A 1,145,727-nucleotide genomic window follows, 5' to 3' on the forward strand; every position below is an offset into this window, starting at 1 on the left:
AAGTACATGTTTATACTCATACACTCTCTCTCCTTTTCATGCCACTTTCTGTATTCTTGCTTTACTGAGCTATAAGAAATATATGTGGCCGGGCGTGGTGGCTCATGCCTGTAATCCCAACACTTTGGGAGGCTGAGGCGGCAGATCACCTGAGGTCGGGAGTTCGAGACCAGCCTGACCAACATGGAGAAACCCCGTCTCTACTAAAAATACAAAATTAACAGAGTGTGGTGGTGTATGCCTGTAATCCCAGCTGCTCAGGGGGCTGAGGCAGGAGAATCACTTGAACCTGGGAGGTGGAGGTTGCCATGAGCCAAGATTGCGCCATTACACTCCAGCCTGGGCAACAAGAGCAAAACTTTCTCTCAAGAAAAAAGAAAAGAAAAGAAAAGAGATGTATGTATTGTTTAGGCTTCTTGAAATCTTTCTATTTATAATCCACAAAAAAAGCCATTTCTTTCACCTTCATAGCATATCACAGTTATAATTTTTTCTTTATTTCTGTTCTTAATTAGTGGCTATCTCACCTGCTTGACTAATACCTCCATATGTGCAAAGGTCATGTCTGCTTTTCCTCACCATTCCATCTGCAGAGCCTAGCACAATGCCTGATGTGGAGCAGGCACTTAATATTTGCTAAATAAGTGTATTAATAAAAATTTGGTTTCAACTCCCCTCTTCTGTATTTGTCTTAGGGCTTACATAGTTCAACTGTCTCATTTTACAGATGGGAAAGTTGAGTTCCCAAGAGGAAAAAACGGTCTCAGGTTCACACTATATATTCGATGCTGAGCGAGAAGGAAGCAGCAGGTTTTCTGACTTCAGAAAAAGAACTTGGGGATCTTTCTATCATGTTCTTTTTTGTCCTGTTGAAAATGGGTAATAATTAACATAAAACTAAAATACCTTAGGTATTACCAGTTTTTGACTTACCACAAACAAATTTGAAGGCTTCTTTTTTATGAACTGAAAATTTGATAATGCAACCCCCCTACTAGCTCAGTTTCCAAGAATTAACTCCCTCCCAAATGTCTCCCATTTACAGTTGGGAGATTCCAAAAAGGGGATTCACATCGCCACCCGAAGGTAAATGTCAGCCAGAACCACAACTCATCTGCCCTGTTCTTTTGCTTCTACCTCTACTCCTCTTGTTCATAGCTGATTTCTGTAGAATCAACTACAGAAATCTTACTGCCTCCACCCAGCGTTGTGGGAATGCCAGTTTGGGGTCAAGACATCCAGTGTTCCCAGTCTGCAGGATGCAAAACTATCACTAATTTCCTGAAGAAGAAAGAGAAACATCTCCTTCCTCCCACATGCCTTGTGTCATGTGTTCTTCGTACTCAGTCTCATAAAGTTTTGTACAATTCTGGCAGATTCTATCAGTCTCAAACCCTTCTCTCCATAGGAGTCCCAAACGAGCAAGGACCAGTCAGGGACAGCGGATGCCATTGATACCCTGAGTCATCTTCCCCAGCACACGCCACTAACCAAAGTCCAGGAAGATACACTGATGGGGATGGGGCTAGGGGGATGAGAAGTGGTGCCTACACTATTTTAGTCTAAACCCAACCATCATAAATGTCCTTTTCATTAGTCACTGGGCTGAGGCAGCCCAGCAGCTCAGACAGCAAAGTGTTCTGCCTTACAACAAAGGCATTTTTACTGCATTCAAAGCGTCCTAAGAAAAGTTACTACTGTTACTCAAGGGACTCCTTTATATCATTTTGCATCTCTTATTGAATCCAGCCCTTTATGCTTCTCGTGGAAGGCCCCTGAAATGCATGTTTAATGTTTGTCACACATCCTCCTACAGGCTAATTGAATCATTTTTATGCTGTGAACTTTATCAAAATAAACACGTGGTATAATGGTTAATTTTATAATATGTGGCAACTTGACTGAGCTAAGGAATACCCAGATAGCTGGTAGAACATTACTTCTGGGTGTGTCTGTGAGGGGGTGATATGTTTTGAAAGAGTTCCCTACAAAATTCAGGTGTTGCCAATGTGATAGTATTAAGAGGCGTGGCCATAAGGGCTCTACCTACATGATTGGGACTGGGGGCTCTTATGAAACAGCTTGACGGAAGGAGTTCATCCCTTTCACGCCTTCTGCTTTCTGCCATGTGAGGGCCCAATATTCTCCCCTCCAGAGGATGTGGCATTCAAGGAACCACCTTAGAATCAGAGAACAGCCTTCAACAGATTGATTCTGGCACCTTGATCCTAAACCTCACAGGCTCAAGAAATGTGAGAATGAGGTTTATGTTATTTATACATTGCCCAGTCTGTGGAATTCTGCTATAGCATCACACAAGGGACTAAGGCAGGGTGTTTCTGGAAGAGACTAGTATTTGAATTAGCAGACTGAGTAAAGATCTGCCTTCCCCAATATGGTGGGGTATCATCCGTTCTGTTGAGGGCCTGCATAGGAAAAGACGGTAGAAGAAAGGTGGGTTCTCTCTCTCTTCTTGGGCTGGGACATCTGTCTTCTCCTGTCCTTGGACATCAGAACTCCTGATTCTGGGGCCTTTGGACTCAGGCTGAGTTATGCTACTGGCTCTCCTGGTTCTCCAGCTTGCAGACAGCAGATGGTGGAACTTCTTAGCCTCCATAATCACGTGAGCCAATTCCCATCATATTTATATATGTATGTATATATATATGAATGTATATATATATACACACACATATATATATCTTATTGGTTTTGTTTTTCTGAGGAACCCTGTCTAATACACTTTGATAGAAAGCATATAGCCAGTCTGAAGGATGGAAATGGAATGATGACCTACTTGGCCTCTTGTAGCAAGATCTTGATGGGGAAATAGAGATTCTCTATCTTCTCTCTATTTCTTCATTTTTTCATTCATTAGGGTTTGGGCTGGGATCTGGGGCTACCAACAAAGACAAGACCTGGGCTGGGCCTTAAGATGCACACACAGTTCAGCTGAGTTAGACATGTAAAAACAGAAACAATGTAGCATCTAGCATGATCTGTGCTGTAAATATGCCAGCCATTAGGGTATCTTAGAGAGAGGTGGCTAGAATCCAGATATCAGAAGAGCACCAAGTCTATTCCAGAAAGATCTGAAATAAAGAGAGAAGTGCTAAAACAAGAAATTGAATAAAATATGAACAATCGGGACCTGGTAACTGAGTGCGGAAACAGCTAAGCAGGACCAGACGTTAGGCAAGATCAACAAATGATGTGTATTTGGGTGGAAATAGAACTGATCTAGAAGAAAAGAGAGTGTGTACAAGGGTCAGAACATGTACAGCACAGGTAGGCTCCTGGGGAAAGTTGGACTGACACAACCAGCAAGCCACGAGAAGTGGTTCAGACCCTCTGCTTGAAGGCCGCTCTGTTGACTGGGATTTGGTGTGACGCTGCTAATAGTTTTATAATGTCCTAATTATTATTATTATTTTGCACCTCGAAGTAACTTTTTGAAGGTCATACTGAAGCTACAAATAGGCTACAAATAGGCCCCCGACTCCACAGATCTTCTCTGTTGCCTGAGAGAGAAGACGACGCTGCAGATCGAGAAGACGAGGCAAAGAGAGCTACACTGTGAACTGCGGATGTGGTGGGGAAGTGGAAACCAAGCCGACATTTGGTGTGTTGTAGCATTCCCAGCTCTGGTTTAACACAAGCGATGTGTTTTGCTCACAAACTGGCACTGAGAGCTCATTTACATTTAAATAAGAGGCTTGTTAATGCCAGCAGGAGGACGCTGTCAATGCCAAGCCTGGCTCAGGATTCCTGCCAAGGAGTTTCTAAGAGCATCGCTCTAGGAAACTCCCCCAGAAGAGAAGCAAGCATGCCTTCTCATTAAGACAACTCTACCACAGTGACATTTGCCTCAGAGCGGCAAGCCTTTGGCTGGGCTGAAAGCAAGTTGTTGAGTCTTGGAAAGTTGTGTGTTGCCAAGACAGTCGTTTAGTTCAATTTGGCTCCACACACACTCAGAGACCACCTGGCACGTGTGAGATGCCCTGGTTGGGAGGATGGCTCATTCCCACCCTCTGGCACCTCCCAGTCACATTGGGAGGACCGGGTGTTATGAAGGAGCACATATAGATGATCCTGTTACAACATAAATAGAGGGCCTTCTCCATTGTCAGATAATTCAATATTGGAAGATTCTTCCTGACATTAACAGGAAACATGTTTGTCTACAGCAGATATCATGTACTCAAATGCCTACCAATGCCAAGCAAGAAACGTGGATGGGTGAAATGGGCGGTTTATAAAAACCCTGAGAAGTGGCTGGGATTCTAGTAACCTGGAGTGAACCTCTTTAGTCTAAAGGGGCAAGCCCTGCTCAGCAAGTTCTGATCTTGGGTTTTATAAACACGGGTCTTGTCCTATGTAGCTGAAAACTTAATGGGGAAGTCAGATCATTAGACATGAATTTCAACACAGTTTATAAGTTGTCTAACAGGGAAGTAAAAAGTGCTGTGGAAGCACTTGATAGTAGCACATAACCCAGAATTTAAGAGTCACAAAGGAATTGATGTGTAAGTTCAACCTGAGTGATAAGCAGAAGTTGTCTAAACAAAGATGGGTGGGGTGACCGGGCATGGTGGCTCATGCCTGTAATCCCAGCACTTTGGGAGGCGGAGGAGGGTGGATCACCTGAGGTCAGGGGTTTGAGACCAGCCTGGGCAACGTGGTGAAAGCCCATCTCTACTAAAAATACAAAAAATTAGCCAGATGTGATGGTGCGTGCCTGTAATCCCACTACTCAGGAGGCTGAGGCAGGAGAATTGCTTGAACCAAGGAGGCAGAGGTTGCAGTGAGCTGAGATCACGCCATTCCAATCCAGCCTGGGAGACAAGAACAAGACTCTCAAGAAAAAAAAAAAAAAAAAAAAGATGGGTGGGGAGAGAGGAAAAAGCAAGTGCAAAGACCCTGAGGCAGGAGAGAGCAAAATACATGACCTAGCAGAATTGAGATTAAGCAGAGGAGTGAAAAGATCAGGACTGGCGCTGGTTGAGTCTTCTAAAGGTTTATATCCCAGTTCTGATAAAGGAAGTAGCAAAGTAGATAAGAGTTCAGGGTCAGGGGCGGTGGCTCACACTTGTAATCCCAGCACTCTGGGAGTCTGAGGCAGGCGGATCACGAGTTCAGGAGTTTGAGACTAGCCTGGCCAATATAATGAAACCCCATCTCTACCAAAAGTACAAAAATTAGCTGGGTGTGGTGGCATGCCTGTAGTCCCAGCTACTCTGGAGACTGAGGCAGAATTGCCTGAACCCGGGAGATGAAAGTTGCAGTGAGCCAAGATCGCGCCACTGCACTCCAGCCTGTGGGACAGTGTGAGGCTCTGTCTAAAAATAAGAAAGAAAAAAAGAAAGAGGTAGCTCAGGACTTGCAGTCAGAAGCCCTTGGGCTGTGGTTCTATTTATACCACTCTGTGAACATGGGTAAATCTCAGTTACCTCTCCTGTAAAAAAGGAAGAATATATACCAACGTAGGTGAAATAATGGAGAAAAAAGAACTGTCATACCATATTGATTATTTGGTAAAATAGTAAACGATTATTAAAACTTTCTTGTTAGTATTTTTGACAGTATGTATCCAAAGCTTTAAGAACATGAATTTTCTTGTATCCGGCAATTCGTTTCTAATTATTTAGCCTTAAAAAAGTTAAGGATATGTGCGCATATTCAACTACAATGGTGTTCAATGTAGTTTTGCTTATAAAAGCCCCCAAAGGCTGGGTGCAGTGGCTCACGCCTGTAATCCCAGCACTTTGGGAGGCGGATCACGAGGTCAGGAGATCAAGACCATCCTGGCTAACACGGTGAAACCCCGTCTCTACTAAAAATACAAAAATCAGCCGAGCTTGGTGGCGGGCATCTGTAGTCCCAGCTACTCAGGAGGCTGAGGCAGGAGAATGGCGTGAACCCGGGAGGCGGAGCTTGCAGTGAGCCGAGATCGGACCACTGCACTCCAGCCTGGGCGACTGAGCAAGACTCTGTCTCAAAAATAAAAATTAAAATGAAAATTTAAAAAAGCCCCCCAAAAGCATAATTTAAGCATCTGTTGACTAGATATTTCTAAAATCCTTTGTTCTACTGAGGTCATTTTGGCCTTTAATATTTAAACAAGGTTGCATCAGCCAATTTTCTTATGCAGTGAAAACTTTCTGACCCAAATCCCAGTATCTCTGGCGATTCTTGTTTTCCTACTTGCCTCTGCCTCCAAATTCTGTTTAATTCTCTATCCCTACTCCATATTTTGTACCTGTTCCTGCTGTCTTTTTTTTTTTACAATATATCACCCTGCGTAATAAAACCCACCCCAAATATCCTTTACTCTTCCAGGTACCCGGGCCACAGCAAGGAGTATAAGCAACTTTTTCTGAAGGTTTGTGCAACGGAAGGGTTAACATCCCAACAGACAACTACCTTGCCTAGTGGGGACTCCTCTCCCCATGTCTAAGCGTCTTTCCATCTCCTGCTGTCTTTCTTTTTCCAGGATTCCTTATTCTTGGCCTCTTCTTTTTGTTTTGGTTTTTTTTTTTTTTGGAGACAGAGTCTTACTCTGTCGCCCAGGCTGGAGTGCAGTGGCTGGATCTCAGCTCACTGCAAACTCCGCCTCCCGGGTTCACGCCATTCTCCTGCCTCAGCCTCCCGAGTAGCTGGGACTACAGGCGCCCGCCACCTCGCCCGGCTAATTTTTTTTTGTATTTTTAGTAGAGATGGGGTTTCACCATGTTAGCCAGGATGGTCTCGATCTCCCGACCTCGTGATCCGCCCGTCTCGGCCTCCCAAAGTGCTGGGATTACAGGGGTGAGCCACGGTGCCCGGCCTCTTGGCCTCTTCTTTGACTACTCATTCCTAAGCTATTTGTCTTACTTTGTGTTTTTCAAATCCATCTGCTTCTCCTTTTCAGTTCTATCCCAGCCTAACTGAGATTCACCAACAGGTTCTATTCAGGCCCTTACCTGTTACAGCACAAAGGAGTCAACAGGTCTTGACTTGAGATTCCCCCCTCCCTTTCTTGTTACCACAATGGTCTCTGTAAGTAAAGGAAACAGTATAGGTATTTGTTTCCCTATTCATATGCCGTATGCTAACCTTCTCCCATTATTGAAGGCAAAATTGAGACAGTATATTTTTAACGCCCTTACGACCCTTGGAAATAATCTCAATGTCCAAAAACGGAGGGTTAAATAAACCATGTTACAACCATGCTATGGAGGCCAGCAGAGCCACTAAGATGATGATATAAAACAGGGATCAGCATATTCAGGATGTGGTTAAGGGAAAATTTTCAGGATACACAGTGAAGTGAAAAATGAAAATATAAAACTATGTATACTATAACTCCATTTTAAGATATATGTGTGTAGGCTGGGCGTGGTGCCTCACGCCTGTAATCCCAGCACTTTGGGAGGCAGAGGCGGGCGAATCACAAGGTCAGGAGTTCAAGACCAGCCTGGCCAACATGGTGAAACCCTGTCTCTACTAAAAATACAATAAATTAGCTGGGTGTGGTGGCGGACGCCTGTAATCCCAGCTACTCGGGGGGCTGAGGCAGGAGAATTGCTTGAACCCGGGAGGCGGAGGCTGCCGTGACACGAGATCCCACCACTGCATTCCAGCCTGGCTGATAAGAGCAGAACTCTGTCTAAAAAAAAAAAAAAAAGAAAAGAAAAAAATGTGTGTATACACATATATACACATACATATATGCATACATATATGCAGGAAAAGGCCAGGAAAATGGTGTCACTGGTTATCTCTAAAACAATGATTTTCAGTGAGAGTGATCTTGCTCCTGGGTGGCATTTGGCAATTTTTGGTGACATTTTTGGTTGTTACAAGTGTGGGGAGGGTGTGCTAATGGCATCGACTGGGTAGGGCCAGGGATGCTGCTCCGTGTCCTACAATGCAAAGGATAGCCCTCACCAGGAGGCATTATCCAGCCGAAAATGTCCATAGTGTCAAGGTTGAAAAACCCCACTTTAGACAACAGGTTTACGAAGGATTTTCTTTTTGCCTGTTTGTATTTTGTATTTTTTCTTCAATGAACATGTAGACCTTGCGTAATTTTATTAATTTATTTCTGATTGACAAATAATAACTGTGTTTTTCTGGGGATGCAATGTGATGTGTTGGTCTATATATACAATGTAGAAAGAATCAATCAGGTTATTAAAGGCACATTAAGTGAGCACTTCTGAAAAAGTGCTGGAGCAAATGCCAATGTTTTGTTATGAGATAACTAATGTAAAACGTATTTAGCACGGTGTGTTAGGTTTCCTTGCCACTGTGGTCCCTTTTTCTAAACTTACTCCCTTACACTGGGTCCAAGGGACTGGGGACCCTACACCCTAGAAGTAGCAGATGATTTTCTCACTGGATGGTCCAAGCCTTCAGGCAGTGTCGTCTCGTGGTATACCGAGTTAATTTGCTGTTAACTGAAATTTACTTTGTCACATACATGGTCCTTGGAGGCATCTTGCCAGAACCAAAAAGGTAGAGCAGGGAACTGGCTAACTGAGACAGGGTGTCTGTGCCCATCCAGAGTTCCAGTCTACGATTACTCCATTTATGGAGCCGTGTCTGGGGGTTCTATTCATTGGCTCAAAGAACCTGTGCAAGGGAATGTTCCTTGCGGTAATCAAAGTGTGTTTACTCGGAAATTTAATCACTTGAAGAAGTGGTTTATTGCTCGCACAGACTCCTCTGCTGTGAACATTAGACCTAATTAGTAGCTGAAATAGTGATGATTTAGCAAAGCTTCTGCATTTGATGGCTGTGGTTTCTGGGCCACCAATTGCAGTTGAAAAGAAGGCAATCATCTCTGCCATGGAATGAGTCCTTTTTCTTAAAATTCCCAGGGAGCTGAAAGGCCCTGTGGGGGCTGGCTTTTTCTTTGACCCTAAAACTGGTGGAAACTCAGAGTTATGGAAATGACTCACACCCTGGGAAAAGCGAATCCCACAGTTGAAAGGGGCTTTAATTGATTTTCAGAGGGGTACTGTGTCACCTTGTGAATGCTCTAGCTTCTAACAATGATGGGAGCAAAATCTTTTTGAGAGGGATAGCAGGCTTTCTCTAAATGTGGCACAGGACAGCTGATCTGTGCTGCCACCAGATTGATTGAGAGAGAGGAGAAGCTGAGGGTGCTGACTGTTCAAGATAAAGCCTAATGTGGTAGCTAATAGAGACTGAAGCTGGGAGTTGAACAGGGCAGCGGCTTATTGGTTTTAGATGGAGTGGAGAACATACTGGAACTTCATTCAGTCTGAAATGCTTGGATGAGACAATTTTGGTTACTTATTATCTGCCATGGACTTGAGTGAAGGGACTTATCGGGTCTCCCAAAGGCACCTGTAAACAGTATCCTTTGTTTTCGCTCTCTGAAGACATTCCCAGAGCTTAGGCTCTGCTTCCTTCTTCATTTCCTCTGTGAGAAAAGTCACGAGCAATCACGTCTCCAGTGATCTAGTCCGCATGGAACACGGCTCTGAATCACTTTCCTCTCTGCAAACACCACTTGCTTCCCAAAAGGCAGAGCTAACAAGAAGAGTCTGCAGGGAGGCGGAAGAGAGTGCTAATAGTCTAAAGGTGTGAGAGCTTGTTTTTGAAGGAGCAGAACTCCTGAAGAAAGAGAGAATTTACCAGTCTGAACTGCTTGGCAGGGAAAGTCGTGGTGACACTGCAGGTCTCAGGATGACAGGGAAAATGTTGGCTCCTCAATGAGCGACCTTGGCAAGGTCCCTTCCAACTTGGATTTCAATATTCTTTATTGCTTTTGTGAACAAAACATAACAACAGAAACAACAAAAATCCGAAGCCAAAAGCCATTGCTAAACTTAAGGGTACTCTTGGGAGTTTTGGGATTCTCACCCCTTCTATTTTTCTCCATCATAAGTGGTTATGATGTGCAGGAAGTCATTCTGTCCAGACAGCAAACTATAACAACAGCCTGGAACGTTTCCATTGTACTGAGTAAAAAAAAAAAAAAAAAAAGAAAAGTGCCAGAGGAAGTAATATTAGTCAGTATTTAGTCACACTTGAAAACAATGGGTTAGTTTAGCTTGGCTTGACATCACACATTTTCATCTGGTTATGGCCAAGATGAAGCCCTTGCAGTTGGCAAATCTTGTCTGGTGTTTGAAAAGATTTGAGTCCCCCCACTCCTCCCCACCCCATGACAATAAATAACAGAAAATAGTTCTTCACAGCCCTGGAGGAAAAAGATCTTGCGTACAAACTAACAAAGATTTGGGAAGGGTAGAAATGGAGTGGAAAACACCTCAAAGGCAACAAAGGGCAAGTACACACTGGTCTGTCTTCATCTCCTCCTGGAGAAGTGTAATTGCCTTGCTCCTGCTCCGCAACCACACCTCTCGGTCTCCATTTTTTACAGGGACAGCTCTAGAAAGAGGCCTGTTAACCCTTACAATCCCACACAGAGACACTCATTCCCTCATTCATTCAAGTCTCCACTTGCTATGCGTTTATTCAAGGTCTGTTTTATACCTGGCACCGGGCATATACGAATAAGTAAAACACAATTTGCTGCCATTAGGGCTTTGGTCTAGATGGAATTTTGACCAGAAGAGAAGTAAATTTTAGTTTCACGTAACTATCCCAGTGTATGTGTGTTCCGAGTGGCATGGGCACGTGTGCGAGAGTGAAGCACCCTCCTGGAGGCCAAAGAAAGGAGATTTCCTGGAGGGGTAACATGAGGACTGGGTCTGGGAGTGTGAACATTGTCTAAGATAAACAAAGGCAGACGTGTTAAAGTGGTGAAAACAAATCTTACACAGTTAGTGCTGACAGGAGGGAAAAAAAGCTCAGCTCTGTTCCCAATTGTGTGGAGGTAACTGGGCCTTTTAGAAGGAGAACGAAGGAGTAGGGACAGAGAGTGAGCTCAAGCAGTCAGGAAAGTGAACAATTACAAAAAGTGGGTTGGAGGGTAAGTGTGATGAGGCCAGCTGTGTCTGTGTGTTAGGAGTCTATCCTCCCATGGAGATTTAGAGACCAAGGCCCTATCCTTCCTGATGATTACATTTCAAAGGAATGGCTTTGCTTTCAGGCCCTTGAGAAAGACAGTCCTGGGTTGTAGCAGACACATACACATATCTCTCAAAGTAACAGAGGAAAGATTTACAATTGCAAGCTCCTTAAGGGAAATTCTCTAAGAAAGAGGGAGACGGGGGCCTCTCCTCAAGTCTTGGCCAGAAGACACAGTAAATTCTTTTTACAACTATTCAGTTTTTCAGACAGCAACTCAAAGTTGGGCTAGGTCTTCCCAGAGATGCAGCCTTAGGTTACCAGAAGCCATGCTGAGGTTGGTCAAGTGTTTTCCAGCAGGAGTTCAGGATGGAATCATTGTGTGCCAAGAGTTCTCTTATAGTTCTCAGACAGGAAGGGGAAGGAGCAGTCTACCAGAGATGTGAGTACAAAGGCAGGATCTGTTGGAGAAAGGTACGTAGTTTAATGGCAGGTGTGTTGGGGAGAAGTGGGAATAGATAAGATAACCTGAAGACTTCAAAGTTGTGCTGAGGAATTTTGATCGTATCTTGGGGGTGAAGGAGAAACAGTAAATGTTAGGATCAGGGGATCAGGGGAACAGTGGGGTCCAATTTGTGGCTTGGAAATGCCAGGCTGCCTGCAGTGGTAGATGGCTTAGAGATGGTGATGAGGGGTTAAGGACAGAAAGATTGAGACTGGGATATAAGTGAGGACTCTGGAAGGGTTTCCTAGAGAAACAGAAGCCTGGCCTAGGGCATTATGGACCAAGCCTGAGTGAGGGAGAGAGCCATATTAAGGGGAAGGAAAGGATAGGATGTGGGAATGAGAAAGAGGGATCTAGGATAAAATTGAGATTTGGGCGCTGGGTGACCCAACAGACATGCAGACTTTGTTGACATGACTACCTTGTCTTTGCTTTTTTCTTCCTTTTCTCCCTCCTGTTTACTGTGCTCATCCCCTTCATTAGAGAATTAGGAGGGAAGGAGGCTGTCCGATCTGAATTTAGGAATCTTGCGTGTGGCACTTCATGCAGAATTCTCTACCACTGTTAGCTTTACATCATCCTAGGGAAATCATGAGAATGTATTGAGTTCCTAAGCAGACTTTCCAAGGCAGAAAGAGGTGAATGCTTTGCTTTGGAGATGAATCTGGAGTGAACTTGAAGAAGAATCAATTTAATTCCATTGGATAATAACTTATTTGGGATCTGTGATGTACCAGGATATGCTAGAAACTTTGGGAGCATTTAAGTTAGTAAGATAATTTCCTGGCCAGAGGAATCATGACAATTGCTTAGGTAGGCAGACATGTATGCAACTAAGGAATGATAGTTTGCTTTGTAATGGGAACCCAAATGAGGGAATAATTATTTACAATATAAAAGAAGTAAAGATTTCATGAAAGAGAGTTTTTATAAAAGTGCCAGAGGCAGAGAAGCGTGGAAAGAGACAGGGGCAGTGTCCTGTAATTATGTGGCCCACACAGAGCTTTGCTTTCTAGTCCTTGTTTTTCATTTATCCATTTATCCTCATCTACATTTATCAAGGGAGCTGCTTCTAGGATTTTGTATTAAAAATGTTGAGAAGTATTTGGGCTTCTCTGTGGCCCTCTCTGGAGGCAGCCTTGCCCCCAGATATACTGGTCATTAAGAATATATTGAGCACCTGGCCGGTAATCACACCTATAATCCTAACACTTTGTGAGGCCTAGGCAGGTGAATCACTTGAGGCCAGGAGTTCGAGACCAGCCTGGCCAACATGGTAACACCCTGTCTCTACTAAAAACACAAAAATCAGCAGGGTGTGGTGGCACGTGCCTGCAATCTCAGCTACTTGGGAGGCTGAGGCAGGAGAATCTCTTGAAGATGGGAGGCGGAGGTTGTAGTGAGCTGAGATAGCACCACTGCACTCCTGCCTGTCACAAAAAAAAAAAAAAAAAAAAAGATTATATTGAGCACTTGACTCTGTACTGGAGAGCAAAATGGAGGGGCAAGGGAACATTTCTTCTTCTTTCTCTGTAAACTATTCTAAAATATATGATATAAATATAACACATATTATAATGTATAATAAAATGAATGCCTATGAACCCATAATGCAATTAACAAAATATAATATTATTAAAGACTGCTGAAGGTCCCCAGATATCTTTCACCAATCACATCTCCTTCACTTTATCATACATTTCCAGAATATGTGTGTGTGCATGTATCCTTAAACAACATAATTAGCTTAGTTTGTTTTGAAATTTTCTACCAATGATGTGGTACGTATGTGTTTATTCTTCTATGACTATTTTTTCCACTCAATGTCATGCTTCTAAGAATTGACTATATTGATTTATTCAACTATAGTGTATTAATTTTTTACTGTTATACATTATTCTGACCTCAAGTGATTCCGCCTCGACCTCCCAAAGTGCTGGGATTACAGGTGTGAGCCACTGAGCCAGGCCACGTTAATAGACTTTCTACTGTTCAACTACTCTTCTATTTCAGGGTTACACCCAACTTATTTGAGATTTGTTATTGTTATTGTTTTCTTCATTACTCTCTTGGTTTTCCAGTAGTTTATAAGTTTTTAATCGATGTATTTACTAATAAGATTGGCCACTTGTTTTATAGATTATGTTGGAGAATGTTCACTTTTTTTTCCATTGTAATTCTAACTTGAATGACTAGTAGAATTCACATTTAGAATCAAGATACTAGGTAGTTTTTGATAAAGAAAGTATTTTATCCACTGAAGTAGTATATAAATAAAATGCACAAATCATAAATGCATTGCCCAGTACATTTTCAAACACTAAACACAATAATATAAACAGCACTCAGATTGTGAACCAGAATGTTACCAACCTAAAATGTTAACTCTAAAGCCATTCTCAGGCTCCCTTCAAGTAATTATTTATTGGGAATATTTTAAACCACTAATACAATTTAATTTTATTGGGTTATTCATGTTGCCTATTTTTTTAACCCACTTTTTGTTAGGTTACAATTTTTAAAGAGGAATATTTTTATTTCATCTACATTTTCAAACTAATCACACGAAATTGCTCATGCTATTCTGTTATGTTTCAAATATCTGCTATATCTATAGTTAAATATTATTCATGCCTTTTTGTCTTGATAAACCTTCCCAGAAATTTGTAATTTCTAACACTTTTTCAAAGTGCCAAATTTTGACTCTATTTTGATATTCTATTATATTCTTGTTTTCTATACCATTAGTTTCTTTTTTTTCATATTTTTATTATGCCCTCCTTATATTTTGAATCTTAATTCTGTTCTTTTACTAACATGAGTTGGATGAGTAGCTCATTAATTTTCACTTTATTCTTAATGTAACCATTTCAGGATTTACATTTCCCTCTTGGAACCATTTGAGGTGACTCCTACAAGTTTTACTACATAGAATTTTCGTTATTGTTCAGTTCTTATGATTATGATTTCTATTTTGAAGTAAGCCATTTTAGGGATGTTTTGAAATTTCCAAATGTAAATTTTTAAAATTACCTATGGTTTTTAATTTGAGTAAAATGTTGGCATGATGAAAATATTCAATTTGTATGAAAGATGCTTTGAATTTTGCAGACAATTGACCTAGAAGATCAGTTTTAGTAGAGTTCTCATATGCACTTTATATATATGTATATATTTTAAAAGCTTATTATTTTTTATCCAGTAAGTATAGAGATTCTTATATATCCATTAAAATCAAGCCTTTTAATAATGTTAAAATCTTCTATATCTTTAGTGATTTTTTTGCTTTTATCTCATTACTTGAATAGTTATTGAAGAAGGTGTTATTAAAATATCCTTCTCTGAGGCTGGACCTTTGAATTTTTATGGGCCGGGTGCAGTGGCTCACGCCTGTAATCCCAGCACTTTGGGAGGTCGAGGTGGGTGGATCACCTGTGGTTAGGAGTTTGAGACTAGCCTTGCCAACATGGTGAAATCCCATCTCTACTAAAAATACAAAAAATTAGCCGGGGATGGTTGTGGGCACTTGTAAGCCCAGCTACTTGGGAGGCTAAGACAGGAGAATCACTTGAACCCAGGAGGCGGAAGTTGCAGTGAGCTGGGATCGCGCCATTGCATTCCAGCCTGTGCAACAAGAGCAAACTCCATCTCAAAAAAAAAAAAAAAAAAAAAAAAAAAAAAAAAAAAAAAAAAATTGGTTTACCTCTGCTCTTCCCCAATTCAATTTCTCCTTTCTACTGATTTTGCAGTTATATATTTGTTTTCTTTAGATGGCAGCCATCGAAATATTTACAGGCCAGGAGTTCGAGACCAGCCTGGCCAACATGGTAACACCCTGTCTCTACTAAAAACACAAAAATCAGCAGGGTGTGGTGGCACGTGCCTGCAATCTCAGCTACTTGGGAGGCTGAGGCAGGAGAATCGCTTGAAGATGGGAGGCGGAGGTTGTAGTGAGCTGAGAGTTATATACATAACTTAAAAATGTAAAGATAATCAACAGCACCACTCTTCTCCAAAATCCATAAAAATCTTACGAAAATTTAACTCTAGTCATTGGGCCTACATTCCACTATTGTCCAGCATTTTAGCTCAAATTTTTTAAGTCCCTCAACTTAGAAAATAATTGTTTCATATTCCAGTCTGTTTAGAATTAACTATATGGTTGCCATCTTCTTGGCTCAGCATTCCTGTTGCATCGTTGATATTCATTCCTTCTCAGCTTTCTCTCTTCCTGCAATATATTTTTTAGAATTTCTTTTAATTAGGGTATATGGACATTAAACACTCAGTTTTTTTTTTCATTTGAAATGTCTTTTTCCTTGAAATTAAGTTATAAATACAACTCTTCTTCCGCTCTCTTCTGGATTATTCAAATCATTTGTATATAGCAATGGAGAGAGAGTCAGGAGGCCAGGACTCAAGATCCAGCCCTGTCATTAAATTATTTTATGACTTTGGGTAAGTCCTTTCATATCTCTGAGACTTCGTATTTCTTCACAAAGTCAGAGTAAAATAATCTCTAAAGGCTCTTCTAGCTCTTACACTCTGAATAGGAACAAATGAATGTACAGTGTTAGAAAACAGAGCAGAAGGGTGGGTGAAAAAACAAGAGTAATTTGATAAATACAGGGAGAAGGAAGGTAAGATTACTTCTTATAGCTTCTTTGTAGAAGAATAAAGAGAAGACAAGGTCACATCTCATGTATTCTTTTGTTTACAACTTTCTGGTAAGAAATTACAAGTACCACAAATCCCATTGATATACCTACCATTTGTTCAAAGATTCATCTTGTGTATGGCAGTTTAAAACAGTGGTCTTTAGTACAGAGTCTTCCCACCTGTAGTTCTCAGATGCCCTAGCACTAGTAGGCAGAAATGTGATGTTGGAGAGATTAGTGGAAAAGAGAACAGATACTCTTTTCTAACTTTCATCGGGTGAGTTTCATGTATGCTCTAGTGCTAATCACTCTTATTAAGGATCAATAGACTGGATATCAGGAGTCTTGGTTCTTCTGCAGAACTGCTACTTTAAAAAATGAGAAAAAAAGGCTCAGCGAATGAATGCAGATCTTGGGTTATTAACCTTTTTTCTCACTCTCGGAATTTTCATCTATAAAATGAGGGTAAGATAATCACAAGGATATTGAAAATGGAGTAACAGTGAAAAGTCTTGAATATGCTAAGTTACTTTTCCGTTTGTGACTATTCCTTTCCTTTCTCCATAGTTATTTGTATCCATATCTATCAGCTCAGCTAGATTATAAACTCATTGAAAGGAACTATATGTCATTTCTATCTGTATTGCTTGAGATGCCTAGTACAGAGGAAATTCTCAATGTTTGAAAACTATGCGTAATACAGATGGAATAAAAGTATGAACAGGTCAGCCACTTGTTTGTGACAAAAATGGAGAATTCCAACCCCACCCAAAGGGACCCATTTACTTGGATCCAGCTTTAAAAATGAAAAAGTCTTTGCAAGGTCAAGACACAGAGTGATCAAATAATTTTAGAACACCTCTGACCTTCAGTTCTTCTGGGCTAACAGTGGAAGAGAGTGGGTGCTTTCATACTCTTGTGGCATCATATTTGCTATGAGAGATATTCCATTTCTCAGAAGACCATATGGAAAGCAAATGATGTAAAAAATGAGTCACACAGTAAAGGGGGTTAGAAGAAAAGGAAACAGATTATCCAACTCAAAAAGAATTCCACACATAGGCAAGTAAATGTAATAAGAAGTTTATTGGATTTCTAAATATAATAAAGTAGTTGCAACTCTTTTACAGAAAAAAGAAATATAATTTCCATATTCATTCTTACAGAGCATTGAAAAAACATAATTGATAGAGAAAACTGATAGAAGGTAAATAGAAAACAGGTCTTAATATAGTCGGATAATGCATAAACACAAAAGAAAATACCTAAATCACTTGCTTATCACAGATTTTATTCTCTTATTTTCATACTGAACTATGTGTGCTATTTTGGATACATCAGTGATGGTTTGTAATGTAGTGAATAAATGCAATTTGCTAAGAATATAAGAAAAAAGAGAAACCTATATTTTAGGAATACCATGGCTCTGTCAGTATCACACATATGAAAATAGACATATTCCTTATATGTTTTTGTGTGCCTTTCTCTAAGTCAGGGAATATTATTCAGACTAGCAGTTCATCATGGTGGGGCTATGATTGTGCTTAGCTAGTAGGAAGTGCTGCTCTTAGTAGACGCATTTAGCGTAGAGAAAACCCGGCTTCTCACCATCTCCCCCCTTATCTATCCACTTGTAAACACCATTTAACCTTTCCATAAGATTATCTTTCATGGTCATAATCATCAGATTGAAACTCAGAGCAAAGCCGTGCTGTGTCTTTCCCAGTCCATTTGTTTCCAAGGGGGGAAAAAATCTCTGTATCCCAACATCCTTATGACATTACACTGAAATTTTTAACTCTTTTCTAGCGCTAAAATCTGATTCTCGAAAAAATAAAAAAATGACTAGTGTTGAAACTGGATAAGGTAAAAACAGAAAAGGAACATCAACAGGAAGAGTAGGCATTTTAGTGAAAAGTATCACTGTTTTGCCAAAGAGTCAACTGGATTCATCCAATGATGATGACTACAGCAGGGTGGTCACACTCTTGAAATTATGAAACATAGCTGTTCCAACCTCACCCGTAGCTTATGTAATGGGGCTCCTTATATGGAAACCAGAATGGTGGCTGACTGCAATGGCATGGAGTCCATCTTCCATCATTTGTCCCCTTTTACTTCCATTTGGTAAAGCTGGGGAAGGTAGGAGACAACTTTATGACCAAGAGGACACCAAGAGCTTCCTTGGATAAAGGTTAAGTGGAGGTATCTTGCTTTGCCCAAACAGAGGCATATTCAAGTGAATATGGAGCCAACTGACTTAGAAGGAAAGGGAACGACTTGGCAAGTGTAATCTGCCAGCTGGTTGAGTCAGACGACACATTGAGAACGATCTTTTTTGGAATCATGTCCTCCCTTCAACCCTTCTCCTACAATCATGCACTGTCTACCTCGTCCTATTTACATGGACCCTCTCCTATTGCCATCCCTGGGTAAGAATGCATCACTCTAGGCTATGCTGCTGCTCCAGCAACAGTATTGACAGTTCTGTCAGTGATGGAACTATGGAAACAAAAGCCATCAAATAACATACACTACTATTTTTAGGAGTCAAAGTAATGCTCTACGGATCTGGCAAGGACATTTGGCCCCTTGAGCTTCCAATCCCCACAGCCAAGACTTTTCTTTATTTTCTCTCCTGTTAGCCCGAGAGACAAAAGGAGAAAGAATGTGCTGACACTTTAACACTCTAAACCACCAATGCTTAGTTTATAAAACACACATATGACACACATCCTAATACAGACTATGGCTCTATTAATTCTCTTAAACATTTTTTTTTCCTGACTAAATGTTTCAATGCCATAAAGCTTACATTCCCTTGAAGCAGAGTACAGGAAACCTCAGCAATATGCTACCATCCAGTAAGATATAAATATAAAGAAGCTGTATCAGCAAGGGATGCTCAGGGAATGTGTTTGCAGCCCATTTCACGGTAGCCACTCGAGAGGGGATATTGGAAGTGAGTGACTTTCTTCCATTTGGCAAAGTTTCCTTATCTCAGCACCTACTCTTTCTGATGGTATGTTTTTGAAGGCTGCACAGTACGGCTCTGGGTACCGTGTGTACATACATATGTAAGGAATAACGTTTATGTTGCTCAGAATAGGCACTTTTTGAAGGCAGTAAATCTAAAAGTAAAGTTAATAGAGCCTATATTTAGTGCTCATCTTCTCACTTTGCTGATGTGTATGCTGAACAGAAGATCACAGATTTGAGTCAGTCTCGCAAAGAGGCCAGAGTCGGCAAATGGCTATATTCAGAGCTGGGGAAGTCTTGCCAACTCAACTGTAGCTGTTAAAAAGGCAGACTTGGAGAAGGTGCAATCGTTTTTCTCAAAGGTGACGGCACAGAAAGAGAAAAGGCATGAAATAAAAGCCTGTGTGCGTGGCTCAGGGAGAATTACTATCCTCAGGCTCTGTATCTTCACGTCACATCTACTTCACGGCACAGATTTGCTACTTAGAAAGTCCTTTCCCTTTCCTTTTTTGTATGTCTCATAATTGCACATATTCCCTTACTTAGTTGAAGAGAGAGAGAAGCCCCAAATCTGTTAGTGTAATGATAAAGGTGTAGGTTAGAAGACAAAACAAACAAAACAAAAGTGGTTTATTATACAGAAAACATGCAAAAGCTCAACGCTACATCCAGCTGTAAAGGTTTTGCATCTAAGTTTAAATCTTAAGGCACATTAAACCACACGATAATTTAATACATGCCAAATAATCAGACAATCAAGTGTCATGTTTAATTCTATTTGCTCTTTGAGATGTTTCTTGAAAAAGAATGAGGGCATAATTCAGATTTTCAGAGCGGAAATATTCTGACTTTGCTTAATAAAGAAATGAGTCTTGGATAATTTGCTCATCAGCTTTCCCAAGAGAGGAAATGGGTAGTAAAAGGAAGAAAGTCTTTTAAAAATAATTTTGCTACTACTTTACTATAAAGTGTTGGTGACAAGATTTAGTTTCTAGGATCCTAAATGTCTTTCATCAAAGATACTCCTTAGTTCAGACTTCTCCATTATGCTAAAAGGATGGCATGGTCCCATGCTAGTTTCAATTTGCTACCTAGAGAGGGAGGTCCAAGGCACTTTAACTATTTTTGGCACTATAATCCTGACATGTTGATGTATTTGACACAATTCTATAAACTAAGCTCAAAGTATATAGGATTAGTAAAATGCAAACTCTGCCCAAATACCAGCTCCCCATTTATTATTTGGAAGTTAAAATATGAGGCCGTTCCTATCGTTGGCATTTAAATTATAAAAATCTCTTTTCCTCTCAAAGTTTATGTTTGAAGGAATGAAACACATTGGGCAGATATATCATAACCTGCCCAAGCTACTCTCCTATTTCTGGTTTATAATTACTAAGTGAGCATTGCTGTCACCCAAAGAGAAAGAGAGAGAAGAAGGAACTTTTTTCCCTTTATACTTAACGTCTCCCAAGAAAGAATAAAAAAAGAAGAAATGTATCTAAGAAAAGCCAGCTCTTCCCATTTTGCATTTCTTAAACTAGTTTGGAAGCCGAGTTAAATAATTTGGGGGTGAGGAACGACATTCAGACTTCATATTTACTCTCTCGTGATGAAGGAAAGAGTCAAGAAAGCAACGATTACTGCAATGCCTCGGGAGAAAGCACAGCAGGCACCATACGAAGTGGCAACACAATACATCAATAATAATGACCAAGAATAGTTCTTTACCCTTTTCCCAACAGATAGAAATATAAAGAGGCAATCATGCATGAGAGATAAATACCTGTTTCCACCCCCACCTCAAATTGCTTTGGCATATTTTAAGAGATAAATGGATCCACACAAAATTTAAATAGCTTTTTCTTCTTTTCAGCTGCTACAAAAATGGGTCAGGTATCGGGTTTATTACTTTCCTGGCCTGAAAACCCAAGTGCTTAAAAATAAGATTTACTTTTTGAAGGATCAGCTTTCTTGGAAGGTGTGTGTGTGTGTGTGTGTGTGTGTGTGTGTGTGTGTGTTTTGAAGACAAGACAATTGTATGATCCCTAAATATGGCAGAATATGTTATGTAAAGTGAAATAAGAAAATTTTTATTAGTTTTTTCTTTATATTATGTGAAGATAAATTAGATGATTTATAAAGGTATTTGAAAATAATGTTTTTCTAAAAGGCTGCTTTTTTCACATTTACCACCTCATTGTCTTTTTATTCCCTCTAATGAGAACACAGATTCCACCCATGTGAGTCTCTACTCAGGCATTCTAGATAATTCTGAGAAGTGCTCAAATTGTGTCCTCTATTAATCCATTCCGGGGGTGGGAATACTCCGTCTATTCGACAAGAATCATTTTCCACTCCATTGGCCATAATATTCATCAAGCCTCACAGGGAGGTGAGACACCTTCCTCGTCTATGAATGTGCCATCTCAACCAAAGCCACCGCTCTCCCGGTCCCATTAATGTCTCCTTTATTCCTCAGGTGTGAGGACTAGGAAAGGGTGAGAAGCCATTTGCTGTTTAACTTGGCTCTCATTAGTCCCAGGGAATAAGCAGGTGGATGATGACACTGGCTTGATGGATGATACACTCCAGGGAGGGAAATGCATAAAACACTTACCAGGTATGATTATTTTAAAGGATTCTTGGATTTAATGCAGGAGATTTAATGAGAGGAAATGATATTTTTTCTCTCAGTTCACATATTTTAGGATATAGCAAACAACTAAAGAGTGAAATGAGAGGAAATAAAAAGTGGAAAGTACATCCTAAAAGTACAGCTTCCTGAGGGATGCAGCTCAAGAAAAGGAACACTTGCTTGCTGAACTGCTATATAGAGCAACTTCTAGAGCATACATGGAGGCTTTCTAGAAGGTTTTCCGAAAACAACATGGTACCACATTCCTTGTAATTAGAATAAATCACAAAATGACAGCATCCTGGGAAGCAAAGTCTATCAAATGGCAAAGGCCAAATCTCAGAAATGCCAACAGTTCCATAACATTTGTTTGCCCACATTGTCAGCTCATGGATTGGCTGGATCGGAAACGCCTGTTGCAGCAACATGCACTTGGTGCGCTCTCAGTAAATGTGAATGGAGAGAGAGACTAAAATGCATTGTTAACCTACGGTGGTTTCTGACTCTGTGGAACGTACATCGTGGTCCATGGGAGAGAGGCTTCTTTTAGGAATCAAGTCACCTCTGCATCAATGAATTCTAAATGATATGGTCTCGGTTAATATTCTGAACCTGAAAGTCCCAGAGAGATTTTTGGTGAGTGGAATGTAAACCAACTCTCTCCGGGGAAATTTACTGCAACATGCTTTGTTCTGCCTGTTGTTTGTTCTTATCAGTGGCCTCTTCCCACCAACTTCCTCACAGCGCGGATCAGACAGAATACCTAGAGGTTTCCCACAAGATGACATAGATGTGTGCAAGCTGTACGTGATCTCCAAGACTGCAGTACACATGTGGATTTGCCACCTGGTAGTCAATTGGTCTCTGAATTTCCCTGGATGACTGGGGGCCTGGTAGTCTGTGAGAAGTCGATACTGTCTTCTAAGGTGTTCTCAGCTGTAAGCATGGCTACTTGGAGACAGCACTGGACTTGCAAGACCTGGGTTTATTCCCAAATCTGCCACTTCCCAGCTATGTCATAACTTCTGGCAAGTCACTTAATGGTTTGAGCCTCATCTTTCTCTTCTAGAATAGGGCTATTAATAACCATCCTCCCTGGGCTATTTTCTGTGTGGAAGCAGTTTGTAAGCTCTCTTAGGAATTATTATTTTAGAGCTTAGAAAGTTACCTCCAGGTCCTGCCCAGGAGACTGATGGCAGTTTCTGCCTACAGTGCTCTCTCATTCAAAGCTGGGGTAGAAGAAGCCACAATCATGGTCTTCCCCAAGACAAAGGTATACTATTTAAACTAAATAGTCATCCAGAGCAATGAGGAAAGCACTTGTACATTTCCATATAAAACTATAGCATAATAGAACCCCTTTCCTCAAGAATGATATCCTTTTGCACAGATGAACTAAGTGGAAATAATGAGTTTTCAGCAGTACCACTACTTTTTGCTTTTGACTTCTTCCTTGTTAGACATAGGGATTATACACCAACATTTCCCAACTTTTCTTTTCTTTTCTTTTTTTTTTTTTGAGACGGAGTCTCACTCTGTTACCAGGTTGGAGTGCAGTGGCGCCATCTCTGCTCATTGCAACCTCCACCTCCCAGGTTCAAGTGATTCTCCTGCTTCAGCCTCCCGAGTAGCTGGGACTACAGGCACACACCACCACGCCCAGCTAATTTTTGTATTTTTTTAGTAGAGTCGGGGTTTTACCAGGTTGACCAGGATGGTCTCGATCTCTTGACCTCGTGATTCACCCGCCTCGGCCTCCCGAAGTGCTGGGATTACAGGCGTAAGCCACCACGCCTGGCCCATTTCCAACATTTTAAAGGTCATTATCAACAAGTCAGATAAAAGGTGTGTACTGTTCATGGGTTAGTTACTGGGGAAGGCATGAAGCTACATAACAACTGTCAGAATGGTCTGTCTTCTAAATAGGAAAGTACAACCAGCAACAAAAAACTCAGCAACTCTAATGTCTGGCCCTCAGAACATCCTTCAGACTAATTTTAGACATTCTTAAAAATTTGTGTAATCAAAGTTTTTTTAAAAAAGTAATGCAATGCCCAAAACAAAACAAATATAGATGGAAGGAAAAGGAGGGGGAAGCAACATTGTATTGTGTACTACAGGTTTTGTGTGGCACCAAAGAGAACAATGCCCCAAAGGCTGGCTCTGTTTTAAAGTCATGGGTAGCTTGGAACAAAATGTGATGAAAGAAATGTAAGACCTCATGGAATAATGAGCTCCTTGACACAGGTGATGTTTAAGTAGTCAGAATTGGCACTTAGCAATGAATCTGTAAGGGAATTTTAATACCAAGTGGAACAGATGGCCGGGAAGTCCTTTCTAATAATGGACTTAGACTCAATAGGAAAATAGAGATGTCCTGCTTGTTCTCTTGTGGAGGGTCAAAGGACATGTACCCTTGCTGCAAGAATAGAAGATGTAGCTGTGGATCAATAAGAATGCTCATTTTCTGTTATAATAAAGTTCATGGAGGGCTGCTTCCTGTTCATACTGTGCATGCTGGGTTACATTTTGGCAGACCATCTTCTCTTCCAATTATAAAGAGATGGAAAAGCAAGTAAATACTTCCTCAGGCTTCCTATATGCCTTTTTCTTCCCATTGAGCCTGATTATTTGGAAGCCTTTTTTTTCTGTTAAGAAGGAATTTCCAGAATCCATGATATTTTGGCCGATGCAGACGGTCTTCTCTGAGTATAGCCCATGTTTCCCTGTTGTGCTTTAAATACTCTTTTCTCAACTTCCAAATCAAGTCAATTCATCAGCTCAAGATTTCTAATCAAATTTTATGACCTCCATAAAGTCTTACTAATGTCACTGGAATTACTCTTCCTGATGCCACTTTCCTTCCTATTAAGTACAGATTGAAGCAGTTGGATCTTATTACAGTTGGCTTGAATCAAAGTTACTTAGGGGCTGATTCTCTTACAGTGATAATTTGGTAATTATTAAATTGAAGAGCTGAGTAAGAGATAAGGATGTTGGGGAGACAAAAAAATAAAGTAAAAATATGGACTCCTAAATGATTAGAGAAAGAAACTGCTCACTTTTTCTAACGTGTAACATCTCTAGGTACAAATATTTGAGGACAGAATGAAGTGAATCTCAAAACCAATCAACCAGCAAGTATTTATGTATAACCTGAAAAGTGTCCATATATTTGTGTAGAACCTATAAAGTGTTAATATTTAACATGAAAATATGGATGAAAAATGTCATATTCTGAAGAAGACAAGGATAAAAGGAAAGGGTTGAATGGATTATGAACTGACCCAGAAGTGGGAATCTCATGGATGGCATATGCATTAGCTTGCTTCCTGTTTTCAGAATGAATTTGATTTTGGCAACATCCAAAATCGTACAGAACAAAAAGTAACACGGGAGTTCTATCCTTCTGTAGCTTTTACACTTCTGGGTCTGAGGATTTTTGGGGAAATTCTCTTTGGGTGATTCCAATTTCATTTACTTTCAACCCTAAAGAAAGCCTTTCAACCTAGCCTGACTCATGGTGAATTGCCAAGTTTCATTGAGGACACTGAAAATTAGAAAATATGTTTGTGTCCATTGTTTAAAGAAGCAGCAGAGAGTGACAGGACATGACACTATGTCAATAAGTGAAGAAAAGTTGACTGAGTTGGTGATATCAGACATGAAGAGGCAAAGATTTGGACTTAAGACTTGTTGTGTGGAGCTACAGAGCTAGAATAGACGTATATGAGCACTACTACATACTGGCCAGGACTAAGAAGATATGGAATGGTAATTCATCAGGAAAATAACAGAGAAGGTTCAGATCTTTAAAAGGCCCATGATTCTATTTTATTTGGGAATAGCATTCGTGTTTGGGGGCAACTGTAACTCTCTGTAGTGGTGTAGAACACAAGATAACATGGTGATGCTTCTCTTTCTTGGTAGAACATTCCATTTGCAGGGTAGAGAACTGAATTTAGAAGCCACATTCAGTGCCAAATTGGCTGAACGCAACTGTGGCTGTTTAATAATGTTTTTATTTGGGTACATTAAGTAAATGCCCACCAGAATTAAATGAATAAGGATTTCTCTGGCCCTTAAGTGGATGGGTATCTAGGAAAAATTAACAATGCTACATAACACGAAAGGCTTAATGCAATAATCTGAAAGTACTATAAAGGAATTAGTTACAGTGTTTCCCCCCTCTCTAGTATACATAGGTGTTTGTAGAATATTAATTTTTATTTTAAACAAAGGCTAGATGTAGAGATATTTATTCGTGCATTAAGAGACTTCTGTCAGTTAAATAACAACCAGAAATTAACAGCAAAAGTGTAGCACTTTTTTTTTTTGTAACTTTGAGGGGGACCTGTCAATCAGTTAAAGAAACAAACACATCTTTCACACAGCTCTCCACAAAATAAGGGACATGCATGTTGTAACTAAGATAGAGTCCACAACTTTTTGCACAAGGGCCAGGAAAATTAAATAGAAAAGGGAATTAGTGTCCTTTTTTCTGGACTGAAGGGAAATTATGCCTGTAGTCTGTGATCTAAGAAAACCTGGTGCTGTCCAACCTGCTGAAAAATATTTTAGTATCAACTTTTACAATATAATATTAGTCTCACAGGCTAAGTGCTAATCTACATTAAAATTCTGAAAATATTATAGTTATTCCTTTGCTATAAGGAAAGTTATCAAGCTGCAATGGAATAAAATAAAATGCCATCATTAAAAACATAATTTTTTTGTGGTTAAATTGCTTTGGACTTAAAAAAAAAATCTTAACCTAGTCTTTGAAAGATTACTTTGCATACAGCTGAGAAAACTAGATCAGTCACAAATGAATTTTCCAAGAATCTATGACCTCAGTCCCTGATGAAAATTCATTAAAATGAAACAGAAAGACTCTATTATCTCATTTCACTTTACAAATAAATACAACCTAAAAAATATGCCCCTAGAAAGGAAGATTTTATGGATGCCATATCTATTTTCTGGTAGCCTTCCCCTTATTAATATAATCATAATTCCATAAAACCATAATGCATTGATTTAATTTACAAAAAATCCAAGTACAGCAACACTAATAGGTAGGATGGAAAGAAGGAAAGAAAGAGAGGAAAGTAGGAAAGAAAATAAGAAGAGGAGGAAGGAAGAGGGAGAAAGGAAGGGAGGAAGAAAGGAAGAGGAGAGGAAGAATCCTTACCAAGTCATAGTAGCTTCAGTCAGGTAACTTTTTAAAGGTTTGAAATAAGGCTATGCTCACCAAATAACAGCCTCATGAGAAAAGTTTCATTCTAGTTATCTGTCAAGTAAATAATTCGGTCTGAAATATTCATGGTTGCACCATACTAATGCCTCACTGAGAACAAGTTTTGAACTTGTTTGGACCACTATTAAGCAAATAAAATGAACACAATTAAAAAATATGCTGAATGGGTGGTAAAGGCTCAAGCTGAAGTCTGTCTTCATTATCTGAGTAAAGCTACTGTAAAATCAAATAAAACACACTAACATCCATTATATCACCTTCTGGCATAAAAATGTTTTACTCATTTAAAGACCTATGAGATACTTCCAAGACAAGGAAAAAATAAATACTACTGGAATATATTAAGATGAAAAGTTGACTTCTCTCTCTCTCTTTCTTTTCGTTCTTTTTTTTTTCTTTTTTACTTTTTGGTGAGTATACTTTTGAGATTTGGTGGTTATCATTTACATCATTGACTCTTCAGTGGAATATTCATAGTAGTGTAAATAGATTCTTTGAAAATAAGGCACAAGTATATGTTGTTCTCTGATTGTCTCCCACGAGAGTGCACCAAACGAGCGATCTCAAGAAATGGACTTGAGGCACATTTTGCAGAGGTATCTTTTTCAGTTTGCTGGTTTCCCACAGATGGCTAAAGCAGGGGTATGGAACATGCTGTCATATTTCATTCATAACACACATGTACTATAGCTCTAGGCAACAGATGGACAATCGCTTGTTTGAACTACAAATGTGAAATACTAAGGTAGAATAGCAATATTTCTAGAAATGTATATGAAAAAATAAAGCCTTTCCAAGCCAAGAGGAATGGTGAGAGGCTTTGAGGTTACATCAGTGTTTCCCTGATCTCCCTAGCAGCTGCCATAATTTCCCCAACACCCTTCAAAACTTGATAATGGAAGTATCAGGGGGCAGCCGACGCAGATTTGACAAGAGAAGCCCAAACCGTATCAAATAGAAATAACACTGTTATTCCTGGCTGGTTCACATTAATAGGATTTTCACTACCTATAAAAATGGTTGGAAGTTGTGTTGTCAGAGTCCTGTCTATATTTCACTAACTCTCTACTATAGCCCCATGGAAAAAGTTCTCTCTTTCTTCCTCTGTACCCAAATATAAAATATTTGTTTAAATGTAGAGTTGCATATCCTTTAAACCTCACCATAAACATCTCTGCAGAATCTTTCCTAGGGAACAATTATAGTGTTGATAAGTCCACCTCCTTAATCAGCACATACCCAAAAAAGTTATTTTGATCAGAGAAGTTGCTCCTACAGAAATAACAATGTGTTAATGACAAGAAAAAGAACCCACACGTTTGTGCTGCAGAGATGCCAGCATCTGACAACCTGATGCCTTATGCTGGGACACACGACCCATTTTTTGAGTCAGTTATTTACTTATTTATTTATTTAAACAATCGCATGCCACATGTCTGGCTAATTTGGTTTTTATTTTATTTTATTTTTTGTAGAGACAAGGTCTCACTGTGTTGCCCAGGCTGGTGTCAAACTCCTGGCCTCAGGCAATCCTCCTGTCTCAGCCTCCCAAATTGCTGGGATTACAGGTGTGAGTCACCGCGCCTGGTCTTATTTTTGAGTTTTAAAGGCCATTTTCTTTGCCAGTGAGACTCCATGTTGAGTCAGTATGGTCTGGAGATTGACAAATTTAAGAAATCCTATTTTGATATGTTCTGCAGAGCCCATGATATAGTGGATTTTTTTCCTTTTCCATGTCTCTCTTGTTACACAGAATTACCAAATATTTATATTCTTGATACTTTTCAAAATCAGTATATTTTTACAAACTTTCTGTTATAGACTCTGATTTTTTCTACTATTTATGTATTTAAACCACAACAATTATGATATTATATCAGCAGACAGTATGATTATAATCATTAAGGTAATACAATCTTTTTCTCTCGTTGCAGGCAAAATTTCATGCAACTAAAGTATTAAAGAGTTACTTGGCATTGTTTAAATCAAATGATTAATAGAAAAGACAGTAATATAAATCATATATTTAAGAAACCCTAGAATAAAACATGGTAGGATCCTTTCCTTATTATACCTGTGAAAGAAAAAAAACATCCTCTAAATCTAAATATTTCTACATATGTATGAGTGCACATTCATTATTATAAAAGTATAAGTCTATCTTAAAAAGAGATTTACTTTAAAAACCTTTGGTAAAGATACTCTGAGGTTATGTTATAAGAATGCATAATAAAGATTGTAAGCAAGCAATATTCTGCTGACGATGCCACAGGGATGGGTCTGTGACAGCATTTTCTTACAGCTTTTTCTCTTGACATGTAAACATTCAGTTACATAAGGATTTAAATGTAATAAGCAAGTAGAATGTTACTACATTTTATAGTATAAATATTCAATAAATTCATCTTCTTTTGGCAAAATTAATAATAATATGACCACTTTAAGAGATACAATCTATCCCTCAATAAATTGAACTCTTTGCTTTGTCCTAAAGAGAATTTCCCCCAAAGTGTTACATAAAAAGTTACTAAGTCAAAATTCAAGCCGATTACATTATCTGCCCTATTGTCAAATAGTCAGTGCTCCTTGAGGTCATCAGCATGGTCTGGCCTTCAATTTGGAAGGCGGGAAGTCAGAGACACGGTTGACATTGCCTCCGAAAACTCACCTGCTTCCCCTAAGTGAATCTCATCATATTTCACATTATGAGAAATATACGGTCAAAGATAAGAGAAGCAGGGTAAATAAAAGACAGTGGTCAAAGGAAGCTCTTAAAAGCTATAATTTTGGTGGTTCTAACACAAAACTGTTTAGTGACAAAAGCAAATGAACCATACATTAAGGATGAGCTGTAGTGACCATCGGCTTAAGAATTTCTAGTCACAAAAAAAGAATCACTTTTATGATCATTCCTATTCAAGTAAAATAAATTTAATTGGAATTCCTGAGGAATAGTTTGCAATTCAAAACATGTATCCATAATTTTTTCATTTCAGTTCTGATGTTAAGATTAAAAATTAAAAAAAAATCACTAGAAATCTGAACATCACTTCACAATCATGAAAAAGATATCTGTAGAGTAAGGAAAGGGTACGTTGGAAGATGTAATTACATTTGTGATTTTGGAATCTTAAACTGGGTGTTAGGTATATAGGAATTCATTATATTATTATTTATACCTTTTTGTAGACTTAAAATACTCCATAATTTAAAAGTATATATTTGTGGGAGATTTGAAGAAAGGTTTAAGAAGTCTCAATCCAAAATACTTAGTTTACAAAATGGCAACTTGCCATGACTAAGCTAGGTGTTTCTCCTTAAGTGAAACATGCTCGAACTTAATAAGTATGGCTTGGCAGTTGGCAAGCGAGTGTTTCACTGGCTAATAAAAGTTTGAATAAAGATTCTAGGCAGAGATTCTGCATATTTTTAGCTCATAAAGACAATTTTTTTTCAGTGATTGTCTTTGAAAGTGTGGTGTAAATGTCACATTGATGATATGAAAATGTCTCCTGCAATATGTAATTTCAGTTGCAGAAGGGATTATGAGAATAATGAAACTGTGGTTTCACAATCTTTTCAGGCTTTCTACTCTTTTGAAAGTAAACCAAACAAAACTGCACAGTTTTATTTTGTATGCTCTGATTTGCAATTGTCAGGCAAAATGGACCTGGTCCTAAAAAAGAAAAAGAAGAACATTTGAACTGTTTTTTCACAGCTTTCATCCTCTAGAGAAAAAGTCAATTTTGATAGTTGTGTTGGATATTAAAATAAACATGACAATATTTCTAAGATGAAGAGTGGGACAATATTGAAAATGTTATATTCTAGAAGAAATCAAGTTTGTCTGTATTACCATGTCCAGGTAGTGTAGAAAAGAAAAATCTTAAGGTAATATTGTGGGACAATAATGTTTTTTAAACATAACCCCAAAATGCCTTCTCTAGCATATCCCACCTGTAATTTCTTTAGAAAAATACTGAAGCTTAGTTGTCTGTCAGCACTTATTAGCTATGGGCCGATAACTCTTTTCCAATTAGCCTTGATCACTGGTCACTATAGATTCTGAATTCTGATGGTTGCAAATTAAATTTGGGCTTGTTCTAACTTACGTAATTTACAACTTAAATTCTTTACAGCCTAACAAAAAAAAAATTGTGCATTTCCCTCCCCAAGGACATGAGTAGTATAAAGCAACAGAAAAATATATTCTTCAGTACATGGGAAAAGAATGGCTACTCTTTACAGTCACAGGCAGAACGGAAATGATAGGATGGAGATTTCACGCCAAAAGCACCTGTGAGTTGGCAGACTCACCCAGGAAAAACTATGTGACAGCAAATACCACACTAAAAAAAGCCATTCAACCAGATGAAAAGTGAGACAAACATAGGGATTAAAAGTTACAGGAATGCAGAAGTGAATGGGATGGAGCATAATCTGTGCAAAAATGTGGAAGTCCTTGGGAACAAAGGCCCGTCAAGATCCTACATGATTCAATGTGAAATGTGTATTTGGTAACAACTTTTAAAAAAATCTCATAATTTATGTGTTTCTAAGGAAAGGTTAATAGCAGATGAAGAACAGAGACTATCCTGTAGTTTGATGGCCTTTCCTCTCGTATTTCTTATCTTTTTCTTGTGTTCGTTCTTCTCAGTGCCAGCTGAACAGGTGACTCAATCTAAAGGTCAGTGCTCGCCTTGGCGGTCAACACCCTGATGCGGGCAGAGTTGCAGGTCTTGCAGAGGATGTGCCCATCCAAGGGATAGCAGCCTTGGTTATCTCCTTCAGACAGGAGACCACCGCAATCCTAGAACAGTAAAGACAGATGGAAACGATGCTAGTAAAAATGTTAAGTACATATGTGGAGAACAAATGATTGAGCTTTCTATTCAAGGCCTCCATAATGTGGCCACTTACTATCCTTCCTGCTTTACATTCTGCTAATCCCCTGCATCCTTTCTCCCACTATACAACATAGTATATCTTGAATGTAATTGAATTAGAGATTGGGGACATAAATATAAATGGCCATAAATATAATCCTCCTAGGGTCACTTCATATGAAATACAGGTGTAAGAAGAGAAGAGTCCACCCATCTTGGCTCCCATGTAGAAGTTTGCTGCCCCTACTCAAATAACAAGAGAAAATAAGAATGTCCCTAACCACTGATTCATTTTTACCCTTTACCATTAGTTTAAGGATCTCTCAAAATGCATGCACAGGTACAGGAATGGAATGTTTTGGCCATTTCTGGGCTCCAGCAAAGGTAGACTGATTTCTGCCAAGCAGAAGGGCCACCAGTGGGTTCTGTGTGTTTACTTCAATTGTAGTAAGAAAATAAAATCCTAAAGTTTGTGGGGAGCAGTGGTTTGCTGTACTTTCTAAAGGAGACAGCATTGTATAGAGCAAAGACTGCTAGTCTGGGGGACAGGCCTCCTGAGCACCACCCATAGGTTTGCCACAGTCTGCCTCAATGCACACAGGCTGACTGCCACTCTGAAAATAGCTTCTGATTTTTCTACCTTACCGAGCTGTTGAGAAGATCAAAGAAGACAATGGATCAAAAAAAAAAAAAAATGCAAAGAACTGCATAACTGTAAAGGAATATACTACCGTGGCCAGCTCCTCTTAGGGTCCATTTTGAAAAGTGTTATATAACAGTTAAATACTGGCCTTTGTCTTTGGAGAAAATAGAAGTTTCTTTGGAAAATAAATACATAGTACTTTATCAAGAGGTGTGTGTTTGCTAACTTTAGTATAAACTCTCAAAGGCCACAACAGCTATGAACCTCGCCTCTGCTCTCTACCATGGTGGCAAGGAGGTCAATGGAGCTCATGTCTTCATTTGGCATAGAATGAAATTTAAGTTAACAGGGCATCCAGATCACAACAGCGGCAATGGTTCTACTCTTCGGGAAGTTTTGCTTTACGAAAAAGAACATGAAGATGTACTGCAGCTCTAGAGGCGTTCAGGAAACTGAGCAATTAGTAGTGCATGCTAACAAAGAAATAAATCTCCGTGACTCTGACCAAGAAGTTCTAACCAAAGCCTCAGAGCCAAAGTGAAAGATTCAATAACACCATTTCTCACCAATTTAATATTTCGCAATTTACAACGTCCTTTAATATACAATTTTGTATTTCACTCTCACACCTTATTCGGAGGAGTTAAGGACCTGAGCCCTTTCTTCCGGTGAGGAAGCAGACTGAGCCAGGTAAAGTGACTTATTCAACAGCACGTGCTTGGACTACTAGTGTCAGATCTAAAATCCAAGTCCTAGGAGTAAAGGCACTAAGGCCATTCTGAGATTTAGTAATTGCTACATCTATATAACCGAGCTTGAATGAGCCTTTCAATGCCTGCCACAGACTGGCAGGGCAGGGGTGTCAACCAGACCTCGCATCGGTAGCAGTGAACATGGAAATCTCGATCCAAAGCCACAATACGGACAGTCTCCTCCTGGCCCGGGGCTGGCATAATAGGCTCCTTGCACACAGAACATCGCGGGGCAAATTTCCTGAAAATGGAGAGAGGGTTCTGGTTAGATACTGCACATTGACACTCAGGTGGGACACAGAGGTAAAAGGAAAAGGTGGAACCTGAGTCAGGATATCTGCTTCCTCATCTGTAAGGTGACGGAGTTAGACTGAGAGACTGTGGAGGTTCTTCCATCAATAGGTGGCAAATACTGTGATATTTGACAAGGTGAGAGAGTGAGCGTGTGAATCGCTTGGGCATGAAGAGCATCTAGCAGCTCTTTCCTGCATGGTGTGTGGTATGAAATTCACCTTTAGATAGGTTCTGAATGCAAACACTGTGCTTGGGCTGGGCTAACTGGAGGAGAGAACAAAGTCCTGTCCAACCCCTGTTTGTTTCTGACTTTTGCTTCTAGACTTCTGTATGCACTCCTCAGGTCCCAGAAAAATATTCTGAGGCTGGTATCTTTGCCTTGTTCCCACCTTTTAGAGCTTCTTTCTTGTAAATTTGTCTTGACTTCTAGGAACTGACACAAGAAGACTCAAATACATAACTTTTCAAAAGGGCAGAAGTTAGTGAGTTTAAATATACATTACACAAAACTGAAAATGGCCAAGTCTGCATTTCCCACATTTTTTATTGTGTTAAACTTTTGCTTAAAAATTAAAAGTTAAAGAGCTATCAAATTCTTTATTCTTTAAAGGATTTTAGCACTATTAAAGGGTGAGTGTATACTGACACACATACACATACATATACGTATACATATGCATATGTGTATGTTTTTGAGGCTGCTGGTAAATAATTTTAATATTTATTAATTTCTTAGTATTTCTTAATATGATCAATGGTACCTAACATTTTTTTTTTCTATGACAGATTAATTGGCTGAAAATATAGACCATGTATCTATCTGTATCTTCTGGAAATTGGAAGTGGTATTTATGAAGGTATGAAATGACACATGATTTGAAATGGACATGGATAAGAATTGAAGAGATTTTAAAAAAGAAAATCAGACTATGTGACTCAGTTTTTTTCATGGTACTTGTTTTAAGATAAATGATGTTAAAAATTTATCTATTTGTAGTGAGACTTAAAAAGAAATAATGATAGTAATCTAATACTTTGCAGAGCACGTTATGGTTGTCACAGCATTTCTACATCCATTATACTCTATATGTACATATTAATTTTCCTGGCAGCACCCAAAAAGCATCTGTATGGCTGCAATCTAAATAAATATGAATTAAGCAGCAGATCAATTGATTGCTGTGAAAGAAAAGTTAAAAGGATCATGGTACCACTACAGCAGTAATCAGAGTTGTTATAATTGGTATTTTATATAAGAAGTTTATATTCAGTGGCGAAAAATTGCTTTGGACTACCAGATTATTTTTAAATCTGGGTCATCAGTGGTGAAATAAGTAGGCTTCTGGGATCAACTGCAAAATTTCCTTTCCCCAAACTCTGTGAGGGCAGAAGTATGTTTTCCTTATCAGTGTATCCATAAGCCTTCTCCAATTTCCCCAAATAGAATTATCTACTCCTCTAAGACAAAAATTCAGTCACTGAATTTATCCATTTTGGTAGTAATTGTTTGGATATATTTATGGGGCACTAAACTCTAAGCTTCCACAAGATAGAACTTTGCTCTGTCTCGGAGTCTCCAGAAACTATCACTGTGACTGGTACAGAAAAAAGAAAGTTGGGCTATATCTAATGAAATGAATCTGTCATATTTCTCTGTAAAAATGATATTAGTTGGGCTATATGTTCAATCTCAAGGTTCTTCCTCTTTGGGAAGACATAAACTGTATTCTTGCTGAGTCATGATTCTTTCCTACCAATTGGCCTCATTTCCATGATGAGAAAAACCAAAGCAAAGAGGCAGGAGGTGGTTCTCATAGTGCCTCTCACAGCGTTCCTCCAGTAGCAATTGGAGGAGGGTTCACAATCCCAGGTGGTCTATTTCAAGGCTTAGCTCACTGAGTGGACAATAATCATAAAAATACATTCGATGAAAACACTTTTGATGATTAAAGTTACCATTTATTGAGTGCTTATTATATACCAAGCCCTGTTAAGCGCTTCACACACTTGACATCGTTTTCTACTGACAGCAACATTATGAGGAAGTATTTTTATCATTTCTACTTTACAGCCAACAGAGCCAAGGCTCAGAGAGGGATGATCTTGGTCACCTTGTATTCCGGCACATTTCTGGCAATCAACAAATGGATGCTGATTAAATACCTAAATGAATGAGGTAAGTAATAATCTTGGTAAGAAAGCACAGATAGGGGACTAAAGCCTCCATACACACAGGCAGTTAAAGAAATCTGCTTTTCTGGATTTTCTCCCTGGGATTACAAGAATAAGCAAGGACTTCCAGTACAGACCTGAGAAGGAGTTCTATATATTTCTGCAGTATTTCTATTAACTTATATATACAAATCCCTATTGCAAAAATGATACAAGATGGTTACTGTAAAGTTATATATCTGTATACACAAACACACATATGTATATACACACACACGTATATTTCCATAGCAGTCAGACTATGGTAAGTGCTATCTACAAAAGACTTATAAAACTCTATAAAACACAGAGATTAAGATATAAATCCAAACATGAAAAAAGGGAGGGGCGGAGATCCGAGTTTTCTTCCAGGAAATGGTAATTGAGTTGGGCCTTTGAAGATAACCATTTAGGTGAAATGAGAAAATGTGTATGTGTGTGTTGGGGGGGGCGGAGATGGTCTTCTAGAAGACAGAGTCTGCAGTGGTTGCAGCGGTCATCTGAAATGACATCTGTGAAAGATTGCATGTCCAATAGGCTGGAGAACATGAGCCAACATTGACCAAAGGTGATTATGTAGAGGATGGCCCATTAACAAGGTCTCAAAAACGGTATTCCAGAACCTTGCTACACAAAGTGCAGGCCATGCGCACCTGGGAGCTTGACAGAAATCCAGAATCTTAGGCCCCGCTCCAGACCTGATTTAAAATCCAAAGTTTCACAAGATCCCTCTGTGGATTACAGGCACATTAAAGTTTGGGAAGCACTGGTTTAAAACACAGACTAAGGCTGGGCGCGGTGGCTCACGCCTGTAATCCCAGTGCTTTGGGAGGCCGAGGCGGGTGGCTCACCTGAGGTCAAGAGTTCAACACCAGCCTGGCCAACATAGTGAAAGCTCATTTCTACTGAAAATACAAACATTAGCCAGGCGTGGTGGCGGGTGCCTGTGCTACTTGGGAGACTGAGGCAGGAGAATTGCTTGAACAGGGGAGGCGGAGGTTGCAGTGAGATGAGATTGCGCCACTGCATTCCAGCCTGGGCGACAAGAGCAAGACTCCATCTCAAAAGAAAGAAAGAAAATAAACAATAAATAAATAATAAATAAATAAAAGGCAGACTAAGCAGGTGAGGCAAATCCCTTCTTATGGGTCTCCTGTATTTCAAGGTAATCTCCATTCTGAGGTTGCTCCAGTTACAGCAAAGCAAATCTCCCCGAACACCGAGAACCGTTTCCTAACTCTGTGCCTCTGCTTTTTGCCTGAGTTGTTCCCTCTGCTAGAAATCTCGTTTCCCATTTAAAACACTCTTGATATTCTCCTTCCACCAAGCCTGGTGTGACCGCAGAGCCAGGTGATCTGACTTTGACAGCGCCAGTCCTTACCTGTGCCTGCCTCATGGAGTTCAGCCCTTTCTCCCCGTGTGCACACTTTCTCTGCCCTCCTCCTGGCAAGCTCCTTGCTGACAGCGACTTCTCTATATATATCTGCTCAAGTTCTCTCCTTGTATCTCTCTCCTTCAGCATTTAATGCAGCAGTTGGTACCCAGAGGGTTCTTTATAAATGTGAGCTGAGCTGAATTAACATGCATTTTCTAAAGGTCCACAGAAGGAGACCCACGCAAAAGGACCACAAACAAGGCCCCAAAAACTGTCTGGAGGAGGAATATCCCTTTGTCTGCCCTCTCCCGGGTCTTTCACTGATGAGCCTATGCTGGACTTTCAGCTGCTTTGTATTCTAGTAATTTTAAGGCTCATAAATAAGAGTTCCGTAAAACAGTTTCTGATTTTCCTTTAGGAAATGGGGAAAGGATCAAAACACTTCTGTCTCTACATACCTGCCAATCACAAAGACAACATTATTATTATTTTTTAATTTATGTTTTAACGTGCATTGAACTAGTGGGAAAGGTTAGCCGGGGGTTTTCATTTTTTACCCCCCTTGTAGTTGCTCAAGTCTGCCTTTTTGGGAGCTTTCAGACCCACACACTTATGTCACCAGTCACCAGTCCCTAATTATGCTCCCTACCCCCTAGACATGAAAGATAAATGGCACAGATATAAACTTACATTTGTCAAAATTGATTTCCTGCTTTAATTGAGGGGTGTAATAGATCAGTCTTTTCTAGCCACAGAAACATGTGTGCTCTGATTATAAGTATCGGTCTTTCTTGGATTAGGGTAAGTCTAAGAAAGGAGAGAAACAGTGACACAACATACTCCCCATTGAGATCTTTTCACTTCCCTTAAATAGATGCAGGGATTTTTTAATGTGTAATTACAAGCTAAAAATATCAATAACGTGAAGTACAATTTATGCTGCGACTGCCCTTTAAAAGTGAGTCCTTCCTTGTCTAATTCAGGTTGCAAACTTCTGCCTCTGGGGTTTTTTAATTCATTCATCCTCACGTCTTTTGGTGAGGTTTTCACTTTCTTTGCTACTTGGAAAGTGGTTAGGACATTCATTTTTAAAATATGAGTCTCAGGTCTCCAAACTGCTTGTGGTAAGTGCTTCCTGGTTGTTGACAATCAACACAGTGGTGACAATTAACTCAGAAGACTTCACACTTGGAGGCCATAGAATGGATACCCAACCTGGTGAGCAATACAAGCTTCATCTCTTTGATAGCCTCAAAGGCTGTCTTCAAAGCCACTGCCCAGCAAACACATACAGAAACCTGAGTCCACCATTTACAGATCATATCTATAGGTTTAATACCGTCCATAAAAATATAAAAGAAATGTTTGCTGGGCACAGTAGCCCATGCCTATAATCCCAGCTTTTTGGGAGGCTGAGGCAGGTGGATCACTTGAGGACAGGAATTGAGACCAGCCTGGCCAACACGGTGAAACCCCCTCTCTACTAAAAATACAAAGATTACCCGGGCATGGTGGTGCATGCCTGTGGTCTCAGTACCTTGGGAGGCTGAGGTAGGAGAATTGCAGTGAGCCGAGATTGCACCACTGCACTCCAGCCTGGGCAACAGAGTGAGACCTTGTCTTTAAAAAAAAAAAAAAAAATATATATATATATATATATATATATATATATATATAAAATAAATGTTTTATATAAAAAATATATAATATAAATATATATATATATATATGACAAATGTTATCAACTAATTAACAAACTGGCCAAATAAAAATAAGCAAAATACAAAACTGTATAAACTTCTCAATTTTCATAAAGACCCCAGCCGTAATACAGGAAAGAAGGACCTACAAATGAGAGAAAGGAAGTAGTGGGGAACAGATTATTTTGGGCTCATGAGTAACTGGCCTTGATCTTGAGGCATCATTTTTTAATCCTCGTCAAAAGAGCACACAATTTGCATTCATTAATTCTATTAAAAAATAACTTGAGAAAGAGAAGACTTGGGTGGAAGAAAAGGCTGGGGAATGGCGTGAATATATTGACAACGGCATGAAACTGCCTCTGAATATGCGAGAGGCTTGCATTAGTAAAAGAACTGAATGGTTCTCTGTGTCTGTCCACCATAACTTCCTATCAGTAGAGTGGCAGGAATGTAGAGATTAGCTCTTGAGAAAACTCTGGGTTGTCACAGCTGAGAGAGCTTTAGAGAGGGTTTGGTCTAATGACCAAATTGAAGAGCTCAAATAAGTTGAGCAATTGCCAAATGTCACACATTTTGTTCATATTTAGGCCAGGATCCTGTTTCTTTCTAATACATACACACTATAGCTGAGCCAGCTTTTTCATCATTACAGTTACCCAGAGATGCAATGGACAAGCTCTGGGGAAGCCCTGACACAGAGACCAGGCTGGATGACTGCATGGATTGTCTGATATTGATTCCTGCATTGGATGAGGGGATCAATAAGCTCTTTTGAAATCCTCACTAAATCCTGAAATTCTATAGTTCTGAGAGAGAAGAATGTATGCCCAGATGCCAGGCAGTAAGAACAGACACCAAAAGGACTGGCAGGGTGGCGACGAGAGAGTAGGTTGCCTACTTGTGGAAGTCCTCAATGCAATGAATGAGCCCGCCAGCATCCACAGTGAATGGGATCCCATCCAGGCTGCGGTGGCACATCACGCAGGTGAAACAGTGAGGATGATAGGCCTTCCCGGTGGCTCGGAGAATCCGCTCCATGATGGGCTTGGAACACACATTGCACTGCTCCAGAGTATTCTGGGGAAGGAAACAGAAACAACATTAGACTGGGACAGAAGGGGGTCCATACTGCATGATAAGCCTCTTTACAAAACAGATTGTCTCAGGTCCTTATCACACTACTCTAAGGCAGGCATTTATCACCATTTACAAATCACATCTACAGCTTTAATACAGTCCTTAAAAATATAAAACAAGTGTTATCAACCAATTAACTAACAAACTGGCCAAAGAAGTGTGTTACAGAGAGAAGGAAACACAATTAGATGGGTCAGATGGCTTTTCTAGTATCATTTAGGTAGTAGGTGGCAAGTCCAGAACTGAGAACATGTGTTTTCTGACTTCTATCCTTGTTCCTTTCTTTGTTTCCTATAGCAAAGGTGATGGCAAACTTTTCTCTAAAGTCCCATATAGTAAATATTTCTGGCTTTGTTGTAACAACTGAATTCTGCTATTATAGCTGGAAAGCAGTCATAGATAGCATGTAAACACATGGGCATGCTTGTGTTCTAGTAATACTTTATTTACAAAAAAAACAAAAACAAAAACAAAAACAAAAAAACAGACAGTGGGCTGGATTTGACCCATGCACATAGTATGTTGACCTTCTTTGAACTATACCACTCGGGTTCTCCAATTGAAGAATGCTTCACTATTACTTCTAAAACTTGATTCATTATCAAAGACATAGTGCGACCACTTAGACCATAGTGTGATCGCTAAGACCCCTACTTTTTACAGAATAGTCTGTCAGATAACTGAGACAGAGCATGCTAGATGCAGAACCCAAATCAGAACTCAGCATAATCAATTAGGCTTCTGATAATTTAAAGCTTTGAGTTACACACCATCTCCAAGTTCAGAGTTCGTAAACTCTTGATAGAAATGTTGAATGTACAAGGGAGCTGGTTTGAAAAAGTGAATTAAGAAACTCATTTATCTGGCCTTAAAAATATGCTAAGCTTTAAAAATATACAGCACCCCTGAAAAGGGACACCGCTTAGTGAGTAAGGTCACAGAAAGATCGGCTGTTAACTTTCCATCCCCCCCTTTAATCCCATGCTCTTACCAAACAACCACGTTTCACATGTAAAATACTATATTCCAACTGAGATATCTGGACTAACTCATTGAGTTTACAATCAGGAATAAACCTGGGATGTGGATCTTATTAGAAAGAAGCAGAACTGAATAGGATGTGGAAATTCAAGCGTAACTGTTTTTTTACCATGAGGATATTTAAATGGCTATGAAGCAAGAAGTGTCTGTATGTAGGTAACCAGTGTCCTTATGTCTAACCTATAGCAATGACCTCTGATTTGGCTTCTTTGTTTGCATCTCTATTCTTATAATACTCCCCTTGCTCCTGTCTCCAATGACTTCCAGTTTTCTTTCCAAACACAGATGTGGTCAAGTACAAGTACCTTTTTTTTTTTTTTTTTTTGAGACGGAGTCTCACGCTGTCCCCCAGGCTGGAGTGCAGTGGCGCGATCTCGGCTCACTGCAAGCTCCGCCTCCCGGGTTCCCGCCATTCTCCTGCCTCAGCCTCCTGAGTAGCTGGGACTACAGGCGCCCGCCACCGCGCCCGGCTAATTTTTTGTATTTTTAGTAGAGACGGGGTTTCACTGTGGTCTCGATCTCCTGACCTTGTGATCCGCCCGCCTCGGCCTCCCAAAGTGCTGGGATTACAGGCTTGAGCCACCGCGCCCGGCCAAGTACAAGTACCTTTCTGGATAACAAAATCTTAATGGCTCCACAATGTCAAAAGAGCTCATTCTTTACATGGTATCCAACCCTCCTTTCTAGGCTCAGCTTCTCATAACATCCCAGACTACTCACTCTTGTTCAAACCTATGTGAAACTCCCATACTCCTGTGCCTTGGCTAATGCCTAGATGTATCGCAATTTGCCATTTTGACCTTTCAAGGTACAGGCTAGAAGGCCATTCCCCAGGGAAGCCTTCCTCAATGGTCCCACTTGGAATGAATTGCTTCTTTCTCTCCCATTCCTGAGCACTTTATTTGCTTTGCTTACAATACTTTAAGTGTGCACTTTATTTAAATTATTTATGCATATGTCTATTTCCTCTACCAGACTTTAATTTCATTAAGGGCAGAGACTACGTCTGAAGAACGTATTTCTCTGTCCTATAATGCACCCAGCATACTGTCTGAAATAGAAATAAGCCTGAGATGAATGTGTGCAAAAAGAATGAACGAAGGAATATTGTTTATATCCCACTCTGGCAGCACAGTGCTGGCCTGACTCCCTTAACTCTGGAATCCATCCCAAGATGAATTGGTAAATCCATCATCATCCTTCCCTCAAAGCTGTGGTTGCCTGAGGTTCTGAAATTGCTTCCTATGCCTCTGGTCACAGTCCGAACGCATGGAAACTATTAACCTATTTGTTTTTCCCATTTTGAAGTGGTGAAGTTAAAATAGCAGAAGAGCACAGGGTAAGAGTCTGGAGATGATGATGGTTTGAAGAATGAGGGCCTGTTTCTTTTCTACCCTGACAGTCTGAGCTAATGTGGCTGGAAATTGTCTTCCTAGGACTTATGTTTTGCTCCTCTGTGGGTTTTTACCTTTTTTTTTTTTTTTTAAGTCAGCCCTGTAATGGAGTGGAATAACCAGGAAATGTTTGACCAGAAAATGTTTTTGTTTGCATTGAGGCTTGGCTGCAAGATTCAGCTCATTTACTCAAAACTAGCAGCAATAGAACAGGCTTAGTTCCTATGGAAAGGCCTTGTGATCTACAGATGCTGCATTCAAAGAACAGGTAATACAAACACTTCTGCAACAAAGGAAACAAAGTATAAAATGTGATTAAAATCAGCCTATTGCAAAATGCCCTCAAATCGGAAAATAAAAGTTCCAAGAATGCAGTTGACTGGCATCCTACGCTAGTGAATGATGTAGAAGGACATGTTATCCTTCACCAGTCTGCGCCTTTTACTGCAATCTTCCCCCTTTCAGTCTCCAGTGGGGTCCACTAGCGGCCTTTGAGAAAGGAAAAACTCAGTGTCAGGGAGGAAGGGTCTGGGAGTTCCCTTAGTCTAGGCTCTCTTTCCACAGGTGCACAGATAGACTTTGAGAATGGATCTGCTGGACCTGAGTTGTGGAGAGCATGAGATGCAGAGGTGGGACTGGTACTCCAGTTACCTGACTCCTAATAATTCAGAGAGGAAGCTAAGAAATTCATCACGTGGCCATGAAAAAGGAAAGCTGCTAGGTGAAGAATGTGAATTATCTTTCTGACTTTGTCAAAATCTACTGTATGACATTGGGTAAATAATTTCTTCCTTCGATCTCAGTTTTCTCATTTGAAAAATGATTAATTCAAACTATAATTTTATTAATCTGTAATAAATCAGTATTAACGACAATAGAAAAAGGTACATGTTTACATCACCAGAAATATACAAAAACAACTGGATAACCCCTTATCAGAGGTTTGAAAGGGGCATTCATTTGCTAGAAGCCCGGACTATATTACCTTTACTATGCACCTCCACTGATAATTCTAGAAATTGCTAATGGTAAAATTGTAAGCACCATAGAGGGATATTTTCGTGTTTAGATGATTATTTTAAAGCCAGACATGCAAATATTGTGTTCATCTCAACTAAGTTAACATGAAATGGTTGACAAAACAGTTTTGAAAAAAAAGAAAGTAAGCAAATAAGTGAAAGAGGGAGGTCTCTAAATATGCCTATTCAAATCACTTTTTTTTTTTTTTTTTGTCTAGTAGGGTTGCCAGGATTGATAGCTGGGGATTTAAGAGGAAAGAGCACGTTCCAGTTTACGAACCTTCAGTATCAGTAGTGTGCTTTGTGACTGGACTCTGGATCCAGCTCCATCGCTGTCCCATGGACTCCTCCTCCCAGCTGCCACACTGAGCTTTCTGCCACATCTTTAATAAGCAACATTCTTTTACAAGCCCAAGACTATCTTATACCCTACTTTGCTTAGAGAATGCCTACTCATCCTTCAAAGTGAAACCCAAATGTCACCTCTTCTGAAAAATCTTTCCTAAATCTTTTTCTGTTGTATTCCAAGCAAAATAAGTAACTTCTTCCACTCTCATAGGATTGTATTATGCTTCCCCTATGACACTGAACACAATGTACTTGATTTAGTGGTTTATGTCAACCTCTATGACTAAACTGCCATCACTCCTCCCTCCTCCCATGAAGCCATAGTCTGAGGTTGTGTTTCCTAGGAAACAAGTTCTGAAACAGATTTGCACACAGTTAGTTATCCAGAAGTGTCCTTGCAATCAACACCTGTGGGAAAGTATAGGAAGTCCCTATACTTCTTATACTTCCTCTTCCTATTGTACACTCTATCTACAGTATCCACGATAGTAAGCATCCTTGCCCAGGGACTACAAAGTCTGTGACACACAGTAAGTAATTGGTAATCAGCTGTGGAAGGCCTTTGGCCAAAGCTGAATGAAGAATGCAAATTTTATTCATTTTGCAGCAGGCATTGTTTGAGGATTTTTTTCCCATAAAAAATGTTTTAGGCTACTCCAATGAAAGTATGGTTAAAGTGAAAAGATGTAAGAGTGGCAGAAAAAAGCAAATTCTGTTGCTAAAAGTCACAGCTTATAAACTTTTCTGAAATGTTGGCAATACAATTGCGACTAAAAACAAAAAACTCAGTGAAACTAAAAATTAAATCACAAATCAACTTTGTACAGAAAACTCCCAAATGCAACTGTTTTTAAGTCAGAGATACAATGGGGTAGTATTTTTTCCTATCCTTGGATATTGTGTAAATAACTTGTAACTCACAGGCAGAAAAGCTAAAGAATCGTATGAATATAAATGAAGCATATAGGTAACATAAACATGAACTACTAATGAGATGATAAAGAATAAGAATATTACCATTATTTACATATTACACAGGTATACGTAAGTGTTCAATTTTGAATATTTAAAATCAAGATATATAGTCTTCATTTACGTAAGTAATTGAAGATTCAGAAGACTATAAAGTGACTACTGCCATTTGGAAATGTTAACATTTTCATTTTATAAAATTAAAATGTGATCTCATATTCATCTTTACCTTTTTTAGGTACAAAAACAATATCGTGAAACAGGAAAGATTCTTGGAAAGATAAGGAGTGACATCTCATGATCTAGATAGTTCAGGTCTTGTTGAGATAAGAACAAAAAGAAAAAAGAGAGAGTTAGAAGACATTCAGTATTGAAAAGTCTTCAGTGATTATACTAGCCGAGGAGTTTTCAACTCCTTTTACTTGGCCATTCACCCATAATCCTTTCTTCAGGGAAGCAATTTATCAAAAAAAAGCACATACTAAAGAGCCCAAAATCACTTCTGGCTGAAGGGCATGAAGAGATGGAACCTGTACTATCTGAAAAACTATGATTCTAGTCCAACTGCTGGATTCAAGATAGGGAACACAGCTAGTGACAGATTGGGAGTTACAATACAGGTCTCCTAATTCTCTGTCCAGTGGAGACTCTCTCTCTGCTATATCACATTATATGGAATCTGTATATCAGTAGACATACTCTGTATTTTCTGTATTTCAGATAGAAAGAAGGCATTCAGGCTTACTATCTGCAAGTTACATGCAAATAAATAGAGAAAACATGTTAAGATCTTAAGACAGTTTATCTCCTAAACTACTACAGGATAAGAGAAAACTTGTCATTGGATCCCAAGCATCTGCAACAGTATGCTTGCATAAAATTAACGTTCCTCAACCATCAGTTAGTTAATGAATTAATAAACTCCAAGTGAGTACTTTCTATAAAATAATTTTTGTTTTGTTTTTTTCTATTTAAGCCTGCAAAACAATTCTCTAGTCTAGAGCTTTTCAACTGGCAGGTCAACACACAGTGTGCTTCAAGTGGGCTCCGGGTGCACCATATTTGGGAGGGTTTGGAGGGACCAGAGGTGTCCAGAGTTCCTGCGTGGGTGCCTTGGGACAGGAGAGGTCTCATCCGCTTACTCCAGTGTGCTGAGTGAGTGTCATCATTTTCCACATGGACTGGGATGTGAGAAAGTTTGGGAAGTGCCGCTCAAGTGTAGGTGTCCCCAACAGCATGGCAGTGTGCTACAGTCAAGAAGGAGCAGGGCTCCTCAGCCAATTTCTCTGGAAATGCCAGTGCCATTTCAAAATACTGCTGTTGCCCAACTTAATTATGGAATACAAACTTATTCTATACCTTGATTCTGGTCATCAAGGTTGCTTCCCAAATGATGGCAGTACTTTTGGGTTTCCTTTGCAGGTGAAGATGTCCTTTTACCTTGGTAGTTCCCATGACCGTATACTAAATAACCTTCCAACGGCTCTGCCTTCCTGTGAGATATGCACTTTTTGTTAACATTTCTCTTGCTCTTTCTAATGTCCTTTGCCTATATCTTAATCTAAGTCGATATTTGTATCTGCCTGTAATGTGTGTTTTGAAACAGACTGAAAATAATAATCTCAAGCTTAATAGCATCCCACCCCCATGACTGCGATTTTTCAATTAGAATCAAAATTCCTCTTTTACAGATGAAGGTTTTCCCACTAGATAGGAAAAGTTTTGAAACAATGTAACAGATAGCATCAAATCTCGAAACTACATTTTTTTGATGTCATGACACAGCCCCCCTACCCCTGAAAATGACAGCTATGAAACACATAACTGAAAATTCAGTAAAAGAATTTCCACTTTTTTTTGTTAATCTTTTGGAGCGCAACTTTTTGTATGTATTGCCTCAGCTTTCTTATAAACTCTCTTTAAACAAACTTCTCACATGCCTCTCTAAAGAGCAGAGCTGCCTCCGCGCTGATTCTAGTACTGTGGAAAGCCTAAAGAGTGGAACAAAGCGTTCAACAGCCTGGCAGGTACAGAGGAAGAGACGGAAGATAAAGACGCCATCCCTGCCCTCAAAGGTTCCCAATGCAGTGAGAGAGGTGGACACAACTATTAATAACCGACTCGAGGCAAAGGGCATGACAAATTGCTATCATTGAGGCACAAGTAATGAATGATGGGAACGCAGAGAAGAGAGTAATTACTCATGAATGGTGAGAGAGCAGGCAGTATGGTGGTGGTCTATGACAATCTATTCTAGCTGGAATTGGATTTGGCACTTGAAAACAAACTTCTTTTAACCCCCTCTGGAATTAATGTTGTGCTAAAACAAGAGTCTTTAATATCTAATACTCTTTGAGAGGAGTTGCAGATAAGCCTGCACTGAAACAAATTCATTGCACAGGAAGAATATTGTAACAAAATCTGTGTACTAAACAGCACTGGTGAAAGGGAACTCAATATTGCCAGACATGAACATCCATTTTTTTTTTTTTTTTTTTAAAGACAGAGTCTCACTTTGTCACCCGGGCTGGAGTGCAGTGGCGTGATCTCAGCTCACTGCAACCTCTGTCTCCCGGTTTCAAGTGATTCTCCTGCCTCAGCCTCTTGAGTAGCTGGGACTACAGACGCGTGCCACCACACCCAGCTAATTTTTTATTTTTAATAGAGACATGGTTTCACCATGTTGGCCAGGCTGGTCTTGAACTCCTGACCTCAGGTGATCTGCCCGCCTCGGCCTCCCAAAGTGCTGGGATTACAGGTATGAGCCACGCGCCCGGCTGAACATCCATGTTTTAACTAGCACAGACAAAACCTATGTGTTAGTATTAAAAAGAATTTAGAAAAACAATTTTCTTATAAAATTTTCTGTTTGTATTTGGACTACATACACTGGCTTTAAAATTAAGAAATATGCCCTAAAGCCGTAAGGAAAAAGCCAATGGAAAGAACAAAAAGATCACGGCAATGAGGCCGTTCTATTGAATTTTGCCATGAGCTAGAAATCACATCCTTTACAAAGTAAATTATGCCCTGTTTTTTATTCTTAAGCACTAGGGTTAGGATTGTGATCTGAGCTTTAGTAAATCAGAAAAGAAAATCTCAATTATAGAACATTTAGTTTATTTATGCCTTAATGCCCAGAGAGGTAGTATTTTACTTTAAAATGCGTAACCCATGTGGCATGCTGGGTCTTCCAAAACACTTATCTTGAATGTCTTCTGATCCTTGAAAAATGTAGGGCAGGGGGAAGGGGAGTGAGAGCTAACAGCTGTGGGTCACACCTCAGTCACATCTGAGAAGACTAAGACCATGGTGAGAGCGAAAGAAAAGAATTGAGTTCCTTTCCTTCTGAGACAAGTCAAATGATAGATTTTGCCTTTACAACATAAGTCAGGTGAAGATTTATTAACTTAGACATCAAAGAAGGTCTGCCATATTACAGTAAGAGAATTAGTGAAACATTAGTAAAAAGGTGATCTGGGTTTGAAAAGCTAGGCGATTTTCTTGACTTTTCTGGCCTTTGGTTTCTGTAGACTGAAGTGTCTACATTGCAGTGTTGTGACGTTTAAATGAGTTCACATATTATCAAAGCGAGAACCCAGTCCTGACTATATAATAAATGTTAGTTTTATAAATTCCCTATACAAATTTGAAGGGGCTAAGACATTTATTCAACTAACTTGTCATCCTTTGATCATTTAATGTAACTACCACATTGAAGCACTGTATTTCTATAATTTTTTCCCTTCACCATTAATTCTCCTATATTTTATATCTGTCCTTTTAACAAATGGATTCTCTAAGGAATTGTGTATATGATACTCTGGGATAACTGGATAATGTCATAACATAAAATGGGCTTCTAGACTTCTAAGTGACTTTCCCCTGCTTTCCTGGGAATTTTGTGAAAAAGCTCTTCTTCTATATAAACCTGATTATACCCCAATTCCATACATTTCTTAATTCTTCATAAAAGTAATTTACATTCCTTTATATACCAACAATAATAACTGACACTTTGATTTGGTACAATCCTTTAAGTTTACTAAATGTACACAAACAGGAACCCATCTAATCTCCAGAACAATCTGGTATGGGAGGTGGAACGGTAGAATTCTTTTCCTCATTACACGCCACACAGCTATAAATGCAGCCAGGATTTGAACCTGTGTTTTCTAAAGTACAAAGAGAAAGGCTCATTCTTCTACTTCATACTGTTCTTCAATTAACAAGTTTCTCAAATATCTTTCTACCTTATCCTATATAAAGGCAATTATTCAGAATGCAGTTAATAATCTTTAGCATGCAGATTTCCCATAGCCTTTCATAAACACATAGTTTGGTTGAGCTTGAAAAATTCCCCGAATCATCTTGCCCAACTGTTTCACCTTACATACTAGGACACTGCATTCTGGGAAGCTGATTTGCCTATCATGGTATATTTGCCCAATGTGGTATACTATTTTGTGAAAAAGTCCAGGACGTAGATGACATGGTTTCTATGCAGTGCTCTTCTCCCAACCCATACTAGGTCCTTTTTGGAGTACCAGCATTTCTCTCTGGTGTTCTGGCCCATTTAACAATAAGAATATGATAAAATTAACATAATTACTTACATGGCCAATGAAAAATTGTTAAGCTGAGTATGTTATATTACTTGGGTTTTGTCACTGTCAAAACAAGATTGTTGCACGCTGATAAATATGGGGGTCCTCTGGCTAAGAGCTCAGTGGAGATAATCCTATCCAAAGCCTCACCCAGCCTTCATAATTCCAAGTATCAGCAACCTATAAATAGAGGTTATTAACAGATACTTGGACCAGTTTCACTGAGGGAGTGAATTTCCAGAGTAGCTGGAATTTCACAGCACCTTGAACAAAATTCCATAAGCTACATGGGTGTCAATGTTCTCATCTGTAGAATGGGATACTAAGTATTCTGCCTTACCAATCTTCCAGAATTGTGAGAATTAAATATGATAAGAAATGGGAGAAGCACTCTTTAAGAATGTAAATAGATATAAAGATATTGTTATAAAGCTCTTTTCGCTGGAGAGAATTACTGTAACACAGAAGGATCGACCCTATATCTTGGTTCAACAGCCTCTGACTCATCAACTGAGCCAACTTCTACCATTCTTATTACTGGATAGAAGTAGACAAGTATAAAATACACACATAGAAGTAGCCGTACTCCCTTGAATATTGAATATTGAGTTTGGAAAAATACAGATTATTTTGTTTTTGTTGTTTTGTTTTCAACAGGTAATTTTTCTTGCTATGTATCTTATTTAGTTTACACACCTGGAATGCCTATCAAGTGATGGAGTAGTTACATACCATGCATTTAGAGTGCGTACAGAGAAGTCTATGAGCCAATGAGAAGTCTCATAGAGTTCTTTGTCTCATTTGCGGCAGTTATACTTGGCAGTGTCCATTTTCTTGACTTAACCGTAATCAAGGTCCAACAAAGCCCCTGGAACCTGCGCCTGTGAAGCCCCATCTTGACAACCCTCAATTTTGTTACCTTTATTAAGAGTAGACATGGGGCCTTGATAGACAAAAAGACTTATCTTTGGGTCACAGTGCTAACTAACCCCAGCACTAAACTAGAATTGCTGACACAGATGTTTACAGAGACTCTGTATGGCTCAATGGCAAGGAGAAATAAAGCAGAAGTCAAGGGCTGTATTCTAGTCTTGCCAACGTCAGCCACCAGCAGTGAGTTTTGTACAAAGCATTTCCTCTCTGGGCCTCAATTCCGTCAGCTATAAAATAAGGGAATTAAGTTAATAGGCCTTTTGGTCCCTTGAAATGGAGGGATTTGAGGACTGAACAAAAGCTTCAATAGGGCATGGTTCTTGGCCTTGTTCAAAGCATCACCCTCCGTTTCCAGAACAATGCCTGGGGCACAGAGAAGGAGCTCAGTAAATATTTTAGTAAGTACACGAACGAACAATCATTTGGGAATACTCCAAAGATTCATCCAACAGCATCTACTCCCAGAGACATACCCCAAATTTCATTACCATCCTTGGATGGCATCCATCACCACGTACGTCAGCAGCCCCTCTCCAGAGCCAGACTCTGTTTCTTTACCCTGTTGCTTTCTTCATAGTCCTTATCACGATGTGGTATCACCTCATGTATTTAGTTGCTACTATGCTTCTACCATGCTTATTGTTCATCGTCACACTAGTTTGTTCAAGACACTACTGCATTTGCAGCCTCTGCAGCAGTGTTTAAGACATAACAGGCAATCGATAAGTATTGGCTGAATACAAAATTAAATGACATTAAATAACCTAAAATCTAAGGCCTCTTACAACTTTTGTGTTCTTTATTCTATCTCAGCAACAATATATTTTTTAAAAAAAGAGTGCTACATATTTCTCTAGGAATATAAATGATCTGAAGTTAATCACACAGCATTGAAATTAGGAGAATGCTCTTTCGACTTACAGTATTTGTCTACCATGGGTAACTAACTCATCCAGGGGAATGTCTAAAACCCGTGCTTAAGCGATGATGTCTTTAGCTATGTGTATAGACAGTAATGACTGCCTGCCTGCACATTTCAGATCAGAATTAAACCAATTTGAGTCATCCATGAGAATCAAGATCTGCAAGCAGAGACTAGAAATGTTCCCAATACCATTCCACTCACATGTGGGTTCCCTTCAGAGTTGCCTGAAACTCAGCCCTGCCAACATGTTTATTATCTACCTGGCTTTACGAATTACAATTACTTCCTAAATTATAGTAAGCTACAAGTGGCCTGAGCCAAACAACTAGGGTCATGGAAGGTCTCTCTTTGTACTCCTGGGGATGACAGAAAAGATCCTTTGAAGCAAACTTGATTCTCTTTCAAAAGAAAGGGATAACTTTAAGCCCGTAACTCCCGGGAGTGGCAAAGAGAACAGCCAGAGGGCCATGAGCTAACTTCAATTCTCTAGAGATCAGATGAACAGATTTGGCAATCATTTGGCTTCTGTTGAGAACAAGGCCTTCTAATTATATTTCTGCCAATGGAAGACAAAAGACAGCACATGACTTATGAAGGCCATAAAGACAAGCCAACATCATGGCTGTGACTGTGCGGTTTCCTTCCGAATAGAGCACTGCTGATGTGTATGTCAAATGCTGGCTCGAGGACCCATTCATGAGCTTAAAACCTCATGAGGAGCTCAAAAGGAAGCTGGTGAAGTAATTGGCTTCCCTTAAACCGTATCTTGGCTGTAATATTTTCTGACACGAGAAATAAAATAATTCCATGTTTTGATTCCTCCCCCACCCTGCCAGAAGCGATGTAGATTAACCAGGTATGAACGGCACAGCCAGGGAACACAGGCTTTTCCATTCTATAACTGCTTAAAGACAAAGAGGCAGGAAATACAGATGTTTGCTCCTTGCTGTTGCAAAAGGGTGGTGGACTAACTCGTTCAGTGTCTCTGGAATGCAAATTTTCTTTCACAGTTTAGCAGTCTTTTTTGGATTTCAGCACAGTGAACTAACACTTTCCTGGATTCCAAGACCTCCAGAGAACCAGATGGATGACAGAAATTGGGAAAAAGAACCCACACTGCTTGAAAAAGGTATGAATTTCTCACTCTGCATTTAGCCAAAAAGCACTGAAAATTAGAAGAGTGAAATTACTTTTGGTTTGTTCAAATGCATGCCATTCTAGAGTTGTTTGTGGAGAGTAAAAAAAAAAAAAAAAGGGAGAAAAAGAAAAAAACCTACAGTGCTTCACTGGTTTGGAGTCTGTGTTCAGTTTAAGCTAGGAAGCAAACTTTAACAGAGATGATATGTTTACTATCAAAGGAAAGAAAGATTGTAGATGGAAGAGCTTATCAAAGAGGATCAGTTTATACGCCTGTGCTCTAAAGCCAGTGACTGCTCCCCAAAGCCAAGCGTTTTAACTTGATGTTCAAGGCCCTTCAGGATACTGTCCTACCTCCCCTGCCCAGGCACCTAGCCTGTCACCTCTCCCACAACTCAGTCTTTGTTACTGTCAACCCAAGCTTTTAAACACTTTGTGCTCATTGTTCTTTCATGCCTTTCCATCTGCTGTTGCCCCTGCCTTGAACGTATTTTCTTAGCAAGTTAAATACATCAAATTATAATGGCCCACGATGTGTGAATGTTACCTCTTTTATTAATCACTCTCCTCTTCTGTTCTTCCACAGCACCATAGCAGAGAACCCAAGTACAGTGTTATCTGTTCATATGCTATGGCAAGTTGTAATTTTCAAAGATGACTACACCAAAACACATCGCATCTCACAATGTGATACTAACAGTCCACCATTAAGAGGTGAGGTCTTGGGAGAACCTATGCAACTGCCTGGCCAAGAGAATGTCATAGCAGTGATGCTGCCTGACTCCTATTGCTAATTTTGAGACGGAGTCTCACTCTTTTTGCCTAGTCTGTAGTGCACTGGCACGATCTCGGCTCACTGCAACCTCCACCTCCCGGGTTCAAGCGATTCTCCTGCCTCAGCCTCCCGAGTAGCTGGGATTAAAGGTGCCCGCCACCAAGCCCACTAATTTTTTTTGTATTTTTAGTAGAGATGGGGTTTCACCATGTTTGGCCAGGCTGGTCTCGAACTCCTGACCTCAGATGATCCACCCGCCTTGGCCTCCCAAAGTGCTGGGGTTACAGGAGTAAGCCACCGTGCCCAGCCCTCTTAATGGTAATCTTAAAATGTGATATTAGTTTTCTCTTGAAATACATACCTTTGGAATCCTCAGTTGCTATCTTAGTTTGCTTTGTGTTGCTATAATACAATACCACTGACTGTGTCACTTATAAATAATATAAATTTACTTGGCTCATGGTAACGGAGGGTGGGAAGTCCAAGATCATGGTGCCAGCATCTGGTGAGGGCCTTCATACTGTGTTATTCCAGGGCAGAAGGCAGAAGGGCAAGAGAGGATAAGGGCAAGAGAGCAAGAGGGAGTCAAACTCACTTTATAACATCCTATTCTCTGAATAGCTAACTCACTTCCAAAATAATGGCATTAATCTATTCATAAGGGGAGAGCCCTCATAACCTAATCATCTCTTATTAGACCCCACTTCTCAACACTATTGCATTGGGAATTAAGTTTCCAACACATGAACTTTAAAGGACACATTCAAACTATGGCAGTTACCATGTAAGAAATTAGGTTATCCCAAAGCTGGAGAGACCACATGCAGATAGAGGGAGATACCTGAAAAGCCCAAGTTGTTCCAGACTAGCTGTTCAAATACTCCTGGCCCAGGTGTAGGAGAAGCAGCCTTTGAGAGATCTCACGCCAGAAACCTCATGAAAGACCCCAAGCCAGACTCACCCACTTGAGACGCAATCAAATTTCTTTCTTTCTTTTCGTCTTTTTTGAGAGAGTCTCACTCTGTCCCCCAGACTGGAGTGTGGTGGCGTGATCTCAGCTCACTGCAACCTCTGCCTCTTGGGCTCAAGTGATTCTTGTGCCTCAGCCTCCTGAGTCGCTGGGACTACAAGCATGTGCCATCATGCCTGGCTAATTTTTGTATTTTTAGTAGAGACATGGTTTCGCCATGTTAGCCAGGCTCGTCTGGAACTCCTGGCCTCAAGTAATCTGCCTGCCTTGGCCTCCCAATGTGCCAGGATTACAGGCATGAGCCACCACGCCTGGCCAAAGATGCTATCAAATTTCTGACCCACCAAACTGTAAGCGATAATAAATGATTGTTCTTTTCAGACACTAAGTTTTGGAGTAAATAGGTATGGAGTGATAGTAATTGACACGTAGACAACGTTTTTATATTTGATTAGAAACTCTTCAAAGACTAGGATTTAAACATTTTTAAATGGATGTTTCTAGCACTGACAATAGCACATGAAACACAGTAGGGATTGTTTGTTGAATAAATCCTTGAATAAATGAATGAGTATTAAATTTTGGACATGGCCATGTGGAGTTAATGCAGTGTAATTTCATGAATCTGGTTAGGTTTATTAAAAATCCTAGGGCATATGAGCAATAACAATGCTCAAGCCATAAAGTACGGATGCAAAATAGACTTTCCTTCTCCATACAGGGGAAAATGTGGTTTCAACTTTTGCAAGCTCTTGATTATCCCTGCAAAAGCGTAATACACTGGTATGGGATAATTTGTATAAAATTCCTTTTCTTCAAAAGCATGAAGTATTATTCTTATCATGTCTAGATGTGAAAAGACAGTAGCTTTTTACATGATTAGTTCTCGATCAATAAAGTTAAATTATCTAATTATACAAAGAAATTGTTAAAAAGCTAGAACTTCACATAGAAGCACGGAGTGATGTCAGAGTGAGGACAACCTTGGGGCTATTTTCCCCCATCAGTCTGATCCATAAATTCCCTCTACACCAATCTCAGTCAGTCAGTGTTTTTCCAGCCCCTGAGGCTGCTTATACCATGTCCAGGGACAGCTCACTCTCTTGGAAGGTGTTCCTTCATTCCACTGGTAGGTCTAATTGTTAGAGCTTTCTTATTTTGACCTAAATACCTTCTTCCCCATGGGCCCTACTTCTGTCCTCTCCAGACAAATCTGTTGCCTTTTCAATTTAACGGCCCTAAAGAGCACTGAAAACATTGTCTTTCCTTAGTCTTCTGTTTGTGGGAATAAAGAGGTACCTTCCAGCATTCCTTATGAGAAATTTCTGGCAAGCACCCTTGTCTGCCCAAGTTCTAGTTTATCCAGGTTGCCTTCAACATGTGGGGCCCAGAACTGAACTCAGCACCCCAGGCACTGCTGCTTCCCTGTTCTGCATGCCCCTCTTTGGATGAATGCAGAATTCATTTACTTTTCTGTGGTCCTACATTATTATTATTATTGTTGATCTTGTGGTCAGACTGTCTTCTCTACAAGTCCTGTTTCTTTTCTTTTTTAAAAAAATATAAACAGCTATCAAAGTAAATGACATTTATATGATGTACTTGTATAGCCAACTTTTAAAGATAAGAATGAAATTTGACTTGACCCTCTTAGATTTTATCTTGTTGGGTTTGGCTCATTATTCCAGATAATTAAGAATTTTCTCTATATTAATAATGTTAGAAGAATTTTCTAAATATTAATATTTTTACATATCACAATTTCTCCTGTCCTTTACCCCAAACCCATCAGTTCAGGTCAGATAAATTTCAAGAGCTACAGTTTTGCTAGTGCTGAAAGATGTATTAAATTTATTTTCCTATATCTCATCAGATATCAAGTCCTCTTAATTTTGCCCACTAAATATTTTAATTCCATCTGTTACCATATTATTCCATCATCTCTCACTTAGATAATCACAATACCTGCCTAAGTGACCTCTCAGCTTCCCCGTTTTCTCTGCTTCATTCTACCATCATATTGATCTGTGTAAAACACAATAGCACATCAGACTCACTCAGGCAGCTATAAAAACTAAAAATTTCATTTAAAAACTAACAACCTCCTAGGCCTCCTTAATCATTATCTCTGGGGTTGGGGCTCAGGCATCCATAACTTTTAAAAAGTTCTCTGTGTCAGAACCTCCTCATCTTTTAAGATGAACAGAGTATGTATCTAGACATATCCACTATGGATAGCCTGAAAATAATTTTGTCAAGGATTTAAATTCCTTGTAATTACCTATGAAAAATGTATGTTGTCTTCAGGTTGGAGGGAACCCAAGCAAGTGAGGAGAAAGAAGGAAACTGATGTCTGTACCATTCGATATCTACGTATTCAGTACTAAACACTGGGCTAAGCTCTTCCATTAATATCATCCCATTTAATTTTTAAAACAACCCCAAGATGACATACTGTTACTATTTTAGAGAGGAAAAAACAAAATCAAAGCGTAGATTTTTTTATTCATAGGGACCCAAAGTCACAAGTTGGCAGGCAGAAATTAAACTTGGGTCTGCCTGACTCCTATCTATATATCAAGGGATTAATAAAAATAAAAATTGATCTTAAGCAAGGGGGAATCATTGCATCCAGTATGCGCATATAAAATGATGAATTTGTACATATTCAAAGTGTTCTTATAGGCTTCTTAATTAAAAATCACATCTTTATGAGAATTAAAAATCTACGGTCTAGAAAAAAACATTCTACTAGGAATTAGGAAATAGGATACTAGTCCTAGAAATGGCACCAATTTGCTGTGGTAGGCCTTGAAAATTGTTTCCATTCTCTTCCTTTCTTTCTTTAGAACCTCTAAATTGTAGCTAAGTACATGGCTGCCCAGAATAAATATATTTCCCAGCCGTCCTTGCAGCTATGCAACTTTGTTCTGGCCAAAGGGATTAAGGTGAAACGATGTGTCCTCAGAGGAAAAGGGTCCCTCTGTCCTCAGTGCATTGGAATGGCACAGCCGTCTGGCATCACTCCACGGTGGCTACACGCTGTGCATGGCAGAGGAACACCGCAGAAAGCTGGGCCTTGCTCACCATGGTGCTGCGCCTTCTACCTCCTTCAGTGGGAGAGGAGTAAGCATTGTTTAATTATTTAACTAACCAATGTTTAATCATTATTAGTTGCTGCCACACCCTGAACCTCATTTCTCTCTTTTTTTTTTGGAGACGGAGTCTTGCTCTGTCACCAGACTGGAGTGCAGTGGTGAGAGCTCAGTTCACTGCAACCTCCGCCTCCTGGGTTCAAGTGATTCTCCTGCCTCAGCCTCCCAAGTAGCTGGGACTACAGGCGTGCAACACCACGCCTCGCTAATTTTCGTATTTTTAGTAGAGACAGGGTTTCACCATGTTGACCTTTGAGTTGAGTGAAGTTATTCCCCTCATCTGTGCCTCAGCTTTTACATCTGTGTATGAAAGAGGTTGGACTAGATGATGCCGAAAGTCTATTTCCGGTCTCACATTTTCTAAGACTGAATAGCATGCCATAAGGAAAAGACTCCAGTGAGAAAAATAGTACAAACGACTTCCTTGTTCCAGCATCTTGACACGCTGCCCTGCTATTGACTGGCCCATCAAAATCAGCAAGAGTGCGACATCATAATCAGTGGGATCTGCATCAGAGAAGGACCCATTCCACGCAGCATGCTGGTGGAAACGGCTCTCAAGCAATTGCCTCTCATTGGAGCCGCAGCCAGTTCAGCCCCACCCGGAGACTCATAAGACCAGACTTGAGGCTCTTGTAGTTTCCACAAGTCTCGAATTCAGAGCTCATTCTGCCTGTATCACCTCACAATGGGCACATACATAACAATTAGATAAGATCATAAATCTCAGATGACTATTATAATCATATCTAGGGAATTTCATAAAATTGAGAATAACAGTTTGTGATACATAATCATAAACATTTATAACATATATTTTTGCAAAAACTCAAGGCTAGGACGAGGATGGGAGCAGTATTTAAGGAGATGCTTACTGTCAGGTTCCCACAAGTGGTTGAGAGGTGGAGTCTCCTTAATTTTGTTCCCCAGGAGCCTGACTTCCTTTTTCCTAGTTCCAGCTCTGCTTCATGTGTTATATTCACTTTATTATTTTTTTTCTAACAAAATTCTCCATAATGGCTATCACTCATTTCAAATTTGCATTCTATTAAATAACATTACCCACTTATTTCACATTGGCTGAACTAAGGACTGTTTCTACTTTTCCATTGTGAAATATCATTTACAGTTATAAGCTCACTTATAATAGGCATTTCAAATATCCCTATTTCTTGACTTATTTTTCTGGTTTCAAGAACAGATGCTTGCCTGACAACCTGTTAAGAGTTCAAGTATGAGAGTTAGACAACAAAAGTTATTATTATTTTTTTTCTTTTTTTTGAGACAGAGTCTCGCTCTGTGGGTGCAGTGGCCAGATCTCAGCACACTGCAAGCTCTGCCTCCCGGGTTCACGCCATTCTCCTGCCTCAGCCTCCCGAGTAGCTGGGACTACAGGCGTCCGCCACCTCACCCGGCTCGTCTTTTGTATTTTTTAGTAGAGACGGGGTTTCACCGTGTTAGCCAGGATGGTCTCAATCTCCTGACCTCGTGATCCACCCGTCTCGGCCTCCCAAAGCACTGGGATTACAGGGGTGAGCCACCGCGCCCGGCCAATAAAAGTTATTTTTACGACTGCTTGGGTCATAACAACAATCCTATTTTAGCACAGTACTTTCTGACCAGGTTCCTAACCTATAAGTACTTTTCAACAGTCTAATCAATATTTCCCAAAGTCTTGAACCACAAAAAGCCACACTGAATACACTGTTATCCTCCCACAGCCTTCGCTTCTTTCCGGGTTTCTGACTCCATGGGAATCCTACCCAGTTACCTAAAATTACAATCCGAGAGTCTTCTTTGCCTTCTCCATCTCTTTCATCCATGACACATCTAAACAATCAGCAAATCCATCCTTGCCCTCCTTTTCCTTCCTCAAGGCTTCCACCTTAGTTTAGGTTTTCATCAGTCCTGACAGTACAACTGCAACATCGTCACCAGTGATCTTTCTGACCCTGGGTCTGCTTTACTCCAGGAGTCTCACACTCAAATGCAAGAACCAGAAAAGCAAATGTCAGAGTGCATGCTCTAGCTGAAGGTGGAAGGCCCTTCTCAGCGACAGCTGTTTCTTGCCAGGCAGACACTGTGATCTCTACTTCTTAATAGAAGCTGGAAAATCTAGATTTTTATGTAAAATTTCCCCAATTTTAAATATTTGCAAGTAGTTGACATTAAAATCATTTGACTGTCAAACAAAATACAGGTATAGGTATCTGACCTGAGGGCAGCCGTGTGTGAGCTCTGTCCTGCTCTGGTTGATCACCTTCTCTATCCTGCCAGAGCATATTTCTAAAACACAGGTAAGTTCATAAACTCTTTCTCACCTAGAAACTACAAACAGATCCCTCTATGCCTTCAGGAGAAATCCAACTCATTGGCCTGGTAAGGATGTTTACAACTCTGACCCATGCTCAGCCATTCCCCTCTGGTAGCCTATATTCTAGCCAGATCAGATTACTTACAGTTCTCTACACGTAACTGGTTGTTTTGTTTTGTTTTGTTTTGTTTTGCTTTTTGAGATGGAGTCTTGCTCTGTCACCCAGGCTGGAATGCAGTGGTGTAATCTTGGCTCACTGCAACCTCCGCCTCCCGGGTTCAAGCAATTCTCCTGCCTCAGCCTCCCAAGTAGCTGGAACTAAAGGCGCCCACCACCATGCCCAGCTAATTTTTGTATTTTTAGTAGAGATGGGGTTTCATTACCTTGACCAGGCTGGTCTCGAACCCCTGACCTCAAGTGATCCACCCACCTCAGCATCCCAAAGTGCTAGGATTCCAGGTGCTAGCCACTGTGCCCGGCCTCTACACATATCTTATACTTCCTTCCCCTTGGCACCTCTCTTCATGTTATCCTTCTCACTTACATAGCTGACTGAACCAGTGAAGTCTCCAATCATATGTACCCTGTTCTCCAAAGCCTTCCCTGAATTAGTCCTTCTCAGGCAGAACTAATTAATCCTTCTTTCTTCACCCATATAACTTTTGCAGGTATACTCCTGTGGTATTCATTATACTGTGTTCTGGTTTTGTATACATGCTAGTCTCCACCATATTTTGAGTTCTTTGAGATGGGACCAAGACTGACTGATCTTTTGCATCCCCTCCCTAGCACAGTGTCTGCACAAACAGTAGGTATGCAGTAAGTGTTCACTGACTAATGACTGAACTAACAAAAGCACAAATGCAAAGAATTGATTTTTTTGAGATTAATAGTGTGAATCCTTATCTGGTTTAGGAGAGACTGGACATCATAGGGGAAAGCAAGCTTAGAAGACAAAGAGAAAGCCTAGAAGTTTGGAGTAATTATTAGTGTTTTCCTTATCTGAACTAAGAAACTATAATAACCCCTTTGTAGTCATGTAGCATCTTTCTCAGATAAGCTTTCGGTTTAGGACAGATATGATCTCCTTCAGCTTGTTTGTGAATCAACTTGTCCCAAGGTCACAGAGTCATTCTCTGGCAGAAACAACAGACCTAAGACCTCCCAATTCCCATGTCAGTGCTCTGAGTTCCAGTGCATGCTGACTCCATTAATAGTGTTCTCCTTGTCAAGTGTACACAACCTATATACCAGAGGAGATTTATGAAAGAAACTTGCTGTGAGACCTGTTTAGATATGCTTCACACTCACTCACGTTCAATCAAGGAGAACAGATCACAGACAATCTAAACAGTGACCTGAAAAGAGACCCAGTCTAAAATTCTAGATAAATAACGTGTCTCTTGCAAGTAAAAATGCACTTTGCAGTGTGGATATTATTGTAACTCAGTAATCCTCCCTCAAGCCCACTGAACTTTTCATCCCTCTCAAGCTTTCTGTCCAGCCCCCATAACCCCATCTTTTAGTGACAGAGGCATAAATGCTCTGAGGTTTCCAGCTCTGGGGCTGTCTGAGCCTTGACCGCAGAATCTCAAGACACATCTCCCCACACAGAGGTAATTTATCTGCAATGCAGTACAGAGTGTGGTCACTTAATGAGCATTCTGATTATGGCCTTCTAGGTCCTTCTTTGGAAAATGGCATGCACCAGGCCTTTAAAATATGATTCCTGAATTCAACCTCAATTTGGTAACAAATTTTGGAGCTTCTAAAATGAAGTGTGAACTGTATTTTCACACTCACAAGGCCTCAGACCTTTCACACTTCATTTTGGAAGTTTCAAAGTTAGAGTTTAAAGCTCTGTGCTTCAGTAAAGATTAAAGGAACTAATTTTGATGTTCTAATGAGAAGTAGCAGAAATGACAACTCCTAATGAAGGTGTAATTGCATTGGCAACTTCATGGGTTCATATTTTATGTGCCATGAATGTTATATGTATTATCTAAGATCCTCAATGCAACCTTGAAAAACCGGCATTATTATTCCCAGTTTACAGATAAAAAGACTAAGGCTAAGAAAGCTTAAGTGATTTTCCCAAAGTCCAGGCAATGTAGCCAGGCCAATATTAAAAATTTAGCATTTCTAATTGTTAAAGTCCAATCTCCTTCCACTCTGCTATACTGCAAAGAATATGTCCAAAGAGATGGACAATAAAAATGGTAGATACTTCTCAAATTCACTTTTACTTAGAGATAGAATTTTGAATTTTTCACTAATATATGAATAAATACATGAACCTCTCAATTCCCTTGGAATCACTACACTATTGACTTAACACAAGTTAGAAAAATATCTTCCTTTACTGTTCATATCCTTCCAGTATATTTTCATGCCATGGACAGATACTCTTTTGTAAAATGAAGCTAAGTTTGTATTGAAAATGAAAAATTTATAGAAAGCATTTCCCACAGGGAGAGAAATTACGTTTCAAAGGCCTTTTCTCTATGTATTGAAAGAGGAGGAGAGGAAGTATTAAATAAGTTGAGTCCTAAAGTAAAACAGACATTGCCACATGAATAATATTAACCCAGGACTGGCTGAAACACAGGCAGAGCAGTACTTTCACTATCTCTGTCTAAACTGAGATTATACAATGTCTACTACAAATCAGAAAGAAAAAAAATAAGTCAACACTTTAGAAGGTACCATCAAAAATAATGACTAAGCATGGGAGAGAGACAGAAAGAACAAATGCATAATGTAGTTCTGAAGTATGATAAAAAGCATAATAAAGTATGCCATCCATAATCAGCTTTGCAAATTAACAGTACTCTAAGAACTTGAAAAATAGATGAAATTTTAAGACCCAACACTTTTTAGGGAAATCTTGTAGCAAGCTCTTTAGACAACACTTCTTCTCCAGGCTCCAAGTCTAGAAAGCAAAGTGTAGAGTGTGAGAGAGGAAGAGGGACCAGAAATATTCTCTCGAGTCATCTAGTGCTTTGGATATTTCCTCACAGAAATGCAAAAGAGAGGGATTGCAGGAGCAACTGAAAAAGATGAGGTGCCCAGAGGAGGGATTTTTTTTTTTTTTTTTTTTTGAGACGGAGTCTCGCTCTGTCACCCAGGCTGGAGTGTAGTGGCCGGATCTCAGCTCACTGCAAGCTCCGCCTCCCGGGTTCACGCCATTCTCCTGCCTCAGCCTCCCGAGTAGCTGGGACTACAGGCGCCGCCACCTCGCCCGGCTAAGTTTTTGTATTTTTAGTAGAGACGGGGTTTCACTGTGTTACCCAGGATGGTCTCGATCTCCTGACCTCGTGATCCGCCCGTCTCGGCCTCCCAAAGTGCTGGGATTACAGGCTTGAGCCACCGCGCCCGGCCAAGAGGAGGGATTTTTAAGGGACTGTAGGATGTCAGAGATGAAAAAGGGACTCTTCAGTCCAAACCAAACATTTTACTGATGAAGAAACTAAGTCCTGGTGATAAAGTGGCCAGTTACACTGTCAAGCCGGGGCAGAGCTGCCATTTGAACTCGAGTCTCCTAACTTTCAGGCCAGGGCCCTTCCCACTGCACATGACAGGAGTAGAAACAATGCGAGAGTAAATGGCTACTGTGAGAAGCAAAGGTCCATTCCTAATAGTCCAGGCTGCTGTCAGGGCCCCTCATGGCAAATACCCTGAGGCCCTTAGAACTGATAGAAGATGGATTTGAGTCAAATATTCAGTTCATGTATTCCCATGTTTTTCCCTTAAAAAAAGAAAAATGGGTAAATCAATTATGGTATATTTATTTGTGGCATACTAAACAACAAAAAGATAAAGACTGCTAATACAACAACATGGATGAATCTCAGAAAACTGCACATTAAATGAAAGAATCCAGATACAAAAAATAAATATGGTGTGATTCTTATCTGATTTAAAAGAACATATAGAAATAATTTCTGGTGATAGATGCCAGCAAGTCATTGCCTCTGAGGGTGGCAGATGGGATATGAATAGAAAGAGAAAGAAGGGAACTTAAGGAAACTTTCTTAGATAATATGTACAATTAATTGCCAAATCTCCTAAAACTGACGACTCATGATCTGAGTATCTCATTGCATGTAAATTAGGTCTCAGTGAAAAATGAGAAAAATGCAAGATGAAAACAAATGATATTCAAAGTGATATTATGAGTAAATTTATTGTTATATGAATATATAAAATAGAGCCAGGCGTGGTGGCTCAAGCCTGTAATACCAGCACTTTGGGAGGCCGAGACGGGTGGATCACGAGGTCAGGCGATGGAGACCATCCTGGCTAACACGGTGAAACCCCGTCTCTACTAAAAATACAAAAAACTAGCCAGGCGAGGTGGCGGGCGCCTGTAGTCCCAGCTACTCCGGAGGCTGAGTCAGGAGAATGGCGTGAACCCGGGAGGCGGAGCTTGCAGTGAGCTGAGATCGGCCACTGCACTCCAGCCTGGGCGACACAGCGAGACTCCGTCTCAAAAAATAAATAAATAAATAAATAAATAAATAAATAAATAAAATAAAATAAAATAGAAATAAATATAAAATAAATAAATAAAAATAGGAAAAACATTAATTCTATAGCTCATTTGACAAAGATGAATATTCTTTGGATTGGGCAAAGATTTCTTCAGTAACACCCCACAAACACAGGCAACCAAAGCAAACATGGATAACTGGGATCCCATCAAGTTAATCTTCTGCACAGCAAAGGAAACAAAGTGAAGAGAAAAACCAGTGAAAGGGAAACATATTTACAAACTATCCATTTGACAAGGGATTAATAACCAGAATATATAAGGAGTTCAAACAACTCTATAGGAAAAAAAAATCTAAGAATCTGATGTAAAATTGGACAAAAAATATGAATAGACATTTCTCAAAAGAAGACATTTCTCAAAAGAGTGGCAAATAGGCATATGAAAAGGTGCTCAACATCATTGCTCATCAGAGATATGCAAATTAAAACTACAATCAGATACCATTTCGCCTGAGTTAAAATGGCTTTTATCCAAAAGACAGATGATAGCAAATGCTGTCTCCTGGAATAAACAAATGAGGATGTGGAGGAAAGGGAACCCTTGTACGCTGGCGGTGGGAATGTAAATTAGCATAACTACTATGGAGAACAGTTTGGAGGTGCCTCAAAAAACTGAAAATAGAGCTTCCATATAATCCAGCAATCTCACTGCTAGGAATATACACGAAAGAAAGGAAATTAGTATATCCAAAAGATATCTACAATCCCATGTTGCAGCACTGTTCACAATAGCCAGGATTTAGAAGCAACCTAAATGTTCATCAAGAGATGAATGGATAAAGAAAATGTGGTACATATACACAATGGAGTACTATTCCACCAGCAAACATCAATGAGATGCTGTCACCGGCAGCAACATGGATGGAACTGGAGGTCAGTGTGTTAAGTGAAATAAGCCTGGCACAGGAAGACAAACTTCGCATGTTCTCACTTATTTGTGGGAGCTAAATTTAAAACAATTGAATTCACGGAGATAGAGCATAGAATAATAGTTACCAGAGGTTGGCAAGGGTAGTGGGAGGGCTGGGGGAGGCAAGTAGGGATAGTTAGTGGGCATAATAAATTAGAAAGAATAAAAAAGATCTAGTATTTGAAGTACAATAAGGTGACTATGGTCATTAATAATTTAATCGTACATTTAAAAATAACTAAAAGAGTATAATTGGATTGTTTATGACACAAAGGATAAATGCTTGAGAAGGTGGATATCTCATTTACCTTGATGTGATTATTATGCACTACATGCCTGTATCAAAATATCTCATGTACTCCACAAATATATACATCTATCATGTACCCCAATTTTTTTTAATTAAAAAAAAAGCAAAAACAGATAAATGTCCTAGCTAGGAAAAGGTTTAACTCTCTAAGTGCAAAAAAACAAATACTTTTGCATATATATATATATATATGTGTATATATATATATGTGTATATATATATATATACACACACACACACACACACACACACACACACACACACACATATATATAATTTTAGAGATGGAAGGCAGGTGTAGTGACTCATACCTCCCAACACTTTGGGAGGCTGAGGCAGGAGAATGACTTGAGACTGGGAGTTTGAGACCAGCCTAGGCAAGACCCTATCTCTTCTAAAAATTTAAAAAGTTAGCCAGGCATGGTGGCATGTGCTTATTGTCTCAGCTACTCAGGAGGCTGAGGGGGAGGGTCACTTGAGCCCAGGAGCTTGAGGCTGCAGTGAGCTCTGCTCATGCCACTGCAATTTGCCCTGGGCAACAGAGCAAGACTCTGTCTCAAACCAAACCAAACTAAAACAACAACAAAAAACACACACAAAGAAAAAACCAAACAAAAAGACATTATTAGAAAAGGTATGTCTATTTTTATTCCACTTTAAATAACTCCTATTCACAACTTATTCTTTTTAAATAATTAGATTTGCAGCTCTTTCAATCATTTTCTTCTTATTATTATTATACTTTAAGTTCTGGGATATATGTGCAGAACTTGCAGGTTTGTTACATAGGTATACACGTGCCGTGGTGGTTTGCTGCACCCATCAACCTGTCATCTACATTACATTACATCTACATTAGGTATTTCTCCTAATACCTGTCATCTACATTAGGTATTTCTCCTAATGCTATCCATCCCTTAGCATCCCAGCCCATAACAGGCCCTGGTGTGTGATGTTCCCCTCCCTTTGTCCACGTGTTCTCATTGTTCAATTTCCACTTATGAGTGAGAACATGCAGTATTTGGTTTTCTGTTCCTGTGTTAGTTTGCTGAGAATGATGGTTCCCTGCCTCATCCATGTCCCTGCAAAGGACATGAACTCATCCTTTTTTATGGCTGCATAGTATTCCATGGTGTATGTGTGCCACATTTTCTTTGTCACAGTATATCATTGATAGGCATTTGGGTTGGTACCAAGTCTTTGCTATTGTGAACAGTGCTGTAATAAACATATGTGTGCAGGTGTCTGCTATACAGTAGACTTAAATGTAAGACCTTAAACCATAAAAACCCTAGAAGAAAACCTAGGCAATACCATTCCAGACATAGGCATGGGCGAAGACTTCATGACTAAAACACCAAGAGCAACGGCAACAAAAGCCAAAATTGACAAATGGGATATAATTAAACCAATGAGCTTCTGCACAGCAAAAGAAACTATCATCAGAGTGAACAGGCAACCTACAGAATGGGAGAAAATCATTCTACTGTAAAGTAGAATGATTTACAATCCTTTGGGTATATACACAGTAATGGGATTGCTAGGTCAAATGGTATTTCTGGTTCTAGATCCTTGAGGAATCACCACACTGTCTTCCACAATGGTTGAACTAATTTACACTCCCACCAACAGTGTAAAAGCATTCCTATTTCTCCACATCCTCTCCAGCATCTGTTGTTTCCTGATTTTTTTTATGATCGTCATTCTAGCTGGCGTGAGATGGTATCTCATTGTGGTTTTGACTTGCATGTCTCTGATGACCAGTGATGATGAGCTTTTTTTTATATGTTTCTTGGCCGCATAAATGCCTTCTTTTAAGAAGTGTCTCTTCATATCCTTCACCCACTTTTTGATGTTTTTTTTTTTTTTTTTTTTTTGGAAATTTGTTTAAGTTCCTTTAGATTCTAAATATTAGCCCTTTGTCAGATGGACAGATTGTAAAAATTTTCTCCCATTCTGTAGGTTGCCTGTTCACTCTGATGATAGTTTCTTTTGCTGTGCAGAAGCTCATTGGTTTAATTATATCCCATTTGTCAATTTTGGCTTTTGTTGCCATTGCTCTTGGTGTTTTAGTCATGAAGTCTTTGCCCATGCCTATCTCTGGAATGGTATTGCCTAGGTTTTCTTCTAGGGTTTTTATGGTTTAAGGTCTTACATTTAGGTCTTTAATCCATCTTGAGTTAATTTTTGTATAAGGTGTAAAGAAAGGGTCCAGTTTTCAGTTTTCTGCATATGGCTAGCCAGTTTTCCCAACAACATTTGTTAAATAGGGAATCCTTTCCTGAAACATTGCTTGCGTTTGTTAGGTTTGTCAAAGATTAGATGGTTGTAGATGTGTGGCATTATATCTGAGGCCTCTGTTCTGTTCCACTGCTCTATATATCTGTTTTGGTACCCGTACCACGCTGTTTTGGTTATTGTAGCCTTGTAGTATAGTTGAAGTCAGGTAGTGTTAGGCCTCCATCTTTGTTCTTTTTGCTTAGGATTGTCTTGGCTATATGGGTTCTTTTTTGGTTTCACATGAAATTTAAAGTAGTTTTTTTCAAATTCTGTGAAGAATGTCAATGGTAGCTTGATGGGGACAGCACTGAATCTATAAATTACTTTGGGCAGTATGGCCATTTTCACGATATTGATTCTTCCTATGCATGAGCATGGAATGTTTTTCCATTTGTTTGTGTCCTCTATTATTTCCTTGAGCAGTGGTTTGTAGTTCTCCTAGAAGAGGTCCTTCACATCCCTGTAAGACCTGCTCCTGAATGACTACTGGGTAAATAATGAAATTAAGGCAGAAATAAATAAGTTATTTGAAACCAATGAGAACAAAGACACAATATACCAGAATCTCTGGGACACAGCTAAAGCAGTGTTTAGAGGGAAATTCATGGCACTAAATGCCCACTGGAGAAAGTGGGAAAGATCTAAAATCGACACCCTAACATCACAATTAAAATAACTAGAGAAAGAAAAGCAAAAAAATTCAAAAGCTACCAGAAGACAAGAAATAACTAAAATTAGAGCAGAACTGAAGGAGATAGAGACATGAAAAACACTTCAAAAAATCAATGAACCCAGGAGCTGGTTTTTTGAAACATTAACAAAATAGATAGCCTGCTAGCCAGGTTAATAAAAAAGAAAAGAGAAAAAATCAAATAAACACAATAAAAAAAGTAAAGGGGGTATCACCGCTCATCCCACAGAAATAAAAACTACCATCAGAGAATACTATAACTACCTCTATGGAAATAAACTAGAAAATCTAGAAGAAATGGATAAATTCCTGGACACATACATCCTCCCAAGACTAAACCAGGAAGAAGTCAAATCTCTGAATAGACCAATAACAAGTTCTGAAATTGAGGCAGTAATTAATAGCCTACCAACCAAAAACAGCCCAGGACCAGACAGATTCACAGCCGAATTCTACCAGAGGTACAAAGAGGAGCTGGTACCATTCCTTCTGAAACTATTCCAAACAATAGAAAAAGAGGAACTCCCTAACTCGTTTGAAGAGGCCAGCATCATTCTAATACCAAACCTGGCAGAGACACAGCAAAAAAAGATAATTTCTTGCCAATATCCCTGATATTGAACATCCATGTGAAAATCCTCAATAAAATACTGGCAAACCAAATCCAGCAGCACATCAAAAAGCTTATCCACCACGATCAAGTTGGCTTCATCCCTGAGATGCATAGGCTGGTTCAACATACACAAATCAATAAATGTAATCCATCACATAAACAGAACCAATGACAAAAACCACATGATTATCTCAACAGACGCAGAAAAGGCCTTTGATAACATTCAACATCCTTCATGCTAAAAACTCTCAATAAACTACTTATTAATAGAATGTATCTCAAAATAATAAGAGCTATTTATGACAAACCCACAGCCAATATCACACTGAATGGCAAAAGCTGGAAGCATTCCCTTTGAAAACCGGCATAAGACAAGGATGCCCTCTCTCACCACTCCTATTCAACATAGTATTGGAAGTTCTGGCCACTGCAGTCGGGCAAGAGAAAGAAATAAAGGGTATTCAAATAGAAAGAGAGGCTGTCAAATTGTCTCTGTTTGCAGATGACCTGGTTGTCTATTTAGGAAACCCCATCGTCTCAGTCCAAAATCTCCTTAAGCTGCTTCAGCAAAGTCTCAGGGTACAAAATCAATGTGCAAAAATCACAAGCATTCCTATACATCAATAATAGACAAAAGGAGAGAAAAATCATGAGTAAATTCCCATTCACAATTGCTACAAAGAGAATAAAACACCTAGGAACACAACTCAATCAATTACTTACATAGAAAAGTTTAAAGAACAACTTCAGAGGAGGACGGAATATTTTAAGTCATCTGTTTCAAGCAAATAACCTGGTAGTTAAGAAAACAAATCCAAGGCCAAGTGCAGTGGCTCATGCCTGTAATCACAGCACTTTGGGAGGCCAAGGCTGGCAGATCACAAAGTCAAGAGATCGAGACCATCCTGGTCAACATGGTGAAACCCCGTCTCTACTAAAAATACAACATTTAAATAGGGAATCCTTTCCCCATTTCTTGTTTCTCTCAGGTTTGTCAAAGATCAGATGGCTGTAGATGTGTGGTATTATTTCTGAGGACTCTGTTCTGTTCCATTGGTCTATATCTCTGTTTTGGTACCAATACCATGCTGTTTTGGTTACTGTAGCCTTGTAGTATAGTTTGAAGTCAGGTAGCGTGATGCCTCCAGTTTCCCTATTTAATAAATGGTGCTGGGAAAATTGGCTAGCCATAAGTAGAAAGCTGAAACTGGATCCTTTCCTTACTCCTTATACGAAAATTAATTCAAGATGGATTAGAGACTTAAATGTTAGACCTAATACCATAAAAATCCTAGAGGAAAACCTAGGTAGTACCATTCAGGACATAGGCATGGGCAAAGACTTCATGTCTAAAACACCAAAAGCAACGGCAGCAAAAGCCAAAATTGACAAATGGGATCTCATTAAACTAAAGAGCTTCTGCACAGCAAAAGAAACTACCATCAGAGTGAACAGACAACCTACAGAATGGGAGAAAATTTTTGCAATCTACTCATCTGACAAAGGGCTAATATCCAGAACCTACAAAGAACTCAAACAAATTTACAAGAAAAAAACAAACAACCCCATCAAAAAGTGGGCAAAGGATATGAACAGACATTTCTCAAAAGAAGACATTCATACAGCCAACAGACACATGAAAAAATGCTCATCATCACTGGCCATCAGAGAAATGCAAATCAAAACCACAATGAGATACCATCTCACACCAGTTAGAATGGCGATCATTAAAAAGTCAGGAAACAACAGGTGCTGGAGAGGATGTGGAGAAATAGGAACACTTTTACACTGTTGGTGGGATTGTAAACTAGTTCAACCATTATGGAAAACAGTATGGCGGTTCCTCAAGGATCTAGAACTAGATGTACCATATGACCCAGCCATCCCATTACTGGGTATATACCCAAAGGATTATAAATTATGCTGCTATAAAGACACATGCACACGTATGTTTATTGCGGCACTATTCACAATAGCAAAGACTTGGAATCAACCCAAATGTCCATCAGTGACAGATTGGATTAAGAAAATGTGGCACATATACACCATGGAATACTATGCAGCCATAAAAAAGGATGAGTTTGTGTCCTTTGTAGGGACATGGATGCAGCTAGAAACCATCATTCTTAGCAAACTATCACAAGAACAGAAAACCAAACACCGCATGTTCTCACTCATAGGTGGGAACTGAACAATGAGATCACTTGGACTCAGGAAGGGGAACATCACACACCGGGGCCTATCATGGGGAGGGGGGAGGGGGGAGGGGGGAGGGATTGCATTGGGAGTTATACCTGATGTAAATGACGAGTTGATGGGTGCTGACGAGTTGATGGGTGCAGCACACCAACATGGCACAAGTATACATATGTAACAAACCTGCACGTTATGCACATGTACCCTAGAACTTAAAGTATAATAAAAAAAAAAAAAAGAAATGTAGCCTCTTAGAATGCATGCAGGGCCCTGAGCTAGACGGATCCCACAGCAGGTTTAATGCTCTGCGACTGCCATCTTGCAATTCTTAATAACTTTAGAATGAGGCCCTCCCTGCATGTTCATTGTTAACTGGGACCTAAAAATTATGTACTTGGCCCTGCCCTAAGAGGATGGAAAAAAAAAAAAATACAACATTTAGCTGGGTGTGCTGGTGCACATCTGTAATCCCAGCTATTTGGGAGGCTGAGGCAGGAGAATTGCTTGAACCTGGGAGGCAGAGGTTGCAGTGAGCGGAGATTGTGCCACTGCACTCCAGCCTGGAGACAGAGTGTCTCAAAAAAAAAAAAAAAAAAAAAAGAAAGAAAGAAAAGAAAAGAAAACAAATTCAGAAAGGGCAGGTGACCTACTAGAAGAGGCAGGAGTAGAATTGAGTGTCTTAAGTTGTCAGGATGAGCTCTTTTCACTGTACCACACTGTCCCATAGCATTGAGCGATGTCTTAAACCCAGCCCACCTTCAGACATCCATCTTCCTAAAGCACTATGTCCAAAACTACAAATTATAGAGATTGTTTTTCTAAGGGGTCTTCCATGTGGCTGATGAAAAGACTTCACAAGGACTCATGAACATGCTATCAATAGGCTGGTCTTAATGAAGGACTTACAGTTAACTGCAGCCCTGGTGCTCTCCTAATTCTCCTGGCACGGCCAGGGACAGTCTGATGACCCACACAGCACACAGTACCTCCTGCACTGGGACCCGGGAGGAAGAAAAGAGTTCCAAACAGAGCAGCATTTTCCCAAGTGTTTTGGATGCCTGCCACATCAGATGGCTCTACCTTTAACGTAAAATGAATTCCAGCTTGCTCTGGAGGCCAAAGGGTGCCAGAAATAAGGCTGGAGATGGAAAAGAATGTTGCTGGATTTCAGAACAGGCTAGTACTGGCATATGTAATTTCACATGATGGGCAAACCACTTCACTGGTAGTTTTCTCATGTGTAAGAGAAGGATAATAATGTCTCTTGATGGCTTGGGGCCAGGAGTTCAAAACCAGGCTGGGCAACACAGTGAGACCCCATCTATATAAAATTAAAAAAAAAAAAATAGGTGAGGTGGCACATACCTGTGTTCCCAGTTACTTGAGAGGCTGAGGTGGAAGAATCACTTGAGCCGAGGATGTTGAGGCTGCAGTGATCCATGACTGCACCACCGCACTCCAGGAAACAGAGCAAGACTCTGTCTAAATAAATAAATGAAGTCCTTGTGTGTAGTTGAGAGAGCTAAACAATATGGTAGAAGCCAAAGGCCAGCCCTCTACAAATGCATAAGATTCACCATTACAAAGGATGGTGTAATGCCTTCCCTTATCCTGGGGAGTATCAATATGGCTTCCTTTTGCATTTTCAGTATCTAGTCTCTAGGTCTAAGAGGAGGACGTGGTTGTATGTAGGTAAAACAGCTTCCAGTGACCCCCAGTTCTCTGCTGAATTCCCAGATACTGGTTTCTAAATGGAACAAGGATACAACAAAGATCTGAACATATCACTCCCTGACCTCATCAATAGCTGGAAAAAGAAAGAAAGAAATCTCGGGTTTCTTGGAATAGGAGAATAGGAAAAAGAGGACTGAAAAAAACAAAACAAAACAAAACTATCTCCTTCTAGTGATAAACTGCTGTGTCCCCTTAGTATTTGAGGAGGTAAGACTGGAATACTACCATTTACCCCAAATTAACTGGACTGATACATTTTTATACCATATATGTAAAGCAGCAATTTATAATTTATTATTTGTGGATAATAAAACTAAAGTTTAAAAAGTTAAGCAACTTACTCTTTTTTTTTTGAGACAGAATCTCGCTCTGTCGCCAGGTTGTAGGGCAGTGGTGCGATCTCGGCTCACTGCAACCTCCGACTCCATGGTTCAAGGGATTCTCTGCCCTCAGCCTCCAGAGTAGCTGTGATTACAGGCGCCTGCCACCATGCCCAGCTAATTTTTGTATTTTTTTTTAATAGAGATGGGGTTTAACCACGTTGGCCAGGATAGTCTCGATCTCCTGACCTTGTAATCTGCCCGCCTCAGCCTCCCAAAGTGAAGCAACTTACTCTTAATGGGCTATATAAGATTTAAGTAGTGAGACTGGTTTTTGTGCTCAGGCCTGTCTGACTCAATCCAATGGTCCATCCCTGTGCCTTATCACCTTGCTGTTTACTCAAATGAATAACCCTTTTAGCAGATGTGTAAGCTCAGTCTTGCAATGATTACATTTACTGCTCGTCCTACAAGTGATGAGCAAAATGTTTGCTGAAGCCTTGGGGGCTCTAAGTATAGAATAAACATCAGTTATCCTTGTTGACATCATAATGGAGCTGTGGGCCTTGAAATCTAACCTGGAGTAACAATTGGCCCTTGCAGTAAGATTCCAGAGATTTAGATAAGACTCTATTAAAGCACCAATAAAATGTTTCCCTGTTTATATGCTACAACGTAGGACAGTTTCAGAGTTAAAAGCAGCTTTGCGTAATTCAAATGCCTTTCCCTACTTGTAGGTGCAGTCAGAGCTCTCTCTTTCCCAGAGAATGTTAGGTAAAAGAAGAAATACTGTTTGGTGATTTTCATGAGGTGGTTAAGAAGTGTGAAAGATATCACTGCAAATTGTGACTCCTATACCATGACTTCAACTTCTTATTTTTTTAAAATTTAAAAAATTTTACTTTTGAGATATACATGCAGAACATACAGGTTTGTTACATAGGTATACATGTGCCATGCTGGTTTGCTCCACCCATCAACCTGTCATCTAGGTTTTAAGACCCACATGCGTTAGGTATTTGTCATAATGCTCTCCTTTCCCTTGTACCCCACCCCCACGACAGGCCCTGGTATGTGATGTTCCCCTCCCTGTGTCCATGTGTTCTCATTGTTCAGCTCTCACTTAAGAGTGAGAACATGTGGTGTTTGGTTTTCTGTTCCTGTGTTAGTTTGCTGAGGATGATGGCTTCTAGCTTCATCCATGTCCATGCAAAGGACATGAACTCATCCCTTTTTATGGCTGCATAGTATTCCATGGCATATAAGTGCCACATTTTTTTTAACCCAACCCTGACTTCAACTTCTAAAGTCTTATAAGAAATTATGTTTCAGCTTTTCAAATGAGGAATGAAAATCAGAGTATGAAATGGAGCTGCACCTATCCTAAAGCTGTACATTCTCAGGGAGTAAAGTTTTTTCTATACTATTTTGAGACAGAGGAGACAGTGAGGAAACAGGAGCTGGATAAGCCATGCCTTTTTATAAGACTCTGATTATGTCAAATGTTTAGGACCACCAAAGCCTTTGGGGAAACAACATGGGTTTAAGGGTTTCAAAGGTGCATATGAATCCCCCCATAATTTAGAAGCTAACATTCATGACAAAGTCCCTTATCCTCCTAGAATCTTTTTTCATCTGTAAAATGTAGATCACATCTGAAAAACAGTAATAAAGTAATGGAATAATAAAGTAAAAAAGGAACATTTATTGTAATAACAGAAAGTTTGATATTATTAGCAATAATACAATGTTAAAATAATGAAGTACTTTGTAAGCCATGAAGTGCTAAACAAATATTAGCCAGAATTTGAGGAAGTTATTAATTGGAAGCTACCCAACCAAACAAGACTAGGGATAGGAACCACTAGAGATAGCCTTTTTAATAATACGAGTTTGCATATGTGGAGTTTGCATAGAGCAATCTATGGCCCAAAGCTGTTTCACGTTTTCCCACACTAGACAGAGAGACGAGGTTTCTAGGGCTCCTGAATTGCCTAAAGTTAGAAAGAACACACTGCCAGGATTCAGACCCAGATCTTATAAAACCAAAGCAAGGGCTCTCTCATTTCATTACCATTCTGCCTCCCTTTCTTGCATCCTGGGCAATGACCCCTTTATAGTTCTTAACGCATCCTTGTTAAGTTTGCTTTTCTCAAAGTAATGACGATATTTAAAATAATCTCAAAGGTGGAAAAGATTCTGGAAAGCAAGGTTCAGGCTTTAAAAAAGCAAATAATGGCTTTAATATTTAGTCACTGATCATCGAACTTGAAATAGGGGCAATTTCAAGATTTATATGAAAAGATATAAACAAGGTTGGCAGAATAGACTGAATTTCTCAGTTGCTGATGAGGGTGACTATTGTTCTCCCATCCTCTGACCAAACGCAAACCCAATTTAGCTGTGAACACAAAGGACAGAGGATGGGCCTGATAGTAGGAATACCAAAACTAGAAATTAAGTAGGAAGCCCAGATTATTATTATTATTATTATTATTATTATTATTTTGAAATGGAGTCTCATTCTGTCATCCAGGATGGAGTCCAGTGTTGCAATCTTGACTCACTGCAACTTCTGCCTCTCAGGTTCAAGCGATTCTCCTGCCTCAGCCTCCCCATTAGCTGGGACTATAGGCACCTGCCACCACACCTGGCTAATTTTTGTATTTTTAGTAGAGGCAGGTTTCCCCATATTGGCCAGGCTGGTCTCGATCTCCTGACCTTGTGATCTGCCTGCCTCGGCCTCCCAAGGTACTGGGAAGCCCAGATTTCTTCTCTGGCTCTTCTTTATCCCTAGAACCAGTCAGTCTAGGAGCAGTCACAAAACAGAGTAATGCTACATATTTATGAAAACAACATTGTGAATATACACACAATATCTTGATGAAGGCACAATATTTTAATTCATTCACTGACAATAAATGAGGCAAATATGTCAGCTTGCTCATCTGTAAGTGATAAGGATTTAGATAGGTCCTCTAAAAGCCTGTGTAGTTCTGACAGTTTAGAATTTCATGCCACATGAACACAAAGTTAGTCAACCAAGCATGCCCATGAAACCCAGGAACCAAGTCTTATAAACTCAGCCTTATTTGTGGGAAGATATTGAAAATATTTACTCTGTAATTGGAAATATTTTCATTTCTATGTATTTGGACTCTACTGAAAAGAACACAAAACATTTATGGAGTATTAAAAAGTGATAAGAAATATGTACCAATTAAATGTCTTATAAAAACCTAGGTGGTGCCTCTAATAGAATTAAGCAGCTCATGGAATCAAACTGAAAAATTCATCCATGCATTCATTCATGCATTGAGCCTCTATTGTGTGCAAAGCATAATGAAAAGCCCTGCAGGGACAGAGTGAAGAATCCGACCACGGATGCCACTCTCGTCAAGTTGTTCATACAGAAACAATAAGAGGGAACACCACACAGGATTGGAAAGTTGACAAAGCTGAAAAGTCATGGAATGCCAAATGTTTATTATATAAGGCTAGGGCAAATACAACAGCCCCCAAACCTGCATCAATTATTGTTATAGAATTATGAACACACAGGAATATTTCATGTTTGCCCACCTCCAAGCCTACAGACTAAAGAGAACAATCTTTTATTTTATGCTTAAAAAGACAACATCGAAGAGTTTAAGGCTCAAGATGTGGAGAAGTCATAGCTCGCACAAAGAGGAACAAAAACAGTGGGCTGGCAGTAGATACATTTTTCATAACTGTCTTCTTCTTGAAAGAAAATGAAAGTAAACATAGATCCTGCAGTTTTGAAAAACCAAACATGACCCTACAATTCTGGACAGAAACAACATATAAAATTTATCTGAAATCAAAGGCAAAAATTGGCCAAAAATGCATTTGTTCTAAATCCTGGCTGACGGGTTTTCACAAGATGTCTAATAAAGCCCTTGGTTTCTCATCAAAAATACGAACAAGTACCGAGGAACAAGACGCACATCTGAGACAATTATTATGGTTTCCCTTCAAATGAAATACTGTTTCTTTACATATAAAGACTGGGCAGAAGGCTTGTCCTTGATTGAGGAATGGCTACCTTGTTTATGGACAGCTTCCCTGTTAGGTAAGAACAGGCACAGCCTCTCTGCCCATTCACAATTCCACTGATATCAACGTAGAGACTTGTTGCAACGTAGGGGTGTTCCTTTCTTGTTGCCACTATTGATGGTCACTGGCTGCTGCTCTGTGGCAGTCCTAACATGGTCTTGCCCTATTTCTCGCTTGGCTCATAGCTTATTCTTTTGTTTTGTTTTGTTTTTGTTTTTGGAGATGGAGCCTTGCTCTGTCACCTAGGCTGGAGTGCAATGGCGCAATTTTGGCTCACTGCAACCTCCCCCTCCCGAGTTCAAGAGATTCTCCTGCCTCTGCCTCCCAACTAGCTGGGATCACAGGCATCTGCCACCACGCCCGGCTGATTTTTGTATTTATAGTAGAGACAGGTTTCACCATATCGGCTAGGGTAGTCTAGAACTCCTGACCTCAAGTGATCTGCCCCCCTTGGCCTCCAAAATGGTAGGATTACAGGAGTGAGCCACCGCGCCTGGCCATAGCTTATTCTTTAATAGTGTTAGTAACCTGTGAATAATTATTTTATCTAACACTGGATTAAATTTGCCTTCTTGTGGGTTAATTGAAGGATGCAAATAATTGGTATATGGGTCGGTTATCAAATGAGAACAGGCAGGAAGGAAAATACACTGCTAGGTAGAAGTTACTTCTGCCACAAGCTCTTCCCAGGACATTCAGAGGCAGTTCCTCTCTCAGAGATCAGTTGGCTCATCTATAAAATGGAAGGTGAAGATGAATTTTGTCATGCTCTACGAACTGTAAAACTCATTCATCTCCAAACCATCAGACATAATTCATCTGTAAATTGGCAGTTGCTGACATGGATTTTCACTGATTACCCAAATCCTCTACGTGGTGTCCCAGATGCTACAGCAAGATCTAGGATTGCGTTATTTGGTCCACGAGCCATGGAACCTAAGAACATTAATTCATTTTGGAAATAAAGAGTTAAGGAAGGCCGGCTTCCTGCAAGGCCTTGTGCTAGGGCACTGAGGTTGTAGTGAACAAGACAAAAAGGTTCTCTGTATTGCAGGAACTCACCACCTGATGGCGGAAACTGAGGAACTGAATAGATAAATTAAAATTTTCACTGGTGTGTTGTGATTAGTTGGTGAAAAGGATCAAAGATGAGAAAGCAGGCAACTTCCTTGGTGGGGAAGGCTGGTAGCACCACATCTGAACCACTGCAATAGTCACCCAGTGGAACCTCAGGGAACCAGACTCAGAGAGTTCACACTAGCATTCAAATTAGCACTGGACCTCAGGCCTAGATTGGAAAACCAAAACCGAGATCAAACAAAACATACCAAAAAAACCCCAAAAAGAAACAAACAAAAAATCCTCAAATGGTAAATACTACATTTGATGAAAACAAAGATACAAATTGCAGCACCAATAGCACACTTCTCTGTGTTCCCACCACTTGATATCAAAGCAGCAGGTATTATCATGCTGGCCGGAGAATAGAGTGTGCACAGAGAAAGGTCAACATTCAGACCAAACGTGAAGGAAACTTAGTAGGGCCAAGTATAAGAGCCTATAGAGGCAGCCAGCTGACTGAAAATTTCCTAATCTAAGTGTTTAAAAGGAAAGGTTTGTGGAGGATTTTGGTTTTAATAATGGGATCTTGGTTTTGTTCTTCCCGAAGTAGGCCAAATAAACTTACAATACAATAGGGATACTTTAATAGTAATGTGAACAGTGTAATATAAACAGATATATAAAACACATCCTGAAAAATACATGTATGAAAACATATTTATTTCTTCCAAATGAGGAGGATCAAAACATATAAATAGTTTATGTTAAAAGAATGAACAGTCGTAGCTGGGACATCCTTGAATGGATAGATTCAACATCCTCATAATTGCTCAGGCTCTTGGGGATTAATTTAATTCTTGGTGGTTCGTGGTTGCAGGAAAACTCTAAAGAAAATAAATGAATTTGAGGCTGACTGAGAGTGCAAAGTGGCTGGATTTGTAAGTGAAGACATTTTGCTTAGTGAAATCTTTCATCAGATACACTGCCAAGGCTCTAACAGCCCTTCAAGAAGAGAGAAGCATGTCCAAACCAGTTTTGCCTGCAGACAGAGGGATGCTAATTGCTTTACTCAGATTCTCTTAAACCTTCTTGCATGCAGAAGCATAAAAATAGCCAAGCTGTATACACCGCCTCTAGGATCCAACGCTCCACCTGCAGAAAGGAATTCAAGTTTCAACTCTGTCTCACTGGCATAGGTTTGCTTTGGTGCCTAATTAGCAATTAAGTTTGATGACAACACAACTGGCTCTAGGGGCTTCTTGTTACTACCAAACAAAACAAAAAACAAATTCCTGAAGTAAGACCTGAAATGTACCACTGGGAATTCAGAATCAGTGATGCAATTCCTAACTGCGACTGGTCTCCTCTTTATCTCTGCATCAGCAGTTTCCCTGGAGAGCCTGTCTCCCTCAGTGTGGACCAGCTTTGACAAATCTTTACTGACAAATGACTATTATTTTAATAATCATCATCATTTGCAATCATTTGCTGACTTACAGCCAACAAACACTGTCATAGATGCTGTCTTCCTTGATCGTCACAACTCTGTGAGGCAAGCATGCAGAGCAGGGCTCATTAAGTTTTTTAACTGGGTGAAAGTTTGCACTGATGCCAAGTGGTAAAGCTGGGAGCAAACGATCCAGTGTTATCGACTTGCCACATGCATTTCCCTCCAGTCCTTTCGTCATGAAGGAGGCAGACTTGCCATTGTTAGAATGGCACCGGGATGATTCAGGACCAAGAGAACCAGGAACCCCTCACCAGCCTACCTGGAAATCCCTGGCATGTCCTAGGCCCCCACTGAAGATTGCAGGTGAACTTGACAACATTCAAGCCTGTGTAATACACAAATGGCTGCCCTGTGAAATGGCAGCTCCTTGCCACTGAAGATGGTGAAGCAGAACCCTGATAACCACCTACTTGGAAAACTATAAAGGGGACTCTTTTACTGGGTCGGAGACTTTTCTAAATAGCAGCTGTCTAGAAAACAGTAAAAGGTGTTATTGTATTAGATTGTGATTGCTGGCTAACAATCTCAGTGGCATAAATCAACGAACATTTACTATCTCACAGTTTCTGAGGGTCCAGGCATGACTTTGGCTGGGTCCTCTACTCAGAGTCTCACCGGCTATAATCAGAGTGTCAGCTGAGAAGCATTCTCATCCGGAGGGTTGGCTGTGGAAGAATCTTTTCCAGGCACATTCAGATTATTGGCAGAATTCATTTCCTTGTGGGTATATGAGTCAGGATCCTAGCTTTTTGTTGGCTGCCAGCTGGAAGCTGTCTTCAGCTCCTAAAGGTTGCTCACTGCTCCTTGCCTCATGAGCGTCTTCCATATGGTCACTCATTTCCCCCAAGCTGTCAAGGAGAGTCTCTCTATCTGCTGGGATGGACTCGTATATCACAAAATGTAATCATGGTAAGTTACACCCCAACACCTTTGCCTTCTTCTGTTGATTAGAAGCAAGTTACAGGTTCACCTGCACTCAAGGAGAGGTATTACACAGAGGTGTAAGCACCAGGAGGCAGGGGTCATTGGAGGTCACCCTGGAGCCTGTCCTCCACAAGTATCTACGTAGAAAATTTAAGGTCCTATCCAACTTGCCCTTCCAATATCCCAGAATAAATACTACACCTTCCCACCTACTGCAGCCTCATTAAAATCTATGAGACACATATATAGCACATCTTTATGAGATCCTCTGTTAATTGTTCTGAGGGAAGGAGGTGGTAATGCATACTCAGAAAATGGAGGGCTTAGCCCATATGGCCTGCAACAGTCATCTTTATGATACATATTAAGGGACATGTAGCTCAATACATTATCAGAGTCAAAGAAGTTGCTGTGAATTTATCAGGGAGAAAGAGCTGATTGAAAGTCAGAAGACTTGGGTTCTCATCCAGTTCTCCCCTAGACTCACTGTGTGATCCTGCGCAAGTTATGTCTAAAATACTATAAATTCAAAATTAAGGTAAAGAAAAACCCAAGGTTACTGAGAGATCTCTTTAACCTGGGTGTCCACTCAATCTATGCAGTGTATATGGGACACAGGAAAGAAAGAGGCTGGGGGGCCAGGCCCGCAGGGTTATCTCCTTGTCCTCCAGGCTCCCTGCTTCGAAATTGTATCCTTGTTACATGCTACAGAGGGGGAAGCACCCAGCTAGAGACCAAAATGTCACTTTAAATCAAGGCAAGTGGGACTGAGCTGAGACCTGGATGGCTCAGAACAAAAGGGATCAGGAATCTCTAGCAGCTGTTGGGGCAGCTACTCCTAAGAGACTCCTCTCTCTCCTAACTGCTGGGACTGAACCCTTTGAGCCCCAATGCTTGATTTTGCTCTCCTGATAAATGTCTAGATATGACCATGCTGCTCTCAGTCTTTGCACTCTTGATGGCTTCACACTTGTAGTGGTGTCATCATGTCTTTTGGGATGAACTGCCCAGTTCCTCCTTCCCCATTTGCCAACTCCAGTGATTTGGACCAGAATACATTAAAATATGGAACTATTGCCAGGTACTATCTCCTAGTAGACCCTTGTACATTCTGGCAAACGTAGCAGAATGATAGAGAAATCTCGGCATCCCCCCACAGATGACCTTTATAATTCAGCCTACAGATCTTTGCTACAAATAATACTCAATGTAATAATCCAGAAGTCTATTGAGCACCTGTTGTAATATACACAGTACTACCGGATTGAGATTTCACAAAAACTCTATGCAATTTCAATATTTCCAAGTCTCAAAGGACAGTTAATTTGTGAAGCAACAGTCAGCTGGACTCAACAACAATCCAGAGTAAGCACAGAATGTAAATGAATTTCTGCAGTGTCCAATAAACTCGGCCCATAACGCTGAGCTTCTTACTATGTAATAGGAAAAATCGCCATGTCAGCTCTGAGCATCACTGAATTTTATAGGTAGATGTGGAGACCTCTTGGATTTTCTCAGTGTATAGAAAGTTGTTCCAAAACATAACCTTCTTCCCTATTTCCCAAGTGTGTTTGTTCGTTAGTGGCGGGGAGGGGTGGGGAAACATTTTTTTTTTTTTTGAGACGGAGTTTCACTCTGTCGCCCAGGCTGGAGTGCAGTGGTGCGATCTCAGCTCACTGCAACCTCTGCCTCCCGGGTTCAAGCGATTCTCCTGCCTCAGCCTCCTGAGTAGCTGGGACTACAGGTACGTGCCACCACACCTGGCTAATTTTTCGTATTTTTTTTAGTAGAGACGGATTTCACCATGTTCACCATGTTAGCCAGGATGGTCTTGATCTCCTGACCTCATGATCTGCCCGCCTCGGCCTCCCAAAGGGCTGGAATTACAGGCATGAGCCACCACGCCTGGTCGAGCCTTTTTTTTTTTTTTTTTTTTTTTAAATAGCGCTTATTCTTTTTTTCAGCCTATAAGTTCCAATAATTAAAAATGAGTTTCCTCATTCTATATTCTTTATAATCAGTGTAAAACCTCACTCATAGTTGGAAATTCTAAAGATCTTTTGTTTTGTTTGGTGTGTATAGAAATTACATAAAATGTCCATTTCTATTTTTCACACAGGGACGCTATCAGCCATTATATTTTCACAGAGCTTATTTCATATCTCTTACATTTATACATGATGATTTAGGTGATTCATACTTTCACAAGTTTCTATATATATATATACACATATATATATATATATATATATTTTTTTTTTTTTTAATGAGATAGGGCTTCGCCATGTTGTCCAGGTTGTTCTCAAACTCCTGGACTCAAGCGATCTGCCTGCCTCAGTCTCTCAAAGTGCTAGGATTATATATATATATATATATATTTTTTTTTTTTTTTTTTTTTTTGAGACGGAGTCTCGCTCTGTCACCTAGCCTGGAGTGCAGTGGTGTGATCTCGGCTCACTGCAAGCTCTGTCTCCTGCGTTCAAGCCATTCTCCTGCCTCAGCCTGCCAATATATCTTTTAATCTGCAAACTATCCCATGTGTCTGGAGGAGTTACTGTTTTACAGAAGTGAAAAACTGAGGCTTCAAGGCACTATTCAGGGTCACATCGTGAGTAAGTAGCCAAGCTGGTGTGAGGACTCAGGTCATCCAACTGCTAAGTGTGAACTTTTTCAAACCCAATATGTATATTGCCCAAGATAATAGGATTTCAGGTGTCGACGTGGCCATTTTTAGCCACATATACTTGGATTCTTTCATTTCTCCTCTCTGAGCTTCTGATTCTTTATTAGTAACATGCAGCTGGTAATATCTGAAGTTTGTACCTCACACAATGGCTCTAGGTATCAAAGGAAAAGATGTATGGCATTGGGTCTTCAACTGCAAAGTGTTAAACATTTGTATAAGAATATTATGACTAGGGGCATGGGGCACGCACAGAGGTTTTGGGAGGTGAGTGGGTGACGCCCACTGGACAGAAATGGTTAAGATTGTGTGTAAGTGGAATGAGGCTACGGGAACTGGCCTTGTAGATCATAGTAACTTGAACTGTGAGAAGGTTCCCATGAAGGGACAAAGGGGTAGGCAAGTCATCGAGACAAGGACCATTAGTTTGCTATTCCCGTAAGAGGTTGGAAGGTATGGTGATTAATAGGAGAGGAGAGGAAGTGAAGGGAGTATCGCTCTTCTTCAGATGTGATACAAAAATGACAGGAATTAGAGAAGGGTTCCAAAAACTAATGCTAATATAAGATTACTGTACTTAGAAAAAGAGTATCCCATTTGTTTCTCATTCAGCAGCCAAACATAAAATCTCCTATGTGCTGGACACAATGGGGGTATAGAGATAAATGAGAGGTGGTCCTTGCCGACAAAAGATCGCTATCTAGGAGGAGAAAGAAATACCGACAAAAATATAGATATTTTGAGAAGTATGTAATACTAGAGGCACTAAGTTAGATAATGTTATGTATATAACATATACATATATATTCACACTATATATTACATACATAACACCTAAAACACAATATATAATATTGTTTAAATAACAAACATGACAATCACTATATTTATAGGAGACAGGCCCAAGGTAATGATTAGGTTACATGTGTCATCTCATTGAATCCCTGCAATGACCCAAGGAGATACTAGTTTCCCTAATGACTCTCGTTAAACAGACGAGAAAACTGAGGCTCAAGGAGTTCTCTTAACCTGCCCAGGTCACATGACTGGGAAGGATGCAGCTGGGGTTCATTTCTTTCTTTCTTTCTTTTTTTTTTGAGATGGAATTTCGCTCTTGTTGCCAGGCTAGAGTGCAATGGCCTGATCTCTGCTCACTGAAACCTCTGTCTCCCGAGTTCAAGCGTTTCTCCTGCCTCGGCCTCCCAAATAGCTAGGACTACAGGTGCCCGCCACCACGCCCAGCTATTTTTTTTTTTTGTATTTTCAGTAGAGTTGGGGTTTCACCATGTTGGCCAGGGTGGTCTCGAACTCCCGACCTCAGGTGATCCGCCCACCTCAGCCTCCCAAAGTGCTGGGATTACAGGCGTGAGCCACTGCACGCAGCTTGGGTTCTAATTCCAGCTCAGGCTGCCTCACTCCGGAACTGAGACTCTTAGCTCCTTCTCCTCCAGCACTCCCTTTTCCCTCCCAGCTTATTTCTCTCCCAGCACATACTTCCTTCCAATATTCTATATAACTTGCCAATTATTTTGTTTATTGTGTCCCCACTAGAATGTAAACTCCACCAGGGTAATATTTTTTGTCTGTTTTCTTTACTGCTGAACACTGAAGAACTAAAGCGCTGCCTAGGACACAATATGTGCTCAATAATATTTACTGAGCAGATAAATGAATAAATGTTATACTCTATCCCATTGTGAGTCTGTCTCATTAGGGAAAAATGTGGTCAGATGGAAATATTTAGAAGAAGGATGAGATGTACCATACAAAGGTAGACAGAGAGGAAGGTAGGAGAATGGAAAACATTCTGTATATAAAGAAAGACTGAAAGGCAGGTGGTCGGGAAGCAGATGGGAGAGGAGCAGGGGTTGTTTGTGGGTTAGTGAAGGGGACGATGAGAGATTTACAGTCCACATTCCAGCAGGCACTTGGCTCAGAACACTCAGAAAGCTCTGAATTCACTCCCGTAACGCTGTTACATAGCTGGAGAAAGGAATCTTCCCCCCACCCCTGCCCCCACCATTTGGCTCTGGCCTTCATCTCCTTCTACAGATGGGGCACAAGACTCCCAATATTTTCCGTCTCTCTGTTCCCCTCCCTGTTGTGGAAATGTTGCCCAGCTTCAACCCCACTTCCTTTCATGCTGCCAATGATTTTGCCAGTTCGAACTCCAGTCATTACATCTTTTAACAAGAATGAAACTGAGTTAAGACTTCTCTCTTTACCCGGGTTTCTGATTCTGCTGTGTAGAATCACCATATGATGGAGATAGTCATGTTTCCCTCTAAAGCTGCTGTGATGTTGTCAGTACTATTTATACAGGCAGGGAAATAAATGTATGGGGTCATGTGCCGTGGGGCGGAAAACCGTCTTCTCGAAATCGTGTGTCTGATATGTGTGTCTCACTATTATTCTAGTCTTATTTCAAAAGAACATGCTGGGTTGGATGTCAGATGAGGTACGAGTCCTAGGTCTATTAATTACTCACTATGTGATCTGGAATGGTCCTATCTAAATCTTTGAGTCCCTGCTTGAAAATGAAGATGACCTGAGAGAGGTGGTTGTGGCTAGCTTCTTTTGATGTTCATGCCAGCTCTAATAATCCATTCCATTCATATGAAAATTGCTCAGATCTCCTATACAATCAGTCTCCTTTAAAAAGCCCCCAGTCAAAGGAGCTGCTTGCACCAGCATTCCACATAAGGTTTCTGCCATTTATTCATTTACTTTTTCAGTACGTATTCTCTTAACAGTACAGTGTAACTACCCTAAGCCTGATCAGGGAAGAGACAGGAGAAGATAAGATAGGACCTTATCATCATCATGAAGTTTAATATCAAGTAGTAGAGATAAGGCATATTCAACTATGTAACAACACAAGTCAGAAAGTGATTAAAGATGACATAGAGAGGTACAGACATGAGAGTGAGGGGTCCAGAGAAGACTGTCACTTTCAGCCAGGACAATTAGGGCAATATGTTTTTGAGGCAGAGGTATTTGAGTAGAGTCTTAAAGAACAAGGTACATGCTCGTGGTGCCGGTGTGGGGAGCTTGGGGGAGGGAATTCCAGGCAGAGAAAACAAGATGAGCAAAGACAGTGACAAGAAAGCCTACAGCTAATGTTAAGGGGGGATGAAGAGAGTTAAGGGGAACCCATGGAGTAAGACCATGGAGGGCCTAGAGTAGCAATCTAAGATATCTAGATATTATTTGATAGTTATTCTGCATTGCACATTTCTCTTTGTATACAGTTTTCTGCCTATGAAAATGTCTATCTTAAAATGTCCTGACCATGTAGTACTAATAATAGAACTTTTCAGATGAAACCCTCAGCTATTTACTGCTGAAAGCTAATGGGGCAAGAATCGACACGAGGATAACAGAATGTCTCCCATAAGGAAACCCTGCAGAAACCACAGAGCATTTTGTTAGCCCCTCACCCAAAACAAACATATATTGGATCCACTTGCAAATGGTAAAAAACTTGAGTGAGTAGGAAAGCATAGGCTTCTCTTTCTTTAGAGGTAACCTGTCCACTGGAGAGTCTACAAGTGTTTGCAAGTAGACTGTCCTCTCCAGTTCATCCTCTGCAGCTGCTCCTGAACCAAAATAAGTAACAGGCTCTCCGGTACGAGTTGTACTCTACATAGAGCAGCACATAAAGACCCATAGGAGGGCAGGGTGAGAGGCTGAGGGGGCAGAGGGAGGAAAGAAAGGGTAGGTATGATTATGTCAGCAGGTATCCTTGGTAGCCAGAAAATATCTCGTACATTCTGCTTGAGTGTGGTGGCACACAGAGAAAAAAAAAAAACGTGTCCTCCTTCTGTCAACATCAACAGCATAGGAACAGGACACCTCTGTGCCTCAGTCAAGGTGGGAGCAGAGATTTCCCTTAAGATTGCCTTTAAATCTTAAGCACCTGGCAAAACAACAAACAAACAAACGACAAAAACAAACAAACAAAAACCATAAGCTGAAATGTGTATGTATGTGTCTTTTTCTAAGTACCCATGGCAAAGGCTTGCAAAGGAAGAAGTCAGTTAATGCTGTGTGGACCCTCGGCTGAGGAGGGGAGTTTTCAAGGTGCCCCTGGTATCTTCAAGAGCAGAGACATATACATTTCATTACTCTCTCACTCTCAGAACCCTGTAGCCTGCCAAATTGAGGATAATAGCAATAGAGTCACACTTCAGATACATGTTTCCTGTCTCGGGAGAGCATGAGCCCGTTGCTTACCCTTCCTTAGCAGTATATACACCCAACTCTTGAGTTGACTAGTTAACCACAGTGCTTTCAGAACTAGTTAACCTCAATGCTTTGGGACCTTCACAGTACTTCCTTCTGAACTTCTGTGCTGTGACAGCTTTCTTCACCATCATACTCCAGTGATCCTACACACACACACACACACACACACACACACACACACAGACACACACACACACACACACACACACACACACACACACAGAGAAAGGCTGGGACTACTGCATCTATACAAAGACAAAGGCAGCATAGATGGTCACTATTCTATGACTTTATCATAATGACATTTAAAAACAATCATTGATGATATTCATAATCAGTCCTAACTTTGGCAAATGATTTTATAGTTCAAAAAGAACTTTCAAAGTCAGACATGCACATAGAATGTGTTGGGATGACCAAAACATAAGCAGAAAAGGCAAATGTTTTCTAGCCATTTTGCAGCTGCTCTTGGTCACGTAAGATGAATTTCTGCTAATCCATAAAAGCAACATGATTCTCAGATGTCCCTTCATTCATCATTCCCAGCACCAATATCCCACCCTACTTGAGGATTCTAAAGCTTGGTATGTCATCATCACCTTGGCCTTTGATGGCTAAATTTATGAAGGCGGCTGTGAGATTTCACTTCGGAACTCAGATGAAGCCAGATAAATGTGCCAAAGATGACACTGGACATACGGTACTTAAAAACGATTCTGACGGCACTCAGAATAAGCAAGTCTGCTGATCCCACATCTGTGGTGATGTAGCTGACATACCATTCAGCACAAAACAACCACTCCCTCAGGCATCCCAGGTTCACAGTTTTGCACCTGGTTCAAGGAGAGTTAGAGTTCTTTGAGAACTACATTACTCCCAGCAGGTCACAGACTAACTCAAGGAGATACCATCCCCAAACAGCCATTCCCAGTGCCCTACAAGCAGCTGTCATTCTAGGTCAGTACTATTCAACAGGATCCTCTGCGATAATGGAATAGTTTTCTGCAATATGGTAGCTACTAGCCATAAGTGATTCTTGAGCATTTGAAATGTGGCTCGTATGACTAAGGAGCTAAATTTTTAACTTAATTTCATTCTGATTAGCTCTAATTTAAAGAAGCCACATGTGGCTAGTAACTATCATATAGGACAGTCCAGTGCTAGATCATCGATATGCACATCTTCATTCTATTGCTACTGCATTCTACATTCTACTTCATTCTACTCTACCAGGAATCATTTCTTGTAAATCTCACATTATCCAAATGAGTGAATGTACTTTTCAGAAGACAACGCTGGGGCTACAGAGGATAAATTACCAGCTTAAAATCACACTGCTAGTATACAGTAGAGCCAGAATTACAATGTAACTCTCTTGGTTATTTTTCTGGCTCTCCTACTTAAATACACATTTTTGAGATGAAAGTATGAGACAAATGGATTATTATAAGTAAAATCATGGCTTCTAACTTCCCGTTTTCTCCTTAACATTAATGACTTTGGTAGTGGAATATACTTAAGATCTAATGGTTTTGAGAATCAGCAACAGTAACAACAAAAGTGAGCCATAGAGATGGGAAAGATAAACATAGGGAGGAATATAAAAGTTTATGACTAACAACAGAATTGGCAAGTTGAAGACATTAAGAAACATAGATGCATTAAAATTTATTATTAATTTCATAATATTTTTGTACTAATACAAATTATGCAAAAACCTCCAAAACCTCCAACAGAATCTTTACCAACTGACCACTGTAATTCTACATATTTCTTCTGTTATTCTCTGAATTTATTTAAGTTTATTTGTTTTTTGTCTGTCTATACTAAAGCAGTTATAGATTGCCATAAAATCCAAAAGTATTTTGAAGTCATGGGAATGCAAAACAGCCTTAGTAAAACAAAACATTTTCATTTGTTTTACTTGTTCTTTTTTTATTATCATTTACAACATAGACATTGTGTTTGTTTTTTTTCTGCTCCCCCCAAGTCTGTACCCAATAAAAATTGTTTCCGAACTGGAATGCCAACTTTCCATTCAAATTCTATTTTATTTAACATCCTGGGGTGAACTCTCTTTAAAAGAAAGGTCTACAATGGAACTTGAATGGACATAATGTTAAAACAGCAAGATAAACCATGCTGCAGCCATATGAACCTCTCAAGCTTAGATGGCATTAGGAGGAGATCCTTCAAATGACAAAGGTCCACCTTCAGCAAAGTAAGATGCTTTCCCTCTGGCTACTACGGGAAAGTTATTTACTGACCCTGAAAACATTTATTTTCACCCATTTCTTCTAGAAAGGCTAAGAAATGTCACACCTTCTTGCCACATTACCTTGATTATTATACTGGCTCACTCCTTTCTGGCTCACAGATTGGCTGGAATTCTAAATATGGCTTTTGGAAGGAAGTAGTTGAATCATAAAATGTCCAAGTATCTCTACAGAAAAATAAATGTCATCTAGCCCATGACCAGGCTTTTGCACACACACAAAAAACCTGCCCTAATATAAAGTTTACAGTTTTCTGTATTAAAAAAGAACAAATAAACAACAATAAAAAACTATAAAGGGGGATTTACTTTAGAGGGATTTCACACTGACATAAGAAAGAATTTCCTGTACATATGGTCCCCAATTTTAGACACAATGCATTCCTGGAAATTGTATCATAAAGCAGATCACCAGAAGGGAAAGCTGTGATTGTGCCTGCTTCTTTCATTCAACAAACACCTACTGAATGCCCACTATGTCCCAGGCATAATGACAAGCTCTGCCCTGTTCACATGGCCTAAAAAATTCGGATCAGTGCATCCGAATGGGTAAGGCATTAAGAACAGAAATACGTATTTATGAGGTTGTCAAATGAGCACGGCATCACAGTGAGAAGGACTGGGGGCCTCCAGGACACTTTCCACCACAGCGCATGGACCTTCATCGTATACTTCCCCAAAGTGTGGCAGAGATGTCTTGTTTCTCCCTTATTTTCCAGGTATCCCATAAATAGATGCCATGTGACACCGGTGACCCAAATCACAGTGGAATTTCAGTGCTCTCGTCAATCGTCTGTCCCTTCCAAAACTCTTGATCCGTTTCTTCCTGAGTTTGTCTCAGACCTTCCTGAAACCTTAAGCCTCCAAATCCAGGCTCACTTCTCCTAGCCCAAGTAGCTTAATTTTTTTTTTATATCTGAGAAGAGAGTTTTTATATGCTACACCCTCCAATATTGCTTCACTTCACTTCAAAGAGCCCTTGTCATCATTTAATGACCTGCTTGTTCTTCCTGTATCAGAAGAGGAAGTGGACCCAATCATTTCCAAGACAACTTAGCTATTAGAGACCCTTTTGGTGCCAAGGTTCCATGCTTCTGAAACCTGTGACAGTATATTATTACATCCTGAGTCTTTAGGAGAGCAGAAAACAGCCACTCTTTCGTATTCTAGAGAAAAATGAGACATCAGGGAGCGAACAGCATCTTAGGGGGCTACCACTTTCATTGTTATGGACAAAATTCAGCCCACGTAGAAATAAATCAATAGATCATAATGTATTCCCAAGGAAAAAATTGGATTTGCCATACGAAAGTTGTTTAAGGATGCTGTCTGCAACCTTAATATGTAAGAATAGAAGAATGAGTAAAACAAAATGGTCTAACAACAAGTATTAATGTTATACAAGCATTAAAAACCAGGTTCTCAGAAAATACATCTGAGAAGATATGGGAAAATGTCTCTGAGAATAAAATAGATTTGGAATAAAACCAACACATATATTGTAATATGTACATATATGCCATATATAAGCATAAATATGTAAATTGTGTCTAATATATAAATGAATACATTCACTACATCTGCACATATATTATTGTAATTTTATTTTAAAAGAAGAAGGAAAAAGAAAAAGATTAGCAGGTTAGCTATTTTTAAGTGTTAAGAGTGACTTATAATAAATTATGGGTTTACAGGTGATTTTGAAATTTAGCCTTTTGGAAATGTGTTTCTGTAAAAAAGATGAACATCATAATAAAGAATATCTACAATGATGAATCTTAACATTGGAATGACCTTGGGGAGCTTTAAAAAAATACTGATGTCTGTGACCAAACCCAGATATTCCGACTTAAGTGATCTAGGATGCTGCCTGGGTATCAGAGTTTTAAAACTATCCACCTAATTCTAAATATTTAGCTACAATCGAGAACCACCATTATAAAAACATGTTTCTTTTTAACTATGTGCATTATTTATTTTAAATATACACATTCAAAAGAATTCAACATGTAACTAAAAGTTACATTCATTAGGATTTTTCCAACTGAAATTGAAAAAAAAAAAAAATCAGAGGGTACAGAGAGGAATGGAAGAGAGAGCTGTACCAGGAACCTAAACATGATGGTCACTTGTGCTGTCTAGTAACCAGGACAAAAAACAGAATATGAATCAAAAAAAGACAATTTCTGTTAAAGAAGTTTAACATGAATTATAAGAGGAAATCATCTCATATATGTAAAAGATGACATTGACATGATGGAAAACATATTTATTAACATACAGAGACATTTTCTTATACAAGTTTCTTATACTAACTTCTTATAAAAGCCAAGGTACAATGATGTTGATTTTGTGAAAACATTTCAGTAGTGAACTCAGTAAAGTAGTCTGGACTTACTGGAGTTAACGCTGTTTTTATATACAATAAAAAGGATTATTTCAGAACACTAAAAATGAAAAAATGTATTATCCTTTTAATGTAACTTCCATTTATCTGTAACACAGAAGTTAATTTCTCAGTTAAGCACTTTGTGGTATGTAGATAGGACAGATTTAGGAAATTAAGTTGGGATATGTTAGAAATGGGCTGTAGTGAGGAGAAGCAAACATACAGAATGTAGGAATTCACATCCACATACATGAAAGTAGGCTTTTGGAGAAGAATATTGCTGTGTACTTTTGAGAAGAGTATTCCTCCTTTTACACCAATGAGTGCACACACAGACACAGACACAAAGGGACACACACTTTTTGTTTTTTCATGATAACTTCCAAAGTAAATGTCTAAATATTAGACTCAAAATAACTTGACATTTTCAGCCTGACTCTCCTCTCTGTTCTTGATTCAGTTGAACATACACACACACACACACACACACACACACACACACACACACACACACACACGAACACCAGTTTGTGGGATGGCAAAACATATCAGGGAGTATAGTAAAGAAGTTCCAAAGGAGAAAAGCTTTTTTTGACTTTTAGCACATAAGCAATAATTTATTGCTAACAGCAGTTAATGTAATGGTTTGAGAAATACGATTACCACACTTCCTTGGGAGAATCTGCTAAAAACAAAACTAACCCTATTACACAACAGTGAAAATAAGTCCTGAGTCTTGTGGACTATCCATGTGTAGCTGAAGTCACAGACACTGTGTAACCTTCTGAAATCTCTAGTCTGCTTCAAGTTAGTGCCCAAAGCTTCCCTTTCAGGTAAGATGGACGGAGATCTTAACGGCTTCAGCTTTTAAACTGATGGCTGGCAGAGTTAGTGGCTTGAGATACAGGTTTGGGCATACTCCTCCAGTTCTAACAAACCTTCCTGTGGACCACCAAAGGTGAGTTTGCCATTCAAAGACCCCCTCATAAGCCAGTCCTAAACTATCTTTCTACTTTTATGTCTTAATTCCTTCTCATTCCTGCCCCTCTGCCTGAGTCATCGCCACCCATGTGGCGATGATTTTTTTTTTCATTTTTTCCACCTCCAATACCTGGCTGAAGCTCACCTTTCTTCTTCCTCATTCCCACCGAACACCATCTGTCAAAGATCATACTAGTATTTAAAATCCAGGACCCACCTCCTCCACAAAGTATTCCCTAATTGTGTAGTTAGAATACATTCCTTCCTCACTCAGTTTTATGTTTCTATTACAATACCCTTCAACAAAGTCAATATTCATTTTTTTGAAAGCTACATTTTTTCCTTCCTTTTATCAATGCCCAGGGTGTGGGGTCTTGTCATGTGAATCCTGTATGCAATAGGTATTCAGGGTTTTTTTTTTAATAGCGAAACCTTGGGTGCACATGGACATAAAGATGGGAATAACAGACTCTTGGGAATTCCAAAAGGAAGGAAGGAAGTAGAGGGGAGAAAGGGCTGAGAAACTTCCTGTCAGGTATCATGTTCACAATGTGGATGATGGGATTGATAGAAGCCCAAACTTCAGCATCACACTGTATATCCTTGTAACCAACCTGCACATGTATCCCCAAGATCTAAAATTGAAATTAAAACAAAAAGATAAAGTGTTTAGCATTTTAAGACCTGACTAATCAAATAGTGTCATACAGGAAGAGATGGCAAAAACCTTGTAAGTAACAACAAACACACACGCGCACACACACACACACACACACGGCCCCCATGAGTTGCAACTCTTTAGAGAGACAGGTAAACAAATTATTAAATTATCATCAACTGAATTCTCATGACAATTACCGGACAATTATCTTCATAATAAATTGTCTTCTCTTCCAATAGCCAAAGTTAAATGGAAAACAGATCTGACCAGAAAAAGCCTGGGAAGGAAGCTGGTATATATTAGATATTTGTAAGGAGTTGGGCACTTCAAATATATTATCCAATATTAACAACTCTGAAAAGTTCAGTTTCTGAAGAAACTGAGCCTCGGAGAGGTTAAGCAATTTGCCCAAGGCTACATTGTTAGGAAATAAAGCTGGGATATAAACCTGGGGCAGTAGAACTACAAAGTCTAAACTCTTTCCATCCTACCAAGCTGCCTCTTGCATATAAATAGCTCAGAATTTAACTGAAGATTAATAGGAGAGTGATTCTCAAACTACTTTATATTTTTGCAGGGCCTTAGAGTAACACCTGTCCAACTGACATGGAACCATGAAAGTTCAGAGTCTTGTGGACTATCCATGTGTAGTTGAAGTCACAGACACTACGTAATCTTCTAAAATCTCTAGTCTGAGAGATTCAAGGTAGGGAATAGCTCAAGAGAAAAAATACCAATAGAAACTATTATAATACTCAGAAGAGCTTGAACATCAATAAACTGAGGATACATACTATCAACTATCAAATAGTTCTGACAGATTACACGTATTATATGTTATTATTCACAAAAAGCATTATTAGTTGTACTGGGGAAAAAGGAGGATTAATTAGAAGTTATGAAACTTGGAATTCAGTTCAGAAAACCATGAACTTGCTGTGGTGTCTTGAGCAAGTCATTTTTCTTGCTGTGGCGTCATTTGTGCCTGTTTGCTCAATACTGGGATTGATTACATGACATACACCCGTTACTTCTAACATTCTGTAAGCCTGAAGTTACTAACTTGTAGACCTATAGGATCTCACTAGCAGAAAGGAGAGATTCTGCTCATGCCTGCACTCTGCACATATTTGATATGCCTTAGAATGCGATCCCTGCAACTTTCCTAAAAGCATTTATAGCCAGTTGAGATACTAAGATAATAATTGTGCGGAAGAACAAAAATGTAAACTTTTAAACAGGTGTCTGAAGGTGGTTCCCTTGCTGCATTCCTTTGCAGTGAGCCCAGACATTTCCTTGCCTTATAGTATCTGTTTCTCCACCTCAGGTTAGGTTTTGAAATTTTAGTTTTGAGACAAACACAGGATCTGGCTTTCCATTTTTGTTCTATGTAGAAAGTGAAGTTAAAATCATCTCAAATTCAAACAGGACTCCCCTCCATCCCACAGCCCACAAGAATTCTAACAGGGTTGGGTTTTGTTTGGCGGCAGGGAGTGGCAGTAGCAGTGAAAATGCTTGTCAAATGGAAGAAGGTGTGATATGCTTCAGGAAAGAAAATTGCCAGGGGTAAGAAGGATAGAAAACACGGCATACAAACAGAAACAGCTGCAGAAGAGACATCCAGTTTGTTATATCCATTTGTGTATCTCTATAATACAGAACTAAGTGTTTTAACAGCCCTTTTGAAATGTGAAAATGGATCTTCCATCGATTCAGAGCTATACACTGGCTCAAACGAGCTCTTGGTCGAAGAGGTCATCTGGTAGGTCACTGCCCACTACTACACACTGGAGTCTACATCAAACTTTGCTAAGGCTCTGTGAAAACAGGGCAAGTGCTATGAGGAGACCTGCAGAGGAAGAAACGCACCAGATTCGACTCCAACCCGACTGCTATGATCGCCAGTGCTCTGAACACAGGGCATTTTTACAAGATATCATGAAGAGATGACAGGAAATAGACCCAATTGCCCTGATAACCGTGTTGGCTTTTGTATAAGTTCATTTCAAGTTTATTTGAAAGCAGTCCTGTCTTTTCAAGGAGCCAGATTTCACCATCTTAATTATTTACAAATACTTGTTTCCATGCAACAATCAAAAAGGCAAAGAAACTCTAGGGTACTGTATGCTTCTCACTACTTACCCTTGAGGAAGAAGAAAAGATCAAAAGTAGCTTTTCTTTACCAATGAAGAAGTTGTTGTCAATATTTTGTAAGCAATTCAGATCACTGCAATATTTCTTGTATTCCTATTTGGTGTTTAGCACTATGCTAAGTATTAGGGATTATATAAGATTTTTATAGTATTTGGGTAAACAAGATTAGTTATTTCATAAAACTTGGTCTTGGGTTCCCAAATCCTTTCAAGTTCTGTTTACTCCTCAGCAAGTAAACAAAAATGTCAATTTCTTTGGCACTGAATCTAAATAGCAGAGAATTTCAGAAAAAGAAGAAAGTAAATAAGAGAGATCTCAGGAAAGGTTTCATTAGGGGGATGCACTGACTCACTACATGTACATGTGATATACATGAAGGGAGGTATAAGCTCTGCCTAAGAGAGTGGAATTGGGAAAGCAAGTCAGAAAAACTTCGCAGAAGGAATCATTCAGGCCGGGCGCGGTGGCTCACGCCTGTAATCCCAGGACTTTGGGAGGCCGAGGCAGGTGGATCACGAGGTCAGGAGATCAAGACCATCTTGGTTAACACGGTGAAACCCCATCTCTACTAAAAATACAAAAAAATTAGCTGGGCGTGGTGGCGGGTGCCTGTAGTCCCAGCTACTCGGGAGGCTGAGGCAGGAGAATGGTGTGAACCTCGGAGGCGGAGCTTGCCTTGAGCTGAGATTGTGCCACTGCACTCCAGCCTGGGCAACAGAGTGAGACTCCATCTCAAAAACAAAAACAAAAACAAAAAAAGAGAAGGAAGCCTTAGACTTCAGGCTTAGATAGAGAATAAAAGCAATGACCATTGTGTAGAAAAATGTCTATACAGCAGTTTGTAGTTTATCAATTATAGTTTCTGATTTCATATCAATAATGTCATTTGAAAAAAGGTCAAAAGTGGCCAGAAATTTTACTCAATGTAAAGGAAAAATTTTAAAATCACCTGAGTTTGATGTATAATCATTTTTCTCTTATGAAATTTACTTTTGGATACTGTCTGAACAGAATCACAATGAAGTAAGTGATTTGTTGATGCAAAGACCCTCAGTAATGAAATCTGCTTCCCTGTGGCTTGCAGGAGAACCTGCCTGTAGTCCACCATTGGCTTGAGGTAGAGAAAACAGCTAGTCTTCCCTGAACAGTTGCCAAGGAAACAGCCAGTTTTGTGACATTATGGTCAGATTAAAGGAAAGTAGACTGACCCTGTAACAATGCCATTGGAAGACCAGCTGCTTGGAAAATCGCAATAATTATCCAAAGTCTTTTACAACACACATACAACAGAAAATCTAAACCAACACACCCAAGCAGGAAAACAGTTTTTTTCCCCATCAAATCCATTGTGGAGTTCTTGCCTAAGCATAAGAGTCAATTACTGCTGCTCCTTCATTTTTTTTTTTTCTAAAGGGAGATAGAATCGTCTAGTATTTTGTCTCACTCAGAGATACAATCTTAAGCCCAGACTTATATTATTTTAACTAACATCAGCCAGAAAGGAAGTGAGTCTAAGATGAAGTGCTTTAAAACCAAACCTATAACTGGCTCTACAGTCCTTGAACATCTTTGTTCTCTATACCATATATACTTGAGAATAGATATAAAATCCAGAAAGTCTAATTATGCTTGTATTGTATTGATATGTTCACTGAAATGCCAGAAAAGTATCCAGGGGCCTAGGAGCTGGCTTCAATATAAGGAGGTGGGGTTAGCTTTGGAACTAACTCCAAATAGCATAATAAAGATTGCTTATCCATATGGCAAATACTGCAGTGAAGTGTTAGGGCCACTAAATTCTGGTCATTTCCATTGGACAAGTATTTATTTAGCGTCAGATGCCAATACATGTTGGCTAAATGTAATAATAACTAGTATTTATTAAGCTTTTATTGTGTGTGAGGCACTAAATTGACTGATGTGTTTTCTCATTTAATCATCAAATATCAAAGGGAGGAAGACATATCATCATTGTCCCTATTTTACAGATAAAAGCATTCACTGAGTCTTGGAGTTGGGTAAAGGAACTTGTCCAGATCTCCACAGCTCATGGGCAGGGATAGCTTCTGGGCTCTGCCTCTAATGACTTTGCCATATTGACTCTTGAGACGGAGAGACAAATGCAATGCAACGTCCAACTTCCCACAGTAGGTGACACATGAATCATACATTGCTTTTGTTTCCTGAGAGCTAGCAGAAAAATCTGAATTTAAGTGCATGTGTGTGTATGCAAGAGGAAGATGGAATGGAAAATACATCCATTTACAAGTAAGTCTCATTCAAGTCACAATGAACCTGATACTACAAGAAAGCAGAGTTTGAGGAACAACAGAATTTTAATAGCATTTGACTTAGAGAAAGTCATTTAATTTACTTGGATAAAAATACATGGAATTCAAGTGTGGAGGCAGTTGGGTGGACTTTCAGTTATTAGAAGTGAATAGAAAAGCTTAATGTTGTAACTTGGCTATTTCCATATGAGAATGGACTACAATTCCGTGAGGAAAGGGGGAAGAGAGATTTAATATTTATTCCTAGGATATTAACTATCTTCATCTCTACTTCTGAATTGAACCAGTGTCATACAAGGAGACTGATGAAGAGAGGTTGTAAAATTTCTCCAAGCTATGTCCTTATTATGGCTTTTGTGTAATGCCTACTATTTTAGTGTATATTTTAGGGCAACCTTCTGGTCTACTAAGTGACAGAGGTAGACCAGTTGACCTCCTAACTAAAGGTCCTTTTGCATCTATTAACATGCTATTGAGATGCACTGCCTGGGACAGATGCTAAATAGACTTGTGTGTGTGTGTGTGTGTGTGTGTGTGTGTGTGTGTGTGTGTGTTGAGATAGAGTCTCACTTTGTTGTCCAGGCTGGAGTGCAGTGGCACAATCTTGACTCACTGCAACCTCTGCCTCCCCGGTTCAGTGATTCTCCTGCCTCAGCCTCCTGAGAATCTGGGATTACCACCCAGAATCAGGCGTGTACCACCATACCCACCTAATTTTTTTGTATTTTTACTAGAGACAGGGTCTCACCATGTTGGCCAGGCTGGTCTCAAACTTCCGACCTCAGGTGATCTGCCCGCGTTGTCATCCCAAAGTGCTGAGATTACAGTTATGAGCCACTCTGCCCAGCCAATAGATGCTTTGTTAACAAAACTTCTCCAGAAGAAAAACTTCCTTTCAAGTATGCTGGATTTGCTCAAGTGGGTCCCCAAACTCAGCAATGGTAATAATCTTATGGAGCCAGGCAATCCCAAGGCGGCAGAGTGCAGCTTTCTGTAGTGTTTAGGGTTATCTAGCCAATAACTGAGTAATGCATCTACAAGAGAATCGAGAACTTGGCTAGACATAGTAGGCATTCAGTGATATGTGGAATCAATAAACATGAATAGTGATTAAGAATTCATATTCAGGAGATACTACCTGGAATAAAATTTTATCACTACCCATAGCCTTTTAATTTGTGAAAACCTACTTTTATATTTCAGTATCAATGACACAAGAATAATAATGATACTGATTTAACAGATTACTGATGATTACATAAGATCATTCACGCAAAATACTCAGTACAATAAATGGCACAGAATAAAGTATACATCAAATGATAGCACCGAAGGACCCAGAATGACATGAGTGACTGAAAAATGGTTGTTATTGCAATGAAATAGCTAAGGTATTTGCTAATCTCACTGGAATCCAATAGGTTCATTCATATATAAAAATATACATGGAGTATAATTTATTTTATTCAAAGACCATTTTTCTAGTTCGATTCATAAATTCTATAGTGTCTGTCTAGCATGAGTCTATAAGCTCCAAATGCTACGTTTGCTGCAATAACTGGTTCCAGGAATTGGGGGAAATAACAGCAAACTTCAAACTGAGTGAGTGGTAGATACAGAAGCTATATTTTGTTAATAATCATCGATCAATCCTTTTATTAGTTTGGGTCCATTCTCCTTCCCTTTCCCTGCCCTCATCGATACTTTTTAAACAGAAAAGCTAAAGGATAAAAAAAAGTGTATTTTTTTCCCCAAATCAAACCCGCACCCAGAATGTTAGCTGTTTGGAGTAAAATTTCTTAGATATAATATACACACACACATACAGAAAGCTACAGCGAGCGAGCGAGCGAGCGAGAGAGTATAATTAGCTCCTGGGCATGGGGGGAAATCTCAAAAATTACCCAGGAATAAGGGAAAAATGTCATTCTAGGGTTAGTCCTTTGAATTATTTAATAATTACATCTACAAAGAGAACACTAATTTACCCCATCAGTGAACATTTTGGAAACTATTTATTTGGTTTTAAAAATATAATCTTTAAAACATCCTCAATATGCACAAGAGAAGGGGAAAGATAAACACAGATGCTAAAGAAACAAACTGAATTGTGCTTTTTTCAGTTCTTCTAGTCATTTTTGCAAATTCCTTCAAAGTATGCATTTAGATCTTTTTATGTTCTGATTACATTCATCATTAAAACATTGGGTAAAATCCACCACTGCTACCATTGTGGAATTGGAGGTTTATGCTAGCTGCAAGAAATACATTTTCAGAATTCTTTGGTCGCATGAAGAATTCAGTTTGCCCACTGGCACTGCGAGCACCCATAAAAGGAATTGGGGAGCATTGTAATGAAGAATTTTGTAGTGGAAACACACAGAGGAAAAACACAGTAACCAAAATTCTCCAGATTTTACTTTATTTCTTATTGCCTAGATCATCAATTATATGAACTACACCTAATGTTGAAAATAAAACATATTTACAGAATGTCTATAAACGTACTCAACCTTGACCTAGGAACAGACCAGGAAGAATGTAAGGCAATAAGAATTCTTTCCACAAAGATCCTCTTACTGCCTTACAAAAACTTTGGTGAGAAATAAAAGAATGATGAAGACAATATTCTAATTTTCTGTAACACAAAGGACAAATGCTTGAAGGGAGACGGATGCTCCATTCTCCATTATGTGATTATTATGCATTGCATGTCTATATCAAAATATCTTATGTACCCCATAAATATTTATACCTACTATGTATCCAATATTTTTTAAGGATTTAAAGAAAAAGGAAACAACAAAAACACAACGTTCCAATACTCAAACCTTTCAGTGTAACTGAGAGATCTCATTAAGTACATTTACTAGCAAAATTTTACCCCAGGCAGGTCCCTTCCCTTCCCTAAGCTTCAGTTTTCTCACCTATAAGACGAGAAAGTTTTTGACCCCTTGACAGTTTTGGACCCCATGATCTGTAAGGGTCTGTCCTTAACAAATGGTTCTAAGATTATTTCTTTCAGGGCAAAAGACCTGGATATCCCCAGTAATTGCTATAAAACAAGGCCATAGGTTTGTTTCCTAATATAATGACTAAGTTCTATAACCCAATTCTTAGGCACTATCTACACTGCTATACTTAAAGGTTAATATTAAATGATGTCTTCTCCAATATGCTTTTATTAATTTCTCCAATCATAATTTTTCTCTCGCTACTCTTTGAGGGTGTGTGTGTGTGTGTGTGTGTGTGTGTGTGTGTGTGCTATAGCACTTAATCATATTCTAGCTTCCAAGACCCCTAAGGTCAGTAACTTTCCCTTTGCTTTTCATTTCCTAAGTGCCCACTGTATAACAGGTTCTTAGTTAATCTTTGGGGATGTGAATATATACAGTTTTATTATGTTACAGTCTAAACGATATCCTATGGTCACTTAAGATAGGTACATTTTTCTATCAGTTATTCTTCACTGAAAATTTTTATATCAATAACTTACTAAAATCATTATATGCACATAAATATACCCTATAACTCACACATGTGTGTGTGTTGTATGTATTCTCCTACAATTAATCAATTCCATTCCTACATCTATACCCTTGAGAAATATTTTATGTATGTACACCAAAAGACATGTGTTCATAGAAGCATTCTTTGTTGTCATGAACCTAACCATAAATAATTCAAATGTCTACTAATAGAACAAAAAAGTTATGGTATTTTTCATTCAATCAAAAATTGTATAGAATTGAAAATAATTATGGCTTCTGTATAAGATGGAGAAAATTAAAAGAGCACTACTCCCACCCATACAACAATTTAAAACAAGCCAGACAGTATGCAAATCTACAACTAGTTTTGAATCCATAGAGAACTGAGGCTGCAGAACAACCAACTACAGTAGTGTCCCTTTATCCGTGGAAGATACCTTCCGAGACCGCCAGTAGATACTGAAACTATGGATACAACCTAACCCCTATACATACTGTTTTTTCCTATACATACATACTTATGATGAAGTTTAATTTATAAATTAGACACACAAAAAGATTAATAGCAATAGCTAATAATAAAATAGAACAATTATAGCAATATCCTGTAATAAAAGTTACATGTATGTGGTCTCTCTCTCTCTCTCTCAATATTTTATTGTAATGTAGTCACCTATTTTTGGACTATGGTTGACCATGGGTAACTGAGACTACAGAAAGCAAAACTACTGATAAGTGGGGGTTGGGGAAACTACTGCAACCTGAAATCTAAGGAAAGATAGATGTCTCTGAGGAGAGACAAGACGTGAACACTTGCTTACCTAAGGCAGATGCTTCTGAATGCCATACTATTGGTAACAGAAAAAAATCACTACAGTTATTAACCAATTGCAAGAGACTAGTTGCAGGTTAGTATAAAAACACAGACTCTTTGGGCAGTGCAGATAGAAGGGAAATTTAACTTACACTCTTCTCCTCCGATCTCAGCAGATGTTCACACGAAAGACTTGAGGCAGAATAAGAGTACTGATAGACCAATGGAACAGAGCAGAGACCTCAGAATTTATACCACACATGTACAACCATCTGATCTTCAAAAAACCTGACATAAAACAAGCAATGGGGAAAGGGTTCCTTATTTAATAAATGGTACTGGGAAAACTGGCTAGCCATATGCAGAAAACTGAAACTGGACCCCTTCCTTACATCTTACACAAAAATTAACTCAAGATGGATTAAATACTTAAATGTAAAACCCAAAACCATAAAAGCCCTAGAAGAAAACTTACGCAATACCATTCAGGACATAGGCTTGGGCAAAGATTTCATGAGGAAAATGCCAAAAGCAACCGCAACAAAAGCTAAAATTGACAAATGAGATCTAATTAAACTAAAGAGCTTCTCCACAGCAAAAGAAACTATCATCAGAGTGAACAGGCAACCTACAGAAAGGGAGAAAATTTTTGGAATCTATCCATCTGGCAAACATCTAATATCCAGAATCTAGAGGAATTTAACAAATTTAAAAGAAAAAAATCTAACAATCTCATCAAAAAGTGGGCAAAGGATATGAATAGACACTTCTCAAAAGAAGACATTTATGTAGTCAACAAACATATGAAAAAAAGCTCAATGACACTCATCATTAGATAAATGTAAACCAAAATCACAATGAGATACCATCTCATGACAGTCAGAATGGCGATTATTAAAAAGTCAAGAAACAATATGTGCTGGCGAGGCTGTGGAGAAAGAGGAACACTTTTACACTCTTGTTGGGAATGTAAATTAGTTCAGCCATTGTGGAAGAGAGTGTGGCAATTCCTCAAGGACCTAGAACCAGAAATATCATTTGACCAAATAATCTCATTACTGGGTATATACCCAAAGGAATATAAATCATTCTACTATAAAGACACATGTGCCCGTAAGTTTACTGCAGCACTGTTTTTAATAGCAAAGACATGGAACCAACCCAAATGTCCCTCAATAATAGACTGGATAAAAAAAATGTGGTACATATACACCGTGGAATACTATGTAGCCATAAAAAGGAATGAGATCATGTCCTTTGCAGGGACATAGATGAAGCTGGAAGCCATCATCCTCAGCAAACTAACACAGGAACAGAAAACCAAACACCCATGTTCTCATTCGTAAGTGGGAGTTGAACAATGAGATCACATGGACACAGGGAGAACAACATACATCTGAGCCTGTTGGGGGATGGGGGGTAAGGGGAGGGAGACCATCAGGACAGATAGCTAATATATGTGGGGCTTAAAACTAGACAAAGGGTTGATAGGTACAGCAAACCACCAGGGCACACATATACCTATGTAACAAACCTGCATGTTCTGCACATGTATCCTGGAACTTAAAGTAAAATAGAATAAAAGCAGTATCTGTTGTGGTGCAGGCTTCAGGAGGGGAACAGCAGCAGCTCTGGGAAAGGCTTAATGCCCTGCCCATATACTTCTCCCAGATCATCCCTTTGGAATAAAGGTCTTCAGCCCCAGGAAAATCAGCGAGTCTTGTGGCTCTTAGGGCACCCGTGATAACTCATCATAGGTAGGAAAAAAGAATAAGAAGTGATTTTAGTCCTGGGGAGAGGCAGGATCACTGAAACAGCCTGCTTCTGAGACCCACAGCCACACTGCTGCTCTAAAACTGAAGGTAGCAGCAGAAAATGTCCCTCTGCCTCATAAGCATCAAGTAAAAAGTAACACCAATCAAGTTCAACTACAATGGCTGAACTAATTTACATTCCCACCAACAGTGCAAAATTTGGGAGACAGACAAAAAAGAAGTTCTCTCTGAGGTACAGGCACAAAAAGAAGATCTGAATCTGAGGATGGAGCAAATACTGAGAAAGGCCTTTTGGAAAACCACTCCCCACCACAAAGAAAAAGTAACGTTAGAGACATTTGAAATCTGTGGTACACTAAGGGGAATCACAACAACAACAACAACAAATTCAAATCAAGGCCAACTGCTGACAAGACTGACAAAAACACTCCACACTAAAGGCCTAACAAAAGAAAAGGCATGTTCATTTCCAGGTGTGAAATATATTAGCTTATCTTTATTATCCTACATAATACATCTGGCTTTTAACAAAAACTTACCCGGCATACCAAGAAGTAAAAATAACAACACACTGTCAAGAGACAAAGCAACAAACAGGAACAGACTCAGAAGTAAGACTGATGTTGGACTGATCAGATAGGGAATTTAAAATAACTATGATTAATGTTTAAGGCTCTAGTGAAAAAGGAAGAAAACCTGCATGATCTCAAAGACCTAGAGACAGCCACATGAGAATATTTCTCATTCTGTCTTATGAAAATAAAATGAAAATGCTAGAAATGAAAATCATAGTAACAGAGAAGAAAAATACTTTGAATAGGCTCATAAGTAGACTCAACTGGGGAAAGAATTAGCAAACTTAAAGATAGGTCAATAGAAATTATAGAAAGAGTGAAAAGTAAGAGAACAGAGCATCAAAGAATTGTAGAAAAATATTAAGCCTGCATGTAGTTAGAACTCCAAAGAGAAAAGATAAAAGAATGAAGGCAATAAGCCACCAAAACAAAATAAAAATTGAAGAGATAATGACTATCTTCTAAGGAATAAAAAACAAACTGAAGATAGAAGAGCCAAATAATTAAGGGACTGACAAACAGAATATATACAAACACTAAAACTGAAACCAGAACTCTAAAACTAAAAACCCTAATAAACATAGTTTCAAGCTGTTAGAAAAGAGACAAAGGATAAAAGCTTGAGACCAGTCAGAAAACAAAAATTCACACTGCATTGAAAGCAAGAAAGAAATCGACAGCAGACTACTTGTCAAAAACTATGCAAGTGAGAAAACAATGAAGTGGCATCTTAAAAGTGATAAAAGGAAAAAGGCCAACACAATTCTCTACTTGGTAAAAATATTTTTCAAATGAAGGAGAATTAAAAACGGTTTCAGGACAGAATTAAAGAAATATTGAAGGGAGCTCTTCAAGCAGAAGGAATATGGTACCAGACACAAAGGTGGATTTAAACACAAAAATAAAGTGCTGAAAAAGCAGAAATGAATTAGCTTTTTCATTATTTTTAATTGCTCTAAAAGATAACATTCTAAAGCAAAATTAGTATCAATGTGCTGTGTATTTATAGAACATATATTGTAAAATGAATGACAACAAGAACATGAAAAGATGGTAAGTAAATTGAGAGTAACAATTGTAAGGTTCTGAAACTACTCAGACAGTGATATAATACTATTTGAAGGTAAACTCTAGTTAATTAAAGGTGTATATTGCAAACCAAAGGATAACAGTAACATTAAAATCAACAGTATAAATAATAAACAAATAGTGTAAATAAGATGGAATTGTGAAAAAACACTCAATTCAAAGAAAGGCAGGAAGAGAAAAATATAACAGATGGAAAAGTATCAAAAGCTGATGGTGAATTTCAAACCAACTAGATCAATAATCTCATCAAATGTAAATAGTGTAAACACACAAATTAACACACAGATGGTCAGATTGGATAAAATGAAAGACCTATCTGTCTAAAACCAAGCTACTTCAATTATAGAGACATTGATAGACTAAAACAAAAGGCTGGAAAAATACTTTGTTAACTAATAAAAGAAAGTTAAATTAATATCATCTAAAGTTCAGAATAAGAATATTTTCAGAGTTAAAGAAGCATATTATGTAATAAGGAAGGAACTGAATATGGGGTTAAGATGATATAACAATCCTAATGCACATGCACTGAACAGTATGGCTTTAAAATACATTAAAACAAAAACCATACAAGTGAAAGGAGAAATAGACAAATCTACAATTATGCTCAGAGGCTTCAGTATCCCTCTAAGTAATTTACAGAAAAAGAAGATAGAAAATCAGTAAGAATAGCGAGAACTTGTACAAAACTGTTAGCCAAATCAACCTAATTGACAGCTATGGAAAACTTCACCTAACAATAGCAGAATACACATATTTTTGAAATGTGCAGAGCATTAACCAAGATATACCATATTCTAGCACATAAAACAAACCTCAACAAATTTAGGTGAATTTAAGTTACACAAAACATGTTCACAGACCATAAGGAAATAAACTAAAAGTCAATAACAGAAAAGCCTAGAAAAAAATATCCAAATATTTAAAAATTAAATAACATATTTCTAAATAAACCATGAGTTAAAAAAATTACCAGATAAATTAGAAAATATCTTGAACAAAAATAAAAACACAATATATCAAAATTTGTAGAATGCAACTTAAGCAGTGCTTTGAAATTGACTGTTTTATTAGAAAAAACAAAAGATGTCAACTCAACAACTGAATCTTTAACTTTAGGGAAATAGAAAGAGAAGAGCAAACTTAACTCAAGCCAAGCAAAAGTAGTAAAATAATAAAGAGCAGAAGTCAATACAATTGAGAGCAGAAAACCAACAGACAATCTCAGTGAAACCAAAAGCTAATTCTTTTGAGAAAAAAAAAAAATCACAACATTGATAAACTCTATTCAGACTTACCAAGACGGAAAAAAAGAAATAAGACATTAATTATAAATATCATGAATGAGAGAGGGAAACAATACCACAGTACTTACAGACATTAAAATGAGATTAAATGGACCAATTTTCTAAGAGATGCAAACTGTCATTAACAAGAATAAAATTTGTAGATTAAAGCCTTCTAACAAAGAAAATTCCAGGTCCAGATGGCTTCACTGGCAAATTGTACCAAACATTTAAATAATAATACCAATTCCATACAAATTCTTCCAGAACATAAGAGAGGAAGGAACTCATCAATTCCTTTTATAAGGCCAGCACTGCACTGATACAAAATCTAGTCAAATATATCACCAAAAAAGAAAACCACAGTTTAGTATACCTCATGACACAAATGCAAAAACCCTCAACAAACTCCTGGCAAATCAAATCCAATAACACATAAAGTGAGTAGTACAACACAACCAAGTGGGGTTTATCTTGGGAATGCAAGGCTGATACAGCATTTAAAAATTGACCAATGTTATCTACCGTATGAACCAGCTGCAGAAGAAAAGTCTTATCATACCGACTTATGTCTAAAGGCAATTGACAAAATTCAACATACTTTCATGATTAAACCTCCCAGAAAACTAGGAATAGAAGGAAACTTGCTCAGCTTAATACAGAGCATCTACAATGACCTTACTTCTAACATTACACTTAATGGCAAAAGACTCAATGTTTTATCTTAATATAGGGAACAATGCAAAAATGTTCATGTTCACCACTTCCATTCAACAACTAACTGAAAGTCCCTAACCAGGGCAATTGGGCAAGAAAGAGAAAAGGCATCACTTCAAATAATGAAATGAAACTGTCTCTACTCACAGAAAATGTAATTTAAATATTTTAAAATGTTTATATATTTGGGGGTACAAGTGCAGATTTCTCACATGCATATATTGTGTAATGGTGAAATTTGGGCTTTTAGTGCACCCATAACCCGAAGAGTGAGTACTGAACTGTATATGTATATAAAAAATATATATATATAAAAAACACAATTTTTTAAATTAAACCTTCCCCCAAATAAAAAAAAAATCTACTAGAATAAATGATTTTAGCAAAGTCACAGCATACATGGGCAATATACAAAGATCAATCTTATCTCTATACAGCAGCAATGAATACTTGAAATTACATATTTTTAAATCACGATTTGTAAAAGCACCCCAAAACATGGAATACTTCATGATAAACCTTACAAAATATGTACAATATTCCTATGCTGAAAAATATAAAACAATAATTAAAGAAATTAAGAATCTAAATAAATACAGACGTGATATTCATGAATTGGAATACATAATTATTAAGATGTAATTTCTCCCTAGATTTACACCTACATTCAACACAATTCTAATCAAAATCCCAGAAGGATTTTTGTAAAAACTGACAAACGAATTTTAAAATTTATATGCAAAGGTGAACTAACTAGAACAGCCAAACAATTTTGAAAAAGCAGAACAAACCATACTACCTGATTTCTAGATTTACTACAAAATGATAATTGTCCACACAGTGTATGAACTGGAGAATGGACAAACGTGTATTAAGAGATTGATGGAACAGAATAGAGAATCCAGAAATAGACGCACCTAGGGTTTATATGTCTATAACATGCATCTGATTTACAATCCACGTAAGAGTAATTAAATTACAACAATTGGTGCTGGAATAATTGGACATCCCTATGGGGGGAGAAATATCTGTATTCAAAATTTGATCACTTTATATAAAAATTAACTAAAAACAATAAAACACCTAAAAGTAAGACCTAAACTCATTCAAGCTTCTAGAAGAAGATAAACTATGGCCATATTTCAAATGTTAGAAGAACCTCATGAGCATAACAGAACAAAAGAAAACTGCATAAAAGCATATACAATAAGCTGAGCATGGTGGCTCACGCCTGTAATCCTAGCCAAGGTGGGTGGATCACATGAGGCCAGGAGTTCAAGACCAGCCTGGCCAACATGGCAAAACCCCATCTTTAGTAAAAACTTTAAAAATAGCCAGCTGTGGTGGTGCACGCCTGTAATCCCAGCTACTTGGGTGGTTGAGGCACAAGATTTGCTTGAACCCTGGAGGCAGAGGTTGCAATGAGTTGAGATTGTGCCACTGCACTCTAGCCTAAATGACACAGGGAGACCCTGTCTCAAAAAAAAAAAAAAAAAAAAAAAAAAAAAGAAAGCATATACAACAAAAGTAGTTAAAGCTAACACATGGTATTATTATAAGTCAGGACAGTGATCCCTTTTAGGAAAAAAGAAAGGCATACAACCAGTTTGGCATGGAGAAAACTTCTGAAGTAATTAACTGCTAATGTTTCTTCTTTTTTAGGGTGGTGATTACAAGAGCATGTTTACTTTTGATAATTTAGCCAAGTATACATTTATGACATACAAACTTATCCATATGCAATATATATTTTATATTTTAAAAGTTTTTGTTTTTGTTTTTGCTTTTTTTCTTTGAGACGAAGTCTCACTCTTGTTCCCCAGGCTGGAGTGCAATGGCGGGATCTCACCTCACGCAAGCTCCACCTCCTGGGTTCAAGCGATTCTACTGCCTCAGCCCCTCGAGTAGCTGGGATTACAGGCGCCTGCTACCATGCCTGGCTAATTTTTATATTTTTAGTAGAGATGGGGTTTCACCATGTTGGCCAGGCTTGTCTAGAACTCCTGACCTCAGGCGAGCCACCTGCCCCGGCCTCCCAAAGTGCTGGGATTACAGGCATGAGCCACCGCGCCCAGCCATTAAAGCTATTATTTTTTAAGAAGACATTCATTGGGTGTCATTTGAAAGTCTTTTTCCTTTTTCAGAGACTCAGTTCTTTATATATACAGAAAGTTCAACCTGACCATCCTAATTCCTTGCTTTGAGTCAAGTGGTAGCTTAGTGAAAGTTTCTTAAACTGAATTTTGTTGGTTTAATATTATATACTTGGGACTGACAGAGTAAATAACCTGCATTTCTATCATTGATTCCATGAGTTATAATGAAGAGTTAAACTTCACATAATATAAATAATACGTTCTATAAATGGATCCTAAGTAACACAGAACTAAGCATTCAAGAGAATGCCCTCAGACTACTACGTTGACCGTTTAGAGTTATTACTTTGTTCTATTTCAGAGAGATTGAAAACATAAGACTCAGAGTTACATCTTTTTCTTTTTATTTCTAATCTAAAAAATAAAACTAGGAACAAGAAAGAGTTTCAGAAAAAAAAGAACTAAGATAAAATACTAACAAATATTAACACTGGTCCACATGACATGGGAATATGCTAAAATCAAAATGTATTGAATTCCTGCAGTTACCGTTCAAACTAGCAATCCTACTTTTAACAACATGAAGAAGGGCAATAGCTACTTGGATAATTCCTCACAATTCTGTAAGATATTATGCTATTGACAAAAGGTAAGAACAGTCATTATCTATCCAACTCCATCCTAGTCAGGATATCAATGCATGCATTATTAGTCTCATGGGAAGAGAGAAGAAAGAACTGAAGCACTGAGCAGTTAAGATCTACCCAAGATCACCAGCAAAGAATGGCAAAGTGGGGAAAAGTGCACTGGACTAAGAGTCAAGACATCACAGATCTGGGAACCACTCTGGTACTAACTAGCTGAGTGTCTACAAAGATTCACTATTTATAGAATTAAAAGTTTGGCCCAGTTCAGCTACTCATAACTGTGGGCAGAAGATTCTTGCTGGACCTTGAGTCAGGAGTCCTCAGATAAATGCATCATCTATGGACTAAATAAAATAACAAATACATAATAAATAAGCACCAAAATAACACGCCTTGAGCACTGTTTATAGATGTATGTACCTCTAGTTTTCAATATATATTGAAGCTATTGTAAATAATAAAACACATATTACTGTTACAGAATATAGAATTCATTACAGATTTCTGTCAGTATTGCATGTATATCAACATATATGAACTGTATAATTTATATTACATGGGTGTTGGTAATAAAATAATCTCTGAAGGCTCTTCCAATTTGAAAATGCTACATTGTAAAGCCTAGGACAGATGACTTTGTGACAAAATCTAGGGCTCTTGGCCAGGCGTGTTGGCTCATGCCTGTAATCTCAGCACTTTGGGAGGCCGAGGCAGGTGGATTATGAGGTGAGGAGATCGATACTATCCTGGCTAACATGGTGAAACCCCGTCTCTACTGAAAAAACACAAACAAATTAGCCGGGCGTGGTGGCCGGTGCCTGTAGTCCCAGCTACTCGGGAGGCTAAGGCAGGAGAATGGCGTGGACCCGGGAGGCAGAGCTTGTAGTGAGCCAAGATCGCGCCACTGCACTCCAGCCTGGGCGACAGAGCAAGACTCCGTCTCAAAAAAAAAAAAAAAAAAAAAAAGTCTAGGGCTCTTCTTTCCATAGCAATGGTATTTAGACGTTTAGCCCTGGGGACCTTTGTTTAATCTCAAGCCCAAAGCCCAACATGAAATGCAGGTACAAATTGGTCCACTCTGTTCAATCAGGGTAAGTGTGAGTTTGGAGAAGAGGAAGGGGAGGTAAGGCCACGGGGAGCTCTGCCAGCTGGTCAACTTCTCTAAGAAACCCCCAGAGATCTGTGGAAGGGTTCCAAATTAGCCACTGACAAAGGGTTAAAGCTCATATAACTTCCAATACACTAATAAGGAAAACATGAATAACCAAACCAAAAAGAAACAAAACAAAACAAAACAAAACTGGATAAAGGACGTGAATAGGCAAGCAGTTACTAAGCATAGGAAATGATGCTAAATCCACCAAAAATCATAAAAATGCAAATACAAACAATGAGATTCCAGTTTTAGACAATCTTCTTGGCAAAAATTTAAAAGATGGAACATGTTCAAGGTTAATGAGAGTGTGGGGAATCAGGCATTCTTACATACCATTGAAAAGAATAAATTTTGGTTCACTTTTGGAGAGCTATTTCAGTAGGTATCAAAATGGAAATACACATACACTTTTGACTTAGCAAACCCATTTTAAAAATATATCCTGCAGAAAGTTTCAACATTTCATGAAGATAATTGCACAATGATATTTGCTTTTAATAGCAAAACAAAGGAAACAATGTTAAATACTAATCAGTAGAGAAAGGACTAAGGGAGTTATGGTTCATGTATCCTATAGAATTCTATGACATCATCAAAAATACTTAGACCCATATATATTATTATTTTTAGAAATATATCAAGCATACATTCTTAGGGAAAACAAAGAAGCAAGATGCAGAACAATGTGTATACTACTGTGTGTGTATACATATGCACATATATACGTTTATAATACACAACAAATTCTGGAAGGAGATATACCAACTGTTAGTGACTTCCTCTAGAGAGAGGAGTTGAAAACAGTTTCACTCTTTAGATATTTCTGCATAACTTGAGTTTTTACTCGAAGAGGAATCACTTTCATAATTAAAAACCAAGAAGAACATTGCACTGTATAGCCTGCTGCCTCTCTACATATAAGTTGCTTGAATGAAGAAACTAAAACCTAAGTTAAACTTTAAGTGCAAGACACGATTCTGAACCCCACTTTTGTTCCTTTTTGTTGATTGAGACTATAACATTAAGGTGACAGGCACGCTTTACGAAAAGGTAAGCACTTGCACATTCTGAAGACAGAAAACATGACATACTTCTATGGTGGAAAGAAAAAGGAGTTTAACAATAATAAAAAAAAAGATTTAGTAACGATAAAGAGCTTCCTTAAAATAGCAAGTCACCGTTAAAATAATTAATAGGGCAAGGAGGACACAGGAATGGAAAGCAGTGAATGGCAAAGCTGAGACATTTGCAGTGATCCCCATGTCAAGCTTCAACAATTCTTGCAAAAAATATCTCTGAGGAAAAGTGGGTCAGCATACAAGTCCATAACAAGAGAGCTTTAAATTTTAAGTGGTTTTGTATCCATCGCGAATGTAAAGGTTAAACAGGTATTAAAAGAGCAGTAATTCTTTCTGATTAACTTTTTATCCAAAGATAGAGTAAAAGGTTCAAGATGAAGTCAAGACTTTATTAGTTACAGAAGAGGCTGTGAGAGTAAAACTCTTAACTGGCTGAGTGAGAGCTTCTCTTTATTTATTTTTGAAGCTAAAGGTGATGTAGAATTGGAATGTTCTTGCTGCGGCAGGCTGAATGAAAACACGATAAAAGGCAGGTGACTAATTCTGGATTATTTTTATTATTGAGAAGATTTGGCTCACACTGAAGAGGCAAGAAGCAAAACAACTACACACATGGAGCTGAACTGGCAATTAAATAATTATTCATCACAAATAGTTAATCACCCTTTTAAGTGAAGAGGGTGGAACCCACACTGCAGCTGTATTTTAAGATACTGAGCAAGAAAATTCACCAGCAAGTGACAGAGTTCATAAAGTTTAAACACAAAATCTAGACAGAGGCTTCATAGACGGTGAAATCTCCCCTCTCTTAGCATCGTTCTCTTATTCCTATTCAGCCTCTTCCCAGCGTGGGCTTCCCACGTTGTTACGAGTGCTCCACAAAGCCAACATATGGCTACATTAATTAGGTCTCTCTAAAGTGTTCCTGGACACCAGAAACTACATTATCTGTTTCTCTCCCCGCACTAAGCAGTACCCAAAGCCATTGTACCCCATACGATAAGAAGTACATAAAAGAACTGTAGTATGTCTAGGGCAGAGCCACCAGGATGAACACAGTTAGAGCTGGAAACCTGACCTGTGAGGAAAGATAAAATGAACTTAGGATGTTGAGACTGAAGAGATAGCAGCTTAGGGAAGAACAAAAATTTATCTTTGAAGATCGGGAAGACATCTTTGAATGTCTCAACAGGCCTTATTATGTTCCCAGAGTGGGCTAGATTTATGAGTCGCATTGCCTATTAAGTGGTAATTTGATACTGAGAAAGTATCAAGAAAGGAATATCAAGAGTATAGGCCCTGCCTGACTGCCTGAGTTCAAGTCTGAGATCGCCTTATATCTGCCAACTTGAACTAATCAGTAAATCTAAGTTTCCATTTTCTCCCCTATTATATAGAATGGGCCAGAGTGCCCGTTTCATAGGATGAAATGCACTACCGTAAATATTCACTATTAAATTTGTCATTACTACTTATATTTTATATGTCATGCAAACATTCAGTGTCAACCACAGACATGCACATGTGTGAAGGATATAAAGTGTTCTTCCTGAGAACCTGACATGAGTCAGGCCCTACACCAGGAGCTGTCTTGTAAGTTTTCTTACTTACTCATTACCAACAAGATATTCCCATTCTCCTGGTGAAAAATTCAGAAGGTTCAGAGTTGTAAAGAAACTTGTCCAAGTTCATAAGCAAATGCTTTCATCATGGAGTTCAATGTGAGCTTAACTCAACCTCAAAGCATTTTTTTTTCCCACCAGAAGGAGTTCTGGGAAACACAAATAGAAAAGTTATAGACCCTTCTCTCAAAAGCTTCTCATGTAAGGAATATAATACATACACATATAAATGCATGGGTATATAAATTAATGTATGTCAAAAAGTGAGCACAGCAAGGAGTGACTACTTCCAACTGGGGAGCAAAGGGAATCTTCAGAGATTAGATGACGTTGGAACTGGCCATGTAAGATTTAGACATAGAGATGTGGGAAAGGCATTTCAATGTAGGGGACAGCATGAGGAAAAGCAAAGTCAGAAAAAGATGGGAGCTTTGGGGGAACACATGGCAGGTCAGGATGGCTAGAGTGTAGGATGTGTCAGATGAGATCGAATAATCTGGGTCAGATGCAAGGCTTCAATCTCTCCAACTCTTCTGTATCTAGAAGTCTAGAAGATTCTGAGATTTTGATCTGTAGGAACAAACAGTCATTAGGCAGCACGGGCGGGATGGACTGGAATAATGGCAAATGCCTTTCTACTACTTTAAACATATCCCAGTCCTCTTGTGTGGGATGCATTACTTCCCTCAACCTATGAAGTAACAGACTTAGGAAGAACACTTTAATCACTTCTAGCAAATCCATGACAAAAACAGACTTCTTGCCCTATTGACTTCTGTCCTCCCCTGCTGTGTTAAGTTACCAGAGCCTACAGTAACCAGCTGCATAGAGCCCTGCTGTGTTAAGTTACCAGAGCCTACAGTAACCAGCTGCATAGAGCCCTGCTGTGTTTGTATCTGCAAGAAGGAGGAGGAGGAGGAGGAGGAGGGGAAAAGAGCTGAAGACAATTCCCTCTAACAGCTATTCTATTCATTGGGAAGAAAATAAAACCAACAAATCTGTTGTCAGGGCAGAGTCTGTGGAGATGCAAGCCTTGAGTTCCTCCAATTTTAAAGTTAGTGGAAGTTTTATGAGGGAAAGATAGGTCATATCAGGGGGCAGGAAACGGGATGAAGAATGAGATACCTGGTTCAATCAGAAGGATGTTTTGAAGACTATGAAGAAGGGAGGACTGCAATGGGGTCTGTATAGAAAAATGGAAAGTATCCTGACCTAGGAATCGGAAGGCTGTGATCTAGATCTATTTCTCAAAATAATTATCAAAAAGTTGTAGATAAGAATGATGGTTTCCAGCTGCATCCATGTCCCTACAAAGGACACAAACTCATCCTTTTTTATGGCTGCATAGTATTCCATGGTGTATATGTGCCACATTTTCTTAATCCAATCTGTCACTGATGGACATTTGGGTTGATTCCAAGTCTTTGCTATTGTGAATAGTGCCGCAATAAACATACGTGTGCATGTGTCTTTATAGCAGCATAATTTATAATCCTTTGGGTATATACCCAGTAATGGGATGGCTGGGTCATATGGTACATCTAGTTCTAGATCCTTGAGAACAGAAAACCAAACACCGCATGTTCTCACTCATAGGTGGGAACTGAACAATGAGATCACTTGGACTCAGGAAGGGGAACATCACACACCGGGGCCTATCATGGGGAGGGGGGAGGGGGGAGGGATTGCATTGGGAGTTATACCTGATGTAAATGACGAGTTGATGGGTGCAGCACACCAACATGGCACAAGTATACATATGTAACAAACCTGCACGTTATGCACATGTACCCTACAACTTAAAGTATAATAATAATAAATAAATTAAAAAAAAAAAGTTGTAGATAAGATGGAATTGGCTAGCAGAGGAAATATGGTTCAAATCCAGTGTGTCTTTCTACTAAATCATGTAGTAGGAAATGCAGACCAGGCTCCTATTTGGAACAGGTAACACCTTTCACTCTTCAGGTCATGATCTTAACTAAACATGGTTTCTTCATGCTCATCTTACTTTCTGCTCTGGGAAACGATGAGGAGAGTTGGAGAGATGATGAATACATGGTGTGTGGCTAGAAACCACAACACTTAGGGAAAAAGTTCCCCTAGTTACTTACTCATGATGTTGCTTCCATAGCTCCCCTATTGCCAAAGACCTTTCAGGAAATGCTTGTAATGGATGGGTGGTGTAAAATAATAAAATGGCTAGGCTTTCCTGTACTTTTGGGAAAAAGGCCAAAATGCTTAGCAAGGCCTAAGTCCTTGACGGCTTATCTCTCCAAACTCATCCTGCATCATGCTTCTCCCTCAGTCTCTGAGCTCTGACCACACTGGCCTTCTTTCAGTTCCTCAAATCAGCATGCTGCACTGTCTGGAGATGTCTAAACTCCTACTCACTCCTCATAGCTCAGTGAAGTATCACTTCCTTAGGAATGCCTGTCTTAATCTCTGTCTAGGTCAGGTTCCTGTGTTTTAATTATCTTAGGACAATACTCCTTTGTTTTAAAACACTCTGTCCATCTCCCGTTTTACAGAATAGAAACTTCTTGAAAGCCGGCCACTTGTCTGTTTTTGCTCACCACGGAATCTCCAGTGCCTGTCATGTGATAGGCTGTCAACTGAGATTGGCTGAATAACTGAATAAACATTTTCTTCTTCAAAAATAAGATGTACCCCACCAACTGTCAGCATAGAGGAGTAAAAGGTTAAATTATCTAGTTGGTACAAATTGAATCTATATGTTAGCCATTGATATTAATCAGACCACTGCAGAAAACACATATAGGAATAAAATACATATTATTGATTTGTATTTATATTCTCTTAATATTATCTTCTAATTTTAATTCACAGAATCTGGCACAGGATCTCTAGGCTTCAGAGCCTGGTGGAACCACTGGATGGAATAGGATAGAATCTCTGAATCCCCACATGGAATGTACTGGCTAAACACTCACAGGGGATTTTATCAGACAAAAATAAATGGAAAAATGACTTTTATATCCCCTGTTAATAAATAACCACAAGATTTGATTTGGAAAATTGTAAGAAAGTATGCTAATACACATTAACTGATGACGATGGTGATGATGATGAAGATGATGATGATGACGAAAGCGTGACAGAGACTAGCTAAATTTGAACCAAACTAATTCCTCTTCTTTTGGGGGTATACAAGGACCCCCAGAGGTAGCCCTTCTCAGCCTGTATTAGTTGATATCAAATTCTTTTTTGTGCTGAATCTCAAATCTCCTCGATGGCTTTTTCTAACAAATCATTTTTCTAACACAAGGAAATGGATTTGAAAAAGATCACTTTGTTTTCCATTTGTCCCTCCTTGCCCTCTAATACGAATCCAGCTAACTATCAATTGGGAGCAAGACAAAGGTAGGAGAGTCACTTAAATTGCAGTTTCAGAATATGTCAGAAAATTTGAGAACAAAATACAAATTCACCTTTTATGCTGGTGATACTTTGGGGACTGGCGAGTTCTCCTTCCTACAAATGAGCCATTCAAAGTCTGACTTTTATGTAATATTTATTATTAAACGATTAGAAGTAAAAATACAATGCCCATGTCTGTGCCTTGCTTTTAGAAATTCTGATTTTATTGTTCTGGGGCAGAGATTTGGGCATCAGAATTGAAAAAGAAAATTCTCCTGGTGATTCTAATATGCAGCTAGAGTTGAGAACCAGTGAGATACATCTCTGTGTAACTATCAACTGTCAATACAAATTATCCATGTAGAAATATTGTGCTGCAGGGAACAAAGTGCAATATGCTTACAAACAGACCTCTCCGAAACAGCTCCTAAAATCGGGCTGAATTCATTGCCTGAAGAAAAGCATCCTTTCTTGCCATGATTTCTGCTCTTTATTAAAGCATCCTAAGTTGGAGATATGAAGAGGCTCAGTGAGGCAGTCCTGGCTGGAGGGAAACTAAGGCAAGGATTCGTGTCCTCCAAAGGAAACTACATACAAAGTCACTTCATTTACCACATAGAAGAAGCCCAGACTCCCTTACAAACATGGGAATATGAGCTCCACAAGGGCAGAGACTCAGGTACCTGGTTCCCACCTACAATACTGACCCTAGCACCTAGCGGCACACCTTCTTAAAGATTCTTTCACTGATATTAAACCCAATTAGATGGGAGGCTAGCAAAGCCACCCATTTACCATACAGAGAGAGGACAGCTTCCAAGAAGGCCTGGATACCCTTCTGCTAATTAATAAAGCACATACACTCCCACATGAGTAGGCTTTACTTCAAGGACAGGCTGGTGGCTTATTCTTATGTCAGAACATCATTGAAATGATAGGTTAGATCCCTGATGTGGGTCTCAATTTTGCTATCAGTATAATGAGAAAGTGGCCAGGCATGGTGGCTCATGCTTGTAATTCCAGCACTTTGGGAGGCTGAGGCGGGAGGATCACCTGAGGTCAGGAGTTCAAGACCAGCCTGTCTAACATGGCAAAACCCCATCTCTACTAAAAATACACAACTTAGCTGGGCGTGGTGGCAGGCGCTCATAATCCCAGCTACTAATGAGGCTGAGGCAGGAGAATCGCTTGAGCTCAGGAGGTATAGGTTGCGGGAACAGAGATTGTGCCACTGCACTCTAGGCTGGGAGACAAAGCAGGACTTCATCTCAAAAAAAAAAAAAAAAAAAAAGGGTAAAGGAGAAAGGGAGGCTTGACTAATCTTTATAATCTCTTCCTTCTAGATTGATATATACAAAGTAACCTCTCTGGGCCTCTAGTACTGTCTGCCAGCCCCTCTGACACTGACAGCCACCACAGCTGGGCTTCCTGTGATGTGGACGGGTGCCCACCAGAGGGACTAAAGGCATACTGACTGACAGTGCACGGCCCTGTCTTCTTCCCTTCTGTGGAAGCTTCAAGATTCTGTCTCTTTTACTCTTCTTCATAAAAATCTTCCTTCATGCTAAAAAGTGAGGAGACTTTAAACTATATCCAGCATCATCTTAACCTCTTACTCTCCATACAGCTGATACTTACTTAAAGGCAGTGCCTCCCAGTATTCCACAAGTCTTGTGATCAGGGTGGGTGACTGAACAGAGAGAACTCACTCTGATTTTACTTTCTTTACTTTTGGATTCAATCACATTATGAATGAGTGGGAAAAAAGAAAGAGTAAATTAATCTAATGTATTCTTACTTGTTTTTGTTATTTTTACCTTTGCCTCACAATCAACCAGGTTTGTTTACACCTAGAAAAAAAACTGTGGGCTTGTAGCTGGTTTGCACTGAACTGCACTGCATCAGAGAAGCCGGTCCTGCCAGCTGAACAGCAGTCCTTTGAGAGAAGAGGGAAGGGGGCAATTCTAAAATGCTGCCAGTGAAGATTTTACTGGGACCTAAACAGAAAGGTAGGATTTGGATTGTTGCTTCTCACCGGCAGCAAACCTGGGATGTCCAGCACAATCTGAGGAGGAGGCCGTGAGCTTACATTAGGCAGGCAAAGGCGGTGAGTATGGTGCTGCTCCCAAGAGTTGTAAATGTTGACTGTCACAGGCCGAATCCATCTGATTGGAGCTGAAACTAGGAAGGATGAGAAACATTTCTCCAAGCGGGAACCATTCCAGGCGTTCTCTCCTTTCCTTCCCTGTTACACAAAATCTTGAAGGGCGTTAAGTTGTTAACTCGTATCCTGTCCTACAAATCCTGAGAATAGGATACACACGATTAGGCTACACATGGCAGCGCTTGGGCAAGAGAACAGAACCAGGAGGACGGCAGTGGGAAGGAGGATGACCTGGTATAGTAGCAAAAACGGGGCACTCGTTGGGTTCAGAAGACCTCAGGGTCTGTGTTGTCTCAGGCACTTGCTTGCTAGAGCTCATCCATTCCAACACTAATGGAGCATCTACTATGTGTTAGGCACCAGGTAATGGCAGGGGATTTAACAGTGTCCTCAACACAACAGGGGGACAGAAATTTTCCCTGTCCTCAAGGAATGGGATGCAGACAAACAAAACCAAAATCCATACTAAAAAAATAACAGGTGCTGTGAAGGCAGACATGCAGCATGCTCTGAGCAGGGCATATGAACAGGACAGCGCAGTCTTACGAAGTCAGAGCAGGCTCTATGGAAGAAGTGAAATATCCGCTGAGACCTGAAGGATGGCAATGTACTGGCCAGGCACAAGCCCAAGACGAGTGTCCTAGGTACAGAAAGATCACACACAAAGGACTAAGGATAGACTAATCATGGGGCAATGGAGAACAAACTGTAGTTGCATGTGTTTGCATCATAGAGGTAAAACAGAAATGAGGCTGGAGATACAAAAGCATTTCCTCTCAGTCATTTAATTGCTGGAAACTGTTCATTCAGAACATACATCAACAACACACGGCCAGTGACAGCGATCACATAAACGAGAGATGTATAAACGTGAAGAAGTTTAGCTTTTATATACAGAACAACTAGAGACAGAGCACTGGGAAGAGGGGCCCATTGAAGAGTTTTAAATAGGGAAGCAACAGAATGAGGTTTGAATTCACAAAGACCATTCACTTTTCCTTTAGGAAGCCATTCAGCGGTAAGAGGCAAGCGTGGAAATGTAGGTGGCAGAAGGGCTGGACAGAACACAGAGTGAGTGTGCACTCATTTCTCCCAGAGCAGGACCTTGATCTGCAGAATGACCATGTTCCTGAGAGGCAATGGCTGGTCTCTAGGGGCTCTTCCACTCTGAGGCCTACATTTCGTGATTGCTGACAGATTGCAAGATACAAGAAAAGTCAAAGGTAAGTCACCTGCTTGTCCATTATGTTTTGGGGCTGCGGGCAAGGCTTCTGCCTAAGCAGGATTAAGGTTTTTTGACTTTTGAAGTCACATAAATCTAAAGTGTCTAAAGTATTTTTCTAAAGTTTTTTTTTTTTTTTTTTTTTAAGACTTTTCTACTTGGGTCAATTAAGTTGGTCAAAGCAGTGGAAAACACCATTGCTACCTGGAATAAGAAAAGCTGAATTCTACGCTGTATGCTAACATTTTTTTTTTTTTGAGACGGAGTCTCACTCTGTCACCCAGGCTGGAGTGCAGTGGCATGATCTTGGCTCACTGTAATCTCCACCTCCTGGTTCAAGCGATTCTCCTGCCTCAGCCTCCCGAGTAGCTGGGATGACAGGTGCCCGCCACCACACCTGACTAATTTTTGTATTTTTAGTAGAGACAAGGGCTTTACCATGTTGGCCAGGCTGGTCTCGAACTCCTGACCTCAGGTGATCTGCCTCCCAAAGTGCTAGGATTACATGCATGAGGCACCGTGCTTAGTCTGTATGTTAACTTTTAAAACATATAACACACACACATTTATTTATTTAAAAATTCAGAAATTCAACAGGTGTAGAAGGGTACAGAATGAAAAGTAAAACTCTTTTCCAGAGATAATCACTAAAAGATTGAGTAATGCTTATATAGGCATGTATCAGATTGCTTATACATACATGCCTGTATAAGCATGTACACACACACACACACACACACACACACATTCACATATAAACACTCACGGTCGAAGTTTTTCTTCAAACACAAATCAGATCCTTTATGTCCTATTTTGCACCTTGTTTTTTCTTAAAATAGTTTTTTAAGGTGTCTTTTATTAGCATATAAAGATTTGTCTTATTTTTCTGATAGCCTCCATGTTATTGTATGCAGTTGCCATACTTTATTCTCGTAGTCCTTTTATTCTATCATAAAAATGTTGCAATGTGTTTTCTGGAACAGAATGCCTCTGTGCTTTTATGCAAATATACCTACTGTCTGAAATGGAGTTGCAGGGTCAAAAATAGTACACACTTAAAATTTTGAAAGATAGTGCTAAGTTTTGTTTTGAAAAGGTTGTATTAATTTGCACTCCTAGCACGAGCTCATGCGAGTACATGCTTCCCATACTTTTGCCAATACCGAGCATTGAACTTGTAAATGCTGGCTGGTCTGAGAATGAAAAAATAGTATTTTAAACTGTATTTCTTTAAATAAGTTGAACATCATTTCATTGGTTCATTCATTATTTTTATTTCCTCTTCTATGAATTGCCTGTTGATAGGTTCACTCTTTTTGTCTAATAAATGATTCTTTTAAAAGCAATTTTTATGAGATTTTAAAAATATATAATCAAAATCATTGGCATCAATGTTGATTATTCCTGTAAACATGAATAAGTCCCCGAGCCGGTTTCCAACTTTGTGAGGATTAAATGAGAAAATGGGTTTGAAAGCACATCGAAAGCTGGACAGCACCATAGACACATAATTCTTGTATATTATGAAGATTTATTTACATGAATGTTTCGAATCATTGTACATGCATAATCTGGCCACACCACGTGGCAGAATGAGGTAAGTGCTTACTGTCATAAAGTATAAGACCCTTTAAGGGAATCTGAGTAGCTCTTTTTGAATTACATGTACAGGCTTAGTCAACTTCTCAAGGCCAGCCCCCTAGGCCCAGCTTTCCCGATATTCAGTTCAGTGTACTTTCCACTAAATCAGACATGTTATAATAACTGTTCAACAACAACAAAAAGGGTTCCACAACATTGCAATAAAGTGACTATCGCAATAAAGTGAGTCACACTTATTTTTTTTTGGTTTCCCAGTGCACAGAAAGGTTATGTTTACACTACATGGTAGTCTATTAAAGGTGCAATAGTATTACGTCTAAAATAACAATGTACATACCTTAATTAAAAAATACTTTGTTGCTAAAAAAAAAAAAAAAACCAACAACAACAAAAGACTCACTAAGGATGAGGTAACACATTCAGTAAAAATAACTGAGGTTAGTGGCCACAGACTGGGAGGAACAGCAAGGTCTACAGGGATGGAGTCAGCAGGCACAAGAGCAGCCACAAAAACTGAGAAGGGGCCTCAAAGACTGATGATGCAACACGGGCAGTCAGCATAAGTTAGACCTTGATTCATTCTGGTCTATACTATGTGGGAAAGATGAAGAAAATGGAAAAAACAAAAATGAAATGAGTGCTGGCAAGATTCACAGGAAATGACTAAAAGGTTTAGAGCTGACAGGCTGTGCTGCAGGGTTGTAGGAACCGGAACCATTTAGCCAGGATGTGATCATTTACCCCACTGCTACCCCTTTGATGCTTATACAAAGGGTTCTGTAGTCAGTGATGTCATCCTTGTTCAACTCAGTACAGCCCCCGAGTCAAGAAACACTTACTTGGCGCTTACTGTAGGATGCGATGAGAAACAAAATATCAACCCTTCCCTTGGGAAAAATGTATAGCTACTGAGGTACGTGACAAATAAATAGGTAATTTAAATACAGTCTTCTGAATGCTATGATGAGGAAAAGAAGAGGATGCTATTATTAGATGATGGGGAGGATAAGGTACAAGAATCACACATACTCTTGAGGGAAAAGTGATGTCTAAATGGAGGCCTGAAGAAAGAGAGTTTTTGGCTAGGTGATGGGGATGGAGATGGGAAAGTGACACATTCCACCAAGGACAAGTGTTTACACAGCCCCAGGCATGAGATAATCCCTCTGTTTTGGGTGTGTGTTTAGGTATGTGTGCACAACTGGGCGTGCCTGTGTGTGCATGTGGCTATGAGCTCTTCACATGGTATTGTGAGGAGTATGACCTGTCTCTTCAAAGTAATGAAAAGTCACTGGAAAACACCGAAGGAACTTGCCTCATAAATGAAAGAAGATATAAAGGAAGCCAAATAATTATATCAGAAATTGGTTAATAACTGGATAAGAGAGGAGACTGAAGGAAGAGGAAGGATCCAGGCCAGCTCCTCTGCCTTTGGTTGGAGCAACAAGGTAAAGCCATTCATGGAAAAGGAACACAGAGAGGAGCAGGTTTAAAAGGGAACACCCTGGGCTCTGTCTGAAACTGTTGCATTTGTGGGCCTATGGGCCTGTCTATGAAGACTGCAGGCTAAAATGATAGATACATATCTGGAGCTTACAGAGAGATCCCGTCTGTAGATTTTGGCCAGAGAGTTCTCAGCACACAGATGATATTTGTACTCATGGAAGCAGATGAAATAACTTAGGAGTACAGATTGAGACAAGAAGAGAGATTAGGGCAGAACTCAAGAAAAATGGTGAATTTAAGGAATGAAGAGAGGAAATCTATTAAAAAGGGTAGAAAGCTGTATACAGTGAAAGGAAGAAAACCCAGAGCGTATGGTGCTATAGAAGTCAAATGAAACAAAGAAGATAGTGTCAACATCTTTAAATGCTGCAAGGGCTCGAGAATGATAAGGACTGAAAAGTCTTCAGTGTATTAAACATCAAAGAGGTCACTAGTGATATTCAGAAGTGTGGTGTAAGTGGAGAGGTGGGGACAGAAACTGAATTACAGGGAGCTGAACTGTGGGTAGAGCAAAGACAATAATGCTTAGATGCGCGCGTGCGCGTGTGTGTCTGTGTGTGTGCGCGCGTGTGTAAGAGAGAGATCTAAAGTTGTAAAAGAGTTTGTAATTTTGATTTTTAATTTACATTTAATTAATTTTTTCAGTTAATGTAGGAGTTTTATTTTAAATCTAAAAATGCCTTTTCTATAAATTAAACTTTAAATTTTCTTATAATTGTAGATTCATGTGAAGTTGAAAGAAATAATGTAGAGATCTATGTATCCTTTATCCGGTTTCCCCCAACAATAACACCTTGTAAAACTATGGTACAATATTACAGCCAGAATATGACATTGATACAGTCTATCAATCTTATTCAGATTTCTCCACTTGCCTGTATATATGTGTAAGTGCATGCAGGTATGTGTGTATTTGATTTATGTAATGGCACTGCCTGTATAGATTAATGTATCTGCCACCATGGCGAAGATACAGAGCAGTTCCATCACCACAAGGATCCCTTCTAATGTCCTTTTATAACCATAGCTACTCCACACCCCCAATTCCTAATCCCTGACTTCTTGCCTCCCATCCCTAACTCCTGACAAACACTAATCTGTTCTCCATTTATACAGTGTTGTTTCAAGAATGTTATTTATGGAATCATACAGTATGCAGCCTTTTGCCTTTCCCACTCAGTATAATTCTTTTGAGAGTCACCCAAGGTGTTGCATGTAGCAACAACTCCTTCCTTTTATTGCTAAATCGTATCCCAGGGTAAGAATGTACCACAGTTTAACCACTCACCTGTTGAAAGACATCTGGGTTGCTTCCAGGCTGGGAATCTTACAAATATAGCTGCTATGAACAAATATTTGAGTAAACACAAGTCTTCATTTCCCTGGGATAAATGCCCAGGAGTGCCGCAGCTGGCTCACATGGTAGTTGCAGGATTCCTTTTAAAAGAAGAAATTCCCAACACTTTCTCTGGAATGGTTATTCCATCTTACATTCTCATCAGCAAAATATAATTGATGCAGTCTCTCCACATCCTCTTCTGCACTGACGTTTTTTCGTTTTTCGTTTATTTTTTTTGAGACGGAGTCTCACTCTGTGGCCCAGGCTGGAGTGCAGTGGCGTTATCTTGGCTCACTGCAACCTCTGCCTCCCGGGTTCAAACAATTCTTCTGCCTCAGCCTCCCAAGTAGTTGGGATTATAGGCACCTGCTGCCATGCCCAGGTAATTCTTTTGTATTTTTAGTAGAGACAGGGTTTCAGCATGTTGGCCACGCTGGTTTCGAACTCCTGACCCAAAGTGACCCACCCGGCCCAGCCTGCACTGATGTTTCATATCATTAGCCCTTTGAGAAAAGTAAGCCAAAACTGTAATGAGATAATTACTACACGCCTATCAGAATGGCTAAGATAAAAAGTAGTAACAAAACCATCATGGTACCTATTTGAGACATGTCAGTACACTGATGGTATCTAAAAGCTTGGGAGGATATGAGGGTGACTAAAGAGAAAATTGAGAAAGAAAATGATCCCAGAGAAACTGGACAACTTAGGAGTTAGGGAGAGTACAAAACAGCAAAGGTAACTGAGATAAAGGTAAACAGAAAATCAGGAGGCTGGTCCTATAGAAACAATGTGGAGATTCCTTAAAGAACTAAAAGTAGAACTACCATTTAATCCAGCAATCCCACTACTGGGTATCTACCCAGAGGAAAATAAGTCGTTATGCGAAAAAGATACTTGCACAGGCATGTTTATAGCAGCACAATTCGCAGCTGCAAAATCATGGAACCAACCCAAATGCCCATCAATCAAAGAGTGGATAAAGAAACTGTATATATACACACACACATACACACACATACACACATATATATACATATATATACACACACATATATACATACACACACACACACACGTATATATATGAGATGGAATACTATTCAGCCATAAAGAGGAATGAACTAATGGCATTCATAGCAACCTGGATGAAACTGGAAACTATTATTCTAAGTGAAGTAACTCAGGAATGGAAAACCAAACATCATATTTTCTCACTGATATGTGGGAGCTAAACTATGAGGATGCAAAGGCATAAGAATGATACAATGGACCTTGGGGATTTGGGGGGAAGCGTGGAAGGGTGATGAGGGATACAAGACTACAAATAGGGTGCAGTGTATACTGCAGTGATGGGTGCACCAAAATCTCACAAATCACCACTAAGAACTTACTCATGTAACCAAACACCACCTGTACCCCCAATAATCTATTGAAAAATTAAAAAAAAATCGGGAGGCTGGGGTGCCAAGGAAGTTGGGAGGGACAGTTTTGTAAGAATGAATGATTACCCTTCACTGAAATATCAAGTCGGGGGAACACTGATTATACTCATGGTTTTGGCAACATGGAAGTCCCTGATGTCCTCAGCTAGTCTATGAAGGGATAGGGGCCCAGTAGCAGGCAGAATGCTTGGTAGGAAAAGGGAGGCAGGATTTTTTTTCTTTTTTGACAAAAAACTTTTATTTGAGGTTCAGGGGTACATGTGAAGGTTTGTTACATAGGCAAACTCATGTCATGGGGGTTTGTTGTACGGATTATTTCACCACCCAGGTATTAAGCCCAGTACCCAATAGTTATCTTCATTTCTCTCCCTCCTCTCCCCCTTCACCCTCAAGTAGACCCCAGTGTTTGTTGTTTCCTGATTTGTGTGCACGTGTTCTCATCATTTAGCTCTCACTTATAAATGAGAACAAGCAGCATTAGTTTTTCTATTCCTGCATTACTTTGCTAAGGATAATGGCCTCTAGCTCCATCCATGTTCCTGCAAAATACATGATCTCGTTCTTTTTTATGGCTGCTTACTATTCTATGGGTTTTATGTGCCACATTTTCTTTATCTTGTCTGTTGCTGATGGGCATTTAGGTTGATTCCATGTCTTTGCTATTGTGAATAGTGTGGAGGCAGCATTTCTAATATCCAACTTTCCAGAGTTTGGCTGTGAAGGAAGGGATAAAGCAATAGCTACAGGGAGCTGTGGAGTCAATGGAGGGAAAATATGGGCCAAGCTGGGGCACAAATGGATGTTGATGAGAAGAATCCAACTGGGGAGGATAAAGAATGGATGACCCATGGAGTCAGGGCACTCAGAAGACAGGGGGAAAAGGGACCAGAGACACATGGAGACCAACTGGCATTTGATAATCGGATGGGCACTAAAGGACAGAGAGGATGGGCACAAATTTGAGAGCAGAAGCTGAAAGAGTTTCTTCCGGCAGCTTTCATTTTCACTCTGAAGAATGAAGCCAGGCATCCCTTGAGAAGGAAGGAGTAGGGATGGGAGAGAGAAGTCACAGTAGAGAATGTCTGAAACAGTTGAGAGCAGGGTGTAAGAATGTAGGCTGTGGGTGGGGTCAAGACCCAGGTCAAGGCTGGTCACAACTTATAATGACATGATCATGCCTGGCTGTGTGTGTTTTTTTTCCAGCAGCATTCAGCTGTTTTGGCAAGCAAAAGACACGTGGCTGGGTTCAGCTGGATCAGAATATTGCTAGGAGGGTATAACAGGAGAGAGAGGCTAGCAATTGTATTCATGATCTATTTGACAGAGAAGGCATGACATGACAGGTATCTTCAGGGTAAATCTCGATAGTCACAGTTAGCATTTATTAAACATACATTAGGAGGCAGATGCTACACTAGGCACTTAAACCACATAAACTCATTTAATATTCCTGTTAATTCAACATGGTAAGTACTCCCTTTTACTAACCTCCTTTTATAGATGAAAAACCTTTGCTTTAGAGAATTAAATAACCTTGGTCCCTTTCACAATGTAGGAAGTAGCAGGCTCTGGGTTCAAATTGATATCTCTTCAATTCAAAGGTTCTGTACATTGCTTTTTGGCTTCCAGGTACATGATGCCTGAGATAAGTGGCAACGATGGTCCTAGAAGTGACGAGATACTGAGTTTTGATTTTTGGATTTGATATTTCCTGATGTGAATTTGCGATTGTAAAGTCTAATTCCCTTTAGTTGAAAAAAGTATTAACTGGTATTACAACATTATTTCCATCTAAGGCAAATGAATAACGACGATACTCTTCCAAGAAGACAGGATATACTGTGGGCCTTGGTACAAGAACATTGGAAGATCCATGTACAAAGATGTCCTTTTTCTGTGTTTCACCTGTGATATGGTTTGGCTGTGTCTCCACCCCAATCTCATCTTGAATTGTAGTTCCCATAATCCCTACGTGAAGTAGAAGGGACCCAGTGGGAGGTAATTGAATCATGAGGGGTGACAGGTTTTTTTGTTTTTTTTTTAGACGGAGTCTCGCTCTGTCACCCAGGCTGGAGTGCAGTGGCATGATCTCGGCTCAGTGCAACCTCTGCCTCCCGAGTTCAAACGATTCTCCTGCCTCAGCCTCCTGAGTAGCTGGGACTACAGGCGTCTGCCACCATGCCCGGCTAATTTTTTGGTTTTTTTTTTTTTTTTTCAGTAGAGATGGGGTTTCACACTGTTAGCCAGGATGGTCTCGATCTCCTGACCTCATGATCCACCCACCTCGGCCTCCCAAAGTGCTGGGATTACAGGTGTGAGCGACTGAGCCCAGCCAGGGGGTGATAGTTTTATAAGGGGCTTTTCCCTTTTTGCTTGTCTCTCATTCTCTCTCCTGCCACCCTGTGAAGAGGTGCCTTCCAATATGATTGTAAGTTTCCTGAGGCTTCCCCAGCCATGTGGAACTGTGAGTCAATTAAACCTCTTTTCTTTATAAATTACCCAGTATCAGGTATTTCTTCCTCACAGTGTGAAAACGGACCAATACAAACTTCATGCCGGAAAGACCAGTATAAATCATTTTCTCCACTCCCAGTCCTTGACACAGGTACTGTCCATAGCATCTCTGAAGAGTGGTCATCCAGTCTCTTTCCTTCCAGTCACAAAATGCTAGAGATCGCTCATGTGTCCACCTTCCTTTTAACTAAAGGTTCAGTCCCACATATGGCACTAGCCACTGTTCCAAACATAATTTTATTTGACATTCACAAAACCCCTATAAATAGTATTATAGCCGCTTTACGTAATGAATAAACTGGAAACCCTCTTTATTTCTCCTGGTGAGTTCTGCCCAGTGAACACACATAACACCAGTCTGACTTCCCTTTCACCCCAAACCCTCAGTGCTGTCAGTCGGAATCCAGTAGCGCCTTTTGGCACCAGATTTGTGCTCTTAGCACAACTTGATGAGGAGATTGCTCAATCTCCTGTGAAAGTGTGATCCATTGCCTAACAGCTGAAAGTGTCTCCTCCATTACTGGAATCAGCTGCCCAGCACTGGGATTACTGGAAAGAGCTGTTGTGATGAGAACACTTGATCACATATGTAAATTTTCTGGCGTCTTCTGAAAGGGACAGTGAGCTGCATCTGATAAAGACATGGATCCAGAAACAGTGTGACGAGAATGAGAATGGCGGGGCAGGATCCTGAGGTGGGATGTTTGGAGCAATGGTCTTGAGGTCAGGAAAGTAGAAAGGAGGAACTTTTTCACTAGAAGGGAGAAACAAGGAGAGGAAGTGGACTTTTACTAACATTCCAGACTGAGTATAAACCTGGGGAGCATGTCCAGCTGGCTGGAGAACCTGGTAGAGAACAGGAGCCCTGAGCTTGAGTTCCTTCCCCAACTCCACAGATGATTCCTTTGGGAACGTCAACCTCTTTACCGAAGCCTCATTTCTCCCACTTGTGCTTATGAATTTGGATACAACGTGTGCCTCCTCCGTCACTGGAATCAGCTGCCCATTGATGGGAAGCCTTAAAGGAATTCCATTTGCTGCTTCAATTCTGACCTCACAGACATCATTATAGAATCATTTTGGATACTCAAGAGATTACAATGCTCCAAAAAATCGCTGTTCTCAGAGCTCCTGGAAACACAAAGGTTTGATTTCAGTGTTACTAAGAGTCCTTTAATCTGATTAACCGATTATTTGTATATAGTTTGGAAGAAGGGGAAGTTCTGATTTCTGTATCTTGTCAGAACTCTCCCTTCTTCCAAACTATTTATAAGTAAGTCCTATCCAGGCAGAAAACAAGAAGTGGCAGGAAGCTAACTGACGTATAGGTGCTCTAGTCTAAATGACAAGGTTTAGAGCCACACAGCCTTACATTCCAGTCATCTGACCAGCTCTGTGTTCCTGGGTAACTCCCTTAAGCCCTCTGCGCCTTCATTTCCTCATATATATATATATATATATATGTGTGTGTGTATATATATATATACACACACACACACACACACACACACACATATTTAATAAGAAAGAAGAAATCTGTTCATTAGGCTGAAATTTGGGTTGGAAATGGAAGAAGGAACTAGAAGTTAGCCAACACAGAAGATTCAGATGGACTTGAGAATTTTCTTCAAATACTTAAAAGGCGGCCAAGTGGAAGATGTATCAGCTGTCTTCTCTATGGACCAATGAAAACATGTTGTAAGGAAATAGACTTCTGTCCAAAAAGTAACTTTTTAACCTTTAGAGATTTCAACACAAAGAAAAGCTGCCTTGAGAGCTAGTAAATTTCCCATCATTGGAATTACACTTATTTAAAAAGAAAAAAAAATGGTTCATCCATTGCAAAATCACTTTGCAAACCCCATTGCAAAAAAAAAAAAAAAAGTATTTTTGAAAAATGAGTAAATAGCCTTCTGTTTGTATCTTTTGTAAATTGCTCACGCGGTTACTTGGCACAAAATGAAAGCAGACCTCCATATTCCAAGACCGACCCATAGAAAGGGAACCAAATGGCACGTGTGATGAGTTTGAAGGGCCTTTGTATGTACCGTTCAGTGAGCCTCTGCCATCCTCAGATCTGTGTGTCAGCCCTGCACTGATGCACGTCCCTTCCTGATTTTCTACTGTCAATTGTACTACATGAAATAATCCATGGTCCACAACATCCACTTTACAGTTCGGTTTTACTGACTGAAGGAATATGTCTGCAACACCCCTATCTCTCAAGCACATTATCATCAGGTACTTTTTCAGAAGGGGAGGTGGCAAATTACTCCAAACTGCAAGAATTTCTATAAGTACACTAACATTCCTTAGTTTTTAAAGGGCATCTTTTTTTTTTTTTCTTTTAAGTTGTCATTTGAATTCAAACTCTTTGGAAAACATGCATAATAATCTTAATGATCCCATTGACTAGTTTAAATTCAAATTGTGAAGCATTTGAAATACCATGCTGGCAGCACTTTCCATAAATTACTCTCAAATTCAATAGATCTCTACACACACAAACACACACACTTTTATAAGTATCACACTCAAAAATCTTTAAATTACAGTTTCTCATTGCTTGTCCCATTTATATTGTTATTTGGTGGATAAACTAGAGCTGTTGTGTCTGCTTACAAATTTCTGTATTATTTTTCAAAAAAATAATTTAGTAGCAGTCATAAATTTTTATATCTCCTCAGGGTAAATAGAACTTTGTTGCAGGGTTCCTGGCTTTGGTGTGAGTATGTGTTTGTTTGTATGTGCACATGGGTGGTTGGCAAATCAAGCCTGATTTTCTCATTTGCCTAAAATTCACTCTGTACACAGGCATTTTTAGGGAATTTCCTCACTTACCTCCCGATTTACTAGGTACACTAGCAATTTTAGGAAATGCTGCAAGACTGAACCAAAAAAGATCATTTCTGCTAGAAAGCCTATTTACCTACGATCTTTATAATGAGATCCTATCTACAGCAGGTTTGGATCAATTACACCTCCAGAATGTAATGATTAAAGGAAAGAAATATCTTTTAGACCTATGAGAGAAAAGACCCTATTTTCACTTTATTCCTAGTATCTTTCAGAAGTAAAATTTGTTCACAAAGCTTGCCAGCAAAATTTCAGCAACCAGGAACTGTATATAAATGAGCTGGGAAATATTCCATTTGTAATATAAGACCAAAATAAAGCAATACAGAATGCAGGCATCCTGCAGCAGAATTCCAAGCTTGTGCAATTCACAAATTTAATCATAACTTCCCTATGAGAAAAAAAAAATTCTCCATTATTTTGAAAACATGGGTGTTCTTTGCTACTGAACTGTACCTGAAATTCATCTTCTTCCAGTGGAAAACAGTTGGAATATTTGATTCCACTTGAAACATCAATGAAATAGTAAAAATAAGATACTTGGAAATAATGGAAATTTTTGAGGCTGATTAAAAACTATTTTGGTGTGTTAACAGCCCTTATTTAAAGTTACAATTCATTGACTTCGGAAAAGGACAATCTGTACAAGCACAACTCTCTAAATTGCAAATCGTAGTTGAGTACTAGCTGGCTAAAATAGAATATCATTACGGTTTTAAGTAAGTTCATATTTAGAAACTATCTTACTAAAAAGATATTTATTTTACTTAAGAATGATTTCTGAAAGGCTAACTCAAATGTATAAATAAAAATCTATTATATCCAAGGGCCAACAGAAAATCTCTCCAGTGTTCTGGATGTCAGAGAGAAAAAATCACCAGTATCATCATCAACAAATATTAACAGAATGCCAGTGGAGTGTGAGGACTGTGCAAGGAGCCTCTGGGGATGCAGAGAGACAAAAGACATGCCAAGACACTCATAATCTATGTGAAAAGACAGGACCCTGACATGCTTAGATAAACAGTAGCAAAATTAGCCCCTCAATCTTTTACTACCCTGTCCATCCAATCTCCAAAGACAGTGCATCGACCCATTATGGCACTTAGAATAATTCCCATTTATCTGTTTGGCTTTCTATCTCATTCAAGCAGTGAGTTTCCCAGATACTGATGATTCTCTCTTTTGCAATTTCATACCCCCAATGCCCACTACAATATTTGAAATACAGATGATGCTCAGTAAATATTTATTGGATGGATTTCAATGACTGAAGGCCATTTAGGCAGGCAACTTAGATGCAGAGGTTAAAACAAACAAACAAACAAACAAAAAACCTAGATGCATAGTTAGAAAGCGGATGTCAGAGCCCTGTTTTAGTTTCTTGGCTATATGGGCTACCTTCTCTGGGCCTCAGTTCTCTCATATCTAATCTAGAAATAACACTTGCCTTGTAGGATTATTGTGAACATCAAATGAAAAACAACTATAAAAGTATTCTGGGTACACGCATTTAAGTATAAGGTATTATTATGCTAAATGATTGGTACAGGTGGTAAATGCTAAAGGATGTGTAATTAACATAGCTGGAAAGCAGGTACATAATTAAGTGAAGTTGCTTAATACCATCCAATGGTAACTCAGGGAATTGGGAGTTGTTATTCTTTCCTGAAAATGTCTGATCATTCTGTCCCATGTGAATGTACCATAAATATCAAATAATAAACTGATTGTTATATGATTTAGGAAACTCCCATGGCTCCTTTTTTATCTAGAAAACTACCGTCTTACAGGGTTTCAGTTGACTCATCTGCAAAAAGAGGAGCTTGGGTTGGAGAATCTTCAGTTTCTTCCAGTTTAAATGGCACAAGAATTGACTTCCACTCAATTCTACCAGTCAAATGAACTCAAACTGGCCAGCAGTACTTAGTGTTTCTTTCATAGCTTTTAAGGATCCACCTTATCAGAATAGGAGAGGCAGCACTAACGTGGCTTTTCCATTGGCTGTGTTTTCTTGTAGCTTCAAAACAAAGGAATTTTGGCCTTTATATTGAATTCCATTAAGATGCCATCAGAGGAAGATGACGAGTCTAAGACTATTTGATACTTTTGGAAAAAAGCCTGTTATCTTGAAGGTATTTTTTACCTCTCCCAACCCCAAATTTTCTGCAGAATAATGCACATATAATGAATGCTCAACAAATCCTTACTGAACAAGAGGCTGATTTCTTTTCGTTTGATCCTAGCAGCTAAAATAGAATTCAACATAAAAAAAAATGTTTAGAGATTGGAACTGTTCTCTTTCATTCTTTCCCCCTTATCCATTCCTACTCTACTTTCAAGGCTTTGCTCAAATGCTGTATCCTCTGGGAGGTCTTTCTCAATGCCGATCCCCTCCTCAGGCCACCGCAGGATGCGGCACGGCCTTTCCTCCGAGCTCTCACAATTGCCCGAATCTCTCACAGATAAGTTGAATTACTTTGCCTTGTGTTATATTTGTTCATATGTCTGACACTTCTCATTCACCTCAGGGCTCCACGAGAGCATGAACTAGTCTCACGCTGCATTGTATCCCCCATAACACTGAGCACAGTCCTTTGCACACAGAAGGTGCTCATTCAATGTCTCTTACCACTGGCAAATAATTCACTTTTCAGTTAAAAATATTCAAGGGACATGTGTTTAAACACTCACTTTTCCCAAGGAAGTGGAGACAGTCATCTCCTCCCTTTCCTAAATTCCCCTTTATAGGAATTCAGAAACACCCTCGAGAAAAATCTGACAGCACAATTTCACAAAAACAATCTTCTTCATTTTCTTTTACTTTGAACTTAATTAACGGTAATGCTTAACCTGTCACTGCTTAATTACATTGGCAAGTTGGTGGGGTTTATCGATCTGTGCATGAGGAGTTAATTCCAGATGAGACTTTGACAAAAAGCACTTTATGGGAGAACATATCGTTATTTCAGCAGCTTTGCTGGAGTAACCTGCAGACACTGCCCAGCCAGACTCAGGCCAGTTTGGCTTCCTGCCACTTGTGCCAATTTCCTAATGATCTAATAGGAATGTATAATAACCCTCTAAAAAAACAAGTCTTCCTCTCTTTTTCTCTGATCTTAAAAATGAGATGACATCTAGCAGGTTAAATGTATCCTTAAAGGAAAATGCACCTGAGTTGTACAATGTCTTCAACAGTAATAGGGCCCTACTGAATGTCTAGCAAAATTGTTTAAAGCCAACACAGCGCTCAATAAACCTTTGTTATATAACTAAACATGGGCTGGGCATGGTGCCTCACATCTGTAATCCCAGCACTTTGGGAGGCTGAGGCAGGCCGATCACGAGGTCAGGAGATCCAGACCATCCACGCCAACATGGTGAAACCCCATCTATACTGAAAACACAAAAATTAGCTGGGCGGGTGGTGCATGCCTGTAATCCCAGCTACTGAGGAGGCTGAGGCAGGAGAATCGCTTGAACCTAGGAGGTGGGGGCTGCAGTGAGCCTAGATTGCACCACTACACTTCAGCCTGGGTGACACAGCGAGACTCTGTCTCAAAAACAAAAACAAAAAACAAAAAACAAAAACTAAGCATGTAGTTTCTATATACCTAGAAGCATAGGCTATTCTGATCTGCATTCCATCAATCAGTGCCAATTATACATTGACAGATCTATAGCCAAAAGGCCTAATTTATTGCTATGGACTAAACTGACGCTCTTTATAAATTTATATGTTGAAGCCTTAATCCCAAAGTGATAGTATGTGTAGATGGGGCCTTGAGAATTAAGCTTAGATGAGGTCATAAGGATGGGGCCCTCATGGTGGTACTAGTGACCTTATAAGAAAAGACACTTAGCGGGCTTGCTCCCTCCCCACACACACCATGTAAGGACACAGTGAGAATGTGGCTGTCTGCAAGGCAGGAAGACAGTCCTCAGCAGAACCCCACCGTGCTAACACCCTGATCTCGCACTTCCAGCCTCAATCTATAAGAAAAGAAATCTCTGTTATTGAAGGTGCTCAGTCCATGTATTTTTGTTATGGTGGTCCAGGCTGTATAATACATTCATTTTTTAAAAAATGTACTAAATACTCCCTGAAGTGAGAAGTATTGCTTTGGGTGCTATTTTCAGAAATGTGGAGTAAGATTTGGAGGTAGATAGGGGAAAAAAGACACAAAGAACAACAGGAAAAAAAAAATGAGCTTGCTCCTAATGAGCTCATAGTCTATGTATTTGGGGGTGACATTATCTACCAGTATAAAGCAGAAATGGTAAAAGGTGAAAACAAAGGCAAAGATTAAACCAAGACATAGGTGAAAGCTCTGGAAGTACGGTAGGAAGTGCTTGTCTTCAGATGGAAGGGTATAGGAAAGGAATCTCAAAACAGGTGTAACCAAACTGGGCAGACCAGAGAGATGTAACAATAAGATTTGCTGACTTTAAAAAGAAAAAAAAAAAAGGCCTATCTGATGACAGGACATCTGTTGGCATAAATTTATTTAAGAGCAAGGTAGAAGCTAACATTCAGAGTCCAGGAGCTCAAAGTTCTATTTTAATCCTACACAAATTCCTTGTTTTCCAAACCCCCTGGTTTTCTAAGCTTTGATTTTGTTAAATTGTAAAAGGGAATAATATCAGTCTCCACTTGTCTATTGGGGGTGAAAATGAATGAATATGTGGCACTAGGAGAAAGTAAGATCTATCGTGTGACACATTGGGACAGGTCTCTTCCTCCCTGAAGACTTTCTTGTTGGATTCCTCCTTTTCCCCCCAAATCCTCTTATACCCCCTTCCACTAGTTCTTTCCTGAGGCCCCAACACATTTAGCGCGTTCCATTTTGTGGAGAAAATATGTGTACATGTGTTATGCTAAATAAACAGGATTTATTTAGATTATTGGCTTAAACTAGCATAAAATTATAGACATTGATTTTTAAAGGAATATATTTTAGAAGGTTCAATTTTATTTTTACTAACACATCTCACGAGCTTTATTAATATCAATTGCATCAAATATCTTTTAATATTATTAAAGAGTGTGTAAAGTAAAAATCACTTCTGAGGAAGATGTTTAATATCTTTTCCAAAATGACAGATATAATTAAAAAGTCATCACAGATGTGTGTTTGTGATTTTAAGGTTGCTTAAATAGTCCTCAGTGCAGCCATCCAATTGCAACATTCCAAGCAAGGCATTCCTTGCTCTTGTCATCTTATTTCCTCATACTATAAATGTAGGAGACTGAATTTAAAAAAATATAATATATATATATATTATTTGAAGACCTACATAATACCAGGCCCTTGTTACTGTGAAGTATTCAAAAAAAGCACCTGTCTTGCTATAATGATGATGTCAGCCTTGGCTGGCATCCCCTTACTCTGCAGGGACAAAAGCAAAAAAAAGATCCAGGCAGTAGACTTTATTTATTCATTTCCTTATTTTAAGTAAGCCCTGGCTGTGGGAAGGAATTACCGTGTCCCATTCAAAGTCATGGGAATATCAGAGAACTTCCACTCAAACTCTTCGGCAGTTTTCGTGGGCGAGTCTGTGTGTTTGACCTTGAGTGCAGAAGCTCTTATGAGCATTCTACGGCCGGAAGCTAGACAGCTGGCTTCACTCTCACATCCTTCCCTTCAATCTTTGATATTTACATTTCAGCAATGACTCTGTTCATGGTCTCTCAGAGCCAAGTTCTCCTCCTTCCTTCTTATACATACATAGTCTCAGGTCCTAGGTGCACCAAGGGGCAAGCAAAGGGTATGTGAGTCAATGACTGTGGGGAGACACAGTGCTAGAGTGACACAGGTCCCCCCAAGTCCCCCTCACTATCGGAGCAGCAATAGGTTCACCTATTATGATAAACACTGCAGAAAAGACAAAGACGAATTAAAGGTGACCTCCCCCTACCCCACACAGTCTTCAAGGGGTTCCTATCAGTAGAGGACTGTGTCAAGGATGCCAGTGACTTTATAATACCAGTTGTGGTGAGAATCAATTCTACGAGAGATGTGGAAATGAAAACCTTGCATGTTCAGAAAAGGTTACAGCTAGTTGGTTAAGCTCCAGGAAAGCATTTTAAGGCTGGTTGATAACGATTGTTACAGGATGGAGATGGGAAAAGGCAGAAGGCAGGCAACCAATGGCATAGACAGAGAAACCTCAGATACCAATGTCCAGGAGAAGAGTCCTCACTTTGGGTAAGCATTGTAAATAGAATGTGTAGGAGAGCTGATGGGAGATAAGAATGGAAACATATTTTGGGGCCAATTTTTGCATGAGCTTGACTGGAAGTACAGACCAGTGGATTTCAAGCTTGACTGTGCATAAGAATTTACCCCCCAACTCCCTGCTGTCCCAGGAGCCTTGCAAAAGAGGCAAAGTTCCTGTCTCCCTGTGTAGAAATTCTGGGGAGGAGTCCAGAACTTTACTTTTTAATGAGGAGTTCACAGTGATTCCAAAGCAGGTGACCTCTGACACATTTTGAGAAAACTAAGCTTCTAGAGTCTCATGACTTGCCATGTCTTAGACTCCATAAGTTCTCAAACCAAGTGGTGTGCAGGTGATATTCCGAGCCTGAAATGCTGACTTACAGTTGTCCTTTGGTGATTCAAGTTAGGCAAAATTCTCCCTTGCAGATTTTTATGTGTCTAACTGGGCCTAAGCCCTGGTACAGTTATTTACTACTCAAAGCCCCCACACTGATTTTTGTTCAGCCCTGTCCCCTCCGTTTCACCCTATAACCAACCATGTGAGGTAAGAAACAGTGCTTTCATTCAAGTGCCTCTTTCTTTCTTTCTCTTCTTTCTTTCCCTTCCTCTTCTTCCTTTCTTTCTCTCTTTCTTCCTTTGTGTTTTTTTTTTTTTTGAGATGGTGTTTCACTCTCTCGCCCAGGCTGGAGTGCAGTGGTGTAATCCCAGCTCACTGCAACCTCCGCCTCCCGGGTTCAAGTGATTCTCCTGCCTCAGTCTCCTGAGTAGCTGGGATTACAGGCATGTGCCACCACACTCAGCTAATTTTTGTATTTTTAGTAGAGATGGGGTTTCACTATGTTAGCCAGGCTGGTCTCGAACTCCTGACCTCAAGTGATCTGCCCTCCTCGGCCTCCCAACGTGCTGGGATCACAGGCATGAGCTACTGTGCCCGGCCTCTTTTTATTTTATTTTATTTTAGTTTTTTTGATAAGATGACAAATGAATTTATTCCTTTTATGAATTATTAGTGACGTCTACAATATTATTAGTGAATTCCATAATGTTATAATACATAATGTGAATTCTATAATATAATAGAATCAGTGAATTCTACAATATTATGATAGATGGTACAAATGAATGCAGATCCATCTGGGCAAAAATAAACTACAAAGAAGGGAAAGATGTAACACTCAATGCCTGCATGGGATGATCCTGGAGCTGACCACGCTAACGTTTTCAAACTGTTTTACAAAGTCAGATGTAAGAACATACAACAAACTGGTTTCCTCTTATTGTTTGTTTTCATTCTAAGTGTGAGGAAACTGAAGCTAAAAGAAAAGGGAAGAATGCAGAATTAGCAGCTGACTGAATGTGAACCAGGTCTGACTTTAAATTCTATATTCTTTCTTTAAAATCATTTACTGCCTCATACCAGCCCCCATGAAAGGCTCTCATACCTAGAATATTTGAACTTCTTTTCAGGTTTATTTTTAAGATTAACTTTATGGCCTGATCACACAGACACACCCTCTCTTCTCTGCCACTGTCCATCTTCTTCTAATAGAGAATATAAGGTTACAAACATTGCTTTCTCCTGAGAATACAGAGTAGTTTAGGAGGCCGTACTAACGCGGAGTCCATGCTACAGCTGGGTAATTATCATTCCTTTATCCATTAAGAATTATGGCCGGGCGCGGTGGCTCACCCATGTAATCCCAGCACTTTGGGAGGCTGAGGCGGGCGGATCACGAGGTCAGGAGATCGAGACCATCTTGGCTAACACAGTGAAACCCTGTCTCTACTAAAAATACAAAAATTAGCTGGGCGTGGTGGCAGGGGCCTGTAGTCCCAGCTACTCGGGAGGCTGAGGCAGGAGAATGGTGTGAACCCGGGAGGCGGAGCTTGCAGTGAGCCGAGATCGCGCCACTGCACTCCAGCCTGGGCCACACAGCAAGACCTCGTCTCAAAAAAAAAAAAAAAAAAAAAAAAAAGGAATTATAAGATAACTATGAAAGACAATGAGGAATAGGTTCCTATTTTCTTTCCATCCTTTTATCTCTAAAGGAGGAAGTTTACTGAACCACTGCCAACAATTCACTCAGCCTAATGAAGTGTATAAGTAATGGGATTAAATAATCTTAAACCATTATTACAGTAGCCTGATGCTGACATTCATCCAAACTCTGGCAAACATTGAGTGGTGAGCTCATGCTTGACTTAAACAAACTAGGGCAGCGGGAAGGTTCTAGAATAAAGTTTCAGAGGCATTTAACCTGGAAATCTGAGACTCTTCATTCTGGTTAGGGTGAAAGCAAACGCTGTCCTATTTCTACACTCGCCAACCAAAACCTTACTAATCCCAACATTTTCTAGGGATGTCTCTCTGGACCTGTAGCCACAAATGTTTAAATCCTTCACGTCAGTCCCAGAGCAAGTAGTTCTTCGAAGGCTTCATGAAGACTCACGGTTTCTAGTCCCACCTCTGCCGTTAATAAATCGTATATGCTCAGGCAAAACACTCAGCTTTCTTGGGATTTAGCTTTCTCAGCTATAAAATGGCATTACTGAATTTCTAAGGTTCCTGCTGGCCTTTAAAAAGCATTCTAATTCTATGACAACAGCAGTTAATATGGTTTGGAACAGGAACTGGGAAGAAAGGGTTACGTTCAACTAGGCCTCTCTGTTGTTCTGGGCAATCCACTTACAGGTCTGTGCCTCTCTTTCCTTTCCAAGTAAGGGCTGCCTTGGAACCTGCAAGGATGTGGTGAGCAGTAACTAAGATGAGCAGCGGGCTGGGGGATATTTGGTTGAAAGGGCTAAATAAATACCGTTAGGAAAGGAGAGTGTAGTAACTATTCATTGCCCCACTGAAAACATTGTTGTATAATAAAGGGTGATAATATGAATGTCTGTTGAAATGAGAGAGGCTTTCCAAAGCATACTCAATCCCCAAAATACACATTTTGCTCATGAGTTAATTATCCATGGAAAACTTTTTTAGCATTCCTCACTTAGATCATTTATACTTTTTAAAGTTTTACCTAGATATTTTATATTTTTTATTGCTTCTCTATGAGGACACTTTTCTGTTATATTTTATAAACCTAAAATTGTCATTTTTATTTTGTCAGCTTACTAACCTTTCATTATTCCAATATTAAAAATTTTTCAGATTCCCTGGAAGCATAATCACATCATTCGTAAATGACTGTATATACATACAGTCTTAAGATGTTGAGTGGAAAAATCTCCCACTAATACAAATAATATAATGCCATGTATTTAAAATTAAGAAATACTATGTGCTCACAACACTACATATGGTTTAAAGAAATACATGAACATGATAAAAAACAAATTTAGAATAGTGGCTTTCTCTGGGGGAACATGATCATGGAATAGAACCCAAGGGATTTCTACTGAAGTTTTAATGTTTTATTTCTTAAATTGGATAACAGGTACATGGACCTTTATCATTCATTATGCTTCATATGTTTATATATATTAGGAATGATGCATAATAAATCAAAATATGTAAATACTACTTAGAGTTTATTTTGCATTATTGCCATTGTTTTTGTTTTTAAATAAGAACGTATGAAAAATTTTATTAAACGCCCTTTTAATGAAAAGCATCTATGGAGATTACTAGTTTTTTTAAATTTTGATATATCAATATAGCAAATTATGGTAAAAGATTCCTAATTATTCTAGCACTGGCACTGAATATGGCATAACTGGAATGTTTTGTTATGTGGTATTCAATTTGCTAATATTTCACTTAGGATTTCTGCATTTATGAAAGTTAGATTATCACAGAATTGTCTTCTGGGGGTAACCTAAGTTAGGTATTACTATTGGGAGCATGCTAGCTTTATAAAATGATTTGGTAAGCTTCTTGTTTTTTGCTAGGCTCTTAAAATTGAAATAGCACAGAAATCATTTGTTCTTTGGAGATCTGAAAACTTTTATTAGTGAAATTTTTCTGGCTCTTTTGCAAGTAATAGTTTCACATTCTATCTGTATTTATGAGTTTATTCAAGCTTCTTTCACCTGTATTTTAGATTTGCATAGAACATAGTCTCTCATATAAAATTTTAAGTGCAATAATTTTAAAATGTCATCTGTATCTATGCTGAGTGTCTTTTTCATTCCTAATTTTTTTGCAGTTTTTGTTTCTTTCTTGATTATCTTAACCCAATGTTTATTTCACTGCTCTTTTCAAAATATCATCCCCAGATCTAAATGTTCCAGTATTTTTCAACTTATCAACAATGTTTTATTTTAATGGATTTCTTTAAGATTGATTTTCTTGTCCCGTTCTAGTTTTTTGAGTCAATACATATGCTCTGTTTCCTGTTGCAATTAATAAGACTAGTATTACTTGGCATTCTATGCTGGCTGCATCCCATTCTCATTGCTATGCAGTGTTAGCATCATCACTACTTTCTAAGATTCTTTAACCCAAGAGTGTGCTTACGTATTTATTCATTTCTTGTTTTACTATATGGCTACATGTAACTCTGCCTGCCACAGTAGGAACTGTCTACAATTTCCTATTAGACTTTGATATAATAAATGTTTTTCTAAATCTTCCATGCAGTTTTAGACAGAAGATAGAAACTCTTTGTTTGCATAGATCAATGTACATCGATTAAATCAATGTTATCAATCATATTATTTAACTCCATTTTATGATTTGTCAAAGACTAAAAGGAATGTGTTAAGGTTTTATAAAGAATATGTTTTCACCGTTCTTATCTCTTACTTCATCAGTATTTTTAAATTATACATTTCAATATAATGATACTTAATGAAGGAAAGCTCAGGGCTATTCTTCACTGGGAACTGTGACATTTATCAAAAAGTAATGTTCTTCAGTCTGCTTGATAGTTTTGTACTGAATTGTATTTTGTCTTCTGTGAATACTGTAGTTAGTAGGTAATTAACATTATCTTATTTTGGTCTGAATTTACTACTACATCTTTGCCCCTTTATTTTTCAACCAGGAGTTTTTTTTACTTCATTGCTTTTCACTGTTTTATTCACTATGCATCTCCTGTGCACATTATTTTGATTAGGTTATTTGTCTGTTGGAAAATTTCCTGGAATCAACCTTCAGAAAGGATATGTAGGTGACATATATTCTTTTTCAATGGTTCAAGAATATTTAAAAGAGACTGTAAAGAAGGCAAAGTTTGATATACTGTTATGTAACAAAAGCAAGGTACTAACTGATAGTTAAGGTATGATCTCATTGTGTGTGTGTGTATGTGTGTGCGTGCGTATGTGTGTCTGTAACCACATGTATACAGATGTGTGATTGCATTTATATACACACTTCCATACCCACAGGTAAACATAATAGAAAAGAAGTGCATGATACAATGTGAACTATTATATTGAGAGAAGAGAATTACATACCTGTCTTCTATTTGCTAATTTTTCTCTAATGGGCATACACTAATGAAAAACTTAGGATTTTAAAAAAGAATTACCACCATAGGAAAGTGGTAACCTAGCAACAGCAAATGGGATTTCCAGTGTTTTCTGTTAGATGTAGAGATAGCCGGACTTGGGAATCAGAGGGCTAGGGTCAAGTATTAGCTCTGACACTCGTATTCCATGGAACTGAGCAAGCTGACACTTTCTAAGATTCAGTTTCTTGCTACTGGAAATGAAGGCAAAAATAACTGTAACTATTTCCTAGGATCATTAGAGGGTAATACGATAAAATAAAAGTGCTTCGTAAAAGTTAAAGCACTGAGCAAATGTTAATGTCAATGTCAGTTGTTATAAATATTTTTAACCTTTTTTTTTTTTTTTTCCTCTTAAGGTCTCAAATGCTCAAGAAAATACAAGGGCTTATGGTTTTTCATCAGTAGAAGTTTAGCATTTCAGGTTCTGTAATACTGGAAAGCATGAGTCAGGTGGTTATCAATTAAAATTTTTGGGGAAAAGGCTATAATGATACCTGATTTTAAATCTGAGTAGTTGGAGGCTGTCAGTATCTCCACGTGGAAAGTTGAACATGGGCCAGGCGCGGTGGCTCACGCCTGTAGTCCCAGTGCTTTGGGAGGCCGAGGCCATGGATCACTTGAGGTCAGGAGTTTGAGACCAGCCTGGCCAACATGGTTAAACCCCATCTCTAAGAAAAAATACAAAAATCAGCCGGGCGTGGTGGTGGGCGCCTGTAATCCCAGCTACTCAGGAGGCTGAGGCAGGAGAATTGCTTGAATCCAGGAGGTAGAGGTTGCAGTGAGTCAAGAACGTGCCGCCGCACTACAGCCCGGGCGACAGAGAGAGACCTTGTCTCAAAAAAAAAAAAAAAAAAGAAAAGACAGTTGAACATTAAGTTGCATGTTGCGCGTGGTGGTGCAAGCCTGTAGTCCTAGCTACTTGGGGACTGAGGCAGGAAGATCATTTTAGCCCAGGAGTTCGAGTTCAGCCTGGGCAACAACAGCAAGACCACATCTCAAAAAATACAAAAAATAAAATAAAATAAATACATAAAAACTTAGTTGCTGAATGTTAGCACAGGTGTTAGCATGGGCCAAGGAATAAAGTGCAAATTATAGAAGCTGTTCATAGTCTTTGTTTTGTCATTTACTTTGAAAACATCAGAGCCACATTTGTAAAATGAGACTAATAGTCTCCCTATTATCTATTTCACAAGGCTCTGCTAGGCCTGACAGCATGCAGTCACAGATGCTCGGTAGCATTAGAAAATGGAAGGGGCTGTATGAATGGAAGAGATAACTATTCCCAGTGGGTAACATGCTTAACCTCTCAAGAGAGTGCTTGACACATTTTTCCCTTTCTTGAACCATTTTTCTTCTTCCTGGGAGAGTTCTGGTGAAATGATGATGTAACATCAAGAAGAAAGTGTGTGTGTGTGTGTGTGTGCGCGCGCGCGTGTATGTGTGTGTGTTGTGTGAGAGAGAAAGAGAGACAAGAGGCACAGACAAACACTCCTCGGAGGTGACAGAGCAGAGGTAGGCAATTAGAAAAAAAGGAAGAAAGTTCATGTGGATTTTTCAGGTTTAGTCCAAACTCTTGCTTCCTTTCCCAACATCCACATAAAGCACTGGCCATAAGTGCTTTTAAAACATTTTATTAAGAGGAATGGAGTATATAAAAGAACAGCTTTCCTGCAGAGGTACAAAAACTACCTCTTAATGCAAGCTGAAAAGTTAGAATGTTTTAACTGTAGCCATTTGGTGACATAAGGGAGCAAAAGGCTGCTAGTGTGTTGGTCACTAATGCGCCAAGTTTCAGGTACCTTGAAGTGTTTAGTCTCCTGTGGAGTTGGCCTCCTATTTCCAGAGGCCCTTTAATCATTTGGATTTCAACTCTAGTGAAAATGCCTGTACCACCTTCTGCAGTCAGAGAGTTAGGACCTGGATTCCATCCACTGTGAGGGAAAACACTGGTTTAGGGGAGGAGCCTTGGCTGCCACTTCGTAAACAGACTTTTGCTCAGAATTTCGGATGCACTTTGTCCCTAGGCCCAGACTCCTTGGTAATGCTAGAAATAAAACAGCAATTCTTTTTCTAAAACTATACTTATGTGTAAGGCTGTCTCTTTCTGTGCAGAAGGGTACATAAGCAGGAGGCATTGTTGCTGCCCTTCATATTCACACCAACATAAAAAATCTTCTTAAGCAAAGCATGAACCTCTTCTTCTAATATGTGTCCTTATATTCCTTCCATGACATTTATTTATTTCAGTAGTTCCATAGCAACTACAGCCAAGAAATTGCCCCAGATTTACAGGGTTTCTATATTGTATCACATTATACTAAATGGAAAAAAAAGCAATGATAAAAATTCTATTAATCAGATTAAGCACTTATATTAATATATGTAAATAATTTCATGTATACAAAATATTGCAACTGCTTATTCCTTATCTTTGAAGACCTAGAAGAAATTAATATCTCCCTTTCATAAATGAGGACACCGATACTCAGGAGCTAAATGATTTACCCAAGGTCACACCAGGAGAGCTAGAATTAGGATAAATACATTCTATTTATATCACTTCCCAACAAAGTTTTAGTGATCTTTATTTTAATCTGTTTACATATTCAAATATATAAGAATAACTAAAACTAGGCTTTCAAGAGACATATCACCAAAGAAGAGAAGCATCTCATTGATTTTGCTAATAATTACAGAAACCTAAAATAACTATGACATAATGTGCTTATTACATTCGTTCAAAAAATATAAATAAACTTCTCCCATAGGGGATAGATTGCATTTTAACATATAGTTTCATTATTGTTGATGGTTCTCTAAGTTAGAAAAATATTTCTAAAGAAATCTAGCAAGGTAACACAAAAGTCTTCCAGATTAAATTTGATTTGGTAATACAAATCAAAGAATTTATGCTAAGGATGTAATTCAAAATAAAGAATAAAGTTTTTATTAACTATAGGCATGTTATTTACAATTCTAAAAGATTGCAAAACACACAATATCTTTTGACTGGCAAATGGTTTTAAAATGAAGTGTGTAATCTAAATGTAAAACTAAACAGATAAAAAGTTAAAAATGAATACTAACAATGCAAAACTATATGAACATTTGTATTAGGTTAATAAATAAAAAATAGAAAACAAAATATGTAAAATGATTAAAGAGAATTACAATGCTATACTGAATCAGACTGTTTAATCATACCTACTTAAGCATGAGGATTAAGAACAAACTCAATAAACCACGGGAAAATATTAAAAATCATTGAACCAAAGCTGAAGACATTGCTGGTGCATTTTCCCTCAAAATCATGTAAATATTTCATTTTAATAGGATCTTAAGTTGATCAACAACCAATTTACGCAGAAGTAAATTTAATTTATACTAGACTGGTCTCATTCCTGAACTCAGAGTATCAAACATGGTGGTCCTTATACAAAAATAATTAAGCCACCATCTTGAATATTCTCATTCCATCAATTAAAAAAAAAAAAAAAGACACTGACTGATGGCCAAGGATTAGGTTTGCTCTGGTTTGTATGGAATACCTTTTAGACATCAGTTTTCAACAGTGTAACCAAAGGCAATTTTGCTGGATCACATAGAAAATGCCTCCAGTTCTAAGGCCTTTGGTTCCAAGAGAGATGCACAGTTCTAGGATCCTCCTTAATGCAAACTATCTTCAAAGCAAACTTGTTTTATTTCATTTGCCCAGTTTCCTCAACCTCCATACACTTCTAGTATGCAGCCTATTGGACTTATAAAAGTTCAGAAGAAATTAAAGTTCTGATACATCCATCTGAGGGCTTGAGGGCTGTGCTAAACGCGAATCAATATTGAACAAGGGTCTTTGAGTAAAGCTTAACTGAATTCTGATAAGAATTAAATTACATTTTAGAGTCACCACAAATAGATCTCATTAAAGAAAAACCTTGATTAAATGTTCTTATGAGGAAAATAAGTAAAAAAAAAGGTTAGAATTTCCATTATTTGAATTCATCCAGCTCTTCCAAGTATGTAATTAAACCTCTCCCAGATAGTTTTCCTTGTCATAAGCATAGTATAGTAACAACAAACCAAAGAAGAAGGGGCTGGCGTCCTACAGAATCACAGAGACCCATCCTATGCCTGGAATGGAGATAGAAACTTGAACCCACACACTACAGAAACCTATTATTTAGTCAGATTAGACCTTCTCCAGTTTTGTTACACACTCAGAAAAGCAAGCAAACATGTAAAAATGGGAAGAGTATGTCTGAGAGGTTATAATAATTTCCTAAAGCCCAGTGAATTTCACCGCGCATGTAAGGTTCCCACATTCAGAAATATTAAACAGGTCCAGAAACTTCATTAAAGTTAATCCCAGAATAACATTTATTCTACTACTTTCCCTGAAGAGGCCCAGTGTGCTTTACAAGGATTGTCTCATTTCTTCTTCATGAGCCTTTGGGGAAAATAACTGCCATCGTCCCCATTATATAGATGAGGCAACTAATACTTAGAAAGAATAAATAACTTTCCCAAGGAGAAGAAGCATTGAGTGATGGAACCAAATTCAAACTCATGTTCTTCCCACCCTGTTACATTGTTTCCCAATACTGTCTATATGATTTCTAGCTAACAAGGGTTGAAACAAAACAACTGAAGAAGGCTGCCACAGTAGCATCATTAAAGTAGCAAAAATCAACCATGGAGTCAAAAAGGGATAAAAAATAGACACAAGAGCTATAAAATAACACAGCAGTATGTATTTACTTGGTGTAAGGACAATCCTAGGTGCCTCTACACACTCTGCCAACATCATTACCTTAGGGCTCATGGCAATAAATAACTTCATAGACGTGGTCCCAAGCCATTGCGAATGACACCCGGTTTAGTCTGTTTCAAGAGGCAAGGAAGTATGTAATGCCTTTCTTTTTTCAATACAGATTTCAAAGGGTGATATTTGAAATATTCTGATATTCTAAAGAGGTAAGCTTTTGTTTACTAGACTTCCCCTTGTGCATAATTGCTCCTTCTAGATCAACAGTACATTACTGTACTGTTGTGTACTGTTATGAACCTGCTCTGTCCTCCACTGAATGTGTAGAATCTCCTAGAAGAAAGGTTCTTCTGTACTGTTTTATAGATTGTGCCTTCCACTCCAAACGTCCTGAGTCATGTTCCTTTTATACTTGCATGTGAGATGAGAGTCAGAGCACTGACCTCAAAGCCAGCGACCGGGTTCTACTGTTCCTTTCTGCAAGAACTTAGACTATGAGACTCAACCTCCTTAGTTGATTAATGGAAAATCCCCACCATGTCAATCTTGCAGAGGATAGGGGTGGCTGTATGTAGGAAAACGAAAACCACGTAGCATCTGCAAAGAATCTAAGACTGTGGAGTGTGAATAACGGAATGCAGCCTTGGTTCTGACACTAATGATAGGTCATACGAAGTCGCTTTCCTCCTCTCCATGTCTTGGCATTCTCATTGCTAAAGAGGGTAATTACGCAAACGATTTTAAGATTTTTTTTTCCAACTCTACCACTGTATGGCTCTACATGTGTTTAAGTTACCTTTGGAAAGAAATGATGTTACGTGTGTTTAAGTTACCTTTGGAAAGAAAATGAAATAAAATTGAACCTAAGACAGATGCAAAGCCACATTTAATCCTACAAAGTCTTAATCTTGACGAACTTCCAGATCTGTGCTACAGACCCCAAGGTTACAATGAGTTAGAGCTGCCAAGTTATAGGAAAATACCAACCAGGCCCAAAAAGTCTTCAATAAATGTGAACCTTGTAAAGCCAAGTATGACTCCCAATACCTTGGTGAAGAAACCAAGGTTTCTTTTATGTTGAAATCCCTGGGCACTGACGGACAAACCATGACTGTTTTGTGGGTTTACATAACAAACAAATAAAAACACTACTTTTCCCATCAACATGTGTTAAACAAAGATTAAAATCATGCTGAAGGATAGCAAAGAAACTTACACTAGATGAAAAAAGCCTGTGTTCATTCATCAAATTATTCTAACAGAGAATAGTTTAATAGGTAGATTAAGTAAGGAGCATTGCAAAAACTCTAAGGTAACATGACTGAGAATTTTTTAGTTACCCAGGGATATTATTAAAATATAGTTTTGTGTTCTGTAATAAAAGAAAACAATGATTAGCTCAGTCAGCATTATTGTTCATTTCTCTCTAAGGTGCTTTATAAAAAACAGTTCCCCTGTTTACATCATTGCACCTGTTGGATAAGAGGGGGAAGAAACATTTTGGTAGATAAAAAGTGACTCAAAGGGCCCAGTATTCCGGAAGAGAACTGACAAGTCCAGAGATTCTGTAAAGTTTCCCTGAAAATACTGGGCACTTCAAATGTAGGGTGAGATCTTATAAGAGGTGTGAGTCAGCTACTTGGAAAGCTTTCTGATGCTTCAAGAAAGAAAATTTTAGCTTGTACATACATGCTTAAAAGCCACAGACTAATGATCTTCCCAGCAGACCAGTAACTGAAGGGCAGTCCCACGCTAATACACCTTTCTGATCGCATATGAATGGGGGATGTGTAGAAAAAAATTACAATATGCTAATTTACGCACGCACGCACACATACACCACACACATTTTGAAGTCTAGGAAGAAGTAAAGATCTGATGGCTATATTCCATGTGGAGTGACTGCCATTCAGCCACAGAAGACATCTTTGCAAAGCGTTTGAGGAACAAATCTGGAACTTACAATGTAGCAGGGCTCGCAGTATGCTTTCTTTTCCACAGCATAGAACGGCTGCCCTCGGAGCTTGTTGTTGCAGATGATGCAGGTAAAACAATCCACGTGGAAGACCTGATCCATGGCAGTGCATCCTGTACCTTCCCCAACTACGTTTTCTCCACACCGAGCACAGCGGCCTGGAAAAAAAAAAAAAAAAAGAGTTTGATAAGAACACACCAGGGAGCACTTCAGTCCTGCTAAAGCCAAAGTGGAGGAGAGAGCAGGTTCACAACACCAGTGGCAACAGAACCACCACACCTGCCGTCATTACCCCAGTACTATTACCCCATTACCCCAGCAAGATGCCCAGTACAGCCACCCCTATCCTCTGCAAGATTGGCATGGTGGGGATTTTCCATTAAGCAGCTGAGGAGGTTGAGTCTCACAGTCTAAGTTCTTGCAGAAAGGAACAGTAGAACCCGGTCGCTGGCTTTGAGGTCAGTGCTCTGACTCTCATCTCACATGCAAGTATAAAAGGAACATGACTCAGGATGTTTGGAGTGGAAGGCACAACCTATAAAACAGTACAGAAGAGCCTTTCTTCTTGGAGATTCTACACATTCAGTTAGAATATAGGATAACTGGGTCCAAACTCAAATTTTAGTTCCTTTTACAAAAGCCCTGATTGTAAAACCTCTGCAGGCAGCCCTCTGTGACAGGCAGATCACGAGGCAGTCCTTTAATTTCTAGATCGCTTTGAAGGCTAAAAGTTTCTTTTTCCTATCGAGCCATAATGCTTCCTTATTCTAACTGCTTACCCCATGGTTCTAGTTCTGTCTTCTGAGACCTTATCTCTCTCTTGGACTTGACACCCTTTAACACATCAAAATTCAGTGAACATTGCTTCCAAGTCTGTTATTCCTTTGAACATCCACACATCCTGCAATAGTTTCATATACTGTAGGGTTTTGAGTCTCTCAGGGCCACGGTTCTCGTTGTTCATGTAATGAGTATTCTGCAAAGCTCCAGCATTCTTAAATTGATTAATGTGGCATCTGGCCTACATATGGACATCAGGTCTCAGTTTTTAAAATCTGTCGTAAGCTTTAAATAATAACAATAAAATATAAATTCAGACAAATATTTATATCAGTGAGAGGCATTATGCTGGTTGGCATCCATATCTCTATCTGCCTCCATCATGGGAATCTTGACCCAGACGTCAGGTCCACATCTAGTTTCCTTTCCTAGTCTTTGTTTCTACTAAGTTAAAAAAAGTTCTATCTAATAGTTATAGAACACTGGGAATGTCAGTCAGAAGCTGTAGGCTTTGATAGATAAGGTATAGCAAATGCAGTGCTTCACATACGTCAGACGTTTTTCTAGGGGCTTTAGATATAATAATTCATTCCATATTCACAACGATGTATAGGCAGGTACTGTTATTATGCCTATTTTACAGATGAGGAAACTGAGTCACACAAATGGTTAACTAACTTCCAGCCTAAGCAGTCTAACTTCAGCATCTATGCTCTTAACCACTATGCTATAGTGCCTATTCCCAGTTGTGTGCATCAGGATTAACACAGATCTGACGTGAGGGAGCATTACGGAGAGACTTGTCACCGAAGACTGATTTCAGCAGTCCATCACATTGGATTGACAGCCATTTCACACTCAAACATGGGAGGGCTAGATGTTTCAACCTGAGAGAAAACAAGGTAAATTTATTTCTAATTGTCTCCAGTTGTATTTGGCTCTGAAAAGTATTTCTTTATATCCTGTTGCGAGATTTGAATGCGACTTTAAATATAACCCAAAGTATACACTTTTTTTTTTTTTTCCCTAAGGAATAAGAAATATGAAGGCTGGGTGTGGTGGCTCATGCCTGCAATCCCAACACTTTGGGAGGCTGAGGTGGGCGGATCACCTGAGGTGAGGAGTTCAAGACCAGCCTGGTCAACATGGTGAAATCCCATCTCTATGAAAAATACAAAAACTAGCTGGCCATGGTGGTGCGTGCCTGTAACCACAGCTACTCAGGAGGCTGAGGCAGGAGAATCGCTTGAACCTGGGAGGCAGTGCAGTGAGCCGAGATGGCACCACTGCACTTCAGCCTGGGGGACAGAGTGAGACTCTGTCTCAAAAAAAAAAAAAAAAAAAAAAGAAATATGAAGTGCTGGAAAAAGAGTTAAAGTATTGGAAACTAAGCTGTCACCACTACAGTTGATATCATTATAAAGTCTTGATACCACAGTCTTGACATTTGATGAAAAAATTTTGTACAGTATTTGTTTGTGGCAGACTTTAAAAGTTTTTATCCAAGACTGAACTTGTACCTGTTTTTATTATGAGATAACATTTTGGACTTTCCTGCCAACAGTAACATAACTATTTCATATGGCACTATTTTTGTAATTATTCTGAAAAGGAAAAAAACCAAAACCACACACACACAAAACTGTGCTATGTTTGAAAATTGTGCTTAAATTCTAACAGCTTCATGCCACCTTTTGACAACATTTCATTGCAGAAAACGAATTAGGGATTAGGAGTAAATGGATTACCAATCCATATGATTATTAAAAGCATATTAGATTCCTGTGAAAGCTATAATTTTACATCTCACATTCGTTAAATGCAGGCAGGTCAACAAAATCCTTTTTCTACATTACTCTTTCCTTTTCTAGGTGTCAAGCAGATTCACTACATAGTACATGAGGGGCTATCAGGGATCTGTGGACCACATTTCCCCCCCTCCCCAAAAGTAGTTCTCATTAAATATTAAACTATTGGTAATGGCAGTCTACTAAGCAGCTGAAGTAGCAATTTTGATTCAGACTATGATGCCCAAAGTGTAATACCTGGAATCCAAGAACCTGCGCCTACATGGTTTATGGAGAGTTTGATAGCTACCCATGAGGATGTGGGAGCAAACTTCAATCACTGATTTAGAGGGAATGGCCAGAGCAAAGCCTTAAAGGTCAGGCTGAAAAGATAAGCTTTGAAATGGTCCACTATTCAACCTCAAGTATCTACTCTTGCCCACAACTATGTTCTGCTTCTGTGTGATATACAAAAATGAATTCAGCGATGTCAGTGCCTCTCCCAGTCAAGACAACCTACATGCAATAGTCACATGACAAAGCATGTCACACGTCTTAGAAGCAAGTGCTACGGAATGTGGAAGGAAAACCGCATTCACCAGGGCTCAGGAAAGGTTTTGTGGAGAAAGAAGCATTTGAACCCAACCTTCAAGGTTGGAATTTTGACAGGTAGGGGTGGAAGAGGGAAACACATTCTAGTTTTCCCTCACAGAGAGAATGGGTGACTATGGCTTGGATACCAAAACAATGCAGTGGCTCTGTGATGGCATGACATGGTTTTGCCTTCTCAGCTATGAAAACAGATGGACTGTCTTCCTAAGGAATGATCTATTTTATGCTTTGGAGAATATTCCTCCAGAGTGGGTCAGCCTAATATGCTGGACCCAGACATAGCTAGTTCTGCTGCCTCTCATTATTTTTTCTATTCTTGGTATACACTGGGGACACCAGCCTTGAGGGCGACCAGTCTGGCACCTTTAAATCACAAGTACAGAAAAAGAGCAAAGAACAAAAAATAAAAATAGCCCCACACATCAGCAGGACAGAAAAGGTACCCAAATCTTTCCTTTTCACATGAACAAACATTTACAAACTATGTCCTTTAGGGAGAGATTCAGAATGGAGAGAAAGTTACTCAAGCATAGTGTATGCTTGCCTCTAGAAGGACTTACATCACACATTAAAAGCACACCACAATCTTAACGCCCATCTTTTAGACAAGTATTTCGGCACTTTTAAACATGAGAAACCAGGAGAATAGTACCGAACTTCAAGGCATTGGAGCACGAAGGAAACACAGTCGATTAGCTCAGACAAGGGCTGGTGTGAAGAGCTGGTCGGCAATGCTGAGCACAGTCAATCAAAAGATCCTATGACAGAGGGTCGGCAGCCTATGGGGAACTTTGTCAGTGAATTAAGATTTCCAAACAAAACAAAAAAGGGTGTTTATATATTATTACTTATTTTATATATTGCTTTGTACTGACTCTAGATTCAGCCATCAATTCTTACCCTTCACCTCCGCTCTCCCATCTACAGCAACCTCAGCAATGTCTTGGAAATGCCTGCTTTCCACCACACGCCTACTACCTAATCACGCTTCCTTTCAAGGGCTATTGCAATGGCTTCCTGATTGTTCTGATATCTCTGATTTACTTCCTCTTACCAACAGAAAGGCTTTACAGAAGTCTTAGTAATGGAGCTAATCTGAAGAGTTAGAATGTTACCAAGTCATTTTTATGAACGGCATGGGTGAAGAGTGGCATTCCAGGCAAATCTACAGGTTGAACAAGGGAAGTAGAATAGTGTGATATGGGTTTTCAAGTTTTTTTTTTTTTTTTAACAGGATCTCATTCTGTTGCCCAGGCTGGAAAGCAATAGTGCAATCATGGCTCACTACACCCTTGAACTCCTGGGCTCAAGTGATCCTCCTCCCTCAGCCCTTGCCACCAGTAGCTGGGACTACAGGCACATGCCACCAAGCCCAGCTAATTTTTAATTTTTTCCTATAGAGATAGGGTCTTGTCGTGCTTCCCAGGCTGGTCTCGAGCTCCTGGGCTCATGCAGTCCTTCAACCTTGGCCTCCCAAGGTGCCGGAATTACAGGCATGAACCACTGCACCAGGCTGGCTTGTCATATTTATTTTCTCTTTTGGTAATATGAATTTGTTTCTTTCATGATGGCAAAATAAACTTTTTATTTAAAATGTTTTTCCTGTGATCACTACACAACTGATAAAAATAAGCCACAGACCCTCTTTTGCAAGCAGTGCTTGTTTTGAGGCAGGACCAAAGCTGTCCATAGCCATTTTGGGAGTTGATGCCATGGTGACTGGGGATGACATACTCCCAAACTTTCCCATTATTCACCATCAAATGTAAAGTATTACATATGGGCAGACATCAAGCCAGGTCACATTTGTCTTCATGTCTTCCTTGCTACTTGAATTATAATAGACATTTTAAGCACAAGCAAAATTAATATTGTACCTTTAAATATGATAATGAATGGAAGCTCTATATGCCAATTGTATGATATATCAGCATTCCCATTAAGCACATTCTTCAATATATTCTGAAAAAAGTCTTGGTTCTAAAAGTTGAATCAATAAGATTATATAAGGGTAGTGAAATGATGGCAACGTATTCCTAGAAACAAAACCTGCTCCAATTTATCCTACATATGGCTACTGAAGTTATTTTCCTGAAGCACAGTTTCCATTAAGCTGATTTAGAAATGATCTTCCACTGAAGGCACAAAAAGATAACAGAATGAGTTTGCATTCTTTATATGACAGGCCCATATGACGTTAACTGAAGGCTCTAGGATGGTGGCATTTTCTTATGACCAAAGCTTTTATTTCATGGACTCTGTAGTATTGAGGCATGTAATAATAGACAACTTGTTTCTTAAGCTGCTTATATTCTAGGACAGTGACTCAATCTTGCCTGTAGCTTGCAATCATCTAGGAAACTTAAAAGAAAATCTTGATCCCTGGTTCCCAACTCCAAAGATTCTGATTTCATTGGTCTGGGGGTGGGATATTACAGGAGAGAAACTTTTAAAACTTTCCAGGTGATTCTATGTTGAGTCAAGTCAAACTCAGTGTTCCAGGGGGTGCCTATTTCTGTCCTGCTTGTCAGAATAAAAGCTGACAAGTATCGCCTAAACAGGTTTCATCTGCATGCAAAACAGTTTGGGGACAGACTGCTCAACCACGAGTTGGCTGAAAAAAAGAAATTCCTAAGGCATCATAATACATGTTGTTTTTTACCACAGAGAGGATTCTCCCTAATGCTGTCTTTATATTTTAGTTTGAAAAGTTTGCAATGGCTTTCCATCCATTGGAAATATACATGAGCAGAATCAGCTAAATTTTCTCATAAAATATTTTGGTAGCATTGAGCCAGAGAAAGCGGTTTACTTATATTAATTGGAAGCACTCCGATAGAACAGGCTTCTTTTGGGTTGCCGATGAATTTATCATATGGTACTGCTGTAGCCTTAGACAATACAGAATCCACAAAGAATGTCAATGGATAGCCATGCAAAGTAAGAAATCACATATCACATGATGCATCAAACTGAGTTCTCACTATTTTCTTGGGACTCTGCCTTTACATAATGTAGCAATATCCAGTCTCCTGTGGTTACTGCCACGTAGCTCTGTGAATACAAGAGTTTTTATCAAATCTTAAAAGCTGGACTGTAGGACACATGTAGTTCTGTCGCTGTACTTGTATAGATCTGATTCTGTAGAGAGGCTTGCAGGTTCAACAGGTCCGTGGACAGTGGGGGAAAGGTGGCTCCAATGTCTGTTTCCCTCTCTCTTGTTTTTCCCTCTACACATACATATACACACTCACACACACCCACGCTCAGACACTCGCAACAAGAAAAGGATCAATGACTGCCACTAGGATGAGTGGTAGACACAAAACACCTTCGGAGACAGTCAAATTAAGAAACATTTTAACATCTTAGTCCAAAAAGAGAAATTAAGCTAAAGTTAAAAAAGAAAAAACACAACACACACGACAAGCCAAAACCCCAAGGTCGTCAGGGACAGGAGTTCAGGAATGAGTGGACAAAGGCCCGGGCAGCAAACCAGATGAGATGAAGTGAAGGCTGAGTGATCTCCTGGTAAGGGGAAGTTGTTATAAAGTCTAACCACGATGTGATTCATTTATAGATAGAGATTTGCTTAGCTTAGACCTTCAGGTGAGGTGGTAAATTAGGAGGGGGAGTCCCACAGAAGGTTGCAAAAGCAAGCATGTTTCGCTGATGTAAATATATGTATTGTGAAGGAACCTAACAAAAAACAGAAAATTATTGTGCATTTTTATCTGTGCTCAGCACTGTCCTAAGCACTTCACATACATTCTTTCATTTAGTCTTACCAACCAATTATTCTCCTTTTTAGATAAGAAACCCGAGGTTCCATCACCTGGCCAAAGTCTCAAAGGTAGAATGCAGTGGGGCTGAGACTGGAACCAGGTCTGACCATTTTCTCAATCAGCACATGTTTCTATGTATATAATTCAATCATAATTCTGACCTATATCAGTATTGTTTGGGAGCAGAACCCATGAACACCTGCAGGGAAAGAGGAAGGGCCAGCATCACTTCTCCACCCCCACAAGTCTCAGGGGATCTTAGTGAAAGTGATGGTCCTCCACTGCAGCTCTTGGGTGTTGACCCTTCGACTCTAGCTTCCCATCAGGAATGTGAGTTTGACAACCATTGCTGTAACAAGGACTGGGTGCTTCTGGGTTCCACAAAGAGTAGTTTGTTCCGGGGTATTAGAACGCAGTGATGGCTAGTGCCAAATCTCCCAGGGGCTACATTCTAGGAAACTGGAACTTTAACATTAGGCCAAGAGGGGCAGCAAGTTGGGCAACACAAGCCCTGTTCCCAACCGTGGCGAAACTAATAACATCTACACACAGTAGTCATGACAGTAACTTTTTGATAACAACTTCCACTCTCAGGAAAAGCAGCAAAAACAAGACAAAAATACTACTACCACCACCACCACCACCACAAACAAAAATACCACCACCACCACCACAAACAACAAAAATACTACCAGCACCACCACCACCACTACAAACAAAAATACTACCACCACCACCACCACCACCACCACCACAAACAAAACAAAAATACTACCAGCACCACCACCACCACCACCACCACCACCACCACCACCACCACCACCACAAACAAAACAAAAATACTACCCGCACCACCACCACCACCACCACCACCACCACCACCACAAACAAAAATACTACCACCACCACCACCACCACCACCACAAACAAAAATACTACCACCACCACCACCACCACAAACAACAAAAATACTACCACCACCACCACCACCACCACCACAAACAAAAATACTACCACCACCACCACCACCACCACAAACAAAAATACTACCACCACCACCACCACCACAAACAAAAATACTACCACCACCACCACCACCACAAACAAAAATACTACCACCACCACTACCAACACCACCACAAACAAAAATACTACCACCACCACCACCACCACAAACAAAACAAAAATACTACCAGCACCACCACCACCACCACAAACAAAACAAAAATACTACCAGCACCACCACCACCACCACAAACAAAACAAAAATACTACCAGCACCACCACCACCACCACAAACAAAACAAAAATACTACCACCACCACCACCACCACCACAAACAAAACAAAAATACTACCACCACCACCACCACAAACAAAACAAAAATACTACCAGCACCACCACCACCACCACAAACAAAACAAAAATACTACCAGCACCACCACCACCACCACAAACAAAACAAAAATACTACCACCACCACCACCACCACAAACAAAACAAAAATACTACCACCACCACCACCACCACCACAAACAAAACAAAAATACTACCACCACCACCACCACCACCACAAACAAAACAAAAATACTACCACCACCACCACCACAAACAAAACAAAAATACTACCAGCACCACCACCACCACCACAAACAAAACAAAAATACTACCAGCACCACCACCACCACCACAAACAAAACAAAAATACTACCACCACCACCACCACCACAAACAAAACAAAAATACTACCACCACCACCACCACCACCACAAACAAAACAAAAATACTACCACCACCACCACCACCACCACAAACAAAACAAAAATACTACCACCACCACCACCACAAACAAAACAAAAATACTACCAGCACCACCACCACCACCACAAACAAAACAAAAATACTACCACCACCACCACCACCACAAACAAAACAAAAATACTACCACCACCACCACCACCACAAACAAAACAAAAATACTACCACCACCACCACCACCACCACAAACAAAACAAAAATACTACCACCACCACCACCACCACCACCACCACCACAAACAAAACAAAACAACCCCGCTTTGCATTTTCGAGTATAATACATGGTATCTTTTGAACAGTTACATATAACACGGTGTAAAGAAAATCAGCTGTGCCATTCTTGCCTTTGTTACTAGCTATTGGCAGCCTAGACAAGTTTTCTAAATTTTCTGAGCCCGAATTTCCTTGTTTTCAAAACAAGCAGCTAAGGAGATGCACTCACTAGATAAGTGGTCTTAGTTGAGTCACTTATCCAGCCATTCTGTCAATCCCTCAACAAATGCACTTGCTGAGCTTCTGTTCTGTGCCAAGTACTGCAGCAACCTTTCCTAGGCTTCTCTAAGAGGGAGATGATCATAATTGCCTTAAATACTTAGCTATGACATTCGGAGAAGGTAATATCTAGAAGGTGTCCAGCATGAGACCTACTTCTTTCTCCTTCAAACTACAGGAGGTATATAGCTCAACTTCAAAATAAAGAGCTCATAACAACTAGAACAGAAAGGTGCATGCTTTGGACTGTTCTCTACAGATGACAGTCAATGAGTGGAAAATAGAGGTCGCTATGTCTCTGAGGCAGTCAGTTAAGATTTATATTTATCAATATTTTACTGATGGAATTTTTGGTAGACAGTTGAATCTTAATCCTACAAAAATTTTCAAACCCTGGGTGACGATAATAGTCAATATTTATTCAGCACTTTTTATGTGCCAGGTGTTAAGTATTTAATTGTATTATCTCACGTGATCACCCCAACAACTCTGTGATGTAGGTTCTATCATTACCTCCATAATAGTGGATGAAAAGGCAGCCTAAAGAGATTACGTGCCTTGCCCACAACCACAGAGTTAAATATTGAAGCTGGAATTGGCGCTTAGGCAGTCTGACTTTAAATCTATCCACCTAACCAGTTTTCTAAACTGACTTATTACTTTAAAAGTCCAAAATTCCTAAAATTATCTGGCCAGGCAGGAAACTTGGTTACATCACAGAACATTCCTGACAGAAACAGCCATATTTCTTTTGGCCAAAGCAAGATTTCTCTTTAATTTTTACACATGGACATTTTCACATTCTCAGTCTTAATTTTTAATCCAGTCTTCTATATTTAGAATTTATTTCATGATTGATCTGCTAACAGAAAAATCAATATTTACAAGTACAGTTAGAACCACTATTGCAACAATTATTTTTGACTTATGGTTTGAATCTGCTCCATGATCTCTCTCATGGGAATCTATATTTCCCTTAGGTCTACTCAAAGGGTAAATTTGCCCAGGTACTTTGAGCTTTTGTGGTAGGAAATCTCCAAATTTATTCTGGTTATTTGAGACCAAACCTGATAATAAGGCAACCCAAGGGGGTGTTTCTAAAGCTACTGTATCTCAGCAGCCAGCAACAGAATAATCTTCACCCTGTGAAGTCAACAAGCATCCCTTCTATTTGTTTAGTGCTTTATCTTATTTATCAACACATTTGATCCCTCAGTAATATTCGGATGCAGCAAAGCAAGGGTTATAATCACTCTCATTTTAACAATTAAAATACTCAAACTTAAAAAGGCTTAGTGGCCTACAGAACTTAAGAGTTCAATGTGTGACTTAAGACCATGTAAAGTTAAATCAGATCCAAAGGACAGAGCTCAGGCAGAAGAACATGTTGCAAATGAGGTGGAATCCATGTAGATAACATGTAATGGTCATATTGACACCAAGACATAAATGGGAGCCACAGTTTGCAGATGGAGAACTATGACTCATTTTGTAAAGAACAGTAGGTTTTTTCCAGTGTCCCTCTTACCTTCCTGTTTCACAAAAGAAGAAAGCAGACAAAAAAGAGTGTTAACATGGAACAGATTCTCTGGATATTAAACTTTTTTTTTTTTTTTTTTGAGACAGAGTCTCACTCTGTCGCCCAGGCTGGAGTGCAGTGGTGCGATCTCGGCTCGCTGCAACCTCCACCTCCCGGGTTCAAGCAATTCTCTGGCCTCAGCCTCCTGAGTAGCTGGGATTACAGGTGTGTGCCACCATGCCTGGCTAATTTTTTGGTATTTGTAGTGGAGATGGAGTTGCACCATGTTGGCCAGGCTGGTCTCAAACTCTTGACCTCAGGTGAGCCACCCATCTCGGCCTCCCAAAGTGCTGGAATTACAAGCGTGAACCACCACACCTGGCTTGGATAGTAAACCAATATACAAAGGAATGAGTATTTCTCCAATGACCATATTACCCTTTCCATCTTAGAAAAGATGTGTGCTATGATTTGAATCGGTTCCCTCCAAAATTCAGCAGTAGATATTGTGATGTTATTAAAAAGTACTGATTAGGCCATACTGGCTTCTCCCTCATGAATGGGATAAAGCCCTTTGTGAAATCGGTTTCATGCGGCCTTCTGCTGGCTTGCTCTTCCACTGTCTGCCATGTGAGGATGTAGCACAAAGCACCATACTGGAAACACAGAGTAGCCCTCACCAGAAAACGAACCCTGCTGGTGCCTTGATCTTGGACTTACCAGCCTCTAGAACCATGATAACATAAATTTTTGTTCTTTATAAATTACCCAGTCTCAGTTATTCTGCTATAGCAGCACAAAATGGACGAAAACAATATGTGACTACTAAAAGACTTTGTCCATACGGTACCTGCCTCCATGGGAGATACGAATTTAGAATATAGAACAAAAAGGGGAAAATAAAAATTATAATTAACCTAAATTAAAATTGTGATATATAAAGACTGAGAATAAATTTGCAGTTTCACATAAAACTTCAAAATTTCTAGATTCTCTTATGAATCTTATAACAACTAAAAGCTAAATGAGACAATTATCCTCTTCTCAACACATTAGTTAACACAGGAATAACCTTGTACATGACTTGAGAAGTAGGTAGCAGAGATGCAAGTCAGCCCGGTCTAGTGATCTTTGAGCTGGACCATACTATATTACCTGCATAAATGGAGCTGGCCCCAAAGATGGTGCTATTCTCACCTCACATTACTTCCTTAGGAAGCCAATTCGTCTTACTCGGGATTCTGTTTCACTGTTTAGTAGCAAAATACCCATAATACACTGTTAAGAGGATTTAAAGGGTCATAGGATGTGTAGAAAATTTAGAAAGTAGCCATTCCAACCTCTTCATTTACAGACTCAGAACAAAGGGAAAAAGAGAGGCAATTCCTTGATTAAGATGTCATAGCAAGCTGTCAGGAGAGATGAGGCCTGAGAGCCTTTGGGCTCTCAGTACAGCACTCTTTCAAGATGCACAAAGCTATCTCCCAGGTGTCCTACCTCAAATATTAGTTTCTTCCCACTAGTAGGCGCTGTTGCCTGATCGTGACGAATTTCTCCTTCTACATAACAGCAGATTTTCATTGTAAGTAGGAGTATTGCACGGGAGACACTAAGTCTACAACATGGCTTCTGTATGACTACAGAACCAAGTGAACTCCATTACAATTGGAACCAGTAGAGTCATGCCATTTCTCTCTGAAACACTGTGGTGTTTTGGATTTGTACATCTGCATGTTCTGGAAACCAAAGGAATAGCAGCAGGATATGGTGTAGTGAGTGAGTTCTGCAGAGCTGTGTTGAGGCAAAAGAAGTCAAGGCTCTGGTCCCTGTTTGAACACAGCCAGTAATAAAATGATTGCTTTATACGTTGGTATTATGTATAACATTCACTTAACAGAATCTTTCCAGCTTAGCTTTGTTACTTATTATTATTTTGAGACAGAGTTTTGCTCTTGTTGCCCAAGCTGGAGTGCAATGGCACAATCTTGGCTCACAGAAACCTCTGCCTTCTAGGTTCAAGTGGTTCTCCTGCCTCAGCCTCCCGAGTAGCTGGGATTACAGGCGCACGCCATCATGCCTGGCTAATTTTTTGTATTTTTAGTAGAAATAGGGTTTCACCATGTTAGTCAGGCTGGTCTCGAACTCCTGACCTGGTGATCCACCTGCCCCAGCCTCCCAAAGTGCTGGGATTACAGGTGTGAGCCACTGCGCCCGGCCTGTTATTTATTATTTTTTTAAACATCACAAACTACTCAAGTAGTGGTAAATCTGTAGATAGAATAATTGAGTTTTGATTCCAGCTGCACCATATATATGATCTGTGACTTTGAGTAAGCTATTTTACCCATTTGAGCAATAGGTGGAAGATAAATAGTAATCTCAGCCCTAGGTACCTCAAAGTATTACTGGCAGGATACAAATATATATATATATATGTATGCATATGTGTGTGCGTATATATGTGTGTGTGTGTGTGTATCCTGCCAATAATATAAGTATACACACATACAAATAAAATGCAAAGAATTCCTCTAAAATATACTGCTGTAAAATAAATTTTCTTATGAATATTAATAAAAGTCACCTGTACAATGGAACAGATGTACTTATATATCTGGGGCTTCCACCCAGCAATGGCATTCCGAAAAATTTCCATGTAAAATCCACAAGGTAGAATGCAAGACTGATTTGAGTAGATTGATTTTTAAGATATGAGCATCTCACAAATACTGGCAATGCCAATTAGATTCTCAGTGGAGTGAGCAGATAGGGTCACAAATATTTGACACCTGATGTTACACTGGAGCTCAGGGGGAGACCCATGAGGCAGGACCTAAGGCCGTTTCCATTCTTGTATCTCTGAAGAATTCTCATTGCAAAACCGTAGTCTGCATCCGATTCCATCTCCAGCACTTGCATAGCAACACTGAGCTCTCTGAGCGCTGAAGTGACGTCTAGGGAACAGTTATTAATACACATATGTGTGCACACAGTATGTGGAATATGCAAGATTGAAAGTGATTAGTGTATTACTTTTAGGTAATACTTCCCATTGGGACTATGCTCCTGGAAAAATTCTCTCTCTCTCCATAGAAGCTTGCACAGTCAGCTGCTATCACTTACCAGAATGTTTGGGATAAAAATGGTGTCAATTTTAAGGAAACACGCTTCTCAATTTTCTTTGTTAACATTTGAATAAAACATTAGAAGGTTCTTACTTTTCTCCTCTCCTATTTCATTCAGAGAATAAGCTGCTTCACAATCTTACTTTGTGTGAGAGAGAAAATAATCACCCTTCTTTGCTACCTCCAGATTAGCAGAATCACTGGGTTTTAAAGTAGAAAAGTTTAAATTCCATTCTAATAAAATCCACTGGCTCTCATAACTTCTCAGTTGCATGGCAATGCTTTATAATAAGAACACAGCAAGAAATCACATTTCTACTTGTAAGAGCTTACAGACCTGTGAGATCATCAGAGAGAGCAGCAGAAGAAAGGCATGGAAAGCATTATAGGAAGGATTTGGTTGGGAATGAAGGGACACTTTCTGGACCAATGAAAATTCTGGGAAATGGAACATTGTCTAGGAAGCCATGTACCTGGGCTGGCCACATTTTCTCTCTGTGACTCCCTTTTATAACATAAATACACCGAATCAAGTGTTTTTCTAAGGACCGTCCTAGTCTTCAGTTTTTATTATGAGATAAACTTTATAGGATAAACACACAAGCTAAATTTGGATTAAGGCTGATTGAGGGTAAGGAGAATCCACTCTGTGGTGATTTCTGGGCAGTTCTTCAAGACCTCAAACTTATTGACACGTTATAAAAGTTATAAAATGAAACAAATGAGAAAACTGGGCAATAGGTAATGTTTTATTTATGCCAGTAGAGTATGTTTCTGGGTGATTCCTCTTGTACTAATGTAGTTTCCATATTTAGATTATCATATTTAGTAAACACATATCCAAATCCCTAATAACTAGTGAGGTAAGTCAAGAGCTTTCCCTTACTAAGGCTTATAGGGAGCTCCCAGAAACCATGTAAGTCCACAGAAACTGCCTAAAAACAGATAAGCTCAGTAACGGTTTCTTGCATCCGCTCCTATGTGATTTTATTTGAAGTTCTGTCTTGGGCAAGAGATACCACACAGGGAGAGTGCAAAGTTGAAGGTCTTTAGCAAAAATTTGGACTGTAAACACAGCTTGGCATTATCAGCATTCTGTTAAGTTCAAAGAAGAGATAGTTACAACAAATACAGCTTGCTTTATTTCTGAAACAAAACTGTGCACATATTTGTGGCCATACTACTAATTAACCTGTAGATTGTTCCTTTCATCTATTCAGCATGTTTTTCTGCTCCCTGTTACAACATGCTGAGATTACTTTTCCCATATGGACTATATTCAAACAGTTCCCTTATAGGCATTAGAGAGAGAATGGTACAAATGATTAAGGGACTAGAGAAGCTGACTGAAGAGAAAGATTAAAGAAACCATATATGTACATATTAGGAAGTTGACAGGTGACCAGGGAGTGCCATGATGGTCTATAAATATCTGAAAGGGGTAAACGCTGAGGAATAATTTAGCCTGGTGCAAGTGGTACAACTGGGAGTGATGGTTGTACTCCCATCACTCTTAAAGAAAAGAGAAGATCATTATTAAAGAAAAAAACTTAGATGTGTAAGATGCTATGTATGGAATATGGGAAAAGGGGAACATGCAGGCTAGTTGTAAGTGCAATGGGATGAGAGTCAGAAGACATGGGTCGGCACTACCATGTATAGCTGTGTAACCTTGGAAAGGGCATTTAACCACTATGGGCCTCAGTTCCCTCTTTTGGAAATTAGAGTATGGAACAAATTAGAGGCTTTCAAAGGAAGCTCCCAAGAACTCCATGGTTTTGAGGATCCTGCTCTGTTGATCCCCACCAAGAGAGGAAGGAGAATGACGGGGAGCGGTGATTGCCTACAGCCCCTTAGTCTCTTTCATTTCTATCCCATCAGCTTCCTCAGAATAATTTCTGAGGGATTTATCAACTTTAAAAAGTTTGTGTAAAAAAGTTACTGACTTAAAGTTTGAAAGATGTATTAGGGATCAGCTTTAAATCCATTCCTATTCAAAAGACTGGAGGTGGAAGACTCATTAAGGTTGTTTTCACAAAAGGCTTACTGAGTGGTTAATTATGGGCCAACATAGCAGACACAGCAGTAAGACAGAAGTGCTGTTGCCCTCATGGAACTCCCATTCTAAGTGCAACTCTTAATATAGGATTGTCAAAAATTCACAAATGAATAGAGGAATCACTATGTAACTTCCTATAAGATTGAAAATAATTAACTCAATTTAACATTTACAGAGCACCCATCAATGTTTAATACTTGTGATGCATAATGTAGGGCATAAACATTAAAATAAACAGATATCAAGTGCTTACTAGACATCAGGCCCTGTATGTCAAACCAGGAATATAAAGATGAGTAAGACCTGACACCTGCTTTCCCTAGAACAAATGGACATCTATAATTACCAGATAAAATAAATGAAGGCTGTTAGAGGACCACACAAAAATACCTTGAGACTCATATAAGAAAGCTATTAATTCTTTCTAGAAAATGGGCTCAAATTGGGGAAGGGATGCTGATGAAAGGAGACTCAAGTTATGAAGGAGAGGAGAATGGTTTACCTGAGTAGAGAAGGAGGAAGGGGGAAAGCATTTTAAGTAAAGGAAAAGCCAATTAACAAAGAGAGGAATGAAGTGTGGAACATTCAGAAGCAAGAGGGCAGGTAGGGATGGGAGGAAAATCTGACTGGAGTCCAAGGCCGACTAAACAGGATTTCCTACATGAGACTAAGAAACAGAAAATGTATTTTATAGGCAAGAAGATGTCAGTTTCAAGTAAAAAATGGGATGACCATATACACATTTTAGCAAAATCTCTAGCTATAATGTAAAGACTGAAGAGGGGAAAGGAGGTTGGGAGGCCAGTCGTTTTGGCCATTGTAATATTTCAGGCAAGGGGAGCAATGGGAGTAGAAAATAATGTTTTTGACCTTTTCCTATGCCACCTATCAGGTAGGCATTATCTTCTTCTATCTGCACATTTAGACAAGGAGGCTCAGAACAGTTAAATAACTTGCCCAAGATCACACAATGAATGCATGCAGAGCTAAAATCTGCACCTTAGTTTGCTCGATGTTAAAGAATACGCTCTTTTCATTATACTTGTTTCCAAAAAATGATATCAGCAGTTGGCAGTGCAGCTAGGGGGAGGGGACAGATTCAAAAGTTGTTTCAAAATACACAGCTGAAGAGGACACATTGGATGTGGAGAAAGTGAAAGGTGAGAAACAGCTTCCGCATTCCCATTTTGGGCAATTTTGTGGATGATCCCAGATCTCAACGTAATAAAGTTCAGATTTTCTACAGCTTCCCGTTAAACTAGAGGTGGTGGAAAAATTCTTACTATGCATCTCTCATTGTGCATGTAAGTGTGTGGATATATGCCTCTGTGTACATGTGTGTAAGTAAATAGCTGTGGATATATGTTTGTGAGTGTGTACGACTATATGGAAATATATATTTGTGTGTATGGTTATAAGGAACTTTAGCAGCTATAAGTAGAATATGAAAACTCACCAAAAAAGATTATTGAGAGAGAAAGTGTGATAAAGAAAGTTTGACATCGTCCAATTTCTATTACAATGTCAATGCCCCTCACAGCCTAAAACATCATCAAACTCTAAAGAGACAGAAGACACCAAACCAGACTGACCAGCCCAGATTGCAAGCAGATATCTGAGGCTCAGTAATCTAGGAATCAAAATTAGAGTAAATGAGGATGGGAAATCTGGCCTCTCACCACTTGCCTATTCATTGCATATCTTGTGATTAATTTTCTTTATGTCTTCTCTTCTAAATTTTTTCCTCTTTGGAGACATTCAAGCAGAGTGGTTGGGAATTCTGTAGGTAAGACACAAGCTTCAGAGGAAGTTGGAGTACACTGCCTTTTTAAGGATCTTTCTGGCTCTGAAATTCCATGACACATCACTTCTGCTTGTACACTTCATTGGTTGGTTGATTGATCATAGGAATACTGTTGAGACTTAATGTGCCCTTCATTTAGCAACAGACTCCCTAGATTACCCTCTTAATTTTATCTGTTAACACACTCAGACTGGAGTTTATGGCTTGGCTGGTGTTTCTGGTGACTCTGTTACTCTTGAGTCTGTCTGTACACTTTTGCCCTTTTAGGCCTAAGGAGTTTCTTCCTCTGGGTGGACACGCTTAACCCTAGCACAAACCGAAGTGGAACCTGGCCTCAATTTCGTCTCAAATGTCCCCTCAGCTGTGTGCCTCCTGCTACACCTGCTATTAGAGTCAGCTGCATTTGATCCCAAATCTGCTCCTACTATATGATCTGGTCATTGTAATTATGTGAGTTAACCAATTATTATGTAAATTAATACAAATAAAATGTTTTCATTTCTTAAAATAAAATCTAAGTAGAATGCTTTGGAAAAGTTCCATAAAGATATTTCACTCAGGAAAAGAAGGTAAATGTTCTATTAGGTATGGTTAAGCAAACTTTAAAATATTAGGACAAAAAGTGCACAAAAATCAAACCACTATGTACACACACTGTTTCACTGTTCTCTGCACTCACACTGTTTCAAGTTCTTGCTGTCCTTTAAGGAAACCCAACCTGGACCCTGTAGAGGATCCATTATGGCATACTCACTATGACTTACAACAAATACAAGGCTGACAGCCCTCACTCAAATATGCTTTGGCCGAATTTCAAACCAATGGGTGAAAAACACTTTTTCTTGTTTATTTATTAAAACCAACTTTATTGAGGTATAATCTAAATACAATAAATAAAACCATTTTAAGTGTACACTTTGATGAATTTCAATACATTTACAAGCCCTTGTAACTGCCACAATTATCAGGATCTGGAACATTTCCATCACCCCAAAAACTTCCCTCTCTGTCAGTCCCCATTATAATCAATCCTTTCCCCCCTCTAGCCTCAGCAAACTACTGACTGCTTTGCGTCAGTATAGATTAGTTTTGTCTTTTCTAGGATTTTGTAAATATGTGATTATAATGTAGGGAGTCTTTTTTAGGGGTGGGGGTAGCTCTGGTTCCTTTTGTTCAGCATCATATTTTTTTTTTCTTTTTGAGACGGAGCCTTGCTCTGTCACCCAGGCTGGAGTGCAGTGGCACAATCTCGGCTCACTGCAAGGTCCGCCTCCCGGGTTCACGCCATTCTCCTGCCTCAGCCTCCCAAGTAGCTGGGACTACAGGCGCCCACCACCTCGCCCGGCTAATTTTTTGTGTTTTTAGTAGAGATGGGGTTTCACCGTGTTAGCCAGGATGGTTTTGATCTCATGATCCACCCAAAGTGCTGGGATTACAAGCATGAGCCACCACGCCTGGCCTTGTTCAGCATCATATTTTTAAGATTTTTTCATGTTTTTGTGCATATTAGTAGATCATTTCTTTATTGCTGATGAGTCGTCTTTCATTGTATAAATATAGCAAAATTTGTCCTTTCACCTGTTAATGAACATTTGGGTTGTTTCCAGTTTTTGGCCATTATAAATATAGTTGCTATGAACATGTGTGTACAAGCCTTTGTGTAAAAGAAAGGTTTCATTTCACTTGGGTCAACATCAAGCAGGAGAATTGCTGGGTCATATGTTGAACACGTTTTATTTTTAAGACACTACCAAACTGTTTTCCAAAGTGGCTGTACCATGTTCCATCCTCAGCTGTGGTGTATGAGAATTTCAGTTGCTCTGTCTTTTAGCTCATTCTTGGTATGGTTAATCTTAGCCACTCTCATCAATGTATAGAGGTACCTCACGGAGTTTTATTTTGTTTCTGTAATGACTAAAGATACTGAGCATTTTTCATTTGCTTATTGGTTATTTGTGTATTTTCTTAGAGAAGTACCTGTTCAAATCTATTGCCTATTTTCAATTCTGTTGCCTGTTTTTAAATTGCATTCTTTGTCTTCTTCTTGAATTTTAGTAATTATTTCTAGGCCGGGCGCTGTGGCTCACGCCTGTAATCCCAGCACTTTGGGAAGCCAAGATGGGCGGATCACGAGGTCAGGAGATTGAGACCACCCTGGCTAGCATGGTGAAACCCCGTCTCTACTAAAAATACAAAAATTAGCCGGGTGTGGTGGCGGGCACCTGTAGTCCCAGCTACACGGGAGGCTGAGGCAGGAGAACGGCATGAACCTGAGAGGCGGAGCTTGCAGTGAGGGGAGATCGCGCTACTGCACTCCAGCCTGGGCGACATAGCAAGAGTCCGTCTCAAAAAATAATAATAATTATTATTATTTCTATATTCTGGCACAAAATCTTAGTCAGATATAAATACTTTGCACATATGTTCTCCTTGTATGGGACTTGCTATTTCATTTGTTATGGTGTCTTTTAAAAAACAAGTTTTAGAGTTTTTATAAAATCAAATTCAACATTTTTAACTTTATGGTTTGTGGGGTTTTTTGTACACTCTTTAAGAAATATTTGCCTATCTAAGGTTGTAAGAATTCTTTTCTTTTCTTGGAAAAGTTTTATAGAATTAGCTTTTACATTTAGGTGTTTGTTCCATAAAATGTGCAGGGCCTTTACAATCATAATTAAAAACACTGCTGAGAGAACTAAAACAAACAAACAACCAAAAAACTGAAGTAAAGGGAGAGTTATACCATGTTCATGCATTGAAAGACAATACTGTTAAAGTGTCAGTTCTCCCTAATTTGATTTACATGTACAACACAATCCTTTATTGCTATAAATTGACAAGCCACATCGAACATTTATATGGAAATGTAAAGGATGCAGAATAGTCCAACTAATTTTGGAAAAGAGGAACCAAGTTGGAGAACTTAGACCACCTGATACCAAGATTTGCTCTAAAATTGTAGCAATCAAGATAGCAGAGTACCAGCACTAGGCTAGACACAAAGACACAAGTTTAAAAATTAAATTACATGATCTCCCTTCCCCCCCAATTCAAAGGAAACTAGGATTACCTCAGTGGACCCAAATGTATCAAAGAAGGGTCTACTGTATTTTTTCTTTTCATAAATGTCATGGTTTTAGTTTAAATAGCATGTTTAGGAAAACACTGTGCTTCCTTTACTCATTTTCTCTCTGAAGATACTAAAAACTAGTTTTAATTTCTTGTGAGAAGTGGGGGATGGTGCATACCAGTGAAACACACTGATGCTTTTTAAATTTATTTTCTCCTCCAGAAAGGCATTTGTAGATATCTTATCAAATTAATGTTTCTGCCTCAAATTTGCTTATTTGCTAAAAATAATAATTGTGCATGGTCATGTAAACTGAGAATAGGCAGAGGATCAGCAAAGAGATTTTACATTTTATCAAGAGATGAGAATTCATGCCTGACTTCTGATGTTAAACAAACAAACAAAAAGAACCCATACTCTTTATTTTTCCTGGTGGAAAATAATTTTGCAACTCATAAGAATCAAACTTAAGTGTTTCACTATGAAGTCATCTCTTATGGATCACTCCAGAAAGATAAGAATTTTACAACCTGCTGAGCACATCAAATAAGTTTAACTGAACGATCACAAGCTGAAGACAAAAGACTTCTAAATGGTCCTTACCCTGTGAGTTCAGGCTGATTTTTCATTTCTTACCAGTTATTGTGCCTGAAATATTTAAAGTAAGTTATGAGGTTCTGAAGTATAAAGCACTTCTTATGAAAGAATGTTCTTCACTAATAAGTTAATGTAATTTTTCTAACACTGTGGGATAAAATATTCATAATGGATTAATGTGAAAGGATAGAGACACAATTAAATGTAATTTCTCTTTATTAAAATTGATGTAGGATATTGGTCTTGGCTAGGTATGCTCCAATAGAGAATATGAATGTATCAGAGGATAAAACACACTACCTTCTTGCGATGCTAAAATGTTAGACAGGGTAGACTCTAGAATCCACAGGTAGATCCATTTCCTCATTGCTACTACTATGAACAAATTAAAGTTCACAGCCCATTAGGCAACATGGTCCCTACTGCAAAAGCACCATTTAGTAAACTAGGGAAACAGAGGAAATGACTTTATGATGTCTGTGTTGATATCAACAGTAGCTCTCATATTGACAACCTGGATCCCTTCTTGCCATACAGTCTGTTAGTACATAAGGGGATACAGTCTGGCTTTCCATATACATGGATAACACTACTGGTGATTTCTGTGAACATTATTTTTGGGAAACAAAAGCCACATTATAAATAACACCTTAGTATCAACAAACTCAAGACAATCCTGGCCAGTGAATGACAGTCATTGGTCATTTAACTTCACAAAATATGAGATTCAGTAGACCAAGGAAGTAACTTTCAGAGATTATTATAAAATGGCACTATTGTCAGTCAAATTGTGTCATTATCAAGCATGCATAAGGGCTCTTTCCAAACTCTGGCTTTTAGCAGTAGATAGAGATAGAATGACTGCAACTCAAAGACTGCAACTACAGACAATTGCAAATTCTGGTCTGTTGCCAGCTCACAGATAACACAGTTGTATCCATGCAGAGTTAGCTTATCAGGGATATTTTTGGAGTAACTAACTCCCTCGAAGGGAACTAATTTTTATGAGTTAGATTTCTAGATTTATCTTATAACCCCTCCTCCCTTTCCCTGGAATTTTATCTCCTAAGGAATTATATATTGACCCATCACTTGAAATTAAAAGCCCTCCATTATAAAACTATGAAATAAAACCCTTATACATCTTCTAAGCAGCAGCAAATACTCTGGATTTGTTTTCTAACTGCCCCATATTTTCCAATCTCTATGCCTTTGCTTGAGTTATTTCTGCATTCTGGATGCAACTCATTTCCACTAACCACAATCACACCTTGTTATCGAAGGCCCATTTCAAATGCTGCCTTCTCCAAGAAGGCAAACAAGATTTCAGTCCTTTCCTTCCTTCTTTCTTCCCTTGGTCACTCCCTTCCTTCCTTTTTCCAGTGAATATTGCAGTGTTTTCCTTCTGTGGATTGGCTGTTTAAAACTGTGGTCCATTTTTCATAGGGTGGTTTATAAAGCCTTTCTTTATACCCCCCAAAGCATACATAACTTCTTCCTTCTTCCAATTATTACAGAGATTAATTCTTTTCAGGCAATCATGTTAATTCATTTTGTGCTATAGGCATTTATATAATTGCCTAATCTCACCTACAAGATCTTGAGGCATGTTTACAGTAGAAACTATGATCATTTGTCTATGTACTCCATGTGGATCCCAGGTAATGGCTGATATTAGAAAGACTTCAAATCGGTATATGCAGGGGCAAGCCATTATTTCCTAAAGTATTTTTTAAAAGACCAATCAGACAGCGAGTCATCCTTCACAAGGAGTCTGATATTTATGCCAGCTAATAGTCTCATAGTAAGAGTTGAAATGTGCATCATTAATTGGTTTATAGAAATTATGTCTTGCTGATGTCAAATAAAGGAATACAGTGAATATAACTTTCACAACAAAAGTCAAATATACATAGCACCAGGGATCCAATTAAATGTTCCAAGTTAAGAGTTAAAGGACACTTAGTTGCTGGTTGTAGCAACTAAGAGACTTTTTACATTTGTGATTAAAAGCAGCCCACACTTTATCCAATGACTATATTTGAAAATAGGGATCCACTGCACATATATAATATAACCACAGTAAATTAAAGAGCTTTAAGTTTACCACTGGGGTAGAGTAAGATTCTCCACACAGAATTCTAAACCATATTCCATTAAACAATTAGGAACAAGGTTTCTGAAGTTATATTGTCTGCCTTTAAAATCTGACTCGTTACTTACAGGTTTGTTTAAGCCTTCTGGGTATAAACTATCTCATCTATACATGGACAATAGTATCTATTAAATTAGAGTTGCTGAGGAAATTATAAAGATGATGCATATGAAGAGCTTTGACTGTACCTAGCATATCCACTATAAATACTGTGTTTATTGTTATTGTTATAGCCAAGAAGTCTACAGATTCACAACATGACCAATCATCATCACTTGAAAAAAACCCCTTCTGGGGACTCATTTGCTATAGAATTTTATTCTTCAATAACGACAGACCAGGGGATGGTGGGCTAAGAAGACAATTGCATTCCAAGATCCTACTCAAATAAAAGCACACCAGTACCAAAAATAACAAGTAACAGAAAAAAATTTAGGGGGGAAGAGAGAAAGGGGATGTATGTGGGAGAAGATGGTTACAACGACCAAGATATTTCAATATATGTCTGGAATGCAGAAAGCGTATGATAGCATGTTGATTAAGTGGAATAAGCCATACCCTAAGCAGAATAGAGCTGAGAAAAAGGAGAAAGGAAAGGTTGTACTGTAGACCATTTAAACAGCACAGATTTTTCTCAACTCAGGGCATCCTGTGATGCTTATAATTACAATCTAAATCACAGGGTTGGAAACGGTGGTCTAGAGAATCTACAGTTACCTATGTAGGGGACACTGCCACATTCCCTAAGACTATTAAACATTTCAAAAGTCCATCGCTGATACAGTCAGTGGCAAACAATAGCCAAAGCCAGCCCAAACTCAGCCTGGTGCTGAAGTGGTATCTGAGTCCAGAACTACTTAAGACCAAAAATAACATACTGAATATTTGCTGCCTCCATCTCACAGCGAAGGGCAAGTGGGAAAGGGAGATGGTGTCAGCAGTTAATTACCTCTCTTCCAGAAGAGTAAAACAACAACAACAACAACAACAACAACAAAAATGGGTGATCAATGGGGAAGAGTTCTAAAATTCATCCACGGGACATTTCATCTGGGCTACTAACCTGTCTACCAGGGTTGACAGGCCCATGGGTACACTAGGAAGGGCTCTTTGATGAATTACTGGCTCATAAAATCTTTGAGCCAGAAGAGAGAACCTCAGCAAGTCTCTTTGTTTCTTAGTGACAGAGCCAGGGCTAGTATCCACATTGCCCAGCTGTCAACCCAAAGATCTCTTCACTACTCCATTCACAACTCTTTCTTCACTAGTTCTTAGAAACATTTCTACTTGGCTAATTAGTTCTATATATTTCTTTTTATAAAACAGTCTTTTATACTTATAAAAATAACACATGTTCATTGTACAGAATTTGAAAATTAAGGAAAATTAGGGGGAAAATAAAATCACATGTAATCTGATATTGGGAAATACTCTGTTTATATTTTAAGGTGTTTTAAAAAACACTTTCTACTCATTTTTATATAAATTTGGCCATACTGAATATATAAATTTAATGTGTTTGTTCCTCACAAGATAATATTTTCCCAAATCACTTAAGTTCTTTAAATATAGTGTTTTGGCAATATCTCATTATTTGAGATTGATAATGTTTTGTTCAGCAGATTCCCTTTCTATTTGCCATTATAAGTTTTGCATTAGTGAACATTTTAATAAATAGATTTTGTTCAAATATATATTTATTTAGGATAATATATGTACATATTTATATAGAAATATATATCTCTATAGATGTCTATTTATCTATCAATCTGTCTATCCATCTATGTATCTATTACTGATAAATCCATCCATCCATCCATCCATCCATCCATCCATCCATCCATCCATCCATCCATTCATCTATCTGTCTGGATTGAGAGATACGAGAAGCTTAAAGTTCTTGAGGAGTACTGTAAAATAACTTTCTAAAAGTTTTGGGCCAATTTACATTCTTACCAGCAGCAAATGACAGTAGTTTCTTTTCCTAAATCTTTGCTAATTTCATAGGTGAAAAACTAGATTTCAGTTATTTTTATTTTCTTTTCATACTAATGTGAATAAAATTTTTTAAAGTTAAATATCCATTTGTATCTCTCTTTTTCAGAATTATTGACATTCCTCATCTTTCTCTGTTGGGATATTTGTATTTGCATGAAAATTTTCATATGGATATTAACCCTTTGCTTTTCATAGTCATTGCAAATATTATTCTTACTTATTTTTTCTTAATATTATATATTTACATACACTTTAAAAGTTTTGTTTTAAAATTTATTGATAATTTATTTTGTGACTGTTCTTTATGTTTTATTACAAAGCACAGAGAAAATCTGTTCTCAGTACAGATCAGATCAATAAAGTTTTTAAAACGTTGTTAGTTTTTAAACATTAAGTTTTGCAGTCTATCTGGACTGTGCATATCATTTAAGTGAAGAGGCTGTGTTTTTTGAAAGCATACTTTTTCGATGAGCCACAACCCTTAATTTTAAAATAGTTTAAACTTCTAGGAGAAGTTTATGGCCAGTCCTGTCTCATTCTTCTAATTAATCCACTCCCTACATTCTGCTCCTCCAAAACACCTTGTCCGCACAGGTCTTTTGTAAATCATAATCCCACTAACTCTGCTGGGACAGCTTAGTGGATCAGTTGGCTTCTCCTATGCCTAGTTTTGCTGTCTGGCCCCTTTGTCACTTCTTTAGACACACAATAATTACCACAGTGTTAGTTTGAAACTCCAAATGTCTGACATATCATCATGAAAATATTTGGGGACACTGCCCTTTCTCTGTAACTTTATGTTATTACAGGCTGGGCATGGTGGCTCATGCCTGTAATCCCAGCACTTTGGGGGGCCGAGGCAGGTGGATCGCCTGAGGTCAGGAGTTTGAGACCAGCCTGGCCAACATGGTGAAACCCAGTCTCTACTAAAAATATAAAAAAATTAGCTGGGCATGGTGGCAGGCGCCTGTAATCCCAGCTACTCGGGAGGATGAGGCAGGAGAATCGCTTGAACTTAGGAGGCAGAGGTTGCAGTGAGCCGAAATTGCATTGCACTCCAGCCTGGGGGACAAGAGCAAGACTTCATCTCAAAAAAAAAAAAAAAAAGAAAAAAAAAAAAGAAAAACATTATTACACTACATACAGTAAGAATTAGTAAGAATTAGATCGTAATAGATGTGACTTAACCTGGCTAATTCATTTAGTATTTTGTCTTTTGTAACTATAATAAAGCTATTGTTGATATTATTAGGAGAGCTCTTCTGAAATACTCATCAAGATATTTAATTGCCTGAAACAAAAAGAACCACCACTGAGAAACAAGGTAAGAAAATTCAAGGTCAGTGGGTCAGTAAATGATGTATTATACAGGCAGATCTGGCTTAACCAGAAGAATCAAGGTCAACAGTAGGTTCTGGGTATAGATCGGTTTTTTAACCGCATCTTTATGCAACAAGCATAAAGATGGCACAGTAGCAACAAAAATTGAATTATCTTGGAATAAAGTCCTCATGAAAGGAAACGAAACTAGAAATAACTATTGAAGTGTATGGAACAATTCAAAGAAAGAGAGAGAGTACCGTGTTAAAAAAGAATTCTGCTTATGATCAACAAAGATGTGAACTACTCCAATGTGAACCACATCTGCATATAATTTTCAAGGGTGAATGACTGCTGGGTTCACGTGTAGATTATGGCATTCGAGAATTCAGGGCATGGGGTGACACTGAGTGTCTCCAATTTCAAGAAGTGCTCAATACACTCAGGCTCTTGACCATATGCTCCCCAAACCTATCAGTGTTCCTCCTGGACTCTTTTCAAATCCAGCAAATGCATCCTTTCCATTGAAGTCACTGGGATGGATGACAATCTTCACAGGTCATCTAATCCGTGCACCTGCCTTCAGGCAGGGCTGCTCCTAAAACCAGCCCAGACAGATGGTTCTTTGCTCTTCTCAAAATTCCCCAGGGAAGGAGGTTCCACAGGCTGCTACAATAATCCATTCCCATGTCTCCCAGTCACCCCTAGGACACTGAATCCTAAGCATTTAGTTAATAGCAGGTGGCAGTGAGACGACTCTTTGTCTCTCCCTGAGGAATTGGAAGTTGGCCAAATTAGCCATGGGGCAATTGCCAAAGTGTACAGGAACCCCAGTGCTACTCTGAGCTTCACAAATATCACGTTAAGTGGGGGTATTTAGTGTTCCCAGCTGACAAAATACCAAATTCAGCAATGAACTAAACAAGTTTCATAATGCTCCGTCAGGAATTTACATGTCAGTAATAAATTTCAAGACTTATATTCTTTCAAATTAAAAAAATGGAATAACATTTTTGGTAAAAGTAATTTGGAAATAAGTTTCTAAATAATTCTTATGTGGAAGATTGACTGAATTATAAAACCTTTATGATAAATTTTAAAAGATATCCAAATGGCATGCAGATAAAGTCAAGGAGAGGCATTTTATAAATTTAAATGCTTTTTTATCAGTAAACAGAAGAGACAGAGAAAAATAAATGAACATTCAGAGTAAGATACTACAAAAATGAATAACTAAATAAACTTAAAGAAGGACATATAAAATAATAAGGCTAAACATTAAAAGTAATGAGTTAGAAAACGAACTTCATACACACACATACACACCCCTTAGGAAAGTTCCACTAAGGAGGAAAAAGGAAAAACAAAGCAAAAGGAAGCTATGAATATGGACAAGAAAGATATTTTAAAAATTATAAGTGAGTAACATGCCTATATCATAGTAACACAGTTGACAATCTTGACAAAATGCATGATTTTCTAGCAAAATATAAACAGCAACATGAATTCCAATAGAAGTGAAACGAAACAAAACAACAACAAAAACACTTCAGTAGCCTAATAATCACTGAAGAACCTGAAAAGGTTGTTAATATAAAAGTTTGTTAACAACTGAATTTGGTAAAGTGTTTGGATATAGCAAGCAACGTCAAGAGTTTCCTTTAAATTAGCAATAACCACACATAAACAGCAACAAGCATAAAGATGGCACAGTAGCAACAAAAATTGAATTATCTTGGAATAAAGTCCTCATGAAAGGAAACGAAACTAGAAATAACTATTGAAGTGTATGGAACAATTCAAAGAAAGAGAGAGAGTACCGTGTTAGAGAAGGGGAGCTTAATTTTTCAAAATTGATTTTAGTACAGATTTATGAGACAGCATGTGGAAAATAAATTATTTTTCAGAGGTATTACAGAATTCTTCAGTTTTAACTAAAGCATACTAGCGTGTATGTGTATGGTATATAAGTATACACACACACACACACACACACACACACACACGCGCGTTTTTGGTGAAGGAAAGATTCCTAAGAGAGGTTGAGAACTTTTGACTACAGACAGAGTCACTCGGCAGCAGAGAAATAAGGAAATGCTCCCTTTAGACTGTATCCATCCACAATCACACATGAGACTCGGATTAAAATTTACGACTACACAAGGTAATTACCCCCGAAATAACAAAGTTCAAAGGCAGGCATGACTATGGCAGGAAGTGGGCAGGAGCAGCCAGTCCCAGCCCTTTTTCACTGAGTTCGACTTGCACATGGGATTCTTCCAGTTTGATGCCTATTGCCAAAGTAGTACTGACCCAACTTTTCTCTATGGTTCAAGCAAAAGAAATTACTGCTAAGGTGAGATGGCAGAATGAATAGTCAAACAAAAAGAAGTTTCCCAACTCTAACACTTCATAGTTGAAAGAGCATTTTCACTGGTATTATTGAGTTTAATTTATACCCCAGTACTCTAAGATGTATTTTCATTTTCATTTAATGAAGAAATATGAATAGATTATCTTAGAAATTTCTGTCATTTCTCTCTTTGTTAGGATATTCCTTTTTTTGTGTGTGTGGAGATAGAGTCTCACTCTGTTGCCAGGCTGGAATACAGTGGCGTGATCTTGGCTCACTGCAACCTTCGCCTCGTGGGTTCAAGCAATTCTTCTGCCTCAGCCTCCCAAGTAGCTGGGATTACAGGCGCCTGCCACCATGCCCAGCTAATTGTTGTATTTTTAGTAGAGACAGGGTTTCACCATGACCCGCCTCGGCCTCCCAAAGTGCTGGGATTACAAGTGTGAGCCAATGTGCCCGGATAGGATATTCTTTTTTGACAGATATTAGTTAATCTAATTGGCAAAGTCGGCATTAACATGGCAATGTACAGTGCACAGTGATTCATGGAAGAGGAAATTTGGGGATGTAAATGTAAGTGCATCCTTAAGACTATCAAAACACAATCCTTCATTTCTCCTCCCATCTAGGTCTTAGAATAATTTTATCCATTTCATTTCTGAATTGTGTCTGACCTGGTTCTCATTGCATCAGATAAACATTTCCACTGGGGAACCATAATTGTTCTCTAACTCAGGAAGAACCTATTGCTTTAACAAACATGTCCTTTCCCATAGCATCTGTCACAAGTTTCCTTACTTAATTCCCTTTTGTGTGTTCCATGAAAGATTCTACTGGAACTTCTGAACTAACTATTCTCAGGAAACATAAGACTACGCAAGACTAGAATGGGAGGGGGGTGAACAGCTTTTCCTCCTGGCCTCTTTTCTTTATCCATATACTCCTTACCACATCTGTTTTTCCCTCATCTTTATTTGCTCACTCCTCCCGTTCATTTCTAACACCATTTCTCTGTAAATGAAAAGAAGGAAAGAAAAGGAGATAGGGAAGTAGGAAAAAGGAAACCATGAGGGAAGAAAGGAGGAGCCTAGATGCATTAAATAAAAGATTAGACAGGCCAGGCACGGTGGCTCATGCCTGTAATCCTAGCACTTTGAGAGGCTGAGGTAGGTGGATGACAAGGTTAGGAGTTTGAGATCAGCCTGGCCAGCATAGTGAAACCCTATCTCTACTGAAAATACAAAAAGTTAGCTGGGCATGGTGGCACACGCCTGTAGTCCCAGCTACTCTGGAGGCTGAGGCAGGAGAATTGCTTGAACCCTGGAGGCGGAAGTTGCAGTGAGCCGAGATCGTGCCATTGCACTCCAACCTGGAAGATATAGCCAGACTCCATCTCAAATAAATAAATAAATAAAAATTTAAAAAAATAAAAGATTAGGCAAAAATGGCCAATACCAAGGAAAATTATAGCTCGGCTTCTAATAATTTACCAGCTTAAGTGCTCCATCAAAAAGATCAAGCTTCCTTGGGAATCAGCAAACGTGCCCCAGATACTCCAGGAGCTTAATGTGGTTGTTAAATCAGAATGATCTTTTCCACAGTGGAAATATCAGCACCAAAAAAAAAAAAAAAAGTGGGGTGAACTCTCAAACCTTCCTTTACTCCAAGATTAGAATCTATGTAAAGGGTAGGGCCTCTTAAAAAACAGACTTATTTAGGCCCCCGCCATGCATGTTCCCAGGACCAAGATTGTTATGTCTAGAAGACCACTGAAAATTGAGAGCACTGCGATAGGCAGCATAATGGTCTCCCAAAACTGACCATGTCCTAATGCTTGAAACCTATGAATATGCTACTGTATATGACCAAAGGGACTTTGCAGATAGGATTAAGTTAAGGGTTTTGAGATAGGAAGAGTATGTGAGGTTATTTGGATGGGTCATATCTAATCACATGGGTCCTTACAAATTGGAGAACTTCTCCCAGCTAGGGCCAGACACAGAATAACTATGAAAAAAATGGTCAGAGGTGCTATGTTACAGGCTTTGAGGATGGAAAAAGGGGGCCACAAGTCAAGGAATGTGGTCAGTCTTTAGAAGTCATAAAAAGCAAGGGGGATTCTCCCCCAGGAAGAACCTTCAGAGAGAAATGCAGCTTTGCTAACATGTTGATTTTAGCCAGATGAGACCCACATTGAACATCTAAGCTACAGAACTGTAAGGTCACAGATTGTGTGTTTTAAGCCCTAAGTTTAGAGGTATCATAAACACTTATTGACACAACCCTCCTATCATATCAATCCAGTTTGAGAATGACAAAGGGAAGAAAGGGCTTAATGTATTCTTGCATCTTGCCCACACATTCCCTGTCCTTCTCCCTTTGATAAAGGTGATTTGAACAAAGGTTAAAGATGATAAATTCATTCATACTTCTTTAACAAATTCCCCGAATATTTTCCTATTAGTATTTCTCCACTTACAAGTGAGTACAAAGATATCTCCAACCTTGGGATAATTCACTCAATTCATAACTACCAAACACTGTAAATAAGTGGTACAAAAATGAAACAGGGTTTCCAGAATTAATAGAGAAAAGTTTTAGCCTGGGCACTGGCACTTGGTGGCTGTGGCTTACACTCTCCTGTTTCAATCTGGGCATCATTTTCTTCATCCAAAAAAAAAAAAAGTCAGAATTAGGAGATGACTTCCAAGGTCCTTTCCACAGTAAACACATCAACCTCTTAAGTAAGCATCAGGATCTTGAAATATTTTCTCCTTAAAGGTGGGACAAGCCCAAACAACGCACATATGCACATACACACAATGATTTTCTAAAGTTCTGCTAATTTTTTTGAAAGTTGAAGGTAATCTTTACATGTGTATATATGTACTTTTAAAACACCATGACCAATTTTTAGTTGAATCTGGTGGATTATTCACATAATAGTAGTTTTCTTTTGGAGACAGGGTCTTGCTCTGTTGCCCAAGCTGGAGTGCAGTGGCATGATCACAGCTCACTGTAGCCACCCAAAATTCCTGAACTTAAGTGATCCTCCTCCCACCTCCACCTCAGATTAGCTGGAACCACAGCATATGCCATCACGCCTGTCCGGTTTTTTTTTTTTTTTTTTTTTTTAATTTTCTGTACAGACATGGTCTTACTGTGTTGCCCAGGCTGGTCTTGAACTCCCAGGGCTCAAGCAATCCTCCCACCTTGTCCTCCCAAAGTGCTGGGATTATAAGTGTGAGCCACTGTGCCTGGCCACATAGTGTTCTTACAGTATTGCTGATGTATGAAAATCTAAATACACACAAAACACACCAAAAATATAGCTGGCTTGATTTGCATTTCTGCATACCTAGGCACTTCCTGTTTTGAACTGAAAGAGAACAAAAGAGAGCAATACCATGTTTCTTATCCCACAAGTACCTTAAATCTATTCCCATACAATTTCCACCTCCATTATTCCCTATTAAGTGGCTTTATAAGGTTATTCAAGTGGTATATAGCAGTAGAAATAGTTACCCCTTTATTTTTACATAAATCACTAATCTGATGTTACCCACTGTTTGACAATAGTCGACAATTTCCCATTTCATACAGGTAAACATTCAAAAGATCCTTTCTATGACATATCACACAGGATCTTTCATCATTGAACTCCAGATTCTCTATCCTTCCTTGTCCCACTACTTGTCCCTCAACTGAACGTGGCTTCAGTCACAGAGAAGTTCTGTCATGAAGTAACGTCTTCCTGTTCCTGATATACCATGCTTTCCTGCCTCTATACCTTTGTACATGCTGTTTCTTCTGTATGTAACATCTTTCTTCTCTTTCTCTACTTGGAAACATTTATTCCTTCATTGAGACATCAGGTATCACCTCTTAATCTCCCTATGGAGATTTTCCCTAGAGCCCCCAGACATCCTCTCTCACAGTCAAAGGCACAGAGCTCCTTCATAACATTTATCACATGGAAAAAGGGATCATCATACATTTTTGATTCTCTAACCTATAATGGTCTAGGAACTTTATGGGGGCAGAGATCTCTAAATTTATTCATAGTACTTTTTTTTCAGAAAGCATATAGTAATTCTAATTCACCCCATGTAAGACAGAGATGGACATATCATAGGCTCTGCATAAATATTTACTTAAACCAAATAACCTTATAATCTACCGTGTCATTAGTAGACATACCAACTCACTAGAGAAGACAGATCATTTAAAATCTGGAAGATAAGTCGTCTGCTGGGTTTCACCATCTCTGTTATTTGTTCAGTTATCAAAGGAACAGAAATTGAAAACAGACACAAAAAAGCTACGCAACCCACAAATCTACTATTATGAAAATGTGTATTCCATATTGATGAGCTGTTTCTTAACTAAACCAAGTGAATAGGTATAGATCTGCATAATATAATAAACTTATTATTTCTTGGCCAACTGATTTGTTATAGAATCTCAGGCAAGTTAATCACTCTCTTCTGCTTGCCTTGTATTACTCCAGAACCATCAAATAACATCGTGCAGTCTACAAAGGCAGTTTTAAGGAATAAACAAGAAAATCACTCAACATTATAAGTCAGAAGACCCAGGTTCTTTTGCAGATATGTTATAAGTGACATTTTAAAAATCTTTAGAAAGTGATTGTCACTCTCTCATTCTGTTTTCATGTTTGTGATGTAAGATTGGACTAGACCAGTAATTCTCAACTTTTTTTGTGATCTCGTCACACGTGGGGGTAGGGCACACTCCATCAGCTAAATTTTCTCAGAGTCATAATATTTTCTCAGTGGATCTAGAGTTATGTCAGTAGATCAGAGTCCCATTGTAAATACAAGGTAGGTGTGTGTGGGTGTGTAGTTTTGTATGTGATAAAGCTCCTCCAGGTGATTCTGAGTCTTTATGCTGAGAACCAAGAAACTCCTCAGGTTTCCTCCAGCCTTAACAATCTGTGAGCTTATAATTCTATGAATGAGTACTAGGAATGGCACAGAAAGCAAAACAGTGTAAAATGCAGTCTGGTTGCAGAATATAGTAGCTAGTTGAGAAAAGCATCCTCATGAAAAACAGATATTTGCTGAGCAAACAGGAACAGAGACTTGGCTTATGAAGATCTAGGCTCTTGATATCTGTATAACCTTGGACAAGGTACTGAACTGCCTAAGACTCAATTTTCTCATCTGAAAAATCTGGATATGAATGCCTATCTGTTGTGAGTATTAAGTGAGATCAGCTATGTAAAGTGTTCAGCATGCTGCTTGGCACATGGTCAATGCTCAATAAGTGGTTGTCAACAATTATGGGGACCATTTGTGTTAGGCATACATATATGAATAAGTGTCCCTGTCTTTCAAGGTTAGGGTTCTATTTCTGGTGTAGAATTTTACATAACTCTTCTCTAGGCTGGATTGTCTAGAACTTCTATGAATGAAATAAATATCAAAGTTATTTTAATATATTTTATAATTATTCGGTGACTCAAGAAAAGTATTTAGTATTTCAACATCTTAACTGGAAATCATCTTAACTAAAACACAGAATATCTTACCTGTGGTCATCACCAGAAATTGGTCTCAAGGTTATGTTCAAATACACAACACCTAAATAGCCTATATCATAACGTTTCAATACCCTCAGTACTCCTGAACATTAACTGTGTGTCAGCCCCCATTTGAAAGTAATTTGCATGTATTATTAACTTATTTAATCCTCCAAAACCCGCTACCACAGATACTATTATAGTCATCCCTGCCTCGCAAATGAGCAAACTGTTGCAAAGAGAAGCAAAACATGCTCAAGGTTACTGTGGCAAAGTGGAAATTTAGACCCAAGCTGCTTTGGGCTTTTCTGGGATGGTGATAAGGGTAAGATCCTTAGACATGAAGTTAGAAAACCTGAATTTTAGACCTATCTGTGTGTCCTTGAATAACTGACTTCCTTGCTCGGCTGAAGGTTTCTCTGCCTAAACTAAGAGATTTGGATTAAATCTAAGGTCCCATTCTGTGACGTTCTAATTCAAACTATACAGCATTTTGAATGACAAGAATTTGTGTATGAGAAAGCTCCCTTTTTTTGATATTTACTTTTTTTAGCTGCTGTTTTCTTTTGTTTTTCCTGGCATGTGTTATGTTGGCAACACAAACTATTATGCCTACATCTATGTGCTTGTAAATGTTTATGTTGCTATTGCTGTTTATTTGCCTTGTTTAGGAGAAATAATAATTCATCAAACAAATAAAAATGAAAAAGAAACACAATTAGGCAGACCAGATTTCGCCCACAATAGAGACCTCACAATTATAGCTGCCACACTATTCACCATGATACTTCCACCCCGCTACCACTGTATCACTCACTATCCCTCTTCTCCTGCATAATTTTCTCAATAGGATATACTGCTATGTGACACGCTATGTATTTTACTTATGTGTCCTCATTTTCTCCTCACTGAAATGTAAGCCCCATGAAAGAAGCTTTTCATCTGCTGTTGCACCAATGCCTAGAACAGTGCGTACACACAGCAAGTACTCAGTAAGTGTTGATGAACAGAGGATCTCTGTGGACTGATGTCACCACCATTACTGAACTCCTTCTCTTTTTCTCACATCACTTAGTGATGTCATTACCTACCCAAGACAGAAGCCCAGGAATAAGTCTCAACCCATCCCTCTTACCCTCCTTTGAAACCCTTCTCTAAATTGTCACAAGATAACTGTCTCGGTTCCAGCCCTTATTCCCCTTAGACTAGTACAAATGACACCCAGACTGATCTTCATCCCCCAAATCCTGTCCCATTGAACACCTCTCCCCACAACAGTACCTGGAGTGATCTTCAATCAATATCTTGTGGTTCCCTTGTTGAAACCCTTCACGGAGCTTCCACACTTTCAGGACATACTCTAGATTCTTTAGTAAGAAATAAGAGGCCCTCTGGATCTGGCCTCTGATCATTCATTTAGTGTCACTTCTCCTTCCAATATTCTTTGGCAGTCATATCACACTTTTTTTGGTGTTGGTCTCTATGCCTCTGTCCCTACTGAACTGTTTGAAATGCCCTTGAATTCATGGCTTACCTGAAAAATTCCATTATTATTCAGTCTTAACATCATCTATTTCAGAAAACCTTTCCCCACTTTTCCATTCATAGTAAGTCATTCTAACTTCTTTCCTCCCGTATCACCAAACTCCAGCAATATATCATGTTGTAATTGAGCTATTTGTAAGCACTTCTGTCTATATTTTGTGGACTAATGTTTAATGGAAATGTTTGGAACAACTCTTTGGCATATCATATTTATTCAATAATTATTGAATGAATGAGGAAACAAAGAACAACATACATTTCCTATCTAGAGATCCTTATCCTTCTTATTTAGAGCATGTTTATAAATAAAATCAGATTCCAAGCCCTTAGCCACAACACAGAACTTAGAATTCTCCTGGTCTTACCTATACATACTGTGTGGCCTGTCTAGAATACCTCTTGACTTCGAAAGTGACTGTAATGCTGAGGCCATTCCTTCCACAGATGTCTTCTTAGGTGATCTCCAGATTAAGTCCACCTTGAGTCTAATGCGTCAGCGAGAATACTGTTATTACAACAGATACATTTTGAATGGGAACGGGCTGCATGCACTTGGACCATATTTCCTTGATCTGCCAGAGGAGAACCAGAAGCAAACGTATCCCCATACCACCTGTGACCAGAGAGGTAGAACACAGCAGGTTCCAGCATAATCAGATACAAGGGTACACTGGTCCGGATTGCTCTAGAGGCACAACAAAACTTTTCTTTAGAATCAAGGTGACACAGCAGCTTCCTGAAGACACCACACATCCAAAATTAGGAGTGGGAACGAAGTCGAAGAATCAGTTAATCAGTGTCTGGCTTTCTGAACCATCCTAATGAAATAAAATGGCAAAATTCACAGATACATTGACACTGCCGCTGACGGCCTAAAATAGCATCAACTTCCGACTGAGTGGGCCAATTGCTAGCTATTGCACTGAACTCTTTTGCCTGATGACATGTCAACAGGGTGACTTTGTTTTCAAAATCAGTCCCCTTTTCCTTGCTCTCTCTTATTTCCACCTGGGCAATGAGACTGGGCCTGGTTTTTCTACAGATCACTGGACTAGAAGATGCCATAGGGATGGATCATTAAAAGTTAAAACTATTTACATGTGTGAAAGAAAGCAGTACTAGATTGAGGCAAATTGTGGGGAGAAGGGAGTTTCTGGACATAAATATTGCTACAATCATAATAACCAGGTTTCAAGTCCAAGAAGGAATGGAAGAATAAAGATGCATATTCCAAGTGTTATTAACAACAACAACAAAAAACATTACGGTCAGAACTCGTCTTATATTATCTGGACTAAGCAGCCCAGCTGGGCACTATGACCCATGTAGGAGGGCAAAGACACTGTCCCAGCAGACATCTGGTACAGTGCAAACAAAGAGATGGTGTACCTGTGTTTCTAATTGCTCCCTGATCAGTGGTGAGACCCTTCAATCAGAGAAAATCAAATCATACTAAAAACATCCCCCAGGGAAAGTAGAGGGAAAAATAGAATAGGATTTACCAGAAAGGCCATGGAATGAGCACAGATCCTGCGACTCTAATCTTTTTCCAGGCCTTGGCTAGCTCACCTTCTGAAATCTATAGTCTCAGGCATGGTATATGCAGGGGTTAAGAGCCAGGTTCTGTGTTCAAATTGCAACTCTAATGACTAGATTCTGGGAAAATTATTTAACTTCACTTGGCTTCAGCTTTCTCATTGTAAAAGAACAGTATCTACTGCCTAGAGTTATAGTCCAGATATAAGTATTGCATGTAGAACTCATGTTAAATAGTAAGTGCTCAATATGTACTATTTTAAGCAGAACCATTAGTGAGAATGGTTTAGGATCAAATCAGACTAGAGAACCTCTATTGCAAGCAAAATTGTTGGTGGAGTGGCGCAAAGAAATTTATAAAATCATCTAGCTCTATCTCCTCTTCTCATTTTTCTTTTTGGGGAAGAGAGGAAGAGTAAAATAAGAAAGATGTGCTCTCTCATCTTAGTAATATTACAGTAAAATAGAAAATATATAAATACACATGAAGAAAATAAAGATCATAAGAGTTATGAATCAAAGACAATAGTAACAAAAATTAGAAATAAATTTTGACTTAGGAATTAGAGATTTTTGCTAGGGTATGCTATAGTGCCTCTTTATTTGTATAAAGTCTTTTTTATTTTTATTTTTTTTGAAGCTACATTCACAAGATAAGTAGATCATGCATCTAAATTCTAGAATCCAATAGAACAAAGTGTTTTTCTTTAATCATTCACATCAATAAACACAAGTAAGTTATTTTCAGGGAAGCAGCAATTCAGTCCTGTCCAGGTTTCTGTTTGTTCGCTGTCTCCCTGCTCTTGACCGTCTGACAAAATGACACTGGGACCAGACATTCAACAGAGGGTCCAGTCTCTGATGGGCCTCTGTTCAATAGAGATCACAGGTACATTTCTGAATGGTTTGAGAAACAATTACTGAGGGGCCCCAAACTCTCTTGGTTAGAATGCTTTCACCAAGGCAGAACTAGATAATTTTAGCACACTATAGACAAAGCAAAAATAACTAGGTTTCCGACTACCTGCAATTCTCAGCCTTGCAGAAATATATTCTTTATCTGTTGAAAAACACTCTATGTTGATTATGCTGACACTGACAGTAAAGCTGTGTGGTGGTTGGTTTCCTTTACATTTTCTTCTTCACATCTCAGACGAGAAAGTGGGTTATGATTCATCCTGTTCAATTTGAGTCAAAATTCATTTTGTCTCTTTTCAATTAGTTCGTCTGCATTCCACATTAAAAAGCAAGAGTAGTTTGCTCAGCAAACAAGAACATTGTGGTATATCTTGGTGTGTTGCTTTCTCACACACAATGACTAAAAAACACTTTTTGTATTCTCTAGTGATATTCCAATTACAACAGAACATCATAAGAAAACACAAAGTGTTAATTCAAATAGAGATAAACACTGACGTTAACAATTCAGAGGCATGATTATTACACACTAATCATAAATGGCACAAATCAAGCCAGATGCTGCATTAGGTAGAGATACTAACATCTCTTAAATTTTTGGTCTTCTGCTATGGTTTAGAAAACTTTTTCATACTGACTTATTTAATTTGGTTCCCACAATATGCACATAAAATAGATAGGGAAAATGATCTTTTTAATAAGTGAAATAACTGAAATTCAGGAAGACTCTGAGAAACTCAGAGTTAATCTAAACAAGAAAACTGAAACAATTTGGTTTAAACTTCTAACTTGTCCATGGATATGTTAGTTTTTCTGGCAAAATAACAGTCATCTTAAAACTGCTAAAAGAAGAGTTCTCAAGAATGTATAACAAAATACTCTAAGCAGAGCACATATGTCACATGTCACTAATGTCACATAGAAAAGATGATACTTTACACTTGGATTTCCTGACTCCAAATCTAGTGCTCACTTTACTAAGCCACCTGACAAATGACGAATTATTCATTTTCATCACTGCTATATCATCTACATGAAAGACTATTGCTCCGTTGATGGTTACCCATATTAATATCACCATTAGTAAACACCATTACTGAGCCGGTATGCCAATTACTATGACTGAACACCATTACTGAAAAATCCTGAAACAGAGTGATGCTACTAGTGTACCCAACACTAGTGCGTGGTATTCTTCATCATATTCAACATCCTATTCCACTTTTATGACCTGGCATTGAAAGCTATTTTCAATGCAGTGACCCTCTCATAAACCTCAGGAAATGGGTAACAGTAACAAGCAGAGCATAAAGTGATCTAGGAAATATAATTCTTGTATTTGTTTACAATTCTTCTCCAGAGCTCTGAGGCAAGCAGCACTGAAATTTTATGCGGGGCAGCTGCTTTTCTTACTCACCTACATTTTAACAGTGTAGAGAGGACACTAGTGTTTGAGGCAAAGGAATTAAGAGGCCTAAAGGATCACGATAGTTCATGTGTTCTGATCTCCTGATATGAGAGATGAGACTTGTGGAAAAGAGACTGGCCTAAGATGTCACAGTGAGTCAGTGGGACAGTATCAGGCCGGCAAAGCCTCTCAGTGCTGGATGCCTGGAACAATATCTAACACAATACGATCTTTCACAAGAACATGATGACTCCACGTGACAAAAAAAATAAAAAGAAAAAAGTATGCTTTATACACTTAATGGGTAAGCTTGAGGACACCATTTCACCATGGTATCCTATCAATTTTTCTTCTTGTTGAATGATATCTACATTTCTCAATATTTCAAACATTAGCTGGTGCATGAATTCACTTTGTTTTGTTTTGTTTTGTTGAGACAGACTGTTGCTCTGTCACTCAGGCTGGAGTGCAGTGGTGCAATCATGGCTCACTGCACTGTTGACCTGTGCTTAAGTGATCCTCCTATCTCAACTCGTGAGTAGCTGGAACCACAGATGTGCACCACTATACCTAGCAATATTTTTTCGTTTTTTTTTTTATAGAGATGGGGGTCTCACTATGTTGTCTGGGTTGGTCTCGAACTTTTGGACTCAAGCAAGTCTCCAGCGTTGGCCTCCCAAAATGTTGGGACTACAGATGTGATCTGTAATTACAGCCGTACTTTTAAAATTTAAATATACTGTTCAGTTTAATATCTTTTACAGGAAAGAAGCAACTTAGTACTTCAAGTCACATAATCAAACTATAGACGTTATTGCTATGAAGGAAGACAAAGTCAGATAAAGTTAATTGGTTTACATACAAATATGAGGCAAATAATATGATGGATAGTTTATATATATGGTAAAAAATTATGAAGATGCTCTCTAATGACTGAAGAATGGGAAGCTCTCAAGCAAGATGATTTCTAAATGCCTCTCTAACTTTGCCATGACCCTAAGGCTGACTAGGAAAGAAAGGGTGAGTCAGTGGAGGTTAAAAACTCATTTCCATTACTCCTGCCTACTGTATCTTCTTAGGCCCTTTCAGAAAGTCACTACTGTACACTGTTTCTGTTTGCTCTTGTTGACTTTTCACAAATGATGCTCACTGCCAGATAGGAGTCGAGCCAAGTTCAAGGCTCGAGCCAAGTTCAAAGTTTGATGGTCAAACCTTAGAATCAAGTAAGGACTGAGATTAGAGCTGTACAGTACTATAGAAAATCTGGAAGAATTAAATACAACAAGACTAACATCAGAGTCAGACTTAGGAAGAGAATTGGGATAAGGTCATTAACTTGGACCTGCTTCTGTGATTTCCTTTTTTTTTTTTTTTTTTTTTTTTAATTGCCTTGGATATTTTTTGCTTTTCTTTTTAAGTATTTTACCGTTTTTGGTGGGAACTCTAACCACAGATGGTGCATTGCTACTCATCTTCACACACCAGGAAGATGTATGCCTGTACCTCTTCACATGAACTATTTCAGCATTTTTTATAGCATAAGTCAGTTAGTACAGTGGCAAAATCCTCTGAACCGGCATGGGAAAGAATACATTTGCCACTGTCAGTTGTGAAATTTGTTCTCTATCAAAGCCCTTGGCCCTAGAGGATTTGACAAATGCTTTCTCTCCTTGGCCATCATATCATTTCCATTATCTCCCATAGTATATGCCATAATAATTGATGTGTAGTAGGCAATCAATAAATATTTGTAGATGAATGAATCTGGTCAATTAAAAATACAACAGGGCCAGGTGCGGTGGCTCACGCCTGTAATCTCAGCACTTTGGGAGGCCAAGGCTGGCAGATCACGAGGTTAGGAGTTCAAGACCAGCCTGACCAATATGGTAAAATCCCATCTCTACTAAAAATACAAAATTTAGCTGGGCATGGTGGCGCATGCCTGTAGTCCCAACTACTTGGGAGGCTGAGGCAGGAGCATTGCTTGAACCCAGGAGGTGGAGGTTGCAGAGAGCCAAGATCACACCACTGCATTCCAGCCTGGGCGACAGAGCAAGACTACATCTCAAAAAACAAAAACAAACAGAAACAAACAAACAAACAAACAAAAACAACAGATGCCTACCAAGTACAACTCCACAGATGTTCAAACAATGGCTTTGCTGACAGTCAATTAATTATGCCTTCTGACAATCCTAATGTCACTTCAAAGTCTGTAAGGAGATGCTTATCTGTGTGTTTTAGAGAAAGTTGTGGGGAAAGTGCAGGTTGGGGGAATGATGGTGGTTTGAAAGGGGAAAGGAGTTGAGTTCACAGTTAAGCGTGCTTGTGTGTTAATACCAGAAGATGCATAACTAGCACTTGTAGGTTCAGGTACCAGCACCAAACTGAGACTTTCTTTGCACCACCCACAATGTGTGCCCCACTAGTGCTTTCTCTCCCAGAATTTCAAGTTTGCTTCCACAGTTAATAAGCAAAGGACATTCAATCATGAAGTAGAAAACTCTCTTATATTTTTCTCTTCTTTCTTCTGATAAAGAGATAGTGATCCCAGGCCAGGCGTGGTGGCTCAAGCCTGTAATCCCAGCACTTTGGGAGGCCGAGACGGGCGGATCACGAGGTCAGGAGATCGAGACCATCCTTGCTAACCCGGTGAAACCCCGTCTCTACTAAAAAATACAAAAAAACTAGCCGGGCAAGGTGGCGGGTGCCTGTAGTCCCAGCTGCTCGGGAGGCTGAGGCAGGAGAATGGCGTGAACCCGGGAGGCGGAGCTTGCAGTGAGCTGAGATCCGGCCACTGCACTCCAGCCTGGGCGACAGAGAGAGACTCCGTCTCAAAAAAAAAAAAAAAAAAAAAAAAGAGATAGTGATCCCAATGCAGCTGAATGACTGGATGTCTGCTGTTTGTATCAAGATGGTATGAAACACCAATACTGGGTGGTGGTTCACAGTCTTTAAGAGGCCTACTTTAAATGGACAATCTTTCAGGACAGGTTGCTATGGACAACTCAAGTAAACATAAGAAAAGTATGTTTCTTTCAACGTGATGCCTTGTAGATCCAATCCAATTAGATTAGAACAGAAGAAAATTGTGGTGGTATGAAATGGTACTGGGAACCAGGATGAAACCTACAGTTGGGGAAAATGTGATCTAGTACTTAAAAAATAAAATCTTAACCAGGTACTCTCTTCATGGACCAGTTGAACCTTTAAATTTCACAGAAGATACATACAAAAGAGATCAAGCCCAAATGTACTAATCCAATTTAAATTTAAGTTCAATAAATGTAGCAGCCATGTCTTACTCTAGTTTATATATTCTCCAGTGCCCTTAAGTGATTAAAAAAAAGGAATGAGAAAATCTGAGTTATATTCTGTGGCTCTGTCACTAATAAATTTGTGACCCTAAGAATCTCACTCATTTTCATCATCTCTAAAAATGAAGAGGTTTTCCTAGATAGTGTCTTCAGATTCCCTCCAGCTCTAACATTTTATGATTTTATAAGGTGCTAAATAAATACATTTTAAATTAATGAAGTATTTCCTCCCTGTAGCTTACTATATACCATGTCCTGTCACAGAAATGTAAATGTCTGCTCACAGTTTTCATTTATTAGTTCATACATTCATTAACACCTATTAAACATCTCTGATGTGCCAGGCATTATTCTAGGAATGCTAGAAACACAACAGTGAACTAAACGTAAATTGTTGCTCTCATGCAGACTTACCTCTAGTGCAGAAAACAGATGAAAAATATTACAAGTAAATTGGATAAAGACACTGAGATAAAAGATATTGGGAATCTCTTTTGTTCTTTTATATAAGAAAACTTTGGTTCTTTTGTATTTGAAAAATACATACACATAATTCCTAAAAAGTTACTTTATTTTATTCTTTTTAAGGGCAATGTGTTCTTACGTTTGAATCAGGTGGATCTAAGGTCTGAGATTACAAAAGTAGCAGGCCTGACCTACATCTGCGCCTTTGTAAATAGCCCTGCCATTCCTCTTCATGCCATCAGAGACTGTCTATTACTCAGAAAGAAAATTTTGACCATAGAATTCAAAACACACCTAGTTGCATGGCTTTGGATGAGTCATTTGGGATTCAGTTTTCTAGAAAAATGAAGGATTTTCCTAGATAGTTTCTAAGATCACATTCTTCTTTACTCTAAGTCTGGGATTCCAAGTCAATGCTTAAAAACACACTAGCCAGGCCGGGTGCAGTGGCTCATACCTGCAATCCTAGCACTTTTGGGAGGCCACGGCAGGAGGATCACCTGAGGTCGGGAATTTGAGATCAGCCTGATCAACATGGAGAAACCCCGTTTCTACTGAAAATACAAAAATAATTAGCCTGGCATGGTGGTGCATGCCTGTAATCCCAGCTACCTGAGAGGCTGAGGCAGGAAAATTGCTTGAACTTGGGAGGCAGAGTTTGCGGTGCACCGAGATCGCTCCATTGCACTCCAGCCTGGGCAATAAGAGCAAAACTCCAACTCAAAAACCAACCAACAAACATAAAACACTAGTCAAATTAATAAAAAATTAACGTATGCTAAGATGGAACACATAAAATGCTCAGGATTATTATTTATTTAGTGCTGTAAACATATACTACTCTGAACAAACATTACCAGAAGTCACTACCACAAAAGAAAATATATCTAATGTGCCTCATTAACTAGAAAACATTGTATTCCCACAACTCAAAGATACCCTAAACAAAAAGTTAGAGAGAAACAAAACCAAGAAACCCATTTCCCGCCCCCCCTACCCCCATCAATACAACCTTCTCTCTAAGCCACTTATTGTCTAATTTTTCTTTGTGGTTTTGGGGTTTTTCATTAATTAGGTCACTTATCTGTGAAAACGAGACCCACTAAAGGCAGCTGCCCACCTGGAGTCATTTCCCAGTTTGTAATTGATAGGAGCACTTTGGAAACCATTTTCTTGTCACATAATAATACAAACAATGAAATACAAATTACTTTACACCTCTCAGCTGAGATCCTCTAAGCACTTTACAAAGTAATCACATCGTTCCTTATATAGATTAAAAAGCTAAAACATGAAGTATGTTAACTCATCTATCTTATGGTCCATGACCAGTTCAGCAACATGGTGTTAACAGCACAATGGGGTGAAAAGCGAAAAGAATTTAAAGTCAATAGCCTGCGCCCCAGTGCAATTCTGCTACTCACCTGTTTTATGACTTGTGAGGGTAGTGGAGAGCCCTGGGGAGTGGGGAGTCCCCTAATCACTGAAATCTTTCATTTCTTCATATTCCAAATGGAAACAAACACACTGTCTATTTTGTAGGACTGCCGTCTTGCTCAAGTGATATAAGAAGTAGAAAAGTGCTTTAAACAGCATTATATAAGTGTTAGTTGAAATCATGTAATAATAATGATAATCTAGGGGTAGACCTAGAAGCTGGATGCAAGACGTTAACTTCCAAACAAGTTTAGATGCCTAAGTCACAAAATGTCAGAATTGGACAGCACTTGTGAAATCTAATCTGATCATCCATCAGCTACTTGAGTTCCTATTACTATTTTCATCAACAAGGGATTATTAGATTCTGACCTAGAATTTTAGGAAGACTTTCTTCTGTCTCTTAAGAAAGTGATTTCATCATGCTGAATGGGAACTGGCTAGACTCCCCTCACTTGCCTTTGTTGCTAATTTTTGAATCACAGATATTAAGTCAAATTCCTTTTCCACATGATAGTCTTTCAACAGCAATCAGGGCTCTAGGTTTTCCTTTCTCTGTACCTTCAACTGCACCTCAAATCATGTTTTCTAATTTCCTAAGCATCTTAGTTAAGTCCTCTGGACAAGCTCACTTAACAACTGGTCCCACTAGTGCAGAAAGAAAATGGACCATCTCCCCATTGTTTTGTTTGTTCTGTTTCTATTCAGGAACATTCACTGGCCCTCCATTTTCATCTTAATTGAGAAGACACCAAGGCACCAAATACAATGAGCTGGCATTACCAATAAAGTGATTGATCATAGCACTTTATTCATGTTCACGCCTTTCTTCTCTCAAGGCTTAGCATGTGCTAGGTCCCTGCCGCCTCATGCCTTCTACTTTTGTCTAGCTGTCCTTTGAAAAATGAAAGTCTAGTTCCACTGGAACAAACTTCTGGCTTTCTGAAAAAACTCTCAACAACTCCTACTAATGATACTCAGAGATGAACAAAAAGTTTCCTTAGATAAATGCTAAGTTCTGAGAAGAGAATTTACCTAGCGCTGCTCTGAAGGATTCTTCAAATAGCTCACTCAATAATTTTAAGGCTCACATACTTCTGTTTTTTTTTTTAAAGAAGGAATAAGACGATATCATATAAACATGTCAAGATAATTACAGTTCTAGGCTTAAAAATATACTGTCAGATATTTCCAGTCCACCCTTAGATGCATTACAACATCCATTTCCAGAGATACTGTCTTCCAATAGTGTTATCTTCAGCCTTAAGGGCTGCTCAGCCAGAATATTATTATTTGGAGAAAATTATGGCATAGTCACAGACATACATGTATGAAAAGCTTCATATACACAGATGCTTTCTCTTACAAAATGAATGAAAGCACAAAACTTAGAGGCTCCGGGTGTATTACTTAAGGCTGTGGGTGTATCACCCAACACGGAAAAGTCTTGGACAATTTCAAACAGATGTCTCAAGGTTATCTGGAGACAAACTCAACTTTACTTTTCTTCAGCTGCCTGAAACTATGTGAAAAAACAAACTTTAAAGCTGGCAACTAGCCCTGTAGATATCCCAATTTTCTGAGAATAATACCTTTCTCTCCTATTCATTTTAATACTCAATTAAAATTTTTCCATTTTCTATTATAAACTCTGAATTTACTCTAAATTATAATAATTTATAGTTATTTCATCACCCCGTGTTCCTTTTTTTTTTTTTTTTTTTTTTTTTTTTGAGACGGAGTCTCGCTCTGTTGCCAGGCTGGAGTGCACTGGCACAATCTTGGCTCACTGTAACCTCTGCCTCCTGGGTTCAAGCGATTTTCCTGCTTCAGCTTCCTGAGTAACTGGGACTACAGGTGCGTGCCACCATGCCCAGGTAATTTTTGTATTTTTAGTAGAGACGGGGTTTCACCATGTTGCCCAGGATGGTCTTGATTCTTGACCTTGTGATCCGCCCACCTCAGTCTCTCAAAGTGCTGGGATTACAGGCATAAGCCACTGTGCCTGGCCACCCCTTGTTCTTTTTAAGCATCTATCACTAGAACTGAGAGCCTCCTTTAATATCAACGTATTTTTCTAGTTGTCCAGGAAAAAATGTGCTCTAAAATGCAAGCACTTGAACTAAGGCTTCCTGTAGATAAGCTGGGCTAAACACCCACTGTCAGGTTTATTGAATTGGGTAAGAATTTTCTCCTACCTCCAACTTTCTACTATGTTTCCTCCCTTTCCTCTACCAGGTAGTGTTTAGAGGCCCACTCAACGACACCATTGTTAATGGAAAGACACATGACCATGGTAAGGAAATCTGTTATACACAAAACTTAAGTCCAAGTAGATGGCAAATGCCCACAGTATAGAGACTGTATCTTTCCTTTAGAGATATAGACTCATCCAACTTTCATCATGGTTCAACACCTGTGGCATTTACCTAATACTGTAATGCAACAGTCACAAGTTTTAATGAACATGGACAAAAGAAGGCATGGAAACACTAAAACTATCACCTTTTCAGAAGAAATCATTAAAAAGAAAAAGAAAAAAACCAGCTGAGACAGTTAAGGGTTTCTGCTTATTATATTTTACAAAAACCTGACTCGAGAAAACAAGAACTGTGGCTATTAGTGATGTGCCTTCTCCCAAGGTCAAGAGAAGAACTACAGACTGTAAAACGGCTGATAGGGAGGTATTAGGTAGACTGTCTTCCTAATGTATGTACCTCAGCCATGTCACAGCAGTTAATTCCAGACGTTAAAGATAGTTGAAACATATTAGTGACATTGAAGTCCAGATTACAAACATATGATCTTGGGCAGAAGCAGTCCCTCTGTCTCTCACTTGAAGATCATAACTTCATAAGGAAAAGTTATGAAATGGGAGAGAAACAGCCAATTACTGACAATCAGCAGGAAAAGCATATATATACCTTTCTGTAATGGTAATGTATCATAATAGACATGAGATCAGAAGAGTGAGGCCACATTCCGAAATTATTAGCTATGTGACCTTGAACAACTCATTGAGCCTCTCTGAATCTCTATTTCCCCATCTAAAAAATGAAATGAAGACATCATTGCCAGATCTGCCAGTCACGTTGTGGCTGCGACTTGCTTTTTTAAACATATGGAGCTCTAGGTAAATATCAGCTTTCATCATCACTGCCACAATTGTCCTCATCTCACCAGCAATAGGAGGTGTGTATGTCTGGTAAAAAATAAGAAAAACAAAATAAAAAATAATGGGAAATTTCAAAGACCTACTGTAGTCATTAAAACAGGGAAGTTGAGAAGGTACAGAAATATCAATCTCTCTATCCATTCAACGAGGAATTCTTAAGGTAATTCATTTGTGACAGGCTTCAGTACATTTTTAGAGGAGGGGAGTCCTTGTAGTTGTTGTGGTTATAGCAGCTCTAGCTGTTTTAACCTGAGGTGATTCTGCCTCCCCCCACAACATTTATCTCTATCTCTGTTTGTCTACATCTATCAATTATCCCTCTCTCTCTCTATTTCTGTCACTCTATCACTATTTCAAAATAAATTTTAGACATAATCACACCTCACCCTATACTTCAACAAATAGCTCATAAAAATAAGATTTTCCTACATAAGCACAATGCCATTAATATCATCAGGAAATTAACACTGATGTATTATCTAACATATCATTCATATTCAAATTTCTCTAAGTTTGCCACCAATCCTTTGTAGCTTTTTTTTTTCATCCAGAATTCAGTCAAGACACATGCTTTGCATTTGAATGGCATGTCTCTTCAATTTCCTTTAATCTAGAATAGTGTTTTGTAACACTGACAGTGTTGCAGAATTCAGGACAGGTGTCTTGAAGCGTGTCCCATCATCTGCATTTTTTATTTCCTAACGGTTGGATAGAGCTGAAATATTTTAGCAAGACTACTGCCTAGATGATGCTGTGGACTTCCTACATTCAGTTGGCACATGCCAGTCTGTCCCATTATTGAGCATGTTAAATTTCATTCCTTGGTTTAAGACAGCTTCCAGGAGACCTCTCCATTATAAAAGTTCCTTTTCTCCTTTATACTTAAGTCATCTGTGAGGTGATCTTCCGGTACCTCTCCCAATACTTTGAAGCATACGATAATTATAATTCAACATAAACAAAACTGTTAAGAGTGATGAGGGGCTCCGTAAAGAAACAATGACTATAATAACACATTCATGAATCATTCCACTTATGGAAAAAAAAAAAAGTGTCTTGGAAGCAAAGCAACAGGACCACAAAGGAACCTACTCTGTTGACATCGTTTATGTACATTTTGTTCACTCTCACTCCCAAGTGCAGCTTGCAGTCTAGCAGGAGATCTACAACATGAAAGCACTTAATTACCTTCAGTAAATCAGCTACGGTTTCAATAAAAATTCCAGCACTAAATAGGCAAAGTAGTAAAGAAAGAGTAGGTGATGGGGTTTTGGCAGGGCTGAAAGGATAGTCCTGCAAAAAAGAGAAGTTATTTAAGGGAAGTGCTTGGCAATGCTATTTTCAGTCCAGAATAGGCCAAAGGTAAAACTCTGACAGAAAGCAAGAGAGGATTTTATCTATGGCTCTCAGGTCAGGCCCTGCTGATGCAAACACACTGCTATGTATTCCTTCTGCTCATCTTCAGGCAGACTTATGGACCCTCACGTAGCAGCTCAGTCACACCCAACACAGTGCTGATATCTGCACTGAAATCCTTGACATCTGTGACTCTCTTGTCCTTTCTAGGAACCCACGAGCCCATGAGGGCAGAGCCTCTGCATTTCGGTGGTCCCTAACACCCAGCACAGTAGCAGGCACAGAGAAGGTGCTTGAGAAATGTTTAAAGCACGGAACAATAAAGGACAGTTCTTTTCACGAGTCCTTTGCCTCTTGATTTCATCTTGCCAGTAAGAGGTGCACCCTGGCTCTGGAGCCCATGTTTTTAACCACTATCCATAGAGCAGTTCCCATGGCCTGTGATCTCAATGTGCAAGGGCTCATTATAGACAATACGGTTCTTAGCCTTTAGCCAGGCATTGAAAGCCTTCCCTAGATTGGTCCTAACCTACTACTTGAAACTTATTTCCCAATATTTGCTACTTCTCTCCATGGTTTTATTCCCTGTTATGTCAAAATTCCCCTAATGAGAAATGACTTCACTTCTCTACTATCTTCCTACTTCCAAATCTCAATTAGCACAATTTTAGAGACTTACTCAAAGGCTAACTATTCCATAAACACTTTTCCATTCCTCTCTCTTGATTTTCTCTTTCCTTTTCCTGAATTCTCAAAGAGCACTTGGTGAACCTTGATTAAGTCACTTGTCACTTTCTGTCTTGTGCTTATAACATCATAACCCTGCACACATATCCTATTAGACTACAAGAATCTCAAAGGTAAGATCCCCATCTACCCCCCCACCACCTAGCAGAGCAGCCTGAATATTATCATAGGCACTTTTATTTTCTACATAACGTAAATTTTCTTTAAATAATCCTGGCCTCAACTTATATTTTGTTAATTCTGTGTACTTAGAAGAGAATGCTCATCTCTTATTTCCCATCTGTCCAAAGCTAATCTCCACCACAAACACTCTTCTAAATATGTAGCCTGGGTAGCTTTCCCTGTCTTTTACAGTGTGGTGTTTAAATGTACAGATCTGGATTCGAATTCAGTTCTGCAATATATTAGGAACTGTTGACATTAGGCAAATTAATATTTCTGTGCCTTAATTTCAAAATCTGAAAATGATAATAGTATCTACTTCACAGGGTTATGTTTTCCTATAAGAGTGAAATGAGTTAATTCCTATAACATAAATAAAATATAGTGCTGCCATATCATAAGCACTTAATAAAGGATAGTCATTTTTCCAAATTCTCAAATGCTTATTAATCCCCATTTGGCAATGATTATTTACCAATTGGTGACATACGTTCTATTGTTGCTAGGAACTTAAATTTAAATTGAGCATAATGGATTTTTAATGAGCATATCTTATTGTCTTAAATAAACTATAAGCCCCAAGAGCATGGGAGAATCTTGAGTATTGAGCGTATTCTACATGCCAAGAACTTGGCTAAGTGCTTTGTATAAATATTTCATTCATTTCTCAAAACAACAGTATAAGCTAGTTATTATTCCCATATGAAGGCTTACAGGGAATAATATTTGTTCAAGTTTTCTAAGCTACTAAGTAGTAGAGCTTGGACAGTTCTTGAAGGGAAAGGTAATAATTTATATCTGTTTCCCAGAGTGTTCAATATATATTCACTCATGCAATTACCATCTATGTTCAGTTTTTTTGTGTGTCTATATACTTTGTTGCTATGATATTTGAAGCATATATACTTAGTAAGTCAGCTTTTCCTTTTTAATAGGGTCTAAATATAGAGACCTTATTTTTCACTTTTAAAAAGTGTATCTTAGACCCCATTATAAACCCTCCTCACATGGCAATGACAAGAGCATTAATAAACTTTTAGTGTACTTTGATGTAACTAGAAACCTTCGTGGATTTTCTATGTTTTGTTTTACTGTTCTCCATGCATTGTTGTTAATCTCCATCAATTTATATTTAGCTTTATTGTTATACTTTAGATTAAGAATGTTTGTACAGTGAACTTATTACTGCTGAAAGAAATGCTAGAGAACATTTGCCCTAACCGTTGAGATACTCAGGTGGGAAATGGGGCTCAGGCAGACGGGTGACATGCCAGCATTGCTTGGCCAGTGAGGGACATAGAAGAGACCACAACCAGGTGTTTCATTCCCACTCTTTGTGCTCTTTTAGCTAAGCTAAACTGTCACCCAAGTACAAATAAAAGCCAGGGTTTTCATATCCTAATACCTCCTACTTCATCTACTGTGTGTTTTTGGACGGGTGTGGTCAGTTTACTTGTCATTACATATTCCCATATAGGAGCAAAAAAGACATGAAAATAGGAAATATTTGAAGAAGCAAAAATCCTGTGCAATGTCCCCGTCTTTGTGCCTTTACTAATACTGTTCCCCAAATGTCCTTTTTCTATTTGTCCTTAAAGCAGCGCCACTCAAAAAGTGGTCCATGGATGGGTGTCTAAGAAATGCTTATCACTCTGGATGAGATAAATACAGGAACAAAGAATGAATATTTAGAAACTGGTACAACAATTTAAAAGAGTAATCCATTAACAGTTAACTCTAATAATGATACAATTCCATCTTCCATTTTATTTTGCGTCTTTTATTTCCCTAGTAATTAATTTTAACTGACTCTACAAAAATACTGGTCTCTAACAGATTGGGAGGAAAATGGTTTTCTACCACAGAAAATGTGAAAGGCACTGGTTTAAAGGGCTCAGATTCAAGTGCTACCAATTCTTTACCAAAGTATTTCTGCTCCTAATAAATATAACTTTTAAAACTTATGGCTGAGTTCGGTGGCTCACGCCTGTAATCCCAGCACTTTGGGAGGCTGAGGCGGGTGGATCACCTGAGATCAGGAGTTCAAGACCAGGCCTGGCCAACATGGTGAAACCTCATCTCTACTAAAAATACAAAAACTAGCCAGTTGTGGTGGTGGGCACCTGTAATCCCAGCTACTTGGGAGGCTGAGGCAGGAGAATCGCTTAAAACCTGGAGGTGGAGGTCACAGTGAGCCAAGATCATGCCAGTGTACTGGGTGACAGAGGAAGGGTGACAGATCAGCCTGGGTGACAGAGCAAGACTCTGTCTCAAAAATAAAATAAAATAAAATAAAATAAAAATAAAATAAAACTTGCAACAATTGACCTAAGCCTTCTCATGTCTTTTATCACTTTCTACCTAGACTAGTAATTATTTGTATGCTTGTCTTACCTCTTTCTGAACAATTTTAACCTCACTGAGGACAGGTTATATGTCCACAGAACCTCACAATTGGCATACAATTCATAAATTTGCATTATATTCATGGACTGGAAGGATTAACCATTCACAGTTATTCCCAAGTTTGAAGAGGGGAAAATTAAAACTACAAAGAAAACATCATTTCTTAAACTGAGACACAAAAAAAGATTAAGAGTACAATCTGGAAATTGTATATTAGACAATATCCAATTCCACATTTTTTTACTTGAATCTTTAGACTAGTGAGAAATGGGAACATACATGGAAATCCTATTTCTGCCTAATGGGAAGCTAATTCGTTGTCAAAAAATAAGTCGTCATCTTATTTTTTTTTTTTAATTAAAAAAAAAAAAAAAAACGGGGTCTCACTCTGTTGTCCAGGCTGGAGTGCAGTGGCGCAATCACAGCTCACTGCAGCCTCGACCTCCCAGGCTCAGGTGATTCTCCAGCATCAGCCTTCTGAGTAGCTGGGGCTACAGGCACATGCCACCACACTCAGCTAATTTTTGTATTTTTAGTGGAGACAGAGTTTCCCCATGTTGCCTAGGCTGGTAAAAAGTAAGTCTCAACAATAAAATTTGTATCTAAAGAAACTCTAAGGACCACTGAAAGTTTAATATAAGCTAAGCAGACATCACATTTATGGCAGTCTTGCAAATGCAAATCCTACAATTACTTAGTTGTGTTGGGATGTGTATCAACTCCCATGCATCTGGACTCAAATACTTTCCCAGTGGAGCTGATAATAGTTCCAGTTACTAAGTAAGGAAATCAGAGCAAGATAGTTACTTCGGAAGTCCACTCTAGGCCCCACTCACCAAAGTATTCGTCAGCAGGTGGATTTTGCATGTCATACAGCATCTTTTTGGTCAGGTGCTCAAGCTCATCCTCTGGGCGTAAAGAAGGGGGAACTGATGAAGGCCCCAGTTGCCCTGTATGTCCACCCTGAAAGGCAGAAAGCACAGAGTCCTTTAATTGCCACCTAGACCATCAACCAAGGCAGTCAGCCTAAACAAGTAGTGATTGCACTGGAGAGGAAAAAGTACTGGACGTGGCTGTCGGGAGACCTGGGTTTTAGAATTAGTTTTATCACTTATTCAGTGGCTAACCTTGGACACATCTCTTTACTCACTTGCCTTATCTAGATGAGTCATCCATCAGGCTTTAGAAATCCATGTTTACGATAGGAAGAATCGAGTTTGTTCAACAATTGCTAAGTGACCACTGTGTGCTGTTATACATTTATGAGAAAAACAAATTGGGTCTTTCTTTCTTATGAACCTTACAGTCAAGTGAGAGATACAGGCACATTAATAATTAAAGAAAAACAGCTGCAGAAAGAGCACAACAAGGGCATGAGCGGGGACCTCTCGCATAGCCCGCGATGGGCTTCCTGAAGAGAGGGAGCACAGCAGGCTAGGCCTTATTCAGCTAAAAGGGAGAAAACACACAGCTAGAATTTTCTCACACTCAGGTGAAAAAAGTCAAGCAACATAAAGAGCTTCTGGAAGTGGTGTACTTCTGGACCACATATAAACTTTGAGATAGGAAATGAGATAAATCTTATCAAGTACAGGAGTCCAGAAAGCGAACATTTTGGTTCTAGTTCTTTTGTTCCAGTTAAGGAAGTTGAGTAATTTCATTTTTCCAGCACTGCAAACAGCCAGATTTCAAATAGTGATGAAAAGTCAGTAGCATTGACACTGGGTTGGTGTTGAAATAGGTGGGCGAGAGCTAAGCTATGAAGATGCAAAGACATACAGCGCGAAATGATGGACTTTGGGGCCTGGGTGCAGCCAGGTTGGGCAGGGGGTGAGGGATAAAAGACTCCATATAAAATGTATAGTCTTTTATCCCTCATCCCCTGTACCCAAATGGGACATACAGAGCCACTGGGCCTTTGTCCATTCCATCCATGTGGGTACAGTGTACACTGCTTGGGTGATGGGTGCACTAAAATTTCAGAATTCACCACTATAGAACTCATCCATGTAACCAAAACTCACATGTACCCCAAAAAATACTGAAATAAAAAATAATAATTAAAAAATAAATAGGTAGGTGAACCAGAATTATAGCAATGTAAGAGAATCAAATATCAATTGAGAGAGTACTTGAGATCACCAATGAAGAATAAAAAGTGTGTAAGAAAGGAATAAAGGCCATATGCTAGATTTAAAGTAGCTTTGTGCTACATGATTAAAAGAGAATTTATTACATTTTCCATTGCCTATAAATTTGACCATTTCTAGTACCTCACCCCAACATTCTTAATAAAAGTGTTATAAAAACAGAAACGCTATTATTAAAATTTAGAACTGATGATGATGTCCGCCATGGGGAATGGGCAGACATGTGGGTTGGGAATGCTTTTGCCTTGATATTTATGCATTCTTAAAATAGTTGGCCAAAAGGTTCTCTTTTCAGAATGTTTACAAGAGTAAGTTCAACAAAACTGAAAGCTACACATTCATTCTCCTATTATCTTCACTATACCAAATGGGCTCTTGGATGTGAAAATCCTATAAAATACAAATCCCTGAACCCGTTATCATTCCCAACATTTACTTCAACAACTCCAAGACGGGTATTAATCATTTGTATGACATCTAAAGCATTAAATGTCTTCTAAACATAGTCGAGAAGGTTGATTGGTACCTATCTAAAATAATTTTCACTTTTTTGGTTTCCCAAAATGTACAGATATTTGAAGTACAGATATGCAGAAGGCCGAAAAGGCCAAAAATATTTTATGTTGGTCACTAACCTTAGCCTGAGATTTTATTGCATTGTTGAACAATTTGGATTAGAGATGAGACAGTGATGAGTAAACTATGGCATATGCTCAGGTTACAGACAAAAAAATTGAGTTGCTTTCCTGGATCTGAAGAACCATTATTCTAATCTCCTCTTTGTGAGACAGGGAAACTCAGACCCCCCCAAAAATTAGGGAGGGCTAGTTTGGTAAAGTCAGGACAAGAGTTCATCCTTGACTGACTTATTTATTAACAAACATTAAAGTTTAAACCTAGGACCTCCTCTGAACTGTAAACATTACCTGTCATATGAGTTTGGTATGAGGGTTAGAGGAGCTACTGAATTATTCAGTTGTTCTTTTGTTTATTGTTTTGTCCATTCATTCTTACAAGGTTTATTTTGTGTACCTTCTGTGAGAACCCAGGAGGGACATCAAGATATATTACACACAACCTTTGTTTTTGAGAGTTTTGCAGTCTAGTGGGGGTGAGAAACATCCACAAACGATTAATTATAAAAAGCACAGGTTGGGCGCAGTGGCTCACATCTGCAATCCCAGCACTTTGGGAAGCCAAGGCTGCCAGATCACTTAAGGCCAGAAGTTCGAGGCCAGCCTGGCCAAAACTGTGAAACCCCGTATCTACTACAAATACAAAAATTAGCCAGGTGTGATAACGCACGCCTGTAATCCCAGCTACTCGGGAGGCCGGGGCAAGAAAATCACTTGAACCCGGGGGGTGAAGTTTGAGCCAAGATCGTGCCACTGCACTCCAGCGATGGTGACAGAGGGAGATTCTATTTCTATATATATATAGCATAGTATATTAATAGGTGTCTGCATAAACATGAACATTGGACGAATGGTTGCCAGTATTGTTAAAATTGCATATATGTGACTTGCTTCCAGGACAATTGCACAGAAGTACTCATACAAGTGGATAAAGTTAAATGATGAAGGCTGGTCACAGGAGCCATATTTGAGAGGAGTAACAAGGACTAACAAGGTAAACTAACCAGCAAAATAATCATCTAAATAGACAATGATAGACATATACATTGTAAATCTACGTAACAAGCCTGTAAAGATGAACAACACGTTTCGCAAACAACAAATCCAACTGCAGAATAGGATAGAGTAACTACAGTTTATTTACAGAACTATATAAAGACCAGGTACCAAAATGTTAAAGGAGATTCTTTCTGGCAGGTGGAATCTTAGGGGACTTTCACTTTCTACATTTGTTTCTTTATTGTACAGCATGTAGTTCTACTTTTGTAATCCATGAATATCAATTTTTTAAAGCATGATGACTTCAAGTGATAAAGATATGCTGGACATGACTCACTGTCCTGGAGCTTCCAACCCAGGCCAAGTGAAGGCCCCTGAGAGGAGCGCAGTTTCAAAGTTGAGACGTAGTTTGGTGTGAGTGGGAAAAACTGCAAGTGGTTCAATATTTCGGTCTGGACAGGTGGAAAAGTAGGAAGGGTCAGTTAATTCCTGCTTCCATGCCATGCTGACACGCTTAGGGCTTCTTGGTGAGCTAGGGGCTCCAGGCCTTGGGTAAGAACATGGACACGTCTCAAAATCTAATGTGTTAAACAGTCTTTCGACAAAAACAAACAAACAAACAAACAAACAAACAAACAAACAAAGGTATCTGTAATGTACACAAAATTTACTTACAATTTCAAGAAGTTCACAGACCACAAGGAATATATCTGCATGTTCTCAGTTAGAAACATCCAGGCATTAGAAACCACGGTAAGTGTTTTTAGAAGAGTGTTCTAATCATATTTAGAAAGTTCTGTCTGGAGTAGAGGGTGAATGGGAGAGCAGCGAGACTGAAATGAGATGGTGAGTTTATCTAATATACTGGTGGCCAGAGATAAAGGAATACATTATATGGCAGTATCATTATGGCTAGAGACAGAGATTTGACTATGACCTTCATTGGGCATCCTTAGGTGAGCTTGTCAACCTTTCATAACTTCAGGTTCTCTTCTATCAATGGACTTGCCGGTGGTACCTCACAGTCTCTGTAAGAATTAAAGTGAGATAACCCACATTTCACGATAGAGTTTAACTACTTTCAGACAGTTGTAACAAAGAGGATCTCTTTGAATCTCTCAAACTGCCTCTGAGGGAGTGGATTATTACAGTTCAGGTAGCAGAACTGAAAATGAGGTTGGGAAAGTGACCTACGCCTTTTCTCCAGGCTTGCAATATAGGGAGACCTTGAGCCCAAAATATGGTGTCACCTGTCTCCAAGCGCCATGCATTTTTCTCCCCAACCAAACAATGCTTCCCATAGACGGAGTGCTAAAAAAGTATAAAATATTACCTCTAATAATAGTGGGGCGAGTTGTTTTAATTAAGCCAAGCGACTATTAGAGAAAACTTGATAATTCCTGTCTTCAGTCTTAGGGTGGACCCTCAGAGAACAGACACAATTTATCATTGTCTCAGCCTAATATGTTTCCCTTTCAATATAAACAAGGCAGCAAGGAGGCTGATTCTGTCCTTTATCAATCTAAGCCAGAAATTTAGATTCTACTCTTAGCGCTTACATTTCAAGTATAAATCTAATTTCAAAGTACTTACCTTGTCAATATTTCACAGATTTTGAGAAAAACGTATCATTCTTTTTGTTCTCTGAATACTCTATTTGCTTGCTATGCTGTTTCTGAAATAACACTTGGAAAGGCTATTTTCTGTTAGATTCCACTCTTTTATCTAATGCTAATTATGGATTCCTGTTTTTCCTTATGATGAAAGATTCTGAGAGATCATTTCTTCCAGTATTTCTGAAGTTTATTTGGCTAGAGAACAGCCTCCACCTCCACTCCACAGCTGTCACTAACCCAGTGCAGAATACTTAACACCTGTGGAATACATACTAGGGAAAACACAGCGTTCCTCAGTTAAGAGGTGTCTCTCACACCAAAGAAGACTGCTTAGGACTTTCAGGGTTCAAGCCTAGAAGTCGTCATCTAGCACTATTCTCACTGTCCTAATCAGACACCTACTCTAATACCTCTCTCTTAGTAGGGTTTAGGGCTCAATATCGCCTAAGAAAAATGAGCAAATGTGTCCAACTTATTTGTGAATAAGCGACTTCTAGCATATTGTATGGGTAACAAAACAGGACGGAATATTTGTGGTGGGAGGTGCTGAAAGGGAACGATTTGTGTTATTTTGTTTCTCATTTCTTCAAAAGTAGAAGTGTGAGTTGTATCAGCAACGTATTCACTGTAGCATATTAATTCCTCATATTTGCAAGACCGTTTTCAAGGTGCCTGCTTTTACTGATATGAAATCTCAAATGCCTACGCAATAGCCCTGTATGACATGTAATCCTATTTCTGGATGAGAAAATAGAGACTTGAGAAGATAAGCGAGCAACCTCGTTGGGGTACCCCTGCTTAAAAACGGCAGAACATTGAAACTGGGGTGTGCTGAGTTGGACAAGCTTCTACACTGCAATGCCTCTCAGGGTTTTGAGATCATTGTCTCAAGACTTTCTAGCTCTCTTACTGTGCAGCAGTTTGGATTTTAATCTGAGTCTATTATCTAAGCAAAGATTTATTTTATCAGAGCGGAGGTTTACTGCTGAATAGCAAAACAAAGACATTGTGAAACAAACCTTTCTTTAAAAAAGAGGCATTCTTGTAAGTGTCACTCTTAATCACTAATATGTTTGTTTCTGAAATACCCGAATCTCTTACTAAAGGCAAATTAATGATGTATGATCCACAGGTGAGTTACTGAGTGACAGACTTTAGAGGACTCCATCAAAACTGTCTTTACATAAATTTCCCAAGGGATTACCAAGTGCCAAGAACTGTAAGTATAAAGACAAATTATTCAGAGATGCTGTCTCTAACAACTCACAGTTTGGGAAGAAAGAGGCATGCAAATAGGCAATTACAATAAAGTCTAAGCTCTAAAACACAAGTATGAATTCAGTGCTCTGAGATGGAAGAAGGCTGCCAAAAAAAGACCTATTAGTTTGATCTTGAAGAATAAATTGCGTATCACCCAATGGAAAAAAAAGAAAAAAGAAGAAGAAGAAAAGAAAGAAGGAAAAAAGTTAAAGGCATTCCAGGAGGAACATGTATATCTAAAAAACTGTTAAGAGGAAAGGCCGGGCGTAGTGGCTCACGCCTGTAATCTCAGCACTTTGGGAGGCCGAAGGAGGCAGATCATGAGGTCAGGAGATCGAGACCATCCTAGCTAAAAATACATCTTTACTAAACCCCATCTTTACTAAAAATACAAACAATTGGCCAGGCGTGGTGGTGGGTGCCTGTACTCCCAGTTACTCAGGAGGCTGAAGCAGGAGAATCGCTTGAACCCAGGAGGCAGAGGTTGCAGTGAGCCAAGATCATGTTATGGCACTCCAGCCCAGGCGACAGAGTGAGACTGTCTCACAACAAACAAACAAACACACACACACACACACACACAAAACAAAACAAAAAACAAAAGAAAAAGGAAAAACAGAACTAGGATAAGAAAAGAGAAGTAGGATATGGTCAATGCCAAGACTGTTTTAAGTAACAGGAAGTCATTAGGAGATTTAAAAATGGGAGCTGATTTTATTAAAGTCATGATTCTGAAGTAAGTGTATTGGCAAATATCTTCTAATACCAAGGCCACTGACACTTTCAAAAAAAAAAAAAAAAGCAGCCAGCTATCGTGGCATACTGAGCAATTTAGTGGCTAATGTGCTTTAAAAGGACTGACGTTTACTAAGCATGGCAGAGCCTGCTAACTGCTCACCAAAATCCATTTCCTCCTCTTGCTGGGTACATTGCTAGACTACATTTCCCATGCTCCTTGCGGTTAGATGTGGCCTTGTGAGACACAGGAAGAATGGAGACTGGGCCCTGAACTACCACATGGAGATAAGTCACTCACTGTCCAGGTTGACCTGCCTTACTGCAATACAATACACTCAAAGGTTAATGGTTGAAAGTCATGGTCATGGGAAAGTGAATGCTTTATATTCTTTCCATGTTTCTGTATTTTTCTTTCTTAAAATAAAGATTTTTTTTTCAGCTGAAATGATCTAAAACTGGTTCTTCTTTGCCATTCTTCTTTTCTTGCTAGGGGTCCAGGTGATTGTCATTCAAGAACATACTTAATATGAAGCCAAATTTACAGCCAAATCTGGGTCTAAATCCCTGGTAAACATTATGGGTGGGACTATGCAATAATGAAGACTTGCTTCTGAAACAAAATATACACATGAATAGGATCCTTGATGAACAAGGAAACTCCACTAGATTAAGCATAACATATATAACAATATCCGTCATATTTATATAACACTTCATGGTATTTGATTATATATTCTTACATAGAAACCCATAAATACAGAAGACCTGACTATTCAGAATATCTTTCATCTTAATTCTGCCTTTAAGTTGTCCAGTGATTTTGTTCAAATCATTTCCATTTTCTGAGCCTCAGTTTCTTTATGTGTAACATGCTATTTTCAAAGATTCCTTTGATTCTACTCTATCATTTTTCTGTGCCCATTTGTGCCCATAGTATGCAGGACACATATCATTACCAATCTTTAGAGTGAAATCACAGATATTCATATTTACAGACCCTTTGTAGTCTACAAAAATAGACACACTGAGTAAGTGGAAACCTCATTATGACAGAGGTTTCCATTTATGAGAGGACTCAGGCCAGTTGTCAGCATCCCCTGAAACATCCAGAACTTCATTCAGCATTCTGGATCTGAGTAAGCAATGGGCAGGTCACAGGGTTTCTGCAGCCTACTGAACTTTCACTACACTTCGGGCATGAAATCGAGAACACATAAAGGTTAATCACCTCATCATCCCACTGCCCCTTTTCTGAGTGGAGAAGAAAAATATCCGTCATCCTTTCTAAAGGAAAAAGGAAGCATGGGAAACAGCCTGCACTGAGGTGCAAATGGCTCCTGGAAAACACTACACCATCTTGCATCTTCGTTACTACAGTTTACCTACTTTAACCTGTGTGCTAAGGATCCATTTTACAAAAGAGACACCCACTATCTGTCGCAATGTCAGCCCCCTGAGTTCCTCTGGGGCTGACCTTAGTGTGATCATTTTCCTTTCTTGAGTCCTTACCTGCTGTTGATTTCTTTGTTACATAGTGCTAGATAAGTCAAATTTACTGCAAATCTGAACCTTACCAGAAAAGCACCGCTCAGGCAGATAAAACACCGGGAAAAGGCAGCCAAGATATTCGAAAAGATTACAGGATAATGAATACGCTATCACTCGGTACCAGGGCTGCTCATTTTTCTTGTCCATTTGTAATGATGTACAAGAGGTTCCTTCCCTCAGAGGGAAAATAACTTCAATTATGTGTTCTTGAAAAAAAGAAACATTGAAATTATCTTCTTTTCAAAAGGTAGAATTAGCCCCGTTTTAGAGCTGAAAGCCTGCCAGAAAAAATATATTTCTGATATTTTCGTTCTTTTCCCCCCTCTATTTAGCTGTGTCAAGTTTGCAGCTTGCAATTTCCTGTGGCGGCTTCTACTTTTTGACTCTCACTGAATCATACTCTACCCTCAACATCTCACTGCTTAAATGGAAGGAGCACCCCTTCTGGCCAGGGGCAGATGATTTGCTGGATACCTTTTCCTGCTTCAGGTTAAAGGCAATGGCCACAGAGAAGAAAAGAAGTGGAAGGTGGATACCTGAGTATCTTAATTAAAATATTCTAAATGAACATTCCTCACAGCTCCTTGCGAGTAGAAGAGCATGCTCTTGGTTCTTCTATTCTTACGTTCCATTTCTTTTAAAGAATGAATTGTAAGGACACAAAGAGGAAGACTCAGAAATTCTGACTTTAAAAGTTTGATTCTTGCTTTGAAACTCATTCCAGCTGATCTTCAACTTTCAAAGTCTTGATTTTTCTTAAAACCTCTACTTCCACATATTCCCTTTCTCATGCCATGCATCGATGCCCCTAAAATGCCTTTTCTTAAACCAAATTTGGAGTCATAGCCAAGGATGGATGATTCTGAATTACAGACAGGAGGAGTAATTGGAAGAGTTACTGCAGCTGGGAAAAGGCCTGGGTATCCAGTCAGGGGGCCCCGGTCTCTGCACACAAGGGTTTTATCTAGGCTGAGCTGGGAGAAAGTGATGTTATTCCACCCACCTCTCTCCGTCTCCTTGTGTCAAGGCAGCCATAATAGTGCCTGGGCTTAGAGCATCTGGCTCTTAGGCCTGATGTTTAAGACACTACTTAAGCTCTCCAATGATTTCTTTTTCTATTGTTGACTTTCTCATGTATAAACTAGAGGATAATAATATCTGATTCATATGAAGAAACTTTGTAAAATATTAAATATCAAATAAATGTCAGTTATAATTATCAGGAGGGACAACTTAGAAACCACTAACAAAGATGATTTTCTTCTTGGAAGAAGAATGATTGCAGAATGAGATCTCTCCAGTAACTCTCTACTTTCCTATCTGCTGATAAAGGACTTCAGTGTCGAGCACCTGAATTTCACATTAATTGTTGCTTTAGCAAGGGATGTAATTACTGTGAGTACTTTTTAGCTACAAATCTTGAAATTCATGACATTTGCTGAATGTATGCCTTGCTGCCTCTCCAACTGTTAACTCTTGTACATTCTTGCCTTTAGGACCAAAAGACAAATAGTAAAGTAAAGCTCACATTTGGCTATTTAGAGCACAGCAGCCTCCCTTAGGCTTCGGCAGACAAGGTACCACCACTGATGTTATCCTGCCTGATAGGTAAGAAGTAAGAAAAGCGAGTAGCAGAGCAGAAGCGCTAGATCCTCAGAGTCAAGGAGAATCTAGGTCAAAGATCTCCTGCCAACCTTATTCACAGTTCTCATTTCAGTGTCCCTTCCCTCCAAACCTCCATGTGGGCCCTCCATTAAGGAGAAAGCGAGTTGTCTCTGTGGGGTGAAAAGATCTCTATTTGCTCTGTGTGAAGCTAAAATAACCTATTTCCACAATGTTATGGCTAAAACATACACTCAGTTTTTCCCGTTAATTAGGTTTTATGGATGTTATACATTAGGGATTTGACATAATAAAGGCAAGAGAATTCCAAGACACTATTTCCATCGATAGCTTCACCTAGGCAAGACCCATGACATAAAAGTTTGATGAATGGAATGAACCATTAGTCAAGGTTGGGTTTTCAAACTAACACCGTGTTTTGGCCTTTGCTGTGCCGCACATGCCTGGCGGTGACTCCAGGCACACGTTTCTTCTTTATTGGGTTGCCTGGAAGAATGCAATGGACTAGTTGCTCTAATGCTGGGGAGAAAAGGTTTTATCACAATGCACAGCTTTCTATGCATTGTCCCATAGAAAAACCATCCTCAATTACAAGCTACAGTTTTAATAAAGCACTATCAAAAACACGGCACAGAGTTTCTGTTACCACGGCTCCAGCCCTGACTGGTTCTAATTCCCTGTCTGCTCAAAATAAGATTTTATTAATCTGTTATTTTAGATACTTGGATTGTCATAATTCTTGCCATTATATTTCCAAAAAATGGGAAGATATTAACATAGTACATCTGATAATTACAAATGTATAAAAAGATACATGCAAAAGTGCCAGTATGTGTTTGCCTATGTAAGTATTATCAAACAGCTACTAGAAGTGAATATATCCAAATGTTAACAAGTCTTATGGCAGGATAGTGATATTCAGAGTAATTTGAGTTTTTCTCTTTATAATTTTAAAATTATCTAAACAGAATATTATAATAATGGATGGCTCTTAGAAAATAACAGGAAACATACTTTATAAAACACAGGGTTCCAGACTTTTCTTTAGTATTTTCAGGTATGAAGCTAGGAGAGATTGGAGAGCCAAAGTGTGGACAAGCTGCTGATAAAAATAAGGCACCTAGATTTTCAGTGTGATATGCACAAAAACACTTTCCTACTGTACAAGCTGTTTCTATCTAGTGGGCTTGACAGATGCCTGAACGTGACACAAGACACTGAAATAACATGCAAATCAGTTTTCGGTTTTAATATGCAAATATGACGCTTGGCACATCACTTTCCATGGCGAGGTAAATTTCTGTTTTTGAGTTTTTCGTGGGAAATGCAAACCAGCAAACAAATGGTTAACTCCCCATATTTCACCTAACACAAGGTGGTTTTCATTTGAGTCAGAGCGGTTCTTGCTCAGCAATCCAAGGTACTTAGGATGCAAAGAAAGGGCATGTGTTTTGTTCAATAACAATGCCACCCTAGGCAAGCAATCCTACCTTCTGACAGACACACTGATCACACTGAATTTCTACTGAATTTCTGGGCCTCAGCAGGGAGGCCGACAAAGTGCCTAAGTGAAAATAACAAGAACATGTTTTTTTGCTTGACCAGTGAAAATCAAATCAAAGTATCTCAACATGGTGAGAAGATAAGCTTATAGCCAAAGAAGAGAAAAAAGTCAAGGGTCCTTGTTTCTACAGTATATGAGCAGTGTAGCAAACTATAGCCTCTGATGAAATCTATATTAAATTATCCACAAATAATAGTAATTAATTAGGCATTAAAATAGTCATCAAAGTGAGTGAGATGCATCCAGTTCACGGAATTTATAATCCAGTCAGGGAAACAAGGTATATGAAGGAGAAATAAAAGAACAAAGCCAAAAATTGAATGTTGATAGTAATCAGTATGGCTTAGATACATAGGTTCTAGGGTCTGTTTACTTGGGTTCAAATCCCACATCGACAACTTTCCAATTGTGTGATCCAGTGTAAGGTACTTAATTTTACTAAGTAATTAGTTATTTCGAACATAAAATGGGGTAAATAGAATTTACTTCATGAGTTGTCGTTGTTGTTGTTTTTTTAGACGGATTCTCTCTCTGTTGCCCAGGCTGGAGAGTAGTGGCATAATCTCAGCTCACTGAAGCCACTACCTCTCAGGTTCAAGCAATTTCTGGCTAATTTTTGTATTTTTAGTAGAGACAAGGTTTCACCGTGTTGGCCAGGCTGGTCTCTAACTCCTGACCTCAAGTGATCTGCCTGCCTCAGCCTCCCAAAGTGCTGGGATTACAGGCATGAGCCCTAAGTTAAATAAGATGGTCCACCCTACACCAACTAAGAAACTAATATCATCCTTAAAGATATACTATGATGTATAAATATTATTCAAGTGTATCAATGGATGATACAGATTCAGAGATTCAGAGAGAGAGACAGAGAGAGAGAGTACCGTGTGCTTAAAGAGCTTGAATTAGGACTTGAATGAGGGACAGAATTCAGAGGAACTGAGGTGGCATTCTACTCTATCAATCATGGGATTAAAATTCCTTCACCTTTTTCTGTGCTTTTACAGTCAAAAGATACTTGGGTGCAACACGCACACACTAGGTTATTTAATATTTTCCAATGCATGAAATCATTTCTTCTTTTTGTATAAACCAAGTTAGTGGTTTTTTTAAGTGACTTAGCCAAAATCATACCCATATTAAGTGGCAGAACCAAGAGTTAGGCATGAGTCTTTTGATTCCAGCTTAGTGTTTTTCCACTGATTTATAGCCATCTCTATATATTCATTTAGAAATACGAAACTTACATGGTCTATCATAAAGGTTAATCAAGACAGTCAACCTCACTGATTAAAGCATGATGCTAATTAAACCAGAAGTTGGAGACCAATGTGGCCTTTTTTACTTTCAGAAATATTGATTGTGGTATAATGGAGAAAGTGTGGGCTTTAGAGGCATAACAAGCTGGTTCAAATGCCAAATTATACCTCTAGTTTTGTATAACATTTCACAAGTTTCCCCCCGCCGCTTAGTGTCTTCACCTGTAAATGGAGTTGGGAAAGTAGGCAGAGGAGCGGGGTAGATGCCTTCATCTGAGAGCCATTGTGAGTAATACTTAAGAAGACACGTGGCATGTGCTAACATTTGATGGTGGCGCACGATTATTTGTATTAAATGCTCACACACAGTCTGTCAAATATGAGCTATGGATGTCTTTCAAATGTGGCAGGAAGGTGGATGAGAGAATATGAATGACTCAGTGTCATTTATCAGCACTGCAGCTGAGAGTAAGAAACAGCATGCTCTGACAGTGAATCTAAAGACCAGCAACATTTAATATTTCTAATCAATCACTGACCATGATTAAAATAATAGTAGTCATATCGAAGGAATCTTTTATCCATTCCCACAAACTCTGAAAGGTAGAACTACAGTAGTATTTAATTTGTATATTTATTTATGTATAATTTACAAGAGTGTAAATACGGTATTCTGAGCGCTTAGTAGGTGCCAGGGTTCAAAATATTTTATATTGAGTAACTTATTTAATCACCAGTGCAACCACATTAGGTGGCTTCTATTCTGAGTTTACGAATGAGAAAGTTGGAGTACAAAGATTACCGTGATAATAAGTGGAGAACCTGGGATTTAAATCCAGTCATCAATTCCAGAAAGTGATGCTTAACTGCAACAAAAGTGCCTCAGTCTCTCAACTCATCTGCCTTTTGTCAGTGAGATTTACTTATTTGTAGTGGAATTTCACATACATTACAAAGTCTTGAACTATCAAAAGAACCTTTCTTACGGACAAACATTATTTTTTAATGATATATTCCCTCTGTGCACAAAGATGGAAACCAAAAATATTAGAAGTTCCCCCAACTCATTCTGATGCAGGTGGTCTGAGTGCAAGGCTTTGAGACATGTTTTTTTTTTGAGATGGAGTTTCACTCCTGTTGCCCAGTGTGCAATGGCGCGATCTCGGCTCACAGCAACCTCTGCCTCCCAGGCTCAAGTGATTCCCCTGCCTCAGCCTCCTGAGTAGCTGGGATTACAGGAATGTGCCACCACGCCCGGCTAATTTTGCATTTTTAGTAGAGATGGGGTTTCTCCATGTTGGTCAAGCTGGTCTCGAACTACCGACTTCAGGTGATCCACCTGCCTCGGCCTCCCAAAGTGCTGGGATTACAGGTGTGAGCTACCATGCCCGGCCAACATGGTTATTTTTAATGTCTTCATTCATTCATTTGACTCATCAAAAGAAGTTGAACTGTTCTTCGAAAGACAACTTCCTTTATCAATCTGAGATATAAGCTAGAGAACTAATGCTAAATCTTAAAATAGTAAAATAAAATAATCAATAGTACTGTACCTAAAGATGGGCAAAGGGAAAAACATGTAAATGATACTAATATTCTTTCACATTAAAAGCTAAAGGACTGTGTCATTTTCCAGTGACCAAACTGAAAAATTTTCTGCTGGGTTCTTGCCACACCATAAATAAAATGCTAAGAAAATATTCAATTCTACAACAACTTAGGCCTCTCTAAAATGTGGCAGGCACCTTTAGATTCCCCGCTTTCTGTGAATTGCAGAAACAGAAAAGACACTGGAGACCATTTAGTAGTATATGAATTCCTTCATTTATAAGAAGAAAACTGAGAGTCAAGGAGGGAAACTGAGTGATTCAAGGTCATCTAGAAAATAAGGAGTCAAATCAAGAAGAAAGCTCACATCAGGAAAGAAGGTCTAATTCAATATTCGTTTAGTTCTCTTTGCACCATTAAAGAGTCACTCAGAAGAGTGACGCATTCTTGATGTTCTGTAAAGTATGCTCATTCTTGGCAAAAATTTTGGGAGCCCTAATCTACATTTATGCAGCATTCTGAGATCCCAAGATGGAAGTTGCTATAAAGTGAAAATCATTGCTGTTATTCTTGGCGAGTCGACACACACCGACAACAGCTGGCATGAACAGATGTGGCCCACAGAGAATTCTGTCGGGCTGTGCTGGTGCCATCCCTTTGCAAGTTGCCTTTTCCTCGATGAACAAAGAGTGTTTCTCCTCAGTCCATGCAGGCCTATGGTCTTCCTGTTGATAGGGCTGAGTTCAAAGCGCTCATCAAGCTGGCCTCTATCTTGCCTGCCCCCTTTCATCTCAACAACAATTTCTCAAATAACATGCCTTACAGAGAGAAATATCTCTGTTAAATGGTGAAAGTTTCATGATTTAGGGCCTTATTCAATGCCTGGTGGTTGTAATAATAATATTTGTAGAATCACTATGCATTATGTCCTCCCACTTCTCAAATACTATAATGAAATAAGTACTTTGGCTGCCCCACTTTATAGATTAGGAAATTGAGACATCATGAAGTTAAATACTCTGCCCAAGTTCTCAGAGCTGGTATGGGAAGGAGCTAGGATTTGTACCCAACCATTCTGGTTCTAGAAATTGCTTTCCAAGTTCTAATCACCAAACACTAAGACCAAAAAGAACAGGATTCAAGGTATCACTCTAATGAGAATAAAATGAGTTTCATGTAATTACGTGCCATAAATATACAAGGTGTTATTTTTAGAATACCACCATGAGTATCATCAAAAACTCTAAATGCTTCTCCATCTCCATCATTCTAAATATCCTAGGTAATACGCAGAAACCAAGTTATTACTGGCTTTATTCTTTTCCTAATCAAATCATCTAATACAATGACTGACCCAGGTCATTCAAGACTCAATTCTGCTGACAATGCTGAATGTATGAACTCAGCCTCCAGTGCTTCTTGCATAGAAAGTCATTCAGAGAAGAACAAGTAACTAGTTGTTACAGTACATCAAACATGTGAAGGATCACACTGTTTCTCTTGCAAGATGCAACCTAGCAAGCTTCTAACACAAAAACTACATATACCTGAAGAGATGATTGCAAATAACACATTTATTCAAAGTGTATTTGCTGAGTGCCTAGTAAGTGCCATGCTAAAGAAATTGAGTAGGTCTTGCCTTCTAGGAGATATAGTAGAAAATATTAGACACACAAAAATATCTATCAATCCAAAGTAAAATGTTTTAATCATGTGCTATCAGAGCACAGAGAAAGGGGAGATGGTTGTAGCTCAGGAGATGAAGGGACACTCTCAAGAAAAGGTGGCATTTGAACTAGGTCTTGGACAAAGGTGGAATTTGCATATCCAGAGATCTAGCAAGAACAAGATTCCAGGTGAAGTCCCGAAAAAGTGAGTCAAGCCAACAAGTTAGCATGTTTCCTTTCAAGTAAATGCAAATGTAAATGACCTCCAACCTTTATGTCCCCTTTTTTTGGTTTGTTTCATTGTCTGTGCTGGGCATGAAGATTTCAGTAATGTCTCAAAGGTGAGGGAATTGTTTGCTCGTAAAGTTAACCCATATATGAGGCTACATGATGGCAGCTGTCTGCAGATTACCCAGGACCCTGGCGTAGCAGGCGCTATAGAGGCTGAAGAAAATCAGGATCAATGTGGCTGTGGTGATTTTTTGATGCTAACAACCCAATGCTCAGAGCAAGGCCAGGGTGGAGAAATACAGGTACCCTGGGGTTTCTCTACAAGGGCTATGCTGATACTCAAGGAGCAAGCATCTTGAAGGAAGCCAAGATGTTTTTGCAGGTTCCATAAAGTTATAAAAAGTGTTTTTTTTTTTTTTTCTAATGTGCTGTCTTTACATAAAAGCTTAGCTCTGAGTTTCCAGGAGTACTTCCCATCCACTCCTTAAGTACCTCCATTTCAGTGGATATGAGGCACTAAAACACATAGCCAGCATAAAAGCCAGACTGAAAGAACTTCCTGTGCTTTACTGTCTCTGTAACTTGAACCACAATGTTAGATGGTAACTAGGAGTCAACAGTGTCCTTTTCCAACAAGAAAAGTATACAGAAAATAAGAATAGAGCAGCCTGGCTGCTAGAGTTCTATGTTCCTCTTTATCATAAACTTTCTGGGTGCTACTTAGGAAATCATTTCACCTCTCTTGGTCCAGTTTCCTCAAGTGGGCACAATCGTCTTCAATCTTCTAATGCACACATTTCTTGCCACAAATAAACCAAATAGCAGAAGTAGGGCTACTCAAGTAATTTGTGAATATCAATATGACTAAAGGGACACACAAACCATCATCATTGTCACTGTCACTACCCACCTTTTTATTATTACAGCTAAACTTTGGGCCAGGCCTTACTCCAGATGCTTCAGATGTGTTTCATCCTCCCTGCATCTTGATTAGGGGGTTACTTTTATTGCCCTCATTCAGTGCTAAGGAAATTAAAGCACAGATTTCTAAGTAGAGCACTCAAGGCGTTGAAGCCAGGATTCTAGTATGACTCTGTAGTCCACGGCCCTCACCAGTCCGCTACATGTAGTATTACAAGAGTGGCATTATCAGTACCTATTTGTTATCCCTTCTCTACTTTCAAACTTTTAGCTATGTCATTATATTGCACATATAACTAAAAATGAATAAAGTTTAACCCAAATTGTATTTACTGAGCAGGCACACGGTGGCAGATACTGCATCAGTCAGCACTTTGATGATAAAGGTAAGGATAAACTTAGAAATGCAAAATACTCATGACACAGTAGCTTAAACTGACAGGAAGGAGCAGCTGATACTGTTTCTCTCTAGGGAAGAATATGGATAGAAGTATCTTAAGGGAAGAAAGAAAGGGTCTTAGATGAAGATAAAAACAGTCATGAGAGATAACCCATAATTACCTAATTAAAATGCATGGGGATTATACTACATGAATGTTCTAAAAACTACATATAATATTGTTAGCCTCCTTCTACAAATAGAGGCCCATGAAAATTAAGGAGTTCTCTAAAATCTAACAGTTAGTACAGGTAGAGCAAGACTCAAGTCTAAGTCTGTCTGGTTCTAGCAACTGGGTTCTTAACTACCAAACCACCCCTAAAAGAAGAAGAAGAATGTGGAAAGAGAGAACACCGTGACTATTGTCTCCTTCTACCAGGGTCTGACTACAGGGATTGTGGTAAGTATTTATAGAACCCATCTACATTTTACACAGCTCTTCATCATCCTTTAAAATGTGCTATTGCTTGTGCTCAGAGGAAACACGGAAATTAGGGCACTGCCTCCATTCCAACTTGTAGATTAAAGGAACACAGAATGTTTTTTGAGACATTAGAAAAATTAGATGTAAAACCACAAATAAAGAAAAAACTTCTCTTTCAGGGGGCAGACCCCTTGAAACAACGTATTTTTTGCTTCAACAAATATTTCCTGCTAGCATTACTATGGCATACTAAGAAGTTTATCGATTTAGAGTTATCAAGCTCCAACCTCCAAAGGAAAAGCCTAACCCCGAGCAAACAGCAATACTGACGCGTCATGTAGTGTAATGGACACTGGGCTCGGCAGTCAGAGGACTAGGAGTTACGCCCCAAGCCTGCTGCATGCTAGTCACATGACCTAGCGTATGTCACGTAATCTCTCTGCATCTCCCCCTGCTTATTCTAGACTAGGTCAATTCCATCTGCACTTTACAAGGAAGGTATGAAGATGATGACGCTCGGGAGCATTATGCAAATCTTTCAGAGTTTGTCACATGTAAATATTGGCAATATCTTGGGTTACCTTGTGATAAAGTCCGGGAAAAAAATGCAGTGATTTCACAGGTCAGAGAAGGATATTAATCTTAAAAATCCCATTCTGGATTTTCTAAGGTCACTTATTGAGCCAAAAAAAAAATGAGTTCAGAATTCCTTATATACCATCATGTGTCAATGGGGCAAAAATTACTAATATTTGTCTCACTAGTTTCTGATACGACAGCAAACCTCTAACAAACAGGTAGCACAATAAGCTACATGGATTTGGGCAAGTCACTTCACTTCTGTGGGTCTCAACTGTACCCACTCCTCCACCCACTTGTGATTCAATAAATATAGTAAAGGGTACTAATTCCTACCATATGGACCTCAGAGAGACTATTAGAAACTGTAAAGTGAGATAATGAACTGTGAAAATTCTCTGAAAACAATGAAATGTCAAACAAACCTGGAGGACATTATGTTAAGTGAAATAAGCCAAGCACAGAAAGATAAATATTGCATGATCTCACTCAAGTGTGGAATCTAAAAAAGTTGATCTCATAGAAATAGAGAGTAGAGTAGTGGTTAACACCTCCTCTAAGCCACTGTGAGAAGGATTCCATCACTTGCAAATACAATTGATTACACAAAGCACAAGCAAATCAGCTTTTCCTGCCAAGAAGATTTGTTGCACTTGGTGAAATAATAGCATTTTGGCCAGAAAGGAAATTTCATAATTTTCCTATGACTTTGGTTCTGACTTTTGCAATATGCATGCCTGGGATTCAGAGTCCAGAACCCAATTCCGGCCCTGTTAGTTTACAGCCTAGAGCCAGTGATTTGATCACTGACTGAGCTGAGGATAGATTTGCTAACTACCATAGCTGGGTGCCAGGCCGACCCCAGGCTGAAATCCTCCCAACATTGAGGCTGCATAGACAGGCTCTCAAGCCAAGCAGGCAGCAGAAGTGTCCTGAATGTTTACTATGTACCAGGCACAGAGATAGAGAAGGAAAGCATACACAGAGCTCCTGCTGTTGTCAATCACATCTCATCCTTTTCTCGTCTAATCTTTCCCTGATGAGGTAGGCAGTATTAGCTCTGATTTACAGAGCAGTTAACAGATGTGAATAAAGTGAAAATAATAGAGGTGGGATTGTCATCTAGGATTAACACTGAAACTTATGCTCTTTTTTTGGATGAACAAAAGTGCCTGCCCTCCAGGAGCTCACAATCTAGTGGGAAAGTCAGAAAGGAAACTCAATAGACTGTGAGCTCCTTGAGGGCAAGGACCATTTTTAATTTTTTCTTGTATCTTCAGCATCAAGCATGTTGTCTACCATGCAAAAGGCACTTAATAAGTGCTTGCTGAATAAATAAGCCATATTCAGATGTTGTCCTTCATAAAATACAAATCTAATTATATTACTCATCTGTCTTCACAAACCTCTTCTAGCTCCTCTTCGTCAAACTCCTGAGTACTACTTAGAAAGTTCTTGAAGGACCTGGCTTCATAGTCTCATCTTCTGTGATTCCCTTCCACATCTTCTGTGTACCACACTTCCATCTTCCAACTATCTTGGCATATAGGTGGTGTTCAACAAATGTTTATTGAATGGATAAACAAAGCCAAGAAGGGATATATCTGCATAATATCAGAGGCATCAATATAATGTCTTATGAATACCAAGGGTAGATTTATCCAACTGAAGGTATCAGGAAGGTTTCACAGAAGACAGGACAATTGAGTTGAGTCATTAACTCTAAAGTTTCAAAGGCTAGATGACATTGCATAGGGAAAATTCAATCCTCTTTTCCTATTAATTAGGCAAATGACATCATAACAAAACATTTTTCTTTAAATCAGAATATGAGCTCTGCCAAATTCCATCATCTAAAGGATATGGGTTTAGGCCAAAAGCCCATCATATAGATTATTGTTTTTCTTCTCCCAAGTACTTTGGAAAAATTAAGTCTCATTTGGCCTGCAGTGCCTCTCAGCAAGGTCATGGTGCTTCTGCAGTGGTGCCTGGGGCAGTTAAGGTAAGAATTGTGTTTTCAAAAACACCTCAGACACCATTAAGAATAAGACGGTGAAACCCCGTCTCTACTAAAAATACAAAAAAATTAGCTGGGCGAGGTGGTGGGCGCCTGTAGTCCCAGCTACTCAGGAGGCTGAGGCAGAAGAATGGCATGAACCCAGGAGGCAGAGGTTGCCGTGAGCTGAGATCGCGCCACTGCACTCCAGCCTGGGCGACAGAGCGAGACTCTGTCTCAAAAAAAAAAAAAAAAAAAGGAATAAGATGCCTGGTTAGCCAGGATGGTATGGAAATATTCAGAGCTTTGGTCAAGAAATGAGACCAATGAGTTAGTAAGAAAGGGTCAGTGTATTAGTCCACTTTCACATTGCCATAAAAAACTTCCCTGAGAATCGTAATTTCTAAAGAGGTTTAACTGACTCACAGTTCCACATGGCTAGGGAGGCCTCAGGAAACTTACAATCATGGCAGAAGGGGAAGCACGTACCTTCTTCACAAGGTGGCAGGACAGAAGCGAGCAAGAGCAAGGAAAACTGCCTTAAAAATCTCAGATCTCGTGAGAACTCCCTCACTATCAAAATAACAGAATGGGGGAAGGGCCCCCATGATCCAGTCACCTCCCTCCCTTGACACATGGGGATCCCAATTCAAGATGAGATTTGGGTAGGGAGAAAGCCAAACCATATCAGTCAGTAAGAAAGTGGGGGATGCTCTCAAATTAGCACTTCCATCCTTGATCCCAGCATTAGAACAGACTATGGTATACTAGAAAGGGGGAGATAGGAAATCTGCCTCCATCTAGACCACAGGCATCAGTGGGTTTGCTCAACTGCAAAATAAAGCAGCTGAAACTGAACTAGATTATCTCCATTACTTGGGAATTGGAAATGAGGGAGCATGGAGAAAAGAGATAAGCTATAACCAGATACATTCATTTAAAGACTCACACACAAGCACAGCAGAGCTGTTGACATCGTGTCCTTTCAGACAGCCTGACATTGAAGCCCTCAATCAGTACAAATATTTCACCTGAGCACACATATACCAGGTGCCTTAGCTTTTCCCTCAAGTTGAAGTCTTAAAGCCCCTGCCTAATATCTAATGAAGATTAGAAGTAGTTTTCACATCCTTGATATCAAGGTCCTCACTCCTTGTTTTTTTGTGCTGCTTTTAAACAGCACACTGAGATAATGAATGCAGGAGAAGCAAGGCTTCAACTAGATGCCCGCTTGTCGAGTGCTTGTTTTATGTTGATTCTTCCCATAGTCACCATCAGAGCTTTCCCATGGCCTCCTTGGCTTCCCATCCTCTTTCTAAATCATAGATTCTTAGTCTTGGCTGCCCATCAGAATCGCTTGGGAAGCTTAAAGCATAGCAGTGACTCTATCCCCCAGAACAACTAATTCAGTATCTTTAGGGGTGAGGTCTAGGAAGAATATGGTTAGAATATACCACAGATAATTCTGATGGGCAACGTAAGACAAGAACTGCAAGTTAAACATAGGAAGTCATGCCCGGTGTTAATGTCTCTTTTTCACTCTCTGGAATATCACTGGGGTATGGTTCATCCACCCAGCATCGATGATGCCCATTACATTTCTCCCCAGAAACAGCTAATAGGGTGAAAGTTGCAAGAGAAGCTGTGGGGACAAGCTGAAGTGGGTCACCTTAGTTTAGAGGAGTCTAGATCTTGCTGTACCCTCTCTTTATTGCCATTGCCTTTGGTAAAGGCCTGTGGCTACATAAAACAGAATCAGCCACTGGAAGTGCCATGCAATTTGGTAGGATTCATTCTCAATATTTAATAACATTATTAATAATACCAATGGCTATATTTATTGGATAACATTTTGTACAGAGCTCTGGGCTGAGTATTTCATATGCATTATTAATATTTAAAAATCTGAAAATTTTCATGGGAAAGGTAGTTATCCCATTATACTGGGGGAATCTAGGATTAGAGAGGTGAGCAATGCATGACACCACTCTAGCTTTAAGACTGTCAAACTCTAAAGCCTGCCCTCATACACGTTAGGCCAGGGAAGCGCCTTGACTACATCAGTACATCATCATGATAGAGGAAGAATAAGGATCTTAATGAGTGGACATCCCCTTATAGGAAGGGGATAAATAATAAATAAGTAATAAATGGGTAATTATTTTCTTTAAGAAAAGTAGAGAAGCTTGTTCAAGGGAGCTAGGGAAGAATGTATACAACTCGGTATTCGTGGTAATGGGACACCACGTTACGCTAAAGCAAATGGATTGAATTCTGGAAGCTTCCTTCTTTGATGGAGAGGTGAATAATTCCCAAGGAAACGGTCCAGCTTGCTTAGCTAGGTTTATCCATTTGAGGGTGTTCTCTCAGGACTGCAAGTTTAGCAGCTAGCTTTCTGACCTCACATCAAGGGCTGCTGTGGATGGAAGGCATTCTTGCCATGCTGGTCTCGGACCCATAATTGCCTAGTGGCCCCATTAAACAAATTAGATAAGGTATACAGACTCTTTGGCATGGGGCTCAAGGTCCCTCACATTTTGGCAGTAAATTTGTTTTCAATCTTATCTTCTACTTACATGTACACCCTATTCCAGACCAGTTCACTTGCTCTTCTCTCAATACAACCATAGAGACCATTTTCCACACCGAGGATATGGCTCATACTATGCTCACGGCTATGAACACCAACAGCCAGCCATTCCCAAACATTCTCTGTAGGGTCAATTTGACTACTCTTCAGATCCTAGTCAGATATCTTGTTCATTAATTCACTGGGCCCCAAACAATTTCTTCCTTCTCTCGCTCCCCCAGGGCACAGGATAGTCATAGAGAGAACGTACTTCAGAGCCCGCTGTCTTGCACCACTACAATTGATGGCATGACCTTGGGCAGGTTCCTTACTTTCTCTGTGCCTCAGCTTCCTCAATGCAAAATGGAAATAATCACAGTACTCACATTTCAAACAGCTGTTTTAACAATGACATGGGTTAAGAAAGCACATGGAACAGTGTTTGACATGTAAGTATTTGGTAAATGAATAAATACCTAACTCTTCTGAGGCACCAATTACTGACTAGCCAGTAGTGTAGTGATATGCTTTTAGTACATAATCAGGGATCTTAAAATATTTGTTTCATTAATTCTGCAGATTGAATCCCAACAAAAGAGTCTTTGGCTAAGTTTGAGTACCATCATCATCCTATACCATGCATGAGAGATGACACAGTAACACAGGGAGAGAACTAATAAAAATAATTTTTTTTTCCGGTGTTGTATAATTTAGGTCTCAGATTGACAAGCCTCAGGGAATAAAATATGTATTTACATAAAAATTTCTGGTAATGCATTATGGAAAAGTAATTAAATGAAACAACAGATTCTTTTTGCTGACGGCTCCGTTTGTAATCCTAACAGTGTATGTGACAATGTTTTGACATAAGACCTGGACAGCCCCTCTCCCAAGTGGTTTTTATCTATGAGCTATCAGTGAAGGACCTGACTTACCTATGAGTTTTCAAGTACAGAAAGACCTTTGGAACATGGAAGAACTTAATAGGCATGAGACTCACTGGCGTAACTCCATGGATAAGGTGAACATAGGTGTTTCATAATGTAAAAAGGTATACTTTCTTCTTTTTTTCTGCCATTTTTTTATCCCCAAAAATGTTCAAGAGAGAATTTAGCAACTGAGAACCTGGAGAAAATTTTAGAAATTTTGTAGCTTAACGGTTCTCAAACTGTTGTACATGGAACTTGGTGCGTCCCTGATAAAACTATCTAATGGAACTTCAGAGGTTGATTTCAAATTTTTAAAAGTCTGAAAATATGCAAACATTTACCCAAGATTAGACTGTTTATTGACTATCAACTCAGTGCAGTAAGAATGGTTATGTCATTTCTGATCAGCCAATGCGTACGTGTCTTGCAGTTTGACTGCAGAATCTTCAGCACGAAGAGTTCAAATACAAAAAACAACACAAGGTTCTCTGTTTCACACTCTGATACAGCCTGAGATTAAAATGACAACACTCCGGTTTCCTGACTTCAAGTCTAGTGTTTCCTCAACTATACCATAGCTTGGAGGGTCTTTGAAGGGATATTTTTATGCCTATGTGTAAATTGTATGCATAATGTCTTTGAATCTACAGAATAAGGTTTCTTGACCCTCCCACTGTACACTTACAATGGCTTTGTTACAGTAGGCCGTAAATGTGTAGACAATTAGAAACATACAAACACAAATGTATACCATGCTCCCCACCACCCACCCCCCAACATAACTCTGATTTCCTGACTACTCACTTTCATAAACTTATTTCTTAACAAATTACAAGGGGTCTTCCTTCATTTGGGGCCTTGCGCCTTTTTGTTAATTTAGGAAATAATCAGGGTATACAGTCAAATAGATACCCAAGTGAACAAGGCAAATGGACACAGCAACTCCTACAGATTGTTTCCCTAAGAAACCAGGCAAAAGGCAGGCTTTTGACTAAATATAGAACTAGCAGTCAAAATGTGCAAATAGAAACTTCCAGTTGTGGACTGGTGGGAAACCCCAATAGGCCATCTCAGCAAACCATGTACAGGAGGTGAAATCAGTACTTCCTTAAAAGATAATTCCAGTAAAAGAAGCACATATGGTTCTCCAGTGCGTCTCCTAAGTCATTTATGAGAAAGAAAAGGGGAAAAAGTGAGTCCTGCCGCCACTGAGAAGCCCGAGTCCATGGCCCACAGTCTGACTCACGGGCAGAGAACTAAACTTGAGAACATGTGTAGAAATCCCTTTACCTCATTATGCTTGGTCTAAGTGAATTTAAAAATAGGCCTTGCAGAGTTCCTGGGCTACTCACAGCGATTGCCACAGAGTCGGTAACATTACTTAAGATCACCTTTGCACAGTTTTGCACTGACTCATTCCTACCCATATGGGCTTTAGATGAAAAACCAATGCTAGCTTTCCCTCATGCTTCAATTTAGGATGTGATGTTACCGTATACCTTATTCTTCTTTGTGGTCATCCTGTTTTAAAACACAGGAAAAAAGAGAGGTGCTTGAGAACAGAAAGTGATGGCTGCCCCACCTCTATTTTGCTGCCAAGGATGATATACACATCCCTAGTTTCCCGTATGCATTAGGGCCTTAAGAGTCGCCCTTCTGTGTCTCATACATATGTGCCAAATCTGTCTCCAATGACGGAGAGAAACTGCATGTGGTGCCTGGCTTCCGTTTCAGTAAAAAATATATTTATTTGGATTTCAAGATGATTATTGACATCCTTGGACATTCAGTACAACTTAGTAATTTGCATGGGTGTTTACTCAGCTTGCCAACATGAGCTACAATTAGGGTGAATATCAACTTTTTACAAAAACAAACCAGCCTAGTTCTACTCCTGAAGTGCCTGCTCTCCAGCTTCCCTCAAACCCCATTCACTTGCCAAGGTAACCATAACAAATGCTGCTGCCTGTTGCTTGGCCTTAGCCTGACCACGACACAGCCCTGATAGGCACCTGGGATAGTCAGGGCAGGGACAGCCTCCAAAAGGAATTCAGACTGGAAAAGTACAAGGTGAGAGCTGCACGGTGTGGATGTGTGTGCACGGACACGTATGCTAATAAACGCAAGAGATGGAGAAGAAAGGCTCTCCCTCCTAAAAAATCACACAATCTGTGTTACCATTGGATTGAAAAGTCAGTAATTTCTTGCATATGCAACATGAATTTAAAATTGGAAACAATTTTTCTTTGTGTGACATTTCTTGCTTTGCTATTAATATAGCAAATTCCCAGAAGACAAAAAGGAGAGAATAAGGAAATAGAAAAACCTGAATTCAAATCTTGGCATGGCCAAAAACTAGTGATGCAAACCTGAGCAGGCCTCGAGGCCTCAATTTTGCCATCTGCAAAAAAGGAAGATACAGTATGAATACGGTATTCACTTCACGGGACTATGGTGAAGATCAAACGAGGCAATATTGTCATTCACTCTTCTAACAAACGTGAATTGGGTTCTTCCTCCTTGAAAGGCGCCGTTCAAGGTGCTGGGGATACAATAGTGAACACAACAAACTCCCTGTGCTTGTAGAATTTGGATTTGTGTGTGTTGGGGGTGCTGTATGTGTGAGAGACAAACAATATACACACAGATTAAAAACATACATACATACTACATATTAGGCAAACAGTATCAGGATAGTGATGAAAATAAATGTGAAAGAATTTTGTATATGGAAAAATGGCATAGAAGTCAAAAGTATTATTTAACATTATTACACAAGGGTCCCAGACATAAACTCTCTGCAATTATATTATTTCCTTCCTCCCTCCTTTTCCTTCTCCTTCCTTTTTTCCTCCCATAAATATTAGCTAAGAGCATACTTCGAGATGTGCATCAGGGTGTAGTTTCTTAAGGGAATCTAATAAATTAGAAGCATATCCTGCCCTCAGGGAGCATACAGATGGCATAGAGATAAGGCATTAAAAATCTTTACCCTAGGTACAATGTGACAAAAGCTGCTTATCTTAGAGAAGGGTAGATCAAATGCTATGAAAATTTTGGAGGGAAAGGCTCTTCCTGAGCCTTCTGGAGGTAACTCAAAGGGGACTGGAGATGTTGAGCCACTGTCCCAGGCAGAGTGAGCAAAGAACTGTGCATCCTAACAAAGACTTGTGGCATTGGGTAGCTCCTGGTGTACAAAAGGGAAATGCGGCCGGCCGTGGTGGCTCACGCCTGTAATCCCAACACTTTGGGAGGCCTAGGCAGGTGGATCACAAGGTCAAGAGGTCAAGACCATCCTGGCCAACATGGTGAAACCTCGTCTCTACTAAAACTACAAAATTAGCTGGGTGTGGTGGTGTACGCCAGTAGTCCCAGCTACTTGAGAGGCTGAGGCAGGAGAATCGCTTGAACCCAGAAGATGGAGATTGCAGTGAGCAGAGATCCTGCCACTGTACTCCAGCCTGGTGACAGGATGAGACTCTGTCTCAAAAAAAAAAAAAAAAAAAAAAAAAAAAAGGAAATGCACCTGGGAAGATAGTCAGTGCTCCAGCTCTGAGTATGAAACATAAAACTTGTGTTTCATAATGAGACCTTCCCAAATTTCAAAGTTTGGGGTGACATTTACAGAAGCTCTTTTATGCTAACAACAGCACAATGATCCTTTCAAAGATAATTTCTAAGTAAATGATAAGTAAAGTCATCTTCCTCTATTGGGTGTGCAGCTCCAGGTACTTACTTCCTAAAGATAGGCTTTTAAGAAAGCTGAGACCTTTCCTGTAAACTTAATCAAATCATTATTTTCTCTTTTTGCTGTCTGAATGCACCACTGTTATTTTCTGCTGCTGATTTGAGGGTAAGGTGGGGTAGTAAAAAAAATGTTCTCCCACTATTGCAGGCATCTGAAATATGAAGTTAGAGAAGTAAGTTATGCTTTTTGGCTTTATTTCAAATACCCTTCTTATTATGAAGAGTGTGAACTGGAAATAAAGATGTCTTCTTTCATATGAAAGATTGTGAGCATTCTTGCTTGATAGTCCAAATAAATGGATGAAAGCTGCCAACAGTATGTGGCTTCAAATCAGCTTGTTCTTAAAGTCACAGAGAACTGAGACAATCTGAAGAGATCCAATTTAGAAACACTCCTCTAATTGTTACAACTGCAGAACAAAATCCCAGCAGAGGGTAAGTAAGAGCATATGAAGTCATAGCCCATATTTCCAGTTTTCTTGAAGGTTGGAAAGAAAAGAAAAAGATGAAGAAAGAGAAGGAAGAAGAAAAGAAGGGGGAGTGGCAGCTCTGTGTTTGTAAAATAGCAAATTTTAAAAATAAAACAGTATTTTTTCCTCTGATGAGTGCTCCTTTGGGTCAGTAGTAAATGTTTATTGACTCCTATTCTCAATGATTCTAATGACAATTTTGCTGTTTCTTCCTCATACCAGAGGAGATTAAAACCAATGAACATTAGAAGGTGGTGGGAAAGACTGTGAAAGGCAGCACAGTGACAGCAGAGATGGCCACTGACAGCCTGAGGGGACAGGAGGAAAAAATCACTGAGTTTCAGCAGAGCATAACAATAGATGGTCATGGTGATGACCTTGAGTCATCAAAAGGTTTCAAATGCTTAGAATAGCCCCATAAGATAAAAGAAAAATATGCAATGCATTTTAATAAGGTTTTTATCGAAAACCTTAACATTGTTTATTATTATTATTAATTTTGTCTCTGATGGAGGAAAAATCAGACGTAAAGTACAAAGTGACTATCCAGAGCATCCATGTAACACATTCCTGAGCACAGGCAAATTCACCAGTTCCTCACAGTGGTCAAATATTTTCAACAGCAACTAAACACGCGTGCATGCACATGCACACACACACACAGAGTATTCAAAGCTTTGGCAAACTGAGACGGGACGACGAGAAAGACTAAAATGCTCATTTGCCTGGCTATATTGTCCATAGGAGTAGCAAAAGGAATATCATAATTTTAATAATAAGTGAAAGGACAGAATCATAAATTAAGTGGTTCATATTATATTCTTGAGAGTAAAACAAAAAAAAAAAACAAAAAATAAGTGAACTTTTCCATGAATGTTCACAATTTTCAGCCACACCTGTGCTGTTATCTGCATCTGTTCTAATCACTTCATGAGGAGGGCCTTCCAATGATGTCCTTTTTACAATTGCGGAATCCAAGGTGCCTACCTAGTTAGTAGTCGGCCCACAGTCACAGGGCTTGTTGGGTGACTGGAGACCAGATCCACTGAGTTCCAAGTCCACATTCCTTCCTCTACCCAGCACTACTTCTTTCTTAGGCAGGGACTGCTCTCCCAATACCTCTGAAGACACCCCAAAGCACACGTTAACATCTCTATTATGGGTTGCCTATTAAATGCCAGCATCTTCCTACATTTTCTCATTCAATCCACTCAACCAATCTATAAAGCAGAGATTATGAACTGCCATTCTTCAAGTGAGGAGACAGTTCTTGGAAAGCTCAGGTTACCTACCTACATCTGCAGACTTAACAATCTAACTTTACTCATTCGGGTCTGGCTTTCGTTTGGTACATCTTTTCTATCTTCCCACAAGACTAGGATTTAACCTATTCAAATTTTATTTTTCCCTGTAAGGGCAAGATCTAGGTCTTACTCATCTACATATCCCTCATCAGCTCTGACACAGCACATGGGCCATTGAGGGTGCCCCAAAAATGTTCACAGCTAAATACTTGTATTATACATGTATGTATGTAAGTATGCTGTATTCATTTAATGGAAAAAATATAAAATTTGGAGTCAGAAAGACTAGGATTTACTCTCCTTCCTGCCATTTGTGAACTGTGTGTCCTTAGGCAATTCCTAAAAACCTTCACAGATTTTCTGCTCACTAGTAAGGCAGAAATATACAACATACGCTGGTACCGGGAAATAGTCAATATTTTCCTGGCTAGGTTACAGTAGAATTGATTGCTCCATATTCTTTCTGGTGACCCATTCAGAAGTGTTTTAGGAACAGATTATCAAAATGCGTAACCTACAGAAATAAATCTGAGCTGTATAAAGCTATATTAAATGTAATGTCCCCCAATAGAAGAAGAGATTGGTTTGTTACACTAACATTTAAGCATCCTCATCTGCTCATTCATTCAGAATTGAGGAAAGGGTGTTGTAAGAGAGCAGCACGATGGAAACTGAGTCTTCAAAGAGGGGCTTTGCTGACATTGGAACAGAAACTATAAAGCAATGTGTTAAGAGTTATAAGGAAAGTATGAAGTGCTGCTTCTGGGAAATTTCCAACATAGGTACTCGTCTTCCAGTTGGCTGGGTGAATAAAGAAAAGCTAGAGAATGCAGTTGAGGATTTGGTCATTTCCACATAAGTCAGAAGCAAGACCACTCTGGGACCATGTTTGGGCCATTCCAGGGCTATAGTTTTATTTAGAGTATCAGCTTCCTCTGTCATTTCCAAATTGTTAAGCCACTGTCTTTGAGTAAACAATCCCAGGCAACCACCCAGACCTACGGTGGGTGGGAGAAACAGCACTGATGTAAGTACCTTAAACACATCCACCATTTAGATGATGATGGACAGTCCGGGCTCCTGTCGTACTTCCATAACATGTGTTGGGCTGAATTGTGGTCTGGTAAGATAGATCCTAAATTTCAAAACTCCTTTTAATGTAAATTCAAACTTAATTTCACTGGTATGCAAAAGACAGAGCAGCTCACGGAATGCTTCCCTCCCCCCTCCCATTTCCCAGCAGAAGCTCTGCTATATCTTCTCTAGGACAGCCACAGGAAGATTTAAAGACAGCTTTTAAAGAATCCTGTTTCATGTAATTCAACTTGATTCAACAGGTATTTCTCTATCACTTTCAATCTTATTCAACTTCCATATACAGTGGAGTAAGAGGGCATCTCTCTTGAAGAGATACCAGAAACTGAGGAGCAGATTTATGAATTTCACAAAGCCATAAATAAATCAAATATAAATGAAATACCCTTAATGATTTTGAGGATGGGGATAACAAGTCACATTCACTTAGTAACTAGTATGTAGACAACGAAAGGTGAAGAAAATGTTAGATTCTAAAAGTAACATAATTGTATTAGCGATCTATAAAACAATAAAAACTTGACAGAGTAAAACAACATACATTTATTATCCCACAGTTTCTGTGGGTCACAAGTGCAGGTATGGTTTAGATGGGTCCTCTGCCTCAGGGTCTCATTGTCTACAAGCAAAGTTAGGCTGGGGTGGCAGTCTCAACTGAGGACTGACTGGGGAAGGATCTGCTTTCAAGTTTGCACGATTGTTGTCAACAATCGGTTCCTTGCAGGCTGCTAAACTGATGGCTTCAGTTTCTTGTCAGCTACTAGCTGCCCTCACTCTTTACCACATGGACCTCTCCAGGTAGTAGCTGACAACATGGCGGCCTGTTTCTTTAAAGCCTACAAGGGTGAAAGTCCCCTCACAGAACAAATGTTACGGTCATATGTAACACAATCACAGACAAGTCATCAAAGACGACATGTAACCTTTGCTGTTTCTATTGGTTAGAAGTCAGTCATAGGTCCTTCCCACACTCAGTGGGAGGCAATTACACAAAAGCATTACTCCACCGCCAGGTGGAAATAATTGAGGACACCTTAGCGTCTGTTTAATGTCACTTTCTGTCCTCTGTATAAAGATCTATAAGGCCACATTGGTCTTTAATGCAGGAGAGGAGCCTTCATTTTCTGAACAAGAAAGACTTTTAGATGTTGATGGAGATTTTACCCTTTACCCTGGCATGATTTGTTTAAAACATAATGCACAATTTTACCTTTTCCAAGTACAAAGGTATATAATAAAGAATGAAGAAAACTGTTGTTTGTCTGTTTTAATCTTTACAAACATAATTTTTGCACAGGGTTAGAAAATACATTTTTGGAGATGCATTAATCCCATTCTGGAGTTCAAATCTGTTCTCAACTTCAGTGCTAATGACCTGTCTTCTAAGATGTGGAGACACGGAGTAGACTATTGAAAACACTTAATTGAGATCTAGTACTGGTTGGCTGCCCTTTATTTACCACTATGTAGCTTCACCTGAATACAATGTAGCTACTTCAGCATTTTAGTGTATGCCCCTCCCGCCCACTATGTGCGAGGTAGGATTTTATCTAGATCATTCCATGAATAAACAAATCTAATCTTGAAGAATTCGATTCCACCAGAATACAGTGGTGAATGCTACCTATATTTTTTTAAACATTTTCACTTTTCTAATGTTTTTTTCCTTAAAAATATTATCTTTTTATCTATTATAGCCCGAAGCCAATTCTCATTTAGAGACTAGTAATCTTTCATTTCCAGTATAATAATCTTTCACCCCTAGGATTCTTTCTCTTAAATCAAAAAGAGGATTCCAATCACTAAAACTTAAAACAGAATTTCAATGTAAGAGAGAGGACTGCAGCAGTAGGGGCAGTAAAGTACAAGAAAACATGAAAAATTAGGAACTCTGAATACATGATTGCTGGGTGCTTTCTATAACAAGGTCAGGCTTCATCATTTCTGAGGAAAAAGAACATACCTTTTCTGATGCATATTAAAATGGTTAATATATGCCTATGTAATGCAAATGAGCAACCAAAGCTCACTAAGAACTTTAGAATTATTAAATGTTGGAGTCGAAATAGAACGTTTTATTCCTCCAGTTCAGTCCCTGTAATTCCAGAAGGACATTTGTGACCTGAACGGTTACATGACTTGTCTAAGGCTATAAAACAACTTGATAGTAGAAATAGAACTAGAACAATGATATACCGACTTCTAAGCTTAGCACAGATTACTACCAACACCCCTTGATGTGTTGTCCTTCATACACAAACATAAATCATCCAGAGGGCATATACTTGAAGCTTTTTCTCTAATTTGCTAGGAGCTATTCACAGTCTTAGCCCCACCATTCTTTATTTACTTATTTCCTTTGTGTGTATGTGTGGTTTGTTTGTTTGGTCTACTTATTGGGCAGGTAAGGAAGCCAACTAATGAAAATGAAGATCCAGGCTACCTGTCCAGATTTTGCCATACCTCAGGGCTCACTGCAACCCACTTCACTCCCTGTGTGAAGCCTTCCCAGTATACCCTAGCCCACACTGGCTTGACACACTGCTTCATCTCTACAAATGACTCTCATCAGTACCACAAGTCTGAACAGCTGTTATGTAATCGTTCAATTCTTCCATCTTTTCATTTACCTTCCAGCAGGGCTGCTCCTCTTCTTTTATATTATACTCATAACTAAGGCTAATGCTGTGTGGAGAAATTTCTTTAAAAATTTTCTGAATTACTCCTATGCCCTCATAATCACAATTTTTCCAAACAGCCCAGGATTAGAATGGCATCTAAAAAGTAATATTGCCAAGGACTTATGCAACACAATAGTTGCATATTCATTCACACACTTCTAGTTGCTAAAGCAGCATGCATGTCCTGTGATAATAAACTTTGAAGTAATAAATATGTCACAGCCTCTGAAGGTTCCAATACTTGATCTTCTGGATGGCCTTTCTATGAGGTGGAAAGAGCATAGACTTTGAAGTCAGAGATGCCTAGGTTCAAAGCTTAGCTTTGCCACTTACTCTCGCACAAGGTATTTAGTATCTCTGGGCTTCAGATTCCACATTGCAAAATGAGACAGTAAACCTTATCTAGCAGGGTTATTATGAAGATTAAATAAGAAAATGTAAAAGAAGAAACCCAGCCCAATGTTTGTTTAAAAGCAGGTACTTATATAACAGTTTTCCTTTGTTACCTTTACTAAAAGCATGAGATTATGTGAATTCAGCTAGAGTTTGGGTGCAGCAGTGTTAACAAAACTAATTGAGGTTCCCAAATTAAACATTTCCTTATGTAAGTTACATTGTGGTATGCTAAAAGATTTAAAGGCGTGACTCTATACCACAGGCAGATTGGAGAAGGGAGGGAAGCTAAGGCATTCCTGTTATGAATAAAAAGAGAAGAGAGAAAGAAGAGGAATCAGGCATAAAATGGTAAAAAATTTGCTTTTAGAGTTCACAGAAACGAAGTTGGGAAACATCGAGTTGAAGAGCAGGAGGAGGAAAAGTTATTAGGAAAGTCAAAGGTAGAAGCTTTTTGAGATATAAAGCTTCCAACTACTTTCTTTTTTAAATTGTTGCATCCCTAGTATCCCAGAGTGTGCTGTGTGAAAACTTAACCAAGTATAACTAGTTCAGAATGTGGCCACTCAATAGGCAGAAGGGCTTTTAGGCAAATTCAGCAAAAAGCCAAGGGCTCAGCAGCTTATTCCAGAAAGGTGTTGTGTTTGTTATGACACGCCCAACAACAGTAAGTGCTTATAATGGGTTCAGAATGTTCTTCCCTACACTACAAAGGAGTACGATGCAAATGACCCAGGGGGCATATTTCATCAGTCATCTCCTAGAGAGACAGAATCTTACTCAATCTTCTTTGAAGAAAAAACAAAAAAAGAAAAAAAATTAGAGAGAGAGAGAGAGAGAAAGGGACTCCACCCTTCCTTAAGACATTGAGTATTGGTACTGCTCATACTCCAATTTTTCTCTTTTCAGTTACTCCAATAAGTCCCACCTCTCCTCCCTCCAGTTTCGCTGGACAAGCTAAGTTTTCACATCATGACTCAAAATGGGGAAGAAGAACTTGGTCCATTTTCTCTATGTCTGGAGGAGCAGGAAGAGCTACAGTATCCAGAATTGTAGCCTCAGGGAGAGGAAGAATGGTCATAATCTACTGGCGAAATGAACTCTTAGCTGATATCTGAATCCTGAAAATGCCCCCCACCCATGATGTTTCAAAAGTCTCAGAGAGACAAAAGCACGAGCCTAATTATTATTGATGTTGGTACTAATTAAAATGGGGAAGGATTGAGAAAGTGCTACATTGATTAATAATAGAGGCTGTACACTGTCAAAGAGTTTTATAAATATTTAATAATGTATCCTAATATTGATGTGGATGATTTTTCTTTGCTACGACTCTACAGTGGTTCTTGTTGTTGTTGTTGTTGTTTGTTTCCACATATAGGGCCCTATGTCATTCAAGAGATGATGTAAATTGACCAAGCTCACAGGGCCCTCAGAGTTTAAGAAAAAAAAAAAAAAAAAGACGGTACTTCTCTACTAAGAATCTGCCCAGCTCACATTTAACTTCTCGTGACTAGAAATAAGCTTTATTTTACTTGAACTTTCACAGGTTATTTAATATGTACTCCCTCAAAGTGTACTAACCAGTGATAAGAAAGTTATTTATATGTTTTTTTCTCTTTACTTGAACAGACAGACCATGTTGCATCCACATTAATGTCCCAAATGGGATTTAATATAGTTTGGGGATTCTCAGTAAATGAGCGCTGAATGGAAACAGAAAAAAAAAAAAATTTAAACAAAAAACACCACATTCTTTCCTCGGATATGGAAGTCAGAAACTAAATTTTAGGTAGTAAAACAAAAAGTGATTCATATATTACATTGACTCAATTGCTCCAGTTCCTCTCCTCCCAGGATCCAGACCTTTAAAAGAGAAAACATGCTATTGCCTTGGCAGCAGCTCCAGGAGCATCTCTAACAGGTGTTGTCAAAGCAGTGGAGAGAAGGGAATGAGCTTATGGAAAGAACAAGGGATTAGAGAGCAGTGAAAGGCACCAATCTTCAAAGGTATAGGAAGAGGAAGGGCACAGACAGCTTATTCTGCTCCTACCTGCAGGGCAGCCTCCGCCCAGGGTTAAGAAGCAAGTTGGTAGCAGCAAACAGAAACAAAAATGGTGTAGGTAAAATCACCCTCTATCCCCACCACCCCCTCCATCAACATACACGCACTGAAAGTGAGGAAGGGGTAAAGATAAATAGCATTTCTACTCAGGTCCTTTAACCCTTCCTATCTCCATCCAACAACAACAACACATTAATAAGAAAAAGTTGCATAAACAAAACCAAGTAAAACATGAGCCAACAAGATAATGTGCCAAACAGGGTAAGCTCTGGAAAATGAACGGGGGGGATGGGTGCACTTTCACTTTCCTTCATGAACTTCTACAATGGATGATTAAAAAAAAAAGAAAAGTTTTATAACAAACATTTGAAGACAAAAAGCTCACCATAAATAGCATTTGGGAAACAAACTGCCTTAGTATCAAGAAAGATTATAAATGTGAGTTTTGTCTTCCAGGAATGCAAATAGCTTCCTCATTTCTGCCCCTCCCAGTTCTTGCTTAAATTCTTACACAGTCAGTTCAGACTTGTTCAGTTTGATACCTAAAGTGTGAGCGAGAAAGCATTCAAAATGCAAACATGAAGATTAATGGGAAATTTCCAAGCACTTCTATTTAAACAATGATTGCTACATGTCTTTTTGCCCTTCTGTGGCAGCTTTACTGGCAACCACTGAAGAATACTTATTTTCTTTATAAGTAGATGTTCCACAAAGGCAGTACATGACACAAAAAGAGCATGTTTAGAGCTCTCATTTCTGGCTAACTAATAGGTCAATATTATATTCAAATGCAACTTCTGGTCTTACACCCATTCCAGGCCTAGAGTCTCCTGCACCTCCACTGAGGGTGGGGGCCTATTACGGTAATTTGTCTGAAACAGACTCATTGTTTTCAGGAGAGAATGGGTGAACTGCTCTACCATTACATCTCAAAATGCAAACAAGGAAGAACAAAGAATTAAGTACAAACTTAAAAAAAATAACAAAGGCAACTACCCCTTGATTATCAGAATTCATGAGTTTCTGGGCAAAGGGGGCCATGGAGCAGACGCTTAACATTAACAAAAGCTTGTCTCCTTTTATCATGTCAGGATGTAATCTTCCTATAGATGTAGTAAGGGAAAGGGGGAGGGGAAGGCATTGATAAACGGGTTTTGTGATTTGCATAGAAAAAAATGGCTGATAGCTTTCAATTTAAATATATATTGAAGTTTGATAAACTGAAGTAAATGTGGACAACTCTGCCAACACAACTAGATGTTAAATTTTTATAGCCTTTAACTTGAGTGCAAAGGGACTTCTGTGAAACTTTTAAAAGACAAGGGATAATATGCCAAAATAATTTATTCCTTACACATTTGTTAATTGAAAGAGGCAACACTAGGTCCTATGGGGACAGGACGTAGGAATTCAAACTTTTATTCTTTTCAAAGTTTTAGTATCTATGGTTGGCACAATAACTATAATCCAAGGTAGATATTAAATGCCATAAAAGAGGCAGAGCCATTTTCAGCTGCGTAGTACTTGAGCTAAGACTTTCAAAACTGGAAAGATTTCAGAAGGTAGAGAGAAGGATCTGGCAGGAGTTAAACTGCATAAACAAATATGTGGAGAAAGGACAATTTATGTAGAAAATGAGGGGGAAACTGAAATTGCCCTGTTGGGTTGGAAACCTATAACTGCCAAGAAGCAGCAACAGAGACGAAGCCAGAAAGACAATGGAAGCAAATGATGCAAGTCTTAGGATGGCAACGAGGACACATTAATCATCGTCATATAAAGCCTGTGGTCATAAGATGTGACCATTTGGAATCCCTTGACTTGATTTTGTTCCCTTCATCCTTCCAACTTTTCAGCTGGGAGGCAAAGGAGGTTGTATCCAAAAATAAGTATAATCTTCAAATGTGCCTGTGGTCAAAGCCTTAGCACCAACCACATGAGTTTAATCCAATGGCAAAATTATACAGTGGAAGAGGAAGTAACGTGTGTGCCAACGTGGAGGTGAGTTTAGTTCAACATGAGGTCCCGGTCTCAAAAATGCTCTCTTCTGAAAAGACTTCAAACCTCTGCTGCTGGCCTGAGATAGCCTTGAGTAACAGTGGAGGAGACAAATAACAGAACTAAAAGGATGGAAGCATTATTGGCTGGAGTGATTAAAAAAAAAAAAAAAAAAAGAAACCTGAGTTCTCATGCTGATTTTCTCAGTAAATGATATTTGACATCTATGTGACCATTGGCGAAACCCTTCCTCACTCTTTCTCCCATCTGTAAACAAGGAATTTTGACTGGAAGATTCAGGGTATGGCTTTTAACTTTAATAGTGTGACTTTTGAAATTTTATTTATTTATTTTTATTATTATACTTTATGTTCCAGGGTATATGTGCACAAGGTGCAGGTTTGTTGCATATGTATACATGTGCCATGTTGGTGTGCTGCACCCATTAACTCATCATTTACGTTAATTTCTCCTAATGCTATCCCTCCCCGCTTTCCCCACCCCCCAATAGGCCCTGGTGTGTGATGCTCCCTACCCTGTGTCCATGTGTTCCCATTGTTCAGTTCCCACCTATGAGTGAGAACATGCGGTATTTGGTTTTCTGTCCTTGCGATAGTTTGCTCAGAATGATGGTTTCCAGCTTCATCCATGTCCCCACAAAGGACACAAACTCATCCTTTTTTATGGCTGCATAGTATTCCATGGTGTATATGTGCCACATTTTCCTAATCCAGTCTATCATTGATGGACATTTGGGTTGGTTCCAAGTCTTTGTTATTGTGAATAGTGCTGTAATAAACATACATGTACATGTGTCTTTATAGCAGCATGATTTATAATCCTTTGGGTATATACCCAGTAATGGGATGACTGGGTCAAATGGCATTTCCAGTTCTAGATCCTTGAGGAATTGCCACACTGTCTTCCACAATGGTTGAACTCCCACCCACAGTGTAAAAGTGTTCCCATTTCTCCACATCCTCTCCAGCACCTGTTGTTTCCTGACTTTTTAATGATCGCCATTATAATTGGTGTGAGATGGTATCTCATCATGGTTTTGATTTATGCGGCTTGCTCTGAGTAAATAAGACTCTCGATTACCGATCTCGGGGTGAACATGAAATTAAAAATGTCCTCTTCAGTGTCATGGTCCTCTTGTTTCTGTCCAGCCTCAAAAGGCTCCCCACTCACTTCCCTTCTCAATTTTCAGAAAATTATATGTTCATGTGCTCCTTCTTTACTAGTTTATATACAAGTTTAAGATTTTGATGAGCTCATGCTTGTCTTTGACAGGTCTCCTAAGAGCTTACAAATAATGATCATTCAACAAATACTAGTGGAGTGAAAAAATTATTAAAATGCCCATTTTCAAGTAATGTACAAGGTTATATTCACCAAAAAGGATTTCCAGGAAAATCCTGGAGACAGTATAAACAATACACTTGATCTTAGCCAAAAAGCTGAGAAGCAATAAAGAGTATGAACAATAAGTAGCAAGGAGGATCACATACTGCTGCTCCTGATATTTTTTACTTTGGAGGTATTTCCTAGGAAATCTGCAGAAAAAGAATAAGTAATTGTCCCATGGAAAAGCAGCAAATGACTCAGTGATCTTACATGTCTGTGCCAGATTGTAATTCCTAGCTAAAGGCTTTATCCGCAGATTGATGCGTCAGAGAAGCCTGAGGATCTAACTTCCAATCTTGCCTCTTCTGCTCAAATACCTATTAAGAAGGAAGATTACATCTCAGCTGTTACAATGCCACTGGAAATTATGGAATTAGAGTTTTTTGGCACTAAAGAATTACTTGTATGGAAGCAATTATACATACTGCACCTACAAATCTTCCAAATATTTAATACCTGAAAAGTTACATAGCTTCCAGAGAGCGGTTTAGAACTTAGTGATGGTGTTTGATATAAACACCTCCCAACACCCACTTTGCATATCATATGGCGAGTGTAAACTAAATGATTTCCTATTGTACATTGTTCATGTCCAGGCATAAAATTATAAGAGCTTCAATCTTCAGAGTCAAGAAAAAAAAGCTAATTTAACACATCATCTTTAAGAATAAATGAGGTTACAAATCTACATTTGGAAGAACAGAATCTAGTCCATATGTACCAGATACCATTTTTTTTTTTTTCAAACTTAAACTCCGGATTCCAAAATGTATACTCTCTCTATATACTGAGGTAACAGCTTGTCAGAGAAATGTGGCAAGCAACAGCAGGACTAGCACGGCAGATGGGTGGTATTTTTATACTGGCTTTTAAGTGATAATGTGAGTTTACATAGGGTCATCCTAAATATTGTTTAAGTGCATGGAATGACTCGAGTCACTGCCTAACCTTGAGTAGGCTGTTTTGCTTTCAGTTCTTGTCTTAATTTCCAACCATCAAGGCTTCATCAAGAGAAATCTATCTTTTATTTGGAAAAAGGAGCTGCACAAATTTCTCAGAACCTCTCTTTTCAGATTCACATGTTTTACATTGCCATTAAAAACAATACGGAAGAAAAAAAAAAAACTATGAAAACTTTCCCGTTAACACAGTGGACTAAATCAGTCTCAGGCAACAGGTCGCAAATGATATCTGTCCCAGGAGGAAAAACAAACACACAAAAGATTAGCACACTAGATGGTGAGGTTGAGGATCCTAAGCTCTAATTTCAGCTCTTCTACTAAGTGGCTCCATAGCATTTCTAAGCCACAGTTCCCACATCTGGAAGATGTGCTTACTAATAATTACGGTACGGAGTTGCTGGGGTGGGAGGTGTCAAAAGGGAATCTATGTAAAACTCCTACCAAAGACCTTTTATTTATTTATTTATTTTTTATTTTTTTTGAGACAGAGTCTCTCTCTGTTGCCCAGGCTGGAGTGCAGTGGCGCCATCTCGGCTCACTGCAAGCTCCGCCTCCCGGGTTCCCGCCATTCTCCTGCCTCAGCCTCCCGAGTAGCTGGGACTACAGGCGCCCGCCACCACGCCCGGCTAATTTTTTGTATTTTTAGTAGAGACGGGGTTTCACATGTTAGCCAGGATGGTGTCAATCTCCTGACCTCATGATCCGCCTGCTTCAGCCTCCCAAAGTGCTGGGATTACAGGCGTGAGCCACTGTGCCCAGCCAACTCCTACCAAAGATTTTAGGACTCACATCCTTCCACCTTATGCCTGAGACTATTTCACTTGTTGATAAAATGAACATGTCTTGATGACTTCTAATTCAGTTTCAAAAGATTCCATGGATTTTAAATGAATCCTGTGTAATCAGAGCAAAGTTTTTGTTCACAAATGAGAATTGTACAGCAACGTCAAAATCTTAAGAAAGTGATAATTTTTATCACTGTTTTACTCTGTGCAGAAAACAGTGATAAACGATATAAAATAAAACACTATTATATAGCCACTATACAGTGGCTTCCTCTAACCTAAGGTTTCCCCAATGGGGATGGGTAGGTGGAAGACAGTAAGGCAGAAGTTTTAGGATTTCAGATGGTATTAGGTACTATTACCTTTGAAATTCTCTTCCTCTCTGCAGTTTAACACAACTAGAGATGTAAGCACCCAGAGGGCAGGAATTTTTATGATTGTGTTTACTGCTGACTCCCAGTGTGTGGACAAGTGATTGGCACCGGTAAGCATTCAAAAAGTATTTGATGAGTGACTGTTGAATAAATGATATAAATGATGGCCCCATGCAAGCATTTCCCTTTCCTTCTTCTCTGTTGAAAAATAATTGATATAAAGAAATCCATAAGGTATATTTTATTTCCCAAAGAAGGATATACTGTGTTCAAAATTAAGCATCTTACCTAACTTTGCATAGCCAGAGAATTCCTGAGGCCAGATCCCACCCCAGACTTACAGTTTCTTATTCTTTCTACTAAGTTATACTGCCTTGATGAACCTTTTAAATCTAGAGGCATGGGTCTGCTCCTGTGAACAATGACAAGTCTGCGTGAATCTTTCTGGTCCTTCACCTTCCACACCGTTAAGGATGACATAATAAATGTAATACCGTAGAGCGCCACTAGCTAGAAAGATCAAGTCATAAGTTAGGAAATGGTGAAGACGGAAGAGTTTCTGAGGTCTCTTGACTACAAATAGAACCACACAATTTTACTTGTTAAGTTGTAAAATACTAGAGAAATATAAATAGTTTATAACATTACAATTCTTAGTTTACAAGCTCCTTGAGTCAGGACACTTATGTTATTCATCTACTCATGAATGAATTGGCTAGTCCTTGATATTAGTATCTGGCAAAGTTAGTATTCTGAAATTGAATGACTGGATAAATGAATAAGAGTGACGAAATGTCAAAGGGATAAATGTAAATGACTGCATTTCTGAGTAAAACACTAATTGCAGAATTATAGGATGGATCATATCCTGCCACATAAGGCACAGGCTAAGATAAAATTATACACTAAATGCAAAATTTTCCTAAAATGCAAAATCTATGGTTCCTCACTTCTTTAAGAAAACTGATTGATGTTACAAAGGAAAGGACAAGTTGGTCTCAAGACATGTGCTTTTAAAATTGTATTGAGGAACAAAAGAGTACGTTAGCTGGGCGGGCTAGGTGGCTCACGCCTGTAATCCCAACACTTTGGGAGGCCGAGGCAGGCAGATCACGAGGTCAGGAGTTTGAGACCAGCTTGTCCAACATGGTGAAACCCCATCTCTACTAAAAAATTAGCCAGGCGTGGTGGTGGGCGCCTGTAATCCCAGGTCCTCGGAGGCTGAGGCAGGAGAATTGCTTGAAACCGGAAGGCAGAGGTTGCAGTGAGCCGAGACTGCACCATTGCACTCCAGCCTGGGCAACAAGAGCAAAACTTGGTCTCAAGAAAAAAAAAAAAAAAAAAAACAAAAAAACAGAAGGAATGTTAGCTATGTTTAGAGAGGAAATTACAATTTTCTAATAAAACAACTACTCAGACAAACACGTAGAAACTATGTTAAACAAAGTGATTTATGGACACTATTCTTTCCTTTTTCCTAATATTTCAGTTTTTAGATTTTGTGACAAATTTATATTTTCTGGAAATTAACGATATTTTGGGTGTTATGGAGTACTGAATGCCTGTAGTCCATTCAACATAGAAAAAGGGCACATACTTCACAAAAATATTTACCAACATTCAATTTCATTATAATGATAAGTCTAACCGGGAGTAATGGCTGCAAAATTTCAATTTGAATAGAGCAAGAGAAAAGATAAAACAACACACCATCCTCAGAAGACCCGTAATCACACTCCATTTTTGTGCACTACAAATCTAGACAGTGGCTCTCCAAAGATGTGCTCACTGAAGAAATGGATCCCTCTAGGGGTGTACTGCACCGGGTGTGTGGGGAAGACGCTATCAAAGTGTAAAGGCTGGAGACCTGGTGCGCTCAGGTCCTGCCATGTACAGGTCATTCCCACACAGGGAGGAACTCTCTTGCTTTCAATGCCAGTAGCACCAGTAGAAAAACAAACTGACTACACTCTTAAGTTACTCCTCGTTTCCCCTAATTTTAGTCCCTGGTAATATTTTCATACCTAGCTCATGAAAAACCACTATTTGATCCAAAAAAATCAGTAACACAGAATATAGTACAGAAGATATGGACAACCTCAAAATTATTTAAATATTTTTGCTTCACATAATTAGGAGATTGTGGCAATGGGTCCACGTGTCTCTTCTGTCTCACACACATACACACACACACAAAGACACACATACACATACACACACACACACACACACACACACACACACATCCATCTTCCCCACCCATAGCTAAAGACAATATTCAGGAAAATGCTAAGGGTAACTATAATTTTTAAAAACAGTTTGTATCAGGCCACTGAGCAAGTCAAAGTGTTAGAATACACAAGACTTGAACTTCACAGTTGTGTTAATAAAACGAGAAGTCTTTTGGTAGTCAAAGGAAGAGGTGAACTTGAAACACCATGTGTAACTTAATTTATTCAAACAAGGCTATGGAATATCTTCTAAGTTTTATGCATTTAGCAGCATACCAAATGAGTCAGTACGAAACACATCTTCACAGAGCTTTCTCTCTAAGAGGGGTGCTAAGCCAAATCAATGAATAACATTAATATGAAGGAAAAGACTAAAACTTTCATTACAGATATACAATAAATGGTAATAGGATTTCAGAAAGAGGACAATCACTTTTGGCTCAAAGATCTGAAAAGGCTTAGAGGTGAGTTGGTACTTAAAACCAAAATGTTGCTCTACCCTCACTGCAGCTCTGTCCGATTATGACAACTGACAATATGTGGTTTGTAATAGTTTTAGTGTGCGTATCAAGTGACATTTAACAGTATAAATTCTACACCAGGTATCCCCAGGCCCCAGGCTATGGACTGACAGTGGTCCTTGGCCTGTTCCTAGCAGGTGAGTCAGGATTACAGCTTGAGCTCCGCCTCCTGTCAGATCAATGGTGGTGGCATTAGATTCTCGTAGGGGTGCAAACCTTACTGTGAACTGCGCATGTAAGGGACCTAGTTTGCGCACTCCTTATGAGAATCTAATGCCTCATAATCTGAGGTGGAAGAGTTTCATACTGAAGCCATCCCCTACCTCCCAATCCCGGGATCGTGGAAAAACTGTCTTTCAGAAAAGTGGTCATTGGTGCCAAAAAGGTTGGAGACCACTGCCTTACAAGGTCATTTGCCCAATTACAGTCCTGAAAAAGTCCTTACTACAGCTTTTCTCATTGGGTCAGAAAGCGGTAACATAGTATGTATTCTGAAAATATGCATAATATATGTCATATATGTACATACTGAATTTAGTAGCCACTCTACCTGTTGGAGTTTTAAGCAGCAATGTACTTGACACTCAATATGACAAAATGGGGAGTGGAGAAAAGAAAAGTAAAAACTTGTTTGAAAGAGTTTTATCTTTAATCTTAATTTATCTTTTATCAGGTACCAGGAGATTTTGAAGGCAAAAATAAACCCTCCTGTGGAAACACTTCATTTACCTAACAGCTTGAGATCTTTGCTGTGAATTATCTTTTATGTGACACTCCCCCATCCCTTTCTTGAGTCTGGATATGCAATTAAGGGAAATACAAAGCTGTAAATGCCAGACACCACAAGGCCCTTCAATCAGATCCAAGGTGTCTCACATGGGAAGACCACAAGGCATCCACACGTGTGCAGGTTACGGCACAGGCTCACATTCACACGGAGATGCCTTCCAATGATTTTGATCCCACCGTCTCACAGTTCGTCATGCTTTTTTTTTCCTCCCCACTTGTTTCTTCTTTCCCTTTGGACTTTGTAGTGTCTTCTGTTCTCTTTGATGACAGTTTGTCAATTAGATGCATTCCATTCAGTTCAGAAGTTCATTAAATTCAGATAACATACTATTCTTGCAAACGGACTGATGTTTATTAATGTAACATGTGACACAGGCAGTACAGCAGGGAATTTGATCTTTTCTTCACATTACTCAAGACACCTAGAATAATGTATTGCATCTGCTATTCACTAAGGGGCTTTATAATATTATTTACATATTTAAAGATTTCTGGAGAGTCATATGCCTTTGAGAAATTCATGAATGTGTGCATTGCACAAAGATAAATTAGATATAGGCAATATGCTGATTCATATATCTTTAAATAGCTTTAATTTTTGTGGCTGCTTTGCGAGGGGATGGAGAAGAAAAGGGGCAGGAGAGAGGAAATAAGAAGCTCTTTACCTAATTAAGCATTGGGTATTTAACAAGATGTTGGAACTATTAATAGCTACCATAAAGTCAACCTTTATATTTAAACAGTAAGTATAAGTCCAAAGTATTTTCCTCTATTTGTTATCTCATTAAACTGGTTTTTCTACTCTGCCTTTCTAAAGAATAAAAACAAACAGAAATGAAACAAATTCTATCAGGCCACAGTCACTCACAGAACCTCACCAGCAGGAAAGATTTCCAAAGGCATGCAGTGAAAGAACTGAGATGCAGGACAGTCCGTGGTAACTACGGGCCCTCTGACTCTCCCAGATCTTAGTAGCTGTTTGTGCCAGTCGAGCCCATTAGGATAAAGACAGTTTGAAGCAGCCCAGTGATGCTGTATCACTTCAGGATAAATAAGGCTAGCAAGTTTAATTCAAGAAACACTACTCAAATGAATATTACCTGCTGAGCACCTTAGATTCTATGAGATGATTTTTTTCCCCTTAGGGAGCTTCCAGTTTAGGAAAAAATAAAGCACTACGTCTGCATAAGTGAGAGAAAGTTTTAAAATATTTTTATTGTTTCACGTAAGGACAGGATTGAGCCAACATTTCTTCTCCCTTCTTTTCCTTTCTCTTCTCTTTCGGTCACACTAATAGCAGATGTTGAAACGTTCACGTTTGGTGCAAGTGCACTGCAATAATAGTCAAAAGCTTTACTTAAGAGTGCAAAAAAAATTAAGCACTAACTAAACATCAGAATATTCCTGTTACACCCCCAAGTCTGCTGCCTATTAAATGAATGAAAGAAAAATGAGTTAGGAGTTCTCCAAGATAAATCAGCTTCCCTCGAGTTAGTTGCTTAAGCCTATTTGAAGACATGCTATAGATGAGGCAGGGTGCATGTGAAAAATGCATCTTTGTCAAGCGTTCATGAGAAGACACGCCTTAGAGTGGGAGAAAGTATTTGCAAACAACACATTTGAGAAAAGACTATTATTATTGAAAATATTCAAAGAACTCTCAAAACTTACTAAGAAAAACAGCCATTAAAAATGGGCAAAAGACCTGAACAGACACCCCACCAAAGGAGATATACAGATGGCAAATAAGCAAAGAAGCCTGCTACCATAGGCAAAATCCAAAAGTCTGATAACACTGATACAATAAAATTCTGGCCACAATGTTGTAGCAACAGGCACACGCCTTCATTGCAGGTGGGACTGAAAAATGGTACAGCTACTTTGGAAGGCAGTTTGGCAGTTTTTTAAAAAACTAAACATCCTCTTACCACACGATCCGGCAATCACATTCCTTGGTATTTACCCAAATGAGTTGAAAATGTATGTCTACAAAGAAACCAGCACATGGATGTTTATAGCAACTTTATTCATAATTGCCCAAAACTTGGAAACAACTAAGATGTCCTTTAGTAGGTGAATGGATAAATAAACTGTGGACATCTATATAGCAAAATATTATCCAGCATTAGAAAGAAATGAGTTATCAAGCCATGAAAAGACATGGATGAACCTTGAACGTATATTATTCAGTAAAATGGCAATATGGAAAGGCTGCATCTTGTAGGATTCCAACTATAAAACATTCTGATAAGGCACAACTATGAAGCCAGTAAAAATTTCAGGGGTTACCAGGGGTTGGGGGAGAAAGTAATGAATGGGCAGAGCAAAAATAATTTTTAGGGGCAGTGAAAGTATTCCGTATGATTCTATGATGGGAAATAAATGTTACACATTCATCAAAGCCCAAAAAATTTACAACCCCAAGAGTGAATCCTAATGTAAACTATGGACTTTGGGTGATAATGATGTGATAATGTAGGTCTATCAATTGTAACAAATGTGCCACTCTGGTGGGAGATGTTGATAGTGGAAAAGAATATGTATTTGTGGGATTTGTGTGGATAGGGGGTATACGGGAACTTGCTTGTATTTTCTGTTCAGTTTTACTGTGAACTTTGCTTTTAAAAGTAAAAAGCCTATTTAAAACACACACACACATACACATACACATACACACTCACAGATCTTTGGAAAACCATTTCACACTAGAGATGACAAGAAGTCCTATGATGCTTACTACTGGAGCCTAAAATAGTTGAAAGAGAAGTTTAAGACAGAAATAATGAATATGATTCTTGGTTCTAATTTTAACTAGCTATTTAACAAGCCCTCTAAACATTAATTTCTACATGCATCAAATGGGAACAAATATCTGCCCGAAAGGAGTTTTGTCACCATGAGAATAACGTTATGAACACATAAATATTACACACACTTTAAAGTTTGCACACATTATTGAATGTTTTTTCTTTTAGATACGTTAAAGCGCCTTCTGCAAAGAATTGGCTCCCCAAATCTTAGGTTTTATGTTTGCATATGCCAACATTGAACAACATTATGCCGTTGCAATTATTGTAGATAAACAAAATTGGGAAAGGAGTCACAATCCTGCGATTGGTGGCCTTAGGACCATTTTCACACATCAGGAGAACCAAGGCAAAAATAAGGAGAGAATGTAAAAAGCAAACCTATGAGAAATACGTATAACAAATACGTGTAAAACTAAAAAGCAAATGAGAATGTCAAACTAAAAAACAAATACGTGAGCTGTGCTTTGTGCCATTCCACTCATTTTATTCTCTCGTGCTTATGCTTTCAAGGAAATAACCAATGTAGTCCAGAATAAGCTCACTCCTGTTACACATAAAGTGAAAACCATTTGGATAACAGACAAAGAATTAGCGGGGGATAGATCGGGAGCAATAACAATTAAAGGCAGAGGCCATATAGATTGCAAAATAGTTTCTTTCCTATTCTTAAATTGTGTGTGTGTGTGCACCTATAGGATCTAACTCCACAAGGAGAATCAAAAACATAAAATGAAAATAGAATAAGCTAATCAAATACACATATGTACAATGGGTTCCATGAGAGAAGGCTGATAGCAAGATCCCTTGCCAAGCTGTGAGACAGAGCAAGGATCTGTAGCAATCCGTGGGGAGTTAGGAGCAAGTCTCTGGCTGTACTTCTGTGCTGTAGTGGATCCCATCCCAAGTTACCAACTTACCTGCTTGCCTGCCAGACTCTCATTTTTTATAAATCTAACTTGGAAAACAATTGAAGACACATTTGTTGAATAAATATATTCCGAACATATATTAAAGGCCACCCTGGATTCCTTTGTTAGCAGCTAGTGAACTACACAGATAACTATGTTTACCGGCTTACTTGATGGTTACATAAAAACAGTTCCAAGGTGAAAATGAGTAATCCTATTTTATAGATCCAAACTGAGGTTCTGATAAAAGATGTAACATGTAAGTGACGACTGCCTTGATAGAAAGCAACTGAGTCTAGGTCTCCTGACTTTGAGAATCATGTTTCATCTACTGTATAACATTCTATTCACCTCTGTTCAATAATCATTAGGTCCCAGGGACACAGAGAAATATATCATATATAAACAGTCATCTAATGCTGAAGAAAAATTATCTCTGATACCTAACAGGTTATTTTATATCATAAAGAATGCATCAAGATGCACTGTTATTTGTTAACACTTACTAAGCATCTAGACTATATCTGGAAACATAAAGTTGAGATGCAGGGGAGGCTGCCAGCTCTGTGGTCACTAAGAGCACCTTGTGTTTCCTGAAAGACATTAAAAATCTTCAAATCACTCCATCATTATTTCATTAAATCCATTCTTGCAGCTTTTAAACCGAAGTGTTGTGTGGAAATGGGGCTCTGGAGGATCATCAAGAAACTCTTTTGGCTCAAAGGCAAATATAATCAACCTAAAACAGCAGGTCAGCAGGTCAGTAATGAAGTCGGCCAAAGGACCAGATTGTCATACCTTCTGGAACACTGCAGGGACTTGAAGATAATGTTCAGTGAAAGTCCCCTTTCTCAATTTTGGAGGGAGATGGGTAAATCCTCCCCGGAGTCGGAAGCTCTAAACAGTCAAACATTTATATGGATGGCATATCTGTGTCTTTTGTGTTATTAATCCACAGATAGCGTCTAAGATTTCTGCCTCCAAAGATAGAAATGCATTTCTGTTTCAGACATGAAGCTGTGCAAATGCCAGGAAGAAGCAGCCAAGAGCGTCTTCCGTGAAGTAGGACTGAGAGAGTGGAGAGAGGAGAAGCACGGAAGGGAGATCATTTGTTTTAGACTCATTAGGCCTATTAGTTTGTTAAGCCAGTCGCATGTGTTAGTTTAAATAAAAAATAACTTCAGTTGGGAGGCCAAGGCGGGCAGATCGCCTGAGGTCAGGAGTTCGAGACCAGCCTGGCCAACATGCCGAAACTCCATCTCTACTACAACTACAAAAAATTATCTGGGCGTGGTGGCAGGCGCCTGTAATCCCATCTACTTGGGAGGCTGAGGCAGGGAGAATCACTTGAACCCAGGAGACAGAGGTTGCAGTGAGCTCAGATCATGCTCTTACACTCCAGCCTGGGCAACAGAGTGAGACTCCGTCTCAAAAACAATAAAATAAAATAAAATAAAATAGAATAAAATAGAATAAAATAAAATTAAAAAATAACTTCAGAAATATGGAATACTTCTTCAAATGTTTCAATAACAAGAATACTGGTTACTCATGCATCATCGTCACTGTGTTGATCGATAAACAAATATGTCAAGTAACCCCAACACAGTCACAAAGTTCTAAGGTTAATAGGAATATTAAGATAACACATATCTGAGCTGCACCATTATGTATTTTTATGTGTTACTTTTCAGTTTACAGGACCTACTCTTATAATGCTATAAGAGAGGACCAATGCTATAAGAGTACTATGAGCATGCATATTTACCAATGGCAGAATCTGTGACAGTATTATCATAGAAGTGGTGTTTTTGAGCTTAGCCAACTTATATATTTATTAAAGGCATTCTCTATAGAGAAACAATTGTATTAAAAGCAGAGGGATGAATGTAACAGGTTAGTGTGCTTGGAGACTAGCTCTTTGTTTGGGTTGGACAAACTATGGATATCATGAAGAAATATTGGGTAAAAAGACTAGAAAGACTAAGAAAAAAAAGGCCCATAGATATCAGGCTCCGGAGCACAGACCTAATCCCATAGTCATGGGAAGCTGTTCAATGATAAACTCATGAGTAGCAAACTGACAAAACCAAAACAAAAAGAGCATATCAAATATGCAGAATTCACTGGTAATGCTAAATTTATACCAGCCTGTGATCAATGATTTATAATGTCAAGGAAAGCCAAGTATAGCAAATAACATAAGGACAAAAATTTTGAAATTAAAGTTGTAATGACAGTCACACAATTCTTTGCCTTTTTATATATATTTTTTATCCATATCAAAATGAAACAACTGTAGTAAATATCTTGTACTATCTGCTTTTGGATATATATATACGTGTGTGTGTGTGTGTGTGTGTGTGTGTGTGTGTATATATACACATACACCTTGACAGCTCTTGAAAACTTACACATCACTATGTGCATGCTGGAGGGGAAAGAGGAAAAAAATAATTGAATTCAGATATAGTCTCCTTAGACAACTTAAAACCCCTAAACGATTCAGCAATTAATAAAATACCTAAAGGCCAGCAAAATGTTCCATAGAAATGGGCCAACATGGACTCTATTTGGAAAGCCCTGTGAGAAAGTAGGGGTCAAATATTATCTTCAAAGGAGGTAACAGAATATCCTTTTCAAGAGCTATTGAATGAGTGGTTAGCTACAAGTGATATCATGTAGTAGAAAGAACAAGAGACACTGGAAAGCTTGAATTCTTACTTCATAATTTACTAGTCCTGTGATTGTGAGCTGGTCCCTTCTCGAATCCTGTTTCCTCATCTAGTTCACAGAGCTATTGTGCAGCCCTTAGTGCCATGCTGTACAATGCCAATGTTAGGTATTATTCACTATTATTTCTTCAAGCCACGAGGCTTCACAGAACCTGCATTTCAAATGGAGGAAATGAGTGTGATTTGTTTACAATCACAAATCCAGTCAGTGGGAAAGTCATGTTAAGAGCAAGAGCTCCCAAATCCCTCCAGATTTAACCACCAGGAAATGGGTCACCTGTCAGTAGGACAAGAAGGACACTGTCTGATGTGATTTGCTACAATTTGGCAAAAACAGAAGCTTAGCCACAAGGCCTTGGCAGGTGAGCAAAAAGGTTGTTGCTGGTTTTTTCCAACACTTTGTTTTTAAATGTAATTGTTTGTTTGCTTTTTTTGAGTCTACACAATCTGTTCTTTGATTTGGGATCTCAAACAGTTTGCGATTGCCTCACGGTTTTAAAGATCAACTTTAAGAAATGAAACCAACTTGCTGTCACAGGCTGTGAGCTTGAAGGCAGCCAATATTTGCAGGCAGAGCATGTCGAAGGAGGCACTCAGGTTTGTCTTCAGGACCCTTCCTTTGAGGCCTGGCAGCACCTGGGAGCACTTGGGCACAGGCCTTCTTTCTAAAATCAAAATTTGTTTTGGAGACTGAGTTTCGCTCTTGTTGCCCAGGCTGGAGTGGAATGGCGCGATCTTGGCTCACTGCAACTTCTGTCTCCCGGGTTCAAGCAATTCTCCTGCCTCAGCCTCCTGAGTAGGTGGGATTACAGGCATGCGCCACTACGCCCCACTACATTTTTTGCATTATTAGTAGAGACGGGGTTTCGCCATGTTGGCCAGGCTGGTCTTGAACTCCTGACCTCAGGTGATCCACCCACCTCGGCCTCCCAAAGTGCTGGGATTACAGTTGTGAGCCACCGCGCCTGGCTCAAAGCGCTTTTTAAATGTGAGATTAGCACCGCTTGCACTTTGTATAAGGAAGCACTGAAGTCACTCGTAAGAGCTGCATATGGTAGGTTTTCACTGAAAAGTTCAAAACGGTATCAGGATTATTTAATTTAAATAAACTTGCATATAGACCAATTCTCTCTACTCTGAAGTGGATTTCTAGTAGATATTCTCCTTGATCCTTGGAGAAGAACTCATTGAACTTCTAAAATTTAAGAAAACTTAAGGTTGGGAACAAGCGCCATGGTGATCTATTCAATTCACAGAACTGCCTCATTTGGTGACTAAATTCCCACTGTAATGTTCCAGCCTCCCCAGGGGTGATAATCACACTATCTTCAAAATAAAATAGTCATTGAGATAAGCCATGCTTCTTCCATGCATCTTCTACCCAGCATCATTATACAGTGATATTGATTAAGCAATCTCCCTAATTCTGTCTGCCAATTTTATCTTAATCTGTTTCTAAAATCCACCTTATACTGTGTGTCTTCCTTGAAGGGAACAGGATAATTCTACTTTTTTTTTCTGATGTCCTTTCCCTCATCTTGACCCTGATACCACTTATTGATCAAACTCTGGGCTCTTTTCTACGTGCTGCCAGAAATGGAAGCTTCTCTTCTGGGCACTTTTTTATTTTCTAGTTAATGGAAGAACAGGGGCCTACTTTAGACGCATATCAAAGTTCAGGTGACTAGAACATGCAAACAGATCAGTTGAGGCTAAAGGAAGAGAGAATATCCCGCCCTTTATTGCAAAACAAAACATGAGCCTAAAGAACAGTTCATTTTGTATCTTCTGTTCATAGTTGACTTCTCTATGATATATATGTATTCACCTGATTAAAAGCCAGTGTCATTTTATTTTACACACATATTACATATACGTTTGTTCCATATGAATTATTTAATTTATGCAATTTTCCTTTCTAAAGGATGCTGGTCGAACTCCATCAAAGTCCTGGACTACAGTATTCTATCGGTATTAGTATGATTAGGATTGTTTCCTTCCTGCTGGGTATAACCAAATTGAAGCTATCTTCCTAATTCCTGACTCACTAAAGACACTGCAGGTTGGAGTCCTCTGAAATGAAAGGATTCTTACATTTGCAGATACAGAATCTGCAATCTCTACTTATAGAGGAGGAGACTGGGTAAGTTACTGGGGGCCACACAGAAACTCAGCAGGATGTAGAAATATTGACAGACTTCAACATTTTGCTGAGTGCAGTGCTTAAGCATCAGTTACTTGGAGAAAAATGTGGAAAATTGCTCCATTTGGTATTGTCATTGATTTGTGGAGATATGTGGAGTATATGTGTACACACACACACACACACACACACACGCACACACACGCAACACAGAGAGAAATAATTGTCTGCATTTTAAGGGCTTTGTTGATTTTCACCCTACAGTATGTAAGAATCTTGAAGTGAAATGTGGCTAAATTCGTATGATGCACCATTTTTAAGGCATTCTAACAATGACAGGTTGAACTTCCAGAATGTTCTACCTCCCTGTCTACTTATGTTATTTCCTCTGTCAGGAATGTCCCCTTCTTAACACTCCTTTCCCCGAGGTCACTGATTGTCCAGGCTCAGTTGGCCAGATCCAATCAACACCATTTTCCTTCTGAACCTCCTCTTAATTCCTAAAGAACATCGTTTCTCTTCATGTTACTTAATTTTGTTTTGTGTACTCGTGCAAATCAATTGGATTTCCCTTTGTATAAACCACAGTACTATAAACCACAGCACTTTTCCTAGCTCCACATAATGATGAGGTCCTCAGGAAATCTTTGTGACTTCTATTTCCTAAGTATAAAATAAGGGTCATGGGCACTTTATAAAGCACACAAGACAATCCGTTCACTGAGACTAAGCTCACAGGGGACAAGGGATGCTGGCTTGATAATCCTTTACCCCATTCTACCACCAAGCAATGGCAGTGGTGGCAAATCACTAACTGAGCTTTAGCTAACAAGCCTGAGAACAGAAACAACAGCACAACCAATTAAAGATTTGTCAGTTTTGCATCTAAGACTCATAAGCAGATCCTAACCAATCTACTGATCAGAGATTCTAATTTCTTATTTAATAAACAAAGAAATAAAAATATCAAAATGCAAAGAAAGAAAAACCAAGAAGGAAAATGAATTTACCTCATAAATTTAGTAACTGAAGGCTGTATATGATGTTGATTGGTTACACTGGGGTGGGTGAGTTAGACATGCCTATGAATGCAAACTCAAAAAGACAGTGCGTTTAGTAAAAAATATTTTTGCAGACTTTCAATTATCTTTCACAGTCAGTCTCCTACTCCAAACTGGACCATCTCTTATATGTGGATGACTTCAGTCCAATAATTTCTTTGTAACTCATCTGTTTAGAACTCAGGAATTCATTCTCTCCGTAAAAAAACAGTGCTATAATTGCGTGTTAGGTTCACAGGCTAATCCAAAATTTCTATTAAACCTATAATTATGCTAACCATATTTTCTGAACCCAGAATAGAGACATGGTATGACAAGTTCAAGTACAAAAGAAAAGTAATAACAAAAACTTACACAGACAGAAAGTTACCATGTGCTCATTTAATCCTTACAACAGCTCAGTGAGGGAAGTCCTATGACATCCCCTTTCAGTCGATGATGCTCGGGGAGATTAGGAGAGGTGCTCAACATCCAGAGCTTATAATTGAAGCAGTAAGATCAGAATCTTCATAGTCTGATTCCAGAGCCCATCTCTTAACCTCTATGCTTTATTATTTTTTTGCTAAAAGAACACGTAATGAAAGCTTCAACCTATTGTCTCAAGACCACTCTTGTTGAGGCAAGAACTGGCAGTCGAATCAGTCTCTGCTCCAGCTGCCTGAGGAAAAAGACACACACTTCCAAACCAGTGTTAGAGGTTCCACGACCCAAGACAGAAAGCTGAGGCGTGAGGAGCTTAGACATTTGGGGATAGGGATCTGGAAAGAAGACTGAGCACATAAATACAGAAGTAGAAGTAGCTCCTAGACAGGATGTGGTAAGAGGAGTGAGCATAAGGGATGGAGACCTATGGTTACCAGCATGGTGAGTAACAGGACCTGGTAAATGGTGGGACTTGGGATATCTCTTTTCTCAAACACCAGGGGATGTTTAATTATTATCCCTTAAAAGGCTTCATCAAGGCACTTAAATGACTTGTTCAAGGTTTCACTGCTTATAAACGGTAAAACTTACCTGACCCTACTTCTGACTCTAAAGCCCCAGGGCTGTCCCCTTAAGTCAAACTTTCTGGCCTAAGTCTACAGATATTCCCCAGAATTTAGAATTGATCTGAAATGCCAGGGAAAAGGGTCTTTTGCATTCTACAGAATCAGTTCTGTTTTGCATTCTACAGAATCTGTTGTATAGAATCTGTTTAATTGAACAGATTGTCTTCCCTCTGGCCAAAATTCCACCTGAGAAGGAGAAAACCATGTGATGAAGAAACCCAATTGGTGACAGAGGGTCTATAGGCTGGTAACAGAAACAAGGAAAGAAAATGAGGACAGAAAATAGAGAAACCTCCAAGGAAAGTTGAAAGTGAGGGAGCCCTGTGACAATCTAATAAGAAGGGCCATATGCACGTTCGGGGAAAGCATATGAAGTCCAGATCACTATTCCTTCCACTGGCAGCATGTACAATGATGTCAGGGGCAAAAACAATCTCTTGGCAATGTCTGGAAAAAGGCAGGTTGCTCCAATGCAGGAAAATTCAAAGACCCTTTTCTCTTGCATTTCAGATCAATTAGAAATTCTGGGGAACATCTGTAGACTTAGGCCAAAATCAAAATTTTCCCTTAAATCAAAATTTTCCCTTAAATCAAAATTAGACTAAGTTTGATTTAAGGGAACAATCCTGGGGCTTTAGAGTCAGAGGTAGGGTCAGGTAAGTTTTACCATTTATAAGCAGTGAAACCCTGAAAAAGTCATTTAACTGACTTGATGAAGCCTTTTAAGAAATAATAATAAAATGGAGATGATTACAACCAACCTCTGTTATAAAGACCAAAAAGATAATGGATAATACTTTAGAAATGGTGGTGCCATTATTAACACACTGATCAGGTTTGGCTGTGTCCTCATTCAAATCTCATCTTTAATTCCCACGTGTTGTGGGAAGGACTTGGTGGGAGGTAATTGAATCATGGGAGCAGGCCTTTCCTGTGCTGTTCTCGTGATAGTGAATAAGTCTCATGAGATCCAGTGGTTTTGAAAATGGGAGTTTTCCCGCACAAGCTCTCTTCTCCTGTCTGCTGCCATGTGAGACGTGCTTTTCACCTTCTGCCATGGCTGTGAGGCCTCCCCAGTCATGGGGAACCTAAGTCCATTAAACCTTCCTTATTTTGTAAATTGCCCAGTCTCAGGTATGTCTTTCCAATAAAACTTTATTTACAAACACAGTGGTGCGCTGGATTTTGCCTATGGATTATAGTTTGCTGGACTTTTTTTCTGGAAATATAATACAAGTCCCTTTGTTTTCTATTTCCAAGTGTGAAAACGGACTGATACACACAACAAATTATTTCAAGATAGAATTGAACCTTCTAGAAATAAAACGTTTGTTTCTACCCTTGACCATGTATCATGGTTTCATGCTTTCAAACATAGTTTAAGTTTCTACTCTTTTATGATATCTTTCCATAATTCCAAAAAGCCAGGCCATCTCCACTCTTCAACTCTTCTCTGCCTCATTATCTTATCTCAGATACAGCATGAGTTACATGAAGGAGTATTTGCTGCCTTGTATGTCCATCTCCACTAACAGACTAAGGGTTCCTGGAAGGCAGACGGCATTATATATGTCTGAAAATTCCAGCACATGGCAGAAATTCCTGAAGCATACAATATCCTCAGAACAAACTGGTTCAAGTTGAAAGGGAATTTTTCTATCACCTAGCCCAGTTTTTTTTTTTTTTTCTTTTTAATTGTTCTACATAATTGACTGAAAGTTTCAAAACTGCATGTTGTATACATTTAAAAATATGATTAGGGCCACTAATTTTTTTCTTCTCCTTCAGGATTAATTCGCTTTTATAGAGTGACAAGCCTTTTCAATAAAGAGACGGTAAATATTGCAAAGTTTGTGGGTCATTTGGTTTCTCAAAACTATTCAATGCTACCAAGTAGACAGAAATCAGATATAGACAACACATAAGCAAATGGGCATGACTGAATTCCAGTAAAACTTTATTTACAAACACAGTGGTGCACTGGATTTTGCCTATGGATTATAGTTTGCTGGACTTTTTTTCTGGACATATAATACAAGTCCCTTTTTTTTCTATTTCCAAGTCACTCAGATAATGTCAAATCCTAATAATCAAATGCCCTGTTGCTTTGCCAACCAATTTAAAATTGCAACCCCATGCTTAATATTTGTGAAAATCCTTGGGCAATCTGATTTTTAGTCTCTCACCTTCTGACAGCACTTGGTATAGGTCCATTAGAATGCAAGCAATGAAGACAGAAGATAGCAGAGAAAAACAAGCAGCGAAACAAGTGTCCACAACCCTTTACTCTGATGGGCACAAGCGGGGTCTAATTGCCAAGAAAAGAGGTTTAGAAACAATGTCTCATGATATCAGAGGATGAGAACGTCCCTGTTTTATGCTAGCACATCATCTGATACAGAATAAATGCACAGTAAATCAGGGAATAAATGAGGAGCACAAGGGATTCTGGCTCACAAAAAAAATCATTTTCAGCATGGACTGCCTGAGTTTATGATAATACTGACATTGCCTCCAAGAAATTCTCTCTGCTTTTTTTCTTTAACCCATCTATGGAGTGATAACATTTTCTCAGCTGTTTCTGTCTCCATAATTAAATTAGATATTGGTGCCTAATCGAATTCTGTAGTAAGGATATAGCAAAATGCTTGTCATATAGAAGGCATAATAGTTTGTAGAATGAATGGATAGATGGATGCAAAGCACCAGACAGACTGTGTTTCAAGTGAGAAAGCTATCCTAATCTGAAACACACCATTAGGTAGGAACTCAGGACAGACAAATGGATAGATAGATAGATAGCTGTAGCTGTAAATATTAAATAATGATAGAGACATAGAAACAGGACAAGGTGGAAGCTTAATAATTATTACCTACAACGGAGGCAAATTCCCTCAGGAAGAATTTACCTAAGCCTTCCATGTGCTTCTTGGTACCTTGTTCCATATGACATTTAGCTTGGGAAGTTGGCATTAGTTATTTCCGCATTTGTCTCCATTTCTTAATCGTGAGACTCTTGAAGACAGGAATCATAGTTGACTCAGGAATTATAGTTGTTTCATCTCTCTCTCTCTGTCTCAGACCCCAGTGCATTTCTTCTATGACTCACTGAAAGGCTTTATATAATAATAATAAAAAAAACCCTTCACAGCTATTTGAAGAATAAAGGATTTTGGATGCCTGGCAAAAGAATGTAGGTGCTATCACTTCAGGATTACCGAGATGGTATTTCTCTAGCTGAAAGTTTCACCTGCGGTTATCACTTCCCACAGGGAAAGGGCCTGGGTTTCACTGCAGGAGCTCTGAGTTCTATTGTGGTTAAGTCCAGTCCCCTTTGGTGAGGCTGAGATGAGGACTAGTCTGGATACAACTCCTGAAACTAAAGGCGCATTAAATCGCAGTGATGTTTATCCGTCATCCAAAACCAGGAGGCCAGTCTGGCAAATCATCCCAACCTCTTTGTCCAAGGATATATTTTTCTTTGGCTTGAGTATTTACAATGTAACCATAATCCTAGTTAAGCATCATCCTTTACCTGCAAATGCTACTGTCAGAGCATGACATACTGGAAACTTAAAGCTATTTTAAATGTAGGGCTTTGAGAAATAAAAAAAACTAATTAGTTTCTCACTATCAATTTTTTTTTTTGCATTCGAAATTTCCTTTGTTGAGTTTACTTAAAATATAGAATATCCTTTGTGAAAATAGAACATTCCTGCTATTAAACTGAAAATGACAATGACGATAGCACTTTGACAAGATAACACAGTGATAAAAACATTTTGTAGCAAACACTTCATATGCCAGAATTAGAATCAAGCAAACACTCTTTTCCCTTCCTGAAGCATTACAGAAAAGAGGAAAAACCTTTTTAGAGAGGAAGAAAAAATATTTTTTGACATGTGCATCTTAGCTTGGTTACAAGAGCTAAGAAACCAATACAACCTAGCAACATGCTGGCCCAAACTGGCCAACAATAAAATAGAAAGGGGAAAAAATAAACCTCCAGTGCCAGATCCATCTCAAGTGGAAATTTTCTTGGTGCTTGAGCACCAGAGTCATCATTAAACTCTGGAGAAATTCCCCAGCCTCAGAAATACTGGAAACAAATACCCAAATGAGGGTACTATTTATTTAAAATAAGGGTACCATACTGAAAGTGATTCAAGAAGTATGAAGGCCAGAGAGAGCAAACGAAGGAATGAATGAAAGAGAGACCAATAGGACAGAGACAGGGATCTGATCTTACTGCAGTACACCAAAGATGATATCTGGGTGTCTGGATGGGACCTGAGTCCAGGCATATACAGGAACTCATGGTTCCCCACCAGTCCTTCTTGATGAGTATTCATTATCTGAAACGGAAACCTCATAAGCCAGTTATGAGCACTAAGCAGGATCGAACTTCCCATCCCGATTTGGCATTATGCAAACCTGTGAGCTCAATGGATTCCCAGGGGCCTAAGGTCTTCATCTATGGAGTGGGAATAAGGCAGGATCCTTTGGGAGCCTTTGCTGGTGGTGAAAAGAATTCACCATCCCTATGTAGCCTGTAAAGACTGTAGAATCACATGATGGCTCATTTTTTCTAAGTAATACTTAGATAAAGTTTAATCAAAAGTCAACTACCTCATGTACTCAAGTCAACTAAAGTACTACTATAATGCAGAGCACCAACTTATTCATGGAATGTCAGGAAGGTTCAATTAAAATTCTCCTATTTATATAGTGTTCTATTGTCCAAAAAGTACTTTTTTTTTTTTTTTGAGATGAAGTCTTGCTCTGTCACCCAGGCCGCAGTGCAGTGGTGCGATCTCGGCTCACTGCAAGCTCCAACTCCCGGGTTCACACCATCCTCCTGCCTCAGCATCCCGAGTATCTGGGACCGCAGGCGCCCGCCACCATGCCCAGCCAATTTTTTGTATTTTTAGTAGAGATGGGGTTTCACCGGGTTAGCCAGGATGGTCTCGATCTCCTGACCTCGTGATCTGCCCACCTCGGCCTCCCAAAGTGCTGGGATTAGAGACGTGAGCCACCGCGCCTGGCCCAAAAAGTTCTTTTTCACTGAGTCTCATGTTTGAAACTCACAACAAGCAGAGTGAAAAACGTCTAATGACTATTCCAGATTTACAAATGAAAACATTGAGGCTTAGTAAGACCAAATGATTTAACTGAAGACCCATCTTTGACCACAGGCCTTATGTGCTGACCACATCCCATAGCTTTTTTCATCCAGTCTTCCCTCACCTTTAATTATGAAAGAGGAACACTTTTTGAGAAAAATATGCTAAAGTCGCCAAGATGGAACAGAGAAGGATCAGGTCAGGCAGCTGTGATATATTACGGAAATGACCGGCAGTGACTCTTCTTGAAAGAACGTGTTTGAGGTAAGCTCAGGTGCTCAGATGCTCTCTCTTAAACCCATGCAGACAGGGTGGAGGTGATGCTTGTTTTGTTCTGGGGTCCCCATAATAACCAGGACTAATGTGAATGCACTCACTGTCTCACATCCACACCTCCTTTATTGTCTCTTGAAGGTATACAAAGGGGACCATAGGGAATGGCAGGGAAAGGTTTCTTGACCTTGGAAAGGCATTAGTACCGGCTGTGTCCTGAGGTATAAACACGCTAAGTCAAACAAAACTCAAGAGAGGGCAAGAGAAAAGGAACAAGTGAATCAAGTCTTCTGTTTATAGTCCTTGCAGGCAATTTTTTTTTTTTTAAACTAATGAAAGATCCATTCATGAAGCCCTATCTCTCAATTAAGCGGGCACTTTCCATCAGGCACTGCAGCAGATCAAGCCAGGTCCCCTGATACAGTGAGCCCTGTGTGAGGACCACAGCTGGCATCCCACAGTCAGCAGTGTCCTGCACAGGGTGGAACCAGGTCAGGGCTGGATGGTGGGAAATGTAACATGTTCACCTCCACTCTCTTCTGCAAGTGAGCTTACACAGGGAAATCCGGAGTAGAAGTGAACAGTTCAAAACACGGGTTCCAATCGTTAACAAGAAGGGTGAGTGGATGAAAAGAAGTAAACATTAGTCGAATACCTATTATGGGCCAAGAAGTAGGCCAGGCACTGGCATGTTATCTAGCTTCATAAACAGCAATACTCTGCATGGCACATATTCACAGTAAGGCTCAGGCAGGGGAACCTAGCTAGACACCAATGGCCAGGAAGCGGCAATGAGATGTGCACTGAGGTTGCAATGATTCCAGAGACTGCATTTGTTTGTTCCTTTTATAGTTTCCTGATGATTTCTTCGGTTTATGCATCCAAGCTCAGCACCACGTGATAAAAAGGGAACTTCTGTTTCGTTCCCAGCTGAGAAACTTTGGCTTTCTGCCAAATGGGGGGCATCAGTTGAGGTGATTTCTAAGGAACATTTAAGATCTGGTAATGTTCCAAATCTGTGGCACATAGGAGCTTTCTGTACTAAAATGTAGCAAGATATCAGTGGTTTTGAGGTTATGCCCGACAAAATACCAGTTTGCTCTGGGTAACCCTATGTACACAACCTGACTGCTATGGGGCTCACTTGCATCATTGGTAAAACAGGTAACAAAAACTCGGCCTACACTCATTCAAAAATTTGCAGGGAGAACCCACTGAGTTTACAGTACTTTGTTGTTTTACAGATAAAATCAGCATTATTGTTCTTCCAGGGGCTAGCTTATAGGGTTCCTGATCATTCACTAGTAGCCAGGACTGCCTCAGTAAACAGAACTTTGGGTACAGTTCTGTTTATCATATTATGCTCCAGGTGGCCAACTGAGGTTCTGACTGACCGCCCTTGGTCACTCTCTGACCAAGGGATAAATCCTGAAGGAAAAAGAAGAAAACGTTGATACTTGGACCCTAGGGTGAATGGATGATGCTATGAAAGTATCTGTCCCTAGCATGTTGCCACACAATATCTATACTATCATTTCTTCCTGACAACAACCCTGATATAAGGAAAAAATATTTTCTCCATTTTACAGGTGAGGACATATAACCATGTCAAAATCGGAAGAAATCTTAGACATAATTTCATTTATTTCTCTGTTTAGATTTATGAAAACTGAAAGCCAAGTCTTGGAATACGTGGGCAAAGCTTTAAAATATAAACATAAGGTCAGAATTCTACTTTTACCTAATGATTATAAATATATTTTTCCTGCAAATTTTGCTTAGATTCACATTCATTTGTCGGATATAAATTATTTAAGGAATCTTTTAGATCTTTTAGGAATTTATTTTCTTTTTCTTTTTTTTTTTTTGAACTGATATCTGTCAATCAGGGCATGACAAACTTTACAATCCTCTCAAGGTAAAAGAAGCATACAAAAATTTACTTATAAATGCACTATCCCTTTACAAATATTTTCCTATGAACAAGAAAAGAAGGGCTCAGTAGGTTTATCTGAAGCCACTATGGGTTACAAAGGAGGGCACTGGCAAAACTGATATTAAAGAGAAGGGATCCACGTTCCCACACTGTAGGTATTACTGAGCATCTGTCTCCTAATGAAAAGTGAGCTTGCACTCCACGGATGAGACCACACCTCACATAACAACATCTGATTTTGAGCCTTACATTTCCGAATAGGGATGAGGACAGGACCCCGAATACAGATGGTTCTGAAAATCGTATTTATGAAGAATTGCTTAAGCACTGAGGATGGCCACCCAAGTGGAGAGAAGACTGAAGAGATTTATGAGTATTGTCTTCAACATACCTAACGAAAGCATATAGACAAAGGTGCTTTTCCTCTCTCCCTCCAACCCCTCCTAATTTCTTTCCTTCCATTAAGGAAAAAAAAGTTCTAGCACTGAGAAGTAGGACAAGGGTTTATAAATAATGAGAAAGAGCTTTCACTTATTCAAATATAAAAGGACTTGCTTTGGAAGGTAATAAGCATCACATCACTGGAAATAGTAATTATAATAATAATAAAAATAACCAGCAACTGAGTACGTACTATTTTCCAGAAGGGGCTAAGTATTTACATATATTTCTCATTTACTCTTTACTATAATTCTATATGTAGATGCCATCATACCAGTTTGCAAACAAGAAAGTGGAAGTTTAGAGAGCTTCAATAACTCAAGGTCACTCATAGTTACTAGAAAACAGAGACAAAATTTAAGTCCAGCTTTGCCTGATTTCACAGTTTATACTAATCTCTTTCTTCCTGTTCCCTCTCTTGTCTGCACCCCACACCAAGTCACAGCTACCTTGTAATAGATACTTCCAACAAATACCAGGTTTGGAAGAATTGGTCACCCTTATGTTGGGTTAATAAATCTATGTAGTAGCTGGCCATCTCCTCTCAGCATAGATTCTTCTCTTTTCTGATAAAAAATTTTGGCTTCCACATGATAAAAACCCACTCTTTTGCAATGCTCAATCACACAATTTTATTTTAGAACTTTTTTTTTTAAAGCTTGGAATAAATAATAGATGAATTTCAGTGGCAGGAAGAGAGAGAACCATTCTTAGATTACATATCAGCAATGTTGAAAATATACTTTTATGTTTTACTAAGCGGCCTCCAAATTTGAGATTAATTCAGGGGTTCTCTAATCTGAAAGGAACATCATTTCCCACATCAATTTATTTTTATCTTTGCTCAGAGTCACAGGGTTCTCCTGAGGTCCACCAGGGTATTCAGAATTCTTGGATCAATATTTAAGCTTCTGCATAAGATGGAACCATTTCATCCTACCAAACGTCTGTTTACTTCTTTCACTAGAATCCTTTGCTTTAGCTAAACTGGATACTCATTGATCCTGAACTTGTGAAGTACATTCCCAGGGCTACTGCCTTAGATCCTTTTGTTCTTTCAAACCAGGATGCTCTAAATTGTTCTTCTAACCGAATCCTCTCTATTTATTAAAGTCTAGCTCAGATCCCTTCTCCTCCAGGAATTTCTTTAGAACACAGAATAAATGATCTTATCTCTTCATCTTTTATTAAAATATGACGATCATGAGATTCTTACTGGTAGGTATGAGGTAGTTTTTCTTTCCCAGTACTAAAACTGCCTTATAGTTAAATATTTCATGGATATTGGATGATGTTACTGATCTTTGTTCATGAAAATTCCTCTAAAATTCCCAGTCAGGAGTAATTCTGTTTTCCTTTAAGTATCAAAGATTTTATCTCTATCTAGCTTGGTACTATTTTCTACCTTGTGTCACAGTTATTTGGGTTACCACTGGGTTCTTCCCAATAGACTTCAGGTTTCTCAAGAAAAACGATCTAATTGCTTTTTGTACTTCCAAACAGAAATCCTAGAACATACAAGCTACTGAAATATGGAGTATTTTAAAGCGATGGCTCAGGGGTGGCCCATGGTCTGCTAGAATCCTAACCTGCCTGAGTATAGGACAGGAGACATCACATCTATACTCCTAGGTTGCGTATACGCTATCTAAAAAGGCGTTCAGAAAAATTTTGTTTTATTGGAAGGAATCCACAACTACTTATACTTCATTTCTTGTAAGAGTATCAGAGAGCTTCACACATGCTCATTCTCAGATTTTTATAGTATGTCTTCAGCAATGCAATATTATTTCTCCTGTTATTCAGTGGTGACAATATTCCCAGCTGATGAATCTTTAGGTGCATGACTTATTTAATTGAATCTAAAAGGCTAAGAAAAATGAAGAAGTGACCGTCTTGGAGTTTAAAATGCACTGGTCTCAGCACATTCTACTCGTCTATAAATAGAAGAATAAAAATGCACCAAATTAAGTGAAGTAAGTTCGCCTAATATTTGCTGCAACCTAGCTGCGGGGCCCTGGGTACAACTTCAATCTCTGAAACTTTGACTTTCTCCTCTGTAAAATGTCTGGGCTAGAATAATGAATGTTCAATTTCTAGCTCTAAACATTCATAATTCTGAAAGGAATGTATGTAGTAAGAATCAAAAGTTTCCTCTCATTCATTCCTAGTCTCAAACTCACTTCTTATACCCAGGCTAGAGCAAAATATTTCAGTGGTCAGAAACTGTAAGTTCTTTTAGCATTTTGGCACCTTTATAACTAAAACTCAATTATCGGGTTATTTTATTATTATTATTTTTTCTGAGATGGAGTTTTGCTCTTGTTGCCCAGGCTAGAGTGCAACGGCGTGATCTCAGCTCACCGTAACCTCTGCCTCCTGGGTTCAAGCAATTCTCCTGCGTCAGCTCCCCAAGAGTTGGGATTACGGGCATGCGCCACCACACCTAGCTAATTTCGTATTTTTAGTAGAGACAGCGTTTCTCTGTGTTGGTCAGGCTGGTCTCAAACTCTCGACCTCAGGTGATCTGCCTGCCTCGGCCTCCCAAAGTGCTGGGATTAGAAGTGTGAACCACCACTCCCGGCCGATTATCAGGTTACTTTTATGGCATCCATCACCCACAAGCGTGGCATTTTATCCCAATTGTTGACCTCTTGAGTTAAAGATGTCATCATGTCACATAATAAGTCTCAGGGATAAAGCTAAAACACTCTGAGTCTTTAACATTAAAAGCTTAATCTCCTAAAGGGAGAATTCACCGAATACTGTATGGGGACATTTATTTCATTTCTTAGTCCGGCACTGTGTGTGGCTTCAGGAAAGTTGTTGACTACTAAACGTTAACCAAACATCCTATTTTTAGAAGAATATTTAGCTCCATCTTTATAGTGTCTGGACCTGTAACTACCCATTTCTCTAACATTATGCTGAGCCACATGAGAAAATTAATACAGTGATAATATTTCCAGGACACACTGAGTCACTGTCCAATGTCTAAAATGGGAAATAAATAATTTATGAGGATTTCTTAGCTCGATGAGAAGAAGGGTACTTGACTACTGGTTTTCTGAAATAAACCTCAGGGTTTAACATTGGAGGAAATACTCTATTCCCCAAAATTGGGTAAGCTAGCTTAAAAAAAAAATACTACTTCAGGCTCATGAATATGAAGTAAGCATGGGCAGATGTCAGTATCACCAATAATTATCAACAGTAACTGCTATAAAAGCAAGGATGCGGTTTGCTTCTGATGGTAATAGGCCTTCTTTGGAAAATGAAAGATCAGGTCCATTCCATCCAGCAACCAGCCACGGGAGAGGCTAAGGATCAAAGACCTCCAGATTCAAATCCCAGGCCACACAGAAAGAAGGGAGTTTCTATCAGAACAGGCTGAATGTCACAGCCATTGTGGGAGGCTGCCTAGTCCCCATGTGAATTAACAGAAGTGTTGTGTCTGTACTTGGTCCATCTGAAACCTTCCTTTGCTGCCAACTTTACCTCAAAAAGAAAAAAAAAAGAAGAAAAGAAAATAATAGTTACGCTCCTGGATTCTGAGTCCTCACAGCGCTGCTGCACAAAATTATTTTAATGGCAAGCCAAAGAGTCTGCAAAACATACAACGAAGGCATAATAAAATGGGATACGCATCCTGCTGCTCCGATTAGACCACTTCTATTCAACAGTTGTAACTACTGACTTGTTTTTCCTTTGGTATTAGGAGCCTTATTACAGTGCTGAACATAACATACCTCATTTTGTTTTCCTGTGCTTGTCTCTCTTACTGATGACTGTAATTCGATATTTATGAAATCACCTAAAAATACCGTATAATCCTCCCCACTACTGCCTCCCAAATCGTATAAAATTTTTCAGAGGACAATAGAACGATGTACACTTGAATGCATGTGTCCTCTTCTCTAACCACTTCTAACCAACATTCTTCCTCTCAGTCTCTCGCTCTGGCTGGAGAACACACTGTACTTTGGAGATAATTGACTGTGGAATATGATGATGTTTATTCAAAAACAGGTCACACAGACTGCAATTTGAGAGTCTTCCTTTATCCTCTTTACTTATTTTCATCCAAGGGAAATGCATAACACTGTTTCCTGCAAATCAGAAATGTGGAGCCTTAATTACTTCTTTAGATTTAACCTACTGAGAAAAATCCACTGCAAATGTACCCTCCTCCCTTGCGACTGGGGAGATTTGGAACATTCATCTCAGATTCTCATTTAGAATACACTAGAATGAGAGTGAGTGTGCACTCACATCATTTTAACAGTATGTTCTACTGTTTCTAAAAGAACACATTATGGCATTTGACCTTATGTTTTGGAGAATAATACAAATAGTAATTTCTGTATGGGAAGTTGTGATTACAATAATCAGTTGTGTTATCAATAATCACTGCCATGGTATAGACATGTAGACAGACTGCTCTTTGGCTTGAGGTCAGAGCTTTTTCTTCAGCAGCCAGTTACTATCATTCTGATCTATTGAAGTTTAAAAAAAAAAAAGAATATTCCAAAAGAGACATATGATAAGGCAATGAGACTCTTGCTATGGGAAGAGTACCCCATATAAATTACTTCTATTGTAAAAGAGATACCCATATTGCATAGGTTGGATTTTCATAAATTGAGGTGACTTTTATGGGATATCATTAGGGATCTGTTTCTTAATCTGAATACCATCCTTCAATTTCCATTTCAAAGATCTAGGCTAGACACTGGGTAAAACAGGTGACTCTAACACAAAGAGTTTATTACTTGCAAGCAGCTTCTCGACATAGTCCTTTTTCCAGTAATTTAATACCATTTTTTATCAGCCCGGTCACTGGAATTTCTCCAACACTAAATTCAAATCAGGAATTGGAATTCACTTCAATAAACATTTACTGAGTACTTATTGTGCCACTGGGGAAGTGCTAAGTTAAGGAACAAACTCATTTTATTTAAACTCTAAAGAACACATCATTCTCCCACACCCCAGGACATCCTCTGATTTCTCACTATATCAAATTCCAAAACCAGAACTTCTAGATTCTGATACATTAGGAATGTTAGCTGAGATGCTGATTTTTTGAGACAATTTCCATTGCTCAAAACGCAAGGAATGGAGCCTCTTAGAGGCTCAGCAGTATTGTGGGTATTTCCCTTGCACACACACGTTCAGTTCTCACGTGGTTCAGAACGCCTTGTCTGAGCATGTCAAAATAATCTGAATAAGGCTGTTCTCACAATATTTGTGGAGAGACTAGAACCAAACATACTGGTAACCTCTTGAGAACAAGCTGTCTAGTGAGATTTATGCGCCACAGTTCAAATGAAAGGAACTTAGAAACATATCCAAACTCAGTATTTATCTAGATGCAATGACAAGCTTTCTAAACCGTCCCCACCGATGCCCAAGAAGCACTATCACAAAATAGAACCTTTCAAACTACGCAGCATGTGAGTTAGAGACTTCTGAAAGCCCAGAGGCATCAGAAATCTAATCGTTCTCCTAAACGTCTATGAGATTAATGTCAAACACATAAAACATATTTTAATAATATAACTTAAACATGGAGCCCATAAAGTTTGCAACTCAAAACAAGAATTATTTTACTCTAGTTGAAACTCTTCTGCCATGTCCTACGTTAGGGAGATGGAGTGGTTGACAAGAGCCAGATCGAGCAGGAGAGCTGCACAATCTCTTTCTGGTCCCTATTCTATCTTCTACGCCAGTGATCCCCAACCTTTTTAGCATCAGGGACCAGTTTTGTGGAAGACAATTTTTCCACAGATTGGGGCATGGGGATAGTTTTGGGTTGATTCAAGTAGTTTACATTTATTGTGCATGTTATTTCTATCACTATTACATTGTAATATATAATGAAGTAATTATACAACTCACCATCATGTGGAATCAGTGGGAGCCCTGAGCTTGTTTTCCTAAAACAAGATGGTCCCATCTGGGGGTGATGGGAGACAGAGACAGATCATCAGGCATTAGATTCTCATAAAGAGCACGCAAACTAGATCCCTCACATGCGCAGTTCGCAATAGGATTCACGCTCCTATGAGAATCCAATACCGCTGTAATCTGACAGGAGGTGAAATTCAGGCCATAATGCGAGTAATGGGGAGTGGCTGTAAATACAGATGAAGCTTCACCCACTTGCCCGCCACTCACCACCTGCTGTGCAGCCTGGTTCCTAACAGATCATGGACTGGTAGAGGTTCATGGCCCGGGGGCTGGGGACCCCTGCTCTGTGCCTGTAGGACCATGAGCAAATGACTCCAGGCCTCATTCTCTTCATCTATTTCTTCTGTCACTGATACCTTTGAGGGCAAGGGATTATGTCTTCTCTACCTCCATTCCCATCACAGGGCCTGGCACATAGTAAGTGATCAACAAATGTCTGCAGAGAAAATGAGAAAAATAATGGTTTTAAACCAGATACTATATAAACTCCCCTCCAATGCTAAAGTTAATTTGATAAAGAAAATATCAGAGTAGTCATTAGAATCACTGAGAAAAGAAATGAAAAGAAAGAGAGCTTTGATTCCAGAATCTGAGACACTAAGTGCTTCCTAGTATTTTTTTTATATTAAGGTTTATGTAACTACTCTTTATATGGAACATATTCATGCAGACTTTTGTATAGATCCCTTTAAAATATATCTTGTGTTGACTGACAGACTGATGGTAGTACAGTTTTGGACTAATCAAACTATGCATTTTATCTGATAGTTCCATGACAGAGAGTAAGCCATGTCTGGAACAAAGTGAAAAACGAGATCAGAAGGTTAAAAGCCTTCAAATTATTTCCATGAGCAAAAGAGTAAAAAGGAATAACTCTATAGTACATTATACAACATAAGAGGCATCAGTCAAAGATGGACCTGTGATAACAGCTTGAAGAATGATATGAATGATATATAGATGATAGATAGATGTACTTTCAGTTATATCCCTGCCATTTTACTTGTAAATATTGTGACTGTATTACCTCCATTTGGCAAGAGTGACAGATTATTTTTGTTAGCATGCCCCTCCTCACCCTATCTGATTTTATTTTAATATACTCATGCCATTAGAATACGTTATCTGGAAAAAAATCACTGTGGGAAGAAAAGATGAGAGTGTTCATTCGCTGTAAACAGCGGACCAGGATTTGTATAGTCTTTCTTATTGTTACTCCAAATAATGTAGTTCACAGCCATTCTCATCAGAGAGGTATGCTAATAGTGCTCATAGGAATGCTGTCTGACACCAGTAAGGCTTACAATACCAGTTATGTAAGTAACTTGTTATCAATGCTTTTGCTTCTCAAATTACAGCAAGAAGAGTGATAGAAGCCTTGGCAAAATCAACACAACAGCATTTACATGGTCTGTGTAAAGAACTGTGTCTTAGCAGTGATGTGGGAGGTGACCAGGGTGGGTTTTGTTTAGACTGGTTGATGCCTGTGTACTACCAGCATATGTGGTGAATTTCACTACACAGTTCCCTGTTCTCAAGTGGCTCAGAGTCCAGTATGATGGTGACAACATATTTTGTTCAAGATCGAAGTAATCAACAGATCTATATCACTTGGAAGAATCATTCAAAGACTGAATACTCAAATATCTCTATTGGTTCTGTCACTAGGTCACGCTGGGTGATGGTTGGCCAACAACTTTCCTCAGATTGCATAAATAAGATAGTATGTTAGACTTTTCTCCCTCTGGGCCAAGAAAAGTTCAGAAAGAGGGTCATGCTTCCATGTCATCTATGAAAGAGAGAAGAGTCACCAGAATAAACAAGTAAGGAGCAAATGGAGGTGAGAAAAAAGACAATGAAAACAAGCGTGGGGTAGAGTTGAGGGCTAGCAAGAGAGAAATGGAGGAAGCCAAAAGGGGCCCTACAAAAGAACTACCAAATGTCACTGAAGAATACCCTCCACTTGTCCATAGGTGTTAGTATTGAAATGTAGTCTTAGGGAAACAGTTGACGTAAGCCCTTTTCTGGTGAATTGGATAGAGCTTAATTCTTTCAGATGTTGTCACAGAAATGACTTAAGGGGTTCCAGAACAGAAATGTGATTGGATGTTCTCAGCCTTGAGCTGTGAGAGGACATTCTCCAAAGGAACTGAAGTGGCCACAAAACCAGGGTTTCTTTTAGTACATTTGCTAGGCCATTACCCACGCCAAATAACAACAACAAAAAAACCTTATAGATAGAGCCTATACGTGGTAGAACCCCCACCATGTGCAGCACCAGCGCACTGGAATGCACTGGAATGCCTTTCCATGTCCCAGTTTCCCCAGGCCCTGTCCTACTGGTCCTATAGGTTAGATCAAATGCTACTTCCTCATAAAGGTTTTCCTGAACATTCAGTTGAGGGTGACCTTTAAATCACCAGGATAGCTAGTAGATTTTATTTGTAACCACTTAGGTTACACATTACTTTCTACCGAGTGCTGTAGACATCAGCGTATATATCTTATACCTCAACATGGGGTCTAGAATATAGTACACACTAAATAAATGTTTGAGGAAAAGACAGAAGTAAGGAGAGAGGGAGGAAAAAAAGGAAAGGAATAATTATTTCTGAGGCAGTATCCAGAGTAAAAGAAATACTTTTAAATAAACACGCGTTGACGAGGAAGAAAATGAAGCTTCAAGAGCCCTCATGTACAGTGGCCCCTACTAAGGTCTTAGGAGGGGCCCAAGTTGTATGTTCACTATGGTTCTTCCACTTTGACTGTTTTCTGTATACGCTCACGTAGGGAAATGTTAGAATCATCATGTGACCTTTGAGATTGATTAACAACGGCTGAGTCAGGGAGACATTTAGCTGAGTGCCATGGGATATATTTATATGGTCTGCAGTCACTATGGTGTGTGCTTAAGTCATTACCCGTCGTCATTGTGTAGGAATGAGTTCCTGGAATGCTTCAGTGTCCCTGGGTCCATTCCTGTCCTAGCCTTGTGACACAGATTTGTGGGACCAGAAATCACATGTCATTAATGTGTCATACAACACCTAGCATGGAAATTAGACTGGTAGAGGAGAGAAACAGGAGTAAAATGCATAGAGACAGAAGTTTAGTCTGCTGGAAATTCAACCGATACTCAGATGTGTAAAAGTATACATGTGGAGTACTACTTGGTTTTCAATGATGCAAATGGAGATACTTCCTCTTTAGGAATGTGATTACTAAAGCACTGAAAACAATTATAAAAGCACTGCTGACTTGATTTTTCTTTTTGATGCTAGTTGCACAAAATAGAACTCATCAGCTATGAACCTGCAGTAAGAGTAAGGGTGTTGTAATAGCTCACAAATAAAAGAAACTTAATAGGAGTGTCCCCAATTTGATAATTATCTTACATTTCAAACAATACTAGTAAAAGTTGTGCAGATTAAAGGCAGTTTTCCAAACTTTTAAAAACTATAATAATAAAAAAAAAAATGTTTATCAGTTGGGCTAGAAGAAAGATAATTTTTTTCCTAGGTATAAACATGATTTTGCTTCTTTTTCAACTTTTATTTTCGTTTCAGAGGATACATGTGCAGGTTTGTTACATGAGTAAATTGTGTGTCCCAGGGGTTTGGTGTACAAACTATTTAATCACCCAGGGAGTGAACACAGTACCCAATAGATAGTTTTTTGACCCTCACCCTTCTCCTAGCCTCCACATCAAGTATGTCCTAGTGTCTATTTGTTCCCCTCTTGGTGACCATGTGTATTCAGTGTTTAGCTCCCACTTACAAGTGAAAACATGTGGTACTAGGTGTTCTGTTCATGTTAGTTTGCTAAAGATAATGGCCTCCAGCTCCATCCATGTCCCTGCAACATACATGATCTCATTCTTTTCATGGCTGCATAGTATTCCATGCTGCATACACACCACATTTTCTTTACCAAGTCTATTACTGATAGACATTTAGGTTGATTCCCATGTCTTTGCTATTGTGAATAGTGCTGCAATGAACATACAAGTGCATTTGTCTTTTCATACAAGAGCATTTCTGTCATTGGCAGAAACCACAATTACTTTTGCACCAACCATATTCCTTTAGGTATATACCCAGTAATGGGATTGCTAGGTCAAATGGTAGTTCTATTTTATATTCTTTGAGAAATCTCTAAACTGCTTTCCACAGTGAGAATGAACAATTTACATTCCCAACAGGAGTGTACAAGCATTCCCTTTTCACCACAACTTTGCCAACATCTGTTAATTTTGACTTTTTAATAACAGCCATTCTGAGTGGTGTCAGAAGGTAGCTCACTGTGTCTTTGATTTGCATTTGTCTAATGATTAGTGATGTTGAACATTTTTTCATATACTTGTTGGTTAATTGTACATCTTTTAGAAACGTCTGTTCATTTCCTTTACCCGTTTTTAAATGGGGTTGTTTTTTGCTTGCTGATTTTAGTTCCACATAGATTCTCAATATCATACTTTTGTCAGATGCATAGTTTGCAAATATTTTCTCCCATTCTATAGGCTGTCTGTCTATCTGTTGACAGTTTCTTTTGCTGTGCTGCAGAAGCTCTTTAATGAGGTCTCACTTGTCAATTTTTGTTCTTGTTGCAATTGCTTTTGGAGACCTCATATGACATTTTTGCCAAGGCGTAGAATAGTATTTCCAGAATAGAATTTCCTAGGTTTTCTTCTAAGGTTTTTATAGCTTTAGGTCTTACATGTAAGTCTTGAGTTGACAAGTGTTGAATATCAACAGTTGTAGGTGTGGAGCATGATTACTAGGTTCTCTAACCTCTTTCTTTGGTTTATATGTCTGTTTTTCTACAAGTACCATGAAGTTTTAGTTACCGCAGCCTTGCAGTTTAATTTGAAGTCAGGTACTGTGATGACTCTGGCTTTGTCCTTTCTGCTTAGCATTGCTTTGCCTATCTGGGTTCTATGTGGTTCCATATAAATTTTAGAATAGTTTTTTTTTTTTTTTTAATTCTGTGAAAGATAATATTGGTAGTTTGACAGGAATACCACTGAATCTATAAATTGCTTTGGCCAGTGTGATTGCCCAACATTTTAACAATATGGATGTTTTTTCTTATCCATGAACATGAAATGTTTTTCCATATCTTTGTTTCATCTCTGATTTCTTTCAGCTGTGTTTTATAATTCTCATTATAGAGATCTTTCACCTCCCTGGTTAGCTGTATTGTTAGGTATTTTATTCTTTCTGTGGCTACTGTGAATGGGATTGTGTTCCTGATTTGGGTCTCAGTTTGGACATTATTGGTGTATAGAAAGGCTACTGAATTTTGTGCACTGATTTTTCTATCTAGAACTTTGCTGAAGTTGTTTATCAGATCAAGGAGCTTTTGGGAAGAGTCTATGGGGTTTTCTAGGTATACCATGACATCATCTGTAAGCAGAAATAGTTTGACTTTTTCTCTTTCTATTTGGAGCTCTAGAATTTCCAGTACTGTATTGAATAGGAGTGGTGGGAGTGGGCATCCTTGTCTTGTTCCAGTTCTCAAGGGGAGTACTTCCAGCTTTTGCCTGTTCCGTATGATGCAGGCTGAGGGTTTGACACAGATGGTTCTTATTATTTTGAAGTATGTTCCTTCAATTTCAAGTTGTTGAGGGTTTTTAACATGAAGGGATATTGAATTTTATCAAAAGCCTTTTCTGCATCTATTGAGATGACCATGTGGTTTTTGTCTTTAGTTCTTTTATGTGATGAATCACATTCATTGACTTGTGTATGGCGAACCAACTTTGCAACCCAGGGCTAAAGCCTGTTTCATTGAGTTGAATTAGCTCTTTGATGTGCTGCTGGCTTCAACTTGCTAGTATTTTGTTGAAGATTTTTGTGTCTATGTTCATCAAGGATATTGGCCTGAAGTTTTCACTTTTGGTTGTTGTATCTCTGTCAGGTTTTGGTATCAGAATGATGCTGGCGTTATAGAATGATTGAGGGAGGAGTTCCTCCTCCTCGATTTTTTGGAAACTATTTAGTACGATTGGTACCAGCAATTCTTTATACATCTGGTAGAATTCAGCTGGGAATCCATCTGGTCTATCCAGAACTTTTACTGGTTGGTAGGTTTTTTATAACTGATTCAATTTTGGAACTCATTATTGGTGTATTCAGGATTTTAATGTCTTCCTGCTTCAATCTTGTGAGGTTTTATGTTTCCAGGAATTTATTCATTTCTTCTAGGTTTTCTAATGTGTATCTGCAGTGCTTTTCATAATAGTCTCTGAGGGTTTTTGTATTGCTGTGGGGTTGGTGGTAATGTACCCTTTGTCATTTCTGTGTGTTTATTTGGTTCTGTTTCTTTTTTCTTTATTAATCTAGCTAGTAGTCTGCCAATCTTATTTATTCTTTCAAAACAAACCAACTTTTGGTTTTATTGATCTTTTGTATGGTTTTCATATCAGATTTTGTTCGGTTCAGCTCTGATTTTAATTATTTCTTTTCTTCTGTCAACTTTGGAATTAGTTTATTCTTGTTTTTCTAGTTCCTCTAGGTGTGATGTTAGGTTGCTGAGATTTTTCTAACTTACAGATGTAGGTGTTTGTCTCTACAAACATTTTTCTTAATACTGCTTTAGCTGTGTTCTCTGGTATGTTGTGTCTTTGTTTTCATTAGTTTCAAAGAATTGTATTTATTTCTGCCTTAATTTCATTCTTTACTCAAAAGTCATTCAGGAACAAGTTGTTTAATTTCCATGTAATTGCATGGTTTTGAGAGATCTTAGTATTGATTTATATTTTTATTGCACTGTGGTCTGAGAATGTGGTTGGTATGATGTCAATTATTTTGAATTCTTTGAGAATTGCTTTATGAATGGGTGTGTGGTCAGTCTTAGAGTATGTGTCATGTGCAGATGAGAAGAATGTTTCCTCTGTTGTTCTTGGGTGAAATATTCTATAGACGTCTCATAGGTCCGTTTGGTCAAGTGTTGAGTTTGGGTACCACATATCTTCGTTGGTTTTCTGCTTTAGTGATCTGTCTAGAAATGTCAGTGGAGTGTTCAAGCCTCCCACTATTATTGTGTGATTATTTAAGTCCCTTTGTAGTTCTTCAATAACTTGTTTTATAAATCTGGGTGCTCCCTTGTTGGGTGCAGACATACTTAGAACTGTGAAGTCTTCTTGTTGAATTGAACCCTTTATCATTATGTAATGAACTTTTTTTGGCCATTTGAATCATTGTTGGTTTACAGTCTTTTTTGTCTGAAATAGAATAGCAATCTCTATTCTTTTTTGTTTTCCATTTGCTTGACAGATCTTTCTTCATCCCTTTACTTTGAGCCTAAAGATGTCACTGCATGTGAGATGGGACTCTGGAAGACAGCATAGAGTTGGGCCTTGCTCCTTCATCCAGTTTGCCACTCTGTATCTTTTAAGTGGGGCATTTAGCCCACATAAATTCAAGATTAATACTAATATATAAGCATTTGATCTTGCCATTATGTTGTTACCTGGTTCTTACGTAGACTTGACTGTATAGTTGCTTTATAGTGTTGGCAGGCTATGTACTTAAATGTGTTCTTGTAGTAGTAGGAAACAGTCTTTCATTTCCATGCTTATCATTCCCTTAAGGACATGTTGTAAGTCAGGTCTGGTAGTAAAAAACTCTCAGCATGAAGTCATCTTTGTATTCTCTCTGTAGAAAGTATTATGAAATTAGGTTGTACAGTTAGGTAATCAATGAATATGCTGCTACAAGATGTAAGAAAAAGCAATCAGGAATTTAATTCATAAGAATGTTATTTTTCAAGATTTTTGTGATTTTTTGAGGTACTTCATAGCTTTCATTAATTTATAACATGTTGCATTCGCTTCTGTCATTTAAAATAAATATTCATTTGCCTACATAATTGTTATGAGCTGAATCACGTCTCCCTTCAAATTAATGTGTTGCAGTCCTAACCCCTAATATCTCAGATTGTGACTACATTTGGAGAAAGGGCCTTTAAAGAGGCCATTAAGTTAAAATGAGAGCACCAGGGTAGACCTTAATCCAATATGACTGGAGATGTCCTTATAAAAAGAGGGACTAGGACACAGACAAGCAGAGGAAAGACCATGTGAGGACACAGAGAGAAGTTGGCCATTTCTATCCAAGGAGAAAGCTTTTAGAGGAAAGCAACCCTGTCAGTACTTTGATCTCAGACTTCTAGCTTCTAGAATTGTGAGGAAAAAGACATCTGTAGTTCAGGCCACTCAGTTTGTGGTACAGTTGTCCCTTCATATCTGCAAGGGATCAGTTCTAGGACTCCATGCAGATGCCAAAATCTACGGATGCTCAAGTCCCTTATACATATGGTATGCTATTTGTACATAACCTACACATATCCCCTTACATAGTTTAAATCATCTCTAGATTAGTTAAAATACCTAATACAATGTAAATGCTACGTAAATAGTTGTTATATTGTATTTTGAAATTTGTAGTATTTTCTATTATTGTATTGTTACTTGTTATTTTTTACAAATACTTTCCATTGGCAGTTGGTTGAATTCTGAATGCAGAATAATTGAATACTCGAATATGAAGGGCTGACTGTATTTTGCTATAGCTGTCCTACCAAAATAATATAATACTTTTATGCATAAAGAAGTTCTTCCCAAAGTGATAAGCTTCAAAGCTTCAGGTCTCATAAAATGTGAATATATCTTAACACACACACACACACACATACTTATAAATCAATTTCACTGCTCATTATTGAGAGTATTAACTAAAATAGGTAAGTCCCATTCTGTTTTGTTATAAATCCCTACTTTTTGCACATACGTTTTCACAAATGCTTTCCATTTAACAGCCATTTACATCGTAACTGCCAAATGGTTAACAGACTTGAATCATTTAATCACAACATTTGTTTGGCTTCTGAAATATGTGCAACCTTATCATCTATGGAGTCACTGTCGCAGACACTTCTTGGATGGAATACTAAGTAATACCTAAATATCAGCCCAGGTCTTTTATTCATTAAATAGTTTCCTGTTTAATGAATTTCATATTTATCAATCTAAATGTTAAGCAATTGGAAATGGGCATTCTCTAGACAGAAAATTTGGAAACTATCATTTCAAGTTCCACGCATTTCATATTGTTGATTTTGTATATAAGGGACAAAGATTCAATGATCTATATAGAATGAAAAATTGGAAACCTGACTTGCCTTCTCCAAAATGTTTCATCATCTGTAAAAGGGATGAATATGCATTATCTCATCATCTCAATGAGTTCGTTTTTGAGTACCAAATTCACAATGGTTATAAAAATGTGTCCCATTAAAATGTTTTTACTGTTATTTTATCAAAGACAGTGATAAAGTATCTATCAATGTACACATAAAATTCTCTTAAATATCCCAATACCAGAGGTTTTATGAATTTTTTTTTAAAGTCCTAATTATACTGTGAGGCCTTGGGTAGTCATTCTGTGGGTCTTAGTTTTCTTATGAATGGGCAAGATGGCATCTTTGAAAAGCAAAGGCAACATATTTTTCTCATCTCTGAAGGTCTAAATATCAATGAATTTCCCATCATTGAACAAATATTTTAGGGTAGCTATTATGTTCTGGAAGATTATTGACAAAGTTATGTCTTAATTTCTAGGGCTTTTTTTATGACTTTGAAATTAGTTAACCCTTAAAATAGAAAACTGGACATCTGTCTTTAATAGGAAATGCTAACACTAAGAATAAAGGAATATAGAAACCTAACACTTCCCTCACATGATAACATCTTGCTAAAGGAAATAGAAATCATGTGGTTAAAAAGGAAGGAAGGAAGGAAGGAAGGAAGGAAGGAAGGAAGGAAGGAAGGAAGGAAGGAAAATATTTGAATCCTTATCTGTGGAGTCACTGTAGATTCTTCTCAGAACACTAAAGAAGAGAGAAAGAGAAGGAAAGAAGGAAGGAAGGAAGGAAGGAAGGAAGGAAGGAAGGAAGGAAGGAAAATATTTGAATCCTTATCTGTGGCGTCACTGTAGATTCTTCTCAGAACAGTAAAGAAGAGAGAAAGAGAAGGAAGGAAGGAAGGAAGGAAGGAGAAGGGGAAGGGGAAAGGGAAGGGGAAGGGGAAGAGAAGGGAAAGGGAAGGGAAGGGAAAGGGAAAGGGAAAGGGAAGGGAAGGGAAGGAGGGAGGGGAAGGAAGGATATTTTTACTTGACTCCCTATTAATAGTCTGCTATTAGAACTCATAGAACTACCACAGAAGGCTGAACAGTCCTGGGCTTTTCACATGATCAAGTTCACACTTCCATGGTTCTCCCAAATAAGGCTTTCTAAACAAACTTGGACTAGGCTCACTCACTTGGCACTTCTCCTGTAGGAATGCAACTCAATGTTCTATCCAAAGGTTTCAAGAACGACAGTTTTTGGATGTTTATTTAATCCTCTCTCAAGCCATGTTTGTTTTGAATAAATGGCAAATGTGATTAGTAAATGGAACATTCGTTTTGTTAGACTGCCTCTAAACTCCAGATATAAACTGGGCTGGATTTTACACCTTATTTTAACATTTCCTTTTTCCTATACCCTTTTTTTCTGATCAGATCTTCAACAGTGATATAATTTCTTTTAATGCAAATGTACAAAACAGTGTTACTCCTGACAATCGGCAAGCAGTTCACAAGTTTGGGTGAAAAGACATCGCTCTTGAAAAGTGGGTCATTTTTAGTTTTGCTACGTCTTTCCTTCTCACTAGGACATATTGTGCTGATGCAGAACAATGGAGCTGAGGAGGTCTTTAGCTTGTCTTGCATGTATCAGAACTCAGCAATACTTTCCTCTTTGAGGTTCAATGTTATTGGCCAAAATTTTTTATATTCTGCTTAATTCTACCCTATAGCCCACCAATCACACCCCTCGCCCTGCCGGTTGATTCATAGGTACTTGGCCAGGGCAGGCTAGAAGATGAAAAAGGAAGAGATGACCTGAAGCTCTGCATTAGAGAAACAACTAGGAGGATTGTCTGGCAGACACCCACCCAATGGCCTCCTGTTAAGGAGTATCCTCAGCAGCTTAACATATATGTCCTGCTCAAGATATAAAGATAACTACATTTAAGACTTAAAGTTGAGTTGCTGCACAGCAGTGAGAATTTTTTAAAACGTACTTTCACAAAGAGGCAGTGTAGTTTAATGGGTATAAACTTGGGGCATGCAGTCTTCAGCAAGTAATTTTTTCCCTTTCTCAGTTTCTGACTCATTAAAAAATCAAGACGTTTATAGCATCTTCAGCCGGGCACAGAGGCTCATGCCTGTAATCCCAGCACTTTGGGAGGCCAAGGCGGGTGGGTCACCTGAGGTTAGGAGTTTGAGACCTGCCTAGCCAACATGGTGAAACCCTGTCTCTATTAAAAATAAAAAATTAGCTGGTTATGGTGGTACATACCTGTAATCCCAGCTACTCAGGAGGCTGAGGCAGGAGAACCACTTGAACCTGGGAGGCGGAGGTTGAAGTGAGCCGAGATTGTGCCACTGCACCCCAGCCTGGGAGACAGAGTGAGACTCTCTCTCTCTCTCTCAAAAAAAAAAAAAAAAAAAGTATCTTCATAGACTTTTAGAAGTCATATGAACCAATGTACATGAAGGCATCACATAGAAGAAATAATAACTAACTGAGTGCTTTCTAGCATTTACACTAAGAGCCACTCTTTAAGCATTTATGCAATTTTTGTTTTACATGATCTAGTCATCCATACATATCTAATCATAGGGACAACGTCTATTTCCTTAGCTTTTTTTTTTTTTTTTTTTTTTTGACAGAATCTTTCTCTGTCGCCCAGGCTGGAGTGCAGTGCTGCCATCTGGGCTCACTGCAACTTCCACCTCCCAGGTTCAGGCAATTCCCCTGCCTCAGCCTCTCAAGTAGCTGGAATTACAGGCACATGCCACCACTCCTGGCTAATTTTTGTATTTTTAGTAGAGACAGTGCCTGGCCCAGCTCTCTTTTTCAAAAATATAACACTTCACAATAATGAAAAACATCTATGAGTGGGTGGAGTCCAGCATCACCAATAATACATATCTGATTTTGAGGACGAGCTAAGTTTTTGTTCATCATTGTATGTCCTTCGGCATCTGAAAATATATATTAGGTATTTATTGAAATCAAAACTTAAAAAAATGCAGTAATATAGTAACATTGCAAGTATAACGAAAACCACATATTTCCTCCACATTTTTTTTTTCCTAGAAATTACTACGAAACTAATATGTGCTTGGCTAAATGACATATGTCCCAACTAGACAGAATTATGTTGTAAGCTGCTCATGTGCTATGTAAAATGTCCTTAAGATGCCCCAATATTAGTTCTGGAAAATGAGCCTATTAATAAACACGAAGAGAATACGAAGTATTGGGTAAATCATTTCAAGGCACAGATACAACTTGAAAAGGGCAGAAAGAGGAAAGTGAGGAAATACCAAGCTGATGAGAAGAGTCCAGGTTAAGGTGAGTGACACTGGTGTGAACATAAAGTCTGCAAACACATATACCATTATCTGCCTTTCACTGGTTGTATTGCCATCTGGGTGATGGCTGGATGAGACCAGCACGATCTCTAGCTGCTTAGAAGAATGCTCTTGTTAACCCAATTGATTTCATCATAGAAATAGAAAAAGATAAAACTTTCATCTTTCACCTGTGCCCATGCCACTCCTGACTTTAGAGCATTCAGTTTTTAACTGCTAAAATGCCATGAAAAATAGTGGTGTAATTCCAGCCTGTAATCCCAGCACTCTGGGTGGCCAAAACGGGTGGATCACCTGGGGTCAGGAGTTTGAAACCAGCCTGGCTAACAATGAGAAACCTCATCTCTACTAAAAATACAAAAATTGGCTGGGTGTGGTGGTGCATGCCCGGAATCCCGGCTACTTGGGAGGCTGAAGCAGGAGAATCACTTGAACCCAGAGGTGGAGGTTACAGTAAGCCAAGACTGCACCACTGCAATCCAAACTGGGTGACAGAATGAGACCACATCTCAAAAAAAAAAAAAAAAAAGAATACTAATTTATTGGTTACACACACTAGGATGTGAATGGTAGAAAGATGAAGAACATAGCTGGAAATGGTAGACTAGATTTAAAAAAATGAGGTACATACACACTATGAAATACTGTGCAGTCATAAAAAGTAATGAAATCATATCCTTTGCAGCAACATAGATGGAGCTAGAGGCCATAATCCTAAGCAAATTGATGCAGGGAGAGACAGCCAAATACCACATGTTCTCACTTATAAGTGCAAGCTAAACACTGAGCACACATGGACATGAACTTGAGAATAGCAGACACTGCAGGTTACCAGATGGGGAGGAAGGGAGAGGGCATGGGCTGAAAAATTACCTATTGGATATTATGCTTACTACCTGGGTCCAATTACCCATGTAGCAATCCCACACATATATCCCCTGTATCTAAAGTAAAAGCTAAAATTTAAAAAAAAAAAGAACATCTATAAAAGCACAGCTATTTAAGCCCACATAAACAACTCTTTTTTTTTTTTTTTTTGGAATAAAATTGCTTTTTTAAAACAATTTAAGTTCTGGGGTACACGTGCAGAACGTGCAGGTTTGTTAACATAGATATACACGTGTCATGGTGGTTTTCTGTATCCATCAACCCAACAACTCCGGATAAAAGGAACTCTGTGTGGTTCCATGTCAATTCAGCAGATGTTATTTCACTTGCTGGTTGACTCTTTCATTTATTCATGAGTGCCTGATGCATGCAATGTACTATGTTAGGCATACAGAAACAAAACTGAAGCAGACATGGTTTCCACTCTTGAAGAACATGGATTTGTATTTGAAAGATAGACACATAATACGAATAAAATCAAATGCGGTGGGAGGTTGCAGACAAAATGAGATCCTCATACCCTGCAGGTGGGAATGGACAATGGGGTAGCCCCGTTGGAAAGCATGTCAGCAGTTCCTCAAAATGTTGAACATTAAATTACCATGTGTCCCAGCAATCCCACTGTTAGGTGTATACCCCAGAAAACTGAAAACATATGTCTACTCATATATTGATAGAAGCATTATTTATAATAGCCAAAAGATAGAAAAACCTCAAATGCCCATCAATTGATGAAACTATAAATATAATGTGATGTATTCATACAATGGAATATTATTCAGCAATAAAAAGGAATACAGCAATCACATATGCTCTAACATGAACAGAATTTGAAAAAAAGACTATGTATTGTATTATTCTAAATGTCCAAAATTGTAAAATCTATAGATACAGATATTAAATTCATGGTTACCTGGACTTAGAGGGTTTGAGGAAAAAGAAAAGTCACCGCTCATTGGTATGAGTTTCTTCCTGGTGTAAAGAAATTGATTGTGATAATGATTGCACATATACTATATTTAAGAATACAGTAAAATATACTGTGAATGTACTAAAATAATTTAATTGTGTATTTAAATGGGTGAATTATATTGCATGCAAATTGTCTTAAAAATGTTATATAAAAATACTGAATGAGGTGCATATTGTAGTAAATGAATGAGAAACGATAAACTAACAGTATGTGAGAACTGGAAGAATGGTCAAACTTCTTCAAAAGTTAATATTAGAGATAGATCTTGAAGTTTAAATAAGAGTTTACTAGGGTGGGAAAAAAAGGAGGGATATAGAACCTATTCTGCACACAGCACGTTAATTGTTGATTGTGATATTCTGTTCTTCTTTCCCTAAAAATTTCCACTTACTGTCATAACAACTTCTTTTGTTTGTTTGTTTGTTTTTGTTTTTTAGACGGAAGTTTCACTGTTGTTGCCCAGGCTGGAATGCAATGGCGCAATTTCGGCTCACCGCAACCTCCGCCTCCCGGGTTCAAGCAATTCTCCTGCCTCAGCCTCCCTTGTACCTGGAATTATAGGCATGCGCCACCACGCCCAGCTAATTTTGTATTTTCAGTAGAGACGGGGTTTCTCCATGTTGGTTAGGTTGCTTTCAAACTCCTGACCTCAGGTGATCAGCCCGCCTCGGCCTCCCAAAGTGCTGGGATTACAGGTATGAGTCATTGTGCCCGGCCTGTCACAACAACTTTTAATTTAAGATTCAGGATCTGCTGGACAAGAAATAATATTAAATAGTTCAGGGATATTCAAGAACTTTTAATAAGAATCTAAATTTCATGAAGTTCTTCCCATATTTTTGACCAGCAGTCAACAATGTTTTTCTGTAAAGAGACATACAGAAAATGTTTTAGTATCTGTAGGCCATACGGTCTCTGTTGCATCTTCTCAGCTCTACTGTTGTAGTCTGAGAGCAGCCATTGGTAATATGGAATGAAGCTAGCATGGCTGTATTTCAAGAAAATATTATTTACAAAATCAGGTGGGAAGTGACATTTGGCCCACAGGCTGTCCTGTGCTGGGTCCTACTTCATATTCTCTGGGCTGCCTTCCTGAACTCCTCTCCAGTTCCCATTTTTCTGCCCCTGCAGAGACCACCAGCCTCAGTTGTCTTCTGGTAGCTTCCTTAACTAATATTTTGTGTGCTGTGGATGGGGTGGGCAGGAGGATTAAAAAGCATGGTTTCTGGCTGGGCGCAGTGGCTCATGCCTGCAACCCCAGTACTTTGGGGGGCCAAGGTGGGTGGATAACCTGAGGTCAGGAGTTCGAGACCAGTCTAGCCAACATGGTAAAACCCCCTCTCTATTAAAAATACAAAAATTAGCCGGGCCTGGTGGCAGATGCCTGTAATCCCAACTACTTGGGAGGCTGAGGCAGGAGAATCGCTTGAACCCGGCAGGCAGAGGTTGCAGTGAGCCCAGTTTGCATCACTGTACTCCAGCCTGGGCAACAAGAGTGACACTCTGTCTCAAAGAAAAAGAAAAAAAATAAAAAAGCATGATTTTCTCTGGTAAAGACTACTAATATCATCTATAGTAAACTTATTCAGACTTATGTTAAAATTGCATTACGAACCACAAAAAATAAGTAACAGCTAACTGATAAATCCATAAATAAAACACTACCACACCTATACCTTATCCTTCTTGTTTTAACAATCATCCCTAAATGTGAATTTAAAAAAAAAGATGGTGTCATATTTGAGGCGGCATAAATATACCAAACACTTATAAAGACTGAATAACAAGGGGTCTCTTATCTTGAATTCAGATTTAGGGTATGCACAGTTTCAACTCCTTAACTGTTAATAGCAATGTTGACTGAATCTTGGGCTTCAAATAATGTTAAATATATGTTATGTCCCAGAAATACTACTCAGAAGTTTTAGTCTCTAAACTGCTGTGCCCAAGGAATATTTTATGTTTGGACAACTCTACATAAAATAGAGGTAACATATACAAACACAAACAGCTATAAATGGAGGCAAGTTTCACAGAGTGGAAAGAACATTGGGCTGGCAGTGAGGTGACATCAGTTCTCACCCTCCCTTAGGCATTCAGTATTGGTAGGATACTAGAGAAGTTGCCTCTGAACAAGTTATAGAGTTTTTCTTTTATGAGAGTGTTTAGTACATTTTATAAGTGATTGAAAAAAATTTAAATATTATTATCTCATATTTTCAAAATTTTATTTTAGGGAAGCAACCTTCTGAAATAAACCAAACTGTATTATTTGAAGATCATTCTCTGAAGTCCAAAGATGAAACAGATCAAAGACCATATTCTTTGTTAAGAGTATTTCTAAAAGTTGGGGTTGCTGTATTCCAGAAAATCAAAGAACTAAAGTAACAAGCAAATCTTTGTATGTGGGACAATGGCACTTTTGATACTATAGTAGTAAAAATATGTGTCTTTCACTATAAGACACTTCCTAACAATCTGTGTGCAAAACATTTAAAAGCTTTAATATTCACCAGAAATTATTTATCAATAATGGTTCACATTTCTTTGGTGAAGAAGAGAATAACTATAGTCTCTTGTTGAAATTGGACACTATGAGTGTTTGTAGCTGGCCAAGAAAGAAATGAGATTCCCAAAGGAATATATCAATATGTCAATAAGCAAAATAACTGCTTTCCTTAGAACTGAAGTAAAACAAAACAAATAAAAAACACTGATAAATAGAAGTTCTCTCACTGTAAACACAAAGAATTACATATTGCCAGAATCCCCTGTTAAAATGATTTGCTGAACTTTCCAAAGGGATTTGAGACCTGGGGTATTTTTAAACAATCGAATCTATGAAAATGATTAGATAAGTAAAATAAATAAATAATATTCACAGACATTTCTTAGTATACCAGCACATCCATTCTGATGATAACGTTTAAAAACAGGAAAGAGAGATTACGGGCTGAGTCAAAATTACACGGAGCCTACGAACAAGTGTTTTCACAGGAGCAGCTGTGAGACAGAATAGGGAGCACTAGAATCGGAACCATTTTCTATTATTAAATGGCCTTACAAAACTGATGATGGGGTTCTAAAGATAGGAAATAAGATCATTCTGACAATAGTTATTATTACACCTTTTAAAGGTTACTTACTTCTGACCTCCCCTGTCTTGAACTATTCTTAACCAATGTAGAGAAGAATTGCAGAATAGAAGAGTTACATTTTGCACTCACATGTGGTCATTTACTAACTACATAACTCTGAAAGTCATTGTAACTCTTCAGGCCTCAGTTTTCTCATCTGTAAGGGTAAGGGGTTATGACTCATGGGGATTCTGAAAATCGCTTCTATGTCTGATGGTTTAACTAGGCTAGCCTATGGAAGTGGAGAATAAAGATTTCTTATTTTTTCCAACTTATTTCCTTCAAAGTTGTAGGATACTGTTTCTTTTTCAATCAGCAAGCAAATCTTTCAAACATAAAATGTTGATGAATAGACTTATCCATAAAGGAAATAAACAATTGCATCAACAATTTTCAGATAAAATAATCAGGTAGAATTGCCTAAGAAGTCTTATTAAAGAAGTTAGTACAACTATTACATTTAACAAGTTATAGGATACAAAGGCAGTATATAAAAATCTATTCTTCTATATGCTAATAACAAATGATTATAAACAAATTTTAAAATACCATGTACAATAGCATCCGAAATTTGAAGTTCTTAAGGATAAGTTTACCAAAATATATGCAAAACTATGATATATAGATGAGAGAAATTAGAGAAGACATAAATAAATTAAGAGATAGGCCATCTTCATGGATTGAAAAACTCAGTATTGTTAAGGTATCAGATCTTTTCAAATTGATCTAAAGATTCAAGGCAATCTCCAAATCACAGCAGCCTATTTTGTGGACATCAACAAACTGATGCTAAAATTTATATGGAAATGAAAAAAAAAAAACCTGTAGAAATGAAAAAGAGCCTGTATAGCCAAGGCAATCCTAAGAAAAAGAACAAGCTGGAAGCATCATGCTACCTGATTTCAAACTATACCACAAGGCTACAGTAACCAAAACAGCATGGCACTGGTACCAAAACTGACATATAGACCAATAAAACAGAACAGAGACCTCAGAAATTACACCACACATCTGCAAACATCTGATCTTCAACAAACCTGACAAAAACAAGCAAAGGGGAAAGGATTTCCTATTCAATAAATGGTGCGAGAAAAACTGGCTAGCCGTATGCAGAAAACTAAAACCAGACCACTTCCTTATACCTTATACAAAAATTAACTCAAGATGGATTAAATACTTAAATGTAAAACCCAAAAGGAAGCATAAAAACCCTAGATGAAAACCTAGGCAACACCATTCAGGACACAGGCACAGGCAACAGCTTCATGATGAAAACGCCAAAAGCAATTGCAACAAAAGCCAAAATGGACAAATGAGATCTAATTAAACTACAGAGCTTTTGCAAAAGAAACTATCATCAGAGTGAATAAGCAACCTACAGAATGGGAGAAAATTTTTGTGATCTACCCATCTGACACAGGTCTAATATCGAGAATATACAAGGAACTTAAACAAATTTACAAGAAACAAAAAAAGAAACCTCATCAAAAAGCAGGCAAAGGATATGAACAGACACTTCTCAAAATAAGACATTTATGAGGTCAATAAACATATGGAAAAAAGCTCAAAATCACTGATCATTAAAGGAATGCAAATCAAAACAACAATGAGATACCATCTCTCACGCCAGTCAGAATGGCTATTATTAAAAAGTCAAGAAACAACAGATGCTGCTCTCTTTTTCTCTGGTCTTAAAAATGAGATGACATCTGGCAGGTTAAATGTATCCTTAAAGGAAAATGCACCTGAGCTGTACAATGTCTTAGATGCTAATAGGGCCCTACTGAGTGTCTAGGAAAATTCTTCAAAGCCAGCACAAAGTTCAATAAACCTCTGTTAAATAACTAAGCATGTAGTTTCTACATACATATGTTTCTAGTAACATAGGCTATTCTGATCTGCATTCCATCAATCAGTGCCAATTATGCACTTACAGATCTATAGCCAAAAGGCCTAATTTATTGCTATGGAGTAAATTGAGTCCATTTATAAATTTATATGTTGAAGCCTTAACCCCAAAGTGATAGTATGTGTAGATGGGACCTTTGAGAAATAATTAAGCTTAGATGAGGTCATAAGGATGGGGCCCTCACAATGGTACTAGTGACCTTATAAGAAAAGACACTTAGCGGGCTTGCTCCCTCCCCCCACACACCATGTAAGGACACAGTGAGAATGTGGCTATCTGTAAGGCAGGAAGACAGTCCTCAGCAGAACCCCACCGTGCTAACACCCTGATCTCGTACTTCCAGCCTCAATCTATAAGAAAAGAAATCTCTGTTATTTAAGCCACTCAGTCCATGTATTTTTGTTATGGTGGCCCAGGCTGTATAATACATTCACTTTTAAAAAATGTACTAAGTACTCTCCAAAGTGAGAGGTATTGCTTTGGGTGCTATTTTCAGAAACGTGGGGTAAGATTTGGAGGTGGATAGGGAAAAAAAGACACAAAGAACAACAGAAAAAAATGAGTTTGCTCCGAAGGAGTTCATAGTCTATGTATTTGGGGTGAGATTATCTACCAGTATAAAGCAGAAATGGTAAAAGGTTAAAACAAAGGCAAATGTTTAAACCAAGACATAGATGAAAGCTCTGGAAATACAGTAGGAAGTGCTTATCTTCAGCTGGAAAGGTATAGGAAAGGATTTGCAAAACTGTTGTAACCAAACTGGGCAGACAGCAGAGCTGTAACAATGAGCCTTGCTGACTTTAAAAAGTGGGGGAAAAAAGTTCTATCTGATGACAGGACATCTGTTAAAAAGTCAGGAAACAACAGATGCTGGCGAGGCTGCGGAGAAATAGGAAAGCTTTTACACTATTGGTGGGAATGTAAATTAGTTCAACCATTGTGGAAGACAGTGTGATCCTCAAGGATCTAGAACTAGAAATACCATTTGACCTAGTGATCCCATTACTGGGTATATACCCAAACGATTATAAATAATTCTACTATAAAGACACATGCACATGTATTTTTAATGCAGCACTATTTACAATAGCAAAGACTTGGAACCAACACAAATGCCCATCAATGATAGATTGGATAAAGAAAATATGGCACATTTACACCATGGAATACTATGCAGCCATAAAAAAGGGTGGGTTCATGTTTTGAAGTGGGAAGTGGATGAAGTGGGAAGCCCTCAGTCTCAGCAAACTAACACAGGAACAGAAAACCAAACACTCTATGTTCTTACTCGTAGGTGAGAGTTGAACAATAAGAATATATGGACACAGGGAAGGGACTATCACACACTGGGGTCTCTTAGGGGGTGGGGGATGAAGGGAGGGAAGCTAGAGGTGGGTCAACAGGGGCAGCAAACCACCATAGCACACATATACCTATGTAACAAACCTTCACATTTTGTACATGTATCCTGGAACTTAAAAAAAAAAAAAGTGATCAAGACAGTGTGGCATTGGCATACGGAGAGATATATAAATTAATGGAAAAGAATAGAGTCTAGCAAGGCCCAAACATATATGGATATATAGCCAAATTGATGTTTTTTTCTCTTTCCAACTTTTATTTTAGGTTCAAGGGATATATGTGCAGGTTTATTACATAGGTAAATTGCACATCCCGGGGGTTTGGTGTACAGATAATTTTGTCAACCAGTTAATCAGCATACTACCTGATAGGTCATTTTTCAATCCTCATCCTCCTCCCACTCTCCACCCTCAAATAGGTGCCAGTGTCTACTGTTCCCTCCTTTGTGTCCGTGTGTACTCAATGTTTAGCTAGCACTTCTAAATGAGAACATGTGGTATTTGGTTTTCCATTCCTAAATTAATTAGATTAGGATTACGAGCTCCAGCTCTATACATGTTGCTTCAAAGGCCATGATCTCCTCCTTATTTATGGCTGCGTAGTATTCCATGTTGTATATGCACCACACTTTTTAAAATCCAGTCTACCATTGACAGACATCTAGGTTGATTCCATGTCTTTGCTATGGCGAATAGTGCTACGATGAACATAGACATTCACATGTCTTTATGGCAGAATGATTTACATTACTTTGGATATATACCCAGTAGTGGAATTGCTGAGTCAAATGGTAAGTTTATTTTAAGTTCTTTGAGAAACTCCAGACTGTTTTCCACGGTGGCTTAACTAATTTACATTCCAACCAGCAGTGTCTTAAGTGTTCCCTCTTCTCCACAACCTTACCAGAATTTGTTATTTAAAAAAAAAAATTTTAACAATAGCCATTCTGACTGGTGTGAGATACTCTCTCATTGTGACTTTGATTTGCATTTACCTAATGACTAGTGACGTTGAGCACTTTTCCTTATGGTTGTTGGCTGCTTGTATGTCTTCTTTTCAAAAGTGACTGTTCATGTCCTTCACTCACTTTTTAATGGGGCTGGTTGTTTGCTGCTTGTTGATTTGTTTGAGTTCCTTATAGATTCTGGCTACTAGACTTTTGTCAGATGCGTAGTTTGCAAATGTTTTCTCCCATGCTATAGGCTGTCTGTCACTCTGTTGACAGTGTCTTCTGCTATGCAGCTCTTTAACTAGGTCTCACTTGTCAATTTTTGTTTTTGTTGCAATTGCTTTTGGAGTGTGTGTCATAAAGTCTTTGACTAGGCTGATGTCAGAGTCAAAGGACTCAAAAATAAAGCCACACACCTACAATCATCTAATCTATAACAAAGCCAACAAAAACAAGCTGTGGAGAAAGAACTCCCTATTCAATAAATGCTGCTGGGATAACCGGCTAGTCATATGCAGAAAATTGAAATTGAACCCTTACCTTTCACCATATACAATGATCAACTCCTGATGAATTAAAGACATAAATGTAAAACCTAAAACTATACAGATCCTAGAAGAAAATCTAGAAAATATCATTCTTGACATCAAATGACTTTTGTCAAAGGTATCCAGGTAATTCAAGGGGAGAAAAGAGATTTCAAAAAAGCATGTGGGAAAAAATTAGAATAGTCCAATGCAAAAAAAAAAAAAAAGAAGTTTGACACATCTCACACAATATACAAAAATTAACTTGAATCACAAACCTAAGTTTACGTTGTAACTCATCTTAAATAAAACAGAATAAAATCTTTGTGATCGCAGCGAGGCACAAAACATCTTAAAAAACAAAAAGTACAAAATATAGAAAATGAAAGTGAGAAACTGACCTTCACCAAAATCATCTACTCTTCAAAAAATAATATAAAGAAACTTAAAATATTAGAGCAAGAGTGAATCTGAAAAATTATTTAGCTACTTTGAATATTGAGTTGCTCGTGTGACAATTCTCATGTTACTGAGGTAAGTAAGTTGTTTAGCTGGAATAGATTTTGGTTTCAGTGTTTTGCTGAGCAATCTGCTAAGTTCTAAAGCAGATTTAGACCTGATTTTAGAAGGACAAAAAAAAAAAGTTTCTTCAAACATATTCATTCAACAACCACATATTAGGTTCTGTGCTACTTACTCCAGGAGACACAGGGTTTGTTCATATACCATCTCTATCTCCTAAAACTTAGTCTAATATATGCTTGGGCACAGGTTGATAGAAGACAGGAACACAAATGACTCTAGTACAGTAAGAGTGTAAAAACATCTAAAAGAGAGGGTGAAATAACACACAACTAGATTTTAGGAAGAGGAGAAAGCCTTATGGGAGAAATTAACACTGTAGCTGGGTCTTAATGGGTCACTCTTAGATGTGTAGATTTTATTTGGGGAAGGACTGTGAAGAAGGAGCTTGGTGAACAAAGACATAGAGATGAGAATTAACTAAAAATGTAATGTATCAGCTGGAATCCAGGATACAAGGGGGAGATAAAACTGAAAATCCAGTTTGGGGTTTCAATGTATTCTGTAACTAATTGGGAACTTGTTAAGGTTTTTGCAAAAGGCAATTAATGATAAGGTACCATAGACAGATTAATCTGGTATTACATGTAGGATATATGGGTACGGAGACGACTGGGGGAGGAAACTCTAAGTAAGAAGTCATTTCAAAGGTTCAAGTGAGAAATGGGGATGACTGAACGCCATAGTAAGTACTTAGTGTAGGTAGAAAAAACCTTGGGACAAATTTTATCTGGGTGATGGGGATGGGGAAGTACAGCTTCAAGGCACCAGGCCTGGGTGCCAGGCAGGGATTTAATAGGTGCTTCCTCTCCAACTGCTGATCTTATCCAAAGGCCATGATGACTGCCTAGGCCCACTTTAAACTCTACGTGTAATATGGGTCACAGTGGAGGCATGTACACTGGTGCTGATGAGGAGCCCCTGCCATCCAAAGCATACCAACATTCAGTCACTTGCCATGGTCAAAGCATGGGAACGATCTTTAGAAGACCTGACTTGGAGCTGTGGCTCTCCGATGAATTTGACATATGACGTTAAGTGAGTGGCTCTCATCACTGGGCTTTTGAACCCTCATCAGAAAAAGAGAGACAAAGACCTCTACTTGGGCTTAATAATTATGGATTTTGTGAGCTCCCCAAAGTGCTCTGGAAACTATAAAGGCTGTACAAAGAGGAATTACTAATATTACAGTCACTGGCCTCAAGCAATATCTACCATTCTCATCTTCACATGTGTTCTGGTGTTAGCTACTGACTTGAGGGATCTATCTGCGTTCATTCCTCTGCCCACCCTAATCATCTCTTCCATTTTCTTTTTTTTTTTTTTTTTTTTTTTTTTTTTTGAGACGGAGTCTGGCTCTGTCACCCAGGCTGGAGTGCAGTGGCGCGATCTCGGCTCACTGCAAGCTCCGCCTCCCGGGTTTACGCCATTCTCCTGCCTCAGCCTCCCGAGTAGCTGGGACTACAGGCGCCCGCCACCTCGCCCGGCTAGTTTTTTGTATTTTTTAGTAGAGACGGGGTTTCACCGTGTTAGCCAGGATGGTCTCGATCTCCTGACCTCGTGATCCGCCCGTCTCGGCCTCCCAAAGTGCTGGGATTACAGGCTTGAGCCACCGCGCCCGGCCATCTCTTCCATTTTCTTTCTCTGATCCTAGAATTGAGAGATAATAAACACAGTGATAACCATAGGGATAACTCTCTCCAAATGCCAACAATTCTTTACAGTGCAACCAATGTATATAACTTTTTCCTTTCAAAAATTAAAATAGGCTGGGCGTGGTGGCTCACACCTATAATCCCAGCACTTTGGGAGGTCGAGGCAGGTAGATCACCTGGGGTCAGGAGTTTGAGACCAGCCTGGCCAACATGGTGAAACCCTGTCTCTACTAAAAATATAAAAAGTTAGCCCAGCGTGGTGGCGGGTGCCTGTAATCCCAGCTACTTGGTAGGTTGAGGCAGGAAAATCACTTGAACCCAGGAGGTGGAGGTTGCAGTGGGCCAAGATCACTTCATTACCTCTATACTCTTCTCTGAACCATAAAATATGCTCCAAACTTGAAATCCAAATGAAAAGTAACAATCTGTTCTATTCTGGAAAAGAAAAACTTTCAGATTTACAGAAAGATGGTTAGTTGACCTCCAAGGTCTCATCTTCCTCGAATATTTTCCAAGGAAATTTTAATAGTAGATAGTTTCAGAATTTAACATAACCTCTACACTAATTGGGACAAGAATCTCCAGCTTCCCTGGGATGCACAGCCCCAGCACTTCCCCACACTATGTAGCAAATACCTGTCCCTTTAACAGCTGAGGCTGATGGAGATGAGTTTTTATGATAGGTGGAGGCTAAAGTTGCCTGGTCACTTTAGACCTGAGAGTTATGACTAGCTTCCAGGTCCTGGCTCTGGAACTTTCAAGCTGAGCCACCTTATCTAAATACTGGAGAACACGTGGATCCCAATTCACAGGGATATATATAACGCACAGGACACGAGTTCTGTGAACTACATGGCAAGATGTAGCTAACATTAGCTTTTATAAATCGGCAAAGAGAAGAGATTCCACTGCATCTTTAAGAGGATTTCCAATGAGAAGAGAACATTTCTGCCTTATAAAGACTTATTTATAACAGTATTTTCCAAGGAACTCAGCTCAGATGGTGTAGGAAATAGTGTGGCCCACTGCAGCATGCAAATTCACTGCTCAGCGCATTATGGGAACATAAATACAATCATGATCCCCTAAGCCTTGCAGGTTCTCATTCTCTCTTTCCTTTCTTCATTTCTTCCTTTTCATTCTTTCTTTCCTTTCTCCATTTCCCCATCTTGTCTCTCCTCTTTTTTACTATATCATATTCCTCTTTTTATACCATCCTGATACAGGAAAACTAAAGCAGCTCATCTCAAATATAGGGGAGATTTATTTATTTCATCTTTTAAACTTTTTCCTTAATGGGTTAAATGCCAAACTCCCCAGAAGTACTCAAGGTAATAAAGTATAATTGTTTTCAGACATGAGGGTAAGTTTTCCATCCGTGACTAAAAAAATTTAAAAATAAATGAAAGCCAGTGGAAAGCTGAACAGTCTTCACTTGGCAATTATTCAGCCCTTGGAAATTTCCAAGTCTTTTGCAATCATTAATTAATTAGTAAAGATGATGTTCTACTTTACTGAGGTTTGAAGCGTGACATAAAGAGGTCTAGAGGTTTTCCTCAAACTGGAAGAGGAATGTCAAGGAAAGAACTGGGATAAGAATTCAGAGCTCATTTCTCACGCCCGTAGTCACATAATTAAGCCGAACAGTCAATATAAGGACAATAGGGTCCTCTGTGCACAGGTGCAGTAGAATACTGTAGTGTTTTGCTCAAAGGCCAACTGTGATGGAACCCACCCCTTCATCAGCCAATGCCCTCACAACGCGCCCAGAATTTATTTATCCATAGCTTCATCAGCCTCTTTCCCCTTTCCCAAAGCACAGACAGACAGATGGCTAAATATCAACCTCTAACCACTCTTAATAATCAGAGTGAAAAGTACATGGTTTGATTTTCATTTTTAAAATGCACAACCGAATATGATGTGAAAACACATGAAACTGTTGAAAAACAAATATATCAAAAATTTTAAAAATAACATAAAATCTACTGATACCCCAAATCTGTAATCATCTAATAGAACATCTTGAATAACTACCTTGCTCAGATAAGAAGCCAAATAAAGTTCCATGTTTTCTGATGAGTGGTTTGTAAAAATTCATTCCATCTGCCTGGGTCGGTTGGTGAGGACAGGCCAAATGTTAAGGAAGTGGCTGGACCCAGTATTTTAGATCCAGTTCTAGCAGGGGGGGTTAATTCTTTTTCCTACACCAATGGATGGGTTCCAAATGCTGAAGAGAGGTTGGCCAGAGTACCCAGTGACTTAGTGAGAAAACAGCATCTGAAGACTAGCACAGTACTTCTCACCAGGTGAGTCTCGTCAAGACACACAGTTTTGCTTTCTCTCATGTCTGGTTCCTATGTGGGATAACACAATCCTCAAACAAGGCAGACACCATGTCATTCCTTCAGGAACATCACTCTGCCATCCTTTCAGTCACCCTGCTCTGGGTAGGGCAAAATTGCCTATCTATTTGAACTTAAACCTTGACGGCAATTGTTCTGGCCTAAAGTTTTATTTTACTGTAATCTTCCCTAGGTAAATCTGTAACAACTGTTAAAAACAAAAAGTGTGGTTAAGTTGAATAATCTGTTTCTCTGAACTGGTTGTTTTGAAAACAGACTCCCCTTGTCTGGGTCAGGAGGAACTGATGCAAATATACTGTGACATTAACAAAGAGCAAGGCTGTCCAGACTGGCTATTTTGGACACATTTATTTTAAAAAGAAATAAACAGCTGTAATAACATTTCTTTTCATAGAGAGACTTCAGGAACCGAGTAATGTTTAAAATCATTTAAAATTCTAATTTGGAATCTATCTATTGAAAAAGGATCATGGCTGGCCAATTTCATACAGTGGTCACACATAAGGCTATAGGATTTCTCCCGCTCTTCACAGTCCACACTGTCAGGAAGAGCTCTATTCCCCCCCAGAACGTGAAATTCACATAGGACACCATTAATACGGCCAAGTTTCCTGTAGGAAAAACAGTTTAGTAAACACCCTATAAGGAAATTTTTGATATAATGTTGAATATGTGAATAGATCTGTCATGAAATTGACAATCTTGTTAAAAATGTGGAAAGAATTTTTAAAAATACAGTCCAAACTTCTACCCAATCCATCCCCCAAAACTACCATTGATCTTCTAGCTAACTGGGGGCTCTCAAATTTCTGATTTCTCACAGTTCTAACTGAAAAGAAAGAAGGGCACTCTTCCAACCCAAATGGCTGGAAACTGGCCCAGTTCCTCTATTTTCACCCATTCTAAGTTATTCTTATTGGTTCCTCTGGTTATAATGGGAGGAATCAACATTGTGTTGGTTCCAGTACTAATGAAAAATCGAAGTTGTGGTGAGTGGGCCTGTGTAGTATTATACCTTACCTATTCAGACGAAGTAACAGAGAGTGTTAACTTCAAAGGTTCACATACGGACAATTAAATCAAATAAGAAGTAACTGTCACTTATAAGGAGTTTTTAAACATTGCTTAATAGTGCTAAAGGCTGAAGAATAAGATTGTTTCTGGAGGGTTAGTAAAATGAATAAATAAGGGGTCCCAATCAAGTTGCATCATACTGCAGCCCCTTCTCAAAGGAGAAACTATCCAAGGTGCTTGCATTATCTTCGACACACTTGGCCTCACCCATCTCTTGGGTCCTTGGCCACTTGCTCTGCCCCAGCAGCCGCTGTGGTACCAACATTGCAGGAGTTATAATCGCTTCACAGGGCCACAGCCTAACAACAGTTCAACTCAGTTTTGCCCTCCACATGTCTCACCTATAGATAGCTACCCTTGCTGAGGCTTGAGATGCTACAGACCTATTTAATATCCAAACAAATGCAAGGTGTATAGGAAGTTTCTGCACAATAGAGAGAAGCTTTAACCAATACAGGGAAGGATGTGAAAAGTAAATTATTTTCTCTCTCTCCGTCAGAACATTTTGTCCTGAGATACTACAGTTTCTGTGGCCTTTTGGAAGATAATTCTTCAAGATTGAACAAGCAATTCCATTTGATACTAAACAGTGGCCATATTAGTAATACACCAAATAGTCTCTCTCTCTCCTCTCTGGTTTCACTCATCCTTCCCTGGGATTGTATTTATTAGTGAAATCAAAGTAACACATACACTTTTGCCTTAGGCTTTGCTTCCTGGAGAAGGCAGACTAAGATAGGCACCCCTGTATTCTCCTCATTATGTTACTGAGTTTCTTACCTTTGACTGCAATGGTGGTGCACAGGGGGCTGAAACAGGATCTGTGATATAGGTCTTCTTGGGACCAGTGACTGGATACATCCCAGGAGGGTTCTGGTTCCCTGCTCCAGGAGGAGTGTACCCTGGTTCCCGTTTCCAGGTATTTGGGTGACCTTGTTGACCATAGGCAGGATCAGAGTCATTTCTGCCCCCATAACCTGGCCCTGCTGCATAGTAGCCTTCATAATAGCGTCCCTGGTTGGGGGTATACCCATACCCAGGCTCAGGTTGAAGTCCTGGTGGCGGAATGTAGGCATAATCCATGCCTCCCCGTGTTGAAGGAGGTGGACACTGCCCAGAGACGGGAACTGGCTGAGTGTTATAGCCCTGGGGCCCTGAGCCGTAAATTTGTCCTGATGAAGGGGCAGCCATGTAATGAGGGCTGGGCTGGGCTGACTTCACCTGCACATTAAAGGTAGGCCTTGAAGAAGTGGAGGCTGTGGTGTAGGAGGCTGGGACTGGCTGAGGCTGGGGTTTGAGTGTTCCGATTGGAGCCACAGGGATGGGTCCAGCCTGAGGTGCAGGCTGTGGTTTCAATGTAGACTTTTTGGTTGCTGTTAGAGGGGGTTGGTTCGGGATGACCATTCTCTTGTGTCCTGTGACTGGGGTCGAAACTGGAGGAGAGGCTGTTGAACCAGTGGAGCTCTAAGAAGAATAGGAAAAAAAGAAAGAAAGCAAAAATTACTGCGAACGACACTCGATAAAAATAAATAAATGAAAAATATTAATAACTGCTAATTATTATTTATGTATTACTATGTAGAATACAAATAAGGCATGATCTTGCCTTCAAAGAGTTCACAGACAAGCAAAAAAATCAGTTGCATATCTGTGCACTGCCAATGAACAACAGAAAATTAAAGAAAGGAAAAAATTCTACTTAGAATAGCATAAAAATCTTAGAAAACAGTTATCTAAGGAGGAGAAAGATTATATACTGAAAACTATTAAACATCGATGAAAGAAATTATACAAGACAGAAACAAATGGATAAACATCTGTGTTCATGGGTTGAAAGTATTAATATTGTTAGAATGTATATCCCACCCAAAGTTATCTATAGATTCAGTGAGATCCCTATCTAAATACCTAAATGACGTTTTACATACATAGAAAAAATAATTCTAAAATTCACATGGAACCACAAAAGACCACAAAAAGCCACATTGATCTGGAAGCCAAGAACAAAGCCAAAGGCATTACAATTCCTAATTTCAAAATATATCACAAAGCTAGAGTAATCAGAACAGTAAGATACTGGCAAGAAAAACAAGATATACAGACCAAAAGAACAGAACAGAGAGTCCAGAAATATATCCACACATATACAGTCAATTGATTTTTGATGAGGGGGCAAAGAATAGATGATAGTTAAGGACAATTTCTTCAATAGATGATGTTAGGGAAACTAGAAGTACACATACAAAAGAATGATATTAGACTCTTATCTGACGTCATTTACTAAAACTGGGTTAATGATTTAAAAATGAAAAAGGCCTGAAACTAAAACTTCTAAAAGAAGTAACGTAGAGGAAAAGTTTCATGACATTGGTCATGAAGAATAGTAACATGCTATCCTAACTTAAACAAAAGGGAAGTGGAGGGCCTGCTCTGAGAGAGAGGGCAGACACACAGGGGTGCACCTTGTCTGTTCTTACCTCCTGGGCACAGCCAATTCTGATTGAAAATGTAGAAATCTATTTGGTCTAATCTACTATGCATAGCTTCTCTACCAGACTGGGGGACAGGGAGACATATACTATTCATCCTAGGATACTACCCTCCCCCCATTAACCTCACAGAGCTTTACAAGTTGAAGATGCTTAGAAAATGACTAATGGAAAAATACCACATAAAAAAAAGGATTGCTACAGAAATTCAAGTCTTAAAAAATAACATCTATTTGCATATCTGTATTTATAGATGATTGCATAAATATATTTATATACATATAACAAATCATAGGTAAATAAGTAATCTGTATATTTCTATACCTGCATTTTCATTTACAAAATATGTGATTTTTGAAGTATCTGTTTTTGGGGGCAAACTACAGCTGCAGCAGAGTAATTTTTAAAATGTGCTTGATTTTCAAAATAAAAATGTTAAATCACAATAAAACTTCAAAAATTCCTGTAAAAACAAAAACGAAATGAAATGCCAAAAATAAATGCTTGGAAGCACCAAATAATCCAGTAAGTAGAAAAGATTCACTATGTATTTAATTGAATATGTGGGCCAGAAGAATGTTGGCATAGTTTTCTTGAACCATGAAGAACATAAATAAATATGCTTTAAAATAATTCCTATTCTTTACCCCTTCCACCTCCCGTGATGTTAGGTACGTAAAATTGCAAAGGAAAAAATAAATATGTATATAGCTAAATATGCTATTTTCAAACACATAGTGATAATACGTAAAATATTCAGATACATGCTCACACGTACACAACGGAATTCATAAGAAAGTTGAGAAAAATGTTCTCATCTCCAAAGAGAGCTCTAGCAGTGAGATATTTCCTAGAAGAAAGCAATGGCTCCCAAAATTGTGCCCTGATGCTTTAATTCAAAGACTTTAGGATGTTTAAATAGTGTGTGTGTGTGTGTGTGTGTGTGTGTGTGTGTGTGTGTGTGTGTCTTCACCAAGAAAGAGACTGAAAGAAGAAACTTATGAAAAACGTTACTTCTAAGGAGTCAGGTCTATATTAATTCTTTTTTGTTTATGAATGTTATTGGTTTTCAATTTCAAAATATGCGAATTTTGAACTGTTTTCTTGGGGCAGACTTTACAGCTGCAGCAGAGAGCATGCCTGTCATCAGCCCAGTTGCTCAGTCACTGTCTCCATTTATAGTTGGGTTTGTAAAGTGTTCAAAATAGGAACTCTGGGTTTCTGCTGATCTTGAGTCATCAAAGAAAAGCAAACCTTTATTCCCTCTTTCATTCAATGCCCATCTACGCTGACTTTTTTATGACTGGCATTATTGACTAGAAAAATCTGACCTTAAATTTTTCCTAGGTTCAAAGTGACTTTCCATGTCCTCTGTAATAGAACGTTGGAGTCTTAACTGAGTATTTTTTAGGAATGTTTTGAACATACATATTTTAATAAATTGCTTAATGAGGAAACTATGTTTCCCTTTAGTACTATTGGGACCACCTTCAAGCAGAAAGCAAAAGCCACTCCACCAACCAGACAAGAATATCCAGTCGGCTTAAATTACAAAAGTAAATGACAAGTTTACCCTTTGAAAGACTAATATCCAAACAAAACAAACCAAAACAAAACAAAAACCAACCAAACAAAAAGATATCACTTTATTCAAGAGCTTCTTGTAACTTATCGGGAAGCTAAATCTGGAATTACAAGATCCCTAGGAAACTATATTTGAGACAAATGATATGTAGAAAAGATAGCCGTAAGAGTCAGGATTCAAACAAAAATGACAGCACCCACCAACTAGTTCTTCTCAAGGATCTGATTTATACAGGTATTATGTACATATCCCCATGTAATTGCAGAGGAGTCATGAAGAACAGGGAAATAATGTGGAACTAGCAGAGGCAGAGCCGTCATCTCCTCTAGGTTCAGGACAAAGATAGTGCTGCAGAGAGGAAAATCTAGAGAGGGTCCGTGACCATTCTTGACAGGCAGTTGCGAACTTTACAATCAGCAAGCCAGAGAAACATATGTGGCACAAGAGTTTATCAGTGTCTCTCAACAGAGTACTATGGTCTTCTTGAGTTTGACAGTAAGGTATTTTGCTCCCTACCCATTAAATGATAACAGTGTCCTCTAGTCATTGTGACAGTTTATAAAAATGGGCCCATTCATTTCCAAACTCCCCATCAGGAGGTGGTTTCCTCTCTAGTTGAGAATCATTGGAAGTAAAATGTTAACCAAATGTCCCTGGGAATTTTTAAATCTTTATCTCTGGATCAGCCTAGTTTACCAGAAAGCTATCTATCTGCATCAAATGGAATTTCATCTTATGAAAAATAAAATGCTTCTTAAATCTTTCCATGAAATTGTTACTAATGACAATAGCCAACATATTGCCCAACAGCTGGTAAATAAGGATTCCCTCTATTTGACACCAGACCTCTGCTTTTGTCTCTCTATTCACTGTCTCCAGCACCATGGCCACAACTTGATATACCTTCTATATTATGAAGACTTTAGAATTTCTATCTCCAGAATTCATCTGTATTCTGAATACTAAACCCAAATCCTCAACTGTCTATTTCATGAGTCTGCTTGAATGTCTCATATGCTTTTCAGACTCAATATATTAAAAACAGATTTCATCATCTACCCTGATCTGTTTCTCATTTGGTTTTCTCATCCACCCAGTTGTTGCTCAAAGGAGAACACTGGGAATCATTTCTGAGACTCTACCTACTTCCCATTCAAGAACTAAATCCTGTTGATCCTACTCTCTAAATAGGGAATTCCATAACTCACAAACATGTCCACATTTTACCATTTCCACTACTACAATCCCATGCCGAGATTCCGCCATTTTTCATTATGAATTCTCCAAAAACATCCAAACTGGTCTCCCAGTGTCTACAACTGTTCTCCTTCAATGAGTCCTTCATTTGGTAGCCAGAGTGATTTATTGCAAATGCAAATCTAATCATATTACTTTCCTACTCAAAAATCTTCAACAGGTTAGTGGAATGATGGATGCAAATCCACCTCTTCTACCTCTCTTTGAGATACACTGACTTTCTTTCACATCGTTTGTGCCAAGCTCTCTTACATCTCAGCAATGATACCTACACCAATGCACTTCACCATTCTCTTTGAATTATCTAGCTGATTCCTAGGAATCTCTAACATCTCAACCTGAATGTCAGGTTCCTCCGTGAAACTTTGCCTGAATCCTCCAGCACAGTGAGTGCTCTTTACTTCTCCCTCCCTGTACATATCACACGTGTATATATCTGCTTCTAAACAAGTAGAGACTATCCTTTTTACTCCCTGCTGCTTCCTCATTATGCTTTATCATATCATAGCATATAAGGTGGCATTTAACAAATATTTGATGAATGAATGAAGGTTAATATCCCAAGAAAAATGCATTTCTTTGGTCAGACTATTAACTGACCATGCAAAAATATGAACTATCTTATTTCCCTTATTGACTAGACAATCAAGAAATTCTGTAAAAATGTGTAATGCATGCTTAATTACGGTCATTTCATTAGTGTCCTCCCACCTTTAAATAGTTTAATGATTTCAATTTAGAATGTATTGATAGCATTATTTTTCCAAGAAGCCTTTGAGGTACTTATTTTCAGTTTTATGGCCATATTATATGTGTAAGTTTTACTTGCTGCTGACTCAAATCCCCTCTGGAAATAAAGGGCAATTTTTAAATAAACTTACTAAGAAAGGAAAGAGACTAATGCATTTAAAAATAGTATTTAACAACATGTACTAAAACAAAGTACGTTCTGAATTTACTGCCAAGTAAACACAATACCACAAATCCCAGAAATTCAATCCAATTTATTTATTCAATAGAAATTTATTGAAAGTCTACTATGTAACAGGCATTGAGCTGCTTACTAGATTCACAATGAGACAAAGTCACACTCATTGCACTCAGAAAGTTCTTAGTTATAGAATATTTGGGGCAAAATTTAGCGTGATGAGTAAACATGATTCCTACTTAGAAAGTTTTCTAATGTAACAGAAGGAGAAAGTAGACAGAAGCAAAAGGGCAACATTTAAACAGCAGCAGGAAATTCAAAATCCTTGTATTACATTTTAATTTCAGCGACATGACATGGGAAACTACTTAAGATTTAAATGTAAATTTTAAATGAAAATCACATAGTATGAAATCAGTTGTACAACACAATTGAGGCCATAGAGAATGATATTTTCATATGGCCAAGGAATATACAAAATATCAAAAGGGGGATGGTTGACTTGCTAGAGATGATGAATATTTCCATTTCAATTATATTTTCATGGCAATTATTTGAGCTATTTGAAGAATACCTCAAGTGCTTTTCACTTTCAGTTATCTACTTTGTCTGGATATCCCTCTGGCAGAAAACACAAACTAAAATACCTATTGGTAATCCCCAAAATGTGTAATAATAGCAAACATTTATATAGAAATTACCCGGTGCAAACATTTTGTGTTGAACATAATTTATATACAATCTTCACAATTACTCCTGAGACAGAAACTAATCCTCATTTTCCAGAAGAAGATATTGATGAGAGATTAAGTAACTGCCCAAGGACACATCACTAGCTGGTGGCAGATCAAAGGTTCAAGCCTGGGTCATCCAGCTCCATACTTTGGGGTTTTAAAAACCATCCACCTCTCTCAGGTAAGAGAACAGTGAAATATAATAGTTGACATGTTAAAAACACACACACACACAAAATTCTTTCTCAGTCTATCTGTAGTTTTCCTATTTTTAAGAGGTAAGTAATCAAAATGTAGACACTGGAAAATCTCTCTCTCCTAGAAGAAAAAATGAATAAATTGGAGAATGAACAGAAAAGGACAATGCCAGTGTCTAGGAAACAACGGTGTGATGTGAACTGTGTAAAACTGAAGAGTTTACTCTGTTAGAAAGGCAGCTGCTTTCCCATGCCAGCTCACTGCTGACATGTGGAACATGAATCCAATATTCCTCTTCTGACTTTAAAGATGTGTTTATTATTATTATTATTATTTTTCAGACACAGGAAGAGAAATAAAACATAGAATTTCTGCAGTCCACCTGTAGTGCATGAGGTGCACTTTGCAATTCCCAGTTTAAATTATGGATACTGGCAAATGAAAGTATCACTAGGAAGCATGCCACTGAAGAGTTGTGCACTGGAACTTGGGAGACCGAGAAAAAAAGTACCAGTTTTGCCACCATTTAGAGTTTAGTGACATTGGGAAAATCACGTGACTTCTCTAGACTGACTTCATCTGAACAATAAAGGAGGGGAAATGTTAAGTTATTCTTCTCTCTCTCTTTTTTTTTTTAAACAAACAGTCTTTCTCTTCAAATAAAAAATATTTCTATATCACTCACGAAAAAGAAAAAGAGCTTCACTGAGGTTGAGGTACCTATAAAAGAAGATATTCTGACTTTCAAAAATCCAGTGATTCCAAGAGTAAATGTGCAATATTCAGAGTTTTATTGCCCAAGAAGAGCTTGGTCTCATTATTAAGGATTCATATCAGGGAGGTACTTAACAAATAATGGTTGGATAAATAAATATAATTCATTTCTGAGTTTGTACAATGAACAAAAATGCAAACACTGCTAACCTATTTCAGTTATAATGCAATCCCTAATTTGCTGCTTCATTTGGCTCTATACAAAAATTACATCATCATTTTCTCCCAACCATGACTAGAGGAATAACTAAATTTTTCTTTCTCAAGTCATCTCACTAATTATCTTCCAGAATTCAGGGTATGTACCCATATCTCCATACCTCATCCAACCAGGTCACCTACACTATCGACTTGATAGATGACCCCATGAGTTGGAAAATAACCTGACAGATTAAGTATGCCAAATATATATATACACACACACACACAAAATACATATACTTATATATATAAGTATATGTATTTATATATATATGTATATTTGAGATTAAGAATTATAATTACATATATCAAATATACATATATTTGAGATTAAAAAATATATATATTTGAGATTAAGAATGCCATATACACATATATGTTTGAGATGGAGTCTTGCCCTGTCACCCAGGCTGGAGTGCAGTGGCGCTATCTCAGCTCACTGCAAACTCTGCCTCCCATGTTCAAGCAATTCTGGTGTCTCAGCCTCCCAAATAGCTGGGATTACAGGCACCCACCACCACACTGGCTCCTTTTGTGTTTTTAAAAGACGGGGTTTTCACTGTGTTGTCCAGGCTAGTCTTGAACTTCTGACCTCCAGTGATCTGTCTGCCTTGGCCTCCCAAAATGTTGGGATTACAGGCGTGAGCCACCATGTCTGGCCAAGAGTGCGATATATAAACATAACACTGCACATTTAGAAAAGCACTTTTTTTTTTTTTTTAACATTTGCTCTTTGTTTTATTACTAAGAGAAGTTTTATTTCAGTCTCATAATGAAGACCCGGAAAAAGACAAAACATCACAAAACTGCCTAGGAAAAGGAATGGAACAAGTAACAAAGAAGTTAGGGGTGGCCCATGAAGAGATTCAAAGACTCACTGACGAACTACAAGTGAAGGAGAAAGAACAGTGTAAATTAGGTAAGCTGTGGTGTCAGATGACCATTTCTGATCATGCTTTAACTGTACTGATCTCATCTCAGGGTGGAACATGAGAAAAAAAACAATGAGAAAAAAGTCTTTAAGATAAACACATAAAAGTGATGAACAACCTCATTTTCTACCATGCTAGGAATTTCTGTCGAGGCCCAAACATATTTACCAAAAGTGCACAACTCATAAGTGTATACCACTCACCACAAGAGATTCCCAGCCTCTCAGAAGCCCACTGTGTTCATTCTCTCTATCTCTACATCCTTCCTCCTCCTTCAGAGTAACTACTGTCCTGACTTTGAATGCAGTTTCTGCGTTTGACTACATGCAGTATGCCTTCTATGGTTTGCTTCTCCTGCTCAGTCTTAGCAGATTCCTTCATTTTGTTACTCGTAGCAGTTGTTTGTTCACTCTGCTGTTTACAATATTTCATTAATAAACATACTACAATCTATCCGTTCTACTGATGGACAATTTTGTTGTCAGTTTTTGTCTATTATGAATATTGCTGCTATAAACATTTTGGTATATGTCTCAGTGTGCTTATTACACATTTCTGATTGTGGTAAGAGTAGAATTACTGAATCAAAGGGTTATGGGCAGGTTCTACGTTGGTCTTCCAAGGTAGTTATACTAATTTAAGCTTTCCTCAGTTGTATGTGAGATTTTAGTTCCTCCACTTCGGTTTTCAATACTTGGTACTATAGTCTTATTAACTTCACCTTTTGTGTTGAGTGTATAGTGGTATTTAAGTGTTGTTTTAATTGGTATTCCCTGACTGCTAATTAAGTTGAAAATCTTTTCATATGTTTGTTGTTGCTGTTACTCATTTGGATATACAACTTTGTGAAGTTCCTGCTCAAGTCTCTTGTATATTTTTCTATTTTATTTATTTGTGGGAGTTCTTTATATATTGTGGATATCAGCCTTTTGTTGGTTATAAATGTTATGTTGTTGTCATTTTTTTACCATAAATGCTAATATTGATCAAGTTGGGTTTAAGTGAATTACTCTTTATGCCTTCTGAGTTTTCATGTTTAAAGTCTTTTCTTCACTACAAGATTATTGAAGATATTTACCCTGGTTTTTGGGGGGGGGGTACTTTTATTGCTTATATTTACATCTTTGCTTTATCTAGAATTTAGTATAAAAATTTTATAATTATCTCCTTTCTATATTTGTATTTTTTTAATTATACTTTAAGTTCTAGAGTACATGTGCACAACGTGCAGGTTTCTTACATATGTATACATGTGCCATGTTGGTGTGCTGCACCCATTAACTCATCATTTACATTAGGTATATCTCCTAATGCTATCCCTCCCCCCACCCCTCCCCACAATAGGCCCTGGTGTGTGATGTTCCCCTTCCTGTGTCCAAGTGATCTCATTGTTCAATTCCCACCTATGAGTGAGAACATGCAGTGGTTGGTTTTCTGTTCTTGCGATAGTTTGCTGCGAATGATGGTTTCTAGCTGCATCCATGTCCCTACAAAGGACATGAACTCATCCTTTTTTATGGCTGCATAGTATTCCATGGTGTATATGTGCCACATTTTCTTAATCCAGTCTGTCACTGATGGACATTTGGGTTGATTCCAAGTCTTTGCTATTGTGAATAGTGCCGCAATTAAATCTGGCTGCACAACAGAATCATTTAGGGATTTTTAAATACAAGTTATTATGGATAAACCCACTCAACAAAGTGAAATCTGGAAATTCAAAAGGGAAGGGGCAGGTGATTCTCAGTTAAAACCAGAGTTCAAAACTACTTTTAGATACTGTTGCTAAAGCCGAACAGGAAATCCCACTTGGAGTTACGGGCTATGAGTGACATAATGGTGTGACTCCAATTGTCTTAGAAGGAAAATTGATTATATAATTTAGATTTAGGGACTAAGTTAATGTTTGTTTCTATAAAATTTTTATGGGAAATCAGTGGTGTAATTTGGTGATATGTAACAAAAGCCCTAATGAAGTTTATACTTTTTAAACCCATAGTTTTATTTCTTAAACTTTAGCCTATGGAAATGACCAGAGAGCATAAATGTTGAGTTTCAAGAAACTCAGCAGTAACAGTGTACTTCATAAAACCAAAAGATTATGGAAAATTTAAATAATCAATACATGGGGATTGTTTATATATATTATGGTATATTCATATAATGGAATACTACACAGCAATTAAACAATGTCATAAAAATATTTCAAAATATATCAATAATCTAGCAATTCAACTTCTGGGTATATACTTAAAATAACTAAAAGCAGGAATGCAGCTATTTGTACAATCATGGTAATATGTTTGTAGCAGTATTATTCACAATAGCCAAAGGAAGAAGCAAGTCAAGTGTCCACTGATGGATGAATGGATAAATAAAATGTGATATATATACACACACACACACCTATCTATATATCTATATGTCTATATAGATACACACACAATGCAATAAGAAAATTCTGACACATGCTACAACATGGATGAAGCCTGAAGAGATTAAGCTTGAAGCTTGAAGAAACAATCCGGTTACAAAGAAACAAATGCCATATGGTTCTAAATATAAGAGGTCCCTAGAACAGTCAAATTTATAAAGCTAGAAAGTAGAATAGTGATTGTCATGGGAAGGGAGTAGGAAGAACAGAGCTAGAGCATTATTGTTTAATGGATACGTCATTTCAGTTTGAGGAGATACAGTTCTGGTGGTGATGGACAACAATGTAAATGTACTTAGTGCCAGTGAATTATATGCTTAAAATTGGTTAGAATGTTAAATTTTATATTATGTATATTTTACCACTATATAATAAAAATAACATGTATCAAAAATTGTCTTTGTTTTAAAATTCAGTTAGAAAACAGTTTTATACCTGTTGATAAGTAATGCATCTATCTATATCTCATATATATTTTATACACACACACACACACACACACACACACACACACACACACGTATGACTAGAAGGATTTATTCCCAAACTGATAACATTGGTTATTTTAAAGGGGTTATTTTTGGGTATTCTATATACTTTTCCTATTTTGCTAAGTGTCTACCACATATTGCTTTTTAACTCAAAGGAAGAAATACATATTATATAGGCATAGTATATATTATATATTTATTATATATAAATGTATAAAAATAAATATATATTTAACATAATATATATCAGAAATATATACATTATTTTAAAAACCAAGCAAACACACTCTAAAATATTGTGGCATTCCAATGTCTGTGTATATGTACATACAAAAAAAGGAAGGAGAATAGCAGAAAATTAAAAATGGTTTAAATGCATTTTTAGAGTTTACAGTTTTACACTAGGTGATGTAGTTAAGAGAAAATTTTGTTCTCGGTTTTATGTTTTTGTTTACTTTCCACATTAAAGAAAAGAAGTAACTTTATAAATGAGGATAAATGGTAGCTGAAATCTGGTGATGAGTTAAAATAATCTCAAATATTATTCATGAAATAAAAATCACACAATTTTAATTGGTGCCACCGAGTTCAAAACATTGCTGCCAATATACCACTAATACTAATTTTTAGTCCTCAATGAACACATAAAAAGCACACACACCACACACACACGCACACACCACACACACACACACCTGAGTCCCCGATAGTTTTTGCCAGAGAGATGCACACATAAATATCTTACTTCTCTGAAATGTATCAGCACTCATTCATTTCACAGCACTGTGTTCTGCTAGTGATAGGCTATTCTTAATAGCTTCAGGGTCTCCCCGGACTTCTAAAAACATCTCCCCGGACTTCTACAGACCCCCATGTCGGTATGTGAAGGTGTTTTCTCAAACGTAAAATCAAGACAATTAGGAGCACCCAGATGCTACCTTGAAAATCTTCATTTTCTAGTTCCTATTAAAAAGAGAAGCAACGATGCAGGTGAGGGTGTGCACTGCATCTTCATAAAGCTAGCATATCATCAGATCAAAACTAAGAAAGCCAATATTTTAAGGAGTGTCCTCTCCCACCCCCAATAACTTTCAAATGACATAGAATGCCACCGGTTTTGAACTTGAGAGCTCTCTAAGGCTCCTGTTTATGTAAACACCCATCCATGTAGAATTAGTTCCTAGAATGAATATGGGTATTATAAATACCTGTATAGCACACTCTCAGTTCCTGGCATGCATGTGTCCAGCACTGGACACAATGCCATTGTGATGAAGGTTAATTCAATCGGAGTGTGCTCTATAAGCTAGAAATGCAGTGAGAGAAGAGCCTATTTCCATAACAAGCGACCTCGTTTGCTGAAGCATCTCCTCAAGGGACCAGACACTTTTCTCCAATCAGGCCAAGGGTTTAGTGAAAAATACTGAGAGTTCAACCAATTAGCCAAGAAATAATAAAACTCCATCCCAGTGGGAATATTACAGGTGCATTTTTATATGACTGGTAGCACTGAAAATTGAAATAATTTTTTGGTGGACAAACTTGCAATGAAGAGCTATTAAAATGCTCATAAGTGATGTTACTTGTTTTTTTAAAGGAAAAATCAGAGGATGGTTGAGAAAATTCTGGAACATTGAGCTAATAGAATGGTATGCAGCTGGAAAGCCAGAAAACAGTAATTCCAAATACCAGTTTATAAAGAAAAGTAAGATAATGGTGCATATGTATATTGACAAAAACTATATAAATCAGGTACGTTTCAAGGTTAGCACATATTTTAAAGATTTTAGCAATGTGATTATATGTTATAAATGTGATCATAATATTTTTTTCTCCTCTTGTTAATTCTCTCTCCTAGTTACCATCAATGTTCCTACTTCTATTAACTTATTGGTGCCTCAGTCCAGTCCACTATGATTAGTGACCTAACTTACTGCAACAAATACATACACACACGTATATGTGTATTATTAAAGAAACTGACCGCTTATTGCCCTCCAGTACGTACTCTATTCTAAAATCAAATTTTAAAAACTCAAATATGATCATCGCCTTCCTGTATTAAAATCTCTCAAAAGTTCTCATTGTTCTTACCATGAAGTCCAAAGTCTTTCCTGATAGAACTACTGTTTATCTTCTTAGCCTCCTCTCTTACTTTCCTCTACACAGGAGTCAACACTCCAGCTATCCTGTGGTTGCCCTGACTTGCACACTTTCCAACCTGCTTCCGCCTTGCAACTTCTAACTGGTTATTCATCCTTCAGATTTCAAACGAAATGATGTCTCCATTAGGAGCCAATCTGGATCCTCCAAAACTGGACAAGGTGCCTGCTATTAATGTCTCTTTAATAGATTGCATTTGATAACCCTTACGCATTGTTTTGCAATTACTTATTTAGTGTTCCTTTCCTCTCTAAATACCATGTGGGTAGAAACTTGAGCTTTCCATCCTTACCATAGGTTTTTATTCAATAAATTAGTTTTTGCAATAACATATTATTGAAATCAGTTTTTTCAATAATGTATTATTGGCAAATTCCATACAAGAGAGAAGTGTTTAATCAAATAAAACAATAACGGCAATAATTGGCTAATAAAATTGTCCACACTTCCCATCCTCCATCAGTTTTGTGAACCACTCATCTAAGAAGCATTTAAGTTTGATAGAGGGTTCTGTAATTCCATCTGATTTTAAAAGTTCTGAGTTAGTTTATAAACACTGGGTTTCTTCTTAGCTGTAGGTAGCTGGACATTTGGTGAGTGTGGTTCAGTAGTTTTTTGTTATAACCAACCACTGTAATAGAACCAACCATTCTTATCTTTTACTGCTACTCAGAAGCCATAAAAAGACAAAAGATAATAAAATGGGTGGGATCCCATCTCTCCGGAAACTCTCAAGTCCTACAGGGGTTCCTTATTGCTGAAATTTGTGTATCAGTGGTAGAAATTAAAATGTGACCACCTTGAGATGAGGGTCCAAAAAGAGCTACTTGGGGAATAATTTTTAACAGATGATTCTTTGAGAAGAAATAACTAATTTATTTGTGCATAATTGAAACATACAATATTCTTCACATAATTGTAGGGTGTGAGAAATGTGAAGATCGGAAATTTCTACATTTTCCCCAAGGAAACAAGGCTCAGGAAAGATTTGCCCAAAGTGAGAAGGTCTTCAAAGGGTCAGGATTAGAGCTCTGTTTCCAGAGTCTGAAACCAGTGTTCCTACCACCACACCAGAATGGTCAGACTTAATAATAAGCCTACAAAAAAGTAACAAACCCAGTTTTGTTCTTCAACAAAAGTGGATCTCAGTGTATATGCACCAGGCATCAGTGCATGGAAATCACAAATTAGGCTCAATAGGGACAAATTGGGTTGCTGTATTTTCATACAATCGTTTCTAATATATTCGCGGAATTCAGTGAGAGAAGCCACCAGTGTGAGCAAGTGGCTATATTTGCTTCAGTGGAAACAAACAGACCCTCGTTCATATATTTCTAAAAAAAATTGAGTGACCGAAAGCAAAGCAAAAAAGGAATAGGTGGTGAGTTACAGTTCTCACAGAATTCCATGTATAAAATTTGCTAACAGCTATCAAATATTTCAAATAAAATATTTAAAGGACATCATATTTACAGCACACTAGGCTCCTGACAAAGTCACTAGATGTTTGCTCAGTTTTTTCTTCTTTGCAGAAAACACGTTCATTTTATAATGATCACTGTATTACGATGATCTGAATGTGTATCAGTTACACTATATATTGTATAGGAGAAAAAAATTCTTCTTCGAACATATTTGTTCTCCAAAATGGAGCTGTCTGTCCACTTACTTGTAGATGGATAAAAGGAATGGATCACAGAAAGGTATAATTTCTAAGGAGAGAACACTTTTGCCACAGAGTAGGAGGAAGGGTAGAAAATGTTTTCATAAAGAGTGACTATTAGGGACAAATAAGAGCTCTATTCACCAAACCCGTACACATCCCTTTATCCCTGTAAAACAAGCTATGAAAGCACATAATGACTAACTGCAGCAAAATTACTCACATTCTAACTTTGCATAATCACTAAAATGGCTCTGGTTTTTTAACCCTCCCCCTTCAACAATTCTGCACTCTTAAAATTTTTTTTTCAACCACAGCACAAATGGTTACAGCAAACGGGTGTACCAGGCACATCTGCTGTTTCAAAAAGAATTCACTCTCCTGTGCCAAATCCATGTCTATCGGAAGAAATAAAAATAAATTGCGAGCAGGTTCAGCAAATGCCCAGATAAATCCTGTAGTGACCACATGGGGTAGATTCATTTCTGGTAGTTGTTTTGTCCTGAAAAGGGTGAGGCAAAGGAGGGGTGGTTTGGAAGCAAGGGACTCTCTCTCTCTCACGCCTGTCTTTGTCACTCAAGAATTGAATACACAGTTAAGGTAGCTCCCTTCTCGATTTTCGGCACAATTATTTAAAAACTAGGATTGCGTTTATATAATCCCATAGGTGAAGGGCAGTTGGCAATGTGTCTTGCAATATATGAAGTCTTCCTTAAAAACAACAATAATGATGAGAACAACAATAGTCATAGTTTGAATGATCCCACAAATAATCTTTCCTATTTTGTATATTTATATTTCTAAAAGCTTTGCTGAAAGCGCCTACCTGATATTTTAGATCGTTCAGTGCAGTAGATAACCTAGAATTTGGGGCACTAAAAAATCTATGTTTTCTCTTTTCTTCACACTATTAGGTGGAAATCTGAGGATGGCTTTTGAAAGAGAGCACCATTATTTTGATCATGGTACAAGGTGACCAGGCTCCATGGCAGAGCAAGGGGATGGTGGCTAGCCCAAGATCGAGGCATCAGCACAACCGCTGAAATCCTCATCAGCCGGGGGATACAAATGACTGATGGGGGTTCAATCATTTGGATCTTATTCCTCCAGTGAAACTTTCTTTTAAAGGTAAAATGAGGAATTTGTTTATTATTATTCTTTCTTTTTTAAAACAGCAAACATCAACAAATTCAAAGATAAATATTCTTTGGGAAGCAATTTTAAATTAGGATAACAATTACTGAAATTCCTGGGTTCAAACCAATTCACTTATATTGTTTCTTGGGTTTCAATTTCCTCTTTATAAAATTAGGGGATTTGTTTGAAAGAATTCAAAGAATTTGGGTAGCTTAAGGTACCTAAGGGACGTTTTTGGGCTCAGATAAATTCTGATATCTAAGGTTCTTTGGAACAGCATATAAACGGAAAAACCCTTCTCATTCGAACAGTATTTTCATAATTTATTTTTATAAATCTCAAGAACTGTATAGGTAATAGGATGCTTAATCCTATTATGCTATAATGTTACAGGAAAATAACAGGATATAAATTCATACATATATCATGATTAAAGTCCTATATGTGAATAACAAAAACAAAACAAAAATTATGAGTGGTAATTATGAGTAGTGTCAATACAGATATTTTGCTCTTTTTTCCTCCTTTCATTTTATTTTATAAAATGAGCATGTATACTTATATTTACAACAAACTAACTTTATTTACAGAAAAAATAATCATATCTCCAAATATGTTTTCCTTTCAGGGAACACATTGGATTTTTCCCAAACCACCCAAAAACAAAGAAATATGATATTTAGTTGGCTCAAAATTTAGAACTTCAGATTTCTTTTTGAAAAATGCAATTGTTCAGATAGTTACTGAGCATTTCCTGGTCACTTTCTAATTACCAGGAATGTTGCCAGCTACTGGGTAAAAAGTTACCATTTTTGGCCTCAGTGAATTCAAGTATAGACAGAGAAACAGGCAGAAAACCAGTAGAATTTTTTCAGATTTCCAGAAGTCTTACAAACCCTACTTGGAACACAGCGCTCCACTGCAACTCATTCATGTTTTAAACAGAGAGCTGAGTTCTAGCCAGCCAAAGAACACTGGCTTAAGAGCAGGGAACCAGGTCCTTTGCATTCCACTCTGAACTGCTGAATGGCTTTAGGCACATTCTTGTCTGTGTGACTCAGTTCCTTCCCCTTCAAGACTCTGGGTAAAAATAATTCTTTATACTTTACATGGACAGCTGAATTCAAACACCTTCCCCTAGTCTGTTCTACCTCTTGATATTCCATGTGTAAGTGCTATGACCTAGGTAATTCTTATACATTCTTAAGTTTGAGTAACATTGTTCTAAGCTATATAACTCAGGAAGGGGGCCACGTTCTAATATTCCTATCTTCAGCCTTTCATAACACTTAGAACATGGCAGCACGAAGACTATGCCATAGAAGGGTATCAAAACATCGTAGAGCCCTACTTACCATGTGATCCAGCAATCCCATGACTGGGTATCTACCCAGAGGAAAAGAAGTCATTATTCGAAAATGATACTTGCACACCTGTGTTTATAGCAGCACAATTCACAATAGCAAAATCATGGAACCAACCCAAATGCCCATCAATCAAAGAGTGGATAAAGAAACTCTGGTACATATATATAATGGAATACTACTCAGCCATAAAAAGGAATGAATTAACAGCATTTGCAATGACCTGGATGAGATTAGAGACTATTATTCTAAGTGAAGTAACTCCGGAATGGGAAACCAAACATCATATGTTCTCACTGATATGTGGGAGCTATGAGTACGCAAAGGCATAAGAATGATGCAATGGACTTTGGGGACTTGAGGGGAAGAGTAGAAGGGGATGAGAGATAAAAGACTACAGGTATGGTGCAGTTTATACTGCTCGAGTGATGGGTGCACCAGGATCTCACAAATGTCCACTAAAGAACTTATTCATGCAACCAAATACCACCTATACCCCAATAACTAATGGAAAAACAAAATTAAAAAAGAAAAAATTCCCCGTCTCTACTAAAAACATACAAAAAAAATAGCCGGGCGAGGTGGTGGGCGCCTGTAGTCCCAGCTACTCGGGAGGCTGAGGCAGGAGAATGGCGTGAACCCGGGAGGCGGAGCTTGCAGTGAGCTGAGATCCGTCCACTGCACTCCAGCCTGGGCGACAGAGCGAGACTCCGTCTCAAAAAAAAAAAAAAAAAAAAAAAAAAGAAAAATTACCATAGAGCAATTAATGAATGAATATCTTAAAGTATGAAATTATTCCCCATTGTCTTTTCTTTACTTAATTTTTTCTATTTAATCTCTCTCTCTCTTCTGTGTGTGTGTGTGTGTGTGTGTGTGTGTGTGTGTATGAGAGAGAGAAAGAGAGAGAGCAAGAGCAAGAGTGAGCACCTCTATGGGATCTACAACAAATGGCATTATAGAAATAAAGAAACATGATAAGCAGATCAGCTACATCATTATTAGGTAAGAAAAGGAGAGAAAAATCACAAGGGAAGAAAGAAGCATGCACACACGCGTGCGCGCACACACACACACACCCCCCCACACACACACACACACACCCCGGGCATCAGAGGTGTAATCTATACAGTTATTCATTCTATTCCTAGAGTTCTTCATTCAATAACCTAGAAGCAAATAAATAAATGAATCAGAAAAACGTACCCTTTTCCATGGATACCATTCATGGAATGGTAGGATACAGAATGATTCAAGAAGATATTTTACTATTGTAAGAGGAAAGTTCAACTTTGTATTTATTCTTGTCTCTTCATGTTTTTAAATAATGTTTAAACAAAATAATATTATTCATTGTTTCTTAGAGTTTTGAGAGAGTTAGGCAAGCCCTCATGTAAGACATAGTTTATTCATTAAAACAATGATACGCCGGGTGCAGTGGCTCACACCTGTAATACCAGCACTTTGGGAGGCCGAGGCAGGCAGATCACCTGAGGTCAGGAGTTCAAAACCAGCCTGGCCAACATGGTGAAACCCTGTCTTTACTAAAAAGACAAAAATTAACCGGGCATGGTGATGGGCACCTGTAATCACAGCTACTGAGAAGGCTGAGGCAGGAGAATTGCTTGAACCCAGGAGGTGGAGGTTGCAGTAAGCTGAGATAGCACCACTGTAGTCCAGCCTGGGAGCCAGAGACTCCATTTAAAAAACAAAAACAAAAACAGTGATACTCATTGTAGAAAACATGAGAAGTATTAACAAGGTTAGTAAAGAAATTAAAAAAACACTTGTTCAAAACTTTAGTGATAACAACTGTTTTGGTAACTTTATTTTCATGGTTTGTATTTCTATGTATACATGTATCTGTGTGTAAGTGTGTGTGTGACTGTGTGCATGTGTGTTTTGTATAGGTGATGGTGCTTAAATGTGAACCCTCTTTATGTGTGGCTTTGTGTCTTATTTTTTCACTTAACATTATATCGGAGATTATAAATCTTAAAATTCTTCAAAAATGTTGTTTATAGTGTGATAACCAAGTAGTCAATCTGCTTTAACAGATACATATGCTCCAATGCAATCATTTCCTATTTATCATACATATTTAGTTGCAAAATCAAAACCAGAACAAAACGCACTAAGATTTTTCCGCTGTCCTATATTATGCTATTCTATCATCACAAAGTAGTTTGTTTCTGATAAAAAAGATTTGAGGAGGTGCAATAGTATCTCAAAATGCCAGGCATGCACTTCTAACAAAATGTCAGCTCCCACCTCCACACTTCTCATGTGTATCAGATAATCTTCCCATCAGCCATACAATATACATGCAATTCAGACCCATGCCAAATACCTCACAGTTAAACCCTCTGATATTGAATTCCAAAAGCCTTAATGTCTCAAGACAATTGATATTAGAGATTAAATATCAAAGAGCAGTCATTTATTGTTGTTGTGAGTACCATTATTATTTGTATTATCACATTCCCTCTGTCTCTGTATCAGGTAGATGATGAGGAACTCAATTGCAGAATGACAGGATCACGGCTGTGTCGGAAAACATATTAATCTGACAGTCATATGTTTACGAAGGGCATAAAGGAAGTCAGCCTGGAAACTACTGCAATAATCTAGGCAAGAAATGATGAGGCCCTAACTAGGAATACAGAGTTTGAAGGAAAAAGCCTCCTAGAGCATTTACTGGAGAAGTAATACTTTCAGAAATGTTGTCCCAGTATATCTTTTTCTAGCATCTTTTACTTTGTACAATAATATTTCCTAATATGAATATGTATGGAGCAAATGAGATCCATTGGCTGGTTTAATGGAAACAATATGCTCAAAGAGATCTGCATTAAGAAAGGTACTAGACTGGGGCTGCAGAACAAAGGCAGAGAAATGCAATAACAGAAAAAGGCTATGTTAACACTGAAGGCCTACATTCTGCTAGTCAAATTAGTTGACATTCTTCATATTTAATAGTCTTGGATCCTTTAAGAGAAAGGGTGATTATTTCATTTGGGCAGTGGTCATGCATATGTCTCAAGGGAAGTGCTAGACAATTTTGTGGGAAAGCACAACATAGGTGTCCAAGTGACCTAAGTAATTTCTCCTCAGACCAAAATTCCAAGAAATAATCTTGCCTTCAAATCTGAAAGTAATCATCTGGCTGTGGAGGCTCCTATGTGAACCTTCAGAGGGAAAGAGGAAATATAAAAGGACAGAAAATCAACAACAAAAATCCTCAAGCTCCACTGTATTTATTTTACACACTTCTTAGATTTGTCTAAACAGTTCAAGGAAAACCGGGAATTTAGGGTCAGAAAGGACCATCAATTTGCCTTTGTGAAATAAAGTACTAAACGGACTCAGTTTTCCAGTGGTGCTGAACCTCATAATTGAAGGTCTTAGAGATCACAGGCTAGTTAAATATAACTTAATTCCAGAGACCTAGCAACACTGGGTCTGCATTCCTACATGCAGCCTGGGTTAAATCTGGGAGGCTGATGAGCCCTCCTGCTTGCCACAGTCCTCACCACTCTCTAGTATTCTCCAATCAGAGGTCAATTGTCAGTTAACCATTTATCTTCTTGCTTGCACTGTGGTCTGTCCTATAATAAAGGGTGAAGTGAAATACTTCTTTTGCAATTATGTCTTTTTTGTTTTTTTCTTTTTTTCTAAGCAGTCTCGCTGTGTTGTCTAGGATGGATTGCAGTGGTGTAATCTCAGCCTGCTGCAACCTCCACCTCCCAGGTTCAAGCGATTCTCCTGCCTCAGTCTCCCGAGTACCTGGGATTACAGACACGTGCCATTATGCCCGGCTAATTTTTTTATTTTTAGTAGAGACAGGGTTTCACCATGTTGGCAAGGCTGGTCTTGAACACCTGACCTCAAGTGATCCACCCACCTCGGCCTCCCAAAGTACTGGGATTACAGTCATGAGCCACAGCACCTGGCCAATAATATATCTTTTTTTAAAAATGAAAGAGTATTTCTTTTAAGAGATTTTGAAGAAAATGTAGATTGTTCCTAGATGTTCTCTATGTAAACAAAAAGCATCTATAAAAGGAGAACACAGCACACAACACCATTATAAAAGAAATGATACATTTTATCTGCGCTTCAACTTTTTACATTGCTCACCTGGGTCTGCTACACTGCAATTACCACCCTAGAATAAATGAGCTGTCATTCAGCGGTGAAGAGCAAGAAAGGTTACTTAAGTATATGAAAGAGTGCCGTGCAGTGCAATGTAAACAAAAATTAGACATGACAACAATGCTGCAACAAACTAAACTACAAAAAACAGAGCAAAGGGGGAAAACAAAAATCAGGCCAAACTGTTGCAAACAATAGCAAAACCTTCATCTTTCCAAATGGAGCTACACAAGCTATACATTTCAGGTCTTCAGTTCAAAATGTGCTTTTTAAATAAATCTACCGTTATTTTTTTTTTAATCTAGTAATAAAATATTCCCTGATAAAATTTGTGAAATTACCATGTTTTATGATTTGTTTGTAAAAAATGGCAAATAAGTAGCTTCAATATATAAAAATTAAACTGCTTTGAGCCTTGCAAGTTTTCAGTAGTAAAGAAAAATATGCAAAATAACTGTTATCATAGGATATAGGATGTTAAAACTTTATTTCAGGATATAATCTTTTTAAAGACATACTGGCACTCGAGTTTTCAGAATATAACTATTGGGCTTTAACCCACATGAGCATGACAGAAAAATCACGCAGGCACGAGAGCTTCATGTCTATGTGCATAAACCATACGCTGATAAATATCTTATTTATCTAATTATCCAGGATAGAGAATTGGCATTCATAGGACAGAAGGTAATGGATCTGCTTTCATTTTTCTTTAAATAAAGGAATTTGTCATTCTTTTGCAAAACTCGGAATCTAAATTAGGGAAGAAACTCAATAAGAGGAACTCACATGTTGCTAAATGTGTTTCTTATTTTGGTTCCTTTTAATTTTCAGATCTTTGCCAATGCCCGGAAGTGATAGGTTTAATGAAAAATAAGGAACCACATCATGTATACTCAAAAGTGTATCAAATTATGTGTGTGTGTGTGTATGTGTGTATAAAATAAAATAAATGTAAATAACGTAAAATAAAATAAAATAAAATCACCCTCTCCCCTATCTATTAATAAGCACAGCAGCTCAGCACAAGGCACTGAGCTCTTTGTAGCAGGGAGAAATTTATCAAGGGAAATCCATAGACTCAAGAAGTTCACACACCAGAAAAAGAGGCAAAACAAACTTGAAAATAACTATACAGTTGCAAACGCTAAGTAACACAGACAAGTGTATGAAAGTTCCAGATGAACTATGCTCAATCTGGCAAGCAGAGGGTGGCTCTGAGCCATATCTTCTGAGGTGCGTAGAATCAGAACTCATAGATGGCTGTGTGTTTGTGGGCACACATACACTGGCCTTGGAGGGGAAGAGTGGATCCTGTTTCCAGCAAACAATGTGAACAGAGACACAGACAAAAGGCTAAGGTGTGTATGGAGAACAAACAAATGTGGCAGAATTTAATAACAGCTAGTACATATGATGTACTAGTCCTTATTTAAACGTTTTACATATAACTGAAGAAGAGTCTATTATTATCCTCAGTTTTCAGACGAGGAAACTGAGGTACATGAGCTTAAGTAATTTGGCCTAGGTTTTAGCATAAGCTAATGTTGGTATCTGAATCTACACGTTGTGGCTCCAGAGTTGTTCTGTTAGCCACCTCTACACTACATAAAGGAAAGCACCTGAAACAGGACTGCAAAATTAGACCAGGACAGATTGTGAAGGATAACATCTACCTTTAATTTTAGTTGACAACTAATTTAATAGAATTAAGGGACAAATATTAGGGCATAAGAAGGGCAGGGGAGAGACAGAGAGATGAAAATAATACATTGTATAGACAGCAATTACTTTCTGAAGAGAGGGGACTGTTTTTTCATTAAGAGTAAGGACACACAAACCTCTTGATGCAAATTACTTCTGTTTAGCTGAGGGTGACATTTTCAGTCTTGAAAAATGCAGCTTGCAAAATGTTATTTTACTGAAGCCCTATTGTCAGAGCTGTATACTCTATTCCATATCCACATAGGATCTCAGTTTAAAAGATAGCTATCATTGTTAAACATCAGAGTTTGTCTACATGTGAAATGTGAATTTAAAATTCTTTCTTCACAGGACAACTAGGGGAATTTAATTATCATGTTAACACATTGTGAAAATTAAAACATCAATGATGACCACAGAACCAGATGCATGACCTTCCATTCATTAAGAAACATCATAGCCCAATGTACTGTATATTTGGAATTATCATCTTTTGTATTGTTTGAGATTTTTACAAAGTAGGGTGGGGGGACACAAAGCAAGTAGGTAAATTATTTCCTAAAACTCTTAAAGAGTGTGTTCATTGACAAGTAAGAAACCTATTTTATTTTAAAGGAAGCCAAATCATACTAGACCCTACAAGATTCCCAACTTATTTAAAGTCCTGAGTACATTGCATCAGATAATTCTGGCCCACAATCTCTTAATCTAAATTCCAAATTCAACAGATACAAATCATATAACCACTTTACGAAAGGCTGTTTCAAAGTACACTGCCTTTTTATTAGCCTATTATACAAAATTATGGTAATTTCTTAATAAAGTTTTGGAAACAGACCACATTATTAATTGTATGGCATATATAATATTTAATTAAAGATGCATTATGCTGATAGAATTTAACATCTGGCATGCTGGTTTTGCAGACCATGGAGTGTAGTAACAACATGAAAATAAACAATCCTTATAAATGTCCTCTTGTGCTCCAGTCTTTAGTAGAGTCTCAACTTTCTTTAAAACAACATTTAAGGGACCGGGCATGGTGGCTCACGCCTGTAATCCCAACACTTTGGGAGGCCGAGGCAGGTGGATCACGAAGTCAGGAGTTCGAGACCAGCCTGGTCAGTATGGTGAAACCCCCATCTCTACTAAAAAATACAAAAATTAGCTGGGCATGGTGGTGTGCGCCTGTAGTCACAGCCACTTGGGAGGCTGAGGCAGGAGAATCTCTGGAACCCGGGAGATGGAGCTTGCAGTGAGCCGAGATGATGCTACTGCACTCCATCCTGGTAACAGAGCGAGACTCTTTCTTAAAACAAAACAGAACAAAACAAACAAACAAAAAACAAAAAAAAATGCTGAAAACTATTTTGTTAAAAATATCTACGAAGAGGGGAGAAACTCCCAGGTAACTGTCATGTATCACGCTGCTCAGCATTCTGCAGTTTCATTTCTCATAGAAATATCTTTTCTCTAAGCATGTGTTAGTAAAATGGGCACTGCCTCAGGACCCTCACACATAATGAATAATTACTAATTTTGGAAACAGACACTCTAACGACCTTTCTTAGTTTAACAGCAAGTTGTCTTACATGCACTTTCCAAAGTTTTCTAGATTCTTTTCTAATATCAATTAAACATGGTCCACAGTGGACTAATGAGGCCTATTTAGTAGCAATTCATAATTTACTGTGCTCGTACTGTTCCCTGCAGGGCTTTTTTCTCTCACTAAACCATAATCATATCTCATTACTATTGTTTCATTACTACATTTTTTGGTTTAAATTTTGTTGCTGGCATTTAGTTAAGAAAAAGACTCTTTCATATTATGTATAGAACCTTTTCCTCTCAAAAATGTCAAATCAAAATGTTTCCACCTGAAAAACACTGCACTCAACGTAAGACAGCCAATCTCAATAACAAGAATAAAAACAACAAAAGATTTTTTCCTCTGATTGAAAAGTTATTCGATTTTGCTATAAAAACTGAAACAAACCTCCATAAAGCCAATTTATCAGGTAGCAATTTAACTTGTTCTAATTTAAAAGTAGAATGCAAAAGATCTTCACACCTCTTCCTACCCCAAAGAGACCCTCTCCAGAAAACCTGCCATCTTTTATTACAAGATGCAGCCAGAGACCCTATGCTACAGCACCTTAAAGATGGGTGGACGGGCTGTAAAACAGTGTTATCTAACAATGCTGGTCTCCATGTAGACTTATATCTGTAAATAAATATACAGGTATGTTTACACATGGGTTTGCATGTATTTCAAACACATTCAGTAAAGAAACAGAAATAATCTTGGAACTTCAGACATAAAACAAATACATTTACATGTTTTTTCCCTTATGAAATACTTGTATAAATATAAGGTAGCAGCAGGTTTTTCATTATAAATGGTTTTGACATTTTTCATCTCCAGAATTTTAAAACATGGATTTGTAGCCCAGGGGCAAAAGCAGTACATATGTCTAAGCTTTAGGACTAAAAGAAGAATGTCAAGTCACCTGGGCTGGTCCCTTCAGTTACAGAAGGGACCATTTCTCTTTGTCTCTTCCCTTTTTTACTAGGGGGCAGTGCTGCCAGAGTTGTGAGAAAATATTTTCTACTAACTCCCCGTGAATTCATTCAGCTGCCAAGGAAATGGCTCAAGCTCAGAAGTCAGCCTTCAAAATAAGGAGAGGAAGAAAGAAAAAAAAGTAAAATAAATTGATATGTCCCAACATAAAATGATGCATCTTAAAAGTAGAAAAATATAAAGGGGAGAGAGTTAAGGCAGTGCATTTTAACAACCCTTTGGATCTTGTTATAAAAACAAGGCATTGACATGCTAAAGGCAACAAGCTTAATAAGTTCTAACATGTTTTCCACCTTTTTAAGGACTCTGAATTATCTAAATGACTCACTGGTTCTCTGCAGAATTATATTAAAGTTAGACTATGCCGTGTGATTGATTGATTTATCTGTCCCTTTAAGTTGCCATCTGAAATATGAGCCCTGAGAGAAGATCAAACTTCACCAATACTTGCCAGTCCTCAGTGGAAATCTTAGAGTAATTTCTTAAAACCAATAGTAAAAAAATTTCTAAACCCTTTAGGCAGTGATGTTTCATTTCAACTACACTAAAAAACTTTTATTCCAGTTTTAAAAAGTGTTATAAAAATGTAACATGAATGGAATTTTTCAAGGAGGGAGAAATTTATATCACAGAGGGAACTCAGGCCATCTTCACCAGTTTTAATGTTTAAAAAAAGGTTGGTAGAAAAGAAGAGATCTGGGGCTCCGAAGTAAGATGATGTTGAAAGTATTGAAAAACCCAAATAAAGAAAATGAAAGAAAAAAAAGAGAGAGACAAGAAAGGGAACAGGATGTAGAAATGAATAATTTAGATATACGGCATGAGGAATAAGCCATGCCAATAAGTAAAAAACCATCATTTAAATAGAAAATGGCTTGTGATTGTATTAAGTCATGGCCAGATTCACACACACACACACACACACACACACACACACAGACACAGACACACACTAAAATTAAAAGAAACATTTAAACTTATTTTTCTAATCTAAAATGGGAAAGAGGCGCTTACTTTTTAAAGAAAAATTCCTCATTTAATTCTTTCTCTTATCAGAGAACCTTCTTTGTCAGTTTTAACAGCAGATTAATCACTTTCGCAACCTACGGAAAAAGTTTTCTGGAAAGCATAACAGCCTACAAGTGTAAATGACAGTATTACTTTTCCTGCAGCTCAGCCGCCTACAAATTCTCTCTCATCCATGACTCAGCATGAGGTAAAAGGAGCTAATGAAAAGGGCCACATTTCCTTTTAAAAATTGTGAACTTTCTTTCAAAGTGCAGAACTATTAAAAAAAAAATCCCCCAAAGCTTGACAGAAAAATGAAGTAGCTCTCCATGAATGTTTGTCAGTTATATACCTAGAAATTTTCTTCCAAGTAATGCTAAAAATAAGCTTGCTGTTTGACTCCCACCCCAGGCCAAATGCTGTACTTGATTGGGGATTTAGTACTTACACATATCTATAGTACATTTGTAGGATTATGGGGGAGCGGGGGGCAGGGATAGAAATGTTGCTTTGCTGAAACCAAGACATCAAGAGGAAAGACGAGAAACACAGAACTTTGTGGTCAAGAGAAGGGACTTGTCCTGGGACTTTCCCTCCTTGTAAAATACCAATTGATTTGATCTTGTGAAGAAGCTCTGTAGAGGCAGTCAGGTTCCTGGGAGGAATGACAGAGGTAAGAAAATTCTGTTTTATGATACAGAAGGAAAGATGGGATCCCTTTGCTGTATGTGCACTGGCGAGACAGTCACACACTAAACAATCATCGAATATTTACCAAGTGTCCGATCTCTGCTAGACACTGTGCTCAGCTCTTGGCAGCCGAGACTAGAAGTGTAACAAGATGGTTCGGGTCAATGGTCATCGTCCCGTGGAACTTAAAATGAGTGGAAAGAGGTTATCATTTGGGAGAGGCAGTGAGAGAATGATCATTTGCAGGGTGAAAGGTATGGGGATTAGAAAGTTCAAGGAGAAAGATGTAGAAGGACACAGCAAGGACATTAAACTAAATTATACCAGAGGAGTGAGCTGAAAATGTCTTAAGGAAATGGCATCTATGTTGAGACAAGGCAATAAAGGACTGGGATAATGAACAATGTTCCAGGCTAAAAACAATACCATGTGACTCTCCAGTGGTGACTCAACGTCTCTAGGGATCACAGCAAAGGCAGTGTGTGGCTATAGCATGGTGCATAAGTGGGGCAGGCATGAGATACTTCACATCTTCTTCATGTATACCAGAGAGGTATACAACATCTAAAAAGAAAAGTTCAATTACTATTCCTATTTCGCACGTGGAAAACGAACCAAAAAAAAAGGTTAGATCACATGGTTATATGAGATTCAAAGACATTTCTATTTGACTTCAGACCCTGTTTTCCTAAACACTGCCTTATACTACAGGGATAAGGAGATAAGGTATTAGACAGGAAAGTAATACAGTTGGATTTGCATTGTAGGAAGGCCTTGGTGGATAGATCGGGGCAATGGTGGGGAAATGGATAGAAGGAAACCCGTTAGGAGGGCATCACCAATGGCCCATGAAAGATGATGCTGATCTGAAATCACACACCAGCAGCAGAAATGAGGAGAAGTAGAAAGATTTGTGAAATATTTAGGAGGTAAAAATGACAATAAGGGAAAGAGAGGGTTTAGAAATAATACTTAAACTTCTGGCTTAGGAAACTGGTTAGATGGGGATGCCACATACCAAAACAACATTGGAGTAGAAGAAATTCCTGGCAGAAGTGGATGAGCTTATTTTGAAAACACTGAGGCTGAGATTTCTGTGATACATCCAAACGCACCTGAATGATAAACAGTTAGAAACAACTGAATCTGAAGGGCAAGAAAGTTTACTGAAACAAATTTATATCATATTGTAGAACTGATAGTTGACGCCATAGTAGTTAAAGGCTCTCTTAACCCATTGTGGGAAGTGGAACAGGAGCAGGCCCTAGGAAAGACACCCCTCCCCAAACCCCATCAAAGAAAAACAACATTCAAGGCCGGGCACAGTGGCTCATGCCTGAAATACCAGCACTTTGGGAGGACGAGGTGGGCGGATCAGTTGATGTTAGGAGTTTGAGACCAGCCTGGCCAACATGGTGAAACCCTGTCTCCAGGAAAAATAAAAAACGAAAAAATGATAAAAAAATAAAATTTAGCCAGGCGTGATGGTACACACTTGTAGACCTAGCTACTCGGGAGGCTGAGGCAAGAGAATCGGTTGAACATGGGAGGCAGAGGACGAAGAGTCACTAAGGAGACTCCTAAAGTGAAATTGTTCAGAATGGTAGGAAGAAAACCAACAGAGTGTGGTGTGCATTAACTTTGAAAAGTTGGCAAGATGGCCTGACTGTGCCACAGATTTGCACAAGAGCAAGTACAAAAAGAGAGACTCTGAAACAAGCCTACTGAAAGAAGGTCATGTGTTGGAAGAGTGTGCTGAAGTATTGAACCACAGACTGTAAGTTGGATGATAAAGGAAACATAAGAGACTGGTGAGGAAAAAGAAAGGTAATAGAAGGTAAATATGCTGAAGAAAAGTAGAATAGGAGTTACCTGAATGAGAGGGTGCCAGAAGAATGGGGGGTTGTGTTTCAAGGCTGGTTTTAGTTTTTATTTTTACGATTTAGGAGGTAAAATAGAGCCAAGCAATGATAAGATCCAGGGTATAACCAGGGGCTATAGAAGCTGCAGCTGAATGGAGATGAGAGTTACAGGAGATGAGTGAGTTGGGCCCTGAGCTTCCCAACAGGACTAACAGCCTGGGTACTGACAGGAGAGAGTTGAGCCACTTGTCCTGCGGTCAACGAGTAAAGTCCAGGACCAGGACATTAATGAATGACAGCAATGTGGAAAAAAGATTATTTAGCCCAATGTCTCTAACCTTCAAGCCGAATATAAACAGTACTAAACCGCAAGTTAAGAATGCAAGAGAGACAATCAACTCTGCTGTTTGTAAGTTAAAACTAATACAAAAGACTGTCTGAGCCACTGTGGTTCTGTTTCCAGAGCAGACTGGTGAAGCCTATACAGGTCCAAGTGTGCCCAAGGTAAAATGCCAGTTTGAACACATTTACTGTTCCTGAGGCCTATCATCACTTCAGTCACCATCTCCAACGACAATGCTGGCATTCTCATGGTTCTGTTTGAACCTTTTTGCTCTTCTTGGATTTTTTTTGCCCTCAGGTATCTATTGCTTCTCTACCACAGATTTAACTTTTGTAGAAAAAAACTATGCTCCTGTGATGGTCCATTTCTGTGTTAAGTTTTTCAGGCTAAAGTCTCCATTTATTCAATCAAACTCCAATCTAGATGTGGCTGGGAAGGTGTTTTGTACATGTGATTAAAGCCTCTAATCGGTTGATTTTTAAGTAATGAAGAGTACACTAGATAATCTGGTTGAGCCTGATTCAATCAGTTGAAAAGTCTTGGAAGCAGAGTTGAGGATTCCTTAAAGTAGAAGGAATTCTGGTTGTGGCAAGCAGCTTCTTCTCACACCACAGAGTTACAGCCTGCCCTTCCTAATTGCCTAATCTGTCGATGTTAGAGTGCCTAGCCAGCCCACAAAATCATGCAAGCTACTCCTTTCCAATTAATCTCTTAATATATATCTTCGACTGATTCTGTGTTTCTGGCACTATTTTCTGTAGGCATCATCCATCACATAGACTAATCTGTGACTTTGGTGGGAAACAAACCATTCATAAGGCGTGCTGATGTTGCTGCAAGACCAATATGTACACCACTCTTTGTCACATGATGATTCCCACCCTAAATAAAACAAATATTGCTTCAGAAGAAACATGCCTTCATAGTATAAGCTGAGAACACCACCAGTGAATTTGCATAAGGGCCTTGCAATAAGATGGAAGCTTCCTGAATCCTTTACACGGTGTCAGCCATCTCATAAGGAGAAGGAAAGAAAGTACACAACGTAAAAAGCTACCCTAAATGTCTTAATACTCATATAGACAAAGAGGTCATCAAAACCAGGAAGAGACCAGCAAAAGGTAGAGAAAAATATAATTAAAGAGGCAGAAGTTGTTGATCTTACTGATAATCTTTTATAAATGTTATCTGCCTATAATTATAATTAAATACTAAATGTTTTGAATAAGTTTTTTTTAATTGAGAAACAATTCTATTGAGAACATACTTAATTTCAAGAACATTACTCTCATGGAAAATGTAACAAAATTATGTTATTTTTTGGTTAAAATAGGTCTTGATATCTTGTCAATTCAGCTATTGCACGGTAGTACTATGGTTTGCATAAGCCAGGGTTTAAACTTGAGATCTTAACACATCGGGGTTTTTATTTTATTTTATATGTGTGTGTTGTGTGTGTATTTATTTATTTGATTAGAGGCAGGATCTTGCTCTGTCGCCCAGGCTGGAGTGCAGTGGTGCAATCATGGCTCACTGTAGCCTTGACCTCCTACCTCCTGGGCTCAAGCAAGCCTCCTACCTCAGCCCACCCCCAACACCCCCAACCCCCTACCAGCGAGGTGACACAACAAGCACATGCCACCATGCCTAGCTAATCCTGGCTATTTAAAAAATTTTTTTGTAGAGACAGGATTTCACTATGTTGCCCAGGCTGGTCTCAAACTCCTGGGCTCATGGGATTATACCACCTCAGCATCCCAAAGTGTTCAGATTACAGGCATGAGCCACGGTGCCCAGCCTCATTGGGGTTTAAAAAAAAAATGAGATCTAGAATTCTTAATAAAGTTAGACATTCAGTTACTAGAGGTACTATATTTAAAAACAAAATTTTAACACATTTGTTTTTATTGCTTTTTAATTTTAGTGTAGTTTTGTCCAGTTAACACAGAAACATGATGAACGTGTATGATATTTCTGTTTTGAAATAATTTAAGTAATTACAGAATGTAAACATGTTAAGACCTTAATATGATACCCTTTATTGTTCACATGATACCTGAAGTTTCAAAGAGGGCACATTACTTTGCCAGTGTCACAGAGATTGGGTGGAACCCGGTCTAGAATGTCACTTTCCGACCTTTTTTCCCAGTGTTCTTCCCACTGCTCAGTATTAAGTAAGAGAGTTTTAAAGCACATTCACACACACACCTCCATGTTCCCTGCTCTCCCCACCCTTAGTAAAATCCCCTGGGATGCTTTTGGCAGGATTCAGAGATGGCTTTGGCAGCTGTAGCCACGTTCCTGGAATCCATCTGCAAGTGCTGGTCAGCAGAGCCTGCTTCATTCCCTTTTTGGTATTAGTCAGTAAAGGTTAAGTGTATGTGAATTATCATAAGTTTATTTTTGGTATCCCACTACCCTCCCTTTTTTTTTTTTTGGTAAGTGATCAATGACTACCAGGCACAGGAAATACATTTCACTGAATGATTGTCTAAAATCAAAACTCCATCTGGGCTGGAACAGAGACAGGATTAGGGATGACCATTTATAACATTAATACTAGCTACATTAAACCACTGAAAGATGCTTAGAGCGGGAAAAGGGTCTTCACCTTTGCCTGAAACTACTTCCAAGGCTGAATCCTGGCTCCTCTGCAAGCCCACGTGTTGTGTGTAATAGCAGCACATACAGCTGGTGATCACATTGTGACTCAGTGCACCACGGGGAGAGAAGGTTGGACGGATGAGGAACTAACTCAGAATTGTAGAACAGAAGTCTCAACTAGCAAGTACTAAATGTGGTCTCCCTTATTGAACAAATCAAGTTGAAAGAAAAAAAAATAGTGAGGGAATGAGCTGCTAAAGTTAGTTTCCTTAAAGTGAGAGATGATATTTCCCCTTTAAAAATTAAAAGACACACAAACAAACCTGTCACCTTCACTGTGGATTAAATTAATATTATAATAACTAAAACTAGCAGCATAACATGGACTGATGAAGACAATATTATAGAATGAAAATTAATTTAAGTATAGCAGGGGTGGTCCTGGGATGGAGAGTAAAATTCATAACCACAGCCATCTGGAAAAGATGAAAAAAATAAAGTATATAAGAGAAGAAAAGAGAAGAAAATAAAGTATATAAACTTTAGCTATTAGGGACTCAAACTCCTGGCTGCTAGGAAGGAAGCCAATCAAGATTTTAGGAACCTAAAAGAACAAAGAAAAGGAAGAGAAGGAAAGTGGGGAAAGGACAAGAGAATGAAGGGAAGGAAGGAAAGTGGAAGGATCATAATGGCCACTCCACTTGAAAGGAGTTTACTGCAACCACCAGTCTTATGTTTAAATGTTCTCTCTCTTCAGGGCAGTAGGCAAGGAGGGTCACTCTATATTGAAATTAATATTAAAAACCATAGTTATATCTTTGGTTTGAGACAGATTCTAGTACAGAGACAATGATATATGGACACAAGGACAATCCATCTTCTTTCAAAAATCTTATCTCTTTTTCTACTGTAATACATTTAAGATCTAGGTTTCACAGTTTATTCTGTGAAAGATTCTGGTTAGTAACTTTCTGGAAAGAAGGAAGGAGGCAGGGAGGGAGGAGAGAGAGAGGGAGACAGAGGTGGGGAGAGGAAGACAGAGCGGGGAGAGGAAAAGAGAAAGAAAGAGAAAGAAAGGGCAAGAGAGAAGAAGGAAGGGGAGGGGAGGGGAGAAGGGAGGGAGGGAGGAAGGGAAGGAAGGAGGGAGGGAGGGAGGGAGGAAAACAAAGAGAGGAGAGGAGGGAAACAGTAGAAAGGAATGGAGGGAGAAAAAATGTAAGTTTTTAATTTGCCTTTGTAGATATTTATTACTGAAGATTTTTTTACTTGCAAAACATACTATATACATATGTATATACATATATATACTTATATAAATTTATTAAACTATGTAGTATACATACATTTATAAATATATTAATTACTATATGTAAAACAAAAACAAAGTAGGCTCATTAGAGAAAATTTAAAGATAAGTAGAGAAGTATAGAAAGAAGCCGGTTCCCCAAATCCCAGAAATAATTGGTTAGTGTATACTGACCATTAAATTTCAAGAAATACACAATGTACTTATATATGTATGAAAATATATTCACAATTCAGATAACATATAGATTTATCAATCATATTAGACATGGAAGTAACTAGGGTATATTTCTTATTTCACATAAGAGATAATTAGATGAGAATATTTTGTTATTGTCAGGGAAATAACAGAATTAGGATTTTTTAAATCCAAGGCCCTACAGTTATACATAATGAATATCAAAGACATTTTCAGATTAAGTCTTACAAATCTAGAAAGTGTGGGGCAGAAAAAGCCAGTGTTTGAGAGCTCGGTGATCTTAAAAACAACTACTGTCTTAAAGGGGATTATTACCACTTTGCCACTTACAAAATGCTTCTGACTCCTTTCTACACAATACGTCCATATGATTGCCAATGTTATCCTTCCATTTTACCCAAAGGGAAATGAGGCTCCAAGATAACCACGCTGATTAATGTCACCAACCCAGTAAATCATGGAGAAAGGACTTGGATGTCTGAAAACAAATTATTTTACAGGTGGAAAAGTTAACAAAGAATATACAATGTTTTCTGAAAATGTGTAATTCTCTTCATCATTTTGAACTATGGCTTCTAGAAATCTGCCTACTGGTGATGGAGATAGTCATGGAAGTATCACCCATCAGGACATAGTAAGATGCAGCCTCTTCTCCTCTCTGATTACTATCATTTTGGAGAAAATATGCCTATGATATGTAGCAAGACTAAAATAATTCTCATGTTAGAACTTCAAGGATTAAGATTCAGCGCTGCTCATCCTTGATTTGTTTTCTGCAATACAGAAGACAGGCCCTGAGACGGTGTGGTGACTTGGTGGTACAAAGCGAAGAGCACTGGACTGCAAGTTAGGAAACCTGTACTCAAAACTCTGCATCACAGAAGAGCCTTGCAAACGAGCAAGCCCGTCTCCTTACCCAACAGAAAATAAAGCTATTGAAAATCACAGAGGTACTAGGTAATGTGCCTGGCACCATGTGTGTTATGCAGAAGGAGCTAACTCAACATTATACCAGCCTACCATTTACCATCTCAGAGAGTGAGCCCACAACCCACTAACTTATATAATGAATGTCCGTTCCTCCAACCTGGTGCCACTCAGCTCAAGAGCGGCTATAGTAATGCAATTGCTTAAATTCTGTGTACTTAAAGGAAATCCACCAATTGGTTTGAACCAAAGCAAATTCCTGCCCTATCTGAAGTGTGCAAAGACCAAAAAATATCAAAAGGCTACAACCTTTCCTGAATCAAGTCTGGATTTAAACCAATGGTCTTAAATAAAATAAGAATCACTAAAATAGAGAACATTCACCTCAGGAGTTAAGAGCAGGGCTTTAAATCAGTGGCCCCTTGTGTGCTTGGGGGTGGAAAGTATTCAGATGACAGGCTTCTTCTCCAACAGGGCTTCTTTCCAAACACTTCCGTGCGTCTCTGGTCATTACAGAAAGCTCAAGGTCCTAAAAGATCATCAGATTTTATTCCTCAAATCCCGTCAATCCCATAGAGGCATTTTCTTGTTTGGCCTGATAGAATAGTTGAGAATGATCCCACATGATCCTAACAGGCAAGAACAACTGGTGAGAACCCATTTCTCAGCATGCTTCAATCAAGAAGTCCACGTCATCAGCAGCGCTAATTTAATTTAAAAAAAGCGGTGGTGCTATAATTGGCTTGCCATTCTAGCTAGTGGGTTTCCAGGGTAACCGTGTTCTTGCCACAGATAAAATCTACCTAGTAGCACAAAGACTAAGGGTTTGGGGAAGAGTCAGCATCAAATGAGAGGTCAAGAATTCAGCCTGAAGAGAGCTACATCAAAAGCATATTTAGTTAAGGTGGACTGGATCCAAAATCTGAGCCCTGTCACGTACTAGCTGTACCATTTCAGACAAAAAATATACAACTTCTCTAGGCCTTGTTTCCTCATCTGTAAGATGAACATAATAATGGAACCTGTCTTGTAGGATTGTTACAGGAATAAAATAGCGAACTTAAACATGAATTAGTATATTTTAAATCCAGACGAAATGTAAGATAAATAAATAAGACTATGACAGATGTCCCTAAACCTAGACATTCAGAGACCTGGAAAACTAAAAACAAAAAATCAAAATAGGTTTTGTTTTCTTTTTAATTTACAACTCTGGAGAAAAAGCATCCTGAAAGCTTCTGAAAAGAACACAAAATGGCTTGTAAAACTACGTTGTTACACAGTGATGCTCATGTTATTACTGCCTCCCAGGACTTGACTTCTGGGAATATGCTCCCATGTCAGAGGCAATTTGGAAAGTCTTAATTGAGGAGAGCCACAGCTTTTCAGGCCGCAAATTAAGGATGGGGAAACCATCCTTGCTTAGGGTGTGACAGCTAACTGGAATGTTTCATTGCTGTAAATACAGCAGGCCCATTTACCATGATTCCCCTCAGGGAAAAGACTCATCTGCCACAAATATAACAGTGATGGAAAAAAGGGGGATATTTTGCCTCTGAATGAAAAAAAAGACATAAAAAAGGTGAGTAGTTTGAAGGGGTCTTTAATATGTAAATTTCAGGAGGGGGGCATCACTTTTATCGTCTTTATTTCTATTAGAAAAGGTATCTGAAGATGAATGAGGATAAGCTTCAGCTGTAAAATCCATCATGTTACACTCCCCGTTTAGCCTCCTCAACACACACACAGGAAATTAAGCTGACAAAAGAGACATGGAACTACTTACACCTGTGCTCACACTGACAGAACAACTTTCAGGCAACAAGCAGCCAAGCAGTGAGAAACAAAGTTTGAGAGCAAGAACATGCACACACAAAAAAGTTTCTGTTGTCCTAAGATTAAATGCTGAGGCAGGAAGAGATACTATTCTTGAATCAAGTGAGAAAAGATGGTAAAGTGCGATATTAAAATGCAGCACACTGGAATAAGTTTGCCTCTATAAAAACTGTTATGTTCTGTATGTGATTTAAATTAATGCCTATATTTGTGGGAGATAAAATTAAAATGAGATAAATGGTGCCAGCATAGAGCATGTTCGCTGGAGCAATAAATAAGGCAGTGAAAGGTATTTTACATTTCAGTCACATCTATCCAAACAGGGAGCTCAAAGCACTTGAGGAACATTTGTTAATTAAATGCTATAATAGATTTGTGAGTCACCCGGACAGTTATTACATGTATTTTTCAAAAACAGACAGAGAGGTGAAGTGACCCAAGGTCCTCTGGATGCCACTGAAGAGGAAACCTAGGGTGCTGAAGGCGTGCTTTCTATCCAGCTCAGCTGCTTCTTGGCCTGTTGGGAGAGCCTGGAAAGAAGCATCTCCGGTTGCTGTCCCATTGAACAGAGCTCACAGGCTTTCGTTTATTAACTACCTCAATAGCAAGTAAGATTACAGTTGCATGTAGGGAGAAAGGTAATAATTTTGCCACACTATTAACAACGTATTTCTCCTTTTCCCCCTTATATTACAAGAATGTCCTATGAATGATTAAATATTGTCATATCATTTATCTTCCACTTGCAAACTTGTCTAAACTATTGATTAGAGAGAGATGCCCTCTTTTCCAGTTGAAGCTCTTCAATTCTGTCCTCCACACGTCCTCTCTGACCCTCCCCTGGTCACTGGCTTCCTGTTTTAGGAGCTCTATACCCTGCAACCCCAAGGAACACACTTTGTGTTCACAGCTCAGCTTGACAAGCAATCAGATTAACTTGCAAAGTGAAATCAAGCAAAATTGAGAATGTATTGATACTTGTGTATTGATCATTGATAATGGAGTAGACTGTGGCCACTGTACTGTTCTTTTACATGTTAGAAAACTCCCAAAATAGAAAGGTTAAATAAGTGTAAGGAGGAAGTATCTATTGAAACGCTGGGACAATGCCCCTCTGCTGAGCTACCACGTAAGTGAGTGGCCAGGAGAGGGCCCGTGGTTTCTGAAGATGAGGTGGCAAAGCAACACGGCAGTCATTGTAAGTGCGGGTCATTTTGCGCTGATCCAGGTGAAATTTAAGGAGGGTTGGGGATCACCAAACCTCATCTCTTATTTTTCAGAATAGAAGATTCTCAATTATATTTGTATCTTCCTTTTACATTTTAAAAAATGCATTCAAATCCATTATAGTTTCGAGACACACGTCAGTGTCACACAAGCAAAGTCCCTGCCCTGTGTCTTCTGTGCAGGCTGGTCTACCTTTTTGTGCCTTGGTTCTCATCTGCACAACGGGAATCGTGATCATACCCACTTAATGAGGACTAAAGGACTCTCCCCACAAAAAGCACTCACAACAGTGCCTGGTACTAGGAAGCACACAATGATTGTTAACCATCGTTACTATTACAAAGTTATCGACACTGTTCTCCACGTATTTCCAGCTCTCTGCTCTGCGGCAACCCTATGGCCAGGTGGAGCCATGTGAATAGTTATGGCTAAGGAGCTGTAAGAAGCGACACGTGTTACATCCAGGTCAAAGTGTGGAATTAGCAGTTTGAGACCCTCAGAGCTCTTTCTCTCTGGCATGGAGGTCAGAAGTGTTGGAAATGGCAACTATTAGTCTGCAAAGAACTCCTTCTGACCTATGATGGACAAGTAGCATAAATAAGAAATAAACTCTTGCTTTTGGCACCGAGATTTGGAGAGTATTTGTTACTACAGCACTACCTGAACTACCCTAACTAATAATTCTTACTTGGATTTACAAAGTGCTTATACCCCTATCATTAGATTCAATCCTCATAATGAAGAGAAAAGGGCAGAGTATACCTATTTAGCAGACATGAATTTCAGCTCATTTTAATGCAATATTTACTGAATGAAGTTCAGCAAGTCATACTGATACAGTTGCAAGTCAGGTTCTCTAGATTTTTGGTCAATCCAAAATATTATTTCATTGCACTCTACTCACATTAAAAAGCCTTAGGACCCTTGACTCTAATATATGTATCTACTGACACTAACCTCTACCAACATCCTAATGAGGACTCTAACATTTATTGAGTTCTTACTACACTACTCCATCAAATCAAAGATGCTACTGATTATAAAATACACCACTAGCTATTACAACATCGGAAACAAAAATTACTGCCATTTAAATTATAACATAGGGCTCTGTCATTAGAATATCTATTATATGTTTGTTGAAGTAAATGGCTTAAAATAATCCATAGTTTTTTTTTTATCATATGTCACCCCTCTATATATATAAAAAGGAAAATATAAGTTCAACAAATGAAAGCATTCCAAACATTTCTTTACATTTAAATTTCAACCATTTGAATTACTTTTCAAGTCAAAATCATGGAAGTTCTATGTTTTTCCTCATAATACTGACCTCTGGGCCATCAAGAGTCTTAATAAAAAAGGGGTCCACTATTGACTCCAGGATTTTCTTCCAGGTCACTAATCTCCATAGAAAGCAGATTTTGATGTACATGTACAGACAATGAGTGCTATGTCATGATGACCATGTAACAGTAATTAGTCAGAAATGTTAAGCATGTGAATGGGTCTTAGGATTGATGACATATGTGAGAGGAACAGTGCCTAACTGACGTCTCCGCAACTGGATGAAGTAGGCACCATATGATTACAACCATTTTGAAGTCAGGAATTGAGGCATGGAGAGATTAAGCTGCCTGTTGAATGTTACCCAGCTGGCAAGCGGAGGATACAGAGAGTTCCATCTAAGGCAGTCTGACATCTTTAGAGGAGCTGCTCTTAGCAAATATGCTGTATGACTTCTCATAATAACAATTAGGTTGGCTTTTCATTATTTATTTGTTTACTTTTTGATGGCGGGGGCACAAGACTTACAAACTCTAAGGAAAGTGCTCAAACACTTGTGTAAAAGTCTTACACAGTTTACATAATGGGCTGTTTATTTTGTTTAAAGCAAACCAAAAGGAAATTGGCTCTAATATTACTACCAGCTCATTTTTGAAACAAATAGAAAGACTTCCGGGGCTCTGTTTTTTGGTGATCCTAGAAAGAGATATCGGAAACATTTGCATACAGTCCTATCTTCTGAAAATATTGGGATGTAAGTGCAGTGAACACAGATATGTAACATCTATCTATACCTACTAGGATGTACATGTGGTACATCTTAAAACACACTTTTATTGCATTTAGTTTCATATTGGTGTCTATGTTTATACATGAACATGAATGTGAGAAAGGCAAAGAAATCACCACTACTAAACATGGGAGGGCTAAATGTGTGCTTGATCCTCATGGAGCATGAAATAAGACTTAATCTTTGCCCAGAAGGAAAATCTTACTGAACAAGTATAACGATTGATTTTTTTCTTTAGCAGTTCTTTATCTCTTCTCCTTTTTTAAGGACAGTTAGCACAACTGAACAATTACTTAGGAGGTACAATACAAAGCTTTGAGCGTAGCTCTTTATACACTTATCAAATGAGTATAATTTGCTATAATTCTCCCTCCTGATTATATACAGTAGCTATTTCATTCTCTAAATAATATCTTATACTTTTTTTTAGAAGTTGGTTAAATTGCTTAGGAGGAGAATATTAGGCTCAGTTTCTTTGAAGGGTAATATAGTGGGAGTGACTGTATAATTATCTCTACCGGGCTTTCACCCACCATACAATGTCGTCTACTAGATCTATTGCTTTCCTGTTGAGAACTCCAGTTAATCCTACTAGCTAGCACACAGGAGAATGAGACAGGCAAATTTTATTTTTAACTAAGGACTGAGAGCATAAGAGAAAGAAATACTAAGATTGATTAAATCTGGTGCATTTGCAATTTTTATTTTAAGCCATTTCACATATATGTGCTACCCAATAGGTACACTAATTCAGACATTACAGTCATTTGTGTAGCGTGTCCTATCTGGTACTCTCTGCCTGAGACCAATTGTCCTTTAAGCCACTCCACAGCTGGGCTATTTTATGCCTTGCAATTACTACTCTATTCTGGATGGGGAGTTTTGTTTTATTTTAAATTGATGTGGATTTTATTTTCAAAATGCCAAGCATTCCAAATGCTTCACACATACTAAGTTTTTAAAAACAATTCAATGGCTTCCAACAGAGAGAAGTTTAACATAAGCCATTCACCAAAAACATCAGGATTTCTACAATAATTTTTTCTCCAATATTGCTTAATAGTTTGTCTATTTGCCTTACCTGCAAGACAGAACTCCACGGCAGGGTCTCGGGCAGTCTTAGTCACATGCCTCTGACCAATGACTGCCACAAGGCCTGTCACTTTTACCCTTCTCTGCATCAAGTTATGAATAGAGTACACTAAGCCCTGTCACTTTTACCCTTCTCTGCATCAAGTTATGAATAGAGTACACTAAGCCCTGTCACTTTTACCCTTCTCTGCATCAAATTATGAATAGAGTATACTAATTGCATGCAGAAGTTAGAAATGATAAGATCAAACAATGTTATTCTCCTGAATTAGTGATTACGGCTATCAGATTGCAACTAGTCAAAAAAAAAAACAAAAAACAAAAAACAAAAAACAAAAAACAGCCATTAAACTGAAGTTGCCATTCATTTACAAACCCATTACCACTAAAGTAGATTTGAGGTTATCTAGTGTTGGGGTGAGAATGAGAAGCAAATGAGGATGGAATTTTTAAATGTTCTAAAATTAAATTGAGGTAATGATTGCATGACTCTGTAAATAAATTACAAATCACTGAATTGTAAAAAAGCAAAATAAAAACTTTTGCCAAATACCCTCTTCACTAACACAGTGACTGTTAGTATTTTCAAAAGTGCCTTTGGTGGTCAATTCATATATTTAGGCTTTGGAGCCAGATGGCCGTGGCTGAAACATGACCTCTGCCACTTAGTGCCTCGATGAGTTATATACACCTTTCTGGGCCAGAATTTCCTCTGCTGAAAAACGGGAGAAACGACAGGTTACATCATTGGATTACTAAGAAAAACAAGTGAATTGATATGTGGAAGTGATACAGTAACTTCTCAATAAATGTTTAGTTACCAATCCATATCTTTTATTTAATTATAATTTTTAATATCAGAAATAATTGACTATTGCTGCAAAGGATTAATCTGACAGGGGGAATTCTACATAAAATTCTTTGTAGATAAGCACTATCCTACACAATACAGATGACGTACTTCTGGTTTTCATTCACAATCCAGGGCCCCTCCAATTCAAGTGTATTCAGATTATCTTTCTAAAGCATGCTTCTCATTTTTTCCTCAAACTGTCAATGCCCTGTCTTCCCTCAAACTCCTGCCCCTAGTGCCCGCAACTGCCTACAAGGACAAGGTGCACAACATACAAAGTCATTGCACTGCACCGAATCCAATTGTAAGCTGCTCTCTGAACCCTCACCAATGTTTGTTTTTTTTTGCTTTTCTTTTTTTTTTGGCTGTTTTCTTTCTCTGTGCCACTTACTCCATTTTCCAGATACTTCAAATTCCTCGCTCAGCCAAAAACACCATTCTTTCACGCAAATCTTCCTTTCACAATTTCAATTTCTTCTGCCTAGACTGTGGTCAGCCTTGAAAAACTCCTGTACATCCTTTGTGACCCAACTCGAATGTCACATCCTCTAGCTGACCTCAATCTTCATTGTGACCTCATAATAAGACATATACACCCCTACTGAAGCATAAGTTGCCCCTCTCCACCCTTCAGGCCCTGCAGCAACTGTCTGCCCACACAGTCCCAAATGTTATACCAATACTAACCTATTGTGCATTATGTGTGATTCACCTCTGAGCCTCAGCATATTTTCTTTTCTCTTCCAGAAAAACTTCTTCCTCTCTACTCTCCACAAGCCACTCACCTAGCAAACTCCTACAAGTTTGTCAGACCTCTGTTTAGCTCAGATCAGATGCATTCAGGGTGTTATGGCAGGACACAGACATGATCATAGGAAAATTCCTCAGATCTTCTAAGACTAGGTTTGCTTTGTCCCTGAATATGCTTCCAGAGTACTCTCTGCTGACCCTAAATACTGGTCTATAGCACCAAATGGAAAACCGTCTGTCGATACACATTTTGTGATAGGCTCAGTTTTGTCTAACTATTGTCAATCTCCATAACCCTAGCACCTAGAAAGTCTCTGGCAGATATCAGATGCTCAATATCTGTTGAGTGAATGTATTAATCATCTCCTTTAAAAACAGAGTCAGTGGATTGAAGGGTAAGTATATTATATCTCAAAAAGCTATCATTTAAAAGTAAATCTGAGTCACTAGTCTATCTTTCTCCTTGTAGCGTTGCTGGACAGAGGTCTTACATGTTTTCATCCCTATCGTGGAGCCTGAAACCTACAAGTTGCTCAATAATGTTTACCGAAATTTAATAAAAATAAAATATGATGCCAGATTCTGAGCCACTGAACTACTTTCTACAAATGACCAATTTACATGAAGCTCCTCAGTAGGTAAATTGAAGTGATATCACAAATCATGCAGCTAGAAGACTCATTGCTTTCAACATGCACATTTCACAACTCACAATTGGGTCCAGTCAGTGAATTACCCAAGATCTTGCAAATAGGATCACAAAGAATGCCTTCTCCCTAATCAATATCATTAGTAGTGCCTAACTTAGAAAGACTGTTGTGATCACAGTAACCAGATTTAGTGTTACGAATATGGACTCTGCCAGCACCAAATCACCAAATACAGGTAGGAAAGCTATAGCTAGAAATAAATAGAACACTAGTGGGTTTTTGAAAACATGATCAGATTAAACAGGTGTTGATATGCATGAGAAGAGGAATAAACAAACTACTGGTTTGCTATAAGTCATTATTTGGCAGTTGTATAATATCTGATAATTCTTCTAGGCTCTATTTACTCAAAGACCAGGAATTATAAATATATCTGCTTCACAGTACAGAAGCCAGTGAAATTAGGGACAAATGTTTTACGTATCACAAGTACGGTATTCAGGCAATGATGATAACAGCATCGTTCTATAAGACAGGCTTTGTTTTAAGCACTTTAGACACACTTTACACATGGCTTTGACTATAAACTGCTTCTTTTTTTTTTTTTTTTCTACTAACCTACGAACAAAGAACCAACTGGTGTCACTTAATATGTGTCACAATGGTTTCTTACCACATCAAGCATAGGATGTGTTTCAATTTTCAAGAAATTAAACTGTGAGAAAGACACTTTATAGGATACAAGTAATAGAGTATAATACATTTAATAGTCCTAACAATCCTATGAGATGGGTCCTATTACCATTCCCATTTTAATGATGTGGAAGTTGAGGCACAGAGAGGTTAAGGAACTTGTTCAAGGTTACTTAAAAGCTTTAATGATGAGAAAAGTTTAACAGAGACTCATAAAGCTTTACAGCGTCATCTCTCAGAAGCCCGTAAAATACTAAGAATTCAGTTTGTTTCTCTAAATGATACAATTGAACCAGTAAACTTTCCTCACTGAAGGGTATGGTGTTCTGAGATCTAAGAATTCTCATGGCAAAGTATTATGAAAATAAAAGTAGAAAGATAGCAATTTTAAACATTTCAAGTTTTTATAATTTGCATCCTCTTTGCATTTATATAGCTTAGTTTGTATCAGACCAATTTGCACTCATTTGGATTTTGCTTTTAAGTTTTCTTAATCCTTTCATTTATCTGTTTTCTGTATGCATAAAGATACTGTAAGCTATTCTGGAAATGATAGTGTATTTGTTTTTTGATCTCCTTTCTCCCCTTCTCCACCCTCCAAGCCTTGCTCTGAGCTTACTGGGCATTAAATAAGTGTTGCTGACTAATTAAAAGCAAAATGGAGATCCAATTTGGCATCATATCCCAAAGCATGATATTAAAAAAGACACAACTCAAGCCTAGATTGTTAGCTTCTCGTATATGATTAGTGGTATTCTTGGTATAATTTACATAGTGAGAGAACATGGCTTTTTGAACTAAGCAGAAACATCCAAAGATGTGGTATGAATGTTGGAGGGAGAGATGGGAAGGGGATCAAAGGAACACATTAAGAGATGAGACTGTGATTTGACTTAATCATTGAATAGAGTCCTTAGGCTGTTCACAGTTAAGATATATATTTTTTAATCTGAGTTATTTGGTGAGGTAATGAGAGCTAACTAATAAAGCTAACATGAAATATGATACAGAAAATATGACATAGTTCCCATCCCTGTTCATTTTCAAAAAAAATATTATTTTACGTATAAAATCATCTCTAAGCACAGAAAGGTTGTTTGCTGACTCTTGCTCCCACATATGAAAGTCAAGATATGATATTCCAGGTCACCTGTGAAATTCTAACATGGTTATTAGGAACAGCAATCAAAGTGTAAGCACTTTTACATCATCTTGTAATCGTGCAAGGGAAGATTGAAAAGAAACACAACTGTAAAATTTTCAAATTTTCCTCATCAAAGACACTGGTTAGTTGGGAAGTTATTGAGAATATAAAGTTAAATCTTGTTAATCCATTTTCCTATCATCTGAAAATGCCTATTAACCACACAATGAAACCTTCCTTTCTCACACGCAAGTTAAACTAAAAGCTATTCGAAAATCCCTTTGCCTCTAAGCCCTAAGTGACACTGCACAATCTGCTAACCACACCTCTCCTTACAGTAAATAGAGAAGAGTGGCACATTCTGGCAAACACATTAGTCCGCATCTACCAAAGTGAAAATCTGTGAGTTAAGAAACTTCTCTACATTGTCCAGTAGTACATGTTTATAAAAATAACCTTGAAGCTTAGTCAAAGTCTCTCTGAAGTTATCAAATATTGAATGTTTTTCATTACTTTAATATCAAATATGTCTTCATTCTATTTGGTACTTTAAGTTTCTTTGCCATAATAAGATATAATATACATCAAACATATTTATGAAAAAACAAAAACCCCATTCAGTTTTAAAACTGCTAACAATGTTAGCTTTGAATGGGCAACAAAAATAGAATAAAGTTCCTTGAAAGTTATCAAAGTCTAATAGTATCGCACAATTCCTTTCTAATGGGCTCATTACTATGTTAGTTTTGCTTATCAGAAGTTTAAATTATAGTTTTACAGATACACAGTGTTAAAACCAGAATGAAAACTAAATACTAGTGGAACACTGATTTACAGACCAAAGCAAGCGGCAGTCCGAAAGTGAGAGGAGCGGATCTCTATGGTCCAGAACTTGTTTACTTGCAAACATCTGGGGTGAAGTCCCAGCCTCAGATATTTGGTTTGCTTTGACTTTATAAATTTCTCTCTGTGATACAGAAGTACATACAACGTTGTCTCTACCACACCAACAGCTCTGTTTAAGCAAAAAGCCTCAAAAAGCTGTTTGTTTTAATAACTACATCACCACAGTTTTATAACAGGTAATTCTGCACTCTGGCCACAGGTAATTGGATCAGACATTGAACCCAAACCACACTAGATACCCAGGAGCTGTGCTGGAGGAAGAATTCCTTCTCCATGGGTACTGGAGAAGAACCAGCTAAAATAATGGTACTGTTGGTTCAGGCTTTTCAGTGTAAGGATACAGAAAAAGAAAAGCTGGGAGCAGAGATGGAATAGAGCAAAAGCCAGAGACACACAGCGTAGGATGAGGAGGCCATGAGGCAGCAGAACATCATATAATGAGCATCCTCGTCTTCAGAAGAAGACTAAACAGAATCACTAACAGGAGCTGCCACAGAAAACAGAAGGAAAACGGAAGAAAGCTAAATCCTTGTCCAATGAAGACCCACCGGACAAGGAAACACTGGATGTTTATTTCTGAGGGATGACAAAATCAGCTGCTGTTGTGTCCTCAATGATATTCCAAGTCTCCATGAGACTTGGTTGTCTAGTTGCTGACATGGGTTTTTGGACTTCCTTCCTTCTCCCTGTATACTTACCATAAATTCCCACCATCTAAAGTCATCTGAGGTAACTTTAAGCACATCTTGGTTCCTGCAACCTGAAAGGACCTAACTAAAACAGACCCAAGAAACAATTTCTTTATTTTAAAAGAACTTAGACACACATAATTCTGGCTCACTCTGGTATATTATGGTTTTAAAAAATGACTACGTCTATTAACAGAAGGAAAATAAATAAATAAAATAGAAGGATGGGGAAGAGAGTTTATTTTGTGTCTCTGCTTGTAAAGCACAACAACAAATTATCTGCGATTTGGGAATTATCCGTGAGGATGCTCCTCTGAAATCTGTAATATCCTAAAAGTTATGCAGATTAGCTCTATTCTCTTACATACCTACATTTTCAGATGTTATTCCCTGCTAATTACCCTCAATATGACCAGCTGGGAATGGTGGAAAGAAGGAGTATGGCATGGAAGGTGGACCTGACTCTGGACCTTCCTATCATAGAATCAGTATAGAGAATTCAATTATATTTTTTAAAGCCTGATTATGCAAAACACTTGTTTCTTAACAAAAAAATAAGCTAAAGGTATTTTTTAGTGCATTGCTACATTTGCATTTTTAAATTATGGTAGATATTTTTATTGCGTTAAGTACCTTATTCTATCTCAGTGAAGAGTCGTGGCTGTTTTAAGTAAACAAGACTGTTACAAGAATACCCTACTCTTCTTCCATGGTGAGTGCCTGTATTCAAACCACAGTGCCATGGAAAATAACTTCCCCAACATTTACTCTCTTGGCCACAAGTGTCTGTTTAGAGAAGTGTCTGGGTTGGTCAGGACAACACATCCCCAAGCAACTAAGTGGAAACCCAGGTCGATCACACGAGTTAAGATGAGGATTCTAACATTTGGGATGATGGCCCACACTGAATTTTGATAAATCTCAAAAAAAAAAAAAAAAACAAAAACAAGCAATTTCAATTCTGGATTCACATGTACACAAAGATATATACGCAAGGAAGCTCATCTTAACATTGTTTATAATAAAGAAAAGCTGAAGCTCTCCACTGTAAAAGAGACTCAGTGATGAACCCTCACACTATGAAGCACTATACAGAGTTAAAAATAGTATGGCAAATCCTTTTAACTGACATGAAAAGATCCAGAGGAAAAGAACTGAAAAAAATAGATAATATACCATATTTATATATATACACACACACACATATGTAAATGTACACATAAATGTATTGATATATGCCAGAAAGATGCACAACAGAAAGACAATGGTGATGGCTCTTTGGAAAAAGAATTGGGGTTGGCGGGGAAGAAATAGAATGGGTACTGAGGGAGGGCTGTTATATTCTACTCCATATACTTCTCACTGCTGAAATCTGTTGTGATAAGAATTTATTTGTATATTGCCAGCATATATACGCTTCAGTAAAGTTAAGGAACAGGCCGGTTACAGTGTGCTCCAAGGTACTGCACACATGTTTGGCTGTTGAGCCAGCACAGAGAATGAGAGGAACTATTCCATTCAAAATCAACAGGACCAAAAGTGAAGCTCAGTTCTACCATGTTAGAAGTAGTATTTGGCCTAACTCACTCAATCGTGTGTGTAATACTGGGATGATGATTTCTGGCCAGGCAACCTCCTAGACTTGATGTGGTAATGAACATAAAGACACTCTACAAACTGCTAGGCACTCCGCAAATCTCAAGTACTACTATTATTACTGTTTATATTATTTGACTTCCCAAATTTCCCTGGAGAAATACGGCTAAGTATGTAATAACAAATCATTTGTTTTCAACTTCTCCATTTGAACAACACTGTTTTATCCTGTCTCCTTTCACTAAGGTCTGAAATTAAAACAAACATCAAACGAGGCTGTAGGATTTTATTTATCTGTCACATACTGCTGTCATTAAACACACTTGAAATGAGTGGGTTTAGTTCAAATAAAACTGCTTCTTTCCCAAACTCAACAAACGTGAAGGGAAGAGAAAAGGAAGCTTGAGCTTGAATCACATTCAGAAGTGCTGCACGTTACATTTCAAGGAGAAGATCCATCTGGCAGGCTGACACAGGAATCAGTTTTTACAATTATCAGGTCAGGCAGATTACAGATCCAGGCTGTCAATTCTTTCACTGCAGTTTTATTTTGTTATTGGTAGCTCATTCAAAAGAAAAAAAAAAACCCTCCTAGTTATTCTATGTAAAAAAAGCTATCTTCTCTCCTTTCTAGGATTGACTTCAGTAGGCAGCAATTAGGTCCAACAAACAAGGATCTATTACCGAGCATCAACTATGGTGAAACTGTGCTTGGTGGAAGTTCAAGAAGGAATATATCAAAAGTCACAACCAATGAAGATAAACTGTTACCACTGAAAATGGTCCTCGTATGAATCAAAGATGCTGGTACACTTGATTTTCATCTTCTTTTTTATGGAGTTCCTTCTCAAATGTACAGATATACTTAATCTTGGCAATTTATCTCTCTGCTGGCTGAGGTAAAAAGAGCAACAGGCAGTACAGGTCATCAGAAGACCCTGGAAAGGGATGAGTGAGCGTGTGTGTGTGTGTGTGTGTGTGTGTGTGTGTGTGCACGTGAGCTTGATTATAAATAGTACACACTGTAGAGGCCTCCACACTGCCCTCTTCTTAACCTTAACGCTAACTGCTCACACGTCCATGCGCTGCAAATTCTCCGTGAATCCCCAGGTTCTCATTAGAAAGTGCACTTTCAAACTGCTTTATCTTTACTCATAACAGTTTCTTCTTCTGGAAAGTCTTCCTCCTCCAAATGTCCATTACACTTTAATTATGTTTCACATAGTACTCAATAAATATCTGTGGAAATAAGTGAAATCTCCTATCCTTATATGTAATGAGTATTTCCTTGCAAAATTAAAAAAAAATGAAGCAGAGTAATTTAATCTAATAAAGTAGGAAGTAGAACATGCTGGAGAATTCAACAAATAGGGTGGAAAATAACCTTAGAAATGATATAGTTCAATGCTGTATAAAACATGAACCAGATGTTCACAGAAGTGAAGTGATTTGCCACATTCCAAATAATTGGTAGAAGAGGGGGGTCTGAAATCTGCTCCTCTGACTTTTAGTCCAGTGCTTGTGCTATACCATGCTGTTTCCTTACATTCTTGAGAAATGACAGGGATGTGTACTGACAAGTTCAGTGGATTAATAAGTATAGAATGGAATTCCATTAAAGGAAAGACAAGAAAAATCAAGGCTGCCATTAAAACTATGGCATTTGCTTCTACAGCAACTACCTATTAAGACAACGGCTGAGACAATAAACACTTAAGTATCAAGGAGACCACTCGCAATGGCCACATTTTTCATAAAAACTTCACTGCCAAGCTTTGCAGAAGCCAGTGGCAATGGTGAATTTCTACAATGAAGTGAAATATCCTTCAGGCTTAATAAGGAATTTAAAGTTACAAGTATATTAGAAAATGAAGAGAATGTAGATCCTACAGCCTTAAGAAAATGTTTGAAAGTTCAATTTCATTCTCATACAAGAAAAACAAGATTTGCCTAGGGTCTAATGAGTGCACAGACATTCGAACTTGGATTGGAAATCACATTTACATTCAGGCCAAGACCCGGGACTGGGAGAAGGATGTTGCTTGAAATCCAGGCTATGTAACATGTATTGTGCGACTCCTGAGAACATCCTTTCATCTCTCATCCTGTTTCCTCATCTCTAAAATGTGGGTAAGAATCCCCATCTTCAGGAGTTACTACTGAGACTTTAATACTAACGAATAAATGAAAATACTTTGTAAACTCCCAGATATTAGGTAAATGCATTGAATTATCATTATCAGGAAGGAAGAACAGCCTTTGAAGAGATTCTAGATCAGCCAGGCTCAGAAATGTTACCACTTCAGGGGCAATGGCAGGAACCCACAGACTTTGAATTCCACAAGAAGAAGAAAACACAGAAAAAGATGGGCTGCATTACCTGAATATCCAGTAAATCAAAGCATAAGTGCATAGGCCTGAACAAGCTATGTATCTCTGGAGAGAACTAAGGTATAAGACCGTTATTTAAATATGTAGAAGGATATGACTTGGCATAGGGCAAAGAGTAGGTTTATCTGAGAGTCGGGACTGGAAGCCAGGACTACCGGAACCCACTTCGTGTCTCTTTCTCCTAAACTACATTATGTAGTAGATATTGAACAACAGTAGCATGAGAAACAGATAAGGACACTGACATTGCAGTGCTGCTGAATGATTGTTGAGTAGTGGCTGGAGACCTCACTGAATTGGATGGAATCCCGAGTGATGACTGCAGACCATTTTCCCCTCTTTATCTGTGCATAGATGACTGCTTGGTGGTAGCATAGCACAGAGATAAACCAGTGAAGAAGCGGAGATGCGTCAGAGACCTGGACCACCTACAGAAGGGGAAGTGAACCTACACCTACTACATGTCAGTCTCCGTGTTAGATGCTCTCTATGCAATCTCTAATTATTCTAGCCATGTTAAAAAAGTAAATATAATTATTCCTCTCTTACCAGTGAAGAGATTAGGATCTGGAGAAGTGAAATGTCCTCCCAGCATTCACAGAGTTGCTGAGTGGTGGAACTAGAATTGAGGCCCCAGATGCCACGGGAAGAACAGAAGCTCTTTCCACTTTGCCAAGTGGACAGCCACATTCCAAGTGCCAGCCCACAGACAGAGGGGTCTGAGGTCCTGGAAGTAGGAGGTCAGGAAAGCTGCTATGTGAAAAGCTGGCATTCAAAGAAGAAAGCGGTTTGGGGGAACAGTGTTACATTCACATTTTCTTAAGTGAGTTTATGTGAGGTAAGTGTTTTTACATTCTCGGATGAGAAATTGGAGGATTCTGGGTACCTTTTTAAAAGTAAACATATTTCCCATTGTGGTACTGGCATAGTAAAAGAATAATAAAATATGCATAAATAGAAATATAACTGGAGGGGGTGAGGTGCTGAATGACTTGGACAGAGGGGCTAATATCAGGTCTTGTCTTCCTGCCTTGAGTGAAACTACTGACTCTATGAACACAGAAATACAACAGTAAGAAACAACATTCTTAATTGTTTCCCTTTCTAGAAAGACTAAGACATACTATAGTTCCAGGTTTCATATAACTAGAGGTCTCATAGTACCATCACCTTTAACCATAAAAATCAAATTGTATTACTCTTTTATCATAATGTTCAAAGTGTTTCTTGCTTGGTGCATATTTCACACATCATTTTATACTCACATGAGATCCTGAACAGGTTACATTACATATATATCTGATAGCATATTTAGGACCCAATTTTCACCATCATTGAACAGCCTTATGCAATTCAAATACTCAAAAATGTGTGAATAATCTGGTGCTTGTTGCCACGATGGCGGGCCACTTAACAGCTGAAGGTTGAGTCATATGTCATCACAAGGAATTACTCTGAATCCCACCTAGAATTCCAGTCTAGTATGCTTGGCTGCAAGAGCCACTGACAATTCACTACATCAGCTTCCTCATGTTACATCTGGGGAGACTAAGGCCTAGACAGAGGCAAGGACATGTTCAAGGTCATAGAGCTGGACAGGGGTAGAGGCAGCGCAGGCATTAGAACCTAGGTATTTCATTACCTAATCTCTATAATACCTTCCTATCCTCTATTTGATACAAAAAAAGTCAAGATCTTTATCAAAAACTCATCCTTTCCACCATGAATTCAAAATAGAGCAAAAGCAATGCTGCTTGAACAAAAGCTGAGTGATATACGTTTCTTGGTAGGCAGAAATGAAATCAGTTAATAATCAGTTGTAACATCATTGACCTTTAGATTCATCTTTTGACCACTGGCAAATCTGTGGTTTTATTCCGCTTTTATTGAGGACAGCAAGTGGGAGGTAGAAATGGCAAATTAACTATGGTCTGTCAGTCCTGGTAATGCTATTTACTATTTTTTTAAAATGAATATTAAAGGTTTGAGTTTTTTACGCATTTGTGTTCATTTGTTCAGCGAACATCTGTTGATTGCCTAACCCATGCCAAGTACCACAGGGTTAGACACAGTGGGAATCCCAGAAATGGAAGCACACTCAAACACACTTCCTACAATTCACAATTTTCCAGCCTAGTCAAGGAAGTTGAATCTACACAGCTGATCATAACCATAACAGGGGATAAACGTGACAAGCGTCAAAAGCAACATGTACAACAACTCATATGGGGTAGTAGGCAGCTCCTCCGTAAAAAATGAAAGGTGAGAGTGGCAGGTAGGAAGTGATGAATGGCATTGCAGGTAGATGATATTAATAGAGAAAAGACCAAGAGCAGGAAAATTACAGAGCTCATTGAAGAGGTGTAAAAGAAGAGAGGATATGAGCTCAACAGAGTACAGCACAGTGAGGTGGGGAGGTATGGTATGAAGACATGGGTTTTCGTCTGGTGTTTTTGTCATATCAGTTTATCCAGAATGAAGGAGTTAGTTTAAGAGAAACACTCCTGTTTCTGTAGAAGGACAAAATAACTCAGAGACAGATAAGGAACTCACTGGTTGAGGCAGAGATAGTATTTTGTCAGAGTATCTATGTGGAGTAAAGAAGAAGGTGTACAAACACGCATGCTTTCTGCTCAAAAATACTGATAACATCCATTCTCTTTCAGGTCAAAAATACTGATAACATCCATGCTTTCTGCTCAAAAATACTGATAACATCAGTGATCTTCTCTCAACCTGCTTGATGATTTATAACAAGAGGTACTGAAACTGGGCCCTCTCAACTCTTGTGTCCTCTGATGTCTTGTTTATTACAAGTACAGAAAAGAGAGCACCAGAACATTCATATGCACGTTCTAGGGACTAGATAATATCTTGAATAAATTATGGCATTAACTACAATAGAATTTACTGCATAACCCCTAGTTTCCCTCATGTTCTTCTTGTCTCTCACCCTTGCTCAGATAAATGTGTTAGCCTATGTACAGTTTTTGCGGCATTGACTACACGCAGAGAGAGAGGTCAGGTGAGAAGTATAAACAGAACTTCCTTATTAGAAACTTACTACTCCTGACAAAGTAAACCAAGGAGTTGAAAATATTACCTTTTACCATCCAGACTACAACTATGTGAGCAAGGCAAGAATCAGCTGTTGCCATTTATGAACTGGCACAGGAATTGCAACAGATATTTGCTCATGATATCTCATTCTGTCCATGGACACAGTTCCTAAAATACACCACTCATGGCTGATGTTGTTGCTTAATGTAGTCCTCTAGCCCAGTGCTTGATTTAGATTGGCAAAACCGCTTTTCAAGAATCGAATAAACACAGTTTTGCTTTATTTCAGGTTTGTAAATAGTTACCTATATTCATGCATTTCAAAGACGATAAAGGAAACAAATATCAAACCATCATTTTTTTTTGTAGTGCACAAAGGCATGTCTGAAGATGTTAAAGGCACCATTATTTGAGTTTATAGAAATATGAATGAGAAGAATTCAACATAAGAGACCATTTTAAGTTCTAGGTCCCAGAAATAGAAAGGGAGGGAAGACTTCACAAAGGTGTCTACCATAGGGCAAGAACATCAACCCCAAAGGTCAACTCTCTTGCATGATATTCCTCATGATCACTTTAAAAGGTGAGAACATTACAGAGGGTCATGCCTGTGAAATAATGTACAGAGAAAGGGAACACAGATTAATAAGACATTATTTTAGGAATTTTAAGTCATTTATTTATTTATAGGTAATTCCAGTAATTAAGAGCTTATCCTATCACTTCTACATTGAGTATTGGAATGACCTTGAAGGCGAAATGTCAATCAATCACCAGGGCATTCAGAAACCATTTTAATTTCAAGCCTGAATTACCAAAAGTGCAAACCCTTGCATAAGGTTCTGAGATATGAACAAGCTATGGTTCCCAGAGCATTCACAATCTGGAGAACTATGTGGAAGTAATTAGATCACAATGAGGTTAATTCATGTAATGATAAAAAAAATTGATTGAAAAAAAAATCAAACCAAAAAACCAAAACAGCAGAAAATAGTGCAACCAACTCAAGCACAATTCTAGAAAGAGTTTGTATGATTTTCAGGGTAAGAAGGAAATATAACTCAGGTGTAATTTTGTATATGTTAGTGATCATTTTATTCTTAATCACTAGAGCTAACAATCATTGGCCATTTACTATATGACAGATACTATGGTGTATGTTTAATTCTTGCAATCTTCCCAATAAACCTATGAGACAAAACATATCATTTCTTTCCTTTCAAAAGTAAAAAACAAAAAGAAAAAACTGAAGCACAGAGAAGGGTTAATTAAACTTTCTAAGCTCAAACAACTAGTAAATATGAAACTAGGGTTTGATCTCAGACAGGGCAACTCCAGAGCCCTTGTATTTAACCATTATTTAGAGTGGCCTCGACTTTGACAAAAAGTAAAGCCAGTGTGAGCAAATAGCTCAGAAGAGTGATGACAACTGTTCTTATCAAGGCAATCCTCAACAAAGATCTAGATCCAGTGGTTCAATGTTTAATCCTCATGGCATTTGATCCAACAGTGTTGATACCTTGATCACACACTCAACTCTTGAAGCACATTTTTCACTTCATTCCTGGACATCACTGTCCTTTGCATCTCCTCCCACCTCCATGTTTCTTGTTCCAGGCATTCTTTCATAGTTCCTCTATTTTTTCCATGACATCAAAATATTCATGGCTTCATCCATTACCTTAAGTGATATGATCCAGGCTCAAAGCTTTAAATGTCTATCTGTTGACACCTACATCTATATCAAGTCAAGAGCTTGCCCTGTACCCCAGACTCAAATATACAACTGTCTACTCAACCAATACTTGAACCTCTAAAAGGTAGCTCAAATATAACATATTCAAAGCCAAACTGCTGACCGTCCTTTCTCCTTTCTCTTCTAACAACAATAACAGAAGCAAAACTACTTATCTTCCTATCTCCAGAAATCTCACTAAATAGCAAGTCCACTCTTCTCCTTGTTCAGGGTAAAAACCTCGGAGCCATTCTTGACTCTTCTATCACTCTTATATTCCACATCTGATCTGCTCACAAAAGTTGTTGAGGCTACACTTGAAATATATCCAGAATCCCACTACTTCTGATCCCCTTCCCCAACACCAATGATACCTACCAAGTCCAACCAACTATCATTTTGAGTTTGATTGTAATTTCTAGTTTCTGTTGTCATTTCTGGTTTGGATTACCACAGAGCCTACAGAAAGGTGCCAGAGTGATCCTTAACATAAGCCTGATAATGTGACTCCAAATGCCCTCCATCTCACTAAAGTAAGAATAAGAGGTTCTATGAGGTCCTAGGTGATCATGAGGGCCCCTGTTACTTGCCTAACCTTATTTTTCCTCACTTTCTTGGGATCACCTGGTTTCAGGCACCTTTGGCTACTTCACTCTTAAAAATGCCAGTTGCCAACCATGATCTTCTCTCATGATCTTCTCAGACTTTTCACGCTTGTGCTTCCCTCTATCTATAACATGCTTATCCCAAATATCTGCAGAGCTGACTTCCTCGCCTCCTTGAGATCTCTCCTCAAATTATCTCTTCCACTTAAAGCTTTTCTTAACCACTTTGTGCAGAATAGCAACTATCACTCCACTCATCCCAAAGCACTCTTTCACTTTTATCTTGCTTTATTTTTCTCTATAGAACCTAATATGTTTATTATGCCTCTCCCACAGTAATATAAACACTTTGAGAAAATACACATTGTTTTATTCATAGCTGTATCCTCACCCTCTATAAGACAGCTTGCCACCCAATAAGTGTTCAATAAATGTCATAATAACAAAATAAATGACTCCTCTGGTTATTCTCATTGGAGTTCTAGAAATAAGACTCAACTTGAAGAATCCAATAGTATAAAAAGTAACGCAGCAGTGTAAGCACTTCTAAAACTGGCTTGTTGATTTGGAATCAAACTAAAATATTATATGTCACCATAGATCTGGATTGTGAGTCATAGACTATTAAACTTGGGAGGCAGCTGTGCTGGACTAGAAAGAGAGTAACTTGGAGTCAGGTGATGATAGTTGCAGGCTTGGCAGAGCCACTGATCTGCTGCAAACCTTCAGACAAACAGCTTCAACTCTATGGGTTCTCCTATTCCATCTGAATAAAAGAACGCATCACTGTAAATCTCTAGTGTTCCATAATTTGGTATAAATTGAATTACAACTTCTTCAAAAATATTGTTTTTGGGTTTGTTTACAGGACATATTTCACTGTTGTCAGCTCTGTTTGCAAGTTAGAAAAGAAGTCACTTTTGAAATTGTGTGGTTATTCTGAAAAATTATGTCACATCAATGACACATAAAGTAGGGGATAGAAGGTTTTTCCTCTCCATGCACCATAGTGGGTGGTAGATATTATCAACTACAACACAGAAGAAACAAGTTTTCAGGATTCTAAATTCTTCCAGAAAAACTTAAAAAAAAAAAAAAGTCAAATTCACACATGAAAAACAACTTGCCGTTTTCCTTCAAATGTATTTATTTGTGATTCTTGATATACAGTCTCACAGGAACATGGGATGCGATACACCGTTTTCTCATAAGTAGTAGAGATGACCTTTAAAAATGCACCCTGTTTTATCCCCTAGCCTACAATCCCATGAAGATCAAAGCCAGTTTGCTATTCTGCATTAACATTTCTGTGATCAGATATAGTGTGGGCTCCTCAATTCTAACTGTGTCAAGACATTCTCACACAAGTGACTCACTCGGTAGAAGCTTAGGCATTGAACACCACTTTGACACCATCTCCTTTGAGGTTGATTTCACTTTGCTGGTGTTACCAGCCAGCATCCTGTTTAGCTGCTTTCCTCTGCAACACAACAGTGTAATTGGAACTGACTGAATAATAAATCTCAATTTCCCTGTTTCATCAACAGAATCTTCCAGTTTACTAGGCTTCTTCACTCACCAGTTCATCTTCTGTATTACGAATCATTCCTGAACAAACACACAGGTTAACTGCCCGTTCCTATGTTAAAAACACAGTGTAGCGGGGCAATTCTTTTATTAGATTTCCTAGATCTGTTTTGTGGGGACCTCAGAGAAAAGCTAGTGTTGCTCCTAGGTTGAATACATAAAGAGGCCATCCACCTCCTCACATGGGTAATGTCAGCTTCAACATGCATGAGCTCAGTGTGCGGCCATTCCAAGGTCTCGTGCTGTCCTAAGTAACCCCCTCCCTGAGACCAAGTTTCAGTCTTCAAATCTGAGTTACCTTTGCTCAGTATAGATCTACCTGAACTTTTTACCCAAAGTGTTATAAACCATGAATGGCATTCCCTCAGGCCACAGGAAAAACAAGCAGGAGGAAAGGGTAGAAAAGCACGTGATAAAAATAAATGATAAATAATGATATGTACATGGCACTAATTTGTGTCCCAAGTATACTGAGTCAAAAAATAGTCTTCATTTTCCCATGTTTAAAATGAGAAGGATGGTTGGGTACTACAAGCTACCCACTTCAATTGTTTGACATCATTATAGATTAAATAGTCCGCTACTAGGAAGAATTGAATAGCTCTCTATGGCCATCAGAATAACTTCAGAACTCTTTACATAAGCACAAAACACATTTCATAACTGGCTGCTTCACCTCTTCTCACAATCTCAGCCTTCATGTAATAACGTTGTGAAATTATCTACTTTCCTAAAAACACACTGTGATAAGTAGAATAACAGCCCACCCCCCCAGCCCCGCCAAGAATGTACACACTGTAATTCCTAGAACTTGTGAACATGTGGATTCCAAAGACTCTGCAGATGTGATTAAGGTTAAAGATTTTGAGATACGGAGAGTATCCTGAATTATCCAGGTGAGCCTAATGTAATCACATGCATTCTTAAAAGCAAAGAATCGTTCCCAGCTGTGGTCAGAGACGTGATTATGAAAGAGTGGTCAGAGAAATGCAATGTCACTAGAAAGACGGAGTCCGAGAGCCGAGAAATATGGGCAGCCTCTAGAAGCTGGGAAAGATAATGACTATGACTCATCCCTAGAGCCTCCGGAAAAGAACGAAGCTCTGCTGACACCTTCATCTTAACCCAGTTGAGTCCTGGACTAGAATTCTGACCTACAGCCCTGTATGATAATAAATTTGTGATGTTTTAAGACACCAATTTCATGGTATCTTGTTACGGCAATAATAGAACACTAATCTGTAGACTAGGCCCACTCCTACTCTCCAGTCTTTGCTCATGATATCTTAGGAGCAGGTAATGGTCCTTATAGCATCCTCTACTTAGTTCCCATCAAGTTTTCCAGATGACAGTTAAATCAGTAATACATGACTACCCTCCCAACCCCAGTACACACTAGACTTTTCACTCCTTCAGTTTATCCAACCCTGGGTTGCCAGTCTCCAGCACCTGGTGCTATAGAGCTACTGCAGAAATCACTTCAGTTCTACTATAAATATGTGATCAGTAAATAATTATCAGGGAGAAGTTAAGATGTAATAATTCAGGGAATTATAAAACATTAGAGCTGGTCACAATTTTGGAGATTATCAAGTAAAATCTCTCATTTGACAGAGGGGAAAATTAAAACCTAAGGATGGGAAGGTCCCACAGACACAATATAATGTATTTTTTTTGTTTGTTTTCTGTTTGTTTGTTGTTGTTAATGTTCAAACTTTTTGCACAAACTCCTTTGCTTGACTTACAAGGACCTCCAAGATGGCATCACATCATTCTAACTTGGATTTTTACCATTTGTCTCTCCCTTTTCATACCCTACTCCGAAGATAAGGCTAAGCTGCTTACGGTTTCCTGAAATAGTTGATGCTAGCCATGTCCGCTCCTGAAGCATCACTCCAACCTACATTAGTGAACCTCCACAGTTGACCAATAGAAAATTGATCTCTATGGCAGAAAGTGACTCTTCACTAGCTGCCAGCATCTTCCCCAACCCACAATCTTCCTCAACCCACAACACACACCAAGTCGTACATCTCCATTCTCCTTTTACGGAACAAACCTCCTACTCTGTAATCTCTATTAGGGTATATGTTATATTTTCCCTACTAAAATGTAAGTTCCCTATGAGAAAGTCCATATTATACAGATGGGTGATAATTACAGCATTTGTTCCCTATATCTCTTAGTTGGATAAGAACAAAAATATTAAAAGGAATTTGAAAATAATACATAGTGTATAAACAACTAGGTTTCTCACTAAGCTTGTAATATGGCTTGGCTCTGTCTCCACCCAAATCTCATCTTGAATTTTACCCCCATAATTCCCACACATTGAGGGAGAGACCCAGTGGGAGATAATTTGAATCAACGGGCGCCGTTTCCCCCATACTGTTCTCATGGTAGTGAGTAAGTCTCATGAGATCGGATGGTTTTATCAGGGGTTTCTGCTTTTTCATCGTCCTCATTTTCTCTTACCACTGCCATGTAAGAAGTGCCTTTCACCTCCGGCCATGACTTAGAGGCCTCCCCAGCCATGTGGAACTGTAAGTCCAATGAAATGTTCTTTGCTTCCCAGTCTCTGGTATGTCCTTATCAGCGGTGTGAAAATGGACTAATAGAGCTTAATTTTTAAAAAACCAGCATTTGATCTCTCTCCATGAGTTAATAGTTTGGGCACTACTTTTTCACATAAAAATTTATATAATTTGTATGGAAAATATCTTATGAGCCAAACTCCTTCTGTAGATACAAGCTTCCTGAGGTTCATAAGGAGACTCTTTGCCAAAAGATGTACTGACATCAACTAATGTTTAAAAATGTAGTATAACACATTTATATCATCTCATTTAAAACATAACCCTATGAGCTAGGCAGCAGAGATACCATTGGATACATTCTAGAAACCAGGGCTGCAACCTTTTTGCACGATAATCTATATGTCCTATCACCTCTAGCCCAACAGCCTTTCCAGTCAACTAACCAGCAACCTAAAGCCAGTAACTGCAGCTAACCAGCTAATTCCTACTTTATAGATTTACCTAAAATACATACATACTTAGGGCGTGATCACTATGGTTAATATCCAAAAACTTGTTTGATTTTTCTTTTTCTTTTTCTTTTTGAGACTGAGTCTTGCTCTGTCACCCAGGCTGGAGTGCAGTGGCATGATCTCGGCTCACTGCAACCTCCACCTCTCAGGTTCAAGCGATTCTCCTGCCTCAGCCTACCCAGTAGCTGTGACTACAGGCACACACCACCACGCCTGGCAAATTCTTTGTATTTTTAGTAGAGACGGGGTTTCACCATGTTAGCGAGGATGGTCTCGCTCTCCTGACCTCGTGATCCACCAGCCTCAGCCTCCCAAAGTGCTAGGATTACAGGCATGAGCCACTGTGCCTGGCCCTCGATTTTTCATTAAGTGTTGCCTTGTTAGATCCTGCATTATTTTTCTTATTCTGCTATAGTTTGAATTATGCCTTTGAAATCATATACAAACTGTTATTTCTCACAGAGGGGTTTTGTTCAACTAAAAAATTATGGGGGATGTCTAATACGGGGATTCTGTAAGATTGACTACGAAGTATTTTGGTCACATTAATACAAAAACAGCATCCTCTCTGTCTTACCATAAAAGTACCGTGTCAAGATACTGCATTATCTAAGACCTATACAAAGAGAAAGCCTCATGACTAGTGTGCAAATTGCTGGCGAAAATACAGTAACAGAGGTCACAAACTCTACTTTCTATGAAAGCAGACATTGACTTTAATACTAAGATTTTAATGCACACCAAGCAAAGCCTTTTATTGCCAGAAATTGCAGAACAGGGTTCGAGAATAGATGTGTGAGGCTGCAAACATTTATCGTTGTTTTATCCATTGTGAAAAAGGGTATCAGTTTAGCATAAGAATATACGTGAGTAAATAAAATTTATTTGTAATAAAAAGTTCCATTGTCATGTGAAGAGGGAGATGAGTGGTAGTGGAGGCCTCTGTGCTACTCACTCTCAGGTAAACTGAGTTTGCATTGTTTGGGTTTATCACTCTTCTCTCTAACCAAGATTTTGTACTCTGGAGACAAAGAGATAAAGCACAATGCTACAGCCTTCATGGGAAAGGCAGAGCATGACTATAAAGCAGATTTAACAGGTAGTCAGATTCGGAACTAACAAAGATCTATAAAATTTGTCTTTAAAATCACTACTTACAGGTCTCTGAACTATCAGTCATGCTGACATCCTTTTATTCCTATAGACAGTGGCTCAATAGCACCAGACCAAAAAAAATAAAAATAAAAATAAAATAGAGAAGTAGACACACCACAGTGAGGCTCCATCAATTTATATGTTTCTTAGACAAATTTTTAAATAACACAGAGCTTTAATATACAGGTGGAGATGATGTATTCCAGCACAGCCATCCTCACTTAATATTTTCCAGGTCAAAAAAAAAGATAAAATGAGTAAAATACAACAAAACAATACAGACTTCTGTTAAACTATCCAGCAACATTCAGCTTACATGAGAAACGGCTTTTTTAAAAATTCAAAATAATAATTACACCTATTCATGTGGTACACAGTGAACTTCCATACATATGTGTATTGATCAAATCAGGGTAATTAGCATATTCATCATCTCAAACATTTATCATTTCCTTTGTGTTGAAAACATTCACTATCTGCCTTCTAGTTATTTGAAACTATATAAGAGACACAGTGGTTGATAAATTTTATAGTCATGGCACTCCCTCGCTGCCTTCTCTTTCCTCTTCTTCATCCCAAAGATTTCTAAATTTATTATCCCCATATTCAAAATATCCCCCCAAAATAAGGCAAGAAGTCTAATGAAATGTTTGAATCCAATGAACCAATGTATGGATAAAAAGAGAGTAAGCACTTGAAGCGCTGCATGGTGATAACTCGCCCAGCTCAACAGGTCAAACTGCTTGAATCCATGCAATATGATAGATATCTCTAAAACATCGACCACAAGAGGTCATATTAGAGATCGTAAAACACTAAGGTCGATCCTCCTTTTGGGACCTGAGGTGGACTACTATGTGTCTTACCAAGAAAAGGAATCACCATGGAATGTTTTTAATCAGACCCTGAGCAGACATGAAATCCAGTTCCCCAGTTTATGAACGCAAACCGTGGCACAAGAGAAGTGAAGCAGCTTGCCTGCTAAAAATCAAAAAGTGAGTTAGAAGCAGAACTAGGATAAGAATTCACACGCTCCATCTACCACACCATATCGCCTTCATCATCCTCTTGTTCTTTTATTCTCTCTTTTACTTTGTCATGGGCTGGGCTTTGATCCACAGGAACTTAGGCTAGGATCAGAAGCACAGTGCTAGGGGAGATCCCACATTAACAATGGCTGTCTTCCCACTTCAGACAGTAAAATAAGCATTAGGGCTTTTCTGAGTGCTCCAAGGTTAGACATAAGTAATAAGCACACTGCAACTGAGTGGTTTTCACAACGCTAGACATGAAGAAGCCTCAGGGCCGCTTCTGGAGTGAGCAAGAAGATGCTCAGCCACGCTCCAGAGCCCAGACTCCTTATTGCAGCCAGGACAGCTCAAACTCAGCCATTTTATACATCACCCTTCCTATTAAGGTTCACTCGAACAGAGCTCACAGCTATGGAACACAACTGATGTACTAAAAATGTACTAGGATTTTTGCAAAAGAAGACACAGCTTTAAGGATTATTTTGTTTTATTTTGTAAAAATTAAGAACAGTCATTTCACATTTCTGGGCCGCAATTTCTCTATATATCAGGTGGGTTAACAATTAATTCACAAATGCCAAGTAAAAAAAGAGACAGCGTATTGAAAATGTGCTCTGTAGCAGTAAAGCCCTTGCAAATCATGAACGTTACCATATGATCCTGTTAGAGACAGGCCTGGCAGCTTTATAGAAAGAGGGATCCTAGATAAAAGAAGGCTGACCTTGGAGAGCCTAAGTAACTTATGGTCAGTGTGATTTTATCCTGAGGGGTTATGGGACTTTCTAATCCTAACAGTTTTCAGATGAGCTATTAGTTAATTGAGGTTTTGCACTGAGGATAAATAGAGGGATTGTGGAGGAATTTATATTGTGCATGTGTGTTGTTTGTTTCCTGAGATTCCTGGTACTGAGTCATCACTGTGTATAGAAGGCAGACAGGAAGACAGAAGGAGGGAATGCATTTGCAGAAACATATCTACGTGCCTTCCTTTCCAGGCTTATCACTTGCCCTACATTTTCTAAGCTCCAACTGGGCTGAACATTTCCAGTTCCTGTAATATATATCCTTAAATGCTATCTCTGAAAAGCCTCCTCTGACCTCTCCAGGAGAATATTGGAACACCTTCCACTAGGTATCCATATAGTCTTGTTCATATATTCATTATCATATTTATCACATATTCCTATCATTATGGCTTTACACATCTTTTTCCTACAGAAGAAGTCCTTGTGGTGTGAGAAAGGGTATAAATTGTGTTCCCCTTGATTGTAATCTGCAGCGTCTTGCATTCAGGAGGGGCTTAACAATTGTTGGTTCGATGAAGTTTATCAATAAATAAGTAAATTTTAATAACTGATACAAACTAGCACACAAGTGACTGTGGATTTCCTCAATTTGTAAGATGGACTCTGACAAACATCCCAATATGGAAGAGTTAATTGATTGAATAGATCACCAGATGGAATACCAGATAGCTAAACTTTTGTGGAACGAGAATAGATGCCCCTGAATTTCATTAGTCTTCAAATATTGGCCCCTATTTCCAATTTTTTTTAAATAACGTTACTTACTCAGCTGCCTTCCCTAGATTCCTTAGACTCCCATATGTCTTATTAAATTAAAGGCAAAATAATTAAGGCCAATATAAACTCTGTATGAAACCAGTGAAATGTCAAGTTGCTTCTTTTCTTGAGCTCTCCTTGAACTGGCCCGGGAGCACCTAGGGATGAGCTCAGATCCACCTCTCTCAAAGGTAATAATACTCCTGCACGTGTTTCCTCCCTATCCAGTCTGGTATCCAGTCCTTATCTACCCACTTTCTCTAACTGAGATACAGAGACAGGGATGGAAATGGTGATTAGTAACAGCACGGCCTAAGTATTATTTAAGATATAAAACTAGATAACAACATAGAAACAATCTGGCAGAGTGGTGAAAAGTATGAGATCCAGAACTAGACTGCCTGGTTTTGAACCTGAACTCTGCCGCTTACGAGCTGGTTTGACCTTAGGCAAGTTACTTGCCATCTTTGTAACTTGATTTTCTCACTTGTGAAAATGAGAAGGACCAGGTCATCGCAGGGTTGTTGTGAGAATTAAGTCAACTTTAATACAGAAGATACATGTCTGGGAGATAGTAAGTCCTCAACAAATGGAAAAAAATACAACATAAAACATGAAAATACGACGTAGTAAAATGTGATACAATGCAATAAAATACAACATAATGGCAGGCTGTACTGTCCACAGATGGTCACGAGAGTGTCTCTTGCCCACAGACTTGTCTGGAGCCTTACTACAACCCCAACAAAAAAGCTGGAGTCTAACCTCCTGTCCTTGAGCCCAGGTGGACCTCAACCAACAGTGTACAGTGGAAAGGACACTCCATGTAAGTTCTAAAACTAAGTCAAAACAATGCTGGCATTTCTACCTTTCTCTCTTGTGATACTTGGCCTTGGAACTCATCCACCATGCTGTAAGAAAGCCCTATTAGCCTGTAGAGGAACTCACATTAAGAGAAACCAAGGTCCTGACACAACTCTAGTCGCACTTCTGACACCAACCTGCCAGCCATGAGTCAAGCATCTTGATAGTGAATCCTCTGCACTCAAATCGAGTCACCTGGGCTCATTTCACAGAGCAGAGATAAGCTAATTTCATGGAGTACTACCAAAATTGCAGATACGTGAGTAAAGTAGACATTACTAAGCTTTGGGATAGTTTATCAAACAGAAATAAATGGCTGATACAGATACAGATGGAGATAAAATCGTATTTATATGAACTAGTACTCATCCCTTACGTCAAAAGGGGGTGCTTGTTTTGCCTCAACCTACACATTAATAACTTAAACAAAGCATACCTTTTTTCTAAAAGCTTTTATAGTTTACAAAGACCTTTCATAAAGAAAAGCTAATATGTTCATCAGACATAAATGAATATACATGATAATGATAGCTTCATGTTATAAACTAGGTAACCATATACCAAGCTTCCTTTACTTCTCCCTTGAGTGTGGTCACACAGCCACTCAGAGGCAAATAACAAGTTGGACATGTCTGTCTTTTCACTCCAAATCCAGAGCTATATTCATTACATCAAGCTGAAAATCTGTACTAAGTCAGGAGTTTGTGGACTTTGTTCCAACTCATTGTTCAGCCACAACTTCTGGCCTGAATAAGGCCCACCTTGGACTCCTTGAGAAATTGAGGTGGTTAGATCAAAAGACCTCTAAAACCACATTTGATATAAACTTCTTCAATTCTGGAGTTCTTCCTACATCTGTTAGCACCTTTCATTAAGTCTTACTCCTTCCAGATTCTATTCTTCTCATGATACCCTACATGGCTCCTCCGCTTCCTCACTTGACAGATTCTACAAATAAACTTATATTTGCACTAAATCCCTGTGGACAGTAAGTCTAACCTCCCTCTCTTTTGTGACAGGCAGGTTTGTAAGATTCCCTCCAATATTCTTACTTCCTGGGCTTCACATCCTTCTACAATGCCCTCTTTCTTAGTGTGGGCTAATCCCGGTCACTTACTTCAAACAAACAGACCATAGTAAGTGTGATGGGATGTCCCCTCCACATTTAGGTTTCAAATGATTATGGCTTCCATCTTGTAATCAAACTCTACCGATTGCTTGATCAGTTTCCATGATTTGATGTAGTGAGATGCCACGTGGAGAGGCTCCCATGACAAGTAACTGAGGATAGACTCCAGCCAACAACCAGATAAAAATTAAAGCACTTTATGCAACTGCCTGGAAGAAACTGAACCATATAAAAAAATTAAAAACCACCTAAGCACGGAAGCTGATCATTCTCCCGTTGAACCTTCAGATACAAGTGCAGACTCTGAGTCAAAACCTTGATTGCAGCGTTGTGAGACACCAAGAAGTGGATGGTCCAGCTAAGCCATACACACATTCCTGTCTCACCAAGAATAAAGATAAAACATGTTTTCAGCTGCTTGGTTTCTAAGCAAGTTTTTGCATGGCAAAAAGAACAAATACTTCTTACAGTGCACTAATAGGGAGATCCTCTGAAAATCACTAAAGAGAGAAACTCACTAAAAATATAAAAGCCTCTCCACCCCTCAATCCCCCAATCCACCAACATCTCTATCCCAGGGGATTAAAGGCAGGACATGGCCTCTTCTATTTCCGATCATACTAACAGAAACGTAAGCCCTAAGACATTAAGAGTCCCAATGAAGACCAGTCACATCTTGAAGGAAAGACATGTCAGAGCTTCACTGAAACAGGTGGAATTGCAAAGAGCAGTCAGACCTGAGGCATGAAAAGAAAAATATGTTAGCAGAATAGATCCAGATAAACGAGGATACTCCGTTCAGACTTCTTCATCACGGTGAACGTCATCTTCTGAAACTTCCTTATAAAGCTAAGAACACAGACATTGAGAGTGGAAGGCATGAGAAAAGACTAGATCTCGGTCTATGTACAAATGTACCTGAGACTTCGAGAGAGGAACTGACTTATCTAACACAACCTGCTGGTTACACAACTGGGAAGAGAATCCATTGCTCTTGGCTCAACTCAATTCCCTTTTCCATGTCAAATGCCAAAAACAAAAACAAAAAAGGAATACATTTCAGGCAAAACAGCAACTCACTTACTTCGTTCTTAATACATGTGATGTGTAGGGTGTCTTGCATAAAAGGATGCTATGAGAAAAATTCATAATGTATGTTTATGTTTGCGACAACATCTCACATATACAAAAGTGTTCAGAGGCATAAATGGCTAAATGACAAGCTTCTTAATTGTTTACTTTAAAAAGCAAGAGACTAGAAAAAAAAAATCACAAGAGGGAAATAAAAGGATTCTGTGCACCAGGCGAGTAGTTTATAATGCACTATTTCCTTCCTGAAAACAGTTAGAAAAGTCAATATTTACCCTAGCTGAGAGAGAGAAGAATGTGCCTATCATAAAATAGATGATGTTTAACAAGATATTGCATGTGATAACTGGGATGAGAATGAAAAATAATCTTTGTATAGTGCTTTATAGTTTACAAAGCACTTTAATGTACAATGTGTCATTTACTTCTCACAAAATCATATATGATAAGCAGAGGAGGTATTAATATCATGGACAAACAAAATGAGCTTCAGAGAGATCAAACAGTTGACGACATTCATGTTTCTAGGCATGGCAGAACTGAATTCAGAATTCTGGTTTTCCAAACCTAATAGTTCTTTCAAGAATTGTAGATGCAAGTATATTACAAATTTGTTGAGAGATTTTTTTTCTCACCACAGAAAATAAATATGTGAAGTAATGCATATTTTTATTAGTTTGACTTAGCCATTTCACAATGTATACATATATCAAACATCAAGTTCTACACTATAAATCTACGTAATTTTTATTTTATTTATTTGTGACAGAGTTTTGCTCTTGTCACCCAGGCTAGAGTGCAGTGGTGCGATCTCAGTTCACTGCAACCTCCACCTCCTGAGTTCAAGTGATTCTCCTGCCTCAGTCTCCCAAGTAGCTGGGATTACAGGTGCCCACCACCACTCACAGCTAATTTTTGTATTTTTAGTAGAGAGAGGATTTCACCATGTTGGTCAGTCTGCTCTTGAACTCCTGACCTCAGGTGATCGCCCTTCTTGGCCTCCCAAAGTGCTGGGATTACAGGCATATTTAATATCAATAAAAATAAATTTAAGAAATTTAAGGAAAGAATCGTAGGTACAAATGTTCATTTTTTTTTTTTAAAGGGCATCTTCCAGATTCTGTCAATGTACTATGTATGCAGGGAAAGATATTTCTCTAGGTTATGGTTTTTCCTCCTCTACAAAAAAGACATAAAATTAGCATCCACTTTGGACACTAGAGCAAGCTGAAGGGGCGTGCAGCTATAGAAATGAGGGAATGGAGGAAGACAGTGCTGTTTACAAACATGTGACTGACAAGAAGCTTTAAAGGGTTCACAAAGTGTGGTCCACACCAGAACAACATTTGAGAACTTCTTAGAAATACCAATTATTGAGCCTCACTCCAGCCCTACTGAATTGAAAACATAAGGTGGAGCCCAGCAATGGCATTTAACAAGCCCTCCAAGTCAATCAGATGAACAATAAACTTAACCACTGCTTCACATGCTTTAGTGTCTGGGTAGGTAAAACATGACAAGAATAACTTGTATCAATAAGCCAACGATAGGTTTAGTAAACTGTGACAAATGAATAATCTATGAGTCATGTACTTAAGTGAAGGTTGTTCACTTATCAGAGGGATTACCTTGTTACACAGAAACATTCTAGCAATCAACATGTCTTTCAGAAGGTAAGACAAGACCATTATGACTCAAGCTCTGGCTTTTGGCTCTATGCATTAGAAACCAAAGGGGCTGGGCAAAGCGGAAGAACAGAGAGATGTCCTCAGATATCATAAGAACGATGCCCAGCTGAAAAAAGGTAGATAATCTGTTTCAAAGAGTTGGATGGGACATCATGGGCCAAATTTATAAATCAATCTTCTTATATAAAAGCAGTAACTCAGACAATTTAAGAATAAGCATGCAGCTAACAATAAGATCTTCTAATGCATATGGTGCTAAATATGTCAAACACTGTTTCAAGTGCTTTATACATGGAAACTCATTTAGTCCTCATTACAATCCTGGGAGATAGATACTATAATTATCTTCCTTATAGAGATAAAAGAACTGAGGCACAAAAAGTTTAAGTGACATCCCAGGCCACATGTTTAGAGTCAAGGGAGTGTGGTCCCAAAATCCGTGATTTTAATTACTACAATATACTGCCTCTTGTATAATCTTAAACTCTACGAAATTAGTTCCAAATTATCCTGAGCACAATGAATTTGGGTTCAAATTATCTTGAACAACATGAACTTGGTCTTTAAATTTGTGAATACTTCCTTATGTTTGCATATAACAAATCCATATAATTGGGTTGCATATAATCAGCTCCAACCGAATGTTAAAACAAAATTTTCTATAGTGAAATAACAAAAGCAAAGAAAGAAATATTAATATAGTTTTTCTTTAATACAGGGCAAAAGTAATATCAACTCAAAGTTAGAATGGGCATGAGAGATCCTCTAATTCCACAAGTCCAGTTTGCAAACCAACTGAAACAAGCCCAGATTGAAAGAAACCCAGAGACTTCTCAGTGTTCACCAAAATTCTACTGATACCCCTAGAGGCCGGTTCATGTTCCAAGGTCATTGGAGGTTCCTGTCAGTAACAACTCTAACAAATGAAACATCTATACCAGGTATCACAGCAAATTGTGCAAAGTCATGATTGAGGCTGAGCAGTTTGCTTTAGGCACAGAAATAATCAATTTAAGGGCCTGGAACAGAATGAAGGTCTTCTGTTCTTCCTTCCAAGTTTTATATGAGGAAACAGAAGACTCCAAGAATGAGAGTTCTTGGAGTTCTGTAACCAACAATGGGAGTACCATGAAATCCTAGCATCATGCAAATCAGTTCCCATCTGTTGCCTAAATTCCTTTCCCAGAATTACTGCCAACATTCATTTGATAATGATGTTGGTGGTGAGACCAACAGTAATAACTGTTTATTATGTACAAGATATTATATTTTCACATTAAACACACACGTATTATTCCTTGTGGTCCTCATGTCAACTCTGAGATGTGTTATCAACTCAGAACACTGAGATTTAAAGAGTGTAAATAATTCACCTTGTAAATACCAGAATGTCATTTCAAATGCCTCCAATGAAGGAAAACTTGCTCTCTTCTCAGGCAGCCTAAATTGTACTTTAGCAGCCATTACTTTTAGAAAAATATTGACCTTAGATTGCTGACTGCCTTCCTCAGTTCCTAGATACAGGTTTTCATTTTGCTTTCTCAAGCTATACGGGAGTCTGATTCTTCTTGCAAATACTCGCTATCCACCAAACAGTTTCTATGATCATCCAGGTAGATTTCTTCCTTTTCCTGTTCAATAAGCATCCTCCATGTGCTTCTTTCTTACTATGTATACTTAAGTACTATAACTGTTAGACTGCATTTTCCCCCAATAGACTGTAAGCTTATTCAGGGTGGAGGCCACTCCCAATGCCATCTGTGTATTCTAGGCAAATTATTCAATACAGAGCCTTTTAAAATAAATTTTTTAGTTAAGACATGATTCACATACCATAAAATATGCCCTTTAAAGATGCACAATTTAGTGATTCTTAGTATATTCAAAGAACTGTGCAGCAAATTCCAGAATACTTTAATAACATTTCCAAAAGAAATCCTTTATCCTTAGTAGCCACTCTCTATCGTCCCCTCCTCCTGGCCATTGGCAACCACTAATCTTTCTGGGCCTGTGGATTTGCCCATTCATATAAATGGAATCATAAACTGTGGTCACTTGTATCTGACTTCTTTTGTATAGCATAATGTTTCCCAGGTTCGTCCACATCATAGCACGTTTCAGAGCTTTGTTCCTTTTTATATCTGAGTTAATACTCAATTGTATGGATACACAACATTTGTTTATCCATTCACCAACTGATAGATAGCTAGGTTGTTCCCACTTTTAGGCTGTTATGAATAATGTTGCCATGAACATCTCTATACAGGTCTTTGTGTGGTCATATGTTTTAATTCCCTTGGATACATAAATAGGAATATACTTACTTGGTCATGTGGTAACTATGGCCAATCTTGAAGAATTGACAGATTGCTTCCAAAAGGGTTAGGTCATTTTACAATCCATCAGCAATGTATGACGTTTCCAATTTCTCTATCACATTGCCAACACATGTTGTCTTTTTTTTATTATAGCCACCTTAGTGAGTGTGAAGTGGTATCTCATTGTGGTTTTGATTTCCTTGATCACTAAATATGTCCAGCACCTTTTCCTAGGCATATTATCCACTTGTATATCCTTGGGGAAATGTCTATTCAGATCTCTTGTTTCTTACTTAATTGGGTTGTCTTTTTCTTAATGAGTTGTAAGAATCTTAATATATTCCAGATATAAGCCCTTTAGCTGATAAATGATTTGCAAATTCCATGGATTGTTTGTTCACTTTCTTGATGGTGTCAGCTGAAACACAAAAGTGGTTAATTCTGATGAAGTCCAACCCATCTATTTTTTTCTTTAGTTGTTTGTGCTTTGGTGTCATGTTTAAGAAACCACTGACTAATTCAATTTCATGAACCTCACTTCTATATTTTCTTCTACAAGTTGCATAGTTTTATCCTTTACATTTGTGTCTTATGATATGAGGTAGGGAGTCCAGTTTTACTGTTTGTAGATACCTGGTTGTTCCAGCATTGTTTGTTGAGGAAACTACTTTTCCCCTGTTTAAATGTCTCAACACCCTGTTGATAATCAATTTTCCATAAACATAATGGTTTATTTCTGGACTCTCAGTTCTACTCCATTGATCTTTATGTATACCTCAGGCCAATATCACACTGCTTCATTTCTGTCATTTGAAAGAAAGTTTTGAAATTGGGAAGTGTGTGTCAGAAAGTTCCTCATCTTTTTCAAGATTATTTTGGCAATTCTGGGTCTCTTGAACATCCATGAATTTAAGCATGTTTGTCAATTCTTACAAAGAAGCCAGCTTAGATTCTGATAGGGATTGTTTTACATCTATCGATCAAATTGAGTAGTATCCCACTTAACAATATTACATCTTGCAAATAATCAACAGAATATGTCTTTCCAAGGATTTAGGTCTTCTTTAATATCTTTGAACAAATCGACAGAGACTTTGTATTCAATTAGCAATCAGTGAATAAAGGAATAAATGAGTGAATAAGCAAAAAAATAAATAAAAGGGAGTATTCAGACGGCTCTTGGAAATACATACACAATGGCCACCGTCTTGAATCCCATCTCACTTCTCAAAAAGCCACTCTTAATTAGTCCAGTTTTCAAAATACATTTCAGCCCCTTTTTACATAACTTTGGTCATAAAATCTATTGCTTACTTTTCTTCTGCCCACGTGATACGATCAATAGTGCTAGAAAGGCAATGGCCCTGAAAGATACATCTCTATCCACTCTTCCTTCAGAAGGCACTCAAGGAAACCTGTGCTAGCAGAGCTGCAAACAGGCCACCTGGATTTTCCTCTCTTTCCTTCCTTCCTGGTTGGGAGATCTCATTCACAAGTGACTGTGGATCAACAAAGTTAAACATCATAATTTTAGCTATGCTAGACTAGATGATGGGAGAAAAAGCTCTAAAATTAGTAACACATCGAATATTAAGTCATCCAGGATGCTGTTTATAAAAATTGTTTCCTGACTTTGACTGCCTTGGTAAGCATCAAGTTAACAAAGTTGGCCATTTGGGAAATAAAACATAACTCTGTGTTGGCTGGGTGATGGAGGGAGCCAAGAAGATTCCTGAATGGTAAGAAGCTTAGCACCTCTAGCAGTATCTAAGAAGTAACATTTTCCAGCATTTTCAGACAAGCAGTACAACATCAAGATGGAATTAGAAAGAGTTCAAGACACTTCACAAATGATTTACTTTATGGGTTCATACATCTGACAACACATGCCTCAAGCTTCGTTGTTTCTTCAACTTATTTCTTAAAAGGAACAAGTAAATATTATATCTTTTAAACCCACTTTAAATCTTATATTTCATTTACACCAGCAGAATATGCTACTTTAATGGACCCCTTATTTACCATCAATATAAGCAAAGAATCCATTTAAAATTCAATACTGTCTTTTTAAAATTGTCTGAAGTTTAGATACATTTTTAAGATGTCTATAGGCAAATATATATGTATGGACACAAAGTTTATTTCTATTTGAAAAGCATGACTTAGATTTAGACAATTAATTAGTTTTGAAATGCTTTATAATTGGCATATATTTATCACACTTCAAATACTCGGTCAAGACTTATAAAGGAAGGAGGAGGTGAATCTTAGAGGCTTCCTTTAATGAAGCAGAGCTTCCTGGCAGTAAACACAAAAAATTCATGTAATATGACCAGGTGCAGTGGCTCACGCCTGTAATCCCAGCACTTTGGGAGGCCGAGGCGGGCGGATTACTTGAGGTCGGGAGTTCGAGGCCACCCTGACCAACATGGAGAAAACCCGTCTCTACTAAAAACACAAAAATTAGCCAAGCATGGTGGCATGTGCCTGTAATCCCAGCTACTTGGGAGGCTGAGGCGGGAGAATTGCTTGAACCCAGGAGGCGGAGATTGTGGTGAGCTGAGATCACACCATTGCACTCCAGCGTGGGCAACAAGAGCAAAACTCCATATAAAAGAGAAGAGAAGAGAAGAGAAGAGAAGAGAAGAGAAAGAAACAATCATGTAATAATTATACAGGTGTTTTTGTTGACGTTTTCTGGAAAAAAAAAAAAAGCATATATCAGTACATTAGCTAAGTAACTTCTTTCCTGTCACTGAATAAAAGGAATTTATCATATTGGTCTTTATTTAGGAAACGGTAATATAATGGTCCTCTGTTTTCTTCAGTTCTGTGGAGAATATAGAAAAAGACTTGATATTTCTTTCTTATGTTATCTCAACAGTAACAGAATGGATATAATATTGAATTATACCCTATGATAACATCATCTTCTCAACAAAGTACATTGGCATCAAGTGATATAAGGCAATATAAGAGTAAAGCGGAAAATTTTAGATGAATCATTGGTTACAGTTAGGTTGTTCTTATAAAAAAAAATCACTTCAGCTGTACTTATTTTTCTTAATGCAAATACATGTTCTTTATTTAAAAAAATCAGAAAGCAGCTATAACTTCGTCATGTACTCGCGAACTCTATGTCTATTACAGATTCGCTTTTCTAGCATATTTCTAGAATGGAAATATAAAGATTTCAAGACAATACTTATTTATTCAGCAAAAATAAATTTGTATGCCTCTCATGTGCCAGAAAACAAATGATAACCTTGCCTCAGGGACTTCACAGTCTGGTACTCATCACAACGATTTCTTTGTTATTCAAACTGAAGTCATTTTACACTTTTCTACTGTTCCTATAACGTAGCCTCTGTTACGTAAAACTTCCAAAATTTTTACTTTATGTTGAAATATTTGTGACTCAATACAATGAAACATAATTTGATCCCCTTCTGTAGTCTGGAACCTCAACATGACCCCATAACTTAGGTTCATATTTGGGTCTCAGCGTAGGATCCAAAGCAGAAAGACAAAAATGCACAAATGGTTCTGTCTGCATTTGCAAATGAAAACTGTAACTGCTGGCTCAAAAGCAATATGTGCTCACTTTGTGTATTTCATTTCAATAGTTCCAGCTTACAGATGTATAAGGAAATATGTATGCTCAAATTATGCAACATGAACTAAAGTTTTGTCTTTATTGTTAATATATCCACTGAAAGGCAGTGTTTAACTTCACTGGTGATTTTTCCACAGTGTGAAAAGAACCTTAGCAGTTACATTCCAATGTGATATTTTGCGTGGAGGGCAAACCAGTTACTGAACACGAAAAATTGTGATATGTAGGATGGGTTATTAACTACCTCCAACCTTCTGTCTAGAGATCATCCTTATTATCACTATACTCTAGTTTGGCTATAAAGTATGTGAACAAATAGATGTCAAAATGGACAAAACAATGACTACAGATTATCTGAGATACGGCTTTTTCTCTTAAAACACAACAATCCTACATATTTGCCATGGTTATATCCAGTCATCTTGAGTTAAAAAAAAAAAATAGCTAGACTTGTGTTTTCTTGTTTATTTGCTTTTTAAATCAAAAAAGAAAAGAACTAAGGGGTTTCATACTAACACTACGACCAAAATAGATATTTAAACAGTGGGAGAGGAAGAAAGAAATAGAGAAACCAGTCCTAACAAGAACACTCTTTAATTTTGCAAATGTGATGTGTGCTTCTGCATAGACATAGAGCTAATTTTTTCCACTAAGTTACTGTTGTAAAATAGAGAAACTCAACAGGCAGCTTTGTTCGTTTCTTTTTAAACCAATGCTGGATTGAGTGATTCAGTGTAATGTAACATAATCATCTCAGAGCCAAGGACTCCTCAAGGTCAAACAAACAAATCACAGTTAAAGGCTACCACAAGGACCACGGCTAGAGAACTACCGAAGACAGCCCTCTCCCAAGCTTTAGCTGAATGAACACCCCATGGCACTCAGGGGCAATCTGCTCAGCTGTCCTCCGCTATCCCCGCTAGGAGCTAAGATACATTCAGAGCCAGTTCTTACACTGGGACAAGTGAAACGAATATTTTTGTGCAAAAGCTTTGTAGAGGTGCAATGCAAGGTAGATTTTTAGGCTAAATTTCCACTCTGGAAATGTTACATTTTCAGGGCACTCAAAACAAAATTTATTTAAAGCTAACGTTGATTATGCTCATTACAGATGACACAAACACATCATCTTCTAAAAAAAATGATGGGGTATAAATGTTATTGAAATGCAATTATATACCATCTAAAAATTAATTGCCTGTCATAGAAGTCATGGCATGCAACTCTGAGTCAGCTAACCACTCCTCCACCCCCAAATCATTGTTATTTAACTGTTGAAGTTTTCTGGCGGGTACAGGTAAATCCAAAACAACCCCGATCCTCTAAATAAAACATGGGCACTGTGAAGAATAAGATCCCTTTCTCTTTAAAAATGGTGTTTTGCACATTTTATGTTACCGTATTCCACTTAATATCATATAACAGAGGTTTCTATAACGTTTCAACTTTTACCCTAGCTCTTAAAGAAAGCTATTATTAAGCAGACAATGCCCATACATAGACAAATCCATTTCTCAGCAAATCATGAAAAGCTCCTAAATGTCTCCCAAGAGAATATAGGAGGAGGAAGATGCCACTATCCACACTCATTTTCTTTTCCAAAAGAGTATTACCCATTTCCTGTCTCAAGTCCCAAGCAGCCTTGCCAGAAACAGCAAAGTCTCTAGTCTGCAGGGACAGTCTATGTCTCATCGCACAGTATCAGCATGTTGTAGCTTTCATCTCCCAGTAGCCTACATGTTTGGCTTGCATTGAATAATATGAAATATTAAACATTTTAATTACTAATTAATCACCCCTGCAGCTCCTCATGGCGTTTGCAAGCTAGAACACAGAACACATGAGAAGGGAAGATCCAGGGCACCACAAGACTCCACACTGATTACACTGCACCCGAGCCCTCAGACCACACGAATTCTTATAAAAAGCTCTAAATACAACACACACATACCTGAAATAATTTCTCAGGTTGCCTCATACATTATTGCTCTATGAAAGGAACCCAGTGTGGGAGTGCTGAGATTGCAGTTAACAATGTGTCCGTATGACCACACAGCATTTCAGTACTCAGTTTCCAAACAGACTAAGAAGTTAGAATAGTTTTTAAAGTGAGGAATTAAATATATTGTTTATAGGACGAACAGCATTCAGAAAGGATCAGCCCCCAACCTTCAAAGTCCTGAAGCTTTAAGACAAACTCCAGACACAAGCTAACAATCCCAAAATGAAATGGGAATGACCGTGCGAGCTGTTGCTTTGAGCCAACATCTTATTTCTTGTAGCTTTAGAATAACATTCTATTTCCCGAAAAGGGGGAATGGAGTGTAGTCACCCTGCCCAGTTTTGAAATAACAAAAAGGAACCACAAACTGGTAATGTGGACAGGTTCACACAAATGGAGCTCCTTTCAGAGAGGGGACCTCAGGGAATCAAGAAGCCAATGCTTTTCCCGTTGGCAAACTTGGAGACGAGGCTATCAGACTATGCCCCACCCTATTCTTATTTTCAAAATATCTCCAAATTTTTTTATATTAGTTGAAGAAGAGAAACTCACTTCTCTATGCTACTCACAGAACACTTCGCTTCTATTTATTTATTTATTTACTTACTTATTTATTTATTGAGACAGAGTTTTGCTCTGTTGCCCAGGCTGGAGTGCAGTGGCGCCATCTCGGCTCACTGCAACCTCCGTCTCCTGGGTTCAAGCAATTTTCCTGCCTCAGCCTCTGGAGTTGCTGGGATTACAGGAGCGTGCCACCACACCCAGCTAAGTTTTGTTTGTTTGTTTTTAGTAGAGCTGGTGTTTCGCCATGTTTACCAGGCTGGTCTCGAACTCCTGACCTCAAGCAATCCACCTGCCTCAGCCTCCCAAAGTGCTGGGATTCCAGGTGTGAGCTACCACGCCTGGCCAGAACACTTCACTTCTGGCACCAAATGTGTGGGTTTATTTTTTCATACATCAAGCAATTCTCTGATATCAGATGGGTGGCTTATGACTCAATTCAGTTCTAACACAATCTACCTGGAGTTACTGCAGGTCCCACAGGTTAAGGGTTCAAGTCCCACAAGACTGTTTCTACTTCATATGTCAATCACAAGCTGCAGTGGTGGGCAGAGTAGGGGTGGTCACCGGTTACCCAGACTTCTGTCTGATTTGACTACAAATTGGGGTTGCCATTATCCTCTTCCCACGTTTGATAATACACTAAAATTGCTCATGAAACTCAGGGAAATGCTTACTTACAATTATGAGTTTATTATAGAGGATATGATAAAGGATACAGATGGCTAGGCAGATGAAGTACACAGGGCTAGAACCAAAAGGGTCCTGGGTACAGAAGCTCTGTTACCATAGAGTTGGGGTATGCCACCTTCCTGGACTAAAGCTGTGCTCACCAACCTGGCACCTCTCTGTACTTTAGGGATTTTTATAGAGACTTGAAAACACAGGTGTGATCTGCTATTCATTCAGTCTCTAGACCCTTTCTCATCTCCAGAGGATGGGAGGTGGAGATTAAAGTTCCAAGCTTCGAATCACTGCTTGGTCATTCTGGTAACCAGCCGAAGTCCAGGAGCCCACCAAGAGTTGCCTCATCAAAACAATAGATATTTCCATCGCTCAGGAAATTCCATGGAATTCAGTAGCTCTAGGTTGGGAACCAAGGTCAATAACAAAATAACATTAGAACAAAAGATGCCACCAGCACCCCTATCACCTAGGAAATTATAAGGATTTATAAACACTGATTCAGAAACTGGAGTAGAAAAATATGTTTATATATCATTTCTTATTATTTCACAGTATCACACTAGTCTAACTGAGGATAGTGAAAGCCCATTTAATCAATTCAAAAGCAACTTGATTCAAAAATTACTAAATCTCCAGCCACCATGAAATATTAATGTAAGATAATTTTTTTGAAAAGTGTTCCAAGTCACTTAGTCATCAGCTCCAATCCTACCAAACTTACTTGGGGGAAAAAAGACAGCCTTGTACTAGAAACTAGAAGATGAGTACTATACTCTAACTCTGATCAAAGAAGGAAAACAAAAATCATAAGTTCATAATTGATCCCTTGTCTTCTAAGAAATAGACAGAATTTCGTTCCAACCCCTGCATAGCTTCTAGAGTCTAAGCTGTACTTATACTAACAAACCACGCCTATCTAATGGGTTGGGTGTAGATATATACTAGCTCAAAGATGTTACAACGTCATAAGTTTTCTGTTTACCTTTGAGGTACATATTTGATATGCCTAATTCTTTATTATCTGTTTGAGGCATATTTTAAAGAAGTTGCCATAAAAGAAAGACTTTTTGGAATAAACCAATTGTGATACCAAAGGAAGCCAAACTCTCCCCTGGTGGTTTTATCATCAAGCTGGGCCTTTATGTCATGGTTCAGGGAAAATAAAAAGAATCACTAAACTGTCTCTAAATGAGCCTCCTTGAGCAATGTTCTTTCCCTCTCTGGGCAAAAGCTTTCCATCTGCAAAGTAAGAGTTTGGCTACATGACCTGGAAGGCCCACTAAAGCTCTGATATTCTATGATCACATTTTGTCTTCAATTCACTCCAGGATCACCTCTGAACTTTTCACATCTGTTCTTCTAAAACTATTCCCTGACGAACAAATTTTAAATGTTTAGAAATTTTAGTTTCAAACACTAATGTAGTTTAATTGCATAGACCCATGTAGTGTCATGGATGATTTTTTTAATAAAGTAGACGTAAGCTAAAGTAATTACCCCAAAATCACTGCAGCCAGTAACACTGTTGCTATCCCCCCATAAATTTCTCTTTCTAACTACGAGAGCCCTTGGGCATCAAAAGGCCTACTTAGGTACTACTAAGTAAGTCTGAGTTTTTCAGCGGTAATCTCATTTACACTTTACATACCCTATTAGATAAACTTATGCTTCAAATAATATTCACTTCCCATGTTCCTTAACTATCTCACTCTTGTTATTCTGGCACCTTGAATCCCATGCCCTTCCCATAACACTTTAAGCCAAGTGAGCTCAAATACGGCCTGCTGTATGCAGTCCTCCCTGACACTGAAAGGTATAAGGTACAATGTTGGTATTCCTGTATTTTATCTCCCAATAATTTTGACACATGGTGATTTACTTGACAATTTAACTAGCACATTGAAGCCCTTCTTTTGAGTCCCTTTTACTTATGGGATTATGGGCTTATCTCTTCTGTAAGATTAAAAATCACTCTAAAGGAAAGACCTGTTGATACTAACCTTTAAATCTCCAATGACTGATCCAGAGGATGATCTCATCAAATGTTAGGTGAATGAATCAATTAATCAATGAATATGTGGAATTAAGCCAAATTTCCAAAATCAATATACGGATTAGTAAGTGAACAGAACTAAAGTCAGAAAATCTAGGAGTAGAAAATACTCCCTAGAATGAAAGGAAGAAAATGCTCTAGTAAAACCTATTTTCAAGAGCTCAGACATTTTTCAGACTTGTTATGAGAATGGAGCTCCTTGGAACCTCTTACTATATAAACATTCCACATATATATCATTTTCCCTAGACCATGAGTCAAAGCAGCCTTCCAAAGATGATAGAGACATGAATTCAAAAAAGCTTACAACACATGTTTGACTAATGAGAAATCACAGACCTACTAGCCTATTTTAAGTAGTCCGGTGATTCTATAGGTTTCGAAATTTGCTTTGAACAAAAATAGAAACATCAATGTTGGGCATTAACAGTCTACATTTCTAGGACTTTTCAAGTACCTTTTAATTATAACACAACACAGTCTACTACAGACATCATCTTCTCTTGGCACATACTTTTAATATTTTAAGTGTGTGATTATTGTTCTCACAGCCTATAATTATGTTAACCAATAAATATTAACACATCTAATTCAGTTCCACCAGAGGGAAGATAATTCAAAAGGATGAGATGTATCTCCCAATTAACTCTTGCTTTGTGAAATTATAGTAAAAGAAAAAAAATTAGAATGGATCATCCTTTAATTTCTGAATGGAACAGACATATTGAAAGTGTATTTTACCATAATTATGAACTTATTCTACTTAATGGCCATTACAATTAAATTTTTTTAACCTTCTGAATGTTTTCTTTTTATGGGAAAGCCACATTCAAGGGACAGTGTCACTCAGATGACTGATGCCAGCTTTCATCGATGGTAAAAACATTACAAAAATGAAAACAAAACCTGACACCCTTAATCTGGTGTTTAGAACTTAAAATCAAGCACATGTCAAAATTCAAAGTCCAGTTGTGCTCACACAGTGCTCAAGCATATGGCCAAGGAGAAATCATTAATCTTGGTGAGTCTTAGTTTCGTCATGCCCGAAAGAAGCACATCACGCACATCTCAGAATTGAGATATCTATATCTCCCTCAAGTGAGAATATATGTGAAAGTGCTTCACAATCAGTACTGTCCAAATACCAGTGATGATGAATTTGTGTGCTCAGAAAGATTCCTCAAACAAAACGTAGCTGCAGAACAAACCTATTAAAATGCAACGGTTTATGAGAGGCATGTATAGACACAGCCTTAAAGAATGAAGGTTGTATTAAACAATAAACCTCAAAGCACGATCTCCTCAGTGTCTATTAGGTTGTAAGGATTTAGGGGAGGAAAAAAAGATTTGAATGAAAACTCTGTTTAAAAAAAAGCAGGGGCAGCGTGACATGGTGGTTCATGCCTGTAATCCCAGCACTTTGGGAGGCCGAGTTGGGTCGGTCATGAGATCAGGAGATCGAGACCATCCTTGCCAACAAAGTGAAACCCCGTCTCTACTAAAAATACAAAAAATTAGCTGGGCATGGCGGCACACACCTGTAAGTTTGGCTAAATGACCTGGAAGGCCCACTAAAGCTCTGATACTCTACGCTCACATCTTATCTGCAATTCACTACAGGAATATGTCTGAACTTTTCACATCTATTCTTCTAAAACTACTCCCTGACAAACACATTTAAAATGTTAAAAATTTTAATTTTAAATATTAAGGTAGTTGCATAAATCCATGCAGTGTCACGTATGATTTTTTATAAAGTAGATGTAAGCCAAAGTCATTACACCAAATTCACTGCAGCCAGAAACACTGCCGTTATCCTCCATAAATTCAGGAGGCTGAGGCAGGAGAATGGCTTGAACCTGGGAGGCGGAGGTTGCAGTGAGCCGAGATCACGCCACTGCACTCCAGCCTGGGCGACAGAGCGAGAACCCATCTCAAACAAACAAACAAAAAAAAAAAGAAAAGAAAAGGAAAGGGAGCACAAAAAAGCATTTGGGCGTGATACCACTGTGTCCAGTGGCAGTATCAGTGGCCCTCCTGTCTTCAGATATGAGATTTGGGGCATTTGCTTAGGTGGAATCAAAAACATTGCTGAACATCAAACAATGGTCTGAAAGTATGGGGCCTGCTGTGGGGTGGGGAAGGGGGGAGGGGGGAGGGATAGCATTAGGAGATACCTAATGTAAATGATGAGTTAATGGGTGCAGCACACCAACATGGCACATGTATACACATGGAAGAAACCCACAGGTTGTGCACATGTACCATAGAACTTAAAGTATAATAATAAAAAAACAAAAACAAAAGAAAGAAAGTATGAAGTGTGGCTTGCTGGAGAACATTTTTCTGACCTGGGCTCATTCTCCTGCATCTTTCTAGAGTTGGTCTTATTTCCTATGTTCCTTTTTAGGAATGAATTTTAGATTTCCCCAATTGAGAACCTTCAAATAATCCCATTATCTACAAAAGACAGATTGAAATCATAATCTAGCATTTAAACGTGTCTACATGCTGTCTGTAGGAAACTCCCAGACCTATATTCTCTCTTTTTTTTTTTTTTAGACAGAGTCTCCCTCTGTCCCCCGGTTGGAGTGCAGTGGCACGATCTTGGCTCACTGCAACCTCTGCCTCCCAGGTTCAAACAATTCTTCTGCGTCAGCCTCCCGAATATCTGGGACTACAGACAGGCGCCACCACGCCCAGCTAATTTTTGTATTTTTAGTAGAGATGGGGTTTCACCATGTTGGCCAGGCTGGTCCCAGACCTATATTCTACTACACGCCTTTGAAGGCTTCATCTGCAGCCATCTGGTTGCTTACAGATCTCTAAATGCGGCCTTGGCGCTTGCAGCCCTGTGGCTCAGGCTATACTGTGCTGCTGTCTCGAACAATACAATTCCACTCACCCCTTCAGATGAAAATCCAAGTCTTTTAATAAGAATTATCTGACTGTGTCACCTTCAAAAGAATATATCACTATCTTCTTTGCATTCCTGCAGTATAGGCCGTAGCCTCACACATAACATTACAGGCTATTAGAAGATGAGAACGGAGTCCTATTTCTCTTCCTCTCAACTATCCACTTTTCTGCCTCATCAGTTCCCCCAAAAGACCACAGGGCCTGCTACAGATGAGGAGCTGAGTACACATTTACAGGGACAAAGTACAATTTTACCGCTCACAGGATGGACAGAGCCAAGAGCAGGGACAGCGAGGAAGAGCTAAGCGGTAGTATATGTTGCCATGAATCCCCACATTGCTGACAATTCCATTATATGTTTAGAAAAGGTAAAGGGAATGTATCTAAAGAAGACAGCAGCCAGGCACAGTGGCTCACGCCTATAATCCCAGTACTTTGGGAGGCCAAGGCGGGCAGATCGCTTAAGGTCAGGAGCCAGACAAGCCTGGCCAACATGGCAAAACCCCGTCTCTACTAAAATACAAAAATTAGCTGGGCGTGGTGGCAGGCGCCTGGAATCCCAGCTACTCAGGAGGCTGAGGCAGGAGAATTGCTTGAACTCGGGAGGTGGAGGTTTTAGTGAGCTGAGATTGCGCCACTGCACCCCAGCCTCAGCAGCAACAGAGAGAGGCTCCGTCTCATAAAAGAAAAAAGAAGAAAGTGCTGCCACCTTACAAGCAGTTAAGTATTGAAATGAATGACAGCAGAGAAACAAGACTGGTTTTTAATTCAAGAAAGGAACCACTGTAAATACAGAAGCTGCCATTCAAGAATTGGAGTGAGGTTCAGAGGCCGTACGCATTCTCACTTAGTCAAACAAATGTCACGCAAGAGTCCAACAGCACGGTGACAATACTGCTTGTCCAATGTTTGCAGCTCCAGTTCTGATGGCTGTCTTCTGAGGACTTGGAAGCCCTGAAACAGATTTGCTACAACTCTTTCAAGACTTTAGAGAGGCAGGGAATGATCACTTGCAGTTGGAAGATCAGCTTCTGGAATGCAGATATTAAGTGAAGATGCAGAAAAATAGCCAAGCTCCAAAGTAGGCAAAAATAAAAATGTAAACAATAAAAGAACAAAGAAAAGCTAACAAGGCACCATTTGCACTTAAAAAACAGATTAATTGCAGCCATCAAATTCTAGTGAATTTGAGGAGAAACGGATATATTCAAACTAATTGGTGGTACCAGTATAAACTATTCACAACCTTTGGAAAGAAAAGTAAATAAAGTGGTCACACTCATCAATGTAGCAACCCCACTCCTAGAAATCTGAGGCCAGGAAATAACTCAAATATACACAATATGTCCCTTGTAGCATTATTTATAACAATGACAAAAATAATGAAAACCACCTTAATATCCAACAAAAGTAATTTCTTTGCAAAAGACACAGCTCTTCACCTCAACCTTGCATAGCCAAGCTAAATCATATTTGTGAAAACTATAACAACATGTAACAAAATAACCATATAGACAAAGCTGCAAAAAGAGCAAGGCAATGGAATAAGAGATTTACTTGTTTATATAATATTTTTGTATAATGTTGTGTTATTTTTAAAGAAAGTACTCAAAGAGTCAATTTAAGAAATTTCTGCCAGTTGACTAACACACATTGATATTAAATAAAAAGACAACTTACATCATTGACTCTAAGAAGATCAAGAAAGAATAAAAGGACCGGGCATGGTAGCTCAGGCCTGTAATCCCAGTACTTTGGGAGGCTTAGGCAGGCGGATCACGAGATCAGGAGTTCAAGACCAACCTGATCAACGTGGTGAAACCCCGTCTCTACTAAAAATACAAAAATTAGCCAGGTGTGGTGGCGCGTGCCTGTAATCCCAGCTACTCAGGAGGCTGAGGCAGGAGAACTGCTTGAACCCGGGAGGTGGAGGTTGCAGTAAGCCAAGACTGTGGCATTGCACTCCAGCCTGGGTGACACAGTGAGACTCCATCAAAAGAAAAGAAAAAAAAAGAAAAGAAAAGAAAAGAAAAGGAAAGAAAAGAAAAGAAAAGGAGAAGAGAAGAGAAGAGGGAAGGAAGGATAAAAGAAAGAAAAAAGAAATAAAGAAAGAAAGAGAAAGAAATAAAGAAAAGAATAAAAGAGCTCTCAGATGCAGCACGTTCTTTCCTATAAGAGTAGCATATCTGGGAATGGCTGTGTGGAGACAATTGTGGGCGGCACTAACCTGCGGAGGCCGAGGCTTGTAGGGGGAGCTGCACTCAAGGTCAGCCAAGATGCTGGTCAAGGAGTCAATCTCAGCGTCCAGGCTGGAGCGCCTCTCCTCAAGTGTCTTGCCTCCGGGATTTCCTTGCTGGAAGCAACGCAGACATGTTGTTAATAAAGGAAATTTCCATTGATATCATTATAAGTTCAAATTTCTCAAGTTATAATGTGGCTTTGTCCAAGTTTTTCTGCACCTCTTTTTTTTTTTTTTTTTTTAATTAAGCTTTCATAAAATCTTAGTGAGGTAGGCTGAGATAGAATTATCACTTTGTGACAGATATGAAAACTGAAAAATAAAAGATTTGTCCCGGGTCACACACTTATTTAGAAGTTTTTTTGTTTTGTTTTTTTGTTTTTTTTTTTAAATAAGTATACAAGTAAAGGAAAATAAATGTCTCCATTCCTGCACTTAAAGAGCAGAACCAGCTGAAGAGAGCTCACAAGCTCTTGGTGTTTTGAAACCACTGCCTAGAATAATATTTATCAGAGTAGCAAGGAGCAGGGAAGGGACACTGACATTCCAGAAAGAGGAATCAGCACTTGAAGACATTGGAGCGTGAAAGTGCTTGGAAGTCTGAGGTTCGGGGGTGTCAGGTATGCGTGTGTGCTAGAGATGGCGAGACCCAAGGGATGCCCCTAGAACATGAACTGGAAAGAGACCTTTTAGGGTTCTGCCAAGGGGCTGCAGAGGAAGCGTGTTGCAGTGAGCATAGACAATGAAGTCAGGATCTCCGGATTTCCTATGTCAGAGCCTCGTATCACCTGCAGTCAGAATCAACAGGAGAGCAGAGGGCAATAATATCGAGACAGGGTGTTTCCAGGAATTATGATCAAGTTTGGGAAAAAGAAGCAAAGAATCTGCCTAGAGTTAAAAGCAAGAATGCATAAGGTGAGATGACCCCAGTATTCGGAGGCAGGGTGAAATAAAAAAAAATAACCTTTTAAAGTGACAGTTTAATAATGATCATGTCTGTGTATGGAAGAAGCTCTTAAAACTTCATTAAGAGACCAAAGTGTATCTTTAGCAAGATTCAATGGCAATACAATAGTGGAAAGTTACAATAATCTAATCAATTCTATTGGACTTTCCTAAGGACGTAAAATATCAAGAGAGTATCTGGTGTCTGCAAGAGTTTAGAGAAAGCATTAACCAACCAAGAAACTAGAATATCTTCAGTAGGAACAACAAGTAGGGTGCCATGACAAGCTAGCACTAAATCTTATAACCCTTGAAGTCAATCTGTCATTTTAGTGAATACGTTGAAGCAGGTGTAAAAGGTAATGGCCTGTGAAGACCACTAGTTCCATATGCCCTAGTAGCTTACTCACCAAACCACCTTACCTGAGTCTTGCAGCTTATTTAACTTTCTGTGTAAAAGAAACATAATGGGATCTGGTGCTTTGATCATTCTTTTTTGAACTTAGTTAATCCTTAGCTTGAGTTAATCCTTCCTGGGCCTGATCTGTCTCAAGCACAGTAACATCAGCTGTCTCTAAAGTTGTGGCCCAGGTCCTTGGAGCCAAACCTACCTCAAGAGGCAGTTGGCTTCCTTGTTTGTGAGCCCTCTTTAAACATGGATTTCAGGCCAGACACGGTGGCTCATGCCTGTAATCCCAGCAGGTTGAGAGGCCAAGGCAGGTGGATTATCTGAGGCCAGGAGTTATCTGACCAGCCTGGCCAACATGGTGAAACCCGTCTCTACTAAAAATACAAAAATTAGTTGGGCGTGGTGGCAGGTCCCTGTAATCCCAGATACTTGGGAGGCTGAGGCAGGAGAATTGCTTGAACCCTAGAGGCGGAGGTTGCAGTGAGCCAAGATCGCACCACTGTACTGCAGCCTACATGACAGAGTGAGACTCTGTCTCAAACATATATATATACACACACACATACATACACACACACACATATATACACACATATATATTTTATATAGATACAGAGAGAGAGAGAGAGAGAGAGAGAGAGAGAGAGAGAGAGTTCACATTATCACATTATCTAGAACAGGCACCTTATGATTTTCTCCTTCTGGGTGTATTATTATGACCCCTCTACATCACATCATCTTATTCCCTTACCCTTTTAAATCTATTTTTTAATAATAACTACCACCATGTGTATTTTTCTGTTTATTTTCAGTCTCCCCTCTAGAACATATAAGCTTCATGAGAAGCTTTGTCTGTTTTGTTCCTGTTTCCTAGGAATCTCGTTCAAGGCCTAGCCCATATAAGTGTTTAATAAGTATTTCTGAATAAATAAACCAATGAATAATGACAGACTGTGACACAGGCAGTAACCTTTCTCATAGCACTATCTTTTGGGTAAACACAGTCAGAGGTACAACAGTAAGCAGTGGATACTCTAGAATTTGATATAAAAAGGGAACCAGAGAGGTTCAGTGTGCATCTGTGTGTGCACACACGTGTGAGTGTGTACATGCTCACACTGGTAAGCATGTGTATATCATCAAGCTGGATGGCCTAGATTTGAAGGCTAGCCTTGCAAAATTGAGCGATATTCTTCAACTCTCTTGCCATAGCCAAAAATAGAAAAAGAGTGACACGACAGGTTGGTTGAAATTCAGACTTTTCTGAGTCTGAATTTCCAGTCTGATTAAACCGTTTAAGGCCAACAGGTCTATACACTGAAAACAGATGTTTTCAAGGTGCTAATCCCTCTATCAGAGGAGATTTCATGTTTATCTCAAAGGGCAGTAACAACTATGACACATTGTGGTATTATTAAGAAAAATTCCATTTAACATTTAAAATTCATGTGAACATTCTGGGTAATGGGTCCTGGTACAAGGAAAGGCAGGACATTACTGTTATGGAAGGCAACTAAAAACTGAGTAAAGTTGATTCTCTTGTGTGCAGACATAAAATATTATAGTAGACATAAACTTGGTAAGTGTATTTCCACATACTCTTAGATAGTCCAATATATTGGCAAGGGTGGTAGAGTGGTGTCTGCTTAAATCTTTCCCTGGGCCATAGTTTTCTTATCTATAAAACGAAGAGAATATCACATGTTTCACCTAAGCCAGGGTGATGTTATAAGATTCAGATAAGAAAATGGATGGGAAAATACTCTGTAAGTTGTAAAGTGCTATAATTATGACGATTTTCCTAAATAGCATTAATTATAGCAACCAGTAACTATAAATTAATATGAATAATATAGCTATTGTTAATTATTCTTCTTCTTGAGGGAAGCATCATTCATTAAGCGTTCCCTCGGGGTATTAGTAAAGAGACAGGATTTAATCAGGTCTTCTACATCTGTACTTTACTGAAGCAGAAAGTACATCAACTGCCTATGGCTGAAGTCACTGCAATATCTAACCACTGAGACTCAACAAGTCACAGAATTACCCTGAACTATACAATAAAACAAGTAATTATGATATGCAACCAGTCTGTGCTTGTAAGACATCAATTAGTTTCCAGCGTCCTTATTCTCCCTACCCTCTAAGTTCAGACTGCTCCCTATTTTCAGTTTCTCAAATTAGGTTGATGCAATTTATTACAAGTTCCAGTCTAACGCTGTGTGATTTTGCACAAAAACTGGATAACAGGGCAGCACGGTGGGGCAGGGGGGGAAGATTGTGCAAATACTATAGTAGATTTGCTCCTATATTTCAATCCTATTATGAACTAGAATAGGCCTTTTTTTTTTTTACTCTCAAGGCTTAATTTTATATCTCAGTTCAAATAACTGTTGCCCTGCCCAGGTCCTGCCACAAATCTCTAGACACTCATTTACTTTTAGATTTAGGGGCTCTTGCTACTTTCAACCCCTTATACCAGAGACCAGGATCCAAAATCCTATAACCAAGCAACAGAATCCAATAGACTTACCAACATGTCTTCTCCCTAACTTCCTATCCTTGTAGCTCTGCTAGTTACCTGATTGATAAATGACCTTCCCAACACCAGTAACAAGGAAGGTTCTTGTGACTAGTGCTTTTTCTAGTTATCACCACAAACTTTTACAAAGTAGTTAATGTAATTATAACAATCCCCACACTCTTCGACCATCACTAGAGAGATTTCAAAGATTACATCGTCTTAGTCTGTGTTCTGCCAAGAAAAACAATGCCTGCGAGAAAAGCTTGCATGTAGGTCATTTATTTTGGGAATCAATTCCGAGAAACAGTACTGAGGGACTAGAAAGAGTTAAGCAGAGAAGGAAGGAGATATGGTTTGGCTGTGTCTCCACCCAAATTTCATCTTGAATTGCAGCTCCCACAATCCCCAAGTGTTGTGGGCAGGACCGTGGGGGAGGTAATTGAAACATGGGGTCAGTTTCCCCCGTTTCCCCCACACTGTTCTCCTGGTTGTGAATAAGTCTCACAAGTCTCAGAAGGTAAACGAATGTAGAGAAGGCCCGGCACAGAAAGTAAGTGAAAGGTGTTGCAGTTGAAGCCAAGTGCTACCAGGTCACAACTGTGCAGAGCTGATCGCTGTAGCAGCTGCTGGTACACGAAGGTGGGAGGGGAGGATGCGAGGTGGGGCACCAAAAGTGTCTAGTGACAGCATCCTTTTATCAAGGACCCATGAATAAACCATTTGAACATGTTATTTTTATATTTATTTTTATCTATCCTCTGAATACATACATGATAAAAGCTCACCAAACCACAGTTGGGACTTATTATGACTTGACAAATCATAGTAAGTGCCGCCAGCAGAACTATAGGATGATGCCTCCCCCATTGTAAGTACATAAAGACAGTCCAATAAACAAGAGCCCAGAACCAAAATTTACAGCGTGGGAATGAAATAAACTTAGGCCATTTAAAGGGGTCATAGTTTAGCACAACTATCACTAACCCACTAACTACAGGTGATAGACGAGGAGTACCAGCAATTAGTTATGAAAGAGCATTCATTTGTATTTATTTACTTGTTCATTCTTTATATCCAAAAATATTTAAATTCACAGAGAAGTCGAACAACTATTACAATAAACTCCACTCACTCATCCTTCACCCAGATTCATCAGTGGCCACCATTTCATCACACTGGCTTTCTGTCTACATATATTAGATTTGCTGTTGCAATTGAACCATCTGTAAGATGTTACAAAACCACCCCCACCTCAGTTTGCATCTCCTAAGAATTTCTAATTTTTTCAAAACCATTATCACACTGGAGAAATTTAACAGAGAAACAGTATTATCTGGTATCACCCATACTCACATTTCACTAGTGGTGCCAGTAGTGTCCTTTTATCTACTGTTAATTTCCACCCCAAATCCAAACATCACATAATAAAATGATACGTCTTTTTATTCTCTTTTAATTTAGAGCAGGGTCCTAGCTGATTTTTTATTTTTATAAAGCTAACTTTTAAAATAACTCTGGTCAGGTGTCTTATAAAAGTCCACCAATCTGATTTTTCTTGATGATTGGATCCAGATTAAGTAAATTAGGCCAGAATATCACATGCATGAGGCCACATCCTTTCTGCTGCATCCCATCAGGAAGCTCATGGTGTCAGTCTGGCCCATGTGTGGTGATGCCGAGTTTCATGACTCCATTAAGATAGTGTCTACAAGATTTCACCATTTTAACCATGACTGCAAAATTTTTAAATTAAAAATAATCTGTGAGGTGATACTTTGGGGCACTGTGAGTATGCTACTTGTCAAAAATCTTTCACCCACCCAGTGGTTTTAGCATCCATAGATGATCTTTGCCTGAACTAATTATGGCCTTAATGATTGTGAAATGGGATAAAAATAAACAGATCTTGCCTAATACATTAACGATTTATTTGTTCAGTATTCATTTCGGTTTCAAGGTAGAGGAGCAGGACTAACTGAAAAGTACCGTGCTATGAAAAGAAAAATCAGAAACTTAATCATCAAATAAAAACTGTTACATAGGAAAATCTTACCCAGGTTATTAAAGAAAACAAAAGGCCAAGGGGAATGGTCTATTTAATTAAGAACCAGTCTCCACCCTTGGATGTTTATATACTAGAATTAGATCCAATGCCCAGCATCTTACTCAAAACATACATGACCACGAACTAATCTTCAACAACCTTCAGAATCTTTGCGGTAGACAAACAACCATAGTGACACATCACAGAATGTGAATTCGGAAAGCCAGAATTTGTATGTGACTGCTCAGTGACAGGCCTGAGAAAGTAGCCACATAATCCTTAGAGAAACCTATCTTAAATATACTAAATCAATATTTTTTCAATTGTGTTTCACAGAGCTCAAGGAATGTCTTACCACTGATCCCATATGGAAAACAAAGGGGTTCCCAGACCCTACCCAAGCTTGAACTTCCTTTTGTGATTAATTAGAAAAGCTTTCCCTGATAACTTAGGAATATAAAACTATCTTAACTTAGTAAAACCTAAGAGGATGATAATACAAAACATTACATGGTGTTTACATATAACTTTTCTTTTCAATGGTGGTTTCATTTAAATTTAATAATACAACAGGAATTTCACTGCACTTTTTTTCTATTACAGTGAGTAAAGTTTATTACTCTCTTCTTTCTAATATCAGTGGGAAAAAAGATGGTGATAACTAAAGAAATTTTTAAAGTGTGTGCTTTTTAAGTAACAAAACACACTATTTTGTTAGTCTGTTTTGCATTGCTATAACGCAAAACCTGAAGCTGGGTAATGTATAAGAAAAGAGGTTGATTTGGCTCATGGCTCCACAGGCTGTACAGGAAGCATGGAGCTGGCATCTGCTTCTGGTGAGGGCCCCAGAAAGCATTTACTCATGGAGGAAGGTAATGGGATGCAGCGTGTCATAAGGTGACAGGGGATAGATGAGACAGGGACGAGGGGCACCATACTCTTTTAAGCAATCAGCTCTCCTGTGAACTAACAGAGAATTCACTCTGTATGACCAGTACCATGGGGAGGGCACTGATACAGTTTTGCTGTGTGTCCCTATCCAAATCTCATCTTAAATGTACTCCCATAATTCCCCATGTTGTAGGAGGGAACAAGTGGGAGATAATTTGAATCATGGGGGCAGTTTCCTCCATACTGTTCTCATGGTAGTGAATAAGTTTCACGAGATCTGATGGTTTTATCAGGGGTTTCTGCTTTTGCATCATCCTCATTTTCTCTTACCACCGCCATGTAAGAAGTGCCCTTCACCTCCTACCGTGATTCTGAGGCCTCCCCAGCCATGTGGAACTATAAGTCCAATTAAACCTCTTTTTCTTACCAGATCCGGGTATATCTTTATTGGTAGTGTGACAACAGACTCATACAGGCACCAAGCCATTCATGAGGGACCTAAACACCTCCCACCAGACCACATCTCAATATTGGGGATTACATTTCAACATGAGATTTGGAGGAGAGAAATATCCAAACTGTTTCTATCTAGTTTCTCTTGAAAGTGTAATTGTTTTGTTGTAAGTTAGATCAATCTTTTATCTATCATCTGTCTTTGATGAAATTGGGGACACAATCAATATTTATTTATCTATAATCATTTGTATTATTTCCTCAAAGCATCCCTAACAAAAAAGAACACTGGTGAAGGTTTTAGAATCAGGCTGTAATACCTGGATCTCCCAATTGCTGGCTTTGTGACCTTCAGCCATTCACTTGAGCCCTCTGGGTCCCACATGCAGTTGTAAAAATTAAATAGGTTCATGCACATCAAGTGATATTCACATAGTAAACATTCAATAAATGCTAGTTATGTAATTGTTACTTTGACAATAGTCTCAAAATAAACGCTCTGTTAATAGTCAGGCAATTGAGTATGTGACTTTAAAAAGTATTTTGATCAAAAGTAAAACTAAGTTACTGAGAGGCTTCAGTAGACGGGCTTCTAGGCATCTGAACATGTGTAATGGTACCAGGAATTAACTATAAAGAACACAATCCTAGATCAGTGTTTTTCAAACATTAGCCTATACGGAGCCACTGGAGGACTTATTAAACTTTAGATTACCAGGCTGCACCTGCCACAGTTTCTTATCTGTACCTCTTGGGTGAGGCCCAAGAACTTACATTTCTACTAAGTTCGTAGGTGCTAGTGATGGTGCTGATCTGAAGATGTTCTCAACATCCTCAATGATGGTGCTGGTCTGAGTCATTCTCAAAGTGAGGTGTTCTCACTTTGAAAACAACTTTTCTAAGTAGATTTCTAACACCATGAACATTTAAGTGTGTGGGGCAGGGAGAGTAAGGGTGGGTACTGAGTGAATTTATAGTTTTTTTCCCCTTAAAAACAACCTATATTATGTCATATATGTGGTTAATGATGCCATGAAAATACCAATAGACAGTCCAAATAATGGCTAAGAGGTATTTGGATAAAAACAAAAATGAAGACAGTAACATTTCTACTTGATATAATCTCTCATGCTGTATAATAATATGAGCAGCCTCAACAAACAGATCCTAGTAATGTTTAGTGGAGACAGGTAGTATTCAGTAGTGAGAATTGCACAAAATACGATCTATTTTATCTAATAGAAATGTCATTTTATGGAATGAGATACAAACTGTTGTAAGTCAGGGAAAAAATGAATTCATTCCTATTGGGATGTGTCTTTCCCACTCATTCAGTTGAAGTTGTTTACCTTTCCAAACACCCTACTTACCCATTTCCCCAAATGTACCCTCTCCAGGGGAGGAGGACTTACAAATAACCCGCTGACTTGATAACTGACTCCTCTTTGTCTAATTTTCCATGACACCAATGTGCATAGCATCACTCTCATGAAGGATTTGAGTGGATGGCTTTTCTCTCAAGCTGCTCTAGAAAATAGTTTATGCTAAGTAGTATGCAGTGTAGAAAAGCCATGATACCCAACCTTGAGGAGTTTCTATATATTCTACTGAAAAATATCACCTGCACCTTTGCCTGGAGATATCTAATTCACTATGTTCTTTGAATCTCTGTAAATCTACGTGGAAGAGACAGAAATTTAAAAACAAAAACAATCCCCTTCCCTAAAAAACTTCTTATCTAATGGCTAACAGAAATATAATTCAACTTTTCTAATGTACAAAACCAAGCCGAAACTCAAGTCGTATTACTATCTGAGAAGGACACCCTCTCCACATGTTAAGGGCAGTGGGAAAAGTTGTTTCAAACGCTGTCTTGGGAGCAAACACTAGAGCATTCATAAGAGGGAATATATTTTCATAATCTGAAGTGGAATACTGGCTTGACAACTGAGAACACAGCACTAAATAAACAAGAAATAAGGTAACAACAGAAGACAAGAGTTTTTCATGATAAAGCACAAAAACGCTACATTAGGCCATTTTTGCCTCACTATAAAATAATAGCTGAGGCTGGGTAATTTATAAAGAAAAAAGGTTTAATTGGCCCATGATTATGCAGGCTGTATAAAGAAGCACGGTGTCAATATCCAGTCGGTTTCTGATGAGAGCCTCAGGAAGCTTATAATCATGAATGAAGGCAACAGGGAGCTACCACGTCATGTGGCGAGAGGAGGAACAAGGCTTGGGGAGAGGTACCACACTCTCTAAACAACTAGATCTCACATGAACCCAGAGAAAGAACTCACTCATCACCAAGGGGATGGCACTAAGCCACCATAAGAGATCCATCTCCATGACTGAATATCTCCCATTAGGCCCCACTTCTAACACTGGAGATCACATTTTGACATGATTTGGAGGGAACAAGCATCCAAACCATATTAAACGTCAAGATAGAACATAAATGCTAGGCTTGATAAATGCTTGGATTTTTTTCCTCACAATTATATTATTTTATCCTTTTCAGCCCTAACACACACCCAGCGTCAGCAATGTTTGGCCAACCCAAATCTCCTTTCAAGGAAACGGTCCTGCCCCCATCCTTTGTTGCCAAAAGAGCCATGTTTTGAGCCATGTGACTCTATTTCAGAACGCTGAGGCCCACAGAACCAAGGGTCCATTAATAGGCTGGCGAACCTAACTTTTGGACAGTGACAAGGAGATTAGATGGGCAAATAAACCTCCTTCTCTTATGCATTTGGACTGAAAAACATGTAACAAAACTGCCGCCAGGCACAGTGGCTCATGCATGTAATCCCAACACTTTGGGAGGCTGAGGTGGGAGGATCACCTGAGGTCACAAGTTCAAGACCAGCCTGGCCAACATGATGAAATGCTGTCTCTACTAAAAATACAAAATTCAGCCAGGCATGGTGGTGGGCACCTGTAATTCCAGCTACTTGGGAGGCTGGAGGCAGGAGAATTGCTTGAACCTGGGAGGTAGAGGTTACAGTGAGCCGAGATCATACCACTACACTCCAGCCTGGGCAATAAGAGTGGAACTCAAAAAAAAAAAAAAAAGAAAGAAAGAAAAGAAAAATTGCCACAGGTATGAGCTATGGCCATGATCAACCAAAAAGATGACGTACATGGTTAATTATTAACAATCCAAACATACAACAGGAAGTTGGAAGTCTATCATTGGGTAGAGGAAAACAATGAACATGTAAACACTAGAGAAGCAGAGGAATGGAGAGGGAGGAGAGGAAAAGAGGACGGGAGAGAAGAAAAAAGCAATGAGAAGAAAAGAAAGATGGTAAGAGTTCAGCCACAAACCTGCCCTGACCCTGAGCTTTCTGGTATCAGATTTCATTCAGATGGATCCTTAAGATAAACTCCATTATTCGGTGCTACTCCAAGGGGCCCCTCTTTCACACAGTCAGCCCTACGGAAGCAGCCTACACAAGACCAAGTCCCCCTGACACTATCAGGTCTCTTTGACTTTCTGGAACTCAACTTTTACCTCTATAAAAATGAGGGTATGCACCTTCCATGTCCTTTTCTATTGTTTCTTTTAATCTCTAATATTGCATAGGTCTACAATGACATTTCACAACTTGCCTGTCACTATCTTTGCTGTTCAAAAGCAATCAGAGTACACCTGCAAGAGTTAGGCCAACTCTGAGTTTAAGCCAATTCTTTTACAAGTAAGGGCAGAGTCATGGTTAAAGTGGTCTGAACTTGAGTATACACAAGTAGCCTCATTGTTCACTGTTCTATTCAAATAAGAAACCAAAATTAAATACGCAACAAAAACCCTCCACTTTTCACAATATTTACCTACTTGTTGAATGATTTCTACTGAATTCCGATCCTCATAAAATAAAAACAATACAAATAAAATATTTTTAAAGTAACCCCTTACAATTAAAATAAAGGTCAATTTGCATAGATAATAATAAGGAACAATACATATATTATCTATTCATCAACAAAACAAGAACTATAAGAATAACCACAATAAGATGAACTATTTGAGAGTAAAGTAGATATTTGGCACTCCCTTTTTAAGCAGCAGAGCCCCTGGTAAAAATGAAATCAGACATGGAAACTCATTGTATGAAACATTTACAGACAGAGCTGCTTTATCCCCTATCTCCTCTAGTAATATTTCCTGAAGCAATTCTAAGATATTAATAGTTTAAAAACCACTGATTATCTAGGCAAGCTAGATTATCTAGGCAAGCTGTGCCATTCTAGACAGTCACCTTACCAGTTAGTCCACACATGCAGTATAGCAAACACTAAATGAACTATCTTTTCTGAACTCTGTTTGTGCATAAAAGGGAAATATATTTGTTTGAAATTTCTATGTTAAAATACCTATAAAGATATCCATAAGATCATCTACGATCGTAGATAATTTTCCAGGAATCCTTTGCATAACAAAATAATGTGAAATAATAAAATTGGTAAACAGAAGTTTTTAGAGGTAGGGGAAAAAGGTTTACTTTTACATTAAGAAAACTTTCATATGTGGCGAGGGGGCTGGAGGAGATGTGCAACAATTGTGTGGATTCATGAATCAAAAGAACTTGTCAGGTAATTTTGCTGTTAAGTTTGTTTTTTAAAACCTCAAGGAAGACATGTTTCTTACTTTTCATTGTGATAACACAGGTTTCATAAGCTCAGGCACGATAAATTTCAAAAGCTACTTTCTCACATTCCCCAAAATTCAAATACTAAGAAATATGACGTTAACTTTATACATTAGCTCATCATTCTCCAGTCTTTTCTTTTTCTTGAACTCTTTTTTGACCCCTTAAAATGTTATCAAAATTGGAAACCACAAAAAAGTATTCAATTCCCATGTCCCATATTTCATATCACGTAGTCAGAGATATAAAGCAAAGGGTCATGCCATGGAAACGTACAAAGGGTGGGAAATTTATTTATTTATTTATTTATTTAGTTATAGACCAGATTTTGCTCTTGTTGCCCGGAGTAGAGCGCAATGGCGCTCACTGCAAACTCGGCTCATTACAACTCCGTCTCCCAGGTTCAAGCAATTCTCCTGTCTAAGCCTCCTGAGTACCTAGGATTACAAGTGTATGCCACACACCCGGCTAATTGTGTATTTTTAGTAGAGATGGGGTTTCATCACGTTAGCCAGGCTGGTCTTGAACTCCGGACCTCAGGTGATCCACCCGCCTCAGCCTCCCAAAGTGCTGGGATTACAGGTGTGAGCCACCGTGCCTGGTTGAGAATTTTCTTTAAACATTTGTGGTTCTGATTCTATATGTTAAATACCATTGATGAGGATGTACAGATAAAAGATGTTTGAGCAACTGCAAGAAAATCGATTACAGTTGATAACCCTAGGAAACAGAAATAAGGCTCATAAAATAGTAGAACTAGAAGGGGAATTTATGTTGCTATTCCATCATTTTCATTTAAAGATAATACAATTCCCCCAAAAAGGTAAGGTAGTTTGTCTAGTGAAGGGGCTGAAATAGGACTAAAACTTTAACACCTCCCACTGTGAAACATCTTTTCCAAAACGACATCTCGTACATTTCAACTGATCTTCTTAAGAACATACAAAACAGGAAATATCCTATAAGCCAGCAATATTACTAGGCAACTACCCAGTCCACAGCACACAGCCTGGGACATGGTCACTTCTGGGAAAACAAGGGAAAAAAAATTATCGCTTCCTCCGCACTGCCATTATCACATAGAAGTGCTCAGGTTTAGAAATGCACTTTGATATATATGACCTCATCGAGCTATTCCAGCAATCCTAGAGTTTAGTAGATGTTATTATTCCTGTTTTCAAAAGAGGATAGCCCAAGGATCAGAGAGAACAGGAGAACTCTCTAGGGTTACTTGGGTAGTAAATGGAAGAATTGGAATTTGGAAATCAAACATTTTGCTCCAAAGCTCTAGCACTTTGCATGACATTAGGAAGAAAATACAAAAGGTGAAAGGTCTTCCCTTCCAACACCAAGCAGAGATTATATGGGCCTATTAGATTACCAAAAATTAGGTCATGGCTACAATTACAATTGAAAAGCCAAGCTCTAATACTCTTTTTTGCCATCTACTTCTCCATTTACAATAGGTTTCATTCACTTTCCCATAAATATTTTTCAAATATTTAAGACACACTGACAATGAAGGTCAGGCAAGAGGGAGGAGGGAGGTAGGGAGGGAGAGACGGAAGGGAGGAAGGGAGGAAGGCAGGGAGGGAGGAAGGCAGGGAGGGAGGGAGGAAGGCAGGGAGGGAGGGAGGGAGGGAGGAGGGAAGGGAGGGAAAGGAAGGAGGGAAGGGAGGGAAAGGAGTGAGGGAGGGAGGAAGGGAGGGAGGAAGGCAGGGAGGGAGGGAGGAGGGAAGGGAGGGAAAGGAAGGAGGGAAGGGAGGGAAAGGAGTGAGGGAGGGAGGAAGGCAGGGAGGAAGGCAGGGAGGGAGGGAGGAGGGAAGGGAGGGAAAGGAAGGAGGGAAGGGAGGGAAAGGAGTGAGTGAGGGAGGGAGGAAGGGAGGGAGGAAGGGAGGGAAGGAGGGAGGAAGGGAGTCAGGTAGAAAGGAAGGAGGGAAGAAGGAAGGAAGGGAGAGAAGGAGGGAAGGGAGGGGAGGGAGGGAAAGGAAGGAAGGAAGGGAGAGAGGAATGAGGGAGGGAGGAAAGGAGTGAGGGAGGGAGTGAGGGAGGGAGGAAGGGAGGGAGGAATGGAGGGAAAGAGGGAGGAAGGGAGTCAGGTAGAAAGGAAGGAGGGGGGGGAGGCAGGTAGAAGGAAAGGAGGGAGGAAAAGAGGGAGGGAGGGAAGGAGGCAGGGAGGGAGGGAAGGAGGGAAGGAAGGAAGGAAGGAAGAAAGGAGGGAGAGAACGAGGGAGGGAGGGCGGGAAGAAAGGAGGGAGAGAACGAGGGAGGGAGGGCGGGAAGAAAGGAGGGAGGGAGGGAAGGAAGAAAGGAAAGGAGGGAGAGGGAGAAGGATGGGGAAGGAGAGAAAGAGAATGGATCAGTGTTCTCTGCCAAGAGCTTACAGTTGCATTGAAGAAACTAGTTTATCCACAAATATCCATATCAGAAGGCAGAATACATGTAGGTAAGACACACAAGATATTCGAGAAAAAAGCAAAATGAAAGAGAGGAAAGAGAGAAAGTAGCTGAATAGAGAAATCAGAGAGAGCTATATGGCCACAGAATTGAGAAGGCCTTAAATGGAGAACAAGTATTTAACATATTTACAACATGAGCATAAAGATATAGAAGGAACACTGCAATGTGCAAGTGTACTTGGCAAACACGAGTGTTCTTTAAGGTAAAAATAGAGTAAGAGCAGACTCAAAGGGTCAGCTGTGGTCAGATAATGCAGGTGTGCAAACCTAGGCATATAAGGAGCTTGGCTCTTACCCAAGGTGATGATATCTAAAGGATAAACACATTCCCCATGACGAAGGAGAGAGTGGGCAGGGGTAATTGTATCTTGGGACTTAGTGTTGATGTGGGAACAAACACATGGTATGAATCACACATATTTCAGGCTGTGCACAGACAATTTATATTAAAACACTCCCAGCAGAAATGCCTATTTTTATGAAAAAGGTTGCCATTGATAAAAAGTGAATGAGAGACCGTATCAGAAAGCTACTGATTTCACCTTAATCAGAAATGAGTGTGATTCCACAGCACAACAAACAAGGGTTATTGGAGCACATATACATTTCTGCCTTAGACACAGGGAATACAATGCAACAGACTGCTATGACAAGACTGTTACTTTGCTAGGTGGAGGCTGAAGAAAGTCTAAAGGAGGCAAGGAATAATGTCGTCTCAAGCTTCACTATTCTTGTCTCAACTTAAAAATCCTTTCTATACTCCAGAATTCTGCTCATGTCTCATTTCAGGCTTTCTTATGAAATGTTCCTTTTTTCAAAGAATATTCAGAGTCAAATAAAAATCAAATGTCTATTATTTACTCAGTGACAGTTTAGTAGCTCGTATTAAAGAAATGAGACAGGTAGGGTGCAGTGGCTCATGCCGCTAATCCCAGCACTTTGGGAGGCCAAGATAGGCAGATCATGAGGTCAGAAGTTTGAGACCAGCCTGGCCAACATGGTGAAATTTCATCTCTACTAAAGACACACACACACACACACACACACACACACACACACACACACACACACACACAAAATTAGCCAGGCGTGGTGGCACACACCTGTAATCTCAGCTACTTGGGAGGCTGAAACAGGAGAATCACTTGAACCCAGGAGGCAGAGTTTGCAGTGAGCCGAGATTGTGCCATTGCACTCCAGCCTGGGTGACAGGACGAGAGTCCACAAAAAGAAAAGAAAAGAGAAAGAAATACAGAAAGACAGAAAGAAAAGAAAAGAAAGAAAGAGAGAGAGAAGGAATGAGACAAAAACAAAAATGAAGAGTTGAATTACTCACTTCCAGCTTTCCTTTTCACCTCTCCCTTGTTCCAATGTGAATGTTTTTCTTTATGGAATAGGTCCACTTAAGCCAGGTTTACAGGCTCTACTGTCAACTGCAAACTCTCTCAGTGCCAAAAAGAATCCCATCTGTCGTTCAAACTTAAAGTAAAATATATGCCTAACCAGGTTAAGATAGAAAGGATTAAACTGGATGTGGTGTTTGACCAGGTTGTATACTCTTAATTCTAGTATCTTCTTATGAAATGGGGGAGTAATAACACCAACCCCCCAGGGGCATTTTGGAGACCAGGTGATATAAGGTAGTAGAAATCACATGTCCATTAGAATGCTAAGTGCACGGTAAGTCTTCTGCACATGTTTTCTGGTGGTATGTTCCGTAAAAAAGAGGATTATAGGATTATACTTGGTGTGTTATAGGAGACTTTGCAGCTCTTAAATACAAGGTCTTGGTCTCAGGTGAAGCTAGATTTTGGTGGCCAAACACATGTCCTAAAATAAGAAAATACTGGAGTGTTGAAAGGAAGCTAGCAACCTTTGAGGACAGAAGCACCTTAGATATCCACGAACATAAGATTTTCTTAAGCCCGCTCCCACATTTACCAAATCTAAACCTTTGAAGGCAGGGTCTAGCAATCAGCATTTAACAAACCCATCAGCCTCACCCCAAGTCTTATCCATGCTAAATTTGAAATCTGCTGGCCTAGAATTGTGGTTGCCTGTTGCTAATCCAAGTGCTAACAATAACTGGAACAATTTAATTAAAATCCCACAACTCTGAACACATTTAAGGAGAATTCTTTACTAATGTATTCTAACCCAATTCCAGGGGACAAGGAAAATACGTTTCGCTCATTCGACAGTTTCCATGTTCTCACCCACAGTGCCAACAGAGAAAACACAATCTACTTCACTTCTCCTCATTTGTAGAAATGGCAAAGACATTTACCACCTCGAAGGAGTGCTGTGAGTTTCTATTTATTGGTGTTTATAAAATCTTCTGAGTGTTCTGATAAATCAACTCTAAGTTGGCATTATTCATAGCACCCTGTTGGAGCTTAATACATATTCAATTAAAAAACAATGACAACAATACAGCAATAGCCACAAATTAGCATTAATTATAGCAATGCATTATTCTCACCCTACTGCTACAGTTTTATCTAGGCAGAGCTCTTTATGTCTGGAGACTGTAGAGTCCCTTTCATTAACAAAGGGCAATACTTGCTCATTGGTATCAACATTTCCTCTAGTAACATTCACATCACACTTTCCTCAAAGTCCTCATTTTGTTCAAAGGATTCTTCTATTTGCCACATACTAAGACAGGAAGGATATGTATTCTCCCTGAAGAAAGTCAGAATCCTGCAAAGCATCCTGGACTCTTCTCTTTCGCATAAGCCCCCTCTCTCCAAATTGCTTTGGATTCTTGTTCCCCTTCTCCATGGTCATGGCCACCACTTTGGTTAAGATCCTTGTCTGCCTCAACGGACCCTTGAAGGTGACCCCAAGACATTCTGTCATTACCATTTCTGGTCACTTGAGTACCACTATGTTATAGCAATCTATCTAAATACAGATCAAATCATTTTATTTACTAGCATAAGGCTCTTCATTGTGCACTAATGATATAGCCTTAGAGTGGAAAAATCCCCCAAATGCCATCCTAACTACTAAAGAAAAATTATTTATTTGAATTGGGGAAGTAGCTATAAAGCACTCAGGGAAACTTTTACCAAGGAGAGAAACTGAAGCAAAAGGAACAGCTTAAGCAAAAAGCTGCAAAGCTATGTGTCTTTTTATCTACTTAGTTCAGGTTTCAGCCTTTTCCAGGGGGCAACGATCTGGGAGTTGGCCAAGTTCCCCACTAAATATGAAAGAACATCACCATTCCCTTCCCTGCCTTCCCCACCCCCAGACCCACCCCGCATTTCTCTGGGGCACCACAGCTTATCTTGCTATCCAAGGTTTTGCTGACTGTGGTCTCCTCTTCTGCATGAGCCTTTCACATGCATAGTTGAGGTTGAGGAATCTGTGCCTAGTGGGTTTGAGGTTTCATCAAGAGAAAAACGGGAAACTTATGTGATTTCACTGAGTAACTATTTTCACTACAAAAAAAAAAATTCCCATATTTATTTTTTCCCCCTTTCGAAATGGCACTAAGGAAACACATGCCAGACTGCCATGAACAGAGGCTGTACTTTCCAAACAGTAGCAAGGACTAAAAATAGAAAAGCTTGATTTGCTCAAGATGTATATAACTTCCTCTCCCATTTCCTCTCCCCACCACCCTGAGTCAGTTTACAGAAGCAGCGCACATTGAACCCTCTGCATGCTTACAACAGCCCCCGAAGCATCAAAAGGGTGATAAGTATACTACAGACTTCATAGTCCTTTCCCAGAGAATTCCTATTGCTCAATCGAAGAAAGAATCAATCAATCAAGCCACAAATATCAATCAAGTAGCTATTCTATCTTCTCCCAATAAAATAAAGGTTATGGGTGATACAGAAATAGGGGTTGTGATCCTGCCTTCAGGCAGTTGCTAAAATAAATGAACAAGAAGGTAATGGAAAGAGCAGAGGCCTGGGAGTCCAGAAACCTCGAATTGTGGTTAGCGCCAGCTCTCCTAGCAACTGTGTCACATTGAACAGTTCACTTAAGAAATGTAGGCTCCAGTTTCCTCATCACAAGAAAGAGCAGATGGGTTAGGACCATGTCAAATCTGGTGCTCTATGATTCATGATTTTAAATAATTTCTACAAGTCTCCCATGTTATTTTATGATTCTGGCTTTATAAAATAAAGTTTGTTGGCAAGATTAATGTACATGCGATGATTACATGACCCCACAAAAGGGTATCTATTAAGTGGCAGAAAAATTAAACAGTATTAATAAATCTGTTTATTACCTGACTCACAGTAGCCTTTACTTCTGAACCAGAAGTTGTTGGATACTCTACATTCAACATCTTAATTAGTCCTCAAAATAACCTTCTAAAAATTGTTATTGATATCCTCATTTTTGCATGTAAAGATGGGAAATGCAGTGGTAAGCACTCGAGCAGAGCTTCTTAGCCCTAAATCCTGGGTTCATATCACCACATCACGTGACTCAATCAAAAGACTGAGGATGCAGAGAAGACAGCGATCAAGATGATCCAGTTGTCAGACACATGTGAGTAAAATAGTAGAGTTAGGCTTTTAAAAATGAGGATATGAGGGTTCATCAGTTATCGAGAAAGACACAAGAAAAATTGGCTTGGTATATGAAGCTGACAATGAGGACATGAGCTTCAAAAGAGCAAGGCCTGTATAAAAAGCACAGTGGAAGATAAGGTATGCTATATAGGATGAGGTAGGTCATAGAGTACTCTGAAAAAATAAACCAAGCAGAGAAATTTAATGTGGCATGCAATAAAAACCAGAGGAAGAAAATAATAATTTTTTTAACCACTAAGTGGTTATAGACGTGCAGTTGGAATGTCAAAAAGATAGAATGAAGGCAATGAGTAGGTTGTAACCCAGAAAATATGAACTAGGATGATGGGCAAGAAAATAAAGAGATTGAAATAATCCTGTAAGCCTTGGTGATAGATACACAAAGAAAGCAAGATCTATCATCAATGAACACAGTTTAGGTGGCAAGACTAGAAATATAATGGTATGTCTAACAGAACGTAAGCCTTTGAGCAAGATGATGAGTAGAATTAAGGGTACATTGAAAGCGAAAAGCCAGGTGTTATCTAGGAAAAGATCTCATGGATAAATGAAACAAAACTTGTCAAAGGAAAACACAGTACCAAGTCATAAGCAGTTCAAATAATTAGATAAAGAAAGATCAAAGTTGATCGTATTAGAGTAGTGACGTCTACTGGGAGAAAACAGAAGGTTGAAGGGAGAACTCTGAATGGGCATCTAAATTTAGAGACAGGGAGAAAGGAAGAGGGGGTGGTAAAGAAGGGAGAAAAGGGATAGTTGCAGGCACAGCAGAGGAATCAAGGAAGTTAGTTCTGTTTAGTAAGAATCAAAGGAAGTGAAAGGGATCCTGAGAATATGGCAAAGCAGGAGGCACCAGAAATCCGCCTTTCTACCTAGACAACCATTGCACTGCTACCATCTATATGAACAACTTATTTTGGAAGTCCAGAGTCTAATAAAGGTCTACTTTCTGGAGGAAAGCTTTAGATTGTAAGTTGTGGTTAATTTAGGTAAAGTTTACATCTTAGCACAATAGCAACTAACTATACCCCACCCCTTAGATCCTTGGTAGGCATCTGCACACATGTTCTTGAAGCAGCTTGCATGCAGCTTACATGATCTAAGTTGGGCAAAAAGGACCTGTCTTCCGTATATCAAGGATCTGTGCACTGAACATTAATTGCTGTTTTTAATCACACACATAAAGAAAAAGGGGCAACTATCATTAGTGTTGCCCCTCACTCCAGCTGAAGTGACTTCCATGGGACTCAAAAGGCTAGTCCCCCCTTTCTTTCTTTTTTTTTTTTTTTTGTCCTTCCTTTATTTTTTACTTTTTCTCATTTTGGGAGACAGACCTTGTTAACCAGGGCATTTGAAAACAATAGAGGAAATTAGAAAGTCATGGCACATAACCAGGGAAACACGCAGGCTCGGAAGATACTTAAGACCACAAGTTAACAATAAAAGCTAATACTTAGCACAGAGACTGGCAACAATAACCCCACAAAACAAAAACAATAACAGTAAACCTTGGGGAAGAGAAAAAATCTGATTTCCAGGGTTCTATATTATTAGTTTCAAATACGCACTTTTCAACAACAACAAAAAATCAAAAGACATACAAAGAAACAGGACAGCATGGTCTATTCAAAACAAAAATACAAACCAACAGAAACTATCTCTAAAAAGACCTAATGATGGATCTACCTGACAAAGACTTTAAAACCACTGTTTTAAAAATGCTCAAAGAACTAAAGGAAGCAAGGAGAAAGTTAAGAAAACAACACATGAATAAAATGGGAATATCAATAGAGAAAAAGGAAAAAACAGCAAAAAGCAATTGTGGAAGTGAAAATTACAATAACCGAAATAAAAATTCACTAGAGGAACTCAAAGACAGATTTAGCAGGCAAAAGAAAAAATCAGAAAACTTGAAGAGAAGTCAAAGTAAATTAGTCTAAGATCAGAAAGAAAAAAGATTGAAGACCGGTGAACTGAGCCTAAGAGACTTATGGGACACAATCAACTATATCAAAGTATGCAGCATGGAATTCCCAGAAGGATGAGACAGAGAGAAAAGGCAGGGACAATACTTGAAGAAATAATCGCCAAAAACTCCCCCAAATTTGATCAAAGACAAGAGTATAAACATCCAAGAAGCTCAAAAAAGTACTAAGTAAGACGAACTCAAACAGACAAATACTAAGGAACCTTATAATTAAACTGTCAAAAGACAAAAACAACGAGAGAATTTTGAAAGTTGCAAGAGAGGTGACTCCTCACATCCAAGGGATCCTCAATAAAATTATCCAGTTTTCTCAGCAGCCTTAGATGCCAGAAAACAGAAGGCCGATATATTCAGTGCTGAAAGGAAAAGAAATTATCAATCATGAATCCTACACCTGGCAAAATTTTATTTTTAAAGTGAGACAGAAAATCAAAATGAAAGTCATGGGGGGAAAAAAAAAGGTGAGAGAATTCTTTATTACCATTAGACTTGTTCTGCAAGAAATGCTAACAGGAAACCTACAGGTTGAAATGAAATGATACTACACAGTAACTCAAAATCATACAAAGAAATACAGATCTCAGAAAAGGCAAATAGGTAGACACTTATAAAGGCTAACATCATTGTAATCATGATGTGTAACTTTGCTTTTTGTTTTCTACATGATTTAAGAAACTAATATTTTTTTAATTACAAGTTTAAAATCTCATATTATTGTAATTTGATTGGTAGATCCAATTTTGTTTTCTACATAATTTAAGAAATGAGTGTATTAAATTATTAGCTTATGTTGTTGTGTACACATGCATAAAGACATAATTTTGCTGCATCAACAACTGAAAAAGGAACAGAATTTTGTATGTTATTGAACTCAAGGTGGCATGACTTCACATTAGAGTGTTATAACTTTAGGATGTTAAATGTAACCCCCATAGTAACCAGAAAGAAAATAGCTACAGAATATACACAAAAGGAAATCAAGTAGGAATTTAAATATTTTACTACAAAAAATCAACTGAATACACAAAAAATAATTATATAGAAATAAAGGACAAAGAAGTTATAAAGCATATAGAAAATAAATATAAATGGTTTCATAATCTTATAAATTTTATAATAGTTTGACTTACAATTTTTTTACCATATGATGGTGTAAAAGTGATACTCATTCATTAAACACAATACTTGAAGTATCCATTCTGTCTTTCACTTTCAGCAGAACACACAATAAATTACATAACATAGTTAAAGCTTTATTGTAAAATAAGCTTTGTATTAGATTATTTTTTCCAACTGTCTGCTAATGCAAGTGTTCTGAATATGTTTAAAGTAAGTAAGGCTAAACCATGATGTTTGGAATGTTAAATATATTAAATGCATTTTAAATTTACAATTATTTCAACTTAAAATAGTTTTAATGTAACAAATTATTTCAACTTAAGACAGTTTTAATTGGACATAACCCCATCACAAGGTAAGAAGCATCTGTAGAAAAATAAGAAGTAATTCTCTGCTTATCAATAACTACTTTAAATGTAAATGAATTAAATTATCTGATCAAAAGACAGATTGGCAGAATAAATTAAAACACATAACCCACATATATGTTGCCTACAAGAGACTCGCTTTATATCCAAAGACACAGTTTAAAAGTGAAAGGATAGAAAACACCATTTCATGCAAATAGTAATCCACAAAAAGCAGAGTAGCAAAATATCAGACAAAATAGATTTTAAGTCAAAAAAGGCTAAAAGATAAAAAAGAGATGAAGAACATTATATTAACAAAAGGCTCAATACAACAAAAATATGTAACAATTGTAAATGTATACACACCTAATAAAAGATCATCAAAATATATAAACCAAAAATTAGCAGAATTGAAGGAAGAAATAGACAGTTGTATAATAATAGAGATTTTAATGTCCAACTTTCAACAATGGATAGAACAACCAAACAGTAGATAAGTCAGGAAATAGAGAACTTGAACAACAAACAAAACTAATTAGACCTATAATTGTTGTTAGGTAGATTGTTCTGTATATGTCTCTACAGAACAATCTACCTAACAACAATTGAGTACACCTTCTTCTCATGTGCACATGGGACATGTTCCAGGATAGAACATGAATAAGCCCATACAATAAGTAAGGGTCAATAGATTTGAAAAAGTAGATGTCATACAAAGTATCTTCTCTGAGTACAATGGGATAAAATTAGAAATAAATAGACATAAGTAAAACTGCAAAATTCACAAATTTGCAGTAATTAAATAATGTACTCTTTTTCTTTTTTATCGGAGTCTCGCACTGTTCCCCAGGCTGGAGTGCAATGGTGTGATCTTGGCTCCCTGCAACCTCTGCCTCCTGGGTTGAAGCGATTCTCCTGCCTCAGCCTCCTGAGTAGCTGGGATTACAGGCACCATTATTTCACACCTGGCTAACATTTTGTATTTTTGAGTAGAAATGGGGTTTCACTACGTTGGCCAGGCTAGTCTTAAACTCTTGTCCTCGTGATCACCCCACCTTGGCCTCCCAAAGTGCTGGTATTACAGGTGTGAGCCACTGTATCCAGCCAATAATATAGTCTTAAACAAACAATGGATCAAAGAAGAAATCACAAGGGAAATAGAAAAATACTTAAAAATGAATGAAGGTGAAAGAAAACATACCAAAATATAAAGGAAACAGTGAAAACAGTGCTAACGAGGCAATTTATAACTATACAACATTAAATTTAAAGATAAGAAAGATGTCAAACCAACAACCTAAACCTACAGATTATGAAACTTGGGAAAAAAAAAAAAAAAAGAAAAAAACTATACCCAAAATCTATTAGAAGGGAAGAAATAATAAAGGTAAGAGTAGAAATAAGTAGAATGGAGAACAGAAAAATAATAGAGAAATACTAACAAAAACCAATAGTTCTTTAAAAAGATCAACAAAATTGACAAACCTTTAGCTAGATGAAGTAAGAAAGAGAGAGAGAGAGAGAAGAGAATACTCAAACTACAAAAGACAGAAATAAAAGTAAGGACATTACTAACAATTCTACAGGAATAAAAAAGATTTAAGAGAGTACTATGAGCAAGTGTGTGGCAACAAATTCGATAACCCAGATGACAGGGAAATTTCCAAGAAACACGAAATGCACCAAGACTAAACCACAAATAAAAAATCTGAATATGCTATGAATACCAAGAAGACTGAATCAGCGTCCAAAATCTGAGTAAGGAAAAATCTGGAAACAATGGCTTCACTAATAAATTCTACCTAACATTGATAGATGAACTAACAACAATTATCCTCAAATCTTTCCAAAAAATTAAAAAGAAGGAAACACTTCCTAACTCATTCTGTGACACCAAAGATCAGACAAAGATACTACATGAAAACTATAGAATAATATCCCTAATAAACATTGATGCAAAATACTCAACCAAATATCCCAAATCAAATTTAATAGCATATTAAAAGGTTTATATATCATGGCCAAGTGAGATTTATTATTGTAATGAATGGATACTCAACAAACAAAATTAAATCAAGGTTATATATTATATTAACAGAATGAAGAAAAAGTGATCTTCTCAATTGACACAGAAAAGCATTTGACAAAATTCAATATCCTTTCATAAGAAAAATATTCAACAAACTGGGAATAGAAGAAAACTATCTGTATTAGTTTTCTAATAGAGCAAAACGCCACATATGGAAACCCACAGAGAAAATCATACTCAATGATAAAAGACTGAAAGCATTTCCTCTAAGATTAGAAATACCAGCTTTTGCCATATCAATTTAGTGTAATACTGGAAGTCCTCATCAGAGTAATCAGGGAAGAAAGAAAATAAAGGTGTCAAAATTGAAAAGAAAGAATCAAATCATCTCTTCTTGTAGATGACATAATCCTATATGTAGAAAACCCTAAAGATTGGACACAAAAACTGTTAGAACTAAATAGTGAATTTAGCAAAGTACAGCATATAAAGTTACTACACAAAAATCACTTACATTTGTATCAACAATGAACAATTCAAAAAGGAAATAAAGAAAATCATTCCATATACAATAGCATCAAAAAATAAAAGACAAAATACTTAGAAATTAACGTGAACAAATAAAGTCTTGAACAACAAAAACTTGAATACATTTCAGAAAGGAATTAAAGAAGACATAAATAAATGGTAGACATCTCACATTCATAGAATGCAAGACTCAATATAACTAAGATGTCAGTATTAGCCAACATGATATCCAGACTTAATGCAGTCCTGATCAAAATCCCAGTGACATTTTTTGAAAAAACAGAAAAACCTACCCTAAAATTCATATGGAATATCGAATGACCTAAAATAGGCAGAACAATCCTGAATAAAAAGGAACAAAGGTGGAGGACCGACACTTCCTGATTTCAAAAATTAATACAAAGCTAAAGTAAGCAAAACAGTATGCTATTGGCATAATAACACATAAGATTGAGAGAGTCCAGAAATAAACCCTCACATATATGTTCAAATAACTGTCTACAAGGGCACCAAGATCATTTGACAGGGGAAGGACAGTCTTTTCAACAAATGGTGCCAGGAAAATTTAATATCCACATACAAAAGAATAAGGTTAGACTCTTTCCTAACGTAATTATAAAAGTTAACTCAAAATGGATCCATGACCTAAAGGTAACATCTAAAATTGTAGATTAGAATAAAACATATGCAAAAGCATCATGACATTGAATTTCGCAACAAATGTCTTAATATGACACAAAAGGCACGGATGACACAAGAGACAAATTGAATTTCATAAAAATTAAAAATCAAAGACAGTATCAATGGAGTAAAAAGACAATCTTCAAAATGAGAGAAAGTATTAACAAATCATATCTGATAAGGGATTAATATTCAGAATATATTGAGAGCTTACAAAACTCAAAAAGAAAAAAAGGTCCAATTCAAAAATGAATAAAGAACTTGAATAGACATTTCTCCAAAGAAGGTATATACACAAATGGCTAATACATACATGAATAGATATTCAAAATCAGTAATCATTAGAGAAATGCAAATCAACACTACCATGAGATATCGCTCCGCACCCATTAGGATGGCTATTATCAAGACAAAAAACAGTGTCGGCAAGGACGTGGAGAAATTACAACTCGTGTGCTGTTCAGAGGAGCGTAAAGAGTACTGCTGCTGTGGAAAATGGTATGAATGTTCCTCGAGATATTAAAAATAGAACTACCATGTTATCCAGCAATTCACTTCTGGGTATATACTCAAAAGAACTGAAAGCAGGGTTCGAAAGAGTTATTTGTACACCCATATTCATAGCAGCATTATTCCCACAGTAGGTAAAATGGGGAAAGAACCCAAATGTCTATTAACATGAATGGATAAGCAAAACATGACATATATATAGCATGACACATGCTACAACGTGGATAAACTTTGAGGACATTATGTGAAGTAAAATAAGCCAGTTGAGAAGATAAGTATAATATGATTACAATTTTACTGTGGGCTTGTGAAGTTAAAATCGTAGAAACAGAGAGTATAATGGCGGTTTCCAGGGGCTCGTTGACAGTGGAATGGGGGGTTACTGGGGAAGCAGTACAGAGGTTCAGTTTTTGCAAGACGAAATGAGTTCTGAAGATGGATACTGGTGATAGTTGCAAAACAATATGAATGTACTTCATCATATTGCTACTGAACAGAACATTAAATGGTGAAGATAGTAAATTTTATATTATGTATATTTTACCATAATTTTACAAGCTGGGGGAAAAAAAAAAGAACATAGGAGGTTCAAGTCATCAAGAGTTTTGCGTGCCTGGAAGAGGTAGAAGAAGCTGTCAGAAAAAGAACAGTTGTTGCAGAATGAGAGGAGGTGGTAAACCCATTCAAGAGCCATTTCCCTAGTACTGAAATGAGCTAGTTCACGTTGGGACTGTGGCTTAAATCCTCATTATAGACAGAAACGCAGTGGGTGTGAAGGGGAGGAGAGAGGGGCTCATTTAATGAATCTGTAACTCTTTGAAAATACTTCTATATAGTTGCCATGGCCCAAAACTGGTTTCTATCCCCACTGGGCAAGAAGAGAATTACTAAAGTGACACTGTTTGACTTTCAATGAGCTAAAAGGAAATGAAAACAATCCTCCAGACACATCTCTACTTATAAAATGGCTTGATATAAAATGATAATAAAAATGATGAAGTTTTCTGAATGTGCACAATGAAACGCTCTTCTGGTTGCTGTATTTTCTGTTCAATTGTTTGATCATCTCTTCATGAAATACCTAACTCTAGCTGGCCAGACACTCTATGAAGTTCTGACACTGGACCTTCACTCTGAAGTGTACATATTGTAGAAAGTGATGGCTTGAATCAGTAAATCGCTGTTCAGGGAATAGTTTCTCATTCTCTTTTCAATATACACCATACCATCAAATACACAATTTAAAAGTTACGCAATTATTCATTGCTCTAAATATGGGGATGACATAATTTCTAATGGAAAGAATTAAAGCTCAAGAATTATGAAAAAATATTAAAATTTCATTTTTAAGATAAATCCTTTACTTGTTTAGAAATGCTATGAATGTCAAAAAGCCCAGAAGACAGGACATGTGGAATTATCACACTATCGCACCACTTGTACGGCTAAAGACACTGAGATTCGACTCTGAGACTTGATCTGCCCCAAATCACATCTTGATGTGTCATCTACAGTTCAGAGAGGAAGTGGCTGTAGGATAGATTCACACTCCTTTAATCCCCAAGAGAATGACAGAAACTATCAGGAAAGAAGGGAATTTATTCATTTTTTAAGCCTCTCATAAACCAAATTTTTATTTCAAAAAATAACAGAAAACTTATATTTCTTATAATGTGAATGCTTTCATCCTTGTATCAATCCTATATTCCTTTTAAAAAATAATTGCCACAGAAACTTTTTTCCCACTAGTTGGAGAAATTTTACTTATTTCTATAGTAAGAAAGATTGACATTGACATCTTTACTAAATTTTACTGGTAAAATACATATAAAACTAACTAAAAATTATGAAAACATTTCCATTTAACAGGTCTGTACATAGTTTTCCTGTATTTTCCACCACAGTGCTTTCTTCCAATATGTAGAGATACATTTTTTGAAATCTGAAGACAATATTACAATAGAGGATCTTGCAACAAAACTGATGACAGCAAATAATGAAACTACTGGGAAAGGAAATTGACAACTGCTGTTTTGTTTCCCTCACTAAAAATGAATATAAAGGGAGAGGAGCAATATAGCAGCGATGGCCACGGGGTGAGAAATGGACTGGCACATCTCAAAAAGACAGAGAGCTTCATCCCTGCCTGGGACAGTTAATGCCACGGAAGCCTGGAATGCTGCTTAACCTCAGAGCCCCAGAGCCTTCACTGATACAAGATGGAGAACCCTCCCTACCTTTCCCTTTGCAGAAGTTGTCTAAAAGTTCCAGCGAGATAAAGTATATGAAAGTCTTTTATTTAAAAAAGCAACGTCTGCCGGGCGCAGTGGCTCATGCCTGTATCCCAGCACTTTAGGAGGCCGAGGTGGGCGGGTCACGAGGTCAGGTGTTCGACACCAGCCTGGCCAACATGGTGAAACCCCCTCTCTACTAAAAAAAATACAAAAATTAGCCAGAGTGGTGGCCTGTGCCTGTAATCCCAGCTACTCAGGAGGCTGAGGCAGGAGAATGGTTTGAACCCTGGATGTAGAGGCTACAGTGAGTGGAGATCATGCCACTGCATTCCAGCCTGGGCAAGAGAGCAAGAACCTGTCTCAAAACAAAACAAAACAAAAAGAATGTCAATTTCGGAATTTGCAGGCTAGGAGGCCCTGTACAAGTCAAACTCACAAAAGCTAATGATAAAATAATGATGATAATAGTTTAACCCCTCAGGATTGGTATAGACACCCCATGCTGTAATACATTTTAAGTTATATAGTAAGAGCACAAAAATGCTTGACTTTTGAATGGATCAAGCAAAATCAGCTATGAACAGAAAACCTTTCTAAAACATTAGAGTTTCAAAGTACTATATTCAGAAATAAAATATGAGTTAGTGCCCTAGGTTATTGGTGTCAGCATCCTCTACTCCCTTTTACTCCTTCTTTCAGAACAAGGTGTTTCCGTGCCCCTGTTGATTGGATTATGTAAATTACAAAAGAACTGAAGGATATGTTGGCCCACCAGGGCTTCCTTACCAAATCCATGGATAAGAGGTATATGATACAATCTACGAGGGGTTTGTCAGAAAATATGCTAGAGGCCGGGATGGAAGATGTACTAATCTTCCACTGAAGAACTGCAAAGAAAATTACCTCGGAGGTTCCTGGTTACTAAATATCAACATATATTATTGATGACACTGGCTGTTTATTAAAGATTTAAGAGGATCTACATTCTCTCATTTGTAAAAAGTCCCCGAAATGATTTTGTTATTGTCTATTTAAAAATAAGTCACTGCTTTCATGACAATTGTGAGATCTAAATAAGTTCCTTCAACCCTCGGATCCTCATTTTTATTTCATTAGCTAAATTATACTTGTGCTGTTATAATGTATTTTGCAAATTATAAATCACCATGAAATTACAAAGAAGTGATATTTTATTACCAAGGCATTGAATTTGAGAGCTGTAAGAGATCTACATGATTATTTAATCCAATCATTCATTTTACAGAGGAAGTTTGTGGGAGCATTTCTTCTGCAAATATACATATATATTATATATATTTATATTATATTATATATTTATATTATATATTTATATTATATTATATATTTATATTATATATATTATATATTTATATTATATTATATATATTTTTTATATATATATATAAAATCCTGAACCTTATAATAGCAAGGGATGGGATCACGGGTGACTTCTGAGGAGGCATAGTGCAAATCAAATGTCAGTGACAACTGTGGCAAAACCCAGCACAGAGACCCACTAGCCCAAAATATCACAACAGTGAAAATGTTTACTAAGTCTTAGGACATGTCAATTACATAAAATATTCTTTATGTGCATTATGTCTTTGAAACCTCACAACAATCACCCATTTTACAGAGGATTTATGTGGGCCACAGAAGGGTTAAGCAGTACACTACAGTTATGCGGCTAGTAAGCAGGAAGCCAGATGTGAACCCAGGAAGCCTGGAAGAGCACTTGCAGTGTTAACCATCGCATTATGCAGCCTCCGAAGCTTTTTTGGCTTTAGATAATGCTATCGGAGAGCACGTTTTCTGTGATGAACTCATGACGGGCAGCAAAGTGAGCTTGAGATACACAGCAAATGATACCAGGACCTGAGCAGACTTCAAACTGCCACAACAAAAAGGGTGAGGGGGTGGGGCAAGCCTCTTTAGAATGGATGTTAGGGGTATATAATGAAAGTCAGTGAAACGATTTAATGAGTTTATGCTTTCTAACAAAAAGGACTCTGCCACAGTTCCCAGCACTGCTGGTGACAGTGTGTCATTGAGAAGCAAAGTCGCCGATGAAAACACAATGAGGGAGGAAATCGAAGGGGTTTGAGAATTCAGCTAGAGACCAATACACACAAGGGCTGGCCACAGCTCCTGCGGCCCTCACCTGGCATACATGTATGGCATGTAAGGGAGGGGCTTCGCTACCTGCCTATGGATCCCCAAACCATTAGCCTTGAGGACCCAGATTAACCTTGCTGGTCTGCTCTTGACCCATGCATCTAAGCATAGTCTTCTGCTGGCCTGCATCCCCTAATTACACATATGGGTGAAGACTGAACATATATACCCTATAGCCACCCTGCATTTAAATAACTATATATTCCCAATTTAGATAAAAGATAAAAGTTTAAGTGCAAGCTAGCTACCCTGAACAACAGATATCCAGAGCCACTCCTCCCAAATATTCTCCCCAAATTCAGTTTTATAGAGCATTTATAAGTCAAAAGCAGACTATCAGCACAAAAATTAAGAATATAAAAGGGAAGTAAGCAACAGAAATCCCTCCATGTAGTAGAACTATTGGAAACAGAAAACTAATATGAAGAATAGAGAAGAAATCCAATTCCATATAGTAGGAGTTCATAAAGAAGAAAAAGGTGAAGGAAAGATTAAAATATATTTTCAATATATTATAAGGAAATCGTGACTGGGAGCAGTGGCTCACACCTGTAAACCCAGCGCATTGAGAGGCATCAAGGCAGGAGAAATGCTTGAGCCAGGAGTTCAAGACCAGCCTGGCCAAAATAGCAAGACCCTCTCTCTAAAAAAAAAAAAAAAAAAAAAAAAAAATTAAATTAGTTGGGCATGGTGGTACACACCTTTAGTCCCAGCTACTTTGGAGGTGGAGGCAGGAGGATCACCTAAGCTCAGGAGTTCAAGAAAGAAAGAAAAAAAAAAAAGAAAAAGGAAAGAAAGGAAAGAAGAAAATCCCATTTAGATAAAGAAAACCTTGACTTGAGTAGAAATAGCAGAATAGGTAAAAAGCAAGCTGTGTCTAGACACGGTTTAGTGAAATTGCTGAATCCCACAAATAAAGGCTATAGACCAAACAAGAAAAATTTACTAAACTGGAAAAAGAATCAGATTGGCATCAGATTTCTCATCTGCTGCACTGAATACTAAATGATACTAAATGATAGTGTGGAAATCTTGGTACAATACTGAAGTAAAGCAAATTTGACCCAAGAATTCTACTTATAGCCAAGCTTGTACTCAAATATGAAGGCAATAATAACTCATTTTTAGATACACAAAGACTCAGTAAATATATCAGGCACATAGCCTTCCCATAAAAATTACTTGATGAAGTACTACAGCAGAAAAAAATAACAAAAAAGAAAAGAATCAAGATGATGAATACCAGAAAAAAATAGTAAATAGAAAATAGCACCAACAACAAACAGGTAAAAGTTAGTTTATTACTAATGTGGTTATAAAATTTAATGCAAGAAAGAATTCTCAAAGGAGATTTGCTATAAAGTTAAAAATGTTACAACATATTCTCCAAATTATTTTAATAAAACTTGGGATGGAGCAGGGAGTAAAAGAATGTTCAAGCATCATTTGGCGTGTTTATTGGGAGCAGGACGTATAAGCAGATCATAATTTTTCCCTCATAGAGAAATAAATTTGAAAATACCTAATCTACATCATTTGATTTGTTTACGTTACTTTTTGTTTGTTTGTTTGAGATGGAGTTTCGCTTTTGTCACCCAGGCTGGAGTGCAATGGTGCAATCTCCGCTCACTGCAGCCTCCGCCTCCCGGGTTCAAGCAATTCTCCTGCATCAGCCTCCAGAGTAGCTGGGATTACAGGCACACATGACCACATGCAGCAAATTTTTGTATTTTTAGTAATAACGGAGTTTCATCATGTTAGCCAGGCTGGTCTCGAACTCCTTGACCTCATGTGATCCGCCTGTCTCAGCCTCCCAGGTGTCAGCCACCAGTCCCGGCTGACATTACTTGTTTATAAGTAGAAAAAGACACACTACTTTTTTGTAAGTTAAAATAAAAAAACAGTAAGTACATTTCACCTTTGAAGAAACCACTAAGACTCTTGATGGGAGAGACAAATTGGGATAAAACTTTCACTGACTCAAAAAGAACCAACTGTAGTTTCACTTAACCTTGAGCAAAGGAAATTTTCTGTAATATGCAAGCATAGTAAATTACTCCCTATACAGAAACTCAGGAGCTAAAGCAAAGCTAACCTCATCGGTTTTCCCTACATTCAATAGAACTAACCACCATCAATTTGCCTATAAGACTTTTTTTTTGTACTGAAGTTAACCAATCTTTCACTGCAGAGAGTGTAAATGTGCCACAAATTATTTCAAGGTAATGGTGGCAGTGGTAATCAGGTTGATACAGGTGAGTAGGTGGGTGTGTGTATATGTACACATTCTCCACTATCAATCCCAGGGGAAAGGTTTACCTCTTCAAATAAGTTCTTAAAAAGTAAAGAAGAGAAACTATGATATTCCATGAAAAGGTTCCTAATGCTAAATGAAATACTGGAATACTCCCCTGGACTCTAGGTCGGCTACTGTCAAAGGGGTTTTTACAAGTCCAGACAACAGCAATGTCCATCTTCTTATCCGAATAACCAAACGGATGATGATGCAGAGCCAAAAGCAACCAGGAAAACTGTGACATTTGCTTCTACAAAGTCATATTGACCAGAACCAGTGACATGCCTAAGAGCCTACCCAGCCTTAATAAACACTCAATGACCTACATATGTGGACCATAAAAGTAGGAGGTAATTGCAAAGCAAGCTGCTCCTGCTACTTCTGCTGCTGCAGCAGCAACTGTTGCTGTCAGGGTCACAAACAAGCTACAAATCAACTGGGGCTTGCTGGCCCAAGAGGAACTAGGCAAAGGGCCAGGAAGAAATAAGCATCTCCATCATCTCTTTGGTGTGTTTTCACAGATCAAGATATCCTTGTATTCTCATCCTACAGTAAAATCCTGTAAAAGCAAAATCCTGTTTTTCTACACCTGAGACCATGATAGCCCTAGATGGAATCACAAGGCAAAAATTCCAATGCCGGCCGGGTGCAGTGGCTCACGCCTGTAATCCCAGTATTTGGGAGGCCGAGGCGGGCGGATCACAAGGTCAGGAGATCCAGACCATCCTGGCTAACACAGTGAAACTCCATCTCTACTAAAAATACAAAAAAAAAAAAAAAAAAATACAAAAAATTAGCCTGGCGCGGTGGCGGGCGCCTGTAGTCCCAGCTACTCAGGAGGCTGAGGCAGGCGAATGGCGTGAACCCGGGAGGCAGAGCTTGCAGTGAGCCGAGATCGTGCCACTGCACTCCAGCATGGGCAACAGAGCAAGACTCTGTCTTAAAAAAAAAAAAAAAAAATTCCAGTGCCAGTTTTGCTAAAACTTGAATTGATTTTCAAATTATCATTGTTAAACTAAACACGTAAAATCAGTAAGTAGGAAAATGAGGCCAGGCATGGTGGCTCACACCTGTAATCCCAGCAATTCTCAGCCTGCCTCAGCCTCCCGAGTAGCTGGGACTACAGGCGCCTGCCACCACGCCTGCCTAATTTCTTGTAATTTTTTTTTTTTTTTTGTATTTATAGTAGAGATGGAGTTTCACTGTGTTAGCCAGGATGGTCTGGATCTCCTGACCTTGTGATCCGCCCATCTCGGCCTCTCAAATACTGGGATTACAGGTGGGCAGATCACCTGAGGTCAGGAGTTCAAGACCAGACTGACCTATGTGGTGAAACCCCATCTCTACTAAAAATACAAAAATTAGCCGGGCATGTTGGGGCATGCTTGTACAGTCCCAGCTACTTGGGAGGCTGAGACAGGAGAATCGCTTGAACCCAGGAGGCAGAGGCTGAGCAACAGAGCAAGACTCTGTCTCAAAAAAAAAAAAAAAAAAGATTATAAGCCACTATTCATCATACGCATATATGAGCTTTGAATTGTTTTCACAAGAATAGATGCTCAAGAGCTTTTGGAGGCTGACTTTAAAATAAACAATTTCAGAGATTTCTCTTCTTTTCTTTTCCACTAATTCTGGGCCTAGCTCATGTTACTCTGTGCTTACTCACTCCTTTGAAAAGTAACATCTCTCAGTAGCTTTACTCATCAACTCCTTGAGACATACAGCACCTGTCTCTCTCCCGGCCTGACCATTCCTCTGAGTTTGCATCATTTTTTAAAAGGGGAAAGAAAATCAGTGTGAGGACATCATAAAGGGACACATCTCTACTCGATAACAAAGAGAAATTTTTAACATTTGAAGTAATCACCAATGGACAAAACCCCTCTGTTTTCTAATGTGGAGGGACTGGAGTTACGTTAGCAATTCTGGCCATTTTGCAGGACCGAACAGAAAAGGACAGATGAAAACTAGAGGTATGCAAATACTGAATAGTAGGCAAATAAAAGCAAGCCAAAGGACTGGGAAACAAACAGAGAAGCAGAATTAGAAGTTGTCAACTGGAAGTCACCAAGAAAAGACGAACAAAGATACTATAAAAAGAGGAAGTTAAATATTGAACCCCTGAATTCAAAGCCATCAGATGTCAGCAGGTAAGTCCCCACGGATCTGAAGGAAGTCTACCAGACAATTCAGAAATGTTTGCATTGGGTTTCCTGAAAGTGCAACATGTTTTGCCTTAATTTATATTAACAGTATAACTTGGCATCCAACAGCAGGTCTGGGGATATCACCCTTATATTTAAAATAATAACAAGCCCCTACAGTAAATTGTCAATGGTTTCAGAACAAACAGTAGGTTCCACAGCTAGAAACACAAGGCCTGTCACGCTTACTTTGAGCTCTCCTTCCTCTGTGTTTTAATTCTTTTATTTTATTGCTGAACAATTCACTCCCCTATCTGAAAATTAAGGTCCCACCCAGCCATCAAAGTTCAGTTCAATTTAAATTGTTTCTATGAATCCTTCTTGCCTATCTCCAATCACAGTTAATTTACTTCCCTCACTCTCCACCACTAACTTAGGACTTAGATTATGCTTCTGATCAACATATGATGACTAAAGCATAATTTACCATAAAACGACTTAAATGACTGTATACGCATCTTCTGCATGTGATTCTGAGTACTGTATCTGATCTATCTCCTTATCCTGCAGCACTGCCTCACCTATCATAGTTACCCATAAACATTTTGTTATCTAGGAAAAAATTACAAGATTCAAACAACAGAAAGGGACTTGAATGTATCCACTCTAATTCCCTTGCAAGCCTGAAATTCTGAGACATATACCTCCTTTGTAATCACCCTAAGGAATGTTATATAATACCTGCCTATGGGTTGACTGAAAAGAGGAAGAAATTACCAACTATGGGGTCAGATGAGAATAAAACCAACTGGCTGGGCGTGGTGGCTCATGCCTGTGATCCCAGCACTTTGGGAGGCCGAGGCAGGTGGATCACAAGGTCAGGAGTTCGAGACCAACCTGGCCAATATGGTGAAACCCCATCTCTACTCAAAATACAAAAAAATTAGCCAGGCGTGGTGGCAGGTGCCTGTAGTCCCAGCTGCTCGGGAGGCCAAGGCAGGAGAATCACTTGAACCTGGGTGGTGGAGGTTGCAGTGAGCCGAGATCAGGCCACCGCACAGCAGCCTGGGTGACAGAGCGAGACTCTGTCTCTAAATAAATAAATAAATAAATGAATCTAACTAACTGACCGTCCCAAGGCTGAGACTCAGAGCATAAAACCTACGATGCCAAGTTCTAATGCTATAATCACTAGCATATATGTCTACTTACAAGAAGTATTCAATTTACACTGAATGAATGAAGAACAGATGAATTAATGAAGTGATTGCTAAAGTGTCACTACAAACATCACAGGTGTGGAGGTCACGCTGATCCTGACAGAAAAGCAAACCAAATCCCTCACCTGTTTTCCAAGTTTCATCTTTCCACATGAAAATGAATTGTTAAATCAAGAATCCTTAAGTCTAAATATTGATTTGCCTTTTTTGAAGAAATAAAAGCTTATAGCATATATCAAAAGTTCAGACAGCCAAGCAAAACTCTGGCATCACCTGGTCCTTCCAAATAAAAACACGTAACCCTCTGCAATGAATCTCAGAGCCTTGCAGTCTGATAGAGGACTAAAGCAATACCAAGTTCATGGGCCATCTGGGACAGCAGGAAGAAGGTCAAGGTCAGGAGTCAAGATTTTTCAGATTCACTAAGAGCTCTGTCAGAAACAAGAGGATCCACACGTTCTTGGGTCTCAGTTTCCCCATTTCCAAAAAAAAAAAAAAGGAAATTAATTTGGCAAGTACTTGAAAGGACTGTAACTAGATGCCTGGCGCCAGAGTTGGACTAAATGATCTCTAAGGTCCCTTTCTCCTCTCAAAATCTTACAACTCTTACAATCACTGTTAGTAGACGTTCTTTTGGCTCTGACCTGAAAATCTGGCTGGAAACATAAACAGTCTTCTACATAAAAACACACATTTACCAGCTATAATTTGGACTTGGCAACATGAGGTTGTACCATAGCTGAGAGGAAAATGTGCAAAATTTTCTCCAGTGATAATGCTACTTTAGGCTATACCATGGCTCATATCGATAGGTGGTACAAACCTAGGCCAGAGCAGGGCCAAGCCGCTGTCACATCTATGTCACTTCTACACAAGAGGAGGGCATGTTCATTTTCTTTTGAACTTACCAACAATCTTCCATATGAAGTGTCTCAAAAATAACAGGCCTCTCCCTACCAGATTTGTCCTTTTCCATTTGGCAAACTGTATTTTATTTTTTGTCTTCCTCCCTTCTGTTTTACAGAGAACGTAAGCCAACATGGCAACAGGCGTTTTGTTTATTTCCTTTCTCTTCAAAAACAAAGCCATGGCTTGAGTACACCTAACAGAACAAGGTCCACCCGAAAAAAAACTTTTCATAAACTTTTGAAAGTGCCATGTTTGAATTTTTTAATGGAACGCACTGGAAAATCCTTACTATTCTTCTTATGTATTCATAGTGATTATCAATATGACATCAAAGTATTTGCATAGCCCTTTCGGTTTAATACTTTCAAATCCATCTGTATTTCATTTAATTGTAAGAGGTATATATATTTGTTTTGTTTTTAATGAAGACAAAACTGGGACTCAGCCTGCCTTGCTCAAGATCACACAACTAGAATAAGCTATGTAACTAGTTTTCAATCACGAGTCTTCTGTCACTACTTCAAACAACATTGTGAGAACTAAAGATTTAAAACGCAACAAAATAGTTTCCATGAAAAACTACGAGAGGAAACAGAGTCAGTGACTTTAAAAATTGTACATAGTAAACACTACACAAAAAACCAACCTCAGCAAAATACGACCAAAGGTATATTAAAGGCAACGCTAAGGATTTCTTCATTTTATTAAAAAATGACTAAAACTAAGAAAAATCACTCATATTGGTTTAATTTGCCAAGGGTTCTATCTGTTGCATAAAATAAATACAAACTTTATAGGACTCTTGTTCATCACTGGCATCTGATAGTTGATTTTATTAGTATACACCAAAACAAAATGCAAGAAATTCACGGCCTATATTAGCAATACACATATTTTTTAATAGCCTTAAAAGATCTAGACTCGAAACTGAACCAGAACTTACTGGTTACAACTACAACTTACTGATTTCAAATGACAGATAATATTAAAAGCTTTTTCTGCTTCTTAATATCTACTATATGAAAATATGCTCACCAAGAAATCTCTATAGCTCATTCCCTCCTCTCCTTCTTCAAGTCCTCGTTTAAGTGTCTCCTTCTCAGTGGGGCCTAGGTAAGCCCTGAGCCCCTCCCTGTTTCCCCACTTATCCACTCTAATGTACTTTATAAAGTATACATCTTGTTTATTTCCACTAGTTCCACGAACTTTTACGGTCCCTGAGGACAGAATGGCGTCTGTTTTTTTGCTAGAACATTCCTAGTGCTTGAATAATGCCCACATAGGAACACAGAATTATTTGTTGAGCGAATGAATCATTTCTTTCTTTGTCTCCTTCAACCTCAAATTTAGGAGAAAGAAAGGCAAATAATAGAACAAACCATTTAAGCAGTTGTTACCTCAGACTTTTTCTCTTTTACACTTCTTATTATAGGATATTTTAAACGTATACAAAAGTATACGTTTAAAAGACTGTATGCCTATATCAAAATATCTCATGTATGCCATAAATACATATACCTACTTGTACCTACACAAATTGAAAAGAAAAAATAATACTGTAAAACAAATGATAAAATTAATGAGCAATAATTCAGTATATTATATGTTCCACAAATGATATTAGGTATTTTTTAAAAGGTAGATTGAATAACAGAATAAACTTCGATGCACCCAACAGTTATCAAATCATAACCAACCCTATTTCACCCATGTTCTGACTCAGTAGTTTCCGAACCTTATTATTTGGAAAAAAATTATCAGACACCATTCCATTTTATCTACAAATATTTCCAATGTTTCTCTAAAAGACAAAGAAGACTCATGTTTTTCTTCAATATATCTATATGAACATAGTCACACCTAAAACTATAACAATAATTCTATTACTTTGTTAGATTTTCTTCTTGACATAAAGCACTTCTTCAGCTTAAATGGTGGCAGCTTTCAGCAGTTACCTATGATCACAGTCTGAGAACCACTTCTAATTTCACATCTGATTCCAGCCCCGAGTTACTTTGCAATTACCACTCTCTGGAAACCAAGAGTTCTATATAATTGATATGTATAATGTGCACCCTTGAACTTACCCAGAAGAGAAAACTCTAAGGATATTTGACGTTGCTTTTGCTAGAAAAAAATGTTGCTGACCACAAGGATCCACATTAACCAACTACAGCCTTAAAATGTCAGCCTTACTCATTTGGATGCAATATTTGTAGATAGAGAACACAGCAATAAAAAAGACATGGCTGTATGTCCTCCAAAATAACAAGGAAATGTTGCCTTCTCAAATGGTATTCCTAAAAAAAAATGGTTTTGGGATCTGAAACAAAATTAGTAGGCAAAAGGATTTTGAGGGCTTCGGAGGGTAAGCCAGCAGAACTCTGGGAAGCTTGAGTAGGGTATGTTGCATTAAAATACCTTAGATCTTCGTAAGTTGTAAAGCTCTCAATCGGCCCTGGATAAATGTTTATCCAGCACAGAAACAATCATGAAATTCATGAGCTCCCTAGGATAGCTATAAACATGACTTTAACTTCAGCTCTTACCTGTACTTTGAAAGCCTCTTCATCAAGAGGCGGTGGAGGAGGAAAGTTTCCAGAGATAGATGGAAGGGCACTGGAATCATCTAGAGGTGGAGGTGGGGGTGGAAGAAAATCACCTACAGAAAAGAAGTACACACATGAAGTTAATAAGGATGCAATGTTATAGTACTCCTATGATATATTTGCTGGCATTTTACTTCTTTATAATTGGCTTTGACACATAATTTTTTGTATTGCATAGGAATTATTCCCCATCTTAATTAGTAGCCTTAATTAGTAGTCTTAACTTTCAGAAGAAAGAGGATCAGATTTGATATTTAGAAATGGTATAAAAGCTAGTCTAGAGGGGTCAATATATTAAGTAAAGCAAAGAGTGAGCTTGGGTGGGGGATAGGGTTACCGAATTTTATACGCCTTGGTGCTTGCCCTCAATACATTTTCAATCAAATAGAGTAGGAAAAAAATTGCACACAACTAAAGATAATGCAAGGTGCAATGTATGAAGATGCACGAATAACCTCTGGAAATTAAGATAAAGTGGAGGATCATGGAAGTCTCAGTGGATCATATAATTTTCCTGAAACATGATGTAGAAAGCACGTCCATCCTTGGCAGAGAGACAGGAGAATATAGGCATGGAGATCAGAAAGTTCAGAGCATAGAGAATAAAAAGCAAGTCATGACATAGGAAAAACATGGGACACAGGAATGTAAAATAATGTCAGCGTGTTATAAAAAATATGTGATAAAATTAAGCTTTTTACATGTTGCACATCGAAATAAGGGTTTGAATTTTATCATGCATGCAGCAGAGATCCACCAAGGATTTCTGAGAAAGAAACACTTGGTTATAATATGATTTACTAAAGACTAATTTAAAAGTCCATGCAGGACAGATTAGGAGAAAAGAATAAGAAACAACCAATTTAGAAATCTATACATAATCCAGGCAAGAAGTAATGAGACTTCGAGACACTGAGAAAAACCTAGCATCTCTCACCAACAAGAGTAGCACACTGCTGTTAGAGTTATTGAGGGAATGAATCTAATCTCTGCGATCTAGGTTATACACATATATCCAAGAGCTTTATGGTTCCTGATATGAAATCTTTTTAAACAGTCTGCAAAAAATGGTATTGGAGAAACAGAAACTTCTACCTTTTAACCTTTTCTTTATTTGTTCTTTTCCTATTAAAAATAATGTTTTTGATGTATGGGAGAAGAGAGCTTTTCTATTTATGGATGAGTAGCTTTTCCTTGCATTTTAGTTGCGCAACACTTGGGGTAGGGCAGCAGTCTCCATCATTAAATGAGTTGCTTTTGGATATTACCAAAACATCATAGTTTAGGCCCTCAGAAATAAAAGTATAAGAATGGAAGAGTAAGCACAGTAGAATGACTATGAGTAGGTTTCCTTGTTCTTATATACCTTTGAAATGGTTCAGTGGGCCTCTATTTGCCTTATAAATAACAGTCTTAGAATTGAAAGTATAGCTAAGCCAAGAACTGTCAGGTCTAGCCCCAAGCCAAATTCAGACTGCTAAGCAATCAAAAGCACTATCTCTCGAGTACTATGCTTACTAGACTCGCAGCTTGCCAGGCAGTGTGCTAAGATTTTCATACACTGCCACCGAATCATACAACAACCCTCAGTGCTGATGGTTCTCAAACTTTCGAGTTCATCAATATCTCCGGAATGCCTTATTAAAATACAGATTTCTGGGTCCTGGATCCAATAATTTGCATTTCTAATAAGTCCCTGGGTGATTGATGCCTTTGGGTCTGAGAACACACTTTAATAACCACTGCATGTTATTACTACTTCAGACCCACAGGATAAGAAACGTTCAATAACTTACATCATAAAGAAAATGTTCTACTTCTCTTATTCTGCGGGTGCACAAATCTGGGGAAATAATTCGTCCATATCTTTATGATGATTATAAATCCCATAAACCTGTATTCATTCCATTCAGTAGTTTTAAACATTGGTTAAATACCAGAATCACCAAGGAAACACATTTAAAAATGCTGATGTCTGAATTCCATCTCACAGCAATTCAATCAGAATCTTGGGGATAGAAGACAGGGAGTGAGGGGGTCAGGCACCAGGACACCTATAAAACCTAAGTGATTCAAACCTGCAGCCAGGATTGAGAAACTTTCATTCGGCCACAGACAGCATGAAAAAGTATTTCATACTTGTTAATTAAAATGAACGGTCAAGAAGTTCTTTACTGCCTTTAAAAGTCTTAATGTATGAAAAGAATGCTCACAATGAGATCTCAGGCAATGAGGCAAAAAAGGTTTAGGTTGCTGATTACCAACTCAAGTTCACAACCTAATTTCCAGGTTCAAATGTTCTATCGGAACCTATGCTGTATGAGTCCGTTCTCTCACTGTTATAAATAACTGCCTGAGAACGGGCAATTTATAAAGAGGTTTAATTGACTCACAGTTCTGCAGCCTTGACAGGAAGCATAGCTGGAGGGCCTCAGGAAACTTACAATCACGGCAGAAGGTGAAGGGGAAGCCAGCACATCTTACATAGTGGCAGGAGAGAGACAGCATGAAGGGGGAACTGCCATACACATTTAAACCATCAGATCTTGTGAGAACACACTCACTATCACAAGAACAGCATGAGGGAACCACCCCCATGATCCAATCCCCTCCCACCAGATCCCTCCCTTGACACGTGGGGATTACAATTCAAGACGAAATTTGGGTGGGGACACAGAGCTAAACCATATCACTATGTCTTCTTCATACCCACTTCATAAAAGGATTCCTGGGCCCCCCTCTTATACTTCATCAGATTCTGTTACATCATGGGAAATTTTCAGACCATCAGACAGTATCAGAACTGAACAAAATCTTGGAGATCACACTATCAAACAGAGGCCCTGGGTGATTGATGTGATTGGGTCTAAGACCACACTTCGAGAACCACAACATGTTATTCCTACTTTAGACCCATAAGATTGGAAAGGTTCAATAAACTATGTCATAAAGAAGCTACATGAAAAGTCCAAAATGTCACCACAAATAAATCTTAAAAAGTACAGCTGTCTGTCCCTTCCAAATATATCCTTCTTTACTCTGTTTCTCTAACAGAACTTAGACATAGTGAGGCACAGGTTGATGACAATCCTGGGCGGGCCAAAAAGAACAAAAAAGAAAAGTGGAATGTTTTTGTTTGTTTTAAGAAACAACTTGAAAAGATGGACTCTATATTCTAAGCATGAAAAGGCAGATGTTAAAAAGCCCTCATGATAAACACATAATTATCTGCTTTATTTAGATCAATTATTAAGTCAGACCGAAGTTTTCAGTTCTTTAAGCTTCACCATCAAAGGGTCCTAACTGCATTCCGTAGAGAGGAGCTCACGTTTTCAAAAGATGTAGAGGAACGGGCAAATGTCTCAAAAACAGATACAAATCTGATAAAAGGAGAGGAAATAGGTCCCTTGGAGAAAGGCATAAAGTAACTGGGATACTTTCAATGAAAAACTGCTAATAACTATCCTAAATCAGACTGAAAGTTTAAGAGAATTCTAACTTAAAGCTCATCATTTTAATACACAAGTAAATAAAGGGAAATGCCTCTAAGTTGCTGTGAAAATAAGTTCAGCTTTAGAGAAAAGGCAGAATTCTCATATTTAAGAAAAATGGGAAAATGAACTGAATTTACGAGTAGAAGAAGGGGGAAGGAGGTGTTCTCCATTCTAATAGATTTCTGCAAACAATGAAACAATGAAAGAGCATGGGGCTTTGATTCCTAGGCGGTGACCCTTCTGGAGAAAAGCCCCTGGATGAAATGAACTGCAGTACCTCCCGGCCAGCACAGGTAAGCTGTAGATCTTCATATGAGTGCGTGCCCTATCCTCTCTGCCTTGCCTCCCAGATTCTGTGACCTACAGGGAAACTTGCAACTCACCTCCCAGACTGTGAGACATACAGGCAAGCTTTAAAACAAAACAAAACAAAACAAAAAAATGTCATCCAGCAATTGGCAGCGATATATTAAATCTAAAATGGAAATGTCCAGTTTTAGAAGCGGTAGAGTGGTCATAGACACGTGCCTTCAGACCTGGTCCCTCCATACTCCTCCACTCGTCATCCAAATCCTACCTACATACAAAATATATTTATGCCTCAATTTTCGTGTAAAATGGTTTATTCAAAGTTACATAGCTGGTGAAATACAGAGCACGAAATGGATTCTCACTCTCTTGGAGAGATGCTGAGAAGTATCTTGCTTGATTTGCTCCATGTGAATCCAAATCACTCAGCTAATATTCAAAAGGTTTTTGCTGTGTGCAAGAGGTAGCAGCAAGAAAGAGTTAAACAAGGAGTTGGACAAATCAAGTATTCCGTCTCTGATTCCCAAACACTACTTTCTGCCAATTTACTTCAGAAAACAGCCTGTCAGGCATATTGTTAACTCGAAAAGGGAGTGAGGAAAAACTCCGGAGGACCTAGCTATGCATATTTCTCAAGCTCTCCCTTTTAGCCCAGGGGTAAAAAGGATGCAGCAGTGAGAAGCAGGGATGCTTAGCTGGGACTGCCTGAACTTATTCCCCACTGTGGTTACCCTAACACTTGCGTCAGTCAGATACGAAAGGCATCTCCCTAACGCGGAGCTTGGTCATCCCTTTATGACACAAAGGCCCCCATCAGAGGGTGAAGATAACAAGAATTTACCTGCAAAGTAAGTAAATTACTACTTACGGGTAATTGTGGAAGAAAAACACATGGGAACAATTCAATTCTGACTATCAACCAAGTTTGGATTCGTTTACTCTTGTATAAAAAGAAAACAAAGAAAGCATTACACTCTTCTTCAGCTAAATATCCATATAAAACCCACACACACATCCAAGGATTTAGATAGCAGTCCTTTTTGTGCCTCATATACAGTTCTACCAGAGCATCCGTAATACTTGATTGTATTTGTGTGTTATGATCACTCCCTCCCGGTTAGAACTGAAGCTTCTCACAAGTAGAGTCCACTCATGATTTATCTTTATATGCCCATCTCTAGTCACAGATCTGGGCCAGAACATCCTTAGTAACTGTAGGTCGAATGACTGAAAAATAAAAACTCATTCAATTCCTTAACTGATGTTTAAATAAATGACCTGGTGTCTTTGACCCGTACATCTCAAATGTCAATGTTCCAATCATCAGCGAATCTAGATCAAATGCAGACTCTGATTCAGGTCCACACTGGGACTACAGATTCTGCATTTCCAACATGCTCTCAGGTGTTGGTGACATAGACCCACGGGCTGCACTGGCAGTGACATGGCTCTAGCTTCTGCTAGCTGACAGCTACTGCTTCTCCCACTTTGTTGAGGGGATAATTTTTGGTTGTTGGAGGAAAATCTATTAAGGTAAACATAAAACCATTAGATACTCCACAAGTTAATAATGTTCTAAATTATGAAGCCAAAAGAGACTGGGTTGGAATACACACACATAAACACACACACACACACACACACACACACACACACACACACACACGGTGAACAATGAACAATTTTTTAAATCATGGTTAGCAAAGCGTAAGTTTCAACTAAAGACAGTATTCATTTCTATTAATAGTAACTAGTGGCCAGGCACATGGCTCACGCCTGTAACCCCTGCATTTTGGGAGGTTGAGGTGAGCGGATCAGGAGGTCAGGAGTTCAAGACCAGCCTGGGCAACAGGATGAAACCCAGTCTCTACTAAAAATACAAAAATTAGCAAGGTGTGGTAGCAAGCACCTGTAATCCCAGAGACTCAGGAGACTGAGGCAGAGAATTGCTTGAACCGGGAGGCAGAGGTTGCAGTGAGCCAAGATGGAGCCACTGCACTCCAGCCTGGGCGACACAGCAAGACTCCATCTCAGAACAAGAAGAAAACAAAAAACAAAACAAAACAAAAAACAAACAAACAAAAACAGTAACTAATACAGAAAAAAATATATGTTTGAAGGGAAAATAGTACAAAACTTTAAGTCCAAAAACTTAAAACACAAACCCCAGCTCCACCCTTTACTTCAGGCAAGGCAATTCTACAGTCCCAGACCCAGTTTTCCTCATCTATGAAATGAGGATAACCGTAGCTACTTCACAGTGTCAATCTGTGGATCAAAGCAGCTAAGATAGGAACTTTGAAACTTTTTTAACACAACCTAGAGTAAAAAAATATATTTTATATAATGTGATAATATTGCTATCTAGATATGTATACATACATGTATACTAGAAAAAAAGGATTTCATGAAACCATAACTACTATATAAATAAAACACACATTGAAATGTTCTGTTATTAAAAATATATATATATATTGGTTGTGACCCATTAAATCGACTGTGACCCAGAAATAGGTCTCAATTTACGTTTTGAACATAACTGAGCTAAATTATATGCAAGACATTAGTACAATGTCTATATTATACATGACCTTATGCACAAGAGGGCAACTGAATCTAAACTTGATCACTCAGAGGAGGAGACCAAGCTCCCTGAACAAGGTTCCTTAAAGAGAAAAAGTGAGAGGATAAAACAAATGTAGCAGCAATGATGATCTCCATAAGGCAATGGAATTATGCCACAGCTATAATGTACACCCCACAGACTACAGGCAATTTATTATGAAGCTAAATAACTGAAGACTTCATTTACAATTTCAACTTCAACTCCATCTTCAATTTGCATCAAAATATGTGTGCCACCAAGAAAACTGCACCAGAAAGCACCTTGGGTGAAATGTTTTTAAATGAAGCATTCAAGGCCTAGGACAGCATGTATAATGTTATCATTTGTTTAATAATGTATATACATATCTGTATGTATTACCACAGACTATCTTTTAAATGGAGTCCCAAACTATTGATAACAGCAAGTTGTCTCTATGAAGCTAAATTTTGCAACTGAGGAATGAAAAGTGGAAGGGAAATACTCTCCATTATACAAATTCTTAACCTGTCATTATTTTACCCATTTATAATTTTTAAATAACACGTATGCACAAAACAGAAATTTTCGGTACCTGAAAATGTGTCATCTCCAAATGTTCAGCTGAGTAAGGTTTTAAAAACTACCAGGAAATGCATTATGGCAAAGGCCAAGAGAAAAATTGAGGATACATCCCATTTAATGCATCACTTCTCGGCATTCTCAACCTATTTACAGTGCACTGGTTGGAACTAACAATATGAAAGCAATTGCACTGATTTGCTCAACATGCTGTTTCTATTAAAGATGAAACCTTTTCCAGCTCTTTTCCTGTCCCATTCTGCCCTTCTCTCTGACATGGAAGGGGTTACTAATTTGACTGATCCAGCTACTACTGTGAAAGTCTCAGTTTTAGAAAGCAATACCCAGGAAATCTCCTTCTTAAACTTTCTGCTTCAGACCTCTGAGCATCTGGCTCCCAGGACAGACCAGCTGGAAGGCTGTACTTCTTGACTCTAAAGCAAAGGATCAGAATGTCAAGCCAGGTCTTCAGGAGCTACAGCTCATTGAGTATGTTGACTTCCAAGATATAGTGGTGTGAGGAAGATATGGGATAAAAATTCTGCTTGTTCCTAGAGTCAAAGTCTCTGCGCTATCTCAGTGGGATCACAGACCTCTGTCCCAGAGGGAGAGCAAGCACTTATGAAGCTATTACTAAAGCAGCACCTGGACTCTCATTTTGCTCCCATTTCTACAGTGCGAAACTCCTTTGAGAACTTTCTGGGAGAAGTGATAATTATCAGGGCAAGGCTTGGCCATTCCATGTTCTCTGTCCACGTTGCCATCAAAATAGTACAATATATCTCCCTTCAATGACACCTCTTCCTCTGTAAATAAGATATGTGACCTTGACCGAGCAACATTAATTTTTTAGTTATCAAGCTAGATATCCTTAAACTTCAGGTTCCTTTTATACATCACAAAAATTAACCCTTCTCTTTTTCTTCCATTTGTATTTTCTGCTATTTAACTAGAAAACAAATTATTAATTCTGATAATACTCAATTTGCTAACAAATTAATTTAAAAGGCAGGACTAAGATTGAAAATATAGATGAAACACAGAATTGATAATAGTATAGGGAAACCAGCATTCTCATATGCTACTGCTACGAAACTTTTCTCAAGAAAATTTGGCAAGAGGAATCAAAAGCCTTAAAGATATTTATAAACTTTAATTCAACAATATCACTTTTAATAAATTATCCTAACAAAGAAGTAACTTAACATGTAGAGGAGCATGTTAAGGAAACTTTATCACAAAGCAATGTAATGCAAAAACTCAGAATGTTCATTACCATGGTACTGTTTGAAAAATAAATTGCAATCATACACTGGGAAAACGTGTGGTCACCAAAATGATGATGTTGATCTACATCTTATATCTATTTATTCATCGAGTGCCATCTATATAGCATACATTATTCTAGACCCCAGGGAAAAACAAACAAACAGAACAAACAAAGTGTGCTCCTCCACGAACCCTCATGGAACTTATACTCTAACAGAAGAAGAATGCTTAAAAAGTAAATAAAACATACTGAATATCAAATGGTGAGACGGGCTATAATGAAATGTAGGGCAAGGAAGAGGGTTGGGACTGCTAGGGTGGTGGTGGGTGTTGCAATTTTAAAGAAAAAAAAACGAATATGGCCTCACCAAGGTGATATTTGGGGAAAGACATAAATCTAGTAAGGAAGTAAGTATTGGCATATCTGGGGGAAGAACATAAAACATTGCTTTTCATATCTTTTTTTAAATGTATATATATTTTTTTGAGACAGAGTCTTGCTCTGTTGCCCAGACTGGAGTGCAGTGGCACGATCTCGGCTCACTGCAAGCTCTGCCTCCCGGGTTCATGCTGTTCACCTGCCTCAGCCTCCCAAGTAGCTGGGACTACAGGCGCCTGCCACCACGCCTGGCTAATTTTTTGTATTTTTAGTAGAGATGGAGTTTCACCGTGTTAGCCAGGATAGTCTCGATCTCTTGACCTTGTGATCCACCCACCTCAGCATCCCAAAGTGCTGGGATTACAGGCGTGAGCCACCACGCCCAGCCTGTTTTTCATATCTTATCATGTAAGAAACAAGGGAGGTTACTGAATAGTGCTTATAATATGGTCCCAATTTTATACAGGCCAGTATGTTAACAGGGGTTGTCTATAGCTCATGAGATCCTAAGCATTGTTTTTAATTTTTTACCCTTTTGGCTTAATTATTATACAATAAGTGAATTACAGGCATGCGTTTTTTTTAAAAAAACCAAAAATAAGATACTTTAAAATGAATCGCAGAATCTACTCAAACCCAGTGTTTAATTTTAATGCATCAGTATATGTACTCAAGCCAAAATTTAATGTCCCTGTCATCTTTCTAAATAACTTAGCTTGAAATGCTCTTTGAGATTCTCAAATTAAAAAGCAAGAAGAATTATCTTTAAAGTAGATGACGTCTCCCTGATTTTAAATTGGACAGTTTCACTCCATATTTAGCTAATACAGAATATATCTGAGACGCTAAGAGTCCTCTTTTATAATCACAAATAAGTACCCTGTACGAACGTGAGACACCTCAGTGTATTACATGAGATACAAACATACTATAATTCTCTATCATGCAGTGGTTGGATAACAAATTCAATTTCTCAGTAGAAAACATTAAATGGATTTCAAAGAGTATGAAATTAAGACGACAGTCTAGTTCTGCAAATTGACTAGCACCAAATAGCACTTTTGAATCCACCGAGTATCATTTGTTTTACAAAAACATAGTAATTGTTATCCAAACAACAAACCACACCATATATTTTTGACTTCCAAAGATGAGCATCCAAAACAAATAGGGCAATGAGTTGAGCTTAACGCATCAATCTTCTATCAGCTAGTGGGATATCTTTAGCTCCAATGCGAAAAAGTCAAATTACCTCAATTTAAAAATGAAACAAAAATCTAAAAATTCGTGTGATGGACAGAAAATGAGGCAACATCCCAGGAAAACAACAACAAAAAGTCTTAATTTACCAGTAAAAACAAAGAAGCTTGCAAACAAATATCAGAGTGCTGACAGAATAGTCCAAAAACATCATTTCCCCTTAGGATTGGGACATTATCCTGTGGTGGTCATTGAGGCCAGAAGCTTACCACCCCTCCAAAGACAAGGATGGTGCCTGAGGGAGCATGGTTTCATAAGGAAAACACTTTAAATAGGGCATTTAATTTATGTCACCACCGCTGTCTTTGGCTATAGAGGGAACCATCCTCATCGTCAGTGACAATGCAGTCTTCCTTCCTGCGGCAGCTCGATTACAGCCAATATCCTGCTCTTTGTTAGCTTAATTGGATAACTATTGGTTTCCCCTACAGACTAACAGCTCCCTGAGGGCAGGCTCTCTGTTGTACTAATCTCTACATAAAGCATATAGAACACATATGAGATACTCAGTAAATAGTAATAATATTATTGCTATAAATTATTATTGGTACAAAACTACATATATTACATTGAATAGAACTCTGATAGAATGAGCACACGAACTTTTCCCATGGTCAACTTTGCCACTTTTAAATACTAACATAAGGTCAACAATGTACTACTATACTGGTGGGTCATAGGTCCTTCATGATACCAATAGCTAGACAGTTAATAACCTGTCTCAAAGTAGCCATCTAGTTAGGTTATTTGTTTGTTTCCACATTATCTTACTGAGGGTATGTCTTCAAAGTATAGGAACAGAGTCCTCATCCTTAAGTCACCACCTGGTTATGGGGGCACCCTAGCCTCCAGAAATATTGCAACCATCGGTACTCTATTGATCTTCTCCAATAAAAGATCTGTTGATAAGCCTTACATAGTATCTATCTGTCTATCTATCCATCTATCTATCTATCTATATCCCTTAGAGTATATAGAGATGTTTACATTTTCTTTTTAATCCCATAAAAGAAAGATGGAGATGAAGAAAGAGCAGAGAAATGGGGGAAGGGGAAGGATACATGTCATAGACAGAATTTCAAAATGCTTATGCTTGAGGTATTGAAACTCATCTGACTTTTAACCAGGGGTGTGTATTGGAATCTCCTGGGGCACTTTCTCCCATGACATACACCCAGACTTCACTCTAGAATTCTTAATTCAGAATCTGTGGGGTCAGGACCCAGACAAGGACCTTGCAAAGCTCCTTCAATGATTCTGGTGCATAGCGCTGGTTAAGTATCATTGACTTTCTGGAAAAACAAAGATTGAACAACTCTCTGATATTAAAGATGACTAAGGTGACAAGGCAATAAAATGCAATATGTGATTCTGGATATAATTCTAGACCAGAAAAGAGACATCACTAGGACAATCAATGGGATCTAAATAAGGTTTATGTATTAGAAGGAAGTATTATGTCAGTGTTTACCTGGTTTGGGTAACTCTACCGTGGTTATGTAAGATGTCAACACTTGGGAAAACTGGGTCATGACTAAATGAGAATCCTTTATACTATTTTCAGCCTTTCTGAAGGGTCTCAAATTATTTCAGAATGAAAAGTCAAAATATATGTTTTAAATTTTAAGGAAAAAGTAAGTCATTGAACTAGTCCAATAACTTTTTTAATAGATGAATAAATTTTCCACCAGTGTGGTAGAAAAACAGTCAAAGAGTGTAGAACCACACGAAGCCACCCACTGTGACCCCAAATATCCCAACTTCTAGCGAAGGACACATTTACCACAGCACATGGCAGACTTAGTGTGAGAAACTCAGACTTCTTGGGAATGATGAGAAAACCCGCTGTACCCCTACAAATTCAGAAGACTATGAAGAAGAGAAGAGGTTCTTACTATTTAGGAGACTTGAAATAGATGAACAAGAACATGTAAAATATCTCCAACAAAATCCAGGCTGAATGCAGCATGGCTAGGCTGATAATCCTACCTCGATGATCAGCAGCAATTAAACCCCATAAAACTTCCTTTTCCCCAATGTTGGGGCTCATTCTCTTGCTTCAAGAGAATCCCCGAAGACAAAGATGGCTACATGAGGCCAGGGCCTTCTGTGATTTCTCCAGTATTCATCTTTTATGCACAAATGACTTCAAATTCTTCTCACTGAGAAATTCTTGTTACTATTTATATAAAATGATGCCAACCATTACTCACTCTCCTTCAACCCTGACATTTATTTCATCAAGTCTGAAGCTTAGCAAATGCATAAATGCTTTAAAAATAATCAAATAGAGACACTCATTTCATTTCAAGGTGGTTGTTTTTTGGCATGTTTTTTTTTTCCAAAGGAATACTGGAGCTGACAGGTACTTGCACTAAAAATTTACTTCACCACCTGCTAGCTGAAATATTGCTTTCATGGATTTATATTGTATTAAAAGGTCATTGGCTGTTTAAGTCTTAAACAGTTTTAATCATTCTAAAAGTCTCTTAACAGTAAGAAAAGGAAGCTCAGAACAAACAGCAGCAGGGACTCTAATTAAAAGGGCCAATTCATCTAATTTTATTTGGGGTTAATTATTCAGGATTCACTCTTTGATGTGTAAGGAATAGCAATTAGTAATTTTAGTGATTTGAGAATCATTGGAGGTGTAATCAGTTAAAATGAGTGAGTGTTTACAACACAAGATGGTGAATTAGTCTCTCTCAGCTGGAGAACAGGAACATTAGGCTCCAAGAGATCAAGGCTAAGGATTTCAGACCTTAGTAATAATAGTCACTTCAAAATAAAACGCATGTCAACAGCCATCTAGCACTCTGTTTACTCTTAGCTGAGACAAGGCACAGAAGCTTCATGAAACTGCCTTTATCCAGATCTTGATTATTGCTGCTGTCCCCAACCGCTTCCCAGTATCTGGCTCTTGAGCCATGATAACCATAAATGCATTCGATTAAAAAAGCAATTCTAAATGAATATACCATTTATAAGTAAAATAAGACCCAGAATAATTTTGGTACTCACTGATTTCACCTCTGAATTTATGATTGCTGAATGAGCATCATCAAATGAACCTCTAACTCAGTGCTCAAATCTGAATTTAGGTAGGATAACCCACAGACCTGCTAACTTCCTCCTGTGTGCTCTATTTTTCTATTTACCTCCTCACAGTTCTCCCTATCACAAAAGCTGCAAACCCTTTTCCTTTTTGTCTTAACCACCCACTCTGAATACAAACAAGCTATATTAAATTACACAAAATTTTTCTAATTCATTTACTGGTCTGCATCTCCATTGCCACCAAAATACCTAATGCATAGTTACCTCATATCTAGACTAAACAAATAGCCTAATAGTCAACATTCTTCCTAACCTAGGTTTTTCCAATGTATTCGATATAACTGTTTCTAGATTTAGAATGTCATGGTTCTCTTTGAATAGCCAAAGCAATCTTGAAAAAAGGATCAAGTTGGAGGACACTCACTTCCTGATTTCACAGCTTATCACAAAGCTACAATTATCAAAACAGTATGGTCCTCGCATTAGAACAGACATATAGACAAATGGAATAGAATACAGAGCCCAGAAATAAACTCTCTAAATTATGGAAAATTGATTTTAGGGCAATTATGCTGACGTTTTATAGAATTATGGTTTGAGAGTATTATTGAAAGCTTGGTAAATGTCTGTTCTGAGCCTCCCAAGATTTGACAAGACCTCATTCTGGAAAGGAGGAATCCTCTAATTGGATGGGCCTCTTATGAGGCAATGGAGAGGAACTTGATAAGCTTTGTTGTCAAAGTTTGTCATCAAATTCTGGAATGTACTGGTGAGTAGGTATCCTTTGAGATTACTACTGCAATCAGCAGCATTGGACATTTTATATTTCAGAATGCTGACTTTTGCTAAGCCACATACCTAGTAATCTGCCAGAATGCTTCCTCTGGCTTCCTGGACACCAAGACTTTGCTCATGCCTCTGTCTCCATTAAGAGTTTCCTCTCCACCATTTCTTCATACCCGAGCCCAAGCTATTCTTGGAGGCCCATGTCACCATACACTGCTGCCCTTTGACACCAGATGAAAGCATCCTCCCACCTTCAGCCCTCTGTAGTAACTTTAGAGCACTTAGCAAGGTGGACCTTGTGGAAAATTCATGAGACATTTACCTCACTAAACTGTGTGCTCCTTGAGGGCAGACATCATGTATGAGTCATCATTCTATCCTAAAAGCACCTCTTCCAATGCCTCACAGAGCTGAGGTGGAGAAGATTATATTTCCTGCGTGGATATACGCAGGAATTCTTGACAACTACACCCATAAATCCTAGCCCAATAAATTAGACTTGAAAGGAAGATTGAGAAACTGAGAGACTACCAATTTCAAAATCTGTGTGTATGTGGTTTATGTGTGCAGATGTGTGTGTGTGTGAGAGAGAGAGTGACACAGAGAGAGAGAGAGAGAGAGAGAAGAAAAGAGAGATTGAAAGAGGGAGACTCAACTGAACATCACCATGGGGATGATCTTGGCAAAAGGAATACCCTCACCTCAATCACTGCTGCAGTTAGGTAACTTACGTATATAAAAAAAATAGCTCTGTGACATTAAAATGTGTAAGTTTTTGTCCACTTGGAGCCATTTACTAGATGTGTGTGAACTTAGGGAAATCATGAAACTTTTGAGTCTCAAGATTTTTGTTTGTAAAATGAAAACAACAGCACTTACCTTTTATACTACTCAGGGCTGTAAAGACCAAAGTGTTTAAATTTAAAAATACGACACCCTGGTTATTCTTCAGATTGTATAAATCTTTCTCCTTTTACTGAATTTAAAAATACCATAAAAACTATAATGTCCTACATAAACAATAAGTTATTTTTACTGTGAGATTATTCTTTATGTGACTTACCCAGAAACACATTCTTCACAAACATTTAGAAGTCCAAATATAAAATATAGTTAAGTGTTTATTGAATAGATGCTTTACCGTTAACATGGCTCTTAGCACACCAGGGTTCCAAAGAGTTAGGGGTAAAAGAAAGAGAGGGAGTGAGAGAAAAGCATAAGACCATAACTAAAACAATAACAAAACAAAGTCCTAGCAGCCAAATAAACAAATATTGTGTTCTCCCTGTAATGTTTAAAAATCTTGGAAAGGAACTGCATAAGGAGCCTTGGGGCAGTACTGACTTGGCACATCAAGCCCTTGTGCAACTGATTAACCCGACATTTCCCTGGGTAGGAGAGTATTACTAGGTCACTTTTTTTCTTTAATGGACAAACTGTTCTCGAACAATTTGCAAGACATAAACAAGCTATTGTAACATACCAATCAAAGAGGGTAGTTTTGTCCTCAAAAATCCGATGATATAACCAAGTCAAAACAACCACCACCACCACAACCAGACAATCAGACAAACAAACATATCCCAGTTCCGTCTGCCTAGTTCTGGATGGGCTCTTCTTTACCCACTTTGATGTAAAAACACACAGTCCCACATCTGCAATGGTTAAGTCCCAGATCAATAGCAAAGTTTAAAAGGCCTCCAAAATCTATTGGATGTTCTTCATCCAAGAACTTAATGGTTTCTGAATTAGAATACAGAGTTCACAATATAAAGGGTTCTCTTGGAAAATCAACTTTTGTCTCTAAGGAGGCACGCCATAAAAAAGTCAACCCTTGGGTTTCGTTCACTCTGCTTTCTTCACTTCCTCAGATTAGGAGGTCATGTGATAGAAGACAGTCCCAAATTGCAAAATTTGGTGACGTGTTCTGGGCAGAAGTTCAGGCACCTTGTTATTTTAGCAGACCAGGTCGGCTGGCCCAAAGACATAATTTAGCTGAGTGAGGAACTTGTTCCCTCCTCCTGCTTCATTTGGCCAGCTGCCCCAGAAGGTCTTTCATTCTGGAGTGCAAAGGATTTATTGCTCCCTTTTATTCCTCCAGCAGTAGTTCCAGTTCACCGAGTTTCAAGTTCAGTGAGCTCAGCCTTGGCATTCAAGGATCTCCTTATGTCTCACCCTGAAGAGCATTTATCCCAGGTCCATTTGCCAAGGACATGGTGACAGTCCCCCTCCTGGCACTTGAGTCTGCAATATTGTGCTGCTTCTTATAAACAGACCCGTCCAATCACTTGAGTTCCTTCTGTAGGTCTTACTGGCATTTCCTTGGCTTAACTGACACTAACGGCACAATTTTATAAACTCACAGAATAATCATATTAGACAGGAATTGGAACAGAATAAAGAGGTCTATAGGTCTAGTCTATAGGTCAGCAAGCAACAGCCAAATGGCCAAATCCAGACCACCTCCTGTTTTTGTAAATAAAGTTTTTTTGGAACACAGCCAAGGTTATTCACTTACTTATTGTCTATGGCTGCTTTTGCATTCCAGTGGCAGAAGTGAGTAGTTGTGACAAATACCGTATGGCCTACAAAGCCTAAAATATTTAGTTACCAGATTTACAGAAAAGTTTGCCAAACCTGATCTAGTCCATGGACTCACATTACAGATAAGAAAGTTAAGATTTAGTAGGGTTAAACAGAGTGGAAATAAAATTTTCAAAGCAAAATACCCAGGGCAGTGCCAGGCATATGGTGCATACACACTGAGTAAATACCAGCTCTAGTGTTTGACAGGACATTTCGTATTCTTTTAATATGGAAATGGACTAAAATGAGTTTTCAAAGATAGCATGGTTACCCTTGAGGAATTCATTGCCTAGAAAGGAGAACAAACATATAAACAGATAATTTTAACATGATATTGTGTGTATTAGTTTTCTGTTGATACTGCAACAAAGTACCACAAGCTTGGTTGTTTAGAAGAACAGAAATGTATTTATCTTACAGTTCTATAAATCAGAAATCAGTCATGTGCATCAGTGCACTAAAATCAAGGTGTTGGCAGGGCTGCATTCCTTTCTGGAGTCTCTCCAGAGAATCCACTTCCTTGTCTTTTCCAGCTTTTCAAAGCTGTTCCTCATTCTTTGGCTTGTGGCCCCTCCCTCCGTCTTCAAAGCCAGCAAAGACATGTTAAGTTTTTCTCACATCACATCACTTCAAAGACCTCCTCTGTCCTCTTCTTCCATTTGCTATCACAGTTGTGATAGCGTTGGGCCCATCCTTATATCCAGGATAATTTCATTATCTTAGGTTAGCTGGTTAACAACCTTAGTTCCATCTGCATCATTAATTTCCTGTGGCATGTACCCTAACATATTCACATGTTCCAGAGATTAAGACGTTGACAACTTTGAGGGCTGTTATTCTGCCCATCACAATGTACCATAAGAAGGGAAGTCTGCACATAGTGCTAGACTCAAAGTAGGAACATCAGTGCAAGGACAAGTATAGACAAGAGCAAAAGTTCTTGTATTCATGGTACCTATTTTCCAGAGTTCCACATGATTTTCTAAGAATTTCTTTATAATTTCATATATTTTAAAAAATTAAACTATTATATAATAAAAAATATAATAAATTTTAAAAATTTAAAAAATAAAAATATTATTTAAGATATTTCTACTTTTTATGCATGTTCCATTCTTTTGTAACTATAATCTTGCCACCACATTAAAAAAATCCTATTCAATATTAGGTTGAGGAATTTCAGGAAGCAAGTCTGAGTTAAGATTGCAGCTAAACTAATTTTATATGGTCCCCGTAGGACTGCTTTTCATAGGTCCATTTTATGGATAAGGAAACTATCCCTCAAAAAGATTAGAAGCCTGCCCAGAATCACACACACCAGAGCTAAAGTCTAGAGAAAATTGTTCTATCTATTTGAACCTTATAAACAGAATGAAAAATGTTAGTGCAGAGTGTTTGAAATGATCTACATAGCAATGCCATAAAAAGGGGGGAGGTGATAAAATCCATCACATTGAGAAAAATGAATGTTATGATTAGCAAACAGGTGGAGTTTACACAGCATATATATATATTCTGAGATGACAGAAACCATTTTTTTCGAGTATATTTAGCTCTTTAGACAAAAATATAACTGAGACTAAAAGACATAAAAATATGAGCCTGTACCGTCATTATGATATAGAAAGAAAAATTACAAGTTTATTTAGGGAAAAAATGAAGAGTTTCAAAGCACCATATTAACAAAGGTATTATCAATAGGTATTTATAAACCCTGAAGATTAGGGTAAAAAGTAAATAGAAATTACCTGGTTTGAGGATGTGAGAGTGCCAAATAACTGGAAGTATTCAAGTAGAGGCAGGAAGACCACTTGACATGAATATTATACAGAAGATACAAGCTTTATTCATCTAAGGAAACTACTTAGTAGCCCTTTCGACACTCATAGTTTATGATTCCATGACTCAAAATGCAAGTGCCAATTAATGGCAATAAGAGACTAAGGCTTCCTTTAATAGGTATAGCCAGAAAGCTCCTTCTGATGCCATAAGACGGCAGTTAACCTAACTGTAAGTAGGCACTTACCAGGCATGCTACTTAAAAATAATTCTCTAGGCAAGATCAGACAAAAGGCAACTAGTAACGTGGACAATATCAATGAACGACCCTGACTCTCCCATCTCACTGCCATGTTGAAAATGAAGCTTTTAATATTCAAAAATTTCCACAAAGTTATATTCTACTGAACTATTGAGCCATGATTTTCCATATGACAAACGAGTAGTCACCAAGCAGTCTAAAGGGGAGTACCTAGGATTTTGATCCTCACAAATCTTGTCCCTTCCTCCTGCCTGGCCAGGAATCCCTAAACCTTCTTCATGGAAACAGCCTATCCCCTTTGACTGAATGGGTAGTTCAAGGTCTGGTAGAAAGGCTTAAAAACACATGAGAACTTTCTGACTTGACTCTTGATAATTGAGAGGCAGGTGACAAAAATACATTTCTTAAATTAAGGTGTACACATTTCCACACTTTACAATGAAAACCAAGTAAAATACCAAATTACCAAGACGGAAAATTCCCACCATAAAAAACAAGAGCTACTCAGAAGAGAAAAACAAGACATCTAGTCACAGGAGCTACACGGCCTCCTATTAAGAGTAAATACACATTCCCACGCAGAACTTTTTCCTTCTGAATAGAGTTAAGGTTCAGGAAATGGTTTGATAAAGACATTACATTACTTGGACAAAACTGAACTAGATTATCTGTTTGTTTATTAGATCGTGGCTTTCAACACATTGTTCTACACTAAGAGCTCTTGACATGAGCCGACACACACATTCTTTGGAATGAAGGCTTTTGTGAGAATATTTTATGGTACTTAGGCTCTTGAAAAGACTTGTGAAAGCAGTCACACCAGAGGATTAAGCCCAGTATTTGGGGCCACCACATCAGGAGGGTCCAATTCACTTCACACAGCCTTAACCAGGACATGTGAGCTTGCTTGGACATAACACCAAATAGTTCCGACTTACTCATTGCGGAATTTCTCATATTAACCCCAACCCACTCATCATAGTTACAAACCAAACACCAGGTCCTGGGTGCCAATAGATGAAAATAAAAACAGAGTACTCCAGAAATGGAATTCAACAACTTTTCACTTCTATCTGTTGCTAAAGGGGAAAGTACACTCCTGATTTTATTTTTGTTTGAATTTCAGTCAGGAACATTCATGAAATAACAAATTCCCAGAGTATATCATACTGTCTTCTGAATTCCATGTCATTCTATTATCCTAATTTGATAAAAAGATCATGGTGTCCCCTTCTGTTCTGCTTTGTTTTGTGTGTGTATGTTTTGGGGCTTTGGGGGTTTTTTTGTTTTTTCCATAGTAAGGTTTTTTCAGCTTCAAATTGGGTCTGATATTAGATCAGTGTGTGGAATTCAAAGAGTCTCATCTTAAACTTCCCTAACATTTAAGGGACTCAGAATGGAGGTTCATCCCAAACCAACAGGGGTATACATATGAGAAGACCACATGTTTATAAAAACAGAACTTGCAACAATTCATTCAAACACCTGCAGCCATTGTTTCTCTGATATTTAAGGTATTGTGTTGCAGAATGCCCTATAATGCTCTCAGTTATGAAACAAGTAGGACAAGTATTGATCCATCCTTGTAGTCAATTATATATCTACATTGATGCTCTGTTGATTAGTGTCCTTGAAATCATTTTAAAACATGATATCTGAATGTTTCACCAAATATCAATATTTTAAAGGAAGGGTTCTTCGTACTAAAATTTATAAAACCAATTAGGTATACCTCACTACTTACTTCTCCTCTTCCCCTAAATCTTCCATTTGTAGAATCATTTAGATGGACACTGCACAACAGAACTTTCTGCAATTGTGGGAATGTTCCACACTGTCCTGATACTTGCAAGGTATGGCTACTGAGCACTCGAAATGGGACTAGTGGCTGGGAGATGAATTTTTACAAATGTTTCATTTAATTTTAATTAATGTAGATTTAAATTCTACTTCAAATGGTCACATGGGGCTAGCAGCTACCATATCAGGCCTTGCAGATTTAGTCATATGGTATTTAAAATGGTTCACTTGACTCCCTAAACCCTCCAAAAAACTTTTTTCTATAAAGCAAGAAATCTAACTGATGTGTTTTCTTCAAGTTTTCAATGACAAATAACTTAAAACCTATTAAACAGTGTAGACTAAAAGCTAGAAACCTCAATACATACCTGCTTTTCCGTTTATCTGAATAGAATAATAATAGCTTTGAGGAAGGAAATTAGGTTTTACTTTCTTTCAAAACTCCAAATCCAATACGATATTGAGCCCACTTACAAATGAAGGACTGTGATTAGGGCACACTTCAATTTTCTTAGTATAAACTGGTATGATGTAAAGTAAAAAGCAACACAGAAGGCACAGTGCCAGTGATGGCTCTGCCGTGAACGCTCTTGTGAATGGTATGAGGACCAAGTACATAAAGGTTGAAAGGGTTTCTCAGGAGATCAAAGGACAGAACAGACACTGAACAAAAGCTGGTTAAAGGACTATTCTCCATCTCACCAAAAGTAAATTAACAAAAGAGCTGGAGAGCTAGTACAGTTTCTACTCAGGTCTTATCCTAGCATGTCTAAATATCATACTGTTCATAGTCTCTGCCACAGAGAAGAGAATTTAAGAACATTAAGTTTATTAATATTATGCAGCATTGGACACTTGCAAGTCCTCTTTCTTTTTGAAGACATTGCAAAGATGGCGAAGAAAATCTAAAATGAAATTGGAGTGGAATTTATTTACACAGGAATAAGATGACATTAATGAAGAAATGCTGCAGTGAGATATAATTGCCAAATATATTGTAGTGCTATGGGAGGCGTAGGTTAATCACTTGAGGATCAACCTGAGGCCAGGAGTTGAAGACTAGCCTGGGCAACATTGCAGGACCCTATCTCTAAACTTTTTTTTTTTAATTAGTCAGGCATGATGACACATACCTAGAGTTCTAGTTACTCTGGAGGTTGAGACAGGAAGATCACATGCACCCAAGCGTTCAAGGTTAGAGTGAGCTGTGATGGTGCCACTCACTCCTACATGGGCAACAGAGTGAGATCCTATGTCTAAAACACACACACACACACACACACACACACACACACACACACGCTCATACATACACAGTAAAAGAGACACCACAAATTAATCAGTGAAGGAAACATTATTTATATTTGTTGTTGTTTTTGAAAACACAGTCTCGCTCTGCCTCCCAGGCTGGAGTGCAATGGCACAATCTCAGCTCATTGCAGCCTCCACCTCCTGGTTCAGGCAATTCTCCTGCCTCAGCCTCCCGAGAAGCCAGGATTACAGGCGCCCACCACCACGCCTGGCTAACTTCTTATTTTTAGTAGAGACAATGTTTCACCATGTTGGCCAGGCTAGTCACACACTCCTGACCTCAGGTGATCTTCCCGCCTCGGCCTCCCAAAAATGCTGGAATTACAGGCGTGAGCCACCATGCTCGGCTGGAAAAGATGATTTATTAAATGGAATTGGAAAAACAGGTAAATTATTTAAAAATCAACGTAGAGCCTCACCTTTGACCAAAATTAGTTTCAGTTTGATTAAAACTTGAATAATTTAAAAAACACATTGAAACCAACTTTTATATGCTTCTAAATTGGAACAAAATTAAAAATAAACACCCAAAAATGTAACACACACACACACACACACACACACACACACACACACACATATATATACATATATATAAAGCTCACATAAATTGGCTAAATTTATATGAGCCATTTGGTGTGTTACCAGGAAGGTAACACACACATATGCATATATACGAAGCTCATATAAATTGGCTAAATATGCTAATGCAATAATATACAATCGATTTAAAAATATTTTTAAAAAGGATTAACATGAGAGGCAGTAGCATATCAGACTGAAGAGTATCATATTTTGAGTAAACTCCAAATGTGACACTCATTAGCTTCACTTCATTGGCCACATTACTTAGTATCTCTGTTTCTCAGTTACCCCATCTTAAAAATGAGAATAAGAATAATAATAGCATCTATTTTAAAAGTTAGTTTTTTAAAAAAGAGGTAATTCTTAAGAAGAATTTAGCACAGTGACTGACTACACATACCAAATATATAACTAGTTTACAAACATGTGAAAAAAAGTGTTGCCCTATTAATAATTCAAGAAAAGCCATTCTCATAAAATTAGCATATTTAAACAATCAAAGCATGTGGCGAAATAGGCACTATTAAATATTACTAATGCAAGTATAATTTGGTAACTTTTGGATTAAAATTTGGTAAATATCAAACTTTTAAAACTTCATTGTACCATTTGATCTAATAATTCCACATATGGAAATCAATTAGAAATACTGTGAGAAATAAGAGTGAAGAAATGGGTGTGGAGGGGATAGGAAAGCTACGAGCCCAAAGATTTTAACAGAGAAAAACTGAAAACAGCTTAAATTTTCCAATGTTAGAATATCAAAATTCCCTTAAAACCTCATTAAGGTGCTGTCTATAATAACTTTGCATGACTAGGCATATGTAAAAATCTGTGGACAACAAAAAGAGAGCTATTTAAGCCTGAGTCAAAAAATGAAAACCACAATTAAAAATACTTGATAAATTCTGTATGGTTCCTTTTACATACAATACAAAAATAAGCAAAACTAATCTATGCTATTAGACATCATAATGGTGTTTTTCATGGGAAATGAAGTAGTCTGGGTGACTAGTGAGGTTCTATTTCTTGATCTGGGTGTTTTTTAAACAAAAATGCACAATTTGCAAAAATTATTGAACATATCACCTATGATATGTGCATTTGATACATACACTATATTTTATAAAAGGTTAAAAGTTTCTTGAAAAAACCATATCAATATTTTCACTATTGGGTGATGAGAACACGGCTTATATTTTCTTTTGTCAAAAGTTCTATATTACCTTTATAATTTTAGTTTTTAAAAGACTATGGGAAGTAAGATGTCTAGCCAGACAACAAAAATGTCTTTGGGTTGGAGGGGAAGGTCACCTAGTTAAACCACAAACTGACCCTTGTACATCTTGACATCCTCAAGGGTCACTAGGCTAAGGCTCGAAAATCCTCCAGTGGGAAGGAGCTCAACCCCTCCCCCGAGGACAGCCTATTCTACCTTCAGATCACTTTGTCAGAAACTCTTTTTCTATACTGAATGAAAATTTGCCTCTGTGTAAGTTCTATATTCTGGCTTCTTTCTATCATCTGGAGTCCTCTAAGTCTTACTCCGGGATCCTTGATTATCGTCTTCTTAAAGTCACCTTACAATCTCTTTCAATAGTTCCTCCTAAGACTAGCACTCTCTCTATCTTGGCTGGTCTTCTCCAGGTAGGAATATCTCTTTCACAGTAGAGTAACCAAATTGAATACTAAGTCTACGAGTTGAGGTCTGGCTAGGGGACAGTAAACTTAGACATGAGGCTAACTCCACTCCATTCATGGACACTCCCTGCTGTATATTACTTATTCATATCAAGCTTATCCAAGGAAGCTATCACTAATTACAAAATTTCAGACATCTTGATCATCTTAACTGTGTTCCTTGTTTTCCACACTTTGCCATGTTCTTTCAAAATAAAAATCTAATGTGAAGAGCACAGCCTATACACACACCTTCAGAAACAAAGAAAATGGTTTCCTGAAATTATACCATGTTTTAAAAGTAATAATGTAGAAGCTGGACCTCTACTGCCCTGCACAAGGAATCAAATGAATGCTGATAATGGTCGCAGAAGATTAAAGAGAATTCTGTTCCAACAGTAACTGGGCCTGGAACCAGTCAAGTTTTCTGCAAGGGACAAAGCCTGATTTTCAAGTCCCAGCTTCTCCAGGATGAAATATTTAATACCAAGCTAAGTCATTTAAAGTCTTCAAAGGCCAAAGCAGAGAGAATACTTGATTATCTTGTTCAATCTCTTTGTATAGGATGGATGAAATAGAATCTAAAGGAGAGGTCCCATTCTCAAGGGCACACAGATAATGTGTCAGAAGACCTCTGCAATAGTCTTGATATCTGCACTCCAAGTGCAGCAAGTTTAGGTTTATGGATCCATTCAGACTCAAAAACAGGAAAGCTGACATGTCCAAGAAAGCTGATGCTAGTACTGATAAATAGAAAGATGTCTGTAAATCAATAAGGCTTTTGGTTTTTTCCAAAATTTTTTATCATAAGGTGGACAAAACTATAGATAAAATTTTTACAGAATTGACTAATTTACTCAGTGTGCAAGAAATGATTTCATCAAACTGCTGCTATGAAATTGTCAACCATGTTTTCGACAGTATTTCCTTGAAGGTAGACACTTCCAATTTTAAGCAAAAGATATGTGAACATAAGAAACATGAGAAACTGACTAAGACAACACATGGACATATAACCGGGGCATTCTCCTGATCTCAGAACAAATAACCCCCCATGAACAATCAACATATATTGCTACGAGGAAAATAAGAATTCCCTTGATCTGATTCTATTGATAATAATCAGATATTGGGGTTCAGAACTAGGTTTGGTATTGAGAGCTGTCATACCCACATAGTCCCCATGACAATGAATTTAAAGAATTTCCTATTGTTTTCATTTTAAAAAATAAAACCATACATATATAATTATTTTGGAAAGTAGGAGTACTAATAAAACAAATTTCCTGGAAAAGTCAATACTAAACATGTGAGTAACTCCAAATGTGACACTCATTAGCTTCATTTCATTGGCCACATTACTTAGTATCTCTGTTTCTCAGTTACCCCATCTTGTACCTTGAACAATGGGAATCAGGAACTGCTACATAAATTCTGTTTCCTACCTCCTATTAACGAACTATTCTGAGACACGCTAGTTTATGAGGCCTTTGTGAAGACGTGCTGTGATACCAAGAACTCAGTGCTCTTGTCAGGAAGCTGTGGACAGCTCGATAATACACCGCTCTCTATGTGCTCTCCCTCCTCTTTTGTCTTACTTTTCTTTTTTCCTCGCTCCTGTTTTGCTGAGTGTGTTCATTCAAATTAAGCACATAAGTTGTTACCCTAGGTTCCATTTTCCAGGTAATCTAGTCAAACACAAACATCTACTATGCTTGTTACACAAACAACACCCTCCTTAGATTTGGGGAATGGGAGAAGTCTCTGTAATGAAATATTAGCTGTAATAAAATTGGGCCTATTTCAGTAGCTCCACTTACAGTATTTTTAAAATTAAAACCACAACTCTTCTATAAATAGAATACTAAGTGATATTCTAGCTAATTTAAGAATGCCAGTTGTTTGGGCTTTAGTACAAAAGGATTACAAATATAATCTAGTTTATCTGACTTGTTAACTATAATAGATCAGATCAACCTGGGGTCTCTGCAAACCATAGAAGTCACACAGAGTTTAAACCCTTACCCAATAACATTCCCACATCATGCCCCAAACCAATCCTACTTCCAGAAAAGAAAGGAAGGAAAGAAGGAAGGAAGGAAGGAAAGGAGGGAGGGAGGGAGAGAGGGAGGAGGAAGCAGAGAAAGAAATTGGCCACGAAAAAAAAAAACCCACACTGCATTCTTTAATCTTCTTCTCCATAAAACAGTAGCCATTCCCATACTCGTGCAAAAGGCACAAGATCAATAAATATCTTGCAAAAGAGCTCTCCTAATATGTTCTTTATGGTTGAGAGATGTTTTAGACATACCTACTAAAGACTAAGATTTGCAGAAGTGACTAACTGGCACAATATCTGAGACTATATTCAAAATAATCCAGGGTGAGGGAAAGGAATAGGTGTATAGGTGAAGCAAGACTGGCCATCAGTCAATTATTGCTGAAGCTGGATACTATATTCCTGGTGGTGCATTATAGTAATCTCGTCCCTTTGTATATGCCTAAAAATTTTCATAATAAACTGTTTAAAAATTGAAAAGCATACATTTTTAAAAATTGTAATAGTAACACCCAGTACCCTAAGGCTAAGAAAGATAATGCATCTCAACTGTGTTCACTTCCTTTATTGGTTAAAATGCACTATGCTCATCTAGTTTTATAAAAATGTAGACAACTCTTCAAAATCAAGAAGTCCATCTTCAAGTGAGTCTCAGCTAATATTTAATGTTTCATGTGGGTTGAAAGTGCCTAAATACCTGCTGAATCTTTTATCCATATACACAATTTAGCCCCTATCCAAGTTCTCCTTCAATTATCTCTTCAGAAGCTGGAAAATGTGCCTAGCGGATGCAAAACTAATAGCACCACTGTGGTTCATATTTGCTGCAAACTGTTTGCACTGGAACTCTAACTCGTGAATGCCTGAGGTAACTGTGCAAGTACAATATTTGAGTTTGCCTAAGGAAATGAACTAAAAATACAATATCTGCTGCTCCATGTATCAGCTTATAGTTTAATACCAATATGCTTCACACTACTGTCATTAATAATGCAATTACTATTTGCATAGCATCAATCCTGTGACCTCAAAGGATACTTTTTGAGAAGGAGTCTCACTCTGTCACCCAGGCTGGAGTGCAGGGGCATGATCTCAGATCACTGCAACCTCCACCTCCCGGGTTCAAGCGATTCTCCTGCCTCAGCCTCCTGGGTAGCTTGGAATACAGGTGCGTGCCACCACACCCAGCAATTTTTTTTTTTTTTTTTTAGTAGAGACAGGGTTTCACCATGTTATCCAGGATGGTCTTGATCTCCTGACCTTGTGATCCGCCCCCTCAGCCTCCCAAAGTAACTGGGATTACAGGTGCGAGCCACTGCACCCGGCCTTAACTCTTAAATCATACCCCTAAGGAGTGGAAGTGTTGGGAGAACTGATACTTAAACAATGGGATTCCAAACATGGGAGCATTTCAAGGGCTTAGACCAATGATAGTGAACAGCTAGTACTCCACTCCTGGGAGGGAGATGCTTCCTAGACAAATTCTAATTTTAATAGATTTTTCTTTCTTTCCAAAGTAAGATGTAGCTGGTATTAGATTGGCACCTAGATGTCCTAGTATCTCAATAAGGTTGTTATCTTCTCTGGAAACTTTGGAAAATTACATTAGTTGGCTGTACATCAAGATGGTGAGTTTATAAACGGGAAGTTGTACAGTAGGAAAAGATCTTAATGCCATGGCACCTAACTCACACATTTCTGAAATGTCTCCTTTGCCAGATCTCCCAGGGATGATACTGTGCAGGGTCAATGTGAAGACTTCAGTGCATTCTAAGAAACTCTGCTCCATTTTTGAGCAGGACCACATTCTGGGGATGTTTCCACTACTCGGTCTATCACCCATGTGCATTCTTCAACTGAATTCTTTCTAATTATTTTCAAAAGATTCTCTTCCGGATGTAAAATTCTGTGACTCTTTCACAAATTTCTACTTTGGATACCAAGTAATAGTCATGGAGTTTCTGAAGAGTTAATGTCACTATCAAAGTCGCCTAACTTCTACAAGGAGTGACTCCAGCTCTGGCTAGTTACCTCTTACCCTTTCCTGAAAAGACTCAGGAACTAAGTGACTGTCACAGCCTCAATATAGCAATCTTAAAAGTAATTATAGACTATTATCCTGTCACTCCACGCATTTTTCTTCCTTGCACTCTTAGAGTTGAGCTCCTTTTCTTATAAATCGACAGGCATTTCCTAATGCCTCAGCTCCATTTGTTTAGAGCTGACTTATTTGCTCGAGGTGCTCACACTCTTCTTAAACTCAGAAGCCAAAGTTGACTCAGCCATGAGGGGCAAAAAGAAATGCAATCCTTCTTGGAAATATTTTCTTGCCTTTAGGCGTACCTGCACACACCAATCCTCACCTGACTACCCTACCCCAAATCCCATTCAGAATTAACCAACTGCCCAAGTCCAGCCAAAAGGCGTCTCCTGCACTGAGCCTCTGCTGATATCTTTATCAAATGATTTGTTCATCACATTCTTATAGTAACATACCTATGTTTCTTTTATAACATTATCACTCTCTATCTTACAATCATATCTACTTAACTATAAGGTCCCTGTTGGTGTAAACTGCTGTGTCCCCATAGCATCTTTTCAGATATTTTAAACCATGACTAGAATAAAAACTGTACTTAACACCAACATCTAACAAGCACATATGCATGTACAGACATGCACAGCTTAGAAGTTTCCCCCAATAATCTTTATACATACTACAGGGTTTCTAACATAGTGTCATAAATGCCAAATGAGGTCAGGCCCATTGGCTCACACTTGTAATTCCAGTGGCTGGGGAGGTGAGAGCAAAGAATCATTTGAGCCCAGTGCCAGCATGGGCAACATAGCAAGATCGCATCTCTACAAAAAATAAAAAATTAGCCAGGTGCGGTGGGGCACACCAATAGTCCCAGCTACTCGAGAAGCTGAGACACGAGGATTGTTGAAGGCCAGGAGTTTGAGCCTGCAGTAAGCTATGATTGCACCAGTGCACTCAAGCCTGGGTGACAGCAAGATCCTGTCTTTAAAATAAACAAATAATTTTTTTTAAATGCTAAGTGAATGAATGAGCCATGAACGAAAATAGATTTAACTGTTTACAACCACATTTGACAATTACAGTTCTCTTTGTTCCCTAAGTAAAAAGACCCTCTGCAAAATTCTGGAAAAAAACCAATATCCTTTTTACAGGTTAAGTACTGAGAGCTGGTTTTACCGTATCTAGAATAGGTTACAGTCATCTTTTGCTCAAAAATATTCACCAACATTGTCCTTCTCATTCTGCAATCAGTATATTACAATAGAGTTCATTTTAAAATCAAGTACCCATACCTACTGTTTTCAGTCACAGTCTCTGTCTCGCAGAGAGCAAGTGACTGATAAAATAGCACTGACTCAAATGTCACACATGATATCAATTACTTTGCCAATCAAGGAAATTAAGGATATGACTACACTTCTTCTGAGTGTGTTTTATTCATTCCAAACATTAATTAAACCCTATTATCAGGGATGTGTGAAACTTCGGCTTCAGCTTAAAAAAAAAAATTACATTCTCCTGGGTGGGTGCAGATTCTATTTTACATGAACCTTTTAATAATCTTTTTGGGAATAGCAGGCAGTGAATCTGGTCAGTACCTTCTTTCTTTTTCTTTATCCTTGTTGGTGCTTTTTATGTTAGCACTTTGCTAGTCCCCAAATATTACTATTAATAATAGTCTTGAGACTTCATCAGGCTCTCAACTAAAATTTTTTTCTCTGTAAACTGTCCAGAAACCATGCAACTTGAGAAAATAGCACCTGTGTTATCTATTAAACTATCTCCCACTCTAATTGGCCCTAGAGTTATGATTCTATTCTAGCTCAGATCTTGCAAAGACAAACATAAAAGCACATATTAACAATGTCTGTCATCTCACTTGTATAAAGGATGCTTCTCCAAATTCTCACTACACTAAGTTGGCTTTCCAATAACATTGTGAACACCTTCTAGAACTTTAGATCAGCAGTTAACTTGATATGGTTTATTCTAGTCATGGCTTTGTGTCCCCACCCAAATCTCATCTTGAATTATACTCCCATAATTCCCACATGTTGTGGGAGGGATGCTGTGGGTGATAATTTGAATCATGGGGGTGGTTCCCCATATACTGTTCTCGTGGTAGTGAATAAGTTTCATGAGATCTGATGGGTTTATCAGGGGTTCCCGTTTTTGCTTCCTCCTCATTGTCTCTTGCTGCCGCCATGTAAGATGTGCCTTTCACCTCCCACCATGATTCTGAAGCCCCCCCCAGCCATGTGGAATTGTAAGTCCAATTAACCCTCTTTTTCCTCCCAGTCTTGGATATGTCTTCACCAGCAGCGTGACAATGAACTAATACATAGCTCATCCTTGCATATAATGCATAAAACTAGAGTTGTTTTCCAATAACACAAATTACAATTTTACATCTGAATTCTTCCCAAGCAGGAAAGATTTAGCATTCAGTTTATCTCAAATAGTAAATTTAAAGTCTACAACAGAAAAATCCCTAAAAATATTCAAATCTTAAAACCTATAGAAATGAGATATGTTGGTTTTCCATGAATGAAAGTTACTGAGGAATATCATAGACCACACTTCTCAAATACCATCAACTGAGAAAGCCAGCAGTTTCAGGCTTCTATTGTTAGCTCCTGCTTATCTACAGTATTGCACGGCAGTTACAAGCAGAGGCTGTGACGTCACGCTGCCAAAGCTGGTGTCCTGCCTGTCACCTGCTAGCTGCCTAACCTTGGACAAGTCACATAATCTTTCCATGCCTCACTTCTTCATATGTAAAGTGGGAATAGTAACTATACCTGCCTTGCAGAAATTTTATTACAGTCAAATTAAATAAATGCAAAATATGTAACAGTGCCTAGAATATGCTACGTATTCAAAAACATTACACCTTATTCAAGCACCCTGCCTTCAATCATACTACATAAAATAGAGATATATGGAATGAGAAGAATGTAATATGATAAAGAATATGGCATTTTAGGTGAAAATATGAGTTAGAATCTCCACAGTTCTATATGCTATATTTGTGGCCCAGAGCTGTTTAAACAAAGTCCCATCTCCTTATCTGTAGAATGCTAAGAAGTGTAACAGAAGTACCCGCAAAATGTAACAGGAACTCGGAGGATATCAAAATAACTTTCAGCTAAAGAATCAGGGGAGGCTTAATAGGGAAGGTACTATTTTGATAAATACTATAGAATAGATTTGTGGAAGTAGAAATATTTAAAATGTATTCTAGGCTGACAGAACCATTCAAGCAAAGACATAGAGGAAGGAAAACGTGGTGTGTCTTCAGAGAATTAGCACACGGTCTAACCTGGCCAGCAAAGAGATTGTAAAAGGAAGCCACTGGCGCTGAAGTGAGACAAGCAGATCCCGTCAGAAGGAGTTCAGCATTTCCTGGCTGGACTGGGACTTATTCTCCCAATTGTGAACACATTCAAGACTGTTATTGTCCATGGATAGGATCAGGTCGGTATCATACAAGGAGCTGAGCACAAGGTGAAGAGTGTTTAGAAACCCCAGGTCTACACTCCAGCCTGGGTGACTGGAGTGAGATCCTGTCTCAAACAAACAAAAAAGCTGCAGTCCTAGAGATAAAGGCTTCCAGAGTCCATTAAGCATCTAGCCTGTGTAAAAGCCAAGGAATCAAGGGGGCATGATGCCAGCGTTGGCAAAGATGGGGAAGAATATTCACGCCTGTATGAATCCGGAACCTAAGGATGCAAGAAAGAGTCAAAGAGAAATGACATGACCAGGAAGTATCATGAACATTCAGTAGGAAAAGCAAGAGATAAAACCAAAGAACCCAAGAGAGGTTGGTCCACTTAAGAAGGAATCTCAAACAACCAGCTACAATCTCCTTTTTGGAGGCTACTTCATGCCAGTAAGAACCATGGTCATGTATGGCTATGTGGGCTGACAACTTAGGAGGTGAATCTGAAGCTGAAAATAAAGAAAGAAACAGCATCAGGGGCAAAATAGTATGAGACAGAGATATAAAAGATTTAAAGAGGGAATATAATATGACAAAACAGAGATTCTTCACAGGATACAGAATAACTCCATCGAAACAAGACAAGGAGAAACCAGGTTGTAGTTTCAGTCCCAGGATGTGAACTACTTGCTTTATATGAGATGGCCACTTCAGTCCTCAAAAATTAAGCAGAAGCCAGTAAACAAGCATCGTCTCCACACCAGTCATTCTTCTCTCAAGACTTTAAGGTTAGGGGGGCAGAAGTACTGAACGGAAAGCATTAAGTTCTAAGGTCTGCAAGTCAGGAGTGGAGGAAACTGTCCCAGGTCCTTTCTTATTTGTCATTTTTCCTTTTCAATACATGTCACTTAAATGAGAAGAAAGGGACTCTATCATCCCTCAGCAACAACAACAACAATAACAAATTCTTAAGGAATTGTGAAGCATCTTAGCTGACAATATCGAATGAGCAAACAACAGCCTGATCTGTCATGCAGCAAGTGAGACTTTTCTGGGGAAATAGGAAACAAGAAGGGGGTGGGGTGGGGGTCAGTCAGCCAGACAACATGCTCAGAGCCCACACGCTATCAGTTTTAAAGTAATTCTTCACAGACCATCTGCCCTTGAACAACACATAATATAAAGCTCAGCTGGTGAAAGAGAAGGATACAGAGGGATATTCATTGATAACAGTGAGGAAACTTAATTAAGGTTAACAATACACTTCTTCATGGGAAGACTTAAAAATTTTATACTTAGTACTACTGGCCCCTTTTGAAGATCAGGGTGTCAAACAAACTGTAGCACCTTCAGAGAAAGGCAAACAGAAGGTTAAAAGAATCTGAAACCAGATTGTTAAATATGGCTGTTTCTCTTTGAAAAAACAAAAAGCAAACCCAGGGAGATGAGTGTACAATAGGGTGAGCCCCTCACCTATTTTTTCAGCCTCATCTCATACATCTCATTGTGTTCTGTCTTGTTCACAGTCATATTCTAGACTGCAGTAAGCACTCAATAAAAATATGTTGAATAAATGAATTAAAGTCCTCAAAACAACTCTGGTTTCACTATCCCTTGAAGATGCCACACTCCCTCTTGCCTCTGGATCCCTGCACACATTATTCTCTGTCTAAATATTCCTCCGACTACTTTACCTTATCCTCTAAATTTTCTGCCTTATAGAATCCCCAAAAGACACTTGCATCAAATAAGCATACACAGATCATCTACCCCTATTATATACCGGAGCGCTTCTCCTTTCCCTTCATAGTACTCATGATGGTTTCTAATTAAATGTTTGCTTGAGTATTTTGATTAATGCCTGTCCTCTTGACCAGACTAAGGGTTCCAAAGAAACTAAAGGCCATGTCTATTTTGTTCACAATTTTATTCCCAAGTAGCTAGAAAAGTTTCTACAATGCAATTGCCACACAATAAATATCGAAAAACATGAAGGAAAGAAAGAAGGACGCTTAAGTAACATCAGTAAAATGGCCTTCCTTGACAACATCACATCTTCAAGAGATTTTTTTTTCCCACTCAAACACCCTGCTGAATAGCCAGTATGCCTCTCTATGACCACAGTCCCAGAGACAGCCATGACCAGAAATGGACACGTAACACTTATGAAACAAATCACTTTTCTTCCCAGTAATTTTGAGAGATTGAATCTGCTTACTATGTATGGAAAAGAAGCAGAAACCAGGAGGTATTAGTTCTATACCCATCACATTCGCAAAAAATATAAAGTCATGCAATACCTCGTGCTGGTGATGGCATGAAGAAAACAAGAATCCTAATGCTTTACTGGGGGAAAGGAACCCTAGTGTAGCCTTTATGGTTAAAAAAACAAAAAAAAAAAAACTGCAGAGCTTAATGAAACTCGATATTAAAATGCACTGTGATCAAGCACCCTCCCCATAGCCACAAATCCTGAGCTAACTTCTGCCAATCATTAAGAACACATATACAAAATGTTCATGACAGTACGTTTATGGGAGCCAAGAGTTGGAGGTATACGACTACCTCACTTCGAGGTGTATCACTAACGAAATGAATCAGTGAAATACAATGGATGCACACTCTAGAAGACTTTATAGTATTACAAGTAGTAAACTTCCTAAAGGAGCTGCAATGTAAATAGATTTTTTTTTTTTTTGAGACAGAATCTCACTCTGTCACCCAAGCTATAGTGCAGTGGTGTGATCTCGGCTCACTGCAACCTCTGCCTCCCCGGTTCAAGCAATTCTCCTGCCTCAGCCTCCCAAGTAGCTGGGATTACAAGTGCTTGCCACCATGCCCAGCTAATTTTTGTATTTTTAGTAGAGAAGGAGTTTCACCATGTTGGTCAGGCTGGTCTCGAACTCCTGACCTCAAATGATCCACCCACCTCAGCCTCCCAAAGTGCTAGGATTACAGGCGTGAGCCACCACACCAGGCCTGTAAATCGATTTTTGAAAGATTATGCTGATCATATAGATAAATGTGAATTCACATAATTATTTAAACTCATGAGCAATAGTAGAGCAATAGTTCCTAATCTATGGGCAGGGTATATATGGGAGACAGTGCAAGGGTCCTGACAATTCTATGCCTGCTCACTGAGCATATTTCACACATATCTGTATTGTTTGCAAAGGTATGTAATTGTTTTCTCATCTGTAGAAAAAACTAATACCAACGTCTTAGCGCTAATCAAATTAAAAATCTATCTCATACAAATAATGTGTGACATAAAACATTTACAAATGTTATCTATATATTATAATTAGTAATACAGGTTGGGCGTGGTAGCTCATACCTGTAATCCCAGCATTTTGGGAGGACAAGGCAGGCAGATCACGAGGTCAGGAGTTCAAGATCAGCCTGACCAACATGGTGAAACCCTGTCTCTACCCAAAATACAAAAATTAACTGGGTGTGGTGGTGTGCGCCTGTGATCCTAGCTACTCAGGAGGCTGAAGCAGGAGAATTGCTTGAACCTTGGAGGCAGAGGTTGCAGTGAGCTGAGATCACGCCACTGCACTCCAGCCTGGGTGACAGAATGAGACTCTGTCTCAAAATAATAATGATAATATAAATGTTACTTATTTTTGGGAGGGGAAGACTATGTTGAGCAACAGCAGTAGTAAAAAGGGTAAGAAATAAGATCAGATGGATAGCACAGTACCATGATCTAAAGGCACAAGGACAAAGGAGCCAAGAGTGAGATGTACAGTCAGATTGCCTGGTTTTAAATCTTGGTTCAATTATTGACTCACCAGGTATGTGACCTTAGGAAAGTTACTTTCTTTGTGTCTCAGTTTTCTAATCATAAAAAACACTAGATAACAGTCCCTGTCTCATGGAGTTTGTTGTGAGGATTATTATAGTTATTACATTTAAAGGATTTGAAAGAGAGCCTAGCATATGGGAAGTGGCTGATAAATGTTAGGCATGATTATTGTGGAAATGAAAACAATAGTGTATATTTCTAAAAATTCATGCATTTGTAAGTGCTATTCCAAGCCCATCAGGATTCTATGAGGTGGAAGGGAAAGTGGAAGATGGAGAAAGGATGAGGCAAAAAAAAAAAAAAAAAAGGAAAAAAGAAAAGAAAAGAAAAAGAAAGTCAATCGAAAACAAGAGAGAGCCTCTTCAAGGACTATTAATAAGAACTGACCATGCTTGGGGTCTTCTATTTAACTCAGCCCAGTGGATCTGGTATACATAGGGGAGAAAGAGCAGAAATATTTATGGAATCATGTCAACAGACATGCAATAAAGTAAAAGTTTCAAAACTCCTGGTTCCAAGGACCTCAGAGCTATTGTGGTTGCTTCCAACGTCTTTTGGATTTCCTACCACACAATAAACCAACCTTGACTAGTGTGTCACTTTCTATTTTTTGCTATTTTACTGTAATCTCTGACTACGAAAGGCTCTCAAGTGGAAAAAGTATTAGAGCTGTTCCGTGTTGCTGCAGAAGGCAAAAAATTTAAGAAGGTAGAATACAGTTGAAAAAGACATGTTTCTAATTCTAATTCTAAACCAGGTAAATTCCAAAGTTTTTCAGAAAAGCATGTTTCAAGAACTCACTAAGATTTTTATGAACATAAAAAGCCTCAGATACACTAAGAAATAGTGCAAAATGCATTTTCTTTACCAATGTTGTTTGGGAGAGGACTAGCATTTGCCGTGTATACAGGCTTACTTGGTTCCTTTCATTTATAGCACAGGCCACACAAATTTCAGTAGGTGAGATTTGTCCGCAGTCTCCTACCCAACTCCTGTTGAGTGTTACAGGCAAAACTGAGAGAGATCATCTTTCTGATTGGTCCCCATATTTAGTCCCACCTTGTTTGCTACAGCAAATGTTAGATAAACTTACCATACTTCAGAATTAATTAACATTTATTGAGTATCTATCATATGTTAGCTTTTGCATAAGTCATCTCAGGTAACCTTCCTAACAACCCAGGGAAACGAGAATATTATCTCCATTATAAAGACAGGGTGAAGGAAAACTCAAAAAGGAGTTTGTCCACGTTCCCAAACCTCATAAATGCAAAATCATAACTTGAACCCAAGACATCTGCCAACAAGTACAATTGTTTTGCAACATAACACAAATAGTCCTAATGAACATGCCAAATTTTGAATTACAGAGCCTTAAAGATCCAAATCCTATGACCCTCTTTTTAGAATTCAATATAGAGCCTGATATAAAAATTATCTTTATATTTTGGGTTGACAGCTTACAAATGCAACCCACTGATAACGTTGAATCGTTTGAAAACAACCTCCAATCTGCTCTTCTATGTGGCTCAGGCTTGGTAATCCACTCTGGCCCCGGTACAGCAGTAGATAATCCGACACAATCAAATGAGAGTAAATGATAGTAAACGAAATAGAAACAGCACTATTGTAAACGAGGAGGCATATGTTCTTGTTCCTACTCTATAGCCATACTGCTATAGAAGACCGGACAGTCACTTTTTTTTTTTTCCTTCTGAGATGGAGTCTTGCTCTGTCACCCAGTCTGGAGTGCAGTGGCACGATCTCAGCTAACTGCAACCTCCACTTCCCGGGTTTTAAGCGTTTCTCCTACTTCAGCCTCCGCAGTAGCTGGGATTACAGGCCACCATGACAGGCTCATTTTTTTTTTTCTTTTTTTTTTTTTGAGACAGTCTCACTCTGTCTCCCAGGCTGGACTGCCATGGCGCAATCTCTGCTCACTGCAACCTCCACTTCCTGGTTTCAAGCAATTCTCCTGCCTCAGCCTCCTGAGTAGCTGGGATTACAGGCATGTGCCACCACGCCTGACTAAATTTTGTAAAGACAGTTGGGCAGGTTGGTCTCAATCTCCTGACCTCATGATCCGCCCACCTCAGCCTCCCAAAGTGCTGGGATTTCAGGCGTGAGGCACCGCGCCCGGCCAAGAGTCACTTTTGCTTTGGACCTTATATACGCCCAGTAAAATCAAGTGATTCTCAACCCTGGTTTCACAAAATCAAACGGGAAACTTCTATAAACTACTGATGTGCAGACCCACTGTGAAACAATGAAATCAGAGGCTCTCAAGCTGAAGCCCTGGCATTTGTGTTTTATAAAACTCCCTCCAGGTAAAGCCAGAATTGATTGCATAGATGATCTCTGAGGTTTTTCTCAAGGCTTTCTAAGGTTCTCTATCCAAAGGAATCAGAGTTAGACTACGCAGGCCACAACTCACGTGTCATTCTTTTTGAAGCCCATTACACTTCAAAAAACCTCCTTAATTAAGCCCACTGCTAAAGGAGAGACACCATCTCGTCTCTCACTTGTCCTGAGGTCACCAGCACCTGCTCTTGAGAAAGCAACTACAAAAATGAGAAAAACAGAAGTTCTATAATAGAATCCACATTTCTAGAAAGCTTACAAATGAGGCTTAAAGCTAAAAAAGGACATGGAGAAAAGGCAAAAGAAATCCATGAAAACGGTCACTGTCCAATCATTCCCTGGACAACTCACTCCATTGCCATGTTGAAAACATAGATGTTAGAAACCAAAGGGTTTTTTGAAGGAGGCAGAAGCTGAGTGGGAACCTGGAGAACAAGAAAGAAGGCAATGCCACAAAGAGAAACTGACAAGCTTTGGAATGAGCAAAACATTTTCATCAGTCCATGAAAAATTAAGGAAACTTGGAGAAATGAGTTTAGAAAAGTAGATTGTTTACAAATAAATAAAAACAAAGAAAAATAAAAACCCACAGGAACATTTTGATGGCAATGTAAAACCAGTCACTTCAGAAACTAAAGACGGAGAAGTTAAATGACATACACAGTAACCACTTTTAAACGACGCTTTTAAAAAGAAAAGGCTGAGATAATCTATGGTCAATTTCATGATGTTTTGACCTTGAGAGCCTGACTGGCACAGAGTCTGGAGAGTGGCAGAAAGTGACACATTTCAGAAAAACTGAAAGTCAAACACCACCTGCTACTTTCACTGGTTCTTCTAGGCCGTGTGAGATTGGAGTGGCAAAATGAAGCTGGGCTCTCTTAAAATGATGGACAACACCAGTGTGTTTACTAAAGAGAGCTGTTTCTAGTCATTTAAGTGGTGTCCCACAAGCCGTAATCAACCAAGCATTGTGGACGAGACTCTCCTGAAATTATTATGCATAAAACACATGTGACAAGACCGCTGCCTTCAAGCAGGTTCTGAGAAAGCTCTTACTGAAAAAGAAAAACAGTGGGTGCAAAAGTGGCAGAAAACTTCCCCTCCCTGTTAAACGGCATATGGAAGAAACAAATACAATAATTTATTCTAAGACGAGAAACCTTTAAAATGATGAAACTGAGAGGAAACCATTACATCTGTCCTGTATCACAAAAAATGACCAGGAATTGGGCCGGGCGCGGTGGTTCACGCCTGTAATCCCAGCACTTTGGGAGGCCGAGACGGGTGGATCACGAGGTCAGGAGATTGAGACCATCCTGGCTAACACGGTGAAACCCCGTCTCTACTAAAAAATACAAAAAACAAAAAACAAACAAACAAAAAAAACTAGCCGGACGAGGTGGCGGGCGCCTGTAGTCCCAGCTACTAGGGAGGCTGAGGCCGGAGAATGGCGTGGACCCGGGAGGCGGAGCTTGCAATGAGCTGAGATCCGGCCACTGCACTCCAGCCTGGGCTACAGAGCGAGGCTCCGTCTCAAAAAGAAAAAAAAAGAAAAAAAAAAGACCAGGAATTCTTTATTTCATTACCCTGCTGCGTATGTTGGGGATATGTGGCTCTGTGTGCCTGTGAGCTATTGTATATTTATTTGTTTGTAATCTATCAGGAGAGCAAATACTTTGGTCATTGCTTATTCCTGGTCCTATAACAGTGCCTGGCACATGATGAGTTCCCAAACATTGCTTGAATAAATGAATAAATGAATCAATGTATTTTTTAATTTTTTTAAAAAAAAAATTACACCTTAAGTTCTGGGATACATGTGCAGAATGTGCAGGTTTGCTACATAGGTATACATGTGCCATGGTGGTTTGCTGCACCCATCAACCCATCATCTACATGAGGTATTTCTCCTAATGCTATCCCTCCCCTAAACCCCCACCCCCCGACAGGCCGCGGTGTGTGATGTTACTCTCCCTGTGTCCATGTGTTCTCATTGTTCAACTCTCACTTATGAGTGACAGCATTCAATGTTTGGTTTTCTGTTCCTGTGTTAGTTTGCAGAGAATGATGGTTTCCAGCTTCATCCATGTCCCTGCAAAGAACATGAACTCATCTTTTTTTATAGCTGCATAGTATCCCATGGTGTATATGTGCCATACTTTCTTTATCCAGTCTACCATTGATGGGCATTTCAGTTGGTTCCAATTATTTGCTATTGTGAACAGTGCTGCAATAAACATATGTGTTTGTATGTGTCTTTATAGTAGCATGGTTTATAATCCGTTATACCCAGTAACGGGATTGTTGGGTCAAATGGTATTTCTGGTTGTAGATCCCTGAGGAATCGCCACACTGTCTTCTACAATGGTTGAACTAATTTACACTCCCACCAACAGTGTAAAAGCATTCCTATTTCTCCGCCTCCTCTCCAGCATCTGTTGTTTCCTGACATTTTAATGATCACCATTCTAACTGGGGTGAGATGGTATCTCATTGTGGTTTTGATTTGCACTGCTCTAATGACCAGTGATGACGAGGTTTTTTCCATATGTTTTTGGCCACATAAATATCTTCCTCTGAGAAATGCCTGTTCATATCCTTTGCCCACTTTTTGATGGGGTTGTTTTTTTCTTGTAAATTTGTTTAAGTTCTTTGTAGATTCTGGATATTAGCCCTTTGTCAGATGAGTAGATTGCAAAAATTTTCTCCCATTCTGTAGGTTGCCTGTTCACTCTGATGATAGTTTCTTTTGCTGTGTAGAAGCTCTTTAGTTTAATTAGATCCCATTTGTCAATTTTGGCTTTTGTTGCCATTGCTTTTGGTGTTTTAGTCACAAAGTCTTTGCCCATGCCTATGTCCTGAATGGTATTGCCTAGGTTTTCTTCTAGGGTCATTTTTATTTTCTATAATAAATTCAAGTTTGTATATTTTCTTTCACAAAATCCTGAGAACAATCTAGTTCAAGTATAACAAATATGTTTTCCTATTTAATATGCAATCAACGAGTCAGGCATAACTTTTTGCTTTCAAGTGCCAGATTTAAAGGCATTGCTAAAGGTATAAGGCTTTTTGGTTCATACTTACAATTTATCAAAATTTACTTTTATACTTCTTATCCTCTTAACATATACAGGCAATGATACAAACCTTCATGGACCTATATTATTTGTATTATTAGAAAAAGAATACAGCTCCACCATATCAGTGCTGTGCAGAACAAAAATACATCATCCTTGTAGTTTAAAGTATTGAAATTATTTAGTTATTCCCTTCCCAAGAAGTGAAAAATATCTGAATTGTAAAGAGAAATTTTCCAGGTTTGAACATTTTAATGAGGAGAGGAAAAACACAGTTTCTGAGCAGGTTTGAGGCAGATTCAAAGGCGTATTTGAAAATTATGCACCATATTTGCAAAGTGAAGCATCTCTACTAAAAGTACATTCTTTATGCACATGCTAACAAAATTAAGGGCACAGCATCCTTTGCTGAATGAGAGCTTGTGAGAAGAGCTAGTGTGTACTATTTCCTTTTGTTCCCTGGAGGAAAGCTAAGGGATGAAAAATACTTTGCCAATGAATAATATTAAGCTTACAAATTCAAAATTTTAAGCCACTGAGATTGATAAATTAAGGTTCTGATGGCAACACCATTCTTTCCTGTCAGGCACATGGTACAGCTATCACTGGAACACTTGTTTCCACCTTAAGGACTGGGGAGGATTGACACAAGGTGAGATTCAGCATTGCTAATTAGGAAACTTCAGCAAAAGTAGTTTGGAAGCTGCTGGAGTCAAAACCACAAAGAAAGGGACAGGAAACTCATCCCACCATTTTCTCCTTAGCCCAGAAAGTGAGATCATAACAGCCCTTTATGTTTGTTAAGCACTTACAACTTACGATACACTTCTACACAGCATGTCACTTGAAGGAGAAATAAATGCAAGCCAATACTTTCCATCTCTATTTGATAAATGGAGAAACTGAGGTTCAGCAGGATAATACATCCCTTCCATGCCACAGAGCCTTCACGTGATGAAGTGAGGCCTCAAAACCAAGCCAATACGTTCTCACTCTAGAATACGGCATCAAACTGAAGGTATGCAGGCAAGAACTTGCTTCCGCCCTTTTTTTCAATTGCATTATTTTCAATGGCAAGCAGGAATTGTCATTTTTGTTGTTGTCGATTTTTGTGTTGTAGATCATTTTGTGTTGTAGATTGTGGTAAATGAACACTTAATAGAGTCCCAGTCTGAAAACAGTGTTTTCTCTTTTTTGCAAGTATGTGTACCTTTGTGTATAGGTGTTGGTAATAAAAGCATAGACGACAAAGTTCAAGTAATGAAAATCAAGTTCTAAGAGAAAAGACCACAATGATCCCTTCATCAACCTGTCCACATGCCTCTATCTTGCCTTTGAACACAGAAGAACAATTTGTATGTCTTAGAGTGCTTTTTATCATCTCCAAAATGGTTTCACAAATAGACACAATAAACTCTTTCAATGTGTTCTTAAACAAAAGGGTTCCTGGACTCAACCAGCACTCCTCTGGGCGACTCACATATCTGCTCTGCTTCGCTCTTCCTTCACAGAGCCAGCTGACGTTCTCAGGACGAAACCCCTCAATCTGACAGGTAACTGTAAAATCACTGGGCCCAAAGAGTGACTGTAATTAAAGGCTTACATTAAAAATGTATAAACAGAGCTTGATTCTTAAGTTTTGAAAATTCTTCACAGTGATGGTATGAACTAAACCCACGGCCACATAATAATCGAAACAGAAAAGCAAAAGAAAGCTACTTCAGGAAATACCACGGTCACACCTCACTTGGCTTCATGCTACAGATTATAGAAAATATGTTGCTGCCCAGGCCACCAATCTGTTGGTTCACGTTACTACGTGAGCAATGTAAGTGTTTGCAACAAGCCATCCACTATCTAAATACCAGATACAGATGTTCCAAAGCAGCTATGTCAGTGACGAGAACAGAGGAAATACGTAGCAACATTTCATTAAGTTGAATTCTAATACTTAAAAGGCTCCTTTTAGTACTGACATTCTGGATTTTAAAAGCTGTGTTGACCGCATGTTCTCACTCATAAGTGGGAGTTGAACAATGAGTACACACGGATACAGGGAGGGGAACATCACACAGTGGGGCCTGTTGTGGGGTGGGGGCTGGGGGAGGGATAGTGTTAGGAGAAATACCTCATGTAAATGACGCAGCACACCAACATGGCACATGTATACTTACGTAACAAACCTGCACGTTATCCACATGTACCCTAGAACTTAAAGTATAATAATAAAAATAAATAAATAAAAGTTCTGTTGAATTCACTTATTCATTTTTTCGTTCATTCATTCAATAGTTATTGCTAAGCACCTATTGCCTGCCGGGCATTAGGCTAGACCCCTAAGATACAACGATGCCACTGCAGAGTGTACAGCTGAGTCTGTAAGGAAGTTATGTGTTCTTATTACACACATACGCAATTAGAAACTGTAATGAGTATCACGGCTGGGCGCGGTTGCTCACGCCTGTAATCCCAGAACTTTGGGAGGCCGAGGTAGGCGGATCACGAGGTCAGGAGATGGAGACCATCCTGGATAACACAGTGAAATCCCATCTCTACTGAAAATACAAAAACAAAATTAGCCGGGCATGGTGGCAAGAGCCTACAGTCCCAGTTACTCGGGAAGCTGAGGTGGGAGAATGGCGTGAACCCGGGAGGCAGAGCTTGCAGTGAGCCGAGATCGTGCCACGGTACTCCAGGCTGGGTGACAGAGCAAGACTCTGTCTCATAAAAAAAGAAAAGAAAAGAAAAGAAACTGTAATGAGATGAGTATTACAATGGAAAACTTTAGGGGGATTTGACAACATCATTTCAACTCTGACACTGTACCTTCTAGGGACTAGTAATCAGAAAATAGAGGCAACTGTGAAATAAGTAAGAAGAGGGGTGTGAAGGCCTCTAAATAATGACAAATGCACATCTAATGCAGTTTTATTTTTATTTAAAACGTAAGCAACACTACAAAAGAATACGTAAATATTCAACTTTAACCAATCCTTGCTTGCAAATTATCTTCTAACATATTCTGATAAACACATACGCACACATACACACAAAGCATGGTGAAGATTACTGCCATAGGACTTAGAAAATCTGGAATCAGTCCTGGATCTAGAACACACTAGTTGTTGAGATAAAACTTCCCCATCTGTATAAAATGGAGCTCATCATCTCTGCAATGTCAACCACAAAGGGTTGATATGTAAGAATTCAATGATAGCATAGTATAAATACATTTTGAAAAGTGAGTATTTTTTATAAACAAAAAGAAATCAATCCAACTATCTGATGTATACAGGCATACACACACACACACACACACGGACTCACACATATTCACACATATTAAGGGAGAGAGAGAGAGAGAGTACACTAGATTTCTCATTATAATACAATTTTCTTTATAATCACAGCAATTTTGCAGTTACTCTGCTGCCCTTCTTTATGCAGTTTTCTATGCCAGTAGAAGACAGCAGAAGGAGGTAAAGATATGTAAAGGTCATTCTGCCTGACTCCTCCATTCACAGTCAGAATAAACAAAGGACTGGAATCAAAGCCCAAAGGTCAAACTGCACCACTGAGTGATGATACTAATTAACATAACCTATGGTAAAATTGGTACCAGCAATAAGTATCAGGAAAAATCTTGTGACTTTAATGTGACCATCAATTGACATCCCAGGGAAAGAGTAGCATAATTTTTACTTAATGTTTTGTCAGCAATCATGCAAGAATGTGAGATGTAAATAACCAAAGCAGCATATTTACATCTGGTTTCCTATATTTAAAAAGTTGATGTGAAATCCTAGACTGCATGTCTCTTCTCTATCAATCATGAAGGACTACAAGAAAATCCTAGAAGGAAATGCTACTGCTTTATAAGTAGCAGTAAGATAATTTATTAATGATAACATTCAGTAAGTGCTTACTAAGTGCTAGTCACCACTAAAAAAAAAAAAAAAAAAGAAAAGAAAAAAAGAAAAAAAACTTTAAATATAATACTTAACCTTGACAACAACCTAGGAAGTAGAAACAGTTATTATTCTCTTTTTTACGAAAGAGGACGCTGAAAATCAGCAAAGTTCATTAACTTTTCTACGATCACACAGAGCTAGCATTTACCAAACATATTAAACAGCTGTCATTTATCTGGCACTGTGCTAGGAGACTAGGAAGGCTGGGGAAGGGGAAAGGTAGAAAGGAAGACATTTCTGATCCAGAGATGTGTCACACATTGGTTTTAACCAAAGAACTTGCAGAGAAGCTAGGACATGAACAAAAATTTTGATAATCCAAGGTACAAAATTTTAAGTACCACGAGAATGCACAGTTAAGTTCCATCTCTGTGTTTATGTATATGAGTGAGGGTGGGGGCACAGATGAGATGAATTCCAGACAAAATAAATTACAGAATTAAGTGGAACAATCTTATTCTGAACAACTTTAGACATGTTGGTTACAGATTGATTCCTTTAGGACAAGCCCACAGCCTGTGTATTCTCTGAACTTGTTCTCCCTGTGGTTACCTTGGTAATATAGTGAACAATAACCAGGATAGAAGGTTCCCAAGGGCAGCTACCACGTCTATACCGCATCCTCAGTGCCTATGATGGTGTCTACTACACAGCACTGCTAAGACATACGGAGTTATGTGTTGAACAGGTTAAAGCATTCATTATTTAATTAAACAGTGAGCAAAATAATGAATACAGAAACATAAAGCCAGGTATACACCATTAAGAAGTATAGACTCCACTAGAGTTCATGAACCGTCCCCCGGGTTAACTTTGCAAATCTGAGTGCCGAGGGACTTTTGTTAGACAGCAAGCGGGATTTCTCTTGAGTGAGACTACACTAGTTACCTAACTGGTCAATTATCTCGAGACTACCAAGAAGCAAAACATGAAGGTTTGTTTTACTCTCTGCCGTGGCAGGAAGCACAGAGCGAAACACAAAAGCTGTATTTTCTAGAACTTTCTTGAGAGCTGTAAAGTAACTAGTTTGCAGAAGTCGTTGATTTTGTACATGGGGACTGTTTGGTGAGATTGAGGAAGCGAATGATGGTTGACTTCCTGGAGTGAGTCATGGCTGTAACCCCCTTTGACATTATTAATAGAACAGGGGGAAAATTTCCAGGAAACATCAATTACCACAACAACCAAAATAGAAAAGGTGGCTGGTGACTTAATCACCAAACTTTAGGGGAGACTACTCCCCTTTCTTTATCAGAAAATGACAATAATTAATCAAACTAATACATTTTAAAACTAGTGTACCTGCATATTTTCAGTTTGCAGAGTTCTTTAATCTTACACTAAGATTTTGCTCTAGCAGAATGACCATACATACTCTGCGCTAACTACAGGTGAGTCAAAGTTTTGAAAACTTGATTAGACCTCCAAGAAACAGACATATGCATTCAATGATTCATTTATCCATTCATTCCTTGTTTTAAACTTTAAATTAATAGGTATTTAATGGGAACCTGCTATGTGCCAGAATCTTAGTCTCTAAGAAACAAAGAACTAAATAAATGAGGTAACAACTATAGTAAGTGTCCTAACCTCTGCTCACCATCATAATTCTCTTCACCTGGTTTTTGAGGTTATAGTGACATTAAGGCTAAGAGATTAGTTCTGTTCTATAGCCTGGGGAAGTGTAAAAAACCTTAGGTCTGCCTAATAAGTTCAAAAACCTATGAGATTTTAGTCCTGTTCTGTAGGTATGCCATGCCTGCCTCCGCAGTTTCACCACCTCACAAACGGGAAGAACAGTGTAGTCACTACACGTGTAAGTAAGCTCTGGGGCCAGGTTGCCTGGGTAGTACTACTTAATATGGAACTCAGAGCAAGTTATTTCACTGATTGAGGCCTCAGTTTCCTCATCCAGAAAATGAATATTAATAATAGCACTATCTCATAATATTATGAGGATTAAATAAATGTGTGTGTGTGTGTGTGTGTGTGTGTGTGTGTGTGTGTGTATGAAATGCATAGAATAGTGTCTGGAACACAATTAACACCTTCAAATGTTTTCCTAGTATTCTCATTATAATTACCACAGTTACTCTAAGATTGGGCTTTTTCATTAGTCATAGGAATATCATCAGTCCCTCAGTTACACAGCTATGACTGGTCATGCATTCTAACCAGCCTCTGTCTATTTGCTCAGTTATGATCCATCACCATGCTTAGCCATCCTGACCTCAAGGAAACGACACGATCCAGTCCAAAAGGATATTATATCCAGGCAGTCTAACTGGGCCACAATTGATTTATCTCCATTGCCTATTTAAATTCAGTGGGTGTGGCCAAGAAAAATAGCCTGTCCATCCTGTCCCTACCCATCTCATACAAATAAGTATCTTCCAACTTAACCAGTTACAAATGTCCTTGTGGCCCCCAAGTACTTCAGCAAAGCTATCACACTTACTACAGAATGGAATTGAATTAAAGGGATAGCAAAGTAAGTACCAATTCATAGAAGCTAGTAATAACATGCTCCCAATTTCTTCAACATGTCTAGCTTCTCGAAAAGCTATACCCATGAAGACCTTCATTATGTTCTCTAACATAAAAACACTAACAGCAGTGAAATAACACATACAACCAGTAATATGGCAATAGTTCAATAAATTCTGGGGTGCCTACTTCAATAACTATAATGCCATTGCTAAATATGATTCTTATTCTGTAATATTAAGTGAAAACATGCAAAATTATGTCTATCTTTAGTTACATATAATGAAAGCCATAGACATATATTGGCAAAAACTAAAAGAGCACAGAGAAAATGGAGTTGATGTGTTGAGAGACAGAATTGTAGGTTTATTTTTTAAACAAATCTGTTTTCTTGTTATAAAGTCATTTGTGTACATATTTAAGTGTACGGAATATCTTTAAACTTAACTAAAAGTCCACAAAGAACAAAAAAAATCCAAGAAGGGTTGATTTGATTGAAACATATTAGTAAACATCAAGTGCATATCAAATTATCCTAATAACAGGAACTTTTCCTGTTGAAGGATACACAAGGCATTACTTAGCATATCATTCAAATGCACGTACTTTGGAACGGAAGCTCTAGTATTCTCCTAGATCCATTTAGGCCTGAATCCTACAGAAAAAGCACCGTACCTAAGTCTCATTTATCAGCAGTATCAAGTGTTATTTAGGAAAGTTGCTCACATCAAAGATCATCATCTTAATTTCTAATTATTACCATGGTGAGCAGCTGTATAAATGGCTAAATAAGGTATGGTTCTTAATTCCAAGGAATTTACATCTTTAACTCACACTGCGGCTCTAGGCTCCAGGCTAAAAGGTTGGCAGAGTCTTTATTCATTTCCTCTCTGATCCCCTAGATCATCCCTACTGCACCTCTGAAACCTGTTGCTCTACACACCTCATGTCCTACCCCTCTTCGGAGTCACATGTCTCCATTAAAGCTGGCTGTGCCACCCCACACCCCAACCCCACTCTGCCTGCTCACCATCCCACTACCCATCCTTCACCCACAGATAATCTATACCTACACAAATGTTAAAGCCCATCTACTTTTGCCCATGTAGGCCTTAAAATACACATTCTTTTTCAAAATTCATGCTGAAATTCAAGTCTGGGCCTACTGCTATGCACCTAATTATTTTCTAATTGGTTTTCTATTTTTAAAATCTCACCAAAAGCACTTTTTAGCCTTTTGCATAGAAATCCCTGGCCTTACATTTTTACTGTTGTTTTCTCCCAAGGCAATTAACAGTACTGAACAGATATTGGGTCCTAAGTAAACATATGCTTACATAAACACTACTTATACGTAGAAAATATTGAAAATAAACAGGAGTTTGTTTATGAAATGCAAACATGTTTCTCAAGTGATATCTGCACTGTCCACTGAGACGATTAGAACACAGAATCTAGGAAATGTTAAATCTGGGAATCAAAGATCTGGTTCTGATGCTGACCCCCTAAGCACTAGTAGCTCCATTTCTTTTAGCCTCAGTTTCTTCATGTAAAATAAAATGTACTAAAACTGATCATGTCAATGGTATATCAGCCAAAACCTTAAAATGATCCACCTTATATCCCCTGGGCCAGAAGTCAGGAGCCCTGTTATTCTGATATTGGTATCACAACATTACAGTTAGTACTACTAGGTGACATTACCTCTAGATATTTCACTTTAGTAATCTGTACAATGGAACTCTTGCCATTTACACATCCACGAGTTCTGAGGATCAAATAAAGTAAGGACTGTGTGTGCTTTGAATGTAAAACACCATATTATAATGAAGAATTGTATTGGCTCTTGTTATTGTTAATATTAGGTTTGGGACAGAGGAAGAATGGAAGTTCAAATGGTGGGAATGTTGCTTTAGAAGCAATCCATGGCAAGGAAACAGGTCAGGAAATGCAGCTGGAGAAAGTCATATGCCTTCTGTCTCTTTATGACCGCAGAAAAGTCATGGAGAACTGGAAGACTGAGTGAGATGTGCAAGTGCCGGAAGCTTCAAGGAAAGGCATAAAATGGAAGAAACATTACAAACACAACATCTTCAGATTAATTCTGGTTTATGTACTTATTTCCTTTCACTGATGTAATACACAAACCTTAGTCTGATTCAGAAAGTGACATCACAGAAATTATTTCCAATATCCCCAAAAATATGGGGTATTTCCATGGCTTATAAACTTATAAAGGTAAAATCAAACAAATGAAACCCGAATTAGGAAAAAAGAAAGAAAGAGAAATATATTCAGGCATTATTTATCCTGAAAAGACAACAGGTATTAATTTATGTTTCCTTATTTACTTTCCCCCTCTCCCCAACAGAGAAAAAAATTATGTAACACCTTGTGTTTATACAAACATGTGTCTCCAAGTAGGAGGTAGTACTGTACAAATACTCTTTAATCAAACCTCACCTTATCACTAAATGTGGGCAATGGATCATTATTAAAAAGTCATGTTAAATTGGAAGAAAAACCAGCTATAAAATAATAGGAATATTTACTGGTAAAAAGTCAACCCTTGTGAGTTCAATGAGGTCAAAAAACAGAACTCAAAGGAGACAATTAAGACTCCATTCTTTCATTACCTACAACATTTAATCTACCTGGAACATTCTATTATTATCAATATTTTCCTTCCCTCAAAGTCCATAGCAAAGCCTTCCTTCTTATATACTAGTGTAGCATTCAGCCATTATCTTCCCAGTAAGATTAAATTATCATTTTTCTGAGTTTTTATATTTTACTTCTACCCTACCTGTAGTGTTTAACAAATTATGTCTTTTCTTCGAATTATGTTTATATGTGCACACAGTATACTCCTATACTACATTGCAATGTTTGAAGTTATGTACTAAGCTTCAATCTTTCATGTATACTTGTTTCTAGCACAGATCTTTAAAGAAAGTAGGAAGTCTATCATATTCCTTTTCTAGAACTAAATTTTGGAAACAAAGAAATTAGACAGGATGGTTTCTGGAGCCCCATCCAGCTATAAATTCCAAGATGTTACAGCCAGCAGGAATTTATGACATTATCTAATTCGATCCATCATTGACCCCAGGTTCAGAGTGAGAAAAGGATCCCATCAAGTGCAACCAGGTCTCGTGAGTTCAGTCCGGTGCTTCTTGAACACACTCTGGCACTTTTCTAAGCTGTGGATAGTCCAAGGGGAGTTGCCTCAGGTTTATCCCCTTAAATTCCAAACCAGGACAGACTCTTTATGATACATCTACTTAACAGATGACAAGAAAATATTTTGCTTAAATAGCTGTTACTCTGAACATCACAGTGCTGGCCAGACTCTTCACCAAGACTGAACTTGCTGCTTGGCTCCACTCTAGCAAAATCAAACCGTAAGGCAAGTGCTGATCCTAGACTGGTGTTTTCAAATGGAAGGAAGTAACTCATTAGGGTCATGCAATCAATTCAGCGGGACTCCCAAAAAATTGTTGTAATGAAATTGAATAGAAAACATTAGTATGCATCACATAAAGGGCCTCTATATGAAAAAAATATATATATGAAAATTTCACTTAACATAATAAATATTACACTCACAATAAATATTACATTGACATGTACATACATACGCTCTTGTCAATGTAATACGTATTTCTTACTGCTATTTATGTCAGAAAAAAAACAAAGTTTGAAAGTCATTACTATAAAGTCTGCAGTGAGCTGTAGAACTGACTGTTACACAATTAACAAGCAGGGAATTCAAAAACAGGTCTTAGAACACTGATCACAGCACCTGCAGACTTCATCTTCCTACTACTTGTGAAGAGTAATCCAGATTGCAGCTGGAAACAATGAGAAACATGGGACACGACGAAGGCATCCTACCATTTGTCCTCCCCGCTTTCTCTCACGACGTGGACTATCAAGTTCCTGTTTTAGGAGACAGGGTTTCTTTCGTCCTCACCCACTCTTTGCCTCTTTCTCTCTTTCTGAAATAACAATTTTTTACAAACATAACACCAAGACAAAGGCAGGCAAAGAAATAAAAGGTTTCAGTTTTTTGTTTACTTCTTTCTGCTTTTTTCCTTCCTTCTTTTCTTTCTCTCTCTCTCTCCCTCCTGTCTCTCCATACCTTCCTCTTTCTCCCTGGCCTCTCTTCTCCCTCCTCTCTCTCTCCTTCCTATTTTCTCCTCTCTCTCTCTCCCTTTCTTCTTTCTCCCTCCCTCTCTCTCTCCTTTTTCCTCTCTCTCTCACTTTCTCTCTCTCTCCCTCTCATCCCTGAGCTCTTTCAGCAGACGATGAGAATATTTTTTTTCTTTCTACTTCTCTGGCTAGATGGCTGGGTTTGAGTAATTTTCTTTTTCCTGGGGTTGGTTGCTAAGAGACACTCTATTACTTCCCTTTCTCTTATGACCCGATTACTGTGATCAGCAAAGACGGCATGCAGACAACATCCTGACATGGTTCATACAAGATTGCTGTGCCTAGTTACAAAATGATTGACTTTCTTAACTCTCTCACAACCGTCAGACCAAAATTTCCTAAGTTATTTTCCACACAAGGTCAAAGGATTTCCCCACCTTCCTTTGAAATGGTGGTTGTGATGGATCAACTGTATCCATCACTATAACGGTCAATACTCAAATTGAAATACATTTCAGTAAAAGCTCCACGCCACCTCCTTATTCTTAATATATATTTCTTTTAATTTTAGAGGTAAAAAAACAGAATTTGAAAAAATGTCTGAGTTAATCTCCAGCCTAGATAGGGATAAGGCTCTCAGAGGCTCTCAGAGAACCACTAAATAGCTTCTTGGCAAGAGTCCTCCAGCCTCTGCTCCTTTTTCTGGTGTACATAGCCAAAGCAAAGGTCATGCTTTTTCATTCCTATCCTGCACAGCTCTTGGCAGAATACCGTAAAGGTCCTAGGCACTCAATGGATGTTTGCTAAATGAATAAACGAATGTGTGTTCACACTGAGCTCTTCTTTCCATCCCTTGAGGCTCTTATCCAATCTTCCCATCCATGCATTTCAGGAAAAGGAAAAAGAAAAGGTTACGAATTCCTTTTAAAGGTTCTAATGCTGTCAAAAAGGACTAGAAATGTAAGCAACAGCAACAAAACTAAACGTAAAAAAGTAATAAAGATCCTGGGTCTTTATCTAGCATATCATCCCTGGGTGATATTATCCTCATACAACTTGGAAGAACCAGCAAGACATTCATTTCTTTATTCTGCCCTCCACCCCAACATAAGGATAACCTGGAAGAACTTTAAAAAAAAAAAATGTTCTGGCCGGGCGCGGTGGCTCAAGCCTGTAATCCCAGCACTTTGGGAGGCCGAGACGGGCGGATCACAAGGTCAGGAGATCAAGACCATCCTGGCTAACCCGGTGAAACTCCGTCTCTACTGAAAAATACAAAAAAAACTAGCCGGGCGAGGTGGCGGGCACCCGTAGTCCCAGCTACTCGGGAGGCTGAGGCAGGAGAATGGCGTGAACCCGGGAGGCGGAACTTGCAGTGAGTTGAGATCCGGCCACTGCACTCCAGTTTGGGCGACAGAGCGAGACTCCGTCTCAAAAAAAAAAAAAAAAAAGTTCTTCTTGCAAGGTCAAATTCACACATGATCACCTATAGCATATACATAAAGACCTCTCTGAATCCTCCCCGATTCACAACTACATTTTAATCTTAGAACTTCGTGGCTTCAGCTAATGCTCTGATTTCTATTAAAAATGAAGTCCTGGCAGGGTTCCATTTTGACATACTTTTGTCAAAGATTTAGATGACCTCTCTCCTTTTGATAGCTATCGCTGTATATATAGATATAGTAGATATCTGTATCTCAGTACATGCACATTTAACAAATATTTTTGTATAGACTTTGGAAGTGAGCAAATGAAATACAGTAGAAAAATCATGAAGTTTGGATTTAGAGATATTTGTGTTCAAATCTAAGATCCATTATTTATAAGTCACGATGCCCTGGGCAACTTACTATCTCTCTGAGCCTTAATTTCATCACTTGAAAAATGGAAATATTGGTACCAAACTTCAAATAGTGCTATAAAGATGACATATCAGATATCTGGCATATAGTAGGAACAAATAAAATGTTACCTTCCTCATGAACTACTTGCACTTAAGAACATGAATGTATATTTTGCTCAGGTGTAGAGAAAAAAATGTGTAAGGATATGAGCTTAGAATGAAAGGACATGGGGTTGTCAGAGGAATATATTGAGGGCGCCCAGACTGTGGAGTCTATGACCCATGTCACAACCTAACTGAATTCACGATATTCTATGGGAACAATTTTACTCCATGCACTTCAGGAGTAACCAATTTTACGCAATATATGTCGTTGAATCATACTTTCGTACAATCTTAGAGCAGGAAGGAAGTGAAGAAACAATATTGTTCAATCTCATTGTTTTACAACTGTGGAAACCAACCCAGAGTCATTTGTTGATCTACATAGGCCTCAAGAATGCAGGGAGTGTCCTTCCCATTTACCCTTCTCTCCAGTGAACTCTTGTCTTGTTCAGTGATTGCCAGACTGCCACCTACTTTTCAGCATGACTAAGATAGAGTCAGCTTGACTCTGACAGACCTTTTTGGTGTCCCCTTTCGATGGACCATCCCTGCATAATTCTGAGATAATATTCACAACAAAATCAAACTGTAAGATAAATGTTAGGTCTTAGCTAAAAATCATGGCTCTTCATACTCTGTCTCATGCTCCTAGGGAATGGGTTTACTCTTGAAAGCAGAACATTTGAAGAGTGTTTTGGTCTTCCACAGTGCCCAGCTTCCAACTACACGTCTTTCATCCTTCCAATCCCTCGGTGACTCTAGCTTTGCCTTTCTCTACTTCTGAAAAAAATGCCCAACTAAGGCACCGGTCTATGACCAACAAGTTTCCTGGCAGCTTTTCCAGTGAATAAAAATTTCTTGGTATTTCTCAAAATAGGCACAGTTTCTCAGATGTGTTCTCAACCTTGGACTGACTGTTTTCTAGGGTAAGAGGCAGTCATTCCAGATGACAACACTTTCACATAGGTTAATTTTCATCTGAACCGTATTCAATATAGAGAAAACCGCATGAGATAAGCTGCTTAGGAATACTATAAACTTACCATTAGCAAAATATGATACCTCAAAAATCCCTATATTTAAGAAAACTGTGGCTGTAGCTCTCTAAAAAGAGTAAAATCATTTGAGAGTCAAGAAATCCAAAAGAAAAAAAAGTTAATTACGTAATGATTTGATGAATTGAAAGGAAAATTCTGGAACAAATAAATTCTACATATCAAAAAAAAAAATCTCAATGTTGAGCTGGGTGGGGAAGACACAACATCATCAGTGATGGTGTAAAGCATTTTCAACTTGATTGAATTTGGCCTTACTATTAGGCTTTCAGTTATGTCTATGCCTTCTCAGGTTGCAACAAAAAGATTTTCAGAAATTTTCAGAGAGAATCTTGCCAGTGCTGCTTCTCCAGATGTCTAAGGATGTTCAATCATCTGCATCTATTACTCTAACTGCGCGTTATTTACATTCTAAATAAACACAGAGTATAACAAATCACACAGGTAAGTAAAAGAGCACAATGATTGCTGCCACTTCATCATCTTAATTGTATAGGTTGAGTTTAAAGAGTTTTGTTCACTTTTCCAATTAACTGATATATCAGTCACGGTACAACCAGATAGTGGTGGTGTGTAACTGTAATGCTCAAATAACAAACCCTTGATAGAGACAGAGAGAAGGAAGATAAAATGTTACCCTACTTTAAAAAATAATTAAAGAGCTGTAAGATAACTGAAACCCATGTACAATATAAGCCAGGGGAAGTTGTTAAAAAAAAAAAAAATCACATAGGAAATTCTGATAATTTTCTTAATAATCTTAGTTTTGCCTTTACTATTACTCATTCTGAGCTCTAGTTTTTCCAATTTATTTCCTCAAAATTTAGACTTACTAAGTCTAAAGACCTCTATGCTCCTTTAGGCCTAGTAAGTCTAAATTTTGAGGAAATAATAACTTGTTTATTAAGCTATAGATAAACCTATTTGTCCTAATGAATCTGGTTAATGTAATCACAAGAAAGGTTTTTAATTTATTTTTGATATTCCTACTCCCAGAGATGCTATGTTCTTTTCTATTTAAAATAAAGGAAATAGTTCTTTCAAAAATACACACATTTTTTAATGTCAATCATAATATTGCCACATATAACAGTGCTATAAGGAAGCCTGACAAGCTGTAGAAAAATGTGAAGGTGCTTCCTGGCAATTGCACCTTTGTTCAGGAAAAGGAATTCTCTGAAAGAACCTTGCCATTCCCTTTCTGCATTCAATATAATTATGTTCCTTACAAATGACGTCTTTCAGGATGGACTACATTAAATAATTAAGAGACTCTGCAGTGGAACTATTCAGCTTAAAGAAAAGAATGAAGGACATATCTCTGTTATAAGACGGGCTCATATAAGCAAGATGAATTGGCTTTATTTTTTGCCATTTATAAGGGCAGGACTAGGAACAAAGGTAGGTTTCAGGAGCAGCAGGTTTTACCAAAATATGGGGAAATACTTTCAATCTAAAGTAACGGGGATGATGCTATGAATGAAACATACGCTCATTTCCACCATATAGTAAGACCAGTGCAAATGTAAGACTGCCTAAGAGGATCCACCTGCATCAGGGACTGTTACTATTAAGCTTTATGTCCTTCTAGAGAGTTTGAGATCATTACTTTGGCTTTTTGTTTTCATTGGGATATAGAACAGCGTATCTCTCATTAAATTTGTGCCCAGGCATTTTAAGGTGTATTCTCTCTGCAAAAGGACTTACTTCCACTATAATTTCTAAAGTATTGTTACAATTAAGGGCATAAGTTTTGCACATATAAATTGAACTGGGCCCTCTTAATAAACCTCATAATTATTACTTATTCGATAATAATTGAATGTTTCTTCTGTGACTTAACTATATGTTACACACTGTCAATATAATGATGAAAAGCTTAGAGTTCCAGCTCTCCATTTAGTTAACAAGGTAACTCTAGTGCTGCCTCACTATAGAAAGTACTTATTCTATTTGTTTGTCTGCTTGTTCCTCATTGTTCCTTTCCCCAGGATTTATAACTCGAAAGTGAAGAAGAGAAAGGCCCTATCTGATGAGGACTGAGTCACAATTATAAAGATGTGATCAGGTTGTTCTTATTTTGTTTTTGTTTTTTTGAAGGGCAGGGAGTTACAATTTTAAGTACTAACTAAACTCCATGGCTAGAAATTATAAATTTATAAGACTAAAAGACAATCTCACATGTTATGAAGGCAGAATTTAAATAAAAATAAATCTGATCTCTAAAAAAATCAGAACTGCCTTAAGACAGAAAGTGTTCTTTTAGTTTCCTGCACTAGAAATATTCAATATAAGCCTAAAAAACACCTTGACAGTGATTATATGAACTCAAGCATCAGTAAGAGATTGGCCTATCTTAGTAGTTCTAGAAATGGATCATGAAAAAGAAAAGAAAAAAAAAAAAGATAGTGCCCATCCCAGAGCAATTACATTACAATATCTGAGGGTGAGACCCAAGCTTGGAAACTTTTTGAAGTTCCCCAGGTGGTTATTACTCGTGTTAAAAAGACAGAGAACCACAATAGACATGTAAAGCCCCCTGCAATACAATACTGTCTGTATTCTAGAACATTTGTAGATTCCGAGTCCCAAAGTAAAAGCAAAATATGGGACTTAGGTTGAAGATGGCCAAATAGGAACAGCTCCGGTCTGCAGCTCCCAGACAGATCAACTCAGAAGGTGGGTGATTTCTGCATTTCCAACTGAAGTGCTTGGCTCATCTCACTGGGACTGGTTAGACAGTGGGTACAGCCCCCGGAGGGCAAGCCTAAGCAGGGTAGAGCATCACCTCACCCTGGAAGCACAAGGGGTCAGGGAATTCCCTCTCCTAGCCAAGAGAAGCCATGAGGGACCTGCCATGAGGAACCGTGCATTCCGGCCCAGATACTACCCTTTTCCCACGGTCTTTGCAACCCGCAGACCAGGAGATTCCCTCAGGTGCCTACACCACCAGGGCCCTGGGTTTCAAGCACCAAACTGGGTGGCCATGTGGGCAGACATCGAGCTAGCTGCAGGAGTTTGTTTTTTTCATACCCCTGTGGCTCCTGGAATGCCAGCTTGACAGAACCATTCACTCCCCTGAAAAGGAGACTAAAGTCAGGGAGCCAAGTGTTCTAGCTCAGTGGACCCCACCCCCATGGAGCCCAGCAAGCTAAGATCCACTCGCTTGAGATTCTCGCTGCCAGCACAGCAGTCTGAAGTTGACCTGGGATGCTCCAGCTTGGTGGGGGAAGGCGTATCCCCCATTACTGAGGCTTGAGTAGCCAGTTTTCCCATCACAATGTAAACAAAGCCCCCAGGAAGTTAGAATAGGGCAAAGCCTACCTCAGTACCACAAAGTCACTGTAGACAGACTGCCTCTATAAAGTCTTCCTCTCTGGGCAGGGAATCTCTGAAAGAAAGGAGAACTTCCCCAACCTAGGAAGACAGGCCAACATTCAAATTCAGGAAATACAGAGAACACCAAAAAGATACTCCTCAAGAAGAGCAGCCACAAGATAATTGTCAGATTCACTAAGGTTGAAATAAAGGAAAAAATGTTAAGGGCAGCCAGAGAGAAAAATCGGGTTACCCCACCAAGGTTGAAATGAAGGAAAAAATGTTAAGGGCAGCCAGAGAGAAAGGTCGGGTACCACAAAGGGAACCCCATCAGACTAACAGCGGATCTCTCTGCAGAAACCCTATAAGCCAGAAGGGGGCCAATATTCAACATTCTTAAAGAAAAGAATTTTCAACCCAGAATTTCATATCCAGCCAAACTAAGCTTCATAAGCAAAGGAGAAATAACATCCTTTACAGACAAGCAAATGCTGAGAGGTTTTTCTCACCATGAGGCCTGCCTTACAGGAGCTCCTGAAGGAAGCACTAAATATGGAAAGGAAAAACCAGTACAGTACCAGCCACTGCAAAAACATACCAAATTGTAAAGACCATCAACACCATGAAGAAACTGCATCAACTAACAGGCAAAATAACCAGCTAGCATCATAGACAGGAACAAATTCACACATAACAATGTTAACCTTAAATGTAAACAAGCTAAAGGACCCAATTAAAAGACACAGACTGGCAAACTGGATAAAGGGTCAAGACCCATCGGTGTGCTGTATTCAGGAGACCCATCTCAGATGCAAGGACACATACAGGCTCAAAATAAATGCATGGAGGAATATTTACCAAGCAAATGGAAAGCAAAAAAAAAAGCAGGGGTTGCAATCCTAGTCTCTGATAAAACAGACATTAAACCAACAAAGATCAAAAAAGACAAAGAAGGCCATTATATAATGGTAAACGGAGCAATCCAAAAATAGGGCTAACTACCCTAAATATATATGCACCCAATACAGGAGCACCAAGATTCATAAAGCAAGTTCTTAGAGACCTACAAAGAGATTCAGACTACCACACAATAATAGTGGGAGACTTTAGCACCCCACTGATATTAGACAGATCAACGAGACAGAAGGTTAACAAGGATATCGAGGACTTCAACTCAGCTCTACACTAAGCAGACCTAATAGACATCTACAGAACTCTCCACCGCAAATCAACAGAATGTACATTCTTCTAAGAACCACATCACATTTATTTTAAAATTGACCACATAATTGGAAGTAAAACACTCCTCAGCAAATGCAAAATAACAAACAGTATCTCAGGCCACAGTGCAATCAAACTAGAACTTAGGATTCAGAAACTCACTCAACACCACACAACTGCATAGAAACTGAACAACCTGCTCCTGAATGAATACTGGATAAATAACAAAATGAAGGCAGAAATAAATAAGTTCTTTGAAACCAATGAGAATAAAGACACAACATGCTGGAATCTCTGGGACACAGCTAAAGCAGTGTTTAGAGGAGAATTTATAGCAGTAAATACCCACCAGGGAAAGCGGGAAAGATCTCAAATCAACACCTTAACTTTGCAATTAAAAGAACTAGAGAAGTAAGAGCAAACAAATTCAAAAGCTAGCAGAAGACAAGAAATAACTAAAACCTTCAAAAAAATCAATGAATCCAGAAGCTGGTGTTTTGAAAAGATTAACAAAATAGATAGACCACCAGCCAGGCTAACAAAGAAAAAAAGAGAGAAGAATCAAATAGACACAATAAAAAATGATAAAGGGGATATCACCAATGATCCCACAGAAATATAAACTACCAATAGATAATACCATAAACACCTCTACACAAATAAACTAGAAAATATAGAAGAAATGGATAAATTCTGCAACAAATACACTCTCCCAAGACTAAACCAGGAAGAATTCAAATCCCTGAATAGACCAATAACAAGTTCTGAAATTGAGGCAGTAATTAATAGCCTACTGACCAAAAAAAGTCCAGGACCAAACAGATTCACAGCCGAATTCTACCAGAGGTACAAAGAGGAGCTTGCTACCATTCCTTCTGAAATTATTCCAAACACTAGAAAAAGAGGGACTCCTCCCTAACTCATTATATGAGGCCAGCATCATCCTGCTACCAAAAACCTGGCAGAGACACAACAAAAAAAGAAAATTTCAGGCCAATATCCCTGATGAACATCAATGTGAAAAACCTCAATAAAATACTGGAAAACCGAATCCTGTAGCACATCAAAAAGCTTATCTGCTATGAAAAAGTCAGCTTCATCCCTGGGATGCAAGGCTGATTCAACATACACAAATCAATAAACATAAGAGATCGCATAAACAGAACCAATGACAAAAACCACACTATCATCTCAATAGATGCAGAAAAGGCCTTCGACAAAATTCAACACAATCTCATGCTAAAAACTCTCAATAAACTAGGTATTAATGGAACATGTCTCAAAATAATAAGAGCTATTTATGACAAACCCACAGCCAATATCATACTGAATGGGCAAAAGCTTGAAGTTTTCCCTTTGAAAACCAGCACAAGACAAGAATGCCCTCTCTCACCACTCCTATTCAACATAGTATTGGAAGTTCTAGTCAGGGCAATCAGGCAACAGAAAGAAATAAAGAGTATTCAAACAGGAAGAGGGGAAGTCAAATTGTCTCTGTTTGCAGATGACAAGATTGTATATTTAGAAAACCCCATCATCTCAACCCAAAATCTCCTTAAGCTGATAAGCAACTTCAGCAAAGTCTCAGGATACAAAATCAATGTACAAAAATCACAAGCATTCCTAAAACCAATAATAGAAAGAGTGCCAAATCATGAGTGAACTCCCATTCACAATTGCTACAAAGAAAATAAAATACCTAGGAATACAACTTACAAGACCTATGAATGACTCTTTCATGGAGAATTACAAACCACTGCTCAAAGAAATAAGAGAGGACACAACCAAATGGAAAAACATTCCATGCTCACGGATAAGAATCAATATCATGAAAATGGCCATACTGTCCAAAGTAATTTACAGATTCAATGCTATCCCCATCAAGCTAGCATTGTCATTCTTCACAGAAGTAGAAAAAACTACTTTAAATTTCATATGGAACCAAAAAGGAGCCCATATAGCCACAACAATCCTAAGCAAAAAGAACAAAGCTGGAGGCATCACGCTACCTGACTTCAAACTAAACTATAAAGCTACAGTAACCAAAATAGCATGGTACTAGTACCAAGACAGATATATAAACCAATGTAACAGAACACAGGCCTCAGAAATAACACCACACATCTACAACCATCTGATCTTTGACAAACCTGACAAGAACAAGCAATGGGGAGAGATTCTCTATTTAATAAACGCTGTTTGGAAAACTGGCTAGCCATATGCAGAAAACTGAAACTGGACCCCTTCCTTACACCTTATACAAAAATTAACTCAAGATGAATTAAAAACTTAAATGTCAGACCCAAAACTATAAAACCCTAGAAGAAAACCTAAGCAATATCATTCAAGACATAGGAATGGACAAAGACTTTATGACTAAAACACCAAAAGCAATGGCAACAAAAGCTAAAATTGACAAATGGGATTTAATTAAACTAAAGAGCTTCTGCACAGCAAAAGAAATAATCAGAGTGAACAGGCAACCTACAGAATGGGAAAAAAGTTTTGCAATCCATCCATCTGACAAAGGGCTAATATCTAGATCCTACAAAAAACTTAAACAAATTTACAATAAAAAAACAACTCCATCGAAAAGTGGGTGAAGGATATAAACAGACACTTCTCAAAACAAGAGATTTATGTGGCCAACTAACATATGAAAAAATCCTCATCTCACTGGTCATTAGAACAATGCAAATCAAAACCACAATGAGATACCATCTCATGCCAGCTAGAACGGTGATCATTAAAAAATCAGGAAACAACAGATGCTGGAGAGGATGTAGAGAAATAGGAACACTTTTACACTGTTGGTGGGAGTGTAAATTAGTTCAACCATTGTGGATGACAGTGTGGCAATTCCTTAAGGATCTAGAACAAGAAATACCATTTGATCCAACAATCCCATTACTAGGTATATACCCAAAGGATTATAAATCATTCTACTATAAAGATACATGCACATGTATGTTTATTGCGGCACTATTCACAATAGCAAAGACTTGGAACCAACCCAAATGCCCAACAATGATAGACTGGATAAAGAAAGTGTGGCCCATATACACCATGGAATACTATGCAGCCATAAAAAAGGATGAGTTCATGTCCTTTGCCGGGACATGGATGAAGTTGGAAACCATCATTCTCAGCAAACTAACATAGGAACAGAAAACCAAACACCACATGTTCTCACTCATAAGTGGGAGCTGAACAATGAGAACACATGGACACAGCGAGGGGAACATCACACACCAGGGCCTGTCAGGGGGGTGGGGCCTTAGGGAGGGATAGCATTAGGAGAAATATCTCAAGTAGATGATGGGTTGATGGGTGCAGCAAACCACCATGGCATGTGTATACCTCTGTAACAAACCTGTACGTTCTGCACATGTATCCCAGAAGCTAAAGTATAATTAAACACACACACACATACACACACACACACACACACACACACACACACACAAGACGACACCAAAAAGAAAAATATGGTACGAACATTAGCCTAACCTTTTCTATATTAGCAGGGCCACCAAAGAGAAAAGCATATAGGTTAGAACACTGGCTATAATACAGTAGTTCAAGTTCAAAGATGTACACGTGAGGGAGGAAGACCAGAACTATCCAACTGGATGAAGACAGAGAAAAGGGAGCATATTCATTTGAGATTCCAGAGATTGTTATACTATGTAGCTCTGCATGGGATAACCATATTGCATAAGGCATGCATTTTAGGTTGTTAGGAGTTCCTGTTCTTTTTCTTATTCTTTTTGTAAAAACCAGAAAACTCCCTGGTCACAATCTCATCTCTCCCAAAACTGCATTTAGTTTAATGAGGTGTTTGCAAAATTCACTGGGATTTTGGGAAGACTGGCAGGAAAGACAGCCTAGAAAAATTATCAAAGAAAAAGCTGTGTCTTTGGGTATTGAACACAGTTCTAGCAAAGACATAAAAGCAAAAGGCAGGCATTTAAAATAAGCTCAAAGGCCCTGCTGAATGCTTATGATTTCCAAGTACCATAATCTGCTAACACTAGAAAACAGACTATTTATAGTATTTGAGGTTGTTTTTGAAAACCGTGCTATTGAACCTTGATTTTCTGTTACTTAGCAATTACTGATGATTACTGACCAAAATATTCCACAATAAAAGGGAACAGTGGTAATAACGTTGGCACAACCTGGGAAGGGAAATATCCACCTCTACTCTTCAGAGACCTAGAGGAAGAGAAAGGTAAATGGGGAAGAGAAAGGTACATGCATTGGTCAGGGCCAGAGCAAAAGCTGGCACTAACCCCATGAGAAAAATGCAGAAGTTCTGATTCTCAGCATATACTGTGAACCACCAGCTGTTCTCACTTCCCCTGCCAACAGTGTTGACTTTGGCCGGTGAGGGAAGAACTAGTTTCACAAACAATTAGCACAATAAGAAATAAGGGTGGGGTACTTAGGAGCCATAACCTTGGTGGACCACTTTTTGACTGTAAGATCACTGCCAGGCTTTAAAAATAAATGTTATTTGTTCCTTCAGCATTTCACTGGACATGTTTATAATAAAATCAAGTTGGCAATTATTGGTTGTATCGATGGAGTTGAATCTTTTGTTAAGGAATACAAGAAGCTTAAGCGGGTGGAGAGAGGCAAAATTGACCAAAATAATTAACTTTCACAATATAAAAGCTGCCGTAAGAGCCACCACAAAGGAAACAGCAGAAAAACAAAAGGGGATTTCTGCAGTTATTAATTGCTATATTACCCTTATCATCATTACATAACCCAGTAGCTTCTGGGGGACACCAAATGGTATATTTTCTGAAGACACTCTGGCCAACTAGGTTAGGCAATGGCCTCCTTGAACCAAAACTATTGCTGCTTCAGGCTTGCTTTCTGCCTTGATTAAACACAGTGGCAGGCTCCAGTTGAAGGGATGATTCTTCTTTTTTGAAGGGAGGTAGAATAGAGTAATTGCCAGATGTTTGCAATTTTAGCTATAAAAAGATGGCTGCTTTCCATTCCTGTGTATGTTGGATCTTTTTTCTTTCTACCCAAGCTATTGTGGTTCACTAAAATAGGCCACTGCACTGATGAATCATCATTCAGGACTGCAATAATGGAAGCAGAACAAATATGACATTTTAAATTCACATAAAAGAAAAATAAATAAAAATATATGGGTAATAGTTACATGCTAAGGAACAGAAAGCATGTTGCAGTCTAAAGAACACAATTTGGTTCAAACAAGTTATGCCTCAATCTACTCTGGACTACTTTTTACCTGTTTGGTCTGGGGCAAGTCACCTCACCACCAACCTTCCCTCTCTTCAACAGTAAAATGGGGGATGAGGGGGTACCATCTCATTCAGCAGAGAGAACCCACGCCCTAGCCATCTCTATGCCCTGCCTTGCATATGCACAGCTCAGGCAACATGTGCAAATATTTGTTGTGTGAATAGATTAAATATATACACATATAAAATGTTAGAAACCATATATCATGATCTAATTGTATACATGTTACACTCTCTACTGTAGTTACTACAACCCCACCACCACCACATACTCAGTTTTTGCTACAAACACAGCCTACTAATTTGGTAAGAGTAGAAATAAAAACCTGTTTTGTTTATTTAGGCAGCAACAATATAACTGGCTTGAGAGACTGGTGACCCCTAGTCAGAGATGTTACCTTTCTTAATGGGTAAGTTAAGAATCTCTTTGAGGATCTGATGGTGTTATGAACCCTTTCCCTGAAAAAAGACATACACACAGACTAAGTTTAAATACAATTTCAGGAGATTGGCTTAATCCAAAATACGAATCTCGAAAATGAATGGAACCCAAAATAAAATCCCTAATTAAATTAATTTTTCTGAGATTGTGTAGTTAATAATCCCTAAAATCTCTCTGTAGCAACTGACATTTTGGAAACTTAATTTCTCTAATTAATAAAAATCAATAGTTTCTTTCTGAAATGTTCATCTACTTTTTAACTGTACTTATAGTTCAATAGTAAAAACACTACTTCTCAAAGAGATAATATAAATATGAATCATTTTTTGCCACATTGACAAAGTTCAAGTAAAGTAATTCTACTTCTAACAAAGGTGGAATCTTAATTCTAGCGAAGACAAACATATGCCAAGCCAATTCTAAAATCTCAATCAGCAAATACAAAAAAAACAAGGATACAACTAAGATCATTTTTTAAATGGTCAGCATGAGCTATATGGGATTTTATAATTTAAAATCTGAATTTTTAAAAAAAATACTATGGATATGACCCTCAGAGCTAATGTTCATATTTTCATTTCAATAATAGTAGCAACAATAATGATCACATCTTCCACTGATTTTGTCATTATTTTGTGCCAAATATATGTCAATTCACGACTTCATTTAACTTTGAAAACAACTTTTTAAGATACAAATATCTCTATTTTATTTATTTATTTATTATTTTTATTTATTCATTTATTTGAGACGGAGTCTTACTCTGTCACCTAGGCTGGAATGTAGTGGCTCACTGCAACCTCCACCTCCTGTATTCAAGTGATTCTCCTGCCTCAGCCTACCAAGTAACTGGGATTTACAGGTGCGTGCCACCATGCCCAGCTAATTTTTGTATTTTTAGTAGAGACAGGGTTTCACCATGTTGGTCAGGCTGGTCTTGAACTCCTGATCTCAGGTGATCCACCCTTGGCCTCCCAAAGTGCTGGGGTTACAGGTGTGAGCCACCACACCTAGTAGATAAATATCCCTATTTTAAAATTGAAAGAACTTAGGTTGCTACTTATCCTGGTGAGGCCAAGTTCCCAGAAAATTAAGAGGTGAAATCAAAACTGGAACCCAGATCTATCTGATGCCAGAGTCTATATGCTTAATCACCTCCCTGAGTCTTTCTTCTCTGTAACCTTCCAATACTACCTTGGCTCCAAGCAAACTCTTTCTTCTGATAGAGTTAGCCACAGAGTCACTTCACAAATAGAAGCTTTACAGTAAAGCTTTATATTGTTAGTTAACTGGTCATTTTCAAATGTCAAATTTCTAATGAAAATGTAAACTGTTTAAGGGCTACGATGTGTTTATACTTTTTCCTGTCCACTACTGAGCCCCGTTAATAACAATGGCACAAGATGGAAGTGAATAGGCGCCAATAAAAGAACTGAATTCAATGCAGATGTCAAGATATAAAACAGTGAAATCTGTCTACCAGGGATCACATTGGGTGGCATGCATGACACTTACTGTCACCTCAAGTGGTGATATTTCTGGGTACACCTCATAGAACTTGGAGCTTTCTTTCCCAGGAGGTAATTTTTACAGAGGATGCACTTAAGAAAACCCAAGTCATTATAACATACATAAACAGATGAATAACAAAAATAATGACAAATTAAAATGCCATTTTTACAGAATGGTAAGAAATAAAATAAAATGTCATTTTAATTCCATTGTAATGTCAGTAAAACTACCAGTGATATCTGAAAAGTTTAAGCAAGATGACATAATTCAACTGAACTAAGGAAAATTCCAAATGGTTATTCCAAAGGTCTTGTCAAATAATGACTCCTTGAGAAAAATTATTTCATTTAATAAAAGTAATAATGCATTAACATGAGATACATGTACGGCTGAGGAACACCTACAGACTTGGATTTAGGAGATAAGGGTCCAATTTCCACCTTTGCAATATGCCAGCTATTTCACTTTACATACATTATACTCTGCAGATTGAGGATGATAATAACTTTTTTACAGAGTAGCTAGAAAGATAAGGTAAGCAGTAAAGCAAAGTAGACTTCAGATGCAATGAAGGCAAATAAATCCACAATAATACTGTTCAATAGTTAAGATACTGTTCTGCCAGATAAGTTGTTTTAGTAATTGTGATAATTCATTATTACCAAATACTGTTTATTGTACCTTACCAATACTTAAGGGAAGATACTAAAATTTGGTCAAATGTGAGACTTCTATATATATTAGCCTAACCATGGGTCTCTGAATCACAGAATTTTCATTTGTCTTTAGGAACCATAATAATGTAGGAACTATAATAACATTGCAGGATATTCTGATGATTAAACTAGATAATACGTGAGAAAGTGCTCTAAAATTTATTCACATTCATGCACACTCATACTAACACATATTTAAAATTGCAAGTTGTAATGAACATTTCACAATAAAATCCTTCTTTCATTGCTTCCTGTTTTCTCAGGATTACCCCAACGTGTGAATAAGTAAGAGAGAAAAACAGAACAAAAAATGATTAAGTTAGCTTACACCTCCATTCTTAATGGTGTGTGTTTGACTAGGTAAAAAAAAAAAAAAAAAAAAAAAAAAGCTGCCTGAAATTGTTTCAGGAAATTTAAAGAGAACTGCCTTTTGCTTTTTCTTTCTTGCCTTAGCATCTGTATGCAAAGGCACATTTCATTCTAAAATATAACAAACAAGTGCAGAGAGATAGCAACAGTAGTTCTGGCCAGTACCTCCAGGAAAGTACTTCTTGCCTGTGGTATAAGATCTTATTTCTTGGTCCTTCCTCTCTGTAGCTACCTAACTTCCTGGAGCTATTTCTAGAGGTAAGTTTCAGAGCATGCTAGAACATTTGGGTCTACCCATAGTGAAGTCACTCTGTTCACTTTGCAAAGCTATTCCCAGGAGCCCAGATGCACTGCCTGAGGACATCAGCAAAGAACTGCCAAAATCAAAAGGGTCGGGATGGGGGCCATTCTCTGCTTTTGCACATGCAGTTCCCTTTACTTGGCATGGCATGCTGTCCACCGCCCTTTTCTGCTTGGTAAACAACTAACTCATTCTCTAACACTCAGATCAGATGTGTCCTTGTCTGTGATGCTTTCCCCAGTTCCTCCTAGCGGACATCCTTCATATTATATTATGGCACTACATTTACATAATGCAACCTTTATGGGCATGTGGTGCCTATTATATGTCTATATTGACTAGTAGACTTATCTATTCTATTTGAAGACAGCAACATACAGAACAATGTAAAGAACATATAATAAGGGAGAGTGCTGGAAGAGCAAACTGCTAGAAGGCTCAGGGTGCCACCTCCCAATGACCTAGACTCCTCTGCCCCAGGTGCTGTCCTAAGCCATCAGGTCTCTCTGAATGCAGTAATTTTAAGAAAGGGTGATAAAAATGCCATACTGATTTTTTTTAAGTTCTTTAAGTCAATCGTTATTTTAGGGTATGATTTCTTTATATGGCATATTTGCCCAAAGCCTCAGGTGTCAGGTTTATTTTATAATGCCCATAATGAATCCATTTTTAGATAATTAACATAGCCCTACTGTGACCCAAAATTTTGTGAGATTTCAGGCATTGCTACCTAAAGCAACACAATAGCAAGAGCTCTGTAATGCAGAAGCTTGGCCATGACTAGGGCATTCTCGAAGAATCCGTTTTTGTCATTGTTTGAAATCTTTTGGTTTTGGATCCCAAATAAAATGACCTGGAACAACATATGCAAAAGATTGGTGTCTACGATGAAAGCACTGAGGGAAAAGAATAGCAACATGAAGGATGCTCTCTGAATCTGTACTACGTTCACATGATAAAGATGCTTAACACTTCAAAAGCTACCGTCATTAACTATGGGAGAAAGAGTACACTCTCAGGACCTGGAGAAGGTTCCAAGGAGACTAAGGCACTGGTCTCTGAAATTAATAAAATAAATGAGAGGTTCCCAAACTTTGGTTGAGAATCAATCACAATTCCCAGGGAGTTGTGCTTTATGTTTTAATTTTGCTTTGTTTTAATGCAGATTCCTGAGGCCCATGGCCAGAGATTTTGATTCTGTAGAATTGTGATGCGACCTAGGACCTGCTTTAATATTTTTCTTTTGAAAAATGTTCTCCAAGTCTTTCTGATGACTGGCCAGCTTTGAAAACCAGTTTAAACCATACATTCTGGCAGGGATACATATAGCAGTGATCTTTCAAAGTATCATACAAGCAATTCAGATGGCATGTAAGATAGAACTTTGAGTAAGAGAATAATACTTTAAGAAAACTATATGCATTTCTTTATTTTACTTTTATTAAACCTGTTTTGAAATATAGACTCACAGAAAGTTGCAAAAATAGTACAGAGTCCCATGTACACTTTACCCAGGTTCCCTGAATGGTAACTCTCATAAAGGTATAACACATTACAAAACCCAGCAAACTGACATTGTTACTGTTTACTAGACCTTACTCAGCTTTTACCATTTTATAACCTGCATTGATTTGTGTGTGCATACAGTTCTACGTAATTTTATCCCATGTTTAGATTCATGTAACCATCACTCCAATTGAGATACGGAACTGTTCCACCCACACAGACTCTTGCTGCATCCTCTTAGTATGAATGACCAGTACTTGTCCCACCTGACCCAGCCATGTCTGTCCCCTAGCAATCATGAATATGTCCTTCATCTCTAGAGCTTTGTCTTAAAATGAAATCATACAATATATGTAATCTTTCGAGACAGTTTTTTCATTAAGCATGTCCAGGTTATTGCATATATCAATAACACTTCACTCTTTTTTACTGCTGAATAGTATTATTCCATTGTATGGCTGTACCAGACTTCACTGAAACATTTGCCCATCAAAGGATATTTGGGTTGTTTCCAGTGTTTTGTTATTATGATTAAAAAAAAAAAAAAAGTTGCTCTGAACATCCATGTACAGGTTTTTTTTGTGAACATAACATTTTGATTCTCTAGATTAAATGCCAAAGGGTGTATCTGCTGAGTCATATGGTTAGTACATGTTTACTTTTGTAAAATATCACCAAAGAGTTTTCCATAGTGGCTACGAAATTTTGCACATTCCTACCAGCATTGTGAGAGATCATTTCTCCACATCCTCAGCAGCATATGAGACACATTTTTATTTTAGCTTTTCTAATACATGTGTGGTGACATCTCTTTGTGGCTCTCTGTATATTTTTATTATCAAAAAAGCAATGAAATTCTCTTCAGATGTAAAACATGGAGTGACAATAGTATTGTATGCTTGTATAATTTAAAAATAAAGATGATTAATATGTATCTCACCACACAAATCAGCATTAATTATTGTTTTTGAACCATACAAGAATTAGGAGGAACTCATCACCTTATTAAGGAACTCATTTCAGCAGTTAATTAAGCTGACAAGTTACAAAATAAAAGAGATTTCTGTCAACAATACACAGACTTCTCCTTGTTCTAAAACATCTAGTCCACTTTGTTTGGGTATATTAGTTCAATCACTGTAACTTCTAAACAAGTCCCCCAGAATGCATCTATGAGAGAGGAATCCCCAGGATCATGGCTCGGCTTCCCTACTTACTATCTGCAATACTGAACAAGCCACCTGCCTTTCTGAGTCTCTGAAATGAATATTAAATTGTTGCCTGCATTCAAGATTTTTCATTGGTTATTTACAGCACTCCTGGGCAAAGAACGTGTACGTCCCTGAAATGTATTAGTGAATACATTCTCAACTATTCTCATCTAGGAAAGAAAGGGGTTGCATTAGATAACTTTTAAGATTCACCCTGGTTCTAGAATTTTATAGTTTATATAGTGTTGAGGCATTATAATCCCTATCACTGTTACTAGAAGTTAATGACATCAGTACTTACAGATAACATGCTAAATTATTATTATATTTATATTAGCACATATTCGTTAGTACAGACTGAGTATTCCATATACAAAACACTTGGGACATGAAGTGTTTCAAATTTCAGATGTTTTGGATTTTTGGAATATTTACGCATACCAGCTGAGCAATCCCAATCCACAATTCTGAAATTCACAATGTTCCCATGAGCATTTCCTTTGAGCATTGTGTTGGCACTCAGAAAGTTTCAGATTTTTTCACATTTAAGATTTCAGATTTTTGGATTAGGGTTACTTAACCTATATTAAAGTATTTTTTATAATTTTGAATAATTATTGGTAATTACATATAAGGTTATAAAATGCATTTATTAAATAAATTTTATTTCACAATTGTATCACTATTAATTATTATTAATAATGTTATTTTTATTAGAGCAAGAAAATACATCCCAAGAGTGCAGGAACTAGTCTCTGTTTCACTCACTGCCATAACTTCAGCCCCTAGAAGAGTATCTGGCACAAGATCTGTTTTAAGTAAATGATTGCTGAATAAGTATATACTAGTAGCTCCTTGGGGTTATCAGGTATTTTACGGTTTAAAAACATTTTCACATTTATCATCATATTTGGCTTTCAAAACAATCTTGTGAGACAGCTAGTATTACCAGCTAATATTTTATGAATTAAAGAGGATATGGAATAGAAAAGCATCACGCCCAAGGCCAAGTGGTGAAACCAAAGCTTGAATGTAACTGCGCCGACCATCAAGCCAGGGCTGCATCTTGGCACTTTTGAGCGTCAATAAGGCCTACGAATATTTGGTAAGATCTGATGTCACTCCAAGAATTACAAGTGAATTTCTCTGCTGAAAGATGCAGTGTAAAGATCAAATTAATACAATTAATATTTGATCCTTTAATGAATACACAGCTTGTTCTTTTGTCACCCTGAGGACCTGAAAATTAAACCTCATGCACTGCACTGTGCAGTGATGGATGAGGCTCAAGCTGCTTATGCTCATCCAGAAAACGGGCATGCCAGGCAAACCCGAGCTTCATTACAGGTCCTGAGGTTTCTGTGAATTTGTGGCTATTCTCATGGCATAACATGCATACTTATAACAAACATCCAAGATGTTACAACTGTAGTCTGTAATTGCAATTCACAGGACTGTCAGGATTACAAAAAGATGCTTCCCATCTGTAACCTCCAAAAGAGATGTTTCCCATTTGTATCTCCAAAGTTAGAGCAAGATTCTCTTTGCATGGGGAAAAGGACAATAGGACTCCAGAGACAGAAAAGCACACCGTGAGGACCATACATTCACAGCAAAAATAATGGGGAAAATCCAGTCTAAATTATTTCTTTAAATAGAATGCCATAAGTGGACATCAGTTCCCCTCACACGTTAGTTATCTGCTAAGAAAACAAATGCGTCCTGCCTAACCAGGATACATGGCTTCACATCACTGATGGCTAATTCTCCACCAAGCATCAAAAATCCAGGACTCATCAGTCCCTAGGAACCAAGCTCCAAACGTGCCTGGTTCCCATAAACCATGGTGGTGCAGCTGAACGAGTGCATTTAGGAAACCTGGGTTCCGGATCAATTCAGCCCCAAACTCATGGGTAGATTAGCAATCAACTATAACTGTTTCCCCTCCATGGAATAATAAATTCATAACCTCACGGTAGCAGAAAGCACAGAAAAATGTTGTTAAAAAAAATAATCCAGGCTTAGGACCCCTATTTAATACAATTCACCTCACCTGTCTTGATCTATCTTGACAAGTCTATGTGAACCAATATACACAAAGCTGGTTTGTGAAAAGGGTCACCATTTTGAAATTAATTTCAAAGAAGAATCATGAAATAATAAAATAATGAAGTTAAAGGAGACATCAGACTGTCTGGCCAACCCTTTAATAAATGGAAGCATTTAAAATTAGTAAGGGCCCTGGGTGTGAGGGTCTCCCTCTACTCTTTTACTAGCTACACGATTCTTTAATAAACTCTTCCACTTCTATTACTTACAAATCATCAAAATGACAATAACATCTGTTCTACCTACCTCAGAGAGCTACAGTAAGAATTTCCTACTGAAATGAAAAGACAATGAACACACAAGTGCTAAATAAACTGTAAAAGAGTATACCGATATAAAACAATTCCACCAAAAGGATCACGTGGAATTGGTACCTAATGCAGACCCAAAGTCTGAATGGTCACAAACCGTTTCCAATATTTGCCTTTATGTATTAAAGGAAAATGTCTTCTCTTGTATATTCAGAAAAGGTAAAGGTTATTATATTTAGAGAGAGAGAGGGAGAAAGAAAAAGAGTGAGAACTGGCATGTCGTACCAATTTGTTTTTTTAAAAATCTAACATAAAACCGTTTTTTAAAAAGAATTTCAGAAATTAAAGAAAGTGAATTCGAGGCCACAAGACAACTTCAGCTTCACAAACTTGCGAACTTTACAAATCTTTCCAAATGATGATCTATTTTAATGGTGGATAAAAAGTATTATCAAATTTCATTCAGCCAAATTAGAGAGAGAGAGAGACAGAGAAAGAGAGAGAGTGATTAATTTGGTGCAAAAGTAATCATGGTTTTTGCCATTAAAGGCAACCTAATAGTAATCCCCAGAGTGTATTAGTAAGATAATTTCAAAAACCATCTTTTAAAAAGTACATTAGTACAGTAGGAAAGTTCATTTGCTTTCCTATTTACCAAAAACAGAAAAAGAACTATACTGTTCTGTTCTGCCATCAAAGTCTAAGACTGAGTTTAACTGCTGTTGTTGTTTTATTTTTGGGGGGTGGGGTGGTTGTTGTTTGTTTTATCTTTTTATTTTTTAATCTGGAGCAGAGTGAAAAACCCAGATTATAGGACAAACAACACTAAAGGCTAGTATTTTAAAGACCAGAAGAAAAATTGCATTATGTTATCTTGTTGTCATCAGTTAAACAGAATAGAAAGTGAGGGAACATCATATAAAATCTTTAAGAAGTGTGCTGCTATAAACATGCATGCGCAGGTGTCTTTTTCAGGTAGTGAGTTCTTTTCCCTTGGGTAGATACCCAGTAGTGGGACTGCTGTATCAAACGGTATGTCTACTTTAGTCCTTTAGGGAATCTCCATATTGTTTTTCATAGCAGTTGTACTAGCTTACATTCCCACCAACAGTGTAAAAGTGTCCCCTTTTCAGCATATCCATGCCAACATTTATTATTTTTTTAATTATGGCTATTATTGCAGGAGTAAGGTGGTATCTCAATGTGGTTTTAATTTGCATTTCCTGGACAGTGAGTTGAGCGTTTTTTCATATGATTGTTGTCTGTAAATCTTCTAAATACCCATCAGCCAACAAATGCATAAAAAAAAATGTGGTATATATACACTATGGGATACTACTCAGCCATAAAACAGTATGAAATAATGGCATTTGCAGCAACTTGGATAGAGTTGGAGACCATTATTCTACAAGTAACTCAGGAATGGAAAATCAAATACTGTATGTTCTCACTTATAAGTGGGAGCTAAGCTATGAGGATGCAAAGGCATAAGAATGATATAATGGACTTTGGGGACTCAGGGTGAAGGGTGGGAAGGATGAGAGGGATAAAAGACTACAGCGTACACTGCTCGGGCAACAGGCACACCGAAATCTCAGAAATCACCACTACATAACTTCTCCGTGTAAGCAAAAACCACCTGTTCCCCAACAGCTATTTAACTAAAAAATAAAAAATAAAAAATAACTATATATACAAATATGGGTGCCCCAGAAAGACAAGTTGATATGGAAAACATGTGGGTATTTTTCTACTTTCACAGTCAGAATTAAAACACGGGAAAGCAAACCCAGAGATTACATATATAACACCAAGGTGGGAAATATAAGCTCAAAGAACGGGCATAGGAAGGAAAAGTAATTCAAAGACATAGGTCGAAGCTGCAGAATCACAGTGTCTCATAAGCTGCTAAGAACCTAGCACATGTATCTGGAGAAGTAGCTTTATATTACTGTGCTTTATCAATTAACTCAGTTCTGCAAACACTATTGAGTCCCTAGTATGTGTCAGGTATCCTGTTAGGTGCTGTTGAGGGAAAAGGCATGAGTCAGGCAGCCCATGAGCCTCAAAGTTCAGACTCCACTAGAGAAGACAGGTGCATATACAAGCAAATCTATTAAAAACACATTGTCATAAGAACTGTATACAATGCATGAGGTTATGGGGTAGTAAAGAACAGTTTGCCATTAGAATACAGTACAAGGTTTGGGATAACTCTAGAGTTAGAGGGAAAAGACTTGAGTGCCAACTCGGCTCGGAGCAGACTGTGCTTCTCTGAACAAATAACTTACACCTTCTAGACTGCAGTTTTCACATTCACATCAGAACAAGATGGATTGCGTGATTTCTATTAGTTCTGACTTTCTGCATTTGTGGCTGAGCTTCGTGAAGGTCAACTTTTAAGCAAGGAATTAAAAGACTGTAGAAGCAGGAAACTGGGGGACAAGTACATGCTAAAAGCAAAAAACAGCATGAGCTGAGGCAATACAGAGCATAAGCTGTTATCACCAATGCATCCTGGAAATAAAACCTGTGCTACCTACTATCTTGGGAATTTCACTAAGAGTATAGAACATTCTGAACGAAAAAAAGAAAAGAAAAAGAATGGTTATAAACTTTTAAAATGTGTAAACATTTAAACACAATAGACATAAGTTACAAAAATGTTCAGAGTAACAGAATGCACTGATAACATTTAAATTAAATATAAAGAAAAGCAAATCTACTTCCAACAAATACATGGATACATCTTCGTGTCATACAGCAGATGCAGAAATGTAGCTTCTATTTTAAAAAGTCTGAATGTCCATAAACTGTTCCCAAGATTTGTCTTTATCTTATGTATTAAAGGAAAATTTCTTCTCTTGCATATTCAGAAAAGGTAAAGGTTATTATATTTAGAGAGAGGGGGAGAGAGAAAAAGAGTGAGAATTGGCAGAAATGCAAGAGAGAACCAAAATTTCAGAAAACAAAAGACTGAGTTATACCATATTCCAAACTGCTTTGGAGAAGCATTACTGAGCAGTGCACTCACCCAGCCAGCCATCCGCCAGCCATCCAAATATATATGCATACATAAGAACACACAGACATACATTTGACCATATGCAACCATTCCTACTAAAAACACAGTAGCATAATATGAGCTATGAGGAACATAAGGACGAGTGAGAAACCATGTCTTGTTGCTTCAATGAGGAAGCAAAGCTTATATATATTCTTATAAGGGACGCAGGGACGTATCACTGTAATGTGGGGCTTGGTGCCACACGTGCTGTGAATAGAAGGACAAGCAGTATCACGTGCTGGATATGGACAGCAGCCTTAGTTCAGAAACATACTCCAAACAAATCATAGAGAATGTCACCTCCTTTAAGCTTCCATTTCTTTATAAGAAAAATTAAAAAAAAAAAAACCATTTTGTAGGGTTACATAATAAGGCAACAAAATAACAATGAGAAAGCAAAGAGCCTGGCATGTACTACATGTTCAATATGGGACAGAATGTAAGCGGCAGCAATAACAAAAGTAGTAGAAATTTGGATAAGTCAAAGAATAAGATGTGGAAACTCGGGGAAAGGAGTAATTACTTCTGATCTAGGCCACACCTAGACATTTTGGAGAAAGTGATACAAACAGAATTTTAGCAGGTAACAAAAACATGTGGGGTGACATGTTGAGAGGGGACCAAGGACTGTGCGCTGCAGAGCATGCAAACAAATCACTTCTCTGTTCCTAGAGAATAAGACAGCGGGTGAACACACATAGTACAGGGAGGGCATGTCAAATTCACAATAAAGGAGTCTAAAGGGAGGCCACTATGTGCTTCTCTTCTCCCTCTCTCATATATGCCATTTATTAGCCCTCTTAATATAGGATCTGCCCTCACCATAATGCTCAGGCCTATAAGAACTCTCATATCTACAAAGACTTCCTCACACCTTTGCCTTTTGCTCTACAACTGGACATGTCTCTATTCTGTTCAGATTAGAGGGAGGTCCACTGAAGCTTTCCCCAGAAATTAGGTGACAAAACAGCAATGCCCCTAGTCAGATGACAAAGGGAAACACTGAAAACATAAATGAGGGCCAGGCACGGTGGCTCACGCATGTAATCCCAGCCCTTTGGGAGGCCGAGGCTGGCGGATCACCTGAGGTCAGGAGTTCGAGATGAGCCTGACCAACACGGAGAAACCCCGTCTCTACTGAAAATACAAAATTAGCCGGGCACGGTGGTGCGTGCCTATAATCCAGCTACTCGGGAGGGTGAGGTTGAGAATCACTTGAACCCGGGAGTCGGAGGTTGCAGTGAGTCAAGATCACGCCATTGCACTCCAGCCTGGACAACGAGAGTGAAACTCCATCTCAAAAAAAAAAAAAAAAAAAACCATAAATGAGGAGGCCAGCATATGGCTCCTCCTGTCCCTATGAAGAGAGATTCTCTTCCAGATCCCATTCATCCCATTCCCAAGCCCTGAAATCACTAAAGAAGGATGAGTCAAAGAAAGCCAGTTCCACTAAGTGATTGATAAATTGCAAAGATGCAGTCTCCTGCTAAGGCAATAAAACATCATGGAGTGCTATAGAGATTAGTACAGCACCCAAGGCTTCATTTACTGTTTTTCAAGAGCAGCTTTCTAAAGGTCTTGTTCTTGTACTTTCTGAGGCAAAGGATACCCAACGATCCACAGCTGCAGCTTAGCCATGCATGCTGAAGCCTGATCCTCTCTACCACCCAGCCTAGGTGTTCACCTTACACAAGCCAGACATCTGAACTAGGCCTCTGGGACCCGACCCAAAATACTAATAGACTAGTAAAGTGTTTCCTGGGCGCAGGAGAGGACAGGAAAGAAAATAGGAGGACTGGACTATATCACAGAGTGTGAAACACCTGTGTGCAATATTGACAAAACAAACATTAATGTCATTCAAGAAGCAACTGGAAACATCACGGAGAGGGGTAAGATATTAATAATTTTTTTAATGGTGGGACAGGGACAGAAAACAAAGGGAGTTAAATCTCCTTTCACTGCCTCTTCTCTCTCAGCTCCTATTCTTCAGTTTTTTTGTTTGTTTGTTTGTTTGTTTTTTTAAGCTATTGTTTCTTGAGTTTGAATAAGCTGCTAGCATTCGTTGGTAAAAATATGGAACCTTTTCAATCAGAGTATGGTACCATTTATACTGCCCCTGAGGCTTCGTGTGTGAGTGTATACACACACATACACACGAGAGCTGGAGCTCACGTAGACCTTCAAACTCTACGTGACATAAACTAAATGCATTGTTATTAAAACCCCTGAAACTAGGCTTCACTCAAATTTGTCTGGGAGATTTAACCAATGCAAATCTCACAGAACACTCTAGACAACTTTATCCTTCAGCAGCCTAAGGGAAGAAAAACAGCCGGAGGAGGTAAACAATTCCATGCACTTTATTAGGTTCACTTTGTATAAGTGTCTGATTGGACTACTGCTTGGCAGCATTTGCGGACATTTGTCCAACGGCAAGAGGGAGGGACGACTGTCTGGTAGCTAAAACCCTACAAGAGAATGAGCTGGAGGTGGAAGATAATGCAGTAGAAAGGCATTGAGCTGTGACTAAAGAGGCCAGATTTCTAGTGTGAGCTCTAACCCCATTTCACTATGTAATCATAGCCATATAACCCATAAAAAGTCTTTTTCCTAAAAGGGGAGGTTGGTCTAGACTATTTCCAGGGGCTCCTTTACTTTTAGTAGCCTATGACAACCACGCTGTGAATTCACAAACTACCTTTTTCTGACACAACTTTGTACTGCAAATCACCTACACAACACTGAATTTTCCTACTCCAAGTAACCAACTCTGAAATCCCAGCACTTACCCTCACCTCCAGGTTGTTTGTATGGATTGTACTTAGGTTTTGGAGCAACTACTGGTGCAAACTTTTTGGGTGGCTGCTGTGTAGACACTGAAATGCTGGGGTTCCCAAAGGAATGGGTGGTCTCCATCCGTGCAGGCACACGGCCGAGGGGCTCACCAGTGCTTTTGGGTGGCAGCCAAGATGGGTGAGACATTGTTGGAATCTGCAATGAAAAAGAAACGAACACTGTTTTTATAGAAGCATGAAAATGAAGACAGTACTCCTCATTTCATTGCTACTTCATCTTAATCTATACTAAATGAAAAAGTTCTCTGGAACGAAGAATGAAAGAAAATGGAAGAAGGAAAAATGAAGAGGCAGAGGAATCATGAGTAGAAAGAGGAGGAGGAAGAGGAGGGAGGACAGGAAGAGGAGGAAGGAGAGGAAAAGGAGAAAGAGAGAAAGAGACTGAGGAGGAGCAGGAAGAGAACACTCCCTCAAACTTGAATATCTCCCTTCCAATAGTCAACTATTTTAATGCCTAGCACTGTTGGGAAATAGATGTGAATAAGAAATGGTTCCTAACTTGAAGGAGTTTTTATGGTAGGAGAATGGAAAAGAGCTTGAATTTTATTAATAATCTATTAAATTAATTATCTCTCCAATTAAATGGTTATGTCTAAATGAAGTGCTAAGTTACCTAAGTGAGGTTAAGAACAAGTGTTGCTGAGATGCAGAAAAACATAGGCTCACTTCTTGGTAGGGGCAGAATTAACAAGATTTTATTGATGAGGTGATACACAGACTGGGTTTGAGTGCTAAGCAGGGTTGAGCCTGAAAAATGTTAGCAAAATATATAGGCAGAAAAGTACACGGCATTTACGTTTAGTGTGCTTGGAGGGGGAATAACAGAAAGTAGCAAGCAAAAGAACTAAAAGGTGGGTTGAAACCAAAGCACAGATAGCTTAGCAGCCACTGTTCAGTTTAAATTCATTCTTCAGTTATTAAGGAACCACTGAAAGTTTATTTTGGAAACAAGGGTTTAACAGATACCTCGCAGGACACTTTTAAATGACCCATCAGCAGGAGCAGCTCTGGTCCCCACCAAGGGGCACGTGGAAAAGGGGAAGAGGGGCATATTGGTTGTCACAATGTCTGGGACAATTATTGGAATTTAGGGCCAGAGGATAGAATATTCAACACATGTAATGAAAGGTCAGCCCTGCACAACAAAGAAATGCCCATCAACATGTATGCTGAGCTGATACCATGTTGGACCTTCACGAAAAGCTCACTTCAACTAGGAGGGAACAATCAGATCAGCCCAGACGCTGCTCCGATCAGATTGCACACACCGTTTGAAGAAAGGAAATGTCTCCTCTGTCAGGGTAAGCCAAACACCTCTCCAGTCAGCCTGCCTGCTGGGGATGAGACTCAGAGGCTGCCGCCGAGGAGGGCTCTCCAAGCCTGATTGCAAGAGCTCTCCAGCATAGGGACGCCCGGAAGGCACCCTGTACCCGCCCCCAGCCCAAAAGCCACCTACTAATTTATTAATTGAACCGAATTAATTAAGAGGGCTACATGATTACCTCCAGATGTCTGTAAAGACAAAGAGCATCAGAACACAGAAATCAAAGGCCTCAGTACATGGCACAGTAATAGAGAGACAGGGTGGAGGGGAGAGCTGGGAAAGAGTGCTGCCTGGACATTAACATCAGTCCACACCACCAACAAGTGGCATGACTTTGAACAGCATCTCCTCTAGAGCCTCAGATAGTTTCACTCTCTCAGAGGACTCAGCCAAGCACAATGGCTCACACCTCTAATCCCAGAACTTTGGAGGCCAAGGCACTTGAGGCCTGGAGGTTGAGAATAGCCTGGGCAATAGAATGAGACTCAGTCTCTACAAACAATTAAAAAATTAGCGGGATATAATGGTGCACACCTGCTGTTCCAGCTACTCAAGAGGCTGAGGTTGGAGGATCACTTGGGCCTGGGAGACTGAGGCTGTGGTAAGCTGTGATTGCACCACTGCACTCCAGCTTGGTCAACAGAGGGAGACCTTCTCTCAAAAAACAAACAAACATATAAACCTCTGTCTTCCTTAACTCTCAGAATTTTTATGGCAACCAATGAGATGATATTAAAGTACTTTTTATAGTATAAAGTGCTATGCAAAGTGAGAAAAAAAGATGCCTCTATTCTTATAGAAAGTCAATGGCAATTTTATGACTATCTTGCTTGGAAGAACAGCTTGACGTGCAGTTTTCTTAAAAGACAAGGATAACATGAATCAATGACAAAGACTCTAAACTGGGAATCAAGACACATGCTATTGAAGCCAGTGATGGTACTGGCTTTTCACTCTGGTTACAGGGCCTTTCTTTTCTTTTTTATCCCCTGTACCTTTTACATATTCGTATATACACACACATACATACATGTATATATATACACACACAAAGACACACATATACTTGCTAAACTGGGAGTTCCTTAAAAGGGTAAGGACCATATTTTACACATTTATAAACTACCATTAAGGCCTAGCACAAAACCAATATAGAAAAACAACCAATGAATGTCTGTTTTACTCATGGTTTTTAAATTTAGCTACACATTTGGAATAACTTGAGATGATTTTTTTTCTAAATACCAAAACCAAACCCATCTCACACGGCTGAGAAATGCCAATTTTGGTTTTGCTTTTGCTTTTAATTGAGGCTTGGTCTTCTACTAAATTGGGATAAAAGTGATAAAAGTGACTGGTTTGCTTTCAGTATGACTAAAGTGAATATAAGTGTGAAATAAAAGGGATCAAGTAAAGGTTTGAAACTTTTAATGCATTAAGCACATTTGTAGTATAAATGTTAATTATAATTTTTAAAATGGCTTAATACTGTCCTCAAAAGGTCTCTATAAATCTAACGTCATTTTACAATAAAAGGTTTAAAACTGGCTAATATAGGAGTCAGTAGTTTCTTAAGCAAAGATTCACATTTTTCACAGCAATCCCAAGTTACTGACTGACTGTATCATCTTGGCTTTTCAGATATAGCACAGATATAAAGAAATAGGCAATTTCTGGGAGAGTATAAATAAAATTTAAGCATCAATATGCAAATCATTGGCTCCACAGTCATTTCAGTTGTCCCCCAGTATCATAAATTACCCGCACGCTGCCCTCCATGAAGAAGCACCTGCAGCTACTCCTCCTGAGAGGCCCATCTTCTGACCAATCATTTGTTTGCAGATGACCTTTTTAGTATCTTCTCTCAGCATTCTTCTGCATGTCAGCAGTGACCCAGTGACACCATTCCCAGGATTTATAATAAGTTTTCATGATTCTGAACCCTTGCTGATGCTGTGTTCAACATCAACAATGCCGTTTACCTCTCTTCACTTTCTACCAAGCCCTATATTTTTATATTGTCCCAGCTCAAATGTCTCTAACTCTGTGAACATTTCCCTAACTCCTCCAAAGAAGAGAAGCTTAATTCCTTTTTCTGGGCTCTTTACGACTTTCTGCATACTTATAACAGTCCACAAGGAAGCCATTTATTTACCTGCCTACATGTCCCAACAAGTTGGAAACTCCAAGTAGTCTCACTATACTGGCACAACGCCTAGGCAAGAAGCCCTTACATAACTATCTTACACAGAAATGGGTCAATGAATGAACATTACCCTTTCTTAGTTACTCATATCTTTCTAGAATTGCTATAGCATTCACTGATACAATCATCTCTTTTTACTTTCCTTAATTTGGTGATGTAATGAAGCATGCTGATAGATTTCCAGATATTGAACTATCTTTGCATTTGTGGAATAAAATCCTATCTAGTCACAGCTGCAGTGCCCTCTTTAGCAATCACTGATGCATTAACCTCTTTTTCTCTCCCTTAATTTGATGATGTAATGAAATATGTTGATAAAGCCTAGACATTGAACCATCTTTGTATGCCTAGAATAAATCCTTTGTTACGGTTGTGTTTTGATATATTAATGAATTAACTAGGCTATTTTATTTATAATTTGTGTACATATAATCATAATAAAGAGCATTTTATAGCATTTTTTCTGCCTGTTTTACTTATCATGATTAGGTTTTGATAGGGGAGTTTTCTCCAACCTCCTCTACTGTCTAGGTTATTTAATAACTTCATTGGAATTATCTGGTTTTTTTAAAGGTTATCCAAATTCAGCATAAAGTCATCTAAATATATCTTCCTTTAACAGACATTAATCATATTATCAGTAACTTCTATGATAGTAGTAGTAGTTTTCTATTTATTCTGAGGTCATTTTGCAGTACTTTTCTGATAGAAATTCACTCTTTTTTTCCTAGGTTTGATCTCTCCTCTCTCTTAACCAAGCTACTTCTTGTCTAAAAATGACTTCCAATGTACTATGCATCAATTTAGATCATAAGCATTACTTTCTACTAGTCCTTGAAGGTAAATCTTGCACTATATCCTACAGTTCAAGTTATATATCCTTATAGTACAATTCTACAGCATCTACATACTGTTGTCACATATTCATCACATGGTACCTTGCCCGTCTGCTTGCCTTTTTCCCAAACTAAACTCTCAAATCCTTGAGAGTGGAAATATTTACCATTTTATAATCCCAGGGCCTACACATGATAGGTACTCAATAAAAATGTCTGTTAATTTAATGAATGAATGAATTTATTTGCCTGGCACTGGCGCTATAGATGAATCAGATTCCTATTCTTTACTCAAAGAGCTCAAAGCCTATTTGAGGAAGAAATATTTATAAATGTGAAAAGAGAAAGACAGTAACACAGAAAGCACAGAAAAATCTTGGGGGATGTCAGAAAAGCTAGCAGAAGCTTGGCAGAGGTAGCCCTTAACCAGGACTTTGAATGATGAGTAAATAAAAGAAAACTGGAGTAACAAGGGCAAAGATTAGAAATAATACTGTGAGCCTGGGTATGAAGCAAGGCATTTCTGTAGGACAGGGATCAGACCAGTGGTACCAAAATGAGGGATTCAGGGAGAATAGTTAGGGGAAAGTTCTAAAAGATAACGTGAGTCCTGCCTTTTAAAGGTCTTATATAAAGATAAGATAAAGATAAGAAGCTGGAGCTTTTATCCTTGAATAGGAAGATAACGAGAGTGAAAATTCCAGGTACTAAAAATTAAATCATGTAGGATGGATCCAAGGAAAGTGATAAATCCAATAGTATGGACATAGAGTCCCTGTGGCCCCAGTTCTAGTCTCAGCTATACTAGTGTGACCTTTACTCATTTGCAAAATGAATACCTGTAAAGTCCCAATCGGCTCTAATATCCTAGAGTGCTTTCTTTCTCTAAAATCTTAATTACAGCTCTTCATTTTGATAAATGGGTTTGATGAAACTTCACAAGTTTAATGAACAGATGAACTAGCACATATTACTGGGGCTTCTTGGCTTCTCAGAGAGACCCATGTAAACCCAAAGATCAGCAGTGGTGAGAGCTGGTGTTGCTGGACCAAGATTCACACTGCTCTTACTTCCCCTCGTTCTAGATAGGTTTCACTCGAAGCTCATAATCATCATGAAAGCAAGAAGTGAAAGGGAAGATTTCCAGAGAGGCTCTGAGAATACACAACCACCATCAGCAGACAGGAAAGCAAGAGCAATGGCCCTCCTCTAAGCAAGATGCCTACTGCTAAAGAGAACTGGGGAGCTGCTGCTTCCTCAGCGTTGCTCTTTCAGAAATTGTCAAATGCAAACAATTAAGAAGAACGTAAGAGGTTTCACTTAGCAACTTCTCTGCTGCTCTTCTGTCTTTTCCCCCAGCCATCCTAAGAAGACCAGAGACTGACAATAAATAACAAGTGTTTATTGAGGATTTATTATATGTCAAACAATTTTTCAATGGCCACACAGTCATCCCAACTGCCGTATGAGGTAGCATTATCATTACCCACATCTAGCAAATCAAGAAAGTAAGACTGCAAGAGGTTGAATAACTTGCTCAAGGATATGCAGCTAACGAACGGCAAAGCTGAAGCTGGGACACAGATCTCTGACTCCAAATCTCTCCACTCTTCACTCTGTATTACCTCCCTATTTGGAGAAGAAAGGAAGACACCACAGAGAAAAGGAAGTCAGCTCTTAACAGTTGTCTTTGCTCTTATTATTTCCATGCCAGCTCTTGAGTTCTACTTGCCATAATGTTTTCTCTATTCTGTGCCCTCAAATCTAATCATAATAAGCCACAGGACCACAAAGTAATGAGGCCAATAGTCAACAGACAAATCAAGGCACAACAGAATACAAATAACTACAAAAGGCTATGTGATGACCAGAAACCACCCCATACAGGTGGGAAAACTCAGGGCAATAGGCCAACTGACAGTTAATACTAACAAAGCCCTCTCAGGATACCATGTGAATGCCAAGTCACTGTCATCCACAAAAACAGAAAGAAGTAGTGTTTGGTCACATTTTCCTTTTTTTCCTCCAAATCAGTGTGCCACTCTTCTAAAAAGATTTATATAGATAACCAAAACTGAAAAACAAACAACCGTTCCATCGTATCATCTAACATCCATTGCAATAAGCTTAGAGTAGTGTTTATCAAAACAGTCTGCACACTAACCTCATACGGGGATCTTTATGTATATACTCTGATCCAAGCATTGAGAACAATTTACTTAGAGCAGTTCTCTTAATCTTTAAATGACATTGTATTAGTCCCTACATCTTCCTGGCAACTAATTCAAGGCCTAGCACTTGGTCAGTGTGCACTAAATAAATGAATGGTATTAGAAAAGAGACATACATTAACACCACAGAACTGAGGGACTATTTGACTTAAACATCAGAAGTAGCTGATGGCAGACTAACGTTTAGCATTCGTGTCCCTTAGCAACATTTTCTTCATTTAAACAAGCCGTTACAATTTAAATAACACTCTCCTATAACTTTGAAGGTTTTTTTTTAAACGTTCTCTTTATACAAAAGTCAGTACCTTCCTGGAATTTCAAAACCGTTTTCCTAATCATCCATTAAACTGGTACAACGTGGTTCCCGCTCTGGGCTATACGGCTCTCCATTATTGTCCACATCTCAGTATTCAGTGGGAAGATGCCTGATCTTCAGAATTCAGACCCAGCTTTTAGTCTTAGCTTTGCCATGAGCCCATTGTGTAACTTCCACTATCTCTGAAATCTTGTGTCCTTCTCGAAAAATGTGGTGATGGAATTAGATGGTACAAATGACAACTCTGCTCACAAGCTTTTATGAGTCTATGAAAGATCTTGACTTAACAAGTAGCCAACGCCAAGTAAAACGAGATTCTATATCATCCGTAACTCCCTTTGTTTTGATATCATCTGTAATTCTCCTCTTTGCTCGTCAGTGAGGAAGCACAGTCCTCTTTTTCTCTCTTTTTCTGTCACCTGTTTCCCTGACTCTTCTATCCTCCCCATTGAAGGACGGATTCTTGGGTTGATCTCAGAGATTAACAAGCTATCAATCAAGATGTATTATGCACAAGTAAATAAGTATTTAGGCAAACCTTTTCCAAACGGTGTAAGTCCCTACCAGTGTAATTGAGAAGCAGATATGCTGAGGCATGTGGTGGAAGCGTGGGAAGACAGCACTGAAGAATAACGCAGGCTGAAAATTACACACAATTGTTAGTTGAACAGCAAATGTATTCACTCTTCTTCTGAAGCATCAGGTCAGATAGAGCCGGAAGGGCAAAGCAGGATCTACCATGGTCTGAAAATGTCAATGTATTCACTCAACTTCTTCTTATAGACAGCTTTGGCCCAGCACTGGCTAGGTGCCCCACTCTCTGCATGGACAGCTGGCATTGCTCAGAAGAGGTAACGAGAGAACAACGCTACAGAAATGCCAAACCTTTATATAGGCTATCTGAGAGACATTTGGAAAAACTGGAAAAGGCACTAGACTTAGATGCAGAGGACTTGGACGTAGTTTCCATCTAGCTCAGTCACTATCTGGGTCTATGACTTTAGTTCTTAACCTCTTTGAACCTCAGTGACCCTTCCTATCTGTACACTAAAGATTAGATATCCACTACCATTCCCTCTAACTCTCATGTTTCCATGATTCCCCCACAAGTCCACAATTTCAAGGAGCTAAGGTTTCTTACAAAACTATGTTTTAACTCCTATGAGACCAGGGAGTATAGAGTGAGGGAAGGTAGGGTTGGGATCGACACATTAAATGTCCATCTGCCTTGCACAGGGTACCAGAAAAAATAAATTAACACTAATGATGCACTCCTTATTCTTGGCAATGCTGCAGGTGACAAGAAAAACTCGGCGGCATTTCAGGATCCAAAGAACCACGAAGCAGCAAGGGAGAGAAGCGTCAGGTCTAGACAAGAAAACATTGTCTCAGATAAAGAAGTTAGACAGGGCCGGGCCCAGTGGCTCAGACCTGTAATCCTAGCACTTTGGGAGGCCAAGGCAGGCAGATCGTTTGAGGTCAGGAGTTCAAGATCCGCATGGTCAACACGTTGAAACCCCATCTCAACTACAAGTACAAAAATTAGCCGGGTAGAGAGGGGCATGCCTGTAGTCCCAGCTACTTGGGAGGCTGAGACAGAAGAATCACTTGAACCCGGGAGGCAGAGGTTGCAGTGAGCCAAGACTGTGCCACTGCACTCTAGCCTAGGAGACAGGGTGAGACTCCATCTCAAAAAAAAAAAAAGAAAAAGTGAGACAGAACACTGACATTCCTCCACACTGCACTTTCACTTCAGATTCAGAATGGCACTCGAAAAGGAAACAATCAACCCTGACAGGGAAACAATAGCACTGAAAGATCAGGACTCTCAGGAGAGAAGGTTAAGGATGGAACAAATACTGACTAAGTGGCCTTTTGTTTGCCACAGTTTCTATCAGTCAAGGGAAAAAACAGACATGGTTGACAATAGTCAGGACAGACTACTTAAGAGCTAAAAGGTCACAGAGAGTCCCAACTAGGAGAAATCTTAGGAACTAATTTACCTCTTCTAATTTGAGTATTCAAATACCGAGATTTGGAGAAGCTGAAGAGACTTATCCAATGTAATAGAGCAGCTAGAACATACCACAGGCTGGGTTTAAACCCAAACGTTCTACCTCCAAAGAGCATCTGCAGGGGGAAAGTTTGATTAAACAAGCTCGTAACTCTATTGATTGCTAGATTATAACTAGATGGGGTAGGTAAAAGGCAATGGAATAGAGCATAGAAGTAAACAATTTCTCTGCCAAGAAAGTTCACAACCGTGACACTGAAAATTAGCACAGAAGAAAAATGGCCCCAACCTTGCATTCCAGGTCACATTTGATAAGAATGGTTCCACGTGGCAAAGTAACCAAGAAAATGTGAATTTTCTCTGGACCTCAGTTCCTGCAGATCTAAAATAATAAGCAATCAATGATGATCTTCAAAATCTCCTCCCACAACTTCTTATGACCCATAATGTTATCGCTAGTCTGTGGACTGTGCTGTGCTGGCAAAAAATGGGCTGTTTGGCAGGTTTCTTCTTAGTCCTTGATTCTAACAGACTGCTTTTCTGTCCAAGGCCAAGAGAAAACATGCAACCATAGCCTGCACCTCTTTGAGTTCAGTAAATCTACTTCTAAAAATGGAAATCTGGATTTGTAAAGGTGAGATGCTAAGTGCCTAATTCATAAAGATTTTGCCGCTCACCCAGGAGGAAAAAGTGACGATAGGAAAAATCACCAATATGATCTCTAAGGAGACCTAGCAATCTCTTTAACGGTTATCTAGCATCTTCTATTTCTAAACCTACCAATAACTGTGTAAATCTGCAAGTTAACTGCTGCTCACTTAGCTATGTTGCCCTGACAGCTTGTTCAAACTTGTAATAAAACATGTAAACACTCCATTTTAGATATCCATTTACAAGTCTGTCATGCTCATCACTGAGGCCATGAAATTTTGCTACCACTTCAGGATATTCTAATTATCTTAATTTTTTAATGATTTTATTTGTATTTTTCTGTTATTGAATATTTATTTTGATATGTCAATAAAATGAGGAAGATTTTAAAAGCAATTTTAGTTATAACTTAAAAAAGTAGAAATTCTTAATTTTTTTGTTCAACGAATATGAGTCTACTATTGATGAATGCTAAGACATATTTACATCTGATAACATTGCTTGTGGCTGTGAAGCAATGTTTATTCAGGCCACATAATCTGCTAAGAGTAATCATAGCAACAAGATGGGGAGTTACCAATTATACTTCAGCCTTTTGAACATCATATTGTTCACAAAACTGTCAACCGTGTTGTTTGTATCCTATATCAGAACTACTATAAATTAGCTTAGAGCTTTTGAATTGAGTTTGGACATTATAATTTATTTATTTTTATTATTATTATCATTATTATTATTTAGAGACAGGGTCTCACTCTGTTGCCCAAGCTGTAGTGCAGTGGCACCATCATGGCTCACTGAAGCCTGCAACTCCTAGACTCAAGTATTTCTCCCACCTGAGCCTCTCTAAAGTAGCCGGGACTGTAGGTATGCCACAACGTCTGGCATATTTTTTAATTTTTTTGTGAAGACAAGGTCTCACTATGTTGCCCAGGCTAGTCTCGAACTCCTGGGCTCAAGCGGTCCTCTCACCTAAGCCTCTCAAAGTGCTGAGTTTAAAATCATCACACCTGGCCTATAATTTAAACTAATATTATTGAATTAATATTTTATTGTTATTCTAAATTAAAGTTTCCAGTTTAATCTCTGATTCTCTAATTACATATCATCTTAAATATCTATTAAGAAAAAGCTCAGCTGGGAGCAGTGGCTCACACATATAATCCCAGCACTTTGGGAGGAGACCGTGGATTGCTCGAGGCCTGGAGTTCGAGATCAGCCTGGGCAACATAACAAGATGTGTCTCTGGGAAAAAAATAATAATAATTTCTTTAAAAAATTAGCTGGGAATGGTGGCTCGCCTTTCTAATCCTAGCCACTCAGGAGGCTGAGGTGGAAGGATCACTTGAGACCAGGGGTTCAAGGTTACAGTGAGCCATGACCATACCACTGCACTCCAGCCTGGGCAATAGAATGAGGCCCTGTCTCTAAACAAGTGTTTAAAAATCAACTTTATTCTAAAGCAAAATATAAGTATATTGCTAAATTTAAAAATTTTAATCCATAAATGATAGAAAAATAAAGTGGTACCAGAGACATAAATTATCAACCTTCAAGGACCATGAGATACAGTTTTAGAAAACAAAGAAATCCAACCTCATGCATTATATACTCTGAAATATAATTTTTATTTAACTCCAAGAGCCTAGAGAAATTATTTCTCAGTATTTGAAATGGTATGAAAAATAGGCAAGCTTCTCACTAGTTTAAATTATGTAGGAGAGGCTAGTTTTGTAACTTCACATTTAATAGCAAACCAGTTGGAAGCATTTTCAACTGGGGACCTTTTTTTCAAGTCATTGTGGAAATTGTTCCACTTTTATTTCCAGATTTTGAAACAGAGACAAAATCTGGTTAAGCATTAACCAATGGCAACAGAGTAAAAATGAACCAGGCTGTTTCAAATCAGTTTCAGAATCACATCAGTGGACCTTATCCCTTTTAAGTTTCTCTTGATGAGAGAACTGTTGTAGTAGCTTCTGTATTTTTATCAATTATTGACCACTGTGTAAAAACATAAAATAAAATACACGAAAAATATACTCAGTTAGCTAATGTTCTAATAAAACACAAATACACACACACACACACACACACACACACACACTTTAGATATTTTTAAGGAAGTAGCAAAGGACCCAATATTCACCAATATAGAAAGTTAACATCCTTGAAGTGTGCAATTGTTAATGAAGACATTTCATCTAATGTGGAGCTCAAGATGAAGCTTCCCCACCATCTGTGAGTTCACTTGTACGTGTCCAATGACAAGGAGCTCATTACCTGATAAGACAGCCCCTTCTGTAGCAGAAAAGTTACCACTGCTAGAAAGTTTTCTGCAGCTGAAGCCTCTATTCCCATAAGTACCACTTACTGGCCCTACCTGTGCCCTCTAGAATCACAAAACCTCTAATACATAGTGGACCTTTATATATTTCAGGTAATTTATTTGTTTCCCACTCACTTTACATCTTTATGTGTTTCAACTTTAATCAGTCTAGTTCTTCCCCTTTTTAAAAAGTAGCCTTACAACTCTATAACCAAATGTTAAATATAAATTTTTAAGGCCCAAACTAGTAGCTTTCAAACTTTTCCTTAGCAAAATAAATGGTTTCTTCATGCCAAATCATAAACAAAAATCCCAAGTATAAACAGGCAAATTAATAAAACCATTACAGGAGCATTTAAATCATCATACTTTGGCAGAACATACTTTAATTTGGGTGACGCATAAAATGCATTATTGCCCTAGGATCCCCAGTATGCTATAAGCCAGACTGGAAATCCACTGCTCTAAAATATTACAATACTGTGAGTGAAGAAAAAACAAAATTAGTATCTTCTTTATCTATATTTTCCTAGTGCCTAATAGAGAGGATATCCCATCATCAGAGCCCAGCAAGTGATTATTATATAAAAGAGAAGGTCAACTTAAACACATGAAAATACTGAGACTTAAGCACTGGGTTTGAGTCATTTTAATTCACATTTCAAACACTGTTCTTGAAGGCTCTGTATAAGTAGGATGACCATACATCTCCAATTTATACTTGCTGTTTTGGTGTAATTATTAACTGTGCCCCTTTGCAAAAGTGTCCCAGTTTTGATGATAACTCATATAATCACCTACTTAAAACACTGTGATAATGAGGTTTTGGTCATTTAGTCCAAGTGAATCCTGAATACAGTCAAGTCCTCTCCCAGAAGTTCCATATGGCTAAAGCCCTCCCATACTTTTGAGTTCATTACCGGGGTTGATAAGAAGGCAGAGCAATTAGCAATGGGAAGTAGAGGAGGCTTTGGGGGCTTCCCTGCTTTAGGAGCATGTGCTCTTAAGAAGGAAAGAAGGTACTAAAATGAATCTTCAGGGTAAAAGCAAGATATAGCAGAAATCTAGCAGAAACTATTATCAACGAACCTATTCACTCAGCTTCTTTTTCCTGAAGCAAAAATGTCACTTTTTCTTAAAAAAAGTAAAAATAAAAATAAATCAGAGTATTTACTTCAATTATATCTTTACCACCTGACCCCACACACATGAGATTATCAGTGATTTTATAATATATACTTGGTTACAACTACTAGAAGGACAATATGTTGCCTGATTCTTAATTTGGAGCAAAAAAATATATATGTGTCTAAAATATATCCAAATGCATTCACTAGGGTACAGTGTAAAGGTGGAAGGGATTACTAACAATTATTTCACGTTTCTAAATAGGGGTTACACAGAGTTGAGGGAAAAGTCAGAAGAATTCAGTGCAGGCTCAACATTTCGGAATATTTCAAGGTGGTTTTTTCATTGCCTATTAATTCCATGTGCAGTTGCCTTGTGTCTGGGTGGGTTTTGTTACTGCAGTGGCCTCCCATCTATTCCAACACCACCTCCTTTTTCAATCAGGGTTGCCTTATAAATGCACCTCAGCATCTGGCCAGGATGGTCCCAGTTGCTCATTCTGCTTGTTTTGGAAATTCCTTTTACCCATTTCGCCTGTTTATTGTCAAGACAATGTAGAATTTTTTCGTTAAAATTCAAGAATAATTGACCTGTGAGTTGAACTAACTGTGACTGCATGAAATGCAGGGAAAACAACTATTTAACAACCTCTATGTTTCCTTTTAAGAATAAGTCTATTTAGTGTATTATAAAGAAATCATTTTACATTAATTCTCATTGCAAAACTTGTATTTGGCTGGTGAGGAGGCAAGTGGGGTCAAAACAGTGCAGCGAGGGAGCAACAGCATAGAAAGTTGGCAAGCTTTTTTAAGACAGAACTCCCCCCAGACATGGTGAGCACTGATACGTTATAATACCGCATGTCTCCGTGTAGTACTTTCCAAGATGTTTGAAACCAAAACAGTTTAGAATGCTCTCCCACCTCAGGGTCTTCCCTCCTTATGGCATTTTTCTGATAAATAGGAATTCCCCTCTTAGGGATTCCCTAAAGTAAAACTGTTGCAGTCCATTCTGTTATATAATTAACTACACTGACAAGTAGAGATGTAATAGAACGTAATTGTTACTCTGACTCCAACTTAATATCTACTACACACAAAGTCTTATGGAAGACATGCTCGAAATATGAAAACCATCACCCTTCATATGGTGGATATGGTGGATTGACCTTCAAACTTCCCATATGGCACAGGCTGTCTTGCAGGTAAGATTTGACTGCAAAAGAAATTCTGCCAAAAATATATGTAATTGGCTTGATAGCTGAAAGGCAAAAGTAAGATGGATGACATGTCTCTGCTGTTCGCCCTGTTTTCTGTTAAAAGAATGGCCACACAAACACGGGATTTTTGAGCATCCACATTCTGATACTGAGTCTTCGGCCTGTTGGTTGTCAAAAAGAAGCTGTGACAAAAAGAGTAAGTAGCTGGACTCTTACGTCTCAGGGTCCAGCTACCACCATTCTGACTATGGCTTTTGATCTTTGTTTCACAAGTTTTGTGATGTATTACTGAACTCAGTAATTCCCATGGTGGCTTCACTATTTTCCTCTTTCTTGATTGTAGAAAATGGAATAATATTGTGTAGTTTTGCGATTCATTTCTGGAGACAGCCTCGATCCTGCTCCGTGCAGTCCTTCTAATTACTTCTATACAACACCCTGTATTAAGTATCTTCCACTTAAAATATCTGAAGTGGTTTGTTTCCTCTAGTGAACCCTGACTGAAACTCCCTCAAGATCCTCACAATTTAGTAGCCGATGGCCAATAATGACACTTTATCAACAAGAGACAGGTTCAAATTCATTGTGCAAATAAATCCTGATTGCCTATGCAAAGCACTTGGATCACCTCTAGGAGAAGAGCTGTGCACAGAGAACACCCAGTGCCGTCCCTCTCAGAACTCCCAGTCCAGGGGCAAGAGGCATGCTACGACTCCAGAAGTACTGAGTGATACGGAGGAGGCCAGCAGAAAGCTGAATCTAGTCTAATCTCCGCATGCTAGCCTCAGCCCTATCACTCACCAGCCATGTTTTCTAACTGAGGGGGCTAGATGAATGAAAGTCCCTTTCTCTCCAACATTCCACACCTCCACAGATGAGTCTTTGTACTCATAAGGGAATTCACTTGGATTTAAGTCCTAACAAGACTTCCTAAATTTTCAGTTCCCTAAATCTGAAGGTCAGAACACAAAGGTCACATAACACACATGCCTGATACAGTTTAAAAGGGAACAGGAATCCGTGACCCCCAAGTATTCTGTGGTAGCCTACAACTAGAAAGCCTCGAGGAGGAAAATCCAAAATCGTGGTTGCAGTGCTTGTTAAGAACGGCTGAGAACAAACGACGTCTTCAGGGTCTCTCTCTTCTTGGAAAATTTCTGCCTCCATGTCTGACAAGAAGGAAGATTATCTATAGACACTGGCTTCTCTTAAAGTACTCAGACCAATAGGTATAGTAAAAGAAATATTAGGCAAATGCAGTAATGCTTAGATCTCTCAAGAAAAGCCACTAATTTCCTTACGTCTCAGACAAGAAAATCTTTGAAAGTCATAAACGAGAAGGAGTTTTTGTAGACAGAAAGAAAAACAGCAAGAGAGACCTAGTAAAACGTCTAAACCCAGTTCTGGCACCCGCTCCAGTAATGGCTGCAGGCCAGGGCCTTCCCAGCCTCACTGAGCCTTAATTTCCTCACCTGTAAAATGGAGACAACAGTCCTTCCTGACTTACGCCATGGGTGTTTGTGCTGATCAAGTGAAATACTCAATGGAACAGCATTTTGTAAACAGCAGAATGATATACATATGAAGGAAGATTATTAATAAAGGAATTTCAAAGGAAAGCTATAAATAGTACTTTTAAGCCCAGGCAGCAAAAGAAGATGTAAATATAGCAGTGATTTTACAATTTTGTGATCTAGGGGAAGAAATGGTGATCAGAATTGTGACAAACAATGATGTCCAAAAGAGAAGAGAAACCAGCTCGGCTCTGTCATAATTGTCTCAGTTCCTGTACCACACACAACAATGGAAAGATTGCAGGGAGGGGCAGGAGCAGGCCTGTGACTGTGGCACACCAAAGACATGGAGACACAGCTTCACGAAAATGATGCTTCTACCTCTGTAATAATAACAATCAGAATCTCATACTGTGGGTCCTGTAAGGATTTGAAAGTGGCTTATGCGAGTCACTTCGCCACTTTCTCAGTTTTATCTCTTGGAAGGACCACAACTGGACAGAGTGAGGCCAAATTCCAGGTTTGCTCACCTGGATAAACAGAAATACAAAGGCAGATCTCACCCACAGTTAGATTTCAGGACCCAAAGGGGATAGGCAGGTTCAGACAAGATTCAGGCAACAACTCACTCAGATTTCTTTTTTTTTTTCTTTTTTTTTTTTTTTTGAGACGGAGTCCCACTCTGTTGCCCAGACTACAGTGCAGAAGCACGATCTCGGCTTACTGCAACCTCCTCCTCCCAGGTTCAAGTGATTCTCCTGCCTCAGCCTCCTGAGTAGCCAGGATTATAGGCTCCTGCCACCACACCCAGCTAATTTTAGTATTTTTAGTAGAGATGGGGTTTTGCCATGTTGGCCAGGCTGGTCTTGAACTACTGACTTCAGGTGATCCGCTCACCTTGGCCTCCCAAAGTTCTGGGATTACAGGCGTGAGCCACCGCGCCCAGCCTCAGATTTCTAAGAGAACGTGGAGGTCTCTTACTAAGCAGTAGGTCAAGCACAGCCAAAACTGCTCAGAATTGAGTGAGGCAAAGTGCCCTCCATCCTCAATCCAACGCAAAGAGGCCAGGTTAGCAGACAAGTAAGAACTGAGCCAAAAGTCAAGTCCCAGGCCCTTGGGCACAAAGGCAAGGGAGGAGTTCTAGTTCTGAAGCAAAACGGTGACCTATTAGTCTGTACTGGGGTGGAGATGTCACAAAGCTCTCCAGGGTATTGGGACATCAGGTGACAGGGAGGTGAAATAAGTGAGATAAATTAACCCTACCTATAATTCACATAAAAACAGACCTCAGTGGCACACAAATATACCAAACGCACACATACACACACACACACAGCTTAAATAATAATCAGGGAAATATACATTAAAACAGGCATGAAGTACTTTTTCAAACAGTTTACCAAAAAATTGAAAGATTCATAAAATCCACCGTGGGACAGGATTTGTCAGGAAATTAACCTTCACAATATTATGATTCTTCTTATAAACATACATATTCTCTATTCATTTATTTAGGAGACATATTACATATTGTCTATTGATGCTTTTGCACCACAAAGCGTTGAGGACCTGTGACAGAGACCATCTGGCTCACAAAGCCTAAAATATTTACTACTTGGCCCTTTACAGAAAAAGTTTGAGGACCTCAGGTATAAACTTAAAAAGTTACTGCTTTCAGTGAGTACAGATATAACCAATTTATTCTCTGTCTGAAGACTTTTGCTAGTTTTATTTTTTAACATGACCACTAATTTATATCAGGGTTTACTGTGATCCATACTCATGATGTAAGTTTTTCATTAACGCTGACCAATTATCCCAATGCTATGAGAATAAACCTTCCTTTTTGGAACATATCAAGGTGGTTCTTTTATTGCCTATTAATTCCACGTGCAGCTGCCTTGTGTCTGGGTGGGTTCTGTTACTGCTGTGACCTCCCATCTATTCCAACACCACCTCCTCCTTCAATCAGAGTTGCCTTATAAATGCACCTCAGCATCTGGCCAGGATGGTCCCAGTTGCTCATTACGCTTACTTTGCAAATTTCTTTTACCTGTTTTGCCTGTTTATTGTCAAGACAATTTAGAATTTTTTGGTGAAAATTCAAGAATAATGGACTTGAGAGTTGTACTAACTCTGATTGCATGAAATGTAGGGAAAACAACTACTTAACAACCTCTATGTTTCCAGTTAGAAATAAGGCATGTCTCAATTTAGTCAAACCGTCCTGCATGTGACTCAAAAACACCCTAGAACCTTTTATAAAACATGCACAATTCTCACTAAAATATTTCCTCTTTGATTTGCTGTGAATGGGATCCTAAAGATTGGAAAGTACTCATCTTCAAATGCAATTAAAAAAAAAAAAACTGGAAATGAGGCCTGCGGAAACATATCTAAATTTACAAATAACCGGAGAAATGCTAATACCAAAAAAACAACATATTTCAGACTAGCGTGATAGCAGAGATACTGACTCACTCACACATTGCTACTAAAGCTAAAAAGAAAGAATCCCTTTCATAAGACAAGGCATCAATAGATATAAATAACCATAAAAATATTAACCTCTGGGCCAGGCAGGGTGGCTCACACCTGTAATCCCAGTACTTTGGGAGGATGAGGCAGGTGAATTACAAGGTCAGGAGTTCAAGACCAGCCTGATCAACATGATGAAACCCCGTCTCTACTAAAAATACAAAAATTAGCCAGGTGTGGTGGCGTGCACCTATAATCCCAGCTACGCAGGAGGCTGGGGCAGGAGAATCGCTTGAACCTGGGAGGCAGAGGTTGCAGTGATCCGTGATCACGCCACTGCACTCCAGCATGGGTGACAGGGCGAGATTCCGTCTCAAAAAATAAATAAATAAATAAATAAAACAAAAAGTAACCTCTGACCTGCATATCTCAACCCTCAGACATCATGTATAAGATTATTGAAGAAGCAAGCTATATTTATGCATAAATGTTAATCATAGCAAAATTTTAAAATAATGAAACAATTAAGATATGGCAATATCTCAAAGAAATATTAAAGTTATTAAAATTGTAATCATTCAAGAATATGCAGTGATATGGAAAATGCTTAATGTATGTCAAGAGATACACAGCACAATGGGTAATTTAAGCTGATAGCTAAAGACTTGAAAGGAATACACAAATATGATCATGATAGACTGTACTTGTATCTGGGTAATAGATTTATGGGTGACAATTTTATAGTCTACATGTTCTGAACTTGATAGAACGTTGTAACTTTACTCGTACAAGTTTAAGAAGAGGGGACAAATTCTCAAGTGCCTTCCAGATATAAGGTTTGTAATTTCTTCGTCATTAAAGGCAGGAAAATAAGACTCAACGATAAGAAACGCCATTTCCTAAGGCCCACAGAGCAAGTGGCAGGCAGAAATGGGACTAGAACCCATGTCTCTAGACTTAAGATAGCATATTCTTTTCTACACAGCATTTTGTATCCTTGTTTTTCTAAAGGCAAACCAACTTTGGGGTCATTATAATGTCTTCGTACATTATAAATAAGCAGTTGAAAATAGTAATATTCAATTACTCTCTAAGACAATGACTGTTTTGAAAACCCTGCAAAATGCTTTGATGGGCTGGAGTTTGAATTAAACTTCTCTTCTGAATATGGCTTACTGAACAGAATAGTGGGCATCAAAGTATGTCCTTCCCCACAATTTCAGAGCTCAGTTAAACATTCACTTAATAGAAAGGGAAAATTGGCTTTGGATGTTTACTTTAGAAACTAAAAAGTCTCAACTTGCATTATTATCACTCTTGGGGAAAAATTCATACAACATTCAGAAGCTAGTAAGAAATATTTCCTTGACTTTTCTCACTGCAGTCTGACAACGATTTGGGCAAAAGAGGTTTATACACCTGCATACACAATGGATAACCACAATTAGTTTCTAATATACTGTGATGCCTAAAGATAACATTGGGAGCTCACATCTATTCCAATGCAATGTGAATTTTGAGGGGTTGTAATTAGGTCCCAGTGGAGGTAATATTTAGAAAGGAACAAGGTAAAAGAAATCATCTACTAAAAGACAGTCATGAATAAATGGCTAATAAGGCAGAGACATTATGTGTGTGTGTGTGTGTGTGTGTGTGTGTGTGTGTGTACATGCGCCCGCATGTGCATGCTATGATTTAAGTGCTATCTATTGAAGGTACACTTTCCAAGAGACTGAGCAACCACTTCTAGCAATTGGTGAGATCATTTCCTATTTCCTGATATGCTGGAGAACTTTCTTCCTAATTCTTTGGGTTTTCTCAATGTTGAAATACACATCAATCATTTCTCAAACCTTTTTTTGTTCACCTATTGAAAAAAGAATAAATTCTTCATTCCCTTGTGATATTATTCAAATCATGATACAATTAAAATGGTGGGACTAGGACTCAGGGTGAGGCAGAAGCCAAGTAAAATTTGAAATACAAAAGAAGAATCATCTCAGTAGAGATAATTTTGGGGTTAAATGCATAAAGAAAGAAGAGTACACTAGCAACTTCATGAGAGCCCCCACTCAGGTTAATCTTTTCTTCTCACATATTCCTAATGCAGACTTTATCGGAAAGTACCAGCCTACCTAGTGTTAGAATCTTCCTGTTAAAATATCTATATCCTCCAACAGATGCACAACAGCTCTTTAGGGCAGAAACTACGCCTTTATCATCTTTTTCAGTCATAAAGCATGTTCCACAACGCTTGGTAAAGAGTCTCAAATATTTGCAGAATTAGATTAAACACTTGCTTCTTTGTAGGGTGAATCAGAGAAGTCTGCAGAGATATGCAGCTAATTTTATTTTAGATAGCGTTCCATACCACAAGTATGGAAACCTAAGTACAGTCCTCATTATCTTTATTTATTTGTTTGTGACACTTTAATAGTGTCTATAACTTACATAAGTTTAGAAAGCACAGCAAGTCTTCCCACTGTGTGGCCACACTCAGCCCAACAAACCCTCAGGGTCCATCCACCACCAGCAAGGGCCCTTCCCCTCTCAGCTCTGCCATGAGGAAGGAACAACTGAACCCTCTCTTCCCCGCCCCACACGCTTACTCAATCATCCAACAAGTCCTGTGTTAATACAGAGAGAACTGAAATAGTTGCCTTAAAAGAGATTTTGTAAAGTTCATAAATATCTCCAGTCCAAGGTAAAAAGTGAAACGTTGAATAAAGGAGCTACAGCTAATGCACTATGGGAAGGTGAGGGATTCATGGGAAAGAAATCAGTTCTCAGTTGAGGTGGACGGATGGAAAAAAATAAGAGGAGATTCCATCAAGGAGTTACATTTCAGCAAGGCCATAAAGGATGTACTGTCTAAAATAAGCAAGCAAGTAGATCCCTAAAGAAAACAGGGGTAGGTGTGTGTGAACATCCCAAGGAGAGGCAAAGTCTTGACAAGAAAGGCTGGGTACTGGTCTGTATCTTTCGATTACTCCAATATAATCTCATTTGACCCATAGGGTAAACATACAGGAGACAGCAGAAAGATGTACTATGTAGGGCATGCCTCTCTCTCTCTGGCACTACAAATGCATCATGGAAAGGACCCTGGGACTTCTGAAATGTTTTTAGACAGAGTCTCGCTCTGTAGCCAGGTTGGAGTGCAGTGATGCAATCTCAGCTCACTGCAACCTCTGACTCCATGGTTCAAGCGATTCTCCTGCCTCAGCCTCCTGTGTAATTGGGATTACAGGCATGTGCCACCATGCTTAGCTAATTTTTGTATTTTTAGTAGAGACGGGGTTTCACCATGTTGGTCAGGATGGTCTCGATCTCCTGACTTCATGATCTGCCCGCCTCCCAAAGTGCTGGGCTTATAGGCATGAGCCACTGCACCCGGCCTTTTGAATTTTTTTCTTCTGAATACCTAGACAACTGAAGATAGTTTGAGTCCCTTAATAAATACCTGGATCATCAGGGTTGTCCATCTGCTAAGTGATTCTGTCCCCATTATAAACCATATATATATATATGGTGTGTATATATGTATGTAGATCTACACACACACACACACACACACACACACATACACTACCATAACTAAAAAGGCAAATAGACTTGGAAAAAATTTTTGGAACAAATAGGTCAGGCAGGAAGTTAATAAATATTTTGAATCCCAAATAAAGAAAGCAGGCATAAACTCAATAGATCAAATGGTCAAGGGCACGAACTTAACACTTCATAAAACAATACGTAAACTTCATCAAAGGCACACGGAACAAAATATTTCTAATGGTCAGAGATGATGAGAATTAAAACAGTGGAGTACCATTTTGAACATATTGGGTATTCTATTAGCAAGAACTAAACAAACTAAACCACATTTACCTCTTTCTAAGGAGAGGAACGTGTAAAACAAATGTGGTCTGATAAATGAGAACATTTGCTGCTGGTGGTGTCAATGATTAACGTCTCTTTGGAAATGACATGCTGGTAATTATTTCAAGAGCCAAAATGTAAATGCTATTTGACCCAAACATCCCACTCTTGAGATTCTGTCTGAAGTATAAATCTAGTGGAAATAAAAGAATAATATATAATGAATTCCAAAGTAAATTGGAATATGTAGCAACATTGAAATTTAAAAATAATGTTAAGTGAAAGAAGTAAATTATTCTGCATATATTATAATTGAAACATTGTCAAAATACATTCAGCGTTGAGCAAGGATTGGCTGAAAAGGAAGAAGGAAAAGTAAGGAGAGGTTCAGAAATTGAGGTTCTGAATAATGGTCTTCTTCATTCTTGTTGAAATTCTTTTGAAAATTTACATAATTGTTGTTTTAATATTATTAAGTTTTTTTGTAATTAAAAGTACTGAAGAAACTGTAAAGACATCCATATATAGTATACATCTTTTAGATAAAATGTGTCCCTATCTGTGGCATACCATGCTAAGGAAGTAAGAAAAAAGCAGAGAAAATTGAGAAATATAATAACAACAATAAGAATCAATTAAAATTAATCATACATGTCCATAGTGTCTACATTCAACATGACAAAAGAAACATACTAAATTTTCTCGCTAATACCCAGCAAAATATAGTCTGTGTCTGGTGTCATTCCTGATTACGTCTAGGAACAAATGTACCACAACAGGATAAAAAAGAGAAGCAAATTTCAGCTAGAATTAAATAGAATAGGACCCAAAAATAGAATCCTCATAAATTTTTAATATGTGATCAACGTCAGTAATTTCATCCAAAAAACTTTAAAAATAATAAAGGCAAAAATAGAAGCTTAACACCAGTATGCCTTAGTGCAAAGCACTGAATAGGCATTGTTTATAAACCAGGACCCAGATTGACTTGAACCAAATATAGGAGTAACCCTCTCTCGGCCTTAGTTTTCTAAGAGGTAGGTGGGTCCTATGTCCCTACGGGGTTTGAAGAGTCAGTAGACACACTAAGGTCATCATTGCTGGGACAGAGTAAGAACTTCAGGAGACATCCACCTCAGATGGTGAGAGGAAGTCACAGGTCACAGAGGATAAGAGGGGGAACCAGGAAAGTCAAAGAATGGGCTCTTTAAGGAGACATTAACATCCCACTAATTTCCAGGAAAAAAATCTTCAGAATAAATCTTCAAAATAAATTCTGTAATAAAAGGAACAACAACAACAACAAAAGTGAAGAAATGAAACCATAATTAGCCCTGTACATTTAAAAGTCAATACACAGAGCACTGTTTTAGGTATGAAGGAGAGTTAAAAAGAAAAGTGTCTAAAAGAGTTTAGAGTTAACCCAGAGAGTGGGAAAAAACATACATCATAATTACACATGCAAATGTAGAAAAAGGTATTCATTTTGTTTTAAAAGGCTCTTTTTAAACAGCTATCACATCCATTATTCACAGTTAAAAACTGGACACCAATTCTGTGAGATAGACAGTGTAGGCCTAGTTATTAATGTCATTTTATTAACTTAGAATTTGATGCTGAAAGAAAATCAATCAATGAATTACACAAATAGCAAATAACAAAGCCTAGATTCAATGCATGGGTCTACTGATCTCTAGACAAATATGATTTCCACTATATTGTGTCCTTTTCCTTCCAGCTTTAGTAAATGCAGGAGACCTGTACAAACACACAATTCATACAATTGAGTGACAAAAGTAGACTTACAGGAATTCAGAGACCAATGTCTATGGCCTATATTAGGAAAGATTAAAAGGGAGTATCTAGGCAAATGGGATATGAACTGGGTGCCAAACTGTAGAAGGAATGGAGAAAGCAGGGCTTTTTTCTCTACCTTCAAACATTCCCTGGCTGAGCGTGATGGATTATGCCTGTAATTCTACCACATTGGGAGGCTGAGGCAGGAGGATCACTTGAGCTCAGGAATTGGAGACCAGCCTGAGCAGCATAGCAAGACCCCTGTCTCTACAAAATATAAAAAGAAAATAGCTGGGTGTGTTGGGTCACACCTGTAGTCCCAGCTACTCTGGAGGCTGAGGTGAGAGGAGAGCTTGAGTCTGGAACGTGGGCAATAGAGCAAGACTCTGTTTCAAAAAATATATATATTTATATATATCTTACATATTTTTTTATATATGATATATATAATATATATCACATATATATCACATATAAATATATGATATATATTATATTATATGATATATAAATATATATCTCAAATATATATCATATATGATATATATCTCAAATATATGTCATATATGATATATATCTCAAATATATGTCATATATGATATATATATCTCAAATATATATGATATCTCAAATATATATATCATATATATGATATATATATCTCAAATATATCATATATATATCATATATCATATATATGATATATATATCATATATATGATATATATACACACACACGCATATAGAGAGTTTCCTAGTCTTGATCTTTCTTCTAATCTCCAGCTTTAACTATAAGGCAATTCATTTGCAAAGCTCTCAAAAGTGAAAAGCTCAAACACCTCTCATGCTACCCCCAACCGATGTAAAAGTGAAGCTTCCTTCACTATTTCGTATTTCAATGAATGACACAATCCAGGCCCCCGAATCAGAAAGTGGGTGCCTACTCCTGTGTACCAGTGTAAAGCACTGGCTTCCGGTTCTTTGCTTTCCCCAACCTTATTTCATGTGAGGGAACTCCTTTGAGAACCTTCTAGGGTTCAGAGATGTTGGCCACAGAAGAGGAGGACAGTCCATTATAGTAACATGAAAATATGCAATTACCAATAATTCCACCTAATCCAATAATTCCAATAAGGTAAATGCTCAGTAAATGCTTGCTGAAGAAAGAAAGGAAAAGGAGGAAGAAAGGAGAGCAGAAGAGGAAAGAAGAGAAGGGGATAAGAAGGAGAAAAGAGAAAAGATGAAAATCAATGGCAGAAGCAAAGGTCAAAAAGGACCATTTTAAATTAAATTTAGAAATTATGTGTTAAAGCCTCATAATCTGACTTTGGGCATGTTTGCATTCGTGTCACATGTTAACAGCTACGTGTCTTTAATCACAGGACCATCTGAGACATGTTTCACTTCTTTCTGGGTCTCCACTACCCATTTATTAAAGGAGACTCCATCAACTCCAGAGTCTATAAAAGGTAAATTAGAATAGTGCAAAGCAGGCATGAAGGTTGAAAATGCAGAAGGATGAAGACATAGGCTCTGGGGTTAGAGTCCAGGGTCTGAATCTAGGTTCTGTCACCTACTAACTCTGTGACCTTGGGCAAGTCAACTTAACTACTGTATGATTCAGTTTCCTAATCCATGAGAATGGGCTGTAAAGACTGAATGAAATAACACAAGTCTTGTACAAGGCATAGTGTAAATACTCAATAAAAGTTCAATATTGTTGGTGGATAAATGATTCTTCCCCCTTACAGGGATGCAATCCATCTGAGAATTTTATGGGGGAGAAAAATACACCTCCACGCAATTAAAGATAATTTTGCAAACAATTTCAGGAGGTTCATGGACCACTAAACCTTAATTTAATAACCTTTGAACCACGTAATCTCTAAAATCCTTCCTCTTGCAAAAGCCTGTGACATGAGTAGCTCAGAAACAAGCAATGAGGAATTTCTCTTGGCTACAAGAGATGCAAACACAGGTCAGCTACCCTTGGGATACCTTTGTCTTCCATTTGATTGGCAGGAATCTGTCAAATAAACATAAGGGACGTACTCAGGGCCATGAGTCCAAAGGAAATCAAAACAAGGATAGACTCAGTATCTAAAATGACAGGTCAGAGTTCTGCAGAGGCAAACAATGACCCAGAAGAGGGCCTGCTTTCTCATAATATGATAAAAAATATACATAGTAGGGTTTGCCATGAAAACGCTGCCTCATGCCAAGTGCCCAAAGGACAACATTTATAACTATAATCTATCAAGTTTAATTTTGCACCATACCTCTAGGAGTTTAAAACATAATTATAACAAAAAAGAAATCATCTGTGCTTTTGCTACTTGCTCCAGCTAACAAACATAAAAAGTAAGAGGCAGTGGAATATGAGGGAAAAGGACTTGGGAGTGAGGTGTTCATGATTTCACACCTGGTTCTCCACTACCAACCTGGGTGACCTTACAGCTTCATCAATTTTTCTTATTATGGGGGAGAAAAATACACTTCTCAAGCCTTATCACTCCCCTCTCAGAAACATCGGCATCCCAGAAAAAGTCCAAGCATTCATAATCTCCATGGTCTGCTCCCAAGTTATATTTCTTACTTCAATTCCTGTAACATTTCCCACAGGCCCTGGTCAGCAGACCCAATAGTCTACTTTCAATCTTTCAAACATAGACTATAATTTCTTACAAAGGTTAATCTCTTAGCTCTCCCTAATGCATCATTTTGGGGTAAACTTTCTTCTATTCTTCACCAATCAAAAGCCTACTTATGCTGCAACATAGATAAATCTTGAAAAGATTATGCTAACTCAAAGAAACACAGTAACAAAAGACTACATATTGTGTGATTCCATTTATATAAAATGTCCAGAATGGGCAGCTTCACAGATTATCAAGTAGATTCATGGTTGTTTAGTACTGGACACAAGAGGTTTGAGAGAAATAAGAAATGACCACTGTGTGTTTTTGTTGTTCTTGTTGTTTTGGGTTTTTTGTTGTTGTTGTTGTTTTGGTTTTTTTTTTTGGTGAAGAACATGTTCTAAAATTGATTTTGGGGATGGTCATGTAACTCTATGAATATACTAAAAACTACTGAATTCTACTCTTTAATTGGGTTAATTAATTAAATAATATCTCAAGAGAGCTCTCGTTAAGAAAACTTGCCCATCCAACTAGTCTCTTCCAAAGTTGTAAGAATTGATTCTCCCCACCCTATCAGGGTTAAACTACTTCAACCAAGCCCCCTCAGAATGTCATTTGTATCTCTGGTTAACATATTTCATTGTGGCTGGCAATATAATTACTTTTGGTTAGTCTTGTGTCTGCCTCACCAACTAAACTATGGGTGCTTTCAGACAAAACCAAACTTGTGTCTTACGTTTCCATACCAGGATCTCTGCTAATCATTAGTTTCTTCTGCGCAAATTAGAAAAAAAAAAAAAAAGAAAATGGTCTTCGTCTTGGCCTGGCTAGTGGGGAGGGCAGGATTTCAGCCCTACTTGCCTTCCTGCCCTCAAGCAAGGCACAACTTGAGCAGCTGTAAGCAGTAGCCCTGCCCACACCCTTCCTCTTCTCACCCCCAGCAGTCCAATAAAGTAATTAACACATGAAAGGCACTCAATAAACAAATAAATCCTCCTGGAATGAAAATGATAGGTCTGAAAACATTTCTTACAACAAGACACTCCCAGATTCAGATTCAAGCAGGAAGCTCAAGGCTTTGTATTTGGGGTTTGTTTTTTAACCAGTTGTTTATTTTCATGTTATTTAACAGTGACATGAAGTGTTTTTCTTACTAATTGGATTCAAGGAGCTTGTGTGTACATATGAAATAGAGTGAATTATTTTAACAAATCTATGTAGTAAGGAAAAACATAAATTTATCTTATATTAATTTATAATTGCTAAAAAGCGTCATGATACTACGAAAACCTACCATTTATAGAGGGGGACAAAAAAGAAGACACTGAGAGGAGCTGTTCTGTCAAGCCAATTTTGAAAGTCTTTTCCCCTTTCAACTTCTACAACACTTGGGTTGGGCACGGAAGGCTTTCTATGTTATATGAGAGGCATCTCTGTCTAAGCCCACTCTCCCATGCCTCCGTCAACAGGCTAACTCCACATCCTTGGGGAAACACACCTCTCCCCACAAACTGGGCCAGAGGGGGAAAAAAAACCCTTATAAAATTCCCACAACTGGCCAGGCGTAGTGGTTCACGTTTGTAATCCCAGCACTTTGGGAGGCCAAGGTGGGCGGATCACTTGAGGTCAGGAGTTCAAGACCAGCCTGGCCAACATGGCACAACTCCCTCTCTACTAAAAATACAAAAATAATTAGCCAGGTGTCCTGGCGCGCACCTGTAATCCCAGTTGCTAGGGAGGCTGAGGCAGGAGAATCGCTTGAACCCAGGAAGCAGAGGTTGTGGTGAGCTGAGATCACGCCACTGCACTCCAGCCTGGACAACAAGAGCGAGACTCCGTCTCAAAAAAAAAAAAAGAAAAAAATAATAATATATATATATTTATATAGATATATTATATAGATATTTATACATATATATGTATAAATATATATTTTACATATATATTTATATATACATATTTATACATATATATTTATATATACATATATATTTATATATATTTTTATATATATTTATATATATATTCCTACAACACTCAGTCTTCCCTCTGTGGCACCTCTCACAACTATAATTACATAATTATTTGTAAAATTATTAATATGATGTTTTTCTTCCCTAGACCAGAAACCCTGTGATGAAAAGGCTTGTACCTGCCAGGTGCCCACAGTTCCAATGGCATGCCTGATATCTCATCATGGTGGGCATCGAAGATTATTTGACTGAATTAACAAATCTCCCCTCTTCAGAATATGAGGTTTTTGAAAGCAGGAACTGTATCTAATTCATTTTGTATCCCCAATTTTGCCTTGTTCAGTGTAGATAATATCTAATAATTCATATATAAATGAATGTAGGTAATTCATATATAAATGAATGAATGAGTGACCCCCATAGTGGGTCATTTAATGGGGACTGGACAGGCTATTCATGATAGGTTAATGGTAAAATAAGTACATTGAGCGGGTTAATAGTTACTGGTCCCAATAAGAGATCTTGGAGCAGCACCATACAGAGAAGGAAGGCAAAGTCAGAAATTGAAGATGTTCATGGTATAAGATTTACATCAGTTTCTTTGGGCTCCAAGAGTTAATTTTCTCCCAATTTCCATGGGTGTGACTCTTTCCCATAAACAAACGGTCTACAAATTTTGTGTTGTATATAAGCAGAGCCCAAGAAAACCAAGTCTTCAGAAAAAATAAAACAAAACAATGGCAAAGCAAAACAAAGCTGCAATAGCCAAGAGACACCAGTAGAGTTACACAGGTGTGAGAAAAATCAGGGTCCATAATGTCATGTAGAAAATGTGGCCCTTTCACTAAAGGGCCACAGCGTGAAACAGGTTTCCCCTATAGAAAGACTTGTCCAGATTCGTGCCACAGCGACATCCTCAAATCGCTTTCCCAGTCCCATGTGGGACAATGTGAAAAAAACCATTCTGCCCAACAGCTGGGCAGATGCCAACCCAGGCTTCCTTGAGAGGCTCAAAGGATGGAAAGGATGGACAGAAAACAAACTGCATATACTGTGAGACACTAGCCTACATCATATCTTGCACAAAACACTGGCAATACATATTGAAGTACAGAAAACCTACCATCAAGATGCTGGGAATCTAATTGTGGAGTTAAATAACAACAACTGAAAACCTAAAGGGCTCAATGATAATCATGATGTTGATTAGATGAGGATGCTGACAATATAACATACCTGGGATCGCTAGAGAGTTACCCATGTCTATCTCACTGCCATCATCCTAGGACACAAGAGCAAAGTGTGAACTCCAGCCCCACCAGTTGAAGGCTATGCAGCCTTCGGGAATTTACATGAGCTCTTTGTATAACTGTAGAATGAAAATAATGACTGTAGTCAGTTAAATGTGGGCTCTGATTAATAATTAGTGACTGGCCAGGTGTCGTGGCTCACGCCTGTAATTCCAACACTTTGGGAGGCCGAGGCAGGTGGATCACGAGGTCAGAAGTTCAAGATCAGCCATGCCAAGATGATAGAACTCCGTCTCTACTAAAAATACAAAAATTAGCTGAGTGTGATGGTAGGCACCTGTAATCCCAACTACTCAGGAGGCTGAGGCAGAGAATTGCTTGAATTTGGAAGGTGGAGGTTGCAGTGAGCCAAAATCATGCCACTGCACTCCAGCCTGGGCAACAGAGAGAGACTCTGTCTGAAATAAATAAATAAATAAATAAATAAATAAATAAATAAATAAATAAAAATAATCGGTGACTTAGCCTGTGGGGCCAATGACTGCCTGACAAAATCACAAATGACAGAACAGAAGAACCCTTCCATCCAACCTGAGTCTGTGATTCCTTTACAAAGAGTAAAATTCAGGCCTAGGGAAGGGAAAGGACGTGCCCAAGAACACAGAGGAAATCACCAGCTAATCAGGGTGAGCTGCCAGGCCTGCTGATTCACAATGCCCAGCACTGGTCATGGGCACACTAGGGTTGCTGTCAGAATGAAGTGAGCTTATAGATGGAAAGCACTTAAAACAGTACCTGGCTCAAAGGCAGCAGTGTGTGGTTGCTATGATTTTTGATGATAATAATGCCTTACACATATGTATGAGGTGCTTTGTAGTTTACAAAGCCTTTTCATATCTATTATCTCATTTAATCCTCACAACAACCCCAGGAGATTGACAAGACAAGAATCATGACTCCTGAAGCCCAAAGGGAAAAACGATTGTTTGATTTCCCCAGGATCTCACTACTAGTTGGCAGAGAGGTACAGCTTAGAACCCGTATCTTCCATTACTAAGCTTAATGTACTTCCCTTCACACGATGCTATCCACAGATAGCATCCTCTTAATGGAGAATTTAAAAAACAAACCTTTCCTATGATCCCTAACCCATCAAATGCTTCTACCTAAAACAAGAAACTCAGAGGCATGAGAACTGACTTTTGTTGCTACCACTAGGTTAAACCTAGCAGAAAGAAAGATCTACCTTGGATCTGACCTTCCTTTTCTGTCTATGGAGTGAGATAGTTCCCCAGGTTTAGACATGGGCAGTGAAGAAAGAAGAAAGAAGCTGTAAATGGGGGTGGGAGGAGAAAAAAATCACATAGTGACTTATAACTAGGCAATATCCCTTAAGCACTTGGAGATGAGCTAGTTCATCTCATGGCGATAACTGTAAATACCATCTTGATGTAGTGAATCTGTCTGCTTAAAATAAGACAGAGAGTTAAAATGTGGTGGGTGACCCTCTCTTTCACACACACCTCTATCCTTTAAGGTAAACCAGTTTTCAAAGTGAATAGTATCAAAGGACTGACCCGCGGTAGATGAAGTTCTTAGAAAAGAAGACATTCCAGGTCCTATAGAGGGTCTTCTCCCCTTGAGCATACAAGGTTCCTAATCATGGCTTTCTTTCATCTGTTCTCTCTCTCTCTCTTTCTCTCTCTCTGTGTGTGTGTGTGTGTGTGTGTGTGTGTGTGTGTGTGTGCATGTGTGTGTGTGCAGTATAACAGTTATAACCAAAAGAAACAGTTAACCTCTTTCTTTTTAACAGAGTGTGCAAATAAAAGAGGCATTGAACAGGGAAATGACAGGTAAGTAAGAGATCTTTAGTTCCGATTTTGACTTGACTTTAGTTCTGATTTTGTCAGTAACTAATAAAAAGACTTGGAAAGATTACTAAAGCCTTCTGGGCCTCTATTTCTTCATCTGTCAAGGGTGGGCTTGGACAACATCTCTGAGGACCCTTCCAGCTTAACAAAAAGCTAATATCCTAAAGAAAAAAAAAAAAAAAAAGCCATGATGGTCAAGCCAACTGTTTCTGAAAAGTTAAAAAAGGGTGTTGTTTCTTCCACAAGCCCTGGTTTTGAATGCGAAAAGTATGCCACAGTTTAAAATCACCCATATTTGTGCCTTTGATGGTGAAAAAGTGTACCACCAGAAGCCAACAAAGTGTTGCTTCAAAACAAGCTATTTTCAGGAACAACTCTCTGAGTTAAAGTGCTAATTCACAAAATTGGTTTGGCTGGTATAACACTGTCTTCTTTCTGCAATTATTAAGCTCTGAAAGGTTTTTATTCCCCCCTCCTAACAACATTTCATTTCAAAACTGTTTGATCCTTAAATAAACCTGTAATTTCTCCTGTGGAGAAGGGAGGGCAGATGGAGGTCTACAGTTTAGCCCAAATGACTTTATACTTCACACAAGATTATTATAAGATGACAGATGTGAACCTTAAGAATTTTAACAATAAAGTCATGCGATCCAAAGAATGTTCCACAGAACACAAGTCTGGGAAATCATCCACAAAATGGTTCCATTATAAAATAAATTGGACAAAACCTGAATTTAACATAACAGAAAAGAAAGTTGTAGTTATTGCTTTTGCCTGTTGGACTTCTCGGAGTTAAACTTGCTGGGGATGCATGGAGAATCTCCACAATGGGTAGAAATAACAGCAGGAGTCCCAAAGTGATTTGACCATTTATGAACCTAGTATTTCATGGAGCCCATTTTAGAAAAGGCTGCCATGAATATAACAACTGACTAGGACAAGGACATAGCTTTAGACTTGACAGCATCCTTACTCCTGAACGGTAAGTTCTACTATCCAATTAGGAACTTGTACATTTAACTCTATTTTTACTGGCACCATATTTATATACTAACTAGTATGCTAAACTCTATTTTTATCCACACCAGATATATCCATTAACTAGTGTGTTTAACTCTATTTTTATCTATACCAGATCTATTTTATAATAGATGTGACAATAGCCAACTAAAATATTTGGCAGTCAAAGTGATTTCTACTTCTTTTTTTTTTTTTTGAGACGGAGTCTCGCTCTGTCGCCCAGGCTGGAGTACAGTGGCCGGATCTCAGCTCACTGCAAGCTCCACCTCCTGGGTTTACGTCATTCTCCTGCCTCAGTCTCCCGAGTAGCTGGGACTACAGGCGCCCGCCACCTCGCCCGGCTAGTTTTTTTGTATTTTTTAGTAGAGACGGGGTTTCACCATGTTAGCCAGGATGGTCTTGATCTCCTGACCTTGTGATCCGCCCGTCTCGGCCTCCCAAAGTGCTGGGATTACAGGCTTGAGCCACTGCGCCCGGCCCCGATTTCTACTTCTTGAGATTTTCTTGGAATGTAAAAGAAGCCGTAACCCACTCCGTAAGCCTGGGTTCTCCCTCTGCTACAAACATACCCTGTGATAATAAGCCATGATAAGGGGAACTTTCTCTCCTCTCTCTCTCTCTTTTTTTTTTTCCCTAACTATTCATAGGCTCAACTAAGAATCAATTTCTGGCCGGGCGCGGTGGCTCACGCCGTAATCCCAGCACTATGGGAGGCTGAGGCGGGTGGATCATGAGGTCAGGAGATCGAGACCATCCTGGCAAACACAGTGAAACCCCATCTCTACTAAAACTACAAAAAATTAGCTGGGCATGGTGGCAAGTGCCTGCAATCCCAGCTATTCAGGAGGCTGAGGCAGGAGAATGGCGTGAACCTGGGAGACAGAGCTTGCAGTGAGCCAAGATCGCACCACTGCACTCCAGCCTGGGCGACATGGCGAGACTCTGTCTCCAAAAGAAAAAATTCAATTTTCTATAATGCAGCAAAACAGCGAGAAGACATCAGACGTAGAGCCACAAGGGAATGAGAACTGCTGCTGTCCCTGTCTAACTGAAAGACTCGGCAGCACGGGTCGATATTTGTCTCAGGGTCTCAGCTTTCTCACATGCATGGGAACTAAACAGATTCCATGGTTTCACATCTCATGATTCTGTGATTCTGGCAGTGGCTCATCATTATCTCTGAAGACAATTCCACGGTGGGGTTACATTAGCAAATGACAAAATAGGAGTTTCCAGCACTCATTCCCTCTCAGAAACATCTAAACAGCTAGCCACACACCAAAATACCTCACACACGTTAAGCAATTCAGGTGAGAGAGTGCAGCACCTGGGTGGAACATAGAACTAAGAAATGATGCATTGAGGAAGGCAGGAAGGACAGCTTAATATGACCTGCACAACCCCCAGCACACCACTGACATAACCTCCAGGTGAGGGAAAGAGAGTACCCTTCACCACGGAGCCCAGCCCCAGAATCCTCTCTAAGGCGAAATCAGTGTCTCAAGGAGACAACTGCACTCCCGTGTCCACTGCTGCATTATTCACAATAGCCAGGACGTGGAATCGCCCTAAATGTCCATCAGTTGAAGAGTAAATACAGAAAATGCGGTGTATAACCACGTGGAATGTTATTCAGCCTTAACAAAGAAGGAAATCCTGTCATTTACGAGAAGATGGATGAATCTGGAGGAACTTTTGCTTAAGGAAATAAACCAGGCACAGAAAAACAAACACCATGTGACCTCACTGATATGTGCAATCTAAAAAAGTCAAACACATAGAAGCAGAGTGAAATGATGGTTACCAGGACCAAGGGAATGAGGAGATCTTGGTTCTTGGTCAAAGGGTACAAAGATTCAGTGATACAAAATGAATAATTCTAGAGATTTAATACACAGTATGGTGGCTGTAGTTAATACTGTATTGTACACTTGAAATTTGCTAAGAGAGTAAATCTTAAACATTCTTACCACATACACAGAAAGGTAACTATGTGAGGTGATACCTATGCTAATTAGCTTGATTATGGTCATCGTTTCACAATGTAATATACATCAAAATATGCTGTATATCTTAACTATACATAACTTTTGTTAGTCAATTATATCCTGATAAAACTGGAAACTGATTTTTTAATAAAAACAAAACAAAAGATAACATTCAACAGAGTGAAAAAAGAAAGAAAAAGAGAAAGAAAGAAAGAAAGAAAGAAAGAAAGAAAGAAAGAAAGAAAGAAAAAGAAAGAAAGAAAGAAAGAAAGAAAGAAAGAAAGAAAGAAAGAAAGAAAGAAAGAAAGAAAGAAAGAAAGAAAGAAAGAAAGAAAGAAAGAAAAGAGGGAAGGAGGGAGGGAGGGAGGGAGGGAGGGAGGAAGGAAGGAAGGAAGGAAGGAAGGAAGGAAGGAAGGAAGGAAGGAAGGAAGGAAGGAAGGAAAGGAAGGAAGGACAGAAAGACAAAAAGACAACAGAAAGAAAGACATTATCAAGATGGTTTGAGCAACGGCAGCAACTTAGGAACAAGTGTTCCCTGTGCCTGAATTCCAGTCTCACAAAGACTGCTGCTCGAATAACTGCCTCTTGCAGGTGCGTGCTCTAAGGTCTAGGCTAAAACTCCAGTCTAATGATTCTACAGTCATGACATGTAATGTTTGGCCAGCAACACACACATTATGGTACCTTATCAAGTCACATGTTAAAAGTGACAGTAAACTTAAAATCAGCTTGACACGGCAGAGAGCAGAAGCAAGACAGACACGGTGTGGAAACACATTCACCACGCACTGCAGGGTTGCTGGTGGCATCCCCTGCTGTCACGATGACCTTCTACAGGAAAAGCATTTAAACATACACCTCTACTGCCCAGAGTATAATGCATTCCAGGAAATACTCTCTTGCTGAAAGCTACCCAGATTTATTTTTAATGGCAGAGGACAAGAGTGGTTTCAATATTAGCTTCTAGGAAAAGGAAGAGATAAAGAGAGAAAAAAGTAAGATTTAGAGATCACCAGGGGAAAAAAAAAAAAAAAAAAAAGCACTTCTATTACCCTTAAAACTCATCTGAGAGAGGAAAAAAACATAAGGAGGACTCAATAGCCCTTTATTAGCCCTCTGTTTAGTGCTCTAAAGAGAACTCTATGATTCTTCTACAGACATCCAACATTTGCTGCCTCTGTCATTCCTATTCCTCCTGCCTCTCACTCAGACAAAAGAGGAAAGCCCCCTTTGAAATACATTTATTAGAATGGACTCCAGGGCTTCCTCCCCTGTTCATTTTATATACAAGACATGGATACTATAAAAGCTTCACTCACGTATCTACTACTGCTGGAACTTGGGTCCCACCTACAATAACAGGCCTCCGAGCGGTCTGAATGGTGGCTAGAGGGTGGAAGGAAATAAATATGAGAAATAAAATAAAATGTGCAGCTCCAACACTCCACTCAGTCTGAGAAGTCTTTTCCCCTTTTCTGCCAGGTCAAATTCAAATTCTCATAACAGTGCAGGTTCCAGATCAAATTCCTCCTCCAGAAAGTCTTCCTTGATTTTCTCTCCACTTAACTCCAATCCCAGCCAAAACTAACACCCCTCTCCTCTAATGACTACAAATTCTTCAACTCTATCTCTGAGTGTTTTTGCATGTCTATCTCCAATAAAAGTTTTCTGCATTCATTGTCACCAGCCCCATTCTCCCAAAAAGGAAACCCCGTAAGTGGAGAAGCTGTGTCTGGTTTAACTCAACAAATATGAAGATAAAATTTGCCTAAAAAACGAACTAAGGCAAGTATACAAGTATCAAACAAGAAAGACTCTATTAAAGACAACAAGACAGGGATAGAAAAAAGATTCCAGGACAGAAGTTAAGCAAGTCTGGGTCAGGTATGAAACTAGATATGAAGACCTCCAAACATAATACAATATATTGCCTGAAAAGAATGGAGATAGCTAACATTAACTGAGCATAAACAATGAGTCAGGCAGGGCCTTAAACATTTTTGGTAATAACTCTTAATCCCCAAAGTAATCCTTGAGGTATGTACTGACATTAGGTGGGTGGATGATGAGGTAAATGAACTGCAGAGAGTCCATGTAACTTGCCCAAGCAAATGGCACTGCCTTCAAACCTCGGCCAAGACAATCCAGTTAATGTGCCTGACCACACTTCTGCAGAAGACTGCCAACATCCTGCCCAAAGGAACAAGGGCACAGCACTTTTTTTTTTTTTTTTTGAGACGGAGTTTCACTCTTTCGCCCAGACTGGAGTGTAGTGGCACCATCTCAACTCACTACTACAACCTCCACCTCCCGGGATCAAGCGATTCTTCTGCCTCAGCCTCCGTAGTAGTTGGGATTACAGGAGCCCACCACCACGCCTGGCTAATTTTTGTATTTTTAGTAGAGATTGGGTTTCACCATGTTGGCCAGGCTAGTCTCAAACTCCTGACCTCGTGATCCACCCACCTTGGCCTCCCAAAGTGCTGGGATTACAGGCGTGAGCCACTGCGCTCAGCCCAGGACACAGCAGTTTCTAGAGTTCAGTCGAAAGAGGGCATTTGCGAAGAGACCAAAGACGTCAAGCCCATACACCTAGGAAAATGTAAGGGTAAACATCATGCTCTAGGGACCTGAGCTACCTTTATGGAAATATGAAACTCCTACAGTTTTAGAGGGAAAGAGTGAAGCCACTAATCTGGCTGCAGCCTTTTCTAATTTACCTGATTTCCTCAAATTGGAACTCACTCTTTGCTGAGAGCAGTGAGGCTGAACCTCTAGTTGTACCATAATTTTGTGAGAGACAGGAGTATGGTTCTTACCTTGACTATTAGCAATTGAAATGCTGATGCTACCTTCATGATAAATCCATGTGCATTCTCCTTCCAGAAAAGGTTACAGGCCTTTTAGCAAAAAACTGGGTGTGAAAATCAAAACTTGAATGGTGAAAGAGATCATCCTGTGGGCAGTCTTAATGACACTTAATTCTCAGATGACAAATTCTGTAGTAAACAACCTCTTGATTCTGTGCAAAATATTTTTAATTTCATGCCCTGCTAATCACACAGCTGTTAAATTTCCCTTCCCATCAGCTGTAAAATAAATAAATAGATAAATAGATAATAATTGTTATAATAATTTAAAAAACAGTTGGGCCTCAAACAAAATTTGAGCCCTAATGAATTTTCGCATCTGGAGTTAATAATGTAGTGGATGGTGAAACTGTCTGGATTCAGTTGATGTGAACTTACATTACCTTATTTTAAAGTATCAGAATGGAAGGCTCTGATCATCAAAAGCTACTGACATGCTGGCCACAGAACGTGGTTTCCACTGCATCCTCAGACAAACCTGGAAGCTGACATTGTACTCCAACAGATTTTAGCAACTTATTTTCTTCCCCAGTGACCTTATCTCTTCTCAGCCACAACGGGCACTATACACACAGGAGTACTGACTAGACATGGCATTGTGAACTTGATGATTCAGAGCCTGAAGAAGAGAAAACAGTGTGTTCATATTGTAAACAAGTTGACCTAATCACTACAGGGAAATAAAAAGAGGCTATCTTTAATGCTGCAAATAAAAACAAAAGCTAAGGGGTAAAGGATGGAGGGGGATGTAAAAGTATTAGGAAACAAGAGAAGGAGAATGCTCAAAGGAGTATGGCAGTGAGAGTGAGGCAACGGTGCAGGAGAGAGAGGCTAATGGCCAGGAAAGAAAATTCCAGAAAGAAAGTGGAAAAAAGGATACCCAGTAAAGAAGAACACAAACACAAAAGGCAGTAAAATAAGCATAGTCAGATGGATCAGGATATCAGCATAGAATCTTCAAAGGAGGTATTCTCATATTTCTATGTATCTCTTTTCCCATAACCTCAGCTATAAACAGTTTAAGAAATGCCTAGTGTATTGAACACACTGTCCCTGTATCTGGCATGTTTCTACCCTAATTGCATTTGCGGACATCTTTTAGTCGTCAAAAGGAATGTTCAAATACCACCTCCTTCAGGAAACCCCTCCTTCACACTCACGCCCACAGAAACCCTCCTTCGGGCCCACAGCCTACTATCTGTACCTCTCCTTTGTTGCACTGTACATTTCGCTTGGTGCAAGAGCTAGTTATTTATGTGTTTGTGTCCCCTACTGAACAGTGAACTCTGGGAGGAAAAGAAGTACATTTAGCCATATTATCCCTTGGTGGCAGACCTAGGCTTTGCAGAGTAAGCACTTGAGGAATAGATATGTTTTCTTAAGAAAACCTAGAGGGGCCAGGTACAGTGGCTCACGCCCGTAATCCCAACACTTTGGGAAGCCAAAATGGGCAGATCACTTGAGGTCAGGAGTTCGACACCAGCCTGGCCAACATGGCAAAACCCATCTCCACTGAAAATACAAAAATTATCCTGGTATGGTGGTGGGCACCTGTAATCCCAGCTACTTGGGAGGCTGAGGCAGGAGAATCACTTGAACCAGGAGGTGGAGGCTGCAGTGAGCTGAGACTGTGCCACGGCACTGTAGCCTGGGCAACAGTGTGAGAGAAGGAAAGGAAAGGAAAGGAGAGGAGAGGAGAGGGGAGGGGAGGGGAGGCAAGGGGAGGGGAGGGGAGGGAAGGGAAGGAGAAAGGAAGGAAGGAAGGAAGGAAGGAAGGAAGGAAGGAAGGAAGGAAGGAAGGAAGGAAGGAGGGAGGGGAGGGGAGGGGAGGGGAGGGGAGAGGAGAGGAAGGAAGGAAGGGAAGAAGGAAAAAACCTAGAGGATGTGCCCTTTTTAGGCATTTTTGTGATAGAAAACATAATTTTAAGGATTTATAAATTTAACCATAACAACACTCTACAACCCCTATAAATGGCAACCGCTACTACTATTTCATGGCTCTTTTCAAGTGCACATGAGAAGTTCAGAATATGAAAGTAATATTCAAAATCTTTATCACAGTTTATTTGAAGAAAAATTATAGTATAAATATAACATTGCTCTTCAACCTAAGCTTACAACTATTGGTATGAGAATCATTTCCAGAAACCTAAAAGAGCTTTCCTGAAATCTCGACATCCCGTCAGCTCCACCTACTCTTCCATAGTTCATTAAAAACAAACAGCATTTCTTTCATGCCTCATCATTAATGACAAAGCAAATGAGTCAACTGTACAGAAACCAAGAAAACATCAACAATAATTTACTATTAGTACCACTGCATTTGCATAGCACTTTATACATCCCCTATCTCGTTTGATCTTTTTCATGAGCTTCTGCAGTACAAGGAAATGGAATAATCATTTTAGAGACAAGGAAGTTCAAGTCCATAAGATGTCCAAGAACACACAGCTAGTAAGAGGTTATGGCAAGATGTGATTCAGGATTCGAGAACTTTTCATCTAAACTTTTGTACATTTATGCAAAGCTGTCTCTCTTATCTAATAAAAGTGTTTACCAGGCTTAAGAGGTGGATGATGGAGGCTCTGAGATTCACATAAATAAGAACTTGTCGAATTCAGGCCAGATATGGTGGCTCATGACTGTAATCCCAGCACTTTGGAAGGCTTCAGTGGGAGGATCGCTCGAGCCTAGGAATTCAAGACCAGCCTGAGCAACATAGTGAGACTCCATCTCCACAAAAAGAAAAAATAAAGTTATGTAATTCAGACAGGGTAGCATATGGACTTCATGAGAAGAAAGAGAGAGGAAGGTGGGAGAAAGAAGGGAGGAAAGGAAGAAGAAAAGACAAAGAGGAGAGAGAGAAGGAGGCAAGGAAGAAAGGAAAGACTTTGGACTAAGATAGCTAGTTAAATATCCTGGAAAACAGAGGTCTTGAACTATGCTTTAAAGAAGTGCTAATAAACATAAGTCCACAGAATGACAGTTTCAGCATCATCTCGGAGTGTAATACAAATTCTCCCACACTCTCTCAGGTTTACTAAACCATAACTTCTGAGGGTGGGATTCCTAATTCCGATGCACACCGGGTTTGAAAAGTGCTCCTTCAAAGTTAAGGTAGGACCTGGGGAAACAGCAAGAAGGTAACAGACATGTACCAGAACGGGGGGAAAGTGATACTAACAATAAGGAAGCCTAGAATCCAGAAAACTCAAAATATGTCAAGCAAAGAAGGTCTAAAATAATGGGTTGAAAAAGAGGTATCTTGTGAGAAACTGAGTCTAAAAAGCTATCATAAAGTCCTATGTTAAAGTGGAGAAGGCTGGAATGTGGGCAGAGCAGTGCAATATAAGCACGTGGACTCTAGAGTAACCCAGATCAAGTTTTAGGTCTTAAGGGGAGAAAGACATATAAACCTAAAGAAGAAGAGTATCATCATGCAATTCAGGCTAGAGTTACAGGGGGATGAGAGGCTCTTCAGAGGAGAATCTCATTTACAACCTGGAGACAGATGAGTTCAGCAGACAAACAGGGAAAGGAACAGGGGAAAAGCTCAAGTTGTAAAACAACATGATCTATTCAGCACCAGCAAGCCACTCTGGATTCACTGTCCTAGATGAAGAGATTAATAATCCTGACTCCGTTGGGTAGTTGAGGGGATTAAGTAAGGGAATTTGACATGACAATTCTAACGACCTGCCCAGCGTGGAATAAGCACTCTTTACGGCCCACTTACTGCCTCTCTTCCCCTTTAGGGCCAATGCAGGGTAAAAGAATAAAAAAGATATTGAGACATCCCTGCAGCTAACAGGGCAGGTGCCGACTTTAACCATGTTTTCTCCTAATATGTTCTCAGGGCAGCCAGCTAGAGTTCTTGTGGTTGGCAACTCTCACCCATAGGCACATTCTATTTCAAGAGCTGAGACTCCTTGACTTCCTGCTTCTCACTTTTACTTCATCAGAGGGGCTGTGGCTCCTCAAGTTTGTTACCTCGGATGCAGCTTGCTTTCTAATGGACACATAACAATTTCTATAGGCAAATGTGCTGTATCTTCTTTCAAAAGGGGACTGTTGGCTGTCCTGAGAACGGACCAAGTTTTACTCTGACATAACCTGTGCTCAGCAGAAGCACAACTTGTTGGCAAGTTTACACAAATTAGTCCAGCTGGTTGGCTGGAAGAGGGCTCCTGAAGCGTGTCTTCTAAGGGATGTTAATAGGGGTTCGCTCAAAGCAAAACAACAAACCAGGTCTACAGTCAAAGAAAGCAAGGTGATTGCTGTCCCACAGGACTTCCTCGAAGACCTGGCATGTTAACAAGCATTGTCAGCACCTAAGAGAGCACCAGAGGATGCAGCATTTTCCAGACTCGTGTGGCCACTCTTTCTGGAGTGGTACCTCCTTGGACTAGTCTTTGTGGACAATGCATCAAAAAACAATGAGCTGAAGCATGACAAAAGCAAGATTTTGCCCAGGGTTGACCTCCAGAGAGATTGCGAAGGTGCTTTTGGAATGCTTTCATCTTCCCACTCAGATCCCTTCTCAAGGGCTTCCCTCCTTCCACCACAAGCCCTCTCCACCCCCCACTTCTCAGTGCACACTATTTTAGAAAGAATCTGCTAAACTCAACAGCATCAGACTGGCACCTCTTCCACTGTTTATTCTGTTTACTTGGAAAGCATCTCCCTTTACTATAATTCTACTCATTCAAGGCCAACCGAAGTCACTTCCCCGACGAAGCCTTCTGTGACTCCTGCCCTTCACCCTGGTGGAAAGGATGGTTCTTTTTTCTCCTCTGAAATTTCTCTGCAAGTTTCTACTTTAAAATAGAGTTGTTTGTGTGTTGTCTTGGATATACCCCTTCCCTAATCCTTTCACACCTAAACTCAGCCTCACAACGTATAGGAAAATAGAACAGGCAGCTATAATTATAATCACCATGTGGAGACAATACAGCTTCATGGTTAAGAGAGAAGCTGCTGGAGCCAGACTACCTGAGTTCAAATCCTGGCTTTAGCTATTATATTATTATTATGTAACCTTGGGCAAATTATGTAACATCTCTGGTTCTCAATTTTTCATCTGTGAAATGCTGATAATAACAGTGCCTTCCTCAGAGACTGGTCGAAAAAAATAGGTGACGTAATGCTCAGAATGCCACCTAAGTCTATAAGCATTTAGTAAAAGTCCCAGAGAGTTTAGAAGTGGCCATGTCAGAATTTTTCAGATTTGTGTTGTTTTTTTCCTTCAATATGTTATCTTTCAAAATTGCTCATCCATTCATAATGGATTTATTGAGCTATAAATTAAGCCAGGTGTGACTGCAGCCAACTGAAAAACAAGACAGACAAGGCCCTGAATTCAAGATCCTTCCACACTCTAGCCAGGAGGAAAGGAAGGCAGAAGGGGCTGATGCCGAAGTAAAATAAACAGAAAAGATAGCAAACATGCTGGGTTTTTTTTTGTTTATTCTCATGTCATACCCTCCAGCCAAATGATTTATTATACTATTCTATTTTGGCCAAAACTATACTCAGAATGCTTTCTGTTTTATTTACAACTGTATTTTTAGAGCTCAACATTTGTTTAGAATGCTTGCCTCATCTCACCAATTTCTTCAGAGAATGAACAAGGAATCACTCCAGAATTTGTATAAATATCTTGTACAGAGATTTTGGATGAAACCTCCCCAACCTCCAGCCTAAACCCAGGTGCATCCCCAGTGGCTGACATGTGACTTAAAAAAAAGAATATTCCTAACTTGGCATGCAACTGCTGTTTCTGGGCTCACATAGTCTTTAAATTTGTTACTAGAGGAGCATTTTATTGTGAGAAAGAGTTCGGCATCATTCATAAAACTATAGACTTAACCACTCTCTCCCTTCTGGATTTCAGCTATTAAAAGAGTTGAATCTAATCTCAGAGTTTGATTCCTGAGGAACTTTAGAAATGGTGTTTCAGTATCTAGTAAAATAGCTATTCACCTTCTTTCCTGTCTTTAGGATAGGTTTTCTGTCATATTTTCTTCAATTTGATTTTTTTATGTTGACACGTAAAGGCTTTTTTTAGTGTCACTAACTCATGTCCCTTAATCATTTTTGTCCTTTTTACAGTGTCTACCTTGGTTTGTAAATTATAACTTTTTATGTTTCTGCTCCACCATGTCTGGGGACGTACATATGCCATACAAAGACAATCATGGTGGTGGTGGTGGTTGCATGTGTATGGAGAAGAAGGGAGAGACTTGAGGATGGAAAGCAATGGAATGAAAAGTTCAAGTTGTAGGCATCCACCCTCCTCCCCAAAACAGTTGAAACTCTTTGGCATTAAGAAGCAAAATTTATGTCCTTGACCAGAAGCAGCTGAAATTCCAGCCAAAGCTTTTAGACTTTCCTTTGCCTATATTTCTCTAAAAAATGGTCTTTGTCAACCCGAAAATCTGGTAAGTTGGAAAGTAAGTTTATTAAAACTAAAATGATGCAAAGATTAAAATCAGAAACAAATGAGGTCTCAATTAGTAGATCTTATCTCAAATTGAAGGATGGATGGTCCTTTTCCACAGAAAGAACTTCCATAGTGGCCAGATTAGCCAAGATCTATTGACACAGTCGCTCACTGAATGCTTGTGGGAAATAAGCCGCTGACTCTAGATCACCTAAGACAGTGATACCAACAAGTAGGCAGGTTAAGCAGTAGAAACTTTATTTAAGGGAAATAGTTTATAAAACTCTAAATTTTAACAAACCAATAGTAGAGCTGCTTGATTTGAAGGGCCCAGAGTCCTCACTGCCTACCCCACACTCCACTATTGGAGCTTCATTTCTACCCAGAACCCTAGGGCTTCTAGAGTGTAAGTGTAAAAATTCACTGATCTAATCTAATTTCACCCTTAAAAATTCTCCAGAAGAGGCTGAGGCACGGAGATTAAGTGTGATCCACGAACTAGTGAGTAGCACAGCCAAAAATGCTCTCGAAAGAAACTATGTTGCCTTTTTCCACATATACAATATTTATGTTCTGAGACTCTGCCCTTTTAGTAGGAAAAAGAAGTCAGGATCATCAGTGTGCTGAGAAAAATTCAAAAATGTGTCCAAGTTCAACAAATGGGCACGAGCAAATAAGGACATCTAACATCTTGGGAAACTCAGCTTGGAGAAACACAAAACATCCGCGCTATAAGTTAAAGTTTCATTTGATGATTCTGCAGTGAAAACAGCAAAATTACAGAAAGTTTTTTAGCTACTATCCATAAATGTGTCAGGCACAAAATCAAACCACTCAAAAATAATGTGAAATCCATTCAGTTTTAAGTACAGCAAAACATAGCAGCCTTTGTGTGAGGTGTGGGAGACATGAAACTCAAATGTGCTCCTTGGGTTAGTAACTTAAGCTAGGAATTCATGAAAAAAGTGTGAGGAGCCTACGAGAGAGTGTTGAGCAAAAGACATTGTGAGACACATTGATAGAATAGTCATATGATTAACAAACTGTCACATCAAACTTTTCTACAACGTGGGAACACTTTGACACTTCATATTTTTAAGACTGACATTTTGATTCATTACTGTAAATAGCACTTTGGGTTAAATATTGTGACAAGGAACAGATCATATATATGTACATATATATGCACTCTATATATTACTTGTGTATATTTTTTCTAGCTCTGTAACATTTTATAATATATGAAACCTTTTCCTACATTGACAGTTTGAGCCAGTATGTAAACAGGCTATTTCACTCCTAAAGTACCCATTTCTAGGACAAGTAGGCAGATGGACTTTCCTCATTTCTCAGAAAGTCTATAAAGCAGAGGGATTTCAAGAGTAATGGAATGACTTCTAAAGAGATTCCGAAAACTCCCAGTAAGTGATTTTACCAGGGCATTTTACCTTACTACACCTGAGTTCACAAAATCATTATGACGATCATACATAAACTATCTCTTCTAGCCGGGCCCGGTGGCTCAGCCTGTAATCTCAGCACTTTGGCAGGCCGAGGTGGGTAGATCACAAGGTCAGGAGTTTGAGACCAGCATGGCCAATATGGCGAAACCCTGTCTCTACTAAAAATACAAAAATTAGCCGGGCATGGTGGCAGGCACCTGTAGTCCCAGCTACTCAGGAAGCTGAGGCAGGAGAATCGCTTGAACCCAAGATGAGGAGGTTGCAGCGAGCCGAGATCACGCCACTGAACTCTAGCCTGGTGACAGAGAGAGACTCCGTCTCAAAATAAATAAAGAAATAATAAAGAAAAATAATAAATATATATATACACACACACACACACATATATATGTGTCTCTTCTGTCTTCACGGTGTTCCCAGTCTACTAGAAGAAACAGATACACACATCCGAAATTCCAAAGCAAAGCAGACAGGTTTGAATTGAGGAAGGTACAAAGCGATGCTTTTAATTTCCTTTTTGTTCTCTCTCTCTCTCTATCTCTCTCTCTGTGTGTGTGTGTGTGTGTGTGTGTGTGTATGTGTGTGCGTGTGTTCATTGATTAATGTTCCCAGGGACGTTGTTCACTGTAAACCGATTCAATTGAATTAAGCAAACTGTGGGTATCCATGGGGGCTGAAGAAATTTAGAAAGTTTCCAAAAGTGCCTACATTCCTAAGACAAAGTTTCTTCTGAAAGAAGCTATAAAGATAGTGTTTGGTTTCCAGCTAACTTCAAATAATATAATTTTCTAAAGTTTCACTTTGCCTAAAACTGTAAAAGAAAAGATAAAATATCCATTCCTCAGCCGGGCGTGGTGGCTCACGCCTGTAATCCCAGCACTTTGGGAGGCCGAGGCAGGTGGATCACGAGGTCAGGAGATCGCAGACCACCCTGGCTAACACGGTGAAACCCCGTCTCTACTAAAAATACAAAAAATTAGCCGGGCATGCTGGTGGGCGCCTGTAGTCTCAGCTACTTGGGAGGCTGAGGCAGGAGAATCGCTTGAACCCCAGGAGGCAGAGACTTCAGTGAGCCGAGATTGGGCCACTGTACTCCACCCTGGGTGACTGAGCAAGACTCCGTCTCCAAAAAAAAAAAAAAAAAGAAAAATCCATTCCTCCCCACTAAAAACCCAAGTTTCAATATCAACTTTTCTTTGGTAATTCCAAAGTTATTATATACATTGAAAATATAGAAAACTTTATTTTAAAAATCATAATGCCACCACACAGAGACACACATACAAAGTACAGAAATAGGCCCACATGTATCTTCATCTTATGTATTCAACTTTCCCTCTGGACATCATGCCATTATTATTCAAATGATTCCCCTCCTTAAAAGCCTGGAAAAGTACAAAAAAGAAGCATGAAACCTGTATTTAACAAGATGTTACATTCACTACAGATCAGCTTTGCCTCCGTACTGAAATTTAAATTAGGCAATGGTGTTTTCCTGAGAATATACATTAAAAAAGAAGACTGCTCAACATTTGTGTGTGTGTGTGTGTGTGTGTGTGTGTGTGTGTGTGTGTGTGTGTGTGTGTGTGTGTGTTTTCAGAAAGAATGCAGAATGTTACCAACAAACCTCATCTAAATCCTATAAAAGTTAGGAAAGTATAATGAATATCATCTAACGAATATGGCAAATATTGAGAAAAACCTATAGAACATCAATATCAGACAAAATCTGGGTTTTAGTTGTAGCATTGAAAAATTCCTGCATCCTGCTTTTGAAACCAAAAAAAAAAAAAAGTGGTCTAGTTTTGTTCTCAGCTTAATTAGTCAATTCATTTAGGGCAGAGTGCCTTTTTCTTTGTATTATATATGTTCCTAAATTTGTTAAAAGTTAAAGGAGTCTTACAAACTAGTTCAAGGCTTATTTCAAACTAAGGAAATTAAAGAAGACAGAAATGCAGTATTTTCCTTTTGGCTTACTGAAAACAAATCAGCTAAAGTATTGCCCAAAGCATAACACCATTTAAACCTGAGGCCCTGCAATTCTCTTCCCAAACTCTTAAGGAGGTGGGTTACAACATAAAAAGACTGAAGACTCCTCAAAAGGCGGCTGAACCACTGCCAATGAAGTAAGACCTCTTTGGTATGTAGTGGGGGAAAGCAGAAGTAACATTACAATATTTGGAGACAGAAGATCTACTTGCAAATCAAATCTCCATCACTTGTTCCTAGAGGTAAATTTGAGCAGTCAATTGAATTTTGTTTCTTCATTGTAAAATGAGGATAATAATAGACAGTGTATTGGGTTTATGAAAAATAATCACACATAAGAATTCTTAACAAAATCTAATTTGGTGAGAACATTGTTCCACAAAATCATTATTTGCCATTTTTCACCAGCAATTAGTAAACATTTTTCAGAGGTCATCTGAACCCAACTAAGTTCAACTCAACAAAAACTTACTGGATGCTCATCCTGTGTTTAGATCTCTTCCAGGTGCCTGATTAAAAGGCAGGGCAAGAATAAAAAGTGGAAGGGAGAAAGGCCCATTTAAGTCACAATTTCTGCTCCTGAGGACCCTGTAATCTTGTGGCGGAGACCACATTTCACATATAAACTATTGGAAAAATACTTGGCATTATAAAGTACTCCAAAAAAAGCATGGTACTGACAATGAACGGCTCTTGTGGAAGTTTTAGGTGAGGTCTTATGTGACGTGAGAAAAGGGTTCAGAGCAGTAAGAACATGGCATTATGATTATCCCCCCGCCCCCCACTTTAGGCACTCACTTCTCAAGGAACCCATCCGCGGAATGTGATAGAAACATTGTCCCCCAGAAGAGTTTCTGTGGATGGACATGCCCAGTGGCACCTTGACCATTTACTCTGGGCTTCTTACTCCCCTTCACTTTCCCATCCCTGCCTCTACACTGAGATACTCCCCATGGCTTCACCTTCTCTGCCCACTCCCAGGCGTGGCAGTGTCACCAGCCCATCTCGCTGCAGCTTTCAGGGCTGAAGAGCGTGCTCAGGCAGGGCTCAGGGCTGCGCAGCTGGAACACCACCAAGCAGGGAAACCAGACCTGAGCTCCTCTCCCAGCCTTCTCTCTACGCACTCTGTGGCCTTGAGCAAGTCACCTGCGCACAATGTGCCTCATTATCCTCACACGTCAAATGAGAGTACGGGATACTCGCAAGCCCTTCTTGCTCCTCAACATTCAATGTCTGTGCCTGATCTACAGTTTCCAACCATTTCCAAGTGGCAACTGGGGGCTCACCAGTCACGCAGCTCCCGAAGAGGCACTGACGTGACCACATCAACAGCTTCTATTGTGGGGAAGGTCAGCGACTCCTTCAGAAAATAGCTGATCTAAACAGAGCCCAAGGAGTGTCATGGCAACACCGCTCACAAGCTGCCAAAGGTGGGGAGGAAAAGCAGCCCATGTGTGCGCAGCTGCCACATTTCAGAACAGCACTCAAACCTCGTTAATATCTTCTTGCTTAATACCAAGTCCCATAGATCATAAGCTATTTTTATTGTGTATTTAACAGATTTGTGTATTGTCTTCCCTGCCAGAATTTTCACAGTCCAGTACAGAAGACTCTGCCATCACAGAACCTTAAGACCTGAGGCCTCCCAAGGTTAACTCAGGAGAAGGAGGAAGGGGAAGAAGCAAAAGTAATAGAAGAAAAATGACAAGGGGGGGAGAAAATAATACACATTGAGGTCAAGGCTAGCTAGGGAAGAGGCAGGAGTGAAATGTAGTAACTGCAAGTAAAAGCCAATGCTACAGACACTCAAGAACGAGGCACCCAGGTTGCAGCTCTCCAAAGACTCAGGTGTATGTGTAGAAAGGAGAGTGGAAGAGCTCAGTCTTCTGGTACACTCGGGTGACCACAGGTCACCCAATGCCAATTTTAATCACAACTTCTGCTTATTTTCACAGTCTCTACAATCCATATATCTTCGAAGAGTCATGCATGGTACTCTGCAGAGCCCTACACCCGTGTTCTAGGATCTATCCACATCTATCCACTACTGGGTGCCTTTCAGAGCTTACAGGAAAGGGCTTCTGCTAAATGTCCTATTTAGAAACCATCTGTCTCTCTCATGGAGGAATGGGAATTCTAGCTTTTGATGACTGACCAAGCTAAACTATGTGAAAACACCTGTCACAAGGCCTGTCACCTAACAGACATGCAATGAATGTCTACTTCTTTCCATCTGTTTAATACAGCAGCAGCAGCACCTGTATCACCTTTATTCTTAGTCGTCTTCATAGAAACAAGGACTCCAGACAGAGCCTATAGCGTCCTAAGAAGAGCCTCAAGTGCCAACCATCTCTCCACTGCTTGGTGAGATGTAGGCACGATTTGCAGAGCTGCCACTCACTAGGCAGGCAAATTTAAGTAAGTCATTTCTTCCCTGGGGTGGGGGAGCTGGACTAGATAGGTTTCAACTTCCTTTCCGATTTGGAAATCCTTTAAGCCTATAAGTCTCATCTCCATCTCAGAAACAAGCAATAGGCAGAGAGAAAAACTACTGGAGAACATAGGCATATGCTTCTCTACTGAGCACTACGTCTGGGGCCCTATGCCAGGAGCTACAGGGAACTCAGAGAAGCAGTAAGTAATCTTTAAATTCAAAGCCCTTAAAATATATATTAGGGATGAGCTGGGGGTGGAAACATGGAAAGATGGCAGCACAAAATAAAGTTTAATTATAAAACAAAGTCCATTGCTAAGACTGAATTCCAGAGCCAAGGAGCGGACAGGGATGACTTGTGTGGGAGAAGGGGCACATGCTGGTTCCTCAGGCAGGAAAGTGAGACCCACACAGGCAAAATGGCAGGGGGTGTGTCTTATAAGAGCTGGCCCTCTGTGGTGGAAGGGTGATCAATATCTGGGATAGTTAAATCTCTTATTTGTTGTAATGTCTTAGATTCCCTAACATCCTATGTTTCATACATTAAAAACTAGAACAATAATGTCCACCTCACCTATCTTCATCATAATGCTCTGTGGATAGTAAGAAGAATATAAAATAGGTTCAGGACACCTGGGTCCCAGGCCTTCCTCCATTGCTGCTATTCTAGTGCCAGGATTTTGCTAAGTGGATAACCTGGCTGTGTGACAAAAGACTTTGTAGAATTTCAGCTAGAGTTCTTGAGGCTTCTTGAGAACTATCTAGTTCAAAGCTCACATTTTGCAGATAGAGTCTAGGGTTCACCAAAAGGAAATGATTTCTCTCAACTACACATGTCTGTGATTGATGCCCAGTTCTTCAGACATGCCTGATATTTACCTGCTTCTAAGTCGTGCTGCCAGCTGGTTTCTGCCTACCAGAGACTTACTCTTCAAATCCTTGTAATATCTTATCAAAGTCCAATTAAAAATCTTTCAAAGCCAACTCCTGTCCCTAGTTCTATAAGAAACCTCCAATAGGAAAGAGTTTTCCAAATTCTGTCTCGCTCAAAGTATAATTACTGAGCTCACACATCACACCAAGTCTTGACTGGCCCTGAATCAAACTCACCTCCGCAGACCTGTCAGCTCCCTCCTTCAATTTCTTAGCAAGCTATCTTGCTTATAGGTGTTCAGTAAATGATTACTAAGTCACGTTGGTCTGAGAGCCACAGTTCGTGGACACTCAGCCAAGTATCTTCTAAAACATGCCATGTTGCCTGCCTCTGACAAGCCTAGAAGAGTGTAATCCCCAGAGCAAGCAAAATGGTTTCAGCCACCTCCAAATCCATCAAGCTTTTTACCAGACCAGCTGAACATGCAGCAAAGGAGAAGAGGCATAAAGGAAAGAAGAGGAAGAGCAAAGGGCATGGACAGCAAATTGGATGAACAGCCATGCTTGTGAGCTCAGGAGCACCGGTATTATCATTCTAGTTTTACAAGTAGGAAATCTGCAGTGCAGCAATTCAACAGCTGGCTGAGGGCTGCATACAGAGACCCTGATGGAGCTCACAGGTCTCAGTGCTGCCACCTTTTAGGCTACTGCTTTTACCACTGTGGTAAAATGTTGTAGAGACAGTCTCAATACCTGGCATCAGTGGGGCAGGCCCATCCAATCTACTACAGAGGATAGGAGGCATCTGGAAAGAAAGAGCCACAGAAGCTACTTACAGCAAAGGTTTATACCGAGTTTATACTCAGCCAGTAATGTCTGAGTGAAAGTATGGCAGAAAGATTGATGAGACAGCGCTGTGTGACTCCAGAGGCAATCCAAGGCACATATCAAATGGGAATTTTTAAAAATCCCTTTAAACACACGAGGACTCAGATGCCAGCACACGTTGTGATGGCCCCAGCCAGACAGCAAAGGCATATTGGCACCACTGTAATTTGTCCATTCACCAATATGCTTCCTGAAAAGCACCCATATGCTTTCTTTTAGCATCCATATGCTTTTTTAGCAAGGAAACTAAAATATTTCATTAGTTTTGAGTAATTAATAATTACTTATTTCACAATAGTCACCCTCATTAAAAAGCAAAAATAACTGATTAAGCTGCAGGATCCTGGCTTTCAACTCAGGCTTTTTAATTTTTAAAAAAAAAAAATTCTTCCCCTCTAGGAATTGAGTAATAGGGTAAAGCAGCCAGTGTGGAAATATTCACACTACAGGGAATGAACAGTTATCACCCACAACCCAACATTCCTCTTGACTGAGACATCGTGGTTTAATGAAAAGAACATGGACTTTAGACCAGAAAGACTTAGAATCCAATCCCAGTTTGACCGCTTCTGAATAGTAACTTCTAAGGAAATGAAGGGTGTTAAAAAGATAAAGCCTGCTGGATCCCTTCAACCTAGTCTTCCATCATTCCCAAGGAGTGACTTCACAGCATCCTCGCCCACCAGACCCCACTATCTCAAGGCATGGTACAACATGCCCCAAGAATGCTGGCAGCATGCCAGTCATTGTCAGCAAGCCACGGCAATAGCCTTGAAATAGGGCGAGGGCCTAAATGAATGTTTCCCAAACACTAATGAGCATATGAACTACCTGGGGATCTTGTTAAAATAGAGATTCTGATTCAGAAGGTCTGGAGTGTGATCTGAGATTTGCATTTCTAACAAGCTCCCAGGTAATGCTGATGCTTCTGGTCCTCAGACCAAACTTTGAGAAGCAAGAGCCTTACAAGTGTTAAGATGAAGTTAGAAAATAGAATCTTGAAAAGCAGAACATCTGTGCCTGTCTCAGTGGGCTGTGATAAGGATTATTAATCAGATGGGTGATAATATTTCTGTATATTGAACAGCACACTGGTATAGTATTGTTAAAAGGGTATGGTTTCGGCCAGGCACGGTGGCTTACGCCTGTAATTCCAGCACTTTGGGAGGCCGAGGCAGGTGGATCACCTGAGGTCAGGAGTTCGAGAGACCAGCCTGGCTAACATGGTGAAACCTCATCTCTACTAAAAAGACAAAAAATTAGCCGGGTGTGGTGGCACATGCCTGTAATCTCAGCTACTAGCTAAGGCAGGAGAATCTCTTGAACCCAGGAGGTGGAGGTTGCAGTGAGCCAAGATCATGCCGTTGCACTCCAGCCTAAGCAATAAGAGGAAAACTCCATCTCAAAAAAAAAAAGTGTATGGTTTCCACTGTAGACAACAAACTTGAGACCCAACTATATCAAGTAACTTATCCAAGGCCACATAACTAATCATGCTGACTTCCAAATACAGGTTTATCTGCCTGTCAAGCCTATCAGTATGAGGATATGCCAATGGAAAGGTAGGAAATAAAAGTAGATACTACTGTAGATTGCTGATATAAAGCCTCACTCTTGTTTTGCCATTATTCTCAGGGAGCCATTAACTTGCTGTGTGAATTTGACTAAGTCTTGCCCCTTCTAGCCGCCTCCATTTCTGCATCTGCAAGGTGAAGGCACTGCCATGGACAAACTCCGAGGCGTCTTCCATCTCTGACACTGCCTTTCACTCTTCTGGCCCCCACACGCACTCACAGTGGGTCATCAAGCGCTTAGTTTTAGCTTCACACATGTGGCAGTCATTACAACTTGGCAGCATCCAAATTCTAGCTGCTCACATCTGCATTTGTGCTGATCTGTGCATGGTCAGAAGTTATCTCTGTTAAAAGTCTCATGCTCAATATAAAGGGGAGCGGGTCAAGGGTAGGGAAACAAAACAAATGCCCCAAAGCACTGAAATTTCAATTGAGTTGAAAACTCAATATGATCAGGGCACTACGACCCTAACTACTCTCCGTCTCCTCATCTCACTTACCAAATAAAGATATTGAGAGCACTAACCTGACAGAAGTTTGAAGAACAGGAAAAAAACTGAGTTATGCATAATGTGTTTCATATGATTATCTAACTTTTTTTATTCTTTCTTAAGGAGCCAGATAAACATGTAATCAATTATAATATAAAGTGATTCATAATGTATGATCTTGTCCCTTCCTAAAATCCCATAGTACACATTCTCTGTATTCCTCTGGGGCCCATCTACCATTTTCTACCAGAAATTTCCATGGTCTATGAACTTGCATCATTGTCTCTATTTGTCTTCAATGTTATCTCTGGAGGTATTCACATATTTTGGAGTAAATCTGGATTTAACTCAAGACTTTATATTTATTAGCTGTAAAACTTTGGGCAAATTACTCAACCTCTCTGAGCACCTACAAATGGGAAAAACAATTTTCTATTTTATAGGATTATATACAATAATGTATTGAGATGTCTAGCATTTAGCACACTCTGTATTAAAATTGAATTTGAATGCATGAATGAATGAATGAAGTAGAATAAGAGTTTCGATATTAAAATATCACTCAATAGTTTTGAGACATGTACACACCAAGAGTCATGCTACAAAATAAGCCTAACACTCACAGTACAACAACAGGTGATCTATGGGGAAAATCCAACAGCAAAAGGAAATGTATGTCACTCAAATGTCATCTCATACTTCCCACATAAAATAAAAACTTTTGCTTAACCCATGGATGGCCTTCAGAGCATCTACAAACCTCTTAAACTTGTTGATAGCATTTTCTGAAGTTCTGCATTCTCCAACTGTTTCATAAATTCATCTGAGTTTCTGAAAATTCCATAATCCTCACGTCTGCCCCAAACACAGGCTCATGTGTATACAAGTGTGCACACACATACACACACGTACATTAAGAACTACTACTTTAGGCCAGGCGTGGTGGCTCACACCTGTAATCCTAGCACTTTGGTAGGCTGAGGCGCGTGGACTCGTGAGATCAGGAGTTCAAAACCAGCCTGACCAATATGGTGAAACCCCGTCTCTACTAAAAAATTTTCAAAAATTAGACGGGGCTGGTGGTGTGCAACTGCAGTCCCAGCTACTTGGGAGGCTGAGACAGGAGAATTGCTTGAACCTGGGAGGCGGAGGCTGCAGTGAACCAAGATCTTGCCACTGAACTCCAGCCTGGGTGACAGAGCGAGACTCCATCTCAAAAAACAAAAAAAAAAAAGAATTACTACTTTAGGCGAGCCCCTGGACAGAAAGGGACTGTCAAATACAAGAGAAAAAGTAGATTTAATAAAACAAGGCTGAAAGCTGCAAACATACTGCTTAGAAAGTATGGGTAGTGGAAATTATAATGATATAATGATGACCATCTCAAACCAGAAAAAGGGGCTATGAATTCAAGACCTGGCTTGGCTACAAATTCACTACCGGTCCTTGGGCAAATCTGAGACTCATGAAAATCAGAGTTGGGGTTCCTTTGACATCATCTATGCCACCCTCCTCCTCCCATCTCACAGATGGAGAAAGTGCAGCTCAGAGGAAAGTTAGACATTCACTAAACTCATAGCAAATTAATTAGAGCCAGGATTTGAACCTCAGACTCAGTCAACTGATTTCTACTCTCCGAACCTCTGTACTGTGAGGTGCAAGGTAAGTACTTAGGTCCAATGTTCTCTAAGTAATCCTCTATCAGATGGGTAACAATTACTACACTCTTCTCCAGACCTGGAAGTCCCCATGTACATATGAGCTTCATTTTGGCAATGATGATAGTAGCTGTTTCTCAGTCCCAGCCCATTCCCACGAGAATAAGGCAGAAGGGTCTGAAATAAGACAGAAGGGTCTGAAACAGTGAGAGACACTGCTATTAATGCTGTGTAGCGCAGAAATTGGGAATTGCAGGCCTTGAACTAGACTTCATTGTGTTGGCTATTACTCTTCTGTCCTCTTGCTTATTAAATCCCTCATCTGTCTTCTCTTTTTTAACGTTCCCCAACAATGTTCAGTAAACAGCCAGCTAGGAGCTCATTCTCAGATTCCTTTAATTCACTGGTTCAGAAAAAGGCAGGAGGAGGGTGGAGGAGAGTGATGATGTCAGCAGCAAACAACCTCACACAGGAAGCACTGCAAGGGAATCCACAGTCTTTTAATAAACACGGAGAGCAGAAGCTAGCCGGAACCCTCTGTGCCATGTCTTCATGAAATTAATGAAGATACCTGGAGTCCATTTATGTTTTAAGGACATCTCACATCCCCATGGTGAAAATGAAATTGGTTTTGCCTGAAAGATAATGACCTTTTAAGAACTAGGAAGCGAAAGGAGAGTTTATAGAAAAAGATTTCTCTACTTAAAGATACAAGTATGGAGTCAGAAGAATTCTAGTCCGAGAGCAGTCAACAACGCTTTAGACAAGTCAGATTCCCTCCCAGACACTAAAATCTCCATCTGTGAAATGAAGGAATTTGTTTAAATTATTTTGTAAAGTCCCCTCTGGCTTTGACATTCTGATCTGCTTTACAGATCCAATGATTTGCTCTGGAAAAAGCAAATAATGGAAGAAGCATCCACCTCTTCCTAACAGTCTTAATAGGGGGGCAGTTTACCAGATCCTCTCATGAGACCCAGATCAGGGAACAATGTCACAGAGTGAAGAAACGTGGGGGAAGACGGCTTTTCTTCCCTAACAAGGAATTGCAAGTTGCTGGGGTAAGGGACTACCGCTACCGGTGTATAAATGTCCATTCTTACAGTATACATAATGCAAGTCATTAACTGCATTTCTGGTATGTAAAAGAAGCAAAGGCTAAACAGAAGAATAACTGTTTTCCCCCAGTGGCTGTGCAGTAGAGTCATAGGACTGTCCTGTGATTTTGGAAACACGGCACCAGGAGAGAGAAGGGACTGACTAGGAAATAAAAGCATATGTAAGAGAATATTTAACCAGAAGTAATGCCACGATCAACTGGTCCAACTTTGTCATTAATGATGAAACAGACCTCATAGAGGGAAGGTGACTTGCCCAGGTGACACAGCCAGGTGACATTACAGCTGGGATTAGAAAAGGATTCTCATGGCTTCTGGTGAACATAACATACAACATATTGCTTTGCTCCCAAAAACAATGTGATTCGATTCAGGTTATTACAAAATAATTTCACTTATAACTATGGCCTCTACCTCCACTTCAAAAAATGGTATTTAAAGCAGACTAGGACTGTTTCCACCAAATTATACTAAACAGTTCACTCTGGCAATATAGACAAGTGCATGAGATTTAATTGGGTATTATTCATCCTTGCTAATGAATCACCCTGTGGAAAACAGGGATAATCAACCGTCTACAAGAGGCCAGAAGCCTGTTCTCGTTCAAGTACAGAACTTGCCTATTAAAGAACATGAGGTATCAGCTCTAAATAGTAAACAGGGTATACTGTTTCAGATTCCATGGAGTGCAGCTTTAAATAGATTCGGTTTGGAAATGGGACAGAGAACACACCGCAGTCAGTGGATCAACGTTGAGAGCAGGGAAAAACAATGATTACACTCATTAAGTGGGTACCTGTTGACACATTTACTGTCAAGTCTAATTATTTATTGAAACTGTTATTCTTTCTTCATTACTGCCACTCATACCAATTATTACCACAAGATTATTGTAAATTTCTACAGCATGCTCCCAGAATATTTACTTCTCCTTTAGGCCAAACCTTCCAAAGTTTACTTGAGAGGCTTCTATTATTCCCTCTCCACCATTCCCCACCTCCGAAACATAACAAAAAGAGAAAGAGAGAACATTCCTCTTTCTTGAGAGTAATTTTTATAACCTTTCAGAGCTTGATCAAAACTCCCCTTGATAGTTTCAAGATGGGTTTCTGTGGGGACAGGGGGTACAGTTAACTACTTTTCAAAGCTTATTCTATTAATATTTAACAATTGGCATTGGAGGGAAGGTTAGTGTGATAACTGCAGTTTCTAAATGAACAAGTTAGATCTCTGCCTCACAGAGCTGTCAAAAACTATGACAGTAGGTATCTACGGTACATTCTTTTCTGATATATTTATCCATAAAAATAAAACATTAGACATAAGCTTTTACAGGGTTATTTTGTGGACTAGACAAGAAATAAAAGGTGGACAGTAGCCATTCTTACATTTTTCGCTACTACCTTTTTTAAAACAACGTTCTCTGTTTCTGTGTTAGTTTGCTGAGAATGATGGCTTCCAAACACCACATGTTCTCACTCATAAGTGGGAGCTGAACGAGAACATGGACACAGGGAGGGGAACATCACACTTTGGGGCCTGTTGGGGGTAGGGGGCAAGGGGAGGAAAAGCATTAGGACAAATCCTAATGCATGCAGGGCTTAAAACCTGGATGACGGGTTGATGGGTGCAGCAAACCACCACGGCACATGTATACTTATGTAACAATCCTGCACATTCTGCACATGTATCCTATAACTTAAAGTAAAATAATATAAAATAAATAAAAAGAAAACTTCCTGGGTAAACTAGCTTATATTCCACTTGAAACATAAATAAATAATAAAAAAATAAAAACAATATTCTTTTTTGTAGGAATGAGAAGAAAATCTAAATAACTTAAGTGGCTGTTAGGTCTGATTTAATGATAGAAATTTCATAGCCCATACGTAACCTACCTTGTTTGCACATGTATTCTTATTAGCTTTGAAAATCATGTAAACCTAACACCTTAATTTCCTCTCAATTCTAAATTTTCTAAGTCCTACAAATTTGGGGCAATACCAACCAGCTTGATTTTTCTCAAAGGTCTATGCGACTAAAGTCACAGTTGCGGTTCAAGGTCATAGATATCATACAGCAAAGGAAGTAACAAAATATCCAGCAGAACACACGTGTATAGTACTTCAAGTAATGATATCAAATCTTCTACAAAGTTACTATTCTACATATTGTCTACTTCATCTCTTTTTGGCTAAGTTCTGAAACATTACATAAAACACAGTAGAGCTCATTAAGAGGTACAGATTCAGCAGGTTAACTACAGGAGAAAAATTGCATCTGGTAGATTTTACAACTATGATGCTTCCTTTAAAATTTGTTTTCCATTGACCTCCATTTTCTTGGCAAACTCAAGACAAATGTATTCTTCTGCCAAGGATTGGTGTCCTTCCCAACGGTCCCCCAGGAGAGTGGCATTCAGATACAATGGATCCAAAGTTTCAAAAGACTAACTCAATTTTCTGTGTTCTTAGGATTTTTCTGTTGCGGCTTTAGATTCTAGCTTTTTGAAATGATTTTGTTTGGCAGCTAAGAGACAGTGACTGACCCAGCCAGAAATATTTGGCCCCTTCAGAACCAGGTAACACTGGCAGCATAGTGTAGTGAAAAATGCACTCAATCAAGGGTTAGGAAACCAGGTAAAAAGTGCTCCTGCCACATACTAGTTGAGGATACAATAAAATAATGGGTAAGAACATTCTACTCCATTGCATTTTATGGACACTTAAATACATACACATTAAATCTGAATCATCTGTGTGGCCCAGATTTTGGGTTTTAGTATTAAACCTTAAGGGTTATGAATTAAAAGGGAAAAAATAAATAAATTAAAAAGACAAAAATAAAAAGAGAGGTCAGCTCACTGTCTTGGCCATTTTTTGGTTCTTTTCCTCATAAAGTACCTTTGTATTTCTTCTATTCTTTGTATTTGTTCTAAAATCAGCATTACTGGGTCAGATGCCTATTAGTATTTCATAAACATGAAGACATGCCTCCTCCGTTACCTTAGATAGCTGGCTCCTGGAATGGACAATGGACACAAGGTTCAGCCAACTGCAGTGCAAGTATCTGCAAATGAAATAAGTAAAAATTACTTCCAGACACCAAGCCTATATTTATTCATTAATAGTCATAACCTCTTATATCTACATAATGGTTTCTTGTTTTACAAAACATTTTCACATTCATTTCACCCCACAGGAACCCGATGAAGAAGCAGGAAGGGATGATTCTACTCACTTCGTAGGTAAGGAAACAGAAGCTCGAAGAGGGACAGAAAGGTTGAGAAGGGAACTAACACCGTCCTCATGATTAACTTCACAAAAACCATATAAAATGAACATTATTGTCCACATTTTACAGAAGTAGAAACTGAAGTTCACAAAAAGAAAGTAATTCGCCCAAGATTATACAGTTTAGTATCCGGCAAGGCATGAATTTGGAGCCAAAGGCTGTGCCTGCTGGTCCAGTAATCCTTCCTTTCTACTTTAGTTTTTCCTAGGTTATTAGGCTGGGGAAAGACAAGGACAAACAATAATGTATTGTCTTAATTCACAAGGCTTGGTGGAGAGAGAAAATAAAATAAAACCAGCTATTTGATTGAAATGGGGAAATGGGAAAAGTACATAGCATTTCGAGCCAGTCAGATTTCCTTTTACCAGTGGCCTTAGGCAAGTTATTTAAACTCCATGAGTGTCAATTTCTTCATATGTACGTGAAGATTATGATATATACTCCATAGCCAAAGCTGCCCTTAGTTAAACTTTTTAAATCAGATTTCTCTCCATTATTCCATACATATGGTTATAGAGAACAGCGATAACATTTCTTCCCATAAATCCACATTTATATGATCAAAAGATAACGTGATAAGCACGTGAGGCAAGAGAATATCTCTGGCTAGAATATTTCTTTGACTTATGTCTCCTAATTTTAAAATACTGCAATATTAATCTATGTCACTCTCACATGACCTCATCTAATAAGAGACAGCCCAAAAACTTTTAAGATTTTAACATCAAATGTTTCCTTGACCCCTAAAAAGCAAAACAGATACTGCTTTAGTTGAAAGACCTGCTGATGAATCACACATCATTTTCAACTTTGTGCCTATAATCATGCCCTAGGTTCAGAGAGTTGGAGTTTCCAGTAGACTCTAAGAACAAAGCAAATTTGTTTTAATAGAATGGATAGATTTATTGAGAAATATAAGACTTCTAGGAAGTTTTGATAAAATGTCCCGTTTACATAAAGGACTCAAATCAGGTTGAGAAAAGAACATGGATCCTGCAACTATATCCCTGAACTTAAAATAAAAGCTTCAAAAAAAAAAAAAAAAAAAAAAAAAACAAACAAACAAAAATAAAAAAAAGCATGATTGATCAGATGCCCTGCAAGAAACTTGTCATCTGCCACAACTGAAAACATGATTCGTCTTTTAACATCATGCTTTATTTTATAGCTTGAAAAATCACAATGACCATTATGTCTTAAACCATCCCCTTTATAACTCCAGTGAGACCTTATTACCCAAATTTTACAAATACAGAAACCAAACTTCAAAGATCACATGGTTAACATGGAGCAGATAAAAATGTAACACTGTACCTTGATACCAAAATCAGTAAGCACCCTTCTACTACATGGTGTAGCCTCCCAATTGGTAGTGTGCTATTTGAAGAGGGTAACTAAATAACTTCAGGAAAGGGAAACTGAGTGCATAGCACAGAAAATTCCATTGTCAAAGCACTGAAGCACACTTAGTTCTAAGTTCTGCTTTACTACCAAGTGTAAGGAGAAAGAGTAGACTTCACATCTGTGGTCTAACCAGAAGGTGACACATTACTAAGCTAAGGCAAAAGGAGTGTTCGATGCAGTGTTACCATAAACACTTTCTCAGATCTCACCAGGAAAGTTTCAAGATGCAACATCCCTGGGCAAAGTGTTGAAGCACAGTCATATATGCAAGTCTGTACCAGTGAGGTTTTGTGAAGAGTCTGATACAGTTTGACTGTGCCCACACCGAAAATGTCATCTTGAATTGTAGTCCCCATGAGTCAAGGGTGATACCAGGTGGAAGTAATCCGATCATGGGGGCAATTTCCCCCATGCTGTTCTCATGATAGTGAGTGAGTCTCACGAGATCTGATAGATGTATAAGCATCTGGCATTTCTCCTGCTTGCACTCACTCTTTCTTGCCACCCTGTGAAGAAGGTGCCTGTTCCTCCTTTACCTTTCGCCATGATTATAAGTTTCCTGAGGCCTCCCCAGCAATGTGGAACTGTGAGTCAATTAAACTTCTTTCTTTATAAATTATGTGGTCTCTGGCAGTTCTTTATAGCAGCATGAGAATGGACTAATACAAATCCTTCACCAAAAAGTCTCATTTTAAGCAACAGGAAAGCTAAAGTATTTCTAGCTAAGAAGTTCACCAGCCCTCTTCACGTGGATTGAGTGGCATGTGTCCTGAGTAGCTCCTGCCTGAGTATTTCATAATGCAAGGGAGTTTTCCATAATTCCATACAGACATCTGGGACAACTGACAAATCCCACTCTAGCCTTTCGGTAATGAAGCCAGTTATCCTTGGCTGCCTCTGTGTATTTTATAACTAACTGCTGACCCAGAACCTGACATGTCTGCATCCTTTGTCAAACCATTCATCCTCTCTCCTCTCAAAACTATGCTCACCCTCAGAAGCAATTTTTCAGAAGCAACTGTATTTTGGAGAAAAACAGGATGGAGTAAATGAAGGTAAGATAATAAAGAGAGAGAAGCAAGAAAAACAACAGGGGATAAGGAAAAAGCAGAAGAAAATGGAATGACATGGGAAATGAAAAGTGCAGAGATCAGTTGCAATGGGTGTTTCACAAACCATGGTGTCCTTTGAATTTACCACCACACCCCACAACAAAATGTAACCATCCCTAAGATGATTATCTCAGTATTATGAACAAAAATTCTACGTGGTATTGAACCAGTATAAAGATAACTCAAGATACTTGATATTTTTGTAAGTGCTTTAGTACAAATAAGCAATATGACAGTATCTTATAAAAACTCCCACTAAGTCAATAAACTGGCACCTCTTTAGCTCTAGTGTCTCAAATATTCATTCCGAATAGGGAGCATCATATTGAAAAGAATAATAAAATGGGGATTGAGGAACTGGGTTCTGGTTTTAGTGTGTAATTATCAAATCTTTTGATTAGAAGTTGCAGAAAATACACATTCTGTGTTTCTCTTTTCACAATTCTTGACTATGGTTATTCCAAAACCACTGTGAAAAGGCCAATAATAATTTGGTCATTTTCATAAGTTTCATGTGGCAACAGAGGTATAGCAGGAAAAGGATTACTTATACTAACATTTATTAAAATAAAACAATGTTTTAAACATAGAAGTCTGTCCCCAGAAGCAACTGAAATGTTAAATCAGGCTGAAGGAATTAGATGACAAATATGGCCCTGCATTCCAATTATCAAATACCACATACAATTTAAAGTGCACTCTCATGCCACCCTAAGATCCTTATCAAGAATACAAGATATTCCATAGCTTATGATTTGGTTGTCTCATTAAAGTAATGTTTGCCAGGATTTAATTGCTTCCCTCTCTGATTTTAATTTCCTCACCTGTCAGCATCTATCAGAGGCACTGAAATCTTCTGACATCTGGTTGATTGTGTTGAAATTAATCAGATTTTTTAAAAGTAAATTGCTTTGGCCTAAAGGTAATGCTCAACTTCTTAATGTTATATTTATAAGGGCTCTATCAATGGAATATATAATCTAGAAATAGAATGAGAGACTTTAGGAATTTCGAGCAGAAATATAAGTAGCTTACAAACCTCCAGCACTGGACTTTTAAAGATAAGGACTTTAAAAGTGGCATCAGTAGCATGGCCAACCAGAAGCCCCTAGCTCTCGTCTCCTTCACAAAGACAACCACAACAATAATCAACAGCTAAACTTTAACAAAAATAACTGGGCCAGGTGTGATGGCTCGTGCCTGTAGTCCCAGCACTCTGGGAGGCCAAGATGAGTTTTTTTTGTTTGGTTTGGTTTTGAGCTCTGGAGTTCGACAGCAGCCTGGGCAACATAGGGAAACCCCATCACTATATAGAAAACAAACAAACAAACAAAAAAACTAAAAACAAAAGAAGAAAAAATAATAACTAAGACAGAGTACCAGACTGCATCAGAGAAGTAACAGAAGCCCCGGAGAGCAAGAAACTCAGAATAACCACATAGAGAATAGAAACAAAACACCTGGTCTTTACCACCCATCACCCACTTGGGATCCGCTGGGAACAGGGAGGACCTTCTCTCTGGGGTAGAATGGTAAGCAAGAGGATCCCAGCAAGCCCTATCCACACCTTGAACAGCTACAGACCTCACCCATGAAGTCTCATGTAGTCCTCACAGGAGCTAAGTCCCAGCTGAGGGACCTGCCTGAAGTCCACACAGCCGTGCTCCCCCAAGAAAAAGAGCAACCAATGTGCCCTGCCGTCTGTGGCCTGTGCAGCTACTACACTACGCCATCTTGGAACTGGAACTTTGGCTGGAGTGTGTCTTGCTCTGGGAGTGCGTAGCTATGACACTCTTTCATCACTGAGGCTAAGTCACTGTTGAACCAACCCCAACCCAGTGGCCCAACATCCCCAAGCTGAGCTGCCAGCAACTGTTCCGCTCTTCCCCATGGGCCCATGTGAAGGTAGAGTCACTTCATCTACCTTTCACCCTGCCCCTCAGGCCAATGCTGAAGCAGTACCCTGCCTCCTGGGAAAACAGTACATTGGCCACTCAGAGCAGTCACACACCCCAGTACTTAATCTGAAGTAGCACCTTTCATCCCAGGGAAATGGTACCGTACCTGGGCTGCCTAGAAAAGTCATGTCCCCCAGGCCTGAGATGAAGTGGCACATTGCCCCCTGGTGAATTGGTGCCATTGCTCAGCTGAGCAGCTGTACATCCCAAGGCTGAGCTGATGTGATAACCCACATCCTAAGAAAACAGAGTAGTGGCTGGGCTGATCTGAGACACTCCACCCAACAGGGCAAACAACTCTAATACGCTGTTTTCCTGGAGCTGGTCTACCTGCTTAGAGTCAGAGCTGCTAAGACACCCCTCTCCCTGTGGAGTACAGCCATCACTATGCTGTACCCTGCCCCCACTCAGGGCACAAGTAACAGTTGTATGTTGCCATTCTGGGGTACTGTTGCTGCATGTGGTCTTACAGAGTCTAAGGTACTGCTGAGTCCCAACATCCAAAGGTCAAGAATCACTACTACATGGTGCCTCATCCCCTGGGATCCAAGTGCCACTGAGCCCTACTGGTTCATGTTACAAAATCAGAGCATATCCTGCTCTCTGGGTCCAAACTTCCTGCACTCCTTCTTTCCTGTAGTTGAGCCACTCACAGCTGGGACTGAGCTTGTAGAGTAGTGTCTCAGAGTCACAAATCCTGGCTCTGTGGGAAGCCTACATCCAACCCTAGCACAGACAGCAAACCAGTAACCCAAGACCCAGGTGTCACAATAGGTTGGCAAGATCCTGGGCATAAGACTCTGGTCCCACAACTATTTCAAGCACCTGCACCTAGAACTCAGCACCACTGCACGTGCTTGTTGGTCATGTCATATTTGACATGAAAAGCAGTCCCCTTGGCTAAATCTCCCCATTATGAAAAAAAAAAAAGAATTGGAGAATCTCAAAAGCCCTTGACACTGAGGACATTAATAATCTATGCCACCACCATCACTGCCACAAATTTCTACAACTTAAGCTACTGAGGTGCCCACAGTTATTGCTGACATTGAACACAGCTTTAGAAGCTGCATGAAGACCATATCACTGCATCTATTCAGAAACAAAGTCATCACACCCCTCCCAACTGTAAAACCAACGCTAATTGCAAGCGAAAGTATTTTTTTATGAAAACCACTCTAGAAAGTTTGTATAGAGAGGTAATTTTTCCACCGGATGCACAGACATCAACTCACGGACACAAGAAACATGAAAAAGCAATAAAATATGACACCACCAAAGGAATGTAGCTCTTTAGTTTCAGACTCCAATAAAAACAATCAATAAAATGCCAGAAAAGGAATTCAAAATAATGATCTTAAGGAAACTCAATGAGATACAAGAAAATACAGATAGACAATTTCACTAAATCAGGAAAACAATTCACAATATGAAGAAGAAATTCAACAAAGATAGAAATAATAAAAAAGAATAAATCTCAAAGATAAAGAATTTCATGAATGCATTCTTACCCTGATACCAAAACCAGACAAGGACAAACATGTAAAAAGAAAATTATAGCCAGGAACTCTGATGCACATAGATGCAAAAATCCCCAACAAAATACTAGCAAACTGAATCCAGCCATACACTTAAAGGAGCATTTACCCTGATCAAGTGGGATTTATCCTAGGGATACAAGGATAGTTCAACATAGGTAAATCAATAAATGTGATATATTACCTCAACAAAACAAAGTACAAAAACCATAATCATCTCATTAGATGCAGAAAAAGCATTTCGTAAAGTTCAACATTCCTTCATGATACAATATCTCAAGTCAGGTATAAAAGAAGCATACCTTACTTCAGCATAATAAACACTTCGCATGATAAACCCACAGCCATCAACATACTGGACACATTCAAATTGAAAGGTTTCTTTAAAGCTCTGGAACAAGACAAAGATGCTAACTTTTACATCTTTTATTCAAGATAGTTCTTGAACAGGCATATTCACCAATGGGACAGAACAGAGAACCCAAAAATAAATCCACATATTTACAGCCAACTGATTTTCAACAAAGGAAACAAGAACAATCTCTTTAATAAATGGGGCTGGGAAAACTGGACATCCATATACAGAAAATGGAGCCACCATGAGATATCATCTAACCCAAGTTAGAATAGCTATTATCAGAGACAAAAAAAAAAATAAGAAGAAGAAACGCTGGCAAAGATGCAAAGAAAAGAGAACTCATACACTGTTGGTGAGAATGTAAGTTAGTGCAGTCATTATAAAAGTTCTTCAAAACACTAAAATTAGAAATATCAGCCGGGCATGGTGGTTCACACCGGTAGTCCCAGCACTTTGGGAGGCCAAGGTGGGTGGATCACGTGGTCAAGAGAAGGAGACCATCCTGGCCAATATGATGAAACCCCGTCTCTACTAAAAATACAAAAATTAGCTGGGCATGGTGGTATGCATCTGTAATCCTAGCTACTCGGGAGGCTGAGGCAGGAGAATCGCTTGAACCCAGGAGGCGGAGGTTGCAGTGAGCCAAGATCACGCCACTGCACTCCAGCCTGGTGACATAGCAAAACTCCGTCTCAAGAAAAAAAAAAAAAAGAAAGAAAGAAAGAAAAAAAGAAATATCATAAGATCCAGCAATCCCACAACTGGGCATATATCCAAATGAAAAAAAATAAATAAATATTTCAAAAAGATATCTGCCTTCCTATGTTTATTGCAGCACTAATTATAACAGCCAAGATAAGGAATCAACGTAAGTATCCATCAACAGATAAACGGGCAAAGAAAATGTGTTATATATTTACAATGTAATACTATTCAGCCATAAAAAAATGAATGAAATCTCGTCTTTCACAGTAACATGGATAAGCTTGGAGAACATTATGTTAAGTGAAATAAGCCAGGAACAGAAAGTTATATGTCACATGTCCTTTCTCATATGTGGAAGCTAAAAGAAATTGATCGCATAGAGAGTAAAATACTGATCACCAGAAGTGGAGAAAAGTAGCAGGAGGGGAAGGATAGTCAAAGGTTGGTAAATGGATACAAAAGTACAAAGGAGGAGTCAGTTCTAGTGTTCTACAGCACTATAGAATGACTATAATTACCAACAATTTATTGTATATTCTCAGGTAGCTAGAAGAGGTAGCTTTTGAATGTTCCAAACACAAAGAAATAATAAGTGTTTGAGGCAATGAATAAGCTAAATATCTTCATTTGATCATTATACATTATATACATATATCAAAATATCACACTGTACCCCATAAATATGTATAATTATGTGTTAATTTAAAATAATAATAAAAGCAAAAAAGGCAAGTGCTTTTAAAAAATTCATTCAACAAATGCTCATTGAGCGTATAGTGCTTGCAAGCAGGCACTTTAGGATAGAGAGGAAAAAAGCGTGAAGCTACTCAGAAAGTTTGGGGCAATAGGTAAAAATTAATTAAGCAGAACTCACTGTAACAGAAGTAGCCAATCTGGTCACTCAAAAGCTTAGTTTAATATTTATAATTGTTACCATCCGTATGCATTGTCCCTTCACAGAGATAAATGATTTTATTCTTCACTGCAGCTCAGTGAGGCAAAATTGATACCGTTACTAGTATATTCTCATTTGACAAGTGACAAAGCTAAGGCACAGAGTAGTAAAGGAACTCATTCCTGGACATCTAGTTATGGGCAGACCCGGACTTGTGATATAAATGAAATCAGACAACACATAGAGAAAAAATTCTTTCCAAATTCTCCAAATATAATTACTCAGTGCCAGTTGGGGTGCTAATATCTATCAGATCAGACACAGCACTTAAGACATTCATTTAAGGAAACCTACAAGCACTAAGCTTTTCTACAAGAAGTAAAGGAAATGATGAATAGAGAAATATTTTGCAATATGTTCGACTATCATGAGATTATTGTTATGTACTTACATTGTTATTCTTACTTGGAAATACAGAAAAGTTAATGTAATAATGACATCCCAAAAGTGAGCCTATAATGTCACCACACCTATCTTTATGTTATGCGGTTGATTCTGAGGCTTCCTTATTGAAAAGAAGAAGGAAAAACATGGCATGCATGCAACTGGGGTGGGAGGGTGGGGGTGAAGTGGGTGGGGAGCCAAAGATAACACATGGAGCCTGGAGGTTGATTCTCACAAAATGGCCTTATAATCAAACATAACTAAGTCCTAATATGGGTCTTACCTTTCTAGCAGAGTCTGAGGCCCTACTCAACATTTAGTGTCTCCTCGATAAGAAGCTTCTTGTTGCAAAAAGGTTTGATGAAGCAGCCTTTCCTAAAACTACCATAATGCCTAGTTTTATATCTGGATCACTAAAATTACCATATTGTTTTATCACTTTTAGCGGATCATGCATCTTGACTAGAGGTCCTTTGTCTAACACAGCTTCTTGAATCCTAACCCCAAGTCTATCTAGCATCTAGTCTTTAGTATGTGCTCAAAAGAACATTCAATGAGTGAATGAATGAGTAAATGAACAAAACGTTCTATGCAACTACTATAACACACACCTAGTTTAATGCATGTCATGTAAGATGGGATTAGTAAATGTGAAATTGAAATTAATTGAACATTTAATTCTTTAAAATGCATTGTACAACTAAATGATTTTAAAGTTATTGAGTGATTAAGTGAAGCATTTAGCAAGGAGTTGAGTGACGTGCAATGAGCCAGTCATCATTAACCCATTGGCAGGATGAAGACATAATTTTCACAGGAAGATTAATAGAGGCTGAACACATGAATAGAAATGTAGGCAGCAGCTAAGAAAATTCACATAGAAGAAAACATAGTTGTCAAGAAAATCATGTTAAATTCTAGATATAAAATTTTAAAAGGAAATAAATCTAAATATGATGGTAACTTTTATAAAAGTATACACATTATAAAATTTCAAGAGAGAAGGAAAAGATGAGGGAAGAACTCTTGAAATAATTTTTAAAACCAAGTGCACGTGTGTGAAAAAGAAAAGGAGTTGTTGGATAGATAAAAGACAAAATAATCGATCAAGCTAAAAATAATATATTTTAGTAACTAAGCTAAGCATTTTTATATATTTAATCTTTAAAAATAGTCTTGGACCCAGCACTTTGGGAGGCCGAGACGGGCGGATCACGAGGTCAGGAGATGGAGACCATCCTGGCTAACATGGCGAAACCCCATCTCTACTAAAAATACAAAAAATTAGCCGGGCAAGGTGGCAGGCACCTGTAGTCCCAGCTACTCAGGAGGCTGAGGCAGGAGAATGGCATAAACCCGGGAGGCGGAGCTTGCAGTGAGCTGAGATCCGGCCACTGCACTCCAGCCTGGGCGACAGAGCGAGACTCCGTCTCAAAAAAAAAAAAAAAAAAAATAGCCTTGGAATTTAGTATATTCATTTTGCATCTTGGGAAACCGAGGTTTAGAAAGATTAAGTAACCTAATCAAGTTCACACATCTAATAAGCACCGGAATTCATATCTCAGCTTTTGGACCCACACACATACCATTTACTCATACTACTCCTAGTACCATCAGAGAAATAATGTGGCATTGAGGGAGTCGCTTAGAGTTGGATGTCAGGACCAAAATCTAGAAAGTGATGTAGAAATGGGGAAAGCACCAAGAGGATGCGCATCCAAAGCCTTCTATGGGATGTAGGTAGCAAGAGAAGGTCTGAAGGAGGAAAGGAGGCAGATGGGGGAATCAAAGCTATCTTTGAGTATCTGGGGACACATCATGTGTAAGCAATATTATACTTTTTCAAATTATGCAATGCTAGAAATATGGGGATTAAAACAATGGGAAATCCAGTTTTAGTGTAATACAAGGAAGAACATTAAACATGAAGCTGTCCAGCAGTAGAACAAATTGCCTTGCAAAGAGCTGCAAAAGTTCAAATGGAGGGCTACATAGCCATCTGTCAGAGAAGACACGTGATGTCCTGGCAGTGGCAGGGAGTCTGCATTAAAAGATGGACATTGCAATGCTGAGTTTTAGAGATTTAGCAGCCTAATAGTGGGAGATACACAAAAGCTCCCATCGCCAGATAAAAATGCGAAGAACGCTCTCTAAAAAAGACACCCTTGAGCAAAATCCATTCAACACATCCATGGGGCTCCTATGATACACCAAGCGTGAGATAGCACCAACCTCAAGAAGCTGAAACAAGGAGACAGAAAACAGACATTTTGAAGAGGTCAATTAGCTATCACTAGGCAAATTATGAGCCTAATATAAATGTCTAGAAAAAAACATATATGGAAGTCTAAGGAAGAAAGGATAAGAAGACTAAATGGTTTTCTGGTGAAAGTAAGGGCAAAACACATCAGTTTTGTGGGAAAAAAAAAATTAAAAGAGTAAGTCATCAAGGCCTAGGATTCTTATTTACTTATTTATTTATTTATTTATTTACTTACTTACTTACTTATTTTGAGACAGTATCTCCCTCTGTTGCCCAGGCTGTAATGCAATAGCACGATCTCAGCTCACTGCAATCTCTGCCTCTCGAGCTCAGGCAATATTCCCACCTCAGCCTCCTGAGTAGCTGGGACTACAGGCATGGGCCACCGTGCCCAGCTAATTTTTGTGTTTTTTGTAGAGACAAGGTTTTACCATGTTGCTTATGGTAAATAAGCATGGATTATAAGCATGAGGCACCATGCCTGGCCAGGCCTAGGATTGAGGAAGAGCTCATTCACAAGGGCAACCTGAGGTCTAATCAAATCATACTTTGGGGTAAGAAAGAAAGACATGAAAGTAGAATCAGGAAAAAAAAGCTAATAAACAAAGTTTGACTCAAATAGCTCATAGGTGGGGGAAGGCAACTGAATGCTGGATGAGAACTAGGAAAAAACAAGATCTTGCAAAAGAACATCCAACTAATTTGAAAATGAAAGCACAATACGTTTGAAAGTTTGCAAGCCTCCTTCAACAGCTTATCAGATTTATTCATATATGTTCACACACAGCATTGTCTGCAAACATTAGCTCCCCCAAAAGCTACTCTATAACGTAAGAGAGATATTAAAAAGGACATGTAGTATCTAAGTCTACTTCTATTGACCTTCTCAGCATTCTTCAATACAGCCTCATAGACTGACTACTGTTTAGTGAAGAAAACAAATCACATAAAATATCAACATAACCAAAAGCAAAGTTAAGAGCAAGTTTTATTGGGCAAACCTCTTTCCCGAAGGAAACAGGAGGAGACAGGGAGAAAGAAAGAGAAGATGGGGAGGGAGAGCAAGAAACTTTAATAGAGAATAATTGGGGGGCCAAGGGCGCAGTTTGTCCAGTAATATGAGTTATAGTGATATAAAGGTTGCACAATTTTATTTTCTGTGACTTTCAACTAATTTAGGCAAAGAATGGCATGGGTCCTTCAACTAAAACTCACTGATTCTTCCTTCCCCACAAAGCTAGAATTCTATCTTATTCAGAAAATGAACAGTCAACTGCCCCTTTAACTTCCCTTCCCCTATGTCTTGGCAAATACAACATACGTTTTGTTTAAAAAGGCATGAGTGGTTACCACTGAAAAGCAGAAGAGATAGTAGTGGTGAGTGGAGAGTAGGGAAAACATGCAAAAGGTTTAACATTTTTTTTAATGGAATTATTCCCAAAAAGTTCAATAATTATACAGGTTTTGTATCCCTAACCCAAAATCTGACATTCAAAATGCTCCAAAATCCAAAAGTTTTTAAGCACAGACAGGATGCTGAAAGCTCACTGGAACATTTTGGGTTTTGCATTTTTTGATTACGAATGTTAATCAGTAAGTTTAATGAAAATATTCCAAAACCAGGAAAAATCTGATATCTGAAACACTTTTGATCCCAAGCATTTCAGATAAGAGATATGCAAACTATACATATTTGTCATCACCATCTCTGACAAAGAAGTTTGGAATTCCTTGAGTTACCTTGAAATTCCTGAAACTGGAGCAGGAAATCAAAAGAAAAGAAAGAAGAGTTAAGTAACAACTAGGTTCTTGTCCCAGCTCTGCCACTAACTTGTGCTGCCATCTTAGGCACATCTTTCCACCACTCTCTTCTCCTGTAAAATGAAGGGACTGGACTCAATCCGTGGCTGTTAATGTGTGACCCACACATGTGTAGGAGTCCCCTAGACCTTTCTTTCAAGACTCCACAAGTTCAAAATTATTTTCATAATCATACTAAGTATAAGAAGCTGTTTTCACTGTGTTGAAATTTACACTAATGGTACAAACATAGCAGTGGGTAAAAAAAAAAAAGGTTGGAGTCTTAAAGTGAATCCAGGCAGTGATTTCACTGTAAGACACATACAATAAGTGGGATAGGGAGCCAGTTTCACTTAGGACTCTCTTTAATGCATTGAAAAGTATCAATCTTATTAAATCACAGTCCTTGAGTACTGTCTGACTAGTTTTTACTAAAGAAACCAGATCACATAAAATGTTAGCATAATCAAAAAGTAGACATATTTTTAATATTCTGGAGTACACATCTTTTTTACATTCTGTGTGACCTTTGGGAAGTACCCATGAAACACCTGCTGAAGACCAAACTACAATGATTGTCTCTAAGAAAGGCACTTTGGGTAACTGTTTAAATTGGCAGCTGCTAACTCATCACTTTTTTCATGGAACATCATTTTTTATTTGAAACAATGACTGACAAACTATGGTTCTTTAAATATGGGTTTTGCCAGAGATTTTCTCAAAAATAAAGCAAGAGAGCTTATCATTTCAAGGAAAACAAGTAACAGTATTTGTAGCCAAAAATAAAATTCATGTTTTCAAGTGAAAATCAGAATTGTGAAAACCTTACATCTACTACTGTGCACTTGACACCTTTCTAATATTTCAAATACTTTTTTGATGAAGGAGCAGTGATATTAAGAAAGATGACTTTTTATATTATAGAATGAAATGTATCAGTGTTTGCAAGAACTGAATAAGTAAGTGAATAACCAATGACTTTCTAAATGACCAATGCATGATTTTACAAAATCATAGGAGGAGACTCAATCAAAGTGGGAAAATTCGACCAATGGATTTTAATACAGTAGGGCATAAAAAGTTCATTAATATGATTTCAGATTCCACATTGAAACTAACCTATAAGAAACTACTAACTTTAGGTAATGTCAAAACTGTCAAGTTTTTGGTATAGTATCACAGAAGAAAATCCACAATCACTTTTTATCCTTCCCTTTTCAACGACATAACTGTGAGAGGCTGAATTTTCTTCATAAACATCAATCAAAACAAAATTTCACAACAAATTAAATGCAGAATCCAGCTCCCACTTTTGTCACTATTTTTTCACAAATATATTTATTTTTATACAAATATTTTTCATTAAAATTCTAGTTTCATTTCTCACTTTTTTGAATATGGTAAATATCATTATATATAATGCACACAAACAAAAACTCATTTTTAAGAGCGTAAAGGAGTTCAGAGATAAAACCACTGAACTACACAGGACTTATGCTCCCTCTCTCCCTAGCACTGATCTCCTTTGGCTCTAAACCATTAGGAAAGATAAAGAGTAGCTCATCTCTACTTTTAGATGCTGCTACCTGTCTATCTTTATATAACTGCTACTTTCAAGAGCCTCTGGAAACACTGAAACATCTGTATGACGTTTCATACAAGAGGCCACTGGTCGGTTAAAAAATTACTCACTGTGTGCCTTCCATGGAACAGGCAGTGGTTATTAGGGCACCTGGATCAGAATTCAGATTCCACTACTACTCCAATTATATGCTTCCTCAAAAGGCAGTATCTCCCCAAACCTGTTTCTTTAACGTGAAATAAGAATAAAATGGGAACTACCTCATACGATTATTGTGTACATCCAATATAACGATCCCTTAAGGAGCTTACTATACACAGTGCCTAGCATATAGTAAACACTCCATAAATCCTACAAACTGTTACTATAACTGAGATGTCTCTTACCAAAAAAACCCTGTTGGCAATGTTCATGAAAGAGACAATGGTAGTCTAACCGTATATTATTAGGGGCTATATGTATCCCAGTTGCAGACTCATTCAGTGAGATAAAAATAGTGAAAGTATCCAGGAGTACTGGCTTTTCTCACCTCAAGAGCAGAAGAATCAGTCTTTGGCCAGGAATGAAATCAGCGTTGTAATCAAGACCCAGCCACTACATAAATTCCTAAACTTTATGTAGTCAACTGAGTTTATACCCAACACCATTCTCAGAACTATGTTGACAGGACAGAGGATGATAAGAAAGTAAGAACTTAACCTACGTTCTTGAATAAAGAGAAGAGTTTCATTTTTCCTGTGTTTGGGCAAAAAGTCACGTTCATTGTGTCTCTTTACTTCATTTAAAATCCGGAAGAATTGAAATTGAGGAAAAATAAGAATGCTTATCAAACAGAGGTCAGACCCAATGAAAAAAGAATGCCCTCATAATACTAAGAATAGAATACAAGCAGGAAAGAGGGGAGGATCTCCATTATATATTATATTAAATTAGAAATATAATTCTGAAGAACAGACATGCACATACTTACAATGTCTTTATAAATATATAAAGAAGTTGATCATTAAACTAGCTACATTAGTGAGGCCCAGTTTCACTTTCAATAGAAAAAGTATCATGTCACTTTTATTTCACTTTATTTCATGAACTTTAAATACCACCACTTTAACTATCAATACCTGGTAAGACTCGTAACTGTGGATTTAACAGAATAATGTAAGTTATACTTCTAGAATAATGTATAGAAACGATCATGCCCCCTTAACAGCACTTGGATCTTCAATCAGGAAATTCAATTTTAGCTGCAAAACTATGTTTTGGCAAAAGTGCAATTGAACTCAGTGTACTTGTCACATTTCTAAATATACTCCGGTCACCATGACAACAAGAGAGACTGATGGATTGCTTAAAAGAGTACGGTATATTTAATTGTCAGCATTTTAAACTGACTCAGAAAAATGCTGTGTGATAGGTCTACTCACCATGGTTACTGCTGGCTGAGTCCATAATAATAAAAGGTTCACATACGCACATCACCAGCGTGCGCACAAAGAACGTAAAAGTCGGAAGACCTGGTATTTCCAACCACCTCAAACGCCAAAGTTAAAGCTTTAGAAAGACTCGTTATCATCAAGGTGCCCCTCAAGAACCTCTCTCCCCATATAGTCAGATGAATCCCAGGTTCTGTGTCTGCATACAGAAGGAAGAGCCAATCCTAAAATCAGATTCCAACAACTGCTTCCTTCTCAGATTAAAGATAAGAAAAAGTCGAGGGTATTTTCTCCTGGGATATATCTGGGAAAAAGAATGACAGAGACTCTTTGTTCTTTCTTTTCATGTAGATCTATTCCCAAAAGATAATCTTCTAAGATCCATTCATTTCCTGAATAAACATTTCCTGCTCAAAAATCCCTATGCCAGAGAATCTTCTACAGGTGGAGATATAGATGCAACAAACATGGACCCTGCTCTCAAGAAGCTGATATCCTAAAACAAGAGGAAGACAAAAAATATAAACATATAATCAGTTAAACAGAATGAAATACTCCAAATAAAATGATCCATTAAATTATGTAATTTACTATACACAGTGCCTAGCCTATAGCAAACACTCACCAAATCTTCACCATTATTATTATTACTAAAATATTTCTCACCAAAACAGTTGCAATGTACATAAAGAAAACAAAAGCACGGTAATCATTCTTTTAGAGAACCATACATGCTGTGTAGGCTGTAAAGCAAGACAATGAGAGAAAATTGATGGGGAGGGGCGATGTGTGCTACTTTAACTAAAGAATAGGGAAGATCTAGGTGAGGCTATAACATTTGAGCTAAGCCTCAAAAGATACTTCCAAGCCAGTTTTGCACAGAATCAGAGAAAGATCAAATGGAAAAAGCTTGGCTTAAACAGAGGAATAAAGGAAGGTCAGTGTGTCTACAGATTACTGTGTAAAGTGATGAGTGGTATGAAAAAAGAAGAGAGGCGGGGGCAGTGGCTCATGCCTGTAATTCCAGCACTTTGAGAAGCTGAGGCGGGCAGATCACTTGAGGTCAGGAGTTCGACACCAGCCTGGCCAACATGGTGAAAACCTATCTCTACTAAAAATACAAAAATTAGCCAAGCATGGTGGCAGGTGCCTGTAATCCCAGCTACTCGGGAGGCTGAGGCAGGTAAACTGCTTGAACGCAGAAGGCGGATGTTGCAGTGAGCCAAGATCGTGCCATCACACTCCAGACTCGGAGACAAGAGCAAGACTCTGTCAAAAAAAAAAAAAGAAAGAAAGAAAGAGAGAAAGAGAGAAAGAGGAAGAGAAGAGAAGGGAAGGGAAGGGAAGGGAAGGGAAGGGAAGGGAAGGGAAGGGAAGGGAAGGGAAGGGAAGGGAAGGGAAGGGAAGGGAAGGGAAGGGAAGGGAAGGGGAGGGGAGGGGAGGGGAGGGGAGGGAAGGGGAGGCGAGGCGAGGGGAGGGAAGGGAAGGGAAGGGAAGGGAAGGGAAGGGAAGGGAAGGGAAGGGAAGGGAAAGTAAGGGAAGGGAAGGGAAGGGAAGGGAAAGTAAGGGAAGGGAAGGGAAGAGGAGGGAAGGGAAGGGAATGGAAGGGAAGGGAAGGGAAGAGGAGGGAAGGGAAGGGAAGGGAAGGGAAGGGAAGGGAAGGGAAGGGAAGGGAAGGGAAGGGAAGGGAAAGGAGGGAAGGGAAGGGAAGGGAAGGGAAGGGAAGGGAAGGGAAGGGAAAGGAAGGGAAGGGAAGAGGAGGGAAGTGAAGGGAAGGGAAGGGAAGAGGAGGGAAGTGAAGAGAAGGGAAGGGAATGGAAGGGAAGGGAAGGGAAGAGGAGGGAAGTGAAGGGAAGGGAAGGGAGGAAGGGAAGGGAAGGGAAGGGAGGAAAGGAGGAAGGGAAAGAAAAGAAAAGAGGAGAGAACAGAGAGCCATCTCACAGGGCTTTGCAGGTCATGAAAGGGTCTTTCAAACGTTTCTACAGATGTTCCTTGATTTCTATGGGGTTGGATACATCCAGATAAACTCAATGTAAAGTGGACAAATTGTAAGTCAAAGCATCACAAGTCAGAGACCTTCTGCAGATACCACAGCAGCCACTGTATGGTTTAAGGGGAGGGGTATGATATGATCCAACCAGCAACTTTAGAAGATCTCTCCAGGTGGTGTGGGAAAGGCCACAAGGGAAAACTATAAAAGTAGAAGACAATTTCAGAGACTATTGCCATAGTCAAGGCAATGGATGGTAACTTGAATTTAGGTAGATTCAAAAGAAGTAACGATGGCAATCAGAGTCAGGAAATGTTCTGGAGGCACAACAAACACACACTGACCAAGCATGTACTCTGAGCAAGAGAAGTAGTTAAATGAGTTACATGGAGGCCCTACAACACGGGGGTGAACATGTCTCATGCTTCAGGAGGTCTTGGTAGATCTTGAGATGATGCATTTCAGGTGATGCTGCTGCTCTGTGAATGACACTTTGAGAACCAAGGCTCTAGGAGAGGCAGGAGACAGGACCAACAGTGGAGCAGGAGATGATGAACGTTTGGTTTATGGTAATAATAGATGGAATACAGTCAAGAAGAAACATTCAAGAGATGTGGCAAAAAGAAACTACACAAGACTTGAGGGCAAATAATCTATGATTGGAAATAAAAAGAAGATGGTGGTGGTGGAATTGCCTCTAAGCTTTCTTAAATGACATTGTTCATTATATAGATAGAAATACATGGTTTCTATCCATCTAGTGCAAATCAGTTTCCCAACTAACATTTCATGTTGCCACGACCTATCCCTATAAAATAAAGCTAGGGAAATTATTGTAGTTATAGGTAATAAAAACAACCACAATACTAATCATTTATTGAAAACTTATTCTGTGTCAACTACATTGCAACATGTACTATCTCCAAATCTGACAATAACTCTATTCCTATGTAAGAAAATGACAAACTGATGCTCAGAGACATTATATAGCTTACCCAGAATCATTCCTGCTTCAGCTGGATTCAGTCGCAGGGGAAAACCCTAAAATCTATGACCTCTGCTTCCACTCTGCCTAACAAGCTGAATCCATAGGAGAATAAGATGCCCACTTGGGGCATTCACCCTCAAAGTCAGAGTTCCCTTTTACTCTGACTAAACTTCAAGACCACAACTGGCAAATCTTGATACATAGACTCTAGTAGCATAGCAATAAGGACCCAAGGTCAGGTGCCCCGTACACAGAAGAACCATGACTTATTTCATTTTCACATAAGGAGAATGCAACTTGAGTGTTTCATGGGCTATTCACTGCTCATGCTCAGACTCATGTCTCTGCACTCAAACTCTAGTGTTTTTCCATGGCCCTCTGTTTACCCTCTTGACTTCATTCTGCTATTGCTTTGCAAAGTTTTTTCCCAGAAAATGAGTGGCTGTCTGCACGGTAATGTGTTTGGAGTGAGGATGTGAGAAAGAGGCCCTCATCTGTGAAGATGCATGGTGAACAGTAGTAGATATCGACAAGTAAGAAAGGTTAGTTTAGATATTTCCCCAGCCCAGGAAGTGGGTACAAAATGAGCCACAAGATCTTCCTTCTAGTTACCCACACTGTGCTTTCCCAAGGTGATTCACAGGTATGGCTCCACTGATCTGACAAAGGGGACTGTCTTCACAAAGATGAAAGGATGTTTTTATGTCTGCTCTCTCTCTTTTCTTTATTTGTTCCTTCTCTAGTAATAACGATTAATTGTGCTATGCGGGCAGTACAGAGATGAGTCTACCGGGAAGCCAGCACCAATCCATCAAGCACTTTTAGTCCAAGCTTTTTAGAAGCAATTGCTTACCACATTTTCACTGCTGTTTTTCTCACAGCTAGAATTAGAGTGGATTTTACCACACAGTCACTCTAACACCCTTTTCCCCCACCTCTAAAGTGAAGAGGGAAGATGACTATTGGTCCATCACCAGCAAAACCATAAGACATACATGAGAAAACCAATTCATTTAGTGTTTATAAAGATTAAGTATTGGGTCCTGAGATAGGTATCCCACATACATTAACATATCACAACTTTGTGAAGCAGATATTGTCTATGTTGAACAGATGAGGAAATTAATGCTCAGAGATGATAAGTTACTTTCATAGAGTCATACAACTAGAAATAGCAGAGCCAGGAAGTAAACACAGGTCTAACTCCAAGGCCAATACTTTTCCCACCACTACAGCTGTCTGGACACTTCCAAGAGCACTCACAACTTTTCTTTCTCTCTACCAGAGAATCAACACTGCAAATAGTACTTAAAAATCAGGCTGTATATAACCAAAAGGCCTTTTTTAAGAGGTCTTTTCTAGGAAGCGTGAACAACTAAGCCATCATAGATTCTATAAGGGTTACCTCTGACCAACCCAACATGTTCCTGAGGGATCAGTTAGGGTCTCTTCCACGCCTACCTAGGAATCATGGAGACTCTTGAATTTCCCAGCTCAGGGCTCTGAGAAAATGACATCACATAAAGCCTGCTCCCTCACCCAACACCAGGGCATGCAGTGAAGAAGGACGAATCAGGGAAAGGGACACAATGGAAACCTGACGGCCTATAAGTCATATGTTCACAGAGGCTCTGGCTCACAATGAAGCATAATTAAATAAAATCAACCAGTGAAAAGTATCTACAGTCCAAGCTTAAACTTGCCTTTTCATTATTATCCTCACATCCTCTGTAGATTAAATGTTGGAAAGGATCAAGCCACAGAAAAAATAAGAATTATCCAGTCCTTAGGCCCTTAGACATAATATCTGAGCAAAGGTGGGGATTCATATATGTAAGCAGCATCTTTTTCTGTCTCCCTTTACCTAGAGAATGGTGAGGTTAAGCATTTTGAAAAGATTCTTTATCATAAGCTGAGATGACAGGGACACCTGATGAAAATGGTAATTAAATCAATAAGTAAATAAACACTTGGATCAATGTTCTTCATTTTTGCTGGCTATCTTAAGAAAACGGGATGCCTTATAAAGGTATTTCACTCTTCCAACCATAAATACAAGGTAGCTTCACAAAGTTTTCTCTATTTAAAGTTATTTTGGTTTTCAACAAATGCCAGTTAACCATCTTCTATGTGTTAGTGTGTGGTTTTGGGGGGAAAAGGATGGTAGAAAGAGAAAAAGACCCAATCCCTAGTTTCAAAGAACTCAAAGGCTGGTACCTAAGGCCAAGCACAAAATGTGATTTTTTTTTTTAAGTCAGCAAGTTATGTTCTCAATTATGAAAATACCAAATGTCAGATTTTTCTCCAGTCCAAGCAATAATATAAAATGAGCCAATTCTTCTGAATTAGACTTTTTAAAATGAAAATTATGGCTGTTGAAGCTTCTCCTTTTAATGCCAATATTATTAGAACTCAGGGGAGAACACAAGGTCAGTTGACTCTGATCCATGTTCTTCCCAGGCTCTAAGCCAGCACCATCCAATAGAATTATCATAGGAGCCACATACACCATTTAAAATTTTCTAGTAGCCACATTTCAAAAGGATCATTGAAAAAAAAAATTTTACAAATATATCCAAAATATTATTTTTTCAACATGTGGCACTAGCCACCTTCCAAGTGCTCAACAGCCACATGTGGTTAGTGGCTGCCATATTACTCAGCACATCTCCCACCTCTCCTCAGCTTTCAACTCCCAGGATGAGAACAGAGCAAAACATTTATTGCAGACAAGGAGCCAAGTTCTATAATATCGATTGAGATACAAGTACTCCCAAATGCAGACCCAGTTCTCCCAATACTACAAAGTGTTTCTCTCAACCTTCTATCTCAAGATCAAGAGATTGCAGGATACTGTGATCGCAAACGCCAGAGGGGGAAATGGCTCCATCTTATATGTGAGGATGAGGAAACTCAAACAGGACCAAGGATTACTACCAAAACTATGACAGTTTACTCACACTGGCCACTGGGATACTTTTTCTACTGACATCGTCACACACAGGACTTGAGATTCTACCCTCAAACTTTTTGTGGCTTGAAACAAGTTCTTTTTTCTAGATCTAGTCACCAATACTTCCTCTTCCCAATCCTCTGTGCATCCTCTGAGAAGAGCACAGAGAAGGTAAACATTCAGTAAGTACGATGCATTAGTGCATGAAGCTACTGAAAGAAAGAGATGACAAGTCCTTTTCCTCTCTATACCTTCGAGTCTTGGTCCACGGATAAGGAAAATTCCATGTCCTTGTCAAATGAAAAAGAATTCTCTCTCCATCACTTCCCTGTCCTGAACAGCAAATGGCTGACATCCACTAAGCCATACTTACAAAGGAAAAGGATTCATTGGAAGGATGGGCAAGTTCCATTTCTTACTCCTTTCTGCTTTTCCAAGTGATCTCCTTTCTACTGGAGATGTGGTTTCTGAAAAGGCCCCAATGCCTGTATTGTTTACTGGGTAAGTATACACAAAAGCAGCACTGTAAGTGAGCTCACCACTGAGGGAACCTCAGAACTGAGACTGCAGGGCAGGCCGTAGCAAATCCCAACATGCTCTTCAGGTCCTGACCGAATTTTCTAATTGAATTTTGAGGTCCATGTGATTTGGGAGATTCAGCTTTCCATTATCATGAAGTTGGTAGTTTGAGGACTAGTTAATAATAATAACTGCAAATTGGTGGCTAGTCAAATTTACACCAATTTGCAAAGGTGTTGGAGTGTGAATAGTCCCAGACAACTGGTATTCTGTTAAAACATAAAATAAAACTGGCCACTATCGTAGTTAACATCACCAGTAATAACTCACATTAACATCATGTACTCTGTGATATGAAGCAATGAGAAGCATACTTCACCTCTGTGGTGGTCTTCCCAGAAATCTAAAACCCAGTCTAATCATGAGAAAGGATCAGTCAGACTCAGATTGCCAGACATTCATCCTACAAAATACCTGACCATTACACTAAAAAAGTGTCAAGGCCCTAAACACAGGGAAAGGCTGAGAAATAGCCACAGTCAGGAGGAGACAAAGAAGACTAGATGACTAAATGCACAGCAGTATCCTAAACTAGATCTAGGAAAACACAAAAGGCATTACTGGAAAAACTGGAAAACTGCCAATAAAAGATATAATCATTTCAATTAATCATGTTACTCCAATGATAATCGCTTTGCTTAAACATACTTTGGCTATGTAAGATGTTAACATCAGGGAAAGCTGGGTGAAGGGTACACAGGAACTCTTTGTACTGTTAGTCTAGCTCACTAGCTTCAACAGATAAACATTACTGGGGGATGAACACCCTTAAACTGCTTCCAGCTAAATCAAAACTCCACCAGAGAAAGAGCTGACAACAATGAGCTACAATAAAAGATACTATATAAAGTGATGTCTTGGGTCTTACTGTTATAACAAATTAATAGCATTTCCAATGCATTTGATTAGTTAAAAGGCTCAGTGGGAGCAAGAAAGGTGAATTAAACAAGTACTTTAAAAGTAAATAAATAAAATGAAATAAATGAATGAATGAATAAGATGAGAAAGACCAACTGTGCCAAATAAGGAATTGATAACTAAAAAATCTACAGTTTTGCTAATTGTTGAAAGTTTTTATTTTATATTTGGACAGGCATTATATAGAGAATCTTCTTCCCAAACCACCGTTGGATATTTCAAAGACTATACTGGCCCTGTTTTACTGAAAGAAAGTCTGTTTCCATCTGTGTTCCTGAGAAGAAAAGATGCTTAGCTAACACACTCACAGGGGTTTGTGGAGGTCCAGTGTCTGAACTTTCTAATCCTTATCTCAAGTGTCTGTGAAACTATATAAACTAATCCGAGAAACATCCTTTTCACAGAATCATATTTTTTTCAATTTTTTCCCTCAAAAGTCAGTTTTTCCTCAACACAGTTTACTTGATTCACCAAGCCAACCGAAGTCGAAAGATAAGAAAAATTAAATTCCACCATCTTCTCCATATATAAGTATGTACATATGTAAGTAGGTGGGTAGGTAGATGGAAGGAAGGTGGACAGGCAAGCTGAAGTTATATGAGCCAAGTTTACAAACTCAAGTCTTCTGCTAAAGGAAGAGGACTTTAGGAAACTTTCTACTCCATCACAAAAATATCCACATATTCACGAGTTTTGTTTTGGTTTTTTTTTTTTTTTTTTTTTTTGAAATCCTTGTTTTAGAAAAATGTTTTCTCTTCAACAAAGGTACTGAGTGTCACAGAAACCACGTCATGGAGCCCAACACTTTTCAGATGAGGAAACAGTGAACCCAAAAAAGAAATGGAATTGCCCAACTTAGCTCCTTCTTATCAGAATCCCTCCTGAACATTTTTTCAGGTATGTGGGCCTAAAATTAAAAAGCAAGGCCTAAAATAATTTTTTAAGTGCTGTGAGCAAAGTACTACGCTAAATTAAATTGCAGGATGCAAAGAAAAATAAGAGAAGGATCTTCCTGACCCTAAGGAGCTTTAAAACCAGCTTCTACCTCCCCCAGAGGACATTTGGAGGGCTTTCTGTGGAGAAGGATCTTCTATGAGAATGCTGTTTTCCCTACAGCCTCTCTATTTGTGTCTGCCTGTCCTCCCACGCTCCAGATACACAGGGTCCAAAGACAGTGCTGGCATTTTTCTACTTTCTTCTCTTGTCTCCAGATGGGTACTCCACGATCACATGCCCTCACTCTAGCCTCCTATTCTTCTCCCACCTCTTGCTTCTCCATTGAGACTTTCAGTTCCTGAGATTCTCTCTTTTCTCCCTGTGTACCATCCCCTCAGAGCTTCATTTTTTTTCCCCAATTCAAGACAGCAGTTCAAGGTAGAGCGTGTTAATACAGCATTTCAGGCATTATTTTGGTCCTTTATCTGCCCTGACCCTGCCCAGTACAACAGTCTACATTCCCAGTTCTCACAACCCTTCTTAGTTGCACTACACTAAATATAACTTTAGCAGGTTAAGATAGCAATAATGGAAAAGTGATTTCAATATGAATCCTCTTAATTTACAGTGTGGTTAAGAAAACATTTTCTTACTTAGTGGCTCATTTGATTATCAGGGCCCTAATAAATTAGGTACAAAAGATTTGAATACCCATTTAACAGAAAGGGACACAAAGTCACAGAGATGGGAAGTCACCTTTACCAAGGCCATAACGAAAATTTTGCCACTGCTCAATCCTGAATCCACATCTACCTGGCCCACCACACTTTCCATCACATCATGTGCCCAAGATTCTAGGATCCCCTGCATGAATAATAACACACCATTAATGTTGAGGACAAACCTTCAATCTACACCTGAATTAGGCCAGCATTTTTGGTTGACTGAGATACAGAGAGAAAAAAAAACTTAAAAAAAAAAAAAAAGTTTTCCAACTGATTCTGGTAGAAACGATTAGCAGAAATATCTTGCAAAGAACGTGGGTGTCCTGGAAGACTCATCGTCGTCATCATTATAATTTCTAATCATGCTGTGTGGGCAGGTGTCCATGTAGCAGAAACACCATTGGCACCCAGATTAGCAGTTTCACTGGGAGACAAGAAACTAAGTCTGCAATTCTTAGACTTCAGAGCCTGAATCACAGCTTTCCCCTCAGGGATCAGCAAATACAGTCTGTGCCTTAGCAAGGATTGTTGGGTCTGCCAACGGAGGTAACCAAATATCAGGTCCATCTAAAAATGCACAGTGGAGCAAGGGACAGGAGGCTCCCTGGGAACCTGGAAATACCACTAGCTGCAAAGGCAGGAAGGCGGAGTGTTTGTCCCACATTATAGTTCTAATTCACTCAGCAACTTTTATGAATCATTTGCCTTCTTTGCATTTTTGTTTTCATTCTCATCTGAAAATTGAGTTTTTGAAGTAAAGCTACTGGTTTTTAAATGAGACATAGGAAGAGGTCAGAAGAAAAAGTGGCCATCAATAGGGGTTTGGGCTTCCCCCCAGCTCTGCACCCTTCCCTGCACTACAGCAGGTCCGTCGTTATCATTTCTATCCTGGACTTGGGCTTCTGTGCAAAATTTAGCCTAAAGTGTCCAAGGTCACAAACATCTTGGGCATCACGTGAGCTCTGCTATTGCAACAGTGCTAGCATTCTAACTCTACCAAACTGTATTTTTTCTTGAGCAATTCTTCTTATGATTATTTTTTCTTCCAGTATGGTCTTGGTCAGTCACCCCGGCTGGAGTGAAGTGGCATGATCATAGCACACTGTAACCTCAAACTTCTAGGTTCAAGTGATCCTCCTGCCTCAACCTCCCAAGTAGCTAGAAATAGCTTGGACTAATCTTATTTTTGTTTTGTTTTGTTTTGTTTTTTTGAGACACGGTTTCACTCTTGCCATCCAGGCTGGAGTGCAATGGCGCGATTCCGGCTCACTGCAACCTCCGGCTCCTGGGTTCAAATGATTCTCCTGCCTCAGCCTCTGGAGTAGCTGGGATTACAGGCACCTGCCACCATGACCGGCTAATTTTTTTTGTATTTTTTCAACAGAGATGGGGTTTCACCATGTTGGCCAGACTGGTCTTAAACTCCTGGCCTCACGTGATCCGCCTGCCTCAGCTTCCCAAAGTGCAGGGATTACAGGTGTAAGCCACCGTGCCCAGCCAGGCTAATCTTTAGAAAGACATTTTTACCCGGGTATACTTGATTTGAGAAAACTTATGTAGACTTTTAAAATAAATCTATTAATATCATGACCTAAAAAAGTAATCTGAAGCATGTCTAATATGTTCCTATTCCTACACCTTAGTAGATACCTAGAGAGAATATCCAAATGAGGCAGAGACAAACTAGAGTTACAGGAATGAACCAGCCACAAATTTCATAATAATTCCCTGGAGATTTATTTATTCATACAGAAGTATTTCTTAAGCACATTAGCAAGTGCTTAAGAAATATGTGACAGGCACTATGATAGACCCAAAATGAATAGACAGACAAGGTTCCTGTCCCCATAAAGCTTATATTCTAATGGGTCTGGGATTGTAAGAATCTGTTCATAGTCAAATAACTAAAAAATAAGATTTAAAACACTAATAACAAAACTTAAGGCCTACAAATAAGCATGTCTTACAGGAAAATTTATATCTTATTTATATTAATAAAAAAGCAGAAATAAAAATATGGGAATTAAGAGTCAAGTTCAAACAATGAGAAAAACAACAAACAAACCTAGAAAAAGCAGAAGGCATTATTGAAGATTTTAAAGAAAAAATAAAGAATTACAATGTTGTAGAACCGATACATAAATGCCAAAGTTTTTTTAATAAATAATAAATTAAACTCTGATAAACTAGCCAGAAAGATGGATACATAGAGCAGAAATCCATAAAACTTTAAAGAATAATGTGAAATATAACCATAAATACAGAGGAAATGAAAATAATCATGAGAAATTATTTTACGTCATGCAAATGAATTTGAAATAGGTGACTTCCTTAAAAAAACTATAATTTAACAAAGGTAATCACAGAATTGATATAAAAGCTAATTAGTCCAATTACTATAGAATAAATGCAAAAAAATTTAAAGAGCAAACACATCCATCACTCCAAAAAAGGCAACAAGTGAGGGTACTTTCACAAGGGAATTCTATCATATTTTAAAGAAATAACCCATGTAAATGTTATCAAACTATTCCAAAATAAAGAAAAATTAAAGCTTTCTTGTTTGTTTGTTTGTTTGTTTGAGATGGAGTCTCACTCTGTCGCCAGGCTGGAGTGGAGTGGCATTTATTTATTTATTTATTTATGTAGAGACAGAGTCTCACTCTGTCGCCAGGCTGGAGTGCAGTGGCGCAATCTCGCTCACTGCAAACTCCGCCTCCCGGCTTCAAGCAATTCTCCTGCTTCAGCCTCCCGAGTAGCTGGGACTACAGGCACATGACACCACGCCCATCTAATTTTTGTATTTTTAGTAGAGACGGGGTTTCACCATTTTGGCCAGGATGGTCTAGATCTCTCTCTCTCTCTCTCTCTCTCTCTCTCTCTCTCACACACACACACACACACACACACACACACACACACAGAATTTTCAAATAGTCTCATGAAAATTGAAGCACAGATCATGAATATATTAATGATCTCTAGAATCTAGCAACACTAAAAATATACAATACAGAAACAATGACCAAGTTGATAATTATTTTAGCAAGAATACTAACAGGATTTCATACTTGAAAATTTTATTCATATATTACAGCAAATTTATAGTTCAAAAGAGAAAAATATAAATTTTTTTTAGAATATAAGATTACTTTCAAAGTTTCTTTTAAAAAACAGTTATATAACCATTTAACAACCAGTCTCAATTAAAACAACAATAATAACAACACTATCAAAATAAGTATGGATACTGTTCAACACAATACATTTCTCAAATCGAAAGCCAACTTCACTAGTAACAGGGAACATTATGAACATTTCTGTTAAACTCAGAAACAAAATAAGGACATTTACTCAAACACAGTTATGTGATATTTACTATTCTAGAGGTATTAGCACAATTAGAAGAAAGCTATATGTGTTGTAAAAATTGGAAAGAAAGGATAAATTATTGGCAGATGATATACTTAACTAGAAAGTCAAAAAAAATTTATCTAAAATTATTCAAATAATAAGACAACTCAGTAAAGTGGCTGAGTTGAAAATCAATGTACTGAAATCAAGACCCCAAACACACATGCACACACACACATAATTAAATGAAATAGAAAATAATTACATTAACTAGAGCAAGCAGAAAATATCTAGAAAAATTAACTTCTTAGAAACGTGCATGGTCTACATGAAGAAAAATCTCAGCGCTCCTGGGAACATCAAAGAAGGTTTCAACAAATGCAAAGGCATTAGTATTCCAAGAAAAAGAATCAACACCTTTACAATGTATAGCATGTAATGCTAATGAATAAACCCAGCAAACCTCATAAATATATTAACAGAACTTTTTTTATTATTTTATTTTCCTTTTTTTTTTTTTTTTTTTTTTTGAGATGGAGTCTCACTCTGTCACCCAGGCTGGAGTGCAGTGGTGGGATGTTGGCTCACTGCAACCTCCACCTCCCAGTTCAAGTAATTCTCCTGCCTCAGCCTCCCAAGTAGCTGGGACTACAGGTGCCCGCCACCACACTCAGCTAATTTTTGTATTCTTAGTAGCAGGGTTTCACCGTGTTGGCCAGGCTGGTCTTGAACTTCTGACCTCAAGTGATTTGCCCACCTCAGCCACCCGAAGTGCTGGGATTACAGGCGTGAGTCACCACACCCAGCCAGAACACTATTTTTAGAACTAGACAGGTTCATTATAAAGTTCAATGAAAAATAAACAAGCATTAAAATCCAGAAATTTTCTGAAAAACAGAAACTAATAAAAACGGGAAATCTTTGTCAGATAATAAAACATATTATAAAGCTACAATAATTGAAAGCATAATAACGACACATGAAGTGACAGATGAATAGAACAGAAAGGCAGATGCAAATTCTTAAGTCTTAAATATTTACGTATTAAGAAATTTAATATACAATAAAAGTAGCTTTTCAAATCAGTGTGAAAGAGATGGACTCCTCAATAAATAGTGTTTGGAAATGCAGATCCAGAAAAATATCAAAATAAAGCCTCACCTCACATTTTTAACCAAAATAAAATTTCAATGGTTCAAAGATTTGAGAAAGAGAGAGCAGATGAAATAACCAAAAGAAAAGTTAGAAATTTCTTTTTAAATATCACGAAGTGGGGAAGGCATTCCTAAGTGTCACACAAAATTGAAGAAACATAAAATCAAAAAAGAATTAATCATATAAAACTTTTTATTTTAATCTGCAAGTTTAAAAAGAAATGCAAAATGGTAAACCACTACAATTCCTATCACAGACTACAAGTTAACTTTCTTAACTGTAATAAATCAATAAGCAAAAATTCAACAATCCAATAGAAAAGGAAGTGAAGGACAGTTCAGAAAACGGAATTACAAATGTAGTGTATTTATATACACTGGAATATAAATACATCTGTGTATGTGTTTCTGTGTGTGTGTTTCTCTGTGTGCATGTACGTACACATACTTATTTATACCCGGTTTATTTCTAAAAGGATATATAAAGAACTGATACTTTCCTCTGGGTGGGAAAAGCAGAGATAAGATAAAGATGTGCTTTACATTGCATAGTTTTGAATTTTATACTATAGTTTAAACTATATTTTTGTGTTACTTATTCAAATTAATTGTTAGTTTCTTTACAGAAATGTTGCAAAGGCCGGGCGCAGTGTCTCACGCCTGTAATCCCAGCACTTTGGGAGGCCGAGGCAGGAAAATCATCTGAGGTCAGGAGTTCAAGACCAGCCTGGCCAACTAGTGAAACCCTGTCTCTACTAAAAATACAAAAATTAGCCAGGCACGGCAGCAGGTGCCTGTAATCCCAGCTACTCAGGAAGCTGAGGCAGGAGAATCACCTGAATTCAGGAGGTGGAGGTTGCAGTGAGCCAAGATCATGCCACTGCACTCAAGCCTGGGTGACAGAGCAAGACTCTGTCTCAAAAAAGAAAAAAAAGAAATGCTGGACAATAGCACATCAAAGAGAACGATGAATTCAGGGTAGGGAAACCAAATAGATAGCCTGCAATGTTCCAACTCCGTAAGTTGATTTTATCTTACCGTATTTTAGTTTATATTTAGAGGTAGGGTCTCGTTCCATTATCCAAGCTGGAGTATAGTGGCACAATCATAGCTCACTGCAGCCTTGAACTCTCAGGTAATGTTCCTGCCTCAGCCTCCTGAGTAGCTAGGACTACAGGTATACACCATCATGACCAACTAATTGTTTTACTTCATTTTTTTGTAGAAATAGGGTCTCACTATGTTGCCAAGGCTGCTCTCAAACTCCTGGCATCAAGAGATCCTCCCACTGCAGCTTCCCAAAGCGCTGGGATATGACAAAAGACAGAGAGAGAGAGAGAGACAGAGACAGAGACAGAGAGACAGAGAGAGAGAGAGAGACAGAGAGAGAGAGAGAAGGAGAGAGAGAGAGTGCATATAAAATAATTAGAAAATAAGAATAACTAAAAAAAAAATTGGGGCCACAGCACCCAGCCTCAATTCTGCAACTTAATGTGGCATATCAGAATAAGCATGAGAAAATATCAGGATCTGAAGACTAATACAGCTGTTTAGTATCTTTGACTTTTTGGAAGTTCTTCATCCTTTCAGCACCTCAGTTTCCACAACTGTTAAACAGAAAGCTAAAACTTATACTTCAACAGGTTTCTGTGAAAATTAAATAAGATAACTTATAATAAAGCACTTAGCCCAAGTTCTTGCAAAGAACATATATTCAATCAATGTTGGCTCTCTTTACCAAAAGGGCCCTTTTAAAAAATAATAATAGCAATAAAAATAATGCTCTGCTCAACCACACACATTCCACCCAACATCTACCCCTACCACTCTGGCACCAGCTTCCCTTCCTATTGCCATGTCACCTTAACTGCCCAAGAAGCAAGGACTGAATAAACTCAAATTCTAAATGCCAGTCTAGAGAACAAATTTTTTAAAAATCTATTTCAACTTGCACATTTCACAGTGGAGGCCATCTATAATTAGGTGATGGCCAAAGTGATGAAAACTCAAATCTATTGACCCCCTTTTCATAGACTCTTCAACACAATTATTCCATGTGTCAGCAAAGATTGAGCATCTCTCCCTCAACAATTATTTCATGTGTCAGCAAAGAATGAGCACCTCTCCCTCAGCTCCACTGGCTAACTATTTTTTAAGTTCACATTGTTTTGTTGCCTTCTCACTCCCAAGCACCTACAGCGCACTCATCAATCGGGTATCCTTGGCCTGTCTCTCCTTGTGAACATGGATCACCGCAGAATACACACAGTCACCTGCCTCATATCACTGCAGACATTAGAAGACAAAGTTATCTTTCTTGTAATATACCAAAAGACCAACTTCGTCAGTCTTCCAGAAGAAGAAAAAAAAAAAACAAAAAAGAAAGAAAACTTGAAAAAAACTCACTCTATCGATAGAAACAAATAAAGAACCCCTTTCTCTAGAACACGATGACTTAAAGGGATCTTAAACGTGATGCATCCTCACAGCACTGGGTTTTGTTTGCAGTCGTGGTAGTGGCGGTGGTGAGGTTTTGGGTGTTTGTTTGTTTTGTTTAATTTATCTTTCTTTCTGTTTTTGGCCTGTGTGAAAGATTCTGTTATGGTTATTATCAATTCTCATTTAAAGAAACAAGGACAATGGTATTAATAATGAAACAAAAGTACTCCTTTTTACTCTCTGTGGTCTGCAAGAAGTTTCACATTTCACTCAGATCAGAACTCCATGTTTTACTGATGTGAAAGTATGTGGTTTTTGCGATAGCCGAGTTCTTCTAATATTCAACTTTGTTGTTTCTTACTTTCAACTTACAGTAAATGAATCCCGATTTTTCCCCTTTGTCAAAATCAGCCCATTTTCAAAACAAGCAAGCCACCTCACTCACGACACTTTTCATGAATATTATACAGCATAAGGCTATTTAAAGCTATTTTATTGAATTTTACAATCTCAACTACGAAGGAGATTGCTCAATTTTTGTCTGTGGATGCCACAGGACACAACTAATTCTGGAGAAGCACAGAAGAAAGACAAGTCCTACCTCTGCTTATCTCGCCTCTCCCCTAACGACCTCTCAACCTTTGTTTTCTCAATCTTTGTTTTTGGCAACATTTAAACACAGGAATCAGGGATCATCAATCAGTCCCCAACAAGAGAAGAGCAATTACTGTCATCATGCCCATAGCCATCATCTTTAACTTTGGCTTCAAGTGTGCTCAATCTGCCTCCAGAGCCTGCAAAGTAGGTAATGCAAAAATTACTCTCCTCCACTGTATATCAGAAGAAACACAGGCTCTGGACAGGCACAGTGGCTCATGCCTGTAATCCCAGCACTTTGGGAGGGCAAGGCAGGTGGATCACCTGAGGTCAGGAGTTCAAGACCCGCCTGGCCAATATAGTGAAACTCCGTCTCTGCTAAAAATACAAAAATTAGCCAGGCATGGTCATGCATGCCTGTAATCCCAGATACTGGGGAGGCTGAGGCAGGAGAATAGCTTGAACCTGGGAGGCAGAGGTTGCAGGAGCAGGGATCGCACCACTACACTCCAGCCTGGGCAACAGAGTAAGACTCCATCCAAAAAAAAAAAAGAAGAAGAAGAGGAGGAAGAAGAAGAGGAAGAAGAAGGAGAAGAAGGAGAAGGAGAAGAAGAAGGAGAAGAAGAAGGAGAAGGAGAAGGAGGAGGAGAAGGAGGAGGAGGAGGAAGAGAGGGGGGAGGAGGAGGGGGGAGGAGGAAGAGGAGAAGGAGAAGAAGAAAGAGAAGAAGAAGAAAGAAGGAGGAAGAGGAGAAGAAGGAGAAAGAGAAGGAGAAGGAGAAGGAGAAGGAGAAGGAGAAGAGAGAAGAAGAAGAAGAAGAAGAAGAAGAAGAAGAAGAAGAAGAAGAAGAAGAAGAAGAAGAAGAAGAAGAAGAAGAAGAAGAAGGAGGAGGAGGAAGAAGAAGAAAGAGAAGAAGGAGGAGGAGGAGGAAAGGGGGGAGGAGGAGAGGGGGGAGGAGGAGAGGGGGGAGGAGGAGAGGGGGGAGGAGGAGAGGGGGGAGGAGGAGAGGGGGGAGGAGGAGAGGGGGGAGGAGGAGAGGGGGGAGGAGGAGAGGGGGGAGGAGGAGAGGGGGAGGGAGGAGGGGGGGAGGAGGAAGAGGAGAAGGAGAAGAAGAAAGAGAAGAAGAAAGGAGGAGGAGGAGAAGAAGGAGAAGGAGAAAGAGAAGGAGAAGAAGAAGGAGAAGGAGGAGGAGGAGGAGGAGGAGAGGGGGAGGATGAGGAGAAAGAGAAAAAGAAGAAAGAGAAGAAGAAAGAAGAAGGAGGAGGTGGAGGAGGAGAAGGAGAAGGAGGAGAAGGAACACCAACTCAGGCTCAGAAAGAACAAATGATTTGCCCTGGAGCCCCAATAAGTGGGGAGATCAAGTCCTTGACCGAAGTTTTACCTTTCTGGAACAAGGGCTCTATCTACTCTCTACTCCGCCTACAGGGAGCACTCTGGATTTTGTTTGTTTCCCTCAATACTTTGTACAGCACTGGCTCTTAGTTGCTTCTCATGACACAATGACTCCACCAGCAGGGCTGACAACCAGTGCATACTTGATGGCACCACTGTTTATATTGGAGTTGGTTTAGATTGTTCAGTGCCTGGGCCATAGCAGTTGTTAAATATTTTCACTATCACTAGGATCTGTCAATTTTCAGATGTGTCACAAGCAATTTATTATCAGTAACTGTTTAAATCCTAAAGTTCCAAATGATTTGTTTTTGTTTAAAAACTAGCACTCTTTCAAGGTTATCCCTACGATATTGTCACTCACATTCCCATTTACTAGCTTAAGTGGAGCATCTAGAAGCAGAGTTATAGACAGTTTTTCATTTATTCCACTTCACCATAGCCTGCCTTCTCTGTGATAGGGGCATATCACAGCCCATAGTGTGCTGTGATATGAACATTATCCATCATAAGAATCTTGGATAAATAAAGTTGAGAAACTACTTTTGTAAATGTTGGGGACAGAATGACCAACAATTTGACTTTCCTAGAAAGAGAAGAGAATATCTGAATTCCCTGTAGACTGGTAAATCCTCTACCATCAGTCCTGAATTCTGAGGAGGCTTGATATTTAAGCAAAGAAACTTAGAAGGTTCCACTAGTTATTCCTAGCTCTGTCACTAAAAAATTGTGTCCAAACAGAGGTAATAACAGTGTGTTGCCTGTTCCCCAAATTACGCACACACACAGACACACACACACGCACTCACACCCCAGAGCACAGAATGGATCCAGTGTAGTAGTGCAGGTGACCAAAAATGCCCCACAGTCCATTCAATACATGTATAAACAATTTATCCTAACAATGTCTAAGAGACAATCAGCTGTATTCCCTGTGTTAATAAAGTCATATTGAACATCCCAGTTATGAGCTTATCTCATAGACTAAGAATGTATTATCTATCTCCCTCACTAGATTGTAAGTTCCCTATGATGAAAAACCAATTATTCATTCAATAAATACTTACTGAGCATCTATTATGCACCAGGCACTGACCTCGGTGGGGATATAACAAACAACTTAAAAAGACTAAATCCTGGCACTCATGGAGCTTACATCCCAGTGTGGTAAAAGTAGAAAATTCATAAACAGGTAAAGATGCACATAATTTTCAGAGAACAATAAATGCTCAAAAATAAAATAAAATAGAGTACAGGAGATAGGTAGTGTCAGATGTGGAAGCACAAATGTTATCTATCTTAATCGCTATTTCTAATCATTGATTTGAGGCTTTCAAAAAAACAGCCATGTCTGAGTCCCACCCTCAGACATTCTGATTTAATGAGCTTGGGGGTGGGCTTGGACAACACTATTTTTAAGGGCAAACCAATCATTCTCACATACCACCAGGACTGAGATCCACTGGTATGTATGATTTTAAAGGAGAACAGGCTTTGGTTTGAAACCTATCTGCCACATTTCAAATGTGTGACCTCAGGAAAAAGACTTCATTTCTTTAAGCCTCAATGCTCACGTCTGTAAAATGGGATAATAATAGTAATAGACACCTCTTTGGGTTATTGTGAGAATTGAATGCTACATGCAAAGTATAGCAAGGTTTCTAGCACAGGCAAAGGACTCAGTAAGTGTTTGCCATCATTTACTGTTATCTCTACCAGTTAAAAATATGCATAGAAGATGCAAATTGAGGGCTGCAGGCCGAATCTGGTCCTTGGACGGGTTCTGTTTGCCATTTGCAGTGCGGACTTACAACGTGCTTTGTTGTTGTTTTGAGTGAAAGTTGATGCTACTGAGTAAGATTGTAAGTTGCATTTTTTTCTTCCATGAGGAAGTATCTCTCATAGTGCTTTAAAAATACTTGAATGAGCTGCCAACATTTTAAAAACCAAAGAGTTTACATAAAAATCTGGCAATGATGCATCTCCACGTGGCAATAATGAGCTAGCGCCAAGCGGCTGCCACCCCTTTCAGAGAGGACGCCCTCTTGAGCACCTCCCATTCCCCACCATGCACTGCAGCTCTCTCCCCAAACACATGCCCAGACCGTGGCATTTCAACAACACACTAGCACTGTTACTTTCTTTACAGTAAAGAGGAAAACAAAATATTTCCTGCACCCACGACTCTAAAGTGGGAAGAGGTTAAGCTAGATAAAGGGCTTTGTGTTTCAGGAAAATGTGCCTGAGTCTGTAGGCATATGGCTTAACATATCCTTGACACTGAAATAGGAGCTTTGCAAACATTAGCTCCATTCGTCGCACAATTCTGTGAGGTACTTTCCATGATCACAATTTTCAGGCCAGGCACGATGGCTCACACCTGTAATCCCAACACTTTGGGAGGGCATGGCGGGTAGATCATTTGAGGTCAGGAGTTCAAGCCCAGCCTGACCAACATGGTGAAACTCCGTCTCTACTAAAAATACAAAAAAAGAAAAAAATGAGGCAGGCATGGTGGTGCACGCCTGCAATCCCAGCTACTTGGGAGGCTGAGGCAGGAGAATCGCTTGAACTCAGGAGGCACAGGTTGCAGTGAGCCAAGATCACGCCACTGCACTCCAACCTAGGTGAAAGAGTAAGACTATGTCTCAAAAAAAAAAACAAACAATATTTTTCAAGGATGAGGAAACCACCCCAGAGGGGCTAAGCAACAGCCTTCAGTCACACATACAATAAGTGAAAAGTTAGATACAGAAACAGAACTGTCCGACTGCAAAGGTGAAACTTCCTCCACCATACTATGTTCCCTGCACCAATGGGAATATTTAGTGGAATTAAACTATTGAAGACAACAACAGGTAAATGAGAAAATTCTTGGAAAAGAACACCGTTAATTTAGAATAGTATACGTCTCTCTCTGGCCAATGTACTTTGTTTCATGACACTACTGGCATCACCCATCCCAAATACTTTCGGTCGCTGTGTGTTTCAGACTCCGAGAAACCTTCAAATAACATAATAAAACCTGCTCCTCTTTTCCTTTCATCTTACATAAAGGCAGTTCTCTTAAGTCTATAGTCAGAGAGATTATAAAAACAAAACGAATCACTTTGCATGTGTGTGTATCTGTGTGTTTGTGTGTGTGTTGTGTTGAGAAAAATCAAAACCAATAACTGAAACAGAAGACCAAGACCCACTAAAACTCATCGCAAATATTAACACTTTGCGGAAGCCTCTCTGGACTCACCTTGTCAGAATTAACCTGCCTCCAGATTCCAATACAGGTGATTTATACCTATCTCAGATTTCCATATCACGTTCTACTTATGGGTTATGTCAACATAACTATGTTTTATTTACTTCTTTATGCCCCAATCCACACCTCCTCCCAATGTGAAGCTCAAAGAAAGGCACAAAGCTGGGTGTTCAGTAAAATGGTTGTTGACTTGAGGGTTGAAAAATAAGAGTGAAATCAAGGTAACACTGACCTTTTCCTAACAATTTTTTTAAAGTAAATACATTTAGTATTTAGGTCCTACAGAGTTAGGCTTTGTGGGGATGTAGAGATTAATTTTTTTAAGTACTTTGACTTCAAAGAACTTATCACCCACTGGGAGAGTCAAAAGCACATATATAACCATAATGCAGGAGAAATAAAAATGAAATCTCCTAAGAGATATAAACAAAAAAGTCCTGGCAACTGAGAGAAACGTGCAAGCTAGGAAATGTATCAGTCTTTTGCTATCATCTTTATTTTAAGTGGTCAATTAAAATATTTCAGCCCAAATAAATATGTAATTTATTTCCCTGATAATTTAATGACATTTCTTTTTTGAAGCAACTGACATTTAACTATCAGAAGAGCTGTTAAGAAAGGTCTCAGCCATAATAGGGAATTCAACTTTTTTTTTTAAGGAAGCTTAAGAGAAATTATCTTTGTGTTTCAGCAATTCTGGAAGAGCTTGACTTTTCTGACAATATAACTGCAAAGGAACTTGAGTCAAAACACATGGGAAAAGAAAAGATGCTCAAGATATTTCAAGTCTACAATTATTTGCTGAACACATGCTAAGTGCCAGGAAATATGTTAAGCTCTCCAGGGAAACAGAGCTCAGCCTTTATTTGGGATAACAGTGGGCTACTCGTTCAGGATAAGACATTAAGATATAACTTTATGGTAAGCAGCATAGAAGAGGTATATGAGCAAAAAGCTGTGAGATTTAAAGGGGAGAGAAAGTATGTAAATTAGGAACTTTATTGATACATGTGGCATGACACCATGAAAAGAAAACTAAATTTAGTAACTTAGCATTTGCATTATACTCCTGGTTCTGCCAATAATTTGGTGAAAGAACTTGAGCAAGTCCCTGCCCACCTTTTAGGCTTCAGATTTCCCCCCATTATTAAAAAAGAGGCTTAAACTATACAGCCCTTCCAGTGATCTTAGTCTACAAACAAATCTGGGCATTAGACTACACTCTGAATTGGAGGTACAGCAAGAGAATGCAAATTTTCTATTATGCCATTTAAATCTATTTGCCCTCTGAGAAGTTTGCCAACCCAGAAATTCAAAAGCAACAAATCTAGTAGATACAAATTTGATACATTTATTATAATTTATATGACTACAATTGACTGACTAAATTACATGTTGTTCCATCATAAAGGCTGGAGTACTGCTACAACATCAACAGGGGACATACAAAGACAGGCAGTTAAGTAGGGTAGATTTCCACCAGGGCTCTTCCTCCATTCTTTGGCACAGAAGGTAGAGGGTAATTATAGGTCCAGCAATTACTAGCTGATACTAGTCCTTTTTCTAAGAAAAGTGAGAACTTTATTTCCCATTAGAAATGGTTCCAGTATATCTTTCCAAAGCCATACACCTTTTCAAATATTTATTTTGTAAATTATCATTGGCCAACCCTGTCTTACAAAATCAGAATCTCTAGGGAGGGTACTGGGAACCTATTTTTAATAACAGGTGATTTTGAAGATCAAGCAAGTCAGGAAACGCCTGTTACAGAACATCTGATCTCCTCATTCTTCACCACAAGGGCCCTGCTTCTTATCCTGTTTGCATGTTTCTCCTACCTGCAGTGTGCTTCTCCTACCATCGCTGGTGACATATACTTACCTATTCTTCAGGGTCCAGCTCAGATACCACCTGATTCCATGACCCTCCACACTCTCTCTTCCAGGAAAGTACCTTTTACCTCCCACAGTTCTTTGTGCTCTCTTTAAGTATAGAAGAGATCAGAGAAGGAGTCTGAGTCTTTCATGCACCTATAAGTTCATTCATTCACTTATAAATTCATTCATACAACAAACATTTACTGGTCACCTATCCCATGCCAGGTACTACTCTCTAGGCACCGGTGACACAGCAATGAACAAAACAAAGTTCTCTATTTTCAGGGACATTTTAGTACAGGTGCTGGCAAGCTGTGGCACGCAGACCAAATCCAGCTCACTGCATGTTTCTGTAAATAAAAGTTTATTGGAACATATCCGCACTCAATTATTTATGTATTGTTTATGGCGGAGTCTTGAGTGTTTCATGTATTGTCTGAGAGCAGAGTGAGTAGCTACAACAGAGACCTTATGGACCACAAATCTAATCTGTGTACCATCTGGCCCTTTACAGAAAAAGTTGGCCAACCCTTGTTCTAGTATATTTTTCCCACATAGCACAGTGTTGAGTACATAGTAGGCAGTTAATAAATGCTTAAAGAATGAAACAAAGATTAAAAGTAAGAATAAAATCATATAAGACAAGTCCTACAGCAGAACCTCTTTTACCCGCCTCCATCTCCATTCTTAATCATGCCAAAGCTAATTCCCACCCAGAATAGAATGTTGTTAGCAACCACGGTTTAGCATGATAAAAAGGGAGGGAGCAAGCTTTCAAACCTATGGAAAAGTTAAGAAATAAATAAATGTGCTGTGATTTCAAAACTCATTTCTATTTCAGGCTCGTTTGTGATCATAACAGCTGGCCTGGCAAAATATATTACAATAGCTGTCTTTTCTGGCTTTCTGGAGCTTACAAAAGTTTGAGGAGAGTTATTGCATTTCATTGCTTTGTTTGCCTGCATAAGATGCACCTTATGGAGGAGACCTTTGTGTCTTCTGGATCAAGCCTACTAATGAGACTCAGATTAGGTTAAACAAAAACACACAGGAGCATATGAGGAAAACCCCATTCTGTCAAATACTAAAGTCCATAAATGGCAATCTTATATCCACATCCTAAGAGCTGTCTTCTTTATCACGTCCATAAGAAAGCCCTGCTTTCTCTCAAGAAAAGCACTGAAAACTGTGCTGTTTGCAGGATCCTTTTCAGAGGCTGAGTTACCATAAAATTTAAAGTGGAGAACTGATATATAGCTAAGGTTTTGTAAGTCTTCGGCAAGGTTTCATTGTGGTTTACTGCAACGAGTAATAGTTTTAGATTCGAACAAGTCTCTGTTCCACAAAAACTGTGGCACTCGTCAGTCATGTAAACTTAGGCAAATCATTTAGCCTCTCTGAGTCTCTGTTTCTTAGTTATAAATTGGGATAATAGAAATTACACTGAAGGAAGGATGGGAGAATTAAGTGAGAGAGTAAATGCAAAGCAGCTTTCTCAGAATTAGAAGAAAAATGACTTTCAGTAAAGGACGGTTGTTTTCCTTCCATTTTGTCCAAAATCAAGTACCAAGCAGCTCCCCAAACCCTGAAAATACCTTCATTATGTTGTCTCTAAACTCCCTGAGAATGCTACAATATGTTCTGTTTCGTTTTCTTTTTTTTTCAAGTCAGCAAATTGGGCTTGGTATGGTGGCTCACACTTATAATCGCAGCACTTTGGGAGGCCAAGGCAAGCAGATAGCTTGAGCCCGGTAGTTCAACACCAGCCTGGGCAACACGGCAAAACACAGTCTCTATAAAAAGTACAAAAAAATTTAGCCAGGCATTGTGGCGCACACCTGCAGCCCAAGCTACTCAAGAGGCTTCAGTGACCCCAGGACCTTGAGGCTGCAGTTGATTATGATCGTACCACTATACTCCAGCCTGGGTAACAAAGTGAGACTCTGTCTCAAATAATAATATAAATAATAAATAAATAAAATCAACAAATTTGGAGAGATGGCAATTGTATATCTTTGACTTTTCCTTAGTCTGACCTCAAGAAAATTATTTTTAATTTATTACATCCTTCTTAAAAGAGAACTACTCTGAAGCTATACAATAGCTCTTCATTCTATGTCCTGGCAACTGATTCTTAGCAAAACACTCCTTAAAATAACATTCTCCAACAGGCATTATACTAAGAACATCCTGATTAGTATCACAGAAAGGGTAATCAGGTTACTTCTGACCTTCCCTCCTGATGTTGAAATGAAACAAAAATGGCCGAGCTCTGGTCATTTCCACTTTCTGGTCCCCGTGGCCTTTAGCCCCTGTAATCCTCAGTGTAAAATGCAGTAAGGAAATTTATAAGTTTTCATCAAAATCATCTCCATTAACTTTATAGATAGCGAGTTAGCAGAAAGGCAGGTATAGATATGGATGGGTAAATAGATAAATACAAATGACTGGTAAAAATGGAGAAATATACATGAAACAGGGAGGTAAGAATAGCCAGAAATGGTTAGATGGATGACTGGATAGAGAGGCAGGAGGGTGGATGGGCAGGTGCATGGAAAAACAAGCACGGACAAAAGGAAGGACGGAACTAGGGCAAATGTAGAAGATAAGACGCTGAGCAGACACATAGAAATGCATAGAGACAAAGGGATAAATCCATGACAAAAAAGATCAATCTTAGGACTTAAATACTAGAAAAACCTCCTCTCACAGCTTGCTATTCCTTCTATCTTCATTTAAGAAAATATTCAAAGGTCTCTCTTCATCATTATGTCACCATATCCAGAAATGTGTTTATAGTATTATATACATGCCCAGCAACAGACAATGAACCCTTTGAGCAAAACAAATCTATTGTATCCTTCTACGAAGAGAAAATAAAAAGTCTTCCAGACGGCATAAGGCAACTTATCTAACGCAGAACATTCAGGAGACCAACCAATCTATTTTTTAGTATTTCTGTAACTGTTGTACTAATTAAGAGAACTTGGGCTAATATGTTTTGCTGTGGTCAGAATTTTCTACAAATTAATAACTCTACATGTCTGACCTTTCTACCTTGACTGAGATCTTAACTAAAAATACTGCTAAACTCCAACTCAATACATATTAATTTATTTAAAAAAAAAAATCAGATACTTCCAAATTCCTTTACTGCCAAAAAAAGAAAAAAAATGGCCAAGTGTGTCTGCCATGTTTTAAAGTAAGTCCTTTCTTGGCAAGCAGTTAACCCTTAATCGTGGAAACAGTGGTCACAATTGTTTGTCACAAAATCTCAAAATGCACGTGAATATATCAGATAATGCAATATTGCGCAATGATTACAATTTACATTTTGGGAACGTTTACAATACAATGTTATGTAAAGAAAACAGAATAAAAATATACATCCATAGACACACACACACACACACACACAACACAACCCTTCTTAAAAAAAACAGAACAGAGTCCCCACATGTTTAAATTAGAACAATGATGTCCCTGGATGATGGACTAAGGGTTATTTTGATTTTCTTCATACTTCTGTGCATTTAACTTTTTAAAAAGAGTCTATATAACTTTCACAATTGAAAAAGAAATGTTTGTTCTATTTTAGGGATGATAAAAGTCCCTTTGTTGAGATAACAAATAGGAAGGTATTTTCTGTTTACAGAGTATTTTCATAGGCATTAACTCATCTGATCCATTCAACAGCTCAGAGAAATGGATTTGATGATGATCCCCAGCGACAGCAGAGCAGTGAAGCTCATAACTCGAAATGTGACACAGGCAGACCTGGCTCAAGCTTCCTGGTGCCCTATTGTCTTCTTTACAATGTCCATTCATTTTTCTCAAGAAAGGAGTTTTGTTTTAGTTTGCTTTCTAAAAGGGTTCCAAAACTGTTTTACTTCCCTCTCATCCCAAGGTCCAACATCCTACTTTTTTAAAAACAAGAACCAAGAATCAAAAAACAGATAGCCCACCCTAAATGCCTCACCTCATAGTGGGAGGGGGAGATTGTTCAAGAACTTTAAAATTCACTGTTGCTATTTTCACATATTCATACAGCCAATTATCCTAACGGGACTAGTCCAACCTATTAAGGGGATGTCCAGGCACAATTTAAAAAAAGACACAGTCTGACCTAGAAAGGGAATCAGAGACGAAGATTCAAAAGCTGCTTAAGACGACATAATGCTGAGGGAGAATTATAGTCAGCATCGAAGAAGCAACACAGCTCAAATTTGCCTGGTCTTGGAATGACTCACCAGTATTGCTGTGACGCTTTCCTGTCCCATTGATCAGACAGGTTTTTCCATTAGAATTTACTGACGATGTGCTCCCCAGTAAGTTGGTAAGATCAATTCTGTAGTTTTAAAATAAGGAAGATATGACTGAAATATTAGAACATAGTCTCCACACATCACACACAAAAAAGCCCAGGGAGAGTCCAAGGCTGTGTGAAGGAAAACTGGCCTCCCTTCCAGCTCAGCCCATGAGCAAGTTCACCCGTCTGTCTGCTCTGGGTTTTTTGATAAAGAGTTAACTGATTCTGACACAATCTGCTGCCTTATTAAGGTGTAAGACAGATAAGTTAGAGACAGAGTGTGTATATGGGAAAAGTCTGGGCCTGCTTAGGGCCTGGGACAAGAAGAGAAGCTGGGTCTTCATGAAAAGGCTGAAGCACATAGAATAAGATAGAGCCTCACGACTGGCTTCAGTGGGGCTAAGGTTCCCTCTGCTCATGCAAACTTCTAGAACAGAACTCATGGCACGGTGGGCAGAATAAAGACGCATTATGGGAATGGGCCTGCGGTAGAAAAGAAACAGATGGGCAGGACGCTGAGCTTTTGTTCCTTTATAGCATTGTCCAGCTTCCCCTCCAGCTGAAACCACACCCTTTTTGTGACCTTCTTACTCTTTTCATGCCCTGAGTGTATCTTTTTCATCCTCATACCAATGGATTAAATGTCTTTTCAGAAAGCTTTCACTTTATGCACTGCAGGCCATAAGTAAACTGCTATCTGTAAAGTTTGAGAAGGGGTACTCATGGGAAGTGCCTCATGAGAAGTGTGCGCCCTAGTCCACACCCAAACATTTAGGGATATGAGCTGAATTCTGGCAAAACCTCCCTAAGTGAGTCTTATCCACAAACTTGGGTGGGAACGATTGCTGTGTGAAGCAATCACCAACAATGGCATTTAAGAGAAGCAAAGGTAACATAAACAATGGAGTAGCCAGGCTAGTGCCTGCAAGAGGATCGGTGGCCAGTAGCCTGTGCTCAAGGTGGACAAAGGGAGGGGGCCCAGAGAGTGACCAGGATAACAGAGTAGTGTCCACTCTGGACAAGGAAATCAGGAAGCTGTTCCCAAGAAAACAGGAGTGTGATCTGTCGAAGATCTCCAGAGAAGAGGATCCTATTCGGATTCTTAGAGTCTTAGAGAGGTAAATTGGGAAATTTGGGCAGGATTTGGGTTTGGAGAGATAAGTTTGCAAAGGATGTTCATTTCAGGAAGGCTAATCAACCAATCTACACAATATATTCAGTTTAACTTGGAGAAAAGATGACAGTAGGTAAAAGTAGATGAGCACATCCTCTATGTAAATGACTTCAATTATTGTTGAAACAATGATAGGCTCTGAAGAAACTTCGCGTTGGAGAAAATTTGTCATAGGCTCCCAATTCAAAGATATATAACCCAGCATGGCTACTAAATTTCTATGGACATATGTCTTTCGCCAAAATGAAGTAGTGAGCTCAACTAAGTGCCTCTACCTGACTCCTTTGAATGTCAAAACCAAGTCCAATTCAGTTGTCTCATCAATCTCTAGAAACATATCCTTATTGTTTCACTTCCATACGAAATGCTCAATATGAAATTAAGGATTAAGCTGGGTAATAAAACCTAGCCCCAGTGTCCTTTGATAATGATCTTTGCATTGTTAATAGTTTCTTCATATATAAAATGGAAGTGGAAAGAAAAGATTTTAGTTAATAACCAAGATAGCTGTTCAGCTTGAATCACTATATAAACTACTGACTCACATTTTAAAACCTGATAGGCAATCCTTTGTTTTCTATAAGCAACATATAGTCTCTCATTTGTACCATCAATCTATTCAATTCTTGATTTGCAAGAATCCCTTCTGCTTTATTCACAATTCCAAAAATAGAATTTATCTACTTGATTAGAGCCTCCCACCTACTGTACTATTATGGAATTTATGACTTTACCCCTCGGATTTTTTACCCTACGACATTCTCTAAAACAGTATCTTGGAGGGAAGGAAACAGTCTGAGATTCACAAGCAATGTCCAGGGTTTGGCACTGAGGGGTGGTTGTTATTTCCGAAGTGGGGGCTGATTCTTGCACTATGGACCTTGGCAGCATTACACAAGATTTGTTGACTCAAGGCTGAGTTATCTAAGTGTGTCCTTCAATTGGTGTTGCATAAGTAGATTAACCAGCCTGAATTATAGACTGAATGACATCATTCCCTGCTCAGGAAACTGCCCCTGGTTTTTCACTTCCATAATGTGGCCCTGCCCTACCATTCTAGCCTCCCACTTTTTTCCCCTAAAGGAACTATGTTGACATTTGGGAAGAGTAGGGGGCAAGAAGTCTGGCACTGGCAGAACATCTCCTTTCTCCACTGCTTCTTCTCTTTTCTTGTTTGCTTCCTCCCACTCCCTTGTTCTCAGGCGAGGAGGCAGAGAGTTACCCAATTATCGAGTTTGGAGAAGAAACTGGCCATGTGTAACCCAGCCACTTCCTTCCAGTCTTTGTGAGCTAACCTGACTGTTAGAGACATATCCTCCCTGTTCTTCATGGTTGGGAGCTTTACACACAGTGTGCCCTAAATGGGAGTTATTGAGTGCAGGAGCTATCTGAGAGGAAGAGGGTAAATTTCATTCATGGGTGCTGCGTTAGCAAGCCCAGTGAGCTAATGTTCCACAACCTGGACATTATTGCCATCTGCCTCTGACTCCATTATTTTCAACTGGTTTCAACGTAGATAGAAAAGAATGAGAGACAGAACAGCAAATGGAGCTGGGAAAGGGCTTGGTGACTAACGCAGAGGCTACATTCAGTTTCAATTAGCCTCCTAAATTATCACCTACTGTAAACACACTACATGTGCACTATCTGATACGTGGGTACATCCCTGCCTCTGCTTTTGCTCACACTCTTCGATCAGCCTAGAACTACCTTCCCAAACCCATACCTCTTCCTACCCAAACCTCCAGCCTTCTCAGACGTGGCCAACCTCTGGGATTTCTCCATCCCCTGAATCCTCACTTATCTTTTTCAAGCATTTTTTTCGTTATCACTCTGACGTTTTTAAGTCAAATCTCTACAAGACTCCAAGTTCCTGAACTGTCAAGGACCGAGTCTCATTCATCTCCAAATCCTCCTTCCCATCCTTCCCCCACTGGACCAAGTTAAACATTTAGTGGGAACTTATTATGTGCCAGGCATGAAACGAAGAGCATTATATTCACCATCTTGTCTAACCTTTCCTAGGAAATAGGTACAGCCATCAGTCCCTAGATGGAACAGGGTCTGTGCTCAAAGGAATTCATTATTCCAGGCACACCTTGCTGCCTCTAGTGTAGGAAGCTTAAAGACTTGAGGCAGACTGGCAGATGTGGTGAAAGTGAGGCTTGGGAAGGCTATGTGCATTTCAAAACTGATTGTTCTATCTTCACTGCCTTAACCTTCACCTACACTGCCCCTGGGTTTAAGAAAAAAATAATTCTCACTTAAAAACAAAACAAAGGCTGGGCACGGGGCTCATATCTGTAATCCAAGTGCTTTGGGAGGCTGAGGATCACTTCAGCTCAGGAGTTCAACACCAAGCTGGGCAACATAGCAAGACCCCATATCTATAAAAATTTTGTAGGTGGGCACAGTGGCACATGCCTGTTGTTCCAGGTTACTCAGGAGGCTGAGGCAGGAGGATTGCTTGAGTCCAACAGGCTGAGGCTGCAGTGAACTGTGATCGCACCACTGTACTCCAGCCTGGGCTACAGAGGGAGACCCTGTCTCTAAAAAATAAAATAACAAAAAAGCAAAAACAGGAAGATGGGGAAAATAAAAGTCCAAATGGTCACTGCTCCACAAAGGGCCTAATTGCTCAATGTGAACAAAACTCCTCATCCCCAATCTTTGCTCTGAAAACAGAGGTCTGGATGACTGTGGTTTTTTCACGAGATGAATAAACAAGCCCTGAGGATTGTTAGAATTACAAGGCCCAGACCAGATCCACTCAAATATAGCTGGAAGCTTTCTAGTAACTCTAACCGTGCATGGGGAATGAGCTGCTCAGAGAAGTGAGTCACTTACTGGAATCTGTGCTGCCTGCATTACTCAGCTGATATTAATACACCCACTTGTTCATTAAAGTTTAATTGGAGTTCATGTGAATTGGTTTCACCGGATACTTAATCAAAGAGAACTGTTTGTGTACGAACTGTTCAAATACAAAGCTGGAAACACAGCTCTCCTTCAGCCTCTACACACGTCCACTGGCTGCTCTTTTAATTCTGTTGACACAATAAGTGAGTCAGAGAAGGTGGGACAATGACCCTGATGGAGGATAGGAAAAGCTGTCTAACACGAAACAAGAGTAAATGAAAAAATCCTTTGTGAGAGGCCAGCCATGGTTCTCTAACTCATCAACCACAGTCAGACACTGGCCAGGACTCAAACGACAACTCCTAAATGGGAGCTTGTTCCTTCTAGTTTCTTTCTGAGGCTCATTATCGAAGCTGCAGGTCTCCTTTTCTCCCTGGGCACCTGTTTTCTAGCTGTACATCTTTATTTTTAAAACGGGTGGATAAGAAAATTAACCATCATTCAACATAATCACACATTTCTCTTGCGCTGACAAGCGAATCATGAACACAATCCCTAACGCCTATTTATACAATCAGGACTGTCAGGACCCTGTTATTTCTTATCAGATATCTCATTAATCAACAGTTGAGAAAGTGTGCATTTTTAAAGCTTCTGAGAAAAAACTGTGCATGAAGTTAGGTGGAAATATATTTGTTAAAGTTTGGTGGCTCTAGTTGTGTTATCAAGTTTTCCTTAAGTGTGTTCATCATTAAGTAAGCATGACTTCTTTACCAAAAACAAATGAATATGAATTTAAAACTTGCCACTATGCACTATTTTGAATCCCTGAAGCAATCCTCAGATAATAGATTAAAGGGAAATCCACTTTTTTAAACAGGTTTATTGAGATATAATTTACATACAATAAAATTCACCCATTTAAAGTTTACGGTTCTGTTTTTAGTACAGTCACAGCCTTGTGCAATCATCACCACCATATAAAGAACATTTTCAGCATCCCAAAAAGAAACTCACACTTATTAGCAATCACTACCTATCCTCTACCCAAACCCTGCCAGCAACCACTACTTTCTATCTCTACAGACCCTATAGATGTGCCTATTGTGGGCTTTTCACATAAATGGAATCATATAATATGTGGTCTTTTGTAACTGGCGGTTTTTTTGTGTGTGTGTGTGTTTTGGTTTTTTTTTTGGTTTTGTTTTTTTTTTTTTTTTTTTTTTTTGATGGAGTTTAGCTCTGTCACCCAGGCTGGAGGGCAGATCTTGGCTCACTGGAACCTCCGCCTCCCGGGTTCAAGCCATTCTCCTGCCTCATCCTCTGAGTAGCTGGGATTACAGGCACACACTACTATGCCCAACTAATTTTTGTATTTTTAGTAGAGACGGGGTTTCACCATGTTGGTTTTGAACTCCTGACCTCAAGTAATCAACCCACCTCGGCTTCCCAAAGTGCTGAGATTACAGGCATGAGCCACCGTGCCTGGCCTTGTAACTGACTTCTTTCACTTTGCCATAATGTTTTCAAGGTTCACCCATGTTGTAGTACATATTAGTACTTTATTCCTTTCACTGCTGAACAATATTCCATTTTATGAATATGCCACATTTTTGTTATCCATTCAGCCAATCTACTTCTTAAAAATAACCTCCCATCTACCAAATAATAGCAAATGATTTGACAGATATTAATTCTCAGTTTGACAGATATTTTGCTTATCCCTTCGATGATCCACTCGTGACAGTCCTATTACCCATGTTTAAAAAGCGAGGTTTGCATTAGACAATTCTCAACGGTGGGATGAGGTGGCAGTACCTTATAGTCTAAGCCATTCTACATGTAAAACTCATCAAGATGGTTCATAAGTTTATTGTTTCAGTATACAAAGAGCTCTCGCTGACATGATACAGCTAGATTGTGGGCTCCCTACATTAGGAGCCATAGTTACAGTGCCCCAGGTGGGCAGGCTTAGAATATACTAAAGGAACAACACTCAAAACCATCTCTCTCTCGAGAAAAACCACATTTTCTGCTTCTTAAGATATTAAACCCAACCACTTAGTAATAAATACCTATAACGTGCTATGTGCCACCATTATAATTAATAAGAGACGAGACCAGTCCTCCAGAGTTCAAACTCTAGCAGAAGAGACACGTAGAATAAGTCAGTGCCAGCTCAAATAAAATTAAGGGTATGACAGAAACTCAGAGAAGGGAATCTTCCATTTGTTATGTCTCACTTGCAACACTGGTGATTTCATTTCTAACCTTGTTTGTAGAGTTAGAGCTAATTATTACACCGTAGAGACAGTACATAGACTTCCAGGAGGAAGGAGAATCTATAGCTATGTGTGTCATGAAAAAGTACAAGTTGATCTTTACTGGGGCCATAAATCACATCAATACAATTACCAGATGTTGTAGATCTCAAAGGAAATGATCAAAAATGGAAAGTCAAGGAGTCAAGGAGGTCATCTGTCAAAAGAGAAACACTTTTTGCTTCCTTATAAAGCATGCTTTTCAAGACACTATCAGGAAGCTGGCAATTCACTGAGAAGTTGCCACCTAAGAAACCATGTAGTGTGAATAAAAGAAATAGATTTCCAAAACCTATGTCAGGTAAACCATACTCTAGTACATGACCCTAATAATACAGCACTGGGCTTATTGGGTACCGTGTGTCTAAGAGACACAAAGGCATTTTCCAAAGAGAATTCAATCCTTCTACCTCCCAAGCAAGTATAGTGCAGACTCTTAAGTCATCAGGAAACTTAAGAGCACATTCCATCCCTCTTGTTCTGTATTCTGACGACATGCCGAGTCTTCCAGATAAAGGCACTCTGCAATCACAACTAGATGTTTGAGTCATGCTTCTGTTTTTTGGAATGTAGACATATTGACCACCTTAGATGCAACTCATGAAACAGATAAGTTTTCACACAGTCCAAAAATAATTGATATGCTTAATAAGAACTTATTTCACTTAAAATTTCTACCAGCATGAAACCCTCTGTAATATGCCCATCCAGTTTGTACATCAGTAGAAGTGCTCCTCTTTAAATTCATATAGCAAGTCTGCACATCCTGTTTCCTAATTACCTCATGCAAAAAAGGAATTTTACCTTCACTTCTCTTGTTCATTAAAGCAAGGTTCAGGAAATGCTTTGACATTTGATTTTTGAAAAACACATGCTGGTTTAACGGAAGGTCCTAGACATTCATTGCTGTTTAAACTTGGGGAGAAACAAGGTAATATCAAATCATAACTAACTTTTTAACTGATCTTTTTAAAGAAAAGAAAACTAAAATGGGCATTTTTAAGATATATTACAACTCTATATAACCTGACAGTACTTGGTTAAGAATTACCTCATTACAATCAAATCAGGGCAGTGGAGCAGAAAGCACCCTAGAGTCAAATGTTCTGGGTTTGCATCCAGGACTGCTTTAAGAAAACTTATTTCACTTCTCTGAACGTCAGATCCACTGTTTCTAAAAGGGAAATAATGATAAAGCCTGCCTTGCCTACCTCATAGAGATGTCATAAAGCACACATAAGAAAACGGGTACTTAAGTGTTTTGAAAGCCACAAGTCCCCCACGCAACGTAGGGTATCGTCTTAATGTCCTTTCTTATAAAGGTATTCTTTAATGACATGAAAAACACTTTTGTCTTTCTGTTTATATTTTGAATAGGCCAAAGAAACATCTCAGAATCAACACTACCAATTCCAGGAAGTTTCACAAACACACACACACACACACACACACACACACACACACACACACACAAGCTTTATAAAGAGAATTGTTGTTTGGGACAACAAGCCCAAGGAAGTAAAAGATTCTGAAGAATTGTTCGTCTTAGAGTTCACCTCAGCAACACATCTTTAAAATTAAGTATCAATCAGTATATTCTTACTCTTTGAAGGTGGGTGAAATACATATGTTAGAGTGTATTACCTTTCAAAGAGTGGTATGCCAAAATTCCCACCCACCTCCTTCTGATGCTAGAGAAACAGTCCAAGGAAGAGGTGGCCCCTTTATATCAATGCTTTCTAGGGAAGAGGGAAATGGGAGACAGCTCTGAGGACAGACCCAGGCATGTGCAGACTGAGGAAAGACAGAACTTGCCCAGAAGACACAGAAAAAATACCAACCCGCAGGCCACTTTGACCAGTGAATTGACCCTCGGTAGCCACATGGCAACATTCCATCAGGGCAGCTTATCAAGGACGCGGATGCATTCCATTCCCCACATACACTCTGTCATCTGAAGTTTACTCTTTCAGATAAACAAAGGTCAAGGACAGAGAAGACAAGAACTTTTCCAAGGTCATTTGTAGCTGTGTAACTACAACTCATATGTTTGAAGCTCAACTTGTTGAAGCTCTTGGAGTGAAGAGGCCGGGAACATAAACAGTCCTCAACTCTTCACTGTGTACCTGTCCTTCTCGGTTGCTGTAGTATAATGGAACAGTAAGTGCTACCACTGAAGCAGGGAATGCTGTGTGCCAAGCAGTGTTATACATGGTCTACACATTCTACCTTAGTTAATCCTCACAAGGACCCTATGATGTAAGCCCATTTTACAGATGAATAAAGTACGGCACTAGAAGTGAAGTTGTTTGTCCAAGGCACATGATATTATGTGTTAGGACGGATCAAAACCCAAGCAATGTAGCTTTGGCATCTGTCCCTAAATAGTACACAAAACTGCATGTTGAGCCGGGCATGGTGGCTCATGTCTGTAATACCAGGATTTTGGGAGGCCAAGGCAGTCAGATCACTTGAAGTCAGGAGTTCAAGACCAGCTGGGCCAACATGGTGAAACCTTGTCTCCACTAAAAATACAAAAAAAATTAGTCGGACATGGTGGCACGCGCCTATGGTCCCAGCTACTCGGGAGGCTGAGGAAGGAGAATCACTTGAACCCAGGAGGCCAAGGTTGCAGTGAGCCAAGATTACACCACTGCACTCCAGCTTGGGTGATAGGGTGAGACTCTGTCTCAAAAACAAAACAAAACAAACAAACAAACAAAAAACCTGCATGTTTATGGGCACTTCCAAGATAGGGTGAACACCCACCATGAACTAGGTGCCTTTGCAGACACGCACATACATTTTGTAATTTATTCTTATTATGATATTGAGAGAAAGATTTTATAATCCTTTATTGAAAGGAAGACACTGAAATCCTAAGAGGTCCTTAAATTGAGGATTTTACAAACACTAAGAAGCACAGCAGGATTTGAACAGCTGTCTGATTTCAAGTTCAGTTTTCTGTGTAAACATCCAAGTTCTGCATGAGTTCTGAGGTTCTCTAATCATCATTAGCACTATCTGTCTACATATATATCTGCTCATTCATTTTTTGCCAAGTGGCACCGTGAAAAGAATATGTGTTTACAGGGAGACCACAGCAGTTCTACCACTTACTAGCTGAATGACTTGGACAAGTTACTTAGTCTCAATTTCCTCAACTAATGAGAACAATAATAACAGTACTGACTACTATCTCAGAGCATATTTCATATGATTGTCATAAAAGTTACATGAGATGACGTATGTAAATTACAACAGTGAACAGCACATAATAAGTGCTCAGTATTTAGTCAAATAAATAATTGAGTGAATTTAAATTTCAATGACATAACATAAGCAAAAATCCTATTGGAGTTCCTGTTCTAGAATATTCAGTCAAAACCAAGAACATTATTAATGTATTGTTAGTATCCTCTCTAATAGTTTGAACATGCCTTAAGGCTGATAGCCATGTCTGAGCTAGTCTGTAAACCACACAGTGGCCAGCAGAGAGCCTTGTATTTTATTGTATTTTATGATTCAATGATTATATGATCTTTGTTTGAATTTACTGAGAAAAGAAAATCTTGAATGCTAAAATAACTTCTTTCAAAGCTTAGAAGCTTCAGTTGTCCATTTTCACTCAAAACTTTATTCTCAATTTGAAAAGTATTACCCATAATTGAAGCCTAAAATCCACTAAAAGGCATCAATTTAATGTTATTTATTTGTGATACATTCCCTAAGAAATAAGGAAGAAAAATGATTTCCCAATCTCCACATTTTAAAATCTTAGCTCTATCTTCCCTACAAAAACTTATAACATCATTTATTTTGTTCCGGGTCCTTCACAGATGGTAATCACAAGTGCTTTCCTGATTCCATTACTAGCTAGAGAGGTGCGCAGGGGCGGGGGGAGAGGGAGAGAGAGAGAGAGAGAGAGAGAGAGAGAGAGAGAGAGAGAGACAGAGAGACAGAGAGACAGAGAGACAGAGAATGAGAGAGAGATTGATTTTAAGAGGCTATTTGGCATCAAGAGAAGTTCATGTGGCAGAAGTATTTCAACCAGGACATCAAATGAAAATCAAATGCAAGAGTATATAATTAAATTTTAGAAAAAAAAAGTATGTACATATGCATAAATGTGTGTGCACAGGTGTGCACATATGTGTATGTGTGTGTATGCACATGTACTTATGGAAAAGGCCAAGGCTCCACCAGGAGCTCTGGATAACGACGTGAAGGGGAGCCATGCTGAGACGAGACTGGAGGCTGGAAGACTAGTTTTTACACCTCCACTTTGCCACTCAACTGCTTCATCTGTAACAAGTCATTTCAACTTGGTTTTCTATTTCTAAGAATGGAGACCTCACGAGACTGGTGTGAGGTTTGAGCAACAAACAAGATCTGAAAGTGTTTTGGAAATGTCTGTACAAGCATAAAGGGACATTACTACCCATTTGTTCCCATGCCAAGGAGAGCAACTTTTCGTCTGAGCCAATGTCGCTCACGAGTGGAATCTATTCCCATCACAGCCGGCTTTCGGCAAAGGAAGAAGGGATGTGGACAATTTTCCAAAGAGGCAATGCTTTCTAATTTCCCTATTATTTCCAAAACAAAAAAGCCAAATCTTTCTCCCACTTTTGTTTTTCAAAATAAAAATAAATTATAACCCTAACTTGCTAATAAATGCAGGCTGGAGCTGTCCTTAAGTAAAAGCTTTTGATAACAAATTGCCTGCACTAAATGCTATTTTACTGCTGATTTTTTTATTGTTGCTTAAGCACAGCAATTATGCTAATAAGTCTGGGAGGATGGTACATCCAGCATTGAATCTGACAGATAAAATACTCAATAAAATGCTAATCTCACCTGAAAATTGGAATCAGACAGCCTTATTAGTATTTATGGATATGGCATCTTAAACATGTTTTTTCAAAGATGACTATCTATGAAATCAATGTTGTCTCCTAATACAGCCCGCCATTTCTAGGCCTCTATGTGCCCTAAATTCAAGGTGACGATTACTCCTTGCCTTTACTTTGCTTCTTGCCAGAGAAAAAAAGAACTTATTGGCCATCACTACTACATAAAGAATCAAGCAATAAAATGCTTTCTTTTTTCCTTCATCCACCTCCCTACCTCTCTCCTCACCCCACCTCCGCCAGTCCCCCGAAAAAGGGAAGGTAAGAACTGTCTGTCTGAGCAAAGAAAGAAGGCAGATTTGACAGCAACAAGAACCATTTGTCAAACCATCTGGCTTCTCTCTTCACCTGACAGGAGGGAAGAGTGATGTGTCAGAAAGAGCAGGGAACTGAGAATCCAAAGAGCTGGCTTTTCATCTTGATTTTGCCATTTCCTCGATGTGTGACCTTGCCAGACCTCAGTTTCTTAAATAGAGCGCTTCTGCAGCCCAGTGGTTATGTCTCTATGAGGAGCCTCTATGGGCTGCATTAACAAAAGGGGCGGGGGATCACAAGCCCCAGTATCCATGAAGACTTGAATATTATAAGCCAAAGGAGATAGGATGCTGGTGGAAACTTGCAATTTTTAAACTTGTGCTTTGGCTGGGTGCGGTGGTTCATGCCTGTAATCCCAGCACTTCAGGAGGCCGAGGTGGGAGGATCACTTGAGGTCAGGAGTTTAAGATCAGCCTGGCCAACACAGCGAAACCCCATCTCCAAGAAAAATACAAAAATTAGCCAGGCGTGGTGGTGGGTGCCTGTAATCCCAGCTAGTTGGGAGGCTGAGACAGGAGAATTGCTTGAAGCAGGGAGGGGGAGGTTGCAGCGAGCCGAGATCACGCCATTGCACTCCAGGTTGGGCAATGAGAGAGAAATTCCATCTCAAAAAAATAAAAAATAAACAAGTAAATAAAAATAAAAATAAAAAAACTTGTGTTTTGTCTTACATGGTCTCCTCTTACTATTAATATGTGTCCTCGATTTTGAAATATATATCCCTAATGTATATTTGAAATACATATCCTCCATATATGCTTGAAATGGTCCAGGCTTAACTTTAGAGGCCTTGGACAGCAAGCAAAAACAGAGTGGCTCATTTACCAGCCATCCTCATCAAGTTAGCTGGCTTTCTTTTTTAGTATCAATACATTTATTTGGGGAGGGAGCAATGAAGTGACATGCACATTTTAAATGTCAGAAGCTAACAGTATCTGAATATTGCAATATTATTTACAAAAAATAAGAAGTTCTCTTCTTTAATTTCCACACTAAACCCCATAAAGCAGTAACAGAGAAAATACTGCGCTCCTGAAATTGCCATGAATTAGGAAATGGAAGATCCGAGAGGACTTTCTCATCCATATAGAGTAAGTGGGTTCCGGGGTCAGGACAAGCAGTTTTGCCTTCTGACTAATTCCAGCATGCTGCCAAGCACACCACAGCATCCTCCGGGTCACAAGCACGTTGAGTCATTCAAACCTAAAATATCCAAGGAGCAAATCCCTGCTCAACACAAGGAGAGAGGAATGGAAGCCTCCATGCCCACAGCAGCACTTGTGTCTAAGAGACTTCTCCCACCCCCTCGAGACCTCAGAGAGTTTCCAGAAAGTATGTCTTCCTCTGGGAAAGTCCCAGGCATGGACAAATCAGGCCTACACTAAATAATGGAATCTGACACGTTGTGACAAGGACGGGCACAGATCTCAGAATCCAATTCATTCCAAGGCCCTTGCAAAGTCACTTCCCTCTATAAGCCTGTTCCCACCTCCATATAAGTGGGTCTTTTCAAGACCAAGGAGATCCCTCAGCCACTAGCAGAAGGGAGAAAAGACAAAATGGACTCCAAAAATACAAAGAGTTCAGTACAACTTACAAAGGGTCTTCCCATTGCTTTCTGCAGGTAGTGTCCACAATGCAGGCAAAGCTGAATATCCCCATCTTTCGGATAAAGAAACAAAGACCAAGAAACTCAGAAATTCTCCCAGGACAAACAGCAAGCTAAGAAATCCTCAAACCAAAGTGATACTTAATGCATAGCTGTTGGGGGTTGTGGGAAGGAGGCTGTTGGTGCTAGTGCTTTGCACAGGGCAGAATATTAAAAAGGAGGCCAGAAATAGTGGCTCATGCCTATAATCCCAGCACTTCAGGAGGTCAAGTCAGGCTGACCACTTGAGCTTCGGAATTCCAAGCCAGCCTGGGCAACATAGTGAGACCCCCCCCACCTCAACAAAGAAAAACTTTTCTAATTAGCTGGCATGGTGGCACACACCTGTAATCCCAGCTACTCAGGATTGAGCCCAGGAGTTCAAGACTGCAGTGAGCCATGATCACACCACTGCGCTCCAGCCTGAACAGCACAGTGAGACCCAGTCTCAGGAAATAAAAAAGAGGAGTTAAGTAGATTCTACATTCAGTAACCATGCTATCCAAGACACCCCACCCTGCAAAAGGAGAAGATACAGGCATTACCACAATATCAGAGATACACACAACCCATGGGAGAGAAACAATTTACCACCTCTCTCTAATGCTTCACATATATAGAAACAGAATCCAAGTCCGTATACCCCTTTATCTTTATTATCCTACGACCAACAATGCAACTTGCAAAGCACTATCACAATAAATTCATCAAGCAGAAATCACTATCCTCTAATTGACAGACGAAAAAGCTGAGGCACTAAGAAGTTGATTGACCTGCCCAATTCACATGGGTCTCTAAAAGCAGGGCCAGGACCCACAACCAGGGCCCCTGACCTCACATGCCCTGTTTGTTCATTGTTTTTTTTCTTCACTTGCTTATGCCCCCTCTGAATTGCCAGTGCTACCATTTTTCAGTAAACAACCAGAGCAGAAAGTCAGCTCTGAACTGATACATCTCCCAACAGAGGAACGATTCGAGTCATACTTCGAGGAATAATTTCTGGGAAAGCAGAGGAGGTGATGCTATCAAACAGTGAAACCTAAAACTCCTACTCACTACCTGCCTGAGAGGGCAGGAAATGGGGCCGAGGCCCTTTCCCTACATGCTCCCCCTGCCCGTTTTTGTCTCTCGCAGTCATTACTAAACTTAGCACTGTAATCAAATGAAAGCTGTTTCCCAGCTGTATGGCCTTGGGTAAGTCCCTGATCTCCTTGGTTCTGTTACCAATACACACTCATGCACACACACACGTATGCGGGTACACATACACACATACACACACATCCCAGACCATCCCTTCATTTCACCTAGCAGGATGGTAGCTACAGAAAGCCTCTGTGTTTCTTACCCTGCAAAACACCACAGCTACTTCCTAGGTATTCAGAAAGTGTCTCCAGACCCGGCATCTGAAGTTCTGACTTGAACCCTCCACTTACCCCTTGGGCCTCCTGGGTCCCATCCCATTTCTTCTGTCCATCCTTCCCATAAGCCCCTCTTCTCCAGTCCACTTGCCATTGTCCTAGATGAGGCCTGTGCACCTCCACCTTGAATAAGCACTAACTTGTCTCTCAACCTCAATCTTCCCTTCTAACCCCATCTTTCTCTGAGTAAATACTTCCAGCTCTGTAAGAACTCCTCCTGGCCAGGCACGTGGCTCAACACTTTGGGAGGCCGAGGCAGGCAGATCAAGGACAGGAGTTCGAGACTAGCCTGACCAACATGGTGAAACCCCATCTCTACTAAAAATACAAAAATTAACTTGGCGTGGTGGTACATGCCTGTAATCCCAGCTACTCGGGGGGCTGAGGCAGGATAATCGCTTGAACCCAGGAGGTGGAGGTTGCAGTGAGCCAAGACTGCACCACTGCACTCCAGCCTGGGCGACAGAGCGAGACTCCGTCTCAAAAATAAATAAATAAAAACAAATAAACCAAAAAGAGCTCCTCCTATGACAGCTCTGGAAACATCCTCCACCAAAATGACTGCACTTCTCTATGCACAATATGGTTTATATCCTTATAAAATCAGCATCTTGGCCGGATGCAGTGGCTCACACCTGTAATCCCAACACTTCGAGAGGCCAAGGCGGACAAATCACCTGAGGTCAGGAGTTGGAGACCAACCTGGCCAACATGGCAAAACCCCATCTCTACTAAAAATACAAAAATTAGTCGGGCGTGGTAGTGCATGTCTGTAGTCCCAGCTATTCAGGAGGCTGAGGCAAGAGAATCGCTTGAACCAGGGAGGTGGAGGTTGCAGTGAGCGAGATTGCACCACTGCACTCTCCAGCTTGGGCAACAACAACAACAACAACAAAATCAGCATCTCCATAACTGGGTCTACTCTACCTAGGGGTTTGGTTTCTGAAGATAAACTAAGGTACCGGAGAACGTCAGTCCGCGCCTCTGAGGCTGGCCACTTCAAATAAGCATATCTGCCACTCCAGAGACGCTGGTTCTTTGGAGGTGCTGGTGAGTGTCAATCCCCAGGTCAGGGACTGAAAAACACTACCGCATTAGGCCTTTATAAACATTCTCTAATCTTAACAAATTAGCATGCAAGGTATATTTAACCCCAAACTAAAACCATTTAAACTGGGACTCAAATGGGTTTCGAAACTCAGCCTCACTGAAGTTATGTAAATCATCCAAATTCAAGCAGCTGTTGGGGCCCGGGTTTGGAAGCAAGTCTGCGTAACCTCATTGGGGTACTCTGTTGTTGGAGTGTCAGGTGCTCTACTAGATGCTTCATCCACATCAATTCAGTTGGCTTCTATGACAACCCTTCCTAATAATGATTAGGGTTTCCATTTTATAGATCTGAAAACTAAGGCCCCCATGGCAAACATGTCTCTTGCAGATTTAGCACTGGAACCCAAGTGTCCTGGGCTAGCTCTTTTTCTCTTTCCTCAGTATCAGGCAGCCTCTTTCTACCTAATATATAGAGTTCTTATCTGAATGAGCCACTAGAAGCAGTATTCAGCAGTACACGCAGAATCCGAACTGCAAGTCAGAAAAAGGTGTTTCGCAAGCAGCAGTTCTAGTTAAGATCTCAACAGTGCTGTTGGGAGGCGGATTTATCGAGCACATCATGTGAGCAGTCTGACCCTGGACTGTTCCCAAAGGTCAGAGCCATAAAATGAAGCCAAAATTTCATTCAATTTCACAAATGCAGCAACTTGGCATGTCTGCTTTCCTTGTAACAGGGGCAACTGCAAAGTCTTCTTCAAGAAGATTGATAATCAAAGTCAGAAATTCAGAGGTCATCAGGTAAGCCACTTCCTCCTTTTTAAAAGCTAAGCTTTTCAAACATGAGGAGGGCTGACACTCTAAGAAGTTGAGAGCTAAAGAAGAGACGGCACATTCTGACCTAACTTCACTAGGAATGCCACCAGCATCTTAAGCAAACACCACCTCTCCTTGTGCCTCTAGAGGAACAGGATTAAGAAGGAGCCTGGTGAAAAGCTGATAGTCGCTCATAAAAGCTATGCTCCTAAAGCAGATTCCCAGGGGCCCTTCTAGTTCCCTGGGTTAACTGCATTTAACCTTCCAACCCCTCAGGCCTCCACAGTAATTCAATTTAACAGTTACAGAGTGCCTATAAATGCCAGCTACTGAGCTCGCCTCCAAAGGATCAGAGATGTCTGCCCTCTGATCAGAACTCAGAAATAGACACCACCCATCCAATACAAGGTGGTGTATGAAAGTATCTCTGAAAGTACAAACTATGTGATGGGAAATGGAGGAGGGGAGAGACTGACACCAAATGTGAAGTCAGATGTTTCTGAGAAGGTGGAATTTGAGCTAAGCATGAAGGATGCTGCCTGGCAGAGGTAGCCATGCAGGGTGGCACTGCACGTGGGATGAGGAATGTGAACATGGGGTAGAGAGGGAGGGGTCAACAGGAAGGCAGAAAGGTTGCCTTAAGTCATGAGTGTAGGGTCCTAAGCAGGGATGTCACTTACGTCAGGAGCATTGGGAGGCCAAGAAAACATACAGCAAGTCTCAAGACAGAGGTTCTGAGCTCACTGCTCTTAGGGGCACCCCACCAAAATAAAGACTCCCTCTCAAGTAGCCCAAGGAGATGAATATGTGTACAGAAGCCAACCTCCTGTCACGCTGCATTCCAGACAAGGAACTACACAACACATGCATCCCTCCTGCCCTACCATGGCCTCCTGAAGCTGGACAATGTTATCACAACCTCCAGTATTAAATACAAAGCAGCAGTGGTCCAAGAAAGTATATCAGCAGGAACCTGACAATTCAGAGCTGAGAGTAGGTGGCCAAGACCTGATTTTTCAAGGACCCACAATATCATGTAAACACCTGGCCACTAAGCCCCATGTTAAGCTAAAGACAAGAAACTAAAAATATAATAGAGTATGAAAGGTAGGAAAGTATTGCAAGGGAGGGAGGGAAGGAGGAAGAAAAGGGGATGAATGGTAAGAAAACAGAATACAAGGGAAGGGAAAACAAGGAGAGAGGAGGGGAGGAAAAGGACAAGGTAGAAAGACACAAAAAAAGGAAGCAAAGTCTCCCAAAGGCCAAGGTGAGAAGGAGAAGGGAAAACGTTACAGTTATCCCTCTGCCTATGAGTATAAGAATGACTATATTTTATGGGTAAAATATGTGACTGTAGTTCCGAGTAACTACTTCAATGTTTGTAGTCATGATATTTCATGAAAGAACAAAGAATTTAAATTTTATACAAATAACTGTTGAGGTTTTTAAAGCAAAAAAAAAAACATATATTTACAGGTAAATAAATGTGATACAAAAACTAGACACATGGCAAATTGCTAATGATGGTAACTTCTTGGAAGGAAGAAAGATGGGGGAGTGGAAAGGAGTTTGAAAGGTTGCAGAAATGGTCACAAATTTTCCCCTTCCCTATGTCCTCATCCTTGCGATATGACTTTGGACCTTTTTTTTTTTTTTTTTGAGGTAGAGTCTTGCTGTGTCGCCCAGGCTGGAGTGCAGTGGTGCAATCTCGGCTCACTGAAACCTCCGCCTCCTGGGTTCAAGCAATTATCCTGCCTCAGCCTCCCAAGTAGCTAGAATTACAGGCACAAGCCATCACGCTCGGCTAATACTTTGTATTTTTAGTGGAGACAGGGTTTCGCCATGTTGGCCAGGCTATTCTCAAACTGCTGGCCTCAAATGATTCATCTGCCTTGGCCTCCCAAAATGCTGGGATTACAAGTGTGAGCCACCATGCCCGGCCTGACTTTGGAGCTTCTGCCACCAAGAAATATACTTTCTCAACCCACATCACTAATAAGCGTGTATCTGTGTATATATTAATTCACTATGTCCTAATCTAGTTTACATGTCTCCGTCTTATCCATACATATGTAAAAGACTTTCAAGTGCTTTACTAAATTCAAATGTCTTCCTACAAATAGTAGTAAGAACCACATTTATTAAATAATTCATATGTGCAAATTGTTTTAAGCTCTTCACATGCATTATTTCATTTTGTCTTCAAAAATTCCTTTGTCGCCTGTAATCTCAGCTACTCGGGAGGCTGAGGCAGGAGAATCACTTGAGCCCAGGAGGCAGAGGTTGCAGTGAGCAGATATCGTGCCATTGCATTCCGGCCTGGGCGACACAGAAAGATTCCCTCTCAAAAAAAAAAAAAAAAAAAAAAAAAAAAAAATCCTTTGTCAGTCCTATCATTAGCCCCAGGATAGGACTGACATGAAGAAGAAGCTGAGTCACAAAAATTAAACAACTTGCCTAAGGTCATTTGCATACATAACAGAGGACTTTGGATTTAAATCCAGACAATCCAACTCCAAAGCCCACATTCTCCCCACTATGTCTATGTCATCATATCAATCCATCAGTTGGTTAACCTAGACAAAAAGGGAACTGGTTAAGACTCTGTTCTGGCTCTCGGTGAACACTACTTCCTTTCAAAGACTCACAAATCACCTGTCTACATCGGCCCGTCGACAACTGGAATCACCATGAAATCAGCAGATTCTAGACTCTGGATACCTGTTTCATTTGGGGGTGGGGTGGGGGACGGGCACTGGACTTTTTTGATAATACCTATTTCCTCATCTCCTCTCTTTCTGGCATTTCTGCTGATTTCCAGGTTTCCTCAAAATTACTGGTAGCTGTTCCCCATCAGAAGTTCTCTTCTGTATCCTGAGATGCGGTATGTGTGGTCCACGAAATTTGCAACCATTTAAGGAAAGCGAATTGCTCTCTCACAACCTCTTCAACTGTCATGGGCATCAGTTTCTTCCTAATGATGTCGATTCCACCCTTCATAGATGACCCCTCCCCTTGATAGAGATGACTGACAGAGGCAGAAAGCAGCCATGCAGCTCTCCGCTTTCTCCTTTAATCTGGGCCATTACATCACCCTCTTTGGGTTACAAAAATGCTAGACATCCACACAAAAGGACTCCCTCTTCCGGAGCCCATTCGAATCCCACTCATGTCTAGGAGGTCACTGAAAACGAAAGGCAGTGATTGGCTGCCAATTACGTCACTGCTCTACAGGCCTGATTAAAATCTTAATTAATTGAATGCTACTTTACTTCTACACCTGACTCCACAGACAAATAAATAACCCACAAAGAGAACAACACAGGGTGAAGGTAGTAATAAACTATAGCTTCTGGCTTAGGTAGGAAAGAGGAGCCATTTGCTGGAGTTACCTGTCATTAAAAACGATTCGGTCACCAGGTGGAGACACACAGTTCTCTATATTAAATTAGAGGAATGATTCAAAGGGGACCAGTTTCAGCTGACAAGAGCAAAAAGAAAATCAATTTTAGGTTGCCAGGACAACTAGACTTTTCCTGCAAGAATAAATTTGATACAGCCCTAAAATCTGACAACTAAATGTTTCCTCACATTACATCACATCCCTAAAATGTGTGTTGAACCAGTGAGATAATCAAGCCTGCTAATTACTTTCTACAACACCCAGAAGATACAGAATTGATGGTCTTGGCTCCAGTCTGACTTTCCTCTAACAGCTCCACTCACTATCTTACTTTTATAGTGAAGGAGGATTGGGTGCTTCTTAAAATGAATCTGAAAGCATATCATTGTCAGTTAGTCCTTGAATCCTAGAAAAAGGAAGGTGAGCACCTTCTCAATGCAAGTCCCTCAATGGGTTATATCTATACCCATGTTCCCTGTCATATAATTCATTGGCTACCCAAGGGGTTCCAGAGAAGGAGTCCAAAGTCACAGAATTATATTTAATACAATGGGGGACCTAAAGGGGCTTGAGAGGTTACCTTTGTTTTACAGAGGGTGAGTCTGAGGCATAGGTAGGCAAAGCAACTACTCAAGGTCAGTGAAGCTGGTCAGCAGCAGAGTCAGGACTGGAATCCAGCTCTTTGGATAATGGCTTCTATGCCATTTCCTTAAATAGCTGCAGTCATTCCACGGCTCTGCCTTGGAGACTTTAGGAGCTGAAGTTAAGTCCACTTGATCTCTTACTAATCCATGGGAGGCAGTGACCCCAAATGGCCTCATCCCAGGAGGTCAGAGTCCTGAACCCAGATCCAAAAATATCTGATGAGATGAACGTTCCCTATGCATTTACATTCTCAGAAGGCTGAATATCAATGTACCTCCAGGGGTTATTAAAAACAAGAACAGCTAATAAATCACTGGAAAGCACTTCGCAAATGTAAAGTAATACAAAAATGCTAAGCATCGATAATATAAGTGCCCCAGGCTGAGGCAGTTCCCTGGAGAGCGCGATGCTTTCAAGTGGGCTAGGCTTTGGCATGTTATTACACAGCCTCCACCATCATCTACCAGAAGATGCAAAGGACACGCCTCTCTCCAACCTCACTCTCCTTTCTTAGATTGCTCCCAAGTTCTTGAGAATGCCCGCAGATCTTATTATAACGTACTGTATTATAATAGAGCCATGGTTATATAGTCTTTGCTAAATGTAGAGAAACACCGAGAGGAGATCTGAAACAAGCAGCTCTGTGCATACCCCCAGATCACTGATAGGAAAGCAAATGTCAAACTGTCCCTAGCTTGCGATAAACCAAGTAATCCATGAAAAACAATGAATCCATTAGAAGGTGCGTATCAGCCAATTCAGCCTTGAGAGTCAATTCAGAATCAGAGAGGTCAGAAGAATATACAGCACACACGGGAAGGCTCCGGCTGCAGGTGCCATGGGAGGAAGAGGTGAGGACAGAGCACTCCTTCCAACCACCTGCATGGTCTTTGGCAGATGAGGACCTGCTCCAAGCCGGGTAAACAGAAGAGACCAGGGGACGAATATCAGGGGTGAGTAGGGTAAAAATAAAATTGAAAGTCAGTATCGGAGAGATTTAGTGTCTAAGTCTGACCCTGCCATTACAAGTTGTGCCACATTGGGTAAGTTACATAAACCTTTCTAATCCATCCATACATACCTCATCCATCCAATACAGATAACTAGTATCTACTGCATAGGCTGGCTTTGAGGATTAAATGAAATGAACAATGGAAAGCTATTTACCCAGTGCCTAGAATATAGTATGTGTGTAATAAATGCAAATTATCATGCTTTCCAGGCATGATCGAGAGGCTGGGGGCTAAAATCCAGCACAAGATAAAAGGGCAAAAAGAAAAGCACGAAGTTAGAGGGCTAAATCATGGGAATGGAGAAGAAACTACTTTTCCTCCACAAGCTCTGTCTTATCTCTACTAAAGAGTCATCACTGGCCCCATTCCCGACAGCTAGTTTAGGGCGAATGACGACAGCCAGGGATGGTCAGGCACCTCAAGCTTTAGCAGAAATCTGTAGGCAGCATGATCAACCACGTGGTCAATATGGAGGTCACGTCTCTGCATTTGAGCCACTGAAATCCAGGACTGAGTATTAAACGCAGCTCCAAGAACCTCATCCCAAAACAGGGAATGAGTTTTCTTAGGAGGGAAATGCACCCCCGACCACCAGTTCATAAACACACTTTAACACACATGGACACAGTCCATGTCTCCTAGAGAGGTTAAGAAATGGATATAATTACAATGTAATTAAACAGAAAGTTCTATTAAATTTTATTATCAAGCAAGTTTTATTATTTATAATTTAATATTATTAAGTAAGTTCTCTTAAGTCAAACCCAGATAAAGAGACATGAGACTTTCCAGAAAAGGAAAGAAGCTAAAATTTACTGAGCACCTCCTCTGGAATAGAAGCATTTAAAAAATTAATAGAGAAGAGAGAATCAAGAATCAAGGAATATTTCCTGGGAGATGTTCCTGTGAATTGACAATACTCTGGGGCACCTGGAAGCCAGGCTATGGCTTTTGGGTCCACGTCCATTTCTTCAGCAGAATCCTGACAATGTGGTGCTGCTGGATGGGCCCCTGTATTAAACAATGCTTGCACCACTATAAAGAAATGCCCGAGACCAGGTAATTTATAAGAAAAAAGGTTGGCCAGGCTCGGTGGCTCATGCCTGTAATCCCAGCACATTGTGAGGCGGAGGCGGGTGGATCACTTGAGGTCAGGAGTTCAAGACTAGCCTGGCCAAGGTGACAAAACCCCATCTCTACTAAAAATGCAAAAATTAGCTGGGTATGGTGGTACGTGCCTATAAGCCCAGCCACTTAAGAGCCTGAGGCAGGAGAATCACTTGAACCCAAGAAGCAGAGGTTGCAGTCAGCCAAGATCACGCCACTACACTCCAGTCTGGGCATCTAAGTAAGACTCTATCTCCAAACAAACAAACAAACAAATAAAAGAAAAGAAGAAGTTAAATTTTGAATTGAATTGGCTCACAGTTCTACAGGCTATAGAGGAACCATATCAGCATCTCCTTCTGCGGAGGCTCAGGAAGCTTTCCATCATGGCAGAAGACAAAGGGGAGAGCAGGCACTTCACATGGCAACAGTAGGAGAGAAAGACAGAGACAGAGTTGGAGCGTAGGGGGTGCCACACACTTTTAAATGACAAGATTTCACAAGAACTCACTATCACAAAGACATCACCAAGTCATGAGGGATCCGCCCCTGTGACCCAAACACATCCCACCAGACTCCACCTCCAGCCCTGGGGATTAGAATTTGACATGAGATTTGGATGGGGATGAATATCCAAACTACATCAGCCCCCAAAGGCCCCAGGGCCACGAACCACTCTTTCCTCCAGGTTCTGTGACTTACAACAAGAGCACCTACCTGCCACACCATGTCTAGAGGTCAGTCAAGGAACTAGCTAAAGAAGGAATATGAAGTTGGGGTCCGGCCAGCAACAACCTTCATCTACTTCATCACCACATGATGAAGCCCAGCAGATGCAACAAAGAGACACAGAAGAGACTGAGAAGCAAACATGGGCATGTTGATAAGCAGAGTGAGAGAATAAAGGATGTGGAGTCAGGTTACACACAGAAAAAAAGGGGAGACAAGAGAAAGAATTGAGGAAAGGACAGAATGAAGGAGCTGTTGTCTTTTTTGCTTGCTGCGTTTCTTCATTTAAAGCATACTTTTGCCAAATCATTTTTTAAAGTCATACCTCTGTTCAGTCTTTCAAACGGTAACTTCAGCAGGCTTTGCTTTCGTCACTGACCAGCAGCACCTAGAAAAGTTCCCGGAGGCCAGGCGTGGTAGCTCACACCTGTAATCCCAGCCCTTTGGGAGGCTGAGGCAGGAGGATCACAAGGTCAGGAGTTTGAGATCAGCCTGGACAATATGGTGAAACCCCGTATCTACTAAAAATACAAAAATTAGCCTGGTGTGGTGGCACGTTCCTGCAATCCCAGCTACTCAGGAGGCTGAGGCAGGAGCATCGCTTGAATCTAGGAAGCAGAGGTTGCAGTGAGCCGAGATGGTGCCATTGCACTCCAGCCTGGGTGACAGAGACTCCATCTCAAAAAAAAAAAAAAAAAAAAAAAAAAAAGTTCCTGGAATACAGTAGGTGCTCAATAAATAATGAATTAGTTAGACTGGATGCCCAGTTAGACTGGATCATCATTGCTGAGAAGAAAGAGTCATTTAAAGTTGCCAAGAAGAATAGCAAAACTCTGTTTATGCTTCTCTTGACTCGCCTGAATAAGGTGGAGAGCCAGGCACAGTGGCGCATGCCCACCGTCCCAGCTACTCAGGGGGCTGATACGGCAGAACTGCTTGAGCCCAGGAATTCCAGGCTGAAGCGAGCTATGATAACACCACTGCACTCCAGGCTGGGCAACAGAGGGAGACCTCATTTGTAAATAAGTAAATAAATAAATAAAGTGGGATAACATAGTTTATGGCTCCTAGTGAGCAGGCATCATTTATTCACCAGATTTGAACCAGATTGACCCACACTCTAGGACAAAGGAAATGAAGTCATCCTGTCAATGAAACGCTAAAGAGGAAAAGCTTCTCTGTGGAAACAGTCAGGGAATCCAGGGAAATGCACTCTGTACAGTTATGTTTTAATCTGAAAGTGATGACCCAAAATCAGGAGGGGCCCTGGCCGTTCCACCATCTCCTTTGTGAAAAGGTGCCAGTTCCCACCTCTTAAGGCCACCACATGCTGCAGAACTAAAACAGAGGTGACTGCTGACTCCTTTAAAGAAGTTAAGAGTTGGCAAAGAGGACAGGATTTAGAACTAAATTTAAGCACTGAACTAGCCTTACCTAGAAAGCTTGCCTGTCAATTTTCATGGTGTTCCTTCAGTTAGACTCCTAACGATAAATGGAAGGATTAATTCCTGGATAGTTCAGAAACTACCCTTTTCCCATAATGGAAAATATATGGTAACTTGGAGGTGAAACTGCTTATTACAAAACGGTGACAGGAGTCAGTCTCAACCAATCCACTCTAACCACAAGGTCTGTCAGGAATTCTTGCAGCCTGCAAGACTGGCACTTCTTTGTGTGGCTGTGCCTAATCTTAAGAGACTATTACTATTTATTACACATGAAGCACTTTCTATCTGCAGAGTGCTTTGGAATCGTTTTTTATTGTTTACTCAGCGTTCTCAAGTCTAAACACAGCTAAAGTTCTAGTGGAGGATGGAAAACTCCATGATCTATCAATTCATCACACTTGACAGGTCCACACTCCTCCTCCCAACGGGGTGGACAAGTTGACAAAGGGACCAAGAGGGTGGTCAGAACGAGAAATCCAATTCAATCCCACTCTCACTTGCCAAGGCCACCTGGCACTGGGCTAGGGGCTGGGAGCTGTAGCAGAAAGAGGTACAAAAATAAATTTGACACAGCTCTTGACCTCAAGGAATTTATAGTCTGGGACTATTTGACAGGACTTTTATGGTCCCCTTTGTGGTTAAGAAAGCATAAATAGGTTTTAAATATCATGTGCAGAAACACATAGCATGTTCCTACATGACTCACAATTTGAGCAATTATACAGACATAATCCAGTATCAAAAATGGAATCAAAAGGAAAGAATATAGAATGAACTTCTCCAATTTTCAATTTCTAGTGTTAAGTTAGAAAGTCCCAAACTACATTAGAAAAAAATTGAGAATAAATGAATTCACTTATAAAGAGAAGAGAGAAAAGAAACCCAACCCAAGAAACTTACTCTAAGAAAAAAGCAGACATTTAAGAGAAGGGTTTACTTTTCATAAAGCCATGTAAGAGTAGCATTTGAAAGTTACTATTGAAGGAAGTTACAAATAGTTTCATATATTGACGTTTACAGCCTTTGGAGCAAGCGTCCTTTACTATAAGATATAAAATAGTCGGCTGGGCATGGTGGCTCACACCTGTAATCCCAGCACTTTGGGAGGCTGAGGCAGGAACCTGAGGTTGGGAGTTTGAGACCAGTCTGGCCAACAGGGTGAAACCCCATCTCTACTAAAACTACAAAAATTAACTGGGTGTGGTGGCATGCACCTGTAACCCCAGCTACTCAGGAGGCTGAGGCACGAGAATCACTTGAACCTGGGAGGCAGAAGTTGCAACGAGCCGAGATCGTGCCATTTAACTCCAGCCTGGGCGAAAAGAGTGAAACTCCGTCTCAAAAAAAAAAAAAAGATATAAAACAGCCAAGTCAAGGTGGACTTATCACCTGGCAAAAGTATCAGAGAACACACTGAAAAATGAAAGGCGGGTAAGATTGAGAGAGGATTCTACATGAATTTTAAAGTACTTTATAGCCCTTGGCTTATGGTTTATGGTTTTATGGTTCACTTCTACAGATCAGCACCTACTACGAAGCCTGGCACCATATTAGGTATTCATTGTTAGTTCTTCATTGCCTTAAATAAGTGAAAGTACACACGTACAAACGAACAATAAGAAAGTAGAAATCCTCAATTCTGTTTTCCATCTTGGTGCCCTAGTTGATAATTCAGTTGTGAAAGTAAACTGACTGATATATCACCCCACCAATTACCAAGACTGATTCACCAAATACTATGGTTCACATGATTCATGACTAATTCAATCCCATCCTCCATCATCTTCTGCCTGTGGGTGGTGGGGGCAGTTATTGTGTGTTTTTATCCTGTTTTACTGGGTAGGCTGAAGCCTCGAAAGGCAGAAAACATGACACAGGCATAAAAGCAATGAACAAGTCTCTATTATGCCATCTCTTCACCGTGTGACACTGGACAGCTTCTTCACTGTATTTCAGCATCGCTTTGCTCATTAGTAAATAGAGCGTAGCGTTCCTTAGCCTGCCACCCTTGTGGAACCATTAGAAGGGTCTAACAAGTTAATAGGTGTTAAAGGGGTTAGTCTACATAAAGCCCTTATAAGCCTATGTCACATATCATACTCCCCAAAGGATTAGTCATAGTCAATAAATTATTACTGTTTATATAATGGTCTTTCCTGTGGTTTTTCTCATAATAGCACCAGGCATTTGTAACCATTAAAATTTATGCTTTTGACTGAAGCAGAAGACGCATTGTGCTTACTGTCCCTAAATCTTCTTGTAAACTATTTGTAGAGTCTATCACAGAACCCCAGCATCCTGATTCATTCTTCTCAACACCACTCCTGACCCAATGACTCTGCCGTGTCATCGTGTCCAGCTTCCTCTCTTTCAACACACGCCTACCTCTGCAGTAGCAAAAGGCTCACAGAGAGCTCAAAGTGAAGATGAATGTCACACATGGAAGCAAACGCTTCCCAAAAACTAGAACCGTTAGGTGGAACTAGACTGGGAAAGGAGGTGAATGTTACAAAAAAGATTTGATCCTCATATTGTGGTGAGCAGGCACCCACCAAGAGGGTTCTGTTTTTGTTCTGTTTGCCATTAAAGAAAATAATGGCATGGTGTTTGTGCAAGTTGATGAGCTCAGTATCACCGGGCATACCAAGTACAAGCAATAGGAAACATAAAGAGACAATCTGGAAATATATTACATTCATGCTTTTAAGAGCTAGAAGAGGCCTTCAAGGTCCACCAGCACTTCCACTTGCCAGATGGAGAAATGAAGGCCTCAAATTACAAAACATCTTGACCAAGTCACAGGCAAATTCGTGGCACGGCTGTCATCAGAACACAGATGTCTTTGCTTCCACTCTCTCTGGAGCCATTCCCCTGCATCATAAGAATTAAACCCCTCCTTCTCTTCCTCCCAGGACTTGGTGGCTGTGTTATAGCAGCTTCCAGGAAAGGGACCACAAGCAGCAAGGAAAAGCTGAGTATGGGTTTCTTTAGTGTTGCCCCTGGTTCTTCATTCTCAGCATGAAGAAAAGGGACTATTATGGGTGCCTCTAAACCGCTATAGCCTTCTCAGCGCCAGTGTGCACAAGTTTGGGACACCATCTGCCATTAAAGCCCAATGCTGGAATATTTTCCTAAGACCCAAAGGAAACTTCCTCCTTCCTTTATCTCAGCTGAGAAACTAACGTCATGCTTTCAGAAGAGAAAGGGAAGAGGTCAACTTTGGTTTGAAGCCTCTCCCAAAGAAGCAGAAAATTACAAACTTTTGCAACAAGACAAGTTTAGTCTGTTGAAAATAGACTACAGAACCCATAAAAACCAATCGGGGTATTTAAAATCATGGCTTATCTCACAGTGAAAGTGACCGTAGTCCACCTTAGGGCCAGGGTTTTACAATTCTATTTCTTATTAACCTTCTTAACATCTGTGACAGCCAAGTGTTTCATCCAATTCCTGACTGGGAAACGAACACCTCAGTTTCACATCCCTAATTCTGTATCTTGAGGTGTGAGGAAGCTATGGAATCTGCCTTCTGCTGCTCTCACTTCTTCCACAGAAAAGGCTTGGATGTATGAGAGAAGCAGACAACTCTCAAAGTCATTAAAAGTCTGCATTTGCTAAAAGCACACCTGTCCCTGCAACTATGTGTTGAACATACCTCCATTTCTTCTCCAACAATAAGAGGGGCAAGTGAAAGAAAACCATGAAGATGCAGGAAATGCATTCGTCTCTACCCCAAGCAAGAAATAATCTACCAATTGGATTTTCATAGTGTGCCCAAAATATACCTCAGGAAATCACAAAGAAAAATTCAAGACCGGGATTTTTGTTTTTGTCTTCTTGAGTTCAAGCCACAGAAAGTATTTGGAAGAATTAGAAAATGCTTTCTGTGGGGAATTCCACAGGAACTGGCAAATCTCAGGCAAAATTAGAACCAAAGGAAACAGAAATAGTAGAGATCTCGAAGATCATCAAATTCAACCCTGCTACTTTGCCACTGAAAAAAATACAAGCCAAGGAGAGCTTTGCAGCTGGGTGGCAGCGGAGCTGGGCTGAGAACCCATGTCTGCTGACTCCAAGAACAATTTCTTAGTCTTCATCCCATGCCAGCACTGACTTCAACACTGACTCCAAATTAAACTGACATGTGACCAAAAAGAAAAGGGAAAATAAACTGTTCCCAGTGGCAGATGCTTGCAACATTAGCTTCTTTCTCAAAACTTCACAGTTCATGTTCTGCATAAGCTGGAAACCAGCAAGGGCCCTGTTTTGCCAGTTATGAATGCACATTTCTTAGGAATGCATTGCATGTCTGGCATTCTCCCTCCGCTCCTGCTCCTGTTCCTCTTTTTGCCATATATGGCACTGAGCTCTGATGCCTGGGTCACAGAACTCAGGCCTTGGGTATGAATGTAATCTGGCTTCCGAGCTGTTTGTCTTTACTGGAAAACTGATGAATCCATCTAGGAAACATTTACTGAAATGCAAAAGACAGGAAGACTCGATTCAAACTCTGAACTTGAAAAGAAGACGCAGATTCTTCTTTTGCTCACCCAAAGGAATGCAGCAGATTTTGGGGGAAAAGTGGCCAGTTTAACACACGTAAGAGGCTTTCTTTCTGAAGAATTGTGTGTGTGTGTGTGTGTGTGTGCGTGTGCCCATACACACGCCTGTGTGTTTGGGGATGAAAGTTGTTCTTACATAAGCATTAAACAGAAAACAAATAAAAAGAACTGATGCCAGTTGAGAAAAATGAAAGCATGTAAGTAATCCATGCTCCTATCAAAGATGCAGAACACTATTGCCACTCTGAGAAGTTCTCTTGTGCCTATTCTCAGGCAATCTCATACCACCTCTTCCCTGCGAACAACCACGATACTCTGATTTTCTATTACCACAGATTCGTTTTGCTATTTCTGGAACTTCAAATAAATAGAATCATACCGAAAAGAAAAGGAAAGGAAAGGAAAGGAAAGGAAAAGGGAAAGGAAAAGGGAAAGGAAAGGAAAGGGAAAGGGAAAGGAAAAGGGAAAGGAAAGGAAAGACTGATACTGAAAAACAAGGCATGGCCGGATGCAGTGGCTCACACCTGTAACCCCAGCACTTTGGGAGGCCGAGGCGGGTGGATTACTTGAGGTCAAGAGCTCAAGACCAGTCTGGCCAACATGGTGAAACCTCGTCTCTACTAAAAATACAAAAATTAGGGCGTGGTGGCGCACGCCTGCAGTACCACCTACGGGGGAGGCTGAGGCAGAAGAATCGCTTGAACCCTGGAGGCGGAGGCTGCAGTGAGCTGAGATGGCACCACTGCACTCCAGCCTGGGAGACAGACTGAGACTCCAAAAAAAAAGAAAAAAAAAGCACAACAAGCACAACAATCAGAACATGTATTAGGCATCTTTCTTGACATAACTTTATTTCTTCATGTGATGCTTTATTTCCAAACTTTAACAAGTTACATTTCAGAAACAAAATCTTTTTGAAAGCAAGGATAACCTGCAACTGTCATTTCAATTTAAAACAAACAATTATTAAGTTTTTATAATTCCAAGCAATATTGTTGAAAGGAATTGTACAAAGAGAATTCAATACAAACATTCACCAGCCATGTAATACTTAAAAGGAGAGAATGATTGGAGCAGGAAAAGATATTTATTTTGAGATGGGAGAAACCAATACCCCAGAAATAGAAATGACTTGCCTAATGGCACACAGTTCAATAGGGTGAAGGGCTCATAATTTCAACATGGAGCACATAAAATTGAAAAAGGAAGTAGACGGAATGGCATAAAGATATTATGATCTCCAAGAACAAACACAGAAAACAGCCACCTATTAACCCTTAACAGTATGTCGTATTTACTATAGTATATGATCACCCACAAACCAGCTCTGTTATTTCAACAGCATGTTTTTTATCTCCTAGGACTAATAAGGATGGGTAAAGATCACATCCCATACTGAGAGACCCCTGGAGGCAGCAGCCTTAATTAGAATTCAAGGTCCATCAATTATGTGAAGTATAACCTTGAGCAAGTTATTTATCTTCTCTATATCTCTAGCCATTCATCAGCAAACTGGACATAATAATTTCTACCTTATAGGGTTGTTGAGAAGATGAAATAGGCCTGTAAAAAGTACCTACCTAGTAACATTTGAAATACATGTAAGCAGTTAATAGGTAGTACCTGTTAATAGAATGTTCATTCATTATTCCTGCCACAAGAAGAATGAATGATATGGCGCAGTGGCATAAGTCAGCAAGCCTAAGGTTCAAATCCCCACAATCATTCTCTACCTAACTGTGAACTTGGGCATACAGGTATAATCTCATTGAATCTTGTTAAATTACGTTACGCCTAAAACTGCCTCCTCCGTCTTAACAGGATGTGTAAACAGGATGCAACGTACTCTTGTACCATTCACAGAGTTTCGGCCAATCAAAGACAGTCAACTGTTCAAATAAGGAAAACACCAAGCTATAACCAGTCCAGCTGTTTCTGTACCTCACTTGCGTTTTCTGTCCATCACCTTCTTTGTTCTGTCCACAAATGTTCTTCCACCAAATGGCAGTGCCAGATTCTCTGGTTTGAGGCTTGCCCAATTCATGAGTTGTTCTTTGCTTAATTAAACTGTGGAATTAGATTCACCCAAGGTTTTGGGGGGTTGTTTTTTGTTTTGGTTTTGTGGGGTTTTTTTGGTTTTGTTTTGTTTTGTTTTGAAGTCTCCTTTGCCCGAGTTGTTGTGAGGCTCAAATGAGATCTTAGCTGGGAAAAGCTCTTTAGAAATTGCCTTGCAATGTGAAAATGTAAAGTGTGGTCACAAAGGTCAGAACCTTCTCTGAGGAACAGCAGAGTGTCATGTGCAGGTAGGTGCAGAATAAATATAAGTGGAGGAGGGAGAAATGGCCCATGCTCTACCTTCCTCTTACAATGCAAACTCAGCACACACACACACACAAAAATCCTTAAAAATAGTTTGAATTTCATCGATTCCTCTCATAAGTGTTCCTAAGGCAGAGGCTATAGTCCCAGAGCCACAGCAGTGGTGGCAGGACTACCACTCAGCTCAGTGTAAGAACAAAGTGCTGGCCCTGGGTTGTCAGACCTGCAAGCCTGGGCTTAGGTATGGAGGCCTGGGGTGTCCTGGGGCTGATATCCCCCTTGAGAAGAATCATCTAAAGTGAGCTAAAAGGATTTCATCAAAGCCCATGTCAAGAAACCAGCAAAGGTCAAATCTCTTACTGGGCACATCTTCCTGATCTATAGAGGATCCTTCTCAAGCTTGAAAGATATACAAAAAGGCAGAAAGCTGAAAGAATGTCAACCACAGGCCATCAGTCACCATTTAACTGCACCTTGATTATTTTTACATATTGAGAATTGACATCCCATTTTGTGAGGGATTTATAAAGAGTTTCCACAAAGAAACATCTGAAAACACTGAGACCCAAAGAACTTACTACTGTAGGTTTCACAGCCAGTTATTGCCTGAACTAACAGAGATTCCTCAGAAAAAGGCCTGGGAATGAGGGGCTAGTAAGCAACAACCAAAAGAGGACAAGAAAGCTCCAGAGAGCATGCGCAACAGTTAGCGAGGTCAGCCCAGCCTCTCAAAAAGCTGAAAATCCCTAGAAGGACTTGAGAGGCAAGAAGTCAAGGATCATGGGAGCTAGAGGGAACAGAACGTTCCAGGAACTAACCCCTTCATGTCTCTCCACCACACTCCCTCTGAGTCCTCACACCCAGGTGCACTGTTGCTCAGGAAAGATCTTCCTGCTTGGAGGAGAGACTTGGAAGCAGAAAAGCAAAGCAGGAAAGAGGAGAGCACATGCTTTTTCTCTTCCTCTGACTCTTCTGAGGTTACTGGTCAAAATCTTTCATGAGTAACAGTGGACTTCACCTTCCCGTTCCTCTATCTTTCTATCTGCCAAATAGGCACGCGCAGATCCATATCAGCTCTAGACGGGTTTGGTGAAAGGGCCGGGAGGATTCTGTAATCTGCTCAGTAACGGCAATAGAAAGTGCTAAATAAGTGAGTCAAGAAATATTTCTGGAAGAGCTATGCAACTGGAATGCTTGGAGAGCCACCCGCATGGCAATAACTCGATCTGTCCTCATTTTTTAGAACAGGCATAAACCTGGGTTTAAAAAAGGACTCATGGCTCCAAAGCAGCCAAATAAATAAATAAACACATAGAAATCTCTCAGTGACTTATGGAAGCTATTAGTGAGAAAGTTATGTTCACAATAAGAACTTGATTTCCTTTCTCTCTTTCCCTCTCTCTCTCTTCCCCTTCTCTCTCCTCTCCTCCCCTCCCCTCTCCTCTCCTCCCCTCCCCTCTCCTCTCCTCCCCTCCCATCTTCTCTCTCTCTCTCTCTCTCACGCTCTCTCTCTCTCTCTCTCTCTCTCGCTCTCTCTCTCATTTCACATCTTCTCCCCAGCCACTTTTGGTAGTGAGCAGTTTGCTATGTATCCAAGGGAAGCGACAGTCTCCTGCGCTGTGCGGCCGATCCATCTAAAAAACGTATCATCTGTCTGTGCGGCAGAAAGCCCAGTTGGAATAAGCAAGTTCTGTGCGTTCAACTAGAAAACACTTCTTGTTCTCGCTGTCAAAATAATTCTGTATTAAACTTCTGGGATATGTGACTAATGTGCTTGGAACCTTTGGAGCGACTGGTTTATTTATTTTAGGGAGGGGAGTGCTGCTGCTGCTGGTGGGGGTGGTGATATAGAAAGAGGAGGAGGAAGAGAAAGGGAGGGGAAAAAAGGATGGGAAGAACACACATGGTGGGCTCAGAGATCTCACATCAGCTTCTAGGAGCCTGCATTGCCGCACTTTGTTACAGAAGCATGAGAAGGAGCAGAACCAGGCAGGAACGGAGAAGCAAAGACATATAAAGACGCAATGCACACTTCCCAGAGTTAAGGTTGCCTAAGAGTTCCTAAAAAGACTGAAATGCATAAAGTAAAAGCAAAACACACACACACACCACAGTAATCCTATCACAGCCCTTTTACAAAGCCCATGACAGCTCCTTACTGCTTCCCGAAAAAAAAAGCCTCAAACATCACAGGAAGGCATAGGAAACGTCTCTGATAGGATCCAGATGTCTCACCTCCAGACTCAGCCTCCCACTCCCAAGCTCTCTACATATTTTCATGTCTCTGCTATTCCCTCTGTCTTAAAGACTCAGCTCTCTCTTTCTTACTTGTTAAAGTCCTAGCCATCTAGCAAAGCCTAAAACAATATCCCTCCCCCAACCCCCATAGCAAAGCCCTCCACAATGGCACAAAAAAACACCTTGCCTTCTCACAGCGCTCCTAACTCTAGCATTGATCACTCTGCAGCTTGTCTCCAAGTATTGTCAACTGTTGGAAAACTTATTTACCTATACCTGTAACCGTCCACCCTTCCTCCCTTCCCCAGACACCAGTCTCCTTCTAGCACCCACAGCATGAGCACACACCCAAACACGAGCTCTTTCTTTGCAGACAGGGGTCCTCTTTTTACTATCTTCATTGCTTCAAAGTGAGCCACTGTGATGCCGCCATACACAGGCCTTCAGTAAGGCCATAGCTGAACTTTTGTGCCATTCACAGAAAAGCATCTTTAGTCATAAACTCAAGAAACATAAAACAAAACAAAACAAACACCAACAACAATAGCTGAAAAATCTGCAGAAGGAAAAGACCAGAATTTAATTCATGCTAAACCTCTAAAGTCAGTTCTTAAAAGTTGCTTTTCTCTCTTCTCCAAATGCAGTGGTTTTGTTCAATTCTTCTCTCCTGCTTTGAGTCAGAAAGTGGGTGGAAGTTTGGGGAACTGAATGAAGAAGGGTGACGCGAGCAGAAGGCTTCCAGTGGAAAACAGATGAGGGGGTCAGGTAAATAAATCTAAGACACATCATTTTTATGACCTGGCAAATAATTGCAGGTTGAAATCATCTGCTTACTTTGTGTTTTGTTTTGCTTTTTTATTTTCTCCAGTTACTTACTTATAATATTCACATGTTATAAAAAGAAAAAAAAAAGGAAGGAAAAAAAGAATGAGAGAGAGAGAGAGGAGAGAAAAGGGTGTTTGGGAGTGGAGAACAGGGGTGGGGAGGTGACCAGGACAATGACGAAAGAATGAGTTGGCCTGTGTGCTGCTGGTCAGCTTTGGCAGGCCCTCACCCTCTGAACTTTCTCTCCAGAGAGTTATTTGGCAAAGAGAGTTTCAGAAAACAATTTTCACTTTCTTTCTCCAAACCCCAGCTCCCTCCCCCACCTCATTTTAAAAATCAGCTCCAACCCCCTAAAGAGGAAAAGGAAAACTAAGACCCAATTCATTTTACATTTTATACCACTTAAGGAAAAACATTTCTCAGAGCAAATGCTTTATGATTCAGAGAATAACCTATTCTCATCCCATTTCCTTTGACTGCTACAGCTCTCCTCTCATTCCTGTCTTCTTGCTTTTCTTCAACTTGGAAGTGGTTATTTGCCCTCAGACATGGTCTCATACTTATTCCCACTCAAAATATCTCTCTCTCTTTCTCTCGCTCTGTCTGTCTTTCTCTCTCACACACACACACACACACACACACACACACAACTAATGTTTGTTCCTATTGTTCTTGCCTTCATTAGACGGCAACAAATACCTATAAAAGGTAGCACATGCACTTACTCATTTTAAAGAAAGCTTAATAAGCACCTACTAATAAGCATCCTACTCTCCAGCTGCTTATATTCTAGGAGAGGAGATCAAACATGTCCAACACAAACTGTTCAGCAATGTCAAAGGTGATATGTACAAGACAGGCCTACATGACAGAGCTCACCTAGCTCTGGGAATTGGGGAAGGCTTCCTACATAATACAGCTTGCACACAGTAGACCCTCCATAAAAGCCTGTTAAGGGGATGAATGAAGAACATAATGAATGAATATTCATTTGAACATGGACTTAGTAGAATGCATAAGATTTGGGGTAAGCCAAAATGAGAGAGCCAATAGTTTAGGAGTGAGAGTGACAGCTACAGGGAGGCAGGAAAATGAGAGGATACTCCCAGCAATGACTAGAAGTCTGGTGCAAAAGAAAAATGCTATCAGTAATGGGTTAGAAAGGTACTTATTAAATGAGCTAAGAAAAAAACTTTCTACGTGACGGATTATCAGCTAGTAACTGTTAAACCCTTTACAAATAATAACTTATTTAATTCTCACAAGGACCCTATTCCTATTCTACAAATGAGGAAAGTGACGAGCAGGGACCTCCTGGGGAAAGTGTTGCTTGGTGCTGGAGCAGCCTGGCTGCAAGGTGTGGATCCTAACAACTACCTTACTGTAGCTCCACAGCCTACCAATGTCTGGGAGGACCGATCATAGAAAGCCTTAAATGCCAGATGGAGGAGTCCACGCTCTCTTCCATATGCAAAAGGAAGTAACTGAAGGTTTTGAGAGAGAAAATAATAGGGTAGGATTTAGGGAGGATGAATAATTTGGCATTTGTGCTGAAGCCTGATTGGAGCTAGTGAATGGATTAGAGCCTAAGTGATGAATCAACCTCAACATCACCCCCTACCCTCTGCCCCATCACACCCTCGTAAATCACTGTGTCATTGTTATGTACATAGTCCAACAGGATATTCAGTAATTTTTCTGTGTACACTCAGACTCTGAAATTTGATTTTTATATTGGAATAGTTTGTTCCCATCTGATTTCCGGGCCGAGGATTCCATGGAGGGACGGGATAGCTGCAGTCAGCAGTGAATGGCCTCTTAGTCTAGCCGGAACACTCCAAGAGGCAGCATTGTACATGTACTGAATAGTCACAAAAATAGCTCAGCTAAAGGACACAGAAAAAAAAAAACTGCACTCTTTAGAGCTGACGTATTTTTCCTTTTCTCCCTCTGCCACTGTTTCTATGACCTAGTAAGGAGGCATCACTGTAGAATCGAAAAAGCACTGAACAAAAATTCAGGAGACCTGAGTTCGAGCACAGATTACCACTTTTTTTTTAAACATGATTTTGGACAAGTTCTAGATTTCAGTTTTCCTATCTGTAAAATGAGAGACTGATTTTATTTTCCCTGTGTGTATGTGTGTATGAGACAGAGAGAGAGAGAGAGAGAGACAGAGAGAGAGAGAGAGAGAAAGAAGGAGAGAGAGAGAGAGGAGAGAGAGAGAGAAGGGGAGAAAGAGAACTGAGAGTGAGAGAGATAGAAGAGAGAGAGAGAAAGAAGGAGAGAGAGAGAGGAGAGAGAGAGAGAAGGGGAGAAAGAGAACTGAGAGAGAGTGAGAGAGATAGAAGAGAGAGACATGAGGAGGTGTCAAAAATATACAAGTGCATTTGGGGTGAGATAAGATTATTTTAAATCTTGAATCCTTTAAAAATGTTATATAAAGTACAGCTGAGAACTAGGTTACAGAGGGTGAGTTAAGATTTTAAAACTTGGGGTCTGATAGCAAAATGGACTTCTACAAATAAAATGTCACGGTAGTTAGCTGTAAGTGGGATTGCAGGTGCAATCCTTTTCACTCTATACTTTCCTGTATATTGAAAACCTATACATGAGTACATATTACTTTCACTGTTAAAAAAAAAAACACTATTTTCAATATCCATTTTATTATTAAGAATTTTAAGAATACCCATAATCATGCTTGGTAGGGAATATCGGTAGAGTCAAGCAGCTCGTTGGCAACGTGAGATGCAGTCTCCTCATTTCTGTAAAGGAAAGGCAGGCTGAAGACCATCATCATCAACTCTGTGCTGCCTTAAACCCCTTCAGGGTATACACTGGCTTCTTGATGTGTCCTCTTCCCACCAGCCTGGGAGAGAGCTGAATCCCATGCATCAGTCAACCCCAGCAAGTAGCACAGTGCCTGCCACATTCTAAATACTTAGGCAACAGTTTCTAACTTAAGAAACGACCTTTCTAAGAAACACTACAGTAGGAAATGAAGATGATATTCAATTATATCTAAAGAATTGTGGTGCTTTTGTCTTTGTTTTATAGAGACAGGGTTACACTCTGCCACCCAAGCGGAAGTGCAATGGCACCGTTCTAGCTCACTGCAGCCTTGAGCTCCTGGGTTCAAGTGATCCTCCCACCTCCTCAGCCTCCTGAGTGGGTAGGACTACAGATGTGTGTCACCACATCTGGCGATTTTTTTTTTTTTTTTTTTTTGTAGAGACAGGGTCTCACTGTGTTGCCCAGGCTGGTCTCAAACCTTTGACCTCAAGCAATTCTCCTACCTTGGTCTCCCAAACTGCTGGAATTACAGGCATGAGTCACCATGTCTGGTCCCAAGAATTGTTTTTGGGTTTTTTTTCCATCATGAAGCTATATGTGATTTAAAATATAACAGTCAATTCTTAAAAAAATTAGACTTTAAAAAAAAATTAGACTTTATGAGTCTGAGCAAAAATCTATAGCTGTTTAAAAGATGACATATATCTGTAAGTATATTGACTTAAAATTTTTTCAAAGTATATTGCTGAGTGAAAAAAATCACAGAGCCTGCAGTAATTTACGTAAATTGTAAATGCAGTCATTCATGTAAAAGTTGCGTGCGTGCGTGTGTGTGTGCGCATGTCTGTGTGTGTCTCTGTGTAGAAAGAGAGAGACTTTAAAATAAGGTATTTTCCAAAACTTTAACAAGGATTATCGCTACAGAATAGTCCCAGCTACTTAGAAGGCTGAGTTGGGAGGGTTGATTGAGCCCAGAAGTTCGCAGCTACAGTGAGCCATAATCGGGCTGCTGCATTCCAGCCTGGACGACAAAGGGAGACGTTGTCTCAAAAACAATCAATCTAGTAAGATTATTATTTTCCTATTTGTACTTGTCTGCCTTGTTCAAATTGTCTTTAGTGCTCAGAAACGTTTTTTTTGTTTTGTTTTTTTTTTTTTTTAACATGGAGTCTCGCTCTGTGGCCCAGGCTGGAGTGCAGTGGCAGAATCTCAGCTCACCACAACCTCCGCCTCCCGGGTTCAAGGGATTCTCCTGACAGCCTCCTGAGTAGCTGGGACTACAGGCATGTGCCACCACGCCTGGTTAATGTTTTTTGTATTTTTAGTGGAGACGGGGTTTCACCAAGTTGGTCAGGCTGCTCTCAAACTCCTGACGTCAAACCATCTGGCCACCTCAGCCTCCCAAAGTGCTGGGATTACAGGCGTGAGCCACCGCACTGGGTCCAGAAACACTTTCTTTTTAAACTTCGGTTCCTCTGATTTCATCTGGGATGAGGCTGTTCTCAAACAGCTGTTGTTGAGTCACAGTTGCTTTAAAAAATGACAACCAAGCATTATAAGGTGCTTAATCATTATGCAGCCATGAGGTCCTTCTTGGGGCTATAGCAATAGTGACAATTTCTATCTTGGTTTGGCTTCAGTGACAGTAGTGATAAATAATAATTATAATAATATTAATAATAATAATAAATAACCCACTTACTGGTCATACTGGCCTTGCCATCAGTCATTAAAAAAACAGAGGCAAATTCCTTTCTCCAAGCTCTAAGCACAAGATACCCCACATTATCATTTTTGTTAAATAGGACAGGTTTCATTAATAATAGGTGGAAGTGGCCAGGCACAGTGGCTCATACCTCTAATCCCAGCACTTTGTGAGGCCGAGGCAGGCGGATCACTTGAGGTCAAGAGTTCAAGACCAGTCTGGCCAACATGGCATGGCGAAACCCTGTCTCTACTAAAAATACAAAAATCAGCCGGGCTTGGTGGTGATGCACGCCTGTAATCTTAGGTACTCGGGAGGCTGAGGCAGGAGAATCACTTGAACCTGGGAGGCAGAGGTTGCAGTCAGCCAAGATCACGCCACTGCCTGGGTGACAGAGAGAGACTCTGCCTCAAAAATAAATAAATAAATAAATAAATAAATAAATAAATAAAATAAGAATAATAAATAGGTGAAAGTGATAGAGTTGATTGTTATTTTCTTCTTTAACCCTGTTTACAGTTTCTGAATTTTCTATGAGAATATATTGCCTTTATGTTTAAAAAAAAAAAAAAAAAAAAGGAGGTCATTTAAAGACATGTAAACAACCACCACCATAAATAAGCCAGGCTCTCCTTTCACTGAGTTTAAACATGAGCCTTCCTTACCAGTGAGTCTGCAGGGGATATTCTGTAACTAGGTCACCGGATTTTACGCCATCACGGTAGTCCTCTCCAAATGTTCACCAAAGCTACCAATAGCTCAGGAGATTAGCTTTGGACAACTGCAGAACTGAACAAAGTAACACATACATTGGGGGAAAAACAATGGAAGGAAATGCCTACAATATTCTTGGCACAGCAGTAAATATCAAAATGAAGAAGAGGCTGCCCCACCCTGCAGAAGCTTACAGTAGTAGAAGGGGAGAAGTTATATACATGCATAAATAAGAATAGCTTGAGGGACAATGTGAGAAGTTCTACAAGTGTTCCCGCTCAATGCAGTGTGGACGTTCTAGGAAAGGAAAGATTATTTCTAGCTGCTGGAATGACAAACAGCTTCAGGACAGAGTTAATGTCTCAGCAAGATCGGGCAGATCCCAGGCCAGGGTATAGTTCATCTGGCTGGTGCCCAAGAATGGTAAACAGTGGCCTTAATTAGAGTGAGAAAGACTGGTGTCAGGTGTGGAGTGAACACTGAATGTCATGCTGGGGAGTTTGGGCGTATTTCCACAGGAGCAAGGCAAATGTCTCTGGATGTACTTTAGGAGCCATGGTGATTATCTCCATGGAAGCCATTCTTTTATATGCAATAGTAAACTAAATTAGCAAACAAAAATCAAAGAAACTACAAATATTCAAGCTACTATAAACAAGCCATAGCATGATCTGGAGTAAAATTATTAGATGTGATTGTGAATACCATATAACTAGAAAATACACCCCTTCTGTGTTGAAAATCTGGTGAGGGGAAGAGATGACAAGGGAAGACAGCAAAAGCCACAGCACTGACTTTTGGTTGCTCCCAATAATCCAATCCAAAGTGGTCCATTCCCGTTCTCTGGAGCCACTAAATTCAGCATCTGTGTCCATTCCTGTAACACCCTCTCCACAACCTAAGACATCTCAAAAAAATATAAATGCTCTTGGTGAATAAATCCCACCCGTCAATGGAATGGTAACATCACAAGATTGAGGGTTCATAGAAGTCACAAAAAAAGTATACTGTACCAACAGAACAGTGAAAAGTGGACGTTCTGCCCCCAATACAGTAGTCATCTTCTCTAGATGAATCTTAGAATTCCTGCAGTATTTTTTTTTCAACGCTAATAGCGAGACCCCCAACCTAGCCCATTCATATCAAGATCTCTGGAAGGTGAGGGCTGACATGGTTACAAATAAAATGCTCCATGATTCCAGCACTTTGGGAGGCCAAGGTGGGCGGATCACTTGTGCCCAGGAGTTCGAGACCAGCCTGGGCAACATAGTGAAACCCTGTCTCTACAAAATATACAAATCAGCTGGGCATAGTGGCATGTCCCTGTAGTCCCAGCTACTCAGAAGGCTGAGGTAGGAGGGTTGATTGAGCCCAGAAGGTTGCAGCTACAGTGAACCATAATCATGCCACTGCATTCCAGCCTGGATGACAGACGGAGACGCTGTCTCAAAACAAAACCTCCCCAAGTTATTTTAATGCGCAGCCAGGGTTGAAAGTCACTGCTAGAAGTTTGACTAAAATGTTCAAAGGGAAGGGAAGTAAGAAGTCAAATAAATGGGAAGAACTGACTGACTGTTCACTTCAAGCATCACAATAATCCCTCATCACAAATCAGTTCCTCTTCAGGTCTCTTTCCCTGGTTGGGGAGTCCAGGATGAGCTCTTTGTAGTGGGAATGTCTGGGGCCCATGAGCCTGTCAGCAGATGCCACACAGAAGTGTCATGAGCATCCGCACACAAATCAAGGACACCTCGTAAGTAGGGCTCAGCGCTGGTTTTACTTATCACAGTAATAGTACAGGTGAAAGCAGGAGTGTGTGGAATTTAATTTACAGCCTTTAATGCTGTGGCAGCACAGGGTGGAAGGTGGATATAGGCTTTGCAATTAGGCAAACCAACATTTGAATCCTGGCTCTGCCACTTTCTAATTGAACTTAAGTAAGTCTTTTAACCTCTCTGAGCCCCAGTTCCTTATTTACAAAGTGGGAAAGAAAATATATGTCTTGCACGTTGTTTTTCTTCTAAGATGAGGAATGACGTGTGTACACAGACTGGGTGCCCAATGAACAACAGTAAATACTACTAGGATTACTGAGCAAAAAACAACTTGAAGCTGTCTTCAAAATTGCATTCCATGACCAAACTATGAACTGAGAATAAAAGTGAGAAACAGATAAGGCAGACAACCAATTTCATATCTCATAAACCAGGAAGAGGTATTATTCACACTTCCCATGCCAATGAAAAACCAGTCTGTTTAAACTACATGTCAATTTCTTTCCCTCAGTTGTGTCTTTCAGCAAATACAAACTGGCTTGGACTTTAACAGTCGTTAAATCTTGTCTTTTCTCTATTCAGTCTTTGTCAAATGACAGAATGGCAAAGCTGAAAGGTGGCCTCAGGAGGTAACATGACCGTCACCCTCACTGTGCAGGTAACAGAGGACACCAAGGCTTGCCCAGGACCATACAGCTCATCAAAGCATGCCCGTCCTCAAGAAGTCATTAGCAGTCAGGAAAAAGCTATAAGCACAATGCTAATTAATGAGCTTAGCAACACTTCTTTTCATAAGACAGGGAAAATGGAAATTAAAGTCTTACTATATGTGGGCCAGGGACAGTTCTAGCGCCAGAACTCAGATCCAGGTCTATGGGATCTGGAGCACTGGGCATAGTCTGGAGATGGGGCCACATGACCAGGGTTCACCACGACCTCATAACCTCAGACAACTAATGCCCATCACTTCTCTATGCCACATATTCTCTCTCCCTAATGGTCTCATACTCCCTAACTTCCTCAAGGATTACTGGGAAATTTCTGGATGGTAACCACGGAAACAATCTGCAGATTAATAGGAGATAAATGTGAGAGGCCTATTCCAGTTTGACTTTGAAACACCCACACATATGCATGTGTACCTCCCTGCACAAATGTATGAAGAGCCACTGATAGATTTGCACCCATTACCCACTTGGGCCGAGTGCCAAATGAATGAATGTTGAAATCAATAGTAAGCCAAAGCTGAGGCTGAAATCTCTCATTACTATCATCTGAATTTTTGTGATATAAGAAGAGACATGAAATTTCTCTGTGTTAAAAATCATTTATCACTGATGTTGCTATACGTGATTTGGGAGGTTTTCCTGATCAGGAAATGTTGAGAAGACAATGTGGACACTCTACTTTCAATTTATCTTCAGAAAATGTGAAAAAAAAAAATTTAAATAGGTTTTTTCTTGAAAGAGTGATGGCCTTAAGTGTAATTAAATAACAGTTAAAAATGGTGCTTAATGGTTATTCTGTTTGGTGTTACAAATGCATTCAACAAACAACCCTATAACAATTATAATTATTGTATAATCTAGTTCTATAACAATACTTAGATTTTAATTTATATTTTTATAAATGCTTGTTAGCTAAAAAAATGTGTTGGTCAACCCAAAGTTATCTAGCTAACAAACTGTAATAACTAAGATTTAATAACCTCAATTAGCTAATATTCATTAACTAAGATTTAATTAATCTAATTTTCATATTACCTACCAACTAATTTCCCTACTTAACTATTTGAAAATTTTTAATTGTTTAACCCATACACTCTTAGCTTTCACAGTCATCATTAAATATTGTAGCATCTTACTCTTAATATATTCCTTTATATTTCAATTAGTTGGTGGACTCTCAGAGTATAAAGTAGTTTAAGAAGGTTTTTCATTCCAAGTTATAAGTAAAATGCTCACCTACATTTGAAAAGTACATATCTGGATATTAGCAACAAATTTGAAAAATATACTTATTCATTAGTAACATTTTTATGCTGATATGGTATGACAGTAACCAGTGTGATGTTCACATCAATGCAATGATTATCCTGCAAAATTTCAGAGTTGCCTACAATGTTAATGAGGTAGGTAGGCATTTGGCTACTTTACCCTTACACAGGTCGAACTCAACGAGCAGGTTTTGGCCAAATATTAAAGCAAACACCAAAGTCAGTGCATCCTTAAAGGTAAATGGGTTGCCTGATTCTAATAAAGCATGTCTAGATTTTTAGTGTCAGCATGGAAACACAGTATGATGCAGAAAACCAGAATTTTCACTACATATGTATCAAAAGCCAGCTATGAATTAAACACTGTAGGAAGATATTTAGAAGAACTCACAGTCTAGCACTGGCAACAACCGTGTATACAACTAACCATTACAGTGTTCACATAGTGTGTGTACAGGGAGGTGGAGAAGGTCAGGAAAGGTTTCATAGAACCAAACTCAGGCTGCTTGCCCAGAATCTATGAACAAGATTCAAGAAAAGGTGATGCCTTGGGATGATGTGGCATGTGTCAGGCATAGAGGAAAAGCATCAATTTCATGGGTATTCAGACCTGGTTTAGAGTCTCGGTTCTGTGAACACTCACACTAGCTTGATGACCTGGGAGACTAATGTAAAGTCTCTGAGCCTCTGTTTCCTCATCTGTGAAATGGAACAGCTCCTATATTTTGAGTGGGTGTTGAAAAGATTGGATGAGATCTCTGGAGAAAGCATCCAGCACAGTCTTCAGCAGATGTGGTATTCCCAGTATCTTCTCTGCTCCTTTCCCAAGATGGATCCACACAGTGGATAAGCTCAGCAAACTATAGTAAGTACCCTGACCTATGAAATGACTCACAACCTTGTATTGAAGCAACCAAGATGCTTTCCACAGCTCCAACAAGGCATGTCAAGAAGCCATGGCAGGAATAATACTTAAGTAAGCTACTCAAACATTTTATAACTTCCTTGCATGAGGTAGGAGTAAGTCAGGGTGTAGAATTTATCTGTATTTATCCAGTACCACACAGAGAAAGGAGACACTGTGGTGACTGGCAGGTATGGCTGAGACAGACGAGGCCTCCAGGAATCTAAATATTTAGGTACCCATTCCTGTCAAAAGTCCTGTTAGGATGTTACACTGCAGGAGGGCGCCCATACAGTTGCCCCAGTGATTTTGATCATTCAGTTCCACATGCCACATCTTTCACCCGAGGAGAGGCATTGAAGGAATCCTACCTACTGCGTGTGGTTGGCAGGGGGCTGTTTGTATCCCAAGGAGGAAGACGCCTGCAGAACACAGATTGTTCTCCTTTAGGTCCTTCAAAACCTTGGCTCTGATTCTTCCTTCACCATGCAACGACTCTAACAAACAATTCCATTTCTGTAGCATCCAAGGCAGAGCAAAAACATAGGCAAGCCAATTAACCAAAAGCTCTTGCTCCCAGATGTGTATAAAAGTGGCATTGAGTTTATCATGGGCTACCTTATACATCAATTAATGCAAGCCAGTTTCCTCCCCATTCCACCACAGAAACCCTGATTTGCTGTTTTTAAAAGGGGTTGGGGAGTTCCAGGCCTAACCTGATGAGGACTAGATACAAACTGTACTGACCACACAATGAAGTGAGGCCATCTTGGAACTGGCAGACAGTTCCAAATCACCATATGCAACACCTACTGAACTGATAAAATCTTACTGAGTTTTTCCTGCCCATATAAGGACAGCTTCATCTGTTTTGGCTTTCACCCTCTTTTGTAGTTTTGGAATACATCATTTGTAGAGTTTAATTTCTTCAGAATAGGTGGGCAGACCTCGTTTTAGTTTAATGTGTAGTCATGTAAATTCATGAGGCACTTATTGAGTGAAAACCATGTGCACAGATGGCCCTGAGCAAGAACCTGGAAGCAAAAAGGTGAATTAAGACACAGTCACTGACTCAGGTAGCACAACTTAACTTGCAAAACTTCCCAGATTCACTTCTCCCTCAATATAGCTTTGACCTACAAGCAGTGAAACATGGGCAGTTTGCAGGAGAGGGCACAGAGTAATCACCATGTGGCGAGGAACAAGAGGAACATAATCACACGTGCTCACAAAAAATGTATGCAGCCCCATTCTCATAATTTATTTGGGGAAGAAGGGGTGTTACAGGTTTTACTGAGAGGAGGGAAAGCACAGATAATCTCTAAACCCTCCTTTTGTTTTAAATGCCTTCTCTATTAAACATGTTAATTTTTGACAAAAGAAATGGACCAGAGAGGATGACTTGTAAAAGGTAAAGAGTTCTGTGTTGAAGTCAAAAATATGTAGGTTGTTATCGGGTTTCAGTCATTATCTACCTGGGACCTCGTTTTCCTCTAACTACCCTGTTCCACTGTTTACCATCATTCTCCTTCACACCTAGTCATGGTGTAGGTTAAAAAGTAACCATCAATCTCAAATCACAGGAGAAGTATGAGAAGATATTTTCATACTAAATGGTGTTGACACACCAGATAACCATTTGGAAAAAAGTAAAATTAGATCCATTTGTTACGTTACACACAAATAAGCTGCAGATGAATTAAGGATCTAAATGTGAAAAATGAAACTATACAGGTACTGGAAGTTAACATGCAGATAACATGGGTGTTAAGAAATGCTCTCTAACAATGAACAAAGTCCAGAAGCAATAAGAGAAATGATTCTTAAATTTGTCTCTATAAGTATAAAAATTTTATGTGACTGAAAAGAAAAAAAAAAAAACACTGCAATCAAAGTCAAAAGATAAACAAATTGGGAGAGATATGTGTAATATACTTCATAGATGAAAGGCTAATATATCTAATTTCTGAAGACTTTTCTAATTGAGAAAAAGACCAAAAATCCAATTTAAAAAAAAGGGGGAGGCTGGGTGCAGTGGCTCATGCCTGTAATCCAAGCACTTTGGGAGGCCGAGGTGGGCAGATCACTTGAGGTTAGGAGTTCGAGACCAGCCTGGCCAACATGGAAAAACCCCATCTCCATGAAAAATACAAAAAATTAGCTGGGTATGGTGACACGCGCCTATACAATCCCAGCTACTCGAGAGGCTGAGGCAGGAGAATCACTTGAACCTGGGAGGCAGAGGTTACAGTGAGCTGAGATCGTGCCATTGCACTCCGGTCTGGGCAACAGAGAGAGAGACTGTCCCCAAAAAATAATAATAAAATTTAAAAATGGGCAAAAGACATGAGCAGGTAACTCACAAAAAAAGAACTCACAAAATGAATACATATGGACATTAAATACATAAAGATGCTTAACTTTACTCCTAATAGGACACATGCAAATCAAAACTATACTGAGATACCATTTCTCATCCATCAAATTGGCAACAATTCATGAGCTTCACAGACATTCTGTAGTTGGGAATGCTGGTGGGACATTCCATCAGAGAGAAATTTGGTAACTAAAACACTTCACAAAACATTTACTCTTAACCCAGCATTCCCATTTCTAAGACTATATCCCAAAGATATATCTAATGATATGGAAATACATATGTAAAATGCTATTCATTGCAGAAAACCACCCAACTGTCCAAGCATAGCAAATTGGTTGAGCAAGAGAGAGAAGAAAAACAAAAAAAGGGAAGAAGGAAGAAAGGGAGGGAGGAAGAGAAGAAGAAAAGAAGAGAGGGAGCATAAAAAAGAAGAAAAAAATTCACAAAATCAGAGTGCAAAGGAAAATATACAATATGCTATCTTTTGTGTAAGAAAGAAAAGGAAATGTTTTATATATATATATATATAAATAAAAAAAAAATATATATATATATATATATATAAAATCAGGATTAAAAAGAAATACCAGAAAGATAATCAAGAAAACCTCCAAGAGATGTAGGGAATAACAAGGTAGAACAAATATCTGAGAGACTGGCACTTCTTTTGGTTTAGTTTTGGCTTCTGGAAGCATGTTAATGTTTTACATATTCAAAAAATAAAATTAAACGAACTAGGATGGGAAGGAAGGAAACTAAAACTGATAGCAAACTGAAGCATTTGAACCCAACTGTATTTTAAATGAACATAAGGACATTAGGATGTAGGGGAAAGAGACATGACAAAAGAACTAATCCAGGTAATCCCTGAAGAGCATTTGACAATATACCCTCAGTCTTGGGCAGGGTTAAGTTGAAGGAGGAGCACCATAAGCAAATCCTCAACTCTTTTTCACAGATTTGTTTTGTGTAGTAAGTGATATTAGCAAATTATTAGTGGTAGTATTTGTATATACATATATATATATGCCTCCATATACTTACAGATATACATATACATGTAGGTTTTGTTTATATACATATACTTTTATATATAAAATTTCCTAGCTCCAGTCGTTGAAAGAGCCTATAAGTGAAGGCACCAGAGTAGTAATGAGCACACCTCGCACTCAGATATTGGTCTCTAACATCATTCTGCACTTAAAAAGAGTGAGGACATAATGAAGACACAGTTGACTTCATGGCTGGGACAGAGAATATACAAGACCAAACTAGAACCTCTTTTTCTTCTAGCAATTAATCAATTGCTAACAACAACAAAGATGATGGGTACATGTCTCAAGGACACAGGAGTCAACTTGATACAGCTCCCATTGACCAAATCTGGGGTAATTTGACAGTCAAAATAATTATATAGCAGGAATGAATTATGAAAGATTGAAACAGGAATCTTGAAGACCATAACCGAAAGAAAGAAAGAAAGAAAGAAAGAAAGAAAGAAAGAAAGAAAGAAAGAAAGAAAGAAAGAAAGAAAGAAAGAAAGAAAGAAAGAAGAAGAAGAAGAAAGAAAGAAAGAAAGAAAGAAAGAAAGAAAGAAAGAAAGAAAGAAAGAAAGAAAGAAAGAAAGAAAGAAAGAGGGAAAGAAAGAAAGAAAGAAAGAAAGAAAGAAAGAAAGAAAGAAAGAAAGAAAGAAAGAAAGAAAGAAAGAAAGAAAGAAAGAAAGAAAGGGAGAGAGAAAGAAAGAGAGAAAGAAGAAGAGAGAGAAAAAGAAAAAAGAAGAAAGAAAAAAGAAAGAGAAAGAAGGAAGGAAGGGAGGGAGGGAGGGAGAGAGGGAGGGAGGGAGGGAGGAAGGAAGGAAGGAAGGAAGGAAGGAAGGAAGGAAGGAAGGAAGGAAGGAAGGAAGGAAGGAAGGAAGGAAAAGAAAAGAAGAGGAGAGGAAAGGAGAGGAGAGGAAGAGAGAGATGGGGGAGAAGGAAGGAGCTCCCGCATACAGTAGAACGCAGAATGCCAAATGATGAATGTGAAGAGAGTAGTAACATGGAATCCTAATTTTGCAGCCATCATACTTAATACTGGTTTAGGAGGAAATGTAGGGTAATATTTTGACGAGGAGCAACAATAAAGTGTCTCCCCATGGATAGCTTAATAATTGCAAAGGAAAGAATACCTATACTGCGGAGAAACTGGACAATGCCTTGATCAGTTGATCAGTTGCTCAAAATTAACATCCCCAATGATGGATAAATGGACACATAAGACTCCAGATGTGACATCTGAGCGAGACACATCATCTTTGTAATATTCCTTCGGGGAATGCATAATTGAATCAAAATGTGAAGAAACAAGTGGCTAATACAAAATGAGGAATACTATATTTGTAAAGGGGGAGAACACGATGTTCTACAAAAGTGTCAATGACATAAAAGATAAAGAAAGGCTGTGGAAATGTTCCAAATCAAAGGAGACTAAAGAGACTTGACAATTAAATGCACTACCTGACCTTATGCTGGACTGTACACTGAAGGCAAAAAAGCAGTTTTCTTCAAGGACAGAACTGGGCCACCTGACAAAGGACAAGTACAGACAGTAGATTGAAGTATTGAATCAGTGTCAAATGTACAGAAGCTGATTACCATACTGTGAATATGAGGAGACTGTCTGTATTCTTTTTATTATTAGGAAATACACACTATACTTAGGGGTAGAGGCAATGATATATGTGACCTACTCTCAAATACTTCTGGGAAAAAAAAATACATATATATATATATGGGGTGGGTGAGAGCGTGTGTGTGTGTGTGCATGTGTGTAGAGAGAGAGAGAGAGAGAGGGAGGGAGGGAGGAAGGGGGAGGATGATAAAGCCAATGGGATAAAATGTTAACAATAGACAAATCTGGGTAAAAGTATATGGCTATATTGGACTATGCTTATTTTGCAACTTTTTAAATAAGTTTAAAATCATTTACAATCAAAAGTTAAGAAAAAAACCATCAGAAAGAGGAGGGGGGAAATGTAATAACTGAGAATTAGCTCTATTTTCAAACATGATTTCAAAATAATAAATTAAGCACAAGCAATTTTATTTCACATATTTATGTATATATACATATATACATATATTTCAGAGCTACACAAAGAATTTTGCATATTTTCTTTTTTTTTTTTTTTTTTTTTTTTTGGACACAGTCTTGCTCTGTCACCCAGGCTGGAGTACAGCGGCAAAATCTCAGCTCACTGCAGACTTGACGTCCCAGGTCCAAGCGATCCTCCCACCTCAGCCTCCTGAGTAGCTGAGAACTATAGGCATGAACCACCATGCCAGCTAATTTTTAAATTTTTTGTAGATGTGAGGTCTTGGCTGTGTTGACCACTCCACTCAAACTCAAACTCCTGGACTCAAGCTAACCTCCCTCTTTGGCCTCCAAAGTGCTGGGATTAGAGGTGCGCGCCACTGCACCTGGCTATTTTCATTTCTTAATTTGGAAAGTGATGCCATACAATTTCTTCTTCTAAAACTCCTGAGGGTAGACAACACCTCACATGTCCAAGACCACAGTGGATGGATAACCAGGGCTACAGTTACAAGTTTTGTAGGTCAATTCAAGCCTCTGAAATTCCAGTTCACTATGTTTGCAACCTGAGTACTATTTCCCTTTTACAAAGAGCAAGTTTAGAGTTGGAAGATGAGCTATATCTAACAACGTAATAGCCAGCATCAATTTTTAAAAATGTATTAGCAGTGGCCTTTGGGATTAAAAATTACCAAATGAATTGGTGCAGGGGAGAGCAGGGAGCTTTCCTCTTTGTCAAAATGTAGATTGGGCCACGTGAGCTTCCATGACACACCTGAGCTTCCCAGCAGAAGGAAAAATGAATGAATCAGGCCTTGAAGTCTCCTTCTCAGATAAGTTTGGAGACAGAGGAAACAAAGATATAAAGGTTAGACATTATGAGGTCAAGAAACATCAACTGAATGGAACTTGATGTTGAAACAGAAACAGGTAAAATATCTGGGAAAGCAGCAAAACCCTCAGCACTCTGATTCCAAAACAAGCTCTGCTCACACACACACACACACACACACACACACACATATATTTTATATATATATATATATATAATTAAAAGTTATACTGCAGCTGAACACTAGGTATTGTTCCCTTCCAAAAAGCATTAAAATATAAAGGTCAGTTATCTTAAATGGCATTTTATTGCACACGCTTTTAAAAGACCTTGAACAATTAAAGCAATGAAATATATTCCTTGCTCTCGTTTTTAAACGTTCCTAGAAGCATAAAAAAAAGGCAGGTCCCAATGCAAAAAAAAACATTAACCCTTTCGCTCCCTCTGCCCAACATTTACTTCAAGGCTTGTAAGCCTTTTCAAGAGTTCCTATTACATTCATGTTGTTTGGGTGAATTTTGGGGTCAACCAGAGGTTTTCACTTGGGTGTCAGGGAAGTCGTAGCATAAAAATGCAGCCCAGTAAGTAAGATGTCAAGCAAGATACCATCAGAGAAATTGATATGAAACCAAGACTAGATCAACAGTTCTAAACTCTCAGGAGTTTTAAAATATAACTGAGCTTGGGTCTCACCCACAGACACTGGGATTGAGATGAGCATTGTAGGGGGGCAAGCATCTTTTGAAAGTTCCTCTGAAGATTTTAATATGTGGCCAAGTTTGCAAACCACTGGGCTAGAATATTTTAAACTCTTCTACATCCACTAAGTCTTAGGAAAATCTTCAATCCTCTGCTGCTTTACAGTGTCCTTTGATGTTGATCACATTTTTTTTTTTTTTTTTTTTTTTTTTTTGAGATAGAATCTTACTCTGTCACCCAGGCTGGAGTGCAATGGCGCGATTTCGGCTCACTGCAACCTCCACCTCCCAGGTTCAAATGATTCTCCTGCTTCAGCCTCCCAAGTAGCTGGGATTACAGGTGTGTGCCACCACACCCAACTAATTTTTGTATTTTTAGTAGAAACAGGGTTTCACCATGTTGACCAGGCTGGTCTTGAACTCCTTAACTCAGGTGATCCGCCTACCTTGGCCTCCCAAAATGCTGGGATTACAGGCATAAGCCAACACAACCGGCCTGATCACATCATTTTATCTCTCACCTTTGCTCAATTTCCACAAAAGTGAAATGACAAAAATAACAAACCAATTTCACCAATCTATAGAAATATTAATAAATGTTAAAATCTTTTCATACATGAATATTAGTTTTGACAACATCCTTAACACAGTGTATAAAACTATTCCTTAACCTTTCAAAGGTATTGCTCTCCTACCAACTAGTCTATAAACAGATGAAGGCTCTAAAAATAGCCTCAATTTTTTTTTTTTCCACTAAAGTACCCTGCGACTAAGACTTTGGGTGTGAGTTATACTACTCACAGAACCATTGATCTCAGGGTAAGAAGAATTCTCCAGAGGTCATCTGGACAGTCCCCTGCCTTCATGCAGAAAAGAGTTCATTACCCCATTTCACAGATGGGTCAAGTGAGGTCCAGGATATCAAAGTGATCTGAACTCAGTCACACTCAGGTCTCCACACAAACATGTCGAGCTTTTAAGTGCTGGCTGAGTAGAATTCTTTTTCTATTAATGGTTCATCTGGGCGACTTAAGACAACCAGAGTTCTCTCTCCAGGTCTTGGCTCACCAATCTCTAAGCAAAGAAGGCTGAGATCCCATCATTTCTGGTCTGAGGCTGTAAAATCAGAGAAAAGCCTCAGATGTCAATAAATTATTAAGTTACTCAATCGATTAGTAACTTCGAACAAGACATTTTGTGTGACTAAGCCTCCATTTCCCTATTTACAAAGTAAGGAAGGATAATACTGTGAGAATTAAGGAACCCAGTTGATTCAGTTAAATAATTATCTGAGTCCCTCCTTTGTGTCTCATCTGTGTCAGATGGTAGGAAAATGTGGGTGTATTCACTGCTCCCACCCTGTGGGGGACTCACGGGCTTTCACCCTTTTCCAGGGAAAATGTTGTGGCTGAGTAGCAAATGTAGAAACTGGAAGGAATATTTAAGATCTCATGCCCTATTTAGACTATTTAAATTCATAAGACATGGAAAGTCAGCAGAGATTTCAGCTAAGAGAAGTGAAATACAATTGCTATATCATCTATGAAGGGGAAAGAATTCCCTGTAATTAAATATCAAAACACCGAGCTTGGGATATGAGAAGGGGCAGAAGGTGTTAATCACAAACAAATTAGTGAGATAAATTGAAGTGTATCTGCTTTCTAAAGGCTTTAGAAAGTTATTGAGGCCGATAATTACAGAAATTCTATGGGTCATCATTCCTACTTGAAGGGCAGACCAATGAAACAGACACCTAGAAATATCTGCCTGATCCCAATGTTCTCAGGTACCAGAGATTTAATGTTAATGAAAGAAAAAAAAAGTTGTAGACAGCGTCTAGTTCAATAACCTCATTTTATAGATAAAAGAAGAGACAGGAATAGAGAAACATGTCTGGGATGATAAAACAATTAAAAAGCAGATAGGACATCCAAGGGATATTCTAAGTCATTTCTCCATTAGAAAATCCTCACATCATTTCACACTATGTTATGGTATCAGTCAAAAAATAAAGTAAAAAACCTTGAAAATATATTTCAACAATTATGTTCAAGAAACAGAACCTTTTCCTTTTCCTGACAAAATAAGAAGCATTCACAGACAAAGGAAAACAGTGAGGGTAGTACAATATATTCATCATTATTTTGTTTTCTGTAAAAGCAGGGCTGGGCTGGGTGTGGTGTCTCACACCTATAATCCTAGCACTTTGGGAGGCCCAGGTGGGAGGATCACTTGAGCTCAGTAGTTGGAGACCAGCCTGGGCAACATAGTGAGACACCATGTCTACATAAAAATAAATAAATAAATAAAACCAGGGCACACCCAAATGCAATGTTATTTTGATCTAAAAAAAAAAAAAAAGGGTTGGGGTAGAAACAAGAGGGAAGCATGCTTCCTATTTTATTAAATTTACTATGTGGTCTTTATTGCATAGCTGACATTATCATATAAGGTGCCTTCTAAGAGAAGGTGAAAAGGCAAAAGGAAGGCAGAAGTGGTGGAATGAAGTTTAGGTCAGCAAACATTTACTGAGAATTTTCTCTGCTAATGGCTCTGGACCAGGATCTCTAAGGAATAGAATCATAAGAAAATACCATCCCTGCCCACAAACTGTTTAAAAACAAACAAGCCTGTAATCCCAGCACTTTGGGAGGCCAAGGCAAGTGGATCACGAGGTCAGAAGTTCGAGACCAGCATGACCAGCATGATGAAACCCTGTCTCTATGAAAAATAAAAAAATTCGTCAGGCGTAGTGGTGGATGCCTGTAATCCCAGCTACTTGAGAGGCTGAGGCAGGAGAATTGCTTGAACCCGGGAGACAGAGGTTGCAGTGAGCCAAGATTGTGCCACTACACTCCAGCCTGGGTGACAGAGCAAGACTGTCTCAAAAAAAAAGGCAGGGGGGATTGGTGGAGTGGGAAACCAGGCAGAATTATGCTAATAATTTACCCTAATACAAGCCTTGAATGATGAGTACAAAGAAGAGGACAAAAATCACCACTAACAACGGACCAAGAATGAGACACCAGGTGGCCACCCATTAGACATGGTCCATGCCCTCAAGGGACATATGGCCTGGTAAGGAGATACAAAATCATTCATCCATCATTCATTCACTCAGATTCATTGAAAATCTACCATGAACCAGGTACCGACGTACATGCTGAGGCTTCAGAAAAGAGCAGGACACGACCGAGTTCACACTTCAGGGCAGACAACAAACACATAATGCTGAGTAGGCACCAGGCAGTGTGATTAAGCCAAAGGAGACTTGCTTTAAAAGAGTAGGTTACTCAGAGGATAGAGGGGTAGGTTATTAGAGATGACATGGAGAAGGCACCTTTACAACAAACGATCACACTTTTGATTCTAATACAATGGAGAATGAATAAAGTGTCTAATAGAGAAAAGTGCCACATACAGTGAGAAAGTCCTTAGGGAGTATTCTGAGCAAAGTCTTGGCCTTGAAGGAGAGGCAGAGTCTTCTAATTGCTTTGATGAATCACAGACCAAACAGTGATTCAGCTCTGAAAGAAACCTTAGAGATGGGTATTCCAAGGTCTCATGGGGTTCGTAGCAGAAGCAGGACTAGAACCCAGAACCCAAGCTGGACCACTAGACTTGTGCCTCTCCCTAAGTCCACTCTGCCTCTTCCATGTCTGTGAATGAGCTTACCACACCTAGCTATGCAAAACTGCCTAGAACCATTTCAGCAAGAAGTTCGGGTAGCATTAAAGAAGTTCCCACCTCAACAATGTCAATATTTTGTTACTGTTGTCTGGAGGAAGCATGTTTGCTTTTAAACGCTCCCAAATTAAAAGCTATTCTCAGCCTTCTTACAACTGTATATGGGCCGGGCGCACTGGCTCACTTCTGTAATCCCAGCACTTTGGCAGGCCAAGGCAGGCGGATCTCTTAAGGCCAGGAGTTCGAGACCAGCCTGCACAACATGGTGAAACCCCACCTCTACTAAAAATACAAAAATTAGCCAGGCATGGTGACGGGCGCCTGTCAGCTACTCAGGAGGCAGAAGCAAGAGAATCGCTTGAACCCGTGAGGTGGAGGTTGTGGTGAGGAGAGATTGTGCCTCTGCTCTGCAGCCTGTGCGACAGAGCGAGACTGTCTCAAAAAATAAAAATTTTAAAAATAAAATAATTAATTAAAAAAAAAAAAAAGATGTGGACCTGAACTCAGATTAGTGTCAGAGTGAACTTGCTAGTTAGCCTCCTTTTTCCACAGTGAAGAAATTACGCCCAGAGAGACTGAGGTTAGTCACCCTGTCCAATCACAGCACCAGTTACACGTCACCTGAACGCAGAAGGGTCTAGCACCTTTCGCTCAGTGCTGCCAGCTTGGTGGCCTATGGCCTCATTCTCATAGCCTACAAGTGATAGACCCCAGGACAGCAAGAATCACGCCAAAAGGATAACATCAATTAGCTTGTGTATTGTAGAAACAGATCACGAGATATTAGAAGTAAAGAAAGAGAGAAAGAAACCATTTATTTCACAACTTTCCGTGCAAGCTTTTCAAAGGTCCTTCCCAGATCCGGCCTTCTGCGACACCACCCCAAATCCCTCGAAGTTCGCTCTGTATTTAAAATGCCCCAAACCACGCTGTTTTCCTATCAATACACAACAGCAAAGATGGAAAAGAATTGCCAATTTCTTGTGAATCCTGAAGATTTCCTTTATGAGTCATGGGAAACTAAAATAACCTGAGGGGTAGGGGGAACTGTAGAAACAGTTTTAAATCGGTTCTCACTAGTTTGTTCCACAGTGTGGTATAACTCCTGAAAACAGAAAAAAATGAAGTTTCTAGAGTTGATGCAAAAATAGGACTTTTTGTTAGGTTGTGTCAGTTGTCACTGTGGCATTTCTTATTAGTATTTTTCTTACCATCATTTTTTTTGTTATATTAATTATAGTTTGATCACTGTAGGAGCTATTTTGAATCTATGGGACTTTCCTAACCAGATTGTTTTGGCATTTTAAAGTTACTCACATTCAGGGCCTAAACAATATGGCAAGTATCTTTTTTCTCTCTCTTTTTTATACTCAAATTCTGAACAAAGGAACCATCTGTTCTCTCTCTGAAAACATCAGCCCTTGTTTTCATTTTTCATTAATAATAATGCCTCAAACTTACATAATCTCTTTCTCCAACTTGCTTATTAAAGCATTTTGTAGACATTGCCTCATTCATCTTCAATATCATCCCCTACAAACTAAGGAGAAAGGGGAAATGTTTGCTAATTTTCACTTAGATAAGTGATTATCGGATGTTTAATGAATTTTGCATGAATGATGGCATGTTAGCCTCAGAAGGGACCTTGGTGATCACCTGGCCCAGTTCTGGCTCTTGCATTTGTAAAATGAAGACCCAGAAAGGAGAAGTGATTTCACATTCTATTTGTGTACCTAATTCTCTACTCCTGACTGTAAGCGGTGAGGGTAAGAACCGTGTCTTTCACAGTTTTGTACCTCCGGTACCTGGTGGGTAAAAGTAATTTGTTGAATGGATGAAAATGCTTGCAAATAGTCACACAGGTGGCTATGACAGAGCTGGGGTCAGAGCTCTACTCTCCTGCCTTCCCATTCAATGTGTGTGTGTGTGTGTGTGTGTGTGTTTCTTTTTCTTTCCTTCTTCTTCTTATCTCTCTCTCTCTCTGTCTCTCTCTTTTTATAACACAATATAGACCTGAATGCAAGAAGAATCAAGCAGAAACACAACTAAAAAGGTGATGAGGATGGAGAGGATAAAAAGCAGGCTTTTACCTATAAGTGAGAAATATGTTGAACAAACCCAGTAAAAATCAAGTTGAGCCAATCAGCCATGCTAAAACGTAACCCATGTTAAGGCTGAGTCTCTAAAAGTTCTGCATGCCTTATGTGTGCCATATATTTAAGGATTTAATGGATTCCTTAAACATTACCCAACTGAGGAAATGATCTGTCTTAACGTCCAAGGACAGCATGCCTCCTTAACACCCATTAGCCCAAAAAAAGCACACCATCCACCCTGCGATTTGGCCTCATCACTCACTGTAACTCAAGAGGACGTACAGCGTCAGAATCATGAAATCTACCAGCCCAAAGCTTTCCAATGAGCAGAGGTCACTGGAATAAAGACTTTTTTTCCAAATGCCTAACTGGAAGTCAGAAACTCATTTGGCATGTTTCTTCTTACTTTCAGAATGTCCTATTCCCCACCATTACTCTTTAAAGTTATAGGGAAAATAAATTGTTTCTAGAAAAACAAGTTAAATCTATTTTGAATTCTATCATCTGAAATTACTTACATAGTAGTAGTTATAACAAAGTCAATAATTCTCGAAGATTCTTTGAAAATAGGTTGTCCATGTAGATGAGAAAGCTGTAGGTCTGAAGAGATAAGGAAATCTTTTATTTTTCAGTAAAAGAAAAAAAGAAAAGATATCAGAGGGCCAAGAAGAACTCAAGTATATTATAACATGGTCTCACATGAAGTACATCAGTTACAGATACAAGCAGGAAACAAATTAGCTTGACAATAAAAACAAATCAACATAAATGAACCTTCAAACAACTCTGATGACTTTTTCTCCCCCAAAGGGAAACATGAATGGAGATCAGAAGGAGGAGAAGAGAAAAAGATGAGGAACAAGTAGGGAGATGCTTAAATCCCTAACACAGCATGTCTCACACAAACACAGCAGGCTGCCGAGGGTGTCTGGGGCTGTCCAGCACACAGCGGACAGGCATTTATATCCAGTCATGCAGGACCAGCTGGAGAAACGTACAGCATGTACTTCAGGGCAAACAGCTGCAGAGAGGCCTGCGCAGATAACAGCAGGTTGAATTCACGCTGTATCAGTAGTCCTATCCATACCCACCACTTTCTGCTCCTAGAGTGTCAGGCTATCCCCATGACCATTTATCATTCTTACAGCCGCTGTGTAGAACATTAACCCTCTATTAACACTTCCCTGATAAAATTGTGCCCATTTCACATGTAGGGACATTCTCACTGTCTTGCTACCTCTAAAATCGTCACTTTAGACTATGCATACATACCCCATAACATCCTAACATTTTTCATTTAAAAATAAAATAATCATATAGTTAAGGACATATAAAAGATTCACAAAATGTTCCCTAACTGGCCTTGCTCTCCACACGGAACTTTTTCAGAGGATTACTTTAATATAGCCAATGGGGAGGTTCATTCACTAAGAGTGTCTCTGATCTGTGCTTGTGTGTCCGCTCAGATCACCGAGGACTGCATTTGGAGCTCCTTCCTCCCTTGCCATGCTCCTCCCACCAAAACCACATCTGAGGGAAGAATCCCAAAGAAGATAGATGTGTTATCCCACCTGAGCAGCCTTACTAGTTAACTAGTAAATATGATTGGATAGTTATGATTATGCTTTTTTATATGAAAGTTTCTACTCAAGTATGTTGCTAGTCTAATATTTTAACTACTCAATTACAGCGGAATGACCTTGAGTAAGGCTCTCAGCTACTCGAGGCACATCAATTTCCTTCACTACGAAATAAATTCAGTACATATTAGACTTCCTTCTAACTCAGAAATTCTGTGCCTATGAAGTTGCTACTGTCAAACAATCTGACCTCTCCCTCTTCATTTGTTCCTCTTTACCTCTCTGTCTCTCTCTCTCTCTCTCTCTCTGACACACACACACACACACACAGACTTACCCAAAACTCCTGACTCTTATGCAGTCAACAACCTTGTTAGGCAAGTTGTAAGCAATTCCTACCCACGTCCCCCCTCACTACTTTCTGGCTTAAAATTTGATCCCAAAAGGATTTTCAAATTAGTTTATGAAAGGAAAATGAAACACACAGATATCATTTACACATAAACCCCACCTTGAGATGAGATCCTCTGAAGGGTCCAGCGGTCTCTCCATCATCCCAGGTCACAGAGGTAGCCATCTGCCAGCTCCATGAACTAGAGGACAGCAATACCAGAGATCGAGGTGCTCAAGTCCCATCTCTACTTCTTGCTCTCTGAGTCCTTGTGCAACTCATTTTACCTCTCTGGGACTCAGTTTCTCTGACTATAAAGTGAGGTGTTTGGGATAAAATAAATTGCAAATGATCTACCAATTTTGATATCCTACCCTAGAGGCCTGAAGTTTCATTAGAAATGAAGGCAAATACCTATCCAAGCCCTCTTGACTGTATTGGTGTTTACATAGGACCTGCCAGATAAATGAAAGTGACTTTTTGCATGATGTTGCGCAGTCGATACTAATAGTGCAGTAATAGGACAAATACTTCTAATTTGTGCTTGTTTATTTGTTTATTTCCAGGCTAAGGAAGTCACAGATACCACCTGCCAATGGCTTTTGGAGACTCCATAATGCCTTTTTCGTACGATGGGCCCCAAGTTCAGAAACTAAAAACGTCAAAGGTGGAAACCACAAAATAGAACTAAGGAGCCTGAAATATTGATAAAATGATTAAGAGAAAGTAATGCGATAGCCCTCTTTAAAAATTTTGTTAAAACCAATAATGATAGTAAGAAAAGGTGATATAAAGTAAAAATAAAATTGAGCACAGAAAAGACTGATTTGCCTGGGATTCCTTTCAGCCGTGTAATTGACACAAACAGCAAAGACCGTAATACTCATGTTTCTATTTGCTACCCTCAACTGACATGGTTGGCCATTTGTTTTGTTTTAAATAAAATGAGGAAGCAACAACTGTATTAAATTCATCCGCAAAAAGCCCATATTTGCATGTGGAAAACAAGTAAGTGTGTGCCTGAATGGGTGATGAGGCATACGATTGCCCATCTGCACCCAGGGCCCAAGCATCCCTGCAGGTGTGCCTGCCGCAGGGGCAGAGAAACGGAGTGGAGAGCCCTCTGCCATGGAGGGAAACCCCACGGCAACTGGACTTGTTCTGAGCTGCCCACCACTACCATCCTGCTCCTGATCCACTCGCTGCCCCCATCTCTTAAAGCTGAAAAACAGAAATATGTTTTGTCATTCTTTTGTTAGATTTATGTGGATTCTTTAAATCACAAAGGCAATTTATTTTTTCCCAAGCATCTTCAATGTGCACTTAACAAATAAAGGCATATCTTGTTTTATTGCACTTCACTTTATTGTAGTTGGCAAATACCGTGTTTTTTACAAATAGAAGACTTGCAGAGGCAGCTGTGTATCAAGCAGGTCTTTAGGTACAATTTTTGCAACAGTATGTGCTCGCTTAATGGCTCTGTGTCAGCTTTTGGTAATTATCACAATATTTCAGACTTTTTCATTATTATTATATATATTATGGTGATCTGTGATTAGTGATATTTTATGTGACTATAATTATTTTGGGGTGTCACAAATCATGGCCATATGAGATGGCAAACTTAATCGATAAATAGGTGTGCTCTGACTGCTCCACTGACCAGCCATTCCCATGTCCCTCCTTGGATCTCCCCATGTCCCACAATAATACTGAAATTAGGCCAATTAATAACCCCACAAGGGTGTCAAGGTGTTCAAGTGAAAGGAAGAGTAGCACATCTCTCACTTTAAATGAAAGGCTAGAAATAGTTAAGCGTAGTGAGGAAGGCACGTCAAAAGCCAAGATAGGCCAAAAGCTAGGCCTCTTGAGCCAAACAGCCAAGATGTGAATTAAAAAAAAAGAAGAAGAAGTTCATAAAGGAAATTAGAAGTGCTATTCCAGTGAACGCACGAATGATAAGAAAGTGAAACAACCTTATTGCTGATATGAAGACAGTTTGAGTGATCTGGATAGAAGATCAAACCAGCCACAAAATTCCCTTTAAGTCAAAGCCTAATCCAGAGCAAGACCCTAACTGTTCAATTCTATGAAGGAAAAGAGAAGTGAGGAAACTACAGAAGAAAAATCTGAAGCTAGCAGAGATCGGTTCCTGAGGTTTAAGGAAAAAATATGTCTCCATAATAGAAAAGTGCAAGGAGAAGCAGTAAGTGCTGGTGGTGAAGCTGCAGCAAGTTATCCAGAAGATCTAACTAAGACCATTGATGAAGGTAAATACTAAACAACAGCTTTTCAGTGTAGCTGAAATAGGCCTGTATTGAAAGAAGATGCCATCTAGGACTTTCAGAGCTAGAGAAAAGAAATCAATTCCTGGCTTCAAAGCTTCAAAGGACAGAGTAATTCTCTTGTTAGAGGCTAATGTGGCTGGTGACTGTAAGTCGAAGCAAATGCTCATTTACCATTCTGAAAATCTGAGGGTCCTTAAGAATTGTGCTCCATCTACTCTGCCTGTGCTCTATAAATGCAGTGACAAAGCCTGGACAAAAGCACATCTGTTTACAGCATGGTTTACAGAATATTTAAGCCACTGTTACCTACTGCTCAGAAAAGAGGAAAAAAAAAAAAAAAAGAAAGATTCCTTTCAAAGTATTTCTGCTCATACCTGGTCACACAAGATCTCTGATGGAGATATACAAAGAGATTAATGTTGTTTTCTTGCCTGTTAACACAACATCCATTCTGCAGCCCATGGATCAAAGAGTAATTTCAACTTTCAAGTCTGATTATTATAAAAAATACATTTCACATGGCTCTAGCTGCCATAGATAGTGATTCCTCAGATGAATGTGGACAAAGTAAATTGAAAACTTTCTAAAAAGGATTCACCATTCTAGATGCCATTAAGAACATTTGTGATTCATAAGAGAAGGTCAAAATATCAGGAGATTGGAAGAAATTTATTCCAGTCCTCACGGGCGACTTTGAGTAGTTCCAGACCAGTGGAGGAAATAACTGAAGATGTGGTGAAAATAGCAAGAGAACTAGAATTAGAAGTGGAATGAAGATGCAAGTGTGTTGCTGTAATCTTTTGTTCAAACTGGAACGGATAAGGAGGTGCTTCTTATGGACGAACAGGGAAAATGGTTTCTTGAGATGGAATCTACCCCGGTGAAGATGCTGTGAACATCACTGAATGACAACAAAGGATATCAAATATTTCATAAGCTTAATTGACAAAGCAGATCCAAAGTTTGAGAGGCCTGACTCCAATTTTGAAAGAGGTTTTCTTGGAGGTAAAATGATATCATGCATTATCACATGCTACAGAGAAGTGGTACAGCTTGATATCACTCTTTCTCTGCAGAGTCAATCAATGCAGCAAACTTTATTGTTGTGTCACTTTCAGAAATTGCCACAGCCACCCCAACTTTCACCAACCACCCCCTTGATCAGTCAGTAGCCATTAGCATCATGACCAGACCCTCCATCAGCAAAAGCAGGATTCACTGGAAGTTCAGATAATTGCTAGCATATTTTAGCAATAAACTTTTTAATTAAGGTATGTACACTGTATTTTTAGACATAATGCTATTACACACTTAAGAGTATAGTGTAAACATAAATTTTATATGCACTGGGAACCAAGAATTTCGTGCGACTCGCTTCATTGCAATATTTGTTTTATTGCGGTGGTGGTCTGCAACTGAACCCACAATATCTCTGATGCATGCCTTACTGGTTGTTGCAACTATTTTTATTTGGCATGCATGACCACTTTTAAACACTTAACTCTAGCCACACTATCCTCCTCACTTTTCCGGCGTGTCCCAAGCATGCTTCAGTTCAGGTTATTTGCATTTGTTTTCAGTCAGTCCTACACACTCTTCCTCCGGTCCCTCCCATCCACACATCTCTGGCTTGCTACCTCGTTTCACTCAGGTCTCCATTCACATATACGCTTACCATCAAGACCTTCTCAGGCCAGTGAACTTATATTTGTGTACTCCCTACTCCTCATGCCTTTAACCTCAATTATTTTTCTTCTTAATATATTTAAGTTGGTGTAAATGTAATTGCAGCTTTTGCCATTAAAAGTAATGGCAGAAATCGCAATTACTTTTGCACCAACCTAATAGATCACAGTGTGAATATTACATATTTACTCATTAATTTTTCTGTCTTATTTGTTAACATTTGTGGTAGTCCCATCACCTGGAATAGTGTCTAGCAAATAGTAGGTGCTCAGTAAACAGTCAAGTTCATGAGTCATCATTATTACTATTTGCAAACCATTATACTAGATGACATGGGACCTCCTATGGAAAAAGACATAATTCATGTCCTCGAGGAGCTTCTACAATCTAGAGGAGAAGAAAGATTGTGAAAACTGGCTCATACAGCAGACCGAAGTGGCGTGAATGCTTTACTGGACGTATAAACAAAGCATTCTGGTAGTAGAAAAACAGCAAATCATTGACAACAGGGGATGGTGGTTGGAGGAGTCCTAAAGAAGAGACTTCTCGGCCGGGCGCGGTGGCTCAAGCCTGCAATCCCAGCACTTTGGGAGGCCGAGACGGGCGGATCACGAGGTCAGGAGATCGAGACCATCTTGGCTAACACGGTGAAACCCCGTCTCTACTAAAAATACAAAAAACTAGCCGGGTGAGGTGGCGGGCGCCTGTAGTCCCAGCTACTCGGGAGGCTGAGGCAGGAGAATGGCGTAAACCTGGGAGGCGGAGTTTGCAGTGAGCTGAGATCCGGCCACTGCACTCCAGCCGGGGTGAAGGAGCAAGACTCCGTCTCAAAAAAAAAAAAAAAAAAAAAAAGAGACTTCTCTGGAACTACCCTGAAAAGAAACATAGAAATCATCTTCAAAAATACATTCAGTACAAAACAATTCCAAGACATCCTCAGTTAGTCTCCTTTCCTTCAATAATGCTAAGTGGAGAAGAGATTGTCCAAGATAAGTCAGCACTTATATGTGCCAAGATCACAGAGAAAGGAACAAGCACTTGACTCCAAAGAGCCTTCATTTTAAAATGGAAATTATTTAAATGTACAAGAAAACATGTCTAAAAAATTCTAGACTCTTAAGACAGGGAGGCCCTTAAAAGTCATCAAGTATAACATTTTATCCTCGCCACAAAATACCTAAAATAGAAAATACCTAACTGCATCAGCCCCACCTAAACATCTGCAGTGACTGTGAACTTCGACCTCCTGAAAGGCACATTCCATCTGTGGTTTGCGCTTAATATTTAAACATTAAGCATTTTCAATAAACATGGAGAAAACATCAACATTCTCATACTCTCTTTCTCTAGCTTCCAACCCACTGCTGCCAGAACGCTTTCAGACGTCCCAAAAAGTAAGTTTGCACCCCTTCCATGGCAGAGTCCCAGGAGAGCACCGCCTGCTCTGCTCTCTCCTCCTCCCTCCCCTTTATTTCTTCTTTACAGTAAGCACTTCCACTTCCTTCTTCATTCCTCTAGGGTTCAAGTTTCCAGCACCTTCAGCCATCCTAAAATTCCCTCTTCTTTCCTTCCTTTATTCTTGTCCCAGCGTTCAATCACCTGGTTGCTGAGCTGACCTACTGCTCATGCAATTGGGCTCCTTGCAGAGAGCTAAGCATCTTGTCTGGAGTTGGAAGAAGGGGAACAAGAGATCTAATGGATTCATGGGGTAAGGCTGCCTTTCTGACCTTGACCTTGAACTGCCATCTTTGACATACATTTGAATAGTGCGGACATTATAACCCCTAGGAAGCAGAGAAGACAAAGAGGTGAAAGGTGACCCCACCAAACCTCAAGGACATACAGAATTTGAGTAGTCTTGTGTTTTCAATAAGTCATGGATCTTCTAGAACTTCTTATTCTAGCTTTTCATCTCCCACAGTCAGCCCATATGTATGAATGTGAGAGTCAAATGTGTAGCTTTTAACCATCTCTTTATCAGAGAATCCACTTCTAAAACCTAATGGGCTATGTGATCTTGGGCAAGACACTTTACAAGTCAGTAAATGAAAGCATCCAGAAGGTAGAACAAAAAGAGACATTTAAATCACCTAGTCCAAAAGCAGCCCAGATACCTCTCATATGCCTTCACTCTCCACTCCCTGATCACAACCATGGCGATATTCTTAAGTGATCATTAACTCAGTCAGGATGCAGCCTCAGAGTCCTTCTCAGCATAGTACCTCAAGGAACCACTACCAACACATCATTTGGCCATGTTAAATAAAATCCAAACCACTCATTCCTCAGCGGAGAAAAACTGAACCACAAAGATGAGCCATGACTGACTGACCAGGTCTCACTATTAGGAGCAGACCTGGAACTATCAAAGCCCCTCACCCCATTCCTCTAAGTCATTTCTCCTCCTTAACTCTGACAGTCTGTGAATAGCCCTTGGAGTAGGGGTGGGGGCTTGCTATTGTACTAAGTTCCATAAGAGGTACAGATAAAGGGTTTCTGACAAGGAGCAGGAACAGCACAGGAGGCTTGAAGGAAGATGTGAATTTGAGCTGGCTATAGAAGGATGCTATTTGTAGGAACCAGTGAAGTATGCCTTTAGCAGAAGAAAAGTTAGGATTGGGGTGAGCATTCCAGCAGAAGAAACAGCATAAGCAGAGGAATGGTGAGGACTGTGGAGTGCTGAGCAGGGGTTGAGCAGCAGCTACACACAGAGCCATGGAGGGTGGCAGTGGGGGATGGGGAATGAAGAAAACGACAAGAATAAAAGAGTAACCAGAGACTTTGAGGAGTTGTGAATCCTGATTTTTAAAAATTGACTTAAAGGCCTTAAGTGTCATAAATGGGAAAAGAAGATTTAAACAGGAGTGGAAGGAAAAGTAAAGAATATATCTCCATTCTCAGTTGCAGTGAGCTGAGATTGCACCACTGCACTTCAGCCTGGACAACGGAGCGAGACCCTGTCTCAAAAAGAGAAAGAAAAAAAGAATATATCTCCACTCTCAATGGGGGAAAAAAAGCCTTGCTATAAAGTATATTGCAGGAATACTTTCATTATGTAAAAGCCTATTTTGTTTTCATGTCATTCTTAGATTACATCATAGAGTGGCTGCAGCCATCTCGTACCATATTATAAATAAATCACTGGCTTAATCATAGAATGAGCCAGGGCCCCAGATCTGAAAGGAAAATATTAGATCATTTTTAATAACTGATATAACTCAAGCCAGTTGGCATTGAACCAGGGTGAGGTGATCTCATCCTGAAGAAGTCCAAAAAGGACCCAAAGCGGGTCAGAGCTGAGCAGGTCCCAGAGACACTTCCATTTACAGATGAAGAGGTTGCTAATGGCACCTGAGTAGAGTTCACCCTCTGGACTAAACAGTCTTGTCATTAAAATCAACACTTAGTTTCCAGTAGTGATGCCCAATAAGCCTTCCCCATGAAACACAGTGGATGAAGATTTTGTACCCAGAGTCACTAGGTATCAGAAAACATGAGCACATTATGATGTTTGTAGTTAGGTCTTGGGAGTCATTATGCAAAATTAGAAATGTTGAGGCTATTAATGATTCAGGAAGCATGAAATCTGGGGTGACCAACAGACAAAGGCTGCAGGTCTGGGCCAAGCCAAGGGGACAGTGTAAACAGGACATGAGATAATGGCCTAACGAAGAAAAGAACTAAGGGTGATCTCCAGCAAAGAGTTACAGACTCTTAAGGTGATCAGAAACTTAACATTCAATGTGTACCAACTACATAAGAAGTACCACACTCAACAGGCACTTTATAGACATTACGCTGCTTTGAGAGCACCAAAGACTCTTTGAAGGAGGCACTGTTCACTCCATGGTTTGCAGAAGTGAAAACAGGTTAAAAAAACTAAGTGAACTAGGTAGGATTCAGTGACTAATGTGATAGTCTTCCTACTCCAAATTCCTCTTTACCATGTTGTCCTTGGTCAACTAAAACTCTATTTCCCACTATGTACTTTTAATAAAAATGAAATAATTGGTAAGAAACACTTTAATAACAAGAAGAGTTGGCCAGGCGTGGTGGCTCACACCTGTAATTCCAGCACTTTTGGAGGTCGAGGAGGGTGGATCACTTGAGGTCAAGAGTTCAAGACCAGCCTGACCAACATGGGGAAACCTCCTCTCCACTAAAAATACAAAAAAAAAAAAAAAGAAAGAAAAAAAAGCTGGATGTGGTGGCATGCGTCTGTAATCCCAGCCACTTGGGAGGCTAAGGCAGGAGAATCACTTGAACCTGGGAGACAGAGGCTGCAGTGAGCTGTGCCATTGCATTCCATCCTGGGCGACAGTGAGACTCCATCAAAAAATAAAAAATAAAAAAATAAGATGAGTATTTAAAAAAATGCTGAGAGGTGAAAGGGACCATGGAGTAGGTAGCAGAATTGATATTCTGGCCAGCCACATTCTCAGTGACCAAAGCCACACGTTCCTCATTTTGGCTGTAAAGTCACTAATAAGCTTGACCATAATTTTAAGGCTCCAATTTCCACTGATTTTTCTAGTTACGTGAAGGTGGACTCTAAGGGAACATGTCATCTTCTATAAAATAAACTGCAGAGCTTGATTTTGAAAAGGACTGCTTTGGTGGGGGGAAGAGAAGGATGCTCTGGAAAAGAAACTCCCTGCCAGACAAAGGGTATTGGCTGAGATTTTATGTCTGGTCTTGTCAGTCTCAAAGTAATGTCGTATATCAGCTCTCTGTTCCTAAAACAAATGTTATTCGTAACTGCAGAGACACACTGTCTGAGCCGTGTAATATTGATTTATGCACATTTTCAGGACACAGCATGGCCCACCAGGAGATGCAGAGCCCTGAAATTTAACTAAAAGGACAAAATCAAAGCTCAAGATTCCAATTTTTGACTTATTTTTCCTAATCTGTTTCCGGGACAGGAGAGAGGTTGAGAAAAGAAGAGAAAACGTGCCTAAAAGTTGCGCAGACTCATTATGCAGCACAGACTGTGTGGAGCGGTGGAAGGTGGGGTAGGGAGAGGAGCTGCAGATGGTTCCTCCCTTGACTACCCCTGGCTCTGTGGCCCTGGAAGAGTCTGTGCCCTTTCCAAGTCTTGGTGTCTCACGCATACAGCAAAGGGCTCAAGCAAGAACCTTTAGACATTTCTACCAAAAAAGCTCTAATCACTGAGGAGGGCAAAAATATAGAGGTAAGGGAACACAGCATGAATTGAACACTTGTGTTTTTCTTCTTAAAAGCCATGCCAATTTTACATCCTGTGCTACTACGTATCAATGCTTCTCTCAAGAGTTTTAAATGGAGTTTTCCCCCCAAAATGCCTTCAAGTAAAACTGATCCACAGAGGTGTGCTGGGTTTATTCAATAGCTTCAGGCAACGCCCACTTTCACTTAGCACAGCCACGTAAACCTGGGGAATCTGTGGTGAGCAGCCCCTAAGATGGTTCTGTGTAACTCCATCTCCTGGTCTTCATACCTTGGTGCTTGTACTCACCCTTCCCCTTCAGTGTGGCCTGGATTTGGTGACTCGCTTCTAGTAAAGAGAATGAGGCAGAGGGAACAGCATGTCACCTCCAGGATTAACTTATAAAAAGACTGTGATTTGCCTCTCAGGGACTCTCTCTTGCTCACTCACTTTGAGGGAAGACAGCTGCCATGTGAGCTGCGCTATGGAGAGTCTCACATGGCAAGAAACTGAAGTCTTCAGCCCAGTAATCTGTGGGAAATCCTGCCAACCATCATGTGATGAGCTTGGTAGCAAGTAGATCTTCCCCGGAGTTCAGCCTTCCGGTGAGACTGCAAGTCCAGCAATACCTGGAATGCAATGTGGTGACAGATCTTGTGGCACCCATCCAAGCTGCTCCCAAATTTCAGAAATTGTGAGATAATATTAATCAATGCTTTTTTTTCTTTTTTTTGAGACAGAGTTTTGCTGTTGTTGCCCAGGCTGAAGTGCAATGATGCGATCTCGGCTCACTGCAACTTCCGCTTCCTGGGTTCAAGCAATTCTCCTGCCTCAGCCTCCTGAGTAGCTGGAATTAGAGGCATGTGCCACCACGCCCAGCTAATTTTGTATTTTTAGTAGAGATGAGGCTTCTCCGTGATGGTCAGGCTGGTCTCTAACTCCTGACCTCAAGTGATCTGCCCACCTCAGCCTCCCAAAATGCTGGGATTACAGGTGTGAGCCACTACGCCTGGCATATTTTTTTTTTTCTCCCAACCCTTCATCCATGCCCCATGAGATCTGAGACTATAATTTACTTCAATTTCCCAAGCACTTAGCATAAGGCCTGAAACATATCTGGTGATTAATAAAGGTGTATCATAAAGAAAGAAATGTTTCTTGTAATCCCAGCACTTTGGGAGGCCAAGGCGAACGGATCATGAGATCAGGAGATCAAGACCATCCTGGTCAATATGGTGAAACCCTGTCTCTACTAAAAAAACAAAAATTAGCTGGGTGTGGTGGCATACACCTGTAGTCCCAGCTACTCGGGAAGTTGAGGCAGGAGAATCACTTGAATCCGGGAGGCGGAGGTTGCAGTGAGCCGAGATCGCACTACTGCACTCCAGCCTGACAACAGAACAAGACTCCGTCTCAGAAAAAAAAAAAAGAATATGTTTCTAATGTGTATTTCTCTTTTATATGTTTGTCTTTTCCCCTAACTATAAGTTTCTCAAGGTCAGGGACTAAGCCTAATTCACATAGTTTCCTAAAGATCATGTGGTTCACTAACATCCAGACCAACACTGAGACCAGGGCAGCAAACACATACTCTATGAACCAGGGGTAAATATTTGGCCACAATCTACAAAGAGCTCTCTATCCATTCACACTTCAGATGCTGTCTCCCACACAGCAACCCATTGAGGAAGACCTGAGAATTCGGATCCCCTAAGGCCATGCCTAATGTAGAGTAGAGGTATCTCAATTGTGCCAGAAGCCAAGAAATAGAAGAATGTGGAATTAGGAGGAAGGAAGCAAAAGAGAGAAAGAGATATCACTCCTTTTTACTTTCATGGACAGCAAACATACCTCCTACAAGACATCCCTGGGTTACATGAAGAACCACAGAGTTTCAGGGGACTGAATAGGTCACTGCTCAGACCCAGCAAATCCTCTTGTAATTTTTGAAGCAAATAACATAAAAGCAATAAAAGCTGGCTGAGCAAATGCTCACACATGCCCAGAAAGCACCTGACTGAGTAATTATAGACAGCCAAGACATTCGCCCTGACGGAAGTGACCAATGCTTTGCTTCCGGCAGAGACTAATACCTGATACTTCTGAGGACCAAAGAGGAAATATTAAAACTGAAAGCCCTTGGCGATAGTCGGCAATTGTAAACTGGTATCAACAGAGGGAAATAATTTCCTTCCTGACTCCCACTAGGCTAGTCATGCCTGGAGCAGCAGGTGTGATTATCTAATCTAACAAAGTAAGAAGCCAAATGGGCTAGACTGTAGCTTCTGTGGGGTCTCTCAAGCACTGAGCTTCCCGGGTTTCTGAATTGACCACTCTCCACCTCCTGTCTCAGGCAAAAATGAACGTGAAAAATAATAATACATAATTCTATTTCAATTCTAACCCGCATCATTAAGCAAAGTTGCAGATCAAGCTGCAGGACTGAGGACAAGTTAGTGCCTATCCAACCCAGAGGAGGAAGAGGTGCAAGGTTGGCAGGAAGGGCATACGCTGAGCATGTCTAATGTTCCCGATGCTGTGCTGGGCACTGAACTTACATTGTCTTTTTCTTTATATTCAAGATGAGTCTTTAAGGAAGAAGACAACTGTAATAACCTACCATATAGGAACCACACTTTATAGTTTACAAAACAAGTCAGCATTTAACAACGCACTTGCTCTAAGCAAACATGAGAGGTTGGCAGGGCAATGACTATTGTTCCTAATTCTCAGATCAAAAAGATAAGGGTGAAGGGATGTTGTTTTTCTAGGGTTGCGCATCTCATACTTGTCAGGACTTCTGTTACGCCATCCCACCATACTCACTGCCTTTTTATGCCCTCACAAACTTCTTAAGTCAAAAGTCTCTTTCTGTCCAGTCATTTGGGTTTTTTGTTTGTTTAGTCGAAGAGACAGGGTCTTGCCACATTGCCCAGGCTGGTCTCAAAATCCTGGCCTCAATTGATCTTCCTGCCATGGCCTCCCAAAGCACTGGGATTACAGATGTGAGCCACCATGCCCAGCCTGTCCAGTCATTTGTTTCATTCTCATCAAACCATGTAGTCTGACCTCATCTGGGCGACAATTCCTATAACTCCCCAACAGAGAGTCAGCCAATGCCCGATAGAACACCCTCTGGGAAAGGGACCCTTACTACCTTCAGATTTATTCTATCCATGAAAATGCACGCAGCGGCCGGGCGCGGTGGCTCAAGCCTGTAATCCCAGCTCTTTGGGAGGCCGAGACGGGCGGATCACGAGGTCAGGAGATCGAGACCATCCTGGCTAACACGGTGAAACCCCGTCTCTACTAAAAATACAAAAAAAACTAGCCGGGCGAGGTGGCGGGCGCCTGTAGTCCCAGCTACTTGGGAGGCTGAGGCAGGAGAATGGCGTGAACCCGGGAGGTGGAGCTTGCAGTGAGCTGAGATCCGGCCACTGCACTCCAGCCTGGGTGACAGAGCAAGACTCCGTCTCAAAAAAAAAAAAAAAAAGAAAAGAAAATGCACGCAGCACCTATCCCATGCCAGAGACCCCAGCAGACTCTGGAGACACACACATGAACAAGCAATGCTGTCCCTCTCCTGTCCAGGTTCTATGTTCTTGATGGTCATGAGCACATGTGTCCCAGAATCTTGTGGCAGAATCCATGGTCTCATTCCTGCGGCAGTTCTTGGCTGGCCTTCATTCCTGGTCCTCTCAGCATCCTCGTGTAGAGTCCAGCTGGCTCATGCCTTTTCAGAAGGTGAGGCAGGAACGAAAGCCTGGCTCTCTAGAGGGTCTCTGACAGGGGGCTAAAGAGGTTTGCAGAAGGCCTGTGGTTGCCCACGGAGCTTCCGGTCCTCTCTCCCTCTCCTAACAGCACCCAGATATTCCTTTGAGGGGTCACCTCTTCTCCCCTGTGTAAGTACCATGAGGTTTGGATGAGACTATGTCCAAACTTAGTTTCACGAGAATCTTGGTTCAGATTAGCATAATCCCATTATCTTGGCTTCAATGACTGGTTCAGAAATATACAGTGAGCCAAGGCTATGAGAATATAGCAAACCAGGCTCTTTCCCCAAAATGGGAAGACGGATGTCTATAGTTTGGGTTTCATCAGGCAGCAATCTCATGACCCATGAGGTAAAACATTCCAAAGATGAAGCCCAGGCACAAAAAAGGGCAGAGCAAGAAGTTCTGCAGAAAAACAAAGCTAGAGTCCTGTTCAAACTGTGCCTGAGGCTCACATGACCTCTGGACTTGCCAGTTTCCAGGTGTCCTAGGTTTGCAAAATCACCCACCCACTTCATTCTAGATGCCATACTCTATTAAATGCAGGCTAAGACTGCATCAGCATTTCGGAAGCCACTCCCAACAAAAGCCACTGTTGACTCATATTTAGCTTAAGAATAACAAAAACTTCTAAGTCTCTTCCAGTATGCTCCTGTTAAGGAAATCTCTCCCATTCTATCATTACACTGTTGATTTTTTTTAAGCCCAAGTGCAAAGCTTCATACTTATCACAGTTTAATTATAAACACTGAAAAAACTCAAGACGTAGAGGAGGTGACAAAGATATTTCATTTGATAATTAAACGTATGCTAGGGGGAATATATTCCAGACCATGTTTGAAATTTTAACAAACACTAAGATTTAAGCATCAAACCAGTGGTTTCCAGCCTTTTATGTGATATAGATCAATAGGCACATAGTCAGTTGTACTTTTAAGATACACTGATTAAGAAAAGACAGAGAGACAAAACACAACTATAAACTCAGTTACACTTTTAAGTGAAGTTAGGTTTTTTCAATCACAACGGCATCATCTCCGTTTTGGAAAACTACACCACAAATATGTCAAGGTGTATTATTTACTCAGTACAAAGCCAGCGCTGGGGGCACATACGAATTGGCCTCAGCCAATGGGGACCATCGAATCAGGATCCTAAGTGGAAGTCGCACGCAGAATTCCCTTGCTAATTTCCTCAACTCTCCTTCTAGCCCATGGTATTCCACACTGTTGATTCTTTTTACCACCCAGATTTTTTAGAATATAATGTTCTACTCTACCCATTAAGTACAGAGGTACTCCAAAACACAAGGAAAAGTTTACCTTACCTGGTCACGGTTCTCCTTTCTGAGCACATAACAGGATTTCCACTCACGTCCTGGTGGAGCTCTAGCAAGCCCTTTAAAACAAAGGCTCACACCCTTTGCCTAAGCAAATTTAGCCTGCCCTGCCCCAAAGGGTTGTTATAAAAATAAAGTGAGGCTCACGCCTGTAATTCCAGCAATTTGGGAGGCTGAGGTAGGTGGATTACCTGAGGTCAGGAGTTCAAGACCAGCCTGGCCAACATGGTAAAACCCCGTCTCTACTGAAAATACAAAAATTAGCCAGGCATGGTGGTACGTGCCTGTAGTCCCAGCTGCTTGGGAGGCTGAGGTGGGAGAATCGCTTGAACCTGGGAGGTGGAAGTTGCAGTGAGTTGAGATTGCACCACTGCACACCAGCCTGGGCAACAGAGCAAGACTCCATCTCAAAACAATAAATACATAAAATGAAATGACATCACAAAAGAAGCAGCACCATGAACAAGGGTAAACAAGAGACACTCAATAATATTGCTTTCTTTCCTCATAAATGCCCAAACACTGTTTAGTGACATTTTCATTTTGGTCTTTACATTTCATGAACACTTTCTTCCATGCCAAATGAGAAAGAAGGAAGCAATACAATTGCTGGCAACCTGGAATCATCGTTACTCCAAATTTTCCTCCAATTTCAATGCCTGCCACTTTCCAAGAGCTGAGCTCTGCCTTTGCTTTGCCACATATTTTATTAGCATGATTATATATTGTCTATTGCCATAAAAGCAACTTAAGAAAGAAGGAAAGGCATTTCAGTTCTTCTCTTATTCTTAATGCATCCTAGTTACCGATGCTCATACTTAAAGTGGAAAACACTGATGTTTAAAACTCATTAAAACATATACATTGATTTTAAAGGCAAATGTATTCCTTTTGTGTGTGGGACTCACCAGCTGAGGAGAAAGGTCTTCCCTCTGATGAGCGTCCAGTGGAACAATGAAAAAAGCAGAACACAAGGAGTCAGATGACCAGGTTCTGTCTTCTGCTCTGTCTCTGAGCCTCAGAGTTCTCACCTATGAAAAACAGAAGGGTGTTGCTTATGTATTTCTAGGGTCTCAACCAGCTTCAGAAATTCTCAGGTTTATCAAGTCTCTGACTGGGCTGTGGCTTACTTCTATACCTCCTAAACTCCTAGTCAGATCCTGGCACTCTTATTTCACTAATTTGACTCAGAATGATGGGGAAAGAGAATGCTGATGCCTCAGGGTTCATATCTCATCTCTCCTAGTTCTCCTGGGAAGACAGCTTTGTCTCAATAACAGAGGTCAAAGAGATAAGTCAGTCAGATACTCACATTGTAGGGAGGAAAAAAAATTAACAGATAAACCTGAACTATACCAAATAAAAAAAGAAAAGGAATATGAGTTTGGAGACAAATTTCTAACTATAGGTCCTAGTGTCCTTTGAACTTTAGTTTCCTTGCCTGAAAAGTGAGAATCAGTGAGCAGCAGAGGGATAAACAATGTTGACATTTCCCAGTAAGCCATCCTCGATATCGTTTGGATACGTGCCCTCTCTAAATTTCACATAGAGTTGAAATACCTGCTGTTGGAGGTGGGGCCTGTGGAGGTGACTGGATCATGGGGGTAGATTTCTCATGAATGGTTTAGCACCATCCGCTTGGTGCTGTCCTCATGATCATGAGTGCGTTCTCATGATATATGATCATTTAAAAGTGTGTGGCAACTCCCCTGCCTACTGCCTCTCTTGCTCCTGCTTTTGCCATGTGAGATGCCTGCTCCTCCTCTGCCTTTGACCATGAGTAAAAGCTCCCTGAGATCTCCCCAGAAGCCACGCAGATGCCAGTGCCATGCTTATACAGCCCGCAGAACCATGACCCAATTATAACTTCTTTCTTATAGATTACCAAGTCTCAGATATTTATTTATAGCAATGCTAGCATAGCCTAATACAGTCCTTATTACAGGTTTTATTTCATTAGAAACTATTCCTGTTTTGCTAATGATTATACAGTATGTATTCCAACAGACAAGTATCCCAAGGCAAGGGCTGTTGTAAAACTTGTCTTTCATGTATGCGGGAGAAATCCACATACCAGAAAAACTACCATGCCCATTTCATTGTTGTCACCGTAAACATTACCTAACCAATCATACAATTGTTTTGTGTACAAAACAATTCAAAGTTCAAAGTTGGGAGGGATTTTTTAAACGACCCACCTCAACTTTTCCAACTGACAAGAGAACCCAGTGGCCTGGGTAAGGAGGTGACCGCTTCAGGAGCCACTTGATCCACTGGATCAAGTGACTGCTTGCTTTGACAAAGGACACCAAAACGCACTGGGCAGAGGGACTTGTGCTTGATCACATGAGTCACACCTAGAGCCAAACCAGGACTTACAAAGCCAGGCCTCGAACACTTGTTTCAACGCTCTCCCAGTAATCTCAACAGCAGAAAGAAATTAATAGGCAAAATGGAATACAATCAAGACCAGCCCAGAAAAGCAAGGAGTTTCCTGAGACCGGGTGGTCTTCAAGGACACTGGAATTCTGAAAGCCATTTCCGCTGAAAGGAGAGAAAGGCATCATTTCAAACTTACTGAGAAATGGGTTGTTAGGAAGCCAACATTAAACCTGTGAACAATGCAATTTCATAAAACGAACCAAAAAGGTTGCCGCTACCCTCACCCGCAAGCTGCATAACACCAAAGCTTCTCCCTGCAGAGAGAGATACAAATCACAACAGTTTCTACAACAGCCGCCAAGGGCATCTGACTTCCCAGAGTTTTAATCTTCACTGAAAGGAAGAGCTCTCCACCCTGGGCCCTGAGGGAGTCTCACTCACACTCTCCAGCGTCTCTCCAGGTACAAATGAAAGTGGTCTCCCTTTTCCATAGTCAACTTCTCTTTTAATGATTTTTTCTTCTTTTCCATAAAGAGAACAAGCAGCTTTGCTAAAGAACCGCTGTGAAATGATTGAAGTTCCCATGCAAACAAACCATTAGCAGAGTTCAAATGCAATTTAAATTACCAGTTGTTAAAGTACTTCTCAATTTCGTGGTAAGTTTCCAAGGAGAATTACATGCTATCTACTATTTAATTGGTTGTTTTCTATTTTTTAACATCCATTTATCCCCCCCCCACCCCGTTATATTTCAGAAGTGTCTATAAAAGCTTCCCTTTAAAAAATTATACATTGTTGAATAGATTAAATCTAAAGATTGAAAACTATCAGAGAAACAGCTGCAGGATCACACAGCTCAGCAGAAATTGATGGTTTTGACACCACAAAACATGCAGAATTTTAAAATCTTAGGAATCACCTAGTACTGCCCTCACTCTTTATAGCTGAAGACACTGAATTCCCAAAAGAGAATGATGGAGTTGGCACGAAGTATTTTCCCTGGTCAGCGACACATTCAAGATGAGAAGCATTGCTCCAAACTCCCAGCCCCGTGCCACCTCTTCCACATGACTGCCCATAAATGGCAGAAGAAGATGGTATGAAATAGCCAATAAACTTGATTTTCCACCAGTATTTTCTTTAAGAAAATATAAAGCCCTCTTCAAATATACTCCTGACCTCAAACATTATGGGTAACGGCAAGTATCTCTCCCAAAGAGAAGAAAATAAGTAAAGGCTGATGAATGAGTACAGTCAAAGGAGCTCAAAACAAGACACTTTATGAGCAGATTCTTGGCAGGAAAAGTCAAGACACTAATCTAGATTCATCAAACAAGTTATGTGACATCACGACTGCAGATTTTCACAGGGCTATCTGGCCCTGCATTAGTGCTGTCCCCAGAGACAGAGAAAGAGAGGATAAAAACATCAACAACAAAGTGAAAGCAAGTCTTGTCATATCTATAAACGGAAAGGGTTTCTAGAAGCCATCAGGAGGGTAGTTTGAAGTTCCAGGCTTTGATATCAGACTTGTGTAAAGGATTTTCTCAAAGCTCAGCCTTCTCTGTCTGCAAAACAGGGTTAATATCATCTACCCATCAAGGTGTATGTAACCATTTCCTGGGATTCCATATCTAGCATGCATGGCACAAAGCCTGCATACAATATGCACTAATTCATGTTCACCCCTTCCAAGGCTTTTATAATTTCTCAAAGCCTATAGTTCTGTGATTCTAATGTATGTGGACTAAAACCACGTCTTGTAAGCCAAGCATATTCCCTAAGTCTGTTAGATACTGTATGTCTCCTGACTGTAAACTCATTTATTTTATCATTTGAAGAAAATTTCACAAAAATTTACATATCTAAGTATTTTGCTTTAAAAGCAAATTTTTTGGAAATTCTATTTTTAAATGGCCTCCAAATCCACATTTTGAAACACACACACTAATAAAATCTCAATTTCATGTCCAAGACCTTATTTAAATTTTCCATCAGCCTGTAAGAAAAAGTTCCCAATTGAACGCTGAAGAAACTGAGGAACGGAGAAGTTAGCCACTCCTCCAGTACCTCTACCTAGTAAGTGGTAAAGCCAGGATTTGAACACAGTTGTTCAAAATCAAGTTTCATGACACAGGCTTTATCAATTTATAATTACAAGTATAATATGGATAGTTCTTCTGCTAGAGGTGGAAATATACCTTTAAAACTTCTGCTATTTTCACATTTCAGGGAGCTTTGGGATAAAAACAAGGCCTACATTTCTAACTCTTTTTTTAAAAGTTCATGTTAACAGCAGGTAAATCTTTCCTGAATTCTACCTCACTGTTCTGTTCTTAAGTGAAATGAAAAGCTCAGAGCCCTGGCACTAAGCAGACATCTACTGGTATGTAGGAAACAGACCTGAGAAAGGTTAACAATTCGCTGATATCAGACCAATTCAAAAACAATTCAAATGGCTGGGCTCATGATCAAACAAATCATGGGAACCCCAGTATGGGCTACGGAAGCCATTCTGGCACAAGTGTTAGTTAACAGAATGTCACATGTTCTGCATTCAGGCATGCACCAAGGAGAGGTTTGCTAACACCTGCTGTCTTTGATAAGGCAGTGTGTGGACCTAGCAGGTGTGGGTGCTGAGTTGGACACGCCTAGGGGTGTTGAAGAGCCTCAATGGGGGACACGCTGGAACACACAAGACAGAATGAAAAGCACAGAAAAGCACGAGTACATGCAATGTCCTTTTGAGGGTCTAAAAGTTCTCTGCAAATGATGTGACTTCCAAATGAAGCCTGAACACCCAAGAGGATTTCCATGCATGAGGAGGAGGAAAATAGGCCCAGGGAACACGACGTGCAAAGGCCTTGAGGGGGATGAGTTCAGGGTGTTCTCAGAGAAAGTGACTAATATGGTGAGGCCAGTGACAGAGGATGCAGAGGAATGTGGTGGGACACAAGCCTGGAAAAGAATGTTGCAGCCAGGGCATGGAAGACCTTGTATCTCATGTTCTAAAGCACTTGGATCTGAAGCCACAGGTGTTGTGTTTCGGGAAGTGGCACAACAGAAAGTTAAATCGTAGCCCTATCCCTTTAAGAAATGAATCCCCTTCCGTGGTCAGTCTCCAAGCAAAGCAAGGGTAGAGGAGCTACCTATGAAGGGATCTTCTCCCTGTGGCCCCACTCACAGAGAAGTCAGGGGACAGGTGGCTTTCAGAGTTGCTCTTAACCCATACCTTCAGTGACCCTTTCCTCTAGGTCTGAAACTCACCAACAGAACAGACCCACTGCAAGGCCCAGGAAAGAAACAGTCTCATGTTCCAAGCAGGACTAACACTCTGCCTTCAGGGAACTGCCAGCCCCACCCAAGCCCTTGAATCAGAAGAAGCTGGACTGGAGACAGGCTCCATCCAGCCTTTCTCCTGTCTCTCCAGCAGGAGCCAGAGGCCTATCCAGCTTGTGTTCTATGTGCCTAAAGCTCCACATCACAGAGCTCACAGAGTTCTCTGCCAGGCCTGAAACCTCGTGACTGGGGCACGGGATTAGTAATGAGCCTATGCTGGTGTCACCACTTAGGTTGTATGGAATCCTCCTTTCCTTTACAGGAAACTCTGTAGCAGTACCCATATGTCAAGGCCTTCAAAGATGCAATGCCCTCCCTGCCCTTGAAGAACTCCCAGTCTAGAAGGAGAGATAAGACATCAAGTAAAAGAGGACAAGTACCACAGAAGCAGCACAGGTAACAATGCAGATTTTCATACCACACGGTGACATGAGGTGATGTCATAAAAAAATGTAATGACAACAAGGGAAAGGAAAATTGTTGACAATTCCAGATTTACACAACTTCATCGGGAGAATCAGACCATTTTTATACTACTCCTGTTAACATGGTGGCTTTCAGGGGGAGCACCTATTCTATCACATCCATTTGGCAGATGAGAAAACTCAGGCTCAAGCAAGTTAACTGACAGTGAGGAAGTATCACAGCCGGGATTCAAATCCAGATCCCATGCTCATAAGCAGCATACATTTGTACTCTGTTGCCTCACAGCTAACTGTGGTTGAGTTAGCAGAACAGAGAACACAGATCACTTCCAATGGATGGGAGAGCAGGTGGTGATCAAGGATTATTCCCTTCCCAAGATGGCGTCTGTGCAGAAGTTTACAGGAGGATTGGGAGTTCTATGAATGAAGATCGGAGAGGTTATCTCAGGCTAAAGGAAAGGCATGTGCTAAGGCATGAAGGTGAGAAAGTGCAGGGTATATCTGGGGGTTGGCAGGAAATGTGTTTGATTTAAAGATATGTAAACAGGAGCACCAAGGAAGTCCACAGTGGACCCATGCTGGTGTCCATTTATGACAGGTCCTGGATACCAGGGGCAGGAGTTTTTACTTAATACAGTTAAGTACTAGAAAAGTAATAAATGTTTCACAGCAGAACTGTGGCATGGTTTCAGCTTTACTTGGGATTCTGTGCTCTAATGGTAGGACTATGCAAATAGCCTTTCAGCACCTGAGCCAGGGGCAGGAATACCAGGGTCAGGAATAATGGGCCCTTGGATCCTTTCAGGTCAACATACAGAAGGACATTGTTCCCTGGCTATGACTTCGGAGGTAAGAACATCTACACCTATTTCATAGAGCCTGACTGTCCTCTTAAGAGTCTCTGTGACTCATTAAATAAATTCCGGGCCCCGGCTAGAGCACAGGTACCCTCAATAGGTAAACACAACATGGAAAACAGGATGGAGTCAAAGAATAAAAGGAACTGTGCTTGGCTCTTGCACTCCACACTTATTAACTATGGCCTTTTGAGCAACTTACTTCCTTTTATCAAGGGTGCTGTTTCTTCATTTGTAAAATGGAAACGATAATACGTATACAGCTGGGTTCTTGTGAGAACAATCAAGTTGTGAGATTAAATATGAGGACGTGTGATTCCTACACTCAGGCTAGCATGTTTAGAATAAATCCCCCCCACCCCCAAAAGCCACCATGTTGAAAGGGTAGTATAAAAACTGCCCGTTCTTCCTGGTAAAGTGATCTAAATCTGGATTTGTCAACAATTTTTTCTTCCTCTGTTGAAAATTGAGCTGTATTCCCCAGGCAAGTCATTACATCTTTTTGTGCCAAATTGTTTTCATCTTTTAAATGACCCAGTAATCCCACTTTGGGCAATATACATAAGGGAATAATCCAAAAGGAAAAAAGAAGGCAATTTGTTCAAAGATGTTATTCATAGTGCTATTTCTGGCTCTTTCTATATCCCCCTATTATAGCACTTATCTCACTGTGCTGTAATTATCCACTCCCCTTCCATACGCCTCCAAATTATCTTTGAATCAATCCCCAGCACCTAGCACAATGCCTGGCATACAGTAAGAACTCAATAAATGTTTGTCGACTCAATGAATAGGTAATATAAAAGAAATTTTAGAAGAAACTCGAATGAGTAATAACAAAACTCTGTTTTTAAGAGCTTATGCTAATTTTTTGAAAACCTGGTAACTACAGACTGCAGGAGGGATGCATGAAGAAGCCCCAGAAATGAGTTTTAGATGACTTAGTTTACAATCTCTGAGCATCTCTGGGCTTAGGCTGATTATAGTATAAGATTGCCACGGGATACCCAGGAGGATGAGGTCACAAGCCAAATTGCTTTGGCCTGGTGGCTAGAGGATGGGGCTTGGTCAGGAATTTTGGATTCTCTACCTGATTCAGCCACTACCTAACTTCTCCAAGACCTGAAAAATGAAGTAAGTATCTGCAGGGAAGCCAAGTCTGTTAAAAGGAATTACAGGGAACTGCCAAAGGCCAGCAACTATGAATTCAAACGTAAATGAAAAAAGAGGACTGGTAGGTGCCCTTGGACCGCAGTCCAGTCCTCAAGACAAGGAGAGGCTTTCAAATCCCAGCTCCTCTGGGCTCCCACTGAGCCTTCGAGACCCATCTCACATGGAGATTGAAGATTCCTTACCAGGGAGTTTACAGGAGACAGAAATCTCTGCATGAACAGACAACACATCATGAAAAAACAGCATGTTAAATACAGCCCATAAAGTCAGCATCACTCTGAACGTTCCTCATTCTTGGTGGGAAAGAATGTTTTACAAAAATACCCAGGGAGAGCAAAGGAAGCTGCACACTCTGCAGGGCTTATTTTGGGGCGTTCCAACAGCTCTCAGCTGGGAAGCCAAAGGCAGAAAGCCACCGTCCTCTGTGCATTGGCCCAAAGCTCGAGGCTAGAAACGAAATGGGATGGGGGTGAGAAACAGATCCTCTTTGGTTTTGGAATGCCAGCTGCTTGTCTGGGCAACCCCCCAGGGTGCCTATTTTCATTTCCCTCTGAGTCTCCCAGATTCCTGCCCATTTAGCTTGACATTTCCCTGAAGGAAATCACTCTAGAGAGCCTATAGACGACCACTCCCAAACACGCCCCGAACTTACTTCTCCTGCCCAACTTCTATGCCCTAGTCAAAGTTACCACCACATCTCACCTGAATTACGGTAAACGTTTCTGCCTAACCTTCTTGCTTCTACCCTTGCCTTCCTTTTACTATCTGTGGTTTACTATGCTGTGGTTCCCTCCAGAGCAGCTGGAAAGATGCCTGTAACACATAACTCAGGTGGTTCCCATCACATCTGGACTCAGGTCTAAGCAGCTCAGGTCTCTCACTTACCACCACCTGCTAGTCCCTGCTCTTCTCTCCTGCTTCTTCCCCTGCAGCCCACATGCTGCCAGCACATCAGGCTCCTTCTGTTCCTCAAACACAAACTCCTTCCCACTTCATGGCCTTGACCTTTGCTTTGACCGTCTCCACTGCCTGCAGTGCTCTTCCCCCGACTTCTACAAGGCGGCCTCCTTGTCACTCAGATCTCAGCTTAAACATAACCTCCCAGAGTCCTTCTCCACTCACTCAGAGTCAGAATGCCCTTTGTGACTCCTCCCTGGGGTTACTTATCATTCCCTCTTATTTAAGTGTTCCTTTATCTGCCTCCTCCACACACCTGCACCAGCATGTAAGCGCCAAGGGATGGTTGTTGTGTGTGTCTCTTTCTTTGCTCTAAATCGAGTACTGGGATAATGCCCAGAACAGTGCAAGGCACCTAAGTGGAAATTCAATAAAGATTTAATAAAATTAGATGAATACATGCCACGGATGGAAGAAGCCTGACAGATTGCATAAAAGGATAGTAGCCCAGCACTGTGGCTAACGTCCTGGGCTTTGGAGTAAAATACACATTGGTCACTAATGCCTTTACCCAAGAGTTAAAGGGGTTTAGGCAAGCTTTCTCACTTCTTTAGGCCTTTTCTCAAAAGTAAAATGGGGATAATAGCACCTGCCTTGTGGGAGTGTTGGGAGAGTTAGAGATACGATGTTTAGGGTAAAACTCAGCACAGCCTAAATGTTCACTGCTATCAACAGCAACTTCCTCTTTCAGGTGAGAAAAGTGAGACTCAGAAAGGAGCAGGGCATTGCCCAAGTGAAACACTACATTAAGAGCAGAGTCAGGCCGGGCATGGTGGCTCACGCCTGTGATCCCAACACTTCGAGAGGCCGAGGTAGGCAGATCACCTGAGGTCAGGAGTTCAAGACCAGCCTGGTCAACATGATGAAACCCCCATCTCTACCAAAAATACAAAAATTAGTAGGATGTAGTGGCGAATGCCTGTAATCCCAGCTACTCGGGAAGCTGAGGCAGGAGAATTGCTTGAACCTAGGAGGCAGAGGTTGCAGTGAGCCAAGATCACACACTGTACTCTAGCCTAGGCAAGAGAATGAGACTCCGTCAAAAAAAAAAAAAAAAAGAAGAAGAAGAAAAAGAAGATGATGAGCAGAGTCAAGTCAGAAAAATCATGGCCAGTTTTAGCCCACTATTCCACAGACCTAATAATTACTAAAATATTAGATATCATGACACACATCTATATATTCTGCCTTGTTCCAGAAAGGATCTGAGGTACTTCACAAAAGATGCTAATAGTTGATGATTTAAGTGAGAAAATGCGTAAGGAGAGGCGAAAATAAAGCAAAGAAAGGGGAAAGGGGATACAAAAAATAAGAGCTGGATGTCTCACACCATTTGCTAGAGGTGAGCTTTAAATTTAGCTATGGACTTCCTAGAGCCCCGTACAAAAGAAAGGAAGCATAGCTGTGTACAGCCCTTTGGAACACTTGCTTTATTGAAATGCCACAGCAACGTGTAAGGAGGCATCACCATCCAGTTGAGAATCACCCTGATTTGTCACACTCTTGCCAATTAGAATCCAATATCTGCTTACTCCTGATCACATGCCACTCTTAAGTAAAATTAGTCTCCACTACTGACTATGTGACTTTGGGCCACTTACTTAATTAACCCTTTGAAGTCTCTGGTTGCTGTTCTTCTGTAACATGGATGTTAAAAAATAGTACTTAAATGGATAGACAAAATGTAGCATATTCATTACCACAGAATATTATTCAGCCTTAAAAAGGAGAAATTCTGACCCATGGATGAACTTGAGGATATTATGCTCAGTGAAATAAGCCAGTCACAAAAAGACAAATATGGTATGATTCACTTAGATACAGAACCTAGAGTTGTCATATTCATAGAGAATGAAAGTAGAATGGAGAATGCCAGGGACTGGAGGAGAGGAGAACAGGTAGTTGTGGGTTAAAGGTACAAAGTTTCAGATTGCGAGATGAAAGAGGCCTGGAGACTTATTACACAGCAATATGAATGTATTTAACTAAAAATACAACAATTATCAGGGCCTGGTGGTGCATGCCTGTAATCCCAGTTACTCGGGAGGCTGAGGCAGGAGAATCGCTTGAACCCAGGAGGCGGAGGTTGCAGTGAGCCGAGATCGAGCCATTGCACTCCAGTCAGCCTGGGCGACAGAGCAAGACTCTGTCTAAAAAAGAAAGAAAGAAAAAAAAAAGTTGATCCGAAACTGAGCTGACTACAAAGAGTTACTCCTGATGGCTGTGAAACATCTGAGGCGACGTAATAGGTTGGTGTCTTCTGGGTCTCTGTCCTGCTTTGGTAGTCTTAAAAAGTGTGTGTGTGTGTGTGTGTGTGTGTGTGTGTGTGTGTGTGTGTGTTTAAAATCTAATCAGAATCAGGACTCACCTTTGAATGGGCATAATATTCCAGAATTCTTACAGCTTCAAGAATAGTGGTAGAGGCTCAGATGGGAAGCCTTGCTGAATTTCTCTCAGGGAAAATTGCATAATTTTCACTTCCACAGATGGAAATAAAGTTCCATACTATTCATTCTGCCTTTTGGACAAGTGACATCCCCTTTCATGGAAGAGAAAGATATAGGGAGCAAAGGAGAGCAAAGGGTTGCTTTCATACAACATTCACATGACCAAAAGAAGGGAAAGGTAAGTAAAAATCAAAGAACAAAAAAGAAAAGAAAAGAGCCTCATACAAAAACAAGGAATTCAGGCATCTGAGCCCATATATCCGAAAGGAAAGAGGTCTGAACTGGAAGAAGTAGGTTCTAGTCCTCATTTTCCCACCAACTAGATTAGTAAGTGTGGACAATTCTAACATCTCCCAATTTCCTCATCTTGCAGTAGAGGGGGCAGCTTAAGTCTAGGGGAATGAAATGAACTGAGAGAGAAGATCTGGGTTCTAGTCCCACATAATGAGCCATCTGTCTTCAGGGCCTGGGTCTCTGCTGCCCATTATCTCACACTGTGAAATGAGATATATGTGCTGAAAACACCGCAGGACTCTCCCAACTCTGACAATGCATCAGATTGACACAGCGTCCAGCACGCAAGGTACTCCAGACGGTGGATGCTGTGCAGATGCTACACATCAACATTTTGCATACTCCTAAGTCCCACCATAACTGTTTTCAAGCTAAAACTACCCCTCCCTACACGTCCACAGACATCCCTTCCAGCGTGTTGCTTTAGCCTTAGTAATCAGACAACAGCACTCCCAAATTGTCTTTCTACCCAACTCAAATTAGGCCTCAGATCAGAGGAAATACCTACTTTTTTAAAAATATACGCATATAATTTTTCCTCAGGCCGATCTTGTCTTGAAATCCCACTGTAAGAAGTACTCCCCTGGGAAAGCAGCTGTCCACACCCCCAAATTAAAGTGACCAGCACTCCCAGCAACGTGTCCCATCACCATGCAAGTGAGCCAGCCCACAGGCTGTACGCCCCAGGTCTGTGAGCAGAAATGCCACTCATCCGGCAGTAATGATGTACTCACGCGATGTCCGGCCCCCCCAGGCAGCTGGCCCTCCACCAGCCCTCACTCCCACTTGCAGGCCCTCAGTCCACTACGGGACACAGCAAGGCGGTGGTCTCGAAGCCTGAAGGGAACAGAACTGAGACATTCTCGCCTCAGCCTCCAGAACAAGGGGCAGAGGAATGAAGGGGGAAGGGTGGGGGCGGGGTGGGGGACGACTTTGTTTCTGGAAACAAGAATTCAAATCCTGCTTCTCCTAAACCCTGAGTCACCTCCCTCTCTTCCAATAGATCAGTCGGGTGGGTAAACATTTCCAAATATGGAGAAGCAGGCTGGAGGATGTCAGAAAAATCACCCTTCTCTCTCCTCTGGCACTTGAAGAACATGCCCCAGTTTAAGACAGAATTCCTTACTCGGAGTAAATTATTAACCGCTAAAGAAGTGGATTCTCATCCCTTCCATACACTGTCCAATTCCAGGAAGAAACCTCCTCCACCCCAAACAAGGAAGTGACTGGTTTGAAAGGTTTTAAGCTCATCTTAAGAATGAGACCATCCAGAATGCAACGAAATTTATGAAATAAATCATTAATTCAGTGGGGGGGAGATATTTTGGGAGATGCACCTGAAAAGGTTGCGAGAATTTAGTCTAAGGTTCCTATGATGGAAGGTGAGTCTTAAAACAACTCCTCCCGGCCAGGCACAGTGGCTCATGCCTGTAATCCCAGCACTTTGGGAGACCAAGGCGGGAGGATCACCTGAGGTCAGGAGTTCGAGACCAGCCTGGCCAACATGGTGAAACTCGGTCTCTACTAAAAATACAAAAATTAGTTGGGCATGGTGGTGGATGCCTGTAATCCCAGCTACTTGGGAGGCTGAGGCAGGAGTATTGCTTGAACCCGGGAGGTGGAGGTTGCAGTGAGCCATGACCACGCCATTGTACTCTAGCCTGGGCAATAGGAGTGAAACTCCTTTAAAAGAAAAAAAAAAAAAAAAAAAAAAACCCAAGTCTCTTGCCCCCAAGCCCAGAGTCTCTTGGTATGGGAGTCCTCCTGAGAATGTAGTTTGGCATGAGTCCTTCATGGGCACAGACACCGGGCTAGGAGACTCAGAATAAAACCAGACTCTCAGGAGAACACTGTTGTCGGGAAAAGTGGGGGTGAATTGCTCAGTTTAACTTGTAACATGGATTCCAACCCTAAGGTTCTGTGATGACTAAGTTGGAGCAGTGAAGCCAATCAGGAATGAATCTAATCTAAAATGACTCCAGACTAAATTAAAGGAGGAGAAAGAGAGATCAGACGCTAGGGAAAATGGAGATGTGGGGGTGTAGGAGGTGCTCCGAGATGGGAATCCAAGTACCACATCTTGGCTTCCCAGTGGTTCTGTTTCTTAGTGATCTCCTCCTACTGTTGGTTGTAAAGGCTTTCTGGAGGCCAGATGAGTCCTTTTTCAAAATCATCACCCATTTCCTGGCTTTGGACTGCACCAAGAGGTTGCTTGTTCTCACCTCCAGGAAGTCTTCGAGCTACAAACAGCACTGATCAGGGCATGAAGGGACCCAAGCCCCAAACCCCAAGTCCAGATCAGTCAGTCATGAAGATTTCAGACGAGTCAGTGATCCTTGTGTAGATTACATATTTTTCATTTACAAATTAAGCAGATATCTAGAAATGGTCCAATCATGTGCTCTAAAAGCAGCTTCTACTTGGTCTATCCAAAGGGTCATTACACATTTATTTTGATTATTTGTTTTATACTTAACAAGCATGCCGTAAGCAAACATTTATTATTTATTGCACACTTAACAAAGGAACACAAATTAAGTTACTATTAAAATAGGTAAGGAAACAGAATCAGAGAGCCTTCCACTGCATACCAGAACCAGAACTCAGGACAGAGATCTTGCCATTGCAACCCTCCTCAGGGGGTGGGCGTGGGATGTCAAAATTAGGTCTGGAGAGCAAAAAGGGGTGGTCTTCATTCTGTCAGGAGCTCAGAGTCCCTTCCTGCATCCCATAAAGGAGCATTTCAGCAAAGAAAGGAGATTATTCCATGGAAAAGAGCTTCTGGGAATGGTCTTAAGCTCTCAAAACCAAAGACCAAGGGGTGAGCCACAGAAATAAATATGAAAACCAGAATGAGATACTTTAAATGTACCCTCCATCTTACAAACATTTGGAGATCAGTTTCCACATCTACATAGAGACCCTTCAGTTCCTTCAACATATGTGTGCCTCTCGTCCTCCCAGCTCTGTGATCTCAAAATGAGAAGTGGCCATAAAGGCCATTAAGCCCAACACCTGCCGCATTGGTATTCCTGAGGTCTCCAGTGAAGCAAAGATCATTATCTCCTGCCACTGCAAATTCCATCTTTCGGTCAGAAAATTCTTCCTTACACGGAACTGAAATCTGGCTCCTCCTTGGTCTTCCATCCCTTGCTCCACGTTCTGCCTCTGAGGACCATATTTCAACCTATGTCTGTCTCATTGGTTTGGAATTTTTGTAGGTGAATATGTACACTCGTTCCCTCAGTATCCTCAGCATCCAGGGGGGATTGGTTCCAGGACCCCTGAGATACTGAAATCCAGAGATGCTCAAGTCTCTTATATAAAATGATGTAATATCTCCTGTATACTTTAAATATTGTTCTAATACCTACATAATACCTAACAACGCAAATGCTATGTAAATATTGTTATACTGTATTGGTTTTTTTATTTTTTTGTTGGATTTTTTTTTTTTTTAATATTTTTGAGCCTTGGTTGGTTGAATCCATGGATGCAGAAACCATGGATACAGAGGGCTGACTGTATATAGAAACAAAGCTACCCAAGACCTCAGCCCACAGTCACTCTGGTTGTTCTCCTGACCACATCACACTGCTGACTTCTAATGCATTTTGTGCCAAATTGAAATCCATTCTTTTATGGATTTTTCCAGTGCCATTTAGCACATATATTGCCATTTAGCCATTTATATTACTCACAAGTCATACCCTACTAAACACCCGTCAGATGGACTTGTCTACTTTATTGAGAAACGACAGAAGATAAACCTGCATGTCCAGCTGTTCATCTACCTCCACCCCACAGCCCAAGCCACATTCCCACCGCTTGTGGATGAAGCCCAGGGATGCAGATCCCATTCCAAGATCCCCGCTCCTGTTCTCAGATCCTGCCAGACCGAAAACTGTCTCCAGGACACAAGGCTATTCCAAGCAACGTTAAGAGAGAGCTCTGTAGGAAAAGAGGATCTCGTCAACACAATTCTCAGAATAACAAAGCAGCCAGCAGGCAGGGCAGCAGGGTCAATTTGCTAATCACAGGGCTGGGAGCTTGTGATCCCTGATAGCGCCATTCTAAACCTGTGTCTTTCTAAAAAGAGAGAAAAAATGTTATTTTCTTTCACAGTTCTGATGGCACTGTTTGCCTTCAAGGTCCATGTAGTAAGTACAATGACGCCTCCCATTATTAGTGTGTTTTACCTTTTATTAAATGATTTCCCAGTCTCATTGAATCCCTTCCAACAACTATCCCAGGAAGTAGTATTATACCCACATTTAGTGATAGGAAAACTGAGGTTCAGAGAGGTTAAGTATATTCCCAAAGTCACACCAGCAATAAGTAGCAGAAGAAACACTGGTTTAGGAGACTCCAGTTCCAATTCTGGAGACTCCAGTTCCAATTCTGCTACATACAAACTGTTTTAACTCTGGTTAACTTAATTCTAAACCTCAGTTTCTACACCTGAAAATTGGAGATTAAAAGAGCCACTCTGCTTATATCTCAGAGCAGTTATAAGGATCATATGAGATAATGAGAGTGAAAGCCCTATGGAAAAGGGTAAGGCGTTATAAAAGTGTAGGGGATTATTGTGTGATTACTTGCAAATGACTGTGCATTCCATTACAAATACAAAAAGCAGTGAGATCATTCGCAAGACAAAGAAACACTAAGGCTCTGGGAATTAAGGGAAAATGATTTGATGTTCTACGGGGTTATGTCTATATGCCACTCACTCTTGCAGTTCAAAGCTCAGCAGCAGCTGTCAGATTTTCCAACTCCAAGTCACATATGTCTACAGGATGGCTCAAGACAAAATCTCCCTTTTCAGCTAAAAGCAAATGCTGGGCCAAAAGGAGGTAATAGAGATGGACGTTTCAAAGACCCCCTGAGATTCTCAGTTCCGGAAATGTGGCCTGCGATGTTTTCCTTGGAGAAGCTGTTAGAAACACAGGCTCCAGTCTCTCTGAAATAAGCCCGTGGGGAAATAAACATACAGTAAGGAGCTATTTTCCAGAGAGCACTGAGGATGCTCCCAAGCATGAATTAATCAAGGGCACAGGGTATTTCAAGCTGCAGATACCAAAGAGCTAGTAATCTCCAACCCAATGAACCTTCCAGCCCAGCTCACAAGCTTACCCTGGAATTCTAGCATCCCTAGCAGTGCGCAGCAGGCTGAGCCATCAGATGAGGCTCATTTACATACCAGGTCTTGCTGAAGATCACCTGGGGGCCGCAGGGGACCCAAGGAGCTCTGAGAGCAAGCTGGTCTGGCTTCCTTCGGGCCTTTCCCAACATGCTACTTGTCGGGATTCTCTTCAATTCCTGAAAAGAGCCAAGTCATCTCTGTCATTTGTAGAGGGGCCGGATCTTTGCCAGAAATCCATTCCCAAGGCTGATGAGCACAGAGCCCAGTGAGGACTGTTTTCTGGTTTGCTTTTTATCGTTTGATTCCTGTGCTGATCATTTGAGAAAGGCACTAAAGTAATTTATGGCATAGATGTGTGAGCATCTACTCTATGTGTGTGTGCTTGAATCCCCAGTGATGTTACAGCAACAAGCTGTGAGATACAAACAACTTCAAGGAGCTCACAAATCCAGTTCAAGACAGAGACTGACTGCAATTGAAGGACAAGATGTTGTAAACTCTATGAGTTCTGTAGAATCCGTCCCAATGGGTGGGTTAGACTTTTGGGCTAGGAATTAAAAGAGGATGGGGCAGGGGGGCACAGATGAAGGAGCAAAGGGCATTCCAGGCAGAAGGATATATTTAAGCCAGACACAGTGGCATATGCCTATGGTCCCAGCTACTTAGGAGGCCAAGGCAGTATTACTTAAGCCCAGGAGTTCAAGACCAGTCTGGGAGACATAGTGAGATTCCCATCTTAAAAAAAAAAAGAAAAGAAAAGAAAAGAAAAGATTTGAACCCTAGCAATGACTGAAAAGATATGACAAAGACCAGCAAGTTAAAGTCAAGCTTAGAAAATGTGGGCCGAGCATAGTGGCTCACGCCTGTAATCCCAGCTACTCGGGAAGCTGAGGCAGGAGAATGGCTCAAAACCGGCAGGAGGAGCTTGCAGTCAGCTAAGATGATGCCACTGCACTCAAGCCTGGGCAACAGGGCGATACTCCGCCTCAAAAAAAAAAAAAAAGAAAGAAAAAGAAAATGTGTAGGTCACTAGTGAGAGAGGTGAGCAGACAGATAGGAATAAACAGAAGTTAACTCAGAAAGATAGATTGAAGTCAGTTTGTTGTAGGCTAAGGTAATTGAATTCTATTTCTAAAAGCAGAGTGAAAAATAAATAAATAAATAAATAAATAATAAAAGCAGAGTGTTCCTTTATTTTGAGATGCAAAGCTCTGATTACACCATTGATGAGGTTAAGAAAATAGGCTCTTTTGACTCCTCGCTGACATATAATAACAACAATAACTACTAAAATGTAATGAGTGTTTACTCTGTGCTAGGTATTATGCTAAGCAGGTTACATACATTATCTCATTTAACCCCAGCAATGACCCTGTGAACTAGCCACTCTCACTCCCATATTACAAATGGGAAAACAAAAACTTAAAGGAAAAGTCAGATGCTCAAATCTCAGAAATAGTAAGTGCAACATGCCATAACTAACTGCTTCACATTGCAAACTCAACCCCTGCAATTCCAGACTGCACTCCCCAGTTTTGGTCTTCTTTCTCATTGCCCAGATTCTCCCCATCTCATTTCTAAGAGATCAAATACTCTTCACATAACTAGCGTGCATAACAATCCCGTATCACAAAAATATCTGTCTCTGAAATAGTTGACACAAGTTTATATTTGTTTCTGTCTCTCCATTAGATCCTTGGGATCAGGAATCTTGCCTTTCTTGTCAGTCAGTGTACACAGTGAACATTCAATAGGTATATATTTAGTCAGACAATGTCTGTGAAGGTTGGAAGTTAACACAATACTGGCTATAATTTCAGACCTTTTTAGCACAGATATTGCACCAATCTCAGCAAGGTTCCCAGAGTCCAAAGGGGAGACGCAACCAGGTTGCAAAATGCAGGTCAAAGACCTTGTGCACGGGACATCCTGACGGTCCTGCAGCTACTCCGTGGTTGCAGGACCCTGAACCTCCAGCAGGTGTGCCAAGAACGAAGATCTTCACAGGGAGCTGGACAGATTAAACCTTTCCTTGAAAAAGTGAAAAGGCCATGTCCCACTGAAATGGGGATTTGAATTAAAGAAGGTGTGTCTAACAAAGTGGCCCAGGGGTAAGGGAGCTCTAGGCTGAGAGGTCTTAGACCCATCACATCTTGTGACTCGTGCTGAGCCACTTTGTGTCTCCTTGTGCTAAACCACTCTGTCTCTCAGTGTTAGCAAAAGGAAGGGTAGACACAGCGGTTTTTTAACTTTTTTATGTAGCCGCAGAACTTTTCCTTTAAATGGATGCTTTGACGATGCTTAGCTTACAAAGTAGGTAAAAGCAGAGCTGCTCAAGTTGGCTCTAGCGGTCCCCTTACTTCCTCCACTTCTCACCACTTTTCACCTCCCTCCGTGTTATAATCCCCAAGATGACTCCTGGAGTCTCTCAGGCTCAGAAGAGCACAGCTTGAAAACCGTCAGCCTTATGAGCTCTTCATAGTACCTTCCAGGTCTGATTCCAGTAAATTCCAAGGTCTGATGTATACCTCCTTAACAAGCAGCTCTGCATTTTTGCCAGTGGGACAGGCAATACATGGCGTAGATGGGGAGCAGCAAGGAAGAAAGAAGTCTCAAATTAAATAACTTAGATTATACTCTACTTACAGCCAGGTGCAGTGGATCAGGCCTGTAATCCCAGCACTTTGGGAGGCCGAGGCGGGTGGATCACTTAAGGTCAGGAGTTCAAGACCAGCCTGGCCAACATGGTGAAACCTTGTCTCTACCAAAAATACAAAAATTAGCCAGGCGTGGTGGTGCCCGCCTGTAATCCCAGCTACTTGGGAGGCTGAAGCAGGAGAATCACTTGAACCTGGGGGGCAGAGGTTGCAGTGAGCCAAGAATGCACCATTGCACTCTAGCCTAGGTGACAGAGCAAGATTCTGTCTCAAAAAAAAAAAAGATTATAATCTATTTAGTACCTGTGTTCTCTCAAGCAAGTTATAAGCAAGTTATTTCATCTCTCTAAACCTCAGTTTTCTCATCTGTAAAATGGAAAATAATATTGTTTACCTACTAAGGCTTTTATGAGAATTAGCTAATAAACTAGTTGACAGAATGCTACAATATTACAATCATTCCATCCATAAATGTTTCTAATCCTCAAATGGAAAAGCAGGCAGTACTGAGTTCAGGGCAAAAAAAAAAAAAAAAAGGTGCTCAATAAGTAGCAGGAACTGGTTCCTTTCCTCCCTGGACTTATCAACATGTTCAATTTGAACCAACAACATGACAGCAAGCAAGAGTTACTGGATGAAACACATTTTAGGTCCCAAATTCTCTACAGCTCATCTTTGAAAATCTTAACAGCTTATCTCTGAAATCTCTGAAACTCGCGACCATCTTACACTTCCAAGAGTGACACCCAAGACAGTGGAGGATAAAGAAATGTGAGTTGGAGAAAAACACTGCTCCAGGTCATTGGCACAGGAAGAAGTGTGAAGCATGGCATCCCCACTCCTGACTTCCACAGCAACCAGCCAAGTGGCCAGAGAAATCCCATCTGCTCTCCGAGCCTCAATTCCCTTGTCTGTAAAACAGGAACAAGAACAATCCTACCTTCCCCCTCACTATGATGTTGTACGAACAAAGAAGCCAACAGGTGTAAAAATATTTCATATAGCTCTACGACTATAAAAAATATTGCCATTTTTATTAGAAACTCAAGTAAAAAGTTGAAGCACTGCAAAAAGTTACTTAGAATGTGCCCAAAATGTAAGACTCACCCCTACTCCAATTGCAAGATTCCCTGTTGCCCACCTGAGTTACTGCCGAGATTCCCGGCACATCCTAAAGATGCATTTCGTTGAGATTTTCCCAGTTGACTCCTCACCAGTTTTCTAAACAACACAAATGACAGTATCTACTCACCCTCAGGCCAGCCTCAAGACCTCCAGGATGAGCCCAATCTACGTGTTTAGCCACATCTCCCTTTATATTGCTAGAAGAACCCCTGGTCCCAGGCAAGAGCACACCCTCAATTCCACAGGACTCAAAACTTGGCTCATGCTTTCCCTGCCTTGTGCTGTGCCTCCAAATCTGAGTGCAAAATCTCTTTACTGTACAGTGGGGAAGTGGGCCCCTTGGGAGTGTTTTGTGATTGGGGTATGGCCACGAATGTCTTCACTAGCCCACCGCTTCTCTAAAGATGGCCCCACCAACTCCCAGTGCATAAACATCCACATCAAGATAAAAAGGAAGATGTCTGTAGTTCTTTGCAGTCCACAAAACTTCTCACACATCTCCTCTTTTTAAATGCTTAATATCAGATGTGTCCATGATGCCTATTTCACAAATTTTATAGTAAGTGGCTGAGCCAGTAACCATGTGCAAGCCTTTGGCACCAAAGCCTGTGCACGCTGCTCTCTCTTCCCCCAAATGGGTGTAATTTAAACCCTTCTATAAGGCCAGGCATAGTGGCTCATGCCTGTAATCCCAGCACCTTGGGAGGCCAAGGCAGAAGGACAGCTTGAGCCTAGGAGTTCGAGACCAGCCTGGGCAACATAGCGAGATCTTGTCTCTACAACAAAGAGAAAAAAAATATATATATATGAGATATGTATATGTATTTAAATATATGCATATATTTAAATATACATATATTTAAATATATTTAAATATAAAATACATCTTTTAGTGTTTTTATATTTTATTATAATGAATTATATTATAATATATACTGTATTATATAAAATAAATTGTATTATAATATGTTGTTTTATAATTTACTATATATATTATATAATATATAATTTATAAAATTATGTATAATTTAATTATAACATAATTATATTATATATAATTATAATATATAATATATACTTTATATTTTTATTATAAATATTTTTATTGTAAATAAAATATATATAAATTGTTTTTCTTTCCTTCTTTTTGCCAGCAAATATATATAAAATAAACCCTGCAATAAAAGGTACAGGAGGGCTGGCTCCACAGCCAGCTCACCACATGACACTGGACAAATCACTTTCCCTCTATGAATCACAGTTTCTTCATCCATAAAATGAGGGTTCTAGAGTCACCTCATACATCTACACACCCTTTTCCCTCCTAAGGAAAGGCTTCAGAAATGAAACCTTCAGGAGGAGCGAACAAGGTAACATCTCACATATGTTTTGTCAGCTCCATCCCTGAGCTTCCCCTCCCAACCTCGAAAGCGTATCCAAAAAGAAGGAAAAGGGAGCAACGTGAATATCAGAAAGCACAGGGACCCTGCAGGGCAGCACAAGGAACGCACGCGGCTGCCATCCCCAGGCAGACAAGCAAGCCACTCCTCAGGAACAACTGCAGTCATGGTCACAGCGCGTGAACCTTGTCAGCAAATTGCTGGTTTGAATGGCAATTTTTTAAAAGCTCAAGATGCAAGAGCATAGATGCAGACAACAGTCTGCTCCCTACATGCCTCATGGCTTATGGGCTTCACACAGGAGTCCACGGAATAATCTCTCTTTTTCACATCTCTCTTCGGTATCAGCAAGTACTGCTGCTGCCTGACCACAACTCTTGCTTGGATATGGAGACAGTATCTGTGTGGCAGGCCACTGTGCCCTTTCCATGTATTCTCTAAAAGTCCAAATGCTGGCTGTCAGAGCCCTCCCAGAACCACAGAATCCTAAATCTGGCAAAACTCAAGTACCCACTCGTCTAACTCCTGTAAACTACAGTTGGAGACATTCATTCATTCAAACAGCACTACTGATGTTTACACGGTGCATGGTGTCAAGACGAAGCTACGTTTCTGCTCTCAAGGACCTGCTCCAGTATCTTAAATGGCTTCCCAATGGCAACAGGAGAAGTCCAAGTGCTTAATCTCACAGCTCCAAGTTCTCCATAACCGGGACTGAAGCTTCCATTGCCACCATAAACTTTCTCCCATTGCCACTCAACATACATTCTTTGCTTTATTCAAACTAAACTCTTGGCTCACCTTGTCCCCTCTGCTTGACCTGCTATCCTTCCACCCCCAACACCAAATATCCATGTCCTACACATCATCAAGCACACTGGTAGTCTTCAACAGGAAGGAGATGACCCTTTGGAGAAGACAGTTATTTATCTGTGGTGTCTTCATGTATTAAAGGACATCTAGCTTCCCTGGCCCCAACCACTAAATGCCAATGGCATCCTGACGTCCAGTCATTGGGACAACAGAAAACACCCCATTATGCTTTTATTTTATTTTATTGAGATGGAATCTCACTCTGTCACCCAGGCTGGAGTATAGTGGTATGATCTCACCTCACTGCAACCTCCACTTCTTGGGTTCAGGCCACTCTCCTTCCTCAGCCTCCCGACTAGCTGGAATTACAGGCATGCGCCACCACTCCCAGCTAATTTTTGTATTTTCAGTGGAGATGGGGTTTTGCCATGTTGGCCAGGCTGGTCTCGAACTCCTGAATTCAAGTAATCCACCCGCCTTAACCACCCAAAGTGCTGGGATTACAGGCATGAGCGACCACGCCCGGCATCCGTCACGTTTTTAAATGCCCCATAATGAGATGGTACTACTCCCAAAAGAGAATCACTGGATCACAGACTATGTGACACGCCCTGCTCCCAGCCCAGTCAGAATAATCTCTCTTCCCTGGATTTGCTGAGCCTGCTATTTAGGGCATTGATCAACATCTTCCTTGCCCTGTTCTAACTGTGCACCTGACTTATTCTCCTTCCCACTACTGGCTCCCAGTGGAAGAATCCTTGACTTCTCTCTCCCCACATTGCCAAATCCGGCTCAGGGACAGGTTCGTAGTAAGTGTTTAATAAACGTTTGTGAACAAATTTTGTAAACAAGACAGCTGTCCTGGGGCATGACTCCCAAGAGGAGATTAAACGGAACTGGAAAATTACAAACCAACCGCTGTCGTCCAAAATAAGAACTCAGTTCAGAAACTGAAAGTGGGCAACTAGCCTGTTTTTTCAGGGTATTAATTATATTAAGTTTATATATTTTACATAAATAAACAAATATTAAACATAATTTCATAGTGTAATTATATTACAGTGTTATAATTAATTATAAATATTAAGTATTTCAGAATAATAACTCCTGGGGATTTTAGATGGATAAGTTGGGGGTAGATATATTCTGTCGGCTGCTCAATCAGAGCCCATTGCCACCAGCTAGAGTGCCTTTCTGCATCACAGAAGCAGACTTAAAATTACATTCCCCATACTTCCTCAAAGCTAGTAAATTAGGTTCCACCAGTAACATTTCCTTGTGTGAGATTTGGAAGGTGGAAGTGAAGCTGAATCTTCCTGCTACCATTTCTACTGGCAAGCAACACCAGGAAATCATGAAGGGCAAAAGGACACTCCATATGCCAATCCAGTGCCCCATCACTAACTATTAAGATGTTGAGAGAAGTTTCTGAGGCCTCAGCAGTGGCTTCCTAATCACATCTTCCTTATCCCTGGATTGTGGCTAACCAGCCTGACCAATATGATGAAACCCCATCTCTACTAAAAATACAAAACTTAGTGGGGCATGGTGGCACGCGCCTGTAATCCCAGCTACTCGGGAGGCTGAGACAGGAGAATCGCTTGAACCTGGGAGGCAGAGGTTGTGGTGAGCCAAAATCGCACCACTGCACTCCAGCCTGGGCAACAAGAATGAAACTCTGTCTCAGAAAACAAACAAAAAAAAATTCTTAAATCCAGTAGCTCCAGATGTAGTCTGCATCCCACATCAGTCTTTTCAACAATTTTGTTATCATCTCTTTCCTGTTAAATTACACAGAATGTCTTTCCTGAACTTTGTTAGATGCAGGAGGGAAAAAATAAATAAATAAATAAACGGATCACTCATTTTTCTATTTATTTATTTAGCTAAGACCTATGTCTGTCTATATCTAAAAGCTTCTCCCTTGCCTCTGTGAAGCAACAAAAAATATTTCACTTCAGTATAAGAAGTCAAATAGGGTCAGGCACAGTGGCTTACGCCTGTAATCCCAGCACTTTGGGAGGCCAAGGCGGGTGGATCACCTGAGGTCAGGAGTTCGAGACCAGCCTGGCCAACATGGTGAAACCCCATCTCTACTAAAAATACAAAAATTAGCTGGGCATGTTGGTGTGCACCTATAGTCCCAGCTACCTGGGAGGCTGAGGCAGGAGAATGTCTTGAACCCAGGACGGGGAGGTTGCAGTGAGCCAAGATCCTATCATTGAACTCCAGTCTAGGCAACAGCAAAACCCCATCTCACAGGAAAAAAAAAAAAAAAAAAAAATCCAAATAGACCTAGAACTCCAAGGTAACATAAGCAGTAGATCTAATCAGCGAATCAGAGTTACACAAACTAGTTTATGGACAATATAAACGCTAATTCATATACAATGAAGCATGGTTGTAGCGTAACTGCTGATCCTTTCCTGAGGATTCCTGGCTTGACCTTTGTTTTCCTGACTTGCCAGTGAATACTCAGCACCATACAGGTGTGCCTGCTGCATACCTGGTGGCTCTACCTCTGGGCAGCTCCAGAGAGACGTCTGTTCCTCCTTTTTGGCCAAAAGGAGCCTCCATTGTGTTTTCCAACAATGGCTCCGGCAAATTTTCCAGTCCCACATGCTCTTCCAGAACTCAGCCACCCCACCAAGACGTAAAGTCGATTGCCTCTGCCCTTGAATTTAAGTGACCTGGGGACTACTCCAACCAATCAAGTATAGTGAGATGATGCGTCTACAGCTTCTTTCCGCACCTGCTAGCGCTCACTTGCTCTCTGTCTTTCTCCCTCTCTCCCTTCCTCTCAAGGCTTGCCTTTTGGAAGCAGCCACCAGGCTGTGAGGAAGTCCAGGCCACATGGAAAGACCACATGTAGATATCCCGACCAAGAGCCCTGGTTAACGTCTCAGATGTCATGTGAGTGAGTGAGCAACATGTACCTCTAGCACCCAGCCTTCGAGTCTGCCAGCTGAGGTCCCAGGCACTGTGGAGCACTGAGGTGTCATTCCCCCTTTGCTCTGTCCAAGTTCCTGATCCAGGTAACCCATGAGCATACTCAATGATCGTTATATACCACTGAGTTTAGGGGTAATTTGCTACACAGTAGTAAACGATTGGAACAAAGCCCAGCCCTTTCTTTTACCTTCACCTGGTGCCTGCTCTGACCATGCAGATGTGCCTTTCTCATCTGGTGACCCACGTTTTTCATGGACACCAGTCTCTCTAGCGTTGTCAGGTGTGGGCAGAAGGACGGGGTGAGTTCTGCAACAATAATAGCTCTGAGACACTGCATAGTTCGTGGGGAAAGCAAATGAATCAAAGTAAACATGAGACCAAACAACCCCAGTCAGCTCTGTCTACCAAGTAAATGTGAGGAGGTGATGCTACTCCTCTATTACCTCATCTGTAAGATGGGCTTGCTAATGCCTGACTATTGAAGAAGTTATGAGGATGAGATGAGAGGATGTGTGAGGAGCACTCCACCCAGTGCCTACAACATCAGATACCAAAGTCTATCCACCGTACCCTTCAGCTGACCCAGGGCTTCCATCTGCAAATGTGATTCAAGTCTACAGAATAGCACAACAGCTATATTGCTCTCTTACCCAGCATCAAGCCCAGGCCCTTATACATAGCAGGTAGTTAGAAAACATTAAGCCTGTGCTATACACCAAGCAAAGCTTCTATCATTTCAAAACAATAAGGTATAGTGTTTAGGAGTGTGGTCCCTGGAGCCACTGGCCTGAGTTCAGCTCTGTCACTGGCTGGTGGCCTGGGGCAACTTATCTAAGCTCCTTGTGCATTTGTTTCCCTATTTATAAACAGGGATAACAATAACACCATCCTCATAGGTTTCTTTAGAGGATTAAGTGAAACAATATGAATAAAGCAGCTAGAACAGTGACTGGCACATAGCAATCGCCTGCTGCGTGTCACCAAGTGTATAAACCTAGAAGCAATCTTAGGACACAGGTATACACATGGGGTTTTACAAATGAGGAAACTGAGACTCAAATTATGTAACTTGTGCAAGGTCAAAGGTAGGGGTGAGATCCAAATCTAACTCCGTGGCCTTCCACCCAAATCCAAAGCTCTTTGCACCTCAGCATCCTGCTTTTCGATATGCACGCCTAATGGAAAAATGTATTTAACTAGAAGGGGGAAATAACAGCCCAGACATAACGGGGTTGCACCTTGGGAGCTTTCTGGGTATCACAGGATGATAAGGCCAATGTCATAAGCCCTGCCCTTCAGCACAGTCAGCTCCTGTGGGTAAAATTAGCTCAGCTCTGCTCCAGTGCTGCCTGGAGCCCCAAGGCAAAACTCACCCCAGGCACAGCATGACCTCACCTGACCCTCACTCTTAAGTAGGGTCCCTCATGCACCTCATTAGGGCCTGAGATGACTCATTGTGCTCTTTCCTGTCTCTGGTGCTGAGGTCACCTCTATGCTATACAGAAAGGCGGCTGTGAAGGAGAAGTAAAGATGAAAACGCAGACAACCATTCTGCACTCGCTTCCTCCAAGGCAGCTCACAAGCAAGGAGCGGAGTGCCTGCCTGCCATGCCAGCTGTGTACCGGGGAAATAAAGCTCTGCTGAGTTATATAACCCAGCTCAGGAGCAAATGACAGACACTAGCCCAAATGGCCTCCTGAGATTACCATCCTTATTCTACTCTGGTGGTGATGGTATCGAGCAGGGAATAGGCCTATTCAATATCCTTCAGTCCTGCAGAACACGGCACAATAACCATGACCGTAGGGGTCTCCTCTGTACTGTCCCACCCAATACCACCAGAATGGAAAGCCAGTCTTAAACGTCGCCATTCCTTGGACCCTCTATGCTCCCATCCCTGCCTGGCTAGAATTTTTACCTCAACTCCCACAATTGTGTAAATCTACACAATTTATTATTCGGCATTTATTTGCTCAACAAATATCACCTGCACACCTATTTTTGACTTGAAGATACAGAAATGAAAAGAATTACCCTTGCCCTCAAAGAAATGCAGCCCAGTTCAACAAATGGCCTAAAATGGAGGAAGCAGAGACAATAGTGGTCAGAGGCGTATTCCAAGCAGAGGTGGTATCAGAGCAAAATCTTGAAAGGACTGATAGAGTGGGCAGTGGTGTTTCAGACAAGGGAACACCATACGTGAGGTCACGCGAGCTGCAGAAAATCCTGGGTATATTCCTAGAGCACAAGATCATCTCAGAGATTAGTGAGAAGAGGACGGAAAGAGACAGGGGTCAAATCACTGCCTGCCTCTTTCCATTCCTGTCCCTTAGGTCATGCAAAGGATTCTGAATTTACCCTGAATGAGGAAAGCATTGAAGGATTTTAAAAACAGGGACGAAGCATGAACAGATTTGCATTTTTGGAATATCACTCAGGAAGAAAAGAGAGAATAGGATGGATGAGGGTAAGAATAGAAAAAGAAGGCCAGCTGAGACTGCTGAAGCACTTCAGGAGAGAGATGCTGAGGGCCTAAATGGAGGACAGGCTCCAAAGGTAGAGGGAGGAGGGAGGTGGGCAGGACGTGTTACCGTGGTTGACTCAGTAAGACTGAGGACAGTCAGAGGCAAGAGTGAGGGACACAGAGGAGGCCATCCGGAATGAGTCCCAGTTTCCAGGATTGGACAATGTCACTCACCAAGTTAACAATGCCAGAAGACGCAGTGAGTCCCACGCAACTTTGGGATTTCCAACTGGAGTGTCCAAAAGGCATGTAGGAGTGTGGACCTGAAGTTCAGGAGTTCCAAACTGGAGATAAACACCTAGCAGTCATGAGACAAAGCTCTGCAATGCCTATATTTATGGGATGCAAGAGAGAGCAAGAGTCTGTAAAGAAATCCCGAGGAAAGGCCAGGGAGGTAAAAGAATAACAAAACATCCAGAGACAGTGGGAGTGATCAACAGAAATAGCACCACCAAAGCCAAGTAAGAGCACTGCTAAAAAGGAACACATCTGAGCCCCCTAGACCCGCACAAGAACAACTTCCATCAGACCAAAATGGGTTAAGAAGCCAAAAGAAGGTGAGGCAGTAGACACAAATATAAAGGCAGAGGAGTAAAGAAGCGAGATGCCATGCTTTCAGAAAAGCATGTCCGTATAAATCTTACTTCCTCTACTAGACACAAGCTAGAATAGTGCTGTCCAAAAGCAATAGGATGCAAGCCACATATGAAATTGTTAATTTCCTGAAGCCACATTTTCAAAAAGCAAGAAATCATAGGAGAAATTCATTTTAATTTAACCCAATATATCCAAAATATTATCACTCCAAGAAGTAATGAACATCATATAATTTATCAGTAAGACATTTTATATTACTTTTTATACTAAGCCTTTGAAATCTGGTATGTCATACTTAATGGTACATCTCAGTTCAAACTAGCCACATTTTAAATGCTAAACTGCCATATGTCATTCTAATTTAACTTTGATGAATCAGGGCTCAACATGGTAGCTGGCATGCTGTGTATTTTTTTCTAATAATATGACAAAATGAATGGAAGGATGGATAGATACTTGCCACTTCATTGAGAAATTCAGTAAACTCTCTATAGCTATGTTCTCTTTATCAACTACACAGTACTTTAAGTTTCTAGGCTTGGGTTATATTATGAGTAGAGCCTTGGTATAACTTAATATTAATGGCTTAAGTTTCATTCCTTCTAAATTTCCTCTGTTGCTTCAAAAATTACAAATCTTGTCAGCCTCTTTCTTTTTTCTTTTTTTCCTTTTTTTTTTTTTTTTTTTTTTTTTTTTTAAAGACAGAGTCTCGCTCTTGTCGCCCAGGCTGGAGCGCAATGGCACGATCTCGGCTTATTGCAACCTCCACCTCCCAGGTTCAAGCAATTCTCCTGCCTCAGTCTCCTGAGTAGCTGGGAGTATAGCCACAAGCCACCATGCCCAGCTAATTTTTGTATTTTTAGTAGAGATGGGGTTTCACCATGTTGGCCAGGATGGTCTTGAACTCCTGACCTCAGGTGATCCACCTGCCTTGGCCTCTCAAAGTGCTGGGATTACAGGCATGAGCCACCACATCCGGCCCAGCCTCTAACTTTCTTAGGTCAAAACAACTCTGAAACACTCGTCAGAAGACTACCACTCACACAGATCTCAAGCAAGCCACTTTACTCCTCTGAATGAACCTCAGTGTTTTCTACCATAAACGGGTATATAACTCTTAACTCTGCAAGTCTCATAGGCTCATTGTAAAACTCACATGAAACGGTGAAAACACTAACAAACTACACAAAAGTAAGGCAGAATCCACAGGTACCTCTCTATTATAAATGTATGTTATATGAACTTATAAATGTCAATCATGTCTACATGCATACATACATACATAAAACTCCACTTGGCTATCTTAATGTCAATATTTTGACTTCCAACATCATTATACTTCCCTTCTTCCCTCAAGAACTACAGAAGTTGTAGTCAACCTGATTTTCCTAGGAAAAAGAAACTGTGTTTTCCCTGAGTCATCACACTGAGGTTTGTAGAACTGGATAAAGCTTGCCTACAAAGTAGAGATGTAAACAGATTGGGCAGGATGGAGTGAGCCTGGTAGATGGTATGGTAGAGGCTCTGTCCTGTATGGGACTGATACCACTCACAGCCTAATAATGAAAACATTTCTCCAGCCCAAACAACTTCTAAGAGCTGAGTGGTAATAACTACTTGGTTCCATTCTGCTTTCTGGTGATACACAGAAATATCTGGGAAATCAGAAAAGGTTGTAAAGCTGAAATGAGGACTTCTTATCAGCACAATTACTAAGTAGAGAGGAAAAAATTGAGATGATCAACTGGATTCTTTTACTGTCTAAATTCACCATCAATATACGTCATAAAATATCTTCCTTCAATAGCCCATGGCTAACTGACCAGGAATCAGGGCCACTCACCAACAGAGAAGAGGGAGCTCCTCTGACCATTCAGCACTCTAATTTTATCAGGGAAGAAACCATGAGAACCAGAGGAGTACCTAAAGGACCAAAGGTGGTGAGTGGGGACTCACCCATGTAACATAACACATCAGTGGCAGAGCTGAGCCTTAAACATTGTTCATCAGAATCCAAATCTTTTGCTGGTTCCGTTTATGTGACCCTCAATTTTTTAAGTCAAATTAAAAACTACCCACTGACTAATCCAGCCAGATAAAACTATTGACGCATAGGTTGCACAGTGTAACTCCAGGAAAAATTTAAAAATAGATAAACTCAGCTGCAAATGACGTGTAACCCAAACTCTATCCTATTAGCAGAAAAAAAAAAAGAACATTCCACTTGCTATTTCTCAACCACACATTTTCCATAGCCAGCGAAGTTCTTATGGCAAAGCAGTCATCAAAACTAGTGTCCAGCAGACCACACATGCGAACGTGTCACCCTTCAGTGCCTGACCACACACAACAGAGCTCAGACTTGTGCCAATATCATGTCTTGTAAGGAGCAGTGGAAAGCAGGGCTAGTTTATAAAATTTTGTTGTTGTCATCACTTAACGAACACTTACATGGCACTTGTTGTATGCCAGGCAATTTTTTACATACCCTAGAAATATTAACTCATTTAACCTTTCCAAAAACCTTGTACAGTAGCTACAATTATCATCATTCCCATTTTACAGATAAGGAAACTGAGACACAGACATAGATCTAGACAGCAGCAGAGTGGGAACTGAATCTAGGCAATCTAGCTCATGGTCCATGTTCTTCATCACCATGCTATGTTGCCTCTCAGTGGATTTTGTTTTCCTTGTTGTAATGGTTGAGGGAGGAGAGGTACCAGAACACCAACTTTTTCATGTACAGTAATAAACATGAAAGACATACAAACTGACACGCTATCTTCAGCATAATCAGCACACTCTCTCTCTAAAGTCAAGTTATAGGACAGGCCAAATCTCAACCAGGAACATGTTACTGATTTACTCTAAGAAAGCCCTGTCACAACACCATAAATACGAAGTGTCCATGTGGTCAGCCTATTCTTTCTATCACCATCAGGAGGCTGTTTCGCAGGAGTAAGAGTCAAGTCAAAGTCTCAGCGGCAGCAAAGAAGACCAACAGAAACATCATCTCCCCAAGAATGGTCTTGCTGAAGGTGCTGGAAAGCAGGAGGTCTGAGGCCCCGTCTTCCCGGAGCACTGCCAATGCCTGGAGCAAGAACTCTTGTCCTTGTTCTGCAGAAGAGGATACGGATACCTCCAGTTTTTGTCACCAGTTACATTTCTAGGCAAGAAAAGGGCCCAGTTTCTCATGGATGTCACTCACTGCGAATTCCCAGGAGAGAGAGGCCACATAGTGGAAAAGTGGAACGTTCAGACTTTGCAGTCAGACGAGACTGAGCTCAAACCCTGTTCCTGCCATTGTGTGACTTTGTGCAAGTCACTTCAATATGCCGAGTTCTTGATTTCCTAACCTGTAAAATGAGTGAAGAATGAAAATTCCTACCTCATGGAGTTACTGGCAGATTAGAAACAATGTTTGCAAGCTGCCTAACAGCTGGCACGTGATAGCTATTATTTAAAATAAAAGTAAAAATGATCTCATCTTGATGTTTCCCCTACCCTGTGGGAGAGATTAAATGGATGCGCTGCTCTTTCTCCTTTCTTCCCTGCTGTTAATGGGACAACTGAGCTCACGATTACCTGAGCACGAAATCCCTTGGACCTGAACCCCTCAACTGTCCAGTCAAGTCCTGTGCTGTTTCACACACTGGTGTTCTTGCCCATGATCTCTCTTCTTCCTAGAAAGTTCTTTACCAAACTCCTATTCATCTTACAAAACCCAACTCAAGCATCACCAACCCCATGAAGCCTTTCCAGTCACTGCCTCCTCTGTGCCTTGTGGGCACATCAAGTACTATACTGAAGATGCTCTAAGATAGTTGTATATAACCACATGAGAAACTGACATTCACCAGTACACAGAGATATAGCCACACAGGTTGCTAAAATATTTAAACATTTCCTCACTCATTGCTAAACAGTTTACGTTTTGAGGCTCCCCGTTGTCCTAACACTATCCCAATTTTCCCAATCTCCCACTTAGGAACCCTTGAACCTCTCCAAGGTCCAGCAACTAAAGTTCCCCTCTGGCAGACCTAGAGTTCTTTCAAAACAGTGTTATACATATTTAAATATCATCTCTCTGTCTGCATGGATAACTTGCCTACTAAACTCAACATTGATTTATATGCTTTTGGGAACAGAACAGATATTAACTACTGGAAAAGATGCTCCTTGAGGTCCAGAAGCACATGACTCCCCAGCATCCAGAACACTCGGCTACAGTGAGCCCGTAGCAACTGCTGAATTGATCCAGTGTCTCCTATGCCTCCCCTCCTCAGCCACCAGCTGGTTCACAGTGGACCTTCAGTGAGTGAGCGCTCACTGGCTGACCTGACTGCCGCGCTGAATCAAACTGTGGGCTCAGACTGAACTTGATTCCAGTTGCCACACTCAGATAAGCCATCTCCCTGACTCCCGGCTGCTGCCCCTCCATTCCATCCTACCCCCTTCCAGTGGCATAACCGAAAGGCCAGCTCTCAGCTCCACACCTTTTATGGTCCTCTGATGGCCACAAATGAAATCCAAACTCTCCTGAGGATGGCAAAGGGGGTCTTCATTCTAAGAATAAGGAAACAACCAAAGAAATAGTTGTTTCCTCCAAGCACACAAAGCACAGCAAATAAATATAAGAAGATATCCTTTAAAAATTAACCCAACTGTTAAAAACAGCTCCTTGTGTTTTTAAAACCAACTGGGTTTTTTGTTTATGTTTTTGATTTGAGACGAAGTCTCGCTCTGTCACCCAGGCTAGAGTGCAGCGGTGCAATCTCAGCTCACTGCAACTTTGGCCTCCCGGGTTCAAGTGATTCTCACATCTCTGCTTCTCAAGTGGCTGGGATTCCAGGCATGCAATACCACGCCCAGTTCATTTTTGTATTTGCAATAGAGATGAGGTTTCACCATGTTGGCCAGGCTGGTCTCGAACTGTTGACCTCAGGTGATCCACCTGCCTCGGCCTCCCAGAGTACTGGGATTACAGGCGTGAGCCACCATGCCTGGCCCCAACTGGGGTTTTAAAAACGGTTGCACATCAAACTTATTCACTTCATCTTCTTTCATCGTCTAGTGAAATAGGAAGAACAGGGATTATTTTCCTTCATTTTAACAATGACGGGGAGGTGACTTGCTCAACTTCCACAGTTGGTTCACATTATGGCCGGGGCTAAATTCTAACCTCGAGAATCTTAATCTAGAGCTGTTGGTTCCCCCAGATCAGGTCATCTCAGTGCACAGTCTTATGGACTAGGATGTAAAAACACAACGTGCAACTCTGTCACTCCTGTCTTCTACTGCTGTCATATTCTGCTGCTTAGCGCTTGTCAACCTCTGAAATATGCACCTGTTTACTTTGTTGTCTGTCTTGCCTCCTAGAATGCAAGCACTTATGAGAACATGGACTTTGCCTGCCTCCTTCATCACTACATCCCCAGAGCCTAGAACAGAGCATGGCACAGTTAGACATGAAAAGAAGAGGCAACGTGGAGTCAGACCCCACATTGACTCCTTCTCCCTCACTTACCAGCAGCCTGGCCATGGACAAGTAACTAAACATCTCCAAGCCTCGATCTCCTCATAATTAAAATCCAAAGAATGGGCCGGGCATGATGGCTCACACCTGTAATCCCAGCACTTTGGGAGGCTGAGGCGGGCAGATTACATGAGGTCAGGAGTTCAAGACCAGTCTGGTCAACACAGTGAAACTCCATCTCTACTAAAAAATACAAAAATTAGCCAGGCATGGTGGCACACACCTATGATCCCAGCTACTTGGGATGCTGAGGCAGGGAGAATTGCTTGAACCCTGGAGGCAGAGGTTACAGTGAGCTGAGATCACACTACTGCACTCCAGCCTGGGTGACAGAGACAGACTTCATCTCCAAAAGAAAAAAATCCAAAGAATGACACCTACCACCTACATTACAGTGTGTGTGGGAGGAGTAAAAAAAATATTGGCCATTTCTCCACACAAGTTATGCACCCAGTATGTGCCTGCTCCTCTCCTTTCTCTCAGTCTTTCATTCCCTGCCCCCTAGCATCGCCTTCTCTCATCAATCACCCCCTCTTTGCTTGCAGCATCTACAGCCAAAAATAAACCCTTCCCCACCTCTGAGTGTCAGCACCCCCCTCTTTCCCAGACCCTTTCTAAGGCAGGTGTCTACAAAGGGGACCCTGGCAGAGCTCACAGCTGGAACCAACCACATTCTCATGTCTGCCAAGTTCTGACCTACTTCCCAGCCAGACTGAAGCAGGTGATGCTGGTACTGATTCAGCAAGGTCTTTTTTTTCTTCTTCTTCTTTTCAAATCATCTTGGACTTGGGACAGAACCCAGAAGCATAGAGTTATGGAACTCAGAACAGAAGGTTCACAAAGCCCAAGCCAGCAGATACAACCCTATCATTTTATAGATGTGGAATTTGTATTCCAGAGAATGAGATGTCTCAGGCAAAAATAAATCAGAATCTCAAATTCATCAAATATCAGAAACCACAGCGTGGCCCCAGTTATATCCTAAGAAAGGGTCCTGGCCTGCCTATCATTCTCCCTCATCTCAGAAACTGTTCCTTATGGGCCTGGTGTGGTGGCTCATGCCTGTAATCCCAGCGCTTTGGGAGGCCAAGGTAGGAGGCTCACTTGAGCCCAGGAGTTTGAGACCAGCCTGGGAAACATGGTGAAACCCTGTCACTATTAAAAAATACAAGAATTAGCTGGGCGTGGTGGCACATGCTTGTAATCTCAGCTACTCAGGAGGCTGAGGTGGGAAGACAGCCTGAGCCCGAGGTGGTTGAGGCTTCAGTGAGCCTGAACCAAGAGGGACAGAGAGGGACCCTGTCTCAAAAAAATAAATAAATAAATAAAATAGCACTGTTGGACCACATCCTCTCCAAGCTGTGAGATTTTGGATGTATGTGTCTCCTCATCACCTCCAAAACATTATCACCCACTAACCAAAATAATTAGACTGTGAGTCATTAAGCTTAGGTCTTTTCCACAGGGCAACTGGTATATATTCTTTTAGGGTATGATCAGTGTTCATCAATGAATTGTTAAGCTTTTCAAAGATAAGGATCCCATTTTTGTGTAATTATGTGATGCAGATTTCATTTGTAACCATAGAGTAAATGTTGCTAGCCTGAAGTTTTAGAGTAATACCATGGTGCAGGGCGACAAACGATGTAGCATTTTCAATACATCAACTCTTATGCTTCCCATGACTATGGATTTCTTCCCAGCAGTCCATTCATTCTAACAACCTGCCATTCCTCAAATCCCTTCCTTATACACCATGTGTAGAAGCAGTTGTAGATCTTGCTGCGTATTCTCAATGGGAATACCTCTTTGAGTTTTAAGAATGAATCTGGTTTTTCCAAAAGTCACCGAGAAACAATTCCAGTGAATAAGGGCAACGATCCAGTTGGAGATGATTATGCTGAATAACACTTGGCCAAATAATTATTATACAAAGATTTTAGGTGATAAGAGCATCATGGGCCTAAGTCATGGAGTGTTGGCTGACCCCTGGGGACGCCTTTAAAGAGGGTGCTACTCAGTGAATTACTAGGCATTACCAACTTTGCAGTAAATCTCAATATATGATATCTTTCAAAAGCTGCCAAGAAAACTAAGTGTGCTGATTTAGAGGTGGTACTCCTCTCCCAATTCCTACTGCTCCTTTCCAAAAGAAACAAAAAAGGTTCTTAAGTAAGAAAAGCCAAGTGATCCGCACTAAAACCTAGCACAATTGTAGTCACCGGCGTATGTCCTCGAAAATGATGACACAGACTTTCCAGTTTTCTTCCCCTACAAAGAATTCATATAAAATAATTTAATGAAAAGGCTTTATGCATAGAAATGTTCAAAAGAGTATTATTTATAAGAGCAAATAACTGGCAATAACCCCTATTCAACAATATGTAAATGGCTAAATTTTAAAAATAGTGCATCCACTCGGTGGAACAGGAGAGTGGCTATTAAATATATAGGAATTAAAAAATAAACTAGAATGTCTATGAATATTTAGTAGAGGAGGAGAAAAGAAAGAGCAAACAAAATTGCCTAGTATTAAAAAATTGGTGAATAATATTTTAATAACATATCTGCTGCTGAATATTAATAATGATGACTAACACATAATGACATTACTCAGGAGCTCCAGAAGAATGCCTCCATGAAAGCCTGGAAATAAATCTGAAACCATAACAAAAACACAGGGGTTCAAATAAAAGGAGGCAATTAGAAACCTTGTGGGAGCGAAGGGTGGGGGAAGTGCACAAGAAATTATGGCCCAAATATGGAGAAACCAGTCCAAAATAAGAGAAAAAGTTGCTGGAACTTGAAGAAGACACACAGAACAGACTCCAAGCAGACAAGAGAACAATAAGACAGACAGAAAAGACATCAGAGGTATGTAGAAAATGCTAATTTTTTTCTCTCAACAAAAACAAAATACAGCCTAAAATTCTAAGATATAAGAAGAAATTATAATAAGAAGTTTATTTATTATCTATTTACTACGGAAATAAAATAAAATGTAGAATGACTACAAAAAAAATTAGAATCATCTATTAGATTTTGATGCTAAGGGAAAGTTCAGTCTCCTACAAGTGGCTTAAAGGTAATGACCTCAGAACCCCAGAAAAGGAAATGAAACCACAGCACAGGACTTAGCCCTGTATTAAGCAATATTTACCTAGAAATCATAATGTAAATATTATTTATTTTTTCAGCTTTTGCAATCAAACCACAGAGCACAGATGACTTAGCTATATGTATAAAACTATTAATATATACATGTGCCTATATGCATGTATACATCATAAACCCTCGAGATGCAAAAGGTAACCTAAAACATTATTGACAAGTTGAAGGGCAAATGTGGAGAGGAAAAGTAGAGGGAAATTCTAATATCTTCGTCTTACAAAATAGTGAGTGAAGCGAAACTGTCAAAAGTTGATATAGCAAAAGACTGAGATTTATGCATATTCTGTAAACATAAAGGAAAAGACAAAGAATAAAACTAGAAATGTAACTGTAAAAACTTGGGAATAGAACTAGGAGGGACCAATTGGATATAAATAAATAGTCCTTGCCTATCATAAAATAAAGTTTAATAGGCATATCTAAAACTAGTAACTCAAGCATGAGAGACAGAAGCATATTATTTAGAAATATGATAGTAACCACCAAAAACATCAAAAACAAAAAATGGTTCCAAGTGGTTGCCTATGGGTACTGGAACTGGTCTGGGAAGAGACAGGACACGAAATTATTGTTTTATTATAAACATTTCCATATTATTTTATTTTTACTGTAAGGATGTATTATAGCATCTTTTAAATTAAAAAAAGAAAAACTTAGAAAAAAATTATTTCAAGCTAGAAAGGATTCACTGCCAACAGCAGGACCAAGAGGTCACAAAAGTCAAATGTGAAGGGGCTTTCTTGGGAAAACCATGACAAGATGTCGCTCTTTTGAAGATCATTACATGCATAACAAGGTCATCTTTTTAAGCCACCTAGCCCTCTTTGAAGAACTTATCTTTCCCCTTCTCTAACCAAGCTCTTTAACTCTCTCCTGGCATCCTCCTATAAAATTTTCAACACTCTGTGCCCTTCAAGTCTCTTTGCTGGTTTCAAAATAAGAAGCAGTCCCTTATGAAGACTTGAAAATGTAAAGAATCCCTGAGGAAACCCCCAAATCAACAGACATCTCAAGCTGTGCAGCACTGTGGCCCAGAAGCACACCAAGGCCTGGGGGTTGGAGCTATATTTAGCAGCTCTGGGCAGACAACAAGGACTCCTGTTCCCTGGAAAGGAGGTAATTAAAGAAGGCAGATTTAGGCCTGAGGTGGTAAGTCTCAAGGAACTATGGCTCCGGGCAAGCCCAACCTGTACCCTGAATGAGGAAATAGGAAGCCACAGGCCTGACACTCCTTTCATACACCAGCTTTTCCTCTCTCAGGTTTCTAAAGCCAGGGAAATGCCAGTTGTCAGCCTGACCACTTCTTTTTCTCAGTCATTTAAGACTCATTTGTGGGCACCCGCTGTGTGCCAGGCTTCATGCTGAGTGCTGCAGAGAGGAGAGACGTGAACCAGAACCCTGACCTCAGGGAGCTGACAGGTGAGAAGGGTGTAAACAGAACACAGAGCATTAGGTCAACAATTACCCACACCACGAGAGGAGGACAGAAGGGAAGCCACTGCCCATTGGGATTCCTAGGGAGAGTGTCCAAGGTACCGTGCAGAGGCTTGACCCAAACAAATGGAAATGATTCAAACATGTGAAGAACAAGTAGCTTTCTGGAAGGTAGAAATTACATGAGCAAGGGCACAAAGTCAGTCAATTGTGGGGTATACAGGGGAAAAGAGAGTCATCCACGCTATAAACTGTGGGGTATATAGGGGATAAAGAGAGTTTTCCACTCTATAAATTGTGGGGTATATAGGGGATAAAGAGAGTTATCCACTCTATAAACTGTGGGGTATATAGTGGGAAAAGAGAGTTATCCACTCTATAAACTGTGGGGTATATAGTGGGAAAAGAGAGTCATCCACTCTATAAACTGTGGGGCTTATAGGGGGAAAAGAGAGTTATCCGCTCTGGATAAAACAAGGGCGGGTGAAGAAGATTAATGTCCATGACTCGCATTTACTGGACTCGATGGATATTCTCTCCTTCCCTGCAACCTGTGCCCAACAGGGTAAGAATATTCCCCCCACCCCACCCACTCCCAGATTTCACAGATGAAGAGTCTGCGACTCAGGGAGGAGACACAACATTCTCAAGGTCACAGAGCTGTAAATTAACAGAGGACAATTTCAAAACCAGGCCTCTGTGGCTCTAAGACTCAAGTCCTTTCCTCCTCTGCCATCAAAAGAAGTATAAAAAGAAGGCATCTCTGCAAACAGAGCTAGAAGATATGCCAGTGACCAGGTGCGAACATGTATCACAGTTCACAGCAGCACTCCCGTGGACTTCATTTTTAGGGATTTCCAAAATCTCACACTGCACCTGTGACTGTGTTTAATAGCTCTCTCTCATTATGCCCAAGACCCTGTCACCATCTCAGCATTGAGAGCCTTTCGAAAGCTAGGTACTGACACTGCATTCCCTTTTACCTACACCGACCGGTCCTCCTTCCTGGTAGGCTCTGCCCAACCTACCTCTCCTTCAGGCTAACTCCCAGTCATTAATAGAGGTTGGCTCAGCTTGGTGCAGTCACAGTGGCCTCAATGCAAATGCTTATTGAATTACAGAATGTAACCCTACTCTTTCTCTACCACCCTGAAAAAAGAAAAAAAAAAAAAATGTTTACCAGAGCCCTATTGACTTTAAAAAGAGGCCAGGAGGCTCACCCTTCAATTCCTTATTATTCGAGGCTCACATTAGGGTCCGACCTGCTTTTCCCAACACACAGCTCAGTATGGTGACCGGATGCCACCCTCCTACAACCTAAAGGAATTCCATATATATAGCCTTCAAAGCCCAGTTCAAATCCAATATTTAAAAAACAAATTTCCTGGCTCTTTGAAAGCATCCCCCTTATAAGCTCCCCGGGCGCACACTTGTCTCTTTCCCCACACTCCTGGCACTGGATAGTTCATCTTTCAGTGAGAGCACACTCTCCCTTCCCTCCTGGATGGGGAGCTCCTTGTGGGAAAGTTCTCACGTCTGGAGCCCATCCAGAGTCACACAGTGCAGGGCCCATGGCAGGCACTGAGAAACCACAGCAGCAGGACTCTCCGTGCTGGAAATAGGCCGTGCAAAATCAAATCCTTCAGAGCCTCACCAATGCCCTATCCACAGATTTTTACCCCAAGTACATTTTACTGCTCTATGACAGAATCTTCCACACAAATTCACATCTTGGAAGCCCCGATGAATTAGAATCCCAGAGGCATTGCGATGGCCAGTCAAATCTTCCGTTTGATGGTCTGCAACCAAGAGGTACCATGGTCCCTGCCTGAACACTTCCAGCAACTGGAAGTCTTATACCAATTGATACAGTCCACTTCATTTTTGATACGTGCTACCATGGGTCCTTACACACTAGTTCAGTCTATCTGTATGGGCTTTGTGCTTAAATCCCTAGGAGTAGCAGGTTAGAAGATATAAGCACATAACCAGCTAGGAAAGCAGTGTAGTATGACAATTAAGGTCATGGACTTTAAAATCAAGCAGAACTGGGTTCACATCCCAGCTTGCCACTTGTGGGAGGCCACAAAACCTCCCCAGCACACCCCCCGCCACTTCCACCCCCTCCCATGGCTGTTCCAGGATGAAGGGAAATGATGCAGGCAGAATACCTGGCACAGTGGACACTGGGCAAACGGCAGCTATCATGGTCATTAGTTCTATTCCAATTTCCCCTTCCGATGTGCCACATAATCAGTGCTAATCACACCCTTGGCCTCTACATGAGGTCTGTATGTCCTTCCATAGGATGTCTTTGAAAAGCTTCAGCTGACATCTCATTCTGTTTGCCGCTGCCTGGGCACAACCGGAAGCAAGAAGTTGACTGGGGATCCCATTGCAACATCTGACACGGAGCGGGCAATGAAAAAATAATCAGAACAAAGCTTCTTTCACTCAAGCCTTTACGGGTGCTGTCCAAGACTCTACAAAGCTAGAGGAAGACATCAGATGTCACACAGCAGCTGCCTAGGCCACTGAGAGCAGTAGATAATGATGCTCTTCAATGCCTCGATGTTCTTCAATGCCTCAAGCCTCTTCAACCATAGCCCCAAAGAGGACACAAGGAAGGTGAGCAAAGGCGGAGGGGGACGGAAAGGATACTCCAGGACTTGGTACCTGTTTTCCACACTCCCAGCTGCCCTCTCAGGCTCAGAGATCTGAGGACAAGAGTTCAACCTCTTCACCCAGTTCTACTTCCACCCCAACACTGCAGGCCAGAGGCAGCTCAGGTAATGTGAAGTGTGTCCTCAGGCAGATAGTACAAAATCCAGTCTGACCTTGCTATTAAATTTATGTGACCTTGGGATGCCCACTGACCTCTTTGGGCCTCACCTTTCTCATCTGCACAGTAGGATACTGGCCTAGACCACTGGTTTTTAATCAGTGATGTGTAATGGAAACACTGAGGGAATTTTCTCTAAGTACTCTTGACCAGGTCTGTTTCTCAGAGATTTTTATTCCAGACTGGAGTGAGGGCTGGGCATGTGTGTGTATGTATACTATATGTACATATATTATATGTACATGTCTTATTATATATTATATGTACTATATATTATATATGTACTATATATTATATATGTACTATGTATTATATATGTACATATGTTATATGTATACATATATATATAAATATATATACACACACACATATATATTTTCAATTCTTTAGCTGGTTAAAAATCAGTGACTTGGCCGGGCGCGGTGGCTCAAGCCTGTAATCCCAGCACTTTGGGAGGCCGAGACGGGTGGATCACGAGGTCAGGAGATCGAGACCATCCTGGCTAACACGGTGAAACCCCGTCTCTATTAAGAAATACAAAAAACTAGCCGGGCGAGGTGGCGGGCGCCTGTAGTCCCAGCTACTCGGGAGGCTGAGGCCGGAGAATGGCGCAAACCCGGGAGGCGGAGCTTGCAGTGAGCTGAGATCCGGCCACTGCACTCCAGCCTGGGTGACAGAGCGAGACTCCGTCTCAAAAAAAAAAAAAAAAAAAAAAATCAGTGACTTAAAGATCCCTATGATGCCTTCAGCAAACACCATCATGTCTCACCCTTGGAAGAATGTGTATAAAGAGCTGGGCACAAGACTTGGCACACAGCAGGTGCTAATTAAATATTTGCTCCCTCCACTATCACAACCACTCCCAGCCAAAAGCAATGGCAGCCACATAGGTCTCACTAGGCAAGATGGCAGCTGGTGCTGTATGTGAAACAAATTGTGTCAGTCAATTAAGGAATACCCATGGTCTAGTCACAGCAAGTTCCGACCAATGAAAAGAATGAGGTAGGGACGACTATAAATAAGTATATGATGAATATAGCAGAGGTGAGCTTTAAAGTAATGCTTCTCAAACTTTCAGCAACACCTAACGACGTAGATTCTGGAGTGAGGCCGAGAGTCTCCATTGGTAACACGTGCTAAGTGATATTTATGCTGCTAGCCCAAGGAGCAAACCTGGAGTTGCAATCTAAATGTATGCATTGTGAAGGACAAACTTGCAGCCTAAGGCAATCGTTCCACACAGATTTGCTGAGCATCTATTAAGCACCACTCAGGAAATGTGCTGAGGCTGGAAAGACTCAAGAGGATTAAGACTTAAGAAAGAAACATCTCAGCAAATACTAGCAGTAAAATGTGCCTTAAATTCCGTATCGGAGACCTGGCCAAAGTGCTGTGGGCATCCCAGCAGAATGCCGGTAATTATATCTGTGTCGCCTAAAACAGAAAACAGTGAGGACGCTGATGAAGTAGTTACATGGTGGAAGAGAACAATTACAAAACAGTATGTACATGGTCAGGTGCAGTGGCATGCACCTGTAGCCCCAGCTACTTGGGAGGCTGAGGCAGGAGATTTGATTGAGCCCAGGATTTCCAAGGCTGCAGTGAGCTATGCTCATGCCACTGTGCTCCAGCCTGAGCAACAGAGAGTGACCCTGTCTCTATCAAGGAATCAATTAATTTTTTAATTAATTAAATAACTTTTTAAAAATTGCTTTCAAAGTATGTACGGAATTGCTCCACTTTTGAGGCTAGAACCAGGTCGGCAAACCGATATTTACACAGCTTACTAGCGAGAAATAATTTTTCTATAGTTAAAAGAATCTTGAAGCAGCAGAAGAAAAAAGAGGAGGAGGAGACAGGGACCATGTATGGCCTGCAAAGCGTCAAATATTTACTACCTAGTCCTTTACAGAAAACGTTTGGCAACCTGTCGGGTAGAAAGATAGATACACAGATAAAATTATGTAGCAAATTTCACACTGACTGTTGCAAATGGCTGTAGGTGGTTTTTATTTTCTTCTTCTTCTTTTTTTTTTTTTTTTGAGATGGAATTTCACTTTGTTGCCCAGGCTGGAGTGCAGTGGTACAATCTCAGCTCACTGCAACCTCCGCCTCCCAGATTCAAGCAATTCTCCCGTCTCAGCCTCCCGAGTAGCTGGGATTACAGGCATGTGCCACCACGTCCAGCTTATTTTTGTATTTTTAGTAGAGATGGGGTTTCACCATATTAGCCAGGCTGGTCTCGAACACCTGACCTCGTGATCTGCCCGCCTCGGCCTCCCAAAGTGCTGGGATTACAGCCATCGCGCCCGGCCTATTTTCTTCTTTATGTTTTTCCATGTTTCTGTGTTTCTCCAGAGACAACATGTTCTCTCTGAAACTAAGGGTGAAAAAGTTATTGTCCTTTGTGCAAGGTATTTCACATTCTAATAATCTACCTTAGAAAAAATCATAGGTGCAGATAAAGAATTTTGTAAGAAGGATGTTCATCACAGCGCTATTTATAATGATGAAAAATTAATATTATGGTATATTCTTAAGATGAAACAGCATACAGCCATTCAAAATTACATGTACAAACAATTCTTAATGCCATGAGAAGCTGCTCATGCTCTATTGTTAGGTGAAGTGGCAAGATATAAAAATGTTTATATAGTAATATTTAGTCAGTAAAATGCATATGCACATAAAATCATGAAAAGCATCACTAAAGAAAGAATATTAGAAACATAAACAATGTTTATGTCTAAATAGTGATTTATGAGTGATGCTCATTTTCTTTATACGGTTCCATATTTTTGAATGTGTTATGATGAGTAGGTCCTACGCTTATATCAGAAAAATACCACAGATAGTAAGTTCAGGTTTGTTTTTGCTTTAAGTCTTCTTGAGGGAATATAAGGAGGTTCAAGGAGGAGACAGAACATTCCCCAGATACAAACAAAGGGGAAGGGCCCTCGGGCCATCAGGGCAGCATATGCTAAGACACAGAGGCTGCAAGAGAGTGGGGCCAGGGACACACTCAGAGTAGCAAGCACAGAGCATCACTGGCAGGGGACAGCCAGAGCAAATCCTGGAAACAGAGGTGAGGTCAGATGACAGCAGGGCAAGGTGTGCACGGTGAGGGATTCTACCCACAGGCTACGGGAGGCAGTGAGTGCGAAGGCAAGAGGCCAGCTGGGAAGCCGAAGGACAGATGCCTTCCCAGACACCTTTAACAAAAGCAGAGTCAGGGAGCGCAGAAACCTGCGCCAGGAAGAGCAGGAAGATATGTAAGTGTCTTACACTCATTGCCATTTACAAAATGGTTCTCCTTCATTTTCTTCATTTCTTCAAACAAAGCTATGCATATATTGGTGTCTGGAAATGAAATTAATTAGTAAATCAAATCAATACATTCTTATTGGCCAAGCATCACTCGCGAGCCCTTCTGACTTCATCCTAAAAGTGGACCCAACCAACAACCCCCTATGTTGCTGCACAAGTAATTTCTGACCAGTCAGGCACAGATGCCACACAAAAGACGAGGCCTGAAGGTGCCATTATCTGTCAAATGGACCCAAGACAGCATGAGGCTGAAAGAGGAGGAAGAGGAAGAAAGGCTCACTCGGGGGGAGAGAGGAAGCTGCTGCAAGCTAACTACTGCTCTCACTGACTCAGGATGCCCACTGCTCACAACCAGAGGCCACAATTTTGGAGGAGACAAGAGACTGCAGAGAGGCTGTGCTGAAGCTCACTCCATGGCTGGATTCCCGGCAGGAGAAGAAATGGAGTTCTAGTAAACTAGAAGGAATGCTGCTGGCAGGAGACAGACCTCTCGAGAGGGCTTTAAATGGAAATACGAGAGCACGAGAGGAACTCTAAGTGCAGAAAATGCACTGGGCAAACAAGTGTGTCACAGATGTGGGCGCCCCAGAAGGGGAGGAGCTCTGGAGTCACAGAGGACCCAAGGGAGAGAGCGTCAGGTGGCCCTCCAAGCCCACGGGTGGCAATGAAATGAACTGGAGAGCAGGGGCCTAGGAGGAGGCCGCAGAGCTGTGATGAAGGGCTGCTCATCAGAGGCACACGCACGGGTCAGATAAAGAATCTCCGCTACGAAGACAGGAGGCAATGCAAGGCCACAGTCGAAGATTCCATGCATGCTCTTCACAGTGGCAAATTCAAAAGCCTTGGAGGGCAGCATGCTTCCACGATAACAGGGAATGGGGGCCAGGGTGAATATGTAGACTCCATATCAATGCTTTCAAAACCTCTCTCTCTCTCTCTGTCTCTCTCCCTCCCTCTCTCTTGCTCACTCTCTCTCTCTTTTTTTTCTCTCTCTCTCTCCTCCCTGCTCTCTCTCTCCTCCCTGCTCTCTCTCTCCTCCCCCCTGCTCTCTCTCTCCTCCCTGCTCTCTCTCTCCTCCCTGCTCTCTCTCTCCTCCCTGCTCTCTCTCTCCTCCCTACTCTCCTGTCTCCTCCCTGCTCTCCTCTCTCCTCCCTGCTCTCTCTCTCCTCCCTGCTCTCTCTCTCCTCCCTGCTCTCTCTCTCCTCCCTGCTCTCTCTCTCCTCCCTGCTCTCTCTCTCCTCCCTACTCTCCTGTCTCCTCCCTACTCTCCTCTCTCCTCCCTGCTCTCTCTCTCCTCCCTACTCTCCTCTCTCCTCCCTGCTCTCTCTCTCCTCCCTGCTCTCTCTCTCCTCCCTGCTCTCCTCTCTCTCTCTCTCTTTTTTTCTCTCTCTCCTCCCTGCTCTCCTCTCTCTCTCTCTCTTTTTTTCTCTCTCCTCCCTACTCTCCTCCCTCCTCCCTGCTCTCCTCTCTCCTCCCTGCTCTCTCTCTCCTCCCTGCTCTCTCTCTCCTCCCTACTCTCCTGTCTCCTCCCTGCTCTCTCTCTCCTCCCTGCTCTCTCTCTCCTCCCTACTCTCCTCTCTCCTCCCTGCTCTCCTCTCTCCTCCCTGCTCTCTCTCTCCTCCCTGCTCTCTCTCTCCTCCCTACTCTCCTGTCTCCTCCCTGCTCTCTCTCTCCTCCCTGCTCTCTCTCTCCTCCCTACTCTCCTCCCTCCTCTCTCTCTCCTCCCTGCTCTCTCTCTCCTCCCTGCTCTCTCTCTCCTCCCTGCTCTCTCTCTCCTCCCTACTCTCCTGTCTCCTCCCTGCTCTCTCTCTCCTCCCTGCTCTCTCTCTCCTCCCTGCTCTCCTCTCTCTCTCTCTCTTTTTTTCTCTCTCTCCTCCCTGCTCTCCTCTCTCTCTCTCTCTTTTTTTTCTCTCTCCTCCCTGCTCTCCTCTCTCTCTCTCTCTCTTTTTTCTCTCTCCTCCCTACTCTCCTCCCTCCTTCCTGCTCTCCTCTCTCCTCCCTGCTCTCCTCTCTCCTCCCTGCTCTCTCTCTCCTCCCTGCTCTCTCTCTGGCCTAATGTATCTGCATGTCCATAGAGGCACTAATCTGCAGTGATGATAGACTCTCTCAACCACCCTGCTACTAGGAAACTTCTTCCATATATCATAAACAGAGACCAGTATTACAACACTTCACCCACGGCCCCAGTCTGGCTTTCATGTCTGTTTCCTGTGTGGATCACAACATCCTAGACAGCCCAAATGAGGCTTTATTCACCTCCAGTCCCCAGTCCCTGGAACAGCAGACAATACATATGGAATCAACAAGTGTCCTTCACTGCCATACACATTGGCTGTGAATATCCTTTTGCAAATGCAGAACATCTGAAAGATTCTCACATTGACTAAACAACAGTGTGACCTGAAGTTAAGAGAACCATAAAGGTAAATGATTGCTAGAAGTTTAATTCCAAACAAGGAAGAGCAATATGATGCAATGGGCAGAAGACAAACACTGGGAGAATGAGAACGTATTCTCGAGTTGTGACGTGAACAAACAGAGATTCCAAGCTCTTGGAAAAGCAAACAGTCAGCAACCAGCATGGTGCTTAGAGTAGTCCCCGGGCAACAGAAAAAACAGATAAATGAAGAAACATGGACAATCACCCTAACTGGGTCTCAGCGTGAGGAGGAGGACTAGGACTTCCGGAGAGAAATGAGGAGAAGCATGAGGAGGGGGCTGGGAAAGACACTTCCCTGTGGGCATGTGGTGCCTTCCACTGGGGCCAGACTTCCCAACGTGACCCACTCTCCCCATCTGTGAAACTGGCCGAATCCCTGAGGTCTCTCCCAGCACTGACTATCAAGTGACAGAGAACCTAGAAACTCCAGGAGCTCCATCACAGCCCTGACTCCCTGTCCAAGTGAGACCGTGGGAGCCTCACTCTTCTCATACCTATAAACTGAGGGTGCTGCAGTGTCACCTTTATCAACACTACCAAGTACACCTTTGCCAAAATCTCTATGGATGAGAAAGAAAAAGAGCATGTATGGAATTGGCCAGGGCTTAGCACCGTCTTGAACATGACACACTTGTGCACATCATCACATGTTCCCAGCATCCCTGTCTCACCTTAGGCAGCAACTGTCATCCCCCAAGGATGACCTCCCAGAGTGCTCAGGGCAGCTCCATCTCTCCAGCCCTCATTCCTTTCCAGTTCTTTGGTGTTGCCCTGTGATAAAAACACTGCACTTCTCTGGTGTGTTTTAACCATGAATACCTTCCTACAGACAAGTACTTTAATCCTTACTCCAGCCAGAATAGGTAACATCAGCATAATCACCGTCATTACTCCCATTTTACAGATGAGAGAGCTGAGGCTCATGTAAGACCTAATCTTCATCTTCCCAGGGATCCTCCAACTCCTAGCCAGGCCTCCTCCAGCTCCTAAATCAATCATGAAAGACTACAGCAATCACATCCAGCACTGTTCTGATCTAGTCTCTTTGCCGCTAAATAAAGGCAGAAATCAAGGTGTCAGGATCAATCCTGCATTCAAATCACTGTACTGTCTGCCATCTTCCTATGCTGGTCCAGGGAGCAGAACTGAAAATGTGCCTCAAGGCCCCATTCCGAAACAGATGCCATCACCCTGGCCAGATTCCCCAACCATGCTCCAAGACTGGTATCCATCTCACTTCAACCAGCCCTCCTTCCCAGACCTGGGTCTGTCTACTGGCACTGGGGGACCCTGCCATGAAAATGAGGGCATCTTTACTGGATCGCAGGTAATCCCCTCACTGGGCTGGCCCACCCATTCAACCATCACTGGACCACCCCCAGGCCTGCTACCCCTTCAGACACTCAGCCTCATGCTTCCTAGCTCTTTCTACCAGGTCTCCCCCTCAGATCAATTCCCCCTCAGATCAAAACTTGCCACCTCCTAAGCGAATTTCTACTTCTTCCCAATTTCTATCCTTCCTCTAGCTCATTACTGCTCTCCTATTGCTTAAGCTAAGTCTATTTCAAATTATAGCTCAGAGAGGGCAGGTGACTTGTTCAAGACTACACAACCATTCAGTGGCAAAGCTGGGGCTTGAACCCAGCTCTCCCAATTCTAAGCCTTGTGTTTTTCCACTAAATCTCAGCTGTCTCTCTCTATCACACTGCTCAAGAAGCCACTGGTGCATGAGAGGGTGCAGACCACATCTTATTCTCTTTAGTAACGTGTACACTGAGGGCCAGGTATACGTTCAGTGACTTCCTGCAGCCCTAGGAGGAGTGACTGTCTGTTTACAGATGAGAAAATGTTTTCAGACTACTGCAGTGCTATACCTCCAGTCTAAATACAGTTCTGAACACACAGCAGGGGTCAATAAATGTGGGTTAACGGATTTTTTTTTAATTAGCTTAAGAGAGCCTAATGGAAAGACCTGAAAAATAAGTTTGTGACCAGATCAGGCAAAGGGGTAAGACCCAGCTATCATTCTGCAGTAGATCTAAAAATAATATTGTTCCAGGACAATCTCTGGTGGCAATGTGAAGCAGTCTGTGAGTCTGGGTGCCTGATTTTGACTCTACCTGACCTGACGGGCTGTACAACTCTAGGCAAATCTTTTCTATTTCCAGGCCTCATTTCCTCGTCTTTAAAAACATTTTTTTTTTTTTTACAAAAGAAAGCAAGAAATCCCAGAAGTTGAACTAGATCGTAGGTTCTCTTCAACATTAGTAATACCTGTGAGCTTCTTAGAAATGAAAATTCAGGGGTCCCGCCTGACCTACAGCATCAGAACCTCAGAGACGGAGTCCAGTACTCTCCAGGATGACCCTAACATTCCTTCGAGTTTGAGAACCATTAGACTCGATGACCTCTATGATCCTTCCAGCTCTATCACTCTGAGAACCTTATGCTTTCTCAATTCAACAGCATCAAACTCCTCCCAGTTTTGCCATTCTGATTTTGATCTGGCATGAACTTGGGTCAGCTGGCTCTCTCACCTGGTCATGTCTGATGCTTCCTCCTGTGATTAATAGAAAAGGCCCCAAGAAACAGACAGTATACTCCACTGCACTTATTTTTTCCATTTACCATCTCAGTGGTATGCATTCTGTCACTATATTAAAAAAAAAAAATCTACACGTACAAAAAAGCCCAACTATGAGCATTGTGGCATCCTGGTATTATCTTTTTAAAAACTGGAAAGGGATTTTACTCCTGAGGCAAGTCAGTATGGAACTGCTGTATTATCTGAAAAACGGGGCCTTCCTGAGCCCGGTGATCTCTTTTTAGTATAAAGCCAGTTGAAGGAATAAGAGAGCATTTGCATTCTGCACCAGAAATACTCGTAGATTAACAAACCATTGCTTTCTTGGCCCTTATATATCAAAACAAACAAATCCAGATCAACCTTACAAGTATAAAAACACACCCCAATGAGTACTATTTTCTCTGTGTTAACTATCAACAAATGGGCTGTTCACTGCTGAAATAGTGCCTCAAACTTTATTGTGAAATGAATGAATGTGCACCTTCTCAGTGCCAGCATGGTAGATGTAAAGATAAGCAAGTTGAAATTCTACTCTAGGTGGGGCGTGGTGGCTCACACCTGTCATCCCAGCACTCTGGGAGGCCAAAGCAGGTGGCTCACTTGAGGTCAGGGGTTTCACACCAGCCTGGGCAGCATGGCAAAATGCCATCTCTACTAAAAATACAAAGAAAACTAGCCAGGCCTAGTGGCAGGCACCTGTAATCCCAGCTACTTGGGAGGCTGAGGTAGGAGAATCGCCTCAACCTGGGAGGTGGACTTGCAGTGAGCCAAGAACCCACTACTGCATTCCAGGCTGAGCAACAGAGCAAGACTCTGCCTCAAAAAAATATAAAATAAAATAAAATTCTACTCTAAAGAAACTAAATTTGAGTCTAGTGTCAGCAGTGTCAAACCTGTCCATCCATCCAACAAATGTTCGCTATGTGTTTGCCAAGTTCTGGACTGACAGGAATGTCCTAAAGAAGTAAAAAGCCCAAAATAGGACAAGCATATTGATAACTACAAGAGAAGGTAAGAAGTGATCAGTGCCATGCAAGCAGTACAGACAAAGGGCCATGGAACCATAAGAGGAAGCGATTATTTCCTGCTTAGGGGGGATGGGCAGAAATCAAGGCTTGCTTCATGGAAGAGGTGGCATTAGTATGCTAGACCTTGAAGATCAATTGGGTTCAAACAGGTAATGATGGCAGGGCAGGGTAATCCAAAGGGAGAAACAAAGACAAGAGTGAGGGAAAGCAATGGAGATAAGGTTCCAGAAGTCAGTTGGGCCCATTCAATAAGACCATAAATGGCAGGATAAGGAAGATATACAGGGGATTTACGTCTCCAGGGTTCAGCTCCTTCACCCAGCCTCCCAGCTAGAGGTGTCCCTCCTCCCCCATCTCTCCAGGCTCCAGGGACAGAACTGCGCACCTGCTGCCTCACCCAGCGTGCTGTGCCTTCCCTGCTGCCTCATGCCTGCGTTCCTCGGGTATCAGTGCCTGCGCACGCTTCACTGCACTTGCTATGCCATGTCTTTACACTACTGTTTTCTGTAATTTATAAAACACATACTGCCCACGAGTTCGTATTTTTAATTCCTGTAAGAAGTTTCGGGATCCAATTTGTGTGAAAGTCAGACTGTAACATAATGTAGTATTGTATGATAAAAGCCTCCAAGAATAAAAACAGACAGTATATCCCGCTTATCAGATACTCAAACACTGGTTCCATTCCTGAGTGTCACAGATTTCCTCATGAATAACTCTTCTTTGTTTTGCATCAACTTGTCCCAGTCTTCTTGAAATAAGTTCTAAGGGGATAATTTCTTAATTTTCAAAGCTTCTTTTTCCAAACATTGATTGAGAACCTACTATGTTCCAGGCTGTGCTAAAAGTGGGCACAATGGTTCGCTTAACTTTCACAAGGTAAAACTGTGGTATTTTGTGAGGGTTAAGTCCTGTGAGACATTACTGATCGCTGAACCCCCTTTACAGATAAGGAAAAATGAGAGGAAAGGTGGAGGAGCCTGGATTCAAACCCAGATTTTTGGGAGTCCCCAGTGCTTGCTCACTCATTTATTCAACAGGGACAGGATCAAGGCATCTCCAAGATCCTTTTCTGACCTTCTCTGGGCTTCCAGCTTCTCCCAGTATTGTCACTTCACTTTTGGGGACCTCAGTCTCTTCCCCTAAGAACAAGGAGACTCAATGCACTTAAAAAAAAGTCACTTAAAAGTGACTTTTAAGCTCTGCTTTGCCAGAGCCCTTCAGGGAGAGGAATCAGGGGAAAGAAAAAAAGGTGGGTCCCATCCCGCTGGACTTCATCCACAGCTGCTCCAGACTACACAATTACAACATTATAGGTTGTAATAGGCTTTTCTTTCTTACTTTTTTTTTTTTTTTTTTTTTTTTTTTGAGACAGAGTCACTCTGTTGCCCAGACTGGAGTGCAACGGCACAATCTTCAGTTCACTGCAACCTCTGCCTTCCAGGTTCAAGTGATTTTCCTTCCTCAGCCTCCTGAGTAGCTGGGACTACAGGCGTGAGCCACCACACCCAGCTAGTTTTTGTATTTGTTTAAATAGAGATGGGGTTTCTCCATGTTGGCCAGGCTGGTCTCGAACTACTGACCTCAGGTGATCTGCCTGCCCTGGCCTCCCAAAGTGCTGGGATTACAGGCGTGAGCCACCGTGCCTGGCCTGTAATAGGCTTTTCTATAAGGAATCCTTCTCTAAATATTAAGGAATATGGGCCAGGCGTGGTGGCTTACACCTGTAATCCCAGCAGTTTGAAAGGCTGAGGCAGGAGGATGGCTTGAGCCCAGGGGTTTGAAACCAGCCTGGGCAACACAGTGAGACCCTGTCTCTACAAAAAATACAAAAACGTAGCTGAGTGTGGTGGCATGCACCTGTTGACCCAGCTACCCCAGAGGCTAAGGTGGGAGGATTGCTTGAACCCAGAAGGTCAACGCTGCAGTGAGCTATGATCACACCACGAGGGGGACTCCAGCCTAGGGGACAGAGCAAGACTTTGTCTCGAAAAAAAATAAGTAAATAAATGTTAAAGAAGATGAAAGTTTTAAAATGATTGTAAACTGGGTATCCTGGACTGGATCTTGACATAGAAAGAGGAAAGTAATGGAAAAGCTGGTGAAATCTAAATAGTTTGGAGTTTAGTTCACAGTAATGTACCAACTTCAGTTTCTTAGTTTTGACAAATGTTCCATAGTAATGTAAGACATCAAAAATGAGGACAAGTGGGTGAGTAGTACATGGAAATTACCTGTACAATTTTCACTTTTCTATAAACCTAAAATTACTCCAAAATTAAAAGTTTATTGAAAAAGCCAACAATAACCAAAAAAAATCATTTAGATAACCTCTATTATCTTTTCCAAATCACCGTCTTGTGACTTAATAAAGGTAACACATAATAACAGTGGCTAATATTCAATGGGCATTTATCAAGTGTCAGGCTCTGTTCTAAGGGCTTTATATGTATTAACTCATTTAATACTCACAGCAATGAGATGAGTAATTTTCTTATTATTATTTTATGGATGAGGCAACAGAGGCTTAAAAATACTGAGCAACAAGTTGAGGTCTTTTTGGCTGGGCCAGAATGCAAATCCAGGCAGCGTAGCTCCAGAGCTCTGGCCCTTAAGCACTACATACCTAGAGCAGAGCTTTCCAAATGCTTCTGGAATTAGGCCTATCTAACTAGGAATAGCCAAAGGACTAAAGGCAAAGGCTGAAAGGTGAGTAGTATGTTTAATACAAAAGAAGAGGAAGCAAAAAGGACTCTCAAGATGAATTCTTAGCTTCTGAAAATCTCTACTGGAGCAGAACCAAACCTTGCCAAGGTTACCAAAGGCCTCTCCATGTCGGAACGACATCCTTGGTCTTGTCCTAACTGTGCTCTGCCCTCTCTGGCATATCATCCTTGAAGAGTTGCACCACCAGTCCACATCATGCCCTCTGGTCAGCCACTTGCTGGCTGTCTGCTGACATTTTCATCCCTGAAGTGTCAGTTTGGGTAGAGAGTGAAATGAAACATGCAGGCTGTCTTTTCAAGGCCTGAAAAATAAGCTTAAGCTTTCCACATGACCGGTTTTCCTAGATACTCATTGCCCAATCCTAGAAAGCAAAAACCCCTCCTTTCCAATTGATAATATACCTCATGGACGGCTGTTTCCACTAAGTGTCAAAAAGAAAGCATCTCACCTCCACTATGGGATCCTTGACGACAAACTTGGTCTCACTCACCGAACAACAATACGATTCCATAAAGAAATGGTGCCAGTCTCTTGCAAAGATTTGTAGCTGGCCAGGACCACCACCCTGCAATCTGCACCTCCATTGCAATCACTTGTCTTTGGGAGGTTTCAGAGCGGACAGCATCCATAGGCGTAGCCAGAGGGAAAAAGGTGAGGAGAGAGGAAACTATCCAGATGGAGAATGAGAAAGGAAGATTTACAGCATTGAGGGTGTAGACAAGAAAGAGATAAGCTTGGGTGACTAAAAAGCAACAGGCAATAAAAAGAAAATGAATCCAGACGGAGTCAGGATGGAAAAGAACCAATATTCATGGAATGCCTACTGTGTGTGGGCATGAAGCTATGCTCACTGCAAGTGTTTCCTCATATTGCCAGGCTCAAAAATACATGTAGGATCAAGCAATCCAGGTTGACTGCAGCTTGTGTTGACTTAGTCAACATTAAAATTAAACATTTTCTAGTTAAAAGGCCCTGAGAGTACACATAGCGTAACCCTAACATTTCATACACAGATAAACTGAGACTCAGACTCAGAAAAATTTAAGCCCAAAATGGAATGAGAAATACAACCCAGGTCTTGCCATTTCTTTGTCGGTGTTCCTTTCTATACAGATATGAAAAGCAAAGCAGATATTGCTGAGAGGCTCTGAAAGAATTCACTGTTAGGTGAAATCTCCCATGATATGGCAGACCAGATTCGTAGATTATCCTGCACCTCATCTAGCATGTTCCATCTGCTGGTTGCTACCAGAGAGAAGAAAATTGGTAGCATTATTTTAAATGAAGTAGATGTCTTTCCAGGAAGAATATAAAAGGGTACCTTGCCTTATATGAAAAAGATGATTCAGATGAATAAGAATGAAAAATGAAGACACAGGTGATTCACCAGAATAAGAGAAGCTGGGGAGAAGGTAAGGTGGAGGAAGTGGTAGATGACAAGGTAAACGGAAACTAGACGGGCTAGAATGATGCTGTTCATGAAGAAGCTGAGACTCCCTTGGCCGGGCACAGTGGCTCACACCTGTGATCCTAGCACTTTGGGAGACTGAGGCGGGCAGATCACAAGGTTGGAAGTTCGAGACCAGCCTGGCCAATGTGGTGAAACCCCATCTCTACTAAAAATACAAAAACATTAGCCAGGCATGGTGGGGCACGCCTGTAATCCCAGCTACTCAGGAGGCTGAGGCAGTGGAATTGCTTGAACCTGGGAGGCGGAGGTTGCAGTGAGCCAAGATCACACCAGTGCATTCCAGCCTGGGCAACAGAGCAAGACTCTGTCTCAAAAAAAAAAGAAGCTGAGGCTGCCTCTCATAAGAGTAATTCGCAAGGCAGAGGCTCTGCCCCAAACAAAGCATGAGAATGAGAATATCTTACAGACCTGAGTCAACGATCACTTCTGCAGATGGGCAGTCACACAGCTGGAACAAAGCCAAAGACAGAAAGTTCCACACCAAAAAAAGTCACTGCCTCTCACTTCTCCAGATTCAGGCTATCCTGAATATTGGTCTACGTTATATCAATGTGTTAGGGAATCTCCACCAAATCGGCCATGTCAGAATTTCAGTTATTCTGTTCCTCGTGACTCCCTGGCCACCCTCCATGCCTTTCTACCTCCACACTCTATCTCCCACAAGACCCAGCACTCCTCCGTGAGGAAAGGCTGTCCTGGTTACACACCCTCCACTCCAGTTAAAGGACTCTATGTCTAAAATCGCCCACTTTACGTGCACAACTTTCAGACAAAGTAGAATTCTGACCCTGTATCAAAGTTACTAGGGTGAAAGTCTGAGTACCCCTTCTGGGCTATGGGAGGCTGGTGGCCAGGGTCCACAGCCCACAGCACCTTTCCCCAAACATATTACATCACTGAGCCCAATAAATGCTCCAGTAAAAAGGGTAGTAGGGGGGTGCAGGGGTTCTATGATCAAATAACTTTGGGAAACCAACCTTCTGGGAGGTCAGAGTGTACATTCATTTACTAAAGACTCCGAAAATCCCATGGTAAAGATACGCAATACTGAAATTTCCTTAATTTTGTTTAACTTAGACTTTTCCAAACTTACTTGGCTACAGGACCCTTTTCTTAACAGAACAGGCTTAACACTTTGGAAACGCTGTCTTACAGAATCACAGCATTCTAAAGGAGCTTCGTGCTCCTACAGCAGAGCTTTGCAGTTTTCACACTGGACTGTGTCCTCCTTAAGAGCAGGGACCTTGTCTGAATCAATGTGTATCCACAACACTCAGCAAGTGCCTTGCACACTGCAAGCCAATAATATGTGTTACACGGATAAACTAAACCTAATCCTCTCATTTCTAGGATGAGAAAATAAAACCAAATATGTCAGAATGACCTCTTTTATGGCTTCCTTAGTGTTTAAAAGAAGCCTCACACAGAGAATGTGCTCAATACCTTTTGAAAAATGAAATGTAATAGAATGGGATTGAAGAAAAGATTGAAAAAGTTTCTCAGTTATACTAAGAGCCCAAACTTTCTATAACATGATGGACTGCTGCCTCTTCTCCTCTTTCACCCAAGTGAAGTCTTCACTAGAAGAAAATTAAAATGATGAATCAAAAAAGGAAAACTGTAGGAAAACCAAAGGCCCCTTGGGATGGGAGGTGGGGGAGGTGGTGTTTGCAAACTGATGGGGATAAACAAGACCTGTCTGTATCTAATTTAGACTTAATAAGATAGTTTGCTGAATGTTAATTAAATACTCAGTGGTTGTTACCAACTGTGGTGATTAACTTAATTTTGAATTAAATAAGCAATAAATGCTTAACTGAAGTTCTATTAAATTTTACCCAGTGAGTGAGAAATATGAGGCTCTTAATTGACTTTAAACAAGATAGTTATGGCAAGTTAGTTGAATTTTTATTACCTGAAGATAACTGCCTTATTAAGTCTAAATTGTCTATTTTATTTGATAGGGAAATACATCATCAGTTCTTCTCATTTACCAAAAACATGTCAAAAGAGGTTCACAATTGGTCTGAAATGCTTGGGTTGGGATTTATTTCCTGATCCTATTTTAATATTAAGTTTATTCATTTAAGAATGAGTTTAGACTTAAGCATTAGAGAGGTCTAGGAAGGAATTATAACTGAAGAACCAGGTGCCCATATTTTCTAAACCAAAAATCGGGGCTCTGATTTTTCAACACAGACGCAGTCTATAGATGGTATTAACATCACGATATTGAAATTTCCAGCATGTCTCCATGGTTTAAAAGGCTACAGACACAAAACATTTAAAATCATTACTGTTCAAATAAATGGTTGGCTCTGCTACTGAACAAGCTGTATGGTCCTAGGTAATTAACCTCACTTTTCCAGACCTCAACTATCACACATGTTAAATGAAGAGGTTGGAAGTCACTGTCTTTACTCATTTATTTTTTTCTTCATAGTATGTGCAGCGCCTAGAACAGTGCCTGGCACAGAGTAGGTAGCTCAATAAAGGGTGAGAGAATGAATGAATGCATAAATAAATAAATGTAAGCAACTCAAAGCATTAAACGTTTTTAGCCCTTTTATATCAAGCATCTTCAGCCCAGACTATTTTTAAATATTGTCATTTGACAATCCATATAAAAAGAAGCACAAACAATAAACCACTACTTGGGAAATTTTTTTAGTAATTAAAGAAATGCAAATTAAAACAATAATAAGATATTTCTTACATATTAATTTAGCAAAAACAAATGCCAAGTTATAAAATTAAATCCTGGTAAGTGCACAGAGAAACAAGTAGACTCACACATTGCTAATGAATGTGCAAGTCAGTAGTCTTTCTGAAGGCTGACTGGCAACTGATCTGAAAAGTAATAGAAATAGTTGGGACTTTTGTGCCTATAATTCTTCTCTGGAAGAACTTAAAAATTATTTAGCCAGTCAGCAAACACGGGGTCTACCATAGGGCATAATTTGGAGAAATAAAAAGAAAAACAAAGTGGGTGTCTTATTAGCGAATGGGTTGACAGAGAATCCTAAAAAACACACACACACACACACAAAGATAACATTTTTCAGTTGCACTGCATGGCAGGCCTCTTTGTGTGTGTGTGTGTGTGTGTGGTGGTGGAGTCTCGCTCCATTGCCCAGGCTAGAGTACAGTGGTGGCACAATGTCAGCTCACTGCAACCTCTGCCTCCTGGGCTCAAGCGATTCTACTGCCTCAGCCTCCCCAGCAGCTGGGACTAAAGGCACGTGCCACCGTGCCCAGCTAATTTTTGTATTTTTAGTAGAGACGAGTAGAGACGGCGTTTTGCTTTGTTGGCCAGGTTGGTCTCAAGCTCCTGACCTCAGGTGATCTGCCCGCCTCGGCCTCCCAAAGTGCTGGGAATACAGGCATGAGCCACCGCGCCCGGCCAACATGGCAGGCTTTGAGGCTTTACTACACTGACTATAGAATTCCTTCCGCAATCATGTTACGTAAAAGATACTATTAAACTCTTTTACAGATGAGGAACTGGAGGTTCAGAGAGGCTAAGTAGCCAGTACACGATTATATGGCTGACAATTAGCAGAGCTATAATTTAAATTCAAACCTTCTAACTCTCCAAACCATCCATGTAGTTTCTACTACATCCCTCAGCGATAACCACATAATGCAAGGCACAAAAATTGTAACCACTAGAAGGAAAAGTCAAAGTGCCAAGAAGGTACCCAATTAGGTCGTGGTGTGTTTTTTTTTTTTCCCTAATTTCTTAAGCTATTCTTAAAGCTCAAGTCATCATTTATTACTTCAAATATATTATTCATTCCTTCATTCATTCATATGTTCATTCAATAAACATTTATTAAATTATTTATAGCATCTCAGGATTTGCAGCAGATGCTGTGGATATGAATATGAACAAAGGCTAGAGCCTGACTCAGAGATCTGCACAGGCAGGGAAGAGGAAGAATTTGGCATTGCAATAATAGAAAACTTAAGTCCTGGTTCAATGTTTAACTTGCTTGGGTTCTGGGCAAATCATTTAACCTTTCCCAGGCTCAAGCTCCTGATTAAACTTGGACAATAATAATAACCATCCACAGGACTACTGGTATGATTTACCTGTAATTTGTAGGAAAACACATGGCTATCTGTAAAGCCCTATAAGAAATGGCAACAGCAAGAAAAGTATTATGCTATGTGGATGGATTCCATTTTGACTAGGATCCTGCAAGCTGGGTCAGCCTACCAACATCTCTCAGATGAGTAAGCGTTAATTTATTGGCAGCAAAATGGTTATTCCATCACTACTCTGAATGAAGTACAGGCCACCATTCTTAGAGCTCAATCATCCATTTTTAATTCTCTCTGCCTTTTGTCTAAAATAATCCTGAGGAGCCAAATGGATAAAGCACTCCCCGGTAAGATTGTTCTAAGTCTCTTTCCCCGGAATTAAATTTAACGACGACAAGAAGAAGAAGGAGAAGGAGAAGAAGAGAAGAAGAAAAAATCAGGGTTGATAGGTCTTAAAGACCTTATAGAGGAGTTTTCAACCAATGCCTGAACTTTCACAGTAGCAGTTCAGTCAGTCACTGCTTTAATATCTCCAGCAATTAGAGATTCGATAACTCCAAAAAGAGCCAATCTCATCTCATTCAGAATCAAGAGATGTCATGGAATCCTTACAAGATAAAAAAGGGTGGAGATCTTCCTTGACAAGCAGTTCTCTCAAAAGCCGTATGTTCTGTCACCCGTCTAAGACGCTGGGCAGAGGATGAGATCACCTCAGTGTTATGCTGGGACCAGGGCTGTGAACTTTGCACGTGTCATTTTCTTAGGGGCTGAGTCTCCCCTTCTGCAAAATGAGAAGACTGGGTGACTTCTATTCTATCTATGAGTCATCTCTCATATCGACTGCCTCAACCCTAATTCAATTTTGCTTTATCATTTGCCTGGGCTGTTGTAGCAGCTCAGACAGCTCCTGCTGTCTCTAGCACCTTCGCCTTCAATCCATCTAGCACACTACAGCTGATCATTTTCTTAAGGCACAGATGCACTCATCTCATTGATCTACTTGATGCTCCTTTCAGAATGCAGTCTCAGCTTCTCGGTACAGCAATCAAGGTTTCTCTCAATGTAGACCCTAACCCATCTCCATAGCCTCTCTACTATGCAGTCCACCTTCATGACTGATTTTTCAAGGCAGCATGCACTTTCTCACCTCCATGTCTCTATCCATGTTATTTCTCCCCCTTAAATATCCTCTACCCCACCAAACAAATTCCCACTTACCCTTCAATGCCCAGTCAAATGACAATCTCTTTATCTGAGTTTCCCCAGGTCCCTAGGGAGTTACCATCCAATTAGAGCCATCAGACTTTTTTTTTTTTTTTTTTTTCCTGACAGTCAGGGTCTCACTCTGTAACCCCAGCTGGAGTGCAGTGGTATGATCATAGCTCACTGCAGCCTCAAACTCTGGAGCTCAAGGGATCCTCCTGCCTCAGCCTCCTGAGCTGCTAGGATTACAGGCATGCACCACCACACTGGCTAATTTTTTTATTTTTATTTTTTTAGAGATGGGATCTTGCTATATTGCCCAGGATGGTCTTGAACTCCAGGCCTCAAGTGATCCTCCTGCCTCAGCCTCCCAGAGTACTGGGATTACAATGTGAGCTACTGCACCTAGCCCCTTCAGATATTTTTTGCATATACTTCTATGTACTGTCTTGATTATTTATGTGACCTCCTGGAAGCTGAGACCACACTGCATTCATGTTTCCATCGTCAAAACCCAAGTAACATATCACTAATGCTTTCACAGATGCACCTGACACATGATGTCAAATGAATACACAAATGTGTCAAATTTATGGAAAGAATGTTATCTTTAGGGTCCTGTCCAGCTGTCACAACTGGAACCCTAGATATTCTCCAAGTAAAGCTATTAAACTATGACCAAGAAGAGAGATTTCCAGGGTGACAATGACCACTTACAGGAACACTGACCTATCTTTCACCTTTTCTAAGAAAAGGTGTCACTTACCTGCCTGGCCACGGCAGAACTTGCCTTTCCCATGAGTCAGGGCACACCCAGCCCTGTGGGTGGCAACTCTTTATTGCACTTCCTGAAAATGATTCGTTTTCATACCAAACAAGACAGAAGCTCCAGGTGCCAACCAAGTTATTTTCTTCCTTGAACTAAACAAGAACCATCTTCAGTGGAAATTCACTAGGAAGTACAAGTGCAGATGACTCTGCATAATGGAAATGAATTTCCACTGTGACCTCTTGGCACAGAGTTTAGTAGAGCATTAGGCTTCCACAGTTACAGGTAGAGATCGTTATCAAGATGGGTCACTGGATGGAAAATAATAGATTCAGGAGCCCAACTAAAGGACACACATGAACAGAGAACGAATCTTATTTCTTAACTCTCAGTAGCCAGAGCAATTCAGCTGCCTGCTGTGTCCTGGTCTAAGCCTTCCCATCCTTCAATGTCTAACTGAAGACTCAGCACTTCCAACAAGCTCCAGCAATTCACAAGTCCATCAGTCCTTCACACATGCCTCTCCCATGGCACTCTCTTATATTATAGATATACATTAACATGTTTTTATCAACCCTCATAAACAGTAAGTGCTTACTATCTTGACATACCCCAAACAGACTTAAATTCCTTTGCCTCCCAGGTTCAAGTGATTTTCCTGCCTCAGTCTCTCGAGTAGCTGGGATTACAGGCACCCACCACCACACCTGGCTAAATTTTTTTTTTTTTTTTTTTTTTTGTATATTTAGTAGAGATGAGGTTTCATCAGGTTGACCAGGCTGGTCTCGAACTCCTGACCTCAAGTGATCCACCCACCTCAGTCTCCCGAAGTGCTGGGATTACAGGTGTAAGCCACCAACCCTGACCACTCAGCAGACATTTCGTGAGCACCTAGCACCTCCCCTAACGAAAAGAGTGGATGTTTGTTGAGTCCTTCCCTTCCACCTGGCCTTATGCACATTATTTACACTACCTCACTCAATATTCACCTATAAGTAGGGTGACCATATAATGTATCCTCCGAATCAGGATACCTATGAGAGTAAAAAGGAACACTATTGATACCACTGAAGTCCTCTGCAAGTTGACAGTTGTGCTGCTGGGTGGTGGTCTGAGTAATTAAGGGACACTAACAATGGCTTTAGCAGGAAGGGTGCGTGCTGGAGGCAGGTCAAAGCATCCTCCTTTAAGGTCAGTGACCCTGACCTGCTCTGATCCTCATGCTTATCTAGCCCATGAAAGGTTCCCACACAAGTTTCTGAAGAAGACCTGGTTTCGCCTTCAACACCAGCTTTCAGTTTGAACTACAGAGGGATCTCCAGCTATGATGCAAAGCCACAACACAGGCGATTACAACAGCAGAAGCAGACCCTCCCCAGGTAACAGATACAAACAAAACCCAACAGCAGGTGGGATGGTGGCAGTGGAAGAAGGGACACTGCACAGCCATCCACTGGTGACAAATCACCTCTTTGCACAATCTGGAAATGCCCATGAATGTCTGTGGCACTCGTCCCACTTTGGGGGGCACACTATACTCAGCCATGGTGACCTCATTGATAAGTGATCTAAAAATGAATACATGGAGAAACCAAATAGTGCTGTGACCACCCAGGGAGCACCCTGTATTAAACAGCACAGCGAGGACTTGAACTAGGAGGTGTCTGGGTCTAAATCCCTTAAGCCCCATAAGCGGAGTAACGTGTCATCACTGTATGCCAGATGCCCCACTGGGCGCCCAGAATCGGCCACATGTACAGACTGCATTACCGCTGACAAAGCGCCGTCACCGAAATGCCCCTGATTCTCACAAATGCACTGTGATGTATCGCAGGATCTCCACTGAAAGGTAATTTAGGCTGAGGGATGTTCCAGAACTTGTTCAAGATCACAGGGCTTGTGGTTAGCCCAAACACAGATCTTTGTTTTCCCTACACCAAAAATCCCTGGTATTGCCAAAATGATCCAGTATGGTGAAGCCCAGATCCTTGAACTCCCCGGTCCCAAATCTGATTTTTGGAAGGCAAAGCCTCGAATAGAGTCAGCTAATGCTACTAATTAGTACTAGTGAATAATAATAACTACTTCTCAGCTGTGTCAAGGGCTTGCAGGGATGTTCACATCAACTACGCTCATTTGCAAAAGTTAAGGAACAAGACAGGAGTTTTGGAGAGGGGGATTTGATACTTACTCTGCCACTTAAGGCCCTGCACCCCAGTTAGGAAAGTTTTATCACCCTTGAACTCTTGACCACTATCTGCAAGATAAGACTGATCTAGCCAACTTGTCTCTTGTATTATAATTGGGAACAAAGTAATAAAAACACTATAAAATGCATTTGCTATATTAAAAGTGCTGTGAAGGCTATGAAATACTCATGGATTCTGTGAGATACGTTGTGATGGGCAGGTTTAATAGGGAAGGCAAACACAAGAGGATCTACCTTGTAATGGATCTAAGACTATTGCCTAAAAACCTTTAGGCAAGCAAAAATAAGTAAATATTAATGGAGAACGGTAGAGAGCAGGAGCAGGGAGCTGTCAAAAGCAAGGAACCTTGATGTTAGCATGGAGGCACAGCTTGGTTCTCGCAAACAAGCATCCACGGCAGTAACACAAATGGCAGTAACATCCATGGCAGTCACATAAATAAATCCCCAGACCACACACACTCAAACTGAACCATCTTAATCTGATTACTTTCTAAGTATGAAGCACAAGTTTCAAGCCTAAGATATGATAATCTCCAAGTAACATCCTCTCCTAAAATTCTCCAAAGCAGAGAAACCCCTGGTGGAGGGTCGAGTGGGGAAGGAACATGCGAGGTACAGCAGAAATTGAGAAGGAAAAATACCTGGAAACAGGGCTGGCCTGGAAGTAAAGGCTGTGACCCAACTCCACGTCAGCCGACAAGGGTATGATTGAGCAAGTCTGTCCCTTTGCTGGGGCCTCAGTTTCCTCATCTGCATAACAAGGGATCATTCTGACCAAGAAGGCCCCAGTCCATGCTTTGCTGGCAGCTTGCTGCTTCTCCTGTTGACTACAAACTTTGGTGTACATGAAAAATATTCTTTTCCCCAGCCGAGGCTGATAAGCTGTCAAACAAGTAGAAGGACAAAAGCTGGAATTAGGCTACCTAATATTATCCTAGCAGCAAACAGTTTCTGGAATCCATTTTTCCCTCGCTACTCTGCTGACCTGATACAGGCCCGTTCCTCCTGTCCTGGAACACTTCAGCAGTCTTCTAAGTTGGGACTCTGCCTCTGGTCTTGACCTGCCCTCACTCTGCCACCAGAGCTCTTTGAAATACAGATCCAATGAGGTCCTCCTTTGCTCAAAATAATAATAATAATAATAAAAGCCTTCCTGCTCCCTCCCACCTCTGCCATCATCCTTAGCTTGGTCCATCAGCCCTTTATTAACTAACCCTCCCTAGCCAGCCCCATCTCTCACAGTGATCTCCAAACACACATTTATATTCCTCAAACACTTTTAGGCCTCAGGCCTGGGCACATACACCAAGGTCCCTATGGCTAGAAAGCTCTTCCACTCCTGTCCACCATGTAAACTCCTATTCACTTCTCAAAACCCAACCAAATGTCTTCTTTTCCACAGGCATTCGCCAGTTCTTCTAAATGACTGGTCACTCCTTTCTCCACGTTCCCATTAGCCCTTTGCTCATTACTTTATTCGGGCCTTAGCATCTTCTCTTTCAGTTTCTTTCCTATGATAGAATGAGGACTCTGGAAGGCAGAGCCTATCTCAGTTTTCTTTGTAACCAGTATCTAGCATTTCTGGCTGGCATACAGTAATCGCTTTGTACACAAGTACCGAACTTAATACATGAAATTGAGTTGTATCTGATCACAGATATGTGTGAGTTGGAAGGGTTAAGGAGTCTGGAAATTGCTTCAAGGCACAAGGTAGATTTTGATATTGATCCTAGAATCACAGGTTTACAACAGGCAGAGACAGAGAGGCTGGAAACTCCAGGTAGATAAAACAGCATAAGAAAAGGCATGGATTAAGAAAACAGAGGGTCAGGCACAGTGGCTCACTCCTGTAATCCCAGCACTTTGGGAGGCCAAGGCCAGAGGATCACCTGAGGTCCGGAGTTCGAGACCAGCCTGGCCAACATGGTGAAACTCCGTCTCCATAAAAATACAAAACTTAGCCAGGCATGGCAGCAGGCATCTGTAATCCCAGCTACTTGGGAGGCTGAGGCAGGAGAATCACTGGAACCTGGGAGGCGGAGGTTGCAGTGAGTAGAGATCATGCCATTGCACTCCAGCCTAGGCAATAAGAGTAAAACTACATCTCAAGGCTGAGTGTGGTGGCTCATTCCTGTAATCCCAGCACTTTGGGAGGCAGAGGCAGGTGAATCACGAGGTCAGGAGTTCAAGACCAGGCTGGCCAACATGGTGAAACCTCATCTCTATTAAAAATACAAAAAATTAGTCGGGCGTGGTGGTGGGCACCTGTAAGCCCAGCTACTCGGGAGGCTGAGGCAGGAGAATCGCTTGAACGCAGTGGGTGGAGGTTGCAGTGAGCCAAGATTGCGCCACTGCACTCCAGCCCAGGCGACAAAGTGAGACTCCATCTCAAAACAAACAAACAAACCAAACAAACAAAAAATACTCTGTCTCAAAACAAAAGAAAACAGAGGAATGTTCAAGATCACCTATCTGTGTGAGGGAAAAGTGAAAGAGCAGTTGCAGCTGCAATTACCCTTAGCATAGTTCATCTCATAACCCTCAACTCTACACTCCCAGTCCCCCAGTCTTCACTCTGCTGGCAGGGACTGCCCCATGCCACCTGTGCCAGCAACAACAGGCTCCAGGTTCTGGGGCAGTAAAAACAGTCCTGCTCCCCCGTGATTGCTATCCTGTGGCTGCAGTGAACTATTTTACTCCCTCTCTTCATCAAGCAAGTATTTCTGGAGTGCCTACCATGTGTCAGGCACTCTTCTGGGCATTGGGAATACAGCCATCAACACACAGACATCATTGCAATCCTCAAGCAGCTTATTTTAAAGTGGAGAGGAGGCAGACATGCAAATATGTAAGATGAAGTGGCGATGCATGCTTATTTGTGTCCATAAACATTGTTCATTCACCAAACAGCTACTGAACATCCTGGCGTCTGTCTCCTCTCACACACAATAAACAGATTATTAATGCCTTTATCTGTGAGTGGCCAAAAATGTAGATGGCCCACCTGACTCAGGTAGGTGACAGGAAGGATTGCAGGTGATCCCTTAGAGCCCTGAGCCAGAAAGCTCTGCTAGAGGATGCAGAAGTTATATGGTTCAACACCAGAGAACATATAGCACTGTTACAGGAGCCGTAAGATCAAAGGCAATGACTGAGTCTAAGACTCCTTCACCTCCCCACTCTGTTACTTTATTACCCCAACTGCCTGTCTACAAGGATAAATTACATCCTTATCACAAGGGACTGGGGAGGGGAGCTCTATTGAGAGAGGCAGATGATTTGCTAGAGAGGCTTAGTCCTTTCCAGTTAGGTTTGGGGACAGACAACACCCGAGGTAGCATTGTAAGAGAGAAAAAGGGGCCAGGACAGCACCAGTGTGGGACTGAGAAGCCCGTTTGCCCACATGAATCCTCAACTGTGACCCCACTAGGGCTCCATGAATGTGGGCTGAATTAAATTCCAGGGAAGAAAACAGACAAGCAATGTCGATTTGAGCTTTTCATGCATGTGGGCACAGAAAAGAGTGGTGAAGAGGCTACAAAATCAGGCAGAAGTTTGAATGTCTCCTGGTAGTTGTGTAACCTGATTTCACCAAATTCATTTTCTCATCTGCAAAATGAGACTGGTACTCAAAAAACCTACTTTAATGAATCAATATGATAATTACACAACAGGTGGTAAGCATTGAAAAATATTTCAAAATTATATTACTATTTAAAAAGAATGATAGGAAAGTAAACATCTTCTAACCTCAACTCTGTGGTTTACCTGCTTCCAAACATCAATCCCTACAGCTACCTATCCACCTACCAATCTCACTGATGTGACCAACATCTAGAATGCACCCGCCTTTTTCTCCAAGCCTCCAGGCAGCCTACATCAGACTTCTGCAACACACTTGAAATCCTTCCACCCTTCCCCTTGCCCTCAAGTTCTCCGCCTCATATGCTCCCTCAAGCCAACAGATTTTCACCCAGCTACTAGCTTCCTGCATGCAGCAACACGATTATATCTTCCCCTTCCTCACGTCTACCAAGTTTCTTCTAGCAAAGCACAGCCCTCCAAAGCCAGATTCCAGGAAAAGTCCCACCCACCAATGAACATACTCAGCTTGGAGCCTCTAATTGCAGCCCAAGGTCAAAGTCTCAGGTTCACTCAGCCTACAAGTGGTACAATGCCTCCTGCATTACCATCCAAATAACTACTCCCACAGAGATGACTCTAGAGACCCTGCCCAGCCTTAATCTCCTGTGAATCTCTACAGAACCACTTAATGGCCCCTATCGAGATTAATTTAAACCTTACTTATTAAAAAGTAAAGGCCCTCTTCTTTCTCCATTTTTCCATGGTCCTCTTCATGCCTGGCCATTCAAAACACAGCCTGGAGAACACAGCAGCTTCTCCCTGCTTCTGCATCTGCTACTATCTTGCTAATAGGTCCTTCTCTCACCTGTCCTTCTTCCACCTGGACAACTCCTGCTCGTTCCTAGAGGTTCAGCTCAGACACCCCACTCTCTATTATGGCTTCCCTGAGAGTGAGCCTTCTCGGTGAAGAGCAGCCAAAACTTACCCCATAAAAGCACTTGATACGTGGACATGCCCCACTCCACCTTTCTCCCTCCCCCTCACACACACCACACACTTGTGTGCTCTTCAAAGGCAGGGACCATGTACAGCTCATCTTTGTACGCTCAGGGCCTAGACAGTTTCTGGTTCACTGTAAGCAGGCTCCAACCCCTGCTTTTACCCTGTTACCTGCCATTTTCTATCTCCCTGTCTTTTTTCTGTTTAATGCAGCAAATCTCTGGGCTAAGGGGGCTACCCAGTTCTCATGAGTTACACTCTGCCCGTGTACAAAATCCCCATCATTCCAGCATCTTCAGCATAGTTCTGAAATCAAATCCCATCTAACTCTTGCCCCATTCCCAATTAACCCAGACTGGCTCCACAGCAGGGTAAAGTAACATGTCATCACCAAGAAGCAAAAGTTCTGGGTTGTAATTTTGAGTACATCTCTAATTAGCTATATGACCTTGGGCAATGGTTAAAATAAAGGTGACAGCAGCACTAGGCCTCATTCTCAGGGGATCTTTGAGATTCAAATGGAATATCTGATTGGAAAGTGTTTTATAAAGTGCAAAGCACTGTACAATCATAAAGGACATGATGAACAATTGTATCAAATTGAAGCCATTGACTATAAGATGTGCCATTATCAACTTAGAATGAACAACTGCACAACTATGGCACATTGTGATAAGACAACCACATTTCAGTGATATTAAAATGTGAAAAAAGTGTGTTTTAGAATTGATTCAATACAACTTATTTGTCTCAATAAAATATAGGAACCTGCTATAAAATTTTCATATTTGCCAATGGCACATAATACGGATCCAGTAACCTATGTCAAGTAAATGAACAAGAACCAATTGATAATACTATTTTTCTTGCGGGGGCGCCCATGGGGGGGAAATGGAGTCTCAGTCTGTCAGCCAGGCTGGAGTACAATGGCGCAATCTCGGCCCACTGCAACCTCTTCCTCCCAGGTTCAAGCAATTCTCCTGCTTCAGTCTCCCAAGCAGCTGGTACTATAGGCACATGCCAGCACACCCGGCTAATTTTTGTATTTTTAGTAGACACGGGGTTTCATGATGTTGGCCAGCCTGGTCTTGAACTCCTGATCTCAGGTGATCTGCCGGCCTCGAGCCTCCCAAAGTGCTGGGATTACAGGCGTGAGCCATCGCGCCCAGCCAATAATATTCTTAGGCCAAATTATCACCTCTTTCATTGGAATTGCGCAGCAGAAGGCTTCCCAATGCCAGTACCTCCCCTCTAAATCATGTCTCAGCATGCTCAAAACCCTCAAATGATGACTTTAAGATATATCCAAACTCCTTAGCCTGGCATTTTTAAGGCACTTTATAACTAAGTTTCCTCTCCCCTCCATCATTTCCTGGAACTGTCTTCACCAGAATGTGTCACTCCAAGAAAGATCCTACTCAAGTCCGGGCCATAGCAATCAGCTCATCAGCTCAACTTCTCCTCCCCCTGCGTACACTCAAAACCAACTCTACGCCCATGCTACTTACAGAGAGCCTGCCTCTGAGGGGACTGCCTGACCCTAAGGCCCCAGGCTTTTATCCCTACCACTCAGATTAGGTAATCCCATCTGAAGTGCACATTCTAGACTACAAAGGTTTGGGTGTTGGGGTTGCGGGCTGCATTGCAGAAATTAAATGCAAAACTACATAGTCTTTTTTTTTTTTTTTTTTTTTTTTGAGAGGGAGTCTCTGTCTGTCACCCAAGCGGGAGTGCAGTGGTGTGACCTCAGCTCACTGCAACCCCCGCCTCCCGGGTTCAAGCGATTCTCCTGCCTCAGCCTCCCGAGTAGCTGGGACTACAGGTGCCCGCCACCAAGCCCAGCTAACATTTTGTATTTTTAGTAGAGACAGGGTTTTGCCATGTTGCCCCGGCTGGTTTCAAACTCCTGATCTCAGGCAATCCGCCCGCCTCGGCCTCCCAAAGTGCTGCGATTACAGGCGTGAGCCACCGTGCCTGGCCCACACACTTTTTCCTTTAACTGCCCCCTGGTGCTGGCAGGAACTGTGCAAGCAGAAAAACTGGTGACGAAGTAGAGAAAACCCTATTGGGTGTCCTAACCCCCCACTGTCCACCATTATTGACCTTAGACTGTAGGTCTAGCACCCACCATTGTGGACCTTTACCTATTCTTCTATCTATAAGAGTTGAGGCAGGGGGAGGATGGGAGAGGGAGTTGGATGATTTCTAAAGGTGCCTATCCACACTTTCCCTTTCTTCACTTTAGGCTTTCTTAAAATGCACATGTGCAGGGAAAGGTAAGCCATTAAGTCATTAACACCTTAGTGAGAGTGAATTTTACAGGAAAGGCAAGACATTTAGAAAAAGGGGAAGGAATAGAAACAGAAAGGGGACTGAAAACACAGGCAAGTGAGTTTCGTACTAGTAAAAGTCCCAGAGAAGACCCTGAGTTCTCGCTGGTTGTTTTGTGTTGGGGGAGGGAAAGCAGTGGATCCCTTCTAAGGGAAAGGAAGCGGGAGAGATTGTTCAGTTCTCCTAGGACTCTGAGGTTCCAGAGGCTCTGCCCCGTCCAAGCACCCAGGCACAATTCCACTGATTAGCTCATCTCATGTCACAACCTCCCCCATCCCCAACTCCTTGCCTCCAACTAAAGAATATTTATACTTTCATCTCCATTTCCCACACTACTTAGTCTCCTCTGGCCCACAGTCCCTCGAAGCGATGTCTTCCTCCAAGCCGCTAGCTGGCTTCAGGAAACTCCTCATCCTTCAAAAGCCCCATTAAGTGCAGGACTCTCCAAAGGGCCGTCCCAGGGACCAGAAAATCAAACTCCTTCCCTGCAACTTCCTTTAACTTTGTCCATGCCTTTCCTCCAGCACTTAGCACTTTCTACCCTAGGCCAGGTTTGCCTCCTAGGTTCCACAAAGTTCCTGGAGGGCAACGTCCAACACACCCAGCGCAGTGTCTGCCACACACAGGGTGCTAGAGAAATGCTTAGAGAAGGGAACTGAAGTCCGGAGTCAACTATTTGAATTACGGTTTGGCCTCTACTAAATAACTTCCGGGCGACCCTCCTTCTCTCTGGGCCTCAGCTGCCCCAACTGTAAAATGGGAGGACTTGGAGGAGTGGGTCTAGGCCCTTTCCGCTGTGACAACTGTGATTCCGCGAAAGCTCTAAGCGGATGGGCGTGGCCCCGCCCCCTGGGCGCCCAGAAAAGTCCGGGCAGGGGGCGCGCAAGGCTCCAACCCCGCCTAGCCTGGGGTCGACGCTTTCGGAAAAACTCTGGGTCCCCCTCCCCCATGGCGTGCACCCCGTGATTGGGCCGCGGCCGGCACTTCCGCACAGCGGGCCAGGCCAGAGCACGGCGCGCGCCCCGCGCTCCTGCCACCCCGGAGACGCTCGCGCCGGGGGAGGGCTGGGGGTTCCCGAGGCGCCCGCGGGCGGAGGGTGAGGGGAAGGAAGGATTTGCAACAATACCTCAGGGAGGAGGCAGCCGGGGCAGCGGCGGCGGCGGCGGCAGCGGCGGCGGCGGCTGGAGGCGGAGGCAGAGACAGAGGAGGAGGTGCCCGGGCACTCCCCCTCCCATTGTCCCCAGCCCCGGACAGGCCCTGCCCCGCGCCCCACACTGGCCTCCTCCAGCGCGCCGCCCGCGCCCAGCGCCCCGCGCCCCGCGCCCCGGGCCGTGCAGCCAGCCCTTACCTTGCAGCGCCCGGCTGTCCCCCGATCGCTAAAGCTACTTATCCCGGGAAAGCTCGCGCGGGACCCGGGAACGAACCCACAGACAAAAAGTGAAACTTCGGCAGGGCTGGAGCGGCTGCTGGTTGGTGCCTTTCCCCCTCCTTCCTCCCCACCGTCCCCACCCCCTCCCCGTGGTCTCCCGTGCGGTGCCCTGAGCGCTGGAGGCTGACGTCAGGGGCCTGAATTCCTGACTTTGCCTGCACGCATTTGTCCATGTAAGGTATGGGAAGGCGTGTGCCCGCGGAGCCGCCGCGCAGAGCTCGCCTGGCGGGGGAGGGGAAACCCGCAGCCGGCAGTGGCTTTGCCAAAAGGTGGGCGCACCGAGGGCATTGCATTTCCTGAGAGGAAGAGGAGGAGACGCGGGAATGCAGGGAGCTTGCAAAGGAGGAAGGGAAAGAGGGAGATGTGGAGACTTTACCCCTGCTAGAGGAAGAGGGAGGAGACGTAGGAGGAAGCGGCCGCGTCAGGGGCTCCTGGAAAATGGAAAAGCCTGCGTCTGCTATTAAGGCGTCAAATTAAGGCACTGAGCTTGAGTGGAAGAGATCCAGCCATGAAATCCCCTTCCAAGATTTTCCTCGTGAGCCCCGCCCTGGATTCCCAGCAAGACTGAAAACTTACAAGGTGTCAGAGCTGGCAAAGACCAACTTCCAACCCGTCCGCTTGGCACGTGAGGAAACTGAAGCTCTCCGAAGAGAAATGACTTGTACAGGGTCGTCACTCAACAGATCGAGGAGCAGGCCCAGGTGCTCTGCCTCCCACTTGGGTTGCCGCCTCCAGGAAGGGCCCTGCCTTCCTTTTAGCCCTGAGCCTTGAAGCAGGTTAGATGTCCGCAGGCTGCGCAGACCACCCAGTGATTTCTACTGCTCTTGGCCCAGAGCCAGTTCCTGGAAGGTCCTGGTTGACAGTGAGCCCTGAATATCAATGACAATCAGTTGCTCCAGGGCAACTTCCTCTGTTCTGTGCTCAAATATATGAATCCCTGGAGTTTAACGTTTACTTCTGAGCCCCGCCCAGAAAGCTTACTCTGTGCTTATAGCTTCAAAAAAGTCTGCGAACGGGATGAACTGGTTTGAATACAGACAATCCTGTTATTGGAAGGTTTGAGTTGGATTTTTTCCCCCCTCTGACATCTGTAAGGGTGAACGACGATGAGAACCACCACTTACTGTGTTAGGGGATTATGACGTGCAGCAGCCATTGCCTGGAAAGCACTCCATGCCCTGAGACTTCCTTTCCTTGTACTTCTCTCCTATTAATATCTAAAATCATCCCTCATGTTAGCATATAATGAAAGCAGTCTCTCACCCGGCTATTGCATCTTCAGGTGAGTTAGATAGGACAAAGCGTAGTCCCCCGCTTTACACTTCAGGCAAAAACTTAAGGAACGTTACTGGCCCAGCACCTGTCTTCCCCTCCTCCCATACGGGTCTCCTGACTAATCCCTTGATCTTTCTATACCTGGCCCTGACCTCTAGCAGGACATAATTCCATTCATAACTGTTGAGAGTACACCATGAACTACCGATTCATAAAAACTCCAAAAAGTGGGCCTTCTGAGGATGGATTTTAGTGGGATTCTTTTGACCAGGAATTAATAATGTAAAAACACACGTTATTGGATTTATTAAGCACCTTCCTTGTGCTTAATAAGTGTTTGAATTCAGACATTTCAGGGGTAAGACTACTTAACCTGTTCCTAACAACTGTCTAATGTTCACATACAAAAATATGAACATGGTTGGGCGTGGTGGCTCACACCTGTAATTCCAGGACGCCGAGGCGGGCAAATCACCTGAGGTCAGGAGCTGGAGACCAGCCTGGCCAACATGGCAAAACCCTGTCTCTACTAAAAATACGAAAAATTAGCCGGGCGTGGTGGCGAGCGCCTGTAATCCCAGCTGCTCCGGAAGCTGAGGTAGGAGAATTGCTTGAACCTGGGAGGCAAAGGTTTTAGTGAGTCGAGATTGCGCCACTGCACTCCAGCCTGAGGGACAGAGCAAGACTCTGTCTTAAAAAAAAAAAAAAAAAAAAAAAAAAGAGAGAGAGAGAGAGAGATAAGGTCGAGAATAACCACTCATTCCACAGAATAATAAAGAATTTATCTCTTTGCAACTAACATAGTTTGAAATGGGAGATATGAGCTCTTAGAGAGATTTTTTTCTGGGGTTTTAAAAAGGTCAGATCCTATCAAAACACAGTTCACTCACTCAAACATTTCAGCATACTCACATTCTGAGTACTAGGGTTTACTATGAAAAGAATTCCAGTGTTACATGAAGTAAAAATGGATTATCTCAATTCTCATGGAATATAACGGGACTTGCCCAGCATTTCCTTTCTTTTTCCTTCAGTAACCCACTTATAAAGAATAATAGGGTCCTAATGAGGATTAAGATTTAATAAAGTATAATTAGAGTTGTTCATTTCTTCCATCATACACATTATAAGAGTACTGTGCTGGATCCAGAAACGCTACTAATTATGTTGAAAGTGCTGTATGGGTGTGTTGGGGAAGATCACTGTTTCTCCTCCTGAAATGTTTATGAATTGCTCAGGTGAGCGTGGTGAGCATGGTGTTAGCATGAACATCATATAAGATTAACTACAAAAGATAATTTTGACTCGTGAGGAACTTCCCAGGAATATAACCACCCAAGTCATAATCTGGATGCTTAGTGAACCACATACAGCGTTGTTGTCAGTGCTAACCCCACCAAAAGCCTCATTCCCATTGACTGTTCCGGTTTCTTTCGTACTCTTACTTTTCTCAACCCCCTGTTACGACTTTCTGTGTGCAGGGGCTTGCACGAAATGGGAAGGTTGTATAAATTTGCACTCAGTGGTAGAAAAATACTGGTTTACCAATTCAGAGACTAAAAAAAAGCACAGAACTTCAGGTGTAGTGCGGGGTCATTTGGTCCAAGGATAGCACACTGGTGGCCTAAAGGCTACCAGCAGCATTTTCATGGGTTCAGTAATGGCATAAAAGACTTTCAGGCAAGCTGGGCTTGGGTCCTGCCTTTCATCTGCATCCATTACAGTCCTGTACACATGGCCTTTGTGGAGCTCATGCCAGTCCTTATTTTGGAGTGCCCAGCAATATTTTAAGGAGTTTTCATATACAATTCACTTAACTCTCACAAGACCCTTCTTAGGTTGGCATTATTATTTTTTTATTTTATCCATAAAGAAACTAAAGCCCAGGGAGTTTAAGTACTAGCTCTGTGTTAAGAGCTGAGTAAGCTCTTTTTATTTTTATTTTATTATTATTATTATTATTATTATTATTATTATTGAAATGGAGTCTCGCTCTGTCGCCCAGGCTGGAGTGCAGTGGCACGATCTCTGCTCGCTGCAAGCTCCACCTCCTGGGTTCACGCCATTATCCTGCCTCAGCCTCCTGAGTAGCCCGGACTACAGGCGCCCACCATCAAGCCCGATTTTTTTTTTTTTTTTTTTTTAAGTTTTTAAGTAGAGACGGAGTTTCACCATGTTAGCCAGGATGGTCTTGATCTCCTGACCTCGTGATCTGCCCTCGGCCTCCCAAAGTGCTGGAATTACAGGCGTGAGCCACCGCGCCCAGCCCTGAGCTGAGTAAGCTCTTACTCAGCTGAGGGTAGGTAAGCTAAAATTCCACGCTGATCCCTGGCAAGCTGGCACCTCGCTCACCCACTGTCGAGTGACCATCTGCTCTCAGTTTGAACACTCCAGCATAGGGAACTTATGATCTCCTACAGCTGACCAAGAGGAAAAGTTCTGAAGAGGCTACTAGAAAAGCAATAAGAATAAGAGGGCCATGGGTGATAGAAGGTAAATACCAATCTGCTGTTGCCTCTGAGAACCTAACACCCATCAGGCCAAATGCCTCTAGTATGGTTTGCACAGACCTTCATAATTTGGCACCTACTTGTTCCTTCAGCCTCATTTCTTCCAGGATTTTATGTGCCCCCACCCTCCACCCTGCTTCTAGTAGTTTTCCAAGCACATCTTACCTCTCCCTGCTTATCTCTGTTTGCACATCTTCCCTTTTCCCTCAGGAGTCCTCAGCTCTCTCTTTCAGATAACCTCAAGTGATGGGGCCTGAATGCAAGCAGACCAACAAGAGGAGCCCAGGCATTTGGAAGCAGCAATCAAGATTAGCATGGGGGCGGGGCGCGGTGGCTCACACCCATAATTCCAGCACTTTGGAAGGCCTAGGCGGGCGGATCACCTGAGGTTGGGAGTTTGAGACCAGCCTGGCCAACATGTGAAACCTCATCTCTACTAAAACTACAAAAATTAGCCAGGCCTGGTGGCACACGTTTATAACCCCACCTACTCTGGAGGCTGGGGCACAAGTATCGCTTGAACCTGGGAGGCGGTGGTTCCAGTGAGCCAAGATCACCCTCCTGCACTCTAGCTTGGTTGACAGAGCAAGACTGTGTCTCAAAAAAAAAAAAAAAAAAAAAAGACTAGCACAGAGAGGGACACAAGAGAGAAATGTTTATGGTCCTTGCCTTACCCTAAATTACTCTGCAAACTTTTGGCAAGTCACTTCCTCTCTATTCTCAGTTTCTTTATCTATTAAATTGGGTTCTTAGACTTGGTGGTCTCCAATATTCTCCCAGTTTTTCAGTTTGATGCTACATTCTACCCAGTGACCAAATTCATATTCCGGAAGCATAGTATGCTATGTCATACCACAAATCTTGTAAACGTTCCTGATATGGTTTGGCTGTGTCCCCACCCAAATCTCATCTTGAATTGCAGTTCCCATAATCCACACGTGTCATGGGAGGGACCAGGTGGAGATAGTTGAATCATAGGGGCGATTTCCCCCTCCTGTTCTCGTGATAGTGAGTTAGTTCTCATGAGATCTGATGGTTTTTTAAGGGTCTTTCCCCTTCACTGAGCACTCATTCTTCTGCCTCCTGTTGCCACATGAAGAAGGACATGTTTGCTTCACCTTCTGCCATGATTGTAAGTTTCTTGAGACCTCTCAGCCATGCTGAACTGTTGAGTCAATTAAACTTTTTTCCTTTATTAATTTCCCAGTCTTGAGTATGTCTTTATTAGCTGTGTGATAATGGACTGATAGGGTTCAATAATATCAACCAAATTAAGTTCATACCCGGCAGCTTCCCCTTCCTTATTTGATGATCAAATCCTGATGGCCTTTTCCAACTATAAGTTGTACCTCTAACACCCCCTCCTCCACCACACACATACACACACACATGCCTCTTCCTTTACTTCTTGCCTCCAGGCTTTTGCATGTTTAGTTTTCTCCTCTTGAACCTTAAAGACTTTCCAGGCCCATCTCCAAAACTGCAGATTCTACCTGTCCAGCCAACCCCCTCTCACAGAATCTCTACCCCATTGCCCATTCCTTCCAAACTCCCTCCATTAATATGAAAATAACTTCTCTATTTTCTCAAAAAGATGCCCATTTCATTATCCCAACGCATTACAATTTTTCATCAGTGAGTTTGATCTCCTCCATGCAAATATAGAATTCTTTGTATTAATCTTCATGTCTTGTTCATTTCTCTTCCCCAGCAGCCAAGGCAGTACCTGGCACTTATAACCAAATGTTATCCAGTAAGTGAGTGAATGAGTGAATCACTCTTTCACTCAATGTGGATAGAAAAGCAACACAATTGATGCTGTCCCTCTGGAAGATTGGTCATGTTTCTTTAGATCATGGCTCTGAGCAGGCATCAGAAGGGGCAAGGGGAAGAGACAGGACTAATACTGGTCATTTGTTACAATGTGCTCTGTGTGCACTTTCTAGGCCTTCTGACGATTACCATACATAAATTGTATAAATTTTCTGATAACATAGTTCTGCTATTAGAATAGACATGAAATTAAAACCATGGTTATTTTGCAACTTTATATAAACAAAATTCAAAAAGATACCTAAGGTCATCTTTTTTCAGAAATAACTAAGCAGAAGTGACAGTTTTAATATTTTATATATCCTTTTCTATAGTTGAGCATAGGTCTTTTCCAAGATTATAGTACCAGTGTCTTATGCAAACCAGGCCTCTGGGTGACAGTGACTCTAGCTCGGCCCAGTGAGCATCAGCCTTTGGAAAAGAGATTAAAAACTTAATTTGGTAAATAGTAGTACAGGCTTGTAGTAAATGAAACACTAAAGATAATAAAACAGCCGGGCGCGGTGGCTCAAGCCTGTAATCCCAGCACTTTGGGAGGCCGAGACGGGCGGATCACGAGGTCAGGAGATCAAGACCATCCTGGCTAACATGGTGAAACCCCATCTCTACTAAAAAATACAAAAAACTAGCCGGGCGAGGTGGCGGGTGCCTGTAGTCCCAGCTACTCGGGAGGCTGAGGCAGGAGAATGGCGTAAACCCAGGAGGCGGAGCTTGCAGTGAGCTGAGATCCGGCCACTGCACTCCAGCCTGGGCGACAGAGCGAGACTCCGTCTCAAAAAATAAATAAATAAAAAATAAATAAAAAAATAAAAAATAAAACAGTTTACAGACTGGGCGTGATGGCTCACACCTATAATCCCAGCACTATGTGAGGCCGAGGCGGGCAGATCACTTGAGGTCAGGAGGCCAGGAAGCCAACAAGGTGAAACCCCGTCTCTACTAAAATACAAAAGGTAGCCAGGTGTGGTGGTGGGCACCTGTAATCCCAACTACTTGGGAGGCTGAGGCAGGAGAATCACTTGAACCCAGTGGGCAGAGGTTGCAGTGAGCAGAGATCATGCCACTACACTCCAGCCTGGAGGACACAGTGAGACTCCCTCTCAAAAAATTAAATTAAATAAAATAAAACAGAGTATAAAAGGTTTGCTTACTCTCTCTTCTTCACATCTTATTGTAGAATGGAGGAAGAAAGTCAATGTAAAAAAAGAATGTATGATCAGACTTCCTAAATGAATGTTTTCTCTTTTTATTGAGTACTAGGTTTTTGGTGTCACAAGCTAATTTCTTCATTAGCTTACAGGAATCAAATCAATATGGAACAAATGATAATTTGTATCTGTCCCATGTGTTTCTGCACAATTTCACCCAGTTTTTAGTAAGTGGCTATAGCATTATCACTATTTGCATTTTACCAGATCACAGGATCGGATTGTCTGAATGTATTTTGGTGTATCCCAACTCAACCACCTGTACCAATCCAACGGCTTTTGACCTCAGGTAAGTGCAGGACTTAGAATGAGATATGATTGTGCCTGGAAGCCTGTGAATCTTCAGAGATCAGGTAGAGCCGTCTCACAGTGGGGGCCAGTCTCTTGTAGCAGAGATGTTGGTAAGCAGAGCTTTAATCCTTTTTGTGTTCACTACCAATGAAAAGTTTCAAAGAGGCTCAAACAACAAGGGAGACAGTTTATGCCATCTTTTTGCTCTAACAACAGGTTATTATGCACCTACTAGCCTTATTAGGCCTGGGAATACAGTGTTGAGAAAAACATTAATAGACTCAGTTCCTACCCTACATCCTAAAACAAAGATAATACGTAATACCAGTTCCAAGCAGAGGGATGTTGTTGAGATAGCTTTGCTGAGATCTCCCAGTGGACCACTGGATGGGCTAGATCCACTGTGGCAGCTGAGAGCCTCCTTTGATGGTGATGGGGCAGGCAACAATGAGCGTGGAGACACAACCGAGCTGGGGAAACACAAACATGGCACGTACATTTTTGTCTTCACACAACAACAGAAGCAGGAGGTAAAGGATAATGTCCAAGGGTTTGATGTATGCAGCAAGGCCTCACGCAGTGGCCTCACTAGTTCCTTTAGAGAGTTGCATGGAGCTGAAGAAGGTCTACCAGTTCTTGATGAGCTCGGTACTTGGAATAGGCTTTAGGATGTGCTTTGCCTCATTCGTGGCTGCAATCCACAGTCTCACTGACTCCATGGGCATCACAGCAAATATTAGGTCAGTTTTAGATGAATAGAAAGAAGTCCATGATATATATCTATGTAAATCTCTTTATATATACATGTATTTTATATATATATATCTTCTATATATATGTATATATACACAGTTTAATTGAGGTATAATTTGCATACCATAAAATTCATTCACTTTAGGCAGAAATGGTTTTTAGTAAATTTAGTAAATTTATGGAATTGTATAACCATCACTGCATTCTAATAGTAGAGCAGTTTCATCACCCCAAAAACGAAACCTTGCACCCATTTATAGTCATTGCCTATTCTTATCTTCAGACCTAAATATCTACTAATGTACTTTATGTCTCTATAAGATTTGCTTTTTCTGGACATTTCATATAAATGGAATCATAGAATGTGTGAACTTTTGCATCTGATTTATTCCACTTACCATGTTTTCAAGGTTCACTAAGGTTGGAGCATAATGTATCAATAGTTTTTTCCTTTTTATGGCCAAATAATATTCATTTGTGTGGATATACCATATTCTCTTTACTCATTCATCAGTTGCTGAACATTTGGCTTATTTCCATTTGGGGGCTACAATGAATGACGCTCCTGTGACCATTCAGGTACATATTTCTGTGTGGACATATATTTTCATTTCTTTTGGTTACATGATATTTTAAAGTGGGAGAAAAGGCATAGATGGAATTTTTTAAAGGATTTGAAAGGGTATGCTTAATGTTATAAAAGTGATTTTTTTTTTTTTTTTTTTTTTTTTTTGAGACAGAGTCTCGCTCTGTCGCCCAGGCTGGAGTGCAGTGGCAGGATCTTGGCTCACTGCAAGCTCCGCCTCCCGGGTTCACGCCATTCTCCTGCCTCAGCCTCCCAAGTATCTGGGACTATAGGCGCCCCCCACCACGCCCGGCTAATTTTTTGTGTTTTTAGTAGAGACGGGGTTTCACCGTGTTAGCCAGGATGGTCTCAATCTCCTGACCTCGTGATCCACCTGCCTCGGCCTCCCAAAGTGCTGAGATTACAGGCTGGAGCCACCGCGCCCGGCCAAGTGATTGTTTTCAAGTGGTAGAATTATTCATTCTTTTTGCTTATCTAAATTTTCTAATTTTCTTACAATAAATGTGTCACTTTTAAATTTTCCTATGTGCCTGTAATAAGACGGACAATACAGCTTTTTAAGACAAAAAAGCAAACACGTATTTGGGAAGATGTGATCCCTTTTGTTTGACCTTGAATCTTCCCAGCAATCTATGCCAGATGGTTTGTGGTAGAATATTATTTTGAAATATTTAATGAGATCTTTACCCGTATTTCCAGATCTTGGTTCTTTATTCACCCAACTAGCTAAGACAGTCTGTGTTAGTGCATTCCCAGGGATGGAATAGACCTCAAATTGAAAGAGACTAGGTTTCTTTTACTTTGCAGAATAAACTTAATTTTAATTGCATACTCCCAATTATAGAAAATTTTCACGTTTTTGCTTTTGAGTTTGTGGACTAAAATTAGCAGACTTTTACAGGTTAACCAGTCTTTATTTGAGAATCATCAAAGTCAACATGGCTCAAAATTGAATTCACCTGGGCTCTGCCTTCTCCCCACTTCCCTGTCTCCATTCATGGTACCCCAACCTCCTTGTGAGGAGGACGCTCACAACCTGTGGTCATTCTTGACTTCCCTCTCCCTTACTCCTCATTCCGATCACTGGTCAAGTCTGGCTGATTCTACCCACAAAATTCAATGTGTAAGCAGGGAGAGAAGAGAGGCAACAATTTTATTTATTTATTTATTTATGAAACAGAGTCTTGTTCTGTCATGGAGGCTGGAGTGCAGTGGCACAATCTCAGCTCACTGCAACCTCTGCCTCCCGGGTTCAAGTGAGCCTCCCACATCAGCCTGCCGAGTGGCTAGGATTACAGGTGTGTGCTACGCTTGGCTAATTTTTTTCGTATTTTTAGTAGAGACAGGGTTTCACCATGTTGGCCAGGCTGGTCTCAGACTCCTTACCACAAGTGATTCAACCACCTCGGCCTCCCAAAGAGCTGGGATAAGCGGGGTGAGCCACCACTCCTGGCCCGAGAGGCAACAATTTAAATTTAAATGGTGATCCTCTCCGCCAGGATTCTCATGAGTGGAGATGCAAGACCTGAACCTCCTGGCCCACACTAGTTCTCACCACCTTTCCCTGCTTTTCATGGAGTGCTGTCTTTCCTTGTTGATTGTTTAAAGATACCCATATTTGGCCGGCAGGTGGTGGTTCACACCTGTAATCCCAGCACTTTAGGAGGCTAAGGCGGGCGGATCACTTGAAGTCAGGAGTTTGAGCCCAGCCAGGTCAACATGATGAAACCCAGTCTCTATTAAATACAAAAATTAGCCAGGCGTGGTGGCAGGTGCCTGTAATCCCAGCTACTCAGGAGGCTGAGTTAGGAGAATCACTTGAACCCAGGAGGCAGAGGTTGCAGTGAGATCGTGCCACTGCACTCCAGCCTGGATGACAGAGCGAGACTCTGTCTCAAACGATAATAATAAAATAAATAAAGACACCCATATTTTATCCAGCATGGCCCGTTAAAAGTCAGCTGCTACTTCTGGTGTTCAACCAATAAACTGTGATTAGTCCCAAAGCTAGAGGAAAGGGGATTGTATCCTAAGTATTTTTCAAGGATAATTTTAAGTAAAAATGTCCACATGATTTTATTTCAATCATCAACACTTACAGTAGGGTGGACTCCACCGTATGTTCACAAGGAAAATTCAAATGTAGTTTGAATATACAATGTTAGCACAATGCTAAAATAAACAAACTAGAATAAAAATAGATACCTATGGAGAATAGTAGGGCAGGAATTCATATTTGTGGCCCTAACATGATTTTTTTTTCTCTGTCACACAGGCTGTAATGCAGTGGCACAATCTCAAACTCCACTTCCCAGGTTGCTCACTGCAACCTCCACCTCCTGGGTTAAAGCGATTATTCTTCCTCAGCTTCCCAAGTAGCTGGGATTACAGACGTGTGCCACCACACCCAGCTAATTTTTGTATTTTTTTAGTAGAGATGGGGTTTCACCATGTGTTGGCCCAGCTGATCTTGAACTCCTGACCTCATGTGATCTGCCGGCCTCAGCCTCCCAAAGTGCTGGGATTACAGGCATGAGCCACCGCACCAGGCTTACATGATTTTTTAAACCAAAAAGCTTCTAGTATTTTCACCTTCCATTTGAACCTTACAAAGTCCCACTAAGACACATGGTATTCCCTTGTTTATCAGGCTAACTCACAGAACACCATGCTACCTTAATATCTCACCTCTCAATCCTGATTCGCTCTAGCTCGAGATCACCCAGGTGGCTACCGCTTGTAAGCTGAGGCACCGAAAAGGCTCTGGCTAAAAGATCTAGCTTCCTTTCAGCAAACGAGTTTATTATAAACTTTCTCTTTGCCTATGACACATGACATAATAGGCAGGAAAGAATTGAAACCCTTTAAGATTTCCTGAGCAGAAATAAAAGCAGCTTGAATGGTTTGGGTGGCATTTTTAAGTTCCAAGTAGGACCGGTCACATTTCTTTAGGTTTCCCATGGAGATGCAGTTGAGATAAAGCCCTCAACCGCATCACTGAGCCCAGGGAGGAGGATGATCAGATTGGGAAGCAAGAGACTTGGGCTCCAGTCCCAACTCTGTGATAAACATGTGATCCCGAACAAGTCATTTCCTCTCCCTGAGCCTTATTCATTTATTCATTTTCTTTCTTTCTTTTCTTTTCTTTACTTTTCTTTCTTCCTTCCTTCCTTTCTCTCTCTTTTCTTTCTTCCTTCCTTTCTTTCTTCCTGTCTTCCTTCCTTCCTTCCTTTCTGTCTCTCTCTTTTCTCTGTCTTTTCTTTTCTTTTCTTTTGTTTTCTTTTCTTTCTTTCCTCTACAGGATGAAGATCCTCATTCCTGTCCCACCTTCTTCTGTATCTTTATGGCATGGACCAGATAAAACAATGCATTACAAACTGTACACACATTACAAAAGTATATTACAAACTGTAAACCCTATGCAAATTTATGGAATTTTTGGTTGAAGTTCATGATTTCTGACACTGCTTTTCCTATCCCCACTCAGTCTTTTCACCACTGCTTTCAAAGTGAACCCCCAGTGTTCTTTCGTGGTCTATTTGACCCTTAATTTGTCAACCTATTAAGAATGGATTTACTAAACCACAAACTGACCTAAATTCAATATATATTGAGCCTTAATTTCCCCAAGTAGAATATAGATAACTTTCCAGCACCAAGCTCTGAAATTGAGGATTACTGAACTAATGTCTAAATGCTCTGAGTGCTTTTCTTTAAGGAAGAAAAGTGGCTGCTGCTTTGGGACAATGGCTGAATCTCCAATTAAATTCTTTAAAGCACAAGGCTTTGACATTTTCTTGCTACCTCTGATTACATTAAAGGATTATGTCTGATCACTGTGGCAGATGTAAGAAGAACAGATTTGATTTTGTTTCTTTCTATGCTATAATGACTAATTATTACAGTTCAAAAAAATTATCTAAATTTCGATGTCTCCCATTGCATGCATCCCGCTTAATCAAAAGACAAATAGCATTCATTGGGATGAAGAATAAGAGAATTAAGAGTCCTGGGCAGTTTATCTATGCCTGTCACTAACTCACTGCTTGATGTTTGACTATGAGATGATCATCTTTCATACTTGGTTTGACCTTTTAGTGAATGGAATGCAAGAAACTCCCCCTGGCCCAGCACCTTCCGTCTTAAAATCTAAAGAGCAACTATTAATGATCTGGCAATGGTGTTTGCTATCTAAATAGGGTACTGTATATCCATGTTGCCCTGGACAATCCTAAATCAAGACTATCTTCTCGGGCAAATTTTATTTATTTATTTATTTATTTATTTATTTATTTAGAGACGGAGTTTCACTCTTATTGCCCAGACTGGAGTGCAGTGGCTCGATCTCAGCTCACCGCAACCTCTGCCTCCTAGGTTTAAGCGATTCTCCTGCCTCAGCCTCCCGACTAGCTGGGATTACAGGCATGCGCCACCACGCCTGACTAATTTTGTATTTTTAGTAGAGGTGGGGTTTCTCCATGTTGGTCAGGCTGGTCTCAAACTCCCAACCTCCAGTGATCCGCCCACCGCAGCCTCCCAAAGTGCTGGGATTACAGGCATGAATCACTGCACACGGCCTTCTTGGGCTAATTATTAATAGCGTTGCCTTTTACTCTCAAAAGTGGCCCAATTTGGGTGACTGACATTTTGGTTACCCTACAGCGTAGAACTTCTTCAAATAAACTTTCTTGGGTACCTATTAATGCAGAAACTCCTGAACATGATAATTACTTGACTTGAAGCAGTCATGGATCCTACTCTATGAGAAAAAAGAGACCAGTAAGCGGTATATACATACTTTACACAAAGTGTACACTTACTGTATTTTAAAATGTGAAGGGTGTGCAGAGAGGAGTAGAGTTATTTTTGTTCTTTTATTCTTTCACAATTATTTTTAAGGACCTACTATAAAACAGGTACATAACTGAATACTATGAACAACATATAATAAGATATGGCCAAGAAGGTGTAACACGCTAGTTCAGGTTATAAACAAGTAAAAACAAATATAGACAAGTATATATATATTCAGTTACTGTGAGTGATATATGTTATGGTAAGGATGAGTCAGAGTGTTATGGAAGCCCATTGTAAGTGCACACAGGTCTTGAGGAACAGGAGCACAGAGAAGATTTGCAGAAAGAAACAATAGGTAAAATGAGACCTAAAAGAAAATTAAGTGTTAGCTAGGTGAAGAAATGTAGGGCAATGAGGAGTGCTCTAGCCAAAGTATACAGCACATGCAAAGATAGAATTTATTTCAAGGTTTTTGTAAAATAAGAGAATCAAAAATAGTTCATTATGATTTGAGCATAGCATGGGGAGAATAAGAAAAGATGAGCTTATGAGGAAGGAGGCAACAGAACTGGCAAAATTTGGAGCAAAGGAGGGAGGAGATTATTCAAAGAAAGGAACAGAGAAAGCATTGGGGTTTGGCAGAGCAGCAGGCAATCTATCCTGGATATGGACTTAAGTCCTCAGAGGATTCTTGAGCAAATAATGGGCTGCCCAGAGCTGTGCCCAGGATGGTTGTTCTAAGCAGTGGGACTGGCCTTGTGTGAGCTCAGTTCTTGCCTCTGGTCTCTCCTAGCCTGCCTTATCATCTGTGGGTCAACCTTCATGTATATACGTGTATGTGGCTTCTAATTTTATAAGTGAAGAAACTCTAGGCCTTAGGGCAAGCTCTGTATCCAGCAGAGTACTGGTGAGGTATCCCTTTCACCATTAGACATTTATTTCTACTTTTTCAGAGCTGGAAAATCTCAGCCCCAACCAACAGATACGCACAGGAAAAAAGCCTGAGGACACCAAGAATTGAGCCAAAACTGGAGTATGACATCCAGTTCTCCTCTGAGGATGGATTTGGCAAGGACCTAAGTAGATAGAGTGGAATCAAGGGTCTACTGTATCAAAATAGCAGATTATAACTCACTTTAAGAAATGTAAGCAGAAAATAAGACCACGAGGTCTATTTAAAATGCATTGATTGTGTCAGGCAGGATTTTCAGTTTTAAGTAGTGAATTGGACTCTGACAACATAAGTGGGAAATAATTTACTAAAAAGATGTTGAGTAGTTTCTAGAGTCTACTTTGACATGAAAGAACAGGTTCAGAATCTCTATACCACAAATGAAACTATTTAGTCCAGTGGTGACACTCTTAAAGCAACTACTGGTTATGGACATTACTTGCACCCCAAGCACCCTTAACACTGGGCGCTGCCTGCAAAACAGCTGTCATGTTGTGTCTGGAAACTGGACATGGCCAGTTCTGCTCTGCTTCCTTGAACCAGTTGTGTTAGTCAATGCCTGGAATGTACACATCTGGCTGGCAGTGCCTACTCTGTGCATCCTAATTGCAAGAAAGACTTAGTGAGTTTTTGTATTTTTAGTTTCTATATGGAAGGCAAGCTTTGCTTCATAAAATGGAATATTCTCCAAACATAGGTGTGTGCAGAGGGGATACAGATGCTGAGATGAGCAAATAATGACAAATGTCCTTTACACTTACAGAACAAGGGAAAAGAGAACATCATCCTGGAGCTACAAAGGGATAACAACCTTCTAGAAAAGATTTGCTGGAGGAACCAGAAGAAAATAATAAAGAATGTTTTGGCATTCTTTCTCTAAAAGCTTAAAGGCATTGCCTTTTGAGACAAAAACATGAATTATAAAAAGAAAGCTCGACATGAAAAGACAGCAGGCAACATTTCAGACTAAAATGGGAAATGAATAAAATGAAAAAAAAGTATTTTAGGAAAATAAAAGTGCAATAGTAGAATTAACTTCCACTTTGGGGAGAAGAACCAAAAGCAGAAATGACCTGAGAAAATCTAGTCTGTAATACAGAGGGTAAACCTGAGAATGTCTTCTGGCTTATAGAGGATAGCACAAAGAGATTAAACAGAAGGAGAGAACGAGCTATGTAAGACAGGGGTCAGAGATACAACCTGAGAATGATTGACCCCCCCCAAGGAAGAAAGCGGGAAAATTGCTCGGAAACAATGGTTGAGGGCACAATTACAGAGACGCTCCTGAGCGGCAGTTTTACATGAGTATGCAAGCCCAAAGGTCCACTGCATTCAAAACACAATCAAAGACAAGCTATTCACACTTACACCCGTCAGGAGTAAAGAAAAAAAGCAACCAGTCCTTTAAGCATCCAAGCATCCAGATGGTAAAAACCTTTCACCTAGAAAGGAATAAAAATTCCATTGGTTTCAGCTTTTTTGGCAATGATAAATTGCCAAAAGTGATTAAAGGGATATCTTTATGGATTTGCAGAAGACAGGCTGTGAACAAGTTAATTTGTTTTGCTTGTGTGAAAGCAGCAAAAAGACAGATTTGGTTTGAAAAAGAAAGTACCCTAAAGCCTTGCTTCTCAAAGTGTGGTCCCTGGACCAGTAGCAAGAGCATCCCCCGGAAGCTTGTTCGAAATACAAAATATCAGGCTGGACGCGGTGGCTCATGCCTGTAATCCCAGAACTTTGGGAGGTTGAGGCGGGCAGATCACCTGAGGCCAGGAGTTTGAGACCAGCCTGGCCAACATGGTGAAACCCCCTCTCTACTAAAAATACAAAAAAAAAAACTTAGCCAGGCATGGTGGTGGGCTCCTGTAATCCTAGTTACTCAGGAGGCTGAGGCAGGAGAATTGCTTGAGCTGGGGAGGTGGAGGGAGGCTGCAGTGAGCTGAGATCATGCCACTGCACTCCAGCCTGGAGAACAAGAGTGAAACTCCATTGGGAGAAAGAAAAAAGAAAAGAAAAGGAGAGGAGGGGAGAGGAGACAAAAGACAAAATCTCCAGTCTACCCTAGACCTACTGAATTAGGATCTGCATGTTAACCAGACTTCCTGGTAATTCCTACACATACTAAAGTCTGAGAAACGCTGGGTTAAGACATATTCTATGGACCAAGAATGGAAGCAAAATTAAGAACTTAAGAATGGGGGGCCAGGCATGATGGCTCACGCCTATAATCCCAGCACTTTGAGAGACCTAGGTGGGTGGACCATGAGGTCAGGAGATCGAGATTAAAAATTCAAAGAGGTAGGAAGATTGCTTGAGCCTGGGAAGTCTCTACTAAAAATACAAAAAATCAGCTGGGGATGGTGGTGTGCACCTGTAGTCCCAGCTACTGGGGAGGCTGAGGCAGGAGAATCGATTGAACCCAGGAGGCAGAGGTTGCAGTGAGCCAAGATTGCACCATTACTCCAGCCTGGGAGACAGAGCGAGATTCCATCTCACAAAAAATAAATAAATAAAGTAGAATTTAAAAAATTAAAAAAAAGAATGGGGAAGTCAGTGATGGTGTATATGATTGGCAAACCATTTTGATGGTCAATAGCCACCACTTCATCAGGAAGTGCTGAAGGAACATGCTCACCGATTAAGATCACCCATGATTGAACAAATCTATGTCTCTGCAAGAACAGGAAGAGATTAGTGCCCTCCCACAGTAGCTTCTGGCAAAAAGCTTCCTTTTTATCTCTTTCATTCTGCCTTTTTATCTCTTAGGAGACTAATCCTGTAATTGGACATAAATTTCTCTTAAAGGACCTATCTCTCATGGAAAATTTAACATGGGCTTGAGAAACTCAATTAAGTATGATTAGAACAACTTTTTTTTTTTAGTCTAGATATCCATGTCCTTGAAAAAAATACTGGAAAGTAGTAGAGCAAGTTATTAAGTAACAAAAGGTATGATTTTTTGAAATCTCTACATTTTTCAAGTTTTATTGAATGAATTGCCTATTATGGATTATAAAGATAAGCTTATATTTTAAAAATGTTTTCTATCATCAAGAGAATATGTAAGCAAGAAAACATATTATAAATAACCTCTGTGGCATATTATCCCTAAGTCATCCTTTCCAGCATTCTCTCTGCCTGTTCCCCTTCCTGCCCTCTGTGTTCTGGTGGACCTACCTCATGCTTTTCCACCTCCACATCTTTAATTGCTAGGAAATCCACCTCTTCTGGCCTACTTAAAATGTCTGTGATACAAATCCTACTGTCCTTCAAAACTAGTTCAGGCAACACCTTCTCCCGAAGACTCCTCTGATAGTAGAACCTTTGTTTTTGTTTATGGTTTTGTTTTGTTTTGTTTTTGAGAGCTCGGTCACCCAGTCTGGAGTGCAGTGGTGCGATCTCGGCTCACTGCAACCTCCACCTCCCGAGTTCAAGCACTCTTCCTGCCTCAGCCTCCCAAGTAGCTGGGATTACAAGCACCACCACCACGCCCAGCTAATTTTTGTATTTTTAGTAGAGATGGGGTTCCGCCATGTTGACCAGGCTGCTCTCGAACTCCTGACCTCAGGTTATCCACCCACCTTGGCCTCCCAAAGTGCTGGGATTACAGGCATGGAGCCATCGTGCCCGGCTGAACCATTGTTATTGTAACTCTCCTCCAATTTCCTATATGTCTCTTCAGGTATCTAATACTTCATATCTCATATTAGAAGGAGTGGTAGTAGTAATCATAAAGTAGTGGCAGTAATGCTGTAATGTGTTTGCTGTATTGTGAGTTCTTCAAGGCCATTTAGTGTTTTGAAATCACCTTGGTTAGAGTAAGCATCAATAGGCAATTGCTAAGTGAATAGTCATTTGTCCTAGGGTTTGAGGCAGGTCCAAAAGAGCAAAAGAATGGAAACATCATGCCATTTCTTCTGTCTTCTTCTACCAGCTGTGTGGCATTTCTTTGCATTTGGTTAATATAGCAAGTAAGTTTCAATATCAGTAGCTTTGTAAACTTGACAAGTAGAAATCTCAAGAAAATACTAAAGTGGTTTTTCAAAAACATAAAACACCAAAAGAACATGTTGTATCTCTATTTAAACCAACTTACCATCCTACATTGGGCAACTGGCCTCCTCAGATCCAGAGGAACTGTTTGCTCTAAAATTAGAGCAAAATGAGTTTAGATTAAGAGCGCTCTGAGGCCCCTTCCAAAGCTAGCCTTCTATAATTCTTAAATGAAGATAAAACCAAATTTAGTTTTCAGGGACTTCAGTTGTTGTGTTTCAGATATTATAATGTCGAAGTACCATAACAATTATTAATGCTTATTTACAGAGAGCTAATTCTGATTCTTTCTTGGTTCTTACATCATCCAATCTCTTAGAGTATCATTTTTTCTTTCTAGAACAACTTAACGCCAAAGACTTTCTCTCTGAGCTGTTTGCCTTCTGAAGTGAACGCATGCCTTCTGCAGCCACAGCTGGCCCCGGTTAACCTTTCTCCTAGCCCCCAGTGCACGGGCCCACAAGACTCAGCAATCCCAGCTTCTGAAGGAGCCCATTGTCACAACAAACAGTTAACAATTAAATTTTCTTGCACGCTAGTTCTAAGTTAGGCAAGTCCCACTTTATTCTCAATGTATATCTCCAGTTCCAATTAAATGACCAACTTTTAATACATTTGGTGGGAATTTTATTGATAATCTATTAGGTACATAGTTATACCTTGTAAACTATGGCTGTTATAGAACATACAATGAGCCATAACACAAACAACTAGCATTTATTTTCAATTTTACTGTGTATGAATAATTTCCACATACCTGTGGAATTCATATCAATGATTGTCGAGTTGAGTTTCCAATGTGTTATACTTAGGAAGCATCAACAGAGGCTTGCTCCTTTCAGCTTTGTTGTGGTCAACACAGTGCAGAGTCCTGTAGTGAATCCTGCTGCACGGATATGGGTAGAGGCCATTCTAAGTTGCTCATTCAACCACAGGTGATCACTCTGTATATTTATATATTGTCTCAACTGCCCAAATACAAATCAGGTTTTTCTTTCTCCATGAAGCCTTTGTAGATCCCCACCTCTGCAGACAGAAATATCTTTTCTCCTCTGAATGCCGATAGCACTTTTCCTATAACTCATTTATTAGACTTTTCATTTTTATGTTTTTAAAATTTTTAGCTGGGCATGGTGGGCCATGTCTGTAATCCCAGCACTTTGGGAGGCTGAGGTTGCAGGGAGCTGAGATCGCGCCATTGCATTGCAGCCTAGGCAACGAAAGCAAAACTCTGTCTCAAAAAAACCCCAATTGTTTATTACATTTTTTCTTCTGTTTATTTAATTTTTTTAAACTTTTATTTTAAATTCAGGGGGTACATGTGCAGGTTTGTTATTTAGGTCAATTCATGTCATAGGAATTTGTTGTACAGATTATTTCATCACCCAGGTACTAAGCCTAGCACCCATTATTTTTCCTGATCCTCTCCCTACTCTCATCCTCCATCGTCCAGTAGGCCTCAGTGTCTGCTGTTTCCCTCTATGTGTTCATGTGTTTTTATTATTTAGCCCCTACTTATAAGTGAGAACATGTGGTATGTGATTTTCTGTTTCTGTCTTAGTTTTCTAAGGATAATGGCCTCCAACTCCATGCATGTTTCTGCAAAGGGCATGATCTCCTTCTTTTTTCATGGCTGAATAGTATTCCACGGTACATATGTACCACATTTTCTTTATCCAATCTGCCATCGATAAGCATTTAGGCTGATTCCATGTTCTGTATCCTTCACTAGTCTATGACTGTCTGCCCTAGACCGACTGAATCAGACTCCAAGGATTATATGTAATTATAAAAAGCCTCATTATTCACATGTGGAGCCAGGAATATCTGTGCTCCACAGACAGGGAAGGCACCATATACATAAGTCCCACGTCCCTCGAGTGATTGTGGAATGTAGCGGTTAAGAACCCGGGGACTGACATAACTGACTACCTGGGTCATGTCCCAGCTCTGCCACTTACAATTTAGGCTTTTGGCAAGTCACTTAACCACTGTGAATTTCAAATGTGTACATAGGATAATAGTGCCTGCCTCATAGGCTTATCATGGGCTTAAATGAGTCAACATGTATAAGCACTAGGAGTGCCTGGCACTTAGTGTGTGCTGTATGTCAGCTGTTATTGTCCCCTATGGAGAGCTGCATCCAGAAGCTGCTTGACTGAATACAGAAAACAATCTACACAGACTTCTACTGCTATGAAGCACAACCATGTGAATAATATACTTGTGTCACAAACTGCTCAGAGGATTTAGGGAAACAAATTGATTTAGGTGAAGAAGTCAGAGCTATCTGCAGTCTTTACAAAACATCCGTATTCGTATATGCATTGTCTAATTTTTTTATGTTTTTATAAAAACTGGCCACTTTCTCTCTGTGATAAACTTCATTCAGGCAGCGTGTAATTGCCAGGAAGCAGCAAGACCCGTGGATCTCTGATGACTTCACTGCCTGACCGTGTCACGGTCTGAACTTTTATGGGTCATTTCCCAGTGACACATGACAGACTGGAATCCTAAAAGAAGTCTCAGTTGAGTGAGGCCAAGTCAGTGCATAGGGTACATATGAGTAAGCTGTGGGCAGGAGATTAAGCTTAACACTAGCAAAGATCAATGAAGAACTCAGATTTATTTTCCCTTTCTCTACAACTTGTATATATTTTGATATTTTGATTCCCAAACTATATTTTTCTTTTCTTTCTTTTTTTTTTTTTTTTTGAGACAGAGTTTCGCTCTGTTGCCCAGGCTGGAGTGAAGTGGCATGATCTCAGCTCACTGCAAACTCTACCTCCTGAGTTCAAGTGATTCTCCTGCCTCAGCCTCCCGAATAGCTGGGATCACAGGCACCCACCATCACGTCCAACTAGTTTTTATATTTTTAGTAGAGATGGTGTTTCACCGTGTTGGCCAGGCTGGTCTCAAACTCCGGACCTCAGGTGATCCACCCACCTCAACCTCCCAAAGTGTTGGGATTACAGGCATGAGCCACCATGCCCAGTCCAAACTATATTTTTCAAATGTTTCGTCTTCCTTAAATATCAAAGAATAAGAAAATCAAATGTAATATCTTTAAGCCAAAACTGTCATTGGTCAGGGCAGTAGCATATTTTCAAAGATGGTCACAATAATCTCACCGATTCTCATGCACACACCTTTGTAATGTAACTTTGCTACTCCCCTCATAAAAAGGTGGAGTCTACTCACCTACCCTCTGAATTTGGGCCAACCTTGTGACTTGCTTTCACCAATGGAAGACTATGGCAGAAATGATGTTTTGCAACTTCTGAGCATAGGGCTTAAGAAGCCTTGCAGCTACTGCTCTTAACTCCTCTTGCTGTGTATACATCTTAACTTCCATGTGAAAAAGCCTAGGCTAGCCTGGTGGATGCTGGAGACACATGGCATTGTTGACAGTCAGTAGCAATTGGCTTCAAGCTAGCCTGCCAATTGACTATACCTGCATGGGTGTCCCAGGGTGAGTTCGTCAGAATGACTACTCAGCTGAATCCAATCCAAATTATTGACCAAGAGAACTGTGCACTATAAATGACTATTTTAGACCACCAAATTTGGGACTGGTTTATTACATCACAAAGACTGACTAATACACAGTGCATGCTGTGGAAAGAAAAGGTGAAGGTTTAATTTAGTGAAGGTATTTGGGCAGTTAGCAAGCCTCCTGGCCTTCACAAAGTGGTCTGAAAACGAAGTGGCCATTATGAGAGTGTGGGCACAAGCTCACCATAGAGAAAAAATACATAATGGGTGGTTCCAAGAGACAGAGTTGTCACGGCAGAAATACAGGCTTTTTGTCGAGATGAGGTAACTACATACTCAGAATTTGTAAAAATTGCTATGGTTTAGATACTGTTGGTTTGCTTCCACCAAAACTCATGTTGAAATTTGATCCCCAGCATAGTGGTCTTGGGAGATGGGCTTAGCAGGAGGTGTTTGGGTTATAGGGGGAAAATCCCTCACAAATGGCTTAGTGCTGTTCTTGTGTCATAGTGAGTGAGTTCTTATTCTGGCAACACTGGATTAATTCTTGCAGGAATGGATTAGTTCCCATGAGAGTGGGTTGTTACATAACCAGGAGCCCCTTGGGTCTTGCCTCTTTGCATGTGTCTGCCTCCTCTTTGATCATTCATCACGTTTGGGCCCAGCACAAAAGCCCTCACCAGGAGCCAAGCAAATGCCAGCACAATGCTTTTTTTTTTTTCTTTTTTTTTTTTTTTTGAGACAAGGTCTTGCTCTGTCACCCAGACTGGAGTGCAGTGGTGTGATCACAGCTCACTGCAGCCTTGACTTCCCAGGCTCGAGTAATCTTCCTACCTCAGCCACTTAAGTAGCTGGGACTACAGGCATGTGCTGCCATGCCAGACTAATTTTTAATTTTTTTTTTTTTTCTTGGTCAAGATGGGGTCTTCCTATGTTGCTTGAACTCCTGGGCAATCCTCCCGCCTTGGCCTCCCAAAGTGTTGGGATTATAGGCATGAATGACCACACTTGGCCCAGCACAGTGCTTTTAAACTTTTTAGGCTGCAGAACTGTGAGCTAAATAAATGTCTTTTCTTTCTAAATTACCCAGTTTCAGGTATTCTCTTAAAGCAGTACAAAATAAACAAACACAGTAATGAATCTAGTTTGTAAAATTGTTCATAATAGTCATTACATATAAAGTCCATTTTATAGTTTACCAAATACTTTCAACCACAATTGACTCTAGAACAACATATTTGAACTTCATGAGTCAGCTCACACATGAATTTTTTGTTTGTTTGTTTGAGAAGAAGTTTCACTCTTGTTGCCGAGGCTGGAGTGCAGTGGCGCGATCTCAGCTCACTGCAACCTCTGCCTCCCAGGTTCAAGCGATTCTCCTGCCTCAGCCTCTCCAGTAGCTGGGATTACAGGCATGCACCACCACACTCGGCTAATTTTGTATTTTTGGTAGAGATGGGGTTTCTCCATATTGGTCAGTCTGGTCTCGAACTCCCAACCTCAAGTGATTCACTCATCTCAGCCTCCCAAAGTGCTGGGATTACAGGCGTGAGCCACCATACCCAGCCTCATACATGGATTTTTAAAAATAAAAATTGTACGAAGTGTGCCTGCCTCTACTACTTCCCCTTCCACCTCTTTCACCTCTGCTACCTCTGTCACCCCTTAGACAGGAAGACTGACCATTCTCCTTCTCCTGCTTCTTGGTCTACTCCAAAATGAAGTCAACAAAGAAAAAGACCTTAAGATCTACTTCCACTTAATACATAGTAAATATATTTTCTCTTCCTTATGATTTTCTTAATAATATTTTCTTTTAGCTGTTTTGTAAGAATATAGTATATAATATATGTAACACATAAAATATGTGTTGATTGACTGTTTGTGTTATTGGCAATGGTTCTAGTCAATAGCAGACTATTAATACTTAATTTTTGGGAGTGTCAAAAGTTATATGTGAGCCATGTATGGTGGCTCATGCCTATAATCCCAGCTCTTTGGGAGGCTGAGGTGGAGGATCATTTGAGGCCAAGAGTTCGAGACCAGCCTGGGCAACATAGCAAGACTTTCATCTCTTTAAAAAAAAAAAAATCCGGGTGCAGTGGCTCATGCCTGTAATCCTAACACTTTGGGAGGCTGAGGCAGGTGGATCACGAGGTCAGGAGGTCGAGACCATCCTGGCTAACATGGTGAAACCCCGTCTCTACTAAACATACAAAAAATTAGCCGGGTGTGGTGGGGGGCGCCTGTAGTCCCAGCTGCTCGGGAGGCTGAGGCAGGAGAATGGCGTGAACCCGGGAGGCAGAGCTTGCAGTGAGCTAAGATCATGCCACTGCACTCCAGCCTGGGTGACAGAGCGAGACTCCGTTTCAAAAAAAAAAAAAAAAGAGCTATGCATGGATTTTTGACCACCTGGTGGGTTGATTCCCCTAACACCTGCATGGTTCAAGGGTCAACTGTACAATACTTCTTATGATTTGGAATAAAAAGTTGTTAGAGCCACCCACGGGCATAAATTCAGGGGTTTTCAAACTTGGCATCACAGAATTAGAAATGATTTTGGTGCTGTCAACACAACCTTCCATGTCATCTATTTTTAAATATTGAAGATCCAATTAAGATTCCAGCTGAATAAATCATTCAGTGGGAAATGACACATACATGGCTCAAACTATTCATTCACAAACAGAAACTGAAATCAGTTAATGAACCCATTCTCCCCACTATACACACACACACGAATTCAGGTTCCCAGATTTCATGGTGGGAAGAATGGTGGTAAGAAAAAATTTATTGGCTGGGCACAGTGGCTCACACCTGTAATCCCAGCACTTTGGGAGATTGAGGCGAATGGATCGCCTGAGGTCAGGAGTTCGAGGCTAGCCTGGCCAACATGGTGAAACGCTGTCTCTACTAAAAAAAATACAAACAATTAGCCAGGCATGGCAGCGGGCACCTGTAATCCCAGCTACTCGGGAAGCTGAGGCACGAGAAGCACTTGAACCCAGGAGGCGGAGGTTGCAGTGAACCAAGATTGCGCCATTGCACTCCAGCCTGGGCGACAGAGCAAGACTGTCTCAAAAAAAAAAAAAAGAAAAAGAAAACATTTCTGTACCACCATCTCTACAGCTCCATTGACTCTCCATTTTCCACATATGAGAAACCCAGGCTCAGATACTTGCTTCAAATCACTCAGCCTGGGCGAAACTCTAACACAGGGCTACTGATTCTAAACTCAGACCTTTCAGCCTTGCCAATGGTGTTTGGGAACTTGTAACTCTGTTGAGTCAAAACTCAACCACAGGTAAATTATATACTATATATAATTGCCTACTTGTTGCTGTAATCACCATAAACCAAGATTCATGGTTAATTTTTAAAGAGTGAAATGACCTGTGTTTTGATATTCTTGTATAAACACTTAATGCCCTAATATTAGAAAAGTAATGGCCTTCCTCCATCAGCAACCCACAAAAAAAGAAACAAATTTATCCTTGTGACCCAAGAGGTATAGAGGTAGAATCAAAAGTTGGAAGTAGCAGGAGATATATTGTAGCTTAAGTTTAAAAATACCTTTTTAAAAAACTTGGTTTTTTAAAACAAAATAAAACCAAAGAACAAACTCGGCAATTCCTGTCTCTAAAAGTGTCCAGACAGAATGGTAAAAATGGAACTCCTGGGCTGATTAAGAGACTGGATAATCTGAAATGTAAGAGTCTTATAAGGAAGTCCATAAAAGTTCACATCCTTGTTCTCAAGTGAGTATTACTGCTTTTATTGACTCTCAAAAAAAAGGAGGTCTGTTGCAATTGTTTCCCCTAACATTGAAGAACCCTTTATTGGAGACTCTTGTAGAACTTTAAAAAACATTTGATCTGCTCAGTTAGCCTGGCCTTTGAAATTCATCCGTCCTTTATATGTGAAAATATTTTACAAAAACTATTTATGGTCTTCAGAAGTCTTGAATATCCTTGGCCAAGTGCCTTTCATATTGTGGAGGCAGGCTTGACAAGAGGAATAAAATTCTCTTGGTTTTGCCTGTTTGCATTCTTTCACACATACCAAGGTAGGGAGAACTGAGGTAGGGAGGGGAGAGAAAAGGAAATGTACTTTTATTGATCCTGGAGGGTATACTAGACACTGGGCTAGGTACTTTGCAGAAGTTACTTCTTTAACCCTCAGAACAACTGGAGAGACAGCTAGTTTTATTCTCTCTGTTTTGCAGACAGGTAAACCAAAGTTCTGACAGGTTAACTTGTCCAAAGTCACATTGCTAAAAAGAGTTAGCCAACCCTAAAGCCCCCACGTTTCTTTATCTTTTTCTTTTCTTTTTTTTTTTTTGAGTTGGAGTCTCACTCTGTTGCCCAGCCTGGAGTGCAGTGGTACAGTCTCAGCTTACTGCAACCTCTGCCTCCCAGGTTCAAGTGATTCTCCTGCCTCAGCCTCCCTAGTAGCTGGGACTATAGGCGCATACCACCATGCCTGGCTAATTTTTGTATTTTTGTTAGAGACAGGTTTTTGCCATGTTGGCCAGGCTGGTCTTGAACTCCTGACCCCAAGTGATCTGCCTGCCTCAGCCTCCCAAAGTGTTGGGATTACAGCCGTGAGCCATCATACCTGGTCCAAGCCCCAACCTTTCACCCAGTGGCCTCAAAGAAAGGCTTTAATGAAAGCAGCTCAATTTCTTTGCTGGAATTCAAAAGAATGATGCATTAGTCTTCTTTAGTCACTTAATCTATGTCATCCATGCAAACCCTCACCACCTCAAGAAAGCCCCTGTGAAAGAAACAGTGTTCTGATTCAGCAAAAAATTCACCGGGTTGACCAAACTCACTTCACTCTGATCTCCAGTTTGCCCACTTGTAAATAACAGGATTTGGACTACTTGCTTTCTTAGGCCCTGTTTCTAGCGCTAAAAATTTTCCATGGAGTCAAAGAAATTATTACCTGAGTAATGTGTGTTAAGGAATTTCTCTCAATAGCAGAGAATTCCTATGTCTGTGAGTTTTATTTTTAATCTCTTTCTTTTCTTTTTCTCACATGCATACTTCGTATGAGAGGAAGGTGTTGGAACGGGGACCTTTCTTTATTCCCAAGGTGTTTTTGGCATAAGCAGGAACTTCTGTGAGAGCTTCCCCGACACATGAGCATCACAGACACCTCTCACAGGGGGTGTGAGCACAGCCTCGTTCAGCCTTTGCTGAAAAGATAGCAGCCTGCCAGGTGGGGCTGGAGGTGACAGGGAATGTGATAGGAGACAGCTGGGAAGAGCTCAGTTAGCAAGACAAGATGTCATTCTTGTGCAGACCCCAACTCAGAGTGTGAGGTCGGACAACACATAGTCTTTCCAGGCCTCTGGTTTCTCAGCTCTAAAATAAAACAGTTGGGCTTACAGAAGGCTAAAGAAACGAATAAGGTGGCCCTTGCATGGCAATATAACTTCATTCATTGATTAACAGACTTCAGTCCTTTAGAGCTGGATAAGAAAATGTGTCTTTTGGACTCGCTTTCTGCCTCATACATCATCTTGGACTAGTCTAGTCTATCTTGGGGACTATGTGTCTGTAAATTAGCTACTTGGTGGATTAACTGATTCAAGATTCCAACTCCAGGAGTGGAATATATCTTGCTCTTTATGCAGAAAGGTATTGCTTGACAATGTGCAAAGAACCCACTGGAAAATATCTAACATTGGACAAAAATGCCTATGGGGAGATGGGTCACTCACTACTGAGAATGGGACTTGCTGCCTCTCACAATCAGGCAGTTCGTTTAGATTTAAGAGCTGAGTCTCAAGGAGGCCAGAGACAGAGGCTGATCTCAACCCATCCCACTGGTGCTTAGTCTGAGTCTTCAGTGATTCACAGCCATCTGAGGGGGTCGCTGGACAAAGACCATTGGTCTCTAGCACTCGGAAAGCATTTTTACTAAACCTTTTGATTAGATTCTGGTTTACTCTCCTGCCAAGTCCAGGAATCCCTTCCAGAGCATTCCTGTCAAATGGTTGCTCCTTCTTTATTTCAACTTTTCAAGCAACCGGGAGTTTATTGCTTGTGTGCAGCAACCTGTTTCATTTTCAGGCAGCAAGTAGTTAGAAAGTTATATCAAGATAGTTGTCTCTCCATAACTGAGTAAAGGATGTCTTTTTTTTTTTTTTTTTTTTTCTTTCCAAGACGGAGTCTCACTCTGTCGCTCAGGCTGGAGTGGAGTCATGCAATCTCGGCTGACTGCAACCTCCACCTCCCAGGTTCAAGCTATTCTCCTGCCTCAGCCTTCCTAGTAGCTGGGACTACAGGCCTGCACCACCACACCTGGCTATTTTTTGTGTTTTGAGTAGAGACAAGGTTTTACCATGTTGGTCAGGCTGGTCCCAAACTCCTGAGCTCAAGTGATCTGCCCACCTCGGCCTCCCAAAGTGCTGGGATTACAGTCATGAGCCAAGCTTTGTAATAGAGGAATCATCTTTTTTTTTTTTTTAGAACCAGTCAGGATTGTTGGCCACAGCAACAGGAACAGACTGTGGTTATCTCATGTGAAAAGGGACTTAATTATGGCTTGATTTACAATTTTTTGACTTAAAATGATACAAAAGTGATATACATTCAGTAGAAAGTGTTAGGATACACTTGTGATGTTGAGCAGAGGCAACCAGCCCCAGCTCCCAGTCAGCCACCCAATCACGAAGCTAAAAAAAACTCATACTTTATGGTGTAAAGCCAGATGATTTTGCCAAACTGTGGGCTGATGTCAGTGTAATCGGTGTGCTTGAGGTAGGCTAGACTATCCTAAGATGTTTGGTGGGTTTGATGTATTAAATGTATTTTTGACATATGACATTTTCAATTTATGATGGGTTTATCAGGACGTAAACCCATTGTAACTCAAGGAGAGTCTGTATATTGAAGTGATGATATTAGAACTGACTTAGGAGACTAAAAGCATGAGCTGGGGCAGGAGACAGGATCTATAGTCAAAGTCATATCTCAGGAACAGTCTGGCCCATGTGTAAGTGCTCTGATCTCCTTTAACTGCAAATGTTTCCTTCATCTGCACCTCCTTTTCTAAAGAATCAAAGTCCTGGGAGGAAGTACAGAATTGGCCAACCTCAGGTCATGTGGTTCAGACTTGGCAAACGTACAGGTCAGGAGTCTCGCTCTGTCACCAGGCTGGAGTGCAATGGCACAATCTCAGCTCACAGCAATCTCCACCTCCCGGGTTCAAGTGATTCCCCTGCCTCAGCCTCCCGAGTAGCTGGGACTACAGGCGCACGCCGCCACACCCGGATAGTTTTTTTGTATTTTAGTAGTGACGGAGTTTCACCATGTTGGCCAGGATGGTCTCAATCTCCTGACCTCGTGATCTGCCCACTTTGGCCTCCCAAAGTGCTGGAATTACAGGCATGAGCCACCACACCCAACCCAACCCTTCTTTTTCTAAAGGAGTAGCCATAAAGACTTTGCCAGTGAACTCTGAGTGCATCCATAGATGGCTCACTGTTTTGTAACCTAATAGTGCCTGTGCAGACTAGGTGCCCACTGCCTGCCTCTGGGACAGACACATAGTTATTTTCCAGAAGACTGTTTTGGAAAAATGAAGAAATGAATTCTGCCATCAAATCTAGTGGTATCTTTCAGCTTGTTAATGCCACATAGGGCTTTATGCTTCTATTACCTGCACTAAAACACACCAGTGTCACTTAGTGAACTTTTTAATTGGCTTTTAAAATAGTAATGTAATCAGGCTCCTCATGCACAGAAATCTGCAGACAGGCTAAAAGGGAAAATGTGAATCACAGTTTAAATACATGCTTTTCAACTGCTTTGTAAGATAAACAGATGTATTAATTAGCACATACTTTAGGGTATGTTATATACTTAAATGCAGGAAAGCGAACATAATATCATCTCACCAGAGGCAATAAAGATTTGAGCTCTGACCCTAGAAACAAAATGGCATCTTGTTTTCAGAAATGCCTAGCTGTGAGAACAATGAGTCAGGGGCTTAGAGGAATGATCTCTGGATTTATGTAACAAGAAGGCTCTTGTTCAAGTGGTATATAAGAACTAGACCACAGTCTTAGTAATGTGGGGAAAGCCTTTTAACATAGATCCATATGAAGAAATTCAGTAGTCATGGAGCTAAGACATTTTCAAAGGTCTTTAGTAACAAAATTGTGCTAATGCCCAGGACTTAAGAATAAAAAGGTTTAGACTGAGGGTAGAGGTGAGTTCCTTGGTGTGCACTGTATTATGCTAAGTGTTATTGAAATAATTTTAAAAAATGGCAGGTTCTCTACCCTGTAGGAGATGACATTTGAAGGGATCACGTGGACACAATTATGGATTTAATGCAGCATATATTTTTAATGACTAATTAGTGTTTTTTTTGTTTTTGTTTTGTTTTTTAACTGAAAGATCAAAAGAACTCTATTCCTTAGAAGGAAGGAAACGTGATTCTTCCTTTTCTTGACCTTTTATGGCATTCCTTCTTGCCCACCTTGGGTAGTTATTTTTGTGTAGGTCTTGACTTACTGGACTTCAAGAATGAGAAAAAGGACTATGTCTCATTTCTTTCTACTCCATCCCACACATAATGCTTCCCTAGTACACAGAGAATTCTCTGTATGTGTGTGCTGAATGAATCATCAAAGTCAGTAAGGAAGACATAGGGCTCCTTTGAGTCCAGAAATAATCTTCCCATATCACTTTAGACGAAACCGTGTGAACTTGGCAAGTAAATGTACCTCTTTGGGGCTTCCCAATAAAATGAAATGATGAAACGTTGGTAAAATAGGGAATGGTAAGTTAGTTTCAACTTACATGCCTACTCAGTCAATTTCTCTGGACTCTAAGTCTGGAGGCTCTTTTTGGCTGGATTGCACACTTCTGATATGAGGAGGCATGACCCTGCCTGGTGGAAAAGAAACAGGCATTTGGAAGCCTTGTGTCTATGTCCTGCTCATCTGTAGGTTGTTGTATCTACATCATCTTAGAGAATGAGGAAGGAAATGACTTGTGAAAGAACAACATTAACAGAATGCAAACATTGTGACAGCCTTCGCCTGACCTTTCATGTGGGTATTTTCTTACCCTTTAGACGATTTCCTAAAAGAAAAGCCATGTTTATCCAGTGTTCAGGTGACACTGAGCAGAGTAGGCTGTGGTATACCCTGGATTTCCAAATGAAGTCTGATGGAACCTCATGCTTTGACTGATAAGAACCACCTAAAATGCTTGTTTCAGGTATGGCTTCCTGAGTCCCACCCTAAAATAAATGAATCAAAATCTTGAGAGTAGGGTTCAGGAGGAATATTTATGCTAAGAAAATTTTCCAAGATGATTCTGACATGAAGCCAAAATTGGAAAGCACTGTTTTTCATGGCTGAATCATAGTCCAAAAGTATCTGAACAGGGTGAAACATACAAGATGAAATGTCAGAGACAAATGTAAATCCCTTAACTTTACAATAACAAGAACTGGGAAATCCTAGGCTGGCAACAGCATGTGTAATACAACTGCAGCATCAATATTTGGTTGCCTGTAAGCTCAGACTGAACCAACCCTGAGATACAGCTTACCAAAACAGCTGCCGTGGTGTCAGGCTGAAGGCATAGGAATACAATGCCGAAGCAAAAGACAGCTCTCTTTCCTATTCTGTACTCTCAGAAGACAGCTGGACTGTGTTCTTGATTTAGTCGGTAATTGTTATTTTTAGTAGCAATATAGAGCAGCAGTAGCAGTAATAATAATCTTTTATGCAGCACTTCATCATTTAAAAAAAGTATATATATATAAAAAAGTTTATATTCAACATTTTATCCACCCTAAATAACAACTTCAATTTAGCTATGTTGATGCAATAGAGCCCATTGGTGAACACACTACTCAAATGTACATCTTTTATCCCCCAAGTCCCATGTCATGTTTGGCAATGTGGAGAATTTACAGGCCAGGACAGTAAGATAGCTGAAAACCATGCTATCAGAGAAAACAGAGTTCCTTACCCAGAAGACTCATAAGGCCTTGCCTGTTGTCACCAAAGACCTGGTGGGTTTCCACAGAGAAGAGAGGACAGACTTGTCACAGGAGGCCTCAGAGGACAGAGCTTGACCAATGGTAAAAGTTACAGGGAGACAGACGTTGGCCCACACCTCGACCCAAAATATTTCTTAATCATCAAAGTCCCCTAAAGATGACACAGGCTGTCTATAGGCAGATTCCGGAGAACTATTTACTAGGAATGGATGGGGAAGAATTTGGGGTGGCTGACTGCAGAGGTCTTAGAAGGGACCCTGAGTTGTGCAACCTGGGCCCATGCAACCTTCTGGTGATTAGGGCTGCTGAAACAGCAGGGTTGAAGGCAGGAGATGTGGGATAGAATGGCCTCAGGTGTGGGAAGCTGCCACTGTGCACCCAAGTGACTGAGAGCCTCACCCCTTTGCCCTGTGACCTGCACTGGAGAACCTCATACCTTAGCCTGAGCTAGCATATTGGGAGCAACCTGATCTCCTGTATGCTTTGGGGAACCGCAGCCTCTCTCCTTTTACGTGTGTGTAGTGAGCCTTGATTTAGTCATACAATCACAGATTTCTAGAGCTTAGAGCCAACTTAAAGATCACTTAGAGATAATTTGGCCCAACCTGGCCACATTATAGACAGGGAAACAGACAGTGAAATCTGTGACTTAAATCATAAACACCATTAAAAATTAGAGTTAGAGGCCAGGTGCAGTGGCTCACACCTGTAATCCCAGCACTTTGGGAGGCCCAAGGTGGGCGGATCACTTGAGGCCAGGAGTTTGTGACCAGCCTGGCCAGCATGGTGAAACCCCATCTCTCCTAAAAATAAAAAGCATAGTCTGATGTGGTGGAAAATGCCTGTAATCCCAGCTACTTGAAGGAGGCTGAGGCATGAGAATTGCTTGAACCCAGGAGACGGAGGTTGCAGTGAATCGAGATCGTGTCACTGCACTCCAGCCTGGGCCATAGAGTGAGACTGTCTCAAAAACAAAACAAAACAAAACAAAACAAAAGAGTTAGAAGAGAACCTCAGGCCATGCCCCATCTGGCCACACCCCTTTATTTTCCTGAGAAAAGAAGTGATTAACTAAGTTCACTAAGTGAGAGGTGGCATGGCCAAGACTGTAGCCCAGCCCCTTGTCTCTCAGTGTGGTGTTCCCACTGCTGACACGTTTCATCTCCTCTTTTCCACTGAGGACCTGTTCTTTCTGTCTCTTCCACTAGGGAAAATATCCTCTGCTTTGGGATGCAAGGATGCTGGAGCTGAGCTCACAGGGGGCCAAATCTGTCCCTCTATGCCACAGTGCCACCTTCTCTGTGAGCCTGGCCTCAGGAGGGTGTGCAACACTGCTGTAACTCGGGATGCAAAGAATCTTCCAAGCACACAGAATAACATAGTTGTTTTATAAGCTGCAACTCACACTGCTAAATGAACACACTAAACATTATTCCAGGTAATTATACATGCTAATTCCTCCCCGAATTATTTTCATGTGTGTATTTGTGCGCTTGAGCCCAGAGTTAGTATTATGGGTGGAAAATAGAATTTAACTTTATAGTAGTGAATTTTCTAATGAGGTGAGGGGATAAACAGTGTTTAGCAATTTTCTTCTCCTTCTTTCCTCCCTCCCACTTTTGCTCTCTCCTTTCCTTTTTTCTCGTCTTCCTTCCTTTCCTCCTGAATTTTCCAACTCAGGGCTGCAAGTACTCATCAGTTGAAGAACGAATGTCCACACTCTAAGAGCTTGTACATACAGCTGCAATGCAAGGATGCCTTACGCTGCCTTTCAGCTTTTTTGCTCATCTCAGAACACAATTTTCTTTGTGAAAGTCTATACCCAAAGCCAGGGCAAAATCCCTCCTAAGTCTGACTAACACCCTCATGTGTTAGGAAATTCTTATCTCTGCAAGGCCTAGCATTTGTAGTAACAAACACCAGAGGTTACCAAATAACTTGTCCTGTCTATTTCAAAGTTCTTCTTCGTGATTGCTCACCGCTCTTTGAGAAATTTTCCTTTCTCCGCTGGAATTCTCCATTGAGTACTCTACCCCAAAGGTGAATTTTTCTAGTGAGGAAATGTGATCTTAAAAAAAATCATGACTCTGTTTGCCATTTTTAGAAGGCAAAATTTTATCAAACCAGAAGACCCAATCCACTAATATTTAATTGCCCCCAGGAAGTGTCTCTCTGGGACAAAAACTAATTTCTCCAAATGTACTTGAGAAAAAAAAAAAAGTTTAGAAACTAGTGATGTCACCTGCTTAGAGATTGGAATGAATGTAAAGAGCAGGGACCACCTTGGGACAGAAGACCTGGGCTCGTCTTCCTTTTCCAGTCCTTCCAACATACTCTGCCAGGTCAGCCACTTTTAAGCCATGTGGCTTTGAGCAAGTGACTTAGCCTGTTTGCACCTCTGGGACATGGGGACAATACTACTGCATACCTCATAAGTTTGTTTTAATGAATAAATAATTTACTGGATCCAAAGCATAGTGAAAGAAGAGCTGAAATTTACTGTGTCTTCCCTGGTAACAGAAGAGCAGAAACACGGTACTGGAGGCTGGATTCGGGCCATGTCCACATCAGACACTTGCAAAGAGCAAGGGGCAGCAGAATGTTGGGACTGGCCAGACCTGCTAAAGGAGGGCTGGGAACAACAAGTGACTGAGGGTGCATCAGAAAGCTGGGATTTGCAATTCTTAAATGAAGAAGCAGAATTCACAGTGGGAAGTGGAGGGTTGGGTCAAACATTGCTTTGGAAGTTAAACCCTCTAACAAATTACCAGGATTGGAAAGAGTTTCAGCCTGAAAGATAGATCACAACCTTGTCTCAGCATGTTAGGGACTTGGTATTTGACTGTGAACAGGTAATGTCCTCTTTCTAAGACTCAATTTCCCTGTTGCTTAATAAAAGGAGTGGGGTTGGATTGATAGATTTTTTCTTCTGACTCTGATATTCAGTGATTCCTGATTTGTGAACATTTGTTTCAGTGCTTAACAAAAAGAAGAAAGAGTATTCTGGATTATAATTTAAAAAAAGAAAGAAAGAAAATCCTTATGATTTAATTGAACTGGTGAACTGTGCACCATTTCTAGCAATCCCTAGCAAATGTTTCATAACAGTAGCAGCTTGCTCACCGTTTATGGTATATTTGTAGAAAAGGAGGTACAGATTGTAAGCAGGAAGACACTTGAGATGTTGAATATCTTTGAATGTCTGATAAGAAAAGGAAAAATAGGGCATGACATTTGACGTTAATTTTATTCATTCAATAAACATATGTCAAGTGCATACTGTGAGCCTCTGCACCTGGTTCATGTGAATTCCACCTGATTTGGGTCTTCAAGAAGTCACAGTCTAGTGTAGGAGAAAGGCAAGTAATTTTTAAAAATCCATTTAACAAGATGTAATGAAATGAGGGCTGGGGAAAGAAGAGATTAATCCCAACTGGGGGGATTAGGAAAGACTTCATGCAGGGTGACATGTGAGCTGGTCCTTAAAATATGAGTCAGGCTTTGCCAAACAGGGAATGGGGAAAGGGGACATTCCAGGCTGAGAGAGTGATGTGAATAAAGGCTTGTAAGTGGGAAATTTGGGGTATTTTTAGGGCGCGGAGGTAAGCCATGTCACAGAAACACAGAAGCCTGGGAAATCTCAGAGAAGCAACTAGAAGGGTAGAATTAGTTTGTTTTGGTTTTTAGTTACTTTAATGGTAATGGACCTTCCTTATCATTTTTACTGGAGAATCTTACCCAGTATTCATTTGAAGGACAAAGGGTTATAAAGTAGGTGCTTGGGAAGATGATGTCCATATTTAATAATTCAGCAAAGTGTGATCTGCAGATGGGGAGCATACAGTCGTATAGAAGTAATAATATTCTTGAGAAATGAATTTTGGTTTTCTTATTTTGACTTTTTATTAATAGTAAGAAATCTATTGTAGTTCTCAGAGTGACCTACTGGGGACTCGGTGAGCATCGTGAGGAACATAGGCAAGTCATTTTGTGTCTTCCAGACCTTTCTAGAGGAGTGACTTGGGGTGGCTAAAGGTGGTTTTTAAAAATGAAAATTCTGTAGACACATATTCAAAGCTAATATGGTCTTGTTCCAAATGGACTCTATAACCTTAGCCCCAATCCTCTGACTGTTGGATGTCTTAGCTTCTTCCTCAGAAAACTGTGGCAATGCTATAGTGCTGAGTCACCGTGGGAGGCTGATGGTGGGGTGTGAGGCACACCAGAGCTGGCCTTGGGCTCACTGTATCCCTGCCCTCCTCATTCTCCGAGTAGTGATGCTGCTATCTATATCATAGGCTTACACAATTATTAAATAATTACTAAATTATTAAACATGGATAATAAGACTACAAGAATGTTAGTGATTATGTATGGTTATTTAAACACTTAGCCTTGTTTGGAGCACTGAATAGACATATGCACAAAGTACATTCAATCCAAATACAACCAAGGCAGCTGGGTGAGGTGGCTCACGCCCATGATCCCAGCTCTTTGGGAAGTCGAGGCGGGCAGATCACCTGAGGTCAGGAGGTCAAGACCAGCCTGGCCAAAATGGCGAAACTCCATCTCTACTAAAAATACAAAATTAGCTGGGCATGGTAGTATGCACCTGCAATCCCAGCTATTACAGAGGCTGAGGCAGGAGAATTGCTTGAACCTAGGAGGCGGAGGTTGCAGTGAGCCAAGATCACGCCACTGCACTCCAGTCTGGGTGACAAGCAAGACTTCGTCTCAAAACAAACAAACAAATAAAAAAATACAACCAAGGCACTAGCCAGCTCACACATATTTAGCACAAAATTTACCTGTAGGGCAACAATAAGAGAAACAGGAAAGTGAACGCTAATGAAATGTTGGAAGGAAGATAAGGCTTTTTCTGAAGAACATTTTAGGGGGTAAAAAAATGTAAGTTACAAAAACACCCTTCCCAAGTCTAGTTTAACACAAATCACTGAAATCTCAGGGTTGGAAGATGCCTTGAAAATTGTCCTCTCCATGCAGAGGTTGAGCATCCTTGGCACAGAGCCCCGGTCCTCCAAGAGCTCCAGTCCCCCTCACAGATTTGAAAGGTTCCTTTTTGGGTGGAGCCACAATCTGCCTCCCTCAACTTTCGGAATCTTAGAAATTCAGAAATGGGGCCAGGCGCGGTGGCTCACACCTGTAATCCCAGCACTTTGGGAGGCTGAGGTGGGTGGATCACAAGTTCAGGAGATCGAGACCCCATCTCTACTAAAAATACAAAAAATTAACTGGGTGTGGTGGCATGCACCTGTAGTACCAGCTACTCGGGAGGCTGAGGCAGGAGATTCGCTTGAACCTAGGAGGCAGAGGTTGCTGTGAGCCGAGATCACACCACTGCACTCCAGCCTGGCAACACAATGGGACTCCGTCTCAAATTAAAAAAAATAAATGAATACATTCAGAAATGGGGCCAGGTGTGGTGACTCACACCTGTAATCCCAGCACTTTGGGAGGCCAAGGCAGGCGGATCACCTGAGCTCAGGAATTCAAGACCAGCCTGGGCCACATGGTGAAACCCTGACTCTACAAAAAAAATACAAAAATTAGCTGGGTGTGGTGGCTTGTGCCTGCAGTTCCAGCCACTCAGGAGGCTGTGGCAGGAGGATTGATTGCTTGAGCCTAGTAAGTGGAGTTGCAGTGAGCGGAGATCGCACCACTGCACTCCAGCCTGGGTGACAGAGAAAGACCCTGTATTAAATAAATAAATAAATAAATAAATAAATAAATAAATAAATAAGTAATTCAGAAATGGTAGAGCCCTTAAAGTTTATCTAAGCCCACCCCACAGAGTGCAGAAATACCTTCTATAACCTGATCATGGGGCTTAGGGTCTCCTGGCCTCTACCTTGATATTTTCCCTGATGAGTTCCTCAGCTCTCCAAGGGAAAGCCTTTGCTATTATTGAGCAGGTCTAGTTGCTAGAAAAGATGTCCCTAGTTCTTTGTCAAGGTCCTGGTTCTTTGCCACTAATTGGCTCTATGGCTTTAGGCCCAATGAACTGACCTTCTGGAATCTTAACTTCACAGAGCAAGACTCATCCACCTTTCTAACCACCCTTCAGACACATGGAAACCCAGGATTATTTTTTCCAGTTAATTGTTCCCAGTTCCTGCAGGTATTTCTCATTTTACCCCTTTCCCCAAACACTTCCGCCTTCTGGGTCTCTGCTTTCAACCTCTGCCTCAAATGTCTCTCCCCCAACATCTTCCTTTTTGAATCCTACCACCCGTAGAAACCTGAGTGGCATGTCACTTTTCCAAGACACGCTTCCTGATCCCCGTTAGAAATGACGACCTCTTTATTCAGACTCTGGGCGTGCCCTACCATTTACCCTCACCATTTTCTGCTTTGCTTACGTATCTGTGGCCATATATAGAAAGGAAATTTCATACTTTCTTCTCATTAACCTACATTTTGGGGAGCACTGAAGTTATCATGCACTTTCAACTTGAAGAGTATATTACATTCGGGCTGAGCGCGGTGGCTCACGCCTGTAATCCCAGTACTTTGGGAGGCCAAGGCGGGCAGATCACCTGAGGTCAGGAGTTTAAGACCAGTCCGGCCAACATGGCAAAATCCTGTCTCTACTAAAAAAATACAAAATTAGCTGGGCATAGTGGCAGGTGCCTGTAATCCCAGTTACTTGGGAGGCTGAGGCAGGGAGAATTGTTTGAACTCGGGAAGCAGAGGTTGCAGTGAACCGAATTTGCACCACTGCACTCCAGTCTGGGGGACACAGTGCGACTCTGTCTCAAAAAAAAAAAAAAAAAAAAAAATATATATATATATATATATATATATAGCATTCTCTATATATCAGCCTTGGTCGATTATTCTACTTAATATTTACATTCATGTTAGGGCTAATTTTTCTACCTAATATTTACACCCACGGTGGGGCTAATCGTCCTACTTAGTATTTACATCCTGGTGGGGCTAATTAGTCCACTTAGTATTTACATCCATGGTAGAGATATTGGAAAAGGAGAATCATTCCTGGACTTACTGCTGTAAGAAAATTAGTGGATAGCTGATACTACATAAGAGGTGATATGCCGTCTTGAGCACAGCAGACTTAGATCTCAGCAGGTGGACAATCTTGGGTTGGCTGCTTAGCTGCCTTGTGCCTCATTTTATTTCATCTCTAAGATGAAGGTAATAATATCCTCAACATAAAGCTATTTTGAGGTTCAATTGAGGTATTTATGTGATGATGCCTGGTTTAGAGGAGCTGCTCTGTAAATGTTAGATGAAATGAGGTAGAATTAGATTTCAGTATGACCCCTTAAGTTAGGGAAGTTGATGTGAATGTGCAGGCTTATGCTTAATTGAGGAAAAATGATGTATCTGACAGAAGAATAGTAAACAGCTATTATACAAGAAGCAGGATGACTGCTTATGCTAAGAATAAATATCAGTGTACCATACAAATATCAGGCGATATTATGTGGAGAATGCAAAAATTAGAAATTAGTGTAAGTTCAGTATTATTCAGTAATACATTATTATCAAAATTCCTTAGGTCTTGTTTACTGCTCTTTGTCTCCACAGCATAGCACCGTAACCTAACAAGACCAGATATATTGCAGCCTCAGTCTTCTCAGGTACAAGATCTAGATGTTTGGAGAATGATCTCAAAGATTCTATTCAGCTTTAAAATTCTGACTCTAGCACTTTAACTCACCATAAAACTCTTAGATGAAAACAACAACAATGACAAACACTACATTCATGAAGAAATGCACTGATCATTGGGAAATGCTACGGAAAATCTAATACTGGAAATCAGACATAAGAAAGGAGATTCCTGTGTAGGTGGGAGTGTGGAGGTGTTGGGGTAGGCTGACATGTGTATGAATAGAATATTTCCATTTCCACTGAAGACAGAGCCAAAGCAAACTGACTTTAATTGAGGCCAGTGGCTCATACCTGTAATTCCAGCACTTTGGGAGGCCGAGGCAGGTGGATCACCTGAGGTCGGGAGTTTGATACCAGCCTGACCAACATGGTGAAACCCCGTCTTTACTAAAAATACAAAAAAATTAGCTGGGCGTGGTGGTGCATGCCTGTAACCCTAGCTACTTGGGGGACTGAGGCAGGAGAATCACTTGAACCCGAGAGGCAGAGGTTGCAGTGAGCCGAGATCACGCCATTGCACTCCAGCCTGGGCAACAAGAGCGAAACTCTGTCTCAAAAAAAAAAAAAAAAAAAAAAGGTTGCGTAAGGAGGCCTTTCCAACAATCTAAGGTGTGTAACTCAGAAACAGTTGTCAAAGAGAGCTTGGGAAATCAGATCTTGAAGAAAAATCAGAGGAGAGGTTTCAGCAGAGGGCTTTGCCAAGGTCTTCCCAGCCCATTAGCTCTCCACCACACTTCTGTACTAGGTTGGCTGTCCCATCAGGCATCTTCCTCCTGGCTTTGTGGCCTGGGCTGGTTCTAGTTCCCCTTACTTTCACTCTGACTCACAGCCAAAGCAAGATTGGGACAAGTGAAATTCCTAGTTGCTCAATGTTTTATTACTAGTAGTTAGCTGACAATTTGCATAGTGGTAATATGCTTTAAATGAGTTTTATTAGCTGTTCCTTGCAATTATTTTGAGGTACACTTGCTGTTGCCCCATTTTTAAGATGGAAATGCAATACTGAGAGAGATGAGGCCAAAGCCAGAGATGGCACTAGAATGCATAGACTCCCCACCCTAAGGCATTAATTTGGTCCTCTTGTATCTATATTACTGTAAGTACTATGAAGCCTTAAAAGTTCCTCATTTAAGAAATATGAGAAATAGAGTATGAAGGTGAAAGACGCAGGAAAACCAGTAGTCTACACACCAGATAACTTTGCTATGCAGATTTCAGAGCTGGAAAGAGAATATAGAAAATCCAGCTGATGCTTTAAACATTTGGTATTATTAGAATCATTGTGACAAAGGTGAAAATGGTTTTTGGCCTATACCAAAGTTTGTGACTGGGGTTCCTGGGGCTGTGCAGCTGTGAGTATGTTTAATACTTTCTTCCTTGAAAATCCCATAATGGCTTAAGGAAGAAAGATATGCAGGAGTGGTATTCAGAGGCCTGCGTTCCTGTCCTGACAATGCCATGAACTTGCTATGGGATTTGGTTAAGTCCTTTCCAGCTCTGGGCCTTCTCTGTGCTGAGGCAAGTCTGGACGGGATTCGGGAGCAGGAGATGTGGTTAGTTTATAGGTAGACAGTCTCTTTCTGCTCCTATGGCAGTGAATGGATTAGTTCACTGTAGATAGTGGACATGTGGCAGGTGCTGTGCAAAGTGGGGTCTCACAGCCTAGGGAAAATCGTGGGTGTCAGAATAGTCCAGTGTTATCAGATCACAACGCAGCATCACCATGATACAACAGCAGATATGCAGCAAATGCCTACTATAGGAATGCCTTATTGAACTAGCTAGAATTAGGTTCAGCTGTGAGCAACAAAGACCTGAAAAGTAATGGCTTGGACAAAGATAGAGGTAGAGTTCTCCATCACTGTAACCTCACAGATAAGCCCTAATCCCCAGAACCTGTGAAAATGTTACATTCCATGGCAAAGGGGAATTAAGGATGAAGATGGAAATAAGGTTGTTAATAAACTGACTTTAACCTAGGGAGGTTATCCTGAATTTTCTAGGTTGGACCAGTGTAAACCCAAGTGTCCTTAAAAGTGAAAGAGAGAATCAGAAGAGAGACCATGATGTTAGTATGAGAAAGATCGGGTCTATGTTGTTAGCTTTGAAAATGGAAGAAGGAGGCCATGATTTGAGAAACGTGGGCAGTTTTTAGAAGCTGGAAAAAGTAAGGAAACATATTTTCCCCTACAGCCTCCAGAAAGGAATGCACCATGCGGATACACTAATCTTAGCCCGGTAGGATCCCTGTCAGGCTTCTGTACTATAGAACTACAAGACAAAAAAGAATTTTATTGTTTTAAGCCACTAAGTTTGTGGTAATTTCTCAGAGCAACAATAAACATGTAATACAATGGCCGAAAAGACATCTGAGATAAGCAACTTGAGGAAGGTAGCTTGAGTTCCATCAATTGGAGACCCATGCTCCTTCTTTCTTGTTGCTCGACTGTGTGATTTCTATTTGCAAGGCCACCTTGAGGACAAAAATGGCTCCTGGAGCGTCAACCATCCGGTCTGCAGTCTGAGTAGACGAAAGGATGAAGAAAAGAGAAGGTGCTCCCTAAGAACAGTTTCTGAAAGTCACGCATATATCTGCTGATTTCTCACTAGACATGCCTTGGTCACACACACCAGCCAAACTGCAAAAGAAGTTAGGAAATCCAGTCTTTTAGCTGACATGGTTTGTGCCCAGCCAAAATCCAGTATGGTTAACCGAAGTAGAGAGTGGATGTTGGGAGGCAAAGAACCAACTCTGGCAAATAATGACAGTTTTTCTCCCTCCCTTTCTCTCTCCCTCTCAAACAACAGTTTTTTGTGTGTTTTGTTTTGTTTTGTTTTTTATCTATTTATTTTGTTGTTGTTGTTGTTGTTTTGAGACAGAGTTTCACTCTTGTCTCCCAGGCTGGAGTGCAATCTCAGCTCACTGCAACCTCTGCCTCCCGGATTCAAGCGATTCTCCTGACTCAACCTTCTGAGTAGCTGGGATTACAGGCACCCACCACCACACCCAGCTAAATTTTGTATCTTTAGTAGAGATGGGATTTCGCCATGTTGACCAGGCTGGTCTCAAACTCCTGACCTCAGATGATTCACCTGCCTTGGCCTCCCAAAGTGCTGGGATTACAGACGTGAGCCACTACACCCGGCCCAAACCAATATTTTTAAAGATCTGAGTTCTAATCTCAAAATCTGCTTTTGATGCACAATGAGAAAGCATGTAGATGCTCGTTTACTCATTTGTGTGTCTTTTACTTATCTTCCAACCCTTTTTCCTTGGCCTAATCCACATTGTCGGCATTCCTCTCCACTTGGCTGCCTTTGAGAGCTTACCACTCTCCCCCTTGATCACCACTCTCTTTGTTCTGGCAGAAGCTCATGACCTCTCATCTGGATTCTTTCTGAAGCCTTTGGCACTCTGTTGATGTAGATGGAGTAGGTTTCACTATCCCTAATTTCTTCCAAATGAGGAATGTGAAGCTTAGGGAGGCATAATGACTTGCCCAAGGTCATAGCTGATAAATAGTAGAGTAGCAATGTTGAAAGGCGCTTGGCTGTGTGTTGGCTGTCTAATGTTACCAGAGTCCTTTTCCACTGCTAACCAGACTTCTTGATGGGAAATGAATTTGCTGATGATAGTCTGGGAGAAGTTTTCTAACTTCTCAAAGATTGTGGTAATTTTTTTTATTTTTTTTTTGAGACGGAGTCTTGCTCTGTCAGCAGGTTGGAGTACAGTGGCATGATCTCAACTCACTGCAACCTCCGCCTGCCAGGTTCAAGTGATTCCCCTGCCTCAGCCTCCAGAGTAGCTGGGATTATAGGCGCCCACCACCACATCCAGTTAATGTTTTGTATTTTAGCATAGATGGGGTTTCACCATGTTGGCCAGGATAGTCTCGATCTCCTGACCTCATGATCCACCAGCTTCAGCCTCCCAAAGTGCTTGGATTACAGGCGTGAGCCACTGCGCCCGGCCAAATTGTGGTGATTTATAATCTACTACTATAGAGTGCTAAGCATAGAGGGTAGAGGTGGGAGAAGAAGAGATAGGAAACAGGAGGAGGGGTGACTATAAGGTGAACATCCTCATTCTTAGTAACTGGGTAAATACATTGGGATTTTCAAATGAAATTTCTCTGTAAGTCCAGCCCCTGTCCCATCCCCACTAGCACCAAGGTCTCTATTTCTTTATTCCCAGGGTAGACACGTTGGAATTATCTTTTATTCTCCCCTCTCTCACCCATCCCTTTACTCTGCCCCCTGCCATCTAGTTATTGCCAAATTCTCAGGACTATAAATCAGCAATGCCTCTTCTATCCACTTCCTTCTTGCCATCCCCACTGCCACTGACTGCTCTTCTTCTGTTTTATATTTTGGTAGCTGCCCAAAGGTCCACCTTCCTTCTGTCTGTTCCTCCCTCCTTCTTTCCTGCAACGCTGCTAAACAAATCTTTTTAAAATACGTAGTTAATAATTCCACTGCCCAGAAAAGTTCAGTGGCTCTCCCGTGACTTCACAACAGAGGGCATCCCCTGCCCTTTCCTGCTTTGTTGCCCTTGTTCACGTAGTGCCCTTCAAATGGAATCCCCTTCCCCTACTGCCATTCAATATCCAAATCATATGCAACTTTCGACATTGAGCACAAATGGTTCTTTATCTATAAAATCTTCTTTGATATCTTCCCACCACACCTAGGCTCGAAACAATTCCTCCTCTTCCTTTTAGACTCTCCAAAATCTTTTTTTTTTTTTGAGACAGAGTCTCGCTCTTTCATCCAGTCTGGAGTGGAGTGGGGTGATCTCAGCTCACTGCAACCTCTGCTTTCTAGGTTCAAGCAATTCTCCTGCCTCAGCCTCCCCAGTAGTTGAGACTACAGGTGCATGCCACCACGCCCGGCTAATTTTTGTATTTTTAGTACAGACAGAGTTTCGCCATGTTAGCCAGGTTGGTCTTGAGCTCCTGACCTCAGGTGATCCGCCCTCTTCAGCCTCCCAAAGTGCTGGGATTACAGGCATGAGCCACCGCTCCCGGCCCAAAATTTTATTTTTCTACTTGTAACTGTATATTTAGCTGCCTAATTATTTGGCTATGGTCTACTTCCATCAAGTCCTGTGCAAGTTCCATAACAACATTTACCATGTCTTTTTTGGTCACAGTTGTATGACTAGGACAGAGTGTCTGTGACCCAGTATAACCATAAGTTTTGTGTCCAATCAGAGTTCATAAGGGGAATTCAGAATATGTTGAAAACCTGCTAAAACGATTCCAATAGTAATGCTTTTTCACCCCCACCTCTTCAGCATGACCCCGGTGAGGGCTACAGTATTCACTTTCTATCTTTCATTAAAGTTATTTGAATGTGGGCACCTTTCTGCAGTCTAGACTAAACTCTTAAAGGACCGGACCTTACCTAATTTATCTGTTTCTCTACCCATCCTGCCACACTACTCACGCACGCCCCCAACTTTGACCACATCATGAATTCAGGAAGTAAACAATGAATGAAGTGAATGCTATGGAGGATGACATTTTGTAAATGTAAGAAACGTGGCCTTCCTTTTGGTGTTTTAGTCATGAAGTCCTTGCCCATGCCTATGTCCTGAATGAACAGGCAACTTACAGAATGGGAGAAAATTTTTGCAATAATTTACCCATCTGACAAAGGGCTAATATCCAGAATCTACAAAGAACTTAAACAAATTTACAAGAAAAAATCAAACATCCTCATCAAACAGTGGCCAAAGGATAAGAGCAGACACTTCTCAAAAGAAGACATTTATGCAGCCAACAGACACATGAAAAAATGCTCATCATCACTGGTCATCAGAGAAATGCAAATCAAAACCACAATGAGATACCATCTTACACCAGTTAGAATGGCCATCATTAAAAAGTCAGGCAACAACAGGTGCTGGAGAGTATGTGGAGAAATAGGAACGCTTTTATACTGTTGGTGGGACTGTAAACTAGTTCAAACATTGTGGAAGGCAGTGTGGCTATTCCTCAAGGATCTAGAAACAGAAATGCCATTTGACCCAGTGATCCCATTACTGGGCATATACCCAAAGGATTATAAATCATGCTACTATAAAGACACATGCACATGTATGTTTATTGCGGCACTATTAACAATAGCAAAAATTTGTAACCAACCCAAATGTCCATCAATGATAGACTGAATTTAAAAATGTGGCAAATATATACCATGGAATGCTATGCAGCCATAAAATGTATGAATTCATGCCCTTTGCAGGGACATGGATGAAGCTGGAAACCATCATTCTGAGCAAACTATCACAAGGGTAGAAAATCAAACACTGCATGTTCTCACTGATAGGTGGGAATTGAACAATGAGAACAATTGGACACAGGAAGGGGAACATCACACACCGGGGCCTGTTGTGGGGTGGGGGAATGGGAGAGGGTTAACATTAGGAGAAATACCTAATGTAAATGACGAGTTAATGGGTGCAGCAAACCAACATGGCACATGTGTACCTATATAACAAACCTGCACGTTGTGCACATGTACCCTAGAACTTAAAGTATAACAAAAAAAAAAAAAGAAAGAAAGGAAGAAAGAAATGTTGCCTTCCTTTGCCTAGAGCAAGCTTGGCTTTGGAATATTTAGACAGTTCAATCCCTTACCTCTGCCAGAGAGAGTCCTTTTGATAAAGAGAATACTTGGTTATATTTTTAAAAAGTTTCAAAGCAAGGTCCAAACATTTCAAAAAGCAAGCAGATGGGCCCTGCAGGTAGCACTCACTGAGTAACTAGGATGCTTTCAACTGCCTGTGCTAAAATTGGTGCTAGGGGCTAATGTCCTGCTTGTCTTGCCTTATTAGAAAGTCCTTCTCTTTCTAAGATGTGTTTCAGGGAAAAAAAGAGAAATGAGGGAGAGAAAAAAAGACAGTGCAGGGTTCCCACTGGAGGGAACTGGATCTAGAGATGAAGCATGTAGTTGAAGACCGGACTGATCATTTCCCCTTTCATCTCTTTATTACTGCTCCACACTCCCATGTCAAGCGTCAAGCTGCATTTCCTCTGAGGATCCTTCCAAAGAAAAGAGCTTGCCCTTTTTTTGTTGTTGTATTTTTTTTCACCACCCCTCAGCTTCCAAAGGCGTTTCTGATCTCTTTAGCTAGAACTAGCTGAGGAGGGCCACGACCTCTTTCTTTCCTGCCGCTCTGAGGAGGAGCGGAAAGTGGAGTAGGTGATGGGCAGGTGACCTACCTTACAGCAGGAGTGGGGGAGTGCTTTGCCCAAATTAGTATCACAGAGAGAGTTCCGAGGCTTTCCTTACCACCAGATTCTGGCGTCAGTCTGGTGAGCAGCGGCAGTCTAAAGCTGAGGCTGTGGGGATGCAGGACAGAGGTGGAAGTAGTATTGTAGTTAAGTTACCATTCTACACACTGAGCGAAGACAGAGGGAGGAGGGCCACACTGTAGCGAGTGAGAGCTAAGAGTGGATCACCCTAAATCGACACACATAGACATCTACTGAAGCCATGGTCCAGAGCTGGCTTGGGGTCTTAAAAAACTGGCTTGGAAAGGAGCATTTGTTACTGATTTTCCTCTAAGAGGATGAGTTGGGAATTTATCCATTCACTTGGACAAAGCATAGCTGTAATCTTTGTGCTTCCTTTTGTTGAAATAACACTGAGTTCAGAGTCGCTTGGGTATTGGCACATTGATCTCAACGTCATTTCTCTCTCTCTCTCTCTCTCAGAGAATAACACTGAATTAAAAGGCAATTCAAGTCCTGCCAAGAAGAATTGTGATTATCTGATCCAGGGGCCCTGGTCATACTAAGAATTACTGGCCACTCTCGACCTTTCTCTGTTAAAACATTGGCAAAAAGAAAAGACATCTAGTTTAAAACTGGGACTTAAACGCTGGTCCGTGAAAAAGTGTAGACCATGTTAGTTGAACAACAAATATTTCCCCTTCATGAAGAAATGACAGGGGTATGGGAGCAGGAGTTTCTACCTCAACATACCACGGTGCCCTCCCTAGAGAAATGACTCCTACCAGCAGATATTGGACCAGGGAAAGGCATATGCACTCCACAGATACACAGCACACAGACATAGCACCCCTCTAGCAAAGGACATCACAGAAGAGCTCTAACAGAAACAAGAGACTATCAGAAGAACCTAGGAGGATTCTTTATCCCATCTATGGACGTGTACCAAGTCTGGAATGACTTCTCCTCATCTGTAGATGAGTAAAGAGTAAAAGCTCTGATATGAGCTTTTTTTAAAAAAATGTTGGTCATGTAAAAGAAAGACTATCCCATTCAAGATGCAGAGAGAAGACACATATTTGGAAAAGACTAACTGGTGAGCCTACAGTAGCCATTCCTGGTGTTCAGTCATCTTTCACATATATGTGAACCCTGGAGTCAGAGAGGCAAATGAATTCATAATTTGGAATGCAGGCTGCTTTCCCTAGACAAGACCCTTGCTCTCTGACCAGGTGTGCCCTTCACCTGGTGCAATATGTACATATTCCTGCGAAACGCCAGGCCTGAGGAAGTGAGCATTATTGAACTCACCAATTATCTCTTCTCAGTGTTTGTCAGAAACCAAATGTCCTTCGCACCTCATCTCACCTTGTCTAAGCCTCCTCTCTGAGACTGCTTTCATTTGAGATTAGTTATCTATACCTCTACATTAATTTTTATTATTGACTGTCTCCCAAAGGATTTACCCTCTATGATTTGTCATTCTTTTGGGGTGAAAGATTCCTATTAAAGGGATTCTGGGCATTCATCATTAAGAACGAGGGCTACTTGTGTTAACTTGGAAATTACACAATATGAGGTAGTTGCCTATGTAGGTATCACATAAAATAATGATCCTTTTTGTTCATGCATTTTAATAATTGTTGTCCTCAGACTTTGGTGTGTATCACCACCTCCCAGGGAGCTTGAATGCTAGGGTCTCACTGTCTGGGTTGTAGTCAGTATATCTGCTGTTGGTTTCCAGAATCTATTTACCTTTAAAGGTTTCTAGATACTCCTGATCATTAGTCTGATATGGGAATCACTGATCTACTCTTTTTTTCTTCTCTAATGCACCTTAAGAATATGCTAGCACTCACACTATTCACAATAGTAAAAAAGTAGAAGCAGGCTGGGCACAGTGGCTCATGCCTGTAATCCCAGCACTTTGGGAGACCGAGGCGGGCCGATCACCTGAGCTCAGAAGTTCAAGACCACCCTGGTCAATATGGTGAAACCCTGTCTCTACTAAAAATACAAAAATTAGCTGGGCATGGTGGTGGGCGCCTGTCATTGTAGCTAGTTGGGAGACTGAGACAGGAGAATCACTTGAACCTGGGAGGCAGAGGTTGTAGTGAGCCAAGACCACGGCACTGCACTCCAGTCTGGGCAGCAAAGTGAAACTCCGTCTCAAAAAACAAAACAAACAACAACAACAACAACAAAGTCGAAACAACTGAAATGTCTATCGATGGCTGAATGAATAAACAAACTGTGGCATATGCATGCAACTGAGTACTATTCAGCCATAAAAAGCAATAGAGTGTTGATACACAATACAACATGGATTAACCATGAACAAATTATGCTAAATAAAATAAGCCTGACATAAAAGGTCATGCATTGTGTGGTTCCATGTATATGATATACCTAGACTAGACAAGTAAGCCCACAGAAATAGAAAGCAGATTGGTAGTTACCGGGGGCTGTGGGGAGGAGAGACGGGGTATAAATCTTAATGGATCTGGGGTTTTCTTTTGGGATCTTGAAAATGTTTGGAACTAGACAGAGGTGTTGGTTGCACAACACTGTGAATGTACTAAATGTAACTAAAGTTGTTTGCATTAATACAGTTTATTTTATGTTATATGAGTTTCACATCTGCGATCTCATTTAGTCTTTATAAAACCCTTGGGAGGGAGATATACGCACACCCATATATATAAATAAACAACGTACACACTGCACCTTTCACTTGGGTGTCAGTTTTAAGGAAAGCTTGTGTTATCACAACATATAATTTTATTGTCAAGAATGGCATGATTTTTTCCCCATTAATTCTTATCTTGATTTAAAAATACAAATCTCTAATGAACTGGAGTTGTTTTGTTTTGTTTTGTTTTGTTTTTGAGACAGAGTCTCACTCTGTTGCCCAGGCTGGAGTGCAGTGATGTGATCTCAGCTCACCACAACCTCCCTCTCCCAGGTTCAAGCGATTCGCATGCCTCAGTCTCCCAATAGCTGGGACCACAGGCACCCGTGACCACGTCTGGCTAATTTTTGTATTTTTTAGCTGAAACAGAACTTCACCATGTTGACCAGGCCAGTCTTGAGCTCCTGACCTCAAGTGATCCACCCTCCTCAGCCTCCCAAAGTGCTGGGATTACAGGCGTGGGCCACCACAGCCGGCCTTTTTTGTTGTTGTTGTTGGTTTTTAATTGCCAGAGCGGTGGCTTGGTAACGTGAAGCAAGTGGAATTGTTCTTAAGATGTATTTGTGTGGACAGCTGATGCTGGATAGGGAGCCCTGGAGGTGTTATTCTGGAGTTTGAAGAAGGATCCATGGAATGTGTGTAATCACAACCCAGTCTGATCACCAAGAAAGTGCCCAGAATTTAGGAAAAAAAAGACAAGGAATATTCAGATCCTGCTGCAAGAAAGAACTAAGTAGTCCTTACAGGAAATTCTTTTTGACAGAACCCACCAAGCTGAAGGGAAATCCTTGTTTTAGGATTATTTGAAACCCTTGTTTTAAGGTGTGTTAGTATCCTGTTGCTGCTCTGACAAACTACTACAAATTTTGTGACTTAAAACAACAAATGCAGCTGGGTGCAGTGGTTCATGCCTGTAATCCCCACACTTTGGGAGGCCAAGGCAGGTGGATCACCCGAATTTAGGAGTTCGAGACCAGCCTGGCCAACATGGGGAAACCCCGTCTCTACCAAAAATCCAAAATACAAAATTAGCCAGGTGTGGTGGCATGTATCTGTAATCCCAGCTACTTGGGAGGTTGAGGCAGGAGAATCACTTGAACCCAGGAGGTGGAGGTTGCAGTGAGCTGAGATTGTGCCATTGCACTCCAGCCTGGGCAAAAAAAGCAAAACTCCATCTCAAACAAACAAACAAACAAACACGTATCGTCATATAGTCCAGGAGACCAGGAGTCTAAATTGGGTAGGTAAGACTGTTCCTTCTGGAGGCTCTAAGGGAGAATCTACTTGCCTTGAGCTTCTGGGGACTGCCCCCATTTCTTGGCTTCTGGCCCCACATCACTCAGACCTTGGCTTCTATTGTCACATCTTCGTTTCCGATGCTGACCTTTTGCCTCCCTTCGTCTTATGAGAACCCTTATGATTACACTGGACCCAATCCAGGAGAGTCTCCCCACCTCAAGATCCTCCACTGAGTCACATCTGCAAAGCCTCTTTTGCTACTTAAAGTAATGTACCCACAGGGTTGGGGCTTGAGAACGTGAGACTCTGCGGGCACTGTTATTCTGCCTATCACAGAAAGTGAAGTTTTGGAAACTGTAATCATAAAGGTGACCATCTATTTTCTTCCAAGGCTGTTCATCCTCAGAGCACAGCTTCTGTGATGGTCTTAGCCACTCATACCAGAGATCTTAGTGTCACCTTCAAATTCATTCCCTCCGCCTTCCCAGTCTGTATTTAATTTTCAATCAAGTTCAAAGCCCTATTAATCAATCAATCAATAAAATAACAATTGTGAAAGATTTAATATTTAAATATTTTAAAAATAGTATAAAACTGATGGAGAAAAGAGAAAAGAGTTTGTCTTTTCCCCTAGTTCTTTTTCTCAAAGGTACATTTGTAATAGTTACTATGAAATTGGCTACAAATCACAGAGACTACAAATAAAAGATGCTTGAACAGGATAGAAACATTTTTCTACTTAAAAATATCCAGGGAAAATAGTCCAAAGTTGATGCGGTATCCTATCCTACAAATTGCTCAAGAACCAGTCTCCTGGCTGGGCACGGTGGCTCAGCCTGTAATCCCAACACTTTGGGAGGCCAAGGTGGGTGGATGACCTGAGGTTGGGAGTTCAAGACCAGCCTGGCCAACATTTTAATCTCCACTAAAAACACAAAATTAGCCAGGAGTGGTGACACATACCTGTGTCCCAGCTACTCAGGAGGCTGAGGCAGGAGAATCACTTCAACCCAGGAGGCGAGATTGCGCCATTGCACTCTAGCCTAGGCAACGAGGGCGAAACTGCATCTCAAAAAACAAACAAACAAACGAAACCAGTCTCCTGTGAGTCTTGTCTCTCTGTCTTCCCTAAAGTGTGGACCTTACACTCGTGATCTAATATGGTGACTATAGTTCCAATGCTAATGTGTAGCATTCCAGATATCAGGATAACAAAACTGACAAAGGAGTACACACATTATCTTTTAAGCAAGGTTATCAGGAGATGCTACACAACCTTCTGTTTACATTCTAGTGGTCAAATTTTATCACATGGTCACTCATAGTAGGAAGAGATACATATGGGTGTCCTATTTGTTTAAAGTACGTATCCTGGCTGGGCGTGGTGGCTCATGCCTGTAATTCCAGCACTTTGGGAGGGAGAGGCAGGAGGATCACCTGAGGTCAGGAGCTCAAGACCAGCCTGACCAACATGTTGAAACACTGTCTCTACTAAAAATACAAAAATTAGCTGGGCGTGGTGGTGGATGCCTGTAATCCCAGCTACTCGGGAGGCTGAGGCAGGAGAATCGCTTGAACCGGGGAGATGGTGGTTGCGGTAAGCTGAGATCACACTATTGCACTCCAGCCTGGGCAATAAGAGTGAAACTCTGTCTCACATAAATAAATACACAAATAAAGTACATATCTTTATTTTATTTAAACATGTGGAATCACCTTGCTACACTCTTTGCATTCTTGCTCAAACTACCTTGCACACACAGCCGTACTTATTTGTTTTTAACAGTTGAATGGTATTTCATTGTATGCATTTGCAGTCATTGAGCTGTTTGATGTTTAGCTGATCTTCTCCCCTCTTTTTTTTCTCCGCACTACAATCAATCCTGCAGTGAATATCCTTCACCATCCCTCTAACGTACTTTGTGAATGGTACCTTTTCTGTTGTCCTTTATTTAAGCCTGGGTTTCCCAGAAGTCAAAGCTAAGGTAGAGGAATTATGTCATTTTATATTCTTAGGGAATCCCATCCCAGGTAACAGGAGTGAGCAAAACAGGAATGGAGGGAGAGTCAACATAAAAATATTTATCAAGCTGATGATTGTTAAATAATACTGATTACTCAGTCAATGGAACTATATCTCTAAGCAGCCTTAAAACCACATCTAATGATCACCCATTAACAGAGATAGGGGAGAGAAAAGAGAAGGAGCTTATCTCCTGACTTCTGTCTCCCAATCATTAGAGGTCGACTCCACAGGGTGTTAAATCCCTTCTAGTTTGTGCATTCATGTTCGGGAATACTGACCCAGCCTTGCATCAATGTTAATAAGGAAGGCCTGGGGTTGGAGGTGAGTGGTGTGCCGTGTGAACAAGAGACTGCTAGTTTGTACCTACAAAGCTCATCAGAATCCACAGAGTTGCATGATGTCAAGGGGAGCTGCCCTGGTACAAGGGGTGGACTATATCAAATATCTATCATTCTTCCCTGCAGATCAGTTCATTCTTCTTATAACTGGTTCTATTACTACAACAGGGAATCATCTCTGTGAGAAGATGCCCTCACTTCTTTTTTATGAAGGGAAACAAAAGTTCACTTAGAGTCTGCTTCAAGATGATCTTGAGGCCAAGAACGAGATTAATTATGCTCTTAATCACTTTTTATAGACATTCCTCCCTAGGCCAGCACATCAGCTGTTCTGGTTCACTTACCTGGTGGAGTGACCATCTGCATATCTGATTTTAGCATCACAGTGTGCCCTTCATTAGACTCCCTAGCCACACTCAAGCTACCGCTACCTTAGTTCATTAGTTCATTAGTTCAGGTCTGCTTCATTTCTTGACTGGCTTTTTTGTTTGTTTGTTTGTTTTTTGACTGAGTCTAGCTATGTTGTCCAGGTTGGAGTGCAGTGGTGAGATCTTGGCTCACTGCAACCTCTGCCTCCTGGGTTCAAGTGATTCTTGTGCCTCAGCCTCTAGAGTAGCTGGGATTGCAGGCACATGCCACCATCTCCAGCTAGTTTCTGTATTTTTAGTAGAGACAGGGTTTTGCCATATTTCCCAGGCTGGTCTCCAACTCCTGGCCTCATGTGATCCACCTACCTCTGCCTCCCAAAGTGCTGGGACTATAGGAGTGAGCCCAGCCAATGGCAATAGCCTTTTAACAGATCCCCATCTTTCATATTTTCATCTCTGCATTCCACACTCATGATTTTCACCAGATGGAAATTTATAAAACGACAGCTTGGTTCATGTGATACTCCACACAAAAATGGCTTCCTATTGCTCATGTTATGAGCAAAAGCCCCAATTTAAGGCCCTTGTTCATTATTTAACTGATTGCCCAGCACCAGCGCATCCTTCACACTCCCTCTAATCTCATGTACTCTAATCCCAGATAACCACTCTGGTTCTAGGCTTTCCTGTTGTCATGACTTTTCCGATGCCCTTTCTATCGTATGCATGCATGTCCAAACCCTACTTATCTTCCAAAGCCAACACAAAAGGCACTAACCTGTTGTCATGACTTCTCCGACGCCCTTTCTATCATATGCATGCATATCCAAACCCTACTTATCTTCCAAAGCCAACACAAAAAGGCACCAACCTGGGACTTGGGGATGGAGTCAGTAGGAAATTGAAGACAGGCAATCAGAACCATTGCAAGGTAAACAGGGAGGCAAGTCAATAGCCAGTTTAAAGACCCCCTTATCCTATCTCTGAGTATCCTATTTTCTCCAACACCCAACCCATAATGTTTTTCCTATGATTTTTTTATTTAACATCAATCCTTGTTTTACTATCGTACTCATTGTTTTAGGTCAAAGACTTCAGAATCAGTAACAGGTTTAACTTGTTGAAAATTAATCTGTAATATGTTAGACTGAACAAAATAAAAATGACTTTTGTGAATTCTTTTGGTTACATTAGGGAAATCACAATAATATGCTTTCATATTTAATTGGGTACGTCACCTAAACAACTTTAGCTCTAATTTTTTAGATGGATCAACTCAAAAGAGGGACTTGAAAAACTTTACATATGTGTACTGGGCAACAAGTCACATGTTTTAGAATTTTTCATGAGAGCTTATTAAACAAATATAGCAACAGCTATTTACAGGTTAACAGGCACTGTGTTATAACAAGCATATTGTAGGCACTGTGCTAGGTGCAGAGAATACAGTTATGAATGAGACACATGCTTTACCACCAAGGGACTTAAACGCTAATCAAGAAGATAGATGAGTGAGTAGGAAGTCAATTATAGGAGGATTAATGGCACTATGGGACTATATTAGTGGGCTAGCAAGGGGATAGGGATGTATGATGGATAGGGGATTAGAGAAAAATGGCATGTGAGCTGAGTCAAACAGTAGATCTCTGTGTCAAACATTCATTCATCTGTTTCTTTAGTCATTACGTGATCATTCACTATTGTTCCTTCATTCAGTTGGAACCCGTAACAGACACTCTTGGTGGATCTAATGCTCATTTCCAGTCTTCTTATTCCTAATCACCTTCAAAACAAGGGTGGCCATTTGACCCAATTCTGGCCAATAAGGTAAAAAGGTAAAACCACTGCAGGGACGGATCCTCAGTCACATTTTAATCCCTGACATGGATATGACCGTTTTTCTTTCTTTTTTTCTGTTCACTGGATTGCATGTATGATGACCGGAGCTTCTGCAGCCAGAATACAATCATGAGGAAAAAGTACAGAGGGTTTCCACTGAATAGAGTTGGAGCAAGTGTATTGTGCCTCTGAACTAGCACCAGCAATCATCTGTCTGTGAATATCTTGTGTGAAAAAAATGAACTTCCGTTTGTTCAAGCTGCTGTGGTTCACTTTTTCTGTTACCTGCAACTGAAAATATTCCTAACACATTTGGGAGTCTGCTTTTGCCTGGGACTTTTGTTGGGTGGTCTCTTAATAAAGTTGTCTTTATTGCAAATAACTTAAAAAGGAGAGCCCATGACAAAGGAGCAGGTGATAATACCTTTTCAGTGACTCATTTTCCCTCAGTGAGTGAGGCACTGAGATTTATAACTGGGAGATCGGTATGCCAGTTAGTGGTGTCTGGCCCCCTGTCTCAGCACCATCGTATATTTCCTTAAGGAAGTGTGAGACCAGGACTCCATAAATTCACATAGTAGCAGAAGCGGGCAGCAGCTCGTCAGCAAGGCTATTCAGAGAGCCCAGCATCACTCTTTGCGTATTAGAGAAGTTCACAGCCAGTTAAAAATAGGCTTGGAGAGAAATCGCTTTTAGACCACAGCTCATTTTGGATTTCTCTGGAGCCCCATTCTGGGCCACAGTGTATTTCCTTTTTCCTTTCGTTCTAGTAAGAGTACTCAGGCAGTTCAGAGACAATGGATGCAGGGTTATCTTTAGTTCTGTTGTGCACAGAAAGCAGAACTATGAAAAAAACAACAGTAACTTGTTGGGCACATGGACTGTTGCAGCTTTTTAATAAATGGCAACACCCACTGAGCCTTTACGAGGGGCCAGGCTCTGTGCTTTAAATCCTCAAAACAACCTGGTGAGAAAAACACTATTAACCTCATATCCCTGGTGAGGAACCTATGATTCAGAGCAAATAAGCAACGTACACTGCTATTAAGTAGCAGTATGGAAATTTGAACCCAGGTCTGCCTGATTTCATTCAGAGCCTGTCGTCTTAGTCTCCATTCATGCAAAGTCACACATGGCTTTCTGTGTCACTTGATTTTGATCCTCAGAGGAGACCTGTGAAATAGGCAGGGCAAGGAAATAATCCCAACTGACTAGGAGAAAACCTAGGACCAGAGAAGTGAAAGAATTCTTTAAGGTCGACCAGTCCACGTGCAATAGAACTGGGACTTGAATCCCATCTTCTGACTTTGAGTCCTGACGTTGCTCTCCCAGGGCAGGCTGTGTGCTGGAGCAGCTCAGTTATGAAAAAACACCCTGAAATGGTTTTTGGTTGACTTCTGAGTTTCAACACCCAACCCTACATCAAGAAACCAACTAACCCGGGGCTACCCTGATTTATTTAGGGTCTTTTAGAGATCAGTTCCTGCCTAGCACCTCTATTGAATGATATTTGGTACTTTCATTTAAAATTTCAAATATAATATTTCAAATTTAACTGTCCTTCAAATGATGGCAAGAGAGTGTGAGCTGGAGGGATCAATGTCTTTATCAGGGGCACGGCCAATTTAGCTGATAAAGTGAGTATAATATCTCTTTGAACATTAAAATTATCCAGTGACAAGGAACCTGACAATTCGCTTATAAGAGTTGAGTATAGGGATTTTACGTGTGAATATTTTTTTAAACACCTGAGTTTTGAAAAATAAAAGTGGCCTGCCCACATTTTCAAGCACAGTGGTAATCAAAAGAGAGCTCCATGGAGGTAATAATACCTTGTATTTTAAATACTGCTTGTCTTTGAAGAGCTCAAAGCACTCTATAATCATTTCCTTATGATGATTCTCAAAACTTCCTGGGTGAAAAAGTTACAAAGTTTATATCTTAACAGTCTGGCCTCAGTTTCTTTTTTGGGAATTTGAGGAGAAAGACCAGATTTCTAAGAGCTCCATCAGTACAAACACCTTTTCACCTAGCTCTCTCCCATCTCCAAGGCCTCTGTCCCTGCAGTCCAGCTACCCTACTTAGCCTCTTACTTTTGTCTAGATCTAACAGGTTAATCTCATAATATAGAACTATAGATTATTTTAATTAGGAGAGTTTCACACCAATGAGCTGGAGGCTGAACAACTGGCTCGAGGTGGGAAGGGGGAGTGGCTCTTCAGTTACAGCAGTTTCATTTTTAACTGCTTTTATACATTGGGGATCAGCATAAGATTTTATTTTTAAGAAGGATTTTGATGTCTAAAAAATTGCAACCTTGTCATTCAGCCCAGCTCCCTTATTTTACTGATAGGAAAACTACGGCCCAGAACAAGGGAGTCACCTGTTTAAGGTCTCATCCCAATTCCTGAGAGACCTGCCTGTCCTTGAACACTGATCCCTGGGTGCCAGTCCTGGGGGGTCTTGGCAGGCCACCAGGTTGGTTGTCCCCAGAAGTCACTTTCACAACAAAAGTCCCAAATGTAGGCTAGTAACCATGGACTCATGCCTTGGGGGGCTTAAATGCACCTGGCTACGGAATCTTCCTCCCTTTTTAGAGTTAAAGGTACTCATTTTACCTGGGAACATTTGACTAGACCATGCAGAAAGAAAGAGTAGAATTAGTATGTGCCATTTTCACCTAGTCCCAAAATGGTTCTCCACCTTAACTAGGTCATGAAGAAAAAAAGTGTAAGTACAAACATACACATATATTTATATAGCTATTGCCTTCCAGTGAGCTCAAAGCATATATATATATACAATGTCATTAGTTCTTCTGGGGGAAAGGAAAAGCAGTTATTGTCTGCCTCATTTTGCATGAGACAATCAAGGCAGATAATAAATTGATCTTGACTCAAATTATGGCCTGGATTGGTGATGTTGGTGCAGGGGTGTCTAAGCTAAGCACTTGTTGTATCCTACTGTGCTCCAGGAGCAAAGTCTGGGAAGTTGAGGACCTGAGCTCTAGCCCTGTGTCAGGCTGCACCCGTGAGCAGGTGTTTCATTCCCTGAGCTTCAATTTCTCCATATGGTAAAGGAATAGAGGGTGGCATTGATCTTTTTTTTTTTTTTTTTTTTGGCTCCTTTCTCTGCACTGGAAGTGATACTTGGAGGATTGAAAGGAGCAGAGCTGAGCCTGGAGCAGCCCACCTGAATGAGGTGTATCTGCCCTCACTTCCTTAAGCCAGAGTATTCCAAACTTTGGGGAGTGTGCAATGTACACCCCCATGTAGTAGTTTTGTTGGGGTCCTGGGCCAGACTACATACCAAGAGTTGGGACAGCTCCATAAAGGAAATCCAAGTCCCAGCTGCTATGTAATCCTGAGACTGAAAATGTGGATGGGGTGTGTTTATGTGGGTGTGGATGTGGGTGCATGGGGAGGAAGGAGTGTGCAGGAGCTTGTGAGTAGTGAGTGGTATATTGTGGGCCCAAGCTCTAAGTCATGGAGACGCCAGGAGTGATTCTCTTGGTGTGGAACTTGCCACCCGGGTCTCAAGAAGACAGGCTAGAAGCGAGATGGGTGCTCTGTTAGGGACACACGTGGTACTCTGGGAACTAGCAGTAGTTTTAAGCTATTCTTGGCCTTCTTCCTCATTTTCACTAGAATGCCAGTTACCTCATTAAAAGTTATCCCTGAAATTACTCCATGGACAATACACAAATGGGCAACAAACACATGAAAAGATGCTGAACATCATTAGTCACTAGAGAAATGCAAATCAAAACCGTAAGGTGGTACCACTTCTCACTCACTAGAGTGACTATAATAAAAAAAACAAAATAAAACAAACAACCCAGAAAATAGCAAGTGTTGGCAAAGATATAGAGAAAATAAAACCTCATATATTTCTGGTGGAGGCCAGGCACCTTGGCTCATGCCTGTAATCCCAGAACTTTGGGAGAGTGACGCTGGCAGATCACCTGAGGTCCAGAGTTCAAGACCAGCCAGGCCAACATGGTGAAACCCCATCTCTACTAAAAAATATAAAAATTAGCTGGGCATGGTGGGGGCATGCCTATAATCCCAGCTATTTGGGAGGCTGAGGCATGAGAATCACTTGAACCTGAGAGACACAGGTTACAGTGAGCTGAGATTGCACCACTGCACTCCAGCATGAGTGACAGAGAGAGACTCTGTCTCAAAAATATATATATATAAAATATGTATATTATATATATATTATATATTTTATACGTATATAATACATATTATATATTTTATACGTATATAATATATACATAGCCAGTGGGAATGTAAAATTTTCAGCCACGCAGAAAACAGGTGGCTCCTTAAAAACAGTTAAACAGAATAACCACATGACCCAGCAATTCCACTCCTAGGTGTATAGTCCAAAGAGCTGAAAATAGGGACTCCAACAGTTAATTGGTCATCAATGTTAATGGCAGGATTATTCGCAATAGTCAAAAGACAGAGGCCGGGCGCGGTGGCTCACGCCTGTAATCCCGGCACTTTGGGAGGCCCAGACGGGCGGATCACGAGGTCAGGAGATCGAGCCCATCCTGGCTAACACGGTGAAACCCCACCTCTACTAAAAAATACAAAAAATGAGCCGGGCATAGTGGCGGGCGCCTGTAGTCCCAGCTACTCGGGAGGCTGAGGCAGGAGAATGGCGGGAACCCGGGAGGCAGAGCTTGCAGTGAGCCGAGATCGGGCCACTGCACTCCAGCCTGGGCGACAGAGCAAGACTCCATCTCGGGCGGGCAGGGGGGAAAAAAGATGGAGAAAACCAAATGCCCATCAACAAATGAATAAATAAACAAATTGTGATATACATCTACAATGTAATATTATTTAGTCAAAAGAAGGAAAGGAGTACTGTATCTTCAGAATCATGTATTAGATTAGACTAGGATTACAAATAAGGGAGAGGGAGTAAGTTCTTTCCCTAATGATTGTGAAGTCCAAGGCGAGTATATAAAATGAGGTCCCTGGTCTATAGCTTGCCCCCTTTTCCTCCCTCCTAATTGCTTCTGCATTGTAATGACCTCACAGACATGCATGTGAGCTCCAGCCTAACTCCCGAGATCCATCCACAACCCAGTCCCCATCCTTGCCCATCCCTACACCCTGCACACAGCTGCCCCTTGACCCAAGTGTGCACACACTAAAATCATGTTTTGTCCTCTTCAAGACAGACCTGGAGAAGCAAGGCCCTAAGAGTGGATTCAGGGCCATGTGGTCAGGGAATTCTGGAATCCTGGGTTTGTAGAGGATGGTCTAGAAGCTGAACATGACTCTGGGTGAATGTGTTGCCTGGGCCCTGTGGACTCCTCACCCAGTAGAGAAGAGGAAAACTCGGGGAGAGATGGTCTGGGGCCTTTAATGTGCAAGTTCCAGGTCAAGAGTTGCTCTAGGTTAAAAGAAAGACTAGAAGGAACTATGATTTATTGAGCCATGCCATGGCAGGACACTTTTTGTCTACTACTTGATCCTTATTCAATCTGGGAAAGTGTCATTTGCTCCATTTTACACTTGTCATGACGTTGAAATGAATTCTCCAGAGTCACACAGTGAGTGAGTGTCAATGATTCTAAAGTCTGTGTTCTGGCCGAGTGTGGGGGCTCATGCCTGTAATCCCAGAACTTTGAGAGGCGGAGGTGGGAGGATCACTTGAACTTAGGAAGTTCAAGACCAGCCTGGGCAACATGGAGAAACCTTGTCTCTACCAAAAATACAAAAACTTAGCTGGGTGTGGTGACTCACAGCTATAGTCCCAGCTACTTGGGAAGCTGAGGTGGGAGAATCTCTTGAACCCAGGAGGTAGAAGTTGCAGTGATGGTGCCACTGCACTCTAGAAGTCCAGATGGTGCCACTGCACTCCAGCCTGGGCAACAGAGCAAGATTCTGCCTCAAAAAAAAAAAAAAAACCAAAAAAACCAAAAACTCTGTGTTCCTTTTAAGAGCGGTTCGCAGGATGACTAAAGAAGGCATCAGAAAATTCTAAGGACACTTCTGGACAGAGGTGGTGTTATTTGCCGTCAGAAGTCAGTAATGCCACATAGCATAAGTTCTTTCCCTAATGATTGTAGGCTTTTGTTCTTGGGTTTGTTTGATAATGAGGAAGAGTCCTTCACAGGTTGCCTCTACTGCTCTGCTCAGGGGCCACCCAGATCATGACGTATGGTGTTCCTAGCAGTTCAGGTTGACAGTCCAACTGTGAGTCACGGCACCATCACATCTGTTCAGGACCACACAGCCTTATGTCTAAACACTTCCACTCAGCACAGCTGTGCAAAAGGCACCCTTGCGTTTTTTGGTAAACAAGGCAGGGTGGTTGCCTTGGTGTCTTTCCATCCCTCGCAGTCTCTTAGGTGATTATCTACATCACAGTCCAGAAGCAGAGAAGCTTCTGAGCAACACAGCAAGATAAACTAAAACGGAACTTTGCTAATTTCTTTGCTACTTAAGATAAAATTTCTTATTCTGCTGATAGTGTCTCAGTTTCCTTGTTTGGAAATGAGGCATGTAGGTGCTAGCTTCATGTGATGAAGGGTTTAAAATGTGTTATCATTTTTGCTTTTTAAATCACCAGAGCTGTTCAGGTTTGGAAGAGTAGAATGAGCTACCTGAGAGGCAGGGCGTTCCCCACCAATTGTGGATTTCTAAAGAGATTGCGGAAGGCTTGGCAAGATATGGAAGATTTAAGAGCTGGATGATCTTTTAAGTCCTGCTTAGCCCCATGGCTAAATTATAAATATTATTCATTTTAAAGGCAGATAAATTGTGTTAAGTACCATAAACAGCACAGATTGGGCCATGACAAAAGTATGGAGTAAGGAAGAGGTTGGTTCCAATGGGAAATTATAGGTGGCTTCATGGAAGGGATGGCACTTGAATTTTGACTTTATTTTGGAAAACATGGGAAGCTATCAGTCGGTTTGCTTGCTTGCTTTTTTAAGCAAAGAAGTAATACAATAGTCATAAATGCTGTTTGCTGAAGATTTCTGGGTCCATATCTTCTGGAAACATGATACAATTCTATTTCCTGGACACCTGTGAGGAGGGCTGTGAACAAGTTCTGACCAATGAACTGTGAGCAGCAGTGACGTCTTCCACTTCCAGGCAAACATTATTTATCAATGTGAGACCCTCTAGGGCTCTCTTTTCTCTCTTCTACATCCTCAGCAATGTTTCAGAGAGTGGCTAGTCCATCAGCCTGGGTCTCAGAGGAAGGACAATGATGATGTGGAGCTGAATCCCCTGCTGCCAGACAATGGACAAGTAGTGAGAGTGAGAAATTAACCTTTGTTGTTTTAAGCCACTGTAATGTTGGATTTGCCTGTTCCTGCAGCATAGCCTAACCTATTCTGACTGATACCAGGAGCAAGGCCAGGCTTGTACTTCAGGAGTGTCACGCTTACTGTGGTGTGCAAAATAGGCTTCCTTAGCAGAGAATAGAGGCAGGAAGAACCGTTAGGAGAGGGTGCAGTAGACCAAGCAAGAGATAATGAGCACATGAGGGAGGGCAGTGGCCAGGAATATGGAGGACAGATACAGTGGTTTTCAAAGGTGACTTTGCAAAAGGACGAGTCATGGGGCCTGGCGAACCATTAGTTTGATATGCAGACCCATTGTTGACAACTTTCAGAGTCCCACTCTGGTGCAAAAGGCATGATTACCTAAAAATGTCCCTGGGAACTCATTCTTGGTGGCCTGGACAGTTGCCTCTTTGGGATCAAAGAGCTCTGCTTTTCCCAGCAGGAGGGGCTGCACCCAAATTCAGCTTCTGATGGGGCCTGGCAGGAGGCCTTTTCTACATAAGGGGGTCTCTTTCCGAACTCAGCCTTCTGTGATTCCAAGGGCTGCAGGTGTCAGATACTTGGCTCTTTCACATAACTCCTGTAAACATCTAAACCCGCTGGCTTATGAAAGCCAGACAGCCTGGCACCCATACAGTCCACCGTTTCCCTACACAAGTATGCTTCCATGTGTGACCTTTGAAAAGGAAACATGCCCCCCATGACAAATTTAGCAGGATGTCCCGACTTTCATATGCCTCTCCCAGGAAAAGTATGAGATTGATCCTTAGGCTTTCCACTGCTGACTTTCACGTTGTAAGTTTTCCTTTAAAATTCTGTTTTGTACTCCATGCTGTGTCTTGAGCCCTGTTGTATGTTGCATGACAGGTGTGACAACAAAAGGACTCACTGTGTGCAGTAACCATGGATGTGGATTTACCGTTCCACTCCTCTGACTGTGCATATGGAAGAACAGGCCTGCAGAGGGCCTGAAGGATGTGGCCTGGCCCGTAACTCAAAAAGGAAAGCCAAGGTCTGGGTGCAGTGGTTCATGCCTGTAGTCCCAGCACTTCAGGAGGCTGAGGCGGGTGGATCACCTGAGGTCAGGAGTTCGAGACCAGCCTGGCCAACATGGCAAAACTCTGTCTCTACTAAAAATACAAAAAAAAATTAGCTGGGCATGGTGGCATGCACCTGTAGTCCCAGCTACTTGGGAGGCTGAGGCTGGAGAATCGCTTGAACCTGGGAGGCAGAAGTTGCAGTGAGCTAAGATTGCGCCACTGCACTCCAACCTGGGAGACAGAGCAAGACTCTGTCTCAAAAAAAAAAAAAAAAAAAAAAAAAGGAAGACTCCTCCAGGATGGGTACTCAACCTTACAGAAATTATTTGATAAAATTCAATAAATCAGCATTTTTTGAGAAGAGATTCAACATTCTTCCAAATGATCAGTTTGCACATCTCCACTTTTCAACTCCAGCCATTGAACATCTTGAGGAATTCTCAAAGGATCCCAAAACACGTACAACTTGGCAGTGAATTGTTTGCAGGCGTTTTTCAATTGGTTCTTTGGATTTCAGGGCATGCTTGCTGGATCATGCTTCAATGACAACCGAAGACCCAACCCTGCTCTCTCACGTCTCTTATCCCCATACCACAACTGAAGCATGGTATGTTTGTATTAAAAATAGTCAAACATGCTCTAGTAATTTAATACATAGGGTGATATTTTTGTTTGAGTTTCTAGCTGGCATATTAATAGTTGAGAAAAACAGAAGATAAGGGTATTGAATGAGACTTTTGCAGAATTGCTTAAAGTAACTTATTTTCAAGGACTTTAAGAGGCTGATGACACTGGTTACTTGTAGTGTTTAATTTTGCTACAAAGTGTGTCTTCCTTTGCCTTTCACTTGAGGTGTCATTTGCACACCTCTTACCGTTGTCAGTCTAAGAGTGGTTTGGGGCTCATGTCAGAATTCATGAGCAGGAAAGAAGGAAGAAGAGAGATTTTCCTGTGGTGAACGGAGATGATCTGGAGAACAGACAAGGAGGAAGAGGACTGGAGAGGATGTGTTTGTACATGTAAAAGAGACATTGTTTGAGGGGCGTTACCTCAGTGGTATGTAGCGTAAGAAAGGAGAAAGGGAGGGTTTATGCCCAGTTTCCGGTTGTTCTAAAAAGATATAAATGTTATTTACTAATTTCATTTAAAATGTTATAGGTTATCTCTGTTTGCATGGCCAGTTTTTTTTTTTTTTTTTCTGCAAGATCCCCTGATGGGGAAAGAAACCGTCATGTGGAAACCAGCTCCCAGTGCCAGCCATGCTGGCTTTCACTGGGGAAGCCTTTTGTGTGGGAGCATGCTGAAGGTCCGTGCTGAAGGTCCGTGCACGGTATTTGTACTCCACAGGCTCTTGCTAGCCATAGCCACAACACGGTGTAAGCAGTCAGAAATGGAGACGTCCCCAGGTCTTATCCCGACTTGACTTCCGCTTTAATTCACTCATTGTATCTGGTGAATCCTTCGGTCCAATGAGGAACCAGCTTCCCCCACCTCCTGTGTCCTGTGCTTGCGTCACTTGTCACTTACCCCCTCTGGAGAGGGTGGTCTATGTCTCCAGGTAAGTGAGCTTCCTAATACTGACCCCGGGATTCCATGGGCTTCCCCACACTGTCACCAGCAGGACTGGACCCGTAAAGGCCTCCCACACATCCAGGACTTCAATTTGCTTAGTTTACACTGGATCAAGGACGATGGAGAACACATATTCTATGGGGGCAGCCTGGCTCAGGCAAGAAGAGGGAAGCAGGAAGGTTCACGGGCCATGGCCCCACTTCTAAGGGGTCCACTGGTGAAGCCACCCCAGGTCCCTGCCCCCAGGAAGGGGTGCAGAGTAGCAGGAAAATACCACTTTTTTAGCTGCTTACACTGAAGGAATAATCAGAATAGAGACATTTTAGGTAGAGAAAAAATTCCCCAAGTAACGGATATATAGTAGGGACATATTTTCTACTCTATAATTGCCTTATCAATTTTCATACTGGGATAATATTTCTCTAAACTGGATAGGAGAGGGAAATGGAACCAAAACACATATACAGTGATGCGGGCACCTTAATCTCAGCATGTTCTTTTTTCCCACCCACCCCCCCCGCCAAGACAGAGTCTCTCTCTGTTGCCCAAGCTGGAGTACAGTGGCGCAATCTCGGTTCACTGCCACCTCTGCCTCCTGGGTTCAAGTGATTATCCTACCTCAGCTTTCTGAGTAGCCGAATTACTGGCACACACGACCATGCCTGGCTAATTTTTGTATTTTTTAGTAGAGATAGGGTTTTACCATGTTGGCCAGGCTGGTCTCGAACTCTTAGCCTCAAGAGATCTGCCCGCCTCGGCTTCCCAAAGTTCTGGGATTATAGGTATGAACCACTGCGCCCAGCCCTCAGCATGTTCTAATGAGAAAGAAATAACTAAATGCTGATTGAAAGTTTGCTCCAGTTGATGCCCAGTTTCCGTTTGTTCTAAAAAGATATAAATGTTGTTTGCTAATTTCATTTAAAATGTAATAGATTATCTCTGTTTGCATGGCCAGTTTTTTTTTTTTCTGCATGTATAAAACTGAGCAACAAAGTTCCTCTAAACCGAAATAGATTGCAGCCATGACATGATCAATAAGATAAACTTAGCCACAGAGTGTCCTCAAGCAGTTAGAGCATAAACCTGAACCAATATTGTGTGTCAGTAGCAATTTGGTTTTATTTATTCATCAGCATCCCGTTCAACTAAATATAAGTGTGGGCAAAGAAGAGTTACAGACATGGACAGGCACTCGTTTCTCTAGAATTATTAAGAATCACTGGACTGTGAAATATCAGTGTTTCAAAATTTCTGATTTCTCCTGAGAGGTACTTTTCATATTTTATTTTGATAACTGAATGCAAATGAGCCTCAGGGAACCCTTCTCACCTGTGTTCTTTGCATGCTGGTACAACCGAGTCTGTTTATTAAGGACTATTAACAAATACATAGCTCAGTTTAGAATTATACAAATCAACTACATTAGGGGAGTTGCCAAGAGAAAAAAAAAAAACTGAAGGTAGAAACAAAACCATCTTTAATTGCAACTCTGTTGATTTTAGTTTTCTGTAATTATTATGATTGTCGGGATGTTCGATGCTAAGAACTTCACACTAAGAATGGACAGTTTGAGTTCACGCTCTACCTCTTGTTTTATTATTATTAGTATTATTATTTTGAGACAGGGTCTCACTTTATCACCCATGTTGGAGTGCAGTAACACGATCTCAGTTCACTGCAACCTCCACATCCTGGGCTCAAGTGATCCTCCCGCTTCAGCTCCCCCACCGAGTAGCTGGGATTACAGGTGTGCACCACTACGCCTGGCTAAGTTTTTGTATTTTTGGTACAGACAAAGTTTTGCCATATTGCCCAGGCTGCTCTCAAACTCGTGGGCTCAAGTGATCTGCTCACCTCTGCCTCCCAAAGCGCTGGGATTACAGGCATGAGCCACCACACCCCAGCTACCACTTGAATCTGGAGCAGTCACCTCCCCTGAACTCTTGAATCTGGAGCAGTCACCTCCCCCGTTGGCCTTGGTAAAATTGGGATGAGCATCCTTTTCGTACCTGTCTTACTGGCTTATTGAGGAGTTTAGATAACAGAATAGATGTAGTAGCTCTTTGTGAGATTATCCAAACATGAAAGAATGAACATGACTGTGTTTAGAAGAGCCCAGGAGAACAGGGACACATTACCTTTGTCCTAGCAGGTGCACAGATATAATGAGCTCTTAGGAAAAAGGAAAAAATGACTTTCTTCATTGTTGTTGTTGCAGTAATTCTCATCTTTATAACAGCCACAGCCATAGTTAATAGTCATCTCACTCCTCCTGTCTTAGGTGCCTCATCGTCTTGTAGATATTTAATTTGACAAGCACTGATTAAGCACCTACTTTGTACCATGTACAAAGTACCATGCACAAAGTCAAATAAATGTTCTCATAGTATACAAGTACATCTAATGAAAGGCAGACATTGGGCTGGGCGTTATGGCTCATGCCTGTAATCCCAACACTTTGGGAGGCTGAGGCAGGTGGATCACTTGAGGCCGGAGTTTGAGACCAGCCTGACCAACGTGGTGAAACTCTGTCTGTACTAAAAATGCAATAATTAGCTGAGCTTGCTGATGTGCACCTGTAATTCCAGCTACTTGGGAGGCTGAGGCACGAGAATTGCTTGAACCAGGGAGGTGGAGGTTGCAGTGAGCTGAGATCGCGCCACTGCACTCCAACCTGGGTGAAAGACTCTGTCTCTGAATAAATAAATAAAAATAAAAACAAAGGTAGAAGTCTAATCGGGTGACACGGACTCTCTGTTGAAGAGAGCTTAATTCCCATGGGGTGAGTCTGTGGGTGCTCTCAGAAAAGCTGAGATTCAAGCAAGTCTCTAAAGGACCTGACACAAATATCTGCTAGATATGTCCTGATTCAATAAAGAAAAGAATCACTTTCAGCATCACGGTTAGCTGCATCAGACCCTGATCAGTGAACTGGCTGCTGTCTTCTTCCTTCATCTTCATGTCTGAATGTCTGGGGTTTAGCAGAGAGGAGCAACACATAGTGGACACTCAGCAAATAACGAGGAGGCAATTCATGAGCAATGCAATATAGTTGGGAGTGCGGCTGGATGGGTCAGATACTAGAGTAAAGAGAGGGTGTTCACCTTGCTCCAAGACCTTGGCCAGGTCATTTGTCTTCTTCCCTCATCACAACACTGGACAGGCAAATCTGATCTGCCTTAGAGGCTTGTTAGCAGTTTGCTGCCTGGCAGGTCTCCGGCTCAAGTCTGATTGCCAAGTAGCAGGAATAAAGCAACTTCCTGAAAGCATGCTGGGGACGATAATGACTGTCATATGAGATTTGAGGTTGGGGAGAGTGTCATAGGGAGCAGTCATCACTGTCCTGTACGGGAGGACTAAGCTAAACACTAATATTAGAATTTTTTTAAAAGAAAGTGATTAAACAAAGATAATTGTCTGTTGTATCAAGGAAAGCTTCCTAGGGCACTTTTCTTTAGAAGGTTAATTATCTTCATAGATAGCTAGAATATTAGGGTTATTAAGGTGGGGGGAAGATTGTTGATGTTTAATCTGTAGTTCTTAATGGCATGCTAACGAATTGAAAAATATAAAGCTGATTGGTCCAAAGGCTTAGCTTGGCAAGCTCACTGTGGAATAACAGAGAGTGAATTGGCCAGTCCCTGAATTATTGCCATGCAATTGTCAAGTAGCCAGTACTTCCTGTTTTAGTAGAGACAGTGTCTGAGAAGCAGGTAGAGGCTTGAGGGTGCAACGATGGTGCTTTAGGGGGAGTCACTGAAAGGTGCAGATGGCACTGTTGAGATGTAGCCCATGCCCACATCCTCACCCACCTGCAGGACTAATTTTGTCTTTGTTTTTGCTGCCAGTGGAGTCTTTCAGCTAAACATTTCCTTTGCATAAAGCATGATGTTTTATAAGTATGAAAAGCATCTTTATATATTTGGATTAGTTGTACCCACTTTGCAAGAAATGCTATTTACCTTGGGTTATGGGAATTGAATAGAATGGAGAAATTAGGAGTGAGTAAAGCCTCTTTACAGCTTTACTGAAGCTGGGTGTTGGGCCTTTGGGAAAAGTTTGCTGCCATTCTGAAAACAGTCACTCCCTCCCCTCACGCGGAGGCCCACTGCAGCTCTTGCGGTCACTGGCACTCTGGAGCTTCAGCTTGTCCCTGCCCCTCTTACCTCTTGCTGCAGTGGCTGGTCACCGCCTCACTCAGCTGTTCTCCTGTCTCATGGGTTTTCCTGGCTGGTAGCTGCAGGTCACTGCTAAGTCTCTGAGTGCCTCAATTTCTGCACCACCCTGTTGTACCCACTTGTGTTGGTGCTCCCCTCAAGAGAGAAACAAGGCAACACAGAAAGTGTCTGTAGGCAAGAGTGGTTTCATGAGTGAGCAAACCATGCAACTGATCAGAGCCCTGTGCTCAGAAGGCCCAGCTCTTGAAATACTCTTTAGCTCTGGGAAGATGTCTCAGACCAGATACCTCCTCTGCTGGTTCCCACTGCAGTGTTACAACTCCATAAAGCACACATTACATTGTAATGTTTTTATCAGCTTGCTGGTCTATCTTGTCTATTTCAGAACAGGAAACAAATCTTACTCATTTCTGTGTCCTTGGCACCTAGCACAATATTCATCATGTACTAGGTGCTCATTAAATATCTGTGGAATGACAACAGAGGCCCGCAATTAGTTGGTGGCACTGGGGCTGGAATAAAAAATTCTCCCATCTCTCCACATTGGGCTTGGATAACTGCATTTGAAAATGGGTTTTCAAATGACAACTTTTATGGGGACCTTCTTCTTTTCTGTCTCCCTCTAAGTGGGTTTCTAAACTAGCAAAATTGCACCTGTCACTCAGTTCTTCCTTGAAAGTCAAATTGGGTTCAGGTGAGCTCTGCATTTCTAGCTGAACAGGTACCGCCACAGAGTGATGAGGGCTCAGCAAGACCAAAGGAGGTTTAGTGTGAACTCTGCTGGGGTCACCACTGGTGCATCAGTTGCAAGCAACAGAACCGGGCAAAGAAGAAAGCACAAGGAACAGTCCAGTTCTGGAAGGCTGGAAACGGAAAGGTGGTTATGGAATATAGAAAGTGGTCATTCTTCTCTTCCTCCAGATTTCTTGATTTCTGCTTCATTTCTGTTATTTGATAGTTATATGACCCAGGGCAGGCCACTTAACCTTGATGAAACTCATGAATAAAATGAGATAATAACGTCTCTATTACCCATCTCATGGTGTCTTAATAGGATCAAATTTGAAAGTGCTTGTAAAAATGCTTTGTAAAGTTTCAAGATATTATGCTCATATAAAGATCTGTTATTACAAAATATACTTATACATGTGGCTTTCTATGAGACTCCTTTCCTAAATTTTAACCAGGCTTAGACATCCCAATGGAACTTTACTATTTAGTGTAAAAATTGAGATTTGGGCAGCTAGGAAAACCCAGAAGTGCCTTTATTGACCTGCAAATATGAGTTCTAGGATGGCCTATTGTTGTCTCTGGGTAGGACAAAGTTATCAACTTTGATCCTTACACCTTACAGAAGTTGTCTACTGCTTCCCCCCCCCCCCACAAACTCTACTTCAAATTCAAAACATATTTTCTTATGATGTTTTATTCTATACCAAACATAATGGACAGTGTAAATCTTGTCTGAAGGCTCATGAGAAAAACCAGACACCAACACAAATAATTATAACCCAAGGTAGAATATAAGAGAAAGTACAACAATGGCTTTTGACAGCTTGGAAGAGGAGAGATGACATCTCACTAGGGGACTGAGGAGTGATTCATGAAGTCTAATCTCTGGGTCCTGTGATTTTGGGACTCAATGTTTTTGATAAGGCAAAAGCCCTCCCAAGTTCTCCAGAAACTTGTGGACCAGTGTAGAGAATGTTCCTTCAGCAATCTTTCTTTCTCAGAGCCTGGAAATAACACTCTCAGATGCTCAGTCTTTCCTTCCTTGTGAGGCCCAGAGCTCTGCACAGCTCATGTTTGAGATGACTGGCCTCCTAGAATCTTGTGGGGTAGCCCCTAGGCAAGCCTCTTAGATTCTGTTTTCTTATCTGCCAAATGGATGTAATAATATTTACTCCAAAGGAATGTAGTAACGTTTAATTGATGTTTGCAAAACCTTCTGAGATCTACAGATGAAAGACCTGAGAGACAAACACAACATGATCATTACAGAAGACTTAATCCCTTCATCAGCCTTTAGAAGTTCTCTATTTGCTCAATCTGTACCTTCTTTGAGGGATCACTGTACCTCATTTCCAGAGGCAAAACATTCTTACAGAAACAGACAAGTGGTCCTTGATTTTTTGGTCACCCTCTGGGATGTTCTCTGTTCAACTTTATCCCTCGACTGACACACTCTTTCTCCCTGATTTTTGGGTCTTTTTTTTTCCATTTTGGAAACAATGGCTTGTCTTCCTCACACCTGGTCAATGCTCAGCCTGATCTCACTCAGGAGCCTTCTGTGAGTGAGAAGACGCTGACCCGTTAGTAGTAAGTATGTTGACTTCAAATACTCACCAGTTCCTGCTCTTTGAGCTACAAAGAAAACATCATGCTCATCTTGGATGTCAGTGACAACTTTTTACTCCCTTGAAAAACTTATCTCCCCTTTCTGGAATATGATACTTTTTATCTCTTCATTCTAAAAATATGATGAATACACTTGGTCTCTGACTCCCTGGTGGGAAGAGTGAAGCCCCATCATAGATTGGTCATTTCCTTCGGCTTTATCGTTGATTTTCCTTCTTTTCTATTCTTAGATTTTTCAACTATAAAATGGGATAATGATCATTGGACTATTTTTCTCAAAAGGTTGTCCTGAGGAATTAATGAGAACATGTAAAGAAAAGCACTTTGCAAACTCTAAATGATGTATAGACACAGCTGTGAGGTCTGATCCGTAATGCAGAAGTCAATGAATACAGCCAATGCTCATAGACACAGATTTGGAGTGAGAGTAAAGTTATAAAGATCGGTGTCCCTGTTTCCAAGTTTGCTGAAATATTCTCATTTACAAACTCTTGTCTGTTGACCATCTGACCTCTGAACATCTGCAGTAATGGGGAACTCACTAGCTACTGACAAGTCTGTTTCATATCTGGAAGCATCCCACTGTTAAAAAAATCCTTCCTTTGGCTGAGATGACATCAGTCTCCCAGCAGCTTCCAGAACTGATTTGTAATTCTTGTTCTTGATTCTATACCAAAAAGTTATGAAAACCCTCTTCCCTATAACAGTCCTTCAGATTTGCAAAATAAAGGATTATGTCATTCCTGGGTTTTCTTACGACTGACTAAAACTCCCCAGTTTTAAATTTTTTTCTCGTGGAGCTTTGTTTCTAGGCCTTTCACCATTCCAAAAGTAGGATCGGTGATTTGCCCAACAAATGGGGGAAGCAGAGGCTCCCAGACCACAGTAGAGCAGATGGGAATGGTTGGATCGTTATATACTCAAGGTTACAAGGATCAGGATGGAAAGGACATTTTTATCAAATAGTGCCAGCCACCCCATACCCAGCATTGTCAGTGCCTTGCACACAGTTGGAGCTAAATGAATACATACTGTCACTGAATAAATGCAATGATAGCTTTGTTATCTATAAGAGGAATATATTTTATTCTTCCAGAACACTGTAATTTTGGAGTATCTTTCAATAATTTTTCAGCTACTATATCACTATGGAGGACAAATTTTAGTTTCTTCTTAAACATTGAGATGTACTGAATTCCACTGAAGTTTTTCCTTTGAGTCTCAGATTTTAGGTGCACATGACAAAATGAGATATGAGGGAGAACAGGACAGTGGGTGAGATAGGGTGTCACCTAAAATTTCTCCTGCTATTTGCAGCTATTTCCCATACTCAGTCTTATGTTGACAAAGCTTTGAGCTCATAACAAAAATGAGGTTCCAAAGCATTAAAATGGGGTGGGGCATGAGTCACGGATCCCAGGGGGAGACACTGGCTGTCAGTCAGTCCAATCCAGCACCTGATAATTGATCTCCTTTACAGCACCAGATTCAGATTTGGTTAATATTTACTGAGCAGCACTTAGGTCTATGACCCATTTTGAATTAATATTTTGTGACACGTGTAATGTCTATGTCTAGATTCGCTTTTTTGCATGTAGATGTCCAGTTGTTCCAGCACCATTTGTTGAAATGATTATCCTTTCTGCATTGAATTGCCTTTGCTGTTCTGTCAAAGATCAGTTGATTTTTCATGTGTGGGTCTATTTCTGGGGTCTATATTCTGTTCTGTTGATTTTTTTCCTATTATTTTGCCAGTCCTACTCTGTCTTGATTACTATAACCTTGTCTTTCAGTTAAGATAGTGTCAATCCTCCAAATTTGTTCTTCTTTAAGCTTGTATTGGCTGCTCTGAAGCCTTTTGCCTTTCCATGAAAACTTTAAAATTGGTTTGTTGATATCCACAAAGTAACTTGCTACAATTTTAACTGAGATTGGGTTGAATTTATAGATTAATTTGAGAAGAACTGACATGTTGACAATACTGAGTTTTTCTATCCATGTACATTTATTCAGCTCTTTTATTTCTTTCATCAGAGTTTTACAGTTTTCCGCATATAGATCATGTTCATATTTTGTTAGGTTTATACCTAAGTATTCCTCTTATTTTAGTGCTAATGTAAAAGGTTTTGTATCAGAATTTCTAAAGGATAAGTAGTATTATTTGGGACATCTATATTTTTTAGGTTAAAATGTGGTCTGCTTAATCCAAAAGATGAGAAACTGCTGGCTGATGTGACGTTGGACATAAAGTAACTAATGGTAGGACTCCGAGTTTCTTCTGCTAGAGGGGTATCTAATGGTGTTTCTGTGCCAATGCCATAGTACACTAAGAGAGAAATGTCATCTGCAGCTCAGACTCTAAGAAGGAAATAACTTTTACATCTTCAAGAGTTTAAAACATGTCTCCCTTGCCACATCCCCCATAGGGAGAAGGTGGGCAACAACATAAAAGCCTGTGTAAAGACTGCAGGTTAGAGGAAGGGAGAACTACAGCATTATTCAACTATTCTTTTTCTCTAGCACAGTAGATAAAACATATTGCTATTAGGATAAAGACAAGAATTCTTACCAAAGCCTACTGGGAATGGTCTGACCTCTATCAGCCTCTTAAACCATACGCTCGCTTCCTCCTGGGCTTGGCCACGTTGGCCTTACACATAATCTTCTTTGCCACACTTTTTCCACAAGGGACTTGAATCTGCTGGTTTTTCCCCTCTTCAGCCAACACATGCATTACTTCCTTGATCCTCCCAAACCAGGCCTCTTAAAGCACTATATGCTTCTGAGCACTTGTTGTCTTGTGATTTTGCATTTATTTATGCAAATAGCTGATTACTAGACTGTCAGTTCCACAAGGAAAGGCAGTATGTCTGTTTTTTTCTCACCATTATCGTCTCAGTGTCATCCCTGTTGAATGAATCAGTGATTGATTAGATATCTTACAGAATTATGAGCTGTATATATTTCTTATTTTAGAGTATGGAGGACAACCAGTTGTCCAAAAGATTCTTCTAGGTATTATGATACATATAGACACTTGTTATGGGTGGTTCTCCATCCAAACAATATAATCCAGTGAGAACCAGAAAAACTAAGTCAATAGAAACTAAGTCAGTAGCTTTCTTCACAGATCTTTGTCATCGCGAGGCTTATACCAGTTTGGAAAAAATTAATTTTAAGAGCTTATTTGGCAAACATTTATTAAATATCTACTGTGTGCCACATGCTGCATTAAATGAGAACCACACATAAAGTGTCTCAGCCATGGTCTCCATCTTGGAAGACTGGAGTTACAGTGTGGGAGGGATACCTGTCAATTCCACATCAGACTAAATGATCAGAGGTGGAGTCATAGTGAGCGCTGTAAGCTGATGCTCTGGGGCTCAATTCGGTCTTCCTGATTTTGTTTTTGTTTTTGTTTCTTTGGCTGTACAGTCTTTCTGAAACTTTTTGACCTGAATGACTTTGGCCAGTCCTGTACATTTTGTTCCTTTAGTCTTCCACCACTTCTCTCTCATACTTCACTGGGTATTTCTTGTGTTTCGACTGCCTACTTGGCCCCGAAGTGCAACCAGTTGCTGACTTTTGGTTGGGGCCAATCCTTCTCTGGGGTCAGTGACTGGCCAGAGAGAAACTGCTTTTCACATTCCTATTTTGTGCAAGGAACTGTGGCAGACACATACAATTGGATCATGCAGGGCCCTGATGTCTAAGAACTCACAGTCCAGTCAAGAAAGTGACACACACATAAATGGCCAGAACGCTGTCTCAGAGTGTTTATCAAAGCAGATGTGAGAAGTGACTAGAGCACATGCTTTGATCCCTGTGTTTGCAGCTCCTGTTCAAGGTATGGCAGAGGGATGGGAGAACATGTGGCAAGATCGCCATGCAAGCCCTTAGCTTGTCTTCATTTAGGGAAATTAACTGTGGTTTTGTTGCTGTGCTACCATGGGTAAATTATTGCAACTTCAGCTCACTGAGCTGTGGTTTCTACAACTATAAGCTGGAAGTGATATTAGGGGACAATCGGGTTGTTGTGAGGTTTTATAAAACAATGCAGGCCGGGCGCGGTGGCTCACGCCTGTAATTCCAGCACTTTGGGAGGCTGAGGCAGGTGGATTACAAGGTCAGGACATCGAGACCATCCTGGCTAACACGGTGAAACCCCGTCTCTACTAAAATACAAAAACAAAATTAGCCGGGCATGGTGGCCGGCGCCTGTAGTCCCAGCTACTCAGGAGGCTAAGGTGGGAGAATGGCATGAACCTGGGAGGTGGAGCTTGCAGTGAGCAGAGATTGTGCCACTGCACTCCAGCCTGGGCGACAGAGCAAGACTCCATCTCGAAAAACAAAAAAACAAAAAAAACAAAAACAAACAAACAAACAAAAAAATGTGTATGGAAATGCTTGGCATAATATTCTGCATAGAAGAGGTAACCAATTAATATGGAGTCTGAATCCTGCTTTATGGTGACCTTCATAGACCCTGTTGCAGAATATGTTTTGGCAGCTCTCAGGCCTACCTTTTATAGGAAGCCTCAGTAGGGGATCGGGCAAACCTCATCCCTGCCCAGCCATCAGCTGCACAGAACATTCTGTGCCGGCAGCAGGCCTGGCCATGTGACCTCTTCTCCTTCTTGGCTGTTCCCACTGGCAAGCTGTGAATAGCTAGAGACGCCCTCCATAATGCTGAGACCTTTTCCCAAGGATCCCAGCGGGAAAAATGTTCTGTGTCTTTGCAAAGCCTGACCCTCTTCTGGGGCCAATTCTGCTGGAGATACAGAGAACCTAATTGTTTCATGTACTTCACATCTCTCTGTTGGTGGCCACTTAAACTCTTCTTTACCATAATGAATGAAATGCTTCAAAGAATCAGGATCCAACAATCTCAATGGCCCTAGGAGCACCAAGACTTTCAGGTTAACAGATTCAGAGTATCAGAGCAGGAAGGCATTCTGAGCTTATTTGTCCCACCCACCCCCCGTGACCCAGTCACCTTATAGCTGAAGAAGTGGAGTGTCAAAGAGACAAAACCACAGAGAGACCTAGATCTCTTGCCTCCCAGGCCTGGGCTTCTGCTGTGACACCATCCTGCCTTCCGCATGTGGAAAGAAATATTGAGTGTGGATGTGTGCATGTGCGTGGGGCCCCACTAGTGCCAGTTGTCACAAGCGATAGATCAGACTCAGCCAAAAAAAAAAAAAAAAAAAAAAAAAAAAGTGCACATGGTTTGGAAGGTGGGAGACAATAGATTAGCTTGTACAACTGAGACGCCAGGAGGACATCTGGCTTTGGCTGTGTTCTTGGGATCTGGTTTTGCTCTCTCCATCTTTTAGCTCTTCTTCCTTTATGTTACCTCCATTCTAACATTCTCTTTTCTCTCAAGAAGACCTCCAGAAGTTTCCAGGGTGAAGTCCTTTAGGATAATGTGCAGCAGGGGAAGTAGGAAAGTTCTCTGTCCCAGTGTTCTCTGCAAAAACCCTCAGGTTTACTCTGATGAGGCTTCTTCTATCACATGCCCTCTTGGGAGCCAATCACTGGGGCTGGTGACTACAGTGCACTAATTGATATAGGCCTGAGCCATGCGTTCCACCCCAGGGCTGGGGACAGGTTCCACTCAGACCTTGTGGACTGAGAGTGAGATGCTACTAGAAAGGGGAAATGGGACTCTAGGGCCAAAATGTGAAAAATGTTCTCTGCATCTCGCTGGGCTTCTACGTTTGATAATTAGTTTCATTGTGCATTGGGTTTATCAAATTTTCCATCTTCCCAAAGTAGGGAACGCTTTGACCTCTAGCAAATATGATAGTGCAATTCTTACAGTAGAAATAAACTCAGAAAAGACTGGGGCATTTCCCTGGCTGAGGTGGAGGTCCTGGGTTTTAGGAAACGCACCATCCCACTGTTGATCAGCTAATCCAGGTCTTGTTCTGCACGTGCTTCTACTAAATAAAAACTGAGACAAGCAAATAAACAAAGACAAAATCCAGCAAACTAAAAAAACTCAAAGGCCTAATCTTTCAGATTGCTAAGAAATTCTGATTAAACATATTCCAACGTAAGACATAGGCCATTGTAGCCATATAAGGACATTACTTGGTGCTTGAGAATATGTAACTCCCTCATTGAGCATCAATATATCATCTTATTATTTTTATTTCTATAATTTTTTTTTGAGACGGAGTCTCCCCACTCCGCCACTGCACCTCCCCCTGCCACACCCTGCCATTGCCCAGGCTGGAGTGTGGTGGCACAATCTCAGCTCACTGCAATCTCTGCCTCCCAGGTTCAAGTGACTCTCCTGCCTCAGCCTCCCGAGTAGCTGGGATTACAGGTGCCCACCACCACACCAGGATAATTCTTGTATTTTAAATAGGGATGGGGTTTCGCCATGTTGGCCAGGCTAGTCTCGAACTCCCAACTTGAAGTGATCTGCCTGCCTCCGCCTCTCAAAGTGCTGGGATTTCAGGCATGAGCCACCACATCTGGCCTCAGTATATCATCTTCTAAAAGTCAGACAAGAGCTACTTGCACCATTTAAGAAGCACTTTCATGACAACTGCTGCACAATCTGTATGAAGGCAGAGTGCTGCCTGTCTCCATTCTACAGACAGGAGAGTGAGGCTAGGAGAGGTGAGCAACTTACCAGAGGCCATGTTGTCAGTAGAAGATCTGAAAAGCCATCCCAGGCCCTTCGACCTCAGAGACCTTAATCTTTCCAACATATTGTGGTCTCCTTGGAGACATGTCAATACTTTTTATTATTTTCCATTTTAAAAGGAAACATCATATTCAAAAGGCAAATTAACACTAACAATCCAAATTCTTTTTACTATCAGACTGGTAAAATATTTAAAAGGATCAATGATATCAAGTTTTAACTAGATCATAAGAAAAGATACTCTTATATGTTGGTGGGTCTGAAAATTGATACAATATCTTTGGAGTCAAATTTGGGCAATTGTCTTTTAGAATAAAAAATATGGCATTTTGGTAGGTCAGGGTGGCTCATGCCTCTAATCCCAGCACTTTGGGAGGCCGAGGTGTGCAGATCACCTGAGGTCAGGAGTTCGAGACAAGCCTGACCAACATGGTGAAACTCCATCTCTACTAAAAATACAAAATTAGCTGGGCGTAGTGGTGGATCCCTGCAGTCCCAGCTCCTCGGAAGGCTGAGGCAGGAGAATTGCTTGCACCCAGGAGATGGAGGTTGTGGTGAGCTGAGATTGTGCCGTTGCAATCTAACCTGGGGGACAAGAACGAAACTGCGTCTCAAAAAAAAAAAAAAAAAAAAAAAAAAGGCATTTTGGGGGTTGTTTCTAAGGAAAGGCATAAAAAATGTTCATTTCAGCTTTGTTTGTAACAAATAAAAAAAAAATGGAGAGCACCTAAATTTCCGTTCATAGGTGGGTGGCTTAACTGTGATCTAGTGACACCGTGGAACAGGAGGCCCCACTCAGGGACACCTTGGTAGGTCTCTACTGTTTGTTAAATTTTTAAATTGTAGAACAATATATAGAGCAATGGACCATTTACATAAAAAACAAACTGCAATATTTCCATATGCACATAAATTAATTGCATAGTCTAAAATGATATGCCAAAGTAGTAACAGTGGAGATGGGGAGGGGAAGAAGGATGAGAGAATTTGGAGTTAGTGGGGAATAAGGCAGAGATTGAGGTCAAGAGTGGAGCAGACAAGAGGATGCTTGCTTTTAGGTATTTACAATTTTCACAGTAAGAATGTATTCATATTCTATTTGTATAATTTTAAGCATTAAAATGTAAAATAACGCAAGATCTTGCTAAAACATATTAAGTCATTTCAATTAATAAATGTTTTATTAGTATCTGAGTTTAGAGGAAAAAAGGCTTTCTTCTTTCAGAGTTTTCTGATTATAACAAATACTTATCAAGAGCTGACTCAATACCAGGTAGCCTTCAACCCTTTGAGGAATTCACAGATTCGTAGAACATGAATGCTAGCAGTAAATTAGGTATCACTGATGTTCACCTATAGAGAGACAGGCTATTGAGGACCAGAGTCCACTTACCTTCCTGATTTTTTTCCAGATGTCTCATTCGGGAGTGAGACCAGCGCCGTGTGCCTGGAACTCCATCTCTCAAAGCCTTACATTTTGCCTCTGTAGTGTGGAGAGTCTTAATGTTTCCTTCCTCATTTTCTTTTAAAAATCAAGTCAGCCAGTGATTATGAAATTGCTAGGGAGCTGTCAAACATGATACAAATGATAGAAGTTGATGTAATTTCTCCTGCTTCCATTTGTCTGAACCTCAAAGTGTTGAAGTGCTTTGCACAAGGACACGCAGCTACAGGACAGCTTAAGCTCTGTTTTTGTGGTCGTCCTGGTGGCACTTTGTGCACAAATTGTGGATGTGCCTGTTTCCCCTGCTAGGCAGAGTTCTGTGAAGTCAGAGGCCAGATACTAGTCATCTTCTTATCCTAGCACCTATCTAGCGCCTAGAAGGTCTTCAGGGAATGTGTGTTATATATGAAACTTTCTGGACTCAGCTTTCTCTTCTCTAAATAAGAAATATAAGCTAGATTGCTGATATCCTTTTTAGCTCTGAGGGTCTGTGATTTTAAGATCTGAGTCTTCACTTCAACATACTCATTATCTCTAATCAGAAGATCGACTTCCTACAAATCTTCCAAAGCTTGGGAAATTCAACTGGATGAGAAACTGAAGGATTGGCCAGTTCTTTCACGTGGAGGGAATGAGGAAGTTTCTGTAGGAACCTTAACTGTGATGTCCTTGGCTGGTGTGGGCTTGGAAGTAATAACACCTTGTGCTTATGCAGCCTCCTGCTTCTCAGTAGTTCAAGCACTTCCCAGACATTATCTCACTATTTCTCACCATCTTCTTTGGAAAGTGGCTGAAGGCAGCTCTTGTTATCATACCCTGGCACACCCTGCACCAACGGGTTAAATGGTTTTCCCACAACCTTCCAGTGAGAGTCAGGACTAGGACCCCTGTCACCAGACTTTTAGCTTTCCAGACTGCTCATTGCCTCATGCAGCTTTCAGGACCCATTATTTGCCAAGGAGAAGGGAAGTCCACCATCACTGTCATAACACTTTGAGACATTTGCTGGGGAGCCCTGGAGAACGAGAATCGTCTTTCCTTCTCCAGACACATGCAGTTGATGATGTACATAAACTGATTATAGAGAAAAATGTAAGTATGGGTGGCTCATCCTATGGAGGAATCTGCCAGTACATTAGACATTTATGGTTGTCAGGGTCAAGAATGTGGGGACATTGGGACATTGGAAGCCTGGTGCAGTGGTCTTAATTAACCTGGTGCATCATAGGCTCAGTGGGTATTGTGCCTCAGTAATGCTACTACAGAGATTTTCCTTGGACCATCCAACTCACTCCTTGATTGTTTTATAAATGATAAAAGTAATACTATAGAAGAAAAAAAAAGAAGGACTGGCCTTGCAGTTAGGAAATCTGGGCTTCATTCAAGCATCACGTACTTTAGTCCCATGTGCTGTTAGGAAAATTACTTGATCTGTCTATTCTTCCAATTCTCTATTCATAAAAATGGCCAGTACCTGTCCCATCAGTTTGTTTTTAAAGAATAAGTAAGAGACTAAGCCATAGTTTTACAAATATTTGGGTTACTTGATAGTGCCAGGCACACCCAAAGCTATAGCATCTCTGGGATATCAACTTCAGGAAAGATTTTAAGGAAATTAACTTTATAATAAGATCAATATATATTTTTATCAAGTAGAATGCTAAAAGTGAACACCTTTTTAAAAGGAAATTTTTAAGTTTCACCTTGCTTGAAGGGTAGAGGAAGAGTGATTGATTTTCTGCCTCCAAATTCTACAGGGTACAATTTCACTTCCCTCTTCCATGGGGTGTCATTAAGATGACTGGGTAGAGACATGTGAGAAGTGCTTGACTAAATCGTCCATTCCTTTGATGTTTCTAAATTATGTTCTGACATCAGTTTTGGTTATTTAGATGATATTAGCTCAGGTTCTTGTGCAATGACTGCACAACTTTTTTGTTGTTGTTGTTTTGTTTTGTTTTGTTTTTGTTTTTGTTTTTGAGACGGAGTCTCGCTTTGTTACCCAGGCTGGAGTGCAGTGGTGCGATTTTGGCTCACTACGGCCTGTGCCTCCCGGGTTCAAGCGATTCTCCTGCCTCAGTCTCCTATAGCTGGGATTATAGGCACCCACCACCATGCCCGGCTAATTTTTGTATTTTCAGTAGAGACAGGGTTTCATCATGTTGGCTAGGCTGGTCTCAAACTCCTGACCTCAGGTGATCCATTCACCTCGGCCTCCAAAAGTGTTGGGATTACACATGTGAACCACCATGCCCAGCCAACTTTTAAAAAAATATCATGTTCTCAGTTTTTATTTAAGTGTCAGTATAATAATTCATTATATGTAGAATGTTTCCCCATTGCCTGAAAGATCAATGTTGAAGATCTGGTCCTTTATGTGACTTTGTATCCCTCATATAAGGATTCAGGTGATAAAACTCTTCCTCAGATCTTCTGCCCAGTAGAAGGTTGTCTCCTCTGAAGAATAGATAATGATACTTTTGATCGTATAATCAAAGCCAGGTAATTCAACACTTTTCTGTTTTTGCCATGGCAGTCAGGGGGCTTGGTGCTATTTTATTCTTACATTTAGTAACAGACATATCTGAGGTTCCTGACATGATCACTTCCTTTCTTGCATACACTGGCAGATCTATATATTTAGCTATCTGATGCTTTTATTCTATGTCTTTGCCAGGTTTTTTTGTTTATTTTAAGAAATAGATAAGGTACCAATTACAAGGAAACCATTCATTCTGAAGCAAGCCTAAGAGGTACTAAGACTCAAATTCAAATGTAAAATTAAATTCCTTCAGAGATGAGACCTGAGGCCAGCTTGTGAGAGAGCCTGGGTTTGCCTGTGGGGCCATCAAACTTCCCAGTTAGACAGTTCCTTCTTAGGAAGCCCATAGCCAATTACCAGCTTCCTGTTCCTCCCTCTACCACCACTAGTAAAGATCTTTCCTAGTCTCTTGTCTTATATCAGTCAGCCCCCACTCCAGCATTTGCAGGCCAGGTACAAGTACAAATGTAGGCTACTGGACATGCCCTTGCCCATTCCTGGTTCTGCTATACACCATTGGTGGCCTAGCACTGATGGGTGTAGGCACCCCCTAACGACAAATTCTTCTCGAACATTTCCACCCAAGTGTTCTGATGGCAAAGAAGGGCAAGATTTGGAAGCAGAACACCAATCACATTTCCTACCCCTGGACCACCCTCTAGTCCTAAGGGTGTGGCCCCTGGGACTGTGATCTGATCTGGGGATGAGGAACCAGATGAGAGGTGAACGAGCACCTCGAAGCAGGCTTTGGGCCATTTGCATAGGCAATTCTAGTGGCCCAAATACCCAGGTTTTGGTAGGAAAGGGGGAGGTGAGTTCCAGGAGCACACATTCATGTGGCCCCATAGACTCCTACCCGATGGGGAAGGCCAGAGTTGGGGCCCCTGAGGCATGGAGCCTAGAGCAGGGATTCTACTGTTATCTGACAACTCTCATACTTAGAAAGACTGCCTGTGTCATCAAAACTGACCAAATCTGTGTCCCCTTCAGTCATGGGAACCTGAAGTATTAAAGCTGGAAGCAATCATGGAGAGCAACTGTCTGACTCTTCATTTTAAAGACAGAAATATTACCAGGTGTGGTGGGCTCACATCTGTAATCCCAGCACTTTCAGAAACCAAGGTGGGTGGATCACTTGAGGTCAGGAGTTCGAGACCAGCCTGACCAACATGGTGAAACCCTGTCTCTACTAAAAGTACAAAAATTAGCCAGGCATGGCGGCACGCACCTGTAGTCTCAGCTATTCAGGAGCCTGAGGCAGGAGAATCGCTTGAATCCCGGAGGCAGAGGTTGCAGTGAGCCAAAATTTTGTCACTGCACTCCAGCCTGGGGGACAGAGTGAGACTCTGTTTCAAAAAAAAAAAAATATATATATATATATATATATAAATAAAGATATTGCGGACTAGAGAGGCAATTAACTTGTCTCTTAAGTTGTATTCTCAATATCTGTACCAAATCCTCCAAGGATGGGCTTAGGATAAGGAGAGAAAGACATATTTGTAACATGCTGCAATGGTGATAGCATAGTTAGGTTCACTAAGTTTAATATATATGTGCTTAAAAATTCCTTGAGGTTAGTGATGAACAAGGTGTGAGAAATGAAAGTTAGGCAGAGAAAAAAATTTATACCCAACTTCCGCTGTTAGAAAAAGTATTTTTCCCCTTGGATATATTGTATTCACTCACATGTGCTATGGCACTGCAGCGATAAAAATTAATAGCTTTGTTTCCTGTGATCTCTTTATCAGCCAAAGTACAGGACTATGGCTCTCAGTTATTTTAATGGAAAAACTGAAGTTGTATGATCAGGTGATAAGGCCGTGTCAGGTGTTATTTTATTCTGTTATCTCCCTTGTTCAAGGTGAGGTGTTCAAGCCCTGATGGATGGGCAGGGCTACGGTGACTATGATGTTCCCTGAGCCTTGAACTAACTCTGCCTTTTGAGATAACTGTAGCAGGTAAGAGAGGCCTCCAGGGCCAGCTGATTTTGAGCACAGATCCAAGAGAAGGCTTTGATGGTTGGGGTCCTTGTCTCAGGACAGGTAACTCAGGGAGTTTGCAGATTCAATCACATAGCTCAGGTTGCCTGCACTGCAGAACCTTTCATGACTCCCCAGGAGAATTGACTCAGCAAGCACTAACTGTGATCTCCGATGTTCCTACTGTTACGTTTGATAGAGTGGGAAAGATGAGTTATGCCAGTCCCTGCTACCCTTGAGAAGCTCAAAGCTTGATCACATGGGAAGGAGGCTTAGTCATATCCTTCTCCTCCTCTGGGCTTCCAGGACACATTGTACCTATCCATGCTCTGGCTCTTGTCATGGTATGTGGTCATTTATTTGTCTGCACAAGTATTTTTTTCTCCTAATAGAATGAATGCTCCTCTGAAGCAGAGACCATGTGTGGTCTCATGTCCATCTTCAGCACCACAGCTAAAATATAGTCAATGTCTGTGCAGTAAATTAATATGGGAGCAAATTCAGTGTTTTGTTTGTCAGTCTGTTGCTTATTTATTTCCACCATATTTCCACTGATCAGGCCTGTTACTAATATGAGAAGTTTGCTCTGAGTGTCAGGACAAAGGAAGTTCCTGCCTCAGTTCTCACATTACTCACACAAAGGCCCCTGGTTTCTTATTGTTTGTCAGCCAAAGTGGTGGTTCAGGACTGGCTGTAGGACAAGAGACACCCGTCGGATGACATGAAGCAAGTGCTGGCCACCAGTGAGACAGGCTGGGTCCCGACTCTCCTGATTTCTGTTCCTTCTCAGATCCCATCACTGAGCCTCAGTTACTTCATCTGGGAAAGGGGATTTAAAAAAAACAACAAAAAACGAACAAACAAACAAACAAAAAAACGCTGTCTTGCCTGCTTCCTAAGGAAGGTTGTTAAGAAAGTCATATGAAAATTGATGTGAATGGTAAAAACTGCACAAGAGAAAGAGAAGTTTATTAGGAAGTAATAATAATAGAAGTGGTTCCCTCTTCACCCTGCCCTAGGATTCTTCATGTGCTTTGGGTAAAGGATTTCAACTCAGGTGTTCCCTGCCTTCCTCTTGGTATGTCAAATAACTATTTCTCTACTTTTTGCATCACAGACGCTCTGGAGGAGAGGCTTGGTAAGCAGTGGGACCAGATACCCAAACTGCCATCACATGACAGCATCCGCATTTCACCAGGGGCCCATGAGCAGCTCAGGGAAGAGTGGATCCCCAGTGACGGCTTCACTCAAGAGCCAGCAGAAGTCCTTTAGGCCTGCATGACTCAGCCTCCGGGAAAGCTCATCCTCATCTTAAAATCAAGGGGTATGTAGAAGCAAGGTGAGTCACAGGAAGCTATCCAGATAAAAGACTGAGTCAATCACAATAGAATTCCAGCATCCGCTCACTCCTGCTGGATAGAATTGAAATAAGCATGGCATCTCATTTCAGCTCCAGGCTCGGGGCCCTGGAGACTAGGATCCTGGGAATGACGCTGCAGGAGTGATCTTGGACAAGTCAATGATGTCCTCAGGTTTCTATGCCCTTCTGCGTCAAATGCGCAGGCTGATTAATTCCCTAAGTCCCTGCTACTTTGACTTTGTGACTCTGTGATAATGCACGAATGCTTTATGAGGGTTTGATGCTCTGAGTGAATCTACAGGCAGGTAGCCCTTGTCCTGTGATCCCCCTGATATATCTCTGGATGTCCTGCACCCTGTCTCCCTCTACACAGGCCCTACAGATCCATTTGCAGGGCCTGGGGACCCAGCAGCAGCTGTCCGACTCCTCCAGGACCTGGCGCTGTTTTGGCATTGACCCCTCTTGGTTTTAAGCTGCCATACACTGGGCCAGGAGGCAGAGTGTGGTTGTAGTGTTGCTCAGCTACAACTTACTTAAGCTGTCAAGGCCCAACTCCAGTGAATGCTCTTTCATGAAGCCTTCTCCAGTTCTCATCCAGAAGATTCTCTCTCCTCTAGACTCTCGTGGCACATTCCCTGTAGTCCTCGAATCGCCCTTAGCTCTTCCTATGTGGCCTTATAATTAAAACCATGTCCTCCTTTTAGTTTCCTAGTTTTGACAGAAGATGAAGAAACTTAGTTGAGTAACTCACTGGACCTTAAAATGCAAGTCTCGGGAGGCCTTCAAAGCAAGGATCCAGTTGAGATAATGAAGCAATCAGGCATTTGTGAGTCTTTGACCTTAGTTTCCTAGAAGGAGGACAGGGTTACTCCTAAGGCCACATAGGAAGAGGACTGTGAGGATTGTAGGGGCAGGCAGAGTATTCTGTTTTCCCATAGATCCTGGGCAGGGTTTTGTACATGTTAGGGGCCCAACAAATATGAATCCGTGACCCGAGGAATTCAAGTTTGAGACTTGAACTGGGTATGGATGTAGGTTGTCCAGATCTAACAGACACATTCCTATGATCTCCTTGGTGCTTGGCTAGTGATCCGAAGCTCAAGGATCTGTTTAGGTAGTAATGGGGTAAAGGGGGGATTTGATAGGAATATTTTGGTTGTAAGTTGTGAAAGACCAAGTGAAATTGGTTTCAGAGAAAAAAAAAAAGAGGATGGGAAGAGTATTATTAAAGGCAAAACTGGCTTCTGGTTAGACAACCTGGGAGCCCCTGTCAGCCTTTGCTCTCCAACTGTCATCTTTCCTCATTCTGTGTGAGCTCTTTACTCAGGCCCATCTCTCCTGCTCGCAATATGGCTGGCAACAACCCCAGGGAAAAGAAAAAATCGTTTCTTCTCTAACACTTTTAGGAGTGCTAGGCTTATCTCTCCAAGGTCATTATTAATTAACAGTCCTTAAAGCCAAAGGAGAATTCTCTGATTGGTTCTGGCCACATGTCCATCCCTGAAGCTGGTTGAGGTCAAGGGACTGGGAGAAGGGATGTTACCTAAAAACAAAGAGGACGCTGTCACCAGAAGAAAGAGAATCAATGCTTGTGGCAAAACCAACAGGGCGTACCTTAAAAATACCTTTTAGAGTTTCAAAAAGCCTAACTGAAATAGTCTACTTACTAATGTTCACGCTGTACAAGTTAATGAACATGTCAAGTTTCTTTGCCTTTGTCTGAAATTATGTCAGCTCAGTTAGGAAACACTGGATATCTTTTGTTGACCAGAAACTCTTTGCCTCATAAAGAACAGAAAGATAAATTAATTTCTTGCATACTCCGTTTAACAGCATTGAATCACTATAATCTTAACTTCTAGGACACTTTTTTCTTTGAAACATATATCATATCATAATATCATATGGTAAATGGTTTCATCTGAGATTGGAGGGCTAGTGTATATTCTTGGCCAATGACAGCTGAATAAACTTGACTGTGCTTTCTCAGCCAAAGATTATTGACACTTCCCTACATGGTTGGCGGCTTTCGGCCAAGAAGCATTCCATTGTACCTTAAGAATAGCAAGTCTTTGGCAATATGTGTTTTTCCCCTTGTGGACCTTCCCTTTCTGCCATATATTTTGTGTTCCAGTCAGCAGCTTTACCCTCTACACCTGACAAAGGGTATGGAAGTATAAGTTTTGAAGGAAGATGAAGAAATATAGTTGAGTAACTTGCTGGACCTGAAAATGCAAGGCTCAGGGGGCCTTCAAAGCACAGGTCCAGAGTTGAGATGCAGAAGCAATGAGGCACTCGTGAAAGTCTTTGACCCTAGCGAGGGCCTGGTGAGCACATAGGAGCCCAGTAAGGAAGGGTGGATAATTATATGTAGGAGAAGCATTGGCCAGGGCAGGTCATAGTTTTAGGGGATTGGAAGGAATCAGAAGATCCACTATCTAGGGGAGCCAGAGGCTAGGAAGGGGCTCCTTTACCACCCAAGCTGTAATAGTTGGGTCTCCAATTTTAACATTTACAAACGTTAACGAGAAATTCTATAATTGCTTTACGTAATCATCAGAATATCTTAGGCAAGGGAGAAAAAAAAAAAACCCAAAACGAAAAACATTTCCTCTGCCTTGAGTTCTAAACTTTAAGGAGCTCAGTCTCTTTTTATGTTATGTTTTGTTTTATTTTGTTTTTTCTGGGCAGTTCAATTTGAATAATCTGAAACATCATCCTGTCGTGGGCTTGAGGGAGTGGGTGTGATGGATTCTAGATATGAGGAACACACAAGGGTCAAAGGAACCAGCTCTCCCTGGACATCCCTGCTGGGAACAGGTGATGGGCTGGGGAAGCACCATCTGAGGCTCTGTAGTTTTGAACAGGGCCTGGTGAAGAGGAGCGCATGTTATGGACAGCACCCAGTGGATAGCGTACAGTGAGGAGGGACCAGCAGGAAGTTCCGGAGCCCTTCCACACTTCACACTGAGCTGTGTGTAAATGAGTCCCTGTATTTGAGTGTGAAAGGAAAATACTGTGGGTCCCCAGAATCACTAAGCTAAAGAGAAAATTCAAGCTAGGAACTTAGGCAAAGCTGCCTCCCATTCTGTTCAAAGGCATCCCTCTGCTCACTGCGATAAATGCATACCTGATTGCCTCCTTTGGAAAGACTAATCAGAAATTCAAAAGAATGCAACCTTTTGTCTCTCACCTGTTTGTGACCTGGAAGCCCCCTCCCTGCTTCAAAATGTCCTGCTTTTGCTTCTGAGTTTTCCCACCTATCTGACGGAGCCAGTGTTCATGTTACATATGTTGATTGAAATCTCATGTCTCCCTAAAATGTGTAAAACCAAACTGTCTCTGACCAACTTAGGCGCAGGTGGTCAGGACCTTTTGAGGCTGTGTCATAAGTGCTCATCCTCAACGCTGGCAAAATGAACTTTCTAAATTAACTGAGACCTGGCTGGGTGTGGCGGCTCATACCTGTAAACCCAGCAACTTGGGAAGCTTGAGATCAGGCTAGCCTGGCCAACATGGTGAAACCCCGTCTCTACTAAAAACACAAAATTAGCCAGGCATGGTGGCGGGTGCCTGTAATCCCAGCTACTCAGGAGGCCGAGGCAGGAGAATCACTTGAACCCAGGGGGCAGAGCCTGCAGTGAGCCGAGATCGTGGCACTGCCCTCCAGCCTGGGCAGCAGAGTGAGACTCCATCTTAAAAAATAAATAAAGTAAATTAACTGAGACCTGTCTCAAATTTTCAGGGTTTACATGAATTACATGCTTCTGTAAGTACATGACCTGAGGCAAGACTGGAATCCTGCCAGTTCCCAAGTCATATCATCTCCATTGCCCGAATCAGGAAGAGACTTTAGAGGTGATCCTGGTTCATATTCCTCATTTCACACATAGAAATTGAGATCCAGAGAAAAGAGGAAGATTTACATAGGCTGGCAAAGGTTTTGGTGTGGTTGTTCCATTATCTAGTTGTGTCAGGATGAGCGGAGAGTACTTGTTAAAGTGTTGATTCTTGGAAGCTATTCCAAACCTATGAAATTAGATGCTCTGGAAATGGGCCCAGAAATCTGTATCGTAGCAAGTACCCGCTGAGGTGATTCCCAAACACCCTAAGTTTGAGGACAACTGACCTAAGTTTCCAAAGGTGCTTCATGGTTGACCTTGCAGAAGGCTCAGCGCTCTCTCTCTGGCCCCAGAGACCTGCAGGAGCTGGTGACTCTGGAGAATACAGATCCAGAAGGGTGAACCAGGGAGTGAGGTTCGTTTTTTAGTTTCCCTGCAATTTGAGAGGCCTTGTTGCATTTTTTTTTTTCAGGCTAGTTGTAAAGGAATTGGGCAAATGATTCCTGTTTGCCTGTCAAGCACCATGATGTTTAAATGTATCTCTGTCTTGAAACACTGTTACTCTCTAAATTTCAACTGATCATTTGACAGTTGAAAAAGCTAGCATAAACTCCTTTCTTTCTTTTTTTAAGTTAATAGCTCCACTCCGGTCTCTAAGGCTTCATGTGTAACAGTTTAAAAGATTGGCACGCTTCCCTCTGTGGCTTTCGCATCTCATAGAAACTTTAAGTTGCTGAAAATCACAAGTGATCATCTCTGAATCCTAACTGTAGATATTAAAATGAGAAAAAATAGTTCTTCTGGTTGTTTTGAAAATGATATAACTCTTTTCTGATAGTTAAAATAACATTTACCTCTTCTTATAAGTTAGTCTGGGTTGTCTTATTATTTTACTATGTGACAGCTTCTAACATCTTAAGCCAATTCCTTGGAGGTGTCCTAAAACCTCAATATCACTAGAGATTACTTGCTAAACTTTATTTTTTTAATGATTAAAAAGTAAACAAACAGGCCGGGTGCAGTGACTCACACCTGTAATCCTAGCACTTTGGGAGGCCTAGGCTGTTGGATCATGAGGTCAAGAGTTCCAAACCAGCCTGGCCAACATGGTGAAACCCCATCTCTACTAAAAATACAAAAATTAGCCCTGCCTGGTGGCACAGGCCTGTAATCCTAGCTACTCGGGAGGCTGAGGCAGGAGAATTGCTTGAACCCACGAGGTGGAGGTTGCAGTGAGCCGAGATCGCTCCATCGCACTCCAGCCTGAGGTACAAAGAGCAAAACTCTGTCTTAAAAAAAAAAAAAAGTAAACAAATAGATCATCAAGTTATTTATGACGATTAAACAAAAGGACACAATAGGTTTTCTCTTAAAAATCAGCTTGTATATGTATGTTTCTATAGAATATTTGTCTGGGATTCAGGACAGGGATCTGCTGTTACCCCTGCTGTGTGAACTTGGGTAAGGCACTCGCCTTTCTGGGCCTCAGTTTCCCCCTCTACAGAACCAGAGAGAGACATACAAGTGATTTTTGAAGACCTCTCCAGCTCTGAAAGTTATCAGCGTAAGGTATCAAGAGGTTATGAAACGTCTCACAGTGTGGGAGGGAACAAATATGTCATGATTTTGTTCCAGTTTAATCTGTTTCACATTTAGTATAGTCCAACCTGTGATAGGTCCTGTGTGGAACATAGATGACTCACTTCCTGTCCTAAGTGGGTCTTCTCTGAGGTATGGAACAGATCCTTCCTTCAGATATGGAGCCAGCAGGGGGGGTCAATGGGCCTCTGGGCAAATTCTTCATGTTCTTTTATCTGTGTCAAATTAAACCTGCGAATCAGCATACACCTATGCCCAAGGGCATTTAAGGACAGTGCAGCTTAAAAACTAGATGTTCCTGAAAAGTGTGCCCATCAAGTTTTTATCAACATGATCACATTTTAAATGTAGAAGAGTAGTTGGCAACTGAAATGAAGATTAGGGAAAAACGTTTTGTAAGATGACAAATGCCTTTTGTTAAGTAATATCGAAGGCTGAAAAGCCCTGTGTATCCACCACTTCTTCCAGGGAGTCTCCCTGGACTGCTGCTGGATCCTGACAACTTCATTCATCTCCTTCCCCTCTAAATTCCACTCTACTTTAAGAGCTGAGCCACATCAGTAAGTACAAAATTATGCTCTTAAAACCACAGGGTCCTAAAATGTTAAGGCCAGAAGGGAACTTTGAAACATCAATCTCTTCACCCTACCTTTAACTTTATCACCCACTAATTTGCTTATTCATTTATTTGTTTATTTAACAGATATTTAGTTCATGCCTACTGTATGTTAAACATTGTGTTAGGCATAACACATACAGCAAAATCAAGGCATAGAAGCCTCCTACCCTCATGGAATTTACATTTTCTCTCTCTGTGTAAAGGTAAACAGTGTATGTGTTGGTAGGCTGACGGAATGGGGAATTACTGGTCAGGAGTGGAGAGCTACTTTAGATAGGTGGGCAGAGGAGGTTTCTGTGAGGAGGTGACATTTAAGCTGGCGTCTGAAGAATGAGAAGGAATCAGCCAGGGCAACTGCTTAGGGTGGAGAGAAAGAGTAACTGGTGGAGACTGAGTGACGGGGAAGAGCTGGGAGAGCCTAGAGAACCTGAGAGGGGTAGAGAAGGGGTAGCGAGGTGCGGGTACAAGACAAAGACAGAAAGGAGGGGAGGGATCATATCAGAGAGGGCTTTGAGGCCATGGTGTGGAATTGGTATTTTCTGCTGAGTTTAGTGGGAAGCCATTGGATGGCGAAGAGCAGGGGAGTAAAATCTGGTTTACATTCTTGAAAGATCCTTTTGGCTGCTTTTTGGAAAAGTGATTGTAAGGAAATGAGCAAGGAAGCAGAAAAAAACAATGTTTTAGGGGAGATTTAATGGGACTATTTTAGACTAGGGTTGTTACAGTGGGGTGCAGAGATGTGCACAATAAATTTTGGGGATGGACTCACAAGGCTTGTTTCTAGACTGGATAGGGAGTTAAGAAATAGGAAGGAATGAAAGAGAATTCTTTATCTTTAAGCTCGAGAACTGGAGGAAGGGTTGTTTATTAAGATGAAAAGATTGGGGAAATACAATACAACTTTGAGGGAAAATCCAAGAAACTTGTTTTGGATGTACTAAGTTTCATATTCTTATTGGACCCTTGAGTAGAGATGGATAGATCACTGATTCTTCTCCAAAGGCCTTCTGATTGTTGCAAAGGTTTTAGCTTTGTCTCCTGATCTAGACCAAAATCCTCCTGAAGATAGGCAAAGCTTATGTTTTATATGTCTTCTGTCTTCTTCATTGACTTCAGGGTGAGAGGAAAGTAACACAATTTTTATATTCCCGTATTCTGGATTAAACAGGCTCGGTGTGCTGAGTCGGCTGTATCGGCTTGCAAGAGCTAATTGCTAAGGTTCCAGAGATGCTGCAAGCCAATTGTAAAACCATCCTTGAATTTGGTCATGATGGAGTACTTACACACAGAATTTGGCAAACTATAAATTGGGACTTGTTTTTTTTTTCTTTTTTTTTTTTTTAATTATACTTTAAGTTCTAGGGTACATGTGCACAATGTGCAGGTTTGTTACACATGTATACATGTGCCATGTTGGTGTGCTGCACCCATCAACTCATCAGCACCCTTCAACTCGTCGTTTACATCAGGTATAACTCCGGATGGAATTGGGAGTTTTTTTTTTTTTTTCTTAGTGAGCCAGGTTACCAGCATATCAGAGCAACACACAGCCACCAACTCAAATGCCCTTAAGGGAAAGGAAGATAACATTTATTAGTGATTCATCTAGGACATTTCTCCCATTGAAATACCAAAGCATACTGGGCCCTAGCTAGGCTAAAATAAATACCTACATTGCATTAAGTTCAGAAACTTAAATTTCTCAATCAAGTACACACACACACACACATACACACTATTACAAAACATTCAGTTCCCCCCTTAACATCCCTAACAGAAAATTTTAAATTTGTGTGATTGAAAAGCCATCATTGATGTTTCCCCTGAATTCAAATAGTGCACCTCAAGATAAAGTCAAACATTCACATCTAAATAGGAAAGGTACATTCCCTCTAAAATAGTACAGCTCTAAGATGTTAGTTGTCATTGTCAAGATTCCAACTCGGTGTTGCTAGATCTTATGCATTTTCAAGAAAAGCCAGAAATCTGGGTTTTAATGAGAAACGTCCCAGCTGTTAAATGTTTACTTAAAATTTTAAAAAGCACCATGAGCCAAATAAAACACTTGTATAGGCTTCGCTGGGCCCAAGGGTCACCAGTTTGCAAGTCTATTTGAAGTTCTTGTGCATGGTTATCCATCTAAGGTAGGAGAGAGGGCCCCCCAGAATATGCCAGAAATGGACTTCCCTGCCAACTTTGGCGTGTGGGAGCCACATGAAATTATTTTATTAAAAAATACGTGTTAGGTGACTTATGATGTACTCTAGCACAATGGGGCAAGTACACAACAGCTGTGTTTATTTTTCCCATTTGACTGCAGGCTCCTCTAGGGCAAGGGCCATGACTGCATCTTGGTATCCTGCTAGTATGTAGTATAAAAGACAGCAAATAGGAGCTTGGTATGGAAGGAGATGTAAACACATCTTTTCAAATCTCGTGAAGAAATGACACCCAAAGTGAAGTCACTTGTTGTTGGCCTCGATAGTGAATTAGTGCAGAGCTGGCACTAGAACCCATATCTCTAAATGATTGCTCCTAGGGATAGAAGGGACCTATGTTTTCCAGGAAATATTCACTGAATTAATGAGTACAAGAAAGAACTATAGCAAAATCAGTGAATGTATGAACGAGTGAATACAACCTAAAATGACCATTTGGTTCATGGAATACATTTTTTAGTAAGAATTACGTGAGCTGAGAGCTGATTTTGGTTCTCCCACTAACTGTCATATTGCTGTAAGTATGTCCCTTATCCTTACAGGTCTTTCACTTTCTTATCTATAAACACCTTGTCTCTGGTGGTGTTCTAAAAATCAAAAACTAATAGCAATAGTCAAAATTATGAAATTCTACATGATTTACATGGATTTTGTCATTAAGGCTTACAATGGTTCTATGAGCTGAACACTGTTTTTATTTTATCATTTATTTATTTTTTGAGACAGAGTCTCACTCTATTGCCCAGGCTGGATTACAGTGGTGCGATCTCAGCTCACTGTAACCTCCACCTCCCACGTTCAAGTGATTCTCCTGCCTCAGCCTCCCAAGTAGCTTGGACTATAGGCATGTACCACCACGCCTGCCAATTTTTGTATTTTTAGAGGAAAAGGGGTTTTACCATGTTGGCCAGGCTGCTTGAGCACTGTTTTTATACTGCTATGTCATACATAAAGAAATTGATGCACAATAATGTAACTAACTTGTTCAACTTCATGTAACAGTGGATTTGAATGCAGGCATTCTGCTCTGGAATTATAATAACAATGAAAGTACTATACAGAAATAAAAAGATGACATAAATATGTGATCAGAACAGTTTTGGGAGTGTCACGAATGTGGTGTTTCTCTGGCTCTTGAAAAGAATGATGCTCTAGGTCAGGCGCAGTAGTTCATGCCTGTAATCCCAGCACTTTGGGAGGCTGAGGTGGGCGGATCACCTGAGATCAGGAGTTAGAGACCAGCCTGGCCAACATGTTGGAACCCTGTCTCTACTGAAAATAGAAAAAAAAAAAAAAAAATCAGCTGGGTGTGGCGGCACACGCCTGTAATCCCAGCTACTCAGGAGGCTGAGGCAGGAGAATTGCCTGAACCCAAGAGGTGGAGGTTGCAGTGAGCCGAGATCACACCATTGCATTCTAGCCTGGAAGACAGACAGAGACTCTGTCTCAAAACAAACAAACAAAACAAACAAGCAAACAAACAGAAAATCACTTTATTACTGTATGTCTTGGAAAGTTTCCTTCACCAGCAGGGACATTTGGACTCAGTGACATCAACGAATGTCATGGAGTCATTATTTTGCCTTATAGTTTCAGCTCCTTTGACAAATATATACAGCAGTAATCTTTGCACAGGTAATAAATTAAGTAATAAATTATCAGGCTTTGAGTAAATTTTCCCAGAGATGTATTAATTTATGAGGAGCCAGACAATTAGGCATCTTGGTTAATGCCTTTGATTTAGCTCAACACTCCTGGTTTGTACTGGAAAGGGTGACCAGCCTTTTTGTCCCTTTTAGCTGGCACAGGTAGTTACTTGTGCTAATTAGCAGGGAAAGGAGCAGAAGGCAAATAAGAGGCACAAAATATCCTCCAGCAAGAGGTAATGATGGTGCTTCTCCTGGGCTGTGACTCTTATGACATTAAGGGACAGAAAAGGACTTGATCAACCCTCTACTCAAATCTACATGTACAGTTTGGATACTCATAGATTGCTAGAGCTGGAAGCATTCTAAAACATTGCCTAATACAATTCTTTTATTTAACAGATAAGGAAACTGAGGTCAGACAGGGAAAGTTTCTTGGTCAAGGTTGTGCTGCCAATGAGTAGTTGAACCTGAATTCAAACCGAAACGTCGAAACGTCGCCATTGCTCACTGTTTGAGAGACCGTTCCTGCATAGCGAGCTATTTTCAGTTTTGCCCTCAGGACTCTAGTAAACATTTGAATTATGGGAGCTTTGACCATTAGGAAACTTCATTTTAGTCTTCTCTGAAAGTTCAGAGAGGAGAAATAAGAAGTGGTTGTTGCAATGCCTTAGATTTAAATACCCTTCACTCTCATTTCTCCAAGCTAAGGGAAGGAAGAAATAGCTTGAGGTTTCTCAGCGTTAGAAAATCAGAAGGTAATCTGTCTTTGAAAGGGGGTATAGGGATATAGATTATGCTTACTTTCCTAGGTATATTTACATTAGCTAATATTGAAAGATTGCTAAAGGAGGGGTTTGGGAATCTAAATCCTACTTAAATCTTGGTCTTGATGAATAACCTTGGACAAGACGTTCTTTCCGGGTTTTAGTTTTCTCATTTGCAAATTTAGTTGATTCTTAAGACCTTGGCCAGCTTTAGGTTTCAAAGTGTCAGCCTAGATAACAGAGAGAGGCTCTCTAAAAGAAAAAAAAAAGTTTATTCAGAAATAGAGTCTTTCAATGGGAATATGCATGCCATAGTAGTCTTGCCTACCCAGATCAGTAAAAAGGGTAGTGCCAGTTTAAAGATAGACAGGCAGTTACCGGGCAGATTCCTTGCAAAAATATTGTGTGTGTGTGTGTGTGTGTGTGTGTGTGTGTGTGTGTGTGTGTGTGTGTAAGATTGCATTTATGCAAGACTGTAGTTTTTGCAGTCTTTTGTGATAGTTCTTGTTATCAGGCATTCATGCATGAGAACCCTTTCTTCATAGCCTTCCTTAATTCTATTTTCAGGGTTCTTAACACAAGTGATTCCATTTTGATTCTGACAACGTTCACAGGAGGTCTAGAAAACACCTGTACTTTGAGTATCATTGCCATGGCAGGAGAAGTAACTTTCTGGATGGAAGTTGGCCTTCATAAAGTCAGGCTATATTTGCAAATTAAGTGCTTCCCTTATTAACGTGGTCCAATGGAACAAGCATGGGCCTATGAGTCTGCACATGGCTGTTTCTCTTTGATCCATGACCCTGGGCAAGTCCTTGACTTCCCTTAGACCTTTTTCTTTTTAATCTCTAAAATGAGATTAACACCTGCCCATGTTTGCCTTACAGGACTGTTGTGGAAGACAAAGGATATAGGAATACTTTATAATATGCAGACATATGAAGTCATATGTAACTTAATATTGAGTGTGTCCTTAACAACTAAGAAAAATGTGAAAACAACATGTAGAACCAGTCAAAAGTCACCTGTGGCCAAGGTGACACTGAAGAAACTAAACTTTCTTTTTCTCCAGGTCATTTTGTTTTCCTAGTAATAGCCCAGCTTGAAATGGGGCTTTGGGACTTACTAAGGTGTTCATATGTCCTGGCTTGGCTGGGACAATCTTATTTGCAATGGCCATCCTAGTATAATTTTTAATTATCCTTTTTTTTTTCTTCTTTTTTTTTGAGACGGAGTCTCACTTCTGTCTTTAGGCTGGAATGCAGTGGCACAATCCGGGCTCACTGCAACCTCTGCCTCCCAGGTTCAAGTGATTCTTCTGCCTCAGCCTCTCAAGTAGCTCGGATTACAGGCGCCCGCCAACACACCCAGCTAATTTTTGTGTTTTTAGTAGAGATGCATGCGGTTTCACCATGTTGGCTAGGATGGTCTCGATCTCTTGACCTTGTGATCTGCCTGCCTTGGCCTCCCAAAGTGCTGGGATTACAGGCGTGAGCCACCGCTCCTGGCCTCATATTGTCATTCTTAAAAGTGTCCCTGTTTTGACAGTAAATTACATTGCTACCCCTAAACTAAAATACCATTCTTTATCACCTTTTCATTTTACATAATGAGGAACGGGAGGCTCAGTGAAGAGAAACAACTTCCCAAATTCACTCAGGCTGCCCAGAGCCTGCAAGTGGAAAATCCCTTCTCTTTGTACCTGGGAAGGAAGGGGAAGAGAATACAGGGTGACAGAATGGTTTCCTTTGTCTGCTCTCCAGCTTCTTGAAGCAAATCTAATAGGAGTGCCCTAACCCCTCTTGATTTCCTGGAAAGTGATCAGCAATAGTAAGGTTGCCAGCGGCCACGAGGGAGCTAAGGGTTGGAGCAAACGTAACAGAAACCTGGAGAGGGAAGCTTTTTCTCTTCTGAACGCAGAAGAACAGCCCAAAGGGAGGAACACTGCCTATTTTATTAGCTAGCTCTTATTTAGGCACTGTGTTTTTTCTCCTTGATGTCTTAACGTAGCTTCATATTCATGGTCTCAATTGATCTAATTCTTACTGTCTTTGGAAATGAATGTGAAGACATCATCGTTCCCATTTTGCAGTGGAGAAAACTGAGGCCGATAAAGGCAGTAGACTTGCTTTAAGTTTCACTGTAAGTGTCAGAGTTGGTACTAGAGCTTCATCTCCTAGGTCCTTGCCCAGTATTAGTTATGCTTCATTTTGCTTCCTGCACAGTCTGCCCTTAGGCATCTAAGACAGAAATCTCATTATAATAAAGTATTTTTGGTATTCACGTAACTTAAGCCTTTTGGATGGAGCCCAAGGCAGAACCATCTTATATCCTGAATTTGGCTCTGTGACAAATAGTGTTAGAACATGGTTCATGATCAACTATGGGTTTCGCTTTACAAACATATCTCTGAAAAACTTCCCTATGTGGATGGAGAACGGGCTAATTTATCTTGGGATAGGAGATTTCTCTTTGAAACCGTTGCTGGGATCCTGGAGAATAGAGAGACAGTCTTACTAGAGTACTTAACTGTGCTGTGCTTGCAAATCCCTAACCTGATGTTTTGCAGAATCTCCATCTCAGAAAGATTTGTTTTGGCAGAGACTGAAATTCTTTATTTGGAACTTGAGGTATCCCTGACCCATAAGAATTCAGCTTAACAGATATGCAGTTGCATCCGTCATCACTCTGCCCTAAGCAGGGCAATGTGCTGGGCAACGGATTTGGTGAGCAAGAGTAGGGGATCCTGGGTATGGTCTTGAGTTGGCGACTAACACATGAGATGTCAGGAGAGCTGCTTTTCTTTTAGGGTGCTCAGTTGTTTCAACTGTCATATGTTGAGACAGCATTAATCGGTGTGCTTTAAACTTTTAAAGCCACCAGATTTTTCTCCCCCCAGAATGCTGTGGAAACCTGGCATGAATAAATAGTAAAAGTGGGACTCAGGGCTTCTCCATTTAGCCACTGTAGGGCCTCTGTGGACTGTAGTGTGGCAACAATTGTATACATTCCTTTTAACCCCCAACACTGGGATTCTGAAGATGAGTAATGGCTTAGTGATAGATGTTAACCCCCTGAAGGGTTGCAGTGAGCCTGGAATTCTGGATACAGAACTGGTCAGACAGTGAAAAGGCCTGTGACAGTGTAACAAACAGGAGAATTGGAGTGGAGGGTAGCAAGATAAAGTTGTACATTTCATGAGTTAACAGCACTTTATAGTTTACAAGTATTTGCACTATAGTTGTCTCTTTTGAACGTATGCAACACTGTGTGCTCAGGCATTTGTTCAGCGATCTTTTGTGAAGCTGGATTATGTGCCCGGTACTGTGGTAGAGCTCAGGATGACCATGTGAGCCTGGAGGAGCTCATCGTCTGATAGAGGAAACGGACAGGTAAAGAGATCATTGCAATTGCAAAATAGAAAAGCTGTAAGAGAGGTGCAAACAAATGTTGAGCAGCGAAGTGAAAGCAATGATTCCTTTTTCCTGGGGAGAGGAGGAAGGCATGCCTATCGTGGGGCCTGGAGGATGAGTTACCTAGGCAGGAAAACAACACACGCATGAAGCAGTGGAGGCCTGTGTGAGCAAGGTGCATTTGGGGGAAGCGGAAAGAGCTAGGGGAAATCTGGCCTTCAAGTTAAGGAAAGGCAGTTAAATTGTGAAGTTAACCTGCAGCTTAACTGGGAAGGGCTTTGAATACAATGCAAAGAATTTGGACCCCATAGCCATTAGAGCCCCATCTTCCAGATGAGGAAAGGGCCTTCCCTTCCCACAGGGCCAGCCGAAACTGTGACTCCCGTGTTCCTTTTGCTACCCTGTGCTGCCTCCAGCAGGCCTGAACCGAGGCAGGCCCTGCGTGGGAGAGGCCTCTGGGCTGTTTATCCTGCTCCAGTGGGGCTGGCTCTGGCAGGGAGTGGAAGTAGGTGAGGTGGGGGCTGTGGAGCAGAGGAGGAGCCTGACAACAAGGGCTACATTCAAGGCCTGCACTGGAGCCGAGGAGGAGAATGGAAAGCTACAGTCTGTTGGAGCCATCCAGCCTTGGCAAAGCAGCCGGGGCCTTATAAGGAAATGTTGTTCTCTCCCAGCCAGTGGGGCTGGGATGGAGCCCTGTGCCCACAGGACAGAGCTGCCCTTGTGGTGGTAGGATGGGGGTGCCACCCGCCCCTCTGCTGTGAACAGGAGCTGTCAATGGGCCACTTCTGCAGGCTCAGCATTCCCTCTCAGCCCCAGTGTGCGTGCAGCCCCCACCCCTCCATGCCCTCCCACTCCCCATTGCCTTGGGCTGATTGGAGGAAAGGAAAAAAACAAAACAAACAAAACAAAGACTTGGCCAAGTCCCAGCCTCAATGCTGTTTGATGCCGAATTATTCAGAAAATAGGCTCAGGTCAGATTCTCTCTTTTTCCTGAAGAATGCATGAATAAGGGGATTGCTCTTTGTCCTCCTTCCCTGCCCAGCACCCTCATCTCTTTTCCTTGTGATCACGAAACTCCCAGCACCCGACACAGCCCAGCGCAGAAAGCAAGAAGCTGAGATGAGTGGGCAGGGAAAGTCTTGCGTTGGTGTCTTTTCCACCTCCCGGGGTAGAGCAGGAGCCACCGGAACACTCAAAGGAGAAGGATGACTCTCCTCAGACTCCCTACCTGTGCCAGGCAGACCAGAGGGTCAGGGAGAGAGAGATGGGCACAGGGCAAAAACAGAGCCTGCCCAGAAAGCAATATAAAGTGCTCCTTGGGGCTGGACACGGTGGCTCACGCCTGTAATCCCAGCACTTTGGGAGGCCAAGGCAGGTGGATCACAAGGTCAGGAGTTCGAGACCAGTCTGACCAACATGGTGAAACTCCGTCTCTACTAAAAATACAAAAATTAGCCAGGCGTGGTGGCCTGCGTCTGTAATCCCAGCTACCCAGGAGGCTGAGGCAGGAGAATCGCTTGAACCCGGGAGGCAGAGGTTGCAGTGAGCCTAGATCGCGCCACTGCACTCCAGCCTGGGCGACAGAGCAATGCTCTGTCTCAAAAAAAAAAAAAAAAAAAAAAAAAAAAGATAAAGGAAGTGCTCCTTGGGAAAGGACAGTAAGCATTAAGGACAGTAAGCATTAGTCAGCTCCTGGAAGCAGGGCTTTTCCACAGGGAGTGAGGAGAGATGATTTAAAGCACTGATCCCTAGCAGATCTTTCTGAACTCGAGATTGGGGGCAGGAGCAGAAAAGATGCTTAGTGTGGCCTTTTGCTTTGGCTATTCATAGACCCTGTGCATGAAACCGTGGAGCTACAAGGAAGCAGGTTGGCCAGTGCAGCTCCTCCCCTAAAGCTGAAATATTTTTACAGCAAGCTTGGCAGACCTTCAGCTAACCAGTACTCCTCTAGTCATCATGGACTCAGTCCCTCAAGTTAGTCCATCCCAAATGTACAGCTCAACCCAACAAGGAGACGTAAGTCATGGAAATCAAGAGGAAACTTCTGTTTTTGAGGAGTTTACCATCCAGAGCAAAGCTACGAGGAGCACACAATAATCCAAACACAAAGAAGAAAGTTATGGCTGGGTGTGGAGGCTCAAGATTGTAATCCCAGCACTTTGGGAGGCCGAGGCAGGTGGATCACCTGAGGTCAGGAGTTTGAGACCAGCCTGGCCAACATGGTGAAATCCCGTCTACTAAAAACACAAAAATTAGCTGGGCATGGTGGTGCTGCCTGTAGTCCCAGCTACTCAGGAGGCTGAGGCAGGAGAATCACTTGAACCCGGGAGGCGGAGGTTGCAGTGAGCTGAGACCATGCCACTGTGCTCCGGGCTGGGGGACAGAGTGAGACTTTGTGAAAGAAAGAAAGAAAGAAAGAAAGAGAGAAAGAAAGAAAGAAAGAAAGAAAGAAAGAAAGAAAGAAAGAAAGAAAGAAAGAAAGAGAGAGAGAGAGAGAGAGAGAGAAAGAAAGAAAGAAAGAAAGAAAGAAAGAAAGAAAGAAAGAAAGAAAGAAAGAAAGAAAGAGAAAGAGAAAGAAAGAGAAAGAAAGGAAGGAAGGAAGGAGAAAGAGAAAGAAAAGAAAGAAAGGAAGGGAGAAAGAAAGAGAGAAAGAAAGAAAAAGAAAGGAAGGAAGGAAGGAAGGAAGGAGGAAAGGAAAGAAAAAAGAAAGAAAGTTATGGGCTCTAAGAAAAACAAAGGAATGACGTCTGAGGTGAAAGTAAGGAGAAATTGCTCTTGACTAGGTGTCCACAGCAGTAGACGAGGAAGGGTCTTACAGAAGAGATGGAATTTGGGGTGAAGAAAAGCTAAAAGTCCAAAAAGTGACATTTTGAGAGATTGTAGGGAAACGGCTTCCGGGGGAAGGAACTAGCCTGGGCAAGATGTGGTGGCAGGAAAGCTTGGGGCTCACGTGGTGTCTGTGGGGAGATGGACAGCTGGATTAGTGCAACAGGGAGAGGAGGGGCTGTGGTTGGAGAATGGCTGAGTCCCACATTTGGGGGCATTGAATCCCGGAGGGAGGAGGAAATCCAAGTGATTGGCAGCCAGGAACCACTGAAAGCTTTTCAGCATGAAAGAGATGTGACCGGTATAGTGGTTCAGCAACTGTGATCTGGTGTCAGGTGCAGGAGGGAGAGGCGTCCTTCTCTCTGCTTTGGTGAAGCCAGGAGAGTACCACTCCCTGAAGCAGAGCTTTGGAGGTGTTGTGGCCCTTTCCTGGGCACTGGAGGCCTGGCTCTCCAGAGAGCCACCTAGATCTCAGGATTTCAAGCACCGCTGCATCTTGGAGGCTGGCTGCTTTTTGAATGAGTGACCCTTCCCCAGAAAAGACTAGGACTGGCCACGTTAGCTCAGTTCTCTTTTCACTTTGGGGCTTTGCTTGCACAAGCCATTGTGTTCAGATATGGTTAAGAAACCTAAACTTCAATCCTTTTTCAGGACTCGAAGACCTGGCAGGGTTCCAAAAAGCACCCAGGTTTGAAAGGCAAAAGCACCTGGATGCCATCTCATCTGAAAGAGTGTCCTTTGTAAGGCATTCACTATTTAGACACCTGTGCTTGTCTCACACCTGATGATAATAGAGCAATAACCTTCTCCTCAGCTTTTCCCTCCATGGCTTCTTTCCCTTCCTTTTGGATGCCTGCCCCCATCATGCCATCACTATGCCTAGGGAGTATGAGGCTTTTGCAGAGTGCTTTGGTCTGTTGGAAAGAGAGCAGGGATAGCTTTTTGTCCCAGAGAAAAATCCAAGGTGCTCTGGAGGATAGCAGTGGAGTTCCCTCTGTGTTCTGGATCTGGGTTCGGGCCAGTCTGGCTGTCCCACTGCTCAGCATGGCCAGTTCAGCAATAGGATTCTGAAGGACCTGAACTTGATCTTCACACCTGGCCCCTGCCTTCTGGCCACAGGGGGCTGTAGCTGAGGAGATGATGATGTGCATCTTGGTAGCAAATCCTGCAACGTACCAAACTTTTCTTCCTTGACAATGCAGGTGGTGAGCCCCGGGGCCACAGACACAGCTCTAGTCCTGGAGGAACTGGTTGTTCCCCTGTCCTTCCAATAGGTTGTGGTTATGGCTAATTGTTTTGAATTTGTATTAGATAACAATAAATTTACTTCTTCCCTTTTAAGGGAATATATGAGCATTTTATGATGAGATATTATTATTATTATTATTACTGAGACAGAGTCTCACGCTGCTACCCAGGCAAGAATGCAGTGGCATGATCTCAGCTCACTGCAACCTCACCTTCCAGGTTCAAGGGATTCTCCTGCCTCAGCCTCCCAAGTAGCTGGGATTACAGTCATGTGCCAACACACCCAGCTGATTTTTGTATTTTTAGTAGAGATGGGGTTTCACTATGTTGGTCAGGCTGGTCTCAAACTTCTGACCTCAAGTGATCCACCTGTCTCGGCCTCCCAAAGTGTCGGGATTACAGGCATGAGCCACCGTGCCCAGCCAAATGAAATATTATCTTAACTCTAAAGACTGAATTTCAAAATAACTGACTTATATGATGGCTGGCATTCTGTTATGTGAAGCAAAAGTCTTCTCAGAACCCTTTGATTTACCACCCAAATTGTCTGCTAGCTAGCTCAGCCTCCAACTCAGAGAAATGTCACTGGCAAATCTCCTCAGTTTTTGATTTTAATTTTACCTAACCATTCATTATTCACCCCATTTATTTGATTTGATAATAAGCAGTTTAAAATAATCAGAAGGCATACAGGGGATACAATAAAAATATTCCTCTCACCCTTTCCCCAACTATCTAGATGTCCTCCTTTTCAAAGTCGACCACGATAGCATTTTCTTATGTATTCTTCTCTGTGACGTTTTTATAGAAGTAATGATCAGGACTTTCCTCATCCAGTAGACAGCTCATGCGAAAAGAAGCAAGCCCATTCAAACAGAATTCTCCATGGACAGTTGGTCTCCCAGGTTTGCCTGCACGGGGAGCTGAACCCTGATTCTAGATGCCAGATAGACCTCACCTGGCCCAGGTTTCTATAGCACAAGCCCTGATATTCCTTAGCCTGACCCTCAGTGAAAATTAGCTGAGGAGGTCTGAGCTCACTCTCTGGAATGAGACCTAAATACCATCTCCCGCATAATCTTATAGAAAATGAATGAAACAGAGACTGCACTGTGAGTTCTGGTGCCAGTTATAAAGGATCTGGGGCAGGGATCTGGCATCCAGGTGGCTAGAGGAAGAGTCCTGGAGTTTCTAGCATCCTCTCCTCTGGGTCCCATTTCTCTGGTTTTTCATGGTGTGATCTGGACTGAAATGCCCATCAGTTATTCTAGACCCTGACTTACTGATCACAGAGAATCTTTAGTCTGTGCTTGTTTACTCTGAAACTGGCAGCCCCACTAATGCCGCAGCTGCTCACCAGACACACCAGAGCACTCTCTTTCTTGCTGATGATGCTGGAGCACTTTCTTGCTCACTGTCATGCTGGAGCACCATCATCCTGGAGCACTCTCTTGCTCATTGATGATACCGGAGCACTTGTTGCTCACGAATCACACTGAAGCTACATTTTCTCAGAGAGGATCAGAATTCATCATCCCCGGCTGCTCTAGTTCCCACATCCTGGTTGCTGGGAAGGGTTTTAAAACCTCTTAGATGGAAGGAGTCTCTTCTTCCTGATTAGAGTCCAAACTGAAAATGGATCCTCCATTGGCAAGCACCACGACACTTCCAGTGCAGCATTCGTAAACACCTCCCAAGCAACGGCAGCCTGGCACATTATTGTTTAGCCACCTCCTGCCCGATATCATGTGGGTTTCACTTATAGAAGGTTCTACAAGGTAAGGGAGGCAGAAACAAGTCAACACAAACAGAGTTATAAATATCTTGATAGTGACAGCTGTATGAAATCTAACTGGGTGGGGAAAACAGATGCAGATAAACAGCTGGATAAGAATGCAGGTTTGAACCTAGTGAAATACAAAGAGGATGATATACAAGATAATATTAAAGAAAAAGCTACCTATAGGTCTTTTATCTTTTGCAATATATATTTTTTTATTTTCCATAGTCCCATCTATCTTCTTGTCCATATACAATGCACGTTTTTACATAGTTGCAATCATGTCACAGATGCTATTTAGGGTTCTGTGTTTTCACTTAATATTACATGAATTTGCCATATTGCTCCAATCTTTCTTTTATGGCTGCAGAAATGCCATGTGGTGATTCACAACAAGTTTCTTGCCTTTTACCTATTGTTGGAATTTTATGTCTCCAACTGCTTAGCATTACGAATAATTTTGTAAAGAATATCTTAGGATGTTCAGCTTTGCGCTTTTGTTGATTTTCTTAGGGTCAAAATCAAGGAGGGAACTGATTTGTAAAGGGGTATGAGGAACAACATTCCCTCTGGTACAAAGCTAACTGTGTCAGGCACAGCTCTAAGCCTCATACTGATCTTACTGGCAGGTTGCTCTAAGCGAGTAACTAGTATGTCACCTGGCAACTGAGCAGAAGAGCAGAGGTTTGCTAGGTCCTGAGGGAGGCTGTTACTGCACAAGTTCTTTGCTGGTGACAGCAGAATGTACTTAGGGGCCATTCCAAGGGTCTGCCTTGTTTGCAGAGTTGGTTCATTTGTGGTTGCCATATAAAGGCCTCTGAACCAACAGTTGTTTGGGAGCAAAAGCAAACCAGTGCCAAGATCCAAGTTCTTGTACTGTGGCTGTAGGGGTGAGGGCTGCGTAGGGTCGAAAGGTATAAGTCACTGTATTATCCATGTGGGGACACCATGGGCCTCATCAGTGATTCTGCCCATGGGCACAGCCCTTGTGGCAGATGTCTAATTGTGTGCAGCCCAAATGTCAGCAGAGGCCCTTGGAGATCCTATTAAACTTGACCCGAACCCCAATGCCAAGCCTTATGAGAGCCTTGAATCCACAGTGCAATCGCTCTGCATGCCCACAGCATATGTCATCATGCCTCACTCAGCCTTCATGCCTCTTATCTAAGAGTGCTGTCTGTTTCTGTCCTGCATCCATTCCAGGAACAAAGCCCATTTCCTTTGCTTGGTCTTCACAAAAACCCTTTTGCCTTCAGACCTTTGTGAGTTTGGTAACTTCACTGAAGATTGGGAGTCACGAGGGGAGTCCTCAGAGACTTGGCAGCCCTTGCTGTCTTTTCACCTGCTGCCTTCTCTGGTCCTCAACCTTATTCTTCTGAGCAACAGGCACCTGATCCCTAGTCTACTTCAGTAGAGTTCCCTTCTCTAGAAGGGACACTCATGTCCCTTCGGTGCCCATCCAGGTATTTTATCCCAAGTAAATAGATATGGCCCCCTGAAGGAAATCCTGGTAGAGAATCTTCCTCTATCTCACCATTTGCTGTCAATAACCATATCTTTACAGGTAGGTGGCTAGCGAGGAGTTTTTGGTTTTGTTTTAAATGAGATAAACTTTATATAAGAGGAGTTGTTTACAGGGAACTTTTGCAGATATTATCCCATTCAGGACTCCCAGTAGCCCTGGCAGGTGATTAGTTAGACAGGTGCTATAGTCTGAATGTTTGTGTCCTCCCCAAAGTCATATGTTGAAACCTAAGACCCAGTGGGATGGTGTTAGGAGATGGGGCCTTAGGGAGATGATTTGGTCATGAGAACTGGGTCCTCATGAGTGGAATTATTGGCCTTACAAAAGAGGTCCCAGAGAGCTCTCTCACCCCTTCCCACCACATGAGGATACAAGGAGCAGTTGATAGTCTGCAACTTGGAAGATCACCCTCACCAGAAGCTGCCCATGCTGGCACCTGGTCCTGGACTTCCAGCCTCCATATCTGTGAGAAATGAATGCATGTTGTCAATAAGCCACCCAGTCTATGACAGTGTGTTATAGCAACCCGAACGGACTAAAGCAACGGGCATTATTATCCTGGCTTAGAGGTGAGGAGACTGTGGCCCAGAGAAGGGGAAGAACCTGACTGGGGCCACTCAATTGATTATCGAAGAGCTGGAACCAGAGCCCAGATCTCTACTGGGTTCAGTGCATGATTCTTTTCCACATTATCTTGCCAGGTCGGTTCTAGGAGTCTCACCAAGCTCTAACCGTGGCAAGCATTCAATAAATGCCCATCTAGTAGACATTACCAAGTCCTCACTCTGTGCCTGTTTTCAAGAGTGTAGAGTGAAGAAAGCATGAATAAATTGAGAGAATTCTTATTACCCCAGCACCCAACAGTTAGTTAAAACCAGATGTGATAGACAAAATATGTTATACCCACACAATGGAATATTACTCAGCCATGAAAAGGAATGAAAGAAATACTGATACATGTTACAACATGATTGACCTTGAAAACATGCTAGGTGAAAAAAGCCAGACACAAATGGCCACAGATTCTATGATTCCGTTTGTACGAAATGTTTAGAATAGGCAAATCCATACAGACAGAAAGCAGACTAGTGATTGTCTGTCTTGGAAGAGGGGGAAATAGAGTGACTGCTTAATAGTGTAAGGTTTGCTTCTGAGGTGATAAAAAATGTCTTGTAACTAGATAGAGGTGGTGGTTGCACAACCTTGTGAATGTACTAAATGTTACTAAATTGTACACTTAAAAATGTTAATTTTATATTATGTGAATTTCACTTTATTCAAAGTTAAAAAAAAACAACAACAACAATAACCAACAAACAAACCAGTGTGACTTCACTCCCCCTGCCTTCAGGTTCTACCTCCTTGCATGATTCCAGGTCCTGATGCTCCCTCCCTGGACAGGGAATGAATATATGCAGACTCAGGTCTCAATTCTGTCACTTGCCAGCTATGTGGCCTTGAGAGCTTATGCCTTTCTCTGGACCTCAGCTTTCTAACCTGCAAGTTGAGGATATTGTCCATATTTTAACCCAAATTCCTTCTAGGTAGGCCTTCTGAGATATTGGGAGTAAAAGGAGGGATACAATCCAACTGGGGAGGGGCGGGGGAGGCACTCTGCTTCCTTTGCAACTTTCTCTTCTCGGCTAGTGGACTATAGTGACTTTTAATTTCCTGTCCCCAGTTACACAGATAGCAGCTTCAGCCCTTGGCTTGGCTGGCACTGCTGGGGCTCCCACCATGCTTCACTGAGCAACGTAAGCTCCTAGGTAATCCTGTTAAGCTGCTGGGGCAGTGAGTCATTTCAGTACAACCTGAACACCTTCCTATGGTGTCCCAGCGAGAGGACCTCCAGCCAGATCATTATGACTTGATCTGCAAAAACTTTTGAAACATGAATTGAGCTTTTAATTGTGTTGTGACTTGGAAATCCATCATGCCTAAATCAGTGTTCAGAAGAGCTCAAAGTACGCTCATTCATTCATTTATTACACATCTTCTGTGCCCCTGTTACATCCCAGGCAGTGTGCTAAGCTTTAGGAAGACACAGATATAGCCACTGTCTTCAAGGAATTCACTGCCCATTGAGAGAGACAGACCCATAATCAAAAGTAAAATGTAGCATTTACAAGGGTAGTGAAATAAAAGTATAAATCAGGAAAATTAGCAGTTCAGTGGAGAATGAAGGAGAAGATTGAAGGGTCAAGAGAGGTCTTCACTGATGAAGTAATATGCTGAGTTTTCAAGAATAATGGGGACTTCCATGTGCCCGTGGTGCTCCAGGGAGGATGATGGTTAGAGTAGTCTACCCCAGTAGGGAGAAGCATTTTTTTAAAAATCACTGTTGATGTTTACAATTGCCAGTGCAAGATGACAGTGAAAAGATGGCTAAAATTTAGGCTGTCTTATTGATTTTAAATTCCTAAAAATAATGCATATTCTTGTTGCCTATACTAGGATAGATGACTCCTCCCACTGTTACCAAGCACACAGGATGTGGAAGGGCATTCAAAACACAAGGATCAACATTTGTCAAAAGTTTTGAAGGATGAAACTTCAGAGTGTGTTAATGAAGTGGCATGACGTTCGATACAGCAGGACATAAGATATTTGGAAAAAGTGAGCTGAATAAGAGCTGAAAATGAAGCTGGGTTCATTTTTTGAGAGCCTAAGATATTGTGTTAAATTTGAGTTTTATTCCAGAAGGCACTGGGGAGCCATAGAGGGCGGTCAGCAAAAACATGCTATAATCAACTCTCTTGTTGGTGTAGCACGTTGGCAGTTGAGAATGGGTAGGGTGGGCAGAGAATGAAAGAAGGAGGCTGGCCAGGAGGCCCTTTCAGCCATTTGGGAGAGAGATGATGAGGGCTATGCCAAAGCTTTGTCAGAGGATGGGAAAAAGAGGCTGAGCTCAAGGGGATATGTAGAGGTTAAACTCCAAGGGGCTGAGAGTGTGATGAGAGCTGGGGGTGAGCAAAGAAATGTCTGAATAATAATTTCTATTTCTCCTTGCAAAGGGACTGCAAATGTCAGAGTTGGAAGGGTTGTTTGGGACCACCTGCTCAACCATCTTTGTAACCCAGAGAAGTACAAGGTACTGCAAAAGCTCAGGAGTGGAAGGCCGAGTCAGAATGGGATCTGTTTTCCAAGTTCCCACCCAGGGCTGTGTCTTCTACTGTGGCTGCTCTCCATGTGCCGGTAACCTTCCCTTGATCCCAACCCTGTTCATCAGCAGAACGCTGACTGGATAGAGGAGCCTTGAGTTCTCATTCTTAACACTGCCCCGAAACGGTGACTTGAAGGAAGACCTTGCCTTCTTTGAGCTTCTGTCTTCTTATTTCTAAGTGAAAGGCTTGTCAAAGAGGAGCTTTTCCATTATTTCTTCTTCTTGCCTCTGATTGTCCTTCTTAATTTTGCCATAGTCCCTACCATTTATTCTTGCCTAACATTAGGCCCACTTCACTCATTTCTGCCTGGATCTGAGCTCTGAGCTGTGGCCTAGATCCCCTCTGGAGGCCCTGACACTCACTACGTCTGTCCTGCTTGTCTCTGAGCAGTCAGGCCATCCACAGCAGGGCGGGATTCTTTCAGAACTGCACATTCCTGGGTTGGGCCACCATCCTCTCTTTCAGAAAGCCTACTCTTTCTCTGCAGGTGCTCTGCCTGGACTCTCTGCATTGGAGAGCAAAGGAACCGAATGCTAGGCATTGCAGGTTTGGATACCGTGTCTGCTGAGCTCAGGTGTGCTCTGGGCATGCTCTTTCGCAAGGAAATGGCTTCAGGACCTGGGACCTAAGTCTCAGTGTGAGTCAGAATCCTCAGGGTGCTTGAGCTTTCTTTGCCTGTGCTCTTGGGGTGCACCAGCCTATAGGGTCAGGTGCCTTAGGGGCAGATCTCAAAAACAGAAAGCTGTTAAGGTGAGCTTTCTCATCGAGGCCTCTCTCGCCTTCCTGCCCCAGTCTTCTCAAGTGTCAAGAGATGAGAGAGACTCAAAATTGGGGAAGGAGAAATGGGGAGTTCTCAGAGGCCCTGGAGCCCCCTTTCAGCCAATGCAGAATATCCTTCCCACCCAACTGCTCCATCCACCCCCCAAAACCCTGGCTTTCCTCTCCTGTATTCCTGCACTCTTCATTTGAATACTGTATACACCTCCTGTATGACTGTGCGGGGCAGCTGTCCTGTCCTATTTTAAACTTGTCTTCCACATAATGATGAAAGCTGCCTTTTTGTAACTCCCAATGATTGCTCTTCTCAGAACATGCCAAATCCCAGTCTTGCAAGACAGTCTTTTGACTATGGAAAAACAGATCATATATCTAACTCCCATTCAACTACTTTTCTGCCGGTTAAACTCAACCAGTTCAGATGTGGTATAGTTGCCATATTCTTAGGATGTGGTATCTCCCAAAGGGCAATGATTCTAGGTATGGTTTAACTAACTTCTGTAGCAAGCAAACCACAAATACCAGTGGCTTAACACAAAAGCGGTTTCTCTCTTATATGACAGTTCCTGGTCAGTGGCTGGTTTTCTTCCATGTAGTGACTCCAGGCCCCAGGGACCTGTTATCTTAAATCTCTGCTATCCCCTAGGCACTGCCCTGGAGCCCTCTCGATGATCCTGCTGGCAGATGGAGGGTCAGAGAGTGGAGGAGGCACAAAAAGCTCTGCCTAGAAGTGACATTTGATCTTCCACTCTGATTCCACTGGTGAGACCAGTCCTATGGTATCACCTCCCAGAAACATGGATTGGGAAATACAGTCCCTGGCTAGCCTGCTCCCCACTTGGAGACAACTCTCCACAGTGAGACTGGGGGACATTCGAAGGAAAGCAGGTCATCTTTGCCACACCAGGCACCTCTTCCACCTCCCACTTCTGAGCAGTCAGCTTGGACAGCCTGCTAGATACTGGGTGGACCAGGGTGGATGGGTGTGTTGGGGGTGTGGAGGGCAGGGCAGATGTGTATTTCTCTCCTCTTGTTTCTAATTGATAAGCAGTATTTTCTTGAACTTCAGTTCTGCAAACATTACTTTTGAGATCTTTGCTATATCTGCATAACACCTGTACTATAATTGACTTGATATTCTCTTTACATTGATTCACTTTTTAATTTAGTTTCACCTAAAGGGCAATATCTGGGAAATCATAGTTTTGATATGATAATTATGTTTTCCCCAATATATTCTAAAATTAATATGTAATTATTTTAATATACATATTTGCAGATACACCACCTCAAACAAACAAGATACCACCAGTGAGCACATTGCACATTTTAGGAAATACTGTGATTGAGCCTGTATAAATCCCTCATAATCTGGTCCTTGCCTTTCTTTCTGACCTTATATCCTGCCTCTTCCCTCTTGCCCATGATTCTCCAAATGCATGGACTTATTCGTTCTTCAAGCCTGCAAGCTCGTTCCAACTCCACGGCCTTCGCACTGGCTGGTACCTCTGTGGGAAATACTTCCTGTACATCTTCCCATGTCTGATTCTTTCTAGACATTCAAGACTTAGCTCAGATGTCCTCTGCTCAGGGAACCACCCAGTCTCTACTAGCTGCCTCACACCCTACTTCACTCCACCCTGCACAATCGCTCTTTGTTTCAGACCCTGTAAGCACTGTTCAAGATGTGGCACGGTGTGCTTATTTGTGGATTTATTTATTGTCTCTGTAACCCTAGCAAAATATAAATTCCTGAAAAGCAGGGATCTTACCTACCTTGTTTACCTCCACTTTCCCAGCACTTAGCACAGGGTCTGGCACATAATACTTACTCCATAAATATTTGCTAAATGAATAAAAATAGGAAAAATGAACATAGACACCTAGGTCACTAATCAAATGAGAATTAAAATAAAGGTTTTTTTCTTGCAAATATTGTTTATTGAAATGACAATAAAATAAAAAAGAACAGTGATCATTTGAACCAAACTTTTACTTTATAAATATCAAAATATAACCAAAACTTGTTTCTTTTATACATTTTCCATAAATGTAATACCAGAAAAGTTCTCAAAGCCGAACTATCAATGATGCTTGTATACTATGATATGAAATAAATTTTTTTCAGCAGCTTGGTTATCCTTGATATGCATTTGGTAAACGGCTGTAGAAAGCACCTTGGAGATGAGGTCATATGAGGCCTCCAATATTTCGCCCCTGAACTGCTGGCATTTGGGCCTGCAGTACACAGGCCATTACTCGCCAGTCAGAAAGAGGAAAGCTGGACAAGATAGCTTGGTAAGCCAGACCCGCCTCTAGAAGACAGACCCTGGGTTCACTTATGTAAAGTTTGCAGGAGGCCAGGAGACGAGGGGTCAAGGACCCAGTCATCCACGCGTGGGGCCACAAGCAGCCTCAGTGGCCCAGGGAGGGAACATGTGTCCCGAGGCTGTCAGCCTCCACCGATTAGACTGGCTCCTGCTCCTCCTTCTTGAGAGGTGGGATAAACCGAAGGATGTTGAAAAAACTCAGAAGTGTCCAATCCATATGTTGGCATGGGACATAGAAAGGGGATTAAAAGTCACCTTACTTATGGAACTATGAAGAAGGTGAACACGCTTTTCCTTGCCAAACAATCGGTCCACAAAAGACATCTAAGATGAGGGGAAGAGCCAATATGACCCACTCCCTCTTTCTGCAGAAACAGTTGCCATGGATGCTGTGATGTAGCCCCCTGAATGCCCTTTGGAACCGAGGGACTCATTTCTGCTACTCAGTACTGCTGGGATCACAGCTGAATCTCTTCCCAGGAATTGCCATAGCCTGAAGGGCGGTGCCTTACCCAAGGTGAAAACTCCATCCTAGGCGCAGATCCCATCCAATGACTATTTGATGTGGGAATGCAGAGACCTGACCCTGTGGCTTCAATCCCAGACAATTCTGAAAAGCCATACCAGCTCCTGCTCAACCACAGTGCATTCAACCTCTCCTGCCACCCAGTCCTGCTTCCCTCACTCCTTTGCATTCCCAATAAACTCCCTGCTCACAAAGCTTCATCTCAGAGTCTGTTTCCCAGGGAACGCTAGGGCAACTTGTGTTGTCCCCAGTAGGCTCTATCCTCCACAATCAGTTGCCATATTGCTTAAGTGAGAACCAATTTCTCACCAGTTTTTTACTAGATTTGTTTCTTGTACATGAAGATGAGACAAACCATATCCAAATAAGTGTTGGTGCACCTGAAAGAATGGTGGGTTATTCCCTTAAAACCACTCGAGATAATAAAGGTTAAAACTACAGGAAGATAATAAAAATAGCCAAAGTGAAGTAATATATGTAACACAGTTGACACTTCCCAATCTGTTTCACACAAAGCTTTGGACCCCATTTATGTGCCGGTCCATTTCTGTGTCCCCACTGCCTCCAGGCCTGCGGCTCACTTAGGGGAGTGTCTCAGAGGCTGCTCCCTTTCTGGCATCTCCTACTACTGCCAGCTTCTTCAGTCATCCCCACCCCACTCAGGAAAGGGCTGGGCTGTGACATGGCCTCTGCCACACCTGCTGGATGGGAGCCATGCTGTCACAGCTCCAGTGCCAGATGGGAGCATGTTGCTTTCCTCCTTCAACCAGATGATGACTCAGATCTTGCTTCCCCAGGGCTGCTCGGAGGAGTAGGGTGATACCACGGAGATCCAGGAGAGTTAACTCTCCATGAGATGAAGTTTGCCCAATGTGAGATGGGAGGCAGAAGGGAGGTGACTATCACACCCTCACCTTTCTTCCAGCTCCTCCCTCCTCCAGCAATGTTCTATATTGCAGAGTTTCTCTCAAGGACAATATCTCACAAGAATGAGTCACTGGTCACATTCCCTGGTGGTGCTGTGGCCAATGTGGTCCTCACCTTCTTGCATTTCCACCCTCCTCCTTTCTGCCTCCCTTCCTTCACCCTTATTCTTGCTGCTTGGAATTAGGCTCTCTCAGAAAGCAGCAGCATGTCAAGCGTTGCTTCAGATTTTCCCCAGATAACCCAGGTGAAGGCATGGGCATTAAGTTATTTGACTGATTTTTGCAAAAAGTCACCCTCTGGGGAGTTAGAATTATTGCTGGTATTTTTCAGTTGAGTAGACTAGGGGTAAAACAAACTGCCTGAGGCCAAAGCTGCACAGGAGGTGGTAGATCAGGACTCAGTCTGCGTTCTGGCTCCAAATTTGCTGTTTTCCTTACACTTGAATGTAAGTTTCCTTCAAGAGTTATACAACGAAAGAACTGTGTCTGCTCCTGTAAAGACAGTATTTAGGGGTGGGGTGGGGTGGGGTGGATGTGAGGGTGTGCAGCAATCACTAGAAAGGACATAGAAAACTCTCCCGCAGGAGGGGGATGAGTTGAGATGATAGTCCCACGGGCTCCACTTCCTGTCTTTCTGTCCCAAACTTTCACTTTCCACAGGTTCAACATCAAATGTCCATTTTTAGGTTTGTGAGAGTAAAGAGAATATTGTTGCCATGCGTATGAGTTTCCTAGGGCGGTTTAAAGGGACAGAGATGTATTCTCTCAAAGTTCTGGAGGCTACGGGTCCTAAATCAAGGTGTCAGCAGGACCATGCTCCCTCTGGAGGTTCCAGGGGAGAATTTGTTCTCTGCCTCTTCCTGCTTGTGGGGGTTGACAGCAATCTTTTACTTGCCAACCGTATCACGTTTGGCTCAGTTTTCCCATTGCTTTCCTCCTGTGTGTGCTTGCGTGATCTTGCTTTGCCCTTATCTGATAAGAACACTTGGAATGGCATTTAGGATTCTCACATTTAACCCAGGGAAAGCACATCTCAAAATAGTTAATTTAATTACACCAGCAATGACCTTTTTATTCTAAAAAGGTAATATTGACACATTCCAGGGATTAGGACTTGATATACTTGGATGGCCATTATTCAACTTGCTATGCTCGATAATAGGCTAATTTGCCTGAAGACATCAGTGTGTCCTTAAACAGGCTTAGAAACAGTTCTGAGTGTTCCTCTACATTACATTAGTTGTCTTACCGGCTCGTGCAGGGGAGGAATCCTCTAGGCTGTAGAGGTGGCTGAAGCCAAACTTTCTGCTTATCCAGTGGTGAGCTAACAGGGGCACTGAGAAGAATTTACCCTGCCCCACCCTCTGAGCCCTAGGTAGGGAGGTCTCTTAAGTTGCTTTGATGATGCATGATTCCCCTACTGCTGGGACCATAGAGGATCCCTGGGCTGTATTGCCTTTGTTTGAATTTTCAGTTGCTGTCAATCACCGTGAGCCAATATTTATATTTTGCAGAACTATCTCATGGCAAGTTTTAGAGGAAAGAATCTTTCTAATCACAAATATTTGCAGTACGTGACCTTGTTGCACTTTGGCCAGTGATGTTGAAAAACGGGTCATGTGCAGCCCAGAGGTCCCCTACAGACATGTCTGTTCGAACAGTTTACTGGCAGTACTATCTTCTTAGGGCTCTTGTGGAGATTACTGAGGTGTTGAAGAAAAAAGAGAACAAACTGTGCCTGAGGGCCAGATGCCATGCAAAGAGAGTCTCAGCAAATGCCAGCTTCCTTCTTTTATTTATTCTTAGGCTGCTTCCTCTCCATTTTCCTCAGGGACTACATCTAATTATATTAATTAGCATATTTTTTTCCTCAAGTTCTCTACCCAACTCCCAACCCTTTGGTTCCAGCAGTTAATATTACTTCTAATTTCTAGAAAATTGAGGCACTTGAGTAAATTCCCTTAACTGGGGCCTCCCTCACTCTGTCACCTGCAAACCTACCTTCATGCTCACCCGTTCTCCCTTCTTTCAGTCTTAGAACCATTTAAAGCCACGTCTTGTACTGGCATGCAGAGTTAGCCATTCTAACGTCCTCTAGGTCTTCATTCCATCAATTAGTTCCTTGCTCTGTCTTTTCCAGAGTGGCTCCATTAAAATATAATTAACATGCTATAAAAGTCACCCCCTTAAAGTGTAAAATAATACTTTTAGTACATTAATGACATTTTGAATTCATAATCACTATCCAATTCTAGAATATTTTCATCATTGCAAAAAGAAACTCAGCACCCACTGGCAAATCTCTCTCTATTTCCACTCCCTTCCCACCCTCAACCCCCAGCTTTGGGTAAACACTTGGCTACTGTCTGTCCTTATAGTTTTTCCTATTCTGAACATTTCATATCAGTGAGCTCATACAATAAGCCATCTTTCCTAAGTGACTTCTTTCACTTAACAAAATATTTTCAAGGTTTTATCCATGTTGTATCATACATCAGTATATCATTACTTTTTATGAATAAATAATATTCTACCACATTTTGTTTATTTATCAGTTCATTAACATTTGAGTTGTTTCCACTTTTTGGCTGTTATGAATAATGATTCATGTACAAGTTTTTGTGTGGGCATATGTTTTCTCTTCTCTTTGGCCTGTACCTAGGAATGGAACTGCCAGGTTATATGTTAATAATACATTTAACATTTTTAGGAGTGATCAAACTTTTCCAATGTCTACACCATTTTACATTCCCACCAACAATGCATAGGGGCTCTAATTTTTCATCATCCTTACCAACATCTATTATTATCTTTTTGATTACACACATCCTAGTGTTGTGAAATGGAATCCTATTGGGTTATTGATTTTCATTTTCCCAATGACTAATGATGTTGTCTTAGTCATTTTGTGCTGCTGTAATAGAATACCAGAGACTGGGTAATTTATAAAGAAAAGTTTCTCACAGTTCTGGAGCCTGGGAAGTCCAAGACTGAGGTGACGTCATCCAGTAAGGGCCTTCTTGCTGTGTCATAACGTGAAAAAAGGCACCACATGGGCAAGAGAAAACAACAGACAGGGCCAAACCATCCCTTATAATGATCCACACTCTTGAAATGCTGAACCACTTCTATGATAATGGCATTAATCCATTCATGAGGGCATTCTCTCATGATCTAATTACCTCTTAAAGATCCCACCCCTCAACATTATTGCATTGAGGATTAAGTTTTCAACATATAAACTTTAGGGGACACATTCAAACCATAGCAGATATTGAACATTGTTTCATGTGATTACTGGCTATTTGCATGTCTTTAGAAAAATATCTATTCAGATGCTTTTTCACTTAAATATTGTGTTATTATTATTATTATTATTATTATTGAGTTGTGTTTTATATCTATGTTCTGGATTCTAGTCATTTACCAGATATGTGATTTTCAAATATTTTCTCTCATTCTGAGGATTATGTTTTTCACTTTCTTGGTTGTCTTTTCACCTTCACATTTTTTGCTTTTACTTTACTGTGCTTTTAAAAGTGCAGAAATTTTTAATCTTGATGAAGTCTAATTTTTTTATTCTGATTGTTGTTGCTTATGCTTTTGGTGTCCTGTCTAAGAAACCATTGCCTAATCCAAGAGCAGAAAGATTTACTCAGGTTTTCCTCTAAGAGCTTTATAGCTTTTCCTCTTCCATTTAGGTCTGTGATCTGTTTTGAGTTAGCTCTGTACACAGTATAAATTAGTGGTTCTAATTTATTAATTCTTTTTGCATGTGGATATCTAGTTGTCCCAGTACCAGTTGCTGTAAAGATTTTTTCCCCTTATTAAATGGTCCTAATACCTTTGTCAAAAATCAATTAAACATGAAGATGAGGACTTATTTCTAGATTCTCAATTTTATTCCATTGATATGTAAGTCTAGTTTATTATAGTACATCCTGTCTTGATTACCGTGCCTTTGTAGTAAGTTTTGAAGTCAAGACATGTGAGTCCTCTAATTTTTTTAAAGATTGTTTTACTTATTCTGGGTAATTTGCATTCCTTATGAATTTCAGGATCAACTGCCAATTTCTGCAAAAAGGCTAGCTGAGATTCTGAAGTGGATTGCATTGGATCTGTAATTCAGTTTGGGGAGGATTGTCATTTTAATATTTTGTCTTTTGATCCATGAACATAGAATGTCTTTTCATTACTTTAGATCTTCTTTAATTTCTTTTAATGATGTTTTGTAATTTTCATTGTGCAAGTCTTGTCTTAGTTTTGTTAAATTTATTCTTTTTTTTTTTTTTTTTGAGACGGAGTCTCACACTGTTGCCCAGGCTGGAGTGCAGTGGCGCGATCTCGGCTCACTGCAAGCTCCGCCTCCTGGGTTCCCGCCATTCTCCTGCCTCAGCCGCCTGAGTAGCTAGGACTACAGGCGCCCGCCACCGCGCCCGGCTAATTTTTTTTTTTGTATTTTTAGTAGAGACGGGGTTTCACTGTGGTCTCGATCTCCTGACCTTGTGATCCGCCCGCCTCGGCCTCCCAAAGTGCTGGGATTACAGGCTTGAGCCACCGCGCCCGGCCTGTTAAATTTATTCTTAAGAATTTTATTATTTTTGATGTAAATAAAATTATTTTCTTAATTTTGTTTTTAATTTTTCATTAATTATATATAGAAATAGAATTTATTTTTGTATGATTTTGTATCCTGCTGCCTTGCTGAACTTGGTATTAATTCTAATAAGTTTTTGTGGGTTACTTAGGATTTTGTATATACAAGATTATGTCATTTGTGAATAGATAGTTTTACCTTTTCCTTTTCAATATGAATATGTTTCATTTATTTTTCTTACCTAATTGTTCTAGCTAAAACCTCTAGCACAGTACTGAATAGAAATGGTGAATGGACATCCTTGACTTGTTTATCATTTTAGAAAGGAAATTTTCAGTCTTGATCATTAAGTATGATGCTAGCTGAGGGTATTTATAGATGCCCTTTATCAGACTGAGTAAGTAATCTTTTATTTCTGGTGCATTGAGTGTCTTTATCATGAAATGGTGTTAGATTTTGGCAAAGGTTTTTCTGTGTATATTGAAATGGTAATTTGTTTCTTTATTCTATTAATACAACTTTTTTTTGGGAGGGGGTATAGGGACAGAGTTTCGCTCTTGTTGCCCAGGCTGAAGTGCAGTGGTACAATCTCAACTCAATGCAACCTCCATCTCCCGGGTTCAAGCAATTATCCTGCCTCAGCCTCCTGAGTAGCTGGACTGCAGGTGCGTGCCACCACGCCTGGCTAATTTTTTGTATTTTCAGTCGAGATGGGATTTAGCCATGTTGGGCAGGCTGGTTTTGAACCCTTGACCTCAATTGTTGTGCCCACCTCAGTCTCCCAAAGTGCTGAGATTACAGGTGTGAGCCACCGCGCCCAGCCAAAACAACTTTCATGTGTTGACCCAACCTTGCATTCCTGGGATTAATCCCATTTGGTCATGATACATAATCCTTTTTATATGTTCCTGGAGTCTCTCTCTTGTATCTTTAATATTTTTTCTGGACTGATTCCTTTAGCTAATAAGCATGCTTACATTTCTTTCAAAGCAATAGAGAAACAAACTTACTCTTGGGCCCAAGCAACTTTTTTCTTTTCTTCCATTTTATTCTAATTTTGGAAAGGATTACCCTCTTTTTAACCTAACACCAATTCATCACTTAACCATAACGAAAGCTGCTTTCATTGAGATATGAAGGACATTCCAACTGCCAAAGTCCATGAACACTTTTCAGCCCTTACTTTATGGAACTTTAGCAGCATTCTACAGTTTTTCACTTCCTTCTCTTTGGAAATATTCAAACACTTGGAGTTTTTTTGTATCTTTTTTATTATGGTTTCTTGTTCTTCTCTGGGATCACTTCTTCCCCTGATTATCAAATACTGCTGCCCCTTAAGGTTTTGTCTTTGGTGCACATTTCTTCTCATTTTATAGGAAAATCTTGTAGACTCTCATAGTTTTTACTATTATCTGTATACTGATGAATACAAAATTGTTATATTTTCTTATATTCAGCAAGGTATATCCAATCACATTCTAGACATCTCCCCTTGAAAGCCCTACAGGGTTGTCAAATTCAAGAACTCAAAACAAAACTTTGTAGCTTCCTTATACTGCCCAGCCTGTTCTTCAGACACAAACATTTGAAATTTAGGTACATTTAAACAGCTTCATAGATAAGCTGAGAATTGCCATAGCTTACTAAGACAAGTCGCCTTTTCATTGGTGTGAAATGTTGTAGAAAGAGATAATTTAACATTTCCTATCCTCAGAAAGCTTTTAGTCTTAAGCAAAAGACAGAAATAGACCTGGATGACTATATTCCAAGGCAATAGCAAAAAAAAAAAAAAGAATTATAATAGAAACTCAAAGGTGGATGAGCTTGATTCTTCCAGGGCAGGTGGCACACGGGAATGTAGAGGCTTCATAGAGGGGTGACTTCTGAACTGGGACAGGAAGGTGAGTGGGACTTAGACAGATGGGGCAGGGTGGTGGTGAATTGGCTGAGCTGTTATGGGGGATAAGGCCAGTGTGCAAGGAGGAGCATATGGTTTGGTGTGTCTGGTAGGAGATAGGAGGAACATAGCAGGTGTCGAGGTAAAGGCCAGAATTTGAAGCTCCTTGAATGCCACCAAGGGAAATTTGAGATGCATTCTGTAGACAGGAATAACTAATTAAAGCTGTTAATCATGGTAGGGACAGGGTCAGAGTCACATTTTAGGAACATTCAAGGAGTACTATTCATCTAATGTTCGCATGCATTGTTTTTAAGTTTTTTTCCTAGGCACCTCAGAGTAAGTGAAGGGGAAAAGGTCTTGGAAGAGCACTGTCATCGTTTCTGTTTTGGAGGCTGTGATTCTTATAATTGAAAATATAAGAAGACAATGAAGCAGCATTGGATATTAACTTGTCAAAGTTCAACCATCTTTGCCAGAGGCGTCTTCCTCCCACACCCCTACGGCATTGTCCTTTGCCAAAACTGAAATATGTGTCACTGTGTCCTGGAGGCAGAATGAAAATATATACATTAAGCAAACAGGAAGAAACACATGAAGAAAAACCCACCAACAGTTATACATGGCAGGTGTACAGACTCTTCCCCACTCAACAGCACTCCCCAGCATGACATCCTGTAATGTTGCCAGCGCATGGGTAAAGAGGGGTTTTCTCGGGGTACAGAACACAAAATTCTTTTTTAACATATTTTATCACCTGCCCCCCCTTCCCTGAAGACTCTTCTCTTCCCCAGTAGGAAGCAATCTGTCCATTCCCTGCTTTCACATGACTCGTAAAGTTCTTGTGGCATTTGTTCCCAGGCTGCCTGTGAAATCCTGAGGACAGACTGTATTGTCTTTTGCTGTATTCTTCATGGTATCCAGAAGAGAACCTGGTGTCCAGGCTCCTTTGAGCAGTAACCTGCAGAATCTGCCCCGCCTGGGGAAATGTAAAGAACAATATTTTGAAGAGTGTGAAGAAAATATTCAAACTTCTATTTATGCCTATTTTTTAACTCCAAATAAGAACAAAATTAACCCTTATTATTCTTTATAGATTTACAGGAGTGTATAAACATAAATATAAAAATATAAATAAATGTATTGAGGTGAATGCGCAAATTTTCTTATTGGTGGAGTTTGATTAAAAAAATGTTTTGAGACCATTGCTCTAGTGCTGAATTAATAATTGCTGCTTGAAATGTTTAGTGACTCTAAAGGGTTTAGCTTTAAATAGGAAAAGTTATTGCCCAAGACAAATGTAGATCATTCATTTATTCTTGCCAACAAACAAACACGAATATTAAATAGGGTCTTTTTTTTTTTTTTTTTTTTTTTTTTTGAGACGGAGTTTCACTTTTGTTGCCCAGGCTGAAGTGCAATAGCGCGATCTCGGCTCAATGCAACCTCCACCTCCCAGGTTCAAGTGATTCTCCTGCCTCGGCCTCCCGAGTAGCTGGAACTACAGGCATGCACCACCACGCCTGGCTGATTTTGTATTTTTAGTAGAGACAGGGTTTCTCCATGTTGATCAGGCTGGACTCCAACTCCTGACCTCAGGTGATTCTCCCACCCCGGCCTCCCAAAGTGCTGGGATTACAGGTGTGAGTCGCTGCGCCTGGCTAAACAGTGTCTTTTACGCGCCAGGCATTGTGCTGGGCTCTGAGGGTTGTTTGTTTAAAGATGGCGCCTCTGATACCGACATGTGGGAGGGCTTTGAGGAAGTTTTAACCCTACCTAACACGATAGCAGAATGTGAGTGAGCAGCATACAGTGAAATGGGCACTCTTATTGCCTCCTGGGGACAGGGAGCTGGGATTTCGGTAGAACTTTTCTGGAGGACATTTTGACAAACATACTGAAGACTTTTTAAAAGTTCACACTTTTGACCCAGCAAGTTTGCTTCCAAACATTTTCTAAAGCATACTTAAGAATTTATGCAGATATTTATCTGTAAGAATGATTATCATATCATTTCTAAAACTGAAAAATCAGAAACAACCCAAATGCTCAACAACATGGTATTCCTTATGTACTATGCGTTCTATCCATTCAACGGAACACAATCCAGCCATTAAAACTTGATATGGAGATGCATAGTTCATCACATTGAAAGTTATTTACAGCATTTTAAAACTAAAATTGGTTATACACTATTATATAATACAAAACGATTCTATTAATATTTATCCATATGGAAAAAGATTAATATTTATCCATATGGAAAAATGAAATCTGCTGAGACTTTTAGTTTTAAAATTGACATGCTATAAAGTACAGTTTTTTGAGTATAAGCTATGCATAGATTTATATGACCACCACAACAATCAGGACAGACAGTTCCGTCACCTCAACAAAACCTTGTGCTGTTCTTTGGAATCATAGTCTCCCTTTACTTCTAAGCCCTCGCAACCACTAATATGTTCTCTGTTGCAATAATTTTGCCTTATCTGGAGTGTCATATAAATGGGTTCATACAGTACATAACTTTTAAAATCTGACTTCTTTCACTCAGTATAATGCCTTTGAGATATGTGTAGTAATAGTTTTTATTTTTGCTGAAAAATATTCCATTATATGACTGTGCCATAGTTGCTTATTCAAAAAAACATGTGAGCTGTTTCCACTTTGTAGGTATTATGAATAGAGGTGCTATAAACATTTGTGTAAAGGTTTTTGTGTAAACATGTTTTGCCAGGTCATATAGTAAATGTATATTTACTTTATAAGAACCTACCAAACTGTTTTACAGAGTACTTCACCTTTTTTCCTTACCCACCAGGAATGCATAAGAATATCAATGCTCTTCATTCTTGTTAGTACTTGGTACTGTCAGTTTAAAAAACTTTTTATTTTAGCCCTTCCAATAGGTATAGAGTATGCCTGGGCACAGTGGCTCATGCCTGTAATCCTAGCACTTTGGGAGGCTGAGGCAGGCAGATCACTTGAGGACAGGATTCAAGACCAGCGTGGCCAACATAGTGAAACCCCATCTCTATTAAAAATACAAAAATTTAACCAGGCGTGGTGGTGCACACCTGTAATCCCAGCTACTCAGGAGGCTGAGGCATGAGAATTGCTTGAACCCAAGAGGTGGAGGTTGCAGTGCGCCAAGATCAAGCCACTGCACTCCGACCTGGGTGACAAAGCGAGACTCTGTCTCAAATAAAATGAAAACAAAAACAATAGATATGTAATGATACCTAATTGTGATTTTAATTTTCATTTCCTAATGGCTAGTGATGTTGTGCATTTCCTTATGTGCTTATTTGCCATCTGTATATCATCTACAATGTAGTGTCTATTCCTTCTCTTGCATATTTTGAAAAATTGGATTGCATGTTTTACTGTTGAGTTTTGAGAGTTCTTTATATATTCCAGATATAAGTCCTTTGTTAGAGATGTGATTTGCAACTATTTTCTTCCAGTCTTTACCTTATTTTTTCATTGTCTTAATAGTATCTTTCCTAGAGAAAAGATTTTTTAATTTTGATAAAGTTCAATCAACTCATTTTTAAAAATTTTACTATTGTATTTTTAATGTCATATCAAAGGGGTCTCTGCTTAGCCCTAGGTCATAAAGATTTCTCCTATTTCTTCTACTAAACATTTTATAGCTTTACATTTTATATTTAAATCTGTGATCTGTTTTGAGTTAGTTTAATTTTTTATAAGGTGTGATGTTTAGGTTGAGGTGGTTCACATATTAGCATATACAGATACATATGTTCCAGCATAAGTTTTTGAAAATAAACTAAATTGCCTTTGTGTCTGTAAGAAATTAATTGGTCATATGCATATAAGTGTATTTCTGGAGTCTTTATTCTTTCTCAATGATCTATGTGTCTATTTGCTAATACCATACTTTCTGTTTACTGTATAACAGGCTGTGAAATCAGGCAGGGAGGCAGGGCCAATCCTCCAACTTTATTCTTCTTTTTCAGACTTGTTTTGATTTTTCTAGTTCCTTGTCTTTCCATATAAACTTTAGAATCAGTTTCTTTACATATTAAAAAAAATCTTTCTAGGAATTTTGATTGGAATTTTGCTAACTCTATTTATCAATTCATAAATAATTGACTTCTTGACTGTACCCAGTCTTCCAATCCATAAACATGGTATGTCTTTCCAGTTGCACTCACACTTTCACAAAGTTTATGATTGTTTTCTTTTTGCTTATTTACTTACTTCGAAAGCCTATTTTTAAAATTTATTGTTTATAAGTTTCCAAGGCACTTTGGGAAAAAAAGAAAAAAAATAAACTTTTTGTTATATTTAACTTAAAATTTGAAGGGCCTTTCAGTAGACAATGGAAAGGGCAGATCAGGAGAGTAGTGGAACTGGAAATTAGAGATGCCCACCATGATGGTCTGAGGACAGACCAAGATGCTAGTGAGGTGAGAAATTCCAGTGAATAGATGTGGCAGGTAGAGAGTATGATAAGAAGTGGCTTTGGTCAGGATCATGGAGGACCAGGGAAAGGTAAAGGTTTTGGCAGAAAAAGTCTTCCAATAGTGAGACAAAGCTACATGTTAATTTGGGCAGGGTCTGAGTAGCATAAGAAGTCAGTCCTAGTTACTTGAATTTAGGAAGATGATGTCCACTGTCTATGCGAATGGACATAGCTAACAAGGTCTCCAGGCTGAGTCATAAGTGCTCCAGATACTCAAGCTGGAGTGCACATGGCTTCTATGGGGAGAAACAAAGCAGTGATCCAAATTTGGACTGAACATCATCATGGGAGGATTGGCCAGATACAATGAATTCTGAATCTTTTGAGAGTCTGGACTAAAGCCTCTGAAATTCTACTTGGCTAATTCTTGAATTAGTCCTAGGAATGACAGTTTTGAGCCCAAAGGTGGATTTCAAACGGGCTCAGTTGTGAGAAGAGGAATGTTTGGGTAGAAAGTCTGTTGAAGCGTTACTCATTTGCTCACTCATTTACCCAACATTTACTATATGAAAAGCCTTCTTACTGTTACTGCTAACATCCACGGTAATGCTACTTGTGGAATGAGCAGACAGTATGCCTACACACGCTTGAACACACCCACCCATTCACACATGCGTGTGCTCATGTACACATGCATGGGTGGCTGCACAGGAGGAATGGCAAGTTTGGCAAAATGCCAGCTGGGAAACCCACGGTGATACTGAGCCTCAGGCACTGGGAGCCCCACGGATCAGTTCACAAGGTAGGCGCTAACATCAAAGAATGGCAAGATTGTTTCAAAACTGGGACAAAGGGTAGTTATAACCCTGAGGCCTCATGATGCCAGAGAATAGGTTGATGCATTTGCTTGCAATTAAAAAAAATTCTAAGTAGTGTTTGAATACCTGGGCATAAGAACAAAATGAATTGGCCAAAGACCTATTAAAAATATTAAGTAGTTCTTAATTTAGCTAGCAGCATGCGTTGGGCTATGGTTTTTTCCAACAAAAGGGATCAGCACCTTTTCTTCAGCATGTAAGAGCAAAAAGACAGCAAGTCTTTTGAACTTGAACTTGCTTATTATAAGCTCTTATCAAAAATCATCACTCTCTGTGTATTGATTTCTAGCCAACAATTAACCAGTTATGACCTTAGAGCCTTGATAATAGCTGGGGAACTCACTCAACAGAGGGAAACCTGCTTGTTTATGAGCAAGGCAGGTGTTTATGGACCCCTTCAGCCTTGAGTGAGTATTTTTCCATCCAGGAGGCACAAGAAGTCACAAATACAGAGCTTCAGCGGATCCTTGTCCGTGAGCTTAGGCTGACTATCTGGAGAGGTGAGAAGGTCTAGACCTGACTGCAAATGGCTTAACATCAAAATTGTGAGATCAGCCACCTGCTTTAGAGGGTTGCAACTTAATGCCTCTGTTCCCACATAATAGGATTGCTGATAATAATGTCATTTACTCATACATACTTTACACTTTACAAAATGTTTTTTACAATCATCTTATCATGACAAATTTTCCTGTATGATTCCATTTGTATAAGTTCAAAACTAAACACAAGTAAACTGTACTGTTAATGCAAACTTAGGTGGTAAAACTATATAGCAAATCAAGGAAATGATTACAATAACATCAGGAGAGTGGTGACTACAGGGCAAGAAAGGCAGTGTGATTGGGAAGCGGCACATCAGTCCTTCTGAGGTGCTGGCTATGTTCTGTTTCTTCACTTGGGTGGAGCTTACACTGGGACTTACATTGCAATCATATGTTAAACTGTACATTTATGACTTACGCACTTTGTGCGTCAGTGTACGTTTTATTTCACATATGTCAAATAAACACACAAACAACAAACATAAAGACAAAAAGAAAAAGAAAATCAGTTTCATCAGTGTCATTCTAACCAAGACTGGTTATTAGTTATTGTGATTCTTGTCTAGAGATGACTTAAAGCTATGTGCTATATAATATATGCCTGCTTTGGTGGTATTTTAGGTAAATACACATTGAGCTTTCATATCCCTTATTTTTTTTTTAAATTGATATATCTATATAGTTCCAGTCTGGGAGCCCAGCGGAAGGACTAAGAGACTTGCTCAAGTCACCTGGTAGTTAGTATTAGAATTTGGACTTGATTGTAGTTGTTTTGACTCCACATCTAATGCTCTTGGGTGGCAATACTCATATTCTCTTTCCATCTTTAAAAACTCCACACATCTTTTTATTTCAAGGAAACTGAACTGAGTATCTTGGCTAATTGTAGAGTTGTTCACTGGTTTTCAAACTTGCTTAAAAAGATGGAGTATGTTTGGCTCTGTAGTAGTTAGAAATGCCAAAAAAAGGTTTGGTTCACTTAGCGTTGTGGATTGAGCCAGTAGGAAAATGCGCCTGATTTCCTCGTAACAATAGCACCTTTAGAAATTAGAATCTTTTACATATAAGATTAAATCTCATCATAATATTTTTGTACAGCAAATATATTGTGTTCACCATAAAACATTTAGAGAAATTCAGAAGAGATACAGAAGGAAATAAAAACCACCCATAATCCCAACCTTCAGAGGTAAGGACTGCTAAAATTTGATATGTCTTTAATCTGTTTATATGAGGGTTTGCCAAATTGGTATCCTGAAAATACTGTTTCAAAACTTGCTTCTTTAGCTTAATAGTATATTATGAATACTTTTTCATATTAATAATTTTTCTATAACACAATTTTTAGGTGCCGTACAATATAACATTGTATAAATGAATGTATCTTTTTTTAAAGCCAGTTTTCTTTTGTTGGCTGTTTGTTTTCTTCCAATTGCTTCTATTATAAATACTATTGCAATAAACATCTTTGTAAATAAATCTTTGCACATACCCGGTATTATCTCCTTAGAATAAATTCCTACAAGTGAAATCATTGGGTCTGGGTCAAAGAATATGCACCCTTTAAAGGCTTTTGATAATATTTGCCAAATTGCATTTCTGAAATATTACCTCAGTTTATACTCCCACAAGGAGTATATAAAAGTGTTTCCCCAGCCATGGCAATACCAGATATTTTAACTTAAATTAAAAAAAAATATTATTATAGTATGGTTGAAACTTTTCACGTTTTTTTTTTTTTTTTTTTTTGGTTTGTTTTAGCCCTCAAGTTTGCCTGGATTTCTTTAGTCTTTCAAGTAAAATTGTATGTTCTCTCTCCTGTTGTAGTCCTAATGGTCAAATATGAATTGTAGAACTCAGAAGTCTCACAAGTATGCACATATTTTAAAATTTCCACTTAAAACACGAAGGGAATCCACTACTAAAAAGGAAGATAGTAGATTTGGCCTGTGTTAACATTGCCATTCTCAACTGAATTGCTTATTTCCCTTAACTAATGCCCCATTAAGGCATTCTAAGCACACTCATGTATTGTTAAATTACCTAACCATCATTCATAGAAATGGGAAATCAAATGAGTCCAGTGTATCAATTTGCCAAATTCAGCAAACTCCTGAGCAATCTGCTTTCAAGACCCTGTGGGGGACAGCAGTCACGAATGGGTTAGAGAGCCCATTAGCTTATGAAAAGGGCTGTCGACACAATGGTCATCTATTTGCCTGTGTTTCACTGACAGATTTTTCTGAGCTAATGGTGAGAGAAAGCTATTTCCAACATTCATACTCAGACGCTCAGCAGCATAATGGCAGGTTCAATCCCAATAAAGCAAAATAAAACCAATATTACTATGATGCAAATCTTTCTAAAATGGAAAGAATGTTAGGCCCCAGGTGGAATTCCATTTCTTTAAAATATTTTTTTTTGATATTATAAAATCCTAACACAACAAAATAATTGGGACAATGTCTTGGCCTGCATTCTATTGGGATTTGACTTATTAGTGATAGCTTGATTAACAAGGCTTCTGGAAAGAATCTCTGTTGATTAAAACATCAGCCTAGGGGAAGGGAGTTTGGAAGAAGTATGGACTTGTTTCTTGTTATTCCCAAACTCTGGAGGGTAGAACTGAGAAGGCAAGTGTGTGAAAGTGACAGAGGGTCTGACTTTAGGTGGCCTTAAGAAATACATTTCTAACAATCAGGTTGGTCTGAGAAAGTATGCTTTGTGAGGTAGGAAGCATCCCTTTTCCTTAAGGGAGGACTACTTAGGAATGCAGTTCCTTTATCATGGGGTCTGGAGTCTGTGATTTCAGGTGGGAATCACGTGAATGTAGTTTGGTAGGTTACTCCACCAAAATGGCTGTGAGTTCAGCAAACAAGAAACATGAGAAATGCCCAGTTAATAATTTTCAAATGGCTTTTTTTTTTTTTTTTTTTTGAGATGGAGTCTCACTCTGTTGCCCAGACTGGAGTGTAGTGGCACCATCATGGCTCACTGCAACCTTCACCTACTGGGTTCAAGTGATTCTCCTGTCTCAGTCTCCCACGTAGCTGGGACTACAGGCATGAGCCATCATGACTGGCTAATATTTTTATTTTTAATAGAGATGGGGTTTCACCATACTGGTCAGGGTGGTGTCACACTCCTGACCTCAAGTGATCTGCCCACCTTGGCCTCCCAAAATGCTGGGATTACAGGTGTGAGCCACTGTACCTGCCAAATGGCTTGTTTTTGAATAGTATACTGGTCACAGACAGATCACAAGGGTAAGGGGCCATCATAAGTTGGGTTAGGCTTAGTGTTAGGGTAGATTATTCTCACCCAATCTCAGAGACACCTAGTTCTTTCTCTCAGAAACTTCACTGATGGACGAGTGGTTCTCCCGGGCAGGTCCCTTTCAATCAGTGACTTAAGGGTCCAGTCTAGGTTGATTTTGCATCTCCACTATCTCGACATATGACTTCTCCATGACAGGGGAAGAGGCAGGATGGGAGACTCACATCCCTCTTCTTTGCTTCCACTTAGGTCACTTCTACTTACAGTCTACTGGTCAGAATCAGTTACGTGACTCATTCTAGCAGCAAAGGAGAGCGGGAAGTACAGCCCTCCCATGTACCCAGGAAAAAAAGAGGTAAAATAGGTCTTATGAAGCATTATTTTTGCCAAGGTGCTCAGAGGTTTTCTTTATGTTAATATTCTACCCCGGTGAAAAACGTCTGAACTTTACCTCATTGTAACACAAATTGTACATGGCTTGTGCTTACTACATAGTATCATAGACAACAGATTTTATGTAGTTTGGGCAGTATTTTACTTATTCCACATTTGTAAAAAGTGTTTTCTGTTTTGTTTTGTTTTGTTTGTTTGTTTTCGAGACAGAGCTTTGCTCTATCGCCCAGGCTGGAGTGCAGTAGGACGATCTCGGCTCACTGCAATCTCCGCCTCCCGGATTCAAGCGATTCTCCTGCCTCAGTCTCCTGAGTAGCTGGAATTACAGGCATGTGTCACCATGCCTGGCTAATTTTTTGTATTTTTAGTAGAGGCAGGGTTTCGCCATGTTAGCCAGGCTGGTCTGGAACTCTTGACTTCAGGTGATCTGTTTGCCTCCGCCTCCCACAATGCTGGGATTACAGGTGTGAGCCACCACGGCTGGCCAAAGGCGTGTTTTGTGCAGGAAGTTGGGGGTATGTACTCTACCTGTGCGTTCATGTCCTCTCTCCTGCCGCTGTGTTTATCTGGGGAGGAGTTATCAAAGATGGCTTCTGAGTCTCCAGTCCAGTTAAAACATTTTTCTGACTTTAAGTTCTGGATTCCTTAGTGCTGGGCCCTCTGAACACTGGCTGTTGAGAAAGAGAGGTATATTCGTTTGCTAGGGCCGTTGTAACAAAGTACTGCAAACTGGGTGACCTAAACAAAGGAAATGTATCATCTCACAGTTCTGGAGGCCAGAAGTCTGAGACCAAGGTGTCAGCAGGATTGCTTCCTTCTGAGAGCTGGGAAGGAGAACCTGCTCCAGGCTTTTCTTCCAGCTCCAGGCTTTCCTTCCAGCTCTTGGTGGTTTGCTGATACGCTTTGGTGTTTCTTGGCTTGAAGAAGCATCGCTCTGATCTCTGCCTTCATCTTCACATGGCATTCTCCCTGTGTGGGTGTTCCTCTCAGTGTCGACATTTCTCCTTTTTATAAGGACACCAGATGTATTAGAAGAGAGTTCACCCTAACCATCTCATTTTAACTTGATTATCTCTGTAAAGATCCGGTCTCTAAGAAATGTCACATTCTGAGGTCCTGGGGGTTAGAACTTCAGCATCTTTTTCTTGGGGGTGGGGAAGGGAATGACGACACAATTCAGCCCATAACAAGGAGAAAACTCTTCTTCTGAGCACAGACTTCTGACCAGCAGCTCAGGCTGGGCATGACTCCTGCGTGCTCCCACACCTGCTTGCCTGCCAGTGGTATTTTGCTCTGGCTGCCACTCAGAGCCATGGCTAGTCCAGGACATGGGGGTGGTGCTGGTGAAGCAGACTGTCCATAGACTTTAAGAGGCAAGGAAGGCTGGCCCCTGTTCTGACCCCAAAGCCAGGGAATGAATGACTAGCTGTTTGACCATAGTGAGCTAGTGAGTTACAATGGGGAAAAGAATCCTAGTCACCACTGTCTGCCACAGTGAAGTTCCCCTGACAAATGCTTACGAGGATCTCTTCTCTCTGGCGACAGACATGGAGTCAGGCATCCTGGCAGGTATGATAGGGCAGCAGGGAAAAGTCTTAGACAAGGAGGTAAGAGACCTGAGTTTATACCTCCTGTATTTCCTTTTTGAGCTTCTGTGCTTTAATCTATAAAAAGGCTGGGGTTGGTAAACTCTGAAGTTCTTGCCTGCTTTCAGCCTCTGTTAGATAGTTGGTGACACTAAAAATGACAAAGGCATCATAATACAAGAACTCATGACTGAAAGGGTCTATATGCGTTTCTGGGCCCCTAATCTCCTAATCCAGCATGACTTTGGTACAGGGAAAAGAGGATCACAAACTGTGGCTTATGTGCTGAGGGTCTCACTCTGGCAGACATGCTTGAATTCAGTTGCTATCTATATCTGTATCTATCTATATTGATGTATCTATCTCAATCTCTATCTCTCTCCCTCACACACACAGTTTTGTTTTTGGCTGGGGGAGGAAGATATTTTTAATAGCAGGTTTTTTATTCTCTCTCTTTTTTTTTCCTGGAAAAAGATGAAATCATCCGTTTATTCTGGACCAATTATAAGCACTAGAAAGCGCAGGAGGAACAGAAAGCTTCATCACAAATAAATACACACTGTGGGAGGGGGGAGAGGAGGAAACTGTTATTGATTGGCCTTGTAAAATCTGCTGCTGAATCGATAGCAATTTCTGGAAATGCCAGACATTTATTTTGTGCGGCTTGAACAGTGGAGATAATAATAAACGTACTTATGAAGTGAGTCTCTTGACACTATTTCCTAGAGCCCCTTATAATAACACACATACATAATGGGTACTATAACTGTACAAGCCATAGTGAATATACTTCAGATTTAAACCCCCAAGCTGAGTTGCCCTCTGCTAACCTCTCTTCTGTGCTGGATATAGCACCTGAATATCTTCTCTATTAAAGAAACACAGACAATTCATCTGCACCAAGAGATAAGAGATGTGTCCTCCTCAGTTGTGGAAAGACAGGCTGAGGATTGCCCTAAAGATCAGGAAAGAAAATCAGATGCTGAAATTACCTGACCCTGCCTGGCCACTCTGAATTTGTGGACCTGTCCGCTCACCTGCGCCTCTCTCAGAGCTCCATTCATCATTTCTTTCTAACAATGGGCAACTTACCTTATGTGGATGCTGTCTCATCCCCACCCATCTTTCATCCTCAGCTAGTCTCCTTTCCCCCTGGCATAATATATTCCCTCTGTAGGCATATTTGGCAATCTTGCCAGGGCCACTGGCCTGAGAAAAGACTCAGGGGTGTTTTGGCAAAAGGGACATCGTTCAATGTGGTTGAGCATAGTACAAATAGCTACCATCTATTGAGCACCTATTACGTGCTATATAATTTATTCACTACATTGCTTATTCCTCATGACAGCCCCTTGAGTTATAATTTTAAATCAAGTTTTTAATGAAACTGAGGCTCCTCAAGGTAAAATATGTTACCCAAGATCATTAAGCTATTAGGAGACTGAGCTGGAGTTGAGCTCAGATCTAACTTAGAGACTATATTTTTCCCATCCTTCTTTTACCTGCTTAGATGTAACTGGGATGGTGAGAAGTAAAGCTATATACCGTGAGTGCCTGGTGAAGGTATCTGGACATTATTACTGTGCCATAAGGAAGAGATGAAGGTTTCTTTGAAAACATAGATGGTGCAGAGTTCAGTTTTAGGGAGATGATGTTGGTGTTTGTGTTTAGCATGGACTGATGCAGAGAAACATGCAGACTGGGAGATCATGTAGAAAGATACTACAGCAGACATGCTGGAGAGAACAGAAGCTCAGACAAGGAGCGGAGGCAGAATCATCAAGGAGTGGCTCTTGACAATTACAAGAATGGAAAACTTTCCCTCTTCTCCCCTCTTGTTCTCATCCCGACCTCTTCCTCCCTTCCTAGCCACTTTACCTTCTCCTATTTTGTGACAGTGGGAGGGCCCTTGGAAAACATTCATTCCCAGGATAGATCTCTCAATGCAAAGCCAGTCTCAAGGATATTGTTGGATATAGATATGTTCTGAGCTAAGAATAGATGAAGAAGATCACTTTTCCACCCTGCTTTTAAAATATATGCCCCTTTAGGTTGGCACTGCTAAGAAGAATTTGAACTACTAATTTGGATGATGGGAGGTGTTATTTCCATAAATCAGCAGATTTCTGGATCTCTGTCTACGTCCCATCTTTTTCACATCAACCTGTAGTCTTACAAGACCGTCATGGTTTTGAAAGTCACAAAAAGTCTTTCCCTAGAGATCTGGCTTGGTACTGAGAGTAATGCTTTCCCTCCAATTACTCAAGAAACCAGCTCTCTTTAGATGCTAAGTCAATCCTTGTCTCAAGAACCAGTCCTAGAAAACAGCTCCCTAAATACTTGAAGATGCAAAGTCAATTAGACTTTTTGGATGGACTATCATGTAGGGAACCATGTGAGTTATTGAGTTAATTCTTCAGATGTTCTTTGTGCATGTATTTTGTGTCATGGCCTGTGCCAAAGCCTGTGGAGAAGGCCAAGAGGAATCATACAGGGCTTCATCCCTCAACGATCTTATAATTTAGTAATGGAAATAAGTTTATATTCACATGTAACTTCTACACAGGCTATAGGCAGTCCACATCACAGAAGTGCCACAGATAACATAGGTCATAATTCTAAGGGAAGTAGAAAAGATAGGTTGTAGTTTTTAAATGACCCTTAAATGGGAAGGAAAAAATTTGCATTTTTGGAGAGTATCTGAAGTATACCGAATAACAATAGCAAGTTGAGGCAGCAAGAAACCATGAAGAGTTTACAGGGAATCCCGACAGAAGTCCAATTCACTGAGATTCTGGTCCTGTGGAAGGGAAGAGCAAAAGATTAAAGAGGTAGGTAAAAGTTACATAACAAAGACTTTAAACACAAGTCAGATACGTTTATATATTATTCCAGAGGCCATAATGAGGATTCATGAGAGTTCTGCAAAAAGGAAAATGGCATGGTCTCTCAGTATTTTAAAGAGGTTATGACACCTTATCTGCAAGGTTGAGACACTGGGGTAAGAAATCCAGTTTTAACACCATTTCAAAAGTTCAGTGGAGACTTTCACTTCTGGAAAGATAGAGTAGACACACTTTTCTCTCTTCCCCCTGCTGAGTGCAACTAAAATCCTTGGCTGTTCTACACAAAACAAACATAAGAATATTCTGATAGGTAGAAGAGAGGAGGCAGGCTAGCTAGGGGTTCAAAACCCAAGGAACAACATAGCAATGAGTTCCCCCAGTTTTCTTGTATCTCTTATATTCCAGACTTGGAGCTGAAGCCAGTACCTGGAAGTGCCTATGGGTACAGACAGAAAAGCCTCAACAAAAGCCTGCTGTCTTTAACCAAAGGATCAGGAAAGGGAAAGCATAGCAAGACCGAAAATTTTTAGATGACAGCCATTCTATCTCAAGCAAACAACACAAAGCCCTGTGATCTGTCTCTCACTCATGACAGCAAAAGCCAAATGGAAAACTTAGACTTCTGCCCTCACCAGGCTGTACTGATGTGCACCCAAACTCTTCCCTGCACTAAGGTGATATTAGAAAAAGCCAAGTAAGGGGCTAGAATTTTCCTCCCTGCGGACTGGTAATCAAACACCCTCCCTCACCATCATTGTGTAAGTGGAGACCACGTGGATAGCCCAGGCTCCCACTTCCACCCAGCAGTAATGAGGCACCTGTCTCCTCCCCACGGAGATGGTGGGAAAGTCAGCCTGGTGGAGAGTTGGAGCTTACCACCTTCTTTTTGGTGTCAATGGAGACCATATGGGAAACAGTAATGAGGCATTCCTGCTCCTACTAGCCAGGAGGTATCAGTGCAGGCCTATTGAGAGCCAGGATTTCCCCTCTTGCCCAGCAGTAATCATAAGCCACCACCCTCACTTGTAAACTGAGGCTGAGTGTAGAACTTGGATTTTTACTTCCACCTGGAAGTAATGAAGTGACACCCCTTTGTCTGAAAGAATAGTGTCAAAAGAAAAAAAAGCCAGCTGAAAACTTCTCAGATTTGGCAAAAGACAGATTCACAAAACTGGCTAAGCCTCAAAGGGAATAAACTAAGAAATTCATACCAAGACATATCATAGTTAAACTTCTGAAAACTAAAGACAAAGAAAATCATTTGATAGCAGCAAGAGAAAAATGATACCTAACCTACAGGAGAAAAGCAATGTAAAAGATGCAGATTTCTCATCAGACACCACGTAGGCTAGAAGGAAGTAGCATAATCTTTTTCAAGTTTTGAAAGAAAACAACTGTCAATCCAAAATCCTATATCCTTTAGGAATGAAGGGGAAATCAAGACATTCTAAAATGAAGAAAAACTAAGAGGATTTGTCACCAGCAGAGTGTCCCTAAAAGAATAATGAATGGATGTACTTTGAACTGAAAAAAAGGGTAAAAGAAGAAACCTTGCTACATAAGGAATGAAGAAAGAACACAATAAGGAAAAGTATGGGCAAACACGAAAGACTTTTTTTCTTCTTTTGAGTTTTCCAAATTGTGCTTGATTGTTGAAGCAAAACATAGCAAAGCATATCAATGTTATGCTTTGCATAACATTGTCTGACATGGTCTCAAATTTATGTAGAGAAAATATTTAGGACATTTGCATTAAAATACGGAAGGATAAAGGGAAGTAAAGATGAGTAAGGTTTCTATACTTTGCTCAAACAGATAAAATTCTGACATTAGTAGATTATGGCATGTATATGTAATATACTGCCAAAAACAACCATTCAAAAAACTTTACAAAATGAAACATTCAAAGACATTATAAATAAATTAAAATGGAATTTTAAAAAATGTTCAAGCAACCTATAGAAAGGTAGGAAAAAAGAGCAACAAAAAACAGAACAAGTAGAAAACATAAAGAAAATGGCAGACAAATTCTAGCAAATCAATAATTACATTAAATGTTAATGGTCTAAATATACCAATTAAAAGATGGAAACTGATAGAGTGGATTAAAAGACGTGACCATATATTTGTTGTCTGTAAGAAATTCACCTCAAATATAATGATTTGAAAGTCAAAGGATATTAAAAGATGTATCTGGCAAATAGGGATTAAAAGAAAGCACAAGTGGCTGGCTATATTAATATCAGGTAAGGTAGGCTCCAGAGTAGAGAAAATTACCAGAGACAATGAGGAACATTATATAATGATACAGGGGTCACTCAATCAAGAAGATATAGCAATCCTAAATGTGTATGCACCATACAATAATGTTGTAAAATATGTGAAATAAGAACTGATAAAACCGAAAGAAGAAATAGACAAATCTATAACTATAGTTGGACATTTTAATAACCAACTTTCAATAATTAATGGAACAACTAGACAGAAAATCATCAACAATATGGAATTCAACACCACTATCAACCAATAGGATCTAATCCACATTTATGTAACACTGCACTACAAAACAGCTATATACATGTTGTTTTCAAGCACCACAGAATATATACCAATATAGAACATGTTCTGGACCATAAGATAAACAAGTAATTAAAATCATATGGAATATGTTCTCTGACCACAATAAAATCAAATTAGAAATTAATAACAGAAGGATAATAGGAAAATCTCAACACACTAGGAAACTAACCAACAGTTTACATAATCTATGGGTCAAAGACAAAGTCTTAAGGAAAATTACACTACACTGAGTGAAAAAACAAAACAAAACACTGAACTAAGTGAAATACATTGAACTAAATGAAAATGAGAATACACTGCAAATATGTCAGATACAACTAAAGAAGTGCTGGGGGAGAGAGAGAGAGAGAGAGATTGATTTACAGTACTAAATGCTTATATTAGTAAAAAGTCTCATATCAATCATGCAAGTTCCTGCCAAAAAAAAAAAAAAAAGGAAAAGTAAAGCAAAATAAACCCTAAGTAAGCAGAAGGAAAACAATAATAAAGATAACAGAAACCAATGACATAGAAAACTAAAACACAATAGAAAAATCAATGAAACAAAGAGTTTGTTCTTTGAAAAGATAAATAAAATTGATAAACCTTTATCAAAATGCAAGAGAGTGAGATAGAAATGGAGAGATGGAGAGAAAGGGAATGAAAACAGCTTATTAATAGGAAAGAAAACAGAGGACATCAACACAGACTGAATCACTAAAATAATAATGAGGCAATACTATGAACAACTCTCCACACAAAAATTTGGCAACTTAAATAAAATGGATCAATTCCTTAAAACCATAAGATACCACAACTTATCTAGTATGAGATAGGTAATTTGAATAACTCTATAATTATTAAGGAAATTGAATTCAAAATTTTAAAAACTCCCAAAAAAGAAATTTCTAGTTATAGATGATTTCACTGAAGAGTTCTTCCAAACATTTAAAGAAGTGTTAACATCAGTTCTACGTATGTCCTAGAAAATAGAAGAGGAAGGAATAATCCTTAATTCATTTTATAAAGGTAGTATTGCTTTGATTTTAAAACCAGACAAAGACAGTACAAATAAAGAAAATGACAGACTAACATCTCCCAAAAATATAGAAGCAAAAAATTTTTAAAAATAGAATGGGACAAAATAGAAAAAATCTCAAACAAAATCAGCAATTATAAAAGGAGTTATGCACCATAACCAAGTGGAGTTTATTTTATGAATTCAAGGCTACTAAAGGTTTATTTTAAGGATGAAAGGGTGCTAGAATATGTAAGTAGAAAGAAAAATATAATATATGATTATATTAGTCAATGCAGAAAAAGCATTTGACACAATTCAACACTAATTTGTGATTTAAAAAAACTCTCAGAAACCAAAGAATATGTCTACAAATCCTTTTAGCTTGTATTGTACATAATGATAAAAGACTGAATCCTTTCCCCCTAAGATCAGGAATGAGGCAAGAATGTTCACTTTCACTGCTTTTATTCAGCATAAGTTTTGGTTCTAGTTCTAACCAGTGCAATTAGGCAAGAAAAGGCAACAAAAAGAATAAAGATTAGAAGAACAAAATAAAATTGCCTTGATTTGTAGATGATAGACTTTTATAGCAAATTACAAGGAGTCTACAAAAAAAAGTCTCCTAGAACTAAGAAGCGATTTTAGCAAGGTTACAGAATGCAAATAAATATAAACAAATGAATTGCATTTCTATATACTATCAATGAACACATGGACATTACAATTAAAAATACAATACCACTTATTGCTCAAAAACTGAAATACTCATGTATAAACCTAACAAAATACTTACAAGACTTGTATGCTGAAGGCTATAAAATGCTTAGAAAAAAAATCAAAGATGGTCTAAATAAATGGAGAAACACCATTTTTGTTCATTGATTTGAAAATTCAACATAGTTGTATTAGTTTCCTATTGCTGCTGTAACAAATGACCACAAACTTAGTGGATTAAAAAATACTTATTATTTTGCAGTTTTGGATTTTTGAAGTTTGATACTGGGTCTTACAGGGCTAAAATCAAAGTGTTGGCAAGGCATGTTCTTTATGGAGGCTCTGAAGGGAGATCCAAGTCCCGTATCTGCAAAGTCTCCTTTCCCATAGAAAGTAACATATTCACATGTTCCAGGGATTAGAATGTGGAGCTCTTTCATTCAACAGTCATTATTCTGCCTACCACCATAGTAAAAAGGTCAAGTCTCCCCAAATTAATATGCAGAAATGTCACAGTTTCTCTCCAAATCACAGCAAGATTTTCAGTACGTGTCAGTGAGATTATGCTAAAATTTATATGTAAAGGCCAAGGAATTTAAATAGCTAAAACAGCTTTGAAAAACAAGAATTAAGTAGAAGGAATATGTCCACTCGATTATAAGACTTATAGTTACAATAATCAATAATGTATGTATTTATAGAGAGATAGACATATGGATCAATGAAACAGAATAGAAAGCATATACATAGGCTCACACATATCTCTCATCAATTTTTTACAAAGGTACAGAAACAATTCAATAAAGTAAAGATAGCCTTTTCAACATATGGTGCTGCAGTAATTTGACGTCTGTGGGCAACAAACAAACAAACACAGAAACTTCAACGTAAGTCTCACCCTTATGTAGAAATTAACTAAACACAGATCATGGAATTAAATATAAAGCATGAAACAAAAAAACTAGAAAAATAAAAAAACCGTAAAGGGATAAAATCTCCAAGATCAATGGCTGAGCAGAGAGCTCTTAGACTTGACACCAAAACACACACACAAAAAGTGATAAATAGAACACTATCACAAATAAAAATTTTTGCCTTGTGAAAGGCCCTGTTTACAGGATGAAAAGACAAGTTACAGACTGGGAAGAAAATAATTGCAAATTACATATATGATGAGGGATTAATATCTGGAATATACATAGAGAGAACTCTATCACTTAAAATTCCCAGTGGGAATGTAAAATGGTACCACCTCTTTGGAAAAGAGGTTGACAATATCTTTTTTAAAAAGGATACATGCAACTACCATACATCCCAACAATTGTGCTTTTGATTATTAATCTCAAAGAAATAAAGATTTGTGCTCATGCAAAATCCTGTATGGGAAAGCAAACAGCAGCTCCATTCATACTAGCCCAACCTGGAAACCACCCAGAAGATGTTCTTCCGTGGGTGAATAAACAGTGGTACATCGGCCGGGCATGGTGGCTCACGATTGTAATCCCAACTTTGGGAAGCTGAGGTGGGTGGATGACCTGAGGTCAGGAGTTCAAGACCACCCTGGCCAACATGGTGAAGCCCCATCTCTACTAAAAATACAAAAATTAGCCGGGTGTGGTGGTGCACGCCTGTAGTCCCAGCTACTCGGGAGACTGAGGCAGGAGAGTTGCTTGAACCAGGGAGGTGGAGGTTGCAGTGAGCCGAGATCATGCCACTGCACTCCAGCCTGGGCAACAGAGCGAGACTTTGTCTCAAAAAACAAAACAAAACAAACAAAAAAAACAGTGGCACATTTATTCATGGAATACTACTCAACAATCAGAAGGTACCAACTATTGATACACACACACCCTGGACGAATCTCCTGATAGGAATTATCCTGATATGACACAGCCAATTTCAAAGGGTTACATATGGTATGATTCCACTTATATTACATTCTTGAATTGACAACATTATAGAAACAGAACAGAATAGTGATTGCTAAGGTTAAGGAAGGGGTTGGGACAGAAGAGTAGGCGTGGCTGTAAAAAGACAATGCAAAGGATCCTTGGGGTGATGGAAATATTCTGTATCTTGACTACATGAACATCAATATATTGATTATAATATTCCACTATAGTTTTGCAAGATGTTAACATAGGGAGAAACTGAGTAAAATGTACAAAGGATTTCTCTGTATTATTTCTTACAAGTACATATGAATCTACAATGACCTCAAAATAAAAAGTTTAATTAATACAAGTTCAGAGGAGATTAAATTAGGATGGTGATGCCGGGAGTGGTGGAGCTTCAGAGGAGGGTGGTGATGGAGAAAAACACAAATGAGAGAAATAATTGAAAGAGCTACTTTAGTAGTCCTTACTCCCCCACCATGATCATGGTATCCCTGGGTTGACTGAGATTGTGTGTATGCCTATGGATGAGGGCAACTCTTGTTTGCTCAGTTACTTCGTACAAAGCATGGTGAGGGACTTCTCCACCTTGCGTCCCTTGTTGCCTTGAAGCACTGTCCTGTTCTGATCTATTAGTAATTTCTGGAGGCAAATCAAAGAGCCATTCATAAAAGGCTTTGGGGGGCTGAACTGCCCTCTCATTGGTCCTGGTATCAAAGTTTGGAGAAGTTACATAAAGAAATTTTCTAAAACCCTCCAAGATAGTGGGGAGGTGGTGGTGATGTACTGAATGAATATTAGCTTGCCTATTGAGCCCATAGAATAAAAAGAAGAAGAAAAATGGGGGAACACTGGCTTCCAGAGGAAGGCAAGATCTTCCTTTTCCCTCTCCTTCACGCCCATGTCCTTGCCACAGCCACACTCCCCCTAAAAGATGAGTCAGGGCTGTCAAAGGCAAGAGTATTATGGACCCCTGATTTAGGGGGTGAGCTTTCACAGAGCTGAGCTAACAGCTTGGATGTTCGCCCTTCTCCCTCCTTCTCCTGGGGCTTCTCTCCCTGTTGCTTGGAAGTGGACTGTGCTTGGAAGGTGACTGTCTCTGGGAAGGCCTGGGGGCTGGGGCATCAGGATGGTTTTGTTCTGTTTCCTCCTGTAGCCCAGACAAGAGGAGGCTTGATGAGTTCTTGCAGCCCAGCTAGACAGGAGCCTGACTGAGGTCTAGGGTGTGGGTCCAAGCTTGTGGTGAAGAGGTGCTCCTCTGCCTGCCCCTGCCCCTTCCCTGCACGGCTCCTCAAGAAGCATCCATGGCAGTTGGCTTGAGGGCTTGGATCCTGGATCAGGATTTCCAAAACGGAGAGAGAGAGCATGAGAACAAGAAAGAGCCAGCAAGCAAAGTGAGGGGGAGAGAGAGAGACAGACAGACCAGGTGCCTTGGCTCATGCCTGTTATCCCAGCCCTTTGGGAGGCTGAGGCAGGTGGATCACTTGAGTTCAGGAGTTTGAAACCAGCTTGAGCAAGATAGTGAGACCCAGTCTCTACTAAAAATTAAAAACAAACAAACAACAACAACAAAAAACAACATTAGCCAGGTGTGGTGGCATGTACCTGTAGGCTCTGCCACTTGGAAGGCTGCGGTGGGAGGATCACTTGAGTCCAAAAGGTTGAGGCTACAGTGAGCTGAGATCATGCATCTGCACTCCAGCCTGAGTGGCAGACCGAGACTCTATCTCAAAAAGTAAAAGAAAAAAATAAAGATATAGAGAGACAGACAGCAAGTGAACAGAATATAACCTTCATTTCTTTCTTCCTTTCCTCCATATAACCCTTATGTTTTTATCCTGTCTTCCTCATCAACCTTAACCTCCTCTTATATGATTTTGTTGTTTGCTTTTTGCCCTTGTCTTGTTTTTGTTTTAGCTTTGTCTTTTAGTGCTTGCATTGGTTTTTAGCAAATGACAGAAAATTCTCTAAGTCAACCCCAGGTCTTTACAGTGGCCTACATGCTCTAATCTCCAGTCTCCACTCCCTGCATCTTTAGCCTCTCTCTGTCTCTCCCTCTAGTCCAGCCACACTTGACTGCTTACTGTTCCTTGGACATGCTAGGAGGAACCACCTCAGGGCCTTGCGTTTGCTGTTTCATTTACTGACTGCCTGGCCCCATGCGCCACCCCTCAAATTGCTGCATGGCTGGCTAGTTCCCAATGTCTTGGGAACTTAAATGTCTTGTTTTCAGTGAGGTTATCCCTAAGCATCCTATGTAAAATTGCATCACCCCTTCAACACTCCTTACCCTCTTCTTGATCTGCTTTATTCTCCAAAGCACGTGGAACTCTCTAACATACTTTGAATTTTACTCCTTTATCTTACTCGTTGTCTGAGTTCCTCAATTAGAGTGTGAGCGCTACAAGGGCGGGGCTTTTTGTCAGTTTTGTTCACTACTAAATGTGTCTATGACAGAGCCTGGCATATAGTAAGCGGTCAGGAAATACCTGATAAATAAGTGAAAGGAATAAGGGAATGGATAAAATTCTTGCTGGTGCTAGACAAGATATAGTTTATATAAGATACATCTCTAACAGTGTAAATTAAGTATATTAAATATTCTGTCAATTAACGTAATATTATTAAATATATTTAACATAAATATATTAAATATTAATATTTAAACATTTCTTAAAAGTATATGACTTTGAAAAGAATACTGGACTGAAATTTAAAGAGTTGGGGTCAGTTCTGGCATCTTCAAAACAGAACCAACAGGGAAGAAGCATTTCATTTCCCTGCCTCAATATCTACACTTGTCAGATGAGTATGATACTCTGTGTACCTCACAGGATTATCATGAGAATCAAATAACATATTGAATGTGGAAGTGTAAAAATGCAAAGGCAAATCACACATGTCCTCAGATCTCTGCCATGATAGAACGGTGTTATTAATGTTTAGTTATCATGTAATGAAGGAATTCAGAAAGCGCGCTTGTCCTCGTGGTGATAGCGACACACAATATGAGGAGAGCGCCGACTACTCTACAGCACGTAATCTTCACGAGGTATCGTGAGGCTCTCTGAGAAACTTATCCTATGAAATCTGAGTGTCATTCGGGAGCTTATCAGGAGTGTTTCGTGAGGGGAAAGGAGAGCAGAGCAGCAGAGCCTGGCGATGTCATGGAATATTCCTTCCTTTCTTCCATACCCCGAGCTCTGTGCTGTTGCATTTCTGGCTGCCTATTATTGACAGAGGAAATGCTGATTCATGGGTCTGAGTGACAGGAAACCTTGTTTCCTGGTGGAGAAACAAGCACAGTGGTGCTGCCAGCATCCTCCTCTGCTGGTTTCTGCCACATGGCCCTGCTTCTGGGCCTGCACCCAGGCGGGCTGTGAAGCAGTAAGGCCAACTCAAGCGCGACCAATGAGGTCACTTTCCCTGGTGAACTGAACTAAGCGCAGACTCCTCTAGAGCCTCTGGAGGCTCTTGAGCTCTGACCTCGCAATACCTTTCCAGCCCATCTCTGGCTGCTCCCTCCCAATCCCTATGCTGCTGTCATACATGACTACTCCCAGTTCTTTGTGAACACCTTGTATTTTCCAGTCTCCAAGCCCTGGCTCGTGGTGTTCTCTGCCTGGAATCGCCCCTGACCCAGTGCTGGCTCATTGAAATCCTATCCATGCTTCAATTCTGCTAAATTGCTTCTCGCTGTGTGAAGCCTGCTAGATTTCCTTGTATTTCTTCCTTTCTTCCTTTCTTGCCTTTTTTTTTGTTTTTGTTTTTGTTTTTTTTGCGGGGGATTTTCAAATATACACAAATAGACAGAATTATCTGATGAACTTCTAGATACTCTCTCCCAGCTTCAACAATTCTCTGATTCTTCTTGAGTAGCAGTTGGTCCTTCCTTCTTTGAGCTTCCTCGGCAGCTCTTGTGTTCTGTGCATAACCTATATTTGCTGAATTGAGTGGGAAGAAGGTGACTCTGTGGATTTGGCGTGCTCCTTTTAGCCATCCCCCAAAATGAGGAAACTGAGACCCAGAGAAGTGAAGTGAGTTGCCCAATGTCATAAGACAGGTGGTGGCAAATTGAGATCAGATTCATCTGAAGGACCTCACAGTCTAATTAGGAAGCATGGATAACATACTCATAACATGTATATGTTAGCAAATCTCAAATACTACAGGAGCTCAGGTTATTAGTAAGTGTGTGTTGAATGAATAAATTAATCTTCTATCCAACTGATTAATAAGATGACCTCTTAAGCTTGGCACTGAGTATTCCACTGGTCCTCTCCATTCTATGATCTGACATCAGCATGCTGAAGGAGATTCCTGACTTCTATGGAGAAAAATCCTATACAATTATAATGGCCAGTATGAGTTAGCGAGAAGTTTAAACTGGTAAATATTCAAATAATGAACTGGTAAATATTCAAAAATAAATTTTGTTTTCTTACTACATGGAGTAGAGAGTAGGCACTTTGTATCTGAAGAAGCTAAATACTCAGAGTTAATTCTTACTGGAAAGGGAAGAATATAAATTAAGGGAGTCTGAAGTTCTGTGGTTTGAGGCACTTGTACATTTGATGACTTGGGAGAAAGTCATAAAAAGAAAGTGTGGCAAGATAAAGCAAGACATAAAAAGCCAGTCCTGGGATAATGGCAATTTTTCATCTTGATCCAGACCTAACTCAAACCTGGATCTTAGAAGTACAGCAAGGGGTCATCTGGATGTCCAGCCTGAGGTGCCCTGACTTTACTATGTAGCCATGGGAACAAGGATCTGGTCATCAGGGAAGCAACAAAGCTGTTGCCAGTGGGGTGGGGTGAGGGATAGAAAATGTGTGTGGTTTTTCTTTATAAAAGGGAATTAAGACATAATTTGAGATTTTTTTCTTTTTTTTTTTTTGAGAAAGGTGGCTTGAATCAGATTCTTTCTGCAGGTCACGCAGAAGTAGCGCATAATCACTGTTTGTCTTGGCAGGGTGTCGCACCCAGGCATCCAACAGGCATTCTGCCAGCTCTGTCCCATGAGCTCATTTGAAGGATGGTGGTCACGTCAATGCCTAGGTCACAGGGTGGTTCTGAGGTTCACCCAAGTAATAGATGAGAAAATCATTTGTAACCTGTGAAGTGCCTCATTAAGGTCCTGACAGCCTCATATCTGCTCTTCTTATTCGGGGTAACTAGTGGTACCTGATGACATCAGAGACATTGCCCTGAAGGCGAGAGGGGAGACAAAGAGGAGTTGTTAGAACGAGGGGTTGCATTTCACATTTTAGTGTGGGCCAGAGACCCGGGTGAGGAGAGCACTGGGGACATTCCTGGAACTTTTGTCCCTTCCCTACTCTCATTGCTTTCTGTTGGTATCCCTGTGCAGATGATCATAAAATGTATCAAAATAAAACTTGCCCTAGGTGCCAGTTTTAGGAGCAGCAAGCTGAAGGGTGGGTACTTGGGAGGACATGGGGTGGTGAGAAGTATTTTGCATTCTGTAGGCAGCTTGCAATTATGAAGAGAGAAAAATGGGTAGAATTTTAAACTTTGTTGCAGGGGGAAAAGAGGGTTTTAGGAACACAGGGCAGAAGGATGGAATGTGCTCCTGAATTGGGCTGGTGGGGAGTCCTTTCATGTACAGGAAGGAATAAAATACTGCTAAAAGAAGATTTATGGCATCCACTACAGTCAGATAGGGTAGCAGATGATAATTTCCTCTCTAAAATCTGTAAGGACACATTTCCTCCTAAGGAAAAGTACCCTTCCCCCCACTCTACCAGGCACAAGCATACACATCTATTTATTTCCTTAATAAAGTATTTCTTCAAGGAGATTAGAAAGGTAAGTGTGGCCTAGCACTAAGTAACCATTGCACACCCCAAATGTGGTCATCAGTACAATAAACATTAATTAAACACCATAAAGGGACAGGACACTTTTTCAGGCGTCTAGTGGACACAAATTGGAATAGAACTTGAGCCCTCAAAATGCTTATACCTTAGCAAACTCATGTGGCTCAGAGCCTTCACAACAAAGAAGGAAAGGCAAGGCCTCCTTTTTCACCGACAAAGAATTCATCTTCTTCTATACCCTCTTTGTTACAGGACAGCAATGCTTCCAAGCTAGAGGCATTCAAGGAGTGGCCCGGAGAACATGTCATTCAGGGCCTGGAAGATTTCCATCAGCATTCAGGTAAGGGTCTTGGCCCCTGGAGCCTGTCTCACCAGGAGGGAGCCCAGCAGGAAAAAACACTTTGGTTTTACTGAGCTGATGTCATCAGTGCTAGAGTTAATCCTGAGGTTAATGTATATTTGTTAGATATTTTTGTTGTTGTTTCCTGGTGTAATATTTCCATCCCTAGGCTGAGTTGCTCTGTAGACTTTGGCATGGATTTAGCTGCATTCTCACTGAAATGCAGTGCCAATCAGTGCACACAAAAAAGTTCTGAGGTCTTCCTTTAAAAGGGCTATGTTTGAGTGTTCAGGTCAGATAATAAGGCCCAGAGAAGGTACAGAAGAAATGAAGAGTCTGCACTTACGTGCCTGTAAATGTTTAACAAATGGCTCTGTGGGGGCGAAGGGGAAGCCCTGTTTATAGTATTTGCTGATTTCTGTGTAAATACTCCCACTGTGCCTGATTTCAAGCTACCAATATGATGCTCACTGAATGTAGAGTTGGAAAGAGATGCCAGGGTCAGCTCTTGTGAACTGGTACCTGTTGGCTCCCGTACACCACTAGCCAGCAGTCAGAACAGACACAACCAGAACATACTTGGAGGAGAAGAGGAGTTGGAACTCAGATGAGGAGGTTAGGTAGGTGTGATGGTGAATGTGGGAGTGTCAGCAGCACACGAAGATAAGCAAGAGGAGGACAGGCTGAGCGGCAGCCAGCATCAAGCCAGCCATAATAAATGGTCATCCTAAGAAAGACAGGTACTGTTCACTGAGCAATGCTATGTGTCAAGAATTCTGTCTGCTTTATGACGTATTCTCACAGTATCTCTGCAAGGGTAATTTTATTCCTATTTAACAAATGAGGAAATTGAGGCCCAGAGAGAGAACGCAACGAGTCATGTAAGAAGCAGTCGAGTAAGAGCGCAAACCTGCTGTTTGTTTCCACTCTACCATCAAGCTAGGGGGAGGCTGGGAATAAGTCCTGTTCCTAGACAGGCAGGCTATACAGCTGCTGGTGGCAGACTTTAATTCCAACAGTTTTGTAGGAATGACGACCCTGGGTGGATGATGAAATCAGGGATAAGAGGAGTCAGTGGACCCAGGGTACAAGGTCAGAAAGGGACAAAATTGATGCTGGGTCACCTGACTCTTTAAATGCCCTCTCACTGAAGACAATAAAAGCCCTCAATCCCAGAGTAGAGCTGAGAATTAAGTTGAGAACTCTTAGAGTGTCAACCATGCAAGGTATCAGTGACCAAGTCCTTGTGGATGCAGTTGGGACTTCTGTGGGAAGACCCTATGTAGGATAACTACGGATATCTGTGTTTTATATCAATAGGGGGTCAACCGTCCTACAGAACTGTAATACAGCCTATGGAAACCAGTTGAAAATGAAAAAGTATGCTGAATAAATTGCTTATGACCCAACATGGTTCCAAAGCAGAGTTGAGACTACTGTGTAGCTGTGCACAGTGTAAGGCATGAAGGTTGGATGAGGATCCAGGTGATGGAAGAGGGATGTGACAAAGTGTGCAGCACCGAAAGCCTCAGGATGAGATGAAGAAGGAGTGAAGGAAGCCTGGGAATCATATTAAGGAAAACTAGAGGAAAACCACCTTTCAGGTAGAGGGTTGAGAAGGCCCAGGACTAAGAAGAGCCTGAAAGGCCTCCAGGGAATGTGACGCTGGCGCAGAAGGGAAGCGGAGTAATAATAAGTTGCTAAGAAATCAGATTAAACTTTGCTGGTATTTGCTATCTGTAGATAGCTTATGTTCCTGAAGTTCCCTTACTGAGTAGCAGAGTTTAGTGGTATCTCTTAACTCTCAGTATTCTGTGTGGGCATTGAGAGTTAAAAGATAGAATTACGGTGACACAAAGTGGGGAATTTATTATCCAAAGAAAAACCAGATTGAGGTGGGATGTTGTGGTTGTAGATGCCCCGCCTATGAAGGACAAATCTCCCTTTTCATTCTTGAGTGCAGCAGCCAAAATCTGTGCCATTACGTGAGTGAACCCTTTACTACAACAGCCTTATGAGATAGGGTCTCTTATTCTTCTCATTTTAAATTACAGAGAAGGAAAGGTTACCCTGCTGAGAAATGGCAGAATTAGGATTTGAACCTCATACACCCTTCAGAACCTGAACCTATATTGTTAGGGCAAACCATATAAAATTGTCTGGGTTTTTTCGTGTTTTATATTGGATATCGGTAACTCTCAATCATGTTATTTTGACCCTCGGTGTACTGAGAATACCCTAGAAGTAAGCAGATCTTGCTGTTTCAAGGAGCAGAATAGTCAGTTTCAGCTGCAACACAGTGTCTTGTCTTTTGTCACTTGTGATACCAGCGGTAAGAATAGAACTTTTTAAGGAGCAGAGAGGATGAACTTGTAAGATTTTCAAGCATGCGGAAGTGACTTGAATGGATTCCCTTTAGGCAACGGACACCTGGATAGAGATCCAGGAAGAGACCACCCAGGCAGTGAGTTACTTGAAGAGCCAGCATGGTTTCTGGCAGACAGTGTTGGTTAATAAATGGTGAGCACTGAACGTATGCCTGTGTCAGATTTCACACTGAGATGACATAAGAATATGGCTCTCCCCTGGTGTGTACATTCACTACCTACCAACTCAACATCTTGGCACAAGGTTGAAATTTTGGACCAGAGCAACTTTTGGCAGAGCGAATGGTGTTGGGGTGGAAGAGTCAGCGTTTGCTCAGATTGTTCTTGCACTGGCCAAGCCAGGTGGCTTCAGGAACATTGTTCATGTCTTCTGTTAAATGAGCAGGCTTCTTCTTTCCAAAATCCTCTCTACATGGTTGGAAGGATGTTAACAGCTTAGAGAAAAGTCTTTGTGAGCCAAAAAAACAAAAACAAAAACAAAACATAACGAAAAACCCCCCCGCAAAACTAAAAACATTATTTGAGGTGGGGAATAAAATGTTTAATCTTGTAGGAAAAATAGAGAAGCAACATGGTGGCTAGTCTGGAATTTCTGAAAGGCTCACTATTAGGGAGAGAGACAGTACGTGGGTCAAAAGGGAGAGTGAGAAAGCACTTCTGACACTTTACACAAACCTGGCCCCATGCCTGAATGCCTACGGAAGCCACCTCCCTGCTGCCTCTGCACTTTGACTCAGTACCTTCACCTGCTGCAGAGGGTGATTAGCAGCAAGGCCCACCACCACAGCTGTGGGCTTCCTGCCCCAGCCTGCCCTTGGGGCCTCCATCGCCTCATTTCTTCTGGCCTCCTCCCCTTTGCCCATTTTGGAACAACTGTACCTAATCCCCTCTCCCCTCCCTTTCCCCTCCCCAAACACCCCCACCTGCCCCTTCTGGCTCTGTGCCAGCAGCTGGCTAGTGAGTAGTGCCAAATCAAACAGATGTGTGTGGTATTGAGCAGCACGTGTTACCAGGCTCCGTGTCCAGCCCCGTGCCTGACCAGAGCTGTCTCTCAACTGGCCGACACTAGAAACCCCCTCTCAGGGGCACTGCAGGGCCGGGAACAGAGAAATGGCGAGATGCTATTGCCTTCTGGACATCCTAGTCTCCCTCCTCCTCACCTTGCAATTCTTTTCATTTCTTTCAGTTCAGCACCTCTTCCCCTGACTTGTTTACTTGTCTTTTTTATTTACTTATTTTTAACTCTTCCTCATTAATCAAGCTCCTGAACATTTAAAGAATTACAGTTTAAAAAGGCAAAACAGGGTCTTCAAAACAAGCTTTAAAATTCAAGTTATCTTAGATTTATAAAAGACATCACAATAGGCCAGAACCAGCCAGAAGAATAATAGCAGCTGGTCTTCTTCACCGCAGCTCGCCCAAGCCCAGGATCTTTAAGATGTCACTTCCTTCCTTCCTTTCTTAGTGGCATGCAAAATTCATGGTAATTCTCAGAAGTAGGTACTCTTGCAAGCAAATGTCTTTGATTCTCTGTACAATTGGCTAATTCTACTCACTCCCACCTACCTGTCTAAGTGAGGATGACTTGAGAACAGCAGCAATTAACCCAAGAGAGCCCTGTGACAGATCAAAGCCCTCTGGAGCACTGAAATCTCATTGAAAATAAAATTGGCGGGTCTAGCCTAATGATACAAAGATTGTTCGGGTTTTAGAGTATATATATTAAACATGAGAAGTAAAACGGCGTGCATTCTTCATAGCTGCTACCTAAGAAACAATCCCCCCAAAAATGAAAAGCAACAATATTTTAGTGATTCATACTAAAGATAATGATTTTTCCAAAATAATGGCCTTAAATGTTGATAATCAACAGTGCCTACCTGAATTCCACAGACATGCATGCCTTTTGCATTTTTCAGTTGAATTGAAAATGCAAGATTACTGAATTTGGCCTTGTCTACACTTCTGAATATTACTTAAGTGATCATCAACATGTAAGAAATATTAAATCATAATGCTTCCCATTTTGATTTTGCCCTGATGCCCAGGACGCTCAGTTGAATTTGATTCTCAATTAAACAATTACATTAGTCTTTGCCATATCTTTTCGCTTTAATCTAAATTTCTAGTTCCTTTTTTTTTTTTAAAAAAAAAAAACCTCAGGATATAACTTCTTTTATGTTATAAAGTGTCCAAAATTCTTTTTGGAAAAACAGATGATATAATAAAGAAAGAGAATTCAATAAAAACTACATCTAATAACAATGATGAGAATAATTCCTGACACTTCACTTTCTACCTTTAATTAGTTATTTATGTACTTGTTGGAAGGTCATCATTAGACTGCAAATTCCCTGAGGACAGAGCCAGGCCTGCTATGTCTCTGCATCTCCCATCGGGTGGGTCTTTAGTAAGATTCTGTTGGATAAATACAACCTTAGGATTAATTTTAAGAGAAATAAAATGAGGTTGCCCTTCTCCTTTCTTTTCCATGTGTTTCTCTTTCTTTTCTTTTTTCAGGGAAGACTGTTGATAGAATGTTTTACAGTCAGAGGAGATCTGAGTTATATGGGGCTGCTTTCGTATTGCTGGGTGAGATGTTACTTTCGCCTCTTTCCCCTTTGAAGCCCATCGTAAATTTTTTTCTTCCTCTACATTTTTCTCTCCCTCTTCCTGCATAACACTCAGTAATGTTCTCCTACATAAATAATAACCACTTACATTTACATAAGCATTGGTAACACTGGCACATTCTTTCCAAAAAGGATTTGAGATGAGTGTCTTGGAGGATTTTTCCATTTTACAATGCACTCTCAGATGCTGTAGCTGCTATTGTTAGCTAATAATTTATAGCATACTTACCATGTGCCAGGCACTAGGCAAGGGCGTCTTGTACACTATCTCATTTAGTCCTCACAGTAATCCTACGGGGGAGCTACTGACATTGATTGCATATTCAATGCAAAGAAACGGCGAGGCTGTGGAACTTGCACATGGTCACACAGCCAGGATGGGGCAGGAATGCGATTTGAACCCTGGCCTCTGGCTACAAAACTGAGGCTCCTAACCTCTGAATTATGTTATCCCTTTGGGCCATTACTTCAACCCAGTGAAATAGGCAGAGGGGAGGAATGAGGATGAAAGTAAAGGAACAACATTTTCTGAGTGCCTATCAATGTCCAGGACATTATGCTTTCCTTACAATATTTCCTTTGGCCCCTCAGTCATCCCATAAGGCAGACATCAACACCGTGAGCACAAATGAAGAGACAGAAACTGCCTTAGTTAACTTGCTAGGCACTCAGATGAGAAGGCAGGATTTTATCCCAGGTCTATTTGGTTCTAAAGTTCATATTTTTTTTCCGTTGTACATGGCCCAAGTTTACACAGCAGGTTATCAAAAACAACACCAAATCTGGTCTTTTAACTGCCTTTTGATGGTTTTGGTGTCCTCCTGGGGTCAAAATGTGCAGTGCCTGGCTACTGAGTGTCCTTCTCTAAGTAACCCTGTGGGGCAGAAAGAGCACTTTAGTATGAGTTGACAAAGAGAAATGCAATTGAATTTCCATCTCATTCAGGGCAGAGAGAGAGAATAGCTTTGGGAACCAGGCTAGTTTGAAACAAGGGCTCCTGAAGCTAATTAAAAGCTAGTCTGGAGCTGTGCTTTTCATTCCTCAAGAATGTTCGACCTCATTAAATAGGAAAAAGCATGTAGAATTTTCTGATTTTTTTTTCTAGGTTCTGCAGGTGATGGGGATGCTGAGTAAGTGAGACACATTCCTGCAGCTTCTAGCCTGTCCAGTGCCTTCCATGACAGCGCTGTCGCTGATGAAGACTTACTGTTCTCCAGTGCTTATCACACTGGGAGGATGGCAGCTGGGCCAAGCAGACACAGAAGGGCGTCATGCTGCTGACTCGTGGCTTCAGACTCTCCGTCTCCTGTATTCCTTCCTCCTACAATTGCAGGGGGTGCCCAAAACATTTGCAGGCATGAATGCAGTGAGGCAAATAGTTGTTCATAGGAACAATTTCCCTTGGAGTCTTTCACAGACACCTGGAGCAAACTGGTGCTCAGGGGCACACGGTTCCAGTTAAAAGAAACAGAAAGCTTTGGGAGGCCGAGGCGGGCGGATCATGAGGTCAGGAGATCGAGACCACCCTGGCTAACACGGTGAAACCCCGTCTCTACTAAAAAATACAAAAAACTAGCCGGGTGAGGTGGCGGGCGCCTGTAGTCCCAGCTACTCGGGAGGCTGAGGCAGGAGAATGGCGTAAACCCGGGAGGCGGAGCTTGCAGTGAGCTGAGATCTGGCCACTGCACTCCAGCCTGGGTGACAGAGCGAGACTCCGTCTCAAAAAAAAAAAGGAACAGAAAACTTCACAGGCTTTCCATTTGTCCTCTGGAAAAAAGCAGAAAGCCTCAGATTGTTCTAATGTTTGGACTTCAAGTTCACAGCAGTCAGCTGTAACTCAGAGGCCGTGTGCTCAAGCCATGAAGATGCCTGGAATTGAGAAGACAAGAAGTCAGGTTGGCAGAGCCTTATGGTGGATATTTTGTACTTTTGATTTAGGAAACCATTTATGGAGCACCCACTGGGTACCAAGCACTGTGCTAGCAGCTTTGCATATATTATATCTAATCCTTCCAAAGACTCCACAAAGTAAGTGTTCTTTTCATTTTGGAGGTGAGGAAAGAGGAACACCAGCTATGACCCTTATCTTCAAGACTTTTGGCCCTTGCTAAGTTGGTAGAGTACAGCCTGAGTAATCTTGGTTTTGCAAGGTGTCAGAACTAAAAGACATATTAGAGCTCATGTCTACCTTTTGAGGATAATGGTGAAAAAAAATCCAAAGCCAGAAATGTAAATTAATTTGCCCAGGGACACAGAGCAGAGCTGACACATCCACTCAGACCTCTGGGCCTGCATGTGAACCAGTCTTTTCTTTTCCATGTAACAGCAGGAGAACAAAGAGATTAAATTGCCATCTGGGGTGGATGGAACAAATGTCAAGGCCTGCCCTGGCTCTCTCTATAAGCAATGATTACCACAGACATGGCAGTTTTCAAAGGGCTTCTCACTTGATCTGCTCACCATCCCTTAAAAACGAGGGAAGGGGAACCTTTGAAGTTATGGAAGATAAAGTGACTTGCCAATGTACAATGATAAAAATGTGCGTCTATGTCTATAAAATATGTTAAGCTCCTTAGAAGAAAGGTGAAGGAAGAGAGCAAACGGTTTTGGCATTTTCTTATTTCCATCATCTTGTGATCTAAGTTGTTTGACATTGCTAAATCATCCTTTCAAAATAGTGACACTTGTTTCTCTCCCTCTTTGATTTTTCTCCAAACGGCTTGGGGTTCTAGAGGACAGCTCTTCTAGAAATGTCCCCGTCTTATCTCACAAAGCCTGCAGGAAGTGTATAGTCTACAATCACAGCCATAACATAAACACCAGTCTTTCTGAACCACGTGCAGCATTGCCCGGCTCTGGCTATCGGAAATGAGAAATGGCTACATGTTCTGGGGTGTGACGGCAGCGCCGTGTGCAGGGTGCTTACCAAGCATTAGGGCCGAAAGGGCTCTAAGACTCCTTCAAACTCTTATTTTCTGAATCAATTTTTACCTGTTTTTCTTCTGACCACTGGTCCTGATAAATTTTCAGATAGTAAACCTTTTGGTATAGTGGGAATCAAAGTCATTTGCAAAGCATAGAATAAGTGGTTTAGATGCTCAGGTATATTTTTCACTTTGAATGTTCCTTCTGAGTCAGTTTTGTTTATGTATCAAAATAATAATGGATTAAAGCCATGTTTCTAAGTTGAATGAAATATAAGATCTATGCGTGTTTAAGGGTGTCTCCAAGCTAGCCTTAGTCATGCTCCCTACACTTCAGCCACTGGATGGCTTGCTGATTCCTGAATAGAGCATGTTAATTCCCACTTAAAATAATACTAACAACTTCTTCAGTTTGATATCAGTGCTTTTCACTCTTACCATAAAGAATTCTAAGCTAGGCATTTCCTGAATTTAGTTAAACCTATCATGTTCATGATCTCACTTATCCCTAAAATGGACTTATAAAATAGATAGGGAAGAAATGTTTACTTCCATTTCACAGATGAAGATACTGAGGCTCAGATGAAATGGCCACCAGCTCAAGGTCACATGATATTCTAGCTAGAAGAACAATGGGTCTTCTGAATTCCACTCTAGAATTCCTTCCTCTATATTGTTGGGATTAGTGTTTAACTCTCCCAGATTTGGATTGTATGTTTGGTCACTGATACGTCCCCTCAAGATAAGTGAAAGCACCTGGTTGCTTCTTGCAGGGGTAATGACCACATACCTCCTGCATCCCTGCACTTCCCCACCTTGATTCATGCTGTTCTCTCTGCTGGGAATTCTCTCTCTTCTCCTCTGAATGGTCAACTCCTCCTAATTCAATTTTAGGCCAAGTGAAATCACACCCTTTGATTAGTTTTCTTTCGTGTGTTGCCATAGTGCTGTGCATGCTTCTGCTACAGCACATCAGTGGGTACCAAGCTGTAGCCAGGTGTCTCTCACGAAGTCACAGAAGGGAGGGAATTCAGTGACAAACTAGAGGAAATGCTTGTTGAGATCCAGGAACAGTCTTTGTTTTGATATTTTTATCACTTACCACAGTGCCTGGAATGTAGTAGATATTTTTTGACTAAAAGTTGCTCAGGGCCTGAAAATTAGGCTGCTCCTAAAAAGAAATGAGATGGCAGGCAAGGAGTTATATAACAAAAATGGAAACTAGGATCTTAGGCTTCAGGTTTCAGAGTGGATTTCTTGAGGCATTGGATAACTTCCTACAGTTCTGTGAATCATGAGATGGTTATGAACTCTTTGGAGCTGAAGGGACTCTTGGATCCTTTTTGTAAGATGGGTCTACTGGCATTTCCTGTTCTGAGTGAGCATGAGCTCCTCAACTAATGCCTTGAGAGTTGAATGTTGGTTTACCATGTACTGTTGCCTTAGACCAGATTTTTCCTTTAATGAAGTGTCAAAAACAACTTTAGATGGAGAAAATGAATTGAGTGGGGGAAAAAGTCCATGAGTCCCAGAATAACCTCCAGTTTGGTAATGATTTATCCTGTTCTATTGCTAATTTTGCAATTAAGCAAGAGTACTTTATATGCCTGAATGACCCATGGATTGTATCTTAATCAAATTAATGTGTCTACAACATAAGACTGATTCAGTGTTCAACTATTAGAATGACAAATGATACAAAAACCTCAATTTTTTTTTTCTCTCCTTTCTCTCTCTTCTCCCCACAAAACCCTCTATCATGAAAGGTCAACTGACTGAAAGCCTGTTGTTTTGATGGCTAACATGAGATCTTATTGGTTAAAAAAGTGAGAAGTCTGGCTACCGCCCCTCACCCCACTTCAAACCAACTGTATGTGTATGTGTGACTATGTTTGTAAGTTTGGATTTAAAAAATTGTGGTTAATTCTTCTTGTTGTGTACTTCCTGCCACTGACATTTGTTGCTGTTGCTGTGTAGTGAGGTTGAGGCTGGGTGGGAGAAATCAGATACAAATGACCTATATATTTATTCCCCAATTTTGACTACCCCTCTCAACCTCTATTCTTGGAAAACCTGGAAAGTAGAAAAAGATGGCCAGGAATGCCAGCTAGAAATTGCATTGCCCTGAACCAACCCCCGATGACTTTGGGTCATCTTAGTTGATAAGACATTTGAAAAAATATGACTCTGCTTAATAAAATGATATACTGTTTTTTAAGCTTATAAATCACAAGTAATGATTTTTTTTTAGAAATAGGCCCTTGTGGTTTGAGTTAAGGTAACTGGGATTTAAGCCTCCCTAGGCTCTATTCAATCATCTTTTACAGTAACTTCAGTAAATAGTGTCTCACCCTTGTCCAATCCATTTCCACAATTAGTGAGGTACATTTTTTAAAATGTTAATTAGATCACAACTCTTCCCTGTTTAAAACTCTTTGATGGGGTGGGCGCAGTGGCTCACGTGTACAATCCCAGCACTTTGGGAGGCTGAGGCGGGCGGATCACGAGGTCAAGAGATCGAGACCATCCTGGCCAACATGGTGAAACCCCGTCTCTACTAAAAAAAAAAAAAGAAAAATTAGCCCAGTGTGGTGGTGGGCACCTGTAGTCCCAGCTACTTGGGAGGCTGAGGCAGAAGAGTCGCTTGAACCTGGGAGGCGGAGGTTGCAGTGAGCTGAGATAGCACCACTGCACTCCAGCCTGGTGACAAGAGTGAAACTCCATCTCAAAAAAACAAAACAAACAAACAAACAAGAACTCTTTGATGGCTTCTCACTGTACTTAGCACTTAGAATCAAGTTCAAAGTTCTTGCCATGGCTTAGAAGGCCACACAGTCTGCCCCTGCCTTTCCCCTTGACCCCCTCTTTTGCCCTTCCTCTTCTATTCTGGCCACCCACTTTCCAGCCTCGGGCCCTTCAGACTGGTCTTGATGCCTGCTTGCCTCTCGCTTTTTTTTTCTGGCTCACGGCATAAGGATCACTCCTTCAGAAAGGACTGATTGGACCCACCATGTAGATTAGGCCATCCCTTCTGTTATGTTTCTTTACACTATCGTGTACTTTTTCTCTTATCACAAATCATAATTTGTGATTTTAGATATATTTCTCTGCTAATTTTTTATTTTATGTCTGTTTGCTCACTAGCCCATAAGCTTTATGTTTGCTTTGTTTGCCTTGGTATCCAGTTCTGGGTATAGAGGAGGAGCTTAATGAATATTTATTGAAAGAAAGAATGGGCAACTCATTGACTTTCATAATACTTAAAATTCCTCAGCCATAATATGGAAATAGTCTTGTCATCATTATTCTACAGCTAGCTATGGAATTCATTGTGATATCTGTTTCACACTGAACTTTGAGATGTTGGGATATCAATTGGCTATGGAAGGAACGTGAGACAGATAGTTTTTTGTTTTTTCTTTCTCCCCTCCATTCAAAGTTCAGTAGCTCATGCAGTAGGGATTAGACACAGCCCCTGTTCTTCAACCCATGAAGAACATGAAGGGGAACCACTCCATTGTGGCATCTCCCCTGACATAACTCCGTTAGTCATTGGCTCTGCCATTAACAAGCCAGGTAAATGATGAAGGAACACTTAACGCTTTTAAGTCAACAGTTGAAGACTTACTCCTCACCATCTACATTTTCTTTAGAAATTTCTTATTGTCTAAATAACCTTGGAGAGATTTAAAAAATGCTCAAAAGTTGTTAGAGAAGATACTAAATGCGAAATTCCACTGTTCTCCCAATCCTTTATCAAAAAGCTCAAGGCCCAGTCCCTCTGCTTTCTGGGTGGCCTTCTCTTTGCTTATTCCCTCCGAGCCTTCAGATATCAGAGCCCAGAATTTCTCCAGATATGTTCTCTTAGAACCCATAGCTCTGATTTCTTTCTAGCTCAAGAATTTTTTCCAGGTTCGACACAGAAACCTGCAGGGAGGTAAGAACAAGAAGAGTCAAAGGAGCAAAAGAAGCTACAAGTCTTTAGGAAAGCCAGTGAGTATCTCTGAACTTTGATTTATCTGTAAAATCAAAGTTTCATATACCAACCATATCAGGGCATTTAAAACTAAACTGAATTACAAATGTCATAGTATTTTTTACAGGGTGATACTCAATGTTCAATAAACATCAGCTGATTATTTCTATCACTTTCACTTCTTCCTGCTCTTCTTTGGCCAATCCAGAATGCATGTGACTCAGCCCAAGATGGGAGAAGAGTATCACTTACAGTTGAACCACCTGGTTGTTAAAGAAATGAATTGAGTTTAGGTGCTCAGTTGGCTAGAAGCATTGATCTCACACCAGATTTTCCATCTCAGCTCTGTATGTGTGCTAGATTTTAAAATTCCAGTATGTGGAGGGGTTTTAATAATAAGCAAATTCAACCTCCCCCACTCATTCATAACTAGAAATCTAGTAGACAAAGAGTCTTTGGTTGGAACCATCCCACTGTCTTGTTTTGCATACACACTCCGTCTCTACTTCCCAAGGGAAGAAAACCCTAGAAAGAATGTGAGATTAACAGAAGAGAAACAAAGATGTCACCCAACTACTGGCAAATCCCACCATCAAAACAAAACTTTAAGCTTTTGCAATATTGGGTCTGAGAAAAATGGTTGAGTCCTCATTCAGGAAGTTTTTTTTTTTTTTTTTTTCTCCCTGAAAACAGAGGATCCCTGACCCTCAAGAAGCTAAGTGGATGAAAGATCTAGAAAAGATACTCATAGAAGATTGAGGATCCGCCATGGACAATATGATGTTTGCCTGGGAAACATGGCTAGGCTGGTAACACCTTAGATACAGAGTTGGAAGAGTGTTTCAGGTAGAGAAGCCAGCATGTGCAAAGGCCTCAGGTGAAAGAGTATTAAGCCGGGTAGAGGACTGAAGGAAGTTAGGTTGGGATGGATTAGGGGATCGTAGATGGGGATGTGTCAGAGAGGGTGGCAGGAGCCAGCCCATGAACATCTGGGAAGCTAAATAAAAGGATTAAGCTTTACTTTGTAACTAAAAAGTGTTTTGATCCAGAAGTGATCACAATCAGCAATGCTAAGTGCTTGGTGTGACGTGTCTAGATGAAGAAGAGGAAGGTGGCCTGGACTCAGGCAGTGGCAATTGAGAAGGAGAAAGGAAAAGAGATCAGAAGATTTTTAGATGGAACATTAATGGGACTTGGCAATGGGTTGGATGGGCCATGCCTGAGGAGGAGGGAGCTGTTGAGGATGATAACCCAGGAGTTTTGTGGGGGTACTGAGTACCATTCAGGGAGAAGGGAACACAGGGGCAAGAAGCAGGTGTTGGCAGACAGGTGGTGTGTTTAGTGTGCGAGCCAGGTTGGGAGGTCTAGTTAGTAGACTAGTAGTAGTAGTGGTAGTAGTTAGTATTCTAATAATAGTAGTAGTAGTAGTTATAGTAGTAGTAGCAGTTGTTAGTAGTTTAGTACTAGAGAGAGAAGGTGGAGATAAAGATTTGAGGGTTATCAGCATACAGATAATTGTTTTTCAAATTATTCTTCAGGTACATCCTATACCAGACCCACCTGCGCTACTCAATAAACATGGAGATTACCTGGGGAGGATGGGATAATGGCTAAAGAGTTGTTAAACGTTTTACCTGTGAAATGAGCATAGGAAATATAAATTTGAACATTCTCTAAAAGTAATGGCCACTTAAGTAATGGTGTCTGAATATTCCTGATGTAGAGTGATGGCAAAACGCTGCTGGAGAAGCAGGAAGTATTCCTTTTATTTCTTCTTTTCTCTCCTTCTTTTTTTCTTGTTATCCATTCCACACCCTTTGCCTCCAGCATACACTAATTCTGTTTGTTTTGTTTCTTGGGAGGAATGGTACAAATGAGGCCCAGCCCCGTTCTTTTTTCTTTCATGTTTTCTTCTTCTTTTTTTAGTCTAATTCGGGACAAAAAAAGCTTTCATCGAAAGAGCAGATGTCATAAGCTTTGGTCTTTTGTGGTGGTTTTATTTTATTTTATTAAAAAAAAATCCTCCTGCAGATGAGGCTCATTTAAACATAATGAGGAGGCAACAAAGGCGTCGCACAGAGGAGCTTCAGATTCGGTTTGACTCAGGGGAGGGAGACCAAACAAGGAGATGTCCTGTCCATTTGGCTTCCCTCTATAGGGCCCAGAGCAGCTGCATTTCAGATGCAAATGGGAAATGCAGGAGGTGGGGAGGGGGAGGGTGTGGAAATGCCCAGGAAGCTGGTGTGCAGGTGTTAAGGATTCCAGGCATCGCTGCAACAACAGGCTCTGAAAACACAGAGCTCCCAGACAGAACGGGCTTGAGAGTGCTTGCTTGGAGGGCTCAAGTGGACCCGCAGCTGCACTGGACATTCCTTTTTGTGGTCATCAATGGGCCCTGTATTGAAAATATGAGAGCGAGCAACTGGCACGTTCAGAGAAAGGAAACGCTTTGGAAATTGAGCAAACGCTAGGCTAAAGGGGCCACCCTTTGGCTGCCCTGATTACTTAAATCAAGTAATTTAAGTGCATGCGTAAAACAGATACTCGATACAGGATCCTGTGACTCCTGGGGTTGGTAGGAATCCATGGAATCATCAAGCCCTTCTCTCTCGTTCTATGGCGAGAAAACATGCTCCAAGGGGCGGAGCGATTTGCCCCAGGTCACACAGTGGGTTAGTGAGACAGAGAACACAGAATGGGCAACAGTGACATTGACTGAGCCCTCTCTGTCCTAGACACTATTCAACATTATAATTTTTCAAAATGATTTACCCAGCAGACTTATGAACTAAGTTTTTTATTTCCAGTTTTTAGTATGGGGAAATTGAGGCTTTAGTAAATTTAAAACTTGTTCCTCAAAATACCGTTAGATAGAAGGAATAAGTTCTAGTATTCAAGAGTACAGTAGGATAATCATAGTTAGCAACATTTTTTGTATATTTCAAAATAGCTAGGAAAGAAGAGTTATAATGTTCCTAACACAAAGAAAAGATAAATAATGTAGGTGATGAATATTCCAGTTGCTCTAACTTGATCATTACACATTGTATGCATGTATCAAAATATCACAGGTATGCTCAGAATATGTACAAGTATTACCTATCGGTTTTGGAAACCTCATAAAAAATAAAATAATAATAAAGTAATAAAAATATAAGTAAAATAAAAATAATAAAAAATAATACAATTTGTCCCAAGTCAAAAAGCTAATAAGTGATAGTCAGGATGTGAAGCTAGGTATGTATGTTTTATTTCAAAACTCGTGCTTTTTCCTTCATTACACTTCATTCCTGACTCATAGGCAGTGTTTTCCTCTCAAACACAAACACACACACACGAAAATATTGATTCATATATGTCCATAGTTTCATATTGTACATATGAAAATATTATTTCTCTTTCCATATATGTAAAACGTACTAAAATGCATATATATTAAAACCATGAAACGTGACACATTTTCCTTCAGACACAAATATACTACAGCACTGTCTAATACACCTATGAAATTGTTATTTATGGCTTTTCATGTAATATGTATTCAATAACTATTTGATTTTGAATTGTTCCTTTTTATTGGAAAAGGAGCTCTTCATTAGAGACAGAAACTACTGTCCACCAACATTATTATTTCTGTGACTTCCACACATTTGCATTGTGCCTGTGTTTATGAGGTGCATTTGCATGCATTAATTCATACTTACTGAATTAATTAGGTGATTAGTTGGCAGTACCTATGTAAGAAAAGAGTAAGTGGGGCCACTAGTCCCATCTTATAGATGAGACAACTGAGGCTCATGGAAGCTCATCAGTTTTCCCACACAAGCTTGGATGGTCAACTCAGGTTGTCTCATGCCAGCATATTGGCAGAAGCTGTTCAGTGAGGACCACGCTGATGATAGAGATCAGAGGGAGAGAGTCGTGAGAACACAGGTGCACTTATTTCCCTGCTGAAGGATGCTGTGGTCCAATGTGCAGAACTCCAGATTTGCAGACAGACAACCTGACACCCTGTGGGTGTGTGAGTGTGTGGGGGATGCTGGGAGGTGCGGGGATCACAGAGATTGCGACCTTGGTGAGGTCTGTGTGGGTGGTTTTCTTTGCACAAATGTGTCACCCTGTGTGTCTGCCTGAGGACTATGCCAATGCTCATATGAATGCGTGCAAATGAGCACCCATATGGTGAATGATACCCCCGATTGTGCTGGTGATATGGCCAGAGTCCTGGGTTTTTTGGATCCTTATGTAGTGCACTGGCTTTGAGTAGTTTTGTGATGTCAACCTGAGCTTCTGAGATCAGCCTTTCTTCAGTGTCAATGGACCTACAGTTCCACTCTTTCCTTGAGAAAAAATAACCCAGCAATATCTCCTACTACTTAGAGGGCCAGGAGTGTGACATGTATATTTGAAGAATGATACAGTATAAAATCAGAGGCTGCTAGGGTTTTAAGGCACCTAGATCCGATACATATTTTACAGATGAAAACACTGGAGACCAGAGGAAAAAATGGCTTGATTTATTACTTTATGCCTGTTTTTGATATTTCATGTATTCAACAAACATTTGTTGAGTAGGTATTCTGTGGGAGGACCTGCCTTCAAGGATCTCTCAGTCTAGTGTAAAGAAGCATGCATAAACAGGCAGTCACAATGCCAGTCGGTGGGGCAAGTGGGCATCTGAGAGGGCCACACGGCAGAGACAGCATCTGAGCCCAGTCTGGAAATACATGCAGTCTTGCCCAAGGTGGAGAAGTGTGTAGCTGTGAGAAGGAGTGGCATGTTCAGAGACCGAGAGGTGGGAAGCGTGAGATGTGATCAAAGGACTTTTGAGAGCTGGCTGAAATGGAGGGTGTGTCTCTGTATGTATGAGTTTATGGTGTGGGGTCAGCAGGCAAAGCCAGAAGGTGAGGAGGTGCTGAATCACAAAAGGCTTTATACACCAGATGAAGGAGTCTCGACTGCTCTGTAGAAACTGGGAAAACCTTGAAGGATGTTAAGCAGAGGGATAACAGGATTATAAATTAGTTTTGAACATACCATTCTGTGCTCAGTCTAGAAAATGGACTGGGGTGATCCTGCAAGCAGGGAGACTGGTCTAACCTTGCTGCATGTGCAATATTTGGGGATTTTAAAGTGGTGGTGTGGGTGGAAAAGATAGTCTGGAGTCGTGGAGAGAGGCCCAGGCTGGGAATCAGGTGGCTGTCAGGATTAGAATCCATGCACGCTGATCTCAGTCATATGGGATACTTCTTAAAAAATGGTCCATCAAAAGTGGCATTCAAATGTGTCCTAGTGCCTGGTCTGAAAGGCTCCAGAGGACAGAGAATGCTCAGCATTTGTTCTGGAAGACCTCCCTGGGTAGGCAGGGAGTTCCCCACGAGGTGAGGTGGAGGGAGTCATGGAGAAGCACTCAGGCCCCTGTTCACTTGCACCATGTCAGAGCCAGGAACCCACTAGGGCCAACCCCTTTTTATTTTGGAGCCATCCTTCATCAGAGATCGTGTTCACTCACTTCCTCTTCAGCCCCCACCCCGTTCCTACCACCACCACCTCCTTGCCTTAGTCACTGGAGCTGAGTCATTCTTCGAGCCCATTCCTGTCTCCTTCCCCTGTGTCGGGGTGAAAGGGTTTGAGTAGGAGCCACTGGGCATGGGCATTCCCATCTCCTGGCCAGTCTCTGTGACTTCAGGAAAGAAGAGAGAAAAGGAGCTGATGTAGCCTGGGTACCTCCTGTGTGCCACGCCAATGCCAGACTCATCAACATCTATGTCTTGTCACAATTGTCTTATGTAGTGATGTTATCTTCAGATGGGGAACATGAGGCTCAGTGAGGTTCAGTCATTTTCCCAAGGCCACACAGCAGGTAGACCTGAAGGATTTCAAAGTTTACACTATTTCCAATGCATTACTTTGCCTCTTTACATCATCTCTGGGAAAGGATGGCATTTGATTCAACTCACAGTTTAGTGCCTACTATGTGCAACACACTGTACCAGAGTGGTTAATAGAGGGCTCCTGCCGTCAAGCAGCTCAACATCTCATGATGGAAGTCTTTGATCCTTTGATTTATTCACTCAGTATTATTTGAGTACCATCTACAGGCAGAGCCCTCTTGGGGGATGTGGAGATAAATAATCCAGGATCTCAGCCCTGGCACGCAATAGCACTGAGCACAGGATGCTGTGGTAAAAAAGGGGAAAGGATATTTAATAGTCTATGAAGAATTCAAGGAAGACATTGCAGAGCTACTTTTAGACTGACATTGAAGAGTGAGTGTTTTGATAGACAAAGAATCTGGGGCAGGAAAACCGGCGCTGTAGAAACTATAAGCACACTGAAGGGAAGTACAGGAAAAGTCAGGCATAAATAGAGAGTGGGAGTGCCTGGCAGATGACGGGTAGTTGTTGAGTAGTTGAAAGAAGCTTTGAAAGCCCTACTCACAAGAGAGAAATTCCTGAAGTCTTGAACAGTTGCTCGTTCTTCTGTTGACCCGTTGGCTCTTCATTGCATGCTTCCTCTACACTGGGTGCTGGGCGAAGTGTTGGGGTACAATGGAGGCTGAAAAGTACCTGGCTAAAAAGCCAGGCATGATGGTTCATGCCTGTAATCTCAGCACTTTGGCAGGCCAAGGCAGACGGATCACCTGAGGTTGGGAGTTCGAGACTAGCCTGACCAACATGGAGAAATCCCGTCTCTGCTAAAAATAGAAAAAAATAAAAATGAAAAAAAAGTTGGTTGTTGTAGCACATGCCTGTAATCCCAGCAACTCAGGAGGCTGAGGCAGGAGAATCACTTGGACCTGGGAGACGGAGGTTGTGGTAAGCCAAGATCACACCGTTGCACTCTGGCCTGCATAAAAAAAGCGAAACTCTGTCTCAAAAAAAAAAAAAAAAAAAAAAATTACCGATAATCCCCAACATCAAGGTGGTCAAAAATTCGGATGGCCACAGTTCAATGGATGCTTGCAAACTGGGATAGTGTTGAGAAGGAAAGACAGATGGTGTGAGAGGCCACAGAACAGGAGGGATTGTTTTAGGGGGAGTGTTGACGGTAAGGAAGGGGTTACTTGAAGAAACTGCATTTAAGCTGAATCTGATCAATGAATAGGAGTAATTACATCAAGTGTGAGTGTGAGTGTGTGTGTGTGTACGTGTTTGTGTGTTGAGAGAGTGGCTGTGATAGGGGATAGGGACAGGGAATACTGCCCCAGAAGGGTGCTGTTAACAAAGAGAAGACAGTTGATATAACAAACATTCTAGTAAAATAACAGCGTAGGGTGGCCTGGAAACTGGTGGCACCTTGCCGGGTTCCCTGAATTCAATTATCGAGGCCATGCCTTTGTGTTCATCCCAGGAAACAGCTGCTAAGCCCTGGTCTCAGAGCTTTCGCTGACTTCCACTGCTGGATTTTGCTGTGTGACTAGGATGTTTGTTCCTCAGAGTCTTCATCTGTAGAGTGGAATAGAACACACTTATGTGCCTTTCAGAATACTGAGTCTAATAAAAAGTGACAAGATACAAGTTGTCTATAGACATTCATTCAATAATTTGGAGTTGATGTTTAGAGTGAGAGAGGAGCTTTGAAGCTTTAATTACACACACACACACACACACACACACACACACACACACACACACACAGCCCAGGACTTAATATTGTCAGCCTCTAGTAGACAGATGTGGGTATTCATTTCCATACTCACATATCTCTAAATAAAGAGTTGGGCTTTGAAGAGCTGCAGGGCACTGACACCAACAGTCTGCTCCTTGGGATGCTCCTGAAAAGAGAAAACTGCCTTCATTTTCTCTCTCTCTTTTTTTTTTTGGAGACAGAGTCTTGCTCTGCTGCCCCCAGGCTAGAGTGCAGTGGCATGATCTCGGCTTACTGCAACCTCTGCCTCCCTAGTACCAGCGATTCTCCTGCCTCAGCCTCCTGAGTAGCTGGGATTGCAGGCGCCTGCCACCGTGCCTGGCTAATTTTTGTATTTTTAGTAGAGACAGGGTTTCACCATCTTGGCCAGGCTGGTCTCGAACTCCTGACCTTGTGATGGACTCGCCTTGGCCTCCCAAAGTGTTGGGATTTCAGGCGTGAGGCATAGTGTCCAGCTCATTTTTTTCCTTGATTTGTAGCACCCTTTTTCTTCGTGGGGCTACAAAGGGGTTTCAGTTTGGAAAAGTGCATCAGACACAAGCATTAGTGTGTGAACTGAGACTAGGGTCCAGATTTCCACAGCACTGAACTGCCACTTTCTGGGAGCCAAAGCCCTGGCAGTTTTCCTATTTGTTGTACAAGAGCCTAAGAATGCTCAGACTCTGTAACCTTCAGAGACAAATGAGAAAACGTTTCCATGTTATTTGATAAGTTCCTATCCCTGAGAGCTTGACAGCCTGACAGAATGTCACTGTGCTGTAGGAACAAGTGTCCTGAAGTTGGAGCATAGCATTTTGATTTCTAGCTTTGGTTCTGCCATAGGCTGTGTGACCTTGGACATGGTCACATCCACAATCTGAGGCCCTGCTTCCCCATATCTAAAGCAAGGTGGGTGGTACATGATTTTTGAGTCTTTTGTAGCCTTGACATGCTATGCTCCTAGGCCGTGAAACTCTCCCAGAAGGACACTGGGTGGCATTTAACCTGGCCTTGGCCTACCAGTTGCCTGTGTTTGTCGTCTGGAAGAGCCTTCTCTCTTTCTTGCTGGTGTTCTGTCACCTAAAACCCAACTACAAACAAGTTTTCTCCACAACACTTTCAGTACCAGCATTTCATAGATGATTTCTACATAGTTTCAAGATTTTCTGTTGAGAAAGGCCCAGTGGCTCTAAACTGATGTCAAATTATATTTGATGCATAATACAGGCAGTGTAGTGTTCAATTAGTACAGGCTAAGAGAAAGGTGATGAATAGCATGATCAAAAGTAGCTGGGGTGGAGATGGACAGATGGATTGATTTGGTCCAAACATCCAATCATTAGAGCTTTGTCCTTCTACTATCAAAGAGTATTTCTACTATCCAATACTCTCCTTCCAAGTTTCTAGCTAAGAACAAATTTGCCTGACAGATAAGAGTTTGCTTGTGAAACTTAATGTTTTTCTTTTCAAGATATTCACCAAGATGTGTGCAAATGTATGTATGCATATAGCTTATATTCAATACTTTTTTTTTTTTTAGATGGAGTCTCTGTCGCCCAGACTGGAGTACAGTGGCACGATCTCGGCTCACTGCAACCTCCATCTCCTGGGTTCAAGCAATTCTCCTGCCATAGCCTCCTGAGTAGCTAATGATTTGATTTTTTAACATCACCTGATTTTGATTATGTCTATGATTCCTGTGATTGGTCCAGACCAGGGAAGGAAAGTGACAAAAACCTTAATGCTTAAGAAAGCCTTTTATAGAGGGCTTTTCTGATCTCTCCTCTACTGAAGCCTTTTAGAAAATAAGAAAGTAGACATCATCCTCTCAACTTAAATCAAGGCAACCCCAATTCATGTCACTTCGTTAGATGCTCATGATAACTCTGTAAGGTAGATAGACCTGGATGAGGAAACAGAGACTCCGAAAGTCACCCAGTTAGCAGGTTGCAGCACTAGACTCCAACTGCTACCTTAAAAAAAATATATAGTTGTGTAAGTCTCATGAGAGCGTGCGCAGTATTAATACAATTTTGTAGATGAGGAAACAAATCTCCAAAGCATTCCCTGGTTTGTGCTTTGGCCTGGCTGTGCCGGGGACTTGGACAGATTCTCATCACACTGTGGTGCTTCTTTCTGCTCCATTATGAATGTTACCACTCTGGTGAGACAGTTTTACTCACGGCTTACACATCTGTCATTCTCTGTCCCTTTGAAAACCCATTTCATGGTCCAGTAGAGCAGAATTTCATCCAACAGCACTATTGACGTGGTGGTTTCAAAGTGCAGTGCCCACCCCCTGGCTGGGCTTGGGGCAGTAATGTTTAACAGTCTGGTAGTTAAATTAGAAACAATAATAACACAATAGTCAAGTTTGGTTCTAACACACGAATGAGTCCCAACCCTCTAGCTGTAACTGAAATAGGTAGAAGGGGAGGAATGGATTTAGGATTCTTCTGTAGGATTCCTGATCTGTTCTTCTGCGGCCAGACAGAGCAAGAAAACCCACGGGACCATGGACCACAACACAACCCCATGATTGGAAAACCTCATGTTTTACAGACCACCTCTCAAGACTCAACGCTGACAGGCTGGAAATAAACTAGAATAATTAATTCTAAAATAGTCAGGAAGACAAATCTTCCTTCCAATTCAATGCAAAGGTCTGGATTGGCTTAATGTCTGGAGTGTGTGCTATTTGACTATTTCTACTAAACATTAATTAAATAATCCACCTAGCTCTGGCCCCCAGAGCTCCAGGGTCCCCAGAATTGGAACGTCCTAACTGGTATCTCTCCCTTTCCAAGTAAGCCCTAGGATGAGTGCCCCACTGAGATGAGGTAGTGGGCTTTCAGCATTCAGTAGCCTCCAATGCTCCAACCAGAGCAACCTGGTTTGCGGTTCACCTCAGGACAATGCAAACTGAGCTATGCATTTACTGTAATTCTAATCAGATGATTCTATAATTGGAAGAACACCAGTGGCATTCTGTCTTTGGAGTCTTTTCCATTAAGCAACTGAACAAGGGCCAGGGGACCTTTACTTGTCCCAAATGCAGATTATGATAGAGACTCTGAGATCTGGATACTATGTTCCATTCTATAATAGGATCAAGTTCTCAATTTTTTTCTTGGTAAGATTATAAAATGTGTATAGCAGTCATTTCACCCATACTTTCAATAAATTCTGACCAACTATTCTCCTAACAATGAAGAACAAATGAAATGAACAAAGTGCTTGTGTGTATTCGCGGGGGGGAGTGTGTGTATGTATGCTTGAAGATAGTGACTGAATATTTTAGGTAAATATTTCCAAGTCTAGATTATAATCATATATGGTAATTGTTGACTAAAGTAATAAGAATAATAACCTGAATTTCTTAATCTCTCTAGATACCTCAATTAGAAACAGAAAGAAATATTATGGACACATGCATTGGGGAACTAATTTGCAGTAGGAACTTTGCAAAGTATTGTGCTGCTTTCAGAAATATAGGAATGCATCAGACCTTGACCTTGACTTTGAAGAGCTCATAATTTAAAGAGGGAGATAAATCATGATCATAAAAATCATAATCTGAGATAGAAAGTGCAGGGTCTGTGGCACTGGGATTCAGAGGGAGGAAAGTTTACTCACTCCTGGGAAGTTCTGGCTTGGCTTTTTGGCGGAGGCAGACTTTAAAGAATGGGAAGGATTTGGTCCAGGGACAAACAAGGGGAAGGAATAATTGCAGGAGCAAAGGCGAGATGTGAAGCGAGAATGTATGACTGGACGGTGCTGCCTTCACAGGCAGTTGGGGTAAATAAAGGACTCTACCAGTGACCAGAGGGATCTTGTTAAAATATAGATTCTGATGCAGTTGGTCTGGGGTGGAGCCTGAAAATTTGCATTTCTAATAAACTCTCAGGTGATGCTGATGCTACTGGTTCTCAGCCCCCTCTAAGCAATAGGGAATCATTACAGGTCTTAAACAGTACAGAGTTCCTGTTATGACCTTCAACCTTGGAAATCCCTTTAAGGAGACATTTTGAGGGTGCAGACACCCACATGATGATGGATACAACAGCATTTGCTTCTCCTTTTCCAGTTATACTGATCAACATAAAAACCCAGTTAGGGGTGAAAATGGACAAGGGGTGAAAAGGTTAACTAAAGACCTGGATTCTAGACACCAGATAATACACAAACCACAATGTAAATGCTGTTTTGGTTTCAGAAATGGTTTCTCCTCCTAAATTGTTAATTGAAGGGCAAAAGAGAGCTGATGAGTAACTATATATTTGAGAGTGCTTTAGGCCCTCTAGCCTGATTGTTAATATAATTTTATAATAAGATGATAATACTTCAGTAGTACCATGGGGAAAGAATAGGAATTAGAATCAAAAGATCTGACCTTACATTCTTTAACCTCTCTGGGCCTCAGATAAACTTCCTCATCTATAACACAGGAGAAAAATCTCTTCCCCAGCTACCTCTCAGTTCTTCATAAAAAGCAAATAAGCTAATGGGTATGAAAGTGCTTTGCAGACTGAGAAGTGCCTTGCAGGTGTGATGGCTACCTTTTATCATTACGGATGGAGACATTAGTGTTTTCTCTGTTCCTGGGACTTGCTGGCAGAATGAGTTAGTGCAAACTCTGAGGAGAACCTGTGCCAGCCTCAGGGGCAAGGCCCTAGGTAATATGGCATGAGAGATCCTCCTGTAGAGTTTGTGTCTCCTGTCAAAGCAGGATGCACCTGCTGCCAGTAGATCAGACATACCCTTGCGTCTGGTTGCACAGCTTCCTGTGATCTCTGGGGAAATGTTATCAGCGGCAATATTGCCATGCAGGGCATCCCCTGGGAGTGACTTTAAGGGCAAGACTTCTGTCTCATGTTCTTTGCTACCCACTGAAGGCTATTCTGGCCAAGCCCCCAGAGCAGGTAACAGTGGCAGGTAAGAGTATTTGTTAGGTAAGAGGAAAGTCAAGAGCATGAAGGCTCCAAGGTCTAAGAAAAAAATAAGCAAGCCACCAAGAAGCAGTTTGTTGTTGTTGTTGTTGTTGTTGTTGTTTTAGCAGGAAAATAGGTGGCATTCAGAGAGTGAATAGGGGGACAAGAAGATAACTCCTAGAGCCAAACCTACAAAGTCAATACCTGGACCAGAAAGCTCACTTCTCAGGAGAACTCTACTGCATTTTACATTCACTAGAACTGAGTGTCGCTTAAGATAACAGGCATTAGAAATCACCATGGAGGTCAGGTTCAATCCCCTAATTGCCCATGAGGAACCAGGCATTTGGCAAAAAGGGGCTTGCCCTGAGTTAATAGAAGATCCCAGGATAAATCCCAGATCTCTTGATTCTCTTTCTCTTGCTGTTTGAGAAGGGTCATCCTTTTTGCCCCTCCTGGCCTAAATTTCTTCATTTCAAAAATGGTGGGAAAGGTCACTGTTTCCCTTGTGTGCTTTTCCAGCTCCAATATTCCATGGGTCCCAGAGACCCAGGCTTCAATCTAGGCCTAGAGCATCTCCCCATTCAGGCCGTGTTCATAGGAATCATAGCCTCTCCCTTTATTCTCCCCGGGGAATCTCTGCAGTAATGCTTAATCCCTGCTCCCAGACTCACTTTCGCAAGGGGAAATCAATAGATTCTTTAAGTAGTTGGACCACAGAATGATGCCTGGGTCTATTTTGTCAACCAGGTGGCTCTGGTGAAGGAAGTTGTGTGAGTCATTGTCGGCCAGAAATGTAAATCTGGACTGAGGCTTCCCTTGCAGTGAAATTTAGGTCTTTAGTAACAGTGACCTTCTGTACAGCACGTTACAGTTACAAAACACTTTACATACTTCATTTGTTTATCACAACTATTCAGAGACTTAGTGTCATTGTTATACCCATTTTACAGAGGAGGAAAACAGACACGGGCACTATGGCAATTTGCCCAAGGTGACAGGAAGTGTGAGTGGCAGAGCTGGGACTGACTTAGTGAAGTCTTTGGACCTTATAATCCATGCCCTGCATACCACATCTCTTTGTATCAGGGTTCCTATTGGCTACTCAGCCTCAGTGGTTAGAAACAAAAGCAAAGGTCAACCTGCTTGGAGTCATTTACATGGACATGCATTTCTGAAGAAGGGATAATTGCAGCATCATTGTGGATATCACAATCATGGAGACAGGCGTGGGAATAGGCAAATCTATGGGACTGACAACCTCTGTCCACTGCTGTCCGCCACCCACTGACTCTTTCACCTTCCATTTCTCAGACTGAAACTTACCCTTCCTGATTTAAAAACCAGGGCTTTTTTTTTTTTTTTTTTTTTTTTTCCTATTGTGTAAAATATGAAGCATAATCCAAACATGTAAAAAAGGATGACAAGTACTGTAACAAACACCCACTGTAATGAAGTTTCACTCTGTTAGCTAAATATTTCCAGTTCTTTCCATTTCTGGGAACATGGTAGAATTGCACTCCTGGCCCCTTGAGCAAGGTAAAGCCAGGTGCTAGTCTGGGCCACTTAGCTGTGAAAGGAGACAACGTATGTCACTTCCAGTCTGGAGCATGTAATTGCTCTCTCTTTCCTTCTGGTGCAGCTGCTAGCAAGGAGGTGGTGACTGCTCTGTCAGCCTTGGTCCCTAAGTGGCAACAACAAGCAGTGCCTTCTGCCAACCTGCAATGTGTGAAATAAAAAAAGAAATCTTTGCTCTTTTAAGCCTTTGGGATTCTGGGTTTTTGTTATTGCAGCAAAACCTAACTTATACTGACCCTTACATTTATATTCCCACCACCGTGACTTTTGAGAGTGTTAACATATCCTTATACCTGGTTCAACTTTTTAAAGAAGTGAAATCCAAAAATAACTGTGTCCTTTGTAGCTTGCCTCCTTCCAGCACTTTTCCTTCCTTCCCAGAATAACTACTATCTCAAAGATGTATGCATCTGTCCTGTCCATGTTTGGTAGATTTACTCCATAAGTATGTGTACAACACAACACGTAGTATTACTTCATGTTACTAAAATTTGCATGAATAATATTGATTTATTCTAAAAATTGCTTTTTTATTCAACATTATTTTAGATGTATCAATACTGGTACATTCATTTCAGTTCATTCACTTTAAATTCTATATAATATCCCTTCGTATGAATGTATCACAAATTATTAAGCCTTTTCCTACTAATGAACTTTTAAATTACTTTTTTCTTTTAAAAACAATTCTCTTAAATACATATTTTTATGTATGTATGCAAGAACTTCTCTTGGTTATATACCAAGAGTGGAATTGCTAAGATATAAGGTATACTAAATCTCAAATTTGATAGATATTGCCAAATTTCTATCCAAAATGGCTTTACTAATTTACAGTCCTATCATCAGAGTCCACATGTTTTGTCATTGCTTTATCATGTCAAACATTTCATGTTGTCCAACTTCTAAAATTTTAGCCAATCTGATGGGTCTGAAACGACATCTCCTAATTTTTTTATTTTGCATTTCTTTGAATATTAGTGAAGTTAAGCATCTTTCCATTTCTTTTAGGATTATTTCCTGTTCAGAGTTTTCCATGTTGATATAGTCTGATCATTTATTTCTATTTTTTTTTTCTCCTCATGGATGTGTAGAATTTTCTTCCTCCTGTATTCTGGGTACTAATCCAGTTACATAAATTGTAAGTGTATTTTCTGCATCTGTGACTTGCTTTTAATTTTGTTCATTGCCCAGTTATCCTTCTCTCGCAAGCCATTGGCTACCTGCTTGTGCACACACTTGATTTTTCAGATCATAGCAACTACATGGTGAAAATGGCTTGGAGGCGTGTTTTGAAAAACCTAGGTGAATGAATGCTCCTTGACTCTGAATATCTGTAGTAGGATATGGAATGTGTTTTTACAAGAGAATCAGTGAAGGACCTGTTTTGCTTACTCAAGGATCTCATTTGCTAACACAATTGTGTGGTGAAAGCAAAAGAACCAGGTGTAAGTGGAAAAAACCTTAGTCATTAAGGGTTGTTTGGACTGCTCAATGGTGAATATCAGGGTGACTGGTTTCTCCCTGCCATGATGAATCCTTGCATGATTTGCCTGGCTGTTTTGACATTTTGTAGACCTAGCATATGTGGGAGGGCACTTGAAAGACGTCTCATACTCAAGTGGTCTCTCCTCTTCCCATACACACCTTATGGAGTCTTCACAGGGTGTGATGATGGGAAGCCTAGACATGCTCATCAGAAGGTAGGAAAAAATGGTATCTTGCAAGTGCTTGTAGCTTTCCAATAAGGAGAGTCACTTTAAAGCTTTGTTTATCTTTCTGTGCCTCAGCTAACCCCAGAGGAAAATCTTAGCTCAGGACAGGAAGCTCAGAGCACCCAAAAGGATGACTGCAGCAGTGCAAGACTATTTATGTCTGCCTCTTACATATCCCTCCGTGCTCTCCCCCAGGAGGCCTGGGCTGTGCTGCAGCTCCGAGGAGGCCTGCATATATCATCACTCCCTAGGAAACCAAGGGGTATGGAAGAAACCGAGCTCTGGGATCAATTATGTTGGTAAAACTACAAAGGCAGGGGGTAAGCCAGAAGTGTTGTGGGTTAGGAACAACTTGCTGAAAAAAGACTTGATGTTCCCAAGTAGAACCCTGTGGCCCCAGGGAAGGTGACCTCGGCTGTCTGGTCAACCAGTCAGAGTGCTAGGACTCAGAAGCCAGGACACACCTTCCGTTCCAGTTGACTCACTTGAGTGGCAAATTCTTTTCTCCCTCACAGTCCTCTCATCTTCAAAGGGAATTCATTAAGACCCACCATGCCATCGGCACTTGGCCAGGTGTTATACTGGCCCATTAGGTGGACACAGGCCATAGCCCTAGGGAGCATGCCAAATGAGGTGGAGGGTGGCAGCTGTGACCTAGTGACATCCCATGAGGCGGTTTTGCAGCACCTTCTATAAACCCTCCAGCTGTTTCAAACTATTTGTGTGGGGCTTTCCACACAAGCTGTGTTCTCTCCCATCCCCTTGCTTTAGTTCACTCTTTTCCTTTTGCTTGAAATGCCCTTCCACTCTGTCAATGCACTTAAATGCCCACTCCTGGGTGGAGAGTTTCCTGGCAACCCCAGGCAGAATTAGCCACTCCCTATTCTGTGTATTCCCATAGCACTCTCTATCATTAATATAGCACATGCCAATCTGTGCTGGAATCGTCTGCTTATATGTCTGTCTCCCTAATGGACGCTGAATTCCTTGAAGATGCATTCTGCGACTTATCCATCTTTGTTTCTCCAGCAAGAATTTGGTTGGTGCTCCGTAAATGTGTGTTGAGTTAAATGCAGAAAGGGACACAGCTCATGATTTTATCTGATTTTACCTTGTGGTGTAACTGGAAGCAGGTCACGTCTCTCTGAGTTTTAGTTTCCTTTTCTGTAAAATGGGTGGGGGGAGGATAAATTAGAAAATGGCCTCTAAGAGGTTTTCTGGTTCTGCTGTGTATGATTTTAAAATTCTAGTCTCCTACTGAAAAACCGAGAGTTCATCATAACTCTTTAAAGACCAACATGTTTTCGTTTCCATGTATTAAGGAGCCTGATGTTCCCTTCCCACCTCTAGTCTGCCACCTATAAAAAAAGTTGTGTATTACTTAGCAGTTTGCAAATTTTCCGACTGAAGTTTCAAGAGGTTTGTGGAATTGATTGATTAGAGGAAGTGTGTAAATTTTATCTTCCCCAGGGAATAAAATTGTTGGACTAATTGATTCTTTTAAAGGAGTTTCTGATTGTATTTTCTGGTGACTTTTGTCAGCCTGGGTACATGTGGAAAGGGATCTTGTGTAGCTGCTTCTGGCATCCCTGTGTCTCTCTTCTCACCACAATGCAGGCCTCACTGCACGTGCCACACCTAGTAGTCTGTGTCCCACGAGGCCCTTGCTTTTCCTAGGCTACCTCTCTGCCCCTTGAGTTACGTGTTTGGAAATTCCTGCATGGATAGGACTAAGTATCCCTCACCTTCTGCGAACATATTTACAAGGTGCTAATAACACCTAATTGTGATCTTAGAACCAGTCTACATGGTGAGTCAGACAGGGCTTATTTTCGACCCATTTTTCAGATGGAAGTTAAGACACAAGGAGGTGAAATGACTTGCGTGAGGTCTCATAGCTAAGACGGTCTTCTGGACCTGGCTTAATAAAACCCAATGTTCTTAATTTCATCAACTCCTTTAAAAATGGCTTTGATTGCTGCTTTATTGATTGGCTGCTCTCAGGCCTCTTGGCTGATGAAACCAGAGGCAGGTGAATTCTACCAGAAGGAAAGAAGGGGTTCTAACCCACTATTGATTTTGTGGGACAAAGTGGCTGCAGTCATTAGTGAAGGGGGAAGTCAGATTAGTTAAAACTGTCCATTTGGTGGTTTCTATCATTAGCATCTCACTATGCCAGTAAATGAGCTGTTGAAGCCTGAAGTAGGGGCTCCTCCTGAAAGCTCGAGAGGATTCCAAAGCTGCTGGGCTCCATGGGGGAACATCCAGGAGCACATGGTCTCCATGTTTCCTTTTTTAACTCTACCAAGGCAGCTAAGAGGGAGCGCAACTTGTTATTGCATGTCTCTGAGTCTCAGTTTTTCTATCGGTGAAATGGGGATAATAAATCCTCCTGGGCATATCATTTGCCCTTGTTATTATACTTTTTTTTTTTTTTTTTTTTGAGACTGAGATTCACTCAGTTGCCCAGGCTGGAGTGCAATGGCATGATCTCAGCTCACTGCACCATCCACCTCCCGGGTTCGAGGAAATCTCTTGCCTCAACTTCCCAAGTAGCTGGGATTAACAGGCACCCACCACCACACCTAGCTAATTTTTATATTTTTGGTAGAGAGGGAGTTTCACCATGTTGGCCAGGCTGGTCTTGAACTCCTGACCTCAGGTGATCCGCCCACCTCGGCCTCCCAAACTGCTGGTATTACAGGTGTGAGCTACCGCACCAGGCCTTGTTATTCTACTTTCATAACTGTGAATAATCTTAATAAAGGAAAGTAAGCTCAGCTTGATATATGCTTCCTAAAAGTGGCCCAAAGTAACATTATGTGGGAATATGTGGATCTATGAGGTGTGAATGATGGCAGTTCTTGCCCTAACCTACCCCTCAGAACACTGGAGACAACTCAGTTAGATAATGGATTCAAGGGCATTGTTAAATGATAAAAATTATTATGATGATGACTTTTTTTTTCTCTAAGGTTAAGAATATCTCTTAATAACCTGAAAGAAATTTACTCAAACCCTCTCTGATGCTATTTTTATCATGACCCTACCTCATCTTGGGAGTAAAGCGTTCCACTTGGCTGAGAAGTAGGAGAGGGACTGGGTCAGAACTCATCTGCTCAGGTTTTGTTCCTCATACCATTCGGGTGCTCTTTTTGAGTCAATGGCTCTAGCTTTTTGTAATGATCTAAAAGCTTCTGGCTCCCTTGGCTCTAGTCCCTGAGGATCAATTCCCTTTCCAAAGAGGGTGGGTTTTTTTGTTGTTGTTGTTGTTTTTTAATTTTCTTTTATCTGGGGAAAAAATAGCCACTCTCATAGACTGTAAAAAAAAAAAAAAAAAAGCTTCTTTTTGGGAGCCTTAAAAATATTTGAAATAAATAGGGCTCAACTTTAACTGAATAATGTCAAGTGAAAACATACATACTTTTTGTTACCAGCGAGAAGCAGAGGCAGCTTTCAAAATACAGGACTTGCAATGGGATGTTACATCACAAATAAAAAGATACAACTAGAACAATAGCAAGAAAGTCAATGTGTTATGTTGTAAGGCTTGGTGTATTTACTGCAATTAAGCATGAAATATAACTGAGCTTCCCAGCAGGCAGGGCAAAAAAGTAAACGTGATGACTTACATAATATTCTTTTTCTGATTGAAGTATGTGTCCTGATTATTTGAGAGACATTTTTTCCTAACATTAATTTTGAAAATGAATTTATCACTGAGTACATTATCTGAGTACATTCATTAGAAGAGTAATAAATATGTCGTTAGCAAGAGTTTTACATCTAATGAAAAAAAACTTCTTATATTTCCATCTCATTCGTTGTTTTGAACTGCAAACTCATATTAACTACTAAATTTTTTCACTTTGATATTTCAGAGTCATCCCAAATTGAACATATTCCAAACTGCATTCATTAACTTCTTTCTGAAATTGGTTCCTCTCCCTGCGTTTATTATCTTGGTTAAAGCATCACACACACAAGCTGTCCCTGTCAGAAAATCTCAGGTTGTTTAGGCGACTCCACCCCAACCGCCAGCCCACACCTAGTGAATCCTAGAGACGCTATCTCCTTGATTTATTCCAAATCCTTCCTCTCCTCTTCGCCTCCAACACCTCTGCTTCAGTTCTGGTCCCTGTCATCTCTCACCTAGGCAGGTTCAATGACTTCTTAACTTGCTTTCTTATTATTTCAACTTGTTCTCTACACTACTTCTCTACAAACTCATCTATAAAAAATGCAAATCTTATCTTTCTGAAAAGGCTGCCCATTGCTTTCAAGGTGAAATCTAAACTCGTGGCCTGGCAGATGAAGACTTTCACCTGCTTGGTTTTCAGTCTGATCTGCTGCCACACCCCTGACGAATTCTCTGTTTCAGTAACATGCGCTACTTGCTCCCCCGGTTCACATTGCTGCCCCTGTGGCCGTGTTTTGCACGGGCTAGTACTTCTGTCTAGAACTCCTGCCACCTTTGCAAACCTGGTCCCCTTCTATGCTGGGAAGCTTTCCTGATCCCCTTCCAACAGCCACCGTAGTGTGGTTTTCCCTCCTTTGTATGCCCCAATACCTGTGTAAGTCTCAGTTATACTTACCACATGGTGCTGCAACTGTTTGCTTAGTTTCTGAATCCTCCAAGACTAACTTTTCAAAGACAGGAATGGAACCTCATTCATCCTGGATTTCCAGCTCTATATACGTGCTTGACATAGTTGGAGCCTGATAAGTATTTGTGGACTAAATAGGCAGATGAAAGATATAATGTTGTACATGGAGCAATAAGGTTGTCTTTAGGATATGTTAACTGGTGATACAGAATCAACAGGTGTTGTGTTGATCAACAGACCTTTTCCTTTAGGATATATAAAGGACTGGGTGGATAGACGGTGCTTTAGACAAACCTCTCTGAAATCATCTCTCTGTGCTGGCCTTGGGTGGGTGCTGGATGGCAGACAGTGAGTGGCTATGCTGTTCACAGAAGCCTCAGTGGCTGGCATTCTGTGTGCCCAACCTAGGCACAACTGTATATTTTAACCATCCTTTGTGTGTTTGGGTAGCTAGGGGCAGTAATACTGCATGAAGGAAAGAAAGAAGCCTGACAAGGAAGTGGATTATAAAGGTGTCTCCCTGCACAGCCAGGATTTCCCTCAAAAAGTATTGCTTTCTATCAAGTACCTGGCAGAGAATCAATGGAGAATCCTTTCCTTGTTCTGCTCCATCAAGTTTCATACCATATAAATTTTTTTTTGACCAAGTCTTGCTTGTAACTGAATTAACTAGGGTGCTTGTTTAAAATGCAGACTCCCCAGGCACCCCCACCAACAGACCCTGGCCTCAAATATGGCCTCAAAGTTGGTTGGCGAAAATTTTTGAGCATAGTCCATTGCCCAGCTCTTCAGGGATAATGGTAAAGCCCTAGAATGACGGTGCCTGGGCTGGATCATGTTTTTAACCTCCACAAGTTACTTGTTGAGAAAGTTTGTGGGCAAAAGCAGTTTTGGATGCGCCTAGGCCCAATGCAATAGAGCTACTCCACAGGCCTTAGGGGACATTCACTCTGTGTCACGCAGGCCCTGCCTGAGCCTGACTGAACTGAGCAGAGACATGGTATGGGCTTGTGCTGTAGATAGAGGACTCAAGTTCCTGTGCAGGGCTTGCCTAGCACAGCATGGATTAGTCTAGTAATCAACTTTTAAGCAAGTCATATTAATAATTCAAAGGCAAACAGGATTTTGCTGTCCTCGAAACTCTTGCACTTGCATTTTTTCATTTGATCTCACAGGAGCCCTAGAAGCGGGAAAAACCAGGGCTCTTCCCATTTTGTAGATGAAGAAACTGAGATTGAGAAATGGCAGGTGACTTGTGCAGGATCACACAGATAGGACTGCAACTGCCCGATCTAAGATTCTGACTCCATTTGCATGCTGTGCCGGATTACACTATGCTTGCTGATCCCTCAAGTCATCAGATTTGAAAAGAACATTACTAAGGATGTTAGAACTGTATTTTAGGGCTCAGTGATGTCCATAAAAATAAGAATTTCCATTTCTGAATTATTTGAGCAGACGCTTGTGGCTGAATGTTAAAACTTGAGTCCCGTATGTCAAGAAGGCTTGTGAAGTTCATTACAGCATCCTAAGCCTCTGGAAAAGTTTCCAGTGGTATGTTGACTTGCATAAATGGGAGAGACAGTGGTGGGCATCTTTTCCTCACTCCATGGTTATTGATGTCACATTGATAGCTTGAATGTGCCATGGTGCAAGTATTTATACCACAGAAATCAGCAAAACCTATAATTCAGGGCTTTTCACCACTGTAGAACCAGTTAAACATTTTCCAGCACCCTGCTGCTTATAGCTAATAGTGACTGGCACAAATTGGAGTTTGAAAATTCTCCTCTGTCACCTGCATGGCACAGGCGTTGATTTTGCCTCTAACCACAAGTCACACCCCAGTGCCCATCTTTAAATGGGAGACTCCTTCTATCTGAGCTTGCAAAATCAGATTCATGGTTTCTACTAATAGTCCCTTGCCTTTGGGTAGTTTGTAACGTGTTTTCACATCCCTCATCACTTCTGAACTGTGTAGAATCTATGGGGCAGATGTTATCTACCCTTGGTAGGACAGCAGGTCCTGGAGATCTGACAGGTGATGTGACCACTCTTAGTGTCATAGGTCTGTAAGTGGCAGCCAGGGACTTGAACTGGGTCTTCACCTCCTTATTCTGTGCTCCTTTCCCTTGTACTAGCTACCTCCTTCACCTAGGACACTTGCAATATCTGGAGATGAAGCCACTGTCTAGGGCACAGAGAAGAGTTGCCTCACAGCAGTGTAACACTGGAGTATAACTTAGCCATTGACAGAAAAGAATAGACATGCTAGCTTGAGAGTATCTACACTTAGCTGCTTGTCCCACTTTACCGATCCAGTGCAAGGAAAGAAGTCTATGTTCACTTCTCCTCTGTCTTCCATCCTCTCTTTGTTTCTGTTTTTTGTTTTTTGTTCTTTGTTTTTTTTTTTTTTTAAACTTTTATGGGGACTTTGTGTCTTTAGGTCCTGCTGAAGGTTCTGCCCACAACAGAAATTTGAAGTCTCCTGAATGATGTAGCAGTAATGCCCTGTTCCGCCTGTTGCATAACTCCCAGCCTCATACTGCCTGGTGATGGAATTATTGATTGTGAAGCATTTCACAACACATTTTCAAAACATGCTGAAGGTCAAGAATGGATGACTCATAGGCAGTAACAGTTTTTTCTGCCTCAGTCCCTCTACATGATATTGGTGAGGTTGGTAATGAAAATCATTGAAGTAACTGAGGCAAAAGTTAACTCTGTCCAATCCTGGCCAGCAGGATTATTAAGTGACTTGAAAAAAATAATTCCTGGTACTCTATTTATTTAGTGGTTGATCTTCTAAATCACTTTGTTTTGTTGTTGTTGTTTGTTTGTTTGATTTTTTTTCTTTTTCTTTTGAGACAGTCTTGCTTTGTCTCCCAGGCTGGAGTACAGTGGCACGATCTCAGCTCACCACAACCTCTGCCTCCCAGTTCAAGTGTTTCTCCTGCCTCAGCCTCCCATGTAGCTGGGATTACAGGTGTATGCCACCACACCCAGAAATGTCTGTATTTTTAGTAGAGATGGAGTTTCACCATGTTGGCCAGGCTGGTCTTGAACTGGCCTCAAGCAATCCAGCTGCCTCAGCCTCCCAAAGTGCTGGGATTACAGGCGTAAGCCACCGTGCCTGGCTTCACTTTGTTTTTTAATGCCAACTCTCATAAACAGTATAAAGTGGGAGTTAAGGGATTTCAGTGCTGATTTTGCCACTAACTTGTCCAAAAGCACCAGAGAGTACCACTGAAGTACTCAGCTGAGGAAAAAAGCTTAGATTATATCTAGGGAACTTTACTGCTCTAATAGTCTGTGATTGTACATTAGTACTTTAGACAGCAGAGAGATAAACCCTGATTCCGGTTTACAGGTAATTACTCATCTCTCTGCCTGAGGCCAAGGAAAGCTCTCTGTGGAGCAGTGTGGAAGAATGCCTTAGAGCACAGTAGCAGAGAGAGTTCCAGACCCCGAGGCAAAGGGTATCTGTGTTAACTCTCAACATTGCCACCTGTGATTTGAATCTTCTGACAGTGTGCTGGGCCTGTTAGCATCTCAGTTTTCTCACTTGTAAAATGGAGAAAATAACAGTGTGTGAGCTTTATTTGGTACAAACTTTAATGCATGAAAAGACCTACAACATGTTTCCACATGGGCTAGTTGTAAGTTTTGGAGGAAAAAATATCAAGCTGATAATTTTTAAATTTTTTTTTTTTTTTTTTTTTGAGACAGAGTCGCACTCTGTCACCCACGCTGGAGGACAGTCACACGATCTCGGCTCACTACAACCTCCGCCTGCTGGGTTCAAGTGAATCTCACGCCTCAGCCTTCCCAATAGCTGGGACTACAGGCGCGTTCTACCACGCCTGGCTAATTTTTGTATTTTTAGTAGAGATGGGGTTTCACCATGTTGGCCAGGCTGGTCTTGAACTCCCAACCTTAGGTGATTCACCCCCTTCCTCTCGGCCTCCCAAAGTGCTGGGATTACAGGTGTGAGCCGCCGCACCCAGCTGTAAAATTCTTAATATGTAAGTATTTTCTTCAAAAACGAATCTAATTTGCATAGCTAAAGTTTCTGAATGCTTTATCTAGAATAATCATGGGACTAGAAGTTCCTTAGTAGTTCTTCTCTAGGTTTTTGTACTTTAAATACCCTGCGTCTTTTCGTTCTAATATAACATAATCACAGTAATAAGAAGTGTGACAAAGTTCTAGTAGTTCTTGGTGCCGGTACCTCATTCACTCGCCAACAAAGCCTCCCTCAGCATCCCCTCCCCACATCCATCCCTGTACACGCACCCTCTCCAAGCTGCTGCCAGCCGTGCTGCTCCCCTGCCTCCTGACTGGAGGGCAAGCCAGTAAAAAAGGAAGCAAATTCGGTTATGTAAAGCACATTCTGGGTGAGGAAAGGCAAGCATGTGTTTCTGCTTGACTGAAATTGCTTTTTTTCCCCACCAGTTTGTCCTCTTATTGGGACACGTCAGAAATTAGAGAGACCCTGGCAATCATAGCTTCCACCTCCTCATTTTACAAGTGAGCAACTAGGCTCAGAGTACAGAAGTGGCTTTTGCAGGGTCACACAGCCAGCCTGTGACAGAGTCAGGATTCAAGCACCATCTCCTGACTTCTCCATTGCACCAGACGTCGATAGAACACAGAGAACCTAAAAGAAGAAAGAAAAAAAAAATAGAGCTTTTGGGAATATATTGGGCTTCTGGTTTTCAAGGACAATTTTATGATAAGTAGCAGTGATGCCTTAAAAGCTCTGGTAGCTAGCTTGAATGAACTTATGTAATAAACATTTATCACAGAACATGTGTCATCAAACACCTGCCAGTTCTGAGCGTTGGCACCAAAGCTGCTTTCATTGTCAAAGAAAAGAGGGGGAAAGGAACTTGGCTGAACAAAGCTGGCAGACGTTTATACTAGAAAATTTAGAGGTAATTTCTAGAGGAACAGAAACACATTTTCAAAGTCTTATAAAATTTATTTAAATGTGATTGGGTGAATTTAGCAGTTAAAGAAGTGAAGAACACTGAGGTCCAATTGGTGCCTAAGGCTTCTTCCAGGCCCTTATCTTTTCTGTCTGCCTTGGGCACAGATTTCTAGATGCCTGGAGATGGACAGGCCCGGAAGTTGCCCAGAGCGATGTCTGAGGTTACTGATCTCTATCTAGGCTTCCATAGAAACACATCCCAAAACATTCTTGGTTCTTATTGGAATCTCATCTCATTTGCAGAACATGCCCAGAGTCAAAGAGACACGGACCATGTGTCACTCAGACTGAGTCCCTCCACACAAAGCGAATTCTCTAGCCTGTATTGGAAGTCAATCTACATCAACATGACAGGGCATGTAGCCAAATACATGGCCGCATCCCTTTGGCTACCCACACAGTTTTGAACCACAGGATCTGCTCTTTATCTACTCATTTAATGGTTATTGCTGGGAGAGCACTGGACTATAAATTCTGTTGCACTTGCAGGTGTAATGAGCTCTTTGAACCTCAGTTTCCTCACCCATCAGATACTATTCATTATCTGCCTTGCGGAAAACACCTAGTTGTTGGGAACATGACATGAATGGCAGGTGGAGGTGCTTTGGAAACGCTAAAGCCTGCCGTGAGTGTGAAGGAATGTTGCTACTCTTCTGTGCCCAACAAGGTGCTAAGCATCAAGGGACTTCAAAAGAAATGTAAGACATGGTCCCTACCCTCCAGGAACTTACAACTCATTGTTGGGAGACCATGACACATCCCCTAAAAACAGATATATAACACCTCAAATCTGTGAAGTACTTACTATTTAAATGGTGCCCAGAGCTTCTGAACCCCCTAGGAGTACAGAGGAGGGGGAGATCATTAATGGTGTGGAGAAGTTGGAGGAGGTGAGACGATGCCAGGTGATAAAGTAGATACAGAAGATGAAGGTCTTTTTTTTAAGACAGGGTCTCACCCTGTTGCCCAGGCTGGAGTGCTCTGGCATGATCGGCCCACTGCAACCTCCACCTCCTAGGTTCAAGCAATTCTCGTGCCTCGACTTCCTGACATAGCTGGGACTACAGGCATGCGCCATCGCACCCAGCTAATTTTTGTATTTTTAGTAGAGACAGGGTTTCACCATGTTGGCCAGGCTGGTCTCAAACTCCTGACCTCAAGCAATCCACCAGCCTCGGCCTCTCAAAGTTCCAGGATTACAGGTGTGAGCCACTGTGCCCTGGCCTGAAGAAGATCTTTATGGGTGCAGCATGAGTGCATCAATTGCTGGAGAGTTTGGTCACCGCCGCTTAAAGAAGAGCTTCCCAATGTTGGATATGTCTGTAACTTCATAAGTTTTTTTAATTTTGCACTTTTGTGAATTTCCTCAATTGGCTTTCTTATTGACCCCCAGGGTCACACAGAACACTTCAAACTCCTCTTACATATTCTTGATTTCATCATCTAGCTGAAGATGCAGGCCCTGTCTTTCTGAGTTTTCCTTACCATCCTCCTTTTAAATTACCTTTTTCATTGGATAAGAGCCATGAAACTTCATCAATTCTAGTTTTATCTGTCACTTGACCCAAAGATAAGCGAGTTGAATCCTGGACCTTAAAGGAAAAGAAAAAAGAAAAAAAAGTTTGTGGGGACTTTATTTACCTCAACTGGGGAAATTTTTTACTCTTGCACAAAAGTCAGGTCCCATGAAACTTGCGAAATAGGTGTTTTTATCTCTTTTCTTTTCCAACTGATCAGATAGATATCTTTCCAGGAATTTGGTGTCAGAAATCAAATCCAATGAGTGGGAAGTTTGTCAAGGTTCAGGATAGTCTTGCCAAATAGCACAGGAGAGGAGGTAAAAGTTAGGTCAGTTCAAGGGGGACTGCAAAAATGAAGTTTATAATACATACACTGTATATTTGTCATGGGAAAGGGTTTCAGTCAATAGCAATTGATATTAATAAAACATAAAACAAAAGAAATAATAATAATCAGGAAAACTTTGAAACTACTTCTTTTTTGTAGGTAACATTAAAGAAAAGGAATCTTTTATTTTATAAAATAAATGCTCTAATATTTGCAAAAAAAAAATTTACCTAAAAATGCTGCTACTGAACAAACAGAACTACCACAAAATTAGAGAACAAAAGCATAAAAATTGTTAAAAAATAAAAAATATATATTTTTGAAATGTCTTAGATGATACATAAAAAATGCAGAAGATTTGTATAAATACACCATTGCCCTCGGATGACCTCTTACCATTGTCTAAGCAAGTTATAGTGCCACGGTGTGTTTCAGACCATGCTATAGAAAATCTTTAGCACTCACCTTAAAAGTTTAAAGTAGAAACAACAACTTTTAACAGGATCATAGAAAATGTTCCATCAGATCAAAACAAACAAGCAAACAAACTGAAGCAGGTCATTTTTCTCTTTTTGGCACTGTGCAGGACCATATGCTTCCAGAGATGGGAATTTAAAAATAGCCTGTCACACAGCTCACATTGTAACGCTGGGACACGATGGGGGTGGGAAAGATCGCCTCACACTTAATAATAGTGACACTTTACATTTACACCAACCTCTTTGCAGAGTAACCAAGAGTATTTCTCAGTTCTTTTTTGCCTTTAAAAAAAATATATGATCTTCTGGATACCCTGTAAGTGGAAAAGGAGGCAGTACAATTCTTCCCACCTTACAGAGAAGATGATTGAGGCCTCCAAAGGTAAAGTGACTCACTCAGGATTACAGAGTCACCCAGGGATTAGTGCTGTGCTGTTCAAAATACACCGGGCTGCCAACTGCAGCAATATCCTGGGCCTGTGAGAACCATGGGTTCATAGGATGTTGCACAAAAAAGAGAGAAATTTGCTTCCCATTGCCTCTGTTTTGAAATGCACTGCCTTTCATCTTAAGCATTTCATAAGTTTCTAATTTTAAGGCAAATTGCTTATAAGCCATGGTGACCTATATTAGCTGACATTTGAAATCAATCTCACACCAGTAAACGCCTTAGATTTGCATTTGGTAGCCCCTTTCAGAGTCATAATAACAATGTAATTTCTCACATCTCCATAATTCCCTACACTTGAAAATGGTTGTACATTTACCATCGCATCAGATCTGTATAAGCAGCTGTAATTTAAGCCCAGGCCAGAGTTATGATGAGAGGGAACAGAGGCTCAGGATATGAAAAAAACTTTCTCATTTGGTAAAAGCCACAGAAACTGATGAAACCCAGGTCTTCTCTCTGCGTGTGTAGGGTATTTTCCTGCCAGCCACACAGCCTCTTAGGTCTAAATAATGTGTTGAGACTCCGTTGCAAGTGTGTGTACGCTCAGGAGTGCCTCTTCTACCCAGTTTGGTGCCCAACACTCAGTTCCTAATTGGCTGCAAAACCCTGAAGGGGGATTCTAGATGTGGCAGGCACCAGGTGAAGTCAGTAGTGAGCTTCTTTTGTGGAGGGAAGGAAAATTCTCGGCATACTGATGGGTCCAGGCAGACACTTTGGATATGTGTGGAGCCCAGTGATGTTGTGTTACTGGGTAGACTTAACCCTTAGTCCAAACTTAACTCACTCTACTCTGTGCCATAAATGCTGTCCTTCCAATACCCACCATTCCCCTGCTGCCTTCCCCTTTATTGTACCTGGCAAAACTGCAATCCTAGTGAAAAGTATATCTTCTAATTCCTCCATTGCTTGCACCCAAACAAACAGTAGACTGTTGTTCAGAACATTATAAACCATGCTGATCAGTTCACTTTAAATTCTTGATCACAAACCTGAAACAGACCGTGCCAGAGGATCCTATGATGCTTCTAGAAAATGCACTTTTCATTCTCTGGGTCAACTCTTTCAAACCTTTAGCTCCCTACTTGAATATCCACCATGCTCTACATATCCCATGCCCTGGGATTATGACCTTCCTTTTTGCTAGTAGAGGAGAGTTATTGCATTTTTCCTTAACCCACCTGCATCTGTGCCCACATACACTGCCTTCCTCTTATTATAGTGGAGGAAGTGGCAGAGTTTCTAAGGCCAACCCTTCCATTTGTCCTCTAGATCCCATCTCCTTTCCTACGCTTCTCCCTTGCAACATCAATTTCTGATGTTCCATTACATCTATCCCATCAGCATACAAATATGCCTTTATAACAACTACTAAAAATAAAATTAAAAAAAAACCAACCCAGCTCTCCCTTGGCCCTACATGTCCCTTTAGCGACCACCCCCTTTCTCTGATGCCTTCACAAAAAAAAAACTTTAAAAGTAAGATCTACATTTCCTGTCTCCACTTCTTTAGCTCCCATTCTCTCCTCAACTCTGCTCTGATTTTCTTCAGACTCTATATCACTCCACTTAAACAGCCTTTATCAGAGTCACCAATGACCTACATGTTTCCAAGGTCAACGTGTATTCAACTAACTGAAGTATTGAGCTGAATTGGACATGGTCAATCCTTCATACTTCTTTAAACACTTTCTTCTCTAGGCTTTGTGATCCCACACTCACCTGGTTTGTCCTTACCTTTCTGTCTCCTTGTCTGGCTGTTTCTCCTCGACATCAGGTTTTGGTGTGCTCTGGGGTTCTTATCTCTATTCTGTCTGTACTCTTCTTAGATGAACTCATTGAGACCCATGGCTTTAAAATACCACTTATATGCAGATAACTTCAAATCTCTGTCTCTAACACTTCTCCCTTGAGCTTCAGACTCCATAACTCTACTTGTATATGTAATAAGCACTTCACGCAAACTGTGACCCAAACCAAACTATTAATTTAGGAATTCTCCACCCCGAATTCCTCCTCCCCAAGTATTCCCTGTCACAGTAAGTGCTACCTGGCCTCCTAGCTATTTGTTCAACGCAAATAATTGAGTCATTATAATATTCTTTATTTCCCTGAAACCCTATATGTAATCTCTCAGCAAGTCCTATTGACTTTACAAACCTGAAACGGTCAAATTAGACGATTTCTCACCATCTGCACTGCTGACTATCTTATTCCAAGCTATTATCATGTTCTTCCTGCCCACACTTTTTCCCTCTACAGTCAGCTCTTCGTGCAGTAGCCAGACTGATCTCTCTAAAGCCATAAATTATAAGTTTATCTCTTTGCTAAACCCTCTCACCATAAGCTATAAAACCCTACATGATCTGTCCCGACTGCCTGTTCAGCATCTTCTCCCTCCACTCTCAGCCTCATCCACGAAGTTCACTGGCCTTTTTCTCCCTCAAACTTGCTCAATACTTTCAGAGATGAAGAACATTCACTTACTTTTCCTTCTGTTTGGATGTTCTTCTTCTGGATCTACAATGGCTACATCATCTTGTCATTCAGGCCTCAGTTCTAATGTCATTTCTGTAGAGCAAATTCACTTGACTGATGTTGTTAAGGTATCTCTCTTTAGAACCAGGTAAGTATCCTAAACTCACCCGAGAAGTGTTAGTTGAATTTTAGTGAATTATACATTGAACTTGTCTCTTGTGGTTTCTGAGGACATTATTTGTTCTGTCACTTGGTGGCCTTTTCTATAAAGCCCCATAGGAGGAATTCTTTTAGGTCTAAGTGATAGAAAAGCTTTGCTTCCCTTGAGGAATTGATAATGACACAACTGATTTTGCTTTGTTTTATTTGGCTTTGCCAACACGAAGTTCAGAGCCAAAATTTATTGCAAATGTGTAAGAATATATGACTTGGTTGTCTGTCTAGACAGCACTGTCTAATAGATCTTCCTGCAATCATGGGCAATATTCTGTATCTGAAATGTCCATAAGTAACCACTGGCCACATGTGGTGACTGAGCACTTAAAATGCAGCTTGTGAACCTGATGAGCTACATTTTAACTATATTTAATTTTAATTAATTTAAATATAAATAGACACATGTGCCTTGTGGCTGCCACTTTGGAAAGCACAATTCTATATATCCTATGGTTTATTTATAAGATATTGTAGTTTATTTTTATGTGCTCTTCATTATTCGTTACTGTATTTCCTATAAATTGCCTCAAACATTTGTGGCTGGAGGTAGAAAAAAAAGGAAAGGAACAAAGCACAATTAAATGAATAATTGACTTCACAGGGCACTTCAGCATGTTTATAGGGTTGAAGGAAGTGGCCAGTATACAGCAACAGGGAATCTTAAATCCTGTTTCTCCTTGTGAGTCTATGGAATAGGCACCAGCATCAAGTCGGAGATTCAAGTTCTAGTTTTTGTTTTGCTGTTGGACATGTGTGGCTCTGAGTTAACCAGAAGTTTAGTATGTTCATATGTAAAATGGGACTTCTGTACTGGTGACCTGAAACCTTTGGCATCTGAGATGCAGATATACAACCACTGTACCCATTTCTGTGCCTTCCAAAGCCAAGGAGGCCAGCCCTTGGCTACCGACCTGAAACAGGAGGCAAGCGTTTGATAAATCATCTCATTCAAGCCCATGCTTCAAGGCAGAGTCGCTGGTAAGCTAATTTAAAACAAATAGGAAGAGTCCTACCTTCCAGATGTCTTATGGGGGAAAATAATTCATCCTACATACTTAGGAATTCGGATGTTTTTAACACAGAATGAAGTATCATACCCTTAGTATATAAAGGCACAGGACTGAAATCAGAAGACTTAGGTTCTAGTCCCAGTTCAGCTACTAATTAGCTGTGTGACTTTGATCAAGTCAAAGTTTCTTCTTTGTTTAAATGAGAAGATTGGACCAAATGATCTTTAATTTCCTGACTAGCATTCGCCATAATCATAGCTAATATTTATTAAGGAATGTGCTGAAATGCGTTGCCTTATTTTGTCCTATGGCCACTGAGAATATTATCATTCCCATTTTAAAGACAGAAAAAAACTGAGCTTTAGTGTTTCCCAAAGACATAGAGTTGGTAAATGATAGAGTCTCTATCTGAACCCCATGGTCTGGATTCAGGACCCACTTTGTTACCTGTTTTGCCTTCTCTAGTGATTTTTATAGGCCAGAACACTCTTGTTATTCTGGTTAGATGAAGAGTTGTTTTAATCCTTTAAATTGAACTTTCCCAAATCTGGGTCTCAAATAGGCCCACATATTGTCTCTTCAGTCTTTGGAGTGGCCAGGAAGAGCTCAGCACAGCCACAGTTAATGAGTTGGTTGCTACCGGGCAAGAGTGGCCTTGTTCTTTTGCCCAGTTTGCTATACAAATAATACCATGTTCTAGGTATGCTGCAAAAAAAAAAAAAAAAAAAAAAAAAAACCGTTGGGAAGCATGTGAATTTAGATGTATATCATGACAAGGGTTTAGCTTGGACTTTTCACAAGTCGTACCATACACATTTCACAAGATCCTATCACAAAGAGATGGTTTATCCCGCAAATCTCAGTCATCACTTCTTGAACATGGAGTACTTCAATCGTCCCTGGGTCTCCAACATGTTGATTTCAGAAGCTGACCCTAAGCTCATCTTCAATATGAAAATGATTTTGCTAATTGTTAGAAAAGCACATTGTTAGAACAGCTAATTGTTAAAACAGTTGGTTAGAATCCATGGGAGCTTCAGTAATTTTGAGTCCAATCCCAAGAGGGAAGAGGATTTTCTCAAGGTCAGTGTCAGAGTTTGGACTAAATCCCCAGTCTCTTTCATGCCCAAGAAAGGGCCCTTTTTCCCTTATCTGACTAGTAGTCAGGTCTACTTCCTTGGGAGATGGAACAAATGAAACACAACTGAAATTTCATCTTGCCTCTGCAGATGTCAGGAGCAATGGAGCACCAGTGGTGGAAGAACCTACCTCCCCTGGCTCCATCAAAGGCCACAGGCCCATGAGAATCACCCAGCCTACTCTGCGCGGCACACTAGGAGACCACAGCCGCGCACAGGAAAGCGAGAGGAAGTGGAAACGTGCGAGCAGAGGGCTCAAAGCAACGGGCTCACCACCGGAAAAAAAAAATAAAAATAAACATGCTCAGAAATAGTGTAACTGATATGCAAAGAAGATCAAAACAAGGGTTTTAAAATATCTTGGCTGCTTTAGAGAAGGTGGGGGTGGTAATTAAAGCGAGGTTGCAAATGCGTGTTAGGGGAGTGGGGCGGTTAGGTGGATGGTTCACTGAAGCCTGCCAGGCCATGGGAGCCTGGGAGCCCAAGGGTATTTCAGATGAAAATGTGGCACTTATATGTGGAATGTAAAAAATAGATGAACTCATAGAAGCAGAGAATAAAATGGTTATTCTCAGAGGCTGCCAGGTGGTGGGACTGGGGAGATGTTGGTCAAAGGATACAACATTTTAATAAATTCAAGAGATTCATTGCCCATCGTGGTGACTATAGTTAACATCAATAGATTATATATATATATATATTTAATTATTTTGTTGGGCTTTTTGTTTAAGTTCCAGGGCACATGTGCAGGATTTTTACATAAGTAAATGTGTGCCATGGTGGTTTGCTGCACCTATCAACCCATTACCTAGGTATTAAGCCCAGCATGTATTAACTCCTTGAAAACTGCTAAGAGAGTAGATTTTAAGTGTTCTTGTCACACAAAAAAATAAGGTGCTACATATGTTAATTAGCTTGATTTAGCCATTCCATAATTTAGATATATATCAAAACATCATCTTGTGTACCATAAATACATATAATTTTGGTGAATTAAATAACAAATAAAGAAAAAAATATGAGAGGAATAAATTACCATGGGTAACTCAGAGGCAGATATGAACTTGACAGCAAGAACCCCAGAGTCCCTCAACCCCAAACTCTGCCCTCCCCAACCTTTTACTGTTCCCTAAGATTCTGCTCCATTTGGAGTCCTGTACATTTGTCCCAGGGCAGGGCTCAGACAGGCCAGCAGTGGAGGCACCAGGAAGTCCACCCAACTTGGCTGAACTTCAAGGCTCAAGTTCCAGTTTGGAACAAATGTTCCAGGGTTAACGGCTGGGGCTAAGCAAACTCAGGAAAGACAATCTCCCCAATCTTGCAAAGTGAAATTCTCTTTTCTTTCAGTGTGTTGTGAAGAACTACAGAAATGTGCTCTCATACAAAAAACAAACAAACAAACAAAAAAAAACCAAAGAAACCAAACATTTTATTTTGAAACTTGTTCCTGAAATGGGAAACCAAAAGGTTAGTGATGGCTGTGCTGGCCGTTTTTAGCCTCCCTCCACCAGTTTAACCATCCCTAATAATAGTCCAAGGATCACAGGACATTTCCAGCACCAGAAGGCCATCAGTCAACAGCAGAGGTGCAAAAGGGAGCATTTGCTCTTCCACAGATCCCAATGGTCTCATGTATTTTAACAGATGAAATGCTCTGAAGGTGGGGTTGGGGGCGGCCTGGCCTTTGGAAATTAGTCACCACTCAAATAGGTCTAGCATTTACACTTACAAAGCACTTTCACAGCTATTATCCAGTGAGATGGGCTGGGCAGAGAAGATCACCCACATTTTCCAGAAATCTAAGACTTCAATGTGAAATGGCTCAAGGTCATTGCTATTGAACCCATAGCACTGGGTATGTTATTTACGGGGCCTTGAAGAACCACAGATGGGAATCAGGTGCCTTTGCTGTAAACTTGAGCCATCCCTCTCGATGTCTTCCTTTTCCTTCCCACTCTTCCTCCTCCTTCTATGATAGAGTACAATTAATATTTTGATGATAAAATAGAAATTTTGTACCTTTGATCCAATATTTTTTTCTTCTGTTTCTCTTATTTGTCTAATTATGAGAAGGCAAGGCCTACCCTAAACTATTTTTGAACCTGATATTTAATAAATAACCACCAACAGATGCATGTGAGCTGAGGTGGGAGACCCTTTTCTGAGCTGAGGTGGGAGATGACAGGTAAAGGCTAGCCTTAATTTCTGCCTGATGCACATTTGCTCTCTAGGCCCAGAGAGTATTATGGTTTACACAAGCTATGGAATTTAAGAAGAGAGAGCTCACTGTGTGCTGAGAGAATCCAGAGATATTCTAGCAATGGGTGCCATTATTGAAGAAGCACCTTGAGGATGGATCTGTGGGGTGGCATGGGGAAGCAACACGATAAGGTCCAGACCAAGTATGGTGGCTCACACCTGTAATTCCAGCACTTCAAGAGGCTGAGGCAGGTGGATCACAAGGTCAGGAGTTCGAAAACAGCCCGGTCAATATGGTGAAAGCCCATCTCTACTAAAAATACAAAAATTAGCTGGGCGTGGTGGCGTGTACCTTAGTCCCAGCTACTTGGGAGGCTGACGCAGAAGAATCGCTTGAACCCAGGAGGCGGAGGTTGCAGTGAGCTGAGATCACACCACTGCACTCCAACCTGAGCGACAGAGCAAGACTCCATCTCAAAAAAAATAAAAAATAAAAAAAAATAAGGTCCAGAGGTTTAAAAAGTGCGTAAGACATTGCTGGAAATTCATAAAGCTTCACCAGGCTAACATGGCCGAAATAATGTTAGGGAGATACTTTGGAGTCATGCCTTGGAGGGCCTCAAAAGACAAGCAGAGTGATTGGAATTTCATCCTATGGGCATTTAGGCATTGCTGAGAGTTTGTGAATGGGAAAGCAGTTGAAGAAGAATGGTATTCTAGAAAGCTCTTTTTAGCTGGATATGCAAGATGGAAAATAACGGGAGTAGCTGGCAGAAGAAAAATGATAAGGAGCACTGAACTTGCAGTCAAGAGGCTGACTATATTTCTCACCTTGATTAGGTTAGTCCCAGATATAAGCATAAACATGTATGATTACCTCCTCTCTAATATGCAAACCTGTGTGGCCTACCCTTCAGGGAGGTCCTGAACATCCCCTGAATTGAGGGTGGTTAGAGTGCTTTGTAAACTCTGAAACTACAGAACAAACATGGGAGATAGTGATGCAGCCTGGCAGATTCATTGAAAACATGGGCAGGTTGGTACCTTGGGGATGGGTGGTTGCAGGGAAGGTTGAGTGAATGCCAACTCTCCATTTAGGAAGCATCTTCCCTCTGGAGGAGTATCCCCTTTCCTTCCTGGAACCTTCTGTGTCACCTGGCACAGACTGGGGGCTAGTGGAAGATGGAGGCATGTCAAGCTGGTAGTCAAGAGTCAAAGACAAGAAATCCCTGAGGTCTCTAGTAACTTCCTCAAGGGGAATAAAAAAAAATGACAAAGCTAGCCCTTTAACCCCGAGCTTGAAATCAAAATAAACAGTTGGGTTACTGTTTTGCAGAGTTGCTGAGTAATTGTAAAGGGCAAGGAAGAGTCAGTTTTCACAAGAAGATTGCTCAATGGAAAGGTTTTGCCAGTGGAGGTGTCTGGGAAGGTGCAAGCAGAAGCCAGCTTAGTTATTATAGGGAGCTGCTCATTGGAAGACAAGCCTTGGCCTCATGGAGAAAAAGGGTTAACATGAAACAGTGGGAAGCAAACTGCTGAACTGGGACTAGGTTAGGAGGGTTAAGAGAGAAGCATCTGGGCTTTCAGCCACCCTTGGGCTTCTAGTAGAAGCATTTCACAATCTCCTTTCTTCACGGGTTATGTCCTTAAATTGAACAGCCAATGGGGGCATCTTGGGGTAGTGGAAAGTGTGTTGCAGGCCTGGCTTCAGCACTGCCTGGTGGTGTGACCCTTCCTCTCTGGGCCAGGGTTAGACTAGATGGGATGATCCCTGGGGCTCCTTTCAGATCTAGACCCCTAGGAGGTGTGGGGCAGGAACAGCCTGTTTTATCAGATTTAAATTCAGAAAGGACAGCTACTGTAAATGACCAGGCTTTAGTGCTGGCAGTGACAGCTACATAAGGAATTTCAAATGAGGTCATCTTAAAGCAAAAGCAACTGTGTGCCTGCTGACCAAGGCTTGTGGATCAGATGAATCAGAAAGCTGGGACTCTTCTGAGTTCATGCTTACCAAGCTGTGGGGTTCTGTGTAACTAGATGATACTTTCCCTAATCAACATCATGTATGGGGCAGCAAGTTCCCTTTGAGTTTTAGAGAACATAAGCCACAGATGATTTCCCTCCCACTTCCATTTTCCCTTCTCAAGTCTTAGAAAATAAGATCTCTTCCCTTCCCCTTTCCCCCATTTCCCAAGCAGGTTCTCAGTGATAAATGTACCACTTTCTCTCTTGCACTCACTTGCCCTTGTCCTTTCTGGTGAAAAGAACATTACCGGTCCAGGCTTTGGGAAGTAGGGTGTTGGGGCATGAGGACAAAGTTCACAAAGCTCAACCAGCTGGTTCCTCTGGTGGCCCAGGCTGGGTTGTGTTGTGTTGTGTGTCCACACAGGCAGAGAGGTAGCACAGTGAGGTACTCTTTTATTTCTGAAGAGAAACCCTATTCTTCCAGAACAGTTCACGATCACCATTGACTTTTTCAGGCCCTGCCTGCAGGATCCAGAGAAACATCCGCATGAAATAAAGCTTTACCAAGTGCTGGGATTCATTTTTAGACGAGGCAAAGGACCCAGAGGCAGATAAAGAAGGAGACAGGATAAGTGGAGAAGTCACTGTGATACCCTGTCATATGGGGATGGCTCTACAAGTAGAGGGCGAGTTCAAAAGAAGGAGAAATAGCACTCAGATTGGAGATCAGCTAAGGCTTCATGGAAGAGATGACATGAGCTAGAACAATTATCAATGACAAATATCAACGTCATGTTATTTTGATGATTATGATTAAAGCTAACTTCTGTTGCTCTCTCACTATGTTTGAGGTACTGTGCTATGTATGCCCTTGTATATTATCTCAATTCCTCTTCATGGAAATCCTCCCTTATTAGACAGCATCATTTTGTAGATGAAGAAATTGGGGCTCAGACATGATAAATTACTTTTCCAAGGCCACGCAGAGAGTAAATGATTAGTGCTTGTGATTTCCATGGAGGTATGGATGTGAGATATTCTCAGTGAAGGGTAAGAATGACTGATTACAGTGGGTACATCATAATTTTGATTAGGTAGAGAATCTGTGGGAGTTAAGGCCAGTGGGACTTGAAGACCAGTGAGAAGTTCAACTTTGTCTGCAGGCTACAAGGAGGCTGGCAGCTTTTGAGCAGGACAGTGACATAATGAGAAGATAGCTCTTGAGATGAACCTTCCAGCCAACTGTGTTGTAAAAGCAGTGCTTAATCTAAGCAAAGAAAACTGAATGGGGAAGTAACTGTGAAGATTTGGGCTACAGAGGTAGAGTGATTCAGCAAGATAAGGATGAGAGGAAACACTTGGCCCAAAGTGTTGACCACGTGGTGGGCCAAAAGCTTCAGTTTCCTTAGCAATTTAGCCTCGAGTGCAAGTGGACTCCAGGGAGGACTGATGGTGAGGGGATGGACTCGGAACTGGAGTCCAATCTTCTGAGAGGTGATGAGGGCTTGAGCTAATGGTGCCAGGCAGGAAGGAGAGTTAGAGGATCCACCTTAGTCTGAGCAGTTGTCCATCCGTGTCCTTGCTTCCAGCTCCAAAGGCACAGCAAGTAGAAAAGAAAGTAAACAAAGACAGTCTGCATGCTGGTGAGGTTCCACAGGTTTCTGGGGAGCTTGCCTGTCACTCATGTCTGATGTCAGGCACTGGTAAGGTGACTGCCAGTCTTTCCTCACCTTCAGGTGCAGGACAATGCACCCTCTGAGTTAGACCACTTTACCAGTCCGATTTGTACGTTTTCTCCATCATTCTTGTCTCCCCACTCCCAAAACCCCAAAGAAGTGGAATCAAATGAATCATAGAGGTGTTTTCTTTTTGTTTTTAAAATGGAATCAAGGTCTGAAGGAGAATACCTGGGCGGAACCAAAGATGGGATGCTCTGAGTCATTAGTCACCTTCAGGGCATCAAACAAGAGGTGAATCAGAGAGACAGGGAGAAGGGCAAGAAGTAATGAGCTCCTGGCGCGCTTGTGAATTTCAGAGGCCTCACGTAGACCGCTAGTGGGCAGATTCTCTACTTCCAAGCATCTGAGGTTCCTCCTGCAACGAATGTGGCTAAGGCCAAGGAAACAATAAAAGCTGCAATGGTTTTTGACTCAACCAGGAGAGTTTAGCCACATGTAGTTGTACTCTTCCTTGGTGCTTCCAAAGAGCTGCTTTGACATCTCAGAGAGTAGTACAGAGTAGCACTTCTAGGCTTGCCATCACAAGGACAGTGAAAGAAAGGGGCCCTAAAGACTATTTAATCCAATATGTGAATGCCTAGGGTAGGCATGTAACTGAGACTCAGTCTCCTGCCTTCTTAGTTTATTGATTTTACAAACACATAGTGCTCGCTATGTGCCAGGCATGTTCTATGCACTTTATAAGTTACTAATTCATTTAATTCTCATAATAATCCTATAAGGCAAGTGCCTTTGCCCTATTTACAGTTGGGAAAATTGAGGCAAATGGACATAAAGTAACTTGGCCTAGGCCTCACAGTACTTGGTAGAACCAAGATGTGAATCCAAGCAGTTTGGTTACAGAATCCAAACCCTCAACCCTTGTACTCTGTTACTCTTTATTCTAATTTCTACTTTTAAGACTGGCATCCCTGCAAAAAAGGGAGACTAGATCCATTCATTCTAAAGGTGAACCACTTTAGAATCTGTAACACATTGTCATTCAATGGAATCAGTAAGTGTTAGGACTTAGGCTGTGCAGTTATCAACAGGCTGTTAAATATGCTTTGGTGTACACAAATACCAGTATCTGTTAATTCCTAGCATTGGCTTGCCACCACCCTGATGGTGATTTGGGTGAGTCTTCTGACCAATCACAGGGCCCAAGGCCTTTATTATAGATTCTACATTAGTTTTCAACCTTCCAGGCAACTGGGTTGTAAAAATAGTGCTTAATCTAAGCAAAGAAAACTGAGATGGGGAAGTAACTATAAAGATTTGGGCTGCAGAGGTAGAGTGATTCAGCAAGAAAAGGATGAGAGGAAACACTTGGCCCGAAGTGTTGACCACGTGGTGGGCCAAAAGCTTCAGTTTCCTTAGCAAGGAGGGTGAGGCAGATAATTAGTCAGTAGAAATGGGGTTACTTGAGTGGAAGAAATATAACCTTTCTAGTAGTCCAAATGAGAAAGGTTCTGTATGGTAATACAATCTCAAATTTCCTTGTTAGTTTAAACATTCAATGGGATAAGGCTGAATTCACATTGTAGATTCCCTGGTAGGAAGGTAGCAGGTATAGTGGAAAGAACACTGGCCTAGTATTGGGGCATCTGAGCTCGAAATTTGGATCTGCTTCTAACTAGGCGAGTGGCATTGGATGAGTCACATCTCTTTTTGGGCTTAGTTTAGCTATAATGACAGTGACCTTTCATTGAATAATTGCCAGTCCAGTCTTTGCCCTCAGACTTGACATGTATTGCCTTATCTAATGCTCATAGCAGTTCTGTAGGCACTATGATTACTGCTGTGACCCAGGGGAAGAAAATAGAGCTCAGACAGCACGAAAGACAAGTTCAGTAACTACCCAAGGTAACACAGTAAGTAATGGAGCTGGGAATTTTTTTTCTAGGAAGTCTACCTACCTCCCATGCTCATAAATACAACACTGAACTGCCCTTGTCTTCATAGAGAGAAGGTGGTACTCTGGATGTACTATGTGCAATGGGTTTTCTCAGTCCTTCTCTTCTCTTCTATTTCTCTTCTATTTAGGATATTTGTGCTAAAGATGACCTTTCCAGGAAGTGCAAGTGGCTTTGCTCAGCACTGGGCTCTGGATTGAGCCAATGCTTTGCTCATGTGATTGTTGCAGTGAAATTTGGCAGCTTCCGTCAACCTCCTCTGGATGGTCAGTTCTGTGAGGGTAGGGCTGCCTTATCTTCCCTATGACCCTCTTGGGAAGATGAAATGAGGCAATGCAGGAGAAAGCGCTTGGTAAATGCTGAAGGATTAGATGTTACTGTTGTTGTTTTTATCATACATGGCATTCGGACAAAATTCTCATGGTATTCCTAGTTATAAGCACTACAGGTCCTCAGTGAATATTTGTGGAGTGAATGTATGGATGAATGATGGAAGCCAGTGGAGCAGAGGAGCCACTGAAGTGATACAGAGAAGCAGAACAGAATGAACTCAGTGGAGTGTGACCAGGGCCCTGATCTAGACAGTTTGAAAGCTGGAGATCTTCACCAAGAGTCAAGATTTTGGCTTTTGATTTAAAAGCTACAATGTGGTATATGATCTCCTTGTAACAAATAAGGCACATTCTAGTTTCTTCATTGAGGAGTCCACATGTGGAAGTAGGTGCCAAAGGCTGAACCATAGAGTCTGGCTGTTAAAGATGAGTTTTGAGAGCCCAATACCACCAACTCTCAAGGAGGCTCCAGGAAGCCCATGAGCCTTTCCAGGCTGGGGTTTCCTCCTCTATCCAACTGGGGTTTGGACCAAGCCCCCAACCTGTTATGTCCCCATCTGAAATTTCCTTCGTACATGCAGATCTTATGAGTCCTGTCTTTCCTGCCACCTGCTGACAATCAAAACTCACCTGTCTCACGCCCATATCCCAGAATCTCGTTCTCAGCCAAGTGGTATTTATCACCAGCTATTCTGATGCCCTCACCTGCTGTGTGCTCTTGGGTTCTCATGTCGTTTGCCCTGGTAAAATAGTCATATTTTATCACATCCTTGAAGACATAGCTAATGATGATAATTTTCGTGTCTGGTCTAGGTTTGTAGGGGAAGGATTGTTATTGGTTTTTTTTTTTTTTTTTTTTTGAGACGGAGTCTGGCTCTGTCACCCAGGCTGGAGTGCAGTGGCTGCGATCTCGGCTCACTGCAAGCTCCGCCTCCCGGGTTTACGCCATTCTCCTGCCTCAGCCTCCCGAGTAGCTGGGACTACAGGCGCCCGCCACCTCGCCCGGCTAGTTTTTTTTTTTTTTGTATTTTTTAGTAGAGACGGGGTTTCACCGTGTTAGCCAGGATGGTCTCGATCTCCTGACCTCGTGATCTGCCCGTCTCGGCCTCCCAAAGTGCTGGGATTACAGGCTTGAGCCACCGCGCCCGGCCTGTTATTGTTAATGACAATGATAGCAACCACCTTTACAATTGACAAAACACTACTGCATCCTTTACGTCATTTGATCCTCACATGGATAGGTCTTGTCACTTTCATGGGCAGGTGGGAGGGGCAGCATGGGACTGTGAAGGAGGGAGACTGGTGGCCCAGCTCTGGCCCCATCTGTGAACCTCTCTCTCACACTCTTCTTTTTATACGAGAGTAGTTGGTCCGATGATTCTAGGGCTTCTCTGGCTTTGAACTTTTTCAAATCTAGGTATTATTCTTCTGAAGAGCAAATGAGACTTAGGTGGTCCTGACTGTTTGGGACCCATGCTATTCTTATGTGGCCTTCTTCTGTGGAATTCTTATGTGGCATTTCCAGTGTGTGAAGTGCCAGCCTGTCCTGAGATGGGCAGCCAAGGGATTGTTATTATACTCATTTCACAGACAAAGACTCAGAGATTCAGAGAGATTACATGAATTGTCCAGAGTCACAACCTGGAATTAGGCAGAATGGTGGAACTGGGATCTAAACCCAGGCCACAGGATGGCCAACCCTGCTTGTGGGGTTATTGAATCTCTTGGGAGCTGTGATCTGGTTTTTCTTGGATTCCCCTGGGGCCCAGGGCCAGATTGGCTCCCAGAGAGCTAACTGCAGGTAGGTTTTGAAATAATTCCACTTTGAGAGAACAAGGAATCCCCACCTTGTGAATCCCAGCCCCTCTGACTCTGTGCCATCTCCTCTCTCCTGAGTCCTAGGCTATTACAGTGAGTACAGCTGCACACTGGGTGTTTCCTGTTTGACCCTACAAATCTATTTTTCATCCTTGTCTTGCAGCCACTCCAGGAGGCTGGCCTTTATGGATATCTTTAGGTTCTCTATTCCTTTGACTTCCGGTTGGAATCAGCCCAGCGCTGATCAGGTGGTTGGAAGGTGGGAGAGGGGAGAGGTGAGGCCGCTTTTTCCCCTAGCACCCTCACTGACAGCTGCAGGTTGGCGATGCCAAAGGCCACAGCCCTCTCCTGCAGCTTACCAGGACTTTCCAGACTCTGGTAACTGCCTCTTTCTTTGCTCTTTCAGGCCAAGAGCTGGTACCAGCTCCCAGTTTTTGCGAGCCTCAGGGCACACTGCTATCTCTTGGTTTTCCTTAACCCTGCCTGTATCTTTGCAAATTATCATGAATCTCTTTTTGCCCACCTTCTTTAAGCAAGTCCTCTGCTTCCTGCCAGGACCTATGATTGATACAAGCTGCCTCATTCTTCCTTGTTTTGAATTTCCCATTTCTTAAAGGCATTTATGCAGATATTGAATCTTGTAATATTTCGCAAAACAAAATAAAACCAAGCTAGGAGAGAAGCAAAAAGGTAGAATTTTACGGGGTATGGTAAGTGCACTGAGCTTGGATAGAGGGACTGAAGGCTCAAGTTTATCACTTACTAGCAGTGTTATCTTGCCAACTCATCTGGTCCTGCTATTAAATAGAAATAAGAACGATTTTTGCCTTATCTTCCCTATGACCCTCTCAGGAAGATCAAATGAGGCAATGTGGGAGAAAGCACTCGGTAAATGCTGAAGCATTTTCTGAGCATTAGGTGTTACTGTTGTTGTTTTTATCATACATGGCATTCAGACAAAATCCTCAAAAGGCCATGCACTGCAATTTCCAAGACACTCAGATTTCCCTGTCACCTCCATGCCTCCTGGATCAGGAGACCTGGCATTTGTGGAATCCAAGATTAATGTCCAGGGAGAGTTGGCTAAGCATGGGCCCACATGGCATAGCTAAAAATACTTTTGACCTCAGTGGGAGCATCTCAGTCCCCAAAAGGGGGTGGACCTGAGGGATAGAGGGTGTGTGAGGGAAATGACCTCCATCAGCTGGGGTTAGGAGAGGGCAGGCAGAGGGTTGTTGTCACCCTTCTTTTTAAGTGCCAAGGGGAGCACTAGCTTGATTTCTCTCTCTCTCTCTCTTTCTCTCTTTCTCTCTCTCTCACTCTCTCTCTCATTCTGTGTGTGTTGCAGTGGCAGATGGGGATGGAGACAAGGATTGATCTGAACCTTTTGTACTTTTCTGTTAGAGTAAAGCCCATACCTTAAAGCTCTTTCTCATGGCCAAGCCTCTTAGGAATTTTCCCAGACTGCCATTGGAGATGATAGACACCTAGAGCCAGAAGGAGGCAATTCTAGGATCTTGATTTACAGTTGATTATAGAAGCTGACTTCAGTCTAGGCAAAATCTAATCCAGGAAACTTGGCTTAATATCCCCAGGGATGGGGAGTGGGGAGGCTCGTTGTCTATATAACCCAAAGATCAGTGGTTTCCAAACTGTAATTCTTAGAGCTCTAGACCCTTGCTTCTTAAAGTTTGGTCCATGGATCAGTGGCATTGACATAAACTGGAAAGTTATTAGAAATGCAGAATTTCAGATCCCACCATGGTCCTCTAAATCGGAACCTGCATTTTAACCATACCACCTATAGATTCGTGTACACATCAAAGTTTGAGAAACACTGTTTTAGAATCCCTTTGGGGTACCTGAGAGAGTCACCAGTGTGTGAACTCAAGTTGTATATGTGGGGTCCCATAAGAGATGATGTTTGTAAAGGGAGTGCCGTTTGCATTCCTTTTTTAAAGATTAAAAAGTTGAAACCAATGTGGTCCTTTCCTTCCTTTGTTAAAAAATAAAATTCTGTGGATGTTAGGACCCTGCTCCCGGTGTCTCCTTCTGGGCCACGCCCCTGACTGCCCTGCCTTGCGCATTACCTCCTTGGATGCCTGAGTGCTTTGTTGCCAACACAAGCTTGGCAGAAGGATAAGGCGCCTCCAGAATTTAAGGGCTGCCTTAGGAGACTAACGGGACATTTGCTTGTTTCCCAGGCCACGCCATTCCCAGCTCCAAAGGTCTACCCTTGATAGTGCTACCTGGTGAGGCAATGATGACACAAAATGAGAACTTGTCACGACCTGGGAGTTTAGAACTTAGCTTGGTTTTCTAAAAGGGGAGGGCAGAAGGGTGCAGAGCTTCCTCCTCTGTAGGTGGAACTATGCAGGGAGATTAGTGTTTGTTTTGTGAGGAACATCCTGGCAGGATCGGAAGAAGCACCGGGAGCTGAGAAGAGATAAGCCTGCTTCCAGCTGGGATCTGGGCACAGCCCTGCAGTAGCAGGCTTTCAGGATTTCCAGAGGGAGTGCTTGGCGGCCTGCAGCAACGTCTTCTCAGCATCTCAGTTTGCTGCCATTATAAATAACTGTGATTTGCATTCCCTTCGCATCGTATTCTGGAGGAGCTCAAAGCATTGTGCTACCGCTTTCCCCTGGCCCACCCTCACGCAGGTCCCTTAGAGGGAACATTCATGTCTTCCATTTTACAGAAGGGGAAACTGAGGCTCTAAGAAGTCATGCAAGGGTACCACCCATGTGTGGGCACATCTAGGACTGGCAAACTCTGGGAAGAAACAAGCACCTTAGCACAGCCTCAGAGCCCTCGAGACATCAGCCCCAGACTCTTTCTGGCCTGAACTCCAGCTTCTTTCCTCCTTCATCCTACCCTCTGCCCAGACCACTCAGCCCTTCCTGCCTCCCTAAACACACTAGACCCTCTAGTTATGCAGACACATTCCCTTCTCTCCTCTCCTATCTCTATATCTCACATACACATTTTCACCTCTCTTGTGACACAATTGTCCTCTCCTGATTGGAGTTGTCTGACAACGTGCTCCCTGGGCAACTACCAAACTTCAAAACCCTGCAGGCAGGGGTATGGTTCAGCCCTTCACCTCACAGCACAATGCTGTCCTCCAAAAATGCTTGTGCAATGATGAATTCGTCAGAAGACAGAGACATACAAGCTGGTGGATGAAACAGGGAGTCTGTATTTATAGAATCTCATGGGTAAAACAGTCATGTCGTTCAACAGATCTGATACTATGGAAGAGCTCATTCTAAAAGCGTTTGAAGTAGAGGCTGTTGTTTCCTATTAAAATAAAAACCTTGCTGTACTTTGGGGAGGTCTTGAGAGACACAACCTGGCACTGGCCTGTGACTGAAGACACTTGAGTTCTATGAGTCTCAGGGTGTGTGTACGTGTGTGTGTGTGTTTAACTAAGAGTACTGAGATGATTTACTACCTAGGGTTGTCATGAAGATGAAACAAGGTAAGGTACTTACACATGTTTGTTGCGGGATTGCCACTCTCTACGCCTTTGATATTTAACAGCTACTAGCTCGTCAGAGGAATCATCCCTTTTTCTCCTATTGCAGAGACCAAATAATTCATGGGGACAGAGGAGAAAAGGGCAATAGGAAACTTGAAACTGAGTCTTTCTTTTCAGGACATGAATGCTCTGGATCTTAGGAAATGGTTATCCAGGATTCTAAACCTAATGATTTAAAGAAATGGTGTCTGATATCCAGCCCCATGCTAAGCTCTTCCTTAGTTTCAATTGTGTGACTACTCACCAGTAACTCAGGAATCAAGCACGCCTGGACTCTGGACCTGTGGTCTCCATCCTAGAGACCTTCACATTGGACAACCAGAGGTGTGGGGTGGAGAAAGGACTGGCCTGGCATCCGTGGGACCAGGGTTTGTCCTTTGAATCATCTCGTGACCATGGAACATTCATTTCCCCTCTTCGGGCCTCAGCTTCCTTGTCAAATGAGAACCTGGACTAGCTGCTCCACAAGGCCAATCACCACAGTTCTATTATGCAAAATTGAGATGCACACAGCCTCTGCTCCCCGACATCTGCATTCTTCTTCCTTCTTTTCATGTCTACCCATCCTAATGAGTAGGGTCAGTTGAGTGAGAAAAAGCCTGTAATATAGTGCTTTACATGTTTCAAGTGCTTTCATACTCACCTTATTCTACCTTTACGAACAGGTCAACAGGACACACAGGTGGATGTCATAATCCCCATTTTATAGAAGGTAAGACTAAGGCTTAGAGACAGCGAGGGGTGCTCAGCAGAGGCAAAGCAGCACCTTTGGATTCCCTGTTCTGATTTTTTCTGCCAGTGACTCCCAGGACTGGTGCCAGTTATAGTGCTGGATTGGTTCCCTGGACCAAAACAAAGCCCCTTCTGCTTCCTCATGATCTTTCTCCCACTGCCCAGGTCCCAGTCACTTTAGTCCTTCTTCCTTGGCCTCCCAGTAAAAGTAGGATGTGGTGGAGCTGAGTCCGGGGCAGAGCCGCTTGGTGAAGTCTGATGGGGGTTGGTTTTAGCCTTCTGCCACTTCCTCCTTCATCCTGTGCTAAAGTATTTTTTCGGGTTTCGCCTTCTGACCAAGCCTCCACACGAGGGTCTGGGAAACTTAGACCTATTGTTCTGTGGGTATGCAGAGGCAGAATACTGAGAACAGAGACAGTGCACGGGGGCAACCTAGGCCAAGTGTGACAGTGAGACTTCTGAGCTGCATGCTTGACTTGCTCTGATGGGTTGAAAACAAGTAATTGGGCAGAAAGTCATGCACCTGGAAGACAAAAAGATAAGCTTCCGAAGTGGGGGCAGGGAGAGGTAGCACAACGCTTGCAATGAAAACAGGTGTATGAGTTATTGAGGAGAATTAGTCAAGGTGAGTTGGAAGAATTTAGGCATCTCTGTTGAAACGTTTTTCACACCCATCCTACTTTTTCTAACTACTGCCACCCTCTCACTTCTCATTCAGGAGGTTGCAAAAGCCTCCCAACTGGTCTCCCTGTGCCAGTCCCTTCCGGCTCCTTTCCACCATGCAACATGGATCTCAACCTACCTGTTCAGCCGTATTCCTCAGTGCTCCCGTCTGAGCATGCAGTGCTGCAACCCGGGCAAACCACTCACTCTTCCTCGTACTGTACTTTTCCATCTCCAGCCTTTGCTAGTGTGTTTTTCCCTCTGCTTAATTCTCCCACCCCTGCAAGTACAAATCCAACCTCACTCGTTCAGGCCCACTTCAAATGCCACCTCCCCTGTGCAGTCTTTCCTAATCCTGTCCTTTTCTTTCCTTCCCAGAGGAATGACCCCTCCACCCTCGGGTGTGTATATAACACTCGAGTATTTGACCTGCCCTTTAAGGGTTCCTATTGCCATCTACCAGTTATTTTAACTATTTCTGTGCATGTCCTGTCTCCCCTACCAGATGGGGATCACCTTGCAGTCAGGAAAGGGATCACTTTCGAATTTGTATCCCTCAGAGTCTTGGCTGCTGTTTAGTTATTTGAAGAATTAATAAAGACATGAATGAAGAGTACTTGTTGGGACAGGAAAGAGAAAAGCTCTAGAATCTTAGCTTAAAACCCAAATTAAACTGGTAATGCAACTGGAGACACGTGTTGAGTGAAACACAAATAAATACGTTCAAAGAAAGCTGGATCAGAAAGAAAAGAGCCTGGCAAAGGAGTGCAACCCAGGGGACCAAGAAAATAGGTATGAGGGAGAGGGAGACAGTAGTGTTTGTTTTATGCTTGGTAACAGCAGAAGTCAACAGAAGCTGGAAGAAGCATTTTAGGGTGGGACTGAATGAATCACAGAGCTTCTATTTAACCCTTATATAGCTCCATACGTCTTCCCCCGTGTAGAAGCCATAGGAAAGAAAAGTGTCTGCAGTATTAGTGGGCATCAAGAGTTATGATTACCTTTAGTCAGGCCAGTGAGGAATTTTAACATGAGCAGGGTATGATCCATGCCACCAAATGTTCACAGCCTACTTGGAAAAGATGACGTGGTTCCAAGCAACCATGACAAAGTATATAGTCAAATGCGCCTTCAGAATGTATAGACCACTTGCTATGGCACAGTGGAAGAGCCCATAAGTAATTTCAAATAGGAGAAGGTGGAAGCAAGCACAGATGAGGGAGACCTTATGGAAAACATGATGTAGAAGCACAGGCTTCAAGAATGGGCCAACTGTCACCAGTCTCCAGGAGTGGTCCGTGAGAAGGAGTCATGGTACGAGTCAAGCTAGAAAGGTTGCCGAGGAAGGCAAGCCTGATGGGCAGGGACAGAAGAGACCATAATGCCCAGTTGGACAGCAATGCCAGCTCACCTTTTGGAACACATGTGGGTATTGACTGACCAGTGTTTATGCACTAGAATGAGAAAGCTCACACTGTTTTGTGTGTGTGGTGAGTAGGAAAGGTAAGCAAAACTAGAAATTTTAAAAAGCCTGCTGAACAATGGAAAGCAATTCTCCCGCATCCGAACTGAGTTCTACTGTGCAGGTGGAATGCAGACGGTGAGTCCCTAAGGCAGGCCAGAGTTGGAAAGGGAGGCTCATCTTGGTCACTCATTGTCCCTTGGCTTAGGGAAAGCGAAGGCTAAAAGTAATGTGAGGAATGAGGGACTTTTCACTTTCAGCAGCTCTTGTATATTTATTGCCTCATCTGCGTAGGTAAATCAGAGTGGTCAGCAGTGCAGGGTGAGGCAGCTGTTAGCTGTGCAGCTGCAGGAGGAGACTCCAGCAGTGGCAGGGTGGGGAGTCCCCAAAGCCGCTTTTGGGCCCCAGTGCCTGCACTGTCTAGAGCTAGGTGGAAGAGAAGAGTGAAGGACAGAGGAAAGGGAAAGAGAGGCTGTGGCAGAGAGGAAAGGGCTCCTAGGTGTCATTTAGGACAATCCCTCTATTTTATACTTGGGAAAGCTGAAGTCAAGAGGCCCTTGTCCACAGTTACAGGGTCCTCAAGAATTAGTGTACATCCCATCCCTTTGCACAACTGTGGTGGAGGAGAGGGATGGGAAAAGTAGACAATTAAAAGTGAAGAGTCCGTGGGTCCTCCACGAGACACGCTGGCACGCCCTCCTAACCCGCTGTTCCCTGATGGTCAGCTTCTGTCTCTTACTTACTTACATTTCGAACCAGTGTTCTCCAGGGCCACAGGACCTTTGGGGGAAATATGTCTTCCATTAGAAAGACATTCCTGATTTCCATGAAATTTGCCAGCTTTCTTTGTGGCTACTGTTGTTTGTTTTTGTTTTCCAGTTGAATGGAATCCTTTTGAATCTCTTTAATATTGCTTTTGTGGGAAAATAATTCATGGTCACTTATGATTTCTGAACGCTTTGAATGGCTAAAAAAAAGATGAGCATTAAGAAATGTATGTTTGCTCCACAAATTTTACTTTATGTTTTTGAAAGGATTAAACTGGATTTTATTTTCTGTTTTTAAGGTGGTTAAGCTGAGAAGCGGCTACGCTGTGTTGGGAAGAGCACTGACCTTGACATCAGAAAACCTGTGCTCAAATGCTAGCTCTGCTATTACTGTTTGTTTTCTTTGGTCAAGTCCATTGATCTCTCTGAGCCTTAATTTCCTAATCTTTAAAATGGGGGTATTAACATCTACTTCATTAATTTGCTTATTTAAATTTATTTAACAGATATTTGTTGAGCTTCTCTTAAGTGTCAGGTGATGTTCTTGAGACTCAGATAAAATTATAAACAAGACAGCTGAAATCCCTGCTTTCCCAGAGATTATAACAGAGATTAAAGGGGATAAGATGTATTGAAGAGTTTAGCACAGTACCTGGCACGGAGTAGCTGCTTAATACATTCTAACGGGGGAACTCTAGGAACAGAGTCCCAAGACCGTTGTTTCAGTCTTAGCCATGACATTGACCAGCTGGGAGACCCTTGGAATCTCTAGACACCTAAGTGCTTTCCAGTGCTTCCCCTGGGCTAGTGCGGCCTTCTTCCACACAAATACTGGGGATCATTATTCATATAGGGTTTCCACAGGCAGAAAACTCCTTGCTCAGGTGAGTCCCATTTATGTAGGGAGAAGACCAGAGTCACTGGCCCTAAATATGTCTGTGGAAGGGTCCTATCCCATGCATGGGTCAATTTTAAGATCTGGAACGAAATTTCGGTCTGTTCGTTTGTTGCTTCCTTTCTCCTTATCAACCCTTCTCTGGCTACTAGTAAGCAGCTTAGCTCAAAACAAATGAAAATCTGATGAAATCTGCTCTATCCCGAGATGAACTTGCTTTCACAGGAAATGGAGGTGGAACAGTTAGTGACCAGTAACCATGGTCAGTAAAATTGCCACCCAGCTGGGTTGGTCCATCTTAAGGGATTGGTACAACTCTTTTCCAGTGACGGTATATTAAAGGGGATTTCAAAATGAAGTAGGTTTGGATCTCAGAACCACCACTGGTTAACTGAGTCCAAGTCAGTGACAGAGGGAGAATAAACACTATTTTGCTCAACCCTTTTATCTTACAATTAAGACAATTGTGGTCCAGAAATGTGAGGTCCCTGCCCTGGAAGATCATCTGCTAATTAGTGGCAGATACAGTGACATGAATTTTCACATAAATAGTCAGAGGACCCAGTTAGAAGGTAGGTCTCCTGATTCCCATTCCAATGCTTATTCCTTTGGTCCTTTCCAAGTTGGAAGTGCCACATAATACTCTTCTTTTAGAATTTGAATATCCCCCTAAACAATTTCTGAGTAAATTTGATTTCTGTTCATGACATTGACTTCAACAACCACAATTAACAGCTGAATTTAAATACCTGCAGGGATGTAAAAATGAAGCATTCGGATTTATTGAGTGGAATCTCAAATACAGAAATAAAATCAAAATGAATATAATAAATGGAGGTAGGTTTTGTTTAAACCTAAGAAAGAACTTGTTTTTAGACAGGGACTTTCTATGATGTCCAGGAGGGAGGGCAGTGGTTATTCCCAGGCACTACAGCCTAGAATGCCCTGGGTTCCAAGGATCCTCCTGCCTCAGCCCCTCAAGTAGCTGGGACTATAGGTGTGTGCCACAGCACCCAACTTAGAAAGAACTTTTTGACATGCAGAGCTGTCAAGGCTGGAATGTTCTGCCTTGGAAAAGAGTGAGCTCTTGGCCACTGGAGGTGACCAAGTAGATGCCAGATGTTCATGAGGTAGTAGTTTAGGTTGGGTGATGTTTAAGGTCCCCCATATCTTTAATACACCCATGTGGATTTTATGAGGTCCTGGTATTTAAATAATCCCTTTTTGAACCCATTTATGTATCTGTGCTACCAGCTAGTCCCTACCTGTCTTGCTCATTAAATTTACTATCTACTATGTAAAGTAGTACTTTCTTTTATTTGCTCTAAAATTAACTCTTGCAAACTTTGGGGTAAGGGGAGGTTGGGATAGTTCTGTTTTTCTGAGATTTGCTGATTAAGTGCATAGTTCCATTCTATCAAGTATTGTTATATCCCTTCTCAGTCTGCTCATTTTTTGATTGAGAAAAATCTAATTTTGTTAAATCTATATTTATACCAACAAGCCTCCGTCATATTGGTGATTTGAATAGTTCTTTTCTGTCCTTCTCCCACCTCCCCAGCTCTACTAAATTTTTCTTGAAGGTCCATGAATAGAACTGCCACATTTTTTCTGAGCCCACACACTGCTTTCATGTGAATATGGGATAATGCCTTTTCTATCTGGCTTCCATACGCTTTCTGATGAGACCCAACGTTCCTCTGGGCATCTCAGCTTATACAGCCACTGGAGCTCAATTTTGTCAGAGCTGATCACAATTTCTGGCGTTATTAGCTTGTAACACTGTATAAGTCACTAATAATGAGGAAAGCAATACTATAAAAAACTTAAGAGACTCAAAGAAAAAAAGAAAAAAGATGATCCATACAAGAGTCCTGTGTGACACCTGGTACAGAAGTTGTACTTAATACATATTTGTGAAAGTGAAATGAAATAGACTTCAATGTGCTTCCTGAGCTACGATACGTTAGAGTCCATCATTTTATAAATAGAGATTGGGGTATATTTCACCTAAGAGGACTACTTTATATTTGCCAAAACTGAAGCTCAATTGTTACATTTTTTTCCTCATTCTTCTGAGATCTTTATGTCCTGTGAGGACGCCAGTTTGATTCCTTTCTCTATGATTTATTAGCTCTAAGATCGTGGCTCATTAACATCTCTAAGTCAATTTCCTCAGCTGTAACATTGAGATAATAGAAATACTTGACCTGGAAACAAGGGATTTGAACCTGAATCGACTCAGAATTCAAACCCTAGCTCTATCAATTTCTAGCTCTGTGACCGTGGACAGGTTGCTTAACCTTTCTCAATTTCCTATTACGCAAAAAGAAAAAAAGAACACCCTCCTCACAGAGTCCTTGTCATAATTCAGTGAGATACTTATGTATAGCATTGAATATAGATAGCTCCAGCTTACATATAGTGGGTTCTCAGCAACAATTAGTTGTATTTCTCCCCATGTCACGGAATTGTCCAGATGTTCTGTAACTTCCAAAGAGGTGTGCAGACTGGGTGCAGTGACTCACATCTATAATCCTAGCCCTTTGGGAGGCTGAGGCTGGAGGATCACTTGAGCCCAGGGTTCAAGACCAGCCTGGGCAACATAGTGAGACTCCCCCCACCATTTCTACAAAAAAAAAAAAAAAAGATACAAAGAGGTGTGTGGATGTTAGCAGTTATTGTGTGTTGTAGTATTTCTTTACCCAGAAGCAACATTGTGTAGTTGAAAGAGAGTGGATTTGGAGTAGTCCAACTGTGACTCAAGGGCTATAAACTTTGAAAAGACATTGCTTCCTGAGGCTTGGGTCTCTTGTCTCAAATTTAGATGACAGACTTCTTTCTACTTACCTTGCAGGGGTGCCTTAAACATCAATGAAATATTGATGGTGAAACCTTTAATGTAATCTGAAAATGAGGCACTGTGATGACTAGAAATGTTCAGTGCCATTTGCAAAAGTGAATGTTTCACGACTTTGTACTTTTCCATGTATTTCATTAAAATATGAAGTAAGATCCAAGTCAGTGTCTTATTGACTGGATTTCTGATTTCTGGTGATCTTTATGTTAATATCTTCTATTCAAAGGAGTTGCAATCAAATATTACTATATTGTTTCCATGATCCTTGTCAAAGATGACATGTACTCTACCAAATAGTTCTGCAATCAAGCTGTTCCTTGATGTAAAAATCTAATCACAGTAATCTTGAATCTCTGAAAATTTAAATATTTGAGTTTCAATAGTTCCCTACTTATCCCTAGTCCTAGACTCTTAAAGAACATTGGTTTGTTAAAATCCTTCTGTTGTTTTTTCCATAACAAGTTGTTTGTTACATTTCCATGATCCCACTCTTTGTTAGGAATTCCAGACATGGCAATGAGATTTACTAGCTTGTAATTCCCAGGTAGCTCTTCATATGGGTGGAAATCCTACTGACAGTGTGACGCTCCCTCTGGTTCAGTGACCATTTATAATGACAGGCAGCACATTCTGGACAATGGCTCCCCAGTTTCATCCATGACTTATTCCAGAATTCTGGAGTAAATGTCATCAGTCCAGGTGATTTGTTTACTTAGTTTGTTCATTCCATTTAGTGTGTGTGTGGAGGTGGGGTGGCAGTACACAGCATGGAGCCCTGACCTGATAGGCCAGCAATTTGAACACTTGCCCCAAATCTGCATCTAACTTGTTGGATGAACTTGAGCAAGTCATTTCCCTCTGTAGCTCATCATCTCCATCTGAGACTTGAAGGGGTTGGATAAAATGATCTCTATGGTTCCTTCCAGTTTTGTCATTTTGTGATTCTAAAATGTGCTGTCATTCATAGTTCTTCCTGGCAAGATCTCTGGTGCTCAAAGCTAGGGCCAGTTGTAACATCTGACAACACATCTTTCTTTTCTCTTTTCTTTCTTTCTTCCTTTTTTTTTTTTTTTTTTTTTGATGGAGTTTTGCTCTTGTTGCCCAGGCTAGGTGCAATGGCACAATCTCGGCTAACCACAACCTCCGCCTCCCAGGTTCAAGTGATTCTCCTGCTTCAGCCTTCCTAGTAGCTGGGGTTACAGGCATAGACCACCACGCCCGGCCAAGTTTGTATATTTAGTAGAGACGAGGTTTCTCCATGTTGGTCAGGCTGGTCTCGAACTCCTGACCTTAGGTGATAGGCCAGCCTCCGTCTCCCTAAGTGCTGGGATTACAGGCATGAGCCACCACACCTGGCACATCTTTCTTTTCTTGCCAGCACTCAGAAACTTCACTTCAAATAAACTGTCGGGAAATTATACCTGATCAAGTACAGTGGACTATGGAATTCAGCCACTAGCATGGCAACCTAGACAGACAAGCGCTCAAAAGCGGTGTTGTGAAATCGTTTGTATTGATTTTCTGTTAGTTGAATAAATTGAAAACATACCCATAGATGAAGTTTAGAGTAAAAACAAAAAGGGAGAAGAGATTTCTTTGCTTGTTTCGTAGTGCTGGCATTGGAACTATATCTTTATTAAGGCCTCATGCAGAGGAAAGGGACTCGAACTAAACAGACTGCTGACTTCCATTTTGGTGGCATTCTTTTGCTGATGACCTTGCGCTTGTCTGTTTTCCTCTTTGGGCCTTTATTTCTTTCACCTGTTAATAAGCATCTTGGGATAAGACAGTGCCTCTCAAAGTGTAATGTCCACGTGAATCATCTGGAGATCTTGTTAAAATGCAGATTCTGATTCAGCAGGTCTGAAGTAGGGCCTTGGAATCTGCACTTCTAACAAGATCTTTGCTTCTCCTTCGGTCATTGAGAAGCAGGGGCTAGACAGTTTTTAAGTCCTTTTCAGCTGTGAACACTCCATGTTTCAAATAATCTCCCAACACTAGAGTGAGAAGCAGAATAGGAAGGCCTCTCTAGATGGACCATCATCTATATTAAAATGTCTTTTTGTTGTAGACAGGTAAGAATGGAATTTCTAAACCTGGGCTTAAGCAAGAGGAAAGGAAAGCACTGAAGGGGACATTTGCTATGAGGTCTGAGGTGGTTCCAAAAAGTATGAAAGTTTGGAAGGAAGGAAGAGAAACCAGGCAGAAAGTTGGCTTGAGGCAGGTATAAAAGTCAGGAAACAACAATCCACAAAAACCACAGGCGATGGTGTTGGAAGTGGTCATGGAAAAGTAATAAAGAGTTTTAATGCTGATTCTCCAGTGATTGGCTTTGTGTTTTGTAGATATTGTCCCACAGTCCCTTATGGCATTCCTGCAAAGCTGCAGGGGTGCAGCAATGCTCTCTCCACCATAAGGCAGAACTAAGTGGAGAGAAAGGAGGAACAATAATATGGAGAGGGAGGGGAGTCTCTGGACCCTACAGAACCTTAGCTCTGACACCCCAGTAAGGGGCTGGAGCCTGGTTTGCATCGCTGAGGCTCTCCCTGGGTCACCCACCGGAGCCGCCGTGGGCAGTGGTATGGGGGAAGGAAAGTGTCTCAGCACAACTTTGGTTTCACTTCCTGCCTCAAACACAGTCATTATATAAATATCAACCTCAGCAGCTGCTGCCCTCATCCCTCTTCTCACTATTACTCCCGAAGCTCAGCTCACAGCCGGGGCGCCTGCAGCCTCTCACTTTCCCCTGATCCCACGGCACTTGCACCAGGCCCGCCAGGTGGGTGCCTGGGGCAGAAATGAATCACAACTGCTCTCTGGTCCTCAAGCCAGCCATATCCAGCAGCCCTCGCCTCGCTGAGCAGGGAGGTCGTCCTGACTGGTAGCCCAAGTTAATCAAATTAAACCTTGTTCACAGACGTGACAGGCAGTCAGCCCATTCGTGGAGGCCGCAGATTGCACCGTCAGCACTCGTTGCTGATAGAAGTGGGGCAGGAAAGAACGCAGCATGTTTATATGTATATATCAAAAAATGTTACATGAAATTAGCTAAAATCACCAAAACTTTCAAAGTGTTTTAAGTCAGGAAGCAGTGTGGTGGCTATAAAGAGTGGTCTGGAATGAAAGATCAAGAATGAGTTAGTCTCTCTAGTATGAACGAGTAAAATTTTTTTCTAATCTTGGATCATAAGAACTCCTCTTTGAACTTTGGTTCATTTTTCTTTATTTTGTGTCTAAAGATGTTATTTACAAACGAACAAAGAAGCGAAAATCCAAAAGGCCGGACTGTCACATGATCTCCCTGATCCTCAAGTTTTTCATCTTTAAAACAATGACATGAACCTGCTTCTCTTCCAGGGTTGTGCAAGGAACATGAGATATGTGAGGTTTCCTTCTCTGCCTATTGATCACAATGGTTGACATGTTACTCTGTGTGTGTGTGTGTGTGTGTGTGTGTGTGTGTTATAAAAGAGGTTAGCAAAATGTAAGCTGTTATTCTAAGCTATTATAATTACTCATACCTTAACCATGTTGTAGCCATGGTCCTCTTAGAAGCAGAAGAGCCCAGGCAAGGACTGGTAATATGGCTTCTCTGGGTCCTTAAACCATCAATGGAAAGCAATGTTTGGCAATCTCATCATCTGTGTGTTACTCAACTGATCAAACGTTGTCAAAATATTATGCTCATTCTCCCACTTGATCAACTTGCGACCTAATTAGATATTTGTGATTTATTATTAAATGACAAAAACAAATTTTTATCATGCACTGATTTTCAGTATAAATCCATTAAAAAGTTATTTATAAGCTTTGGAAAAGAGATTTTAAAAAGATGATGGATATTCACCAAAATGTTAACAACTGACAATCTCCGGGTGGGGGAATTTGCATGGCTTAAATGTCTGTCTTTGTACTTTTTTAAATCACCCAAATTGGACAGGATTAACATCAGAAAAACTGACCCCTCAAAGAACACAGAGGTTGAGCGTTGTTAGCTTTTCTTTTTCCCTAAACACACATGTTGGTGTCAAATGAAGGGAAATGAAAGGTGAGAGAGCTAAAGCAGGCCACCAGGGGTCCAAGCAAGGACTTTTTACTGAATGAGGGTCTAGATTATTCATTTTTTATAATCTGTTTTTCAGGAGAGAGTGATTGATTTCTGTTTGTCAGTCTTTCAACCATTCATCCCATAATCATTTATTCACTTGGTAATCAAAGTTATTGGGTGGGTTATGTAGGACAGAGAAAGGGCATGAATTAGCTGTCTAATCATCCGGGTTCAAGTTCTGCTACCATTTTTCTGAGGCCATGAGCCCTTTGTCCATTTGAGCAACATGAGGCTCACTCATATGTAATGTGGGGCTCATGGTGAACATGAAAGCTGTAAGAACTCCACAGAGCTGGGTAGAGAAGGAGTTTCTGTGACATGCAAGTCACTGAGCTAGACATCTGAGAGAAAGATAAACCATTGATACAGCCTGTGCTCTCAAGAAGCTTACACTTGACTGGTCTACTGGCTTCATGCTGAATCCAGCAGTATGGGGCACAGAAAGAAACTCTTAGCTGGAATCTAGGAATCCTGGGTTTGGGGTCAGTCTGAGTCACTGACAGGTTGTGTGACCATGAAACACTCAATTTCCCCCTCTGACTCTCAGATTTCTATCTGTCTTATAAAAGAATTATTAAGCCTGATGATCTCCAAGGCATTTTCTAGCTTAGACATTCTATGAAATGAGTGAAAATCAGGCAAAATTTGAAACATGTTAAGATATCCATCATGAGCCCATATGTGTCATATGCTGGTTCCTATTTGAAGAGCAAGGACATGGGAACATTTTAGGCAGTACTGGCATTCCAAGAGGCAGTTCCTGGCTCTGTCAGTGCTGTTCTTCGGCTGGAAGCCCTGTTTCTCTGTTTAGCTTCTGTCACATCATGATATAGACAGAGAGTCTTATAGAAGAAGACTGGGAATACACTTGTGAATTGTGAATAAATATGACGGGTATTGAATATTTGCATGCATTTTTGTCATGTTTATTGGCTGTTACTCGAACCTTACTATGAGTCTGAATGGGGGAGGCAGAGAGTAGGAGCAGTGGGAGCCCAGCACAGAAATCTTAAGTTCAAGGTTTGGCACTGGCTCAGCAGGTGACATTCAATAATTCATTCACTTATTCGCTTAATCAGGAACCATCTGTGGAGCACCTACTATGTGTGTTAGGCCCTGGGTTAGACACTTGAGATGTTAAGATGAGTAGGATGTAGTTTACTGGACAGTGTGCTTTTTGAAAGCAAGTGTCTGATCCCTATTTCTTCATTGCTTGAACATGGCCCTGCCCTGAGGAGCGTACAAACTAGCAAAGTCTTTGGACAAGTAGTTTATTTTCCTAGAACTCAGTGTTCATTCCTCCTTAAGATGGTTTTGAAGAATTGGACTTAATGATCTCCAAAATGCCTTCTAACTTGGATGTTCTGTTCCGCAGTTACCTAATATCTCGCAGTGAGAAAGGTTTGCGTCCGGCGATGGAGGAAAGGTCACAGAACAATCTGCAGCAGGTGAAATGAAACCGCAAAGCCTCCAGAGAGCGCATGAACCAGTAAGTCCCTCCTCACCTGAAGAGGCAATAAGACTAAGCCTGGTCTGGAAATGCAAATAGCATGCTTGGGCACAGCAGGAACAACAGCACTGGCTTTGGGTTTTGGTGCAACCATAAAGGACCCTTAAGGCAGGAATGAGGCTTACCTGGTGACATGCTGAAAGTGCTGTACCATCCCACTGGTTCAGAATGGAGGAAAAACATTGAAGCTGCTCATACTCTGCATAGAAAACCAGTCTCTGGGTTCCCATCCCTCCGCCCTCCCCCTGCTTTACCTGTGTCACCAAAACTCTCCGGGGACAGCAACACCTACCTCCCATATCACCGTGATGATTAAATGTGAAAACACATATGAAAGGTCTTCGTAAACTCTAAAGTGCTTTATACATGGAAAATAGAATTAATATCTGTGGAGGAGGGAGAAATAGAGGGGCACCTTGAAGAATGAATAGGTACTACGTAAGGGGAGAGCTCTGTGCCTGCCTGTCAAGGAAGTAAGCACTTTATAAAAATCAACTCGTAACGTCAGGCAGGGACTATTATTATTCCCATTCTACAGATGAGGAAATTGAGTTCCAAGAAGTTTAAGTAACTTGATCAAAGTCACCTTGTTAGTAAATAGTAAAGTTTGGACTCACACTGAGGAAGTCTGGCTACAAAAATTGTGCTCTTAACCAATATGCTCTTTTGCCTCCCTCCATGGAAAAAAAAAAATGTTAGTAATTCCATTTAATTCCAACCAATACATGGCCTGAGTGCCAGACTGGGCACTGGCTGTGTATTGATGAAGACACAGTCCATGCTGTCCAGAAGCATAAGCAAATAAGAAAATACTCCAAAGAATAAACAAGATACTATAAATATGATTGGTACTGGAATAATGTAAAGAAGAATGTGGAAATGGAAAAGAGGAGGAGTGTTCCCGTGGCTGTGCATTTAACAGAGTAGAGAATCAAGGGGGTGGATAAAGAGCAGTTCAAGGTGAGGCTGAAAAGGTAATGTTCTGGAGCCTGATGGTGGAGGGCCCAGAGTGCCAGGCTAAAGTGTCAGGGTATTAGCCTGGAGTAGGTGGGCAACTGTGAAGGATTTTGGAGCAGGTAAATAGTGTGTCAAAAATAGAATTTGAAGAGACTTGAACTAATGAAATAGGAGAAGGACGTTTACCTGGGATCGGCACAATTACTCTAGTCTGTGGGTTGGTAAAGATAAATTAAATAAAAGTTAATTTTTCAACTTAGACTTATCTGGGAAAAAGGGGAAAGAAATTTCTGGGATTTGGTGCATCACTCATTCTCAGAATGACGAAGAATGGAGACATGGCCGTAGAAGATGAAGTTGACGGGAGCCTCAGGAGTGACCCTCCTCAGTCCCACACTTGACTCCTTTGCTTCATTGGGGTGGTGCCCTGGCTTCTGGGAAACTCCTCCAGCCATAGGGAATTCCTTGCCCAGTGAAGCAGCCTGCTTTTCTTGGATAGCTTTTATCGCTACAATGAGGTTTTTTTCTTTTCTTTCTTATTTAACTACAAATGCTCAGTCCTTGCATTATTCAAATCTAGGAATTTCACTGCCTCAGTGTCACCATATTGGCAACCTCCAAAGTCCTGAAACCTTTCCTGGCTGTCAGTGAGAAAACTGTGTGGGGATCACCAGGGGTTGGATGAGGGAGGCTCAGGACTGGGAGATGAGACAAGCACCCTCAAGAGGGGCAGACTGAGCTAGATTAGGAAAATGGGGCCCAGCCAGGCAGATGGCACAAGGTGTTAGAGGTGGAAGATATGAAGGAGTTACTGCATCTGTGGCCTCCTCAGTGGAGCCCAAGAACAAGGCTTCAGTAGTAAACTTGTTAGTAAAGAAATAGGTGAAGTCAACAAAATCACTTGTAATTCTTATTAAGCATCCTGTGTTCTTTTCAATGAATGACTGAGGAAACCTTACAGATCATTTTTCAACCAATACCCACTTGGTGCCAAGCAACAAGATTCACAAATGGAGTAAATACAGCTCTTGCTGTTATGGGCTTGCATGGTAGGGGGCAGATAAAGGGGTAAGCTATATATATACATATATATACACACACACACATGCATATATAATTGCTATATATTATACATATATGTAGAGAGGTATGATCTGCAATGTACACACAGGAGGCCACCAGTCTGTCTACGCTCCATGAGGTCAGGACTGTATCTCTTTTTATTCACAACACTATATTCTCAGTGCTTAGACTGAGGCCTGACAGACTCTCAATGAACATTTATTGAAAGAATAAATGTGTGAGTAAATGAGTAAGTAACATTATTTAAAACCGGAGCCAGATTCTTCTGACCTTCAGCCTAATACTTTACTCACTATAGCCTGGAGATTCCCATTTTGTAATGTCCCTTGTATGAGGCTTGTCTTAACAGGTAGATATGAACAAATTGAAGACACCCACAATGCCATCTATTGTTTTCTATGGCAACATTGCCCATCTCAGCGCTGGTTCCTGGGGCACATGACAAGAATATCTGGTTGAATCCACAGGAGGCAGACCTCATGGGAAGATGACCTGGTCATGAAGTCTGCTCATCTCCTGTACTGTCCAGTGAACTTGGGTAAAGTCACTTTACCTCTTTGGACTTTAATTTCTTGTTTATTAAAAAAGTGAATATCTCATCTGTTTCACATAGTTATTAAATAATTTCATTCTGGGAAAGAACTTGGTCTTGTTGAATAAAGATCCAAATTGAATCATCAGGCCTCTTTCCTGGAGCAGCTCAATCTTTTCAGAGCATTCAGACTCAAGGGTTAGCCTTAGGGAGCAACTTACCTCAGAGGAGTATTTGAACCTATGAACTTTTGGCTTAAAAGTAAGAGTTCAACTCTCCCCACATTCTCTCGGGTGTTTCGATGTTGGCCAACGGTGGCTGCTGCACCCTGTGTACAAACGGAAACCCCAAATTGTGTTTGCATCGATCTGACCAAGGTACCTTCCCCAGCTCCACCTCCAGATGTTCCATGGGGGTTTGAAGTGGGAAGGAGGAGTTAATGCAGCCTAGTGTCTCTCTGATAGGGGCGACTGTGTGCACCCACATGTACGAGACATCTGGGGCTGGGAGTGTCCCAGCCTGCTTCTGTGCATGTGGGCTGACAGTGACATGTTGCTTTAGCCAGAAGGAAAGTGCTTCTGTAATTACAAGAGAGAGGTTTCCCTGTCTTCTCTCAAAGAGAGTTTGGAGGCCATTACTTTTTCACCAAACTGCCAAGCTTTCCCCATAACAGTAATATTTCAATGATGTTTACAAACTTGCCCGTCTGCTCCTTAATACGCAGGGCTATGCATTGACAGTACATGTGCAAGGTCTGACCTTTTCATAGGAAAAAACATTCATAACCAAAGCCTATATATAGCAGCTTCAGACTGGAGCAGATGAAGATGTAGGTCATCTGACTTTTTTGTGTGTGAAGCATAATGCAAGAGGGATGTGGCAGACAATTCAAAACTCATGAAATACTGCCACTGGCCTGAGCCTTGCTAATATTTATCAGAGCATTTAAACAATGACATCGTTTTCAACTGCGAATTATAATGCCACCTACTAATCCTGAGCATAAGATTTTTTCCACAGGGAAAATTTACTTAGTTTAAAACTGTATTTCATTATGTAGTTAACTCTTAACTATTTCTTTTAAAGGGGAAAAGAACAGTTACCATCAAAATGTATTCAGTGAACAAGTATAATATTGAAAATAATACGGTAGGTAATTGAAAAACATGATTTGTGTCACTTCTCAGGCTCATCGTTACCTACATAAACATAAACCAGATTCCTCAGCATTCAAGGTGAACGTGACTTGGAGGTTGCCTGCTTCTCCATTAGTCTCCTCAGGATCCCTTTTCATACTCTGTTCCACCAAACCTTGTACCATTTGTTCCTCCCTGTGCCTTTATCTCTGCCTTTGCTTCCCTTACTCTCTGTTCTTGGGAAATCTTTTGCTGGACATCCCTGTATATCCAGTGTATTCTGTAATATATGAATCAAACGCAATCACCTCCATAAATCTTCCCTTTTCTTCATTTTCCAGGCTCTTTGTTTTTAATGAGCTGACCACACCTTGTTCTGTATTATAAACTTACTGGTGTCCATGTCTTATATTCCATTCTGATAGACTATGAACCTTTTAAGGGCAGGTCAAGGTCATGTCTGAGGCACTTTGTACCCCTTAGTGCCTACTACTGCAGACAATGTACAATATAAAGCACCTGTAAAGTGCATCCCTGCAAAATGTTTATTAAATAAATGAATTTGACTTTGGATTATACTAGTACAGACATAGAATATTTATCATGTATAGTTACTATGCTAAGCACTATCTCGTTTAATGACCAATAAATCCATGAAATTATCATTATTGTCATCACTTTTAATAACAGAAAGAACTAAAGCTCAAAGAAGTTCAAAACCTCACCAATGTCACATAGCTAGCAGAACAACAGACCAGGATTCAAACCCAGGTCTATCTGGCCTAGTGGTGTGCTGCGAGCTAGCTTGGTCCAGTATATAAGCGCTAATTGTTAAATTATCAGGAATTTTGGGAACTGCTGGAAAAGCACAGTCATTATTAAAGAGTAAATCATAAAACATAAATCATATACAAATAACGGTAATAAATACTAAAAACTCACCACTTCCTATTTATTTTAGGACATTTCATCATTAAATATGCTCTTGAGGTTATTTGTATTTCTTGCATTTGTATGTTAGAAATATTGTATAATGGTGTGCTGCTGTGTATCTCTTCCAAATACCACATTCAGTGATGTTGCATTGGTGGCCTGAATTCAGCCATGATGAGAATATTTACACCAAGGATATTGGCAAACACAACAAATGAGGGCTTCCTCCCAGAAAGGCAGTTGTTAAACATTAACAAGCATGCCACAGTCCAGCCCCCAAACTGGACTATACTTCAGAAAGTAACAGGCTTTGGCCCAAACACACATAGGCATCTCCATTTCCAGCCTTACTTGGTAGGACCTAACTTTGGACCATCACAGATAAGTTGCTTTCTCAGAATAGAAAACTGACTTTCTTTCACAAGGCTCCTTTGAGCCTCAGGGTTGGAATGAAAGTAATTCTTAGTGGTTATTTTATGCTTATAAAATATATCCTAAACCTCTACCACAAATTTAATTATGCTCTTGATCATATCACACACCCAGGAATATATAATGTAGCTCTTGTAACATTGAAATTCCAAAATATGGATATAAATGTATTTCCCCAAATTTATATTAATATCAAAATCTACTGTTTTTAAGCTATATATTCTTAGAACCTGGATTTCATATACATAGTTTCTACATCGTATACCTTCTATGTCTCATGAAATGATATCTGAGCTTTGAATCAGAGGTTGTGAATTTCAGTGCTGTTCTTTAACTCAAAAGCAGGTCAGTTAACGTTGTTAGCCATATCTTAACTAGCATGTTCCATTGCTAGTTAACAGTTTCCTCATCTTTCCAGTGAGGAGTTTAGCCCGGATGTCATCCTTTGAATATCATTCTGGTTCTATTTCTAAATGATACTGCATGTTGCTTCTGTTCCCTAGGGCTCAGTTTCTGTATCTGTAAACAACAGGGGGTTGTTGTTTACAGGTAGCTCCTAAAGTCCATCTCAGTTCCATAAACTTGTGAATTCTACCTAATGTGTTATTAGGTAGAAAAGCTGTCTTCTACCTAATGTGTTATTCCTATCAGATAGCATTATGCTTTACCACTGGAAAAATGCCAGGTAACCTGCTGAGCACCCAGGACTCCCATGCTAGGAGAAGACCTGGAGGTCAAGCAGCTTCTCTGGCCAGGGACTCTAACTGCCACAAGCCAGGGTGCTGCAGCACTCGAAACAAAGGGAAGTGTGTGGGTGGAGGGAGCACCTCTGCTGTTTTAGATAGCACAGAAGACTAAATAAGTGAGGGTGAAATATCTGTACAGGAGTTTTGATTTGACACCCCAGCTGGGTCTGCAGTGATAGGGGTGGGGGAAAGGAAAGCACAAGACATAAGACAGGTGATACTTCCTCTTAAATTGGGAGGAGAGAGGAGTGATGGTTGTAACCAAAGGAAGAGTTAATGCAGAAACCTCTGGTGTAATTCTCACGGTGGGCAGAGCACAGGAGTACAGATGGAACATCTCCCTCCCTACTCTTGACTTACCTATTGACCCTGAACCTACAGCTCATTTGTATCTTTATGGAAAACCGGAACACGTCCTTAATTCCTCATCTACATCTCCACCTTCAAACTCATCATCATCTATTCAATCCCTTATGGTTGTCAGGTTACAAAGCACTTTGGCCTCCATAGTCTCATTTGATCCATAAGATAATTCTGTGAAATAGGTATTATTACCTTAATTTTTTAGAGGAAGAATTGGAGGAGTTTAAAAGGGGAATTGAGCTTGCATCTTTTTTTCCTTTTAAGGCAGGGTCTTGCTCTGTCACCCAGGCTAGAGTGCAATGGAGCGATCTCAGCTCACTGCAACCTCTACCTTCAAGGTTCAAGCGATTCTTATGCCGTAGCCTCCTGATTAGCTGGGACTACAGGCCCACACCACCGCACCAGGTTAGTTTTTGTATTTTCTATAGAGACAGAGTTTCGCCATGTTGCCCAGGCTGGTCTCAAACTCTTGGGTTCAAGTGATTCACCCACCTCAGCTCTCAAAGTGCTGGGATTACAGGCATGAGCCACAGCATGTGGCTTGAGCTCACTCTTTTGGCTAGAAGATTGGTACCCCAAAATGGCTTTTTCCTAATAATGTCAAGACTGTTCGCTGAGATGAGAAGTTTCTGAGCTGCTCACCCGAGGACTCACAGAGCCACACTAGAGAAAAAAGGGACTGATAAATTCTGGAAGACACCCTACACATAACCCACCCCACTCCTGTCAATTTTCAGAAGGGGAAAATGGAGCTCACAGAGACACGTGTCATGTCAAAAGTCACCCAAAAGCCAGGGTCAACGTTAAGACTCAAGCATGTGTCTCCTGCTTTCATCTGCTTGTCATTGTTCACTTTTGCCCTCTTTTCAGCCACCAGCAACATTAAGTGATAATAACTACTTAAAAACCCTTGACCATCATTGTAAGGACGATGTAACATTTTCCACCAGCCTGGGCATGGACTGAAGAACCCTGGATGGAATGAGGCCAGCATGCTGCAATCTTAGCTGTCATTTTTCATTTAATCTTTTCCATGCCCAATTGAATTTATTGCTGGTGAGAATGGTGACTCATGTTCTCCCGATGCCAACCAACTAATTTATCCTGCCATAGCTTTGTAGGCACAAACGTTTAGTGTGTGATCAAAAATAGAGACCCCCCCCCCGTCATTCAGTAACTTATGATTAGTATTGTTGAAGTCTGAGGACTTATTCTAACTTAAATTAAATTTTTACCTCAAACGTAAACAAATAGGCTTTATTTTAGGAATCATTGATTTATAACCCAGGCATGAAGTCTATCAAAATGTAATAGGGAAAGGAGTCTCATTTGGAAGTTATCTTCCTTGGGTCTATTCTCACTTATTTTATTAGATTGATCTGTCACCTTTGGCAACTCATTTCCACTCTCTGAGCCACATTATCCCCATCTGCCAAATAAGACGGTTAAAGTCAATGACCTTTGAGGGGTTGTCTATTTTGATGATTTCCTTATAAGATTATATCTTTATGAGAGGCATCTTGCTATATCTCAAGTTTCTATAGGGTTTGTTACTCTTTGGGGATGAGGTTAGGCCTGTGTTCTCTTAGAGTTCTGCTCTGTTTCTAAAGGATGAAGAACTCCATGAGAGCAAAGATGAACTATATTGGTTTAACCTATGTGAAGTTCACTTTAGGATCAGGAGTGGGGTGTGCAACAAACTTCAGAATCCAATATCTCTTTTGAAACCTATTTTCCAGGCCAGATAAAAAGACCACATACCATAACCATCCAGGTGGTGAAGATGAATTCAGGGGAAAACCCACAGGGCTAAAAGCAAGCAGAACATTGTATTTTAAAAGTCTCAAACAGTTATCTCAAGATTCAGCTAGCAGACAACTTGGGTCTGAAACTTGAGTATCTTCATACATTTACTCAACTGATATTTCCTAGGTGCCTACCCAGTGCCAGGTGCTTCGTTGTGCTGTGGGAAATTAGGAATAAATTTAAAACCACCTTGATCATAGGAGCTTAGAGTCTTGCAGAAATGATTTGGCATGTGCACAGATTACTGTAAGTTATGGCAGAGACTTCAGTGCCATGAAAAAGCTCAGAGCAAATTGAGATGCCATCTTACTAAAAGTGCTTCCTGGAGAAAGTGGTACCTTGAGTCTTCACAGTGGTCAGGCAGGATTTTAATTCAGTGTTAACGATCAAGGGATTGGGGACCTTCTTTTTTAATTTTATTTTTCCATAAGTTATTGGGGTACAGGTGGTATTTGGTTACATGAGTAAGTTCTTTAGTGGAGATTTGTGTGAACCTGGTGCACCCATCACCTGAGCAGTATACACTGCACCATATTTGTTGTCTTTTATCTCTTGCCCCCCTCCACTCTTCCCCCAAGTTCCCAAGTCCATTGTATCATTCTTACGCCTTTGCGCCCTCATAGCTTAGCTTCCACATATGAGTGACAACATACAACATTTGGCTTCCCATTCCTGAGTTACTTCATTTAGAATAATAGTCTCTAATTGCATCCAGGTCATTCTTTGTGTTTTCATCTGTAAAATGGGATAATAATATTATTAACCTCACAGACTTTTTGTGAATAATATATGCGTCCTTATGTACTAAGCTCTTAGAAAAGTTCCTGGATAATAGTAAGTGCTCCAAAATGTTGATCATTACTTTTATTCTTAGCATTTGCATAAAATTACCCTAAAGTTTCTTGCATTCTCAAAAGAGAAATTCATGATTCATGCAAGAAGACCCATGCTCATTCAATTCTTATGTACATTACCATAGAACCTACTCCAGTCTTTGCAGGTGCCCATGCTGTGTAGTTCACAAGTGTGCTCTGGTTTTCTCTCTCCCTACCCCAAAACTTGCCTTTCTCTGTCTCTCAAGCACACACACACACACACACACACACACACACATACACACAGAGCTGGACTGTTTATCAAAACCCTGGGTGTAGGAGTGTCTCAAATGATTTCTGGAAACTGAAATGATTTCAGAGATACCAGGCATCAAGAATGTGGGTGTATAATACAAACAATAAGCAAGTTCATATCGAAATCTTTACATTTAGGAGAGGTGGGTTTTCCTTTCTGTTGGTTTCTTTTTTTCCAAAAGCATCATCATTTATGAGGTTTGAAAATGATCTTTCCTCTGGAAATTAGACATCGCAACACAGAAAACAGAGATGTAGCTGAGTAAGTGTATGAAGGGGCCAATCGCCTTTCAGAGAGGCTTCATCCTCTTTCAGGCATGGCAGCCTACAAGAATGAATTTGCTTTGAGTCATACATTTTACATAAACCAAAGAGGTTACCCCTAAGATGAACTGTCTGGCTTATTGTTCCCTACCCCCACAGCGTCCCACATACCATCACAGGAAGGCATTGGCAGTTTCAGGACTTGAACTTTCTCTCAAAATTTTCTTTACTTGAACCAAGCAGAGTTGCTACGTTAAAAAATAATCATCAATGTGTCGAGTGTAATTAATGGCTGTGGGCATGTTGTCTCTTTAGATGTAAAGGTAATGAGACCTTATTTCACACACAATGAGTATGGCAAATAGTAGAGAAAAGTTTGCCCTCCTGAATCCAGCCCTGTTTTCCGTCTTTGTGTTTATTTTGCGAATAAGGACAAGCAATTGCTAGAGGTTGGCCAGAATTAGGTTTCTCAGAGATCATCTAGTTCACCACGTACCTCTTTCTTTTTTGAGACGGAGTCTTGCTCTGTCACCCAGGCTGGAGTGCAGTGGCCGGATCTCAGCTCACTGCAAGCTCCGCCTCCCGGGTTCACGCCATTCTCCTGCCTCAGCCTCCCGAGTAGCTGGGACTACAGGCGCCCGCCACCTCGCCCGGCTAGTTTTTTTGTATTTTTTTAGTAGAGACGGGGTTTCACCGTGTTAGCCAGGATGGTCTCGATCTCCCGACCTCGTGATCCGCCCGTCTCGGCCTCCCAAAGTGCTGGGATTACAGGCTTGAGCCACCGCGCCCGGCCACCACGTACCTCTTTCATTTCACAGATGTAGAACCTGAAGGCCAAAAGAGAAAGGGACTTGCTTACGGTCACACAGGTGTTAGAGCCCAGAACCCCTGCATCGCAGTTCAGGATTCCAACAGTAGGAAAAAAGACTTGAACCCATAAGAACTTCTTCAGAAACACCAATGTGTTCATAAAATAATCAAAGTGTAATGATATGATATGGTAATACAGGATTTGAAAGGATTATTATGGGAATAAATAATAAAGAAAGGAAAATATTCATGTAAAATCTTAAATCACTGGCCAGGAATGGTGGCTCATGCCTGTAGTCCCTGCACTTTGAAAGGCTGAGGCAGGAGCACCACTTGAAGCCATGAAGAGTTTGAGACCAGCCTGGACAACAAAGTGAGACTCCATCTCTCCAAAAAAAAAAAAAAAAAAAAGCCAGGCATTGTGGCACATAGCTGTAGTTCCAGCAGCTACTATTCAGGAGGCTGAGGTGGAAGGATGGCTTGAGCTCAGGAGTTCAAAGCTGCAGTGAGCTCTGATTGTGCCACTGCACTCCAGCCTGAGACAGAGTAAAACTATGTCTCTAAAAATCAAAAAACTCAAACAAACAAAGAAAAATATCTTAAAGCTCCAACTCGATGGCTGACAAGGACTGCAGAACATCTACTCAAGTCAAGGGGAAAATAAGAATTATTTTCTTCTTGCAAACAAAACAGAATTCCCAAGGCCATTTAAAATGTCTGTTTGCCTATATGCCTTATTTTAGCCTGAATTTTCCTTTGCATAATTTGGTCCTAGGAAGTTTCAAGTCATTCTAGAACTAACAATAATTTATCTTAGTCTATTAAACAGCTAGCAATCGTCAACCAAGAACAAGTTGTAGCTGAGGTCAAAAGTAGAAACACTAACTTTCTCTACAGCATTTGTTGATCTAACCCCAGGGCAGGAAGTCTAAACTCTGAGGAGAGGGTTCCCTGTTAAAGAGGTTAATAATATCTTTGTCACCACAAAGTCTTGCCCCCTAGAACCATGGAGATTGGAAGAGATGACTGAAAGTTAATTCAGCAAGAAGATATTTTGGGCTCAAGAATGGAAGTACATACTGCTTATGGGGCCTTTAAGATAAGAATTTGAGACAAGCAGAGTCACCTGTCAGAATGGGGAAGACACATTTTACGCGTCTAGAAGCAGGATCAAACTTGCTTGGAGCCCATAGGAGGAAGTTCCCATGAGACAGTGTGGTTAAGAACTTCTGAATAATCTGAAGTGTGAAAACATGGAGCCAAGCTGCCTCTGGAGGGAGTGAGCACCACCCCACAGAAGCTGCTCAACAGAGGCTCTGGAAGGGAGGCCAAAGGGGAAGAGTCACGTTAAGAGCGGCTGCAGTTTGGAGAAATCTCCCCTTTGGTGTTCCACACTCCTAAGAGTCTGAGAGTCTAGAATTCCTTTCTCTAAAGAGGAAAGATACTAGAAAAGCCAGGGGAGACAGAATGACAAGAGGCAGGATGCAAAAACCTTGGGCAGCCTCTCTTCTCTCCTCTCATAATCGGGAGAATGATAGGATTCTGCACTCAGGGAAATGAAAGGACAATAAACTTCCAAGGCAATGAAAGGCGCTGTCTCTAGTCCTGTATTCAGGCAACACGTGGAAGTCCTTGCTTTCAGACAGATTGTGGGGATTCTTTTAAACACAAAAGCTTCTGTGGCTGAAGTGATGTGATCCAGATTGTGCAGCTGGAATTGCTCAACTTCAGGTGGCCCTGGGTTGGAGGACCACACTGCATGGCTTAGTGTGTGCGGCACTGGCACAGTGTGGCGTGGGGTTTGTGGTGCTGGAATGATGCAAAATTTCTCTTGAAATGTGTGCTGCTGCTTTGAGAGACCAACGGGATCATTAGAGAATGTCCACTGTTTATCAAAATGAACTCCATGGAATGCTAATCTCTTAAGATCCATGTTCTAGGGCCAAGTAAAGAGGAATGTTGCATATCCATATTCCCTTCCTGTAGATTTGCATTCAAAGGCTCTGAGAAGGGCTGTAGTAAAGGCTCTGAGAAGGGCTGTAGTAAAGCAACCTGTTTCAGTTGGAATAATCCTGCTTTTTTTTTTTTTTTTTTTTTGAGATGGAGTCTTGCTCTGTCGCCAGGCTGGAGTGCAGTGGCGTGATCTCGGCTCACTGCAACCTCCGCCTCCCAGGTTCAAGCAATTCTCATGCCTCAGCCTCCTGAGTAGCTGGAACTACAGGTGTGCCCCACCACACTCAGCTATTTTTTTTTTTTTTTTTTTTGAGACGGAGTCTCGCTCTGTCACCCAGGCTGGAGTGCAGTGGCCGGATCTCAGCTCACTGCAAGCTCCATCTCCCGGGTTCACACCATTCTCCTGCCTCAGCCTCCCGAGTAGCTGGGACTACAGGCGCCCGCCCCCTCGCCCGGCTAGTTTTTTGTATTTTTTAGTAGAAACGGGGTTTCATGGTGTTAACCAGGATGGTCTCGATCTCCTGACCTCGTGATCTGCCCGCCTCGGCCTCCCAAAGTGCTGGGATTACAGGCTTGAGCCACCGCGCCTGGCCTTTTTTTTTTTGTATTTTTACTAGAGATGGGGTTTCACCATGTTGGCCAGGATGGTCTCCAACTCTTGACCTCGTGATCTGCCCGCCTGTGCCTCCCAAAGTGCTAGGATTACAGGCGTGAGCCACTGTGCCCGGCCAATCCTTCTTTTTAAAAACATATTTGATGGTGGTATCAATTTTTACCCAATGCTACTGTCATCCTGGGAACTGACGCTCCATGGTGAACACTGTGGGCAATTTTTGGGCAATTCCATGGATGACACATAGACTCACAAAATGTTAGAACTAAAAGCAACACAGAGTTTGATGCCATTCCTCCATTTTTGGAATAAACTAAGCAAGGCCTGGAAGGGTTATACCAAAGTAATGACCAACAACCATTAACTCTGACATGCAAGAACTTGAAATTTTAAAATGTCAACAAATGACTGTGTAACATTAGGTCATGGATTATGATGTAATATTATATTATACATAAGGTTAGACATCAGTTACAAGAATACTGGACTTAGAATCAATAAAGCTGGGGTCTAATTGGAGGCCTCTGGCTCTGTCACTGTTGTCACTGCGTAGGCCCATCTTTCTGCTTGTATTAGTGTTGTGTGCTCCCATCTCTAAAATGGGAAGAATAATGCTTGTGTGGCTGATCTCAAAAGTTCCGGTAAGAATCAAGACAGAACGAATGTGAAAGTGGTTTATAAATTGCACTGTGATATGTTGGAATCTTCCTTCCTCCTAACGTATTGATGTTACAGCCAGCCATCAGGAGGATGTGAGTATTTTCCATTGCTTTTCTCTTTGTGAGGGTGGTTTGCATGAATCTCTCCACAGACTCCATCTTTTAACCACTTTCACTGTCTGGTGAGGTGACTGGTTACCTCAGTGAGCGCTCAGCAAAGCTAGTTACCCCCTCGAGTGAAATGCTGGATCTGTGACCTTACACACAGCTGACTAGCAAGGGAAAGCAGACAGTTATGAGCAAGGTGAAAGTCTCAGCAGATTTTTGGACATTTGACTTCTAGTACTCAACAGACACCTATGAAAAAAACAAAGGCTTCCAAATTTCGTGTTGTCAGGACTAAAAAAGAAGAAGAAAAAGAAGAATTCAATAACATTCATCACCAAGAGACAGAAAGAGGGGAAGACAGAATGTCTGCGTTGAGAAAGTCTTGGTATCTTATCTCTGGAATGTTATTGATGATCTGAGTATAGTGCAAAATCTTAAGTGAAATGAATTGGTGGTTTCAGTTCCGGATATGGTATGCAAAGAAAAAAAAAAATTTGCTCTTTGAAATTCAACGCTTCCTCGTCTGTGCTTCAGGAAGCCACACGCCTGATGTTGAGCGTGGAAACTGACTCATTTCTAGCCCTTTGAGATTAGCCTCTCTAGCCCCCAGACTGTGGGCAGGATCTGGGCCCTAATGGGAAACTAGAATTGGGTCTGTCCAAACCTGGAGGGGAATCAGACACAACCTCATCAGATGCACATCTCTTTTAGGGTACTCAGCCTCCCAGAAGTTTCTGTAGGCAGATAACCTTCTATATAAACGATCTCCAAAGCTTTTCAACTTGTAATTGGCAGTAGGTAGGTTGCCTGAAGTGGCAAAAAGCAAAAACACAAATGCAGTCCTTACCAAGCACTTATTTTCAGAGTCGTGTTAAAGTAAGCTGGCCAATTGCCCCCCACTCCTCACTGGGTGGAACATTTCCCTGACACTTTCAATTTAAAGGCATGTGTTTTCTCACCAACAAGCCCCAGGGAGTAATGAACCATTCTTCTCCTTGACTCTCCCAGCAATCTGTTGATTGGGTGTCAACAGGTATTACAGGTATTTCCGTGTCACTCAGGCATTACATTTGTTTAGGAAAAAAAAAGCATGTTACAGACTGGATTCCCCCCCGCCCTTAAACTGACACAGAGAACCCCAGGATGACAGGGAGTTCAGATCTTCTAGGAGTGACCACTCTAAGCTTCAAGCTTGACCCTTTAGACCTTGAATCAGTGGTTTCCAGACTTTTTGCGTACCCTCCCAGCAAAGGAAATAAACACTTGAAATGGCTTCTTTGCTTAATTCTGATTGACACATTAAAAAAAAATGTTTGTCTAGAGATAATGAGAAGAATCTGATTTAAATGAGAAGACAATGAGAGGCAAAGTGACTTGGTGCGTGGTGGGGGCGGGGGGTGGGGTGTGGAGGTGGGGAACAACTCGAGACTTGGCCTAGGGTCAGAAGATCTGAGCTTACTAACTTAATCTCTCTAAGCCTCACTTTCCTCATCTGTAAAGTGTGAATGCTAATCACAAAATGAGATCACATATGTGAAAGCATTTGCCTTATAAATGGTAAGGAATATGCAAAGGTTCATAGTTATTACTACGTATAAGCTTTTAAATATTAAGGATCAATTTGTGTTAGAAACGAAATTTCAGACTTCATCATAGAATAAGGTTTAATCTTTCCGATTTTCTTATCTGGAAAGTTTTTATAAAACATAGTTGTCCGCATTATTGATTTATTTGCATGCCACTTACTTTCAAAAAGGATTTGAAGTAACTTATACTATTAGTCACAGAAATTACAGGATCATTAAAACACAGATAAAAGATTAAGACTTTGTCATGAAAGGACAGCTTGAAGAAAAAAAAAAAACAGAATAATAATAATTTTAATCAAGCATATGATGTGATTTTGAGCTTCCCAGCAGCTTAGACAAAAAAGGAACACGCGTTGCATTTCACAGCCCTCTTCCTCTAGTAAAGGAAGAATAGCTGCGGATCAAGGGGGACCCAGCCCTTTCTAGCCCTAAACTCCACAAGAAATGTATCCTGTGCAACCTTATATAGGAAATATCAAAAATAAATTGGGCAGTATCTTCAAACAGAAATGTAGCAAAGATACTATTCAATCTGACCACTAGGCGAGATTTTCCTTTGTGAATCACTGCTTGCCTTCCCAGAACTAAACAAACAGCAAGATGATTAATATAAGGAGCAGGCTGCCTTTTAAAAAAAAAAAAAAAAAACAGAAAGAGAGAGAGAGAAAGAAAAAGAAACAGAGTGGTGAAAATCAGAATGCCTGCCCCAGCTGGCTGGGGCGTGTCGCTGGCCCGGGTATTCACAGAGGTAGTCACCATTCATTAGGGGGCGTCAAGAAGGCGAGGCAATATGCGAGGTGCCTTGCACAAGGTCACTTGGTGTCTGTGAAACTGACTCTGCATTCTGAGTTCCTTAATATGATTTTTTAGGTCACAGTGTTCTAGGCAAAGCTCCCTGTTGATGTACATCTCTCATGCAAGATTTAGATCACCTCTTTTCGGGCAGAGCTCCATGGAAACACCGCCCATGATTTCTGAAATGGAGTCTGATTGGGTCCTGGTGATATCCGGCTGGAGTGGACAGTGATCCCTGCAGTTGACACATTGCTGGACTGTTGGCAAGGCTGCAGCTACCAGAATCTAGTCCTTGTAGGCTATTATTATTCTAATGCCATAGTAAATTCCTGTTTATCCAAAATGGCTAGGAAATGGGGCATTCTGGGCAATGGAAAATTCTGGTTCATTGGGTTACCCTCCATATCATTTACTGATTCTTGGTTTCAAAATAAGTAAATTACAACACACTTTGCTAAACACTAAAATGATAGTGGGTATGATTTAAGCTTTCTTTTTATGATTCATAAGGTGCTTCAGGATCTATTAGCACCTAATACCATTGTTAAGATCACAACTTGTCATTTTCAAGGATTTGAGGTAGAAATGCAGGAGGTGGGGACAGCTGGGCTGCATCAGTACTAACTCCCAACCAGACCACTGGAATTGCTGCTGAAGTTGAATTGAATCATTTCTTCCTTCATACTAGTTTGTTGGCAAGTGAAATAATAAGCATAAACATATTATCATAGTGCCTGGTACAGAGTAAGTTATTATTTTGTCACTATTTTTTTCCTCAAGAACATCGGGGGAAAGAAGAAAAGAATCTAATTATTAACTAACCAGTTTGGTGTCTGAACAAATTCCATTCATGGAGCATTAGTTCTGACAGGAGCCACAAAGAAAATATGCCTCATTTCATCATTTTCCGTAAAAGAGAATTAAGGCCCAGAGAGGCAATGTCACTACAGCCTCGTGTCTGTGAGGGGTGAGAGTTGATAGTAGAACCCAAATATTCTGGGGCTAAGACCAGGGCTCTTTTTAGCAGACCATCTCTTACCTTTATGCAGAGTTTCTGCACAGCAGGAAACAGAGAGCTAGAGGAGAAATGGCCTGTTTGCTTGGGGACTCTAGGAACTTACCCTATCAATATTGTTTGAAGGTCATCAAAGTCCCCTTCTGTACAAAAGCCCTGGCTGTGGCTCTAAAACAGTTCACAGAGTAAAGGATTAATGAAGTCCCCACGATTCAGTCAAAATGAAAACTTTTTTAAAAATAGCAGAGAGTCACACAACTCCCCACATCTGCAAGAGTAACTTTTTAAAAAGTCACCAAGACAGGTTTAAATTCCTAGCTTCTTCCTTTACTTTGCTTATGTTTTGAAGTTTGATTCATTCCTATTTCTGTCTCTTACACACTTTTAAAGACAAACTTGTACTCACTTAACTTCCAAATTAATTTACTGTAAACTCCTCCCTCTGAAGGAAGAGGAAGAAGGAAATTAGTGATTTTAATGCTGATTGCATTTTTGAAAGGCAGGACTCAGTTTCTCGAAAATGAGCTTCTTTGTTGGTTAATAAGTATTTTCTCTGCCTTAGTTTCAGGTTCTGACTGTTCTGTTTTCCTCTTGCCGTTCTCTGAGTTCTCCCTCTGCCTTTGATTATGGGCCTGGAAATCTGTCATTTGTACATGAGAAAAGAGAGGGCTGGGATGTCCATTACCTTCCAGGGTGCAGAGGGGACTATCAAATGACACCTCTGTGAAGGACCACCTCCTAGAACTGCTGCCAGAAAGGTGCTTGTGATATCTGGCCTTCTATATCACATCTTTGTTAACTCCAGGAAACTTATTTTCAGAGACATCTGGGTGTGTATGTCCATGCACATGCACACTCATGTTTTTCTATTTTCTGCAAATGCCTTGTGTTGACTCTAAGTACATAGTTGATCACAGATACTCTTAGGAGAGTATCAGGGAGGTCACGTGTCCAACCTCCATGAGGCTCAAGTCCCTGCCAAGCCAATTCCACCACTTAGCATCCAGGTAAGAAAGGGAAGCAGGCAGGGAACAAGTCTCAACACTTTCTACCCCAGCCTGCTCTCAAGAGCCTCCAGAGACCCCCATTGCTTTCCAGGTGCATTCTAAACCCTGGAGATTGGCACTCAGAGGTAGGGGTGGGTTTTCCTGTTTGGCAAAAACTGGCACTAAATAACATTTTATTTTAATAATGATGAGGCTGGTCTCTAAGACCCGGCTGACTCCTCCTGCCCTACATCTTTCAACATTGTGAAATACCTCCCTTCCTTCTCTTACCCATCCTCTGCTGTGCCCAGGTCTCTGCTTACCTTCCCTCACTGCTCTGTACTTTGACTTCTCCTTATCTTTGTTCAAGCATTTTTTTCTGACTGTCATAGTCGATCTCCATCTCTCTCTGTTGAAGACACTTCTGCCTTTATAAAGGATTCCTTCCCTCTTCCTTCAACCTTCCAACCTTCATCCACATGGACTTTCCTCTCTGTGCCCCAAATAACTTACCTTAGGCACATTAGCAATCTCTTACTAGAGTATAAACTCCTTGAGGACAGGAACCACTTTATCTCTTGCCATGTTCTCCGAACAGAGAGCTAGGCCTGTAGCTGGTGTAAGACGGGCCTTTTGGCATGAATGGAGTCTCAGGTCAGTCTCACCTTTATTCTGATAAGAGGAAATGGTGTGTCCTCACTCTTTTCTCCTCCACTGAAAGTTGAATTAGGAATGATTTCTCTCCTGACCTCTGACCTAAATCTATACGAGTCTGTCCTGAAAACCACATCCACGAGATAATGGGGTAAGCAAAAATAACCATGGAAGCTGACAGACATAGCGGAACATTCACGCCCGTCCTGGCCTTTACATGGGCCTGGAAATTTACAGGAATGTATAGCTGTGCTGTTGCTGAGCTGGCTCGAAACCTGTTTTGCTGGAGGCTTCTTCCCTCAGCAGATATGTTGGGTATGGTGAGTGTTGCCAATTGGGACAGGAGGACACCCAGCCCGGGCCCAGGTTTTATTTAGCCCAGTGCAGCAGGCTTGTAAGTTAAGGATCCACAGACTTTTCAATCCTTAATCATGAACCTGGGAGCATTTTGAGATATCTCAAGCAGCCAAGCCAAGAAAGCTTTCTGGTTCCAATGGCAATAACCAGTTGTGATTTATTCACCATCAGACCCTGGAGCTGGAAGTAACCTTAAAAATCACCTTATGTGATTCTTTTTTCAGATAAGGAAACAAATCACAGTTGCCTTGCTTTTAAAATGAGGATAGACTGTATTTATTTGCTTAGTAATTCATTCATCCACCTATCCATCCTTTTATCCAATGATCTACTACCAACTCATTCATTAAATATTCACTAAAGCTAGGTGCCCAGCTTGCACTTAGTTCTAGATATAAAAACACAAATAAGATATGGCTTCTGCTCTCTAAGAGTTTATTATACCTACATGCATACACAAACACATAATTATGATTCAATGTGGTATATCCTGATACAAGTGTAAACAAAGCATGTTATGAGTACAGAGAAAGCAGTGACTAATCTGCTGTGCCTGGAAGAGTGAGGGGAGAGGTAACATTCAAACAAAACCTTAAAGGAAGGGAAAGAGTTCTGTAAACAAAGAAGGAGGGAAGGATCAGATTCTGAACAGCGCCTCAAAGGCTCAGCCTGAGGGAAGCGTGCAGCTGGCTGGGACTCCTGAAGAGGGCTGTGGTGCAGAGTGCAAGACCTGCACTGTGGCGGGGTGAAGGTGGTATAGAAGCCTAGCATGAAGATTTCCATAGCTGTGCTGAGTGCCTGAGCTTTACCTTAGGGCTGACAAGGAATCTTAAAAAGTTTTCAGATGGAGCAGTGTCACATCAAATTTACATTTGGTTAAGACCTCCTTGGCCATAGCAAGAAGAGACAGAGACTGTTGCAATTATCCTAGAAATAAAGGCAGCCAGAGTAAGCTTTCAAACATATGTCAGATCACGTTACCCCCTTGCTTATAAGCCCCCATCCTCCATACTGTCTGCCCCCGTCACAAATCCCTGTTTTGTTTGTTAAGGTAGTACACATTGCCTTATTAAATCATTTTATTTATTTGTTTGCAAGCTAATTGTCTGTCTCAAGCCTACAGTGAAAGCATCATTAGAGCAAGGGCTATGTGTGTCTTACTCAACATTGCGTCTCCAGTCCTAGCAGCATCCGGGGCATCACAGGTCCCACAGAGTGTTTGGAGAATAATTGCCAAGACCTTGACCTCAGGAGGTGGTAATGGGCATAGAGAGAAGGCGAGGGAAGATGACCCTCGAAGGCAGAAGACCAGATCCTCTCTTTTCAGACCCACACCCCACTCAGTGAGTGGACGGTAGCTGTTGTCAATAGACGGAGAATGGGGTGTGCTCTTCACCGACTCCACTTGCTGCTCACATCTGAGAAATTTTATGACAGGCAATCCTGTTTTCTTTCTGGCCCTCTTCACCCCACGTGTTTCCCACATTATCAGGCTGTTCAATGTAATCTTCCAGGGATCCTCTGCTCTGTGCTGCTGTGTTCTAGCCTCAACCCTGCTGCTAACTAGCTGTGGGACAGACAAGCTTCTTTACTCGGGGCTTTGGTTTCCTTAACTGTACAAAGACAGCGCTTGCCAAGGACCCATACAATGCCCTCTAACTCACATGCTGTGTGTCTCAAATTTCCCCAGCGAGGGTAAGAGTTCTTCTTTGTTTTCGTTTTATAAAGTGTACAATGATTATGCACAAAATCTCACAAAACAATAATTTTTTAATATTCCTCTATTGTCCCTCTCAATTTCTAGCCATAAGTGTTTTTACACTGATAATCAGAGCACGTGTACAATTTTGCATTCCACTCTCATGCTTGCCCATTATTTGTTGTATGTCTTTCATTTTGCCACAAAGTCTTCTCATTTATCATTTTAATGGCTACATAGTTTTTCATGGAGTTAATATATCATAAATTATTTAACCATTCCTAAATTATTGGAAATTTGGATTCTTTCCAGGTTTTGCTATTTTAAAGCACCTTGACTATACAGGGTTTTTGTTTGTTTGTTTGTTTGTTTTTGTTTTGGAGGCATTTTCCTTAGAGTAAATCCCTGGGATTGAGATTATTAGATGAATTTCATGGCTCTTGAAAAGTCTTGCCGGACAGCTCTCCAAAAGGATTGTTTCCATTTGCATTCAGTTTGTGTTCCACACATGAGCATGCCAGTGTCACGGAAAGCTTGCCAACGTGTTTTTTAAAATCAATATCCTTTATTTTTTCAAGTTCAACTTGTATGAATTGGGGCTTTCTGATTGTTGCTGTATCAGGGTTACCATCAGTGAGGCTAAAATTATAATACAGAACTTGGTAAATAGAAGCACTTAATAATCAGTATTGTTATTATAAAAAGAGGAATCCTAGGAGGATGAAGCATGCTTATTCTATCCTCAAACCTCTTTCTTTTCTACCCACTGCCTCCATTTCAATTTACTGCAAATAGTTTCTCCTTACCTTCAGTGTTGCCTCAAATTAAAATGCCACCAGTTCTTCCCTATTCTAAGGTAGCAGAGGCTCCTTAAAGTTAGAAGTCTTGGGCCATGCTCTGTCCCCACTGATTATCCCCTCCCTTCCATATCTCTGTCAAGAGAGGATGCTCACTAAACACAGTTGTTTCCTTCAGATTCTTATGTTCCTCTGAAGCCCTCCTCTCCAGAGTTGCCTTCTCCTACTTCTCATCTTCCCAAAGATACCCTTTGGTTATTTGAAGATGATGATCATTTCCTCAGTGAACATTTTCTTCTCCAAGTTGAATCTCTCTTTTTTTTAAGCCATCATTTATCCTACTCAAATGTTCATCTTCTCACAGTCCTGGTTGCTGCTCACAGAGTGAGTTCCAGTTTGTAAATTTCTTCCTTTAAGTGTTTGGCCCATTCATTTATTAAAATGATGTAGCAGACATCATCCAAGCAACAAGCAGGAAACAAAGATGAGTAAGACCTAGTTCTGATCCTCCATGTGCTCAGAGTCCAGTGGGTCAGAGGTAAGCACAACCCTCCAAGACTTTGGGTCAGAGGGATGCACAACCCTCCAAGCACAAACCTCCAAGACCTCCTAGGTAGCAGGCTGATGAGTAAGTCAGGGAATGACACCCACAGGTAAGTCTGATGGTCTCCTTTAATGAACCAAGCCTATCTATGGTTCATTGGTAAAACGATGACTGTCCTACCAAGTAGAAGCTATCATATACCATTTGGCAGAAATGTCGTAGCCTCCCAGAGCCCGAATTTCTGAGGCTTAAACCAGGAGAAGAGTTCTAAGCAGGATAGGAGACGGCTACCCATCAAGCAGAGCTAATCCAGGGCCATGTTTAAAGACGGAGATTAAAATACCTAGGCATCTGCCAAGGTAAGGCTCCTGGCTATTTAGAGAGCTAGCAAAAGTCTAAGGAAAGCCAGTTTCTTAAGTAGGAAGAAAAGGAGTCTATTATTAACCAGAGAGAAGAAGAATAGAGAAAACTTTAGTTTTGCCCTGCCATTGTTGGGTGACATGGGTTATGTCACTTAGCTGGGTTATGTCACTTTAGGACTCAGTTTATTCATATGTAGAAATGGGTAAGGTTGGACTATTTAGTCTATAACGTACCATCCAGCTCTCATAATCTATGATCTACCGAACACCAAATTCTGATTAGTCCCTCTTGACTTCTTGAATCCTCCCTCACCCACCCTAGAAAAGCACGGAAAACAAAATGACCTCACTGATTACTGCACAGATGTTGGAGAGCCTGTTGGGACTCCACGATCTCTGTAGCAACTATGGCGATTATGCCCTGTTGCGGCTAAAATCTATTGCTGGCAGGATTTGTACTCAGTGTACTGAGCCTGGTGCTGTGGCTGCTGCCTCTTACTTCCTCTCATTAAGGCAAACCACCATCTTATTTTGTTTTGTTTTCTCTGCATGTTTTGAGTTTGCTGCTTCCCAGTTCTTGTTATTAGAACAGGCATAATTAATAACTCCTGGCACATGGAGCAGCCAGATTGGACAATCTGCCTTTTGCTTTCTCAAACTGTCTTATGAACAATCCGAATGTCTGAATTTATAGCCTGGACTTAATAAAATGGATTGTTTTGTAATCTCCAGAAAGAATCAGAAACTTACCACATTACCAGCAAAAACAAAAAAACAAAACAAAAAACAAACAAACACACAAAAAGATTTTTTAGAGTTCCTAGTGGAAGTTGTATCCCACCTTTTCAGTTAAAAACCGAAAACAACCTGTGGTCTCATCCTTTCTCAAACTTCTGCTGAGAAGATGATTTTGTGGTTTTCTTTGGTCACCATTTTCCATTCTGGGGTCATTAAGAGTTTATTCCTAAATTGTAACTCATTCAACTTCTGTGGCAGCCTAGACCTATTTCCTTAGCAGAATTAAAAACAAAGACTCATCGTTCTCAGTTTACTTTTGTTGTGATTGGAGAAATTTAAGGATCTTATTAGCATGCTCTATTTTTACCCTAAGCAATCACAATTTCCACCTCAGGGCTCCCACATCCCAACATCTGGCATCTCTCATTCTGTCATTTGAACTCTTATTAATTTGCCTATTTCACTTAATTTGTAGAACTAACATGATCATTTAATAACATTCACTGTGCTAATCTATTTTCCTAGTGTTGTGGGGAACATGAATTTGAATAAAATAAGGTTTCTGGGCCAAGTGCAGTGACTCATGCCTGTATTCTCAACACTTTTGGAGGCCGAGGCAGGAGGATCACTTGAGGCCAGGAGTTCTAGAGCAGCTTAGGCAGCTTAGTGAGACCCTGTCTCTACAAAAAAAAAAAAAAAAAAATAGCTGGGTATGGTGGTGTCCACTTGTAGTGTAAGTTACTTGGGAGGCTGAGATGGGAGAATCAGTTCAGCCTAGGAGTCAGAGGCTGCAGTGAGCTATGATTGTGCCACTGTACTCCAGGCTGGGGGACCTTGTCTCAAAAAAATTCTGCTTAAGTAGCTTACAATGTATAAACAGAGGTAAATTACTAAATAGAATACAGGGTTGAGTTATGCCAAGAGTTACAACAGCAATATAAACTAGTGCTTCCAGAACTTTTCTGTACATTGAACTTCCTAGGGAGCTTAAGAAAATCGTGACTGCTGTATCCTATTTCCAGAGATTCTGATTTAATTGGTTTGAGGTGTACGCTGGGCTTTCTAAGTTTTAGAAGATCCCCAGGTGATTCTAATCTGTACTGGCCTAGTAGAAGAACTGGGAGACACACACACACACACACACACACACACACACACACACAAAGGTATTTTAATAGAGAAATTTGAAACGTTTTCATGGAAGAGTTTAGTATAGAATTCTACTTGAGGCCGGGCGTGATGGCTCAAGCCTGTAATCCCAGCACTTTGGGAGGCCCAGGTGGGCATATCACGAGGTCAGGAGATTGAGACCATCCTGGCCAACATGGTGAAACCCCGTCTCTACTAAAAATACAAAAATTAGCTGGGCGTGGTGGCACATGCCTGTAGTCCCAGTTACTCGGGAGGCTGAGGCAGGAGAATCACTTGAACCCGGGAGGAAAAAGAATTCTACTGGAGATTCAGTTTAATAGTCAGGATTAAGTTGCTGGCTTTGCGGTTATAAACTGGAATTTGAACTTCAACTCTGTGTCTTAGTGGCTGTGTGTTCTTGGGCGAGTTACATGCCCTGTCTGAGGAGCAGCCGTGAGCAGTGGCACACAGGGTCTGCAGGAGTGCAGAGAATATGGAGAAGGCAATGTGGGGTAAGGGGCAGGGAGGAGGCACACAGCTTTTCCTGCTGAGAAAAGGTGGAGATTTGCAGGAGGGCAAACTCAGAGGAGACAGAAAAGAAGTGGTGGATGAGGTAGATCTTGAAGAGGAAAGACTGTTCCTAATATCCAGAAAAATCTCTCCTCCCAATCCAGCCCTCTCACCCAAATAAAAAGTCTGTTTGGCTGAGTTTCTGCTATGATCTAGAATACAAGTCAAGAAACCATGGCTAAAGAGCCAGACCAGAGTCATTTTCTTCCCAACGGATCTTCACAAGCCAGGCACTGGAGCCTCTTCACCAGCTACTTCCTCCAGTTACCATTTCTCAGGCCCTTGGGCAGTCCCAATGAGAACAGAGGAAATTATTGAAAAATTGCCTATCAAGTATATAATGAAAGGTCAACAAACTAAAAAAATGAATATAATGAGCAGAATACTGAGAATAAAATACCCACACTCTGAATAACTGCAGATCTGCTCAAGTTAGCAACTGATTGCATTTAATGGTTCTATTGTAAGGTTGGCTTAAGTAATAAGTGGCTATTACACTGAGAATGTTGGTTCCTTAAGTTCTGTCAGGAGGCCCATGACAGGGCTGAAAGAAATCAAACTACATTTTCAAATGAAGAACTAGTTTTGTTAGAGGATAGCAAAGAATTTCAATGAGACTGTCACATGAATTGCAAATACTTGGAGGAGGAAGCTGTAGACATTTTGCAGAACAGAATCAAGTTATAAAATGTAGGGGCTACAAAGGGCTTTGGGGTTCATCTCATCCAATCTTCTGTGTGTATAGATGGGAACATGAGAGTCCAGAGTGGTGACATGATTTGTACAAGGTCACACAGTAAAATAAAAGCTGAAGAGGGAAGGCAAATTAGTTTCTTTGTCTCCTAGAGCTCATTTTCCACAAGGAATAAAACACTTTTTAAAAAAATATTTTCAATCAGGAAAAGTTGGGCTTTTCTTGAGTGACAGGTTACTTAACAATTGCTGAACCTTGTCACACACCTACGACACGGCCACAGGACTCCGTGCATTTTGGAAAACAATCTTATTTCTTGAATCCCTCTTCCTGTCTCTTACCTGTACCTTTTCTTGCCTCATTTTCTTTCCTTTTTTTTTTTTTTTTTTTTTTTGCATTAATTTATCTTTGTTATATTGAAACTATCAGTACAAATTATCTTAAATTCTTTGTGGAACAAGGTAGGATAAAAAGATGTAAGTGGCTGCATTTGACTTGTGCCATTGCTCTCATCATAGACAGAGACAGAATTTATATTTATTGAATATCTCTATGTGTTTATATGTATATATTATTTTTAAAAATTCTCTTGACATCACCATAAAGTGTGCACTATGGTTATTTTCATTTTGCAAGTGGGAAAACAAATCTTGTAGATGTGAAGAAATTGTCTGGATCATACAACTGGAAGGGAGGAGGTTGAATTCAGCTCTGGCTGACCCAGGGTTCCCGATCCTCCCCTACTCTGGGTGACTTACTGTAGATATTCATTGCCCTGGAGCAGGAAAGTTGGCTGTGTGCACTGAGTGGCCCGAATTCACTGTTTCTCCACAATTCTCTGTTGCTCGATTCTTTAGAAGTGTCTATTTATTTCACTCAGCAAGACCTCAAATATTACTCCAAACAAAGCATCCAAAGAGTTGGCTATTTTCCCTGTTTTTAATGTTGGGAGAAGAAACTCAACCAGTTATTTTTCTTTTTTTACTCCATTACTTTACAAGAAGAAAAATAATCGTATTAAGATGTCAAAAATAAATTTTAAATGTGCAAATGTGGGAGAAAGACACCTCCTCTCTGGGAGAATCTAAAGTAATTTAACTACACTCCTGTGTGCTCTTTGTGTGAAATGCAGTGGCCACAGTTCAAATTAAGATGTTAACAGGATATTGAGAAGAATGAGCTGGGAACAAACATGGGATTGCAAAATAAGTTCACAAAGTCATTTAAATTAGGAGCACACGATGTGATTGGGAATCTGCATGCCCCATCCCTATTGTCTGTGCTGGCTCCTAGGAGACAGGCCTCCTTTCTACTGCTGCTTCTACTGACAAGTTGATGGGAGTACCTTCTCTGCGCCCAGTCCTGAGCCAGATATGAATAGGAGAATAAATGTGCTAGCTCTTGCCCTTAGCGAGGTCCAGTGTGGTTGATGAATTTGACTTTGGTTAGAGTGAGCAAAGCTTATGCCCAAGAAACTATTAGAGTTCATTATACCCAGGCAGGGTTAAATTCAGGGCTGAATGGCTGATACTATAAATTTTGACTACAGTATATTTCTACAGTGTTGGAGCTTGGGGTAACCTCAGGGATACTAGTGAGAACCCTCATTATATAGAGGGGGTGAGTTCCAGGAAGGCCCAGGGAGAGAAAGGGACTGGCCCAGAACATTACAGCTAGTTAATGGTAATAATCACAGCTATTCATTAGTTATCAGACCCTGTGTTACACAGTGTATGCGTTCAGCTTCTTATCTAATCCATGACAATGTTGTGAGGCAGGCGTTGTCCTGTTTAGGGATAAGGAAACTCAGGCATAGAGTTGGGAGCTGCCTGCCTGTGATCACATAGCTGGTTAGTTGCAGAGGTGGGATTTGAATTCCCTTCACATCTGACTGCAAAGACCATTTTCTTTTTAACTATTAAGAACAGATCTGGGACTAGCAAGTAGAGTCAATTTCACTTTGGTGTAAAGCTTCCTTTAGCATAGAGAACCTTTGGTATATCCACTGATTTATTTGATATGCATTTTTCTGAGGGCTGACTATAAGCAGATCTTGGGCTAGACCCTGGGGATATAAAAAATTAATAAGTGCAAGTTCTTAACCTCCTGGAGCTCAAAGTATAATGGAGTGACTGACACATGAAAAGGAAAATTACAGTACAGTGTGATAAGTATTATTATAGAGACATAAACAAGTGCTATGAGAGATCGGGGCAAAGAGTTCTGCCTGGAGGAAATAAGGGGCAACGCTGCAGAAATGGTGAAATGGGAGTTGGGCCTTGAAATACGAGTTTGCCAATCAGAGAAGGCCAGAAGTACTTTCCAGAAAAAGGTAACAGCAGGTGCAAAGGCCCCAAATTGTGAAAGGAATAGGTACGTTTGGGTAAGAAGTTCAGAGTGGCTGTGTGGGGTGGCAAAGCTGAGGATAAAGCTTGAGATCAGATTGTTAAGAGTGTTCTGTTCCCCAGACAAGGAATTTTGTCTCAAGTTTATGGGCAATAGATCATCAATAGGAATTCCTAAGCAAGAGTGTGACTTGGTTAGATTTGCTTTTTAGGAAGATAACCCAAGGAGACACGGAGGACAGAGAGCAGATGTTGCAGTGGTCCTGCTGAACACTAATGAGGGCTTGAGCCAAAGCATTGTGGATGGAGAGGAGGGATGGATGAGGACTATTAATTTCTGAAGTTAAACTCCTAGGGTTTGTTGATTGGCATGTGGAGGGTAATGGAAAGGAAGTGTCTAAGGAAGACTCTGCAATTTCTAGTTTTAGAAGTAGAGTGGGAAAAGATGCTGTTAACCAAGGCTGAACACAAAGGACACAGAGCAGATTTAGTGAATCTATAGGAGAGGGCTCTTTGGAGCATAGTATTTTAAGTTTCTGTAAAAAACACCCCACTAGAGATGTGAATGGGCATTTGGGAAGACAGAAGTGGTGTTAGCGGGAGAAGCAGGAGCTGGAGTCATCAGGGTATAAATGGTACTTAAAGCTCTAGAACCGAATGAGTGTCCCCAGGGAACTTTGGGTGGTGGGGTCGGGGGGAATAGATAGACTCAAGGTGAAGTCTTGAAGCATACCGACATTAAAGTGTGGGCAGCATAGAAGAGACTGTGGAGGACCAGGAGAGAATTTCAAGAATGATAAAGTGTTGGGTTTTAGTGCAAATACCACTCTGGGAACGAGGAGGGTGAAGACCGCAAAGAGATCATTTGATTTGACAATGAGGAGGTCACCAGGGACCTCATAAAGAGGGTTTTCGCTGGTGTATGTGAGTATGCGTGTGGGTGTTTATAAGCCAGGTTGTAGTGGGTGGGGTGTAGGAAAGAAGTGAGATCACGGAGATGGCAATACATACTCAATAAATTTAGTTGTGAAGAGGAGACAACTTTATCAATTACTGGAAGAAAAAAATGGTTTTAAGAATTTAGAGAGATTCGAGGATACTGATAGGCTGAAAGAAAGGAGTTCCGGAAACAGGAGAGACTGATAATCCAAGGGGTAAAGAGGATAACTGGTGAAGCAGGTCCTTGAAGAAGGCTGAAGAGAAAGGGTCTAGTTCACAGGTGGTTGGACCTGCTATGGTGAGAAGAGATGCCTCAATCTCTGTTCTTACCAGAAGGGAAGAGGAACGGAGAGGTTTGCTGGTGGTGTGTTTAGAAGAGGAGGGGCAGGAGAAGCTCAAAGGAAACACAGTGATAGTTATGGACTGAATGCCCGTGCCTCCCACCCACCACCAGATGTATATGTTGAAGCCTAATCCAAAATATGCTGGTATTTGGAGGTGAGACGTCTTGGAGATAATTAGACTAGGAGGGTGGGACCTCATGAATAGCATCAGTGCCCTTATAAAAATATCTCAGGGAGCTCTCTAGCACCTTTACTACTATGCGAGCATAAAACGAGAAGTTGGCAGTCTGCAATCCAGATGAAGGCCCTCACCAGAACCCGACCATGATGGCACTCTGACCTTGGACTTCCAGCCTCCAGATTGTGAGAAATAGATTTTTCTTGTTTTTTCTTGCCACCCAGTCTAGGTTACTTTGTTGTAGAAGCTTGAACTGACAGTGACATTCTAGTTGCATCCCATCATTGCGTAGATGGGGAAATGGAGACTCAGAGAAGTGGAGCAATTTGTTCCAGTTGTGATGCAAGTAAATGGGGGAGCCACCGCTGAGAATGACTTCTCCTGACCCCCATGCCTGTGCTCTTTTCACTCCCCACTTGCTTCTCAGACTCTCATGGCCTGGAGAAGACCCTGAAACAAGGGAGGATGAGCAGTGATATCTACCAAATATACCAAAAACAAGGTGAGCTGATTCGAGATTTCACCTTGAGTCTATCTAACAAATGAGATCTAACAATTGTACCTCCTCACAAGCAGGCACAAGCTCCTCGGAGACAAGAGCCTTCAGAATGTCTTCTGGGCTTGTCAAACAGGCTCAAATATACTTAATATTCTGTGAATCTCCTTTGAGGCACCTGGCCCTGCATTCTTCACAAAGAACCACATAAAATAAGAACTCTAAGACCCTCATCATTTTCTGGTGTCTGCTTTGACTTGCTTTCTCTCAGCTAGTTCTTTCCACATCATCCTCACTTGCTTCTTACACCTACATCCTATGGCTTCCAGGAGATGCCTGGAATTTTCTTGCCAGATTCTCCCTAAATGAAGACTCCTCTGGCTCACCTTCCTGTGGTCACCCTGAGCAAGGCTCTGTTGCTGGTTTGCAGTCCCAGAGTCCCTCATGCAGGCGGGCATCCTCTAAGGGCAAGTTTTCACTGACATCACCCTAATTCCCTGGAGTGGGACTTGAACAAGTGAGTCATTCCATGCTAATGTCACTGTTTTTACTAATGTATAATTTTTTAAAAATAGTTTTTTTAAAATTATTAATCCAGTAACTATTTGTTGAGCGCAAAGTGCCTGGTGGAGGTTGGAGCGATGAGTCAGACATAGTCTCTGTTTTCAAGGAGTTTTTGCCTAATATTAAGGGAGCTAAACAGCAAATTAAACAGCAAGTGTGAAAGTGCTTAGCAGGATGCCTGGCTTAATAGGTGAGAAATTATTTTCATTTAAAAAATGATATACATAAATATCGAGAAGGGATAAATGTGGTTCTAAGAACAAGGAGATTCCTAGATTTAGCTAGAAGCCCAAGGGAAGAAGTTGAATATAAACACGAAGCATGAGCCAGGTTTGAGGAGGCAAAGGTGGGGTTGTTGGGGGAGGGGGGCACATTCCAGATGAAGGGAGCTTGTCTAATATGCCACTGTGTTTACAGGTGAAGTCACCTATTGAGAGAAACCCTGGAAGTTTAGCGTCTCTTGTCCCGCAGCGATGGAGTACAAGAACTGAGACCCATGTCAAATGCTGTGATTCCCAGAGCTGGTGCCCTGTGCAGGACTAGTTCCCAAGGAGAAGGGCCAGAGGGCTTTGGGCGCTCCTCCCTGCCCCCCATTCTGACTCATTGTGGGACCGAGCTGAGTTTAGCACTTCATTTCCCTTGTTCGGGCCAGGGCGATTTGAATGCACCTGTCTCTCTGCTGTCCCTGCGGCCTGGTGAGGATGGCCGTTGTGAGGGGTAGGGAGTACTTCCTAATTGTGTTCCTGTGGTCTAGGTCCCACGTGAAGCCTGTTGGCGGTCACACTCAAATGAGGTGGGGGCAGCCTGACCACTCAGTCACACTTGGAGGATGGGTTGGCTAGTTCTTCTCACCCTCTGGTCTGGTTTTGAAGTTGCAAATTTCTTAAGTTGCTCTTAAGAAAGGTGTGGGCCAGGGCTGGCGGTGGTGAAGTGGAACTTCATCTTCAGAGAGCTGTCAGGTCTCAGCCACCGTGCTCCGTATATTCCTCCTGTGCATTCTATGAGCTCCTGAGCTCCCAACCTTCTCCTTTCCACAAAATTAGACACATCTGAAATACAGAGCAAATAGTCTCACAGGGGAAAAAACAAAAAAGATGAAGCAGTGGAGGAGAGGGGACACAGTAAAAACTACAAAATATTTCCATGCACATGGAAGGGTCAGTGTCCTTCCACACAAAGTGAGTTTGTCTGGAAACTCCTGCTACATGGATCGAAGGTTCACCTTGTTTATCTGCAAGGGCACAAGAGCTTGGCTTATCCATCCAGGGCATTGCTCCCACCAACCGCACCTGCAACAGTGGTGAAGAAACCATAGAACTCTGAAATGTATTATTATTATCACACTATCCTCAGGAACTGGGAGATACTAGGGTCAATATTCTATACAGCAATTAGAGGTGCTGACCTGTTTGAATTCTCTTGGTCTCCAGGGCAGAGGATGTTGGTGGTGATGATGATAATGCTATCAATAACTTTCTGTCATACTGAGTCATACTGCTACAAAGCACTTTCACATTTATTGGTTCATTTTATCTCAAAAGCGCACTGGAGACCCCATTCACCTTCAGAGTGTCCCCAAAAGATAAGCCACCATGGCTAGTAAGTGGACTTCAATATAGACTCATGATTTAGAGCGGAATATACTGGAACTTTTGGGATTTGCATTGTGGTATTGCCCTTACCAGCTGGGTGACCTTAGACAAACCACTTCACCCCGCTGAGCCTTGGCTTCTTCATATGTAAAAATGTGTTAATAATAACTGTCTCAGAGGGCTATTGTAGGGGTTTAAATGATTTCATGTAAATAAAAAGGCCATTATAAACTCTAAAACATTATGCAAATATTAATTGCCATCTATACAAGAATGGGCTATTTGCAAAAATGAATGTAAATATAGTTTGAGATGGCAGGTGTGACGTGCCTGAAAGAGCGCTTCACTTGGGATCTGAAGATGTGTTTTCTATTTTGGCCTCTACATGTCAGGTGGCAGTGAGGAGTGTGGCTTTCAGACAGGCAAACACCACCATGCAAAAAAAAAAAAAAAAAAAAAAAAAAACGGCAGCCACCATCCACCTGTCACCTTGTCACCTGTGGTAGACTGAATGATGGTCCCAAAGATGCTCATGTCCTAATTCCTGGAACCTGGGACTATGTTCTCCTACATGTTAAAGGGACGTTGCAGATGTGATTAAGTTAGGGGTCATGAAGTGTAGCGATTATCCCATGTCATTCAGATGAGTCCATTGGAAGGTGTAGGAGGAGAGTTGTGTGACAATGGAAACAGAGATTATGTGCATTGGAGATGGAGGAAGGGGCCATAAGTCAAAGAATACGAGAATCTCTGGAAGCTGAAAAAGGCAAGGAAATGCATTCTCCTCTACAGCCTCCAGAAGGAACTCTCTCTGCTGGCAGGTGACTTGAAATCCCAGAGAAATTAATTTTGGACGTTTGGTTTCTGAAACTGTAAAAGGATAAGTTTGTGTCATTGCAAGCCACCAAGTTTGTGCTGGCTTTGTTACAATGGCAATAGGCAACTGGTGTATACCACCTCAAAATAATCCGGCTCTTATTTTCTTTCTCCCAACCTGAATTCAACTTCTGAATAGGCCAGTGAGCATTCCCAAGTTTTCTTCTACTTTTTTGGTGGGCCAGTCTGGAGCTGACCTTTCTAGTTCTGCACAGCTTATGCATCACTGGGATTGATAACTGATAAACTAACTCATTGGTTCTGCACCCTAGATTGGCTGGAGCTCATCCTGGGGTTCTCAGGCTCAGGAAATGCAGTCTTCGTGGCTTTGAGCAAGTCAGTTAAACTCACGGGCTCTCTATTTTTTCATCTGTCATTTGGGGATAAAATTTCTTTCTATGTCTACCTCACAGGGTGAAGATTTAAGAGAAATGATATCAATGAAAGCTCTCTGCCACTTATAAAATGCTCTACAGGTGTGAACCCTGTTATCATCATCATTAGTATTATTTTATTTTATTTTTAAAAGAATAAAAACTTTATTAAATGAAATGAGTTATAATTAAGAGTTTCTGTTTTTTTCTTTCTTTAACTTTTATTTTAGGTTTGGGGGTACATGTGAAGGTTTGCTACATGCCATGGGGGTTTATTGTAAATATTATTTCATCACCCTGTACCCAATACTTTTCTTCTCCTCTTTCTCCTCCCACCCTCCCCTAGTATTATTTTAAAAACGTACAATTTTCCAGCTTAATCTCTTTCAAACTTAACATATATGTTGTGGCAATTGACAGACACTCTGATTCTAGACAAGGTTAAAAAAATCCTAAGGAGAATATCCAGTTGAGCATTGGCTTCTAAATATCTGGATTCTTCATAAGCTTAAACTTCCAATATGGACCCCAAAATATAAAGAGCAGATGCTGTGAGGCCATTAAATAATTGTTCAGTAATATCATCCATTTGGAGATGGTGAGGCTGGGCACATTTCACTTGCCTTTCTCTTCTTGGAACTAAAAATGGAATGACACATGCTAATCAGAAACACGGTCATCTGAAAACAGGGGCTTTAAAAATATCTTTCGGCCACAAGATTGCCAAGAGCAGAGGAGCTGTGCATTACTGCAAAGCCCTGCTTGCTGCATCTTGCCAGTGAATAATGAAGACTCCCACTAGTGACAGGTTCTTTCTCAAACACTCAAACCACAATTTACCTAAAGCTCTCCCTGGACCCTCAGAATTGTTTATTTGCGACGACCTCACTAGTCTTCTCTGACTTGATAAGGATTAGAAAAAACTCAATCATCTGGTAAATTTGCTCAGAGAAGCAGAGAATATTAGAATGCAAGGGGAAGGCGTTGGTGGAGGGGGCTCACATTTCTCAACCACTTAAGTCAAGTTTCAAGACTGCACTTTTCCATACATACTATCTAATTTCACACTACTATTCTATTTTTGTGACTACTATCCCCATTTCGCAGAAGAGGAATCTGGTGTTAGAGAGATTGGGTAACTTCAGAAGATCATACTAGAATGTGGTAAAGCTGGCTTTCCAGACCGTGTCTAGCTCATCCCTTTACAAAAGAAGGAAAGCGAGAGGAGTCGATTGCCTCAGGATCATGCACTTACTTGGTGCCCCTCTGAGTTCTAAAAGTCAGGCTCGCTGGATAATTGGTCTTGACTCTCCACTTTGAATCTACTCCCAGCGGGCTTTCCCCTGTTACTAGAGATGGTCCTGGCATGTGTCTCTGCTGCTGTAACCAGATTGAGCAGCAGAATGGAGAAAGGGGCATGTCCCAGTTGCTACCGAGGCATAACAAAGCAACCCAAAGCTTAGTAGTTTAAACTGTGGGTTAGAAACTTAGGGGAGACTAGGCTGGGCATTTCTGGCTCAGGAGCTCTCACATGGTTGCAGACAGTGGCTGAAGCTGGAAGAGTTGAGGAGGAGCGTACTGGAGCAGTGGGAGGCAGGCCAGGCATCTTTCAGGGTCCCTCCACATAATCCTTCTTTTTTTTTTAATAATACTTTATGTTCTAGGGTACATGTGCACAATGTGCAGGTTTGTTACATATGTATACATGTGCCATGTTGGTGTGCTGCACCCATTAACTCGTCATTTACATCAGGTATATCTCCTAATGCTATCCCTCCCCCCTCCCCCAACCCTGGATTAAGAAAATGTGACACATATACACCATGGAGTACTATGCAGTTATAAAAAAGGATGAGTTCATGTCCTTTGTAGGGACGTGGATGCAGCTGGAAACCATCATTCTCAGCAAACTATCGCAAGAACAGAAAACCAAACACCGCATGTTCTCACTCATAGGTGGGAATTGAACAATGAGAACACTTGGATGCCATATGGGGAACATCACACACATAATCCTTCTTTATGGACCGCTTTGGGTTTCCTCAGAATGTGGCAGCCTCAGGGCAGTTGGACTGCTTCCTTGGCAGTTCAGGGGTCCATGTGCTAGACCCTAGAGAACAAGGAGGGAATGGCATCATTTTCTTTTTGACATACCTTCAGAGATCACACAACATCACTTACTCTATATTAGAATGATTGAAAGTGAGTCTCGGCCCCACCCAGATTCAGAGGGAGGAGACTTGACCTCACCTTTCAATGGGAGAAGGCCACGTGGTATGGCAATCTGTCACGGGGAGAAAGGGCTGCAACAGTCAGAGCAGGAGGAGGCTCTCAAACCCTGAGAAGAGGGCCAGTTATTTGTGCACAAGAATCTAAAGCACAGTCTCTTATTGACAGAGAAGCCCCTTTATGAAGAGAACCTGGAAGAATACCCTATACCCTATTACTTAGCAAAAGAGCGTATTAAGCTGGCAGTGGGATGGGGCATCTTAGAGAAGTCCCCAAATTATGTCTGGGCAGATCAATCAGTTTGGCAAAAAGCTCACAGAGCAGGGGTTCCTGGAAGCTAGCAGAAAGAGTTCTATACAAATTGCCAGATTATATCTTACAGAATCAACCTTTTCTTTGAAAACATTAAAAAACTTAAGTTTTCTAAATGGCTTAGTTATCGTAAAACATCCCTACGTTCCCCCCAACTTAGCCGAATGTTAATAGATTCTGGATATACATTAACAACCGTTTCCACACAATTATCCTTCAATAAAGCTATTTTAAAAAAATGAAAAGGAAATGTTATCTATCAGGTTGCTTTTTACTTTATTTGATGTATTTTTATCTCTTAAATGAACATTTACCTTTTCCAAGTACTATTCGATGTCCTGGTATGAACATGAAGAGATCACCCTGCCTTTGACAGGTGAGAGCCACCCACTCAATACAGAGGGGGCAGGAGGTACAGGGTGGGGAGCCATGTGTGCTCCATGAATGAAGTCCCAGGCCCAGGTTTCTGACGGTACCATGTGGAAGATAGCGTTTAAATCCTGCTGTGAATATGACTGACTGAAACCCTTGGTGCAAGTGTATGGTTGTTAGCTGAGCATTCTCCTTGGGTCATTCATTGTGTGAATTAAAAGAAACAAGATATGTGCAGTACTTGGCACTTGGCATGTGGTGGGCATTCAGAAAAGTGGACTGATTTTGTTATTGGGTTGGGTTTTATTATAATTTAATACTAACATTGTGGTATGAAAAGTGACTTCCTGTTTACAAATCACTTTCTTGTTTTTCATCTCAATTAATGATAGCAATCCTGTGATTCAGGCATTGTAATTATGGTCCCGATTTTACACACTGGAACATTGATAGTCAGGGAGATCAAGTGACTTACTTGGGGTCACTTAGCTAACACGTGGCAGAGCAGGGATTTGGAACCCGACAACGACACCAAAGCTATCACTTTTCCTCTTAGCATGCTGTTCCCTAAATTGACAGGTGACCTTGTGCAAGCATTCCATAGCCCACCCTTCAATCTGGCCTTCAATTTCTACTTCTGCGAAGTGAAAGGACTGACTTAAATTATGTCTGAGGCCCCATCCAGGTTCCAGCGACTCTGATTAAAAGCGTATGTTCAAGCACAGGCCCTGCTTGCTGCAGAGCTCCTTGTGCAGATCCGAGCCCGACTCCAGAGGGGGCTAGAGCCTGGACCTGTGCCCACATCACAGGCCTGGCTTGGCGTCCATCACTGTCTTTGACTGCCAAAGGACAGAATTCTCTAGAGGACCTAACTCCAATCTGGCCAACTTTTGATGGCCTAAATTATCCTCTGACGTCGAACTTTTGATCATCTGAAGCTTATTTTAAAAATGGCTTAGAAATAGCCATTACATCTCTCTGGAGACCCCTTCCTTTCTTACCCTCATCATGTTCCTTCAACAACAGGGAAGGGAAACTGCGAGACAGGAAATCTGTATGTAATTTTTGTCTTTACTGTTGCCTTTCTGTGTGACCCTGGGCAAGTCATGTCATAAACGGAGGCTTATCAATAGGGTTATCCTTTCTTAATGATCTAGGAAGCCATGTGGCTTCCCCTTCAGAGAGAATTAGAAGACCTAGGTTACACATGACTTCTAGGTAAGAAAACCGTCAGATTTTCTGTAACAATTAGAAACATCATTCAGGGCCAGTTTATTTTAATTGCCCTTCTTTAAAAACAGTTTTTCTACCGTATTGAAAAGGAAGTAGATGAGGAAAATGCTTTCCATATCTGGCCCCAAGAGAAGTTGTAAGTCTTAAAAGTAATATTAGGTTGAAATAACATCATTCCATTTTTTTTTTTTTTCTGTTCACCTCTTCCCTGTTTATGGATGGGATCCAAAGTGACTGAAGGTCACACAGAAAGTAAGTCTGTGAGCCATGCTGATTGAAGTCTTTCTGCACCTTTCCAGGTATTTCTTTTCCTGGGTCATGCTGCTTTGCTCAGGTTCTAACTCGTCATCTGGCTTCATTCTGCAGAGACTCAGGCAGGAGACTCCTCTATCTCCTAAAGAAGGGAAAGAGATGCTGGACTTTGCAGAGGCTGAGGGGCATCTCCCCTCTGGCCCCTCTGCCTCCAAATTAAGAAGTTTTGTTTTAGTTTCATTTCAACAGGGAGAGAGAAGAAAGAGCCGCCTGACCCATGCTCCACTTCCAGGACAGAGACAGCTTAGAGCCCTCTCCGGTAGCTCTCTGAATGCTGCCAGCAGTCCCAAGAGTTAGAGAAGAGGTCAATTGCAACAGCCCTATGAGAGCAATTGCACAATTTACTACGAGGCCACAGGGCAGGGGATGAGATGATTCTGGCCATGCAGGGCAGTGGATAAAATGCCGGCCAGGCCTCTGGTCACCACTGTGCCACCAACTCACTTTATAACCGAAGGCAAAGTATCAGACCTCTTTAAGCCTTCATTTCTCTGTCTGTCAAAGTAGGACATGTAGTCTTTTGCAGAACAAAAAACTATCAGATCGTACCAGATACCCGAAAGTATTAGATAATACTGTGGTATTATCTAACCCAACCTGTTTATTTGATATGCTTGGTAACTGAGTACTGGAGACGGGGAGTGTCTTGCCCAGTGTTACATGGCTGGAAATAGCAGGGTCACTTCGAGAAGACAAGACCTCTCTTGCATACTGAAGTGCTGCTTTCTATTTTAGATGCTCTCCAGGGTTCTCCCGGGATCCAGGAGTCTGCTGTTCTAAAGACATCACCCTCTATCAGCTCTGGCTGCCATCTTTGGACATGGTCTTGTGTCAGTCACCATATGTTTCTTTTGGGACTCTTGGGGACATATAATGTCCAGCTACTTCCCTCATTACAGAGTTCTTCAATGTCATGGAAGGTCATCCAAATGGTCTCAGCAAAGCTTCGGGTGGGTCTTTGTGATGTTTGCGCTCATCCAGGTTCATTTCAGGCAGAACCTTCAGACAGATGCTGAGCAAGGTCAGGGGCAGCATGGCCTTATGTTTGTAGAGAGAGACATTAGAGTGACCACTAGAAGACCTGTGTTCTAGTCTCACTTGCCCCTTGAATGGCCTTGTGACCTCAGACAAGCTTCCAAGGTGGTCTCTTCATATGTAAAACAAATTGGTTGAACTAGATGATCCGTAAGGTATCTTCCAGCTCTGACATTCCGTAGCAGAATATTCCCAAATCTCTCCATTCCTTAGGGAATTTTGTTTAGAAACTAGGAGGATAATCTTTGCCCCAGGAAATCTGGGAATGCTTGCAGGCCTGAGGATCATAAAACAAATATTAGAAAGGAGACCTAAGAATATAACGTACACTTGGGCCTACCTGAGGGTGAAGGGTAGGAGGAGGGAGAGGAGCCGAAAAAATGACTATTGAATGCTGGGCTTAGTGCCTGAGTGACAAAATAATCTGTACAACAAACCCTTATGACACAAATTTACCTATATAACAAACCTGCACAGGTACCTCTGAACCTAAAATAAAAGTTTAAAAGATATATATAATGTTCTGTACTTTGGGTTCATATTTTCCAAGGTCCATAACAAAAGTTCAAAACATAATTACATCTTAATTTTCATATGTGGAGAGGTAGATGGGGAGATGTTTGTTAAGGGAATTAATTATACAGTATCAGAATATTATTGCATTTGATTATACTGGGGTGACATGATAGGATTCACAGCTTCACAGACATAGATCCTGCCTTCAAAGCTCACATCTTCTTAGGGAAGCTCAGGCAAAGGCATAAATAACCCAAATACAAAATATGACATTTTAGAACCAATAGAAAGGATTTTAGAGGGGAGAAGAAACACCTCCTGTTTGGGGATATCAGGAAGGTCTTTATGGAGGAATTTGAATTTGAGATTGGTTTTGGGAAATAAATGACAATGAGAGGTAAAAGGAGGCCAATCAGAGGAGATACTATGAATCAAAACAGAGACAGGGAAATTATGTGAGGTTTAGCCACTAGTGAATGGGCCATTTGCCTGGCTAGGGCACAAGACTGTGAAGAGAAGTGGTGAGAAAGAGGACGAATTATATGTCATATCTCTTTGGCTAGTACACAAGTACTTTTATGTCAAAATCTTTGTTAAATTCATCTTTATTTCCCTACTAAGGATGGCACATAACCATCTCTCAAAGCTTGTTTAATGAATAAATCAGTTATATTGCATGGCACTTTTCCTCCTAAACCATCAAGGCACAGTACAGACATAGCCATATCTTAGACTCTGAAATCAGGTTGAATATAATACTTATCCTGTAGATGTGAAGTACCATCACTCAGCCCTATAACTGCAGATAGGACATCTCTCACCTGGGGAAGGGAGTTGTGTCATGTTCACCGGCTCCCAACAGTTAAAATGTGACATATACATAACATGTACAAGATGCTGAATTCAGCAGCTCTGATGCAGAAAAAAGCCCATCAACTCCAGTGCTTTGCAATGGCCTGTGGGGCCAGTTCTAGGGACAGCAAAACAAAGAGAGTCTTAGGAACTATCTCTGGGTTGCAACAAATGAAATCCCCTAAGAATATGTGTTGATAAATATTTACTGAGGTTCTGTCACTTAGCAATGCAGTAACCAGACTGCTGCCGAAAGGAAAACAAACAAACAAAAAGACTGAGGGGGAATCTGGACTTTCCTGTATCCAGAGTATAGTGGTGGATAAGAAACCCACATTTCTATTGACATGAGAAAATTGGATAGAAATACATATATCTATGTACAAATGGGTACAAGTAAAACTAAGGAAATCTGAATAAGATACATAGATTATATCTATGTCAATAGCTCAGTTGTGATATTGAACCAGTACGTAAGATGTTACCATGGAGAAAAACTGAATAAAGGGTACATGGAATCTTTCCATATTATTTCTTATACCTGTATATGAATCTACAATTATCTCAGAAATTTGTTTTAAGTGCCAGGTGGATTCACTGGTGATTTTTCTAAAAAAGAAATTATACCAATTTTCCATAATCTCTTCCAGAAGATAAAAGGAAATTGAATACTTCCTAATTCTTTCTATGAGGCTAGAATTATCCTAATACCAAAACCAGAAAAAGACATTACATGTAAAGAAGTAAACTACAGACCAATATCTCTCATGAACATAGATGAAAAAATTATCAACAAAATATTAGCAAATTGAATGCAACAATATATTAAAAAATTATAAACGAAGACCAAATGGGATTTATCCCAGGTATGTAACGCAGGTTAAACATTTAAAAGTCAATTAATGGAGGCCGGGGTGCGGTGGCTCATGCCTGTAATCCCAGCACTTCGGGAGGCCGAAGCAGGTGGATCACCTGAGGTTGGGAGTTGGAGACAGCCTGAGCAATATGGAGAAACTCTGTCTCTACTAAAAATACATAATTAGCCAGGTGTGGTGGCTCATGCCTATAATACCAGCTACTCAGGAGGCTGAGGCAGGAGAATCACTTGGACCTGGGAGGTGGAGGTTGCAGTGAGCCGAGATCACACCATTGCACTCCAGCCTGGGCAACAAGAGCGAAACTCCATCTTAAAAAAAAAAAAAAAATCAATTGATGTAATTCATCACATCAAGAGGCTAAAGAAAAAAAATCACATGATTATATGACCAGATGCAGAAAAAGCCTTTGACAAAGCCCAACACTCATCCATGATAAAAACTCTCAGCAAAATAGGCATCCAGGGAAACTTCCTCACTTGATAAAGAGCATCTACAAAAATACCTACAGTTAAAATCATACTTAACAGTGAGAAACTCAAAGCTTTCCTACTAAAAACGGGAACAAGGCAAGGATGTGCCTTTTCATCACTGGTTGTCAACATCATACTGGAAGTCCTTGCTAATGCAATAAGACAAGAAAAGGAAACAAATGGGATACAAATTTGGAAGGAAGAAATACAACTGTCTTTTCACACAGAAACAAATGACATAATTATCTACACAGAAAATCCTTAAAACATGACAAAGAATACCCTCCTAGAACTAATAAGTAATTTTAGCACTGCTGCAGGAGACACAGTTAATACACAAAAGTTAATTGCTTTCCTCAACACAGGAAATGAACAAGTGGAATTTGAAATTAAAAACACATTATCATTTACATTAGCAATCCAAAAGTGATGTACTTAGGTATAAATCTAACAAGTATGTGCAAGAGGAACACTGCAAAACTCTGTTGAAAGATATCAAAGAACACATTAATGAAGAGGTATTCTGTATTCATGGATAGGAAAACAACAGCATTAAAATTTCAATTCTTTCCAACTTGATCCCTATAAAAATATCAGCAAGAATATCAGCAAACTGATGTTAAAGTTTACATAAAGAGGTGAAAGGCCCAGTATAACCAACTCAATATTGAAGGGGAAGAACAAAGTCAGAAGACAGACACTACCAGACTTCAAGACTTACTATAAAGCTACACTTATCAGGGCAGTGTGATATTGGCAAAAGAATAGACAAATAGATCAATGGAACAGAATAAGGAGGCCAGAAATAGACCCACGCAAATATAGTTAACTTATCTATGTCAAAGGAGCAAAGGAAACATAGTAGTGCAAAGATAGTCTTTTCAACAAATGGTGTTGGAATAGCTGGGCATCCACATACAAAAAGAATCTAGATACAAACTTTATACCCATCACAAAAATTATGATCCACAAAATGGATCATAGATCTAAATGGAAAATGCAAAGCTATAAAGCTCTTTAAAGATAACACAGGAGAAAACCTAAATGATCTTGGGTGTAATGATGACTTTTCAGATATAACCACAAAAGCATGGTCCTTGAAAGAAATAATTGATAAAGTGGACTTCATTAAAATTAAAAACTTATGTTCTGCAAAAGACAATGTCAAGAGAATGAGACAAGCCGCAGACTGAGAGAAAATATTTGCATAAGACACATCTCAAAAAAAGACTGTAATCTAAAACATAAAGAGAAGTCTTAAAATTCAACAATAAGAAAATGAACAACCTTATTAAAAAACAGGCAAAAGACCTAAACAGACACCTCATCAAAGAAGATATACGGACAAGTAAGCCTATGAAAAGATTTACAACATCATGTGCAATGAGGTAATTGCTAATTAAACTAACAATGAGATACCCACGACATGCCTGTTAGAATGGCCAAAGTCTAAAACTTGGGGCAGCGGGAACTTTCATTTATTGCTGATGGGAATGCAAAAACGATACAGCCACTTGAGGAGACAGTTTAGTAGTTTCTTATGAAACAAAACATACTTTTGCCACATAATCTAACAATAGTGCACTTGGAATTTACCAAAGTGAATCGAAAATTTATGTGCACACAAAAACCTGCAGATCAATGTTTATAGGAGCTTTATTCACGACAGCCAAAACCTGGAAAAACCAGTAGATGAATGGACAAAAAAAATACAGTGCATAAAAATAATGGACTATTCTTTGGTGCTAAAAAGAAATGAGCTGGCCGGGTGCGGTGGCTCACGCCTGTAATCCCAGCATTTTGGGAGGCTGAGGTGGGTGGATCAAGAGGTCAGGAGATTCAGACCATCCTGGTTAACACAGTGAAACCCCATGTCTATTAAAAATATAAACAATTAGCTGGGTGTGGTGGCACAAGACTGTAGTCCCAGTTACTCGGGAAGCTGAGGCAGGAGAATCACTTGAATTCAGGAGGTGAAGGTTGCAGTGAGCCAAGATCGTGCCACTGAACTCCAGCCTGGGTGACAGAGTGAGACTCCGACTCAAAAAAAAAAAAAAAAAAGAGAGAAAAAAGAAAAAAAGAAAAAAAAAAGAGCTCTCAAGCCATGCAAAGACATGGTAGAAACTTAAAAGCATATTACAAAGAGAAAGAAGCCAATCTGAAAAGGCTACCTACTGTTTGATTCCAGTTACACGACTTTCTGGAAAAGGGAAAACCATGGGGATAGTAAAAGGAGCAGTGATTTCCAGGAGTGAAAGAGAAGGAAGAAATAAATAGAGCACGAAGGATTTTTAGGACAATGAAACCATTCTGTCTGACATGATGATGGTGGATACATGTCATTGCATCTTTGTCAAAATCCATGGAATAAAATGTACAACACGAAGAGTGAAATCTAACGCAAACTGTGAAGTTTGCATAATAATGATGTGCCAATGTAGGTCTATTGATTATAATCAACATACCACTTTGGTGCAGGATGTTGATAACTGGGGAGGTTGTGTGGGTATGTGTGTTGAGGGAGTGGGAAGAACAGGCAGTATATGGGAGCTCTCTATATTTTGCCCAAATTTGCTCTGAACCTAAAACTGCTCTAAAAAATAAAGTTGATTAATTAAGAAAAGAAGATGGTCTTCAGTAGCAGTTCTCAAAGTTTTGTCTTGGAATCTCTCTAAATCTCTGGAATCCTATCAGAAGGTTAACTAATTTCATGATAGCACTGACACATTATTTGCCTCTTTCAAACTCATTTTATCATAAATGTACAGTGGAGTTTTCCAAAGGCCGCATGACGTGATTTTGCAACAGTCTGAATGTAGCAGCAGCTAGGAGAATCCAGCTGTCCTCAAGCCAGACATTGAAGAGATAACTGCAAAAATATAAAACAGCATCACTCTTCTCACTGTATCTGTTTTGGTTTAGAAAAATAGTTACTTTTCAAAAAATATGTTATTTATTTTAGCATGTAGTGTGTTTATTATTTTAAGTAAAATAATAAATACTTTTTAAAAAGAATTCTGATGTTTGTTACTTTGTGCAGGAGATAAGATGAAAACACAGCAGTGAAAAGGGTATGCATTGGGACTGAGCCTCTCTCAGCCAGCATAAGTAGAGAAGGCTTCTCATCAGGCAGAAAGTAGCATTTGGATGTGCCTTTAAAAAACGGGTAGGATTTAGACACTTGAAGATTGCTGAGAAATGAGAAGAAGACATTAAGCAGAGGGCAAGCATAGTAGACAAGACCCATGCACAACGAACATAGAGCCTAAAGCACAGCATAGAAAATGGAGGATAACACTGGGAAGTTGGATGGGTCAAAAGCAGGTGAACATGTGTGGAGAAAAGAAAAATGGGAAACTTTATATCCTGAAGTCCTGGTTAAAGGGAGGAAGTGGTTTTTCCTTTGTTTTTATTGTTGTTGTTTTAAATCAAGTTTATTGAAGTGTAATTTACATACAATAGATTTCATCCGTTTTTAGCATTGAATTTTCTGATTTTTGACAAATACGTATAGTCATGTAACCATAATCAAGATCTAGAACAGTTGCATTACCCCAAAATATTGGTTCTTACCCTTCTGTGATCAATGCTTCTTCTCGCCCCCTATCTTGAATATAGATCACCTGGCAACCAATGATCTATATTCAAGGCCAGTATTTTTTCCTTTCCTGAAACATCATAAAAATGGCATCATAGAGTAGGTAACTTTTTGAGTATAGTTTCCTGCACTTAACATAATGCATTGAACATTTATCCATTTTGTTATGTGCATCAGTAGATCATTGCTTTTTATTGTTGAGAAGAAACTGGTTGTATTCATTTTCTAGTTTGTTTAACCACTCACCAATCAACAGACATTTAGGTTATTTCTAGTTTTGGTCAATTATGAATAAAATTGTTGTATACATTCATTAATAGGAATTTATGTGAATATAAGTTGAAAAGTGGTTTTATTTCAAGTAAAAGTGGTGAACATAGTTCAAAAAAAAAAACCAGATGAATAGAATCTCAGCTCCAACAGTGTGCCTGCCTTTTTTATATCCTGCATGTTGGTGGTTTAATGACTGTAGCATCAGGATTCCCAGAATTAATTATTTTAAACCCAATTTTACTAATGAGAGACATGAAGCTAACATCTAAAATTAACTTGCCTGTTTAGATGTCCAAGAGGTTCCAGCAGGAGGCAGGAAATCAGCTGGAGAAGTTCATAGGCAAATAAAACAAACAAATAAATGAAAATCTCCAATCTTCTTCACCCAGCCTCTTAGTGTCAGCCAGGAAGGTTATGGCTGATGTAAAAAGAAAAAAAAAAAAGAAAGGTAAAAACTGTTTGCATTTTCAAGGAGGTTTTGTGTTAATCATATACATAAGAGTCTGCTAAATGAGGCTCAAATGAATTGTAGCCCAGTAGTAAGTCCCATGTGGAGGAAACTCACCTTCTTTGTGACCAAAGCTCTGTCTATGGAATGGAGAGCAAGAGGTATCACAAGGAAACTTCAGAGGCTTGAATACCACAAATATTGAATGTATGATCATTTCAACAGGCTGAAATTTGCCCTGGTACCATCCTCCATGAATGGATTTCCTGGGCAAATGAAGAGTGTGGGAGAGTTGCTGAGGAACTACATACCAGAACAAGTCCTTCTGAGGACCCTCCCCACATTGAGAAAAAGCCCTACTGCCAACCCTTATGCTGATGACAAACACCATAATCCCATCATTGAGTAGATTTCTCTAAGGGCACATACTAGGAAACATTCTAGTTCTAATCATTCCATGTTCCCCGGGGAAGAGAGGATGACATTTTAAAAATAAACGTTCTTCAACCCATAGACATAGAATCTTTGATATGAAAGAAAGGGAAAATTTAGTCCAATTCCTCAACAGAATCCCTTCCAAGTTTCTTTGTAACCCACTCCCTCAAAACTTGAGTACTTTCAATATTCTTCAAAACCTAATCACTTTTGAGATTGAGCTCAAACATCTCCTTCTCTCTGATGCCTTTCTTGAGGCTTCCGTTAATTCCTCCTTTCTCTGTGTTCCCATTGTATATTACCTCCACTTGTCCTGGAACATTTATCACAATATATTGTTATCTGCTCATTTGTCTGTCTTCCTTCGTTGCTCTGTGGGCCTCCTTAAGATCAATAATTCTGCTATACTCATTCCCTGCGTCTTCAGTGCTGTAAACAGTGTCCTACTTGAAGTAAGTACCCAATAAATATTTTTAATTGATTTTGATTGCATTGGTTACCTACTTGTCACTGACAGTGACTCACTAACTTCTGAGGCAGCCTATTCTGTTGGTGAAATATTTTGTCTGATAGAAAGTTGGTCCTTATAATGAGTCAAACCATGTATTAATGTCTACTCACTGTCTTTTTAAAAAATTTTAGATCTTGGGACTCTCACATAAATGCTGGGGGATTCACCACCTTATTAGACCTTCTAGGTATTTAAAGATAGCAGTCATGACATCTTTGATTCTTCCCATTTTCCAGCTAAATTCTGTTTCTTTACTTTGTCTAAGTTAAGATTTATATTATCTGCAGAATTAAGGTGACATTATCCACTGCTAAAAATGGCACCAGCTATGTGGTGGGAGGAGTTTGAATTGGGAGAGATTGTTGTGAGTCATCTCAACTGATCTCATTGACTGATTTTTCCTGATGATTTCTTAACTTTCTTTTACCCCAAAGGCATAATATGTGAGTTTGAGAAGGTTGGTAGATTATTTAGTTGCATGAAGCATTTCTGTTAAAGATCATAAAAGCTTATAATAGGAATCTGTAGCTTAACTCCTAGTTAAGTTTAAAGAATGGCCAATGAAAATGAGGGCTTCTGAAATAAAGGTGAGGAACAGGCAAATGTTGTTAAGATCAACATTAAAAAACTAACTTCATACTGACAGCACAACCAAGCAATTTGGACAATTAGCAAATGGCCAGTCACTTCCACAACAACAAAATCAAATTACTATTTTATTTCAAGGATCCTCTTCTTTAGAAAAACCCCTTCATATACATTCTGAGATATTCTTAAACTATTATATTTTATTTCAAAACAGTTCACATTCATTCAAAAAACCCTAGCATGGCTGGGTTTGGTGGCTCACACCTGTAATCTCAACACTTTGGGAGGCCAAGGTGGGCGGATCACCTGAGATCAGGAGTTTGAGATTAGCCTGGCCAACATGGCAAAACTGTCTCTACCAAAAATACAAAAATTAGCTGGGTGCAGTGGTGTGCACCTGTAATCCCTGTCACCGAGGCACGAGAATTGCTTGAACCCAGGAGGCAGAGGTTGCCGTGAGCCCAGATCGTGCCACTGCACTCCAGCCTGGGTGACAGAGGGAGACTGTCTCAAAACAAAACAAAACAAAACAAAACAAAACAAAACAACCTTAGTGTACCACTGTATGTTAAGTTCAATATTAGATACTGGGGATACAAAGTTGAATATGACAGTTTCCAAATTCAAAAACTTATTTTTCCTCCATGGACCAACATAACTGTATCAACAAATAATTACAGGTACAATGACACAATGGAGAAAGAGAACTTTTAACGCCATCTGGGGTGATCATGAAAGACATCGCAAGAAATAACATTTGAGCCTACTGTAGTATCATTGTGTAGATATAATATTCATAAAACTATACAGTTGAGCAAAGTTTGTGTAAATGAACCAACCATACCAAGAAAAAATAGCTGACCAATTTCTTTTGATTTTACATTATGGGTATTTGTTTTCATATTTATTGAATATATCTTTACTGAAAATCTTCTAAAAGCCAGATATTTACCAGATATTAGGAGAAAGACAATAACGAGTAAAACATGATTCCTTCTCCCAGAAGTTAGAGTAAAATAGAGGACACAGATGCATACACACTAATACAAGGCCAAAGAGAGGGCAGTCTCTTGGCAAGAGAATAGGACCAAGGGTGAGGGGAAAAGAAACTTATTCTAGATCCAGTTCAGCCTCTATTTATTCATTCAATATTTATTGAGCAAAATAAATATAATCCTTCAGGAGCTTTTACAGACCAAACACTATTACCATGAGGCTTTGAGCAGTTGCTTTCCTTTTCTAAGAGGCTCTTCACCACCTACAAAATAATGTCTTTATTTGCGTTGGTGTCCAGAATGTACATCTCTTGACATGTTATTTCATTACAGATGAACCAAGAAGGAAATGAAAGGGAAACAGTTGAGGAGAACTGAGCACTAAATTTACCTGTCTCAAAATTCTGTATTGGGCAATTTGGATTATCTTGTAGAAAGAGCTGATTTTTAAAATTCCATTCCAATGATATTGTTGACAACAAGTAGGATTAGAGAAGGGTGGGGTGGCCTTTATGTTAATAAAATTTACCAGGCATGATGCTATGGAATGATGGTTTCTACCCCTATATATATCTATATTCCAATCAGACTGCTTAAAATTCCATCAATTGTTCTTCATTCTTTGGAGTCTGTAAATTATCCATGAAAATGCAGAGAAATCCACAAACCATGGGTTTTTCAATATGAATCTAGTCTCTTTTGGGTTCTAATCTGTATCCTAAATATACTGCCCTGAAGATGAAAAATGGTAAGAATTGGCTATTTGGAAAAAAATAGCAAGAGCATGCCAGGCACAAGACATAGCACAAGCAATCTTCTGGAGGTAAAACATGTATGCTCTGTTCAGGTATGCTAGCATACCATGTTTGGAATGGAGCTTCAATCAGGGAATAGGAGACAAATAATTTGGGAAAAGAAGTGGGTCCAGATTCTGCAAGAAGTTAGACGTTAGGCTTAGGAGCCTTTTTTTAAAAAAAATTTTCTAAGTAAGGGCCAGAAAATGTTTTAGAGAGATTAATCTGGATATGCCATGCAGCATAGGAGAGGGCAAAGAGGTATTGTCATAAGTAACTTCCAAGACCACACGCCAGAAGTAAATACAATAGTGTTCCATTGTACGTGTGTGCTCTATTTCATGAGCTATCAAATAGCAGGTGGTCCCTGTCTGGGGTAAATTCCTGCTCTGTGTTGGGAGATGGGGATTTGGCCCTCTGTATGACTGGGCTCTGAGCTGCAAGCCTCCTGCTACCCTGAGGCAGACAGCAGGCTTGCCACAGCCATCCCTACTCCAAGTTCTTGCGTGAAAAGGCAGAGCAGTCAGCGGTCATGAGGGGCAGCTCTTCCTTGCTTGACTTTTAGTGCCGAGTATCTACATATCAAGTGATATAGTCAGACATGTTACTTCCATTTCTTTAACATATTTCTATGGAAGTGAGTTTGTGGATTTAAAAAAGAGCCAGAACTAGTTGGATGGGGCACACAACATGGTGTTGCACAACAAATTCATACCAAGAAAAACACCACCATTATAACATTCCACCACACTTATTAGTGTATGTTTCTGCATTTTAAATAAAAATTTAATATATACATTTTTAGCTTTGTATAATGAAATAATTTTAAACTTGCAGAAGAGTTGCAAAAATAGTACAATGAATTCGGTATACTCTTCTCCCATATTCCTCTAATGTTAACATTTTTACCACACTTGCTGTATCGTTCTTTTTCTACAAATATATAGAAGGTTTTTTTTTTTTTCCTCTGAACTGTCTGTGAGTATGCTGTAGACATAATATCCTTTTACTCCTAAATACTTCAGGGTGTATTTCCTAAAAACAAGGATATTCTTTTAACATAACCACAGTATAATTAGCAAAGTCATGAAGTTAACATTGATACAATATTAATGTTAATCTATACACTCTATTCAGATTTCATTTTTTGCATTAAAGACCCTCTTCCTCTACTCTCATATGTTGGCATGGTTTGCCAATGATCTTTTCTCTGGTGAGGCCTTTTATTCTGATGGGATTCCCCTTTACTTTTGATGTCAAAATATCCTTTATTTGATGAGACAAATAGTATTTTTATTTACTAGTATTTTAAAATGTTTATTACACAAAATTAAAGATGTCCATCTTATGTCATTTCTTCTTATTTTATTGATTCATTAGTCAAGTTGAAAAACCACTGGCATAATTTCACTAGTCCTCTACTGTTGGACATTTAAATTGTTTCCAGACTTTCAAAGTTCAAACACTGCTGCAGTAAGTGAACTTACATATTTATCTTTTCATTAACATGTGGTTATTTTTGTAGGATAAATTCAAGAAAATAGAGAAGATCGAAAGAAGATACATAGCTGAAAACATCTGAAGGCATAGGCTACTGTGAAAGTCATGCAAGAATTGTTCTTCCAGTTTCCATATCCAAGGTAAATATATTATCCCAATCAAGCAGTCACCAGGGTTAAAAAATTGTCTGCAGATGTGAAAATATATATATATGTAACCCCCTCCTCCTGGGTTTCTCCAGAGATGAGCTTTTAATTGCTATGCATTGGAGAACAATCAGCTTTCCCTCTTCGGTGTCAGGGTGACACAAATTCCTGCAGGCTCGGACTCTTACTACAAATCCACTTATCTCTCTTCCAACTTGGTTGCCAAAAAGAGTGTTTTCCTCTGCACCTAGCATTTTGGGCAGCCTGAACAGGTCAGGGAAGCAGAGAATAGCTTCCAAGTGCTCGAAATCAACTCTGAAGGTTCAGTAGAGAGGCCATCATTTTCAGCAAGTAACGTTACCTTTTCCTTTTATTCAGTTTGGGTGATGCTGTATTCAAGGTATTTGATGAAAATATTTTCAAACTTTCTGTGTTTCCTTAGTCAGAAAACCCTTTGAAGGAACCTATGGCAAGAGGTAAATGGCTCCAAGTTCATTTTCCAGGCACGCAGACTTTATATCAAACAGCTGAGCACGTTTCCCTTTACCGCCTAGCGCTGGCTCATAATCTGAGTGAGATTTACACCTCCCTATCCCAAACTGTGCATATACAATCCTAGAATTTTAGAGCTGAGTGGAGCTTTGGGCCAAACTGTGCATTTTACAGATGAGGGAAATTAGCCTGAAGAATGGAAATGCCTCCCCCAGGTCTCACAGTGAACCAGGGCCATGGCTCCATCAGGGAGCAGTCTCCTGGAGGTGCAGCAAATCTACTGGGATGCCAGGATGTTAGAACTTCTATTTATGTAATTTTTGAAATGATTATAGATTCACAAGAAGCTGCAAAAAGGAAATGAAGGGAGGTCTCACTGTACCCTTCACTTACTTTTCCTCTGTGGTAGCATCTTGCATAACTGCAGTCTTGTTAAAACAAGGAAATTGACATCAGTACAAGCCGGAGTTTGTTTGCATTTCCCATATTTATATGCACTTATTTGTGTGTGTGTGTGTGTGTGTGTGTGTGTGTGTGTGTGTGGTTCTATGCAACTTTTTCACATGCGTAGAATCACGTAACCTCCAAGAACTGTTTATATTTTAAATTTAAAAAAGAAAGACAGGCCGGGCACGGTGGCTCAAGCCTGTAATCCCAGCACTTTGGGAGGCCGAGGCGGGTGGATCACGAGGTCAGGAGATCGAGACCATCCTGGCTAACATGGTGAAACCCCGTCTCTACTAAAAATACAAAAAAAAAAAAAAAACTAGCCGGGCGTGGTGGCGGGCACCTGTAGTCCCAGCTACTCGGAGGCTGAGGCAGGAGAATGGCGTGAACCTGGGAGGCGGAGCTTGCAGTGAGCCGAGATCGCGCCACTGCACTCCAGCCTGGGTGACACAGCGCGAGACTCCGTCTCAAAAAAAAAAAAAAAAAAAAAAAAGAAAGACAACTGAATGAACGTTTAATAAGGACATGGACACTGCTGCCTATATTGTTGTTTGTATGTGCATTTGAAAATTGCATGCTTTCTGATATACCTGAGAAATACCTCCCACCTGAGAATGGGGGTTGAACCATGTGGCAATCTACATTTATTTTTTCTTGAACTCTCAGTGTATCGTCACATTCATCAGTTTACAAGAGCCCCATCAAGTGGATCTATGGATTATGTTATCCAGTTTCCACTAACCTAACCTTTCAAAATGGACTTCAGTGAGTTAAAATGATTTCTGCCTTAGAAAACCTCTGTAAGCAGTAGATTGAAGATAATACTCATGTTGCAAACACAACCAGACAACAAGGAAATGGCAGAGCTAACCTTTTCTACTCCTGGTAAAAAGTCTCTGCCAGCCACGTGACAAGGAAAAAGCAGTTGCCATCTAACCTGAGCTGACAGGAAGTCAACAAAGGACAAAATAACTTGTCCAGAAGATATTTTGAAAATGAATTTGTATCCATCATTGTTCACAATGTAAGTGTATATTTTGTCATGAGATACAGGGAATGATGAGAGGAGGCCATCATGATGACTAAGACATCCTAAACATCATGACAAGCCTTTATAAAGTCATGTGATTGTCAATAAGAGACAAAATGCATACCATTAAGGAAGCACTATTCCTTTGACAATGTAGCAGCAAACTAAAGCACAATCCTTTGCCTACTTATTATCTGTGAGACCTTGCGTATAACATGGTGCCTTGCCCATAGGACTGTTGGACAACCAAGGAAGGAAAAGATGTGGACATACTATACTTTTAAAACACTGAAGCTCTGTGCAAATACGGTATTATTATTAATTATTTTAACATGAAATTTCAGAAGAAAACTCATTGAACAGGAATGTTGTTATCTAACAGGCAAATATTTGAACAGATTTTTTTTTTTTGGTAGTCTAGGTGGAGAAATAATTATTTGGGGCAGAAAAATATATTCAGTGGTAGCAGGATGGTAGAGTGTCTCCAGACCGGGATTTCAGTGCTAACTTAATACTGCTGTAAGACAATTTTTCCAACCATCTGTTTTATCATTTGCAAAGGCAGTTAACACAAAAGCCATCTCACAATGTCATTGTGAAGACTGAAGGAGACAATTATATGTAAAGAGTTTGGCATGGTGCTTGGCACACTGAAGTTTTTCAAACCACATTAGCTATCTTTCTCCTCCCTTTCTCCTTTGAAGCAGCTCCTGAAACACACTCCTGCAGAAAGCCTCCATCCTACCAGGATTACATCCATTTCTTGTCTTCTTAACTATAATGGGATATTTTTGGAGGACGAGGCTAAGCCCGCTAATTTTTTCTTTCCGAAAACACACAGCATTTAACAGTTTTCTCCTTGCAGTGAGTGCTTTACATATATAGGCTTATTTGATGAATGGTTGAAATTAATTATCTCTAAAAGAGAACAAATGTGGAGCCTCAGGTCAAAGTTCTTCGGTCTCAGGATTTCAGACACTAACAGCCACTAAAGGATTACTAGAGTGTTCTCCTATCTGAGCCCATAGTGGATTCATATAATATAAATATAATAACCTCTTTTAATATATACAGAGCATTACGGTTTCCAAAGCACTTCCATATTTATCATCTTATTTGAGCCTCACAACAAACCTTTGAGTTGCTCAGGCAGGTACTCCTACAGAGAAACCTTAGGCCTGGAGAAATAAAGCAGCTGACCCAAGGCTGACCCAACGCTGCCAGGCCAGGCGTCAGACACAATGCTGGTATCAGTCACCATTTTTTGAGCACAAACATTGTGCCAGGTACACAAAGTACATTATTTTCTTCAGTCCTCAAAAGACCCTTGATTCAGTTCCTACTGCCACTTTAAAAACTATGTTGAGGCCAGGCTTGGTGGCTCACATCTATAATCCCAGCACTTTGGGAGGCCAAGGCGGGTGGATCACCTGAGGTCAGGAGTTCAAGACCAGCTGGGCCAACATGGCAAAACCCCGTCTCTACTAAAAATGCAAAAAAAAAAAAAAAAATTAATTGGGTGTTGTGGCAGGCACCTGTAATCTCAGCTACTTGGGAGGCTGAGGCAGGAGAATTGCTTGAACCCGGGCAGCAGAGTTTGCAGTGAGCTGAGATCACACCACTGCACTCTAGCCTGGGTGACAGAGTGAGACTCTGTCTCAATAAATAAACAAACAAACAAACAAATAAAACATATGCTGAGACTTAGTGGCATAAAACAACAATTTCATTACAGGCATGGACTCAGAGGGTCAGATATTCAAAAAGATCACAAAAAGGACACCTTGTCTCTGCTTCATGATGACTAGGACCTTAGCTGGAAGATGCAAAGGTTGGGGGTTCAACAACTATGGACTGGAGTTGTCTGGAAGCATCTTTAGTCATGTCTGGCAGTTTGTGCTATCTGTCTACTTGGACTGAAGCACCTACACGTGGTCTCTCCCTGTTGCCTGGACTTCTTAATAGCATAGTGGCCCCAGGATGATCACATTGTTTACATAGAGTCTCAGCCCTCCAGAAGCAAATGTTCCTCAGCCCCCCAAAAAGAAGGAAGTTGAGTCACCTTTTGCAATCTATCTCTGAGGTCATATCTCATTCCTTTTGTTGTATTATATTGGTTATACCCAAATCACAGGCTCACTCATATTCTAGGCAAAGGACATAGGTCTCACGCTTTGATGGGAAGAGAGCTTATGGAGCAGAGGAGATGTTGTGGCCATCTTTGGAAAATACAGTCTGTCACACTTTAAATGGAAGGCCGAGGCGGGCGGATCACGAGGTCAGGAGATCGAGACCATCCCAGCTAACACAGTGAAACCCTGTCTCTATTAAAAATACAAAAAAAATTACCTGGGTGTGGTGGCAGGTGCTGTAGTCCCAGCTACTCGGGAGGCTGAGGCAGGAGAATTGCCTGAGCCCAGGAGGCGGAGGTTGCAGTGAGCCAAGATCGTGCCACTGTGCTGCAGCCTGGACAACAGAGTGAGACTCCATCTCAAAAATAAATAAATAAATAAGAATGGAGAAATCGAGGCTGAGAGATGTTGGAAGACTTTCTTGAGGTCATGTAACTATTACAGTAGAGTAGCATTTCACCCAGGTGTTAGGATTTCAAAGTCAATGAGTAAGGTAAACATTGTTTATACTCAAAATTACCTTGGAAATCCTTTAATTTATTGGTATAGTGCTTGTGGTTCTGCATAAGCAACAGGTTCTTGTGCATCATCCTATGCTCCCCGGGGTACATCTGCTAACTTAATGAAATGATGGGCAGAATCCTGTGCGCTATTTAAATTGTTATCTCATTCTTCAGAGTGTTAATATTTAAATTTCCATAGGTATGATACATTTCAAAAAGTGTATTTAGTATTTGACCAAGGTTGGTCTAACTCCCAAGCCCAGTCTCTCTTTACACTTCTTGCTGCCTGGAAACCACCTCTAGAAGGTTGAAAAAGAGATCAGTTTCAAGTCCATCTAGGTTGGTCTCACTGACATATGGGGCAGGTAGGGGAGTCACTGGAACCAGGCCTGAGTTTGCAATTCAGATGTGATTTTCAGGCTTTGTCACTGGCTTCCATGTGTCTAAATTTTGTTTATGTTGAAGCTACATTTATTAATGAGCATTTGAACAGCCACCTCCCTTTTCCCTGTTGTCTCTTCTCAGGTCTTTGTGGAAATAGGCAGTAGGTGAACTGAGACTTGAAAATGAGTAAAATGTCAATAGGTAAAGATAAGGGCATTTGAGATAGACTGAACAGCATAAGCAAAGGCATGGCAATGTGAAAGTGTAGAATGCATTCAGGGACCAGTGAGCAAGGCAGAGCTAGTCATATTTGCTGGAGATGGATCACAGACGTCCTACAATGCCCAGCTAAAGACTTGATTCTAGAGTTAATGATGTGGGGAAAGTAATCTGGCCTGCTATGCATTTTAGCAGTAATACTTTGGAGACAGAATGGAGGAGAATTTGTACAGGAGAGTGAGCCTTGAGGGAAGGAGAATGGTTGGGATCATACTGGTGTAGAGAAGCAAATGCCTGCCTCTGGTTAAGGTCAAGGAGTCTGAGTAGGGAAATGTAGTGTCTTTGCCCATAATCTTTAAAACAGGTTTGGTACCCATAAGGAACTAGGTAGGCCTCTAGAGTTAATAGGGCAAATGACCACTAAAATAGCATGACTCAGCTCTAATGCCCAGATAAATCTCCCTCTCTAGGCCTCAATGCCTGAAGTTTCCAATTTGAAATACTTTTTTTTTTTTTTAAAGATCCCAGGGACTTAAAACTGGATTAGTTATAATCCTTGGTTCATGTATGGCCCTGTTTTATTTATTTACTTAGTTATTTTAATGCAATAAGCATTCAACCGCCGTTTAGTGTGAAAGCTAAGACTTTGACAGTAACTTGACCACATCTTCCCATGTGGTTTTCTCCTATTCCACCCCCATCACTCCCACCAAAGTACCCACAATCATGAATCTTGTACTCATTATTCCCTTACTTTAATTTTTGCATAGTTTTATCCCATCTATGTGTATTCTTTTAAAAGTATATTTTATTAACGTTGTTCTTAACATTTCTGAAAAGAGCATCATGCACAATTAATTTTGTTATTTTCACTTTCTAACTAAAATTATATTATGAAGACTCATCCATAATGTTGCTTGTTGTTGTAGTTCATTTAATTTTTACTGCTGTTGTACTCCTCTGTGTGAATATACCATAACTTATGTGTCACCTCTCCTGTTGATGGGATTTTTGTTAGGTTCATTAATACGCATAGTACTGCTATGAACATTCTTATTTATATTTTCTAGTATACATACACAAATGTTTCTTTTAAGCATAGTCATAGAAATAAAATTCCAAGGTCAGGGAGTCCATAAATGCTCAATTTTACATGATAATATTAAGCTGTTTTTTCTTAGTGGTTTTACAACACTTCTAGTTCCAGCTATGACTAACCCTCTCACCAAAAACAATTATTAAAATTGGTCAAAGTCTTTGAAAGCATGAGGAGAAACCAAATCAGGCAAGAGTGAAGGTGTTGCTATCATTGGATAAGGGAGGCACACACGGTGATCTCCATGCAGCTTTTTCCTCGCTTACACATTCGAAACCATGGTGGAGGGGACTGGGGCCCAAGAAGAAGGAAGTGTTCTTACTGGGCTGAGGACCAGAGGCTGGCATTTGGTGTTGCCAAGGCAGCTGAGACTTGAAGGGCAAAGTCCTGAAGAGAAGAGAAGCACAGCAAAAGACCCAAAAATTGGCTGGAAACTTTCCTTTGAGTCGCTGGCTGACTCCTAATATACATATGCACAGATGAACCCATCAGAGATACAGAAAAACAACAACTAAGAAACCAAAGAGCTAAGCTGAGATGTCAGCAGCATGAGGTGCTTTAGGTACAGAAGTTGGAGTGAATGGGTCTTGGCAAACAGCTCAGACATTCAGTTTCACCTCAAGAAGCACCACAGTGTAGGAGGGAATACAACACTTGAGGAGTAAGACTATATATCTGAGCATATTTTTTATCATGTCTTCGCATTTGATTGAAGATTTAGTTGGATATTTTTGTATATTTCTGCAAAAGATGCCTTACTTCAAAATGACGTTTTCTGGTTGTTTATTGCTAGTATAGGAAGGATGCAATCGCAAATACAATTGACTAATACAAATTAATCTTATATCCAGTCACCTTGCTTAACAACTGTTACTTTTAATACTTTACTGGTGGATTATTTTGAGTTTTCTAAGAAAAAATTTCTATCTTCTGTAAGTAATGGCAATTTTATTTCCTCCTCTCCAATCTTTAAGCCTCTAATTCCTTTTTCTTTTCTTATTTTACTGGCAGTATTTAGTTTACATGGTGAATTATTTTTGGATTTTCTAATATTATCTTCATCTACCACTGAGTAAGCTCAATGAGATATATGACCTTTAACATGTATTACTGGATTTGATTTACCAAAACTTTCTTTAACATTTTTACATCTATAGTAATAAATGGCATAGCTGCATTAACTTTTTTTATAGTTCTTTGTTGATTTTGGTATAAAGTTTGTGATCTTCATATTATCTGATAATATTCTATCAATATCAGTTTAATTTTGTCCTATTTTCCTGATTAATAATTTCCTATCATTTTACATTCATCCTTTGCATGTATTTTGCTTTAGAATGTGTGTAGTGAATGGTAATATGAGAGTTTTATTTTTTATTTGGTGAGTTTTATTTTTTATTTGGTGAGTTATTCATTTACAGTAATAGTAGTTATTCATATTTAGGACTTTCACTCTGTTCATTTATTATTTCAATCTGTTACACTTTTCAGTAATTTTTATTCCTTTGTTTATTTTTTAAAAGTTGTCTTTGTTTTCTCCCATATAAAGACTTTAATAAACTCTAATGATCAGCCTCCCCCAACTCTATCATGTTCAGTTCATCTAGACTTTTAATTCTTTGTTTTTGTAGATATGTTTTCTCTTTCTCTTTTCTTTGGTCTTAGCTATTTTTTAAGACAATCCCAAACTTCACAAAGATATTTGATCACCTTTATTTCACATATCTCTTATATTGTTCCTTCAATTTGTTTCTACTTTATATATGGCATTGAAAAATGCTTTACACACGCGTCTTTGAGCATGAAATGAGACTGTACATCTTGGGTGTGTGTTTTTTTTTTAATCATGCCTTCACATTTGAATGAAGGTTTAGCTGGATACGAAATTCTGTACTTTCAAAATGTTTATAACACTTCTCTATTATCTTCTTGCATTCTTGCTTGCTGCTGAAAAATCTGATTTCATTATTCTTTTTTATTTGAAGGTGATTTGCTCTCTCTCTCTTTGCAAGCATTTACAATTTTCCCTTTTCTCTGATATTCTTAAATATCAGCAAAATTTATATCCGGGAGTATGTTTCTCCTTATCTCCTCTCTTTCTTGCTCTCTGTGGGTCCTTTCAATTTGAGGTCTTTTATCTTTTGTTAATTCTGGAGGGATTATCTCCATTATTCCTTCAAATATTTTCTTCTCTTCATTTATAACTATTTCTTTTTTTCTTTCTAGGACTGCTTTTGCCTTTTATTTCTTGACTTTTCCTTTTTCTATTTTAAAAATAATTCTCTGCTAAGGAAAATTCCTCAAGCTGATCTCTTAGTTCACTTATTTCTCAGCTGAATCTTTTCTACTAGTTACCATCATTATCTTAACTATTATATTTGTCACACCTAAATTTATACTTTACTCTTTTTATGGTTTCTTGTTTTCATTTCATATTGCTAATATTATACCTTATTTAAAAATATGCATATGTAAATTTTTAATCTGTCCATTCTAACACCTCTGGTTTCTGTGAAATCTGTAATTCAGTTTGTTGGTTTTTCTTTTTTTAAATTATGCTTTAAATTCTGGGATACATGTGCAGAATGTGCAGGTTTGATATGTAGGTATCTACACGTGTCCCATGGTGGTTTACTGCACCCATCAACCTGTCATCTACATTAGGTATTTCTCCTAATGCTATCCCTCCTCTAGTCCCTCACCTCCTGACAGTCCCCAGTGTGTGATATTCCCCTCCCTGTGTCCATGTGTTCTCATTGTTCAATTCCCATTTATGAGTGAGATCATGCAGTGTTTGGTTTTCTATTCCTGTGTTAGTTTGCTGAGAATGATGGTTTCCAGCTTCATCCATGTCTCTGTAAAAGGCATGAACTCATCCTTTCTTTTTTTTTTTTTTTTTTTTTTTTTTTTTGAGACGGAGTCTGGCTCTGTTACCCAGGCTGGAGTGCAGTGGCTGGATCTCAGCTCACTGCAAGCCCCGCCTCCCGGGTTCACGCCATTCTCCTGACAGGCACCCGCCACCTCGCCCGGCTAATTTTTTTTTGTATTTTAGTAGAGACGGGGTTTCACCGTGTTAGCCAGGATGGTCTCGATCTCCTGACCTCGTGATCCGCCCGTCTCGGCCTCCCAAAGTGCTGGGATTACAGGCTTGAGCCACCGCGCCCGGCAACTCATCCTTTCTTATGACTGCATAGTCTTCCATGGTATATATGTGCCACATTTTTTAAATTCAGTCTATCACTGATGGGCATTTGGGTGGGTTCCAAGTCTTTACTATTGTGAATAGGGCTGCAGTAAACATATGTGTGCATGTGTCTTTATAGTAAAATGATTTATAATCCTCTGAGTATATACTCAGTAATGGGATGGCTGGGTCAAATGGTATTTCTGGTTCCAGATCCTTGAGGAATCGCCACACTGTCTTCTACAATGGTTGAACTAATTTACACTCCCACCAACAGTGTTAAAGCATTTCTATTTCTCCACATCCTCTCCAGCATCTATTGTTTCCTAACTTTTTAATGATTGCCATTCTAACTGACATGAGATGGTAACCCGTTGTGGTTTTGATTTGCGTTTTTGTAATGACCAGTGATGATGAGCTTTCTTTTCTTATGTTTGTTGGCTGCATAAATGTCTTCTTTTGAGAAGTGTCTGTTCATGTCTTTGCCCATTTTTTGATGGGGTTGTTTTTTTCTTGTAAATTTGTTTAAGTTACTTGTAGATTCTGGATATCAGCCCTTTGTCAGATGGATAGATTGCAAAAATTTTCTCCCATTCTGTTGGTTGCCTGTTCACTCTGATGATAGTTTCTTTTGCTGTGCAGAAGCTGTTTAGTTTAATTAGATCCCATTTGTCTATTTTGGCTTTTGTTGCCTTTGCTTTTGGTGTTTTAGTCATGAAGTCTTTGCTCATGCCTATGTCATGAATGATATTGCCTAGATTTTCTTCTAGGATTTTTATGGTTTTAGGTCTTATGTTTAAGTCTTTAATCCATCTTGAGTTACTTTTTGTAGAAGGTGTAAGGAAGGGGTCCAGTTTCAGTTTTCTGCATATGGCTAGCCAATTTTCCCAACACCATTTATTAAATAGGGAATCCTCTCCCCATTGCTTGTTTTTGTCAGGTTTTTCAAAGATCAGATGGTTGTAGATGTGTGGCGTTATTTCTGAGGGTTCTGTTCTGTTCCATTGGCCTATATATCTGTTTTGGTACCAGTACCATGCTGTTTTCATTACTGTAGCTTTGTAGTATAGTTTGAAGTCAGATAGCATGATGCCGCCGTTTTGTTCTTTTGGTTTAGGATTGTCTTGGCTATACAGGCTCTTTATTGTTTCCATGTGAAATTTAAAGTAGTTTTTTTTTTTTTTTTTCTAATTCTGAGAAGAAAGCCAATGGTAGCTTGACGGGAATAGCATTGAATCTATAAATTACTTTGGGCAGTATGGCCATTTTCATGATATTGATTCTTCCTATCAACGAGCATGGAATGTTTTTCCATTTGTTTGTGTCCTCTCTTATTTCCTTGAGCAGTAGTTTGTAGCTCTCTTTGAAGAGGTCCTTCACAACCATGGTAAGTTGTATTCCTAGGTATTTTATTCTCTTTGTAGCAATTGTGAATGGGAGTTCACTCATGATTTGTCTCTCTGTTTGTCTATTATTGGTGTATAGGAATGCTTGTGATTTTTGCACATTGATTTTGTATCCCGAGACTCTGCTGAAGTTGTTTATCAGCTAAAGTAGATTTTGGGCTGAGACGATCGGGTTTTCAAATAGACATTCATGTCATCTGGAAACAGAGAGCACTTGACTTCCTCTCTTCCTATTTGAATACCGTTTATTTCTTTCTCTTGCCTGATTGCCCTGGCCAGAACTTCCAATACTATGCTGAATAGGAGTGGTGAGAAAGGGCATCCTTGTCTTGTGCTGGTTTTCAAAAGTAATGCTTCCAACTTTTGCCCATTCAATTTGATATTGGCTGTGGGTTTGTCATAAATAACTCTTATTGTTTTGAGATAAATTTTGACTTAGTGATCTCCTCGTTCACTAAGTCATTTCTCAACTGAATCTTTTCTACTAGTTATCATCATTATCTTAACTATTATATTTGTCACACTTAAATTTATACTTGATTCTTTTTTTTTTTTTTTGAAATGGAGTCTCACTCTGAGACCCAGGCTGGAGTGCAGTGGCGCAATCTCAGCTCACTGCAACCTCCACCTCTCAGGTTCAAGCAATTCTCTCGCCTCAGCCTCCCAAGTAGCTGGGATTACAGGTGCTCGCCACCACACCCAGCTAATTATTGTATTTTTAGTAGACACAGGGTTTCACCATGTGGGTCAGGTGGGTCTCGAACTCCCACCTCGGGCAATCCACCCGCCTTGGCCTCCCAAACTGCTGGGATTACAGGCGTGAGCCACCATGCCCAGCCTATACTTGATTCTTTTTATGGTTTCTTGTTTTCATTTCATATTGCTAATATTATACCTTATTTTAAAAATATGCATATTTAAATTTTTAATCTGTCCATTCTAGTGCCTCTGGTTTCTATGGAATCTATAATTCAAGTTGTTGGTTTTCCTTTTTCTTTCTTTCTTTCTTTTTTTTTTTTAAATACTGCTTCTCTTTAGATCCAGCTTGCATTTATTTAGGGTATAGATTATTCTGTCCAGCAATGCCAATGACTGAATGGTTAAAGGGCAAACTTCCATCTGCACTGACCTGCCTTGATGAGTTTGAGATGGGGGATAGAGCAAAGCATGCACCTAGAGTGTTTCAGGCATCAGAAAACCAGAGTATATCACTCCTCACCCACCACACAGCTCCTCAGATGTATTCTTTACATTAGAAAGAACTAGCATCTGGGAAAGGCAATGGTAATCCACCAGCCCTGGCGGTTTAGAGGGAGAGAGTTGGGCAGTGACCACCTGTGGCTCATCCATCAATGTCTATTTTTTTCTCACTCCCACTCAGGCACAGGGCTTCCACACTACCCTAGTTTTACATCCCAGGAGCACTTGTTCAAGAGTTCTAAGCTCTTGCCTTGTCTGTCCCAAAGCGATGGAGTGAGAGGGAGGAGAGGTGAAGTCTAAGAAGCAACAGCTTTTATTTCATCCTTCTACAGCAGCCTGAATACCTTTTGCTTTAGGCCGAGACCTTTCCAGACACACATACTTGACAGTTAAAAAGAACCTCTGTCTCCCCAGGGCTTCCTCATAGCTCTCTCTGCCTCTCAATGTTTTTCTCTATAGTTCCCCAGAGCTACTAGGTCAGCTATTTCAGCATCTTCTTTGGAATTCCACTTGACTTTTCCTTCTTACAGGCTACATGCTGTCTTTCCCCATCTGCCTTCCTTTAAAACATAGGTATCCCTGGGATGGCAGCACGCTGAGTGCCGCTGTGAGTAGGTGCACTGGGTCAGCTCTCCTTATGAACTGCAAGAGGGGTGAGTACCTAGGGTAAATGGAAGGAGAACTGTTCAGAAGTCAAGATTAGACATGCGTCTCATTCAGTCCCAGACTTACTGGGTGGCCTTAGACAAGTCGCTTCACTTCCCTAAGCCTCTATATTCTCTTCTGAAAAGTCAAGGTAATAATAACACCCACCTCACTGGGCTGATGCAAGATTCAGATGTGAAACTGGATGTGAAAGGACTTTGAAACTGTAACATGAGGCGATTTTATTGATCATCTGGAGGCAGGGAAAGAAGCCTTGGGGTAGGTGAAAATTCACTTTGCCAGCCTCAAAATTGTACCAAGTGTTGGCCCTGTTAAAAAAGCCTGATGCAACTGAACATTCCCTTAATATAGAGAATGACGAATCTGTATTTGTTGCCAGAGTTGTCACATTCTTCCAAGAGTGCAGACTTTTATGGGCCCCTGGAAGCTCCACCGGGGTCTATTTCTGAGGACGGGAACATTGTGCTTTGTTGGCAGGCTTCTTAAACCAAGGCCACTTGTGGTCATTGAAGAATCTGGGTCTGCCTTTTCAATGTTGGGGTCAAGGTATTAGATCCAGTCAGCCAATGTTCGCTGATTTGGATTCACAGCTTCGGCTAAACTTGGTGCATTTTGCTTCCTTGTTTGATGGGGGTCTTTTTCTAGTCTTGTTAGACGACTGAGAAGTGGGAAAATAGAATGGAGCTGGTCCAAATCAAAGACAAGGAGCAGAGGTGGAAATGAATAAGAATAATGTGTTCTCTGGGAATTTAAACAAGGACAAGGCTAATGAGACTTTGTTTTCAATTACTTAAAATGTAGTTTGTCATTGAAAAGATGATGTAATGTCTTTAAAACAGAAAACAAGCCAGAATCCCACACCATATCCAACTATTTGTATTTTTGCACATTCTTATCTATTTCTTGTCTTTTCATCATGCATGCATAATGTATATTTCATTTTATGGCCTAAATTTTTTTCATTTAACATTATATAATAAGCATTTTCCATTTAAAGTTTGCATTTTCATGACTAGCTAATATAATTTTTGATGCTGTTTTATAATTAATAATGCCATTCCCTTACTTGAGACCTTGGAGTTGTCTTCAACTTTTTGTTTATTTGCTTGCTTTTTTGCTACTGTAGTGTCATGAACATCTTTGTTCATTTTGCTTTTTGCTATTGTTATTACCTTTGCCTAAATTCCAAATTTCCTAACAATGACATGGCTGGGAAATTATGCCTAGGCATCTTTATGACTCTTGCATTCTATTTTCAAAAAAAAAAAAGAAGAAGCTTCCAAGCATTCACTGTTTACTCAAAGATTTTTCTACTTTAATATGTGTTTCAAATTTGTTTTCATTTGTACTTTACTGTTTAACAGCAGAGTTTAATGCTTTCTACGTGTTTTTGGTTTCTTTAAATCATATTATTAAAATTAAAAAGTATTCTGCCATATGTTTTCAGATGTTTTTTGAAAACACCCAAGAAAATATCCCAAAAAATATTTCCTAAACAATTCACATTTCCAAATTAATCAGCTATAAGTGCTTTGTGGCCACAAAGCAAAGAGAAGTGTCAAGCTAATTAGTCTTTCATTTATCTCATTAAGTGACTCTCATGTGTAATTCAAGTCCTGTCAGCAGTGTTTTAAGGAATATTGAAAAAAGACAGGGACATTACCCCCCAAAAGTTTCCATTCCAGTAAAGTTATTATCATATGACTGACCAGCCTTCAAAACTTACTCAGTGTTGTAAGAAAAGGACAGAATAAGAGCTATGGGATTCCGAGAATGTGCGGATTATTTCTAGCTTGAGTGACAGAATGTGAAGAGTCAGAGAAGGCTTATTGGAGGAAATTGTATCTGAGCTGAATGAATAGGATGTGAGGTAGGGCCTATCTTAGGGTAGCAGAGGGAAGTGAGTTGGTGAGAATCTTTTGCCCATCTTATGTGACGGAGCTCTTGACATTTTAACTGTCTTCTAAATTATAACTACTCCTTTCCAGATTGGGAAACGGAGTGAGGCAGCGATGACCAATTCATGGTCACATGAAAGGGACAGTTCACATGAAAAGCACAGGTTTCCACATAGGGCAACTTCAAAAAAAAAAAAAAAAGTGAAGAAAACAAAAAGGGGCCAGTTTCAACTGACTCCATAACATTTAAATAATATTGTGCATTTTGAAAGACCTACAATTTACAATGAAGTTTATTACCTTCCAATCCCTTCTATAACTTAAATTATCTTTCAAAGAGCAAAGCCTTCGCTAGCACTCTTTCTTCCACCCACAACAGAAGTTGTCTCAACAATAGATTAGACATCTATTAGAATAATAGGTTTGAAAGTATCTTAGGGGCTTTTAATCCACCCTTCTTCCCAGTGAAATAATCCCTTCCATAGTTTTTCTGATAAGCCACTGGCACCCACTAACAGCCCAAGCTTGAAAAGCATCCAAAGACCGGATATTTACTTATGAAACATGTTATGGACCAGTTGATGAAAATAATGTTTTGCACTTACCTGATGATGTCATTTCAGTAGGTTCAAAACAAGGGATTACCAAAGGATTATAAGTCATGCTGCTATAAAGACACATGCACACATATGTTCATTGCGGCACTATTCACAGTAGCAAAGACTTGGAATCAACCCAAATGTCCATCAGTGACAGACTGGATTAAGGAAATGTGGCACATATACACCATAGAATACTATGCAGCCATAAAAAAGGATGAGTTCGTGTCCTTTGTAGGGACATGGATGCAGCTGGAAACCATCATTCTCAGCAAACTATAGCAAGAACAGAAAACCAAATACTGCATGTTCTCACTCATAGGTGGGAACAGAACAATGAGATCACTTGGACACAGGAAGGGGATTATCACACACTGGGTCCTATTGTGGGGAGTGAGGTGGGGAGGGATAGCATTAGGAGATAAACTTAATGTAAATAACGAGTTAATGGGTGCAGCACACCAATATGGCACATGTATACATATGTAACAAACCTGCACGTTGTGCACATGTACCCTAGAACTTAAAGTATAATAATAATTTTTAAAAGGGATCAAATAATACTCACATGCCAAGCAGGCAGAAAGGTAGCAAATAGATTTCTTAGAATCCTCATTTCACAAATAGAGCAATTTAGTTTATGTATTTGCTGATTTATTTAAACCCTATCTCGTTTCAGAATTGTTTCAAGTAGACAGGGTACTACTCGACTGGTCGTTTATGGATTCAATAGTGGTTGAAAGGTTAGAAAACAATTTAAAAGAAGGAAAGGTCTTTGCATAATAGAGAAAAATCGATTTACATGAATATATATTGTAAAAGTTGCAAAATTGGGTGCAGTACTTCTGTGGAAAAATTCCTGAAAACCTTCAGTGCGCCACTGTACTTATTATATTAAAAATCCTAGCAGCTGTGCTTTTCTGCTAAATTAAGGAAATAAAGCAGTATCATGAGCTAATGCCTCATGAAAGTGGCATGTTTCAACACTTCAACATCATGTGTTGCCAGAGTTGAGTTTTCCAGGAGCCCTGGCTCACCTCTCTGTTCCTGGAGGCAGATGTTGGAGTGGTCACTCCAGGGCAGCGGGAGTCAGAATTTCTTGGTTCTTCTTCCAGATTGTGGCGAGGTACTGGATATGCTTTTTCCCACCTTAGTGTCTCTGGCAAAGCCCTTTGCCATGTAAAGGGATCGTGGTCAAATGGAAATATTTGAAAGGTTGCCATGTGGAAAAGGAGCATAAGCCTATTCTGCATGATCCCGGAGGACACAGCTAAGACTGACAAGATAGTCCCTGCTGCAAAGAGATGGATTTGGACTTTATATAAAATGTGAGGAAAATAAGTCTTCTTAACTATTTAGCACTTACAGGATAAACAACCTCATTTGCACTATTTAATTTAGTTATTTCAACAACCCAAGAGGTAAGTATTATTAATTTTTAGGGACTGTGAAACTGAGACTCAGAGAGGGTAAGTAACTTGACAAAAGTAATGCCATTTCTGACTGTGCCAGAGCTGAGACTTGAGTCAAGCCAAGCCTTACACCTGCTCAGTCATTTGGAATTAGTTTATGGAATTAACCATTGAGTTAGACTCCCTCGAATAAAATGGTGTAGGAAAAAGCCCTCAAAATCAAACATGGTTTAATAAGCAACAGGTTACTGTGCAATTTATAAATGATTGAGGTGGGTCTAACACCTGTAAAGGCATAGATTTAGAAGATGCAAATGCAGACATTTGTAGACATCTGAGGATGTTATGGACCCTGATCTACAAACGTCTGCATATGCCGAGTAAGGATGAAGGCCTGCCCAAAGGATCCTCATGTAGAAATGAGCACTATAAGCCATGTGAAAAAAGAATCCCAGGCAATGAGAGAGTTGGTCTTTCTGTTCCACCCCTGTTGAGGAAGAGAAAAGAAGATCTTCCTTTCAGGACATTGTAGAAAAATGGATATTATGACTTAAAACCAAAATACTATGAGGTCCAGAGAAAGAGAGCAATTTTCCCAGGGTTCCTCAGCAAAAAAAGTACAGGCTCTGCATAGGCACCCAAGTCCCATAAGACCCTCAGGCCTATTGAGGTTCCACTGAGCAGCATGGCCTGTGAGTCTCCATTCTGGCCAGGAGGTTCTTTTGCCCCAGGCTGTGGGCTCCATGAGGGCTGGCTGGGTACCTCTCTCTTGCGTCCTACTAGTTTTGAACCCCTGCATCCCCACTGCTAGGTCCTCAATCAGTCTTAGGAATCTCAACCTACTTTCCTAAACCAATTTCCACTATTCCTACTTGCCAAGTTAAGGCACTCAGCTTGCCTAAAAATACCAGTTAGAAATGAAAAGTGTCTCAGAGATCATCTAACTGAATCCTGGCATTTTACAGATGAGAACATAAGAAGCTCAGAGAGAATTAAGTGGGTTTCCCAGTCACTGGTAAACATTGTGTAGTGCCTATTATATGCCATGTCTGATGTTAGGAGGTGCCAGTGGCTATGATGACCTATGAAAACGGGACTTCTCCTGCCAAGGAACCCACTAAATATCCAGTTGTAGGCACCTGGTGGCTGAGCAGGGAAGGTGGTAGCTGAGATTCCTGGGTTCTGGTGTTTTATAATGCTGATTCACAGGCAGACTTTGAATCAGATTGTTCTCTTTCCTGGGCTTCAGTTTCTCCAGTTACACCATGAGCAGATGAGTGGTTTTCACATTCCTCCCCTGGGGACTGGTGAGGTAATGGCAGGTTTATACTGAGGGAACTTAGGAGAGAGAACCCAGAGAAGCCAGGGGCCTTGTGGGGATGTCTGGCCTGTCTGTGCAGAGTGTTCTGCACATGGCACCCTCCTTGTGGATTCAGAAGGGAAGGCCTGGGGAGAAATGTGGGGGGTGGGGTGCGGTGGGGGTGGGGGAACTAGACGTTCCCACTGTTAACAGGCTTGAAGTTTTAGTAATTAAAACTTGGCCCTGGTGCATGCCATACCAAAGGGACCATCCCTGAATGATTCACTTCTTTTGGGGAACTCCCTGTGCCTGGGCTTGATCCTGGAGGGCAGGGACCTTGGACTTTACTGGCCTCAGTACAGTGCCCAGCTCACTACAGGCCCTTAATGCTGTTCGTATTGTGGTGTGCTTTCCTCTTCCAGGGAGCATCTTGGGGTGGTAATAGACCATGAGCTGCTTACTCCATTTTCTTTGTTTATGAAAATACATACCACTAGATAGCCTTGCCTTAAAGTAAAAAGTGCACACTCATCTACTCCTTTGTGAAGTGGTTGAGAGTCTGTCCTGCATGACAGTGCAGTGGCTGTAGCTCCCTGCAGCGAAACAAAGGATCTCTAGCACTGTGGGGTAATGGAAAGGATATTTCACGAGAAGACAGGATGCCAATATCTGAGTACTGCATCTGTGCTAGGAGACCTTGGATGAGTCATAGACATGTGTATGTGGCACTTTAGAGTTTAGAAAATCCTTTCTGTACATGATTTTATATAGGCTTCACAATAACTCTCTGCATGCAGCAGTATTTCCCCATTTTGTTCCCATTTTCTAGAGAAGGAAAATGAGTCTTGGGGAGGTTAAAGGGCTTTGGAGTCCCAGAGATACTTGGCAGTACTGGACCTTGATATAAGGTCTTGCCAACATCAGAACCTCTTTTTACAAATGTTCTTTTGATAGCCTGGGTCCCAGGTTCATCTCTGCAAACAAGGATAGAGGGCAATCTCTACAATCCTGTTCAACCCTGATATTCTGTGTCCCTATGGATCAATTGGGGCAGGTGCATTTGCTCTCTAATTCTGTGTCCTTAGCACTTGAGTTTACACTACGATGCTGTGCTGTGAGACAGAGAGAGATATTAAGGGAGAAAGTGACACCATCACCACCATCTTCTGAGGATGGTGTCAGAGTGAGAAGGGGATTGGCTTTGGAGCCAGATCAAGGCAGCATAACATCTTGTCTCTCTCATTTAATAACAGTAAGACTTTGGACAAATCACAAAACCTCTTTGTACCTCTGCTTGGTCTTCTGAGTTTTCAAATGTGGGCAAAGGTACTTATTTACAGGTTGATGATTGTTTAGATCACATAAAATTGCTTTAAAAAGGCTGATACGCTTATTACCTGTATGCAGTTTGTGAGGTGTATTAAAAGTTAGTTCCCTTTCCTTACTTTTGTCTGGTAGATATAAAAATTCAGCCTGTTGTCAACAACAAAGATTTGCTTAATTTCATGTGGCCCTGACAGTATAAGCTCTGTCTGCCGGAAGGAGTCTTGAGACCACTTGCACTCCAATCCGTTGGAGGGTGTCCAGGGGCAAAAGAGGACGAAGTATGATTTGATTGGAAGTGAGAGTAAATGGGCACAACAAGAAGTATCACTGCATGTGAAAAATAATTTGAGAGACCCTTGTCTGCCTTAGTTCATATAAATTATCAATATTACCCATAATAAAATATCTATGTTTAATTTAATATTAAAAGAGCATCTGGCATAGAGCATTGCTCAACACTTATTGGTTGAGGAAGTGAATTCATTTTTGAATGAAAAATAATGCCTTAAAGTGTTTGCCACCAGGTAAAATTGATGTTCTAGGAAGATTCACATGCTTAACTGTGGCCTTCAGTATCTTGCTGCACAACCCCTCACTCCTACCCTGAAAAGCATGAACCCCACAGAGATTCTTTCTTTTATTCTGCAGATGAGAGATCTAGACTGACAGATGTAAAGTTGTAAATGCTGAGTTGGTCTAAAACCCAGGTCTCCTGAGTCTCAGCCCATGCCCATACCACTGAACCACACTGCTCTGTCCTTAGGTTTCCAGACCTTCAGGCTTTCAGCTTCTCTGTATCATCTGCTTTTATGGTTCCTCCATATGCAATACGTGGAGGTTAGAATTGAAAAGCTTTCTGTGCTTTGCCGGGGCTGTGTTCCACAATTTTGACAAATATTCAGCTTGCCCTTGTTAGTTTTCAGAATCCTCAGTATTAACTATTTGAAGAATACGGTTTGTGAAGGACTTTATGACTCTTTTGATTATTTCTTCCATGTATATCTCCAAACTATTTCAGTAAAAACATTTTTGTGCTTGGGAGAAAAATACTAAGTCTTGCCTTGTTGTTAAGGAGAGGAAACCAAGGTCCAGGGTAAAGAAACCTTTTCAGTTAGATGTAGTCCCTGGAATGACAGCCTGAGTTCCTGCATTTTATCCTTTTCAGGGACCTATAGCACACCGGTTTTCTGGCTTGGACACAATCTTCCCTGAAGCCCAATCTGGGAAACTCCAAGCAGAGACACCTAATTTTGCCAACCTTGCTGCCACCTTCCCCAAGATAGTCACTTCCCAGCATACCAAACATTTCCTCTTTCTCCCTTCCCCCACCCCTCTCCTCCTTCCCCTACCCCTCTCCTCCTTCCCCTAGATCTGTTCCCTGCTCAACATTTTCCTGGCTGTCAGAACTTGTTTCTTGTCAATTGCTTCTCCCTAAGCCTAGATACACCCAATGTGGTGTCCTTGACAAAACACTGGGTGGTGGTGATGCAACAGCGCAAGGTGTCAAAATAATTAGGTAATTAAAGCAGGGGAAGGTCAGAGTTTCTTCTGTTTGGAAAGACAAACACACACACAAAGAGAAAAGCAGAACAAGGAAGCCAATTTCACATCTCCTTTGTTTCTCCCTTGCTCCTTGACCCAGTGTGAAAGCTCAGCACCTACGATCAATTCTCTCAGAGCACTGGAATAAGAACCCACCTGACCTAGTATGCGTGGCAAGTTTGAACACCAATGAATAGAATGTTTAAGGTTTCAACACTCCCTTGCTGTTGTCTTGCCTGTTTGTTTTCACACCAGCCCCACCCTGAGCTTCTACTGGTGCAATGGCCCCAGATGGTGGCTCAATGCCATGGATGGGATATTGCTCAAAGGAGTCCGTGGGTATGAAAGGCGGAGCCTCCTCCCAGGAAACCAAGCCTCAAGGTCATCTTCCCTTGGCTCTTATTTGTTTATTCGCTCAACATTCCACAGTTATTAAGAGCCTGCTATGTTTTAGGGATTGTGCTTGGAGCATAGGATGAGGCTGAGAGGATGCAGAGAGCAATATGAAATAGCCCCTGTCTGTCTGGAAGGAGCTTACTGTCTAGTGAGAAAGTGGCCATATGTGCAAATATCATAGTTTGCTGGGATGACTGGTATCTAACTGAGGTCCGAACAAAGTTCTGGAGATCTCAGAGAAGGAAGTGAACAACTCCCTGGAGGACTCTAGGAACAAGTGACAAAGAAGGAAACATTTGAATTATAACTTTAAGGATGAGTGAGGTTTCTCCAGACAAGAGGAGCAAAGAGGTCATTCTAGGCAGAGGAAGAGCATACTCAAAGGCAGGAAGGATGAAAGAGCATATTGCTTTCTGAGAATGTAGAGTTCATTGATACTAAAATTGGGGCTATGCTGGGGTAGGTGGGAATGAGGAGATATGGCTGAATATGTTGGTAGGTGTAAAATCAAAGGTGACCTTAACAAGATGTCTGGAATATGGCCTGCCCTGATGGCATCAGGGCACCACTGGAGATTCTGGGGCATAGGAGATGAGAGTAAATCTATAAGACAGTGGCGGCAGCAACACTTCTCCAGTCGTCTTCCTGCTGGGGGCGCACTCTCAGGTCTCCTCTTCTCAACCACCAGTTCTACTTTTCTCAGCCATTAAATAAGGCAGCTTTCAGCATCAACCTCTTCCCAGGAAGAGCTCACATTCAGATGGCTGACTCCGGGGACCCACAGACTCTCCCACCCACAGCTCAGCCATCCATGTGAAGTGTAATTGTAGAATGGTTACACAAAGGGCTTTGGCTTCAGAGTCCCGGTTTTGACTGGCTTCAGATACCACTGGTTTGAACCTTGCCTCTGCCTCTTACCAGCAATGTTATATCGAGCAAGTGACTGAACTCCTCCAAAGCCTCGGTTTGCCTTTGTAAAATGAGATTGAAGGGTAATCATGCCTTCCTTATTGGATTTTCTTGGGGAGGTAAATCCAGTGCAACACCATGCTAGTCACCAGTTAGCATAAATTTGCCATGTTACACAACACCTGATTCATAGCACACGGAAGTGCTTTGTAAATTGTGTATGTGATAGGCCTTCCACGTGGTGCTTTTTAGCCCTGTTACCAGCTTAACACACCGTATGTCTTTTGATAATGTGGCACTAAGATGTGGGCAAGAGGCTCCCCTGCCTTGGGCCACATACTTTATTTCTGAAGGTAAATACCACTGTGTACCACAGACAAAAAGCAAATAAACCTGAAAAAGAGGGTGTGGGCACATCTATCATTCAGGATCCAGTACTTACAGCTGGCACAGCCAGACCCATAATCTCAAACATCCATTTTTGTGACAAAAACCACTGAGGCTCCCAGATCTGTAGATATTCTGCCCTGTGTCATTGAAACAAAAGGCAAATGTGTCTAGACGCTGTGAATGTTTGGGAGTTGTGCTATTATGGACTTTGGAGATGGGAGCTGTGCAATTATGGACTTTGGAGATGGATAATGCTTTGAAGTACAAACAAATATTTGAAAGGTTAAAGCACTTAGGTAAGAGAAATAAAACAATTCACTTGTTAAATCCTTCCTCTCAGCATAAATGTAATAGATTCTTGATAACAAAGTAGTGCTGAGTGTCTATTTTTCTTGCTTCTCTTTATGTTGTAATTCATGACTCTGAAGGTAGTCACCAGTTAGCATGAATTTGCCATGTTACTTATGGCAGTTGAGGGACACTTTGCAAAGTGAAATAATTCATATTATTCTTAAATTTGTGTATATGTAGGTTGAGACATAATCTGTATGACAAATACGATACAGATTCATAATATTTTCAACTAATTGGCTATTAAAAGCTGGCATTATTAGTAATTTATTGTTCTTAAAGAAATGATTAAATAAGACAGAATTAACATTCCAAAAAATCAAATTTAAAAAATTAGCTTTACCTAAATAATTTTGATTTAAAATGTTGAGCTATATTATCATTTAATTATAGTTTTCTTTTGAATTTTAACTAATAATTTTTAATATTTAAAGTTTTGTTTTTTTTTTTTTTGAGACGGAGTCTCACTCTGTCACCCAGGCTGGAGTGCAGTTCTGCGATCTCAGCTCACTGCAAGCTCCGCCTCCTGGGTTCACACCATTCTCCTGCCTCAGCCTCCCGAGTAGCCGGGATTACAGGCGCCCGCCACCAGGACTGGCTAATTTTTTTGTATTTTTAGTAGAGATGGGGTTTCACCGTGTTAGCCAAGATGGTCTCAATCTCCTGACATCATGATCTGTCCACCTTGGCCTTCCAAAGTGCTGAGATTACAGGCGTGAGAGAAGAAATAATTTTGAAAATGTATACAGAAAATATTTTTAACAATTTTTTACATTTACTTTCATTTGCATTTTTAATAAAAATATAGTCAAATTGGAGGCACTTTGAATACCATTAGAATTGGTCATACTATTTTTTAGATCAGCACTGTCCAGTAGAACTTTCTTATCACAGAAATGTTCTTCACTGCCAAAATGATAATCACTAGTCATATGTGGCTATTGACTATGCAAAATGTGGCTAGTGCAACAGAGGACATCTAACTTTTGTTTACTTTTAGTCAATTTAAAATTAAATTTGTATATCTACATGTAGCTAGTGGCCATTGTATTGAACAGCACATTTTTAGATCATTGAAACAGAACAAGTCTAGAGGATAATTGAAATAGAAAAACACAAAAGGCTTGCAGAAAAGAAGAAAGCTGGAAGAGAGAAAGAAATAAAGAGGTGATCTGCCTAATTATTTAAAATGGAAATTATGAAAGTAAGCAAATTGACTTACATGAAGAAAAGCCGGTGTAAACTAGAAAAAACAATGGAAAAAAAAAAGCAGCAGTCGGGTAATATATGACAAAGACAAAGCAAATGCTTGAATGTTAGCATCAAGTTTTTAGAAAAATAATACTATTTAGCTAAGCATAATAATGCATTTTGTGGCACTAGTGGATCAATCATTTCAGGTGAGAACAAGAGGAGATTTCTGGCTCTAATGGGAATTACATGGAATGCAGTGCTGAAAGGTTCACACACGTAAGACAGCCTGAAAAGGAACAAAATGAATTTTCATTGCTCAATTCATCAAGGTTGCTCCAGGGGCAAAAGTCACATTGAACAATTAACAGTTATGCATATTACTGACCTATACCAAAAAAGAAAACAAATATATCAAAATTAATATCACTGGTTTTATACTGCCTGTAAAGGTACAGATTTTGATTTAAGTGAACTAAAAACCACAATTTTTAGTTTTAGTCATTTATTTAAAAGATTGACAAAAGCAATCCTATAATGACACCCACATGGATGATAAGGAAAAAGGTATAGAAGCTAGATTTTAGTCAAAAATCCAGAAGCATTCTTTGTACTATATATGGATCATAATTTAAATTTGTTACTGAAAGATGAGCCTCAATTGTGCTAACTGAATTTACATTTGGAACAATTCAAAGATTATATTCAGTATTTTGGGGATCTGCCCAAAGATAGAGCATCCTGAAAAAAAAAAAATATCATATTTGATCTGACAAGCATTCTTGAACATAGGATGGAGAATGCTATGAAAGCAATTTGATACAATAGAGACAAGATAGAATATGCACTAGAAGAAATAAGCAAAACAGTAGAATATCCTCAAAGAAATATTGAATTACAGTCTTTGGTGGAAAAAAATAATTTTGAATTTACACTATGCCCTGTTATTGGGTATGAATTATTGTTTGCTGTTAATATTATTAGAAAAATGTTATAACCAAACATATCAAAGTTTGGCTTTTTCACTTTTAAATATTTTTTTCTTTTTTTTAATTCAAAGAAAATGGCTTTTCAGGTCATGTGCTCTGGCTCATGCCTATGATCCCAGCACTCTGGGAGGCTGGGGAAGGAGGATGTCTTGAGAACAGGAGCTTAAGACCAGCACGGGCAACATAGCAAAACCTCCTTCTACTAAAAATTAAACATAAAAATTAGCCAGGCATGGTGGTGAGTGTCTGTAGTCCCAGCTGCTCAGGAGGCTGGTGTGAGAGTGTTACTTGGGGCCAGGATTTCAAAGATGCTGATGCTGTGAGCTGTGTTTGTGCCACTGTACTCCAGCCTGGGAGAGAAAGAAAGAAGGAAAGAAAGGGAGGGAAAGGAAGGGAAGGGAAGGGAAGGGAAAATAGAAGAAAGAAAGAAAGAGAGAGAGGAAAGAAGGAAGGAAAGAAGGAAGGAAGGAAGGAAGGAAGGAAGGAAGGAAGGAAGGAAGGAAGGAAGGAAGGAAGGAAGGAAGGAAGGAAGGAAAGAAGGGAGGAAGGGAGGAAGGGAGGGAGGGAGGGAGGGAGGGGAGAATGAAAGAGAAAGAAAGAAAAAAAGAAAGAAAATCATCAGAATTAGAAAATGACAATGTCAAATATGCAATTTAAGTGATATCCCAATAAAATAGAAGAAAATAAAATACCTGGCGTGATTACCAGAGACAAGATTCATGTATAAGTAATCCCCAAATTAACTGTATAACTATTTTCCAGCTGCTATAGATCAGCTGAAAAATAGAGAAAATAGAGAAATTTCTCTCTGTTATAGAGAAATTTGAGCAAATTGAGCAATATATTGTTTTTAGTTTTTGTTATTATATTCCAGCATTTTTAAAAAATGGAAAAAGTTAAGAAATACTGTGGGCACTAGAACTTTAACAGCCTGTGTAAATGGTGGTGATGGAAGTAATAGAGATGTACTGTAGAAGCATTTTTCGTGGTAGTGGTGCTTTATCATATGTGACCCATAACACTGCTCAAAAGTAAAAAATAAGATTTATGGTTCATTTTAAAATCTAAGGATTGTTATAATAATTTCATTAACAATTCCAGCTGCTATTCTCTCAGGCAAATGGGTGCAAGGGGTAATCTGGTGCTGAACCCTTCAGGAAAGACTTGGAATTTCCTTCTGAGAGCTAGAGAAATGGGACTTTTGACAGATAGCTATCCGGGTCATTAAAGATAGAGAAGGAACATTTTCTGTTTTTTGTTGTGATGATTTCTTTCTCATTATTGACTTTGGTATTTACTGAGAATACAGACCACTAATCTTCTGTGAGCCGCAAAATATCTGGGTTTTCTAATTTTTGAGATGTTTATCCGAACTAACTCACAGAACTAAGTGACACAGAGACCTGGGCTCTGGTTGTCTGGGAAACATTTGAAACAAGACCAGAGGTCTTTTCTCTTAAACGTGATCCCCCTTGATTTGTAAGTTCTCATGCATTTGAAGGGCATTTAACTCCCCACATTCATAATCTTTTCTGGTCTTCAGGTATAGGCTTCATTTTGCATGAGGCATTTGATGTGTGAGAGAAAGTCTATCAAGGGAAATTATACCTAAACATATATCTGCATCCGTATCTATCCCTACCTCTATAGGGATCTGTCCAGTGTTTCTGTCTTTCAAGTATGCAATTTCAAACTTCTTACCAGTGAGAGAGAGAAATATAAACTGGACCCTTGTTTGAAGATGCGAGTATTAAAAAGAGCCATGTCTAATGTCTAATTCTCTGAAACAGCTGCTGGGTGCAATATGCCTTTAATGCTAAGGTGTTATTCTTTTCAGTGCCTGGTTAACATCAAGTTTTTATATTATACAAAAACATAATACCATGATTATGGAAATAAAAAGCCACCCACAAGCTTACTATCTTTACAAATCATCTATTTTCATTCTTTCCTGTCTTTTCCAAAAAAGCATATTTTTTTCACAGTGTTGGATGTGCAGCATAAATATAATTTTGCATTCTGATCTCCTTCCTAGCATCACACATGAGTAATTCCAATGTGGTCTTTATAATGACCTATTCGAATGACTTTAAAATCTTACTTTAGTGGATATATTATAATTTATATCAGCATTCAAAAATCATTAAATCTTTGGGGGACTTTTAAGTTATTTCCAATTTACTTTTTACTTCTATTATCAGTATCTCTTTGGCCACATTTCTGCCATTTTTTTTTTTTTTTTTTTTTTTTTGTCTTCAGTCATTTTCTAACAGTGGGATTGTTGAGTTAAAAGAGATGAAAACTTCATGAAATTGATGGCTGTTACCTCCTTTAATTAATTTATTTTTAATCACAGTCTTTCTCCCTCATTTAAACAAACTAACTTAGTAACTCACTAATTCACTAATTGACTAGCTCAGTGTTCCAGTTTCCTGGTTTGTTCCTGGTCAAATCCAACTGCATCCTTTGCCTTTTCTCCTTCCTGACAATGAACCTCTGGTTTGCAGATCTTTACACAAATAAGTTGCAGAGATAACTTTTTGCCCCAAAGCCTGATCACTTCAGACATCTATTGTCTGACTTCAAGGAATTTCCCATCTGCAAAAGCCTCGATTAGACACAGTTTCAGTGATTGTGAAAGGAGTATACAGGTAGGTCGGATAAGGCTGGGCTCCTGGCCATCAGCTCTTTCTGTCTCTTACCAATTAGGTCTGTGCCAAGGCATCTTGGGCTCTGCCACCAACCTGTCCCACTGGCTCTTGCTAAAAGGTAGGCAACCACGTGAGCGTGGGCACTGGCGCTGGCACTTACTATACACCCACTCTTCCTGGAACTGACCTAGGTCCCATGAGGAACCCATTGGGCAGTCAGGCACAATCTTTACCCTCAAGAACACTGTAGGCTGAGGAGATAAGATATGTGTGCTCTAAGAATATGGTTGAGAGTTTATGATTCCACAGAGGTTCAGAAGAGAGGGATACTCTCATGGGCCCTAAGGTGGGACTAGAAGGACAGAGAGAAGTAGAAAAGGCAAGTCAGGTGCACAACTGGAGTCCCAACTACTCAGGCGGCTGAGGTGGGGGGATCACTTGAGCCCAGGAGTTCAAGGCTGCAGTGAGCTGAGATCATACCACTGCACTCCAGCCAGTGACAGAGCAAGATCCTGTCAAAGAGAAAAAAAAAAAAAGGCAGAAAAGAATACAGAGAATATTTATGGTTGGTGCAAAAGTAATTACTGTTTCAGCCCAGTATCCACAAGCAGAGCTTTTGGTGTGATGGCTTGATTGCTGCCATGATCAGCTGGCCCTCCTCCAGGCTCTGCTTACACCTGCACACAAAACAGTATGGCCATGCGTAGGCAGGGTTTACCCTACCACCCACCACAGTTTTGATCTTCAGGTAAGCCTCACACTGTGGGGCCTCAGAGTGTTAGGTTTGCTTCTCTGAGTCCTCCTGAACGTGATTATTAGCATATTTTAACGGTGTTAAATAAAAATTATATAAAGCCTTTGTTTTGGACTATACTCTTGCACCAGGTCCCAACAGACCGGAGAAAAAAATCAAAATGATGTCATCCATGCTATAATTCCACATCACCAAATCTAAGCTAAGTTGTTATCTGTCTGGAGAATCAGAAGAATTAGACAGTCAATTTCCCAAACAGGCCAGTTGACATCTTCAGTTGGCATAATAATGTTTTCCTTTTCAAATCCTTACACAAAAAAGGTAGGCTGAACATGGATAGAATAGGAGGTCATTATGATATTGAAACACACCAGGTGCAGAAGGATAAATATCAAATGTTCTCGCTCGTGTGTGCACTGAAAACTTCGATCCCCTGGAGGTAGAGAGTAGAACAATAGAGGCCAGAGGCTGGGAAGAGGTTATGTGTAGTGTGGGGCAGAGTGATGACGGGAGGTTGGTTAATGGGTACAGGTATGTTCCTCCCAACACATAGAAATGGTAAATACTCAAGATGATAGACTCCTAAATACCTTGATTTGATCATTACACATCTATGCATGTAACAAAACATCACATGTACCCTATAAATATGTACAAATAACACATATAAATAAACAAAATTTTTTAAGACAACCTTAAAAAAAGGCATCTTGAAGTAACATAATGTTAATCAATCAGTTATTTTTCTACTGTTCTGTCTAAAAATAACTAATACAGTCTTTGTTCTTTGCTCCTGCTTTCTTTGGCCCTTCTCTGTCTATAAAGCAAATCTCTTCTGCTCCGTTCACTGGGACACTTATTTCATTTTACGGAATGGAGTGTTGCTGGATTCTAGAATTGCAAATGAAGCCAACTGAGATCTTTAAACTAAATTTGTTGTAATTTTCTCTTTTGATAAAAGAGATTTGATCATCTAGAGTTCACTAAACCCAAGGATGTTTAAAGTGAACGGAGACTTGGCCACATGCCCGAGATTCACCTATTCACCCAGGCGTTACCGTGCAGGCCGTTTATTTCATAATTTCTCAGGAGAAACTGTAGCAATAGCCAGAGATAACAGAGGTGACAGATGAGTCAAGGAGAGAGGGTGACTCACAGGCAGCCATCTCTGCTCCCTTCACTGGCCTCCCTGAGCATGCCAGCGTCCGTGGAGGCTTAGACTTCTGTTTGGATATTGCTTTAAAGAGATTAAAGGATCTGCATTCCTGGAAGCCTCCTTACCCGTTTCTGCCCTAGGCCCTTCAGACCATGTCTCAGTTCATTCCTTTGTAATGATGTGAATTCACATTCCTTGGGAATTTTTTCTATGCCAGGAATTAACTCCGTCTTTTACACTCATTATCTTTTTTTGTTTTGTTTTGTTTTGTTTTGTTTGAGACGAGTCTCTCTCTGTCGCCCAGACTGGAGTGCAGTGGTGCGATCTCCGCTCACTGCAAACTCCGCCTCCCAGGTTCACGCCATTCTCCTGCCTCAGCCTCCCGAGTAGCTGGGACTACAGGCTCCCGCCACCACGCCCGGCTAGTTTTTTGTATTGTTAGTAGAGACGGGGTTTCACCGTGTTAGCCAGGATGGTCTCAATCTCCTGACCTCGTGATCCACCCACCTGAGCCTTCCAAAGTGCTGGGATTACATACACTTATTATCTTACTTACTTCTTACCCACTGCCACACAGATAGGATGGTTATTCTCACTTTACAGATGAGGAACCTGTGGCAGAAAGAAAGTAGCCCAAGGTGAGCATAGCAATACCTGATAGAGCTGGGATTTGAAGACAGGTTGTCTGACTCTAGAGCCCATATCTCTGGCTACTCTGGAAGTCTGCCTTCTTTAAACAGGTAAGTTTGGAATGTCTACATCACAAGACAAACCCAATAATCTCAAATAGCAAGTCAAAGTTGAGGATCCTTAGAACTGGCTTGTAATAGAGCAAGAAACCTAGAGGAGAGGAAATTAGTTAAGGAATATTTTTAGGCAGTCTTCTTCCCATGCAGGCAGCCACAGAAGGCCTGGCTCGTAGAATATATCTCAATAGTTCTTGTTGGTGGTTGGAGGAGGTCAGTGGTCCTTAGGAAGGAAGGGAAAACATTTTTGGAAAAGGAGGAGTCAAGCTGTTTAACAGCTCTCTTCCAGACTCCACTTCTCTGTATTTCTTGTGCAATGCTTTTTTTTTTTTTCTTTTTCTGGGGGTGGGGTGGGGGGAGTTGTGATGAAGTTTATCACTCTCAAACACAGCTCCAATCATATCTCCTACTGCTCGAGAACCTCCGAAAGCAGTTTCCCATGACCTCAATCAGCAATCTTCAAACTTCTCTAAATATGTAACCCTAATGCTGAAAAAGACTGGCATGTGCACCTCAATAGATTTATGGTACGTGTGTGTGCCTGTGTGTAAAACCATGCCAACAGATTATGCACTTCATAATAACAAATTAAAACTAGAAAGTATAATAGAAGACATGAACATGAAATAAAGAGTATTTTTAAATGCCTGCTATTCTTAATGACATCTTACTATCTTTTCTACTATCTCAGGGCATAATCCACACCTTAGACAGGGCTCATCATTAATGATAGTGAATGTAAATCCATACTTGAAGCATTCTTCCTGAAAATTCGATTTTTTTTGTTTACTGTTTGCTATATATGATCAGGTCATCATTGGTTTTATCTTCCTCAAAATGTGGCTGAAAGAAAGCAAGGATAGGAAAAGTCAGCTCTGCCATTTTCTTGTCATTTGCTTGTGTTCACTTTAAGTGCTATTCTCAATCCACAAGTTCTTTACAGAAATCTTTTAAAATCACTGGTCTATTCCATGGCTTTTTATTCAGTTAAATCTAGATAAAAATCCATAAACCCATGAGACTAGATAATTAAGAATGGTGATGTGGGTAGCTCGCAGACCCTCTAGGGCATAAAATTTCTACCCCTCCCTCAGAATAGCCTTAGTTGGACATGGGGCAAGAAACTGTGTGAACAGCCATCTAACAAGGATCCCATATTCAATCCGTATATGAAATAATAGTAATTTTAAACTTTTCCCTTTTAAAAAATAAGAGTAAACATAAATGAAAATTTGTTATGATTTGCACACCCTTCTGAGAGTGCACGCTGAACTTCGGAAATCTTTGATCTACCAAGATAGGATTTCTTAGGCTTCCAATATCAGTGACCTACTTCTTTAGCCACACCTCCAATCATTACCAATCCTGCCCCATTCCATGATGACCCACGCACTCAACTATACAAACACATAGGGTTAGTCATCTTCTCTGGAAAGTTTCTAACCACGCGACCTGGCTCAGGCTGTTCCCTCTGCTTGGAACACCTTTGCTTTCCTTTGCTGCCTTTAGAAATTTTACTGAAAACAATACCATCTAACATTTATTGACTTCTTACTACATGCTGGACACTGTTGACAATTCTAGGAGGTAGGTGCTATTATGAGAAAGCTGAGGAGTAGAGAACAGTTCAAAGTCAATGAGCTGGGAAATGAGGAATCCAGAAAACAAGCCCATGAGAGCTGCAAATGCTCATACTCTGTCACTGTAGGTGTGTTTTCATTTAATTTTAATCTCTGAATAGATAAAGTCTTCACTAAACCCTTCCCTTCTTTCTACTACTAGGGAGATGGAATTAGTTGCTTCCCTCTTAAGTTTCCACATCAACTTGTTGGTAAATATCATATAGCATTTATTTCGCTCTGCCATATACTGTTGTTATTTGTGTACATGTCTCATATCCACAACTATACAAGAGCTCTTTAGAAGAGAAACCACACTGGATCCTTCACGGCACATAGCAGAGACTTAGTAAAGTAAATATGGTTATTGAATGAATGAATTAATGGATAGATGGAAGAATAAATTAATGGATGGGGAAAAACAAAGGTCATAGGTTGGGTATCATGTAACTTGAAATTCCTGGTGTCCCGAGAAGCACACTACATTCTAGTATGGGCCTGCAATAGATTATAAAGATTTCGAACTTCAATGGAAGACAAGATTTCATTTCTCAATACTTATGAAAGCACTTGTGAGTTATCTTACTCTTTAATATGTAATGGCTAGTTGATAAAATCTCAGACTTGTATCTATGTAATCTGACATCGCAAAACACTGAGTGCATTAAAGAGCTGTTACTCTATTTCGAACTTACACCTGAAACCTTGAATGACTTGAGAAGGATTTTTGGATACACCATTTTAATGTTGGTGGTAATTAAAGTCATTTACAGAAGAAATTTTAGTTCATTTTATATTGAAATTAACAAACACACACACTAGAGTTTAGGAATTTCTCTTTCTTAATTTTACCAATTCAGAAACTGAGACTTACAGAGGTGAAGTGACTTGGCCAATAATCACGTCATCAGGAAGTGACAGAGCTTGTACCCAGCCCCAACCTTTGAGACTTAAGTCCCATGCTGTTTCCCCATTCTGCTCCTCAAACACAAAATGAGTCCTAGAATGTCAGATATTTGAGCTATTAGAAACTCTTTACTATGAGCATAGAGTGAATAGCCCCCTTTTGGTATTTTGGAAATGCCATTCTGTATAAATGTGCAGCCTTGAGCATTCTTCGTAGCAGGGGAGGGACTAGGAGGCATTTAATCCCTAGATGACTAAACGGAAGCCCAGTCCATCTGTGATAAATATTCCTTCCAAGGGCCACAGGTGTGCACGCCAGAGCAAGCATCCTCCTTTTCCGCCTCAGTGCTGAAACCATCATAAAATCATTCCATCCTCTGCTTGGTCAGTTAATTCTTCCTTCCTTTTTTTAAAAAATATTCTTATTAACATTTGACTGTGTTCTTATGCAGAGGTACAATAGAAAGTGCTCTAATGATAAGCTGCACAGTAAAACAGGCTGTCGGGCAGGTACCTACTAGAGTCAGGGATGTGAGGATATACAGAGAGGGTCTTATTCTTAGTTCTCTAGAGCTGGAAGAGAGAAAGGCAAAACCCAAAGCCTCCATGCCCCTTTTCTCACCTTCCCTAGATGTGGCATCCGCACCTGGCCAGACAAAAACGATAGACTCCCTTGAAAGAATGGTTATTAACGCTACCTTCGAGTGCCATCCTATAAAAGTGGTGGAAGTGAGAGTGGAACCTAGAGACAGAACTAGAGAAGAAGGGTGCACAGTAAAAGCAATATGTTTCCCATTCATTATGGAGCAGAGCTTCCTGACAGATACACAACAGAGAAAAGGGCTGCTTTCTGGAGTAGTGAGCTTGCTGTCACTGGAAGAACTTCAGCTGGACGATCCCTCCTTGAGAGTAGTATATAGGGCAGGAGAGTAGATGGTTTGGTTTCATCATTGCTAAAACACCCCTTCCAGCAATAGCATTTTGTATTTCTCCAAATATTCCACACTTGAATGCCTAGGGAGATGGGTTTAGACAAAGCTCATCTGTTCCGTAAAACTTGGCCACAGTACAACGCCTGCTGCCTAGTCACAAAGCATTTTATAGACAGCTGTTTCCACCCCTATTTCAGAAGTGTGGTGAAAAGGGAATTCAGAGACAGGTGAGGGGCCTTCCATTACGTGAGCTTGTGGGAAGACGCCCCCAGCTCCAGAGCTGCCTCATGCCTGAGCCCACACACTTCTCAATTGGATCTTAGCTCAGTGACTTCTAGCCATATGAAATGATCCCATTCCCCTGGGAAGCCCAGTACCCCTGGGAATGCCTTAGAAAATTTTTTTCTAGATTATAAAGTCACACAATCGCAGTGTTTGAACAGTCTTAGAGGTCATGGAGTCAAACTCTCTGGAATCCACAGGAAAGCAATGTTTCCCACTGACTCCAGCTGAGAACTCATAAATGGAATGAGCCCAATGGAATCCTAAGGAATTCTGAGCCGAGAAATAAATAGGGCAAAAGCCACAGCCAAGTCTTCTGCAAGCGTATCCCAAGGAAACATGAAGCCAGTCTTTACGGAGAGAAAGGGCTGAGTTCCAGGAGAGGGGAAAACGTATAATGCGTTGAGGTTGCAAGTGTTTGGGGCAACAAAGAACAAAAATGACACAACGGTCAAGCACGGTGGCTCATGCCTGTAATCCCAGCACTCAGGGAGGACGAGGCAGGTGGGTCACTTGAGCCCAGGAGTTCAAGACTAGCCTGGGCAACATGGCAAAACCCTGTCTCTACAAAAAATACAAGAATTAGCCAGGTGTGGTGGCACGCCTGTAGTCCTAGCTACTTTGGAGGCTAAAGTGGGAGGATCTCTTGAGCCCAGGGAGATCGTGGCTACAGTGAGCTGAGATTGCACCACTGCACTCCAGCCTGGATGACAAAGCGACACTTTGTCTCAAAAAAAAAAAAAAAAAAAAAAAAAAAAAAAGACCCATCTAGGAGTCATCTTTCTTTTGAATGGTCTGCATTTCACAGACGAGAAGTTAGCAGAATCTAGAGGAAAGCAATGAACTGGGAATCGAGAAACAGGCCACCACTGACTTGCTGCATGACCCTTGAAAGAACTTCTAACCTCTCTGAGTCACAGTTTCCTCACAAGGATAATAGTGTGTGACCAGGTTGATTGGGGGATCAGATGAGATAACAAACATGAAGCACTTTTAAGTGGTAATATTAGACAAATGGAAAATGCCAATATGATCAACTCTGCCTTATGTGCTTTTTTAGTGTCCCCAGGCAAAAGAAGTGAGTTGATATTATTATTCCCTATTTTCAGATGCAGAAGTCAAGACATAGGGATGTGAACATACGTGGGTCGTGTTCCATACTACCTGGACCAAGAGAAGAGGTCTCTCTATGTTGAGAAAAGAGCAATGCCTTCCCACAGCATGGTACTTCCTCTCCTTCTGAGAATGATACTGTTACATAAAGGTTTTGGGTGGTGCCCCAGACCACGGAGATTTCCTTCTGCCCAGCTGCATGAGGCACACATAACCTGGGATGGTATTAGGAAGATGGCCACTTTCACATCAACTTATGTGCTCTGGCACCGACCTGTCTTCTCCCCACGCAACACAACTTCCTACCCACTGCTACTGGGATGATACCTGCTCTTGGGTAAGGCATGCATACCCAAATGCTACCTCCGATCAGGGAGATAATATCTGGCCTCAATTCTCTGCCCTTAAAGAATCTTGCAGCCAAATTGGGTAAAGAGTCAAGACCCATCAATGTGCTTTATTCAGGAGACCCATCTCACGTGCAAGGACACATGTAGGCCCAAAATAAAGGGATGGAGGAATATTTACCGAGGAAAGGGAAAGCAGAAAAAAGCAGGGTTTGCAATCCTAGTTTCTGATAAAACAGACTTTAAACTAACAAAGATCAAAAAAGCCAAAGAAGGGCATTCCATAGTGGTAAAGGGATCAATGCAAAAAGAAGAGCTAACTATCCTAAATATATACACACCCAATACAGGAGCACCCGGGTTCATAAAGCAAGTTCTTAGAGACCTACAAAGGGACTTAGACTCCCACACAATAATAGTGGGAGACTTTAACACCTCACTGTCAATATTAGACAGATCAACAAGACAGAAAATTAACAAGGATATTCAGGGTGTGAACTAAGCTCTGGACCAAGCGGACCTAATAGACATCTGCAGAACTCTCCACCCCAAATCAACAGAATATACATTCTTCTCAGCACCACACCATACTTATTCTAAAATTGACCACATAATTGGAAGTAAAACAGTCCTCAGCAAATCCAAAAGAATGGAAACGATTACAAACAGTCTCTTAGACTGCAATCAAATTAGAAGTCAGGATTAAGAAACTCAGTCAAAACAGGACAACTACGTGGAAACTGAACAACCTGCTCCTGAATGACTACTGGGTAAATAACGAAATTAAGGCATAAATAAATAAGTTCTTTGAAACCAATGAGAACAAAGACACAACATACCAGAATCTCTGGGACACAGCTAAAGCAGTGTTTAGAGGGAAATTTACAGCACCAAATGTCCACAGGAGAAAGCAGGAAAGATCTAAAATCGACAACTTAACATCACAATTAAAAGAACTAGAGAAGCAAGAGCAAACAAATTCAAAAGCTAACAGAAGACAAGAAATAACTAAGATCAGAGCAGAACTGAAGGAGATAGAGACACATGGACATAGGAGAATGAGAACACATGGACACCAGGAGGGTAACATCACAGACTGGGACCTGTCAGCGGGTGGGGAGTGGTGGGGAGGGAGAGCATTAGGAGAAATACCTAATGTAGATGAAAGTTTGATGGGTGCAGCAAACCACCATGGCACATGTATACCTACATAACAAACCTGCACATTCTGCACATGTATCCCAGAACTTAAAGTATAATAACAATAAAAAAGAATCTCATAGCCATCATGTATTGTATACAACAGACCTCAAATTAGTCTCCCTCTGCTTCTCCAACAGTGTGGCCTCTTCTATGAACCCACGGGTTTCCCTAGCATCCCATCTCCCAGCCCTCAGGCTTCTCCTCCCCATCGTCTTCACTTCAGGAAGAGAAATGAAAAAGAAATTCAAGTGACTCATCGGTCCACATAGGCAGGACTGGGAGAGGCGGAGAGAGTGAATTTGTGGGTCCAGATGAATATTTCCGCAGGCCTCTTGACTGCTTCACACGATCTGCTGCGCTTCATGAAAAAGAGGATATAAAAATCTGAGTGGTGCCATATTGTCTCCAAAAGCAGCCAGAGTGAAAATGAAGTGTGACTGCCGCCTCCCCAAAACGCAGGGCAGCTCCTGCCTCACATCCACAAATGTGGTTCAGCAGGCTGCCTTGCCCTGCCTCAGGAAGTCTACATGGTGGGTACCGGGGAGCCCCAGCCACCCTCCTCACACAGGGCTATCCGGGGCCTCAGTGCCCGGCCCCCTGGATACACAGCAGAGTCTGCTGGGGGCACTGAACAGGATGCCAATGCAGGGGTGCTTTCTTGGAGGCTCATCCCACCAGCAGTGCCAGGTTTGACAAGCCGCACAAATCTACACCCTTTGGCAGCCTTGAGAACTTTGCAACCAGGAATTCTTACTGAGCAGAGTGCACATGGCTAGGAAGAGTCAGAGTGGGTGGGGCCTTGCCCCTCCCTCAACCAGAGGGACTCTAATGTACCTTACATATTGGGCACCTGCCTAAGATTTCACTGGAAAAAATCGGAGCCCACTACAGTTACAAACAAAAACGAACCAACCTGGAAAGCCCCAGTGGGTCTAGCCCAGTGGTTCTCAAACTTGAGTGTGCCTCAGAATCTTCTGGAGGGCTAGATAAAACACAGATGGCTGGGCCTCTCCCCAGACTTGCTAATTCATTATTGCTGATATTTCATTTTTCTGTTTTTGTTTTTTTTTGAGATAGGGCCTCACTCCCAGGCTGGAGTATAGTAACCCAATCACTGCTCACTGCAGCGTTGACCTGCTGGGCTCAAGCAATCCTCCCACCTGAGCCTCCCAAGAGGCTGGGACTACAGGTATGTGCCGCCACACCTGGCTAATTTTTCTCTCTTTTCTAGAGACAGAGTCTTGCTATGTTGCCTATGTCTCTAACTACTAAACTCAAGTCCACCTCAGCCTCCTAAAGTGCTGGGATTACAAGCATGAGCTACCACACCCAGCCTGATATTCTATATTTTTAATAGGCTGTCATGGGATTACAATGTTGCTTTCTGGGGGCCAACATTAAGAACCACTACTCTAGCCCAGCTTCCCTTTTAGATGCCAGGACAGCTGATTCTTCCAAGGTGCCTCAGCAACTTAGAGGCAAACTGGAATAGAGTCCACTGTCTGACAGCCCCTCCTTCTATTTTCTGTCCCACCCCCACTTTATCCAGGGCTTTTCTATCACACCTGCTCCAGCACAGCAGGGCCCTGGATAGAGAAAACGGCTCCAAGCTGGGCTTTGTCCCATGAGGAAAGAGGCACTCCTAAAGCAGAGCCCTTGCTCAGCCCACCCGTGTCCCCCATTTTGGGAAGTGGCACCCTTCCCCCAGGTTTTCAGGATGCCCCCTCAAAAACTTGGCTTATCCATGCCTTCATTCCTTATTGAGCCTTCTGTGATTTCTTTCCTTTATTCTTTCACCAAACACATCCTTACCGAGACCTTCTAGGTGCTGGGAGCTGTCCTAGATCCTGAGAAAGATATGGAGACCTGTGAGAGACAGGCTCCTCCCTGCCTTCAAGAACTTTGCAGTTGGGTAGGAAAATAAGCCTCATCAAGTTACTCCACTGTAAAGGGGAAAGAAGGGAGTGTCTCAAAAGGTGTGTGAAGGATGAGGAATGGGGAAGGGCTCATTAGGCTGGCAGGGAGCTGTTAACAGAGAGAGGCATGGGCATCAGATGAAGAGGACATAGTCAGTGTAAGACATTAACAATGAAATGATAAGAAATATTTATTGAGTATTCACTGTTCACCAATTGCTTTACATCTTTTATCTTCACAACCGTCCCTATAGGAGGTGCCATTATTAAATTCGTGTTTACAGATGAGGGAACTGAAGCTCAGAGAAGTCATGCAACTTGTCCAAAGCCACACAGCTACTCAGACTCAGGCTTTCTGGCCCCAGAACCTGATCTCTTAACTCCTACTATACAATCTATGACTATTATACCATCTGTTACTACTGTATTATCTTATTGCTCTCAGCAAGGGACAGACAGCCAGCACCTATTTAGAGGGCAGTGAAGAGCAGGTTTCCTGAAGCACTTGACGAGTGTCAGGGGGTAGTTGGAATACAGTGAGAAAGATAGGTTGGGACTTAATTTATGGAGAGGCTTGACTGCCAGGGTGAGTGATTTGTACCTACCTCAGGAGGTTGTGGGAAGCCACTGAAGGATTTTGAACAGAAAAAGTACACGTGACACAGCTGTGTTTTAGGAAAATTCCTCTAACAGCAGTAGGCAGCTTAGGTTGGAGTGGGAAGACATTGGTGATGAGGAGACCACACTGGAGGTTACTGCAGGATTTCGGGAGTGATAAAACAAAGGCCTGACTTAGGGCAGGGTGGCAGAAATAGAGCGAGACTCGAGGTCAGATGCTCTCCTCACCACTGTTATTGTAAATAATTGTAACCACTGACCACATGCTTGACCTGTCTTAACTCATGTCATTCTCCTAGTAGGCTGCTACATCGGATTGCTTTCCCTTTGACTTTTCTTGCCCCTTCTTCGTCTCTACTGATGGCTCCCCATGGCTGGCAGTTTTCCTGTTTGGGGATCAGGGTTTCAGACCTCTTCTTGGAATATATAAGAATCACAGGCTAAGAAAACTCAGGATAGAGGAATCATGATCACTCAGAACTGTTTATTCTCTCCATTCTGAAGCTGATGAAATGGAGGCCTGGACAGGATGAGGAACCTGTTATATCTAGGAAGTGATGGTGCTTGGACCAGAGGAGGGAAATCTTTCCCCACCTGTTAACATCATGCTCCCGTTCTCCTGCTTCCTGGGTCAGGCTGGAGGCCCTGCAGCTGTCGGGGGTGCCAGATGGCATCTCAGTCACCAGGCTGGAGGGTGCCTGAGGACCCTGCGGTCAGCCCCAGCTGGCAGCACCACCTCCCAACTGGCACTGTGGGCACCAGGGTTCAGAGGGGCTGAGTGAAGGAAGCACGTGCAGCAGAGGGGCAAGAATGCAGGTGACTCATGCCCTTTGTAGTGTGACTTACAGCTGTCCAGGGGAGCATCCCAGCCTACGTGAGGCAGTTGCCATCTTTGCTGTCAGAGAGTCGCTCTTGACCCAGGCAGTCACTGACATCAAGAGCGGAGGAGACAGTTTGGTTGTAAAATGGACAAGCGGTGCAGAAGAAGCAGTACCCAGCTGTGAGCGAGGAAACCTCGACTCCACTCGCAGCTTTGCTCTTGCCCTTTACAACTGTGTGACCTTGGGTAAGATGTCACCTGACCTGAATAAGCCTCACTCTTCTCATCTGTTCACGGGTACAGTAATCTTTGCCCTCACTATCTTGGAGATGTAAAGAGTGATCTGTGGGCTAGTGCTTGAAGGGAAAAAACAAAGCCTTCTGCAAACCTAGAGAATTCCAAACGTGTCATTACTATTATCATGATTCATGCGAATACTAATATCATTAAACATTCATTCCAAAAGGAAATGTGATGATAAAATATTAACATATCTCCATGAGGGGTACATTTGAACTCCGTACCGTTTTTGCAACTGTTCTATAAGTTTAAAACTACTTCAAAATAATTTTGTTTAAAGTTAACATTCTCTTTAGTTACCTTCTCTTCCATGCAACCAGGTTCACTAGGCAGCAGCCATACCTCAGTCAACAAGAGAGGACAATCTCTGCCCTTATTGAGTTCACATCCTAGGAGGCAAGGGCAACAATTAATCAACACAATAAATATGCAAATTATCTGCTGTGTTTGGAGGTGCTAAGTCCTATGAGGAAAAAACGCAGAGCAGCATGGAAGAGTGGGGTGCAGAAGTCCCAGATTTGGAGTGGGGAGCAGGTACTGACTTGCAGGTTGATATGTAAATAGCGTGGTCAAGGTTGGGCCTGAGGGAGAAGGTGAGATTTGAGCAGGCTTGAAGAAGAGGAGGCTGTGAACCGAGCATATGTTTGTAGGAAGAGTGTACCAGGGGAGGGCAAAGGACTAAAATAGGAGCACATCCTAGAAACAAGGAGGCCAGTGTGGCTGGAGCAGTGTGGTCAGCTACTGGGGTACCTGGGAGAGCAATGGGAGATAAGTTCAAAGAGGCAATACAGGGTGAGTCTTGTAGGGCCTGGTAGGCTCTTTTGAGGACTTGAGTTTTTTTCCCAAGAGTAATGGGATACCAAGGCAAGAATTTGAGTAGAGGTGTGACATAATTCAATGCGTATCTTAAGAGGATTATTTTTACTACTGTGCTGAGAATATACTAAGGGGCACAGGGCTGAAGCAGAGAGAAGCAAAGGTTGAAGAAGGTGGTAAGTGATCACAATATTCCAGGAAGAAATGCTGGAAGTTTGGATCAGAAGGATAGCTGCAGGTGGGGAAAAACGATTAGATTCTGGATACTTTAAAAGTAGAGCCGGCTGGCCATGATGGCTCACATCTGTAATATCAGCACTTTGTGAAGCTGAGGTGAGTGGATCACCTGAGGTCAGGAGTTCAAGACCAACCTGGCCAAAGTGGTGAAACCCCATCTCTACTGAATATAAAAAATTAGCTGGGAGTGGTGGTGGGCACGTGTAATCCCAGCTACTTGGGAGGCTGTCATGAGAATTGCTTTAACCCAGGAGGTGGAGGTTTCAGTGAGTCGAGATTGTGCCACTGTATTCCAACCTGGGCAACAAGAGCAGGACTCTGTCTCAAGAAAAAAAAAAAAAAAGTAGAGCCAACATAAGTCTTTTAAGTTTTTTGACCTAAAATCCATCTCCAAGGCCCTTTCTAGCCCTAAAATTCTTTGACTGCACTACAATATCATCATCGTCTCCTCAAACCCCTCTGCCCAAGTGTGAAGAGAGAGACAGACATTGTGCTACTTTTACACTTACAGATCGAAATTCTCTCAAGTGGCCTGAGGTTTCTGGGATGACGTTTGCTCAGTCTTATCTCATGCCCGAGTATAAATACAGCATGCAAGAAAAGGTTATCTTTCCCTCAATCAGAGGAACTGCCAAGCACAGATCCAACCCCCAGTGACTATGGAAAGGCCAGAAATGTCAAAAAAGAGAAGTATGAGCGTGAAATTGCACACCCTAATGAAACACCTGGCCCCCGAGAACAGAGTCCATCCTGTCACTGTTCTTGATTGACAGGTGTATGATCTGTCACTTAGGCAACACCTCTTATGCACTGCCACTTGGTCTCCCAAGCCCAGGGATTCCCCTTCAACCTCCCCTCCACATTGCCACTAGACACATGATTCCCAAGAGCAGTGGAGTGGTCTCTGTGCTGGCATTCTCAAAAGCCCTGCCCTGGCCCACCAGCACTCATGCTGGATCGCAGCTTTATGAAGGACCCTCTTCTCTAGAAAACCACCTCTTGCTCCCCTGGATCCCCCAGTTACTGGTAGAGGCCATCCAGGTGGGAAGAAGGGTGAATTCAATTTGGAGGAGCTGCAATCTCTTGACCTCAATTCCACCTTGGCAGTTTCTGTGTGATACAGCCTTCTTCACTTCCTGCCCTAATTGCTGTGCAGTGTTACCATGGGCTGTTAAACAGCTGCCACCTTCTACCCCAGACCTAAATGCCATCCAAGGGCAGGTAAAACTATTTCTCTTTTCACAGAGATTGCTGGAGGAGTCTTCTAGAAGAAGCATGCTAGGAAATGTGCAGCATCCCAGGGGCCCTTCCAGCGCTCTTGGCCTGTCCGGCTCCCTTGCCTTGTTCTTCGGGGTTGGTCACCCTGCCAGCTCTCCTTCCCACAACCACCCCTTCTGTGCTTCCTTCTTAAAGTGTATGGGTAGGGCTGAGAGTTTTATTCTGGAATCATGGAGGAATAGAAAATATTTCAGCTGAAGGGGCCTCAGCATTCACTCCTTTGTTTAATAATCAGTGGAATCTCCTTCTTTCACCTCCCAAGTGAACCTGATCTGGAGTCCCAGCATATAAAGTATACACAGGCAAAGCACCTTTGGTTGAAGATGGGTCAGGAGTCCTACTTTAATTGTCCTCCAACCACCCTCAGAGATTTGGAGTCCAAGATACCAACCCCATAAGCTCCTAATTTTTTTAAACCTTTTTGTTTGGCACATGATGATCCTTGAGGTAGAAAGTTTTATCCCAGCTCACTCAGTCAGTCATAAAAGGGACTGGATTAGGACTCCAAGTTTCCTGATATTCAGCTCAGTTGGTTAAAAGAGCTCAGGCAATAACTTCCTGTTAACCAGGTCTGACAAAAGACAAAACAAAATAAAATAAATAAGTAAAGTGCTCAGGCGTAAGACCATCAGGTGCAAAGATCTCAGGGCTTGGCCATAGAGCACTGGGACTGCTGGTGGCCGTGGTACCAGAATTGCTCTTCCCAGCTTACCACAGCCAATGGCATTCCCCTCCTCCCATCTACTTTCAGTGAGGTCATGTCGGCAGCTTGACACTGGCTGTGGTGGGAAATTAGCAAATACCTCAAGAGGAGAGATCTCCATCCTCTCAAGAGCTGGTAATGAAACATTTTCCAGCACACCACTAGCTTGGGGGTATGCAGTCCTGTCTACCAAGTCCTGAAATAGACCTTCTTGTGGAATTTGAGATATTCAGGGTCCAGGTGCGGCAGCTTGCACTTGCAATCCCAGCATTTTGGGAGGCCGAGGTGGGCAGATCATTTGAGGCCAAGAGTTCAAGATCAGCCTGGCCAACATGGTGAAACCCCATCTCAATTTAAAAAACAAAAATTACCTGGGCGTGGTGATGTACATCTGTAGTCCCAGCTATCTGGGTGGCTGAGGTACGAGAATCACTTGAACCCAGGAGGTGGAGGTTGCAGTGAGCTAAGACTGCGCCACTGCACTCTAGCCTGGGCAACTGAGCAAGACCATCTTAAATTAATTAATTAATTTAATTAAAGACATTCAGGACCAGTCATGATTCATCACTCAAGGAGGCCTTTGGAATGGTCTCATCCATAAATGACAGACGATAATGTCTAAAAATCTCACTGATAAGGTCTATGGGCCAGGCAGCTGGGTGGAACAAAATAGAAAATGGCAAGGAATGTGGTGAAGCACCACTGTGTATTAATTTGCTGGGGCCACCGCAACAAAGTATCACAGACTGGATGGCTTAATTTAGTGTCTTACAGTTCTGGACACTAGAAGCCCAAGATCAAGGTGTTGGCAGGAATCCTTCTGAGGGCTGGGAAGAGCGAAGCTGCTCTACATCTTTTTCCTTGGCTTGTAGACGGTGTTCATGTTCACATGCTGTTCCCCCCTGTGAGCCTGCCCATTTCCATGTTCCAATTTCCCCTTTTTATAAAGACGTCAGTCATGTTAGATTAGGACCCACCCAAATGACCTCATTTTAACTCGATCAGCTGTGTATATTCCCCATCTCCAAATAAGGTCATATTCTGAGGTACAAGAGGTTTGGGCTTCCACATATGAATTTTTCAGGGAAACAATTCAATCCATAACATACAGCAGGATGAAAAGAAATCTGAGGGTCAGATCTGACCTGCTGACTGCCATGATGTAGTCTACTTGCAAATTTTATAGGTATGGAAACTAAAACTCTCACAGAGAAGCAAGTGGCTCTCCAAAGATAGTGGGCAGAGAAAAGCAGAGGCAGCCCTTCTGATTCCCAGGCCAGGGCCTCTCTATGCCACTTTTGGTCTCCCATGATTTGGAGGACGATTTCACCAGTTGGTGCATCACCTCAACACCCTAGAAGAGTCTGTAAGCAGCCGGAGGGCCAGGATGTGTCTGCCCATCTACAAACTGGCAGCGTGAGTGAAACACACAGAAGATGTTCAGAAAGCCCAAGTTGAATTTCATCGAACTTAATGATTTGTCCTTAGTAGAGATTCTGGGCGCTCCTGGGCTCAAGGTTACTTTCTGGTCCCTGCACCATAGGTTGCTTTAAGGCCTTTATTTTTCTGGTAGTCCTTTTTTGTTTGTTTTACTACAGACTGACAAAGTGGAGATAGACAGGACCAGCATTAGAACTCCAGGGTTCACCCACTCTTGTTGATAGTAATTGAGACAGCAAGTCAGATCATTGTTTCAACTCCCAGACCTACTAGATCTATCATATACCAGCAGTTTGATACCATACTAACCTACTCTGAGTCTCGTATTCTTATCAGAAAATTGGGGCTAATAATACTTAGCTTACTCAACAACTCATTCATTTGTTCGTTCAATCAATATTGTGGGAACTGCTCTGCATACTGGGCTCGTAACAGTGAAAAAGCAACATAGTCCCTTTCTCCTGCCTTTCGATATGAGAAACAAACCACAGTCTATTGTTCTATTCTGTAATAACACATCACAGAAAAGTACCGGCTGGCTCCTGGGGAAACAGGAGCAGGATAATCCAGGCGAAGTTGGGCCCAAGCTGAATCCTGAAGGGAAGGGCCATCCAGGTGAAGAGTGGAGTAGGAAGGAGCAAGTATTGTCAAGGGAGCAGAAGGGGTCCACGGAAATGTGCTGGGCATAGGGATTTGCATGCCTGAAGATCTAGACGAGAAAGAGTATGGTGGTGAAGATTAATGAGATAATGAGATATGTATCACATCATGCCTGGCACTAGAACATACTTGGCAAATGCCTCCTGCCCTTTGCTTTTAACAACATACCTATAGATTTTATTTCTCATCTCCAAGACCAGAAATGTCAGCAGAAAATGGAAAAATGTATGTTAGTAATATGACTGCAAAATTATTGAAATCCATGTCCTTATTTATAATATTCTCAATAAGGCATATTTATTTGTTGGAAAGGCATGCATTTTATTTTTCAGATACTTGAAATAAAATTATTGTAAATATATTTACTCATGTGCATTTTTTTTTTTTTTGCGTGAAACAACTACTCTTCCTTGTCCATGAAAGGAAGAGTAGTTACTACCATCTGACTTCAGATTGTCATTGAATACAAATGTTATTGTTTGTTCTGTAGCCTCTCCTTATCTCCACACACCTTTCAGTCTTTGATCCCAGGCTTTTCACATTAGAATTCTCCACTGAACTCGAGACTATATTGCAGAAGCTTTATGAAACATATACATAATAGGAAACCCACTAGTACCCATTAGGGTACTTTGCTCATAAAAGTAAAAATGAGAGCAATGACCTCCAATGCATATGTGTTTGTATTTTGTGTGGGTTTTTTGTAATGTGCACACCAACAGAAAGCATATTCCACCTTTATTTAAAGTAATATTGGCCTATGTTGCACAATTTAATATTATCATCTCAACTGATTTATTATCTAGTTGTCTAGTAATTGAATACCAGTGTGAACAGAGACAAAACTAGGTAGAAACATCATGAGATATTTTGATAAGCAGTTAGTATTTTTTCCAGATATGTGCATAAGCACTGAATATAACTTTTCCTTATTTCCTTTTCTTTTCTTTTCTTTTTTTAAGTATATTTCACTGTTAATAACTTGGATTTGTCTAGTGCTTTGTCAATCATAATGCACATCCTCATTTGTTTCTTCACAGTATGCATGAGGAGGGTGGCTATTTCTTTTTATTATCATTCTCATTTTACGGTGACATAAACTTGTTCAAGGTTGTATAGGTTCTAGGCTGGGTACGGTGGCTCATGCCAGTAGTCTCAGCACTTTGGAGGCCGAGGTGGGTGGACCTCCTGAGGACAGGAATTTGAGACCAGCTTGGGCAACATGATGAAACCCCATCTTTACTAAAATACAAAAATTAGACGAGTGTGGTGGTGGGCACCTTTAATCCCAGCTACTCGGGAGGCTGAGGCAGGAGAATTGTTTGAACCCAGGAGGCGGAGGTTACAGTGAGCAGAGATCACGCCACTGCAGTCCAACCTGGGCGACAGAGCAAGACTCCATCTCAAAAACAAAACAACAAACAAATAAAAAGCAAGATTGTGTAGGCTCCAAGTGACAAAGTCAAATGTCATTCCAAAAAATTCTGGGAGCTAGAAAATCTCTTCCACTTCTGAATTTTGGTAGCATAAAAGCTCTATGCAGACAGAGACCTTGCCTATTTGTTTCAGCATTGTATCCCCATTGTTTAGTCTAATGCCTGGGAAGTCTAAAGAACTCAATCAACAGTCATTTGGGTTCAACTGAAATCTGCAACCTGTGTTTTCTTGTAACATCAAGAGTTGATGCTGAAGTGATTATATGTTGAGGAATGCTAAGCAGCTGGTGCCCAAGAAGGTAACAAACTAAATGCTATATAAGACCCAAGAATATATGGCATATATCTGTGCCAGAGCAGCAAAAATAGCACCCACAAGAGTGTAGCGATTCATGTTACAGACAAACATCACCACTGCTTGTGACTGGAGGTGGGGTGAAGAGGCTGGTGGGATATCCCCTGATTCCATTCTTGCTTCTTCCTTTCCCTAAAGATATCTCTACAGGATGCTGGAGCTCCAGGGGTCTCCTATAATTTGGTCTGAAAAATTCACTGGATTTTTCCAGTCTGTTAATACTTCCTTCTTAAAGCTTTAGCTTCTCAAATTGGTACGCATTTAATTTAGTTGCAAAATTAGTTGCTTATTGGTATGACATATTAAACTAACAATTTACCCATAAATAGCCTGCTATAATTTACACAGCATTTTCCCAAGACAATCATTTTATAGATAAGGAAGGAAGATCAGGGGAGTTAAGTGTTTTTCCCCACATCATACAACTAATAATTTACTGCACCAAATTTAGGTCTTTTAACTCAAGATCTCCAAGTCATTCCAGTATGACACTTCCAATGTGACACTGGGGCTGCCTAACAAACAATCCATGAAAATAATGGGCTATAAGAAAAGCAGGGAAGCCTATTTGTTCTTTCTCAAAACCTTCTTTTATTCCCTATGAGTTCCATAAGCACAGCCCACTCTTTCCCACTCCCCATTCCCAAATCTCTCCTGATTAGGCCTGCAGTGACTAATGGTTGACGTAGCCATGGTCTGTGAATTTTTAGGGTAGAGTTGGAGGACCTCACTTCTGAGCACTTTTCCCTGTAGTCACCTTCCTAAGAATGTCGTCCAGATGTGCTCTCTCAATATATTAAAAATTAAGCTCATTGTGTTCTCCCCAAACTTTCTCTTTGCCCGTAGTCTTTAGCTCTGTCCATAACACGCTCACCTGCCTAGATGCCTCAGTGAGCAACCCAGAGGCCATGCTAAGCTTCTCTCCTCCACTTTCTTTCTCTCCACCATCCATTCTGTACAACTGGTTGAGTCTTCCTCTGGGGTGGTTCTTCAGTACATGTCTATATCCTGACCCTAATGTCACTTTCAAGTCCCCATTGGATCTCATTTGAGTTTCTGCAATATAGTCGCCTAACTGGTCTGCCTGTCTTTCATTTCCCACCAGTCTCTAAAATGAGGAGTATAAGGTGAGACTCTGCTGTGTACATAGTGGAAGGAGCAAGGCTGGGATCCATGTAAAATGCTATATAATTTTTTTCAAGATCAAGCAACAGACAATGGCCGTATGTATGCTTGTTTCTGTCCTCTCTTACCAACTTCCTCCCCACCTTATTCTCATCACATTTCCTTTAAAGAAACCACACTGTTGAACAACAGTTGGGCATTCTAAAGCCGGGCTCTATGCTTGGTCACAAAAAAATGGCATCCTGGCCTAGACAAGAAGGAAGATCATAGACAGCAACACCACACAGGAAGTTGACATGGCCTCAAAACACACATTACACTTACATGCTGGGCAGGAGCTGGGGCTCCCCAGGATGTTTCTAACAGAGGTACCCAAAGAGTTTGTCTGCAGCCCCCTTAGGGACACACAGTCTGCTTTGAATCTTCGTTAGTCTTTCTTTGTTCACACTCCCCTGCTCTCTGGGGCGCTGTTCCACAGCAGGGACCGAGTGATGAGAAAGGACGACTAGGTTTTGGAACCAGAGGCCCCTGGTGATCATGGTTAATTCTCTTTACCTCTTGGATCAGTTTTCTCACCTGTTAAGTGACATTCACCAAACTCTCCTCATGGTTCACATTGAGAACCAAGAATCACATAACATATTGAGGTCGATGTCTGAGAGGGTGAGGACATTGGTTTTGGAGTCAGAAGACCTGGAGTTTAGGTTCAATGTATAATATTCACTATCTAATGTAGGCCCAGTCAGTGAGCCTCTCTGAACCTCTGCATCTTCATCTGTTAAATGTGATTAAGACTATGTCTCTCATACAGGGCTGTTGTCAGGGTCAGGTGAGACAATGCCTATGAATCATAAAGTACAAGACACATCTAGTGTCATAATATTATTCTAGTTGTTACGGAGTGCTTTCTGGCAGGTAGATATTATATCATGGCAGAGTTCTCTTCACAGCCTAACTCAGCATCTTGCTTGTTAGAGGTGTTCACTGTACATTTGTTATCTGAGATCCATCACACTGAGTCTCTTGACCCTGCCTGCTTGGGGAAAGCATGCCCCAGGGGCATATGTGATGCAGGGTTGGAAAATCCCAGAGAAAGGGATCCTGGTTTGTCTGGAGGTGGCCTCTTGCTTTGGGTGGTCAAGACACCAAACAGTGGTGCAAGAACTGCAAGACAAGACAGATCCTTCCAGGTGGGGAGCACTTACAGAATGCCTAGGAGCATTTTGGTTAGATTGCCTGTTTACATGTGAGGGTACTCACACATGTGTTTCGTGTGTGTGTGTGTGTGTATGTGTGTGTGTGCATGTGAAGAGCAGAGAGCACTGATGTCTTTGATGCATTCACCTTCTGCAGCCACGTCAGCCATGCCTTCAGTGGAGCTGGGGAAGAATAGAAAGAGAGCTGTACTGGCATCACAAAGCCTGGGCTTTATCCTGGCTCTGCTGTGCTTCTTCTAGGCAGGGCTTCAGTCACATACTTTGTTTCCCTAAGTCTAACCTTACTACTCTATAGAACCCAAATTGCCTCACAGATGTCTGCACAGATCACAGCAGGTGTTAAGGAGCAGAAAGCTCTCTGGGAAATGAGAGAGTTCCCTTATTACTACAGGGACACTGAAGCACAAGGGAGACCATTGTCCCCAAAAGCCAGGATCCATTTCTACCTGTAGCACCACTGGAGCACCTGCTGTTGGAAAGATTGTCTTCTACAACTTCTGAGAACCGTGCTCTACCATGCCATACAGGGACTCACTGAATACTAAAAACTCTCAATTGTCCATGGATCAAAAGTAAATGAATAGGACACTGTAACCTAAAGGCAAGTGTAAGAAAACTGAGATTTAAATGTCCTGGGACTGTAAAAACAAAAATGCTAAGGAGTCAAGCTTTACCTAGTAATAAAAATAAACCAGGAGAAAGAGCACCACACCACAGCTTAGAAAGCATCTGTTCTTTCCTGCTCTCCCCAATTGATCCCCGAGGACCAGGCCATATCTTCCTCATAATTGCATATTACTGTGCCTGGCACATACTAGAAAGCTATTTAAAATTATGTACTTGTTAGCATATTGGCATGATACTATGTTCACAATGTATCATGGTGAGTTATAAAAGCAGTATGGGCAGTGTATATACATTTCCATAAAGAAAAGACTGGAAACTATTCAATAAATAGCATTATCTCTGCATGATATAATAGGGAGTTGTTTAAACTTTCTTCTTTTTAGTTTCTAATCTGTAATTTTCTACATCCAACATATGTTAGTTGTATAATCAAAGTTTAAAATGTACATATAAATATACAACTAAACAACTGATCCTTGAACAATGTCGGGGTTAGAGGTGCTGATGCCCTGCAGTCAAAATTCCATGTGTAACTTTTGACTCCCATAAAATTTAACTACTAGGAGCCTACTGTTGACAGAAAGCCTTACTGATGACATAAACAGCCAATTAACATACATTTTGTATGTTATATGTATTATATACTATATTCTTACATTAAAGTAAGCTAGATACAAGAAAATGTTAGTAAGAAAATCATAAGAAAAAGAAAACATGTTTACTATTTATTAAGTGGAAGTGGATCACCGTAAAGGTCTTCATCCTCATCATCTTCACGTGAGTAGGCTGGGAAGGAGGAAAAAGAGGAGGGATTGGTCTTGTTGTCTCAGTAGTGGCAGAGGTGGAAGAAGTAGAGGGAGAGGCAGGAGAGGCAGGCATTCTGGGTGTAACTTTTATTGAAAAAAAAAATCTGCATATAAGTGGACCCTTACAGTTCAAACCTGTGTTGTTCAAAAATCAACTGTATTTTTTAATACATCCTTTAGCTTTTCATTTCCTTTTGGACTTTCACAGTAAGTTATAAAAATAGGGATTTGGGAGTTTGAGAAAAAATGAGATGTTAATTCCTGTAAAAATTAAAGTGTTTGTAAAAATTGTCATCAAAAGCAATAATGGAGGTTGTTTTTGCTCTCAATGACATACAAAGCACCACTAAACGTGAGACAGTAGCGTGTAGTAGGAACTCCAAAAGAGTTCATACTGTCTAACCTGTTAATTCCAGTCACGTTGAAAACAACTCATATATGGAGACCTGGCTCACCAAACTCAAGATATCTACATCCTGGATCACTATATCAATTTAAAGATTTTTTTAGTTTTAAAATGTCAAGTGTGCACATTATGTCATTTTATAGAAATGTTCATATAAAATAATGCTGTGTTCTATATATACCTACTTATAATTCTATGAAAACTTATGTTTATTAAGAAATATAAAAATTCAAGCAATGTAAAATAGAAATTACTTATAAGTTATTTATTTTGTAGTATCACTTAGTTTTATCATTTTTATTGAAACCAAGTAGAAATAATAAATGCTTGCACATCAATAATTATAATAATTTCGAAGAGTTCCTCAGAACTTCAGACAGTTGTAGCAGAAGGTGATAATGAAGCAAACATTCATAGACTACACTATTGCTGGGAGTGTAAATAGATCTATGTTCTCCATGCATGACTTGGATATACATTTGTCAAATTTTAAAAGTGTCATTCACTTAGTTCCATCAATTCTATGTTAAGAATCTTGTGGGCATGGTGGCTCATGCCTGTAATCCCAGCACTTTGGGAGGTGAAGGCAGGTGGATCATGAGGTCAGGAGATCGAGATCATCCTGGCTAAAACAGTGAAACACTGTCTCTACTAAAAATACAAAAATTAGCCAGGCATGGTGGCACGCACCTGTAGTCCCAGCTACTCATGAGGCTGAGGCAGGAGAATTGCTGGAACCCGAGAGGCAGAGCTTGCAGTGAGCCAAGATTGCACCACTGCATTCCAGCCTGGGTGAAAGAGCAAGATTCCATCTCAAAACAAAACAAAACAAAACAAAACAAAAATCTCTACAAGGAGAACTATAAAATACTGCTGGAAGAAATCCTAGATGACACAAACAAATGGAAAAACAGTCCATGCCCATAGATTGAAAGAATAAATATTGTCAAAATGGCCACACTGTCCAAAACAATCTACAAATTCAATGATATTCCTATTCAGTTACTAATGTCATTTCTCACAGAACTAGCAAAAACTATTCTAAAACTCTTACGGAACCAAAAAAGAGCCTGGATAGCCAAAACAATCCTAAGCAAAAAGAACAAAGCCAGAGGAATCACATTACCCAACTTCAAACTATACTATTCAGGTGAAATATTTGGATCATTAAGAAAAAAAAGAAGAAGAACAAACTATACTACAAGGCTAGAGTAACCAAAACAACACGGTACTGGTACAAAAATAGACACATAGACCAATGGAACAGCATAGAGAACCCAGAAATAAAGCCACACATACAGCCATCTGATCTTCAACAAAGTTGACAAAAACAAACAATGGGGAAATGATTTCCTATCAAATAAATAGAATGGTGATGGCTTGCTAGCCATATGCAGGAGAATGACACTGGACCCCTAGCTTTCACCATAAACAAAAATTAACTCAAGATGAATTAAGGACTTAAATGTAAGACATCAAACTATAGGAATCCTAGAAGAAAATCTAGGAAACACCATTCTGGACACTGCCTTTGGGAAAAAGTTTATGACTAAGTATCCAAAAGCAATTTCGACAAAAACAAAAATAGACAACTGGGACCTAATTAAACTAAAGAGCTTCTGCACAGCAAAAGAGACTATCAACAGAGTAAACAGACAACCTACAGAATGGGAGAAAATATTTGCAAACTAAGCATCCAACAAAGGTCTAAAATCTAGAATCTATAAGGAACCTGAACAATTCAACAAGCAAAAAGCAATCTCATAAAAAAAACAGACAAATGCTATGAACCATAACTTCTCAAAAGACCAACACAAATGACCAACAAACATGAAAAATGCTTAAAATCACTAATCATCAAAGAAATGCAAATCAAAACCACAATGAGGTGCCATTTCACACCGGTCAGAATGGTTATTATTAAAAAGTCAAAAAACAACAGATGCTCTCAAGACTGTGGAGAAAAGAGAGTGCTTAAATACTGTTAGTGGAAATGTACATAGTTCAGCCAATGTGAAAAGCAGATTGGAGACTTCTCAAAGAACTTAGAACTACCATTTGACTCAGCAGTCCCATTACTAGGTATATATCCAAAAGAAAATAAATTGTTCTACCAAAAAGACACATGTACCTGTATCCTGTACGTTCATCATGTACTACTCGCAACAGCAGAGATAAAGAATCAACCTAGGTGCCCATCACTGGGGGATTGGATAAAGAAAATGTGGTACATATATGACATGGAATATATACAGCCATAAAAAAGAAGGAAATAATGTCCTTTGCAGCAACATGGATGCAGCTGGAGGCCATTATCCTGAGTGAATTAACACAGAAACCGAAAATCAAACACCACATGCTTTCATCCATAAGTGGGAGCTAAACAGTGGACACTCATGGACATAAAGATGGCAACAAAAGACACTGGGGGCTACTAGAGGGGGAGGCAGGGGGGCAAGGGTTGAAAAACTATTGAGCACTATGCTCAGTACCCGGGTGAAAGGATCAATCATACTCCAAACCTCAGCATCACACAGTATATCCAGGTAACAAACCTGCACATTTACCCCCTGAATCTAAAATACAAGTTGAAATTATATTTTTAAAAATTCACTCAGGAATAACCAGAGACCCAAAGACATTTATCTCATTATTATTTGTGATGGGAAATAAGAGAAGTTACCAAAGTGTCCAATAGTAAGAAACACATTGAATCACTCTAGTCATAGGGTGAAATAACTAGGCAGCCACTAAGGACATTTCACAGTGGAAGAGTATTTAACATTATGAAAAAGAGTTTCATTAAAACATACAAACTGCCAGGCGCCGTGGTTCACGCCTATAATTCCAGCACTTTGGGAGGCTGAGGCAGGTGGATCACTTGAGGTCAGGAGTTCAAGACCAGCCTGGCCAACACAGTGAAACCCTGTCTCTACTAAAATACAAACAAAATTAGCTGGGCATGGTGGCGGGTGCCTGTAATCCCCAGCTACTCTGGAGGCTGAGGCAGGAGAATCGCTTGAACCTGCAAGGCAGAGGTTGCAGTGACCTGAGATAGCTCCATTGCACTCTAGCCTGGGTGACAGAGTGAGACTTCGTCTCAAAACAAACAAACAAACAAACAACAACAATGACAAAAACAATCAACATTAGATTACCAAATAGAACATGCCATGTAATTACACTTTTTAAAAAAGTGAAAATCAAAATATTGGCAAAGGTTTTTTCTAGGTGGCAGAATTATGAGTAATTTAATTCTTTTTATTTAATTTCCAAATTTTCTATAATAAATATATACTGTTTTTCAGTTAATGAGCATTCAAAATGGGTAGCAGCCAAAAGTTCTGAGGTAGACTATTTTTTTTGTTAAGTTAAAGACAGAAATTTCATCCCCCATATCCAAATCCTTTTGACTCTACCTGCCAAACATATCTTCTCCTCACTAACACTTCCCATGTAGTGTTAAGATACAGAGAAATTCCTCAGCCTGATCCTGCTGCTTCCTGGATAGGAAACCTTTCTTCTGGGCCTGCTCTCTAGTCTGCTAGTATCAGTCTGAATTGGAGGATTTATCTTCACAGGCCCTCAGTTTTCTCATCTTGAAATGAAAGCTTGAACTTGATAAATTCAGAGATCCAGTCCAAGTCTGGTCATGAATAAAAGCCATGAACTCAATTTTTACAAGTTTTTCTCATCATTGGCTTATGTGGAACATCTACATAATATTGATAGCAAATATTGATGATGCAGTGAATGTGTTATGGGTTTTCTCCTTTTTTTTTTTTTTTTTTTTTTTTTTTTTTTTTTTTTTTGAGACAGAGTCTCACCCTATTGCCCAGGCTAGAATGCAGTGGTGCGATGTCAGCTCACTGCAACCTCCAACTCTCCCAGGTTTAAGCGATTCTCCTGCCCAGCCTCCTGAGTCGCCAGGATTACGGGTGCGTGCCACCACACCCAGCTAACTTTTTGTATCTTTAGTAGAGACGGGGTTTCACCATGTTGACCAGGCTGGTCTTGAACTCTTGACCTCACGATCCACCCGCCTAGGTCTCCCAAAGTGCTGGGATTATAGGCGTGAGCCACTGCACCTGGCTGGGTTTTCTCCTCTTGTGTAGAACACTTTAAGTGGCACGAAGCCTCTAGACCTTCCAGACCTGCCTCCCTTCTGTGTCCTAGAAGAGCAAGACAGGCATTTGATGTTGCTGTTGTAGCATTGATTTTTATTTCTAACCATTTTTTTCTATATATTTTGTTTTTTATCTTTTGTCTTTTATTTATTTATTCTTTTTTATTTGTGTGTGTATGTATATTTATCTTTGACGTATTACACGTAAGATGAAGGCCTTAAATTTTCCCGTATGTAGAAGGGAATAAGGAAAGCTCAATTTCATGTTGAACAGCATGATACTCTGTTTTGAAATCCAAACTTGAATTTTTATTCTAGTCTGATATTTAGAACTTGATGGCCACGTTAAAAATTATGAGTCCCAGCCCACATTTACTATACACGAACTATTGTTCTGAAGTCATATTTCACCATTACATAAAAATGAGGTGTTAAACACTAATTGCATACCAGGCACCTGTGTGGGAACTCTTCCCTCCAGAAGCCTCAGCCCTCCACTCGGGGAGACCCACAGGAGAGAGCTCCACCCAGGGAGGGGCATCTGCTTGGGCTAGGGAGAAAAGCAGGCTCATCCAGTGGTGTGAGGCAGTGTTAGTATCTACAGCTCCCAGAGAGCACACTGATGGCTTTCAGGTGATGCATAACTGATATGTAAGCAGGTCTCTTGTCCACTAACAAGGCATTGACTATGGAGCACTTACAATCTCAACTTCCAGTCTGGGAAGCATGTCATTCGGGGTTCATTAGGACCCTAGACCCCCAAGCTTCCATTTCCATCAACCCTCTTCAACTTTGTAGAAAAGTCATTTTCTCTTCAAGCTTAGCATATAGATCTTTCCTTCACAGATAAGACTTGCTCCTTCAAGAGCTCACCTAGGGAGGGTGAGGGCGTTAGCTCTGGGGCTGGGCTGTCTGTTTCCGAATCCTGGATTCTCTCCTTCCTAGTTGTGAAAGCACAGGCAAGTCTTTTAACTGGTCTGGTCCTCAGTTGAGTTGCCTTGTCTATAAGATGGGAAGAAAAATAACAACTCTGACTTCATCAGGTTGTTGTAAGGATTAAACAGTGCTGAGAATAGTGCCTGACACAAAGTAAGCATGCAATACATGTCAGTTGTCCCCATCAGTGGGAGAGACACTTGTCAATCATGAAAGTACAGCATGTTGTGTTATATGCTTTAATAGAGGTGTGTGGCAGGGAAATGATTAATTCTGAGGGATTCACAGAAGACTCCTGATCCAGTTAGTATTCTATCAGACAAGCAGAACCACTTTGTGTGATACAGGACAAGAAATTTACTGTCAGACCTTACTGAGTACAACTGTAGGAATTGGCTGTTGCTTCTGAGTTTGTGCTGGACTTTAAGGGTAGGCCGTGGAGAAAAAGAAATGGGAGTGCAGCAGGAGACAGCAATGATGGTCTGGACCTTGCCAGGCACACTAGCACCTATTCCTGTCTCTCACTGCCTCCAGCAGAGAATGTTGGTGACCTGGAGAAAAATCTGGTGACCTTCCTCACAGAGCTATTCATGCTGGCCCAGGATTCAGAGAGGTAGGAACTGGAGAAGCCAAGGGCTCAGCTGCTGCCCCACCTAGACCAGGTGAGCCAGCAGATCAGAGACGCATGTGTAAGACACCACAGTACGGGGCGTCCTGCACCAACCTTCTAAATGTTAAAACAGTCGCTTCACTTCTATATTTCAAATATTGTGCAAAATATCTCTTGTGGCCAACGCTAATATGGAACTCTGCAGCGAAGGGGGTCTGAGAAATGTAGCTCCATCTTATCTAAGTTGACCCAGCATAAATTAACCACATCTCTACAAAGGAAGCAATGGAAAGAGTTCTAAAAGAGTAATCGTTTGCTATGAGGACAAATGAGAGGATATTCTGGGTCCAGGGAAGGTGGTGTTTAGAGCTATGAAAAAGTCTGCTGCATTCAGGACATTCATAGTGACTGCAGCATAGGCATTTTGCTACTAGGCCATGGAATTAGCCCAACATAACCATGAGTCATGGTAGTTAGAGGAGGCACAGATCTATCTGTCCATTGAATCACATTTTTTCATTAACAAAGACTGGTTTCTTTTTCTTCTCGGCTAATGTCTTTCCCATTACCAAGGCAATTAAACAATAGCAGTGGAAGGAGCATCGAGCCTGGAGCCAGGAGACCTGGGTTTTAGTCCTAGCCTTGCCCCATGCTCTGTTGGCGACTTTAGACAAGTTTTTCACTCTCTGAAGTGAAATCTCCAAAAGGAGAGATTGGAACAGAAGTGATAGCTAAATCTCTAGTGTCCCTTCCAACTTTAACATTACCTGGTTCTTGGCAATTATACGATGGCAAAAGAGGCACAGTAATTTTCATTCTGGTGAAAGCCCAAACAGAAAATACAGGGCTTTCTGTCACATCACTTCACTTTTATTTCTAGACCTTGGAAGCTGGTAAAATGGAGCTGCCCATGGTTTTTCCTGGAGTCTAGGCCTGGCCTAGATTAGGTGTCCAGGCCTGGCCTAGATTAGGTGTCCAACGTCAGCTCAAGGCTCAATCTTATTTGTCTTGGAAGTATTAGTCTTTCACTGTGCTGGAATCATCCAAGGTTGTCAAGAAATGTTGGATGAATGAACACATGGGATCTGGTCTTGGATTGGTCTATAGCCTTAGAGATTGTTTGTATGGATAACTTTGACGGGACCCTATACACACGTCCCCTCTTAGGGGAGACTGTGAATCAGAAACAGGTTCTTCAAATCCACTCTAATATTGTCCTATATCCCTAGGAGGATTACAGGATTGAATAAATGGGGAGTGGGTCAAGACAAATGCCTAGTGCATATGTGAAATTATGCAAATTCCAAACAAGAAATGGCCACCTGGCCCTAGATCTTATGGACATACTAGTAAATATTTCTGAATGAAATAATTCTAGACGTAGGTATCTATCCTTCCTAAATTACTGGGGGAAACTCAGACTAACGCCTCAAATTTTTTGGTCTGTTTTCAAAGATGTTCAAATGTTGCAGCCCAGGGAAGCTGTGGTGGTGGTCTTTGTCACGTCCAATAAAATGTTCATGTATTTAATTTTATTTTCTTATGGAAAAACACTTTTGCTAACAAACAAGGCAGTACTATTTTATGTATGCAACCTGTAATTGTAGGAAACATAAGCTTTGGAGTCAAGAAAGCTGGTTTCAACTCTGGGCTTTATTCGTTAATAGTTGTATATGTAATGGATGAATTATTTCATCACTGAATCTCAGTTTCATCGTCTATACGAAGGGTATGATAACACTGTTTATATATCTTAAAACAGATGGTACATATAAACTGCATGGCATATGGTAAGTTTTTAATAAATACCATTTATTTTGCTTATTATTTTTCAAAAAGTAAAAATAATAAAGATATCATATTTCTGAGTTCTCTCATTGTCTGTTATTAGTTTATTGTGTTATATGATTGCCCTTGCAAGCAGACAAGTACTGCAATCACCAAGAGCTTGAAAAAAATTGAAGAAAAAAATGTATTGTTACTACTATTGTTATTTGCATACAGATTGCTAAACCACTTCCAATTTTGGAGGCAAAACCCATTTAACCTTTAAAGTTTAAGAATTCTGAGGGTGTATCATTGTGGCTTTGCACAATCACATTTTACACGTGAAATAGCTCTGAACCTTGTATTCTAGATCCATAGGCCACAGCAAGCTGAAAGGTTCTTAGAGGCCATCCTGAAAGGCCCTTCTACGGGTGAAGAAACTGACACCCAGAGACAGAAGTGGCTTGCCCAAGATCTCCCACATGATTAGAGACAGTGTGAAGACTGGAATTTGTATCTTCTGATTCCTCATCCAGTAACAGCTTGTCGCCCCAGAGCCTTTGCTGACTCATCATGTAATCTTGGAAAATTCCCCTGACTTCTGTTTACTGGTCTTTCTGTGAAACAAAAGATGCTGAGGATAACTCATGATCCATACCTCATGCAGATGTCAGTGGTTTTCTTAGGACTAGGCTGCAATACACATTCGGCTCTGTAAAACTGGGCACAATCCATTAATAATTCATAAAAGACACCTAAGTATTACAAAGGGAAGTGGTTTGTCATTGTCAGATGAAGGAACCTCCTTTCACGTGGTGGGGCAATTCAATGTTTTGCAGTCCATAGTGTACCCAGTGACCCTGCCTGAAGTCACTTAACCTCTCTCAGACCCACTGTACTCAACTGGAAACTGAAGAATATGGCCCAGAGTATCATTAAGTTTTCTTCTAGCCCTAATATTCTCATGCGCTATCAGTTACTTCAATTGAGAACTCCATCGTGGACTAACTGCACTTCCCAATGATAAGGATCCATAGCAGCTGAGAGTAACCAGGAAGAAAATCAAAAAAGCTAATGAGAATGAAATTTAAAGTAGGAAAGGAGTATAGATTTCTCTTTAAGCATTGCCTGTCTGGTCTAGAAGTATTACCATGTAAACATACACTAAGATCTCTTAACGTTGAGTAAGATTTCCAGTCAATGTTTCAGAAGGATTCCAGGTTTCTTGTCTCTCTTCCGGCCTGGGGTGAGCATCTTTCTATGGACTCAATCTATGGACATGTATTGACAAGCTGTAATGAAAAGCCAGGATACATGGATCCAGGCCAGGGTTTAGGGTCAGTTTTTTGGCTTTATTTAATCTCACTTTCTCTGGGTATAAAAGACAGCATAGAAGAGAGCTATAAAGCCTGGCCAGGAAGTTGCAGAGGCCTATTGCTGGCTGGCTATTTTAGCCTCAGCCTTGCTGGTTCCACTGAACCTCGATTTCCTCCTCTGTAAGACAAAGGGGTTGGTTAGATGCTCTTTAGAGTTCATTTAAATGCTAGCCTTCCACTTTTTGGCTCTCCTGGGTTTTCAGGGCAGAGTCTCTGAAGGAGCATTCTTGACCAAGCTTCATTTCACAGCCCAGAGATCTCCATTCCTGTTCCCTCCGGGGCTTCGGCACAGGAATTGTGTTGAATCCATTTGCAACTGAAATCTGTTCACTGTAATAAGTATTTGTGTTCCAATAATTTTCTAACAGCTTGTAATAAATAAAGCCAAAGGCATTCCTCAAGGAACTGCAATTAAAGATGCATCCATGGTAGGGGGTGGAGGTAACAGGGGATCTGGAGGAGGGAGACAAGGCTTTCTCTTGAAATCCTGCTAAGGACAAGCAGCTACAGCTCTGGTACCCTAAAACTGCCGAACTGACAATGCTTTAATGGCATCACCTCTCACTAGTCTCAGTTTAATATGTTCCCTGAAGGAATCCTTCGTCTGTGGAGACAGGCATAAGCTGGCACATTCATAGCAAGTCTTCTTTAAAATGAGCCTAATAAGTTTACTGTCACTTCAGACGGGTTGAAAATTAATCTGTGGATGAAAGAGTTAAATTTCACCAGCTCGAGCTGTGCAGTGGGCAAGCCCCAGCTGAACATTTGAGGAGTGAACACGTGGAGATAGGCAAAGTTCTTCAGGTTCAAAGGCTTGTTTTAGAAAAGAATCCAAAAAGTTCAGATGCTTTTGCTGAAGCTTATCTGATTTATTCAAGCTGGGGATGGGAGAATGCAGAGGCATTTGTGGAGCTAACCAAACGTAAGATGTGTTCTTGCTTTGTTCTTGCTGCCTTAGCTTTTCAGCTTACGTGTGTTTTGAGGGGAAATCTAATCCACATGTTTCAGATCCTTGGTATTGGAATGTATGAAGGTGCTGGCTGGTCGTACGGCAGCTCAAATGACCAGGCAATGGGTAAGCAGGATGGAAATCATCTGGGCGAAATACACCACAGAATGGAGCAGATCAGTCATTGCCCCAAGTACAGGCAGAGAACAAGGTAGAAAAATGCGGGGGTTCAGGAAAGAGAAACAAAGTGACAGGACACCATGTAGTCTGTGATCCTATGTACAGCTCAGAGGATGTGCATGAAAACCTGAATTTGGAATTAGAACACACAAGCTTGAATGCTTGAGCAACCATAGCCTCAGTTTCCTCACCTGCAAAATGGACATTTTTATCAAGAATCCCTGCTTCATGCGATTGAGAAGACTAAATGAAATAATGGTGATGAAAGTTCTTGGTTCTGTGCTTGGTGCAAAAAGAAAAGGAACTAAATAAATATTTATTTTTTAATGTTTAATTTAAGTAAGATTTAATGCAAATCCTGGTTCCTTTGTGTGTTCCCCAAACTGGTTTACCCTGTCTCTGATGCAAAAATTCTCATTGTCACTCTGAGGGCAGCAAGAAGTACACTATCTCTGGAAAACAACATAAATCGGTTTACATATTTTTTTCCACGCTAAACAGCATGATTTCAAAATGCTGGAAAAAGCCAGAGCCAAAGTAAATTCCTCCAACCTTTCTCTCTCTCTCTCTCTCTCTCTCTCTCTCTCTCTCTCACACACACACACACACACACACACACACACACACACACACACACAAACACACACGAACTTTTAAACCTTGCAAATCAGACAAGTGAAAAAAAAAAAGAAAGAAAGAAAAAACCCAGCCCTCCATTGCTTCACATCGTATATATATCGAGTTCACTTCACAAACACAAGGTGCACTGTCAGAAGTGCCTTCGGCAAAGTTTGTACTTTGCTTGAATTCTAACTTTTGTTTACCAAGGTAATAAACCGGCCCTCTGCTGCACCAGGTGTAAAGCTATTATGAAAAGGCATATTTGTATTTCACCCCACCTCCGATGTACGGTATGTGGGACATCATGCCCTGTAAGAGCAGCCTGGATTTATTTACAGAGAGAGGCGCCCAAGCACAGAGAGGAGTGTCTCCAGGCTGGGAAAGGCTGAGCCCCTGTGAAGAACTGGTCATCTAATCTTCCTCTTTCCCTTCGGCTACCTACCCCTTCAGAAAACAGCGCCTGCCCTCTTTGCGGCGATATATCATCCAGCCTGCCAGCGACCCTCCAGGCCCTTTGCAGTCTCTGCGTAGGCAAGTTACGTCTTCCTGAGTTTTTTTGTCCTAAATTTTCCATCCAATCTATTATTGACAAGCCGTGTACAGCCAGATTAAAGTGGGCAAATGCAGCAGCTGAGGAAACTTCTCCTACTCTGTGCCTGAAAATCTCCACTAGCTTTTCTTCCCCTTCCTTCACAGGAGCTGGTCATACCCTGATGGGCTATCTGAGGCTTGGGATGGATGGGAGGAAACTTTCACCGAAATCTCTGACTGAGCTAAATGGCCCGGAACTCACTCTAAATCATCTACTGAAATCCTGGCACAGAAAGGAGGAAAGAATGTATGGAAAAGGGCAGACTTAGAATGCCAGGGCCATTAGACTGGGCAAGTAGAAGAGCTACGAAGGGGGTCCCTGCATTGTTGTTGATTGCAGAGAGTCTGGCAGACCACCCAGGAACTTGCATAAGGCACACAGCAGCAGCAGTGGCATGCCAGCTCAACACGTCAGCTGCATGACACAGACGGTTTTCTCAGTCCTCGGCTGGAGCCTGGAGCCTGGAGCCTCCCATTTGTCTTCTGGGAGGTAATTCCAGTTTCTTCAGAACTTTGGGTTCTCATATTTCCTAAGCCCCTATTAGGTACAGAAGCTTCAGCCAGGGAACTAGCCCATCTTAGGCACTCAATAAGTATTCCTAAACAATGACTTGGGCTGGGTGCGGTGGCTCACACCTGTAATTCCAGCACTTTGGGAGGCCGAGGTGGGCGGATCACTTGAAGTTAGGAGTTCGAGACCAGTCTGGTCAACATGGTGAAATCCCGTCTCTACTAAAAATACAAAAATTAGCCGGGCATGGTGGTGGGCGTCTGTAATCCCAGCTACTCAGGCTGAGGCAGGAGAATCGCTGGAACCCGGGAGGTGGAGGTTGCAGTGAGCTGAGATCACACCCCAGCCTAGTTGACAGGGTGATACTCCCTCTCAAAAAAAAAAAAAAAAAAGAATTAATTCTAGCTTTATCACTTCAAAAAGTAAAATATTGAGTAAGATTCGTCTGTGAACTCAGATTTATTGTATCTAAAATGGGAATTGTAAAAGTTATTACCTTTCCACAAATAAGAAACAGGTGAAGAGCCTTGCAAGAAGTGCACCAGCATTGGTGGTCACGGTCATGTCTAACAAGTCCTCATACTCATGCATCTTGACCATGCTTTGCCAGTTGTTGTCTCCCTTATATTGCCTAGAAACTCAATGCAACACACATCCATTGAATGACTACTGAGGTTTAGGTACAGTGGAAAGCACAGAGCGTATAGAGATTGATGAAACATCCTTGTCCTCAGGGAGCTTAGTAAATGAAGAACGAGTGTTGGGAAAAGACATTTCATCACTGAACACATCATTATTAAGTGTGCAACAGTCAGTCATTCAATCACTATTCATTGAGGGCTAATTACGGACCAGGTACTGTACTTGGCATTGGGCATTGTTTTAGTTAGGGTAGCCTCATGTAATGAGTCAACCCAGAACTTATTTCTTGCTCATATAACAGTCCTGGAGGAGAATGTAGGTTGCTGGGGCAACTCTCCTTTACTTAGTCATTCAAGAGGCCAGGTTTCTTTCATCTCATCCTTCCACTATTCCCTGGGGCCTTGTCATCATCTGGCAGGAGAGGGGACCGTGCTGGAGTGTGCATGGGAGGTTTTCACAGCCAGGCCTGGAGGTGGCACATGTATTTCTACACATGTTCCATTAGCTGGAACTCAGTCACACCTAACTACAAAGGAATCTGAAATGAGCCCTGCTCTATTTTCAAGAAAAAGAAAGATTTTGGTGAACATCTAACTGACCGATACAAGGATGTAGCAAATAACAAGATCGTGCTCCCATCCTCAGGTTTGGGAAGGTTATGCTACCGAAATAAACACATAACCAAGATCACCTCGGGTACCATGAAGAAAATAAAATAAGGAAATGTGACTGTCATTTAAGGTGAAGGGGGCCTTTCTTAGATGGAGAAAGCAGTCGTCTGACTAAATAACAGTCGAGCTGACACCCAAATGATGAACAGTTATCAGTTAAGAGAGAGACAAGAGGAGAGGAGTCCAGCAGAAGCTACAAGTGCAGGGCCCTGAGATGGGACGTGCCTGGCATGTTGAGAGCAAAGCAAAGACCAGGGTAGTGTGTGAATGAGGGCAGGACACACAGAATGAGAGTGGGAAGCTAGGCAAGGGCCACATGATGAAGGGCCTTAGAAACCACGGTAAAAACTTGGATTTTAAATAATAAATTATATTTCAAGATTCATGGCAACCAACGCAGAGAAGGAATATATGCCAGTCTGGCAGGAGGGGGAACCATGCTGGAGTGTGCATCGGAGGTTTTCACAGCCAGGCCTGGAAGTGGCACATATATTTCCACTCACGTTCCATTAGCTGGAACTCAGTCACACCAACTACAAAGGAATGAAGGAATCTATCCTCCTCGGATTCATTAATCCATTCATTGCTCCTCCCTGGTTCTGCTGGCAACCGCAGAGCGATGACCCTTGTATATCTCAAGTACCCACATCAGCTGGCTTCCCCCGGACACAGCCAGTGGGAGACATTGTCAGGAGGCAGAAGGGCAGGAGGCAGGAAGAAGCTGGGTTTATTTCTCTCTCTTTCTGCCTCTGCCAGCGCCTCTGGCTGGTTCTATCCCCACCTATAGCTCCAGCTTCTACTGGACAGGCCCACCATGGTCCAGTTTCTACCAGGTGACCCTGGCTTTCAGTAACATGACCTCCTTTCTTTATCTCCCTGGCCTAGTCTAGCAGCACCAGCATAATAACTTCTGCTATTGCTAATGTCTGGGTTGGCTTCTTAACTTCTTCCACCACCTGTGTAGCTAGTGACCTACATTAAACTCCCTCTGCTTAGACACTTAGAGTAGCTTCAGTTTCCCTAGTGGGACCCTGATGACTGATACAAAGTACAAACCCCTTGCTGTGAGAATGCCCTCTCTGCTGTGAGAATGCCCTCTCAGCACCAGGCATCAGGCCTGGCACATAGGAAGTCTACAGTGAATGCACTGCTGCTGTAACAACACAAATTTATTCTTTTACAGTTCTGGAGGTCGGAAATCTACAATGGGTTTCACTGGGCTAAAATCAAGAAATCCATAGGGAAAAAAATCTGTTTTCTTGCCTTTTTCAGATTGTAAAGGCTGCCTGTACTCTTTGGTTCCTGGCCCCTTCTTCCATCTTCCAAGCCAGCAGTGGCAGGTCGAGTCTTTCTCAAGATACCACCACTCTAATTCTGACTCTTCTGCTTCCCTCTTTCCTACTTATGCGTCTTTGTGACTGCACTGGGGCCACATGAATAACCCTAAATACTTTTCCTGTTTTATGGTGAGTTGCAGCAAGCTTAATTTCATCTGCAACCTTAATTCTCCCTTGCCATGTAATATAACATATTCACAGGTTCAGGGCATTAAGACATGAACAGGACGTGTACATTCTGGTAGGGCTATTATTCTGCCTACAGAATAGTGTCTGCATAAATAAGTCAGAATGGGAGAGGGGAGGCTATGAGGGTTTGCTAAGGAGACAACAACAGAATGCCTTATACTGCATGTAGTAAGAACTCAGTGCCTGTGAGTTGAAATGAACATAGAGGCATAGAGGTAGTTTGAAAAGGGCATTTGGGTCCCCTGGTTTAGAGGTTCTTTCTAGGATGCTTGAAGCACGGCTTGCAGTTGTACACCCCTGAGAGTGTACTTTTGTCTGCTTCGCCTGGAAGGCAATGCTGGGATACAGCTCCTGTTAGTCTCTCACCCAGGATGGCACGTAGGTTTCTTGTTTTCCCAAAGAAAGGTTCCCTTCGGAGAGGGGAGTGGGTGAAGGCAAACTGTTGGCTGCAGCACGTGAGGCCCATCAGTTCCAATTCAGGGACAACTGGAGTTGATGCAGGCGTTCCATCCAAATGTAATCAAACGCCTCCTGTTGCCAGACGATGTGCTATTCAGTGGGGGGCTGGTGAGGGTTGTTGTGAATCCGAGATGCCTTCTGTAACTTTATCAGATGGGTACTGAGAGGAGAGGAAGGAGAGCAGACAGGGAAATTCACTTCACTGGTAAATAAACTTCCAAACTAGCAGATTCCTCAAAAGCTCTTGAAACTGCCTACTGGGGAGAAGATCCACGATGAGACTGTGGGTGGTGAAGACTCAGGTGGGAGGATCTGTGTCAGTGTAAGCCCGTGGGGCAGCACACACGGCCCAAGACCTCGAGGGAAACCCTGGATCCCGCTCCTCCTCTTCTTTATGTGTTGGGGGTGGGTTGGGGGTGAGTTTGAAGAGGACAGAGTTTCGGTAAGTATAGAATGGCTTTCTCTATTTTAAGCAAGATTTTATGGAAATGACTTTCTTTAAACTGTTTCATTTGAACTGGAATTCCCCCACCCACCCCTCCTACGCTTCCTGCCCACCCCCAGCACCCTAGGGCAGAACAAGATGAGGAAGAGTCCTTGCCAGGTCTGATCTTGGAAGAAGGTAAAGCCTGCCTTTAGGAGCCTGGGATGGGGGTTAATGTCTTAGTCGCTACACCGCCGAGACCTGCAGACTCTGATTTCTATGTTTCTGAGCTTTTCGAATCACTTTGGTTACTGAGGACCTCTTTGGGAAATCTTTGGGATGGATGCCTGTTAAGGGAATGTGTCTCGGTTGAGTACCTCCAACTACTGTTGTCAATTTGAGAACATTATTTAGAAAGAGTTGTTCTATAAAATTTTGCTTATGTAACTGGCATAGAGGTAGTATAATTGCATCTTTTTTCAGCACAGATACATTGCATTAGGGACGTATTTCCTTCTCATAGCAATTTTTGGTTCCTGAGAACCTTGAAGGTTTAAGGGCTATTAACTCACTCCAAAATGTACAATGGTAGGCACAGGACTCCCCTGTAAGGATTTATGAGACGTTTAAGAGAAAGTCTGGTTGTGGGAGGCAGGGGCAAGAGAGAAACTGGCTTTCCGTTGCCTACCGTTTTGTGTCTTTTGAATTTTGTACCTTATGCGTGTGTTATCTATATAAAAATAAACAAAATATATTTTGTAATATACAGAATCATGATTTCAACTACCTAAAATCAGACATATACAACAAGGAAACTACAGTAAAATTTAAATAGCACTCAACTCCATGTAATGAGATTGTTTCTCTTATCTTTCCCTTTAGATATTTTCTACATCCTCCTCAATTAATAATAATAATAAATAGGGCTTTCTCAATGATTTTATAAACTACATTTTAAAAAAAATTTTACTTTAAGTTCTGGGATACATGTGCAGAACGTGCAGGTTTGTTACATAGGTAATACATGTGCCATGGTGGTTTGCTGCACCCATCAACCCATCATCCAGGTTTTAAGCCCTGCCTGCATTAGGTATTTGTCCTAATGCTCTCCCTCCCCTTGCCCTTGTGTGATGTTCCCCTCCCTGTGTTCATGTGTTCTCATTGTTCATCTCCCACTTATGAGTGAGAACATGCGGTGTTTGGTTTTCTGTACCTGTGTTAATAAACTGCATTTTTAAAACAATAGGGAAGAACAGTGTTTTCAAATACCACTGCTACACTAATCTATAGATCAGGGCTCGAGCTGATACAACAGTCTCCACCCATATGCCTTTTTCCTTTTCCAGTTTCTTTTCAGTTTGCCAGTGAGTGGGTTGTTTCTAGGTCTAATTCGTGGATCTCTCGTCGTTCACTCAGTCATAGCGAAACATCGTGAGTACATCACCCTTCGTGACGGCTAGGTTTCAGCGGCTAGGTTTCGGTTCAGATAACCTCCTTGTTATCATGATCATATCTTCCGTCATCCATCACCATCACCCACTGTCAGCAAGCTCTTCTCAGTTCAGTGCCATATGCATTTTTTAAGCACCTGCAACCTTGGGCCCCTCCTAGAGCCACGTGCTGTGGGGCATGCGGAGGTGAATCCAAACTGTTCCACCCACCAAGATGCTCAGTCTTGGACAGGAGACAGCATATATGGAGTCAGCTTTGACTGGAGACAGAGAGTGGTGAGTGCTTTCAAAGATATCATGATGCAATATGACTATCAGGAGGGAGAAACAGGGAATACCTTTAAAAGGTAGCATGGGATATAATGACTCTCTGATGGGAGAAACAGGGAGGAAACTTTCCTTCCTTTACACTTTGTGCATTCTTCACCTCGCTTCTCTCTATGTCCTTTGTCACACTCTGCAATGTGTTATGTCCTTGTGTTGGACCTTTCTTACCTACTATGGCCCAAGTGAGTATGCAGTGTGATAGAGATACCAGCAAAACGCTATGGGGCTTAGAGGAAGCTGAGATTAACTCCACTCCGGAGGCAGAATTCTTTGGGGAGGTAGCATTTCAACAGACTTCGAGGGACAGATGGCATTTAGATAGCAGAAAGCAAAGGAAGAGTGAGCTGAAAGAAAGAGGACGGCAAAGGAAAGTGGGTTCCTCTGCAGCGATGCACTGTTCTGAACTTCAGATTCTATAGCTGCAATGTGAAGTCGATAGCACCACTGGCCCCAGAGGTTGCTGTGAGGATCAAGCGGTGCCCCCAATAGCACAGCTAATATTTACATCACACCCACTGGGTGCCCACAGTCACATAGCTAGCAGGAGCAGGGCCAGGAGACACATCCAGGGCTTGGAAGGAAAGCCCTTGACTGCTATTCCATAGTACTCTCAAAGGATAAAAAAGTCATCCATAAACCACTTTTACTAGTGTAAATTACACTATTCCTTCTAACCTAAACCTGACACTTGGACCCTAGAGGTTTCTGATCTAAAATTCTAGTTTGTTTCTGAGCTTCCTGGATAGTCAGTAGCCTGCTGACCTGGTGTCTAGTCTGATTTCCAGGCTGTTACTCTAGATGTGAACACTCTCAGAACTCAAGAGTGGGATTCAAACCGGAGGACCCAGCCTGATTTGGCCTGGTTTGACGCATTGGGAGGGCCACTCACCCTAGGTCTGACTGTGACCAGAGCTCCTTGATTTCCTCTCTGAGGAAACCACCAGCATTCAAAAGCCCCTCTCAGTTCTAAAGTTCTCAGCTGCTGAAGACATGAGCCACTTAGACATCTTCCAGGTTGATGACCTTGTTGAAGAGAGGCAGCAGAGGGCCAATATACTTCCAGGTATGTGAAAAGCCAAATAAAATAGTGTTACCTTTGCTTAATGCCATGATGCCTTCTTTAGATGAGACTCATTCTTACTGGGGAAATGCAAGTTAATTCATAGCCCAGTGGAATCAAGTCTTGTAGCTGGTGTCATGGTCGTATTCCCTGAGAACCTTCTCCATTGTTTATTTTGAATACTGCTGTGGTGGCACCTGCGATGTCACCATTACCGCAATTGACAGAAAAATTATCCTGGAATGAAAGTTCCTTTTCTTTGGTCTCTCAGGAAAAAGAAAAATCTTTAGAGTGATACCACATGTTTTTCCTGTGCCTTTTAGCTTACAGTGTTTTTCACATAAATTACTTTTGATCTCCTAACAACCTTGTGGTGATGTGTGTGTGCGAGAGGGGATATGACATGAAGAAGGCTCATGGAGGAGAGGAATTACATCCTCTAGATTCATGGGGTCCCTGAGGCTCAGAGAGGTCAAGAAACATGATGAAGGTCACACAGGCCATCAAGGATAACACAGGAACTCAGATGCTGGTTTCCTGCCTCCAGACTTTATGCGCTTCTAAGCTCCCAGGGACACCACATCCTTAGGTCAACAGAAATGGAGGGAGCCTCTTTGTTTGGTTACTATACCTTCTGAAGTCCAATTTCAGCTACATTCTTCTAAGGAATCCATCAATTTTAGTTGAAAATGCAACAGAAGTGCTGTTTCTCAACTGGGGGCAATTTTGCCCCAGGGGACATTTAACAATGTCTGCAGACATTTTGGGTTGTCACAACTGGGCAGAGGGGAGTGGGTGTCCCTAGTATTTAGTGATTAAAGGTTGGAGATTTTACAAAACATCCTACAATGCACAGGATGGCCACTACCCCCACCTCCAATAACAAAGAATTATTCAGGCCAAAATGTCTAGAGTGCCAAGGCGGGGAAACTGTTGGATGAAAAACAAAACCTTACCTCCAATTCCCAGATCACCATGCACTTAGAAAGCTTTTCATAATGTCTGATTTCTAAAACCGACTACAGATGTTTTACAAGCATATTTTTTCTCCTATCATAAGGAGGATTTGCTAAATATGTCATAGCTGGAAGGGGAAACTGAGGCCCAGATAAACAAAGTGACTGTTCTGGGTCACCCAGCTAATAAGTGATGGAGAAAGAACAGGCCCATTCTCCTGCCCTAAGGAGAATGCATTTTCTACTTCATCATGCTAAGCTTTGAGCCATTTTCTGACTCACTGATTCAATAAATGCTGTGATCTGAATATGCTCATTGACACAGACTTGCTTATAGCTTATTCTCATACAAAATGAGGAGAAGTGAAAAAAAAATACAAAAAGATGTGAAAAAAACCAATACAATGTGAGAAGAACCTCGTTGATTCTGCCTCAGTTCCCTTGATGTCTTTACACCCACACCCATGGCACAGCTGCTGGACGGAGGGGCTTTTAGTCTCTTTTTGAAGAGATAAAAGGTAAAAGCTCTCTACTGGAAATGAAACTGACGTCATCGAAGCCCTCAAGTTTCCTTGCAGGAGGCACATTACTGAAAATATCTAAGTTTCTTGGAACTTCAATTTTTTTTTTCTTATTTGATTTTCATAGCTTGTTCTGTTGGTTTAATGTTTGTTTTTCACTCAGCCAGTCGGTGAAACTGGGTTGGTCAGTGAACTTTCTAGGGACTGAAGGTTTCACTTTCAAGGTCTAAAAGTTTTGGTTTGGGCTTTTAAAGCCTTCATTAAGACAATTAGGGTTTAGCATTCTAGGCGAAGAGTGAATTTAAAATATATGCATGCAAGAATTGCTTAGATAGTATTTATTGAATAGGTTAATTTCTACAAAATATTTATCCAACATATGCTCTGTATTAGGCTCTGCCATAGGCAACAGAGAAACAACCCTGAGCAAGACGAAGATGCTTCCTTCCGTCTATTGCTGACAGTCTGACTGGGGAAATTAATCAGTAAATATTCTCACCTACGCCTTAAAAAAAAAAAAAAAAAAAACCTTACCCTGTATGGAAGACGGAGCACTCAAATTTTATTCTCTTAGGAGAATACCCTTACCTTTTTTTCTTTGTCAAACTCCTATTCAGTTTTCGGGGATAAAAGCAAATGCCAACTCTCACAAACACCTTTAGAAATCTCCCAAGGTAATCAGAAAATGCTGGTTCAGTACATCTTCAACCTCTTCTCCAAATGGTTACAAAACCATTCAGCACGCGCTGTGGCCCCTTGTGGGAAAGCGGTGTAGGCTGTTCATTAAGAGGCACCCTCGTTTAAACCTAAACTGTATCACCTGCTGGTGCCTTGAGTCGTTTGCTTAGACTCTCTGAGCCCAGTTTCATCACCCGTTGTGAGGATGGAGTATCGCACAGCCTGTGCAGTACCCGGCATATGGCAATTGCTCAGTACAGAGTTAGCCTAAGTGTCAGGCACTAAGCTCTCTGTGCTGCAGAGGATCCAAAAATTCAAGTGACACGGGCACTTCTCCCACAGAACTCATAATATAGCAAGTAGAAAGGTTCACAAAACCTCTGCAAAAGATAGACCACAACATGTTAGAACATTTATTATAAAAAGTATTGAAGAGCAGATGAACATTAATTCTGCAGGGTGGAGCTGATTATCTGCAAAGGTTCTTAGAAAGGATACAATTTAAGCTAGAGCACGAAAAGAGGATAGGATCTTTGACGCAAGCCCTGCAGGCGAAGTAGGAGGGGAAAAAAAGTATATTAGGCATGCCCAGAAGAGGAAATGGCTTACCCCACAAAAGGCAGTGAATGTGAGAGCACTGGGTGTGGCTAAGCCTTTGTGTCACTGGAGGGATTTTAGAGGTAAAATAGGTGTGAAAGAAGAGGGTTTGAGGTACGGGTGGGATTAAGTATGGCATTATTAGCAGAGTTAATTGGAAAACAGCATCAAATTCTTAAGGGTTTGAAATGTCCAGTGCAAATGTTTGGACTTCCCTCTGAGAGCAAAAGGGAGACACTCAATGTTTCTGAGTACAAGGATGGCTTGAATTGATGAGATTCCTGCTATCAAGTTGCTCCATCTGGTCAAGAACAAGGTAGAGAACAAACTGTAAGAGGATGTGATGAGTGAGATGCTAAAAGCCTGAAAGAGGAAACCATTAAGGAGGAAGGCTCTAAGAGAGGAAAAGAAGAAACCTAACACCATGATCATTCCTCCACCACCTTGTGCTGGTCTGTTAATGCCTGTCTTCCTCTCTCGACTCCCAGCTCCTCAAAAGCCCAGCACAGTGCCTGTCATTCAACAGAACTTCAGAAAATGTGGATAAAAACAAGAGATTGTAGATAACTTTAGACATAGAAGTGCAGTGGAGTGGGCACGGAAAGGCGAGGATCTACAGAGATAAAGAGTAGGTATTGGGCTGGATGCAGTGGCTCACACCTGTAATCCCAGCACTTTGGGAGGCCGAGGCAGGCGGATCACTTGAGATCAGGAGTTCAAGACCAGCCTGGCCAACATGGTGAAACCCGGTCTCTACCAAAAATACAAAAATATTAGCTAGGTGCCATGGTGCATGCTTGTAATCCCAGCGACACGGGAGGCTGAGGCAGAAGAATCACTTGAACCCGGCAGTTGGAGGTCACAGTGAGCCAAGATGACACCACTGCACTCCAGACTGGGTGACAGAGCAAGACTCTGTCTCAAAAAAAAAAAAAAAAAGTAGGTAGGAGGTGAGATGGGTAAGCAAGGAGGCAGAGGGTAGAGATACTGAGACTGGGTGCTTGGAAGTGTGATGATGCCATCAACCTATCAACTCAGAGCAGAAGGGCTTGAATGACAAGGACATTGCCCAAGTAGGCATTCTATATATATTTGTGGAGAGGATGGATGGATTGATGGATGGATGGGTCTTCAACATAAGCAGGGAATTATAGACTCATTTATTATTGGGGTTACAGGGGAGCTTACGTATCATCAGCCCTGTTATTCTATATATGAGTGAAATGAGGTAAGACAAGAACTGACTGCTTTTGATCACATAGCTACCAGGTGATAAATTTAGGGCATGAAACTCCTAAGCTAGTGTTCTTTCCAGTATGTTATATAGTTATTTTCTTCAATTCTTAAAAAGAATTTCAGAGGAAATGGTATGCATGAATATCATATACCACTTGTAATTTATTTTTTTTAAACTAAAAGCTACATTGGGAATTTCATTTCCGTTTCTCTGATTAAAATAGGAATTCTAAAAGTCATGCATATTGATTGAAAAGTCCTCGGCTTTGGGGCCAAATTCTTCCAGTGGCTGTTACCTTCTATAATCCCATTTTCCAAGACATTTCTCTCTTGCCTACCCAGATTCACAACTTGCAGAAGATGAAGCATGCCTGATGAACTTGTGCAGCAGAGAGGGTGGCATAATTTTAGCCTAGAGGTAGTTCTAAGGGTTGTTCATCACTTGCAAAGGTGAAATTAACTTTTAGATAAGTCACGTGGTGATTTACATGGAAATTTACTTTTAGATAAATCACTTGGATCTAAAACCAAAGGACTGATTTCCTTAAATCATATCAAAAACCAGTCCCTTGACTTTTTCACACTTTGTGTGTATTGAGTACCTGCGATGTGCCCTTCAGCACTCTAGTTTTCATAGTGGAGAGGATGATACAAAAATTTAAGATACAGTTCTTCCTTTAAGGAGTTCTTATTCTAAGTAAGGAGATGAGACTCTGGGGGGAAAAAAAATCACACGGTAGTTTATGATGCAACAATTGTTTCTTTTCCTTGATAACTTTCAGGCATTAAACAACAAATGGATTAAGTGAATCTCAACCTGGGAAGCTTATCACATCAGATTTTGAGAGGGTATTTGTGGGCGACGACAGCATCTCAGCCTACAGGTCATCAATCTCTGATGTCAGAGAACACGGCTTCTCACTTTCTTGTCCTCTGGGGACAGCATTATGGTGGACAATGAAGCAACACTGTCGCCAGGAAGCAGGCACAGAGTTCGAGAGGGAAAAGAGAGAAGATGCAGGAAACCCAGCCTGGGAGGACCCATCAGGAATCTCCTCACCTTTGTTCTCTCTCCTCTCCAGTTCATCTTCCACACTAAACCAGTTGTTAAGTGCTTCTGAGAGTCCCAATAGTGCCAGTGTGTTCTAATAATGGCCATAACATTTACTGAGCATTACTTCATGGCAGGCACTGTCCTGTATGCTTCATGTGCTATACATACATCTTATTGCATAGTGATGACAGACCTGGAGTGTTGGTCCCGGTGTTGCCAATATCTAGGTGGTTGCTATTAGAAAACGAATTCTCTCTTTGCCATTTCCTCATCTGTTGAATGACGAGGGAGTTCCAGTGTTGGAAGGCGAGTGGAGAAGAAACATCCTCATTCAATTGTTGGTTGGAGCATAAACTAGTACAACCATTATAATAGGAATGATGCAATGCCGAGTAAGATTTTAAAATATGCATGTTCTTTGATTAAACAACCTAACCACTAGGAATCTATCCTATAGAGATAATAGCAAGAATATGTAAAGATTCATGTGCAAGAATGTTTGTGGCAGCCTCACTTTGTAAAAGCAAACAAGTTGAACCATCATAAATGTCTATCAACAGAAAAATAGCTGAAAACATATCTGGTCGGTGGAATGCCAGACTGCAAATGAGATATGGAGTTGGGAAAGTTTTTCACAATATATTTTTAAATAAAAGAACAGATCAGTATGAATGCCATAATTTATTTTCTATAAATAATGTGTATGGATGTAGATGCTCACATACATAGTTAAAAGTTATAATTAACTTAGGAAAATATCTTGATTGATAAATGCTAACAGTCTGGAGAAGGAAGCTTTCACTTCTTTAAGTAATTTTTTAAAAGACCTCGTAATGCTAATCTTTACTTTTTTGTGCTTTTAGAACGTTTTGAGTGCAAATAAACTAACGCCTGCCTCTAAGAAAGAAGGATCTGGATAAACAGGAGGCTATTGTTCTTCCATTACCTACCACTATTTAGATTAGTCTGATGGGTCTCCAAACAGACAAAGTTTGCCATGCAGGGGTGAGGAGTTTAGGGGGCAGTCTGGAAGGGATGGATGAGGACAGTGATGGGAGGGAAACAGTAGAAAAAAGCACTGAGCAGGCACGAAGCTGGAGGGCACCACCCAAGGTAAGGCGTCAGTGAAAACATTTTGGTGGGATTCACATGAAGAAGAGGAATAACACATTGAGTGTGCGATGTTTGACTTGCTGTAATGACCCCTTTCTCTGTGCCCAACCCCAGGCACTCTCCAATAAAGTCTATTTCATACAAATACATGCACAAACAAAAAAAATTTAAGCAACACAATGAAAAGGGTGACTTAGATGATCTCTAAGTTCCCGTCTAACTAACCTTTTAAGTGTCTCTGAGCCTTTTTATTTGCCTGTCCTTAGCTGGCCGCATTTTCTTCTCACCCATATCTCCTGCCAGGTCTGCCAGACCACTACCACTCATCCTCCAGGTGAGCCTAACTGTGCACTTTTATACCTTTTGGCTTCTACCTGTGCCTCTCTTTGCCGAGGATTGTTCCCCTTTCTCTGCCTGATGGATCCTACTCAGTCTTAAGGCTGTGCTTTGAATGTCCCTTTTCTAGAAACCTCACTTATTCTTGAAACAGAACCAGTTATGTTCCCTCCCAAGTCCCCCACGTACTCTGTGCGTACCTTCTGTTGAGTTGGATGGAGGAGGTGGTGCTGCCTTTGCTTTCTCCTGAAGGTACCAAATGTGTTTAGGTATCTCTGTATCCAGAGCCTCCAGCATGGTGCCCCAACCACTGGAGATGCTTAAAAATTGTTGGAAAAAGGCTGGGTACAGTCGCGTACGCCCGTAATCCCAGCACTTTCGGAGTCCAAGTCGAGTGGATCACTAGAGGTCAGGAGTTCGAGATGAGCCTAATCAACATGGCAAAACCCCATCTCTACTAAAAATACAAAAATTAGCCGGGCGTGGTGGCACATGCCTGTAATCCCAGCTACTCGGGAGGCTGAGGCAGGAGAATCTCTTGAACCCAGGAGGTGGAGGTTGTGGTGAATCGACATTGAGCCATTCCACTCCAGCCTGGGCAACAAGAGCGAAACTCCATCTCAAAAAAAAAAAAAAAAAAAGGTGTTGGAAAAATAATGGTGTGTAAATTAATAAATCTACCTGTAGCCTAGCTTTGATTTCAAAGGCCTTCCTGGTGCTGAAAACTTTCCCCGTACAATGTGCACCCAGTGGTCTGAGAACCACGGAAACATTCTGCTCCAAATGCCTGTTGTTCGATCCACAAATATGCCCCGAGATCATCCCACCAATTGGTTATATCAGGCTGTGCTGGCCACAGAGGTTCCTCAAAACCTGCTTAGATTCTAAATGGTCTGTTTTCCAAGGCCAAGTGCCTGGTCTAACTGTGTCCCTAGCTGGGCCTGGCAGAGAGGTGGTGGCCAGGCCAGCAGAGATGATGTTGGTACACGAACAGGATTTTTCTTAGGACAAAAGGCTGACTCTGGCCTGCAGCTGATGGCCTTTAATAGCCTAATGATCACGTGAGAGTCCTTGGCTTGCTCTGACTTGGCCAGGCCCTGGGCACTGGCAGGAGAGCCCCACCCAGGTTAATTGATCTGTTTCTCTCCTCTGACAGGCCCTAGGCAGGAGTCAGCACATTTTCCTCTGTGCACAGATCTTCCCCGTGCCAGGCTTACAAAAGGAAGTTTCTGGAGCTGAGCAGGTCTGGCACATTTTAAGTTGTCCTGAGTCTTGTCCTCATGGCTCTCCACTTCTCTTTTTTCTCTCCCAACTTTTCTCTCGCCCTCTCCCTAGCTGATTTTTTTCTTTTTTCTCATTTTAACTGACTGACCTCCCTCCCCCTTTCCTTCTTTCCTTCTCTCTTCTCTCCCTCCCTCCTTTCCATCTTCCCTCCCTTCCTTCTTTCCTTCCTCCTCCCCTCCCTTCCTCCCCCCCTTCCTTCCCTTTTTCTCCCTCTCTCCCTTCCTCCTTCCCTACTTTCCTCCCTCCCTCCTTCCCTTCCTCCTCTCTTTCTTCTTTCCTTCCTCCCTTCCTCCTTACTTCCTCCCTCTTCCTTCCCATGTTTATTTGTTCTGTCTTTTTCACCTCTGTCCTCCTTATTCCAATACCCTCACTCTGGATTCGCCCTCCTTCTCCAATCTTTCACCGATATTTCAGAACCCTCTCTTTTGCTTTTCTGCCTGCCATATTGGATAGAATTCAAATGGCTCTTTGTATAATCTTCCCCTTCTCTCCTCCTTCAAGTGTCTGAGCAAAGAGACCACATTGTCTTTCACTCTTTCCAAAACAGTTTCAGGTACCACCCCTGGTGCCTGACCCTTGTCACATTCCACTCGCAATAACCAAGTTGACCAGTGCTGGTGCCCAGAGAACAGATCCGGGCCCGTAGCCAAAGCCAGTTGGGGGTTAGTTCTGGGAGGCCCTCATGCTGAGACTGGCAACCCAAAGTTTGCAAGTTGTCTTTTTGTTCTTTTCCTTCACCTCTTGAGCCTAGGCCGGGTCACTCTGTGTACTCAGCCTACACTTGGGTAGTCACGGATGAGTGCCACTTATTCATAGGTATAACAACATAAGAGATCAGATACAGCCAAGACAGAGCTGGCCATTCTTTGACCTTTCTTGATTCTTGATAAAGAATGAAGTGGAGGCCACTGCTATGTTTGCTGTCACTCTGAGGGGCTCCCAGGGTATAATCAGGTTACAGATGAAGTTCTTATTTCTTCTATTCGTTCATTCAATAAGCATAACTGAAGAGCATTTCTGGCATTGGAAACAAGGACACGAAGATGTTCCCAGTTCTCAGAGAGCTGACAACTTAACAGAGGAGATGGACCTTAGAAAAGCTTGAGGTAATCATTAAGGAAAATACGGATGAAGTGCCATGGAATATAGACTGGCTGTGGAAGACAGTAAAATACTCAGAGAAGGAGATATTTGAGCCAAGTCTTCAACTGTTGCACAAACAAAAAGACCCAACCATTAGCAGGTGTGTAAGATAGCCAGAGGGACTGGTATTAATTAAAAGGAAAAAAAACACAAATAATTTGGAAAAAAGGCACAAAAATGAACTAAACCCTAACAAAAACTAAGAGTCAAAGATTTAATCCATCCAATGGAGTGGTCCACTCTCACATTCCAATGCCACTGATAATTTTACTTAAAGTGGATGCATGCCAATCAATTCCTCAGCCCCAATTCGAGGTTAGACATCCAAAAAAGCCAGAAGAACAAAATGCTAGAAAGATGATTTAGAACCAAAAGGTTTGAAACATGGTTCTGCCTTTAACATGCTACTTTGAGCAAAGTCCTTTCTCTTTAGTCCTCAATTATATTCCAAGTTCTCCTCAGCTTTAAATGTGACATTTGTTTCTAGGACTGAGAGTGATTTGTTGGGTTCTACCATGACCCCGCGAAGAGGACCTTCTGTGTCGTCCAGGTTTATTTGTCCTGTGTTAGTAAAGCCACAGTCTTTTGGGGAAGGAAGTGTGGGGCATATTTTCACACATTTTATAAGTGAGGACTAGAGAAATGTGCAAGTCTTACCCTCCCCACCGCAAATCACGCTATTCACCACATCTTTCCAAGACAGCAGATGGAGAAAGGCAGATAAAAGACTGAAGCTATGTCTTTAAAAGCGTAGAAATCTGTATGGCATCCTAGAGCAAGAGGATGAAGAGGATGATCCAGTTTAGCCCTAAGGAAACTGAGACCCAGAAAAAGCACGTGGCTTGACCAAGGTTACAGAGTATGTCAGTGGCATAGCTGGGACCCAGAGGCTTGTTGGGCCATTGGTCAGTGCTCTTTTTCTTATGCTAAGCATGCCCATGTCTCCTCCTCAGCTTCTCAGGAGCTCCATGGCCATTTCACCTCCCCATTCTGACACCTGACGCCAACAGTGAGGCTTCGTCCTTGAAGAGATGTAACATGTTCTGGAGAAGATGTCAAGGGCCACTTCGAAGTGTGCACAGGTGAGTTAATGAGAGCTGCTGCCTTTCAATGTGGGCTACTGACGCTTTCTCCAACAGGTAGGTGTCTTGTGTGCAAAGGTCAATAGTATTTCCTGCAATCTGGAGGCGGATTCTGCTCACAATCTCGAGACACAGCAAACTCCTCACCCAAGAAGAGGATGGGATGAGGCACAATGAAGAGGTAGGGAGGAGGAGACGGAGCAAAGATACTTTTTTGTCTGGTGGAGAACACACACCTTTCAATTTCAACCAAGACGTTTGAAAGGCACAGAATCACAGTTTCTTCTCCTTTCCCTCGGGAAAGAAAACTGATCCTGTAGCCATTGAAAAACAGGACTGAGACCAGGAAGGGCAAGTCATGTGTGTCAGCATTGTGGACCTTTATATAAATAATAATTTTCCAGTGGGAACTGTGATCTCTTCTTGTCTTTTCTATTTTTAAATGCTAATTACTTCTGATTTTGTTTACGTAGGCGGAGCTAATAAGAACATTTGCTTCGTAACCATTGAACCTAATGTATCTGTTTTTGGACACTGGTGATTTATTTTTGCACACATGCTCCAAATTGGTGCTAATTACTTTAAAGGATCAGAGTTTCTATTCCAAGAGGGATGACGACAGAATGTCAATTTGGAGTCTCTGAGCATAATGTCCCAATTATCAATGCATTCCAGACCAGAATGGACTTGGCACCTTCTTGAAGGGATTTGGCTTCACTTTTATCAGCCAGTCCCTGGTTGTAGCTTCATTAAAACTTGCTTTCTAGTAACTTGTGGATGTGCCTATACTTTTCTCTGTCTCGAAGACCCTTTGGTATCGTATTAGTATCCTGAATACCTACCATATCTACCTTTTCATTTCCAGATCAAATACTTCTCCCTCTGAGCCTTTTTTGATCTCTTTGGCCCAAGATGATTTTAATTCCTAAGATTTTCTGATTCCTTTCTTAAAGAGGTTAACACTTTCTACATTGTATTATAATCATTTGTTTATATTCTTACCTCCTTTCCACTAGATAAGTCCCTTAGTGACAATACCTTATGTGAATTATCTTTGTCCCCACTGCACACTAAAACTTCTCCTGATGCCTTGTACATAATAAGTGCTTTACACATTGATTTAATTGAGGTTTGTTTATAATATCCTACATGCTCCAGAAAGATTTTAAGGTAAATTTAAACAAATATTTATGCAACAAAGGAATGAATACATCTATATGCACACAGAATTACTAAAGTCTATAATCAATATATGAAGCATAACTACACAGTACAAAATTTAACTACCATACCTAAAAGAAAAGCAAACACGATGCTGTGGGGAATGCTTGAGGGGTAGTAACAAAGGCTTTAAATCTCAATGACTACCACCAAAGTAACCCACATTTCTGATATGGTATTTGCTTAACACAAATGTTTAGATGAACACAGGAGATGAAAACTATCTGAAGTGAGGGGAGAGGGTGTCACTGACTACACAGAATAAATATGGAGCATATTGTGACCAAGAAGATATGGCCACAGAGGAAAAAGAGCAAACAGGTCCAGCCTAATTTGTTCATTTACCATTCACTTATTCATCCAACAAACTTGTATTGAGAAGTCCCTATGTCCAATACTATGTTTGCACTGTGGATGCAAAGGTAAATAAAAACATCCTAGTTTAGCTGTTTAGACCAGGGGTCAGCAAACTATGGCCAATGGGCCATCTCTGGATCACCGTTTGTTTTATAAATAAAGTTTTATTGGAATATGCCATACCAATTCATTTATGTATGATCTGTTAGCCACTGTTCCTCCACAACTGCAGAATTGAATAGTTCTGACAGAGACCTTATGTCCTGCAAGACCAAAATGTTGACTATTCCTAATCTGTCCCTTTACATAAAATGTTGGTTGACACTGGTTTAAAAGTCATTAAAATACACTGGAGACAGTGCCATGTGGGGTAAGGACAGTGTTCTGTGGAAGACAACTCATGTGTTTCTCGCTCACTGTTGTATTATAAGTGCCTGACACATAGTAGCTGCTCAGTAAATATTTCTTGAATGAATAAACAAATGATGTTACTTCTAAGATGAGAGTGAAGGAATGATTGAAGTAATCCAGAACAAATGTGGAGGGATGGATACAGCACATGCAATGACCTGAGGCAAGAGAGGTCCAGGTGTCCTGATAAGCAGATGCTGTTCAGCTGCAGGGAGAGTGAAATTAGGAGTGAGGTTTGGGAAAAGGAGAAGATAAGGCTGGAAAATGAGCAGAAATAAGATCAGGCAGGGCCACCGAAGCCTCACTGTTGAGTCAGGGCTTTATCCTGAAGGCCATGTAAAAAAAAAAAAAAGTTTTAAGCAGGACAAATATAAGTTTAGAGTGTGCTTTAGAAAGACCACTTGGGGTGGTTTGTGGGAAATCAGAAGGAAAGCAAACCCAGGGCTGGGAGCTGGGTTAAGAGCTGTGGCAGCAATCCTGGGAACTGCAGTTAGGCAGTGACACTGGGGATAGGGTTCAGTAGACAAATTTGAGAGAGCTTTAGGAAGTAGAGTTGATAGGACTTGGCGGCTGAGTGCTTAGGGATGGAGAGTCACAGCGAGGGAGGGTTAAAGACAATAGCAAGGTTTCTGCCTTGAGAGACAGGCTGGGGGAAGGCAGGGCCCTTCCTTGAGATGGAAACACAGGAGGAATAAAAGGTTAAGGAGAGGGGGTAATATTGGCTGTGCTTGGGGCATGCTGAATTCAAGGTGCTTATGAGATACCCAGGAGGAAGGTATACACATAGGTTTGAAATTCAGATGGACAATCTAGTCTAAAAATCTAAAATTGGGAGTCATTAGAATCAAGAGAGTAATTAAAACCAAAAGAGTATATAACATTTTAAGAGAGAACTTGTAGAGTGAGAAAGGGTCAAAGAAAATATTTTTAAAACCAGAGGAACAACATTCAGTAGAATAACAGAGCTCAAGCAGCCCTTAAAAGAGACTGAGAAAGAACATCCAGAAAAACAAGAAGAGAACCAGTGAAATTTGATGTGACAGAACTAAGGGACATGATCTAGTCAGGATCAAGAATTTCGAATAATTAAGAAATGTCTACTGTAATAAAGATCGAAGCAGAGATAGAGCCAGGACAAATTTACCGTTGCCCTTCTTGACGGCAGCTCTGATAGAATGGTGAAGGTGGGAGCAAAACAAACATGAATAGGAGGTAAGGAAGTAGACAGAGTAAGTGCAGACAATGTATGAAGGAACTTGGGTAGTAGGATAATTGCTGGAGGCCAGTAGAGGAAGGTTTTTTTTCATCTTTCTTCCTTCCTTCCTTTCCTTCCTTCCGTCCTTTCCTTCCTTCCTTCCTTCCTTCCTTCCTTCCTTCCTTCCTTCCTTTCTTCCTGCCTCCCTCCCTCCCTCCCTTACCTCCCCCTCCCTCCCTCCTTCCTTCCTTCCCTTCCTCCCTTTCTTTCAAGTTAAGAGATATTTAATCATATTAAATATTAACTGGAAGCAAACAATAATCTAATTTTAATAAATCACCAGGAATTGACTGCTTTAGATGATTTCCATAAGTTTTATCCCTTTAGAAAAACAAATTACTAACAACATGTTCTCTTTTTGTGCTTAGTTTCCAAGAAGCCTAGTATCAAATTCAGTTCCCCCTAGATGACTGGTAGTATTTACTGCCACTTCCTTCACCTGTTTTCTGTTCTGTTTTATATCTAAATGTCTAATTTAGATATAATAATTATCATGATCAGTTTACAAGGACTTTCACACTGCTCTCTCACAGCAACCGTCCTTCATTCAGTGCATATTTAATGAGTGCCCACTGTGGTCACACACTTTGCTCTGTGCAACAGACACAATGGTAAGAAAGCAACACAGTTGCTGGTTTTACGGTATAGTTGAGGAGACTGACATTAACTGGACCATTATCCTAACAATTACAAACTGGTAAGTGGAGCAAAGGAAAGTCCTGGAAGCCATAAGAATCTCAGAGGTCAGGAAAAGCATCCTTGAAATCTGAAGGATAAACAGAGACTTGGAAATGGCAAGGGTAACCTTCAGTCAGAATGAATCTCCTCTGTGGAAACCCCATAAATGATTCAGTTCCTGCGCGGATACCTGCAGTGATAGGAACCAAAGCTGCATTTCTAGACGGTGCTTATAGTCAATAAGGAACAGAATTTGGCTCATGTAACCTCTATCTAGAGTTATGTACCTTGAGCCCACATATACTAAGCTTAACTTTTCTCTAACACAGACTTCACAACTGGATGACAACAGCAATTAATCTCCATGTATACATAGGTATAAATATATCTGTTCTCTCATGGTAAAATGCATAGGTTTTCCAATGTTCTCTGTTTCCAAATAATGTCAGGTTTATAGAGACTTCTAATTGTTTGCAAATATCTATTCTTAGCTTCTTGTATAGAAGTACAACCTGTTGCTTCTAAATACAGAATTGTTAGCTAGATATCTAGGTATCCGAATAAAACAACAACAACTCTATGTTTCAACTTACTTTGCAGCTAGGTGAAGTGGATTGCTGATAGATGTTTACCAACCAGCTCTCATGGAAGAAAAATAAGATGTAGCACTTGCCAATTCTATGGTGTTAATTCTCCCGTGGCAGATTTCAAGCTATCACATGACTCACGATCCAGTCTCACACAACCCTAGGACAGGGCTTCAGCACACCACTGGGTAGGCAGAACCGTAAGACAAAGTTCTCCATGGGATGTGAGTAGAAGCAATGCATACAACTGCCCAGTTATGCCTGAAGTAGAAAGAGGAGGCCTCCACTTCCCCTTGTCCTCCTTCCAATGGACTGGAACACAGACATGGTGGAGAGTCCATTTTATATCAAGTAGATCACATACAGCAATGAGTTAGGAGGAACTTCGCTTCCCCACACTTCGGAGCTACTCTACGAGCCCTTGTCTCCTGGTGGGTGATTTTTTAATGTAAACAAGAAAGAAATATCTACCTTGTTTCAGCCATTTTTACTTTGGGTCTCTGTTAGAACAGGTGAATCTGTTTTCTAACGGATAGAGTAATCTATCACAGAATGGCAACCTGACCACTGCTCTAACATCATGCAAAAACCTGCTACTTACAAGGCATAGTCCTAGCAGGTGATGTAGACACGCTGCCAGCTCTCAGGGAGCCCAGCCCAGGGCAAAAGATGGCAGATACACAAATTGTTATTGCAAGGAAAGAGGTGATGAGTGCTCTGAGGCAGGCCAGATGGTCAACCACACAAACTTAAAGAGATTTACTATTATTATTGTAAATGAGGTAATATTAGAATTCGACCATCAAAGATAGTTAGAATTTTGACAAGCAGAAATGAACAACAAAGCATTTCACTGGAGGGATTCTACTTTTCATTCAGATTTTGGATTCCAATCTTTCTGAAAATGTGATCCTTCAGAAAGTTTCTAGACTTTTTAAAAACATTTTTCTTCTATAATAGGACAAATTAATATTGTGAAACTATGACAAAAATGTTTCAAATATTTAAGAGAATCAATTGTTTTCCAAGTCTCTGATCCCTCCCATTTACAAAGAAGCCCTTGATTTGTTCATTTCAAAGAATTTCAGTGGATTAATTAAAGCATTCCTCTAAGTGCTTTCCTAAGCAGTGCTTTGTGGGCTTATTTTGAATTACTAAAAGTGCACAAAGACACTAAAACTGCGTTTTTATAAAAAACTATAATGCCAACTTTTCACTAATGCAAACAGTTCTCTCTTTTCAATTAGTTTTTCTTAAGGAAAGAAATGATGTCTTATGTTTCTTTTTTATTGCTTCACTGTGCCCAGGACTTCTCAGTGCTGTCCTGGGCACTGAGAAGCAATAAAAAGAAATATTTATTGGTCAGTAAATATTTATTGACCTGAATGGGAATTGCAGAATTTGAGACTATGAAGGAGGGTGTTGGAATTGTAGGATGAAGAAGGGACTAGAAAAGGACCTGAGGTCGTGAAAAAAAGATCTGGCATGGGAATGAGTCTTTGAGATTCCCCATCAGATCCTGGCATTAGGGCCTTCACCTCCTGTTTCCTTCATTTCACAGGTTGAAAGGTGGAGACTCTGAAGGAAAATGGCCTTGATGGAGGTGACAAGGCCACTGAGCTTTAGAGCTGGGTCTAGCTTTGCTAGTGCCTTTCCAAGGCAGTTGATCTTTGTTTTCATGCTTTTTATTTCAGAGTTGTGCTATCATAGACATAAGAAAGAATCCTATGCATTTTTGACATTTGAATATATACTGTATTCCTGCCTCAGTAAATAAATGCATGAGAAAATATAAAATAATAGAATAAAATCACATTTGCAAATTCCAAGATTTGAAAATGTAAATCTTTTTTTGTGAGGAAATAAAACATTACAATTTGAGGGTTCTCCTGACCCATCAGAACATCCAGAAATTATTTGCTTAGCTTCTCCATTTCTGGGAAGTGAGGGGATAAAACTATCAAGCAGAGTGCCAAAGAAAGAGCAGACAGAGGCAGGGCGCGGTGGCTCACACCTGTAATCCCAGCACTCTGGGAGGCCGAGGCGGGCAGATCAAGAGGTCAGGAGATTGAGCCATCTTGGCCAACATGGTGAAACATATCTCTACTAAAAATAATAATAATAATAATAATTAGCTGGGTGTAGTGGTGTGTGCCCGTAGTCCCAGCTACTCAGGAGGCTGAGGCAGGAGAATTGCTTGAACCCAGGAGGTGGAGGTTGCAGTGAGCCGAGATTGCACCACTGCACTCCAGCCTGGGTGACAGAGGAGATTCCATCTCAAAAAAACAAAACAAAACAAAACAAAAAAAAAACAAAAAAAAGAAGAGAAAAGAAAAAGCAGACAGAGCAGAAGAGCTTCCATTCCCACGGGGCTGTGTGAGGCAATGTGTGAGACAGAGAGAGGAGTGCAAGGAAACAGGATGGTGAGACCAGACTAGGGTGCATAGGAGTCCTTGTTAGGTGCTAAACAAATGGAGAAGATTGTGATTCTTAATGCCAGCAGCTCTAAATGATATACTTGAAACCCTCTAATGTATCAGAAACAAAGCACATGTTGAGTATTTCTTATCCAAAATGCTTGGGACCAGAAGTATTTTCGATTAAAATTTTTTTTTCTTCAGATTTTGAAATAGTTGCATATACATAATGAGCTATCTTGGGGATGGGACCCGAGTCTAAATGCAAAATTCATTTATGTTTATACACATAGCCTAAAGGTAATTTATGCAATATATTTAATAATTTTGCACATGAAATAAAGTTTGTGTTAAACACTGATGTGTTGGATTTTCCACTCATGGCATCATGTCAGTGCTCAAAAACTTTTGGATTTTGGAGCATTTCAGATTTCAGATTTTCATATTAGGGCTGTTCAACTTGTGTATTTTTGAAGAAAACTTCTAATGGAGAAGGCAAATGTGAAACTGAGAATCAGATTCTGGTCCAAACTCAATAACTTTCATGTAACTTGGACAGTGTATCTCCCTTATGTGTCTCAGTTTCTTCACCTACAAAGTGGGATCTCTTCCAAGTTTAACAACCTCTGCTTCTTTCATAGGTTAAGACCGTAATATTGATGTAGCTGAGAGAATTTCAGCTTTTCTGATTGTAATGTACTCTACCATTAACTTCTGTGAAGTCCTAAGGATTTTTTCTTTTGCTTCTCTTAACACTTAAGAATCAGCTAAATTATTTAGCTTGCCTCTCATTTAATGATTCAAGTCATTAAGAACTAAGAGAAGCCAGCCGGGTGCAGTGGCTCACGCCTGTAACCCCAGCACTTTAGAAGACCAAGGAGGAGGGATTGCTTGAGCCCAGGAATTCAAAACCAGCCTGTATAACAAAGCAAGACCCTGTCTCCACAAAAAGTTAAAAACAAACGAACAAACAAAAGTTAGCTGAGTATGGTGGTGCACACTGGCTGAAGTGGGAGGATCCTCGAGCTCAGGAGTTCGAGGCTGCAGTGAGCTGCGATCACACGTTGGCAACAGCGTGAGACCCTGTCTCAAAAAACAAAAAGCAAAAAACAAAACATATAAAGCAAAACAAAAACCTAAAAGAAGTCATATGGAACATTATTTTCCACAGCTGGAAGGAAAAATTGCCTATATATTTATCAAAGATAATGTTTATTTGCATTACTCTAGAGTGGTAGAAAAAATCACATAACTAAATTGAGTTTAAACTTCCTTAAACTCTCTCTCTTATGATTCAACCCTTTAACTCTAAGTTATCCCTAAACATATCCCAATGATTTCTCTTTATTTGGCGCCAATAGTACAGACTATTATGGTCCAATCCACAGTCATTTCCAGCTTAAACTCTTGGACTGGCCTATTAATCCATCTCCCTTCTCCTCACCCCATCCCACCCTCCTCCTCCAATCACTCCTCCAAGTCTGTTCTCCACAGAGCAGCCACGGTGATCAGATCGAAACCCTCCAGTGCTCCCCACCTCCTCGAGCGTCAGAGCCACAGTCCCATCTAGACCCGTGAGACCCAACAGGCCCTTTTGCTGCCTCCAGCCCCTCACCTCCCACTCTCTGCTCCAGTCACCCTGGCCTCCTTTCTATTCTAAAGACACCCAAGCCTACTCCAACCACAAGACCTTTTCAAACCGTGTTCCCTCTGTCTGGGACACTTATTCCCAGATAGCCACAGGTGTGCTCCATCCTTCAGATCTCAGCTCAAATATCACATATACTGAATATCATCCCCTCTGTCTTGTAGCTCTTTATCCCCTTTTCCTAAACTATTCTGCACAGCATTTAGCAGACCCTATTCTATTTCCTATTCATGTCTTTCTTGTGTTTCCTCTCACTAGAATTAAGCTTTATGAGTTCAGAGATCTTGTCCCTTTTCTGTCTCTAGTGCTTAGAAGTATCTGTGATATATCGTAGGCATTCAATAAATATTTATTGAATGATATTCAGAGTGAGCTGCTTTTCTCACATGATGACTCTATTTTTGGAATGTATCTTTTGTCCACTTTAACATTTATTTTTTAAAGGACAAATATTGTATATTTTTATACATAATTATTTTATTTTGGGGGGCAACACATGTATGTTCTCTGATAGAATAACTCAAATTAGGAAACATTTATTGTTTTCTCAGATATAAAAATAATGACCTTAAAAATCAACTATCCCCTTGAGATCATAGTCAACATGGCAAATTTCTGGGCACTGCCAAAGGGTTGACAGAGCAGTCAACTGGAAAAAGTAGAGTAGATTGAGGAGTCTTATCCTGTCACACCCTCATGGGGCCATTTCTACCAAGTTGTAGAGTCCAAATGACTTAGGCTTTCCTTTTCTCCTGAGAAACTTAAACAATTTTACAGACAGAGGTGCTAAGTAACTATGTCATCCAACAGTGACTACACTGATGTAAAGCATTTTCTTTAGATTGTAAGGCTGTTATATTATCCTGATTCTATGAGTGTTAACAATACCAGATGGCTCGGGCTCAGGCAGGCAGCATTTCTATTTAGCTGGCTGAGATATCAGGAGGTGCCAGAGATGTACACAGAGTAAGAACTCTGGGAACAGGGCCCAGAGCCTCAGTGGAAGATTTCAAATCCAGGCTCAACCACTCCACACTGGGTGAGCTCAAACAAGCCACTTAATTTCCTCAGACCACAGTCTTCTCTTCTGCAGAATATGAGTCACAAACAATTCCTGCCTAACCACCTCATGGCAGAAAATAACCAGTTTGAGAGTTTCTCAAAGTGTCTCTCATGAACTAAGCAAAGTAATATATCCCATCTTAATTCTCATAACTCATGGGGTTCAAAATAGCTCCATGAAATTGCTCAATAAATGACTAAAAGCCTTTATCTGAGTTCTTAGACTGATTCCTGAAAAGATGAGTGGTCATGTCTGGGTAGACAGTCCCAGCTACATCCTGCCCATCACCAAAAGAATGAAATCAGGGGAGAAAGAATTCCAGCTCTACAACATCTGACTTTAAGATATATTCTGGGGCCGGGCACGGTGGCTCACACCTGTAATCCCAGCACTTTGGGAGGCTGAGGCAGGTGGATCACCTGAGGTCAGGAGTTCAAGACCAGCCTGGTCAACATGGAGAAACCCTATCTCTACTAAAAATACAAAAACTTGGCCAGGCATGGTGGTGTATGCCTGTGATCCCAGCTACTCGAGGGGCTGGGGCAAAAGAATCACTTGAACCCGGAAGATGGAGGATGAAGTGAGCTGAGATCACACCACTGTACTCCAGCCTGGGTGACACAGTGAAACTTTATCTCAAAAAAAAAAAAAATCTATTTCTGCAGATATGCTCATTTGTCCAAAACACATCTACTGAGCACCTACTATGTGTAGGATTTTGAACCTCAGATTCTGCAGGGAGAAGAGGCCTGAATATAATACAGGTCTTATCCTCAGAGACCATGCACATGAACTCTTTTACAATACAGAAGGTGATATGTCAAAAGAAAATGAGTCAATTCATTTCGCCTATGGCAGTCACTTCAGTTCTCTGGGCTTTTCTTTCCTCTTCTGCAATTGTGTAATAATTATGAGGTGTTTATGAGAATTAAGATGGGATATATTACTTTGCTTAGGTGCTTTGTAAATCCTGAATTGCCATCCATGTCAATTCCTTCTTCCCTTTTTCTGTCTACTTTTTCTTCCTTCACCCCCTCCTCTCTTTTCCTTCTTGCTCCTTCTCTTTCTTTTCACTCTTTGTTTTGATAGGAGCCCTGCTGTCTACCACTGAGACATTCTCATAATTAGCTGATCTAGTCTGATCATTAAGGTGACAGCACGGCTGGAAATCTTTTGATCCAACTTGTTCCCTTATTATGGCACATGAAGACTGAGAGTTGCTGGTAGATCCAACTCTTGCCTGATTTAGATGACATTTTTTTCAAGTTTGTTGCTATACATAAGATATAGAATGGAATCAAGGTGAATAATAACCTTTATTGTCTTAGGGTTTGAATATAACTAAGGTAAAAAGTTGTTTAGACACAAAATGTAAAGTATTTAATATTTTAAATCAATTAGCATTTATGAACCAAAATAGACACACCCACAACTTCTGGGTTCAGCCCTTTTATGTCCCTTGCCAAACCTTGGCTTCCTGGAACTTGTGACAGAATATAAAACCTGAAAGAAACCTTAGAGATCAGATTCTCTGATGCCCCCACCTTTTTTTTTTGGACAATAAACTGAGGCTCAGAAAGCAGAGGAATCTGCTGTCACGTGATTGAATTAGCAACACTATATCTAGAACTCATATCTCCTGGTTCCCATTCTATTCTTCTCCCATACTCTGTGGTCTACTTTCCAGGTCCAATGGGCTGGGAAGCCACGGACTCCGATTCACTTTCATAAGCTCCCCTTCTTTCTGTTTACCTTGGTTTTCCTCCTTTCGGACATCCCTGTCTCCCAACACACATACCTTCTCTTGGCATCATACCTTCTGACAGTCAAGACTCTTTAGCCCCAGGGCCATCAAAGCCAAAGTCAGACTTGTAAATAGCCCAACATACACAAGTGCCCAGTGCACTACATGTCTGTCCCCATAGTAAGCACTGTCTTATTTAAACTTCCCAATAATCAGTGAGGTGTCGTTGTTCTATCTAATAGACTGGTCGACTAAAGCTCAGAGAACTGTGTGACTTGCCTCAGGTCATAACACCTAGACAGCAGTAGGGCTAGGATTTAAATCAGACCTATGTAGTGCCACAGTTGGTTATTGTCTTATTCCCTTTTCAGTATAGCCTTGACCTTAGAGAAGAGAACCCAGTGGTTTCAGTGAACACCAAGGAGTAATTGAGTCCTAGCTCTTTTATTTGAGAGAGATAACGCTGTGACCCTGGGCTCCTGACACTTCTGCATCCTTAACCACATATAAGCAGAGAGAAGTAGGACAAGTCACTTCACTCCCTCTCAGATAGGATAAATGATAATACCTCCCTAACGTAGTTATTGTGAAAATTAAGGATTAAAATAATGTTTGGAAATACCTCAGGTAGTCTGTAAATGACTATATAAATATTAAGTTTCAATAATTGACTTATGTTTTTACTAATCCAAATGTTGACTATAATATTGTTTATACTATTTTATTGTAAGCCTTCTCAAATACTTTAGTTAAATAAATAATCTATGAATAATAAATGCATGAATAATTAAAATATTCTATTGGATTTTTATATCTGATCTCTTACCACAAGAGATGAAGTTAATTTACAGCTTATAATATTATCATATCATTTCTTTCATCTAGACAAAAAAGAATCACTATTGTCATCTTAACAAACATTTACTGAGCACTTGCCAGACACTGGATAAGTATTTTATTTCTCAAGATCTCATTTAATTCTTCATTGTTATCTCCATTTTAGAGATGAGGAAACTAAAGCCCAAAGCATCTGAGAAACTTGACTAAGATCACATAACTGTTAAATGAAAGAGACAAGATGTTGGCCGGGCGCGGTGGCTCAAGCCTGTAATCCCAGCACTTTGGGAGGCCGAGACGGGCGGATCACGAAGGTCAGGAGATCGAGACCATCCTGGCTAACACAATGAAACCCCGTCTCTACTAAAAATACAAAAAAAAATTAGCCGGGCGAGGTGGCGGGCGCCTGTAGTCCCAGCTACTCGGGAGGCTGAGGCAGGAGAATGGCGTAAACCCGGGAGGCGGAGCTTGCAGTGAGCCGAGATAGCGCCACTGCACTCCAGCCTGGGCGACAGAGCGAGACTCCGTCTCAAAAAAAAAAAAAAAAAAAAAAAAAAGAGACAAGTTTTTAGTATGTGTGATGTTCTTGCTATTTTATAACACCTCTGTAAAAATAAAAAATAAACAACTTTTTCCTTTAGTTATATTCAAAAAATACAATATATATTTTTTGAATATGTTATATTCAAAAAAATACAATATATATATTTGAATATGTTATATTGTATTATATTATATATTATATATTAATATATATTATATTATATTATATTATATATTAATATATATTGTATTATATATTATATATTAATATATATTAATATTATATTATATATTTATATTTTATATTATATATTAATATTATATATTAATATATATTGTATTATACAGTATATTGAATATATATGTTATTTTTTGAATATAACTATTTTGAATAAAATATAAATCAAAAATATATTTCAAAAGGTCTTGAACGGCCTTCAATCAAGGTATTCGGCACAATAGAACATAGGCAAAATGTTCAAGCTAACGAATGGATGTGTGTGTATGTGTGTCTGTGTGTCTGTTTGTGTGTAGTGGGCAGAAGGCGGGAGGGGAACAGGCAGGAATGCATAAGAAAACTTAAGCTAAAGAAACCATTATAAGGGATCACAGTCTGTAGCTCTACACTTCACACAGAGAAACACATGCACAATTATTAATTCATTTACCAAAAATAATTGGTCGCTTACTATGTGCAAGGACTTCTGTTCACACTTTAGACCACACAGAGCACATAGTTGCAGAGCCTCCTTTTTAGACCTCACAAACTTCCAGATAAATTGTTAGATAATTACCTATATACTTAAATTATTTTATGTAGATAATTTACACTCAAACAACTTGCCTGTGAGGGTATGCTTAAAAATTGGTTCTTATCCAAACTGCTCTTTTATATAACTGCTTAAGGAAAGGAATAAGGGAGAATGTCCAGCTTCAGGGAATACGAAATTAGGAGTTGGAGCAGAGGAAGATGAATTACTTAAATTGGTCAAGACATTGGGACATAGCATACTTTTATCTTTAGTAGAACTTTGAACTCTTCACAAACAAAAAAAATCTAGTGTCCTGAAATCTAAATAAAGCAAACTGGACCTCTGATTTCCCAAGGTTCACATTAAGAGCCCAACTCTTCCGTGGAGGACAAAAGAAATGAGAGACTGGATTTTCATCATAGATAACTCTAAAGTTCAGTTAATAACAATTTCTTTCGAAGCCCTTTAAGAAACCTGAGGTATGGCCAGAGGAAAGGTACCCAGTAGGCCACCCAGGATAGGAAGGAAATATCTATAGCTAATTTCATTTTGCATAGCACTCATTGCTGCAAATCACAGCAAAAGAGAGTAGCTAGTGGTGGCAGAAGCAACCCCAAGCTGGAGGGCCCTGTTGTCAAAATTTCTCTTCTTTGCCACTAAGGAAACATGGCCTCAGCTTCCACTCGCAGTGGGCTTGCATCCCTCCACCTCAGAAATCAGAAAGGGTCTTAGAATCAGGAGCCTTGAAATTCACACCCCAACCCATTCAAGTAACAGCTGTTGGCACAGATGGGTTATCTCACCTCTCCACGTGAGTTTCTTCATTGGTAAAATGGGCTCATCTCCACCATGAGGCTTCTTCATAGAGCTACTAATAGCTCAGGTGATATGATGGATGGTTAAACACACTGGGAGGCGATCAAATCCCCCAAACATGAAGGAAAAGATGACTTAAAATCTAAAGGTAAGAATACAGATGTCCACACCCATCCACAGTTGAAAACACAAAAGAAACTAGTGAATAATGCACATAAATGTACAGCTACACGCCTGGCCCGTTTGTATGGAACCCAAACTGCTCAACTAGTTTTTGTGGTACTCACCAAGATATTTCCAACTCTTTTCTCTAGGATTGGCTCAGTCTATCCCCTTTATGTCTCTTATACTTTTGTCAAATTAATCACCCAGTGACTCAGGAGTTCAGAACATGAACTTACTCTTTAATACCTCCACTTGTTTGTTGGGGCATTTCCACCTCCTGGAATGCCTGTCCTCTGTATGTTTGTGTGTGCAGACCTGCTCAAATGCAGCCTCCTTCTAAAAGGAAGTCTTCCTTGATTTTCTCTGTTGTAAGTCATCTCAACCTTAATCTGAGCACCACTTATCATTCTAAAAAAAAAATTTATTTATTTATTTATTTATTTATTTTAGAGACAGGGTCTCACCCTGTCACCCAGGCTGGAGTGCAGTGGCATGATCATGGCTCACTGCAGCCTCAAACTCCTGGTCTCAAGTGATCCTCCCATCTCAGAGTCCTGAGCAGGTGGGACTATAGGCATGTGCCATCGCGCCTGGCTAATATTTTTTGTTTTAGAGATGGGGTCTCACTATGTTTCTCAGGCTGGTTTTGAACTCTTGGTCTCAAGCAATCCTCCCACCTAAGTCTCCCAAAGTTGAGATTACAGGTGTGAGTCACTGTGCCCAGTCCCATATCATTTTTATTTGTACCTCATGTTCTAATAATTTGTCTTCTCCTGAGTTTGTTGGTTCCTTGAGAACAAGGATTATGTCTGATAGCTAACAGATGACATTTATCAAACACGTAACATGTGTGATCTCTTTTAACCATCACAGCTAACTAAGGCTGTTGATACTGATATTTTTCATTTTGTAAATGATGTAACAGGGGCCCAGAGAGGTTAAGAAAGTTGCCTGAGTTCACAGGTATTAGGTGATGAAGTCAAATTGGAAACCAGGAATTTCCAGTATAAATCCTTAATTCTTAACATCCATGCCTCCACTTACTGTAGGTGTTTGGCACAGGAAGTTCTTAACTGAGTGAATGAACAAACAGATGAATGAAGAAAGTGTGAATCTTCTAGTATGAATGTTCTCACTCCATATGCAGGACCTCACATCCTCTTTCGATAGTGACTGCACAATGAATGTCTGCTGAGTTCAGTGACTGAGAGGATCTATACCAGAGCAGATGTCTAGGGGACTGCTGAGACAAGAAAGGCCGCAGAGGTGAGTCATTCACTCATTTTTCAACAGACGTGAGTCCTGTTCTTTGGGGACTTACATTTGGGGAAGATGAGAATTGACTGGTATTTTTCAAGTTTAGGGAAGAGTAGATGTTGGCAGAGAAAAGATTATTCAACCTCAGGCAGTGATCAACAGAATATTCAGAGGTAACCAGTAAGACAAGTCTAATTCTGAGCATGAATGAGCTTCTCCTTAAAGAGGAAATTGAACTGAAGATCACGAAGAATAACTAGATGACTCACCCATCAAAATAGGAAGTTCCCTATGGTAAGGAAGATGGTGGCATTGAGGTGGCAGAAACCACAAAGATCCTCCTCAAACACTTATCACATAGCAGACTTCACTCTTGCTACTTGGGCTACTGTCTCTGGAGTGGAAGACCTGTCCACTGACCAGGACTTGATAGAGGCAGTGAAGCACCGTGTTAAAAAGACCTCGGGCCCTGGAGCCGCTGCCTTGCTCTGAACAAAGACTCCCTCATGTAGCAGCTGTACAAACTTGGGCATTTGTAAAAGTAGAGATAATAACAGTTCCTTATGCACCGAGTTACTATGAAGACTGAGAGTTAATAGCTGTAAGTGCATACAACAGTGCCTGGCTTGTACTAAGCACTCACTGGAGGTTAGCTATTTTTATTGTACTTCTATTGCTGACTCTAATTGTTTGTATATTTGAACTGAAGAATTCTCTGTGAATTTTAGAAGGAAGAGAAGATGCTTACATATCACTTGGGTATGAAACAAGAGTATAAATCATACATCTTACATCTCATAACAACTTTATTCACAAGATGACATTCTTTCATCAGCCCAAGGACTGGCTTCTCTAAACTGCCACATAATCGTCCTCTGCAGTAAAACTCCCCATGGACCATTATGTGTTGTTTATGGACTTTCACCCAAGACTTTAACAGCAGCAATAGAAGGATTCTGCTAAAATCATACGTTTCATTTTCTTTTACTTTCGGACCATTGCAACTATTAGAATCCATGGTCTATTGTTGGTATATAAGTATTACTCTAACCTGGAAAGTAGCTCTTTCTTTATTAAGGCAAATATTTATTTAATCCATGTTTTCTATTTAAAACATCAAAATATATATATTTTAAGATGTATATATTAAAGAAAAAAGTATGCAAAGAATTTATAACCAAATGCTGGACTCAGCATTACTGCAAAATACCCCACAAGTTCTGACTTTAAATTTTGCAGATACTCTTTACTATAAATATGTTTTGGTATAAACAATTTTTAAAATTATGACTGGTAAATAAATAATTCAGAATGTTATTTATTTATATAAGTTTATATATCAAGCATTGCCACTTAACACCAGATGCTACAGTTTTAATATGCATCAATATTGTTAATTTAATACATTAATACTATGCATTAAATATGAAGAACACACCAATAAATGAAGGAGATACTTCCTTAATTGACTGATGAGATAATTAAACTAATAGCCATGGAATTTTTAAAAAGCCTCAAGTTTTTTCCATACCAGCACCAGCCATGTAAAATGTTTGGGCTTTGTTGTGGGTGGGGTACAGAATGCATTTGAGAAATCTAGAGAAGATGGTAGACATGGTGAAAAATAGCAGATTTTGAGGTCAGAAGACTGGGCTCTAAATCTTATCTCTGCTATATTGGCTATCATTCTTCTGAGCCTCAGTTTACTCACCTGAAAAACAAGCATAATAACACCAATCTTAGAGAGTCATTGGGAAGATTAGCTCTAATAATGTATGTAAAGTGCCTAGATCACAGTAGATCCTTAATAACTAGCATCTTATCAGGGGATCATTTTGATTTATTTGCATGCAGATACAATCAGACAGTGTTTGCCATGTGTTTGTTTGTTGTGTTTCGATCATTTAAAAGGCCTGTTAGCAATCCTCACTACAAAAGGTTGCCACCTGGGGAGACTACAGGGTTGGCTCATTTCTCTGTTCCACAAAACTTTCTATAGTTCTTGCTCCAAAGTACGTTAGAGAAACCATCACACCCTGTACATACTCAACATATTATCATTGATAATAAAGAGTAAAACACTCCACTAGGAGCTGGGAGACTTATTTTAGTTCTGGCTTCATCTCAAGAGAGCTCTTGAGCTTGGGCTAGCTGCCTACCTTTTCCAGGCCTCAGTTTTCTAGTTTTAGGATGAGAAAATCAGATAAGATTTCTTCTGGGAAAATTTCAGTTCCAAAACTGTATTAGGAATTTAATTCTATGATTTTCTGACCTAGACATGGGTTCAAGACAAAAAAGAAGAGGAAAAACCTGTAAAAATGACTAAGGAACTAGGACATAATAACTGCACATCTTATTTCCAAGAATGTGATATTGTCCTGGTTTCCACATGATCCCCTACAAGCCAAAATCAAAGTAGACCAGATCTAGCTCCCTTCTCTGTGACCAAGGAAAGATTCCCATATAAGCCTTTATCATCAATACTTAAATCTATGATTTATAAATATTCCTCTAGTCCTGTCAATAGATGTGTACTATTCAGCGTACAATTTTGTCTATCCATTCTGCTGACCAAGGAGTTACATATAAGTTGAGAGTGGGGGTATATTCTGTGGTCATAGATCCTATTTGCATCCATTGAGGTCAGTAGCCACACGTAGCCCCCAGATATCATTGGTAAGTGCTAACTTGCTGTGGTAAATTTCTTCCTGTAATTGAACCAACAAATAAGTCCAAATTTAAACTATTCAACTTCTAAATATGATCAACCATGGTATGAACCACCTTGGAAGGTGAAGAGTTCTTTGCCCTGAGATAGCCAAGAAAAATCTGGATAGACACTTTGGTAGGGGTATTACATGTTGGAGATGCAGATATGGAGTAATCCAAACATTTTATGATTCTTTGGTTCTGTTTACTCTTACCAGGCCAACTCTGGAAATGTGAGTAATGAGTTTTATTTTTGGATATATTAAAAAACAACAAAAACAAGTTGTCCTGCCCTTTTGGGGAAGAGAGAGAAGCCCGCTGTGCACATGGGCTAATTGAGTCTTTTAATACTAAAGACACCGATATTCCAGGATTCTGAGCCATGGGGCTCTGCATAAGGAAATTAGATTAGATATAGATGGCAGCACTGGGGGAAAAAAAAAGAAGTGTAGTACAGGTAACTGACATGCCCAAACCTGGACCTGGCAAACAGGAGGGGCCAAGATCACCTTACTGGTATTTGCTGTGGTACCTGACAATTACCTGCCGGCTCTCTACTCCTTGGATCCTCTGTGAATCTGTGAACGCTGTTTATTTTGTGTTCAATTCAGTGCCCACAGCTCAACGGATTGCTCTATGACTAGTCCAGTCCTTCTCTTGGCATGCTGCCTACTCCATGTCAGAAGTTAAAAGGTTGCACTTCCTTAAAATGCAGTATTTTCCAACAGAACCTGCATCAATCAACCGATTAGAATAACTACGCATGCACTGCTCAAGGCTCCACACTGGCTGATGATCACTGGCTTTGTCTTATGCAAGGCTGGTCTTTCCTCGATCCAGCTAAGAAACAACCACTTGAAAGGAGGTGCACGGGGAGATTTCAAATACAACAGGAAGAACATCGTGTCAAATTGCCATAGTCGTACAAAAGGCAGCATTTGTGGCATCTGTCCATAACTGGTAAGAGCGACGAGTCTCAATCTGAATGGTGGGGTGTGGAGGGTGACTCAGAAGTAAAAGAATGGCCCAGTGAAGGAGGGACTGAAGAGGTTTTCTGCCCTAACTCTCACTTCTCGGGCTCCTTAGAAGGCTCTGTACCTTCCTCATTTTCCTGATTTCTATGGCTTACCCTGGGTTCGTGCAGACTTGCTGCCCGTATGAAGGAGTAGCACAGACCAACATCGGTAAGCATGAGAGTTGGGTCTGTGCACATAGAGAAGGGTTCAGAATCTGTACAGGACTCACCCTGGCTTCCGGCAGAACCTAAGATGGGGGAGAGAGGCCCATCCCAAGTGTACCTGAAAGGCCAGGTCCATGCTTGTCAATGCAAGGCAGAGTGCTAAGGCCTGGCTTGCCCCACTGTTCTCTCTCAGGAGCCACAAATGGGTGATAACACCACTAGTTAGAGAGCAGGGCTCGTGTTTCTGCTCCTGCCTGCTCCTGTCTGGGTTTGCTATGACCGTCTCTGTTGGAAGAAAACTATTTGGCTCTAAAGTAAGTCTCATTAACCATCATCCTTTCACGATTCTACCCTCTCTCCTCTTGCTTTGTCTTTCTTTTGGTTGTTTCAGCTCTGGCACTTCTTTAAGTGGGGGATTTAAATGTTTGGCATGGTCACTAGAGAAGCCCAGACGTAAGATCTTTGAAGCGGTTGGTGAAAAATGGGAAGTGATACTATTGGGTGAGGGGTGATATCAAAGAGAAGCTTATGTTCTGTTCCCTACAGAGTGGCTGGGATTTTTTACTCCAGGAAAAGAATTAAACAACAAAGCTTTCCAGGAAAAGAGTGACTTTCCTTTTTTTGCTCCTCCCATCTTCTTTTCCTGATCCCTTCAGACATACAAGCGATTTTGTTTTAAGGAGAAGCCTAACACAATTGAGCACTAATACTATAATTATAATTAATGAAAACAACAATATTCAAATATCTTATACCCTTTCTGTTTACCTTTGAACAACACAGTAGTAGTTACAAATGACAAATATGAATATTATCCCAGTTTTTCATGGAAGAAACCAGGGCCAGAAAGTCAAATGCCTTGCCCAGGTATTTAGCATCTTGACCTGATATTTAGCACCTTGACCTGATATTTAGCATCAAAATATAATCTCCACTTTTTTGACTTTAGGCTCAGCATGTTTTTATCTACACCTTGCTGCCTCTTCCCACACATAATCTTTTAAGATTAAGTCTTCAGGTTCCAGAGTTGGGGCCATGGAGTTACTAAAAGGCCTAAGGAAAATGGGGCTTTGAAAAGGTTATATTCTCATCCTTCTTACTGTGCACTGTGCCTGAGTATTAAAAGACTGCTTTGAAAATTCACTGGCCCATGATTACTTGACTAATGCCAGTAATAAAATGCATATATCAAAACTATGCACTTTTATTTGATTTTTCTCGGCCCATTGCTTGTCTCAGCTGAGTGGCCAGCTATGTGTAAGCCTGAATGGTAGGAAGGTTTTCTGGGAGCGATGACCAGTTATGAAGTTTCTGTTGAGATCCAGGGAGCAACTTTAGGTAAGCATATTTTTGTTATCACTCAGAGGCACAAGAGATAGACCTTACAATCAGCTCATCAATGCCAGAAGGGAGCTTTGCCAACAGGGTCTCCTCTTTAATCACCACCTGGATCACCTCTGGAATCCTGGGAAGGAAAGTGATGGATGTTGATCAGAATGCTGTTGTGGGCAGGTTTTGCAGAAAAATAACCAACTGAGTGTGCCTGCCTGTAGGAGAAATTTTCCAGTTCCTACAAATAAGGCCAAAATTATGGGACCATTTCTCTCCTCTTTCCTCCTCTTGATCATTATCAGCATCATAAAATCAACCATGGGTGTGACTCTAGAGAGATGGAAGTACGGCAAAGAGGGAACACTCAGCCAAGGGTTGTAGAGTCCCTGGTTCTCTCCAGGCTCTTTGTGGTCTTGGACAACAATTTGACTTTGTGCTCTTTAATGTTTCCATTTATTAAATTATGAGTTGGACGATATTGCCTTTGACACTTCCAGGCCTGATATTCTCTGATTCCCATCTACCTTGTCTCTCTCCCGTAACTAACTTTATAATTCCAAGTGTCTATAATACATTATTTTGAGTTTTCCAGAGAGAAAAAAAGTGCAAGGCAGATTAAGAAGTAAATTAACAATAAATATTAACAAATAATTTCTAGTTTGAATACTTGTCTTTTTTTATTTTTATTTCTTTATTTATTTGAGACAGCCTTGTCACCCAGGCTGGAGTGCAGTGGCGTTATCTCGGCTCACTGCAACCTCCACCTCCCGGGTTCAAGCAATTCTCCTGCCTCAGTCTCCTGAGTAGCTGGGATTACAGGTACCTGACAACACACCTGGCTAATTTTTGTATTTTTAGTAGAGATAGGACTTCACCATGTTGGCCAGGCTGCTCTTGAACTCCTGACCTAAGGTGATTCACCCGCCTAGGCCCCCAAAGTGTTGGGATTACAGGCATGAGCCACTGCACCCGGCCTGAATACTTTTTGTTTAGTGTACAAAATTAGAAAGCAAGTAAGTGAAAGTGAAAATAAAACCTCTCGTTATCCCATCAATCAGAGATGTCCACTATAAAGATTTTGGTAAGTTTTCTTCCAGTTCTTTATGTGTATATATATATACACACACACACACACACACGCACACACATGCACACATATATACACATACATATATGTGTGTGTGTATATATATACACATATATACATATACACACACATATATGTGTATATATATACACACACATATACACATACATCTTTTATATATACATATACACACATATATATGTATATATTTTATATATAAAAATATTTTCCATTGATATTTCAAAAGATTTTTTAGGACTTACTATATACCTTTGGCCTTATATCAATTGTATAAGATCTAATTCCTATAATAAATCCATTATTCCATATTACTTGTGGTTCTGCTTTCCTGAATGAACCCTGACTGGTACAAAGAGTAGTTGAAACTCCTAAGCCTTGTCACATCTGGGTTTTGGCATTGGGTTCTCCACCTAGACATTTTCCAAGAAAGGATTTTGAAGCACTGAACAGTGTGTTCCAAAACAGCTACAGGGTTTTAAAGAATCAGCCATTTCCTATTACATTTAACGTTTATTGAACATATACTATACATGTCAGACCTGTGCTAAGTGATTTATTAGTACATGTATTATATTACTTAATCCTAACTCCCTGAGGGTAAGTATGTCATTCCTAGTTACGGATAAAGAAACTGGGGTTCAGGGAGGGGCCAAAGTTGCACAGCTAATAAGTGGCAGGGTCATGATTCAAACCTAGGCAGTTTGTTTATGAAGTCCACACGCTGGATTCAAAGTTAAGTCATTCACTGACGTACCAGGCTGGAGAAGCCTAATCTATTGGTGGGATGGCAGGGTGTTGGTTAGTTGCTTGCACTGTGAGAGTGCATGAGCTTGTGAAATGAGCTTGTGAAATGACTCCTGGTGAGGAAGGTAGCAGATGTGCTGGAATAAGCACTAGACATGAAATCAAACAGACATGGGATTTTCCCATCACTTTCTTGTCTCAGCATCAATGCTTTCATCTGTAATAGAGAGATAATCATATCAGTCTTACAGGTGCAGATTGTGGTGAGGATAGAGAATAACATGTAAAAGCACCTGGCATGTTTCCAGGCATATAGTAAATGCTAATAGAGTTTAATTGATTCTGAATCTGAGCAGAAAATTTTAAGTTGAGACCTGGTTTTTTAATCTTGGATGGAGCACACTTGATATGTGATTTTGAATAAGATACAGGGCCTTTCTAGGCTCAAGTTCCTCATCTTCCTAGGCGGTGGTTAAACTAGATGATGGCTAACATCCTGTCTAGGATTCTAGGCCTTTAGTTGGTATTAAGAGGAAGGAATGTGGCAGATGGTATCTTCCCTTCTCACATCAGCCTGAAATGAGGCCAAATTCTCAGAGTACAGTGTGTTTCTCCCTTGGCTCCTCGGCCCTGTAGATATTCTTGAGTAGATCCAAGCCCTTGGAACTTTCTGAAAGGTTTGAGGTCTGATGAAAATCACAACCATTTCTTAGAAGGAAGGGGCGAGGCCTGCGTCTTTGACTGCCAGGATGCTGTTGCTTTTAATAGCTCTTCTAGGAAAGGAAGGTCACAGTTTCATAGGTTTCCCAATGAAGAAAAAAAGTAAGTCCTTTGACTTGCTCCAAAGAACTCAGTTGGGAAATCACAAATACAGATGATTTATTGGGTCCCTCATACTCTATTCTTTTGTGATTCAGCTGTAAATTAACACGTTAATTGAATGTAACTGAAGAGCTCCTGGACACTAAGCACTATGCAGCATAAACAAGGGGCATGATTCTCCCTCTAAAGATACCTCTCCCTAATCTGGCTCCTTTAAGGAAATATAAACCAATAGTTGAAGAGGAGGTGCAAATTTTGGTCATATTTTCCAGAAAGAATGGTCAAGATTTTCTCCTATCTCCCTGGCTATTTCTCATTCTCCTGAGCTAGTGTCTTCTCCTCTCCCAAACCTCTGAACAAGGAGTGGCCCAGGACTTAGCCATTGGACCTCTTCTTGTTCTGTGCTCACTTCCTTGAAGATTTTATTCAGTTTCACAGGTTTAATAAAATCTTAGACCTTGACAACTCCTAAATTTCTATCTCCAGCTTAGATTTCTCTTCAGAACTCTAGATTCAGAAATGCATCTGCTTGCTGAGTTATCTGCCTTTGAATGTCTATTAGGCTTCTCTAACTGAACATATCCAAATGGGAGTTCCTGATATGCCCCCAACTCCTTCAAATCTGCTCTACCTAAAGTTTTTCCTATATTAGTAAATAACAAGTCTATTTGTTACAGTTGCTCAGGTCCAAGTACTTGGAGCCATCTTTGACTCCTGTTTCTCCATAACCCACTTCAAATCTATCAGTAACACTATCATCTCTGCCTTGAAAATATGTGCAGGAATTCAAACATTTCTCACGACCTCCCAGTCCAAGCCACCGTTGTCTCTCTCCAGGATTATGATAATTTCTTCTTAAATGGCCTCTATGCTTCTACCTTGCCCTTCTCAAAAGAGCACCAAGAGGGATTCTGTGAAAGTAAAATTTAAACGCTGTCTAAACCTTCGGTGGCTTTCCATCTCATCCAGATTGATAGAGCTTCCAATGTCATATGAGGTGTCTTTTTTTTCTCTCCATCTTCATCTCCCACTGCTCTGTCCTCCCTCACTACCCCCGCCTTACCTTGATATCCAAATGGTTCTCACCTTCACCTCTTCTCAGTCTTTAATCCAATGTCTGACGCTCAGTGAAGCCTTTCCCAGCCATCTTATCTCAGATTGCATTTGCCCCTTCATATACATCCTATCCCCCTTTCCCTGCTTTTTTTTTTCTTTTTCAACATTTATTACCATCAAAAATATACAAGCCAGGCATGGTGGCTCCTGACTGTAGACCCAACACTTTGGTCTCCTATGTTGCCCAGGTTGGTCTCACACTTGAGCTCAGGAGTTCGAGACCAGCCAACATAGGAGACTCCATTTTACAAAAAAAAAAAAATCAAGAAGATTAGTGGGGCATGGTGGCACATACCTGTAGTCCCAGCTACTTGGGAGGCTGAGGTGGGAGGATCGCTTGAGCCTGGGAGGGCGAGGCTGCAGTGAGCAGTGATTGTGCCACTACACTCCAGTCTGGGTGACAGAGGGAGACCCCATTCTCAGAAACAAAACAAAACAAAACCATACATATTTACTATTGAGCTTATTGATTATTTCCTTCCACTAGAACAAAACTCCACTGGGCAGTGGAGCACAGTGGAGGGCATTCAGTAAATGTTAGTTGAAGAATTGGGTGGGATGGTTGGCCAACAGCTTCATGGAAGAGCCTTGGCTTGAGTTATGTTACTGGCCACAGAGAGGATCTGAGCAAACAAATAGTCTGAGAAGTGCTTGGGAGAGAGGGACACTGAGCAAAGGCCTGGGTGGGAGCCCAGTGGGGATGGCTAGGGCTGGACTAACTGACCTGTTCTCCATCAGCCTTGACCTTCCTGGTTTGGTTTCTTCCAGAATATCTAGTGTCTTTTAAGATGTGGCAACAATCCTGTGGCTGCTTGGTATAATAGAAAGCTCATGAATGGAATTCAGAGTCATAGACCTGAATCTAGAAGTGTAACCCCAGACAAGCCACTTTACCTCTCTAACCCTCTGCTTGCCCAACTGTCAAAGAAGGATAACAACACTGGCTTGTGTTTCTCTTGGGGCTGTTGTGAAGCAAATGAGGCAACAAATGGAGAAATGCTTCAACTGTGAAAGTCGGATGATTATAGTGGGGATTAGTAAAACGCATCCGCATATGGCTGAAATAATTACTCAGAGTCATATACAGATTATTCACCACAGTGTTAAGGAAAGGGCTAGAGGATTCCAATTGGTGACTAGTTCAGAAATCCTTCATCATTCAGCTTTTATATATGGGAGCTACATGGGAGGAGGAATTAGAAGATGTACCTTCCTGGGGATGTGCCAGCGTGCAAATGAGGAGCGATTTATTCCTCGTGCACCAGGTTCTGGTGATTAATTCTTCTCCTTTCACCCTTACAAAAAACGTACAGTTAAATGTTAGTATCTCGTTCCTTTTTTTTTTTTTTTTTTTTTTTTTTTTGAGATGGGGTCTCGCTCTGTGGCCCAGACTGGAGTGCAGTGGCGCAATCTTGGTTCACTGCAAGCTCTGCCTCCCGGGTTCACGCCATTCTCCTGCCTCAGCCTCCCGAGTAGCTGGGACTAACAGGCGCCCGCCACTATGCCCGGCCAATTTTTTTTTTTTGTATTTTTAGTAGAGATAGGGTTTCACTGTGTTAGCCAGGATGGTCTCGATCTCCTGACCTTGTGATCCGCCCGCCTCGGTCTCCCAAAGTGCTGGGATTACAGGTGTGAGCCACCACGCCCGGGCTAGTATCTCATTCTTTAGAGGTAGGAAAACCAATGCTCAGAAAGGTTAAGTAACTTGCTCATTGTCATACAACTATTTGGTGTCAGAGTCAGAAGAAACCATTTTGTCTCAAGAACCTGTGCTCTTTCAGTAGGCTACCTTTTCAGACACCTTGCTGCAAATAATTAAGCAGCAGCAGCAGCAGCACTACCCCAGTTACTTAAATTTGGGCAAGTGAATAATACATAAGTCTAACATTGGGGGGCCCAGGCAGATAACAGACTGAGCTATTAAACACAATTCCGAAAGTGAAAAGGAAGGTCAGTGTGCATCTAAACCCATGAATCCTAACCCTTGTCTAGGTCACTGCCTTGTGCTATGAATGCTTCCTTTCAGCAGTACCTGGTAACAATTTAGAAGAAACCAAGATTTTGAGTTAAAGTTTTAATAAGAGTGTAAGAATGATAAAGCTGGATCAATGTCCACTAGTCTTTCTAAGCATCAGAATTTTTTTTTTTTTAAGCAGTGGTATAAAGGCCTGGCGTGGTGGCTCACACTTGTAATTCCACCACTTGGGGAGGCCGAGGCAGGTGGATCATTTGAGGTCAGGAGTTCGAGGCCAGTCTGACCAACATGGTGAAACTCCATCTCTACCAAAAATACAAAAATTAGCCGGGCATTGTGACGGGCACCTGTCATCTCAATGACTCAGCAGGCTGAGGGAGAGAATCACTTGAACCTGGGAGTCAGAGCTTGCAGTGAGCTGAGATCATGCCATTGCACTCCAGCAGCCTGGGTAACTGAGTGAGACCCTGTCCAAAAAAAAAAAAAAAGCAGTGGTATAAGAAATGATATGATTATTTTCAATGATTAGCAAACCTAGTCTAGATTTTAACTAGCAACACCTTTGCAGCAAGTTACCTGCTGCATGTCACATAGTGGGACTTAACAAATGCTCACTGGATATATGCATATATCTCTCTGTGTGTGTGTGTGTGTGTGTGTGTGTGTGTGTGTATAGCATGTTTGGTAATGGTATTGTTTTGATAATTATGTATGTAAGTTCATTTGTATAGATGATGAATGTACAGATGGATGGATACTGGGCCCAGATGTCAGAGAAATGTCTCCCAAAATAGCCTGTAATCATGTATAGGATGCTGACAGAATGCTTACTTTGAAAATGAATGCACCACAAAATTTACAGAGTACCTACTGGGTGCTGATGAAGGGAAATAGAAGGCATATCTCTTTGCACTTGCCTCAGATAGCCACAAAAGGCATATATACAATTTTAAATAAATCGTTTGTATAGTTTAGAATTGCTTGGATTTGGAGGCAAAGGAGGACCATTTTCCCTTTGGTGTGACTCACCAATCACAGGATGTGAGGGGTGAAGGAGGCCGGGGTCATCTGGTGCATGTAGCCGTTTTAGATTGCAGATTGAACTGCATAAAGGAAAGTTACACAGTGATTCATAGGCAGATGTTTTTAAAAAAACAGAAATAAAAAAAACTCCCTCTCTAGCTGCCACTATCTTCTGTAGGTGCTATGGATACTCTCAGAAATAGGTATTTGCAAAGATGTGGAAAATTTGGTAGGACGGTATAAAGTCAATAGCTTGCAGTTTGGATTTACTTCAACCTGGGTTTGAACCTCCTTCATCTGCCTATTGGCTCTTCATCTCAGGGAGTCTATTTGCATTTTGAACTTCTGGCTCCTGACTTATGAAATGAAGATACCTGACCCGCATGTCTCCTGTCAGGATGAAATGAGATTACATTGGAAGGGGCTCAGCAGAGTGAGTACCAGCTCACCCTGTTACTCAGTATTTCATCCTTCCTCATACCCACAAATTCTCCCTTTGTCTCTAATGTCCTGGATACCCTTGGGCCAGGCACAGACTGCTTCCTCCCCTCCTCATCTGCCACATTCAGGTGTTGGACCAGACAATATCTAAGATTCCCATCTAAAAATGGGACTGTCTAGTCCCATTTTTTTTTTTTTACCAGGAAGCTGAGATAGCTGGACAGTATATAAAACAGTCCGCTTTGTACACATTTATGTTTACAAACCATTTACGATGCTTTACCTCATTTAATCCTGCAAGGCAGTCGTTGCTTTCACTTTTTACAAATGAGCAAACCAAGGCAAGAGGCATAGAGAAAATAATCCCATACCTCTGGCTGTCAATCAGCATGCAGGGAAGACTTTTAAAGGCTTGACAACAGCATTCAAAAACAAGACCCTTCATGATACCCTTGGCCTTGAAAATTAAGTGTAAACTTCCCAAATTCACTCTGTCCCTTCTCTCTCCTCTTGCACTCACAGCTGTAGTCATCTTATCTTTCTTTTTTGTTGTCTCTTTTAAATGTTGCCATTCCAGGCTGAGGTCATGACTCTCTCTCCTAAAAGCCCTAATCAAATTTGGAAGACAACAGGATTGAACACAGAGCCTTCCATACCTGGTTCCCAGACTGAACATGCACAAACAAAGCCGACGGTTGGAATTCAGTCCTTGCTGCCTGAGGCTGTGGGGCTGGCTGTGAATTTTTACCCAGCTCCTACCTGACTGTCTTTCTTTAGCATTCGACATGCTTGCTGCTGGATCCATGATAGAGCCATTCTCTCAAGACACTGATTTATGTTCTCCCTTGGGGGCCTAGAACTCTAGCCTACCCTACACAATGGGTGCTCACTGAGCTGGAGATGGCATTGCTGCCAGTGCAGTCCAGAATTGCATCAAGTATTTTAGCAATTGCACCAAACTATCGTCCAGTCTGATTCGTAGCCTTTCCCACATAGATTCACAAAGCCCACTTTCAGAAACTAATTCCTAATAATGCAATCAGTTTTTGGAAACTGAAGCCGAGTTTCATATTTGAATGTTGACTTTCACCATGCAGGAAAGTTGGCCACATGCAGGAGTGACTGGAAGATTTTGGCAAAGATATTGATTGGGATTTTCCATTCTCAGAGAAGCTGCATGTGCTAATGCACAGGTAATACTCCATTCTCAGGGTTCCCAGGGACAAAGAGTGGGCAAAACTGGAAACTAAAAAACTAATATGCCTCATAGGGAATCACTAGCATTCCAAAAAAAAAAAAAAAAAAAAGTCAGGTAGAGGCAGAATTGAACTGTTTCCCCTTTTGAAATGCAATAACACCTACTTCTCAGGGCTATCATGGGGACGAAATTTGAAGATACATGAAAAGGCTAGCACAGAGCTTTGCTCAGAGCATTCAGCAGATGTATTCGTTGTTGGGACTCTTATTTGAAGTAAAAGGACCAGGTTTTGAACCTCATTCTGCTGTTCATCAGCCCAGTGCCTTCCCCATTCTGGGTCCAACTTCTCTTATCTTCTAATGAGAGTAATAATTGCCACACACTTCGCAGAGTCATGATGAGAAACAATTAAAGAATGGCTGAGACAGTCCTTTGAAAACTAGATAGCTCAAATAAAATAAAGCATTATTAGGTATATGTCTAATCCCTATGCCAGGGTTTCAGTCTTTCTTTTTGTATGAAAAGCCGTCCCTCCCCATACTTCCTCTCTTTAACCTACCTGTTGAAGTTCTATCCTTCATTCATAAGGCAGTAAAACATTAATAGCTAAGATTAAAGACTTCAGATTGCTAGGGTTCAAATCCCAGCACTGCTTTTTATTAGTTGCTTGACTTTGGGCAAGCTACTTCACCTTTCTGTGCTTCAGTTTCCAGTCTGTAAAATGGGAATAAAACAATATCCATTTCATAAGATTGTTGTGAGGATGAAATTAACAAGTGTAAAGCACTTAGAACAGTATATACTCCATACTATATAAAATGCTAGCCATAATTATTTCAAGGCTATGCTTGTTTTGATGTCTATTATTTAAGAGTATGTTTACCATTTTGCATTATTTCATTATTATGTTCAAATCCCACCCCTGCAAAAAACTTTCTTATATCTCTGAAGCAGTCACGTTCTCACATTCAACCAAAGTATATTGATTGTAGCTCAGTGATAGCTCTGGTCATTGCTCGTGTGTTTGTTTATATCTCCCTCCCCCACCAGCTTTGGGGCCCTAAGTGACAGAGGCTTTCTCTTTTACCTCTGTACACATGGTCAGTGTACATTAGTAGTTGAATTGGATGGAAGGTATGCAAAGCAAATGTATACACATAAAAAAACCTAAACATATTATATAACAGCTAATAACACTCTCTACATAATAACTACATTTTCAAGACTGAACAAAATTACAACCTTTTGCACTCTCCGCGACACATAGTATGTGCCAACTAAATGTATTTACTTGAACTTATGGGAACATCAATAAAGGTGCATAAACTCCAATAAAAGTCTCAGTCTGTTGGGTCCCCTTCCTTCAAAACATGTATGAGACGGGTAAGCTGCTTATCTCAGGCACGAGGCGAGGATTAAGATACCAAGGAGAAGAAACAAATAGCTACTGGCCTCCAGGCACTCACATTCAAGAGGAGAGACAGTGCAAATACTAAATAGTCACAAGGGGTCATAGGTACTAAGCTGAGTAGGATGAAACAGCACAGGGATGTGTGTTCAGCAGCTTAGTCATCTCTCTAAGATTTGGACCTTCTCAACGTCAAATTGCCCAGGGATGATTGTACCTTCTTTTTCAATAAGTAAGGAACTAGGGAAAAAGATTCCAAGTTGACTAAAGGCAGAGGAGAACAATTCAGTTATAAGAGTGTGGTAGCTCACAATACAGCAGGTGAGAATATAAAATGAGGAGGTAAGACCATAAGCCACGTCTCTAGAACATATCTCACAGAAAGTGCTTCTCAGTCTCAATGATTTTGATGTCAAATGTGGAGAAAATATTGTGAAACAACAAAAACTATCCTGGCTTAGGAGAAGGGAGACCTAGTTTCTTACCAACCCCATTTCCACCAATGACTTTCCTCCCTACAGCCCCAATTTCACTATCAATCGAGAAATGAGTTTGAACTTGAGTATTTCTAAAGACCATTCCACTTTCACTGCTTTTTGGTTCTATTTTTAACACCTGGCCTGATAGGAAAACCAACTCTTTCTTCTAGCTTCAAATACTACCTCTATTTTGATGAATCGCAAATGCATATCTCAAAGCCAGACATCTCTTTTGAATCCAGGTCTTGAATATCACCTTGCCTATTTTGACATCTACCTCAGTTGTTTAAAACAGAGTTTTCAACAATTTCTCCACTTCCAAAAGATTTTCATTTTACAGTGTTTTTGTTTTGTTTTGTTTTGTTTTTGTTTTTGTTTTTTTTTAAAGTCAGTAAGTGGAAACACATTTGCCCAGATGCCCAATTCACAAACTTGGGATTCATTCTTGATATCTCTCTTTCTTTTACCACACACTCTGGCTCAATCTGATTGATTGTTAAATTTTGCCAATTCTAGGTTCAAAGTATCTCTCAAATATTTCTACACCTCACCACCTATACGTCAAAGGTGTGTAGTCCAAGCTACCTTCTTTTTTCACTAGGACTCCTACAATAGTCACTTAGAAATTGCCTTTTGTGGGAGGCTGAGGCAGGAGAATGGTGTGAACCCGGGAGGCGGAGCTTGCAGTGAGCTGAGATTGTATCATTGCATTCCAGCCCTCCAACCTGGGTGACAGAGCAAGACTCCATCAAAAGAAGGAAGGAAGGAAGGAAGGAAGGAAGGAAGGAAGGAAGGAAGGAAGGAAGGAAGGAAGGAAGGAAGGAGAAAATTGCCTCTTGTCCATTTCTAATTCATCTTCTACACAATAGCTGGGATGGTTTTCTTTTCTTTCTTTCTTTCTTTCTTATTTATTTATTTATTTATTTAGAGAGGGAGTTTCGCTCTTGTTGCCTAGGCTGGAGTGCAATGGTGTAATCTCAGCTCACCACAACCTCTGCCTCCTGGATTCAAGCGATTCTCCTGCCTCAGCCTCCCAAGTACCTGGGATTACAGGCATGCACCACCATGCCCAGCTAATTTTGTATTTTTAGTAGAGACAGGAGTTTCTCCATGTTGGTCAGGCTGGTCTCAAACTCCTGACCTCAGGTGATCTGCCTGCCACAGCCTCCCAAAGTGCTGGGATTACAGGCGTGAGTCACCTCACCCAGACTGATCCTTTTCTTAAAATGTAGAACAGATCATGTCAATCATGTCACCATCCTGTATAAAACCCTTAAATGACTTCTTGATGCACTTAAACTATAAATTCTGCCCATGGTCTATGAAGGCCTAAATGATCCTGATTCTCTCTCCAACTTCATCTTTCACCATGCTGGCCTCTTTCAGGTCTCTGAATATGTCACAGTTTTACCCACTTTAGTGTTGTCTGGTCTCTATTTCCTCTGCCTGGCACACTTTCCCCTCACTCTTGGCCTGATTAACCCATCTTTCTTTTTCAAATCCCAGTTTAAGGTTTACTAGAGAGGTCTGAACAGGTAGGTGAATTATCTCCTTCCCGTCTTTTGTTTTGTTTTTTTGAGACGGAATCTCGCTCTATCACCCAGGCTAGAGTGCAGTGGCGTGATCCCGGCTCACTGCAACCTCCGCCTCCCGAGTTCAAGCAATGCTCCTGCCTCAGCCTCCCGAGTAGCCGAGATTTCAGGTGTGCACTACCAGACCCAACTAATTTTTGTATTTTTAGTAGAGACGAGCTTTCACCATGTTGGCCAGGATGGTCTCAATCTCCTGACCTCAGGTGATCCGTCTGCCTCAACCTCCCAAAGTGCTGGGATTATGGGTGTGAGACACTACGCCCAGCCCTTCTCCCATCTTACAGCACCCGATTTCCTATATCTCAGTTATCATACTTCATAATAAAATACTCAACTGTGGATTTGCTTAGGCAATGCTCGTCTACTCAACTAGACTCTGAGCTCCCCTAGGAATGCGTCTCCATTGTTCTTTGCATCTGCAAAGTCTAGCCCAGTGCTCAGCATAGAGTAGGTGCTCAATTCATGATCGGTGGTTAAGTTTATAACCTTTCTGCCTGCATATTAGTAAGATCTAATGATATGAATATATGCTTATTCCGTGCTGAAACAGTGCAACCAGGTGGGCGATGAATGAGGAAATATAGTTGACTATGTCCCATTTCTCTAACTTTTTCAGTTCTTAGCTTCTAGTATCTTGCAGCAGTCCTCCATTCTCTTACTGAACCTTCCCAGTTTTCAGGGTTGAGTAGGGAAGTTTGGTATGATGTCCCTTGTGCTTTGCTCTCCTCAGCTATATTTAGCTTTGTGAAGGAATGTGGCTTCCACAGGTATGTTTGGGTGAGAGGCGTTGGGAACGGAATGGGTGCAAAAAGGAAAAGAAAGAAAGAAAGAAAGAAAGAAAGAAAGAAAGAAAGAAAGAAAGAAAGAAAGAAAGAAACCAACCATATGGGGGAGGTACCTAGCCTTGCTCAGCACGAACGTTGCCCAGGATTCCTGATTTTGTCCCAGCTCATCCACGTCGGAATTTTTATGTTTATTTAAATATTTTTTCATTAATTTATTTTAATCTTTAAGATTGCAGTTTTTATGCCATATACATCAGTATTCTCTCCCTCCTACCTCTAGGAATCCAAAAATAAATAAGCATGGCCTTGGTGCGGGCAGAACTGGCAAGTATGAGCAGACAGGTCCTGATTCCAGGAGTTTTCCTGTGCTACTGCCACCCGCCATGCCTCGTCTCTTTGGAAGTTGTCATGCACCTATTCCTGTTGAGTCTACTGGACTTCTTATTCCACTTAGTTACCTACTGTTATAGACTACACGAAGTAGGAAATGGGTTTTTGAATAGTTTTTCTTATTTTTTTTTTTCTTAAAACACTAATAAATGTCTGTTGCTTCATCTGCCTGTTGGTTGCCTGATTCAGTTACTGGAATGAAAAGTCCTTACTACTTCTCTTCAGTCCCTATACTCATCATTTTGGGTTTCCTGTCATTGTTTGAAGACAGGGTTTCATTCTGTCATTCAGGCTGAAGTGCAGTGGCATGATCATAGCTCATGGCAGCCTTGAACTTCAGGTCTCAAGAGGCCTCCCATCTCAGTCTCCCGAGTCACTAGAACTACAGGCATGAGCCACCATTGTCCAGCTGGTGCTCATATTTTATTTCATTCCTATCAAAACCAGCTTGCTCCTAATCCCTTCTTATATTCACCTTGACATTTATGGGATCCACTCTGCATTTGTTCCAGAGGTTGGAAGGATTGATTTAGGAATTCTCTTAGCAGGACCAGGGCATTTCCTGTCATTTAGGCTTCTGGTAAGAAATTACCTAACTCTTTGTTTTGATAACTCACTCATCAACTCAATTGCTTAAACAATTTATAAATAACCACTTTGTTGATCTTAGAAAACAGCCCTAATAAATTTGACTTTTGCTTATACCTTTATCTAAGACTGAAGTTAGCTCAAAACAACTGATTTTTTTCCATTTGGGTACAGGAGAGGGATGGGGAGGAACTAAGGTAAAAAGAGGGGGAAGAAAGAGGAAGAAGGTACCAAAAAGGAGGATCTAATACTGGATTTCAGTTCCCACTACTGGGAAATGGTTCATTTCCAATTCTGCATTTCAAGAACAAGAAGGCTTTCTGGTGGTTATTTTTTTTTTACTCTCTTTGGATCAGTATGAATCCTTAGTAGCAATATATGCCTTCCTATACTTAAAGGGTTAAAAGATTTTGGGAAGTGAAATAATTGTATTTGAGAATGGTTACAAAGTCAAGACAGGACAGTTTAAATACATTGTTCTGCAGATACAATCCAAGTCTCAGAATCTGTTACTTAATAACCTGATGGCTTCACTTAACTGCAATAGTTCACTCATTAGTCCATTCATCAGTCACTTAGAACTGTGCATTATGATTTTCAAAGTACTTTCTCCTCCATTGTGCTTGATTCCCATGAAAATCCTACAATGTACCCCCTTTACAGAAATTGCCATTTTAGAGAACAAGAAACTGAGACCCACAGGAGTTAGTCAGTTGTGAAGATTAAACTGAAACCCAGGTTCTCAGATCCCACATTGAATTCTATTTCAGTTTTACCTCCTTTAATTGAATCAACATTTTCTAAGTGAGCACCATGTACTGAACACAATTCTATGAAAACGAAAACAAAGTACCTCTGTCCTTGAGGAGCTTATAGCTTCGCAAAGAAAGGCAGAGAGCAAGGCTTGGGTGTAGAGGGAGGAAAGTGCATGGATCCTTGGAAAGTGCTGAGGAATCTGGTGTAGAAAACTGTGGTGGTAGGAGATAAGACTGGAAAGAAGCCAGAGGACCTGAAGGGCTTGATTGATGGATTCATCACCAAATCATCAAGTCTTCTTCATATGTCTTCCCAAATTGTGGCCTTCATTAGCATCATTACTAATATTTTTTCTGTCCCATTTTCTACCGAGCAATTTGCTGGCATTTTAGTGCCAGTGCCCCCAAAGGGCAAGGTTGGTCTGAACAACTTGATGTTTAGACATTGAAAGCTGCTGGACTTCAGCTAATTGTAACATTGCTAAAATCTTTTCTGGTGGCATTATGCATGTGCCATTATGTCGTCTTGCCCTTGCCTGGCCACAGAAAATAAGTGGTTACAACTTCTGGCAGACAGACCCAACCCTGAGGTAGGATGGGCCATGGAAACTAGGATGCTGTGGAAATTGGTTTGGGTGCAGAGCTGGCACCTGGAGATATCACCTGTCGTCACTCTATCACCCAAAGGTCTGGAATGCCCAGAGGGCTGAGGTGAACTTGGTCTTAGTTGAGTAGGCATCAGGTCAAGTCCCTGCTAGGGGTGGTGTTTGTTTCTGGAGTCCAGACTGTGGACATTAATTGAGGTTGGCTTTGGAATAGCATAATGCTAGGTGATCTGTCTGTTCATGGTAGAACCTGATGGGTACCAAATGCAAAAAAGCTATCAAAATCAGGATCCAGGCTCCTCAATGAGAGGGCTGACAAAAGTTAAGCAGGAGTACAGGCCTGTAGTCCAATACAGGGCTCTAGTCTCAGTGGGGGAATGATCATTCTTGCAGTAAGGCTTTGGCCTGAAGGCTGAGACAACATGGTGATGATGGTGTAGAGAAAGCCGAGGTTCTGTTGTGCCCCAGGCTTTTGCAGATCTTCCTGCATTAGGTGCTGGTTGTCATTCAATGGTATGTTGAGGTGGCTGGGTTATCCATCATTCCAATAAATACTAGATGAACCACTCCAAGTGGCTGAACCCACACAGGGAAGGACTCAATGCCTCACCCTGACGGAGGATTGGGGTCAGGGAACAGCCTCTGAAAAGAGGCTATAGAGATCTACTGGGAGCAGAATCCAGACATTTGGAGGCCAGTTCTGGCTCAAGGACTATCTTTTGCATAACCTAAAGCAAGTTTCAGAACCTTTCTGGGCTGTTGTTTCATCAGTAGACTATGTGCCCCGTGGAGTCAGGGCCCCGTATTTTCTTCATATTTGTTTCATTAGCATCTAGCAGAGTGTCTACCTCACAAGAAACAGTCAGTGAAATGCATGTTGTTTGAAGGAGTGAATGTGAGAGCGAAGAGAATGAACTGAGCATGGAGAATCCCATCAGCAGTTGAAGGGAGAAGGGCCTTATCAGGCCCATATGCTTCTTACCCTCGCCCTTAGATTCTTTTGCCCTCTCCTCTCCTCTCCTCTCTTCCCCTCCCCTCCCCTCTCCTCTCTTCCCCTCCCCTCTTCTTTTCTTTTCCTTTCTTTACTTTCTTTTTCTTTTTTTTGCTCATACTTTTCTTTTACCATAGCCTTTAGATTCTGATGCCTACCCTCATGCCCTTCTTTAAGACCAGAGACACAATGAATGGGTCTTCTTATCAACTCTGTGATTCTCTGATGAACAAAACATTGAGATAGTTCACTTGAAATTTTTTTCCTCAGCATTCACTGACCAAACATTATAAAAATGTTAAAAAGTCACCTATAGCCCCCCCAAAAAGTTCTATCTATAAGGAGAGCTCATGAGTGGCCTCATATAATAACCAGGAAAACCTTTACCATTTGCAAATGCCATGAAACACCAACAAACAAGATAATCACAGTATGATCAAGGGTGCGAGACCTACAGAGCCTACTGCATCTCATTATGGTCAATGTGTTCAGAAAGGGTGACATTTTGTTGGCATGGAGACAAATGTCTCCTAAAGTGAAAGGCCTTCTCCAAGAGTGTGTGGATACTTTTCACTTTTGCTGTGGTCCCTAAAGACGTAGGTGGTTTCAACTTTAAGTCAGATATTCAAACCTGTGAATAAGGGGACTCATTGTTTGCATTTAAAAGACTTGAGTTAGGGCTTTTTATTTCTTGAGTGTGTGTTTGTGGGATAGATAGATAGATGATAGATAGATAGATAGATAGATAGATAGATAGATAGATAGATAGATAATAGATAGATAGATGATAGAGAGATAATAGATGATAGATAGATAGATAGATAGATGGATAGATAGACAGACAGACAGACAGACAGACAGACAGACAGATAGATAGATAGATAGATAGATAGATAGATAATAGATATTAAGCGCTGTGGAAGATAAAGAGTAAAGATGAGAAAAGTGTTCATAATCCTGCTACTCTAAGAGAGCTACTGAAAATATTTTTGTGAATTGTGTACTATTATTTACATCCAGTCTATTTTCTACAAAGAGTATATTTTTAAAAATTGCTGTGAATACACTGTATACAAATATTATATAGATATATAATATGCATATATCTCTATATACATATTCTACTTCTTTCCACTTTACATATTACCATAAGTATTTTTCAATTCTAATTTTTTGAAATTAGTTGTATTGTAATTTACTTAATCATTCTTCACCCAACACTCTTTCTTCCAGCCTAGTCATGATAGGACATGTAGGTTGTTCAAATGTTTTGCTCTTTGTTCAAATTTTTTGTTCTTAGATACAGCGCTAGAATGCGTATACTCATTCATTGATTTTTCCTGTATGTTGAATTATGCATTAAAGATAGATTCCTAGAAGTGGAATCTCTGGGTCAAAGGGTCTGACTATATTTATGATTCTTGGTATATGTAGCCAATATATCTGAAAAAGAGTCATACTAATCAACACAGTAGGACCTAGTCTCACTGTACTTCACCAAGAGTTATTTAAATGTTGGCTTTCACAGTGAATATAAGTGTTAGTTCAAAGATCTTCTTGGCAGAGAGGCCGATAGATGTCAGAAAACATGAAGGGAAGAAGAGAAGAGACACTTAAAACTCAAGCGCAACATTAGAAGTAAAAGCCATTGATAACTGACAATTGGTTAGAGATTTAAAAAGCATTTTCGAAGTCATAATGTACATTAATACAATAACAGGCTTCAGTTTACCAAAGTGGATACTGCAACAAAATAAATGATTCGGGGTGAACTGGTGATGGCAATCAGCTCCACCACTAATTTGCTAAGTGGTCTTTGCAAATTGTTTTCCTCTCTGGACCTTTCTCAACTGTAGAGCTGGTAAGCTGAAAGGTGAAGATAGATGCTTTCAGAATTTAGAGTATTGGGTTGTACTCAGATAATGCAGACAAACTCATAGGGTTAAGGGGTCTGATAGGTGCTTCTCCTCTGTAGACACCCAGACTCACAACTCTGATGAGATCCACAGTTCTATTGGAATTGTGCAATGAAATAGCAGACACTCTTGGGATCTCCTGGGGCTCCTCCAACTTCATGAATGAATCTCTAAGTTCTATATGCCCCATATAAACTGATGACAAGATCTTTGAGAACACTGTTTCCTTAGCGGGTTTCCACAGAGAAGTTTTGAATATGGGGGTCCATGAAGTGGTTTGAGCCATCTACCCTAACAACAACATTTGGCCTTTGGTGCCTCCCTAGTGTTCTCCTGATGGTTATCCAGATGGTGGCATACAGAAATTGAGCAAATTAGTAAACTAAAAGAATAAATGAGGTGCTGCATTTCTCTGACTCTATTCTAGGAAAATGAGTGAGAAGCAGGATCTCCCAGGTTTCAGGAGAGATCTGGGTCACTTTTTGGAGGTTTCTGGTATTGAATATATATTTATATATATATACACACACACATATCTCTCCTCCAGGTGTGTATATATCTCTATATATGTATCTATCTATATATCTATATGATATATATATCTATATAGATATATATGATATATAGATATGCTATATATAGATATAGATATCTCCTCATAATAGACTTAATTTTTAAGAACATGTTTCAATTAATAGAAAATTGAGCAGATAGTGCAGTGAATAACCCCGTGCCCAGTTTCCCCTATGATTAACATAATACATTATATGGTACACGTGTAACAGTGAAACAATATTGGTACATTATTATTAACTAAAGTTCATCATTGATTCAGATTTGTTTAGGTTTATCTTATGTCTTAAGTCTTTTTGCGGCCAATGATTCCATCTAAGACTCGACATTACATTAAGTTGTCATGTCTCTTTATGCTAATCCTTGTCTGTGACAATTTCTCAGACTTTCCTTGTTTCTGATGACCTTGATGGGTTTGAGGATTACTGGTTTTTTGTAGGATGCCCCTCTACTAGAATTTGTCTGATGTTTTTCTTATGATTAGACTAGTATCATGAGAGCAGGACCACAGAGAGAAATAATCATTTTCATCACGACATATCAAGAGTATACACTATCAAGATGATTTATCATTGTTGATGTTGGTCTTGATCCCCTGGCTGAGAGAGTGTTTGTCAGGTTTCTCCTGTTTTCTCCCCCTGACTACCTTTCCATATGGAATATACTCCCCGGAAGGAAGTTACTATCTACAGCCCACAATTAAAGAGTAGGGGTTTATGCTTCTCCTTAAGGCCAGCACATGTCCATAAACTATTTGGAATCCCTGTGCACATCTATATAAATACATTTGGAATTAAGGGATGTTTGTCTTTTCTCTCTGGTTTATTAATTTACTTAATACTTTATTTATATTAGTATGGACTCATTACATTTTTTTCTTTTCTTTTCTTTTTTTTTTTTTTTTGAGACAGAGCCTCACTCTGTTGCCCAGGTTGGTGGCAT

The 1,145,727-nt window shown here is 40.3% G+C and overlaps 1 protein-coding gene and 2 long non-coding RNA genes across 29 annotated transcripts; 2 read left to right on the plus strand and 1 right to left on the minus strand.

Annotated features, from left to right (window-relative positions):
• Positions 1-31,661: 31,661 nt before the first annotated feature.
• On the minus strand, positions 31,662-756,650 carry LPP (LIM domain containing preferred translocation partner in lipoma). 26 transcript variants are annotated; one of them, XM_045385231.3, is made up of 14 exons: positions 755,651-755,809; positions 684,411-684,533; positions 669,349-669,430; positions 667,776-667,857; positions 566,560-566,623; positions 507,026-507,227; positions 428,721-428,833; positions 389,015-389,140; positions 303,229-303,912; positions 205,412-205,538; positions 151,274-151,443; positions 39,792-39,970; positions 33,431-33,551; positions 31,662-31,839 (listed from the first exon to the last, which is right to left on the minus strand). In XM_045385231.3, the coding sequence occupies exons 6-14, from the start codon at positions 507,216-507,218 to the stop codon at positions 31,711-31,713; spliced, it is 1,842 nt and encodes a 613-aa protein (XP_045241166.2). In that variant the 5' UTR covers positions 507,219-507,227; positions 566,560-566,623; positions 667,776-667,857; positions 669,349-669,430; positions 684,411-684,533; positions 755,651-755,809; the 3' UTR covers positions 31,662-31,710. The 26 variants fall into 26 exon arrangements, with proteins under 26 accessions (XP_045241166.2, XP_073886877.1, XP_065395421.1 ...); XM_074030776.1 differs by lacking the exon at positions 755,651-755,809 and adding an exon at positions 696,111-696,230; XM_065539349.2 differs by lacking the exons at positions 667,776-667,857; positions 669,349-669,430 and adding an exon at positions 543,074-543,140.
• Positions 756,651-865,323: 108,673 nt separating this feature from the next.
• LOC141409606 (uncharacterized) lies at positions 865,324-866,076 on the plus strand. Its single transcript, XR_012430585.1, has 2 exons — positions 865,324-865,485; positions 865,884-866,076. It is a non-coding gene; the product is annotated as an uncharacterized lncRNA (long non-coding RNA).
• A 138,139-nt stretch (positions 866,077-1,004,215) lies between these two features.
• On the plus strand, positions 1,004,216-1,008,238 carry LOC102146367 (uncharacterized). 2 transcript variants are annotated; one of them, XR_012431781.1, is made up of 3 exons: positions 1,004,216-1,004,649; positions 1,004,973-1,005,160; positions 1,005,625-1,008,238. It is a non-coding gene; the product is annotated as an uncharacterized lncRNA (long non-coding RNA). The 2 variants fall into 2 exon arrangements; XR_012431782.1 differs by having other exon boundaries at positions 1,004,216-1,005,160.
• The last annotated feature ends 137,489 nt before the right edge of the window (positions 1,008,239-1,145,727 follow it).

Source organism: Macaca fascicularis, chromosome 2 (genome assembly GCF_037993035.2).
Source record: "Macaca fascicularis isolate 582-1 chromosome 2, T2T-MFA8v1.1".
In the NCBI taxonomy this organism is placed as follows: Eukaryota; Metazoa; Chordata; class Mammalia; order Primates; family Cercopithecidae; genus Macaca; species Macaca fascicularis.

Excerpts from the sequence above, each read along its gene's own strand:
- LPP (XM_045385228.3), bottom strand. The coding sequence starts at position 669,392 with ATGATGGAGAGACCGCTGGACCCTTCAGAGGATCTCATCTCAAG. Across the intron at positions 389,141-428,720 it reads AAGAGGCTTTCAAAGTACAG|CAAGGAAATCCCGGAGGCAA; the intron begins GTAAGAGCTGAA and ends CGTTGCTTCCAG. Across the intron at positions 31,840-33,430 it reads TTCACTGCTACCGATGCGAG|GATTGCGGTGGTCTCCTGTC; the intron begins GTCTGGTTGACA and ends TTACTGTTCTAG.